Raw genomic sequence first — 1,054,413 nt, forward strand, 5'->3', positions numbered from 1 at the left:
TATAATTTGTATCATGTTCCGCGCGTCCGGGAGGACCGCGGAACCGAGCCTATAAATAAAGAGGGGGCTGCACTGACGCAGTTCTTCCCCAGTAGCACAGCAAATTGTATGCGTGGTCCTTTGAGCGCAGCGAACAGGCCACATGTCCACACTGGCGACGAGTGGGCCCATGAACCCTGCGCCGTGCAGGAGCAAAAAGACGACGAGTTCGGAGCCCACCCGAATGCGCCCGTGACAACCGGCGACCCCGCTCACCCTGACCCAGACAGAAGAAAAGAAACGCGCGTGAGACCTACCAAAGCAGGTCCGCCGCACCACTGGTGGAGGCCGCTGCACGTCCGCTGGGTCACAGACCATCTGCACTCGGCGCTCGCTAATTGGCACTGCGGGGGTCGCTGACGCGGACCCGGAAACAACGAGGTGGCCCGACCTCGAACGGTGAGTCAGCTCCAGCACTCCCATCCGAGGCCTGCGGACACCACGTGGGTGGCAGGATCCATGTGCGCTTTCGGTTGCCGGGAAACAGCAACAAGAACACACGGCTGCGCTCCTCGAGTGAGAGACGCGCTGACTGCGCAGAGCGCCTGAATTTAGGAGCGCAAGAGCTCCGTGTGAAGAAAAAAAAAATAGTAGGAAATAAAGGATTTTTTTTTTTTTTTTAACAATAGAGACACGGCAAAGTGCATGAAAGTCAGAAAAAAAAGGGGCATGAAGAAAACAGAGTGAAAGAGAGGCCCCAACCATAAAGAGCAGTGAAAAGGGGCATTAAAGTACAGAAAAAAAATAATAATAAATAATAATAAAAGGAACTCAAGAGACATAACCACATTAAAGACACAAAAAAAAAATATATATATAGTCAGAAAGGAAAATGAGTGCACCACAGCAAGACAATCCTCAGCCGCCTGCGCAAGTAAACACCAGGGCTCATTCCTCAGTCACCGCGCTGCCGCCATTCAGCCAACTAATTGATCCGGCTACTGCAGCGCCAAGATGGCGCCTGTGGCTCAATCGACTGGAAATCTACTTCTGCGCTACTAGAGAAACAGACGGAGCAGTACGCAGATCCCTCATGCTGCTAATGGGGGGAGAGGAACTGCAAGAGTTATTTGATGCACTCCCAGACACAGGGGATAAGTCAGATTTTGACGCCGCAGTCCTAGCATTAAACAGACATTTTGACCCACAACTAAACTCAGACTATGAACGCTTCAAGCTTCGCCAAGCTCAACAAACTGATGTCTAGTCAATGGACATGTTTTACGCACGGCTGAGGAAACTAGCAAGCTCGTGCGTGCGGCTTAATCAGCAAGAAGAGATCAGAGCCCAGATCATCCAAGGGTGCCGATCCAACGCCTTGAGAAAACTCATCCTACGCCAGCAAGGCATCTCTCTTGATGACATGCTGGTCCTGGCACGGTCACACGAACTGTCGGCAGTGCGGGCGGATGCCATGGCAGCGGTGAGGGGTCAATCGATGGCGGCTTCGTCTAGCACACGCCCACTCCAAGTAAAAGAAGAGCAGATAGAGGCCATTCACGCTCGCCCACCGTCAGGGCGCAGACCGAACCTTTTCAGGGCTAGTGAACGCACCTGCGGCAGCTGCGGGTATGAACACAGGACAACGTCAGGATGCCCGGCAAAAGGGAAAACGTGTAACCAGTGCGGCAAGAACAACCATTTTGCCAAAGTATGCAGGTCAGGACGAAACAAGCCAGTAGACCAGACGGGAAAAGACGCCAAAGTCAGGAGTGTGAGTAAAGGCAAGGACGACTCTAAGGAAAGCACAACTCAAGGAATGCCCGTCTATGAAGAAGATGAAGACGAAGACATCTTTGTAATCTCGTTCACCGGTGCGAGACAACAAAAGAAGGACCGCCACCAATTAGCAATATACAAGTCAATGGCACGTCAGCAACAGTACTCATCGACACGGGGGCATCTGTTAACGTAATGGATGACACCCTGTTCCAATAGCTGGTCCCGACGCCATCTCTTACCCCAACTGCCACCAAATATACAACTACGGAGGTCGAGAGCCGCTGCCGCTGAAAGGCACGATAGAAGTGTCTGTGACCATTGGAACTGTTTCAACACAAGCCAAATTTTATGTGGTAACAGGAGACCGAGGTACACTGCTGGGGTGTCACACTGCAGAGGAGCTGGAACTGGTGTTCTTTGCACGACAGATATACGAATCACATGTCGAATAGCTGGTTGGTGAGTTTCCGCAGTTATTTGAGGGGCTGGGACGGTTAAAAGGCAAACAAGTCAAACTTCACATAGACCCAAGCGTCCCACCAGTTGCTTTGAGACATCGGCGTGTGCCATTCCATTTACGACCGGCAGTGGAAAAGGAGTTGCAGTTACTGGAAAGTCAAGGAGTAATTGAAAAGGTGGAAGGGCCAACACCATGGGTTTCACCTCTGGTAATAGCGCCGAAACCTAAGCAACCTGGTGCCATTCGTCTGTGTGTCGATATGCGCATACCCAACAAAGCCATCAAGAGGGAGAGGCACATAACACCTACCATGGATGATATTATAGCCGATCTGAACGGAGCACAGTGGTTTTCAAAATTGGACCTGAATGCTGGGTATCATCAGCTAGAGTTGGATCCAGAGAGTAGGAACATCACCACGTTCTCAACGCATGTAAGGCTTCGGCGATACAAGCGGTTGAGCTTTGGGGTGTCCTCGGCTGCCGAGGTTTTCCAGAATGCCATTCGAGAGACTTTGTCTGGATTACCAGGGGTAATAAATCTAAGTGACGACATCCTCATACACTCTAAAACAAGAGATGAACACCATCACCACTTGAGAGCTACGTTGCAGAGGCTAGCAGAGGCAGGGCTGACGCTCCACAGAAAAAAATGTGCGTTTTACCAAACGTCGGTGGAGTTTTTTGGTTATGTGTTCTCTAAAGAAGGCTTGCGAGTAGACCCACGGAAAGCTGACGCCATTCGGCAAGCCATGATTCCAAAGAATCCCACAGAAGTGAGAAGTTTCGTAGGCATGGCCACCTACTGCGGAAGGTTCATTCCACAGCTCGCTACTATGGCAGAACCACTCCGACAACTCACAAAGGGAGTACAGAGGTGGGAATGGAGCGTTCACTGACATCAAAGCAGCGCTACTAGATAAAGCAACCATGGCGTACTTCAATCCCCATCGACGGACGGAGGTCGTGGTTGATGCCAGTCCCGTAGGACTCGGTGCCGTTCTTCCCCAAGAACAGAATCACCAGGAGTGGGTTCCGAATGCATATGCCAGCAGGGCGTTGTCTGCAGTTGAGACCAGATATGCACAGATTGAGCGAGAAGCGCTAGCTATTCGATGGGCATGCAGACATTATCATCTGTACTTATATGGACAAGAATTTCAAGTGGTAACTGACCACAAGCCTTTAGTGTCTCTGTTTGCCGGAGGTATGCGTCTGGCGCCTCCACGAATAGAGTGGTGGGCCGTTCTGCTTCAGCCCTATCGATTTACTGTGGTCTATCGACCAGGGGTAAACAACCCCGCTGATTACTTGTCTCGCCACCCGTCTCCGGTAATTCCCGATGAATACCAGGAACAGGACGAGGAGAGCACGGAAGTGTTTGTAAACATGGTTGTGCAGTCGGCATGTCCTAATGCCCTTGGGATAATCGACATTATGGAGGCCACCAAGGCAGATGTGGTGTTGAATCAAGTCAAGGAAGCCCTAGAGCACAGACAATGGAAACACTTCCTGTAAAAGACGAAAGTATCCACTCTGGAGCATAAGGAGATGATGCAGGGGATGTGGAGAGTGCGAGACGAGCTCTCTGCAGATGGTCAAGGGCTAATTCTGATGGGAAGGAGAATTGTGCTGCCTCGGAGTCTGTGGGCCCAAGTGGTGGAGTTGGCTCATCAGGGTCATCAGGGTGCTGCCAAGACCAAAGCTAGGTTGCATGCGAAAGTGTGGTTCCCTGGCATGGACGGTCAGGTGGATGAGCTGGTGGGGAAGTGTCATTCATGCATCATCACATCTGGAGAGCCACCTAGCTGCCCAGTCATCACGGAACCAGCTAGTCAGGAACCGTGGACGAAAGTGAGCATGGACTTCGGCAGTTTTCCAGATGGTAGGTTGACGGTCGTCCTTATGGACTCGTATACAAAGTTTCCGGTTGTTGAAGTCGTGTCCTCGACCTCATTTGAGAATGTACGGCCAATACTTCAAAAGACATTCGCCATGTTTCGGCTCCCAGATGAGGTCAGGACTGACAACGGGCCTCCGTTCCATGGACAAGAGTTTAGGTCTTATCTGGTTGGTCTGGCTATACATCATCGTAAGGTCATGCCTTATTGGCCTCAGGCCAACGGTGATGTCGAAAGGTTCATGCGCACTCTAAACCGAGCATTACGAATAGGCGTGGAACAGCGAGAAGATGGAGAAACGTGTTTGCAGCAGTTCCTCAGTGCTTATCGCCAGACCCCACACAGCACCACAGGGTGCGCCCCGGCCGCGTTGATGTTTAGAGCTCCACCAAGAGATTGTATCCCGGCTGGCCCTCACTGGGTGGCCCCAGAATTAGATATCCAAGCTACCCAGCGCCGTCGAGAACTTACTAACCAAAAGGCTACGGAGAAACGGCGAAGTAGGTTTAGAGACTTTCAAGAAGGTGATCTGGTGGTAGTCAAAAGTCGCCGGCCAGGAGGAAAGTTTCAAACAACTTTTGAACCTGAATCATGGAAGATCATCGGAGTAAAAGGCGCCATGGTGACAGCGGCTCGGGGAAGGCAGAGAGTCACCAGGAACGTGTCACATTTCAAGAGAGCAGGAGTCTCGGCCCAGTCGGGAGATAATGGAGAGATCGATGAAGAGTTTGGTGTCATCCCGAATGATGTTGGAAGAACTGAAGGTGGCACAGCATCCGTCCCAGAAGTGCAAAGGTCGTCAGCAAAGGAGGGTGGGCCTGAAGGGGTGTCTCACAGAGGTGGAAGGTATCATCTGCGGCCCAATCCTATGCCGAACAGTCAACTTAAAGACTTTGTTTGTCCTCTATACTAGTCACCGGTTAAATCCTGGTGTGGCCGTCCAGTGACGTCACCCCGCAGGGGTTTTGCAAAATAAGATCACGAAAAGTTGTTTTCAGAATTTGAAGTGAACCACTACCTTATTTCTGCGTTACTATTTTGTTGTTTGTTTGAGTTGCAGGTTCTCCATTGTGGACTTTTGTTTGGGTCGGGTTAAATGTGTGCATTTGTTCTACTGGTCCGTGTGAAGTAAAACATGGGAGGGATGTAGAGAGCCATCCGGCCTCTCCTATAATTTGTATCATGTTCTGCACGTCCGGGAGGAGCGCGGAACCGAGCCTATAAATAAAGAGGGGGCTGCTCTGACGCAGTTCTTCCCCAGTAGCACAGCAAATTGTATGCGTGGTCCTTTGAGCGCAGCGAACAGGCCACATGTCCACACCGGGCAGCTCTCCTTCAGGGCATTGTGCAAAGGGGGAGGGGTAATGGACAGTCACAGCTTTTGCAGTGCCGCCCCTAAAATGGTGTCCGAGAATTGGGGACGGGGAGCCAAAGCTACTCCATGTATAAAGTTAAAACTCAGGCTTCCACTGAGACATAGGTATTGCTGTGACTCGGAAACTACAAGCCCACTTGACAGTATATAGCCTCTGTTTAGGAACCAGAAGGGAACATTCTCCCATTTCACTACCCTGAGCTTCCGACCCCTTGTTCCTCCTCCCCATTACTCCCCAGGAACGGCTCTCCCGGTTCCCTGCCTCTGACACCCAAAAGATGAAGGTATAGACAGGTGATAAACGGCTTGCTCTGCAGCTGGCTGGAAGGGGACGCCATGCCGTGAGCTCGTGTACCCTGGAAAACAGAGTTCTAACTCCAGTACTCCTCTGCCCGCGACTGTCGCTGTCACCGACAAACTGCTCACAGGCTCGGGCAGGTTCCGCAACTTTCAGCAGTTTCCGGAAGAGACAACCTAAACACATAACTAGGACAATTCTGCATGAAAAGGCGCACAAAACACATGTAATTCCATCAAAAAGGTAGAAAACAAACCCCACTGGACTTTTCTTGCGACACAAACTGAAAATAAAAAGTAAAACAGCTGATATAAGCAAGCCAATTTAAAGTGCCACAGCCACCGTGAGCGTGTTCGCGACGGAGAGATGCGAAAGGAAAACGAGTTAGAGCTATTAGCATTGTAAAGAAAAAAAAATGCAGCACAATCGCGCTGCGTGGAAAATAAACAGATAAAGTAGTCCGTACCCCAGGCTGAAAACATTGAGCCTCGTATGTTTTTTGTAGTTTACCGGTGCTGTGTAGATGGGCTAAACACCGGAAAAGGCACGACGTATGCATGCCTTTCACAAAATGAAAGCAAGCGGATTTTAAAAGGGAAGTTCACGAACCAATGTAAGTTACTGACGTGACATGGGCGTGGTTTGAAGCCCAAAGGGAGATTACAGACAGTGTTGCCAGATTGGGCGATTTCCCGCACAAATGGGCGATATTTTTCCCATTTGTGCTGGAAAAAAACTCAATTGCAGGAGCCTAATTGTTGGGCTATTATTAGCCCTGTGTGCGCAAAATTGTTTGCAGGGGGGTGCCGCTGGACATGCACTGCCCCAGGCCCCGCCCCATGAGATAGAAATGAAGGTGTCAGGTGACATCCTCCCCTGACCCCCTGGTCCCTCCCTGAGCCTGCCTGTGCGGCAGCGTGGGCTGCTGCTGCCTCTGTGCGACTGCGCGGCGTGCGCACGGCACACACCGCAGCCGCGGGCTCGCAGCGGGCCGCGTGGCCCGTCAGGTGCATGTGACGGTGTGAGAATCAGCTCATCATGTTGGGGCAGAGGGACGTCAATCTAGTAGCGCGCGAAAGCGCTACCAATTGACAGCCCTGCCAAAAATTATTGGCCTGCCCCACGGCATTATTTAAAATGCCTGCGTGGGTGGGCACCGCGTGCGAGCCGAGGAGCTAGCGAGTCAGTCAATGTGTGGCGCACTGTTTACTCACTGGCTGCGCTGCGCACGTGGTGGTGGTGTCTGGTGTGTGTGGCTCTTCTCTTTTTGGGCCCTGCCGCGAGCCTCAACCTGCACAGGTGTGGTGGTTGTGCTCCCCCCCCCGGAAATGTCTCTTTTGTTGTACGCTTCAGCCTTGGACCCCGAATTAAAGCCAGCGCCCAGCCCCAGAGTGCGAGATTGGGGCCCGGTAGAGGGGAGACACCCTCCTGGCCCCTTCCTGTTGTGTAGGTGCTACCTACGACCCCTACCTACACTGACGTGCAGCCGGTTGGTGCGCAGCTGCGGAAGACAAGGTAAGTGTCCTTCAATTTGTGCCTTTGTGACTTGTTGTGAGTAGATGTATTCCTTATTTTTAACATTCAGGGGCTAATTGTGGATTGAGAGTGCATAGGATCTAAAGCATGGCAGGATTGAGTAAGAATGAGTGGCATAGCCAGTGCTTAATTTGTAAATAAAAACGTGCCGGTGTCCAAAAGCTCTCCTCTTAAACACGCAGCTGCTGCACTTAAATGTGCAAACACGGAATAGTAGGGCAGCGTAATCCTAAAGCCATGTTCTGCCTCTTTAGTCCATTTTAAGCCATTTCACCTCACTCCTGCAGCTTTCTGCTCTCTCCCTTTCTGGCGCTCTTTTTCATTTTTGCATTCCTCCGTCTTTCCCATATGTGTCTTTTGCTCGCAGTAAATGCTTGAGGCAGGAAAAAAGAGTGCCGTCCCTCAAAAATAAGTGCCGGTGCTCTGCACCGGAAGCAACAAGCACAAACTAAGCACTGGGTGGAATCACATGAAGGTTGGTGATGACAAAGAGTTATTGTTTTCGACTCGTAATGCAAGGGGGTTACCAGCTGAGTTGTGCAGTGTGTGCTTTGCAGGGCAGTTAAATAAAAATAAATCATTCAGTTTGGGTATTACTTAAATCATTTTATCTGAAACCTTTTTGCACGTTTGGTAGCAGTCTATCTTATACTGCCAGTAATCCAAGTTTAACCTAATGACTTACATTTGCACAACACACAATTCTCCATTGCAGCAGTGAAGATTTAATTCTGTGGCGTTTTGGTTACACACAGACCTTTCAGTGCATTAACTAATAGAGGTTTCATAATATAATGTGATTAACTTAACTTTTTTATTTTTTATTTTAAGGCATGAGTTATGTATGTGGCCACGTGAAAGAGAATATATCTATTTTTTTTTAGCCACACATTTAACCCCGCCCCATTGCATGCAGCATCACTGTTCCCATACTTTTTCTAATGCACTTTGAGCTGTGTGCTCAGCTGATTTATTCATTTATTTCACTCCAGTTGCAGGCAGTGCAAGCACAGATGTGGTCTCATTGGCTGAGCTAAGCGAAATGAGGGTACATGGTCAGTGCTCAGCCTCACTGCATGGTTCTGTTCGTGATCTTAGTGCCTAAATTATTGACATCACTTGTAGTCATGCTCTGCTCAGCGTAGCCATTGCTTGCATTTGACACAAAACACTAGCCTTTATCAATAATTTAAGTTCAAGTTCACGGAGTTTGGGTCACTGTGTTCAGGCCTCTGGTAGCAATTTGCAGAAGGGTGTCTATCGCCTCACACAAACAGCCTTTTTTACTTCACACAAGGATGTATTTTTCTGCTGGGCCCTGTTGACCTCCACTGTCCAGGGTAGAGGTAGCCCGCTAATACAAGTGTAGGAGTAGTGCCTGAGTACGTCTGAAGGAGGCAGGAAATGAGTGAAATGTTGGTCTGCTGCCCATTTAATGAAAAGTCCAGAAAGTAGAACAGTAGTAGAGCAGACTGCAGATATACACTGGGAATGCTAGATGGCTACTTGCATTTCACCTTTATCTACCGTGTGCATCTGAAAGGCAGTGAAAAGAACAAAGGTTTTGCTTTGAATCCATTTGGGGGGGTGTTGATTATCATAGGTTAATGACGGAGCTAATGTACCAAATGTTATCTTTGCATGTTGGGGCTGACATTATATTGGGATTAACAGGACTTGAACTGTAAAATGCAAAGGGAAAACATGATTGGGTCTGCTTTCCACAAACTTGAGTTCGGCATGAAATGTTGAGTAAGTATGAGGGGTAGTCCATTAAGATGTATTACATTTTGCTGTTATCGGTGAGTTGTTGCTTTATTATAAAACCAGTTTGAAACCTCTTATTTAACCTTCAATACGAGGGAGCTGCCATCCTTTGGCTCATTCTCCATTTCAAAACATGACAAATCCAAAGAGTCAATTGTCTGCCCTGAAACAAATCACTTGCCTCAGCGCAGTGTCAACCACCACCAGGAAGGGGCTACTGCCCTTGCTTTATGTTTGCAAACAAAGGGAAATGATCTGCCTGCTACAAAGGGCTCCAATGCCAAAACTGGTGTCAAAAGGACTGCTGTGAAGTTGATGAAAGCGATGTTCAGCCAAAAGCTGTGAATCCTAGAAAGGATCAAACCGTATGTGATTGAATGAACCATTCGCAGTTTCACTTTACCAGCCATGTTTACTTACCGGTGCATGCCTCGCGCTCTGAAACAAGCATCTTGCGGCCTAGGAAGTGGCTACTGCCTTTGCTTTCAGTCTGCAACCAAAAGAAAATGATCTGCCTGCTACAAAGGGCTCCAATGCCAAAACTGGTGTCAAAAGGACTGCTGTGAACTTGATCAAAGCGATGTTCATCTTTCTGTCTCCAAACAAAAGAAAATAAAGTAGCTGCTACAGGCTTCAATGTCAAAAGGTTTGTTAAAGAAGGACTGCTGTGCACATAATCAAAGATTTACGTCTCTCACCAAGTCCAGATTTACTACTTGTTCCAATTTGCTGCTCATCATAAGAAGTGAGTGACCATTTTTCCATGTTTATTTCCATTTTTAGTGTGTAATGCAATGAATAATCTAGGCACTGTGAGTTTCACATATTTGCTTACAATAGAAATTTGATTTATGCTTTAAAATGTTTGCTTCAGCCTACGATTGTATTAGTTCAGTGTTAAAAGTTTGGGCTACTTTTTGGGCTGGGACCGGTTCATTTGGGCTTACTTTGGGCTGGTCATTCAACAGCTTTGGACTATAGAAGGCTTTTAAAATCTGGCAACACTGATTACAGAATGGACGAGCGCTTTGCGCTTGCCCATAAAAACCATTCCAAAACAGATAAATGCACACTCACGTCCCCAAAAAATTGCTGTTCATATTCTTATGTCAGGGTGCCTTATCCTGCCCATACCTTCCTCTCTCTAAAATGTTTTTATTTCCTTGTGCACTTTGTAACATGCTTTATCAATTGACACCAGTTTCTCTGCCCTGGGGTCAGCTACGTTCAATGAACAAATTGCCATACCAATGCCCTTTTAATTCTTTAAGGTTCCTTTTCATATCTTTAACAAGGGCCCGCCCTTTTAACTGCACCATATCACTCTCCTCCATATGCAGGGCCCACATGTCTGGACAGCCATCCCTGTCAAGCAACCTAACTAATGGTGGTAGCAACTCCTGTAATCTTGTACCACCATACATGCCAGCAGACCCGAATGCAGCTGGAGACTCCTGATTTTTTAAGTCACTTTATTTTAGTTGTCGCCTTCCTAAAATTGGCTTGTCAATAATGTATGTTAATAGAGAAAATTAAGTCCCCCAATTGTTTTTCCAAAACTTCTCACTTTCTGGTTTTAAAATCCAGGCATGTTCATGCCACCTTTTCTGTACCACTTAACGGAAACCCGCGTCTTGTCAAAATCTATCTATTTCCCAAGCATTTGAGGTGCCGGCTACAGAACCTAAAAAACAACCAGCAAAATAACAATTAGTAAACAACATTCAACATACTTCTATAACGTTGAACAAATGTCTCCAGTAACAATTAGAGAAGCACAACTAAACTGTTTATTTCTCGTCTCTGACCAGCCTCTTACCCACGCCTCTGTAGCTGCCTCAAATCAAAAAGATGTGTGCAAAAACCCAACATGCTGCATTGAGCCCTTCCTTCAGGTAGTATGTCCACCAATGCACAGGGCAGAAACATGTCACAGGATATTCCTTCAAATGCTACCTTCCTGCCTTTCACTCTCTGATTTGTGTTTCACCATTACATTGTTATCAACACTGCCCCTGCTGCAACCACCACATTATCAACCCTTACCCCACCCCATTTCTTTCTCCTTTGAAGCTCAGACACTGTAAATGCCACCAAAGACAGAATTAACTCTGGCCTTTCCCAACATATCTCGAGAAGCACACTCAGAAACCTTTGCTGCACAGTCCACGACAATGGTCTCCTAAACGGCCTCTGTTCCCTATCTCTCTGTCCCCACCTTCCAACATTCTACACACCATTTCATCAGCAGTAGACGTGGAACCCTCACAAGTAACTTACCATTGAAAGCTATGCCTGCCAACTTACCCACAATTGTTACATACCCCCAACCTTTTTCTTTCATCACCATTATGAACCTTACTCCATCCTCTCTCCTCTGCCAACTGTCCTGATTGCTCTCTCTTCTCTGCACAACACTCTCTATGTACTCCTTCAACACCTTTGTGTATGCTTTTTGTGTTGACTGTGCTTGGGAACCATGCACTTACTCCAAAATCCTCAAGTTTTTCTCTGCTCGTTCGCTCCCAACACAACCCCATGGTAGTTCCTCCACTGCAAACAAGACAGTGCATCCACAATGTCATTGTCAATTCTTCACACGTCTTGCCCTAAAGGTAAAGATGTACTGCAAGTAGCCCAAAAAAACACCTTTAACAACTGAAACACCTTCAGGCCATTTGCTGATTGCTTGTTCAGTATATCCACAAGAGCCATGTGATCCAGATTAAAGAGAACTTTCTTATTCTGAACTTCACACTCCATAAAGCCAAAGCCACCACCAGAGAAAAAAAATAAAGAAAAACAATGCTTTGTCCTCCCTATTCCCATGCCTCCATCCATTGCTCTGCCACCACTTACCTTGCCAATAGAACCAAAATCTGCTGCCCCAGCTGCATCTGAGAACATCAGGAAATCCCATTACACCTCTTTTAACTCGGACATACAGTAATAAGCCACTGAAGTGCATAAAAAGACCAACACAGAATCAGATCTGCTTGCACACCTAATAATATACTGAACCCCAATATTTTATGCACCCTGATTTTTACCTTAGGCAGTTTGGCTTCTGTATTTCTTGTTGATCTAGAGGTAAGAGACTACCATCCCCATCAATAACTCAGTAATTTAGCAGCGTAGAATTCCAAATAGAAACTGGGACTTCTTAATAACTCAGTTCTAGATCTGAATTACGTTTAAAAGAATTATTACAGAAATGTTAATATAAACATTACAAAAAAAGAATAGCTTGCCATGAATACTCAGGTACAGAACACAGACTTAAAATCATAGTAAAATCCATATTTAGGCAACGAAGGACCTGATTTAAATATTGGTAGATAGTTTACTTCATCACACCGGTGACGGATATCATCTCTGCTGCAATCAAAGTCCAGTAGGATATAATGGGATTTAGATTTCGTCAGACTGGATATCTCTCACCGCTGTAATGAAGTAACCCATCCGCCAGTATCTAAAACAGGCCCTAAATCTCTCCAGATTCTAAGTTGAGTCTAACTCAAAAAGAGTACTGACAACATTCTAAGGGAAAAAGAGAAAGTCTCAAAACATTTGGACAGAGTCCCTGGAGGAAAAGGAGAAGTTATCCCCGAATCTTCAAAACCAGGGAATTATTATACCCATTTTATGCATAAACAATTGGCAAAACTGCAGATCCAGCAGCATGGTACGAACATGCCTAGCTCACACTGACAAATCAAAAGCAGCTTCATAATAATTAAAACTTCTTAACACTAACTCATTTCTTAAGGTAAGCGAAATCTTCTGCCCGCTTCCTCAGCAACTGCACTCCAGAGATGCACAATATATTATGAAACACTTCTCAAACAATACATCATAGAATGATGTTCTTTTGCACATCTGCATCAGAGCTTCCAGTGGAAATCCATCAAAATAATACATCAGGTACGCAATGGAAAGTTTAACTCTCAATACATGCTTTCTAATTAAATTGTCCCTTACATCATAGCACAGATGCTCCAAAGGCACTGTGAGAAGAGAAGACTTGCAGCAGGTCTCTGATTGGGTGGGGGGATTGAGCAGGGAAAGATGAGCAGTACATCAGACACTTCATCCATTCTACTACAATGGAGTCTCACATGAAAATGCAGCCTAACTATACTACATTATTAATCACTCTTCTACCCAACGTTACGAAATTGTTTCAAGTGCTTTTCAATTAGGTCATCTGTTATGATCATATGCATAAAAAAATCACTAATTTGCACAAGAAATTTGTCACCCAAATTTGCACATTTAAAAAAACTAAAACAACTCCCTCCCCAGTTATTTTTGAATAATCACTATAACCCCATTAATACGCTGTATTAATTGGCTGTTAGCTCATTGAAACCTTCATCTTCTTAGATAATAGAACATTCTCCTCCATCATCTGTGATTTTTCATACACTCAATCCCTGTAGTCATCCATTTCCATATCCATTGATCTTTTTCTCTTCCTAGATTTATTATTGCTCTTAATCCTACTATTATGTCTTTTAACTGCACATATTTTAGTAGAAATCATAGAATAATTGCACAAATCAATATGAATATTATAGGTGTTAACATTGATTGAAGCATTACACAACACAAATAACCTTTATCCAAGTTAGTATCATACCTGTTTTGTGCAATTATTCTCAAATACTTACCATATTGAATTTCCCTATTATTCTCATCAATAAATAGATTCTCTAGAGATACATTAAAATCAAGCAAGTGAAAAAATGAAATTCTTAATGATTAAAATGTGCAATTAAAACACTACGCGATAATGCATAGATAATCTATGACTGTACATGTGTCGAACCCTCCCCAGCCGATGTGTGAAGGTAAGTATATGCATAACACTTACTAATTTTCATATCTATACACTTCTTAATCATTTCAGGACACACATTATCCCTAAATATCTAACTAAATGCTCTTTATGTTCTGGTATCATTTGTTTCAATTCATTGTGATTAATTCTAACGCCAACATTGCTATTTATACGATCTGAAACATTTCCCACAGGAGTGAGTAAGCACACCAATGGGCCAACTCATAATAATAATGTTACAATTAACAGCGTCAGCCCTAAAATTCTACAGCATATTCTGTTTCCCATCTTCTCATTTGAGATAAAATCCTTTCATGTCAAAAATTAAAAATCAAAAAACCTTTCTTTAAAACAGTAATATTTTTCTTCTTTTTTCTTGCTTCACTAAAAGAATACCTAAAAACACAAGTTTGAAGCAAAATCAGTTCTAGCTTTTCATTCTCTTTAAAAGTTTGTATGTCAAATTGAAAACAATTCTGGCATAGATCGACTACACTCAGTAGTTATTTCAGTCTTTAAAGAAAAACCTTTCTAATTCCGTTAATGTTTTTAATCAGAGCTGGATATTCAAAGTGTCTATTTAACTTTAATGGTGGCTCTTCTTCAGGGTCAGTCTCAGAATCTGAGCCACTCTCCAACCTGAATTGGCATTTGTTCATTCGGAAACAATCCTCTTCAATTTCTTGTGCTTCTTCTTCCTCTGATACTGTGGCTAAATATACCCACTCAGGCGAGGCATATTTTCAATTTGGAATCTCTTTCTGGATGATCTATTAGCAATTGATGATTCACTCCCACTAGGTTCTGAATTCAATTGTCTCTCAAAATCTCTTTTTGGCTCATTGTGCTTCCGTTTGTAAGTTCTCTTTCTTGAAATGTCTTCAATCTTTTCTCTATCAAAGATAGTCTTTCAGTATTTGTCTTCTTCAAGACTTTGACTTGAGCCCAATCCTGAACTCTGACTTGAACTTAGTCTTTGATCAGACTTGTATCTCTCTTCTTTTTCCACAGTGGAACTCTTTCTTCAAAAAGGGGTCTTTATCACCTTAATGTTTGAGTGCAACCTGCCATTGCTTTTATTAGAAACTACTTGTTGCTGCCACCCATCATTTGCTCTTTTGCACTGTAACAGCTCTTCACTCTCATCACTCCATAACTGGACTTTAGGAGTTAAAGGCCCTTCATCGGAACTTTTGCTCACCTGAAACTTTTGCTCTTGTTTTTGTAGTTTATCTTCACCAGCTCCAGAAAAATCATAACCTCCCTCTGGATTAGTACTTCAAACGTAGACTTGGCTTAGAGCCTGATTCTGAGCAGACTGTGTATTTAGATCAGTCATCTCATCCACTGCTTCAGTGGCTGTTGCTCTCTTTGTGTGAGCAGCACGGATCCACTGAGGCATACCTATGCACTTGACAGCGCTATTTGTAGTCAAAATCATCTTTAAAACTCCCTCTCCATCTTTCATCGAGACAGCCCTTACAAATATGTTTGCAGATTACCAACCAATTTCCAGTCTCCAGTATACAATCCATGGCAAGGTATATCTTTGAAATCTTCTTTTGCCAGATTCACCTAATGAGAGACAGATTTGACCATATCTGCCAGACCTTTGCAATTATCCAGAAGAATGTCATCAGTTATTGAAACTAGTGCAGCTGAAGTCTTGTTGTCCTACCCCTTACTATTTAATGCAAAGATAAAACAGTTTCCTGTCAGGAATACTTCTCATATTCATCAAAACAAGAGGCAGAGCATTAGGCCCCTTCAAACCAGCTGCAGCACAACATTCGCTAGTTTATTCTTGAGAGTGCCATTTGTACGTTCAGCTAACCCCAAGCATTGTTGTTGATAACTATAATGAAAACATCCAACTAAGCTCAAAAGCTGTGCAGATTTTAAAACACTTCATTCTTGAAGTGTGCACAATGATGATTATCAAAAGAAGTTGGGAGGCTAAATCTAGGAATCAACTACCTCAAAAACAATTTGGCAACTGTACGCCTATCTGCTTTCCTTGTGGGAAATGTTTCCACCCATTTGGAGGACAGGCATACAATTACTGAGACATATTTCAAGCCATTATAATATGGCATCTCAGTAAAGTCTGCCTGCTATCGTAAGTGGACCTTCTGATTTGCAAATGTGATTCGTGACTGTAACAGGTTTCTTACGTCATTTTTAAAATTTCATATCAAACAATGACCATACACATCTTCAGCAACATCTTGAAATCCTGTGTTCTCCTGATATATTTTTTAAAACACTAACCAAACTATCTCTTCCTGTATGATGTTGATTATGCTCCACTGGTGTAATAATAGCCCCCACAGCCCCTGCGGAGCTGGATGGGTGCCAGAGCTCCAGGGCCCCCCCTAAACACAGTACACTGTGCACAGGTGACGGACCTCTGCCTGAAAGCTCCTGGCAGGGTGGGGAGGGGGCCCCTACCATGTACTTTGCAAGGAGGCCCCTCAAGTTTCTTTGCACCATTGTTATGCTTATATTTACACACGGGCTGCAACACTGGGTCTGGTCGGACATATTTCTGTTCTGCATTTACCTACAAATCCTGATCATTCCTTTTATAGCCGATTTTCTCCGATTTTCTTTTCTAATTTTCAGGAGCATCTTCCAGTAGATCTCTTAATTCACTCAGAGATGTTTGCATTGAACCCATAAAGAAACAATTCACATTAGTCAAACTCTGGCCATTATCAGTTGTAAAAACATAATTTCTATTCTCTTGAACAATTGACTCTTCTTGTGGAGCACAATTTATTGCCATCTGATCCACACTTCTATTTTCTAATGTAACCTTATCATTGCCAGCCTTACGGACTGTGCACTTAACAACAGTTACTTCTTTTGGTTTGTCTATTGCTCCAAATAAATCCAATTTATATGCTGTTTTTGATTGGAATGCCGGAGGATGTCATAAATCTCCTCCGTGACCATAGCTTTTCATAATCATGAACAACACCAAAACCATACTGGCTTTCTGTGTATATTACTACCTTAAAATTTGCAGATAAGCATCAAACTCTCATTAGGAAAGTTAATTCTGCCCTTGTGCTGATGTCACTTTTGGTCAGAAGGATGCTTCAAGTGTCTCTAAGATAGAACATACTGCATAGAGAGATTTTAGTCCTCCATACTAGTCTCTCATACAAGAACAATCAACAAATAATGTCAGAGCTGCCATTTCCAATGGAACCTCTTTTATGGTCTTGGTGTTCTACATAATTCTGTCACATCTTTACAATTGTGCTCCAACTCAACATCATTTTCATTCTCCCTGTCTTCATAAATCTTGTCTGAAACTTAAAGCAGTGTTGTTGGATTTAGGGCATTAAATCTTCAGATTGAGATATTCTCTGCTGCAAGAATGATTTGCTCATAGAATGTTTACCTACTGTTCGTTATGTGCTAAGTTCTTGTTTTTGTTAAAAGGATCTCAGCTGAATGAGGGACATAGACAATGAAAGTATGTCCCATCCCAATTCCTTTACTTTGCTCAGTTACCAAAAAGCAGCTTCAAACAATGTCAAACAACCTGGAGGACTTACACCTACTGGATCCAACGTACCTTAAACGTATGCCACTGGCTGCACAAGTCCTCCACGTTTCTGAGTAAGAATTGAAAGTGCATAGCCATCTTTATCATGACAAAATAGGAAAAACATAATATTATAATCAGACATCAAGAGTGCAGCTGCATGACACAAACTTTCTTTCAATTTCTTAAATACATCAAAACACGCTTCATCAAATGGCACCAAATTGTATACATAATTGCAAGTTAACCTTACTATAGGTTTTGCAGTCAAGGAAAGTTTGGAATGCACTGATGACAGTACCCAACAATTCCAAAAACATCCAAACCTCCTTCAGCACGGTTGGTGGATTCAATGTTGCAATTGCAGAAACAACTTCTTTAGAGATTTTCCTCACACCCTTTTTAATATGGTGTCAGAGATAAATTACTTCTCTTTTACAATGCTGCATTTTACACAGGGAGACTTTGGCCCTCATTTATGAACACGCCAGTAAACACCGTTGACCGCCGTGGCGACGGTGAACAGAAACCCACCATATAATGATGTAAAAATCAGAAACCGACAAAAATCTCCCTGCCACCAGTCACCGCCAGGACCTTGTCGGCGGAAATGCTGGACCTCTCACCCCGCCACCGCCGAGCACACAAACACACCACCCTCCAAATAATAAAGCACAAATCACTGCAGCGGTTGGTGGAAGCCGAACGACCACTGGCGGTACAGACCGCCACAGGCGGCAAGTGGACCCAACAGCAAGAAATGCATACATTGGTAAGTTTGAAACCCACACACCTGACACACATCCACAACACTAAAAAACACACCCCACAATCCTTTGCAACAACATTAGGCCAACTAATACAGAGAACTCCAGAAGCAGACACCGAACGCCACAATCCACAATATATACACCCAACCACACAAGAGCACCCTTACCTAGAGCCACACAAGACACCATTCACAACACTCACCAAGGCACCCCCCAAACACCCACGCTTCACAGAAAGGGAGCTAAGGACCATGGTGGACGAGATCCTTAAGGTCGACCCACAATTATTTGGGGCACAGGTCCAGCACACCCATCGCCAGGAAGATGGAGCTATGGCAGACAATAGTGAACAAGGTCAATGCGGTGGGACACCATCCACACACCAGGGACGACATCCGCAAGAGATGGAATGACCTGAGTGGGAAGGTCAGGTCCATGGCATCCAGGCACCACATTGCAGTCCAGAAGACTGAGGGAGGACCTCCACCAACACCACCCAACTACACTGACTGGGAGGAAAAGGTACTGGCCACCCTGCACCCTGAGGAACTCACTGGACTCACTGGAGGAATGGATTTGGGTAAGTCATCTACAATTACCCCATATCCATAACACCTGGAATGCATGCACCACCTCACCCCTCCAGCAACCACCAGGACCACAACCCCACCCAGCCCACAATGATTACATCCAGTCACCCTGTATGCCCACAAACCCACTAACAGGCCCACATCCTTCCCCCTGTGCACAGCCACCCACCCCTTCAAGGAATCACAATGGCCTACAGCGCTCACAATGCACCTCCACAGCCTAAGCAAAAAAGCAATACTAACCTCACAAAAGCAACCTGCATGGCCCCAAAGTGTGAAACCTGCACAAACCCGCCCAGTCCTGTGAACCCCATCTGATAATGCTAATGTAACAGACATGTCCATTCCTCCCAACAGGCACCACCACCTATGCCACCCTGACGGACAGGACAAGGAGTGGCAGTGCCCCACAGGGAGACAGAGGCACTGGGGATGGAACCCTGGACACTGACGGTCACCCTACCCCCTCACACAGTCCTGGACTGTCACCATCCAGCAGCCCCACCCAGGATACCACTGAAACCCCTACAACCCAGCCAACAACATTAGCCCAGGGCAACAGTCCCCAGACCTGTGTATCCAGGCCACAGACTGGTGGAACACAAGTACAGAGGCCACAGTCACCCCCTATCAACAGGCAGGAAAAAGATGGCCCCAGTACAAGTGGTACCGCCAGACCTGTGCAGGGGACACAGGCACAGGGGGCTAGGCCCAGTGGGAGGGCATCAGTGGCCCAGGGGGGAGGCCACAGGATGGATGCTGCAGCCCATGACGTGATCTCTGAGATCCTGGGAGCATTTCACCATACCCAGGACAGATTGAACCAGATAGTATCCACCCTGGAGCAGAGTCAAAGGACGCTGCTAGCACACCACCAAGAGGCCGTGGAAACTGCACAATGTCACAATGGCCAGCATAGCAGGTGCGCTGCTGCACCTTGTCCCAACACAGCCTGAGGCCCACACAGACCAGGAAACCCCTACCACAGGCCAGGATACAGACCGGACAACAAATGTTTCAGCAGCAACTGCACATGTACCACCCTCTCAGGACACACAGGGGACATCCATCTCTACCTATACCGGCCAACACCAGGCGCCCAAACGGACCCTCAGGCCCAAATATGGCACAGGAACACCTGCCAAGAACAAGGCCCCCTTAGAGAAGTGACTCTGGCAAGAACTGACCTCCAAATGTCCCACTGAATCAACCACCAAACCGTGTGAAAAATACCATAAACTCTTGTAAACATTGATGGACCGACCAGTACTGCCAACAATGCTGCAACCATGTTGTCATATTGTACAAGCAGCAGTAGCCCACTCCCATCACTGTAATCTGCACAATTTAATCCCTGCACCAAATAAAACACCCTTTCACCTGTTACAATGTCCCCTGTCAGTAATTTTAAACAAAGTGAAGTATGGATCTGTAGGAAGTTGGCTCTGTATATACTACTTCAAAGTAAGAAATAGTGTGCACAGAGTCCAAGGTTTCCCCTTTGAGGTAAGGTAGAGGCAAAAGACTTACTCCAGGCCAATAGGTTTTTATTTTAAGAACCACAGGTTCAAGATTTGCAGTAAACACTTTAAATGCAAGGTACTTCACTTAGATACTTTAGGAACTTTGAATAAAAGCAATATCATATACAGTCTTTGTAAAAATGGCAATAAGCTATTTTCAAAGTGGACACAGTGCAAAAATCAACAGTTCCTGGGGGAGGTAAGCGAAAGGTTAGTTTGTGAGGTAAGTAAAACACTTATAAACCTCAGTCCTGGAGCATAGGCAGCCCAGCGTTGGGGGTTCAAGGCAACCCCAAAGTTACCACACCAGCAGATCATGGCCGGTCAGGTGCAGAGGTCAAAGAGGTGCCCAAAACACATAGGCGCCTATGGAGAACAGGGGTGCTCCGGTTCCAGTCCGCCAGCAGGTAAGTACCTGCGTCCTCGGGGGGGCAGACCAGGTTTTTTTTTTAGAGCACTGAGGGGGACACAAAACACACCCTCAGCGGCACAGGGACGGCCGGGTGCAGTGTGCAAAGCAGGCGTCGGGTTTTGTATTGATTTCAATGGAGGGACCCGGGGGTCACTCTAGCGGTGCAGGCAGGCACAGGTGGGGCTTCTCGGTAGAGCCACCACCTGGGCTAGGCAGAGGGTCGCCTGGGGGTCACTCCTGCGCTGAGGTTCGGTTCCTTCAGGTCCTGGGGCTGTGGGTGCAGTGCTGGTTCCAGGCGTCGGGTCCCTTGTTACAGGCAGTCGCGGTCAGGGGGAGCCTCTGGATTCTCTCTGCAGGCGTCGCTGTGGGGGCTTAGGGGGGTCATCACTGGCTACTCACGGGCTCGCAGTCGCCGGGGAGTCCTCCCTGTGGTGTTTGTTCTCTGGATCTCAAGCTGGGGAGTCGGATGCAGAGTGTGAAGTATCACGCTTCCGGTGGGAAACGTGCAGTCTTTGGAAGTTGCTTCTTTGTTGCAAAGAAGTAGCTGGTTTTGAGCAGGGCCGCTGTTCACGGGAGTTTCTTGGTCCTTTAGCCCAGGGCAGTCCTCTGAGGCTTCAGAGGTCGCTGGTCCCTTTCAGATGCATCGCTGGTTGCAGGTTTTCGAAGTTGGGGACAGGCCGGTAGGGCTGGGGCCAAAGCAGTTGTCGTCATCCTTCTTCTCTGCAGGCTTGTAGGTGAGCAGTCCTTCTTGTTTCTTCAGGTTGCAGGAATCTGATTTCCTTGGATCTGGGGTGCCCCTAAATAATGTATAAGGTATGTTTAGGTCTGGGAGGACAGAGGGAGGGCAATAATGATTAAGGTATGTTTAGGTCTGGGAGGGCAGTAGCCAATGGCTGCTGTCCTTGAGGGTGGCTACACCCTCTTTGTGCCTCCTCTCTGTGGGGAGGGGGGCACATCCCTAATCCTATTAGGGGAATCCTCCAAATTAAGATGGAGGATTTCTAAAGACAGGGGCTGTCCTGACTGGTGGGTGACTCCTCCTTTTTTTTCTCATTATCTCCTCCAGCCTTGCCCCCAAACGTGGGGCAGTGGCCGGAGGGGTGGGCATCTCCACTAGCTGGGATGCCCTGGTGCGCTGTAACAAAAGGGGTGAGCCTTTGAGGCTCACCGCCAGGTGTTACAGTTCCTGCAGGGGGAGGTGTGAAGCACCTCCACCCAGTACAGGCTTTGTCCTGGCCACAGAGTGACAAAGGCACTCTCACCATGTGGCCAGCAACATGTCTGGTGTGTGGCAGGCTGGCAGAAACTGGTAAGCCTACACTAGAAGTCAGATTGGTATTCAGGGGGCATTTCTAAGATGCCCTCTGGGTATATGTTACAGTAAATTGTACACTGGCATCAGTGTGCATTTATTGTGCTGAAATGTTTGATACCAAACTTCCCAGTTTTCAGTGTAGCCATTATGGAACTGTGGAGTTCGTGTTTGACAAACTCCCGGACCATATACTCTTATGGCTACCCTGCACTTACAATGTCTAAGGTTTTGCTTAGACACTGTGGGGGCATAGTGCTCATGCACATATGCCCTCACCTGTGGTATAGTGCACCCTGCCTTAGGGCTGTAAGGTCTGCTAGAGGGGTGACTTACCTATGCCACAGGCAGTGTGAGGTTGGCATGGCACTCTGAGGGGAGTGCCATGTCAACTTAGTCATTTTCTCCCCACCAGCACACACAAGCTGTGAGGCAGTGTGCATGTGCTGAGTGAGGGGTCCCCAGGGTGGCATAAGACATGCTGCAGCCCTTAGAGACCTTCCCTGGCATCAGGGCCCTTGGTACCAGGGGTACCAGTTACAAGGGACTTATCTGAGTGCCAGGGCTGTGCCAATTGTGGAAGCAAAGGTACAGTTTAGGGAAAGAACACTGGTGCTGGGGCCTGGTTAGCAGGGTCCCAGCACACTTTCAATCAAAACTTAGCATCCGCAAAGGCAAAAATGTTAGGGGGTAACCATGCCAAGGAGGCCTTTCCTTACAGGATGCAGCTGTATGATAACTCTTTTATTGTTATATGATTAGCAGTAAATGCACCACATGCCTTACATGTTGTTGTGCCTACAGATGTGTTGAACTTGTATACTATATTGTAATCTGTCCTATGCAGACCTGGTCACAGTGGCAATGAGTATTGACCCAGTACCCCCCTAGATGACAAGGCACACTGACCGTATTATGCACAGACAGCAATCTCATCCAATTGTCCCACAAAGTTACTGGAAGTAGAGTTGTATCAGTTGGGTCCTGGTATTTACATCTTCCCCCTCCTCATCATCACCATCACTCTCATCCCCTCTCTGAGGAAGCTGGTCTGGATATACAGCACCCTCCTCCTCCAAGAGGGGGATAGAATTTCTCACAGCCACGTTGTGCAGCATGCAGCAAGCCACCACTATTCTACACACCTTTTCAAACCAATAAGCCAGGGAACTGCAGAGATATGTAGGCAACAAAATCTAGCCTTCGGGTGACCTATTGTGCACTCTATCACCCTCCTAGTACGTCCATGGGCCTCATTGTAATTCCTCTCTGCATCTGTTCCAGGATTCCTCACTGGTGTCAGGAGCCAACGAAAGTTGGGATAGCCAGAATCACCTAGAAAAAGCTGCAAAACAGAACTTTAACTGACAACCCTCAGAGGCAGACAGCCTGGCTGTTATGTGGCAAGAAGTGTCAGAAACACCTACCTATGATCCACCCTCTGTCCTCTTGTAGTTGTTCCATCTTGTGTGGCACACTACTGTTCCTCAGCACAAAGGAATCATGGACTGATCCAGGGAACATGGCATTCACATGTGAGATGTACTGGTCTGCAGTACACACCAATTGAATGTTCATGGAATGAAAGTTCTTCCTGTTTCTGGGGAATGATAGCTATGTGGGTGCCATCGATAGCACCTATAACATGGGGTTTGTTGGCAAAGGCATAGCAGTCCGACTTGATGGCAGGGAGGTCAGCACTTTGGGGAAACCTCACATAGGACTGCAGGTGTCGTACAAATGCATTCAGGAATCTGGACAGTATTATGCTAAACATTGGCTGTGAAAAACCTTCACCCATGCCCACTGTCACTTGAAATGAGCCCATGGCCTGGAAATGGAGTGCAGAGAGCACCTGCACTTCAGTAGGGATGGCATGCTGATTACAATTTGCCGGTGTCAGTGCTAGATCCAGTAATGCACAAAGTTCATCAATAGTTGCACAAATGAGTCTGTAATTGATAATGATGTGACGTTCCACCATGGTCCGCAAATCAACGAGTGGTCTGTACACCCATGGGGCCCTTCCTCGCCACAAGGGTCTGTACCTAGGAGGAGTTTAAAACACGTGTGAGGAACACACATACATCTGCACACATTGTTTTTCGTACAGCACTGCTGGCATGATTGTAGACAACACTAATGCTTAGTGTGTGTGACATTACAGCAACATGAACACAACGATATATCAGGACTGGTCAGGTGAGGTAATGTATATTGTTACATGCCAATGGGTGTTTAGGGGACAAGAGGGCCTGCATTGTGCAAATGAGGGTTTTATAACTGCGTAGTTAAGGCCAAAATGTCTGCCCCCTGTAATCCAGAAGTGTTGTGGTGGAAGTGACCTCATACCGCTAGCGGTTGACGTCATAGCATAAGGCGGTGTTTACCACTGTGCGCAAATTCATTGGTTACCATGGTTGTCAATGGGCAATCTTAGCGTATCATGATCGCCGCCGGCGGTGACGGTGCACATCGCCGCGGTGTGTACGCGAACTCGTCACCCCAACTTCACTTGACTCCCTGATCTTGTGCATGCAGGTACTCCACTGAGTGTACTGCTGTGTCCTGCCTCTGGTCATGGAAATGGCACGTGTTGCAGGGGAAAGGGCCCCGGCCTTCACCAACGAGGAATTGGAGAAGCTCGTGGACAGGGTCCTGCCCCTGTACGCAAAGCTCTACGGTCGGCCAGAGGTACAGGTGAGTAGGAGGATTGGGGGGCATGGATGTGTGTAGTGGTGGGTGTTGGCTGCATACATGTGTGCACCTATGACACTGTATGGTCCAGGGTTCCTGACATGCTGCGTGTGTGTGTGCTGTTAGGCTGTTTGAAATGTCCATCCCACAGTGGACGTATAGCCAGCTGTATAGGATTGGCCAGTGTCTGACCTCAGTGTTACTTTTCTGTGTCCCATATAGGTCAGCGCCCACCAGAAGAGAGCAGTTTGGCATGCCATCGCCAAGGAAGTGCGGACCCTGGGGATCTACAACCGGCGGAGCACCCACTGCAGGAAGAGGTGGGAGGACCTGCGGCGCTGGTCGAGGAAGATCTGCGAGGCGCAACTGGGGAAGTCCTATGAATGAGGAAGGGGTGCCCGTCGGGCACTGACCCCCCTTATGCAACGCATCCTAGCGGTGGCGTATCCGGACCTGGATGGGCGCTTGAAGGCTGCACAGCAGTCACAAGGGGGTGAGTACATATACCATAATGTGGCCCCTTGATGGATGTGTCTGTGTGCATTTGTATTTAGGCTATCTAGTGGCATGGACTCTGACTGATAATGGCCCCGTGGGGAGTAAGTGTGTTTGGGTCAAGTCTGCTGTACGTCAGGTCCTTAAGTTAGTTGGGGAATGGATGTAGAGCAGGGTTCTGGTCACTAGTCAGGGGCATGGTCATGTGTATAGCGGTAGGTGCTGCCTGGTGGACAGTTTTCTGGGTGGGTGTATGTGTGAACCACTAATGTACCTCCATTCAGCTATTTACAAGTGTCTCTCCTGTTTGTCTCACCATCCCTGTTCTCTTGTGTTGTCTGTGTACATCAGCATCATCTGGTGAGGGAGCTGAGGCACGGGCCAGTGGGGAAGCAGCGGCCCACGGATCCTCGGAGGCAGAATCGTCCGATGCCAAGGGGACCAGTGGGTTGAAGGGCGAGGGGAGTACCACGGGGGAGGCAACTACCACTGGAGGTAGTGACTCCGGTACCTCCTCCGATGGGAGCTCCCTGGTTGTGGCAGACCCTAGTGCACCCACCCCTACTGTGTCATCTTCCGCCACCCCCATACCATCACTGCCCTCCCATTTGCTCCCCACAGAATTGCCTGTGCCCGCTCACCCAGAAGGGTGGGCATCTTCTTCGCCCCAGGCACCTCATCCCCTGCCCCAGTCAGCCCTGCTGCCCTCACGGAGGAGGCTATGGACCTCCTGAGAACCATCTTTGTAGGGAAGACAACCATCGTCAATTCCATCCAGGGGCTAGCATCAGAGGTGCAGCAGACCAATGCCTATCTGGATGGCATTCACAGTGCCGTGTCTGGCCTACAGACCTTTTCAGGCTCTGGCCTCCTCTTGGACGGCAGCTAGTGCCCCTGGTCATTCCGTCCCCCCTCCAACCACCTCTACCCCTTCCAGCACCCCACTCCCTTCACCCGTCCAAAGAACACATTCTGACATGCAGGCACACACCTCAACACACAAGAAGCACACTTCAAAACACAAGCACCACACCTCCCACCACAAGCATACACACAGCCAAAATACACATGCACACACACCAACATCCACTTCCCCCAGTGTGTCCACCTCTTCCACATCCCTGACTGTCCACTGTACATGCACACCCAGAGGCACAGCACCCACATTCAATGTTGCTGACCCTGTTCCTGCAGTCATCACAATAGCACACATCCATTCATGCACCCCAGACACCACACCTGCACTCACCGCAACGACTTTAGTTAACACATGCAGCACACTCACCAGACTTGCAGACACCCAGACAACATCCATTTACACTGGCAGCCTGTCTTGTCCCACTGTGTCCACGCCCCCTCCTCCAAAGACACTCAAATGCACCAAAACACACACCCATCACACATCCACCACAGCTCAGCATACTGTCCAGTCACCTACAGCCACGTCACAACCACTCCCTCTACCTCCACTCCCACGCCTTCCTCCAGGTCCACCCCAATTGCACCTAAGAAACTTTTCCTCTCCTTTGTTCACCTATTCCAACCCACTGGCCCACCCCGTCTCGTCCCTAAACGTGCTCACCTCCTTGCCCTTTCCCCTCCTCCCACATCACAGCCCGCCCCTGTCCGCCCTTCCCATTCCCGTGCCCAAGAGGTGCCCAAAACACATAGGCGCCTATGGAGAACAGGGGTGCTCCGGTTCCAGTCCGCCAGCAGGTAAGTACCTGCGTCCTCGGGGGGGCAGACCAGGTTTTTTTTTTAGAGCACTGAGGGGGACACAAAACACACCCTCAGCGGCACAGGGACGGCCGGGTGCAGTGTGCAAAGCAGGCGTCGGGTTTTGTATTGATTTCAATGGAGGGACCCGGGGGTCACTCTAGCGGTGCAGGCAGGCACAGGTGGGGCTTCTCGGTAGAGCCACCACCTGGGCTAGGCAGAGGGTCGCCTGGGGGTCACTCCTGCGCTGAGGTTCGGTTCCTTCAGGTCCTGGGGCTGTGGGTGCAGTGCTGGTTCCAGGCGTCGGGTCCCTTGTTACAGGCAGTCGCGGTCAGGGGGAGCCTCTGGATTCTCTCTGCAGGCGTCGCTGTGGGGGCTTAGGGGGGTCATCACTGGCTACTCACGGGCTCGCAGTCGCCGGGGAGTCCTCCCTGTGGTGTTTGTTCTCTGGATCTCAAGCTGGGGAGTCGGATGCAGAGTGTGAAGTATCACGCTTCCGGTGGGAAACGTGCAGTCTTTGGAAGTTGCTTCTTTGTTGCAAAGAAGTAGCTGGTTTTGAGCAGGGCCGCTGTTCACGGGAGTTTCTTGGTCCTTTAGCCCAGGGCAGTCCTCTGAGGCTTCAGAGGTCGCTGGTCCCTTTCAGATGCATCGCTGGTTGCAGGTTTTCGAAGTTGGGGACAGGCCGGTAGGGCTGGGGCCAAAGCAGTTGTCGTCATCCTTCTTCTCTGCAGGCTTGTAGGTGAGCAGTCCTTCTTGTTTCTTCAGGTTGCAGGAATCTGATTTCCTTGGATCTGGGGTGCCCCTAAATAATGTATAAGGTATGTTTAGGTCTGGGAGGACAGAGGGAGGGCAATAATGTATAAGGTATGTTTAGGTCTGGGAGGGCAGTAGCCAATGGCTGCTGTCCTTGAGGGTGGCTACACCCTCTTTGTGCCTCCTCTCTGTGGGGAGGGGGGCACATCCCTAATCCTATTAGGGGAATCCTCCAAATTAAGATGGAGGATTTCTAAAGACAGGGGCTGTCCTGACTGGTGGGTGACTCCTCCTTTTTTTTCTCATTATCTCCTCCAGCCTTGCCCCCAAACGTGGGGCAGTGGCCGGAGGGGTGGGCATCTCCACTAGCTGGGATGCCCTGGTGCGCTGTAACAAAAGGGGTGAGCCTTTGAGGCTCACCGCCAGGTGTTACAGTTCCTGCAGGGGGAGGTGTGAAGCACCTCCACCCAGTACAGGCTTTGTCCTGGCCACAGAGTGACAAAGGCACTCTCACCATGTGGCCAGCAACATGTCTGGTGTGTGGCAGGCTGGCAGAAACTGGTAAGCCTACACTAGAAGTCAGATTGGTATTCAGGGGGCATTTCTAAGATGCCCTCTGGGTATATGTTACAGTAAATTGTACACTGGCATCAGTGTGCATTTATTGTGCTGAAATGTTTGATACCAAACTTCCCAGTTTTCAGTGTAGCCATTATGGAACTGTGGAGTTCGTGTTTGACAAACTCCCGGACCATATACTCTTATGGCTACCCTGCACTTACAATGTCTAAGGTTTTGCTTAGACACTGTGGGGGCATAGTGCTCATGCACATATGCCCTCACCTGTGGTATAGTGCACCCTGCCTTAGGGCTGTAAGGTCTGCTAGAGGGGTGACTTACCTATGCCACAGGCAGTGTGAGGTTGGCATGGCACTCTGAGGGGAGTGCCATGTCAACTTAGTCATTTTCTCCCCACCAGCACACACAAGCTGTGAGGCAGTGTGCATGTGCTGAGTGAGGGGTCCCCAGGGTGGCATAAGACATGCTGCAGCCCTTAGAGACCTTCCCTGGCATCAGGGCCCTTGGTACCAGGGGTACCAGTTACAAGGGACTTATCTGAGTGCCAGGGCTGTGCCAATTGTGGAAGCAAAGGTACAGTTTAGGGAAAGAACACTGGTGCTGGGGCCTGGTTAGCAGGGTCCCAGCACACTTTCAATCAAAACTTAGCATCCGCAAAGGCAAAAATGTTAGGGGGTAACCATGCCAAGGAGGCCTTTCCTTACAGGATGCAGCTGTATGATAACTCTTTTATTGTTATATGATTAGCAGTAAATGCACCACATGCCTTACATGTTGTTGTGCCTACAGATGTGTTGAACTTGTATACTATATTGTAATCTGTCCTATGCAGACCTGGTCACAGTGGCAATGAGTATTGACCCAGTACCCCCCTAGATGACAAGGCACACTGACCGTATTATGCACAGACAGCAATCTCATCCAATTGTCCCACAAAGTTACTGGAAGTAGAGTTGTATCAGTTGGGTCCTGGTATTTACATCTTCCCCCTCCTCATCATCACCATCACTCTCATCCCCTCTCTGAGGAAGCTGGTCTGGATATACAGCACCCTCCTCCTCCAAGAGGGGGATAGAATTTCTCACAGCCACGTTGTGCAGCATGCAGCAAGCCACCACTATTCTACACACCTTTTCAGACCCATAAGCCAGGGAACTGCAGAGATATGTAGGCAACAAAATCTAGCCTTCGGGAGACCTATTGTGCACTCTATCACCCTCCTAGTACGTCCATGGGCCTCATTGTAATTCCTCTCTGCATCTGTTCCAGGATTCCTCACTGGTGTCAGGAGCCAACGAAAGTTGGGATAGCCAGAATCACCTAGAAAAAGCTGCAAAACAGAACTTTAACTGACAACCCTCAGAGGCAGACAGCCTGGCTGTTATGTGGCAAGAAGTGTCAGAAACACCTACCTATGATCCACCCTCTGTCCTCTTGTAGTTGTTCCATCTTGTGTGGCACACTACTGTTCCTCAGCACAAAGGAATCATGGACTGATCCAGGGAACATGGCATTCACATGTGAGATGTACTGGTCTGCAGTACACACCAATTGAATGTTCATGGAATGAAAGTTCTTCCTGTTTCTGGGGAATGATAGCTATGTGGGTGCCATCGATAGCACCTATAACATGGGGTTTGTTGGCAAAGGCATAGCAGTCCGACTTGATGGCAGGGAGGTCAGCACTTTGGGGAAACCTCACATAGGACTGCAGGTGTCGTACAAATGCATTCAGGAATCTGGACAGTATTATGCTAAACATTGGCTGTGAAAAACCTTCACCCATGCCCACTGTCACTTGAAATGAGCCCATGGCCTGGAAATGGAGTGCAGAGAGCACCTGCACTTCAGTAGGGATGGCATGCTGATTACAATTTGCCGGTGTCAGTGCTAGATCCAGTAATGCACAAAGTTCATCAATAGTTGCACAAATGAGTCTGTAATTGATAATGATGTGACGTTCCACCATGGTCCGCAAATCAACGAGTGGTCTGTACACCCATGGGGCCCTTCCTCGCCACAAGGGTCTGTACCTAGGAGGAGTTTAAAACACGTGTGAGGAACACACATACATCTGCACACATTGTTTTTCGTACAGCACTGCTGGCATGATTGTAGACAACACTAATGCTTAGTGTGTGTGACATTACAGCAACATGAACACAACGATATATCAGGACTGGTCAGGTGAGGTAATGTATATTGTTACATGCCAATGGGTGTTTAGGGGACAAGAGGGCCTGCATTGTGCAAATGAGGGTTTTATAACTGCGTAGTTAAGGCCAAAATGTCTGCCCCCTGTAATCCAGAAGTGTTGTGGTGGAAGTGACCTCATACCGCTAGCGGTTGACGTCATAGCATAAGGCGGTGTTTACCACTGTGCGCAAATTCATTGGTTACCATGGTTGTCAATGGGCAATCTTAGCGTATCATGATCGCCGCCGGCGGTGACGGTGCACATCGCCGCGGTGTGTACGCGAACTCGTCACCCCAACTTCACTTGACTCCCTGATCTTGTGCATGCAGGTACTCCACTGAGTGTACTGCTGTGTCCTGCCTCTGGTCATGGAAATGGCACGTGTTGCAGGGGAAAGGGCCCCGGCCTTCACCAACGAGGAATTGGAGAAGCTCGTGGACAGGGTCCTGCCCCTGTACGCAAAGCTCTACGGTCGGCCAGAGGTACAGGTGAGTAGGAGGATTGGGGGGCATGGATGTGTGTAGTGGTGGGTGTTGGCTGCATACATGTGTGCACCTATGACACTGTATGGTCCAGGGTTCCTGACATGCTGCGTGTGTGTGTGCTGTTAGGCTGTTTGAAATGTCCATCCCACAGTGGACGTATAGCCAGCTGTATAGGATTGGCCAGTGTCTGACCTCAGTGTTACTTTTCTGTGTCCCATATAGGTCAGCGCCCACCAGAAGAGAGCAGTTTGGCATGCCATCGCCAAGGAAGTGCGGACCCTGGGGATCTACAACCGGCGGAGCACCCACTGCAGGAAGAGGTGGGAGGACCTGCGGCGCTGGTCGAGGAAGATCTGCGAGGCGCAACTGGGGAAGTCCTATGAATGAGGAAGGGGTGACGTCGGGCACTGACCCCCCTTATGCAACGCATCCTAGCGGTGGCGTATCCGGACCTGGATGGGCGCTTGAAGGCTGCACAGCAGTCACAAGGGGGTGAGTACATATACCATAATGTGGCCCCTTGATGGATGTGTCTGTGTGCATTTGTATTTAGGCTATCTAGTGGCATGGACTCTGACTGATAATGGCCCCGTGGGGAGTAAGTGTGTTTGGGTCAAGTCTGCTGTACGTCAGGTCCTTAAGTTAGTTGGGGAATGGATGTAGAGCAGGGTTCTGGTCACTAGTCAGGGGCATGGTCATGTGTATAGCGGTAGGTGCTGCCTGGTGGACAGTTTTCTGGGTGGGTGTATGTGTGAACCACTAATGTACCTCCATTCAGCTATTTACAAGTGTCTCTCCTGTTTGTCTCACCATCCCTGTTCTCTTGTGTTGTCTGTGTACATCAGCATCATCTGGTGAGGGAGCTGAGGCACGGGCCAGTGGGGAAGCAGCGGCCCACGGATCCTCGGAGGCAGAATCGTCCGATGCCAAGGGGACCAGTGGGTTGAAGGGCGAGGGGAGTACCACGGGGGAGGCAACTACCACTGGAGGTAGTGACTCCGGTACCTCCTCCGATGGGAGCTCCCTGGTTGTGGCAGACCCTAGTGCACCCACCCCTACTGTGTCATCTTCCGCCACCCCCATACCATCACTGCCCTCCCATTTGCTCCCCACAGAATTGCCTGTGCCCGCTCACCCAGAAGGGTGGGCATCTTCTTCGCCCCAGGCACCTCATCCCCTGCCCCAGTCAGCCCTGCTGCCCTCACGGAGGAGGCTATGGACCTCCTGAGAACCATCTTTGTAGGGAAGACAACCATCGTCAATTCCATCCAGGGGCTAGCATCAGAGGTGCAGCAGACCAATGCCTATCTGGATGGCATTCACAGTGCCGTGTCTGGCCTACAGACCTTTTCAGGCTCTGGCCTCCTCTTGGACGGCAGCTAGTGCCCCTGGTCATTCCGTCCCCCCTCCAACCACCTCTACCCCTTCCAGCACCCCACTCCCTTCACCCGTCCAAAGAACACATTCTGACATGCAGGCACACACCTCAACACACAAGAAGCACACTTCAAAACACAAGCACCACACCTCCCACCACAAGCATACACACAGCCAAAATACACATGCACACACACCAACATCCACTTCCCCCAGTGTGTCCACCTCTTCCACATCCCTGACTGTCCACTGTACATGCACACCCAGAGGCACAGCACCCACATTCAATGTTGCTGACCCTGTTCCTGCAGTCATCACAATAGCACACATCCATTCATGCACCCCAGACACCACACCTGCACTCACCGCAACGACTTTAGTTAACACATGCAGCACACTCACCAGACTTGCAGACACCCAGACAACATCCATTTACACTGGCAGCCTGTCTTGTCCCACTGTGTCCACGCCCCCTCCTCCAAAGACACTCAAATGCACCAAAACACACACCCATCACACATCCACCACAGCTCAGCATACTGTCCAGTCACCTACAGCCACGTCACAACCACTCCCTCTACCTCCACTCCCACGCCTTCCTCCAGGTCCACCCCAATTGCACCTAAGAAACTTTTCCTCTCCTTTGTTCACCTATTCCAACCCACTGGCCCACCCCGTCTCGTCCCTAAACGTGCTCACCTCCTTGCCCTTTCCCCTCCTCCCACATCACAGCCCGCCCCTGTCCGCCCTTCCCATTCCCGTGCCCCAGAGGGGAAGAAGCCCTGTGCTGAACCTGGTCCATCTGCCACCCCCCGGTCCAAGCCCACTACCCCACCTTCCAAGGGCAAAGCCAAACCCCCTCCACCTTCCAAACTAAAATCGAAGCCCCTCTAGTCGTAAATCCCCACCACCACCACCTCCTGCCCCTGTTCCCTGAGGTGCCTGTTTCCCCATTGTTGCCGCTATGAGAGGGAGTACCGTAGCACTTGTGGGTGTCAAGTTGGGGCCATTGTGGCAAATCGGACTGCTTTCCATATGGCCATTGGCCTTCTATGCACTTCTGCTCAGTGAGCATAATAAAGGTTAATGTGTGGCCTGTGTTTGTTGAGGCACACTCTGGATCCGTGGTCTCTTGTTTCATTGTTTGTGGGTGTGGGGCACATGTATGTACTTTGGGCAGGTTGGATTTGCCTTGTGTCGGGTAAGTGCCTCTTGCTGTGGGCTGTATGGCTTGTGCTGCTGTTAAGGGTTGTGGGAGCGTTGCATGGTGGGTGGAGGGGGTGGGTCTGTAACTGTGCCCTTTCTTCCCTTGTTTAGTAGGTTACGGTACTTACTGTTGTCGTCTTCGTCTACGGTCTCGGTCGTGGAGGTATATGGCAAGGAGCAGGGCTGGCATGATCTGCAACTGTCTCTCCATGTCTGCTTCGGCATGTTGTGTGGGCCTCCGGTGAGTGTTTCCTTATATTTGGTTAGTTTCCGCCTGGCTTTGCTTGGCGGTGTTTCCCACCTCGGAACTGACGGCAGTCTAGTGCTTCATTATTTGATGGGCGGGTGGGCCTTTCCGTCGGCCTGTGGGCGGGCTCTGCCGTCGTTGTCGGCACTCCTCTGCTGGCAGTGGGTGGTTTTCAGGATGCCTGCGTTTCAGTTGGTTCATTATTTGGCGGTTCGGACTGCTCGTCTGTTGGCGGTTGTTACCGCCACCGCCGGTGGTGTTTACTCCTGTGTTCATAATGAGGGCCTTTATGTCCATTTTCAGCCAAATGGTTTGATAAAGCATTTGTATCTAGTTTAGAATCTTTGTTAGTCATGCATGCAATTAGCAAGTTATCAATATATTGGACTAGAACTGAGTTACATGTCAATTTTAGACTCTCAAAATTTCTCTTCAATATTTGAGAAAAAATTGAAGCACTTTCACTATGCCCTTGTGGGGTTCTACACCATACAAGAACTTTATTCAAAAACTAAAGATGAACTGTGAGTCCTCATGTAATGGAACTGAGAAGAATGCTTGGCATATGTCAGTGACTATGCCATTCTCCTTCTGATGGAATTTGAAACAATATTACTGCTGAGTTCTGTACCACTGCACAACAAGGAACAAAAGTTTTGTTTATCTTTCAGAGATCCTGCATGATTCTACATTTTCCATTCAGTTGTTTAATTCACATCACAGGAGCATTGCAAGGGCCACCAAGCACTTCATGGATAATTTCCTGCTCCACCCATATTCTCGATCACTGGTTTCATTCCTTCTTCTGCTTTTTTTGTAAGTCTGCACTGCCTGTTTGAGGACATATTACATCAGGTTTAATCTTTATTTGTATTAGATCTACCCTTTTAATCAAGCCAATCTCTTTACCAGTGTATTCCCCTACATTTTAATTCACAGTATGTCTTAAATCCAGAGTTAGATCTTCTTTTGCCAAAACTGGGCACAAACCAAATCTTGCGTCTTCTGAACTAAGTTTAAAAACTGAATCCTCCTCTTGTGTTTAATTTCCAACACCATCCGGTGTACAATGTATCATGCAATTCATCTTGCAAAGAAGATCCTTTTGAAGTATATTGACAGGACTCAAATGGCATAATATCAACTGATTTTTACCCTTAATCTGGTCAGTTTTAACTGAAACATGCGCTGTAACCTGGTTACCAATTTGTTTTTTACTGATCCTTACAGCTTGCACTTCTCTTCCCAAGGGAGGGTGGGTTTGTAACTTCCACAAAATGAACTGTGGAATGGGTATCCTCTGTATCAATCAGAAATTAAAGGGGATGGCCATTGATTTCTCTGTCAATGTATGGGCCACTCTGGTCTACCTCCAGGACCACTATAAGCATGCACTCCTCCCCCCCCCCTCAATCACCATCATTGTGAACTACTCACTGCCATTTTATCATTCAAAATCACAGTATTTTGTTGGCACCCTGCGTTATATGGCATTTTCTTTCTTTTTTTTTTTTTGCAATACTGGGGCCGTTGGCATGGACATTCAAAATACTTTCTGATTCTGCATATTCTGCTCTGAATTCTGCATGTTCAACATCACTTTATCTCTCTGTGTATGTTGAATTTGATCCAAATTCATCTGAATCATATTAGGATTTTGTCTACACTTCTTTTTCCAGTTTGTTTCTAATCTGTTTCTACCAACACTTATATCTAATTATTCACAGTTGTCAGGCCTATGGTACTCATATTCATTATTCAATGGGCGTGATTGTTGCCTCTCTTTCATTGTCTAATCCCTCCATTACCTTATTGTCTTTTCTGAGTTCTTTCATTCTAAGTTCCTCTGCAAGAGCGCACTCTAAATTGTCCTGCACCTAGGATGCTAATGCTACTGTTGGTCCCTCTGATCAGATCCAGCAGATGGCTATGTGCATTCTAGCCAACACCAACCCCAATAAAGGAAATCAATGCTGCATTCTCATTTCATTCCAATGGGGTTTGGTATGATTGTTTGACTATTGTATTTGTGGCTATTTTTACACTATAAGACATCTGATGCCACTATTCAGCAACCTTTGCACATGTTCGTATCATATGTGCAAATGTGGCCTCACATTCCCTACACCTGGGGCCCATAGGGAACCTGTCAGGTTAAAGAGCACATTGCTAGACCCCGAGGACCAGAGCACGTCATTCCCCATTCAGTGTCGATCAGTGGTTGCTCCAAGTACTCATCCCACAGTTTATGTGCTTTCATGGAGATGTTCCATCTGTCATATAATGGGATATGCACCCCCTCCCCCCCAACAGAAGTACCAGCAATGTCTCCTCCTTCACTGTCCACAGTCCACAGTGTCAATCTTTTTCCCTTGTACCATTATCATTGCACTGTCCTGCGGCATGCTGGAAGTGTGCCACTAAATAATATAATTCAGGTCAGGCATACGAAGGCGTCCATCCTACCTGTCGATTTTCAAAATGTCCACTCTACCTCTACTTCTTCTACCAGCCCATACCAGTGAGCTTAGCAAAGGTCCTTAAACACCATTCGTGGAATTTCACACAATGCATTTTGTAGCGTGTACAGGCAGTGGGGATGAAACACCATTTTATCCACTTCTATTTTTCCCATTATGGATAGAGGTGGTGTATTCCAGAATCTCACTGAGGCTCTAAGTCCATCGAATATCCCTGCTATATTATAGTCATATTGTTTATTGGGTGTCCATGATTTCTGCATGCCTAGATATGGAAAGACATGTTTCCCTGTGCAGGCCTACCTCAGAGAGTTCCTCATGTAGTAGCTTTGCTAACCTGCCCAAAGGTGAAGAGCACCAGTTCTCTCTGTTGATTTTCAGGCCAGACACATGACCAAACTGGGCCCCGAAATATGTGCTTGGAAAAGGTACACAAGGGTATTTTCAGCATGCAACTATACCTTCTGCATCACGTTTTCTATTTTTATTCCCCAGTCCTCTAATATTCTACATAGTCTAATCACCAGGGGCTCAATTAATAAGACAACCAAAGTGGAGACAGGGGAAACCCTGCCTGGTGCTCCTGTCCATGAGCCATTTGTTAGATATAATGCCCCCAGATTTGAATCTAGCTGCAGATTTTGAATAAATGAGCTTAATCTAGCCCTCGAAAATGTCCAAAACCCATTCTTTGGATTACATATAACATATAATCCTAATCCCAAGTGTTGAAAGCTTTTTCTACTTTAAGCACCACTAGGGCACAGACTGCCTTCCACTGCTGCATTGCATGCAATACATGATTAGCACGCCTCAAGTTCATAACTGTACTACGCCCAGAGATAAAACCACACTTGTCTTCATGTGCTATGAAACCTATGACCTGCAATACTCTACTGGCCAGTACTCATTATAACATTTTTGCATTTGGATTAATCACTGAGAGAGGTCTATAAGAATGTCATTGTTTTTGATCTATCAGGCTTTACCACAACCATTGTAACTGATTCTCCCATGGTGTTAGGAAATTCAGGGCCATATTTATACTTTTTGACGCAAAACTGCGCTAACGCAGTTTTGCGTCAAAAAAATTAGCGCCGGCTAACGCCATTCTGAAGCGCCATGCGGGCGCCGTATTATTCAATGATGTTAGCCGGCGTTATCCGCCGGCGCTGCCTGGTGTGCGTGGAAAAAAACGACGTACACCAGGCAGCGCCGGCGTAGGGGGATATGGAGCTTGGGCGTCAAAAAATGGGGCAAGTCAGGCTGAGGCAAATTTTTCGCCTCAACCCGATTTGCGCCATTTTTTTCGACTCCCAACCCCCATAGAAATGACTCCTGTCTTAGCAAAGACAGGAGTCATGCCCCCTTGCCCAATGGCCATGCCCAGGGGACTTCTGTCCCCTGGGCATGGTCATTGGGCATAGTGGCATGTAGGGGGGCACAAATCAGGCCCCCCTATGCCACAAAAAACAAAAAACAAATGACTTACCTGAACTTACCTTAATGTCCCTGGGATGGGTCCCTCCAGCCTTGGGTGTCCTCCTGGGGTGGGCAAGGGTGACAGGGGGTGTCCCTGGGGGCATGGGAGGGCACCTCTGGGCTCCTTCAGAGCCCACAGGTCCCCTAACGCCTGCCTTTTCCAGGCGCTAAAAAACGGCGCAAAAGCGGCCGTACGTCATTTTTTTTGACCCGCCCACTCCCGGGCGTGAATTTTGCCCGGGAGTGTAAATACGGCGCACATGCCTCGGAGTCAATTTTTTAGACGGGAACGCCTACCTTGCATCTCATTAACGCAAAGTAGGTGTCCACGCTAAAAAATGACGCAAACTCCATGGACTTTGGCGCTAGACGCGTCTAACGCCAAAGTATAAATATGGAGTTAGTTTTGCGTCGGAATTGCGTCAAAAAAAACGACGCAATTCCGGCGCAAACGGAGTATAAATATGCCCCAAAGTCTCTTGTTTTGCCTCACTATATACTGCTAGTAGTTTTTCAGAGAGAGGTACAAAATAAGATTTATAAAAATTCTGGGAGAAACATATCTGACCCAAGAGTCCTCTCTCTGGGCATTCCCTCTACTGTCTCCAATATTTCCTCCATTTGGAGGTCTTCTTCTAACACACCTCTCTGTTCATTAGTTAATATGAGGAATTGAATCCCTTCAGAGTCTCAAAAAGGGATTCCTCCTGGTTGTGGACAGGATGTTTCTTACATTGCGGCAAATAATGATAGAAAGTATTATTGATGTCAAGCTGGGTAAACCGATAAGCCTCCACCCTGTTTCCGTAGTGACAATAGTAAAGGAGTCTGCCTTTCCTTTTTCAGTAACCATGCCAGGAGCTTACTTGCTTTATCCTCTTCTTTATGCAGTTTCTATCTGTAGTTATTTGAAGTATGGTTATCTAAGGAATTTTATACCATGCCCAGATCATACCTGGAGCCCAAGAGCTCACCCAGAACAACATGGCCCAAGGACTCACATATCTGCATTTGGGGCACTTTATCTTCTTGCTGGGACAACAGTAGGCAAAGTTGCTGTCCTAACCCATATGTTTTACTCATGCACTCGCCTCTCAATACTACCTTTAGGGCTTCCCATTTATTAGCTCTTGTCATAGTATCTCTCCAGATGTTCTGGAGGTGCGTTTAAATAACCACAAATTTCAGATCTAAAGGTTGAATCCAGTTGACCCTCCGGTTCAGTTGTCAAGTGGGTATAAACTGATGGACCGAAGTGGTGAGTGATCGGAGAGGAACGTATTAAGATACTTCTCTTATATCTGTGGCATCAGGGTACAGGTTACCAGCATGTGATATATCACATCGACTACATGAGTCATAGGTAAGTATCAGAAAATGCTGAGTTGATCGGCAGCCATACCCTCAAAGCCCACCTTCATGCAGCACTGACTTTGCAATTGTAACCTCATAGTTTCAGAGTGGCCAGACAAGGGGGGAGTGGGCTTTTGGGACGGTACTGAGAGGGATGGAGAAATGGAATTAGATATTTTTTCCTTGGTCAGTGGATGGCTAATTGTAAGGATTCTCTGCCTTACCAGGAATATTTACTATCCAAGAATATTTACTCAAACTATTACATCTATGGGAAGATAAGTTATCAACACTTTTCACTCAAGATGATTTTGGACAATCAGTTTTTAATTTAAATCACCCTTTCCTTTTAGAGTTAAATAACCTCTTGAAATTTAAAGTAGCACTAAAAACACATACCTTCAATGTTACAACCTTTATTATTTTGTCTTTCTTTTACACCATTAATTGGGTCCAAACTTGAGAACTGGGCAGCTTTAACTAGCCTACAGCCTGGAATCAAACAGTTCTCAACACAGACCATTTCACTCTGGCTGCTCTTTCTTTCTTCCATTTGTGCATGCGTCATAAAGAGATTCAGCACTCACCCCTGTACTTGAAAAGAACCACATCAGCTCCTGTGACTGCTGCTTTGATTCATACATTTCTCAATAGAAAGCAAACCACCTGGGCATGGGTGTGGTATCGTTAAATAGGTAATGCAATCTAAGATGGACAATGAGGCTTTGCAATTATACTGTGATCTTGATGTTGGTTTCCTTTTTTGACAGGTGATGGAGCTTGTTTTTTTAATATGTACATTCAACTTTATACTTATAGTGAATGAAGAATGCTTTACCACCGTGAATACAGAACACATTTCCAGTTTTACCAAAGAGTAGCAGCACAACATTTTCTCTCGTATTTCCTAAAAAGTGGACTAGTTAGGTGTGCTAACTCACATGTGCGGAGGAACTTTAGCTGAGAGTTTGAGTGGGCAAGATGAGTTTTCCACCAGAATGCACAGGAAACCCTGACAATACACCAACACCCCTCATAAATCCATCTTGCCCAGTCGTAGTTGCTGTATGGTTTCACTGAGCATGAAAACAACGCACCAGACAGGGAGCATGAATGGCACCTGTCGGTCCCAGGAATCTTTCTCTGGGCCATACCCTTACCATAATACTTATGCTCTCATTAGGACATTGGACGTAAATCCCGCTTACTGCCATGCTGACGGCTGCCAAGATATCCGCCATGGTGGCGGATATCCGTTCACCATATTATGACACAAACACACCAATCTGACAGAATACTGCCACATACACAAATCTGCCAGACCAAAGGTCAGTGATAAAGTGGCGGTCCCAAAGCCCATACCGTTACACCAACAAAATAACGTCTATCACATTATGACCCATGAATCACCACAGCGGACATTCAACGGTGGTAAACCATTGGCGGTACATACTGCTGCGCTCAGAATAGATACCCAAATACAAAACACCACATTGTCCCATACCAAATACACACACCACACCTGCACCACTATAAAACACACACCCACATTACCCACAACCCCTTACGAACACCATTTGCTACCAGGAGACTGAGAAGAAGAACACAGAGACAACTAGACACACACACCACTCACACCCATACACCCCTCATGCACTTCACATCACACACCCCACCACATAACCAACACACCCTCACCAACACACAACACACAACACCCATGGCACCACAAAGGCACCCCTGTTTCACTGAGGAGGAGTTAAGGGTCATGGTGGAGGAAATTGTCAGGGTAGAGCCACAGCTCTTTGGAGCACAGGTACAGCAGATTTCCATTGCAAGGAAGATGGAGCTATGGCAGAGAATCGTGGACAGGGTCAACAACGTGGGACAGCACCCAAGAACAAGGGACAACATCAGGAAGAGGTGGAATGACCTACGGGGAAGGTATGTTCCATAGCAGCAAGACACCAGCTCGCCATACAGAGGACTGGCGGCGGACTCCCACCTCCTCCCCCACAGCTCACAGCATGGGAGGAGCAAGTACTGGCAATACTGCATCCTGAGGGACTTGCTGGAGTAGCCAGAGGACTGGACACTGGTAAGTCAACATCTAACACTTATCAGCCCCCCCCAGCATCTCACACCCACACCCTCACTACCATCACTCCACTCCAACCCACACACTGCACCTACACATCTCACTAACCCCAATGCCAAGCCCTGCATGCCATACCAATGCATGGACACCCCAACCAGCCCTGCATGGACACCCATCACTAAAGCATGCACACCATAGGGAAACTAACAATCACACAATACATCACCATACACAAGCAAAAGCTGGCAGGGAAACACCAACGATAGAGGGGAAGCCATGGACATACAAATGTCATACACTTGAAGCATAATACATCACTTACATCCCCACAGGTAACCCACCAATGTCAGTGGATAGGGGGTGCTACCGCTATCCAGTCCCCCAACAGAAGAGTCCCCCAGTGATGACAGTAAGTCTGGACTTCAGGATCTGGAGGACCTACCTGGCCCATCAGGGACCACTGGACAGCCGGTCACCCAAGCACAATCACAGGCCACCACAGAGCCTACCCCATCAGGATCCAACACCACAGCACCCACCCAGCGTACCCAAACCTCTGTCCCCAGGACACGTCAATCAGCAGTGTGCCCACCTGTACAGGGATCCCAGGCCACACCTCGCCCCTAAGACAATCAGGGACCTGGGGTCAGTGGCAGTGGGCACACTTTTCAGGGGACAAGGGCACAGGCCAACAGGGAAACTGGGAAGACTGCTGTGTGCCAGGGGGAAGACAGGACCAGGGAACCGACTCTACAGGAGGCCTACCAACATTCCCAGGACACAATGGGTCAGATCCTTTACAATGTGCAGGAGAACAGGCGGCTGTAGGAGAGACAGTATCAGGGGATCAGGGAGAACTTGCAGGCCATTAACAACACCCTGATCTCCATAGCAGGGTTGCTGGCAGACATGGCCAACATCATGAGGGAGGTAACAGCACACCAGTGGGCCCCTACCACTAGCCAGTCAACTGAACAGCCTTCCACTTCCGCTGCTGCTAGTGGGCAGTAGACCCCGCCACAGGACCCACAGGCCATAGCACCCCTCCCCCTGCAGAAGGTGAACCACCCCGCAAACGTTCCCTGCGAACCAGGCAGAAGCCAGATACACTTGCCAAGACCACCGCCAGGAAATGAGACCCTCTGTGTCCCACTCAGTCACCTTGTCCACCTTGAACTGTCGTTGCTCCCCTTCCTATGTCCCCTTGGACATTGCACCTGTGCTACAAACAGACTGAAACAATACTCTGGACTTTCCTCCATCATCACCCCATTCCATTGCACTTTCCCCTCAATTCTTAGCACTACAATAAACACCCTTGGACAAAACTCCACTACTATTATTTCATGTATTGAAAATTTGGAAACAGCTACATCCATTGCAAATGAACTGTACATTGTGAGAGCATAGAAATAATGACCTGTAGCTGGCTGTAGTGATCACATCAGGACATTGTTGTCATATCACTAACATCTGTAAGATGATAATTCATAGGTGACAGTAAGTAGAGATAAAAAGTGGGTAATGCCATCATTCCACAGCCACACAGAATACACCAATAGTCATAGAAATGTGAAGTTGCACTGTCTCACCTGTGTGTCATTGGAAGTACTGATGGATAACTGATGTTCTGTTGTTCACATCCTCATCCTCTGCCTCCTCATCCTCACTGTCCTCAGGGTCCACAACAGCCACAGGGGCAGTTCCAGTCTCCTCCTCCTGCAGAAAAGGTACATGGCATCTGAGGACCAGGTTGTGCAACATGCAGCATGCCACTACTATTAGGCAGACCTTCTCTGGTGAGTAGCACATGTATCCACCTGTCGGAGGGAGGCACCTGAACCTGGCCTTCAGGAGGCCAAAGGTCCTCTCAATGATTCTTTTGGTTTGCCCATGTGTCTCATTATAACGTTCCTCAGCTTTTATCCTGGCATTCCTCACAGGGGTCAGCAACCACGATAGGTTTGGGTAGCCAGAGTCACCTGAAATAGTGAGGGACAACATTTAGCCACACACTATCCTATGAGGTTAACTTCAGAGGCATACACTAACATACACCGAGTGGAGACCAAGGCTCACCTATAAGCCACACCCTGTGCCTCTGTAGTTGGGCCATCACATTTGGGATGCTGCTATTCCTCAGGACAAAGGCATCATGCACCAACCCAGGATATTTAGCAGTGACGTGGGAGATGTACTGGTCCACCAGGCACATCATCTGCACATTCATGGAGTAAAAACTCTTACGGTTCCTGTACACCTGTTCATTCTGGCGGGGGGGGCAAACGCAATATGTGTCCCGTCAGTCGCCCCAATATATTGGGGATATGTCCCATTGCATAGAATCCGGCCTTCACAGTGGCCAGATCTTCCGCCTGGGGGAAAGCTATCTAGCTGCACATGTGTTTTACCAGGGCAGACAACACTCTTGCCAGCACGATTGAGAACATTGGCTGTGACATTCCTGTGGCCAAGTCCACTGTCACTTGGAAAGAACCAGTTGCCAGGAAATGGAGAACTGATAGCACTTGCACAAGAGGCGGGATCCCAGTCGGATGACGGAGAGATGAGATCAGGTCTGGCTCCAACTGCGCACACAGCTATGTGACTGTGGCCCTGTCCAGTCTACAGGTGAGTATAATGTGCCTGTCCTCCAGTGTAGCTTAGTCCACCAGGGTTCTGTACACAGGGGCATGTCTCCATCTCCTATTCATCCACAGTGGTAGGTATCTAAGGGACACAAGAGTGAGTAGGCTGTCACAATTTGAACAACTAAACCACAACAGCAGTCTACATCGTGCGCTTCTGTATTGGGACAGTGTACATTTCGAAGTATATGCCTATTGATCTTGTGATGCAGCAATTCTCGATAGGCCTGGTCACCCCACCCTGAAATGGCGACCGCCTGTCCTGTGTGGAGGGACAGGTGGAAGTGAGGTAATTCCGCTGACGTTGGGCGCTGTGGCGGTTGGCAGTCATGCGCCGCCGTGCAATTCCTCATTGGATAATATTGGGCCCTATGGAGTACAGTGGCCAATGGGGATGTACGCCATCGGTGACGGTGTACACCGCCGCGGACATGACCACCATTTTCTATCTAATTCCTCACTTGTTTCCTGACCTTCAACAGGAGAAGACCTACACTGCATGTGCTACTGTGACCTGTGTCTGGAACCTACCATGGCCCACGTGACTGGGGAAATGGCCCCAGCCTTCACTTCGGAGGAGTTGGAGCGACTGGTGGATGGGGTCCTACCCCAGTACAGACTGCTGTATGGGCCTCCAGACCAACAGGTGAGTACACTGTGGGCACAATGTTTGTGGCATGGATGCATGGAGATGTGTGAGAAGGCATTGTGTAAGGGGAGATTATCTGTTAACGGTATACATGTTGTGAGCTGGGCTATGTGTGTGCCAATGGTGATGGAAACGGGTATTGTGGGCGTTATCGTGACAGGCTGGACTGCTAGTGTAATGGTGTTCTCCTGTCTTTATTTCCTCTGCAGGTCAGCGCTAATCAAAAGAAAGGATTTGGCGTGCCATCGCCAAGCACGTGTGGACCCAGGGGATCTATGGCAGGCGGAGCACTCACTGTTGGAAACGGTGGGAGGACCTGAGACACTGGGCTCGGAGGACTGCAGAGGCCCAGCTGGGGATAGCCTCCCAACAAGGAAGGGGTGCCCGTCGGAACGTGCCCCCATGATGGCCCGCATACTGGCGGTGGCATACCCTGTGCCGGATGGGTGCTTGAGGGAATCACAGCAGCCACAAGGGGGTGAGTACAGTGGGTATCATTACATATATTGGCTGGTGTGGTGGTATCCGGGTGGTGGTTGTGTGTTAATGGGCGCCCCTACTGCCAGGCCAGACATTGCAGCGTGGGTCATCTCTAGTGTAATGGTTGCATGTCAAATGCAGGTAACCTATTTTATAACCTATTTTATTAGTAGTCACTTTCAGGCAGGTCATTGTGGGTCCCAGGTGTGCTGCAGTTGTCGGTGTGTGCTCCTCATCATGACTTGGTGACTATCCAGATCACTGGTAGTGCAATGCATATTGCTTAGGTCTGTTCCCTGTGTGTGAGGGTGCTGTGTACGCCAACGGTGGTGTTGGTGCCGTAATTTACCCAGTGTTTCCTTTGTCTCTTCCCCCCCTTTTTTGTTTTGTCACGTGTCCTTGTGTGCATTAGCATCATCTGGCGGAGGAGCAGGGGCACCGGCAACAGAGGGAGCTGCATCCCACATGACCCTAAGGCAGAGCCCACAGACGCCGAGGAAACCAGTGGGACGGAGGGCAAGGGGATCACCACAGCAGAGTCAGGAGGAGATAACACAGACTCAGATACCTCCTCTGATTGGAGCTCCCTGGTGGTGGCAGACACCTCTGTGACCACCCCAGCTGCAGGTACAGCCGCCACCCTGTACCAACACCGCCCTCCCAGTAGCCCCTCAGCGAGTTGCCCGTGCCCACTCACCCAGGAGGGTGGGCCTCTCCTCACTCCTGGCACCTCAGGCCCTGCCCCAGTGAGCCCTGCTGCCCTGAATGAGGAGACTATTGACCTCCTGAGATCCCAGATGCAGCAATGCAATCCATTCCTGGAGGGCATTCACGGTGGATTGGCGGCCCAACAGAGATCGATTCAGGCTCTGGCCTCCTCTCTGATGGCAGCCATTGTCCCTGTTTCTACCGTCCCCCATCCAACTACCACTTCCCAGTCCCACTCCCCTCAACCCCACCCATCCCAGGCACACATACAGACTAACATGCACACACGGCAACACCCAAGAGTGGCACAGGCAAACACAAGCACCACACTTCATCCCACAGGCACTCACACAAACACCATACAGTTGCAGACACGATAACATCCACTGCCTCCGCTCTCTCCCCATCCTCCCCCTCCACCACCTCCCTCCCAGTCACGTCCACACTCACACCTGCATGCACTACATTTACATCCACTATCTGCATCACCACACCAAGTAGAACACACACCTCACTGGCAGACACCTCCACAACAGCCATGCACGCATCGCCTGTGTCCTCTCCCATCCTGTCTGTCCCCCCTCCTAAGAGACACAAATGCAAGCATTCACACACCCAACATTCACATCCTTACATCAGCATACATCCCATGCACCTGCACCTAAGTCCAGTAGACATACACCCTCAACAACCACTCACTCATCTTCCACTCCCATTACTCCTCCCTCCTCTCACCCCACCATCCCTAAAAATCTTTTCCTTTCCCAGTTTGACCTCTTCCCTATCCCTTCCCCCCGACCTGCACGTATGGGCAGGGTACCAAGGACACAGCCCAACACCTCAGCCAAATAGTCCACAGGGACAGTGGTAACACCACCTGCTCGTGGTGGTAAGGATACCAAACCTCCATCACAGAAGGGGAAGGAGCCAGCACCACCAGGGAAGAGTGTGAAGGGCAATGCACCACCAGGGAAGAGTGTGAAGGGGCCTGTACCACCAGGGAAGAGTGTGAAGGGGCCTGCACCACCAGGCATGAGTGTGAAGGGGCCTGCACCACCAGGGAAGAGTGTCATGGGGCCTGCACCACCTGTGAAGAAGAGGAAAGGGCCTGCACCACCTGTGAAGAAGGGGAAGGAGCCTGCACCACCAGGAAAAGAGGGGAATAGCCCATCCACCCCTGCCAGGAAGGGTAAAGGATCCACGACCCGTGTACAAGAGGAGTCGAGGCACTCTACGCCAGCGGAAGGTTTCAGGCTGACACCTCCACCACCACCAGCTGTCACGGGCCCACACCGCCAGCTGCGGAAGTGCAGCCATCAGTGAGAGCAGAGGCTGCCCAGGAGGCACCTCCAACCACCACCACAGAGCAGCAATCGGACAGTGCATTGGCTGCCCAGGAGGCTCCTCCAAAAACCACCACGTGCTGCCGTCACCACCAGCGGACGCCATGTAGGCCACCCTTCGGGGCTGCTGTGCGGGCTGCCCCCTCCAGAACCAGTGGGCAAGCCACCCACTCCAAAGACTGTGGCCGTGCACTCCCCAGGACAAAGCAATGGGCATGTTGCCCCCTCCAGAACCAGTGGGCAAGTCACCCACTCCAGAGACTGTGGCCCTGCACTCCCCAGGACAAAGCAATTGGCATGTTGCCCCCTCCAGAACCAGTGGGCAAGCCACCCACTTCAGAGACTGTGGCCTTGCACTCCCCAGGACAAAGCAATGGGCCAGAGACTGTGGTGTTGCACTCCACAGGACAAAGCAATGGGCATGTTGCCCCCTCCAGAACCAGTGGGCAAGTCAGCCCCTTCAGAGACTGTGGCCTTGCACTCCCCAGGACAAAGCAATGGGCATGTTGCCCCCTACAGAACCAGTGGGCAAGTCACCCACTTCAGAGACTGTGGCCTTGAACTCCCCAGGACAAAGCAATGGGCATGGAGCCCCATCTAGAACCAGTGGGGACGTTCCCGTATTCGGCTGAGGTGCCCCCCCCATCCCCTTGAGGTGCCTTCCCACTTGCAAAATGATGCCCCTGCAGTGTTCTCTCCAGATGTGTCAGGATGCAGGTTGGGCCTTGGACTGTGCCCTGTGGCCTTGTGTGCCCTCATGACTTTGGACTGGGCATTGGCCCTTTATGGACATTTATATATATTTGGTTCGTGTGGTGGGTTTTGCTATGCTAATACATTGTCGGGACTCCAGCATGGTCCGTGTTTTATTATGCTGTGTTTCGTGTGCCATTGTTTTACGTGTGCAGCTGGTTGTGTGTATGGTGTGTTCATTGTGTGTGTGTTGTGTGTGTGTCCCTCTCTCGTTTACCTCCCACCCTCCCTTTTGTGCTAGGCGGCTGTACTCACTGTCGTCGTCTTCATCGGTGTTGGTGTTCTAGGTGGAGCATGATGCAGAAGATCAGCGGGAAAACTTGCAGTTCGGCGTGGTTCTTTCCTGTGTCTGCAATGATGAGTCCTTTCACTTCTGAGCTCTGTTTCCACCCGGCTTTTGTTGGCGTTGGTATCGCCCCGGAAAAGGTGGCGGTTTTGTGTGTCTTAATATGGTGGGCAGTACTTTGTCTCCCGCCTGGCTGTTGTTGGCAGCCACCGTGGTGAATGTTGTTTCCTCCGTGGCGGTTGGTGTGCTACATTGGCTGTCAATGAGAGCTATCACCCACCATGGTCATTATTTGGCGGAACTTACCACCAGCCTGTTGGCAGTATTGCCACCACTTTATCACTCACCGCCAGGGTCATAATGAGGGCCTTAGTGTCAAAGTTTGCCATTAGATATCCTGACACTTTTGATGGCTTGACCTTCACATTGTTGGTGACCATCAATTATCCCTAGGTTCGAGGCCTATACTCAGAATTTGCTGGTCTGAGTATTGATGCATGGAACACAGGGTGTATTTCTGCGGAAAATGGTAGTTTGAGCCAAAAGGTGACTGGAATAATTTGGAAAGAATGTCAAACAGGCTAATAAACGTTGGCTGAAACTTGGAAAGGCTTTTAAGGTGTTTTGTTGAGAGCCGGACTTTATTGACCCCTTAATATTGAGGGCCAGAGTGTCTCTTGCGATCTGCAAATCATGTATAATCACTTTTGACCTCAAAGTACATTTTGGCGGATTTATTGTGCTACATGAGAGAGGCACTGAATTTTTTGTAATGTTGGGAACCTGATTCGTTGAATGTCGAACGTGGCATAAAGTGTTGATGAAGTACACAATTGACATAAAACAGAGAAACGTGGGTGGAGGTGTATTGAAGATTATTGTAAGTGAACTAGCTGTCCACAAATGAAGTTTGAGCAAGGTAACAGTAGAGGTATTGCCTTAGCATTAGGTTCACTTGCTCAATTTGCTCATCTGTTTGTGGAAACTAGTGGAGAGGTGAACCTTATTTTGCAGTGCAGGACACCAGATTTTTCAAAACGTAGACATGAACTGTGACCCTTCAACCTGAGGTTTTTGTCTCATTTATTTGAACATTATGTTGGAGCGGAAGATTAGCCTATTGAGAAGCTGTTGAGAGACCAGAGCAGGCTAGAGAGGCGACTTACAACAACGAGGATAGTATATTTTCCAATTTGAAGGGGCAAGTCGGTAATAAAATGTAACATTATTTCTTCCAATGGGTGGTGAGGAGTAGGCAAGGGTAACATCAAATCCTTGGGTTTATGATGATCAGTATTTGTACTACTACAGATGTCAAATTTATTGACAAGTGAAATGGTATATGTTCTCCACTTTGGCCACTAAAAGTGTGTTGGATAAGCCCTAGATCCTTTCTTCTTCTTTGGTGATCAGCTAATTGGAAATCATGGCACCATTTCAGTCATAGGGGCATACTTATAGTCGGTTTGCGCCAAATTAGCATAATTTTTTTTACGTTAATTCAGCACAAACCTAACTCCATATTTATAGTTTGGTGCTAGGCACGTCTAGCGCCAAAGTTATGGAGTTGACGTCATTTTCTAGATGTGGAAGCCTACCTTGTGTCAATGAGATGCAAGGTAAGCATTCCCGTGCAGAAAACAACTCTATGACTCTTGCAGCATATTTATCCCCCTGTGCTAAAATCATGCAAGCGGGATGAGGTCCTTAAATAATGGTGCCAAGCTTGATTTTATTTAACCCCTGGGTATGAGGAGGTGTTAGGGGACCTGTAGGCCTTTTTTCATGGTCAGAGACCATGGAAAGAACCCACAGGTGCCCTTCCCTGGCCCCAGGGACACCTCCACCCACCCTCACCAGCAAGACACCTAAGCATGTGGGGACCCCACCCCAGGTAAGTAAAGGCAAGTAGAGATGAGTATATATATAATTTTTTTTAAGTGCTATAGGGGGGCCTAACTTGGGTCCCCCTAAATGGCCCTGGGCCCAATGACATAAGTCCCCTGGGCATGGCCATTGGGCTGGGGGACCATGACTCCTGTCTTTACTTAGACAGGAGTCATGTCCATAGGGGTTGTGCGCTGAAATACGGTGCTAATCAGGTTAGAGTCATTTTCTTGACTCTAACCTGACTAGCACCATTCTTTGATGCATAAGCTCCAGTTTTCCCTATGCCTCCACCACCCGGTTAGCGTCAACTATTTTGACGCTAACCGGGACTTACCGCCGTCTAACGTCATACCATAAATAAATATGACGCCCAGCTGGTGTCTTGGGATGGCGCTAGCAGGGGGTATACTTTTTTACGCTAAACTGCGTCAAAAAGTATAAATCAGGGCCATAGTTTGTAATTTATTGTAGGTTCAAATAACCTCTTTCCTTGCAAACTTAATCCTTCAAGTATGGAGTGGTCTTGGTGACTTCCTATTTGCATTTTCCAAACTCTATGTAAGTAGCATTTCCTAAATGTGAAATAGAGATTTAGGAAATGCTATTAACATTGAATCCAATCCGATGGTAACCATACGCAAATTCAAAAAGGCCCTCAAAATGCACTTTTTTGCAGTGCCTTGAAGCGTGCACTCATCCGAGGGCATGAGTTCTTTACCAGAGCACCACTTTTTTCTTCCCTTAGATTTAAGGGGGGCCATAGGCCAATAGGTAGGGAAGATTTTACATTTCCAAATTTGCGATTTTCTATTAGGAAATTGCATATTTGGAAATGCAGAACCATTCTGACCTATGGGTCTTAAGCCCGTAGGTAGGAATGGTTTTGTATTTCCAAGTTTGTGATTTCCTAATAGCTGTTGCAAGTCCATAGGAATTGCTATTAGGAAATCACAATTTTAGTACATTTTAATTTGCATTTCCTAAATAGCAATCTCTTAGGATTTGCTATTTAGGAAATGTAAAATGGAAGTTGCGTACATATGGGCCTCTGCCTCCGTATATGGGCCAGTGTCTCCATACCGTACCTACAGTACAGTCAGAAAACATACAGTAAGTAGGAAGCGTTGTCCCCAATAATGTGAGACTCAGCAAGATGGTTTGTAGACTTCTCTATCTTAAGAACATAGGTCAAAAAGTGAGGCAAGGTAAAATTCAGACAGTGCACCTACAGTGCATGTGTGAGCTGCTACCAACTCCAGTCTCACACATGCTTGGTATACTCTGGGGGCTGTGCCCTCGAGACATCAAAATGTGTTTTCTCAAAAACATAACCTGGACCATTTGATGTTATTAAGAGATGCATCTTCCTGGGAAACTGAAGAAGAGGAGATGGTGTGTTTCTTCTGATGAGTCATCAATGACTCCTGCAATATTGAGGCTCACTGTTGGCTGCAATGTCTCACTTGACTCACATGCCCAAGCCCCAGGAAGTACCTCAAGAGCTTCCGCAACTTCTATGGAAGAGTGGCGCATTGCTAGTTCAAGTGTATTATTAAAAATTATTAATGAGTGTTCATGTATTCTGAATAAGGGGTTTGTGTAGAAAATATAATAACATAGAAAAATAATGCACGCATTTGAAAATGTGATTATGATGAGTGGCTGCCAATATTCACGAAGTGTACTTATTAATATTCTCATACTGTGAAATGTTGAATACATGTTTGACTAATGTAGTAATATGTCATATTAAGGGTTATGCATTATGTCTTAGCTTTATTTATTGTAGGCCTTAACTTAGCAAAGGTCTTGGCCTAATTGCCAGGCCTCATGTCAAAAACTGTATTTCTTAACGTTTAATATATGGCTGTCCTAGAGAGTTAAACTGTATTTTTCCATTTTGCATTGTTTAAATGTGCTCATTACTAAAGGTTCTCATGAGAACCGACTGCTAGAAGATGCTGTTCTTGCTAATGTAACATTTTATGTGTAATGCATGTGAGACTGACTTTCTCAGGAGGAGAACAATGGAGATTCTGACTGGAGTGGAAGCTGCAACAATATTGTTACCTGACAAGCTGGATGATGAGGACATTGCAGGACAACCAAACAATGACATGTGAACAGAGTAATAGTAGAATTTATAGATTTGGAGTTTTAGTTTTATTGGACAAAGTGTGAACATGTGATTACCTGACCAACAGGGATTTGAGATATAGTTTTAGTAGTTTTGATTTAATGACATTACACTGATAGGAGACACTGACATTGCCCATTTTCTTGATGGCTGAAAGGTCAGTCGTTTCTTGTGTTTCTTGAAAAACAGACATGCTTAACTTTAATGCTTAAAGACTTTGGGGGTCCGCCTGGAGGGAACCGCCATATGGCCGCTCCGCGGTCAAAAGACCGCGGAGGCCATTCTGGCTTTCCCGCTGGGCTGGCGGGCGACCGCCAAAAGGTCGCCCGCCAGCCCAGCGGGAAACCCCTTCCCACGAGGAAGCCGGCTCCGAATGGAGCCGGCGGAGTGGGAAGGTGCGACGGGTGCAGTTGCACCCGTCGCGAATTCCAGTGTCTGCTGAGCAGACACTGGAATTCAAAGTGGGGCCCTCTTGCCCCACGACACCCCTCACCGCCATCCTGTTCCTGGCGGTCGGAACCGCCAGGAACAGGATGGCGGTGAGGGGGTCGGAATCCCCCATCGCGGCGCAGCAAGCTGCGCCGCCGTGGGGGATTCCCAGGGCAGCGGAAAACCGGCGGGAGACCGCCGGTTTTCCTGGTCTGACCGCAGCCAAACCGCCGCGGTCAGAATGCCCTGCGGGGCACCGCCAGCCTGTTGGCGGTGCTCCCGCATCCCCGGCCCCGGCGGTCCATGACCGCCGGGGTCGGAATGACCCCCTTTGCGTTTTCTGAACTTTGAGGCTGAATCCTGACGCCTTGCTGATCGATTGATGTCCTGAGGACGAAGACTGACTCTGCTTGCTGATCCACACTGAGGATTGGTATTATGAGTTAGACTGTTGATTATTATGCATTTGCTTTTCTTTCTAGGTACCAACTGCACTGTTTTGATTCAGTCATAGTTAGATATTTTTCCAAATTGTGTTACTAATTTGTTTTGCATGAAGTCCATCATGCTGATGCTAATCTGATGTTAGTTAAGGATCCTCACTAGTGACATTATGCTAATAGGGAATAATGCTTGATGAATTTCTCTGCTGAATTCGAATGTATGTAATCACTTTGATGCAGCTGACTTTGTTCTTAATCTGCACTGTAACCTTAGAATGTGTTGTAGCTCAAGCTTTGATTAGATTACGTTTCTTCTGCCTTTTTGGACAACCAGTATTGTTTCTGTATGTGTTCCATTTGATTTTGAGATTAATCTACATGACCTTAGCATTGTAAGCATAGGGAAATTAATATTCTAACTTTTACTAAAAGGTGTGGTTATTCATTACTGAAAGGTTATGGTGCGTGACAATTACTGACTCTATTGATTATTACTGTTATTGATTATTGATATTGTGTGCTGGTTATTGATTATTGATTTGCATGTACTTGAGCTATGGTAAGAACATCTTAATTGCGAGTCAAAAGGTTCATCGACCTATTCGCGTCCCCTTGTAAGTTTACTTATTATTGTCAGACACGCTAACAGAGATGGTAGCAGAGGTAATGGTTAGTCTCCTTAAGAGCTTATCATAGACGTCCGGTACAGAGTAACAGGTGTTAACAAAAATAGTAATTGAGGTGAAGATTCATTATTACTTTGATTTGGATTTTATTTTTCAATTATGCTAATTGTAGAGAAAATGATGTTCCCTTAAGTCCAGAAATGACTTTCCCAGAATCCTAGATCCTGCTAATGGTTGTTTGAGGATGTTCTCATCGTTCTAGTGATATTGTGAATGAGATAGGTTCCGCTTACACAGCTTATGCAAATTGCAGGTGAATTGTGAGATTTGTGAGGGTTTAGGAAGTTTGCGTACTCCAAATGAAGCTGTGGAAGGAGTGTGTGTACTCCGCAGTGTGAGTGTAGATAAGTCATCAAACTTCATATGTGTGTGGCGCTTTGTGCTAAAAAATTGAACACGTGGTTGATGATGTACAGACCCTGCGTGGCATAAGACTCTGGAGTATATTGAAAAGTGTATGAGACACTTGTTTTTATGTTGGCTGGCTGGTTTAGTAGGTTGATCGGGTGTGGCCGACAAGTCAGAGTGTGAGTCAAAGTGAGTGAAAGAAAATTTTGACTGAGATTTGGCTAGTCCTATGTGCACCAGGACAGAGCCACTGATCAGTTGAGAGTAAAATTTGCGTGTCGAATTTTGCTTGCGAATCTAGGAGACCAAGAAAGAAGGACTAGCTGTTAGAGCGAGAGCCGTCAGTGAAAAATCCGCAAGGTTTCTGAAGCGATTGTGTTACCTCTCCTGTAGTGAACTAGCAGATTTGGTTTTTGGTTTTTGATTTGTGCTTGCAATTTTTGTATTAGTTTGTTTGAATTGGAGTTTGGGAGGACAAGCCGCAAAACTTTGTCAGCCGCAGTATGTGTGAGTGTGACGTCATTGGAGCCGTGCTGGGATAGGTAGGTCAATGAGAAGGGTCACGCACGGATTGGCAGCCGTCTGTAGGAGGCAATTGGTTGGGGAAGTACGTGAAAGGAATCTTGGGATTAAAAGGCACTTCCTGATTTGATTTTGAATAACAAAAAGGCCAAAAATGTGAAATGTTTCAATGCTTTAACGGACCAGGATCATTGTTAGACTCTAGTCCATTTGTAGCACTTCCAGATACTATGGCAGGGTTGAACGTTAGCCAGAGTTTGAAGTTATTGACACCGCAGACCCCGAATGCAGTTGCACAGCAGGTGCCACCAGTCCAAGCAAGTAACATTTTGCTGCAAGGATTGACAGCTCAGCAGCTGACCGACTGGTTAGGCAAGCTGAATACCCCACAGCGTGCTCCTAAAGGAGAGAGTTTGAATTACGCTAGGCTAAGCATGGAAACGAGTGAACTCATTGAGGGAACTATGAGGGTGAACAGGTTAGAACCCTACACAGAGGCAGAGTTGAAATATTTGTGACCGAAGATTACGAGGGAAGTGAGCAATGTGCGTCAGAAACTAGCAGACCTGGCAGAGAAGTACGGCATAGAAATAGAGAAAACAAAGCATTTGAAAAACAGTTACAGATTAGATTTTGAGGCTAAAGATTTTGAACATATGAGATCTGCCGGAATGAAGGCACACCTTAAGGAGTTGCTTCAAAGTGCTCAGACCTGGGGAGAATTAGATAAATGGGAAGGCAAATGGGTAAAGAAAAGAGACAAAAAGGAAAGGGATTCTGTGGAGCTGACCACAAATGTGTAGCAGGATAAAGATCCAGTGAAAATTTTACCAATGAGAGAGATTCCAGGGGGAAATTGTGTTCATGTGCTGTGGAGCAGAGGTGACATTCTATTGTTTACAAATGGTTATCCAAAATTGAGAGAAAAGCCAGTAGAGTGGTATCAGCAGACAGACAGGTTTGTGAAACTCACAAAGTGCCTATGGGAGGACTTGAACACATTACTAGCGATAGTGGTTCCAGCTAATCTGTGGATCGAGTGTAAGAGGAGTGTAGATTGGCAAACAAGCAAACCGGAGAGAGACAAGAATACAGGTGCACCATCTCCTGAGGTAATTAACTATTACTATAAGGTGATTTAATTTTTGAAGATGAGAATTTTGCCCAAGAATATTGATTGGCAGAGGATTGACAGGACAGCTAAGGAACCAAAAGAGTCGATACATGCGTATTAGGAGAGATTGTTGCAGGCATTCAGGTATTACAGTGGTACAGAAACAATTGCGGAAATGACATTGAATTTAGATTTGTGGAATGTTTGAGACCTGAAATTAGCCAGATGATTAAGAGTCATTTGATTTGCTGGCAAGCAACGCCGATTGATGAGGTGTTGCAGTATGTGAAATACTGTAGTGATGAGATTGATTTGAAGCAGAAAATGCTGAAAGAGAAGGCGATGGTGATGCAGATTAAAGTAGCTCACATGGGAGTGCAAGGGAATTCTTTGCAGCAGTTACCGCAGCAGCAGCAGGGGAACATAATGTTCCAGCCCCAGATGAGAGGTAGAGGTTGTGGAGGTAATGTGACATCACTTCATTCCAGAACGTGAGAGGACCGAGAGTGAGAGGTCCTAATCCAAATTTTCAGAATAATGTGAATCAAATGCATAATTTTCAGCCCATGCTGCATGTGCAAATGCCACATGTACAAATGTCACAGTTGCAGCCAATGCAACAGCAAGTTCTCATGGTACCTAGACAGCAAATTCAAATAGCTCAAGCCCCAATGGAACAGCAACAGATTATGCTTTCTCAACAGGTCACAGGTCAGAGGCTTAACCAAAGTAGTAACACAGTGCACTAATTCCCATTACACAGTGAGAATGGAATAAATTATGATTGGATGAGCGACAGTTCAGATGAAGAGCCTTGTGTGCTTGCAACTTCCTTAGAAGTAGATCAACGAGGTCCCTATGTGAAGGGAAAAGTTATGTGTCACAGAGTTTCATTCTTGGTTGACACGGTGCAGTGAGATGTGCAGAAGCTCCATACTTGCCCCTTTCAGGCAGAACTGTTCAGATTGCGGGAGTAGCAAATCAGTATTTGACCAACCCAATTACAGAACTGTTCAAGTTAAAATTGGGAACTTTCAGGGATTGCACAAATTTGTAGTCTGTGATTCAAGTCCGGTATCCTTACTGGGAAGAGGCTTGCTGTGTAAAACAAAGTGTTCGATTACTTGTTCAAATGATGGAATTGAGATTCAGATGCATAGTGATGATGAAGATGACCAAGCCTCAGAAATAAAAGGTGAAACTACAAATGAGGAGTACCCTCTGATTGAATTGTTCCCAATGTTCATAGTGAAAGCTTCATCCTGATTTGCAGGGAACGGTTAAAGAGAAAGTGTGTGATTTGACAGGAAAAGAAGTAGGTCTGATAAAGGGAGTTGAGCCAGTTAAAGTTACTGTGAAGCCAAATGCAGTATTTCCTCAACTTCCACAGTACTACATGCTGCAAGCTGTCCTTATGAAGGTTGCCCAGATAATTGCAGACTTTGTAAAGCAAGGGGTTTTGAAGCAAGTATTGAGCAGTCCATGTAATTCACTGATAATGGGTTTGCAAAAGCCCTGTGGGAAAGTTCGAATTGTCCAGGATTTGAGAAAAGTAAATGAGATTGTGGTCAAATGTTGTCCTGTGGTGCCAAATCCAGCTGTGATAATGTTTCATATTCCATTTGATGCCGAGTGGTTCACTGTCGTTGATTTGTCACAAGCCTTCTTTTCTGTGCCTCTTCATGAAGATAGTCAATTTCTCTGTTGTTTCAAATTTCTGTATCGAGTTTATTGCTGGTGCAGAAATCCTCAAGGGTTTTCACAGTCACCTTCCATATTCAATCAGATCTTGAAAAAGAATTTGGAGTAGTTGGAAATGCCTTTCCAATCGACCTTGGTGCAGTACATTGATGACTTGCTGATTGCGTCCAAAACAAGGGACAAGTGCAAGTATGATACGATTGCCCTGTTGAACCATTTGGGAAAGAATGGTCACAAAGGTGGTCATTACAACCCTGGCGGTCGGTGTTAAAGCGGCGGTAAGACCGCCAACAGGCCAGCAGTAAAAAATGTGCAATTACGACCGTGGTGGAAACCGGCATAAAAGACAGCCACTTTAACACTCCGACCGCCACAGCGGTACAAACAAATAGTGCGGCGGGAGACAATGTACCGCCCACACTATTACGACAGGCCAATACGCCACCTTTTCCGGGGCGGATTCACCGCGGATAAAAACACGGCGGAAACAGGAATTCCAAAGGGAAAACGCTCAGCTCTACACACCCCACGAGGAACGAGGACGCCATGGACCCGGAACTCCAAATCCTCCCTGCAATAGTCTTCCTGCTCCTCTACCAGGAGCACGAATGCCGGCGGCGAAGACCACGGTGAGTACTGCACCTACGACGCAGGGGAGGGGGGAGGCAAAAAACAGGGACACACACACGCAACACCCCCACCCCCACCCTCACCCACTACAACACACACACTAATGCATATCAATACATCACAGTTACAGCCCCCAAACCCCCCGGACGAATGCAAAGGCAATAGAAAATGAGTGTAACCATTGTAATATATTAAAAGCAAGTAGGCAGAAATATATATATACACCATGTACATAATATATACCAAGCATAGTGGTCTAGGTAGTGCACTAAGAAAGTCTGTGGAACACTGGGACCACACGGTATGGGCGAGGCCCACACAAGACCCCCGACCATGACAGAGAGAACACTGCAGGGGCATCAGAGAGCAACTAAACACGCACCTCAGGGGGAGGGAAAGGGGGGGCACCTCAGCCGCTTGAGTGCATGATGCCAAATCCACGAGGGGGCCACATGCCCACTGTTCAATCCTGGGGAGTGCAAAGCCACAGTCTCTCAAGTCTCTACAGTGGGTGGTTTGTCCACTGCCATATCGTGGGGAGTGCAAAGCCACAGTCTCTCAAATCTCTACAGTGGGTGGTTTGCCCACTGCCATATCCTGGGGAGTGCAAAGCCACAGTCTCTCAAGTCTCTACAGTGGGTGGGTTGCCCACTGCCATATCCTGGGGAGTGCTAAGCCACATGCTTTTCTCCACTGGTTCTGGAGGGGGCATGGTGCCCAGAGTGCATCATTCACCCCATGATTGATTCAGTTGCGTCAGTGCCCTTGCCACTCATGGGCCAGCGGTGCTTGAGACGGCAGTGCCCTGTTCAGCGGTGCTTGAGATGGCGGTGACCTGTGCAGCAGTGCTTGAGATAGCGGTGCCCTGTTCAGCGGTGCTTGAGATGGCCGTGCCCTGTGCAGTGGTGCTTGAGACGGAGGTGCCCTGTTCAGCGGTGCTTGAGACGGCGGTGCCCTGTGCAGCGGTGCTTGAGATGGCGGTGCCCTGTGCAGCGGTGCTTGAGATGGCGGTCTCCATTGCAGGGTCTCAGCTGCTGGCGGTCCTTCATGGCCCAGCGGGGCTTTTGCTGGCGGTCCTTCATGGCCCAGTGGGGCTTTTGCTGGCGATACTTCAAGGCCCAGCGGGGCTAGTGCTGGCGGGGGCCTCCTGGGCAGCTGGGCTGGTGCTGGCAGTGGCCTCCTGGGCAGCTGGGCTGGTGCTGGCGGGGGCCTCCTGGGCAGCTGGGCTGGTGCTGGTGGTGGCCTCCTGGGCAGCTGGGCTGGTGGTGGCGGTGGCCTCCTGGGCAGGTGGGCTGGTGCTGGCCTCCTGGGCAGCTGGCCTGGTGCTGGCAGTGGCCTCCTGGGCAACTGGGCTAGTGCTGGCGGTCCTGTCCTGGGCAGCTGGGATTGTGCTGGAGGTGGGCTCCTGGGCATCAGGGATGATGGCGGTCTTCTCCGCTGTGCTGCTCTTCCCAGACTTGTCGGGTTTCTTGTGGCCCTTCCCCACCTTGGAAGGTGTCACAGCTGACTCCACACTCCCACCGGGACCCCTGTGAGCTGCTTTGGTGGCTGGAGTCTTCCCCCTCTCCCGCCGGGCCCTGGCCAACTTCTGATGCTTCACAGATGGGGGACTGTCTGTGCTGTGGCTCCGTGCCACACTGGCTGCCCTGGTGACTACAGACACCACTGGTCCCGGAGATGTTGTGGCTGAGGTGCTAATTCGGGACCTATGAGACGGACGGGGTGGGTGAGGTGTGGAAAGAGGTCAAGGTTGGACAGGAAAAGTTTTTGGGACACACTGGGACGGGTAGCTGGAGGGGGTTTAGGAGTGGAGGAAGAGGTGGTGGTCGTAGGAGGTGTACGTTTGGTGACTTTGAGTGAAGGTGCATGCGCTGGAGGCTGTCATGCGGTGGATGGCTGTTGGGTGGGTGTGTGCCTGCGTTTGTGTATCTTAGGAGGGGGCGTCACAGACATACTGTGAGAGGACACAGGGGATGTGTGAATGGTAGTGGGGGTGGTGACTGCACGTGAGCGGGGTGTGGTGGTGGGTGTGCTGGAGAGGGACGTAGTGGCTGTAGAGGTAGTGCATGCATGTGTGAGTGTAGACGAGACTGGGAGGGAGGAGGGAGACGAGGAGGAGGGGGACACAGTGGAGGCAGTGGATGTTGTTGTGTCTGCATGTGTGTGATGCTTGCGTGAGTGCCTGTGGGATGTGTGGTACTTATGTTTGCCTGAGCTTCCCTTGTGTGTTGACGTGTGTGCATGTTGGTCTGTAGGTGAGCTTGGGATAGGCTGAGGTACAGGGGATTGGGTCGGGTGGAGGAAGTTGGAGCGGGTAGGCTAGAGACGGGGACAATGGCTGCCATCAGTGCTGAGGCCAGAGTCTGAAAAGCTCTCTGAACGGCTGCCTGACCAGAATGAATGCCCTCCAGGAATGCATTGGTTTGTTGCAACTGCCTCTCTACAACCTGGATGGCATTCAAAACAGTGAGGGAACTGAGGAGGTCAATGGCCTCCTCACTGAGGGCAGCAGGGGTGAATGGGGCAGGGCCTGAGGTGCCTGGGGCGAAGGTGATGTCCACCCTCCTGGGTGAGCGGGCACAGGGCAAAGGCTGAGGGGCTGCTGGGAGGGCGGTGCTGGTAGGCGGGGTGGCAGCTGTACCTGTAGATGCGGGGGCACAGATGTTGCCGCCACCACAAGGGAGCTCCCATCAGAGGACAAGTCCGTGTCACTGGTGTCAGCTCTTGTCCCCGCCGTGGAGTTCCCCTCACCCTCCGTCCCACTGGTGAAATCTGAGTCTGTAGTCTTGCCCTCCAGGGCCATGTGGGATGCAGCTCCCTCGTGCTCCGGTGCCACTGCTCCTCGGCCTGATGATGCTAATGCACACAAGAACAGGGAGACGACAAAAAGGGGGGGGGAAGACAGAAGAAAGACCTGTTGAGTGCATGCATTACCGCTACCGTTGGCGGACACAACAGACACAGAAGCCCCCTGCACTACGCCGCGCTCTTAGGCTCCACTGTTCATTTCCTGGGAAATGGCCTACAAGGCTATGGACGACATCTGCACACATAGATGACACAGGGGCATGACTAGGTGTACTTGGCACTCTACAGAGGTGGGGTGGGGTGCCACATGGCCTGCCTTACGGAGGGGCCTTGCCTACGGAACTCGCCCTGGTCTAGGGAAACCCACAGCCCACCTCCCCCACCCAGACAACTCCACTGCGCGCAAAGTCACCAGAATGAGAGTAAACTCACCCCCTTGTGGCTGCTGTGATGCCCTCAAGCGCCCATCCAACTCCGGTAGGCCACCGCCAGGATCCTGAACATCAGGGGGGTCATGGTGCGACGGGCACCCCTCCCACGTTGGGAGGCCATCCCCAGCTGAGCCTCCGCCGTCTTCTTGCTCCAGCGGCGAATGTCCTCCCATCTCTTCCGGCAGTGGGTGCTCCGTCTGTGGTAGACCCCCAGGGTCCGGACGTCCTTGGCGATGGCACGCCAAATATCTTTTTTCTGGTGGGCGCTAACCTACATGAAATGTACAGGGGAAAAAGGGAAGTTATTACCAGCTGCACCGTCAAAGTGATTGGCCCCCATCCCTACCCTTGCCATGTGGCACACGCATTCACCGTCTTTCATGCATGCAGCACTCTCCCCACTTCCTTCTTACATCCAGCCCTCTCCACACAGGCATAGCACATACAACATGCTCCCTGTGTATTTACCTGTTTGTCTGGAGGACCGTAGAGTAGCGTGTACTGGGGGAGGACCCAATCCACGAGCTTCTCCAACTCCTCTGATGTGAAGGCAGGGGCCCTTTCCCCAGACACTCGAGCCATTGTCTCTTCCAGACCGAGGTCACAGCAGCACTTGCATTGTAGGTCCTCTCCTGTCAAAGATCAGGTATCGAGTGATTGAACAGATAGAAAATGGCATCCACGTCCGCGGCGGTGCGTACCGTCACCGCCGGCGTACATCGTCATTGGCTCCTGGGACCCATGGGGTCCAATGTTAACCAATGCAGCATTGCGCCACGATCTTTGACCGCCTACCGCGACGGTGTAGAACGCCAGTGCAGTTACCTCACATCCCATTGTCCCACTTTACAGGTCAGGCAGCCGCCATTTCAGGGGCCCACATGGCTTCATTTCCAACTGCGTCACACATACCTAGGCCTAGACTCAACACACATACAGGCCACCTTTTGTGTATGATTGGTGTTCTGGGTAAACTGTGGGTACGTACCTCTGAGTTGTTTGACTCTGTGCTCGCTGTTGTCCTTCATAGGCACCGTCCGCTGGGACATGTGAGGAGGTGGCGGCATCCTCCGGTGTACCAACCGTTGGTGGACCTGTCGACAATGGAGGAGCGACATGTGATTATCACATACAGGCTTGACCGTGCCACAATCCAGGAACTGTGTACCCAGTTGGAGCCAGACCTGTTGTCAGCAGTCCGCCATCCCACAGGAATCCCCCCTCAAGTGCAGGTGCTGTCAGTGCTCTATTTCCTTGCAAGTGGGTCATTTCAAACAACAGTGGCCATAGCATCAGGGATGTCCCAGCCTATGTTTTCCAACGTATTGTCGAGAGTGTTGTCTGCCCTTCTGAAACACATGTGGAGGTACATCGTTTTCCCTCAGGTGGAGGATTTGCCTACAGTGAAAGGTGATTTCTATGCCCTGGGACACATCCCCAACATCATAGGTGCCACTGATGGGACCTATGTGGCTTTGGTCCCCCCCCACAGGAGTGAACAGGTGTACAGAAACCGGAAGAGTTATCATTCTATGAATGTACAGATGGTATGTTTGGCAGACCAGTACATCTCCCATGTGAATGCCAAGTTCCCTGGCCTAGTGCATGACGCCTACATCCTGCAGAATAGCAGCATCCCTTATGTGATGGGTCAACTCCAGAGGCACCGTGTGTGGCTATTAGGTGAGCACCTGGAGGCAAGTCAGTGGGAATGGTTGTCTGGGTCTGGGGATATCCCTCCAGGTTAGTGCGTGTCTAACAGTTGTCCCTCACCATTTGCAGGTGACTCTGGTTACCCCAACCTGTCATGGCTACTGACCCCAGTGAGGAATCCCAGGACAAGGGCAGAGGAACGCTTCAATGAGGCCCATGGGCAAACTAGGAGGGTGATTGAGCGGACCTTCAGCCTACTGAAGGCCAGGTTCAGGTGCCTCCATATGACAGGTGGATCCCTATTCTACTCACCAAAGAAGGTGTGCCAGATCATCGTGGCCTGCTGTATGCTTCACAACTTGGCTTTGCGACGACAGGTGCCTTTTCTGCAGGAGGATGATCCAGATGGCGGTGTTGTTGCAGCTGTGGAGCTTGTGGACAATGAAGACGAGGAAGCAGAGGAAGAAGACATGAACAACAGGGACTCAGTGATCCAGCAATATTTCCAGTGAGACACAGGTAAGAGTACAGACATGCCTACTACATGTACTTTAACACTACTACCTCTCTACTGTCTGTCGTTTTCACCCAGTGTATGGTCACTGAGTTGTCACTTTCCCTTACGATTTCACAGATGTGAGTTCCACTGTATGACATCTGCTTAGATTCCTCATGGACCAGAGCTGTGTGACATAGGTATGTTGACATTATAATTGAAAGAGCTTTTTTGTCACTGCAATTGATAATACACTATTTCGAAATCACAGAAAGACTCCAGATTGTTTTGTGCGTTAAGTGTGTTTATTTTAGTGCTCAATATTGGAGGGGGTAGTGAAATGGTGAGGGGTGATGGCGGAGGAATGTCCATGGCAGAGTCCAGTCTATTAGTCTCAGAGGTGCATTGCCCAAATGGGCATAGGAAGTGGAGCTGGGACAGTTTAAGGATGGACAGGGTGACAAAGTGGGACAGTAGGATGACAATCAGGGTGGTCTCATTTCTTGGCGGGGGTCTTGGCATCGTGCTCTGTCTTTGTCCTGGATCTCAGGGACCATTTACAGGGTGGTTCTCCCTCTGCAGGGAGTGGGGTGCTGGTGTGGTGGTCCTGTGGCGGGGCGTCCTGTCCACTAGCGCCGGTGGAGGTGGTGGGCAATTCATCGTCCATGCTAGTGTCAGGGGCCCCTTGTAGTGCTACAGTGTCCCTCCTGGTGTTGAGTACTTCCTTCAGCACCCCTACGATGGTGCCCAGGGTGGAGATGATGGTTCTGAGTTCCTCCCTGAAGCCCAAATACTGTTCCTCCTGCAGGCGCTGGGTCTCCTGAAACTTGGCCAGTACCGTTGCCATCGTCTCCTGGGAGTGGTGGTAGGCTCCCATGATGGAGAGAGGGCCTCGTGGAGAGTGGGTTCCCTTGGCCTGTCCGCCCTCTGTTGCACAGCAGCCCTCCCAGTTCCCCTGTGTTCCTGGGCCTCCGTCCCCTGGACCGTGTGCCCACTACCACTGCCCCCAGGTCCCTGTTGTTGTTGGGGTCGTGGGTTACCCTGGGTTCCCTGTAGTGGTGGACACACAGCTGATTGAAGTGTCCTGGGGACGGAGGTATGGGCCCGCTGGGTGGGTGCTGTGCTGGTGTTTCCAGAGGGGGGAAGGTCTGTGGTGGCCTGTGCCAGTGTGAGGGGAACCGACTGTCCCGAGGTCCACGATGGGCCGGGCTGGTCATCTAGATCCAGTTGGACAGAGGTGCTGTCATCACTGTGGGCCTCTTCTGTTGGTGGTGTGGACATGTGTGGACCCTCCTGTCCGGTGACGTTGGGTAGGGGTCCTGCAGGGGTATAAAAGGATGGTTATTACATCTGTGTGTGTCATGGTGTGCAATGGGTGGGTGACCGTGTACCCCAGTGCTTGCATTTCTGTGTGGGACCTTGTGTGATGATGGTTTAGGGGGTTGTATGGGTATGTGCAGTGGGCATGCTTTAGTGATGGGTGTCCATGCTTTGTTTTTGCATGCAGGGCTTGGTGTTGGGATGGGTGGTTTGTGATGTTGGGACATATGTGAGGAGTTGGGGTGCTGGGGTGAGGGTGGGGGTATGTGATAACATGCAGGTAGGGTGGGGGATGTAATAATTAAGATTTGTCTTACCAGAGTCCATTCCTCCAGCTATTCCTGTGAGGCCCTCAGGAGGCAGAATCGCCAAGACCTGTTCCTCCCATGTTGTTGTTTGTGGGGGAGGAGGTGTCTTGAGACCACGGAACGCACCTTCCCCCGTAGGACGTTCCACCTCTTCCTGATGTCCTCCCGATTTCTTGGCTGCTGTCCCACTGCGTTGACCCTGTCCACTATTCTTCGCCATAGCTCCATCTTCCTTGCAATTGAGGTGTGCTGCACCTGTGCTCCGAATAGTTGTGGCTCTACCCGGACGATATCCTCCACCATGACCCTGAGCTCCTCCTCCGAGAATCTGGGGTGTCTTTGCCGTGCCATGGGGTGGTGTAGGTGATGTGTGTGGTGATAAGTGTGCTGATATGTAGTGGGTGTTGTGTGAGGTGCGTGGATGTTTTGTGGGTGATGGTGTTGTATGCCTGTGGATGCTGTTGTTCTTTTCTGGTGGTGCCTCTCTCTGGCCTTCTTTCGGAATTTGTGGTCTTGGGGGTTTGTGGGTGATGTGGTTATTTGTTGTATATTGTAATGGGTGTGTGGGAGTGGTGTGTGTATGTGTACCAGGTGTGTGTATTTCGAATTGTCCAATGTGGTAGTGTTTTGTAAGAGTGTGTGTATTTTGAGCGCGGCGTTGTGTACCGCCAATGGAATACCGCGGTTGAAAGACCGCCGCATGGATTCGTGTGTCATGATAGTGTGGGCATATTTCTGTTGGCGTGACGGTGGAGGATTTGTTATCGCCAGTTTATCACTGACCTTTGGTGTGGCGGACTTGTGTGGGTGTCTGAATTTTGGCGGATTCCGAAATGTGGGTCATGATAGCTGTGGCGGAATTCCGCGGCCGCGGCGGTGTGTTGGCGGTCTTCTGCACGGCGGTAAGCGGCTTTTACCGCCAATGTTGTAATGACCGCCAAAGTGTGTCCGCTTAAATTGCAATACTGTCAAAAAGTAGTGAAATGCTTGAGCCACCAGATTGAGGAGGGACCAATAAAGATATCCAGAGAACAAACTGCAGCCATATTACAGATAAATCGCCTAACCACACAGAGAGATGACAGGATGTTTTTAGGGATTGTAGGCTATTGTCGCCAATGGATTCCAAATTTTTCTGTCATTTCAAGACCATTACAGAACCTGACTCATAAGGAAGTCATGGATCCCATAGTGTTAGACCAGGCTGGAATGAAAGCGTTCACTGAATTGAGAGAGAGCCTGTGCAAGGCTCCAGCTTTGGGTATGCCTGACTATACGAAACCTTTCACATAGTTTTGTCATGAGCGTGATGCATGTTCTTTGTCTGTCTTGACACAGGTCCATGGAGGTGTAAATCCCACAGTAGCATATTTTTCAGCTTCTTTGGACCCAGTTGCAACAGCCTTACCAGGTTGTTTGCGTGCAGTTTCAGCAGTTGGTAAAAGCCTTACACGGTGTGAAGGCATTGTGATGGGACATCCCCTAAATGTAATGGACCCTCACTCTATTGAGATTCTACTTACAATTATGAAAACCCAATATTTGACTGATGCAAGATTGACCATATATGAAACGAGTATTCTAGGGTCATCATATGCGTCATTGAAAAGATATACAGTTCTGTACCCGGCAACCTTACTTCCAAATGAAAATGTTGAAATTGAAAAGATGGAAGATGTTGGGCATGATTGTCTTGAAGTAACTGATTTGTGCACAAAACCGAGACCTGACATTAGAGACACCCAATTGGAAGAAAATTACCAAATTATTTTTGTTGATTGTTCTTGTCTAAGAGACAATGCAGGGACCCTGAGAGCAGGATATGCTGTGTGCACAGTTACTGGTATTTTGGAAGTTTCTTGGCCTCGAGGAGTATATTCTGCCCAAGTAGCGGAACTGGTAGCCCTTACTAGAGCCTGCCATGTTTCTGCTTAGCTGAAAGTCACAATCTATAGGGAAAGCCAGTATGGATATGGAATAGTCCATGATTTTGGCCAGCGGTGGTCACAGAGAGGCTTCATGACCTTTTCTGGTTCACTAGTGAGAAATGGTGAAAGGATTAAAGAATTGTTACATGTTATTCAGATGCCTGAAAGATTGCTGTGGTGAAATGCAGTGCACATCTGAAGTCACAGGACTTTGTATCATTAGGAAATAGATATACGGATCAAGTTGCAAGGTTTTGCGCATTGAACTGTATATCATTCAAAGACAAGTGGGAGCTGTTATCTGAAGAAGACAAAACATGTCCAAGCTATGCATTGAAAGTAATTGACACCTTGGAGGAATTGAAAATGTGTCAGGATAATGCTGACAGGGAGGAAAAACTTTCGTGGAGCAAAATGAAATGTATGCAAAGACAAGATCAATTGTGGGTTTCAGAAGAGGGTCAATTGGTTTTGCTAAATAGCCTGTTGTGTCAAATGGCAAGGTACTATCATGGTCAAGCACATATTGGGAGGGATGCAATGATTCGATTGTTCAAGCATGATTGGTTTAACCCAAAGTTTAGACAGGTTGCTGAAGCAGTTTGCCATCGTTGTGTCATTTGCCAACAACTAAATGCGGGAAAAGTGGTTAATTTGAGCCACATTGGAAGAATGGGAGGTCCATTCAGCAGAATGCAGATGGATTTTATTGAGATGCCTGTGTGTTGAGGTTTGCGATACATGTTGGTGATTGTTTGCATTTTTAGTCATTGGATTGAAGCTTACCCTACACGAAGAAATGATAGCCTCACAGTAGCGAAACTACTGCTTAGGGAACTGATACTGTGTTTCGGGTTTCCGATCTCTTTAGAAACAGATAGGGTAAGTCAGTTCAACAATGAAGTAATTAAATTACTGTGTGCAGCATTAAACATTGAGCAGAAGTTGCATTGTAGTTACTGCCCTGAAGCATGAGGACTACTGGAACAGATTAATGGTACCCTGAAGTCAAGAGTTGCAAAGATGTGTGCATCCACAAATTTGAAATGGCCTGACGCATTGCCTTTAGTGTTGATGTCAAACAGAAACACACCTGATAGGAAGACAGGATTGTCGCCGCATGAAATCCATATGGGTTGAGCCATGAGGTTGCCAGCGGTGCCTGCAAATGCACTTGTCAACATTACAGATGATATGGTGTTGGACTACTGCAAAGGTCTGGCTGATGTGGTTCGCTCTTTCTATCAGCAGGTGGAAGCCACCACACTGCCACCGATCCATGACCCCGAGCACAACCTGAGAGCTTGAGACTGGGTTGCGGTCCGGAAACACGTGAGGAAAACGTGTTTGGACCCTCGTTGGAAGGGACCGCATCAGGTAGTTCTAACGACTACCACAGCTGTGAAGTGTGCTGGAATTCCGAACTGGATTCATCTCAGTTACACCAAGATAGTGGCATATCCACTGGATCATGAGGAAGAAGAGTTGTTAAGACTACCAACAACAGTGAATCAAGTCTTAGGGCTGGAAAGAGAACAAAGAGGAACTGAGACCGGATCGGAGCCCGTTGAGGACGGTTCAGTCACTCCTGTGACAGGCGAAGGAGAAGACCTCCAGGAGGGTGAATGAGAGCCTATCTCAATTGAGGGAGCAGGAGAACCTAGTCAGAGCAGGGCTTTCCCAGAAGCAGACGATCTTGAGAGACAAACAGAACAATTGCCAGACCCAGAAGGGAAAGGAGTGCAGGTGGATCAAAGCCATTGTGCTCTAACTCCTCCGGAACCGATTGCAGGTCCGTCAATAGAAAACACTGCAGAACAAGAAGAAGTTTCAAGTTCGACTCTGAAGAGAACACTGACAACAAGTCCACTGAAAGGAGATAAGTGGCCGGAGTTGCAAATAGAAAGAGAAAAGGAAGTGGTTGTTGAGGCAACAATCGAGGAAGAACTAGATACAACAAGGAGAAAAGATCTGAGTGAAAGAGAATTGAATGGTGATCGAAAGTTGAAAAGAAAGAGAATAGGAAGTCGAAGATATGCAAGTCCAGAATGGGTGTATGCAACTACAAGTGAGTGGCAGCAAGAATTTTTGTCTTTTTGTTTTGATAGAGACATTCCGGTTCACTATTTTCGCACTTGAAGGAAGCTGATGAACTGAACTGTTGAAACAATCTGAGAGAAAAATTTTGAGAAAAGGAGACTGTTGAAAGTAACCAGAAGAGACATTGGTAACCTGATTTGACTTTTGAAACCTGATTTTGACAAGCTGCTTACCGATTTTGACAAAGGATCCTCGAAGTGAGACTGAAAGCTGTAAATAACTGCTGAAAGAAGAGTTGTCTATTTTAGATTTTTGCTGCAGTTTTTCTAAATTTTCTTCTGCTTTCTGATTCTTTACAGATCATGAGTAACATTAGCCTGCAGTGTAGGAATACTAGGCGCTGTAAATATATGAGTATTGGTTTGGCCAATATGTGTGGGATATTGTTTGTGGCGTTGATTGTAGGTATGTCTTTTCCTGATAAGAGTGAAGCCAACCATACATCTGCTTTTGAGACAACTACTGCACTAACGGCAATAGAGAGGCTTAGGTTAGATTATAAGTATTTGCATGGGGATACTAATGCGCAAGGAGAACTTTCTTCTAATGTCTTCTATTGCTTATTGAGTGAGTATGTTGAGACAATGGATGCGAGGAATTGTTATGAGTGTACACAGATTCCTTCATCAATTGAGGAAGGAGTTACATATCATAGTTTGCAACTAACTTATGGAATAAATTGTAGTCTGCTACTAACAAGATTTTATAACAAGGAGTACATTCAGTAATTTTATTCAAACTATGACATAGGCCCTCATTACAACCAGTTTGTACCGCCAACAGGCTGGCGGTACAAACTCGGGCATCACGACCGTGGCGGAAGCACCGCGGTCGCACCGCCAGGACCGGCGGTTTCCCGCCACATTGGTCCCGGCGGATTTAATCCTCTAGGGCAGCGCTGCTTGCAGCGCTGCCCAGGGGATTACAAGTCCCCCTCCCGCCAGCCTTTTCATGGAGGTATGAACCGCCATGAAAAGGCTGTCGGAAAGGGTAGTCGCGGGGCCCCTGGGGGCCCCTGCACTGCCCATGCCACTGGCTTGGGCAGTACAGGGGCCCCCTGCCATGGCCCCATGGAGCTTTTCACTATCTGCATCGCAGACAGTGAAAAGCGCGAAGGGTGCAACTGCACCCGTCGCACCACCGCAACACCGCTGGCTCCATTTGGAGCCGGCTCCCGTGTTGCAGCCGAGATCCCCGCTGGGCCGGCGGGGATCTCCAAATAGACCCAGCGGGAGTGTGGTTGCATTGGCGGCCGCCCAGCGGTTGCCGCCCGCCACAGTTGAAATGAGGGCCATAGTGTTTACGTTTGTCCCTATAATTAGGTATTGGAGTAGAGTAGCTTAGGATAATGACATAGTAATAGTTAGAGGTTTCTTTGAACCTACATTGACGCTTAGCACAGCATATGACACCCTAACTCAAAGACTCCACAAAGCCGGCATACAAGGGATTGCTCTCGACTGGATTACTTCTTATCTTCAAAAAAGATCAAATATCATCCACTCGCCCCCCTTCTCGTCCGAACCCTACCTCACAAAAGCAGGGGTCCCCCAAGGGTCAATCATCTCACCTTTGCTTTTCAACATCTACATGATATCTTTACCAGAACTGATCAATGATTTCCATCTCACACGCTACAACTATACAGATGACACACAAATACTACTTAAATTAGAATGCCCCAAAAACATTGAAAACTCACAAATCTTCAGTTGCCTCAGAGCCGTTGATCAGTGGATGACCTGGAGCCATCTCAAACTAAATACCTTCAAAACAGAAATACTCATATGTGGTGACTGGAAAAATGATGACCCTCTGTGCGTCTGGCCTGACGATCTCGGACCACCTCCTCAATTATCCAAGGAAGTTAAAAACCTAGGAATCACCATGGATTCCAAGTTAACTATGAATGCCCAAGTAGACAAATTAGCACGAACAAGCTTCATCACCTTGAAGACTTTTCGACGCATCTTCCCCCACCTCGTATTTCCAAACAAGGTGAAAGCTACTATCTCGCTTGTACCATCCAAATTGGATTATGCCAATGGCCTCTACCATGGATCATCTCTATCTGTTATGAAAAAACTACAACGTATCCAGAATTCCGCAGCCAGGCTACTATTACATGTAAAGCCGCAAGCCCACATCTCCCCTGCCTTGAGAGCACTACACTGGTTACGCGTTGCCAGAAGATGCACTTTCAAGCTGCTTTGTATCACCCACAAAGCTATACATGCAACAGGACCGCTTTTTATCAGAAAGAAAATGACCAAATACATCCAACAAAGAACCCTCCGCTCATGATTGGCACCCCGCCTTAGAACACCACCATACAAGAAAAAGACTATAGGTGGTACATCCTTCTCCGTCCAAGCAGCCAAACTATGGAATTCATTACCCCCAACTATAAGAGCCACAGATAACTTTCTTGTCTTCAGAAAACTACTCAAGAGTTGGCTCTTTCCTTCATAACCACCATATTCAAACAACTATGAACTGCATATGCCTATGTTGAGAAATATTTTTTCAGATTATGTGTATATTTCTATTTATTTATAGTTTCTTTAGAAAATATGTATTGCTACTATGTCATAACAATAAAATACACACACACTCTTTAAACCTGTTTGACTAAGTGTTTTTTACCCATGGTTCTAATTATATATTGTATGTGCATATGTGTGTGTATTCATGTGTGTGTGTGTGTGTGTGTGTGTGTATATATATATATATATATATATATATATGTATGTATGTGTATATGTTGTTTCTGTGCTTGGCATGTTCGTGGATCATTGCATGGCTCCAGGGTGGGTTGTTATACTAGATATCTATGAATTCCTGCTCTCATCTTATCACACTTATCTACTCATCATCATATGTCATGTCTCTATCAAACTATCCTCCATTCTCACTCTGACTCATCCCAAATCCCTTCTACTACTTTCATCTCCTAAATAACTCTGCCTAAGCTCTTCCCTCCGCTTCCACATCTAACTCACCAAACCTCACTCTACTACTGTGACCTCCCACACAACCCTACTAAATTCTCCCGCATTTATCTCACCCTGCTACTATGCTCTCCCTAACCCTTCCACATACTCTTCCCTCCTCCGCCTCCCTTTACTCATCCCAAGCCTTTGGGTTGAGTAAATGAAGGATATACTCCCAATTAACACTTCTGGATTCCTTTCCTCCTCCACCCCTCCATTACTCCAGTCAATCTAACTAACAAACTCTCATATCCGCGGCTCAAATTAACTCATAATAATACTAAAACTGTACTCATTATTTCCCAATACTAATCCATCACTAATTCTTGTTGGGTTCCAGAGTAGCGTGCTACTCATAGAAAAGCGCTTTGACGCCTCGTCAGGGGTAGTTAGCGCTATATAAATACGATTACAATACAACAATACAATATGCGCACAGGAATAATTTGACATGCCTGCTTACACCTTTAGAGAAAAGCTTCTTAGATCACACAGATGACAGGAGAAAGTCATTGAAGGAGGAATTAGAAAAAGGCTTAGAGAAAAGGCCTTACAGGAATGATTATGCGTATAATGCAATTAAAACGCAAGGGAAATTAGCTTTAGATGCGCAACACGTAGGGAAACTTTGTATATATAAGCCTAAATCATGCACTGACACTTTATTTGTGGGAACGAGTGAATGTAAGCATGTGTTTTTTTTTCAGAGTAAATGGACGTTTTTGTTGAATGGACAGGACCCAGCGATACCCTGAATTTATTATATTTGTGGTTTTAATGCTTATTACCATCTTCCAAGAGGATGGTATGGGACATGTTATTTGGGGATAGTTTACCCAAAGATTTATCAAATGAATGATTTGAAGAAGTTTCCGAAAGTGACTGAATTAAATCATATGAGACAGAGGAGGGAGTCCTCTTCTGGTATAGTGGGAGATATATTTGGAGCAGTAATTCCTTCAGTGGGAGTCATTCTGAATTCGATAAAGATTCAAAAGTTGTCAACTATTATGAATAACATGCTGACAATTTTTTCTGGGGCCATACTCCTGATAGATACTAAATTAGCTGCTGATAGAGCTATGACTCTTAGAATCGTCTCGCTTCAGACATTCTTTTAGCGAAGGATGGTGGAGTCTGCAGAGTGATTAATTCTAGGCATTGTTCTTCGTATATTTCTGATAATAGTAGAGAAATTAGAGGCTTAATTACTAATCTGACTAATGAAAGTGCTGATTTGAAAGAATTGACAGAAACAAGTGTTTGGGCAAAGTTTGGCAAAGGTTTTGCTTCAGTGGGAAACTGGCTCAGCAACATTTGGAATGGGATATTGTTGGAAATCTTGCATGGGATATTAATTATTGTGGTTTGTCTAGTTGGAATATGGGGATTGTGTAAATGATGCAAAAGGATTAAATTGAAAAGGTCAAAGAATAATCAGAGGAGGGAAGAAAAGAAAAGGGAAATTTTGCACACAGAAAATTCAAAAGGGGAACAAAGGTATGAAGGGACTGAATTTACAGAATTTTAGCTGATGCGAACATTTGTGGGTGGTAGTTAGTGTGATGACACATTTAGTCATCAGAGGAGGGATTGCTAGTGCAGGTGCAATTAATAAAAATGTGTAATGTGTGTTCATGTATTCTGAATAAGGGGTATGTGTAGAAAATATAATAACGTAGAAAAATAATGCACGCATTTGAAAATGTGATCACGATGGGTGCCCGTCAATGTTCACGAAGTGTACTTATTAATATTCTACTACTGTGAAATGTTGAATACATGTTTGACTAATGTAGGAATATGTCATATTAAGGGTTATGCATTATGTCTTAGCTTTATTAATTGTAGTCCTTAATTTAGTGAAGGCCTTGGGCTACTTGCCAGGCCTCATGTCAAAAACCGTATTTCTTAACGTTAAATAAATGGCTGTCCTAGAGAGATAAACTGTGATTTTCCATTTTGCATTGTTCATATGTGCTCATAACTAAAGGTTCTCATGAGAACCGACTGCTAGAAAATGCTATTCTTGCTAATGTCACATTTTATGTGTAATGAGTGTGAGACAGACTTTCGCAGGCGGAGAACAATGGAGATACTGACTGGAGTGGAAGCTGCAACAATATTGTTACCTGACAAGCTGGATGATGAGGACATTGCAGGACAACCAATCAAAGACATGTGAACGGAGTAATAGCAGAATTTATAGATTTGGAGTTTTAGTTTTTTGGGACAAAGTGGGAACATGCGATTAACTGAGCAATAGGGATTTGAGATATAGTTTTAGTAGTTTTGATTTAACGACATTACATGGGGAGAAGACACCAACATTGCCCATTATCTTGCTGGCCGAAAGGTCAATAGTTTCTTGTGCATCTTGAAAAAAAGAAGTGCTTAACTTTAATGCTTAAAGACTTTGCATTTTCTGAACTTTGAGGCTGAATCCTGACGGCTTGCCGATCGATTGATGTCCTGAGGACGAAGACTGACTCTGCTTGCTGATCCACACTGAGGATAGGTATTGTTAGACTGTTGATTATTATGCATTTGCTTTTCTTTCTATGTACCAGCTACACTGTTTTGAGAGAGCCACAGTTAGATATTTTTCCAAATTGTGTTACTAATTTGTTTTGCATGAAGCCCAACATGCTGATGCTAATCTGATGTTAGTTAAGTATCCTCACTAATGACATTATGCTAATAGGGAATAATGCTTGATGAATTTCTCTGCTGAATTCGAATGTATGTAATCACTTTAATGCAGCTGACTTTGTTATTAATCTGCACTGTAACCTTAGAATGTGTTGTAGCTCAAGCTTTGATTAGATTACATTTCTTCGGCGGCTTTGGACAGCCAGTAATGTTTCTGTATGTGTTTCATTTGATTTTGAGATTAATCTACATGACCTTAGCATTGTTCATATAGGGAAATAAATATTCTAACTTTTACTAAAAGGTGTGGTTATTCATGACTGAAAGGTCATGGTGCATGACAATTACTGACTCTATTGATTATTACTGTTATTGATTGTTATTGATTATTGATATTGTGTATTGGTTATTGATTTGCATGTACTGGAGCTATGATAAGAACATCTTAATTGCGAGTCAAAAGGTTCAATGACCTATTTGCGTCCTCTTGTAAGTTTACTTATTACGGTCAGATGCGCTAACAGCACCATGCTGGGGTTTTCGGGGAACTGCAGCATGTGTACAGGAGCCCTTGCCTGAAGCTGTGACATTGCAGGCTGTTGCAAAGGCAAAGAAGGAGTAATTATTCAAGCCACGAACATGTTAGCAAAAAACGGACAGGCATGATGGTGAAGCACTCCAGCAGTGCAGAGTTCACAGCAGGACAGTAAATGTTACTCTGCTTCATGGTCAACTGAACACTGGTGCAGTGGAGACTCTTGTAAAAACCCTGCAGAAAAAGTTAGAGAGTCTTTCAGCCAGAGGGTTGGGTGCAGATTGGACAGAATTGCTGGGCCTAGAGCCTGATAATGGATGGTGAGGCAAGCGAGCACCCGGTCGAAAGAGGATCACTGGTGGTGTCCCTGCAATTAGTTGAACAGATAGAACTTGTCCTGTGAGCAATGAAAGCTCAGGAAATGGCGATTATGAAGAAAGAGAGAAAGAGAGAGAGAGTTGATTTTTTGATGTTTTCGCGTATTTAAACCCAGACATATTAATGAGGAAGAAAGCAGACATGGAAATTAATAGGGAGATACTAAGAATGCGGAGTCCACTGTGTACTTTCCATTGAAGCTCAAGGTGACCTACGGGCCTACCTGTTAGTCATAACTTGGAAGAGGGCTGACATCAACACTGTTCTGATCACAGTTGGGTTGTCATTTTTGGGATAGGGCTGGTATTTAAAACTGGCCTGGCGGGAGGTAAAAGGATTTCGCCACCCAGGAGGAGAGAGGCGAGGATGGCGTTCTAAATGTTATCATTGCTCTACCCTGTTACGCTAGCAGAATGCCAAAACTGGAAAGTTATTTGTTATAATGTTCTCTCATGTGGCACTGAACGGAGATCAGCAGGCTTCTGTTGTTCTATGAAGTTATTTGTGATGTTTTACAATGTGGACATTTAAATCTATTTTTTTTATCCGCCATAATGCTTTAAAGAGAATACACCAGCTGCCAGTTGGGCGAGGGTGGCGTTTGACGTTATGTGTATTGTGCTCTGCGTGAAACATTGAGGTATTCCGTAACAATGAACTAATAGGCCACTATCTGTCAATAATGCTGCATTCTACAAACTCTTTCTTTAAGTTCCCACGTTTCATAGGTGAATAAGGGGAAGATACGTCTTCTCTTCCTTATCCCCCAAGAAATGGAATGGCCTACTTGGTTATTTGAGAATCAATTTTCTGAAAAAAACTCAAAACTTAGCTCGTTAAGAAATAGTTTAACGTGTTTCTTGCTGGTACTTTCTATCTTACTTATCAGTTTACAACCAGAAGCACCAAAAAACCTGTTTGGGTGAATGTGCGATCGGCAAATGGGATAACTAAATAAGGAATGCTAGTGGACACCCATCTGTGGTTGGGCACTTGGAACAAAGGCCACCAGCGCCACAGTAGACAAAGGATACTTAGGACCAGAATGGGGGCTTGGAGGGAGCAGAGGGTGTGCCCGGTCTCCACCAGGGCTTATCGGGCGACTGTGGAATCGTCCACACACCGAGTGGGGATTGGATGATGTACCCGGATGGGGCGGTGATTAGGGCACAGGAATATAAGGCAGGGGCAGGGTGTGGGCGGCCTCTTTGGCCATTGTCACACCCAGTAGGCGTTGTTGACTTTGTGTGGTAGGAGTGTTTAAGGCGTTTAGGGGCAGGTTTAGAGGCGGTTCTAAGTGTGGGAGGAGTGTTTTTGGTGGATTGCTTTTGTGATTTAAATAGTGCGTGGATTATGGAGCCAAATAAAGTTATGCAGGTTCTGAAAGTCTTACAGGATGAGGGGAGGGAGGACCTCATAAAAGAAGGGGTTTTGGAGGAGGCTTGGGTGGGTCTCTGAAGGCCTAAAAGGCTTTCTGCGGAAGGTGTGACGGCTGCGGTAATCGCTAGCACGTCGCCACAGAGACCGTTCACAAAATGTAAAACCAAAAGCGTTATGGGATGTAAGGTGACACGCTCACCTGATACAATGTCGGACGCATTGGAGTGGTCTCCGGTGCAACGAAGATGGTCGGGCTGCGGCGTCGGGTGGGGTCGTTTCTCCCGACATTTGGGAGTTTCGTTGGCAAGGCGTGTGGCCGCGGGAGGGAGAGGTGCTGGCTCATTAAGTGCGGTGAGCTTTGGCAGCCGCTTGGGGTGTAGTCTGGCAAAGAGCATGCACGGCTAGGTTCACGGGCTGAAAAAATTGAAAAGCAAGCTCAATGGCTGCTCGATAGAGGCGTTGGGCTTGCAGAGGGCCGGTTAGAGGAAAGCACATTAGGAGGCGTATCTAAGATGGCGGCGTCCTCCGATTATAATAATAAGACAGTGAGCATTTTAGAGGAAAGGCCGTCGAGCGAGTTGGGCAAGATGGCGGCGCCCGGGTGCAGCATCGAGGATGAGGTAGTTGTGATTTCTGACGAGGAACAAGGAGGCCAGATTTGTTTTGGGGGTAGGAAAAAAGTTAATTTGGGAAGTGTTTCCAGGCAGGCAGGCAAGGTTATTTAATGGGTTCCTAGAGTAGTTTGTCCCAGATTCATAAGGTACAGGCTTGGGAAGTGGAGAACCAGTCAATGTTTAGGGTTGGGGAACAGGTTGAGTTTGTGGATAAGAGTGGTTTGGTACTTAAAGGTACGGTTTGTGGGTCAGCTAGTGGGGATGGCACAAGAGGTAGAGCTCAGGTCCTTTTGGATTTTTGGCAGTCGGATCAGGGTGAGGATTTGACTGGGTGTGACCCTCCCCGGTTTTTGGGCAGACATGGGGAGAGGACGGCGCATCAGCAGTTTGGGCGGCTAGCTGGTGTGCAGAGTTTACCGGTGAAGGTCAGGGCACCTTCCAGACACCGGGTTGAAGGGAGGGTAAAATCCAGAGCGGTTTACCCGACATCGCAGGATGCATATGGATCTGGATCTCTGGGTCACGGTGAGGACCCAGCTTTTGACGTGCTGCCTTCCACTAGCCGGGGCGCTGGTGCCAGTTTGGAGCCTTTGGAAGAGGAATTGCTGGATTATGAAGATGACGTGGGAGAACACGCAACGCCAGTGTTGAGGGGTGTTGTTACGGAGACACCAGAAGCTATCCCGAAGGTGGTCTAGGGCGATCACTTTGGGGGTCGTCGTCAGGACATGGTTTCAGGCAATTTGCTGAGAGGTGAGGAGGGAGTATCGGGTTTGGTGGGTTTTGGAGGTGGGAGGGAGGTTTTTGGAGATGCCATACGGAAGGATGGTGAGAATGTATATGGTGTGACCAATGAACACAGGAAGAATGGGGTGGACTTATCTATTCAAGTAGGTCTGGTCTCTGGTACTGGGGCAGGTAAGTTGGAGGTGAGTTCGGGGTTGGGTCCTGCGGTTGTACAAAAGGAGGATTTGGGTGGGGCAATTGAGGTGCAGGATACCACCACTAAGGTAGGGGTTGACGAGTCAGGGGGTACGTCCAAAGCCAAAAGGTTACCTTATATGGGAGTGTCGATGCCTTTGGGGGCACATCTCACTCAGAGTTTGAAGGAGAAAATATGGAAATGAGAATTTATTGACATTTTCAAGTTGTTACATTGGGAGGTCCAGGCGAAAGAGGGTTCGAAAGAAGAAGAATGGGAGCTAGCGAGGAGACCTAGAGTTCCAACTACAATTGAGAATTGGACGTCAGCTTTCTTGATTTATGCTAGCGTGTACTGTGAGTGCCATTCAGACTCTTGTGTGGCTCTGTTTAAGTATATGGATATTGTGCAGCGGGTGCAGATGGATTATGGTGGTTTTGGTTGGTTTAGATACGACAAGGAATTTAGAGCACGGAAGGCAATGGATCCGAATAAGGTTTGGGGTGAAATTGATAACGAACTTTGGATGCACTGGCTAAGGACAGCGAGGAATGCGCCTACGACGCATACAGCGAGTGGCTTACCAGTACAGTATAAGCCCTTTCAAGGGCGTCCCACCCAATTTGGGGTGGGGTTTGGACATAGGGGACAGTCTCAGAGTAATGGGGCATGTTGGTCGTTCAACAGCGGGCTTTGTAGCAGGCAGCAGTGTAATAATGACTGTTCCAATTGTGGCGGAAGACACCCGGCATACCAATGTTATGCCGGGATCCAATGGGGCTGGCATGGGCCACAGGCAAGAGGTTTGGAGAGAGGTAGGGGGCAGATGCAGCACTTGGCAGGTAAAGGGCCCTACACCTATTAAGTGGGAGGTTGTCTCTTATTGATTGCAGCTTTATCCATGTGTTGAGGAGGCAAAACTTCTGTTTAATGTTTTTTTGGAGGGTTTTAGGTTGTGCTATCAGGGCCCCAGGTTGCGTAGATGGGCCAACAATTTGAAGTCAGCGAAGGATTACCCAGAAGTGGTCAGGCAGAAATTGAGGAAGGAGTTAGAGTTGGGAAGAAATGTGGGCCCATTTTCAGAGTGGTCTTTGCCGAACTTGACTATTTCTCCCCTTGGGGTAGTCCCTAAGAAGCAGGCTGGCGAGTTCCGTTTGATTCATCACTTTTTGTGGCCAGCTGGTGCTTCAGTTAATGATTTGATTGTACCAGAGGATACAATTGTGCACTACGCCTCAGTGGACGAGGCTATTTCTTTGGTGCGGAGGTGTGGTAAGGGTGCGGAAATGGCTAAATCTGATATTCAGTCAGCTTTTAGACTTTTACCGGTTCACAGGGAGGATTGTTCCTTGTTGGGCATGCAGTTTGAGGATGCAATATATGTTGATCGCATGTTGCCGATGGGTTGTTCGGTCTCTTGTTCTCTGTTTGAGATATTTAGCACTTTTTTGCAGTGGTGTTTTCAGTTTCAAGGGGGTTCAAAGTTGGTGACACATTACTTGTACGATTTTTTCTTCGTTGGAAGAGCTAATTTGGTGAGTGCAGTAGGTCTCTGATTTTGAGCAACTGATGTTTCGTTTTGGTGTTCCGCTGGCGAAGGAGAAGACGGAAGGGCCGTCGACATGTCTACATTTTTTGGGGAATTGAACTTGATTCTGAAAAAATGAAGGTGAGATTACCTCAGGACAAAGTGCAGCAGTTGATTTCATTGTTGGAGGAGGCCTTAAAGAAACCCAAGTTGGAATTGCGGCGGGCTCAGTCATTACTTGGTCATCTGAACTTTGCTTGCAAGGTGGTGAGAGTGGACAGGGCGTTCTGTAGAAGGCTGGGTTTTACTATGCGTGGCGTGTTTTTGCCACATCATGATATTCGGCTTTGTGCCAGTGTCAAAGACGATTTGAGGATGTGGATTGGTTTTCTTCAAGATTTCAATGGTGTGATAATGTTGATTGAGGACTCCGATTGGTTTTGGCAAATTAAAATTTTCTCAGATGCTTCGGGTGCTAATGGTTTTGGTCTGTTTTGGGACGGACACTGGGCGGCGGAGCCAGTAAGTTGGAAGCAAACGCGACATAGCATTGCCTTTTTGGAATATTTTCCATTGGTGGTTGCTTTGGTCATTTGGGGTCCCTACTTGGCCAATAGGAATGTTGTTTTCAATGTGGACAATCGGACGGTGGTTTACTTGGTAAACTCGCAAAAGGCTAAAGATGAAAAGGTGCTCAGGCTGTTGAGAATTTTCTTGTTGAATTGTCTGAAGTTCAATATAATGTTCAAGGCGAGACATGTACCTGCCATTAATAATGACATTGCTGATGCACTATCTTGTTTTCAGTGGCAGAGATTCCGTGGTTTGGCACTGGGAGCGGATGTACAGAAGACTGTCATACCGGGGGAGTTGTGGGAGATAGGAGATTGAGGATGTTGGAGCTGGTACAGCAGTCTATAGCTCCGTCAACGAGGAAGACTTATTTTCAGGCCTGGTTGGAGTTTCTGAATTCAGGTGCTGTACAACGGGTGGGGGGGTTCGACGTTCTTTCAAGGATGAAGGATGATGCTGTTCGTTTTATTATGCAGCAGATTGAAGCTGGGTTGTCTGCAGTTACAATAGCGGGTAAGTTATCAGGGGTTTCATTTTTTGGTAAGTAGTTTTGGGGTTAGGATCCAGCTGAGGGCGAAATTTGTAGGAGGATTTTGGCGTGTTGGGCTAGATCACGGGGGGCAAGGTGGGATCGCAGGCGCCCGATTACATCGCAGCTATTACGGGCCTTATTGGAAGTCTTGCCGGAGGTCTGTTTTTCTAATTGGAAAATGCGTTTGATATCACTCTGCATGTTTTCGCTATTTCATGGGGCATTTCGGGTTTCTGAGCTGCTGGGGGCGAGGGGGAAGGAAGGCATCTCCTGTGCGGATGTGCAGGTAAGAGGTGGGGATATTTGTATCTGGTTGAATGCGTCTAAGGTGTATCAATTGGTAAGGGGCCAGGAGGTCATTTTAAAAGGTAAGGGTTCTTGTGATTGTCCTGTTGGGCTTTGGAGGGCTTTTGTTGGATTACTGCCAGAATCTTCCAGGTTGGTATTTGTGCACCAGGATAGTTCCTGTATATCAGCTTTGCAATTGCTTGCAGTTTTGAAGATGGCTATTAAAAGGTTGGGTTTGGATCCGAATTGCTATGGGACACATTCGTTTAGGATTGGTGCTGCCACAGAAGCAAGAAGGTTGGGGAAACCTGATCAAGCTATTCAGGAATTGGGTAGGTGGAGATCACAATGTTTTCAGCGCTATGTTAGGTTGCTTAAATAAGGGTGTGGTATTTTAGTTTCTTTGGGCTGTGCATTTTTTCTCGCCATTCTGACACATTTTTTTCCCCGTGCTTGCTATACGGAGTTATGTTATGCAAATCACTGAACGTACGTTCTCTTGTAGGTTGCGTCGGGGGCCCGGACAGAGCCTGTGCTGTATGGATTGTTGGGCATTCATTTGTTCATTGGGCTGAAAAACAAGCTTCATCGCGGCATTTTGGTCGGCAATTGGGTTTGGATGGAGCAAGGATTAATGTTAGCTGGGTGGGTAGGAGTGGGATGAGGTGGGGCGAATTGTTATATGTACTTTCTAAGAGGCTGGAACAAAGGGTTTGCCCAAATTTATTAGTTATTCATTTTGGGGGGAGAATGATTTAGTCTCGCTATCTGGTACTGGCCTATTGAAAGCTATGAAATTGGATTTGGGGAGGATAAAAGAACGTTGGGCAGGTACCCATATTGTGTGGACCAGTTTAGTGCCGAGGAGAGTTTGGAGGGGTGTCAATTCTTTTGTGGGAATAGAGAAACAGCGCAGGAAGGTCAATAGACGAGATGAAGAATTTCTGTAGATTGCAAGGTTTTTCAGTTTTAACGCATGACAACATTATTGGTTCAGATGTGGAGCTATTTAGGCAGGATGGGGTGCATTTATCTTTTCTGGGCAATGAACATTATGGGGGTCATTCCTACCCTGGCGGTCCGAGACCGCCAGGGTAGGGGACCGCGGATGCACCGCCAACAGGCTGGCGGTGCATCCACCGCGGTCAGAAAAGGGAAACCGACGGTCTCCCGCCGGTTTTCCCCTGGCCTGCAGAATCCCCCACGGCGGCGCTGCAGGCAGCGCCGCCATGGGGATTCTAACCCCCTTCCCGCCAGCCTGGTTCTGGCGGTTTCGACCGCCAGAACCAGGCTGGCGGGAACGGGTGTCGTGGGGCCCCTGGGGGTGGTTGGGCATTTTGTGAGGTCTTTTATTCTTTCAATTTGGATAGCTTTAACAGGGCAGGTCTGCTGTTTTGGGTTTCTTGTTGGGGTTATTTCGCCTCTGTTCTGTATATGCGGGGTGGGGTGGTTAGTTACGCCGCTGGTAGTCAGGACTGGCTGGGCGGGGGTTTTGTTCTCTGAAACCCTTTCGGGGGGGAAGGGGATCGATCATAAAAGATTAGAGGACAGGGAGTTTTTCACAGGCAAGGGTAACTGCAGAAGGTGGACAGCAGGACAGATGGGTAATGGGTTGGTCGGGTCAAGGTGGGGATGAGACAAGGGGTAGTGCTGAGGGGTAAGTTTAGAGGGAGGGTGAGGGGCTAGGAGGTACAATTTTGTATTAATGAGGAATTTCGTAGTTTTGTGAGGCTTTTATGCCAAGGTTATGGTTTATTGCCAGACCTGTTCTATTAAAGCAGCCTTTTACCCCTAAAAACGAGTGTGGTGGTCTTTTCACTGTTCCGCCCAAAGGGCATGGTGGTGGTAGATGGAAATTTCACAAAGGATGAGAAACAAACAGCAGAAGGAGGGCGTGAGCTCACCAGAATGAGCACTTCTCAGCTTATCTGCCCCTGTAGATGGACCGCAGGCAAGCCTTCTCTGGTCCGTGGTGAGGCGTGGGATTGGCTTGTTGGCATCCTCTCTTGATACCGATCATCCTTGAGCCTGCTCAGTAGAAGACAATGATCGGCTGTGGTCAAAGACTGCCCACAGATCTCACAGAAACAGTGCACTGACAATGTTGATATCTGATTTTCTCAAGAGGTCTTTTAGCACTGTGACCCGGACTGTCCAAGTGGATCTAACTGGGCTTCTATCTGGGAATCATACAAAATGTGTGGTCTTCAAGGCCGGTTCTCAGTTGTAGAACCACTTCAGAGTCCAGGATTTTCAGCTTGAAGAAGAGAAATTGAGTGGTGGTTTGAAAGACTACTAAGGCCTGCTTTACTTTTTTTGAATTGCATGAAAGTCTTTAGTGCTATCTCCAATGTAAGGTAGTTGTTTAGTACAGTGTATATAGGCCACCTGCCCGCCATTCCGCCCTGGGGGACGGAGTACATTAATCTGTCCCAGTAACCGAGGGACCACCCGCCTAATTTATAAATGACCACCAAGCAGGTCATTTATGAAAGCATGAGCAGGAATCACCATCACAGTGCTTCCTGTCAATGCATTTTACGCTTGCTTCTCCGTGCTCACTTTGCCTGATTGTTGTTTTATTTTCTCTGTTTGTTTTCCCAGCCACCCACTCAATTCCCACCATTTCCTCCCTCCTGCTTCCCGCCAGCCCCACCCACCGCCTACCAGCGATCCTCCCACCACCCAAGACCTACTTAAGGAGGTCGCAGTGCAGCTGTGCAGCAGATGCGCGCAGCGGATGCACACAGTGGGTGCGCCTAAGGCAAGCCTATCTGCCCAAGTCTGTGTCTGGCCTGTGCCCAGCGCCAGGAACCCTGGATCTCCCTCCACCTGCAAATACACCACTGCTGACTTCATAGCCTTGGACTCCAGACCCTGCAACAAAAACTCCTGCTGCACTTCTCCGCGGTCAACAGAGGGACTTTTCACATGCCAGCACCGGGCTTCTCCTGCAATACTGGAGCACCTACACACGCAACTGTCACCACCACACTTACCACAATTATGCCTGGACAACTCCACTTCCACCTGCTCAATGCCCAACCACTCTCTAAACACTCCACTAAGATCTAGGACACCATCACCTCCTTCACCCCCAATGTCATCTTCCTCATCGAGACCTGGCCCACCCCTGCATCCGCACCCGGCATCACCACAGCCACGCCCAACTGCTACAAGATAGCTCACCGGGACCACATCAAAAGACACAGAGGCAGGATTGCCATCATCCACAAAGAATCCATCCAGTGCTCCACCGCCACGGATGACACCACCCCGATCATGGAACACCTGAACTTCCAGCTCAGATTAGAAGACAATACCACCTTCAGAGACACCCTTACCTAAAGGCCTCCAGGGCCACGCGCCACCTTCTATGACACACCGCCAAATTCAGCACTCTCCAAGCCATCAACACCGAACACTACATCTTCCTCGGAGACCTCAACTTTTACCTTGACACGCCCAACAACGCCAACACAGCCAACCTTCATGAGAGCATGAGCAACATCGGCCTCACCCAGCTGGTCACCAACCCCACATTCATTGCAGGGCTGAACCCTATCTTCAAAGCCAGCAATAGAGTAAAGTACAGCCATGCCACAAGCTCAACTGGATGGGCCACGCAATTCTCCACTTCACCCTCACAGCAGCCCAGGCACTGCCAACAGTCTACCTAGCACCTCACACGACAGCTGGGACAGAGTATCCAAGAGCCAATGGACCGACGTCCTCGACACCTCCCACTCCGCCACCTCTACCAGCCTTGAACAGGCTGTCAAGAACTTCACCACCTAGATCTCTGACAGCGCTGACATAGTCACCACCCTCAAACCCACCAAACTTAAGAGACCCACCAAACATGCTAACTGGTATATCTTGGAAGTGAGGTCCAAGAAACGCAAATGCAAGCAACTGGAAAAGGAATGGAGCGTCTGCAAGGAGCCCACCGACCAAACCACATTCAAGACATTGCTTAACCAGTACCACCGACTCCTGAAAAAGATGAAAAGGAACGCCTTTGTGAACTGTACTGGAGCCAGCTCCAACCACAGCAAAGAACTCTTCTGCATCATCAAGGAGTTCTCCAACCCCTCAGCAACTGAAAACATCATCACTCTCCACCAAAGAACTCTGTGACACCCTGGCCGGCTTCTTTCATGACAAGATCTCCACCATCTACAATAACTTTGAACCCCAGCCTGACACTGCCAACATCTTCCGCCACTTAGCTCCCTCAGTTGATACATCCGACCACCGGATGACCGCTTGTGTCCAACCCACTATGCAGAGCACCACTGACATCATGCACTCTGTCCACTCAGGAGCACCCACGGGCACCTGTCCCCACCACTTGTTCAACCTCAGCAACACGACCAGCAGCAACAAGCTCACAGCCATCTTCAACACATTCATCATCTCTGCCACCTTCCCTATGAGTGGAAAAATGCTGAAGTCAAACCCCTTCTCAAGAAACCATCCGCCAATCCCAACAAGCTCAAAAATTTCCGGCCCAACTCCCTGCTCCCGGTTCCAGCCAAAGTCATTGAAAAGGCCATCAACCACCAACTCACAGAATACCTCAAGAACAATGGTCTTCTGGATGCAGCCATATCCAGATTCCAGCATTGAAACTGCCCTGCTAACAACCAATGATGACCTCAGTAACCCCCCTAGACTGGAGAGAAGTGGCCACCCTGATCCTCCTCGACCTTTCAGGGGCCTTTGACATTGTATCTGATCAAGAGGCTCTATCAGATCAGAATTCAAGAGGATGTCCTCAAATGCATCCCATCCTTCCTTACATGAAGAACACAGAAAATCCACCTTCCACCATTCACCTATGAGTCCAAGAACATAAGACTCACCCATTTTCTGTACCTAACACCACATATATGTACCTTGGAGATATATATATATTCAAAGTACATAGATGTGGAGTTAGGAATACTAAATCTATACTTTCCTGCATCCACTTACCTTTCAGTATTTGGTCTCTCAATATCCTGTCCAAGATAGTCTTGCATGTCGATATTCTTAGGCTCAATATTCAGTAGTACAGCCCTCTGTACTATCTCATTGCTTGTCCAATTCAATAGACGGTTTCATAAAGCACTTTTTAATGCATTTGCGTGTTTACGTTCTCATTCTCATTTTAATTACTCATGTTTCTCAGTAGGTACAACTGCTAAGAGAGTTTGGCAGCTCACCAGGAGTGGAGGGCTCTAGTGTGATATTTGTTTTCTGCCCTACTCCTGTTTTTTCAAACTTTGCAATCAAAGTCAGCATTCTAGTGCATGTCAGGCCACACCCCCTTCCCCATGGGGACCTAAGTATTTGACACTTCTGCAAGGACAGCCATAGTTCTAGCCAATGTAGCAGTCCCCCACTTAAGACGACCCATACTGCAGACTTGTGGGTGCGGTAGTTACTTTATCCTCATTCCCTTTCCTTGTGTTTCCAGTGAGGTGCCTGGCTCCACCCATGCTGGGCTATCTCCCAGCTTGCCCTGACTGCTAAGTGGTTCAATTCATTGCTTTTTAATCCCTGTTGTGTTTATGTTCTCATTCTTGTTCCAATTACTCTTTGTATTTCAGTAGGTGCACTTGCTAAAAGGGGTTAGCGGTTGGCCAGGAGTGGCGGGGATCCAGTTTGATATTTGCTTTCTCCCTAATTTTTTAACATTGCGACAAAAGGTCAGATTTTTAGTTCTATTCAGGCCACACCTCCTTCTCCTAAGTTGGACTATTTATTTGTTGCACCTGCACATCTATGGTTTATATAAACACCGCAGCCGTCCCTCCACCTAAGACGAGTCATACTGCAGCCTCGTGGCACTGCAGTTAGTTTGAGCCTTATTTGCTTTCCTTTTATTTCCAGTCAATCAATCAATCAATTTTTGTAAAGTGCAGCTACTCACCCGTGAGGGTCTCAGGGCGCTGGAGGGGGGGGAGGCGAGGGGCCTCATCCGAAGAGCCACATCTTGAGGTTTCCTGAAGATGGTGAGCGATGGGCTTTGTTTGAGGTGAAGGGTCAAGTTGCCTGGCTCCACCTGCACTGTGCTATCTCATAGCTTGCTCAGTCCGTAAGGCGGTGTGACAGACTACTTTTGTAATGATTTTTTGTGTAGATGTTCTCGTTCTTAGTTTAATTATTCTTTGTTTCCCAGAACATAAAACTGTTAAGAGAGATTAATGGTTGACTGAGAGTGGCTGCACTCTAGTTTGGTATTTGCTTTCTCTTCCCGTTTTTTAAATTGCATACTCGGGGTAAGTGCTCTTGTGCATTTTAGGCCATGCCACTGCCTCACTGCAGGCTATTTATTTGATGTGGATGCCCGTCTGCCCACTGGGGTGCTGAAGGCACCCCAAAGGCGAGCCTCTGCACCAATCTGCATCAAAGACGTGTCCAGCAGCAGGAACTCTTTTCTTTTTGAGCTCTTACATTCCTTCGACACATCTCCATGCTTTCAATCTTATAGGTAGAAAATTCAATCAAAGTCCTCTTTTTTCACACTCCTTCATGGGATCTATCCTATCTTCTTCTGATTTTGCAGTTTTTGCATTTACTGCTCTATCCTCTGAAACAGCTCAGTTTGGCTTTACAATACACCCTGTCTCAGATACGGAGCACTTGAGTTCGCAATGCTAAAATTTCACTTGCTCATTGACCAATTGTTTTTTGATAAATTTAAGATCCCTCCGCAAACATCAGGTAGATGTCTTCAATTGAGATTTTCCTAGCCTTGGTGTCAGAAAGGATAGATTTTATTGAAGACACGGAGGCGAGTATTATCACACCACATTTCTTTTAACCCTCCCTGTTTCTTTTCTGCAGTGGCCACGTCTTCAACCAACTCTGCCGCTTCGGGTTACTGATACTGGAAGGTCTGAGGAGAGTTCTAACAGGGTTGGATACCAAGGCTGGGACTGCAAGAATGGAGTGATGAGAACCAGGGAGGATTGCTGTCTGCGGGCTTGTGCTAGCACCCGGGCAATAAAAAGGAAGGGAGGAAAGTTATACAGAAAACATGGAGCCCATACTTGTAGGAAAGCGTCCGTGGCCATCGCTAACGGATCCGGCCTCCAACTGAAAAAGGCAGGAAGTTGAGAGTTGATCCTGGAAGCAAAAAGGTCTATTGACATAGCACCGAAGAGAGAAGAAAGATTATTGAATACGCAAGGGTGAAGTTTCCAATCGCTTGAGTCGTAAGTATGCATGGAAAACCATTCTGCCATCATGTTCAGCTTGCCTGGAAGGTATTCCGCCTTGACCGAGATATTTCTTGGGAGACAAAACTCCCACAAACTCCTGACCAAGAGAGCCAAAGGTCTGGATCTCGTTTTGCCTAAACGGTTTATATACCTGACTGCAGACAGGTTGTCCATTCTCAGAAGAATAGAGCACTTTACCCTGTCTTTTATAAAGGACCGGATGGCAAAGGAACCTGCAAGCATCTCTAAACAGTTGATGTGTAGTGAGAATTCCTGAACGGACCATGGACCCCCAGTCGAGAGTTGACTACATCTTGTGCCCCAACCTGTCAGACTTGCATCTGACTCTGAGACAAGATCTGGGGCGGCATTGAAAATTGTACTCCCGTTCCAAGCGTCTAAGTGACTCATCCACCAGGAAAGCTCTTCCCTGGACTCGGGAGCTAGAACGACTGGATCTGCGTAGGCTAGACCCTTGCGAAGGTGGTGGATCTTTAACCTTTGAAGAGACCTGTAATGAAGGGGACCTGGAAAGATGACCTGAATGGAGGAAGAAAGAAGGCCTACCAAACGAGCTAGAGATCTGAGGGAACAGTGAGGGATAGATAAAGCGTGGCGAATCTCTTTCTTTATCAGAGACACCTTCTGTTGAGATAGTTGAAGCACCAAATCTACATTGTTCACTATGAAACCGAGAAATTCGAGACGTTGGGAAGGGATTAAAACAGACTTTCGAAAATGTATGAGAAACTCCTGCCGCAACAAGAGATCCCGACAAAGGTTTAATTGTTCTATGAGGCAAGACTTGTCCTGTGCCATGATGAGGAAATCGTTGAGATAGACGATGAGTCCTATCCTTTGACCTCTGAGGAAGGCTACTACTGGTTTGAGGATCTTGGTGAAACACCAAGGGGCTGATGAAAGGCCGAAAGGAAGAGTTTTGAACTGAAATAAGGAGGTCCCCCACTGGAACTGAAGAAACTTCCTGTAGGAGGGATGAACGGGCACCAAAAGACACGTGTCTTTAAGGTCCAAGCGGACAAACCAATCATTGTGTAGTAGAAGATCCCTGAGATGGAGAATAGTCTCCATGTTGAAATGATGGTATACCATTAAATTGTTGAAATCTTTCAGATTTATAACAGGTAGATGTTTTTTGTTCTTCTTCTGAACCAGAAAAATTGTACTGAGAAACCCGTAAAGGTCATAAGCAACTTCTTCTATAGCCTGTTTTGTTAGTAAAGATTGTACCTCGTCCTGAACCAGAAGGAAGTGATCTTGGGAAAAATGAAAAGGTTGAGGCAGATGAGTCTGCCAAGGCACCTGATACAACTCTATGCAATAACCTTGAACCATCTGGATAACTCAAGGATCTGAGTTTATAGATAGCCAAATGTTTAGACAAAACCCCAGTCTGCCTCCTACAGGAGGAAGGCCAGAACTGGAAATCCTTACCTGCAAGCTGGTCTCCTTTGGATCTGTATCTCCTGTAACAGCCTCCACGGAAACGACGTTGATAGAATTGGGGTTTGTTCCCCTGATAAAACTCCTGTTGGTTGCCTTGAGTGAAGGAGCCTCTGCCGAGGGATTGCCCTCTTGAAGAGTAACCGCCGGCAAATCGACCCCTTCCTTTGCCGGCCTTTCCAAAAACACGTTGGGGAAAAAATCCTTTTCATTGAAGAATGTGCCTTGTTCAAAGAAGTAAATGCAGAGACATATCTGCTCATCTCCTTTATAAACAAGTCACCAAAAAAAGAAGGCCATCCGCGTTAGGGCCTTCCTCCTTGATTGCCAAAGAACTGAGTTTGGTGTCAATTTTGAGCAGAAGGCTTTTGCACTGCTCCTGAGAGATGTAGGCGTTGTCATTGCCTAACATGCATATTGCTCTCTCAGCCCAATTTGAGAGTATCTCTGGATCCACTTGATTCCCCTCCATCTTTGCCTCTTCAGCCAAATCAAAAATCCTAATTAAGTGCCAAACTAGGTCCAAAAGTCTATCCTGGCAATTTGACCAGGCTCGATCGACCCCTTTCTTGGGATCCTTCCCAAATTTAGTGAAAAATAATAACATATTGGGGTCAATAGAGGGGGTATCAGCCACCTTAAATGGAAGGGAAGGTCTAGGGCATTCAGACCTCAACTTGTTTCTAGACGCTTTATCAAGCGCATGCCTCAAATAAAAGGAGCCATAGTCCGCAACATGATCGGATGGAAACCATTCCGAAGAGTTTGGATGGTGAATCGACATAGGGTCGAACATGGGTTCACCATCATGATCAACCAAATCATCAGACACTAAGTGAGGGGAAAGCACCGAGGGAGAAACTTTACGCCTTTTCTCCAAAAGCCCATTATCATAAACGTCATCATTTATGGTTTCGTGTAAAACGTCATCCCCATCACTGTCCGTGTCTCTATGGTTTCGGATATTAAGGGGGGAGGAAGGGAGCCCCGAAGAATTTGCCTCTCGGGAGGGAGGCCCAAACTTAACAGAAATGCCTTTGGAAGGCACATATGGGGGTGCCATACGTTTCGTTCCTCTTTTAGGAGGATTATCTTTGGGGTTCTGCAACATTCTTGATATATAGGCTTCTAAAATGTTTTAAATATCCAGCATAGATACCGAGACTGCATGCTTGACCGAGTCCTTAATGAAGGATTTTAGACTGTCCTTCATAGACTGGGTCTGTTCATCCCCAGACATATTTACAAATAAACTGTGGAGAACTAAAATTGTTAAAATGCAAAAATGGGATTAAAGGAGGCTAAAAATAAAGCAGAAGCCAGAAAAACCAGCAAATATGGAAAAAATCCGACCTAAAGGGTTAGAAAGTAGCTGAACGTCTAAATGGCAAGGCCCAAATGGAAGGGGGCTGGGTAGGGGCATGTTCAGGGCTGAAACCAGACAGAGCGAAGGCCAAGACAAGGAAAGCCCGCACTGACCGTTAATTCTGGTTGACGCTAGTCGGAGGAGAAGGGGAGCAGCAAGGTCGCTCCAAGTCGTGACGAGCTGCAGTTCACACGGAGGAGCAACGGAGCCAGTATGAGGTAGGAATACCTCATAAAACATGGAACAAATGTTAAAGAACGTTAAAAAAATGTCACACACGGGCGCGTGCAAAGCGCCCTATAAAAAAAAGGGCTCGAGGCCCCGAGCTGAAACTTAAAAGCATAACCTACAAATACATATAAAATTATCACCATATAATTAAATACATATAAAAATAACACCATATAATTAAATAACTATTAAATAAATATTAAATAAAGGTAACAGCGAGCAGAATACTTATCTTGACTGCGAGCAGCAAGGAAAGAGGGCCTGTTGCTCTCAGTCAAGATTGTTATGTGGAGGCTCGATGTTGGATTGGTCAGCCCCATTGTGATGTTCTTCTGTAGTTTTTCTCCCAGGGTTTCTGGGATTTGTAGTTTCTTGGCTGCTATTTCGTAAAGTAAGAAAAGTTAGGCATTATATGAGCCTCCGGTCTTGTAATAAAATGTAATTTCCTCCCTTCAACCTGATGCCCTATTCTGCAGAGAAACTTATCTACTTGACACCTCAGCCACTGACATCATGGCTGCTTTTCTACCTGACCATTCTATGCCCCATTTAGACAGGAGGTTGGACTAACCATCATCTATTGCTCTACTTTTTACTGTACTCTCCATGATTCACTAGTTTGGCCTCTCCGGGAATCTATATTATGTTTTTCTAAGTTTTAATTCTGCCACCTACTTCTCAGGTATCTTACGTTATTGTTCTCCGGGCACTATATCTAACTTTAGTGCATTAGAGCCTGACTAGCTGCTGTCATTAGTTTTGAAATTTGCCATTTTTTTCATTTTAGGATATCATGATCTTCACCTAGATGATCTATCCAACCATGTCATCACAGCCTTTAAAGAGCCTCTAGGTATATTAGGATTATCCCAGATTGTTCTGGCCCCTACTCACATTCAGGCCGTGTGTTAGATCCTGTTTGTTTCTAATTATAGTCCCCTTAAGGGCACTGGATCCTTTTCCAATGATCTTGATTAAGCAGATCATTTTTCTTTTCCACATCATAGTAATCAGGACAATTTAGGTGCTAGCAATAATTCTTCTTTAGTCAGACCATGGTCTAAAGATACTAGTTCTTAACTACACCAAACCCCTTCAAGCGTTCCCTTATGGAGTTTCCACAGACATATCTTCTTCTGTAGAACATTTCAATAATTGGATAGCTAATGACTAGATCTGGTTGCTCCATCTAAAATCTTCACTCCCTCTGCAATACCCGTTTAGCACCCTAATATATTGAAGAATTACAGAATGCCAAACACCATTGTAAAGTACTTGAATAACAATGGTGTCTTTCTTATGATGCAGAATTTAAAAATATATACACAGTTGGCATTAAGAAATATCAGCAATGTTGTCTCATGATCCAAATGTCATTTTATGCTACTAAAATTAACTTCTTGTGCAATATTTTTGTGATTGTTAGAAACCTCTTAAAACTGGAGGCCTGTAGCAAATCCATACAGCCTATTGAGAAATTGTGCTCTAATATTTCTACTTTTTTCTAAAACTAAATCTTTACTACCTAGACAGGTTACTCTCCTCAACTTTCCATGGACTCTCTATCCTGTTCAGATTCAATTACTGATTCTCCTAGTAAATCGACTTTGACCAAGTTTTCAAAGCTCTCCATTGATGAGGTACAGAACTTCCTTTGAACAATCAAATCTGGGTCACCACTCGATCCTTGTCCACCCTGCATATTCCTTACCATCACACCTCTTCTGTCCAGTTCTGGCAGAGCTATATAATTTATTACTTCATTCTTCCACTGTCTCTGACAGCTCGAAGCATGCACTAATGATTCTTGTGCTTAAGAAACCCTCAACAGATCCTGCGTTTCTTAGTAATTGCCGTCCTAACTCATTTCTACCTTATCCATCTAAAATCTAAGAATAAACAGTCAACAATCAACCTGCAAGGTATCTAGAATCTAGTTGCCTATTAAATCAAGAAAAATCCGATTTTTGTCCTCTACATAGACAAAAAAAGCTGCGCAATTGGTTACTGATGATCTCAAAATGCTTCTTGACCTGTCAGACGCTTTTGACACTGTCTCACACAATCCTCATGTCCCACCTTTACAAACTAGGCATCTGCTAGAATTCACACCTGTCCTCCAGAATTTAGGCTGTTTCTCTACGGCCTTCTCATTCAGGGACTTTTCTGCTGATCAGTACAGTACCACAGAGATCACTACTTGTCCCACCATTGTTTAATGTCTGTATAAATGCACTTGCTTATCTTCAGTGATGATTTGGATCTGACATAATGGCACATGCAGGCGACACCCAGATGATCATCGCTATCTCAGACAATGCTGCTTCCATCCAGGGGAAATTCCGTTCCTGTAAGACGTCAGTAGCCATTTGGATAAAGGACTCCTGCATTAAACTACACTGAGGTCCTGTTCCTTGGAATCTTTTGGTTTCATGGTCACCCTCATGAGGGCCATCTAAACTTGGTCCTTTCCCTACGTCATTCAACATAGCCAAAAACGTAGGCCTCATTAAGGATTGAAGGCTATTTTCAAAACAGATAAACTTGTTGGTGCGGTCTATTGTTCTCTTTTGAGGCTGCTAAGAAAGATAACTGGCCTCCTTCTTGAATTAATTAGTAAGACAGTTGTCCACTCCTAAGTCACTTGATTATGGTACCTCTTTCCACCTAGGGATTCCTCATCAGACGTCTTCAGATTGTGCAAAACGCTGCAGCTAGTTTCATTCTGAATCTTCGGTCTACTTCGGATTTATACTGGTTTTCTATCAAAGGGGCTCAGTGTTTAAAACTCTCTGTCTAGCTCATACTGCCCTTTACATATCAGGTCTAAGTTATAAGGGACACAGATGTTGATTCTATCATCCCATTCGCACGTGTTTCTCTGCCTTCACGAATCAAGCTGTATTTCATTTATTATAGTGGTCCATCTTTGCCTTTTTGGGCAGCAAAACATTGTACTTGCCTCTACGGGGACCTCCTTTTGGCAGGTGTTGTTCTGGATAAACCTCGCATCTTGCCCTTCTAGAAGTAGGATTTCATTTTTGTCATCGGCAGATGCTATTCCACAGCGCCAGGAAGCCCCTCGGAGTGCTTCCCCCGCTCTATAAAAATGTATAACATAACAAACACTTTGACATGTGACCTTCTGCCATATGGACATTATACGTTTTATAACAAATATTTGGCAAATGCTACTTTTGGTTTTCAAGAATAATGCAAGGTGTGTAATGTACTAATTAGTTAAACTTTAATGCTGCAAATCACTCAAACTCACCAGTTTGATGTTTTCATACTGCAAATACAATAGAATTTTCTGGATGACTCAGCGACCCACTCTAATCCAACCATCACAGCGCCAAAGCCATGAGGCCCACGTCTCATAGTTCAAGAGCGCCACCTACCGTCAAAACAGCTGTTTACTGTGCCCAGCAGCAGCACACTAGACACCGCTACTTTTCACTTGCTTAAAGAAGCCATAGCAAAAGCAACTTTTTAAATCAATGTACGACGTCCACCGCGTGCACTGGAAGGCTATAAAAGCAGTGCTTTAAATGGGCCGGTACTGTCCGATACTGAGTACCGGCACTTTTTTTTATTTTGAGAGGGAGAGTACCTGCACTTCTCAAGAAAAACGTAATACTTTTCATTGGAGAGTACCAGCACTTCCTCAGAAACAAGCAAGTACTCTAATACCGCGTACCCGCACTTTTGTTATTCCAGTTCAAGCACTGTTTAAAAGTGATGCGCTTCAGTAAGGAAAATACCATTCGTTAAGCTCAAATCACATTGTAAGTGTGGAGGTACTGTGCGTGTATCTAATGCTGGTTAAGAGAGACATGTTGCCGTGTGTGTGCTCCGGCATGTGCTGTGCTGTTCTACTGTGTTCTGTTGCGCCAGTGGCAGATGTATGGTTACGGTGGTGCATTTTCTGACTTAATGTAGGTGTTGAAACATTGTGCTTTTATTTACGGCTCTGACACAGCGACACTTCGCAATCTCTGTGACCCTGGCGCTGTGTTAGTAGTGTCACAATGCTGTGTTTATGCATCTCGTTCATTATGTGGCATCAACAGCATTGGGTGCAGTGCTTAATTTGTAAATAAAAAAGTGCCGGTGCCCAAAGCTTTCCTCTGAAACACACGGCTGCTGTGAACACTGAATGCTGAGGCAGGGCAATCCTAAAGCAATCTCGGGCCCCTTTAAACCATTTACAGCCACTATTTGCCCTTCTGCTCACTTTTGCAGCTTTCTTGTTTCTCCATTTGTGTCACTTTTTCGTTTTCGTCTTCCTCCTCCTTTCCCATAAGTTTATTTTTCGCGCAGTAAATTGCCTGATGCAGAAAATTAAGTACCTGCCCTATAAAATACCCTGCATCGGTTCAAATTAAGCACTGATTGGGTACACTGCTGAGATGTGATGTTGGTGGGTTCGAGTGCGTTAAGTATGATTTATTCATTTGTTACATTACAATCATTACATGATGTTATGTTTAAGTGGTAGGGTGGGTTGTCATTCCTTCTTGTGGGCAGCTACACGTTGCTTCAGTGAAGGCAGGTACTGCATTGGCTGCATGGGAATATCGCGTTGATGTGTTTAAAGTGTTCATTTTAGTTGGCAGCTCTGAGGCCTTAGCTTGAGGTCCTGGGCTGTCAGGATTGACTGGGCGGCGCCCTAAGTAGGCGGTATGGGTCATTTACCAAGGGCCACCAGCACTCTTGCAACCCTATATGTTAACCATCTTCCGCTGGCCCTTCACTCTTTATGGTGGTAAGCTGAACAGTCAGGATGTACTGCTGGGGTGGTAGGAGACAGCAAATCAGAGCGTAACGATGTAAATCATACATTACAGGCTGGCTGAATACCCAGGCAGTGCAAACGAATCCGACAAACCGGAGTTACGGGTCACTTAACAATAAGCTACACATGAAAAACAAAACAAATCTAGACCTTTCTGTGGTCGAGATACATCTCCAAATGTTTGACAGGTAGGCGCTCGACATTTTAGAAACAAAGAATACAAGCGCCTATAGGGCCCCAGAGCTAATGTTATCCCGTGGCGATCGGCAAACCTGTGTGTTCCAATGCATCTTATGTCTCAGAGCTTCAGGTCTAGTTCTAGGAAGTTTGCAAAGGTGCTGTTACGCAAAAACTAGTCAAAGGATCAGAAGTGCTAGCCAGAAAGATGTGATCTGTCTGCTGTCTGCCTTTGTGACTCGCCCTGGATGCAAAGCTGGAAAGCTCATTATGTTTGAGACCCTGTAGCTGAGCCTCTTGCAAAAACAGTTCAACACTTTCTTCTACTCTCAATAGTAACGGGGCTTCCGCACAAGTTGAAAAGATCAATTTTAATGCCGAGGCCACTCTTTCTGTGCCTCAGACCTTCACTGTTAGTTGCATCTTCCCACCGGGAAGATAACCCCGGGTGGGACACTGCGCTGGGTCATTACCCAGAGCCCAGTATCTCTGGACCTAATAATTCCGTAATGGCCCAGTCTCACCAGGTATGGATTCACCCCCAGAGAAATAAGTGCGGGGTCTTGGGCTGTATGCACTACGGCTTGGCCCCTGGCCTAGACCTGTAACACTATCGGGGGAGCAGAAATAACAAGAATCATGATGTGCACTGAAACTAGAAAGGGTTTCCATTCATATTCGAAGTACACCTGCCTGCTGATGTGCTAGGAAGCACCTGTACCGCTCTATTAATTAAAATTATATGTGATGTTATATATTTTTTAATTACACATTTTTATTGTAAGCATATGGCTGCCACCTTTAGGCTGCAGCTAGTTTTCTTTTTTATTCTTCTTTTTATATTAATGGTAAATGGGTGCACTGCTTATTTGTTAAGGTTTCAACCCTTTTTATAATATACAAGTTTGGCTGACTTGAATCTCTGGCAGCCTGTCCCATACCTGGGTGACTTCTTAGACCCTCTCCGAAATCTGGGTACGTTTCTCTGCCCCAAGAAATCTCCCCTTAGACTTAGAGTGACTCAAACTTTCTGCGACTGAATTACTTCATTCTTTTCTCATAGTACTAGAACCTTACAGCATTCCCATCAGTAAAATCCTTTTTTTTAAACATGCACGCGTGGTGTTTTCTCATATTATTTCTTTCTCATTTATTCTTACAGCTGATCTATGTGCTCCATCTTTTTGTTTCAGGTATTCATGCCCAAGACACAGACATTGTATTTTTTAATTAGTTAATTTACGGCCCAATTGCAACTGTATATACTATTTCGCTTACTAATGCATTTCTGTTGTCTTTTAGAGTACGTATATGCCCATACATTGTCTTTGTCTTGTTGATGAGCTTATTTAATGAAAAATAGAGTTGAACCATCATAACTTTAGCAATCAAACTAGGTTTTCTCTCACTCTTTAAGAGACTATTTTGTGTTTATGCAACAGTGAAGTGAGAATTTCTACCCTGATTAATGTTGATTCATCTGTGTGTATACAAACTAGCACTTATTATCACTGGAAATCACTGTGTCATACAGCCCACGATTCAGACATTTCTGGACTGGGTAGCACCAACCACCCAGACCCAAGTCAGGACATTCCTTTGCTTTATTGGGCAGTACAGGAGGTTTGTGGAGGGGTATGGCACCCCTCACAGAATTGACCTCCAAGAAAATGCCAAAGAAAGTAGAGTAGACAGTGAACTGTCAAAAGGCTTTTGACACTCCGAAGTAAGCAATGTGCTCAGCACCCATTCTTGAAGCTCGAGATTATTCAAAGCAGTTCATAGTGCAGAATGATGCCACTGAGCATAGGATAGAGGTGGTCCTACCCCAAACCAATAATGATGTCCATGACCACCTGTTGCTTTCATTAGCATGAGTTTACTCCCCAGAGAGCAGTGGTGGAGTGCCATTGAGAGGGAAGCCTTTGCTGTGGTCTGGTTCCTAAAGAAGTTCAGGCCATACCTGTTTTTCACTTCCTTGTTCAAACTGAACGCAGGCTTCTCAGATGGCTGATGGAAATGGAGAGTGAAAACCCCAAACTGTTGAGGTGGTCTATCTCCCTACAGGGAATGGACTTTACAGTGGAACACAGACCTGGTACTGACGACGCCAGTGCAGATGGCCTTTCCAGGTTTTTCCACGTAGACAATGAAGACTCTCTTGGGAAAGGTTAGTCTCATTCTCTTTTGTTTGGGGAGGAGGAGGTTGTGTAGGAAAGTATCCCTTTTTGACACCGTCATCCTCACCTTTTGCCTGTTATTTGATGCAATTTTGACAGAAAGTGCACTGGGTTCCTGCTAACCAGGTCCACAATGCCAGATCTTCTTCCCTAAAACTGTGCAATTGTTCCCCAATTGTCTTTAGCTTTGGCACCCAAGTAAGTCCCTAGTAAATGGTACCCCTTGTACCTAAGGCATAGGTACCAAGGAGGGTCCCAAAGGGCTGCAGCCTGTACTGCGCTCACACAAGGATCCCTCACCTAGCACAGGCAGACTGCCATTGCAGGCTGGCTGTCTCGGTGCAGCTAAAAGTGAAAACACAACATGGCGTACCGGACACTGCATGCAATATATGTAAGTCGCCCCCTGCAGCAGGCCTTACAGCCCTAAGGCAGGGTGCATTATATTACATGTGTGGACATATGTGAAAGAGCAGATATGCCCCTGCTATGTCTTTGTCGATTCTTAGATATAGTGAGTGAATAGGGAAGCCATTTTACGTATATGTGCTGGACACTCATCAATACGGGTTTCCCAGCTACATGATGGCTTCACTTAAAATAGGGTTGTTTAGTATCAAACATCTCGTATTAATAAACCCTCACTGATGCCAGTGATGGACTTATTAATATATACACCAAGAGGGCATTTTAGGGGTGCCACCTTAAAAACCTACCATTTACCCGTGTGCTAGCTGAATAGTTCTAACTAGCCTGCCACCACCAGACAGGTTTCTGACTCCCAAGAGTGAGAGCCTTTGCTTTCAGGCAGACAGGAACAAAGCTTGCTCTGACAGGGGTGTTAGCACCCCCCCAAAAGAATGACTCGCAAATCTGCATTCCAAGGCATGGGGCTTCAAAAAAGTCCATCTCCCTTGGGATGCAAACCTGGCTTCCCTCAGAGGAGAAGATACTGACCCCCCCAACCCTAGCACCCATTTGGCACCTGCACATGTGGAAAAATTAGCAGTCAGAGAGTCGTGCCTACCTCTCTGGCTAGTCCCACCTTTAAGCTGAGCTGCCTGATGTGTACACAACTTTTGAAAGTCTGTCATCTTGGTGATGGCAGAACTAGGAACTCTGGGACAGAGTTATGCCCGCTTCCATAGGATGTGGTCATATAGGGGGCCTGAAGTGACTCATTGGCTACTACCCTACACTGCACTAAATGCCCCTAAATACAGTATTTAGGTGAACCCCTGCCACCCGGATATCAGATTCCTGCTGACCTATGAAAAAGAAGGACACTCAAGAGCTGCGACGGCAAAGACTGAGGAAAAAGCAACTGACTTGGCATAAGCCCTGCCGGCCTGTCTGCTGCGCCCACCGAATTGTGCCAAAGTCACCTTGTCCTGCAAGCTGTCATGCCTTCAAAAGCCTGTGCGGACTGTCTGCCTTCAACAAAGACCGAAGAACTTCTGTGGAGCAGCCGAGCTGCATCCATGTATCCTTAGAGGGCTCCGGACTGCCAAAAACCCAACACCAGAAAGCACCACTCCACTCGTGCCGCCTAGCCTGAGATGAAGTTGGCTAATGGTGCCAACATCGTCCATTTCTCCATTGTAGACTCACGATTCGACCACCAACCTCTGTTTTCAGGCCCCCTCGACTGCGAGTGCTCCCGGTGATGAAAACCCGACACCTCAAGACACCTGTGAACCTGCCTCCCCTGCCCTGTGGTGAAGAGAACCTAGGGTGTCCCCATGTCCCTGAGTATCATGAGTGCTGAGATTACTTGCTGATTCAGCCTGACTGACCTCCTAGTCCAAACCTGCAGCCTCCTTTTAACCAGACCGATCCACGTAGACTAACATTGGACATCCAATGCTGAAAAGCACCTCTGCACCCGGTTGCTCCAGTGCTGCCTGAGGTGACCTGTTGGTGCTGACTTGGACCTCGCCCCATACTTAACTTAAGTCCAGGAGATTGGTTCCTTAAGTTGCTGTACTATACCTGTATGCAGTATTTGGTTTTCCTCCACAGGATAACATTGGCGCTCTGAAAAATGCACTGTTGACTTTTGAAACCTGAAAGAATTTCTCTTGCAAAACGTACTTACATGATTGTATTGATTCTGGAACCTAAATATAAATAAAGATACTTGTTATTTTTTGTAAATTTTAGTGGATCTCCTTATTGAGGCGGTCATTACAAAATTGGTGGTAAAATCCGCTTACCGCCGTGCAGAAGACCGCCAACACACCGACGCGGCAGCGGAAATCCACCACAGCTATTATGACCCACAGCACGAAATCCGCCAAAATTCAGACACCCACACAAGTCCGCCACACCAAAGGTCAGTGATAAACTGGCGAAAACAAAACCTCCACCGTCACGCCAACAGAAATACGCCCACACTATGACGACACACAAATCCACACAGCGGTCTTTCAACCGCGGTATTCCATTGGCGGTACACACTGCTGCGCTCAAAATACACACACTCTTACAAAACACTACCACATTGGAAAATTCGAAATACACACACCTGATACATATACACACACCACTCCCACACACCCAATCCAATATAAAACACACACCCACATCACCCACAAACCCCTACGACCACAATTACTGAGAGAAGGCCAGAGAGAGACACCACCATCAACAATACTAGCATCCACAGTCACACAACACCATCAGCCACATAACTTCTACGCACCTCACACTACACACCACTACATATCAGCACACTTATCACCCCACACACCACCCCACACATCACCTACACCACCCCATGGCACAGCAAAGACACCCCAGGTTCTCGGAGGAGGAGCTCAGGGTCATGGTGGAGGAAATCGTCCAGGTAGAGCCACAGCTATTCGGATCACAGGTGCAGCACACCTCCATTGCAAGGAAGATGGAGCTATGGCGCAGAATAGTGGACAGGGTCAATGCAGTGAGACAGCACCCAAGAAATCGGGAGGACATCAGGAAGAGGTGGAACGACCTACGGGGGAAGGTGCGTTCCGTGGTCTCAAGACACCACCTGGCGGTTCAGCGGACTGGTGACGGACCCCCACCTCCTCCCCCACAACTAACAACATGGGAGGAGCAGGTCTTGGCGATTCTGCATCCTGAGGGCCTCGCAGGAGTAGGTGGAGGAATGGACTCTGGTAAGTCAAATCTTAACTATTACATCCCCCACCCTACCTGCATGCCAGCACATACCCCCACCCTCACCCCCATCACTCTAACTCCTCACAAATGTCCCAACATCACAAACCACACATCCTAACACTAAGCCCTGCATGCAACAAAAAAGCATGGACACCCATCACTAAAGCATGCCCACTGCACATACCCATACACCCCCCCCAAACCATCATCACACAAGGTCCCACACAGGAATGCAAGCACTGGGGTACACGGTCAACCACCTATTGCACTCCATGGCACACACAGATGGACCCCTACCCAACGTCACCGGACAGGAGAGTCCACACATGTCCACACCACCAACAGAAGAGGCCCACAGTGATGACAGCAGCTCTGTCCAACTGGATCTAGATGACCAGCCCGGCCCATCGGGGACCTCTGGACAGTCGGTTCCCCTCACCCAGTCATAGGCCACCACAGACCTTCCCCCCTCTGGAAACACCAGCACAGCACCCACCCAGCGGGCCCATACCTCCGTCCCCAGGACAAGTCAATCAGCAGTGTGTCCACCACTACAGGGAACCCAGGCTAACCCACCACCCCAACAACAACAGGGACCTGGGGGCAGTCGTAGTGGGCACATGGTCCAGGGGACGGAGGCCCAGGAACACAGGGGAACTGGGAGGGCTGCTGTGTGACAGGGGGCGGACAGGCCCAGGGAACCCACTCTCCACAAGGCCCTCTCCAACATCATGGGAGCCTACCACCACTCCCAGGAGACGATGGCAACGGTACTGGCCAAGTTTCAGGAGACCCAGTGCCTGCAGGAGGAACAGTATTTGGGCTTCAGGGAGGAACTCAGAGCCATCAATTCCACCCTGGGTACCATCGTAGGGGTGCTGAAGGAAGTACTCAACACCAGGAGGGACACTGTGGCACTACAAGAGGCCCCTGACACTAGCATGGACGATGAACTTCCCACCACCTCCGCCGGTGCTAGTGGACAGGAGGCACCTCCACAGGACCACCACACTAGCACCCCACCCCCTGCAGAGGGAGAACCACCTCGCAAACGGTCCCTGAGATCCAGGACAAAGACAGAGAATGATGCCAAGACCCCACCAAGAAATGAGACCACCCTGAATGTCATCCTACTGTCCTACTTTGTCACCCTGTCCATCCTTAAACTTCCCCAGCTCCACTTCCTATGCCCATTAGGGCAATGCACCTGTGAGACTAATAGACTGGACTCTGCCATGGACATTCCTCCACCATCACCCCTCACCATTTTGTTACCCCCTCCAATATTGAGCACTTAAATAAACACCCTTAAAGCACAAAACAACCTGGAGTCAGTCTGTGATTTCGGAATAGTGTATTAGCAATTACTGTGGCAAAAAGCTCTTTCATTTGTAATGTCAACATACCTATGTCACACAGCTGTAGTCCATGAGGAATCAAAGCAGATGTCACACATTGGGACCCACATCTGTGAAATTGTAAGGGAAAGTGACAACTCAGTGACCATACACTGGGTGAAAACGACAGACATTAGAGAGGTAGTAGTGTTTAAGTACATGTAGTAGGCAGGTTTGTATTCTTACCTGTGTTTCACTGGAAATATTGCTGGATCACTGAGTCCCTGTTGTCCATGTCTTCTTCTTCTGCTTCCTCGTCTTCACTGTCCACAGGCTCCACAGCTGCAACAACACCGCCATCTGGACGATCCTCCTGCAGAAAAGTCACCTGTCGTCGCAAAGCCAAGTTGTGAAGCATACAGCAGGCCACGATGATCTGGCACACCTTCTTTGGTGAGTAGAATAGGGATCCACCTGTCATATGGAGGCACCTGAACCTGTCCTTCAGGAGGCCGAAGGTCCGCTCGATCACCCTCCTAGTTCGCCCATGGGCCTCATTGTAGCGTTCCTCTGCCCTTGTCCTGGGATTCCTCACTGGGGTCAGTAGCCATGACAGGTTGGGGTAACCAGAGTCACCTGCAAATGGCGAGGGACAACTGTTAGACACACACTAACCTGGAGGGATATCCCCAGACCCAGACAACAATTCCCACTGTCTTGCTTCCAGGTGCTCACCTAATAGCCACACTCGGTGCCTCTGGAGTTGACCCATCACATAAGGGATGCTGCTATTCCGCAGGATGTAGGCGTCATGCACTGAGCCAGGGAACTTGGCATTCACATGGGAGATGTACTGGTCTGCCAAACACACCATCTGTACATTCATCGAATGATAAATCTTACTGTTTCTGTACACCTGTTCACTCCTGTTGGGGGGGGACCAAAGCCACATGTGTCCCATCAATAGCACCTATGATGTTGGGGATATGTCCCAGGGCATAGAAATCACCTTTCACTGTTGGCAAATCCTCCACCTGAGGGAAAACGATGTAGCTCCGCATGTGTTTCAGCAGGGCAGACAACACTCTGGACAACACGTTGGAAAACATAGGCTGGGACATCCCTGATGCTATGGCCACTGTTGTTTGAAATGACCCACTTGCAAGAAAATGGAGCACTGACAGCACCTGCACTTGAGGGGGGATTCCTGTGGGATGGCGGATAGCTGACATCAGGTCTGGCTCCAACTGGGTATACAGTTCCTGGATTGTGGCACGGTCAAGCCTGTGTGTGATGATCACATGTCTTTCCTCCATTGTCGACAGGTCCACCAACGGTCGGTACACCGGAGGATGCCGCCATCTCCTCACATGTCCCAGCGGATGGTGCCTATGAAGGACAATAGCGAGCACAGAGTCAAACAACTCAGAGGTACGTACCCACAGCTTACACAGAAAAACAATCATAATCTAAAAAGTGGCCTGTATGTGTGTTGAGTCTAGGCCTAGGTATGTGTGACACAGTTAAAAATGAAGCCATGTGGGCCCCTGAAATGGTGGCTGTCTGACCTCCAAAGTGGGGCAATGGGATGTGAGGTACCTGCGCTGGCGTTGTACACCGTCGCGGTAGGCGGTCAATGACCGCGGCGCAATGCTGCATTGGTTAACATTGGACCCTATGGGTCCCAGGAGCCAATGACGATGTATGCCGGCGGTGACGGTATGCACCGCCGCGGACGTGACTGCCATTTTCTATCTGTTCAATCACTCGATACCTGATCTTCGACAGGAGAGGACCTACACTGCAAGTGCTGCTGTGACCTCGGTCTGGAAGAGACAATGGCTCGAGTGTCTGGGGAAAGGGCCCCTGCCTTCACATCGGAGGAGTTGGAGAAACTCGTGAATGGGGTCCTTCCCCAGTATACGCTACTCTACAGACCTCCAGACAAACAGGTAAGTACACTGGGAGCATGCTGTATGGGCTATGCCTGTGTGGAGAGGTGTGGATGTAAGAAGGAAGGGGGAGAGTGCGGCGTGCATGAAACGACGGGGAGTGCATGTGCCACATGCCAAGGGTAGGGATGGAGGCCAATGACTGTGACTGTGAAGTTGGTAATAAGTTTCTCTTCCCCCTGTACAAATCATGTAGGTCAGCACCCACCAGAAAAAATATATTTGGCATGCCGTCGCCAAGGACGTCTGGACCCTGGGGGTCTACCACAGACGGAGCACCCACTGCCGGAAAAGATGGGAGTACATTCGCCACTGGAGCAAGAAGACGGCAGAGGCTCAGCTGGGGATGGCCTCCCAACGTGGGAGGAGTGCCCGGCGCACCATGACCCCCCTGATGTTCAGGATCCTGGCGGTGGCGTACCCGGAGTTGGATGGGCGCTTGAGGGCATCACAGCAGCCACAAGGGGGTGAGTACACTCTCATTCTGCTGATTTTGCGCGCAGTGGAGGGGTCTGGGTGGGGGAGGTGGGCTGTGGGTTTCCCTAGGCCAGGGCGAGTTCCGTAGGCAAGGTCCCTCCGTAAGGCAGGCCATGTGGCACCCCACCCCACCTCTGTAGAGTGCCAAGTACACCTAGTCATGCCCCTGTGTCATCCATGTGTGCAGATGTCGTCCATATCCTAGTAGGCCATTTCCCAGGAATTGAACAGTGGAGCCCAAGAGCGCGGCGTAGTGCAGGGGGCTTGTGTGTCTGTTGTGTCCGCCAACGGTAGCGGTAATGCATGCACTCAACATGTCTTTCTTCTGTCGTCCCCCCCTTTTTGTGGTCTCCCTGTTCTTGTGTGCATTAGCATCATCAGGCGGAGGAGCAGTGGCACCGGAGCACGATGGGGCTGCATCCCACATGGCCATGGAGGGCCACACTACGGAATCGGACTTCACCAGTGGGACGGAGGGTGAGGGGAGCTCCACGGCAGGGACAGGAGCTGAGACCAGTGACACGGACTCGTCCTCTGATGGGAGCTCCCTTGTGGTGGCGGCAACATCTGTGCCCCCCCATCTACAGGTGCAGCCGCCACCCCCCTTCCAGCACCGCCCTCCCAGCAGCCCCTCAGCCTTTGCCCCGTGCCCGCTTACCCGGGAGGGTGGGCATCACCTTCGCCCCAGGCACCTCAGCCCCTGCCCCAGTCACCCCTGCTGCCCTCAGTGAGGAGGCCATTGACCTCCTCAGGTCCCCCACTGTTGGGCAGTCTACCATTTTGAATGCCATCCAGGGTGTAGAAAGGCAGTTGCAACAAACCAATGCATTCCTGGAGGGCATTCATTCTGGTCAGGCGGCCCTTCAGCGAGCTTTTCAGACTCTGGCCTCAGCACTGATGGCAGCCATTGTCCCTGTGTCTAGCCTCCCCCCTCCAACTTCCTCCACCCAGACCCAATCCCCTGTACCCCAGCCCACCTCTAGACCAGCATGCACACACGTCAACACACAAGGGAAGCTTAGGTAAACATAAGCACCACACATCACACAGGCACTCACACAAGCATCAGACACATGTAGACACACCAACATCCACTGCCTCCACTGTGTCCCCCTCCTCCTCATCTCCCTCCTCCCTCCCAGTCTCGGCTACACTCACACCTGCATGCACTACCTCTACAGCCACTACTACCATCACCAGCACACCCACCACCACACCCCGCTCACGTGCAGTCACCACCCCCACTACCATTCACACGTCCCCTGTGTCCTCTGCCAGTGTGTCTGTGACGCCCCCTCCCACGATACACAAATGCAGGCACACACCCACCCAACAGCCATCCACCTCACTACAGCCTCCAGCGCGTGCACCTTCACCCAAAGTCAGCAAACGAACACCTCCTACAACCACAACCTCTTCCTCCACTCCCAAACCCCCTCCAGCTACCCGTCCCAGTGTCTCCCAAAAACTTTTCCTGTCCAACCTTGACCTCTTTCCCACACCTCCCCAGCCCCGTCCGTCTCCTAGGTCCCGAACTAGCACCTCAGCCACAACATCTCCGGGACCAGTGGTGCCTGTAGTCACCGGAATCTGGAGTACACCGGCCACCAGGGCAGCCAGTGTGGCACGGAGCCACAGCACAGACAGTCCCCCACCTGTGAAGCACCAGAAGTTGGCCAGTGACCGGCAGGAGAGGGGGAAGACTCCAGCCACCAAAGCCGCTCCCAGGGGTCCGGGTGGGAGTGTGGAGTCAGCTGCGACACCTTCCAAGGTGGGGAAGGGCTACAAGAAACCAGGAAAGTCTGGGAAGAACAGCACGGCGGAGGAGACCGCCATCATCCCCACTGACCAGGAGGCCACAGCCGTCATCCCCGCTGACCAGGAGGCCACAGCCATCATCCCCGCTGACCAGGAGGCCACAGCCATCATCCCCGGGGGCTAGAGAGGACCGCCAGCACAAGCCCGCTATGCTACAGAGGACCGCCAGCATCAGCCCCGCTGGGCTAGAAAGGACCGCCAGCACAAGCCCCGCTGGGCCATGAAGGACCGGCAGCAGCTGAGTCACTGCAAAGGAGCCCGCCGCTCCAAGCACCGCTGAACAGGGCACCGCCGTCTCAAGCACCGCTGAACAGGGCACCGCCGTCTCAAGCAACGCTGACAGGGCACCGCCGTCTCAAGCAACGCTGGCCCATGAGCGCCAAGGGCACTGACGCTACTGAGTCTGTCACGGGCAGAATGAAGCCCTCTGGGCACCATGCCCCCTCCAGAACCAGTGGAGAGATACATCCACTACCTCTGTCCTTAGCAGGATGAAGCACTCTGGGCACAATGCCCCCTCCAGAACCAGTGGAGAATGACATCCACTACCTCAGTCCTTGGCAGGATGAAGCACTCTGGGCACAATGCCCCCTCCAGAACCAGTGGTGAGATCCATCCAATACCTCTGTCCTTAGCAGGATGAAGCACTCTGGGCACAATGCCCCCTCCAGAACCAGTGGAGAGATCCATCCACTACCTCTGTCCTTAGCAGGATGAAGCACTCTGGGCACAATGCCCCCTCCAGAACCAGTAGAGAATGACATCCACTACCTCTGTCCTTAGCAGGATGAAGCACTCTGGGCACAATGCCCCCTCCAGAACCAGTGGAGAATGACATCCACTACCTCAGTCCTTGGCAGGATGAAGCACTCTGGGCACAATGCCCCCTCCAGAACCAGTGGAGAGCTCCATCCACTACCTCTGTCCTTAGCAGGATGAAGCACTCTGGGCACAATGCCCCCTCCAGAACCAGTGGAGACTGTTATCCACTTAAGAGACTGTGGCTTTGCACTCCCCAGGATTTAACAGTGTGCAACCCACCCACTGTAGAGACTTGAGAGACTGTGGCTTTACAGTCCCCAGGATTGAACAGTGGGCAACCCACCCACTGTAGAGACTTGAGAGACTGTGGCTTTGCACTCCCCAGGATTGAACAGTGGGCAACCCACCCACTGTAGAGACTTGAGAGACTGTGGCTTTGCACTCCCCAGGATAGAACAGTGCGCAACCCACCCACTGTAGTGACTTGAGAGACTGTGGCTTTGCACTCCCCAGGATTGAACAGTGGGCAACCCACCCACTGTAGAGACTTGAGAGACTGTGGCTTTGCACTCCCCAGGATTGAACAGTGGGCATGTGGCCCTCTCGTGGATTTGGCGTCGTGCACTCAACCGGCTGAGGTGCCCCCCCTTTCCCTCCCCCTGAGGTGCCTGTTTTCTTGCTCTCTGATCTCTGATGCCCCTGCTGTGTTCTCACCGTCATGGTCGGGGATCTTGTGTGGGCCTCGCCCATACCGTGTGGGCCCAGTGTTCCATGGACTTAATTGGAGCACTACCTGGACTACTATGCTTGGTGTATATTTTGTTAATGGTGTATATAAATATTTTTGCATACTTGATTTTAATATATTACAATGGTTGCACTCATTTTCTTTTGTCTTTGCATTCTTCCGGGGGGGTTGGGTGGTCTAACTGTGATGTATTAATATGTATTAGTGTGTGTGTTGTCGTGGGTGAGGGTGGGGCTGGGGGTGTTGCGTGTGTGTGTCCCTGTTTTTTCCCTCCCCCTCCCCTGTGTTGTAGGTGCAGCACTCACCGTGGTCTTCGCCGCCGGCATTTGTGCTCCTGGTAGAGGAGCAGGAAGACTATCGCAGGGAGAATTTGAAGTTCCGGCTCCTAGTTCCTTGTGGGGTGTGTAGAGGTGAGCGTTTTCCCTTCGGAATCCTGTTTCTGTCGTGTTTTTATCTGCGGTGAATCTGCCCTGGAAAAGGTGGCAGATTGGTAGGTTGTGATACTGTGGGCGGTACTTTGTCCTCGGTCTGTCTGTTGGCGGTGACCGCTGCGCTGTTTGTTTGTACCGCCGTGGCGGTCAGAGTGTTAAAGTGGCTGTCTTTGTTGGTGGTTTCCGCCACGGTCGTAATTGCAAAATTTTTACTGCCGGCCTGTTGGCGGTCTTACAGGTGCTTTAACACCGACCGCCAGGGTTGTAATGACCACCTAAGTCGTGCGTCTCATCTATTGAATATGTACCTGTGGTAAATGTCTAACACTCCTCTGTAATTAGCCAAAGGCTGCAAGACCACACTACCCCCAAAAGAGCACCTTGGGATTGCTAAAGCAAGCCCCTGTCCACTCTTAAGGGAACCTTTGGACTCTTAGCACAGTACCCCTAATTTTGGTACACCAGATAGAGAGCCAGCTTCCTAGAGGTGGGCTGTGCTCAAAGGATTGATCAACGAACAAGCTGACTCTCCGCTTCTGAAAATCTGGCACTTTGTCCACCCTAAATGAGACTAGCAAACTACCAGCTATTCTCAGCAGGGCTTGCAGTCTGCCAAACTCTAAATAAGTACCAAAACACTTAGATTAAAAAAGAGAGTTTCAGATGACATATCCTTTGAAAATAATACTGACACCTGAAACAGAAATTCCGACCACAACAGGGAGAGAAGGTTTTTAGCATTCTTCAGTAGCAGAATGACTCCATCCAATTGAAAACAATGACTTCTATTCTGCCCCATCCCTAACTGCCAGGAAAATTGTGATTTTTCAGGAAGAGAGCTAAAAAATAAAAGAAAATAGGTTTTGAGGATTGTGCAGAATGGTTATACCTTGAAGCTAAGGTCCCCTGCATCCACACTTCTCCCCTCCTTAACCCTTTAAAAACATTCCTATTGCAATGAAGGTCACTGCATAACCTAGTATAAACTTTACTACTGAAACAAGTGTTGAACCCCGTTGCTCCCATGCAGAAAGGCGAAAGGACTTCTGTGTGCTATATTTTGGTGTGAGGAAAAGGAAACAAGCCAGAACAATTTTGTAATTTAAAGCAGCAAACAGTTGGGACTAAAGGGAAGTTCAAGATGCTAGCTCTACATCACATTTTCCCCAATTACCCTGGATATGCACAAGAAACCTCAAACATAGGCATCACCACATCAGTAGTTTCATATTTCCTTTTACAAAAAAAGCCAATATCAATAAAAGCACTGCCTTTCGGCTTAAAACGTACATGAGGCATGTTCATCAAGTGGATAGCAGTGCTGGTGGTACATTTCACAAGAAAGGATGTATTTATCTGCTTGCACTTACCTGGCTGGCTGATAAACACAGATGCTTTCTAGCGGGCTCGAGGCAGCTTTTAATCAACAGCCAGTCTCATGCAAGATCTGTGACTACAGGTAAACCTCAGGAAATCCATGTGATTCCAGTTGCAGAGTGTACAATAACTGGAATAGCACTGTACATACAGGAAACAAATGTGATTCTTGGATGGCGAAATCTGCTTCTTTCCAAAACAAATGTTATTTTCTTAAGCTGAAACAATGGCTGCACCTGACCTCCTCACTACTGCGACCCATGATGTATTTTTACAGTCCTAATCTCTCACTTAAATACTAAGCCACTGCAGCAGAGGCTAAAGGACCAATGGAGCCTTGCTTGGAGAACTAAGAAGGCACGACCAGTCTGTTTCCAACGGCCCTAGAGTCTTTGTCGTTGTGCCAATAGAAATATGTCATGAACCACGTTCTGTACTATCAGGCAATGCCATCAAAGACAGTAGTAACCATTACTTTACTCATGGGATGGGAATCTCATTTGTTACACCTACATATCAAGGGGAACTGGTCTCAGGAAGATACAATATAACACGTTGCTTTTTGGAGCAAAGGGTCGCCCATCTATCCCTTAAATCCTTACACCCATCCATAAGGCTGATTCCATCATTGTTCAAACGTACAATACATAGGGGGTCATTCTGAGCTTGGTGGGCGGCAGCAGCCGCCCGCCAAGCGGGAACCGCCAGAATACCGCTGCGCGGTCAAAAGACCGCCGCGGTTGTTCTGAGTTTCCCGCTGGGCTGGCGGGCGACCCCCAGAAGGCCGCCCGCCAGCCCAGCGGGAAACCCCCTTCCATGAGGATGCCGGCTCCGAATGGAGCCGGCGGAGTGGAAGGGGTGCGACGGGTGCAGTTGCACCTGTCGCGATTTTCAGTGTCTGCTTGGCAGACACTGAAAATCTTGGTGGGGCCCTGTTAGGGGGCCCCTGCAGTGCTAATGCCATTGGCATGGGCACTGCAGGGGCCCCCATGGGCCCCACGACACCCGTTACCGCCAGCCAGGTTCTGGCGGTCAAAACCGCCAGAACCAGGCTGGCGGTAAGGGGGTCGGAATCCCCATGGCGGCGCTGCAAGGGATTCCCTTGGGCAGCGGGAAACCGGCGGTACACCGCCGGTTTCCCGTTTCTGACCGCGGCTGTACCGCCGCGGTCAGAATGCCCATGGGAGCACCGCCAGCCTGTTGGCGGTGCTCCCGCGGTCCCCGGCCCTGGCGGTAGTCTACCGCCAGGGTCGGAATGAACCCCATAATGCACTGCCTGAACAACGAAAGCACAAGTTTCGAAATACTGGGAAGAGAAAACCATCTAGTGCTGGTTAGTAGCATGCAAGCTTGTCAAAACATTGATCTACCTTTCAAGTTTCCAGATTTTGGAAAATGACATTGTAAGTAGAATCCATGAAAACCATGAATGTATTCTGAATGCGAAGTGTTAGACCTGACAGCCTTCGGGTGGTCATCCCCCAACTTGTTGCCTGCCTCCTTCCACTTTTCTGACACTGTTTTTGTTGGTTTAGGACTCTGTGCACTTTACAACTGCCAACCAGTGCTAAACTGCAGATGCTCTTGCCCTTAAACATGGTAACATTGGTTCATCCCCAGTTGGCATATTTGATTTAGTTATAAGCCCCTACTCAAGTGCACTACATGTGCCCAGGGCCTGTAAATGTAATGCTACTAGAGGGCTGCAGCACTGGTTGTGCCACCCACATAAGTAGCCCCTTAACCATGTCTCAGGCCTGACATTGCAAGGCCTGTGTGTGCAGTTTCACTGCTAATTCGACTTGGCATTTAAAAGTACTTGCCAAGTCTTAAACTCCCCTTTTACTACATATAAGTCACCCCTAAGGTAGGCTATAGGGCAGGGTGCTATGTAGGTAAAAGGCAGGACATGTACATATGTGCTATACATGTCCTGGTAGTGAAAATTCGTTTTCAACTACAGTACTGCGAGTCCTTCTCCTTTCATAGACTAGCATTAGGTCTGCTCTCATATACTTTTTGAGTAGTAGATTATGATCTGAAAGGGGTAACCAGCTCATATTCAGTATGGCCAGAATGGTAATGGAAAATCCTGCTTATTGGTGAGGTTGGATTTTAAACTACTATTTTAGAAAAGCCACTTTTTGAAAGTGAGCATTTCTCTGCACTTAAAACCATCTGTGCCTTACAGCCTGTCTCCAATCAATGTCTTGTCTGTGCTGGTTGACAACTCCCTTGTGCATTTCACCCAGACAACCACATACACAGGACATTCAGTCACACCTTCATTCATCAGCATATTGAATGGCTCTTCCTGGGCTGGAAGGGTGGAAGGCGTGAAACTTTCATTTCAAAGGCCAGTGGCCTGCCCTCACACAATGGACTGCTAAACCCTCCAAATGGGACCCTGGCAGACAGGACTGAACTGCAATGGGAACTTGTGCACTTCAAAACCACTCTTTGAAGTCTCCCCCACTTCAAAGGCATTTTTGGGTATATAAACTGGGTCTCTGGCCCCATCAAACCAGACACTTCTGGACCTACATCTGAACTCTGTCAGAGGAGCTGCCTGGCTGCCCAAAGGACTCATCTGGGCTGCTTTGCAGGAAATGACTGCTGCCCTCCTGTTGCCCTGCTGCCCTCTGACTTTGCTGAGAAGGACTCTGCCTTCCCCAAAAGTGCTCTCCAAAGGCTTGGATTGAGATTTCCTCCTGTTTTCTAAAGTCTCATGGCCAAAAAGACAGGCCCTCAACACAACTTTGGTGGTCTTTTTCATAGACCGCCGTGGTGACGGCTGCCAAAAGACCACCACAGAGGCGGTAATCCACCCACAGTATTATGAGTTACAAACCCAAAACCGCCAGAAAGCAGCCACAAAATCTACACTGCAAGATCTAATGAGGGCAGGAGAGAGGTGGTTCCACTACCCTTACCGCCATGCTAACAACAAACCGCCCTCCAAATTATGACCCATGAATCACCACAGCGGTCTATCAACGGCGGTAATCCATTGGCGGTGCAGACCGCCACTGTCAATTTTTTACCACTCCACAACAATAGAAGCTAACATTGGCCAAATTGAAACACCCACACCTGATACACATACACACACCCATCAACAGCACTATAAAACAGCCCCCCACACAAACCACAATTCCTTGCAAATTCACAAATTCTGCTACACGTTGCCAGCCCACATATCTCTAGAACTGCACACACAAACCACAGCCACCTATACACCCTTCACACATCACTCACCACACATTGTACCTGTACCCCACACACACATCACCACTGCACTCAGTCACTCCTTCACAGCATCCCACATATCCACACACCTTGCACCCCCACCAAACACCCCACCCTCTGCACAACACACACACTACACCCACTACACAATCGGCATGTCCCCACAAATGCACCCCCGTTTCACTGATGATGAGTTGCGGGTCATGGTAGACGAAATAGTTAGGGTAGAGCCACAGCTGTTCGCTGCACAGGTTCAGCAGAAATCCATTGCCAGGAAAATGGAGTTCTGGCAGAGAATCGTAGACACAGTGAACTCTGTGGGAACACATCCACGATCAAGGGACAACATAAGGAAGAGGTGGAACGACCTAAGGGATAAGGTGCGTGCAATGGCACCCATGCACCAGATTGCCATTATGAAGACTGGCAATGGACCCCAACCTCCTCCCTCAAAATTGACATAATGGGAGGAGCAGGTCTTGGCTATCCTGAATCCTGAGGACCTCACTGGAATATCTGAAGGGCTGGACTCTGGTAAGTCACCCATACTTCTCTACCACCATGTACACCTGCATGGCATGTCTCCCCGTCACCCTATCTCCCTTCAACCCACTCAATCCAAAACTCATACCCACCCCCTTAACCACCCTTACCAATTTCCCTTGCATGCCCAACTCACTAAAATAACACCTCTCCAACGTCATCATTCACTCACATGAGTAATGCATGGTCATCATGAAGCACTACAAATCCCACAATGCATCACCATACATAAACCAAATGTTTAAATCACAACACCCATCCCATAGGGAAACCTATCAATGCTAAACATAATTTCACCTGGAAAACCTGAGGTGGCAATAGCAAACCAGGATATGGCAATTACACTTACTGCTAAATATATAAATACATAATGACTTATTTAATTAAAATAGTCAAATGAAAATGCTTTCGGCAATACAGTAAAAAATCATCATCAACTGCCAATGCCATACCTGGGGAGCAAGCACCCTGTAATAATTCCCCGCTTTAGCTATATTAATATCTGAGGATGATATGAACAACTATCATACATGACCACAGGTACCCCAGCTAATGTCAGCCGGCAGATTGTGCCACGTCTACCCTGTTCTCCACCAGAAGAAGGCCCTAGTGATGACAACTAATCTGGATGTCTGGATCTGCAAGATCTTCGTGGCCCATCTGGCACCTCTGGTCAGTCAGACACCACAAGCATCACCCAGCCCACCCCTGAGCACCCTTCTTCGGACTCCACTACAACAGCAGCCATCCAATGTCCCCAAACCTCTGTCCCCAGGACATGTCAATCAACAGTGTGCCCACCTATACAGGGACTGGAGTCAACACCTTCCAAACAACATGAATAAGGTTCTGGTGTAAGTGGGAGTGGGCACACAGTTCATGGGACACAGGCACAGGGGGCCAGGGCCAGCCAGTGGGAGGGCATCTGTGTGCCTAGGGGTGGGCCAACCCAGGGAACTGACTGCCCAGGATGGTCCAGGTACTCGCCTTCTTGCAGGAGAACCAGAGGCTGCAGAGGGAACACCACCAGGAGGTCATGCAGCAGTTGCAGGCCCACAATGCCAACATGGGTTCCATTGCAGGGGTGCTTGGGGAAATTGCCACCATCATGTGTGAGTCCTCAACATACCAGCGTGCCCCTTTCACTAGAGTATTGACCAGCCCTCTACATCTGCTGCAGCTAGTGGATGGAGGCCCTCCACAGGACCCACAGCCCACCAGCACCCTTTCCACTCTAGCGGAGGAACCACCCCGCAAACGCTTACTGGGAGCCAGACATCCTACAGAGACTGTAGCCAAGACCAAAACCACTGGCAGGAAGTGAGCCTTTCCTACATGTCTCCCTTGTGTGTTACTGAGACACCTTGTTTACTTTGGACTGCCATTGCTCCTTTTTCCTATGGCCCCATGGATACTGGACCTGTGCTGCAAACTAACTGGGCCACTACACTGAAGAATTTGTCCACCATTACCCTAGTCTATTGCATTATCCCTTCCTTTTTGTAATTTAAATAAACACACTTAAACACAACAGCATGCAGACTAGCACCCCATACACCACATGCACAGTCACCACCACCACCATCACAACCACATGCAGCACACCAACCTTACTTGCAGACACCACCCCAACATACATACACATACAACATACATACACACTACCTGCCTATCTCCTGCCACCCTCCTCCCAAAACGCATAAACACCTCCACTCACCCACCCAACAGTCATCCACCTCACACAAGCACACTTTGCATGCACCTACATCCAAGTCCAGCACACTTACACATCGTACAACCACTCCCTCTACCTCCACTCCCAACCTGCTCCCACAGTCCACCCCACTGTACCTAAAAAATGTTTCCTTGCCTGCAGTGATCTATTCCATCCTCCTGACCCACCCCGTGTTGTCCCTAAACGTCAGAACCACAAGATTCAAATTTGAAGTACGTAAATAAAATGCAAGGTACTTCACACAGGCAAGTATAGAACTTTGATTTAAAACAGTAGTACACACAGTTTTGGTTAAAATGGCAAATAGCTATTTTAAAAGTGGACACTGCAAAAATCAACAGTTCCTGGGGGAGGTAAGTTTTGGTTAGTTTCTCAGGTAAGTAAAGCACTTACACAGTCAGTCTCCTGGGCATAGTGAGCCCACCGTTGGGGGTTCAAGGCAACCCGAAAGCCACAGCACCAGCAACTTAGGGCCGGTCAGGTGCAGAGGTCAAAGGAGGGCCCTAAACACATAGACGCCTCTAGAGAACAGGGGTGCTCCGTTTCCAGTCTGCTAGCAGGTAAGTACCTGTGTCCTTGGGAGCAGACCAGGAGGGTTTTGTAGAGCACTCGGGGGGGGGGACACAAGCACACAAAACACACCCTCAGCATCACATGGGCGGCCGGGTGCAGTGTGCAAAGTAGGTGTCAGGTTTGCTGTAGAAATCAATGGAGGGACCTGGGGGTCACTCTGGCGCTGCAGGGAGGGCACAGGGGGTTTCTCTGGCCAACCACTGACTGGGCTAGGATGAAGGCCGCCTGCTGGTCACTCCTGCACTGGTAGGTGGTTTCTTTTGGTCCTGGGGGCTGCGGGTACAGTGCTTGGTCCAGGCATCGGGTTCCTTTGTTACCCAGCAGTCGCGGTCGGGGAGCTTCTGGATCCTCTCTGCAGGTGTCGCTATGGGTGTGCAGGGGGGTTGACTCAGGTTGTCCACATCGTTGGAGTCACCTGGGAGTCCTCTCTGCAGTGTTTATTGTCCTGAACTCGAGCCGGGGCATCGGATGCAGAGTGTGAAGACTCACGCTTCTGGCAGGAAGTGAGAGTCTCTTTAAAATTGCTTCTTTGTTGCAATTTTGTTGCTTTTTCTGGACAGAGCCGCTGTCCTCAGGAGGGTCTTGGTCTTTTAGGCGCAGGTCAGTCCTCTGAATCCTCAGAGGTCGCTGGTCCCACTGGATGCGTCACTGTGCAGGTTCTTTTAGTCTGGAGACAGGGCGGTAGGGCTGGGGCAAAGTCAGTTGTCGTCTCCGTCGTCTCTGCGGGGCTTTCAGGTCAGCAGTCCTTCTTGTTGTTGTAGGTTGCAGGAATCTGATTTCCTGGGTTCAGGGTTGCTCCTAAATACTGAATTTAGGGGTGTGTTTAGGTCTGGGCTACTGCCATGGAGGGTGGCTACACCCTCTTTGTGCCTCCTCTGTGTGGGGAGGGGGACACATCCCTAATCCTATTGGGGGGAATCCTCCAAAACAAGATGGAGGATTTCCTAAGGCAGAGGTCACCTCAGCTCATTTTTAATGCCCGCCCCCCAGTTAAAAAATAAAAATCATTGGGCCACGCAGAATTTTTCACAAATATTTTTTAAAGATGCCAATGTTTAAATATGTCTAGATGTATTTTAAACATTGCAGTTAAGTACTGTTACCTTTTTAAAAACGCAATAACATGTTTCTGCTTAAAACAAAACACTGTTATCTGTGTGACGCTTCTTTTGGTCAGAGCCTGCTCCTCCCCCCCCTTGAGATCACTTGAGGCCCCCCTTGGGGGTTCCGCCCCCTAGTTTGAGGACCCCTGCCTTAGGGGCTGTCCTGACTGGTGGGTGACTCCTCCTTTTTTTTCTCATTATCTCCTCCGGACTTGCTGCCAAAAATGGGGGCTGTGTCCGAAGGGGCGGGCATCTCCACTAGCTGGGATGCCCTGGGGCGCTGTAACAACAGGCATGAGCCTTGAAGGCTCTCCACCAAGTGTTACAGTTCCTGCAGGGGGAGGTGAGAAGCACCTCCACCCAGTGCAGGCTTTGTCTCTGGCCACAGAGTGACAAAGGCACTCACCCCATGTGGCCAGAAACTCGTCTGGTTGTGGCAGGCTGGCAGGAACTGGTCAGCCTAACACTAGGAGTCAGACTGGCATGCAGGGGGCATCTCTAAGATGCCCTCTGTGTGCATTTTTCAATAAATCCCACACTGGCATCAGTGTGCATTTATTGTGCTGAGAAGTTTGATAGCAAAATCCCCAGATTTCAGTGTAGCCATTATTGAACTGTGGAGTTTGTAATTGACAGTCTCCCAGACCATATACTCTTTATGGCTACCCTGCACTTACATTGTCTAAGGTTTGGCTCAGACACTGTAGGGGCATAGTGCTCATGCAACTATGCCCTCACCTGTGGTATACTGCACCCTACCTTAGGGCTGTAAGGCCTGCTAGAGGGGTGACTTACCTATGCCACAGGCAGTGGCTTGAGGGCATGGCACCCTGAGGGGAGTGCCATGTCGACTTAGTCATTTTCTCCCCACAAGCACACACACGCTGTGAGGTAGTGTGCATGTGCTGAGTGAGTGGTGCCCAGGGTGGGATAATACATGCTGCAGCCCTTAGGGACCTTCCCTGGCCACAGAACCCTTGGTAACTGGGGTACCAGTTACCAGGGACTTATCTGTGTGCCAGGGCTGTGCCAACTGTGGGAACAAAGGTACAGTTTAGGGAAAGAACACTGATGCTGTGGCCTGGTTAGCAGGGTTCCAGCACACTTTCAATCATAACTGGCATCAACAAAAAGCAAAAAGTTAGGGGGTAACCATGCCAAGGGAGGCATTTCCCTTCAATGTGTGTTGTGTGTATTGTGTGAGTGATGGATGTGCATGTCTGTAGTTTGTGTGTAGTGGTGTGTTTGTGTGTGTGTGTGTGTATCATGATGGGTGTTTGTTTCAGTGTATGTATGAGTCGCAGTCCGTGGTGGGTGTGTGTGTGGAATGTGGGTGCGTCACTCACCCCTCCCTCCCTTGTGTGCTAGATGGTTATACTCACGATTGTCATCTTCGTCGACGACGCTGCTCCTGAACTTCCGTTGCGTGATACAGCATCAGGAAGTCTTCCAGTTCCATTTCATGGCGGTCCCAGACTCCTCTGTGTCCCTGGAGGTGAGTGTCTTCTTTTATAGAGCTTGTTTCCACCAGGCTTTTCGTGGTGGTGTTACTGCCCTGGAAATCCTGATGATCTGCTAAATCGTAATATGGTGGGTGGTGAATGGTCTTCCACCGGCCTGAAGATGGCAACCGCCATCATCGGAGGTTGGACCGCACTGGCGATTCTGGCGGGGCATTGTCTGATCCCCATGCTGTGGTCGTAATATGGTAGCCTTCACTGTCAGCCTGGTGGTGGCACAACCACTGCCGCCGGCGTCACAGTCATCTGACCAGCAAAGTCGTAACGAGGGTCTAAAGCTCTTCAGGAAACTCGTTGTGCGTTGAAAATCAACGCACTACCTGCATTGCAACTGAGAAATCACCGCACAGCTGACCGGAACAATGCAGCCCGACTTCCCAACTGGAAACTCGACGCAGTGCCTGCCTTTCAACTGAAAATGTGATTCATCGCCTACCACTCTTTTGAACCTTTTACCAGTGATATTTCAACTTGTGCTTTTGAGATCTTTTTCGTTTTGACCTTATTTTATTGAGATTAATATTATCTATTTTTCTAAACTTGTGTGATGTATTTTTGTGGTGTTTTCACTGTGTTACTGTACGATTTACTGCACACATTCTTTACACATTGCCTTCTAAGTTAAGCCTGACTACTCAGTGCCAAGCTACCAGAGGCTGGGCACAGGATAATTTGGATTGTGTGTGACCTACCTTGACTAGGATTGTGGTCCCTACTTAGACACGTATCAGGAAAACTATTGCCAGTGTTGTTAAGTTCTTCCCTCAGCAAAAACGATTCCCCTTTTCCTTGTACCCATGTTGGTTGCAGTGGCGTCCTCACTCCCGGTGGCTCTTGCGGAGGCTGTTCTTAGAACTAACTTCTTCAGGTTAAACTGCCACTCAAGATGGTGGCCGCAAATCTTTGTGAGGTCAGCGTTCTAGTGTTTCTTCCTTAGTCTTGTGCTGAAGCTTCCCTCCAGCTGTTTTTTGTCTGGGAGCTGTGCACTTCAAATGTCATCCTGAGGAGAATGAGCAGTGTTCCTGAGGTGCTTCGTTTCACAAAGAATTCTTCCAGTTTTGAGTAATTAATTCTTTTTCTTTTCACAGTGTGCACAACAGCTACTTTTTCCCTTCTGCAGAAGCTACATTTCTTCCTTCTTCCTACAACTGGCTATTGGCTCTCTGAGGAGAATTAGTTTTGGCTTAACAGAACTTCAAGCAACTGCAGTAAGGAATCCTTTTGTTGATTTCCAGACTTGCCAATATATATATATGTACATATATATTCAAGCACTCTTCTTCTTGCAGACTTGCCAGTTTAGAGATAAACCTCAGTGCTCAGACTAATTCCTAGAGACTGTGATTGAGAAAACTGAACCTTGAGAAGGAGTTTTCATTTCCTGTAAAAGACATTAGTAGATTGTGGCCCTCATTACAACCCTGGCGGTCAGGGCTGTTTCGGAGTAAGCACCGCCAACAGGCTGGCGGTGCCTCCCAACTGCACCCGTCGCACCATTTGGAGCCGGCTCCTGTGTTGCGGCCGAGATCCCCGCCGGCCCAGCGGCCCAGCGGGGATCTCCAAATGGCTGCGGCATTGGTGGCCGCCCGGCGGTCCGATCTTGGTAGGCGGCTTCAGCCGCCCGCCAAAGTCATAATGAGGGCCTGTATATTTGTGAACCTTTGAACTGTTCTCCAGAGAGCCTTGGATACCTCTGACTCCTGGAGAAAAGAAGATATTAAGTTAACATTGTTCTCTTAGAGAGAGGATAGTCTTTCAAAATATCCAGGTTAGAAGAATGATAGAATTGGTAGAATGTGAATGGCTGAACAGTTGAATGCGCAGTAGGAATGTACTTATCAATGCTCTTATCACCCGACTGCAGGTCCTTCCTTTAAAGAAATCCCAATAAGAAGAAACGTACAGGTTACAGAAGCACACACTGAATATCATATCTTCAAGTGGGAAACACAGGCTGGAACTGGATCTGGAGGCAGTCTCTCTTTTTCTATTCCCATTCCCCTTTCCCCCTAGTGGATGCAGGGTTCAGATAATCAGTAAAGTCTGAGCAGGCATCTATTGGAGGGAGTAGGGTAAAAGGCATCTGCTCCTGTGGAAGTTTGATTTATTGGGGAATCTCCTGATAGATTGAAGTGCCTAAAAATACTTATTTCCACCCGAGCAGAATGGCTGAAGGTTTAGATTTTAATGCCTTTGGCGGCACTTATGGACGAAATGCAAAAAAGTTAGCCCTTGCCCTAGATGAAAACAAAAACTTGAGAGAGGCAATAAAAAGACCCCATGTTGTGACCCAACAGCCCCTATTCAAATTCAATAACTTCACTTATGGGATTACCGCTGGGAGTAGTGGGGTTTCAGGTAAAACCTTCCCTACCTCTACCTCTGAAATATACACACAAGTCATTTATTCCATCTCCCCTTTCCCCACCTGAACGTTTTAGTGGAGATCCTAACAAGGCGCAGATATTTTTAACCCAGTGCTCCTTACACTTCCTTTGTTGACCTGTTATTTTTACAGAGGATCTGTCAAGAACAGCGTTCATTTTGTCTGAATTGAGTTGAGATGCGGCTTCATGGTCCATGCCTTTGGTGTCACAAAATTACCCTATATTATGTGATTATGAAGTTTTTAAAACCGAATTCCTTTGAATGTTTGAACAATTTCCCACGCCACAGATAATGAATTACTAGACTTAAAACAAGGAAATAGGGATTTGATCTCTTATCTGGCCCAATTCAACAAATTAATTGTGGAGACTGGTTGGCCCGAGAGCAAAAGGGCTGCATTTGTTTACCGAGGTTTACGAGAAGAACTAAAACATGCCCTAGCCCAGATTCCAGATCGACCTACTGATGTGTCAAAATTAATTGATCTAGTCTTACAGATTGATCAGCGCCTGTCTGAAAGAAAACCTGAATGCAAGAGAGAATTTCTCCTATCCCACCGCGCTTCGACAGGAGTAAACTAGAAAGTATTAAGACCTTCAAGACACACTCTTCAGAAGAGCCAATGAAAATCAGCAGTGTTAGAGGTTCCCTGTCTAAAGAGGAAAAGGACAAGCAAAGATCTAAGAATCTATGGCCCTCATTACAACCCTGGCGGTAAATCCCACTTACCGCCGTGCTGACGGCCGTCAAGATACCATGGCCGTGACCCACATCTTGTAATCCGCCACAATATAGACACCCACACAAGTCCGCCACACCAAAGGTCAGTGATAAACTACCAAAGGTCAGTGATAAACTGGCAATAGCAAAACCTACACTGTCACGCCAACAAGAATACGCCCACACTATCACGACCCACGAATCAACACGGCGGTCATTCAACCGCGGTAATCCATTGTCGGTACACACCGCCGTGCTCAAAATACACACACATTTACAAAACACAACCACATTGGACAATTCCAAATACACACACCTGATACACATACACGCACCACACCACACCCACACACTCACACCAATATAAAACACACACCCACATTACCCACAACTCTTTACAACAACATTTTTGGAAGAAGCAGAGAGAGAGAGAATAGCAAATACAACACCAGCATCCACAGGCACACAACACCATCACTCATACAACATCCACGCACCTCAAAGAACACACACCAACACAACACATCACACAGCACAACAAACATCACCTCACACATCACCCACACCACATTATGGCACCTCAAAGACACCCCAGGTTTTCTGAGGAGGAGCTCAGGGTCAAGGTGGAGGAAATCATCCGGGTAGAGCCACAGCTATTCGGATCACAGGTGCAGCAGACGTCCATTGCAAGGAAGATGCAGTGGGCCCATCCCTCTGTCCCCAGGACACGTCAATCAGCAGTGTGTCCACAACTACAGGGACCCCTAGCAACGACCACTAACCTAAGACAATCAGGGACCTAGGGTCAGTGGCAGTGGGCACACGGTTCAGGGGACAGAGGCACAGGATAACAGGGAAGCTGGGAGGACTGCTGTGTGACAGGGGGAGGACAGGGCCAGGGAACCCACTCTCCATGAGGCACTCTCCAACATCATTGGAGCATACCACCATTCCCAGGAGACCATGGGCACGGTACTGGCCAAGTTTCAGGAGACCCAGCGGCTGCAGGAGGAACAGTACCTGGGGATAAGGGAGGACTTGAAGTCCATTAACACCTCCCTGGTCACCATTGCAGGGGTGCTGGCAGACATGGCCAACGCCATGAGGGACATAGTGGCACACCAACGGGCCCCTGACACTAGCCTGAACGATGGACAGCCCTCCACGTCCGCCGGCACTAGTGGACAGGAGGTCCCGCCACAGGAACAATAGGCCACCAGCACCCCACCCCCAGCAGAAGGAGAACCACCCAGCAAACAGTCCCTGAGATCCAGGCACAAGACAGAGAACATTGCCAAGAGCCCCGCCAAGAAATAAGACTCTCCTGATTGTCACCCTTCTGTCCCACTATGTCACCCTGACAACCTTGAACTGCCATTACTCCACCTCCTATGCCCCCTTGGAAAATGCACCTGTAATACCAATAGACTGGACTCCACCATGAACATTCCTCCACCATCACCCCAGCCCATTCCACATACCCCTCCACTGAATAGCACTTAAATAAACACTCTTGAATCACAAAACGATCTGGAGTCAGAACCAATGTTCTACAGTTGTTGGGCAGCAGTAAACATAGCAGAAGGCAGAAAGTGGCAACCAGATCCGTGAAATGGAAAGCCAAAGTGAACTGTCGGGGTCCATACACAGAGGTAAAAAGGCAGAATCATGCAATGTCCTATAGTAGTATGATATGAGAGGAGCAGTGCCAGTCTCTTACCTGTGTCTCACTAGAAGTATTGCATGATGATGTTGTTTCAGTTGTCTATATCTTCTTCTTCTGCCTCCTCTTCCTCACTGTCCACAGGCTCCACAGCTGCCACAAGACCAACATCAGGCCCATCCTCCTGCAGAAAAGACACCTGGCGTTGCAAAGCCAGGTTGTGCAACATACAACATGCCACGATTATCTGGCACACCTTCTTCGGTGAGTAGTATAGGGAGCCACCTGTCAGATGGAGGCACCGGAACCTGGCCTTCAGGAGGCCGAATGTCCGCTCTATTATCCTCCTAGGTCGCCATGTGCCTCATTGTAGTGTTCCGCTGCCCTTGTTCTGGGATTCCTCACTGGGGTCAGTAGCCATAACAGGTTGGGGTAACCAGAGTCACCTGCAAATATCGAGGGACAACTGTTAGACACACACCAACCCTTAGGGACTCTCCCATACCCAGACACCTATTCAAACTGTGTGGGGACCTTGGGCTCACCTATTATCCACACACTGTGCCTCTCGAGTTGCCCCATCACATAAAGGGATGCTGCTATTCCTCAAAATGTAAGCGTCATACACTGACCCAGGATACTTGGCATTCACATGGGAGATGTACTGGTCTGCCAAACACACCATCTGCACATTCATGGATTGGTAGCTTTTGTGGTTTCTGTACACCTGTTCATTCCTGCGGGGTGGGACAAATGCCACATGTGTACCATCAATTGCACCAATGATGTTGGGGATATGTCCCAGGGCATAGAAGTCACCTTTCACTGTGGGCAAATCCTCCACCTGAGGGAAAATGATGTAGCTGCGCATGTGCCATCACCAGCACGCCCATCACCACACACCGCTCACGTGCAAACACCACCCCCACTACCATTCACAGTCCCCTGTGTCCTCTCCCAGTGTGTCTGTGAGCCCTCCTCCCAAAGTACACAAACGCAGGCACACACCCACTCAACAGCCATCCACCTCACAACAGCCTCCAGCCCATGCACCCACACCCAAACTCAGCAGATGTACACCTCCTACAACCACTACCTCTTCCTCCACTCCCAAACCCCCTGCATCTTCCCGTCCTAGTGTGTTTAAAAAACTTTTCCTAGCTTCCATTGACCTCTTCCCTACACCTCCCCCCCGTCCTTCCCCCAGGGCCAGGATGTCCAGATCCCAGCCCAGCACCTCAGCCACAAAATCCTCGAGCACTGTGGTCCCTGCAAGTCCAGTAACATCGCGGGCGGCACCCATCAGGGCTGTCAGTGTGCCACCTAGTGAGGCCAAGGATCACCCTATTCCGCCACCTGCCAAGGTGAAGAAGGGGCACACATGCCGTAGGGAAAAGCCGCACCAACCACCCAGCAAGGCCTCCTCCAAGACAAAAGAGGACAGTGCCAAGGTCCCAGCAGCGACTTTCAAGGTGGGGAAGGGACACAAGGCCAAAGGGAAGTCAGCTCAGGGCACGGAGCCTCCGGGTGCGGGACTGGTGTCACCCCTTCTGCAAGACAGAACAGCAACCTGTACGGCGGTGGCCACTGCTGCAACCACCGCCACCTGCACCACCACCTGCACTGCCACCTGCACGTCTGCTGCCTCTGCTACAGTCCACAGCATCATCCCCAGTGGGCAGTCATCCAAGGCTGCAGGAGATGTCCTGCTGTCTCCCTCCAGAGGTGCTGACACCTGCACCACCACCAGCAGCATCTCTGCTGCAGACACAGCCGCAGCCACCGCCACCTGCCCCGCGACGTGCCCAGCCAGTGCCACCACAGCTGACATCAGCATCATCCCCAGTGGGCAGTCGTCCGAGGCTGCAGGAGACGTCCTGGACCCTGCACACACTACATGAGGCACCACAACCAGCACTGGCAGTACCAGCAGTGGCAGGCTAAGTCGCCGCAGGGTGGAGTGTGTCTCTGCCTCCATAGAGTATCATGCTATCTGTTCCTAGAAAATCTCGTGGCTCAGACACACAGGTGAGGGAATGGGAACTGACACACCCCATGTGCAGCACTCTGGGCACCAAGCCCCCTCCAGAACCAGTGGAGAACAGCTTCCACTACCCCAGTCCTTGGCAGGATGAAGCACTCTGGGCACAAAGGCCCCTTCAGAACCAGTGGAGAACAGCATCCACTACCCCAGTCCTTGGCAGGATGAAGCACTCTGGGCACAAAGACCCCTCTAGAACCAGTGGAGAACACATCCACTAGAGAGACTGTGGCATTGCACTCCCCAGGACCAAGCAGTGGGCAAACCACCCACTTAAGAGATTTGAGAGACTGTGGCTTTGCACTCCCCAGGACCAAGCAGTGGGCATGGAGCCCCCTCGTGGAGCAGTGGCGTCGTCCCATCATCCGGCTGAGGTGCCCCCCTCCCATTCCCCCTGAGGTGCCTGTTTTTTTTCGACCAGATGCCCTAGCAGTGTTCTCTCCGTTTTGAAGCAGGTGTCATGTGTGAGCTCCGCCTATGCTTTTTGGGACCACTGACCCATGGACATTGAATGGAACAGTATCCGGACTTGTGTACTTGCTGTAAATATTTGTATATACTGATCTTTTAAAGTTCTGTTGACCTATCTGGATTTTCGATGATTACACTCGTTACAATCATTTCATTTGGTCCTTGCGTTCTTCCACGGGGTTACGGGGAGTAAAAGTAATGTTGCTGAATGTGTTTATGTGTGTGTTGTTGGGGGTGGGGGTGGGCGTGTTGCGTGTTGTGTGTGTCACTCTCTTTTTCCTCCCCCTAGGTGCAGCACTCCTCATGGTCGCCGCCGCCGTCTTTGATGTTCCTGGTAGAAGAGGAGGTAAACCAACATTGATAACACCTGTAACTCGGGCTCCATGGCGTCCTAGTTCCTTGTTGGGTGTCGATAGGTGAGTGGTTTCCGTTCCAAGTACTGTTTCCGCCGTGCTTTTGATGGCGTTGGTACTGCCCCGGAAAAGTTGGCGGATTGGTGCCTTGTAATAGTGTGGGAGGTACATTGTCTTCCGCCTGTCTGTTGGGGTTACCGCTGCGGTGTTTGTTGCTACCGCTGTGGTGGTCGGAATGTTAAAGTGGCTGTCTGTGTTGGTGGTTTCCGCCATGGTCGTGATTCCATTTTTTTTTACCACTGGCCTGTTGGCGGTATTACCGCTGCTTTATCACCGACCGCCAGGGTTGTAATGAGGGCCTATGTCTCTATTGTGGGTTGTCTGAGCATTTCGTGAAGCCAAAACAAGATAATTCAGGGAAAGAGAAAACTCATTCAACTAAGAGACTAATCCTGGTTCACTCACAACACCAACCAGCCCCTGAATCCCAATTAGTGGCAAACACCTTACAGTCTGCTTCCCCTCATCTAACCATCTCCTTTGTCCTCATCTTCAGAGAAAAGAAGCTTCAAGAGGTTTCAGTGATAACTGTCACTGGAGCTATGGGAAAGTTTTGCGACATCCAGTATGCCACAAAAATGGGAATACATTTTGTCAAAAAATGAATTGCAGAGCCTGTTCGTGAGGTGGGTGCAACAAACCTGTCTTAGGCCCTATCACAGATGAAACTGAACCTGCAGTTCTGAAAGATCATCTAGGACACCAAGAAAAGGTATCTTTGAATCTCATAGATGCTCCTCAATTTCAGCTGATCTTGGGCTTACCGTGGTTTACAGAGCACAACCCTGAAGTTAATTGGGAAAAGGGGACTGTCCGATTAAATTTAAGCTACTGTCAGAAACAGTGTTATGGTCCTCGAGAGATAAGTAGTGCACCATCTCCCGCTCAAGTTTTAGCTACTAAATCCAGTGTGGTTTGTGCTCTGGAAAAGGTTGTCCTTCCCCCAGAACATAAAGAATTGTCTGCAGTGTTTGACCAAGCAGGGGCAGAGAAGCTACCTCCCCAAAGATCTTATGATTGCAAGGTCGAACTTGAGCCAGATGTGAATCTATCTTGCAGTAGAATCTATGCCCTTGCTGAAAAGGAGATCAAGTTCCTAAAAGAATATTTGGAAAAATATCTAGCAAACGGTTTTATTCTTCCCTCGTAATCCCCAGTCTCTTACTCCCTTTTTTTGTCCCAAAGAAGAAGAATGACGAGTTAAGAACTTGTATCGATTATAGAGCGTTAAATCAAGTTACGGTGAAGAATCAATATCCCCTGCCCTTGATTTCAGTACTGCTAGATCAGGTAAAAGACGCAAAAATCTACACCAAACTAGATCTTCGCAGAGTGTACCATTTAATTTGAGTTACTAAGGGAGAAGAATGGAAAACCGCCTTCCGCACCCGGTTTGGTCTAAACGAGTACCAAGTGATGCCTTAGTGGGTATGTAACGCGCCGGCCGCTTTCCAGTTCTTTGTGAACGATGTTCTGAGAGAGTTTTTAGATCAATTTGTAGTAGTCTACATTGGTGATATTTTAATCTTCTCCCAGAATTCGCGGGACCATGTAGATCAGGTGAGAGTAGTTCTAAATAAATTGTTGGAAAATAACATATATGTGAAGTTGGAAAAGTGTGCCTTTCATTCGAAGGAAGTAGAATTCTTGGGATTCGTCTTATTGGAAAATGGAGTTTCAATGGATCCTGCTAAAATTCTAACAATCCTAAATTGGCCTTCTCCTAAAACGGTGAAGGAGGTGCAAAGTTTTATTGGCTTTGCCAAATTTTACCGCCGGTTCATAAAAGAGTTTTCTAAAAAGGTGGTCCCCATTACGAAGCTTTTGAGAAAAGGAGTACACTTCCGTTGGTCAACTGATGCTGAAGAATCTTTTGAGTTCCTCAAAAGAGCCTTTACGACAGCCCCGATCGTTCTCCATCCTAATGCTGAGGAGCCATTTTTTGTGGAAGCTGACCGAGCAATTAGTGGTGTATTGTTTCAGAGGCACAAGGAAACTGGTGAGCTACATCCAGTGGCATTTCGATCCAGGAAATTAACTCCTCCTGAAAGAAATTATCCAATTGCTGACAAAGAGCTATTAGCAGTGAAGGATGCCTTTCAGGAAAGGCGGCATTATTTATTAGGGGGTCGTCATGTAGCCACTGTGTTCACCGATCAAAAAATCTTCAGTTTTTAAGACTGCTAAAATGTTAACTCCAAGGCAATTGAAGTGGTCCTTGTACTTTGCAGGTTTTAATTACCTATGCACCTGGTTCTGACAATGGTAAGGCAGATGCGCTATCAAGAATGAATAATATACATGGAGCCGGAGAAGCTAAAAAGATTCCAATTATTCCAGCAGACAAGGTTGTTTGTATCTCACAAGTTTCCGAAATAAAAAGGAAGGTTCGATAATCCATGTCTGACCGAGAAATTTCAGATTGGGCCAACAAAAAGGAAGGAAGAAAGGTTCTAGAAAATCTCCCTTTTGTTTTTGTTGAAGATGCTTTATAGTTGCCAACTTGTGAGTTGCAAGAACTAGCGCTAGAAGCGTGTCATGATGATCCTTTAGCTGGCCATAAAGTAATTTTGAAGACTTCCAAATTAATTAAGAGGTATTTCTGGTGACCTGCCATGATCCCTCAAATAAGACGATACGTTCAAACCTATGATAAATGCATTTGAGGAAGACAACACGACTAGCTCCTGAAGGTGAGCTTCAGCCTCTTCCCATTGCACCATATCCCTGGCACACCATTACTATGGATTTGATTGTAGATTTACCTTCAAGTCAAGGTTTTGACACAATCCTAGTTTTTGTGGACACCTTTTCTAAAATGAGTCATTTCATCCCTCTGAAGAAGTCCTAGAGGCTCTCAGTTAGCACATTTATTTTCACAGCACATAGTGAGAGCTCATGGCATTCCGGTGGTTGTAATCTTAGATCCTGGTCCCCAATTTGTTTCCCAATTCTGGAGGGCCTTTATGAAACAACTTGGAATAGACTCACGTTATTCTACTAGTTATCATCCGGAAACGGATAGACAGACAGAAAGAGTTAACCGGGAGATAGAGCAGTACCTACGCTTATATCTTCTGTAGCAAGATAATGATTGGCCAGATTTTATTTGGACAGCAGAATTTGCGTACAACAATGCTGTTCATGCCTCCACAGGGTATTCTCCTTTCTATTTGAACTCTGGTAGGCACCCAAACATTATCTTAGGAAGGTCGGGAGGCTTGGTCCCAGTTGCGAATGAGTTCAGTAAGAACATTCAAAAGACCTACCAATCCGCTAGAGAACATCTGACTAAGGCGAAGGACTCTTACAAGAAGCACGTTGACAAAAAGAGGAGATGCAATTCTGGTTATTGCAAGGGTGAGAAAGTCTGGCTATCCATTCGACATTTACATTTAAGAGAGAACAAAAAAATCCAGCCTACATATGTAGGACCCTTTAAAATAAAGAAAATAGTAAATCCAGTAACAGTCAAACTGGCCTGGCCTCCTCAGATTAAGGTTCATCCAGTATTCTGTGTCTCACAACTTAAAAGAAGCCCTCCCAATGTTAGGAAAACCACCCCTCCATATCCTATCCAAGTAGATTCACATTTAGAATATGAAGTGAACAGAATTTTAGATTACCTCATTGATTGGAAAGATTTTGGCCCAGAAGAAAGGTCCTGGGAAGCCTTCCAAAATGTGCATGCTCCAAGGTTGATAAAGCAATTTCACTACGCTTTCCCCAACAAACCTTCTGTGAGAGGGAGTTCTTTGGAGGGGGGTACTATTAGGAAAACTATTGCCAGTGTTGTTAAGTTCTTTCCTCAGCAAAAACAATTCCCCTTTTTCTTGTACCCAGGTTGGTTGCGGCAGCATCCTCACTCCTGGTGGCTCCTGTGGAGGCTGTTCTTAGAACTAGCTTCTTCAGGTTTAATGGCCAATCAAAATGGTGGCTGCAAATCTTTGTGAGGTCAAACGCTCTAGTGTTTCTACCTTAGTCTCGTGCTGAAGCTTCCCTCCAGCTGTTTGTCTCTGGGAGCTGTGCACTTCCACTGTCATCCTGAGGAGAATGAGCAGTGATCCTGAGGCGCTTCGTTTCATAGAGTATTCTTTCAGTTTTGAGTAATTAATTCTTTTTCTTGTTACAGTGTGCACAACAGCTACTTTATCCCTTCTGGAGAAGCTGAATATCTTCCTTCTTCCAACAACTGGCTATTGGCTTTCTGAGGAGAATTTGTTTTGGCTTAACAGAACTTCAAGCAACTGCAGTAAGGAATCCTTTTGCATGATTTCCAGACTTGCCAATATATATATGTACATAATTAATCCCAAACTCTTCGCTTTGCAGACTTGCCAGTCTTAGAGACATACCTCAGTGCTCAGACTAATTCCTAGAGACTGTGATTGAGAAAACTGAACCTTGAGAAGGAATTTTCTTTTCCTGCAAAATACATTAGTAGATTGTATATTTGTGAACCTTTGAACTATTCTCCAGAGAACTTTGGATACCTCTGACTCCTGGAGAAAAGAAGATATTAAGTTAACATTGTTCTCTTAGAGAGAGGCTAGTCTCTCAAAAGATCCAGGTTAGAAGAACGATAGAATTGGGTGAATGTGAATGGCTGAACAGTTGAATGTGCAGTAGGAATGTACTTATCTATGCTCTTATCACCCGACTGCAGGTCCTTCCTTTAAAGGAATCCCAATAAGAAGAAAGGTAAAGGTTACAGAAGCACACACTGAATATCCTATATTCAAGTGGGAAACACAGGCTGGAACTGGATCTGGAGGCGGTCTCACTTTTTCTATTCCCATTCCCCTTTCCCCCTAGTGGATGCAGGGTACAGATAATCAGTTAAGTCTGAGCACACATCTGTTGGAGGGAGTTGGGTAAAAGGCATCGGCTCCTGTTTAAGTTTGATTTAATGGGTAATCTCCTGACAACAAGGGTGTTGCCTCTGCTAGGTAGAGACCCCATTGCTAACATGAAGGTACAACGTAAAGTTTTTCAATAGTGAGCCTATCTCCAAATAAACAAATTTACAAGGAATGCCCAGACTTGACGTTCACGTTCCAAGACTTGGGATCGAGGATCAATGCACTTTAGATCAATTGGCCAAGGAAATGTATTTGTGTTTTTCTTTCCAATCTGCTAGTACTGAAATTCATCATCATCCCGAAGAATTCCAAATGAAACTTAATCATGATCACTCCAGAATGGTATTGACAGTGTTGGTGCCCATATCACCTCCAGATGTCCACGATATCACACATAAGATTTCTATGCAGGTCAGATGATTACCCAGCGGGCTCCAAGTAATTTCCTCTGCCCCTGCATACCATCCTGGAGCTTGATGGCCTTACTCCTTAATTTTACTGGTATGAGAATCTGATCTTGCCTCAAGGCTACATGATGATATGGAGTTGGCAAAGTGAAGTGTCCGTGTCTATAAAATTGTTATAGTGTGTAGAGATGTGTTTATTAAAATTATTTAGTTATACCCATGTTGGTAAAAAATCAATTTTAAATCAAATGGATGTTGCTGCTGTCTCTGTTTTCACTCCTGTATTTACCTCCTTCCATCAGGTACCCTGACCATATTATCTCCTCACAGCTCTGAAGAACGAAAAGAAGTTGATGTAATTTTCCAGTTGTGCTCAGTATGAACTTTCTAGTGTGCCTAACTGTAATATTTTTCCAAGGCCCTTCTGCTATAGTTCCATTGCTGATTCTAGTCTTATTCATCAGTGTAAAGGTTCATTAGCTGAATGTTAGTGTGAACATATCTGGATGACAGTGACATCGAAAAGGAGGATGCTTCTTGAAAAATGGGCAGTGTTAATGTATTATGTTATTGACATGAATTGTTCTGATTTTCTAAAGAATTGTTACATGGGATCATGCCATGCTGAAGCTGTGGTTTTAGCTAATTTTCTGTGCAAGAATTGTGTATAAGAACCCTTTTCCTTTTTTCAAGATACTAGTAGGGATGCTGTCCAACTTTGTTCTGATTTTGCTGCTCTTTTTGTACCTAAAATTATTTCAGATTTTTTTACTACTCAAGAAATAACATTGAATTCCCTGGCACTGATAGTGCCTACCGCCATGGATTTCGTGGCGGTACAGAACCCCACGAAATTCATGGTGGTATGCGGGGTCGTGATACCACCGGTGGTGTAGTGAAGGCCGCCGGGCTGGAGACCGAAGTCTCCAGCCCAGCGGTCGTTACCACCCTGGCGGTCGGAGTGGAGAAGTGGCGGTTTGCCATGGCGGTCACCGCCATGCTTGTAATTTAATTTCTTTTACCGCCGGGCTGTTGGCGGTATTACCGCTACTTCTCCACCGACCACCAGGGTTGTAATGAGGGCCATAGTATTTATAGAATAGAGTGACTGAAATGACACACATTGCATAAAGATTTTGAGACCATTACTGGAGCGAAAAGAATGATTTAATTCATTTTATGAGAGGCTTGTGTACATTTACAAAAACTCACTCACGCTATATACCTAAACAATTCGACAACAAGAGTCCAGCTTGCTGACAGATTTGCTCTGTGGCCCTGATGAAGGTGGCATAAAGTATCAAATATAATTTTGGAAACCACCGAAACGCGCGTCGGCAGTTGAATTCGCGGCTGGCAAATATGGAACATTAAGGATGGATGTCTGATGTATATTTGATTTTTGGTTATCTGCTTCACGGCCGGCCTAACGACTTTATGGATTTTGATCAAGGCTGGTCATGAGAATAAAATACGTGGACATTTCTAATACGATTTGATGAATGGTTAAAGAATTACGTTATGAGTTTTGATAAAAAGAACAAAGAGTCAAAAAATATGAGATTTTGCTATATATTGTTATAGATTTGTTCAAAGAGTAAAAAAATATGAGATTTTGTTATATATTTGTTAATTAGGTTTTTGTAAATTTTGATTGTTTTTATCTGTTGGTCTAATGTGAGTATGGTTGAGTGAGAATGTGTGTTTATCATTGACTGTTTGTCTTTGTGTCTTTATGTAAGTGATTATTATTGGTTTGATATTTCTGAAAAAAGTTTTTTGAATGTATAATAATAAATAAATGTATATATTTTCAGAAGGAGTTAGATTTGTGTTTGATGCTTGCATATAGAAACTTGCAGGAGAGAAGTGTACTTGTATTAACATTTATTTACAAAAAACACAAAGAAGTCGATGACCCAGAGAAAGATTGTGTTGGTGGTTTCATTTCTGCTTTTGTCATAGATTTGTGGTCAGAACTTAGTAATCCTATATAGCAGAGTGAACTGTTCTGGTGGACAAAGAGTACTGGTGAGATTTTGAAGCTTGCTAAGTATAGTAATGATTACTTTGAAGTAAAGCAGAAAATGATCAAAGAAAATCAGATGATTACTCAGACAAAGAAGTTTGAAAAGGTATCTCAGAACCAAATGGATTCAAATGTGAATTTTGTTCAGTCTAGAATGAATGGGATGAATCAGATGCAAGGTACAGGAATAGGTAATGGTGTGATGCGCTTGCAAGATGGTGGAAGAGAAATGAGGAGCACTGATGGAATGAATGTGAGTATTGAAATGTTGAAAATAAACACTGCTTGTTGCTACTTCTGTGGGAATGTGAGCACTGAAAACATGTGTCACCAGAATACAAACAGAATTCAGGGTGATGGTGTTCCTCAAAGGCAGACAAACTGAACCTTCCCAACTCATCTGGAATGCCGATGCTTTCAGCTCCAGTAATCCAGAGCAATATCAGCAACAAAATGCCATATAGTGCAGGGTACTAGCGGGATACATTGATCATGAATGATGATTCAGCAGGAAGCCATTCTCAATGACGGTAGCTGAGAAGGATTTCTTACTTGGAACAGTCTTAGAGGTAGACCAAAGTGGCCTATATATTGACAGAGAAGTCAACGGCCACCTGTTTTGTTCATGATTGATGCAGGGGCTACCTGTTCTACTGTTCATTCTGTGGCAGTCATAAACCTACTTCGGGAATAGAAGCCTAAATTATAGAGATTAGTAATAAACAAATTGTTAATCAGGTTACAGCAAATGTCCCAGTTAGAATTGGTCAAATGGAAAGTAAATACTAGTTCATTTTGTTTGATTCAAGTCCTGTGAATTTGTTTGAAAGAGCATGTCATGCAAAATGAAATGTGTGATTTATAGCACACCAGATGGTGTTGCAAATGAAACCCAAGATGAAGTCTCAGTGCTTAAAACAAAATAAAATACCAGAGTTCAGTTATTCCTTGCTTCAACAAAAGATGATCTGCCTCTGGATTTAAGGGATACTGTCAAAGTACTAGTACTGGATTACTCTGGAAAAAGAGATTGGGTTAATAAAAAGTGCTGAGCAAGTTAAAATAAAGTGAGATCTGATGCAAGTTTCCCTAGAACTAAACAATATAGGCTTTCAAAAGAAGCAGAAGAAGGAATGAAGCCGGTGTTTCAAATAAATAGGAGCAGGGAATTCTCCAAGAGGTACTTCCTAGTCCTTGCAACTCTCTTGTGATCAGAATAAAGAAACCTAGTAGCAAATGGTGCATTGTTCAAGATTCAAGAAAGATAAACAAAATTGTCATCACATTTTGTCCTTTGGTGCTGAATCCAGCAATAATTTTGTTCCAATTCCATCAGCTGAAGTATGATTTACAGTCATCAACTTATATCAAGTGTTCTTTTCAATTCCTTTACATGAAGAGAGCCAGTATCTCTTTGTGTTTGAATTCCAAATTAAAGGTCTCGTGTGGTGTAGGATTACACAGGGATACCCAGAAAGCCCTTTCAATTTTCAATATTTAGCCAAATACTAAAAAAAGATCTAGATATTTTGAGATTGCCTTGCAATACAGAGATATTTCAATACATAGATGAACTGTTAGTGGCTTCTAATACGAAGGATGACTGTAAATGTAATACAATTGCTCTGTTAAATCACACAGCTGATTGGTCTCCCCAACAAAATGCAGAACTGTAAAAGAGACGTGATCTATAATGGACACCATATGGAAAAAGGTTTGAGGAAAGTTTCAACAGATTGTGTATCTGCAATTCTGAAAATTAGCCCACTAACCACCCAGAGGAAGGTTCAGTTGTTGGCTACTGTTGTCAGTGGATTCCAGACATTTTCTTGATTGCAAAAGTCTTTACTAAGGCTGACCCACAGTGACATACAGGATCCAGTACTATTTGACAAAGAATACACCGAAACACGTAAAGAGCTGAGAGAGTGGTTGTGCCGTGCACTAGCACAGGGAGTGCCAGACTATAACTCTATTCTGTATTGTCATAAAAGGAGTGTGTGTTCTTTATCAATCCCAGCACATTACATTCAGACTTCTTTAAATGAGCTAGGGTTTTTTCAGGAGGATGTTTCAGATGAGGAGAAAAAGTAGAGGGAAAAATTAGGTTACAAGAAATGTTATTCAGATCTGTCTCTTAATTCTGAGAACAAATACATCCTTTCAGATTCAATGTTGTATTCAATGGCCAAGTATTTGTATAATCGGAGCCATGCAGGTAGAGATAGTATGCTGTGCACATACTAGGAAAATAGTGGATTCAGAAATGTAGCTGAAGACCTATGTATTTGGAGCTTAGTATGTCAGAAAAATAATCAAGGAGAGAAGATTTTGACAGTCATGAACCACATTGGCAAATCACAGAGCCAATTCATGAGACTTCAAGCAGACTTTGTAGTGATGCCATCTAATACTGGTTTAAGGTATATCTTGGTCATTATTCTTGAAATGGGTGGAAATCTGTCCCACCATTGCCAAACTTTTGTTGAGACAGTTGATGCCCAGATTTGGCCTCCCAACATCTGTCTCTCACCAGGTGAATGTGTCAATAGAACAAGAAAACACTGCTTGTCATAACCTCAACTGTGGAGATTTGATAGTGGACAGAAACCATGTCAGGAAAAATAGTTTGGAAGAGAGCTGATGTGAATTGTTTCAACTGATACTGGAGACCAACACTGCAATGAAATGTGTTGGAGTGCTGTAGTGGATCCACAATGCTCACACAAAGAGAGTACAAGAAGCAGAAGAAGTGGTAGAGACAACCACTGAATCAGCTATAAAGCCACAAAGTCAAGCAAAAGGAGGTGTGCATCAAACTCAAGCTCAAGTTCACAGCATGTATCCAGAGTGGGGTCAGAGTTTGGGAACTGGTGAAGAAATAAATGGATTCATAACTTTTCAGGTTAGTGAAAGTTCTAATCAAGAGCCTGAAAAGTCTAAAGTAGGGGTGGGTGGAAATTTCATTCCACTCGCGGAGTTGGTGGAATTTTGGTCACTGCGTCATACTCTTTAACACAAACTTCCGTCCTAAATCCATCACTCTGTGGTGGAATTTTGTTCTCGTTCAAGCAACTCAATGACAGTGGGAACAGCAAGTTTTGGCACCCCCTCGCCCAATTTCCAGTCACTAAGAAGCCTTCCGGCACCATTTTCTAATGTGGACGGTCTCAAGCGGTCGAATTTAGAGGGCTGCTGCTCAAGTAGATTTTGTACTCGAGAAGCAGCGAAATCAACTCAAAATTGAATTTTCGAGTAAGTATTGTGCTCGAATGGATGGTCCCGGTAGATTTTATCACAAAACTCATTTTTTTTAAAAACTTTTTTTTAACAGGAAGGAAGTGCTCCAACATCCTCTTCCTTTCTACATGGCTCCTCACAATGCTTTGTCCATCCCTTAGTCACTTTTTATTTGGATTTTGAGGGGAAAGAATCACTCTCTTCTTTGTCTGCAGTCCCTGCTGCATATACCTTCGGATTGTCAAGGATTTTATTTTGAGGAATCAAGTAAGTTAAAGAACATTTTGATAAGTAGTTTGTTTGATGGATGGCATGCACCAACATTTTTTTACCTTTTATGTTTTTTCTTCCATTCTGTAACTGGATTGTGGGTGGCCAGAAGTTGTAATAGGGCCTTATATTGCATTAATCAAACTAACCATAGGATTCTTCTTCAATCTACGATAGTTGTTCTTATCATTCAATTGTCTGTATGCTTCCCGTTTGTAATCTTGTACATTCATGATCACTATATTGCTTGTCTTTCACCCAATGTTAGATTTTCCATTCTGTCCTCCTGATGTTTTATTTTACTTAGCTTCTGGACAAGCCTATGGTTAGTTTGATTAAACAACTTGAATGTAGATTGAGACAGTGGCGAGATGAAAATTTGATCAATGATAATGAATATCACTTTTTGTACAATGAATTTCCGGTGATACCCACAATTTATTTTCTACCAAAGATACATAAAACATTAAATAATCCACCTGGTAGACCGATTATCTCAAGCTGTGGTGCTTTATATGAGAACATGTCATCTTATATTGATTATTATTTTGCACCTTTGGTTCCAACTTTGAGTTCATATATCAAGGATACAGGTGATTTTTTAAGAACACTTACAGATATCAGCTGGCAAGAGGAATACTTGTTGGTAACAGTGGATGTGGTGTCTTTGTACACATCTATTAGACATGAGGTTGGCCTCAAGGCTGTTGAATATTTTTTGAGACAACGGAATATCCATGAATTACAACATTCCAAGATGTTGGTAACAGTGATTGAAATGTGTTTAACCAACAAAAGTTTTATGTTTAATCATGAGATTTTTTTTACAAACACAGGGGACGGCAATGGGAGTGTCCTTCTCTCCAAGCTACGCCAACCTAACCATGGGTTGGTGGGAGAGAGAGGTGGCTTGGAGAGAGGAGAACAACCAATAGACAGAGAAAGTACTGCTGTGGGTAAGATTCATTGATGACTTGTTCATTATTTGGAAGGGAACAGAAAAGGAATTTCAGGAATTCTTTCAAATACTAAACAATAATGAACTTGGTTTAAAATTCACATATAAAACCAATAGGGAGGAAATAGAATTTTTGGACATAAAAATTTATGTGCACAATCAAACATTACAGACAACCACGTATCGCGAACCAACAACTACAAATAGCCTTCCACATGGTACAAGTTTCCATCCTCAAAGCTTAATGAAAAGCATCCTGTACGGTGATTTTTTTAGGGTTAGACAAAACTGCTCCGAGAACAATACAATGATAGAACAATGTGAGGAAGTAAAAAATTGTTTCTTAAAAAGAGGATATAGACATAATGATATCAGAATGGGTATGGCAAAAGCACAGAATACATGTAGAGAACATACTTTAGTGAAGAAAGTACCAAATAATTCACAGACCAGTAATGACCAAGTAATAAGAGTGATAACATCATATAATAAGGAACATAATGGCATTGCAAATATTTTGAAAATACATTTGAATTTGCTACATAATGATTCAGACATTGGACCCTTGGTAGGGACAGGACCAAAGATTACTTATAAGAGGGCACCTGCCATCAAAGATTATTTGGTGAGAAGTCATTTTGTTGAACAAGCACCACAAACTTGGTTAAAGAAAGAGGACACAGGGTTGTTTAAATGTCTGAAATGTAAAGCCTGTCAAATTGGCAAGAATAGAAAGATAGTCAAAGATACTATGGGACACATTTTTACAATTAATCAGAAAATAACTGACTTATGTGGTATATGTGTTGAAATGTGGATGTGGTCTAAAGTATGTAGGCAGTACAACTTGCAAACTAAAGAAACGTATACTAGAACACATCAGAGCAGTGAATAATAATGACCTGAGTTATGCAATGGTAAAACATCATAGACATTGCCAGGATAAACTTTGGAAACAAATGCAGTATTTCGGAGTGGCACATGTCCCTGAAAATGAAAGAGGGGGCAATAGAACTTTGAAATTACGTCGTTTGGAATCAAGATACATCATTAAACTCAAAACTAAGATTCCTTTTGGGTTGAACACAGATGAAGAATGTTTTGTACATTTATGAGACAATAACTATCATTTCAAACAATTGAATAAACTTCTAGATTTTTTTTTTAAATGAATATTGTTTAACAAAGCATAGAACATAACAAGATAAGAGATATATAAACTATCAGCATCAGCAACGTCGTCCGTCCGCACACTCATCTAGTAACATGCTATACTAATGAATACTGGTTATCATGTATATAACAATGGTGGAGCCACAATATTGCAGGTGAACTACTATGTAATATATTTTGTGGTTGAAGAGGCATCAAAGTCATTGAGAGTAGGATAAAATGTTATAAAGAAGACATTGTTGTCTATACATCGTAAAATAAATATTTAACTGATGCTATGTTTCTGACTTTGAATAATACACCTTGTACTAAACAAAATATTTTGTGTACTACAGAGACAATTTTGAAAATATCCACAATCTATATGAATGTATCAGTATCCTAATATATATAAAAAACGGGGTGATTGCATAAAGATTATAATATGGGATTATGACATCATGAGATGGACACAGCATGTAGTATAATAGATTACGGAAAAGATGGAAAATCATAGATTAATGTTAAAACTACATGTCCCAGAATGCAATTGTACAGTGATTTGATAAGGGACTATATAAATGTGGTGGTAGGAGACATTGGTTACCTGTGATCAAGTCCTGCTTAGGTTGAAACACGTTGGGTGGTGGATGCACGGTTCATGAAATGAAACAATTAAACAGATGAAAAAAAAAAATCCTGGAGTGCGATGACTCATTTTTGGAGAGAAATATATATAGATATATATATAAATTAAACAACTGTTGTTTATGTGGCATATGTGTATATGTTTTTAAACATCTAGTGATTTATGCATGGCCTTGGATTAAACACAAAATATGTTTTTTCTATTTTACGTTTTTCTGCAAAGTGTTGAAGTATTTTGGCTAGGTAATGTTTGATGCTTTTTTGACATGTTTGTGGTTGCTGAATTTTAAAGTTTACATAATTTATAATCGATTTTGGCATTTCTGAATTAATGGTAGTGTTTTCTTCTCTGTTTATCATGCCTCCCTTTTTTTGCTGGCCACTGTGTTTGTGTGTGTTTGCCATAGGCCACTATTTTGTCTTTGTTTTTTATGCCATGTGGCAAGGTGACTATTTTTTTGTGTGTAGTCAGTGTGCTTTGCTGTTGCTTTAGACTTGCATGTGTTCTTTGTTGTCCATGCCTATGCTTTTAATGGCAATGTGGACGGCGGCCATTTTGTAGTCAGTGTGCTTTGCTTTTGCCATAGGCCAGTATGTGTCCTTTGCTCTCCATGCCTTTGTCCTTGGTGGCCAGGTGCCAGTGTGGCCATTTTGTGTACTTTTGTGTACAAGGTGTTCTTTTTCGTCTACTTTTCAAAGCGATTTTCTATGGACACCAATAGAACTTTTGTTTTTTGTGAATTTTTTCTTTTTTCTCTGATGTGAGTTTAATATGCTTGAAAATGATTGTAGTATGTATGTGCAGGGTTTTTCCATGTTTTTTCAGTTTCTCTTGTGCTTCCTTCCTTGCCTCGTCATGGGATTTCTCATAGTCCATAGGAAACACCACCAATTTTTTTTAAATTATTTGATTTTTCACATATTCTCAATCTGGCTTTTGCACAAACCACAGCACAGAAACAGCACTCCTTGTGGCCACTGATGACATCAGAAGCATCAATGAACAAAGAGAAACAGCCACACTCCTCTACCTTGACCTCTATGCAACTTTTGATACGGTCTCACACAACTTACTCACCAGAAAGCTACAGCACGTGCATGTCTGCAGACTGGCCCTCCAGTGGCTATCTCCCTTCTTCATGGACAGACCTCAACGAGTTAGACTCTTGTCTACACCTCAGAAGCCAAGAAACTCATGTGCGGAGTCCCTCAAGGATTGCTGCTCAGCCCAATATTCTCCAATGTCTAATTGACGCCCATCATGGACATCGTCAGAGCCCACACCATCAACATACTATCCTACAAAAATGACACACAGCTCATCCTTTCCCTTACCGACTCAACAAGCACCGCCAAAGCAAACTTCGCCGGCTGCATTAGCAACGTCCCTGCTTGGATGAAAAACAGCATGAACCGAAGTCCTTATCTTTGACAACAACCACTACTCCGTGATGCTGCTTGGTGGCCTTCAGAACTGTGCGGACCATGCCAAGAACCTCATGATCATCTTGGACCCCAACCTCTCCATGAGCAGACAGATTAACGCAGTTGCCTCATCATGCTTCCACCTCCTGCGAATGCTACACAAGATTTTCAAGTGGATCCCACTTAGCACCAGATGAACAGTCACCTAGGCTCCTATCATAAATAGACTTAACTATGGAAATGCCCTCTACTTTGGAAGCCCAGCCAATAGTTTACACCAACTCCAAACCACCCACAACGATGCAGCCAGACTCATCCTGAACATCCCACAAAATCACCACACCTCAACAATCTCCACTGGTTCCCAGTCTAGGAAAGATGTAAGTTCAGGCTATTCATCCACACATACAAAGCTCTCACAAAACTACTCCAGCATACATGAACCACCCCCTCAACTTGTACCAACCCACCAGACACCTTTGATCTGCGTCCCAGGCAAAAGCACATCTCTCTCATATCAAGAAGGCCAGAAGTGGAGGATGCGCCTTCTCATACCTCGCAGCCAAGACCTGGAACGACCTCCTGCAACACCCCGGATTGTTCAATTTATCCTTGGTTTGCCCTGCACCCATTGCCTGCTATAGGCCATAGACATATACCAGCTATCATTTTTTAAAGGTTATTACATGTTCTCCTGTCCTAGCCTGCACCCGTCACCTACCATATGCCTTAGGTGCACACCAGCAATCATTTTTTTTCAAGGATTATTCAATTTGCCCCTGGCCAGTTCTGCACCCGCCTCCTGCCATAGGTACACACTAGCAATCATTTTTTTAAGGATTATTCAGTTTCGTCCTGCACCCCTGTCTGCCACAGGCATTTCATAGGTCTTAGAGCCACATAAAGTAAAACTTTCAATCTGTACGTTATTGACATATTGGGGGTCATTCTGACCCTGGCGGCCGGTGACCGCCAGGGTCACCGACCACGGGAGCACCGCCAACAGGCTGGCGGTGCTCCCGAGGGCATTCTGACCGCGGCGGTTCAGCCGCGGCCAGAAAGGGTAAACCGGTGGTCACCCGCCGGTTTACCACTGCCCTTGTGAATCCTCCATGGCTGCAGAGCGCGCTCCGCAGCCATGGGGATTCTGACACCCCCTACCGCCATCCTGTTCCTGGCGGATGGCGGTAGGGGGTGCCGCGGGGCCCCTGGGGGCCCCTGCAGTGCCCATGCCCATGGCATGGGCACTGCAGGGGCCCCCGTAAGAGGGCCCCGCAAAGTATTTCAGTGTCTGCTAAGCAGACACTGAAATACGCGACGGGTGCAACTGCACCCGTCGCATCCCTGCAACTACGCCGGCTCAATTCTGAGCCGGCGTCCTCGTTGCAGGGGCATTTCCTCTGGGCCGGCGGGTGCTCTTTTGGAGAGTGCCCGCCGGCCCAGAGGAAATGTCTGAATGGCCGCCGCGGTCTTTTGACCGCGGTGTGGTCATTCAGCGGCGGTACCTTGGCGGACGGCCTCCGCCGTCCGCCAAGGTCAAAATGACCCCCATTATGTTATTATGGTTTGAAATGGATCCACTTTTGTAGTTATTTGTGATGTGACGTCACTTAATTATATTGTTTGAAGATTCAAACTGCAAATGCTGCGTATCACAGAATTTTGTTCATGTTTGTCTGCTTTTAGGTGCCCAAGAGACATCATCACACACAGTACAGCCAGACAGAAGGCCAGAAGCGATCCACACCAGTCCTCCTCCGCTTCCTCTTGTGCAGCTAAGTGGCTACTGCCAGAGCTAAGACAAAACTTGAAGATGGCCCCAAAACAGGGTGTTCCTACCAATAGAGTGGCTGGTGAGGTGGAGAAGAAGAAGGATATTGCCACAACTGGTGTGCTGGCCTCTACCTTTTTCGGGAAATGTGGTGTACCTGCTACACCCTCTCCTGGGCAGCAAAAGGCTGGGAGCAACACTCCAGCATCATCAAAAGCACCACCCCAACCTAAGGCTAAGCCCAAGCCCATTTCTCTCAGTGATGCAGCCACTGCATCCATGGCGACGAGCAGTGAGTCTGAACTGGATTTGACTTTGCGGCAAACTAGTACCCAATCATCACAGGAAAGTAGACAACAGAAGCTGAAGCCAGCAACAGTAAGAAGAGTATAACAGGTGATTGATCTTCCTGCTGAGCAAGATGTTGTTCTTTAATGATTGGCTTCACAACCTCCAGAAAAAAAAGTAAGGGTACTCCATCATCTTCTCCAAGCCCCCCCTTCTGATGATCTGGGCATGGATTGAATCACGGCTGAGTATGAGACCTAGCCCAAGAGTCAAGAGAAAAGGAAAGTTCCTGAAAGCCTTAGTGTTGTGGAAAGTGTCAGCGATGAGGACGAGCTATGGAGGGTGACTAAGAGGGCACCCAGATAAACCCTCCTGCTCAGAGGGATGAGGTTCCACCACCACCACCTGTGGCTTCCATTCTTGTAAGACTCACATTGAGACCTGCACCCACCACTTCCACAGTCAAAGTATGCTCTGCAGATAGGCAAACGACACACGCACCTACCTCCAGTTCAGGCATTAGCAGTGGCATAATAATAAAGTTATCCTTCTCAGTTTGGAACTTCTTTATGATTAGCAAGCACAAGGATAACATTATTTGTCACACAAGTGTTCGTTGAGGTAAGCCAGGTTCACACTACAGTACTGGAGGCCAAGTGTTCCATCTGAAAAAACATTGCACAATCTGGAGGGAGGGGTACCTTAAAAAGATAGTTGGTGGTGGTGGTGATAAGAGAGGGGAATCAGCTGAGTGCAAAGCAATAGGATGAGAAGGTGGTCATGAGGAGGATGATGGCATTACACAGAGCAGCCCTGTCCCTGTAGTGTACCAACATCACCTACATGAGCAACCCAAATGGCACAAGACTCAGATGCAAACAACTCTGCATCATACACTGATTCCTCCAAAATGCATTCTACCACCTTCTGCCTCTCTCCGGAAGTCACCTATGTCAGTGACACCACAAAAGAAAAAAATCAAAGCTACTGTTATGGGCATGTTTAGGCAGGAGGGGCCTTATGAATGCAACTATCCAGTGACAAATTTGCACAATGGGAAGCTGGCTAAAATGTTAGCACTGGACCTCCTCTCTTTTTCATTTTGTGGAAGGAGTGGGCTTTTCAGAATCTGTGGTGGCCATCTGCCTGAAATGGAAGGTTCCCAGACAGATCTATTTTACCAGAATTTCTATTACAGCGTTCCATCATGATGACCTGCAACTGGTTGGCCAAGGTATGAGGCTCAGTGCTATTCACACTATCCATCTTACAACACACATGTGGACTAGGTATCAAGCATCTGCTTACATGATTAAATTAGTATCACTGCACACTGAATCTGTTTTGTGGGAGTTAGGCAAGAACTATCTGCAGGTCTCAGTGTTGAAGAAAGTTGTTAGGGTGTACAGTGGCATGCAACAGTAGCGATGTTTGTCATGGAGAAATCCCATACAGCTGTAAACATCTTGGAAGACTTTTACAGTAAGGTGTTTGAATGGCCAGAGGTCTCAGAATTGGATTTGTTGCCACAGACAATGGCAGAAATACAGTGAAGTCAGATGGTGGATATTTCAGTGTCCTGTGTTTGGCCCATTGCACCAACCTGATTGTGCAGCATTGTTTAAAAAAAGAAGGCTTAGGGCCTTATTTCAAACTTGGCAAATGGGTTACTCCATCACAACAGTGGTGGATGTCCCATCTGCTGAAATCTAAGTCCTATTGTATTCAATGGAATTTACATTGCGGTGGATAGGACATCTGTCACCCTTGTGACGGAGTAACCTGCCTGCCAAGTTCTAAATCAGGCCCATAGTCAGCAACATACTGGCCACCTGCAGAAAAATCTGTACTCATTTCAGTCATTGCCTTAAAGCTCGGAAGCAGCTGAGGATCATTCAGTGTGCTAATAAAGTACTAGGTAAAGCTCTCATACAGGAGGTGCCAACACATTGGAACTCCACTTACTACATGTTGCAATGTCTGTTTGAGCAGTACAGACCGATCACCAACTATGCCCTTCAAAGCGGAGATGATGCAACTGGGAAAAGCATGACCATGGAGATGGACAAATGGGGCCTAGTCAAAAGCCTGATGCAAATGCTACTTCTTTTTGAGGTTTCAACACAGGAAGGCAGCAAAGAGGACAGTATGATGAGGCAAGCAATCCCGTTGTTGCAGCTTTTACAAGAGCAGTTGCAAAAGGTGTTGCAAAGGTTTGACGGTGTGAATGAAGAATCATATGAAATGGTTCAGAGCTTAATCCTTCACTTGGCTGTTAATACAAGGCTCCAAAGAGAGGGTGTGTCCTGTGTCTGTGGCACTATACTTGATCCATACTTGATCCATGGTACAAAACACTTTTACTCCTTTTTCCCCAAAAGGGATGTTTCACAATACAAGACTTCAATTGTTGACCAAGCAAGAGACCTCGAAGAAAAAGGCTTAGAGGCCTGTGCAGAAGTTCCTGTGCACAGCCTTCAAATTCCAATCTCACAGCCATCACCATCATCATCAGCAACACAAGCAACAGACAAAACTGACCCAACCTCTGCAATGCCTTGATTTCAAGTGGCTGAGCTAGAGTCAAGTGCGGAGGTGAAGACAACAGAGGTCGGGCAAGTGGCAGCACTAGTGACCATTCAGAGGCTGGTCAAAATCTAGCTGGGTGATGCAAAAGAGGTCTACCTGGATCAAAATCTATTGGTCTATTGGCATTGGAAGGTGCAACAATGGGCAGAGCTCAGCAGGCTCGCATTAAAGTATCTGGCTTGTCCAGTAGCCAGTATGTGTTCTGACCATGTGTTAAGAGCACCTGGTGCAGTTGTCACAGTCAGAAGGATCAATCTTTTGTTTCAAAATGTGGAGAGATTGTCCATGATAAAAAGTAACCAACAGTTCATACCACTACACTGTTCCTAAAACACCAGAGGAGGAGGATAAGGGTGAAGGGCAGGACTTAAATATGTTAGCTGCCCAACTTCTGGGAGAACCTCCTGAGTTTGAAGATGAACTCTACTTCTCTGACTAAGCAGGCCACAGTACAAATTTCACATATTAGCACCAACTCGCTTTGTAAAAAAAAAGGGGGATATTGAAGAACATTTATATTTTTGGTGTGTGATGTATGCAACTCTATTTATTTACATGTGTAGAGTGGGCCAGTGTGCACAGAAAAAGCCTACCCATTTGCTTAAATGATATGAAGGCAATGCCTCCAATCACTATCCTTCTTTTTTGAATCCCTATCTGGGCTGCCTGCCATCAGTGAAGATCATTAAGATTATAAGAATGGTACTGTTTGTCACTTCCATGGAAAAAGCGAAGATACAATAGACAAATATGCAGTGCACCACACATGGAGCAGGTAACTATGGACCAATGAGTGATTTATTGAGTGATTGATGATTCATGTGGTAGCTGGGAGGATGTTGTAACTAATTTGCAAACTTGATTTGTAATGTTTTGGGCCCGATAGATGATTCTGTCTAAATGATAGCCTTACTTTCACATTTCACCATAATTATTTACTTGATCTACTCCAGTCCTTTTCTGTACTTCTTATTGCAGGTTTGTCAAAGACTAGTCAGTTTAGTTCACAAAACTATACACAATGCTCAAATTCATTTTCTCTTCTTTTACCTCAAAAATATGAATCTATCTAATTCGGGTAGGGAGGGGACTCAGAGTCAGGACTGTCACAGGCAGGACAGTCACAGGACTAGCCCAACAGCCAGAAGAAGGAAGTTATGAATAACGAAAAATGCCTATGGGAAACAAGTAACATGACTCAAAGAGGCCTCCTCCTGTGAACTGGAAAGAGGTGTGTTGATTTTGAAAATGCTGAGTAGTGTGCTGGCTCAAATGTCAATTAAAACTCTAACTAAATGTTTGTGGTCTGGGGACACTGTCACTGGACACTTGTCACAGGATGGGTGCACACAATGGGAACTGATCGGCCAGGTACATGCAGCTGCTTGTCTGCGATTGGTGGTAAAAGATTGTTCTTGCTTCTGCTTTAATTACACATGACTGTACCTTACCTTCTCCTTGACTCTGCAATATTGCCATGTATCTTTTTACATTTCACAGGCCTTCTCTTCTTCTGCACAAACACTACATAACACTTCTGCTTACCAGACTTGTTCTGCTCTGCATCCAAGATGGACATTCTGAGAAGAAGAATGCTAATGCACTATCCATTTTGGCATTAATAACGTATACAGTATTATTTTTCTTTTCGTAACAGTAGCATTTTGTAGAAATGTGTAGGTCCTCCCTATTTTGTATTTTTTTCAACCCTAGGAAATATAAGGCAACTTGGGACTCTGGGGCTGATGGACTTGTTGCTATGCATTTGGTAACTGACATGTAATTCCTTTTACAACAGATATGGTGATGTGGCGCTCATCAACTTAATAAATGTTGTGTTTGTCTTTGTCTCACCTTACCCCAACTTCCCCTTCCCATCCATGCAATTAAATCTAATCCTCTTCCACCAGGTTTTGAGATCTATAGAGGTTTGACTTAATAATTTACACCATAAATGGATCACACACTTCAGGGTGCGAATGTAGTGAACCAACACCAACTCACTGTTACAGGATCTTTTGAACAATAGCCCATGCCAGCCCTACTACCCCCAACCAGACAAGAAAGCGATAGAGTAGAGTCTTACTTAGAACAATATCTTTCCCCAGTAGTACTGGTGTACACTAGGGTATGATTCATTATGGTAAAGTAAATTTACACTTTGGTATAAGTTCACTCTAGCAGTGTAACTGTACTACCAGCCAGTAACTTTGTGAGCAGTAACTAAATACTAGCAGTAACAGTAACTCCTTTTAAAATGATAGGCATTACTTGCTACTCGCAAATGTTACTACTCGTAAACTTAAGTTACTGATGGAAAAATTACTAGCCGTAAACTTGCAAGAGTAAATTAACACTAAAAGTGTAACTTCTTTCCTTTGTGAATCAGGCCTTGTGTTGCTTACAAATCTATACAAAATGCAGTCACCTTCTCCTCAATTCTGACTCCTGACACAAAGTTTTTGTAAGATTAGTCTGAATTTCATTTAAAATAAATCAAATAGTTACTAGCTCCCCAGTGTGCTTCAAAGTACTACTGCTAATTGTTCTTTGTACAATGTTTTTGTTATGTGGTCTCAGTCTTGGATTACTCACTCTGTTTTTTTCAGTCTAGTTGCCTGTGATGGATAATCCTTCTGAAGAATCCTAAAGTTAGAGATCAATTTGAAAACCTAATTCAGAATGGGTGGGACCTCGCTTTGTAGATGTCTTCCCTGTTAGAGGTAGCCCACTACTGCAACCAGTACTAAGAAGGCCCTTTGAGAAACCCTGCATTAAGGTTTGGGAAGATTGAAAGAGGTAGCAGCCATCATTTAATCCATTCAGGGAAGAACTAAAAAGCAAACTGGTTAGGAACTTATTAATGAAGTTGTTCTCCCGTAAGCAGAGATAGATGAGTAAGATTAAGATTTCTGAGTATGTTGTTAGAATACCTCCCAGTGGATATTAGTTACAAAGGGTAGGACAAGGGCATTGACTAACCAGCATACACTTTGATCATTGTCTGAGTGCTGCAAAACTTCATCAAGCAATAAGTCAAACAGAACTAGTCTGTTCCCACGCTGGTAGCGAGGTATACAGGACTACAGGTAGAGGTAAATAAAGTAACCTAGTCAAGAATAAATACATGGCAAGGGACTTCAGGTAGGGAAAGCCTAAGGGGAAAAGTTGATGTACAGTGTAATATGTGACCATTTCAGAGGAAAGCTACTCGTCTCATTTATGTCAATAAATAAATCACAGTGCTATGTTAAACAGCAATACAAAAACCAAAGACAGATAGCGAGTGATATGTACTTTTTATTTACATAAGGAAACCCACCTTCTCTACTCATAACAGGCCCACCCCTTTCCCAAGCAAAACCCCCAAATGTCTGAGACCAACGCTTTCCCCAAATTCCATTCCCAGTTCCTGTCCTCTCCACCCACAACAAAACAGTCCCTCCCATCAAAAATGTTCAACAAAAAATAGGCCTTGAGGGCACCCATTTTGGACTTTGGCGGGCCACGTTTTGGGCCAGGCTCTGCTGCTTCTGCCTGAGCAGCGCCAGCTCACTTAGGGCATGGTGGAGAAGGTGGCCTGTTCCGCTGGTCAACAGTGGACCCCGGATGCAGGCACCAGTGGCCTTGGTGTGTTTGTGATGGAGGCAAGCCAGGCTGGTGGCCCAATGAATTGGAGGCAATGGCCTCCTCCTCCAAGGCCACTAGTCGGTGGTATTCGGCCTCCAGCTTCTGGCGCTGCACCCAGGCGGCTATGTCCTGCTGGAAAGGCGGACCTCCAGCAGCAGGAGTAGCTATATCAGGAAAGAAAATAATTGAAAAACACAGATGTAATGCTCAGTGTAAACACTTGTGTATAATATAGTGACACAGTAGCAGAACATTGTTGGTCCCATAGCACAATTTGCATTTTTGATGGAATTAGTCACAGGGCCAGGGTTTTCCCACTGACTGCAAGGAATTAAGCCAGGATACCAACATAATGAAACTGTGTTTTTGTTTAGAGGATTTCATATTGAAACGGAACATGAATTACCTACCATTAATGAGTAAGGCATACATGCTGCACAATTAATAGTATACTTGACAATAGTATGTGTGCAACATTACAACATGTGCAACAATAATGGAGGCATGCTGGTGGGTCTGCTTCTCTGGAGCATGTTTTGGTAAAAAATAATCGAGTAGTCTATCTGCGTATGTCATCCTCTGCCCCAGTCAACAGTGGAACGGAAAGAAGAGCAGGAATAGACAGGGGAGAGAAAGAGAGGGAAAGGGATAGGGAAGTCCTCGCATTCATAGCATCCAGCCTGAAAGGGTAGGGTGTAGGCATGACACATCGGGAGGGCATTGCTGTCGCATCTGGATCTGTATGCGTATTGCACACCACTACGGCTGGGCTTCAAGGTAAGCCTGCAGGGGAGGCCATATATCTTGTGGCCGAGAATTAGACGGCATTAATTCCCAGTAGGCCTTACGTTGCTTCTGGCAATACGCAGCATCACGCAGCCATTCCTGACAGCGGGGTGTCTGTCACCTACCCCAACACATCGCCTCTCTGCGCTTCGCTATCACCAACATCAGTCCCACTAATCTCCTCTGTTAGGAGGGAATCTCCTTGACATAACCCAGGAGTGCAAATTTGGGGGACCTCGGCAACTCTAATTCGACTAATTCTTCCAGTGCACCCAGCATATTCATCCAGTATCTCTGTAATGTCTCACAGCTCCACGCCAGATGCAGAAAATCCGCCTCCAGCGCTGAGCATCTGTCGCAGCTAGCATCCAGCCAGACACCCATCCTTTTAAGGCGCCTCGACGTATAATACAAGCAATGCAGACATTTAAAATGTATTAGACGCAGTCTATAATTGGGGGAAAGCTTGCGCATGTGTGCACAGGAATATTGACACACATCATCCAACAGGGTCTCCCTTATATCTACCTCCCACTGCGCCCTGGCTCCAGGTGTTGTCAAAGGCGCAGCTGTTTGCGTGCACATATAAAGGCTTGTAACAAGACTGTGGGGAGATGGGGATCTGTATGCCAGCTCCAGAGCGTGGCTCACCGGGGGCACCCCAGGGAAGCCGGGGTATTTAGCCCACATAAGCACCCTGATGCGTAAAAATGTAAACCTTTAAAGCGCGGTATCATGCGGTTCACAGAGCACAGCTTCTGGGGAGACAAAAGAACCCTCCAGATACCAGGACTCCAGGGTCGTCATCCCCAAATCATGCAGATGCTCGCATATCCGTCCTCCCTCCATTGTTCGCAGGTTCACAATGTCCCGCACCAGCACCGGGGGCGAAAATGGCTCCTCAGTCCCAGAACACCGCAGGAGCGCCCGCCAGGCCCATGCCATGTATGTTACCGTATCAACGTTCCGTGTCCTTGATCTGGGTGGTCCATAGATCACCCCAGAAAGTCCATCAGGCCAGACAGAATCATATTCCAGAGCCAGATGTGGTAAATATTTATGGGGTGCATCCAGAAATGCGCAAAATGTACCTTTGCGCAGTTATGATAGAGTTCCAGATCTGGAGCAGCCAGGTCGCCCAATTCGAACGGCTGTGTTAGCATTTCCCATGCGATTCTGGGCTGTATACCAGCCCAGACCAGCGTTATAAGTAAGAACCTAAGTCGCTTCAGGAAATTGTCCATAAGCATGAGAGGAATATTGGTGAACAGATAGAGAAATGTTGGCAGGATTACCATTTTAGCAATGGCTATACGGCCAGTCAACGAGAGCGGAAGGGAGTGCCAAGCCACTAACTTATCCTCTAGCCACGTAATGGCACTGCCATAGTTGACCGACCACAACTCATCCACTTCCCTGCTGATCCATATACCTAGGTAGTGCACCGGGCCATCAGCCCAGCTCAGGGAGTATTTTGAGCGATACAGTGTTGTAGCAGCTGACAGGGGAAGAACCACTGATCTGGACCAGTTTATTGTAATCCCAGAGAACTGACCAAATCATACGATCTCGTCTGTCAGTATGTCAAGGTGAAGCTGTGGATCCTGTACATATAAAGCAACATCAGCATACATAGAGACTAGAACTGGGCATAGTCTAAACACCAAGCCCCTGTGATTATGATGTTGTCCCAAGTGCTTAGCAGGTGGTTCCATCGCCACCGCAAATAGTAGTGGTGAGAGGGGGCAACCCTGCCGGGTTCACCTAGACACCGGAAAGGGATTTGTTGTTGTTCTGTTAATTCTGAATCTCGCCACTGGAGCTGAATACAATAAACGGATTAACTGGATGAATCTAGGGCTCAGACCCACCCTTGACAACAAGCCAAACATATACAACCACTCGACGGAGTTGAATGCCTTTGTGGCATCTAGAAACACAGCCGCAGTGCATTCTTCAGGCTTTCACCATTCGGGTTACTGCAAAAAAGGTACAGAGATTATACAAAGTCAAACGACCCGGTACAAAACCACATTGATCTGGGAGCACCAGAGATGGAAGGAGGGGCTCCAGCCGTGACGCACTTAACTTCGCTAGGATCTTATTGTCCATATTTATAAGCAAGAGTGGTCTATATGAGTCACAGAGGTCCGGGTCTTTACCTGGCTTCAATATTGTAACAATTAGGGCCTCGCGGAGTGAAGGTGGAAGAATTCCACCCTCAATTGCCTCTGCATATACATCTAGTAGGTGCGGCGCCAATAAATCTGCGTATTCCCTTATCCAAGGCTGCAGTGAGCCCATCTAAACCAGGGGCCTTATCTCCGGGTAAGCCTCAGATATTTTGTACGATGTCCTCAACCGAGAACGGCAAATCTAAATACTGCCTATGCGTGTTCTCAAGCCAGAGCAAGCCAATGTCCTCAAAGTATTCTGTATACTCCTCCGGTAGCGGCCTCGCCGATGCGGAGTAAAGGGAAGCATAGAAATCGATTAGCACCTGCTTGACCCCCTCCGTGCCAACATGGCTTACACCATCGGTGTCCAGCAATTCTACAATATAATTCCCGGCCCATGGCCGTCGCAGAATTGCCACCAGTGTCCTACCGGCCCTCTCGCCCTCTCTGTACTGCCTCACCTTGGATTCCTTGCCTAGAAAACAGATCTCACGGAGTGCCACTTCCTCATAATGTGATAACTTCTCTCTCACCTCAGCCAAGAGAGCATTAGACATGCCTACGCGTATTCGTTTTTTCCAGCATGGCCAGCTGAGTCTCTAAATCTGCCAATTCACGATGGATCGCTCAAAGCACACAGATCCCCACCTTAAAGGCCTCCCACAGGGTACCCGCTGATGATACCGATCCCTTATTAACAGTGACATATTCCACTATAGCGGTTCGCACCACCTCCCTAAAGGCTTGATCTTTAAGTGCTCCGCGAGGCAGCCTCCACGAGAAGCCGTGATGTGAACCCCCAGGAATCTCCAGCTCCAAAAGAACCAGAGAGTGGTCCGATAGAGTGCAAGGCATATGTTCAATAGACTCCATCCAGAGCTCTACGTCTCTGCTTCCAAGTCATCTATCAATGTGTGACCAGCTGTTATGCACTGTATTGAGACATGTTCCCTTTCTTTCCGCGCCATTCTTCACCCTCCATATATCCACCATGGTGCCCTCCGTCACAATCAGGGATAAAGCCTCAGCAGCTGCCACTTGTTGAGTCCTCGCTCGACTCTCATGGTCTGCCACCGCGTCCAGGGCCACGTTAAAGTCTCCCCCCCCTAGTAGAGACCCCGAGCCCAGGAAGCACACCAGATGCCATAACTCCTCAAAGAACACTGGATCATCCACAATGGGGCCATACAATGACACCAGTCAGAACGGTCTGTCTTGCAATGTACCCTGCAGCATAACATAGCGGCCCTGCCTATCTGTAATCACTTTCTCTGGACGCCACTGAAGTCCCTTTCGAAGCAGTATGGCCACCCCCCCTTGCATAGCTTGAGTACGCCGCCACATGGCTTTCACCATGGCTTTGCCGCCCCGCCCACTCTGGATCCCCAATTAGGCCAGATCTCCCATCCCACCCCCATCCAAAGTCATATCCCGTTGCATTGCAACAAACAACTTAGTTGGACTTATCTAAGGGGGCACTGACGTGGCCATCCGTTTCCCACCCAGTATAGGTGGGTGGGAAAGAACCTCTGCATCTCTAAGAGACTAACGGGTTGGTCATCACCGAGGCGCATTTCGCTTGTGTGTCCCAGCAGGCTGCAGCTCGCCATCAAGGACCACAGGTGCCCCCAGGAAACTGCTATTCTCAGTCATTATCATTAAGGGTGTCCCCACCCTTTCCATTATTCTGGGGGCCATTTGGGTCCACTTTTTTGAGGATGGTTTTCACAAATTTTGCTGCCTGTTTTGGATCTATGAAAAAATACAGGTTGCCCTTTTGTTACACACGTAGCTTAACTGGGTAGATGAGGGAGTATGTAGCAATGTGCGCTTAACCGGGAGGAACGTCCTACGGGCCGCCTGCACACCAGGAGTATAGTCAGGAAAGATGCTGAGCCTGTTGTGGTTATAGACTAGTCTATGGGTCGACGTTCGCGAGCAAGGCGAAGCACTGTGTCTCTGTAGTTTAGCAAGCGTGCAATCCCAGGCTGTACCGGCGTCCCAGGCGGCGGTCATGGGCCGAGCGACCTATGTGCCTGCTCGACCACCAACACCGGGGAGAGCTCCCATGGCTGTCGACTCCGGAAGACCTAAAATGCAGATGTTATTTCATCTAAAGCGGGCTTCTAGATCCTCATTTTTATTCCAGATGACTTCAGCACCCATTCCATCAGCAGAAGTCGCTCGCCTTCTCGACGCCGACTGTCCTCCAAGTCTGAAGTGCACGATTCCACCTGCTCAAGACGTGTGTCATGATCATCTTCTCTATCTTTTAAGTGATCCGTATGCTCTGTCAGATGATCCAGCTTTGCCTCCATTCCCGCCAGGCTATGTTTAAGGTCTATAAACATAGGTCCTCATTATGACAGTGGTGGAAAAAACCGTCTACTGCCTCGGTGACAGCCGCCAAAAGACCATCGCCGTGGCTACCAGCCGACCGCCATATTATGACCGTAGCCGGAATACCGCCAGAAGGATTGTGGAATTCCGGCTAAAATCATGGTGGCGGATGGCGGTAAGGTTGTCCTGCTGCCAGCAGCAGCGCCAAGCCAGTAGACCGCCGCAGACGGTATCATGACCCATGAAGGGATTCTCTGTCACTGATAGTGCTTACCGCCACAGTTTTCGTGGCTTTAAGGAGGCCACGAAAACCATGGCAGTAGGTGGGGTCATAATAGCCCGGTGGCTGTTACTGCCGTGGCGGACGGAGTGGTACATTGGCGGTTTGTTATGGGGAGAAGTACCGCCAGCCTGTTGGCAGTACTTTTCTCCATAATACCGCCGTCCGCCAGGGTCATAATGAGGGCCAAAGTTTTCATTGAGGTCGACTGCGAATCCTCCTCCTCAGGAAGATCGTCCGTCACTCTGCTCGCTTGGCTGCACTTTCTTTTTCCCTCGAATGAGAGCTTTAATTGCTTATGGTCAGCCTCACCCTTCTTAGTAGATTCTCACCCCGGGGGGAGGGGTGCACAGTCCAAAGCCAACAGTGCAGGCGTCCGATCCAGCACCAGTCTCTCCCAAGCACCACCACGCAATGTGGGTAGAGGGGCACCATGTCTCAGCCCCGGGAGAACCTCCAGTACGCCACTGGGTGCGTCACCTGCTACTGTCTGCCCACAGGTAGCCACCAGCACCACAGCTCTTCATTTTCCTTCTGGGCCCCGGGTCCCCCAAAGTGTCTTCTGCTCTCGTGGGCAGCCCGCCTGTTACTGCCTGCAGCCAGTGGGAACTCTCCCACTCCTTCTATTGCACCCCCTCCAGCCGCTACAATCAAGGCAAACTGCCAAGATGACCGGGGCACACAGTGCACACAGTGCAGTAGTTCACAGTAGTTCACAATCGCCCGACGGCCTCTCCACAAATGCAGGTAAGCAGCGGGTCCCTCACCTTCAGCCATTCATCCGCCACCCCCGACCAGAGCACACAGCCAGGCAGCGCACACCACCGCTGTCCAAGCCCTAGGCCGACCTTGCGGCGCACCCACTTACAGGGCCTGCGGCCCAATTCCTGCCGCCGGTCGACTTGGTCCCACAGACACTCACTGCCTGACCCCCGCAGGCGGCTCAGGGGCTTCGCTGCTCTTGGCTCACAGGTTGCGTTATCCAGGAGGAGGGCACTCAGTACCCCCCACGTTGCCTTCTGCCGCAGCCGGCCCGCTTCAGGACTCCACTCGGCCGCTGCACTCTCCAGCCGGACACGAGGCAAGGCCTCAGCACCAAGCCTCCTTGTCAACCAATTGCGCGGATCTTCAAGCGGCTACGACCATCGGGCCAGCTCCATTTCACCAGCCCTCACCTCTTTGGTAATCTGGTCCTCGGGGCTCATGATAAAGAGCGCCGCGGGTAGCCGATCTCTCCGGATTTTAAACAGATTTATGCCCCTGCCCTGCAGAGTCTCACGGAGTGGCGGCCATCTTGCACGCCCCGAGCAAGGGAAAGGTTACTAAAAAGAGAGATGAAGAAAGCTACAGGCAGCAGATAGTCAGTTGTGGTAACAGAAAATATAGAAAACACAAGGTAAGCAGATGGATGGATGGAGTGAAGGTATGGATGAATGAAAGCATGTATGTAAAGACAGATGAGTAAAACAATGGATTGATGAGAGAAAGGTTGGATGAGAGAAAGGATGGATGAATGAAAGCATGGATGTAAAGATGGATGAGTAAAACAATGGATTGAAGAGAGAAAGGCAGGGTAAATGGATGTCTGGGTGAAAGGATGGCTGGATGGATGATTAAAAGGGTGAACAGATGGATGAGTGAATGAAAGGATGTATAGCTGAGTGAAAGGGTAAATGGAGGGATGTCTGAATGGATGGATGGATGGGATGAAGGGTGGATGGATGGGTGTAAGGATGGGTGGCAGAGTGAAAGGATTGATGAGCCAAAGGGTGGATGATGGATGGAAGGTTTAAAAAAATGGATAGGTGGAGCAAAGGGTGGTTAGATGACCGAAAGGCTGTATGGATGATTGAATGAATGGATGGATGAAAAGGAGAATCTATCTATCTATCTATCTATCTATCTATCTATCTATCTATCTATCTATCTATCTATCTATCTATCTACCTGTTTATCTATCTATCTATCTATCTATCTATCTATCTATCTATCTATCTATCTATCTACCTCTATCTATGAAATTGATGAGTTTCATGCCAAAGCTGGCTACATCCACCAAGTGGGCCCCTGCTGAGCAGCGGGTGCAAATCCCTGTTTATTATCCACAAAAAGTATCTGGAATACATCCAAAACACAGATAGCTAGCACATCAGTTATGGTATTTTTCAAGATTTATTGGCAATGCATTTCAACCAGAACGGCCTTTCTCACAGTCATTTACATGTACCATCGCCCTTAGATAAATTCACCAACCAATAGACATGTGTTACAAATGAGGTCTCCAGTTAGCAGTCGGTTTGCACCCTGTCCAAGTAGGGACCCTCACTCTAGTCAGGATAAGGGAGATACCACCCAGATAACCCCTGCTCACCCCCTTGGTAGCTTGGCACGAGCAGTCAGGCTTATCTCAGAAGCAATGTGTAAAGCATTTGCACATAACACACAGTAACACAGTGAAAACAGTAGAAAAGGACACCACACCAGTTTTAGAAAAATAGCCAATATTTATCTGTGTAAAACAAGACCAAAATGATACAAATCCAACATACAGTGCTAAAGATAGGAATTTTGTACGATTTAACTTAAAAATACAGTTCCTTGAAGTCAATAGCTCCACCTGGGGCTATCTTGGTGTCGTGCTCAACGAAAGCAACAGTTCAGGCTGGCTGTGGCGTCGCGGGCCAGCTACGGTGTCGGGAAGACCCACAAACAGTACCTTTGGATTTGCAAGACATCATGATCCTCAAGGTGAGAACAGCGTTGCTGGTGTTGCGGTGTCGGTTTCGGAGTGGGTGCCGGGGTTATAAGGTCCTTGAAGTCACACATGTTGCAGATCGAACTCCAGGCTGATGAAGTCAGGAGCGCTGGCATGGATGGTGTCAGGGCTGTGGTACGAAGCGGGACGGTGCGACATGCGGTACCCACAGGTCACAGTGCAGGCAGTGGCTCAGTGACGGTCATCCAGTGGAGTCGGTGAGACCAGGGCTGCAGTGTGAAGCGGGACAGTGCGATGTGCAGTGTCACCAGGTCATGGTGCAATCAGCAGTGGCGTCGTTGCTGAAGTGCTGTCGTCGGTTGGCCCAAGTCTGCATTGCGGCGTGGGACGGGCTCCCTGCAGCCTTCCACAGGTCACAGTGCAGACAGGGACGTCGGTTGATGACACTGGAGTCGATGGTGCTGGCGTCGGTGAACCAGGGCTGTGATGTGGGACGGTGCTTCGTATATCTCACGAGTGGTGTCCACAGGCCACGGTGCAGGCACATGTGTCAGTGTCAGTAGGAGTGTCATCATTTGGGATGCCCAGGCAGTGGTGTGAGCAAGGCGATGTTGGAGTGCAGGCTCGCAGGTCAGGGTGCGAGCAGTAGCTCGGTGGCAGCGTCAGATGACGCCGTTGGTGAGACCAGGGTCGCGGTGCGAAGTGGGGCAGTGCGGCTCCATGCGGGATCAGCAGTATACATGCAGACCAGCGTGTCAGCCTTCCAACAGGAGGCAAGCTCTACTCCAAGCCCTTGGAGAACTTTCTCAAGCATGATACACAGCAAAGTTCACCTTTTGTTCTCTTTTAGGGCAGAAACAGCAACTGCAGGCAACCCAGCAAAGCAACATAGCAAAGGGGGCAGTATTCCTCCTCCAGCTCTTCTCCGTTGCAGATGTTCCTCTTGATTACAGAAAGATTCTAAAAGTCTGGGGTTTTGGGTCCAATACTTTTACCCCTTTCTGCCTTTGAAGTTGGCAAACTTCAAAGGAAAGTCTCAGTTGTTTGCGAGATCCTTCCTTGTCCAGGCCAGGCCCCAGACACACACCAGGGGGTTGGAGACTGCATTGTGGGAGGGCAGACACAGCCATTTCGGGTGTCAATGACCACTCCTCCCTCCTCTTTAGCTCAGATGGCTCGTCAGGATATGCAGGCTACACCCCAGCTCCCTTTGTGTCACTGTCTAGAGGGAATTCACAACAGCCCAACTGTTAAATTGACCCAGGCGGGGAATCCACAAACAGGCAGAGTCACAGAATGGTTTAAGCAAGAAAATGCCTACTTTATAAAAGTGTTATTTTCAAACTAACAATCTAAAAACCAACACCACTAAAAGATGTATTTTTGAATTGTGAGTCCAGAGACCCTAAATATTTGTATCTGCTCTCAAATGGAAGCTGCACTTTGCGAATATTTAAAGGCAGCCCCCATGTTAACCTATGAGAGAGATAGACCTTGCAACAGTGAAAACCAAATTTGGTAGTATTTTACTGTTGAGACATGTAAAAGACACCAGTACATGTCCTACCTTTAACATATACTGCACCCTGCCCATGGGGCTACCTAGGGCCTACCTTAGGGGTGCCTTACATGTTTAAAAAGGGAAAGTTTAGGCCTGGCAAGTGGGTACAGTTGTCAAGCCGAACTGGCAGTTTAAAACTGCATGCACAGACACTGCAGTGGCAGGTCTGAGCTATGTTTACAAGGCTACTCATGTGGGTGGCACAATCAATGCTGCAGGCCCACTAGTAGCAATTGATTTACATTCTCTGGGCACCTCCAGTCCACTTTACTAGGGACTTACCTCTAAATCAAATATGCCATTCATGGATAAAGCAGTCAATAGTACAATTTACCTAGGGAGCACTTGCACTTTAGCACTGATCTGCAGTGGTAGAGTGCACAGAGACAATACACTAGCAAAAACAGACCTAAAAAAATAGAAAGGAAGAAGGCAAAAAGTTTGGGGATAACCCTGCAAAAAAGGCAATTTCCAACAACATGGAACTAATGTATTAGTATATCCACTTGCATGGTAATTACATATGTTGGTTGAAAATAAACATTGTGAAAAAGCTGTTTTCTAACAGCTCAAAATATAGGGAACAATAGTGTATTCCATTCAAAATTTAAATTAATACATAGAATGGGAAGAAATGTGTGGATTAGTTCTTCCTAAGTCATGTAAATGAAATATCAGTTCGCCGTCCAAGCGGTCAAGTACCAAATCTAAATATAACATAAATTAGAATGTAATAAAGTTGAAGTTGAAGATGGAAGTGCTTATATTTAATGAAAAGAAATGTCTTTCTTTTCTTTTCTTTTGTTTTGTTTTATCATGGCAGCTATTGAATGTGGGAACTTTCAAGTGAGATTTAAACACATATCACAGCATATAACGACAAGTCTTTTATGCGTATGAACTAGAATGCTGTGCTTGTCTATGGAATTAGAGTAAGGCCACTGGCCTCAATTTATTACACTCCAATTTATATGTCGTATTTTATATGTCATTTGACAATGGGTCAAATGATGGGACATTCCATGGTTAAGCTTGGTGATATACAGGCGCTTTTTATTTTTTACAGGAAAAAGGGAATCAGAGCGGCAATTTTTCACCTTTTCATTACAAGGGCAAAACAAAATGAAAAAATTAAAGCTGTAGGACTTCTACACAAATTGCATTACTCTGTGAGTTTGTAGTAGAGGAAAGAGTATGTCATATGCTTTATGTGCCAAGCAGTTGTATTTTCATTTAATTTTCATTCAGCCTAGTCTAAAAAACAACTGTAAAGAATAAGAAAAGGGGGCAGGGCATGTTTACCCTCAACCTCTAGCCTTGGTCCAGGGGTCTCCCTTGGATCCCCTCAAGGCTTAAAAGTATTTTTTTTAAATCACAGTGAAATTCATGGTGGATCTGCAGATTTTGCCTTGATTTAAAAAATAAATTGTGGTTTCCTGTGTTTCTCTGTTGTTTTGCCGCGGGTGGACCAGGTCCCGGGGCATTAGGGGCAAAAAAGGCAGGGGTGCAGGGTTCCCCAGGGCTTTTAGAAGCCACATGGACTATCATCTCCCCGGGGCTATGCTTATTAAGTATGCTGGGTTGTACAGCGCCCTGGGGACCACCACCTCCCTGGGGCAAGATATTATGAAAATAATTGGGAGGCTCCTGCAGACCCCCCGGGCCCTGGAGACCACCACCTCCCCAGAGCTACCTCTTAATAGTATATGGGGGGGTCCATGGCACCCTTGTACTCTGGGGACCACCACCTCCCCAGGTCAGTATTTCAAAAAATGAATAGGGGGATCCTTCTGGCCTGCCACCTCCTCAGAGCTACAATAACATTAAAGGAGGGGGTCCACCACCTCCCCATGGCCAAATTAAAAAGTTGGAGGGGGCCCCTTATGGAGCCATGTATGGCCCAGGGGACTACCACCCCCAAGCGCCGGCTCCTGCTACCTCCTGAAGTGCCCACCCTAGGGAAGTAGCTGTTTGCTTTTACTTAGCAGAAGCTTACAGCGCCAGCCAAGCAAAAGCAAACACTCTGCTTTCAGCAAGCGGGATCTTAAAAAATGTTCCCACTTGCTGAAAGTGGTGTTTTCATTTCTTTCCCTGCCCACTAGCATGCGGGTAGGGAAAGAGCTGAAAACATTGCTCCAACACACAAGCAGCTGCTTTTTAAAGTAACTTCCTGCGTGCAGGAGCGATGCTGGCTCCGGCAGAGGACAGAAACCGGGGGGAATCATGCGGGGGCCTTGAGGCGCTCCTGGTACCCAGGTACATGTGGCCAGGCCCCAGGGGTGGGGTCCCTAAAGCCGAAATAGGCCTAGGTAGAGGGGCCACACAGCCCCCTCCCTTTCCAAAAAAACATTTGGGTCTGGGGAGGTGGTGGTCCCTGGGGACAAGGGGCGGGGGGGCATCTTGGCCCCCCATAAATTATATAAAAATAGCCCGGGGAGGTGGTGGTCCTGGGGAGGTCCGTGCGACCCCCCCATATAGTTTTAAAATGATGTCCCAAGGAGGGGTGGTCCCTGGTGCCAGTGGGGGGTCAGTGCGACTCCCCTATATACTTTATTACTGATGTATCGAGGAGGTGGTGGCCCCTGTGACTTTAGGGCCTCTGCTTTCCCTAAGTTTTTATATTATGTAGCCCTGGGAAGGTGGTGATCTTTGGGCCAAGGGGGTATATGTGTAGCCCACCATATATTTTTTTTATGTCCCAGAGAGGTGGTGGTTACGGCAAACTTTTTTTTATTATGTAACCCGGGGGCGATGGTGTTCCCTGGGGCCCGGGGGGCCATGCAGCCCCCCTTAATATACATTTAGTGTTGCGCTCTTTAGGCTCCAAACTCCTTCGCCATGCATCGCGTGATGTTGTTGTGGATATAGGGGGTTGGCCACAGGGACTGGCCATAGGACAGGCCCTGCGGCCAACCACGCTATGCACAGCCAAAGGCCATGCATGGCAGTGGTTGGATTACTGTAAAGTAATTAAAATTGACCTTACTTTTAAAAAATCATAGAAATGCACTGAAGAAACAAAGGTCACAGGGATGTTATTGTTCAGATAAAAAAACATAGAAATTCACTTAAAAAACAAAGGTTAAAGGGACGTTATAGTTAGGCTCACATTTTAGATGTACAAAACCATAGAAATTCACATGTTAAAGTTAGAGGTATTTCAGGGAACTATTGCTTGTACCCTAAGGTAACTATAACTCTTGTGCCCCCATGCCCAGTTTTTTTAATAAATAATTTTCAAACAAATTTTACAGTGATATTATCAATGATATTATAAAAGATGTGAAGAGTGCTGTAATATGTGGGGTAATTAGCAGTGCATGGGGAGGGTGTGAGTTATAGTTACCTTAGGGCACGAGTTATAGGGCCAGATGTAGCAAGTTCCGATTTTGCGAATCGGATATTGCGAGTCAGTGCGACTCGCAATTTCCGATTGGCAAAATCAGATGCAGAACGGTGTCTCAGACACCGTCTGCGATTCGTATATTAATATTAATGAGGTGGGTCGCATTTTGCGACCCCATAGCGAGTCCCTGCACTCACAGGGATGGTGGCCTGCTGAAGACAGCAGACCTCCATGTCTCTGACTGCTTTTGAAATAAAGCAGTTTTTTTAATTTATTTTGCAGCCCGTTTTCCTTAAAGGAAAACGAGTTGCAAAATAAAAAAAATAACAAAACCATTTGGTTTCGTTTTTTCAGAGTAGGCAGTGGTCCACTGGACCACTGCCTGCTCTGAAAAAACATTTTGGGCAACATCCACAAAGGCGAAGGGGTCCCAGAGATCTGATTGACTGCCAACAATCCAACCAGTAAGTGTTGGCAGCCATTTTGAGACTGGGCTTCAGCTGATTCTCAAAAGCAAACAAAAAAAAAGAAAAGAAAAGGGAGCAGGGTACATTTCCCTTAACCCCTTAGCCTCAGGAACCCCGCCAGGGCATAAAAATATTTTTTTTAATTCACGGCAAAATTCTCTAATATCTGTGAATTAAAAAAAGCAAGCGCAGTCTCTTGCACTTGCTTTAATACCCCCCCCAGATGGGCCACATGCAGGGGCATACAAAGTTTTATGTTTAAGGAGGGGTGGCACAGGATCACCCTCCTAGTGCTGGTAAAAAACTCCCTGGGTCAAGAAACAAAACAATTAATGAGGGGCCAGGCAGACCCCCCCAAGCCCCAGGGACCACCACCATCTGCAGACCCTCTCGGGTCCTGGGGACCACCACCTTCTCAGGGCAAGAAACAAAAAATGAATTGTGGGCCCCGTGGAGCCCTGGAGATCACCTCCTCCCAGGGGCTACATTATTGAAGTATTCAGGGGTCATGCTGGCCCCTCAGACCCTGGGGACCACCACCTCCCTGGGGCTAAATGTTAACAGTTTGTTGGGGGGTACATGGTTTCCCTGGACCAAGGGACCACCACATCCCCAGGGCCAAAGAGAAAATAAGAAGGGGGGTTGTGGCCTCCTTCCTGGAGCCATATATTTCCCTGGGGACCACCACCACCCTGGGCCGGTTCCTGATGTTTCTTGAGTTGCCCACCTTCGGTAGGTAGCTGTTTGGTTTTACTTGGTGGGATCTGTGACTGCTCCTGACAAGCAAAAGCAAACATAACTCCGCTTTCAGCAATCAGGGACATCAAAACTGGTCCTGTTTGCTGTGACCAGAGTTTTTAACTTGTTACCTGTCTTCTGTCATGCAGACAGGGAAAGAGATGAAAGGTTTCTCCTGCATGCAGGGAGCTGCATTTTAGCAGTTCCCTGCATGCGGGAGCAATACTGGCTCGAGCAGGAGGTGGGCACCAGCTGGGACCACGGGGACCTTGAGACTCCCCCCGCGGACCTGTAACCATCAAAACTTTGTGCTTAGGGCCAAGGCAAAGCAAGTGTGTTTGACATGCATTTCAACAATCTTACCTTTAAACCTTGATGGGGGCATTTGCATCCTTGCTTTTTTTTAGTGTAATATCTCATGTACTGTCTGTGAAGAGTGGGCTCTTCCTTGTCATCTGCTGCTGAGACCAGAGATTATGTTCTAAACTATTAAAAATGACAAGTATGTAAACCTGCATAGAATACCTGCCTGTTTCGCCCACTCCTAATCATCAAAACATCTTGTATATGACCAAGGCAAAGCAAGTGTGTTTTCTCTGCATTTCCACAGTGAACAGTAATCCTTGATGGAGGTTTTTGCATCCTTGCTTTTTTTAGCACAATATCTCATGTAGAGTCTGTGATGAGTGGGTTTTTTCTTGTCATCTGCTGCTGAGACTAGAGATTGTGTTCTAAAGTTTTAAAAACCACAAGCATATAAACTTGCCTAGAATACCCACCCGTTTGGTTCTGCTCCATATACATCAGTGATATGCAGTGTCTTCCCCTACATTTTCTCTGGAAAATGGGAAGCTCACTAAAAGGATCCACGAACATGTTTCCCACCGATTTTGGAGATGGGATTTTGAGGCATAGAAATATGATCACATATCCACCAAACAAAGAAGCACTTCATGAGTGCTGTGGGGTAGTCCACAGGGCCATGCCCTGCAGTCAAACCCTTCTGTGAACGGCAGAAGGTAGTTTGTGGCAATGCGTTGGGTGGTTATAGGAGGTTCGCTGCAAGTCCTGGCTGCAGCCCAGGTCCTGAGGCCAACCCCCACTGTGCACGGCCCAAAGCACAGGCACAGGTTTCGTGGTTATAGGGGGTTGGCCACAGGCCAATATTTAGATTTATTCAAGATTTATATATATTTTTGTATATGGATAAATATTCACTCATCCCATACACTTAACTTTCCTGTGAGTGTTATCATGCTGCTTGAAAAAGAAACATTAATTTTTAGAAAGCAAAAAAATAACTTCCAGAGCCCCACAACCTCAACACCTAGCAGGCCCTGCTCCTGGTCCAAGATGCCAGCCCAGTGGTGTGGCAGCTTTTGCTGGGTGCGCTGGACACTGTGCTACAGTGCACACACCGCTGCACTTGCCCTGACAGCCGCCAACAGTCCTCCAGGGGCGTAACTCTTATTGGGCCTTCTTCCTGCTGCCAACATGCAGAGGAGGTGGCATTGGACCCAAACGATTGGTGTGGCCCCCTCCATCTCTTTATGAATAGGATGGGGCAGCACCCTTGCGTCACCCATGGGGGGCGGGTAGCACTGGTCTTGCCTGCTCCTACCATGAAGTAAGAGGAGAGGAGTGGACTCGACTGGCCGGAATGGGAGAGAGTCGGACTGTGATGGGAAACTTCGGAAGGATAATGGAGACGGGAGGAAGACCGGCCAGGATTGGAAAACAGACAAAAAGCAAAGTACAAAAAGGCACAGAAAACACACATAGAAACATAAATACACACAGGGAAAGACAGACAGCAATGCAAATAAGTAAATGTAAGGTGGGATTGGGAAGTGCGTAATCAGCTAGGGGTATAGTAGGTATGGATTGAAAAGCTGGGAAAGAGCAAGCAGGAGAAACCTAGGCAGAAGCAGGTAAAACAAAATGGCCTCATATTTGCAAATTGTGGGGTGCCGTTTACGCAGATTATTCAGTGCGGAATGTGCTACGAGCGCTAAATCGCAGCATCAGCAGCGCAACATACATTTTCCAACCGTTCGCAGAACCTGCTGGAATTTCGCAGAGTTTTTTGGTAACTCCACGGAATTCCACAGAGTTAAATTCTGCGATTTCCACCCAACCCTTGTCTAAAGTCCAGCTTCCAAAAAGTTATCAGCGTGAAGAGCTGTTACTGTGTAAAAACCAAAACCATGAGTGGCAGCAAGAAGAGGTAGCCTCTGAACCAAGCCATGAAAATTGCAGCTGAAAATACAATTTACTTAAAACCTCAGGGGAAGAAAGAAGTTTGCAGTAGATCAATTTCACAGGACTGATCAAAGTTCAAGATCAAGTTTGAGTGCAAGGTCAAGTTCTGCAGACAGTAAAGAAGCTCCGACAAAGACTGTTGATGAGCAAAACAGAATTGAAAATTAACTTTTGAAAAGAACCTTAGATTATTTTGAATTTTGTTTTGATTATTCTTTAAGAATTAAGAATAAAAACAATAATATATCACTATGAATATAAGAGGATTTTGTTGCTTTTGAAGTTTTTTAGTATCACAAGAACCTCTGTCTCAACTAGAAGATTGAGTACAGCAAATGCTATAAAACTGTAAGGTTAGTGATGTTATTAACAATATTACTAGATTTAGTGGGACTGCTATTGTGCTTATTAACTGTTGGGATATGTGTCTAATCACACTGAATTTATTATTGTTAGACATGAATCAAAACATGACGCACAAGAGTATAGAGAGAATTTAGTTAGTGGTTTTCAGGATAATATTTATACTAGAATGATTCATTTATATGAACATAATGAAGTTTAGGGGGTGCTTTGTAGGTGTTTTCCTTTCTACTTCTGCTGGGGAGGGTAAGACACACGCACAACTTCCAATTTCATGTGCTGCTATGTTTAGCAATGATGAATTCCTATTTCCTTAGTTGACGGATCTGAATGTGTCTTTTGAGAATGTATTTATGAAAGAAGATAACAAGGCTGTTAAATATAACAAATCCTTAAGGCTGATTAAACAAAACAAGTATGAAACTACAATTACTAATCAGAGTCGCATGTATCTTGAGTTGCGAGGAGCATAATTTTATAAGAGAGTGTATTTTAAGAGAGGAGTAAATATTTTAAGATGGGGGAGATTGAGAAGAAAAGAATGTTGCAGTAGGGCACATCAAGGAAGAGGAAGAATTTAGGTTGTCGAATCTGCATCCTAGTTTAAGGATTATTGATTCCTTCAATACTAACCTGCCCAATAATTCACACAAGGTTAAATATTGTGAAGAGCATGGCTTATGGGAAACAGTAGGCTTCTCGTAAAGTTGGTAAATGGATAGATAATGTAGGAGGAAGTACTTTGTGACTAATCGTAATCCCTGTAAGAATCATTATGATTTGTGCAATTGTCCTGTTTCTTTTCTTAAAATGTTCTGGATCTTTATTTAAAAAGTGTGAAAAGAAATGGAGCAATTTGGAGACGAAGAGACTCAAGGAGTATAAGATGAAGGATATCATGGATTGTGTTTACAGCCAGTTAAAGATGACGAGGACGGTTTCATAAAGAAGCAGAGAAGACGGATTGATCCTGACCAATAAAGATATCCTAGTGATTATAATATAATCAGACAGGGCAACTGCTAATCAGACGGGGGAACTATTAGAGTGTTTTTAAAAAAAAGCTTATTTTTTGCAACAAATTCTACTAAGTATTAGTGATTTTTATGTTGAATCTAATATGCAAATGCTGAAATAATATAATTACAGTTGATACGAGTTTAATATAGCATATGGAAGTGCGTTTATTAACATGATTTAGTTCTACCACATTTTGTTAAAAACTCCTTTTTTAGATAAAATGAATGCTGCTGCTTTATCTGCTTTCACTTCTGTATTCACCCCCTTTCATCAGATTCCCCTGACCATCTTCTCTCCCCACAGCTCTGCAGAACAAATACAAGCCGATGTCATTTTTCAGTTGTGCTCTCAATTAACTTTCTAGTGTTCCTAACTGTAATATTTTTCTAAGGCCCTTCTGCTGTAGTTCGGTTGCTGAACCCAGTCTTATTCATCAGTGTAAAGGTTCATTAGCTGAAAGTTTCGTATTAGTTTGAACATCTCTGGATACCAGTGATATGGAAAAGCAGGATGCTTTCTGAGAAATGGGTCAGTGTTGATGTATTATGTTATTGACATGAATAGCTCTGATTTGCTAAAGAGCTGTTACATGGGATTGTTAGAGTGTGTTTTGCTAATCAATATTAATATGAAAAGCTTGCAATATATTGTGTGATGAAACTGCATAGAAAATGTGTTAACGTAGAAAATAATGCATGCGTTGAAATGTGCCCACGAGGAGTGGCTACCAATGTATACGAAAACGAATGAAAAGCTTATTAATTCTGAAATTTTATATGCAATAATGTCTGAATTTGTATTAGTATATCATAGTTAGAGTTGTGTGTTAAGAGTTTGCTTTATTAAATCAGAGGGCCTTAGCTTAGCGAGGGTTTGGGCCTAGCTGCCTGGCCTCATATTGAATTGTATTTTCTAACGTGTAATGTGCTGTTTTCCTGAAGGACACGAAGCAGTATTTTTCCAGGAGTTATGTGTGTGTAGCCATAGTAAATTCTTTCTCATGAGAACCGGCTTGCTCAAGGCGACGTTCTTGCTAGATGCACCAGTGTAATTTGTAGCAGGTGCAAGGTTAACCGTGATGACAATGAAGACACTGACTGGAGTGCAAAGTGTAACATTTTCTACCTGATATTCCAACTGTTGAAGACGTCAATAACTTGGACCAATCTGCGACATGGGAACTACAAATTGTGGAAAGTTCTAGTAGGGTACTTGGAGAATTATTGGGTAGAGATAATAATGCACCAAACTTCATCCAATGAGGAATTAGGGACTAATTAGACAGTTTTGATTTAACAGCGTGACTCAAGAAGAAACGGGCACACTTCACTACAAATTCACTCCATTTCGCCATCTCCATTTGTCATTCCTATTGCTCTAGCGTTTTCCTGAGTTTATTCTGAGTACTTTAAACCCATCATCTATCCCATTCTTTGCTTGATGCTAACTTCTCTATCTGAGGGAAGTAATCCGTTCTGGAGAGTATGCTATAATGAGACTCTGCCCCGTCCTATCTCTGCTGATGGTAAATCGACTGATGTCCTGAGGACGAAGACTGACGCTGTTTGCTGATCTGTTGGATTGGTAACTATCTGATACAATTGTAATTGTCTGTTTGCCTTTTCTTTCTAGGTACCAACTGTTATTTTGATAGAGGCCTTAGTTTAGATGTTTTCCAAATTCGTGTTCACTAAATGTTTTGCATGAAGCCCAACATGCTAATGCTAATTTGAAGTTAGTTAAGGCATTCACTAATTTTGTGCAAATAGACAAATGACTAAGTTCTTGCTTTGTTGATTCATGTACTAATGAGACTCTGCTAAGTTGATTCGTATAATGATGTGCCTAGATGCTAAATGAAATTAGTAGATATTGATTAAAATAGAGTTTTGATTATTGATTGGATTGTTTTGGCGTTGTTTGACTGCTAATAAGACTAACAGATATGACATAAGGTTGTAACCAATAGGGAAATAAATATCTTAACTTTGACTAAACTGGTGTGGTTATTCGTGCCTGAGAAATCAATGGTGTATTCAACAAGAAATGTTATTAAATGTTTATCGACTAGTGAATGTTGCCATTGATTGTTTATTGATCTATTGATTGGTGATGCCAAGAAATTATTTTGTACTGGGAAGTCTCCAAACGTGGTCCAAAGGTTTGTCGGCCTAAACGCGTCTCCTGGTAAGTTTACTTATCTAGGCCCCGATGTGCTATCAGTTTTTGGTAGCAGAGGTAATGGTTTGGCACTTTGGGGCCCCAGTATGAAAGCTCACAGTTTGATAGAGTTAGAGATTGATGGGGTTGGTCCTTTGAGGTCCTTAGGGATTGGTAGTAGGTGAGGTGTACCGAATAAATTGGGTTTCGTGGATTTGTATTTTTCAATTATGCAAATTGGAGGGATGTTGTGTCCCTAAGCCCCAAATGACTCTCCCGGAATCTCAGAGCTTGCTGAAGGGAGCTTGAGTATGTTCTCGGCGTTCTAGTGACAATGTGAATGAAGTAGGGTTTTGCACTTGCACAGCTTATGCATATTGCAGGTGAATTTGATGTTTGTGAGGATTTTAGGCCAGATGATGATGTTTTAGTAGGCATGGGCGTACTCCGCAGTGTGAGAGTAGGGAAGTCAGCGAACTTCATGTGAGTGTGGCGCTTTGTGCTCAATAATTGTCCACGTGGTTGTTGATGATATACGGACCCTGAGTGGTCTAAGACTCCGGAGTATATTGATAAGTGTATGAGACACTTGGTTTATGTTGTAATTTGTGCAGTTTAATAGGTCGATGGTAAAGTCGACGAGTCGAGTATGAGTCAAGGTGAGTGAATGAAAACTTGGATGGAGATTTGGTGAGTTCTAAAGTGCACTAGAACAATAATCCATTGACAAGTCGAGAGTAGAATTTGCGGGTCAAATTTTGCTTGAGAGTGCGGGATCTGAGAAGGAGAGAGTAGCGGCCGAGGCTAAGCGAAATCTCTGTAAAGTTCTGAAGTAAATCTGTAGTAAACCGGCAAATTTGAGTTTATTTGGATGGTGCTCGCAATATATTGCATTAGTTTGTGTGAATCGAGAGTGGGAAGACAAGCCGCAAGACTTTGTCAGCCGCAGTGTGTGTGAGTGTGAAGTCATTGGAGCCGCGCTGGGATAGGTTGGTTAGTGAGAAAGGTCGCGCACGGATTGGCAGCCGTCGGTGAGAGGCAATAGGTTGAGAGGGTAGGCAAAGAGACTTCTGGGAATTAAAGTCACTTCCTGATTTGATTGTGAACAAAATAAAAGACGTAAAGATGACATTTTTCAAGGCTTTAAAGAGCGCTTTGAGGGGAGAAGTATATATTACCGCGAGTGTAGGGGAGGTTACACCGGCAGAGGGTACACCGGCATACCTTGTAATGGAGGAAAAGGGTGTTGCACTATGTCTTTGGTTAAAGCAATGGTGCAAAGCTACGGAAAAAGAGGGGTACTCAGCGTTTCCTGAAAACGGAACGTTCAATTTGAGGGTTATAGAAAATTTGCAGAGGGTGCTGAATGATCTGAAGCAGCCTCCAAAACCAGCACAGTTTGAGGCGTTAGCAATTTGGGAACTAATGGCAATACGGCAACAGCAACACAAGTTTGAGAGGAGAATGAGGAAAGCCGAAAAGGCACTAGCGGAGGCTAGGTGGGATAGTGCACAGAGTTTGGAGGAGAGAGACAATAGATGGAGTTAGACTTTTTCCAGCGATAGCTCAATAGGGTGAAGACAAAGGGAGGAAAGCTACTTGTAAAACGGATAAAAGTCCTTCCCAAGGCAAAGAGGTTAGGAAGCCCTGGTCAGAGGTAGATGACTCAGATGATGATGAATTCCTTAATCAGTTACTTAATGATCGACCACCGCCATATGCGATAAACGAAAATACACTGAGTACCAGTGCATGTCCTGCAGGTTTGATACAAGAGAAGGTGACAATAAATCTGACACAGGTTAGTCTTGTCTCGACACAAGCCCCGGTGCAGAGTAGTTTTGGTGTGTCCACTGCCCAGGTTATGCAACCTCAGTTGCAACCGCCGCAGGTCCAGAGGCTTTACCCTGATGTACCCATTTTAGAGACTACCACTAATCTGAGGGTGCCGACAGAGCAACTATATGGGGGACAAAAGTTGATTCAGAGTGAGCCAACTCCACCTTTACTGCCCCAGGTACAGCTGCAAATGATTACTAGATATACTTCGGTCGCAGGACCGCAATCAGACATGACACCAGTGATGAGCCAGAATATGGGAGTTAGTCCTCCACAGGTTTTGGGAAACAGACAGACACCAGATGCCATATCTTTGCCTATTACGGTTGGTCCACCAGTGCTGTTGTATGCGCAGGTGAAACCTGGTGTATGCGATCAAGGGGTAATGACCCAGGATATGGCAAGAGGAGGGTTAGTAGGAAGCTCCCAAGGAACGACTCCAGTGGAACCGACATTTGAAGGATCTAGGTACCTGTTGGATTTTAGTCCGATTGGGGCTCCTCCAGAAGCCATGAGACAGACAGGTTTGAGACTGTTAACTCCGCAGATCTCTAGTGCGAACGTACCACAGACACCTTTAGTGCAGGCTGGGAATATCTTGTTGCAAGGTCTAACAGCACAACAGCTGACCGATTGGTTAGACAAGCTTAATACTCCACAGACTACTCCTGTAGCAGCAGGGAGGGCAGAAGGAGAGGAGTACCTGAACCATATGAGGTTGGGTATGGAAGCCAACGAACTTGTTGAAGGAAGCATGGGTGTGAACAGGCTAGAGTCATACACAGAAACAAAATTGAGGTACTTGTGTCCAAAGATAACCAGAGAAGTGAGCAGGGTGCACCAAAGGTTGGCAAATTTGGCAGATAAGTACAGTGTAGATTTAGAAAATACCAAACATCTGAAAAGGAGTTATAGGTTAGATTTTGAGCCAAAGGATTTCGAACACATGAGGTCTACTGGAATGAAGCGCACCTCAAGGAGATACTGCAAAGTGCACAAGTTTGGGGAGACTTAGAGAAGTGGCAAGGCAGATGGGTGAAGAAAAGAGACAAGAGGAAGAGTGATTGCATAGAACAGCCAGCTAAAACATTACTGGATACAGGCACGGTAACGATGTTACCAATGAGAGATACTGCCAGAGGGGTTCTCGTCCATGTACCTTGGACTAGAGGGGATATTCTGTCATTCCCAAATGAATTCCCCAGGCTGAGGGAGAAACCAATAGAGTGGTGTCAGCAGACAGACAGGTTTGTGAAACTCGCGAAGTGTCTCTGGGAAGATCTGAATACTCTCTTTGAGATCATAGTTCCAGCCGATTTGTGGATCGAGTGCAAAAGGAGTGTAGATTGGCCGACTGAGGAACCGGCAAGGGACAGAAACACAGGGGCGCCGTCTCCTGATGTGATGAAGTATTATTATAAGGTTATTGAGTTTCTGAAAACAAGAGTTTCGCTGAAGAATATTGATTGGCAAAGGATTGATCGAACGGCCCAGGAAGTCAAGGAGTCGATGCATGCTTATTATGAAAGGTTGTTGAAGGAGTTTAAGCATTACAGCAGGACAGAGGTCATTGAGGTGAAGGACATGAATCACCTTGTGTTTAGGTTCGTGGAAGGGCTGAGACTTGAGATTGGCCAGTTGATTAAGAATCATCTGATTTGCTGGCAGGCAAAGCCGATTGATGAGGTGTTGCAGTATGCGAAGTACTGCAGTGACAAGATTGAGTTGAAGCAAAAAGCGAGGGTGATGCAAATCAAGACAGCGAGGGATGCAGGGAGGTTTTCTGCAGCAGATGGTGCAGCAGCTGCAAGGAAACGGGATGTTTCAGGTGCAAGTGAGAGGTAGAGGTCGAGGAGGTTTTGTGAACCGCAGTCCAGACTTGAACACCGTAGTAGTTCAAAACGATGCACAGGGAATGAAGAAGATGTTACCTTGTCATGCTTGCGGGGTCGCTGGACACTGGAAGCGGGAGTGCCCAATGATGGTGCAGGATGGTGTTACTCAAAAAAGCAATGATGTCAGTTCATTTCAAAATATGAGAGGGCCAAGATTGAGAGGTCCAAATCCAAATTTTCAGAATAATGTGAATCAAATGCAGGGTTTTCAATCTATGCAGCAGGTGCAGATGCCGTGTATGCAGCCAATGCAGTTCCAACAAGCGCAACAGCAGGTTCCCATGGTACCTAGACAGCAAATGCAAGTGCCTTTAGCCCCAGTGGAACAGCAACAGGTGATGCTTACTCAACAGGTCACAGGTCAAAGAGTGAGTCAAAATCACACAGTGCAACAGTACCCATTGCGTGGTGAGAATGGAATAAACGATGAATGGTCGGATGAGAGTTCAGACAGTGAGGAGTGTAGGCTTGCAGCGTCCTTAGCAGTAGATCAGAGAGGACCCTATGTTCAGGGGAAGGTAATGGGTCACAAAGTTTCATTCTTGGTTGACACAGGAGCTACATGCTCTATAGTCAGAAGTGCAGAGGTTCCGAAACTGCCCATTTTGGGATGGACAGTTAAGGTAGTGGAAGTAGCAAACCAACTCCTGACTAACCCGATCACAGATCCGGTTCAGGTTGAGCTTGGCACTTTCCAAGGATTGCACAGATTTGTGGTTTGCGATTCAAGTCCTGTGTCCTTACTGGGAAGGGACTTATTGTGCAAAATGAGGTGTTCAATCACCTGTTCCAATGAAGGAATTGAGGTACAGACAAACAGTGATGATGAAGGGGAGGAACAGGGTTCAGAGCCTGAAGTGGAGACAACAGATGAGGAATATCCTCTGATTAACTTCTTTCCGATGTTCACCGTGGCTGATCTCCCAGCGGACTTACAGGGAACAGTTCAAGAAAAGGTGTGGGACTTGACAGGGAAAGAAGTAGGGTTGATAAAAGGAGTGGAGCCAGTCAAAGTCAATGTGAAGCCTAACGCTGCGTTCCCCCAGATACCGCAGTATCATATGGTGCAAGATGTCCTTATAAAGATTGCGCAAATCATTGCAGATTTTGTGAAACAGGGAGTCCTGAAAGAGGTGTTGAGTAGCCCGTGTAACTCACCTATAATGGGGTTGAGAAAGCCTTGTGGGAAGGTTCGAATTGTTCAGGATTTGAGAAAGATAAATGACATAGTGGTGAAATGTTGCCCAGTGGTGCCAAATCCAGCTGTGATTATGTTTCAGATTCCATGCGATGCAAAATGGTTCACAGTAATTGATCTGTCCCAAGCATTCTTTTCTGTGCCTCTTCATGAGGACAGACAATTTTTCTTCAGTTTTAAATTTTTGGACAAAGTCTACAGTTGGTGTCAAATTCCTCAAGGGTTTTCGGAGTCACCTTCCATATTCAATCAGATACTGAAGAAGAATTTGGAGTCATTGGAACTGCCTTTCTAATCAACTCTAGTGCAGTACATTGATGATCTGTTGATTGCATCTAAAACAAGGGACGAGTGCAAGTACGATTCAATTGCCTTGCTGAATCACCTGGGAAAGAATGGGCACAAAGTGTCCCCGAAGAAATTGCAATATTGTCAGAGAGAGGTCATATTTAGGTCATCAGATAGAGAAAGGGTCGAGAAAGTTATTCAGAGAAAGAGTAACTGCAGTGTTACAGATTAATCCCCAAACGACGCGGAGAGATGTCAGGATGTTTCTAGGAATGGTGGGTTATTGTCACCAGTGGATTCCAAATTTCTCAGTCATTCCTAAGCCATTGCAGAGGCTGATGGTCAAGGAGAATCAGGACGCCATAGTGTTGGGAAAGAAGGAAATGAGAGCGTTCACTGAGTTAAGAGAGAGCATGTGTAGGGCTCCAGCTTTGGGTATGCCTTATTACACAAAGCCTTTTGTTCTGTTTTGTCATGAACGTGATGCATGTTCTCTGTCTGTCTTGACACAGGTTTTTGGAGGTGTAAACCGACCAGTAGCATATTTTTCAGCTACTTTGGACCCAGTTGCAGCAGCCTTACCGGGTTGTCTGCGTGCAGTAGCAGCAGTTGGACAGAGCCTCACACAGTGTGAAGGCATAGTGATGGGACATCCTTTAAAAATCATGGTCCCTCACTCAGTTGAGATCCTCTTAACCCGAACAAAAACGCAGCATATGACAAATGCAAGGTTGACGAAATATGAAACGATTATATTGGGGTCACCAAATGTAACGCTAAAGAGATGTACAATGTTGAATCTGGCAACTTTGCTTCCAAGTGAAAATACTGAGGTTGAAAATATGGAAGATGTAGAACATGATTGTCTTGAGGTAACAGAAATGTGCACCAAACCAAGACCTGATATTAAAGATACCCAATTGGAGGAAAATGACCAAATTATCTTTGTCGATGGCTCATGTTTGAGAGACTCAGTAGGCGTGCTGAGAGCTGGATATGCTGTATGCACGATTTCTGGTATTCTTGAAGCGTCCTGGCTTCAAGGAGTGTATTCCGCTCAGGTGTGGCTGAACTGGTATCTCTTACCAGAGCATGCCACGTCTCTGCCCAGATGAGAGTGACAATCTATACTGATAGTCTATATGGATTTGGAATTGTTCATGATTTTGGCCAACCATGGTCACAGAGGGGTTATTTGGCTTCTTCTGGCTCGCCAGTGAAAAATGGTGAAAGAATAAAGGAGTTGTTGCACGCGATTCAGTTACCTCATGAAATTGCCATGGTGAAATGCAGTGCACACCCGAAGTCGCAAGACTTTGTTTCAAATGGAAAATGGATATGCAGATCAAGTCGCAGGGTTTTGCGCATTGAACTGTATATCGTTTAAGGATCAATGGGAATTGTTGTACAACCAAGGGGTGTTGACCTAGGGTTCAAAAAGGGCGCTCGGGATCCTATATCAAGCGAGTAAAGGTCAACACCCCTTGGTTGTATCATAGTTTGTATAGGGGGGCAGCTGGGTCTCCAGCTTTCATTTAGAGATTCATTATGGATAGAGTGAAATTGGCAGAGGAATTATTTGATAGTTTAGCAAAGGGAGGTACATTCCAGAATACACTTCACAACAGCATGCAGGCACAAAATGAGGGCCTAAAAAATAAATTTATCAGATTAGAGAAATTGAAAAAAAGTGAATTGTCAAAATGGTGGGATGGTGCAACTTTGAAACAATATCTGAAATTGAATCGCATCCCTCGTGGGTTGAGATCCCAAATCTTCCCCACATATGACGATCTAGATACAGATTTACTGGCGCAGTGGGATAAAGAGCTCACTACCAGTTCTATGAAACTTATGGAAATTTTAATTATTAATGCTGAAAGAAAAGTGGCCAAACTTCAGGCTGAAATTGAGGTGCTAGAGAAGGAAATCATGGATCTAAATCTGAAAGAAGCAACTGAGAAAAATTATAAGATTCTAGAAAGTGTCCTTCTCAAGTTTCAAGAAGAAATAACACAAAGAAAAGCTTGTAAACTTAAACGCGATGAAAAAGATTACCAGACAGGGAGGGTATTTACTTTCTCTAGCAAATATGACTATTTGGTTAATGTCAATTTGACTCCTAGACGACCCAGTATATCCAATATATCTGATTCAACCTCTATTAGTACTCCGGCTACAAGTGATAGCGAGGTGGAGTGCACGGCTAGCACGTCCAGCCTAGGGAAAAGTACTGTAGGGGCGAATAGCAACAGTTTTTACAAGAACTAATGAGGATGAAACGAGGCAAGTTTGTGCAAACCAGGTATACAAGAAAACAAGGAGGGGAAGCAGAGGCTCAAGAGGTAAACCCAAAAGATCGAGATGGGGTCGTAACAAGATCCCGGGACAAAAGGCTATAGATCCAGATGCATCCTCATCCATTAATGTGATCAATTTCTCGAATTTGGAGTTGACTTCAGGGGCTAAGAGTCTCCTGTCTAAGGGTCTCAATTTTTGTCCTAAATCATTTGGGGATCCGTGTAGATCCAAGATAGATCTATTCAAATTTGTTCGCAAACTTAAGTTAGCTAAGTATTTTCATCTGCACCCATTAGAGAGTCCTATATCAAATTTGACCACATCCCCCTTGAGTACTTTATCTATTGAAGAGGTACAAGACACAGCACTGATCCTGTCTCTAGCCGATAAGGATCAAGAACCAGAGACTTTATCAACTATACTAAGGAACTTGGATATTGACCCCTACCGGAGTACCCCTAGTGGTCTAAAGAAAAAATCCTGCTGGGTACCAAGATCATGGAGTTTAATTTCTCTTGACAGATTTTTTGAATTGGTCTGTCAGGATTATGATAAGTATCTTGCAAAGAAAAAGCACAGTTCTTTTACAAACAATTTGAATCCAGAGGAACTGATTGCTCTTAAGACACTCAAACAGGAAAATGGGATCATCATTAGACAAGCAGATAAAGGAGGTAATGTGGTCCTTATGAACAAGAGCGACTATGACACTGAGATTCTGTCGCAATTGGAGGATAGAACGTGCTATGAGATGATCCAAGGTAATCCACTTTCCAACCTTTCATCCATGATTAATACCAGGCTGCGTGCTTGGGTAGATTTGGGACTACTTAACAAGGATGAATATCTGTACTTAAAAGTGGATCAACCTAGGTATCCTTGCCTTTATACTCTACCTAAGGTGCACAAGGGTCTACCTTTTCCACCTGGCAGACCAATAGTATCGGGAATCCTGGGTCCTACTGAGAAACTTTCAGAATTTGTTGATTACTTTCTGCAACCGCTGGTTTACAACTTGCCTTCATTTATAAAGGATGCCACACACATTTTGGGTCTGTTAAATGATGTGGAATGGGAAGACAACATGTTATTAGTGACATTAGATGTGGTTTCCCTATACACGTGCATTAACCATGAGCTAGGACAAGAAGCCGTTAGGTTCTTTTTCAATAAAAGTTCTGCCAGTCTCTGGGCACACACGGCCATGTTGATTGAAATGATTCACATTATTCTCACTCACAACTACTTCCTATTCAATAATACCTGGTACCTACAAAAGCAAGGTGTGGCCATGGGTTCCAAATTTTCCCCCTCCTATGCAAATCTTTTCATGGGATGGTTTGAGTGTAAATGGATATGGGGTCCTCTATCTGCCCAATGGCAACCATATATATTGTTCTGGGGACGCTACATAGATGATTGTTTTTTAATTTGGACTGGTGGCGAACAGAAATTGGTTGATTTTTGTAGTTTCTTGAACTCTAATGATATGAATGTCAGATTCACATACCAATTAAGCACAGAAAGTATTGAATTTTTGGATGTGGAGATCTTTGTCATGGATGGCATGATTCAGAGTAGACTTTTTCGTAAAGCCACGGCGTGTAATTCTATCTTACATGCAAATAGCTCACAACCTAGACATCAAATAGCCTCCATCCCCTTTGCGGAACTAGTGAGAGCCAGACGTAACTGTAGTCGGGATGAAGATTTCCGGCAACAGGTCGATGATATGGAAAAGAGATTTGTCACACGTGGTTATTCAAATAAAGTGGTGAGGAAAGCAAAATCCAGAGCTTTGCATCTAATTAGGGGTGATACTTTAAAGACCAAAGAACGTAAAGAGACTATTGATATTTTGAACAAGACTAGATTTGTGACTGATTTCAACGAGGCGTCGTTGATTCTAGAGAAATGTATGAAGAAACACTGGAACATGCTGCTACAGGATGAGTGTTTGAAAGACCTATTACCTACAAGGTTCTCGACGACCTATCGGAGAGGTAGAAACCTAAAGAGCATTTTGTGTCCTAGTTTCTCCACTAGCGCTACCACCAAAACTTGGTTTTCTTCAAACTTAATTGGTTTTTTCAAATGTGGAAGCTGTGGGGTCTGCCGATGGGCGTGTCACAATATTAAAGAATTCTCAGAGGGAGGTAAACAATTCAATATCAATACCTTGATTAATTGCAATACTGCTTATGTTGTGTACATTATAGGTTGCAGATGTTTGAAGATCTATGTAGGAAGCACAATACGTCAACTCAAGATTAGAATTGGTGAACATATTCGAGCCTTGAAAAATAATGATGTGAGATATCCTGTAACAGTGCATATGACAGACTGTATTGCACAAACCACATGTAGGAGTTTTGAATTCTTCGGCATAGAACATATCCCTAGAGATCCGAGGGGAGGTAATAGGGAATTAACATTGCGCAGGAAGGAAGCTCTCTGGATTATGAGATTAAGGGCGGTGGAAACAGGCCTGAATTCTGACAGGGAACTGGAATTTTTTCTAGGGGAGTGACATTTACAGCTCTTCTTATCAATGTTACTACGCAAGTTTTGTTGACATTACTTGATGTGATATTTTGTTATTTTGATCTTCTTGTGTACAGTGTTGAATTCTTTGAACATAATTTGAGAAGTACCCCTTTCTTTTTTTGGGGGGTTGTGACATTTATATGTCCATTATAAGCTTTGTGATTCTGTGACTGATTTGTTTTGTAATATATTTTGGCATATTACAGATCCAGTATGTACTACAGAATGATTTTCATAAATGAGTCCTTTGAACATAATTTGTTTAAAAACTTTTGGGGGATGCGACATTTGCACGCTCGCTAGTAGCGTTTTGATATTGTGACTGAATTGTGTTTTGTTGTACTCTGTTCTTTTTCAGATGTAGTCTGCACCAGATTTGATTTCTTTGTTATGCTAATGAGAACCAAAATTCTCCAACGAGTTATTTGTATATTCTTTTATTTCTATTTCCATGTGGGGGTTGGATTCTCCAAATTATAATTCACTGAATGTGAAACCCATTTCCTAATTTCTATTTACTCATGTACTATGATTTGGGGTTTAATTTGCAAGAAAGTGATAACTGTAATCGGTATTTCTGTTGCTTTGATGGGCAGGGTATATGTGGGTTTTCTTGCTGACATATATCTGGACAGCGTCGATTGACAGGAGCAACATATTCCCCTTTCCCTTTCCGGATTATGGAGGGTGGTAAGAAGGGTAGCAATTCTATGATTAATAGTCTTTTCTTTATTTTGTTTGCGGTTGTTCTGGCGGCCATCGCGGAAGTCTATTTACTTCCGGACGCGATCGCCGAACACAGAGGAGATGCGTACTCGCATCGGGTCGAGGTGTTGTACAGATGTAATGAGGCCACGTTTTTATTAGTACGGTTCATCATTTGTCTTACAGGACGTACTATAGCTTGAATTCAATTGTTGATTATGTTCTTTTCAATAGTGATATACAATTTATATTCCTTTCTGCAATGAGTCAGATGCCATACATTGTTTTCAATGGGAATTGTTGCCTGAAAAAGAAAATGAGACATGTACAGGTTGTGTATTGAGGGTGATTGACACGTTAGAAGAGCTGAGATTGTTGCAGGGTCGTGCCAGCAAAGATGAGAAGCGTTCTTGGGTTAGAATGCAGTGCGTACAAAGACCAGATGATTTGTGGGTTTCAGATGAAGGGAAGATGGTCTTGCCAAACAGTCCCTTGTCACAGTTTGCAAGGTTTTATCATGTCCAAGCACACATTTGGAGGGATGCCATGATCAGGTTGTTCAAGATTGACTGGTTTAATCCAAAATGTAGACAAGCTGCAGAGGTAATATGCCATCGTTGTATCATTTGCCAGCAGATGAACACGGGAAAAGGGACTGTGGTGAATTTGAGCCACATTGGGAGACCTGGAGGTCCATTTAGCAGAATGCAATTGGATTTCATTGAGATGCCTGTGTGTTGAGGGTTGAGATATGTGTTGGTGATTGTGTGTATCTTTAGCCACTGGATTGAAGCTTACCCTACACGTAGAAATGACAGTCTCACAGTGGCGAAGGTGTTGCTTAGGGAATTGATACTGCGTTTCGGGTTCCCGATCTCTTTAGAATCAGATAAGGGAAGTCACTTCAACAATGAGGTGGTCAGGTTACTGTGTGCAGCATTGAACACTGAGCAGAAGTTGTATTGTAGTTACCGCCCTGAAGCATCAGGACTAGTGGAACAGATGAAGTGGTACCCTGAAATCGAGACTGGCGAAAATGTGTGCAGCTACGAATTTGAAATGGCCAGACGCATTACCTTTAGTGTTAATGTCAATGAGAAATACGCCTAACAAGGAAACAGGACTGTCTCCACATGAGATTCTCATTGGTCGAGCTATGAGACTGCCCGCAGTGCCTGCAAATGTTCTTGTGAATATCACGGATGATATGGTGTTGGACTACTGCAAGGGTCTGGCTGATGTGGTCCACTCTTTTTCTCACCAGGTGGAAGCTACCACCCTGCCACCGATTCATGATCCAGGACACAACCTGAAAGCTGGTGACTTGGTTGTCATCAAAAAACACGTAAGGAAGACGTGTTTGGAGCCACGTTGGAAGGGACCTTACCAAGTGATACTAACGACTACCACTGCTGCGAAGTGTGCAGGAGTTCCAAACTGGATCCATGCCAGTCACACGAAAAAGGTGACGTGTACAACTGATGAGGAAGTTGAGTTGTTGAAAGTACCAACAACAGATAAGGAAGTCTCAGGGCCGGAGAGTGATCGAAGGGGAACTGAGACTGAAGGAGAGCCCGCTGAGGACGGCTTGGTCACTCCAGTAAGAGACGAAGGGGAAGAGATCCAGAGGGGTGACGGTGAGCCTATCTCAACTGGGGCAACAGGGGAGCCTAGTCAAGGAGAGGTTCTCCCAGAAGTAGATGATTATGAGAATGAGCCAGAGCACTTGATAGACCCAAAAGGTGAAGGAGTTGAAGCGGAAGAGAGTCAGAGGGTCCAGACTCCTCCTGAGCAGATTGCAGGTCCAGCGAGCGAAAATACCCCAGAGCAAAGAGAGGAAGAAGGGTGGCCACAGGAAAGATCAGAAAGGAGACAAGTGGCCAGAGTTACAAGTGAAGAGGGGAAAAGTGGTTGCGGAAGATACAATAGAGGAAGAGGTAGACACCACAAGGAGAGAAGACCTAAGTGAAGGAGAGCTGCAAGGTGATCGCAAATTGAAAAGGAAGAGAGTGGCGAATAGAAGATACACAGGTCCTGAATGGGCATATGCAATGACAGCTGACTGGCAACAGGAGTTCTTGGCATTCTGTTTTGATTGAGAAGTCCCAGGTCAATACTTTGGCACTTGAGTTTGGCGATAGAATCTGAAAAAGGGTGTAGAGACTTGAGCTGCTATCGAACTTGATAAAAGAGACTGAGAAATTACCGCATGAGACATTGAGAATCTGAGTTGACTTTTGAAAAACGATTTTTGACAAGCTGCTAACTGGAATTGACAAACGATCCTGGGAGTGAATTGAAGCTGTAAATAATTGCTGAATGAAGATTTGCTTGTTTCAACTCTTGCTGCAGGAGAGAATTACTTACCATTCCTTTGTTGTTGTTGTGAATTCGCTGTTCTTCACTTTCTGATTCTTTACAGATCATAGCTAACATTAGGCAAGAGAATGTAGGGAGTAGGCGTTGTAAATACTTAGGTGTTAGCTTAGGCATTGTGTGTGTGATATTCATTGTGGTTGTGATTGTGAGTATGACACTAATGGAGGAATGGGACTAACAATGCTACAGTTCTTGAGACTACTACTGCACTACCAGCTTGGGAAAGGTTTGAGCTGGATGAGAGATATTTGCATGAGGGAACTAATGCAAAAGGGGAACTATCTACTAACGTTTTCTATCGCTTGCTGAGTGAGTATGTTGAGACAATGGAAGCGAAAGATTGCTTTGTGTGTACACAGATTCCTGTTTCGGTACAAGAGGGGGTTACCTATCAGAGCTTGCCGTTAACTTATGGGATAAGTTGTAGTCTGTTACTAACAAGGGCCAGATGAATCAAAGGTTATTGCCCATTCTATTTCTATGGGAAAATGTGTTCATACATATGGCCCTTTAAAACCAAGAGGAGATCCAATATTTTTACTCTAATCATGATTTGGTGTTTTCATATGTACCTACAATAAAGGATTTGAGTGGGTTAGCTAGATACTATGGTATAAAGTTAGTTAAAGGATTCTTTGAGCCGTCATTGACAATAAGTACATCTTATGCACATCGAAACAATTTGACATGCTTGCTTACACCGGTAGAGAAAAGCTTTTTAGATCACACGGAGGATAGAAGGAAGGCTTTTAAGGGTAAATTAGAAAAAGGATTACAGCAGCGAGCTTTTGCTAGTAGTGAAAGCTATGGCGCAATTAGGGAACAAGGGAAGCTAGCTTTAGATGCATTACACATGGGGAAACTTTGTATATCTAGGCCGAAATCATATTATGACAGTGTGTTTTGTGGGAATGAGTGAATGTAAGCATGTGTTTTTGTTTCAGAGTAAATGGACGTTTATGTTAAATGGACAGGATCTGGCGATCCCAGGGATCTATTACATATGTGGGCTTAATGCTTATTACCGTCTTCCGAAGGGATGGTATGGGACATGTTACTTGGGGATAGTTTTCCCAAAGATATATCAACTTGACGATTTGAAAAGGTTTCCAAAATTGTCTGAGTTACATCGTACTAGACAAAAGAGAGAAACTGCTGCTGGCGTAGTGGGAGACATATTTGGAGCAATAATTCCATCAGTGGGAGTTATCTTGAACTCCATAAAGATTCGAAAATTGTCTACTATTGTGGACAACATGCTGACAAATTTCTCAGGAGCTATACTCCTAATAGATACTGAACTTGCTGCAGAGAGGGCAGTGACTCTTCAAAACAGGCTTGCTTTATACATTCTTTTAGCAGAAAATGGAGGAGTTTGTATGATGCTTAATGAGCGTCATTGTTGTGCATATATACCAGATAATAGCAATGAGATTAGAAGTATGCTTACTAACTTGACTAGGGATAGTATAGATTTGAAAGAACTAAAGGAACCTGGTGTTTGGGAAAAGGTTGGAAGGGGTTTCGCTTCAGTGGGAAATTGGCTTAGCAACATTTGGCATGGGATATTGTCTAAAATAATACAGGGAATATTGATTGTTATAGCTTGTCTATTTGGATTATGGGTGGCATGTAAAATTTGCAAAAGGATAAAATTGAAAAGGCGAAAAATAACAAGAGGAGGGAGGAAAAAGAAAGGGAAAAATTGTTTAGGAAAAATTTAAAGGGGAAGCCAATAAGTGAAGAGATTGAAATGAAAGAGTTCTGATTAAAGAAAACATTTGTGGGGAAGGTTTTGTGTGATGACAAGTGTCATCAGAGGAGGGATTGTTGGAGTGTGTTTTGCTAATCAATATTAATATGAAAAGCTTGCCATATATTGTGTGATGAAACTGCATAGAAAATGTGCTAACGTAGAAAATAATGCATGCGTTGAAATGTGCCCACGGGGAGTGGCTACCAATGTATACGAAAACTAATGAAAAGCTTATTAAGTCTGAAATTTTATATGCAATAATGTCTGAATTTGTATTAGTATATCATAGTTAGAGTTGTGTGTTAAGAGTTTGCTTTATTAAATCAGAGGGCCTTAGCTTAGCGAGGGTTTGGGCCTAGCTGCCTGGCCTCATATTGAATTGTATTTTCTAACGTGTAATGTGCTGTTTTCCTGAAGGACACAAAGCTGTATTTTTCCAGGAGTTATGTGTGTGTAGCCGCAGTGAATTCTTTCTCATGTGAACCGGCTTGCTCAAGGCGACGTTCTTGCTAGATGCAACAGTGTAATTTGTAGCAGGTGCAAGGTTAACCGTATTAGGAGAAGACAATGAAGGCACTGACTGGAGCGCAAAGTGTAACATTTTCTAACTGACATTCCAACTGTTGAAGACGTCAATAACTTGGACCAATCCGCGACATGGGAACTACAAATTGTGGAAAGTTCTAGTAAGATACTTGGCGAATTATTGGGTAGATTGCACCAAACTTCATCCAATGAGGAATTAGGGAATAATTAGACAGTTTTGATTTAACGGCGTGACTCAAGAAGAAACGGGCTCACTTTACTCCAAATTCACTCCATTTCGCCATCTCCATTTGTCATTCCAATTGCTCTAGCGTTTTCCTGAGTTTATTCTGAGTACTTTAAACCCATCATCTACCCCATTCTTTGCTTGATGCTAACTTCTCCTCTATCTGAGGGAAGTAATCCGTTCTGGAGATTATGCTATAATGAGACTCTGCCCCGTCCTATCTCTGCTGATGGTGAATTGACTGATGTCCTGAGAACGAAGACTGACGCTGTTTGCTGATCTGTTGGATTGGTAACTATCTGATGCAATTGTAATTGTCTGTTTGCCTTTTTCTTTCTAGGTACCAACTGCTATTTTGATATAGCCCTTAGTTTAGATGTTTTCCAAATTCGTGTTCACTAAATGTTTTGCATGAAGCTCAACATGCTAATGCTAATTTGAGGTTAGTTAAGGCGTTCACTAATTTTGTGCAAATAGACAAATGACTGAGTTCTTGCTTTGTTGATTCATGTACTAATGAGACTCTGCTAAGTTGATTCGTATAATGACGTGCCTAGATGCTAAATGAAATTAGTAGATATTGATTATAATAGCGTTTTGATTATTGATTGGATTGTTTTGGCGTGGTTTGACTGCTAATGAGACTAACAGATATGACATTAGATTGTAACCAATAGGGAAATAAATATCTTAACTTTGACTAAACTGGTGTGGTTATTCATGCCTGAGAAATCAATGGTGTATCCAACAAGAAATTTTATTAAATGTTTATCGACTAGTGATTGTTGCCATTTATTGTTTATTGATCTATTGATTGGTGATGCCAAGAAATTATTTCGTACTGGGAAGTCTCCAAACGTGGTCCAAAGGTTTATCGGCCTAAACGCGTTTCCTGGTAAGTTTACTGATCTAGGCTCCAATGCGCTATCAGGATCATGCCATGCTGAAGCTGTGGTTTTAGCTAATTTTCTGTTTAAGAGTTGTTTACAAGAACCCTTTTCCTTTTCGGGATGGGCCAGAAAAATGTTAAACTTTCCAGATCCTGATAGGAATGCTGTCCGACTCTTTTCTGATTTTGCTGCTCATTCGGGACTTAGAATGATTTCTGATGTCTGACTAATCTTATTTCTGTTTTACTTGATTTTGAGACTTCTGTAGTAAAAGCTGTTAACTTTTCATCCTGATCTGCAACTAAGTTATTGAGTTTTCCAGTTACTTATTTTGCTGGTGGAGAGAGTGTTGCTTAGTTGGGTAGTGTTTCATTATATTCAAATTTGCAAAGCACCTTACTATTGCAAGAGTGATCCCAAAGTCGGGTGCAGTGCTTGTCCTCCAATTTGTAGAAAGCTCTAACTTGATTGATTGGTAGTTTTATGTTTTGTGCAGTGACTTATGGGGCAAGCACTGGATGTTATGTGTGAGGGACAGAATGTGGCTCTGCCACACACATCCTGCCCAATGCCTAAGCTGTTGTCGGGCGGGTAGGACATGCTGCTGGATTCCGCGGGCGCAAAAAGAACAGATAATGAACCGAAAGCTGAACAAATCAAACATTCACCCCCAGTCACAGATGCCAGGAGGGAGTGTGGGCAATGCAGCAGCAGGTCACTGCGCCGCCTGCCTAAACTCACCTTGTGGCTGCGAACTGCGTGGTCATATCTCTTCCTGTGACCTGGGGAGGGCTGCTCCCGGAGGACACCATTTGCGCCTCCATTTCCCCAGGTCTTTTCCTTTACAAAATTCCCTAATGGGGATTCTGGACTCAAATAAAGTCAAATCCAAGATGGCCACCCATGCATTCTCACCTAGTCCTGTTTGGGGGCCTTTATAAGGAAGTTTGTCTAGCCTATGTCTTGCATTGCAACGCTTTGCGCTTCTTGCCCTAGTGTCATCGCTCCTGCTACTAGTGGTAATCTAGTACTAGTCTCCTTCCTAAAGTGCCCTTTCCTTCCCAGACACCACCAATTCTTCGTCCTATCCATCTTTTTCTGGAATTCCACTGCCTCCTGGAGGTTGTTTGCCCTTGGGCTTTTTCTTCAGTGGGTATTACTTCTGGAGAGCATTTCCTGCTTGGACATTGCCTGCATCAGGAGCAACATGGCTACTGGAAGGGGTTGCTCTTACCGCTGCCAGACCAGAACACACAAGACTAGGAATTTACCATCCATCTGTGACTGGCGAACCTCAACTAGGCATCAAATCCATGACACAGAAAGGTTTACAGTTTTGTCAATGTAGATTTGGCACTACATGCATACTTCTTTTTGTAAGGTTGAGGTGTAAGAGGGGAGCATTTTAATAGCTCCTTAACTGGGCTTGAAGGCAAAGGTTTTCCTTTGTCTATACGCTCAGCTGAATCAGCTAGAGTTATGGGGGTTTTCATTCTTTCTTGAACCTCTTATTAAGAATATCTGGGCCATCTTTACTTGGGCTTTTATTGTACCTACAAAACAAGAAAACAACAAAGTTGTAATTGCTATTTGGAATTTGCAGTGATTAGATGGTTTTCTTATCAGGGCCAGAAGTAGGTTTCTGCGTTTGGAGGCATGTAACCTCCCACCGAAACATGACTTTTGTCAAATGGGAATGGTCAGAAAAGGCTTCAGTTTGAATTTCCTTCTCGGACAACTGGTTTACAGCTTGAGGTAAATTGGGATTACGCCTACATCATTACACTGTTAATGACCAATAAACGGCCATGAAGGAGATATCTTTCGATGTTAGAGTTCAATACATGACAAGTAATATACACAAATGGGGATGTAGAACATATCCGTCTTTTGGATATCTTATAGAGTTTTAAGATGGTTGTCAGGTTGATAGAACCATTAACATTAATTAGAGATAATTGATAACAATATATCACAAATAGAAGACATGCCCACGTGATGCCTGGGTTCCTGACCTTCCTGGTGGATTATAAGCTTTGTCTAAGTTGTTTAGGCCATTGAGTGCAAAATGATAGCACCATTGATTAAACTTTTAACACGTTTTTGAAAAAACAAATGGTAATAATCCCTGCACCATGGGAGTTTTCTCCCATGGTGTGGTGGGAATTAAAAAAGAATTACTGTCCCTTATCCCTACGGTATCAAGGCAGTAAGGTAGGGAAACAACTGGCCATTCAAACAAACACAATAAACCAGGTGGGTGGCTGAATGGCCAAACTTCTGATGATTCTTCCTCCGTAGGTCCATTGGAGCAATATGCCAATGACGGAGACAGAGAAATCTCAGTCACTGACATACTTATGGTCCATCTGTCTGTAAATCAGGTGGTTGGACCTTCAGTTTGGCGGAGAGAGTATCCTCTCTGCCAAACTCTAAACTACACCATAAGACTGCAACTATGTATCTGTGTGGGACTTAAAAGTGTTTTGTAATTCCATACTATATATGGGCCAGTTTCAGATCCTCTAGAACCTCTGGCACATTACCTAGAGGTGGTGCCTTCTGAGTAACCATCATTCTAGTGGGTCTTACAGGGTTATTTGTGAGTTCTGACATTTCTTTCACCATAAACGGACACACATGAGCGCATGTTACATATTTTAATACTCAACATCCCATTCCAGTGCAAATAATGTGGAGAGATTTGCCTTTAAGGACAAACAATATAGTGGCAAACAAAGCAAGTAATACATTTTTTAAAAGAATTTCAACATTGTAATGGTTGTTTCAGAAGTTAATTTAATTGGATGATGGAACCAATCTTTGTTCACTTACCCCTCTCTTCCAGACCATTGCTAAGCTGACTTAGCACCGTGAGTGACTGTCAAAGTTTCTCAAAGTGGCATTTAACCCTCATACCTTAGCTCATACATTAGCTCTTTTGTTCCGGACTTCGAGAAGGGGATAATTATTTGATGAGATGAGACCAAGTTGAGTGTAGTCCCTCAGATTCTAATATTATTTAATTTGTTCATTAGGGTTGGACAGTGACAGTGAACTGTGTTGAATGCTTCAGAGGGATCAAGTAGGAGGATCCATTTTGTTTAACTGATATTTTGAAGTCATCCCAGATGGTAATTAGATGGTGATAACTGATGCTTTGGTGGAACTCAGTATGGAAGCCAGATAGAAAATTGTTCTCCTTGAGGATTGTGCATAGCACCCTTTTGATCAGTCTAATAATGAATCTCCTGTTGAAAACAGATCTGAGACTTTTCTGTTTAGTGGAATCTAAATGCATTTCTTTTGTAGTGATTTTATGTAGAATGTCTTGAAATCATTTGGCAAGAGACAGAGTGAATAAAAAAGTTGAGTATGATTCTAGCTCGGATGACAGCTCAGGGCATCTGGTAGAGAGGATGCCCATGTACATATATGATCTGCAGGGGTCTGTGGAAGGCTAGACTTGCTGCAGGATTTAGTGAGGTCGGTGATTTTCTTTGCAGTTTGTGGTCTGAATAAACAGCACAGTGGATCAATACATGGTTTGGTGACTATATTGAAGAGTGGTTTCTGGAAATCTATAGGACCTTTGGTGCTGTGATGGTTGAATAAATAAACTGTATAGGTGCATCTAGGAAGGACTCTTGTGCTTGTTGCCCTTAGATGGAGCACTGAGCAGAACAATTGACAAATTGAGGCTTGGGTAGATGTGTTGCAGCGCATGGTTAGTGGAGGTCTGCATTAAGCATTCATGCAGAGAACAAGAATAGAGGCCAGAGAATTTAGTGATCTAGTATGTTGTTGGAGTGCTGCAAATGACTTGTTATAGGTGACATCTTCTGTTGAGGACTGGGAGTTCTGGAATTCTGAGATGAGGATTTTGGAAGGCAGAAGGATTCCACAATGCAAATTGTGTTGCAGGTTCTCTAGAATTTTCTGATGGCAGATTCAGCTGTGAAGATGGTAAATGTGATATTGGAGAAAAGTAATACTGTGCTATTGTGTGATAATTATGCAGTGCTATGCTTGAGAGATGGTGGTGGTGGTTGATAGTGGTGGCGGTAAGTGTGATGGTGATATGATGGTGATGGGTGGTAGTGTAATGTTGAAAGGTGGAAGGGCACTTTTAGAAGTGGCACTACCATGATGTGCCTTTAAATGGAGTGATGGATTGCTGTGTAATTCTGTGTAGTGGTAGATATTTGCTGGGGAACAACTGTGCTGGTAAAAGTTAGTACAGTGGGTCAGGTAGTAGTGGTTTGCAGGACTGGAGTACTGATTTACTGATTGCGAGAGGGTGGATGTGTGAGAGAGGTGGCTGTGTGAGAGGGGTGGCTATGCGAGAGGGTGGCTGTGTGAGAGTAATAGTGTGTTAATATTGGATTGTAGTACAAGAGTGCGGAGTAGTGGTTCAGTAGTTCAGTTGTTGAAGTGGTAATATAATGCTGGTAAGGCAGTAGAGAGCTGTGGAAGCAGTACAACGCTGTGTAACGGCAGAATCGTGATGGGGATGAGGGTGGCACTAAAATTGTGCGATCTTTGGATACTGGGCAAGAGAAGTGCTATGCTAATTGTTGTGAGGATAATGTTAGTGTGGTAGTGCAGGCTTGGCGATGGTAGTGTTTGGTAGCAGAACATTGCTGTTGGCGAATAAAGTGATACTTGTGGTGGTCACACACCTCTAGAAGGAGGAGGTAGAGTAGTTTAGGGTAATTATTCAGTTCTTTGTACAATATGGCATATTGCGCTGTGGGGATGAGCGATGTTGATGAGCCGATGCTGATGGGTGTAAGTGTAGATGTGCAATGCAGGATGCACATGGCAGTGTAGCAATATTTGCTTGGAAGTCCTTTTTATGTGATGGCAGTGAAATGGTTCATGATTGTGAGTGGTAGTGCAGTGGGAGGTGTTTGTGGTGGGGGTCGATCCACAGTGGTTGGTCAGTAGTTTAGTGAAGTGACCTGCTATTAAGTGTTGCAGAAATGCGATGTTGGGAGATGGTCATAGGGTTGTGGGAGCTAGTAGCTGTGGGTTAGTAATGTGAAGGTGTGATGAAACAGTGATGTGAGGAAGTAGAGCAGTGTAGACGTCTGTGGTGAAGTGTTGATATTCGGTAGTCCAGTGGCATTGTTGAAGCTGTAGAACTGGTGGTAGGGTTAGTTTAGTTTTGTATGGTCGCTTGAACTGTTGTGGAAAGTTGTTCAGTGCTTCTCAGGTGTTAGTGTGGTGCTGTGCAGTTATAGTGTAGTGCCCAGTTGGTAGTACGATAATATGTTGTTATTGCAATAGTGAGGTGGCAAGGCAGTGGAAGCATAGAAGTGACAGGTTGTACTGCTGTTTATGGCTAGGAACATGTTAGAAACAGTCGCGTGAAGTTGTACTGCTCCATCCATGGGAGTGGGTTGGAGTGTATTAGTAAGATGGCAGAGATGAGTGACATGCAGTGGAGGCGTGTGAGGTGGTTGTGAGGGTTGTAGTGTGGTCGTACAGACAGGTAGTGCCTGTTTCACTTGAGAGGGACACAATCACAAAGATAGAGTGCAAAAGATGAATTAAACTCTAGTGTGCTTCACAGAGAAGTGCTGTCCTTCGAAGGTTCTAGTAGCTGCCCTAGTTGTGTGAAACAGCAAACCTCTCTCTCTTTGGTGCGACGCCAAACAATGGATTGCCAATGTGGAACACACAGTGCTTAATTTGAGCAGGTGGTTGGCGGTGGGGGGACACTGGCACTTATTTCTGGGGACCAGTGCTTATTTCTCCTCATTAGACATTTTTCAAGACAGAAGGAGACCAATCTAAAGTGAAAGACTGAGGAAGAGAAATGCAGAACATGGGAGAGGGCACAAACCTGTAAGAGAGAGACAACTGGGCATGGAGTGTTTGGCAGTGAATTAAAGAGGCCTGAGGTGGATTCAGGACTGCTCACCTTTGGTAGTTGGCAAGCCGTAATTTTATAGCGTCAGCTGTGGCTGTCTGAGCAGCGCTTTGGGCACCAGCACTTTTTATTTTACAAATAAAGCACTGGGTACAAAGCAGACGTGGAGGGCTTTTCAACAGTGGGCCACAGCTTTTCCCCTCTGTATACATGAACGTCAATTCACCAAAATGCCAGGAGTAGCGGTCGGAAGTGACATCACACGCCCTTTGACCTTCAATTTCACTCACGCACACATGCTTACACATACAGACATTCACACTTACAAACACTCTCTCATGTAAAACACACATTCACCCGCAAGCATGCACACAGCATACATTTAAAAGCATTTGTTTTTTACTTACCTCAGCTGCTAAGGGCAGCTAATCTACTCCATTTTTTATTACACTAATGATGAATTATGAAACATTACTCAATATTAGTGTAAAAAGCATTTGAAATGCAATGGGTCTCATGTTAGCTCAAGTTAGAGCTGTTAATGTTGTAAATTACTAACTGGACATTTCTTGCCACTTAGATTGAAAATGAGAAGTAAAACAGTTGATCTAAGCGAGCCGATTAAAAGCATCATGGCCGCCATGAGCATGAGCGTGAAGGAGAGACACAAAAGGAATAAGAAGTTTGCTGGCAGTCAAACGTATCTGCAAACGTACAATTAGCAATGTAACAGGGTCGATGTCCAAGACGGTAACTAAACCGTCCCAAAGAGGGACAAACATAAAGCATTTACCAATGATAACAAAGGATTTTTGAAAGGCAAGCCCATGAACCAGTGATAGTGATGGCGTGCAGAGAGTGTGGTTAAAAGCCCACAGATAGATTACAACAGGTCAGATCACTTGCACGCTCGACCTAATACAAAATGAGAGAAAACTATGAGAGTGTAGCCCCAACCGATGTCCTTATGGACAGGTTGCCACTGTGTTCCTGGCAGTCATTTTGCCACCTCTGAGGCAAGGGGTCACAGAGGCAGTTCCCGGGTCACAAGGGGCAAGCCAGTAGATGCAGCTGTGACCCCTGGCCACCCCTAATTGACGTTCATGTCTGTATAAAGATTTGATTAGTCCTCTTGAAACAAGACCAGACAGACATCACCGTAGCTGGAATTCAGCAGATTCATTAAAAAATCTCCAGTACTGATTTCTGTTAGACTGTTACCCTGCTTTGGGCAGGATGTGTCATCGATACATCTCTTTTTTCTGTGGTCAGATTAGCACATACCCCATTTTTTTCTTGCAAGTATAGGAATGTAAGAAGTCTTTGTTGTCTATTGTGTTGAATCAATTTTAAGTTATCACTATTTGCGCAGCGCATATCCACTATTTGCATGGTCTAGTAGGAATTTCTAAAAGTTGGCCCTCCTATCTTCCTGGTTGTTATGTGATTCATTAATCGGAATCATGTTGATCAGAAGTTGTGTTTACCAAAAAGGACCGGATTGTTACCAAAAAACGTGGCCCACATTCACAGTTCACGGACTTTAGCAATATATTGCTCGGCTAGTGTCAGAAAAAACTGTGGAAAAATCTATCGTAAATGAAACATTTTACAGCTTGAGGGGTCAATAACACCAATCAAGACTGGAAACATTGCAACTCTGAAAACTTAACACTTACTTTCGGTCTTTAATGTCTTATTCAATATTGTTTGGCATCATGGGGCTTGAATTAGCAGAAACTGGGTGATAAAACACAAAGCTATCGCAGACAGAGCCCGCTAAAGTATGCCTTGCCCAGTTCCCCCATAATCCTTAAGTGCTCATTTGCAGCTCTGCTTAACCTGGAGGTGAAATCTGTGTTACTCTGTGATGTGAAGGGCGACGGAAAAGTGTTAAGCCCCTTCCTTATTGCTAAATTATCCCATACCTCAAGGATAGCCCTCGTAATTGGGTAGAGGTATGGGGTAGCAGTCCTTGAGCTCTATGCCTCCAGAGTATTTCTCAGAGAGGGCCATGCTACCATAGTAGGGTCAAACATACACCAACCCATCTGAGTCTTTTGCCCAGCCCAATGTGTTAGGAACCATAGATGTACAGACACGTAATAGCAAGTGAGGTCTGGGATCACCAGTCCTCCGTTGTGAGGCTTGAGTGAGTATTGGCGCATAGCTATTCTCTATGCCCTGCTTAAGGAAGAGCAGATTGAAGGTCTGTAATATGGTCTTTTGGGTTGTGGAGTGTCAATGTCTGAAATGAATATATGTATTTTGGAAGAATGGACACTTTATACGCCACCACCACGTACAGGACCAACAACGTTTTCTGTTTCCAGCTATTTAGTTTGGGCTTCACTGTTCTCTTGAGTCTTTGATGATTTATTCTTTGGTGCTAGTTAGAGTGGAGGCTAGGGCTGACCCTAGATGGTCAATCTGTGTACCTGCCCATCAAACAACTGCAGTTGATCCAAAATGTATCTGCCCAGGTTAAGGTTCTCCAACTTGGTGATATTGATTTTGAAGTCTGAGTTAGTTTGGGCTTCTAGTTCAGTCATTAAGTGTGGCAAGATCAGGAGTGGGACTGTCACTGACACCAAAATGTTGTTAGCAAACATGGTGAGCTTTATATTATGTGTGCTTAACTTGATCTTCTTAATCCGGGGGGATGCCCATATTTGTTACGCAAGCAGCTCTAAAAATAGTGCAAAAAGGAGGAGTCACGGGGGCAACTCTGTCTGGGGCTTCTAGCGATATGTACCCACTGGGAGATCCTTCCATTCAATTAGATGCAGGCTATTGGGGTGTGATAGCCTCTGTACAGCCAATTCTAGAAGTCCTCCATGGTGCCCCTTTTCTCTAGGACATCAGACATAAAGTCCCAGTCAACCCTGTCAAATGCTTTCCAGGCATTGAGGATGACCATGTCTGATTGATTTGTTCCCGAGGTAACAATGTCTAGTAGGTGTAATGCACATGCTGGTATTGGCTCTTGCCTGCTGTTCTTGAGTAAAACCCAAAAGGTCAGGGTGAGTGAGCTCCCCCATCAACGTCTGTAATCTTAGTGTTGCTATTTTAGTAAATAAATGTGTGTCATCTTTGAGAAGGGAAATTGATCTGTAAGAGCTATATTCGCTAGCCTCTTTCCCCGTTTTGAGAATCAGAAAGATGATAGACTCAGTCATTGAGGGTGTTACCGCTCCACCTGTATCACTTTCAGAAACACATTATGGAGAAGTGGCAGAAAAAAGAGGACAAAACATTTATAGAAGGTTGTCACATAGCCATCAGGCCCTGGTCTTGGGACTGTTGCCAGGCAGGGCTTTGACATAGCCATCAGAATCTCCTCTTTTGATAAAGGTTTTCCAAGTTTTTCTCTGTCTGAACTATGAGTCGTAGTCAAGGCCACTCTCAGTTGGGGGTTGGTAGGTTGTTTTGTGTAAAGCTGGGAGTAAAAGTTATGAAAGCGTTCTGTATGTAGAAGTCTTGAGTGTGCAACTAGCTATCATGGGATTGACCTTTATTGTTATTTGTCCTGTTTGGCACACAGCATATTTGCCAATAGTTTCCCTGCTTTATTGCATAATTCATAATATTTATGTCTTACCTAGCTAGTAAGCATGATACTCTATCCATTTCCATTGTTCTAATCTGGTCCTGTATCATGACTATTTCCCTTCATACTTTTTGGGAATGCATACATTTATGGTCCTGCTAATATGAGCATTGTGCTTAAAGCCTCATGCATACACTCTAAGTGGGCCACCTCTGCTACGATGTTTCAATGGAGAACCGCCTTTAGGGCATCCCAAAACAGTGGCTGTGGAGCTTTCCCCCATATCATTGTGTGTTATATATACTGTAATACTATTTTTTATATTATTAACAGTTACTTGGCTTTTTAGGAGTGGGTTCTGAAGGCGCCATGTACGTCCAGAGTCAGGTGGACTAGTGTATGGTCAGGTTAGAGCACAAGTAACCAGGGCATGTCGGAGAGTGTGATAGCTTCTAGTGTGTCATCAGTTAGGCCAGGTAGAAGGCTGTTATCTAAAAAAATATTGGGCCTCATTACGACCCCGGTGGCCGGCGGTAAGCTGTCGGTAACACTGCCAACAGGCTGGCGGTGTACCGCCAGGTGTTATGACCGTGGCGCATTAGCCACGGCCATACCGCCGGCCCCTCCAACATACTGCCAGGCTTCTGCCTGGCGGTCATAATCCCCAGAGCAGCGGTGCAAGAAACCGCCAGCCTGTCCACGGCGGTAAACACAGCCATGGAGAGGCTGGCGGTAAGGGGGTCTCGGGTGCCCCTGGGGCCCCTGCACTGCCCGTGCACTTGGCATGGGCAGTGCAGGGGCCCCCAGGCACAGCCTCATCGCGCATTTCACTGCCCGAAAAATGCGCGACGGGTGCAGCTGCACCCGCTGCACATCAACATTGCCGCAGGCTCTATTACGAGCCGGCTGCAATGTTGATGTGACTTTTCCTGCTGGGCCAGCACACGGAAATGCTGTTCCCGTCCGCTGGCCCAGCGGAAAAGTCATAATAGGGAGCCAGATATACCGCCAGCACTGGCGGTATACTGGTGCCCGCAGCTTCGGCGGTCTTTTAAAAAGACCGCAGAAGTTGTAATGAAGGCCATAGTCTTGTCAGGAACAGGATTTATGAGCCCCAGAGTAATGGGAATAATCCCTCCCCAGAGGGTGTCTCAGGCTCCAGACGTTGGCTAGTCCCATTTTCCATAGAGCTTTGCCTTAAGGGGACAGTGTGGCTGTACTCCCCAGCCTTGATTGATCTCTGTCAACCTTGTTGTCAAGTATGAGACTGAGGTCCCCTGCCAAGATTATTGAGGCTGTTGACCAGGCCCTGAGTGTGGATTCGTCTACGTAAATACGTTCTCTTGTACTGATTAGCACAGTAAGTAAAAGCTATGATCAGAGGTTCACAATTCACCTCTTAATGTCCCTCTTAGGGCTATCCACCTCCCAACCTTATCTTTTAAGGTTCCGTCAACCACCCCGGTCATCTCTTGTATACTATAATCCCCACCCTTGCTGTCTTTTTTCCCCCAAGGAGTACTATTGTGCTGGGTATTCCCTAGATCTCAGTCTGGCCTGGTCTTGATTTCAGAGGTGTGTCTTTTGGATCAGTCAATATCTGTCTGGAGATTTTAATTCATGTGGAATAGAGGGCTTCTTAAGGGGGTTATTACGCCCTGTGCCATTGTATGTGATGATGCATGTGGTGACATTAGGTGTGACCAATGATATGGATGTATGGTTTGCAGGAATCAAGATAGTCAAGCAATTCACTAACAAGTGAAAAGTGAGAACAAACACTTGTCCGGTATAAGGCCACTGATGACATCCATCTTTTTCAGTGCCCGCCCAAACACGGGCCTTTGGTTCATCCCAAAGTTCATCTATTTACCTTTAGTTTGTCAGCTTCAAAGTGGACTTGCTCAGTCTCTATTAATTGTGGTGCTTCATGGCCTTCAGGTTCTGGCATCTGGTGGCAAATCCATAGAGGTATCTCCTGATGCTTCGGGAGATGAGGGACCACTGACTTTTGGACTATTTTGAACACTGCCTTCTGCCCAGAAAGTGTCTCTTCTCATTTAGGGATTTGACATGGTTGCTTCCACATGCCATTTTCACTCAGGGTTCTTTCGGTGAAGCAAGTTCGAAGTTAGGGTACTGTCTGCCTCCAGAGGGGGCAAGTCCAAGATGTAGCAGGCCTCTTTAAGTGATCTTGCCATTCAAAATATAGTCTGACAGGTGCCCTAAAAGGTAGCAGAGGTTATGGTCCTTGAGCAGAACTGTGATTGTGTGGAAAGCATGTTGCTTGGCAAGGGTGACCGGTGAGGCAGCCTAAAACACTTAGAGGTCATACCGTTTTATCGGATAGATCCACCTCATTGTGATGCTTCAAAGACAGCCTCTTTACCAGTGAACTGAAAGAAGCATACTACAATATCTGGGGGATATCTGGAATTTAGGTTAGACAGACCTCTGCTGTACGCACAGTCTGTATGAAGTTAATCAGGACCATGCTCCTTCAAGATTGACTTGGCCAGACCCTAGATATAACTTTAAACATATTTTCCTTCTTTGCCTAAGGGGACCCCTCTGACGCGAAGATTAGCATGGGCTAGAAGTTTTGTAAGTCCTGATTTTTTTGGAGATCAATAACATGATTGTTTAGCTCAAATAAATGAGAGTGGTATTCTAGTTTGAGGCTTCTCTCATCTTGTGCGGATTCTAGTGAGTCCTCTCGGTTTCCCAGGTCATCGAGGTCTTTCGCACTTCATAGTGGCTCTGGTTAATGTTGGTTCTCACTGCTCTGATCTGTTTCTTGAGATCTAGGAAGATCTGAGTCCTAGCGCTTTTGGTGACTTTCTCAACATCTTCTGGGGTTGAATGGGGCCAGCACCGCAATCTTCCAATGCACTCTTATTCGTATTAGTAGTTCTATCAAGCTTGTTGGTCACTGCCTTCAACAGGTCCTTATACATTTCTCTCTTGGGCCTGAAAGATACCATGATGGCGAGGAGGACAACTTATCAGACTGATTGCAGGTCCAACAAACGGCGCTCCAGCCCCCACGTCCATAGTTCTCAGGGTCTGGGTCTTCAAAGGGTCATCTTTTGGATTGGGGTCCCCGTATGAGTTAGTTCCTAGTTACTGCTTAGCAGTATAACTGATCATTGAGAGCCACCCCACACACCGTTAGGTTGAAGTTATGCCTTTGAGGTCAATTTGTGCCGTTTCCTCTTTGTGAGTCTAAGGATTGAACCCTTAAGGTTCTTAAGGCTGTCAGAGTTTGCTCAAACTCCAGCCTTCCGTGTCCTAGGCTCTCAGCGGTGGCAGGGGAGATGGAAAATCCCCTGCAGTCCAGCTCTTCAAGGGATGATTATGCTGAAAAGTGGTTAGACTGTCTGCTGTTGTCAGATAGCTGAGGAAGCCTATGTGGGCCTGCCACATACCCCCTTATCCCTTCAAGATGCTGGTGAGGTCCCTAGGACTTTTCACTCCAGCTTGCCTCTGTTTTGCAAATGTCTGGAGGCCCTCAATATCTCTAATCCCCTGCTCTCCGGGAGCTCGGATTGGAGTCAGCTACAGTCTCTAAACCAACTCATCCCTTCACCCGCCAAGCCTCAGCAGCATGGAATGGTGCTGCACAGCTGTATTCTCCCTTGAGCTGGGCGTCAGCATACATGTCAATAGGTGGGAGACTCCTGATTTTTTAAACCAAAAATTGCTTTATTTTGGCTGTCTGACATCTGAAAATGCCTCACATTCAATAGAAGTCAATGGGGGGAATACATTCTCACAATTATTTTTTTTTCAAATCTGCCAAGTTATGTCAAATATTGTCTTCAGAAAGCACAAATGCATGCAGTTTCCCATTCCTTGCAAAAGACCTATACAGCGTGTCTTTACAAGTCGGATACTGCTCTGATTTTCAGAATGTGGGACACTTTTTGGCTATCCGATATGCTAATGGACAGCATATTTATTTCGGTACTTGAACCTCTTTTCTGGCCTGTCCGACCCTGCCTTCAGGATGTTATGGCTGCATAAATATGAGGTATAGGTGCAGTTGGGATGCACTGTTGAGCTTGTTGTGTTGTCGAGGGACATATTGCCATTTGTGCAATAGCAATGTGCACTGTTTGGAGTTTAGGTTTCTCGTCTGCTTTCAGGCCCCACATATAGCAAACCTACCAATGGAGTGCTGTTGTCATGTACACCAAAAAACGCAAAATCACAGTAGGGCTAGTCATCCAAATTGTGCACTAAGCAAAACCTCTGCAACCTTTTGCATTCAGATATGCTGACTACTGCGGGACATGTATGCCAAACGAGCGATATAAAAAACACAACATGGACAGCAGCCTTAGCTGGCGGCATCAGCATAACCTGTGCCCCCTTTTAAAGAGGAATGTAATCTAACCCCAGTGAACTGATGGAGGCCAATTCATACCCAAGGTGTGTCTCACAGTCTTTCTCATGCTCCTGAAGGTGGGCAGTCTTCATTTGGGTACAGCGTATTCCAGAGATACCTACATTTCTAGCCAGATTTGCATCCCGGACACATCGGCGTAAGAGCCAAACAGTTTGTATGACATTTAAATTTTATATTTAGTAGAGAACGACATTTCAGACACAAGCTTGTTAACAACCTGACAATTTTGCAAACTTTCTTTATTTTAGCTTCTTTATCTGAAAACAAATATAATGTAGCACAGGGAGGACTTAAAAAATTAAGTTCTTGAACCTACAAAATTACAGTGTATATACGACGATAGAGAAAGAATGCAAATGAAAAATTCAAGCAATTGGGAGCTCTGTTTGAGTGAAAATCATTTATTTATTTTTGACGAAAATGTAACTTGTGCATTAACTTGATTAACCCAGGCTTTTGGGAAAATGTATATAACATTTTATTTGCATGTATATATAAAAACCTAATAAAATAAATAAATCAATAACAACTTTCAAATATCTCCCATGAACTGTACAATTAAATAAAAACGCATTAAGCTGAAGAATATAAGATAAGAACATATTAACAGTTGCCATGTTACATAATAACACTGGCAAATACCCATAATTGAGGTAAACTTGTACTAAAAAGAAAGAATCAGTAAAAACCAGGTCAATTGCTGTGTATACATTTATGCCAGCAGTATCACATTTAATACTTTACCATGTCTGTATGAAACCTGTTTCACCTAACCCCAAAAATATAAGTGCTTCAAAATTAAAATTACAACTTCAATACAGCAGAACTGTAACATTACTAATATCACCTGCCCTTTCCCTTATTGATTGAAAATGGAATCATGTCATAGGACATTTTATGCACATATATATGACCAATAAACTGCATCATTTTCGCCCTTATATGTACATATAGATGCACATTTTGCCTCACAGAAGTACAGCACAAAAGTCAACTTTGTCAGATGAACATCAATGTATTGACCTCCAAACGGAAGTGTTTATTGTGGGATTTTTGGTACCTTGAAAACAGGGTCTTAGCTATCAGTACTGCAGCTGTTGCAGTCGCACCAGTGCCAAAGGGTGTGAGGCCCAATGTATCCAAATTATTACTAATAAACTAGCGTATGGTGCTCACAATATGCTTGCTTACATTAGGGCCCAAGGAGTATTCGTACATCACTGTGTGAAAAAGTGTTAACTGGAGCTGGGTGGTATTTTACAGACTATGGGGGTCATTCTGACCTTGGCGGTCTTTTCGCAAGACCGCCGAGTTACCGCCGCGGTGAAGACCGCCGACCGCGGCGGAATGCCGCTGTGCGCATTCTGACCGCTGGGAGCGTTCTGCCGGGAAACCGCCAGCAGCCACACTGGCGGTCGGCGGGAAAGTGGAGACTGGTCAACCTCCACCGCCACGCCAGCAGAACACCGCCCACAGAATTACGACCCACATTTCTGTGTGGCGGTCTTCTGTTGGCGGTCTTCTGTTGGCGGTCACCTCCCCATGGCTCCCGTCACCTCCCGGAGGACCAACGCACAAGGTAAGTTGATCGTCCGTGAGGGGAGGGGGTGGGGGGGTGTTGTGTGATGTGTGCGTGCATGGGGGTGTGCGTGTGAGTGTGTAGAGGGGGTGTGTGAGTGCGTGCATGCGGGCGGGGAGTGCTGCTGTGCCTATGGGCAATGTGTGTAGTTCGGCGGGTGCGCATGTCGGCATGTATGTGTGCGGGTATGTGTCCCCGTTGTGTATGTGTGTGTGTAGGGGGTGTGTATATGTGCATGTTGGGGGTGTGTGCATGTCGGGGTGCGTGTATGTGCATGTCGGGGTGGGGAGGGGGTTCGTACCACCTCTGGGGGGTGGCAGGGGGGTGGAGGGTGTGGGGGGAGGACTCGGGGGGGCAGTGGGGGGTGGGGGAGACCCCTATCAGTGCCAGGGAAGGAATTCCCTGGCCCCGATAGTGCCTACCGCCATGGTTCGCATGGCGGTTCCCGAACGCCAGAAACCGCGGCGGTAAGCAGGGTCATGATACCGTTGGCGGTCTTGGGTCGACCGCCGGACCGGAGTGCGCAGACTCCAGCCCGTCGGTCATGACCGCCGTGGCTGTCGGAGTGGGGAAGTGGCGGTCGGTCGCGGCGGTGACCGCCGCGGTCAGAATGCCATTTTTAATACCGCCGGTCTGTTCGCGGTCCGACCGCCGCCTCTCCGCCGACCGCCAAGGTCAGAATGAGGGCCTATGTGGTGAAAGTTCCACTAAGGTGCAGTATCTTCAGACAATGGTAAGCTTTACATGGTCTGAGTGTGTAGAGCGGAAGTCAACTCCAACATCCAATGCCTTCTTAGGAATTTAGCCACCCAATAGATGCCTCCATTTCCAAGAACTACTAGGCCCATTTCACAATGTCATGATTTATTTAGATGAAGTGTCTAACGTGTGAGAAATACTTAAAATACAGATTTACGTAAATATTTAACATCCCTGCCCATTTTATAACACCTCTTCAAATTGCCTAAGTTGCGTCATTTTACTTTGGAAATTTCCAACACATTTTCACCACCGATGAACCATACCCCTTAGTGCTTTCCTTTGACTCTCAAGTGTGTAGCCATTATAATTAGCTTTTTACATAAATAAGAAAGTGCCGTCATCCAAAAAGAGGCATTTAAAGCTTTTCATTTATTTCTCTGAAATAAGTGGTAAGTGGAGTGTGTCAATGTTGTTATGAAACGCACAGATCAGGAAAGTTAGACCTATAGCCAGACTCTTTGGAGTGAGTGTTGATTTCTGAATGACAAGGTAGATTGCACTGCTGTGCGTTAGCACGCCTTCTGTATTTTGTATGAGAATGAAGTAATCTTACAAATTCTGTCAGGACCGCAGGCTTCAGATTATGCTTTCTCTTATCTTTACTGGCAAACAGCAGCCAATCAAAACATAGTAAAACTTTAAACCACATATCCCATGACCATATGCTGTCTAATCACAGTCCTTCTCTTGACCCTATATAAAGCTCTAGCAATAATAACAGTCCTCTTTCTTTGCTGCTGCAGCAGCCAGATAAGTGCCTTACGTTTGTTTATTCAACTGTGCCTTCTTGAAGCAAGTGTGTTCAAACATTCTGGTACGGCAGCACGTCGCGAACGGTAAAGAGATCGGACGGTCCCTAATGCTGGGCCAGCAGGGAGCGGGAGTGAGGCCAGAGGAATTTCTCTGCATTTCGCTTTACACGTTGTTGTAGGACCCTGTCCTTTTTCTTTTGTGCTGCGCACGCATGCACGGTGAGCCGGTTCAGAAATTCATTCATTTCCCATCAGCTCTTCGCGCATGTGCCTCGCAGCACAGTTTAAGTGGCCTCAGGGTGTGCCCGATGGGGCTGCAATAAACATCTTAGGGCTGAGCCCTAGGGGAATCGGATATCCAATTATTTTCAGTGTGCAGGTGCTCCCTCCTCAAACTAATTATTTTTGCTAACCAGGCAGTTGTATTGCTGCCTTATTGAAAATATTTTTGCATACCTGCCACAGGGTTTCCCCCCTTTCAAACTCTTCCACACCTCTTAACTGTGATAATGGCGGATTACGCTGATGAGGAGGAACAATCTCAGGAATTGCAAGAGATGCCCATGGAACAGCAGCTGGAGGAGAGATTAGTGGGGGCACTTGGTCACCATGTGGAGGACTCTGTGAATTGGGCCTTAAAAAAAAACCTTGAAACCTTTCAATCAATCATTGACTAATTTTGGCAGGAGAGAATTTTTAGGCGAAAGAAGTCAGCAGACTCAGTCACAATGTTTTGATTCCGTGGAAATATCAGGACTCCCAATGCAACGCTCAGTGGGAGTGTTTTCATCCGATATTTTGGCACAGATGGCAGCTTCTGTGCTGCGGAATCATGAGTATAGAGGGCTTAACCCTCGTGAATCCACAACCCCCTTTCCATTGCTTTCTCAGCCTCAGGAGGAGGCACAAGAATGTTGTCTTCTAATTCAGAGTCAGAGGACGCACAGAAAGATTCCGCTTCACAAAAGAAAAGGTGTAAATCCCACCACGTTTCATCAGAAACTTCAGTACCAGGTGGGCATAACCTCCTCTTTACCCCAGAAGACATTATCCATCCCCGCTACACGGAATGGATCCCTAGAGGCGTGGCGGCTCATTATGTTCAAAACGGATTACAAAAAAGTTTTGAAAAGGACGTCTGCAAAACTCTTTGTTCAGAATATCCCCGGCCATCTTTGAGTAGTAAAGTGGCAGATACCCCCGAATTAGACCCCAACATGGCGACGTTTCTTAAAAGAATCAACAAAGACCCAAAGAAAGGGCTAGACCGCGCTTAACGCGGCTGTCAAGGTAAAATCTTAGATGTATCTGGACCGCAAAAATATTACATTTAGCAATCCAGGCTAAAGAATCCAACACTCTCCTGGACCCAGACGTAGTACTGGAATGGGCTCAGTGTGCAATTTGCCTTCTGGGCAGCACCATATCCACTGTGTGTCGTCACTCATTCCCTATGCGATTGGATCCTAAGTTAGCTGATTTGGCAACTAATGAAGCAGGATCCTTGGCTAATGGTATGCTATTTGGCGACAAGTTCGTCAAAGACCTGGGCAAATATGTGGCGACATTTACTGCACTTGACAAAGCCCAATCGTCTATTAAAAAGGTCTTCAATAATGCTCTTTTTACACGGGCCGGACGCTTTAGGGGTTGAGCGCCAGGCCGAGGTTATCAGGCCTCACGAATTGCACATCAGAGAGGCAGAGGGGGTAACTACGGTGCCTCAAATTTCAACCCCACCTAATACAGAGGTCGTGGCAGGGCCTCCAGAGGATCCCGCAGAGGTGGTTTCCGCTACGATAGCAATGCAACAGGTAAGGATTATTCACTTTTCAGAAGTGATTTTGGGGGGAAGAATTCAACATTTTCTTTTGGCATGGCAGGGGATCACACAAGACCTGTGGGTGTTACAGAATGTCCAAGGTTTTCACCTAGAGTTCTATGCACCACCAGTTTAAAAGGTCTTACCCCCTCCTCTCCATTTTACCCTTCGAAGATTGGTCTTTCATAGATGAGGAGATTGCTGCACTCCTGCAGAAAGGAGCGGTGGTAGAGTCTTCTCATCCCCAAGGGTTTCTGAGCACGATTTTTCTGGTGCAAAAGAAAGGGGGTGGTTTCCGACTTGTACTGAACCTCAAGCACTTCAACTCTTGGATTGAATACCACCATTTCAAGATGGAGGGCATACATCTCCTCAAGAATTTATGAAGAAACGGCGATTGGCTGGTAAGATTAGATTTAAAAGATGCTTACCTTTCGGTGACAATTTTCGGACCCCCACAGAGGCTTCCTTCAATTCCAATGGGGCCCCCGATGGTTCGAGTTCACGGCACTACCCTTTGGCCTGTCCTCAACGCCTTGGTGCTTCACCATGATTCTGCATCCAGTGGTTCAGTATCTGAGGGAAAGAGGCGTAAGACTTATTGTTTACCTCAATTACATGATATTATGGCACAAGAGAAGGACCTGGTCATTTGTCATCTAAATTGGACAATCCAGTTATTACAAGATCTCGGGTTCATCATCAACTCCAAGAAGTCCTGCATTGTGCATCAAAAAATATCGAGTTCTTAGGTTTTCAAATAGACTCGATCAGGGCCCTGCTGTTGCTTCCTTTAGCCAAAAGAATAGTGATCAAGAAAGAGGTGAGGAGAGCCCTTGTTTCTCTGAATATATCATTGAAGATGTTAGCATGTATAGTGGGTGTTCTGGCATCTTCGATCCAGGCCATTTTTCCCAGGACCTCTACATTACAGAGCTCTTCAGAGGCTGAAAATTTTACACCTTCATAAGGGCCTACAGTACTCAGAGATGATTTTGATTTCAGAAGAAGCCAAGACCAAGATTTCTTGGCGGCTCTCCCACATGGATGCATAGAATAGGAGAGCAATTTTTTCCTCAGTTCCGGACATACGAATAGAGTCGGGTGCAAGCCGCTGGGGCGCATGTTGTGGCTCAGTGGAGACAGGTGGTCATTGGTCCCCAGGAGCATTGAGTTATCACATCAATAGTCTTGAATGCTTGGCGGGAGCGTTTGCAATCAGATCGCTCTCTCCACGCAGAACACATTGTATTCTCGCCTGGATGGACAATGTGTTGGCAGTCCGATATATCAATTGCCTCGGAGGGACCAGATCTCGACTTCTGGCGGAGATCGCAAAGGATTTTTGGCATTATTGTCTGCATCGCCAAATTTCAGTGATAGCGGAGTATATTCCGGGTCATTCCAATACGACAGCAGACTGGAATTCTCACTCCCTGCAAGATTTCAGCAATTGGAAGCTCAATCCAAAGATTTTCCAAGCACCTGAGAGGCAATGGGTGCCTTGTCAAATAGACTTGTTTGTCTCCCGGTTGAACAATCAAGTTCCGATTTATTACAGTTGGAGATCAGATCCTCTTGCAGCAAGGATGGATGTGTTTCTTCAATCTTGGATACAGGACCTTTTGTATACCTTTCCCTCATTCGCCATGATTCCGCGGGTCATTGTCCATATACTACATCAATCGGCGGAGGTAATTTTGGTGACTCATTTTGGAGAGCACAGCCTCGGTTTCCCTTGGCAATGACACTATTGTGTGACTTCCCGGTGATGTTGCCGGGGAGCGAGGATCTTCTGTCGGGCAGAGCTCATCCTCTGAACCTGCAAGGCCAATTGTTCCTGATAGCGTGGAGACTTTCAGGAGACTACGGCATTATTTTTCCTATCTCAGTCGTTGGCCCCCTCCACTCATAATAGATATGAGCAGGCCTGGAGGAAGTGGCTATGTTGGTGCTGTGAAAGGAGTATGGATCCCGTGGGATCAGAGATTCACGTTATAATCAATTTTTAATCTGACCTGGCCTCACAGGGTTTAGCTTACAGGGCAGTTAATAATTGTCACTCGGCTATCTCAGCCGGTCACCCTCATATTCAGGGTAAACCGGTGGGAGAACATCCATTAGTGTGTAAACTTCTCAGAGGTATTCACATGGTTAACCCTCCTCAGCCGAGGTATTCTTTATGGGATGTTAATGTGGTCCTACGTTTTCCCAAAGCTTGGCCTTGTAACAAGGATCTTTCCCGCAAGCAAATTTCAGCAAAACGTATAATGTTACTCTATTTACTCTTGTGTAGATGTGTTTTGGATGTTAAAGCATTGGATTTAGCAGGTAGAGTATTTACTTCCTCAGGGGTTTCCTTTTCCATTACAAGATGTACAAAAACATTGTCACGTTGTATAGCATACCTATCTTTTCCACATGACAAAAAGATATGTGTAGTGTAATGCATAAAAGATTATGAGGATTGTACGAGAGAATTTAGACAAGAGGTTTCTGGTCAATTACTAATTTCTTTACAGAAGCCTTTTAGACCAGTTACTGCAGCAACATTGGCTCATTGGGTCTGATGGTTATTAACTGAAGCGGGTATAGCTACCTCTATTTTTGGTACTCATTCTGTTAGAGGAGCCATGGCTTCTAAAGCTTTTTCAACTGGGGCGAGATTGAAAGATATCATGGCTGTGGCTGATTGGTCGAGTGATTCTACTTTTAAGGTGTTTTCTCACAAACCAATTGTGGATGTTGTGTAAGAGGTGGTGAATAAACATTAAACTAGCATAATCCGAAGCCTCCAGTCCTGACATAGAATTAAAAAAATTCTAGCTAGCGCGCCAAAGATTTTAGATTCTATTAAGGACACGGAGGCAAGGACTATCCCATCCTAGATATTGATGTTATATGTAAAATGTATTGATTGTGTACAATGCAAATGTTTTATTGATGGATTGCCCCATCATATATGAGTTTGGATATTAGTTTTGTTTCTAACTCTCATTAGGAGTTAACACTTCTGCTTCATGAAAAGGATTTGGATGAAACGTTTGTGGGAATTCAAGAATCCTGAAAGTCGATGAAGTTCGATGGAAGAACCGGGATGGAAGACCCAGCTGAGCGGGGCTAGCAGTGTTCTGGAATCACATTGCTGGATTGGTTGACTGCAAGTTCTTACTGTTATGGCAAAGAAAGAGGATGGACATTATTGCTGGAGTCTCATATAGGGTCAAGAGAAGGACTGTGATGGCACAGGATACGGTCATGGAACATATAGTTTAAACTTTTACTGTGTTTTGATTGGCTGCTGTTTGCCAGTAAAGATAAGAGAAAGCATAATCCTCGCCTCCTTGTCCTTAATGGAATCTAAAATTATTGACCTGGTTAGAAAATGTTTAAATCCGTGGCTTGCAGACTTACAGTGCATACCAGCAAGAGAACTGTATGGCTGTGGAATGCGAAATGTGCGAACAGCAGCTGCACCTCGAAGATAACGCGAGGTGACGGTGCTGACAGGTCACATCCTCCTCCAAGCCCCGCGAGATGTTAGCTTACCGAGTCGCTTCTATGGTGGGTTTTATGTGTCAGTCAATACGCAGACACCCGAGTGGAGGGGGGTCGAGGGGCGAGGGTGGGGGCTAGTCCTGAGGAGCGCAGCAAAACCAAACATTCTTTTCAATAATTTCTTACAAAGACAAATTCTTGACGAGTTACAAAGCCTCCCATGCACCTCCTGAGAACGCTTTAACAACGCAGCCAATTCATGAGCATGCTTGTACATAGCTCGAGCGGAGCGTTGCGCTCCTTTGTGCTTTTAAGGCTCATTACGATCGAAATACACATACCGGGGTGGCGAGAAAAAAATGTGTCTAGACCTGGATAGTGAGGCACATATACCTGTGACATTTCCAGTGTGACTCAATCCGCACAAATCTAGACTGACCAGGGCAGCAGAATCTGCGACATCAGCCGGTGGTTTCACGGTCCTCTGACGGCCCTTGGTACAGCTTCACGATTCCTTCATCGTTCAGCTTCTGCCACAGCTGCATTTCTAATCTGAAGTCGTGGTTAGCATAAAAGTGCACCTTCTTCTTTATCTTCTCATAGTAGTGATCGGAGTAGTTGTCGTAGTCTGGGGTGATGAATCCATAGGCGCGGACCTAACCAGAAGGGTGAAAGCAAAGGTGTGGTGTGGAAATAAGGATGTGTTACTATGGGTACTCGACATTTGTACATTTTCGTTGACAACAAACATTTCTTTATGGTGCAGGAACACACTCACAATTGCACATTTAAAAGGCATGCATGTTAGTGACAGTCCACTCTTTCAAGGAGAAGGGAATCCGTGCCCCTTTTACTCTGGCCGAGGCATTACAGAAGTTTTTGCAGCTCTAGGTCAAACATTTAACGCAGGGCCCTTAAAAGCAAGGATACTTCTTTCTAGGTCAATGGTCTTCAAACTTTGTTTTGCCGATCCCCCTGCATAAACTATTTTTGTGTTAACCCCTTCTCCCCCTAAGCTTATGAGGGTGGGAAGCACGCATGTGATGCGATGACGAAAGTGCTTCAAAACACAGGCCCAGTGGAGATTTTACTTGAGCCCTTCCCCTCTTCTCTTCTGAATTATCCCTGCCATTCTTACTTATGGCAGTCATGGCTCCCTCTCTGCTCACACCCCATTATAAATCATGCACACCTCCCTTGTCAGTGCCTACATCACGGTACAGATACAACACACTGCCCCTCCTGTGACTGTTACCTTCTCATATGTCAGTGTCCACCTGTTCTGTCATTGCGTACCTCTCCCAACCAGGTCCCTTTCCCATGCCCACCTCCCTCCGGGCACTCCCCTTCATCCACTCAGTTTCCACTTCTCCGGCCAGTTAATACCTCACATCACACTGCTCACCTCTGCTGTCACTGCCTGCTTACCGGACAGTGTCCACTTCTCCTGCAAGTGTCCCTCTCCTTGTCAGTGCTCGCTATTTCTGTCGTAGTCCACCCCCTACTCAGTGACCCACTTCCCTCATCATTGCCCGTGCCCCTTCTCAGCGACCACCTCTTCTGCTAATATCCTACTGTAGCTCATTTCTAGCACCTTCCATATTCTCAGTCTTTTACTCATAATTTCACTTCTTCTCGCCTACACTCACTGCACATCAATCCTACCTCTTCCTTCGCCCACCTGCCACTGTCCTTCTCACCTGCCAGTGCCCACCAAGCTACTACTACCCTTCTCACCTCCAATACCCCACTTGTATTGGTGCACCCCAATCCTGCCACTTCCTTTTCCCTATTAAAGCATCCTCCCCTATCAGTGCCCACCAGTCAGTGCCTCTGTGGAGCTGCTAGGGCTGGGATACGACGTAGTCTGGCATGTGACAACTCCTTGTTAGCATTACAATTCAAGGGAAATGATTGTTTCCTCAGGATTCTCTGTTTTAAACTACATAAAATCCCTGAGCGTCATCTTGTGCTGTCTTCCTGCAGCTCACCTGTGTCCCACCTCTCCTCAACTCTGCATCCCCATTTGGACTCAGCTCTTCAGCACTCTCCAGAGAGTGGGAGAGACGGTTCCAAAAAATTTGCACAACTGTGTAGGAAAGTACCATCTTGCCTGGCATGTTACCCCCATTTTTCACTGTATATATGTTGTTTTAGTTGTATGTGTCACTGGGACCCTGGTAACCCAGGGCCCCAGTGCTCATAAGTGTGCCTGAATGTGTTACCTGTGTAGTGACTAACTGTCTCACTGAGGCTCTGCTAATCAGAACCTCAGTGGTTATGCTCTCTCATTTCTTTCCAAATTGTCACTAACAGGCTAGTGACCATTTTTACCAATTTACATTGGCTTACTGGAACACCCTTATAATTCCCTAGTATATGGTACTGAGGTACCCAGGGTATTGGGGTTCCAGGAGATCCCTATGGGCTGCAGCATTTCTTTTGCCACCCATAGGGAGCTCTGACAATTCTTACACAGGCCTGCCACTGCAGCCTGAGTGAAATAACGTCCACGTTATTTCACAGCCATTTTACACTGCACTTAAGTAACTTATAAGTCACCTATATGTCTAACCTTTACCTGGTAAAGGTTAGGTGCAAAGTTACTTAGTGTGAGGGCACCCTGGCACTAGCCAAGGTGTCCCCACATTGTTCAGAGCCAATTCCCTGAACTTTGTGAGTGCGGGGACACCATTACACGCGTGCACTACATATAGGTCACTACCTATATGTAGCTTCACAATGGTAACTCCGAATATGGCCATGTAACATGTCTATGATCATGGAATTGCCCCCTCTATGCCATCCTGGCATAGTTGGCACAATCCCATGATCCCAGTGGTCTGTAGCACAGACCCTGGTACTGCCAAACTGCCCTTCCTGGGGTTTCACTGCAGCTGCTGCTGCTGCCAACCCCTCAGACAGGCATCTGCCCTCCTGGGGTCCAGCCAGGCCTGGCCCAGGATGGCAGAACAAAGAACTTCCTCTGAGAGAGGGTGTGACACCCTCTCCCTTTGGAAAATGGTGTGAAGGCAGGGGAGGAGTAGCCTCCCCCAGCCTCTGGAAATGCTTTGTTGGGCACAGATGTGCCCAATTCTGCATAAGCCAGTCTACACCGGTTCAGGGGACCCCTTAGCCCTGCTCTGGCGCGAAACTGGACAAAGGAAAGGGGAGTGACCACTCCCCTGACCTGCACCTCCCCTGGGAGGTGTCCAGAGCTCCTCCAGTGTGCTCCAGACCTCTGCCATCTTGGAAACAGAGGTGCTGCTGGCACACTGGACTGCTCTGAGTGGCCAGTGCCACCAGGTGACATCAGAGACTCCTTCTGATAGGCTCCTTCAGGTGTTAGTAGCCTATCCTCTCTCCTAGGTAGCCAAACCCTCTTTTCTGGCTATTTAGGGTCTCTGTCTCTGGGGAAACTTTAGATAACGAATGCAAGAGCTCATCAGAGTTCCTCTGCATCTCTCTCTTCACCTTCTGCCAAGGAATCGACTGCTGACCGCGCTGGAAGCCTGCAAACCTGCAAACCTGCAACATAGTAGCAAAGACGACTACTGCAACTCTGTAACGCTGATCCTGCCGCCTTCTCGACTGTTTTCCTGCTTGTGCATGCTGTGGGTGTAGTCTGCCTCCAGTCTGCACCAGAAGCTCCGAAGAAATCTCCCGTGGGTCGACGGAATCTTCCCCCTGCAACCGCAGGCACCAAAAAGCTGCATTACTGGTCCCTTGGGTCTCCTCTCAGCACGACGAGCGAGGTCCCTCGAATCCAGCAACTCTGTCCAAGTGACCCCCACAGTCCAGTGACTCTTCAGTCCAAGTTTGGTGGAGGTAAGTCCTTGCCTCACCTCGCTGGGCTGCATTGCTGGGAACCGCGACTTTTGCAGCTACTCCGGCCCCTGTGCACTTCCGGCAGAAATCCTTTGTGCACAGCCAAGCCTGGGTCCACGGCACTCTAACCTGCATTGCACGACTTTCTAAGTTGGTCTCCGGCGACGTGGGACTCCTTTGTGCGACTTCGGGTGAGCACCGTTTCATGCATCCTCATAGTGCCTGTTTCTGGCACTTCTCCGGGTGCTACCTGCTGCTGAGAGGGCTCCTTGTCTTGCTCGACGTCCCCTCTCTCTCCTGGTCCAATTTGCGACCTCCTGGTCCCTCCTGGGCCACAGCAGCGTCCAAAAACGCTAACCGCACGATTTGCAGCTAGCAAGGCTTGTTGGTGTTCTTTCGGCGGGAAAACACTTCTGCACGACTCTACAAGGCGAGAGGGATCTGTCCTCCAAAGGGGAAGTCTCTAGCCCTTTGCGTTCCTGCAGAAACCGCAGCTTCTTCTGTCCAGTGGAAGCTTCTTTGCACCCGCAGCTGGCATTTCCTGGGCATCTGCCCATCTCCGACTTGCTTGTGACTTTTGGACTTGGTCCCCTTGTTCCACAGGTACCCCAGATTGGAAATCCAGCGTTGTTGCATTGTTGGTTTGTGTCTTTCCTGCATTATTCCTCTAACACGACTTCTTTGTCTTTAGGGGAACTTTGGTGCACTTTGCACTCACTTTTCAGGGTCTTGGGGAGGGTTATTTTTCTAACTCTCACTATTTTCTAATAGTCCCAGCGACCCTCTACAAGGTCACATAGGTTTGGGGTCCATTCGTGGTTCGCATTCCACTTTTGGAGTATATGGTTTGTGTTGCCCCTATCCCTATGTTTCCCCATTGCATCCTATTGTAACTATACATTGTTTGCACTGTTTTCTAAGACTATACTGCATATTTTTGCTATTGTGTATATATATCTTGTGTATATTTCCTATCCTCTCACTGAGGGTACACTCTAAGATACTTTGGCATATTGTCATAAAAATAAAGTACCTTTATTTTTAGTATAACTGTGTATTGTGTTTTCTTATGATATTGTGCATATGACACTAAGTGGTACTGTAGTAGCTTCACCCGTCTCCTAGTTCAGCCTAAGCTGCTCTGCTAAGCTACCATTATCTGTCAGCCTAAGCTGCTAGACACCCTATACACTAATAAGGGATAACTGGGCCTGGTGCAAAGTGCAAGTACCCCTTGGTACTCACTACAAGCCAGTCCAGCCTCCTACATTGGTTGTGCAGCGGTGGGATAAGTGCTTTGAGACTACTTACCACTCTTGTCATTGTACTTTTCATAAGAGAAAAATATACAAAACAAGGTCAGTGTATATACACATAGTCAAAAACGTTTGCATTTCCTCTTTTCACTCTTTTCTAAGTGCTGAAAAGTACCTCTAACTTTCTAAAAAGTTCTAAAAAGTTTAAAAAGTTTTTTTTTCTCTGTCTTTCTAAAAGCTCTGACAAACTTTTTATCTTTTACTATCACTTTAACTCTCTCTAAAAATGTCTGGCACAGGCCAAAATGTTGATCTGTCCAAACTTGCATATGACCACCTTAGCTGGAAAGGAGCAAGGAGTCTCTGTATAGAGAGAGGTTTGAGTGTAGGGAAGAATCCTTCCTTGGAACTGTTACTTAACATGCTTAGAGAACAGGATAAGGCTAGAAGTGCCCCATCTGTTGAAAAAGTAGCTAATGGTTCTCAATCTGATACAGGGACTCCCCCAGGAAAAGATTCAGGAAAGAAACTTCCTAGCCTGCCCATTACTAGACAGTCTAGCATAGTTGGTAATGATGATGAGCCACACCATATAAATAGTGTTGTCTCACATCATAGCAAAAGCATTTATTCTCACCATACTGGTAGTGATGTTTCTGTTAGCCAAGCTGTTAGGGTGGCTTCTGTAAGGGACAGGTCTCCTTCTGTCCATTCTCACCATACTTCTGTTTCAAGGCATGTCCCTCCCACCCACCCTGATGACAGATTGTTAGAAAGGGAGCTCAATAGATTGAGAGTGGAACAAACCAGACTGAAGCTCAAGAAGCAACAGCTGGATTTGGATAGACAGACTTTAGAAGTAGAGAAGGAGAAACAGAAACTGGGTTTAGAAACCCATGGTGGCAGCAGCAGTATTCCCCATAGTCATCCTGCAAAAGAGCATGATTCCAGGAATCTGCACAAGATAGTTCCCCCTTATAAGGAGGGGGATGACATTAACAAGTGGTTTGCTGCACTTGAGAGGGCCTGTGTTGTACAGGATGTCCCTCAAAGGCAGTGGGCTGCTATCCTATGGCTATCATTTAGTGGAAAAGGTAGGGATAGGCTCCTTACTGTGAAAGAAAATGATGCTAATAATTTCCAAGTTCTTAAGAATGCACTCCTGGATGGTTATGGCTTAACCACTGAACAATACAGGATAAAGTTCAGAGAGACCAAAAAGGAGTCTTCACAAGACTGGGTTGATTTCATTGACCATTCAGTGAAGGCCTTGGAGGGGTGGTTACATGGCAGTAAAGTTACTGATTATGACAGCCTGTATAACTTGATCCTGAGAGAGCATATTCTTAATAATTGTGTGTCTGATTTGTTGCACCAGTACTTGGTGGACTCTGATCTGACCTCTCCCCAAGAATTGGGAAAGAAGGCAGACAAATGGGTCAGAACAAGGGTGAACAGAAAAGTTCATACAGGGGGTGACAAAGATGGCAACAAAAAGAAGGATGGTAAGTCTTCTGACAAGGGTGGGGACAAATCTAAAAATGAGTCTTCATCAGGCCCACAAAAACACTCTGGTGGGGGTGGTGGGCCCAAATCCTCTTTTAATCAGAACAAGGAAAAGAAACCATGGTGCTATTTATGTAAAATAAAAGGCCATTGGACAACAGATCCCAGTTGTCCAAAGAAAGGCACCAAGCCTCCTACCACTACAACCCCTACTGCTACACCTAGTGTCCCTACTAATAGCAGTGGTGGTGGGAGCAAACCTACTAATAGCCAATCCAAGGGAGTAGCTGGGCTCACTATTGGTAAGTTAGTTGGGGTTGGCCTTGTTAGGGAGGCCACAGAGGCTGTGTTAGTCTCTGAGGGGGCTATTGATTTAGCCACCTTAGTTGCTTGTCCCCTTAATATGGATAAGTACAAGAAGCTACCCCTAATAAATGGTGTTGAGGTTCAGGCCTACAGGGACACTGGTGCCAGGGTGACTATGGTCATAGAGAAACTGGTCCACCCTGAACAACACCTACTTGGTCACCAGTACCAAGTAACCGATGCTCACAACAACACACTTAGCCACCCCATGGCTGTTGTAAATCTCAACTGGGGGGGGTTTACTGGTCCAAAGAAAGTTGTTGTAGCTTCAGATTTACCTGTAGACTGTCTATTAGGGAATTATTTGGAGACATCAGCTTGGTCAGATGTGGAGTTGGAGGCCCATGCAGCAATGCTGGGCATCCCAGGGCATATTTTTGCATTGACAAGGGCTCAGGCCAAAAAGCAAAAAGGACAGGGAAGCTTGGATCCTGGAACAATGGACCAAGTGCTCCCTAAAGCTAGGGCTAGTAGAAGCAAACCACTTCCTACTATCCCTCCCTCTACAGTGGATTCAACTTCTAAGGAAGAAGAATTCCCTCCCTGTGCAGAACCTACACCAGAGGAGCTGGAAGCAGACACTGCTGAGCTTTTGGGTGAAGGGGGGCCTGCCAGAGAGGAGCTGAGTGTGGCACAGCAAACCTGTCCCACATTAGAGGGTCTCAGACAGCAAGCTGTCAAACAGGCTAATGGGGATGTCAGTGACTCTCACAGAGTTTACTGGGAGGACAACCTCTTGTACACTGAGCACAGGGATCCTAAACCTGGAGCTGCCAGGAGATTAGTGATTCCTCAGGAGTACAGAAAGTTCCTCCTAACCCTGGCACATGACATTCCCCTAGCTGGGCACCTGGGTCAAATGAAAACTTGGTACAGACTGGTTCCATTGTTTCATTGGCCTAGGATGTCTGAGGACACAAAGGAATTTTGTAAGTCCTGTGAAACCTGTCAAGCCAGTGGCAAGACAGGTGGCACACCAAAGGCACCCCTTATTCCACTGCCTGTGGTTGGGGTTCCCTTTGAAAGGGTAGGGGTTGACATAGTTGGCCCCCTTGACCCTCCTACTGCTTCAGGCAATAGATTCATCTTAGTGGTAGTGAACCATGCCACAAGATATCCTGAAGCTATTCCTTTAAGGACCACTACAGCTCCTGCAGTGGCAAAGGCCCTCCTGGGAATATTTTCCAGGGTGGGCTTCCCAAAGGAAGTAGTATCAGACAGGGGAAGCAATTTCATGTCTGCATACTTAAAGGCCATGTGGAAGGAGTGTGGTGTAACTTACAAGTTCACAACACCCTATCACCCACAAACAAATGGACTGGTGGAGAGATTTAATAAAACTCTCAAAGGCATGATTATGGGTCTCCCTGAAAAACTCCGCAGGAGATGGGATATCCTTCTACCATGCCTCCTTTTTGCCTACAGGGAGGTACCCCAGAAAGGAGTGGGCTTCAGCCCCTTTGAACTTCTTTTTGGACACCCTGTTAGGGGTCCACTCACACTTGTAAAGGAGGGTTGGGAACAACCTTTAAAAGCTCCTAAGCAGGATATTGTGGATTATGTACTTGGCCTCAGATCAAGGATGGCTGAGTACATGAAAAAGGCCAGTAAAAACCTTCAGGCCAGCCAAGAGCTCCAGAAGCAATGGCATGATCAGAAGGCTGTTTTGGTTCAGTACCAACCAGGGCAGAAAGTGTGGGTCTTGGAGCCTGTGGCCCCAAGAGCACTCCAAGATAAATGGAGTGGACCCCACACAATTGTTGAAAAGAAGGGAGAAGTCACCTATTTAGTTGACTTAGGCACTGCCAGGAGTCCCCTTAGGGTGCTCCATGTCAACCGCCTGAAACCCTACTATGACAGGGCTGATCTCACCCTGCTCATGGCAACAGATGAGGGACAGGAAGAAGACAGCGATCCTCTACCTGATCTCTTCTCTTCCACAGAACAAGATGCTCTGGTGGAAGGTGTAGTTTTGGCTGATTGTCTTACTGCTGAGCAGAAAGACAATTGCATAAACCTCCTAGATCAATTCTCTGAACTCTTCTCTACAGTGCCAGGTACCACTTCTTGGTGTGAGCACACTATAGATACTGGAGACAGTTTACCTGTCAAAAGTAAGATCTATAGGCAGCCTGACCATGTCAGGGACTGCATAAAGCAAGAGGTCCAGAAAATGTTAGAACTAGGAGTGGTTGAGCACTCTGACAGTCCATGGGCTTCTCCTGTGGTACTGGTACCAAAACCCCATTCCAAAGATGGAAAGAAGGAAATGCGGTTTTGTGTAGACTATAGAGGTCTCAACTTGGTAACCAAAACTGATGCTCACCCTATACCCTGGGCAGATGAGCTCATAGATACACTGGCATCTGCCAAGTATCTAAGCACTTTTGACTTGACTGCAGGGTATTGGCAGATCAAATTGTCAGAAGATGCTAAACCTAAGACTGCATTTTCAACCATTGGAGGACATTACCAGTTTACTGTAATGCCTTTTGGTTTGAAAAATGCACCTGCCACTTTTCAGAGGTTGGTGAACACAGTCCTGCAAGGGCTGGAAGCTTTCAGTGCAGCATATTTGGACGATATAGCTGTCTTTAGCTCCAGCTGGGATGATCACCTGGTCCACCTATGGAAAGTTTTGGAGGCCCTGCAAAAGGCAGGCCTCACTATCAAGGCTTCAAAGTGCCAGATAGGGCAGGGTAAGGTGGTTTATCTGGGACACCTTGTTGGTGGGGAACAGATTGCACCACTTCAGGGGAAAATCCAAACAATTATTGATTGGGTTCCCCCTACCACTCAGACTCAGGTGAGAGCCTTCCTAGGCCTCACTGGGTATTACAGGAGGTTCATTAAGAACTATGGCTCCATTGCAGCCCCTCTTAATGACCTCACATCCAAGAAAATGCCTAAAAAGGTATTATGGACAGCAAACTGTCAGAAAGCTTTTGAGGAGCTGAAGCAGGCCATGTGCTCTGCACCTGTCCTGAAAAGCCCTTGTTACTCTAAAAAATTCTATGTCCAAACTGATGCATCTGAATTAGGAGTAGGGGCAGTCCTATCACAACTTAATTCTGAGGGCCAGGATCAACCTGTTGCTTTTATTAGTAGGAGGTTGACCCCTAGAGAAAAGCGTTGGTCTGCCATTGAGAGGGAGGCCTTTGCTGTGGTCTGGGCACTGAAGAAGTTGAGGCCATACCTGTTTGGCACTCACTTCATTGTTCAGACAGACCACAAACCTCTACTTTGGCTAAAACAAATGAAAGGTGAAAATCCTAAATTGTTGAGGTGGTCCATATCCCTACAGGGAATGGACTATACAGTGGAACATAGACCTGGGAGTAGCCACTCCAATGCAGATGGACTCTCCAGATATTTCCACTTAGACAATGAAGACTCATCAGGTCATGGCTAGTCTTATTGTCCTTCGTTTGGGGGGGGGTTGTGTAGGAAAGTACCATCTTGCCTGGCATGTTACCCCCATTTTTCACTGTATATATGTTGTTTTAGTTGTATGTGTCACTGGGACCCTGGTAACCCAGGGCCCCAGTGCTCATAAGTGTGCCTGAATGTGTTACCTGTGTAGTGACTAACTGTCTCACTGAGGCTCTGCTAATCAGAACCTCAGTGGTTATGCTCTCTCATTTCTTTCCAAATTGTCACTAACAGGCTAGTGACCATTTTTACCAATTTACATTGGCTTACTGGAACACCCTTATAATTCCCTAGTATATGGTACTGAGGTACCCAGGGTATTGGGGTTCCAGGAGATCCCTATGGGCTGCAGCATTTCTTTTGCCACCCATAGGGAGCTCTGACAATTCTTACACAGGCCTGCCACTGCAGCCTGAGTGAAATAACGTCCACGTTATTTCACAGCCATTTTACACTGCACTTAAGTAACTTATAAGTCACCTATATGTCTAACCTTTACCTGGTAAAGGTTAGGTGCAAAGTTACTTAGTGTGAGGGCACCCTGGCACTAGCCAAGGTGCCCCCACATTGTTCAGAGCCAATTCCCTGAACTTTGTGAGTGCGGGGACACCATTACACGCGTGCACGCGTCACAATGGTAACTCCGAATATGGCCATGTAACATGTCTATGATCATGGAATTGCCCTCTCTATGCCATCCTGGCATAGTTGGCACAATCCCATGATCCCAGTGGTCTGTAGCACAGACCCTGGTACTGCCAAACTGCCCTTCCTGGGGTTTCACTGCAGCTGCTGCTGCTGCCAACCCCTCAGACAGGCATCTGCCCTCCTGGGGTCCAGCCAGGCCTGGCCCAGGATGGCAGAACAAAGAACTTCCTCTGAGAGAGGGTGTGACACCCTCTCCCTTTGGAAAATGGTGTGAAGGCAGGGGAGGAGTAGCCTCCCCCAGCCTCTGGAAATGCTTTGTTGGGCACAGATGTGCCCAATTCTGCATAAGCCAGTCTACACCGGTTCAGGGGACCCCTTAGCCCTGCTCTGGCGCGAAACTGGACAAAGGAAAGGGGAGTGACCACTCCCCTGACCTGCACCTCCCCTGGGAGGTGTCCAGAGCTCCTCCAGTGTGCTCCAGACCTCTGCCATCTTGGAAACAGAGGTGCTGCTGGCACACTGGACTGCTCTGAGTGGCCAGTGCCACCAGGTGACGTCAGAGACTCCTTCTGATAGGCTCCTTCAGGTGTTAGTAGCCTATCCTCTCTCCTAGGTAGCCAAACCCTCTTTTCTGGCTATTTAGGGTCTCTGTCTCTGGGGAAACTTTAGATAACGAATGCAAGAGCTCATCAGAGTTCCTCTGCATCTCTCTCTTCACCTTCTGCCAAGGAATCGACTGCTGACCGCGCTGGAAGCCTGCAAACCTGCAACATAGTAGCAAAGACGACTACTGCAACTCTGTAACGCTGATCCTGCCGCCTTCTCGACTGTTTTCCTGCTTGTGCATGCTGTGGGGGTAGTCTGCCTCCTCTCTGCACCAGAAGCTCCAAAGAAATCTCCCGTGGGTCGACGGAATCTTCCCCCTGCAACCGCAGGCACCAAAAAGCTGCATTACTGGTCCCTTGGGTCTCCTCTCAGCACGACGAGCGAGGTCCCTCGAATCCAGCAACTCTGTCCAAGTGACCCCCACAGTCCAGTGACTCTTCAGTCCAAGTTTGGTGGAGGTAAGTCCTTGCCTCACCTCGCTGGGAACCGCGACTTTTGCAGCTACTCCGGCCCCTGTGCACTTCCGGCGGAAATCCTTTGTGCACAGCCAAGCCTGGGTCCACGGCACTCTAACCTGCATTGCACGACTTTCTAAGTTGGTCTCCGGCGACGTGGGACTCCTTTGTGCGACTTCGGGTGAGCACCGTTTCACGCATCCTCATAGTGCCTGTTTCTGGCACTTCTCCGGGTGCTACCTGCTGCTGAGAGGACTCCTTGTCTTGCTCGACGTCCCCTCTCTCTCCTGGTCCAATTTGCGACCTCCTGGTCCCTCCTGAGCCACAGCAGCGTCCAAAAACGCTAACTGCACGATTTGCAGCTAGCAAGGCTTGTTGGTGTTCTTTCGGCGGGAAAACACTTCTGCACAACTCTACAAGGCGAGTGGGATCCGTCCTCCAAAGGGGAAGTCTCTAGCCTTTTGCGTTCCTGCAGAAACCGCAGCTTCTTCTGTCCAGTGGAAGCTTCTTTGCACCCGCAGCTGGCATTTCCTGGGCATCTGCCCATCTCCGACTTGCTTGTGACTTTTGGACTTGGTCCCCTTGTTCCACAGGTACCCCAGATTGGAAATCCAGCGTTGTTGCATTGTTGGTTTGTGTCTTTCCTGCATTATTCCTCTAACACGACTTCTTTGTCTTTAGGGGAACTTTGGTGCACTTTGCACTCACTTTTCAGGGTCTTGGGGAGGGTTATTTTTCTAACTCTCACTATTTTCTAATAGTCCCAGCGACCCTCTACAAGGTCACATAGGTTTGGGGTCCATTCGTGGTTCGCATTCCACTTTTGGAGTATATGGTTTGTGTTGCCCCTATCCCTATGTTTCCCCATTGCATCCTATTGTAACTATACATTGTTTGCACTGTTTTCTAAGACTATACTGCATATTTTTGCTATTGTGTATATATATCTTGTGTATATTTCCTATCCTCTCACTGAGGGTACACTCTAAGATACTTTGGCATATTGTCATAAAAATAAAGTACCTTTATTTTTAGTATAACTGTGTATTGTGTTTTCTTATGATATTGTGCATATGACACTAAGTGGTACTGTAGTAGCTTCACCCGTCTCCTAGTTCAGCCTAAGCTGCTCTGCTAAGCTACCATTATCTATCAGCCTAAGCTGCTAGACACCCTATACACTAATAAGGGATAACTGGGCCTGGTGCAAGGTGCAAGTACCCCTTGGTACTCACTACAAGCCAGTCCAGCCTCCTACAAACTGCGCTTATAAAGAGGCCTGGAACGAGGTTAAGACATATTACGACGGTGGTAAACATCTCAGTGCCGTGTGGAATAACCTTCTTTTGGGACTTTTTTTTAGAGGCAGTTGTGTTTGCTCGCACACCACATTATTAAAGAAAAAACCTGACGATCTGGTTTTCCTTTGTTGTGGGAGTCATGTTCCCCTACCCGCCCCCTCCGCAGGGCACCTTCCTTCTTATAGTGCAACAGACACCCAGGGAGGTGCCCCACAGTTTGACGACCACTGGTACATTTTTTTCAAAAACCCATCATCCATGGAATACTCAGTAACTTTACCTTTCAGCGCCTTCTTTTCTTATGGCTGTGTTAGCTGCCCCATCATTAATATGCAGGATAGACTTGTTTCTAAATCTATAAATACATTTTGCAACACAAATTTGGGGCCCGAAACCCACAGGGCCTGGGGTTTATTGTACTTTTCTATCACCACTTTTAGAGGGTCTTTAGCAGGCCTCTGAGTTTTAGGCTGTTTTACATGTTCTTGTTCGATACGAAGTACAATGACTCAGGCTGTATGAGCACCTGCCGCTTAGTAAGAGCAGGGACCCCCTCCGAGAGCCAGCTGAGCTTCAAGAAGCTTACGGGTGTTATTCTGTGGGCCCTCTGCTGTACATGAACCTAAAAAACTGAGGGGCTCATTTACAAGCCCTGTGCGCCGCCTTGTAGTCATTAGGGTCGAGCCTGCGTTGCATGCGCTCGCGCATGAGTATCGCAGGGAGCCTCTTTTGTATTTAGAAAAGGGCTCGGAGCCCTGTCAACTTCACGTCAGTGCTTTTTAGTGGTTAGTGGGCTTCCCTAATAAAATCTGCTTGCTTTCATTAGTCGAAGGCACCCATATGTCATGCCTTTTCCGGTGGCAAACCCTCCTCGAGCATAGCGACCAAGTACAGAAAACATGCGAGGCTCGCTGTTTTCCATCGGGCTCGTGGACTTTTTTTTCTCTAATTTAGAGCGCGATCTCGCTTGGCAGAAGTCGAGCGCTTTACATACTTGATTTCACTTTTTCGGGTTATGTACATAAATGCACTTTTGCCCGATAGGTGAAAATTCGGGTTAAGAGTTTACAACACGATCAGCTCTAACATGAGCAAAACGCGAGACCCGTCACATTGTAAATGCTTGTTTTTTAATGCTGCAGCAGTGCAAAACAGTCTTCCAAACCACGCTGTATTTACAAGCTGGCACAATATCACCACTGCGCCAGTTTGTAAACCCTTATGCCACATTATAACTGCGTCATGTAGGGAGGTGTTCCCCTACAAGGAGGCCCAAAAAATGGCCCAGTGAAATGTACAAGATTTCACTGTGTCATTCTAGCGTCATTTTCTACCTCCTGCCCACGGCAGGCATTAAACTGACACTAGGCTCTTTTAATGGGCCTCCTCGAGCTTTGCTGAACTACCATCAACATTTTTGACACTAGTCCAGTAAAGCACCACAACTGCGCTGAAAATTTCAACACAGTTGGATACAGCACATCATGGTGTTGTTAGGGGGCACAGGGCAATGCAAAGAAACTAGCGCATCGGAGCCGATGCACCAGTTCCTTGTAAACAAAGCCCCAAATGTTGGGGTTGGCAGGGACTAGTTTATGATAAGTTCTGCTTTAAAAAAACAGACACTATAATTCTTTTGACCTCTCTGTTTTTTGAGGGGGCGATTCCTGTAAACCTGACCAAGTTATTAATGTTCCTCTTATATCCATTCTCAGTTTTGAGGATACCCTATAGTAGGGAGTCATCTGGCCCCTGCCTTGTGTAACGGGCATCTACCATACATCTGTACAGTCGGGTCGGGCCAAGAGTGATAATTACACAAGAGAGTGACCGCTCATGTTCATTCCCAGAAAGTATTACCAAAGAGACTGATTTGTACTGCATACTCAATTGGGGATCAAAGGCTTTTAGAATGGCAACAAGGATGGTGGCTATGCTCCGGTTAGGCGAGCCTGTACAGAACCTCCTCATGGCTCAATAGTCTGCAGATGAATACAAAAAGAACAATAATAATAGCAACCCACCGTTTGACAGAGGGGCAAAGTCCAATGACGGGCATAAGGGGCAGAGTAAACCTCCCCCTGCAACTCCATGCCATTGATCTCTTGAGCCCCGGCAGGAGGACAAGTTGCAAGTTGCATCAGCTCCGCAAGGGTGAAAAGAGCATTCGGAGTACTGGAGCACCCCCTGAAGGTGGCAGAACACAACACAGTCCGGCAAGTACCTGGAGCTGCAACAAGTATGGAACACATGCTTTAACACAGACCCCACGGAAGTGAGCAGTGTTACTGAAGATCAGCAGCACACAATGGGAATTCAAGTGTAAATTAACAAGTTGAGTGAAGCATTAACCCACATGCCTCATTAGACATTAAGACTGGGAAATCTATCTGGTACCGGAGCTGACCATGACTACAATGCTACCATAGCGGCACTGAACCAACTTCAACCCTTAGCTTAACCCAGACTATGAACGGTTCAAACTGCAACAAGGTCTACAACAAGAGGAAGAGACAGACAATGGCTTCTATGCCCAGTTACGAGAACTAGCCAGGACCTGCACTTATGGTGACTGGTCCAAGGAGGTGAGGGCGCAAATCATCCAAGGGTGCAGGACGTCAGTACTCAGACACTTAATACTCCAGCTGAGCATACAACTAGAAAATATATTAATACTAGACAGGTCATAAGAGTTGACAAACAGCAAAGCCAAAGAAATTGAACTTGCATTGGGCCAGGGACATGCACATCCTAGAAGGCAGAGGGAGAAGAACCCCAAGGAAGCAACACATCACACTAGCACTGAGACAGTTATCACTGAACAGTGACTCACAGGTAGCCACCAGAACCGTAATGCCCAGAAATCAGAGTGCATACATTAAGGAGGAGGAAGATGTATTCTTGATTTCATACATGAAGCAAGGCAGAGGAATCCAATTACTTCAGCCCTTCTTTGTGGTAACCATCACTGTCTCACCCATCACCACACTGCTTGACAAAGGGTTTTTGGTTTGCACACTACAGAGAAGAATGTAGCACCACCTACCACAAACTCAGGCCAACCAGCAATGTACCTCGGGAGGATTGTCCCATGTTTCAGGTTTTGGCTGTTTGGGCACCTTTACCACTACTTTGAAGGGTCCAGGACAGGGTGGGCACAACTTGGAGGAGGCAGGAATCACTTCAGGCAGGGTCCAGGTGCTGTCTTCAAGGTTGTTGAAGCTTGTTGTGTCTCTGTAGCTCACACAGGAAGCCAGCAAACTAGACCTCAGAGTCACTCTGGTAGTCTTAAGATCAAGCAGCAAGGCAGGCCTAAAGCTGCAGGACAGTCCTCCGAGGGTACAAGAGGTACAAAGGTACAAGGCAGGCTTCAAGCAGCAGGACAGTCCTCTGAGGTACAGAGCAGGCCTCAAGCTGCAGGACAGTCCTCTAGTATCAGCAGGGCAGCCCAAGGGGTACAAGAATTACAAGGGTGCAAGGTAGGCTTCAAGCAACCGGGCAGTCCGCTGGTAGCAGCAGGGCAATCCTCTGAGTTACAAAGCAGGCCTCAAGCAGCAAGGCAGTCCCTTAAGTACAAGGTCCTTTGGAATTACCTCCGCAGGCCCTGGAGTGAACTGAAGTGTTGGTCTGAGGGTCCAATATTAATACCTACTGTCAGCCTTTGAAGTAGGAGAAACACCTAAGCTATCCTACACCTGGTTTGGAAATGACATTCCTCCCCCTGCCAATGCCACAAGACGTCTATGGTGACAAAAGACTGGTGTCAAGTTCTTTTTGAGTGTGCTGGAGGCAGCCCTTTGAAATGCTAGTGGAGCAAGGGATAACTCTTCCTCACTTATCCTGCCAACACTTAGTCCGTTTTGTCTCACTGTCTGGGAAGATAGCACAAAGGCCAACTACCAGCTATTCACAGTCATGTGACCCAAAACACAGGCTGCAGGCTCCAAATGGTTAGGATGAGAAAATGGCAACTTTCTAAAGGAGTCATCTTTACAATTGTGACTTAAAATCCTACTTTCCCATTAGAGAGGATTTTCAATTACAAGTCATTTGAGACCAAACATGACTTTTCTACCTGTTTCTAATCAAACGTTAGCACTTATGGAATGTAATAAGGTAACCCAGTGTTATCCAATGGGAGAGATAGGCCTTACAATGTGGAAAAGCACATTTCAGAGTTTCACCAGGACATGTAAAACTTAAAAAACACATATTCTACATTTTAAATACAATGCATCCTACCTTGTGGGCTGTTTAGGTTCTACTTTAGGGGTGACATATACCTTGAAAAGGAAGGCTTAGGCCTGGCAAAGGTTTATTTTGACGGGTCAAACTGGCAGTTTAAAACTGCACATATGCTGCAATGGCTGTCTTGAGATGTTTTAAAGGGCTACTTAAGTGGTTGCCACAATAAGTGCTGCAGGCCCACTAGCATTTAATTTACAGGCCCTTAGTACATGTAGTACCACTTTTTCTCGGGACTTATCAATGTTCAATAATGAAGACAAAGGTCATGATCTACAAAGTCATTTACAGTCACAATGCCTTTAAAACGAAATCAGAAAATAATTAACGGCTTCGATTTTCTAATTCCAGTCGTGCATTAAGGCGCAATGTGTAGAGGGAAACAGCATCTGCCCATATCTTTATAGCATGAGGTTTATATATATATATGTAATACACCGGTTTATCTCTCTTTCTCTGTCGGGTAAACGCCACTGTTTAGTTGTGGTTCAGATGCACTTTTCATTGAAAATGCTTTTTTACATTTGCCTGTAACTGTTGACATTGTGGACCAATTTGCAGGACATATGGCAAATCACTTGCTCAGTAAGCTAAGCTGCACCACCCAGCCACGTCTTGTGAAGACCCTCCCAGGGATAATAAATTATGAGGACGGGAACATCTAAAAAACATCTTTTTTCCCATTCAAGCTCCCATAGCAAAATTTTCTCTTATCTACAGCCTAAAATTCCTGAACAGATTTACACCAAATGTAGCATAAACGTAGTAGTTTTGCTCGGAAGGTATGTAGTAGTTTTACTCAGAAGGTATGTAGTATTTTTGCTCGGAAGGTATGTAGTAGTTTTGCTCGGAAGGTATGTAGTAGTTTTACTCAGAAGGTATGTAGTAGTTTTGCTCGTAAGGTATGTAGTAGTTTTGCCCGGAAGGTATGCTTTCATTGCTTTGGTGTAATTTCGCTCAGTGGGGACTTGGGGGGAGTACAGGGCTTGCCCGTCTCCCCCCGGGTTTATCGGGCTGTGATGGAACGTTCCACGGACTCGACTGGGGATTGGTTTGGGGAAGGAACTGGGTTCGTGACGTGGGGGGAGGTATAAAGGACAGGGGCTGGGTGTGGGCGGCCTCTTTGGCCGTTGTCACACCCAGTGGGCGTTTTTTGGTCTTCGTGCCCTCCCGCCCTCCCTTTAGTTTTTTGTATTTACCTAATGTTTTTTGTTGTGATGGGTCTAATTTTTGGGACAATTTTACCATTAGTGTGGGTTTTTTCACTCCTTTTTCGACATGCTTGTTTTATGGTGGCAATGTTTTAACAGGGCAGGTCTATTTGAGTTTTGTTTTTGTTGAGCGTATAGGTTCATGGGTTTTGAGGGTACTAGTTAGTTTGGGGTAGAGGTTTGGGGGGGGGATTTTATCATGTTATTGCTGCTGATAGTCTGGTCTGGTATGAATGTGTAATTATCGGATTGTGCTGTTTGGCCTTTAGGGGGGGAAGGGGTAGTTCAGAAAGAGGAGAGGGTAGGGAATTTGCACTGGTCAAGGGTAATTGGAGAAGGTGACTGCAGGACAGATGGGTTAATGGGGTGGTTGGGTCAAGGTGGGGATGGGACAAAGGGTGGGGCGGTTGGGTCAGTTTAGAGGGAGGGGAGGGGTTAGGTGATGGTTTTTGTATTAGTGAGGTTTGGGTAGTTTTGTGAGGCTATAATGCCAAGGTTTTTTATTGCCAGACCTGTTCTATTAAAGCGGCCTTTTACCCCTTACAGTGAGTTTGTGGTCGTTTCATTTTCAGCCCGATAGGTTTTATGAAAAAAAGTGTTGAAAAACGGTGCTGGGTGGACTCGGAAATTAGTGTACCTCGGCCATTTTAGTCTGAGAAAGGACTGCACACAGGCTTGAGAACCATATGCGGATTACAATTGAAAAAATAAAAGCTAACTATTTGATGACAGAGTTTTTTGCTCCCTCCTCTGCTTCGGGTACAAATACAAAAAGTGAAAGCAACAGACCTGAAGACTCTGAATGCCTGGCTGTCAGAGATAATTTTCTCATGCAGCCACCAGTAGAGGATCTAGGGCAAGATCCCTGTATACCAAAAAAGCCATACGGCATCATCACACACTGACAGCCAGGCCTTGGAGGTCTTACTGTGTGGCACGTTCAATGGTTCCCCGCACTATAAAATATAAAAAGAATACATTTCTCCAACTCTGCCAAGATGGCGCCCATAGTTGGCAGAGGCTGCAGACTGCCTACACGGCCACAAAAATTGTCTGTGCATGACTGACACGAGAGAGCCATATACATTTTAAACACTTTACTTTAGCTAAGTATGAATGTCTCTGTATGTGTACCCTGGCATCAGGTAGAATTTTGAAATTGATGATACTAAATATTTTTTTTTTAATGTGCACCATTTCCTTAGCTTGTCTTGCGAGACAGCAGACCTTGTGTGCCTACTAATAAGAACTTTATTTCTCAGTTCCCTGCAGACACCCGCAAGATATACCCCCCAAAACTGTACCCACTTGCAGCATGAACACCTGATTGAGGACCTCAGACTCCCTAGTAACTTTCTCCACATCTCTTTTGTTCGACCATTTCCCATTTTCTACCATGAAAGAGTGCTTTGATACTCTGACCAATTTAGTAATTGGATAAAATCTTGACCCCCCCCCCACTTCTTTTGCCTTGAGGTCTCTTCACTTTAACTCTCTCCCCCACACAAAATTGCATTTCCAACACATTTTTGAGATTGTCTTATCTCATTTTACTTCTAGCTTGCAATTTCTCCACCCTATCCTTGACTTGCCTGATATCTGGAGTAGACACATCCTTCATGGTTTCCTGCATCACCCATCCAGGAGACAACTCTGGATCCCCTTCTACCCTTCAACAACACGAAAGGGGTGACACCCATTGTAGAATATGGAGTGTTGTGATAACACCAATTGCTTTCAGCTACTAACTCTTGAACACACTTCCCAACACGAATGGCCAATTGTATTGTTTCCTTGAATATCCTATTCACTCTCTCAACCAAACCATTCCCTTGTGGACTATATAAAGCAGTAGTTAGATGATTAATATTGAAAACCTTTCAAAAATTCGATCATATGATGCAACACAAATTGGACACCGTTGTCCGTAACCAGAAATTTAGGAATTCCCTCAAAATGAAAACTCTCCTTCAAAAACTCAATTACATTAAAAGTGTTCAGTTCTCTCAAAAATGTCTATGTAATCCATTTAGAATGATAGTCTGCAGCAACGAGAACATACCTCTTGCCCTCATTCAGACCCCCAATGGGACCAATGAAATCCAAACCCAGCTTCTTCCACGGTCTGTCAGGAAATTGCACTGGACATAATGGCACCTCCCTTGTGCGCAAGCTCTTATCAGCCCCTCTGCTCTCACCACAGTTCTTGACCATCATCTCCAACTCAGAATCCATGCCCGGCCACCAATAATACAAACACAATTGTTTCCTAGTGGCAGTAATCCCCACATGTCCTTTATGAGCCAATTTAATCAACTTGTTCCTTAACTCACTAGGCGGAACCAAATGTTCCCACCTCATCACAAGATTATCTTCCACATTCAACTCTTCTTTCACCTTACAAAATGGTTTAATCTCCTCAGCTATACAATTCTCTCTAGGGCAACCTTTACAAAGATACTTCTTAACAAGTGAGAGAGAATTATCCTTTACCACCGCTTTACCTCTTCCGAAACAATCATTCCCACAACAACATCCTCATCCTCTTCTTCCCTCACTTCAATAGTATTGGATACTGGATACCGGAAACCTAGAAAGAAAATCTGCCCTGCAATTTTTTTCCCCAGATATACGTTTCATCTTCATATTGAACGCATACAATCTAGGCAACAATCCAATCAACCTAGGACTGGTTTTGTTAAAAATGTTATAATTCCACAAGTATACTAAAGGCTTATGATCCATAACTACAGGAAACTCTCTCCCCCACACATAAGTCAAAAAATGATTTGCACCCCAGACACAAGCCAATGCCTCTCTCTCCAGTGTACTGTAATTTTTGTCAGCCTTAGAAAGACGCCTAGCTGAAAATGCAATCATATGCTCCCTGCCTTCAACCATCTGGCTCAGTACGGCACCTAAACCTATACCACTGGCATCCACCGTAATAATGGAAGGCACATCATCTCTGAAAAGGTTGAAGAGCAGGAGACTTCATTATAAGAGATTTAAGTGTAGAAATGCTTGCACTTGCTCTTCTTCCCTTTCAAACTTTGCCCCACTCCTCAAAAGCTTTCTCATAGGTTCAATAAGTTAAGCAAAATTCTACACAAACCGTGAGTATTATTCACAGAGACCCAAAAATGATCTCAATTGGTCTTTATCTTTGGGAGGAGTTGAATTTTCAATTGCACTTAACAAATCTTCTTTAGGTAAAATTCCCTGATCAGAGATTTTGTGCCCCAAGTAATCCACTGACTCAACCATAAATTTATACTTTTCTTTCGTTACTGTGACCCCATGATCTTCCAGAATTCCTATCACTTTATCAAGCTTGTGTAGATGCTCTTGAACTCACTCAGAACCAATTAGAATATTGTCTTGATAAGCCGAAACCCCACATTCATCCCCAAGAAGTTGATACACAAGCTTTTGGAAAACGGACGCCGCTGAAGCTAATCCAAATGGCATTCACAAAAAACAGAAAGTTCCACTGACCCCGCCATTCTGCATCCCAATCATATGAAGGCAGACAGGGAGAGCTCTGACCCCACTTCCACCGCTCAAAGAATGTCAAGTTTCTCAGCCCGCCTACCAGCAGTGAAGAGCGCTGTGCACAAACACACATGTCGGCAATGGGAGGGTTTATGAGAGGCACCCTCTTGAAAACCGCACTATTACTTCAGATAAATCAAAAACTTTGGGCAACCAAGCATAGCCCAAAAACGCGATAATACAAAGTGCAATTTAAAAAAAGTGGAGGAGGGCATGCACGTCCAGTGCAAACGGTCATCAATTAAAGACCACACAGTATCGCCTATTTTCAACTATATATGTCTTAAGCAGCCTGGTGGAAGGTCTGAGCACCTCCTGGATGTACTTCACACTCCATACACTGTGAAAGTGAAAAAAAGTACCTTAGGAAGCAATGTGGTTAGAGGAAGAAGAGTGGCCGCTTATTAATGGCAGTGACTGGAAGGAGCACTTTGTCCAGAATCCACCTTGTGGCATGGACAGCAGGACTGCAAAGCAACAGAGAGCAGAAAGTGAAAGCACACAACGTGCTAACCAATCAGAAGCATGTAAATAAGATCGATGTTGCACTAAGCCAATGGTAAATCCAGTTAAGTAAGGGGCTGGGTCCAAGCCCCCTTTTTAGATTTTTTTTTCCTAATCACATAAGATTTTGCTAGCACAGCGCGCAAGCGCACACTTGCAAGCTAAACCTAATAAATATGTTTTATCTTATTGTTAAGCCCTATATGGCTGCCTTTGGTGAATGTGCTGCAGGGCCTTGCATAGGGGAGCCTCAACTGCCAACTACCACTGCTGGTTTAGTGGGGGGGGCTATCTGCAGACCAGTCTCTGCAGTGACCCCCTTCCAGATGACTGAAGGCTGTACGCAGTGGGTCTTGGTGGCCAGAGAGACTTCTGTGCAGGGCTGGGCGGCAGGCTAGGTGTTTGCTGCCAGGTTTGGCAGCTCATGGCAGGTTTGGTGTAGGGCCTACCACAGGCCAGGCTCCCTGCCACCAACCTGCAAAGTGCATAGTCGAAGGCCGAGTGCAGCACAGGTTTGCTGCCTATGGCAGTTTGGATATAAGGACTGGCCATAGGTAAGGCCCTGTGGCCAAATTCTGCAGAACATGGAAAGGCTGTGCACAGTGGTGCTTAGCTGCCCAAGTGGAATGTACACTGGGCCTGACCTCAGGGTGAGCCCTGTGTTCAGCACTCATGGCGTATGACAAATGGCTTTGTGCAGAGAGAATAAGGTGAGAGAGCACAGGGACTGGCCTCAGGTCAGGTGCTCCAGCCAACATCTGCAGCACATATGCACAGTGGGTATTGGCTTCCTGAAGAGGGTTGGCCAAGCGCTGTGGCCAACCACGAATATGCATGGTCAGTGGGGTAGGCCACCTGTGACGGGATTGGCAGAGGGCAAGGCCTGTGTGAATTGTGATACGGAATGTGAAGACATACACAGAAAATGGCTGAAGTATACCATAAAATAACCCTTCGAATTCATTGAAATTCCAAGTTGGAAAATGAATTATGGTTTTGGCTCAAATGAAAAAAAACACTGAAATTCACCAGTTGCAGTTCATGTTGCAAACCATACTTGAACCACCCCGTGCTCTGTGTAGGGCTTCAGAAGTGATATCATTGAAGATATTACATGTGGCATCATTAAAGACATCACTTATGACATAGATTTATCTACAAAGATAGACAAGCACAAACACCCCCCACACACACACACAGATACCCACAGACATGTATATTTTTCACTTAATTAGCAGTTAATGTGGACATGTGTTTGCAAATGAAAAAGAAAAAAAAAACAGTTATAGGCCTTATTTAGAGTTTAACGGGTGGCAGATATCCCGTCCAACATATTATAAGTGACATGGGCTGTAATACAGTTTTAATAAGGCAAAAGGACATCTGGCACGTTTGTAACAGAGTATCCCTTCTGCCAAACTCCAAATAAGGCCATATGTTAGGATCACATTCCATAACTTACAGGCATATAGCCATAACCAGCAAAAGCTCTTTTCAATGTGATTTCACCTTAGTACACACATTTAACCCATTGCACCCTAGGTTTGGTTAAATGCATTTTTTACGCAACTACACATGAAAAATGTGATGACATAAACATAAAGGCGGATGCACAAAGTCTAATGTGGTATTTATTAGCATTGTTGAAGGGGGGGCATCATGATCCAATTGAGGTTTTGTCTCTCTTGAGTTAGAGCCCCTTCCCACACTCAACAATGGTAATAGGTAGCATATTTTTCAGCTTATCTCATGTTTTAGTCCTTTTATTGCACCAATGCAGTGGCAAAAAAACATATTTTACAAGGTCTTGTGAAAAATTGAAAATATTTCACGGATCTCTGTGAAATATGGATTTCATCATTATAATGACTTTCAGACCCCCTTTTAGAGGATCAAGGACACGCAGGGGCTACTGGGCCCAACTGTGGTGGTTGAGGCCTTTTAATACTGATATCCCAGGTCCCGACCTACTATGATTCCTACTCAACTGGACCAAGCACCCCTTCTGCACTTGACTCAGTGGTAGCTGTGGTCAAGCAGTTAAGGCTCCCTGGGGGCGGATGTAGATAGAGGTCAGTACACATGACTCATCATAACTCAAAGTGCAAACAGTATGAACAATAAATCAATGTTCAGCCAAAACTTTTATAAGAAAAAGTAGTATTAATTTCTAACTCTACACAGGCAAAGAAATGTGATATTCAGTGAAACAACACAATTCCCCTTGACATCGGGGCTCTGGTTCTTGTCAAGCGAATTCCTGTCCTATCCTCCTTTGTGTAATGGGTTCATGGTTATTCCCCATTCCGTCATGGGGGCATCAGGGAAAGCAAACTATTAGGCCCTACTCCAGAGTTCTCCTTTTGACATGTAGTCAAAAGTGTGTATAGTGCAACAGCACCATTAGAAGTGAATTCCCCCGGTGCCCAAATGTCCTACTTTATTTCGTACCCGCTCTCTCAGCACAGTAGAGTTCAGCATCACAGCGGGCACCTTAAAATGCGCCCCTACGAGTCCTGCTCAGGTCGAAGAGTCTGTCTGCTTGTGACCTACACAGTAGCACCCGGCCACGCAGGGTGCCTTTCCTCAGCGGCGCTGCCGGAGGTCTCCCAGAGGTTGGAGTAGCTCTCCGCCTGTGATAATACAGTAAGTTGACATTGCTCTACTGGGAAGGAAGGAATCCTTCCTTCAGCTCCCAATTGGAGCAAGAAAGTGTGTGACAGCATCCATAACGTTGCTGGTACTCTTGAGTAGTGAGTCAGCGTCAATTCCCTCACTGTGCGGGTCCAACCTGAGGAGCCTAGCCTCAGTTTCTCCTTTGGGCAGTGGCCCAAATCTTTTTTGTATTGTGGATACCAGCAGACCCTGCTGGCATACGGGGGGTTGTGGTACGCAGTGATACGGCTGCAGTGCCCTGGCCACGATGGTTACAAGTTTTGGCCCTCATTAAAATGGAACTTCACAAGTGGCCCCCTCTGCCATAACTGGTCACCCAGCATGTCAGGAAAGGTGTAGCACAACTTTCACGGTGCTCAACAAATGGCTCAGCCTACAGCAGCTGTCTCCTGGCATATGAAGGTCACTGAAAACAATCTTGCACACGAACAATGGCCCGATCAATGCTCAGCTGAATCCTCACACAGAGTATTGCTCCCCACTGGTACTTGCTCCCTTGAATGCGCTCATCTTCCTCACAAGGCACACTAATCTTGGCAAGCAGGCTGGGGCTGATGCTCCAGTGCAGGTGGTCTTGTTTTCCCTGGGTGAGGTCCCTTCTTCCAGCAGGGAGACTAGTAAGCCTTGGCCCCCAGTCCCAGTCAAAGGCAGAAGCAGAAGTCTTGCAAAACTTCCCCTTCTCACAAAGCCTGTCAGGCTAGTTGGCAAATGATAAAATTTTGGGGACCTAGCCTCCCTTTTTTATAGTCCCTTTCAGGACACCAAATGTGATTTATGGGTTCAGTCTTTGAAGTTTTATGTTGGGGTTCTGCTTCTTTTGAAGGGGGCTTCTCCTTTTCATCTTCTTTCATGTAAGAGGTATGCCACAGCAAGCATGACTCCAAAGTGGACTGTCTACAATACAATTGATGGGACTGACCAGAGTTCACACCTGGATGTCAGCCACAGCGATATGTACATCAAAGGTTAATACCAGCCCCCCCAGCCCTAGTCTTTATGGTTCTCTTATCAGCCCCTTCTCCCTACCTCATATGTGTTCATGCCTCTTCTTTGTGATCTTTCACTGAATCAAAGAGCAGTCTTTTAAAATGTAAAGAAAGGCTCTTTCTTTTTCCGCTGCCATGTCCCCGCCCAGCTCACAGGAATGTAGCATTACACAAATCTGTCTGGGGGGATTCCTCCTCAAGTCTTTACCAGATAGGCCTTAACTTCTCAGAATAGAACCCAGGGTCCTTCATGCAATGTGCCATTGCAGACACACTCACTCAGTGTATTTTCACAGCACACTTTCAGTCCAGCACTGTTTCTCCATGCATTTTACCTTTACATGTACCCATGCATCCAACACACGTAGTCAGTTTGCCTGCACTGTTCAGCACAGAAGCTATTCTATATTGAACCAGGATGTGCTCTTTATAAACATAAACATTGTGAGCACACATACTCACTATGTGTGCTGCACAATACCTCACCATTCATATTGTACTCCACCCAAGCACACATATAATCATCAGATGCTTTATCCCCACATGCACTGCTCATCACTACATCTTTCAAGTAATGTATTCCTCTTGTCATACATACACCCAGTACATGTACTAAACACACATGCACTGCACAGTACTGTTCCATCCTTATACTGTACCCTTCCCAGACACATATACAACTAATGCATAGTCACTACTCCTGCGCTGGGCTGCACTCCACAAATTACCTGATGTAAGCCAAGAGTGAGTTAGGCACACAGCAGTGGAGCTTTTAAAAATGGGAGGGAGCCTTTAGGCTTCACTTCAGTGACAAAGGGTAAAAAGGTCCTTGTTACCACCACCCCACTTGTGCTGCTTAACTCCTGGTGAAGGCTGCAGCCTTCCACCACTATGAGGGTAGTGGTTCGTGTGCCCCACCCAGGCTTACAAGACTGCAGGCCATGAGAAAGACCTAGGTCATGGTGCACACACATGATCCCTGTTCACCTATGACAAAAAATCAGCATTAGGGATCTAGACAACAGTGCAGCTGGCACTCAGCACAGGGGTACGTCTTTAACATTCAGATGACTTTTCCATCGAAACAATGAAATATTTCCAAATCACTCTTCAGAGCTTTGCTGAAATATTATGCCACAATGGAGAACCAGTTTATATGACAGGATTATCTAATCCATCCTTTAAAAAATGGCAGTGAAAGACGTGCATTCTCAGGCTGCATTTATTCTAAAATTCTACATTCATCTCTAGTGAAAATTATTTTTCTTATTTTTTCAAGTTTAATAAACATTTTTACTTTTTCCCTATAAATATATTATATATATAATAATATATATATTAATAATATTATGTAACATAAAAAATCACTATTTTTTAGTTTAATAAACTTGCCTACTTTTCCCCTAATTAACCATAGGGAGATCTCCTATGGCAAAGTATAGGGAAAAGTAAAAAAGTATATTAAACTCTTAGAAAATAAGTAAAAATATTTTTATCTTAAATATTATTGTACATTAATTTTGCATATTTGTTTGAAATGTAGAACAAAAGAAAATATTACAGCTCTAATATATTTAATTTAAAACACGATTGTTAAAATGTTTTCTAAATGAATAATAAATATCTTTGTTTTCAAATACTTTTAACAATATTTTACTTTTATTGAATAATAATAGTTTAATTTAATATTATTGATTATGGCATTTTATTTTATGTCCCTACCGCCATAAATTTCTATGGTAGGGGGTTGCACTACCAGTGGTTGGCCAAGTGTGCTGCTGGACTTACTTCAGCTCTGAACTGAAGTCATTTACCACCATTTTGGGTTAAGCTGTAGTAACTTTAGGTATGCAGTTTGTGATAGAAAAGGGCTTACTTTTTTGTGGGTTTGTGCACTTTCCTCTCTAAACGTCTCAACACTCTCTAAACCCTCCCTTACTCTTCCCTAAACACCTCCCATTTAGTTGCAAGTATGCACCCTTTTCCAGCCATTCTCTGGGGTCTCTCCCACGTTTATGACTAAGTAATATACATACAAGTGTGATGATCTCCCCATAGAAAAGATAGGAGAAGTGGAGTTGGACATTTACACTTGTAGGTTTGTAGCATTTGTAGTATTTCAGTAGTTCTGATGTAGTACTACTTAATGTACTACAAAATACAGGTTGTGAATAGGACTCTGACTTATGGTTCTGGCTCAAACATTTCCTGTTAACTGTAGACAGGCAGTAACTATACATTTAACTAGAGATGGGCTCGTCCCTGGCGGGGGAGATGTCACCTTCATTGTTGAGGCACACAAAGTTTATAAATGCAAGACAGTCTATTTCTGGGTACACTTTTCTGTAGCAGATACTAACACACAAACCTTTCATAATTACACCGAAGCAGCAATACCAGGTCAATATATAGCTTATGAATACTTAGAAATGCCATTAACATTTAAGGAACACCAGAACTGGTTCCAAGTGCCCTTTCACATGCATTTACAAAATGTAAGACTGGGTCCCCTCAGTAATGATAATGCAACCTGGCCAGTTTTAGCTGGCTATCAAAATTTAGGAACATTAAATAATACTGAGCTCCGTACTCTTAACACAGATCTTGTTAAATTGTATAGCCATTAATGCAGTTTGTCATGCATACAATAATGACTTCCCCAGTAAGGGCTGTACAAGCTGTGCAGCCTCAGTTAGCTGTGCTTGAAATTAGTCCAGTTGCTATTAATGCCATTATGGGTAAAATATCCATCAAACGGGAGAACTTGCTCAAAAAACAAATCAGCTTGAAGAAGTGTTTCCCCAGACAGGACCTCAAGATAAATTTCAAATTCTCACTATCGGGGTCATTATGACCCCGGCGGTGAGTGTTAATGTGGTGGTATGACCGCCAACAGGCTGGCGGTACATAACCCCACATTATGAGATTGGTGGGTTGGCTGCAGCCAACCCGCCACTTCTCCACTCATACCGTCATGGTAGACTGAGTCGCCATGCCGGAGATGTGTATCTCCAGTCTGGCACACAGCATAGTACCGTCGGTGGCATTATGAGCCTCCTTACCGTCATGGTTTTCCTGGTGTTAGCAACGTCACAAAACCATGGTGGTAGGCCCTACCAGTAACAGGGAATTCCTTCCCTGTCACTGGTAGGCGGCTCCCCCACCCCCAACACTCACCTGACACCCCCACCTCCCTCCGTACAAACACCCACCACCCCCTATGATCCTCACTCACACACCCCCACCCCCTCCGATCCTCACAGACACACCGCCACCCCGCCAATCCTCACAGCTCCCCCACCCCCATACATGCACACACCCACAGACACGCACCATGCATACACCCAATCACTCACACTGGCATACATGCATTCATACACACACTGGCATACACGCATTCATACATGCATACATCCAGACATGCTCACACACATTCTTACAACGATCACATGGTCATGCAGACATGCACTCTTCTTACATGCAGTCACTCACACGCACACAACCACGCAAACAACACAACACACACAGACGCATTCACACACTTACACATTCATGCACACACTCAGACCCACATACACAACACTCGTCCCACCCCTCTCCCCTGTCGGAAGCCCGACTTACCTTGAGCGAGGAGGTCTTCCGCCAGGGAATGGGAAGGGGCACTGCAGCCCCGCCAGCAGAACACCAGCAGGCTGTATGAATTGTCATAATAAGGCTGGCAGCATTCTACAGGTGTGGCAGTGCTAGTGGTAGCAGCGCCACCTTACTACCATCCACCACCATGAACTGCCGGATTTCCGCCCTTCTTGTGGCGGAAGTCCGGCAATGCTCATAATATGGCAGACGGATGGTAGCCGGGGTGGCAGTATTTTGGTGGCCGTCACCGCGGCGGTAGGCGGTTTTTACCACCAATGTCTAAAATGAAGGCCTGTGTGTGTACCTCTTTGTATGGCTTCTCCATTTGAAGTCTGTGCCACTTGGGGTACGGTATTTGCTGACATACATACTATAACACACGGTCCCCATCAATTGCTGTTTTGCTTGAAGTGCTAAAACAAATTCAAAATGAATATTGTACGACCTCTACACTTTACTTGGGGATGAAATTAATAGGCAATTTTACCATCTTATCTCAATGATGTTAAGTAATATTAGAGGGGAGGCAGTATCATTGTCAATACTACAATGCCTCACGAAAGTCGCTCCTGCAGATCAGGAAAATCATTTCTGAGACCTATGCTTCAATAGGTCATGATAATTTAGGAATGTGGCCTGGTAAGTCACAGCCTAAAATAACATTTGAATTAGATACCACCAAGCAGGCACTTGAGTCATCTAAAAAATGCTAGGATAAAACATATAAAAAAGAAAAACGAAAACACAGGGTAGATCTCTGCAACCAGAGTCCACTGAAAAAAGTTATAATTTGTATAACTGTGATACACAGCCTGATAGGTAGCAGTATGTTGATACTCGTCTTCCTCGCTCCTTTCAGGACTCATCAGACAGAATGTCAGAGAATGTGGGATGAGGGGAGCACGGACAGGAAGATTATGTGAAAACGAAAAATTACTCACTACGTTCTTTTGATGTCATCATAAAAAAGGAAGAGAAACTTTCACAGCAAAAACCCCAATTTAAAAAGAAGAAGGTGGCAAGAATTTTCACTACAAATGCCACAAATGGTGACGATGTTTGATTTTAACAGAACGTGGGCAAGGGCACTACTCATCAGTGCAGCAGAAGTCACAATAGTTTGCCAGATTCTTCAAGAGTTTCTGACAGCAAGACCTACTAATCTTTTCATTCACTCCAGATCAGTGGTTGAGCACTCCAGATAGACTTTTTGATTTGGACATCCAAACTGAGGGTGATATACCACATACTATAACAGTAATATGCTGGTCACACTTGTCTAATGCTTATGACAAACTCTTGATTGAGCTAGGTTGGCTACCTGAGTTTGTTAGAGAAGTCCTACAAGAGGAGGATGTAATATTACCACCCTTCTCTAGTTTTGTTCCTGAGGAAGTAAAAGAAGCATTTGCAACAGAACATTCTCTTGCGCTAGACCCTACATTACATCGCAATCAAGCAGGCTGGGATAAAGACTCCCCTTATCATGTCATACCTACAATGTCCAGCCCCCAAGCGCAACCACAATCTCCTATTAAGCATGAAGCTTAATGTCCTGTTAGAGAAATTTTAACACAATTAGAATTTCAAGGTGCCATAACTTTCTACCTATCTGATGAATAATACTTTATTTCCTTTAGAGAAACCAGATCATATCTATAGCATGGTCTTAGACTGTAGACATTTAAATAGTCATACACTCACATTTGCAATACAAAGCACACAGTACAGCTTTGATTAACAACATTGTTTGTAAAAAATGCAAAACAACATTGGACATTTCCAAAGGCTTTTTCTGAAAGCAGAGATTTGATGGCGTCACAGCCCTGTTACAGAAAAATTCTGTTGACTTCCTCAAGGGTATAAGAACAGTCCAGGACTGTTCGGTGCCTGTGTAACGCCAATTCTACAAGAAATTGACTCAGAATAGAAGTCATATGTGTATGACATTTATCTCACTGATGATGACTGAAACACACATTTGGCCAGAGTGTATTGCATAATCCTTGGATTTGCAGACCATGGCTATAAATACAACTTTTGAAAATAAGAAATTGCCTTTTTTTAGTGTCCTCTTTTTAGGGTACAAACTATCAAATGAAGGCAGAAGCCGTGCAACATACTTGATAGAGAAGTGTGCTCCTCTACAACCCCCAAGTACATTGGGAAACCTACAATACTTTCTAGGCTTTTTTAAGTTTGGTAGAACATAAATACCAGAATATGCAAAATGGGTTAAACTGTTGTACAATTTATTTGCCCAGATTTTTCAGGTAAACATTAGACTACAGAACACACAAATATACTCAGAACATTGCAAACTGACATGCTTGCATCCAAACATTTATACCCTTGTGTAACTAAACAAATGTAGTCATCCACATTAATTCAGGTTCCACTGGCTATACTCACATCACCTTTAATGAAGGTGAAACAGTTCTGATTGCATATAAATCACATTTATATACCAATGCAGAAATGCATTTTGTATCAATTGAAAAAAATCTGACTGCAGTCCAAACTGCTATTCTGATGAAATGTCCATTGGCTCAGGGGAAGCTCATAATTGTGGTTTCTCCCATTCCAGCCCTAGAGGCTGTTACAAAAGTGAGCGCTCCTAACGCCATAGCCTTTCATCCACGAAGGATACCATTGGTCACTTCCTTGACACTTACTTATGTACATTATGCCCCTCATTAGGACTTTGGCGGTCTTCCTTGAAGATCGCCAAAACCACGGGCACCAGAAGTGCTGGCGGTCTTCCATTTTTGGTGGAAATCCAGCAGTGGTCGTGCTGGTGGGCAGAAGCGCTGGGGCGGTTCTACCACCTGCCCTGCCCGAAGGACTCCGCCCGCCATATTATGTGCAAAAATACTGCGCGGCGGTGTCCTGATGGTGGGGTGCTGCTGGAGGTGGATGCGCCTGTTCCCTGCTGGATGACCTCCTACCCGGACCAGGTAAGTTGATCGTCTGACAGGGGAGAGGGTGGGAGGGTGGGTGTGTGTGTGTGTGTTGTCTGCGTGTGTGCAGGAATGTGTGTATGCGTGGTTGTATATGTGTCTGAATGTAGAAGTGAGTGCGTGTATGCACGTAAGTGTGTATGTGTGTGTGTATGCGTGTTTGTCCACGTGTGAGTATGCATGTTTGATGGGGGTGAATATGCATGTTTTAGTTGGGTGTGAGTATGCGTGTTTGGATGGGTGTGAGTATGCCTGTTTAGAGGGGTGTGAGTATGTGTGTTTGGATGGGTGTGAGTTTGCATGTTTAGATGGGTATGTGCATGTGTGCTTTAATGCGTGTATGAGTGCTGAGGTGAATGTAAGTATGGATGCCTGAGTGAATGCATGTATGTAAGTGTAGGTGAATGAGTATATGCGTGGTGCATGTGGGTTTCTGTGTGCGTGTGCATTTATGCGGTGAACGGGGGTTTGACGAGGGGGGCGCTGTACCTGGAGGGGGGTGGGGATGCTGTGCCTGGGGGGGTGAGGGAGTTTAGTGCTTGCTGCGGGGGAGTCATCTACCAGTGGCAGGGAAGAAATTCCCTGCCATCGGTAGCCTTCCGCCAAGATTTTCGTTGCGGTGCTACTGCAGCGGAAACCCTGATGAAAAGGCGGCTCCTAATACCGCCGACGGTCTGTTGTGGACCGCCGGGTCGGAGATGCTCATCTCCAGCCTAGCGGTCCGACTGCCATGGCGGTATGAGTGTAGATAATGTGGCAGTCTTCATTGCCAGCCTGTTGGCAGTGAAACCACAACCTTTGCCCTGGCGATCAGAAGACCGCCAGGGTCACAATGACCACCTATGTCTTTGACCCTTCCATTACGCACACAGGAATTTCTCCAGGATAAACAAGAATACCCCATGTTGACTGAAATCTTGCCTCTAGATAACAATAATTTTGTAATATATACTGATGGTTCAGCCCAGCTGTAGGAGGCTGGCCTGGCTTGTAGTGGGTATCAGAGGTACTTACAACTTGTGCCAGGTCCAGTTATCCCTTATTAGTGTAGAAGAGGTGTTTCTAGCTGCTTAGGCTGATAGAAGGTAGCTATGGCAAAGCAGCTTAGGCTGAACTAGGAGACATGTAAAGCTCCTACTATACCACTGGTATGTCTGGTATGACAATATCATAAGAAAACACAATAAAAAGAAGTACTGAAAATAAAGGTACTTTATTTTTATGACAATATGCCAAAAGTATCTCAGTGAGTACCTTCAGTATGAGGATAAGTTATATACACAAGATATATGTACACAAACCAAAATTATGCAGGTAATAGCAAGAAAAGTAATGCAAGCAATGTAAAGTTACAGTAGATTGCAATAGGAGCACATAGGTATAGGGGCAAAACAAACCATATACTCCAAAAGTGGAATGCGAACCACGAATGGACCCCAAACCTATGTGAGCTTGTAGATGGTCACTGTGACTGTAAGAAAACAGTGAGGGTTAGAAAAATAGCCCACCCCAAGACTGTGAAAGGTAGGTGTAAAGTGCACCTACTACCCCCAGAAGTCGTGATAGGGGGTTTCTGCAGGAAGAACAAACACCAGCAATGCAACAACAGTGGATTTCCAGACCTGAGTACCTGTAAGACAAGGGGACCAAGTCCAATAGTCGCGACAGTGTTGAGAGTGGGCAGGATCCCAGGAAATGCCATCTGAGGGTGCAAGGAAGCTGCCACCTGTTGGAAGAAGCTTGGAGTTCTGCAAGAAAGAACAGAGCTAGGAACTTCTCCTTTGGAGGATAGATGTTACATGTCGCGATGAAGCTTGCAGAGATGACCGCAAACAAGCCTTGCTAGCTGCAAGGGTTGAAGTAGAGGTTTTTGGGTGCTGTTGTGGCCCAGGAGGGACCAGGATGTCGCCACTTGGAGGAGGAGACAGAGGGGGTGCTCAGCAACTCAGGGAGCCCTCACAGAAGCAGGCAGCACCCGCAGAAGTACATGAACAGGCACTTAGAAGAAAAGTGAACCGGAATCCACCCAAAGTCACAAAAGGGAGTCCCATGACGCCAGAGGACAACTCAGAAGGTTGTGCACTGCAGGAAGGAGTGTCAGGGACCCAGGCTTGGCTGTGCATGAAGGAAATCCTGGAAGAGTGCACAGGAGCTGGAGCAGCTGCAAATCACGCGTTACCCAGCAATGCAGTCTAGCGTGGGAAGGCAAGGACTTACCTCCACCAAACTTGGACTGAAGAGTCACTGGACTGTGGGAGTCACTTGGACAGAGTTGCTGAGTTCCAGGGACCACGCTCATCATGCTGAGAGGGGACCCAGAGGACCATTGATGCAGTCTTTTGGTGCCTGCGGTTGCAGGGGGAAGATTCCGTCGACCCACGGGAGATTTCTTCAGAGCTCCTGGTGCAGAGAGGAAGCAGGCTACCCCCAGAGCCCTACCTGGAAACAGTCAAGAAAGCCGGCAGGATGAAGCGATACAAGGTTGCTAGTAGTCATCTTGCTACTTTGTTGCAGCTTTGCAGGTGTCCTCAGCAGTCAGCAGTCGATCCTTTGGCAGAAGGTGAAGAGGGAGATGCAGAGGTACTCTGATGAGCTCTTGCATTCGTTATCTGGTGAGATCCCCAAAGCAGAGACCCTAAATAGCCAGAAAAGGAGGTTTGGCTACCTAGGAAGGAGGATTGGCTACCAAGAGAGGTAAGAGCCTATCAGAAGGAGCCTCTGACGTCACCTGCTGGCACTGGCCACTCAGAGCAGTCCAGTGTGCCACAGACACCTCTGTTTCCAAGATGGCAGAGGTCTGGGACACACTGGAGAAGCTCTGGGCACCTCCCCTGGGAGGTGCAGATCAGGGGAGTGGTCACTCCCCTTTCCTTTGTCCAGTTTCGCGCCAGAGCAGGTCTGGGGGATCCCTGAACCGGTGTAGACTTGCTTATGCAGAGATGGGCCCATCTGTGCCCATCAAAGCATTTCCAGAGGCTGGGGGATGCTACTCCTCCCCAGCCTTCACACCTATTTCCAAAGGGAGAGGGTGTTACACCCTCTCTCAGAGGAAGTCCTTTGTTCTGCCTTCCTGGGCCAGGGCTGCCTGGACCCCAGGAGGGCAGAAACCTGCCTGAGGTGTTGGCAGAAGCAGCAGCTGCAGTGGAGACCCCGGAAAGGCAGTTTGGCAGTACCTGGGTTCTGTGCTAGAAACCCGGGGGATCATGGAATTGTCCCCCCAATGCCAGAATGGTATTGGGGGGACAATTCCATGATCTTAGACATGTTACATGGCCATGTTCGGAGTTACCATTGTGACGCTGTACATAGGTAGTGACCTATGTACAGTGCACACGTGTAATGGTGTCCCCGCACTCATAAAGTCCGGGGAATTTGCCCTGAACGATGTGGGGGCACCTTGGCTAGTGCCAGGGTGCCCACACACTAAGTAACTTTGCACCCAACCTTCACCAGGTGAAGGTTAGACATATAGGTGACTTATAAGTTACTTAAGTGCAGTGGTAAATGGCTGTGAAATAACGTGGACGTTATTTCACGCAGGCTGCAATGGCAGGCCTGTGTAAGAATTGTCAGAGCTCCCTATGGGTGGCAAACGAAATGCTGCAGCCCATAGGGATCTCCTGGAACCCCAATACCCTGGGTACCTCAGTACCATATACTAGGGAATTATATGGGTGTACCAGTATGCCAATGTGAATTGGTGAATTTAGTCACTAGCCTGTTAGTGACAAATTTGGAAAGCCTGGCAGGGTCCGTGTGACACATAGACTAAAACAACATATATGCTATGAAATATGGGGGTAACATGCCAGGCAAGATGGTACTTTCCTACACCAGTCTGCAGCTAGTACTAAACATAAATACTCAGCAGAATGTGCTGCAGTGAAGGGCCTCACGAAAAATTGAGCATTTCAGGCACAAAAACACATATACAGAAACATTTGGGTGACTGTATTGCTAATTGAAAGCTTTGTTTCTGGCACTGCAGAATATGGATGCTGAATTCCTGGCGCTTATTGTGTGTGATTCCTATTCCTGCATCCAGTCCTTTAACGATAATTTACACTATTGATGCCTGAATGGATTCAAAGATTCTAAAGGTAACACTATAAAGCATATTTTGCTTTGGGAAAAGGTGGTAGAACTAAAAGATGCTCTACCACGGGCTCATGTAATACATACATTGAATCATCAACGTGTTGGAATACACATTGTTGGGAATTCACTGGCTGATGAATCTCTTACAGCGGCTGTTCAGATTGTACAGGTGTCAGAACGTGGATCATTAGTTGTGTGGCCTGCACAAGTAATGGGTCCGCACTCCACCACCCCCGGAACATAACACCCTATTGTAGCACTTGACACTCATAGGGTATTGTAGAGCAGCCCAAGGCTTACTCAAGGGAGGTGGTGTGGGCTAGTAATCGCCATTCACGAGCACACGAGAATAACACTCAATAAATGATTGCCCTGTCTGTGCTTTTTCTGTTGATAAATTAAAAGTACTTTTATTACACACACACTACTCCATGCTATGCAACAATTTCCAAACATACAGAAGTCGATGGAATTACTTTTGGATGACATTGCGTAATCATTCTGGTCTCCTCCCGAGGGGAAAGATAATCCAACAACCCACACGGCAAAAAAAGTACATGTATCCCAATGCAATATTTGACTGCAACTTAGAATGAGATCCCCTAAATCTTGCAATAAAGTACATCTACTTTGATCAGTGGTGGCTGTCAGTCTCATTACTCAAATGAGCATGAACAATAAAATGCATAGGCATGCTGGAATGATTTGTGCTGTTATGACTACTCTTAGATTACATTCCGATTACTCACAGATTACTCTTAACATACTTGAAATAATACCATCCTGCAACCCTAGAGGGTGCCTTGTCATATAACCTTTCACAAGTCATACCATTAGTCTCAATACTGGGACCACCCATTCTCAGAATATACTTAGCATACCATATTATCATTTCAATTATTTCTGTAAAAACACTTGCAATCACAGCCTTTCGCCCCTAGAAGGCGCAGATCCACCAGTCAGAAACAAAAGTTCCAGCAGGGGCGGGCTTAAAAATATATTGAACCCTTGGGGGGGGTTATCATTCTCTAGGCCCACCCAACCTTGTGTGGGAACACAAGACTTTGCGTTGGTGGATAGGCTCCCCCTGTCTATTGACTTTTGGTTGGTGGTGACCCCATTTTCCTGGGGCCACCATAAGCAGGCAAAGAAGCCATTGCCCCTCACAAGGCATTATGGGGCGCTGTGCATATCTTATGAGCTGTTATCCCGTTGAGCTGAGGAGAGCCGTGATGCTGCAGTGGATGATTTCTACATGCGGCCTCGCGCTGCGTTCCTCTTTCTTCAGGGGTGTCCAGTCCCACCCGGACACGGTTGTCATGCTGCCTTGTTGGAGGGCAGCGCGGGTAGCCCACCTCCAGCTGACGTCATCTTAAGGGGTGTTCGGCCCGACCCAGGTACCCCCATGTGGTACCTCCTCATTGGAGGGTAGCTCGGGGAGCCCACCCCTGGCTGCACTTGCCAGCTCCCCAGGCAGCGCCAGGAGCCGGCAGCTACTCTTCGGTCGACACCCTCCTGCGGGCAGATGTGCACTGTGGCCCTGTACTCCCGGCTCCCACCAGTGCTGAGCACTGGGAGAGGGGACAGCGGCTGCCCCCCCCAGCCTTCATGCTGCTGCGGAGCCCAGGGCTGGGCAACAAGGGGAGTGCGATGGCACTTTCATACCTCCTCTTCTTCTTGGGGGTACTCTGGGGGCACAGTCTGGAGAAGGGGCAGAGCCGCACATGCTTTGCCACTCAGTCATAATAGGTAAACGGTTGCAGGTCTTCCCATCTTGATATCTCAGGACCCCAAGGGCAGTTTTGGATGATCTTGGTGTCAATTCGCTCCTGGTGGCAGTTTCTTGACACAGGGAGCAATTTCATTAGGCCTCCTGGCCTAGAACGATTCCAAATGAGTACCAAGCCAGTTCCACTGATTCCCTGCTCCAGCATTTAATCTGGGTGCCTTCCTTTTCTTCTGGGCTGCGCGCTCTCCTTGTGCCAGCCCAATGTTTTCCCCAACTGGTTCTCAGGGGGGTAAGAGGGCCAGCTTGCCTGGCCCTGGCATGCGCCTCCCTGGGTCTGAAGTAATTCAGTGGCAGAGTCCCAGCCCCTGTGGGCAGTAAGGGGTTTCTTCTTTCCAGTTGTCCATGACGCCCGTCTTCAGTCTCAGTGTCCTCCAGTGAAGCACAGCCAAGAGAGAGAGCCCTCCCCTGTGCAACACTTTTTAAGTGGGGGCGGAAGTGTCCAGCAGGGCTGCACCTCTGGCCAGTCCAGCTGTACCACATCGCTTCCTTGCCTCTGTCCCCCTCTTCCTGCACAATCTTCTGGGTTAGCTCAAAATGGCATTGTCCAGGAGTTAGTGCCACATGTGCTCTGAAAGTCTCATCCCCTCCTCCCTGACATTCCTTCCAGGGCCTCTCCATCCAGTTCCTGGCAGGGAATGACAGCTAACTGATTGACGCAAAGCCCTGCATCAGCAGCTGGACAGAGCAATACTAGGCCCTTATCTTGAGCTGAGTCAGAGAAAAATGACATTCCTGTATGACTCATAATTTGTACAACAATGCTTTTGTAATCTAATGCATGATTCTTTTCATACAGTGTACATTGCTGTGGCTCTGGACTCTGTGGACCGGATTTGTGCCCTAAGCCACCCTTTCTCATTGATATTTAATGGAGTGTTACTGCAAGGAAAACAGAATAAGCACACTGGCTATCTATCCCTCACATGTGTACACCCATCTCATAAGGCCTGCTCTAGGTCACCATCCACTCTGCATAGTCCCTTCTGCGCCAGGCTATCTAAGGTTGCGCACTCCAGAAATTCTCCCTGCACAGCCCTAGCACATGTGTAACCAACCCTGAGTCTCCTATCCTTGCGGCATCTCAGCAGCCTCATCTTAGCAAGGTAGCAGTAAACATTCACAGCCCATTTTGCCATGATTTTACTGTGGGTGAGTCCCAAACTATGAGGCTCCCTCACAGTAAAAGGTCAAAAACTAGGTGATCCAAAAGCAAAAAATCAGGGCGGACCAGATAGTCAGAACCGTCCTCTCACAACAGGTAGCTGCAATTACTCATTCCCATATGAAAATTGATGATGGCATCATGGCTGAAGTGACTGCTTTGGCTAGTGTTACGCCATTACTGAACTTTTTTCAAGCAATGTACTGTTTGTCAAGTGCCAGAAACATCCCTTTTGCCCTCCTTCCTCGGGTGGGTGATCAACTGATACCCAACCAGGACAACAGGTTAGAGCTAATCATAGCTGCTTATGAAGGATGAGCGTCTTCCCATGCTGGTGTGGTGGCTAGTTTCCTTTTTACAGAAATATTACTGATGGCAAGGTCTATATAATCAGACTAAACAATATGTCCTCACTTGTGACATTTGTGAAAAACTAAGGGTTCTATGTTGCCTGCCCACCATACACACTCCTTGTAATTTCTAATATACCACTATAATGTGTCTATTAGGATCCTTACAGGCAACTCTATTCGGATGGTGCTTTCAAATTTATGCTATTAGCTGTTGATTCATGTTCTCGATTTTTATAGGTGTGGCCACAGCGATCGGCTGACACCCAAACTGTTATCAAACACTTGCAAGTCTTACTCAGTACACATGCAGTGTCAGCAGTCCACTCAGACCAGAGTCCAGTTTTTGCCTCTAATGGGACACTATAGGAACCCTGGATGCTGCTGTGCATTATTTCGCTATCATCCTGAGGGAAATTCAAAGGTGGAAATGAAGAACTGTGACTTGAAGTAGTCTCTAACAGCTAGAGTATTAGGCTGAGGATGTAGTTGGATCCATCACCTGTATGGGGCACAGAGTGTTTTAAATTATCTGCTTAGAAAACCTTTGGGTGGTTGGACCCCATATGTTGTCCTCTTCAGGATCCTGATGTATGTTCCAGATTTAGATGACCATGACACAGTGGCGGCTGATGCGAGCTTTGACATCAATGAACATTTTGCTGTCTTACAGGAATTGTAAGACTTCCGGAATAAGTGCTCCAATGTGAATTCTAAATGTTCTGCTACTAACGAAGTAAAGGAGCAATCAGCAACTTCTGGCTGGACTCCTAATGTTGGGGATCTGGTCTTGTAGAAGATTACTGTTCGGAAGAAGTTCAACCCATTGTAAAAAACTCTAGTACCTGTTCTTGCTATTCAAGATACTCAAACTGTGATTTTGCCACTGCTTACTGGTTGTAAACAGGAAATACATGTTTCTATTGACTTAGAAAAGCTCAATACTATGGCCAGTCCTAAACAGTAGGCCACAACAATATTTGGGTAGTTCCTTTTCTCCTCTCCCTGCCCTGCAAGAGATCCCTATACATGCATTAAGCAATCCAAATATTTTTATTCCCTGGAGGTCTTCTGAACATGCACTCAGATGATTCTTATGTGTGTATGCAACGCTCAACTGCTACTATTGGCAATTAAATTATATTGTATCAACAACCTTTAGAGTAAACTACAGATTTTCCTTTGCCTCATACCACTCCTGTATTTCAACAAACTGCTTCTGGGTATTTTTCGACAGTGATCATTTTATTCCCAATTTGTCACACACTTCCTTGCATGGTGCTCGTGCACTGTGGGTTTGCTTGAATAAGACTTACTTAATTCCTCCATGGTATTACCTTTGGATTGGTCTCTCCTTGTTTTTCCTCATCATCTGGATTGGATTTGTCACAGTATTTTTTCTGCTGTTAAATGGACACAATCTCCCAGGATGTTCTTCTCCAGAAATAGTAGCTGGAGTACTTAGGCCCCATTGTTCCTCGCATAAGGTCAGAAGAGACTTGTCCCTTGTGAACATTACTGCATTTCCCATCCATGATGGTATTGTTTGGGATAAGATCCCATATGACATTTTTGTTCCCACAGATATACAAATTCCATATGTTTTCAAAATTGCTTCGGATGACTTAATCACCGCTGGTGCTTTCTCTGATGATTAGGATGTTAAAACAGTCTCTAACATGTTATCTAAACTATAATCTTGTATAGTATTTGAAAATGAGGATTTGTGTTTGAATTCTGCAAATTATGGTGAAATGTTTTGTTACCATCTTTATGCTCAGCATTTCGTACATAGAGCAATTACACCACAATCTGCTTTTCACTATTCACTGCTTAACATCATCTGCAGGGTGTCCCCAACAATATTTGGAAAGGTTTTCCTATTTTTCTGGTCGTGTCCCCAGAGGCCCAGTTTTGTTTCATGATAAGCTAACACCACCACCAGCGAAGAAAAATATGCTGATACGGCCAAAATTAATTTATTCCTTTGTTTCTCAGTTGAAGCTGAAGGATTATGAATAATGGAAGGATAACATTAATGTAAAAGCAATTTGGGGTACAAGGCGCAGTCAGATACCCATGGTATATGGTTGAGGACATATTCTTGGCTTATTTGATTACTAGATAGATGATGGGGGTCATTTATGAACTCTGGCGGTGTAGCCCTCCATGCTGGCGGCGGGTAAAAAGTCTGCCACTGACATGGCGGGCTGAACCGCCATTTAATGTACACTGACAGGCAGCCTGACGGTGGAAGGAATCATCATCCGACAGGGCAACGCTGCTGCACCTCGGATATTGATCCCTACAGCCACCAGCCTTTCCCTGGTGGGTTCCCCCGCCAAGGAAAGGCTGGCAGAAGAGGTCCTCCGAGGCCCCCCCTGGGGGCCCCTGCACTGCCCATGCATTTGGCATGGGCAGTGAAGGGGTCCCTGTGCAGTGCCCCATTGCGCAGGTCACTGCCCGATTTACAGGCAGTGATCTGTGCGACGGGTGCAGCTGCACCCGCCGCACAGAGGCATTGACGGTGGCTACATGTGGAGCCGCCGGCAATGTCCCTGCCAGGCATTCTGCTGGGCCGGTGGGCGGAAAAATGACCCCCAGCCTGAACAAGGCGGTAAACACCACTGTGTTCATAATGAGGGTCGATATTTTTAAACAAAACTGTTCAGCAGACTACGGCCCTCATTATGACATTGGCGGTAAATCCCACTTACCGCCACGCTGACTGCCTCCAACTTACCGCTGCCGCAGCAGATATCCGTTTACCATATTATGACGCACACACACCGATCCATCACTATTCAGCCACAAACACAATTCCGCCACACCAAAGGTCAGTGATAAACTGGAGGTATCAAAACCCACACTGTTATGCCAACAGAACAACGCCCATCACATTATGACCCACGAATCACCACGGCGGACATTCAATGGCGGTAAACCTTTGGCGGTACATACCGCTGCGCTCAAAATGTACACCCACAAACAAAACAACACCACATTGTCCAATTTAAATAACACACACCTGACACCCATACACACACCACACCCACACCACTATAAAACACACACACACATTACCCACAGCCTTTAACGACTACACCAAGACCACAGACAAAACCAGAGCCGCACACCACTTACACCTATCCACCGACCATGTACACCACACCAACACATTACTCTACACACCCTCACCTACACACCTCACACAACACCCATGGCACCACAAAGACACCACCGATTCACAGAGGAGGAGCTAAGGGTCATGGTGGAGGAAATCATCAGGGTAGAGCCACAGCTATTTGGAGCACAGGTGCAGCAGATATTGATAGCTAGGAAGATGGAGCTATGGTGAAGGACAGTGGACAGGGTCAACGCTGTGGGACAGCACCCAAGAACTAGGGGTGACATCAGCAAGAGGTGGAATGACCTACGGGGGAAGGTATGTTCCATTGCAGCAAGACACCAACTCGCTGTACAGAGGTGGACTCCCACCTTCTCCCCCACAACTAACAGCATGGGAGGAGCAAGTCTTGGCAATCCTGCATCCTGAGGGCCTGGCCGGAGTAGGAGGAGGACTGGACTCTGGTAAGTCAACTCTTTCGTACTGTCACCCCCCAACCTGCATACCATCACATACCCCCACCCTCACCCTCACTCCCATCACTTCACCACATCCCACACACCCCACAATCACATCTCACTCATCCCAATGCCAGGCCCTGCATGCCATACCAATGCATGGACACCACTCACAGCCCTGCATGGACACCTATCACTAAAGCATGCACACAAGAGAGAATCAGCTATCCCACCACATACCAACTTACACAAGTGAAAACTGCCAGGGCAAATACAACCAAAGAAGGCAAGCCATGGATGCACAATATGTCAGACACAGAAACAATAACACATCATTTACATCCCCAAAGGTACCCCAGCCAATGTCAGCGGAGAGGAGGTGCCAGCAATATCCAGTCCCCCGACAGAAGAGGCCCACAATGATGACAGCAACTCTGGTCTTCAGGATCTGGATGACCAACCTGGCCCATCAGGGACCTCTGGACAGTCAGTTACCCAGACCCAGTCACACACCACCACAGAGCCTCCCCATCAGGAAACACCACCACAGCACCCACCCAGCGTACCCACACCTCTGTCCCCAGGACACGTCAATCAGCAGTGTGTCCACCTCTACAGGGCCCCCAGGCCACACCTCACACACAAGACAATCTGGGACCTGGGGTCAGTGGCAGTGGGCACACGGTTCAGGAGACAGAGGCACAGGCCAACAGGGACACTGGGAGGAGTGCTGTGTGCCAGGGGAGGAGAGGCCCAGGGAACTGACTCTCCAGGAGACACTTGCAGAGATCCTGGGAGCATATCAACATTCCCAGGACACGATGGGCCAGATCCTGGAAAATGTGCAGGAGAACAGGCGGCTGCAGGATGGACAGTACCAGGGGATCTGGGAGGACTTGCAGGCCATTAACACCACCCTGGTCTCCATAGCAGGGGTGCTGGCAGACATGGCCAATATTATGAGGGAGGCAGTCACACAACAGCGGGCCCCTTCCACTAGCCAGACATCTGAACAGCCTTCCACCTCCGCTAGTGGACAGGAGGCCCCGCCACAGGACCAACAGGCCACCTGCACCCCTCCCCTGCAGAAGGTGAACCGCCCCGCAAACGTTCCCTGTGATCCAGACAGAAGCCAGAGACACTTGCCAAGACACCGCCAGGAAATTAGACTCTTCTGATTGTCACCCTTGTGTCCCACCCTGTCACCCTGTCCACCTTGAACTGCCATTGCTCCCCTTCCTATGTCCCCTTGGACATTGCACCTGTGCTACAGACTGGAACAATACCCTGGACTTTGCTCCATCATCACCCTATCCCATTGCACTTGCCCCTCAATATTTTAACACTTCAATTAACACCCCCTTCGAAAAAAAAAGTATGGAGTATGTCAAATTTTTCAAGTATGTATTCATTTAACCAGGTACCAACATTGCAATTCAACTGTACAGAAAATTAACATAGGTTAATGACCTGTAGCTGGCTGCAGTGATTACACCAGGAGCATATGTGAGGTCACCAATATCTGTAAAATGAATTTCCATGGGGTACAGTAAGTGGGCATAGAAGTGGGAAATAAAAGCATGACAGTGCCACAGAAAGTCCAAACATTTCAGTGAAATGTGAAGTAACACTGTCTTACCTGTGTGTCATTGGAATTATTGTCTGATGACTGACTCTGTTGTCCTCATCCTCTGTCTCCTCATTCTCACTGTCCACGGGGTCCACTGCTGCCACATGGGCATCTCCAGCCTCCTCCTCTTGCAGAAAAGGCACATGGCGTCTCAGGTCAAGGTTATGAAACATGCAGCATGCCACTATTATCTGGCAGACCTTCTTGGGTGAGTAGCACAGGGATCCACCTGTTAGATGGAGGCACCTGAACCTGGCTTTCAGGAGGCCAAAGGTCCTTTCTATAATCCTTCTGGCTCGCCCATGTGCCTCATTATAACGTTCTTCTGCCCTTGTCCTGGCATTCCTCACAGGGGTCAGCAACCATGATAGGGTGGGGTCACCTGCAATATTGAAGGACAACATTTAGCCACACACTATCCCATATGGCCCACACCATACCCATACACCAACATATACTGGGTGGGGACCAGGGCTCACCGATTAGCCACACCCTGTGCCTCTGTAGTTGGCCCAGCACATTTAGGATGCTCCTACTCTTCAAGACAGAGGCATCATGCACCAACCTAGGATACTTAGCATTGACGTGGGAGATGTACCGGTCCGCCAAGCACACCATCTGTACATTCATAGAGTAGAAACTCTCACGATTTCTGAACACCTGTTCATTTTGATGGGGGGGGACAAATGCAATATGTCTTTCATCAATCACCCCAATTATGTTGGGGATATGTCTCATTGCATAGAAGTCGGCCTTTACTGTGGCCAAATCTTCAACCTGGGGAAATACAATGTAGCTGCACATCTGTTTAATCAGGGAAGACAACACTCTGGGCAGCACTTTTGGGAACATTGGCTGTGACATTCCTGCTGCCAAGCCCACTGTCACTTGGAAAGAACCAGTTGCCAGGAAATGGAGCACTGATAGAACTTGCACAAGAGGGGGGATCCCAAAAGGGTGACAGATAGCAGTTATCAGGTCAAGCTCCAATTGGTCACACAGCTCTGTGATTGTGGCCCTGTCAAGTCTATAGGTGAGGATGATGTGCCTGTCCTCCATGGTTGCCAAGTCCACCAGGGGTCTGTACATGGGGGTATGTCTCCATCTCCAATTCATCTGCAGCGGTAGCAATCTATGGTGCAAAAGAGTGAGGAGCCGGTCACAAACTGAACAAAGGGGCTATGACAGAACTTTGCATGCTGTTAACTTGTAAAGGGTAAGTGTGAATTGTCCAGTATGTTCAAATGTAACCAGTGATGCAGCAATTATCCGGGGCCTGCCCCCTCCCCCCTGAAATGGCATTCGCCTGTCCTGTGTGGAGGGACAGGTGGAAGTGAGGCATTTCTACTGATGTTGTGCACCGTTGCGGGAGGCGGTCAGGAACCGCCGTGCAACTCCTCATTTGTTATAATTGGGCCCTATGGGGTACAGTGGCCAATGGTGATCTACGCCGGTGGTGACAGTATGCACCACCGCAGACGTGACCGCCATTTTCTATCTGATTCCTCACTTGTTACCTGATCTTTAACAGGAGAGCACCTACAATGCATGTGCTGCTGTGACCTGTGTCTGGAACCTACCATGGCCCATGTGACTGGGGAAAGGGCCCCAGTCTTCACTTCGGTAAAGTTGGAGAGACTGGTGGATGGGGTCCTACCCCAGTACGGACTGCTGTATGGGCCTCCAGACCAACAGGTGAGTACACTGTGGGCACGATGCATGTGGTATGAATGCATGGAGTGGTGAGTGAAGGCCTCATGTAAGGGGGGTGGGTGGATGTCCTCTGAGCGGGGTATTGGTTGTGTGCTGGGCCATGTGTGTACAAATGGTGATGTGAAGGGTTATGGTGGGCCATAAGTGTAACAGGCACTATTACTAATACTATTTTCCTGTATGTATTTCCTCTGCAGGCCTGTCAAAAGAAGGGTATATGGCGTGCCATCGCCAAGGATGGGTGGACCCTGGGGTTGTACGGCAGGCGGAGCACCCACTGTCGGAAACGGTGGGATGACCTGAGACGCTGGCCACAAAAGACGGCGGAGGCCTTGCTGGGGATGGCCTCCCAATGAGGAAGGGGTGCCCATCGAGTCCTGACCCCCCCCCTGATGGCCCGCATACTGGCGGTGGCCTATCCAGAGCTGGATGGGCACTTGAGGGCATCACAGCAGCCACAAGGGGCTGAGTACAGCACCCATCATTACTACTTACGCCTGGTGGGGTGGTATCCAGGTGGTGGATGTATGTCAGTGGGTGCCCCTAGGCCAGGCCTGACATTGCAGTGTAGGTCCCCTGGTGGCTAGGGTTATGAAGGGGAAACATCCTGAACAACTAGGTCTAAACCACTACTTGCCTGAACCACTACTGCTAAACAACTAAAAAGTCTCTACAACTAAGTACTGAACAACTACTGTCTGAACAACTACTGTGTCTGAATAACAATTGCCTGAACAACTAATTTTAAGGTAAGGTTTTCTTTTTGGCTTTTACGGTTTATTAGTTGTTTAGAAAATATAAATATATAGTAGTTGTTCAGGCAATTGTTATTCAGGCACAATTGTTGTTTAGACAGTAGTTGTTCAGTACTTAGTTGTAGAGACTTTTTAGTTGTTTAGCAGTAGTGGTTTAGGCTATAGTTGTTTAGGGCCTAGTTGTTCTGTCACATATTCGTTATGAAGGGATAATTCTGCTACCTAGCTCGTAGGTATCCACTACTGGTCAGGGCTGCGTGGGTCCCAGGTGTGCTGCATTTGTTGGTGTGTGCCACTCTCCATGCCTTGGTGGCTAGCAATATCATTGGTAGTGCAATGCATAGTGAGTAGGCCTATTCCCTGTGTGTGAGGGTGCTGTGTACACCAACGGTGGTGCTGGTGCAGCCATTGACCAAGTGTATCATTTGTCTCTCCCCCACCCCTTATTGTTTTGTCACCCTGTCCTTATGTGCATTAGCATCATCTGGCAGAGGAGCAGTGGCACTGGTTGCAGAGGAAGCTGCATCCCACAGGACCCAGGAGGCAGAGTCCACCGATGCTGAGGGCACCAGTGGGACGGAGGGCCAGGGGAGCACCACGGCAGAGACTGGAGGGGACAGTTCTGACACAGATTCCTCCTCGGATGGAACCTCCCTGGTGGTGGCAGACACCATCTCTGACCACCCCAGCTACAGGTACAGCCGCCACCCCCGTACCAGCACCGCCCTCCCAACAGCCCCTCATCGAGTTGCCTGTGCCAGCTCACCCAGGAGGGTGGGCATCTCTTTCGCCCAAAGCACCTCAGGCTCTGCCCCAGTGAGCCCTGCTGCCCTGAGTGAGGTGGCTATTGACCTCCTGAGATCCACCTCTGTAGCGCAGTCAACCATTGTGAATGCCATCCAGGGGCTGGCAGCCCAGATGCAACAGACTAATGCATTCATGGAGGGCATTCACACTAGCATGGCGGCCTAACAGAGATCGATCCAGGCTCTGGCCTCCTCTCTGATGGCAGCCATTGTCCCTGTTTCCACCCTCCCCCTCCAACTTCCTCTTCCCAATCCCATTCTCCTCAACCCCAACCTATCCCAAGCACACAGGCAGACGAGCATGCACACAAGACAACACACAAGAGTGGTACAGGCAAACACAAGCACCACAATTCATCCCACAGGCATTCACACAAACACCATCCAAATGCAGATATACCAACATCCACAATTTCCACTGTCTCCCCCTCCTCCTCCTCCTCCACCTTCCTCCCAGTTCCGTCTACACTTACACTTGCATGCACTACATCATCATCCACTACCAGCATCACCACCACACCAAGCAGAACACACACCTCACTGGCAGACACCACCACAACAGCCATGCACACGTCCCCTGTGTCCTCTCCCACTGTGTCTGTCCCCCCCTCCCAAGGAACACAAACGCAAGCACTCAGACACCTAACAGCCATCCACTTCACAACAGCATCCAGCCCATGCGCCTGCACCCAAAATCAGCAGACAGAAACCTCCTACAACCACTCCCTCTTCCTCCACTCCCAAACCTTCTCCCTCTTCTCGCCCCAATGTCCCTAAAAAACTGTTCCTATCCATCACTGACCTCTTCCCTACCCCTCCCCCCCATCCTGCATGTCTAGCCAGGGTGGGAAGAACCCAGCTAAGCACCTCAGCCACCCAATCCACATGCCCAGTCGTCACCACACCCACTCGTGGTGGAAAAGGATCCAGGGCACATGTCCTGAGGGTGAAGGAGCATGCACCAGGCAGCCTCAAGGGAGAGGAGCCTACCCCAGCTGCCAGGAAGAGCAAGGAGCCTGCACCAGCAGACAGGAAGAGCAAGGGGCATGGGGCAGGAACTGTGACGGAGCCCTCACCACTAACCATGGTTGTGCAGCCATCCGAGGTTGCAGGGGATGGGCAGGAGCCTCCCCCCCAGCAGCAGCACCACCACCACCAGAGAGCAGCCGTCCAAGGTTGCAGGGGATGGGCAGGAGCCTCCCACCCCCACCAGCAGCACCTCCACCACCAGTGAGAAGCCGTTCGAGGATGCAGGGGATGGGCAGGAGCCTCCCCCCACCAGCAGCAGAACCACCAGTGAGCAGCCATCCGAGGTTGCAGAGGATGGGCAGGAGCCTCCCCCCCACAGCAGCAGCACTATCAACACCAGTGAGCAGACGTCCGAGGTTGCAGGGGATGGGCAGGAGCCTCCCCCTCCACCAGCAGCAGCACCATCACCACCAGTGAGCAGCCGTCCGAGGTTGCAGGGGATTAGGAGCCTCCCCCCACCAGCAGCAACACCACCATCACCAGTGAGCAGCCGTTCTAGGTTGCAGGGGATGGGCAGGGGCCTCCCCCAGAACAGCAGCACCACCACCTCCAGTGGGAAGCCGTCACCGCTGGTGAACAGTATGTAATCCTGCGTCCATGGGCTGCTGTGCGGCCTGCCCCCTGCCGATCCAGTGGGTATGACACCCACCTGAGAAACTGTGACCTTGCACTCCCCAGGATAAATAGCACAGGGCACGATACCCCCTCTAGAACCAGTGGGTGGGACACCCACCTACCCCAGACTCCCCAGGATCAAGAAGACAACCGTCTACCCCAGACTCCCCAGGATCAAAAGCACAGGGCACAATGCCCCCTCCAGAACCAGTGGGTAAGACACCCACCTACCCCAGACTCCCCAGGATCAAGAACACAGGGCACAATGCCCCCTCCAGAACCAGTGGTTAAGACACCCACCTACCCCAGACTCCCCAGGGTCAGGAACACAGGGCACAATGCCCCCTCCAGAGCAAGTGGGCAAGTCACCCACTTGAGAGACTGTGGCCTTGCACTCCCCAGGACCAAACACAGGGCATGTTGCCCCGTCCAGAACCAGTGGTCTTGTTCCATCTGCCGGCTGAGATGCCACCCGACCCCTGTCCCCCTGAGGTGCCTGCCTATTTCCCAACTGATGCCCCTGCAGTGTTCTCTCCGTGTTGAGGCAGGTGCCATGTGTGGCCTTGGAATTTGGCCTGTGGCCTTGTGGACAGCATACATTGTGGACTGCGCTGTGTCCCTTTTTATGTACATATGTATATATCTGTTATCTTGCCTCACTTATTTATCTTGATGTGTTGCTCTCATTACATTCACTTTTTCAAAATCGTTTTATCCTTGCATTATTCAACCGAGTTACAGGGTAAAAATGTTTTAGTAATGCAGCTGATTGTGTGTACGGTGTTGGTGTGTGTGTGTGTATGTGGTGCTTGTGTGTGTCACTCTCTTTTTCCTCTCACCCTCCCTTGTGTGCTAGGAGGCTGTACTCACCGTCATCGTCTTTCCGGCGTTGGTGTTCGTAGTGGAGCAGCACATAGAAGATCATGGGGAAGACATGCAGCTCGGGCACCATGGCGGCGTGGTTGTTCCATGTCTCCAATCTTGAGTCTTTCCCTTCTGAGGTCTGTTTCCGCCAGGCTTTTGATGTCATTGGTACCGCCCCGGAAAAGGTGGCAGCTTCCTGGGTCATAATATGGTGGGCAAAACATTGACTTCCGCCTGGCTGTAGACAGCTACCACTGTGGTGCCTGTTGTTTCCGCCTTGGAGGTCGGTGTGGTACATTGGCTGTCTATCGGAGATCTTTCCGCCATGGTCATAATTTGGCGGTAATTACTGCCGGCCTGTTGGCCACTTTAACACCAACTGCCAGGGTTGGAATGAGGGCCTGTGTGTCTTGGATTGGCTAACACAAAAATGTAAACACACACTTACCACTCCATCTGTTGCACGATTTGATATTTAGCAGCAGTATGTTAATCTTACAGGACAGCTTAATGAAATGGTTCAGAATGGTACATACAACTCAGCACTTTTTGGTTCGAGAGTGGTTACTGTGGCCTGTTGACACTAAAGGCTGCAATGCACATTTCTTAGACTCTTCTGGGCAGCAGACCCGACCCCAGAGATGCCCAGTCACAACACTCAGATGTAGTAACTGTTGTGTCCTCCCCAGCTCAGTAACCTGCACCACACACAGAGTTCATAGTTAACGTTGTTACTCATCTGTGTACAACATTCAACTGAACTCTCAATATCCCAATAGCCGTTAACGACCACACCTTGACACCTCCCATATCGATTATGTAATTTCCTTTAAAAGTCCTCCCTTTGTCACGGGTTCCTTACAAGTACAGTTCTACACCTGCCAACCTATTAAGACATAAACAAAAGATATGAACAAATGGCACCATCACATTTCTTTGATCAGCCATCTATGCACTCATTCAGTTTGGCCAGACCACGTGGTATGAGGTAGTTGAGTTGTACCGTGGACCCTAGGGGTACAGGGTCTAATGTCTGATCAGAGTTATCAGGTAGGACACTTTACTGAACCTGTAGGGACTTATGATCAACCAGACAGATGTCTGAAGTGGGATGAGCCCTCATGATGGATTTGCCAGGACGATGCAACATAATCATATGTCCCTTTGGTGTCACCGCTTTTAAAGGTTCAACATCAAATGGAGAATCTGTCTTTCACTTTTGCTTTTGTTTGATGAGAACTAAATCACCCTCATCAAACACTATTTTTTGAAGTTAACAACATCGATCAGCATAAGTCTTCATCTGACGCTTCCGAGCAGCACCAGTAGCACCATCCACATCATCATGTAAGGTTCGCTCAGGGCTCCACTGTGGTAATTTGGTTCTCCTGGCTCTCCCAAACATCAGAGTAGGAAGACTTTAACCTCTAGTGGAATGAGGAGTTGACCGATAAGCATGGTATAACGCCTGACTCAGATCAAGTTCCTCTATTGATGCACGTTGAATCATGTTTTTCAGGGTCTCCATAAATTGTTCCATGACACCACTGGTTTGAGGCCACAAAGGTGTACTTTTTTAAGACCGACTAGAACCTCCTGGAACTTCGTGCTGTTGAATGGTGGCCCATTGTCAGACTTGAGAATGTTCGGTATGCCCCACACTGCAAAGATGTTATCGAACACTGTCAGGGGATGCTGGGTCATCTTGGCACTCCTTTAGTTCCCTCTTCACTTTTTCATCCACATGCGATCTCTCAATGCCCTCTTGGTGGCCACAATACCATGAGGGTCTTCTTGGGCTAGTTCAATGACTTGCTGTCTCAAACTCACAGGTGCAACAACCCAGGATCCTTTTAGCATAATCCCTTCTTTAGTGACAGACAGTTTTTCTTGGACATTGAAATATTTTTTCAATTCAACACCGTCACTTAAAGGTAGAAGTCTCTGGCCCTCATTACAAGTGTGGTGGTCTTAAGACCGCCACATTACGACCATGGCGGAGCCGCCACGGTCCGACCACCGGCACCACCAGTTGACAGCCGGGCGGTCTCGGCGGTCGTAATCCACCAGGGCAGCACTGCAAGCAGCGCTACCCTCCCGACTATGAGTCTCCTTTCTGCCAGCCTTTGCATGGCAGTCAGACCGCCATGCAAAGGCTGGTGAAAAAGGGGTTCTGAGGCTCCCCTGGGGGCCCCTGTACTGCCAAGCCACTTGGCATGGGCAGTGCAATGGGCCCCCATGGGCAGCCCCGTTGCGCTTTTAACTCCATAAATTCCGGGCAGTGAAAAGTTCAAAGGGTATTGTCGCATCCGTTGCTCCACAACATTGCCATTGGCTCGATTACGAGCCGGCGTCAATGTTGTGGTGAGTTTCCCGCTGGGTCGGCGGGCAAAAACACTGTTTCCACCTGCTTGCCCAGCGGTAAACTCGTGATAGGACCTGCGGAGAGATGGCAGCATAAGCGGTCACCCGACGCGGGACTTTGGTGGGTGGTCTCTGCCACCCGCCAAAGTCATAATGTGCGCCCCTGTCTCCAGGACTGGACCGCAATAATGTCTTTAATAGCACACATGTCCTTATCAGCATCTCAATGGACAGAGCTTCAGGCGTGTTGGACTTCACAATGAAGTTGATGTACCCCTCAACAGTTTTCAATGTTGAATTGTGCAGTTGTAGAGGTACTCTTGAGAAATAATTGGCAGGATTTTGATTTTTGTCTTTCCTGGCTTGGGCACAATTGTATAGTTGTACTTTTGTACATGCAAACCCCACCTCTCGATGTGAGGGTGCATCTTGGCTTTTGGATTGCCAAAAATGGTGAGTGACGCCTGATAAGTGGCGTTCGTGAAATGTTTTACATACAGAAACACACTAAAATGTTCACACACCTATACCACCACCAGACTCTCCTTTCCCAGCTGGTAATAGACACATTGTGTGTCAGACAAACTTCTACTGGCATACAGCGCAATGTGACTCCGAGCATTTGGATGTCCACTATGCTGAGCAAGGGTTGCTCCAACCCTATCGAGCTCGCATCAACAGGGATCTCAGTGTCCAATTTAGTATCAAAGTAAGCCATCTCAGTTGCATTTTCAATTGCATGTTTTAGATTTTTGAAACTGCTGTCACATTCAGCGGACCATCAGAACTAGACAATTTGTTTTGTCATGTCTTGCAAAGTGCACTCACTGTGGTCACTCATGTACCTCAAAATGTACCTCGAACAATAGCTGGCCATGCCCAAGAAAAGCCATACCATGGTGAAATCTTGTGGAGGACTGGTGGCTGATAGTGCTCATACCTTGTCAAAATCAGGAGTCATGCCTCCATCAGAAAATACATGTCCAAAGAACTTGAGTTTTGTTTTGAGAAATTCACACTTTACCGCATTTAAGGTGAGGCCTACATCTGTAAGTAATTGACACGCTTGTTTGAGGGTTTTATCATGTTCCTTACATGTTGCACCAGATATGAGTATACTAGCACTGTAATTGAAGGCATATGTATCAATTAATCAGTTCGTTTTTATAGAGAACTGCACTATCATCCCTGAGGGTATCTTGGCGCTTCTAGTCTTGGTAGAACAGACAGGTCTTGAGTCTCATTCTGAAGTCCAAACAGGAGGGTGCTGATTGTAGTTGGAGGGTCAGGTCATTCCAGGTCTTAGCAGCAGAGTAGGAAAAGGAACAGCCCCTGGTGTGGCTGTGACGGATGCAGGATGAGTGTGAAAAGGCTCGGGAAGAGGAGTGCTGGTGTCTGGTGGGTTGGTGGAAGTTAACACTATGGTTGATGTAGCCCGGTCCTTGGTGGTGTAGGGCTTTGGAGGTGTGAGTCAGCAGCTTGAACTGGCATCTCTGCTGGATGGGGAGTCAGTAGAAATTCCTGAGGTGGGGGTGATGTGGGTCCATTTGGGGAGGTTGACAATGAGTCTGTCTGCTGTGTTCTGTATGGTCTGGAGTCTTTTGAGGAGTTGAGTGGTAATACTGGAGTAGCCTGCATTACTGTAGTCCAGCCCATCAGTGATGAGGGCCTGGGTAACGATCTTTCTTTTACTGATGGTGATCCATGGGAAGATTCTTCGGCGCATGTGGATGCTGTGGAAGTAAGAGGAGGCGAATGCGCTGATTTGATGTTTCATGGTGAGTTTGCTGTCAAGAATGATGCCAAGGTTGCAGGTGTGCTCTGTTGGTGTGGGTGTCTGTCAGAGCTCAGAAGGGCCTCCAGCTGTCATCCCATGGGGAAGTGTTCTTCCCGAAGATCAGCAATTCTGTTTTGTCTGTGTTGAGCTAAAGACAGTTGGTCGTCATGCAGTCAGTGACACAGGGCATGGTGTTGCCAAAGTTTATTCTGGTGGTGGCAGAGTCTTCGGTGAGCAAGTGGATTAGTTCTTCGCCGTCAGCATAGTATATGAGGTTGAGCCAATGGGTTCTGACGATAGCTGCAATGGGTGTCATGTAGGTGTTGAACAATGTTGGGCTTAGGGTCGATCTTTGAGGTATGCCGCAGATGAAGCTCTTGGGTTCTGATATGAACGGTGGCTCGTGGATTTTCTGCATTCGTCCCATGAGGAAGGAGGAGATCCACTCGAGGGCATTCTCCTGGATGAAGATGCAGTTGAGTCTGCTGATGAGGTTGTGATGGGATACCGTGTTGAATGCCTCTGAGAGGCTGAGGATGATCAGGGCTGAGTTCTCTGCAGTTGAGGATGGATCTGAGGACCATCTGACATTGATGGTGGTGATAAGTGCAGTCTCCGTGCTGTGGTTGGCTCGGAAGCCGGATTGGAAGGTGTTCCAAGTGTTCCGTGAGCTTTGGTTGATGGCCTTCTCTAGGACTTTGGCAGGATCTGATGTTGTCAGTGGCAGCGATCAGAGTGCCACCTGTGGAGAGATCTGATGTCATCTGTGGCAGCAATCAGAGCAGTCTCCATGCTGAGGTTGGCTCGGAAGCCGGATTGTGAGATGTCAAGAAGTTTTTTTTTTTTCCAGGTGTTCTGTGAGACGCTAGCTGATGGCCTTCTCAAGGACTTTGGGAGGGAACGGAGGTAGCAAGACAGGGCAGTAGTTTTTGAGTTTGCTGGGGTTGGTAGAGGGTTTCTTAACGAGGGATCTGACCTCTGCGTGTTACCTTTTGTCTAGGAAGGCCACTGTGGTAATAGAGGCATTGAGGATGTTAGTGAGCTGTGTGCTGATTTCCTTAGTTCTGAGGTTAAAGAAGTGGTTGGGGCAGGGATCTGAGGGAGCACTGGAGTGGATGGAGGACATGATGACTGTAGTGGTCTGCGTAGTAAGTGGAGTCCATGTTGTTATTGAGTAGCTGTGTCTGCTGGAGAGTGGAGGTTGTTGAAGTTGAGTTCTGTGGGTTGGGTGTTGTTGTTTTAGATGGTGTCAATCTTGCTGTGGAAGTAGTCGAACAAGATGTCACAGAGTTCTTGGGAAGGGCAAACAGTGTTCTTGGTGGCTGACGAGCAGAAGAATTCCCTGGCTATACTAAAGAGCTCCTTAGTGTAGTTGGTGCTGGTTTCAATGCGGTCCATGAGGGCCTCTCTTCTAGTGTCCTTAATTTGTTGGTGGTACTTTTTGAGGGCTGATGTATAGGCGGCTCGGTTGGTGGGGCCTTTGGTGGTGTGCCATTGTTTCTCAAGTCATTTGCAGTTTCGCTTGATGGTTTTGAGTTCCCGTCTGCACCAGCTGGCTTGTCTTGGGATTTTGTTGGTTTTGGCTGGTTTTATAGGGGGCAAAAAAGTTGGTGAATTTGGTGATCTAGGCGAAGAAGTTCTGGATGGCTTCCTCCAGCTCTGACACAGCTTTGGGCTATATGGTGTTGAGGGCCTGTGTCCATTTGGTCTCAGTTACTTTTCTCCAGCTGCATTGAGAGGAACTGGAAGGCATGGTAGGGGTGTCCTGGGAATCTGTGATGGTGAAGTGGCTGATGGCGTGGTCAGTCTAGGTGAGTTTGGTGATGTGACTGTATTTGATTCTGTCACTGGACGTGAAGATCGGGTCCAGAATATGTCCTGCGCTGTGAGTGGGGTCAGTGACCAGTTGAGTGAGGCCAATGTTGCTCATGCTTTCCAGATTAATGGAGTTGGCGTTGTTTGGGTCGTTGAGGTGGAAGTTGAGGACTCTGAGTAAACTGTAGTGCTTGGAGTCGGTAGCTAGAGGGGCGATGAAATTGGAGATGGTGTTGCAGGATGTAGGTCTGGGCCCAGGGATCTGTATGTGAGGGTGCTTCTGATGGTTGTCCTGGTGTCAATTCAGAGTTGGAAGTTGAGGTGTTCCATGATTGGTGTGGTGTTGTCTCCGGTGGTAGTGCATCGGATAGTTTCCTTGTGGATGATGGCTATGCCTCCTCCATGTTTGTTTGTGTGGTCTTGGTGAATCATTTTGTATCCATCTGGCATTGCAGTGGCGAGGTTGGGGATTGAGGAGGGGTTGGGCAAGGACCCAGTGATGAAGATTACATTGGGGTGAGGTCAGTGATGGTGTCCCAGATTTCGGTGGTGTGTTTGCAGAGAGACCTGGCATTGTGGAGGATGCTCTAAAGCAGTTCTGGGCTGTTTGTGATCTTCCGGGTGGGTGTGGAGAGGGTTTCTGTGTGGGCGGATGGTCTTGTGTTGCAGGAGAAACAGCACTGGCACAAGTGAAGGGTCATTCAGTTGATCTGGGGGTGCGGTGCAGCAGTTGTTGCTGTGGCATTTGGGCTCGAATATCGGTGGAGGGCCAGTGTTCCTGGCGCTAGGTGAAGTCCAAGAGCAGACAGGTGCAGACTGGCTGGCCTTCGATGCTCCTTCGATGTGCCAGTGGCGCTCCTACTGCACGGCCTTACTGCGGCCTTTTTAGCTAGGTACTGAGCCCTCCCTCCATGGGGGATTGGAAGTGGGAAACAGGAGGTGGGATACACTTGGAAAACAGCAGGAAGTGAGGGTAGAAGAAATGCTAAGAGGGCACAAAACTAGAAAATAGAAGGCTAATTGTGGACAAAACTACAAAACAGGAAAACGAAAAAACAACAAAAAAGAAGGCTAGCAATAATGACACAATAATGAGGAAGATGTATGGTGAACGCGAGGAGTGGTGGTGAAGGGGGAAGGCAGGTGGCTGCTACAGAGGCTACAGCGGGACAACAGGAATCTTACTATCAGCAGTGAGGAGACCTGAGGAGGCTGCTAGGGAGAGCTGGCACAGGGCATCTAGTAATGTAAAATGTTGGAATATTTCTGCTGCAGATGATGCGCGTAAGCGTAATCTTTTTTATCCAAATAAACCAACATGGGTCAAATAATTGGTAATGTACCTGCAGCTCTCTTCCAGTGATGGCAGCCCTTGTTCAGGTCAAGATTGGAAAAAAACTTTGGCTCCATTTAACTGCATGATTGCATCCGCAATATGCAGACCAGTATGTCTCTCTCTTGATTGCTTTGTTGGCTTGACACATATCCCCGCAGATGCATACTTCACCTCCACTGTCTTTCTGCACTACCACGATTGGCAACACCCATGATGTGGGACAAGTAGAGAACTCAATAGGCAATGTTTCAGCAAAAATTCTAGCTCCTTCTCAACCGCTTCCTGTAGATGATATGCTATCCTGAAGTATTGCTGTGCAACAGGCCTGATGTCTTCATTAATGTGAAGTTGCACCTTCATCGTTTTGAGCCTTCCTAGACCATACAACAGTGACAGGAACTGACTCACAATTTCAAGTTGTGTATTTAAGTTGTAATTGATGGATATCAGCCCCATGTCAACAGCAGTTGCAAAACTAAGTAGGCATGCACTAGATGGAGTACTTTGAAGAACGTGGATTGGGGCCTGCTCAGACGTCTTTTATGCTGCAGGGTCGCTATGAATGATCCTTGATTCGGCAACAGTTTGGAAGCAGTCCATGTGTGCACCTTTGTACTTGACTCTTTGAGTAGTGGCACAGGTGATAGACTGTGAAATTGTTCAACTGAAATGATGCTGATCAATGCACTACTGTGAGTTACAAAAGTTATCGGGCAATCGTTGACTTTCAGTTTGATTTTAGGGCAATGTCCATATGAGTTGTTTTGCTTTCTCAGCTTACTTGTTTCTGCCTTTGTTTCATCTTTCATGCAAGTGTCGAGGCTGACTTGTGCATGTCATTCCCTTTCATCTATTATCATTGCAAATTCACCATCTTCACTGCTGCTCGATTGTGACGTCAAGGTACTCTTGCAGAATGAACCTGATGATGATCAACTTTGTTTAATTTCGACCTGTCCCAATAGAGGTTATTTTTTGTCTATGTGGATGTGGCCAGACTGCTTCTGAAATCTTCTGGCGTCCATCTTCTCCTTCTGCCGTGATGCACTTGTTTTTTCCTTTGGTTTACAGTTATAAAGTGGTTCTTGTTTCTGCACCCTTTGCATGTTTGTCCGGTGGCTGGACATTTATCCACATGGGAAATACAGTCTTTCTTTTCTCGAGGATGTCAATTTGCGGGCATTTGCTTGGCACTAGTGTCAACTATTCATGACTAATGCTGATTCACCTTTAGCTGGTCCTGCTTCCATGTCGGCGGCCTCTTGATCGGCTCGTTCCTCAGCAGGTATTGATACTTTTTCTAGACTGAGGGCCTAATTTATACTTTTTTTACCGCCGCATTTGCGCCATATTTTGACACAAAAATGGCGCAAACTTACAAAATTCAATTATATTTTGTAAGTTTGCACTGCTTTTGCATAAAAAATTACACAAATGCAGCGCTAAAAAAGTATAAATCAGGCCCTGAGTGTCCCTCGCAACATGCGGCTCCTGAACAAGTCTGATAAAGAACCATCAATGACTCTGAGGCACATGGCTTCATCATTCAATTCACTCATTTTGCAATGTTTGATGAGCACATCAAGGCCCTCATTACGACTTCGGTGGTCATTTACAAAGACTGCAGAAGCCACGGGCGCCAGGAGACCACCATTGCTGGTGATCTTCCAACCACAATGTTACGAGTACTGAACGATTTCTGACACAATTTGGGCAGAAATCCATCAGCAGTCGTGTTGGCGGTCAGCGGTGCAGAGGCAGTTTCACAGCCGTCACCGCCATGCCAAAGGACTCCGCCCATCGTATTATGAGCAGTAATATGGTGTGGTAGTGTCCTGATAGCGTGACACCACCGGATGTGGGAGCGCCGGGTCGCGTTCCCTGGCGGACGACCTCCTCGCCGGACAAGGTAAGTCGATTGGCCGACAGGGGAGGGGGTGGGAGGGTGCGGTGTTATGTGTGCATGTGTGAGTGGGTGTATGTCTGCGTGTGTGAATGTAAGTGTGTATGTGTGTGTGTGAATGCGTGTGAAATTGTTGAAGTGAGTGCGTGTTGGTATGTTTGTGTGAATGCTTGTCTGTTGGTGTGAGTGAATGAGTGTATGTGTGCGTGTTGGTTAATAAGTGTATGTAAGTGTTGGTGAATGCGTGTATGCGGGGAGGGTGGGGGGGGTCAAGGAATCAAAGGGGGGAAGTTGGAGGAGTAGTCTGCCGGTGACAGGAAAGGAATTTCTTGTCGCCAGCAGCTTTTCCGCCAGGGTTTTCGTGGAGGTGCTACCGCCACGGAAACCCTGGTGGAAAGGTGACTCGTAATACCACCAGCGGTCTTCTGTGGATAGCCAGCCTGTAGCTGCTGTCCTCCGGCCCGGCTGTCCTACCCCCCTGGCGGTACCAGCAGAGATGTGCCGGTTTGGCAGAGGCCAAACCATCACACTCGTAATGTGGTGGTCTTTACCGCCGGCCGGCGGTGAGACCACCACTGCGGCTCTGGTGGCCTTCAGGCCACCAGGGTCGTAATGAGGGCACAAGTCTTTCAACTAACTGATCCATTGTTTCACCAGCTTGTTGTCTCATTTGATTGAAAATGTACCTTTCATAGTCGTTTGGCATCGGATTGAACATGGCTCCTAACACTTCTTTGATTTGATGATAAGACATTGTCTCATCCTGTGAGAGTTTCTCATTTCTTTCACTCTGTCACCAGCAAGATTCTTTGGGTATTTAATGATTTTCTCATCACTTACTTCTTTAAGAGTATCTATGAAATCATTGAAAGTCTCGATCCACTTGGTCCATCTGGTGTCAATGTTATGTTTTTCTGTGGTATCGAATGGTGGCAGAAGTTTCAGAAATGCAGCAGCAGTGTATTCCATGTTTCTTGCAGCAGTTACAGGACATTTTCACTATCTTGAAGACCTTGTGAGTTGTGCTACAGGCCACTGGCTTTCACCTTTTCTGACAGCTTCTTCAGGAACCAACAACCTGTCTAGCACAGCTCTTGTGTTTGCTTTGCAGTCACCTCATCCAGTCTGAGGTCATAAGGCCGGTAAGTTTGTGTCTGGTTGTCGCTGCATGCATTGTACCTGGTCGTCGCTGCCTTTAGCATTTTCTTTGTATCGCTGATGGCTCAGTGTTGTGGGGCAACACCTTCTTTTTCCTTAGCTTGGCCAGCAAGTCTTGGTGGGCTTTTCCAATGGTGCTCCCTTGTTGGGCCTTCAACGTCTCCATGAGGTCTAGTATGGACACGAGTGGTGCTTGCACTCAACATATGTGAACTGCAGGCTTCTTTGTTTAGGCTCGAGCGCACATGGCAAGCAGGAGCAGTTTGCTATTTCTTTCAAACTCTCAGGGAGAGCACTTCTGTTTCTATGGGGCATGTACCCCCTACTTGTTGCCAGTTGTCGCATCCTCCCCAGCCCAGTAGCATGCACAAGAACACACCAAACATGGAGCTCGTAGTTGACGTGCTTACTAATCAGCGTAAAACATTCAACTGAACACTCAATATTGCAATAACTGTTGAAGAAAACACTTTGACACCTGCCAGATCGATTACATAATTTTCCTCATATGTCTGCCCCTAGTCACAGGTTCCTAACATGTATAGTGCTAAGACACTAGAGTAACTACCTACAGTGTCTTTAAGTTATGCCAGCAATGGCTACAGCACTTCACTTTGTCTGCTATCAAGCAGCTATTCTGATAACATGGATTTGCAGGATTTTCGGGTAGGTCCCAGATCTCCACATTCAAAACAGTATCTTAATGCTTACAATGAAGTGTGGAAGGTTTCTCAACAAGAAGTGGCTGAGAAGTTACCTCAAATTGATGAAGAATATTTAGAAAAGGCATTAGATGTTGTTGATAATGGCATGACTACACAATCAACTCACACTTGCTCACTGAATAATATTGTGTCATCTGCATTTTATGTTATACAAAATGACATGTCTGCCCTTGGACATGGTCAAAATCAATTAAGATCGATCTTGCAATTGAGCTGGACATTACAGGTTTTAAAATTAAATCATTTGCCATGGACATACTTGAATGCAACAGAATTGTTTTTGCCTTACAATTTGCCACGTTTCCAACAAGTCATGGCAAAGAAAGACACAACATATACCATGCTTAACAAAGAGCATTTAGAAGAACTGCCTTTTACTGTAGCTGAAACACCTTCAGGTGTATGGTTAACTAATGGATTCATTTCCTTGCAAATTTTCGTTTCATGTCTTATCTGAAATACTTTCAGGTAGGCAGATAAGAGCAGATGGGTTAGAGTTTCCTGTAAGAGACATGGGGAGTAATTCTGACCCCGGCCAGCGGCGGTAGCCGCCGGCCTGGCTGGGACCGCCAGAAGACCTTACCGCGGTCAAAAGACCGCAGCGGTCATTCTGGGTTTCCCACTGGGCTGGCGGGCGACCGCCAAAAGGCCGCCCGCCAGCCCAGTGGGAAACGGCCTTCCACGATGAAGCTGGCTCCGAATGGAGCCGGCGGAGTGGAAGGTGTGCGACGGGTGCAGTGGCACCCGTCGCGAATTTCAGTGTCTGCTGAGCAGACACTGAAATTCAAAGTGGGGCTCTCTTACGGGGGCCCCTGCAGTGCCCATGCCATTGGCATGGGCACTGCAGGGGCCCCCAGGGGCACCACGACACCCCATACCGCCATCCTGTTCCTGGCAGCCGAAACCACCAGGAACAGGATGACGGTATGGGGGTCAGAATCCCCATGGCGGCGCAGCAAGCTGCGCCGCCATGGAGGATTCCCCTGGGCAGCGGAAAGTCGGCGGTACACCGCCGACTTTCCGTTTCTGGCCACGGCTGTACCGCCGCGGTCAGAATGCCCAAAGGAGCACCGCCAGCCTGTTGGCGGTGCTCCCGCGGACCCCGGCCCTGGTGGTTTTTACCGCCAGGGTCGGAATCACCCCCATGGTCTCTCTCCTTCGACTACAAATATATGAGTGGCGACTTGGAGGTTTTTTGAGTGGGAATGACTGTGGAGTTTTCTTGGCCCATTCATTGCTTTGTAAAGAAGTAACATCGCATGGTGCGTGTAATGCATCTATGGCCAACTTGCCATATTAATTGAAGGGTGTTCCCATAGCCTTGATAAAGCCAGTTTTTTGTTACTTTTACATGGGAAGGTACTTGATTCTGAATGACCAGGGCTGCTGTAGAATGAAGCTTGGTGTCACTTGAACTGTAACAGTTTCCAAGGTCGTCACCTGCTGTGTGAATGTGCTATACCCTCTAACACAGGCAGTGGGGGAAATAACCTTGTGGCACAACTGCCCCTACTTCTAAAAAAATAACTTTGATCAGCTGAGCTGAATGAAAGCCTTATTGTTTCAGAAGGCAGAAACATCAACATCTGACAGAGAAACTTTTGATCTCTAGGTTGCTGGGTCATCTTCAGAAATCCACCTGCTGTTGCACACGAATTTTCCACTTCATTTCATTGAGCGTGTGCATTGCATTTCTAATGCTTCAAACACCACTGGTGTAGTACTCCTTTGTAAGTCTATTGGTTCTCGATTTGTCTCTGCCTTTAAGACTGGACTTGGAGTGATTTCTTCTTTCCAACATTCTCTATTTTCAAGCGTTTTTGGAGGCATTCCATTGGTACTATTCCTGTTCATTGCTATTTTGGTCCTATTTTCATTGCTCTGCAATGGATGCATCACATAAAGGCCAAATGATGATGCAAATGCCACACGTCCTTCTGTGCCTTTGCTGTGCTGTGGACTGTCTTTGCTGCTAGAATTGAATGACAACCTGTCTCTGTCTTTCTGGCCCGTGTGGATTTAGGGTCTACAGACTGTCTCTGCTGCTCTTTCGAGTACGCACTGGACATATGTCTTGCTTCACAATTGGCTCAGACTATAGACATGGATCTGTTAGTGTCTCTTTTGAGGATGCACATTCAGTGTTGCCCTATGTCTTTACCTTTGCTGCAGGAGGCTCATTATGAGTGGCCCACACCAGATTGGATGGATGCTTCTGCTCCAGGATCTGTGCTGCCTGGCTCCTCCTCATAGGCCACACTTCTGGCAACTTGGTCATTGGCTGCAGCTGCTGAGGCTGGTACTGGCCAAGTTTGTTCTTTGAAACTTGCTCTACAGGCTACTGTGGGTATGTCATCAGCAGATGTGGATTCCCTTCAGGACTCAAAGGACTTTCCGGACTTCGTGGGCCTCTCATGTCTACAGTTCCGCAGTACAGGTGCCTCTTAGACTTTTAATTCGGCCTCTTTTTCCTTTTAAATTGATTTTATTACTTTTTTATGTAGTTCCTGGATATTTTAATTGACATTTTTTATGTGCAGATTTCATTTTTGCTGGTAGCATTAAAGTTTTAAGTGAATTAATATTATATTTTAAATATACTTTTAGGGTTGCTCTTTTGAGACTCCTCACAAACAAGGGGAGGGTGTTGCATGGATAGCACACAGTTGATTCAGTCCCTTAAAGTTAACATCTTTTTTCTTCTTTTGGTAGTAACCTTTGCCACACTTTAGTGCAGGAATTTGCTGTGTATACATCTCTGATAGGCACTGATGCCTTGTAGTCTGAACAGCTAGTTCCAGGGTTACACATTTGGGAACACAGTCACTTTTTTGCTTTCTTGCTGTGATCTTTAGGAGACAACTAATTTAAGCCAGATTAAATTAACAAGCTGATCTACATCTCTGTCACGGTGTGATAACAATGCTACTTTATTATATAAGTGGCTTCCATGCTAATATTTGGTGAGATGACCACTTCTATGCTGGAACTTTTCACAGAACCTCTATGAGCTGTGACTGTGATGCAGCCCTGCTGACTTCGACCTCCATCCTGCCAAGGAGGATAACCTATACTGGCTTACAGACAACTAACAGCAAGGTATGGAATTCTGAAAATCTCAACTGATCTGGCAGAGAGTACTCATACAATGGCCTCTTAATTATAGATACAGATTGGCGAATACAAACATTAGCTTTATCAACAATTGCCATGGTTGAACTGTTTATATTAGTCACCATTTTAACAATGCTGGTTTCCTTTGTATGTCTTATCTTGCTAATGATTGCAGCACACGCTTTATATACAAAAATACGATCATGTGTCATGTACTGCGCTGGACTTCACACCTCTGGATTTCAGATTGGCAAATACACCAAGTCTTCTACAGGTCCTGGATCCTCCCAGATAAGGGCGGACCCTTCTAGTAGCCACGGTGCCGCTTGACAGGCTACGCCAAAGCAGACCGTACCCTCCAGAAGGAGTCCCAGAGGGAAAAAAAACCAACACTGGGGAAAAAAAACCTCTAACAGGAACTCCTGAAGGAAAACAAGAAAAAACAGGACTTGACAACAGGAAACAAAAATAGGCAATCCAGGGTACAAGGCAGGAAAAAAGGAACATGCAAAAATATCCCAAGGCAAAAGGAGGAACAAAGAACACGCAAAAATCTCCCAAGGCAAGAACAAAGAACAGGCAAAAATCTCCCAAGGCAAAAAAGCAGAAACAAAGAACAGGAGCGAACAGCACAACTAGAAGGAAGTGTTTGCAACGCAAGGAGGAACAAGACTGACTGACTTATATACTGAGAAAAGGGAAGTGACATCACAGGAACAGGAAGTAACACCATCTTGGAATGGAAAAAGCCCATAGACCAGTATAGGAAAAAGAAAGTAGTATAAAAGAAAAACAGAGCATGCTGGGACAAAAACACGAAGAAGACAAGATGGACACAACATGGATAGAGACAGGCAAAAGGACCAACAAAAAAAACACCACCAACAACAAAAGAAGAAAAAAGGCTACAAGTAAGTGTAGCGCGACCGGGAGCGAATTATATGCTTCCCAGAAAGCAGAGTAAAAAAACACGGGGAACGACGCTCCGAAAATCGGTAGCGCATTCCACCCGCGAGGACAGAAAGAGACCCTGCGTCAGAGCGCGGCGTTACAGTAGGTTCCCTCCCCGAGGCACCAGGTTTGTCAGGATGATTGTCAAAAAACAGGCGAACCAAAAGGGGAGCATGGACGGAGGAAGCATCCTCCCAAGAACAGTCACTGAGGGGGTATCCTTTCCAATGGACCAAAAACTGTAGTTTGCGTCGAAAAATTCTGGAATCACAGATCTCCTGGACTTCATACTCAGGCTGTCCGCTGATAGAAAGAGGAGGTGGACGTTGAAACTGGCGATGGTAAGGATCAGGAACAAAGGGTTTTAACTGGGACACATGGAAAACAGGATGAACCCTCCAGGTATGAGGTAAGCGGAGACACACAACTACAGGATTCAGGATGTGCGAAATTCGAAAGGGTCCATAAAAATGTGGTTTGAACTTATTGGTGGAAAACCGGGATGGTAGAAATCTGGAAGAAAGCCATACCTTGTGGCCCACTTGATACAAAGGTGCGGCTTGCCGATAACGATCCACCTTTCGCTTCATAGCTTGTTTCGAAGCTAGGAGAGTTGTGTGAAGTAGGCCCTGGATTCGACGGATCTGTCGTGAAAAAGAAGTAACTGCAGGCACAGAAGAGGATGTTCGAGAAACAGTAGTGAAAGTCCTCGGATGAAATCCATAAGTACAATAAAAGGGTGTGGTCTTGGTCGCACTATGTATTGTGTTGTTATAGGAGAACTCAGCAAGAGCAAGATATTCCGACCAATTGCTTTGTGTGGCATTACAGTAACATCTCAGATACTGCTGAAGTTCTTGATTCACTCGTTCAGTTTGCACATTCGTTTGTGGATGGAAACCCGAGGATAAAGAAATCTCAATGTTAAAGAAGGCACAAAAGGCTCTCCAGAAACGTGATACATATTGAGGCCCTCTGTCCGAAATGACCTCTTGAGGAGGACCATGGAGGCGAAAAATATCCTGTAGAAAAATGGGACTCATTTCTGGGGCCGCTGGTAGTTTCTTCAAGGCTGAAAAATGGGCCATCTTGGTGAATGTATCTACGGTCACCATAATTACTTGGTTACCAGAGGAGGTAGGTAGAGAGCATATAAAATCTGTGGATATAGTACACCAAGGAGCGGAAGGAACCGGTAAAGATCTTAATAAACCTGCCACCTTAGTTCGGGGTGTCTTAGTCTGGGCATAGACTGGGCATGCTGACATATAGGTTTCAGTGTCTGTCTTTAGCGAAGGCCACCCAAAAGATCGCTGAAGCAGCTCCTGGGTCTTCCTGATACCTCGATGACCGGCTATAGGAGAATCATGGCACATTTGCAGAGCTTCTGTCTGCACTTTCTTGGTAGGTAGGAAAAGAGCATGATGATGATAGAAGTAGTTGTCCTTCTTCTGCAAAAAAGGAGTCACTCTATCCCATTCTGAAGCAGACAGAAACTGGTACTCGGATTGAATGCGTTCTTGAAAGGATTGAGTAGCTCCGATGATTCTGCTAGACTCAATAAGATGTGGAGAGGAGTTCTGGGCTATGTCAGGATATCTGCGGGATAAGGCATCTGCCACTAAATTCTGGGAACCAGGAATGTACGTGATCACAAAATCATACTGGCTAAAGAAGAAAGCCCATCGAACCTGACAACTGTTGCGACACTGAAAGCTCCGAAGACACTGGAGATTACGGTGATCAGTCCTAGCTTCAAAAGGCTATCTGGAACCCATCAGGAAATGCCTCTATTCCTTACAAGCTACTTTGAGAGCGAGTAGTTCTCGTTCCAGTACAGAATAATTTTGTTCAGCCTCTGATAGAATATGAGACAGATAAAAGATAGGATGTTCCAATCCATCATTGTCTTGCTTGTGCAGCAGAACTGCTCCAATAACTCTGTCTGAGGCATCAGTCATGACAATAAATTTCATGGTATTGTCAGGATGACACAAAACGGGTGCTTGGGTAAAGGCTGTCTTAAATTCTTGAAACGCGCGTTCAGCCTCCTTGGTCCAAATGAAACCCTTCTTCAGGTTCTCTTTCTTAATTGTTTGTGTTATGAAACTTTGTAGGTGGGCAAAGTTCTGAATAAACTGACGATAAAAGTTTGATAAACCAAGAAAACATTGTGTTTCTTTAATGGGCGTTGGAGAAGGCCAATCTAATATGGCACTGACGTTGTCAGGATCCATGGATATTCCGTGTTGATTAATACAAAACCCGAGATACCTTACTTCAGATTTATGGAACTCACACTTATTAGGTTTACAAAAAAAAAGGTTTTTCTTGAGTCTTTCCAGGACTTGCAGGACATGATCTACATGGTGCTCGGGATCACGGGAATATATCAAAATGTCATCCAAATAAATGACTACATATTGATTGAGTACATCAGAGAACACTGAATCCATAAATCGTTGAAAAACAGAAGGGGCGTTGGTCAGTCCAAAGGGCATAACACGATACTCATAGTGCCCAAAAGGGGTACGGAAAGCTGTCTTCCATTCATCTCCTTCCTTGATCCGAAAGAGATGACAGGCACCCCGTAAGTCTAATTTAGTAAATATCTTGGCTCCTTGAATGGCATCCCATATATCTCTGATTAAAGGCAGTGGATATCGATCCTTATTCGTTATTCTGTTGAGTTCACGAAAGTCCACACAAGGATGCAGATCCTTAGTCTTCTTTGGGACGAAGAAGAGAGGAGCCCCAGAGGGGGACGTTGAAGGAGCAATCAAACCATTGTGTAAGTTGTCGCCTAAATATTCCCTTAGCACCTTCTTTTCTTGGTCTGTCAGAGAATACATTTGACCGAAGGGGACGACTTCATCAGGAATTAAAGGAATAGCACTGTCATAACTGCGATGAGGTGGCAAAATGGGATTACTAGGTTTCTGAAAAATCCTGATATATTCCTGATAACAATCTGGAACCCCCTGGATAATATTGATAGAGTTAGTGTTATCCTTAGTTGACTGACAGGACCTTTTTGGAGTCCAATAAGAAGTAGTGGAATAACAATTCTGTTGACAAAATGAAGACGTTAGGGATATAGTTTGTGTTTCCCAATTGATATAGGGGTTGTGTCGGGCTAACCAGGGAATTCCCAAAATCATGATGTGATTTGGTGAGGCTATGAGATCAAAGGCAACATATGCTTGATGCCCCCCAAGTGTCAAACAAAGAGTAGGAGTTGAGGCCACCACAGGTCCTGAGGTTAACGGAGAGCCATCCACCATGTGAACCTGCTCAGGAGTTTCTTTAGGAATGCGGGGAATTCCTTTACTTGTAGCCCAGGTCTCATCCAGATAGAGTCCACTGGCTCGACAATCAAGGAGAGCCAGAAGGTGTTCTTCTTGATCTTGTGAACTTTGTAACTTGACCAAGAGGATAAACAGGGTGGACATGCTTTCTTTGGAGGAACATATTTATGGTACTTCAGCTCCTCCCGTCTCCTTCCTCCTTACAGGGGATGGGAACTTGCGTTTCCCGCAGGCCTTGAGGGACGTACCGGACAACTACGGATCAGGTGGCCAGCCTTACCACAGTATAGGCAAAGTCCCCTTCGTTGTAGTTCCTCCCTTTCTGACTCCGTCAATGGCCCACGAACCAGATCTATCTGCATGGGTTCTTCATGGGGAGGTGGAGAGGCTTCAGATGGACTATCTTTCGTTCGCCGACTGCAAGCACGGAAGGTAACGGAGTGGTATGGAGCTCTAGTTCTACGTCTTATCATCTTGCGCTCTCGAAGTCTATACTCGATGTTCATAGATTGATCCATTAATTCTTTCAAAGAACAAGCTGGAGAAGAGTGTACAAGCTCATCTTTAATTTCTTCACGCAGGCCTCGGAGGAAAAGGGTTACGAAGGTGCGTTCTACCCAGGAGGTTTCAGCTGCCAGCTGTTTGAAGCGGGTTATATACTGCAGTACATCCTGATTACCCTGCTAAATGTCACATAAGGCTTCTTCAGCTGCTGCTTCTACCCCAGGTCTCTCAAACATTTGTTTGAAAACAGTCAGGAAAGCGGAATAGTTAGCCAGGACTGGGTCATCTGCTGAAACCAGAGGAGTCACCCAAGCAAGCGCTGGACCAGACAAGGCGCTAATCAGATAGCCCACCTTAGCCTTATCCGAAGAAAACCGGAGTGGACGAAAGGCAAAGAAAACCGTCAGTGCATCCAAAAATTCCTTAATCTTTAAAGGATCTCCGGTATATCTAGGAATAGTAGCAGATACAGGTGGTATGTCCATTAATCGGGAAGACAAGACCTGTTGTAGCGCAGTGTTCTCAGCCCGTAACTGTTGTAACTCTTGGGCTTGTTGTTGGACAGTCTGTAACATAGCTTGAGCATTTTCTGACGCCTCTCCCTGTGGATCTTCCATGGCGCTCTCGCAACACAGAATCTTTTGGCGTTGCAATCTGTCACGTACTGCGCTGGACTTCTCATCTCTGGATTTCGGATTGGCAAATACACCAAGTCTTCTACAGGTCCTGGATACTCCCAGATAAGGGCGACCCCTTCTAGTAGCTACGGTGCCGCTTGACAGGCTACACCAAAGCAGACCGCACCCTCCAGAAGGAGTCCCAGAGGGAAAAAACCCCAACACTGGGGAAAAAACCTCTAACAGGAACTCCTGAAGGAAAACAAGAAAAAACAGGACTTGACAACAGGAAACAAAAATAGGCAATCCAGGGTACAAGGCAGGAAAAAAGGAACAGGCAAAAATATCCCAAGGCAAAAGCAGGAACAAAGAACAGGCAAAAATCTCCCAAGGCAAAAAAGCAGGAACAAAGAACAGGAGCGAACAGCACAACCAGAAGGAAGTGTTTGCAAAGCAAGGAGGAACAAGACTGACTGACTTATATACTGAGAAAAGGGAAGTGACATCACAGGAACAGGAAGTAACACCATCTTGGATTGGGAAAAGCCCATAGACCAGTATAGGAAAAAGAAAGTAGTATAAAAGAAAAACAGAGCATGCTGGGACAAAAACACGAAGAAGACAAGATGGACACAACATGGATAGAGACAGGCAAAAGGACCAACAAAAAACCCACCACCAACAACAAAAGAAGAAAAAAGGCTACAAGTAAGTGTAGCGCGACCAGGAGCGAAATATATGCTTCCCAGAAAGCAGAGTCAAAAAACGCGGGGAACGGCGCTCCGAATATCGGTAGCGCTTTCCACCCGCGAGGACAAAAAGAGACACTGCGTCAGAGCGTGGTGTTACATCATGTCAATAAATATTTTGAAAAAGCTTGTTGTGTTTTTCTTGGGTTTATCTTGGGTGTGCAAGAGTAAATAATGAAAGGGTCATATCTGTTTCCACGGATCCCTTGGGGATCAGAGTGTCATGTTCGAGGTTGGATTGCCCCAGTACCATGATAGTGGTAATTGTTTGGGAGTTTTGTACAGTGAACAGGTTTTCGCCATAGTTTATTATAATACAGGCAACACAGGTACCAAAAGTCCAGTAGCAACGCAAGCATCCCTAGCACAACACTTAAAAGGTCAGCATCACTCACAGAATCAGTACATGTGCGACAATATTCTATGATTACTTGTAAGTGGGGAAGCAAGCTTCCACTTCTGATACCCACGTGCCTCCTCTCCTCTTCTGTGTATCACGCAAGCTAAAGTCAAGAGCAAAGATAACGGGTGCAGCAAATACTGGCTTGTAGATATCTTTAGACAACATTTAACTAGTAGCATATCAAATGCTCTTTCTTAGATCCCTGTGCTTGAAAGTAGAAATACAATCGAAGAGATCGTCAAAAGAATTTAATATAAATTTACACATTGACATAAGAATTCTGACTGCTTTATTTTACTTTATTGTTAATGTAAATTATGTGTCGACATTGTTGAGAATTTCAGTGCATAGGTCAAAGAGAAGATGACCCCTCCAGTTCACAATCAGCTAAGTGCGGGGTAGGCAGGGTCTCCGCAGGTGTGTTGATCATTAGGATTTCTTGATTATTGTCACATCCTAGTGTTTCTTGAAATGGCAGCCCCTCTTGTCCAGATATTGGCTGGAAGTTGGTTCCGTAGGTTGACAGGTGGTTTGAAGACTTGGGGGTAGCTGAAGTCAGTGCAATCTTCTTAGAAGACAACGTCTGAATGAATGTCACTGGCAGCTGCCTCAACATGAAGTGTAGAAAAGCAAGGACCTAACCCCTTAGTTATGCAGGTTGTGGGAGGATGGCTAAACTCTTTATTGCATTTTCTGCTCCTGAGAGACGGAAATACCCTGGAGTGTGGGTGGTAGTGAGTGAATGTGGCCAGTAACTTTGTAAGCTCTCACCAAGTAAAAAACACACATCCAGTGAGGGATCTGAGAGAAAACTTGAAGCAGGAAGACATTCAAATTGAACCCAAATGGCTTAGGGGCTGACTTAGAGGTTGGTGGAGAGGGTACTCTGTCGCAACAGTAATTGTGTACCTTCTTTGCCAACCTGAAAGTTTGTCCCCATGATTTACAGAAGTGCAGGTCTTTAGCATGCTAGAGACTACTTTGTCTCCATCGTTGATATACTGCTGAGACGGTTTGACAGACTAAGGACCATTGGAGCTTTAGCCATTCAACCTCCTGCCCGATTTAGAGTGGGCAGTCGAAAGGCAAGTTTTTACTCTTCCTTTCAACTGTGATAAATGTGACTGAAAGGGACAGTGAAAATGTTTATATGACCCCCACACCTTCGGAGAAACCTCCCATGGGGTGGTGGTTATTCATTTTTGACTATTCAAAAACAAAATCTCGCTTTGGGATTGTGTTTCTGAAAAAACAAAAACATGTTAAAAGTTTTATGGATGACGCATGGTTCCGTCATTTTGACGGTACCGCCCGTCAACATTTTAATACATTGACAGCAACCACCGTGATTGCAGCTCCTGCGAATGTTAAGAGATGTCTGCTGGACCAGATGACCTCTCTAAATTCAGGGTGCAATTACTCCGGGAGAGCAGCAGAGTAGTTTACTCTGTCACCCTCACAAAGTAATTACCTACCCCTAAGTCTAAATCAGATCCTTTATCCGTGTTCTGTTTTCAACTTTAACTTTTTCAGAAAACATCACGTAACTATGTATTATGTACCTGCAATAACGAGGCAGAGCCCGCTGCTTGACAGCATCAACACAACAGCGACTCGCCTGGCTTCTGCAGTGAGCATTCTGTCTTTGGGATAATGGGCAGTGCGCGCAAGGCGTTAGCAATGAGAGAGAGAAAGTCCGGTCAGGAGACTGAGAGGGGTCTTTGATGATCTATCCAGCTTGTTCCCACCTGGATGAACTTATAGATCCTTGCCAATGTGCCCGGCAACCTCAGAGGCCACACCCTTCTTCTCACGGCCTCGTGTACAGCTTCACGATGGACAGCTTGTGGAACTTCTGCCACAGTTGCATTTCTTGGGTGAAGTCATGGTTAAGAATAAAATGCATTGAGATTTTCTTTTTCTCATAATAGTGTTGCGAATACTTCTTGAAGTCCGGAGTGATGAATCCATAAGCGTTCACCTAGGAAAAGGTAAGGGACGCGCAGGAAACGGAAAGAAGAGGCGTTACTCAAAATTAATTATGTTTGCATTCTTTATTAGCCATCTGACAGTTGTTCTCATTGGTGCGTTTAGAACAGAGAGATGCATGTCGTTGAACAGCTGGAGAGCAGGATGTGCACCAAAAAGTGCTTTCTGCACAGGTGCCACCTGCCGCATATTTTTTAAACTCCCGCTGCATATATTTTTACATTTATTTTGTATATCGAAAAAGCGTCGAAGACCAGTTTTTACTCTCCCGTAGAGCAGCGAATAACGTGACTTTAAAGGACAGTTAAAATGTTTAAATGACCCCCACACCTTGGGAGAAACCTGGCATGGTGTGATGGTCATTCATTTTTGTTTATTCAAAAACAAAATTCCGCTTTGGGATTTTGTTTCTGAAAAAAAACAAAAAAATGTTAAAAGTTTGAGGGATGGCGGATGGTATCGCCAATTCGACGGTATAGTCCGTCAAAACTTTAATGTGCATTTGACAACAGGGTCATTCCAACCCTTGTATACGTCTCTTGAGGTACACCAGGACATTAAAGTTCATTCGTATAAGTATACAATGATACAGCTGTCAAAAAAGTACACAGACAAATATAAATTGAAAAACAAAACAGGTGAATCGCAGTGATGACTTGCAAGAATTTGAAAACCCGAGTCCTCCCCTGGCGCAGCTTTTGCATTAAACACGTTTTGAAAGAGGAGTGCGGGTCTCTGTTTGGTTAGAGTATAGTTACTAACTTATACTAAGGAGGTTATTGATCTGCTCTTGCTGATTCTATTGAATTTGATTCAAGCTTTTTAAGCGACACTCTAACACAGGCAAGGTTATGAAAAAACGCAAGTCCAGCATTTTCTAAGCGACCCTAAGACGCTATTCTGCATCACGTCTACAACTAAACATCCACAAAATGGGCAAGTGTTAATTTGACATCATCAGTGCATTAAAATGGAGGCTAAAGTCCTGCATACAGGGTGCTTCTCAGGCACATTCATCAGGCAACATAGTCAATACTGCTGCATTCTGGAGAACCGTTTCGTTTTTTGCCAAGATGATCAGACGTTTAACATTGCAAAAGATGTTTCCAAAACCCAGGCCTTAGCAAAGATGAATCAGTCCTGGGTTTGAGGGAGGGACATGGCTCTGCATGTATGCTAGTGTTCAATGACACTGGTTCCTTTCACCTCAAAGTCTGCTTGAAATTTAAATGTATTGATATTATTTACATCTCTTTCATAGGCAGGCTCGATTTCCTGAACATCGGCAGACAGCATAAGATCTAGTGTATAGATTGCTGTGCTTCTCTGCAGAAGATGAAAGACAGCACGGTGGTTTATTGTGCAACCCACCCCAGATGGGAGAACGTCTCTTCCGGGTCACTAGCTGTTTACTTCAAACCTTCCCTTTCAAGAAGAGGAACATAGACCTCCTTTGGTTTGTAAACGGCCGCAGTTTATTAACCCATTTTAAATATCATGAAAGGTCATAAGTTGTCCTGAAACAAAGGTAATTAATATGAACCCTGTAGTATGCATAACTTAGAAAAAAGAACAATCATCACAATGCACATCAGGTCAATTGTGGTCATAAATTATCTTACAGCCATAAATTACTCTCTCTGTGCATCAAAATAACGTTAGTCCATCACCATAAATCATCCGGCTGACAGCCATTTTTACCCACAGGCCCCTGCCTTCAAGAGCTGCAGCTTCTAGGCTCCTCTTGCTACTGGTGACTGGCGTTTACGGCGCTCTGGCCGTACCTGGGCTGCAAGTGCTCTGTCTGCGTTGTGCTGGCTCTTTGTTGGACCTCAGTGTCCCTGCAGTGAAGCATCCCAAGTAGCCTATTCGAGCGGCTCTGCTTTCTGCCCTACTTTGTTATCATTGGTATACATTGGTGTTGTCTCTGCCCCACTGCTGGGGGTTCCCGGACAGGCATCAGCTCCCCTTTCCTGCTGCAGCTATGCCTAGGAGAAGCTTGAGAAACGTACAGCTCGAGTGCCCCTCAGATGTTCAAGAGGAACATGTCCATACCAACCCTAAATAAGTGGACCCCATTCTCTTTGAAGTTGCCTAGGATCTTGAGATTAATGAGGCCTTGCCTAATGAATCCCCAGCCCATGCCTGTGCAGAACTTGCTCAATGAGATATTCAATTTCCTTCTGGACCCCTCCAATTCTCCTTGGTTCAGAGCCCATCCACTCAAACTGCTCTATCAGTTCAGACCAGATGATGTCATGTGGTACAAAGTAGCCTGGCAACTGTTGCTAGATCCGCTTCCATTGCTTCCAAGAGTTTACATCTTCCCAGCTTGGCAAGGTTGTTACCGCCTAACATATTAGGGCTGCTTTTGGCCTGCCCAACTTCTGCATTTGGGTCTAATGTAGGCCTTGGAGGTCCAGGATTTCCACCATTTGAGTGGCTTGATGCTATCTTCCCTCAGACCATGTGCTGCTGCTATTTTTGCTGTAGCTATGCAGAATGAGCAGAATGACCTGAAATGCTGTGAGGGAAAGTCTGCTTACTCTAACCCTTTACTCAGTGCTGCCATGAACTAGAATTTGCTAAGACATTTCGTCCCACAGTTAAACTTTTTTATAAATAAATATAATTGTATTTTGTAAGTTTGAGCCACTTTTGCGTCAAAAAATGACGCAAATACAGCGCTAAAAAAGTATAAATATGGGCCTTATTGTCTTGGTGAACAAGTAGCAGGGTGCCCCCTTGTGGCCTAATCCGGAGGTAGACTTGTTTTAGACATACTGGTCATAGCTCGGGTGATGTGATGCAGTCAAGGCATGTGAGCTTCCCTTTCCCCTCCTGATCGTTCTTTGAATTCCTCAATCTTACCACCATGTGCCCCGCCCCCATGTGATCATTCTCCAAACTCAGGCATGCAGTACCTGGGTTTCTCTTGGCCGAGGCCACCAGCTCACCGACCCTATATGTCCCGAAAAAGGCCAGAGCAAAGGCAGACCTGAACAGGTTTCACTTCTCATTCACTCTGCAGACATCGGGCAGGGCCCTTAACAATGCCGCCAGTCTGGAAAAGCCAATGGCTAGCATTGGGTCCTTCTGCCTTACTTGCATACACCCCAACCCTCACATTGCTGTCTGGCAACAAAGGGAATTCATTAGGTCTGACCCCTTGTGGACCTTTGAGAAGCAAGCAACTGCACTTAGATGTGTTTGGGCGGACACATTTTTTTTTTCTGCTAGTGAAAGCTCAATGTATGAACCTTTTGACGTCCTCACAGTCTATATCCCTTTCCTTGTGTTTGCAGCACTTATTCAGCTCTGGAATAGAGCCCAGCACTTATGCTACTTGGACGAAGTCTTAAGTGCAAGGGCCTGGTCAACCAAGGCAGTTAGGTTGGGTCCACCTGTTTCGATAATTCCTCAGAGAAGGTGTCATCTCGCTCTCTGCTAGCGGTGCCAGCTGCATGAACCTTGTCTACTGAAAGCAAGTGAGAGAGCATCTACAGTTGAGTTACCACATCCTGGCAGTTGCCCAGCCCTAATTATTATGTTGGCATCCAGGTGGCAGCCGATTAGATAACATAATAAGCTCGTACCCTTGGGCACGGATCTGTGCCTAGGTTCAGCAGCCGCACTATTACATGATTGTCTGACCACAGCATTACCTGCTTGTTTGCAAGCAGGTACCTTTCACAGTGAGAAGTCTACCACAATTAGGAAGCACTCCAGCGGCACTGTGTTCTGTGTCAGGTTTTGATTACGCCAGGAGCACAGCTATCATGCCGCATATCAGAGTATCCAGAATGGTCCTAAAGCCTTCACTCCCTGCCTCATCAGTGAACAGTTCTAACTGCTTGGCTGTTACCCACGGCTCACGCTGAACCAGTGTGCCATTAAAATCAGTGAAGAAGGTGAGCCATTGTTGCAGACTGTCTCACCCCAATTGTTAGCCTGACTCTTTGATCATTTTTGTTCAGGCCTCTTGTGAGCCACACCAATTGCCTGCTGAACATTCTATCTAGTGGGATACCTCTACCCACAAAATTCAGGAGCTGCTGAATTTCCCCTAGGGTCACCTTTTCCTGACCACAATACCTTCAATTGTTTGTCTTAGCTCGGCAATCTTCGGGAGTGATATCCTACACACACCTTCAACTGAGTCCAGTTCCATACCCAGGAATGTAAACTTGGTTGTAGGGCTTTCAATGTTGTGTGCTAATGGCACACCCAGATTTTTTGTCAGGCTTATGAACTGGCCTAGGAAGGTGCTGCACTGCGGTGAGCCCGTGTCTCCTATGATCAAGAAATCATCACGGTAATGTAACTGCCAGCCCGTGTAGTGCCTCTCTCCTAGTTCCCACTCTCTCATAGGGAGGTATTTATCATAGTAGAAGAGGCTTTCTAACTGGAAATTCACAGATGGAAGCTGCTGTGGTGCACCAGGAGGAGGCAGAAGGCAGATTCAATGTCTGCCCTGGCGTTCAATGTTACTTTACTAGGCACCCTCAGAATGTCCACCACTTCATCTAGCGTGGCATATGATACATAGTATTGGTCCCGGTCCAACCCGTCATTAACTGAAGAACTCAGGCGGTGAGGATACCACAAAATTCTCCACTAGCCGATGCTCAAATTGTCCCACCACACAGCCCAGCTGGAGTTCTGCAGTCACCTTAAATCCTGTGACCTCGATGTTTTTAGCTAATGATCTGAGGTTCTTACTGGAGCAGTTCACCAGTGTGCCCTTGCACAGTATGAGAAAATCTTCCTTGGGAAACCTTCCACTCACAACTGTGTGTCATCCTGCTTGTGCTATCTGTTAAGCATTTGAGATAATTCCTTGACTTGTATAGAAATGGGTGCCTTCCCTACCGTCCTGCCATCCATCCACACCCGAGTTGCGCCCTTCCTTTGCTATCTCTTGTGTGTATCTTTTATGTAATTTACCTTTTGCCTTCCTGCAATTGCTTCCTGGGTGAGAGCCCTTGCCTGAATTTGCAGGCTTGGCCCACTTACATTCACCCTTGTCAAATTTCCAGCATGGTGGAATGGCTCTTTCTAGCCGTTCCTTCATCGTAGGGTTTGCTTTTGCTGTTATGATGGTATCCATCCTATTCCCCCTTATTCCCATAGAATCGAAAGGCAGGTGCCGGTGTGTCCACCCCTTCATGGGCTGTCACCATGTGGTTGGTAAAGCCTGTCACATCTTAGTGGTCCCAGACTATGATAGACATCTTTTTTCAGAATTGCTCATTGTACCACAACCAGATATCACCTTGATACTTACATTGTGCTTCATGGCCTTTCTGCAAATAGAGGAATAGTGATGTTGCACTCTGGGGGAACTTCTTAATGAACACGTGAGCTAACATTCTGAACGCATGCATCAGTTGTCTACTGATCTTTCAAATCTAGGCTTATGCCTCTCCCTCCTGTCCTCTTTCTTTTCATGCACCACTAAATCCAAACCTGCCTGCCTCACTTCTAACTGAGAGAACAAGCTGATGAATTCTTTGTCCTAAATCCTCTACTTCACGGATAGGGGAACCAGGCTTGCCAATCCCAGGCGCAAGGTGATGGCTTAAAGTCTTTGTTAGCTGGCTTACCATTTACTCCACTGTCCACCCAGACCCTAGCGGGCTCTGTCCTTCCTGCTTAGTTAGTGTTGGTCCTTGTGTCAGGGGTATCATCTTTGGGCTCTTGCTGAGGTTTAGAAACATCCATATTCCTGCTGCCATTGCTATCTGAGCCTTACTCTGGCTGTGCTGCCCCCCTATGGCTGTCTCACTCTTATTTGCTGTCTAGTCCTGTGCGCCGGGCCTAGCTGCCCTCTCTGATGTGAGGGTACCCTGCTCCTGATGTGCTTCTCTGTGCCTGCCCCTGCACTGTCTGAATCGTACATTGGCCAGGCCTATAACCAGCTACTGGTTGCACATACGGAGTATGCCCCCTCATTTACCATAGGCTGCTTCAAAACATGCTGGCCCAAGCTGTGTGTATTTTCCTGGGCCTACGGGCATCCTGCCTGTGCAGGTTGCCACACCCGGATGCATTAGCCATGGTCCTCTCAAAGAATTGGCTTCACCTTCCCGGCCCACGCTTCTTCTCTATGGGTAGGACTTTGTTGTGCTTCTCTGCGGCGGAGGAGGGAACTGGCAAGATTGTTGTGCTCTCTGAGTGCAAGGGAAGGAGCTGAAGAGATTGGTTTGCCTTACTGGGGGCAGGGAAGAGAGCAGATAGAAATTCTTGTGCTTCTCTGTGGGCAAGGTTAGGGAGTGGACAGAATTTTAATGTTTTTTTGGGGGGTCAAAGGGCATGGAGCGAGGTAATGGGTTGGAGGCCACTGGAGAGAGCTGACAGGATTGATGTGCCTGTTTGAGGGACAGAAAGGATGCAAAAGGGATTGGTGTGCCTTTCTCAGACATGGGGCAGTTGGAGATGGGATTCTTGTGCTCTGTGTGCCACGGGGGCATGAACAGGACACGGTGTCTGGGAGCCACTTAGACCTCAGCTAGTATGTTTGATATTTGCAGTTCACAGCTGCCGCTTGTATAAAAAGCTTCAGGATCTTCAGAATCAGCCTGATCTCAGTGACCTGACTCTCTCTTCCAGACCAACTTGCAAGATTTATCTTCTTGAAAGTTGTGAAACAAGCCTCATCTGGGAGAGTGCGAGCCCCCTTCTGGAGGCTTGGTGAAAGTAAACGTGCCATAAGTGCCACCTTGAATGTTAAGGGCCCTCCACCAGACAGTCCCTTTTCACTTCCTACCAAGGCAGTGCCCACTCCTTCTGCTCAGAGTAGAGAGACAGAAAGAGGAAGTGTTGGACATTGACTTTTGGCACGGATTATGCACATCGTAACAATTTAACTTGCCTATTAACACCTATGGAGAAGAGGTTTATTGGGCATACTGACAATAGGAGAAAAGCCCTAAAAGAGAAACTAGAAGAAGGGTTAGAGAAAAGCACTTACGAAAATGATTATGCTTACACTGCTATTAAAACACAAGGTAGATTAGCTTTGGATGCACTACATGTAGGGAAGCTCTGTGTATATAGGCTAAAATCACGTACTGACACTTTATTTGTGGGAACGAGTGAATGTAGGCATCTGTTTTTGTTTCAGAGTAAATGGACATTTATGTTTAAGGGTGCAGACCCTGTGATTCCTGGAATTTATTATATTTGTGGGCTTAATGCTTATTACCGTCTTCCTAGATAATGGTATGGGACACGTTACTTGGGAATAGTTTTTCCCAAGATTTATCACATAGATGATTTGAAGAAGATACCGAAAGTGACTGAATTACACCAGATGAGACAAAAGAGAGAAACAGCCTCTGCAATTGTAGGGGATATTTTGGGGGCAATAATTCCTTTTGTAGGAGTTCTACTGAATGCAAACAAGATACAAAATGTGTCTACTATTGTGGATAATATGCTAACAAACTTTACTGGAGCCATACTTTTGCTAAATACTGAATAGCTGCGGATAGAGCTATGACGCTTCAAAATAGGCTTGCTTTAGACATAATATTAGCGAAGGACGGAGGAGTCTGTAAAATGATTAATGCAAGGCACTATTGTTCTTACATACCTGAGAATGAGAAAGAGATAAGAGATTTGCTTACTAATTTAACTAATGCAAGTAAGGATTTGAAAGAATTAAAAGAACCAGGAGTTTGGGAAAAGGTTGAAATTGATTTGTTGCTGTGGGAAATTGGTTTAGCCAAATTTGGGGTGGGATACTATGGAAAATTGTCCAAGGAATACTAATTGTGATTACTGTTATATTAGGTTTATGGGGGGCATGTAAATTATGGCAGAAAATAAAACTAAAACGGGGCAAAAATAATCAGAGGAGGGAAGAACAACCCAGGAGAAGAATTTATAGGGAGACTACAAGAAGGAGAAATCAAAGTGTAGCTGAAAGCTATTTGTAAAATGTTGACAGGGGAAAGGTGTGATGACATAGTTAGTCATCAGAGGAGGGATTGTTGGAGCAGATATTCTAATAGAGACATTTCTAATGATTTGCGTGTGTTTATTAAAGCGAAAATTCTATAAAGAAATTAATATTTGAAAATAACGTGTGTAGGCAAAATGTGCCCACCGGGAGTGGTCACCATGTGTATTAACAAGATGTTAAATAATGAAAAATATTCATAAAAACGTATTAATATGTAATTTTTGGATGTATAACCTATGTTTTGTGTTAATTCGCATTTTTAACTTAGCCATACTGAGGGCCTGGTTTTCGCTGGGCCTTGCCTGCTTTAACGTGGAGACGCGATAAGGCTTCCGAGGACTGGAACTGGAGAGAAGGACCTTGAACTGTGCAGAGTTCAGAAGGCTCTGCTAGAACATTCTGCAAATGTACCAGTAGACAGGAGATGATGAAGACAATTTGATACACTTATGTATAGTGTAGGCTAAACGCATTTTCCCAGGACTTGAACAATGGAAGCACTGACTAAAAGACTCTGTGCAACAATTTTGTTATCTGAAGAGCTGGATGATGTTCTCATAGACAGAAGAACCAATCAAACGAATGGAACTTGAATCCTGAATAGACGTGTATATGCGGTAAACAAAAACTATAGGTTAGAGTCATAACTTCAGATAAGGTTGGCCAATTAGCAGTTAGTGGGACGGACTGAGAGACCCTAATAAAAAGTCATGACAAAGGGAGAAAAGTTTGAGCGGAGAGGAGAAAGTTGATGACGTCAGGAGACGCTGTCTGAAGTGCTGATAATTGGGCCTTTACACTCTGTGAGCCTGATACTCTGCTGACTACTGATGACCTGGAGATGAAGACTGACTAGTTGCTGATCCATCTTGGATAGGTAGCTATAATAATGTGACTGACTAATTTGGGCTTTTTCTTCTAGGTAGCAACTGCGCTGTTTTAATTATTTTTTCTCTCTCTTAGAATTTTCCAAATTGTTTTCGCATGAAGACCCACATGCTGATGCTAATCTGGGTTAGGTAGGCTGACAAGGGTGACACTGACGCTGACAATTGACTGACGGAGAATTACTTTGCTGAATTACTATGTCATGTGTTGAGAAATTATTAGGTAATGTTGCTTTGATTTTGCGTTCTTTGGTTGAATAATGCTTTTGTGATGATTAATAAAGTTTGATTGACAATAAAATCGAATAAAGGTTTTTGATTAGAATTGTAACTAATAGGGAATAAAAACAATTAACCTTTTTGAGAGTGATGGTATTTCTCATTAGATAGATTTTTCATTAATGTTTGATATTGATTATAGTGATTGTTAATGGTTCAATGGTATACTGCTTAACCAGGATACTCCATGCGATCCAAAAGGTTCATCGACCTATACGCGTCCCCTTGTAAGTTTACTTACTAAGGACCGGGCGCACTAACAGAAGTAACCAGTGATGACACTAGTAATGCATCATGCAGGCACTGTCCTCACACATAAGACTCTACTGACCCCCAGTGCGGCGTGCAACTCTTTCCAGAAAGCTATACAACACCTTGCCTGAATAGGGACTTAGGTGGCATCTGCGTGTGCAAGGAAGGACAAGAGTTCAAAAGATGTTTGTTGGGATGCTCCCAACTAAAAGCCTGGAGAGAACGGGCAGTGCTTTGGAGGAAAACTTGTGATCCTGCTGGGGATACTTATGGTTTGTCGCATGTATGTAATGGTGAAAGTCGGGTGGTCCACAGATTAATCAGAGATTGCTCAACTGTTAATTTGGTGGGACTGCATGGTGAAGCGATTTGTAGTGAAATGTGTACACTGCCATGTTGTTGCTGTGAACACAAACGAATAAAGAATGTTTAAAAAACCTGTCTGCTGTTTATAGTGAACAAATGTAATATATTTACAACTGTAGATATTGCTTGGCTTTCTAAATCTACAGTCTTCATAACTGTACAGAAGTATAGTTGCATCTACATATCACTTCATAACTTGATGGGCACACGGCATGCTACATCGTAGGGCATTCTTCACTGGAAGACTGTTGAGTGGCCATGTTGTCTAAGTGGGGAATATTTAGGCGCTGTGTGCCATGACCACAGAGTAGCACTCTTTTCCTGACAAAGGTCCCTGTACTAAAATAAGTAGTGGGGTGAGGATGAGCAGGGAAATTAACATATTAGTTTTATTTTAAATTATTGTATGACTGTGGTTATGAGGGCATTGCTTATGTGGAACTTTTTTATGTTTTGTGATGAGTAGTAGAATGCACTTCTTGTGAAACTATGACTGTGCTGGTGTGCTAATGATGCAGAGTGAGAGACAGGTGTACATGTGTCCCTACCGTCCTTGATCAGTTCTGGTTCTTTAGTGAAATTACTCCACATCTTCTGGTCCTTGTATTGTCCCTGTAGGAAACAGAATATGTTTGTTGGTCTGTATGATTCTGCATCAACAGATTGATACGAGCCAGATCTTAACTTCTTCCTGAATTCCAGGTGGAATTAGATGTTGTGTGCCTTTGTTGGGAGTGAGTTACATATTTTTGCTCATTCTACAGCCGAAGGAGGTTCCACAGATGTTTTCTATCTTGTAGGGGTGTGGAAGAGGGATCAGCTGAGGTATGACTCTAGAATGCCGTGTTCTGATCTGTGAATATTTTGGAACTTTAGTCTGGATGTCCCTTTGCCCATGATAGCTATGTGAATGAATCAGTTGTGCCTTGAAGTGGGAGTGTCTGCCTAAAAGAAGCTAGTGAAGTGCTTGTAGCACTGGTGTAATGCACTCCCATGGGCAAAGGTGTTGGAACTGCTGTGCTGCTGCATTTTGGATCCTTAGTTGTTTTCCAAGTAGGAAACGTGGGGCATTTAGGTAAAGATCATTTGTGTAGTCAACTAGAGACATGACAAAGGTGATCTATAGTTTCTGCAGATACTCTAGTCAGGGGAACATGAATCAAATAGTTTATGTGGAGTAGAAGGTGCTTTCTTTGACTTGATTCACAGGGACAACTTGATGAGTATAATTCCTTCAGGTTTGCCAGCATGTTGTCAGCATAGTCCTAAAGGCAACAGCCTAATTTGAAGTACTTGATGATATTGGCAGAGGTGTTAGAGCAGAAGCTGAACAGAAGTAGTGAACTACAGTTGCTGGTGAAAGGAGCTGAACAGATTCCAAGTTCCTCAAGTAGAAGTGAAAGTGTCTGGAGGTGGACTGTGCCTAAGATGACAAATAGATTTAGCTGAAGTAGTGAAACCACTCCATTTCTGTTCATTGTCATTGTGAGCTATTACCAGTTGAATATGAGGGCACATTCCGTGCATTGGCAGAAGTTTATTTGGTGGGCAGAGAGTAGGTTGTTCCCATCTAACAGTCTTAATTAAGGCAGATCTTTCTATCAATTTTCCCATGGATCAACCATTGAAAGACGGCTCAATTTTATCGTATGAGGTAGTTCTTTATGAGCCGTCTGATGAAGCAGCTCTTGAGGGTGGGGAGGAAGGGTCTTAAAACTAACACGTTGTTGAATATGTTTCTCTGTGAGACTTGATAAATGCTGTTTAAGGTCCTAGTCTGTTATGTCTGTGACAATGTACATTTGTAGCTATAGGCTAGATCTGCTGAATAAAATCAATATAAACTTAAGAATAGCTTTGTTGTAAAATAATGCCATTTTCTTTTATGGTTTTCCCTTACTAAATCATACAAAATATTATAGAAAGGCCTTTCCTAGAGCCAGGAGTGCTCTTCTTCCAGAGCTCCATGACGCAGACCAACCACCTGTGAACCACCGGCTCCTAATGACAAAGTAGGGGACTGAGCAACGATCCAGCTACAGAGCGTTGTTTTAAAACACAGCACTCTGAAGATAGATGCTTTCATTGCACATGTGAGGGGTGTAGTTTAACTATGATTCCCTCACACAGGCACACTAGATTTTAGTTCCGAACATATTGCACATGCCCCAGGTGGCACAGTATATCTGATAAAATGGGGCTATCAGGGTGCTCGTCAGTGCATTCCAGAGGTCTATGAGAATCTACACCCCAGAACAGTAGCAGCTTCTTATGGGGCTGTGCTTTCAGCCCTGTCAAGAAGCTGGGAGTAGGCTTGAGGGGGGTCTTCCTCTTAAACCTGGTCTTGCTGCGCTGTCTGGCTTCTCATTAGGAATCATGACTTGCATGTTCCTATATCCAGTGCCGGATTTCTGACCTCCTTCTTCCATGGCGCTTCTGAGTTGCCAACAAAGAGAAGTAAAAAAATAATTCAATGTTGTTTCTCTGTGTATGTGAGTGAAAGTGTGTATGTGCATGATTGAAGGAGAATGAAATTGAGTGAGATTGTGTGTTAGTTTAATGTGTTTAAGAGTGTCAATGAGAATGAAAGAGTGGGAATTGATGAGTGAATGAGAGTGAGTATGATTAAGTGAAAGCAAGGGAGTGAGTAAAGCACTGTGAGTGAGGTAGAATGAATGAATGATGTGGAGATTATGAGAAGGAATGGGAGTAAATCAGGAGTGCCTTTATCAATGGTAAAGCAGGTGCAGTTGTACCAGAGCACAGAGGACCTTGTGTAACTGCACCTGCTGCACCACTTAAAGCAGAACACCCGTATACCAGGAGTTCAAATCAAAGCCCTTGTACACCATCACTTGTGAGTATCAGTGACTGCGAAGGTGTGAGTATGAGTAAGTGTGTTTGTGAGTGAGATGCAGTGAGTGTGAGTGAATTGGTACATTTGTTTGTGAGGGTACTGGAGGCAAATGTTGAAAACAATGAAGTGAAACTGTGGCAACTATTATGCCCGACACTTTCCGGGATCTCCAGTACTACTGTTTAATTTTATCAGTTTGATTCAGCATCTGATAATTGTACTTTGCAAGTTTGCAGTAATAAACACAATGTACTGATGTGCTCTAGGAAGAAAATGAACCTCAGAGCACTGTGTTGTGGAATTAAACCTGGAGGCTGACGGAGATATACATCCAATAGCTAAATTGCACAAAGTACAGTCAGGACACCTTGGGTCAAATACCGGCTTCATGACCTGATGACACACTGTAATCCTAAGAAGACATATTTATCTTAGTGCACCAAATTGTACTTGACTGTCTAATTTAATTTGGTTTGAAATGGATGATTTTTAAACACCTCCTACAAACAATCTAACAATAATATTGACCAGGTATCAAGTACACACGACGCATTTGTCTCTTAATTAACTCATGGGATTGTGTGTGAGTGTAGGGAGGGCTGTCTTACACCTCTCAGACTGTTTCGCCTAGGTTCACCTCCTGATGGATAAGTGCCTAATGCTAAAGTTTGTGGGTTTGGGTAACACATCTAACAGTTCTAGCTCAGACATTATCCTGATGGAAATGAAGAAATAGTACAATATAATGGATTGGTGCTTAATTTGTAAATGAACTAGTGCCTGTGCCCAAAGCTCTGCTCTGGTGGTGATATTAAAAATCAACTTGCCCAATATCAAGGCTACGTAGTGTTGAATTCAAATAAGGCCTCTTTAATCCACCATCAGACACTGCTGTCTCCTTAATCTCACTCTTGCCTCCTTCTCCTTTGCATCAATTTTTCCATCTTTCCCTTCCTCCTTCTTTCCCGTGTGTGTGTTTTTCTCTCTGTTGCTCATGGTCAATATCTGATGAGGTAAAATAAGTGTTAGTCCCCAAAGATGAGCGCTGATGGGCCCCACCAGCAACCACCAGCTCCAACTAACCACAGGGTTGGTTCCATCATGGTTTCTTGCAGGGGCCATACGTTTTTGTTATGCCACTGGGACAGGGAGAGAGAAGACAGGATCGGTGCACCTCTCCGGTGGCAGAGTGAGGGAGTGGATTATTGTACCACTCAGGAGGCCATAGGAGAGAGGGGGCAGAAAGCTGTAGGACATGGTTCGTGGGATTGGAGTCTCTATGGGGGTGAGGGGTAGATTTATGTTAGGAGGGAGAAGCAAGGTCATTTATTCTATTGTTGGAACTTTTTAAGAACTCAGTGGGTCTTGTGTTCTCTGCCAAAGGGAATGGGAAGGGGGGTCAGTATTTTATTTTTTTCCATTTTATATAGTGAAAATATTACCCAGCAGCGATAGAGAGTTTTACACAGCCAAAGTGAAGAGAGTCTAAGCATAATCTTGAGGTTATAATAAATAAACAATAATGTTCTGGATAAACAAAGCAATCCTTTGAATTTCAATGTGGAATTATGAATACTTACAATAGTGAATACAATTACGTACAATATGTCCAGACGTAGAAGGCAAACTGGGACATGAAAGGTAATGCCAACAACCAGACAAACGTGGGGAGAGATACAGAGAGAGGTGTGTTTATATGTCAGTAAAATTAAAGCATCTTCAGCAGTAAAGAAGCGTCAACTCTTTCTTAAAGGTAGCTACTTTTGTTGCACTCCCTGAGAAGGATTAGACCATTGTACATTCTTCCCTGAAAGCTTATGGTTCTAGAAGAAGTGTATTAGAGCTGCAAAGGGCAGGGGCTTAGCTTCAGGGGGGTGTTTGGGCTATTAAACCCTCCTAATAAATGTATTCTCTAGTAAATAGTTGAGTACAAGTGCTTTAAGTCAGATATGGTAAGGTGTATGCCATATTTCACTTCGGATTCTTACATACACATGCAGACAAACACACACACCCACATACTCACACAAAACACACACACACACTCACACATTCTTGTCTCTGTTTCAAAGATCATAAAATGGTTATTTTACAAAATACTGAGTTATAAGTACTCCTCACAGTCCTCACTTCTCTCCCTTCCTTCTGCTCCTTAAAATCCCCCCGCCAAGCTTCTTGTATAAAGTATTTTAACTAGCGTGATTGTTGGGAAATCTGAAGCACACCACCCTAATCTTATTGACCAAGCTGCATCCTGGTGAAGGGATCTGAGGCCACTGTAACTTTTCAGCTTCAAGGCCAATTATTTGGAGGTGAAGATGTGAAATACCTTCTCAGCAATGCATGCTGTCCTACAAATTGCTCAATAGTGCCAGAGAGTGAATCTCTGGCTCTGACAATCTTTTCACTCATTCCCCTCAGGCGGAGGGATTCCTGTTTCCTTTTTAACCATTTTCTACACACTACAAACACTAACAAGCCAAGGCGTTTACATTCTGCACAACAATTGTATTTTGCTTTCCAGGGAACACTGAAAACTTTGCAGATAATCCTTTTCTAGGACATCAGCAGTAGTTTGCCTTTTAACTGTGCAACACAATTGGCAAAAACCTAACAAGTATTGACAAAGCCAGTAGGTCTTGTTTTCCTGAAGCAAAAAATGCAAACACATGCATGTACAAATGTTGTGGTAGTGGTAATGGTGGGGCATTTGACCATAATCACAAATAAAAAAAGTATTGTTATACTCAAGTATTGTATCAAGAACACCATGATGTCAAAAATATAGTCCTTATGAATATTTAAGGTAAGAATATTGTTTTAAGTGTTGTTTTTAATATTTTTGTAAAAATGATCATTGGTGAAAATGTTGTTTAATACATTGTGTTAACGGCTAACATATGTTTTTTGTGCTGTGTTTTTAAGTTTTATGGTAATTGTTGCGTTAGTATGTTTTCTATTTTTTTTTCATTAGTTGTAAACATTTCAATATAATTTTGTAATAAACTTTATTAATGTATATAACTAATGTATAGGTAATAATGTTATAGGAGCAGGATTTGGGGTTTTTAGGCGAAAAGCGTGGGTACATTATTAAAATGCGGAAGAAATAATTTGCTTGTATGTTAAATTTGATAAAATATATTGTTTTTTTAAAATTGTTAAATGTATAACTTGGTTTTTAACTGTAAGTAACATAAATAATTTCACATTTCTGACATTTTAAATCCAATTTTTAAATTATGTAAAGTATGTGATACGCTTCTTTTAAATTGTACATTTGTGTGCATGCAATGTAATCATTTTTGAAAATTCTTAAGATAATTTGTGATTTTTTGCAGTTTTAAAAAAAAATGATAATTTTTAATTTGAACGTTTGAACATTTGATTTTTATTTATGTTTACTGTAAAATTTGGTTTGAATTTGTAAATATTTACTTATGTTTACATTTACATTTCCAATATATTTTAATTTAGAAATCAATAATCATTTAATTTTTCATTAAATCATTTGTGTACTGAATTTGTAAGAATTACATGCAATATTTTATTGTATTTTTAAATATCTTGTTTTATATGTTTAATTGTTATGTTTAACATAGACTTTATGTGTATTAAAATAAATGTGTCTTTAAAACTGACAATAATATTGTGGTGTAGTTTTTAAATGTAATAAATTAATTTTAATAATAAGGTTAAAATTGTTGTTAAGTATTATTAGTCAGGTAACTGTGAAGATAATTTACATATTTGTGTGTCTAATCGTAAATGATTATTTGCAATATATATTTTGAAAATGATAAACATTACATCAAATATATTATTACATAATGTTTCCATTGATTAATTTGTTTATTTATAGTTATAGTTTATTTTATGTACTAATTGCATTTTGTTATAGTTATTTAGTTATTTTATTGAAAATAATGTATAAACAATTTAATGTTATAAATAATAATTTAATATGATAATTTATACTGTTAATTATATTGAAAATATTTACTAGGTAAGAGTTTGTTATAAGTAATGTTTTTATTTACTGAAAAACACAAATTGGAAGTTGTTTTATTATGGAGTAGAGATAGTAAACGTAACCCCATTAGTGTCCACCATAGTCTCTCAAATTGTTTAGATGGGAGAGTGAATAATAAATGTAACCATCTAAAGTGGTTTAGATTGGATTTGAAATATTGAAATATTGAATGTAAACTGTTTAGTGTCAAACACCTTCCACAAAATGGTTTAGATTAGAGTGTGGATAGTAAATGTAACCCCTTTAGTCTCCAACACCTTCCCCAAAATGCTTTAGATTTGAATGGGTGTAGCAAATGTAACCAATTTAGGGCCTGATTTAGAGTTTGGCAGACAGGTTACTCTGTCACAAATGTGATGGATCCCGTCCGCAGTATTACGATTTCCATAGGAAATAATGGAATCGTGATATGGCGGATGGAATATCTGTCAAGTTTGTGATGGGAAAACCCCATCCGCCAAACTCGAAATCAGGCCTTTAGTGTCCAACACCTTTACCAAAGAGGTTTAGATTGTAGTGGAAATAGTAAAAATCATCCCTTTAGTCTTCAACCTGCCATCAAATGGTTTAGATAGTAGATTTAACCCTTTAGTGTCAAACACTTTCTCCTAAATTGTTTAGATTGGAGTGGGAATAGTAAATGTAAACCCTTTAGTGTTTTAAACCTTACTCAAAATTGTTTGGATTGGAGTTGAAATATTGAATGTAACCCATTTTGGGGTTGATTAGAAGTTTGGCGGATGGAAAGACCGATAAGCCAAAGTCCCGACAGGGTTGTCGCTGCCATGTTTGCTACCTTGCCCCATCCTCATTAAGACTTTCCCACTGGGCTGACCGGCGGAAACTAAGAGGAAAAGGTGCCATACCAGCACCTTCGAAATGCACACTGTCTGCACAGCAGAGCAGGTGTTTTGTACAGACCGCTGTATTACGAGTTACACAACCAGGACCACTTAAACGCAACCAAACTTCTGACACTGCCAGGACTCTGGAGGGCAGGAAAGAGGTAGTTCAACCACCAGCACCACCAGCCCGTCAAAAATCCTCTGAACCAACTACAACTCACAAAAGCATGATAGCAGCTCTCCCATGGGGGTAATCCAATGGTGGTGCGAACTGCGGCATTCGGGGGTCTACACAACAGTACACCACACCACACTGGATATTTTGAATTCCACACTTACATACATACATTCAAACACACACACCCGACACACCTACAAATTGCACTATTAAGCACACCACCCAATCCTTTGGATCAAAAATGCTATACACAGCAAGATAGAGACCGGCAACAGAAATTAGGAACCATAAAATAGGCACCCCTCACCACTTCAAATACCACTCATCACACACCTGCACATCATACATATCTCACAATCTTTTCCTACACATCAGACACCACCAGTCACCCACTCACAACATAGCACCCAAACCACATCACCTGTTTCTTTTACCTTATTGTGTTGCCCACCACTACCATGTCCCCACAAAAACATCGCCGCTTCACAGATGATGAGTTGAGGGTCATGGTCGACGAAATCATCATGGTAGAGCCACACCTATTTGGAGCACAGGTCCAACAGACCTCTATTGCCAGGAAAATGTAGATGTGACAAAATATAGTTGACAAGGTAAATTCTGTAGGCAGCTATCCATGCACAAGGTGGGAGATCAGGAAGAGGTGGACCGACCTCAGGGGGAAGGTACGTTCCATGGGCGCCAGGCACCAACTGGCAGTACTCAAGACTGGTGATGGACCCCAACCTCCTTCCCCAACGATCTCATCAGGGGAGGAGAAGGTCTTTGATATCCTGCATCCTGGGGGACTGACAGGAATACTTGGGGGAGTGCAGTTGGGTAAGTCACATACCTTAAAATGTCACCCTAAAGTTCTGTCTTGCATGCTCACTGATCACCTTTTGACATCCTAACAGCCAACACACTCACCGCTCCTGTGTCCAACTGTCCACATACCTCTCTCTGGCATACCACATGTCAACTAAACTCACCTGGGGGGACAGTGTCTGTCTATGGGGTGGGTAGTACAGGGACTGACAGCACTACAACTCCCAGCAGGCACTGTACTACCATGAACAAAACCAGAACAATGTACCATAATGAAAACAGCCCTGCATGTCAACTACATAATCAACTCAATCCACCTGAGTGATTCACAATTGTACAATCTAGGCCAATGACAGCAATGCCATGGGCATCTGTCAGTATAAGAACAACACACATCTACAGCTGTGTCCTATGCTAAAACGACCCTTTTAGCTCCCTTCACCCATTGAAAGCTACTCACCTGGGGGGAAGACACATATCTGCAGTGTGCTATACTAGGTGTAACCTGACATATATGGCCAGGTACAATGGTTACCTCTAAGCTGATGTACAGGGTAGTTTGCACTGTCTGGTGATACTGAACTACTGCTAACTGGGAGGTAACATGGACCAAATAAAGCTACCCAGCAGCCAAGATAAGAGTAAAGCAACATACATGCAACTGTCAAGCTAATCAGGTATCCTGTAGCAAGGTGTATTTCAAAGAAATCCCCTGTATCCCATATAACTGTACTACAGATTTAAAATCAGATGTCACAGTCATATCAGGAAATCAAGCTAAGCCTTTCTGGACATGACTCAAAGCATATCTACTTGTCAAAGTTTGATACCACATGTTTCATTACAAACTCTGTCTGTTCCACTTCTTCAACAGGTCATCTATCCATTGTGACCAGGGAGAGGACTCCTGAGACAGTCACTTCATTCCTGGATGAAGCCCTCAGTGGGGAGAACACCCCTGGATGTTAGGACATTGAGGACAAATGTGGCTCATCTGGGACACCTGGTCAGTCTACAACTGTCAGCCTCACCCTGCCTACATCGACCCCTCTCAGCCCTGTTGCATCTACATCCCAAGCAACCATTCACTCCTAAACCTGTGTTCCAAGGACAGCTTCAACCATCATGTGCCTCCCAGTACAGGTACGAGAGTCAACACTAGAAACCCCTGACTATGAAGGACCTGGCACCAATGGGAGTGGGCAAACTGTGCCAAGGCCACAGGCACTTGGGGGTAGGGTGTGTGTGAGGGATGGTGTAGGTCAGCGGATTGAGGTTCCTAGAGATGCACCTGGCCAGGACACCATCTCCCAAGTCTTGGGAGCCTACCAACAGTCCCAAGGCGTGATGGGCCTAGTACTTGCCATGATGGGGGTGATTAAGCAGCTGCAGAGGGACAACCACCAGGAAGTCATGCAAAAGTGGGAGGCCCACAATACCAACATGGCCTCCCTAACAGGGGTGCTGAGAGACATCAATACCACATTGAGTAGTTTATGTCCTCAACAGCAGACCCCTTCCATTGGCCATTTAACATCAGCCCCCTTCTACATCTGTGGCAGCCAGTGGAATAGAGGCAAGGGAAAGGACATGCCTCAGACACCCCAGCCTCTGTAGCAGAAGAACCCCCCACAAACGTGAATGTCCACCAAAACATCCAGGAGGAGCTGATGCCAAGACTTCTGACACTGCCAGGAAGCGATCTCCTACTCATTGGTTCCCCTTGTGTGTCACAGATTCACTCTGTCGACTGTGTTACAACCACTCTCCAGTTGCCAATGTCACAAGGAAACTGGCCTTGAGACTCAAAATGTTGTAGCAGCTATCCTGATGATTAAATCAAGCTTGACTGTCCCCTTCACTGTTTGTTGCACTCATTGATTTGATCCTCTTCCTTAAATTTCCTGTGCACTTGTAAATAAACACAACAAAACCACTTTTCATGTTTAAGAGTCATTTTCAGCTATTTTGAAGAATTAACTGTGAAATATGTTGCTACACATGGTATTCACATATGTACCAAATCTGTTAAGTCCCATCTCACAGGTACTGTTGAATCAGTGTCTTATAAATGTACAATTATACAAATGGACACACTCCTAATCCCATTTATTCCACTTTCCTGCACACAGATTGACAACATGCCAAATATCACACAGCGGAGCACAGCTTCACAATTTAATGCTTCAGCTTGGATGTGAATAACAAACACCCCACAGACTTATGAAGTTAGGGAAATGTTAGTCTTTTTCCATACAAATAGGCAAACAGATTGGTTCAATCAGTCATCGGCCATGGCCTTATCACATACCCGTACCAAACCTCCCAAATGACCATACCCCATTATACAGACAACGGTCAGTGCAACTATCCCCAGTCATTGAACCTTCCACTTAGCATTGCCAGGTATCTGTAGGCTTGCTACTCACCTAGGTCAGTTTTGACACACATGCACAGTGGCCTGAAATGAGGAAACACAGTGACAGCTACACACAAGTTTAATATAAGCATCATCAAACTAATGAGAAGGTTGAGGTTGTGGTTTGCACAGGATGACCTGTGTTAGAGACACGAGACCACACACATTACACCATTAGACCCAGATAACATGGCACACAGGCCTGTTGTGTGGAACAGAAAACTACCATCCCACTGTCCTGACAGTCTGGGCATAGAACTCAGACACCACCAACATGATGCCATGCAGTACCTGGATCTATCCATGTTCATTTCACATGTCAGAACTGTAAATCCCACCTGCCTGTACCTCAATTCAGAACTGACCACATGAGGGGGACCTTGTGAAGAAATCTGCAAAGTAAAAATGGAATACCAAAGATATAGGCAGTTAATGGTAATGAAAACCTATAAAGACATGTCATAAATACAATAGTGACACTGACTGTGCATTGTGACAAATATCAACAAAGGAGAACATCATGATAGTCAGAACTCCATGTACTATTTTGCATGCACACCTGAGGTAGGTACTGTTAAGCAAATAATGAGCTGTATCATGGTAATACAAAGACCCTTCTCAAATATCTTCAAGCCGCCCAATACCCCAATGAGTCAAGTATTTTACTGAACAACACATACCTACAGTCAGTTGAAGTACTGATGGATGAGATCTCCCCGGATGTTTCCACCTTTATCCTCATCACTGTCATGATGGCATTTCTACATTCTCACCCACTGGAACTGCTGGCTCCCAATCATCTGGTATATATGGGATCTGATGTTGTGGGCGAGGCTGTGGAGCATGCAGCAGCCAACAATGATCTGACACACTTTGGTAGGTGAATAGAGGAGGGCTCAACCAGACTTGTCAATGCAAATAAATCTAGCCTTTAGTAGTCCAAAAGTCCATTCCACTCCACAACACACCTTGTCCTTCTGTGGGTCTCAATGAAGAAAACTTCCCCTGGGGTGATTGGCTACCTCACTGGTACCAGGGATGGTTTGGGTAGCCAGAATCCCCTGTAAGGAATTGTTACATGTGTGTAAACATTACTGTGTGACATCCTTTCATGTGGCAGCAGACACAAGATACTGACACATATATCACTTACTAACCAGCTAGGCCCTCTCTGTGTACTTTCGTTTTATCAGCAGTGGGATATTGCTGTTTGGCATGATGAAGGCATCATGAACTGAACACGGGTACTTTGCACATACTTGGGAAATATAGAGGTCTGCCAAACAGATTACTTGGAGTGGAAGTTCTTCCTGTTCCGATACACCTGTTCGTTGCCATTTGGGGGAATCAAAGCTACCTCAGTAGTATCAATGGCTCCCACCACATGTGGGATGTGTGCCAAAGCATAAAAATCAGCCTTCACAGGAGCCAAATCTTCACGATGTGGAAATCGGATGTAGCTGGGCAGGTGTTTTACGGTGCTGAGAGGACATCACTCAAGACCAAATTGAACATTGGCTGTGACAACCCTGCAATTATGGTCACGGTATTTTGAAAGGACCCTATGGCCAGGAATTGCAGCACTGACATGACTTGTACAATGGGTGGAATGCTATTGGAATGGCGAATGGCAGGCATCGGATCTGGCTCCAACTGACGACAGAGATCCATGATTGTCTGTCTATCCAGGCGGAAGATCCGGATGACATGTAGATTCTCTATGGTCTGCAGGTCTGCTACTGGAAGGTACCCTGGAGGTTGTCTGACCCTTCTCATTCCAGGGTACCTAGATGATGGATTATAAGAGGGTATGTCAAACAGCCATTGTGTTCTTTTGTAAGTGTGAAACTACATATGTCACACAAGATGCCTGGACATGCCATGTGAAATAGTTAAACATGGTACACAGGACATAACTAGGGAAATAATGGCTTATTGCTGCAATGTCATCCCCTTCCCTCGATTATGACTAGGAAATGGATACGCACGTCACTGAAGGTATCAGTGATAATGACATTCTTACCAAGTTTCACATATGATGGACACTAATACCATTGATCCAATTTCCATGAGGGTTCACACTATATCACCAATGATACATTGCTCACATATCATGAACATTGCAACATGTCTATTAAATTAGATTTTTAAGTACATGTTTGCTCAAAGCCAGCACTGAAAACTATGACGTAGATATGTTTACGACATTGTATCACATTTTATTTTAACTGTTCTGACCATCCAAGGATCCTAAAATGGCAGCTGCCTGGCCTACTGTACTGGACATTAGGAAATGACCTACGTCAGCTGGCGGACATCGTCATGGCGGTAGGTGGATACTACAGCAGTGGATTTTGCCACTGGAATACATTGTTGCCTTTGGCGGTCTTGGGTCAGCAAGACCCCCACGAATTGAGCTGCTATGTATGGCCTCTGGGAGCAATCATGCCATGTCCTACAGGTTATAGGGCCCCTGCCTTCTCACCGATAAGCTGGAGAAGCTACTGCAGGAGGTCCTACCCCTATATGGACAGCTCTATGGTCCACGAGAGGAGCAGGTAAGTACTCCATATGCACAAACATGTCCTTAGCCCAACTATACTTTGTAATACTACGCAAAGGCTGATGGGCAATGTTACCGATTGTGTCATAAAGGTCTGTAGGGTGCCAAAGTTGTGATAGATTGGGATGAGTTACTGGTCATGTATTTATGTATGGTGACAGAAATTGAGTCCTGAGACATTATGAAGAGTATTAGATGTATGTTCCCTGACCCACCTTGTGACTGTTGCACAAGGTTTGTGGAGTTGGTATACCAGACTCCTGAAATACCATATTTGCATTAGTGTTTGCTGTTTGGTCATATGTGATTACATGAAAGCTGGTGCTGGAGATGCATGTTGTCTGCCTGTGCAAACCTCAAGTATGGCCTGACTGCATATGCTTATCTATCAGTGGAGGGGATCTTCAAGTTAGTCTGTGTTTGGCTAGTTGTACTAACTAGTTAGTTATCCTGCCTGATTTAGAATGGAACAAGTATACATGACAGTCTTTATTTTTTTCTATGTAATCCATGCAGGTCAACGCCCATCAGAAGAAGGGGATCTGGCGTGCCATCGCCAAGAAAGTGCAGACCCTGGGGTCCAGAGCTGGTGGAATGCCCACTGTCAAAAGAGGTGAGAGGACCTGAGATGCTGGGCCGGGAAGACTGAAGAGGCCTAGCTGGGGATGTCCTTCCAAAAAGGGCAGGGTGCCCGTTGGCCCCTGACCCCGCTAATGGCCCGCATTTTGGCAGTGGCCTACCCTGAGTTGGATGGGCATTCAAAGGCAGCACAGCAGCCACTAGGGGTTAAGCACAGACCTAACTTATGTCTGTTCCTTTACCAGATGAATGAGTAAGGGAACAGTATGGCAGCTCTGACAATGTGGTAAGTGTAAAGTGTCACAGATCTCCTGCGTACACATTGATGTGCCTTAAGCATCTATAGCACTCAGGTGTGCACATCCCTTAGTATTTAGAGGCATGTTACACAGCTATGTAGTACCCTTATTCCAATGGAATATTATGGGGCACATATGATTGTGTCATATGTGTACCATTATATTACATTTCCTACAGTGGTGATTGTACATACCGTTCAACAGGTCAATCCTTCTATTGTTATGGTGGTACGTTGTGCAGCTCCTTGAATTCTGTCCTCTGCAATGTCACAAGATTCCTGTTAATGTGCAAAATTGAGGCAGATATATTTTTGTCATCTCTAGTTTTCTATTGCTTTCTTATGTGACAGCAGCATGTGAAGCAGTGATGTCCACCTGACATGTCACATGACTTGCAAGGTTAACTCCTTCATACCTGTTACAAGGTAATCCCCCTTGCTAAGTGAGGGATGTACATTGACATGTGAGGTCCATTCAGAATAGTCAACATGCATGTTGGTTACCATCGAGGTGTTGCAAATTTTTATGGGCACACATACATTGCTATCAGAGGCTAGGACTTTTAATACCTTGCTAGTGTTTTGTTAGTGGAAAGTAGCCACACAGCTTTGTCCTTGGGCTTACTGTACTAGGCATAATTCATAGGCAATGATAGCCTATTCACAGTCACAAATTAGACAGATATATGTCAGCATCATGTATCAATTCAAAGGTTCAGTTATGAATCAACATTGGAAATTTTCATGTTGAGTAGCTGTTGCTATGAAGGATGTGGCCATTGAGTCCTGGCTGTTTGGGAACCTAATGTTTGCTATGACACCTATGTGATGCAGATGTGATGGTTCACATACACATGTGGGTTGTGTTTTAAGTGTATCTAGGTTTGTGGCTTGCATTATGGTAGGTGACCCTGTCATGTTAGCAACATATATGCTTTGGCTCTGAGAATCCTACACAGACAGGTGTAAGTCTTGCCATGTCTGATGTGTGTGTAGTGATGTTTCCACTCAGTCAGTGGCCTATTGATGGACTAATTGCATGATTGTTTTGGTCTGATTGTCATTTTTCTGCACAGTGTAGTGTTCTATATGTAAGGTACAGTTTATTTTGATATTGTGTGGTTGTGTGTGAAATGTAGGTCAGAGCTTACTTGGCCCTTACTTGACTGATAAAGTTTGTTAACAGGAGAACAATTGTCTGGATGTCTTTGTCCACATTGTAATTTCAATCCTTGATATGTTACTATTGATGGATGTGTGTGTGTGTGTGTGCCATGTGTTCTGACTCCTTAACCGAAATTTGGGATGGATGGGAATTTGGGTTGTTACAGGTTTCCACATGTCCATGGTGTATGGTTGTGACTATGTGAAATGAAGAAGTTATGGCTTGTCTACACTAGGCTTGCTTGCCTTTGCTTTACAACATGTGTCATAGCCTGGTATATTACAACAGAGTAAAATATTTGTATGTGTTGAGTATCTGTTTTTGAATACTGGTAAGCAATTTAACATTCCTAAACTATTGTTTGACTGATGCTTGACTTTGTTGTTGTGGATAGGGAACCTGCATCATGTGGCAAAGTCACCTTATCATGGTATGTACAGGGTGATAGGTCAACTCGATTCATGGTAATGTAGGTGTCAGTTAGCTACCTTACCTGGTGTATAACAATGTTTATAGAGGAACCTACTTCATATTTTGTTGTGATGTGATGTTGTCAATTAATTGGCACAACCTGGGAGTATTGGTGAACAGGATGTGATGAGACGTTTGTTCACTGTATGATGGAAGTGTTATCTTGAGAATGTGAGGACCAAACATGACTTTCTGTTTTTCAGCACCAGCAGGAGAAGGAGATGGGGCACAGCTGAGTGGGGAAGCTTCTGGCCACGAGACCTCTAGTCACGAGACCACTGACATGAAGGACCCAGTGGCCCGGAGAGCAAGGGGAGTGCCATTGGTGAGACCAGATCCAGTACATCTTCTTTGGAAACTTCCTCTACTGGCCACTCCCTAGTGGCGGTGGACCCATCTGGGACCACTCCAGTACCATCTGTGTCTGCCACCCCCATTCCAGCACTGCCCTCCCTGTAGCTCCTCACCCAGTTGGCCGCGCCCGCCCACCCAGTAGGGTAGGCATCTCCTTTGCAGCAGGCACCTCTGCCCTAGTCACTGTTAGCCCTGCTGTCCTCAGTGAGGAAGCTATTGACCTCCTGAGGTCGATATCTGCGGGTCAGTCGACCATGACGAATGCCATCCAGTGACTGGCAACTCAAATACAACTGCGCACTGCATTCCTGGAGTGCATTCACAATGCACTGACTGGCCAACAGAGATCATTTCAGGCTCTGGGCTTCACACTGATGGCAGCCAGTCACCCCTTGTCTACCGTCCCCCCTCCACCTTCCTCTCCTCAGTCCGAAACACCCCTTCCCCGGACCAGGAAAAGCACACAAACAGACAGGCATGCATCCTCCTCAACATCCAAGGGTAGCGCAGACCAACATAAGAACCACCAGACACACAACTGGCACGCACACAGACAACGTCCACCTGCTGACAGAGCAACAGTCACGACCTGCTCTAACACTCCCTCCAGCATCACAGATGCAACACCTGACACACCTGCATTACATCACACCAACATTTACACATCCACCACCAAACCTTTCCTCCCTGCAGAGACCACCCCAGCAGAGCCTCAGACATTCACCCCAGTCACCACACCTGCATACACCAAAACCACTGAAATGCCCACATGCAGCACATCCACCGTTCCTGCAGTCACCACCACAACAGACAGCCACCCACTAATCCACCATCGCATTCTCCCAGCATCTCCACCCCACAGCCAAAGACACATAAACGCCCTCACTCACCCAACCAACAGACACCCACCACCCACAAGCATACTTCCCACAAACATGCACCCAAAACATTTACACCTAAATGTCAGACAACTACTCCTTCTCCCTCCACACCCAAACCCCCTTCTGACCATCCCTGTGTGTCTAAAAAATTGTTCCTTTCTGAGTTTGACCTTTTCCTAACTTCCCCCTGTGACACCCCTAAATGATATGTGTCCCTCCCCAAAGCCCTCTCTTTCACCTCCAAGTCCTTCCCTACCGCCTGCCAGCACCCATGCCCCTCCCCCCACCAAAAAGAAGTCCACCCCTCCCAAAAAGGTCCAACCCCCTCCCAAGCCAATGCCTAAACCCCCTCAAGCCTAAGCCCAAACCCTTTCTCTCCCACCACCCCTCACGAATCCCTATGGTGCCTGCCCCCTTGATGCCCCTACCTGTGGAGGTTACTGGCACTCATAAGTCAGGTAGGGGAACAATTTAGGGGGTCATGGTGGAGGTCGGACCGCCGCGGTTGTGGTGGTCCGACGTCCACATTATGACCATGGCAGAGCCCCCACGGTCCACTCACCGATGGCAGTCTGGCGGTCCTGGTGGTTGTAGTTTGCCAGGGCAGGACTGGAAGCAGTGCTGCCTTGGAGATTACGAGTCCCCATCCTCCAGCCTGTCCATGGCAGTAAAAAGCGCCATGGAAAGGCTGGCAGAATGGGGAATATGGGGGGCCCCTGGGGGGGCCCTGCACTGCCCATTGAGGCCCCATGCACATCCCCATCGCGCATTCCACTGCCCGAATTACAGGCTATGTCATAATGAGGGCCTTAGTAACTTTGGTGCTATTTTATTGTGAACAATGGATTGGCCAATGGCCTTGCACAAACTTATTTTTAACCATATTATTGACATAAATTTTACCAACCTGTAGTTGGTTTGCTGGGTACATCTTTGCCCTGCATTTCCTTTCCTAGGTTTGAGTTGTTCCTGGCTGACATTAATTGTGTGCCAGTGTGTGTGTGTGTGTGTGTGTGTGCTGCTTGGTGCTTCCTGTATTGTCTGAGGAGTCTGTGAGGTTGTGTGCAGTGCTTTTATCCCAAGGGATAGGGTGTGTTTTGTGTTATGGGTATGTGTATGTAGCTGAAATGTTGTTGTCATGGTACTATGTTGTATTTGTCGTGATATATGTTTATTGTTGTGCAGTGTCCCTTTGTATAGTTTGACTGAGTCTGCGTGTATTGTGCATGGCATTATAGGTTTGGTGTACTGTGTGTCTGTGTGATATGTGTGTCGACTGCTAGGTTGTGTGATGGTGTTATTGTGTGTGTCCCATCACAGATGGTTGTACATTGTGTTGTATGCGTGTCGAGTCCCTGGCCAGTGTTGGTAGTGAGTGTTTGACATGTGTTTATATTTGTGCAGTTGTGCTTTTCTTATTATAAGTTCATATGTTGTATGTTTATTTGTGAGACTGGGCCTGTGCTGTGTTGCCATGCGTAACTGTGTATTCTTGACGTGTGGTGTGTGTGCTGGCTGCAGTGTGCGTGCTGTGTATGTGTGGGTGTATTTGTTGCTGTGTGTGAGTGTGTGTGTCACTGTACTGTTGCGTGTGAGCAGTGGCGGCTACTCCGCTATGGTGGAGGAGCATCACCCCTCCGCCAGCACCAAGTGCTGTAAATCCTTTCACAACAAAAGGATAATAAACTGGGTTTATTATCCTTCCGTTGTTAAAGGGGCGGGCATTGGGATGATGAGCACTGAGGGGAGTGCACTGTGCACTACCCTCAGTGCGCATGTGTGTTTGGCCGGCCATCTTGTGCTGGCCAAACACACAAGCGCACTGTGCTCTCTCCAGCCCGGCACTGTGTTGCCGGGCTGGAGAGAGCAGGCACAGGCTCCCAGTCTGCCTGGGAGTCCCTTGGCTGGGCACTCCCAGCCAATCCTAACGCTGTGATGAGCAGCATTAGGATTGGCCGCTAGGCAGGCTGTGAGCCTTTGCCTGCCTACTGAGGAGACAGAGGAGCGGCAGAGTGGCATACAGGTAAGTTTTAATGTTTTCAATTTTTTTATTTTATTAATATTTCACCCCTCCCCCCAAGGCCACCCCACCTCGTGTACCCCCCATCGAGCCACGACTGTGGGTAAGTATAGCCCTCGCACCCCCTTCCCTATGGCATGTCTTGTAAAAGATCAAAATGTTGTATTTTACAAATTTAACTGGTGAGCGTGTGTACTTACAGTTGTTGTCATCCTCGTCGGCAGTGATTCCGTTGTCTTTCTGTGAGCAGGAGCAGTGAGATGACGTCAAGGTGTTCTTCCATGGTGTTTCAGGACGAGTATGGCTTCCTTGAGGTGAGTGTCCCTTTTTATGCTGTTCGTTTCCGCCTGGTGTTCCATGGTGGTCCCACTGCGGCGGAAATGCATGCAGTGTTCAACCTCGTTATGAGTCCGTCTGAAACATGGTCTGTGCCGGACTGGTGGTGGCTCCAATCGTCTGCAGCGGTCTCACCACAGAGGTGCCAGCGGTGCTTTGACGGGATTCAGTATGTACCACCGCCAATGTCATGGTCTTCTCCGCCAGCCTGCTGGCGGTCTACCTGCCATCGCCAACATGGCAGTCCTCGGACCGCCAAACTCATAATGTGGCCCTTAGTGCCCAACACCTTTCCCAGAATGGTTTACAGTTGAGTGGAAAGATAAATGTACCCCTTTAGTATCCTACACCTTTTTCCAAATGGTTTAGATTGGAGTGGCAATAATAAATGCAACAAATTAAGGGGCTGATTAGGAGTTTGGCAGTTGGAAAACCCTGACTGCCAAACTCCTGATGAGGAAACCACCACAGTGCTGACGGTCTCCCCACTGGTCCCATTATGAGTCTTCCACTCGGCTGACTGGCGGAAACCGAGGAGCACATGGAGCCGAGTCCAATGCTGTTGCACAGGGGGCCTCCCTAGGACTCTTGGAATGCACACAGTCTGCACAGCAGACTGTGCAGACAGTGCGCATTCCGACTGTGCTGAGGAGGGGGGTCCCTGCACTGTCCATGCCATGGGCACTGCAGTTGTTCTCTGCCAGCCTTTTCACAGCAGTTGAACCGCCGTAAAAGGCTGGCGGAGAACATGGTTGTAATCAGCACGGCATTGATTACAGCCTCAACTACTGCCATCCCATTGGGATCAAAGATCCTGGTGGAGACAGCAGCCTTTTGGTGGTTTGACCGTGAGGGTCATAATGTGGGGGTCGGACCGCCACAGCCACGGCAGTCTGACCACCACCACGAGTCTGGCAGTCTTGTGACTGCCAGACTCTTAATAGGGCCCTTAGTGTCCAAACCCTTCCTTGATATGGTTTGGATTGTAGTGTGGATATTAAATGTAACCCATTTAGAGCCCAACAACTTCCCCAAAGTGGTTTAGATTGAAATGGAAATTGTAGCTGTAACCCCTTTAGTGCCCTACACTTTCCCTAAAATGGTTTAAATTACATTGGGAATAGTCTATGCATTCCCTTTAATGCCCAACACCTTCCCCAAAGTGGTATAGATTGGAGTTGGAATGGTAAGTATAACCACTTTAGTGTCCAATACCTTCACCAAAATGGTTTACATTGAAGTAGGAATAGTAAGTTTAGGCCCAGATGTAGGTATGTCAGGATGCAGGATGGTGTCCCTGGCACCATCTGCGACTCGCAACAGGGTCGCAAATGCCCACCTCATTAGTATTAATGAGGTGGGTCACAATTTGCGACCCCATAGCGACTCGCATCACTCACAGGGATGGTGGCCTGCTGGAGACAGCAGACCACCATGTATGTGACTGCTTTTAAATAAAGCAGTTTTTTTTGTAATGCAGCCATTTTCCTTAAAGGAAAACGAGATGCATTACAAAATGAAAAAATGAAATGTTTCAGTTTCATTTTTTCAGAGCAGGCAGTGGTCCATATGACCACTGCCTGCTCTGAAAACATGCTTTCCAGGCCATTCACAAAGGGGAAGGGGTCCCATGGGAACCCCTTCCCCTTTGTGAATGGTTTACCACCAGTGTGACACTGGTGGTAACTGCGATTGCTTTGCGACCGCGTTCGCGGTCACAAAGCAATGCAGCATCGCGCTGCGACTTGCAAATAGGAAGGGGAACACCCCTTCCTATTTGCGACTCGCAGTCCCATTTTGCGAGTCGGTAACCAGGTTACCGACTCGCAAAACGGGAATTGGGCATTGCGACGTGGGTTTTGCACGTCGCAAACAGCGAAATTAGCTGTTTGCTACGTTCAAAACCTTTGCTACATCTGGCCCTTAGTGTCCAAGACTTTCCCTTAAATGTTTTAGATAGCATATTGTATTGTAATTTTCACATACATAAATAATGTTTATATTTTTTATAATATTAAAGATACAGAACACAGTTTGTAATTTTAAATATATTTTTGAAATATTCAGTTAATTTTTATATGTCTACATTTTTATTAAATATATATTGTTACACATAAGAATAAAATCATGCTTATATTTAAACCATATTTGAGTACACTTTTATAATTAAATAAAACTTATAAATATTATTTCTACAGTGTTATACATTTCTACGTATGTCTTTATTTTTTCAATTGTGGTACATTTATTCTGTGTACATTAATACAGTTGTTTCACATAAATTTGTTTGAACAATTTTTACATATTTTTGAAAGTATATTTTGAATAATACTACATTGTTTTTATATTAATATTATTTATTTTATACTTTACATAAATGTTTCATATCACTTTTATTTATATGTTTTATATTATTTACACATTTAAAAAAATATTTTTAAACATTTTATAATTAAAACCCAATTTTTTCTATGTGGAGATAGTCGTTTATTCATTCAGTGGGCATTGTTTGCAGATAACTTAACTTTTGTTGTGCATTTATGTAATTTCTGGTTAATTTTCCTGGAAATGAGTAACAGGAAGGTGCTGCCTTTCGTCGGAGTAGGTAAGACCATTTTTTAAAGTTTTTTGGGGTGGTTTTGAAGGTAGGGTAGATGTGGGGGGTAAGAAATTGTAGTTATAGTGTTGGTCCCTAGTCCTGGAAGGTTTATTTGTAGTTTTTGTATTTTGGTTTACTAGTGTTCTGTATTTAGCTTGAGTAGAGGTTATTAGTAATGTATTGTTATTTTATATAATGTTATGCTATGTTATCTTAAATGCTTTATATAGATGAATTGTGATGACCAAAACGAGGCAGCCATGGGCACTTGTATTTTGTGGACCACTAATTCCTGGCAATGTCACATCAGCATTGGAAAATTTCAAATCTATGAAGTCCTTTGCGTATCTTTTGGTCTCTACGTCATCAGTAATGTGCAACAGAGCAAATTGAACTGAAAAATATAGTTCCAGAGTGACTATCTCACAAATTATGTAAAAAGTCCTCTTCAGATGTCAGGCATTGAAGACACACTTAAAACATCTCTCTGCATATTCCCCAGCCTAGTTGTGGTGAGGTACACACAATGGAGGTAATTAAATTATATAAGACTGTAGCTAGCAGACAAAGACCCTCATTATGACTTTGGTGGTCTCTGAGCGAGACCGCCAAAGCCACGTGCGCCAGAAGACCGCCAGTGCTGGTGGTCTCCCGCCCGCCATATAATGGGTACTGCCACACTTTGGGTGGATAGCCGGCAGTAGCCATGCTGGCGGGCGGTGGCACACTGGCATTGCTACCACCTGCACCGCCCCACCAGAAGGACGCCACCAGCCATATTAAGACCATTAATATGGTGTGACGATGTGTGCCAGCAGTGCTCCTTCCCGCTCCCTTCCGGACGACCTCCTCACCGAACAGGGTAAGTCAGGTGTCCGACAGGGGGCTTGGGTAGGAGAGTGTGTGGTGTTGTGTGTGTGTGTGTGCCTGCATGTGTGAATGCAATTGTGAGTGTTGTGGTGTATGCGTGGCTGTATGTGTGTGAGTGAATGCGTGTATGAATGTTGAAGTGAGTGCGTGTTTTCATGTCAGTGTGCATGCATGTGAGGATGCATGTTTGGATGTTTGTGTGTATGCATGCCTGAATGCATGTGAGTATGTGTAAGTGAATGTGTGAATGGATGTGTGTGAGTGAATGCGTGTGTGGATGAGTGTGAGTGGATGCGTGTGTGGAAGTGTAGGTGAGTGGGTGTATGCGTGGTGCGTGTGGGTGACTGTGCATGTGGGAGGTGGCACTATATGAGTAGGGGGTGCTGTGACTGTAGGGGGGTTAGAGGGTCAGGTGCTTTCTGAGGGGGGAGCCGTCTACCGGTGACAGGGAAGAAATTCCCTGTCACTGGTAGCCATACCGCCATGGTTTTCATTGCGGTGCTCCCTCTGTGGAAACCATGGCGGTGGGCCAGCTCCTAATACCACCGGCGGTCCTCTATGGACCGCTGGGTTGGAGATGAACATCTCCGGCCCGGCGGTTCTTACCGCCATGGTGATATGGGTGGAGATGTGGTGGGTTGGCAGCAGCCAAACCGCCACACTCATAATGTGGCGGCCGCTGGCGGTGATACTGCCACATTAACCCTGGCGGTCAGAAGACTGCCAGGGTCATAATGACCACCACAGTGACCTCTTTGGGAACCATTTATGAATCCTGGTATTTACCAGATAGTGTCCACATTAACGTCCCATGCTGTTTTAAGTGCTGGAAAAGTATTGAGTGTGTTAAACACCGGGCATGTAAATACCTATGAGAGCTCCCCTCACCTCCTAGTTCTGTGGCATTAAGCTGTTTTTGGCTCGTCTCAAAGTAATAATAAACAATGATATATTATTCTTCAAAGAAATGGCAGATAAATGGGCAAACACAGGGGAGAAGAGGCCTAACTCAGGGTGGCAAGAGCCAAGAAACGTCACAGAAGGAATAAGCTAATGCCTAAAAGACAAGGATACCACACAAAATCCTAAACTAAAGTGGAGAGGGATGGAGCATAGCCTAGACCACTGAAAAATGTGCAGAATGACACAATGAGGAACGTGCAGACAAATTAACTGCTTTAATAGTGTATTTATTTTGAGAATTATGAAGGTGACACAGATGGCCTGCTCGCATAATTGGCTACAGTGAGAAGGATACAGCTGGAGGAGATGGTGTTTTCTTTACTGTTCAAGGAAAGGGACCCAAATATCTTACTCTAGCATGGAGGTGAGTAGGAAACTGGATTCAACTAGCTAGTCTGAATCGGGGTCTCTTCCCCGATCTTGGGAAGGGGTGTTGATTAGAGGATATTTCACAGGTGATGACATTAAGTGAAAGGTGTGGCCATGGGGCCAACTGGGCTGGGATAGGTGAGAAAGGGGTATAGTGGGCACTTTCACCACAACAGACACTACACAGATGTCACAGGCAACCCTGATAAATCAATATATCCTCATGTTCTTGACGTAGAGTTTTTGGGTACTGAGCAATGTAGCAAAGTGAAATAACATCTCAACATACTTCAGGGGCAGATTACCATATATAAGAAACTTATTTGACTAGTGCCAAACGTAAACATGCTTAAGAAGTACTGTGGGGGAGAGTACTACACAACTGATTTGGCCATCGCCACAGGTGTCCTGACATGCGTAAGACCTTTGGTACCCTTTAGTCTACCCCAGAGTAGTATCTCTCAAGATATCACTAGACCTGGATGGATGTCTACCTCAGAGTAGTATCTTTGAAGATATCACTAGACCTTGATGGATGTTAAGCACTTGTAGCGGGTAGATGAGAAGGACTAGACATTAGTGAACTTCTATGAACCCAGTGTCACTCAAACTAAATTTTATGATTCTCTTTCTGACATACTGGCAGGGATTACACACTTAGGCCCATAGTTATACTTTTTTAGTGCTGCATTTGTGTCATTTTTTTATGCAAAAGCGGCACACACCTACAAAATACAAGAGTATTTTGTAAGTTTGCGCCACTTTTGCGTCAAAAAGCAGTGCACATGCGGCGCTAAAAAAGTATAAATGTGGGCCTTAGGGCGTTATTACGAGTGTGGCAGTCCGAGGACTGCCACACTCATGGTGATGGCTGGACCGGCACACTCCAGGACCCACCAGGGGACCACCGTCACTGCCAGGAATATTGTTCCTGATGGGATGACGGCGGTCTGAGTTGTGCTCAGCCCAGGCGGCGCTGAACTCAGCGCCGCTATGCTGATTACAACTCAGTTTTCAGCCAGCCTTTTCATGGAGGACAATCTGCCATGAAAAGACTGGCGTAAAGCACAGCTCATGCCCATGCTTTGCAGACAGTGCGCATTCCTATGGTGCTGGTGTGCTATGTTATTGGCCTCAGCTCCCTTAAGGGAGCAGAGACCAATACGTAGCACTGTTCCCTCCGGTCAACCCAAAAGGAATGGCGTAATACAATGTTTCCGCCGGTCAGCCAGGCCCGGTAATATGCTTGGGGGGAATGCTACCGCCATGTTCTTCCAGCAAGCTTGGCAGTCGTCTCGTCCGACCGCCAAACTCGTAATGAGGCCCTTACTGATCATGCTAGGTGGCAGTTATAAAGTCGTAGAAGATGTTGTTGGGGACAGATACAACCTGTTGTTACCTTCCTCTGATACAATGAGAGAGTCAAGGGGACTGATAGACTGCTGAATAAACTGGGGTTTAGCTTATGCATGACGCACAGTTCACATGGAGGCCACAGAGTGCTCTTATATTTGGCACATACATAATCTGCATGTCCCATCAAACAAGATCTACTTCACAGCTGAGTTATTAGCCTCTGTCTCACACACTGAATACTCATGCAGGACACAGTTGCGTCATAGCCAATGCCTGGTGTACCTACTCTGGGGTCAGCAGAGGGCCACTATTTCCCTCTGAAAGCTAGAACCAGCAGCACTAAAAGACCCTGGCTTAGACGTACGATTGGATATAAAATAGGTCATTATTTACAGGAAACGGAGGGAACTTATTTGGATGCATTGTCAAATGGGATGCACTTAAAGTAGTTTTAAAGGCTCTCTGCATTATAACATCATATGTGAGCCTGAAATTTGCAAAGTAGAGGATAGATTGCATATGATAGGGCACACAGTCCTACTCTGGCTAGGACAGAGGTTCTTTCCAGCGGTCAAGAACACACACTCAACTAAAAGATCATCTGAGATGCAATGATCAAAAGACCTACTTGACCAAGAGATATGATACAGGGTGGAAAGCTAGGAGGCTTTTGGCCTGGATCACCAAACCAGAATACATGATAATTTCAATCACAGAGTGACGTGAGTGCAAGAAGATGTTGAGCAAAGGAATTAATTAATGCAATATATTTTGAAGTTGTTAATTTCCTTCTGGTGGAAAGTTACCTAAATGTAATGACTGCTTAAAATACAGGTGTCCAGATAGAAAGCAAGAGAAAATATTTATTTAACGTTTGTTTATTAACATGTTACTTTCATGTATGATTTTGGTTCCTGTTGCTGACAGAATGTTATGTTAAAAATGTCACAATTATCAGTTTCATATACATGAATTGTTTGTGTTGTCCAAAACCCTATAAGACTCAAATTTATTGGCATGCTGCACATTCAAAGATCATTCTACAACCATACTTTTCAGGCACATTTTTATAAATTACATTTTAGCTCACTTTGGTCTTGTTGTGCAGAGCATTTTGTTGCTCAGGGCCTCATTTTGAGTTTGGCGGATGGGCTTTCCCGTCCGCCAAACTCCCAACAGGGTGGCCGCCGCCATAGTGTTGACCTCCCCGCCAGACCTATTAGGTGTTTCCAGCTAGGCTGATGGGAGGAAACCTCGATTTCTGCCCATCAGCCTAGTGGGAAACAGGTAGCAGCATTGTCTCCGGCTCGAAAGCCGGGTGCATGGTGCACCAGCATCTTCTCAATGCTCACTGTCTGCAAAGCAGACAGTGAACACTGCGAGAGTGCTGGGCAGGGAGAACCCTGCACTGCACATGGCAAGTGCATGGGAAGGTTCGGGGCTCCCCTGTGGGCCCCTGCACCTGTTCTCTGCCAGCCTTTTCATGGCAGTGAAACCGCCATGAAAAGGCTGGCGGAGTGCAAGATCGTAATCCACAGGGCAGCGCTGCATGCAGTGCTGTCCTGGCAGATTACGACCTTCACCTGCCATCAACTCGTTGGGATCACCGATCCCAGCAGAGACGGCGGACACAGGTGGTTTGACCACAGCAGCAGCGGTCCTGAGTGTCACCGTGAGGCTGGCGGTCTTAGGACCAGCATCCTCGTAATAAGGCCCTCATTCTAATGATTCGGCTATTTGTTATGCTCTAACGATCTGCCTTTTATTTTGTTTCTTTAGGCAATTTATGTGCCCTGAACGTAGTTTTTTATTGATGATTGATACTATTGTTTGCCAGTTATATTACTTCTTTAATGTTAACTATATTTACTAAATTAATCTAATACTTTGAAAATACCAAGCTTTTGGCAGAATCTTTGCGGTGAAGTTTCTGAATCTACTTTGGCTCCCACTGATCCAGTGTATCAGCTCTTCTTGATAGATCAGAAGTGTCCAAAGTTCTTTGTAGAGAATTGTGGTGTGCAATAAAATAATTTGGCCCTCAAATTTGAGAATTCCAGGGCAGGTAGACTATCCTGTGGAGCAGGGATCCAGTTTTGGACTGGTGAGTACAAGGTGCATTTGATGTAGGAGGTAGAAGGGGGTGTCTATTGTAGTGTCAATGTTGTGTTATTATTTTTGAAGGTGTTCATATGCTATTATTGATGTCACTGTTATTTATTATATGTTGACACTTTATGTATTATATGCGTTGATTTTGGTTTTGGTGAACTCTCAACGGAGTGTTTGTGAAAGATTAAGATATGGAATGCCAGGTTCCAAGGTTTTAATGTTTCATGGCCTCTTTAACAGTCAAAGTATGAATGTGTAGTAGTTTAAATGCACATAAAGTAGGACTACTTCAGGTCCAGAGTACAATATTGAGGACTAACTTTTGTTGTTTTTTTGGAGTACTCAGTGCACTTGTGGTGAGTTTGACTTTCTTTCAAAATTCCCATTGATTACTGACACAGGTATTAATTGTTTTAATGTATATTGTATGTGTAATGCATTGTTTTGTATTCATACACATTTGTATTTGTTTTACGTTTGCTTGAATTTGTTTTAAATAGTGATTTTAACAATGGGTGTGAACTCTGTTAAGTCTGAGAAGATGGGATAGCCCCGAAGCAAATATAAAAAGTCATGGAAAAAGCCCATCCGATCCCTAGTATTCCTATGAGTTAAGAAAATTTAAACAAAAATATTGGGCACAAGAATGAAGTTGGAGAAAGGATTATGATATTGAAGAAATAATTAAATATAAATCAGCCTGCGATAAGTACAGCGCGTAAATTATCACTGAAAAAATGAAATCTTTTTCAGAAAAATAGGTACAGTTAAAAACTTGACAACCAAACTGTTCAAAACTATTACTACGCTTTCAAATTTTGACCAAAACAAAGCCTTAATTCCTGACCAAATTTTCTGTGATAAACTGGCAGATTTCTTCCAGCTGAAGGTTAATAATGTTTATTAGGAATTTGTGGCCTGCCAAAATACAAACTCCCCAGATGTCTCTTCCAGCTTATTGCCTGGGGATCTTATGATTATAGTGGTGCAGCTGGTGGCCCTAATGGTCTGCTCAATGTTTTATACCTAACAGAGGATAAAGTTATAAGACTGCTAGATTCCACAAATTCCGGTTCCCCTTTGCACCCCCTGTCCACCTTTTGTTCTGCACATGTTCTCTGCTACCATTGCAGTTCAACTAAAAAAACCTTCTAAACAACTTACTGTTAGTAGGTCAAATTCCAACTGCCTGGAAAAAGCATCAGTTTTTCCCATTTAAAAGAAAAATAGTCTTTGGACGCTTCAGCCATTAAGAACTGTCGACCCATCTCCCTTTTACCGCTTCCCGCAAAAACATTGGAAAAAACATTGAGTGAAGATGTTATGGCTTATTTAGATTCCAACATAATTTTCGATTCTTCTCATCATGGCTTTAGGCCAAAACACTGTACAGAATCAGACTTATTTTTTGCAACTGAGGAGATCAGACAGGTGGTGAATGAGGGGGGAAGGGTTGCCCTGATCTTGTTGGACCTCTCAGCCACATTTGATATGGTAAACCATTCTGTGCTTATCAACTGGCTGGAGAGAATAGGAATAGGAGGCGCCGCTATTGCCATTCTTAGCTCCTCCTTATCCAACAGGGAACAAACTATAGAGACTGGGGGCTAGAAGTCCAACTCATTTATTCTCCCATGTGTGGTGCACCAGGCAGCTTCCTTATACCCTATGCTCTATAATATCTGTTACCCCTGATGGAACTCATTCAATCATAAGGTTTCTCTGTTATATCTTACACTGAGGATACACAAATAGTTGTATCAATTCCCTCTGATGTCAGCACTGTTGCCAAAAATGTCAACAACCGTTTTGGCCATATTTCATCTTGGATGCAGGAAAACTGTTTAAAGTTAAATTCAGATAAAACGTAGGTTCCCCTTTTTGGAAATGATCCTTTGTTTTAGAACGATACTTGGTGGCCGGTCAACCTTGGCCCCTTCCTTCTCCAGTTTAGAAGGCCAATAATCTTGGGGTTCTGTTTGATGAGCAGCAGGTTTTCTCTGAACAGATTAACTACATAACGTCTTCTTGTTTCTACGTAATCAAGATGTTAAAAAAGGTCTTTCCTTACATGGTGATAGTGGCTCTTGTCCTTTCCAGGATTGATTATAGCAATGCACTCTACCTGGGCATTAACAAACATCCTCAATCTAAACTTCAATCTCCACAAAATGCAGCTGTCCATCTGCTTCTGAAAGTACTGAAGTTTAGCCCTAGAAATAAGAAGATCCATGACTTTCATTGGTTGCTCATTTCTGAAAGAATAAAATGTAAGGCTTTCGGCATACCTCATAAAGCCTTACACAGTACTGGCCCTCTTTATTTTCAAAAGGTAGTTAAGTGGTATGTTCCACGTCGTGAACTAAGAGCTTCTTCTACTAAATTGGCGGCCATCCTCAAAATATAGAAGAGTAGATGGAGAGGGAGAAGCTTTTCATTTCTGGAATTAAAACTCTGGAATTCCCTACCCCAAACGAATCTCATCCCTTTCAGGAAGTCGCTAAAGACGTGTTTTTTTAGTTCTGCTTTTAAATAGGCTGTTGCCTCTTCTGTTACTTGGAGGTCACTAGCACCCAGACACTTCATTGCTCTTGCACTTTAGAAAATTGTTACTTATTTTAACTGTCTCCGCCACTGGAAAGCACAGCCCATGAAATGCTTATTAAGGTTTGAATGCATACATGTTTGTGGTAGAAAAAATGGAACAAGGCCACAGAGAATGATAAAAAATTACAGTTTCTTGAGAATGGTACATTTAATTTGAAAAAAAAGTGATTTTCTAAGACGTTGTCTGATATGAAACCTCAGCCAGTCCCTGCACGGTTTGAAGCATTCAATTAGTTTGACACACAGACCAGTGAAAGCTATTCAGGGGAGGATGGATTTTAGATTGCAGCAGCGAAAACAGGAATGATGTAGAGAAGTGTTAGACACTGTGGGAGTTTTTCCTTGTGTGACTGGTTTGGTAGCCACAGACCAGATAATGGAAAAATCTAACAGTGCAAAGCAAAATGACTTGGATGAGCAAGGTGAAATGGAAGGTGGGTTGTTGAGTGTAAGACCTCTGCCCTATAACAAGGACAAAATGCAGACAATACAGAATTATGCCACTTTATCGAGTCGCTGGAGCACAATACGAGATCTAATGAAAGTAGAGGTCAAGCATGTAAGTTGAACTTGAATCATTTTATGGGTTCATGCAATATAAGTATTGCACTTCTGAAATTAAGATCTATTTCTCTGGTGTTTCAGATTTTAGAAGCAGGTAAACAAGTGTGTCAAGCATTTGAGAAATTGGAGAAACCAGCAAGGAAATGAATGTGAATTTAGATAAGAGGAGAATTGACAAATTTTATGCAATGAAACTTTCAAAAGCTGAATCACAAAAGGAAACAATCATGCAGCGGAGACATTATATTAAAGTTCCTGACCTACTCCTTCTCAGGAAAAGAGAGCCCAAGCTATAGGTATTGCAAATAAACAGGTGGTTCATCAAATTTCAGCTTCAGTTCCAGCGAAGATAGGTTCAGTTACAAACAAACATAAATTTATGACTAGAGAAACAGGTCATCTGAACATGCTGGTTAGAGACTTAGGGCCTCATTATAAGTTTGGTGGTTATGAGACCACCAAATCCATGGATGGCTGTCAGACTAACGCGCTCCTGGCGGTTCAACCAACAGTCGGACAGCCAGGGGACCATTGCCTCCTCCAGGATCACGGATCCCTACGTGTTGGCGGTGGTCGAAGTCCTGGTAAGCCACATCGGCGCTGAGTTCAGCACTGCTGTTCTAATCATGACTTCACTTTATGCCACCCTTTTCATGGTGGGGTCCTGCCATGAAAAGGCTGGCAGAAAGGCAGTGCAGGGTCCCCCCTGCCCAGCATCCTTGGAATGCACACTGTCTGCTATGCAGACACTGCACATTCTGAGGGTGCTGGGGACACCCTCTGTGAGAAGGCATTGGCCTCGTCTCTTCCCCACAGATCTGGCTGGCCGACCATCGGTCCTCCCCAAGGGCCTCATTACAACCGCACTGTTTCCACCAGGCTGACTGGTGGAAACCTCTTGATAGTAGCTAGTAATATGGCTGGGGGAAGACAGCAGACAGTGCGAATTGTGAGGGTGCTGTGCAGGGGAGCCGTGCACTGCCCACAACATGGTCGTGGTTAGTGCAGGGGCCACTCGATGGCCCCCAACACTGCCTTTCTGCCAGCCTTGTCATGGCAGAGACTCCGCCGTGAAAAGGATGTCAGAAAGGGAAGTATTGATGAGCCCTGTGGTGCTGAACTCAGTGCTGCCATTGCTGAACACGACTACAAATGCCGCCAACCCGTCGGGATCTGTGATCCTGGCGGTGGCAGAGGTCTGACCGAATTATCGTGGTCGGACCACCAGGAGTGCGGTGGTCCAACCGCCATCCTGGATTTGGTGGTGTCATGACTGCCAAACTCGTAATGAGGCCCTTACTTTGCAAATTGAATTACATAATTTATTGTACACTAGAAATGTCTACATGCAGGCAATTGACCATGATTTTGAGTTTAAATTAAAAGTAGAGTCAGTCAGAGTAAAGGCTTTTCCAGTTCACACAGAAGCTGACATATTTCCAGATTTGAACTGTGAGAATGGAGGTTTGGCATGTACATACATTGGGCTTTTTAAAGGTTCTATGCCAGTGCATATTATGCTACAACAAGGAGTAGTCAATCCAGTATACCACAGTACAGACACTCATGTGATGCTCAAGAAGAGGTTAACCCACTGACTGAGAAGATGGCACAACAAGGTATCCTAGGAGAACTTCTGGGGACCCCATGTAACACCCCTATAATAGGAATTCATAAGGCCAATGGAAATTGGATGATAGTACATGTTTATGAATGATTAAGGATATAGTGGTCCCACGTTGTCCAGTGGTACCAAATCTAGCAGTGATATTGTTTCAAATACCAGCAGATGCACAGTGGTTCTGATTTATGTTCAGCAATTTTCTCATTCCTCTACCTGAGGCTACACAGTACCTTTTTTCCTTCAAATTAAAAAATAAGGTGCTTGTGAAGTAAGGATTATTCCAAGGGTTTCCTGAGTAACAATCTGTTTTTACAGAAGTTCTCAAGAAAGATCTAGCGGCACTGAGATTACCTTGTGAGTCAGTGCTTGTCCAATATGTTGATGATCTTAAGATCACTGAGAAAACAATGGAAGTTTGTAAACTGGATGCCATTGAATTATTAAAGCATTTGGCTTACGAAGACACAATGGGCCTCATTACAAGTTTGGCGGTCCCCGGACCGCCATGTTGGCAGTCGTACCGCCAACATGCTGGCGGAGGACACCGCCAAAGTATGACATTGGCAGTATTCAGAACAGAATACAGCCACAGTGGTCTGGTGGCCACAGCGGCCACGGACAACAGTAACAACCTACAGGCCAGCGAAGACCATGTTTCTGCGGGACCAATTACGAGGTTGTACACTACCAAGGTTTCTGCCGCAGTCACATCACCATGGAAACCGAGGCAAACATGAACTGCAGAAAAGGAGACACCCGCCTTCAGGAAGTCATACTCCTGAAGAGCCGCCATAGAACCAGAAGTAGATGTCATCCCGCTGCTCCTGCTCATCCAAGGACTTCGGAATCTGCGACAATGACAGCAACCGTAAGTACACACATTTACCTGTCACTGTAGTATACTGTCAATCTTTGTAGACTTTCACAACATACATTCGGGAAGGGGGTGCGAGGACGACACTCACATGTAAGAGCGCACTGACACACACACACACTCACAAACAGCCACACACACAACCACACATACACAACAACCATGCTACGGCCAACACACACACACACACACACACATACACACATCACAAACACACACAGGTACGCTTGGAAACACTGCACAGGCCCACCTGCCCACAATAACACATAACATCACAACATGTCACAACTTCAACACAACCGCACCATCTCCAATCTCCTGGCAGGGTTCCACATTGGACACTACCCAGGGACACATCAGACATACTTTATAACCTACCACCAACAGAGAACAAACGCCCACAATTGCACAACCATACTACTTACCAATTGACTTACACAGAACATCGTATCTAACATACCATGCACAAAACATGCACACGCACAGTCAAAGCACACAAAGCCACACACAAACACCACTCAGTATCAACACAACAAAATGTGTCGAACACACAAATGCCCATCACACAACACACACCCTAGCATTGTCAGACAAAAGCACTGCGCACAACCTTACATACTGGCTAAAACAACACAGGTAGCACAAGCACCGCACACACGCACAAGTTCAGACACACAACTAATGTCAGCCAGGAACAACTTCATTCTAGGGAAAGAAATGCAGGACAAAGAAATACCTAGTAAACCAACAACCGGTTGATTAAAATATATTATAACTCATTAGAAATGTGCAACTCAAAGGCTATATGCCAGTCCAAAATATAACAGTCTTTATGCACACAGTGTAAAGATGTGTGCCCCGAACTTGACTCCTGACTTCCAGGTAACCTCCACAGGTAGGGGCATCAAGGGGGCAGGCAGGCAACTCAGGGGTTATCTGGTGGGGTGTGGGGTGGTGTGGGGTTTTGGTTTAGGTTTAGGAGGTGGGCCTCTAGGGGTATCACAGGCTGGGAGAGGAGTAGGGAAATGGCAAACTCAGAAAGGAAAGCTTTTTTAGACACACATGGACAGTCATAGCGAAAGGGTTTGGGTGTGGAGGGAGTGGTTGTCTAAGGTGTTGGTGTGGATATCTTGGGTGCATGTTTGTGTGAGGTATGTTTGGGTGTATTGTGGGTGTCTGTTGGGTGGGTGAATGAGGGCCTTTATGTGTCTTGGGATGAGGGGGTGTAGGTGCTGGGGGATGCTATGGTGGGTGGGTTAGTGTCTGTTGGGTGGTGACTGCGGGTATGGTGGATATGCTGCATGTAGGTGTGTCAGTGGTAGTGGTGTCTGTGGGTGTGGTGACTGTGTTGGATGTCTGACCGTATGCTGTGGTGCTGTCTGTGGGTAGGATTTGTGTAGTGGCTGGATCTGTGAATGCTGGTGTGGTGTCTTCAGGTGTGCTGTCAATGATGCAGGGGTGTCACGGCAGGATGTGACTGTTGCTGTGTGTGCATCTGAATGTTGGTTGTGTGCATGCCTGTGGTGTGTCTTGTGGTGATTATGTTTGTATGAGCTCCCCTTGTATGTTGAGGTGGATGCATGCCTGTCTGTATGTGTGTTTTGGCTGGCTCGGGGTAGAGAGTATTGGGATTGGAAAGATGAAGGTGGAGGGGAGATGGGAGACTAAGGGTGACTTGCCGCCGTCAGTGTGGAGTCCAGAGCCTGAAAATATCTCTGTAAGCTAGCCAGTGCACCATGAATGCCCTCCAGGAATGCATTACTCTGTTGTATCTGAGTTGAAAGTCCCTGGATGGCATTCACGATTGTCAATTGACCCACAGAGATGGACCTCAGGAGGTCAGTAGCCTCCTCACTGAGGGCAGCAGGGCTGACAGGGGCAGGGGCAGAGGTGCCTGTGGCAAAGGAGATGCCCACCCTGTTGGGTGAGCAGGCATGGCCAACTGTGTGGGGCGCTACATGGAGGGGAGTGGTAGTAAGGGAGTGGCAGACTTAGATGACGCTGTAGTGGTCCCAGATGTGTCCTCCATTGCCAGGGAGTGTCCACTGGAGGAGGATTTCAAAGATGAAGAACTGGATCCGGTCTCTCCCATGGCACACCACTCGCCCTCCAGGCCACTGGGTCCCTTGGTGTCAGTGGTGGTATGACTTCGGCCCTGTGACCAGCAGCTTTCCCACTCAGCTGTGCCCCATCTCCTTTGCCTGCTGATGCTGATGCTGATGCTGAGAAACAGAGAGAGAGGTGGGGTTATCACATTCTTTATACACATATATTACACGGTACACAACTATGTGTAAAACACCACCAGGTCGGAACCCTTTTAAGACAACATACTTTCCACAACCCTGTATGACAACAATGTCACACACAACCTAAGCCGACTAGCTGACCACTACATCACCAGCCTATCAGCAGTGGCGTAGCGTGGGGGGTGCAGGGGGGGGCGGACGCACCAGGCGCAACATCTTGGAAGTGACTCGAGTGCTAAAATCCACGGGTTAGGGGGCGCAAATTACTTGCCTTGCCCCGGGTGCTGACAACCCACGCTATGCCACTGCCTATCAGTACAGCTATAACACAAACTATTGGTGCACAAGATGATTTGTCAAGTTAAGAAGTGTGTTCCTATCCAAATATCACTGTGAAACAACAATCCATCAATGGGAATTAGTGTTGACTTTGATTTCAAATTCATACATACTCCAAATCAACACTTGCTCAGTCCATTACCAGATGTCATGTTGTATGAAAATTACCTCATCACATTCCAATTACAACACTGTATGTTGCTTGGCAATCACTCACATTCATAACATGTAACTGTGTCTATAACAATCACAATGGCAAAATCTTCAGATGCACCTACTCTATTTGGCATAACCAGGTTTGGACTATAATAGAGTTCAAATCCAGTTCAACAACACATTTATCAATTGTGTTTTTGTAAAGGTTTATACAAACTCTGTGGACCTACTCATTTTAGTCATTCTCACATAGAAAACAAAGTCATGTACAGCAATAGGGGCCTACTTAGCACACAGGAGTTTCCCACAGACAACCACAGGGAGCATACCAGCACCTTCAATACAATGGGCACCTGTCATGTGCATAAAAGCCACACAGTTCTACTAATCATGATGAGTATCATTCTCAAATTAACAATAACAAAATGCCAACATCACTATCAGCACTTCAGACAGAAGTAACCTTACATTTTTGGAGTAAAGTTACACTGACCTAAATAACTTCTTAAGTAACCATGATTGAGACATACACCTAGAGTCCTGCAAATCAACTGATAACATATTCCATTCCACCAACATGCGAATGTCAACGACAACACCTGCAACACAATTAAGTCAGTGTAAATTGAGCTTGGCCAAACCAAAATCCTTCAAAACGGAATCAGAATATCAAAAGTAAGTATGCCAAACGTGGATCACAAATCTTTAAAATGGCAGGAATTACCAATGTACACATGATGTTGGCAAAAACAGTGTATATTGTACATATATAGAGATGTCTTGCCCTGTGTAGCATGCCCACTATACATTGGCTAAGGGAATAGCAGGATAGCCACTTACCTTCACAATACCATGTACATGGTACAAATAGTCTGAACTCACATGTCATTGATATGTCTTGCACTAGGAATGTAGAATTACCACCCTGCTTTCCATTGTGTAGGGTGTCCACCATGATTAAACATTGCATTTGCCAATGTATAGTCCACACTTAACAATGGGGGCACCTCCTTATACCTCTGAATAATTTCAGATTGAGATCACACCCTCACATGAACTTTACATCTAGTTCACAACTCATGAATAATTGGCCTGTATCTCACCTGTCAGACCCTATGTTGCACATAGAGCTAGATCCAGTAGAATAGGAATGGGCAGAGACCAAAGAACTGGACAAACTTACCAACAGGATATCTAGAGTATGCATCAGTAGGTGCGAAGGATGACCCAGCAGGTTACATATAGAGCAGTATAGTGGTACACATATGACAGTCACATGTGCATCACCCCATGCTTTAATAGAATATGGTTAACATGGGTGAGTTTTATGTTCCTATACACAATAAAATGTCCACACCTGTATATCAATGCTATCAGCTGTGCAGCTAGGTGTTCCTAGGGGACCCTTTGCCTTTAGCACTTACCACATTGTCACAGCTTAAGTACTTACACATTATACACTGAACTGGCAGGGGGATGTAGATGTGTGTAGTCAGCATTTACCCCCTTGTGGCTGCTATGCTGCCTTCAGATGCACCTCCAAATCGGGGTAGGCCACCACCTAAATGCGGGCCATTATAGGGGTGAAAGTCCGATGGGCACCCCTCCCTTGTTGGGAGGACTTCCCCAGCTGGGCCTCTGCAGTCTTCCAGGCCCAGCGTCTCAGGTCCTCCCACTGCTTCCTACAGTGGGTGCTCCACCAGCTGTTGACCCCCAGGGTCCGCACTTGCTTGACGATGGCACATCAGATTCCCTTTTTTTGATAGACATTGACCTGCATGGAAAACACAGACAATAGGAGAAAGTTATGTCCATACCAACACAAGCGGTCAGAACACTTCAGTCACAGCAAGTAAGCAAACATTCCCTTCCTCTCAGTTCAGACTGCGTTACAATTTTCCATCTGCAGCCAGCCCATGTGTGAAGTGGAGCCACCCACACAACATGCATGATTAGTACCAGGTATGGCTAGATATATATGACCAGGCCACATGATTGTCCATAACATGGTATGTCTCTATTAACATTTCTCACACCATTATTGTTGGACATGCTGCAATCTATGTTGTGTATAGAGGAGGGTAGATTACACACTATCTACCATGTATCACTACTGAATGTCTGCCTATGCACAGGGACACATGTCCAAACACCCACACATGATTGCCTAATCCTTTACTACTGCACATTTCATGTACACCATCATACACTCCACCTTTAACACACTGGTATACCATCTGACTCACCTGCTCCTCCTGAGCACCATATAGCTGTCAATACAGGGGTAGGACATCATCCAGAAGCTTGTACAGCTCCTCTGGAGTGAAGGCTGGGGCCCTATCACCTGCAGGACATGGCATGATAGCTCCCAGAGGCAGTACACAGCAGCTCAGGATGTGGAGGTCTTGCTGGCAGCAGTGTCAGGAGCCAAATTGGAGATTCTGCAGAAGTTGGTGGTCACGTCCACCAGGCACATGACCCTCACCGCCGGAAGATGTCGCCATTGGCCCAAGTCCACCAAAGGCAGCAATGTGTTCCAATGGCAATGTCCACTATGGTTGTAACCCCCTACCGCCATGACAACATCCGCCAGTGGAGTTAGGTCACTTCCTCATGTCCAATACAGTAGGTCAGGCAGCTGCCATTTTGATGCAATGATATGTATGGGAAAGTAATGGAAGGAGCGCCATTTACTATTAACTATATATTGTGAACCCGTTTTAAGTGCTGCTTTTATGTTTAGTAGTCTCAATATGTATGTGAGTAGTAAAAGCTGTGTAAAAGAGGTATGACTGGTAATAGAAATGAAAATCTATTCTCAACACCCTATTTGCGACGTCAGTATAGGTGCAACAAAGATGTTTCACATGTGAACTAGGCTGAACTATCAAACACTGCAAATCACATATAGATGCATGCAAAGTACATCTGAGGGTTTAGGGAATCGGCATTAAAGGGAACTGACATAGAATGCATAGCAATATGCTGTACATCAAATGTCATGTTTCCTCTGACATCATATGGAGATATGTGTAATTTTACATGAACATATTCATTATGTGTACATTGTAAAATTCACCTACAGTCTGTTTCTGTCCCACATAGTTACCCTGGCATGAGGATAGGAAGACAGCCTCCAGGGTACCGGCCACTAGTAGACCTGCACACTACGGAGGAGAGACACATTGTACAAATATATCACCTGAATAGGTATATAATCAAGGATCTATGTCATCAGTTGGAGCCAGATATGATGGGTCCTTTCAGAATACAGCGGCCCTAATTGCAGGGATGTATCAACCCACGTTCAGTCTGGCTTTGAAGGCTGTACTGTCTGCATTTTTAAAACACCTGGACAGCTACATCAGGTTTCCCCAACGTGCAGATTTGGCCTATGTGAAGGCAGAATATTATGCTTTGGGACACATTCCACATCTGTTTGGAGCCATAGATGGCACCCATGTAGCGTTGGTCCCCCCCCCCAGTTCCAATGAACAGGTATATAGTAACAGGAAAAACTACCACTCCATCAATGTGTAAGTGGTGTGTCTAGCAGACCAGTATATTTTACAAGTATGTGCAAAGTATCCTGGATCAATCCATGATTCCTTCATCATGGGGAACAGCAATATCCCACTGCTGATGACACAAATCTACACAGAGAGGGCCTAGCTGGTTGGTAAGCCACATATGACGAGTGTCTGCAAAGTGTGTCTCCTGCTATCACAAATGTGCATGTCCAAGATATATGTTTGTGTTGTTATACCTATTCCGTACTGTTGACTCTGGCTATCCAAACCGCCATTGGAAATTGGCCCCAGTAAGGTACCCAACCAACCTAGGGGAAGTCTGCTTCAATGAGGGCCAAAGAAGGATAATGAGTGTAGTGGAGTGGACTTTTGGGCTCCTGAAGGCGAGATTTCACAGCCTGGACAAATCTGCAGGAACCCTCCTCTACTCACCTAACAAGGTATGTCAAAATATTGTTTCCTGCTGCATGCTCCACAACCTTGGCCTGAGACGTTGCATACCATTCATACCAGGTGAGAGGGAGCCAACAGAACCTGTGTGTGGAAATGCAGATTTGCAAAGTGAAGATGAGCCAGATGAAGCTGGAGATATCAGGGCAGATCTCATCAATTTGCATTTCAACTGACTAAAGGTATGTGATGTGTTCTTATAAGTGAGATTCCATTTTGTAGTCTATAATTGATGCCTGGCATGTCACCTCCTATTTACCATCATTTGTGAGGTCTTAGGTCGCTCCAATGGCAATGCCAATGACTCAGGTATGCATTCAGATTGTTAGTTGGTATTGCGTACTGAACAGTGTGGTATACAGTGTCATGATTTGTAACTGCACAAGAAGTGACACTTGTACAAATGACTTGTCAGGATAGATGTATGTTTACAATTATGTCCTATCTCTTATCTTTAACTATCACAGATTTTCTGAGGTTCTGTTTAACTCATCCTCAATGGCAAATCACAGACAGTGTCAGAGGCAAATGGGATTTGCAGGCAGATATGAGAAGTGGACATGGCTGAAACAGGTACTGATTACCATGAGCATGTGGAGTGTCACTTATATGGCCAAACTGTCAGGGCACTGGGATGGAAGTGTGCATATGTGTCTGACACATTTGGGAATGTTGAACCAGAGCCTCTACCCTCATAATGGTTTCTGTTGTATGTCGACTTACCTTGTACATAGCTGTCAGTGTGTTAATACTTCACAGACCAATGTGCATGTCTCTGAGGACTGACATAGGTGAGTTGCAAGTCTACAGGTACCTGGCCATGGAAAGTGAAAGGTTCCAGGACTGGGGACATCAGTACTGATCTCTGTTTGTATCATGGGGTATGATTATTAGGAAGCTAAGGTATGGGTATGTGATAAGGAGTTGCATGGTGATACAAAGGACCAATCTGTTTGCCTCCTGGCTTGTAGAAAGACTGACATGTCCCTAACTTCTGTATCCTGTGGGTTATTAGTGTACGACACCTAAGTTGACATTCTGAAGTCACCAGCAGTACTACTCCATCTACTGATTGCAAATCTACTAATAAATATGTGGAGATGTACAATACAGCTGATTTGGGTTATGTCTATGTTACAATCCCAATGCAATGAGTCTGCTGGTTATGTTGTGCATGTGTGATGTCTATAACAAATGTTGTACAATACGGAGGGACATATTGTCACAAGAGGTGTCATACATGACAGTTGTACATGGTTGATACATGACACTTACACAGTACCTGTGTTCAAGCTGTATTTATAGGGGAATGCAAAACAATATGTGTAGAGTCAAACTGAAATAACAGAAAGTAAACAGTGAATGGTTCAGTCATGGTTGATGAAATCATCAGGGTAGCTGCTACACCATTTGGAAACACAAGTACAGTGTCCTTACATCATAGTAAAATGGAGTTAGGTTTCAGAACAGTCAACAGGGTGTATTTGTGGCACACAAGGGGAAACAATCAGGAGAGGTTTACTTCCTGGCAGTGGGTTTGGTCTTGGCATCTGCTCCTCCTGGATGTCTGGGTGGATGTTCACGTTTGCAGGGGTTCCTCTGTACAGAGAGTGGGGTGTCTGAGGCATGCCCTTCCCATAGCAGGGCCTCTATTCCACTAGCAGCCACAGATGTTGAAGGGGCTGATGACTCATTATTAGCGGCAAAGTCCTGATGTTGTGTGGCAGACCTACTCAGGGTAGTGTTGATGTTCCTCAGCACCCCAGCAATGGAAGTCAGGATTGCATTTTATGCCTGCCGCTGCTGCATGGATTCCCTTTGGTTGTCCCTTTGTAGCTGTTGGTTTTACTCCATCATGGTGAGTACCTGGCCCATCATGGCTTGGGAATTTTGGTAGGCACCCAGGACCTGGGAGATGGTTTCCTGGTCAGTATTGTGCCTTTGAGACCCCATCCTCTGGCCCACACCATCCCTCCCACATACCCTACCCTCACATGCCTGTGCCCCTGATACAGTGTGCCCACTGCCAATGGTGGCAGGTCCATCATTGTCAGGGGTGACAAGAGGAGACTCAGGTACCTGTACTGGAGGGCACACAATGGAAGAAACAGTCATTGGGACACAGGTTTGGGGGCGAATAGGTGCCTGTGATGTAGATGCAACAGGGATGGGGGAAGTCAGTGTGGGCAGGGTGAAGCTGACAGTTGTTGACTGACCAGGTGTCCCTGATGGGCCACCTTTGTAGTCAGTGCCCAAACGTCCAGAGGTGTTGTTCTCAGTGGGCCCTTCATCCAGAGTGGTTGTGGCAGTCTATGGTATCCTCTCCATGGTGACAATGGCAAGGTTAGCTGTGGGAGGAGTGGAACACACAGTTGCTATAAGTTATACAACACGTTATGTTTGAGTTTGAGTAGTACTGAAGTTGTGTGAGATGCACACACTGCCTTACCCAGAAATGACAATGACAGCTGCTAACAATTCTCAGCTAGAACAAAATGAGACTCAGGTATTTCAATACCATACACCATGCTCAAAGATGTTAAACTATGTTGGTAGATATATGACTACTGATACCCTCTTATGTTGTCTGACCAATGATATGGGTGATAACCTTTTTTGCCTAGTGAAGTGTATGGCATGATACATGGCACAAAAGCTGAACAATGCACAATAGTGTCAGAGTAGGGACACAGTATAGGAGTATGCACTGGACATTGACCTCTATCTGGATATACTGCATGTACATCTACCTTGGCATCTAGATTTCCACCCCAGGTGAGTAAATTTGAATCTTTGGAATCTTATTTCTAAGGGCAGTTTGATTGGGTACACAGCAGGACTTCTCATATTTGGTGCGCTGTTCTGGTATTCTTTATGGAGGAATATTGCCTTCTGGGAGTTGTAGTGCTATGAGGTCCCAGGACTTAACATGCCATTCCCAAGGGCTGTGGACCCAGGTGAGTTTAGTGGACATATGGCATGCCAGAGTGGGGTATTTTTACATTTGGCACAGAGGGTTGGTGGGTGGTTTGGTAATTGAGGTGGGGAAAGGTGGTGAGGGAGCATGCAAGACAAAACATTTTGGTGACATGAATGTTGTAGGACTTAACCGACTCCACTCCCCCAGGTATTCCTGCTCTCAGGTTGAAGGATGTCCAAGACTTTCTCCTCTCAAGATGTGAAAGTAGAGCGAGGAGATGGGGGTCCACCACCAATATTGAGGCCCGCCAGCTGATGCCTGGATGCCATGGAACATACCTATCCACTGATGTCATCCCTTGTGCGTGGATAGCTGCCTACATAATTGGCCCTGTCGACTATTCTTTGTCACAACTCAATTTTCCTGGTTATTGATGTTTGCTGGACATGTGCTCCGAAACGGTGTGGCTCTACCCTGACAATTTCACCCACCATCAATCTCAACTCATCATCTGCGAAACATGGGTGTTTTTGTGGGCACATGGTAGTGGTGATAAAGAGGGTGAGGTAGTGTAAAAAAAAAAGGTGGAAGGAAATGTTAGTGATGAGGTGTAGGTGCTGTGATGTGAGTGGGTGACAGTTGTTGTATATTGTGTGTTGTGTATGTTGTGCAGGTGTGGGATGTATGCGTGGCAAAATGTGTATAGGTGGCAAAAGTTTTTTTTGCTAAACCTGGGATAGTTATTCCTTCTCTGTGGCTGTGAATGGTGTTCTGTTTGCAAAGGATTGTGGTTGTGTAGGGGTGTGTTGTATAGTGCAGTGTGTAGGTGTGTTGAGTGTGTGGATGTGTGTCAGGTGTGGGTTTTCAAACTATCCAATGTGGGGTGGTGTTCTGTGTGATGTGAGTTGATACCGCCGCGGTTTTCTCTGCCAATGTTTTTCCGCCATGCTGGAACCTCTGTTGTGATTTGTGGATCGTAATCTGATGGGAAGATTTTTGTCGGGCTGGGGATGCTGGTTGTAGGACCACCTCTTTTCCGTCCTCCAATGTCCTGGCGGTTTCGGATCTTTGGCTACTTTTTGGCACACATCATAGTGTGACTCTTATTATGGCGGTCGGATTATTGCCAACATCACAGTGTCTTGGCAGCAGCCATCGCGGCGGTCTTCACAAAAGACCGCCAAACACGTAATGACCGTCAATGTAACATCAACAAAATTACAGTACTGTCAGACAGAATTTATTTATTTGGAACATCAGGTTCAGAAAGGAATGTGAAAGGTGCCAAAGAATGCATATCTGCAATTCTGAGAATCAGTTCTGCCAATGTAGAGAGAGATGTAAGAGTGTTCTTGGAAATGGAATGTTACTGTCATCAGTGGACTCCCAATTGTTTTCTAACTGCTAAACCATTGCAGAGACTGACACATAGCAACATAACTGATTCAGTCCCTGGAATGGGGCATGCATCAAAGGCTTACTAGAGCTGAGATACACATTGTGTTCAGCACCAGCTCTACAAATGCTGTATAATTAGAAAGAGTTATTTTTGTAATTGTCAGAAAGACAAGGATGCTCCCTTTTTGTTCTCACTCAGTTCATGGTGATGAGAAAAAATCAGTTGCTCCTCCTGGATGTTTGTGATCGACTGTAGCTACCGCTGCAGTCATGGCCCAAAGTGATTCAGTGGTCTTGGATAATACGTTGTGTTTGAGTCACCTGAAGCAGGAACCAACATCTAACCAATGTGAGATTAGCCAAGTATGGGCTAATAATTCTTGCAGCCCAAAAAGTGTCAATCAGAAATGTACTTTAAATCATGCTACTCCTTTGCCATTTCCAAAAACAGAGAATGATATTGACAATGACAAATAAGAACATGATTGTAAGTTACAAAGTTGTGCACAAAACCAGAACATACAAGATGTGCAAGAGAATCAAGCTGATTTCGTTCTATTTACAGATGTCTCTTGCTGAAGAAAGATTGAAGGGAATTTGCATGCAGCATATTCTATTTGCACACTAATGTACGTTGTTGAAACACAATATTTGTGAATTTGTTTTATACCCTTGTTTCTGAACTGATTACTCTTACTAGAGCCTGTTGTATTGGTTGTCCACAGGGTGCTACCCTTTAGAATGAGTCAGTATTATTTTGGACTTGTGTACAATTTTGAAGTTGTGATCACTGCATGATTTCATGACTTCTGCTGGTACGCCAATTCGAATGAGACTGACAAGTCTTGATTTGTTGTATTCTTAAAATTTGCCAAGCTAAATTGTAGTTGTCAAATGTGCAGTGCATGGACATGGGAGTGATGATGTCACTAGACAAAATAATTATATGCAGATGTAGTTCTAAGTTACTACGTAGCACTGAGTACTGCATTGCCAATGTGGGTTGCTCATCACCTAGCACCAGTTCTTACTTGTGGGTCAATACAAACATTGGATGAATTGAGGGAAGTACAGAATGTAATGTCAGATGGGGAATCGAAAGAATGAGAAAATGCTGCATGTAAACAAGGACAGGATGGCTTCCAGGAACACAATGATGAAAAGTTTGTCTTGCAAAATTCACGTTTACCACAACTGTTGATATTGTTGCCTGGACCCACACATGTGGGGAGAAATGGAATGATTAATACATTTAGGACCTAATTATGAGTCTGGCGGTCACTAGACTGCCAGACCCGCGATGGCTGTCAAGACCGCTGCAGCTTTGACAGTCAATGGTCAAATTAAGAGTTTGGCAGTCAGATCACTAAAAAGATCACCGTCTCTGTCAGGATCAGTGATCCCGACGGGATGACGGCAGTTGTGGTTGTAACCAGCCAGCACTGCTGGGCTGATAGCCTTGCAACAGCCTTTTCGTGGCGGTCTGATCACCATGAAAAGGCTGGCGGAGACCAAGTGCAGGGGGCCACAGGGGCTACAGGGGGCCCCTGCAATGGCATGGGCAGTGCAGGGGTCCCCCTGTGAAGACAGTGTGTATTTCAAGGGTGTTGGTGCACCCTGCATGCGTCACAATTGCCACCGCCTCAATCATGAGTCAGGAACAATGCTGCCGCACCTTTCCCACTGAGCTGACCGGCAGGAACCTTGGTTTCTGCCAGTCAGCCAGAGTGGGAAAGTTGTAAAGGGGCTGGTGGGGAGACCGCCAGCACCGTAGTGGTCTCCTCGGTGGGAGTTTGGCAGACGTATGCTTCCGTTCGCCAAATTCCTAATGACCCCCTTAATATTTACTGGTTCAACCCTCACTATCAGAATAGGGCAGAATGTCGTTGTCAGAGGTGTACACTGGGTCAGTAAATAATGCTGGGAAGAAAACTCATGTATTCATGATTTATCTGGGAAAGGCATGTGTTTTTTTCCCTAGATTACAGGCTGAGTTTGTGGAAATGGCACTGTATTCTATTCCAGGGTACATCTTAGTAGTGGTGCACATGTTGTCAAAGTGGGCTGAGGCATACCTGACAAGGAGATGTGATGCACTGACAGTTGCAAAATTATTGCTCAAGGAGTTGATCTCAAGTTATGGAATGCCATTGAAGATGGAATCGGACAGAAGTGGACCCTTTAATAATGATATAATGAAGATGATCTGTGATGTGTTAGGCATTGATCAAACATTTCACTACACTTACCACCCACAATCATCAGGTGTTGTTATGAGGCTGAATCGGTAATTAAAAACAAGCTGGCAAAAGGATGTGCATCTGCTTCTCTGAAATGGGCAGTTGCACTCCCTCTCTGGTGTTACTGGTTATGAGAAGTACTCAGAGCAAAGGACTGGTCTAAACCCACATGAAGTATTGATAGGTTGACCAGTCCAGATTCTTAGTATTCTTTCTGCAGCCCTGCTCAGTATTACTGATGGCTTGATTCTGGATTAATGCAAGCATCTGGCTGATACAGTGTGCTCTATCTCTAAATACGTGCATCTTGCCACCCCATCTGTGTCCTCAATTGCACGTCACTATCTAAAAGTAAGAGAGTGAATTCTTGTCAAAAAACATGTAAGAAAACATTGCCTACAATAAGGGGCCTTATTAGGCTATCCTGGAAGGAAACACTGCCGTAAAGTGCAATGGAGTGTCTTCTAGAAGAGTAAGAGTATCAGAAAAACTGTTATTTTGAGTTGCTGAGTCAGGGAGCTAGACTCAAAACTTGGATATACAGGGAAGGGTGACAGGAGAGGCAAGCGAAAACAGTGCAAACCAAAGTTCAAAAGCAAACAGAAAAAGAGGTTCAGTTGCAAGGATTCAAACGGAAGGTGAGAGTTTGCAAAGACGTGTTCAGCAAAGTAGTGGTACGTGGTGATTTAAAAGTATCCAAAGGAATGAGAGAACGTGCTACTGGAGAGCCTGAAGAGAGCACTGAAGTATTCTCAGAGAAAGGCGTAACACATAAATCAACAAAACACTGAAATACAATAAAAAACCACAAAACCCCTGACTGGGACTACTTGGGGTGAATTGAACCAGAAAAAGACATTCATTTATAATATCTTTGAATCTTTGATTTTGGTTTGGAGATCCAAACGAGCTGAATTGGAAAAGAGCTGTGAAAACTTCAGGTGCTGAATAAGTCTTCCTTAAATACAGTGACATTTTGACTTTTTTTTAAACTAATTTTAAAGAACTTCCTATTTGAAACAATGTTTGGAATCACAGAAAAGGCAAGTGAAAACAGTAAAAAACAAAGTTAAAGAGGAAACATAGAGAACAGAAGTTTGAGTAGAAGTTCAGTTGCTAAAAGTCGAATTCAAGGAAAAGAGTTCAAATTGAAGGTGGGTGTGCACAAAGAAGTGTTGTGCAAAGTAGTTACTCACTTGGGGCCAGATGAAGCAACAAACCAAATTGCGAGTTGCAATTTGCGAGTCCATCCGACTCGCAAATTGCAACTCGCAATTTGGTATGCAGTACGGTGTCTCAGACACCGACTGCGACTCGCTATGGGGTCGCAATGACCCACCTCATGAATATTCATGAGGTGGGTCGCAAATTGCGGCCCCATAGCGAGTATAGGCACTCGCAAACATGGAGGCCTGCTGTCGTCAGCAGACCTCCATGTTCGTGACTGCTTTTAAATAAAGCAGTTTTTTTTTTTTAAGTGTAGCTCGTTTTCCTTACAGGAAAACGAGCTGCACTTAAAAAAAAACCGAAACCTTTAGTTTCGGTATTTTTTCAGGGCAGGGAGTGGTCCCTTGGACCACTCCCTGCCCTGAAAAAATATTTGTGGGTCCAGTCACAAACTGGAAGGGGTCCCATGGGGACCCCTTCCAATTTGCGAGTGGGTTACCATCCACTTGAAGTGGATGGTAACTGCGATGCCATTTGCGACCGCGTACGCGGTCGCAAATGGTATTACATCCCACTGCGAGTCGCAAATAGGAAGGGAACACCCCTTCCTATTTGCGAGTCGGAAATGCATTTTGCGAGTCGGTTCCGACTCGCAAAATGCATTTCTGCATAGGAAACTGAGTTTTGCGACTCGCAAACGGCAAATTTTGCCGTTTGCGAGTCGCAAACAGTTTCCTACATCTGGTCCTTGGTGATTTAACAGTAGCTGAAGACAGGAGTAATGCTACTGGAGAGCCTGAAGTGAGCTCCGAAGAATTCTTAGATGGAGGTGAACCACATAAATCAGTATGACAGAGAAAGCCAAATAAGAAGCACACGGTTCCTGAATGGGTGTACTTGGGAAGAATTAAACCTGAAACATCTCCTGTTTTTTGTAATACGGCCTAAGAGAGCTGCCGAGCAAGAGACTGAGAAATCCTTGAGTGCTTTATTGGTTTTCCTGAAATACTGTTAACTTTGTACTGTTTAAAATATTTTAAACTGATTTAGGAAGCAATGGAAAGACTGTGCTGTTGAAAATTTTGAAAGAGTTTGCTTTTGAAAGATACATAAGAGAAAATGTCCACAAGAAGAGAGATAATTTGCATGACTTCCAATGTAGTTTTGGTAGTCTTAAATGGTATTTGGACAAAATATCGGATTTTAAATACTGTATAGAGCTACATAAATGTCGAGTTTTTAATATTGTGACAATAAATATAATGATGCAGAAATATCGTTGAAAAAAATATACATTTTTTTTAGGAAGTAACACTGTTTTCAAGAATAGCTGTTCGTTTTCAATAATATTGTTGTAAAAAATATTGTGTTTTAATTATATTTATGTGTTTTAGTTCACATTAGAATTGTATATATTATATATAGGGCCTGATTATGTCCTCGGCGGAATGGATACTCCTTCACAAATGTGACAGATAGCCCACCCGCTGTTTTACAAGTTCCATAGGATATAATGGAACTTGTAATACGGCGCACAGGATACCTGTCATGTTTTGACAGAGTATCCCATTCGCCAAGGTCGTAATCAGGCCCATAGTTTGTATAATTCTCTTTTTTGTTTGAATCTGTTTATTGAGTTTAAATTTTCACATCTTTCAATACAGCAGTAGTGTCACTTACATTTAGGGCCTCATTTTGAGTCTGGAGGTCCTTGGACTGCCAGACTCACAGTGGTGGTCTTACTGACGCCGGCGGTAAAGACCGCCATATTACGACTTCAGTGGTTTGGCCAAAGCCAAACCGCTGAAACGCCGCCCTTAATGCCAGGGCGGTGGGACCGTCGGGCCAGAGGTGAGCACCTCCTGTCCGGCCGTAGCCGTAATACCGCCATCATGACTCGGAAGACCGCCAGCATTTTCGTGGCAGTCGCACCGCCACGAAAATGCTGGTGGTCATGCACCCAGTAACAGGAATCTTCATTCTTGTCACAGACAGACACACCCCCACACAACCACATACCTACGTTCACACACCCCAACTCACTCACACATTCACTTATAAACACCCCCACACACTTGCACCCAAAAACTCACTCAGATATACCAATTCATTCACACACACACACACTCGAACATACACATGTACTCGCATGCACGCACTCTGACATACACATTCACTCGCATGCACGCACTCTGACATACACATTTACTTGCATGCACGCACTCAGACATACACCCCTTTACCCCCGCATTCACACAAACATACACTCACACACACACAACACCCTCCCTCCCCCCTCGGCATACTCACACTTACACACACACACACACACAGAAGCCCCCTTCCCCCAGCATTCATACATACATGCCGACACCACTCACATTCACACAACACCATTCCCTCCCCCTAACTTTTGGCCGATCATCTTACCTGCTTTGACGAGGTGGCCGTCTGGGAGGGGATCGGACCCTGTACCGCTGTGCCGGAAACCACTGCGCCATATTACAGGTCGAAATAAGGCAGGCAGAGTCCTGTTGGCGTGGTAGGGCAGGCAGTGGTAACCACCTCTATTACGATGTCGGCCAGGCCGACGGTGTTAGATTTCCACTCAAAATCGGGTGGAAATCGGCACAACGTCGAAATACGATGGCCTTTTGGCACCCGTGATTTCAGTGGTCTTACGAAAAGACCGCCGAAATCGACATGAATACCTTAGTATAAAGTGGCCTATGACATGTGATCAGAATGTCCGATTACTATCAAATGACAAACTTATTGTGACAAATGAAATAGAAACATTGTGTTAGGCGTATCGCCTTTGGAAGAGCGTGCAGATCCATCCATATCATAACAATGTTGTAATAAACAATATAAACCAAACAATTTGTTTGACCATCCAGCCCAGCCAGCTGTTACCCTACCCCACCTAACAAGTGTTATCTTGAGAGCTGGCACATGACATCCCAATATTGAGGACTTCAAAAAGTGTATGCATGGAGGACATTGAGATGAGTAGCACAGATAGTGTCATACAACAGCCTCTGTTATGTGTCAATGTTCTTGGCACAGTGCTATCATTATCATCAGATTTGTGTGTTAGGTTAGACTGCAGATCAGCTAGAATGGTATCCCAGTGGGTGGCAATGGGATATTTCCACAACCCTAATGTGTATGCTCTGTGCAAAGCCACACTTTCAGCCTATCATTGTTTGTATAACTGTTGATAATCTTTTTTAAATACAGTGTGTAATTTTAAGTTATTTACAATTTTTTATGTAATTGTTAATAGTAATTTACAGTGTTGTAGCGGGTAGTGTGGTGTGTAGGGGGACAGGCTGGGAAGTTAATTAGGTACAATTAATTAATAAATATTTTTAAATTTATTATTATTCAATTGGTAATTCATTAGGTAAATTGTGTAATTATTATGTGTTTAAGTAACATTTTAGGTGCGGATCGTTGGGTTTGTAGGGTTATAGGATGGGAAGTAAATGAATAAATAAATATTTACCAATTAATTAATATTTTTTATTAAAATATGTAATTGCTTTTTAATTATTTAAATTGTTTAATTATAATATTTCTCTGTAATCTATTAGGTGTGGTTTGTTTGTAGGGGAACAGGATGGGAAGTTACTTAAGTAGTAATTAATTAGCAATTAATTATAATTTATTAATAATTATTTTATTGAGTATGTAATATGTTAATTGTGTTATACTTTTTTATTTTAATTATATTTTAATTGTGGGCTGCTAGGTTTGTGGGAGTATAGTGTGGGAATTTAATTAAATAATCAATTGACATATTTTTATCTAATATTATTTATTACAAATATTAATTAAGTGAATTGTTGAATTGCTTTTTAAATTTATATATAATGTTATATTAGGAGTTTTAGATTTTGTTCAAATAATAGAGTTATCAAAATATGTTATGTATTTGATAACTTGAAGTGAATTACTTTCTCTACAGCTGCACAGAGTGGAGTGGTAATAGTAAATACTATCCTGCTGGAGTCCAAGACTTTCCCTACTGATGCACAGACTGGAGTGGGAATAGTGAATTTTACCTCTCCAAAGTCCAATGCTTTCCCTACTGTAGAGCAGACTGGAGAAGGAATGGTAAATTTAACCTCTTCAAAGTCCAATGCTTTCCCTACTGTTACACAGACTGGGATTGGAATAGCAAATTTTACCTCTCTGAAGTCCAACGCTTTTCCTACTTTTGCACAGACTGCCATGGGAATAGTAAATTTAATCCCCTCCAAAGTCCAACACTTTCCCTACTGTTGCAATGACTGGTAATAGTGTATCTTTAATATGTTATTTAAATACTTATTTTTAATAGTGTGTATATATATATATATATATATATATATATATATATATATATATATAATTTGTTTGTTTAATTTGTGTATTATTTGTTTATATATATATATATATATATATATATATATATATGTGTTTAACTTTTGTAATATGTTTATTAAATATTTTTAAATTGTTAGCTGTTAGTATTTAATAAATTAGGTAATTTATTTTAGTGTTTTGTACATGTGTCTTAATGTTTGTTATGTTTCATTGATATATTTAAATATCTATGTATTTATATATTTATGTTTTTTATAGTAGTAAATAAAAAATTATATAAATTAAAATATGTTTTAATTAATAGTGTTAAATTATATACATATTTATGAATATATATATATATATACGTGTGTGTTTATATGAGTATACATTTATATATATTTAACTATTACTTAACATTATTTAATTTACATTATATTAATGTTATATGTTAAAATAATTAAGATCTACTATTTTATTCTATATTTTAAATAATGAAAATCAATATTGTTTCATTATTTTGAGTGACATTAGTGTCAGCGATATTTTTGTTCTGCTATTTTTTGTACTTACAATTATAAGTATAGGTAGACCATATTATTGACATCGATATTTTTGACACTATATTTATATAGCACAATATTGTGCTCGATATTATGTCACTGATCAGATAATAATTCTACACATGATGAATTAGATGTTAATTATTATGAAATTATTATTTAGAATGTACTTACATGGTACTGGTAAAATATTACAGGAAGATCATGATGTTAATGATTGTTACTTTTATACAAATCTCCCTACTTCTGTTTCTGAAGGTGTGACTCAATGCAATTACATTTGCCTTATGCTCTGTTCAGTATATTGCTCACTAATAATGCATCAGATTATCTTTGAGGAAGTTAATGGAGATCGTATTGTTCCAGTGGAAGAGTTAACTGCTATTGCAAATCTTGGAGGAATTGAGTTTATGCCAGTTCCTATAAAGTTTCATAGGGCCAATGTAAAAAGTACCAACATGAAGAATGTTTCCTTTCCAGAAATAAGTATGTGCAAACTACCTGAAGTGGAGCGCTGTTTTATTAGGGAATATAACAATCAAAAAACAGAATGTTACAAATATATCCTAGTCCTTAGATTTGGAAAGAAGGAGAAGGACACATTTGTAGGTTGCGTGATGAGAAGAAATGGTAAAGTCAGAGTGGAAAATAGTACATGTACATAAACTTATACAGTAATGTAAATTGGCATTTTAGACTGAAAGGCAGATAGAGAAAGATGAGAAGAGCCTCAAAAGAAGGAATCAAACTGTATCATAGAGAAGCTTAAGAATGTGATAGATTGAAATGTTTCGGTCTGAAAGAGTCTAAAGTGTCAGAAGTGATGACAACGATGTTGTGAGATTGTGATGCTATGATCACTTTCAATTATTAGAAGGAGGAATTGAGAAAGCTAATTAATAAATTAGAAAAGTATATGACAGTGATTTGTAGTTGAGTGCAGAGTAGGCCTTGAAAATGCACAACAAATACATTTCCATGCATGTCTTTCTCTATAAAATATAAACATTTGTGGAATCTCCCTGGCTTGTATCTTTTCAAGGCCAACAGATGTAACATTACAAGGACAGAGTCTGCAGCATGTTTAGGCAAATGTTCTCCTATTGTTATTTTTTATGCTGCTTCCTTAAAGAGTGAAAAATGTGCAAGACAATGCTGTGAAAAGAAATTAATATGCAATATATTTAAAAGTTGTTATTTTCCTTCTGGTAGAAAATGATGTTAATGCTCACACAGAAAATCACAGTGCATTTGTATTTTATAGATACAAGTGTCTGGACGGAAAGCAAAATAACATTCTTTTATTTTCATGTAACATTTCAGTTACTGTTGCTGACAGACTATACTGTGTTGAATGTGTCAGAAGTCAAAGCCCCTCATTATGGGTTTGGCAGTCCCACCATGGGACCACCAAACTCGCGGGGAGGACCCCACTGCCATGGCCGTGGCATCCCCCCCGAGCGTATTACAATGTTCCTGCTGGGCTGACTGGCAAGAACATTGCAATATGCTTTCCCGCCGGTCAGACTGGCGGGAACCGTGATACGATATAGCACTCAGCTCCTTGGGGGTCACCCAGAACCCCTGGACAGCCACTGGGCAGGGGGACCTACACTGCCCATGCTTACGGCATGGGCAGTGCGGGGCCTCACTGTGATCCCTGAACTTGTTCTTCACTAGCCTTTTCATGGTGGGGAAACCGCCATGAAAAGGCTGGCAGAGAACAAGGTTGCAATCAGCCAGGGGGCGCTGAGTTCAGTGCCACCTGGCTGATACAACAACCAAAACCGCTGTCAGCCCATCGGGAACAATGTTCCCGGTGGGGACAGTGGTCCCCTGGTGGGTCCGCCTGCCAGGTCTTAATTGGGCGGTCAGAGTGGCCCGGAGTATGGCGGTCAGACCGTCAACACGAGTGTTATGCATGAATTGTTTGTATTGCTCAAACCTCTGTAAGAAGACGTGAATTTATTGGCATGCAGCACATTAAGAATTCATTCTACAAGCACACTTTACAGGCACATTTTTAGAAGGCATGTTTGAGCTCATTTTGGTCTTGTACAGCGCACTCTGTTGCTCAGTCTAACAATTTGGCTATTTGATTATGCTATATTCATTTGGCTTGCATTTTGTTTCTTTAGGTGATTTATGTGCTGTGTGCATACTATTTTCTGATGATTGGTACTATTTCTGCTAGTTAGATCACTTCTGTAATGTTAAATATATTAACTCAATAAATCTAATACTTTGAAAAGACCTAGTGAGTGCCTGTAAAGGAAGTCTTTGCAGCAGAGTTTCTGAATGTACTTTACCTCCCTCTGATCATGCCTCTTGACTTTTCTTTATTGAACAGAAGGATTGACACATGCGTGCATACACACACACAGCCATAGCAGTGTTCACAACTTCAGACTTGAATCAGTAATGACACTTTGGGCCTGATTATGAGTTTGGCCGCCAGAAGACTTGTGGTGAGGAGACCTCCATCGAGGTGGCGGTCTCCCCACAGGCTCTGTTATAACTTTGCCACAGGGCTGATGGGCGGGAACTTGCCCAGTGGGGAAGGTGCAGCAGCATTGTTGCTGGTTCATAATACAGCCGGTGGCAATACTGCCGCACGCAAGGGGCGCCAGCACCCTTGAAATGTGCACTGTCTTCAGAGCAGACAGTGCGCATTTCAAGGGTGCTAGGCATGGGGGCCCTTGTGCTGCCCATACCATAATTGTATACTTGTACTAGTCTTAATTTAGATGAGATGGTGATAACATGAGGGGCCATCTTAGCATACAGCCAGTCATCTTCCTCCAAGTTTTCAACCCATTCCTCCCATTGATTTCTCAGCAGCACAAATATGTTGCGCGTTAAACACCAGGGAGCGATAGATGTGTGAGATCTTCCCTTTAAGAAGCGCGCCCATCAGGAGTTTGACCTCTAGGGGACAGCAATCGGGGATCTCAGTGACTGGAGGGATGTGCATCCTCAGGGCATGTCACAGTTGAAGATAATTATGGAACTGTATGGACAATAGTGCAAAGGCCGATTGAAGCTCCTGAAAGGAGTGCATGTGGCTGATGGACCAGACATCCCCAACAGGGAGATGCCTATCAGGTCCCAATGGGTAAAGCCCTCCAGATCCCCTGCTTCCTGCAACCAGGTCCCTCTCCATAAAGAGGTCTGCCTCATAAGTTTGGAGTCTCAGCCTGTATATCAAAGAGCTGCAGGCCAGCAGAGAAGGGCCACCTTGGTCACCTCGAGGAGCACACAGGTATAGAGGTGAAAAAAGCATCCCCAGCATGGAGCCCATCAAGGTCAACTCAACTCTATAGGCTGGGTCAGATCAGCCTCTGCTGTACCAGTCATTGATGACAAGAGTTTGAGATGCCAGATCGCGCAAGTAGAGATTGGTCATGCATCCATTGTGCGTAGCCTGCTGGCGTCTGGCTTGAGCAATTCTCAGTCTGGATTTGTGCCATAAAAACGCTTTTGCCAAGGAGTCCATCTCCTTCAACCACTGACTGCGTACCGCTCGTGGGAAATTGTGAAAGAGGTGCACAAATTGCACCGGAATCACCATTTCATATGGTTCAACCCTCCCCATCACATTAAGTGGGAGAGTCCCCCAACTCTTTAAGTCCGCCATGACCTTTCGGTCCAAGGGCACAAAGTTAAGGCTCCACTCCAATTCTGGATTTTATGACATTTTTGTTAGTATTTGACACTTTAAAGCTCATGGATACTATCATCATATCTGGATATATAAGCATGTCTTCTTGTGAGGAGGGGTCCTGAGTGATAGGAGCTCATCATTTCCTCCTGATCTCAATGGGTTGTCTGGAAGTGGAGCCAGGTACGACTGCTGCGCTGGCAGCAGCAATGCTGGGAGAGACTAGGCTGGGGTACCAGGAGGGCTGGTTGTTGCTGTGGGAGACAAGATCTCCAATGCCAGGAGCTGGACCAGTCTCACTACTGACATGGGAGCTACTAATCCTATATGGGCTAGAACAATTTTCATGGCTTTTAGGCTAGCACTTGAAGCATCCACAAATTATTTAGAGCTCAGAAGACCAGAAGCATGATGGGAGACTTTGAGCTCAGACCGAGCCTAGACCTGAAGGAAGCAGAGTTTGGCAAACCAAGTTCCAGTTGACCCTGATCATGTGAGTCTGAACCGCTGCACTAGTCCTCTAAGGAGCTTACTTTACCAGGGGGATATTCTGTGTTGAGACCTGCTGTGATGTGCTTGAGAAGATGGACTTGCTAGTCTAAACTGTAACCCTGATGACAGTGGGCGATCTGGTGATGCCTTCCATCAATCTATGATCTGATAAAAGAATTGGGAGGGGAATGTAAAGTACTACTCAAACATTTGCTCTTCCAGGATTGTGCTATTTTCCATCAAAATATCTCCTGGCAACCAACCAAAGCAGACAAATGTGTGGGGCACTTATGCTTCTTCAAGTGGTATCTCCCATGCTTTCGGGAGATTGGCATGGCACTTATGTGCCCAGAGGACACTTGTCTCTTTCTGTTATGATGAGCCAATTAACTAATTTACAGGATTTTCTGCAGCTGTTTCTAGTACCTTATAAAGTGCATAGCTAGTTTGCAGAACACTTCTTTGTGCACCTCCACCTTCAGTTTCAACTTATTGTCTTTGAGTTCCAAGGCAAGAAGAGGAGGAATGGGAACCCCATAGGAACTCACAGGCAGTAGCTGTAAGAAGGGGTGCCCAAGAATGGAGCTATCTCATACTACATGAAGTAACCACCTGGAGTCACTGGAACCAACAGACACTATGGCCCTGATTCTGATTCTGGCGGGCGGCGGAGGCCGCCCGCCAGAATTCAGCCCTCCATAATACCGCTCCGCGGTCAAAAGACCGCGGAGGGTATTATGAGTTTTTCCCTGGGCTGGCGGGCGGTCTCCAAAAGACCGCCCGCCAGCCCAGGGAAAAACTCCCTTCCCACGATGAAGCCGGCTCGTAATCGAGCCGGCGGAGTGGGAAGGTGCGACGGGTGCTGTTGCACCCGTCGCGTATTTCACTGTCTGCAAGGCAGACAGTGAAATACATTTTGGGGCCCTCTTATGGGGGCCCCGCGACTCCCCCTCCCGCCATCCGGTTCCCGGCGGGAGAACCGCCAGGAACTGGATGGCGGGAGGGGGAGTCGGAATCCCGAAGCCGGCGCAGCAAGCTGCGCCGGCTTGGAGGATTCCTTGGGGGCAGCGGGAAACCGGCGGGAAACCGGCGGGAGACCGCCGGTTTCCCTTCTCTGACCGCGGCTAAGCCGCCGCGGTCAGAATGCCCCGCGGGGCACCGCTGGCCTGTCGGCGGTGCCTCCCCGTCCAGCAGCCCTGGCGGTTCTATACTGCCAGGGTCGTAATGAGGGCCTATGTGGCCTAGCTCACGTCCGCCATGGGAGGCATGCACATCCTCTCAGGGCAATGACTCAGAAGGAGAGACAGGCTGAATACCACAGTACTGCTGCAGAGCAGGACAACTGCATCTAAATGGGCAGTAGTATTCAAACAGACTGTACAAAGAAGCCTCCTGGGCACATGAGGGTTCTGTCCCCTCAATGTCACAAATTCTGGGTGCCCCATGTCTGTGCCTTGGCAGCTCTACCTAGCTGACACACGTTGTGAGGCACTGTGACAAAATGGTGTGATCAGTCACTTTCATCCTCCCTGGGATTGCTGGCACCAAGTGCAACGGGTCAGTGGTGTTGATCTTAACAAAGTAATGTGATCAGCACTCTACCAAGTGCCTCACTGAAAGGAAGAGTGGTTGGCAAGTGGCTTGTTTTCCGAGCCCCTGTATAATCTCTAGAATATTTTTCCTGATAGTAAAATCCTACATTTCTTGGAGGATAGGTAGACCTAGCTCTGCACGTAGCCCAGATGCTTCTGTGTGGCTCGGACACTAGGAGCTTGTAAGCAGCAATTCTTTGTTCCTGAAAGAAGAGACAGAGCGGTACTGTGCGTCAGATGCTGCAGACAGCTGGTGTCACACCGAACACGGCTTTAACCCTTAAAATATGTCTACATTACTTGAAGAGAAAGGAAATCAGAGTGTTAAAATATACAAAAATAAAGGAAAAAAAGGTCTTGGAGCCAGTTGTAAATAAGTATTAATTTGTGATTTCCTAATAGTGAATCTTAGCGATTCGCTATTAGTTAATCGCAAACTGGGATGTATAACAGAGTATTTAACACTGTTTGCAATTCCCAATGGGGTCGCAAAAAAACTGCCCCATCAATATTCATGATTGTTAACCTAGCGGGGAAGCCCTGTAACTCCACTGTATCTGGACTGAAACACGGTTGAAAATTAAGTATACAGGCGAGATAGATATATCTCATGATATAAATCTCAAATGAGAAAACAAATTACTCACTTGGAGACACTTATTGTCTATTTTATTTTCAAAAACTATTACTCTATTCTTTCGTAGCTTTTCCCCACCACCGATCAAAAAATGTGTTTATATCTTTGACATGAACAATAAGGAAACAAACAAATGATCCACATATACAACATGCAACACAGATTGTCACAAAATTCCAACAATCAAAAATCAAATAAGAAGAAAACGGAAAAACAAAGTTTTTTTGCACTGGAGTCTTTTTTTCTATACAAGCTGCTGCTCTTTTCTGGCTAGCAGTCTGCTGTAATGGAGGTAATGTCGTTGGGTATCGTTTTTTAGGTTAATGTTCGTCCTATGTGCCTTTTGCTACCGTCCATTCCTTTTCTAGTCATTGGTTTATAAATTCCAAAAACATTCCTCCGAAGTCTGTATTGTTGACGCGTTTCGGCCTGTAAGGATTATCTGGCCTCTTCAGGACGTAACACTCAGTGCCTATATTTTAAAATAGCGTTTGTATCATTATCTTTGGGCATCACATATAAGTACTTTATGTACAGCCAGTGTTGAGAGTTACACTGTTCACCCTTGCATATACACCGTAAATGTGTGTTTTAAAAATATTTGAACATATCATTTTCTTTAGCTGTCACTTATAAATAGTTTTAAAGCCGCCAATGTTGAAAGACACATTGTTCACCCTTAGATATACACCATAGGTGTGTACTTTGATATTAAAGGACACTCCATGCTCATGGTTATTAAATTCTGAACATAAACAGAAAGATTTTTAATTATTCAAACATGCATAGTTTGCGTGTGACTTAGGGCCATATGTACGAACACATTTTCCCATTGACACAGAATGGGAAAAACCCTTTGCTACATCTGGCCCTTAATGTTTTGTTGTAATAATTTATTGGTTTTGATTAAAAAACTGAAAAATATGTATTATAATATCTTCAGCTGTTCATTGCTCGCGCTCTGTTAAGGGCACTGTAATCATAAATGCTCTGTTAGAGTCATACAGGTCATTTGTATTCACTACAATATAAGGCTGTTTGCCATCTTACTTACATTCAATATGTCGTGGAAAAAGGTCCTTTGGAGACAGGCTGCCTTATGTGTTCTCGCTTATTTAAGGGGCACTGTAATCATAAATGCTCTGTTAGAGCCATACTAATCATTCATATCGTATACATTATGGAGCCGTTTGATCATGCACGCTCTTACCTACATTAATATGTAAAATTATGAAGTCTAGCTGTCTCCTGTGATTCCGCTCGGGCGTGCTGTAGTGTTTTCCACGTGTGTCCTTCGCGTGTGTGTCGTCGAGAACATTTTCTCGTATTTAAATCCCTTCCGGCCAATGGCCGGGAAAGGAACCAAAAGTGAAGATGGGTTTCGGATGTGTAATCTAGTTATCCTTGTAATAAAAGGCGGCCATCTTAGTGTGTATGTCCGGTATTTAATCCTCCTATCTTTTATTGTTATAATAGCTGTGTTCTTCTGTCACATACATTTTCACTGTTTTCTAAAGTTTACTTGTTCTCCTAATGTAATTTTTGTTTATTCGACGTGAAGGCAGCGTGTACTAATGTGTTGCGAATATTTTTGCCCCTTTTCATAGAAAAAAAACTGGAAAATACTGTATCCATTAGGCTTACAGAAACCCCTCTTTTCTTTCAAAAGGGGCAAAAATATTCGCATCACATTAGTACACGCTGCCTTCACGTCGAATAAACAAAACAAAAATCTGAGAGATATGTTAGGCTTCCCCCCTCTAATTGGACATTTCAAATGTAACAATTGCATAGCATGCAAATATACTGAAAACACAAAAACTATCGAACTGAATGGCAAGAATCACCAACAATGTTGCTTCTCCAATTGTAACACAAAAAATGTAGTAAACTGCATTAACTGTCCATGTAAGTGGACATACATTGGACAAACCACACAGCCAGTAAAAACACGTATTTTGCAATATATGTCCAGAATTCGATGCAAAATAAGAAATACCCCTCTTGTTGAACATTACATTGAGAAGGACCATCAAGATGACGAACTAAGATGGTCAGTTTCATATGTAGTGGAGAAATCACAGACAGGCAAAGACCATGCCTCCATTTTATGCAAAATGGAGGTTTGATTAATTTAAAAATACAATACTGTAAGAAGAGGCCTGAATGATTTAGATGAATTGTGGTCCTTGATAAAGGAATAGGAGACATTGGGGGTCATTACGACCCTGGCGGTCGGTGGTAAAGCGGCGGTAAGACCGCAAACAGCCACTTCACCATTCCAACCGCCATGGCGGTGAAGACCGATGGGCTGGAGATTGCGGTCTCCAGCCCAGCGGTCATCACTAGACCGCCGACGGTATCAGGACCCTGCATACCACCATGGATCTCGGGTGGTTGGGAACCGCCATGAGATCCATGGCGGTAGGCACTATCAGTGCCAGGGAACTCCTTCCCTGGCACTGATAGAGGTCTCCCCCACCCCCGCTACCCCCTATGAATCCTCCCACCCACCCCCCATCGCCCTGCCACCCCACAAAGGTGGCACAATCCCCCTCCCCACCGCGAACATGCACATATACAGACCCCTACACGCACACACCCCCAACATGCACATATACACACCCCTACACGCACACATACACCCTGACAACACATACCCGCACACATACAGACAGACATGCACACCATCCGACCCGCACACATTTCCCATACACACAACACCCCCCGCACGCATACACTCACTCACTCACCCCCTCTATACTCTCACACACACACCCCCATGAACGCACACAACACACCCCCACCCCCTTCTCTAATGGACGATCAACTTACCTTGTCTGTTGATCCTCCGGGGGGGACGGGATCCATGGGGGCAGCTCCGCCACCAGAACACCGTCACCAGAGCACCGCTGCACCGAATCATGGGACGTGATTCAGTGGGCGGTGTTCTGTTGACGTAGTGGTGGAGGTTGAGCAACCTCCACTTTCCCGCCGTCCGCCAGTATGCTTGCTGGCGGCTTTCCGTACAAAAAAGGACGGCGGGCTGCCAGCGGTCATAATGCGCGGAAGACCGCCACCACTGGTGGTCTTCAGCACGGCGGTACCTCGGCGGTATTGCAAAAAGACCGCCGAGGTCGTAATGACCCCCATTGTGTCCACTTTCTTCAAAAACATCAGCTTGCACCATCATAAAAACATGGCTGCAGATGGGCCCTACAACCTTTGTTCGACTCTAATAACCATTAGGAGAACAAGTAAACTTTAGAAAGCAGTGAAAATTTATGTGACACTTTATCTTGAAAAAAGCAGACATCGCTGACATAAAAACACAGCTATTATAATAATAAAAGACAGGAGGATTAAATACCGGACATACACACTAAGATGTCTGCCTTTTTTTACAAGGATAACTAGATTACACATCCGAAGCCCATCTTCACTTTTGGTTCCTTTCCTGGCCATTGGCCGGAAAGGATTTAAATATGAGAAAATGTTCTCGACTGCACACATGGCGACGGAGACACGTGGAAAACACTACGGTACGCCTGAGCGGAATCACAGGAGACGGCTAGCCTTCATAATTTTACATATTAACTTAGGTAAGAGCGCGCATGATAAAACGGCTCCATAATGTATATGATATGAATGATTAGTATGGCTCTAACAGAGCATTTATGATTACAGTGCCCCGTAAATAAGTGAGAACACATAAGGCAGCCCGTCTCCAAAGGACCTTTTGCCACAACATATTGAATGTAAGTAAGATGGCAAACAGCCATATATTGTAGTGAATACAAATGACCTGTATGGCTCTAACAGAGCATTTATGATCACAGTGCCCTTAACAGAGCGAGAGCAATGAAAATATATAGATAAATAAATATGCTTGGATATTTCAAAAAAATAAGGTCAGTCGTTATGGCACCAATTCGTTCTCGTTCGTTCGTTAAACTTTATTTCGGCAAATATTGCCATAAAAGTCAAGACAAGAGATGAATACAACATACATATATACATTTTACAATTAGATATAAGATACAATACATACAGTTGGCAAGAAATATATGGATGTCTCCATGATTAAGCAGTACCGCGTATAAAACTATAAATAACAATTTATAAATTAATTAAAAGCCAGAACTAAAAAATTAATTAACTTGGATCGAAGAAACAGTGCATCATATACCTATACAAGGAAGGGAAAGAGCGGCCCACCTAACAAAATATTACAGTTTGTGACCAAATCGTTTTCTGATAAGGTACACATTAAATAAAAATCTACTCGTGCCAAACACCACTAATTGTGAAGTATTAGACTGAAATATGCGCTCTGCTTCTTTGTAGGATCTAACCCCCACATATTTACAAACGGGTTTGATCCAACAATCCCTTGGATTCTTGTATACTGGGCAAAAGAAGAGTAGATGAACAACATCTTCTTTAGCCCCTAAGGTACAGAGAGTGCACAATCCACAACCTTTTACCCCTCCCCAAATGCATGTGTATGCATTAGTCTGTAAGACCCCATACCTAAACTGTAGATATAGGCCCTCATTCTGACCCTGGCGGTTCTCTACCGCCAGGGCCAACGGGGGCGGGAGCACCGCCGACAGGCCGGCGGTGCTCCCTTGGTCATTCTGACCGCGGCGCTTTGGCCGCGGTCAGAACGGGAAAACCGGCGGTTTCCCGCCGGTTTTCCACTGACCCTTAGAATCCTCCAAGGCGGCGCAGCTCGCTGCGCCGCCGAGGGGATTCTGACCCCCCCCTACCGCCATCCTGTTCATGGCGGGAAAGCCGCCATGAACAGGATGGCGGTAGGGGGGGTCGCGGGGCCCCTGGGGGCCCCTGCCGTGCCCATGCCCATGGCATGGGCACGGCAGGGGCCCCCTAACAGGGCCCAACTAGGCTTTTCAGTGTCTGCGATGCAGACACTGAAAAGCGCGACGGGTGCTGCTGCACCCGTCGCACGCCTTCCACTCCGCCGGCTCGATTCCGAGCCGGCTTCCTTGTGGAAGGCGCTTTCCCGCTGGGCCGGCGGGCGATCTGAATCAGATCGCCCGCCGGCCCAGCGGGAAAGTCAGAATACCCCTCGCGGTCTATTGACCGCGGGGCGGTATTCAGGCGGCTTCCGACGGGCGGGCGGCAACCGCCGCCCGCCTAGGTCGGAATGACCACCATAGTGTTTTTGCCAGTGGAGGACCGATCTCATCCAAAAATTGTTCGAAATTAGGTGTGTCTTTTATGTTAAAAAAATTCAGAGTCAGAATACCAATCGATGAACTATGCAATAGCTCTCCGTTGACATAAGACCAAAAGGTGTCCTTTACATATTTCCTGGTACATATTGTCATATTCTGAGGAACATCCCATAGGTGTGATAAACCTAATCTCTCATACCACTTAGATACATATTTTAACCAAGGGGTATTCATATGACCATCTATCTGAGTTAATTCAGTCAATCCACTCTTGTAATCACTCAACTCCGGGGTTACCCATAACCTAACCCAATACAGCAATGGTCTTAATAATGCTTGATAATCTGCTCTTTTAAGGTTAATATCAAGGAAAACAGGGACTAGAGGAGTTCTCGTCGGTATTTTAAGTAGCCTTCGTACAAAGTGGTTTTCCGTTTTTCCAAAATTATTATTACAATAGTAACCCCAGAGTTCAGGACCATAAAGGGCGGCCGATTGGGCCTTTGCTTTATTTACTTCGAGTGCCGGTGAGATTGCTTTAGAATAGCTAGCTCTGTGTACTTTTAAAATAGGCATTGAGTTTTGTTTAAGGGATAAGATTCTTTTATCCATCTGTCCTTTCCAGGACAGGTTACTATCCAGCATTAACCCCAAATAATTAAAACTCCCTACCTGTTCCAGTTTTTGATTCTCCAAGGACAGATTATTCCTGAGGGATTTCTTGGGGTTTATGGACATATACTTAGTTTTGGTAGGATTTATTTCTAGCCCTTTCCCCACACAATACTTCTGGAAAGAGTCTCCCAAATTTTGCAAGCCTCTCGGAGTTTGAGAAATAAGGATGGTATCATCGGCAAATAATAATGCCGTAACCGGCTCACCACCTAGCTTCGGGGAGTCATGTACACAATTCCTTAAATAGCTCGGAATATCATTAACATATAATGAGAAGAGTGTAGGTGCTAACACGCAACCTTGGCGCACACCACGATCTACAGGTATGGCCCTTGAGGTTTCACCTTCTTTTCCCCATCTAATTTTTGCATAGTTCCCTGTGTGAAGCTTGATAAGTTCTTTAAGTAGTTCCCCAGGGACCGCCATTTTCCTTAATGTAATCCACAACAAATTGCGCGGAACAAGATCAAAGGCTGCCCTTAGATCCACAAATGCCACATAGAGACTACCATTCCTTATGTTTATATACTTCCAACAGATGCACATAAACCTAAACACCTGGTCAACCGTACTGATTTTTATTCTAAAACCAGCCTGATATTTGGTTAGTATTTTAGTCTCTTCAATCCAATCTATAAGCCTATTTAAAATGTGTCTGGCATATATCTTTTGTAAAATGTCTATTAAACTTATTGGGCGGTAATTACTTGGATCATAGCGATCACCTTTTTAAAAAATTGTTATGATTTCTGCCCCTTTCCATGAATCGGGGATCGGTGTGCCTGCCACAATGGAATTACTCAGGTAATTTATATAAGGCCCCCACACATCCACATCATATTTTAGTAGATCGCCGGGAATTTTATCAGGGCCTGGGGCTTTGCCCATTTTCACAGCTGATAAAGCCTTATTAGTTTCTTCTAAACTAAAAAGTAATGGAGCAGTACTCATTTCTAAGTTTGTCTCATAGTCCCCGAAGGACAAACTCTCCTTTTTGTTAGCATAGAGCTTAGTGAAGTGATCACACCAAGTATTTTCATCTAGGAAAATATCCTTTGTTGATCTACCCTGCTTATTTCCCTTAGCGATTAAATTCCAGAAGATGCTCTGATCCCGTAACTTAGCTGCATTCAAGAGATCCTCCCAAAAACTTTCATCCCATACTTTTTTAGCTTGGGCCATAGTGTTTTTATAGGCTAGAGTACCGCTTTTTATATCCAAACAGTTCCCGGATTTTACTGCCTGGATCAGTCTTGATTTTGCTATTCGACAATCTTTATTGTACCATGGGTTCGCTGTCTCTAGATGGTTCCTTATCCTATTACCATCTTTTTTATAAATTTTACTCAATAGTGGAGTTAGTGCATCCACCAGCTTAAGATGTAAATCAAGAACACCTTGTGTTCCCACTAATGCTGACTGTAAGTCTCCTACCGTTTCAGTAAATACATTGTAAATATTTATCAGCGTCTTTTCTGTTCCCAAGATATATGGCCATCTTAGAGCACGCCTGTTATTGGTTACCTCTAGCTCCGTGACCGTGGTATTTAATAGGGTCTCTTCTTCGGATCTAATAATAAATGATTGAGAGTCTAGCCATAGTTGGAGGGTGAAATGATCACTCTCCGTCCTATGGTCGATCTTGAAATCAGTTATTTGGTCCCATATATTCCGGGTAGCCATTACAAAATCTATATGTGACCTGGAATTTCCCTTAAAATAGGTTGGAGCTGCTGGTCTGTCTGATCGGAATCGACCATTACAAGCCCTTAGATCATGTACCACAGTCAACTGTAAAATCTGTAAGGCGGCTTTTGTGCTTTTAGCTGAACTTGCAGATTCTAAGGGCAAGATATCATTAGCAGCATCTTGTTCATCAAGTAATTTTTCCAACCCCAAGACAGGCTCATATTTACAGTTAAAATCCCCACCAACTAACACCTTTACATTATCTCCTAATGAATCTAAAAAGGAATCCAAGAGTTCTACCACCTCTGATTCCTTGTTAGATGGGGACGGTCTATTATATATATTTATTAAATGTATAGTTTCTTTCCCTCTTGTATCAATTTTAAGGCCTAGTAGGTCCGGAGAGGGGATGGATAACTGGGTGACATCTATTTCTAGAGTCACTTTAACCCAGATAACCAGCCCCCCTGAGGCTCTACCTCTAGTTGATGGAATAGCATAAGAACAGTATGTTTTATACCCCAACCTATGGGGGGTTTCTACCATCCAAGTTTCCTGTAGGAATATGATATTGTAATTCTCAATATAGGAACACCATACCACATCCTCAAGGTTCCTGGCTAAGCCAGCTATATTCCAAGATATCAATCTAATATTTGTTTTCCCTTTTACACAGGGTGAATCTAATACTATTGGTAGGTTGTCGTTTTCTATAACATCCTCTAGTTCAACAAAAGGATTTAACTCTTTGTCTTGATTATAATCTTTACTAACGTCATTAACCTCCATAGTCACTGTGAGGCACTTATCAGGTACGCCCAAGCTGATTACCTCACTCAAAATAGAATAAGGGGATTTAACGCAGTTTACCAATTTAACTGTCCATGAATTTCTGGGGCTCGAAGGTACTATAAGTTTCGGTGCTAAATATTCTATACTCTGTTTTTGTTCCCACGTCTGGGTGTATACTAACATTTCTGTGATAGATTCCCCTACTCGTGGGAGTCAATCGTTTTCATCCAAAGTACTCAGTACCGAAAGTCTATTTTCAATTGGAATATAAAGATTTGCGTTTCTTCTATTAGTCAAGAGTCTGTGTGTTTTAGAAAATCCTGATGTACTGGCTAAATGTCTATAAAAATAACCCAGAGAATGCACACCCACGTCAGACTCCTCTACATCCAAAGAAGCTGCTCTAAGAAGAACAGTCGCAACATGTTGAGGGTGCCTAAAGTTAATAATTACACAATCCCCCTTACATTTTTTCTTCGCGTTTCCGATCCATGATACCCGTCTAGTGGACAGTATATGATCGGATAGATGTGGGGGGAAACCACAATTTTTGTTTAACCAAGCAACTGATTTCCGTTTGAGAGAATCATGTGATTCCTCACGGAAATTCATTGCTGTTGGGTCTAAGGGAGGAACATTCGAAAGGACTATGACATATGGTTCACAATCAGGTGGGAGATTAATATGATTTGGTCTGTTCACGGGAGTAGTGTACCTTACGATATTAGGTGCAGCTGCTTTTATATGTGAGGTACTATCCACCATACGTGGTGGCTCCCTAGATTCTGGTAAACATGACCTCTGTGCTACAGCCAATTGTGCAGAGTTACCGGGATGGACGGGTAACTCAGATTGTTTCATAGTCTGTTCCTTACACATCTTATCTAAAAGACCACCCAACCTAGATACCTCCATAGATAGCAATTCAATTTTTTCCATAAGAGGTTTAGTCATATGGTCTAGTTTTTCCTCAAATAGCTTAGCGATGTGACCCAAGAGATCACAATTCACGTCGTCCTTATTAATTATAATCTCGTTATTAGCTACATTACTTCTATGACCATATTCTATCGTTGGTTTAAGATGTACGTTCCCCCGCTTAATTTGCGTTTTTCTGCATTTTCTAACAGCTCTCTTAGGAGGAGAGTGAGACAATGCGGACTCACTCGGGGGCTCCAATGGGTCTTGAATTGGTGGTTCTAAAACTAAGGGTAAAATGGCTGAGTTTTCCAAAGGGAAAGCTTCAATATTAAGGGGATCCACCATAATAGAACTGCTGCCATCGTCTACAGAAGAAAGAATTTCTGAGGTGGACCCCTTCCCTAAGGATTTCCTTCTATCAATGTTTATCTTGCTCACCATTTTAACCAAATAATTATCCAGGGTGGAAATATTTTTAGCCATTCTACACCACCCTCACGTATATAACAACCACTACTAGTATTAATAAAATACTCGATGGACTGTCTAGTATGTATAGCCCTGCCCTACACAAAACTTTTATATTGTAACAAAATATAGGGCGCCTACATATATCAGCAATAACACAAAACAACAAGTGTATATGACCCAGAAGGCCCAAGTATACAGCTTACTAAAGCATTAACAGATTAGATAGAAGCAATTAACAGCTTAGCGAATTGGCCCAACCCGACCCCTTCCGGCCCCCTAACGGGCACACAACGGCCCGCCCTTTGCCCGGGCTTAGCCCGGCGCGGTCCGCGCGCGGTCCCGCGAAGCGGGGGGCAGGATCAGTTTAATAGCGCCTTCGGGCGCGCAAAATGCGTTGGTTCCGCTTCCGGGGTGCAAGGGGACCTGGGTAATGTAGTCCCGTCCTGTCCCGTCAAACGTTCCCCCCACACAGCGGTCGCGATGTCAGGCGACGGCGGGGGGGAGACGTGGAGGCCAGCAGAAGGAACAGCAGCCCCGAGGACCACAGGGGCACACAGGTATGCAGCACGATGCGGGCGTAGGTAAATTCTGCAATCAGCCCCCGCTCAGCCAGGGGCAGGATCAGTTTAATAGCGCCTTCGGGCACGCAAAATGCGTTGGTTCCGCTTCCGGGGTGCAAGGGGACCTGGGTAATGTAGTCCCGTCCTGTCCCGTTAAACGTTCCCCCCACACAGCGGTCGCGATGTCAGGCGACGGCGGGGGGAGACGTGGAGGCCAGCAGAAGGAACAGCTGCCACGAGGACCACAGGGGCACACAGGTATGCAGCACGATGCGGGCGTAGGTAAATTCTGCAATCAGCCCCCCGCTTGGCACCAATTTAAGATATTATAATACACATATTTTTAATTTTTTTAATTTTTTAATCAATACCAATAAATTATTACAACAAAACATTAAGTCACACGCGAACTATGCATGTTTGAATAATTAAAAATCTTTCTGTTTATGTTCAGAATTTAATAACCATGAGCATGGAGTGTCCTTTAATCTCAAAGTAAACACCTATGGTGTATATCTAAGGGTGAACAATGTGTCTTTCAACATTGGCGGCTTTAAAACTATTTATGAGTGACACCTAAAGAAAATGATATGTTCAACCATTTTTAAAACACACATTTACGGTGTATATGCAAGGGTGAACAATGTAACTCTCAACACTGGCGGTATATAAGGTACTTATATGTGATGCCCAAAGATAATGATACAAACGCTATTTTAAAATATAGGCACTGAGTGTTACGTCCTAAAGAGGCCAGATAATCCTTACAGGCCAAAACGCGTCGACAATACAGACTTCGGAGGAATGTTTTTGGAATTTATAAACCAATGACTAGAAAAGAAATGGACGGTCTCAAAGGCATATAGGACGAACATTAACCTAAAAACCGATACCCAACAACATTACCCAACCATTACAGCAGACTGCTAGCCAGGAAAGAGCAGCAGCTTGTATAGAAAAAAAGACTCCAGTGCAAAAAAACTTTGTTTTTCTGTTTTCTTCTTTTTTGATTTTTGATTGTTGGAATTTTGTGACAGTTTTGTTGCATGTTGTATATGTGGATCATTTGTTTGTTTCCTTATTGTTCATGTCAAAGATATAAACACATTTTTTGATCGGTGGTGGGGAAAAGCTACGAAAGAACAGAGTAATAGAAAATAAAATAGACAATAAGTGTCTCCAAGTGAGTAATTTGTTTTTTCATTTGAGATTTATATCATGAGATATATCTATCTCGCCTGTATACTTAATTTTCAACCATCATCAACATTCATGAGGCAGGTCGCAATTTGCGACCCCATTGAGAATGGCTGCACGCACTGTGATGGTGACCTGCTTAGGACAGCAGACCACTATGTCTTTGACTGCGTTTCAAATGAAGTTTTTTTTTAATGCAGCCCGTTTTCCTTAAAGCAAAAGAGGATGCATTTAAAAAATAAATGAAAAGTTTTCTTTTCTTTTTTTCAGAGTAGGCAGTGGTCCGTGAGACCACTACCTGCATTGAAAACATATTTTTGCTTCCATTCACAAAGGGTTCCTGTTTGAAAATTGGTTACCACCAACTTGAAGTTGGTGGTAATTGCAATCGTTTTGCGACCGCATTCACAGTCGCAAAACAATCTTACATCCCTTTGTGACTCGCAATGAGGAAGGGATGGCCTTGGCATGCCTCTTCCTAATAGCAACTCGCAAACCTATTTTGCGAGTTGGTAACAGGTAACCGACTCGCAGAATCGCAGAATAGGATTGTTACAAGAGGGAAAAGCCTTTTCCCGGTCGCCAACGGCCCGATGATCCATTTGCAACTGGAGAAAGGCTTTCAAACATCTGGCCCTTGGTCTCTTGCAGCAAGCTTCTTCACATTAGAAGTGCGCAAGCATGCAGGAAGTGAATATGATATATGCCTGTTGGCCAGGTGCCAGATGTGCAGAGCTTTGTTTTAACCGCCAAAGAAGCAGTTCTGCAGCTGGGTGAAGTGGTGCCCAGAGGGGGGCAATCGAAGAGAAGCAGCACATGTAATAGTTATAATATTTCCAGTGATCCTTTGTGATTTTGACATGGGTTGGACCACGACAACCAGACTTTGGGCCAGATGTGTGAAGCTATTTTCTGCTTGCAAATGGCCCAATTCATAGAATCAGGCCGTTTGCAACCAGAAAATAGCATTTAGGTATGTACCAATGCTATTTTGCGATTCAGTAATCTATTTACCAAATCTCAAAATAGGTCTTCTAGTCCTTATTTGGAAGGGGTGTGCCCAGGGCGTCCCTTCCAAATAGCGAGTCGCCAAGGCATGTACGATTGTTTTGCGACCATGAATGCAGTCACAAAACAATCGGATATACCACCAACTCCAAGTTGGTGGTAACCTATTCGCAATCAGGAAGGGGTCCCCAAGGGATCCCTTCCCCTTTGTGAATGGGGGTGCCAATAATTTTTCCGAGCAGGCAGTGGACCCTCAGACCACTGTTTACTCTGAAAAAATGAAAAGGAAACTTTTCATGTTTTTGTTTGTAATGCATCCTGTTTTCCTTTAATGAAAAATAAACTTTTATTTTTTTTTGTTTGTAATGCACCCCGTTCAAGGAAAACCAGATGCATTACAAAAAAAACTGCTTAATTTAAAAAAGCAGTCACAGACATGTTGGTCTGCTGTCTCCAGCAGGCCACCATCCCTATGAGTGCTGGCCAATCCCAATGGGGTTGCAAATTGCAACGTACCTCATGAATATTGATGAGGTAGGTCTTTGCGACCTCATTGGGAGTTGCTAATTGTACATTTCATTTTGCGCGTCTCTAAGTGCTCGCAAAAAGTCACAATTGGAGACTCGCAAAATGAAATGGTCATACATCTGGCTCTTTAACCTTAATCTCTCATCTTTACCCACACCCTGCACTGTCTAACCACGGAGGCACTCAACCCTGGCTATCGAATATTGAATACTCATTACAAGTCTTGTAGCCGTACTCCAGGGCTGTTCATCCACTGGAATGTAAGTGTGAACACTGTGAGTGAAGGTGCAGTGCTGATTGGGGTCCTGCCTTTCCCATTGAGAAGTTCCTCGCCCACTACAGAGAAGGAACCTGTGCTCATTTGGCCCAGGAGACGAACTTTCAAGAGAATTTTCCAATGACCAGGGACCACTATGGACATGATCTTACATCACTCAGTACTACTTTTGCTATCTACGCTAGGTAAGTTGCTAATTAGGTTTGAGCAAAATGGGTTCCCAGGCAAGGATACATGGTCATAACAAATCTGATAAAGCGTGTTGTACCTCATCACAGGCGTGGATGGCAGTCAGCAGCATGGATGCCCCGGTGGATGGACGGTAGATGTCTCGGCTTCCCCCTTTTAAAGTGTTTGATAGAAGAAATCTGAAATTGTAATTGCAAACAACTGTGTAACCATTGTGAAAAAGGAAGAGGACATTGTGCCACATATTTTTTTCAACTTTGTTTTTTATTTTTCGGTTTTCTTTTTTGTAATCTATTCTCTCCTGCCTAATCTAACGCTTCCCTGTTTCCCTTTTCTTTCACAACTGCCATTGGAAAGTAGTACAAAATTCCAGTGTATATGTGATAATTCCGTGATTCCCTTTCCGGCTATTGCTCCATACATAGGACCTTATTTCAGGTGCAACACCCCGACTTTCATCCCTCTAGTACTGCTAATGTAGAAGGTTTGCTGTATTATGACATTGCTGTTATGATGACGGCTGCCTTCCCCCAAACAACCTTCATTCTTATGTCTGAAACTCCTTCTGAAAAAAACTCCGGTGACAACTGTACCATATGTGCACCATTTTAAAGTGGCTACCACCATAAGTGGGTACAGGAAATGTAACCCCAAAGTAAAAACGCATTGCCAGGGTATACATATCAAATATCCCTTACACGAAGGCGTGTTAGGGGCACTTGAAAGCTCAGTCTGAGAATGCCTGCAATGGCTTGTATGGCTATCGTTGTCAGGACCGACACCGCTGCAAATGCTGCCAGATGCGTGACTAAAATTGGGCTGCTGATCCTTGATTATTTTGTCACCCCGATATTGCCACAGGTGAACACAATGGGTCTGATTACGAGGCTGACGGTCTGAAAACTGCCAGCCTCGCAGTGGCTGTTGGACCGCTGCGGCTGTGACTGTCTGAACACCACATTACGAGGTTGGCGAGTAGACAAGCCAACCTACTGCTGTCCCTGCCAGGATCTCAGATTCCAATGGGCTGACTGTGGTGCAGGTTATAATCAGCCAGGGCCGTGCTGAACCCAGCTCTGCCCTGCTGATTATAACTTTGTTCTCCGCCAGTCTTTTCATGGTGGTTCAACTACCATGAAAAAGCTGGTGGAGAACAAGTGCAGGGGCCACAGGAAGTCCCCTGCACTGCCCATGCCCGTGGGTGTTGGTGCCCCCTGCGTGAGGCAGCATTTCCGCCGGCTCTATTATGAGCTGGAGAAAATGCTGCACACCTTTCCCACTGGGCTGACTGGCGGAAACCTTGATTTTTACCAGTCAGCCCAGTGGGAAAGTTGTAAAGGGGCTGACGGGGAGGTCGCTACCATGGAGGTGACCACCCCGTCTGGAGTTTGATGGACATTCCTGCCTGCCAAACTCCTGACAGGCCCCTAAGTATGATATATAGTGCTTCCACTGTTTTGTTTCGGAAAAGTTTAGTAAGAAATAACACATTTATTCAATCGTGCCTAAAGTTGAGATACATTTATTGACGTATATGAAAATAGCAAAAATAGCGAAGTTTCTCGAGTGGCATTTGCTTGTAAAGTGGCAGTAGTGCTGTAGAATAGTCAGGATGCTACTACTTAGTAGTACACGTCAGTGAGGAAATCTACTTACTTTCTGTCAGATAGAACACTATTCAGCAAAAAGGTTTGCTAGCCCCAGTTATTGCTTGTCTGTAGTGATTATTATTATTATTGTTAATAATAATAATAGTAATTATGATGATTATTGTTATATAGCTATTATTACTATTATTATTATTTTCAATCATAAAATCATTATTATTTCATGGTCGTTAACAACAACAATAATAATAATTATTATTCTCATTAACATTAGCAATAGGAATTATTATTATTATTATTATCATTATTATTATTATTATTATTATTATCATTCTTTTTAGTATTGTTATTAATATTAATATTATTAATAAAATATAGCTAATATTACTATTGTTATTGTCAATCATAAAATCATTATTACGTTATGGTCGCTGACAGCAATAATAATAACAATAATAATAACAAAAAATGTAATGACTATTATTATTATCATTAACATTAATGATCATACCAATAATAATAACAAAGTTATAATTTTAAATATTATCAGCAGTAGTAGTGCTATTTTAGTAATAATACTATTTTAGCATACACTATTTACACTGAGCTGCCTCTACTTGCTAAAATAATTGGTTTTATTCCTACTCAGATTTTGTGAGAACAAGTACCGTGATACATTACCGCTTCCTATGACCACAACTGACCTAGGAACATCGTTTGAAAAGAAGGATTGTTTGTGAAATGTCTACTTAATTACCCCCAAAAGGCAACTAGTATTTCCTCAGCACGGCTCAAAGTAAACCTGAACATAGGATATTAATACCCATGTTTCTCAATAGCACAGACTTTGAAGAACCGTACAGTATGTACTATGGATATTTTCATTAGATGAGACACAACTCTTCAAGGCTACTGGTTCGGTTCGGAATAGGGAAGGCGGACCAGGGAGGGTAGAAACGTGTATAATTTGTGAGGAAGAAAGTAGGGAGGACAATACTCGTGGTGCCAATGAAGAGAGTGTGAATGGGTGCAACGTTGGCTGAAATATTTATTGTAGATTTTCATCAAGTTTTATACATGTAGCTTAATTGTTTACAATATCCATACTTGTGCATGAAATATGCAACGGAGTATATTTGCCACTGCTTTAACTGTATATTTGTCGGAGTTGATTAAATTGTGTAACATATAGTGGATTAAGCAGAACTAATGCTTCTCAACACCAGCACAACACCAAACGTTTCTAATGTTTAGAGGCAGCTTTAACTGGGTCTCTCCACTGTCCGATTTCTCTTGATACCAGCAACCATTTGTAGCTCGTTTTAAATTTAGGGCCATATTTGCAAAGAGTTCACACAACAGATCACAGCAAGTAAATTGTTTGGGTGTGTGAACTGGGAGAGAGTAGAACTGCTCCATATCTATTTAAATGTGGCACAGAAGTTGCACAGTTCGGCTCTCTGTCTGCACTTATGACTGCATGTGCCAACACAGGCACGTTACGCCACAAAGCAAGGGGGTCAGCATTGTTGTCAACATAGTTTTTGTGTAGAAAGGAGTACCTTCCTCAGCAAAAATTACGATTTAAGGCTGAAAAAACGAGGAGAAATTATGTTTTATGGCTGCAAAAACGAGGAAAGATAAAATCATTTCCCCTCGTTACACTTGCCGCAGGGAGGCACAGGATTTTGCTGTAACTCCCTGTCTACAATTCTTTGTAGATAGGGATGTGTGTCAAAACCCATGGGTGACTGATGGGAACACCCATGCCTCACCCATGGAACACCTCCCTGACACAGAGTAATGCAAGGAAGGGCATTGGGCTGCGTTGAATTACTTTGGGTTTCAACAAAGCACAAATCATGATTTGTGTTGGCTTGTAAATCCCAGAAGAAGACTTTGGGGGTCACCGACCGCCAGGGGTAATGTGCCGTCCGTACCGCCAACAGGCTGGCGGTACGGAGACCCATATTACGACCGCGGCGGTAGTGCCGCGGTCGCACCGCCGGGGCCGGCGGTTTCCCGCCGTTTTAGCCTCGGCGGTGATAATCCGCCAGGGCAGTGCTGCAAGCAGCGCTGCCCTGGGGATTATGACTCCCCTACCGCCAGCCTGTTTCTGGCGGTTTGCACTGCCAGGAAGAGGCTGGCGGTAAGGGGAGTCCTGGGGACCCTGGGGGCCCCGTGCAGCTTTTCACTGTCTGCATAGCAAGCAGTGAAAAGCGCGACGGGTGCTACTGCACCCGTCGCACGGCCGCAACACCGCCGGCTCCATTAGGAGCCGGCTCCTTTGTTGCGGACGCATCCCCGCTGGGCCGGCGGGCGTAAACTAGGATGTTGTAATGGGGTCCGCGGGAGTGTGGCCGCATTGGCGGCCGCACAGCGGTTACAGCTTGGCGGGCGGCCGCCCGCCAATGTTGTAATGACCCCCTTTGTGTCAACCCAAGCTCTTTGTAATTCTGAGCCTTATTGCAAGTGTGGCTTGCAGGAGGAAAAAGGGGTGGGAGGCGCGTGGCCGGACAAAAAAATATATATACATTTTTTTTTAAACTCACCTTTTTTGCCCCGCACTCCGATCCACTACAGTCCTCCACTGCAGGCATAGGCTCCCAGCCTGCCCTGCGTCCAATCCTAAAGCTGCTTTCATGATGCTGACAGCATGAAAGCAATGTGAGGACTGGACGGAGTGCCCAGCCAGGGAGCTCTGAGGCAGAGTGAGAGTCTCTGTCTGCTGTCTCCAACCCAGCAACACAGTGCTGGGTTTGTGAGAGCCCAATGTGCATGTGTGTTTGGCCTGCCCGAGACGGATGGCCAAACATACGTGCGCACTGAGGGCGGTGCTTTGCACACCCTTTAATATAAAACAATAATAAACACATTTTATTATTGTTTTATAATAAATGTTTTGCTGCTGCTGCTGGCAGGGGTGGGGGGAGAGGGGCGTTGCTCCTCCACCTTAACGGAGGAGCCACCCCTGCCTTATTGTACATGTCCCAGTCTAAATGCAGCATATTCTGTTTTCTTTAATATTTTCCAACTAGAATTTAGAATTGACCCATAAAAATCAGTATAAAAACCCTTTAAACAAAGGCATGTAATGGGGACAGATAGTATTAACTATCATTAAAGGGGCGTTTGACACTTCTTCCTCAAGGCAGGCACCCTCCAAGAGTGCAGTGCAGTGTCATGTCAGTCAGGCTACTTCACATTTCTGGCATGGATTGCTTTAAATCCCAGACTTTGAAGCAGTTTTCATACTCGCTTACAATCTTTGGATGGCTGTAGTTGTTCAACTTACATTTCCATGAGGAAGGGTAAATGTTAAAATGTCTCGGTATTTTTTTTTTCAGTGAATACCATTTACACGCTTGTTCAGTCACCATCCTAGAGTGCTTCAAAAGAGGCGTCTCCTGCAGTAGCAACTTGTTTTAGAAATATGATCTTGCAATCTGTGTAATCTGACCCTCGTTGCCCCACATAACCCAGACTGAGGTCTGCCTCCCCTTGTCGACACTGAAATACTGGAATGTTTCATGAGTGCCCCTATTACTGTTTGCCAATTCACATGAGAAATTGTGCTTTTCATATGCACCATTCGACCACATTTTACCATGGATGGCGAGCCTCCCGCACATCCTTTTAGTGGACAGGCCAAGTATCTATGTTTGGAGCAATTTTGGCCTAGTAGTTACACCAGATGTGTTTGTAAGTCTGCTGGTCTTCATTCTACTTCCAAAACGCTATTCACACCACACGTGGGACTAACCCCCTATATTTAAAGTACAAACGTGCTTTAGAAACAAACAATGTACGCAGTAAATATGAATTTTAGAAATAATATGTCCCAAGTAAATGTAAACAATAAAATCCACAAGATAAGGTCTTAGATTAAGTTTGGAGCAGTACAGGCTGCCTTACCTGTTTCTGAGGTAACGCATAAAGTCTGGGTGAAGAATCTTGAATTGTTCTCTCGTGTAGTTTTCACCAAAGTACTTGGAAGGCCTGTGGAGGGAGGGGCCTGAACATTAGTAAAGTGGGACATGACCAAGCAGAACAGTAAGCTTTCTGGAGTGCTTTGTTCTGCACAAAACGTAGTTTTTACAAAAACGCTGAGTATTTTCACACAATAAATCACTTCTCCAACACTGGCAAAAAATGTAATGTTCCATCGTTAAACACACATTTGAGGAATTCTTTGAAAACAAACTGCATTCAAGTAGATTTGCGTTTCGCCTTGATGCAGAGAGGCCAATAGTTATTTGAACAGATAGATTAACAAGCAAGATGAGGTTTCTAGGTCAATTTGTGAGTTCCCGCCATGCCACTTCTGAAACTTTCTCTACTCATTTAAAATAGGCAGTGATTTATAATGGTGAAAAGATGCTTACTTCCAGTCAGATAATATAATTTCCCACTATGACATAGTGGCAGCAAAATAATTTATTCTCATTGCAATGTAACAAGGGAGGCGTGTTAATGTATGCCATTCATCAGTTGGCATGATGACATGACCTCACCTCTCCCTCCTCATCCCAGTTCTGACTTGGTGAGGTAATTTCTACTCGTGAGACAGGATTACTTCACGCACTCTACTAAAGGTGGAGTATAAAATAAAATGTGAAAGGCCCTTTTACTGTTTTAACTAAAGCTTAAAAACCGCCCCCTTCTTATATATCTTGGCCTAGCGCCACGTAACTTCCTGTGATTGTAAAGATCTTTACTGACAGAAGAAAGGGAGGTAACGGAGGGATGAAGGACTGAAACGATGAGGCATCGAACTAGAGGTAATTAAAGAAGTAAGTAAACGAAGCATTACCACCACACCATCCTTTCCTCGTTCTAGCCCTGACCATCCAAGGACATAGAGAGCTTCAACTTTCATTAGCTGATAGTCTTGCACACCTATTTAATTTGTCTTTAGCAGGGAATCGCCTGCCCTCAAAAGAACTGTGACAATGTTAGCTATATAAAGACTGAATGGCAATGGGGTCGGGCCACAACCTTATTAGAGCCTGCTAATTGCCCATACTCGGTCTGAGGCTCGGGATCTGTTATAAACCTTGACCCTAGCTCAGGTCTTAGAGTAAAATGAAATAATGTCCCTCAGCAAAACGGCTGCTGTGCTTCAGTTTACTAGCTTTGTCCACAAGATACAATATGTGAAACAAAGGAGTTCCCTGTAGATATTTAATTGATGAACTTTAGAGGACAGAGCAACTATGGTGTCAAGAGTACTACAACAGGGCCGGAATCCAGTTTGGGAAAAGGGCATTATTTGTTTTTACTTTACCAATTTTTCAAGGTCCCCTACATGAATTCTTGAATTGGCCTTTGCACCTATGTCCAAGAGGGCGATAAATCAGTAGTCTGATCTATTTTCAATTTTTGTATAATGTATGTAAAATAGAAACTCGGCAGGAGTCACCATCGCCATGGGGAACCATCGCCAGTTGAAATGAGACATTCTAAATAATTGTATATTAAAAACAATAATAAACATGTATTCCTTAAATAAATATCTATGCATTACACATATCTGTATGTCATAGTATATAGATAACATATATGTAAGTGACTGTGTGTCTCATTATGTGACTATGATTATAGGGAAGGTACCTGTAAGAGTCTGACAATGTATTTAAATATCTAAAGAAGTATATATATATATATGTATATATATATATATATATAGTCACTGCACGTACATTGAAACATTCAGACATATTTATGTCTCATATGTAGATGGCATTTGTACACGTCTTTACGTACATGAGATGATGCTTACATTTATAAAGAATTACACAAATAAAGAACAAATATATATTCCAATATTTAAAAGTCAATGTATATTTAAGCAGAACTCACATGTGAAAGTATGACTATATAAATATCACTACATGTGTGTGCACGTGGTTGCCTTTATAGTAGGGCTTTGTAGCTTCTAAAGAAAATGTATTAAGTATTATGTATATATGTGTGTGTATGTATGTATACATTTGGCTATATGTATAGATGTGTAAGTGTGGACTTGATCAGACAAAAATTTCCATACATGCAAACAATTTCGTAGATTTAAGCACAAGCGGTTTAGCTTACAAAAACAGCCTCACAGACACCAACACAAAAATACTAGCTTAGAAACACTTACAAGCATAAATTAAGAAACATATGACATTCACATACACACACACATATACACCCACTGAGACAATGCAATCATGCAATGCAATACAATCATGCATCTGCGTTCTGCTTTTGATTTGGTCCCTAGAGATAAGCTTTGGGGAGTGTTACACAAAATAGGGGCACCACCCGATATTATCCATCTATTGATACGCATGCATGAAGGCACATATGCGCAAGTAAGATGGGGCAATCAAGGTGAATTGACAAACAAATTCCCCATTAAAAGAGGTGTCCGTCAGGGATGTGTGCTTGCACCACTTCTGTTTTCCTTATTCATCAACGAGGTGGTCCAAGAATTAATGACATGCCAGAATGATGCTCCCACCCTAGTAAATCAGAAGATCCCTATTCTCCTTTTTGCGGATGACTCTCTATTGATTTCAAAAACCCCTATGGGTTTGCAAATTCTCGTGGATAGATTTAATTCATTCTGCTGGAATTTTGGTCTAGAGCTGAACTCGAAGAAAACGAAACTGATGGTGCTTCGCTCTGGCCCTCGCAAGAAATGTACTATTAGGTTAGATGGAGCTATTCTGGACCAGGTTAGCTCCATTGACTACTTGGGTGTGAGACTTACAGATTAACTCCTCTGGGAGGAACAAGTTGGCAAGAGTGCTGGGCTTTTGCAACATCGGGCAGCATCCATATTGCGCCTTTATAGGAATACGATCGCTAAAGTTGTGTCTCCAGCAGTAAAGATTTACGTGGCTAAGGCACAGGGTGCTGCAGTTTATGGCGCAGAGATTTGGGGCATGTCAGATAGCAGCAGGATAACCAAAATTGAGAATAGTTTTGCACGGGCCTTATGTGCTTGCCCTATTAGCACCCCATTAACCCCCCTATTTTTAGACCTAGGGCTTAAACGAATGGCTGACCTAATTATCTTACGGCCTCTATTATATTGGGTGAGGCTTTGGATAGTCCCCGAACTGGCCATATATAAGTCTTCTCTATTAGAATTGTTAAAAAGCCCTAACTCTATGTCCATCCCATGGATTAAACACGTATCCAGTTGGTTTTGTATGCTGGGATTGAGGAACTATTGGGAGAATCCTCAGCAACTTGTGAAGTCCCATGTAAAAGCACTAAAAGGAGCTTACTGGTCCCACATATGTAATAATTACATTTCCCAAAAATCGAATGGTCACCTAACTAATTTGTTTATTGATTTCAAATGGTACCCAGAGTTCGAACTATACCTAGATATAATTCCTGATTTACTAGGTAAAAGTTTTTAAGCCAGATTTCGATTCGGAACATTACCTTTGAAGGCCTTGACGAGTAGATGGGGACCCAAGTTAAGCTCTGATATTTGTCCTGCATGTGGCACTTCTTCCGAAACAGTAGAACATTTCATGTTTTTTTGTCCCGCTTACTCAACCCCAAGGTTTAAATGGATTCGCAAAATCTGTCGGGAACTGAACTTAAGGAAATATGTTTTAGCTTTGAGGATTTTAAAAAGCCATAATTCAAATGTGACAATTTATGCAGTAAGCAAGTTTTTAGTATCGGCATGGCGCATACGTATCTTTTATTTACAATGATTGAAATTGTTTTAAGTCGGGCAAACATGGACTTTATTCTTTTTAAATTTTGATATGATATTATGATGTTTATTTATATTTATATTGTATTGTATTGTATTGCTTTGATGGTCTGTTGGCCGAATAAAGCTTATGTGTGAAACAGGAAACAATCATGCATGCATTCACACAGCGACTGAAAACCGCAGTCGGATACTCATTACGGCGAATGTTCATGACTGGTCATTCTTTTTGGCTCACAATCATGTAATGTGAGAAAACTGGGCTGATTGAAGAAGCCCCCTCACGTTTTTCCTCCATTTTTTCTGATACTGGTGTTTTCTGACTCTGGTTGTGCCCTGGGCACTGCTAACCAGTCCCAGGGCCAGTGTCCTGTTTAAGGTTTACCTTTAGGTTTTATATGTCCTCATATTCAAAAGCTCATTTTTCACTATAGCAAGGCCTACCTCTCTCATAGATTAACATTGGAGTTACCTTATTACATGTAAGAAGTTATAATTTTCAAATGGAACCAGGTGACCCATTCATGTTTGGTGTCTTTAGAATTGTAATGAAAAATCCTAACTTATGGTGGAGCTCGATTTTTAATTACAATTTTGAAATAAAACTTTTAGAAAGTTGGCATATTCTAGCTTTAGCTATTTAGTGCCTATAGCCTGTACCTGCATCACATGACTGAATGTATCTGACAGTTGAGCTTTTTGCATTCCTCCTAGACAGCCACACACTGCTCTGCTGTGCAACCCTGATCCGAACCCACGCATTGCTGCTGCTGCGTAGATTGGAACCGCTGCAAGGATTTGCATCACAACACAGCCTGTTGCTGCTTTGTATGGCACATCCTCAGCACAGGACCTTGCATCCTTTATCGATGGCAGTTTCGATGATGATGCCAGACTCTGCATACCAGCCTTGCAGCTCCCCAGAACCTATGCATGGCTCCGACTGTGCAACGCATCCTCAACTATGGACTTCCCTTTGCTAGCCCCCGTTAGCGGCATATTCAACTATGATGCAACAGGACCCCACACACCAGGCTTGATGCATCTCGGAACCAACGCATTGCCTCAGTTGTGCGACACACCTTTGATGCAGATCATGGCAAGGCTCCACAAGCCAGGATTGAGGGTACTTTGTTCAGATGGCCTAACTGAGTCTCTGTAGTTGGGTCATGCTCCATTGCAGTCGGGCTGAACTTGTGACTTTGTCCCGGCCCAGTGCTGCCAGATATCTACAGTTGGTGCTTTACGACTTTTGGTGCTATTTTGTAAAAAAAAACTTCAAAATCAAATATATTTGGATCTACTTTTGTTGTTTTGGTCTTGTGTTATTTGTTAAAAAGATATTCTATTTTTCTAACTCTGCTGTGGGCTCCTTTTTTGTGTTATCCTTCTGTTACTGTTTGAAGTTTGCACAAATGCTTTACACATTGCCTCTGAGTTAAGCTGACTGCTCTTTTTCAAGCTACCTTAGGGGTGAGCACAGGTTAATTTAGGGTTTGCTTGCGACTTCATCCTGAGAAGAATTGTGGTTGCTGCTTGAGAAGGGTCTCACCCCTCCCTCAATCAGTAACCCAATTTCTTACAATTGCAGCATGATCAGAAATATGGAATGGCTCTCTGCTGGCAGACTTAAAATAGGGAAAAGCTTTGTGAGATGAGTGGAGACCAGCAATTGTTTTCACTGTGTCAGTAGAGGGACTCTGGAACCAGCAGAATGTAGTACTCTGGGGTAGAAGTCAAGCTACCGGCTGTCATAGTAATCAAGATAAGGAATATTTATATTTTGAAGGAGTATCCAGGAAGTGGTTTTGAAACTATACAAAAAATCAGAGGCACCACGTCAGCTAATTTTGTTTTTCGAAATGGCCATATTCCTACCACGTCCTCTCTGCTGCTTCAGTCATACACCCATGGAAGTTGACATAAAACATGTATACACACATTCATCTCTAGTTAGCAACTCTGCAGGGTATACCTCACTATAAATCTTGCATTATCACATCGAAGACAGTGGCCTAACCACTATATCACAAGGTAAGCATAATAAATTAATTCAGTATTTAGTAGGGTTAGGTTGATAATATGAAGGTAAAAACAATAATACATATACCTTGACGATGTACTGGAAGGCGATGTATTGGATGTGTTATAATTGTAGACAAGCATTATTAGCATTGCTATATTGGCATACAACTCTTTGCAGTCATGTTCAGCCTTTAACAAACCCTATTTACACTCCCACAGGACCATGGAGGACTTACCGCTTGCCCTTGTCTTTTCCCTGATCCACGTCCTGGTGAGTTATAGCTGCCTTGGCCAACAAGTAGTCTCGGTCGTGGTCTGGGAGGAAGACGTAACTAGTTTCCTGCCAGGAGCAACATATCAAAATGAAGAAAGGAGAGAATAAACAATGGAGTTGATAGAGGAGGTCACAAAGTTGCAGTGGGAATGTATGACAAAGCGTTAATCTGATGATGATGATTATTATTTGCTCTAGTAAAAAATGTAATGATATATTATAATAATATTATGTAATATAATGACATATCTAAAATAGAAATATATACTACAGCGTAATACCAACAATAATAATAATAATAATAATAATTCAACTATAATGGGGACAACAATATTATTAACAATCATCATCATCGTCGTCAACGCCGTCAATCATAACTATTTTTGTAGTTGAAAGCTTGGTAGATAGAGGAAATTGTGACAATTTCGCTAATCTTACTGCTTCAAAGTGTGTTGAAAGCAAAAGCTACCTCGCAAACGTTTGTATAATTTGTACTGGGGACTTCATGCATTATTGGCAGCAGTTTTTTCACTATAAAATCTTACAGTCTTGCATTTATTGATTCGTGGTTTATTAACATGGTATATTTAATATTATTATGATGCACGGAGAAAGACTGAAAATAGTGATTTGCCTGAAATACGAACGCATTTAATAATCGTGTAGAAAGTGAACAGAAATCAAAGGTATTTTCACCACCACCTAATTCATGTAGTAAAAAAAATCTGTACATTGTTGGCTGCGAATTTGTAGGCATCGCATTTTCAGTTTTGGGAACTTCATGAAGTGTTTTCCTGTATTCTGAATAGCTGGCAGAGGCAAAGAGGAGAAGATCCATAATATGGAACCAGGGTGTAACTTTCAGGCGATGACATTGTGTGATCCCGTTGTACCAGTGTTAAAAGGGACACTGTATCAGGTCCCTTCTGCATGGTGTAAACATACAAACAGCGCCAATATAATTAGAGGGGTTGTTGCCTGGCACAATTTACGATTACAAACCTCATACCCCTACATTTTCTCAATTGGAAAGGAGCATTCTGTTGACTTTTGCCTTGGCATTCGTTTTCTGCAGAGTTCACTGGCATCACTGCCAGCCTGTCCCACAGTATTCAAACATGCAGCACTGATGCACTATCTGACCCCCTCCATTGATCCATCTACAACGCCTCACAAGTCCTGCTGTCCATGCATGCTTAGGATAGTCAGCTGTATCTCATGTGCAGCCCTGTCTAGTCAGATAGGAATGTAAGGACAAGTGAAGTCTGAGGCTTTGCAAAAAGCACTTCATAGAGCAAGATGTTATGTCAGAAGTGATGTCTTTAATGATGTCATTGCTGGTGTCATCCATTTACAAAGATAGCTAACACTGCTGCCAATACACGCATTTTCAATACAAAGCCACCTATAGTGGTCTGATGTTCCTGATGGGGCTTGTAAGTGACAGAACACGTGCAAATCGGCGAGAAAACACAGATTTCTGCTTGCTGATACCCAGTGTCCCATAGTCTGGAGTATTTTGGACCCCCTCACCTGGTGTTCCTGATTTGCCCAGTATCTGTAATAACGAGGTAGTGGAAATCTATGATTTCGGGGAGAAAAACTATGGACAAATTTTAGACCTGGTATCCTTGGTGTGGTCTCCCGTGTCTTTTCTTCCTCTGCTTCTCATGTTTTGACTGTGTGCTGGACTCTGGTTTTGCTGTTTTGGTACTCTGAACACTTTACCACTGTTGACCAGTGCTAAAGTGCAAGTGCTCCTGAGTAAATTGTAAGTGTATTTGTTCTATTCCTGATTGACATATTTGATTTACTGGTAACTCCCTAGTAAAGTGCACTAGAGGTGCCTAGGGCCTGTAAATCAAATGCTACTGGTGGGCCTGCAGGACTGGTTGTGCCACCCACCTGAGTAACCCTCTAAACATGGCTCAGACCTGCCACTGCAGTGTCTGTGTGTGCAGTTTTAAGCTGCCAATTTGATCTGGCAAGTGTATCCACTTTCCAGGCTTACACCTTTCCTTTTCCTACACGTAAGGCACTCCTAAGATAGGCCCCAGGTAGCATGAGGGGCAGGGTGCAGTGTATGTTAAAGGAGGGACATGTACTGGTCTGTTTTACATGTCCTAACAGTGAAATTCTGCTAAACTCAGCTTTCACTGTTGCAAGGCCAGTCTCCCTCATAGGTTAACATGGGGGCTGCCCTTAAATATTTAAGCGCAGATTTCCTTTGAGGGCAGATCGAAATATGGAGTTTGGTGGCTCTGCACTCACAAATTAAAAATAAATCTTTTGGTAAGCTGTTTTTTAAATTGTCAGTTTGAAAATTCCACTTTTAGAAAGTGGGTACTTTCTTGCTTAAACCATTCTGTGACTTGGGCTGGTGTGAATTCCCTCTAGACAGTGAGACAAAGGGAACTGTGAAGTAGCCTGCATATCCTGATGGGCCATCTGAGATAGAATGGAGCGTGGAGTGGGCTCTTACACCTGGATGGACTGTGCCTGCCCTCACACAATGCAGTATACAACCCCCTGGCGTGAGCCTGTAGCCTGGCCTGGGCAAGGCAGGATCTTGTGAACAACAGTAACTTTCTGTTGAAGTTTGGCAACTTCAAAGGCAGAAAGGGGTATAAGTATTAGACTCAAAATCCCTGAAAATCAGATTGCTTCAAGAATTCAAGAGGAACCTCTGCCCAGGAGAAGAGCTGACGAGCTGAGGAGAAGTGCTGCCCCTGCCTATGACTTTGCTTTGCTGGGCTATCCTGCAGTTGCTGCTTCTGCCTGTGAAAGGGGACAAAGACTGGACTTAGTTGTGCATACCTGCTTGAGATGAATCTCGAAGGGCTTGAGTTGAGCTTGCCTCCTGTTGTTGAAGTCTCAGGGCCATCAAAGACTTCCTCTGCCTGCACCTGGACTCTCTGGTGAGACTCCTGTCCTGCCAAGTGGTGCCCCAACCAGTCCATGGACCCCTGAAAGGTGAAGCTGGTGGAAAAGGACTGAAATCTTCTCAAAGACCGCTGTGTGGGGATATTTTCGATACACCATCCACAACGCAGAAGGTAAAGGACACGCCACCATCCTCGCAGCTGAAATAGACTCTGAGGCTGCATTGCGGCTGGAAGATCGACGCATCACAGCTGGAGCTGGAGAAATCATGTGCAACATACGCTAGCGGCTGCTGATAACGACTCAAACTCCACGCAGCACGGTTTTCTGGCACAGTGCGACCGGATTTTACTGCAACATCGCTGGGTGTGAAAAATCTATGTAAAACCTGCCTTGACCCGAGGTGCTGGTCCGGAAATTGACGCATATCTCTATTTCAAGGAAGATAAATGACCGGAGGATGAAAAAACGCATGGCCTCACTTGCGAGTAAGGAATCGACGCATTGCTGACTTTTCCGACGCATGCTCGCGCAGCTTTATTTTTTACACGGACCAGGTACTTTTGTTTAACAACAACATTCTCACTGTTTTCCAAGGATTAAGACTTATTCTTTTAAAAATCATATGTTGACTTGTGTACGTTGGATTTTTGTCATTTTGGTCTTGTTTGATTTAGATAAATATCACCTATTTTTCTAAACTGGTGTAGTGTCCATTTTGTAGTGTTTTCACTGAGTTACTGTGTGTGTTGTTACAAATATTTTTCACATTGCTTCTGCGGTTAACCAGTTCTGCTTGTGCCAATCTACCAAGGGGGTTTGTGGGGGTTACCCAGGTGTGTTTCTCCTTTACCCTAACTAGAGCGAGGGTCCCTGCTTGGACAGAGTGCAAACTGACTGGCAACCAGAGACCCCATTTCTAACAACTAATAATGGGACTATTAAACAATAACTGTAGAAGCAAGACTGAAGTTCAAGTATCTTCACTGATATCATCCATGATGTGATGAAGTGGCAAGTTAAGTCACCTGTGATGTCATCAGTTGTGTAATTTGTGACATCATGTGTAAGTTCATGAGCATTGCATAATATTAATCAATTCGGCTCCAGATTCCGCACAGAAGGAGCGGAATGCGTGGTGACTCCCCGGACTACCGATGTTCGGCTTCTGACCCCCAGAAACTGCTGATTGGGCTCCGATATGAATGGGCTAGATGCAAATCGGAAAAAAACTCGAGGGGACAAGATGGCGGCGGCCATGCACTCCGGAACCTGGGCGGCCGGGAAAACACCCTAGGGCAGTACCTCGGCTGACTGAGAGAAACACGGAGACCTAGACCGAACCATACTGAGCCAGAACGAGTAGAAAGAAGGAAGAAATCGACCGATGGGCAACGCTGGAGGAGACGGCCCGGCACAGCGGTGTCGTTATAAGAGGAGGTGAGGAGGCCTGGCACCAAGAGGGGATCGAGAGCGCAGCAATCCGACACAGTAAACCGTGATAGGCTCACCAGGGGGAGATGGCCCAGGGCGCTGTAATCTGGAGACCCGAATAGCGAGAAAGCAACCAAAGGTGAGAAGGGACCTGACGTAACGAGGCTGAAACCTAGCGAGGCCGCTTAAGAAGGGGTGGGAAATCGGCCGGACCAGTGATACGGGGAACCGGAGCAGAGAGACGCCTCCCCAAGCCAGAACAGTGAGAAACGGCCACTAAGAAGACACCGATCTAACAATAGCCAAATCAGACATTTCTAACAGATAAATCGACTAGCGGTCGAATAAAGAAAGGGACGATGGGGTAACTTAAAAATACAGCCCGGCCACACGCATTACCCCTAAATTCAGACAAGTAACACAGATTATTCGCCAATCCAGTTTAATAATCTAAGACATTTGGCTCAATAAAAGACAGGCCTCCACCCCCCAGGTGCCGGACCCAGGTGGGCCCATCCAGCAAATTTTGGAAAAACAGGTAAACACTATCATTGGCTCCATACTACCTTTACCTATCAAGTGATTACCAGCAAAAACGCCGCACTACACCAGAGATGGGCAAACTAAATAGAAGGCGAGAAACCGATAATACTAGGGCTATAGCAGACAATGCACCCCCAGAACAGGAGGTTATGGGGAGATCTTCCTCGGCAGAGGGGGGAGCCACAAAAGAACCTACTCTACAAGATGTAATACAGGCTATCGCGGCCTCCAGAAACGCTCTTGAGATGAAAATAGACTCCCTCGCGTCGGACCTTACAGTACTCAGAGACGATCACCGGCGCCTAGCAGAAAGAGTGACCTCGACAGAAAAACTGCTGAATGAACTGGGACCAGAGCTCCAAGGCACTTCCAAAGCAACAGGACAAATGGAGAAACAAATAAAAGACTTGGAACTGAGGGCGGAAGATGCAGAAAACAGATCGAGAAGAAATAACATCAGAATCATGGGACTACCGGAGAAAATCGAAGGAAACAACATGGTTGACTTCCTTGAAAAATGGCTGAAGGAAAATAAAGCGAACAAGGGACTGTCCCAATTTTTTGCAGTGGAAAGAGCACATAGAGTCCCAGCACGTCCTCCTCCGCTGGGCGCTCGTGCTAGACCGGTGGTGGCCAAACTATTGCACTATAAAGACAGAGACCATTTACTCACCCAAAGTAGGAAAAAGGGAGACTGCTTACTGGACAACCAAGTGATTCGGATCTTCCCCGACTTTTCGCGAGAAGTGTTAAGGCAGAGGGCTTCTTTCAGGGAGGCTAAACAGAGACTCAGAAATGTAGGGGTCCAATACGGGATGCTATTCCCGGCCAACACAGTTTTTTAACTCGGCGGAGGAGGTTTGGAACTGGATGGACAAGCAACATCCCAACGAGAAATGAATTATCCTTGAAAGACACCAACTAAACCCTAAAGGAAAAACTATCAGCAGAAACACTACAAGGCGCACTAGTCCATCCCCTCTGGAGATTTTAAACAACCGTCAAAAAGCAGTGGAGGCAGCTGTGTCCCTCGGCTGTTATGAACAGAGCTCACCTAAGCAAACGCTTAGTGACGTAAATCAATCAGACTCGGAACATGAATCAGATTTGTCACTCACGCCTAACCAAAAGGGCCCAGATGTAACCCCAGGGACGTCAGACACCATAATATGAAGTACATCCTTGAAGCACAAACAGAACTCCTGGGAAATATGATGTATGTAAACCTCTGGGACAACTAGGCGTACACTCACAGATTCTAAAACCGAATTAAAAGTATGCAAGAAGAAACTAACTCGCTGACGCCCGATAATCGAAACCCTGGAGCCGCAGAATTTCAGTCCTTCTTCCACCCGGAGGCTGAGGAGAGATCGCCTTGCTGAGCTTCGGTTTGCTAACTGAGGCACCCCCCACGTGGTTGGACAGTTGACTTTTTCTTTATTTCACACAAGTTTGGGCGAGAGAGGTTCGACTTTTGTCCCAGGGATGGGGAGTTGGGTAGCTTTTATGTTGGGGAATTTACTAGGGTTTAAAATCGGTCCGAGAATTACCACAGAAAGTGCAAAATGGAGCAGGGAACAATAAATTACCAGGGAACCTATCACACTACTAGGTTGCCAGAAATCACCCCCCAGTAGAACCACAAAACACTACTATGGATATACCAAAATCATATAAGGTCCTTACCTGGAACATCAGGGGTATGAACTCTTTAGTCAAGAGATATAAGATATCTTCTTATTTGCAGAGAAGGGGTATCCAAATAGCTATGTTACAGGAAACTCACTTAACATCGAAGGAGGGCAAAGCCTTACAAAAAAGATGGAGAGGTCAGGCATTTCATACTACTTATTCAGTATACTCGAGGGGCACTCCGATTTGGATTCAAGCAGGGGTCCCATTTCAGTTGACAGATAGCCAGGTGGACCCAGAAGGGAGATTCGTAGCGATCAAGGGCAGACTGGAGGGGAAGGACATAACACTAATCAATGTATACGCCCCTAACACTGGACAGGGTGACTTCTTCACTCGACTATCCAGTACACTAGCAACATTCTGTTGCGGTTCTCAATGGTCTTACCCTCGCAGCGGAGAGGTGTAGGGGAACGGTCCTTGTTCCGACGGGTTCTGCTCTGGCCGAGGTAGGGGCGACCCCTTCCGGTAGCCACGGTGCTGTTTGGTATGAGCGAACCACTACAGTCCGTGCCCTCCAGAAGGAGTCCCAGAGGAAAAACCCCAGTAGGGTAAAAAACCTCCACAGGAACTCCCTGAAACGAAAAGGAGGACACCAGGGTATTAGGACCGCAGTTCGGGAAGGCAGGAAAACAAGGCAGATCAGGAACAGACAGGATTCGCAGAAGGATATCAAATAGGAGCGTGACTATCACCAAGGAGTGTTGCAACGCAATGAACAGGCAGTTGGAATCCCCTTATATACCCCTGGACAGGAAACAGGAAACAGGAAGTAGAACACCGCCATCTTGGATTGGGGAAGAGATAACAATAGTGAATTAGGTATGTGCGTAAAACAATGCATGCTGGGTAGAGAGGGAGTGGTCAGCATGCTGAGAGAAAAAAGGACAAGTATAAGGTGCACCATGTGTAAGGGTTCTGTTTCGTTCCCAGGATATCGGTAAGTGTGATATAACATGCAAGAAACGGTAAAGCGCATCACGCGCTGTAAGCGGCCCTGCCGCGTCTGTTTTTATGGTAAAATGTATAATAGGGGAGGCGGCGAGTGCCGCGACCCTTAAACCGGCTCCTTGGAGCCTCCCTGGTTTTCGCCTGAGCCGCGGCATCCCCCGCGACCCAAGCGTCAACCGTGGTGGTCGTCGCAACTCGAGCGCCGGCCGCGGCGCTCCCCGCGACCGGGGCGTCGGCCGCGGCGAGATTGACGTGCAGTGCCGTGGCAACCTGAGCCCGCGGCCGCGGCGAGCGCCGCGGTGAGAGCCGCGGCGTAACAGTATGCCCCCCCCCGAGGCCCCGGGTTTGTGAGGGAAGAGCCGAAAAAAGCGGCGGATCAAGAGAGGAGCATGAACCGAAGAGGCATCCTCCCAGGAACACTCACTCATAGGGAATCCCTTCCAATGAAGAAGGTATTGGAGGCGCCCATGGAAAAACCGAGAGTCACAAACCTCCTGAACTTCGTACTCCGGTACATTGTCAACCAACAGAGGAGGGGGACAGGGTAACTGTCTATGAAAAAGATCAGGACGGTAAGGTTTCAACTGCGAGACATGAAATACCGGATGGATCTTCCATGTCCGAGGTAGGCGAAGACGCATAGATACTGGGTTGATTTTCTTGAGAATGAGAAAGGGACCATAAAAGCGGGGTTTGAATTTGTTTTGGGTGAGTCGGAGAGGTAGGAATCTAGAGGAGAGCCAGACCTTATCATGGACCTGATATAGAGGAGCCACACAGCGTCTCCTATCTGCTATTGTCTTCATGCGGGACTTGGTGGACACAAGGTTGGAATGGATAATTCTCTGTATACCCCGTAGCTGTCGAACGAAAGAGGAGATGGCGGGAAGGTTGGAGTTGTCTCTCAGGGGAGTTGGGAAGGCCCTGGGATGGAAACCATAGGAGCCATAGAAAGGAGAGACTTTAGAGGCACTGTGTAGAGAGTTATTATAGGAGAATTCTGCAAGCGGTAAGTAGGGAGCCCAATTACTTTGTGTAGCGTTACAGAAGCTACGTAAGCACTGCTCGAGACCCTGATTGAGTCGTTCTGTTTGTCCATTGGTTTGAGGGTGGAACCCGGATGACAAGGCCACCTGGATCCCCAAGATCTTGCAGAATTGGTTCCAGAAACGGGAGATATATTGAGGACCCCTGTCTGATATAATAACTTGGGGTAGCCCATGTAGCCTGAAAATTTCTTGAGTAAAGACCTGACTTAACTCCTTTGCCGTAGGTAACTTTCTCAAGGCCGTGAAGTGGGCCATCTTGGTGAAGGAGTCCACAGTTACCATTATGACGTGGTTTCCCATTGAGGAAGGTAATGCGCACATAAAATCGGTGGATATGGTATGCCATGGGCCTGGGGGAACAGGTAATGGGCGGAGTAACCCCACAGGTCTGGTTCGGGGTGTCTTGGCTTGAGCACATGTAGGACAGGATAACACATATGCCTCAGTGTCAGCCTTGAGAGTTGGCCACCAGAAAGAGCGAAGCAAAAGATCTTGAGTCGCTTTCACTCCTCGATGACCTGCAGTAGGAGAATCATGGCACATGCGTAAAGCTTCGATTTGCACTGTTTTAGTGGGTAAAAACAGGGCCTCATCATGATAATAGTAGTCATGATCTATGTGCAGCTGTGGACGTAACCTTTTTAGTTCTGTTTCGTGTAGACGGGCATATTCAGACTTGACTTAATCTAAAAAGGTCTGTGCTACTCCTATGATTTTATTGTTGTCGAATAAGTTTTGAACCGCGGAATCACCGCACCCAGGATAACGTCGGGACAGGGCATCCGCCAGGATGTTCTGAGAACCAGGGATGTAGGTGATATAGAAATCATATTGGCTGAAGAAGAAGGCCCATCGAGCCTGCCGGCTATTTTGGCACTGGAAATTTCTTAAACACTGTAGATTTCTATGATCGGTCCGGGCTTCGAAGGGCTCCTTTGATCCCATCAAAAAGTGTCTCCATTCAGTGCACGCGACCTTTAAGGCGAGTAATTCGCGTTCTAGCACGGAATAGTTTCGCTCAGAATCAGATAGAATGTGTGATAGATAGAATACAGGGTGTTCTAGGTCATCATCGTCTTGTCTTTGTAACAAGGCAGCCCCAATGGCTCTTTCTGAGGCGTCTGTGACAACAATGAATTGTTTGCTAGTGTCTGGGTGTCGAAGAATAGGGGCTTGACTAAAGGCTTTCTTTAAGTCCTGAAAAGCTGACTCGGCGCCTGGTGTCCAACAAAAACCTTTCTTTAGGTGTTCCTTTTTGAGGGTTTGAGTAATGAAGCTGGTTCTCTGGGCAAAGTCTGCTATGAACTGCCGGTAGAAGTTGGCTAGTCCCAGAAAACATTGAGTCTCCTTGATGGAAGAAGGAGATGGCCAGTTCAATATAGCCTGTACTTTGTCTGAGTCCATGGCAATTCCGGTTTGGTCTATACAGTATCCCAAATATTTCACTTCTATCTGATCAAATTCGCATTTTTCAGGCTTACAGAACAAATGATGTTGTCGGAGTCTTTCTAAGACTTGGCGGACGTGCTTGGAATGTTCCTCTGGATGAACCGAATAAATTAGGATATCGTCAAGATACACTACCACTGTTTGTTGCAAAAGATCAGAAAAGATAGAATCCATGAATCTTTGAAAGATGGAAGGGGCATTAGTGAGTCCGAAGGGCATTACTCTATACTCGTAGTGACCAAAAGGTGTTCTAAAGGCGGTCTTCCACTCATCACCTTCTCTGATTCTTAGCAGATGATAGGCTCCTCGGAGATCCAGCTTGGTGAATCTCTTGGCTCCTCTGACTGCTTCTAAGATGTCTTTGATGAGGGGTAACGGATACCGGTCTTTGATAGTGATCCTGTTTAACCCTCTGAAGTCGATACAGGGACGCAGATCTTTGGTTTTCTTTGGTACGAAGAAAAGAGGAGCCCCGGCGGGTGAAGAGGAGGGAGTTATTAACCCACTTTGTAGATTCTCATCTAGGTACTCCTTCAGAATTTGTTTCTCTGGTTCGGTGAGGGAGTACATCCGCCCAAAAGGAACTACAGTGTCTGGCTCTAAGGAAATGGCACAGTCGTATTCCCTGTGGGGTGGCAATTCAGGTCTTTCTGGCTTCTGGAATACATCGATATAGTCCTGATACTGTCTGGGAACTCCCTGTAGAACATTAATGGATCCTCCCACCTGGGCAGGTGCTGTTGAGAGACTTTTTGGGGACCAATAATCCCCGGCCGGATAGCAATGGTGTTGACAAAAATGGGAGGATAACGAAATGGTTTTTGTTTCCCAGTTGATGTAAGGATTGTGCCGTGTAAGCCATGGAATTCCCAGGATCATGACATGGTGTGGTGATGAGATTAAGTCAAACAAGAGAATTTCCTGATGTTTAACGAACTGTAAACAGAAGGTAGGGGTGGTGTATTGTACAGGTCCAGAGGCCAAGAGCGACCCATCAACAGTATGTACCTGTTCTGGTATATCTTTGGGTATTTGTGTTATCTGTTGTTCTTTGGCCCAGGTTTCATCTAAATATAGGCCACTGGCTCCGCAATCCAATAAAGCCAAAGTTCTTGCTTCGCGGCCATCAGTTAAATGGAGGGTAACTGGTAAGAGAAAAAGAGCAGTTCCTTCCTCCCTGGAAGAGCAAATAGAAGGTATATCACGATATCCCGTCCTCACCCTTCTTACTGGGGACGGGAGTTGGCGTTTCCCAAGGGCTTGGTTGGACGAATGGGGCAGGCGCGAATTAGGTGACCAGCTGCACCACAATATAGGCAAAGCCCCTTCCTTCGTCTATGTTCCCTTTCGCTGGCGGATAGAGGTCCGCGAGCTGTGTCAATCTGCATGGGCTCTTCCTCGGTATTCCCTTTGGATTCAGGGCGGGCTTCCTCGGAACGATGGGCGAAGGGACGAGATGGTACTGAGTGAGAAGGCAAACGACTCTTCTTTTTCTCCATTCGTCGTTCATTTAACCGATACTCTATCGTTAGTGCTTGGTCCATCAACCCTTTGAGGTTTTCTATCCTGGCAGAATGTACTAGTTCATCTTTGATGTCCTCTCTTAGACCTCTACGGAAGAGTGTCACCAAGGTACGTTCCACCCAGGTTGTTTCTGCAGCTAATTGTCTGAAACGGGTGATGTATTGTAATACATCCTGACTCCCTTGTTGGACTTCGCAAAGAGCCTCTTCTGCTGACGCCTCGAGTCCAGGGCGTTCAAACATCTGTTTAAAAGTAGTGATAAAGGTGGAATAATTAGATAGACAGGGATCGTTTCTGGTTACTAGAGGTGTGGCCCAGGCCAAGGCTGGTCCTGATAAGGCACTAATCAAATACCCCACCTTGGTCTTATCTTGTACAAATTGCGAGGGGCGAAAGGCAAAGTACACCGTTAAGGCATCCAGGAATTCTTTTAATGTGGTGGGATCCCCGGAAAATCGAGGTGTAGAGGCGGCTACTGCAGGGACATCTGTGGTCCTGGAGGCAAAGGCTTGTCGATAAACAGTATTCTCAGTACGTAATTGCTGGAGTTCTTGAGCCTGTTGTTGTATCGTCGCCAGTAGGTCCTGGTTAGTAGGTTCCGTGTTTGCCACTGGGTTATCCATAGTTCCGGACTGCAACTGGAATTGTGGTCGTTGCAATCTGTTGCGGTTCTCAATGGTCTTACCCTCGCAGCGGAGAGGTGTAGGGGAACGGTCCTTGTTCCGACGGGTTCTGCTCTGGCCGAGGTAGGGGCGACCCCTTCCGGTAGCCACGGTGCTGTTTGGTATGAGCGAACCACTACAGTCCGTGCCCTCCAGAAGGAGTCCCAGAGGAAAAACCCCAGTAGGGTAAAAAACCTCCACAGGAACTCCCTGAAACGAAAAGGAGGACACCAGGGTATTAGGACCGCAGTTCGGGAAGGCAGGAAAACAAGGCAGATCAGGAACAGACAGGATTCGCAGAAGGATATCAAATAGGAGCGTGACTATCACCAAGGAGTGTTGCAACGCAATGAACAGGCAGTTGGAATCCCCTTATATACCCCTGGACAGGAAACAGGAAACAGGAAGTAGAACACCGCCATCTTGGATTGGGGAAGAGATAACAATAGTGAATTAGGTATGTGCGTAAAACAATGCATGCTGGGTAGAGAGGGAGTGGTCAGCATGCTGAGAGAAAAAAGGACAAGTATAAGGTGCACCATGTGTAAGGGTTCTGTTTCGTTCCCAGGATATCGGTAAGTGTGATATAACATGCAAGAAACGGTAAAGCGCATCACGCGCTGTAAGCGGCCCTGCCGCATCTGTTTTTATGGTAAAATGTATAATAGGGGAGGCGGCGAGTGCCGCGACCCTTAAACCGGCTCCTTGGAGCCTCCCTGGTTTTCGCCTGAGCCGCGGCATCCCCCGCGACCCAAGCGTCAACCGTGGTGGTCGTCGCAACTCGAGCGCCGGCCGCGGCGCTCCCCGCGACCGGGGCGTCGGCCGCGGCGAGATTGACGTGCCACGCCGCGGCAACCTGAGCCCGCGGCCGCGGCGAGCGCCGCGGTGAGAGCCGCGGCGTAAAACATTCCTGCAAGCACCGGTAATAGTGGGTGGTGATTTTAACTGTGTAAGTGACGTAAGTGCAGATAGATCACATCCTCCCCTACCACACTCTCCATTAGTGAAGATAGCTCAACAGTTCACCACATTGCAGGCAAATTGGGGCCTCATCGACACCTGGCGTAAACTACATCCTAGCGCCAAGGACTACTCCTTTTTCTCTGCCCTCCACGAGCTCCATGTTAGATTAGACTCCTTCTTGTGCTCGCCAGACATACACTTACTTGTATTAAACACAGAATACTTGTCTCGCACAATATCCGACCATAACCCCCAGTTGCTGTCATTAGGATGGGGGTCCTTCACCCCATGCATACCCACATGGAGATTTAAACCCGAATTACTAGAAGACCCCCCTTTCCGAGATGATATCCGACAAGCCATAGAACATTATTTCGGAGAAAATAGCAACTCCACGACTAGCGGACTAATAGAATGGGATGCCTTTAAAGTAGTAATAAGAGGGAGATGCATTGCTGAAACAGTAGGGATACGTAGGACCTTACTAGGAGAGACTGAGAAAGCCGAAGATGTATTAAGAGAAACAGAGAAAAATAGACCTGGAAACCCTCACTTACAATCCCAACTACAGGAAGACAGATCAAAAGTAACACACTGTGTCGAACGTCTCAGATGCTTCGACCATAAGCAGTATCTCGCAAGAGTGCATGGCGAAAGAGATAAAGCGAGTAAACTGCTCACCTGGGTAATATCGCAGTCAGAAAAATCCCCCCCTATAATGAGCCTAACCACAGGAGATGGGACCCAAATACACGACCCGAAACAGATTAATGCCCAGTTTCTGGCCTTTTATGAATCACTATACCAAAAAAGATCTAACCTAAGTAGAGACCTAACTGACCAATACCTATTAACATTAAACTTAAAACCCTGGGAACCAATAGCCACCGATACACTAGAAGGAAACATCACACCAGATGAGATCAAAGGGGCTGTGAAAGACTTGGCAAGTGGAAAAACACCTGGAACTGACGGCATGCCTGCCGAATTTTACAAAACTTTTGCTGAGATATTCGCACCTAGCTTGGAAAAAATGTTTAAATGCGCCAAGGATCAGGGCCTATTACCTGAAACTACTAGGGAAGCCATTATAGTCCCGCTACTCAAGCCCGGCAAGGATCCAACTGGGATGGGGGCATACAGGCCCCTCTCCATGTTGAACCTCGATTACAAGATACTCAGCAAAGCCTTAGCAACCAGACTCCTTCCTCTGATGCCTTCTTTCATTCACCCAGACCAAGCAGGCTTCATTCCAGGCCGTAACACAGCAGGAAATATACGCAGGCTCTTTTCAGTCATGAACGGAATAACCTCCTCAACTGAATCTCCGGGCATATTGGCAGTAGACATTGAAAAAGCCTTTGACAGCCTAGAGTGGGACTTCCTTTATAAAGTTATGGCCCAAATGGGAATTGGCCCTGATTATATCGCATGGGTGAAACTGCTTTACACTAACCCGGCAGCTAGAGTCCGTACGGGACGTATTATATCATCCAGGTACGCAGCGGGACGAGACAGGGTTGCGCTCTCTCACCCCTATTGTTTGCTCTAGCCATGGAACCTCTGGTTGCGGTGGCCGGGGCGGGACAGGGAGGACCTGGAATACTGATCGGAAATGTGAGACATTTCATAGCCTTATACACAACCTGACTTACTATTCATAACTGAATCCTGGTTGGGAGATGACATGGCACCAGTGTTGCACGAAGCCGTTCCTCCGGGCTATCAAACCATCACTCAAAACCGTATAGGGAAGAGAGGAGGTGGACTAGCTATTCTATTCAAACAGGCATTGAACCTCAGTAAAACAGACAACATCTCCTTACAAGGTTGTGAAGCCCTCCTTACCAGATGCCACCCTACTCCAACTTCCACCTGTCACTTTCTCCTCCTTTACAGACCTCCACCTAACAACTCCACATTCCCAGATGCTTTTCTAGACACAGTCTCAAACCTTATTACACTATACTCCAACCTATGCATTCTTGGGGATCTAAACATTTGGTTTGACAAACCCAATATGCCCCATCCAAAAGCTATCACCACTGGCCTAGTCCCATTGAACCTACATCAGATTGTAAACAATCCCACACACATCGCTGGTCACATCCTAGATGTCATTTTTGCTAAGGCTGAACTAGTTACTATTCAGAGCATCACGACAATCACTTGGTCAGACCACCATATGATAACTTTCCAACATACAACTCCACAAATCAACACACCCTACAACTACTTACATACATACACCTATCGACCATGGAGCAAACTCAATTTGGATCACTTAGAAACACAACTAACAGCAAACACAGATCTAGATACAATTAATTCCGTGCCAAAACTTTATGAGTGGCTACAGGAAACTTTTGATATCCTAATACCACTCAGAAAAACTAAACACAACAAAAGAAAACCAACACCTTGGAGAAACACAGAACTTAAAAAGATAAAGCAACAAATCAGAAAGTTGCAGCGGACCTGGCTCAAAACAAACAACAGTCAAGACAAACTGCAGCTACACAAACTTAACAGGATATACAAATCATCAATCAAAAAAGCTAAAAAAAGATACTACTCAGACAGAATTCAAAATGCTCAATCTACAACGAAGGAATTTTATAAAATTCTCAATGAATTTCGAAAACCTACATGCATGGAAGGAAGTCATCCCACTACTCAAGATTTCACAAACAAATTGGCAATTCACTACACAACCAAGGCAGACACATTGGACTCCTATTTAAACAGAAGAAAACCATCAGCACCAACCCCTTTCCTAAAATACCCTCTAAGAATAAACCAACCCAACCTCTACAGTCCATCAAACAAATATCCCAGGATGAATTTATGGATTTGGTCAAAGCAAGCAGACCTTCTGGTTGCCCTTCTGACCCTTGCCCACCACAAATCTTCAAGAACATTCTTCTATCTACTTCTGCTGCCACACCTGTAAGAAGAATCATCAACAACTCTTTAACTTCAGGAACTTTTCCTGTAGACCTGAAAAAGGCATACATACGACCTTTATTAAAGAAAACAAACCTAGACCCGCAAGACCCCAACAACTACAGACCAATCACAAATGGACCTTTCCTGGGCAAATTGATAGAAAGAGCAGCATTCGCCCAGATGTCACAATTCATTGAAGACAATTCTAGACTTCCAACCTGTATTCCGCCCAGGAAGAAGCACTGAATCGGCACTCATAGCAATCTGGGATGATCTTAAAAACACAGTCGACCGAAATGGAGTTGCTGCACTACTTCTCTTGGACCTCTCGGCTGCCTTTGATACAGTTGACCATGACACCCTAACTCAAAGACTCCACAAAGCCGGCATACAAGGGATTGCTCTTGACTGGATTACTTCCTATCTTCAAAAACGATCTAATATCATCCACTCTCCCCCCTTCTCGTCCGAACCCTACCTCACAAAAGCAGGGGTCCCCCAAGGGTCAATCATCTCACCTTTGCTTTTCAACATCTACATGATATCTTTACCAGAACTGATCAATGATTTCCATCTCACATGCTACAATTATGCAGATGACACACAAATACTACTTAAATTAGAATGCCCCCAAAACAATGAAAACTCACAAATCTTCAGTTGCCTCAGAGCCGTTGATCAGTGGATGAACTGGAGCCATCTCAAACTAAATACCTCCAAAACAGAAATACTCATATGTGGTGACTGGAACAATTATGACCCTCTGTGCGTCTGGCCTGACGATCTCGGACCACCTCCTCAATTATCCAAGGAAGTTAAACCTAGGAATCACCATGGATTCCAAGTTAACTATGAATGCCCAAGTGGCCAAATTAGCACGAACAATCTTCATCACCTTGAAGTCTTTACGACGCATCTTCCCCCACCTCGGATTTCCATACAAGGTGCAAGCTACTATCTCGCTTGTACTATCCAAACTGGATTATGCCAATGGCCTGTACCATGGATCATCTCTATCTGTTATGAAAAAACTACAACGTATCCAGAATTCCGCAGCCAGGCTACTATTACATGTAAAGCCGAAAGCCCACATCCCCCCTGCCTTGAGAGCACTACACTGGTTACCCGTTGCCAGAAGATGCACTTTCAAGCTGCTTTGTATCACCCACAAAGCTATACATGGAACAGGACCGCTTTTTATCAGAAACAAAATTACCAAATACATCCAACAAAGAAACCTCCGCTCAAGATTGGCACCCCGCCTTAGAACACCACCATGCAAGAAAAAGACTATAGGTTGTACATCCTTCTCCGTTCAAGCAGCCAAACTATGGAATTCATTACCCCCAACTATAAGAGCCACAGATAACTTTCTTTGCTTCAGAAAACTACTCAAGAGTTGGCTCTTTCCTTCATAACCACCATATTCAAACAACAATAGACTGCATATGCCTATGTTGATAAATATTTTTTTAAGATTATGTGTATATTTCTAGTTATATATAGTTTCTTTAGAAAATATGTATTGCTACTATGTCATAACATTAAAATACACACACTCTTTATACCTGTTTGACTAAGTATATTTTATCCAAGGTTCTAATTATGTATTGTATGTGCATATGTGTGTGTATATATATATATATATATATAAATATATATATATGTATGTATGTGTATATGTTGTTTCTGTGCTTGGCATGTTCGTGGGTCATTGCATGGCTCCTGGGTGGGTTGTTATACTAGATATCTATGAATTCCTGCTCTCATCTTATCACACTTATCTACCCATCATCATATGTCATGTCTCTATCAAACTATCCTCCATTCTCACTCTGACTCATCCCAAATCCTTTCTACTAATTTAATCTCCTAAATAACTCTGCCTAAGCTCTTTCCTCCGCTTCCATATCGAACTCACCAAACCTCACTCTACTACCGTGACCTCCCACACAACCCTACTAAATTCTCCCACATTTATCTCACCCTGCTACTATGCTCTCCCTAACCCTTCCACATACTCTTCCCTCATCCACCCCCCTTTACTCATCCCAAGCCTTTGGGTTGAGTAAATGAAGGATATACTCCCAATTAACACTTCTGGATTTCCTTCCTCCTCCGCCCCTCCATTACTCCAGTCAATCTAACTAACAAACTCTCATATCCGCGGCTCAAATTAACTCATAATAATACTAAAACTGTACTCATTATTTCCCGATACTAATCCATCAATAATTCTTGTTGGGTTCCAGAGTAGCGTGCTACTCACCGAAAAGCGCTTCGACGCCTCGTCAGGGGTAGTAAGCGCTATATAAATACAATTACAATACAATACAATACAATACAATATGCAGACGACCTCCTGATATTTCTGGGTGACATGCAGAGGGATCTCCCAGTAGTTCAACTAATGCTATCCAACTTCGAAAAACATTCAGGCCTAAAAGTAAATTGGGACAAAACAGGTCTATTCCCCCTAGTGCAACATCATCAACCCTCACTGACCTTGGGAACGGTTAGATGGATACCTGAAGGGCTTCCATATCTAGGAGTAAAAATATACCATGAAACTAGAGACATTTTTGAGGGAAATCTGGGCGGAGTATTCCGCTCCATAAAATCCTGCATTACATTCTGGCAAACACTCCCTCTTTCGGTGATGGGTCGCATCGCGATTCTTAAGATGATAGTACTACCTAGACTGTTATACCATTTCGCGGCCCTTCCGATATGGATTCCTAAGTCCTTCTTCAGGGATATGAACTCAATAGCAAGCTCATTTATATGGGGTAGCGGCAGGAAAAGGGTGGCTTTAATAAAGTTCCAGAGACAGCTGTCAAATGGGGGTCTAGCAACTCCTGACTTTGAGTCATATTACATTGCGGCTCAACTACAGTGGCTGGCACTTTGGATTTCTAACAGTCTGGTGCTACAACCTAATGCAGAGTCCTCCGTGCCACAGAAAACGAGACTGTTTGAAATACTGCTGAACCCCACAAAAGAAGAAAAGCAAGACAGCTCAGAAGTGAAAATAATAGCTAAATGCTGGAAATCATACTTGCACAAAACTAAAACTCCCTACTCAGCAGAACTTCCTCTCAGCGCACTGAAAGCAATAACTCAGAAAAGGGCTGAACTTGAACTTAGAGGCTGGCTGGAGGCCGGGGTTAATACTTTAGGCACATTATTCGAGAACAATAAGTTGAAATCGTTTGAGACCCTTAGAGCACAATATGACATACCGGCGAAACACTTTTTAACTTACGGGACTATAAGGGCTAGCATAGGCAACCACTGGCGAACAAAAAATTATGAACCATCAGCGCAGGATATGTGCACGTATCTGGCATCCCCAACTCCCAAGACTAGGGTTATTTCTAATTTATATACACTGATTAGAGCAGATAATACAGCCCCCCTTCCATACCTGAAACAACAATGGGAAAAAATTGTTAACAGAGATATCTCTGAAACAGAATGGGAACGTGCACTACAGAACTTACCGAAAGCATCGCGGAATGCCAGATTTAAACTGATTAATTTCTATGTCTTGCATCAAGCCTACCTTACACCCGCCCATATTAACAAATACTTCAACAAAACCACAGAGTGCTGTCCAAGATGTAAGACAATAGATGCAGAATTCAACCACATGTTTTGGGAATGCCAGAAACTGACATCTTATTGGTCTGAGATTTGCCAAAAATGATCCCAGATACTAGGTAGAACTGTGTCATGCTCAATTGACACCTGCCTCTTGCACATATTTACACATTCTACTAAACATAAAGCCTCGGACAGATTCCTAGACCTAGCTCTAACCCTGGCGAAAAGAGAAATAGCCAGCAACTGGAAAAACCCGGGGGGCCCTAAACTGACAGGCTGGAAAAATGAACTACTCAGGTGGGCTGCTGCTGAAGGCACTCTGCTACAAAAAGAAGCCAAAACCGGGATCAGACCTCCTGCGGTATCAGCTAACTGGGAACTAATAATGGAATCACTAAAAACCGAACTAACCATACAACATCCCCCCAACACTCCACAATAACACCCAAGTTGCCTATACAAATACACCAGAGCAGTCAGCCATCAAAAACGAAACATAGCTATCGTACAGACAAATTCAGCAGACCCCTACGCATGCAAACTACCCCCAGAGACACAATTAAAGTAATTGAAAGTCTCCAAATTTCCTATTGCAGAAGTACCAGCATTGAATAAGCATTCGGACCAAGGGTTTAGGGGGGAAAGAGGGAGGGAGGAAGGGAGTTGGATTTCGATAATACCAAATAAATAATGTTTATTAAAATTGAATCTATACCATTTTAAGTGAACGAATAAATGAAACTAATGTGATATACAAAAAGATGGAGAAGAAGAAAATACAATGTAAACTGTTTTGAATTATGTATAAAATCAGTAAAATTTGGTTTAAAAAAAAATGTAGAAGGATAGAAAGTTCCAATATATACTGGCTTGGACAAAAGGAACAACCTCCCTGCCGTAATGTGTTTTTAGGACGGCACCTCAGTTTGTAGGACTGTGTTGGACAGGAGGCTGCATATAAGACAGTGAATGTTCACTTTGTGCTGGAGGTATCTTTGTCTGGTTCCTGGAAATGCACAGTGTGTTATACTCAGTGCCTTAAAAAGTGACCCAACATGAAATTGGAAGTTAATACAGGCAAGACGGCCTGGGTAATATGATCCCAGCATTTAAGGTACTAGAGATGTCTAGCTGCTGAGCTTTGGGCATGTGATCTGTGAGAAAATCCTAGCTAAGAAACCATTTTTGGATTCTGATCATAGTCAAAGATGTTTCTGCAAACCATCTATTTGACGTTCCAACATTATGTCAGTATTTAAGAGGACTCCAAAGCTTTTTAATGCACATGTTGAAGAAGTTTAACTGATCAAGATATGGAGGCGGGATGCAATAACTTGGTCCGGCAGCCAGTTTCCATATCTGAGGATATCTGTATTGACGCTAAGGTGATTAGCAGTCATCCAAATTTTGGCAGCAATTAAGTAAGTTGGCAGCTTCAATGGTATGGTGTCATAGGGGTTCATTAACGTTAAGATGATCCGTGTCCCATCTGCATAACTCAAACCGGAAAACTGAAAGTTAGAATTAGTCCTAGTAGAGTGCTATGGTAAGTATTAAAAAGGACAATGGAGAGAGTTGAACCTTCTGGAACACTGGTATCTGGGTGGTAGGGGTAGAAATGCAAGGGGTAAAAAATAATAACAATACTAATAATTCTACTACTACTACTATTAATAATTAGTAGTAGTGGTAGTAGTAAGTAACAGTAGCAGCAGTATCATCATTACTTTTAGATTTCAGCATGCACCCTTTCATCAGTGTTTCTTTGTGTGCTGGAAAATACAAGGATATTCTAAGTGCCAACTGTCTATGATACAGCTAAAACATGTAGCTAGGCAGTAGAAAGCTACATGAATAATTTCTTGCAAAATTTGAAGTCCAAGGTATCGTTTTCTAAATGTAAGTACATTGCAGTCTAAATGTTCTTTCAACCCATTTCTTAACTTGAATCTGGGGAGGTCCTGCAAAACTTCTGAAGAGAATCTGAGGACACCTTTGGAAGAATACATGGATAATTTATTTTCCGTTAATTTGGGCCATTGCTGATAGCAAATAGGATGTGTCAGACAAGCAGCCTTTAGTACAATTAGTCAAAGGGAATAAGTGTTATCATATTGCTAAAATTGTTTTACCTAGGTACTGATGTGTCAGCATTAGCTAAAGAGGTGGGACTGCACCTCTGTAATTATAGGATGTTGTGTAATATAATATAATTGTGTAATATAATCCCATATTGCCATCTCAAAAGTATGGTGACATTTAAAAACCACTGGGCCTCCAGCCTCATAGCTTACTCTAACCTCAGCTTTCTTTTATGGCAATGTGGAACAATATAGACATGTTACCCATAACATTTTATTTTTATTTTACATGTTTAATTTGATGTGGTTAGCAAAACACGATCCTTTTTCAAACTGCAAACTGTGTATTGAAAATATAAGCAAAATACTGTACTGTACTAATTGGTTTTCCCGAATAAAATGATGGGAATAGACTTAATTACGTTATTAAGAAGGTAGTGCTTTTAGTAAAAACATGATTTGTTTTGTTAAAAAAAACATTCTTCTCTGTTTGTCTGTTGTAGAAGTCAGGTATTTTGGAAGGTACAGCTAGCAAATAGACTGAAATGGACATTTAGGGGCTGATTACGAGCGCCACAGTGCTGGCGGTCTCCCCACAGGCCCTGTTTAAAACTGCATTGCAGCATTTCAAATATGCCATGCCAATCTATGATTGAAGGAAAGTGCAGCCTTGTAAAGTTGTGGAGAAAAAGACTGCTGTGTCTTTAAGAATCCAGGAGCTTCCAATGCCCTGGATGCATCTGAGGCAGCTGGATCCCTCAGGCAGACCTTTATGATGGTGATAAACTAGGAGTGAGGACCCAGGTGTACATTAATTGAATTTCGACCACCAATGATAACCCAGCCGGTGAGGTGGATACTTCAGTTATGACTTTAGTCAAGAATCTTATATTGCGGAACTAGGTCTACAGGTAAATAACCATTTCTTTTTAATTGCAGGATCTTTATTGATAGTCTTAAATGTTAGAATAGTCAGCTAATATCAGTATTATTAATCAACTCTTGGGCATTTAAAATAAATTTGATATGTGAACATTAAGGCTGTCTTTAGTAGCTCATCTTTAGCCCAACAGATTTTAGGGTGACTTGACCTACTTTAGCATTAGCCCGTATTTCTGAATCTAAGCAGTAGTGTTTTGTGAAAATATGTACCGATTTCCAAGCGGCAGCCTTGCAGAATGAATGTCTGTTAAGGGATCCTTTCTATGCTAGGCTGCTGTTATTGCTTTCCCTCTAGTTGAATGTGCTTTAGGTGTAAGCCACAATCCACCTGGAAATGCATTGTGACTTGGCTAAACAATGATGGATGTGTCCATAATTAACAAAGAGTTGATTACCTTTCCCATATGTATGTATTATTTAGGTAAAATGCAAGTACTCTTCTAACATCAAAAGAATTAAGAGATATTGCTGCTGACATGGATGAGTTGGGGAACTATATGGGTAATGTTATTGATTGGTTATTCGAAATTCAGAAACTAATTTTGATAGGAAGGATGGATGTGTCTTCATGATTACGCTGCTTGCATGAAATATGGTATATTGCACTACCGCTGATAATGCTTTAATTTTACAAACCTTCCTAGAAGAAACTATAAAAAAGGCAGTTTTTCATGACAACTACTGCACTGTAGCCTTGTGTACTACTTCAAAAGGAAGACACATTAACCTGGACAAGACTGGCTGGAGTTCCCAAGGTGGTGATGGTTTCCTTATCGGAGGGAACATTTTCCTGAGAATTCTAAAAAATGTTTGACAACAGGTATCTTGAAAGATAACTGTTTTGACATATTTCCGTAAGCTAAGATCTCAGCAAGATACCGCTTTAAGATGGGAAACAATCTGGGCTAGGTGGCAGAGATAAGGGTTGAAGACATCCTCCTTTCATGAGATTGCATTTTTCAATTATTGCTGCACCATACGCAGAACCAACAGCCTTGGGATGCTCTTGGCTGAATAGTCTAAAGGATAACCAAGACGAATGTTTGTGGTGCTTTCACAGAAATGTTTAGTTTATTTGTCTTCTCACCAAAACATTGTGAAATGCTATAACAAACAAGTATGAATCTCCCAGGTGTGCTAGGATCTTTCTCTTACAAGCTGTAAAAAGAAGTTCCTTGGGGGGGAGGAAACTTCAGTGAGGTGCATCACGGGTAGCGGAATTTATTGAATTCTTAACTGCACAGCAGTCTTGTTATCTACTAATTTACAATGCAAGCCTATCAGGTTGCACCTTTCACTTAATGTAAAACAGTCTTTGAATGCTTTACATTTCAAATGATGCAATGCAGTTTTAAATATATATTTAAAAAATCATTTTACAGTCTACATTTTGGAAAAACGTTGCCTTGGATAGTATTCTCAAGAGTGCTTCACCTCATTTGGACTTTAGCACCCTGTACCTATGTATATATGGACAAAAATGCATTTAAATGCTCCGGGTACCATGCGCACATCAGGAAATTATTCTAATGTTAATGATTATCAATGAAGATCCTACGACACAGACCTCCAGGTTTTGTTTCACCTTTCATGAAGAGGATACTTTACTATACAAAGTGCAATTATGATGTTTAGAAGAGCGGTAATGGGCTGCTGGCATGTGTGAATTAGACCCTCATTTAGACCTTGGACAAATAACATCAGCTCTCAAACGTTCTGTCACTTGGCTGCCAATTCCAAGGCAGTGACAGAGGTGGAGATAGTCAACCATGAGGCATTTCCCCTCCTTGTGCCACTTCCAGGAGACCTCAAGACCTCTGGACCCTGGGTAATCTCTGGAGATTCCCACAGGTGAAGGAGCCTCAGAGCGGTAGCATTCCAACAAGACAGTCTGGCTGAGGTGCCGGGGGAAAGGCAATCTGAATGGGGGAGCCGTTAAGCAACAACCTCCCCATCATTCAGATCCTACTGTAGTTGTTTCTAATAGAAGACTTGTATGCCAGTGGTTCAGGTGGAGAGTGGGCGATTGTGACATGATATGAATAATGCTCAAATGGAGAGCTGGGGGAGAATAAATTAGTCTAAGAGTTGGCTTTCCATTGGGTGATAAGTGAATCCCATAGGAACAATGTCATAACTATAAAACAACATCATATTCCTGTGAAATATGCGTCTTAAAACCACTTTGTGTACTTTGCACAATGAAAGTAGCCAAACATGCAATATGTAATAGTAAACCTTCAAATAATCAAGTGTGATCACCTTGTGGCCTCCAAGTTAAAAGGACCGAGACCATAACTGTGACTTTGAAGTTGAAGGAGCCTCCAAAGTGCATCCAACTGTGAGAGAGTTACTATTGACTCCTCGCTGTCTTGGCTTTGTGAGACTGACGCTGATGGCAACATGATCCAGATTGAAGGGACAGGCCTTTTTATGTGCCTCCTTGTGAGGATGTGCCAACCGGGTTTGCCAGTTTAAAACTTCATCACATTTGTTATAAGATATAGGTGTGTCTCTGACAGAGAAACAGGACACAACCCATCTGACTTCCCCGTGTGTTTGCATGTCAGAACAATATAGTAGAGGTCTTTGTGTCAGATTGACATAGAAGCTAGCACCTTTGTATTTCTATCGCCCCATCAATGTCCTGAGGATTGAGGTCAAACTCTCCTCTCTTTGTAGTCAACCTGTAATGACTCTGCCAGAGCACCCCTAGGTCTACCCACTTTCCTTTCTTCACATACCTCCCAAACGGATTTGGCCTGCTGTCTGAGTCTGTATACACATCTGTACTTGAACCTGTGATCAACTCTGGAGGAGCTCATGTGACCTATGACCACGGTATTTACTGGTTAAGCAGTGGCTATGCACCCATTGATTGCAGCCCCGCCCCCACACACACCCAACTTTAACAGTGCAAAGTAGTTGATTGGTCATCTCTGTGGTTAAGAACTGGTTCTTTCAGTTAGTTCATTGTTCCATCCATTATCACTGACCAAGTATGGAAATGTAAATCACTACAACTGATAAGAGACTATGATGCCGGTACAAAGTCTGTTGATGCTGTCCTTCTTCCAGGATAGAAAATAATCAAGGTTAGGATTCCTGCAAGAAGAACTGTTGGACCTGCTTGGAAAAAGGAGTGCCCTGCCTTCTGGAAGAAAGGGTTGCTTGACTGTATCTGTCCAAGGCACTTTGGGGTATATTTATCAAATTTTCATGCAACACAGCACAGCAAACCACCTTGCTGCACTGCTCTGCATGGAAGGGAAAGGATGGAAATGCACTGTACTTAACATTCTATGGCACATTCCTGCTCTCTGCCTGTGTTGGCCCACAGTGTGCTGCCTAGTGCCAATGCAGACACCCTTGCAACACAGTTTAGCATTGTAGCAGCCTGAGTCACAAACTGCATGTTTGTAGTACATAAACTAGTACTATGGTAGTGTTACTTACTTACTACAAAATGCAGTTCACAAAACCAAAGGCAGAGATCTCCACTTTGCATGTTTTTTATATGGGAAGATATCCACAAATGTAAGTTTACGAATTAGTAGTACATTTAGGAGGGACCTATAGGAGTGTTGAGAAAATGCGGGAATATCTACTACAAACATGATAGGGGTTTAGGACAAAGTAAGGCTGGGTTAAGGGAGGGTCAGGCTACTGCACCCACCCGTAAAAGAGTAAGCCCATTGCTAATCAGAACTATGGGTCTGATTACGAGTTTGGCGGTACGATCGTTAGACCGTCAAAGTCAAGGGGAGGAGGCCACCGTCAAGCCAGAGGCCTTCCCCCCTGTCACATTACGATGTTTCCACTGGGCTGACTGGTGGAAATGTCGTATTACAATATTTCTGCTGGTCAGCCCAGTGGAAACAGTGCAGCAGCATTGGTCTCAGCTTCCTTAGGGAACTGAGGCCAATACTATTGCACACAAACACCCCCAGAATACGCACTGTTAGCATAGCAGATATTGCGCATTCCGAGGGAGCTGGTGGGGGGCTGACAGGGAGGATGTCAGAAATGGAGTCTCTGTTTGGCAGACAGTTAGCACTCTGACCATCACTCGTGTCAGGGTAAGGGAGTTACACTCCTAAGACAACTCCTTCTCACCCCCTTGGTAGCTTGGCACAAGCAGTTAGGCTTATCTCAAAGGCAATGTGTAAAGTATTTGTACCAACACACACAGTAATACTGTACAGTGAAGACACTACAAAATGGACCCCACACCAGTTTAGAAAACAACACAATATTTATCTAAATAAAAGACTACCAAAATGGCAAAAATCCAACATACACAAGTCAAGTTATGAATTTTCAAAGTAAAAAGAGTCTTACTCCATAGAAAACAATGGAAACGTTGATTTTACACAAAGTACTTGGGGCCATATTTATACTTTTTGACGCAAAACTGCGCTAACGCAGTTTTGCATCAAAAAAATTAGCGACGGCTAACGCCATTCTGAAGCACCATGCGGGCGCCATATTTAGTCAATGACGTTAGCCGGCGTTAGCCGCCGGCGCTGCCTGGTGTGCGTGGAAAAAACAACGTACACCAGGCAGCGCCGGCGTAGGGGGATATGGAGCTTGGGCGCCAAAAAATGGGGCAAGTCAGGCTGAGGCAAATTTTTCGCCTCAACCCGATTTGCGCCATTTTTTTTACTCCCAACCCCCATAGAAACGACTCCTGTCTTAGCAAAGACAGGAGTCATGCCCCCTTGCCCAATGGCCATGCCCAGGGGACTTCTGTCCCCTGGGCATGGTCATTGGGCATAGTGGCATGTAGGGGGGCACAAATCAGGCCCCCCATGCCATACATTTTTTTAAAAAAAATACTTACCGGAACTTACCTTAGTGTCCCTGGGATGGGTCCCTCCAGCCTTGGGTGTCCTCCTGGGGTGGGCAAGGGTGACAGGGGGTGTCCCTGGGGGCATGGGAGGGCACCTCTGGGCTCCTTCCGAGCCCACAGGTCCCTTAACGCCTGCCTTGTCCAGGCGCTAAAAAACGGCGCAAAAGCGGCCGTACGTCATTTTTTTTGACCCGCCCACTCCCGGGTGTGAATTTTGCCTGGGAGTGTAAATACGGCGCACATGCCTCGGAGTCAATTTTTTAGACGGGAACGCCTACCTTGCATATCATTAACGCAAAGTAGGTGTCCACGCTAAAAAATGACGCAAACTCCATGGACTTTGGCGCTAGACGCGTCTAACGCCAAAGTATAAATATGGAGTTAGTTTTGCGTCGGAATTGCGTAAAAAAAAATGACGCAATTCTGGCGCAAACAGAGTATAAATATGCCCCTTGGTTTGTGTAAAAAATAACCAGGGCAAGCGTGCATTAAAAATTTCAGCCATGTGTTGATTCCTTACTCGCATGTGAGGCCGTGCGTCTTTATTTCTTTGGTCGGGTAGGTGATGCATTTTTTTCTCTCCCGAAAGAGAGTGATGCTTCGATTTCTGGACAGGGAAGCTCAGATCCACAGAGGTTCATGATGATTCTGACGCCCAGCATTGATGCATGAGATATCTGGTTGCACGGTGATGGAGAACCACGCTGTGTGGGGCTTGTGTCGTTTTCAGCAACCGCAAGCAGGTGTTGCATCGTTTCTCCAGCCGTGATGCAGATGATGAGTCAATTTCCCTGCTGCAATGCAGGTGGTGCGTAAATTTCAGCTGTGAAGTGGGTGGTGCGTCGTTTGTACAGCTGCATTGCAGGTGGTGCATCATAATTTTCCCTGCACAGCTCCCTGTGCATGGATTTCAGTCCTTGTTCTACCAGTTTCACTTCAAGGGCCCAGGGACTGGATAGGGCACCACTTGGTAGAGCAAGAGGCTCAGTAGAGAGTCCAGGTGCTGGCAGAGGAAGTCTTTGATGGCCCTGAGACTTCAAAACAGGAGGCAAGCTCAGTCCAAGCCCTTGGGGATTCTTCACAAAGCCGGAATATACCACAAAGTCCAGTATTTGTCCCCTTTCACAGGCAGAAGCAGCAACTGCAGGATAGCCCAACAAAGCACAGTCCTCAGCTCTTCAGCTCTTTTCCTTGGCAGAGGTTCCTCTTAATCCAGAAAGATTCTAAAAATCTGGGGTTTTGGGTCCACTACTTATACCCCTTTTTGCCTTTGAAGTAGGCAAACTTCTAAGGAAAGTCTCTGTTGCTCACAAGATCCTGCCTTGGCCAGGCCTGGTCCAGACACGCAACAGGGGGTTCAATCAATCAATCAATCAATCAGGAATTTGTAAAGCGCACTACTCTCCTGTGAGGGTCTCAAGGCGCTGGGGGGGGGGGGGGGAGAAAGAGAGGGAAGGTGCTGCTACTGCTGGAACAGCCAGGTCTTGAGAAGTTTCCTGAAGGTAAGGAGGTCTTTGGTCTGGCGCAGGTGGATGGGAAGAGTGTTCCACGTTTTGGCAGTGAGGTGCGAGAATTATCTACTGCTGGTTGTAGTTCTGCAGAAGTTGTGAGGGTGAGGTCGTGGAGCAGAGATGCCGGGTCAGGGTGTAATAGGAGAGCCGTCTGTTGAGGTATTATTGTCCGGTGTTGTGCAGTGCTTTGTGAGCATGGGTGAGGAGTTTGACGGTAACTCTCTTGTTGACTGGGAGCCAGTGCAGGTTTCTCAGGTGGTCTGTGATGTGGCAGTGGCGAGGGATGTCCAGGATGACGCATGCAGAGGCGTTCTAGATGCGTTGCAGCCTCCTCTGGAGTTTGGCTGTGGTTCCTGCGTAGAGGGCATTGCCGTAGTCCAGCTTGCTGCTTAGGACTGCTTGGGTGACTGTTGTGGTTTCAGAGGGTATCCATTTGTAGATCTTTCGGAGCATGCAGAGGGTGTTGAAGCAGGATGAGGAAATGGTGTTGACTAGCTGGGTCATAGATAATGAGGAGTCCAAGATGAATCCAAGGTTGTGTGCGTGGTCGGTTGGAGTCGGAGCGGCTCCGAGAGTGGCAGGCCGCCAGGAGTCATCCCATGCGGAGGGGGTGGAGCCGAAGATGAGGACTTAGTCTTGTCAGAATTGAGTTTGAGGCAGCTGCTCTTCATCCATTCGGCGATGGCCTTCATTCCTTCGTGAAGGTAGGTCTTGGCGGAGTCCTTGGTGAGTGAGAGGATCAGCTGGGTGTCGTTGGCATATGAGATGATGTTGAGGTTATGGGATCGGGTGATGTTAGCGAGCGGGGCCATATAGATGTTGAAGAGGGTCGGGCTGAGGGACGAACCCTGGGGTACTCCACAGATGATTTTGGTGGCCTCCGAGCGGAATGGGGGGAGGCGGACTCTTTGGGTTCTGCTGGTGAGATAGGAGGTGACCCAGTCCAGGGCTCTGTCGCGGATTCCTGCATTGCTGAGGTGTGAGTGTAGGATGTGGTGGCAGGCGGTGTTGAACGCAGCAGAGAGGTCCAGGAGGATGAGGGCTGCGGTTTCGCCGTTGTCCAGTATGGTTCGTCAGTGGCGGCGATGAGGGCGGTTTCGGTATTGTGGTTGCTGCGGAATCCGGATTGGGAAGGGTCCAGGGTGCAGTTCTCCTCGAGGAAGTGGGTTATTTGTCTGTTGACAGTCTTCTCAATGACTTTTGCCAGAAAGGGGAGCAGGGAGATAGGCCAGACGTTCTGGAGGTCCTTTGGGTCCGCCTTGGGTTTCGGAGGAGGGCGTTGATGGTCTTCTGTAGTTGGGGTGCGATGACGGAGCTTGCTTTGTTGAGGATGTGGTGAGGGCAGGGGTCAGATGGAGAGCTGGAGTGGATGGTGTTCATGATTTCGATGGCGTCATTGTCGTTGATGGGGGTCCAGGAGAGCAGGAGTTTGGTCAGAGTTGAATCTGTGATGTTGGTAGTTGCCGGGGGGGTCTGGGTGCTGAAGCTGTCGTGGATGTCTGCAATCTTGCAGTGGAAGTAGAAGGCTAGGAAGTCGCAGAGGTCTTGGGATGGCGGGATGTCGTTTGGAGCTGGGTTTGGAGAGTTCCTTCAGGGCGTTGAAGAGCTCCTTGTGGCTCCTCGTTGTTGATTTGGTCTTTGAAGGCAGTTCTCTTGGCGGCTCGGATGAGTTGGTGGTGTCAGCGGATGGCATTTTTGAAGGCTGTGTGGTTGTACAGAGTCTGATCTTGGTGCCACTTTCTTTTGAATCTTCAGCAGGTTTGCTTAGATTCGTCGAGGTCAGCGGTAAACCAGAAGGCCTTTCTGTTGGTGCGTCTGTTGGAGGGATTCTTGATTGGGGCGAGAGTATAGGCACAGGTGTCGACCCATTGCCTGAAGTTGCGGGCAGCTGCATCAGTGTTGGTGGTGTCAATGGGTGGATTCTGGGAGAGGGTCGCGATAAGTTGGTCTTCGGTGACCTTTTTCCAACTGCAGTGGGGGATCCGTTGTGGGTGGTGGTGTGGGATTCTTGAAGGAGAAGTGGATGCAGCGGTGGTCTGTCCAGTGGAGTTCAGTGGTGTGGCTGAAGGAGACGTGATTGCTGGTGGAGAAAATAGGGTCGACTATGTGTCCTGCGGAGTGGGTCCGTGTCGTGACGAGCTGTTTGAGGCTGAGGTTGGAGAGGTTGTCGAGTAGGGTGGCAATGTTGTTGTCATTGGTGTTCTTGAGGTGGAAGTTTAAGTCCTCAAGGAGTATTTAGTCAGTGGAGTTGAGAGCATGCGTGCTGATGACGTCAGTGAAGGAGTCGCTGAACTGATGTCAAAGGTTATCTTGGTTTCATCACCTGGCCTGGAAACTGTCCAAAAGCTAGTTAGGTGAGGCTTTGCTAATCTCAGCATTGCAAGCTGCATGCAAATCCCTTACACGGTTGAGGAGCTATCAGTGGTTGAATATGCAGCTTATGAGACTGCTTTATTGCTGTCCTTGTCCACAGAACTTTGGACATCCTACATGCAAGAAAAACTAAACCCCAATCAGCAACCTCAAAGATATGGTGCCAATTAATAAAGAACCCCTGCATCACTGCAGTCACTGTCAGTTGCAAAGATACCATGCTTTTTAGTGTAATCATGTGAAAGTATGGAGAATCCTGATGTATGGGCACTACAACCCCCATTATATTGCCTCTGGTACGGGACATTCGTCCTTGCCTCCTTCAAACTCTCTTGTGTGCCGTTATTAGTTAGTCCCCACTGTAATGAGCTCTTCAGGCTGCAGAATCAGGGTAACACAGGAACTCATTTTCCCAACTCCCAGGGATTTGGTCTGGTAGTCAACTGGCAGGATCCCTACATGACCAGTTAGCCTGGGAAGAAGCAAAGTTCAATTACAGGACAGACATTGTGGATGCAGGCTTGCAGGAAAACAGGGTTTTGTCTGCCTGCTTTAAACAATTTGATCAAACCCAACCTCTTCCTGCTGTGCGTATCCATAAGAAACATGTGCCAAAAGAGACAACCATCCCAGCCTGTCCAGACACTCCAACTGCTATACTGCTCCTTTCAGGACAAGAGTAGATCTAAGTAGATCTATGGTGCGACAACAGTAGACCAATCTCTGCCAGCTCTGCCACCTCACAGCCCCTTGTCTCTCGGTCCTCCCATTACCTCCTTCTGATGGAGGGGAAGTTTTTTCACCAATTGGGAAGTGAACAATAGACTGGTGAACCCCTTGTGTCTCTCCTGCTATACCACCCTTCTTCCACGAGGACATGTTATCTGAGACATGCCTCAATTTTGAAGGTGGAAGGCCTTGCTCAGTGGAACAAAAGAACCTTAGAGACCAAGTCTGCAAGCAAGGAGATTGCAGTGCGAAGTTCAGCAAATCCTAACCTAGCTACGGATAGTCTCCAAGACTGGCACTCTGGGAGTATGTTTTTAAAAAGCCATAACGTTTGATGAGCGATTGCCTGAAACATGGCAGCAGCTCAATGAACTTTCAGTGCCTTCAGAGAATCCAACATGACAGCAGTTTCTTTGAAGGCACAGAGATCTCCACAGGGCTGGCAATGATCGCAAAATGTGGTGGGCGCTATATCAGCCAGGGTGGCAGTAAACATGACCACCACCATCCTGACGGGCCATCTGCCAGAGTCAAAATCAGGCCCATAGACTAAAGACAGCCTTAGCCAACACTTTCATAAAGATGCATGAAGCAGTCTGAATTGAAGAATCGTTAACTGGTAGTGCTGGGATTGCACCACATAGCTCGCATATTACCTTTGGTTGGGAAGAATCTGAAAATGGAAATAGGCAAGCTGATCTCATCACATAACTTAGGTAATACCTATGAGTTGGAAGAGGTGGAAGATGAAAAAATAGGTGTTCTGAAGAGATAGGGATACCAATCAGTCTTCCACATTCAGGGCCAGTAAGACGTATTTCAGGGACATTATCTTGAACGTCTCTTGCTGAATAATCAAATGTTCAATGTGAAGATATAGGATGAGTCTAGGACTGTCCTCCTTCTTGGGGGACAAAGAAGTTAAAGGGAATATAATTCTGCATACCCTTCTTCCACAGACCGACTCTGACACCCTGAGATTTTTCTCCCAGTGCATGAGGGCAATTTTCTATTTTTGAAATTCAGGATCACCAGGGTTTCCTCAAGAGTCCCAAACGGAAAAAAATGCATTAGACCACCTGCTCTAAACAGGACAGAGAGTCTCATGCACCTACACAGATGGTCAGTCGGGCAATTGATATAGAGTTGGCAACCCCGAGCCAGCAGAGGCACCACCATGGGAACATGACGGTTCACTCAACTCTAAATAGAGAAGCTCGAATGCAAGTTTGGTGGAAATTACCCTCTCATACTTGTGATGGAGTACCCTCTCTGCCAAATGTTAAATCCGGCCTTATGTGGCTCCATATTTTGACTACTGCATAGTGAGAGCAGATTCCTTGGTGCTAGTAGTGGAACACCTTCAGAGGATGTTGACTCTCCTCCATGACTTTAGGTGTACCATTAATGTTCAGTAGTCTCCCCTGTCTCCTAAACAGAGGCGGACCTTCTAACGGGAGATACTGGGCATGGCCTGCATGAGGGCTTTCATTCTTCTCATATGTTCGTGGAAATCTGGGAGATGATTCTGATATTTCTGACTACAGCTCTGAACTCAGTTCTGCAGAATCTTTGTCTGCTTGGCCTCATGCCTAGGCGTTATGTTGGTGTAACATGGAGATGGTGGTTGAGAGCCCTTCAGTGGTGCCTGAGGTCATAGAGGGTCCAGCATTAGAGACATTGCATGACTCAGGTGCAGATCTTCCACTCTATTCATCCTTCCAACCATTCCAACCATTCGGTGGACCTTCTTTTGAACCCACTGCAGGTTCAGGCTAACATGGTCGCAGACACCTCTTTGCTGGGTTGGTATGCCCATCTTGGCAGCATGACAGTGCAGGGCCTTTGGTCAACTTTGAAATGACACCTGGGCATAAATATGCTTGAGCTGCTGGTACTCTGTCTTGCAATTAATGTGATTCCCTGTTCAATTTCTTTCAAGTTTTGTGGGATAATACCACCTGTGTCCATTATATCAAGAGACAGGGTGATGTGCTGCTGTGTGACCATGTTTTAGGGGTTGATTCACCCATGGAAGTTGACCCAGTGATGGGGAGTTGTCCTAGTAGCAACTCACCTTGCAAGCTCACTGAATGTGAGAGTGGATGCTCTCAGTCTCCTCTCATAAGTGTACCATATGTAGGGTCTACACCACAAAGCAATGATTGGAGTTTCTATCATGGTCCTCTTTGCCATGGTCTATAAGAGGAATTTTCCTCAGTTTTGTGTTTGCACTTCCCTGTGAATGGATCCCTAGGGAGGATGCCCTTTTCTGTCAAATGTATTCAAGAAGGTACAGGAGGATGGAGCACAGTTGATTCTTATCACCTCAGGCTAGGAATCAAGGATGTGGTACATAAATCTGTTGGTACGTAGCACTCTGCTGCCCCTTTGTCTCCCATGCAGTTCAGATCAGCTGTTGAAACAGGAAGTTTAGGTACTCCACCCCAATCCTTAAATGATATGGTTGCATACATGGATACTAAGCAGTGTGAATTAGATGTCATTTGCGTACTTGATGAGGTCGCAGGCATCCTTTTGGAGGCCACAAAGCCCACTACTGAATCCATCTATGTAGTGCTGGACTATGGGCCAGATGTACAAAAATGCATTTTTGCATTTCCTAAAGACTAACTCCTTAGATATAGCTATTTAGGAAATGCAAAATGATGTGTATGAAATTTCCGATTTCCTAATAGCAATTCCTACAGAGAAGGAATCGCTATTTGTAAATTGCAAATAGGAAATCCCATGTCTTTCATTCAAAAAGGCCGATTTAGCTTTTCCAAAATAGGAAATCGTAATTTTGGAAATGCTAAACCATGGATGGCTTTGGGCATAAGGCCCCCCATAATGCACCCCAAAGACAGTGGTGCACATGTAGAGCACACATATGCCTAGGGGCATGTATGTGCCCTATTGCACTTTAAAAAATGCATCTTTGGGTGCTTTTCTAAATTGCACATGATTACCATCGACTTTGAATCAATGGTAATTGCATTTCCTAAACGCCCAATTCACATTTAGGAAATGCCCTGTACATGAGCATAGGAATCGCAAGTAGGTAATCCCTAGTTGCAATTTCCAAGTAAGGGGATCGTACATTAAGATTTCTACTGGGTAGAAATAACAATTTGCGACTGCTTGAAGGTCTTTGTACATATGAAAAGCCCACTCAGCATTTCTTGGTTGCCCGAAATAGCGATTTGGCCCACTTTCATACATCTGGCCCTACATTTGTTCAGAAGTGTGAATCGGAAGACATCTCTTTAAATCTCACCTTTCTGATGTCTTGCAATTTGCATTGTCTCTTGCACAGCAATGTTTAGCAGTTCTCTGGTGTTCTTCTATAATTTTTTATGTATGCCTCATCTACCTTTGCTGTTTAGATAATCACTGGTAGCACACTTTTAAAAGGTTTGCTTTACTTGTTTCCTCCTACTTTTTTTATTGTTCCTCAGTAACATTTGAATCTTCTTTTGACTTTCTTGATGTTCTCCTTACTCAAGCCGATGCACAGTTGCCTATTTCCAAATTTTATATTGAAGACAATATTGTCTTTGGCAATGACTTAAGCTTCTAGGTTTGGAGAAATTTAAGCCTGATCAATTTGCTCAGCTTCCACAGTTTTATCCAGTTAAGTTGGTTCTTCACACCCGCCCATCATTCTTACCCAGGATGGTTTTTAGTCTATTGTAATTCCATCTTTCTTCCTTCATCCACACACAAACAAGGAGGAGGAGCAAGTGCATCTACTGGATTCCAGACAGGGGCTGTCTTTCTACAGTGACTGCCCTCATCAAGACAGGGTGAATGATTAGCTTTTTGTTATCTTTGCTGGAGCTATGAAGGGCAAGGTAAATACCAAGTGCGTTATTTTTCACCGGGCCACCCTTTGTATCACCTGGCCAAGAAATGCACTCTGGAGGGCTTTCATACCCATTCCGCTAGAGATATCGCTGCTTCCTCAGCTCTCTCCAGAGGCTTCCCAGTTGCCAACATCTACTGGGAAACTATAGAGTCAGCTTAAGATTACTGGTTCACATCACAGGCATGCAGTGCTAGGTACTTAAAAAACTGGTGCATGACCTGCTTGGTTAACTACCCCTACACCTTCCCACCTTCATGTTAAGTATTCCTTTGTCACTCATTCTGAACCCTTTTAATACCAGTGTGTTTGCACGTCTCTGTACCACAAGCTTTTTTTTTTTTTAAAAAAAGAAAATTGGCATTAGCTAGTTGAAGCACATACATCTCTTTGGTCTCCTAATGCCCTCATAACAACTATATGCAGTTTTGGCTCATGGAGGGTTACATTTTGGTGCAAACCCCGCATCACTAGCTCAATTATATCAATGAAAATTTGAAAACACTTTCATTTTCCTAGCAAATGTGTTCAATAAATTGTTGCATTTTTAAAGTGGACAAACATAAACCCCAGAACTATAACAAGAAAATGTGATGTTCAATATCTGGAGTCTAACAATACCAAGTATGTGTGCTATTGCCTGCACAATTAATCAAGTAATATTAGAGCAAACCACTGTCTGTGGTGCACTGTTCATTTGACTCAAATATCAAACTCACAGCTATATGAAAGGTGTATAAATTATATATTTTCTAATCCTGTAGGAACTAAGGTCTCCATTGATACAAGCCAGACCTCCTTCGCCCTGACTGACTGGCCAGTAGAACACTCGAAATATGGCATGTGTCCGATTTTTTAAATTGTTTTTAGTGGAGGAATATATCCCTTCCAAAGTGGACCCCCCAGCTTTGTTTCTGTGGGTTTCGTAAGCCTGGAGCTACCAGACCTATGGATTTTCTTTGTGCTCTGGGTGTCCAAAGACGATAAATTACATGTAGCGCATTTTGTAAATGGCAAGCAAAATGCAGGTTTAGGTTACCTACATTTAGTTCACAGACACAAACCCTGGGTGGTATGGAAACATGCCACAACCATATTATTTAACAACTACACATCCTAAGGATTCTGTCTTTGAGCGCGAGACCACCATCATACTTAATGGCTGGCCTCAAGATCGTGCTGAGCATGACGTTCGTCAGATTTTTGGCATTTTAAAAAAACTTGCAATTTCCTGCAATTTACCTTTGGCAGGAACATACCCTTGCTGCGGTTTGACACCCAACTATGTTCCTCTAGGGCTCTTGAGCATGGTAGTACTAGACATGTATAGGTTTTCCATGGGCTTAGTGTGCCCACTGGCAACAAACTAGGTGTAGTGTGTTTTGAAAATTTGGAAAGCAGCCGCAAGTTAAATTCTAGTTTAGGATATTAGTCTTCTTGTCAAAGACTTCACCTCTGGCCCTATGCAAACCTGCCACAGCTATGTATATTTTTTAATATATACACATCCTAAGATTTCTAAAGCTTTTATGTCAGTGTGTCAGACCTCCTTCGTCCTGATTGGCTGCGTAGGGCAACGTCATGTGCTGAACAATAAATCTGCCAGATTTTCAATATTTCTTCCCCAAAACATGGTAGTGGCATTCAATCTTACACAAGAACATACCCCTTCTCAATACTTGACTCACATTTGTGTCATCTATGTGTGGAGTTATCAGATATGGGTGGGTTTTCCATTGATTTAAACAGGAATCACCACACATCAGACACCAGGGGATGCTTTTGGTGGGGGAAATTCTATGGAAGATATCTAAATCATTTGGGTGCAGGATTGACAGACACCCAGGGAAACATGCAGAAGCATTTCTGAAAAAGAGAAATGCTCAATGAAGTAACTAGCAGGAACCCCAACATGTTGTATTACCCAGAATCCCCTGCAAAATGTCACGTATGGGTAAAATGCACACTTCTTCATTTTTCTTTGACAGAAAAACTCAAGAAATAGCAAAAGTCTCCTTTTGCACTGCACAGGGATTGGCCAAATGTATGACCATAGGATGGCGATATTGGTACTAAATTGACTTCACACAGTTGCATAAGTGGCCTGGTCCTGTCAGCTACAATAGGCCCACCCACACATGCATGTAGTAATGTTTATTGGAAGAAGTGTAGCAATACTGAGGTGGGTGAATTTTGCTGTTCTCTATAAATTCTTGAACCTTCAGTCACAGAAATGTGAGGAAATTGTGTTTTTACCAGTGTTTGATCTGTGAAGGACATTATGGATAAGAAAAAGTGATGGTATTCATGCAAGTGAAAGCACCCACAACTCTTCCTGGAGTTCAGTTTTAGAAATGCTTGGGGTTGGTAGTTTTCCATAGATGTGGGGTGACCCCAGGCCCCAACATGTGTTTCAGAGAAGATCTGGGCACCGGTCCGGACTGCTTGAGTGGTGCCAACATGTGAGTGACACCGGCTTGGATTTTTTCTAAGGCTAAGAAGAAACTCAGACAGAGCTCTGGTTCCTCACATGGTTGCAGATGTGTGTTTGTGCCACTGCAAAATGAGGAAAGGCAGCTCTTCCCATCCTACATATGGTACAGTCACATGTTTCTGTGGGGTAGACCATGTGTAGGAGTGTAGTAGTGTAGCATGCTGTGTGCAGAAAATTGTGTAGTGAATGTCTGAATTGAAACTTGCTAGTAGAGATTTAGGTATGGGCATGGATCACATCCAATTCACTATCTGTGAGTTGAGTTCCTACAGTTTTTGTCCCATTTAATCTGATCACTAGGGCTCCGGACAGGTGATGTCTCTAAAGCGCATAATAAATTGCTGTAGTAGTACACCATGTATTAACAAAATCAGCTGTGACAATGTAGTGGAGTAGTGAAATCTAGCAGGTCATCCCCATTGCAGTCGCAGCTTATGGTGTTTTAAAATATCAAATGCAGTTGGTGATTGGGAAGATACTATGACTGTCAAAGGAAATAGCAGTTTTACTGATGTATGTGCAGGAACTACCTCTAGTCACCCAATATTCTGGGCTCCCACTACTTCGGGGGACTCTAGTACTTGGCACCTGATGTTGCCTGCTTCAGCTCTCCTTTGCTTTATGATTTGCAGTTAGGGTGGCTGTTGTTGGCATTTTAGGTATTGGGCTTGGTTGGGGCCTGAGAGACTCCTCTGCGAAGTTACAGAGGTCTGGTAACATCTGACAACCATTGAAGTGGTTACCTCCCGAGAAACACACTGATAGGGCCCTAGTGGAAGTAACTGGAGAAGGCCAAGAATGCATGCACATTTGGTTACCGTTGTCAGTGGATTCAAGTGTAGGGTCAAGTACTTGTGTGGCCTTTTGAAGAGCATTTTCATTACCTTACCTTGACAGAATTATAGTTCTTATGTACGATAAAGACATTTGATCCCAGAAATTCTGTCTAGGAAGTGGCTAGAGTGTGCAGGTTTCCTATTTATATCTAAATGTTATGTGTAATGATTAGTCGTGTGTATAATAAATTGCTTGTTCTTCTACAAAGTAAAGCGCTCACTGAATTGGCAGCATTATTTAGTGCTATTACTACAGCTTCTGCGTTTGTAGTCCACACGAGCTTCTTGAGTGAGCTATGTCCCGCTCTGCTCGCTATTACTCAGAGAAAATGCTACAGGGGCGTGCTTACTAATCAGTGTGACCAACAGTATATTGGTCCCAGCACACCAGTGGTAAACGATGCCAATTGTTCAACTGCAGCCCAGTAACCTTTGACCTTCCCCCGAGAATTGGCTCTCACGATTCATTAATGTATTTTTTGTTGTGTGCTAATGAGGCGTATAAACAACAATTCCGCTCGTTTTTTTCGAGATGTTGTATCTCTAGTCCTCGGTGCCCCTGTAATTTATAGTAAGCATTCAGTTGGGATTGATGTAAAAGTACACTGCTCATTCCATATGTCCTGGATCCATCAGTGACTGCAGCGTTATTTGAGTTTTCACGTGCAACATACAAGCTTTGTCTCACAAACGGCCTTCCGCAGAACAGGTATTCACAACATATATTGGAGCACATGATTGGGCGTGAGGGATAAAGAGAAAACTGTCTCTGCACTTTTGGGCTCTCTCCGGCAGCATTCTACATGCACCTTTGATTTTATCAGATGTCAGGCATAAATGTGACAGAGCTAAAGTCTAGGGATAGATCCAATCTCATCTGAGTGATTTCACTGACAGAATGGGTCAGGTTCGGTCATGTGCCTTGGCTGTAGTCTCTGACAAGCTATTCATTCTGCGTTAGAGCTCATAAAATTACAGGCTCGCTTCCTCAGAGAGGCCACCAGGCCAAGTGTCCCTTCAGTCAGATGTCATGCCAGTACCTCTAAAATTGGAATACACAGAGAAAGTAACCAACCAGGGTAAACCTACAAAATACTTAGTATAGAATAGATGGGGTACACCTAATTTAACGTTTCACTATAAAATAATTTGGCTAAGGAGAATACAATTCAATTTTGTAATTGTATTGATAGAGTGCTTACTACCTCTGACGACGCGTCAAAGTGCTTTTCAGCGGGTTGAACTCTACTCCAGAACCCAAAAGGATTAGTGTTGGGTTAGTATAGGGAACTATGTGTATAGTATTAGTAAAGGGAGGTCTGAGTACATTTGAGTGAAGGACACGTGAGTCCGTTAGTTGGACTGAATAGGATAATGGAGGGATAAAAGAGGGAAGAATCTAGAAAGTGTTAATAGGAGATTATAGTAGTAAGATGAGGTTTGGGTTGAGTAAAGGAGAGACGGAGGAGTGAAGAGTCTGTAGAAAGGGGTTGGGGAGATCATAATACTAAAATTACGTTTGGGAAGAGTCAAAGGAGAGACACATGAGGAGAATTTATTAGAGTTCTATGGGAGATCATCATGGTAAATTGAGGTTTGGGTTGAGCCAGGAGGGGAGGTGTGAGTCTGGGAAATGTTATTTTGGAGATCATAGTAGCAGAATGAGATTTGTGATGAGTAAGAGAGTGGAGATAGAGGATAAGTTGATAGAGGTACAGAGTGAAATACAGTAATGCACTGATATAAAAAAATCCCTCTTTTTTTCTCTTGTACAGTAGGACTAATCTGTATTGAACGGTCTTGGCAACAAGCTTTTTGGCACCAAAAACAATTCCACATTTTGCTTATGACACTGGTCTCTCAATGGCCATGTACCTCATGTCAGGGATCCATCTTCAATGTAGAGACACTCAGCATCAATGGTTATTAAAATGTCTATACACACAGCTGGGAGTCAGTAAACAGCATTTTACCAAGCAAAGTAAATGAATAGTGATTACACGTTGGTGATAATTCTAACAGAGGTGGCTGTCCAAGTGCACACAACTGGAAGATATACCTAACCTGAGCTTGTACAGCCCAAACTACAATGCCACATCATACTTTAGCTTTATTCTCTTCCTTGGGCAAATGCCAAACAAGTAATTGAGGATTGTTCTGGGCAAACTGTGAAAAAACTAGTGCCCTTTCAGGTGGTAACTGTCAGGGAGGCATACTAAAATAATCAAGTGTGGTATCTATTTTTTGTGCCCAGTAATGGGCATTCCACAAAACAGAAAATATGATAACATTGGATATTCCTAAATAAAACTGAACAAAGGGGTTTGAAATCAAACTCAATGTTTTAAGAAGATCAGAAGACATCGGCGGAAATCATGGTGTACTTTAAATGAAAATAGAAGCTATTTTATGCTTTTCCAAAATAATGTATGTCCTCTTAGGCAATACAAAAACGAAGTAAATTTCATATATTGTGCACCTTTACCTAGCTAGTTAACACAGTATGTTAGAGTGAAAGAGGAATCAAGAAATCACGTAACATTTAAAAAATAGTGGACTAGGTCTGGAACAGCTTTTGAGCAAATAATTAGCAGTGTGCTTTCCACAGAGAGAGATTTTCTGGTAGACCAATATACCTTTTAGCAAAGAAAATATGAGGGACTAGCTGCAAATGCTTGTATGACCGTGGGTGGCTTGGATGAAGTGTCTTTAAGCAATGTGGAGGCTACATGACAGAGACCTCCATCTTCAACACGGTTGTCTTTAGAGGTAAGAATGTGGAATTATGTGACTGTGATGCAAGAGTGACAAATATAGTGTACCCTCTACAGTTGCATGCAAGAGTTAACATTTAGCTCTCTTCCTCAAACAAAAGCTGTCATTTCATAACCAGATTACACTGTTAACTACAAGAACATGCATCAAAACTGTAGGGTTTTTTAAAGAATCAAGCAAAGCAGAAGGAAGAAGGCACGAAGGTACAATCATAATGTAGGGGAGTAAATCAATTACAATTTGAATAATTTGCAGTAATGAGAGGATATTTCAACAGAACTTGAGAAAAAGTAACCAGCAGCTGTCTTTTGAGCTAGGTCAGGGGGAATATGGGAAGGGAAAAAGGGAAAATAAAAATCTCAGTATCATGTTTTACTTACACAACGCTAAAAAGGTGTGCTTCGAATTCGTTAATATTAGCACTCTCCTCAGCAAATATTTATTCATAATGTAAGTTTTAGTGTGGTAAGTGTGGTGTTCTTCACAACAAGTATGTAACTCCAGAATAAGGGCAAGCAACTGTGCTGTTTAATAGTTATCAGGGAAAGTTGATTGTTTATAACACCATAGTGTGTATCTCTTCCCTTATCCTGCCAGGGCCTCTTGACGGCTCTCTTGATCGCTGCAAAGTGGCTGAGGAATGGTCTGAGTCACAACTCATACAAATGCTTGGGGGAGCTGAATGTCTTTCACACAGTTGATCACATGTTGGCCTCGTGACTCCAGATACCGAAAAAAATAAAGCAGGGTCAGTCACAAATTCAGATGTGTCTCTTTAAAGCCGGCGAGCTGTGTCAGAGCTGGAGACAGATAAAGCTGATGCCCATGGTTAACCAGCAGGGCAGGGAGCCCTCGGGCACCTGTCGATCCTGTGCTTCTGTGTAGCTTCTAAAGATGGGCCACAATCAGTCACATGTCATATCTTTGATTCGTGAAGGCAAATGGTGTTAGAGAGAATTAATAATTAATTCAGCCCATATCCTGTAAGACTCTATAGATGCATGGAGGGATCTTCGGCACAGTTTTTCATGTTTTAGGCCCTTAGCAGTGGTAGGGCAAATGTGCTTCGAGACAGCAGAGCAGAACTAAATATAAAGCCCCTTAGATATTACTTTTTTAAATAAGGGATACAAACAAAGAATTGTGGGCAACAAGATCGACAGAACAACCAAGATGTCTAATAGCAACCTCTTGAAATACAAGGCAAACAAGGCCCAAGATCAACTCCCACCGTTTGTCACATGCAATCCAAATGTCAAATTAGAATGCAAGATTGCCAAGGATTTGCAATCTTTCTTCAGCAAAATGTCACTGCTTTATATTTCTCCCTGATTTCTCTATGCTGGATACTCAATTTCCTGGTGTCAGATCAAGCGGATAGCTGCTTCTCTGGAAAGCAAGGTATTTTATTGTGGATCCATTTCCTGCAACTTATGATCAAGTCTTGCACCACACAGATAGATAAATTAGAAAGAGGAAGAGAGAAACACTAGGCACAGTCTCATGAAAGATGCATATGGGATTATGTTGCCAAATGCCGCGGGGACCTCACTTGTTACCTTGGATTGAGGGGGGTGTTTGAATCCATCACGTCCATAGGCACTCAAGGAATTCATCATAGTGTTGGTGGAGAAGAAGTAGAATGAGGTACGATTTCCAACATCTTCCTCAAAACCGTTCAAAACAGCACCGTTTACTCTGCAAAGGAAACAGAAGAGAGCTGAAGGCAGAGAGATATTAAGTAACCTTAAGAAGTAAGAGAGAGGGAAGTAACATGGGTGGTAAAAAGAAAGGGCTTTTTATTTATATATTTTCTACCTCCACCCTGCTAAGTGGCAGAGTATTCTCTGGTTGGTAGGGCCTGGTCCTTTAGGCTTGAGGAGGATTTCAGTGTTCCTGTCTCATCTGCTACAGGACAAGGTATGTGCATCGTTTGCCCAATCAGCAAAAAGCTTGGGTATGCTTAGATAAATGCCAGGCTGATTGGATTAAGCACTTTAGCGAAACCAGACATCCTATAATTTTCATCTGGAGGGTGACGTTGAGCAACTTGAGAACGCTTGGAAAAAAAGTACCCAGAGGTCTAGAAAGAAAGAAGGTGAGAAATTGGTAAAGGAAGCATGTGAGCGAGAAAAGGGGATGTCACGTTCCAGTCAAGAGCCACTGCAAAAGAGAGTCATGGAACAGATAATGGGAGAACAGGAGTGGGGTGACATTATAGGTTACAAATTCACAGTTAAAGATATATATTGCATGGATCACCTGGACATTGTTCACAGTTGTGTAGAAAGCCTTGGAGAAAAATGTTCTACAGTAGATCAAAGACTGAATATACCACTAAATTTAGAATCTCATCCCACGCTGCAGCACCCACAACATCTATCGAATAATGTTTGTCTCCAAAACTTGCACAAGGGCACAATCCTTTAGGTACCTGACTCCAGCCACCTGATATAGACTACACAAACACGCCTCGAGACCCAGTCCTAGGAAAATCAGCCTTTTATCCACTCAAAACTCGTTTTTGGCAGAGTTTCACCACATAGTGGCAAAAAGAAAATGTTCATAGTCTACATTAGGTTCGTATCCAGCAGCAGCTTCTAAGCTCATTTTGGGTCGTTAATCGAATGCAATGAAATATGCAGTAGCATCTTCTTAGAGAAGTGCAGCTTTGCACTCTTCCATATATGGCCATAAGTCTTAAAAACAAAGTGCTGCAGATGTTTATGGATCAAAATCCATTCTGCATTCCATGCAGGTTTAAACAGCCAGAAAGATGAACATACTGTATTATTTAAAGTACAGTGGGTAACATGCGAATGTAAAAGGACTTGGCTAGTTACGGATTTTGTTAGATTTGGCAGTAGCTTTAGGTTTTTTCAATCATTCTCTACTACTTGTCGGTATTAGCCTTTGGGACTTGTGGACGGAGGGGCCACTTAACCCCATAAAGGAAAAGATGCTGATGGTACAATAAACCAGAACTCCCAAAAACAAGGCATACGGTGTAAAGCAGACCTCAGTAAACCTCCTTAACTGTCTGGGTAGATATGGATGAGCAGTCAAAGTTTAATTTAGTTGCATTAGAGTATGGCATTCCAGCCAAGGAATACAGTGTAAACAGTGATGAGAAAATAGTATCAACAAACACATACTGCACAAATGTGGAGGTGAAACAGAAAACTTCACAGTCACAACGGGATTTTCACAAAGAATCTGGTAAACCTATGAAGCAAATAGTAATCAAACTACACACCACTGAAACCAAGGTCCCTGTCTGTACAAGGTCACTCTGTGTAACGCACAGGAAGTTGTAATTTTTGTGACGCTCTGAACATTCCTGAAACTGAGATGCACAAAGCCAGTAGAAGACTTAGAACCGGTGTGACAGTTATAAAGGACACATTAACAGAGAATACTTAGGGTACTTAGTTACATTGTCCTTTGTTGTTGTTGACTGTGGTTTGGAAACAGTAGCTGTTTGTGAACATGCTTGATATTAACACAGGACACTTCAACAAAGAAAACATTGCAGTCACTTTGCAGCAAGTTGGTGTTTATGCGAAAGAACACAAAGGTCACTCAACAGCAACCTTAGGTGGAGTATTCTTCATACTTGTAAAGGAAGGGGACAGTGTCTTAGTGTTTGAGCATGTGTTTACTAAACAATAAGACGAATACAGACTGGTCCACAACAAAGGGTACATGCCCTCTAGCCTGCAGAGCTCTCTGTAGGCCACCATGGTTTCTAAATCGAACTGGGTGTCCAGTCAGCTATTTGCTGGACCATCAGACATATTGGGGGTCAGGAAGCAGCAAATAAATAGTCTAGCAAGAGATGTATTTGCCAATCAGACTCACCATCCATCTCATCTGCCCCTTGTAATATTGGCACCCAGCCTTGTCTCTGATGGGGGTTTGAAGGACTCAATTGATGTTTGTGAACATGAATTGATGTTGAAGTCATTGCTGAGTAGCTCTCCTCCAGTTTCCTGATGAAGGATAGAGGAAGGTTCAAGGTACTGGTTTGGTTCCTTGGTTTCCCTAAGCTGGCTGGGAAATTTCAAGTAGGGAAAGCAGCAGGGCAGTCCAGCAGAGCTTTAACGGGCCTTCAGACTTAGAGCCTGATTTAGATCTTGCTGGAGGGAAATACTCTGTCACAAATGCGACAGATATCCTGTCTGCCCTATTACGATCCCATTATATCCTATGGGGATCGTAATAGGGCAGACAGTATACCCGTCACGGTTGTGATGGAGTATTCCACTTGCCGAGATCTAAATCAGGCCCTTAGTCCTATCCAAGAAGAAAGTGAGAAACCTGCATTTTCACACTCTGCATGCACTAGAAAGAAACAGGTTGCTGGTTGGTGTAAGCCAAAATGATGACCAGCAATTCGGAGGGCAACTACAGTGTCTATTCAAAAGGTTAGGCAGCTGGACAGATGCCCTCTACCATTCAGGTCCTAGTGCATCACACAGTTCAACTGACCAGCCAGTCAGGCTCACTGCTTAATTTTAGCCAGTGGTGGCAGGTGAGGCCCACCGGCCCTCATTTCTGAGAAGCGGCAATCTAGATTTTCATGGCTGTGGGCTTCTAAGTGCTGTTTGTCGAATCTTCATGAACTTTTGAAAAAAGTTCACTCAGCTCGTTCCCAGAAAGTTCTGAGGTGATCTTTCAAGTGGGGTCTGAGATAAAAGCGATCCGTGAAATTATTGTTTTACAAACTAAGTACTGTATGAGAGGAATCTGGGATGGTCCTCTTACCAAAATTGAAGCTAGGAAGGTGTATCTTGGACTATAGGAGAGGCCGAGATACACCTTCAAGTGAAGTGCTTTTGTGGCATTCCCTCTCAACATAGATTCTATCACAATTTTGAGGTTCAATATCGTTCTGCCAAAATATTTTATCCTTAACCCCTTCCCTGCCAGGCCTTTTCCCCCTTCAGGTGCCAGGCCTTTTTTTGGCTACTTGGGGCAATTCGTGTTTAGGCCCTCATAACTTTTTGTCCACATAAGCTACCCACACCAAATTTGCTTCCTTGTTTTCCACCAACATCCTAGGGATTCTAGAGGTACCCAGAGTTTGTGGGTTCCCCTGGAGGAGACCAAGAAACTAGCCAAAACTCAGCATCATTTTCGTTTTTTTAAAACAAAATGGGAAAAAGGCAGAAGAAGGCCTGTGTTTTTTTCTCTGAAAAATTGCATCAACAAAGGGTTTGCGGTGCTAAAATCATCATCTTCCCAGCTTTCAGGAACAGGCAGACTTGAATCAGAAGACCACATTTTTCAACACCATTTTGCCATTTTGCTGGGAAGTACTCCATTTTTACAATTTTTTGTGCTTTTCGCCTCCTTCCAGTTAGGTTAGTGACAGAAATGGGTGTGAAACCAGTGGTGAATCCCGGACAGCTAAACATTTGTAAAAAGTAGACAAAATTCTCAATTCATCAAGGGGTCATTTGTGTAGATCCTACAAGGCTTTCCTACAGAAAATAACAGCTAAAATAAAAAAATATTGAAATTGAGGTAAAAAAAACAGCCATTTTTCTCCACGTTTTACTCTGTAACTTTTTCCTTCAATGTCAAGTTTTCGAAAGCAATATACCATTACATTTGCTGGAGATATATAGGGCTTGTAGGTTCTTCAAAAACTCTAGGTACCCAGAGCCAATAAAGGTACTGCTCCTTGCAATGGGTTTCCATTGTATACCGGGTATACAGCAATTCATCTGGTGAAATATAAAGTGTGAAAAATAGGTATCAAGAAAACCTTTGTATTTCCAAAATAGGCACAAGATAAGGTGTTGAGAAGTAGTGGTTATTTGCACAACTATGAATTCAGGGGTCCTCATACTAGCATGTGAATTACATGGCATTTCTCAAATAAATGTATTTTTTACGCACTGTCTTACATATGGAAGGAAAAAATATAGAGAAAGACAAGGGGCAATAACACTCGTTCTGCTATTCTGTGTTCCCTCAAGTCTCCTGATAAAAATGGTACCCAACTTGTGAGGGTAGGCCTAAAGCCCACGACAAAAAATGCAAAATGGACACATCACATTTTTACATAGAATTTTTGGGAAAGTGCCTAGCTGTGGATTTTGGCCTTTAGCTCAGGCGGATGGGATCTCACCAGGTTCTGTTACCCAGCATCCTTTGCAAACCTCAAAAGTTGTCAAAAAATTCCCTTTTTCGTCACATTTCGGTTATAGAAAGTTCTGGAATCTGAGAGTAGCCACAAATTTCCTTCCACCCAGCGTTTCCCCAAGCCTCCCGATGAAAATGGTACCTCACCTGTGTTGGTAGGCCTAGTGCCCACGACAGGAAATGCCCCAAAACACGTCATGGACGCATCACATTTTCCCAAAGAAAACAGACCTGTTTTTTGCAAAGCACCTAGCTGTGGATTTTGGCCTCTAGCTCAGCCGGCACCTAGGGGGATCCAAGATGGAGTGACTTGTGGGGCTCTCACCAGGTTCTGTTACCAAGAATCCTTTGCAAACCTCAAAATTTGGCAAAAAAATACTTTTTCAGCAGATTTTGGTGATAGAAAGTTCTGGAATCTGAGGGGAGTCACAAATTTCCTTCCACCCAGCATTCCCCGACGTCTCCCAATAAAAAGGGTACCTAACTTGTGTTGGTAGGCCTAGTGCCCGCGATAGGAAATGCCCCAAAACACAACGTGGACACATCACATTTTCTCAAAGAAATTTGACCTGTTTTCTGCATAGTGCCTAGCTGTGGATTTTGGCCTCTAGCTCAGCCGGCACCTAGTAAAACCTACTAAACCTGGACATTTCTGAAAACTAGACACCTAGGGGAACCCAGGATGGGGTAACTTGTGGTGCTCTCATCAGGTTCTGTTACCCTGAATCCTTAGTAAACCTCAAAATGTGGCAATTAAACACTTTTTCCTCACATTTCAGTGCTGCAAAGTTGTGGAATCTAAGGGGAGTCGCAAACTTCCATCTACCCAGAATTCCCTCAGGTCCCCTAATAAAAATGGTACCTCACTTGTGTGGGTAGGTCTAGTGCCCGTGAAATGAAATGCCCCAAAACACTATGTGGACACATCAAAATGATCAAATACAAAATTATCTGTTTCTGCAGGGGACCTGTGTTTTTTTGGCCTGGGCTCAGCAGCCATATAGGGAAACCTACCAAACCCAAACATTTCCGAAAACCAGACACCCAAGGGAGTCCAGGGAGGCGTGGAGCCCTCAGTGTTTTCTTTCCCAGAATCCTCAGCAAACCACAAATTTAGCTTAAAAATCAAATTTTTCCCACATTTCTGTGTGGGATTACCGCACCGGCACAAATTTCCTACCACCCAACGTTACCATCAGTCTTCCGGTAAAAATGATACCTCACTTGTGTAGGTGGGCCAAGTGCCTGTAACAAGGAAGAGCCAAAAACATGTAGAAAATGAGGAGGAATCAAAGTGGGTCTAAAAGGGCAGTTTGAAAAATAACATTTTTAGGCTGACAAGTAGGACAGAATTTTTATCGGTATAAATGCAATAATGCTGGGTGGTAGGAATTTTGTGGATTCCTGCAGAATACGGAAAGTTCCATCACAAAAATGTGGGAAAAATGTGTGATTCCAAGCAAAGTTTGAGGTTTGCAGGGCATTATGGTTAAGAAAATGGTGCGGGTGCATGTGAAGCACACCACCCTTGACTCACCCAGATGTTTAATTTTCAGATGTGTCTAGGTCTCGTAGATTTTTCTACATGGCAGCGTCCCAAAGTCCAAAAAGTGCAGCCCTCACCGTTTCCAGTGGGACGAATTTGAGTTCTAGATAAGCTCTCATAGTCCAAATGTGAAACCAAAACCCAAATAATCAAATGTCCGCTTGCTTGCTGTGGGATAAGATGTTTTAGTGTGCCGGGGAGAACTGAAAGACTGTTACCTCCTTCAGCAGGGGTGGGGGCATAACCATGCCCATACTGGTTGGTAGCCACCACCCCACTATTTTTTATTTGTTTTTAATTCCCCGGCATTTAGTAGGCTTTCTGCCCTCCCAGAGAGTGGATCGGGGGTAATTGCCCCATCTGCCCACTGGTGGGCAGAACAACTGTGTCCCCATTTATCTGGGGTGGGGTTATGGCCATACCACCACCGTCTTTTTTTGAAAAAAAAAACTTCCCAGGTCTCTGGTGGGCTTTCATGGGCCTTACAAAAATAGGCCAATCTGCCCCCAAGGGGGGCAGAAATGGTCAACAGTAATGTGCCCCCATGGTGGGCGACATTTGCCCAAGGTGCTGCCCCCCCAAACAAAACACACACACACTAATCCCTGCTGTCTAGTGGTTTCTGCCCCCCACCCTGGGGGCAGATGGGCCTAATAGAAATAGGCCGATCTGCCCCCAAGGAGGGCATAAATGGCCTTAAATAAATATGCCCCCCAGGGGAGCAACCCTTGCCTAAGGGGTAGCTCCCCATCTGTAAAAAATGTAACAAAATAAAAATCCCTGGTGCTGAGTGGTTTCTGCCCCCTTTGGGGTCAGATCGGCCTAATAAAAATAAGCTGATCTGTCCCCAAAGGGGGCAGAAATGCCCTAAAATGAATTCCCCCCCTGGGTGTGAAGAGAGCCATTAATCATGAAAAGTTTAGTTTCAAGTTAGTCATGATCCCCTTCCCTCCTTCAACAATGGTAATCCATAGCATATTACAATCAGTGGATCTGCATTATGGTTTATGCCATGCTATCTTCCACATAAAATAGTTATAAAAAAAGGTATGTAACAGAGCACCATGGGTTAAATTATTGTAATGTGTCAGAATCACAATAACTAAAGGTTGCAGTTTTTATTTCTTCTGTTAACAAATTCTAGAATAAAGACAGTATAAACAGTTCTCTCAAGCCAGCTACACTGTATTTTGGGACTTTGACCTTTGCACTTTAGTAATAACTGAGTGAAAGTGTGTTTATAAATACACTTGTTCCAAATAACCAGTGTTATTTCTCCGTATTTATTCTTATTGGCTTGTATATAAATATATGTAATTGTGTCATATTTGACAAAAAAAATATTTTGATTTTGATTATATAAACATATGTCAATCTGTATACTTTACACATGGCTACCTCTGTAACTTTATATGTAATATAGATGAGATTGTTTGGAAATCTAAGTAACTTAAGTTAAAAAATGGTTGATACCGAAAAAAGCCTCCCAGAGTGGGAGTTGGAAACACTTCATTGAGAAGCAGGTCAGTGAATGAAAATGTACAGGGCCGGCTTTAGTGCGGTGTGACAGGTGTGGTCACACCAGCTGCTGACCTGGATGGGGGGAGCTAACCTCAGGGGTGTGCTGTGTTTAGCATTAACTTACAAAACTCGCGATTTAAAAGCACATGTGCAGTTGCTTGTGTGTCCAGCCTTCAGAAAGCAATTAAAATGTTAAGTTAACTCTTGTGATTAACATTTTTGCTAGAGAGAGAGATCGACCTTTTGTCCAGTGGCAGTTTTGACTCACCATAAAGAAGCACAGAGGGTTAATATGCCTGCTGCATAGAAGAGTTCTGCATTTTATAGAGATAGCTGAGTGGATTAGTAAAGTCATCCCCTACCAGCACTTTAAAACAGATTAAATGTATGTGAGAGGGGCTATGGAGCAATACTTTTGCCAGGAAGTAGCAAGGGCATCCGAGGAGGTGGTCCTTGGGTGAGGGGCGTCAAAAAAGACAGTTGCACCGAGCGCCACCAGCTCTAAAGCCTGCCCTGAAAATGTCAGTGATCAGAGCTTCACTAAATGTTCAGGTCATGAATTGCTTTAGAATGGAAGCAATATATGTTTCAACCTTGCTTCACGCAAAATGGTCACTACGATTAAATGCCTATGTCTGTTAGCAAAAGGTGTGGAAAGAGAGATCTTTGATATTGGCTATGAATGTGATTAATTTTTGTCTCCAAAAAGGTTGAATTTATTTCAGTATCATCAACAAACCCAGCGAATCTCAAACATTTATAATACTAGTAGGAATAAATTGAACTTGGAGAAAATGGCAGGCAATATTGAGCGCTAAAGTTCACGTAGCTTAAATTTTCTCTGTTGACAGTCTAATATTTTTTTTTAGATTTAGCCAATGGTGGTGATTTTTTATTAAAAGAGCACTTTGTAACTGAAACTTCAGCTGGGTAAAAGGCAGTAATGGCACTGCTTTGTATTTGCTGGGAGTGATGTCTCGTCCTTTGATATAAGGTGAAAAGAGGGATTGTATTCTGTGTGTCTGTGTGGGTGCACATGTGTGTATAAAAAGAATTTTTTTGTGATTTAGTGGAAATCTATTCAAGTGGTTTTGTGAAATTAAGATTTCAAAATAGAATTATCTGAATGTTTGGTCCTGAAGGACTCATGCAGGAGACCTTTAGACTGCAAATCTTTGATTTATGACTGGCCCAAAATTATTTTTTCCCTTTGGCTGTCTCAGTACCACAGGACCGGAGTGCTCCTGTGGTTCAGAACGAGCTGCCCATAACAATGAATGCTGGGACCACTCTCTGAGTTTTTTAAAATATTAGAGGGGGTGCCGCGTGAACCCCCTCCAAATTGGGTTCCTTTGAGCCCTGGGGACCACCACTTCCCCAGGGCTTCAATAGAAATATAGAGGGGGCAGTGCAGACCTTCCTCCTGTGTCAGTTTGATGGCCCGGGGACCACTGCCTCTCTGGGGCTACTTTTAAATTTGGGCTAGGGAGCCCCATAGACCCTGGGCCCCAGGGACCACCTCTCCAAAACCAGTAACATATTTGAACCTGCGAGGGCCATATACGGCCCTTGGGACCACCACCTTCCTGGGTCCGGCCTATACAAATTAAGGAGGGGGGCACGCAGACCTAATGGCCCTGGGGATCACCACCCCCCAGGGCCGGCTCCTGCTATCCTCCAAGGTGGCCACCTTCAGGAGAAAGCAGTTTGTTCACACCTTACTATGCACTCCTGTTATCTGAGAAAGGGTATGGAAAGAGAGGGCAGCCATATAGATATCCTACTATGCACATTGTTCACGTAAGAGAGAGGTCTGAGAGAAAAGGCCAGTCTCTGCTCACTCACCCCCTACTATGTACACCCAACATCCAAGAGGAGGGGCCTCAATGGAAATGCCAGTCCCTCCATACACACTACTACGTACACCTGGCATCTGAGACAAAGGCCTGTATGGAGAGGCCAGTGTTTCTCACACACCCTACTACACACATCTGTCTTGTAATTGGTAGGTCTCAGTGGAGAGGATACTCCATCTACATGCACCTATTTGCCTACAATTTTGTTGCAGTTGTGCAAGACCCCTGCAAGAGTAGCTCATAAACTTCAGGGAGAGATGATTGCTGCAGGGACATGTGTGATTTTGTGAGAGGCTCACAAGACCTGAAGGGCAATTACTGAGCCTGCTCCAAGGTGTTTATGATCGCACAACAGTCTTGTGAGATCTTATGGGGGGAAGTTACAAAAAAAGGAGCCAAGGTTCAACCAATTGTTACCATTCTTATTGCATGGTTGGAGAATTGCTGTGATGTGATTAGGTGGAGAACCAGAGATAGCTCTGATTGATCTTGCTGAGCTGGAGGAGAACAACTGAAGTAACTGAATTTGGAACTGAGACAAATTGGTGTCTTCAGCTGTGTTTAGGAAAATGCTCTAAGTTCAGGTAATTAGATATATACTTAATGAACTTTTTTGAGAAGTGTCAATGAGTGCACTACTGTTGGTAAATGTATTCTATACAAGGTTTAGTGAGTCAAAACTGTTTGTAGGTGTGCATGATTATTAATCTAGGTTTTGAGAGGCAGACTTTAGAATGTGGAGAGAAATCAATAAATAGTGGATGTTGTGTTAAAAAATGAAATGTTTAATTTGTATATAATTGTAAGTAAAACAGGCAGTGTTTCTGAAATTTTAAAACAAAGCATCTGCAATCTGTTAATACAAGACTGTTAGAAATTGGGGTTTTGGTTGGCAGTCAGGTTGCCCTCCGTCCAAGCAAGAACCCTCACTCTAGTCAAGGTAAGTCACACACAATCCAAAATGAGCCTGTGCCCACCCTCTGGTAGCTTGGCACGAGCAGTCAGGCTTAACCTAGAAGGCAATGTGTAAAGCATTTGTGCAATAAATCATACAATACCATAATATAACACCACAAAAATACACCACACAGTGTTTAGAAAAATATATAATATTTATCTGGGTATTTGCAGGTCAAAACGATCAAAGATGCAATATGAATTTGTAAAGATATCACTGAAAAGTGATATACAGTGTCTTAAGTCTTTAAAAAGCAAACAAAGTCTCTTTTAAGCACAAAGTACCTGGTTTGGAGTGGAAAATCTCCTCAGAGGGCCACAGAAGAAGAGATACGTGGAAAAAGGGTGTGTGCGTCGATTTCTCCCCAGCACACACAGACTTGCGTCGTTATTTTTCACGCGGGGAAGCTGTGCGTCGTTTTTCGGCGCGCGGACAGTCTCTTTCTGTGGATCGCAGGGATTACCAGATGTCCCGGGTCTGTGCGTGGATTCTCCTGCTTGTTTACCGGCTGCGCGTCGTTCTGCGGGGCTGTGCGTCGAAGTTTCGCTCTCACGGCAGGCGTTGCATCGATTTCTCCCCTGGAGGTCGGGAGGCGTTGTCCTTGTGAGGCCGTGCGTCGAAGTTCCGGTCGCCCCGAAGGCGTCGCGTCGATCAGCGTTTTTCTCGCTGCGGAACAAGCTGTGCGTCGCAAATTTCGGCTTACGAAGCATCCAAGTGAAAAAGAGAAGTCTTTTTGGTCCTGAGACTTCTGGGAACAGGAGGCAAGCTCTATCCAAGCCCTTGGAGAGCACTTTTACAGCCAGACAAGAGTTCAGCAAGGCAGCAGGGCATCAGCAAGGCAGCAGTCCTTTGTAGAAAGCAGTCAGGTGAGTCCTTTAGGCAGCCAGGCAGTTCTTCTTGGCGGGATGCAGGTTCTGGTTCAGGTTTCTTCTCCAGCAAGTGTCTGATGAGGTAGGGCAGAGGCCCTGTTTTATATTAAGTTGTGCCTTTGAAGTGGGGGTGACTTCAAAGAGTGTCTAAGAAATGCACCAAGCCCCCTTTCAGTTCAATCCTGTCTGCCAGAGTCCCAGTAGGGGGTGTGTCAGTCCTTTGTGTGAGGGCAGGCCCTCCACCCTCCCAGCCCAGGAAGACCCATTCAAAATGCAGATGTATGCAAGTGAGGCTAAGTACCCTGTGTTTGGGGTGTGTCTGAGTGAATGCACAAGGAGCTGTCAACTAAACCTAGCCAGACGTGGATTGAAGGGCACAGAAAGATTTAAGTGCAAAGAAATGCTCACTTTCTAAAAGTGGCATTTCTAAAATAGTAATATTAAATCCGACTTCACCATTCAGCAGGATTTTATATTACCATTCTGGCCATACTATATATGACCTTCCTGCTCCTTTCAGATCAGCAGCTGCCACCTCAACAGTGTATGAGGGCAGCCCCAATGTTAGCCTATGAAGGGAGCAGGCCTCACAGTAGTGTAAAAACGAATTTAGGAGTTTTACAGTACCAGGACATATAACTACACAGGTACATGTCCTGCCTTTTACCCACACAGCACCCTGCTGTAGGGTTTACCTAGGGCACACATTAGAGGTGACTTATATGTAGAAAAAGGCGAGTTCTAGGCTTGGCAAGTACTTTTAAATGCCAAGTGGAAGTGACAGTGAAACTGCACACACAGGCCTTGCAATGGCAGGCCTGAGACAAGGTTAAGGGGCTACTGAAGTGGGTGGCACAACCAGTGCTGCAGGACCACTAGTAGCATTTAATCTACAGGCCCTAGGCACATATAGTGCACTCTACTAGGGACTTATAAGTAAATTAAAGAGCCAATCATGGATAAACCAATCAATAGTACAATTTACACAGAGAGCATATGCACCTTAGCACTGGTTAGCAGTGGTAAAGTGCCCAGAGGTCAAAAGCCAACAACAACAGGTCAGAAAAAATAGGAGGAAGGACGCAAAAAGTTTGGGGTTGACCCTGTCAAAAAGCCAGGTACAACAAAGAACTAGGCCCTCTTTACGAGTTTGGTGGTCTTTCAGCAAGACAGTTGCGGATGCGGGTGCCAAAAGATCGCCAGTGTTGGAGTCCACAAATTATTACACCCAAAAACTGCCACAAATCCAACACTGCCAGGATGACCGAGGGCAGAATAGAGGTGGTTGCACCACCAGCACCGCCGCGCCAAACAAATACTGCCCTCCATATTACGACCCACAACTCAGCACACCGGTCATTGCACAGCGGAAAAACAATGGTGGTGTGAACTGCCTCGGCCAAAAACACACCCAAACCAAAACACACCACCACATTGGGCAACTTGAATACCCCACACATGACACACACACACACATTAGACGAACCAACACACAACACTATAAAACACCCCCACACACAACCCACAAGCCTTTGCAAGCAAAACTAAATACAGAAACAGCGAGGACCACACAAACCAGAGACATTGCACATGTACACCATCTGCACAATCACACACAACACTCAGCACACACCACACAATTGCACTGTTGACACAATACACACATTGTCACAGCACACAAACACCACAAATAACCAGCCCACACAACCAAGCATCACCCTAACCTACCAAGCACCCTTCACTGCACCCTTGCACACTAAACACACTCCCTATCACAACCCAACCACATGTCCCGTCAGAAACACCCACGCTTCACAGACGATGAGTCATGGTTGATTAAATCATCAGGGTAGAGCCACAACATCTCGTAGCACAGGTCCAGCAAACATCCATAGCCAGGAAAATGGAGTTATGGCAGAGAATCGTCGACAGGGTCAACTCTGTTGGCAACCACCCACGCACAAGGGAGGACATCCGGAAGAGGTGGAACGACTGATGGGGGAAGATGCATTCCATGGCATCCAGGCACCAAATTGCCATGAGGAAGACTGGTGGTGGGTCCCCACCTCCTCCCCCAGAGTTTGCATCATGGGAGGAGAAGGTCATGGACATCTTGCATCCTGAGGGCCTGACTGGAATATCTGGACAACTGGACACTCGTAATGTACCCACATGCCCCTAGCACTAATTCGATCCTCCAGCATGCTACCTCACCACCCAATCACTCCCTAAGTCACCTAATCTTCCAATACACCTCCCACACCATCACCTTCAGCCCCTCCCCTGCATGCCACTCCTACCACCCAGCCACAGTGGCCAGACAGTCCCTGGCCACTACATGGATAGCACTGCCAGGCACCAACACTACGACTCCCACAAATCACCTGCGCATCCACATGAAAAGCTGATCTGTCCACGTCACAGTGCAACAACTGCATGTACAACTATCGCATTTGCAACACCAACAGGATGCTAAGCCTGAGGACCCATACATGGCAATTACAGAAATGCAATCCTCACACAGCAACCCTCAATGGAACATGCTACACATATCAATGTACATTACCCACAAACAATGTCTGTAGTGCTGCATCTGTCATTGCCATCAATGGGAATCGACTTAAGCCACTGTATGCATCAGACACAGAGACCAACATTCACATCTCCACCATGTGATACTCTCCCACTTAATTCACAGGTACCCCTGCCACTGTCACCATGGGGAGGATGCCAGAGACAGCCAGCCCTCCCCAGGATGATGGCCCCACTGACAACAATGCCACAGGATGTCTGGACATAGACAACTTACCTGGCTCATCTGAGACACCTGGTCAGTCCACCACTACCAGCCTCACCCTGCCCACATCCACCACCCCAACCTTTGGCATCTACGTCTCAGCCAAAGCCTGCTCCCCAAACCTGTGTTCCAAAGACTGGTCAATCAACAGTGTGTCCCACAGTACTGAGACTTGAGTTGACCCCTCACACCCAAGACAATGACGGTCCTGGGGAAACTGGGAGTGGGCATAGGGATTCAGGGGCCATGGGAGGCTACCTGTGGGCCAACAAATGGGGCCCCCAAGGGACTCAACTTGCCAGGAAACCATCTCCCGAGTCCTGGGAGCATACTAGAAATCCCAGGGCAAGATGGGCCAAATATTCACAATCCAGGAGGAAAACCAAAATCTGCAGAGGCAATACCACCAGGAGGCTATGCAGCAGTGGCAGGCCCACAACGCCACAATGGCCTTCAATGCACGGGGGGGCTCAAGGAGCTCACAAGCATCCTGCGTGCTACCTCCAACCCACCAGCAGGCCCCTTCCACTAGCAAGATACCAACTGAGCCATCAACATTAGCCTCAGCTAGTGGAATGGAGTCCCTGCCAGAGGAACCGCTGGCCACTGGCAACCCACCCTCTGCAGCTGAGGAACCACCCCACAAACTTGGTCATCCATCCAGACATACCAAGACCAAACCCACTGCCAGGAAGTGACCATCTTCAGGACATTCTCCCTTGTGAGACACTGAGATACCCTGTTGGCTGTTCAATGTCAGTGTTCCATTTTCACATGGCCTTTTGATACTGGACCTGTTTTCGCTACAGCTAAGCCACCTACTCTGATGGTTAATCCAACCATCACCCCACTCATCAACTCTTCTACACCTTGTGCACAATAAACACTATAGAACACAGGAACTGTCTTCGTGTCTTTATTCTCACATGTACAAATGTCAGTCCTAGTGAAATAGAATGTCTGGTAATTCCCCTTCACCAAAAGTATGCCACATGGATAGTAGAGGGAGCCATTCCCTGCAGGTGACACCCTACACCAGAAAGGGTCCAAATTCCAGCTGCAAGGGAGTCACTAGCCCAGCCACACACAGGAGTAGATCCACAAATCCAACCTGCAAATAGACCAAGGCAGGAACTCACATCAGGATAGTAGGCATGGTGGCAGGCACAGCACATATGCAGTACATTGTTGTCGTGCATAGTGTGGATTTGCAAATACACAGGGGACAACAGAAGACAATGTCACACCCACAAGATCAGGAATCACATGACTATTACGCAGTAGATCACAGCTGAAATGGGTGAATAAGTACACTTTCTACAGTTAGGGAAGGAGAATGTCCATTAATGCTACACCCAACAGTTTTCATAGGAAGTGACACACACTACACAATCTTCATTTGGGAAAAGGTCTGCACAGGAGCTTGCAGGACAAATGACACACCACATGCCTGTACATAGGAACTGTCAACCTACCAATATGTATTCACCACACATCAGTGAGATTTCATCAGTAACAAAGCTCCTGATAGGCTATCTGTCTCCTACCACAAGTCACACTGAGGAATAGGTCCACTGAACATCTCCCATGATGTACCTCACCATGAGCAGCACTGTCATGAAGCAATTTGGAAATTATACACCTGGCAATATGCACACAACATACCTGTATGTTACTGGAAGTAATGAGTGATCAGCTCAGTCCTAGATTCAGCAGCACCGTCCTCATCAGCCTCCTCATTAATTTTCAGGTCCCCATCATCAGCCACTGGTCCAGCTGCCTCTGCCTCATTAGCCAGTAATAGAATCTATCGTCTCAGGGCCAAATTGTGTAGCATGCAGCAAGCAACTATGATCTGGCATACCTTTAGAGGACTGTAGAGGAGGGCAACTACAGAAAGACGTGGAGGCACCTGAATCTGGCCTTCAGGAGCCCAAATGTAAATAACATGCCTCGTCGTGCTATGGGTCTCATTGAAATGGTGTTCCCCATCTACGGTAGGGTACCTCACTGGTGCCAGCAGCCAGGAAAGGTTAGGATCGCCACAGTCACCTGTGTGCACAAAGGTAAGACCTGTCACAATACCGGTAGGGGCACAGGGCTGACATAACAGTGACAGATATCCCATTGCAAACATACAAATGAGTCACACTCTTTTTCTCTGTAGTTGTGCCATCATGTGTGGGACATCTCTATTCTTCAGAATGAAGGAGTTATGCACAGATCCTGGATACTTGGCCGTCACTTGGGAGATGTACTGGTCCGCGAGACAGAACACCTATACATTGATGGAGTAGTAGTTTTTCCTGTTCCTATAGACTTGTTCATTGGCCCTGGGAGGGACCAAAGCAATGCAGGTGCCATCTATGGCCCTAATCACATGGGGGATGCATCCAACATGATAGAAGTCAGCCTTAACAGTAGAAAAATCCACATGTTGCGGGAACTTTATGTAGCTGTCCATGTGTTTCAGTAAAGCAGACACTACACCTGTCAACACAAGTTTGAACATGGACTGTGACATCCCTGCTGCCAAACCTGCTGTAATCTGGAAAGAGCCAGATGCAAGGAAGTGTAGCACATGCAAGACCTGTACTGTGGGAGGGATGGCATAGCGATTATGTATAGCAGGAAATAGATCTGCCTCCAACTGGGTACAGAGTTCAATTATGGTGTTACAATTCATACAATTGGTCTGGATGATGCGTCACTCCTTCAGGGTTGAAAGGTCCACTAGGAGACGGTAAACTGGTGCATGCCTCATTCTCCCCAAAACTGGGTATCTAGGATTGATAGGAGAGATATTACAACTTGATAACCACTCAACACATGCTACATAACAAGACCCTTGTTGCACACACTTGTGTCAGTCCCCAATAGTTGTCATATACCATTATGGCCATATAGAGGGCCGATGTAAACTATCCTAGCTGTCCATTATAGGGCCTGAACAACAGCATGTCACACACATCACATGCCCAATGTACCATGTAAATGCTGCATATTAGTCCAGCACGTCACACTTATGTACAAATGCTACTGCCTCATAAGGTTACACCGCCTATGAGGTACCATGCCGCTGGTCATGCTCTGGATTTGAGACCCGCCCATCCAACACCACTGTGGCATAATAATCACATTCATGGGCCCAGCCACGATGGCTGAACATAGGCCTACACTGCATTCAGTACATATGCCTACCATGACGCACTCATTATTACTTTACATACCATCGTATGTGCCCAAAATGGCAGCCCCCTGTCCTGCATGCACTGGACAGATGGAAGTGACCTAAATCCGCCAGCGTATGTCGTCATGGTGGTAGGCAGTCTCAACTGCTGTGCAACTCCTCATTGGATCACATAGCTGCCTATGTGGGCCTAGGGCCAATAATGATCACCACCGGCATTGACAGTCATGTACACAGTGGCCGTAACCGCCATATTCTGCCACCTAGCTCACTTGACTCCTGACACTCATGCAAGCAAGACCCCCACTACGTGAGCTGTTGTGTACTGTCTCTGGAAGCCACCATGCCACATCCTGCAGGAGATAGGGTCCCAGCCGTTACCCAGGAGGAACTGGAGAAGCTTGTAGACGGGGTCCTACCCCTGTATGGACAGTTGTATGAGGCACCAGAGGAGCAAGTGAGCCCAAGTCCATTGGCCTGTGTGATAGGGGTGTGTGAGGCTGTAAGGCATTTCCACACCACACAGGGAGTGGATGCATGCAGGGGCCATGTAGTACATGAGTTTGTGCCGTGAAGACACATTGGTGTAGGCATGTTATGTGTATGATGTGAGTAGACCACTGCTGCTGATGTGTTTCCCCTCTATATGACTTTTCCTTCTGTCTGTGCCACTCAGGCAGGTCAGCGACCATCAGAAGATGGGGATATGGCATGCCATCGCAAGTGTGGAGCCTGGGGGTCCATAGCCGTCAGAGCACCAACTGCAGAAAGCTGTGGAAGGACCTGAGACGCTGGGCCCAGAATACCACAAAGGCCCAGTTGGGGATGTCCTCCCAACGAGGGAGGGGTGCCCGTCAGACCCAGGCCCCCCTAATGGACTGCATTTTGGCAGTGGCCTACCCTGAGGTAGATGGGCACATGAGGGCAGCCGGGCAGCCACAAAGGGCGTAAGTACAGGCTCCCACTTCCCGCATGATAGGCCTTGTTTGGGATAGGGTGCGTTACATGTGGGCAGATGTGCATGTGATCAGTGGTCGATGCACATCCACAATGGGTATCAGTCACACTGCCAGGCTCTGAATGGGTCCTGTGTGGCAATACAACACTGTCAATGTATATCCAAAGGACAATTTCGATGGTTGAGTGAGCGTGGACACCATACGCATTGTGTCAGACCAGCTTCTTCCATCTGCATCAACGTACCCGAGGTGTAAGTGCTATCACATCAGCATGTGTTTCCCACTATGACTAAGGCTATCTCTTTCTTGCACAGTAGCTGCCATGGACTGATAGTGAGGGTGGCATCAGGGCTCCTCAACATGGATGGCCTAAATGGGACAGTTTTCAGGATATGACTCCTTACAGTGCTGACACATGTTGACCTAAGAGTGTAGGATATGTGTAGGGAAACAACCATGGCATTCTGCTACATGTGACTCTGTGTGCACAAATAACACAGCAAAATCTATTGTAGCAGCTATCATTCTGTGGTCTAGCCTTTTCAACTATGATATGGTAGTAGATGTGGTAAGTCCTTTAGGAGGTACCTGGAGTCTAACCCTATTGTTCAAATGTCATGCATGACATTGCCCTGGCAATCGCAAGGCTGCTATGCTGTGTTTCAGCCATGTCAATTAATTAAGTCCAAATGTTCCCACAATAGCTGGATTATGAGCATAGCATCCTGCAATTCACAATGTGTATATTCTGTAAATGCATTGTCATTGTAATGGTATGGCATGCCATTATTGAATTGGAGAGATGTACATGTTGATCTGTGTTAATGGTTGGTAGGTATTGATCCCTTTCCACACTATCTTTCTCTCTCTCCCTCCCTCCATCTCTTCCTCTGTCTTTGTGTGCATCGGAAGGAGTACCCACGAGTAGGGAAGCAGCAGCCCACGGGACCCAGGAGGCTGACACCAGATGAGCCGAAGGAACCAGTGGGGCAGAGGGCGAGGAGAGTGCCACAGTAGAGATGGGATCATCTGTATCATTTACAGATTCCTCCTCCTATGGAAGCTCCCTGGCGTGGGCGGACCTATCTGGGACCAGCCCAGCACCATCCTTGTCCTTTACCCCCCTTACCGGCCCGCCCTCCCTGTTGCCCTCCACCCAGTTGCCCAGGAGGGTGGGCATCTCCTTCATCGCAGGCGCCTCTGCCCGTGCCCAAGTCAGCCCTACTGCCCTCAGTGAGGAGGGTATTGACCTCCTGAGGTCCAACTCTGTGGGTCAGACAACCATCATGAATGCCATTCAGGGACTGGCAGCTCCGGTACAGCAGAGCAATGTGTTCCTGGAGGGCATTCAAGGTGCCGTGCCTAGCCTGCAGAGAGCCTTTCAGCCTGTGGCCTACGTGATGATGGCAGCCATTGTCCCTTTTTCTTTGGCTCTCCCCTCCAGCTACATTTGCCCAATCTATACCCCTCTCCCCACACCCATCCAGAGCACACAGTCAGACTGCTATTTATCCACCTCAATAGACATGGTTCACAGTGACAAAGACAAGCACCACAAGACCCACCATCGGCATGCACACAGGCAACACCCACCTGCACACACAACAACATCCACTCTCTACACTGACCCCCACACCACCTCGTCCTTCACAGACAGTACCCCACTTACACCTGCTGGCACAACACCAACACTCCCTGATCCAACCACTAGTCGCATCATACCCACAGTCACCACACTTACAGAACCGCATACATCCACCACATGTGCACTCACCACAACTACCAACACCCCCACATGCAGCATTTCCACCTTACCTGTAGGCACCACCCTAACAGACAGTCACCCCATCCAGCATGGCATCTCCCTGCACCTCCTACCCCCATCCTCCAAAGACACCTACATGCCCACAGTCACACACCCAAACCAGCACACACATGCCTTCCACGCACGCACCTGTACCCAAGACACCTACACGGATACACCTCATAACCACTCCCTCTCCTTCCACTCCAAAACGCCTTTCCCATGACCGCCCTTGGACTGTTTGGTCCGGACAGTTGGCTCATTTTGTACTGTTGCATTATTGGATCTATACATTTATAATATATGTGGGCCAACCGCCTGTTGGTCTCGATGGAGACATACTTGTCCTGCCTTTCCTTCGTGATGAATGTGTTGTATTATGCAATTTGGTTTGTGTTCGTTTTGTGTATGTGATGTGATTGTGTTGCAGCATGTGTTGTGTGGTTTCCTTGTGCATCATACTCAGTGTGTTGTGTTGTGATGGTGTTGTCTGGCATTGTGTGGTGATGTATTTGTCATGTGCGTTGTGTGGACGTGGTGTGACACCTGACATGTTGAGTGACAGTGTTTTGGTGTGACCTGGTGGTATGTGGTTGTTATGTGTTGCTGTCAGTATGTGTTTTTATGTGGAGGTGTGCAGTGTTGTTCCTTGCCAATGGCTTTGTGTGTTTGTGGTAGTGATGTTGTTGTGTGAGTCTGTGGTTTTGTGTATGTTTGGTTTCGATACTGCCGATGATGTGTGTGTGCAGGGTGGTATGTGGATGACACATGTATGTTGACTGTGGTATGTGTGTGGCCATCGCTAGCCATCCCGGATGTGTGTGTTGTTTGTGGGTGTGTACTAATGCCTTTCCTTCCAGCGTGTGCTAGGTGGGTGTACTTGCGGTTGTGGACTTCGTCACCATTGCTGGTTCTGGAATCGTAGAGCGAAAAGGAGGAGTGGGAATACTTCAAGTTCAGGTTCCATGGCAGCTCCAGATGTGTCCATGTTCCTAAAGGTGATTGTCTCCTTTTATATTGGTCATTTCCACCAGGGTTTTTGTGGCGGTGCGACCGTGCAGGGAAACCTGGCGGTGTGTAATCTCGGAATATGGTCGGCAGTAACACGTTCCCCGCCGGACTGGAGATGCCTGCCGTCGGCCGTGGTGGTCTGTCCACCCTGGCTGCACTGGAGGTCTATTGGCAGTGTCCTGTTGGGAACACCGCCATGCTCATAATATGGCGGTCTTTTCCACCGGACCTGTGGCGGTGCGACTTCTACCTCCACCATGGTGGTCCTCAGACTGCTAAACTCGTAATGAGGGCCCTGGTGTTTTATGAACTTTACTGTGCACATATTTCACCACTATGAGATATTTGAGTGGGCATATTGCCATTTCTACAGTAAAATACTGTGCTCTCTATTAGGAAAGGTGTGCAAAGAGAAATGTGTTACTTTACAAATTGTTATGGAACAATGTTTGATGGCATGTTATAATTCAATTGTGGATAAAAATATGATGTGTTTCAGGCTGTGAAATTTTTTAACAGAAAGGAACATGAATTTAGTGGTACAGTACATATAAATATGGGATCGTAGGCAAAAATGTAGAAATTTTCACTGAATGTGATGATGTATCATTGTTATCAATAATTGATCAGTATGTAACTTTATATTTTTTTATTACTTTGCCTTTTTCGGGAGAAAATCAAAAATGGTAGCTCTGAAAAACAGAAGTACTATGTCACACAATATAAGAAGAAGCAAAACAAAAATTGCTTACTTTATGAAAAAAATGGAACGGTAACTGTTTGCAAAGTCACCTGTAAAATGTAATTGCATAAATGATGTTATTAATGTCTTCGGCAAATTGTAAGCTTGTTCTGTGTAGCTCTACTTGTTTTTTTATATAAAACATATCTTCTTACTTAAGCAGCATATAAGTAGGATTGATATCTGCTTGAGCAGTGAGTACCTGGGGGGAGGTTGTATCTGCCAGTTGAAAGAATGTATGAATGTATAGGCAGCTGAAGAACTGTGTAGTATGGCTGCACAAACTAAGTTTGTCTTAGCTATCCTTTTAGAATGACTGCATCTACAATACTTCTACATTCTGTAAAGAATGCAACACACTGGTTGTTTCTAGTTTCCAAGCTGGACTCCTTTTCACACAAGCACATTTTTTTCACAGACTGTTTTGCCCCCTAGCCTGCCAGAAAACGCCTATTAAGTGAGATATTGTTTGCCAGGCTAAATTGGCGTAAACAAAGGAAAAGAAGATCTATGTGTATAAAACTCCAATGAGCAGATGAAGCAAAAACGGAGGCGGTATTACTGTCTAGTAATAAGAAAGAACAAAAATTGTAAATAGTTTTGTAAAGTTTGTTGTTGTTTTTTTTACTGTTGTTGTAGTTTATACTGTTGCTATTGTTTGTTATGTTATTAAATTGCTTTTGTTAATAACATGTTTAAAGTTACTATGGATTTCTTTCCTTGACAGCTTTTAAAGATTTGAAAATTATTACAGTCTTCTAATGTTGACTTAAAGTAGCAGTTCATTCTTAAGAACTCTAACTGTTCTGCTGTGTGTATATGTATGTTTAAGGTACTATAGAGAAATTAGTGCTTCTTCCCACTGTATAATAAATATTGTTATACAAGAGGCAGGTTTTGGCACAGAGGTGCATGCATTCTCATAGTATACTACACACTGTTGACTGCTGTGGAAAGGGCTGTTGTACATTTTAGTATATATGCTTGTTACTCTGTAAAGAGTTTCAGCGCAGACCCCTTGCTTTGTGTTTAACATACTGCACATGTCTGTCTCCATAAGGAGATGCGTGAGAGAGTGTGTCCTTACTTTCAAATGTCCAATACACAGTTGTCAACAGAGAGGATACTCCATTGTATACTCTACTAATTACATTTTTTATCATGAAGATTGGAATGAGATGAGGCAGCAGTCTCTACCCACAGCATATTTTGCATATGTGTTACTCTGTGGAGATGCTTCAGCTGAGAGGACAGTGTGTTTTCATATCATAGTCTCTAAAGTTGTTTGCAAGATATGCTAACAACGATAAAGGTAATTTCAACTCCATCCTTCACTTGTACTTCTTTAATAATTAGAAAAGGTGTGCCCACTGTAAGGCACTTTTCACACCCTAATTTGCATAAGCATTACACAAGAGACATATCACAGGAGAGAAGCCAGTCTCCCTGCCCACTATACTATGGGGAGTTATCATGCAAGACACTTGTCTCAGGAAACAGAGCAGTTGCAGTCCCACAGCCTACTATGCATACCTATGAACATGAGAAGAAGTATGCGTAGAGAGAGATACATTTCTCTCAAACCCTACTAGAGACACCTCTTACCCTTGCAAGACGTGTTAGCAGAGGGATGACGTCCTTCCCAGACAGGACTATATATCACTGTTGTTCTAAGGAGAGGTATGAGGACAGATGTCACTGGTTTACTACACTGTACTGTATATCCAAGTTGTCCTGGAGATACAGAAGACAAAGTTTCCCTCATACTACTGTATATGTCAAGAAAGAAAGATGTGAATGGAGAGGCAGTGTCTTTTGACACCCTACTCTACACACTAGTTATCTTAATGTAAGATCTCAGTGAGAAGGTCAGTCTCTCCTCATAGTCTAGTAGTGGGGATTAGAAAGGATAACCTTCCTGTAAAGTGTTTTTATGATCTCAAGAGAATCTTGCTGGACTGCCGGAACAAAATGGAGGGGCTGCAAAAATCTGGTGCATATACATTACACCTATTACAACAGGATATGTTGAATGCAAATTTGATAGTAAAAATATAGTCTCGCAAAACATTTGCAAACGCAAACACTGTCCCCGGGCAGTGGATCTGGAGTACTTTACACCTGACCTTCATGAGAGGCTCGTGAGAATCACCCGGGCTTTGTATGGGAGCATCATTGCTCTTGCAAATGTCTTGTGAGAATCATCAAGATGGAAAATAAAAGGGATACTTAGTATAAACAAGATACACAATGAAAGTATAAGGTAGCTTTCAAAAGAGCTTTTTCATGTAAAATTTTGAACATCTGTATTTCTTTGTGCTTTTTAAGATTTTGAACTATTTTTGTATTTTTTTATAGGGATAGAACAAAAACAAGAAACTGTGAGTAAAAAAACAAAACAAAACAAAACAAAATCTCCTTCAAAACAATAAAGAGAAATTGTTTTTTAAAACGACTGCCTAGGTGGGCATTTATGTTCCTGGACAAACTTGTCCTGTGCCCACTTGCTTTTTTGTCTCAGAAGAATAAACAATCTCCTTGCATATGCAGCAAAAAGGTCTTTGTCAGATATGCAGGGTTGTTATTTGCTTGCATGGAGAGTACCTGGGCAGGCACAGTGTTGTCGCGTGGGCTCTCATTATCCTAAATGAGACTACTGGATTTCTAGGCAGCGGGATCGATAACGGTGTGGGGGACTGAGTCTGACCCACGTGTAAGGAACTCTGTCACCCTAAATCCGGTTGTTGCTCCGGCTAACTAGCAGTGCCTCATTTCTCCCACGGGGAAGAAATGATTGGGCAGCCGAGCGCATGACATCTTTGGAACTTCTCAGGGAAGTCGTGGTCACTCAGATCCAAACCAACTCTCTCATTCACTATATGGTCTCATATACAAATGACAAAGACAGTATAAGTTTTATATAATGTTTTAATAAAACGACTGTATTTTAGATATTAAGGCGTGAGCCGCAATAACCAGAACAATACAACATAGTAGGATTGATATAGTAACCAGGAGAGTAAAACATAGAAATAAAGCTATCATAATTCCTAACCGTTTCTACTCTCCCTCTGCTTGTTCTATTTAGAGCACAGCATGTTAAGCTTTCAGCTTGCCTTTCTGTATCACTAGGGAGACGGACACACTCATACCTGAGCAAAGGCCTGTGATCTGGTTCAGCATCTGCAACGAGGCAGTCAGTGTCTAGTTGTGGTTCCCTGGTCGGAATCTCCCTCTGCATGTATTGGGACAAGGAAGTGATTTTATAACTAACATGTCATCGTGATCACAAAATGTTCCTGCGCAGGAATGGCAAGTCTAGACTCCTACCACGTCTATCGGCAATGTACCAGACTGTATCCTTGACTAAAGCACAGAGTGAATATGTTATGAAGAACTCCAGTGCTGAAGTAGGCAAAACAGTGTGATATGAATAAAAAACAACACCGTAGAACTGGCTATTCTGTAAAATAACAGTACGAAGCCTAATAGAAAGCATTTAGAGTAAAGTGCACAGAGGCTCTAAGCTGTTAGCAAATGAATAAAATATATTTAGGGCAAAGTGCACAGAGGCCTAAGGCCTGAAGCTAATGCGCAAAATATACGTAAAACTGACCACACTACAGTGTCACCAGGTTGAAAAAATGTGGGCACCCCTGATGAGTTATCAAGCTCTGCAACACAGGCTAGCTCAGCACAAGTAAGGCATTCAGAGTGCATAGCTCTCAAATATCACTACATCCCAGTGGTACGCAAAGAATATTGCTTGTCTAACTGCCTCCAATGAGCTCTTATTTGCATATCTTACAAACTACTTATTTGGCAGATACTTTCCTCCTACCGGGCCTCATCTGCAAAGAAATGCCAGACTAAGGACTCCTAGGGTGACTGAGGTGGCTGACTTGCCGGAACAGGAGTAGGGTTCTCATCTGAATCAGATGATGACATTCTGATCACAGAAAGTCAGGAAAGTCAGAGAGGTAGCCAAAAAGGAGTAATCATTGAAAATCCAATAGGCAAATGATGCAACAAGGAAATGATCTTTCTTTCCTAACTAAAGGCATCCATGTAAACCAATCACAATCCTTCCTTAGGATGTCTTTTCTCTCCCGGGTATCTTGATCGTAAGAAACAGAGTGCTTTCTTATATATCTCAAATGCAACGATACATCAACTGTTTTTGTACTTTAAACAACACTTCTCACGTCTTACTTTCTTCAAAACCACAAAAATACACTGTCTGAACTTAATTCCAAATCTATGGTATTTTGAGCGAATCGCGAGAGCTGGACAAGAAGTACAGCCCCCTCATAGTCCACGTAGGGGATTGTGTGTTCTGCACCTGCCGTCATCTTGTGAGAGCCAAAAGGTTGCAAACAAAATAATGAATACAATATACATACTGTTCTGTCTTTACTATAAAAGATCAGCATTCAATATTAACTGACAAGATGAAAAAGAACTCTCTACAATAGATGAGAACAAATGTTATTACTCTACGATCTAGCAAGTCTCCCATGAGCCCCCTGAAAGCTTCCTGTGAGAGTGATCACACACCTTAAAAATGGATGTACATTGTGAAAAAATAAGCCCATATTTATACTCGGTTTGCACTGAATTAGCGTCATTTTTTTTTTACGTTAATTCAGCGCACACTTAACTCCATATTTATACTTTGGCTCTAGACATGTCTAGCGCCAAAGTTATGGAGTTTATTTCGTTTTCTGGAGGGGAAAACCTACCTTGTGTTAAAGAGATTCAAGGTAGGTGTTCCCGTCCAGAAAAAGACGATATGGCCTCTGCACCATATTTATCCCCCATGCTTAAATCCAGCACGGGGGGGAAGGGGCCTTAAATAATGGCGCTAAGCTTCCTTTGCGCCATTATTTAATGCTGGGTCTGGGCACGCGTAAGGGGACCTGTAGGCATATTGCCAGAGACCATGGAAATTGCCCACAGGTGCCCTTCCCTGGCCCCAGGGACACCCCCACTGACCCCCACCCACACCAGGAGGACACCTAAGGATGGGGGACTCATCCCAGGTAAGTCCAGGTGAGTAGTTTTATTTTTTTACACAACACAGCTCGGGGGCCCTGACTTGGGGCCCCCTGCATGGCGCTGGCACCAATGGCCATGCCCAGGGGACATTTGTCCCCTGGGCATGGCCATTGGGGTGGTGGGCATGGCTCCTGTCTTTACGGAGACAGGAGCCATGTCCATGGAGGTTGTGCACCAGAAAATGGCGCTACACTGCTTAGAGGCAATTTTTTTGCCTCAAAACAGTGTAGCGCCATAATTTGCCGCGCAAGCCCCGGTTCCCCATACGCCTCCCCAGCCTTGTTATCGTCCTTTACAAGGACACTAACAGGGCCTTAGCGCTGGCTAGCGCCATTCCATAAATATGGCGACGGCTGGCATCCTGGAATGGCGCTATAACTTTTGACGTAAACCTGCGCTAACGCAGGTTTGCGTCAAAAAGTATAAATATGGGCCATAGTTTACAGTATAGGAAAAATTGATTGGTGTCGTTTTGAAATATAAATATGATGTTTATGTAAAGATAGATGCAAACTCTGTGAAAATTATGCTGGGAATATTTCTTAATATGTTAGTTACAACTACTAACAAATTAAATATTCTCAGCACAAACATTGTTGGAGTAGTTAGTTTCTTAGTATTCATAAATATATTTTTATTTAAACAAAATCCCTAGAAATTCACTGAAAAAAAACCAAAGGTTAAAGTAACATTATAGTTAGCTGTAATAAAAGTATTAGTTTTCGATAAAAAAAACCTTAGAAATTCACAGAAAAAAATAAGGTTAAAGTAACATTATAGTTAAGTGAATTTCTCAGTGACTACGTTAACATTTTGAAGTAAAAAACAGATATTCACCAGTCAGAGGTAGCAATGCTAACTATAACCTGCGCCCCTGCCATGCACTGCTTATGACCTCACATATGACATCATTGATGACATGTTCTATGCCATCATTTGAAATATGGGACTTGCAGCCTTGGTTTAATACTCGGTTATAAAAATTACAAGATCCAGAATTCTAAGTAAGAAAATGGCACTGGCCTTCTTGGTCATGCATGGACCTGGAAAACTTGGCAGTTATAACTCTATCGCTATAAAAACAAACTTACAAGCATTCATCTCTATTGATCCTTCACTCATACCTGCTTTGTCACTCGCAGTTCATATTTATATACCCCTCCTAAAATCCATGTGACACATGCTCTAAGACGGTATACTTGTAGTGGTAACTTTAATTTTACTACTCTTCAAACAGCCAGATTAATTGCTTCTGCTGGAACAGAAGTCAGTGCAGCAGGGAAGCACACAGAACCGGTCGTACAAAGAAAACACCTACACAGACAGGCATGTCCTTATGCTAACAAAGATGATAATACACCATAGCAGATTATTCCCGCCTGTTTTTAATTCCAAACATAAATGTCAATATGTGTTTTGCCAAGTCTTTTCATAACAGACTGCACAGATTGTTGTCACTTGTTCTTAATCCAAAACAGAAATGTTAATATGTGTTTGGCCAGGTCTATTATTGTACTCAAATCTCACCTTCTCATGTTTACTGTCTTAACAATTATACATTTTTTCACATTTAAGGCCCTGTGAGAGTGTTCACTCCTCCCCTGACATAACATTGACTTCTGCTCCTAGCAGGGCTACAACACAGGGACTGGTACCACACAGCAGTTGGATGGTACACACTGACTGTTCAATCTCTTGTCTTTTTCCTGTAGCTCTAATGTCTTTATTTATTACCCACAGGGTAGTTCTATGTCTTTTCTTACATATCTCTATTGCAAGGCCGGACTGGTCGGACCGGGCATGAGGTGTTTCGCCGGGTGGCTGGAAGCGTGGGGGCCATTTTTGTTACTGGGGGAGGGGGTGGGGGGGTTGTACTAGTGCTGCAACTGTAAAAAAAACACTGCAGAGTTTCTTGTGTACAAACATTTTTAAGGCAACAATAAAAGTGACAAGATAACTCTGATGATTAATGTACCTGCTGGAGAGCACCTGTGTTTTGTCTAGTAGCAATTTTGAATCATCTAAGGTTTGCCTGCTGCCAAGAACATGTACTATGCCGATTACAGACCAGCATTTTATGAGAATAGCTCAGTGGGATACTGCTTTTGTCATTGATATCCTTTTGTTAGTGTCCAGTTCATAATTTACAATCATAATCTAGCACAGTGAGCAATGAATTGCCATCAAAGAGCTGCATGCAAGCTGCATGGTACAGGTTAGAAAGTTATGTTTTTCCGGAGTCTTTGATTATCCTAATTTTGCTAAAAAAGATTTTGTTTGGGTAGAAAGAAAGGGTTACTCCTAAAGTCAACCCTAACCACTGTGTTATGTTCTGAATTCTGAGTTTATTCTTACCCAAATCAAGGACTCTTAAAAAATGCCTACCAGTATGGATGACGTGAATCCTACACCTTGAAGCACCCTTTGTCTTTTAAGAAATTTTCTGTACACTGATTTACACATGTAAGATCCATTGTCTCTGGATGTGAGTGTAATGTAAAGTGCTCCAAAACCCTATGCTGGTAGGCGGGGCGCTATGAAACAAATGAAATACATCTGAGGGAGGGGCTATGTAGGGATGAGAGGCACTATTAGAGAGTGATGGTGAGGGAATCATTGAAGAGCCCCAACAAAGACTGCTGTATCCTGATGCTCTATAAGGTCATCATTTACTATACTTTAAAAGCGAATAAAATTGAATATATAATGAAAAATGTGTTGTATAATGCACGTTTTTTGCAATTTTTTCCACATTTTCTTGGGTGAAAAACCCCTCCACCCCCAAGCCCCATTTCAGTGGTTAGGCTCCCTTGCCATGTACCCTATGGGGGCTGGTATGACAAGCTTTGCCAGGGCTGCTTTGGATTCTCTTTCCAACACTGCTGTATAGACACCATGCTCAATATGTCAGCATTTTATTTTAGATATTTTTGATGTCATCCAAATTGGCCCTAAACTTTGATTAGCACTATATGTTACGCCTTTTTTAACTATTCAAAATTACATTTGTGTGCCTCTGAAAATGATTGTGAAACTATGTACCTAGCATCTTCTTTGATTTACAATGACTTACTTCCCTATGTATGTCTCTCACTCTTCTGTCAGCCTCTGTCATACCACATCAACAATCCCAGCTCAGGACTGCAATTATACACATCATCTCAGAATGGGCAACCCAGTGCAGTATCCAGCTAAGCAGACTATGGGGGTCATTACAACCCTGGCGAACGGTGCTAAAGCGGCGGTAAGACTGCCAACAGGCTGGCGGTCTTTTTTTGAGGATTCTGACCATGGCGGTTACCACCATGGTCATCCGCCGCTCCTCCGTTCAGCCCGCCAGGGCGGAGATGAACGCTGGGCTGGAGACCTGGGTCTCCAGCCCGGCGGCCGTGACAATACTGCAGCCGGTATTTTGCCCCGGCTTACCGCCGTGGATTCCAGTGGTAGGAACCGCCATAAAATCCATGGCGGTAAGCACTATCAGTACCAGGGAATTCCTTCCCTGGCACTGATAGGGGTCTCCATCCACCCCCCACCCCCACCCCGACTCCCTCCCCTACACCCCCCACCACGCCTTCCACCCCCCAAAGGTGACAGCACCCCCCCCTCCCCACCCCGACCCTCGACATTACCTTACACATACACACCCGACACGCACGCAGGCACCACCAACACACATACACGCACACACCAACATAAATGCCAACATCCACACACACAGTCAGACACGCAACATCCCGCAACCATACACGCACTCACACACCCCCTCTACATACACCCACGCATACCCCCATGCACCCACACAACACACCCCCAACCCCCTCCCCTAACGGACGATCGACTTACCTGTTCCGTTGATCCTCCGGGAGGGGACGGGACCCATGGGGGCAGCTCCGCCGCCAACAGAACACCGCCGTGGCGAATCACAGGACGTGTTTCGCTGGGCGGTGTTCTGTTGGCGTGGCGGTGGAGGTGGAGCAACCTCCACTTCCCCGCCGCCCGTCACTATGGCTGTTGGCGGCTCTCCGTCAGAAAAACGACGTAGAGCTGCCAACAGTCATAATACACAGAGCGGAAAACCACCACCACTGGCGGTCTTCAGCACGGCGGTCCCACGGCAGTCTTGTAAAAAGACCGCTGAGGTTGTAATGACCCCCAAAATCCTAAGAAACACCATAAAGGGGCCTGCAGAGCTGTTCAAAGCTACCAGAATACTGAAAACCATAAAACTGTACGAGTGTATCTCACTCTTCGTCATCCACCACACTGCTATGCACTGCATGCCATAACAAAATAAGCAGACCTTGCTGGTCATCATGCACAACAAGGAAACACTTCCCATATCGCATCAAGACAAAGACAGCATCCTTCCATCCGCACACCCTACATGGTGTAGTATGATCCTCCTGTATGCAAGTGTGGAGGTGGAGAGAGAGAGCACACCTGGTACCACTTGCAAGAGAAATGTGATTTTCTTAAAATAAAGAGGTGGCTAATATATTTGTACTACATCATGCCTACCCACATGCAGTGTGTCAGGGTAATGTGTATATTACATTGTACTGATTATTGATTATGTTTGAGATGTCACCCCGGATAAAAATGTAGGTACAGTGCGAGATGTTGTTACTTACCAATAACTATACAGTATTTATGAAATATTAGCAACCCTCAAACCCATGGGAACCTGGGTAATTGGCAATTATTCATGAATAATGGTTCTCATTGGTATCATTTAAGCACACTTTTCAGTGTTCATCAAAATTACGGTACACAGTTAATGCTTTTCAAATCAATGAAAAATACGACCAACACACTCCTTATTTTACAACGGATAGTCTTTTATCTAGAAACATTATCCAACAGTCATTTTCACAACATAGACGCAACATCTTAAGTGCAATGTGTTCCCGGTGAACGAAGAGAAACCACAGCTAAGGGTAACTAAAAGTAGCAACTGTATTGCAAACTTTTTGCGTGTTATAATAAGCAACATTTCGTGGTAAATGGTAGCACATTGGTATGAAGTAATTTTCTTGTTATCCTATATTGCTGGTGGTGTTTTGACCTTCAGCAAAATAAGGTTTTTTTTCAGGACATGATTGATGCAGGGACATCATGGCCATTATCCTGAATGTGTTAAAATTGACTGGTCAGCTAATGTGGTGACACATGTAGTAGTGCTCACCAGCGGTGATTAGTAAATTAATATACTCTCTCAGGATTGCTAATGTTCAACCCCTGGGTGTTGAGTACAGGCCCAGAAATATCATAAAAATCTTACTAGACCTTCAGGGTGAGTAACTTGAATAATCTACTCAAACTAACTGAAATGTACTTGACCTGTAAATTGGTCTCAAATTGTGTGATCCTACATGAATATTTTATTTTACAGAGCTGCCTTTTTCTTCCTTCTCACATGAGTGCACCTTCAAATATCTGAGTTCAGCATTTCTGCTGTACAAAAAAACTATTTTGTTTGATTAAATAGACTTAGGGCCTCATTACGACTTTGGCAGTCAGACCGCCAAAACCGCAGGGAGGAGGCAGCCGTCATACCGGCTACCTCCCCCCAGTCAATTATGATGTTCCCATCGGGCTGACCAGTGGGAACATCATATTACAACGTTCCTGCCAGTCAGATTGGCGGGAACAGTGGTACGGTATTGGCCTCGGCTGCCTTAGGGGAGCTGAGGCGAATACCGTAGCCCACCAGCACCCTCATAATTAGCACTGCCTGCAAAGCAGACAGTGTGCATTCCAAGGGTACCGAGCAGGGTGGCTCCTGAAGGGGTCCCCCTGCACTGTGTTTTTGCCAGCCTTTCCAAGGCAGTGTCCCAGCCATAGAAAGGCTGGCAGAAACAGGAGTCGTGATCGGCACGGCAGCGCTGAGTTCAGCGCCGCCGTGGCTGACCATTAGTCTGCCCGTCAACAGCCTGTTGGGAACTTTGTTCCTAGTGGTGACTGCAGTCCCCTGGGGGTCCGACTGCCAGGGTTGTAATGTGGCAGTCGGACCGCCTGGAGTGCAATAATCTGTGAAAACTGGGTTTCAGAAAACATACTTAGCATTTTTCACCAAATTGTTCTCACTTGTTTTCAGCCTCTTAAAATATTTGTTTCATCACACAGAAGTGCAAAAAATGAGGTTTCACAATTACTGAAATATATTTTGAAATGTTTTTGTAGTTGACTTATTAGCTATTTAAATGTTGTGTGTTAGGAAAAATCTGGCACCCTAAAGCCTTTCACTTCACGCTCTTTGTACAGCAGGTCAGACTTTTCACTTTATAGCATCCTGGAACTCTGCAGTCAGAGAAGTAAACTGGCTTCTGACCTCTATCTTTGGACACAGCGAAATGGGACAAGTTAAAAACAAGACTCAAAGGCATCTTTATTACTCTTTCATTTTCTGAGTGAATAGAAGACCTGTTTGTTGTCTACTCTCTAGAACAGGTAAGTAGGCCCTAAATATAGCATGACCTGATAAAATCTAACTCACCATCGAGAGTGGGTGAGTATATTTCTCAAGGCCTGGAGTAGGTTATTTCCAACCAAACACTGCAATGGGTGTTGTAAAGGCCAGATGGGTGTTGGTGCCTGTCCTATGAACTAGTAATATTCCATCAAGGAGTATGGTAAATAATATCTCTGTGGTGGCACGCTGGCAGTGCATTAGAATTACCCCTCTCTGTCCTGTAAGTTACTTACCAATAGCTACATCACCAAAATGCCCACAAACTAAATGATGTGCAAGAGGAGATTACCTGAAAATGTGACTGTTGTGTGTGCCTCCTGGAAAGGCATCATTCACTACAGCAAAGCAGCCCCTGGCATCACAGACAATCCACACATTGATGGAGTACCAGCAGCATTTGTTGTTGAAATGGTGTGGTTTGTGGTTAGGTGGCTAAAGTGCCACATGGGTGCAGTCAGGACAGGAGGGAAATGGGAAAAGGTATAAAATTCCCTTGCCACCCTTTCCCTTTCCACCAGTAACTGTGGAATGTCAATAAACTGGTGCACTCCTCTGTTGATGCATCCAAGTGTGGGATACAGTCATTGGGACTTGCTTGCCTGTGAGATACCAACTTTGTCAGAGAAGATCCTCTGGAAAGATCCAGTGGCCAAGCATTTTGGAATAGCCAGTATTGTGATGTAGGCTGGGGATGCCTGGAAGTGGGCTATAGGTGAAGCCAGCTCTTGCTCCGGGTAAGCAAACATGTCCAGGAACACATCAGGTGAGAAACAGTATCTGTGCAATGACAGCTTTACTAGACATTACAAAGATGTTGGTCCTTTTCCTTGTAAACACTCTTGCTCCTCCTTTTCAGATAATTCTTCCTCAAAAGAAGGAGCAACCCTGCAAAGACATTCACTGACAGAGTGAAGTCAGGAAAAGAGGTTTGGCATATAGTTTCCTTTCTTATGTGGTCAGCCTTACGGTGAGTGGTTGTTGCTGAAATGAGAGGAATTCAACTGGGTTCAGATTGGCATAGACCTGGATCATGCCCCTGCAGTTGTGGACCAGGGTCCTGGTTCTATCGCCCTAAGCAGGGAAGTCCATCAAGGTATTGATTGTTCTCTCCTAGCTTTAGGCTGGTAGTGGGTCATGTTGGACCTGGCCTTTTTACAGGGTCATTCCCCAGACTTTTTGCTTTTTGCCTCCTTATTTTTTTGACCTTTGTTGGCTGACATTTTGACTCTGAGCACGTTTTCACTGCTAACCAGTGCTAAAGTGCATGTGCTCTCCCTTGCAAAATTGGTATGATTGGATTATACGTAATTGGCATATTTAATTTACCTATAAGTCCCTTGTAAAATGGTATCCCTATACCCAGGGCCTGTAAATTAAATGCTACTAGTGGGCCTGCAGCGCTGCTTGCGCCACCCACTGAAGTAGCCTGTCAAACCTATCTAAGGCCTGCTAGCGCAGAGCCTGTGTGCGCAGTTTTCTGCCAGAGGGACCTGGCATCTAAATGTACTTGCCAGGCCCAGAACTCCCCTTTTACTACATGTAAGTCACCCCTAAGGTACGCCCTAGCTAGCCCTTTGGGCAGGGTGCCATGTATGTAGAAGGCAGGACATGTGCCATGTTGCATGGCCTGTCCTAGTAGTGACAAACATCCTAACTTGGTGTCTCACTGCTGTGAGTGCTGCCTCTCCATAGGATTGCATTGGAAATGCCCTGCCTTATGTGTAAGGGGTATTGTCTGATTTATGAGGGGTAGCGTAGGCATGTTTGGTATGCTTGTGATAGTGGTGAGAAATGCTGCTTACTGGTGTAGGTGTATTTTTTATTACTATCACAGAAATGCCACTTCTAATACGCAGTTACCTTTACTTATGACTTTGGTTTCTTTCAGCTTGCCTCTAATCCACGTCTGGGCAGACTGACAGTTGGGGCTTTGTGCATACTTCTCAGACAGCCTGAACACAGGGAGGTGTCACAGAGGTGCATCTACATATTGTAAAGCCTTCCTGGGCTGAGAGAAGGGAGAGGCGGGCACACCTGCATTTGTAAAGGCTGTGCCCTGGCCTCCAACAATAGGGTCGTTTACCCCCCACTGATGTTTGGAGCCTGTGGTGGAGGAGAGAAGGGGCACTCCCAGAACCAGTTGTAACTGGTTGGAACCCCCTTTCCTGGCCATTGTAAAACACACTGTAAACCTAGTATAAGTACAGGGGAATTTTCACCACAATTTAGACATCTTTTGGACATTCTTGAGACTCCAGGAACCTTACCTGAAGCTGGACAGGACGCTGTTGAAAGGACTCACCAGGACCACCTTGGACTGCTGCTGCTGTGCTGACCTGTGACCTCCCTGATCACCAGGAGGAACTGCCACTGCTTGCACCCCCTTGTTGTGTTGACCTGCTGCTGGGTTCTCCAGCCCTGCGCCCCCTTCCTCATCAGTTGTCTCCAGAGGCAGGGTGCTGTGTTCCCTGACCTCTATACATTTCTTTCAGCACGAGGAGTGCTGCTGTTGCTGCCTAGCACTTTGGGAGCGCTCCTTTGTGACCAAAAAGCGCTTTTCCAGAAGTGCGCTTTTCTGACTGTAGAAAATCACTGCTGCAGCCTTTGGTTGTAGCGCTTTGAAAAGCGCTCTTTTATTGCCCCCAAATCACCGCCGCAACCCGGGTGACTAGGTTACCCTCAGCGCGAGGATCGGGATCTCTCTAGTGCCCCCGGGGCACGGTCTGCTCTCGGGAGCGCCCCCAGGGTGCCAGCCGCCTCCGATTCTGCAGAGATCACTGCGGCGGCCCGGGAAGCTCTGAAAAACACTTGTGCACCGCATCGGGTGCGGGCGAGTGTCTACTCGGGCCCCCGGAGGGGTCCGATCCTTTCACGCAGGACTCAGGAGAAGGCGCGGAGAAGGCCCCCCTCCCCCCGGTCTCTGCCTCAGGAGCCGGGCGCTCCTTTCTTCAAACCGGGCAGAATTTTGGGCAGAAAGGGGAAGGGAGACCTCGAGGGAGGCCCCTTCCTCCTGCCCCCCATATCTGCTTGTTGGGCCTCGCCTGGCCCCCACCCTGAGGACAGGGTGTGAGGAGGCCAAGGCAGGTCCCCACCACGATCGCGAACCGCCGGAGGGGCCCGTTCATCAAGAGGAGAGGGTGCCGACGCCCCTCTCCCCAGGAGCCCCGCGTGGACCCCGGGAGCGCACAGAAGATCCAGGGGCCCCCATACTCCTCTTTCCAGGCACTAGGAGTGCCTTTTTTTCAAAAACAGGTACTCTTTTGGCGTACATATGATTTCCCAATGTTCTTGCTATGGGCATTATGAATATATGTTTTCTGTGACTTGCCAGATGTAATCCTGTTCTTTTTATGGGCATGTATGATGCATTCATGACAAGTGCATAGAATTCTTACTGTAATTCCTGACTACTGTTTATGTTGCAGAATCCTGAGTACTTATGTGTTCTAATATGACAACTGCGTATTCTTGCAGAGTATTAGTAACTTGTGTAACATTCTGACAACTGCTAAAGTAGCAAGGTATTACTTACGTGTAATGTTGGAGTAATTATGTTTTGTGCAATACAGTTTATTTTTACATAGGTCAGAGTTGTGTTTACTTTGTGGTCTACATTTTGTGTCACGTGTGTTGTGTGTGTTGTGCAAACGCTTTACACATTGCCTCTAGGATAGGCCTGACTGCTCGTGCCAAGCTAACAAGGGTGTGAGCAGGGGTTATCTTGGACGTGTAACTCTCTTGCCCTGACTAGAGTAGGCAGGTTCTGCCTGGCTGAGGTGCATACCCTAGCCAACCAGAAACCCCATTTCTAACAAGTTTCATCTGCCGATGGGTGGTGGAGTTGAGAACAATCACTCATTTCAATACCAGGTGTATTTCAAGTTGTGTAATCAATGTAATGTATATGTCCACCGTTTGGTTGTAAGGAAAACTAGTAAATCTGTTCAAATAAACATTTCCCCAGGATATGACATTATACAGCCTTATATCTGCAGAGCCTGTACATGTGTTTATTTAGTTTGGCATATAAATATACCCAAATATTTTTCAATAATATTTAAAATAAAAATATTTTGCCAATTATTTCTCAAAGTCAAACAAACATTTTCAGTTTCCTCTATACTTTACCATACATATATCTCCACCTGTCTGTGGAATTACCCTATGTTAAAGTATAAGAAAATTAAATAACATCATTAAATTTGTTAACAGGTTTGTAAAATTATCACTGTATTAAATTTAAATGTAAATTATTTTTATATAATTATTTTAAATATAGGACTAGAAATAATGCTAGAGCACTAATAAATTACTTAATCTTTTGATTATTAAATGAAACATTTTTCTCAAGTTTAAATGAAAACATAAATACAAATATTAAAGTAATACATTATTTTAATACACAATAGTAATTGATTTCTACAATTACTTAAAAGTAATTTAGGTACATTTCATAAATGTCAAATTACATCATTTATTTAAAAAGATTACTAAACTATTTTACAATCACATAATAAATGTGTATTGTTTGATATATTTTTGAACATTACATTGAAATGTATCTTTTAATTTAATTTAATATTATTTCTGTGGATGGTGTTGCAATACCAATGGTTGTTCATCTGTGGTGCTGGACTTACTTCAGCTCTGAGCTGGAATAATTTATGACCATTTTGGGTCGCTGTTTGGCTGCAGTAATGTCTAAAGTGCAGGTTATGAATATCGATTAACTTACTCTTTTGTGGGGGGGAAAATGTTCCCTATTTTCCAGCCACTTCCCTCTGTCCCTCCCATATTCACTACTGAAATGTATACTTAGGTGTGAAGAGACTACGCACTCAGGGCGGAGATCTCTGTACAGAAAAAGATAGGAGAGGTGGAAACTCCACACAAATATTTCTGAATAGTATTCTGTAGCATGTTTTGTAGTACTACAAAAAGTACTACAAAATTCAGTTTGTGAAGAGGCCCCAGTATATTTGAACACTAATCAGACCAGCAATACAAATGTATTGTTTAACTATTCATATACATTCAAGTTAAAATCACAGCATTCTCACAGAAGCGGTTTTTCCACATGATACTCGTTGTTTTGAAGAATCCATCAAGTGAGATACTTGTGGCAACCAAAGTTAGACTTCAGAGGTGTTTGCGGGCACAGCCAAGCTGCGGGACAGGAGCTGCAGCTGCCAGCTCTACAGTTAACCTCTGCTATGATTGAACAAAGGCCATGCAAAGTGAGGTTTGGATATCCATGTGTGTATAGGAGGCGCATAGGAGGCAGATGCAATATATTCTCAAAAAAGTCACAGAAAGGTAAAGTTGTGGTTTATTCTGCTAATAAAATATTAATACATGTTTATAAAACCCTGCAAATTCAGTAAACACATAGTTAAGAGGAAGTTATGGTTACAAAGCAATGCCAAAAATGAGAGAGCAATTGTCCAGTTGTGGTTAGCTACACAATCCATAATTTACGTGGGTCAGCCCTTGCTCATGATTGAATAAATTTGTTGTCTGTCTCAGTTGCCTGCTTCTGATTCAGTGACTTTCCTCCTGAAACATCTGTATGTTAAAGGTGTAGGTAAGTGATTAGGAGTAAAGGGTGAAAGGTAGGGTGGGAGGAGGTTTTTAGAGTTTAACTATTTATTAAAATGGTGTGAAGTGAAAGTCACTAGGTAAATAAACAGCAACAGGTCTTGCATGCAGAATGCAGTGGAAAAGGTCAATGATGAAAACGCAGCAGATGATAGCCAAACAAACAGAAAGCATGAAAATATTAAGTGTCTCAAATGGGGCTAGGTTGCAGGCACTTGACACATCCTGGGCCATCACATTGGGAATATAAAGCCTGCCTGAATTCTTAGATATCTGACTGTACACATACAGGAGAAAACAGGGGACAGCCAAGCTTGCTATATCCCCAATCCTCACATTAATTTGGAGATGCTGACACTAGAGCTGGTTCACTATTAGGCAAACCGACCGATGAGACTATTACTATATTGACACATAGCATCTGCTAAATGATCCTTGATTAAACTGCCTGGTGTGTTTGCCTCAGAACTGGAGAAACATGGTGGAACGAACATTAACCAGAAGGCATTGCCTGTCTGGGTACTGACATTAACTTTTTCTCTTGATCTGGACCTGGTTAAGCTGTGCTCTGGTGATACAAGGATGGCTGTGAGGATACCATGAGTCACAACCACAGAGTAAACTAGAGAAATATGCTTTCGTATGTGAGAGTGGCCAGCAAGAAGCGTGAGCCTACTGTCGTCCTCCAGCTGAAATCAGACCCTGAACTGGTGATAAGACATGTCTTGACTGCTGTCCATAACTCAATAGATGCCCTTGAAATAAAGATGCATGCTAAATCTTCAGCAAGCAGACTCTAACAAAATGTCAGAGGACATTGGTATAGATGGCATATTGCAGGATGCTGCGCCCTGCGCATAGTTTATCACTCTAGCGCTGATTGTTCTGTGATCACATTCACCAGAAGGGATGTTCTGCGATAAGCTGAAAGCATTATTTGGCTCTGTGGTGGTGAAGATGCGGAATATGGGAGTTGCCAAATGATTCTTCGTGTGCTTGGCAGATACCATGATTCTGAGGAAAGAGACATCATCAAGCGCATGAACATACTTTCTCAAGATGGTGGATTGTTCATAAAACTGTTTGGGAGGTTCCTAATCCAAGATGAAGCATATGTCTTTCTTCTAATTTAACTTCCTATTAGAATCATATATAAAGGAGATCAATAAAGACGTAAGTGTGTTACAATGAGTTTGCTCCTTATTTTGTATCACATTCATCACTAACCTGTTCTCTGTTTTGTCCTTGATCACCTCTTGCAGCTTGATTCCATTTGAATCCATCTTGTGAATTCCTTGGTCTGGCTCACCTCTCTTCCTGATGTTGGGAGTGTTTGGTGCCTAACTTATCTGTAAAAGTAAATCCTCATCCCCAATACATGACTATACAACTGCCAAGGAGTTTTTTTTATCTATCTGTGTTTTTTTACTCCCAACTGCATGCTCTTAAGGTGAAAACTCACAGCGTTGACATGTGTTAACCTGTGCTGGGTGAAAATGTGGTTACTGGCAATAACCCCTTCCTAGGCAAGAAGGACTCTGAGCAGACCTTCACCAGTCCAGCCTTTGACACAAATAAGCCTCAAGTTATGTAAAGGGCATCAGAGACACAATTTCCAAGCATTGCTGGTGCCCTTAAAACTTGAAGCAAGAGCAACTGCTACACAGTGCTCTTCGAGGTGCAATGATGTTTGCATTGTGGGACTTTGGAGATGGCAGAGGGCATAACTGTTTGAACTGTTCATGGAAAACCTGATTATTTTTAGTGCAAAGGGCTCACGTAATGCAAATATCAAAGCCTAAAAGAGAAGATTCACTCTGAGCTACTATAGTGAGACTTTAATTTTTGTGTTAGAGGAAAGATACTGTAGGCAGTAAGGTATCTTGGTCCAATTCTGCTTAATAATTTTGCAATTCTCCTTTTCTCTGATTTCAACCAGGCATTAATTTGAAGCTATAATGACGGAACTCCAAAAATGGAATATTAACTACTCAGTGCTGTTTCCAGTCTGTTTTCTGATTAGAGAGAGGGAAATTTCAGATATAGATATGTTAACTGACTGGAGATGTAGTGTGGTGAGGCACCTGATTGTGGCTCTGGTGCACACCGTGGTGGGGGAAAGGTGAGGCCAAGGATTCCGGCGAAATGGAAACCCTGGCATGTGGTTATAGTTCACTTCATTGGTATGCTGCAGCTGCTGCCACCTCAGCTCTGTTGGTGCTGGGAAATTCACAAACTGCATCAGATGTGTGACATTATTACCATGAGATGGGAGCGTGGCCAAGATGATGACTGTAACAGATGCCTGAACATGATTTCTAGCCCAGGCCATGCCCATCGTGAAGCAACCGTGCCCCAGATGACCCGGCACCATGGAGTGCTCGAGTGGCCGAGCGCTGGGCCGCTGATGGAAGACTGGCAGTGGCTGTCCGCCTTGGACAGGGCTTTGTGGGGTGTAAGGAGGCGGGATGCCCCTGTGCAACTAGTGTCCCCCTGTTGAAGCAAACTTTGAAGCCTGGGGTGACCAGCCCCTGGGATTGCATCTCTGCTCCCCAAGTGTAACCCTGCCACTTGCAGCCTACTGAGGCCTGTCACGGCTGAGTGAGCCAGAAGAGACGACGACCCACTGAAAGAGTGTGGCTGGGCCCAGGCAATTCTCGTCTGTTCAGGATGGCCCCTAAGCGAGGGGGCCTGAACAGCATGCAACAGAGGAGGGGTGCTTGGGGCCTTGATGGCCTGGACTGTGAGGAGCGGGTGGTCCCACTCTGCACCCTTGGAGGTCCCGGAGTAGTGGGCACAGCTGGACCTGGTTGAGGTGGCATTGGAGTGCCGCTACCTGTGACTGGTGGGGCCACGTGTTGGACTGTGCCTCCGGATATGAGCATCTTAGCACCTACTATAAAACGCCTTCCTCTGAGGGACCCTGAGGAGGGATTGGCTCACTTTGGGGGTTGCCTGATGCCCCACTGGGCCTGGCTCATGGTGACTGCCTGAGAGTCGCCTAGAGAAGTGGATCATGAGAGCCCTTGCTGGGCCCCCCAGAACAATGAGGCATTATTGAGGTGTGCTGTGGCCCTGTGAAGTATGGGACTCTGCCTGCCTCCCAGAGGTCCTGGGACACAACTTGTCTGGTCTGGATTGGGTGCCGCAGACATGGAGGTCCCCCACAGCAGCGTCTTGAACTGCAACCAGGTACATCTTTGGTGGATTGATGGCGTGCTGGCCAGGATGCATGTTAGCCTTGCATCAGAGTGACTGAGAGTACTAAGGGGTCATCAAGGGTATGCACTGGGACTCGTTTGGGTACTCTTTGCCCCTGATCACAGCAGTGGTGAAACCTAGACAGTCCAAGGCCTCATCCCTGCCTGAAGAGTGTTGAAGCAGATATGCTAATTAAGAAAATGATTAATGATTTATATGTTGCTACTAATGAGAAACTTAATAGAGAAATTAATCGTAGAAAAATAATGTGCATGTTTGAAAAATGTGCCCTTGGGGTATGGTCACCATGTGTACTAAAACTACTGAAAATTTGAAAAATAATGAAAATATATGAGAAAAATGTGGTACTATGTCATAATGAGACACATAACCTCTGTTTTGTATTATTAAGTTAGCTGAACTAAAGGCCTTTGTCCACTGGGCCTCGCACATTCTGAACATGGAGAAACCGGACGCCTTGCAAAGGGCTGGAAATCGTGGGCTGCAGCCTTGACCCATTCAAAGTTCAAATTACTTAGCTAGAATTTACTGCAATGTACCGACGGACAGGAGATGATGAAGACAATTTTAATAAAATTACGATTAGAGCAGGCTAAATGTACTTTCCCATGAATTGAACAGTAGAGGCACTGACTGGAGAGCCATATGCAACAATTTTGATACCTGAAGGGCCGGATGATGAGGGCATTGCATGAAGAACCAATCCGTTTCGTGTAACTTGAAATTTATGAAATTTAGTAGATTTGGTAAACAAAAACTATAGGTTAAAGTCATATGTGCTGACCGACTGACCAATTAGCAATTAGGGGGACAGACTGGGAGACCCTAATAAAAAGTCATGACAAGGGGCGAGGAATCAGAATTGCAGGGAGAAAATTGATGACGTCAGGAGACGCTGTCCGAGGTTCTGATATTGGGTTCATACTCTGGGAGACCCTAATAAAAAGTCATGACAAGGGGCGAGGAATCAGAATTGCAGGGAGAAAATTGATGACATCAGGAGACGCTGTCGGAGGTGCTGATATTGGGTCATACTCTGTGAGCCTGATCCGTAGCTGACTAATTGATGAATTGAAGATGAAGACTGACTTGTTCCTGATCCATACTGGATAGGTAGCTATGAAAATGTCTCTGACGATTTTGGTGCCTTTTCTTTTAGGTACCAACTGCGCTGTTATAGAGATTTACACTTATGTAGAATTTTTCCAAATTAATGTTTTCTCTAAATTGTTTTTGCATGAAGACCCCCATGCTAATGTTAATCTTGGTTAGGTAGGCTGTTAGGGGTGACGTTGACAGTGACAAATGACTGACAAACTAAATTGCTGAATTACATTATTAATGCTGGTATTCATAGCTTATGGTGTTGCTTTGTCGCATATGTTTTCCTTAAGAATTAATGTCTTTTTACTAATGAATTAATAAAGAGTTGATTTGAATAAAGTTAATCTAACATGACTTAGAATTGTAAAAAATAGGAAAATAAAACTTGTTAACCCTTTCCTGAGTAGTGTTTTTTTTTATTAGTATGGTTTAACGTTGTGTTTTCATAGAGTGTGTCCTTGATTATTGCTGTTAGTTATTGATCCAATGGTCACTGCATGACTAGGATACTCCATGCAATTCAAAAGGTTAATCGACCTATACGCATCCCCTTGTAGGTTTACTTACTAAGGACCAGGCGCGCTAGCAGTTTTTGCCAGCAGCTTGATGGTTAGTTTCCTTGGAGAGCTAGTTATGTGGTGATTATTGGTTATGGTAGTAGTTTAAGTTAGGATTAGTCGTTCATATTTTTATGAGGTTTTAATCTTGTTTTTCTGAAATGGCAATGGTAGCAAAGATGATGTACCCTTAAGCCCAGGAATGACTTTCTCAGATCCTGGATACTGTTAGTGGAGTTGGGTATGTTCTCGGCGTGTTTTGAGATAGTGTAAAAGTGGTAGGTTGCGCTTGCACAGGCTTTAAGCAAACCACAGGTGAATTGTGATGTATTTGAGGTAAGTAGGGAGTCTGCTTACTCCAGTTGAGGTTAGTAGGAGTGTGCGTACTCCGTAGTATGAGAGTAGGGAAGTCATCAAACTTCGCATGTGTGTGGCGCTTTGTGCTCAAAAAATGATCAACGTCGTTGTTGGTGATGTACGGACCCTACGTGGTCTAAGACTCAGGAGTATATTGACAAGTGTAGGAGACACTTGGGTATATGTTGTAATCTGTCTGGGTTAGTTGGTGGATCGGGCGTGGTCAACAAGTCAGTGTGTGTGATAATTGAGTAAAAGAAATTTAGACTGAGATTTGGCGAGTTATATGTGCACCAGGACAGACCCATTGATCAGTTGAGAGTAAAAATTTGCGGGTTGAATTTTGCTTGCAAATGTGGGAGACTGAGAAAGAGGAATAGCTACATGAGCAAAAAGAGCCATTAGTGAAAATCTGTAATGTCTCTGAAGCAATTGTGTCCCTTCCTGTAGTAACCCAGCAGGTTTGTTTTAGTTATTGGTTTTTGGTAAGTGCTCACAAATAATTTGCATTAGTTGTGTGAGTTGAGTTGAGGAGGAAGAGCCGCAAGACTTTGTCAGCCGCTGTGTGTAAGTGTGACATCAGGTTGTGCCACACTGGGATAGGTTGATTAGTGAGAAGAGCCATGAGCGGATTTGCAGCCGTCCGTGAGAGGCAATTGGTTGAGTAAGCAGGTGAAGAGAATCTTGGGAGTAAAAGTCATTTCATTATTGAATTGAAGTAAACAGAACAGATAAAATAAAGTTTTTTCAAGGCATTCAAAAGTGTGATGAAGGGTGATTCTTACATTAAGGTGTCATTGGGGGAGCCGACCCCACCGGAAAATTCTCCTGCTTACATTGTGATGGAGGAGCGAGGTGTAGCACCGTGTTTGTGGTTGAAGCAGTGGTGTAAGCTAACCAAGAAGCGAGGGTATTTAGCATTCCCGGAACATGGGACGTTTAATTTGAAAATTCTGGACCAGTTGCGAATGGCAATTTATGAGATGAAACCATTACCGAGACCAGCACAGTTTGAGGCTTTAGCGGTATGGGAACTGGTGGCTAGACAGCAACAAGAAATGAAATTCAAAAGAAGAACGAAACGAGTAGAGAAATCTTTAGCTGAAGCTAGATGGGATTGGGAACAGAAGAGATGGAGAGCGGAGACACTACAGTGTTCTAAATTGTTTCCTGCCATTACAGAGGAAGATGAGGCAGAAAAGTAGGATGGTGCTAAAGAGGATGAAAGTGCAGGGAGAAAGAAAAAGAGAAAGTCTTATGTTGATGATGAAGATTCTGATGTTGAGGATCTCATTGCGCAGCTGTTAAGAAATCAACCTCCACCTTTAACGACCTATTCAGGGGGTCCAGGCACTAGTGCCACTACCACTGCTCCAGCACAATCACAGGGAGCTGAGGGAGCAGTACAGGCAGATGGTGGACAAATACCAGGGGTAGTACAGAGTACAGACAAGCACAATTGGGTTTTTTATAATAAGGAATGGCGCTCACTAATGTCACAACGAAGTGTTCTATGTCATCACAAAATTCTCACGGTGCTCCTGGAAGGGAATAAAACACCCTAATCCACCAAGATTCCAAAAGGAAAAGCTTAGTCAACACTGTCCAAGGCCCTCGTGTAAAGAATAAAGTTCTTATCCGTAGTTTCATAAGTAACAAATTCTCTTGTGTTTATTGCATTATTTCTTCAGTTTCATCCAACTCACCCCAGCCAACACGTGTTTCGTCACGCGACCAATACTCGCTTTGACATCATCAAGGCTCCGCTATACATGTAAAAAGGATCCTAAAATCCACAACTTTTAAGGCTCTTCGTATTGTCTGCTCGCAAAGTTCTTCCAAAAATGTAGTGCGCCAACATTCCCATGGGATACAATGCGTACACGCCAGCTTGTAGCTTTGAGATACGGTTACATTTATGCTGCTATTGAGATAGAGAAGACAGGAGCCACACCAAGCTTTGGAGTGTGATTCGAGTCCCGTATCTCTACTGGTAAGAGACTTATTGTGTAAGACAAGATGCTCGATTAATTGTTTGGACACTGGGATAGAAGTCCAAACAAATAGTAATGATGAGGAAGAAGATGTGACTGAAATGATGGTTAACAGTGCCAATGAAGAATACCCGTTGATTGAATTTTTCCTGATGTTTACTGTGAAAGAATTGCATGCAGACTTGCAGGGAACGGTGAAAGAGGAGGTCTGGGACCTGACAGGGAAAGAAGTAGTCTGATTAAGGGAGTAGAGCCGATTAAGATCACTCTGAAGCCCAATGCAGTATTTTCGCAGCTTCCACAGTATAACATGCCACAAGATGTTCTAATAAAGGTGGCACAAATAATCGGAGACTTTCGAAAACAAGGAGTTTTGAAAGAAGTGTTGAGTAGCCCATGTAATTCACCAGTAATGGGTTTAAGAAGCCATGTGGGAAAGTGCGTGTTGTACAGGACTTGCGAAAAGTGAATGATTTGGTGGTTAAATGGTGTCCGATGGTGTCAAATCCAGCAGTGATACTGTTTCAGATTCCTTGCGATGCAGAGTGGTTTGCAGTGGTAGATCTGTCACAAGCTTTCTTTTCTGTGCCTCTTCATGAGGATAGTCAGTTTCCTTTTAGTTTCAAATTCCTAGACAGAGTCTACAGCTGGTGCAGGCTTCCACAAGGGTATACGGAGTCACCATCTCTGTTTAATCAGATCTTGAAAAAGAACTTGGAATCATTTGAACTGCCATACTAATCGACTTTAGTGCAATATATTGATGATTTATTGATTGCCTCCAGAACAAGGGAGGAGTGTAAACATGACTCGATTGCCCTATTGAACCATATGGGAGAATTCGGACATAAAGTTTCACCTGCGAAATTGCAGTATTGCCAAAAATCAGTAAAATACCTGGGACATCAGATTGAGAAGGGATTAAGGAGAATCTCTAGGGAGAGAATTACCATGATTCTGCAGAGAGATCCCCCGACTTCTCAGAGAGATGTCAGGCTGTTTCTGGGAATGGTGGGGTACTGCAGACAGTGGATCCCAAATTTTGCTGAGATTGCTAAACCTTTGCAGCAGTTGAAACATAAGGAAGTTACAGATCCCATTACCTTAGATGAAGATCAGATGAAAGCATTCACTGAATTGAGAGAGAGTTTGTGCAGAGCTCCAGCGTTGGGAATGCCTGATCACACAAAGTCTTTCACTTTGTTTTGTCATTAAAGTGATGCTTGTTTTTTGTCTGTTTTGACACAGGTCCATGGAGGTGCTTATCGCCCAGTAGCTTATTTTTCAGCTACCTTGGACCCGGTCGCAGCAGCTTTACCAGGTTGCCTGCGCGCAGTAGCCGCTGTTGGTCAAAGTCTTTCCCAGTGTGAGGGGGTAGTCATGGGATACCCTTTGACGGTAATGGTACCACACTCTGTTGAGATTTTACTGACAAGGACGAAAACCCAATACTTGACGGGTGCAAGACTGACTAGGTATGAGATGAGCATATTGGGTGCTCTAAATGTAACATTAAAGAGATGTACAGTGCTGAATCCAGCAACATTGCTTCCAAGTGATACTGTTGAAATTGAAAAAGAAGAAGATGTTGAGCATGATTGTCTTGAGGTAACTGAACTGTGTACAAAACTGAGGCCTGATATTAGAGACACGCGTTTAGAAGAAAATGACCAAACTGTCTTTGTTGATGGTTTGTGTCTCAGAGATGGAACAGTCACACTGAGAGCAGGATATGCAGTGTGCACAATTACAGGCACGTTAGAAGCTTCATGGCTTCCAGGTGTATATTCTGCACAAGTGGCAGAATGAGTAGCTCTTACTAGAGCATGCTATGTTTCTGCAAGATTAAGAGTCACAATCTATACTGACAGTCAATATGGATTTGGAATTGTTCATGATTTTGGTCAGTTGTGGTAGCAGCGAGATTTTATGACCTCTACTGGAACACCAGTGAGAAATGGCGACCAGATAAAAGAGTTGTTGTACGCAATACAGTTACCTGAAGAAGTTTCTGTGGTAAAATGCAGTGCACATCGAAAGACACAGGATTATATTTCATTGGGAAATGGGTATGCAGATCAAGTCGCAAGGTTTTGTGCACTGAACTGTATATCGTTTAAAGACAAGTGGGAATTAATGCCCAAAGAAGAAAATAATTGTGCAAGTTTTGCTTTAAAATTAATTGACACACTGGAGGAATTAAAAGCATTGCAAGAGAATGCAGATAAGGAGGAGAAACGACTGGGTCAGATTAAAGTGCATTCAAAGACCTGATGAGATTTGGGTTTCTGAGGAGGACCAGATGGTATTGTCAAACAGTTTGTTGACTCAGATGGCCAGGTATTACCATGGCCAAGCACATATTGGAAGAGATGCTATGGTTAGACTGTTTAAGGTTGATTGGTTTAATCCGAAATTCAGACAAGCAGCAGAGGCAGTATGTCATCGATGTGTAATTTGTCAGCAACTAATTGTGGGGAAAGGCACATTGGTGAATTTGAGCCACACTGGAAGAGCAGGAGGACCATTCAGCAAAATGCAGTTGGATTTCATTGAGATGCCTGCATGTGGTGGATTGAAGTACGTGTTGGTGATTGTGTGTGTCTATAGCCATTGGATTGAAGCATACCCCACACAAAGGAATGACAGTCTCACAGTAGCAAAGGTGTTGCTTAGAGAATTAATACCACAGTTCAAATTTCCGATCTCTTTAGAATCAGATAGGGGAGCTCACTTCAATAACAAAGTGATCAAATTCTTATGTGCAGCACTAAACATTGAGCAGAAGTTGCATTGCAGTTATCGTCCTGAAGCATCAGGATTAGTAGAGCAAATGAATAGTACACTGAAATTGAGAATGGCCAAGATGTGTGCCACGACTAACTTGAAATGGCCAGATGCCTTATCTTTGGTTCTGATGTCAATGCAAAATATTCCTGACAGGAAGACAGGACTGTCGCCCCATGAGATACCCATGGGCAGAGCAATGAGATTGCCAGCAATTCCAGCCAATGCACTTGAAAATATTACAGATGATATGGTGTTGGACTACTGCAAGGGTCTGGCTGATGTGGTTTGTTCTTTCTCTCAGCAGGTGCAGGCTGCTACCCTGCCACCCATCCATGACCCAGGTCACAATCTGAGAGCTGTAGATTGGGTCGTCATCAAAAAGCATGTTCGAAAGACCTATTTGGAACCGCGTTGGAAAGGTCCATACCAAGTGGTGCGAACAACTACGACAGCTGTAAAGTGTGAAGACTGCCAAACTGGATACATGCAAGCCATACAAAGAGAGTGGTGAGCCCGCAACAGCATGAAGAAGTGTTGTTGAGAGCAGCAACAACAGCAAAGCAAATGACTGTAAATGAGTCAGAAAAAGAACAAGCTGATTTTGAGATTGATCCTGAGCTTGTGGAAGATGGATTAATCACCCCTGTAAGAGACGAGAGTGAAGAATTACAGGAGGGTGAGCAAGAGTCTAACTCAACGGATACAGCAGGAGAACTGAGCAGAGCAGGGGTTCTCCCAGAAGCAGACGGTGCTGAAAAACAACCAGAGCAAGTGCCAGATCAAGAGGGTGAGAGAGTTGAGACGGATCAAAGTCAAAGTGGTCAGACTCCTCCTGAACCCGTTGCAGGTCCATCAAGAGAAAACACCATAGAAAAAGAAAAAGAGAAGAGTCCAATTCTAAGACAAATATTGACTGAAGGAAAGAGAAAAGCAGACAATTGGCCTGTGTTGCGAATTGGAAGAAAGAAGGAGTTGGTCATAAATGAACCATTAGAGGAAGAAGTGGATACTACAAGAAAAGAAGAATTGAGTGAAGGAGAATTAAGTGGAGAACAAAGGTTGAAAAGAAAGAGAGTAGCAAGTCGAAGATACGCAGGTCCTGGGTGGGCATATGCTGCAACAAGTGAATGGCAAAACAAGTTCATGTCCTTTTGTTTTGAAAGAGAAGTTCCGAATCAATACTTAGATGCAACTTGAAAGGGATCAATAGACTGAGTTGTTGAGCTAATCTGAAGAAATCTGAAAAGAGACTGTTGAAATAAACCCGGAAAAGACATTGATAACCTGATATGACATTTGAAAACCGGGATGTGGCAAGCTGCTAACTAATTTTGACAAAGGAGAAAGGGGTTTTTATGTGTGAAACTGAACTGCGAGAAATATTTTTTTTTTTTCATTTTTGATTTTTCTGTTGCACTTTATCTAAGAGTTATTTCTACTATCTGATTCTTTATAGATCATGACTGTGTTAAATAACCGCGTTAAAAACATTAGATATTGTAGGTATTTGAGTGTGCGAGTGGCAGTTATGTGTGGAATAATGTTTATAATAATGATTGTGGGAATGTCCATTCATGAAATGAAAGAGGCTACTATTACCTCTGTTCCTGAGACTACTACACTAACAGCTTTAGAGAGGTTTAAGTTAGATGAAAAGTACTTGCATGACTATACTAATGCACAAGGAGAGCTTTCCTCTAATATGTTCTATCGGTTGTTGAGTGAGTATGTTGAGACGATGGATGCAAGGAATTGTCTTGTGTGTACGCAAATTCCTTCCTCTGTGGAAGAAGGGGTTACGTACCATAGTCTGCCATTAACCTATGGCATAACTTGTAGTTTGCTACTAACCAGATTCTATAACCAAGAGTATTCAGTATTCAGTATTTTTATTCTAACCATGATGTTGTGTTTTCCTTTGTTCCTATTATTAGATATTTGAGTAAAATAGCTAGGGAGCATGATATAGTATTAGTTAGAGGATTTGTTGAGCCAACACTAACATTTGGTACTGCTTAAGCACACAAGAACAACCTAACCTGCTCACTAACTCCATTAGAAAAGAGCTTTACAGGGCATACTGATGATAGAAGGAAAGCATTGAAGGAGAAGTTTGAGAATGGATTGGAGAAAAGGACTTATAAGAATGATTATGCTTACACTGCTATTAAAACACAAGGGAAATTAGTTTTAGATGCATTACATGCAGGGAAGCTTTGTATATATAGGCCGAAATCACGCACTGACTTTATTTGGGGGAACTAGTGAATGTTGGCATGTGGTTTTGTTTCAGAGTAAATGGACTTTTATGCTGAATGGTCAGGACCCTGCAATTCCCAGAATCTACTATATTTGTGGACTTAATGCTTATTACTGTCTTCCTAGAGGATGGTATGGGACATGTTGTTTGGGGATAGTTTTCCCTAAAATTTATCAGATAGATGATTGAAAGGAAATTCCAAAAGTGACTGAATTACAACATGAGCGACAGAGGAGGGAAACCTCTTCTGCAATTGTGGGAGATATGTTTGGTGCAGTAATTCCTTCTGTAGGAGTTATTTTGAATGCAATTAAGATATGAAAGTTGTCTACTATTGTGGATAACATGCTAACAAACTTTACAGGGGCAATACTCCTGTTAGATACTGAATTGGCTGCGGCTACTGCTATGACGCTTCATAGGCTTGCCTAAGACATACTTTTAGCGAAAGACGGCAGAGTCTGTAAAAGGATTAATGCTAGGCATTGTTGCTCATTTATACACAAGAATGATAAGGAGATAAGAGACTTACTTACTAACTTAACTAATTCAAGCAAGGATTTGAAAGAATTGAAAGAACCAGGAGTTTGGGAAAAGGTTGGAAATGGATTTGCTTCCGTGAGTAATTGATTTAGTCAAATTTGGAATGGGGTATTATGGAAAATTGTAGACGGAATATTAATTGTGATTGTTTCTATATTGGGATTATGGGGTACATGCAAATTATGGCAAAAGGTAAAATTGAGGAAATCCAAAAATGATCAGGAAGGACAGCCTAGGAGAAGAATCTATAGAGAAAATGTAAGGAGAAGCCAAGAGACATCAGAAGCACAAATGTGAATTTAATGAAGAGGGAAAGTGTGATGACATTTTTAGTCATCAGAGGAGGGACTGTTGAAGCAGATATCCTAATGAAGAAAATTATTAATTATTCATAGGTTGTTACTAATGTGAAAATGCATAGAGAAATTAATCGTAGAAAAATAACATGCATGTTTGAAAAATGTGCCCTAGGGGTATGGCCACCATATGTACTAAAACGACTGAAAATGTGAAAAATAATGAAATTATATGAGAAAAATGTGGAACTATGTCATAATGAGACACATAACCTCTGTTTTGTATTATTAAGTTAGCTGAACTAAAGGCCTAGTTCCACTGGGCCTCGCACATTCTGAACTTGGAGAAACCGGACGCCTTGCAAAGGACTGGAAATTGTGGGTTTCAGCCTTGACCCATTCGAAGTTCAAGTTACTTAGATAGAATGTTCTGCAATGTACCGGGGGACAGGAGATGATGAAGACAATTTGATACAATTACGTTTAGAGCAGGCTAACTGTACTTTCCCAGGACTTGAACAATAGAGGCACTGACTTGAGAGCCATATGCAACAATTTTGATACCTGAAGGGCTGGATGATGAGGGCATCGCATGAAGAACCAATCCGTTTTGTGTAACTTGAAATTTATGAAAATCAGTAGATTTGGTAAACAAAAACTATAGGTTAAAGTCATATGTGCTGACCGACTGACCAATTAGCAATTAGGTGGATGGACTGGGAGACCCTAGTAAAAAGTAATGACAAGGGGCGAGGAATCAGAATTGCAGGGAGAAAATTGATGACGTCAGGAGACGCTGTCCGAGGTTCTGATATTGGGTTCATACTCTGTGAGCCTGATCCGTAGCTGAATAATTGATGATCTGAAGATGAAGACTGACTTGTTGCTGATCCATCCTGGATAGGTAGCCATGAAAATGTGACTGACGGTTTTTGTGCCTTTTCTTCTAGGTACCAACTGCGTTGTTATAGAGATTCACACTTAGGTAGATTTGTTCCAAATTAATGTTTTCTCTAAATTGTTTTCGCATTAAGACCCCCATGCTAATGCAAAGCTTGGTTAGGTAGGCTGTTAGGGGTGACGTTGACGGTGACAAATGACTGACAAACTAAATTGCTGAATTACATTATTAATGCTGGAATTCATAGCTTATGGTGTTGCTTTGTCGCATATGTTTTCCTTAAGAGTTAATGTCTTTTTACTAATGAATTAATAAAGAGTTGATTTGAATAAAGTTGATCTAACATGATTTCGAATTCTAAGCAATAGGGAAATAAAACTTGTTAACCCTTTCCTGAGTAGTGGTTATTTTTGATTAGTATGGTTTAACGTTGTGTTTTCATAGAGTGTTTCCTTGATTACTGATGTTAGTTATTGATTCAGTGGTTACTGTATGACTAGGATACTCCATGCGATTCAAAAGGTTTATCAACCTATACGCGTCCCCTTGTAGGTTTACTTACTAAGGACCAGGCGCGCTAGGAAGATGATCCAAATTCCTGGGACAGTCGTCTAACAGCGCTCTGCGCTACCTGGAGTCCACCACTGACGTAAGCAATTCTGGACTGTAAAACACCTTGAAATCAAAGATTGATGTGGTTTCCCTGTAGATTTGTCTCCTTTGAATTGACCACTGAAAATTGGTAGAAAGGATAGACAACACAGAATCTGCTTTATCCTCGCTCAATCCCAAAAGTGCAGGAAATAGTCTTAAATACAGGAGATGTTGGCGGACTTCCAAACTGTGCAACAGAAGGAGGAAGATGCTGATGAGTGCTTATGACAGAAATATGTACACTTCCTGGGCTTTCCGGAGTGGCTGGAGGGCCAGAGTGTGGAACTTTTCCTTGAGCAGTGGCTGATGTCCACAGTGTAATCTTGCAAGGTACCAAAATTCTTCTAGATTGAGCAAGTGAACCGCTTGCTGGGTCACCTCCTCTTCTGGGAGCTCCTGACCTTCAGAGACAGTGGCTTAAACCTTCAACATTTTTAGGACTAAAGGCTCCTGGCAATGGGAGGATACCACCATCAATAACTATCCAGACTTCACTGCAGAGGTGCAGTGGCACCGCAGCTCTTATGCATTGGTAAAGCAACAGCTTGAACTGAAGTACACACTTCTCTTCCCCTCAAAACTCAAGGTCATCGAGGGTGAGGCTACACATTTCTTCTTGGCTCCTGAGGATGCCTGGACATGGCTGCAAGCTAAGGGCCTGGAGATGCTGCCAGCGCCGGACCAGTAGACCACTGATTAGCTGATCCCCAGATTGAACCGTGGTCCCTCCAAGAGGCTGTAGCACCATCCTACTACCAACCAGGCTGCCAGGAAATGGGCAAAAGCAGTCAAGGAGGTGTCACACCAAAACTGTAACCCATTTGTGGTTCCCCAACTGGACCATGCCTCTACCACTGGTTTGGACACTAACAATACTTTGGATTCTCTTGGAGTGGAATGCCTTGGTCAGGAGCTGATGCCAGGTCTAGTGGATGACTTGCTGTGAGACAACCTGGCTCAGCTGGTTGGTAAGCCCTGTGATTGGTCTGGTGGGCCAGGTGGACAACAATTTGGGCCAGGTGTGGAGGGTCGATGGAGGTTGGGTACCCAGTGTGCTGTTGTAGGCCCAAAAGACCAGGTGCCATGGAATGCTAATTGCCATGCACCTCAGTTCACCATATTGGGCTTGATTTTTATGGTTATTGCACATATGTTTCGGGCTCGGCTAGGCTGGGAAGGTTTGGACATGGATTCTTTGAATTGTTTATATGTTGTTGGAGTTACACTTCTACACTAGCCCAGTCACCATGGACACCACTGTGTGCACTTATATCTGTTGGGGCAGGGAGGTGGGGATCCACAGGCTGTGGAGATTCCGTGGACAAGGATCAAGACTGGTGACCTGGGCATGCTAGATACATATGGACCCTATGCCACGAGCGCTGACACAGCAATATGACCTGCTGACCTGGAACGTAAGGTGTGTGGTCACTCCCACCGAGGGGGACTGTGCTCACTCTTACCTTAAGAGGTGCCATACCCACATAGCGTTCTCACAGGCGACAACCATGGCATTAGCGGAATTCCACAAAACTCTGTACAAAATGGAGAGGTCAGATTTATGGGACAATGTGCAGGGGTTACTGATTTGGATTGTCCATGGGGTCCTATTTGAGACGGAACGAATAGGGAGGACACAGAGGGATGGTATGCAGTGGTGTAGGGACACTCAGATGGTATGCCTCATGCGCTGCTGGCTTTATAGCTCCGAATGCTGGCCACTACACGTTCCAGGACTGCCTTACTCCGGTCTCCTTCGTGATTCGCACGCTTCTACCATTTGGGGCAGGGATTTCAATTGAGTCCCAGACATTTCCAGGGACCGGTCTTCCCCGCCATTGGCAGGGGCTGGCTGCCACAAGACGACCCAGCGCTTCCTGGGCTGGCTGACTACAGGCAGGTTGCATGACATTTGGCTCCTTGAATATCCGAAGGGTAGCCAGTTCTCTTTTTATCCACCTGTCCACCACCTTCATACCAGGGTGGACCCCTTCCTGTGTTATGCATCCCAATGATTTGTCACACAGAGTACTTGATGTGTACACTTTCCAAACATTGCATGTTGCTGCTGACATTGTAGTGTGTAAGGGCCGGCCCCTGTATTCCCACTTAGAGGTTTCAGATGGAGGTGCTTCAGGATGTCCCCTTCCGTGATGCTCTAGCAATGCATATCACGCAATACTTTGCAGCAAACATGGGCTCCACCTCCCTCAGGGAGTTGGAATGAGACACACCCAAAGTGGTATGAGGAGACAGCGCATTGCTACAGTGTGGGGGGGGTCCAGAAGACCCTACGGAGAAATGTCATGTCACAGGAAAGAGAGCTGAGGCATCTTGAGACTAAGCTGCCATTGCATGTTGAAGAGGTTGAGTGGCTGAGTCAACTTCAGGGGGATCGCCGGGACCTTGAGGCACATTTAAGAAAAATAGATTATAAGCAGTACTTTGCCCATCTCCATGGTGAGGTGTATCGAGCAGACTGGTTGCGGGGGAGGCTGGTGAGTGAGAACCGGTCACGCTCACTGATTGGGTCACTAAGGTTGGATGGGGAGGGATCATTAATAGGCAGGCAGCCATCCACAGAGCCTTTGTATCCTATTATTGATCCCTTAATGAGGAGGTGAAGGGCCCTTCCACACAAAGACTGAGTGATTTCTTGTGGGGGCGCCCTCTTCCCTGACTCAATCCACTTCAGCAGGTAGATCTTGATGCTTCTTTTCAGGGTTAGCGCACTGTTTGGCTATAACACAGATCGCTCATGGAAAGGCCCCAGGCATGAATGAGGTCCCCATGGAATACTACGCAGCTTTCAGTGCTTCGCTGTCTCCCAGGCTGCTTGAGTTGCTTAACGAGGCATGGCAGAGGGGTCGGCTCCTGGACTCGCTCTGAGGGGCCTTAATAGTAGTGCTCCTCAAGCCATCTCCAAGATGTTCATTCTCCCTCAACTGTTGTACTTCTTTGCTGCTCTGCTCCTCGTGCTTCCAGTATGCTTTTTCATGGACTTAATAAGCTATTAGTGGAATTGATATGGGGCACAGGCAGACACTGGGTGCTGTTCATTAAGCTCCCCTGGCCAGTGCATGAAGGGGGACTTAGGGGCTTAACTATGAGTCTTATGATGCAGTGGCCCAATTGCAATTACTGGTGAAGTGCATGAGTAATGTCCCTTCCTTGGAATGGCTGGCGGTCCAGCGTTTTCTGGATGGGACACACATATACATCTGGCTGTCTTCCCTGGGGCTCCATCGCCCACACATGATGCACAAAATGAAGACTGCACATCAATGCTGGCAGAAATATATCTGCAGTATCATGGCCTGTCCCCTGTACTCCCCACTGCATTCATATACAAAGCTGGAGTAGAGTGGGAATAGAACACACAGGGAGCGTTTTTATGAAGGGGACATTCTTGTCCTTCCAGGAACCTAGGGACAGCCACAATATTCCAGTGGGACACTACCTTACATACAATGTGGTGTACCTGGCAGTCACTGCGGACTGGGGACAGGTCTCGGCTATGCAAGTATCCTGCCTATTTTACATTTGCTGTCGGGCCAAAAAGGATAAATATTGCATAGATTTGTAGATCGGCATTTATGTTGCTCAAACAGCAGATTGCTATGTCCTGGAAATCACATGCAGCGCAAAATGTGCTGTGTACACTTTGAATTTTATTGAAGTGAGTGTGCGCCGAGGTAGATGTCCTTGGTAAGGCCCAGAGATTGGGGGAGACTAGTGGGGTGGAGGTGACGGGACCAGAGGAATGATTTGGGACATATACCTCAGAAACCTTGAAGCGAGACACAACCTGCGTCCACCAAGACTGATCCTGCATACACCTCCTGATCTGAGTTCTTCTGTTGTGTGCACAGGGACCTGTGATGCTGGAGACGCAGGCTCTAACCTAAGCCCTAGCATGGATGTTGGGAACTTCTGTATTGCTCGGGACTGTCTTGACCTGCCCCTGGCGTGCATGAGTGGCATGGTCTGAGCTGCGACCCTCCTGTGCATCTTGCCGGCCAGTCCCCTCGTTAGGATGGTTGCATACCTGTGCCCCATTGCAGGAAGCCTGAGTCTCTTCCTTTCTGAGTCATCTGTGGTGGACTGGGGTGAAGAAGCTGGTGCTCCCACACTGCCTGGAAAACCCTGAATATGGGGAACTGATTACATGGATGACACTTCATAGTAATGTGCTATTGATCTGTAAAATACTGCTTGTCTTTGCTGTTTGATGAGGAGAATGTGGCAAAACTTCAACTTTGTAACTCCACTGTGTTTTTTCCTGGGCCTGACATGGGCCTTTGACTGTTTATTGTGATTGTTTCATGTTTTTGAAATCAAAACATGAAACATGAAAGATCCCAACAGCTACACTGCAAAGGAACCCTGAAGCTGACTCAATTGAACTTATGTTTCCACTTGAGAAGGATGCTGTCCCAAATGACTCCTCTGATGGTTTGCTTCCCAACTCGGGGAGACATATGGGTATAGTTAAACTAGAGGTAATGCCTAGCTGTGGTAATGCTCTGTATTGTTTCTGGAATGCATATTCTATTACTTGTGTCTGGATGGACAGCACAGGCTGGGTTCTTCTTTCCTCCAGTTACCCTGCCCTTCCCCATAAGAAGAAACAGTGATTTGTTTTCATTTTCACTAATCTGGTATATTTTGTGTTGGGGTAACATGTCCATCATGAATTGGGCAGATGGGTAGTTCTTAACCCCCTGTATGAGGTTTTAGAGTGGAGGATCCGTTGGAGATTCATGCATTGTTTCTTGTTTGTTAATGATCAAGCTCACACATGGTTTCCTCACAGGACGTGTGGGATTTCTTAACCTTGAAGTAGTATTTTTAATTTTAGCTGTATATGGCATAGAAACATGACGTACTTTAGATACGCATCAAGAATGTGAATGAGCTTGGCCATTATATTAAGCATGTTGCAGTGTACATGTTCTTCACAGACATGGACCTGAAGCTTAATGCAGGAGACCCAACCAGTTGGTAATAGATGCACAGCCCTAGAGAAGGGTTGATACACCTGGAGGCTCACTGCAGCTGCAACTCTTGGTCCAACTTCAGGCTACCCTGGTAAAGTAATCAGTCTCATTCCTTGATTAAAATATCAGGATAGACCCAAAAGGAGGATATGCCACAGTTGTGGGCTCCTGGTATGAGGATAGATTGGGGCTAATTTTCCACTCCCACCTCCTTTTACTTCAAAATCTCATGCTGATCCGGGTTAGAGCTCTATTTTTACTGATTTCCCCATCAGTGTTTGTAATTGGGGGTGCAAACATTATTTATTGATGAAGGCCTGGCCTGCTCAAAACCTACTTCAGAGGTTGGAAAGGGCAAGGTGAGATTGAAACGTTTTGCCTCTGCCCTGGTTCTCTTGGATGTTTGACTTATGCAGAGACAATACAGTTTTCCTCCTTTTCTGTATCCCACTGGTAGTTTTCAATGATAGAGTATTTGTTGGATCACTCAATGCTCTGTACTAAGTGTAGGGATACTAGTTATATGACAAGTGGTGTTTCATACCATTCCATCATTATCTGGATTCCACTATCTATGCAACTAGGTCCAGACACCTGGCATGTGCCTGGCCCTCGCCCTATCTTGAAATCAGGCAGATTCTGATGAGTAGGGTGGAAGAATGATTTTTGGGTTAACAGTGTGATTTTGACTGTGTGGGCTACGAAGCTGGTAAACTCTTCACTCAAGTGGCCAAAATGGAGTAAGGTCTTGAGACCACCAGCCCCGCGGTGACTGTCAGACCACCGCACTCCAGGTGGTCTGACTGCCACATTATATCCCTGGTGGTCGGACCACCGTCACCGCAGAGAACAAGGTTACAGACAAGCTGACGGTGGGCAGACTCATGGTCAGCCACGGTGGCATTGAACTCAGTGCCGCCGTGCTTATCACAGCTCCTGTGTCTGCCGGCCTTTCAATGGTGGTGACCCCACCTAGGAAAGGCTGGTGGAAACAGTGCAGGGGGCCCCCCTGCCCAGCACCCTCGGAATGCGCACTGTCTGCTTTGTAGACAATGTGCATTTCGAGGGTGGGGGTGCTATGGTATTGGCCTCGGCTCCCTAGGCCAATATCATACTACTATTCCCGCTGGTCAGCCCGGCAGGAACGTCGTAATAAAACCCGGGGGAGGCAGACGGCATGACGGATGTCTCCTCCCCATGGCTTTGGCGGTTGGAGTATTCTGACCGCCAAAGTCATAATGAGGCCTTTAGGTCTGTGGGGTGCGGAACAGCTTGGTGGCCAGGTGGCAGGTGTCATGGAGATTGGAGAGTAATTTGTCCTGAATTATTGAACCTTCTATCGCTCAAAGCTGGGGCTAATGAGGTATGTCTGCTGGATTTTGTAAATGGACTCCAAAATCCTAGGACGAAAAAGTTGATGGCGGATGTGTTGGAGGTTGAGCTTACAGGAGAAGTGTCTAAGGATATATTGAAGCTGATAGATGTGAAGGCTTTGAGTCCTAATGATTTTGCAGCTGAGTTACAACCAAGATGATGTCAGTCAGGCTGATGGGACATATTCTGGAGTTATTCAAGGCTAGGTGACCAGAGAGAGCCACAATTGTGCTGATATAAAAATAGAAAAAGTCAGCAGATGACTCTGCCTCAAACAGGCCTTTCTTATTGAGAAATAGGAGCTAGCTAAGATTGCTTGCTAACCGTCAACATTGGGTTATCACCTAACTGGTCCATTCAGACCAAGGAAGATTCCTGCTCCGTAGTTCCACAAAACGTAATATGCATCAACCATACTACTGTCTAGAATATGCCCAAAGGTTAGTGGAACCACTGGATTTCCTCTCCTTTGAGGCTGAGAATGCGTTCAAATCATTTAAATGGCCATTATGTTTGTAGTTCTCAGGAAAATGCATCTGGGTCCTGAGCTTACCTTTGGGTATTCCTAAAGAATGTAATCACCATGGAGTGGGTCATAGTTAATGGAGAGCTAGCTCCTGATTTGAGATCAAACTGCTACTTTTTTCTCTTCTCCTTGCTCTTGTAGTCGTACTGCTTTCATGTTGGATCAGGAGAAATGCTTGGATTAGGAGGTTTGAGAACTACCCGGGGGATAGGGTGTTAATATACAGAGATGATCTATTAACTTATATAGCAGATCTAGATGCATCTTTGGGAAGACTTTGCTTGACTAATTGGACATTTTGTCAGACACAGAATGCCCATTTTGAGTTACCAGCCTGAGCACCCTTTATAAGTATCTATGTAACTATGGACAGAAGTGTCTTTATGAGACAAACTCTTCTTACAATGTTGGCATGCTTACTGGATATTGTGATGCATTGGAGAAAGCTCCCTTCTTCATGCTGGGTAGGGTGCAAATAGGCAAACAAGAAAACACATTTAAATCTGCCATGCACTTCCTGCATCTAACTTCAACAGTTAAAGGACTTACCAGCAAGACATTGGAATATTGGTTGAGGTAGGTGGAAGCCCCACACAGGCAACAACCACAATGCTTGCCAGGGTGAATCACAAAAGCTTGTCACAGTGAACCACAAAATCTATGGTAACTTGGCACGAAAAGCAGTCAGGCTTAACTTAGAGGCACTGTGCAAAGTACTTATGTAGTACACAGCCAGCAGTAAAGTGAAAACACAATCTAAGAAAAATCCCAAACCCATTTACAAAAATAGAACAAATGTTAATAAACAATAGCAGAACGACCAAAAAATACATAGTACCAGAGATATTCAATTTTAAAGTTTTTAGTGAAAATAGCACTTAAAAGCACAAATCACCACTTGCGATCATCTGGTCATGCAGGACTAGGGGCAGTCATATGTTCAGGCCGAAGGCAAAGGAACACAGGTCAGATACAGGGACCAAGTTAGTCCTGTTGAAAAGTTACCTACTAAGTCCAGTGTGAAGAGTTCCTTTCACATTGGAGGAGGCCCCAAAGAGAAGGCTGAGTGTCGCAGATGGTCGTCACTGTAGAGTGAAGAGCAGGCCAGAAGTTGCAGAATGGCGTTGCTCTAGCTTAGCATTGGTGGTCATGGTGGGCTGTCACTGCTGTAGTGCAAAGTGCAGGTCACTCATTGCCATATGCGACTGGGGGTCACTGTTGTCACAATGAGCAGATCTCACCGGAGGTTCGCGTTAGCAGTCATCATGGACTGTAGGAGTCGGGCAAGTTCATGGTCGCAAGGAGCCCAGCGTTTAGGATATTCACATTTTCTTGAGGAAGAGTACACTCTGATGCCAGACAAGGATCCAAGACCTAGGGAGGGACTTCTTTGGGATGAGGTACTCACTCCTGGAGAGGCCAGAAGGGCTCAGGCAGGTCCAGTTGCAGGTCCAAAAAGGTCCAGTTGCAGCTGGGTAGTTGCAGAGAGGTCTCTGAAGCTTGTTGTGTCCCGATAGCTCACGCAGGTGGTCATCCAACTGACTCTTGTAGTCACTCTGGTTAGCCTGAGCTGAAGGAACACAGGTACAGTCTTCCTTCTCAGACAGCAAGGAAGCCCTTCAAGCAGCAGGGCAGTCCTTCTTCTGTAACTTCCACAGGTCCAGGGGTGTTCTCATGAGTGGAGCTGGAGGTCCAATATTTATGCCTGGTGTCAGCCTTTGTGTGGGTGTTGAAGCATGATGACGAGACGGCGTTGACTTGCTTGGTCATAGTGAGGAGGGGTCCAGGATGAATCCGAGGTTGCGTGCGTGGTCTGAGGGGGTTGGTGCGGTGCCCAGATCCGTGGGCCACCAGGAGTCATCCCAGGCGGAAGGGGATTGTCCAAGGATGAGGACATCCGTCTTGTCTGAGTTCAGCTTTAGGCGGCTGAGCTTCATCCATTCCGCAACGTCTTTCATTCCTTCCTGTAGGGTGATTTTGGCGGTGGTTGGGTCTTTGGTGAGGGAGAGTATCAGCTGGGTGTCGTCGGTGTAGGAGATGATGTTGATGTTGTGTTTGCGTGCGATGTCGGCGAGGGGGCTCATGTAGATATTGAAGAGGGTTGGGCTGAGCGAGGAACCTTGGGGTACGCCGCAGATGATCTCGGTGGGTTCTGAGCGGAAGGGCGGAAGGTAGACTCTTTGGGTTCTGTTGGAGAGGAACGAGATGATCCAGTCAAGGGCCTGTCCTAGGATTCCAGTGGAGCAGAGGTGGGTTATTAGGGTGCGATTGCACACGGTGTCAAAGGCAGCCGAGAGGTCCAGGAGGATGAGGGCGGTTGTTTCTCAGTTGTCCATCAGAGTTCTGATGTCTTCGGTGACAGCGATGAGGGCGGTTTCTGTGCTGTGGTTGGCCCGAAATCCTGATTCGGAAGGGTCGAGCGAGTTGTTAGCTTCAAGAAAATTGGTCAGCTGCTTGTTGACAGTCTTCTCGATGACCTTGGCCGGGAAGGGGAGAAGAGAGATGGGGCGGAAGTTCTTCAGGTCATTGGGGTCAGCCGTGGGTTTTTTCACGAGGGCGTTGACTTCCGCGTGTTTCCAGCTCTCGGGGAAGGTGGCAGATGAGAACGAGCTGTTGATGATGCTCCGGAGATAGGGGGCGATGATAGAGTCGGCTTTGTTGAAGATGTAATGGGGGCACGGGTCCGAGGGGGAGCCGGAGTGGATGGTGTTAATGGTGATTCTGGTCTCCTCAGAGCTGATGGGGGTCCAGGCGTTGAGTGTAGTGGTGGGGGCTGTTGGTTCGGTGGTGGGCGGTGGGGTCTGGGGACCGAAGCTGTCGTGTAGGTCTGCGATCTTTCGGTGGCAGAACGTAGCAAGGGAGTTGCAGAGTTCTTGTGAGGGCGTGATGACGTTGGAGCTGGCGCTGGGGTTGGAGAGCTCTTTGACGATGTTGAAGAGTTCTTTGCTGTTGTGGGTGTTGTTGTCTAGTCGCTCTTTGAATGATGTCCTTTTGGTGGAGCGGATCAGCTGGTGGTGTTCACGGGTGGCGATCTTGAGGGCTGACATGTTTTCTGTGGTGCGTTCTCTGCGCCAGGTTTTTTCGAGGGTACAGCAGGATTTCTTGGATTCTTTGAGGGCGTCCGTGAACCACGGGGTTTTCCTGATGCTGGACCCACTTGGGTTGCTTTTAAGTGGAGCGAGGTTTTTGGCACAGTTGGAGATCCACTGTGTGAGGGCTGCGTTGTTGACGTCAGTGGTGATGGGTGGTGGGTTTTGGTTCAGTGTTGAGAGGAGCTGCTCTGTGGAGATTTTGCTCCAGTGTCTGCGGGGGATTTGTTGTGTGCGATGGTGGTGGGTCGCCCGTTTGAAGGTGAAGTGGACGCATCTTTGGTCGGTCCAGTGTAGTTCAGAGGAGTGGCTGAAGGATATGTGGTTGCTGGCGGAGAAGATGGGGTCAAGCGTGTGGCCAGCGGTGTGGGTGGGGGTGTTCACCAGTTGCTTGAGTCCGAGGTTGGCGAGGTTGGCGAGCAAGGTGGCGGTGTTGTTGTCGTTGTTTTTCTCCAGGTGGAAGTTCAGGTCCCCGAGGAGGATACAGTCTGGTGAGGCTAGGGCGTGCGGGCTGATGAAATCTGTGATGGTTTCGCTGAATTGGGTGCGTGGGCCCGGGGGCCTGTAGACGAGAGTTCCTCTGAGGGTGGTTCTGGGGTCGGTGTGGATCTGGAAGTGTACGTGTTGGGCGGCGAGGGGGGTGTCTTCGGTGGTGGTCGTGATGTTGATTGAGTTCCTGTAGATGATGGCGATTCCTCCACCGGTTTGGTTGATGCGGTCCTTCCGGGCGATCTTGTAGCCGTCGGGGTTGGCTATGGTGATGTCAGGAGCCGAGAAGGCGTTCATCCAGGTTTCTGTGATGAAGGTGACGTCTGTGCTGTTGTGTCCAGGAAGTCCCATAGTTCGATGGCGTGCTTGTGGATGGAGCGTGTGTTAAGGAGGATGCACTTGAGGTGATTGTTGGTGCGAGGGCCGGTGGGAGGTCTGCAGGCTCGGTGGAATGCGTACTTGCAGGCTTGACAGGTGAAGGGTCCATGAGAACGTTTAGGGCTGGCTTGGTAGCAGGTGGCTGTTCGTCCGGGGTTGAGGGCGTTAAGGGAGGCGGCGTCGTATCTTAGTCGGGTGTTTTGAGCGCGGTGGGGGTCGTATCTTAGTCGGGTGTTTTGAGCGCGGTGGGGGCCAGGAGTTCTGGCGCTCGGCGCGGTCCAGGCACGGACGGGCGCAGACGGGCTTGCCTTTGGCGCGGCCGCACAGCGGCCGCCATAAGAGGGAAGGGGGAGGAGGGTTCAGCTGGGAGGCGAGAGGCGGGAGGGAGGACAGCGAATGGGAGCAGGGGGCGGGGCCGCACGGGTGGCAGCGGCGGGAAAAGCGGGAAAAAGTGGGAAAAAGCAGGAAAAAGCAGGAAAAAGCGGGAAAGCGCACAGCAAGAGAAAAAGAAACAGTGGAAAGCAAAGAGCAAAAGAGAAATGGCAGGAAACAGTGGAAAGCAAAGAGCAAAAGAGAAAAGGCAGGAAACAGTCGAAGGTCAAGAGAAGAACCTGAAATACCTGAAATATCTGAACACCCTAGCAAGGCGTGGCAGGGGCCTGGGCAGGTGGAGCTGCAGTGGCGGGGAAGCGACCTACCCGAGGGTCAAGGGTCGCTGTCTCTGCCGCGCAGCGGCCGCCATAAGAGGGAAGGGGGGGAGGAGGGGTCAGCTGGGAGGCGGGAGGGAGGACAGCGAATGGGAGCGGGGGCGGGGCCTCACGGGTGGCAGCGGCGGGAAAAGCGGGAAAAAGGGGGAAAAAGCGGGAAAGCGCACAGCAAGAGAAAAAGAAACAGTGGAAAGCAAAGCGCAAAAGAGAAATGGCAGGAAACAGTGGAAAGCAAAGAGCAAAAGAGAAAAGGCAAGAAACAGTCAAAGGTCAAGAGAAGAACCCGAAATACCTGAAAGACCTGAACACCCTAGCAAGGCGTGGCAAGGGCTTGGGCAGGTGGAGCTGCAGCGGCGAGGAAGCGACCTACCCTAGGATCTGCCTCCAATCTGAAGTTAGCACTTATTAAATGTAGTAAGGTAATTCAGTTTTAGTCAGTGAAAAAGATTGTAAATGATGATAAACAACTTTAAGAGTTTTTCACTGCTAGGACATGTAAAACTTAAGTACACACGTCCTACTTTTTAAATACAATGCACCCTACCCTATGAGCCTCTAGAGCCTTCATTCGGGGTGACTTGTATGCATTCAAAAGGAAGATTTGGGCCTAGCAAGAGGTGTTTTTGCCAGGTTGAAAAGGCAGCTTGAAACTCAACTACAGTCTAAAGTGGCAGGCCTGAGACATGTTTTAAAAGGTTACTATTGTGGGTGGCACAGTGAGTGCTGTAGGCCCACTAGCAGCATATAATTAGGTACCCTGGGTACATTTAGTACCATTTACTTTCAAGTAAATTAAATATGCCTATTAGGTATAGGTTAATATTACCATGTTTGAAGGAGAGAGCACTTCAGCACTGGTTAGCAGTGGTTACGTGCACAAAGTCCTAAAGCCAACAAAAAGTAATTCGACAAAGATGAAGGGTGAAAGCAAACGTTGGGGGAATACCACACTAAGGACGTCAGATCTAACAAGACCCTTAAACTAGCTCTAGAAATAAATGCTTTCTGTTTTAGTATGTGCTGACTTTCCTACAACTGAATGATAACAAGACATAAGTGACCACTGAAATGCTGATTAAACTCCCTGCATATTTTCAACTTAACTACCTCTAACTTCATATGTATGAGCCTTCTGAGGTTGATTGGCTTACTTTCTGATTTGATTTTGCTGCAACTGAAACTGTTAAGATTTAAGACTCTCCGAATCCTAATCTTGAAGACACATATTATGCTATGTTATGTACTGTTATTTTATGCTTATTTGTATACTGCGCTAATCACCCTTGAGGGTATCCAGACACCTTACAGGTGTGGAGGAAGCTGTCTTCTAGGAGGAATTTATTGAAAGACTCAAGTCTTCTGCTTCTTGTGGAACTCAAGAAGCACTAAGGAGGCTGTGATGTGCTCTGGGAAGTCGTGCCATGCCTAGGGGGAGATGTATGACGAAGCATGGCTGCTGGCTGTGGGCTTGTGGATCAGTGATATGTGTGCGAGTAAGAGTCCAGCTGGGTGGAGGTTTCTGGGAGGTACGTAGAAATGTATATGGTTGTTGAGGTAGGCTGAACCTATATTGTGGAGTGCTTTGTATGAGTGAGTGAGCAGCTTTAACTAAGTGTGATGTGCTGTGGCATGATGTAGGCTTTGTGAGGATGAAGTTTCTGGATGGTTTGGAATCTGTGCAGTAGTTTCTTGGAGGTTCCTGCATAGAGTGAGTTGTCGTAGTCCAACCCGCTGGTTATCAGGCCCTACGTGACCATTTTCTGGTGTTTTCTGGAAGCCAGTTGAAAATCTTGCATAGCCTGTTCAGGAGGGGAAGCAGGTGGAGGTGACTGCATTCACTTGGGCTGACATGAACAGTTTGTTGTCCTGGATAAATCAGAAATTTCTGGTGTGGGGCTGAGATTGGTAGCCCACCGGGTAGAGTCCCAGGCCGATGTTAATCTACCAGCGATCACTACTTGCGTCTTGTGGGCATTCAGTTTGAGGCAACTAGAATTCATCCATGTGGTGTTGGTGGTCAAGAAACTGGCAACGCTGGCTTTTGTAGTAATGGTCTTGTTCAACAAGGAGAGTATAAGTTGTGTGTCGTTCATGTAGAAGAGTATATTGATGTTGTGACATAGGATGAGGTCCATTAGTGTGGTCATGTAGAAGTTCAATAATATTGGACTCTGGACGATTCTTGGGGGACTCTACAGATGAGGATGAGGTTCTTGGGCTCAGTGGTGTAGGGAGGCCGGTTGACTCTCTGGGTTTTTTCTGTGTGGAATGAGCCGATGCAGTTGAGGGTGGGTCTTAGGATGCCTGTGTTGTATAGTCTTTTGATCAGGGTGGGACAGGAAACAGCATTGGAGGCTGTTGGGAGGTCAAGTGGTATGAGGGTAGCTGTGTCTCCAAGATCTAGGATCATCCTGATGTCTTCTGTGGCTGCAATTAGGTCTGTCTCAGTGCTGGGGTTGGGTCAAAAGCATGATTGAGTGGTGTCTAGGAGTTGGAGTTCGTTGAGATGGTGAGCAAGTTGTCTGTTGATTGCTTTCTCTATGATCTTGGCTGAAAAAAAATAGGAAGAAGATCAGCATGTAGTTTGCTAGGTGGGTAGGGTCAGCCAAGGGTTTCTTTAGTAGTAAGTTGATCATCATGTGTTTCCATTTGTCCAGGAATGTCTCAGTGGTGATGGAGTTATTCAAGATGCAGGTGAGGACTTTGCTGATAGAGGAGGCTCCCAGGATGTAGAAGTGGGAGTAGGGATCCATAGATGCTCCAGAATATATTCTCCCCATGATGTTGACTGTTTCCTCCACGGTGAGTTTTCCAGGTGGTCAAGGTAGTTAAGATGTCTCCAAGGTTGCTGGTGGGAAATCCAGAGGTAAGGATTTTAATGTCCGGTTGAGGATCAAAATTGTTGTGATGATGTGGAGTCTTGGACAATCAAGAAGATTTCTTTGCTGCTGTTGGAGCTGTGGTGAACACGCTAGGCTATGTCCTTTACTTTTGGTTTCTCTGATGTGTTTGTGGTACTGTCTCTGGACTGATTTGTAATTCACACTTGTCAGTTTCGAGGTGGTTAGTTCCCCATCTTCTTTCTAGCTGTTTACAGTGTTGTTTTGTTGCTCGTAGTTCCTCGGTGTACTAGCTGGCTTCTTTCAAGTTCTCTTCTGTGTTCTATTTCAGCGGTGCTAGGAAGTCGGCACCGCTTGTCATCCAATCATCGAACTGCTTGACAACAGTGATGAGGTTGTTAGTGTTGTTTGGTGGATTTATGTGTAGCGTTTTAATCCAGTAAGATTCCAAGATTTTGCTCCATCCAAATCTGACCTGGTCAGAAGTGGAAGCCTTGGCTAGGTAAGCGTCATTGATCATAAAGTGAATGATGGCCTGGTCAGTGCACGTGAGGAATGTAATTGTGGAGGATTTTATGTTATTGAAGGTAGCTAAGATGGGATCGAGGGTGTGACCGGACGAGTGTGGGGGTCTGTTGACATGTTTCATTCCCGTGTTCTTTAGACTCTTGAGGAGAGCAGCTGTACTGGTGACATTTCCGTCTTCCAGGAGTAACGTTAAAATCGTCTAACATGTATATGTAGTCCTTGGCGTCACTGGTAAGGGGGTGGGGCAACAACATCAGCAATGTTTCTGGCAAAATTAGCTCTTGGTCCTGGCAGTCGATAGACTAGAGATCCAGTCAGGCTTATTGCTATATGATTTATACAGCCCTGCCAAGTGTCCCGGGTCAGTGAGGGTTGTGCTGCTCTAGTCCAGGTGTTTCCTTTGAATTCTAGAACTTATTGTCTTGTTTTTTCCAGTATGAAACTAAACAACAACCCCAAGACTGCACAGGAAAAAACATGGAGTGGAACAGCACATCACATATGGACCTGAGGAACTTGGCAGCTATGTATATATGAACACGTAATGCTTACTAATTATCAGTTGTATCTTAAATGCACATTATATTATAAGTGGTGCTTTAATGTTCGAATCGTTCCTGTTCATTCACAAAAGAAATAAAGTTCAAAAGATTGAAATTAGCCCCAAAAGTCTCTTATTAGAAAAATGTAAATTCAAAGAACAGTTTAAAGTTTGTTTTCCCAAACGGATCGAGGTACATAATTACTTCTGTAATACGTATGTCTTACCAACAAACTCTTTACAAATAAACATATTGTTCCTCCAACATGCATCGCAAATGTTGAAAGCAAGGATCTTGTGTGCAGTGAGAGAGTAAGTTGATTGTCTTGCGAACCGTAGTTCCTGGAAGAGCAGTGTAGGCTGGCGAGGAGTTTGTTTGAGCAGGCTGGGCCGACTCTCGAGTTACACCTCCAGCCTCTCCGTCCTCGGAAATATCTGCCCCTCTTCTCAAGACGCCACGTGATATTCCCAACGTGTGACTCATTCCCACCCTCTCATAATCGGTTAACTATTTCTGTACACTTTCTCTATATTGTTCCCTCTGGCAGAACTACCCCCATTGCTGTCCTATAAATGTGTCCCAAGTATTTGACCAGAATGAGTGTTGCCCCTTATTTTTGATCCGATTCATGTCCATGTCGACGTTAGTTGAAGAAGAATAAAACCAATAGAAAATTAAAATTTATAAAACAATTCCTAAATCCCTGTTAAGGGCTGAACTCGGGTGTTCTCTTTTGCATGTAGGACACCTAAGGCGATTGCAGGTTACAATAAATGAAAAGGCCCTGGTGAGGAATGAATGAAATCAAGATTTGTAAAATATCAGTGCTCTGATTTTCGCACCCCTTATGCTGTAATGCCTCTGCCTCATGGGCAGCCATCACGGGTCACTAGCAGCTGGGTCACGATGACTTTTGCCTTCCCTCTTGTTTTTCATTTCATTGCCCTTGTGCATTAAACGACGCTACGGGGGAAGAAAGACAGTGTGTCGCAAATATGATATTTTTTGGAAAAGAGTTTGGAAGAGAAGTACACAATTACAAGCGTGTAACACAGGCCGAGCGGAGAAAGAGCGATAGGGCGTGAGAGAGACAGCGTCGCACGCACCTGAACACGTAGTCATGTTGGTCTATTTCTTTTCCCAGCTTGGATCCATTCAGGATGCCGCCGTTGCCCACGGCAGCGCAGCGGATACAGGGGGACCCGGCTCTGGGCTTCCGGTTCCACTCACTGAACATGTAGCCATTTGCCGAGGTATTCAGCAGAGGCAGCGTCTCATTCAGGACTAGAAATAAGAGGAAAATGAAGCTGTCAGCCCACAGAACGTAAACAACACAAGGCCCAGCTTCATTCTTCTGCACCTAGCACCCTTACTGCTGCTCACGCATTGTGTTACAGACTTTAGGTTACCCAGCCTGCGTTTAGATAAACACAATCAATTTGTAACATCCCGCAGCAAAAGACTGAACAACACTTGATTCCCTCCCAACCCAAAACATTTTCTACAGTGACCAATAGGTTTAGGATGCAGAGGTGAATTTGTTATAGTGAAATCAAGAGATTCACAGACAGGCTAGTATTTCTTAATGTCTGGCGGATTTGTCAGTCAGTTACATATTAGGTTCGCTGGAGTACACTACCGTGGGTGGACAGCATCTCCAGATTCTCTTGCAGGCTCATTCACCCATGGCTAGATGCTTCCCAGATTTTATTGCTGTGGATGTTTTGTGGTGAGGGACCAAATGTCAGTATGACGTGCTTGCGATCAGGGTGGATGTCTATGTGACTACTTGGACTGTATGGCTGTGAAGGTTTAAGGTGGCTTTCAAACCATCTACGTGATTAGAGGCCACTGCTTCGTACTACTGCACCTCATCACTACATAAACCAGTACATATAGGAAGCCTCTCAGCTTAACATTTGACATGACAGATTGACTCTGCCTTTCTGGGTGCAAGCTTGCAGACCTAGAAATGACTGAGTCCTAGGCAGATTATTAAGATCAATCTACACCCATCTATAGGCATTATACAGGCTAGATGATGCAACATGACCCTACAGAGTATATTGGAGAAAGTGGTCAAATCATTCACCCATGCTAGGTCTTTATCTGATGGGCGCTGGCATTGTGTGTACTACATGCTTCCACTTAAAAAAAAAAAATAAACTAGTGACACCAATCTTCAAAGTTTCCTTTACATCAAAGTGATAAACTTTGGACAAAAACCTAACTACAACTGGTGGATGGTGGGTACTGACTAATACATGGTCATCTAATACGCCTTCCAGGGACTTAATTTAATAAACGTCCTTTCAAGGCATAAACACAGTGCAGGTGGAAGTAGTGGGTTTGGGAACTTGCACACTCAACCACCACTCAGTAGGTTACATCTTCCAGCGAGGGCTCTGGACCTGAGATCAAGCCAAAGGCAGTAAACACAGTGCTCTTTGGGATGACCTTCTGGGCTCCCATATCCTGCACTATTTCATCTCAACAATATCAAATTTTGGTCCTTGCTTCTGGAACACCAAGGGCTTCCCTGAATCGACTCTCTAGGAAAGACAGGGCACAGACAGGAAAGATCGTCTAGACCTGCACACTATTTATAAGCTAGTGTGACCTACCAGCCCACTCGCCCTACAGGGCACGTGTCAACTGCCCCCAGTAGTGGTGCATCGTCCTACATCTACAGTCCAGTTAGAAAAGCAACCCTGATACATCGTTCTCTTCATTGACAGGGCCATGTTACTTGTGACACAAACACCAACTGAGGGCCACAAGCACAGGCACGTGCAGGAACAATGGAAGCCTGTCTATACCTAGACTTAGGACTATGAACCCAATGCTTCCTGTCCTTCCTTGCCTCACTAGTCTTAGGCAAGGCATTTAGCTGAGGATTAACACACTGACCTCGCTGAAATGCATCAGAATGAGATGGGCCAAGAGGTTCCCTTTTCTACCTTTGTTGCCCAGTCCAGGCAAAGAACCTTGCACAGTCTGTTCTTGAGCCACAACTACAGCCAATTGTGAAGGAATAAGCTGTGGCTAGTACTGCTGGCAATTTGTCACCAGTCCTCAAGTCGATCGATTCGCTCACACCAGCACCATTACAGTAGTGCAATATGTAACGGTGCTATATTTTATAAAGTGTTTGCTTACATGCCAGAAATGCTTCTTGACACTGCTTGACTGTAATCACAGGACATACCGAATAGATTTTACAGTTAGATTGTAAATGTGTATAGATTGTCCAATTATTGTCAGGGTCAAATAGCAATTTAGGCAGATAATTCCATACTTCTGCATCCTGACCTGTAAATCGACATATGCTTGCACGTATATTCCTGAATCTTTGTATTACACTCTCTAAAGCTGCTTAGTGAGTTAGTGAAGGTGACAGTATTTATTATTTATATAGTGACTTCGGAGTGTATAAAACGTTGTTTAACCAGACAGGCCTTCCTCTTTTTCTGACCTTTTAACATTGAGGATGTGCATGCATTTTCTGTGGTTAGGGAATTCCAGAACCACGAGGTTTGTATGGAAAAGGATAGGTCTCCACATGTAGCTATGTTGAATTTTGTGATCCTCAGGGAAAACTGATGCTGGTTACATTGCTCATGTTTCGGTGGAGAGTTATCCCGGCCTGATTATGAAAACCAAGCAATGTCTTGATGAACTAGGACCCTGTGGAAGGTCTGACAATTCGCCAAAACATGGCCACTTTTCTACAAACCGTACATTGCTCTGACAGCTACATTTTTAGGTCGCTATAGTCTACATATAAGATGTTATGGCCAATCTGCTAAAAGTGCATTGCAGTAATCAAGACGAGAGTTCACTGCAGCATGTACCACCAGAATTTGATTATTTAGGAAAGTAAAGTGGTAGTGGTAGTGGTTTGTCTCTCATATGAGAGGGAGAACAATTTTGACCATTTATTGAATTTGTAAGGTTTAGGGGTGCTTCAGAATCGAAAAGAAATCCTGAATTTTCACGTTCTTTAGAGCAGCTATTTTGGGACCGACAATGTCGTAAGTCTCAACTTCAAGACCATCGCTAGACTTTGCATCACTTTTATTTTTCATGTGTTTTAATTGTAAATAGGTGTGTCTTATCAAGCCTTACATCAAAAAGAGGGGCATTGTTATATGGCATTGCGCCACCTGTGAACAGTTTTTGTACACCTGTTTTTCATTTGCATATGACTGCCTGCCCACATAAAAGTTTGTGACCAGTTTATACAGAGGTCTTAATTGGGTGTAAAGAGATCCGGGAACTAGGCAGATCCTTCAATGCCCCATACTTAGGGGTGTTTGAGTGTGTAAAAATAGGGTCCAGTTTTTTCTCGCAGTAACCATCCAGTTAAAAAAAAGTTAAACCATCCTATGGTGTAAAAGTTTTGCCTAATATGGCCGGCCCCTCAAGAAGGACATTAATGGCATCAATGGCCACCAAGAGCTCAGAGAAATCTGTGCATTTGAAAGTAGTGTTCACATGTGCTGATCGGAAAAGCTGGTGAGATGGATTAGAAAACCTTATGCATATTACAAAGGTATTTAATCTTGGTCTTGCGATTCACTTGCAACTTGCTGATGATATTTTAAGGGAAAATTGACAAGTAACCAGTCGAGCGCCTGTATTTTGCAGAAGCTGAAGGAGAGTGATAAGTTATTGAGATATTCATGACAAAGCCATCTACAGTAGTCCATCCTAAAAGACTCAATTGGTGCCGTACCATATCATCAAGGAAAGTATTCAACGGAAGAGCCTTAGCTGATTTAGAAAGAACCTCACAGAAAGATTGTTCAAGTTGCTGCACATCCAGACCTTAGAGTTGAGTTTTGCGCATGGTCTGAAGACTTTGAGACAGAAACCATAGGACCAAAGATGACTCTTGTGCCAAAAATCAGGACCCACTATTCAACTATTCAGCTAATCATACACCAAAGGAAGGTTTTTAGGGCAAAGGTGACTTTAGTAGATTACATTTCTCATTGGGTGATTACCATTTACCGGGGCCTATCAGTATTACCTTCAGTGATAACTTAATTGCTGGTTCATTGTACAGAAGGAGCAGTTCAGCCCTTAATCGTCAGTCAGACAAGTTTGGCGTACAGATTGAATGTTACTTTTGTTGCCTAGTCACCTGGTAAATACATTAAAAGAGGAGTCAACATTGTTGTCCTTATTCATTCTTGTGTGGAGTTTGGTGACTTGTAAAGAAAAGTATGTTGCAAAGTCATTTTCTGATAGGGATAGTTCATTAATGAGTGCTTGTGAATAAGTGTGTCAGTGGCCGGATGTGCATTGCATATTAGGCTTTCATATGTGCTTGAAGTGAGATGATGAAGTGTTGGTATTAATTTTGAGCACAGCAAGGGTGCTGCATAGTGGAATTGAAATTTGCTGATATTGTTCAGTGGTGAGGTTGTCTATTTTCCATTTAAATAATGAGGTTATAATTTTTGATTTTAATATATTATTGCCTTTATATTGATAGTTCTAGTGTGATACAGTAGGCGATAAGGTGTATTGTGTGTACCAGAGACCTTTATATGACTTAACTGATAGTGCCAATGATGTGTTGCGATGGAGATAGGTAAGGTCACTTTAAACCTTGTGAAGAAATGCTGGACAGATATCTGCATCTCTCCAGATTTTCTGTGGAATATAGCACATCTGATAAATCGTTCTGAAACAGATGAAACTGAATTGATTGTAAGTATATTAACAGAAGAGACCTCTTTCTTTTCATTTAACTAAAGGCTGCAATGAAAGCAAAAGACAAATACATAAAACTCACTGTCCCAGGCGACCTTATCCCATCCAAAGCAACCATTGTATATCTGTAGCCTCTTGTACTCCTCTGGCTTAGCATGCTTTGCCCAAACTAGAAGAGGGAGTTTGTCTAAGTAGATATGTGCAAATTCTGTGGCCATCATTTTCTTCCTCATGGCAGTGGGACAGTCCTAAAGAGGAAGAAGAAAAAGTTAATGTTTAAGTAATTCTGCGTCTGGTTTAGATTTTCAATACTCATTAATGTTTAACCTAGAGGCTTGGAAATGTAGTTGTACTTTATTTAGATAGTTGTAAGTGGCTAGGCCTCGAGGTGCTTTCCAGAGAAGAATAAGGATTACATTTCGTTCATCATGGGCTCCTTTCATAGGTGTCTGCAATTGGGGCTGACACAGTGGTAGTAGCGACTTTCCAATAACATTCATTTGTGAGGGAAAAAGAACATGGATATAATCAAGCTAAGCACAAATGGTAAGTGAAATCCTGTGGATTAAATGCCATACATTTGAATACTTCACTTAGGTTGAATACATTTGATGGCATTCAATAACGTTAATCTTCTCCGCAGAAAACACAAGTAACTGAAAAAGTAAATACAAAACAACTTCCTGGAAAGATATGATTTAGGCTCTTCAAAACCATGAGACAATGATGTGTTTTGTTTGGGGGGTGGGAGGGTGCTGGTTGAAGATAGCCTAGGATTATTCCAGTGTTCACCAGTTGAAAGTCACAGAAAAAGAGAGGACTGTGACTCTGAATGATCCATGTAAGGTAATAAATAAAAATCGTATTGGTTCATAATATTACGCCGTTGATAGATGTGTATTGAATGCTCTCACCTTATAAGCTATTAAAAAAGCTATAGCTATATTAAAGACAATCAAGGCCCAAACCTGCCGGGGGAATCAGCTGAGTCCACCCGTGAGGTATCGCGACACTCCAGCAGGAGTTGCAATACAAGTTTCCACCACATGGTACCACAGTATGTACAAGATTTCTCAAGGATCTTTGCACTGTACCATGATACCTTGAGGTGGCAGCTTGCATGGTGATTTAAAGAAGAGCAAATGTAAGTTGGGTGTCCACAGGAATTTGGGCCCCAGGCCTGCCTAGACAGGCCTGCAACCAATCCTTGCTGTGTGCACGGTTGACGCCCAAGGGAGTTGGGCATATGCTCAGCGTTGAATATGATAAAAAAAAAACAGAAATTCACTGAAAAACACAAAGATTATAGTTACATCTTGGTTATTTGTTCAAATGAGATCAAACCTAACATTTAAAAAGCAAAAAAACACTGAAGTTCCCAAGTTATGATTTACTGAGCTAACTATAAATTGCATCCCTGCCATGTACTTCTTAAGACCTCACGTATTACATAACTTATGACATAGTAAATTACACCATTAATGGCAGCACTGATGAGATCCTAAATTACATCATTGAGTATCACAGATGTGATCCCTAATAGCACCATAGACACATACAGCATCACGTTACTGTGTGTACACATGTGGATGCATAGCATGAAACAGGCAAGTGTGGTTGCACATATTGAAAGTTATATGATGGGCTGTTTACATATCACTATAGTTTAGGTTGTTGTAGGTAGTACTAAGCATCTTGATGCTTGCAAATGTTCCAGTTTGGTGTTTGTGACTGTTAAAATGCTTTTTGTTATATCCTAATTCCAATGATAGAATCAGAAACGTTTTTTCAACTATTAGAATGGAATTGGGAATGGATCACCGATTCTGTATCTGGAAGAGGCATGTTTTAGGCATCATTTTCAAATACCATATCTGTGTCTTATGTATCAATGTTTCATGATCGAAATCCAGGTGCAAAACATTGATATTTTACTGGCACCTATATGAGGTAGTATTGTACTCTGTTCCCCTTTCCCTTTTTAATGTTAAAAACAAAAGTTTGTTGAAGACTAGGCAATGGCCACTCTTAACTAAACAAAAAAAAGTAAACTTTATTTTTAAACCCAATACTGATTGCGACCCACTACAATTAAATTTTTCAAGTACTGTTCTATTAGTACGTAGGATGGTTCTCATAAATCTTTACTGATTGCAAAAATAGTGATCACAATTTGTAACCATTATTTTGTGACCACATATATTGCACATCTGGCCCTTTGTCCTTTTACTAGGTGTACAATAGGAAGCTGATAGACTTGAAAAATACCAGCTCCTGTCTTGAATATCAGTGGTGTAAGTTGTTGAGTGGGGAAAACCGGATATGCTGTAAGAGACACATGCAAATCTACCAGAAAGCTATCAAGAGGGCTTAAACCTTGCATTTTGACATGCTTATACAAGACGTGGAACTAAATAGGACATTTCTTTAACATTGAATGAAAGCTGTCTATATTAGATGCCCTGAAGGGCACTTTTGGTACCTTGCAACAATGCTTTGACTCTGGACTGGAGTTTTTTAATCCAAGGTATTCAGAATCTGAGCTTCCATCTCCAAGCCCCAGAATCCTCACACTCTCCTCCCACTACTTCTAACTCACTACAAACCAGGCTTACCATATGCAAGTCTCTGGAAGGGGGAGAAGGCTCAAGATTGGTCGATCAGTTGAAAGTGGCCATCTTATCAGTGAAACCTTGGTTAGGCTCATGGCTAAACTAGATCACTCCCTTCACTCTCAGAGGCCTTTCTGGTGCCCACCGATCATAGAAAGAGGGGCAATGATTGTGAAGAATGGAGCATTAGTAATGCTTATTTGAGCCAGGGGCTCTAAGTGGGACCCACCAGCACTTTTTTTTTGAGGAACAGTACTTACTTTCCTTATGGACTTGACTCAGAGCAAAAGAGTGAAAAACACAGAGAGTGGAAAAGAAGAAGAGAATGACAGAAATACTGTGTCAACAAAAGAAATCATGAACCGGAAAGAGTGAGAAAACTGCAGAGTGTCTGGCAGAGGATTCAAAAAGCTGAATCAAGACTACGCAGCCTTGATATTCGGCATGCCGACATTCCATAGCAGCAGGCTTTGAAGCAAAACTTTGGGCCCGGCACATATTCTTTCTTTCAAACAATCTTTATTTAATGTTTTACATAGCATACAATAAGTATTACCTCACTGACAGGGAGCAAAACGATGACAGCTTTAACGCATTGTAAATGAGCCTCTAACCGCTGCGCTATTCTTTATAACATACATATTAAAGTAATCTCGCTCCGCCTTTCACCATGTAAGTCTTTTGGCAGCCACTTAATATTCTTTACCTGCAGGCCTCCATACAGGTCCATGTCCTCATATTCAAAGTCTATTTCTTTCAACCTTGTAAAGGCCAGGTACAGCTCCCAGAAGTCTCCTGGTCATGCCGTAGGGTGCGTAAGATTGCAATAGCCATCAGATACCGTACTTTAGTATGCCTTGTCTTTCAACCATGCTTCCAGTGGGGGGGCTCTAGGAATCATCTATTGTGCCGCTACTTGTCACTTTGCAAGAAAAAGAGACATAGATGCAAATATTCTCACTGTGCCATGTAAGTCAGCTGTAAATCCCAGTAAAGGAATTTCGGGATGGGAGTTATAGTCATGTTCAGCATTGCTAGCGAAGGTGTCTTAATAAAAATGATTAAAGAGTGTTTATGTATTTTGAATAATGAGTTTCTATAGAAAATGATATAACATAGAAAATTAATGTATACATTTGAAAATGTGACCACGACGAATGGCCAACAATGTTAACAAAGTGTACTAAACAATGATTAAAACTTATGAAATATTGAATATATGTTAGATTAATGCAGTAATATGTCATATTAAGGGTTATGAAGTATGCTTTAGATTTATTAATTGTAAGCCTTAACTTAGCAAGTGTCTTGGCCTATTTTGCCAGGCCTCATGCAGAAGCTGTATTTCTTAGCGTTTAATAAAAATGCTGACCAAGTGAATTAAACTGTGAAACGGCCATTGAATTGTTTAAATATGCTTATAACGGAAGTTTTTTGTGAGAACCGACTGTTAGGAGATGATGTTCTTGCTAATGCAACATTTTATGTGTAATGTGTGTGAGACTTACTTTCCCAGGACATGAACAATGAAGATACTTACTAGAGTGGAAGCTGCAACAATATTGCAACCTGACAAGCCAGATAATAAAGACATCGCAAGACGAACCAATCAACAATATGAGAACAGAGAAATATTAGAATTCATAGATTTGGTATAGTAGTTTTATTGGACAGAGAGTAAACGTACGATTAACTGACCAATAGGGAATTAGGGGATAGTTTAGGTGACTTAGATATAACAACGCAACAGAAGGAAGACACTTCCGAACTTTAGGAGAGGGAGAGATCCAGACTTATAAAAGAGAGAGAGATTCATTCCGATATTCTGGTTTATTGGGCTCATATTCCTGACCGAGAGCCTGATGCCTTGCTGATTGACTGATGTCCTGAGGACGAAGACTGATTCTGCTTTGCTGATCCATACCGAGGCTAGGTATAATGCGATAAACTGTGATTACTATGCATTTTTGCTTTTCCTTTCTAGGTACCAACTACTCTGTTTTGATAGAACCATAGCTAGATGTTTTTTTTCAAATTGGTGTTACTAAATTGTTTTGCATGAAGTCCAACATGCTGATGCTAATCTGATGTTAGTTAAGGATTCTCACTAATTGAATTATGATAACAGGGACTAATGCTTGCTGAACTACTCTGCTTAATTTAATGTACACCATAACGTTGACACAGCTGACTCTGCTACTGATTTGCACTGTAACTTTAGAATGTGCTGTAGTTCAAGTTTTGATTATATTGTCTTTCTTCCGCCACTTTGGACAACCAGTGTTGTTTCCAGATGTGTTTCATTTGATTTTGAGATTAATCTGCATGACTTTAGGATTGTTAATATAGGGAAATAAATATTCTAAACTTTTCTAAATGTGTGGTTATTCATGACTGAAAAGTCATGGTGTGTGACACTTACTGACTCCATTGATTATTGATTTTATTGATTATTAATGATTATTGATTATTGTGTATTGATCATCGATTCCTGTACTGAAGCTATGGTGAGAACTTCTTAATTACGAGTCAAAAGGTTCATCGACCTATTTGCACCCCCTTGTAAGTTTACTTATTAAGGCCTGACGCGCTAACAGTTATGGAAGCAGACTAGTCTCCTTAAGAGCTTGCCATAGACTTTCGGTACAGAGTGACAGGTGTTCCCAGAGATGGCAGCAGTTTGATGAGTCAGTCCTTTGAAGATTCATTAATATTGAGATTTGGATTTTGTTTTTCAATGATGATAATTGGGGAGAAAATGATGTTCCCTTAAACCCAGAAATTACTTTCCGAGATCCTGGATCCTGCTAATGGTTGTTTGAGGATGTTCCTGGCGTTCTAGTGATAAAGTGGGTGAAATAGGTTGCGCTTGCACAGCTTACGCAAGTCGCGTGAATTGTGAGGTTTGTGAAGATTTTAGGGAGTTTGCGCACTCCAAATTAAGTGGCAGTATGAGTGTGCATACTCCGCAATGTGAGAGTAGTAAAGACGTCGAACTACATATGTGTGTGGCGCTTTGTGCTAAACAATTGTCCACATGGTAGTTGATGTACGGACCCTGTGTGGTCTAAGACTCCAGAGTATATTGAAAAAGTGTATGAGACACTTGGTTATATGATTGTAATTTGTCTGGTTTAGTAGGTTGATCGGGCATAGTCAGCAAGTCAGTGTGTGAGTTAAAGTGGGCGAGAGAAATTTTTTAACTGAGATTTGGCGAGTCCTATGTGCACCAGGACAGACCCATTGATCAGTTGAGAGTAAAATTTGCGGATCGAATTTTCCTTGCAAATCTGGGAGACTGAGAAAAAGGAGTAACTGTAAGTGCGGGAAGAGCCATCAGTGAAAAATTCGTAAGGTTTCTGATGCAATTGTTTTACCTTTCCTGTCGTAAACCAGCAGATTTGTTTTTGTTTTTTGGGTTTTGATTAGTGCTCACAATGTGTTGCATTAGTTTTGTGTGACTTGGAATTTAGGAGGGCGAGCCACAAGACTTTGTCAGCCATAGTACGTGTGAATGTGACGTCATTGGAGCCACGCTGGGATAGGTTGGTTAGTGAGAAGGGTCACGCACGGATTGGCAGCCGTCCATGAGAGGAAATTGGTTGAGAACGTGGGTGAAAGGAATCTTGGGATTAAAAGTCATTTCCTGATTTGATTTTATGCAAATAAAAAGTAGAAAAGATTAAGTGTTTCAAGGCGTTAAAGAGTGCCCTAAGGGGAGATATGTATATTACAGCAAGTGTAGGTGAGGCTACACCGCCGAAAGGTACACCGGCTTACATTGTAATGTAAGAGAGAGGTGTTGTGCCATGTCCTTGGTTAAAACAATGGTGCAAATTGACAGAGAAAGATGGGAGCTTAGCATTTCCTACAAATGGGACGTTCAATTTGAGAGTTTTGGAGCATTTATGGATGATGCTAAAAGAATCCAAGCCCCTTCTGAGACCAGCACAGTTTGAGGCATTAGTGATTTGGGAGCTAGTAGCCAGACAGCAACAGCAACTGAAATTTGAGAGGAGAATGAGAAGGGCAGAAAAGACTCTAGTGGAGGCCAGATGGGACTGCGTTCAGATGGTATGGAGAACAGAGACTTTGCAGGGGATTACGTTTTTTCCAGCAATAACGCAGGAGAATGAGAAGGAAGGAAAGAAAGCTACTAGGAAAACTAGTAAAAGTCCATCTGAAAGTAAGGAGGCTAGAAAGTCTTCAACAGTAGAGGAGGAATCGGACGATGATGAGTTCCTTACACAGTTATTGAGAGATCGACCACTACCATATACAGTACATGAGAGTGGTCCGAGTACTAGTGTTGATCTGACAGCCCGACACAGGTTAATGGGACAGTGAGTCCGGTGCAGGTTGATGCTAACCCGACACAGAATGCAGTGCAAGGTAATCCTAATGTATCAACTACTCCTGTAGTGCAGACACAGATGCAACTGTCACAGGTGCATAGAATATATCCTGATGTGCCTATTATGGAAATGACTTCGAATTTAGTGGTGCCCACGGAGCAGGTGATTCCGTGACCTACTCTGGTTCAGAATGAGCTGACTCCGATTTTGTTGCCCCAAGTGCAGCCGCAGGTAATGCCGAGATTTATGCTAGTGACAGGGACACAGTCAGACTCCGATGATGAATCAGAATATGGGAGCTACTCTCCCACAGAGTGTAGGTGCCAGAGCAGCTCCAGATGCTATATTACTACCAATGACTGTTGGTCCAGCGGTACCATTATTTGCACCAAAGAAACGGACTATAAGTGAACAGGGAGCAATGTCCTTGAGCCTAATGAGGGGAGGACATAATAAACATGTTCAGGTAGTCTCTCGTGTGGGGCAGACTTTTGAAGGATCAAGTTCATTGCTGCACTTTAGTCTACTTGTAGCACTTCCGGATGCTGCAACAGGACCAAATGCTAGCCAGAGTTTGAAATTATTGACACCGCAGACTCCGCAATGCAGTTGCACAGCAGGTGCCCTCGAAGGTGCAAGCGAATAACATTTCGTTACAGGGACTGACGGCTCAGCAATTAACTGAATGGTTAGACAAGCTGAATACCCCGCAGAATGCCCCTAAAGGAGAGGAGTACTTGAATTTGCCAGGCTGAGCATGGAAGCAGGTGAGCTCATTGAGGGAACGATGGGGGTGAAAAGGTTAGAATCATACACAGAGGCAGAATGGAGATACTTGTACCCAAAGATTACGAGAGAAGTGAGCAAGGTGCATCAGAGATTAGCAGACTTGGCAGAGAAATACTGCATAGAGATAGAGAAAACAAAGCATTTGAAGAGGAGTTACAGATTAGATTTTGAGGAAAAAGATTTTGAACACATGAGGTCGGCCGGAATGAAGGCACACCTTACAGAATTGCTGCAGAGTGCTCAGACCTGGGGAACATTAGACAAATGGGAAGGCAGATGTGTAAAGAAAAGAGACAAGAGAAAAAGGGATTCTTTGGAGCTGACTGAAAATGTACAGCAGGACAAAGATCCAGTAAAGATTTGACCAATGAGAGAGATTCCGGGGGGGAATTTTGTGCACGTACCTTGGAGCAGAGGTGACAGTCTATCATTAACAAATGATTATCCAAAATTGAGAGAAAAGCCAGTAGAGTGGTATCAGCAGGCAGACAGGTTCGTGAAACTAGCGAAGTTTTTGTGTGAAGACTTAAACACATTACTAGAGATAGTGGTTCCACCTGACTTATGGATTGAGTGAAAGAGGAGTGTAGACTGGCCAACAGGTGAACCGGAGAGAGACAAAACTACAGGAGCACTGTCTCCTAAAATAATGAAACATTACTATAAGGTGATTGAGTTTCTGAAGTCAAGGATTTCGCCCAAGAATATTGATTGGCAGAGAATTGATAGAACAGCTCAGGAAGCAAAAGAGTCAATACATGCGTATTATGAGAGATTGCTGCAGGCATTCAAACATTACAGTGGTACAGAAACAATTGAGGTGAAAGACATGCTGCATTTTGTGTTCAGATTTGTGGAAGGGTTGAGACCTGAAATTAGCCAGATGATTAAGAGTCATGTGATTTTCTGGCAAGCAACACCGATTGATGAGGTGTTCCAGTATGCAAAATACTGTAGTGAGGAGACTGAATTGAAGCAAAAAAAGTTGAAAGAGAAGGAGATGGTGATGCAGATTAAAGCAGCTCAAACAGGAGTGCAAGGGACATTTTCACGGCCGTTACCACAGCAGCAGCAGGGAAACATCATGTTTCAGCCTCAGATGAAAGGTCGTGGAGGTAATCTGAATTGTGGTCCTGATTTGAATACTGTAGTGGTTCAGAATGATGTACAGGGAATGAAGAAGCTATTGCCATGTCACATTTGTAGAGCCGTGGGACATTGGAAGCGGGAGTGTCCGATAATGGTGCAGGAAGGTGTTGTTCAGCAGAGTAATTACATCAATTCATTCCAAAATTTGAGAGAACCGAGACTAAGGGGTCCTAATCCAAATTTACAGAATAATGTGAATCAAATGCAAAATTTTCAGCCCATGCAGCAGGTGCAAGGTTCCCATAGTACCTAGACAGCAAATTCAAATACCCCGATGGGGCAGCAACAGATGATGCTTTCTCAACAGGTCACAGGTCCGATGCAAAACAGAAGTAGTAACACAGTGCATCAATTCCCGTTACACAGTGAAAATGGAATGCATGGTGAATGGACGAGTGATAGTTCGGATGAGGAGCCATGTGTGCTTGCGACTTCCTTAGAAGTAGATCAAAGGGGACCTTATGAGAAGGGAAAGGTTATGGGTCACAGAGTTTCATTCCTGGTTGACACACGAGCTACACGCTCTACAGTGAGACGTGCAGAGGATTCAAATTTGCCCATTTCAGGTAGAACTGTGCAGGTTGTGGGGGTAGCAAACCAGTATTTGACAAACCCGATTACAGATCCAGTTCAAGTCCAGATTGGCAATTTCCACGGACTGCATAAATTTGTAGTCTGTGATCCAAATCCGGTATCCCTACTGGGAAGAGACTTGTGTAAAAAAAATGTTTGATTACTTGCTCAAATGACAGAATTGAGATTCAGAAGAACACTGATGATGAAGAAGATCAAGCCCCAGAAATAGAGTGTGAAACTACAAATGAGGAGTACCCTTTGATTGAGTTTTTCCCAATGTTCACAGTGAAAGAGCTTCATCCTGATTTGCAGGGAACAGTACAAGAGAAGGTGTGGTATTTCACAGGAAAAGAAGTGGTTCTGATTAAGGGAGTGGAGCCAGTCAAAGTTACCATAAAACTGAATGCAGTTTTCCCCCAACTTCTGCAGTACCATATGTTGCAAGATGTCCTGATGGAAGTGGCTGGGATAATTGCAGACTTTGTATAGCAAGGGGTTCTGAAAGAAGTGTTGAGCAGTTCATGTAACTCACCGATAATGGGTTTGAAGAGGCCCTGTGGGAAGGTTCGGATTGTTCAGGATTTGAGAAAAATAAATGAGGTTGTGGTCAAATGTTGTCCCGTGGTGCCAAATCCAGGTGTGATAATGTTCCAGATTCCATGTGATGCCGAGTGGTTCACTGTCATCGATTTGTGACAAGCATTCTTTTCTGTGCCTCTTCATGAGGATAGCCAATTTCTCTTTTGTTTCAAGTTCCTGGATCGAGTCTATTGCTGGTGCAGAATTCCTCAAGGGTATTCAGAGTCACCTTCTATCTTCAATCAGATTTTGATAAAGAATTTGGAGTCTTTGGAATTGCCTTTCCGATCGGCTTTGTTGCAGTACATTGATGACTTACTGATTGCATCCAAGACAAGGGACGAGTGCAAGTATGACACAATTGCTCTATTGAGCCATTTGAGAAAGAATGGCCATAAAGTGTCACCACTGAAGTTGCAGTACTGTCAGAAAGTAGTGAAGAATGTGGGTAACCAAATTGAGAAAGGGTCGAGAAAGATATCCAGAGAAAGGATTACAACGATATTGCAGATAAGTCCCCCAACCACACAAAGAGATGTCAGGATGTTTTTGGGAATGGTGGGATATTGTCGCCAATGGATTCCAAATTTTTCAGTCATTTCAAGACCATTGCAGAAGTTGACTCATAGGGACGTCACTGATCCCATAGTGTTAGACCAAAATGAGATGAAAGTGTTCACTGAGGTGAGAGAGAGTTTGTGTAGGTCTCCAGCGTTGGGTATGCCTGTTTACACAAAGCCTTACACATTGTTTAGTCATGAGCGTGGTGCATGTTCATTGTCTGTCTTGACACAGGTCCATGGAGGCGCACATCGCCCAGTAGCACTGTCTCGAAGTAACTGAGTTGTGCACAAAACCGAGACCCGACATGAGAGATACCTGATTGGAAGAAAATGACCAAATTATTTTTGTTGATGGTTCTTGTCTGAGAGACAATACAAGGACACTGAGAGCAAGATATGCTGTGTGCAGAATTACAGGTACCTTGGAAGCTTCTTGGCTTCGAGGGGTATATTCTGCACAAGTAACGGAACTGGTAGTCCTTACTAGAGTGTGCCATGTTTCTGCTCAGCTGAAAGTTACTATCTATATGGATAGCCAATAAGGATTTGGAATAGACCATGATTTTGGTCAATTGTGGTCACAGAGGGGTTTCCTGACCTCTTCTGGCACACCAGTGAGGAAGGGTAAGAGAATCAAAGAATTGTTACATGCTATTCAATTGCCTGAAAAGATTGCCATGGTGAAATGCAGTGCACATCTGAAGTCGCAGGACTATGTGTCACTGGGAAATGGATATGTGGATCAAGTCGCAAGGTTTTGCGCATTGAACTGTATATGGTTCAAAGACAAGTGGGAACTGTTATCTAAAGAAGATGAAACTTGTACAAGCTATGCATAAAAAATAATTGATACTTTGGAAGAATTAAAATCTTTGCAGAATAATGTTGACAGGGAAGAAAAACGTTCATGGAGCAAATTGAAATATGTACAAAGACAAGATAAACTGTGGGTTTCTGAGGAGGGTCAATTGGTCTTACCGAACAGCTTCTTATCTTAAATGGCAAGGTACTATCATGGTCAAGCACATATTTGGAGGGATGCCATGGTTCATCTGTTCAAACATGATTTGTTCAATCCAAAATTTAGACAAGTTGTGAAGCAGTTTGCCATCTTTGTGTTATTTGCCAACAGTGGTTATTTTGAGCCACATTGGAAGAGCAGGAGGTCCATTCAGCAGAATGCAAATTGATTTTATTGAGATGCCTGTGTGTGGGGGTTTGAGATAGGTGTTGGTGATTGTATGCATCTTTAGTCACTGGACTGAAGCGTACCCTGCATGAAGAAATGATAGTCTCACAGTGGAGAAACTACTGCTTAGGGAACTGATACCGGTTTTCGGGTTTCCGATCTCTTTAGAATCAGATAGGGGAAGTCACTTGAACAATGAAGTAATTAAATTACTGTGTGCAGCATTGAATATTGAGCAGAAGATGCTTTGTAGTTACCGCCCTGAAGCATCAGGAGTAGTGGAATAGATGAATGGTACATTGAAGTCGAGATGTGCAAAGATGTGTGCGGCTACAAATTTAAAATGGCCTGACGCATTGCCTTTAGTGTTGATGTCAATGAGAAAAACACCTGACAAGAAGACAGGATTGTCGCCCCATGAGATCCAGTGGTGCCAGGAAATGCACTTGTCAACATTACAGATGATATGGTGTTGGATTACTGCAATGGTCTGGCTGATGTAGTCCGCTCTTTTTCTTAGCAGGTGGAGGCCACTGCACTGCCACCGATCCATGACCCAAGGCACAAACTGAGACCTGGGGACTGGGTTGTCACCTGAAAGCACGTGAGAAAGATGTGTTTGGAGCCTCGTTGGAAGGGACCCGACCAAGTGGTCTTAACAACTACTACTGCTGTGAAGTGTGCTGGAATTCCGAACTGGATTCACGCAAGTCACATGAAAAAGGTGGCATGTCCACTGGGTCATGAAGAAGGGTTGTTGAGGATGGTTCAGTCATTCCTGTGAGAGACAAAGGAGGAGACCTCTAGGAAGCTATTGGAGAACCTATCTCAATGAAAGCAGCAGGGGAGAATAGTCAGAGAAGAGCTTTCCCTGATGCAGGCGATCTTGAAAGATCAACAGAGCAATTGTCAGACCCAGAAGGGGAAGGAGTTGAGGTGCATCAAAGTCAAAGTGATCCGACTCCTCCTGAACCGGTTGGAGGTCCGTCAAAAGAAAACACCACAGAAGAAGGAAAAGGTTCAAGTTCAGTCCTGAAGAGAATAATGACAGAGGGCTAACTGAAAGGAGATAAGTGGCCAGAATCAAAGGTAGAGAAAAGGAAAGAAATGGTTGTTGAACCAACAATTGAGGAAGAAGTAGATAAGTGAAAGAGAGCTGAGTGGTGATCGAAAATTGAAGGGAAAGAGAATAGCAAGTCGAAGATACGCAGGTCCTGAATGGGCGTATGCAACTACTAACGAATGGCAGCAAGAGTATTCATCTTTTTGTTTTGTTAGAGAAGTTCCGGGTCAGTATTTTGGCACATGAAAGAAGCTAATGAACTGAACTGGTAAAACAATCTGAGAAAAAGACTGTTGAAGTAACCAGAAGAGACATTGATCACCTGATTTGACTTTTGAAACCTGATTTTGACACAGCTGCTAACCGATTTTGACAAGACCTCCTGGAAGTGAAACTGAACTGCTGGAAGAAGAGTTGTCTATTTTTTATTTTTGCTGCAAGTTTTCTAAATTTCTTCTGCTTTCTAATTCTTTACAGATCATGGCTGACATTACTCAAGAAGGTAGAGATGCTAGGCGTTGTAAATATATGAGCATTAGTTTGGTGAATTTGTGTGGGATATTGTTGGTGGTGTTGATTGTGGGTATGTCTGTTCTTGAGACGAGAAAAGCCAACAATACTTCTGCTTTTGAGATGACTACTGCACTAACGGCATTAGAAAAGTTTAAGTTAGATGAGAAATATTTACAGGAATATACTAATGCGCAGGGAGAACTTTCTTCTAACGTTTTGTATCGCTTATTGAGTGAGTTGAGACAATGGATGTGAATATTTGTTTTGTGTTTACGCAGATCCCTTCATCAGTCGAAGAAGGAGTCATATATCATAGCTTACCTTTAATGTACAGTCTGTTACTAACACAGTTTTACAACCAGGAGTACATTCAATACTTCTGTTCGAACCATGATGTTTTGTTTTCGTTTGTCCCTATAATTAGGTATTTGAGTAGAGTATCTAAGGATAATGACATACTATTAGTTAGAGGTTTCTTTGAACCTATGTTAACGTTTGGCACAGCTTAGGCGCATAGAAATAATTTGACATGCTTGCTTACACCATTAGAAAAGAGCTTCTTAAATCACACAGATGACAAAAGAAAGGTATTAAAGAAGAAATTAGAAAAAGGCTTAGAGAAAAGGACTTACAAGAATGATTATGCTTGTAGTGCAATTAAAACGTAAGGAAAGTTAGCTTTACATGCACAACACGTAGGGAAGCTTTGTATATATAGGTCTAAATCGCGCACAGACGCTTTATTTGTGGGCACGAGTGAATGCAGGCATGTGTTTTTATTTCAAAGTAAATGGACACTTATGTTGAATGGACAGAACTCTGCAATTCCGGGATATACTATATTTGTGGACTTAATGCTTATTACCGTCTTCCAAGAGGATGGTATGGGACATGTTATTTGGGAATAGTTTCCCAAAGATTTATCAAATGGAAGATTTGAAAAAGTTTCCAAAAGTGACTGAATTACATCATGAGAGACAGAGGAGGTAGTCCTCTTCTGCTATAGTGGGAGATATATTGGGAGCGGTGATTCCTTCAGTGGGAGTCATTCTGAGTTCGATAAAGATTCAAAAGTTGTCTACTATTGTGGATAACATGCTGACAAAATTTTCAGGGGTCATTCTCCTGATAGATACTGAATTAGCTTCTAATAGAGCGATGACTCTTCAAAATCGTCTTGCTTTAGACATTCTTTTAGCGAAGGATGGTGGAGTCTGTAGAATGATTCATTCTAGGCATTGCTGTTCGTATATTCCAGATAACAGTAAAGAGATGAGAGACTTACTTACTAATCTGACTAATGCAAGTGCTGATTTGAATGAATTGAACCAGGTGTTTGGGAAAAGGTTGGCAAAGGGTTTGTGTCAGTGGGAAATTGGCTCAGCAACATTTGGAATGGGGTTCTATTGAAAATACTGCAAGGGATATTAATTTTTGTGGTTTGTTAATTGTTGATATGGGGATTATGCAAATTATGTAAAAGGATTAAGTTGAAAAAGTCAAAGAATAGTCAGAGGACGGAAGAAAAGTACAGGGAAAACTTTTACAGAAAAAATTCAAGGGGAAACCAAAATTACGAAGGGATGAAATTAAGAGAAATTTAACAGATGAAAAACTGTGGGTAATAGTTAGTGTGATGACATACTTAGTCATCAGAGGAGGGATTGCTAGTGCAGGTGTAGTAATACAAATTATTAATGAGTTCATGTATTTTGAATACTGAGTTCACGTAGAAAATGAAATAACGTAGAAAATTACTGCACGCATGTGAAAATGTGACCACGAAGAATGGCCACCAATGTTAATGAAGTGTACTAAACAATGATTAATACTTATGAAATATTGAATATATATTAGATTAATGCAGTAAAATGTAATATTAAGGGTTATGAAGTATGCTTTAGCTTTATTAATTGTAGGCCTTAACTTAGCAAGTGTCTTGGCCTATTTTGCCAGGCCTCATGCAGAAGCTGTATTTCTTAGCGTTTAATAAAAATGCTGACCAAGTGAATTAAACTGTGAAACGGCCATTGTATTGTTTAAATGTGCTTATAACGGAAGTTTTTTGTGAGAACCGACTGTTAGGAGATGATGTTCTTGCTAATGCAACATTTTATGTGTAATGTGTGTGAGACTGACTTTCCCAGGCCATGAACAATGAAGATACTTACTAGAGTGGAAGCTGCAACAATATTGCTACCTGACAAGCCAGATAATAAAGACATCGCAAGACGAACCAATCAACAATATGAGAACAGAGAAATATTAGAATTCGTAGATTTGGTATAGAACTTTTATTGGACAGAGAGTAAACGTACGATTAACTGACCAATAGGGAATTAGGGGATAGTTTAGGTGACTTAGATATAACAACGCAAATGAAGGAAGAGACTTCCGAACTTTAGGAGAGGGAGAGATCCAGACTTATAAAAGAGAGAGAGATTCATTCCGATATTCTGGTTTATTGGGCTCATATTCCTGACCGAGAGCCTGATGCCTTGCTGATTGACTGATGTCCTGAGGACGAAGACTGATTCTGCTTTGCTGATCCATACCGACGCTAGGTATAATGCGATAAACTGTGATTACTATGCATTTTTGCTTTTCCTTTCTAGGTACCAACTACTCTGTTTTGATAGAACCATAGTTAGATGTTTTTTTCAAATTGTTACTACTAAATTGTTTTGCATGAAGCCCAACATGCTGATGCCAAACTGAAGTTAGTTAAGCATTCTCACTAATTGAATTATGATAACAGGGACTAATGCTTGATGAACTACTCTGCTGAATTTAATGTAAACCATAACGTTGACGCAGCTGACTCTGCTACTGATTTGTACTGTAACTTTATAATGTGTTGTAGTTAAAGCTTTGATTAGATTGCGTTTCTTACGCCGCTTTGGACAACTTGTGTGTTTTCTAGATGTGTTTCATTTGATTTTGAGATTAATCTACATGACCTTAGCATTGTTAATATAGGGAAATAAATATTCTAAACTTTACTAAAAGTGTGGTTATTCATGACTGAAAAGTCATGGTGCGTCACAATTACTGACTCCATTGATTATTGATTTTGTTGATTATTGTGTATTGATTATCGATTCCTGTACTGAAGCTATGGTGAGAACTTCTTAATTGAGAGTCAAAAGGTTAATTAACCTATTTGTGTCCCCCTGTAAATTTACTTATTAAGGTCGGACACGCTAACAGCATCATAGTTGTAAATATCTTCTCACAGAAAATCAACATCCCTGGGTAAAAGCATGCTACGTGCAAAAAAGCAGCATTGATTGGCTTACTTTTTTGTACTTTACTATACTCCCTGCCGTGAATTGAGGTTTATGCTCTGATGTGTAATACTAATGAAGTCGAAATGTAAAATGTTACAGTTTAGGCCTGTAATTGAAGGGTATATCCTTAATCTAGGTGCAACAATCCCTCCAACATGTATGTAAAAGTTCGGTCTCCAGTTCTGTCTCACATTCTCTCCTTAAACCGTAGTCTGGCATTGTCATGGCATTTAGTGTTTCCCCATGCATGTAGGATATTGTGCTACCCGTATGCTCTCTTTAGATCATGTTAGATAAAGCATCCAATACCATTGGAGGATGAATTGATCTAGCTTTGGGACGCAGTCTATATTATAACACTATTGTCAGCTCTGAAATCTCATCTTCGAATGGCAGCAGGCTTATGAATGAGCTGTCTGAAAATAGATCACCCAAAACTTTGATGTTTAGAGATCTCAACAATCTTATTAATGAGCTTTCAAGGAGTGGGGACAGTAGCAAATTATCCTCAATCAACAATAGAGGGAATATGGCATGTACAGTTCCATCTGACCCGCAATCCTCCACCACGACCAACTCGTCTCTACCACATTCACCTCATCATTCTTTCATCCCTAACATGCACCAGTGTGTTGGCATCATTGAACCACTATTTGTTGGAGGCTGGCCCTCTACGTAGTGTACAAAAACAAAGCAGAGGGTCCGCACAACCATGTTAGTTTTCAGGGGGAAAAATCAGACCACCCAATGCTCTAATTTTTAAGGTAGCTGGTCGAGCAGTTAGGCTAATCCAGGAGATGTGCTCAGTATTTTTCTTGTTATGACTTTTTAAAGTTTTAGCAAAGTTAGTCTTTCTGTGAGTAATTAGGCACCATTGGAATCAATAGGCAGTCACTTTTAAAAATGCATTAACAATCGTACGGTTGAGTTACCAGTCTCTTCTTTTGCAGGATGGTCGCAGAGGTCACTGGGCACCTTGTGGCAGGTGGAGAGCTTCGGGCAACTCCCGGTTTCGGCGGGAGAAGAGTTGGCAAAGTTCTTAGCGCAGGCAAAGGGACACCCAGATGGGCCACTTGGAAAAGGAGCTGGTTTGATATTACGAAGTGGTGCCTGGGGGTCCCCTTTGGCTGTCGAGGTCACAAGGGGTTGGGGACCCGGGGCACACAGAAGATCCCATGATGCAAGGCCTAGGGCGGCTAGGTGCAGGGCGTTTTAGAGGTCTTGGATGCTGTGCGCAACAGAGTCCCCTGGAGCTTGAGGTAAGTCCAATTGGGTGTACCTTGCAGGACAACGGGGGACCTCTGGTTGGAGGTCCATGGTGTTCCTGAAGTCCCTCGACTGGGGCTTCCTCCTGATCCTTTGTTAGCTCTGGGTGAGCTGGTTTTCTCCTGGTCTCACGTTAGCTGAACAGGATCCAGGGTATTGCTTTATCTTGGCCACCAGGGGTCGCAGCGCCACCAAACTCGGTACAGTTGGCTTGCGCTTCTGGATTGTTTTCTGTGTGTCGTTGGGTCCAGCTGTGACTTCCGGTTGCGAAGATATCAGTGACTCAGTGAAGTGTCCTTTACTAGTTTCTTGGTCTTTCGCAGTTTACTTGCTTTTTTCTAGTGATGTCTTCACTCAGGAGGGAGATCTGGGGGTGATCCTTGAAGCCTGGAGGTCCCCTGGGTTTCTTTTAGTCGGTCCAGTGTTCAGCTCCTCCACTGTCATGATTGTCGGGACTCTGGTGCAGCAAGCAGGGGTCTTGGCGCCTCTTCTGGTGCAGCAGATCCTCAGTTCTCATCCTGGCAGTTTCTCTGGTGCTGGTTTTCTTGTCTTCTTGGGATCTTCTTCGATTCATTTTCAAAAACAAAATCTTGGTCTAGGGGAGCCCACTAAATACTGAATTTAGTGGGTGTTTTAGGGGGAACCTGGTAGTGTCCAATGGGGCACTTACCCTTGGGTGGCTACACCCACTACAGTGACTACTTCCTGTGGGAAGGGTCACTTCCCTGAGCCTCATTAGCTGTTTCGCTCCATTCCAAGATGGAGAAAACTGAATCAACGAGTCCACTTCGCATGCAAGCCCTTAAGGGTGGTGCGTGCTCAGTGAAGCCACTCCTCCTTCCCTTTGTCTGGTTTCCTGCCTTTGCTCCCACCAAAAGCAGAGGTTTGCAAAGGGGGAAGCCCACTGTTTCTAGCAGCAGGCATGGGGGCTCGAGTTTCAGGGGCTGTAGCCCTTTGAAGCTCACCGCCAGGGTGTTGCACATTCTTAAGGGAGGGGGAGTTAGCTCCTCTATCCAGGAAGGGCATTGTCTTACAAACCAGAGAGCCAGGGCTCTCCCCCAGGTTTGTACATTGGCTGTCTGGAGTGGCAGCTGGATGGAACCAGCCAGCAACTCTGCCAGTTAGGGTTAGCTTTTGCAGGGGGCACCTCTAAGGTGGCCCTTGTGTACATTTAAGGTTAAATCCAACACTGGTATCAGTTTTGATTTAATATTCTGAGTTGTTTGATACCAAATAACCCAGGGTGCAAAGTGGCCATTATGTAGCTGGGGAACTCGTGGCTGACCAGTGCCCAGTACATACATTAAGATGGCTGCACTGCTTACTCACTATGTCCCAGGTTTAGCAAGGACACAGTGGGGGCATATCATGTGGTGCACCCTGCCTTAGGGGTGAAAGGCCTGCTAGAGGGGTGATTTACCCATAACATATGCAGTGTATGGTGGACAGGACACACAGTGTGCCATGTCGAGTTTATCCTTTTAGGGGTGCCCCAGTAGACTCAGCCTGCAACGGCAATTCTGAGTGCATCTTGGTGCAGGGCCCTTGGGTGTGGCACAATCAGTGCTGCTGCCCCCAGGGGCCAAATCTTACGTATCTCTTGCCCTGGGTACTGGGGTACCCAGTTACTAGGGACTTACATGGGGTATTTAAGAGTACAACCAATTCTGCTAAGCTTCACAACAGTTTTAGGGAAAGAGATCTGGCCCAGGGAACCTGTTTAGCAGGGGCCCTGGGCACTACCAACTTCTAGAACACATCAACATCAGGCAAAAAGTGGGAGCTAACCATGCAAAAAGAGGCCTCCTCTCACACTTTTTGATGGAAAGTCGGATTAGTTATTACAATTTTGAAAATGCAACTTTTAGAAAGTGGGAATTTTCCTGCTCTTAGCCCTGTGTGCATGCAGCCTGTCTTCAATGCACATCTGGGTGGGGTGGGGTGGCAGCTGGACTTGTGCATTCCCTCTAGACAACCACACTCAAAGGGGAGGTTAGGTGTGATGACGGGCCATCAGGGACGGGATCAGGTCCTGTCTCCACACAAAGGGTTACATACTCCTTTGTAATGAGTCTGGAGCCACAACAGAAAGGGAGAACCTCTACTCACTTCAAATCCCTTCTTAGAAGTCTTCCCCACTTCTAAGGCACCACTGGGTATAAGAACTGGACTTCTGAACCTACCACCTGAGTACAGGTCTGGACCTGTGGATACTCTGCCAGAATGAAAGACTGCTGTTCTGTGACAAGGGCTTCTTCTTTTATGGACTGCTGCTGAGGAAGAACTGATTTGTTGCTGTGCTGACCTTTTGCCCTCTTGCCTGAGGAAGAACTGGACCTGTAACCCTCCACCTTGAACCCAAGACCCCAGAGTAACTCCAAGGGCAAGTCTGCTGTACTCCTATCTGAGCCTCAAGGTCATAGCAGGCTCTCCACAGCTCCTGGACCTGGTAGAGATTCCTCTCTTGTCCTGGGCCCTTGGAAATGTTTTATGGGCTCCAGGAATTAAGCTTTTGGGCTCTTCGTGACTGCAAACGGGCCCGTTCACTCCGGAACCATGTCTCTTGCCTGAAGAATCAGTTTGAGCTGCAGCAAGTTCATCTCTTTGCATAGCACACATCACTGCTTGTGACCCTGAGGCTCCAGCTCACCCGTCCTCAGCACCCAGCCGACTCTTCCCGCCTGCGGACCACCACAAGTGCCTCTCTCCTTGCTCACGGCAAACTACTTCTCCGCGAACAGGACTCGTGGCCCAATTCCTGAGAAGGCAAAACTTCAGCGGGACTTGTCTGGGACTGTATCTGGCCAGCGTTCCATCACAGTTGGCCTGAACATTTGGATTTAACAGGGTCTAGCGTGGCCAGATAGCCCCGTTTGGTGCTTTATGTTTCTAAGCACTACAACTAACTTTATTCTATAAAAATGAATGTCTTGACTTCTACTCATTGGAATTTTTAATTGTGGTCTTGTTTGTTCATTAAGAAAAATATTTTTCTAATCAGGTGTGGTGCATTTTCTGTGGTGTTTTCCCTGCTCTACTGTTGGAAATGTTGCACAAATACTTAACACATTGCAACTTAAGTTAAGCCTGCCTGCTCCATGCCAGCTACCAGAGGATGAGCACAGGTTAATTTAGGGTAGGTGTCTGACTTACCCTGACTAGGATTGTGGGTCCTGCTTATGCAGGGTTCAAACCTCTGCCAACCAGAAACCCAGTTTCTAGCACTGAGTAGGAACTGCCCATTTAATGTAGAGCTGAAGCCCACCCCTCATTCTTGGTGGCCTTCAACACCCAGGCCAGCATTCTGCTGGGCAATTACTGTTACCAAATGACCTAGGTCTAGTATGGTTTCCTATGCAAAGTACTTCTCAGACTATTTCAGGGAACTCTTTCTAACCTAGCAGAGTAGTTGGGTTTTTGTGGGTTTCATATTTTTACTAACCCCTTAATATCTCTCTCCAGCATGTCTAATTGGGTTCTTAGGGATTTAATGATTCTCAACCTTTTGGAAATACATATACCCAGTATATATGCCTTAAATGCTTCCCTAAGGTTTCTGCTTTCCAGAACTGATCATCTGTTATTGTTATTTTTACCTTGAAGAATGGGTCATGGAACTCATTACCCCAACCCCCAGCCACTAATGTCTGGTCCTGTGTAGAGTGTTGGGAATATTTAGGGGGTCATTCTGACCCTGGCGGTCTTTGACCGCCAGGGTCAACGACCGCGGGAGCACCGCCAACAGGCTGGCGGTGCTCCCAAGGGCATTCTGACCGCAGCGGTATGGCCGCGGTCAGAAAGGGAAAACCGGCGGTGTCCCGCCGGTTTTCTGCTGCCCTGAGGAATCCTCCATGGCGGCGCAGCTTGCTGCGCCGCCATGGGGATTCCGACCCCCTCACCGCCATCCTGTTCCTGGCAGTTTTGACCGCCAGGAACAGGATGGCTGTGAGGGATGTTGTGGGGCCCCTGGGGGCCCCACAAAGATTTTCAGTGTCTGCCATGCAGACACTGAAAATCGCGACGGGTGCAACTGCACCCGTCGCACCCTTCCCACTCCGCCGGCTCCATTCGGAGCCGGCTTCCTCGTGGGAAGGGGTTTCCCGCTGGGCTGGCGGGCCGCCTTCTGGCGGTCGCCCGCCAGCCCAGCGGGAAACACAGAATTACAGCGGTGGTCTTCTGACCGCGTAGCGGTATTCTGTTGGGGGAACTTTGGTGGGCGGCCTCCGCCGCCCGTCAAAGTTGGAATCACCCCCTTAGTATCAGGTCCTTGTGGAATGTTCCTACAAGGACCATGGTAATATTGTAGCCCCTGCCACTAGATGATCAGATGCTGTGATGTCAGCGAGTAGACAATACAGGAACTGGCATCGCGGCCTGAAGAGTGGAAGGTGTAATCTGGTGTTGTAGGAGACCACACCCTCCATACATCCATCAGCTCATACAGTTATATTATTTTATTTAATGTCTTGTTCGCTAGTGAGGCCGTTTGATAGAACTCGGTTGATCTATCAAGCTGTTTTGAAAGAGCCAGATTGAAATCTTCTCTCCACAGCACAAAAACACATGACACATGGTCATTAAGTTGTTAAAAAAATCAGGACAGTCAACATTGGGAGCATATATATTAAGTAATACAAGTGGTAATGCGTCAATTTGCCCAACCACTGACACCCACCTAACTTGTGACAGCCTCACCCAACGAGTGAAATTCACTGTTTTCTTTATTAATATAGCCACTCCTCTAGATGGGGGAGTAGGATGCAAATAATCTGTTGGAGCATGCGTCTTACCAAAAATCTATCTTTGCCCCATGGGGATCAAAATAAGCCAGTACTTGATGAGCTTTATGAGGGATATTGACCCCTTAGATACTCCAGCTAATCAATGTAAGCTTGGTGGTAGATGCGTGCATCAGTTAAATAATGCCCAAATTACCCTCTAGTATTATACAGCGTTGTGTCCTGTCAGGCAGGTGAGCGATTGTGCAGATCTGTGCCTGTGGTAACTCCTCCCCCTCTCACTACCAATGTCAACCCCAACTTTCAGCAGATGATTCCACCCTATACAAAAGAAATAACAAAACAAAACTGGTATTATTCATAACCACCAACAGTGTGCTCAGTACGTGGAGGAGGGATTACTGGATAGACAATTGGTTCCACTATGTCGCTCTGTGTTATAATCAACAAGATGAAAACAATGATGTCTGTGATCAACACATTGAAAACTTAATAGACCTGAATTGTTTTGAACCAGATTTGCATCTATACATACCAAGATATCAACAATGCTGAATGAACAATGCAATCGGTCATTTAACCAACATTTTCCAAACATTAAACATACATCCGGAACATCATTAAATAAACCAAATATTTAATGAAGAATTGATGCAGTTGCCTCTTTGTTTCCAGATATGTCCTTCTATCTTCTTGCACAAGTGGGGTGAAATCTGGGTGGAATGCCACCTGTAATCCGTTGAATTGGAGAACTGGTTGACCTTATTAAGTCCTAAGATTGCCTCTTTGTCCCCTGTAATTCAGTAACTGTTCTATTACTGGTCTGGGAGTCTGCCCCAGATAGGGCTTTGCCATCAAGGATCTATATGGAATTTCCACTATAATCAGAAATGAGAAGGCCTCTCTGCCAAACAGTGCAATCAACATTGTTTCAATGCTGGTCTCCATATTGAAAATTTGTTCAGACTTGGTCACCCCAGTATTTCTCATGTTATTCCAGTGCAGTCTACCTTTAATATCATCACTTTTTTAGTTTTATCAGTGAAGCTCCTGGAAAAGTGCAGCTAGTTTATAAACAGAGTCCTGGGTGGTATTCTCCACACCTGAAATCCTCCTGGAGTGGCCATCCACATAGTGAGATGATTGATCTTAGAGTCTATTGATCATAAAATGTAATTCATTTTCTTGAGTGAGGTAGTGATTATTCTTCCTTTCTATCAATCAAGTCACCTGCTTAGCCAGTCACTCCACATAGTGAGATGATGATCTTGATCATAAAATTTATTTCATTTCCGTGAGTGAAGTTGTGATTATTCCTTTACTTTACTTGCTTTTGATCTGCCTCGCTCATTTTGATAACGTGACATGTGTGAGTACTACCAATCCCTGATTCTGATATTATAGAGCTATGTGGGTTTGAAGGACCCCTCATTTTATGATGAAGCCACTATTGTCAAAGTGAGCCTAAACTGGTGCCCTTTACGTCCTCCGGGCCCCGAGGGTGGCGGATACTGGGCTGTCCCCTTCTGTCCCCCATCAGTGATAACAGTCCCCATGCAACACGTATAATCAGTCCCCTGAATGGTATGAGTCAGGGCAACATCATTCACCTTACTCTGTGCCACACGAGTCACTGCTGTATCGTATCTGTCCTCCTATGCATCAGCAGATGAAATGTAGCGTTTTGCTCTCCTATCTATGTAAGTACTTGCGGTGGGTGCCATCCATATGGGTTCTTCTAAAGACCCCCGGGATCACAAATCCAAATGTTGTGTGGTCCAGTACCAGACAGCCTCACCCAGCTACTAACAGGCCAGCCATATCATTCCTCAGCCAGCCTATAGCAAAAGTGAATTTTCCAACTGCATGCTCTGGGAACAACGACGCTGACACACACCTGACAGTACCACCGGGCCCCAATAGGCCACAAGCACCCCTTGCATATGATTTTCAGACAGAATGACAGGCCTGCAGAGAAATTTAAGTTGCAGTGGCAGCACAGATGTTATTGTCCCCTTTGGTTAAACTTGCTTTACTACTGCACACAGCACTGTCAGGTTGGTATTTGCTCAATCAGGCCCAATGGACATCGACCACACCACCACTGTGGAGCCTCAAGCTGCTCTGCCTGCCATTGTCACACCCTCTGTAATCCTTGAACAGTGTGGCGTGGCTGGCCAAGGCCCACTCACCAATGAACAGGAAAGTTTTACCATCTTCTCCACAGAAATTCCCTCAAGCCACCACTCGTCAGTCACCAGCTGCGATGGGTGATATCACTTACAGACAATTTATATTCACCCCGCTAGGCCAACTCCACCATCCTATGTAAGACAGGCTAACTGTCTAACTGCTTTTGGGCTGTGCTGCCGGCCTCACCCGTCACCAGACGATTTCATGGGGTCATGGGAGTCAAACTCTCTCAATCTTCACACCAATGTCTGCAATCCATTGTCATGTTCGAATCAATCAATATTCATCGTTGATGATCAATGTTGAAGCCTAATCTGAGCAGCTTTATCTTTCGGACTGAGAGAGCACATCAATTAGGCAACCAACTTTGTGCATGGCTCTCTGGCGTACCCAGTTCAGGGACCATATTCTTTTACAAACTAAATACTGAGCCTTAGGATGGAAATAAAAAGTGAAGAACACTTCAGTGTTTGATACATATAAGCTCAGGTGGTTTTACAAAACATGTAGAGTCACAATTATATCAGTTTCCAGATCTCTGAACAGTTACATAATCCCATTTCAATAGCCCTGCTCAATTTGACTACATGTTTAGGGCTGATTCTGGTGCTGTGTCTCCTCAAGCCCTGCAATCTCAACCCTAGAGCCTCAGGCACCCAACCTGCTATTTAGATCCTCTGCTTACTCTGGTATGTGGTTTGGGAAGGCATTTAATAATTTTATGATAAATGCCATAAATAAGGTGTTTTGTGCCTTCTCCTTTTCACAGCCTTAGGAGGTTCCAGTCACACAATTTGTAAAACACGTGGATGGGAGTCTCAGTTTGATCTTAAATTATCATCCTTCAGAAGATATTTCATCTTTTACTGACTCTATGCAAAGCTGTGGAGGTCTTGGATTTCCCACTACCCATAACAAAGGATAAAACTAATGTTAGAACCTCATGTGCAAATTGCACATCCCTGTTTTAAGAATGGAAAATTGTCTTGCCATTTGCAAACCAAATGATGTGGAAATTGCACAACCCTGATTTGTGTCTGAGAATGGTACATCTGATGCTATTCTCCTGGCCAGTGAGTGGCTGCTTCACTCATCTTCTTTAGGCCATGGAATGGTTCGGTCACTGACTTCTGCGGCTTGTAAAGTTCTAAGCCTAGGTGCTCAATCAACTTTGCACCATAGAAACCCATTTTAGTCTTTCCGTTACCCATTACCCCTGAAAACCTATACATTGTGTAACTCTGATGAGCATCATGTTTGGATTGCCCTTAGTTCTGAAATTTATCAGGCTTTGTTCAGGATTCATGTGGGGGCTATGTTTTTGTTCTTCAAAATTGAGGGGATAGCTGTTCAACCCTGGGCAACCCTTCAGTTCAGTCTTAGAAATCTAGCAGCCAGGGATTGGTTTTAAATGCAGAGGCACATGTGTGGTTTCCTTTCTACAGATTATCCAGTCTGTCTTTGCCAGACTCTGGTTCTACTATCAGATCCCCTTCATCTTCTCCATCTCTTGACACATGTTGGCTTGGTTCACCCACACAGCTGACCGAGTTGCCCCATCAAACCTGCTAAAACCCCCAGTTCCACAAAACAAGCCAATTGGAGCACACCAGAACTCAGAGCAATGAAAAGCAACTGCAAACAAGCAGAGAGAGGATGGCACACAAGCAAAGATGCTACAGACCATGCCATCTTCAAGTCAGCCCTCAACAAATACTACCCACTCAAATAAATAAAAAACAATGCCATAGGAAACTGCATCAAAGCAATCACCAGCCACTCCAAGGAGCTCTTCAGCATCTTCAGAGAGTTCTCCTGCCCTACGGCTATCGAGAACACCATCCTTCCCTCACAGGAAATCTGCGACAACCTAGCTGACCACTTTCACGACAAGATATCCACCACTTAGAAGAACTTCAAGCCACAACCCATGAACCTCCACATGACCTTCACCCCAATGGAAGCAACCCACGTTCCACATGGGGACTGCTCACCCTTCGGAATACCACAGCCATCATGAACTCCATCCACTCAGGGGCAGCCACTGACCTTTGCCCCCCCACAACCTCTTTAACCTCAGAGGCAGAGACATCAGTGACCAACTCACCGCCATCCTCAACACAACCATTGCCACAGCCACAGTCCCCGATGCCTGGAAACACACTGAAGCCAGACCTGTCCTCAAGAAACTCTCTGCAGACCCCAGCAAACTCCAGACCTATTCCCTCATCTCGTTGCTCACTTTCTCTGCCAATGTTCTCGAGAAGGACATCAACCAGCAGCTCACTGGACACCTGGACAGAAACAAACTGCTCAATGCCTCCCAATCTGGTATCTCTGCCAACCACAGAACCGAGACTGCCCTGATCGCTGCCAAGGATGAAATCCACATCCTCCTAAACAGAGGAGTTTTAGAGGCCCTGATCCTTCTTAACATCTCTGTGGCATTCAACACCGTATCCCACTACACACTCATCAAGAGACTGCACCACATCGGAATCCAGGGAAATACCCTCAGATGGATTCCATCATCTCTTGCAGGAAGAACACAGAGGATCCGCCTACCCCCTTTCACTTAGCAACACAAGAGCACCACCTGCGGCACCCCTTGAGGCTCATTCCTAAGCCCCACCCTTTCCAACACCTACATGACACCCCTAGCTGATATTGTCAGAACACACAACCTCAACATCATATCCTACACTGTAGATACACAGCTCATCCTCTCTCTGTCTCAGCAGACCCTGACACCATGAAGACCAATTTCTACAACTGTATGAAGAAAATTGCTGACTGGATGAGGGCCTACTGCCTAAAGCTCAACACTGACAAGACCCAAGTACTGATCTTTGGCAACAACACTTCCCCTTGAAACCACACCTGGTGGCCCACTGAACTCAGACCTCAGCATCATCCTGGACAGTAAGCCCACCATGGAGCCATGACCAACACAGTCTCCTCTGTTGACTTCTACACTCTCCTCATACGCAATAGAATCTTCAAATGGCTCCCCATCAGCATGAGGAAAACCATCACTCAAGCCCTAGTCAACAGCCGGCTGAAGTACTAGACTCATCCTTGACCTGCCCAATTGGACCCACCTCTCCCTACAACTCAGGAACCTCCACTGGCTCCCCGTCCTGGAGAGATGTCAATTCAAGATATTTACACACGCCTTGAAAGCCCTCCACAACATAATAGGAGCATACATCAACCACAGACTGAACTTCCACTAACCATCCACAAACCTTTGATCTACTACCTTCACCTTCACGCAGACACCGCACATCTGCCAAAGCCACAGCAGAGGCTGCTCCTTCTCTTACCTCACAGCCAAGTTCTGGAACAGCATCCCTCTCCACCTCCGGACATCATCCTCTCTGGATGACTTTAGGAAGAGACTCAAACACTGATTGATTAATGTTAGAGGATTTTCAGGTTTGCTTAAACATACAGGCCTTCTCATTGGGAAATCTTGAGCTCATTTAATCAACAGTTAGATCTTTCTTCTAAAATTGCTGCAACAAAGCATAGCTTATGGAACAGTCAGTTGAGAAAGCCCGGCCCTCTCACCTGACCACGATTACATGCAGGATGCCCCAGATGGAGAATATTTTATGGTTTTCCATCTCTTCTGGGGTCTTTCAGATAAACCCATGTGTGCAGGTTTGCCATTGTGTTGCAGATATTCAGGTCAAGGCAGTACAATAAATATCTATTTCCTAGGTTGGCTGCATCATTGTGAATCATATACTGTGAACATCATCTATATGGGCTTTGGATGTATTCTCCAGAGTGTTCACACTGGAGAGTGTAACCTTATCCATATTCAGGCAAAGAATAACCTCAGTACAGCCAGTTTGAAGTTGCAATTGGTGATATATTGGGGCATTTATCTCAATGTGCATGAATTCATGGCTATGGAGTGAACCAGTTGTATATATTGATAAGAATACCATAAAGTTTGCTGTCCTCCAACCTTGGCCAAGTGGGTCAAAAATATGACAGTTTGGGGTCCAATTTATAAGAGGAGGTATGAAGACTAAAGTTTTTGAAGCAGAACTTATGTTAGCACTGTACTGGTCTACTCATGGAGGTTGTCAGAAGTTGGATTTGAGCTGATAGACAGGATGGGTCCTAGAGTTGTTGAAAAGCTGAGGCATAGAATACTATGACTGCTCTGTCTTACCAGTGTCTATCTTTCTGCCCAAGTTCTTTATTTTTTTCCATCTTTTCCTTTGTATTCTTTTTTCCTCTGTAGCCTTCTCTTTCCTTCTTTTTGCGTCCTTTCCCTTCCCCCCTCAGAGGCCCTCCCATGCCATGCCACACACTCACCTGTCTTCCTGCCGCTTGCTCCTGCTCCTCCTGGCCCCATTCACTGCCCTCCAGATCTCCTTCCACTCCTTGACTTCCTTCTGGCAGCTGCAGTGCAGGCTTGCTGCTGGCACACCAAAGGAAAGTCTGTCTGCGCCTATCTGTACCCCATCCACACCCAGCACCAGGAACCCTGGTCCTACAACCAAAGCCCCAAATAGTACTCAACATCCAACCTCCACGCACTAATCATCAAACAACCCTCTGCTCACTGCCCCATGCCTCCCCCTCCAATACTGAAGATGTGTTCTTCTGTGCCACCTGCAGATCTTCCTGTGCGCTGTTCCACCCAATTTAGGATCCCCAAAGAAACTTGGATTACACAGCTTTAAATACACTACCTGCAGCACCATAACAACCTTTCACACTCCATCATCAACTTTAAAGCTTGGATCACCTCCTGAGCAGACTCCTGAGACCCTCTCAAAATTATCGCCACCCCAAGGACCAGACCCCAATGAGCTGGTGCACAGAAGAACCAAAACTTACCAAACCCCATTGCTTGCAACGTAAATTCCAATGGAGTCACACCCATGACAAAAATTATAAAAGCCCCTACAAATCAGCCCTGCATTTCCACCATCCCCAACTCAGATCCAGCAAACGATTGACACTGACCGAACAAATTAACAATAGCTCTAAAAATGGCAATAAAATGTTTGTCATAGTGTAGAACATACCTTTACCACTGCCAGCTCCCCAAACCCCTCACCCTATCACAGGACCTCTGCATCCAACTTCCCCATTACTTTAGTGACATAATAAACAACATCTAGCACAGCTTCGCTCCCCATCTGGACACATCCACCCTTTCTGCCCTCCAATATGACAAATCAAGCACCCCAGAAACCACAATGAACTACAATCTCACCATAACCACAACAGAATCCATGTTGACCATGCGCTCCTATTAAATCAGGCTCCCCATCGGATTCCTACGTACACTTCATCTTCACCAAAGAACATGACCCCATCTGCTTCATGCTCACCCTGATACACAAGGGTGTCCTCATCACAAACACCATCCTGGACTCCTGGAAACATGCCACCATACTATCTCTTCTGAAGAAACCCTCCGCAGAACTGAAGACTCTAAGGTTCTGGAAAACCCTGTTAACAAATGACTGGCTAATCACCTCAACAACAACCACCTCTTCAACCCCTTTCAATCCAGCCTCAGGCCCAGTCACAACACTGAGAACAGCCTCATCACCACCACTGAAGACATCCAAATGATCATGGACAGAGGAGACACTGCAGCACTTGTCCTGCTTAACCTCTCTGTAACATTCCATACCTTCTCCCACCCCATCCTCATCAAACGCCTCTTCAAAATTGGTATATCCATATCTCTGCCAATGGACCAGTTCCTTCCTCCCCAGATGCACTGAGACAGTCAACCTCACACTGAACATCTCTGCTGCTGGCAACCTGATATGCAGAGTGCCACAAGAATCCTTACTTAGCCCCATGATGTTTATTGCCTACATGGCACTGCTTGCCAGCGTCAAATGAAACGGCAGAATAAGCATCATCTTGTATTCCAAAAACATCCAGCTCCTCCTGTTCCTCTGTTACACCACTCCCAACACTTGGCCTAAGTTCACCACCTACATGTCCAAAGTCGCCAGCTCAATGAATACTAACTGTCTGGAGCTCAGCTCAGACATGAGAGAGGTGTTACCTCTTCAGAAAAGACACTTCCCTGTCGACCTCAGTCTGGAGGCCAGTTGAACTCAGACCAACACATTCTGTCCATCAAGCCAGGAACCTTGGGATAGTTTTGGACAACCAACTCTCTATGACTAACCAAATCAACAAGATTACCTTCTCCTACTTCCACACCCTCAAGATCCTCAGAAAAATCTTCAAATGATTCTTGTTCAACATCTGTAGAACTGTCACTCCGGCTCTTATCACCCACAAACTGGACTAAGGCAATGCACTCTGTGTTAGCATCAGAGCAGAGGTCACCAGGAGGCTCCAGCTTATGCAAAATGCAGCAGCCACACTGATACTCAAACTCACACCCAGCATGCACATCTCCACACATCTCAAAGACCTCCACCGGCTATCCGTCCACAAATGTGCACTCTTCAAGCTCCTCATCCACATGTACAAACCCTATACAAGCCAGGCTCCAGATACCTTAACAGCTGCATCAGTTTCCACACCCCAGCTTGAAACCTCTGGCTGGCCACCTGCCTGTTTGCCGTCATCCCCAGCATCCGAAGAGTCAGAGCAGGTGGACACGCTCTCTTTTGTACTTGGCTCCTAAAGCCTCAAACAAACTCCTCATGAACATCACAGTCACCAGCTCAGTCTTCGGTTTTCCCAAGAAAAACCCAGCATTTCAATTAGGCTTCTGTCAGAGCAGAGCCAGGACAGCCCCTCCTTTCTAGATCCTATATATCTGTTTGCTTGAGATGTGCTCTATACAAATAATCATAACATAACATTAAAGACACAGATGTGACTATTATACTACCTTTAATCTGAAAAGGTAGACAAGACTATATGAACATGGTATTACTAATTTCTTGGACTGAACTAATTACTTATGTTGTGACATGCTACCTGCTTTCTATAGAAAAGTGAATTGAACTTCTCATTAGCCAGGTTAGATATTTTTTGTTTTGCTTTTGTCAAGACTTTTTCCCACGGCTTGTGATTTGTTAGTTAGTTGTTCTTTTTATGTTGCTACTAGGTTTAGGAGTAAAGAAGAAGGTGAATGAAGTTGTTCACTTCTTTCTAACAGAATCTAGAATTTCCTAGTGGACGTTATGAAAAATTGTTGTTTGTGTCTATTGCACCTGGGACAGACTGCAAGTCTGCATCCTGTTCGCTCCCACAAAGAAAGAAAGATTTTCTGAGGCTACTGCCTGTGAGACCAAACAGGATGCAGGACATCAAAAAGCCTGCCCTACTGAACAAAAACCTTCAACTGCTTAGATGTGAAAGACAACCTCTCATAGCATTTTACCCCAAACCTCCGGCTACCAGAGATACCGTGCTTCCCATGCCACTGGATTCAAGCTAGCCTGGCTGATGAGGGGTGAAACCCCGAAACCGGTCCCAGGATGCTTGTTTCCGGTCCAGTGAGGACCTGGCTTGGCAGTTCGGTCTGGACTGTTCCCATGAGGAACAGGGTCAAGACTGATTTGCATATGGCTGGGTCCAAACTGGGGTGGCATGGTGAGCAAAAGAACGATGGATTAAACCCAGATCTATGACTGGGGGTGAGTGTTTGACAATGTTCAGCATTCCGTCCATCACTTGTTGTTTTTGCTTTGTCACCCTATGTGGGAAGGGTATGCCCAGACGTGGGTCCCGTGCTTCCCATGCCACTGGATTCAAGCTAGCCTGGCTGATGAGGGGTGAAACCCTGAAACCGGTCCCAGGATGCTTGTTTCCAGTCCAGTGAGGACCTGGCTTGGCATTTCGGTCTGGACTGTTCCCATGAGGAACAGGGTCAAGACTGATTTGCATATGGCTGGGTCCAAACTGGGGTGGCATGGTGAGCAAAAGAACGATGGATTAAACCCACATCTATGACTGGGGGTGAGTGTTTGACAATGTTCAGCATTCCGTCCATCACTTGTTGTTGTTGTTATTACCAGAGATTCTAACCTTTCTGCACCAGAGGTACCCAACAACTCTGATTGCCATATTTTCACTGACTTAATTTAGGCTGCCCTGAAAGCTACCAATATAAGTATCCTAAGAAGAGGAATCCTGTAGCAGTTTAGGAATCAAGTGTAGATCAGTAATACCAGCAAGTCCCAGTGAATGCAGGCTTTGGAAAGGGGCTTGTATGTGTTTACAGTTGAAAATCAACCTGAAAATACATAGTAAATGTATCAAAATTCAGAACATGCACGTTCTGCATTCACAGATGAGCATCTATGTTCTGTATTCACATTTAACCTAATTTGTGCCTCATATGAGCATATCTCCAGATCTTACAAAATACATTGTTTATAGACTAGGAAATGTATTGTTCACGTTAAAAAATATTTCAATGTTCATATGAATATATTAATGGGTCACTCAACAAAACATGCGACTCATATTCTGATGAATTCACGTTCTACATAATGGCACTATCATGGAGTGAACCTTGAAAAGTCATGGATTAGTTGTGAGAAGTCACATCTTTGAGGGCAACTTTACTACTATTGTGAAACATGACTCGATGAGACCCTTAATGTGTTACTGATTCTTATTTTTCAAAGTGATATTTTAGAAAAAATAAAGTATCCCTTATTTTTAGTTTTATTTAATGTTTTACATTTTATGGATTTAAACAAAGGAGTTATCTAGCTTGAAAATATTTGCCAGCACTTATTTCGCAACGTTTAAGTGACATAGGGCCAGATGTAGCAAAGGTTTTTACCCATTCTGTGTCTATGGGAAAAAGTGTTCGTACATATCGCCCATAGTCACAATTCCCACCACTTTCATGTGGCTATTCGTGTTTTTTGTCATGTCATCTGACTTGTACTCATTGCTTGTCAGATCAATGACACATACAAGTATATATTTCAAACAGACCTCAAGGGTATTTCCTGAAGTAATGGCACCAGGGGTAATGCTTAATTTACATTTCAAGAACATTTCCTGGCTGTAGTCTTCTTAATCCTTACCACGTGGCACTTTCTCATGAGATCAATCCTCCTAAGTTTTTACTCCTTCCTTCTGGCCCTTTCATTTGTAAAGCTTCTCTTCAGTGAAATAAGAGTAATGAGTACCTCACAGTGTTTTGCTTTGCATTTTAGAATATATCAAATAACTCATTTGAATAGTGACTTACAGTGATCCGGTAAGATTCATCTTCTTCAGGATACACATCTCCAATATATGTGGCATTAAAAGAAGGAGGGATAGTGTATTTGCGCTTGGTCTTTGCCGGAGTCGGTGTGGTTCTCAGCAGATTGAGGATGTTTTGGGGTTTTGCTGTTGAGTCATTCATTGTGCTGAAAACTTTATGTCCATCAATCATTTTCAGACCCCTGAGGAAATAAAAGTCAGGATCTCAGCTGTGATTGTAGATTTTAGAGAACAATGCGCTACATTTATTAAGATTAGAGACAGCGATTTTCTAATTGCAATTTCCTGTGAATCTCAATTAGGAAATTGCTATTTCTAATGTACGAAACTCTTTTGAGTATCATTTGTGATTCCTAGCGGGTCACAAACGAAGACCTACGAATATGAATATTTTTGAGGTAGGTCGCAATTTGCGACCCATTAGGAACCTCAGCCATCACTGGGGTCAGCACGCCACCATGTCTGTGATTACTTTTAAATAAAGCATTTTTTTAATGTAACCCATTTTCCTTATAGGAAAACGGGGTGCGTTTAAAAAGAAAAAAACAAAACTTTGAAGTTTCACTTTTTAAAAGTAGGCAGTGGTCTCTGAGACCACTGCCTGCTCTTAAAAATATATGTTTCCCATTCTCAAAGGCGAAGGGGTCCCCTGAGGACCCCTTCACATTTGTGAATGGGTTACCACCTCCTTCAAGGAGGTGGTAAATTATGAATGTTTTGTGACCATAATTCAGTTGCAAAACATTCAGACATCCCATTCAGATTCGTTATTTGGAAGGGACACCCTAAGCTGCCCCATCAAAATACCGAATCACAAAACCCAAACTGCGATTCAGTAACAAGTTACTGAATAGCACTTTGGGCTTTCACATACCAAAAAGCATTTTTGTGGTCGCTTATCAAAGCGCTATTCCGTGAAGCGGGCCATTTGTGACCTAAAATTGCTTCATATATCTAGCAGTAGATCAGAAGTCTTCAATCAGTGGGTCGCGACCCCCAGGGGGCTGTGGACTTGTGGGCAGGGGGTCGCGCATTGTCCCAGCCTCACTTTATCCGTCCGATCATTAAAACGCGACTTACTGTACCTTTTAGATGTGAGCTGCATCATGACAATGTAGTTGCTGTTTCTTGGAAGTCGATTATGTGCACTTGGTGCATAATGCAGTCGAATTCATATTTATTAGCTTCATAACGAGGATAATTTGCTAACTTTATAAGATATAATGAACATTACCCTCAAAAGCACAGTGAGTTTCAGGCACATAACATATCTAACTCTGAAGACGTTAAGTAGCCACACAGGAACTTTGTTGACACACATTTTGAAGTAATTTTCATAATGTGACTTACGTTCAAAGTATAACTTTATGACCATGCTGTATCTACATGAGGTGTGTCGCAGTTCTCTCGAAGAATAAAACTGATGTTGACAACAGAACATTGGCAAATTCCTATACAAAATAGTTCTCTTTGAACAATGAGAAATAAGTAAACATTCCTATTTTTCACAATGTACTCAAATTGTTATTAGAATTAGATTTGTGCATACATGCCCCTGGGCCGGATTCACAGACATTTTGTGCGCCAAAGAATTTATTAGGTGTAAAAGAAATCCATTGATGGAGATACTGTAATTCTGGTTCACAAATTCAGCTCTGCAGAAATGAACACCAAGAAACGGAATTTAGTAATATCACAAATCCAGAAGTATGGCCGTTTTTCCCTGCAAGTCCAAGTTTAGGGATTAGGGAAAAGAATTTGGGGTGTCATGGGTTGCAGTCATGAACATGTACTAAACAGCCACAAAAACATACTTTTGTAATTATTCACTAATATTGTGCTTTGACTTTAAACAAGCACATTTAAAGCACCCCCTGCAAAAAGCAGGAATCACTGTGTTGCACAGGGGCTCTTTGGGATCACAAAGGTATTTCAGACCGATGCACAAACTAAGATTTAATTCTGTTGCTCTCCAGTTACACACAGACCTCTGTAGTGTATTAACTAATAGAGGTTTTTATAATGTACTACAGTGCATTTCCCAATGAGTAACAACTTTCTTTTATTTAATTTTCATTTAAGCTCACTGTTATTTTATCTGTAGCTACCTGACGGTGAAAGACTTAAAAAAAACGTACAGAATATTTTGGGGCTTATTTATTAGAGGCTTGCACCCCCTGGAACATCACTCGTTTTGACGCTTCGGTGGCACAAGCCTCTCAATCATTCCTCTGAGGTGACGCAAAGCCATGCTGCATGGCTTTGCATGGGTTCATAAATACGGAGTAAGGCAATGCAGTGCAAGCCGCTGTGTTGACTTACTTCACGACAAGGAGGCGTTCCATAGGCGTTGTGATGGGTGTTCCCACGCAATACCCATGGGTTTTGACACTGGCCCAGATTGCCCCAGATTGACAAAATCACATAACCTGGAGCATTGCCAAAACGTTACGCGTCCCAGAGCAGGCATATTTAGGAAACATGTTTTAATTTCTCCTATTTTTTTCCTCTTTCCATGTGTGTTGCATTCTGCAACACATATAGAAAGAGAAAAATGCCTCGATGGATGGATTGTTTTTGTGCAGGAAGGCACTCCTTCCTGCACAAAAACAATCCTGCCTTTGTTGGCACTAGGCAGCAATTTGTGCACCAGAGCAGAGGGAACTGTATTTCATAAATACGGTCCATTCCTGCCCTTTTATATAAGAAGACTTGCTGCGCTGCCCTACACCAATTCTTCATAAATTAGGACCTTTGTTTTTAGCCATACCTTTGACCGCGCCCCCACACTCACTGACCATTGGCTTGCTAAACATTGTTTAATATTATTTCCTCACCATACAAATGATTTGCTGTGGGAATTGGGGACGTTTGTGATTGTCGATGATGAGTACTAGGTTCTAGAAAATTTTGTCAGGAGGGGGTCCTTATACCTAAATTGCTTTGAGAGGGGGACCTGGCATCAAAAAGTTTGAAGACCTCTGCCTTAGATGCAGTGGAACAATTCCAGTGGCAAAAACCTTTATGTGGAATATACTGAGTCATTACAAAGCAATCCTGCAACCCAATTAGTTCTGGCTTTCAGTTTAAAAAATATTTCCTAGACATTCAGCTTGTCAAATGATTTCCACAGAACAAATGAAGCAATTCAAGTCATTTGCCATTCAGAATTTCTTTTGCGCAATTTGCTTTCTATGTCTTCACACATAAGGAGAAGACACATACCTCACTAATATTGTATTTATTGCAAGGCTTATTGATCTACAGGCCACTGGTGTTGTTCACAAAACACTTTTAAGACCCCTAGGTCTTCCTGACAGTCTTGAGTACCATTTTTACACCTGTACTCTGAATCATGGATACAGCAGTACTCCAGTGTCTACATGTACATTGTGTCTCGCATTAATTCTTGGATTGGGAGTGTGATAGTAAGTCTTGAGTTAGTGTTGCTCTCTTATCGTGCAGAGTCCCATGGGACTCATAGTTCTCCCTTGTCTGCTACAATATCTCCTAGGATTTAATGCAATAAGTGTATTTCTGGAGTCACCTGAATGTTGCTACAGTCCCTCCTAATACTGCAAATTCAATTAAACGAGCCCTTATTCTGGTTTCCCTCGAAAAACAGGATTTCTCAAAAGAAACAGTAGTTTTCTTTTTAAAACAACTTTTTCATTTTTATTAAGATGCATTTTAGGTGCCAGATGTGAGGTAAGAGTGATCTCAGTGATCTCTGGTATGTCACGCTCAGTTCATAACCACCTTCATAGTTGACCCCATACGATATCATTGGTGAGATCATGTTGTCACTACACAAGTGATGTATCCATCTCTATTCACAGTGGAGAAAGTGTTCCAGCATTGTACGTAGCCATCTAATAAAGAGAAATCTAGGGATTATCCATAGTCATATTTAACTGGAACCCTGCAAATATTTCCAGAAAAAAATATTTGTTATGAGCTCCCAAAAAAATCTCCTCAGATTTTGTTGAGCCTATCCAGGTGGTATTCACCTATCTGGGTGAGAGGAAACACCCATGGTGATGCGTGCCACTACATAACGGGTGAGGTGTAGCCTCTAATATTATAAAGGTATTCCTGCAGGACATAATAGGAACCCCCATATAGCTGACTGATTGACAATTGGGCACAATTTGCTTTCTAAACATATAAATTTGAAATTTTGATAACCTAAACTAAGATGATCCAAATTTAAATTGTTTCAAACACTAGCAAACTTCCATCTATTATCCGTAAACCATAAGGCCCTGTCCAGGGTGAAAATTAAGTAATTGTGGCTCTTGTTCTCAATCAACTGACTGTTATGCTTTTAACGTTCTGCTTCTAGGGGATGTTGTACTTGGACCATATGCACCTTGGAAATCACCTTTAAAACTCATCCAAAGTCCCTCCCTGACTCCTACCTGCTTCCCATTTCAATCTTGTATGCAAATGAAAAACTACATTTGCTTCCATAGTCATCAGGATCCATAACGCACTGCCAAGTATTCAATTAAACCTGAAATCTGTTGTACATTGCTTTCTACGGAAGTAGTCCTGCTGCTCTTCAGCACTGGATCCTCTCCTCCAGGACTTGCGAGAGACTGCAATCAGTCTTGTGCAACCCAGTCATGTGACTCTGTCCTTGTCTTGCTGCTGCCAAGAACTCATATAAACTGGCATTTGCTGAAGCTCCTTGTTTGTGCATTGAAGTTTGTTCCTCTGTGTACTGGACTGCTTGATACTTGTTTTCCGATCTAGTTCCTGCATTGCTTCAGCTGAAGCCTAAGTCTTGTTCCTTTGCATCCTGCTACAGATTTTCCCAGCCCTACTTTACTTTTGCCTTACTCCCTTGTGCGCCTTTTTTCTACACTTTGGTGCAGCCCTTGAACTGCTCCATTTTTAATTGTTCCTGGTTTGTTCCTTCTGTTCCTACTGTTATTTCCTCTTTAGTTATTAATTGAATTCTACAATAGTTCTTGTATTTTCGCCTTAATCTTCTAGATTTTGTCCCTATTTTATGTTCCCTTTCTCAGAGATTATTATAGATTCAGTCTCTAGTTCCTTTGAAGTTTTAATCTCTTGGATGTTACAGCGCCTAGAATTTTTGTGCTTGACTTGCCTGTTTGCTTTCCAGTTTGTCCACAAATACATTGCTCCTGGCCATTTGCTACATGTCTTAGTTTCCTTTTTAGTGCTTGTGCTGTATTTTCCTCTTGGGCTTTTGTGTCTGGTAAGGATACTATTTGGTCATCACTTGTGTTTTACTGTATTCCGTTGTACAGGGGTTGGTTCCTGGTTTCCACAAGGCAATTCCTGCTCTATCTTTTGTCTTGTGCTATATGTAGCCTTAAGCGCCTTATCTGTGACAGTCTGCCATTTCTATTTTCTTAGGAATTGTCACAGTGTCTCCAGCTGGACCTAGAAGGGCTTGTCTTGTATATGTAAATAAAATTCTGGTTTGTGCCCTAGGGTTCAGGGACAGAATCACTTATGTTGCCTCCTTTCTCTGGGGCTTGCAGGGTGACTATATGTAAGAGTAATCTACACAGAGGCATTGACATTCCCTATTGCTGTGGGAAGTTATGAGTCTGACCTGTCTACAGCCGTAGTGGTGTCCCAGAGTGTTTGCCCACTATTGGTCCATTCCCCGTTTGTTCACACTAAGGTTGTTTGCCTTCTCTAAACTCTTCCTATGCTTTACTCTGTATCTTTTCTTTCCTAATATATGCCTTGTATGCTCCCCTGCTTAAGTACACTACATCCATAAGGATATATTCCTTGACCTCGAGGGGTGTTCCACCCGAAGTTCCTAAGTCTCCATTCCTTAAGAGTGAAAGGCCCATATACAAGGGGAAAAGAAACAGGCATATACAACAATCACCTCTACATTATGAAAGGAAAGAGATGGTCTGGAAGAGGCAGTAGATCAGTGCACAATTTCCATCCAACCACTCAGTGTACCATATCTCCTCTGATGTCAGTAGTAGAATAGCTTTGGTATTATGGGTCCAAATGAAAGATAGTAAATGGGCCCCTGGGTCAGTTTTAAAATAAAGATGTAATTGGGGTGCAGTGGGCTATTCATTCACATACCTCGACCTCAATGTCACTGCACAAGGGGCGTATTAAGAATATGGTGCACTTTCCTTGCTTGCATCACCTTTCAAAAGGTGTATCCCGTGCAAACAAGGAACGTGCACCATAGTAGAACAAATGTGCTACCCCAAGGCAGCCTTAAATGCGTACTACCCTAGGGGCAGCGCATTCAAGGGAAATAGAGAGTGGCTGCTTTCAAGCTGCTCTGTGTTTCACAGTGAAGATGGCATGGTGCCTACAGTTTTAAGGGGGGATTAGAGATCCCCTTGCATGCAGGTGCAGTAAGTCACTGCACAGGCCTACAGGGGGGTGTCTGGGGGTCCATGGGACCCTCCCCCCAGCAAAGAGGGCTATCTTTCGAAGGGGCACTAAAAGTGCATCATCTTTTTGTGGCACACTTTCAGGGGCCTCCTAAGGACGTTTGCCTCTGCGACTATGTTGGTAATACAACGCTGGTGCAGAGGCAAAGTGATTACATGGCCTTATGCAAATGAGGGAATGCTCTTTCATGATATTGCTGGTGCACAAGTATCTGCAGCCCCTTCTGTAATACCATTGTGCTCCAGGGGTGCACAAATTAGGCACACAGGCCCGTTGCACCCCAGAGCACAATGTATAATACAGCTCCTGGTGTACTAATAATAACTGTGCCCTTGCTCACAGGTTCCCAAGTCCCCCATTCCACCTATCTTTCTCTCTATCCTTCCTGTATCATTCCTCTCTCATCTTCTTCCCTTCCATGCTTTCCGCTATATCCCCTCCCTGTATCTCTCTCACTCCTATCTTCTGTCTCTCAGTCCTCCTTATTGTCCTTCCTACCTTTTCTCTCAACATCTTTATTTCTGGGTCCTTTCTGTAGCTCTTCACTTGGCCCTTTTTATTGTCCTTTCCTTCTTTCTCTTTCTGTCTGACTCTTAACTCCTTCTCCTACCCTGTCATGTTTATCCATCCTTCTCTCTATTCTATCTTTCACCTGATCATCTTCTTTCATGCCTTTCCTGTCCTCCATTTCTCCCTCGTCTTCTACTTCTTCTGTTCTCCTTGCTGTCCCACCCTCGCCAAAGAGTAAACATAATCCAGGTCCCAGGCAGGGTCTCTGTTTGAAAAAGTTTGAAAGGGCAACCTCCAATGTGACTGCAATTGCAACTGCAATTGGTGCTCTTAGGTGGCCATTGGCACAAAGCCCCACCCTTTACAGGTCTGGCTTTATGAAATTGAGGTGATCATCAATGAGGTGGACGGAAAGGAGAAGAAAATTCCATAACTTTGCAGCTTGGAGAGTGAAAGAAAGGCCTCCAGTCCGACAGTGACGAATCCTGGGAATGGAAATTGTTACTGGAGTGGAATGTAAAGAAAGAAATTTAAGATGTGGATCCAAAAGCAGAAGAAAATCATCATCTTCCCTGTGCTTGCTGCTATCCTTACAGTGACACTGTGGTACACTGCTGCCTCAAGTCGCATTCAGAATCACTGCATCCAGGAAACTGTAAGCATTTAGGGGCTTGTGGGCTCCTGCATTTAGGGCAGCAATACAAATGGAATGGTGTAGGAGTCGGAACACCAACTATCAAACCTGAAACTGGCAGTCAGCCAGGGTTCTGGCTCCATCACTACAGTATCTCAATAGTGATTCACTTTGGTTATGCTGGATCCCAAGGTGGTGGAAGGAAAGGGTGGGCTAAAGAGCAGGCCCTGTGAACCCTGGTGCTCTTGATTCTAAGATTCTCCCTAACAATCAGGAATTCCCAGTGCTGCTTAGAATGCCATGCAAGCCATGAGAAAGAGCGCAGGTGTCCCAGGTGTGGTCCAGGAGAGAAAGGAAGGGCTCCACTTAAATAAAGGGCTGGATGAAATAGACCAACAAACTTAACATAGCCAGTGAGAGAAGAAGGAAGCGAATGGTTAAAGACTGAAAAGTAGCAGACCTATACAAATAGCCGGGCAAGTAGGAGGGTGGTGCTTTGAATCTGCTATTCAACAAGAGCCTTCCTGTCAGTTGCAGAGAGACCACTAACCTAACGGTATACCTTCCCTCGAAACCCTTCTGTATCACAAAAATGAGAATAAATGCCATTCACTAAGAGAAAGGACCCCTGTTGATCTCCATATCATTTAACCTGGTGTTGCTTATGTAAAGGTTGCTTAATAAGTGGAGAATTGAAATGGTGAAAAGAGAATATGTTAACTAAGACTTTTGGATTTGATAAGTGCAGAGACAATGGCAGTTCCATGAGATAATGTGACCTACGGGAGAAAATATAGAAATGCAAAGAGAACTATATACCCCGAGCATTCCTGAGTCCTGTGTGGTGAACTAGAGTTTAGACAGTTGAAGTGAGAAGTGGGACTTTTCTAATACCACAGATGGTGGTGGACCTAACATAACAATTTGTTGAGAACCATCAACAATTTACAGATTCACCAACAACAGGAGCAGGCAGACTGAAGGAGTTTGCACAAACTGTTCAGGTGCAAAGGATATGGCAAGTAGTTGCATACAAACACCTCAAGAAGCATTGCTCCAGTTCACCGATGTGGTTGTAGTACCCCAACTACATCTAGATATCCCTTCCTAGGAGATGGCCCTATGTTCAAGAGGGTTGATTGGTATGTTACTTTTCCCCAGAAATGATGGGCTAAGTACATCACCCTAATCTTGATTAGAGGTATGAAAAACAACTGACCAGGCGTTGAACTTTGATGGAATATTCAATTGTTAGAAAAGCCATACTGGAGCACTTAGGATTCGATGAAGAGACTTATCGTCACTCATTTTATTACAGCCACCTGTAATAAGCGGAACCCCTCACTGTCTGTACTACAGAGCTTTCTAAACAAAATAGTCCTCCTCAAACAGTACATTGAAGCCTTACCTGCTTCTATGCAAAATAGGTTTGACAATATCCTAACTTTACAGTATGATGAGTAATAGACCTGGCCTCCTCCTATCTTAGAGCGTGACTAAGTAAACCTTATTCTTCTTTTATAACATCCAGACTTGTTCCAGTACCCATTTAACCACTGTGAGAGTGGTAAGACCTAGATCTCAAGGTTGAGGAACCCTGAAGATGAGAAAGGATGAAACCAGAAATTCTACCCAAATAATCTATAGAAAAAGGCATAAAACCTCCAACACAACCCCAATGCTTTGAGTGTGCCGAATGGGAGTATATGAACTGCTTTGCCAGCATGAATCCATGGAGGTAGGAGTTATAGGGGTGGACCATGGAGAGTATGCTCACCAGACTACAGTTATTCCTGTGAAGTAAGTATACATGGATAGCAAACAACTGGACTAGTGGATAATGGATGTAAGCAGGCTATCATCATCAGTTTACATTTATTTCCAGATAGTCCACAGTGACCTTCAATTCAGATCACTTAGATACATGGAGGCATTAAAACATATCCCATATCTCAGATTCAGTTGGAAGTAAAAGTCAATACTCATCAAATGTCTATTGGGGTGTTTCCCTACCTCCCTCAATCTTGGTATTAGGAATGTCTCTGCCTTTTTAAAATATTTATTTCTCCATGGTGAGCATGTTATCTCTTGTTGGAAGAATGCTCTGTTTGACACAGAAGCTGGAATTTTCTAAGGACAAGTTTGAAAAAATCAAGAGGAGTTTGAGACAATAAGAAAATAAATGATAGTAAATTGAAAGATGAGTAACAGAGAAACCATCGTCATATAACATGAGAAACATTGTACCCACTATGCACCAAGACTGGTTGGGGAATTACCTGATTGCTTAACCTCAGTGTACATACCTAGAAAGATAGAAATGTTTAATGTATTGTATGGGACCACAACTGGACTGAAACAGCAGCTTTTCCCTGAAATCTTTAACCAATCAATAATGCAACTGGCACATAGCCATCTGTCAAGAGGGCATCAGGATACTGCAAAGATGCACTAGACCATCCGATAGAAATTCTTCTGGCCAGGGATTTATGTTAAAACCACTCATTACTGTCAGCAGTGTTCTCTAGGGTAGTTAGTAAAACCCTTCTGCCACTGGGAAAATGCAGTCCACCACTACTAGTATTAATGACACCATTTCAAGAGCATCGGTATGGGCAATTTTGGGCCCATGGAAGCCTCAGGAAGAGGACATAAATAAATTTTATAAATCATCACCTCTACCACTAGATAAATAGGGCAATGTCTCATCAGAGAGATCACTGCCACCCATGTGGCCAATTTACTACTTCCTTTTTGCTCAAGTCTGCATCCGCCAGAAAACATTTTGTTTAATCAGTGCACCAATTTTATTTGACTTCTATAACACCCTATTCCAGCTGCTGCACATTAGATGTATCAAGACTGAAGTATATCATGCTTATATGGATGATCTGGTGGGATGACATAATCATACCATCAAACAAATACTTTAGAAAACCATGGGATGAATGGTGAAGAATGCAAAAGGTCCACCCTTGGTCCCGTTCTCCTTTCACAGCACCCCTCAAGCTTCAACTGGCTTTGCCCCATTTTAGTTAATATATGATCAGCAGGCAAGAAACATGTTGAATAGGGCCCTCATGGAAAGGGTGAAGAGGAAACGTCATTGGTGTCAAATGTTTTGCAACTACAAGAACCTCTGAAAACCATATGCAAGGTAACTGGTCAGAATCATGGGAAAGCTCAAGCTTGGCAAGAGTCAATACAATGAAGGCATTCAATTGAGAACCTTAGAATCCCTTGCAGGCAACCAAATCCACGCTACTCATGGCCTTTTGCCTGTGGCTGGGCCTTGCATCTAACCCCCTACAGACAGCCAACGCCACTCCATGCACAGACTTTTGCTGTGCATGTTATGGGGCTGGCTGCACGACCTGTGCGCGGGCCCTGCATCCCACCCCTTAAGGGCAAGCAAGCACACATGGCTTTTGGCCACGCACAGTGTGGGCTTGGCCATGGGCCAGGTCCAGGACCCAAACCCTATGGGAGTGCATGGCTGAATATAATGGGTATCATTTCAAGTAAGGCAGAGCTACTGACTTTGTCAAAAGGTCAGAGCACCAAAATATAAAAAAGTGGGCATATTTGCTTTATAAAGGGGTCAGGATACCCACATAAGTAGATATATTGTCTTTGTCAAAAAATGATCAATAATCATGATGAAATGTATATTTTCAATGTTTAGTAAAACTGACTGTCATTGAAAAATGTAATAAATCATTATCAAACAAAACACCCTGTCAACATGTCTTTAAGTCTTTTTTTAACATTTTTCAAGCTACATAATGCTACCATAGAACCAACTACAAGGGAACTGTAGGACATGACAGCCTTAGGGTCATCTTTTCCAACTTTTTGCCTGCCTCCCTCCATTTTTCTGATCTCGTTTTTTCTGGTTTTAGGACTCTGTGCGCTTTACCACTGCTGACGAGTACAAAAGTGCTTGTGTTGTCTTCCCTGAACATGGTAACACTCACTCCGGCACAATCAGCATATTTAATTTACCTATAAGTCCCTATTAAAGTGCCCAGTGCCTGTAAATGAAATTTTACTAGTGGACATGCAGCACTGATTGTGCCACCCACATAAGTAGCTCCTTCACCATGTCTTAGGCATGCTATTGAAAGGCCTGTGTGTGCAGTTGTACAGCCACCTCGACTTGGCATTTGAAACTCCTTGTCAAGCCTTAAACCCCTCTTACACATATTTCACCCCTAAGGTAGGCCCTATGTGACCCACGGGGCAGGGTGCAGTGTACTTAAAAGGCCAGACATGTACTTTTAGGCTTTACTTGCCCTGGTAGTGAAAAACTCCCAGAGTTGTTTTTCATTGTTGTGAAGCCTGCTCTTCTCATAGGCCAGCATTGGGAATTTCTTAATATATTTAATATACTTAATAGTTAACTCCCAAAGTCATTTTTTCACTATTGTGAAGCCTGCTCCTCTAACAGGCCAGCATTAATATATATATTATTTTTTATTATAATATATTATTATACTTAATATTCTTTACATACTTTTAAGCTGTAATTCGTGATCATGTTTCATATTTTTGGAATGGTAAAGATAAATCCTCCTTACTGGTAAAATTGGATTTAACATACTATTTTAGAAATGTCACTTTTAGAAAGTAGGCATTTCTCTGCTCTCACTGCTCTATATGCCTTATAGCCTGCGTCTAATCCATGTCTGGTCTGTGCAGTGTGACAGCTCCCTTTGTGCATTCCATCCGGCAGCCATAAACACAGGACACTCAACTGCATCTGCATTCATCTGCATACTGATGGGTCTTCCTGGGAAGGAAGGGTAGAGGGGCTCTTACTTACACTTCAAAGGGTAGTAGCCTGACCCCCACACAAAGGACTGATAACCCCACACAGATAGCCTGGCAGACAGGACTGAACTGAAAGGGAACTGTGCACTTCTAAACCACTCCTTGAAATCTCCCCCACTTCAAAGCCACATTTGGGTATATGTACTGGGTCTCTGACCCCACCAAATCAGACACTTCTGGACCAACAACTGGACTCTGTCAGAAAGATTGCAGTCCTGCTCAAAGGACTCACCATGACTGTTTTTCTGTAAAGACTGTTTTTCTGCTTGGTGCCCTGCTGCTTGCTGCTCCCTGACTCTGCTGGATGGACTCTGCCTTTCCACCACAAGTGATCTCCAAGGGCTTGTTAGCTTGCCTCCTCTTCCCAAGTCTCAGGGATATCAAATACTTGAACTATCAGCCCCTGGCCTCTACAAGCTGTGAGTATGCCCTGCCTTGGAAGTGGGTATAAGGTGCTCTATCTTCTGTGATGTTCATCGAAACTGCAGTGAAGTGATGCAAAGCCCTGCAAAGCCTCACCACTTGGCTGCCAACCCCACCGGACACAACGCCGGGCACGGCGAAGCCCCGCAAAGCCTCACCATGTAGCTGCCAGCCCATTGAAAATGATGCAAAGCAATGTCAAGCCCTGCAAACAGCTCCCCAGGATTGATGCAAAGCGACACCAAGCCTTGCAAAGCCTCACCACACAGCTCCCTGGAATCAACTCAAAGCAACACCAAACCCTGCACAGCTTCTCAGAACCAACGCCCAATGACGCGAAGCCACGCAAAGCAATGCCTCCCAAACCGTACCCCAGGATTTAAGGTACTGTGTGCAGCGGGCCCAAATGTGGTTATCTGTCGCGCTGGACCGAGACAAAGACACAAGTCCAGGCCGACCGTGATGGTTCACACCCACCCCGCCCCACCCCTTGTGAACGCATTGAGCTGCGACTGCTTATAGTTGTGGTTTAAAGGTTAAGCCATTTCTTCACTCAGCTTACCCACACTTGAACACCTTTGCTGAGTTTGTATATTTCTATGAATATTAAAAATAGGACTTAATCCTGTGAAAAAACTGGAAAGTGTACACCCCTCTGGTATGCCAAGCTGACCCAATGTGTTCTTGAATATTTCAAGCACACTTTTTCCTGTCTCTTTTATGGCTGTAACTGTGCCTGTTATGTTTGATTAATGAAATAGTTTGTAAACCATCAATAAAAGAAGGGGGATATGTTGATTGCAATAACTGTTATTTTATTTATACTATGTGTACCTTGCACTGCATAAATACTCACCGATTCTAGCACTAAATCCTGTTTTGATTAATTTGATTACCACAGAGTTATGCTTTTCAATTTAATAAGATTCTCGTACGAGAGCTTGTTTGTATTTGGCCAACAAAGTACAGTTACTTCTTGTGTTAACAGATATAACTTAGAACCATAACATTCAATCGACCTACTCACATTCACGAAATACGTGCAACCTCTCTTCATAGGTTATAAAATTCCTGGGATTTCTGTTTTCAGTGATAGCGTCAGAAAGCAAATGGCATTGGCATTTCTTGTATTGCACATTATAGAAAATTATCTATTTACAAATGAGTGGTATTTCTAAAGGACGTAAACACTCCTTTGAACTTAAAAATAAGGTTTGTTCCTTAAGCTAACAACACATTGAATATGGAATTGTCCAAGTATATTACAAAAAATGAGTTCCCTTGCTGTGTATACCACCGAACGCCTTGCTTCAAAGGGCACCCTTCAAGTTTTAACACATTACTAGGTTTCAGAATAAATCCAGGAATTAACAATACCATACTTAATTTTTTATAAGAAAGATATAGCAGCAAATCAAACTCCAACACTGAGATTAAATTATACATTAATTCTCACTAAGTATTTTCTAATGATCATTCAAGTTAAATGGCTTTAAGCATCTCAACAACATCCATTTGGTTCCATGAGACTCTGTGTGATTTCAGTACCGGTAAAGAAGCTTGCAGTGTAATTATAGCTTATCATGCTTTCTGCTCTTATTTATTACTTTCTAATATGTCATCAATAATATTAAAAGCAACCAAAACCATTTCTGAAATAGAACACATTTTTTCATTGCCATTTTTAAATGATCATCTATTGCTTTGCTTCCTGAATATTTTCAAGGTGTTTCTCTAATTTGCTGAAGAGCTTCTGCTGCGGTTTTATGCTTCATAGACACTACAATTAATAAAATTTAATCATTTTCCATTCTTCTTTGTTGCTTTTATCGGAAACATAAACATTCACATTTTTCTCTCAAGTAAATATGTGTTGTTCCGTGACATCTAGTGAGTAATCATTAATGGAACTCTGGCTAAGTTTACCTAGGTAAGTGTCAATATGTACTTAGTTGTACCTAGGGATTTTATGTTTGCCATTGACCCTGCTACACCTTTAGCAAATCTTTCTTAACTTGCATTTGTTTCCACACATAGATTTTTAGGGAATCCGGAAACACATTCTTAAAACTGCTGTGAGCAAACACTCTTTGTATTTCATCATTACCTAATGAACTCCCCATTTTTTTAATAGCTCAATTTCATAAAACCTGCTGAAGGGTATGTCAAGAATGCTGGAGAAATGAAAGTCTGAAAATAACTTATAAACTAGAATTCTGAAATATAAAGAGGGAGATATCCATGGACGACGTTTAGGGGTTGACAGTGGTCTCATTCGAGACCCCTGGATTGCCCTTTGCGACCCCTGGTATGTCTTGGCGACCCTTGGCCCCAGAGGTGGAACATTCAGTGCCAGGAACGGACAGCTCTTATGGGCGTGAGTTGGTGCCCCACTCTGTGTTTTCTGACAATTTTTATTACACCAATAGTGAATAATACTATATACTATAGGTGGCTGGCTGGTGCATGCTAGACCCATAGAGAGAGCGTCTGCTTTATGACTGTTTGCCATTGAGGTGCATTGGGAGAGTTGCCTGGTAGTACAAGTGGGGGACTTCTGAGCTGCTGCTTTTCAAACCCTGACTATGTCAACCAACGAAACAAAAATGAAAAAAAGAGGGACTTTACTCTGCACTTGTGCAGTTCTGTGGAGATTGTTGCATCCACCAGCAGAGAAGATGAGAGACCTGATGATAAGGCCCCTCTCGACCCAAATCACTTATTCTGGCAGCACTGCATGTTCTCCAGGACAGTTTTGAATCTTAAATAATTGATGTCAGACCTAAGTATGAGGGGAAGGAACTTCAGGCATTTAGAAACTTCTCTATCGTCTACGAAGTACTTTTGGAAAACAAGCTGCAGGTTATGATAGTTATTTCTAACTGTAGATTCCTCATATTTAGAATATCCCTATGTGGCAGAATGAATCTGGAGAGCTTCAACAGCAGTGCTCCTGTGCACGGGCAGGAGGCATTGTACAGTTCCCATTTGCTCTGTACCGCCCCAGAAGTAGGAGAGCAGAGCCACATATAAGTGCCATCCCTGTGCACTGAAGTCAGTTCCTTTTTTCTCTAACCTTCTGTCATGGATCCAAAGCTCCACTCTGATCTTCTGTCATTCTTCTGACCATTCCAACACTTTTAGACCATGTGCTTTGTTTGAAATGGGGTTTCTGGTTGGCTAGGGTATGCACTTAAGCCTGGCAGAACCCACCCACTCTAGTCAGGGCGAGAGAGTTACACACCCAAGATAACCCCTGCTCACCCCCTTGGTACCTTGGCACGAACCGTCAGGCCTCTCCCAGAGGCAATGTGTGAAGCGTTTCCACAACACACCTAACACACGTAATGCACTATCCCCACCACAACACGGTACTGTTACTCTGCAGAAATTAGCAGTAGTCACATATAACACACAGGTTACTCATTATTCTGCAGCATAAGCAGTAGTCAGAAAAAACAATACTAGAGAAAAGCACATCATAAAAGTATCATAAATACCCATACTAGGGACATTAGAAAATATATGGCAAGTCATGAAAACATATTAGCATACAATGCCCATAGAAGGAACATTAGGCAATATATGGCACATCATAAAAGCACCAGGTTAGCACTACGTTTCCAGCATGCCCGTAAAAGGAAGATTAGAAAAGTATATGTACATTCAAAAGTACCTGTTTTTATGATGAAGGTACCTCCAGTGCCACAAAGAAAAACGGGGCCCCCCTGTGCTCCACTGCGCCAAAACGGGGTGGTTTTATGTTTTGGGGGATGGGGGCGGCTCGCACTCCCTCCACTTCTTTACAGGACCCCTCTTGGGGCCCGCACTCAAAACTGGGCACCTACAATTTCTGCACCGACCCCCCCCCAGGCCATGACAGGCTCCCCGGGGGGGGGGGAAGAGCAAGACAGCCAAGACAAGGGGCCTGTAATAATGTGAATCCACACCAGATGAAGATATGTGGTAGGAGGTATTTATTACAGCCTCAACCAACAGCCAGCATATCAACTGTCGCAGATAACCCTGCATCACAGAACCTCAGAACAAGCTGGTTCCATGCCCAGTGTTCTGGCATGGAGCCATGTTACATCATTACACTTCTTCCTCTTTACATTAGAACAGAAGTAACATGAGAACAAAAACACATTTGAACAGAAAGAAAAAGAGGGTAGAAAGAACTACACAAAATCACGCAAATGTAAAGGAAACCTGCGTGTTCTGACACTCCTACGAGTATGATCAGACCTTAAATCAATGTCAGAGGGAAAACGATAAGAAGTATCATCTCTCCTGTCGGCCACACCACACCCTCCAAAATGTGCTACACGACTATGATTCCAGATGCGACCATCATCCGTCTTGACAGCATTTTTAAACAGCTTAATGATAGTTTTTGGAGAGGTATATTTTGACCAATTTTGACACCCAACAGGAGCTTTGACCTTTACTTTATCTCCAACCTCAAAATTTGTAACTTTCGCATTATTCCTTTTATCAACATAAATCTTCCTTTTGCTTTGCAGAGACACTTCTTTGTCTCTCCATTCCCCAATACCATTGTTTTTCAAACCCTTCCCAGCAACCATCCAGCCAGGACACAAACAAGTATTTGGAGACCTTCCCCTGAGCAGTTCAAAAGGAGTCTTCCCCGTTGATGCATGAGGAGTGTACCTGTAAGCTGTTATACGACCCTGCAGTTCTTTTCTCCAATCTAAACAGTTTACCTTTGCTAATTGTATACTCTCTTTTAAAGTCCTGTTAAATCTCTCCAAAGCACAATTTGCCTCTGGATGATATAACGCAATTTTTTTATGTACAATTCCACATTTTACAAAATACTCCTCCATCTGAGCAGAACAGAACTGCGGACCATTGTCAGAAAGAATAGAGTTAGGAAAACTCTCGCGTTTGAACACAGATTCTAAAAAACTGATCACAGATTGAGAAGTGATCTCTCTCACCAAACTCACCTCCACCCATCGTGAATACAAATCCAGCAACACCAACAGGTAAGGAGTCTGATGTTCTCCATGCAATGGCCCCACAATATCGATAGCTAATTCATCCCATGGACTTTTTGGTAAACTTCTCCAAACCATAGGTGAACATCTTGGTTTGAGCACCTTATCACTAGCTTGACAAGGTGTACACTCCCTAACAGTACGTTCCACCATCAAATCTAATCCAGGCCACCAGAAATCCTGACGGATGCGCTCTTTGGTTTTAGAAATGCCCATATGCCCTTCAAGAGCCATGTTCACGATGACTTCTCTCAAACTCAATGGGGGAATCATTCTTGTGCCCCTCATTAGAATACCATCAACAACGGCTAACTCATTTGCAACTAACGACCAAGGTTTAACCAGACTTCGAGACTTATGCTGTTCCAAAAGAGACATCACAGAACACAATTCACTATCCTTTTGCAACTCATCCCTCCATTCATCTTCCTTTACAGCCCCCAGCGTAACCTCACAAACTCTTATGCCACACTCAGCATCACATTGATCATTTACATCCTGAGATTTATCATTCCCTACCACCTCCACCAATCTCGACAGACAGTCTGCCGTTACATTTGTCTTTCCCGGAATGTATTCAAACATGAAGTTATACTCCTGTAAGGAAATGACCCATCTCCTGATCCTCGAGGAAATTGAGTCCAAACCCTTCTTCTCAAAAATTTCTTTCAGGGGTTTATGATCAGACCTGACTACGAAAGAAGATCCCCACACACATTTTCTGAACTTGTTTATGGCCCAGAAAATTGCCAACGCTTCCTTCTCTATAACAGAATACCCTATCTCTGCCCCTTTCAAGCATCTTGATCTTCATCTGGTGTGGATTCACATTATTACAGGGCCCAGCGGCGGGGGGCCTCTGATGAGGCTTCCAACCGGCCAGTGGCTTGGTGTGTGAACTCCACAGAGCAGCCCGCCCAGGACGCAGTCGTGAACAGTCCAAAGTTGATGCCTGTTGGTGCCCCGGGGGCACTCCTCGGAGAGTGCTTTGCCCCAGGAGCACTGCTAGGAGTGCGCTCGCTCCCAATGTCTTTTCTTCATGCCCGGGCGCACTTCTAAGAACGTCCTTCCAACGAGCTTGTGAATTTCAGGACGCCCGGGTGGTGGCGGTGATTTTGGCACATTAGTAAGCACATACAAAGCCCAGGGGCAGTAAAATGAAGAGCTTCTTGTGGCTCTAGATAATCTAAGTAGAGCAACCTCTAAGCGCTATGCCCCTCAGAAAGAGGAGCAAGAGCAGCACTCCTCACGGGCTGCAGCAGCCAGATGCAGGGGTCAGGGTCCACGGCACCCAGCCCCTAGGGGACACAAAAGATGGAGCACAAGGTGGCAGGGCCCAGCAGCCCGCCAGCACAAACGGGATGCAGACAGTGGCAGTTCCTCCAGGTGACCAAGCAGGTCGCAGGTCAGCACAGCAGCAGGAGACCAAGGCGGTTCCTGGTGAGTCCCTCCAGCAGCAGTCTGTGTCCATTTACAAGCATGTTCGAAGTCCAGAGGTTCTCCAGTGTCTCCCAAATTGTTGGAAATAATTCCCTGCACTTATACTCAATTTTGCAAAGGTTTAAGAAAGAGGAGGAGAGGAGGTTCCAACCAGTTACAACTGGTTCTGGGAGTGCCCCCTCTCTCCTCCAGCACAAGCTCCAAACACCAGTTTGGGGTAACAAGCCCTTTGTGTGAGGCCAGAGCACAGCCTTTACAGATGCAAGTGTGACCCGCCTCCCCTTCTCTCAGCCCAGGAAGACTATTCAATGTGTATATGCACCTCTGTGACACCTCCACCCTCCCTGTCTACAGGCTGTCTGAAAAGTATGCACAAAGCCCAACTGTCACTCTGCCCAGACGTGGATTGAAGTCAAGCTGCAAAACATCAGAGTCATAAGCACAGAGACATGCTCACTTTCTAGAAGTGGCATTTCTGTAATGATATTAAAAAATCCACCTACACCAGTAAGCAGCATTTCTCACTACCATTACAACCATACCAAACATGCCTATGCTACCCCTCATAAATCTGATAAAACCCCCTAGACATAATGCAGGCATTTCCAAAGCATTCCTATGAGAACGTAGCACTCACAGCAGTGAGAAACCAAATAGGTTGTTTGTCACTACCAGGACAGGCCACGCAATAAGGCACACGTCCTGCCTTCTACATACATAGCACCCTGCCCATAGGACTAGCTAGGGCCTACCTTAGGGGTGACTTACATGTAGTAAAAGGTGAGTTCTGGGCCTGGCAAGTAAATGTAGATGCCAGGTCCCTGTGGCAGTAACTGCACTAGCAGGCCTGAGACAGATTTGAAAGGCTACTTCTGTGGGTGGCGCAAGCAGCTCTGCAGGCCCACTAGTAGCATTTAATTTACAGGCCCTGAGTATAAAGATACCTCTGTACAAGGGACTTACAGGTAAATTAAATGTGCCAATTAGGTATAAGCCAATCATACCAACTTTAGGAGGGAGAGCACCTGCACTTTAGCACTGATCAGCAGTGATAAAGTGCTCAGAGTCCTAGAGCCAACAGCAAGAGGTCAGACAAAATAGGAGGAAGGAGGCAAAAAGTCTGGGAATGAGCCTGCTAAAAGGGCCAGATTCAACATGCTGGAAAGCATGTCCCTTCTAAAAACTACTGGATTCAAACTGTGCTGAGAATACAGGAAGCTGATACCAGTTACTGACCCATATGTGGTGTGTCTTTGGTACCTCAGTTTCGGTCACAACTCTTAAGTTGTGAAGCATCTGTCCTTATACACCAGAAGGCAATCTAGGGCTGGGAGGAAAAACTCTACACGGCGAATCAAAGAAGAGGTTGTGATTGAAATATAGGTCTAAATTCCTCTCCAGGTTGAATTCCTGGAAACAGCCATTCCCATGAAAGATCCACTTCCTCCTGAATGTAAGTTGAAGCCCAAGCAGAAAAACAAAATGAAAAAGTGGGACTCAGTCTCATCTCTCCACTCCAGCTCAAAAGAATGCACAGGGGTGTTAGGATAAACACCACACTACTTCGAAGTCCTTGGGTTCTGAATTGAGTTTCCCAGGACATTGTCAACCTCTGCAGCAAACAGTGGCCTTCAAGGAGGCCATGCTGCACATCCTTAATGGAATTTTGGTTACCTCTGGCATGCCTTATTGCTCTATGGAGCAGCAGGGGCCTCTAGTCAGATTCATGCCAGTGAGATCTCCACTAACACCATCTGACTCGGATCTGATCTGTTACTGGTCCTGTACCAACTAACAAACCACTTTACACTTCAGAGCGTCATTCTGCAACCACTGCTACTAAACTCAATCCAAATTTCTCCCCTAGATAGGTAATCCAAAATGCTTGATGCCTTTGGTAAGAGAATGTTTTTTTTTCACTTACCTGGCCCTTTGGTCTATAAATCTGGTTTGTGTAGTGGGCAGATATGTGCACGCTCTGTGGGACATGGCCAGAAAGTATCGTCCAGCTGTCCCGGGGGACCTCAGAGATTCTCTAGCTCAGACAAACATAATGGGCAGGAAGAGTATAGATGCTGGTCTGGATCTTATGGATTGCCGTGGCAGGGCTATCACCAGTATCATTCTCAGGAAGCAAACAAAGATGTATTCAACCAGATTTTTTTTTGTGCAAGCATTCATAATGGATATACCCTTCAATGGGTTCAGACTCTTTGGGTAAAAGGCAGACACAGAGCTAGAGAGATTTGTAAGGCACCTGACCCACTTCATGCTCTTTGGAGCAGGATCAACAGTCTTTTAATTCCTCCTGTTCCACTGCATCTGCTGTCAAGCCACTTTAGTTTGTCTTCAACCAACGGCTCCTGTTAGGCCAGTCGGAGACAGAGTATAACATTTCCTCCCCAGATGGAGATCAGATAAATGGGTCTCTCAGATCATTCAAGGGGGCTAACCCCATCCTTTATTTCCTTCCTGCCCAATCATCCTCCCACACCAGAACGTATTTCAGAGGGGCACAGAACCACTCTGATGCAGGAGATAAATTGATTACTCTCCAGGAGTGCCACTGAATAGGCATTGGTCTCTGAGAAGGATGTGGAATGCTATTCATGTTACTTTATTGTTCCAAGAAAGGACGGGAGGCCTCAGCCATATTCCGGACCTTTACCCATATAATTCCTTTCTGTGGAGGGATAAATTAAAATATACATAGTGGTTTAGATCTTATTAGCCCTGGACCCCAGAGGCAGTATTTTCCATGGACTTGCCAGAAGGGTATTTTAACATTCCCACCCACCAGTCCCTCACATGTTACCTATGGTTAGAGGTGGAGGAAGAACACTTTTAATTTGCCATGCTCCCTTTCTGCCTTACTTTAGCTTAGCCCCTCTGGTGTACACAGAAGTGATAGCAGTAGTTTCTGCCAACTTTCAGAGGTCAGGAGTACATGTGTTCCTTTATATCAATTACTTTCTTCTAAAGACAGGCTCACCACAGTCAGTCTTGGACCACCATGTAACAATTGCTGAACTCTTGACATTATTCAGCTTTACCATCAGTGAACAGAAGTCTCACCTGAGCCCCACACAGAATCTCACTTTCACTGGGGCAATTCTGGACATGATAGCATTCGTGGACTTTCCTCTACTGCAGTGAGTCTGGGACATTCAGAGTATGATCCCAATGGTAGGTAATGGGTCGTGAATCTTGGTGAGGATAGCTCAGAGGCTTTTTGGCTTCATGCATTCCCCTCATTGACAAAGCAAAGTGTCATATGCGAGCCCTGCAATGGAACCTCACATCACAGTGGGATAAGCATCAGAACTACCCCTCTGCCTCTGTTCAGGTCTATAAGGAGAAGGCTTATGACCTGCAGTGGCAGCTGTCACATGCCAATCTCAACTGTGGCAGGCCACTCTCCCCTCCGCACCCAGAGCTCACAGTTGTGACTGACGTGCCACTGCTGGGTTTGGGGGAGTCAACTAACAGAGATTGAGATCAGAGCCTAGGGTCTCTAGAGCTGACTCTGCATCAGCCCCTTGGAGCCTTCCTTCTAGCCATCAAAGGGAGGCTGGAACAGCTTTTCATAGACAACACTGACACCTTGTGGTACTGCAACAAGCAGGGCAGAGTGGGGACCTCTGCCCTACTCCAGGAGGCTATGCGCCTGTTCAGGTGGTTTGAAGCAACAGCACATATTCCTCATCAAAAGCCAATTGGGAGGGTCCTTGCATGCCAGAGCCCTCAAACTGAGTAGACGTCATCTGGCAGATCAAGAGTAATATTTTCATTTCATTGTGGTTCAAAATATCTTCAAGCATTTGGGAGAGACCTAGCTAGATCTATCAATTTTGAGTGATGGAGATTCCTCCAGAGCAACTGTTAGAAGATGCATTATGACTGGAATGGAGCAAAGCGCTTCTGTATGCCTTCCACCAATATCTCTCCTGACTTAGGTTCTCAAGAAGGTTAGGGGTGACCGAAATCAGGCCACCTTGATTGCCTGAACTGGGCCAGGAGATTTTGATGCAGAGAGCTTTTGAGCCTGAGCGTTTGGCACCAGATAAGACCTCCTGTCTCAGCAGAAGGACAGGGTCCTGCATCTAAATCTCCACAACTTACTCCATGCCTGGAAAGGGGACAGCAGCATTTAAATGTTTTTGAATTGTCAACTATGATCATGGATATTTTGCATGCTGCCAGAAGCCCTTCCACGGGAACCAGCTGTGCTGGGCTTTGAGATAAATGTGTTACCTGGTGTGGTGCCAGAGACACCGACCCCTTACAAGCCATGTTGTCAAATTTTGTTTTGTTTGTTTTCTCCTTAGCCCAGCAAGGCCTGGCAGTGGTCATAGTGAAAATGTATTTCTGTGCTTACCTGACTGACCGCCCTTGTTTAAGCCACTGGTTGTGATGCTCTTGAATAAATGATTGACACCTATGTTTCCTCCCAAACTATTTGGGATGCCCAGTGGGACCTTAATCTTGACATTCTGTTTGTGCACGCTCTTTGGGCCTATGCACAGCTAATTTTTATGACTCGATGCTGAAGACATTCTTCCCTATTTTCATCACAGCAGCATACAGTGTGAGTGAGCTGCCGGTGCTATCAGTACAACCGCCCACCACTACCTTTTTTCGGACAAGTTGGTGTTGAAGACAGGGCAGCTTTCTTCCCTAAGGTTGTGTCAGTCTTTCATGTTCAGCAGTCTACCACCTTGCCTGCATTCTTTGCTCAGCCTCTTCCCTCAAAAAAGAAGGAGAGGCTCCATCACCCTTATTCAAAAAGGATGGTGAGCTTTTGCATTAAACAAGCGATCATATAATAGACGATCATCTGTTTGTCAGCTTCTCACTTGCAAGCAAGTGCAGGAAGTGTGTGAAAGATGACCCTGTTGAGGTGAATAGTCTTCTGAAACAGGATCTGCTAGACACCGGTCAACCCCACCCCAAGGACAAGAGAGTCAATTTCTCCTAGGCTAAGGACTCTACAGTGGCACTGGTATGTGGGGTGTCTGTTCCTGATATCTACCAGACTGCGATGTCGGATACAGTACGTATGTTCACTAAGCACTATTGTCTTGACAGCCACATCTGACAACAAGAACAGCTTGTTCAGCAGGTTCAGTAAAGCTTTCTTTGTCTGAGTCCTCTTTACCTACCATTCTAAAGGTGGAAATCTGCAGTTAGACGTAATCAAAAGAACAAGTTACTTATCCTTGGTAATGCTCTTTCTGATTGATATTCTATTTAACAGCAAATCCCTCCCTGACCTCCCGCTTCCCGATACTGTGGAGTGGCTTTAAAATCTAACATAGCCACACATTAGATATCAGCACACTGTCACCAACAAGATGTGTTATGCTCCATTTCTGAGGGTGCGGAAAGAGACAAGAAACTAAGGTAGCAAACATGGGTGGTGCTTATACTGTATGCGGTTGTGCCCAGACCCCATCACTTCAAGGGCAACACAGAGCCAATGGGCTCTGCATCACCCATCTGGGGCCATCTAGTGGCACACAAACACTGTTGTTGAAGTTTACCAGAAAGACCATTTCTGAGGGTAAGTAAGTTGTTAACTTACAAGAAACAGTGCATCCAGCAAACATCTGTTCATTAGGAGTCCTGATATTTCTGGATCAGTTGTCTCTCTTGTCAACAATCTATTGGTTCTTTTCTGTCTGGGTTACCTTCCTGCTCAAAAACTACCCTTGAAGGTTTTTACCTCTTTGTATGTGTAATGCAGATTGAAGTACAAATGCAAAAAGGAAATAACAAGCACAAATAAAGATATTTCTACTTCTTACACCAGCCTCAGACAGGCACACTATTTAGGTGCAAATTCTTGTCACATTGTAACTATGGGTTTATGTCAAAATCCACCACTTACAGAATGCCTACCTGACACAAAGTAATGCAAAGTAGCGTAGTGTGCTGCCTGGCGTTACTTTTCCTTACAAACCCATGCAAATGGACATTTGTATTGCCTTGTAAACACCAAAAGATATTTTGCATTGGGGCTGCATCAAAAAAGTGAAACAACCCAGACCGAAAAGCTTTCTAAATCTGTGTCCCTGTAAGCTGACATTTGTGTGACATTGTAAATACCGAAAATTATTTTTTGTTGAGGCTCCATCAAAAAATGACACAACCCTGATGCAAAATCTTTCTAAATGTGGGCATATGTCAATATAGGTTTGGGTCAAAACCCATGGGTGGACGCAGAAGAATACCCATGCAATGCCTACCTGAAACAGAGGAAAGCAAGGCAGTGCAATGTGCTGCGTTGCATTAGCTTTTCTTACAAAGCCATGCAATTCACCATGTGGGTGCTTTGTAATTACGGAAAAAAGTGACACAACCTTGAAGCAAACAGATTGTAAATCGTAGCCTAAATACTGTTAAGTTCCTGATCCACAAAATGAACATGTTAAAACGTCTCAGTAAAATCAGAATGACAAGAAAACCCAACACAGATATGGAAGATACAGCTCAGGGCCCCCAGACTCAACTACCATGTCAAGAATTAATTTATTGGGGGGTGAGGGATAAGGGGTGCCCCACCCACCCCCGATGCTACGTCCCTACTCACAACTAGTTTTGTGGCTACGGTGATATAGATCTTTCCAAATCGGATGACCAGTAAGGTGTTGAAACCTAAATTACTGTGCTTTGCATACAAGGCATGGTCATGCACCAGGTCATCTCTCCAGCATCGTTGTGTTTCAATATAGGAAAGCAACACAGACAAAAATAAGAAACGCTAATACAAATCTTCGTTTATTTGAGGCAGTAAAGGTTTTATATAGAATTGGATGATCATGGTCGAAGTGACGTCATCCTCGGTGGTGGAACATTCGACAGTTTCTTTGTGGATGATGGCAAATGATGGCAACATCTCCGCTGTGTTTGTTGGTGCGATTTCGGTGAGCCACCTTGTAGCAGTTCAGCATTGCGGTGGCAATGTGGAGGGCAGAGAAGGGGTGGAGTCAGGTGTCTGTGATAACAATCGCATGAAGGGGCGAGGGTGGTGAAGGTGTCCCAAACATTGGTGGCATGTTTGTAGGAGGCATTGGAGAGGTGCCTAGGGAGTTGTGGTTGGCAAAGTTGGAGTGGCGCAGGTATTTGTGAAGGTGGGCGATCCTGAGTTGTAGGTGAAGAGACAGCAGTGGCAGGTGAACAGTGCTGCCGTTGAGCGAGGCAAAGCGAGACAGCAGTTGTTGCAGCGCTTGGGGTCCAGGGTTTGGAACTCAGCAAAAAAGTACCTGTGAGTGGTCCAACGGGCAGGCTTCCTGGAGCTGGGCTCCACTACTCTCTGCTGGCCTTGGACAAAGCTAGATGTTTTAACTTCTGTTTGCTTTTTGAATGCCTCCTGCTACAGGTGTCCTTTTCAACCCTTGGGAGTCTTAAGAACCACATTACAGGTTGTGTGACTGCAAAGTTGTGGATTACTTTATTAAACAAATCCCCCAATCCTTTCTTGCTTGTGCCCAATAATTCTCGAGGCCATAGAGGCAATTTCGCTCAAAATGTGCCCTCAATGAAACGCGTAGTCTGCGACTTGTAAATAAAACCTTTCTTGCTGTAGAGCACAGTGACATCACTAATTTGGTAACTGCATTATATATAATATAAATGTGTGATGCTGTGGGGATTGTTGAATTTATAATTAGAGAATCAAGTTTACAGATTGGCATGGGTCTAAAACAATCAGGATAACGATGGAGAATTTGCTTCAAAGTGGATTTAATATTCTGTGACAAATGCTAATGGGGTGTAAGCGCATAGATTTTCTATACTTAGAATAAGTGTGGCATACGATTTATGAAATATATGAATGTCTGCAAGCATGTTAAAGAAACCCAGAAACAAAAATATATTAAAAACTATTATTTTGTGATGTGTGGTAAATTCATATCTAAATATGATTGTTTTTATGGTTAAAATATTTTTATTTGCAGCATATAATTGAGAAGGAAATGGTACAAATTTCTTGCACTTAGCTTGAATTACCAACATGAACAAGAACATCAACAACTATCTGTAGTATCCTCACATTAAGCACAATGGCTTTATTGGCAATGGAATGTAGTAACATCATAATGCATATGGAACATGCTCTTGGTTTCCCTGGAGCTCAAGAGCAGTTGGAGAGAGCAGTGCATTGGGAATGAGAAGCAAGTGTGACCGCTGGGGTGTTTTGACTTCTACATAAATAGATCTTATTTGATTTGACCTATCATTGCCTCCCTACACCATTTCACTATCGTTTCCAGGAATTTATTTCTAACCATTTTGGCTCATGTGTATAAAATTTGCTATTTCCTACAAGGAAATCACAATTTAGCGATTTTCCAAATATTGATTTCCTAATAACGATTGCAAATCTATAGGAATCGCTGTAAGGAAATCACTATTTTTGTACATTCCATTTTGCGATTTCCAACTAGCGATTTAGTCCCTCATTATGACATTGGCGGTAAGTGCTGCTTACCGCCATGCTGACTGCCGCCAACATACCGCGAACGCAGCAGTATACTGCTACACGTATTATGACCCACACATAGAAATCCACCACTATACAGACACACACACACAAGTCCGCCACACCAAAGGTCAGTGATAAACTGGCAGTACCAAAACCCACACCGTTACGCCAACATAAATACGCCCACAGCATTATGACCCACGAATCACTGCGGTGGACATTCAACCACGGTAAACCATTGGCAGTACATACCACTGCGCTCAAAATACACACACATACACAAAATGACACCACATTGGACAATTCAAACTACACACACCTGACACACATACACACACCACACCCACACACCGCAACACTAACACTATAAAACACACACACACATTACCCACAACCCTTTACCTCTACAAACAATTTACAACAGAGAGAGAGAGAAAGAGACACGCCAGGAGCACCCACAGAACCAAAGCCACAGAACACCATCACCCATACACCATCCACGCACCTCACAGCACACACCCCAACACATCACCCCACACACGCTCACACACACCACACACACTACACCCATGGCACCACAAAGACACCCCAGGTTCTCAGAGGAGGAGCTAAGGGTTATGGTGGAGGAAATCATCCGGGTAGAGCCACAGCTATTCGGATCACAGGTGCAGCAGACGTCCATTGTTAGGAAGATGGAGCTATGGCGGAGAGTCATGGACAGGGTCAATGCCATGGGACAGCACCCCAGAACAACGGATGACATCAGGAAGAGGTGGAATAACCTACGGGGAAGGTGTGTTCCGTGGTAGCAAGACACCAGATAGCTGTACAGAGGACTGGCGGTGGACCCCCACAACTAACAACATGGGAGGAGCAAGTCTTGGTGATAATGCATCCTGAGGGCCTGGCAGGAGTAGCAGGAGGAATGGACTCTGGCAAGTCAAATCTATACTACTTTCAGCTCCCCCCCACCTGCATGCCATCACAAACTCCCACCCCTACCCCTACCCTCACCCCCATCACTCCACCACCTCACATATACCCCACCATTACAACCCACCCATCCTAATACCAAGCCCTGCATGCAACACGAATGCAAGGACCCCCATCACAGACCTGCATGGACACCCATTACAACAGCATGCACACTAGTGATAATCTCTTAGCCAACCAAATCACAACTCACACAAGCCAAAGCCTCCTTGGTGATAACAACCATAGAGGGGAACATACCCATGCACAATATGTCACACGCAGTAACAATAACACTGCATTTACATCCCCATAGGACCCCCACAAAACGTCACCGGAGAGAAGGTGCCAGCAACATCCAGTCCCCCCAAAGAGGCCCACAGTGATGACAGCAGCTCTGCACACCTGGATCAGGATGACCAACCTGGCCCATCAGGGACCTCTGGACAGTCGGTGACCCAGGCACAGTCCCATACCACCACAGAGCCCCCCCCCTCAGGAAACACTAGCACAGCACCCACTCAGCGGGCCCATCCCTCTGTCCCCAGGACACGTCAATCAGCAGTGTGTCCACCACTACAGGGACCCCAGGCAACCCCACAAACACAGGATGATCAGGAACCTGGGGTCAGTGGCAGTGGGCACACGGTTCAGGGGACAGAGGCACAGGACAACAGGGAAGCTGGGAGGACTGCTGTGTGACAGGGGAAGGACAGACCCAGTGAACCAACTCTCCACGAGGCACTCACCAACATTCTGGGAGCATACCACCATTCCCAGGAGACCATGAGCCAGATACTGGCCAAGTTGCAGGAGACCGAGCGGCTGCAGGAGGAACAGTACCTGGGGACCAGGGAGGACCTAAGGGACATCCACAACACCCTGGTCACCAATGCAGGGGTGCTGGAAGACATGGCCAACACCATGAGGGAGGCAGTGGCACACCAACGGGCCCCTGACACTAGCCACACCGATGAACCACCCTCCACCTCCGCTGACGCTAGTGGACAGGAGGCCCCGCCACAGGAACAACAGGCCACCAGCACCCCTCCCACTGCAGAAGGAGAACCACCACACAAAAGGTCCCTGCGATCCAGGCAGAAGCCAGAGAACATTGCCAAGACCCCCGTGAATGTCACCCTTCTGTCCCACTCTGTCCCCCTGTCCACCTTGAACTGCAATTGCTCCACTCCCTATGCCCCCTTGGACAATGCACCTGTGATACCAATAGAGTGGACTCTATCTTGGACACTCCTCCAGCATCAACCCAGCCCATTGCAATACCACCTACACTTATTATCACATGTGAGTAGCACAGGGATCCACTTGTCAGATGGAGGCACCGGAATCTGGCCTTCAGGAGGCCAAAGGTGCACTCAATGATCCTCCTTTTTCGCCCATGTGCCTCATTGTAACGTTCCTCTGCCCTTGTCCTGGCATTCCTCACTGGGGTCAGTAGCCATGAGAGGTTGGGGTAATCCGAGTCACCTGCAAATAACGAGGGATACCTGTTAGCCAGACACTCACCCTTAGGGCCAAACCCACAACCCATACAAACAGACACATATGGTGGGGAACATATGCTTACCTATTAGCCACACCCTATGCCTCTGGAGTTGAGACATTACATATGGAATGCTGCTATTCCTCAAAATATTGGCACCATGCACGGACCCAGGATACTTTGCATTCACATGGGAGATGTACTGGTCCGCCAGGTACACTATCTGCACATTCATAGAGTGATAGCTCTTTCGATTTCTGTACACCTGTTCATTTCTCCGGGGGGAGGAGAGGGACAAAGGCAATATGTGCACCATCGATAGCACCAATGATGTTGGGGATATGTCCCAGAGCATAGACGTCAGCCTTCACTGTGGCCAAATCCTCCACCTGGGGGAATACGATGTAGCTGCGCATGTTTTTCATCAGGGAAGAAAACACTCTGGTCAGCACGTTTGAGAACAAAGGCTGTGACATCCCTGCTGCCATGGCCACTGTCGCTTGGAAGGACCCACTTGCCAAAAAATGGAGCACTGACAGGACCTGCACAAGAGGGGGGATACCAGTGGGGTGGCGGATAGCTGAGGTCAGGTCTGGCTCTAATTGTGCACACAGCTCATGGATTGTGGCCCTATAAAGTCTGTAGGTTAGGATAATGTGCATGTCCTCCATTGTTGGCAGGTCCAACAGGGGTCTGTACATGGGGGTATGTCTCCATCTCCTATTCATCCTCACCGGTTGAACTCTAGGGTGAAAAACGGTGAGCAGATGGTCATATTCAAACATATCCTCAGATTAATATGCCTTGAAATTTTTTACAGAAACTGTATGTGAACGTGTAGGTCTGTTGATGTGCTTATGTGTATTATGTGAGTAGTAACAAGTGGAAATGAGGTAATTCCGCTGACGTTGTGCGCCGTTGAGGGAGGCAGTCGATAACCGTGGTGCAACACATCATTGGTTATCATTGGGGCCTATGGGTTCCAGGAGCCAATGGTGATGTATGCCGGCGGTGACAGTACGCACCGTCGTGGACGTGACCGCCAGACCGCCATTTTCTACCTGTTCGCTCACTTGCTTCCTGACCTTCATAAGGAGAGGACCTACACTGCAAGTGCTGCTGTGACCTGTGTCTGGAAGTGACCACGGCTCGAGGGTCTGGGGAAAGGGCCCCTGCCTTCACTTCCGAGGAGTTGGAGAGACTAGTGGATGGGGTCCTACCCCAGTACCCTTTACTTTATGGTCCTCCAGACAAACAGGTGAGCTCACACTGTGAGCACGATGTGTGGGGCATGAATGTATAGAGTGGTGCATGTTTGGTGGGCAATGTCTGTGTGTAAGGGGATGAGAGGGATATGGTGGGCCATGAGTGTAACAATACGGACGGTATGACTAATACCTTTTCTTATGTACCTTTTTCTGCATGTTAGCACCCATCAGAAAAAGGGTATTTGGCGTGCCATCGCCAAGGAGGTGCAAACCTTGGGGGTCTTTGACAGGTGGAGCACCCACTGTCGAAAACGGTAGGAGGACCTGTGCAGCTGGGCAAGGAAGACGGCGGAGGCCCAGCTGCGGACGCCCTCCCAACGAAGAAGGTGTGCCCATTGTAGTGGCCTATCCGGAGCTGGATGGGCGCTTGAAGGCATCACAGCAGCCACAGGGAAGTGAGTACAGATTCAGAATCATGAGTTTGCGCATGTTGAGGTGTTACCTGGGTGGGGGATGTGGGTCTGTGGGTGCCCCTAGGCCAGGACGAACATGGCAGGGTAGGTTCCATGATGGGCAGGCTCAGATGCACTCCAACCCCAATAATGCTAGTGGGCATCTACTTCTGGTCAGGGTCCTGTGGGTTTCAGGTGTGCAGTTAATAGTGTTCGGCATTGTACCCCATGGCCTAGTGACTAGCACTGTGATTGGTAGTGCATGGCCTAGTGCGTAGGGCTGTTCCCTGTGTGTTGTGATTGCCAACAGTGGTGTTGTTGCTGGCATTGACCAAGTGTATCCTCTGTCTCCCCCCCCCTTTTTGTTTTGTCACCCTGTCGTTGTGTGCATTAGCATCATCTTGCGAGGGAGCAGAGGCACCGGCGAGGGAGGGAGCTGCATCCCACATGGGCCTGGAGGCTGAATCCACCGATGGGGAGGGCACTAGTGGGACGGAGGGCGAGGGGAGCACCACGACGGAGACAGGAGGGGACAGTTCTGACAGCGACACCTCCTCCGATGGAAGCTCCATGGCGGTGGCGGACACCTCTGTGCCCACCTCAACTACAGGTACAGCCACCACCTCCCGTACCAGCACTGCCCTCCCAGCACCACCTCAGTGAGTTTCCCGTGCGAGCTCACCCAGGAAGGTGGGCATCTCCTTCGCCCCAGGCACCTCAGGCCTTGTCCCACTCAGCCCTGCTTCCCTCAGTGAGGAGGATATTGACCTCCTGAGATCCCTCTCTGTTGGGCAGTCAACCATGCTGAATGCCATCCAGGGTCTAGCAGGGCATTTGCAACAAACAAATGCATTCCTGGAGGGCATTCACTCTGGCGGCCCAACAGAGATCATTCCAAGCTCTGGCCAACTCACTGATGGCAGCCATTGTCTCTGTCTCTAGCCTCCCCCCACCAACTTCCTCTACCCAGTCCCATTCCCCTCAACCCCAGCCTATCCCAAGCACACCTTCAAACCAGCATGCACCCAAATCCACACACAGAAGTAGCTCAGGCAAACACAAGCACCACACTTCATCCCACAGGCACTCACACAAGCACCCTCCAGATGCAGACACATCAACATCCACTGCCTCCACTGTGTCCCCCTCCTCGTTGTCGTCCCCCTCCCTCCCAGTAGCGTCTCCACTCACACCTGCATTCACTACATCCTCATCCATTACCTCCATCACCAGCATGCCTATCACTACACGCCCCTCACTGTCAGTCACCACCCCCACATCCATGCACACATCCCCTGTGTCCTCTCCCACTGTGTCTGTGCCCCCTCCACCCAAAGTACACAAACGCAAGTACTCAGACACCCAACAGCCATCCACCTCACGACAGCATCCAGCCCATGCACCCAAACACAGCAGACAGACACCTCCTACAACCACTCCCTCTTTCTCCACTCCCAAACCTTCACCCTCTTCCAGCCCCAGTGTCCCAAAAAGGCTTTTTTTCTCTAACCTTGACCTATTCTCTGCCCCACCGTCCTTCACTTCGGGCCAGGGTGGGCAGAACCCAGGCCAGAACCTCAGCCACCCAGTCCACGGCCACTGTAGTTTCTGCAGCTAATGCATGTGTGAGAGGCTCCAAGGAGGCACCCGTCAGCACTGCCAGTGTGCCTGCACCACCTGCCAAGGGCAAGAAGGGGCCGCCAGCTAGCAAGGGCAGGAAGGGAACACCAGCCAGCAAGGGGAAGGAGGCACCACCAGCTAGCAAGGGCAAGGAGACACCACCAGCTAGCAATGGCAAGGAGACACCACCAGCTGGCAAGGGCAAGGAGACACCACCAGCTAGCAAGGGCAGGAAGGGAACACCAGCTGGCAGAAGCAAGGAGGCACCACCAGCTGCCAAGGGCAGGAAGGGAACAACAGCTGCCACGGCCAATGTAAAAGGAACAGACTCCGCAGGCAGGATGGATCTGGTGCCTGGGGCTGGAGCAGCATCTGGGCAAACAACACCAGTCATGGCACTTCAGCGGTCCAAGGCTGCAGGGGAAGTGCTGGAGTCTCCCCCCACCACTGACAGCATCGCCACCTGCACTGCGGCCAGCACAGCCACCTGCACCGCCACCTGCACCACTGCCAGCAGCACCACTGACTGAAGCACCACTGCCAGCAGTAGCAACCCCAGTAGGCAGCAATCCGAGGCTGCAGGGAAAGGGCTGGAGCCTCCCCCCACCACTGCCAGCACCACCAACTGCACCGCCACCTGCACCACTGCCAGCAGCACCACTGCCAGCAGCAGCAGCAGCCCCAGTGGGCAGCCGTCCGAGGCTGCAGGGGAAGGGCTGGAGCCTCCCCCCACCACTGACAGCACCGCTGCCAGGCCCGCAACTGCCACCACTGAGCAGCTGTCACCGCCGGCCCGGCGAGCACTGTGTAGTCGTGACTACATGGGCTGTAGTGCATCCTGGCCCCTGCAACAACAGTAGGTGTGACACCCAGGCGAGAGACTGTGACCTTGCACCATCCAGGATCTGCATCACAGGGCACAAGGCCCCCTCCAGAATCAGTGGAAGAAGGCATCCACTCACCCCCTCTTTGTCAGGATGAAGCACAGTGGGCACAAGGCCCCCTCCACAGCCAGTGGAAAAAGGCATCCACTCACCCCCTTCTTGCCAGGATGAAGCACACTGGGCACTATGCCCCCTACAGAACCAGTAGAAGAAGGCATCCACTCACCCCCTCCTTGCCAGGATGATGCACACTGGGCACTATGCCCCCTCCAGAACCAGTGGAAGAAGGCATCCACTTACCCCCTCCTTGCCAGGATGAAGCACACTGGGCACTATGCCCCCTGCAGAACCAGTGGAAGAAGGCATCCACTACAGAAACTGTGGCCAAACAGTAGGCAAACCAACCACTTGAGAGACTGTGGCTTTGCACTCCCCAGGACCAAACAGTGGGCAAACCACCCACTTGAGAGACTGTGGCTTTGCACTCCCCAGGACCAAACAGTGGGCAAACCACCCACTAGATAGACTGTGGCTTTGCACTCCCCAGGACCAAACAGTGGGAAAACCACCCACTTGAGAGACTGTGGCTTTGCACTCCATAGGACCAAACAGTAGGCAAACCACCCACTTGAGAGACTGTGGCTTTGCACTCCCCAGGACATCGCAGAGGGCATGTAGCCCCCTTCAGGAGCAGTGGTGTTGTACCATCTTCCAGCTGAGGTGCCCCCGTTCCTCTTCCCCCTGAGGTGCCTGTGTACCTTTGACCTGATGCCCCAGCAGTGTTCTCTCTGTATTGAGGCAGGAGTCAAGTGTGGCCTTTGCCTATGTGTTATGGCTTTGGGCCATGGACATTTTGGAATGTGCTTTAAGGACGTATTTATCTAACTTGTTAATATTACACTCACTTTAATCAATTCCTTTTGTCCTTGCGTCATTCCTGAGGGTTACGGGGTGTAGATGTCATGTTGTTGCATCTGTTTGTGTGTATAGTGTTGGGGGTGGGGGTGTTACGTGTTGCGTGTTGCATGTTGCGTGTGTGTGTGTGTCACTCTCTTTTTTCTCCCCTTCCTCCCTTGTGTGCTAGGTACGGTACTCACCGTGGTCGTCTTCGCTGCCGTTCGTGTTCCTGGTGTAGGAGGAGGTAGACCAGCATGGGAAATATGTGCAACTCGGGCTCCATGGCATCGTGGTTCTTCCTTGAGTGTCAAGAGGTGAGTGGTTTCCCTACTATGTACTGTTTCTGACGTGCTTTTGATGGCATTGGTACCGCCCCGGAAAAGGTGGCGGATTGGCCTCTCATAATACAGTAGGCGGTACATTGTCTTCCACTTGGCTGTTGGCGGTTACTGCCGCGGTGCTTGTTGATTTCGCCGTGGCAGTTGGTGTGTTAAGGTGGCTGTCTCTGTTGGCAGTTTCCGCCGTGGTCAAAATTCCATTTTTTTTACCGCTGGCCTGTTGGCAGTATATCCGTCGTTTTAGCACCGACCGCCAGGGTTGTAATGAGGGCCTTAGTCTGATTCGCTATTGGTATAGCAGATGGGAAATTTCGCACATGTGGGCCTAAGTTCACTATCTTCACTAGGTTCAAGCCTGGCTAATAGGCTACTCCTGCTTCTATTATCAACTTTGAATTGTTTTTATTGACAACATATAGAACAAGCATTTTCAATGCAACGGGTCTCGCATTTGCTCGAGTTAGAGCTATTAGCGTTGTAAAGCAAAAAGAAAGCAGCACGCTCGCGCTATGTAAAATGAGGCGCGATCACGCTGCGTGAAAAATAAACAGATAAAGTAGTCCGGACTCCAGGCTGAAAACATCGAGCTTCATATGTTTTTGGTACTTTACCGGTGTTGTGGAGGTGGGCTAAACACCGGAAAAGGCATGACGTATGCATGCCTTTCACAAATGAAAGCAAGCGGATTTTAAAAGGCAAGCCCACGAACCAATGTAAGTGACTGACGTGGCATGGGCTTGGTTTCAAGCCCAAAGAGAGATTACAGAATGGACGGAGCACTTTGTGCTCGCCCATGAAAAGCATAATGCAATATCACATACGGTTCTAACCACATAGCACTAACTATTCTATTCTCCTGGATTTATACAGTGCATGGCTACCCAGAAAGGCTTTCCAGTGTTAGCCAGACACAGGAAAGCTGTCATGCGGAAGCCACTCGAACAATCTAGTCTTTAGTAATTTACTACATTTCAGTTCTGATTTTATTAGACTCATTTGCTTTGGAATAGAGTTCAAGTCACCCTGCTACGCAGCCCTGTGTCACAGGGAAAGGGCAGTAATGTCCCTATAGTTATCCAATATTGCGCATTACTGTTTACCCATAGAAAGAGAAAAAAACGAGGACAAATAAAGATATTTCTCCTAGTTACGCCTCCCCTATGAATGGATATCTTTTTGATGCATTCCCAGATTTACAACTTCTTGTAAATCTGTGAATGCCTCAAAATCCATGGATGTTGAGTGGGAACATCCGCGCAAAACCCATGGAAACACCTCCCTGGTGCAGAGTAAGGTAATGCAGTGATTAGCACTGCGTTACATTACTCGAGTTTTATGAAGCCACGCAGGGCAAGGCAAGGTGGCCTGGCGTGGCTTCATAAATCTCACTTAACCCCTTCAATGCGGGCGACGGCCACTGGCCGACGCCTGCACTACCTCCCTGGTGCGGGTCACGACCAGTGGCCGACACCAGGGTGGGGGTTAGCAACCGAGGATTTTTTTTTTGGGTCCCAGGGAGAAACGGAACCTCTTCCGTGTCTCCCCCCGCCCCCTTGTGACGTCAGCGCGCCGCAAGGCGCGCTGACGTAACACTGTTGATTTCCCCATCGGAGCAGGAACGGCCTTCCCCACGTTCGGCAAGGCCTCGTAAGAAAGGGGAGAGTCTTCCCTTTCTTACGAGGCATTCTGAAACTGTTTCCTGGCCCCTGATCGCAGCTGTGCTGCGAGCGGGGGCCAGGAACAGTTTCAGGAAGGCCTCGTAAAAAAGGGGAGAGTCTCCCCTTTCTTACGAGGCCTTCTGAAAGTGTTTCCTGGCCCTGCGATCGGGGGCCAGGAAACACCACTAGACGCCAGGGATTTCACTTGCGGGGGTCGCCCCCTCAGAAAACAGGCCGGCCCCCCCCCCCCGGAGGCATATTTTTAAAAAAACATAAACATTTTTTTTTTTTTTTAAATGGACAGGGGTCACCCGTGGGCAGGGTGACCCCCTGTGGGGGTAATATTTTTTTTAGTAGTTGTAGGGTTTCCCTGGGGGCCATTTTGGCTCCCAAGGAAACCATACAACAACAAAAAATCTCTCTCTCTCTCTCTATATATATATATATATATATATATATATATACATATATATATATATATATATAGATCTATATATGCAGATATATCTATGTACATGGATATATCTATAGATAGATCTATAGATATATATAGATATATGTATATATATATATATATATATATATATATAGATCTATCTATAGATATATCTATGTAGATAGATATATACATAGAGATAGATCTAAATATATATATATATATATATATATATATATATATATATCACTTTTGTCAATATGTGTGTGGTTTCCCTGGGGGCTGCGATCAGCCCCCAGGAAAATCAGAGCCACATATAAAAGTGATATATATATATATATATATATATATATATATATTTTTTTTTTTTTCTTTTATATATATATATTTATATATAGATTTGCCACCAGTTGTCTTGCAGTTGCAGCTTCCGTCTTCAAAGCAATGCACATACTTCAACTGACGCATTTCACCTGTAGCTTTTAGGCAGCAATAAAAAAGTCAAGTAAGTATTGTGATTATGTTTCTGCTACGAAAGGATCAGACTTTTGTCTAGTGGCAGTTTTAGTGCCATAAAGAAGCGCAGAAGGTTTATATGCCTACTGCAAAGAGCAAATCTGTATTTTATGTCAATAGCTGAGTACATTAGTAAAGTCAGCCATTACCTGCGCTATAATACAAATGAAATGTATGTGCGGGCGGCTATGGAGAGATGAAGGGCACTTTTGCTGGGTGGTAATGAGGGAATCCGAGCAGGAGGGAGTGGGAGTACCAATAATGATTGTTGGACTGGGCGCAGGAGGTGCTAAAGACTGTGACGAATGGTATGTGACAAGGTGTTTTTTGAGTGTCTTGAAAGAACGTGCTGATTGAGGGACGAAGCGCAGGTAAGGTGGCCTCTACTGTTGCACATATCTCACACACACCATTGATTTTGTGACTGTCTACGTAGGCTGGTGTTTTAGAGCAACAGTTTAGCCAATAGCAGAGATGGCATCTTGATGGATGACTGCTGCCGGCACTCGGATTATAGAGGACAGCTTTGACATAGGATCAGAGACTGAGACATCAGATACTGAGACAGCATCTGAGGGATAGGACAATGGTGCAGACTCTGGGAGTGATTTTTCAGTCGGAGGAGTCCCATTCGATAACTCCTCTTCCAGTACATTATGAGGGAGGTGATGAGGACAGTCCTGCTGTCCCTTCGCAAGCAGTCTGTGCAACTGGGTAATAGTGGGTTAGCCCAACCCAGAGAGCAGGTGAATGCAGCGGCAAGCAAAGAGAGAGAGAGAGTGCTCTCTTGGGAGCTCCCCAATTTAGTTCAGCCCCAAATTCCACCGCCCAAATCGTATTGTGGAGACATCAAAATTATCTATCGCAAAACAAACTGTTTTTTTAAGGCAGGCACCTGTGTTTTTGGCCCTGGGTTCGGCAGCCATATAGAGAAACACACTAACCCCAAACATTTCTGGAAACTAGACATTCGGGGGACTCCACAGAGGTGTGACTTGTGTGCATTCCCCAAAGTTTTCTTACCCAGAATACCCTGCAAAGCTGAAATGTTGAATAAAAACTCAATTTTTCTCGCATTTCTGTCACACAAACTACAGGAATATGCTGGGATCCCCAAAATTCCAACCACCCAGTGATTCCTCACCTGTCCTGATAAAAACACTACCCCACTTGAGTGCCTGCGTCCGGAATGGATCACCCCAGGGTCAACAGCTGCCTCATGTAAAGACCAACATTGACCGTTGTGTGATCTATTCCTGTTGCGGGCACCAGGCCTACCCACACAAGTGAGGTATCATTTTTATCGGGAGACTTGGGGGAATGCTGGGTGGAAGGAAATTTGTGGCTCCTCTCAGATTCCAGAACTTTCTGTCACCGAAATGAGAGGAAAACGTGTTTTTTTGGCCAAATTTTGATGTTTGCAAAGGATTCTGGGTAACAGAACCTGGTCAGAGCCCCACAAGTCACCCCATGTTGGATTCCCCTGGGTTTCTAGTTTTCAAAAATTCGCTGGTTTGCTAGGTTTCCCCAGGTGCCCTCTGAGCTAGAGGCCAAAATCCACAGGTACGCACTGTTTTCTATGAAAAAATGTGATGTGTCCACGTTGTGTTTTGGGGCATTTCCTGTCGCGGGCGCTAGGCCTACCCACACAAGTGAGGTATCATTTTTATCGGGAGACTTGGGGGAACGCTGGGTGGAAGGAAATTTGTGGCTCCTCTCAGATTCCGGAACTTTCTGTCACTGAAATGTGAGGAAAACTTATTTTTTTAGCCACGTTTTGAGGTTTGCAAAGGATTCTGGGTAACAGAACCTGATCAGAGCCCCACAAGTCACCCCATCTTGTATTCCCCTAGGTCTCTAGTTTTTAAAAATACAGGTTTGGTAGGTTTCCCTAGGTGCCGGCTGAGCTAGAGGCCAAAACCTACAGGTAGGCACTTTGCAAAAAACAGGCCTTTTGTATTGTATAAAGCACTTTACTCCTGCCTGCTACTTACCATTGGTTTAGTCCAGTGTCGCTCTTCTTTGCTGCCTCCTGGGTGGTTCACGTCGCGATAAATCACTTCCGTTTTTTCCAGGGGAGCACAGCTCAACTACAGTTTTCTTGCGCCTCCATTCCTCACCTGTTGCTGGGCGCGAACTTTTTTTCTAATTTTAATTGTTGCAGCGCAGTTTGCCCTGCTTTGTTTACATATATGCTGGCCGCTCCTTTCTTTTGTTCAGCACAGCTCATATTATATTCCCCAGCCCCTTTCCAATCCCCACCCCGGCCCGCACCTCCCGTTGAGATTTGCGCACAGCTGCTGCACATCACATACCGTGCAATGGGTCTCCTCTGGGTGCCTTTGTGTGTTCAGACTGCGAGTGGGTGCTCAAGACAGGGAACAGTGAGTCAGGGCTCTAGATTTGAGGCTAAAGGCAAAACGGGTTTCTAACAGTGCTTGTCAGTTGGTCAGAGAGGTGTTCAGACTACATACTCATCAAATCTTTGGCCTCTCTACAAAGCGCTCAGTCCAATGTTCACATACGTGCAAAATGTAATTAGAATTTTATGTTCGTCTGAAGGAGGTGAGGGTTGCCACCGGCCAATTTTCTACCAGCTCCAACAGCATTTTAATGACCGCCTGGTACTAAAATAAGCTAAATCACATAAAGCTGGGATGTTTTAAGTCTTATCTGTACATACTTCAAATGGCAAATATATTTCAGAAAACACTTTTAAATGTGTTCTAAAGCCGCGTTGAGGAATCCTAATGTTTAAAGAAAACAAAAGCTGAAAGGTCATACTACAAATGAATACATATGCTTATATTTAGTATCATGTCCCAGGCTCTTAGGAAAAGCACTAAAGGACAGGTATTTTTCAAGTGAAAAGGTGACATCCCTAAAGAAGGTATCCACAGCTGTTGAAATATCGAGACTGCCAAAGGAAATGAAAATGCCATGTTTACGGAGAAACAGTGTGTATGCGCGATACAAGATATGGTGAATAGCAGCTGGTTCAAGGAAACACGCCCACCTCTACGTTTATGCTTACAAAATATCACTTGATAAATGCCGTGCAGTGCAGTGACACAGTCTGCTGTTCTAAGGTGAAAGCTTCAGCTGGTTTAAAAATACCTTTCCTTGAATTCGAAGCCACATTATCATATTTAGCATGATGTTTGTTGCACTTTTTACATGCCAACATTTTTAAGGCTCGGCTTATGCATGGGCTCCTAGAGACAAGTTAGAGCAGAGCGGCGTTTTTAAAATGTTACTGGTTCGCCCGCTTCTTGAGGATTTTCACATATGATATGCTGCTGCACATACGCATTGCCACACGTACCCTTGTGTGTCGTATTCTCATCTGCACAACCTATGTGGTAAAAAAAGAGTCCAGGTTTGAATTTACAATACCAATAGCAATTTCTCACCCAGCTATAGCAATAAGCAACAGAAAGTTGCCAAGTCTGTCTTTGTAAAGGGCCTTCCACTGAGCAGCAACACCTGTTGTCACATTTTTAGTAACTTTTGAACCATTTGAGCTAGAAACATTTTTTTTTTGTTAAATCTGCAGATTGTGCGGCAGTGGATGGATTACATGGCAAATGCAGCAAATCTACAATTTGAAAATTGTCAAAGCCGCACAGTGGCATAACTCCAGTGGCCTTGCTTATAATCATGCTAGTAAAGCAACACAATAAATGTTAATTGATCACATTCTAGAAAATGCTTCTCACGCTGTTTTTTAGGTCTAGCGCCCAAGCAGTCTGACATGTTGTAATCTATCTATGGGCTTTTAACAAAGCCCACCGCACGCCCATCACTATCACTCGTTCGTGGACTTGCCTTACAAAAATCCATCATTATCATTGGTAAATGATTTAGGTTTGTCCCTCCTTGGGGCGGTTTTGTTACCGCCTTGGCCATCAACCCTGTTACATGGATAATTGCACGATTGCCACACAATTCGTTGACTGCGAGCTAACTTCTTTTTCTTTTTGTGCCTCTTCTCAGCGCTCGTGCTCAAGGCGGCCGTGGCGCTTTAAACCAGCTTGCTTAAGTCAACTGTTTTACTTTTCAATTTCAATCTATGTGGCAAAAAAAGTCCAGTTAGGAAGTTACAACGCTAAGAGCTCTAACTTGAGCAAATGCGAGACCCATTGCATTGCAAATGCTTGTTCATGGCTTGCCTACAGGCTCTTGCTTTTTTCCACTGTGACATCTATGGAGGGAACCGGCTCAGTTTTAAAATAACTGAGGAGAGGTCACTATTCCTGGAGAAAACTGTAGTATATTGAGATTTGCGTGTGATTTCGAGACACCCTTTCACAACATACCACGTAGTCCCTTTTAAACTTTCACTGACCTTCGGTAGTTTACAGCGCCCCAGTTTTGGAGCTTCTTTCAGCTTTGTTTCATTTTCAGGCCCCTAAAAGTGCTTCTCTTCCTTTTTATGAATCATCTGATCATTTCACAAAAATCGAAGATGTGGGTTTTACTTCTGGGCTCAACTGCCATTTGCAAACCAGGCCTTCCCGTATTAGGCAGTAGGGTCAGTTCTCATCTTCCCGGGCTGCCACTTCTCAGTGGTGGCAGCAGGTAGTTCATCTTTTACAACAATTGTGTACCTCTAATTGTGCTTCGGCGCCTCTGTAGATGCAAATCTGGACCTCTTCTCTCACTACTCGAACAAATGGTTCGGGACCTGGTATGGGGGGGCGCTAAAACACATCCTAAACGGCAACCCACAAACAACTCAAGTTTACTTTTTAATATATAAGAACGTGGGGTGGTTGTGTGTGTGAGAAAGAGAGAGATAGATGGGGGAGGGCATAACGCAGCGCTCTGCAGCCCTTGAGGTGCATGGGTCTCATACAGTCCAAGGCCCGACAATTGCTGTGAGAAATGAGATTGTGAGGTTGCCCTCACTACATCTGCACGGTGGCCCCTTATTTTGCGTTACCACACAGGGAGAGAGGTAAGCTTCGGTGTAGTGTGTGACCCAAGCAAAGGAGACATGTTATTCATCCAAAGACAGTACTGAGTTAACAATGTAATCCGGCTGCTATAACAATTAACCTGCATGCTTTCAGGGGGAACAGATCACTTTAGCATACTTCAAATGAAGCCATTAGTGAAATGCACAAAACACCCATACAGAGAAATGCGTTTTCTCCCCATCCGGCTTGGGGTTGGTAGAAGCATACGCTGCAGAGCTGAGCTTCTTCTTCAAGCTATTGGGTCACCTAAAACCACTGGCAGAAAATGTTTTTGTCTTTTTATGTACAGGAAACTATTTCTACCATAAAAAAGAGTGATGGCGTTTGGCAGAGCACCACACCCTTAGCAAGCTGGATGCAGCGGCAATTATCTTATCTGCTTATCTACCTGACCCACAGAGCATCCCATAAAACAGCAATAAAAAGGAATTTACAGCTGAGCAGCAAACCGACACAAGCAAGTGTATATTTCGTTGCACGCAATTAATGTTGTAAATGGTTTTGCGTTTCATAAAGTAAGGACATGTGAGTGGGGCCTCACTTTCCTGTTTTCAGCCAAATAACCTTTGCTATCATAGTGATTGACAAAAGTTACAGTAGACCCCGCCCACAAAAAAAGTCATAAAACACAAACTGAGCTCAAATATTGAGAGACCATGTGGAATAAAGGCCTAGAATGAAGCTAGACAAATTTCTAAAACATGACCTACCTGTCTGAAAAGATGGGTCTGCAGTTGGTGAATGGGGGACACAGCCATGGGCCGGACCTCTCAAAAAGGTGGTCTGTGGATGCCCCGCACATACCGTGCCAATACAGATTAAGCCATGCCAATTGTTTTTGTGAATCTGCATCTGTACCTGCGAAGGAACTCATGATGCCACCTTTAAGCGTGTGTGTTGTGGTTCCACCTCATCATTGTGTCATCCCTCAGACCCTTCCTCAAAAGTCGGGTGGTGTGCAGCATACTACCCGTAGTGCTCTATTATGGCTTAGATCAGTCAGGCCTATAAAACAAAAGGCTGAGATATCTGTACAGTGATTTATGTGACAATGTAAACAAACACTGACTAAGCAAATAGATCAGGATTTACAATGCTAATACATGCAAAGACACATATGTGGATCACTGGATTTGCATGTGGTAGCATAGTGAAACCAGACCTGTTAATAATACTAATGCTTGCTATTGTTCTGTAGCACTTTGCGCACATTGATCAAATTATATCCAAACTGTATTGTCAAATTTCCAACAGCCAACTAGTTTTCTGGGCGAACAGCAAATGCCACAGTAATTGTCAAAGCTACTGGGAACACAAAATGAATGTAGAACTATAAGGACTGAAAACACTGTAAAGTTGATTGCATGTTACTTTGTGAACGATGCTCACTTAAATAGGAATACAATTATAAACCTTCAATCGAGTGAAGAAATATGTGACCGATTGAACCTGTGATTTTTAAGGTGGTACTATGGCTGTAAGTGTAATGGATGAGATGGCATCTTCCTTGAAATGGAAGAAAGAATAAGCAAATTGTTGCCTGCAAGATTTTTTGACAGCCCAAAAGAGTAGGGGCAGTCAAAGTAAATACATCAGACCACCTGGGTTATTTTATGTAGAGCAGACGTTCTGTTGATTTTTTCCGTCTGTCATTGCCAGGACAAACCTGGCACTTCAGACACAAAAATAAAAATAAAAATGACCCCCTAACTCTGGGAGAACACTTTCAGATTGTGGGGTTTATAAGGTATTTGTTTTTCAATAACAAACTCTTGTTTTTGAAAAAAAAAAAAATTGGATAGTGGCCACCCAAAAGACAGCAGCTGTGCATTAAACCCGCAGTGCCTTCAGCGGGACCACTGTGAGGGAAGTTCCTCTGAAAGCACAGACATCACTGTTGGTCCAGCAATTTTCTCTAGATACGGAGGGTGGTGGTCTACCAGGGTGGAAAATGTAATATTCTCTGCCACGAAGGCCAATGGACTGCTGCCTGTCAAACAGTAAACCAGGTCCTTAATTCTTTAAGCTGTTTAGGTGGCAGAGTTTGCTCTTGGAGATGTTGAAGACAGTTGTAACATTGACATCTAATATATGTTGGATAGCTGGGCTAGGTCATGCTTGTTATTTATAGATGACAAACCCAACAGAAGCCGGAAGGGCATTATGAGGGGGTGGAGCCTTATACAACCAAATTAATGACCCTAACATGAATTAAAAAAATCCTGAAGCCTGTTTGGACAGTTCTCCAACTATGAGGCACAAAACCATCAATGGGGGGGCAGAAGGCAACACAACACAAATGACTGAAAAATCGAGTAACTCATAGAGTTAGCATGAAAAATAATAAAATGGAGCAAACACTTTTACTTAACTCCTCTTCTCCTAAGACTAACTCGCTCACACTACACAGCACACCAACTACGACTACTTAAGTGAGAGAAGAACTGTGGAGGAAAGAAGAAATATACTTGCCTTTTTTATTTATCATTAATTTGATGTTATTGATCATTACAGGGAACTACATGGTCTGCTTCCATTCAGCACCAATGGGCTATATGTGTTACAATGACTTTCAGGTGCTGATGGGTATGCAAACATCCTACCTGTTAACTAGTGCCTTCCTACACCTCTTGCAGAATCAGGTGTTTTGAGTATATGCAAGCCCGAGTGCAATACGTGTATTACATCACATTTCTTTTTAAATATTAATGTTAACAATATATTTTTATTACAGTTACTTTTTTATGTTTGTAATATTTTCCTCCTCCTTCGCAGAATCATGTGCTGTGAATGTTTGAAACTTTCCTATAGTTGATGTACTACATTACATATGCCTTTAAAAAAACAAAATATAAAAAATTGTAATCAACTAACATCAATATTGTATAATGTCTGACAATAAAGATTATAGATTTAAAAGTAAATGTGTTTTAAAACATTGCAATAAAATTTTTTTTACAAAAAGATAGTTTTATCAATGATATGCATTAAAATAATATTAGAATTTCATTTTTAAAGAAATTGTCTTACGTTATTTCCTATGTGCTGGTAGTTTTTATTTTTTGTTGCCATTGATTTCTTTGAAAGTATGTTGCAATGCCAGTGATTGACCATGTGTGGTGCTTGGCTTATGGCAAGGCTTGGGTGGACTAGATGTGAGTCTGTTTCATCAGTAATACTACTGTAGTAAATAATAGTAGAACATTTGTAAATTGCAATAGTCTTGCTCTCATCTGTGTGCGGATTTTGCATTTGAATTTCCCTCTCTAAATCCCTCCTTACATTTCTATAAATTCCACCCATTTAGTAGTAAATATTCCTCATTTTCCAATCACTCTCCTTGCCCTCCCACATTTACTGCTAAAGCAAAGACCTCCATATGGGGAAATCGCCACACAGAAGAGATAGGAGAGTTGGAGAAATCTGCAGCCAGAGGTTTGTGGTTAGCGTTTCTGAGTATGAAAGGTATTAATACTAGAATACTACGTCCTGTACCTGAAAGTGCCTTTATTAATAATCCCATCAGTGAGTAAATGAACAAATGTGTTACCTGTTAGTTCTGTTTAGGGCTCTAGGGCCCTATTCACAGAGGTAAACTTACACTTTTGTTTACTATTTTTTGCTATTCACAAACTACAAGTGTAATTTTATATGTAGTATTTTTACGACTACAGAGTCTGTCCTATCTTTTAATGTGCTGAGCTCTCCAAAGTAGTAAAGATACTACATGCATAATTACACTTGAACTTTGTGAATGCAAAAAAATAGTAAACTTACACCAAAAGTGTAAGTCAACCTTTGTGAATAAGGACACTTGTCTATATTGTATCTGAGTGATTCTGACTTGGGCAAGATGAATACTGTTCGTATCATAAAAGACACCATATTTGTGGGACATTGCTTTCATTACAGGGCAGGTGTGAGGAAATGTTGTTCGATGTTGCTTTCTCCACACATGTATTCTGCAGATATTTTGGGCTTGAGTTGCTGTACTCAGGGCATGCTTGATAAATGAAGATGATGATGGGCTGTTTTGCTTCGAAATGTAGACTGTGACATCACTGTGTTTGTTCATATTTTCATTTCAGAAGCAAAATTCCCTTTTGTGTTTAGCTCTCTTTTTTATATGGATAGGTGAGCATTTGTGGAATAGATTAGATGTGATTCGAGTTGGAAGTAGAACGAAATGGAGAAGCATTGTGGGAAATGGAGAATCTTGTCTCTATCTTCCTACCTTTTCAGGGTTAATTTCTCACCCTCCTCAAATGGCAAGAGGATCTAGAGAAAGAAATAGAAAGAATTAAAATAATTGTTATGGACCCCTTAGCTGCCATACGGCAAAGGACTCTGTGGACCAAATTAATCAATATTCTGATCAGTTTCAGTCAGAATCAAGTGAGGACTCTTCTCCCTATTTGGATTAGAAGAGGAAGCATAGTTCTGGAAATGTATTGCATGATTTTTTGGAATACATTAAGGAGAATATAGAAATCCCGGTAGAAGAGTCTCTTGGTACATCTCAAGAGACTTTGTTGAGGCAATTCAAGAAATTGCCTAATGTTGGAGTATCTATTCATCAATGTGTCCTCAATGTGATTTTGAATGAATGGAAGGATCATGATAGAATTAATTTTACCGGCTTCATGCCAAGACTGTATCATTTATATGAAGTGGAAGAAGCATTACCCGATTCTATGCATGTTGACTCTGTGTTGGCAAGTTGATTGAGATCATTTTGGTGGAAGAAAACATTCTCAAAATCTGTAACAGAAGATAGTGAATTCTGTCTTGAAGAGAATGTATTCTGGTTCTCATTTGGCTCTTTGAGTAGATGGAATTTACATAGTCCAGTGTTTGAGTGAATTTAAACCACTGTTTAATGCTATGTAGGAGAGTCAAGAGTGTTCTGATTTATTCAAGAATGTGGATTGCCAAGCTAAATTCCCATCAGATATTTTGTTTCATACAATTTGAACTTCTGTGTTAGCATGTATTGCTTCTGTGGCTGCACAATTAAATCTGTATCTCAAAGAATGTATCACTGATTCAGTGCAGAGATCAGCAGTACTAAGGATGCCATTTGAAGGTGTGAGACTTTTGAGTGCTGAATTGAAGGGGAAATTGCACTAGATCTTCAATGTCAGGAAGCATTCCTTCACTTTTTGGGGACAGTAGAACACATGTTCCATGAAATAGAACAACAGAATTTTGATAATTCTCCAGGGTTCCAGGTGAAATCTAGAAAATATCAAAAGAAGCAGAAACAGGACCCATGCAATAATAAGCATTATCCCTGATACTACCAGAATCCAAGAGGTAGGTGGACAAGAATTGCAGGTGGGCAGGAGGATACACCATTTCCTAGAAGAATGTGTGATCCGTTTCAGATTTGTGGGTCTTTGATATTGCGAACAATCTTACGAGATATGGGCCTAATTAAGAGTTTGGCAGATCGAATAGCCCGTCTGCCAAAGTTCACACACGGTGGCTGCCACTGTAGTGGCGACCACCCTGCTGGACCTATTATGTGTTTCTCGCTAGGCTGATGGGAAGAAAACTTGGTTCCCGCCCGTCAGCCTTGCGCGAAACAGGAGACAGCATTGTCTCCGACTCGTAATCGAGCCGGTGGCATTGCTGCTGCACCCAGGGGGCAATGGTGCCTTTGCAATATTCACTTTCTGCACAGCAAACGGTGAACATTGCGAGGGTGCTGGGCAGGGGGGCCCCTGCACTGACCATGCCAAGTATATGGACAGTGCAGGGGGCCCCCTGTGGTCCCCTACATGCAGCGCGTCCCTGGCGGATTGTGACCTCCACACGCCGTCAACCCATTGGGGTCACCGATCCCAGCAGAGACAGCAGAACCCTGATGGTCTGACCACCAGGGTCTTAATGTGGTGGTCCGACCACCACAGCAGCGACAGTCCTGACTGCCACCGCGAGGCTGGTGGTCTTAAGACTGCCAGCTTCATAATGAAGCCCAAAGTCTGGAGAGTCTCTGTCCTCACCTTTGAAGCCAGGGAATATACCTGCATCTTAACGCAAGCACCAGAAGATAAAGAGACTGGCCATGGAAGAAGGGTTTTATGACTTTGTTACCAAGAAGGAGATTGTCCCTGTACCATATGATGGGGGTATTCTCAATTATTTTTCTAGTTCCCCAAGATGAAGGGAAGCGTTTCTAATTGTTATAGACTTGAAGAGACTGAATATATTTATGAAAAACATTCCTTTCAAAATGGAGACACACAAAAGGATTGCTTTCCTAATTCCACTGGATCATTTCATGGCAACAATAGATGCCTATCCTCACATTTTAATGGAAGGAGAACAGCAGAGGTTCCTGACGTTCTCTATTCACAATCCCCATTGGCGGTCCAGCCTGGTTCCTTTTAGATTCCATTTGGCACCAAGAGCCTTTACAAGGGTAGTCGCCCTCCTGGTAAGGAAAGATTGGATCTTGCAGTTCTAGATGAGCTACCTGATGATCGGTTGGGTTCTTGCTTCTTCAGAGGCTGATCACTCTCAATGACAGTAACGTATGAAACTAACTTTGAATTGTCATGGAGTTCTTATGACCAAAATGGCAACTGATTTCGTCAGAGGATTTGATGTTTATTGATGCAAAGTTCAGGATGGACGTGGGCATGGTTTCCCCACACCAGAAAGAGTGAAAGACCTGGGGAATCTACTGACAACTCTGTTTTGTCCTCAAGAAGTCACAGCACAAGTTTGAGTGAGGCCCAGGGGCTCTTGCTGCTGGTGTCAATATTGTCTAGTGGGCTAAATTGCAACTTTGCCCTTTACTTTGGCATTTATGCAAGAATTAGACTCTGGGAACTTATCCAATGGAGACTAGTATCATCATTGCAAGGGTGGTTGATTCCAGCAAATTTTAATATAGACATCTGGATCCTGTGAACATGTTGGCCACAGATGTCAGCTACTTAGTTTGAGGGTCAACACTGGGAACGCTCTCAGTTCAAACAAGATGGTTCCCAATTGAGACCTCCAGATCATCAAAATGCACTGTGCTAAGAGCAGTCTAATGTACCCTCACTCACTTCCATCAACAAGTACAACAGTGGAATGTGTTAGTAAGATCATCCACACTGGCTGTGACATACATAAATCACCAGGGAAGCACTCATTCAAAGTCACTGAATGAGGTGGCAATCTAATTAGGATAATGGGTGGAGAAATGAGTGCTGTCAAATTCAACAATCCTTAGAACTAGGAAGTGGATTATCTCAGTAGAGTTTTTACATTATCCCAGAATCTTTCCTTGTACAAGGTGACTTTTCAGAAGCTTTGACGTCCATTTCGTTGATCTTTGTGCCTTCAAGACTTTTCACATGTGACATTCTTCTTAGCAAGTGTCTCCTAAACCTTGGTCTCCATCTTGGTCTCAATCATGTATATTACAATTTCTTCCGATTGGGTTTCACAAGAATCTCTCTCCACCCTCAAGTCAAAATGGTTTGCAATTCATGCATTTAAAGAACTTGACAGCTTTTTGTCAGGAAGAAAAAGTACTAGTGTCAAAGTTATTTAAAGGTTTCTCAATCTTGAGACCTTCATCTCGTCCTTCTGCTATTTGTTAGGATCTTCTTCTGTTCTGAAATCTCTTCTGTCTTTTCCATTCAAACATTTATTGGCAGCTTATTTGAAGGTCTTGTCTAAAAAGGTTTCTTTACTGGTGGAAATGTCTTCGGCACCCAGAGTGGGGGAACTACCAGCTCTTTTTTAACATCCTCCTTTTCTACTATTCTTGGAGGACAAAGTGGTTCCTAAACCTAATTATACCTCTGGGGAAATCATTCTTCCATCTTTCTTTCCTTCTTCTTTTGATAGGTAGTGAGTTTTGTATCTATTGGGTATTAAACGAGCATTGTTAGTTTATCTTGATAGATCAGTTTGTAGAGAAAATCAGACAGTCTACTTGTTACCTTTGATTTGCCCAGAAAAGGTAAGAAAGCATCTAAATCAACACTAAGTAGATGGATAAAAGAGACTATTTTGTTTCCCTATTTGGAGAAAGAAAAGTTAGCACTGGAAGGTGTTCGAGGAAGGTCAAAAAGAGGAGTTAAACTTCATCGGACAAGGTACAAGGTGTGCCTCTGCATGAAAGCTGTAGAGCTGGGGTTTCTGAGCATATCTTAATTTGACATTAGTGGCTTCAGAATGTTCTCAGTTTGAACAAAATTGTGTCTGAAGAGTGTTGCAATCAGGCACAGTGTAAGGGTATTGATTGCACTTGTGGATTCTTTTTAATGTTTTGATTGTATTATGATCTGTTTTATGCAATTAAATTCATTGGTGTTCCACTATATGCGTGAAAGTGATGTTTATGTCAAAGGTCTTTTGTTTGCTATGGCAAACCTCACTGAGTGATGACTGAGACCAAGTCAAGGAGCGTACAGGTAATGACCCGATTACTTAATGGTAATCTTCATTACTCTTAGCTCAGTCCAACATGTCCGGGCCCCAGTCACCACAGACCACACACCCTCCCTAATTCCAGGCGTTTGATTATATTTGGGATTGTGGGAGGAGGCTGCGAATGCTACTCCTGTTATAGGGCTCAGCTGAGGGTGGGTGGTGTTCTGATTCAGAATTCCCATTTTGTTTCTTGTTTAACTAAGTAATGGCTGGGATGAAAACAAGTTGGACTAAAAGTGACGACGATCAACGGTAAGTTATTGTGCCATTAGACGAGTTGCACAATGCTTAGATTGTATGTTAGCTAAAGGCCGCCTGATGAGGCGAATGCAAGGTTGTGAAGAGAGAAGGTTAGATAACGAAAGAGAAAACACAGAGTGGGTTAGGAAAGGTTTGTGCTAGTTCGAACGGATTATAGTACCAAGTGACTGGAACTAAATCGGTATACAAGAGCCTCTCCGGAATTACTAGCTGACTTCTCATCCTCCAATTATGCCCCATTTAAGATTATTCTGCCCTCTACAATGGATCATAATGATAAATCAAGGACTAGGGTTGCCAGCTGGCTGGTATTTCACCGGCCCCACTGAGAATGAAGGCTTTGAGGCTGGTGCCGGTAATGATGAAATACCAATAATATATTGAACAGTATTTTCTACTCCAGGATTACGTCTCAGGCACTGACAATATGTATGTACTAGGGAGTAATTTATGGGGTTGCCAGCAGATTTCAAGAAGTGGGATCTATATTTTTGGATTACAGGAGGTTTGCAAGAATTATACAATTTTATGTCCTAATGTGTGATTTCAACACATGACTAGAGGCAGGGCTTTAAGTGAGATGAAAATACTGGGGGGGTCTCTCGAAGGGGCGTGGTCGATGTATTTAAGGGTGTGGCTTAAAAGCACGAAAGCTAAAAATATGTGCTGAGCATAGTGTACTGCTCGACTGGTATTTTGCTGCTTCTTTCTATCATTGCATCCAGATTTATAATACAAGTAACATTATACCTACAACACGCCAGGACCACTGGCTTTGTCAATTGTTTTTAGTTGCATACGATAAATAGGCAACAACAATGGCTTCTTTGTATAAACTGATTAAAATGCTTCAGTTCTGAAATGATGAAACTGTGAAAAACTGTAACGATTCACTTTGAAGTTACATCAAAAGCAGCGAAGGCTGTTACTGCTGCCCAGGTAAGATTTTTTTTCACCCCGAAGATGCGGGCAAAAGAGGAGAGCCAGGCAGGGGCCCGTTCCAGCACCCCATTTTGAGACATGCCTGTGCTCAGCACCGCCAGGACCCGACCCACTTAAAGTCCTGGCTAGAGGCTCAACGTCTCCCAGTAGAAGACTGTCCAATAAGGGAGGCATGCAGACGCTTTTACACAAGTAGCAGCAGCAACAACAATTTTGAGAGGCTTGTGCTGCTGGTTTGAAACCTAAATACCAGCAGGTTGACTTGTTTCAGCGCACCTGCGTCTGACTAGAAAGGGGAGGTGAATGAGTACGATCCAAAATGAATCAGAAAGGACAGCATGTTTTACTGTGAAACGTCAGTCTAAATTAAATGTGTTTCTTAATGTAAAGATTTTCTGTGCAGGGGCGGGTGTACGTCCTGTACTGCTTCACGGTGTTGACGCCTACACTGTGTGCACTCCAATGGCAGGAGAAACATACTGCATTGCCACTTAATTTATGGTCGACAACTTTGGCATCGAGCATTGCCTGTATGTTTTTTTCAAGGCCTGCAACCCTAGGCAACACAACCACAACACACACTTTCTTGTGTTTGAATATTTGTATTCAGTTTTTGAAAATAAACTGGCAATACGACAGTATGGACAGCGCTCACGCCATGCCAGGCATGACCAATCGCACAAGCTCGAATGGAGCAAATTGTTCATGCTCAGTTGCTCCCATCTGGAACTCTATTTCCAGAACTTCTTTTCCTCTCTTCACTGTAACTTAATAACCTTATTCTTCCACACCTGTTAAGGCAAATGATCTTCCTCAACTTAGCCGCGCAACTTCTCGTGTTTTTTCCGTACATTAGTTTTACACGCAATCTCATTCCTTTAAACGTCCCTTCCCCATCACTCTCTTCCTCCCCTTGTGTGATTTACCAATTTCTAATTAAGGTGTGGTATGTTATCTATGGACACAACTTCCATTCATTTCCTGATTTCTTTTTAAATATACATGTAAGCAGAGTAGGACTGAGATCAAAATTAGGCCTGTGCACTGGCAAAAAAGTGGCCCATGTTCACAGAGTGTGTCGTTTCCTTTGGTTAGTCTTTGGGGTATTCTTTATAAGGAAATGTTTTGTACGTTAGGCATTTTAAATTTTATTGGGCCATTACCTTGATGAAGATGAAGACTAAAAGCGCTGCAGTTATGAAAAGTGAATACTTATTTCAGTCTCAACACCCTGCACAATGTAGTTAGTTGCCCTCTCCCAAACAACTATGCCACACATAAATATCATTTATTTTGACGTTATTGTGGCCCAACAAAGTCGAAATCCCCCTGCCATATTAACAGAGTGGCACAAAGCATGCATTGCGCCACTCTGTAACCCTTTGCGCTACATTATGCCTGCGCCAGGCATAATGTATGCAAAGGGGGTGTTCCCCCGTTAGGGGAGCCGGTAAAATGGTGCTATGAGGTTTTCTTGCACCATTGTTTACTGCACCTTTAATGCCTGCTCAAGAGCGAGCGTTAAAAGGGGGCTTCCATTCTTTAGAATGGGTCCCTATGTACTATGCAGGCGTAGCGTCAATATTTTGGCGCTACTCCTGCAGAATGCATAATTAGCATCATACAAAATGACACTATTACCCCCTACCGTGCGCTGTATTTTAAATATGGCGCATACATGGTTTCAGTAGGGGGGTGCTAAGCGGCGCATTGAAAGTGGCGCTGCACCGAGTGGCGCCTCTTTCCATGAATCTGCCCCTAAGTCTGTGACTCTGATCATCACATAAATAAGAACTCTAGTACAAAGTTAAGGGGATAGGAGTAGGCTGGAATCTCTGGGAAAACAGCTTGTAATGATAAAATCAAGAGAAAGAGCAGCTCTGAAATTTTCCTGGGAGAATAGAACCTCTAATGACAAACAGTAAAGAAATAAATTTTGCATATCAACCAGAAAAACATTTTGCAAAACACTCAAAATAAATTAAATCTAGCTCCCTTCAAAAGGTTAGCACTTTTCCCTGAACATAAATACATTTTGCTCCAATACTTAACTGTGCTAGCTCCACTATAATCCATTTGGTTGGGCCTCTGGGAATCAAACCTGTAATAACTCAAAGAGAGAAAACATGTCTACAAGTCACCTATGAGAAACAACATTGTAAGCTGCCTAAAATTAATACATTCTATTGCACTTAAAAGTCTGGTTTCACCTGAAGTTATGTAGATTTTGACCAATTAATTCTTTGGGACACCTCAATGACTGGAGCTAAAAAATGAATACCTTTATTTGCTTAATTGAAGACTAAGAGCCTAATTACAAGGCTGGTGGTCATGAGACGGCCAGCCTCATGGTGTTGTTAAGAACCGCCGCTTCTGTGGTGGTCCGACGGCCACATTAAGATCCTGGTAGTCAGGCCACCATGGTACCGCCGTCTCCGCTGGGACTGATGATCCCAACGGGCTGACGCTGACGGAGGTCAGAATCAGGCAGGGCGACACTGCATGCAGCGCCACCCTGCTGATTATGACCTGTTCTCTGCCAGCCTTTTCATGGCGGTATCACTGCCATGAAAAGGCTTTCAGAGAACAGGTGCCGGGGGCCACAGGAGGGCCACTGCACTGCCCAGGCACTTAGCATGGGCAGGGGTCCTCCTTCCCAGCACCCTTGCAATGCTCACCGCTCACTTGCAAGCCAATGCCCTCACTCAATAACTAAAAGCACACAAATAACATAGGAGCAGAATTGTGCATCCAGCTAGGAGCACAAAATGATTTAAGTATCAGAGAACGTCCCCCACAGCATAGAAAACCCAGAAAGTGAGGCACTAAGGTGAATTATTTTGTATCAGCGTTCACTGGAACACTTCATTTGTCCCACTCTGACAAAAGCGACATTAATAACATTTTGGCCAGGTGGGTGAGGTGAAATGGCAACAGCACCTAATGTGGGTAGATTTGCCAGCTGGACGGTTTGTTGCCGGCATTGATCGTACATTCATGTCCTGATGGGTACAAAAAAGAACAAAATCATTTAAATCTAGTCTATTTTCCTCTTATCAGCAAATGCTTTGAACAGTAAACATGAGGGAAAGCACTTCAAAATGTGTTCTGAAGCTGCCTTAATGATCCATGACTGATAGAGCCACTGGAATTATACAACTGTGTGGCTGCAGCAATTTTTGCATGGGTATAGATTTGTCACATTTGCCAAACAGTCCATCATCTGCTGTATAATCAGCAGATTTTAACCAAAAAGATTGTTTCTAGGTCAAATGGTTCAAAAGTTACTAAAATGCAGCAACATGTGTTGCAGCTCAGTGGAACTCCCTTTGCAAAGGTTAACTGGTCACCTTTCTGTTGCTTATTGTTAAATGGGTACTAATGAGGTGCAACCAATGCCCAGACCACGTTGACAAGTTTACAAATGACAAAATAATGAAGTAATACTATCACAAAATGTGCTGCACTATGCAGCATAATTAGCCTTTTCTTGCTGCATAATTAGCTCAAACATGCCACATAATTTTGACCTCCTATGCCACATAAAGCCAGTAGCTCTACTGATAGTTAAACTAACCAAAGGCAGAAAAACTGTGTTAAAAATACAGACATTTTATATAAGGAATCCTCTTTACATATGAACTCGGCCCAAGTGCATTGGGTTGCTATTCATGAGAATCAACTACATTTCACAAGATCAGATTAATTTTTATTTTAGGCCCTGTGAGACAAAGTGATTTGCCCAGAATCACAGAGTGTTGAGCGGTCACCGGGACTCATATCTGACTCATAGCTTCCTATGTGAATAATACACACACATCCTCCATCAAGGCCTGAATGTGGGAGGGGATTGTTTGGGGGGAAGACACAGGAAAGGTGACAATGGCTCAACAGCCATAGCAACACTTGGCCCCACAAAGGCCCCTTCTCTTACTCACACCCCAACAGCCCACCATTGCCATTGGGCGACAGTAGGGCAGGGGAGGTGGGGTTAAGGAAAGGCCACAGCTGTTGTTGGTCCAAACCCCACCTGGCAACCCAGCGAGGCTGCTTTACTCGCTTCATCCAGTGCAATCTGTGGCAAGGGGAAGACAAAAATGGCCCACAGAGGGCACTGAGAACTGGCCCGTCACCCAATGCCCGACTGCCCGCTTTGCTAATCGGACCCTGCATGTAGGCACTATAACACCCATTCTGGATCTGTTCGTACTAAATACAACCCTTGGTTTCCTTTTATAAACAGTTTTTTCATATTTCTGTCAGCTACCTTAATTGATGTATATATAGATTCTTCTAAGGATGATAGTTATTTATATACATATTGCCTAGCAGTGGCTGCATTTAGGAGGTGCTACAAATATATTAATAGTAAATGAGCACATGAAAGATAACTATCATCTCTTCATCACCTGAACTCCAAAATAGTTAATGACTATAGTAGATACTTTTAGAATCACAATACTCCATGGAAAATAAAAACCTTGGATAACATGTTTAGTTTACAACCTGGGCTATACATAATGAACTGTATTTTTAATCCCTATGTAGGGAGCCCAGATCACAAGAGAGCATGTATAAATTGCACTCCGACTGGTTTGAGAAATGGGTATCATTGAATATTTGACTGATGAACTAATAAGTTGCATCATAAAATGTGGATTCACACGACGTCGCAAAACCATATGCCTAATAAATAATAATTAGGCAGGAGGACTTTTGTGACCACCAACAAATTCCTGTGAACACAGGAATGGAGACTTGCAGGGAAAAGCAGATCTCCACCTCTAGTATGCATTTATTACAAGTTCACACTATTTTAAAGCACACTGTGGGGGTCATTCCGACCCTGGCGGTCATGAACCGCCAGGGCCGGGGACGGAGGAAGCACCGCCAACAGGCTGGCGGTGCTTCTGGGGCAATTCTGACCGTGGCGGTAAAGCCGCGGTCAGAAAAGGGGAACCAGCGGTTTCCCGCCGGTTTTCCCATGCCCCAGGGAATCCTCCAAGGCGGCGCTGCAAGCAGCGCCGCCATGGGGATTCCGACCCCCTTCCCGCCAGCCTGTTCCTGGCGGTTTACATCGCCAGGAAGAGGCTGGCGGGAACGGGTGTCGTGGGGCCCCTGGCAGCCCCTGCAGTGCCCATGCCAATGGCATGGGCACTGCAGGGGCCCCCTAACAGGGCCCCATTCAGATTTTCAGTGTCTGCAAAGCAGACACTGAAAATCGCGACGGGTGCCACTGCACCCTTCGCACACCAGCAACTCCGCCGGCTCCATTCGGAGCCAGCTTCATCGTTGCTGGGGCTTTCCCGCTGGGCGGGCGGGCGGCCTTTTGGCGGTCGCCCGCCCGCCCAGCGGGAAAGTCAGAATGACCGCTGCGGTCATTTGACCGCGGTGCGGTCTTCTGGCGGTCTCCGCCCAGCAGGCGGCGCCCGCCGCCCGCCGGGGTCGGAATGACCCCCTGTGTCTTTTGAAAGAACACAGGCTTCTTTGAAAAATGTTCACTTTGAATTAATGACTTTGGAGGAGCATGCCATGCTCCACATTGGTCCACTGTCTGCTCCCCTGAGGTAGGCGGACACAATTCTCCCTTCCCGTACAAATCCTGTGATGGATTCACACAGAGACCTTTGCACTATGGGGCAAAGGTGTGTGTGTGGCACTTGGCAACCTGATTATGCACCAGCACTAGGGAGAGCAGGATAGTGCCATAGCTCTGTAGATATGGATCTTTCCTGCTGTCCTCATGCCACACAATGTAGTGCAGCAACCTTGTTTGCTGTGCTGCATTGTGTGACAGTTTGGTAAATCTGGACCTTGCTGTGCACCACTGGCAGTTGGCCTTTTATTCAGCTTCCACTTCTTCGGACCTGTGAACTCACTGCAGCACAGCTATGATCTGCTGCAAGAGCATCTCTATACCATGGCCATTTCCTGTGAGCTGCTCCTGTTTGGTACTATATGACAAAGCTCTGGTTGATGTACCCTTAACAGTTTCGTCCCATCAGGGATTATCTTCACCCAGATTGCAGTTTTGTTCCTCATTTCTATTTTGCTGACATGAATGAATCACATGCCAGATAGCATGTAAAAACCATTGCACCTGTTTGGTACTTAGGTTAAAGGGGTTCCCTTCCTTGCTTCAGAGTGGAATGGACAGGAGAGAGTGGATGAAGAGTGGAAGTGACTGTAATGATGATTAAGATGATTTCTAACTTTTGTATGAGTTGATCATAGTTATTGCGTAGATCCCACTCCTTCCCTCCTGGCCTTTTTTTTTTAGTCGTGTGCTTTTGATTGGTGGGTTTTAGCTTCATTTGCCACTGCATTATATTTGCCCCATCTATGCTACTATTAATCTACTATTAATAACTGGATTTGGAGCATCCCAGTAACAAATGACCTGGTCGTTGCCTTAATGCTGCATAAATACCATTATTCTAAACTTGTGATTAAGAACGACTGTAAGAAAACTGTGATAATCAGACAATAATGGTGTGAATATGTAGATTAATTGTCAGACCTTGGTTGGGTGGTGGGGTCACAGGACAAACAGGGGCTTTTGGGTCTCGGTTGTTGAGCCTGGGGCCATTTGTCTCTGATGTTCTGGCGTGCATCCTGCTATAATTTTGCAAACTGGGCCAAATACAATTCTTTGTACACTTGACTCAGTGGTGGCGATGGTGAGCAGTCACAGGCTTCTCAGGGAGGTAATGTGGTGGTGCACAAACTCAGAGCTCAACAGCAGTGCAATAACTGATTGTCCATTTGAGTGCTTTACTTAAGAAAAGTATTTCATTAAGTATACTTTTAATGGAATACTACACAAGAAATTCTAACAGGTACAACTACAGGAACTGGTGCAAGCGCTACTGCACCTTAGGGTGCTGCTAAGCCTTTCCCTCACTCAGATGTCTTTACTCTGGTAAGGTAAGGCAGGTTCGGTCTAGAGTTAGAGTGTCCATACAGTATGGAACAAGGATCAGGTGTCACTTACCACGGTTCAGCATAAGCAGCACTCAGTTCAGTACAGTCTCTGTCTTCTAACCGCAGCTAGTGGGGAACCGGCAACATGTATCCTCACTTGCTTCCACCTGTGGGAGGAGATGGACTCTTCAGAGGAGCAGCCTCCGTCAGTCCAAGTAGGCCATGATGAGGGACAATAGCATGATTGATGTCCAGTGGCTTACCAAAACTTCAGGGGGGTCCCCTGCAAGCTACATGGACCTTGTGGGACCCCCTGCACCGTAGAAGGTGTGGGAGCTTTTATTACACCACTGTTGCCGTTCGAGGTCTTCTAGCAAGATCGCAGGTGTTTGGAGTCACAGGGGCTTCATGGGATGGGGGTTGGTCCCTCTGAGCTTCTGACACACCGCTAGGTTATGTGGGGATAGGTTTGCAGATGAGCCACACCATCTGAAGTGGGGTCCTACAAGGATGATAGACAGGTGCAGGTGGACTACTTTATTAAGGTGGAGAAGACCCCAGTGGGCACACTCCTTGGTCACATTGGTACACGTGCACAAAGGCAAAGTTAGCCACAATTGTACTTCTTGATGCAGAAGCACATTTAGCTGCAGATCTGTGATTTTGTCCAGCAACAGCAATAACATAGAGACAAGCACCCACCACTCCTAGGGTTCGCAGATCTCCCTTCTCTGTCTTGCTTATCTTTACAGAACCCTAACAACACCTCAGTCTTGATTTATGCGGCTCTTCCAGAACATTCACTCATCCTGTAGTGATAGTATGCTCAGTGTCTCTCAGAAGACAGGTAGGCTTCTAGGTGCTTCAGGTCAGATGAAGAGTTTCTTTCAGCAAGGCAAGACTTCAAATGATGTCCTCTCCTCTCTGGGAAGCTGGCTGTCAGGCAGACACCAGCTCTGGTTGCACAGCAGTCTTCTAAGGAGCACTGCCTTCCTTGGTCAAAGAGAACGTGGAACTAGAACAACAAGTTCATCAGTAGCTCCCACTGTCATACAGTCAGCTCAGACTTGAGAGGTGGGTCCACTGTCTTCACTTTCTGAACCAGGGTGGGATGGTTATTCTTTCAGAAGTCCTTCCCAGGCTGCTTTCCACACACTTGACACAACTTTTGTGTAGAATTAGCTCCTCACAGCAGGGCAGTCCTTTCTGCAGTGCCCAGATCAGAGACACAAAGAGCTGTGAGCATTTTGTCTCTGGCTATCATCAACCACACTGAACAGTGATCTTGGAAAGTTAAAAGGCTGATTTCACCAGTCATTTTTACCTTGAAAAAAAGAGAGTACAGTCCCATTCTTCACCCTACTTCTACTAAATCGCCGTGCTAGAGTAAGGCTAATCAGCATCTCCTCTCAGCAAAAAGCTTGATTGAATTTCTAAAGGTGCCTTGTTGTCTTTTTCCGCACTTCATTGTTTGGTCTCTTCCTTCCAGCTTCAGGAATGTCAGCAATACACTTTCATTATCAAGGAAAACAACCTCACCTCAAACGTGTGCACAGGAACAGGCTATGGGAATCCAAAATGGATCCTTCAGGCCACTATTACTCTGACTCACTCATACACACATGGCATGTACAATATGTGCCCCATACACAATCTCGCACAACATTTATTTAGGATGTTAGCACTAGTATCATGGTTATTGTATAGCAATGGAGTGTTACACAAGTGGACCTGTAGATCACCACTCCAATGACAAAGATAAAAGATTCTGGTGACAACTATTGGTGTAGAGAACATGATATTCTGCTACCACCATTCTACACACTTAACCATAGACTTGGACAGCAATCCACTGTCAGCAAAATGAAGGTACATTTGGTGTGCTCATTCAGGTCACATGAGAGGCCCTGAACCCCACTAATGTCAAGGGTCCTGTTGAACTATGAACTGAGCATTGTGATTGAAAAGTAACACGTAACCAACTTTGTGGGGCACCTGGCAACAAGTAATTTACTTGGATAAGTGTCAGCATCGGCTTAGGAGTGGTTTGGTGGTATGGTTTAAAAAGGGTGACACACTTCCATGTCCCTGAATAATAACAGAATGATTTTATTGTTTTAGTATGTGGGACTGTAGCTATAGTTGGGCAAACAAATTTGTCATAAAGCGAGGTGCACGAAATCTAGTTTTTAATTAGTCTACATGGAGAGAACAAATGGGCTACAAATCTGCCAACATCTGCTCTGTTGTTGAGCTAGAGAAACAAGGTTGCTATAGTGACACTTTCATTGTGCACACAGTCATGTATTTCGAATATTAGTGCAACCGAACTGCACCCTTCTTCCATATTATGTTTATTTTTAGGGTTGAACCTCTGTTGTGTTCTGTAAAGGGTTGGAGCCTGCCTGTCACTCACCATCTGTTGGTTTGCATGGCACTCTCGTGGCACTCTTCTTTACAGCCTCGTAATTTTTCAAGGCACGCCTGGCATCACTTCCATCTCTCTGTGTGAAGCAGGGATCAAGCACTAAGTGATGCAACTTAATTAGTGCTGGTCCGCTGGGATCGAGCTACTATTTGTTCTTTTCAACTTGAAGTGCCCTTTAAACAGAAGGCTTGTGACTGGCAAAAACACGCACATCAGGCAAAAAACTACAAAGTTTTATTTTTTAAAGCTAACTTTCTGTTATTTGGAGAAGTCCTCTTTTCTCAGTTTCTTCTCATGTTTTCATTTGTTTTTGCTCTTGGGCGCGGTTGTCAAAAGATTACAATTGACTTGTTGAAAATAAGCGAGACCTATATCGTTACAAATGCTTTTGATGTATACGTGTGGCTCAGGCTAATGATTGCATATGAAGTATTTCCGACGCATCCGCGTTTTCATATTTTGTTTTAATCACTTTGCATTTCTCTAAATTCCGTAGTTCTATTTATTAGTGGTGGACCAAATTGTAAGCTAAGTTCTGCGCAGGAAAGGAACGTAAATTTAAAAGCGGTAAACAATAAACTTGTCTAAGCGGAAAGTAAAAACGGCCTGCCACACTGTAGATAGACATCTGGCAGTCAACTACTATAAAATGACTCTTTGGAATGTTAAAGAAAAGATAATGGTGTGCAATGAAAACTCTGTTGTTAAACCTCATACGGCTGAAACGTATCTGTACTGTCTATTTACCTCCATAAAACTATAAACTGAAGTGCAGAAACACGAAGTACCTTCCACGTTGCGTACAGCATAATACATAGTCCTTTTGCCTGTCCGCCCTCTTCATAAATGACCACACCGTTCTCACGAGAACGATGCATCAAAGAACTTTGGCCACGAAAAATATTCAGTTCTCACCCAAATGTTAGATATACATTTCCCCTGCAGATATTACTTGACTGAAAAAAGGAGAATAGGTTTTGAAAGCATTTATGTATTAGTATTTAGAAACGTGCAGTACAAGAAAATCCTATGAATTCCAAGTACCCTTCTCAAATTCCACTGCAGTGGTGTGGTCCTTGAAACAGCTGGCTACGCAAGATGGCTGAAGACATCCCTTTCTTCAGAGGGCTCATCAAAGTATCCCCTCTGCCTCTGCTGTGGGTTCGAATGCCAGCATGGGAGTAGCTAGAAATGGTAGTTGCCTGTTGCCCCCCAGGACCTCCTTCCCCAAGTCACCGAAGACCAGGTAATTTGTGGCCAACTGCGGACTGCATCTCTGCTCATATGTAAGAGCCAGCTAAACTGATTTATAAAGACCAAATGATAATCTGAAGGCTGATTGGTGCTCTCTGCAGGGGACATGGTTTTGTTCTGAGGTGAGATCTGAGGTCTGGCTTATGGTCTGTGAATGTCGAGCAAGGGTCTTTTGAGGACCTGCCGGTGGCACTTGAGGGCACACTGAGGGTCTGAAAAGGGCTGGATGGGGAGTGTTACAACCACCTGGTGATGACTGAGGATCAGCTAAGTGTCTCTTGTCGGCATGCTGTAGGTATCCGAAGGCACCTAATGGACCCTGTTACTGATATGGAGCAGCTGTGGTCAGAGGCAGTCTGACTGGGATTCTAAGGGCAAGCTTAAGATGTCTGAGGGCACACCCAGAGGTCTTATAAGCACAGTTGTCTTGTTTAAATATAAGATTGTGGCATCTCAAGGTAGGCTGAAGGGCATATGTTTACGGACCAAACTGAGGTGACTAATGACAGTGCCTGCTGTGAGGTTCTCAAAGGTCAATCAGGGTTTCTGTGATTGGTTTGGATGCATTTTAAGAGACAACTGTGGTGTCTAAAAGCTGACTGAGGGCGTCTGAGGGCCTGCAGAAAATGCCCGAGGGTCTCTGCTTAAAATATGGTGCAATTTAATGGCCATCTGTTGGTGTCTAAAAATAGGCTGGGGCTGGCTGAGGTAGCTAATGACCAGAAAAGAGCATCTGCATGGTTTCGGAGTCATAATGGTATGCAGAAGGTAATTGGCAGGCAGTAAATGGCATTACTCTGAGCTTCTATTCTATGATTGCAGACTGAGGGTGCTTATGAATCAGCTGTGGCTGTTTGAACGCTAGATGAGGAATTCTTAGGCTCAGCTATTATTGTTTTGAGCCATGCTGATGATTTCTGATAGTTGGAGTGCCTGCCTAAATGTCAGACAAACATTTCTGTGGCATTCTGAAGCAAAACAGCCTTTACCACCGAGCCTTTACCAGGCAATGTCTTTACCATGCAGCCTTCACCAGGTATGCCTTTACCATGCATGGTACACTAGGTAGTTATAGTAACGTCCTAGTTTCTATATAAGAAGCTTTTTTTACTTGCCTTTATCTTTGGCGCATCAAATCTTCACAAAACTTTCCCCAAAAAATTACCAGTCCCATCAGCTGCTGCCTGGAAAGTTTTGGGGTAATTGGTCTGAGGGAGGGGTTTAGGAAGGGGGCAAGACAAATGGGGGGGGTCCCAAAACACGTTTTCCTCATTTATTTTTCCATAGGGATTTTGAACATCGATAGCGCAAAAACTAATGGACGGGATTACACCAAATTTGGCAGGAAGGTAGGTCCTGGTCCAGAAAGAGTGCTTTTTTTTTTTTTTGGGTGTAATTCCGTTCATTAGTTTTTGAGAAATTAAGGGGAAAACAAATGTGTATATCTAGGGATGGGAAGGATTTGCAACTCCTAAAGATCTTATGCTGAGATCTGATTGTCTGATAACACTTCAAGAACAGAAGCTGTTGAAGTGTTGGCAGCCATCTTGGGATTCGGCTTCAGCCAAGTCCCATAAAAAAAATAATAATAACAAAAGAGGCCAGGGTACAAACACCCTGACCTCTTAACTCTGGCGATTGGGTCTCAAAGGGACCCTCCCAGGGCTCAAAAACACTTTTTTTAAATTTACAAGTGGAGACACAGTAGATCCGCAAATTCAGTCATAAAATTAAAATAACAAAGCGCAGTCTCCCGGGCTTCGTTAGCCTAATGCCTCTGGGAGGGCCAAGTCCCGGGGGCTTTTTAAAAAAAGGAATAGTAGGAGGGCCTCCTGGCCCCCTCCCAATGCCTCGGGGACCACCACCACCCTGGGGCTTGTGGCCCCCCTGCTGCCCCTGGGGACCACCACCTCCCGCGGCCCCCTCCTGCTGCCCTGGGGACCATCACCCCCAGGACAAGACATTATTTGGAGCGGGGGCACGTGACCTCCAACTTGCCTCAGGGACCACTACACCTGCGGCAACACTATATTTGGATTAGGGGGGCCACGCTGCCCCTGGGACCACCACCCCCCAGGGCAAATGTTCACAAAACAAGGGGGGTTGCTGTGGGATCCACACACCCCAGAGACCAACACCCCACTGGGCTAAGTTCTTGTTGGGCGGGCCTCCCTCTTGGAGCCACAGATGGCCCTGGGGACCACCACCCGAGGGCCGGCTCCTGCTATGTCTCTGAGTGCCCGCCCCCGAGACATAGGTGTTTGCTGTGGCTTGGCTGCAGCGCTGCAGCCAAGCCATTGCAAACACTTCAGGTTTTGAAAGCAGACCTTAAAAGCAGGTTCTGCTGTTAAAATCCGAAGTTTCATCTCTGTTCCCTGCACACATGCACAGAACAGAGATGAAATGCTTCAGTAAGCACAGAGCTGCTGTCAAAGCAGCTCTGTGCTACCTGAAGCATTGGCACTGCAAGGGAAACCAATTGAAAAATTGGTATCAGGAATCGCTGATTAATGAAGAGGAGTATACATTTTTTACAACAGCAACATCCTATTATGCCCATGATTTACTTCCTTCCCAATATTCATAAAACATTGCAGAACCCTCCAGGAAGACCTATTGTTTCGGGATGTGGCTCAATATTTGAAAATATTTCAAAATATGTAGATTTTTATCTTGCCCCAATGGTAACTTCACTTAGTTCTTACATCAAAGATACCAGAGATTTTTTAAGGGCCATATCAGGCATAGCATGGCAATCTAGCTATTGTCTTGTCACCATAGATGTAGTCTCACTGTACTAATCTATCCAACATGATAAAGGTGTACAGGCTTTGGCATACTTCTTACAACAAAAAAACATTAAAGAAACTAAATATTCAATGATGCTCCTAGAAATGTTTGAAATGTGACTTTTAAACAATGTGTTTTTATTTAATCATCAAATATACAAACAGTTGTGTGGAACAGCTATGGGCATTTCTCTGTCTCCAAGCTACGCAAACCTAACCATGGGGTGATGGGAGAGAGAATTTGCCTGGCAAGATATGTATCATGAAGATCTGGACATAATCATTTTTGGCTTCACTACATAGATGATCTATTCATTATATGGAATGGTTTGGATGAAGAATTTAATGCATGCTTTCGGAAGTTAAACCAAAATGATTGTGGTCTTCAATTTGATTGTAATATCAATGACACAGAGATAAATGTCCAAGATATCAGGGTCTATGTGGAGAACAATCAACTACATACAACTATGTACAGAAAAGAAACTGCCACAAATGGTTTTTAACATGGGATGAGTTTCCATCCAAAACCACTACTTAAAAGCATCCCTTTTGGTGAATTTTTGAGAACTAGAAGAAACTTTTCCGATGACAATGAAATGGAAATTCAATTTGAACTGTAAAACAACGATTTCTCCAGAGAAAATATCCCACATAAGTTAGGAACGCAAAAAGCACGAGGCATAAATCGTCAACAACATTTGATTGATGAATCACACGCTACTGTAGAAATGGAAAGAAAAGGCCCCCATTGGATACTTAGTTACAGTAAAGAGAGTAAAAAAATTGAGAATGTCTTTGAAAGCATTGGAAAATATTGAGAGGTGATCAGGATATAGTACCTATAATAAGCATGAGACTGCAAGTCACATATAGAAGATCACGCATGATCAAAGATATGTTGGTGAGGAGTCATTTTTTGACACAATCAAAAAGGAACTGGCTGAATGAAGGATCAATGGGTTTTTACAAATGCAACAACTGTAAGGCTTATCTAATAGCCAGTAATGTTAAAACTTTCAAAAACTATAAGGGAAAGGAAATTATCATCTTGCAAAGAATAACATGCAACAGCCAGTTCGTTTTTTATTTGATAGAATGTGAATGTGGCTTACAATACAAAGGTAGTACAATCTGCCCCTTAAAAAAGAGGGGTTTGGAACATATAAGGGCAATACAACATTGAGATCAAAGTTATGCAGTAGCGAGACACCACAACAAACATCATACCTCAGATTGGAAAAGCTTGAAATTCTTTGCTCAGGTTAACAGAAATGAATGTGGTGGAGTTAGGACTCTAAAACTATGATAACTTGAAAGGAAATATATAATTCAACTCTGAACGAAGATACCTTATGGATTGAATATGGATGAGGAACTTCATGTACATATATGAATTAAGAGTATTGTAGCCTGAAGAAACGTTAAATATTGGACTGCTCAGTGTTTTCCAATACTATTTTTTATCAAAATCATCTGTATCAGAAAGATAATACTAAATTTAGGAGCACCTTATCCGTTTCCTCTTTTCTACCTGCCTCTGTGATAATTACAGATGCGGGTAAAATCTGAAAGGATATGTGTACAGGTTGAAGTTATGCTGCACCTTTGGATGAGCTGTATTGGTTTGTTAGTCGAAACTTGAGAAATGAAGGAATTGCATATTCGAATGACAAAACTGTTTTCCATGAATTAATCACTCTGAGCCATACATAAGAGAAATATCTAGGTTGAAGAAACATAATTTTATTGATTGACACTTAGCCATTATTTTCTTAATATTTCATATTAAAAATGGTTTTGGTGTAGAATTGATAAGGATATATGGACTAGTTCAAGTCATGTGTATTTTAAGTTCATAGTGTGATCAGTTAAGGGTTTATGATTGAATTATAAGAGATATTGTTGAAATCACAATGCCATGAATCGTTAGTAAATACATTTTTTTAATGTATAGTTTGTTTTAATTTTAGTTTTTATAAATACAGACTATGTGGTCTAGAATGCCTCATAATGGGCAACATGGACTTCCACTATTTAAGGGAAATAGAAAAAGGACTCACTAACCATGAGCAAGACTTGGAATAAGTTGAAACGCGTTGGTGGTTGCTGTAATATTAATAAAGCAGGATCTTTGCAAACCTCCTGGAGTGCGGTGAAGATCTTTGATATTGATATATATCAAGACCGGAAAGGTCGAAATGCGTTGGTGTTAGTTGGTGGGGTGTTCTTTTATCAAATAAAAGAAGATTGATGGAATCCTGTGAGTGCCGCATCTTTAACTTTAGTGTTAAACTGGTATAAAAAAAAAAATATATATATATATATATATAAATATATATGTGGTCTCATCTCCTGAGAATTCCTGCCCTTATCGACTATCCATTCACACTGGCAAATCCAGGAGACAGCACAAACCTGTACAAATGATTTGCTTTTGAAAAAGGGGATTTTTATTTCATGATATTGAAGTGCAAAGTGCGAGGTGCTACAAACAGACTGGCCTACGCGTTTCGACAAAAGCCTTCGACTGGGCCATCTCGAGCTGCAATGTAAAACATTTATTTAAAGGAACATCCTCTTTTTACCCACACCTACTCTTAAAGAGATAAAAACACAGACCACAAAAAAATAAACCATTCCCTTATAACATATGCAGTCTTTGTAGTCAAACCTGCATTCCTTGCATAAGGGAGAGATGTCGAAATAATATACTAGCAACATAATTCATCAAAGATTTACCCAAATTATTGCGTCAATGCCAACTCGCTTATAGTAAAATACTTTTTGTTATATATTCACAAGCCTAACTCAGTAAAGTATCCAAGACCATTATCTAAATTCCTAAGGTAACTATAACTCACACCCTTGCCGTGCACCACTAATTAACCCACAAATTATGGCAGTCATGACATCTTTGATAACATCATTGATAATATCAATGTAATATTTGAGGTATAATTTTTGATGAAAAAACTGTGCATGATGGAAGCGTGAGTTATAAATTATAGTTACTGCATACTTCTTGATAGCTCATCAACAGTAAAAACAGACTTATATTCTGAACTGAACTGGATCTTTTCTCACAATTATTTTCATCATAGTTACCATATTTCAAGTATTAGTACATTAAAAATGTATTACATCAATATTTATTAACCATAATTTGTTTACAGGGGCATTTCAGGTACACCATTGTGTACCAGAGCATAACATTTACAGGTATATTGTTGTTGAATCCTATCTTGAACTGTTCTTGGAGTATAGAATATTTGAATCACACATGCAGCACATATTACATCTCCATTGTTCCTTTCAACAGCTGGTGATCTGCCCCTTTTATTGTCTGAATGGAAAGAAGTGTTTACAAATTATCTTAAAGTGTGTGGACCTAATATGTCTCCAGAAAAAAATGTCCATGCTTATCCATTGTTTAGGGGCGGAGGAACAGGAAATTTAAGAAAACTTACCTGAGTTACCTGAAGAAGGAGATGGGGATACGTTGAATGATTTTGAAATTGCTACTAAGAAACTTGACATGCATTTTCTTCCTAAAGTTTCTATAGTATTATAACATTCCTATTTTGGGAAAAGGAAGCAGGAGGAAGGCGAATCTGTGAAGGACTTTGTTACAGCTTTGAGGAAACTAGCAGGTGTGTGGGGATAATAATGGGAAGAGAATATGAGATCAGTTTATGTTGGAATGTAAGTGGGACAAAGTGCGAGAAGAACTAAAAAGCAAGAATTATCCTACTCTGAGAGAGGTCATAAATATTGTAAAACAGGTAGAACATTGTTACAATGCATAAAAGAATTGGAAAAAATCCAAAGAGAAAGTGTCTTCCTTTCAAACGAATATTGGAACTAAAAAGAAACAACTTCAATCAATCAATCAGTGATTTGTAAAGGGCAACTAAGAGGCAGGTCTTGAGGTCCTTCCTGAACTGCTTCAGTGATGCAGTCTGCCTGAGCTTGAGATGTAACGTTTTCCATGTTCAGGCTGCTAAGTAGGAGAAGGATCTTCCTCCTGCTGTGCTTTTCCAGATCTTGAGAAAGGCTGCAAGGGTGAGCTGGGAGGAACGGAGATGTCTGTTGGGTATGTAGAAGGCAGTGGTTGAGGTATGCTGGTCCTATATTGTGCATTGCCTTGTAGGTGTGGATCAGGAGTTTGTATGTGATGCGCTTGTTGACTGAAAGCAAAAAGTAAGCTTCTGTGTTTCTTCTGTGGAAGTACTAGTCACTTGGCTAGCAGTAAAGAGTGTTTTGCTGTTCATATTGTCTACATAACATATGGGAAGGAAAGACACTTCACCAAGTATTGCAAGTCAGTGTCTTTCAAAGAAAAAGTTCATAAGATTGAATTTGAATAAGAGCATTCAATATTACAAATTATGAATGATGTAACATGTGTGTCCAATATAATATGTGAGCATCCTTCTGATGTAGTTAGTGCTAATAGTACTGTGGTATCTATTATGATGGACTCAGGTGTGAGGCTAACACTAGTCTCTGATGAAGATTTTGCAGAGAAATTTGAGAGGAATGTTAAACTTCATGACCCCTATGGAAGTCTGTGTACCCACGCTGGCAAGCCTATTGAGCTAAGGGGGTATTTTGATGCCGACCTACAATTCAATGGTAATAATGCTGTTGGAAAGGGAGATTCGATTCTCAGCTGGCCACACCAAAAACTTCTTGGAATCTTTTAAATCCTAACATAGATCCCCAGGTCAGAAAAGTGGATGATGTAACGGGAACACTTCAACAAAAAATTCCTTTAGTATTTTCAGGCAAAGTAGGATGTGTTAAGTGATATGACCATCGCATAGTTTTGAAGGATAATGCCAGCTCTGTAGCATACAAAGTTACAAATATTCCGATAAATCTCCACCCAGCTGTTGAAGCAGAACTAGAGAGATTGAAACAGGAAGGAATTATTGAACCAGTCGAAGCCACTAGCTGGGTCACCCCAGTTGTTGTAGCCACAAAATCCTCACGAGACATAAGATTGTGCATTAACCTGAGACATCTTAATAGAGCAGTTGAGGTCTTGTACGAGCTGTCTAGTACTAAATATTCAAGAAATTATGGTAATGAGAAGGAAGGACAGGTTTTTCACAACGCTTGACTTGACCTCTGCCTATCAGCAGGTTCGACTTATAGATGACTCTAAAGACTTTACAGTGTTCATTCTACCTTATGCAGTCTATAGGTTCAACAGGATGCCATTTGGCCTTTGTTCAGCAGCATCTGTATTTCAAAGATTAATAACTAATTTGTTTAAAGGGTTAACACAAGTAAAATGTTTTCAGGATGATGTTCTGAGTTACAGTAACACATTTGAAGAACACTTAGAAAAGATTGAAGATGTTTAGAAGATTTTTCAAGATAAGGGAATGACGCTCAAAATTAAGAAGCTAGTTAAAACATTGGTGAAAATTTAATCTCCAAGTAAAACAGAGGAGGTGCAGTCTTTTTGTAGGAATTACAGAGTATTATCCCTGGTTTGTTCCGAACTTTGCCAGTCGCACTCAGGCAATAAAAGGATTACTTAAAAAAATATTTTTTAATTGGTCTGAACAATGTCAAGAGGAGTTTGTTGACATCAAGAATGCCCTCTTGTCTGCACAGAGTTTGGATAGTTTTATGCCAGGTAGACCATGTGTGATAGTTAATGATGCGAGTGAAAAAGGTGTGCAAGCAGTGTTAAAACAGGTTCAGGATAGAGGAGAAGTAACTGTAGCTTTTGCTTCTAGGTCTTTGAAGAGTACTGAAGAGAAGTACTCAGCCATTGAAAAAGAAGCATTGGCTGTTTATTGGCCATCAAAAAATTCAAACAATTTGTGTGGGGAGTTAAGTTTGTTGTACACACTGACCACAGGCCCTTCCAGGAAGTGTTTGCACTTCCTGGAAGGTTGGATTGTAGGATTTTCAATTTCATGTCCTATACATTCCAGGGGCAGAGAACAACGTTGGAGACTGACTTTCCAGATTGTTGGTAGATGTAGAAAAAAATGATGTGGAATCAGATACTTGGTGGTTGGAGGACAAAGTAAAAACATGTGAAGTGACGCAACCCATCTACCGCCAAGAATAAACTACACGCCGGACTCCATGCCATCGCTAACTGGATGACAGCAAGCCACCTCAAATTGAACTCAGAAAAAAACGAGATCATCATCTTCGGTCTAAACAAGACAGCATTGAATGACTCTTGGTGGCCCATCACACTTGGACCACCCCCAACACCCACCACCCACGCACGCAATCTCTGCATCATACTGGACTCATCTCTCTCAATGACTCAGCAAATACAAGCCATATCATCCACCTGCTTCAACACCCTTCGCATGTTACGCAAGACTTTCAAATGGATTCCTTTAGAAACAAGAAAATCGGTCACCCATGCCCTCATAAGCAGCAGACTGGACTACGGCAACGCTCTCTACGCTGGGACCACAGCCAAGCTTCAGAGAAAACTCCAGCGCATCCAGAACTCAGCCGCACGTCTCATCCTCAACCTCCCTCGCCACAAGCCCATCTCCGCCCACCTCAGATCCCTACACTGGCTGCCCATCAACAAAAGGATCATTTTCAAAATCCTTATTCACGCTCACAAAGCCGTCCACGACAGCGGACCGGCCTACCTCAACAAACAAATCAACTTCCACAAACCAACTCGACAGCTCCGCTCCACTGACCTCACCCATGCTCAGTCCCCCTCATCCAACGCACCATCTCCGGCGGCAGATCCTTCTCCCACCTCGCCTCCAAAACCTGGAACTCCCTCCCCACCAACCTACGCAAGACCCAGGACCTCCTAACCTTCAGAAAACACCTCAAAACATGGCTTTTTGAGCAGTAACCCACCCCCCAAGCACCTTGAGACCCTTCCAGGTGAGTAGTGCGCTTAAGAAATTTGTTTGATTGAATGATTGATTGAATGAAGTTTGTGTTTCTGAGAAAAATGGTTGGAAGAACAAAAAATTGATGAAAAGTTGAAAGTAATAGCACAATTTGTCAAGACTAATGATAAAGGGTGGGTAAAATAAATTTAATTTGCTACTTTTGCCAGAGTTACGAATGAGTTGACAGTGATGAATAGTATTGTTGTGAGGGGACAAGATTAGTTGCACCAAGAGGAGTGAAACAACAACTTGTACAAATGGCTCATGCTGGTCATCAAGCCATAACCAAAACTAAGGAAAGACTTAGAAGCATGTACTAATGTCCGGCCATGAATATCATGTTAGAGTGTATAGTGAGAGATTCTGGGGAATGCTGTCTGAGTGACAAAACTTTGAAAGTGAGGTCTGCACCAATGGTGTGTAGAAATCTCCCTAGTGAGGTTTGGGAGGAGATAGCTTTGGATTTGGTTGGTCCTATTAGTTCTATTGGACCTAGCTGCTATATCTTAGTAGCAATGTTGTCTAGCTGGCACGAGGTAGCAGTCATGATTTAAATCACTACTAAATCTGTGATTGTTTTTTTTCAGAAGTATTTGCTAGGGAAGGAAATCCCAAGTTCATACCTACCAAAATGGAGTGCAATTTAAATCCCAAAAAATTGAAAGTTTTCTGAGGGACAGAGGCATTCTACTTAAAAAGTTTGCTCTTTATCATCCCGAGAGTAATGGAATGATCATGAGATTCAATTGTGTATTAAAAGAGACCTTTCAAATTGCTAAAGAAACAAGAGACTATTGAGTTCAAGCTGTAAAAAAAGAGTAGAGGCATATAGGTTTACACCACATACCACAACTGGGGTTACTCAGTATCATTAAAAAAATACAATCCAAACACCACTCTGATTTCCCGATGGGTGAGGAATTTTGGTGGCAGTGACAGTGGAAGTAATTGTCAGGAGGATACACGACAAAGGGAGAAAGAGTTGCAGTTCAAAAGAAAGTTGAACTGTGATAATCGTAAAGCTATGAAACCTAAAGTGCCGCAGGTTAGGGACAGAATGAAAATCAAACTGCCTGGAAAGAATCCAACTTCTCATTTCAGTGAGACATATAAGGCCTGGTTACGAGCCTCGTGATGGTGGTGAGGACTGCCACTGCTGTGGTGGTCTGACAGCCACATTACGACCCTGATAGTCAGACCACCAGGATACCGCCATCTCTGCCGGGATCAGTGATCCTGATGGGCTGACGGTGGTAGAGGTCAGAATCAGCCAGGGCGGCGCTGCATGCAGCGCGCCCTGCAAATTACAAACTGGTTCTCCGCCAGCATTTTCATGTCAGTATCACCGCCATGAAAAGGCTGGCGGACAACGGTGCAGGGGGCCAAAGGGGCGTCCCTGCACTGCCCATGTACCTGACAACCTCCCCGTCGGAAGTTCGGCAGTTAGGTTATTCCATCCTCCAAACTCGTAATGAGGGCCATAATGTCATAAAGGTATTTCACAATGTGGGCAAAATAAATGATGTTCGTAAGTGGAATTTCACCAGGATTGTGAAGGTGAATTGATCATGCAACCTTTGTTTATGTATCTATTTTTTTCTCTCAGAGGGTAAGGTGAGTGGTATTTTAAATATTTTTCTTATTGCATTTCTATGGTATGTTCCGTTTTCTATTTTCCTCTTCTCCCCTTTTATTTCTTTTGCTGTTGAATTGTTCCTTCCCATGTTCTATTAGAATGTTCGTATTTAAAATGCAGAGTGGTAGCTACAGAGAGGTGTTGGAAGCTGTACTTTACTGGCACCTTTGTGGATGGAACTCCTCTAATATTTGAAATAAATCTTCATTCTTACTTTAATTCCAGTATCCGGGATTCTATTGAACTTCGCAAAGGGACTTTTTAAAGTTTCTATTAGTTAAAGAAAAATACTCAAAGAAGCCAATAAACTATATTACAAACCAAACCCAGCATAGCAGGGGACACCTGGCACATAGCTCGTGTAAAAACATCTGTAACTTATCAACTGAAATTTCCACCTGGAGCTAGTCACCACTCCACCTCGATGCTTTGCATTGAGCGTTCATATAAATGTATAATTTAATCGCAATTGATGGACAGGAAATCGTATTTTATTTATTACCAGACATGCACAATGCCCATCTAGCCCTACTCGCTGCTCTGATAGTGAACTTTCACGCAATTTCTCTGTAACGTATGTGTATGAAGTCTATGTTAATCTGTACCTTCACATTTGGATCTATAGCTTGACGTAAAATGATTATATGCCAAACATTGAATGAACACTCCAAAGCTGTTCGATCCTTCCATTTTCTTTCCTTTTGTGAGAAGGCATAATGAGATTTCAGCTGCCACTGGAGCATGAAAGTTTTCACTTGCAAATAGTTGAAGGAAATAAACAAAGCGCAGTGCACATGCTGCTCGGCAGCAGGTAATATTAGCAACAGTGGTGTATTCCTCTGGTTAGGAGGGTACAACGCCAGATAATGTATTTTAACACTTCAGCAGGAGATTACTTTCCTCTTAACTATAAATCTCGTCTAAAACCTATTCACTTGAGAAAGACAGTAAAAGGTGCCGCTTCAAGAGCACGTTTTGAAGGCAGTACCCACCAGCTATGGTCTGCATCTCTAGATGGTGCTAGCCCTTCATATTTTGAGATTCTTTGAAATTACAGTCTACCATTGAACCTACTCTTCTGTTATCATCTCCTAATTGACGGCACAACAGTATACAAAACTTTACACAGTTCAAAGCACACCATAGGTCAAAATACATCAACCAAATATTAAAATAACTAAAGCCAGACAAACTGAAATGTAATGCTACAAGCAATCTCCATCCCAGGTGTTAAAAACAAATTGAGGGTATTCAGAGTTTTATGAATCAAAACGTGATCTCTGGCCCCTTTCAGTTTTGAAGTCACAAAAGGGCTTTTCTTACTAAACAAAAGTCTTTATACAAATACTTTTGCAATCTTTTCCCAGTTGCAGATAGGTGAGGGTATGAAATAGATGACGTCACCTTCAATTTCTGGCTCAGACAGCACTTGTCTTATAAAAAGAAAATTCCCATGGATTTGTGGATCCTCTGTAAATTAGTGGGAACCTTTAAAAAAAAAAAGTTTGTTTGCCTCTGGCCCCTGTGAGACCCTACCACTAGGCCTGGGGGTCAGGGTATTCCTACCCTGCCCCCTTGTCTTTTTTTCAATTTCTTTCTTGGGACTCGGCCGACTACCCAAGATGGCTGCCAACACTTCCTGGTTGAAGAGTTGGCAGCCAATCAGATCTCACCATGAGATCACGTCCTAGATATATATAAAAAAAAAAAAATTTCAATATCTCAAAAACTACTTTACAGATTTACACCAGATAACAAAAAGAGATCTAACTTTCTGTCAAATTTGGTGTAATTCCATTCAGCGGTTCAGGCTTTAGTCGTGTTCAAAATCCGTATGGGAAATTGCTGGGGAAAATGTGCTTTAGGTACTTCCCCCCATCTTTTATTTTGGCCCCCTTTTGACAGATCACCCTGAAACTTTCAAGACAGCAGCTGAATTAATTAGTGTACGTGTTTTCAGAATTTTGTGACGATTCATCAAATGGCCCAAAGTTATTGGCAAAACAAAAAACACTTTAGGGATCGTTATGACCCTGGTGGTCTTCTGACCGCCAGGGCAAAGGTGGCGGTTTTACCACCAACAAGCTGGCGGTGAAGACTGCCACATTATGAGTGTGGCGGGTTGGTCTCTCCAACCCGCCACATCTCTGCTCATACTGCCAGGGCGGTTGGACCCCCTGGGCTGGAGATGAGCATCTCTGACCCGACGGTACACAGAAGACCTCCTGTGGTATTAGGAGTCACCTTTCCACCAGGGTTTCTGTGGCAGTAGCACTGCCACGAAAACCCTGGCAGAAAAGCTACCGGTGACAGGGAATCTCTTCCCTTTCACCGGCAGACGACTCCTGTACTCCTCCCCAGCAAGCACAATCACCCCCCAAACCACCTCCCCCACCACTCATCCCCATCTAGGTAGACCACCCCCCACACCCTTCCCCACCTACATGCGCCTGCACCCAGACACCCACACGCCCCACGCATTCACTCATTCACCAACACTGACATATAGGCATTCACTCACATGCATCCATACTCACATTTACTACAAAACTCATACTCACATTCCCCACATCACTCATTCTCGCACTCGTCACAATACTCATACTTGCATACACACACACATGCATACACACTTACATGCATGCACGCACTCACTTTCACAATCAGACATGCATACAACCACGCATACACACATTCAAGCACACACGTAGACAACACACACTCACACATGCACAAACAACACCCTACACCCTCCCGTCCCCCTCATCTGTCGGACAATCAATTTAGCTGGTCCGGGGAGGATGTCGTCTGGCAGGGAATGGGCGCTTCCACCTCCGGCAGCGCCCCTTCATCAGGACACCACCAGGCAAAATTATTGCACATAATACGATGGGCGGAGTCCTTCTGGTGGTACTGGGCCAGTGGTAGAACCGCCCCAGGGCCTCCGCCTGCCAGCACAGCTACTGTTGGATTTCTGCCCAAAATGTGGCAGGAATCCAGCAGTACCCGTAATATGGTTGGTAGAAGACCGCCAGCACTGGTGTTCTTCTGGCACCCGTGGCTTTGGCGGTTTTGCTCAAAGACTGCCAAAGTCATAATGAGGGCCTTTGTCTATGGGAATTAGGTCCTAACTATAACTACCTACTGAGTCCAGTCTGGGACCCAGGACGCAAGCTTTGGATTCCTGTAACTTGGCCCCTCATCCATGCAGCAACTCGATTCCTGCAGCTGCTAGACCCTCCACCCATGCAGCACCTGCTTCAGAGATCTTCATGGGATAAAAAAGGTAAGTTGGACTCATTACATTCATCGAGGTCACTTGTGGTGCTCTGTGAGCACAATCTGTTGTATTATGGCAGGGTTGATTTTTATTTTTGTTTTTTTTTCACATTTATGTTGCGCTGTTAAATCCCAGGAAGAAGCATAGGTGCTAGAAGTATGGGGTAACCCTTCAAATAACCATGCTGGGATGAAGAAGGTGAAAGAGCAAAAAAATGCCTTTAAATTCGTTTTTTTTTCCTCTAGTCCCAGATGTTGAATGTCAGGCAATAGGTCTGACAAACTGCTCCTTATTCATTTAACATGGAGTTTTCTCTGACTGTGAGTGAGAGGATATTTATAAATCTGTAGGATGTAATTATTTTCTAACACAACAAAACGTAAAAACATGTCAATTACCTGTACAAAAATTAGAAGTAAGAAAGGAAAAATGAAGCAATTATTTTTCAATTCTGAATTGTTATGGAATAATTTAATACGATCACAGCATAGCAGAATACTTTACTAGGTATTGTGAAAAAAATATATTGCCTAGAACCAGGGGCCTAGCTTATATTTTTGCAGCAGGTGTAGTGGAACAGAGGCCTGGTAGGACCACTGAGCCCAGATTATTGCTGTATTTCACAGATTAAACAGGGTAAGGACTCTGTTTCTTTCCTTGCATTCAGGATGACACACCGACTACGCCACTAGTTGGACCCGATTCCACGTTATCCTTGCTACGCTTCAGAGCTTTATGGGTAAAACTGCATGCCTGTGCAAATTTAGTGATCATGTCAATGGAAAATGTGCTGTTTCTAAATGACAGTGTGCTACCACGCCAAGCAAGATCAGTTGGACACCACACCATTGACAATTTCAAGCTGGACGTGACTCCTTTGGTACACTTGTTTTTTCTGTGATGCTAGGATTTTTCACAATCCCTATGACTTCAGAGGTGTAACATTCATTGCAGCACCTTCACCCTAAAAGTTATTTCTGGACTGTGTTTCTCAAACCACAGACTGCAGAACTGCATCTGTTTTTACTAACGGCAAGAAAATCCTGATTCCCAGTAAATGTTTCACAGTAGCTCCGCCCCCTGCTCCATCCCTAATCCCATCTCCTTGCCATGTCCCCTAGGTCACAGTTCAATTTGTTGAGTGCCTGACCTATATATTACCTAGTGGCAGTCACCAATAGGTACTTATAGTCAGGACCTAGTTTCTTCAGAAAAGGCTGATTTTTACTTGCCTAATTCTTTGGCAACGCTTGACAAATCTTCGTGAAAATTTCCAAAAACGTTCAACAGTCATGTCAACTGCTGTCTTGGAGTGATCCATCAAGCGGGAACTGAGATGAAGGGGGGTGAAATTTAGAGGGTTTACAATGTTAATTCCTGAAGGAAAAATTGAACAGCGATAGCACCAAAACCACTGGACAGAATTACACCAAATGTGGCAGAAGGATAGTTCTTGGTCCAGAAAGAGCCCTTTTTGCTATTTGGTGTAAATTCGTTCAGTAGATTTTGAGAAGTTAAAGAAAATCCAAAATTGTATATATATAGGGACGCAAAGGATTTGCCCCTTCCCCCGACGTCTGATTGGCTGTCAACACTTCAACAAGGAAGTGTTGGCAGCCATGTTGGGACTCGGCTTCAGCTGAGTCCCAGAGAAAAATGTAAAAAAAAAAAAAAAAAGAAAAGGGGCCAGGGTAGCGACACCCTGACCCCTTAGCTCTGGTGGTGGCATCACAGTGGGACCCCCCGCCCCCTAGGGCAAAATTTTTTTTTTTAAATTTACGGCAGGAGTCGAGGCGGATCTGCTAAAAATAAAAATAAAAAAATGAAGCACGGCTCCCGCACGTCATCTTTTTTAAGCCCCCAGTTGAGCCAAGTCCCAGGGGCATTGTTTCCAGGGCAATGCATCAAAAATGCACGCGGTCCCTGCACCATGGGGACCACCACCTCCCTGGGGCTTCAATCAATATTAATCCAGGGGGTACTTGGCCCTCCCACAGCTCTGGGGACCACCACCTCCCCAGGGCTATATTTAAATTGTGTCCTGGGGGTGCATTGAGCCCCCGCATCTCCAGGAACCACCACCGTCCTAGGGCTTCAAACAATTAATATGCAGTGGGGCCGCACAGCCCCCCTCATCCCCATGGACCATCACCTCCCCGGGGCAAATCCTAAAGACAAGAAAGGGGGTGGTTTCAGAATCCCAAAGCCCTCTGGACCATCACCTTCCCAGGGCTATGTTTGTTAGAGGAGGCTGCATGCTCCACCTCGCGAAGCCAATGATGGCCCCGGGGACCGCCGCTCCCCAAGACAGCTCCTGCTATGTCCGGGCATGCCCACTCCTGGGACATAGCTGTTTGCTTTTGCCTGACTGCTCCCATCAAGCAACATAACTCCACTTTCTGACAAAATGCCAAAAGGATCCTGCTGTCAGAAAGCGGAGTTTTCATCTGTGTTCCCTGCAAGCAGATATGCAAGCAGTGAAGACAGATGAAAATATTGCTCCAGCAAGCAGGGAGCTGCTATTAAAAGCAGCACCTTGCTTGCTGGAGCAATGCTGGCTCTCGCAGAAGGCGGGATCTGTGTAGGGACTGTGGGGAAGACTTTGAGGCTCCCCCAGTGGTCCCAGATAGCCCATGAAGGACAAGAAACAATTAAAAAAAATAAAACCTGAAGCGTAATGATGAAGGTCATAGACTTTCACACTGAGAGTTGGACTCCAGGTGTATTCATAGTAATTTCTCCCTTTCATTTCTTTTTAACTGCAAATGTTGAAGGCTCATACTGAAAGGTGATATTACTATTTTTAATTGACAAATACATTTTTCTTTTCAATTTGTGCAGAAATATCTCATTGTAAGTATATCATACATCAAAGCCTAAAAAAACTCCCAGATACACTCTCTTACACCTATTCTCACACTTAGAGAGTGCCCCAAGGTAACAATAACTTGCACCCTTGTCATGCACTGCTAATGCGCCCCTGAAATTACGGCACTCATGACATAATTGAGAACATAATTGATAATATCAATGTAATATTTGAGGTAACATTTTTGATGAAAACACTGTGCATGTCAGGGGTGTGAGTTATAGTTACCTTAGGGCGTGAGTTATAGTTCCTTGAGATAACTATAACAGGTGAATTTCTATGGTTTTTAACGTTTAAAATGTGACCCTAACGATAACGTCCCTACAACCTTTGATTTTTTCACTGAATATATATACAAATATATACACACGCATATATCTGGGTAGTTGGAGAACAGCTCCTATATAGAGCAGCAGAGAGAATTTGCTTTGTCCAGACACAAGGGAGAACCCAGTGTACATCAAAACATTACCCTTTTAGGCTTACAGTAGTGCATAGATTTGGCAAAAAAGGAAGCACTGGGTCAAGTTATGCAACTACATCAACAGAATCATATTGATTCCTGATAGCAATGACAGATCTAGTAAAGTTTAAAATAGAATAACAAATTTGAATCGTTGGAAATTTTTTAACAGAGTTCAAGGCATCCTTGTAGTGTATAACTTTATATTTGCATAATAAAGGCAATATAAAAGCTTGTCTAGGGGCAATATAAAGTGTGCAAAATAGGAGAAAGTGGCATGAGCTCTGCTTAGACCTGGCGTCACAGGGACAAGGGGGAGGTCTTTTTGCCAGGTACATTGTGCCAGATGTAGGTAGCCGTTTGCATGGTGCAAACTGCGAAAATCGCAGTTTGCGCCATGCAAACAGCCTAACACGATGCTCATTCCCAAATTGCGAGTCGATACCGACTCGCAATTTGGGAATGCGAATCGCAAATAGGAAGGGGTGTTCCCTTCCTATTTGCGACTCGCATCGCAATTCAGAATTGCTTTGTGACCGCGAATGCGGTCGCAAAGCAACTCGCAGTTACCACCAGTATCACACTGGTGGTAACTCATTCGCAAAAGGGAAGGGGTCCCCATGGGACCCCTTCCCCTTTGTGAATGTTGGCCAGAATGTTTTTTCAGAGCAGGCAGTGGTCCAATGGACCACTGCCTACACTGAAAAAACAAAACCAAATGGTTTCGGTATTTTTTTCATTTTGCAACTCGTTTTCCTTTAATGAAAATGGGCTGCAAAATGAAAAAAAAAACTGCTTTATTTAAAAAGCAGTCACAGACATGGAGGTCTGCTGACTTCAGCAGGCCTCCATCCCTGTGAGTGCAGGGACTCGCTATGGGGTCGCAAAATACGACCCACCTCATTAATATTGATGAGGTGGGTCTTTGCGACCCCATAGCGAGTCGCAGACGGTGTCTGAGACACCGTTCTGCATCAGAGATTGCGACTCGGAAATTGCGAGTCGGACAGACTCCCACTTGCTCAAGTTCGGACTCTATGGCTCCCATAACGGACGATAAGTAGCTTGTGATTGTTGACTGGGCTGAAGGGCCCGATCCGCTTTCCCCCTTTTGTGTTCTATTCTTTCTTTTCCCCATTAAAGTGGATATTTCATGTACCATGGGAATTCCACGTACGGCAAGGATCACTTAGCCACTTGAGTGAAAGAGAGAGGGCCAGGCCCGACCACTTACGGCCGTTGACGGGCGAAGACAGACCGGGTCTTCACCCGGGCACGCGCCCAGGCACGTCTCGCGTTGCTGGAGTGCTGGGCTGTAATTGAACAGGCCGATGCCTGTCCCCTCCTCCTCCTCCTCCTCCTCCTTGGGCAGCCCGGGGCTTATAGTCCGCCCCCTCCGAGTCTCCTCAATCTTGCGTCCCATGCTGCGGGAGTGCCTGGCTGTTAATGAACAGGCTGATGCCTGTCCCCTCCTCCTCCTCGGGCAGCCTGGGGCTTGTAGTCCACCCCCGCCGGGTGTCCTCAATCTCGCATCCCATGCTGCTGGAGTGCCAGGCTGTTAATGAACAGGCCGATGCCTTTCCCCTCCTACTCCTCGGGCAGCCTAGGGCTTGTAGTCCTCCCCCTCCGGGTCTCCTCAAATCGCACGTCTCGTGCTGCTGGATTGCCAGGCTGTGAATGAAGATGCCTGTCCCAGTATAAGTCAAAACAAAATCCTTTCAGACTTAGGGGGTCATTCTGACCCTGCCGGTCTTGGACCGCCAGGGCAAGAATGACGGAAGCACCGCCAACAGGCTGGCGGTGCTTCATTCGCACCGCCGGGGCCGGCGGTTTCCCGCCGATTTTCCCCCGGCGGTGATAATCCGCCAGGGCAGCGCTGCAAGCAGCGCTGCCCTGGGGATTATGACCCCCTTACCGCCAGCCTGTTTCTGGCGGTTTGCACCGCCAGGAAGAGGCTGGCGGTAAGGGGTGACTTGGGGCCCTTTTTCCGACGGAGAGCCGCCAACAGCCATACTGGCGGGCGGCGGGGAAGTGGAGGTTGCTCCACCGCCATGCCAACAGAACACCGCCCAGCGAATCACGTCCTGTGATTCACCATGGCAGTGTTCTGTTGGCGGTGTGGTGTCAGCGGACCTGCCCCCATGGCTCCGTCCCCTCCCGGAGGATCGACGGAACAGGTAAGTCGATCGTCCGTTAGGGGAGGGGTTGGGGAGCTGTTGTGTGTTGTGTGGGTGTATGGGGGTGTGCGTCTGTGTATGTAGAGGGGGGGTGAGTGCGTGTATGCTTGCGGGTGTGTTGCGTGTTTTGGGAATGAGTGCGTGTATGTCTGTATGTATGTCTGTATGGATGTGTGCGTGGATGTCTGTATATGGGTGTGCGTGTCTGACTGAGTGTGTGGATGTAGGCATGTATGTCGGTGTGTGTGTTGGTGGTGCCTGCGTGCGTGTAGTGTGTGTGTGAGTTATGTGATGTTGGGGGTCGGGGTGGGGGTGGGGGCCCTGCCACCTCTGAAGGGTGGCAGGGATGGTGGGGGGTGTAGGGGAGGGAGTTGGGGTGGGGGGGAGGTGGTGGAGACCCCTATCAGTGCAGAGAAGGAATTCCCTGGCACTGATAGTGCTTGCCGCCATGGATTTCATGGCGGTTCCTACCGCAGAAATCCACTGCGGTAAACCGGGTCAAAATACCGGCGGTGGTATTGTGACGGCCGCCTGGCTGGAGACCCAGGTCTCCAGCCCAGCGGTCGTCTCCGCCCTGGCGGGCGGAACGGAGAAGCGGCAGATGACCGTGGCGGTAACCGCCATGGTCATAATACTGAAAAAAAGACCGACAGCCTGTTGGCGGTCTTACCGCCGCTTTAACACCGTCCGCCAGGGTTGTAATAACCCCCAAAGTCTTTAAGCACAGGATTAGTTAGTACCACCCATGCCACGCTATAAAAGGACAAAAGACTTTTACCACTCCAGACACAGTATTAGAGCTTTGGTTTGGCAAAATACCAACCAGGCCAACCTGGAATTAATAAAAGCAACCCCTGACATGTGCTTCTCTGTCATTACAGTTTTTCAGAGAGGTAGTCCAGACACAAGGGAACATCCAATATAAATCAGAACAATACCTTTTCAGGCTTACAGTGCTGCATAAATTATGCAAAATAGAAAGTAGAGGACTCTGAGAAGTTCCCAAGTGTAGGTGGGGAGCAGTTCCTACACAGAACACCCTACAGTGCAGCACTCTAAGCCAGAAAGATATATATGTTATCAAGTGCGAGTTGCCACTGGGTAGTTATTATAGTTATAATCATGTGTCTGAAAAGCATTTTTTGGTTATTTATAGCTTTAGCGCTGCTTGACGAATCTTCACAAAATTTTCCAAAAAAGGTTTCATCAACTTAAGCTCTGTCCTGGTCTTTTTGATGTTTTGGGGGTGATCTGTCAAGCTGGGGCTGAGAAAAAGGGGGTGGGGGGACAAAATGCATTTTCTCCATTCATTTTTTCATTGGAAAATTGAACAGCAATACTGCAAAAACTGCTGAACGCAAATTTGGCGTGAAACTAGATCTTGGCACAGAATTTGTGCTTTTTGTCATTTGGTGTAAATACATTCAGTAGTTTTTGAGCAAGTGGGGCTCCAAACGTGTATATTTTAGAGTGCGGAAAAAAGAGGAGGACGGTATGTGCTACCCCTCCTCAAGCCACCCTTGTTCCCTGAGGACCTCATCCCCCAAGATTGGTTTTAAAAAAGGGGGGTCATACTACCCCCTTTCCGAGCCTGTTCACACCTCAGGGAAACCACCGCCCTGGGACTGAATTTATTTAATAATGGGGGACACATGTCTCTGCCCCCTAGCTCACATTAACCCTGGGGACCCTAAATGCCGAGGGCCCAATACTTTAACATGTCCCAAGGAGCCCATCCTCAGAACACTGGCGTTCCCTGCCAAGGAGAATGCGGGCTTACCCTGTCTGCACTCTCCCAGGCAGGGAACAGAACATTGCTCTGACTCAGCACGAGCAGCATAAAAAGCTTCCCCCACCTGGGCGGGAGCATAGAAAAGGTGCTGGCTCCTGCCGGCACCACGTATGGTGCTGGGCAGGGAGCCAGCAGGTGCTGCTGAGGCCTTGGCACTTTCCCTCGGCCCCCAACAATGCAAGAGATGTGGGTGTCCCAAATGGCCATTGGGGACACCCACAACAAAAACAAATACAAATACATGCGGACCCCAACAAAATCAACATTGTAGGTGATTCCTTCACAATGGTCGCTGTGGAGCCGGCTGAGGCTGCTAGGGCCCTGGGATTCCCCCGCAGTCTCAATGTATAAAGAAACGGTGTGAGTAACCCAGGTGGGCACCAGGGCATCCAAAAAGAAAATTATTTCTAAAAAAGATAAAAAATAGAATAATAAATGAGTGCTATCAGCCATTCTTTTATTATTCACAAATCTGTTAAGGAGTGCACCAATATGCCCTTAAACTGCTTTTTGTTGATATTTTGTGGAGCTTAGTTGTGGCTGAATAGCAGGGAGAGGCACCACCAAGCCTTTCCTAATGTTGTGGAGGGCTGCAGCGAGTACAGCAGCCTCCTGGCAACATTGAAAAAACAGTAAGTGTCCGGGGTCATTAAATCCATAACCTCAAAAGAGCATACCAAATTATTTTAAAGTATTCCGAGATGGAGCTTTATGCTGTTCAACTGGAGTGCCAGGCTCTCTTGTGGTTGCTTTTATGACTACATTTAGAGGCTGAAAAATGTTAAAAAAAAGTCTCAGAGACATGCTGATTTTCTTATTAAAACTTTATCAAACATCTTCATAATTATCACTTTTATTAAGCATTATATTGTGTGGATTAGTGAAACATAGATTTGAATACAATTATTGGTGATTCTTGGAAAAAGATAATAGATCTGCCTAATATATATATGTATATGTACATATATAAATGATATGCTCAACCTTTGATAAAGCCAGTAGGCCCAATTTTTATATGTTGATGTTGTGACTCTTTGACAAATTCACTAAGGGGGTTATTACAACTTTGGAGGAGGTGTTAATCCGTCCCAAAAGTGACAGTAAAGTGACGGATATTCCATAGGATATAATGGACTCGTAATACGGCTGGTGGTATATCCGTCACTTTACCGTCACTTTTGGGACGGATTAACACCTCCTCCAAAGTTGTAATAACCCCCTAAGTCTGCCTGATTGCAGCCAGGCCCTGCGCGACCATCCACATACCGGACATGCCAGAAGGCTGCATGCTACAGGAGGTAGGGCGCTTGCAGGGAGCTGGGTGAAGTGCCTGGCCAAATGGCAGGTACTGTGCCCAAACCCACACTTCACACTGGGGTAGGCCACTCACGAGGTTTGTGATGGACATCTTAGTTTATTTTTTTAAATCCTCAAAATTCACAGAAAAAACAAAGATTAAACAGACGTTATAGTTGGAAATTGTAATGAAATGTTACTTTACATTTAAAAAACCCTTTGAAATTCACTAAAAAAACAAAGGTTAAACGGACACTATAATTAGGTCAAACCTATTTTGTTCTCTAATCTTAGCTCTTCCCAAATGTCAGCATGTATGAGCTGGATGGTGAGATGACAGTTTCAAAGACCTATATGTATGTGATGGTTGTGATTAATGGGTGCCCTTTCAGTACAAAACCTATGCTTGACATATTGGACAGACACTTGCACTGTGGCTCATGGCAGCATAAAGTGAACCAGTGCTGAGGGAGAAAAAACAGAGCCATATATTGGAAGATATGGTGGTGGTTTTTCTCTTTCTCTCTTTAATGCAGTGTAGCAACTTTGGTTGCTTCAATGCATCACAACAAAACATTGCAAATTTGGTCCTTAGCATCCAAAATGAGCCTTTTATCAGAAGCCCGATTTTTAACATAACAATTGAAATCTTTTCATAAAATGGTTAGAACAGAAATTGAAAAAAATCAGTTATGCTCTTAAAAAACTCTAAACTCAAAAAATGCAAACTATTAACGTTCTGGCTAAAACCAAGACATAATGGTGAAAAAAGGTAGCCAAATTGGGTTTGATTACCCTAATGAATACAAACGGGTACAGTGACATAATGCTTCAACTCATTGAGCAACAGAAGTAGATACATTGACGAAAAGATCCAAAGAGATTGAAACAGAACTTGGATGAATGCATGTAAAATGACACAATTAATAAGAAGGAGAAAAGATACTACAGACTGTTGGATTTTCTATTGTACTCTATGGCATACCAAAGGGTCACAAGGACATTAAAAATCCCTCACTACTACCCAATGTGGCTGGACAGGAATCTATTTTTGTTATATTACCAAGATACCTAAATGCATATTTGTGAGAACTTTTAGATTTTGTCACTACACTTATATAAAGCGTTACCAATATCCTAGTAGAAACATAAAAATACAGATGTGCATTTATGATGTACTAACTCTTTATGTAAGTATCCACCATGGAAAAGGCAAGCAAGCTGTAGACCAGCTTTTACACAAATCCAGATTTGATCAAGACAATGCAGTATTTCTTCTACAGACATTACACTTAGGGGGTCATTGCAACATTGGCGGTAAAAGGCGCTTACCGCCATGCAGAAGACCGCCAATACACCGCCGCGCCCGCGGAATTCCGCCACAGCTATTATGACACACACCTCGGAATCCGCCGAAATTCAGACACCCACACAAGTCCGCCACACCAAAGGTCAGTGTTAAACTGGTGAAAACAAAACCTCCACCTCCACGCCAACAGAAACACGCCCATGCTATTACGACCCACGAATCCACGCGGCGGTCTTTCAACCGTGGTATTCCATTGGCGGTACACACCGCCGCGCTCAAACTACACACACATCTCCAAAACACCGCCACATTGGACAATTACAAATACACACACCTGATACACATACAAACAACACTCCCACACACATAACACAATATAAAACACACACCCACATCACCCACAAACCCCTACGACCAGAAAATAGAGGCGAAGGCCAGAGAGAGAGCACAGAATAGACAACCCCACCACACAGAGGCACACAACACCATCACCCACACAACATCCACGCACTCATCACCACATACACCACCCCACACATCACCTACACCACCCCATGTCACGCCAAAGACACCCCCGGTTTTCCGAGGAGGAGCTCAGGGTCATGGTGGAGGAAATCCTACGGGTAGAGCCACAGCTATTCGGCTCACAGGTGCAGCACACATCCATAGCCAGGAAGATGGAGCTATGGCGCAGAATAGTGGACAGGGTCAACGCTGTGGGACAGCATCCAAGAAATCGGGAGGACATCAGGAAGAGGTGGAACGACCTACGGGGAAGGTGCGTTCAGCCGTCTCCAGGCACAACATCGCGGTTCAGCGGACTGGGGGTGGACCCCCACCTCCTCCCCCACAACTAACAACATGGGAGGAGCAAGTCTTGACCATCATGCATCCAGAGGGCCTCGGAGGAGTCGGTGGAGGAATGGACACTGGTAAGTCAAATCTTAACTATCATATCCCTCACCCTACCTGCATGCTATCACACACCCCCACCCTCACACCCTCCCCTATCACTCCAACTCCTCACTAATGTACTAATAACACAAACCACACATCCCCACACCAAGCCCTGCATGACACAACTAAGCATGCTCACCCCTCACCAAAGCATGCTCACTGCACATACCCAGAACACCCCCCCAACCATCATCACACAGGCCCCCCCACAGGAATGCTTGCACTGGTGTACACGGTGAGCCACCCATTGCACACCATGACACACACACATGCAATAATCATGCACTTATGCCCCAGCAGGATCACGAAGGACCGTCACCACACCGGAGGGTCCAGACAACTCCACTCCACCCACAGAAGAGGCCCACAGTGATGATAGCAGCTCTGCCCTACTGGATCCTGATGACCAGCCCGGACCATCGTGGGCCTCGGGACAGTCGGTTCCCCTTGCACAGGCACAGCCCAACACTGACCTTCCACCCTCTGGTAACACCAGCACAGTACCCACCCAGCGGGCCCATACCTCCGTACCCAGGACACGTCAATCAGCGGTGTGTCCACCACTACAGGGAACCCAGGATAACCCACCACCCCAAAAACAACAGGGACCTGGGGGAAGTGGTAGTGGGCACACGGTCCAGGAGACGGAGGCACAGGAACACAGGGGAACTGGGAAGACTGCTGTGTGACAGGGGGCGGACAGGCCAAGGGAACCCACTCTCCACGAGGCCCTCTCCTCCATCATGGGAGCATACCACCACTCCCAGGAGACAATGGCGACGGTCCTGGCCAAGTTTCAGGACACCCAGCGCATGCAGGAGGAGCAGTATTTGGGGTTCAGGGAGGAGCTCAGGACCATCAGCTCCGCCCTGGGCACCATCGTAGGGGTGCTGAAGGACATACAGCAGACCTTGAGGGACACCGTGGCACTCCAAGGGGTCCCTGACACTAGCCAGTACGATGAACTGACCACCACCTCCGCCGGCGCTAGTGGACAGGACGCCCCGCCACAGGACCACCACACCAGCACCCCACCCCCTGCAGACGGACAACCACCACGCAAGCGGTCCCTGAGATCCAGGAACAGGACAGAGCAAGATGGCAAGACCCCCACCAGGAAATGAGACCACCCTGATTGTCCTCCCACTGTCCCACTTTGTTACCCTGTCCATACTTTAACTGCCCCAGCTCCACTTCCTTTGCCCATATGGCCGGTGCACCTGTGTGACCAATGGACTGGACTCTGCCATGGACATTCCTCCACCGTCCCCCATCACCATATTACAACCCCCCTCCAATTTTGAGCACTTAAATAAACACCCTTGAACCACAAAACAATCTGGAGTCAGACTGTGATTTGGTAAAATGTATTATCAATGACAGTGTCAAAATGTGTTTCTAGTTGTAAAGCCAACATACCTATGTCACACATCACAAGTCCTTGAAGGATGCAAGCAGATAACACACGTTGGTAACCACACCTGTGAAACCGTAATGGAAAGGTACAACTCAGTTACCAAATAATGGTATGAAATTACACACAGGATAGAGGAAGACGTGTAACAGTGAATGTAATGGTAAAAATGAAAATGTTCTCACCTGTATGTCACTGGAAATATTGCTGTATGACTGACTCCCTGTTGTCGACGTCTTCTTCCTCAGCTTCCTCCTCATCACTGTCCACAGGCTCCACAGGCTCCACAGCTGCCACAACACCGCCATCTGGACCATCCTTCTGCAGAAAAGGCACCTGGCGTCGCAAAGCAAGATTGTGAAGCATCGAGCAGGCGATGATGATCTGGCACACCTTCTTCGGTGAGTAGAATAGGGATCCACCTGTCATATGGAGGCACCTGAACCTGGCCTTCAGGAGGCCGAAGGTGCGTTCGATCACCCTCCTAGTCCGCCCATGGGCCTCATTGTAGCGTTCCTCTGCTTTGGTCCTGGGATTCCTCACTGGGGTCAATAGCCAGGAAAGGTTGGGGTAACCAGAGTCCCCTAATAGCCACACACGGTGCCTCTGGAGTTGATCCATCATATAAGGGACGCTGCTATTCCGCAGGATGTAGGCGTCATGCACTGAGCCAGGGAACATAGCATTTACCTGGGAGATGTACTGGTCTGCCAAACATACCATCTGTACATTCATGGAATGATAACTCTTCCGGTTCCTGTACACCTGTTCCCTCCTGTGGGGGGGGACCAGAGCTACATGGGTCCCATCAATAGCACCTATGATGTTGGGGATATGTCCAAGGGCATAGAAGTCACCTTTCACTGTAGCCAAATCCTCCACCTCAGGGAAAATGATGTATCTCCTTACGTGTTTCAGCAGGGCAGCCAACACTCTGGACAACACGTTGGAAAACATAGGCTGGGACATCCCTGATGCCATGGCCACTGTTGTCTGAAAAGACCCACTTGCAAGAAAATGGAGCACTGACAGCACCTGCACGTCAGGGGGGATTCCAGTGGGATGGCGGATTGGTGACATCAGGTCTGGCTCCAACTGGGTACATAGTTCCTGGATAGTGGCACGGACAAACCTGTAGGTGACGAGTAAATGTCGCTCCTCCATTGTCAACAGGTCCACAGCGGTCGGTACACCGGAGGATTCCGCCATCTTCTCAATTGTCCCAGCTGACGGTGCCTAGGAAGGACAACAGCAACCACATAGTCAACAAATTTCCAGGTATGTACCCACAGATACACAGAACACGACACCAAACACAAAACCCTTCCTGTATGTGTGTTGAGTCTAGGCCTAGCTATGTGTGACGCAGGAGTAAATGAAGCCATGTGGGCTCCTGAAATGGCGGTTGCCTGACCTCTAAACTGGGACAATGGTATTGTGAGGTAACTGCGCTGGTGTTGCACACGGTGGGTGGTGGTAGACCGCGGCCCAATTCTGAATTGGTTAACATTGGACCCTATGGGTCCCAGGAGCCAATGAACAAGTGCGCCGGCGTTGATGATACGCACCGCGCGGACCTCACCGCCATTTTCTATCTGTTCAATCACTCGATACCTGACCTTCGACAGGAGAGGACCTACACTGCAAGTGCTGCTGTGACCTTGGTCTGGAAGCGACGATGGCTGCTGCGTATGGGGAAAGGGCGCCTGCCTTCACTGCTCAGGAGTTGGAGAAACTAGTAGACGGGGTTCTCCCCCAGTACACGATACTCTACGGTCCTCCAGACCAACAGGTAAGTACACAGGGAGCACGTTGTATGGGCTAGGCCTGGGTGGAGAGGGCTAGTTGTAAGAGGGAAGGGGGCAGAGTTCAGGGAACATGAATGCATGTGAATGCATGTGCCACATGGCAAGGGTAGGGAGGGGGGACACTTACATCGATGGTGCAGTTGGTAATTACTTCTCTTCTTCCCTTGTGCATGTCATGTAGGTCAGCGCCCACCAGAAGAAGGACATTTGGCGTGCCATCGCCAAGGAAGTCCGGACCCTGGGGGCCCACCAGAGACGGGGCACCCACTGCCGGAAAAGATGGGAGGACATTCGCCGCTGTAGCAAGAAGACGGCACAGGCTCAGCTGGGGATGGCCTCCCAACGTGGGAGGGGTGCCCGTCGCACCATGACCCCCCTGATGTTCCGGATCCTGGCGGTGGCCTACCCTGAGTTGGATGGGCGCTTGAGGGCATCACAGCAGACACAAGGGGGTGAGTACAACCTCATTCTGGGTACCTGGCGCGCAGTTGAGGGGCTGGCTGAGGGAGGAGGAGGGCTGTGGGTGTCTCTAGGCCAGGCAGAAATACGTAGGCTAGGCCCCTCCGTAATGCAGGGCATGTGGCACTCCACCCCACCTCAGTAGTGGCCCAAGTACAGGTATAGATGCCCCTGTGGCATCCACGTGTGCAGATATCCACCATAGGCATGTAGGCCAGATCGCAGGATTTGCTTCTGTAGAGGCCAAGAGCACGGCGTAGTGCAGGGGGCTGCTGTGTCTGTATTGTCCGCCAACGGTAGCGGTAAGCCATGCACTCAACCTGTCTTTCTTATGTCGTCCCCTCCCCCTTTTTCTGCTCTCCCTGTTCTTATGTGCATCAGCATCATCAGGCGGAGGTACAGTAGCACCTAGGCACGAGGGAGCTGCATCCCACATGGCCATGGAGGCCACACCACGGACTCAGAATGCACCAGTGGGACGGAGGGCGAGGGGAGCTACACGTTGGTCACCGGATCACCAACCAGCGACACGGACTTGTCCGCCGATGAGAGCTCCCTTGTGGTGGTGGCACCATCTGTGCCCCTCACTTCTACAGGTACAGCCGCCACCTCCCCTACCAGCACCGCCCTCCCAGCAGCCCCTCAGCATTCGCCCCGTGCCCGCTCACCCAGGAGGGTGGGCATCACCTTCGCCCCAGGCACCTCAGGCCCTGCCCCAGTCATCCCTGCTGCCCTCAGTGAGGAGGCCATTGACCTCCTCAGGTCACTCACTTTTGGGCAGTCTACCATTGTGAATGCCATCCAGGGTGTAGAAAGGCAGTTGCAACACACTAATGCATTCCTGCAGGGCATTCATTCTGGTCAGGCTGCCCATCATCGAACCCTGCAATTTCTGGCCTCAGCACTGATGGCAGCCATTGTCCCTGTCTCCAGCCTCCCCCTTCCAATTTCCTCCATCCAGACGCAATCCCCTGTACCCCAGCCTGTCCCAAGCACACCATCAGAAAAGCATGCATACACCTCAACACACAAAAGTAGCTCAGGCAAACATAGGCACCACACAACCCACAGGCACACACACAAGCATCACCCACATGCAGACACAGCAACATCCACTGCCTCCACTGTGTCCCCCTCCTCGTCGTCTGCCTCCTCCCTCCCAGTGTCGTCTACACTCTCACCTGCATGCACTACATCTACAGGCACCAGGACTCGCACCAGAACACCCAGCACCACACTCCGCTCACCTGCACTCACCACCTCCACTTCCATTTACACGTCCCCTGTGTCCTCTCCCAGTGTGTCTGTGACGCCCCCTCCCAAAGTACACAAATGCGGGCACCCACACACCCAACATCCATCCACCTCATGACAGCCTCCAATACCTGCACCTGCACCCAAAACACCTAAAGTGACACCTCCTACAACCACCTCCTCTTCCTCCACTCCCAGACCCCCTCCAGCTACCCATCCCAGTGTTCGTCAGAAACTGTCCCTCTGCAAAGTTGACCTTTTTGCCCCCACCCCACCCCTCCAATTCATCAGTCCCGTCGTAGCGCCTCAGCCAAAAAGCTTCCAGTACCAGTGGTGCGTGTTCAAGGTGTGTGGAGTGCACCGGCCACCAGGGCAGGCAGTGTGACACGGAGCCAAGGCACTGCCAGTCCACCCCCTGTAAAGGCTCTAAAGTTGGAAATTGGCCGACGGGACCGGGTGAAGACTCCTGGAGGCAAAACAACTCACAGGGGTCCCAGGGGGATTGCAGAGTCAGCTGTGACTCCTCCAAAGGTGGGGAAGGGCCAGAAGAAGTCTGCACAGCCTGGTGTGAGCATCATGGCGGAGAAGGGCAGCATCCTTCCCGGCCGCCGGGACGCCACCGCCAGCACTGTCGTCACTGGTCAGGAGACCACCGCCATAGGCATTGCCCAGGAGGGCCCAAGTATCGTCACTGGTCAGGAGACCACCGCCAGAGTCATTGCCCAGGAGGGCCCAAGTATTGTCACTGGTCAGGAGACCACCACCATAGGCATTGCCCAGGAGGGCCCAAGTATCGTCACTGGTCAGGAGACCACCGCCAGAGTCATTGCCCAGGAGGGCACAAGTATCGTAGTATCGTCACTGGTCAGGAGACCACCGCCAGAGTCATTGCCCAGGAGGGCACAAGTATCGTCACTGGTCAGGAGACCACTGCCAGCCCCGGAAGCCACAGCCCCGCTGGTCAATGAGGGACCGTCATGCCACACACCAATGCCCAGTCCAGAGACCGCCATGGCAAAGCACCGCTGAACAGTCCAGGGACCACCATGGCAAAGCACCGCTGAACAGTCCAGAGACCGCCATGGTGAAGCACCGCTGAACAGGGCAAGCACCGCTGAATAGTCCAGAGACTGCCATGGCAAAGCACAGCTGAACAGTCCAGAGACCGCCATGGCGAAGCACCGCTGAACAGGGCATGCACGGCTGAACAGGGCACGCACCGCTGAACAGTCCAGAGACCGCCATGGTGAAGCACCGCTGAACAGGGCATGCACCGCTGAACAGGGCAAGCACCGCTGAACAGTCCAGAGACCGCCATGGCAAAGCACCGCTGAACAGTCCAGAGACCGCCATGGTGAAGCACCGCTGAGCAGGGCATGCACCGCTGAACAGGGCATGCACCGCTGAAGAAGGAAAAGACCGCCACATCAAGCATCGTTATCCCATGTGCAGCTGGGACAGTGACGGGACAGGAACTGTGACGGGGAGACTAATCCAGTCTGGGCACCATTCCCCCTCCAGAACCAGTGGAGAGATCCATCCACTACCTCTGTACTTCACAGGATGAAGCACTCTGGGCACCAGTCCCCCTCCAGAATCAGTGGAGACTGTCATCCACTACCTCTGTCCTTCACAGGATGAAGCACTCTGGGCACCAGCCCCCCTCCAGAACCAGTGGAGACTGTTATCTACTTGAGAGACTGTGGCTTTGCACTCCCCAGGATTGAACAGTGGGCAATCCACCCACTGTAGAGACTTGTGACACTGTGGCCTTGCACTCCCCAGGATTGAACAGTGGGCAACCCACCCACTGTAGAGACTTGTGAGACTGTGGCTTTGCACTCCCCAGGATACATCAATGGGCATGGAGCCCCATCGTGGATGTGGCGTGGTGCTGTAATCCGGCTGAGGTACCCCCCCTTTCCCTTCCCCCTGAGGTGCCTGTTGTTTTTCTCTCTGATGCCCCAGCAGTGTTCTCTCCGTTTGTGGACAGGTATCTTTTGTGGGCCTCGCCCATGCATTTTTGGCCTAGTGGTGCACGGACATTGAGATGTGCATATCTGCACTACTTCTCGTAATGTATATACCTTTGTATGAGTTTATATATATCTGTATATAATTGACACATGTATATTGATACATTACAATGTTTGAACTGATTTCGTTTTGTCCTTGCATTCTTCCAGGGGGGTTGTGGGTTGTTAATGTGATGTTTGTAAATGCATTGGTGTGTGTGTTGTAATGTGCGAGGGTGGGGGTGTTTCGTGTGTGTCCCCCTGACTTTTGCCTCCCCCCTCCCCTATGTCGTAGGTGCAGTACTCACCGTTGTCTTTGCCGCCGCCAGCACTGGTCTTCGTAGATGAGTAGGAAGAGAAGGGCAGGTAGGATTTGTAATTCCGGCTCCATGGTGTCCTCCTTCCTCGTGGGATGTGTTAAGGTGAGCGTTTTCCCATTGCAGAAACTGTTTCAGCCGTATTTTTATCCACGGTGAATCCGCCCAGGAAAAGTGGCGGATTGGCGGGTTGTGATACTGTGGGCGGTACATTGTCTTCCGCCTGTCTGTTGGCAGTGACCGCTGCGCTGCTTGTCTGTACCGCCGTGGCGGGCGGAGTGTTAAAGCGGCTGTCTTTGTTGGCGGTTTCCGTCACGGTCATGACTCCCTTTTTTTGTCCGCCGGCCTGTTTGCGGTATTACCGCACCTTTAACACCGTGCGCCAGGGTTGTGATGACCCCCTTAATTTTGTACCATACTTTGAAAACCACATGTATCTGCAAACATTGTGGTGGCACCGGGAAGTAACATGGCACACTTGTATCCAAATACCTTTATGCATAAGGTGGGAAATGATGTCATTTTGTGGAATACATACTGGAAAAGTATATCTTTAAATAGAGGTGTTCTATAGGCAATGTGTTTGGCCTTTTTAAAGACTCAGAACAACAACCTTGAGTTTGGGGATTTTCCCAAAATTGTCATCCCAGAGTCGAATTTACCATCAAATTAGGTGACCATGGTGTGCTATGTATAGATATAAAGGTCTATGAGGAAGAAAACTAATTCTCTATAAATGTATGTGTTAAAGAACAGTATTTCACATAGTTAGCATTTCTACACTAAACCTGTATTAGACAATCTACCTGATAGCCAGTTGTTAAGACTCAAAAGAATTGTGAGCACGCAAGATCAGTACAAAAAGAAAGAAATTGAAATGTGTGACAAATTTAAATGATAATATAATGTCAACAAAGCTAGAGCAAAAGTACAGACTATAGAAAGTTCAGAAGCATTACAAAGAAAAGACCAAAACAGAAATAAAATTAACCTGATATTTTCTAGACAAAGCACTATTAGGCAGAACGTTCCTAAACACTTATAATAAGATGTTTTATTGAAATAATTTGTAACAATTTCCTATGCTTGAACAAAGTAGAAACAAAAATCGTCAACAAATATCTGTTAGAGTGGACACATCTATTACATAATGTCATCTATCCATGCCAAGAAAGGAACATTTCTGTGCCTCCAGTGCGCACAATATCACAATGTTATTAAAGGTCGACATTATTTTAGACAAACATCTCATAATATGAGGTTGCCAAATCCAAAATAAGGATACACAATGAGAAATGACATGTAGCAAAGCGTTTTAAAGAAAAAAAATGTAGATCAACTCAAATCAAATAACAGATCTGTGACATTGTTAGACAATCCAAAAGAGAATGTGACAATAATGAGAAACTGTACATGCATATACAGATTTCCAAATACATGATGGAGCTTATACCTTGATAAAGAACTATAACAGAATGAGCATTGAGGCTCTTTAAGGGTGTTCTTTCAAGATTTTTAAAGGAGAAGAGATTGTAGTGTAACAAGCAAAAATGCTCATGTGTTGAATGAACTATGGGAAAAACATGATATGCAAAGAAATGTAATGGACATAGTAGAAAGACTTGTCATAGATGTATTTTTCGAATCATATTTTAATTTTATGAATATATCGATCCATTCTTTGTACTAGTAGTGTTAGGACTTTCAAAACTGTCAGCAGTTGAAGGATATGCAGCAGCCATCTTAAGTATTTAAGGTATTAGAAAGGGATTAGTATAACATGACATAAGACCTGTACTACAATGTCAAACATTTCTGGTGAAACTCGTTTATTTTTCCATACGTTTGACGTGTCATTGACCAGTGAAGCTGTACACTGACTCCACACCGCCCCAAAAGTGACGGATCAGAGTTGCATATACATGCCATCCCTGTGAACTGATGGCAGTTCCATTCGTTCTGCACCTTCTGATGTGGATCTCAGTTCCTGTTTTTTGTCAGTTTTCCGACCAATTCTAATAATTTTATTGGTTTGCTACGGTACACTGTCCCCACCCAAAACAACAGACTAAGAGCCAGGCCACAAATGCAGGAGGAAGATATCGGTCACTGACCTTCTTGGTGTATCTTTGGTGTCAGAGCTCAGGGCACTACTAAGTTATCCAATAAGTACACCCTTATGCACCAGCAGCCAATCAAAGACCTGGGGGTAAAGCTGTATGCTGCCAAACACAAGAAGATGTTGGTCCCACTCGCGCTCCAAGTCACAGGCTTGTACTCTGTCCCATTCCTGAGCCTGCTCCTGTTACAGCTAAACTTCACGCTCAAAGTCTTCTGGTAAGTCAAAGAAAGCGAAACTGGACTTGACGCCATCCCGCCACTCTGACCGCAAAGAGATGACACAAGGGTGTAATGATGTCAGGTACACCCCTTTCAAGTTTCCTGCCATAGAACTGATTCCTCAGCTGGTCCTGATGCAACTTAAATTTCATGGGCCACCGTCCACTCTGCAGCATATCGAGGCCTTCAAGTAGGCCATGCTGCAAATTTCCGGCGTGTTTCCATCTGTCTCAGGCACCCCTTTGGGCCCCATGGAACCACAGTAGCCTCTAGTTGGCTCTTCACCAGCAGGTCCATCCCTAGAGACATTGGTCTCTTTCAGTTCATACCAACATCAGTACACGCTTCTACTCCTGCCCGGGATCCACATCAATCCCTACTATCCTGACACCTGTACCAGTGCTGCAGGACCGGAAGATGATCCGGTGGCAGTGCCAATGTCAGACTCTGATCCTATGGTAGAGCAGGGGCTCCCCAAGATGTTTACAATGATGAGGGAGATGGGTAAGGCTTGCTCCCCCATAATTATACTCATGATGTCTTATACTTTGATTCACAGAATGGCAGTGGGCTTGACACCTCACTGGAGGCATAGCTTGCCTCCACCAATGGAAATGAGTCCTTCAGTGGCAGTGTTGTTCCTGTGGATAGCTGTGGCACTAGAATTCCAGATACCCTTCATTTACACCAAAAGTAAAGCCGAGATCTTGCAGCCTGGGTCAGCTTCTTCTGTACTCTCACTAATACTCTGATGCCTACTTGGTCGAAGTCTTATTCTTGCCTATTTGTAAATAGGCATGTGGCCAGATGGCACAGGTTGTCTCATGGTGATCCATATTTTCTCATCAAACACTCCAATCCAGAGGGGCGTATCTAGGCGATTCTCCGGTAATGGACAGGCCTCGCTCATGGATATGCCTTTTGATGGGTTCTGCCTTTCCGGTGAGAAGGCAGAATATACAATCGAACCATTCAAGACAGCAGACCTGAAGGACACTCTTTGGGGTAGTTTACTTCTGTAAGCAGTTTCTGCATCTATTCTCATTGTTTGGAGGCTTTTCCAGACAGGTGGAATATAGGGAAAGCCTTCCCAATGAGTGATTGAGCAGACACCCCTGTGCTTTTGGGGCCGTAGATGGCCCCAAAAGCACAGGGTCGGCTCTTTCTCTCTCCCTCCCCTCCCCTCCAACCATGCGTCAAGAGGCAAAGGCAGTCTTAGAGGTCACAAGGGGGGAGCCAGTGATCACAACTGCGACCCCTAAATGATGTCCATGCTGTTGCTCTCCAAGGGTGCCAACAACAGGGTGCTGGACTTGGAAAGAGGAGGGGGTTGTTACAATTGCTATTTCTTCATTCTGAAGAATGATGGGTGCCTGAGGCCTATTCTGTACTTCTGGCATCTGAATGCCTTTCTGCAAAAGGGCAAATTCAAAATGATTACTGTGGCCCAGATCATGTCTACTGTGGACCTGAGTGACTGTTTGATGTCCTTGGACCTGCAGGACGCGTATTATCATACAGCTTTCCTGCACTCCCACAGATGTCATCTGAGGTGCAAAGTAGGCCAGGAGCTTTTTAGTTGACTGTGCCCCCATTAGGCCTCACATTCATTCCCTGGGTAATGCTGAAAGTGACTGTGCTCATCGTTGCCCATATTTAGAGTTTTAAAATATCAGTATACCCGTACTTCTATACTGGCTGTTAAAGGCTGGCTCACCACAGTCAGTCGTGGACCACCTCCAGATGACGTAAAACCTCTTGACATCATTAGGTTTCCCTATCAGCAGTCAAAGTCACAGTGACTCCTTCATAGAGGCTTTCATTCACGGGCCAACCATAGACATAGTGGAGTTCAAGGCCTTCCCACCATCACGGGGATTCCAGGGCTCTCATACTATGATTCCAATGTTTCAGGCTCAGTCCTGGATAACTATGAGGGAAGCTTTGAGGCTTGTTTGTCTCCTAGCCCTGTGCATCCTTCTTGTCAGTTATGCCAGGTGGCACATGTGTGCTTTGCCATGGAATTAGAAGTTCTACTGGATCAAGGCAATCTGACAAATGTAATCCAGGTCTGGGAAGAGATGGCTTGAGATTTGAGGTTGTGGCTACTTGAATGCCGAATGCCCAGTGGCAGGCTCTTCTCCTCTCCACTGTCCCCAGATACCAGAGGTGACCGACACACCACTGCTGGACTGAAGAGTTTATATTGGGGACACTGCGATCAGTAGATTCTGGCCTCCATTGGAAGGCTGGCCACACATCAAGTCTGCTGGTATTGGGGGCCATTCATCTGGCTCTGAATGCCTTCCTGCCATCCAAAAGTTGGCTCGTACAGATCCTAATGGACAACACCACCACCATGTGGCACTGCAGTAAGCAGGGGGAAGAGGGAAGAGGGGTCTTGGGTCCTGTGTCAAGACGTTCTGGGTCTCCGGAGGTGGTTGGAGTGCCAGAACATTTTTCCTGAACCATCTAGCAGGGTCCCTGAATGGCAGGGCAGACAAACTGAGCAGGTGGTGTCTGGAAGATTACAAGTGGAGTCTACAGCCTGAGGTTGGCCAGGGCATCTTCTAAATGTTGGGCTACATCTTATCACCACTGTCAAGAACGTGCAGTGTTGAAAGCTTTGCATGTTGGGGTTTCCACAAGGACATTGTATTCTGGCTGGAGTGGAACACAGGACTACTGTGTGCCTTTCCACTACTGGATTTCTTGCCCAGAGTTCTGAAATAGATCAGGAACGACTTGGCCTAAGTCATCTTAGTAGCTCCAGTTAGGGCCAGGAGAGTGTGGGTCCTGGATGATCTGCATATGAGCATCTAGACTCCGATCAGGCTGTCGCTTCTAGAGGACCTCCTGTTGCAGCAAAAATGACAGGGTCCTCCACTCAAATCTATGCATTTTAAACTTACATGCATGGAAATTGAGCAGATCAGCAGCAATTGACTGCTTGCTATTCGAAGTGGTAGGTGTCACCCTTGCCGCCAGGTGCCCTTCCATGAAATCCACTTATGATGGCCGCTGGGATTAAATAATGGCCAGATGTGGTGTTCACAAGGCTGGCTCCTTAAAAGTGTGGCTATTGGACACCTTTTTGTTTGTTTTGTATTTGGACTCTAATCACAAAAAATAGGGAGATGGAGGAGAGCACAGTTACACATTCTCCTAGGACATCCTAAAAAAACACAACCAAATGTAACTGCTAAAAATAGAAAAAAAACAATTCCACTTCTCCTTTATTCCTGATGACTGGGAACACCTCCACTAAGGTGAGGAATGGGATCTTAGTCTATATGGGGGTCTTTCCTTTATGGAAGAGGAAGCCTCACACATTTAATAGTGTCACACTTCATCATCAGCTTCCTCTCCCCACCCTGGTAGGACAGTACCACCAGGTTTAGGGCAGGAGGGAAAGAGTTCTTAAATAGGTAAGCTACTGGATAAGACTGGGATCCAGATAAGCTAATCTAAAAATACCTTGTAGTTGCTCGTGTGTCACCTTTATTGAATGGGGACCACAGGTCATATTACAAACCGTAAAAAGAATGGCTAATTGAGAATTATGACTCAAACCACTTAATATAAGGTCAACATGTTTCTGCCCTCTCTTCTTAACCCTAGCGGATCTCAGGCATTCTTCAGGGCCATGGATCCCTACTCATCCTTGTAAGCTATTCTGCCCTAAACAGTCTTTTTGTGTAAGGGAAGCAAAATACGTGTAGGTCAAGCCTACCTGAATAAGTTAAACTGTTTTCTTAAACTACCAACAGGGATATAAAATCACAGATCAATGAAAGTTCTCTGGCAATTTACAACTCACATACACCATCACTTCATGATCAAACATGACTAAATACACATCAATGCAAAGACTTGTGATGTGTGACCCAACACATGCAAAAAAAAAACAGTTCATGCTTGTTACTTCACTATCTACTGTCACTCTACTAATGTCAGACAAATGTTATCTCTAGTTACTAGTCATATTATCCTTAAGCTTATTTCTTTTAAATTACTTTACCCAAGATCCACCCTTACCCTAACTTTGGTGCTGTCAGCTTCCCGGTCAAGGAAAGGGACGATGACCTTTGTAGTCACACACTGTAAATGAGGGACACGAGATAGAACAGACAGACATGCCAAACATCAAAAGGCTAATTTGAGGGAAGGGATAGTGTATAACCCACTTTTCACATGCCGTGTTACTCATACCAGGAGTTGCCTTGTGCATCTCCTCTGTGCAGGTCTAACTGATCACACCTGTATGCTTATGTACACTCACTCACTGTTAAAAAAGGAGAGCAAACAAAGCCGTGTTCTACCACTGGCACGCTGTGGTATCAAGAAACCCAATTGCCCCTAAATTGTTCCTGTAGTCCATCTCACTGATCATGGCTACTCAAGCGGCCCTAAATATCGCTCAGGACTGCTTTGTCCTGTGTTCTTGTTTACGGTAATCCGCATGTTGTATCATCAGATGCACGTTCTGCATGTGTTGGGTCACACGTCACAAGTGTTTGCAGTGATGCGTAGCGGCTCTCTCACAGTTCAACAAGGACAGGGAGCTGATAGGTATCCAGGCACAATGCACTTTTTGGCGTAGTAAATGACAGGGGGTCCCGCATGGGGAAGAGTGCATTTCAAAATTCGTGAGGCAGTGGCCTGACATTAGGGATGAAAAAGTCTTGGGTAGCATGTATGAATGTGCACCGTACTTTTATAAGATTGATGGTGTGATATGCTGCATAACCGTAGGCATACATCAAAGGGATGTTTCCTGGATTAGATCATTAATACCAAAGGGATTGGACTGGGTGGTTGCTGCATGGGTTAGTTCTCAGTTAAAAATATGCTTGTGTGCTGAAGGCTACACGTGTGGTGCCACGATCATTGAAATGGACTACATGAACAATTTAGGGGCTACATTTTATTTTTATTTAGGGAGGTGGGCCTACTGCCTCCCGATCTTCTGAGAGTCCATGGGGACCCAAAATAAGGGAGGGGGCAGTCGGTCCCCCTCCATAGGCTGTTTTCAGCCATAGGGACCCCATCTACCGGGGCCCAATGTTATTTTTAAGGGGTGTGCTCACACAACCCCTCTCCCCAGACCATTTCTGGCTCTAGGGACCCCATCCCTGGAGCCAACTGTATTTTTAGAGGGAGGGGATGCATAGCCCCCCTCCTCAGGCCACTTTAGGCCCGGGACCCCATCCCTAGGGCCCACATCCCCAAGTCCATCTGTAGTTTTTTAAGAGGAAAGGGGCAACACAGCCTCTCGTTTTTGAAAGGCCCTGTGGACCCCATACCTCAGGGCCACTGCTATATAAAAAGGGGAGGAGGGACACACAGCCCCCCCTCCCTGTACCTTCTCTGGCTCTGGGGACCCCATCCCTCAGGACTGGCTCATTAGATGTGTCCTGGGGAGCCCACCCCCGGGACACCGCGGTTTCCCTGCCAGAACCGGAGCAGGCAGGGAAAAATGCATTTGTTCCCACCTGTCTGGAACAGTTCTGAATCTCCCACCATGCTGGAGCAAACACGTAGGCCCTCATTACAAGTCTGGCGGTCTCATGACCACCAAACTCTTGGTGGCGATCCCACTGCCAACAAGCTGGCGGTGAAGACTGCCACATTATGAGTGTTGTGGGTTGGCCTCTGCCAACCCGCCACATCCCCCCTCATACCGCCAGGGCGGTTGGACCCACCGGGCTGGAGATTAGCATCTCCAACCCGGCAGTCCAATGAAGATTGCCTGAGGTACAAGGAGTTGGCTTTCCACAGGATTTCTGCGGCGGTGGCACCGCCACGAAAACCCTGGCGGAAAGGCTACCAGTAACAGGAAATGTCTTCCCTGTCACCAGCAGACTCCCCCCAAGCAAGCCCAATACCCCTCAGCCCTCCTACATACCAGAACCTCCCACCCCCCTTCTAGTACAGCACCCCCCATCCCCTCCTAGTACAGCGCCCCTCCCCTCATCCCCACTCCCAACCTCCCTCCTAGTTCAGTGCCCATTGTCTCCCCACCTAGTACAGCGTCCCCCACCCCCTCCTAGTACAGTGCCTTGGATACACACACACAGACACCCACACGTACCCTGAATAAACTCATTCAATCACATGCATTCACTCAAATGCACCAATACAACGCATTCACTTCAACATTCATACACGCATTTAAAAAACGCATACACGCATGCAAACATGCATACAAACACGCATACACACATGCATACAAAGATATGCACACACACACACGCATACACATGCGCATGCAAACATGCATACACGGATGCATACACACATGCATACGCACTCACATACACACACACATACATACAAAAACGCATACACACTTACATGCACACATGCAGACAAGCCCACTCACACACGCACACACAACATCCCCCACACTCTCCCCATCAGATGCCTGACTTGCCTTGTCCTGCGAGGTGGTCATCCAACAGGGAACAGGCGCTTCCACTGCCAGCAGCGTCCCGCCATCAGGACACCGCCAGGCTGTATTATAGGTCATGTTAAACAGCAGGCGGAGTCCTTTCGGTGGGGAGGGGCTGGTGGTGGAACTGCTCATGCGCCTTCGACAGCCAGCACAACTACTGCAGGATTTCAACCCAAAATGTGGCAGAAATCCTGCAGTACTCGTAATATGGTGGGCGGAAGACCCCCAGCACTGGCGGTCTTTGCAAAAGACAGCCAAGGTCGCAATGAGCCCCAAAGTCTGCTCCCAGTGTGTGGAGCTTTTGATATGTTTCCTTGCCTGCACTGGTGCTCAGGGAAACAGATCAAGTGACTGCTCTCACCCGGAGGGAGCAGCATAAGTATCTGCCCCTTGCAGGCAGGAGCAATGGCAATTTCACTACACAGACATCGCACACAGTCACCACGGGCTCTCCGCCACCCCATAATCTGGCCATGACGATGGCTTCAGACTCTGCCCTGGTCCATTTCAAGAGGACCCTCAGTCAACTTCTCGTGTGAGGCACTGTACTTGCCTTCCACAACATTGCTATTTGCCTTTTAAAAAGTACCAGTGCAAGGTCTATAAATCTCTGAATGTATTTATCACCCTTGATTCTAGGTCTGACACCCAGCAAGCTAAACGGGTATAGGTGGCACCATTCAGTCCACTACGTTAAACCTTTTGCTCACCACTTCTTCCCATGCAGTACCTATCACCCGACAATTTTACATCACATGTAGAAAGCTTAATCTGGCATTGAGGACACTCTGAGGATGCCCCTGCAAAAATGACTGAATACGTTTGGACATCACTTGGTAAGTATCTCAATTGCATGTATTGGAACCTAGGGGTCCTTGAGACCTCCTTCACTTCTTGTTTAGCCCTTGCCCACTGCTTGTCTGTCAGTATGGTGTGTAATTCCACCTCACGTCTGGCCTTCACTGACAGGTTGGATGAATAATAATGGGAATGTAGGGCTAAGTGTAACATAGTTATGGCTTTCCTCATGGAGCCATGTGATAGTATGGTTTGCAGGGGTATGGATGTGGGTGGTTTGGCTTGCTCCTGTCCCCACTTCATAGAAATGGTATACTGTATAGTGTTGTATGTTAAGAATCAGCCAGGTGGTATGTCGTAAGTAGCTCTTAATTGTTGGAAGGACACAGGACACTCCCTTCATGTAGGTCCTTAGCTAATTGTACACCTGCCTCGGACAACATATGGACATCATGGTGCAATAATAAGTCTACTATTGTTGGCAAAGACCATACAGGTAGTTGGGGAGCATAGGGAGGATGGGCCCTACCAATGTGTATATATTTATTCCAACAGCTGCGTGCCATACTCATCAGGTGGGATTCGGTGTACCCCGCAGAAACAATGTGAGAATGCTTCATCCCCTCGTATACACCGTACAACCACTATCTAAGCAATCGGGGTTGTTCCTAGCCATCGCATGGCGCTTCATAGAACAGCTTATAGTTTGGAGCTCCTAATCCCCCTTTAATTAATGTACATCACACACATACACACACTGTGCTTTCTGTTAGGGCTGGTAAAATTGCTGGAGATAATATCAAGCAATATTTTTTTGTGCTATTTTATGATGACGCCTGCTCGTTCATGTGCTCAACATACTTGATGCTATATTTGAAGGATCTATGTCATACGTTGCATAGCAAATGTAATCGAGTACTCTGAATGTCAAACCCAATAAAATGTTGAAACGCAAAAGATAAGTTTAAGGGATAGGACCCCGAGTCCGTCACCTGTTTCTGCTGCTTTGAAAGGACAAATTCTCATGGATTCCCACGTAACGTGAGATCCTGACATTGTAGCCATTGCTTTATTACATAGAGATGAGAGTTTGCACGCTTATTTTGTGGCATATTTGAAAACAAATTCAAATGCTAACACACCGGTTCGTAGTTACTTAGTAAGGGCTTTGAAAGCAAATGGTATATGAGCTTCTCTGCTAAGTCTTGCCCATGTTAAATGAGCATTTTACTGACAGGACATTCACCTCGCACTACTTCAACATTATATTGTGATGTTCCTGCCCTTTAACTAAACCAGACTTCTGCAGTTATTTTCAGTTATTGCATTCAAATTGAGGCAATGAGTATCCTCATTTTGCACATTTTCAATTCTTCAATGTTTGCAAAATGTTCTGTGATGTCAAAAATAGACAATCTTTCTTCTCTATCCATTTTGGATAATTGTTCTACTCATCTTTGGGAGAATTAATAACCTTGTGCTTCTTTTTCCACATCTTTCTTTCTTTTCGACAGTGTTCATTTCTGCGTTAGTATGGAAGCTTCATTATTTTTAAATGTTATTTGTTGAATTTCATCTTTAAGACATTAGAACACGGAGGAGATGGCCAATATGTGGGTGGTTCACAGCTAGAGCAGATCGACTACTTGTTTGCTTACCTTGCTTCTTCTAAGTACTATACTTTTGTCTATACGGTAGGTGTCATTTACTAGGCTATACATTCTAATTTCGGGAGTGAAATTATTACCTTTGATGCTGTGTTGCGATTTTTAACATTCCCCTCAGCCGGCACAATTTTTCATTTTTTCTGTTCAGTTTAGTGGCGGGAATTTTAAGCATCCTGTAATCTTCAGTTATACACTATTCCCATATGTCCAGTTTAAAAGTCTCCACTTCTGCTGTGTTAGTTGGTACTGTCTGCTCATTACTGGCAAAACTGAGAGAGATGTGTTACCCTACAGTTTCCCTAGAGACCAGATCTTCGAGTGCTGTTGATCTCAGTCTCTAGAAATATTGGACAGCTGAAGATCTCACCGTGGCTTTCCCCCGGGCAGCCTCCAGGGCTGAAAGAACTGCTTGTTCCTATTTCCTTGCCTCTGGTGACCCTCATCGCCACTAAATTATTGCCATGCAGTTCCTCACTGCCAGTCTTGGTAAATATTGTCTCAGACTCATCTGATGATAAACTCTACTGGATAATACGTAATAAGGAAATCAGCAATATCTTACTTGGAGAAGATTGGTTCGTAAATCACCTTGACAGGGCTGCCACCTCCATTATTCAACGCCCTACTCTATCCTACTCATTATTTCAATGTCTCAAACTCTGTATGCTCCTTAAACTAATTTACTTCAGACCTACTTTTGTGATGGCCTACTAGCCAACTGCGTCTTATCCTGTGTTGTAGATGCTGCACTTTTTCTTCTGCATCATCATTGCCTTCCTGGATCAAGGTACATTCCTATTCATAATACAATTTGGTCAGATACCCATCTGCAATAGAAAAGAAGCTTGAATGTCTTGAAAATCCGCAACCTCCAGTCTGTAGCACAGCTGTCATCATTGAACAATCAAGTAAGCTGCATCCAAATGTTCCCACATCTTTATGATATAAACTCCAATCCTATCAGTCTGGCTGAAGACACATCTACATCTAGTATGAAAGTAGATGCAACTCTACACATGCTAAATGATGCTGGGCGTAACACAGGTCATGTCTGTGCTTATCGACAATAGATAAGCATCCAGCATGGTTGACCTCTCCAGTCTTTTCATGTGCATGGGATTTTGTGGCATGATCCTACTGTAGTTTTCATTTCCAACTGTGCCTGCTAGCGGTTTATGATGTTTCAAACCTCCAGATCCACTGCTCTACATCTGGCATTTGAACTACTTCAGGCTTAAATGTGCCTCTCTTCTTCCAGCTCTTTTTACAACTCTCATGTTCAGCTGCTGGTGGGGATAGTGTAAAGAATTCCTTAGCTCACAGTGAGTACAGTAGAGGAAATAAAGCGAGGTATTCTTTGCTCTTTGCAATGCGTTTTTTGAGGGTGTGTTTGACAGATGGCTAATGCAGCGGGTCTTGTAGTTTATGTTAAATAATTCTGGGTCACCATAAGTAGCAAACAGTGAGAGATTAAGTTACCTGACCATATAAGTTTGCTGTAGGGCTTTAGTGGCTGTTAGTTTGTATGCTTATCTCATGTCCCAGTCTTTCTTTGCTTTCTAATTGCATTTATAGGGTTAGCAGTCCTGTTGTATCCTGATCTTCATTTTGCTCTAGGTCAGTGGATCCCAACCTGTGGTCCGGGGACCCCTGGGGGTCCACTAAGCCTTCTCAGGGGATACACAGCTGCTTTGAAAATGAAAAAATATTAACAGCTTAGGTCCATACCTTTCAGTAATGACTCACTGGGGGGTCCCCGGATTCCAATAATCATTCAGTGAGTTCCCTGGGTTCCAGTAATGGCAAAGTGAGGGTCCACAGAAGTTAAAAGGTTTGGAACTACTGCTCTAGGTTGTTTGTAGACGGATTTCTATCCTTTACAGCAGAAGCCTATTGCTCCCATGGAACATAAGCTCTCTGCATTGCCTGTGTCTTATTGGATCAAAATTGGAGGAATTTGTGAATGTTAAGATGCTACATTGGTGAGTCATTCTTGTTATTTCACATTTCCTTGGACAATATAGTTCTAGACTCTAAGGGCCAGATGTAGCAACTTCCCAAATTGCGACTTGCAATTTGCGAGTCCCTGCGACTCGCAAATTGCAAGTCGCAATTTGGGATGCAGAAAGGTGTCTCAGACACCTTCTGCGAGTCGCTATGGGGTCGCAAAGACCCACCTCATTAATATTAATGAGGTGGGTCGCAATTTGCGACCCCATAGCGAGTCAGGGCACTCACGGGGATGGAGGCCTGCTGTAGTCAGCAGACCTCCATGTCCGTGACTGCTTTGAAATAAAGCAGTTTTTTTTTTTTCAAAGTGCAACCCGTTTTCCTTAAAGGAAAACGAGCTGCACTTTGAAAAATAAACCGAAACCTTTTATTTCGGTATTTTTCAGGGCAGGTAGTGGTCCATTGGACCACTGCCTGCTCTGAAAAATTATGTTTTGGTCCAGTCACAAAGGGGAAGGGGTCCCATGGGGACCCCTTCCCGTTTGCGACTGGGTTACCATCCACTTCAAGTGGATGGTAACTGCGAGTCCATTTGCGACCGCTTTCGCGGTCGCAAATGGAATTGCATACCAGTGCGACTCGCAAATAGGAAGGGAACACCCCTTCCTATTTGCGACTCTGAAATGCATTTTGCGAGTCGGTTCCGACTCGCAAAATGCATTTCTACATGCCAGATGGACTTTAGCGACTCGCAAACGGCGTTTTTCGCCGTTTGCGAGTTGCTAAAGCTTTCCTACATCTGGCCCTTATATATGACTGTCATACATATTTTTCAGTTTTCGTCTGAGAAGTTCCCATTGTCTGTGTCTTGCTTAGAGATTTGTGGCTCTTAGTGTGAATGGGCTGGAATTCGTGTTGAAAACACAAAAGGTGATGAGATGAATGCTAGTAATTTGTCTAACCACTATCAATTGCTCAGGTAGCATTCCAAACCATCATTCTTTCGTTCACAATGCCACCTCAGTTTATTCCAAGCCATAAGCAAATTAGTCTTGACCCTGCTCCAATAAGAATAGTCCAGCCCCAACTACCAGGCCTGGTCCTTTCTGCACCAGAACGCAGCATTACAAGACCAGTTTTGCTCTAATTGTGGTAAATCAGTTCAGTTTAGCTTGGTTTCAATGGCATAGGGAGCATGGGACCCATGTTTGGGCATACCTTTGCCACATAGAGTGGTACATCAAACACACAAAAGTGATGAGAGCAATGCTTGCAATTTGTCTAACCACTGGCAATTCTCGGTGTGGCATTCCAACCCATTGTTTTTTGAACCACCATGACACCTCAATTTGGGCCAAGCCATATGCAAATCAGTCTTGACCGCACTCCAAAAGGAATAGTCCAACCTGAAATAGCAGTCCAAGCCCTGAACAAAAGAGGGTAAAAGAACAATGGGTTTGAATGCTACCATGAGAGATTGACAGTGGTTAGACAAATAAGCATTCCTCCCATCACCTTTTTGTTTGATTCACAATAAGTAGTCAAGATGCAACCTTATTACAGTGATATTGAAACAGGTGCTTTCAGTTAGTACTTGTCACCTGAAATCAATATTTTAGAGGAGCTACAGCTGCTTTCTGTACTCGTGCTGCAGTCCAAAGGAACAAACCTTCTCAGTTGTTCTCCCGAGGTCAGTTACAAATCCACCTTTCCCAGACATTTCCAGACATTTCTGAAATATTAATTTTCTTCTTGCTGTTTCTTAACCAAATCTTCTCAGTCTTCCCTGAGTCCTCTTCTAGGCCTGGTCAACAATATAATTTGTCTCTGTTTCAATATAAAATGCCCTAACTCTAATGTAAAGCAGGAGAGCTCCCCTATATTCAGCATAAAGTGTTTCCCATTCTTTATTACAAAGACGACCCACAACTATCCAGCTCTAAATGCAAGATATTGCTTCTCTTGAGAGTTCCATATATAAATAGTTCTGAATTCCTTCAGCGTGACCATTTGTCAATGAAACTCACAAAATTTCCAAAGTGTACTAATACCACATTTGGCTACTGAAAAACGTGAAGCTTATAACTTGTAATGAAGATTTTCTGTCTGTTGTTCAGGTAATTGTTCTATCATTCTTTGACTGAGACAGGTCATCCTTCACAGGTGTGCAAAATTCATTGCAAAACACAAAACAGATTTATATTCACTTGCCTGTGCCAAGAAGTCTGAAGATATCATCCTCTTGCTGATACAACTGCACTGCTGCACTTAGCAGCCTGGATCACCTCCAATAGTTGTTGTATCATGGATATAACTTTACACCTAGGTAAGTGATCTAATATGAAAAGCAATGTCCCCATTGCAAAAGACCCAACAAAATCAGGAGCAGAGCTCACATAAAGCTACAAATTCTTAATGTCTACAAGACTGAGGCCCTCATTACGAGTTCTACGGTTTTCGGGCAAGATCGCTGTGTGAAATGGCAGCACTATACCGCCAGTAGTGGCAGTATAGCGACCTCTGCATTACAAGTCACAAAGCACAAACTGCCCCAAAACAGACACAAAACCAACACTGCCAGGCCAACCCACAGTGAAAGAGGGACTGTGCAACCGCTGGCCTGCCACGCCAAGACCATTCCGACCGTCATATAATGAGTCAACATCCAGCACAGTGGAACATGCACGGGGAAACTGTTGGCATTCCGCACCACGGCGGAACAACAAGGCGCTGCCGAAAGGGGTCAACACCACATTGGCCAGTTCGAATATCCCACACCTGAAACTCATACACACACCACACACACCTGCATACGCCACCATATAACACCCCCGCACACACCCACAATACTTTGCGACAACTACGAGCAGCCACAGACACACTCGACATGAAGCACACCCCAGACAACAACAAAAATATATCACACGCACACATTGCACATATCGACACCACAGCAAGCCAGCACCCACAGCTAAGCACCCCCATATCACCTAACACCCCGCACTGCACCCAACACGCACACCACATATCCACCCCACAACATGTCACACCAGAAGCACCCACGGTTCACCGACAATGAGCTGCGGGTCATGGTGGATGAGATCATAAGAGTAGAGCCACAGCTCATGGGAGTCCAGGTATAGCAAACATCAATAGCCAAGAAGATGGAGTTATGGCAGAGGATCATCAACAGGGTCAACGTTGTTGGCACCTACCCACGCACACGGGAGGATAGCAGGAAGAGGTGGAACGACCTCAGGGGGAAGGTCCGTTCCATGGCATCGATGCACCAGATCGCCCTGAACAAGACGGGCGGTGGGCCCCGACCTCCTCCTCTTCAGTTGACATCCTGGGAGGAGAGGGTCCTGGACATCATGCAACCCGAGGGCCTTACTGGCATCAGCGGAGGGCTGATATTGATGACTCTGGGAAGTCATCAATACCCCCAAGCACCAACCACCCTGGCCTAGCATGCCTTCCCACCACCCACCATTTTCCAACCCACTACAACCCACCCCACTGCATCCGTCACAAACACCCCACCCCCCTCCTCTGCATGCCACACCAACCCACTCCCACCATCCCTACTCACACACTCCTGATGCACGGATGACAACCACAATGTGAAGAACCACAGCTCCCACAATCCAGCGCAACCCACACAGCAACACACCACTGATCCACTACACAGTGGAACTTTTGCATGGACAACCATACTGGCTGCCAAGACTTCCTCCCAACACATGGCAATGACAGCAATGCCAACCACCATCCACAACCCGCCATGCCACATGGAAACCATGCAACAAACCCCTACACCAAATCAATGTCTGCAGTGCAGCAGCTGTCATTGCCAACACTGGGAAGCAAGTCGAGCCATTGCATGCATCACAACAGGGATAACACAACTACAGTTACACTACTAATATCTACCGTTTCCATCCACAGGTCCCCCTGCCACTGACACCCTGACTGACACCCCAGGATGAAGGTCCCACTGGATGTCTGGATGGAGATTACTTCCCTAGGCCATCTGGGGCCACTGGACAGTCCACCAATGGCAAACCGAGCCTGGACACACCGGACGTCCCTACCCATGTGGCAACAACACCACAGCCAGCCCCTGGACCCTACACCTGTGCCCCAGGGACCTCACAATCAGAGGTGTGCCCCATACTACAGGGACCAGACTCAAGGGCACCCACCCCAGACAATGAAGGCCTGGCTGCTACTGGGAGTGGGCACACTGTGCCAGGGGCCCAGGCACAGGGGGCCAGGGGTAGTGGGAGGGGGACCAACAGGGGTCTAAGGCTTGGGGCAGCCACACCAACTGACTGCCCAGGAGGCCCTCAACCAAGTCCTGGGTGTATACCAGCAGACCCAGGACACAGTGGTCCAGATCCTCGCTACTGTGCAGGAGACTCAACTGCGGCAGGGGGAATACCATAAAAAGGCCATGCAACAGTGGTAGGCCCACAATGCCACCATGGCCTACAAAGCAGGGGTGCTCAAGGAACTGACCACCATTATGCGTGAGTCCACCACCCACCAGCAGGCCCCTTCCACTGGCCACATCCCATCAGAGCCCTCTACGTCAGCAGCAGCCAGTGGCAAGGTGGCCCCACTACAGGACATGCAAGACACCAGCACCCCTACCCCTATAGCTAATGAACCCCCACGCAAGCGAGGACATCCAGCTAGACATTCAGCCGGACATGATGCCCAGACCACAACCACCGCCAGGAAGTGGCCTTCTCTTGAACATTGTCCCTTGTGTGTGGCTGAGGCACCCTGTTGACTGTCCACTCTCATATTTCTGTTTACCCATGGCCAGCAGGCTGGACCTGGACTACCCACAGCTGGTCTCACCACTCCCATGATCTCAGCCGCCATGACCCCACTCATCACCCCTTGCACTTGTCAATCCCAAATAAACACCAATAGACCACTGTTACTGCCTACATCCTTTACTGTCATGAGTACGAATGGAACTGACAATACATGTGCAACTGGCAACCCATCGCCCAGCACATGAATGGGAGGGTGACAGAGGGGGGAGCGAAATGCAGGGAAGTCGATGGTGGAGCAGCCAGTGGCTGGAGATATGTGTTAAGGGATGCAACAGGCCAGGCAGGGACCAGAGTGTACCACTACAATGTCCTGAAAGTAGAGCAATACAGAGACAACAATCACTGAAGGAGTCACAGATGCCAACACAACACAAATTCACTGTAGGAACAGGTATCCAAGTCAGATTGGACAGTCCAGTCCACGACCATATGTCCAGTACCAACACACAAACAAAACCATACCAATCCAATGGTCCCTCCTGCACAGCACCCAGCGCCAAACCTGACCCCAAACCCACTACAACAACAATAATGCAGCACTGCCACACAGTCTACTCCCAGAATAGATGCTGCACAAATGCAACAACCTTGTGTGCACACACATAGCACATGAACTGGCAGCTCAGGATAAATTGTTCATACACATTGATGGTTCTAGTGCACCAGCACAACAGCTGCTTGACTATAGGCCTGACCTGTACACTGTGACTACCTGAGTCATGGGAACAAATGACACCCCCAACCCACCCAGAGGCAGAGCTGCAACCAATACCGTCAGTGACCACAGACAACAGGGGGTAGCAGGGACAAGGCAGACAGTTGTAGAGGACACATACCAGACTGTTCTCACATCCCTGCATCTCAGCCGAAGTAATGTCGAATCGGCTCTGCCCTGGAGTCAGATGCATCCTCATCATCTTCTGCCTCATCACGCCCCATGTCCCCTTCATCAGCCACTGGTACAGCTACCTCCTCCTCTGCATCCAGCAATGGGAGGTGACACCTCAGGGCCAGATTGTGCAGCATGCAACGGGCCACAATGATCTGGCACACCTCTGTGGTTTGTAGAGCAGGGCACCCTCGGAGACATGCAGACACCGGAACCTGGCCTTCAGCAGGCCAAAGTGCTTCTCAATGACCCATCTGGTATGACCGTGGGCCTCATTGTAATGGTCCTCTGCAGCTCAGGTTGGATGCCTCACAGGTGTCGGGAGCCTGGGCAGATTGAGATAGCCAGAGTCACCTGTGTGCACAGAGGTAAGAGGCATGTCAAGACGGGGAGGACGATAGGGCAGTGACACAAGAGAGCAGATAGCTGAGGGGCACACATGTGCAGGGGCACATACCGATGAGCCAGGCCTGGTCCCTCTGGAGTGGTATCATCATCATGGTCCCTCTGGAGTGGTATCATCAAGATTCCTTCATCCTGCTATCCCGCTATTCCGCAGGATGAAGAAATCATGCACAGAGCCTGGGTACCTGCCCGTCACCTTGGAGATGTACTGGTCTGTGAGACACACCACCTGCACACTGACTGAAATGAAGTTTTTGCGCTTCCTATAGACCTGTTCACTCCCCCTGGGTGGTATCAGGGCAATGTGTGTCCCACCTATGGCCCCAATGGCATGAGGGACATGTGCCACACCATAGAACGCAGCCTTGACAGTGGGCAATTCTGGAAGCTGGGGGAACTGGATGTAGCTGCCCAGATGTTTGAGCAGGGCACATAGTACATCCCTCAGGACATTTCTAAACATGGGCTGCAACATCCCAGATGCCAGGCCGACTGTGACATGGAAGGAGCCTGAGGCAAGGTAGTGGGAACTGACAACACCTGCACTGTGGGAGGGATGGCATTGGGATGGCGGATGTCAGGCAACAGATCTGGCTCCAACTGGCCCACCAGTTCCATGATGGTCACACGATTCTGGCAATAGGTCTGGATGATGTGAAACTCCTCCAGGGTGGCAAGGTCAACTAGGGCCCTGTACACCAGTGCATTCCTCAACCTCAAGCTTATATCATACATGGGAACAGGAGAGAGTAGGAATTATGTTGTGCACCATAGACTGTGTCGACGGTGTTGATGTGACCACAGTTCAGCAAATGTCACCCATGACGCACAAACTTACACAAACATTACACATTGGACATGTAAAATGGCAGCCGCCTGTCTGCATGCATGGGACAGGTGGAACTGAAATCATCTGCCTGGCGTAACATGTCATGGCGGTAGGTGGTCACGACCGCTGTGCAACTCACCATTGGTTAATACTGTTGCCTATGGGAAGCAGGAGCCAATGGTCATCACTGCTGGTGCTGTTGGTGATGTCTGCGGCGGGTGTGACCACCATTTTATGTATCCTGAAACTCGTGCACTGAAGACCTCCACTGTGTGTGCTGCTGTGTTCTGACTCTGGTAGCCAAGATGCCACGTCTTGCAGGAAATAGGGCCCCAGCCTTCACCCAGGAAGAGTTTGAGCAGCTCGTGGATGGAGTCCTGCCCCTGTACGGACAGTTGTATGGGGCACCAGAGCAGCAGGTGAGCCCAATGTCATTGTCCTCTATGTGAGTTGGCCGCATGGGGATGGGGACCTTGGCAGGTGGCAGTGTGTCTGGGGCATGGACATCGGTTAGGGGCCTAAGGCGACCTTGGTTGACGACGTGTGGGTGTGGAAGTGTGATGTGTGCTGTCTACTGGGACACTCAGGGATGCCACTCTACATGACTGTGTCTTTCTGTTTGTGTCACCCATGCAGGTCAGTGCCCATCAGAAGAAGGGGAATTGGCGTGCCGTCGCCAAGCAAGTGCGGACCCTAGTGGTCCATGCCTGGCAGAGCACCCACTGCAGAAAATGGTGGGAGGACCTGAGACGGTAGGCCCGTAAGACCTCAGAGGCCCAGCTGGGGATGTCCTCCCAATGAGGGTGGGGTGCTTGAAGGCAGCACAGCCGCCACATGGGGGTAAGTACTCACTCTCACTGGCTACATGTGTTGCCATGGTGGCTCTGGGTGGGCACCATTGGGTAGCTGTAGCGTGGGTGCTTGGTACAATGATGTCCACTATGGGTAGTGTCAATCTAGGCAGGATTGGCATCACAGGTGTGGGTAATGCCATGCAAGTCGGTCAAGTCAAGTTTATTAAGTGCATAGTTAATTAAAACCAATGCATCACACATTTATAAAATACTAACTCACTCCATGCAATAAAAATCATCCATTATAGTTTAAAGTCCTTCATAATAAATTATTCCATAAAAGCTCAATAAGAATAACAGTATATAAAATCTGAGCCACTATTAATTGTCATTACTGAACAATATCCTTCTAAATAGGAGTGTATACATTATAATCATGACTCTCATAAATGTAGCAATAAAACGCAACTATTTCTTACTCCCCTAGTCCTATACATGCAATTCCAATTGTGTTCTACAGATATCATTAAAATACTGATATTTTTCATCGTCATCCTATCATGATTTTGAATATTGTATTATAAAATCATTAGCAATTAAGTTAGTGCTTGAAGATACAATAGTACTTCAATGGATAATAAACGGGGAGCCATAATCGGCAATGATCTTCAGAATTTCACAACTTATGAATCAGCAAGGAATGTTAGTTTAAAAGGCCTTGCCTATTAAAAGATAAAACTAGTGTTCTTAGATTAGCTAGAGGGGTTCTTCTTAGTAGTTAATAGCGTGTATCGATCCCTATACCTTTTAAGAGTGCAGAATATAATATTTTGGCTTATAGCCTAATTATTTTATGCATGACCGTCTATCTGACCAACTTCATAAAACGGGAACCATAGGTCATCTTCTGTCGACATAAATCAGTTATTAAGCGGCCCCATATTTTATTTATCCTAATTGATGAGCATATGATAGTTTTTTAGATGTCAAACTTAAAAACCTTGTAAATCTGGCATTCAAAGTATAGTCAGAAGGTTTAAAACAAGTGATCACTGCTTCTCTACAGGACCGTATTCCCCTCTGATTGAAGGCTACCCTAAAATGCAATCAGTGGTTGCGGGGCAGACTCCTCCAATGTTGTAATTGTGTTGCCACCTACTGGCTAGATGTGCTTGTCAGCTCATGGCAACAGGATGATTGGACATGGGGTGTTAGGCCATTGTGATTGGTCCTTGCCAACCACTGTGCCAGGGGTGGATCCAGGAACATCAATCAGCTGGCAGGCACTGCATGTGTAGTAGGGTGGGTGCGCCAAATGGTCACAGTGCTACTTGTCAATAGCTAAGTAGACCTGCCAACTAGCTGTGCAGAATTCTGTTGGGTGTGTAGTCCCTTACATGCCTGTCTCAACGGCCATGGGTAGTGGGCAGGTACTGGACAGGTATGCCACTTCTCATGTACATGTTTGCAGCAGTCAGACCATCAGCAGTTGACATGTGCATTGTTGTGATTTCCCCCATGGTGTTCCCTAGTTGTAGGATGTGCAGGGGTGGGCATAGCGTATCATGGCATGGCATCAAATGTTGATGTTCTACCCTGTGTCACTGTTGTGCTGGCATTGATCGATTGCACCCTGTCTCTCTCTCCCTCCCTCCCTGTCCTCCTCTGTCTTTGTGTGCATTAGCATCCTCTGGCGAAGGAGAAGGGGCACTGGCAAATGGGGAAGCTGCAGCCCATGGGACCCAGGAGGCTGACACCAGAGGAACCGAGGGGACCAGTGAGACAGAGGGTGAGGGGAGTGCCACGGGGGAGACCGGATCGACCACTACATCTTCTGATTCCTCCTCCGATGGACGATTCATGGCATTGGCGGGCCCATCTGGGACCATCCCAGCACCATCCTTGTCCACCACCCCCCTCACCAGCACTGCCCTCCCTGTAGCTCCCCACCCAGTTGCCCTTCCTGGAGCTCCCCACCCAGTAGCCCGTGCCCGCTCACCCAAGAAGGTGGGCATCTCCTTCGCCGCAGGCACTTCTGCCCCTGTCACAGTCATCCTCCTGCCCTCAATGAGGAGACTATTGACCTCCTGAGATCCATCTCTGTGGGGCAGACAACTATTGTGAATGCCATCCAGGGACTGACATCCCAGATGCAACAGTGCAATGTGTTCCTTGAAGGCATTCACTGTGCCTTGTCTGGTCTACAGGTTCTGGTCTCCTCCTTGACAGCAGCCAGTGTCCCTTCCACTTCCATCCCCCCTGCAGCTACCTGTACCCATATCCACATCCCTCTCCCCTCACCCACTCAAGGCACACCTACTGACCCACATGCACCCACATCAACAGACACATGCAAACATGACAACATCCACACCCTGCACCGATTACGCCACCATCTCCCCCTCACAGTTAGTACACCACTCGCACCTGCATTCAGCATCACATTAGCCACTGATCCTGCCACATGTACCCTCACTCCCACTGTCACCACATTACCTGACCCCCATTCATGCACCCCATCCACCATTGGCGCAGACACCATGACTGTCAACACACCCACATGCAGCACATCCACCCTACCTGCAGACACCAACCCAACATACACTCACACGTTCCCCGTGCTATCTCCCTACATCTCCTCCCCACCTCCTCCCAGTACATCTAAACACCCGCACTCACCCACCCAACAGTACCCCAGCACACACATTTCATCCACCCACGCACCTGCACCCAGGGCACCTACACGTACATACCTCACAACCATACCCACTCCCTCCACTCCCAAACATCCTTACCTTGACCTCCCTTGGGTCCCCAAAAACATTTCCTCTGAGGGTTTTCCCTGTTCCCCACCACTGACCCAGATCCTGTTCCCCCAAGCACCCTGCTACCCTTCCAAGGCCCCTGCCTTCTGCCTCCCAGTCCACCACTGCCCCTGACCATGCCCCTCCACCACCTGCCACTTCCGCCCCTGTCACATCTACTGCTCCTCCTGCCAGACCCAAGCCCATGCCTGCTCCCTCCACTTCCAAGACCAAGCCCACTTCCTCCACTCCCAAGGCCAAGCCCACTCCCTCCACTCCCAAGGCCCAGCCCACTCCCTCCACGTCCAAGGCCAAGCCCACTCCATCCAGTTCCAAGGCCAAGCCCAAACCATCCCCCCCCCCAAGGCTAAAAACCTGCCCTCCAGGAGCAAGTCCAAGGACTCCCCCTCCAAGCCCAGACCAAAGGACCCCCTCTCCAAGCCCACCCCATCCCAGCCCCCTATCACCCTGTAGGTGCCTGCATACCCCATTGATGTCCCTTCCCTGTGGAGGCCTGCACTTTGCAGTCAGGGGTTAAATTGGGGCGTCACCTTGTGCCCAGTATGGTCGGGCACTGTGGACTATTGGACTGGCCCATGGGCCTGTGTGTACATAGTTTTCACATTACTAATATATCTGCGCCACAACACCTTTGGTGTCGATGGTACCTACCTTGCCTGGCTTTCCTTCCACATGTATATGCGGTGGTTGTGGGTATTAGCGTGTATGCATGTGTGTATGTGCGTGTTGTACTGGTGTTTGTTTGCATGTGTGTGTACTAATGTCGTTCCTTCCAGTGTGTGCTAGGCTGGAGTACTCACGGTTGGTATCTTGGTCGACGTCGCTGGTACGGGAGTTGCATGGCCAGGTAGAGTATTGGGAGGAGTTGCAATTCGCATGCCATGGTGCCTACGGACGTGCCTGTGTTCCTGAAGGTAGGTGTTCCCTTTTATATTGTTTGTCTCCACTAGGCTTTTGTTGGCAGTGGTCCGCCCCGGAAATCCTGGTGGTGTGCAACCTCATAATGTGGTTGTGGGATACTGCCTGACCGCCAGCCTGAAGACGGCTGCCACCAGCCGCACAACCCCTCCGCTGTGGTGGTACGAATGGTAACATGGCTGTGCTCTGCAGGTGCCTTCACAGTATTTGTGATATGGTGATCTTCACCGCTGGGCCCCCGGCGGTGCATCCACCAACTCCACTGCAGCTGTCCGCTCACTGCCATACTCGTAATGAGGGCCTGAATCTTGAAACCGAGCTTTTTCTTGAGCTGCTCAATAGTATGGCACATTAATTAATGTCCAATCTGACCAGTCTTTTCTCCCCCTGCTATTTTCTCTTTCTTCTTTACTCTATGTTTACTTTATTTGTTAATTTTAAAGCACTCTGAAATACATGTGTTGTGGTTCACACTATGCAATTATCTTAATTAAAGTTGATATAATAAATATATATATATCAGCCAGTCACCAGTGCATAGTTATAGTTAGGTCAGTGATTCCATAAGAAATGCATTGCGTTTTTTGTGTTGCTAATAACCTTAGTACAGTTTGACAAATCTTCACAAAACTTTCCAATAAAGTGCTCCTTTTTGCCTAGTGTGTGCATGGAACATTTTGCGGTGATACATCAAGTGGGGGCCAAGAAAAGGGGGCCCCAAAACACACAATCCCCATGCATTTTCCTTAGACTGCTTTCAGGAGCACTACAACTAAAACTGTGTAACAGAATTACATCAAATTTGGCAGAAAGGTAGATCTTTGTCTGCAGATTGTGCTTTGTGTGATTTGGTGTACATCTGTTAACTAGTTTTTGAGAAATAAGGTACAAAAATATTTGCACATCTGGATAGTTTGGTCCGCGAGAGTCTCTCGAGAGTCTCATGGGAGCGGCAATTAAAAAATAGAGTGTTCTGACTGGTCCAGGAAGTTCTTTTTGCCTTGAGCCATCTCATTCCTGAGAAGTGAGTGCTCTGATTGGCTGCCAGCAACATGAGAAAAATGTTACTGGCAGCCAATACAGTACTCGGGGACTTAGGGCCTGATTTTGATTTCGGCAGAGGGGTTAACAGTCACAACGGTGATGGATATCCCGTCTGCAGAAATCCAAATCCAATAGGAAACAAAAGGATTTAGATTTCGGCAGACGAGATATCCATCACCATTGTGACTGAGTAACCTCTACGCTGAGATGTAGATCAGGCCCTTACTCCCCTGGATATTAAAAAAATAACAATGTAAAGGTGCAGGATAGGGATACCCTGCTCTCCTAGGTGCCATTGGGGACCCAGAGGGACTCGCCCTAACCAAAATTGAAAAAACAGTAAATTTTGCCACAATCGTTTACGAATCCCATGGGATCACATCAAAAAATAAAAAAATTAGGGCCAGATGTAGTAAGCTGTTTGCATGGTGCAAACTGCGAAAATCGCAGTTTGCGCCATGCAAAAAGCCTTCTGCAAATGTGGTCACAAAGCAATTCACAGTTACCACCAGTGTAACACTGGTGGTAACTCATTCGTAAAAGGGAAGGGGTCCCCATGGGACCCATTCCCCTTTGTGAATGTTGCCCAAAAGGTTTTTTCAGAGCAGGCAGTGGTCCAATGGACCACTGCCTACTCTGAAAAAACGAAACCAAATGGTTTCGTTATTTTTTTAATTTTGCAAATCGTTTTCCTTTAAGGAAAACGGGCTGCAAAATAAAAATAAAAAACTGCTTTATTTAAAAAGCAGTCACAGACATGGAGGTCTGCTGACTTCAGCAGGCCACCATCCCTGTGAGTGCAGGGACTTGCTATGGGGTCGCAAAATGCGACCCACCTCATTAAAATTTATGAGGTGGGTCTTTGCGACCCCGTAGCGAGTCACAGACGGTGTCTGAGACACCGTTCTGCATCTGCATTTGCGATTCGGAAATTGCGAGTCGCACAGACTCGCAATTTCCGAATCGCAAAGGGGGAAGTTGCTACATTTGGCCCTTAATGTATTGTAGGGAATGCCAGACTTTGAGGGTCAAAAAATGGGGCACCGCTGAAAGCCATCTCAATAGGATCAAAGCTGTAAAACCGAAAGGAATTTCCTACGGACGCAGCTGCAGTAAATAAATAAAATGAGGGAGTTAGTTTTGCCAGAGGAATTATGGTTAGTGTTCTAGAAAGCTAAATTGAGGACACATTTTCTGTTAGTTCTCAAATATATTCCTTAACCATTTCAGTAAAACATTGTGAAATGCAGAGTGAAACAAGCACTTCAAACACCAGCAGCCATCTGTTGGTTAACTCCCTACAAATCAACTGCAGCATCACCACTGAGATCTAATGAACAACTAGACCTCTGATATTTTGTATTCAGGACAAAAGTGAGGCACTCCTAAATGCCATTTTGTTGAAATAGGAGCTGTTTAATTTAGAGCTTTTCCAGGAGAGCAGACTGAAGTAAATGACCAATGAGATGCTAATGCAGGCATGAAACCAGAGGGTAAAAAATATGAAGGCTGTGTGGGTTGTTTGACTTTTAGGAATTTGAGGATGAATGTATTTTTGAAGGAGATAAAATTAGTTAAAGAGAAAGATGTCTGTATAAATACAGCATCCCCTTTCAACATATGTTTACTCAGCCTACCTACCTTCTCAGTCACTTAACAGCTCCCTAATTTTTAAATGCTAATGTTTTGGTAGACATAGCTATATTTATTCACTGTCAAACCCTAGAAATTTACTGAAAAAAACAAATGTTAAATGGATGGTATAGTTAGGTGTGAATGTCAGTCATAATGTAACTTTTTAAACCAAAAAATACACACACAAACAAAAAATGTGCTAGTTATAATTCAGTGAGCTAACTGTAACTTGCCATCTTGTCATACACTGCTTATGACCTCACATATTACATCACTCATGACATGTTCAATTACATCATTAATGTCATCACTGATGACATCTCAAATTACATAATTGATAATATCTCTGGTGACATCACTAATTAGATCATCCAATGAGTGTGACAGCTTGGTGCATGCTTATCAACAAAGTATATTTTTAACTAATTTTCTATAACCTCTTTACTGCTAATGGATATAATCGTTTGCAACATTTTTCACCTCCTAATGGTTCTTGGGATTGTGGGGGGGATCAGCTCTTCGTTAATGGTTGTGAACTGCTCAAGGACCATCCCTAGAAGAGACTTGCTTATTCATGTTTTGTTGATTACCAACAAGAGGTCGGCTGTCTGTAAAAAGGTTGTACATAATATGTGCTTACGCTCCTCAGGAGCCTTTAATATCTAAAAAGGGTGGGTGTTGCATGAGCAGTGCATGATTGTGCGTACCAGTTACTTGCTCACCCAGGTTTGCTTCATTGTCCACAAGAGGTTTAGTATCTACAAAGTTCTTAGTAGAGGGTGAACACTCTGGGCATCATTATGAGTTTGGCGGACAGTTTAGGCCGTCCGCCAAACTTCCGATGGGGAGGTTGCCCCGTAGTGGCAACCTCCGTGCCAGGGCCATTAAGAGTTTCCCGCTAGGTCAGTGGGAGGAAACCTGAGTTCCCACCCGCTGGCCTAGCGGGAAACACCCTACAGCATTGTCTCCGGCTCGTAATCGATAGGATGCAGTGTGCACCAGCACCCTTGCAATGTTCACTGACTGCAAAGACAGTCAGTGAACATTGTGATTGTGCTGGCCAGAGGAATCCCTGCACTGCCCATGCAAAGCGCATGGGCAGTGCAGGGGCCCCCCTGGGGCCCTCTGCTCCCGGTCTCCACCAGCCTTTTCATGGCGGTGTTACAGCCATGAAATTGCTGGCAGAGAACGAGGTCGTAATTCCCAGGGCAGTGCTGCTTGCAGCGCTGCCCTGGCAGAGTAGGACCACTGCAACCGCCAGACCGCCGGATCTCTGATCTTGATGGTGCTTGCGGTCCAACTGCAGCACGACCGCCATGGTCATAATGTGGCGCTCGGACCACCACACTGGCGGCGGTCCAACCACCACTGCAAGTCTGGCGGTTAAGTGACCTCTAGACTCATAATGACCCTTATGTGTAGTAGGGCCTTCACCGTTTTAGTGGCCTGAGGAGTCTAGATGGAGTGGGCTGTCCATTAAGGATCTATGCACAAGACGAAGACTGTTCAAAGACGCTTCTTTCCTTCAAAGGCCTGATTTATTGCCCACAAGAGATTGGCTTCAGTACAGAGCAAACTCCGTGCATAGTATAGTCTTGGAGCAGTGCACCTCAACTGTAAGTGCTATTCTTACTAACTTCTCCATCCATTTACAATCTGCAGTTCTCTTTCAGTGATGACACTAACTAAAACAACTGCTGCTGCCTGCACAATATTTACTTGCCATTCTCAGTTTGCCAAAGCTGACTTCAATGATTCTTTGGCTTCATGTCTGCAGTATGTTCTTGTTTTATACATAGTTGGCTGCATGCTGCGCCCTGTCTCCTTAAACTGCCCTCTTTTTTCCTAACAATAGGCAAAGCTCTAAAACAGAATGCATGTGTCACGCAAGAAGATATAGGATTAGCCAGCAGGTAAGCAGAAGCTGGTTGCACAAGAATAAAAAACTGTCAACAAGTGGCCTGATCGATCGGCCAGCAGAGGACTGCTTGCAGAAAAGCATGAGGCTGGGTGAACAAGAAAGCAACTCTATATCACCCAAAGGGAATTTTGTAGGCAAGACTTGGATGGGTTGCACAAAGGCACATGGAATACATTACAACATGGCCTTGTGTGAATTACAATATGGGAGTGTGCATATCTGCTAGCTCATTCAACCTATAGTATAAGCAGGGGCAGCTCCTCCATTACAGTGGAGGATCATCGCCTCACTGAAATCCTCCCAGAGACGAAAAAAAAGGGTAATGAAGTTCATTCATTCCCATTTTATTTTTCCTTATCCTGTCCCGGACCAAGTGTCATGACTGGGCAGTGCCATTGCTTCAGCATGGAGGAGTGGTGGGCTGTCTGTGCACTGGTTTAAAGTGCACATGATGTCTGTTTGGCCTCCGGTCTTGCAATGGCCAGCCAGACATGCGCACTTTAAACTTCTCTAACCTAGCTGTCTAAACACAGATGGGTTAGTGAAAGCACAGGCCTCCAGTGCTCATAAGAGTGCTGTGAAAGGCCGCTCCCTCCAATCCTGGCACTGCTTTTATGCTGTTTACCAGCATGAAAGCAGCGCCAAGATTGGTTAGGGGTATTTGCTGGTGCCCAGGAGCCTGGAGGAGACAGAGCAGAACAAGGAGGACTGGAGCAAGGATGTCGTTCAGCAAGCTGTTGCCTCTATTCTTGCATACATGCACCCACCACCACCAATTTCCTGCCCCCTCACTCTAAGTACTTGCCAGTCGCTGCAGAGTATAAGTACTTACCAATAAAACATTAAAAATAAGAAACTCCTAAATGTATACACTTATCAATGAGGCATAACAATAGAAAAAGGGATAAAGCTAAGATTACCACAAAAGAAAGGTAAATACATATGCCATGAATTTATCACAGCATACATAGGAATGTAAGACAGATATTGGGTATTTTGTGATATTGAGGAAATCATGGAATTGAGCGTAACGTTTGATATTATTATGATAGTCATCTTTAAATTAAAACAAGAAGGGACATACAATACTATCCTACTAAGAGACTGTAAGTGCAGCTGAGACAGGAGCTGAGATTTAACTAAATAACCTGGAGTAAATGATAAGATACATGTTGATCAACAAAAGTGAGATCAGCTCAAAATCAGCAGAGACAGTTGTATTGTAAATCATGTCTCATGCATACATTTCCCATAAGTTTCTTTTACAGGCAAGGGGCCCACAAAATAAATATTACTCATGAAAGGCAGTTGTTCTCAGGTTCAGCCTATAGTCGTGCTTAGCGTGTAGTTAATGTAATTTGCCCACAGCAGTGCCCACTGTTATTCAACATGTTGGTGGAGATCTGGGTAGAATGTGTACCCCTGTGGGTCCACATGAGGGTTTGGTTTGCCACATACGTGACAAAGAGCAAATTGTTAGATATAATGACGCAGAACCCCACTTATTAGAAGTGAAGTGTAAATGTTGTGTAAACGTAGCATGCCTGGGATACCTTAGATCAAGTTAATTTAAAATACTATATTTTGTGAACTGCCTACACAGGAAGCAGGCAATCAATTATAAGTCAGTCCGAGCGGAATGCTCATATGCAGTTTTACCTGTTTTGACAAGGACTTCCCTGTAATTTGCACCATCATTTGTGATACTCTCCTCCTCTCCTCTCAATGATGGTGCCTCTCTGTTCTGGACATGCCCTTCACTCTCCCAGTAGTGGCTGGGCATCACAACTGTCTTAGCCCGCTGTACAGGGAACTCCTCATTACGCACATGGGAGGTGTGCCTATTAGGTATGGTACACCGCACTACAAAGAATAGAGTAACTGTGTGGTTTCTAGGCCAGGCCCTTTTACTAGCCAAGGGACTGATCACCCACAGATGGAAATCATACACGCTCCACCCTCACTGCCTTGGCTCACTCCATTGAGACCTGGGCTCAGGCTGAGAGTACCACTTTACACCAAAAGGATATCAGGGGCCTGCGTAAATACCATATATCAAACAGTTGGGACACTCAGCTGAATGAGCTGAGATCTTTACTTGAAAGACGATACTAACCCCCCCTCCCACCCTTCCCTCACGATGTCCTGATGCCCTGAGTACAACTCTGTATAGATAAAATAAAAATGCTCAACAAAAATACTTTTTCTTTTTTTTTTTTAAACAATGGTACCTCTCTGCCCCTATGATGATTGCATTGCTCCCTTGTGGATAAGAGTTTTTCTCACGTTTAAATCTCTACTGGTTGATTCTTGATTTTGTTCCAATCCACAGTATGTCACAGAGGCTTTCTGTTACTTCATTATTGAAACGCTCTTAGTAGGTACCCCTCATCTTTCTTGTAACTGCATTAACGGTTCCATCTCCATTGAGTATATCACCATATCACCTGTGTGGTGAGCATGGAGAAAGCACTGACAAGGGCCTGGATCTGACATTAAGTTGCATGCTGGGTGCAATATTGTGGTGTGAGAAACTGGGATGGTGAGTGACTGGGGTGTAATTTAGGTGAGGCACAAGCCAAATGTACTATAATATTTTTCAAACCATTCAGATGGTATATATAGATATTACATATTTAGTCAACAAATGCAGAGGCACACATGAATTAAAAAGAAACAAAGTCCATGTCCATATACAGTAAAGTCCTCTTCCAAGCAATCGGGTACAATGCAGGCTGAGACAAATTAGCATGAATCCAGATTATTCTTGAGGTGTAGTATTCAGATACTGGTACAAACGACAACAGCCTTTAGCATGAATCCAGTTTATTCTTGAGGTGTAGCATACAGATACTGGTACAACAGACAACAACCAACACATGTTTCGTCTTAAGAGACAATAATCTCAATGACTTCCTCAGGGCTGTGAAAAACACAATTATAACCAGTATTAAGCTCATACTATCCAAGTCAATTCCTAAGAGTTATTATTAACAGACTAACACCTCATCCGCAAAAATCCAACACCAATACCCCAGTGACTTTAGTAAGAACGGCAGTATATAGAACACCAACAATATTAGGTGTAACAATTTGTAAATGTCCAACAGCAAACAAATGGAGCCACCCAGAAATTGTGCTAACAAAATTCAAAATTTAGAAGCAATACGAAAATTAGTAAAGCATTCATTTAAAACACATACATTAGCATGATAAGTCATGTCACCCGCATGAAATTAAAGTAATTGAAGTGATCCAAGAGAACCCCGTACTCTAAAAATATAGGGAAACTCAACCAAAGTTCCCAGAGTAATGAGAAAAAAGAAAAAAGAAAGAAATGAAAGAAGAAATCTGAATAAAGAGAAATACATTCACAATAGAGGTACATACCTCAACAAAGTATTTTGAGTAAAATTGATAACGAGAGCTTCAATAGCTCTCCAGGTAATATAAATCTACAAGAAAAATATAGTGTACTTAATGGCTAAATTACTTGAAAGATATGTAATAGAGTTGGCAATTCAAAAAACTGTCAGGTGTACAAAATCAAAAAAGACACCTACCCTGTGTTAAACATAGTAGTGGTAAATCCAAATGTGTATATTCGAGGTGTTTGTAAGTAGACCTTATGTCTGAAATCAAAACAAAACCAATACGGGAAAGTTAAAAGAAGTTCACACCATCGCGGTACCAGAAACCGCTATTGCCAAGAGGAATATGTATACGATTTCGCTTACCTCTCGAAAGAACCGAAGGACATGAAATAACATGTCCCAAGAGCTGAGTCCCACTCCCCGGTCGGCGTGTTAGCGAGCGGGCACCGGGAGGAGACCTACTTTTAAAGGATCTACCCTGTCGATAAACAACATTTAAAGAGGACAATTCCCTAGTTTACGGGCGCCATTTTGAAAGTACAAACAGTGATTTCAAAGGAATCCGTTATGAAAACGAAGGTCCACTAATAAAAGTAATTTTAGAACATTAATGGGCACCAATATAAAAAAAGTTCTTGTTGCAAAAAAAGTTCTTAATGGAAAATATAGTTTGAGTCAGGGACAGGTAGCCTATTTAAAACATACCCACACAACAGCACAAGCCGTGTATCTGTTAGTCACACGGAAGATCCAGAAAACTGTAACTGAAACAGACAGAAAAATAATACTGGACAGTGAGAGAATACAAAGGCCTACTCTTTGGTCAAAAGGAAAAGGAAGGGGAAAGAATTAAGATTAAGTAATGTATAGAGCAAAATATTTCCTGCGTGTGTCATGGCAAATACAACCCTAATATGAGCACTATACTATAGTATACTTTTCCTAATATGGTGGATAGACTAACCCCATCATATTATGATGCATTGTACCCAATTGCTTGGAAGAGGACTTTACTGTACATGGAAATGGACTTTGTTTCTTTTTAATTCACGTGTGCCTTGGCATTTGTTGACTATATTGTGTTTCTCTTTGAGAAACTTTGGAGGGATGGGGAGGATCCTCCTGCCAGGAGCACCGTGCTTATAATTGATTGACTTGTACAACAACTGGGTGATTCTTTGTGAGCGCCTAGCCCTATAAACCTTCTTCCCTTTGTTGCTTTTTTCTTTGTTTTAGATATTACATATTTACCTACTCCTCTGCATGTGCTAATTCCCTACCTTCATTGCATTTTCTCCTTAAATTATTTTGGGGCCTGCAGTACTCATGGGTAAGTTGAACAATGCTGTTCTTCAAATCTGATGAATGATGTCATTAGTGATGCCACTTAACATGTCATGATTGATCCAATATGCAAGGTTAGAAGCAGTGCATTATGGGGGCACAAGTTATAGTTAGTTGACTAAACTATAACTGGCTTTTTTAACGTTAGGGTTTGCGTCATTTCAACACCTCACCAGAACATCATTTTAACCTTTGTGTTTTCTCAATTAATTTCTAGGGGTTTTTGTAACATAAGGTCTTAGCATCTAACCCAACTATAATGTTTCTCTAACTTTTGTTTTTCTCAGTGAATTTCTCAGGCTTTTCATTTTACACTAAATTGGCTCAGCACTCAAACCTTTGTGAGCTGCCAGTCCCCTGTACCCAATGTTTGTCTAACAAATGTTGCTAATTTAACTTTAAGGAGCTGTTAAGTGACTGATACCAGGGGTGGGTGAGCAAACAAATGTGGAAAGGAGATGCTGCAGTTATGCAGACATCCCTCCCTTCAAATATTTTAGTCTCTTTAAAAATACATTATGCCTCAGATTGCTAAAACCCCTTACCTCCTTCACGTTTAATCTACTGATTTCATATCTGCATTAACATCTAAATGATTATTTCAGTTTACACCTCAAGAAAGGATTTAAATTCAGCAGCTTCTTTTCTAACAAAATGGTGTTCAGGAGTGCCTAACGTTTGTCTTGAATGAAAACCGTTAGTGTTCTAACTTTTCCTGAGAAATCTGTGGTGAAGCTACAGTTCACTAGACCGTTAACTGACAGACTGCTGCTGTTGTTGGAAGTGCATTTTTCACTTTCCATGGCAGAAATGTTTTACTGATCTGAATGAGGAAGATAATTAATAACTCATAGAAACTGTGTCCTGATTTTAGCTTTGTAGAGCACTAGCCATAATTTCTATGAGAAGAATAAATCTTCATGTTATTAATTTAATGCCTGTTCTCTGTGGGATATACTTTACGTTTTTACAGCTTTGATTCCATCAAGGTGGTGTTCAAGTGTAGCACACTTCCGTCATAAGTACAATATTTTAGGGTGCTACTTGTTCACCCTTGCTCATTATAACACTGTGATGAAGCTGCAGTAGAACACTGGGGAATCAACTTACAGGCTGCTGCTGGTGTTGGAAGTACATGTTTCACTCAACACACCCAACTTTATTTAACACTGATTAGGGCTATATATGAGAATTTATATAAATGTGTCTTTTTAGCTTTCTAGAGCATTAATAATAATTTCTGATGGATACTTCCAACCACAGATTCCTTGCCTTGTGAATATTTTCCAGGAATCAGATTAGAACCGTTAACTTTAAAGCCGCGTTCCTGTGCGCTGGTAGGTGGCGTTGTGCGAATCTGTGCCGATGTCATTGAAGCCCAAGGAGAAGGTCCAACTAGCACTGTAGCAAATCAGTGGCACCCATACAAGCTGATGTCAGTTGCTTTCATTCCACACCTTCAGAATTAAATCTGGAGCTTCTCCTTGGTCTTCAAGACCCTACATTTCATCAGAATTTACCAGTCTGCAAGGTAGCATGTAGCCTTCTAAGATGATAGGGTTCAGATATATGTGACAGACCCTCACGAAGAGTGTCTTTGGTGTCTAGGGTTGAAGTGGAACTCCAGGTCCTGTGATGGTAAGCCGAGAAGAACCTGACGGCCTTATTTGACCACAAGGAGGCCCTTCACTTCGCCAAACACAAGAAGAGGGGATGAGTCAAATTCAAAAGAAGGTTTTGATGCCCGCTACTGAAGCAGTTCTTGTGGCAGATCATTTTGTGGACAAAGCTTCGGGTTAGTCCAAGAAAAAACATAAGAAGTCATAGCAGGGATCAGAATCTTCCCACAACTGTCAGACTCCAGAGAGTGCGTAAAGGAATCAACGTACCTCCTACATACCATCCACCACCAAAGAGTTTGGTGGTACAGGCTGCCACTAGAAACGTAAATCCCAATGCCTCCAGTACCTTTCCACCTGATCATGACTCAAAACAGACATTTGGAAGCAGATTTTCTCATCCAATAGCCTTGGGGGTCACTAATTGACAGATGTATTCTCAGCTGCTACTCCCATGCCTTTTGGGACACAGTGACACAGGTTTTACCAGATGTTCCAGATGACCTTCAAGAATACCCTAATCAAGCTATCAATGATGGTTGTGATGCAGTGAGATCTGTAACATGTTCTGGTTTGACACAACCAACAGTTTGGCGAGGAATGGACACCAGTGTAGCACTTTGATGTCACACCTGGATGGGGCATAAGGGCTTTTCTGGGAAGTTGAATCATCTCTGATGGACATCCCATTTGATGGCTCTTGCCTCTTTGGCAAAAAAGTGGATGTGGCTCTGGAACAGTTTAAAGAGAGTACTTCCACCAACTATTTCACCCTCTCTGTGGGTGTGGTGGGGATTATCGGTTTCCCTAATACCAGACCCCTCCACCAGCCCACCAGGCCTTTCAGCGGTTTTGTGGCTGAGACTGTAGTTCTCAAAGACAATGCCTAGGACAGCAGGCACAATGTGCAGCTCAGTCTCCTGGCCCACTAGCATCCTCGGCTGCGGAACATCTTTTGTGTGTCCTTGCCAGCAAACTACCACCCCATCAGTGGCAGGATACAATATTTTCTCCACGGGCAGGAGGCCATCACTTCAGGCAAGTGGGTCCTCCAAATTGTCTATCAGGCTATGCTTTCCCATATCTTTCTACACTGCCTTACCTTCCATCGCCATCAGTGCAGCTTATGGAGGACTGTATGTCTGTCTTGCTGCAGGAAATAGAGTCTGTTTTGGCCAAAGGTGCCATAGAGAGGGCTCTGGCCTCAGTAGTAGGAACTGGTATTAGTCCTGCGACTTCCTTGTGCTAAAGAAGGAAAAAGCACTTTGTCCTATTTTGGATCTTCGCCTTCTCAACTCCTTCCTGTGAAAGGACAATTCAAAATGCTCATGCTAACCCAGGTCTAATGCCCTAGACCTTCAAGATTAGAGGGTGGTGTTGGACTTGCAGGATGCTTATTTCCACATCCTGATCCTGCAGGCTCACAGGCGCTACCTGAGTTCACAATCAGCCAGGAGCATTTTCAGTTCCCAGTGCTCCCTTTTGGCCTCACCAGTGCTCTTCAGGTGTTCACAAAAGTAAATGCAGTGACTGCAACCCATCTTTAGAGTTTAGGGCTACCAGTCTTCCCCTGCATTGATGACTCGCTACTGAAGGCAGGCTTGACCCAGGCAGTCGCAAACCATCTCCAAACTACAACTTTTGGGTTCACTATGAACATGTCAAAGTCGTACCTGATTCCTTCAGAGATGCTGCTGTTCATCATGGCTATTCTGGATACGGTACAGTTCAGCAGAGGAGCAGAGAGTCCAGGACAATCAGGCTGTGATTTCAAAAATCTTTTAACCTTAGTCCTGGATCCCAGTGTGGATGACTCTGAGCCTTCTGAGACTGCTGGCTCCTGCATGCTGCTGGCCAGGTAGCACATGCAGACTCTGCAGTGGGAATCCAAATCCCAGTGGCACAGAATCAAGGAAATCTGTCAAACTGTATCCAGATTTCAGAGTAGATTGCAAAAGATCTGCAGTGGTGGCAAATGGACCGCAATGGGTCAGTGTCAGACCCCTCTCCTTACCCACACCCAGAGTTGACAGTAGTCACAGCTGCATCACTGCTAGGTTCGGGGGGCCATCTGGCAGAGTTGGAGACCAGAGGCCACTGGTCTCTGGCAGAGACTTGACTCCTCATCAATCTTTTGGAGCTGAGGGCAATCCACTTGGCAATGAAGGTCTTCCTCTCCACCATCAGAGAAAGGCTGGCGCATGGGCTTACAGACAATATGACATATGGCACTGCAACAACAAGGGCGTAGTGTGAGATTGGCCCTAATCTCTGGGAGTTTTGAGGCTCTGAAGGATACTGGACCGTCAAGGTATTTCTCTGGTGGTTAACCACCTGGCCATCATGGACAAACTCAGTCTCCAGTGCTTAGTGAGTCACAAAGGGCAGCTTCAACCAGAGGTGGCGCAGGGCATTTTCCAACAATGAGACTAACTCTGGCTCAATCTTTTTGCTACAGCAGAGATGTCAGCACTTTTGCACATTAGATTTTCCAAGGCAGCTCTATCGCTGAGACACCTTCCATCTACAGTTGAACTCTGGGCTTCTGTATGCCTTCTCCTGCCCCGAATTTTAAGAATAGCAGGAAGGACCAGGCCCAAGTCATCCTAGTGGTGCTGTAGTGGGCCAGGAGAATGTGGTACCTGGTATTCCTGGACATGAGCATCTGTTATCTGATCAAGCTGCCACTTCATGAGGATGTTCTGTCACAGCAGCAGGGCAGGGTACTGCCCCCAGGCCTGCACAATTTGCATCTTCATGCTTGGCGATTGAGCGGCTGCAGTTTGACGGACCAGGCCTTTTTAAACCATCTGTTGTGATGAGATTTTCGAAAAGTTTTGAAAAATGTGTTTCTAACTAAAGACATTTTGAGTCACTGCATTGAGACTTCTGACACTGAAGACAGTCTTTCTCATTGCCATAACATCAACAAGATTCGCGAGTGAGCTGCAGGCTCTGTCAAAACACCTTATACAAAGTTATTTCCGGATAAGTTGACGCTGAGGACCCAAGATTACTTGCTACCGAAAGTGGTCATGCCATTTGATGTCAGGGAGGCTATCAACCTTCCAGCATTCTTTGCCCCACCACACCCCTCTAAGGATAAAGAGAGCATTCATTGTTTGAACCCTAAAAGGGCAATAATCCTTTATATTTATCCCGTCAAAGAAAATTGGGTGGACGATCAGCTAGAGTTTTCCCGAGCAAAAAAGGGCAAGGCAGTGCAAAAGCAGACCATCTTTTGATGGGCTGTTCCCCCGCAAAAATATTTGCAATGCACTGGTTAAGAACCAGCCATCGGAAGACATACAGGATCACTTCACCATCACCAATGCTGCTACTACTTTGATGTCATGTTGAGTGCCTGTTCTTGATATTTGACAGGCTGCGTTATGGGTGTCACTCCACGCATTCAGAAAATACTACTATAAACTAGTTTTACCCAAACTTGAAAACATTTGTGCTGCTGTACAGCATGGCTACAAAACATCATTAAGGCAATAGCTCCTATAGGCAAGACCTACTGGCTTTGTAAATACTTGTTATCTATTGGGGTACTCTGAATTCTATTGTTGGTCTACTTCTATTTTACCTCTACAGGATTTCTTTTGCATCCCTCAACTCATCTATTGCTTTTAAGGCAAATTGTGTTCAGAAGATATGCACATACTAATTGTCTCCACTAGTATTCCCTGCATTATCAAAGGTGAAAAATGCTGGGCCAAGGAGGTAAGAAACAATCAACTCACAATGGGTAAGTCCTTGCAAGTAAAATGATCCATGCAGAATTTATCTATGAGCTTATCAAAAAAAGAGCTATACCTTAAAACAAATTTAGTTCAAGGAAAAGTGATATGAAATACCTGAATAACAAAAATGCACTTGAGTGTTTAAGGAATTCTTCGCAGGATCAATTAAATTGCCTTTATTTAGACGTAATACCAAGTTGCAAAATGAGATTGTTGCTTCTAAAATTCTGAATTGGTTGCAATCCTTTCTTGGGCATCCAAAGATGGTAATATTAATTTGAAAGCATGGTGGAAAATGTACTTGTAGATTATCTTTTAAATGTAACGTTGCACATTTTGTGTTGGACTGTTTATTTTTTAAACTTCTAAAAGTCAGGTTTTTGTAACTTATTTTATTTAACTAGGGAATAAGAAACTGTTCCAAAGCAAGTAAGTTATTTTTGAAGTTGTTATCTTTGCATATAACTTGTGCTATAGTTAGATTTTAAACTGATATTAATGAAGAAGATTTTAGCAACTTTTACCAGTAATAATTATTGTATAAATTATAGCTTTATTTGTTAGAATGTATATAAAGATTTGTTATCTTTGGTCTTGTTTAATATAATAATGCTTAAATAAACCAAATGTTTTTGTCTGTTTGATTGACTGGGGGCCTGCTCCGCCTTGGGCACAAGCTTCTTTGGGACAGCAGCGTTGATGCTGCCCGCAATTCCTCCTAGACCTGACCACTTGGAGAGTCTGCAGCTCGCACACTTCAGGGGACACAGATCACTCTCCTCAGCCTTCCTTCGGCCATCTGACAAACACTGCCATTGTTGGTACGTTTCCATTCAACTGAGATGGGTTGGAGGAGCAACCTCATCCTAGATCGATAAAACATCCTTTTCCAATTGACGCCATGTCCAAGGTTTTGCATTCTTCCAGGACTCCCACGGAGGGAGTGTTGTTTTTGCTGGTTGTCTTTCTTCCTGTTTATTTTCCTCTTCACCTCTCGGGATCCCACTCTTAATCATACATGACATCAGAGAGCAATTGTATCCTCCTCTCATAAATTGGAATCCATGGGTTCACTTGCACCTTCACCTGCATCATATACCCACCTTCATCCTTCAGATGATTAAGGTACTGAGCCTCAGCGTTAGGGGCCTGAATGCACCGGTAAAGCACTTGGCCCCATCTAAAAGACTTTGCCTGTGACATAGCAATACAGGAGACCTACTGTGGTATTTCCTGTAAGTCCTCAACAGGAAAGGAGATTCCAAAGCCAATAATGGTTGTCTGCAACGTGTTTATTTCAGGATACATCCAAGAAATAGAAACTCCATCCACCAACACAGGAATCCTGCCACTCCCCACAACTGCTGTCTCCTGGAATGCCCAGCATCTTGCTTCTACATTCTGAAGACACCAGCAGTAGGGGAGAGAAAGTGGGGGGACCAGCAACATACCAACAATACTATGGAAAATACTAAAATAGAAACAAAATACAATACAACACAATGCTGTACAATATTTATGTATATATCACACCTACCTTCTGAGAAAAGACTGGAAAAGATTATGGTCTAGAGGTTTGGTTAGACATTACTTCTCTTCAGGTCCCAGCAAGAAAGCCGGGGTTGTGATTTTTCCAGCCAATACATTCCCTGGGCAAATCACACAGACTTTTCAAAAACAAAAGTAGTGGGGGGAATTAGTTTGGTCCAGCGTACAGTCCCCCAATCATTATGTATAACAAATGAAGGTACAAAGTTCCGAGGGAAGAGTTTCATGTAAGTCCCCCAGATACAGATCAGGTCAACCTGGGCACTTCTGTCTGTAGAAGCAAACGCCCTCACACACCTGATAGGGTGTCACTCTTCATCCTTGGGCTTGCTCCTCATCGGACCGGTGCTGCAATGTCCGACAGGCCTCCTAGGGGGGGCGCTTTGCCGGAGATCTTCTGTATACTTCAGTGAAGCCAAGTGCAAGGGTTTATTAGCTCTATAGGTGAGAGGACAAATGAGGAGCTGGAGAAAGGATTAAAATTGACCATAGAACTCACTACCCTATATATTTATTAAACCTTAGAAGCTATATCAAGGTTAAAAACAGACCACAGTGGACATACCAAGGAGGTTCTGCTCTCTATGAGTCACCATAGGCACATACTGCTTCACACTGTATGCCTCAAATGACCACCAGGAACAGTTCCTGCTGTGGGCCTGGTAGAGGCTTCCCCTGATACGGACATGGTCATTGGGGGGCAATTTTAACCTTGTCTTTCATAATGCTCAGTACAGATCGACTCAGAGACATGACAAAAGTGGGAGCCTTTGCAGACTCTGGAAACCTTTAGCTGGAGGACATTGGATTGGCTGATGCCTGGCGCTCCAGGCATCTGTAATCTGGGGCCTGAACCTTTGTTCTGCTTCCTACCAGTCCTATGCCAGGATTGATTACTTCCTAGTCTCCCCACACATCCTATTGGCTGTAGGCCAGACATTGTGGTGGTGGTGCATTCCGATCACTCCCCCATCACACTCACTTTTTTCCTCCGAGGTCACTCTATCCTCCTTCATAAATGGTGACTCAGTGACAAGCTACTGTCCTATGACTCTACAAAGAAGAAGTCATTGCAGCTATCCAATGCTTTTTGGCTGTTAACGACACACTGGCCACTCCAATCTCTCTCCTCTGAGAGACATTGAAGGCATTGGACACATTCATGGCTATCTCAGTCCACCTCAACAGGAGGTGGCTGAATAAGCAAGCTAACATGGAGGCCACTGGGAGGGCAATGGATGGGTCTCATCAGCAAACAGGCTCCCACAGGGCCCAACAATAACTAACATCAGCCAGGAAGCAACTGAAAACATTGGACTGGGGTAAGACTGAGTACACCCTTCTCCGCACTAAACAATAATATTATAGACCTCAATAAAGGTGGTAGACCCCTTGCCCATAAACTGCGTACCCAAACCTAATGGGGTACAATCTCACAGTTTCAAGGGACAGCAGGTCCTGCGGGCGCGGAGTGACATTGACATTGCCCAGGTATTCACACCATTTTTATAAGACTCTATATTCACAGAAGAAACAGACTCTGAGGGGACTCATAACCCTGTCACCACACTGCCTTAGAAGGATGCCCTGTTCCTGGAGGTCAAAATCCACGACACAGAAGTTTTAGAACCCATCTCCAGGTTGCAGCCAGGTAAAGCTCCTGGGATGGATGGGTTCACCCCAGGTTTTTACAAAACCTTTGGGCTCCAACTCATCCCCATTCTCACATTTCGATAAATCTTTTGGTGAGACAGGTACTTTACCTGCCACAGTGAGGGAGGCAGTGATCACTGTCCTCCCCAAGCCGTGGAACAACCCTACCCTCTGTTTCTCTTATTGTCCCATAGTTCCTCTCAACATTAACATTAAGCTTTTTACAAGAATCCTAGCAGTCCGCTTAAGCACACTGATGCAGGTCCTGGTCGACCCAGACCTGGCTGGCTTCATTTCTAAAAGGGGTTGCAGTGACAACACTAAACGCCTTCCCCACCCCTTTTATAAAGCTAACCAGTCATACATCCCACCTCTACTTCTGTCTGTTGATGCCAAGAAGGCTTTCGACCATGTACACTGGCCATTCCTTAGACAGGTTATGGCACACATGGGGCTGGGGCCACACTTCTAGCGTTGGCGTGCTTGTGGCCCACACAACTCCCACGGCTAGGGTTACTTCTGAAACTTTTACTATAGTGAGGTGCACCTGCCAGGGCTGCCCGTTATCTCCCGTCCTCTTTGCCCAATACATGTAGCCATTTGCACAAGGAGTACAATTAGAGGCATTCCTTTTGGTGGCCAGGAACACAAAATAGCCCTGTACGCCAATGAATTCATACTTTGCCCGACGCAACCCGAGTACTTCATCCCAGCCCTTGTAAACAAACTCAAAGCCTTCAGAACGGTGTCAGGTTTTAAAGAAAACATCAAAAAAATACAACTGTTAAATCTGACCATACTAGGGATGGAAAGGACTCTGCTGAAGGACCTCTTTCCCTTCCCCTTGGCAAGCAATGGCATGCTTTATCTCAGCTACATGAGGGAGACTGCAGAATGTAATTATGCAGACCTACTCAATACAGTACATAGGGACCTGCAGCTCTGGAAGACCGGGGGCCTATCCTTGGTGGGCTGGATAGTGTTGGTGCAATGAGGCTATTGCCTAAGATTCTGTACATTATGCAGACTCTCCCCCTGAGCCAAACCCTCCCAAACATTAGGCAGACTCCAGAGCATGCAGGAGGCTTTTATCTGGAATGGAAAAGGGCCTTATGTGGTCAGAAAGTGAGCATACCTCCCTTTGGTGGGGGGCCGCCACACCTTACGTATTATTACTTGGCAGCTCAGCTTCACTACCTGATGGAGTGCAACAGGGCAATGACAGAAAAGCATTGGTGTTTTGAAACAGTTCATGCTTGGAAAACATTACCAAATGGGCAAATTGTCTGCATCCCTCGAATTCTAATGTTATTGCAGTCTTCTTTAGGATGGTTATAACCCAGGTGACTCTTTGGGCTCAAATGTTGTGGACCTATTTTTGCCTGGCATGAGACAGCCAACACCGTGCTGTGCTTGCTTGCGTCAGTCTCCTTCTACATGGCCCTTCGCCCTAAACTGAAATATAGGAACATATTTTCTCCTAATGCTTCACAACAGCCTCCTCCCAGAAAAATCCCATAACAGGAATATGTGGCTGTTTTTTTCGGCCTTCTCATGTGCAGACTAAAACATTGACCCTCTCACGTGCATTAAGTGTCAGCACCTATTAGATGTAAAATGTCCCACATGGAAGACCTATATGGTAGTGACTGGTGTCCACTGCATCTGGCCCAGAGATTCTTCAGTTGACCTTTAACTAGGCATTTTAGTGAGCTGTGCGTCCTTGGTGCCTCTGAACTGCACTTTAGCCCATTAATGATGGTCAAATTTCATCTCAACAAAGATATCAGTAGAACTGGGTAGAAGGTAATTGGATCATCGCCTGCAGTGCTTGAATTGTTATCAAATGAGCTCCAGTGCCCAAAGCTCTGCTAGGAAGCAGCTTTTGAGGCTATTAAATGTCAGTGCATCGAATACCAAGGCTGCACAGTCCTGAATTGACTTCGGGCAGGGGTGGCTCATGCACAGTGGTGGAGGGGTGTCGCCCCCCTGGCTAAGCCAGCAGATGAAAAATAAAATGATAGCTTGCTATCGTTTTAATTTTCATCATCATTTTTCATCTGCTGGCTCAGTTGGCGGGTGGAGGGAGGGTCGGGAGAGCCACCGGGAGTTGGGGGGGAGGGAGTGAAGGGAGAGTGCACTAAGTGCGCATGTGGGTTTGGCCGGCCTTCTGAGGCCAGTTGCACCCTCTGCTAGTGTCCCCACAACAAACATGGATTGGTCGATGCTAGAAATTAAATACCCGCTGTTGTCACTCTTTGGAGTGAACCACGCTGGGCAACAATGCTAACTAACTGGCTCAGCTCACCCTGGTGCCCCATGTGCATGCTCCTCTTCCTCTCATGCAAAACCCTCTCCCCGGGCCGTGGCTTTCATACTCTAGTCTACACCCGGGCTTCATGGATTCATTAATGGAGTCGGGAGTAAAGTTAAAGAAGCAGCTACAAAAAACATGTTAAAATGTGTGCTGTATTTACCATGATGAAGCGAAATAATATAATTAATTAAAAAATATATATTTGCCTGAGATTGTTTTGTATTCTGATCTGTCCCCACTGGCCTTGTCCTAAATTCATTACCTCCAACGGGCGAAGGCAGAGCTAACGCTCAAGGGCAGTTGGAGAATAAAAGGCCTCGGAGAGTGCTCGATTCAGACAAATAATTTTTTTTAACTTACTCTCCTAGGGGTAGGGAAAGTTCTATGGGGCTCCTCATGACTAAACTGCAGTGGCATGAACCCGGAAGAAGCTGCTGGAGTTGGACTCCTTCCCCAGAGCCCAGCCACCTATCATTGTAAAATAAACGAGAGCTTCTAGGTCCCCGTGGAAGAGGCAGGGGCCACCGACACACCCACTCCTACATTGTCTCAGATGGCCTGCCCTGCCCCCACCTATTAAGGTTAACGGAGGGCTTCCGACTCCTCCTTGGGCCATGTGAATAATGCCCAAAGTAAAACTCTATTCTCGGCAGTAACACACACATTGCGCCCAACAGTGTGTCGTCACTGCCCTGATGTATGCCTGCAGGTCGAAGAAATCTTCGACCCGCCAAGGCATGCGCAGAGCCAAGGGCCATACTCCCCCGCGCCCTTAAAATAACATAGATTTACACGTTTGTTCACCGAGCAGCCAGCGCAATTTATTGCTAGTGCTCGGTGTTCCAATTTCCTTTTCACATTTTATTACTTCCTCAGAGTTGCAAGTTGATGCTCATCTCGCTCCTTACCACCAACCATCCCTGTTTCTGTCACAAGAAGACAGTGGCATAAATAGAATCTGCCAAGCTGTGCCAGCTATATCCAGCCTACCCCTCCCCCCACAAATAGACTATAACATGTAGGCTGCTGAGTCAATGACAAAGGCATGGCTCACCTCGGCCTTGAATGTTTTCATACCTGCTCATCAGTGTGGGATAAAAAATAGGCCTTCGGTTATTTGATTTAATGAAATATTGAATGCTGAAAAAAAGCATTGCAAAGTACTTAACACACAACTTATGATGCTCTAGAAAAAAATCAATTAATGAAAGCTATCAAATCCTACCATAAAATGATTAAAAAGGCTTGTGCCGACTTTTCTACAGATAAAATAAAAAACAGCAAGAACTCTTCAAAAGAAATTCACTCCATTGTTAACAGTTTAATCAAGCCAGCTGCTCCCTCAGGCTGGTGGGAGTCTTGAATAACCATTGTGATAAACTTGTGGGCCATTTTGTTACTAAGGTCAATGACATCTCCTTACACTTCATGGCAAGCAACAGACCAGAAGAGGTTGGTTTACCTGGTACAATGATTGATCAATCGCAAAGGGTAGAATTGAAAGAGCTAGCCCTGCTTGATGATGCTTCTTTCTCTGCCCTGATGCTCCAGGTAAATCAGGTTACCTGATGACCCAAAGAAACACAAATACATTTCAAAATTTCATGAAACTCTTATACCCGTTTTTCTAAAGCTTGCCAATCTTTTCTTGAGTTCAGTTGTAGTGCTACCAACATGGAAACATACCAAGGACATCCCCCTTTTGAAGAAACCTTCTCTTGATCTTGCCTAGCCAGAAAAATACCGTTCCATCGCTCTCCTACCTTATCTTCTAAAGTGGTGGAGAAACATATCAATAATCTTCTGACAAATATCTTAGAGCAGAACCAAATTTTAGACCTGTCACAGAACAGTTTCAGATTTTCTCACAGTATAGAATCTGCTCTTTTGACAGTGATGGGGACCTTATACAGTGCTGCAGATGAAGGCAGCTATTTCAAACTGATTCTAGTATATTTAAGTGCTGCCTTTGACACGGTTTCCCACGCAATGCTATTACAGCAACTCCATGAAATTGGGAGTATGTGGTAAGCCTTTGACTTGGTTTGCCTCCTTTCTACGTGATCGATCCTTGCAAGTGATATCTCTTCCCTTTGCCTCCTCACAAAGAGCGTTGGAACATGGTGGCCTTCAGGGTTCGGCTCTAAGTCCTACTCTTTTTTGCATATATATCAGACCATTAGCGGATGTGGTAAATCCTTGTAGGATCTCACTGGTTTCATATGCTGGTGATATCCAATTTAGCATCTGCCTATCTGCTGATTCAATGGAAGGCAGCGTTAACTTTCAAAAATGTTTGACAGCTGTTGCCGGCTAGATACATAATTGTTTAAAGTTGAATGCCAACAAAACCGAGAGCCTCCTGCTTGGTAAGCATACCCATACTTGGGAAGGTAATTGGAGGTCCAGAGGTGTTATGGTCTCTATCAAAACCTAAATCCACTGTAAAGAAGCTTGATGTGTGGTATGATGATTTGCTCTCTTTCAAAATACAAGTCAGGACACTAGCTGGCACATGCTTTAGCACTGTGAGAAACCTCAAATCCATTGTTGAATTCTTCCATCGGCAAGTTTGCCAAATGATTATGCAATCACTTATCATTTCGCAACTGGACACCTGTAACATTCTTTAATTGGGTGCCAAAAGAACATTTATAAATTGGTAAGCAGATTGTCCACAATGCAGCCGCCAAATTACTTTTCTGTCTCCCCAAATTTTGTTCTGTTTCTTGACTCTTTTGTAATCTTCTCTGGCTGCCTATTGAGAAGCACACACAATTCAAAGCCTTGTGCATTTCCTTCAAGATCATGAATAAGCGAGGTGCTCCTAGCTTGGCTGCTTTGATGCAACCGAGCTTGGCAAATTCAAATCTGGCTCTAATACCTCTCATTAAAAGAGCCAGAGTAAGAGGACGCTCTTTTCGAGCTCTAGCTCCGGCCTTATGAAATACTCTGCTGACACAGTTGAGGAAGATTCAATATCATCTGAGCTTTTGAAAGCAGCTTAAGATTTGGTTGTTCCCAATCTAGGCCTCTGCCCACTGTCCTGTTCTGAAGCAGCTATGCACTTCAGAAACCCCTTTAACATTAACATTAATTCATACACTCTTTTTCTTTCCAAAAGTCACTCCTCAGCTCCATACTCCAATATCTAGCGGCCTCATTGTTATGCTTTCTGGATGCCTTACCCTCCCTCATGCTCAACTCATCCAAAACTGAGATGCACTTTTTGCATCCCACTCTGTCCCTGCATTTCTGCCCCAATGCTTTCTCTTTCTCCTGTGATACCTTTACTCCCCTCAACTGAAACCTTGGTAAAGGTCTTGAATCCTTTATCCACAGCGCAGCCATGAGTCCTGCTGCTCCAACATTCACACCCACCTTGCAAACCACACCAAAATATTACTCATTAATTCAGTGTTACGAGCAAGATGAATTAATTGTAATAGCTTGCTTGAGGGGCTCATAAAGCACTCCTTCTCTTGCACAATGATTAATTTTCTGTTGTTTTGTCTCCTGCAGAACCATTCAACCTTGCAACACTAGCAGTAATTCCTAACTTGCTCACTCATCCGCTCTACACATTTCATTGATAAAGGGAGCACTGGTACTTAAAGAGGAAATGTCAGCCTCAACTTCCTTTGTAACCATATACAACCACCCAAGAGATTGGTATAGTCATGAAAGGTGAATTTTATTCAATTATTTTTCTTTAAAAATGAAAAATGTATAAAGTTAAATGTCGCTTTAAAAAAAAAATACAATAATGTGGTGCTTTGAATAATGCAACGGTACAGCGAGAGTGAAATTAGTGAGATTCAAGTGTGCAAGTAATATACAACAAACATATGTACAAAGGTTGGGACTGATATGGATACACTGATTGTTATACTGCACTCTAAAACAGAGTAACGTTTCAAATCTAATTAAAAACAGTGGACTGTTATCATGTCCACGTTTTAGTCCCATAAAATCACTTCAAAGAGATCATCATCAGGAGGAAGAGAGATAATTGGAAGCACCCAGGAATGATAAACCAACATTTCAGTACGCTGTAGAAAGAAATCAGTGTTTTTAGTAGAAACCCATTAAACAAATAAGGGACAGACCGGCGAGTAAAAGTACTCATGTGATGGGTTTCAAAGTACACCGATGTGGAAATCAATCACCACTGGCTGGTAGAGGTGTGGAATACATTCAAGGATTATGTAATTTAAAGTTAAAGAGAGGCAAGCTGTGAATTGGGGAGTGCCATGTGAGACATCTCACCAAAATGCTGTGAGAACCACCATTCTGTGGGGGGTTACTGAAAATCACTTACGGAGTGCTGTGGGGAGTGTGTCTCATTTGAGGCTGCGAGTGTGTGTATGTGCCTCTGCTGCTAGGCCTAGTGATCACCGTCACTGATCGGTGTATCTACAGGGTAACGACAACATTGCAATCAGGAATTGGAGCAAACACAGTGGCAATTCACCATCTTGTGGAAAATTACTGAAAAAACATTTACGGAGCCCTGTGGGGAAGGTGTCTCTTAAGAGGCATGTGTTGCAGCTTAATGAAAGACTCCTGAGACATCTAAAAATAGATGTGATGACAAAAAAACGGCACTCTGCCATATTTGTGTATTGTCAAAAAGAAAAGAGAATTTAAATCATGTCAGAGTCTTGGCTAGTAACAGGACTATTAAAGACATGGAAAACAGACTTCCATAGTAGCTCAGTAACAAGCTCAAAATAAAGTTCCTGATTTAGAGTTTGGCGGACGCGTTACTCCGTCACAAACATGATGTATGTCCTGTCCACCATATTACGATGTCCATAGGATATCATTGAATCATAATACGGCAGACGGAGTAACCCCATTTGCCAAATTCAAAATCAGGCCCAAAAAGTTTCAAAAGAAAAGAGGATTTTCAACCTTTAGTGGTCTAGGCTAGTAAAAGGATTACAAAGGACATGAAAACATACTTCTCTTGTAGTTTCAACAGCAAACTCAAAATAAAGTTTAATGGCTGAAAAAGGCACTGATGAATAGTGCTATAGAAGATATGAACCCCCAAAGAAATGGAGCAAGGTAACAATGCTCTAGGGTAATAACTACCGGTGGTGCAGCTAGAAATCGCAATATGAATATTACATATGTGCATGGACACTGGCGCCTAGGGGTCATGGGAAGATTGGTGTGATGAGACTGATTAGCATGGAGTGTCTGCATAAGTGTCTGCATAAGTGTGTGGGGACTATGCACAAGACGCATATACAATGAATGTTAGAGTAGAAATAGCTAGGCGTGACCAACTGGGAATGGTTATGGTCTCCAACAGAAAAAAGTGCAACACATAATAATAAAATAAGATAAATAAAATATTTCTAAAACCCATATATAAGTCAAAGTTTATGCTAAGAGTGCAACATAATCATATTTTGGATCATATGTACATGAATGAATGGAAAAACACAAGATAAATTGAATCAAACAAAAGACGCTTGTCTCCAGTACTCTACAGTTTTAAGGCCATGTTCACAAGAGTCTACTTTCTCCATTCAATGCAAATCCTTATGCAATAGTAAGTTTGAATTGTTGTCTCCAAGTTGACCCGAAGTTACATGCTCATTCAATTGCCAGCGTATGTCCTCCACTGTGTGCTGTAGGAGCTGGACATGTTTGACCAGGGGTGCTCCTGCGACTCCTAATTTTATCCTGCTGTGGAACTGTAAGATCTAGCATTTGACTTCCTGTGTAGCATGCTCAATGTATATCACGTCACATAAGCACATAAGTGCATAAATTACACTTTGGTTATTACAGTTGGTAAAAGAGTTCAAAGTGAAATTCACATTGCCAAATACAAAAACCATGGTGTTAATACAGTATTTGCATTCCACAGATTGGCCACACTTAGAATAGCCTAACAAAGCAGCAAAGCCCCACTGTGAGGTTAGGGTAATGTTGGGTGGAGGTGGTAGGGCAGCCCTCACTAGGGCATCTCTCAGATTGTTGCCTCTCTTAAATGAAAACATGGACCCAAAGTTGCATGCTTAATCAGTGAGCATATCACAGAACTAGAGAAAAAGATTGCTGATTTGACTAGAGAAATTCTGGATAATACTGCCCTAAGCAACGCGAAAGAAGCACTAGAAGCTCTTGAGAAATTAGTATCTGAATTTAACTACATCACATGGAAGGGGCTCTCACCCTTTGTGGTGATCCCAAATATGCAGGAACGTCGGGTGGAAGGTAGGCAGCGGAGTAAGGAGCGTCCCGACCCGCCACCTTTTTTCCCTGATTGGCAGAGAGAATTGCGCGCCCCGCTAGCACTTAAATGCCTCCTGGTCGCGCATCTTGATGACACATTCTTCCACTCCCCCCCTTAAAAGGGGGGAGCGGGAGGGTCTCTAATGCCACTTGCCGACCGAGGAGCAGCGTTCTTTTTTCTCTTTTTTTTCCTGCAGGACGATCGTCGAGTGAGTATCCAGCCAATCAATGTGGGATTATTGTGTGACTCTCCATTCGCAGACTCTGCAACAATCACGTGCAGCCCAGCATGCTCCTCACTGGGAGCAGTATGGGTTAGAGCCTAGCTCACCCTACCCAAGTAAATCTCGGTGGCGGCTCCGGTGGGATCCCTGGTGCTGCAGGTGAGGCCACACGGGGAGAGAGGTTTTTTTTAGGGTGTTTGTTACGATGGTGGCAAGCATTATTATTTTTTGACAAGCCATTTGTGGTTTAGGTTGATTTAATTGAGGAGCCCTCTTAATTTTCTATCCTTAGCCTAACTTGGGGTTGTCCTTTAGGTTGTTTTTTTGTGCGTTTTCTGTGAGCGCTAATTGGTAGTAGAGGTTTGTGATTATTGATTTGGTGTCTTTGTGTTTTGTAATACAGTTGTCCTCACACCACCGCAGCTAGAAGAAATAGAGGGGAAAAGTGTTCGCGCACAGAGGAATAGCTTGAAGCATTGATGCTTCGAATGGACGATATGGGCCAGGCCATAGCGTCATTGAGGTCTCAGCCTGCCGTCTCCAGTGATTGGTCAGTAAGGCCAAGACGAGCATGCGTGTCTCCTAGGGAGGCATTTCCCCCATCCCAAAAAAGATTCAGGGACAAAAGAGAGGCAGAGGGGCCAGGCCTGACTTAACAGAGCCGGGACAGTCAATCCCAGTAGAGGTCGGTGTAATTTCAGATTGTTTGGCTGCGCCCTTGACCTCACAAGGTAAGTGTTAGAAATTGGGTTTTTGGTTGGCAGTCAGGTTGCCCTCTGTCCAAGCAAGAACCCTCACTCTAGTCAGGGTAAGTCACACACAATCCAAAATCAGCCTGTGCTCACCCTCCGGTAGCTTGGCACGAGCAGTCAGGCTTAACTTAGAAGGCAATGTGTAAAGCATTTGTGCAATAAATCATACAACACCATAGTATAACACCACAAAAATACACCACACAGTGTTTAGAAAAATATAGAATATTTATCTGGGTAATTGTAGGTCAAAACGATCAAAGTTGCAATACGAATTTGTAAAGATATCACTGAAAAGTGATATTAAGTGTCTTTAAGTCTTTAAAAAGCAATAAAGTGTCTTTCAAGCACAGAGTACCTGGTTTCTGGTGGGAAATCTCCTCAGAGGGCCACAGGAGAAGAGATGCGTGGAAAAAGGGGTGTGTTGCGTCGATTTCCTCTCAGCACACACAGACTTGCGTCGTTCTTTTTCACGCGGGGAAGTCGGGCGTCGTTTTCCGGCGCGCAGACAGTCTCTTTTTGTGGATTGCGGGGATTACCAGATGTCCCGGGTCTGTGCGTGGATTCTCCTGCTTATTTTCCGGCTTCGCGTCGTTCTGCGGGGCTGCGCGTCGAAGTTTCGATCTCACGGTAGGCGTCGCGTCGATTTCTCCTTGGAAGTCGGGCGGCGTTGTCCTTGCGAGGCCGTGCGTCGAAATTTTGGTCTCACGGCAGGCGTCGCGTCGATTTCTCCTTGGAAGTCGGGCGGCGTTGTCCTTGCGAGGCCGTGCGTCAAAGTTTCGCACTCACGGTAGGCGTCGCGTCGATTTCTCCTGGAAAGTCGGGCGGCTTTGTCCTTGCGAGGTTGTGCGTCGAAGTTTCGATCGTCCCGAGGGCGTCGCGTCGATCAGCGTCGGTGTGCGGCGTTTTTCTCGCCGCGAAACAAGCTGTGCGTCGAAATTTTCGGCGCACGGAGCGTCCAAGTGAAAGGAAGAAGTCTTTTTGGTCCTGAGACTTCAAGGAACAGGAGGCAAGCTCTATCCAAGCCCTTGGAGAGCACTTTCACAGCCAGACAAGAGTTCAGCAAGGCAGCAGGGCAACAGCAAGACAGCAGTCCTTTGTAGAAAGCAGACAGGTGAGTCCTTTGAGCAGCCAGGCAGTTCTTCTTGGCAGGATGTAGTTTCTGGTTCAGGTTTCTTCTCCAGCAAGTGTCTGATGAGGTAGGGCAGAGGCCCTGTTTTATACTAAGTTGTGCCTTTGAAGTGGGGGTGACTTCAAAGAGTCTCTAAGAAATGCACCAAGTTCCCTTTCAGTTCAATCCTGTCTGCCAGAGTCCCAGTAGGGGGTGTGGCAGTCCTTTGTGTGAGGGCAGGCCCTCCACCCTCCCAGCCCAGGAAGACCCATTCAAAATGCAGATGTATGCAAGTGAGGCTGAGTACCCTGTGTTTTTGGGTGTGTCTGAGTGAATGCACAAGGAGCTGTCAACTAAACCTAGCCAGACGTGGATTGAAGGGCACAACAAGTTTTCAGTGCAAAGAAATGCTCACTTTCTAAAAGTGGCATTTCTAGAATAGTAATATTAAATCCGACTTCACCAGTCAGCAGGATTTTATATTACCATTCTGGCCATACTAAATATGACCTTCCTGCTCCTTTCAGATCAGCAGCTGCCACTTCAACAGTGTATGAGGGCAGCCCCAATGTTAGCCTATGAAGGGAGCAGGCCTCACAGTAGTGTAAAAACGAATTTAGGAGTTTTACACTACCAGGACATATAACTACACAGGTACATGTCCTGCCTTTTACCTACACAGCACCCTGCTCTAGGGGTTACCTAGGGCACACATTAGGGATGACTTATATGTAGAAAAAGGGGAGTTCTAGGCTTGGCAAGTACTTTTAAATGCCAAGTCGAAGTGGCAGTGAAACTGCACACACAGGCCTTGCAATGGCAGGCCTGAGACAAGGTTAAGGGGCTACTGAGGTGGGTGGCACCACCAGTGCTGCAGGCCCACTAGTAGCATTTAATCTACATGCCCTAGGCACATGTAGTGCACTCTACTAGGGACTTACAGGTAAATTAAATAGTCAATCATGGATAAACCAATCAATAGTACAATTTACACAGAGAGCATATGCACTTTAGCACTGGTTAGCAGTGGTAAAGTGCTCAGAGGTCAAAAGCCAACAACAACAGGTCAGAAAAAATAGGAGGAAGGAGGCAAAAAGTTTGGGGATGTCCCTGTCAAAAAGCCAGGTCCAACATGACCCCCCACCAGCCTAAAGCCAGGGGAGAACAATCACTATCCTGATGTACTTCCCTGTTTGAGGCGACAGAACAAGGACCCAGGCCCACAACAGCAGGGGCATGCTCCAGTTCTTCGCCTTCCTGACTCCAATTGGATCCCTCTGTCCATACTCTCAGGGCCCACTAAGCCCATCCATGGGGAACCTTTCTCCTTTCCTGCTGATCCCATCTGTGCAGCACCTAACCTTACTTTGCTCACAGTTGTATCCCAGGAGCAGGATAGTACCACCATGACCAACACAGTGGTGTTGCCCACTCTACCCCTGGGGTGTGACACTTGTCCCCTCCCCAGGGATGACTCTGTCCACCCGGACAGCAAGCCACAGTGATTACTGACAGCTGCCAGGGATGAGAGCCAGGCCCCAGGCCTCTCAAAGCTCTCCAACCACTGTGGCTGGGGAGAGTGGGGGGCGGTAGCCCCAGGTGCTGGGCACCCTTTAACCACTCTCCCTTCCACCAGGTCAGGGATGACCGCCTGAACCTGGTCCTCCCCTCTGGGGCTTTGTACCCTCCCTCCTGGAGCGGTACCCCCAGAGTCCAACATGGTCAGGGTGCTTACAGAAGTCACCCTGTACCATTCCTCCACCAGTGCAGGGCTGTTAACCTGCCACTGGCCCTCCAACCTGGGGCCTGTACCTTCAGGTTGGACAAGGGCCCGGGGTGAGGCTTCCCTCCCCCTGCCCTCCCTTCTGGGGTCCAGCACCCTCCAACTGGGAGTGGCCTCCTCAGAAGACAACATGGTAGGGGCACTGTTATCAGCAGCCCCTCCCTCCAGGTCCGGGGGGACACCCTGAACCTGGTCTTCCAGCCCAGGGTCTGTACCCTCAGACTGGATCACTGCCTGGCAAACCAGGACTTCCTGGGAGGCACACCTACCCCCCACCAGGTCAGAGTTTAACCTCTGCACCTGCCCATTCAACTCAGAGTCACCACCCTGAAGTTGAACAATTGCCTGGCACGCCAGGACTTCCTGGAGGGCACACTGACCCTCCACCAGGTCAGAGTTTAACCTCTGCACCTGACCATTCAACTCAGAGTCACCACCCTGAAGTTGAACAATTGCCTGGCACGCCAGGACTTCCTGGAGGGCACACTGACCCTCCACCAGGTCAGAGTTTAACCTCTGAATTTGGCCATTCAACTCAGAGTCATCACCCTGAAGTTGAACAATTGCCTGGCACACCAGGACTTCCTGGAGGGCACGCTGACCCTCCACCAGGTCAGAGTTTAACCTCTGAACTGGGCCATTCAACTCAGAGTCACCACCCTGAAGTTGAACAATCGCCTGGCACGCCAGGACTTCCTGGAGGGCACACTGACCCTCCACCAGGTCAGAGTTTAACCTCTGAACCTGGTTCTCCAACCTAGGGTCACCATCCTGAGGTTGGACAACTGCCTGGTACACCAGGGCTTTCTGGGGGGCACACCTACCCCCCACCAGGTCAGAGGTTAACCTCTGAACCTGGATATCCAACCCAGAGTCACCACCCTGAGGTTGGACCATTGCCTGGCAGGCCAGGACTTTCAGGGAGGCACACCTACCTCCTACCAGGTCAGAGTTTAACCTCTGAGCCTGGTTCTCCAACCCAGGGTCACCACCCTGAGGTTGAACCATTGCCTGGTATACCAGGACTTTCTGGGGGGCACACCTACCCCCCACCAGGTCAGAGTTTGACCTCTGAACCTGGTTAGCCAACCCAGAGTCAACACCCTGAGGTTGGACAATTGCCTGGCACAGCAGGACTTCTTGGGAGGCACACCTACCTCCCACCCGGTCAGAGTTTGACCTCTTCACCTGGTAAGCCAACCCAGAGTCACCACCCTGAGGTTGAACCATTGCCTGGCGCACCAGGACTTTCTGGGAGGCACACCTACCTCCCACCAGGTCAGAGTTTAACCTCTGAGCCTGGTTCCCCAACCCAGGGTCACCACCCTGAGGTTGGGCAATTGCCTGGCACGCCAGGACTTTCTGGGGGGCACACCTACCCCCCACCAGGTCAGAGTTTAACCTCTGAACCCGGTTATCCAACCCAGAGTCAGCACTCTGAGGTTGGACCACTGCCTGGTACACCAGGACTTTCTGGGGGGCACACCTACCCCCCACCAGGTCAGAGTTTAACCTCTGAACCTGGTCATCCAATCCAGAGTCAACACCCTGAGGTTGGACAATTGCCTGGCACAGCAGGACTTCTTGGGAGGCACATCTACCTCCCACCAGGTCAGAGTTTAACCTCTGAACCTGGGTATCCAACCCAGAGTCACCACCCTGAGGTTGAATCTTTGCCTGGCATGCCAGGACTTCCTGGGGGGCACTCTCACCCCCCACAAGGGACACACCGTCCCCAAGGGCCACACAAGAGTCTGGTTGGCGCAGGTCTCCCGACCTCTGCCCATCCGGCAGAGTCTGGGTTTCCCCCAAACCAGAAACGGTTTCACCTGGGTCATTCCTGGGGGGCTCTGCTCTCAGAGCTGTCCCCTGACTCTCAAGGTCCTCCACTGGGGTCTGCAACCCCCTCTCAACCCTATGTCTGGACTTCTGCACCCCCTCACTAGGAGGGGTACTGCCAGACACCAGAACTGTTGGGATGCTGGCTACAGTCACCCCCCCAAGTGCTTCTGACACTGCGGGGCTTCCCTCAAAAGGTGGCCCTACGGTACAGGCTAGGCTTCCCTCCTGGTGTTCCCTCATGGAACCCTCTAGGACCTGGGACCTACCTGGGACACTACAATCCTCTCCCACCACACTCGGGTGGGAACCACCTAGACCACTCCCTTCAGGAGCACCCCCAAATGCCTCTTCAGACTCTCTGGTACTCACCCAGCAGTCTGCCTCCATTGTAAGTTCCCTGGGGTCAGAGAACTCACACTCCACCTGGTGTTGGCGTAGCTCTGGAAAATAAGGACCAGACATATGCTCTCCAGCAATTACATCACTCTGCCCTTCACATGTATTACCCACAGTACCCTTCACCCAACCACCCAGTAACTCAACCTTGGAAAAGCACTCTACTTCACCCTCCTGAGACTGGTGAGACAGTATCTGTCTGTCCCTGACACTCAACCCAAACTCTTCTGGGATGTCTCTACACTCTATATCCAGGACGTCCACCAGGGGGGAACCCTTTTCTCTGTCACTCTCTGCTAGAGTCAGTAAAGTGTCCCTCCCCCCAGTAGGAATATGACTCCCTGTGCCAGTTCCCCAATCCTTCTCAGGGACCCTGTGCATAACGGGAACTACCTCATACCCTTGAACCGCCTGGGGTGTGTCAACTCCCTTCTTCAAGTTGGGCACCACATCTCTGGGCTTGTGCCCTTCTTCAGCAGTACTAGATGCAAGATTTTTGCTGCCACCATCTGAACTGGACTCAGCCCTTCCGGCCTCCAGTTTCAGCTCTTTACAGCTCAGCTCTTGAGCTGCAATCTTTTCTTCTTCCAGGGCTAAAAGTCTTTTTGCCTCAACCTCTGCAAGATACTCCTCTAATTGTTGCTCCTGTCGCCTTTGACTTCGGAGCCATTCATCTATTTCTGGGTCACTGTCCAACTCTGAGTAGCCTTCCTCCTCATCTGAGTAGTCTTCCTCCTCATCTGAGGGGTACTTAGTCATTTGGTTTCTTGCTGCCTCTCTCTCTGCCCATCTTTCCTCCCCCCAGACTATGTAGTGATGGAGCATCTCCGCTTTAGTAGATCTCCTTGCTACAGGAAGGCCCCATTGTCTGCAAAGCTTCCTTAGGTCAGCCTTAGTGAGGTGGTCAGTACGAACAAAGAATGAGTAGGTAAGCAATCCCATTCTGATAAGATCTTACTAGCAAAAACCAAAATCCAAAGTCCAAAATATCAATAGTATATTCAGGAGGACATCAGAGAACCAAAAGCCAAAAAAAGATGAAAAATCAAGTTGACCTTCAACTGTGGGTAGGTAGTGAAATACTTAGCTACTGTATGTCACTGCACAAACACAAGTCCTATCCTCACCGCTGATCACCAATGTTAGAAATGGGGTTTTTGGTTGGCAGTCAGGTTGCCCTCTGTCCAAGCAAGAACCCTCACTCTAGTCAGGGTAAGTCACACACAATCCAAAATCAGCCTGTGCTCACCCTCCGGTAGCTTGGCACGAGCAGTCAGGCTTAACTTCGAAGGCAATGTGTAAAGCATTTGTGCAATAAATCATACAACACCATAGTATAACACCACAAAAATACACCACACAGTGTTTAGAAAAATATAGAATATTTATCTGGGTAATTGTAGGTCAAAACGATCAAAGTTGCAATACGAATTTGTAAAGATATCACTGAAAAGTGATATTAAGTGTCTTTAAGTCTTTAAAAAGCAATAAAGTGTCTTTCAAGCACAGAGTACCTGGTTTCTGGTGGGAAATCTCCTCAGAGGGCCACAGGAGAAGAGATGCGTGGAAAAAGGGGTGTGTGCGTCGATTTCCTCTCAGCACACACAGACTTGCGTCGTTCTTTTCCACGCGGGGAAGTCGGGCGTCGTTTTCCGGCGCGCAGACAGTCTCTTTTTGTGGATCGCGGGGATTACCAGATGTCCCGGGTCTGTGCGTGGATTCTCCTACTTATTTTCCGGCTGCGCGTCGTTCTGCGGGGCTGCGCGTCGAAGTTTCGATCTCACGGTAGGCGTCGCGTCGATTTCTCCTTGGAAGTCGGGCGGCGTTGTCCTTGCGAGGCCGTGCGTCGAAATTTTGGTCTCACGGCAGGCGTCGCGTCGATTTCTCCTTGGAAGTCGGGCGGCGTTGTCCTTGCGAGGCCGTGCGTCAAAGTTTCGCACTCACGGTAGGCGTCGCGTCGATTTCTCCTGGAAAGTCGGGCGGCTTTGTCCTTGCGAGGTTGTGCGTCGAAGTTTCGATCGTCCCGAGGGCGTCGCGTCGATCAGCGTCGGTGTGCGGCGTTTTTCTCGCCGCGAAACAAGCTGTGCGTCGAAATTTTCGGCGCACGGAGCGTCCAAGTGAAAGGAAGAAGTCTTTTTGGTCCTGAGACTTCAAGGAACAGGAGGCAAGCTCTATCCAAGCCCTTGGAGAGCACTTTCACAGCCAGACAAGAGTTCAGCAGGGCAGCAGGGCAACAGCAAGACAGCAGTCCTTTGTAGAAAGCAGACAGGTGAGTCCTTTGAGCAGCCAGGCAGTTCTTCTTGGCAGGATGTAGTTTCTGGTTCAGGTTTCTTCTCCAGCAAGTGTCTGATGAGGTAGGGCAGAGGCCCTGTTTTATACTAAGTTGTGCCTTTGAAGTGGGGGTGACTTCAAAGAGTCTCTAAGAAATGCACCAAGTTCCCTTTCAGTTCAATCCTGTCTGCCAGAGTCCCAGTAGGGGGTGTGGCAGTCCTTTGTGTGAGGGCAGGCCCTCCACCCTCCCAGCCCAGGAAGACCCATTCAAAATGCAGATGTATGCAAGTGAGGCTGAGTACCCTGTGTTTGGGGTGTGTCTGAGTGAATTCACAAGGAGCTGTCAACTAAACCTAGCCAGACGTGGATTGAAGGGCACAACAAGTTTTCAGTGCAAAGAAATGCTCACTTTCTAAAAGTGGCATTTCTAGAATAGTAATATTAAATCCGACTTCACCAGTCAGCAGGATTTTATATTACCATTCTGGCCATACTAAATATGACCTTCCTGCTCCTTTCAGATCAGCAGCTGCCACTTCAACAGTGTATGAGGGCAGCCCCAATGTTAGCCTATGAAGGGAGCAGGCCTCACAGTAGTGTAAAAACGAATTTAGGAGTTTTACACTACCAGGACATATAACTACACAGGTACATGTCCTGCCTTTTACCTACACAGCACCCTGCTCTAGGGGTTACCTAGGGCACACATTAGGGATGACTTATATGTAGAAAAAGGGGAGTTCTAGGCTTGGCAAGTACTTTTAAATGCCAAGTCGAAGTGGCAGTGAAACTGCACACACAGGCCTTGCAATGGCAGGCCTGAGACAAGGTTAAGGGGCTACTGAGGTGGGTGGCACCACCAGTGCTGCAGGCCCACTAGTAGCATTTAATCTACATGCCCTAGGCACATGTAGTGCACTCTACTAGGGACTTACAGGTAAATTAAATAGTCAATCATGGATAAACCAATCAATAGTACAATTTACACAGAGAGCATATGCACTTTAGCACTGGTTAGCAGTGGTAAAATGCTCAGAGGTCAAAAGCCAACAACAACAGGTCAGAAAAAATAGGAGGAAGGAGGCAAAAAGTTTGGGGATGTCCCTGTCAAAAAGCCAGGTACAACAGTAAGCCAGTTGTGCCCTTGGTAGGGGATCCTCTCACCAGTGGTGTGGTTGGAGCCAGCCAGGTCCCTATTCAGACAGCACTCTGGAATGTGGCGGTGCCAGCTGCAAGTGGTTTCCCTGTAGTGTCCACAGTTGCAGCCAATAGCGTGAGGGTAGGGCAGCAGGATATGGTTGAGCACTTGGCATCCATACTACCAAGGTTGTCAGAGGTGGGAATGTTGTCCACATCTTTGGTTAGTGGAACCCTGGATGGTGTGAGGGGGGAAGACATTATGGAGAAGACACAGCACTTGGCTTCCCATCATAACACCTCAAAATGTGGCCAAGAGTCTCAAGGGGGGACTTTAGGGGGAGTGAGCAGCAAGTGTGTGAAAGAGGCAAATTCACCAACATTGGCCTGCGTGGCTGTGAGTCAGGTGGCACTGGTGCCAGTCATAGCTGCACAACAATCAGAAAAGGCGTCAGCGGAGGCAAAGCACTGGGGTTGCATGTGCCGATGGAGGTTAAGGAAAATATTTGGAAAGGTGCTTACATTGACATTTTTGATCTATTGTTTGACAGATCAGAAAAGGACGAGGTTAAGCATTGCAGGGAGTATGCACACTCAAGGGAGTGTGGACACTGGCTTCACAAGAGGAAGGTAGAAGAGTCACTGAGCAACTGGGTGAGGGCCTTCTCAACTTACCAGGCCATCATTGAAGAGTGCTGTAATGATCAGGGAGCTCAGCTAGCCTGTTATCAGAATAGGATTGTCGGTGCTCATAATGAGTATGGGGGTACTGCTTGGAAAGACTATGATAAGGAGATTAGAAAGATCAAGGCTAATAAGCCTAGTTTGGGTTGGGACCAGATTGACAGAAATTGCATGGATGCAGTACACAAACCCATCACAAGGGAATGGGGTGCAGCCCTTTCAGCCAAGCTCAGGGTCTGCCGCAAGTTCATCTAGCAGGAGCAGAGCGAGGAAAGGGGCTTGCTGGGATTTCAGCAGACGCACCTGCATCCGTCCTGTGGGAACCTGCTGTCTTAAACATTGCTACTCCTTCTGGGGTCAGGCCTCCCCCTGATCTTAAATGGTTTAAGAGATTGCGAGATAAGGGGAACAAGAAGCAAGAATAAGGACTTGGGAGGAGCTATCATTTGTGATGCAGTTTGCAGCAAGTGCCACTCTCCTGATTCAGTAGGATTTGTAATTTGTGACTCATTTTGCAGCAAGGCCTTGCTCTTCTCATTAATTGGCTATGGTACACTCTCCGATTCAGTTTTTGGCTATGGTCCCATGGCTTAATTTATACCCCAAATAGGCAGCCACACGGCATTTGTATGAGGGATTTAGGGATGGTTTCAGGATACCAGTGCAAGGCTACTCAGGGTCCCCACACTGTAAAAACCAGCTTTCCTTTAGGGCCAACCCAGAGATGGCTAGAACAAAGATTCTCAAAGAATTAAGCTTGGGGTATGTAGCAGGTCCATTTGCTAGGGCCTCAAAGCATGATTTTGTTTGTTTCCCTTTGGGGTTGGTCTCTCAGAAGCAACTGGGAGAGTACAGATCGATCCACAACCTGTAGGTACCCAAAGGCCAATCAGTGAATGATGCAATAGATGGAGCTCTCTGTTCAGTCAAGTTTGCTTCTTTGAGTCAGGTAATTCAGATGCTGAGGGCTGGGGCATTGATGCCTAAATCAGACTTTAAATCCACTTTTAGGATGCTAGAGGTCCACCCAGATGATTACCATCTATTGGATTTCGAGTTTGAATGAAAGGACTACTTTGACTTGTGCATGCCTACGGGCTGACATGTCATGTTTCCATTTTGAAAATGTTCGCACCTTCCTTGAGTGGGCTTTCAGATGCAAAGCTCAGCATCAGTCAATACTGCATTACTTAGATGATTTCCACTTCCTGGGTCCCCCTGGGTCGGATCAGTGTGTGGATGCATTGGACGCTTTTAAGAGTCTGATGGGTGAACTCGGGGTCCCACTGGTACATGACAAAACTGTAGGTCCCCGCACCATAATGGATTTTTTTAGGAATTGAATTGGATTCTTTTGGGGGGTTGTCCAGGCTGCCGAGAGACAAAATACTTGCCTTCTTCCAAGCACTCCAAGCCTGTGTGAGGGCAAAGAAAGTTACTCTCCATCAATTACAGGGCCTAGTAGGGCAGTTCAATTTTGCCCTGCGGCACATTCCCTTTGGGTGCCCCTTCTCCCGGTCCACTGCTCAACCCATGTCGGGCCTGAAGGTCAAATACCATCACACTAGGCTCTCCAGCGAGGTTAAACAGAACATGAGAATTTGGGAATCTTTCCTACATGATTTCAATGGGACGGTCGTATGGCCGAGCCCACCCAGATCCAGTGAGGAGTTTGGCCTCTTTACAGATGCAGCAGTCAGTGGAGGTTTTGGTGCCATATTTGGCTCGACTTGATGTGCACAGAGTTGGCCTACAGACTGGACTGATGACTAACATTGGTTTCCTAAAGTTATTCCCTATTCTGGTGTCATTATCAATCTGGCCTGATAGATTCCACAATCAGTCGGTGATTTTTTTATCTCACAATATGTAGGTAGTTGAGTGCAGGGGGTTACGAGCGGTCACTGGCATCTGGTCCCAAGGGCCAACCACCCACACGTGTGCAGAGATTCGAAGCTAGCACTGGCCCCTGGTGAGGGGGTGTAGAGCCTGAGAGTCTGTTGATGGAGGGGGTGCCTGAGGTAGGTACCCCGAAGGGCAGAAGGGGCCCTTCCACATGGTTTACATGCAACTGGAATTGTTTGGAGGAGGGGTTAGAGCAATCCCATATGGAAATACTACCCTTGGGGCCTAATAGCCGGAGGGGTGGGAAATGGGTGACTTACTAGTCAGTCATTATCTCATCCGCAGTCATTGATATTTTGGGTACGCAGGTAGGGATTTAGTACGTGGTAGTAGGCTGCCAGGTGTAAAATGATTTTGAAAGCCTTGAAAATGATTATTTTACTGTGTCTCAAATTGAACGTGAATTTTGGAGCAAAACATGTGCCTGGGTTTTTAAACAGCGCTCCTGATGCCCTCTCCCATTTTAAGATGCAGGTGTTCAAGTCCCACCATCCACAAGTGGAGGAACGCTCAATGCTGTTCCCGGAGCATCTTTGGCTGATTGGTGCCCAAGACTATCAGGCCTCATGGCAGCCAGCTTAGCACCAAAGACAAAAATGCTTATGAGAGGGCTGTTGTGGTATATGTTCATTTCTTGGGTCATGGGGGTGGGTCCTCTTGGGCTGACGCTTCATCAGTTTTGGCTTTCCTGGAAATCTTGAGGAAGAATAGGAGGTCGGTTGCATGTGCTAGACACCACACGCCTGCCATTTCTTTTTTTGCTCAGTTGCAAGGGGTGCAGGATGGAACAAAGGGCCATATGTACAAACACTTTTTCCCATAGACACAGAATGGGTAAAACCTTTGCTATATCTGGCCCAAAATCTTTTCTGCGAAAGAGGGCCATTAAGGGCTGACAGTGGCTACCAGGAGTCAAGTCTGATACTAGGCGACCGATTGACATAGGGAGGCTGGGTGCTCTTTTGCTTGGATCTGTACATCCCCGTGGAGATCGCCCTATTTAAGGCAGCGTTTACGTTAGCCTTCTATAGGGCTTTAAAATTGGGTGAATTGGTGGCTAGCAACAAAAAGGATATAACGGGGATTGCAGATGGGAGACCTTCACTGGCTAGCGAGTCTGGGTCCTTGGTGATCAATATCCCTCATTCCAAAATGGACCAGGATGGGAGGGGTGACTATGTCCTGGCAATATGTGCTGTCCAGTTTCTAATTTGGAGGGCTTCTTAGCCTTGCGCCCTTCTGGGTCTGTCTTGGTGCATGCTGACGGCTCATCACTAACTAGATACCAGCTTACACAGGCACTCAAGCGCGGTCTGGTCACAGCAGGCTTTGACACTTCTGAATTTGGGACTCATTCATTCAGGATCGGGGTGGCAGCAGCATCAGTGGCAATGGGTTTGTTGGGTGTGGCGGTTCGAAAAATTGGCTAATGATCCTCTGACTTCTACAAGAGGTTTGGGAGATTGCACATGCTATAAATACCGGTTGTTTACACCCTCCTTCTGTCATGTTTTGTCCACTACAGGTCCCGAGGTTTCTGGTTTATGCAGGAGCACCAAGGTTCATGGAGATATGGGTCAACGGCCACACTTAAGTTCGATGTGCTGCAGAGTGGTATGTGAAGAGTGGCGTTGCATCACGCGCAGCACAAACTGGATTCCGTTTGTCTTTTTTGGGGAGAGGAGGGTTGCGCCTCACATTGCTGAGATTTGTTTTGGACTCAATGATTCTATGAGGGTTCCTTCAACCAGATGTCATCATAATGCATCTTGGAGGGAATGACTTGGTCCCACTGGGTTGATGACAGCTATTTGAACTAGTGGTCTCTGAATTTGGCTAGCCAAAAACTTCTGTGGGCCGTGCTTACATGGTCAAAATCATCCCTCGTTTGCAGTGGAGGGGCGGCCTCTCAGTAAAAATAGTCAACGACTCGGTTAGGAGGGTCAATAATAAACTCACCAAGTTGTTCAGATCACCGAAGTTGGCCGTCATCCCACACGGACGCTTACAGGGGGAGTGTTTCTTTCTCCAGGATGGGGTGCACCTTACTAGGGTGGGGAATGACTTATTGCTTGAAGATTTTTTGGCATGTTTGGTCCATCGTTCTCATTAGAGGAGCGACTGTGGGGGGGCAACAGAGAGTCGGTCTACTATGCTGGCCTGTGGCGGGGTGAGATCGTGACTGGGGGGACAATTAGCTGCCTTTTCCTTACCTCAGCAGGACGGCAAGGTAATTTGACCTCCAGGGGATGCTGGCGGGAAGCAAGAATGACAACAAGGGGAGCAGGGGGTTACGAGCGGTCACTGGCATCTGGTCCCAAGGGCCAACCACCCACACGTGTGCAGAGATTCGAAGCTAGCACTGGCCCCTGGTGAGGGGTTGTAGAGCCTGAGAGTCTGTTGATGGAGGGGGTGCCTGAGGTAGGTACCCCGAAGGGCAGAAGGGGCCCTTCCACATGGTTTACATGCAACTGGAATTGTTTGGAGGAGGGGTTAGAGCAATCCCATATGGAAATACTACCCTTGGGGCCTAATAGCCGGAGGGGTGGGAAATGGGTGACTTACTAGTCAGTCATTATCTCATCCGCAGTCATTGATATTTTGGGTGCGCAGGTAGGGATTTAGTACGTGGTAGGAATTTCAATGTATTAGCAGACTTTGTTGAGGCTAGGCATCTTGAAAAAGTAAATACTGTGTTAATAATATGGGGGTTACTCCGTAAAAGTTTGTTGACTGAATTTTTGTTTTATTAAAATAAAATACTGCTGTGAGTTCACGACTCCCAATCCCAAAGAGTTGTTGTCATTTAAGGTGAAGTAATGCCATGCTGGGTGTGACCTGGAGTATTGGGGGGTTTTGGGGGGGCTGAATGGAATGGGGGTTCGGGCGACAGGCCTCGGTGATGCCAGACCATATAGGAGGGTAACCTGGAGAAGTCAGCTAATGACATTGCCAAGTACGATAAACACCAGACATACCCTTACCTGAAACAGGACTATAATAGACAAGACAAGTCTGGCTGCAGCATTGAGGCTGTGGTGGTTACAGGCGCTGATTTGAATTCTCTTTTCTTTTTGACAATACACAAGAACGGCAGACCGATGTGTTTTTTTGTTGCTACATCTATTTTGCAGATGCCCCAGGAGTCTCTGATTAAGCTGTAGCACGTGCAGTGTTCCTGGCCCGGACCGCTGTATATAGGGAAGCAGAAGCGGACACGCGTGCTCACAGCCTCGAAGGAACAACCTTCGCCACAGCACTCCGTAAGTGTTTTTAAGTCATTCTCCACAGAACAGTGGACTGCCACAGTAGTTGCTCGATTGCTTGATTGTCATGTAGTACTTTTCCCTGAACATACACCAGTCACTGACGGTGATTACTAGTTGTTTTGGGTGAGTTTTCTAACTTACTTTGTAAACTATTTAGTGGGCCGTTTTGCACAAAAATGGGGTATTAATTTGTTAAACCCTTTATACCCTTTTAACACAGTGACACTGATCTACAGACGGTGTTTTTCTCTAATTATTCTTTACTCCTTTTCTGTAGATACACCAATAGTTTATGATGATTAAAAGCGATTTGGGTGAGTTTCTTGCCCAACATTGTTTAGACAATTAGTGGGCCAGCTTGCAGACATATGGAGATTGATTCTGTATAACTTTTATGCCCCTTTGTCACAGGAACTCTGTGCTTTTTCCTCTTTTAGAGGAGCCATTTACATGCACTCCATTAATTGTTTTGTTTTCGGAATACAGAAATGGTTATCCCAGCATTTTGGTGAGCTCCCTTGCATGGCACCTTGAAAGGAGGAGACGACCCAGCAGATGTAAATAGAAGAGTTAATTCTAGTAGCGGGAACATCCGGAGGCAGCTGTCAACCTTTGCCTCAAAGGTACTCTCTCTTCTCTCCGTTCCCCTTCGAGTCCTCACAACACATGCCACACGGGGAGAATCCTCGCACCGCGTGCCTCGTGAAGAACACTACTATGACTCAAGATATAACACACTTCCCAATGCACAGCTTGCCAGCAATGCATCAATGGTTGATCGTACAAGATTGCAATATGCTTACTCCTCACTTCAATTTTAGATTACATAATCTCTGAATGTATTACACACCTTGGCCGTCGGTGGTGATTGATTTTCATATCGGTCTACTTTGAAACCCACAACAGGAGTACCTTTACCCTTGGGTATGTTCCTTATTTGTTTAATGGGTTTCTACTAAAAACATGGAATTATTTCTTCGGCCTTTAGAAATATGGTTTTATCATTCCCAGGAGCTTCAAATGATCTCCCTTCATCCTGATGTTGACCCTTTATAAGTAACTTTAAGGGGTCGAGATTTCAAGATGATAACAGTGGACTGTATTTAATTTGATTTGGAGCATGTTTCAGAGTGTAATGTAACATCAGTGTATCCATATCAGTCACAATCTTTGTATATATGTTTGTTGTATAGCACCTGCACACATGAAACCCACTTTTTTAACATTATTTTAATTTTGTGAAACAACTAGATAGCACATAGGGGGTTATTACAACTTTGGAGGAGGTGTTAATCCGTCCCAAAAGTGACGGTAAAGTGACGGATATACCACCAGCCGTATTACGAGTCCATTATATCCTATGGAACTCGTAATACGCTGGTGGTATATCCGTCACTTTACCGTCACTTTTGGGACGGATTAACACCTCCTCCAAAGTTGTAATAACCCCCATAATGTTTTGACAGTATTTGGCGAAATGTGAATACCATGCTGGCACGTAAAACAGGTTTATAGTTGACAAGACCATAATCTAAGAGGACCATTCAATACTACGAGATACTTTCAGTGATGAAAATGGCAAGCCCAATTGCATAAATGAGAGTATCTACATGGGATTTCACACAAGGCTAGGTACACGACATCTAGTTTTGCCTTCCCACAGGTTGGCTTAGCCTGCGGTTGTCACCACCCATAAGCACCATCTCACACTCATTCACAGCTAGCGCATCTTACTCTCAAAAGGCATACAGGCATTCATGTGGCTATGTGCCTATGACACTTTATCACTCATTCCCTCTTCCTCTACATCAACATCATTCAAACGTACAAGAAATGCTTGATATGGCCCCCAGATGTCCCTTGGGCAGATGCAGAGTAGCATGAGTTTGTGATAAGCATCCGATTGGGTATTGCAGTACATCACATTGGTATAACTGTGATTTCCCACAGTGCTTGTACCACCACAAGCCAGAAGTGGTGTATGCCCAAGTAGTACCATGGCACATGCTCAAATCGGTTGCGCTCAGCGCCTCAGCGTGGACAACAAGAATCATCACGTAGACATTAGCTGAACTATTGAGCCGGGGTTTTGATACACTTGGTTTAAATATTTGAAATGTATCAACCGATGTCGGCCGTTCAAGGAGATGGATTGTATCGCAGCACAGCAATAAGCCCATTGCTTGTGTTGGTTGTTGCTGATGACTACCTCCAATGGTACCTGGCAGTCTATACAAGCCTTAGAGGCACCGGACTGACGGACCTCCTGTGACACTAAATATTTAGCGATTGCCCGCTGTGGCCTTCTTGCCTGTAGTAAATACGTTAGAGCAGGTAACTCCGAGGGACCCACTCAGGATAGCTCACAGTGCATGTCATGCTCTGTAGGAGTGGAAATGTGCCAGGACAGTGAGTGCACCACATTGAGCGCACACCTGGACCTAGTGGCAGAGGAAACCACCTTCGAAGAAGTCACTTGTGCATCACGTGCATCAACATTTTCGAGGCTCAGACCTGCTTGTCTTGTGTTAGATACTCATTGCTCCACCATGCCTAAGTGCGCAACATGCTTGTCGATGCGCTCTGAAATCCTGTCCACCCGATAGTAGAGAGCATCTATCTTGACCGATTTTGGTAAGGCTAAGCAAGGCTAAGCTGCATGACTGTTAGGATTTGGTGCAATTCTTCATCCATCTCAGACCCTGAGACCTAGGGTCCCATCTTGGATGTTGCTGTGCCCTCCTCCTGCGTCTGGGGAGTCTCCATAGATGTAATTGCAGCTTTGACTGTGATTTGTCTGACTTACCCATTGTAGTTGATGACAGAGCGGCCTTAGCAAGATTTATGTGGTGACAAGGTGAACCCAGTTGAGAGTAGAGCAAAGGTAATGCAGGTCGCACAGCAAGCAGTGCAGCCACAGATAGCATGCAGGGGAGCTCTGCACTCAAGTCCAGGTCCACAAAGCACGATGTGGGGCTGGAAGGTATATCCTTGGGCCCAGGTCCAGGCAGTAGAATGTCAGCAGATCACAGCTATAGCCTCAGAGAGCCCCCTGAGGATTGACTCCACAGTGCGCTCCCAGTGCAGTAATGGGGCCACACCAGGTCCGATGTAAAGCAGTTATTCAGCCAGGTGACCACACAGGGAGACGCTATCTCCAACTGCCTGCTCTGCCCCACTACTAGCCACCACCGAGTGCATTCCCTGCAAAAAGGTTCAGCACTTGCCCCTATGCAGCGAACCCTTATGCCATGCTCTCACAGCCCACCGATTAGTGGCTTGGGTATGGCCCAGGGCCTGTGGAGTCACTGTCCCCAGGGTGGGATTCCTCAATAGGTCCCCCAGTCAGATGTCCCGCTTATGTCCTCCGGGAGCAGCAAGGTGCATAGTGGAGTGTTCAGCCCAGTCACATATAGAAATCCACAGTATGCACCGTGTTTAGGTACAGGTCCTAGGGGCCCTGAGTGCGACTGGGTCACCTGCTTATGGAAAAGTGCCTGGCCTACATTGAGTCATGGTTGGGCAGGGCTGGTCTCTGCTAATTAGCATGCCTTCTAGTGCATGGGCAAGACCCGCTGGGAACCACAGCTGACAAACTTGGCAATCAGAGGCCACTCAGGAGGACACCACGATCAGATGCCCGCACTCCACGCAGTCTTCCCTAACTGTGTGTTGCTCCCCGGGATACTTAGTAGCTTTGCCGGCTCAGCCAGCTCCATTGCTGCCTGGCCGCAGCACACATTGCAGCAGTCCAGAGATAGCGGTCCTCGCATGCCAATCACTGCACAACTCTCCAGGTGTATGGGGCAGTTCTGAGCTTCAGGCATGTGCTTCGGTCCCTCACAGGGCCTCCGACCTGCCTCTGACCTGCAGCGCAAGTCCCGGTCTCTACCGTTGCTATTCCTAAGCAAGGTCCAGTGGCCGGGCCAGACAGATTTCCTCCCGGACACCAGCAAAGGCACTGGTACTCAGGCAGGGATGCGTACCAGAAGGCAGGCCCCAGGTTTGGCCTCACGGGCTGGACTTAGTCTCATCCATGAGGCAGCCAGCCCATGGTGGCTTCAGGGTCACAAGTGCCGCTGCAGAGGAACCTTTTCGGCAGGATTAGTTGCAGCAGGCTTAAAGCAGGCAGGGCATCTTTGCAGGTAGCTCCGATAGTGCAGTTGGGCATAGTAATATTTAGGATTGTGGATGCGGCAGAAGGTGCTCACCCAGAAAGTGGCCATCTTCAGGACGAGCAAGTTTTAAAGGTTCTATTATCCCCACTTGAAACGCACTTATCTCACTCTAACTTTATTTATTGTTTCATTTTTAAAGAAAAGTAATTTAATAAAATTGACCATTTTAACCAAAGTCAATCACTCAGATGGTTATATATTGTTACCAAGGAAGTTGAGGCTGGCAATTCCCCCTTACGGACCATTGTTCACTTCATCAATTGTATTGCCATGGTCCCAAGGTTACTGGTTTGCCCATCTTGTCTTTACATCTACAAGTTTCATTAGCTCTCTCACCTACTAACAAACTACACTTGTTTGTGCTTGTTGCCACCATCCATTGTATTTAAACCAGTTACAATTCTAGGCTACAATTTCAAGCTGGAGCTAAATTCATGCACCCTCCCAACATCAATACAGAGTCCAGTGTACACCTTTTTAAGGGAATGAATAAATGGGTTAGTCACTAGATGGACTTTCTGTAGGAACAGCTATGTTGCCTTTTGCAAATTTGTTCAGCGCAAGAGCTCCCCAAACACTTATATATGTGGAGCCAAAGAGTTTGTACCAAAAAAATAATGGTGCCCACATTTCATAAAAGACACCTCACTCTTGAAGAGTGTGCAGACTAGAGTCTGGGAATCAAGGGACAGATGTACAAACATCGACAACCTCATGAATAATAATGAGGTAGGTCGCAATTTACAACCACAACCCATTAGGAATCGTTGCCATCACAGGGATAATGGCTCGCTGGGGTCAGCAAACGAACATGTCTGTAATTGCTTTTTAGTGAAGCAATCTTTTTTTTTAAATGCAGCCTGTTTTCATTTTTCTTTGTAGGAAAATAGGATTGTTTAAAAAAACAGAAAATGAAATGTTTAAGTTTCATTTTTTAAGAGCATGCAAAGCACTGCCTGCTCCTAAAAAATATCTTAACTTTTTTTTTTTTTTTGACATTCTCAAAAGGGAGTGGGTTCCTAGGCTCTTATTCCCTTTTGCAAATGGGTTAACATCACTTTTAAAATGATAGCAAAGTATTTCTGTTTTGTGAATGGAATTCGGTTGCAAAACAGTAATACAAACCATACCAATTCGATATTTGGGATGGATGCCCTAAGCACACCTCTTCCAAATACTGAATCACAAATGCAAATTGCAATTCGACAACAAGTGACAGAATCACGTTTTGCCTTCTGCCTATTTTAAAAAGGATTTTGTGGTCGCAGAATCGGGCTATTTGCGACCGCAAAAATGCTGTGCATATTTGGCCCTAAATTTGGTTATTCCCACAGAATTTGAAAATACTGCTTCCTCACCTCCACCATATCACCCTCTGCTGAATTGTATTGGCCTTTTGGGTTTGAACCAGGTGCAGCAAGAGCAGGTAAAATGAGCAAATTCTGAGGTACAACCTCCTAGTATGCCACAGCATCCATTCTTCCGGTAAATGGATGGAACATTCCTGGGAAATGTGGCGTTTACAGAATGAGATGTGTACTTGTACACGAGAGGTGAAAATGTGCTTTCTAATGAGGATAAAGAGAATCCTTGCAGTTCTCGAAGCATCAGGTGCATTTGAGAACTGATAAGCACCATTACCTATGAGTCCTCAAACAAGTCAGTGAAATTCTCAGGTATGCATCCTCTGCATGAATGCACCTTCCTCCGCACTTTACAAATGCAGTGCTCTCAAGAACTACAGCCTTCAACTATGAAATAAAATAAAATAAAGTGTAATTAGATTGTTTGCATCAACCTAATGATAAATCCATTTCAAGAATTGATGACGAGGAGTCAGTCGGTAGAGTCCAACTCTACGAGGTAGTTCATGGTCTCAGTGATTGCCGCTATTCTGCATTGTACTTGGTGGGCTGTGTGACACTGCAGCATTCAATGGAGGTCTTAGTGCTAGATGAGCATAGTTAAAATGAAGGTCTGTCCCCAAGAACAATTGTGGTAAACATTTTGGGCATTCTTTGAAGTAATGGGGGTTTGTGAAGGCGCCAGTACATTTGCCAGTACTCAGCACAAGCTTAACATTGCTGACTTGCCAGGCGATTTTTTCTTGAGGAGTGTGTTGCGTGTGAGCATGCATGCCTAGTTACGTATGTGGTTGACTCAATGCTGCCTTGCGGGTGCTAAGTTTAATTAAGCTTTTCTGCTCCAATGTATACGTTTATGTAGGAGCCAGCTTGTTTTTTGGGCGTGTGTTGTGTGCACACCAGTGAACCGCAAACCATTTTTTTTTGGCTTTGCGTGTACTCGTGAAGGAGCCATTGTGGTTCAGGTACATTATCGGTAAAACACACACCAGTGTTTAGATTAATGCGTATTTACCTGCCTCTGATCGCTTTGGTGGTGCTCACACCGTGATTTTCAAAATATGTTTTTGAAGTCACACATCTTTCACATAATTGTATTCATATCTTTAGGAAGAAGTAATTTTCTTTTCTCCATATATCAATGACGTGCAGACCATACTACGTTATTTTTTAAAACATCTTTTTATTCACTTTTCAGAGAAAACAACAAGATAACTGTTCCCCCAGCTGTGAAAGGCATGCAGGCAAACATATAGCAGTTATCGTACAAAACTTCGTATAATCTGGATGGAATCATCTCACATTACTAGGACTCATAGATCTTCTATCCATCACCTCAGTCATGCTTTTTGTCTTGTGGCCCAGGTGAAATCAGCCCTTCACCAGCTCTCACCTCCCCTGAATTCTGGTGCCCCCGGACAACCCAAAGCTGTCAGAGAGTGCTCTGTTTACCCAGGCCCTAACCACTACGTCTTTGTATGATAAGTCAACGCATGATAAAAAAATATGATCCAAAGCCCATCTTGCCAAGTAACGTCATCATATATGGCCACGCAAGTGAATCAAAAGCCTTCTCGGCATCCAAGACCAGGAGGACTTCCAACTTACAGAGCCTCCCACTGCCTGTTAAGCAACCAATCAGCCTCTGTAAATTGTGTCTTGTGGCTTGATGAGGCATAACCCTGTAGTGGTCTGTGGCGACCAGAGAGTCTATCACCTCTGTGAGCCAATGGACCAGGAGTATAGCTAGCATTTTTGTTTCAGCATTGATCAATGAGATCAGCCTATATGAGGAACAATCTTCCAGAGGTTTTCCATCCTTGTGGATCAGAACGATTGTTGCTTCTCTATGGTCTTGTGGAAGAGCACCATCTCCTTGGTAAACATATTTAGCATTGGGTTCAATATTTTAGACGCTACATATTTATAAAATTTAGTGGGGAAGCGAATAAGGCCAGGGGTCTTGCCATTGTTCAGTTCAGCGTTAGCTTCCACCATTTTCCGCTCAGTAATCTTCCTGTCCAATAACTCTACCTGACCAGAGTTAAGTTATGGGGTCGGCAGGTCCCTAATGAAGGTCTCCAGATCACCCAGGTCTGTCATAGTGTCGGCCCTCTATAAATCTTCTAAATATGTCGGACATACCTGCATGATTTCCTGGGGGTCTCCCTTAATCCATGCTCCTCCGTTTTGATCCCCCAAACTCATCTCTGTCCCTCCTCTTTCTTGGCCAGCCACACTAACAATTTACTGACCTTATGGCCCACCTTGTAAAATGTGCCCCAAGAGGCTCACAATTGGGCTCTCACTTCTTGATGCACCACAGCTATGTAATCATGCCTCACCCCTTCTATTCTATGGGCCAGGTCTCTAGATGGAGCAGCAAAATAATCAGTTTCCGACTGTAGCAGTTTCTCCTCAAGTTTTCGGCATTCCACCTCTTTCTCTTGCCTGCCACTCACGCAATTAGATGTCCTCTTATGGCTCTTATAGGCCTCCCACTGTTGGCCTGTAAAGTTTACTGAACCCTCATTCTCTGCAAAATATTGATCCTTGGTGCAGACTACGCTATTTACGTACTGCTACCTCAGTAATTATTTAGAACTCTAGTTTATTTGTGATATCTTTGAGTGCATATTTCAGCTCTGTAAATTTACATAAATTACATTTATTGTCAACATGGAATCGCATAGTTCCATTGTTACACCTCCATCATTCTTGTCACAACCAGGTTCACCACCTATTCAATGAGAGGATTGGAACATGATGTTTGAGTACTATAATGAGGCACTGAATGTTTAGAGTTTTCGTGTGTCTACAAAGAAGGTCTTACTATTGAACACCTTAGGGAAAGAAGGGCAACAATATTTTAAGTACTTGCTGGTACCGGTGCAACCCAATGATGACCCTATACTGTATGTGCATGTTGAGGCAAAAAGGAGACTAGAAATCAGACTTGCTAAAGAAGTAAATTTGGTTATGGCCCGGCATAAATTTTATACCCAACCACAAAATGAGAATATATCAGTTGATGAATGAATCTCTAGATTCAGGGAACTGTCTGTTAAGTGCAAATTTGGGGCTATGACAGAAGAAATAATTTCTGACCAATTAATTGTTTAATGTAAAAGCATAAAAATGCAGGTGAGACTCTGAGCAAACAAATAATCATTCCCTTAAATATGCCATTTGCATTGCTAAGATGGTGGAGCAGTCAGAATTTTGCACGAAACAGATGAAAAAAAGATAAATGTACTAATTATGTTTCAAATGTAGTTAATGAGGGGTCTGATGTGACTGTGGTGTTGAAATATGGTAACAGTGTGTTTAACTACTATTAGATCTTTATACCAGTGTGGGGGCAATTTCCATACTACTGACTATAAGAAATGCATTGCAATTAATAAGGACTGTAGAAAATGTGGTTGCAGAGGTCATTTTGCGATTGTGTATAAACAAAAAAATAAAGTTAGAAATGTAACAGTGAATGAGGAACATCTCACAGATGTACACTGCAATAGAATCTTATGTGTTGGAAGTGAGGAACAGGAGAAGGGTAGGAACTACAGACTAAAATAAAAATTTGTAATTGAGGTTGTAGAGCTCGTGGTTGATTCGGGTTCCATGTAAACAGACATTCCTAAAACAATGCATTATAAACATTGACTAAATACTGTACTGTTACCCAAGGATATTATTCCTGGGGGTATCAAGGTGAAAATATTATTTGGTGGGTATCTGCAATCTACTGTAAAGTCTGAAAAAGGAGAAATAAATGGTAAGGCCTATGTAGCAGAGGATGAGCCACACATTTTGGGATGGATGTATCAATATAATCGGAACATTGCCATTAATCCTAGGCCGCCAAACTAGGTAATGGTGGTGGAAGATATTTCCTTATCTGATATCTTTAAGGAAGCACAGGACATTTTTGAAGAGAGTCTTGGTCATTATAAAGGTTATGTTCATAGGACTGCATTGAAACCTAATGCCATGCCGGTTCAACACAAGGGGAGGAAGATTCCCCTAATCGTTCAATAAGCAGTAATGGAAACTTTGGAGGAAATGTTGTGTAATGCTATGATTAAAACAGTTGAGACATCAAGTTGGAGCTCTCCGGTGGTGATTACGGAAGAAGCAGATGGCCGCACAGGTTCTGTGTGGATCTCCCTTAATCATCTAATGTTGTGAATGTTTATCCTTTACCAAACTTAAATGAGTTGATATTGGTGTTGGGTGGAGGGAGGTATTTTTCAAAATTAGACTTGAAGAATGTGTGTCACCATATCAAATTACATATCACCAGATTAAATTGCACGACAACTGCAAACCATTGAGATCCTTCATTACTATGAAAGAAGCTTTTCAATTTACGTACATGCTGGTTGGGTTATATTCAGTGGCCATTGTTTTCCAGAGAAGACGATTTTACACAGATTAAGGGAGGTGAAGATAAGTGCAAATATTTGGTGACACAAGTGGAGTATTTAGGTTATACTTTATCTGCAGATGGAGTCAAACCTAAAGAAAACTTAGTGCCATTAGGTTGGCACCTTCATCCAGTCATAAAGGCTGGTTGAGAGCTTTCCTGAGTCAAATTGAAGCTTTCCTGGGTCAAATTGAATACAAGTCTCAGTTTGTTGAAAGGTTTGCAGACAAAACAGAGTGCCTGACATTGTTAGTAAAAAAAGCTTTTAACTTTGTGTGGGGTGAAGAGGAACAAAGATGTTTTGAGCATATCACGAATGAAATTTACAGTGGGGGGATTCTAAAACCATTTGAAACCAGGTTAAACTCTCTTCTTAACGACTGATGCAAGTGCTACAGGCATTGGGGCAGTCACCTCACAAATGCATGTAAAAAAGAAAAAACAGTAGCTTTTGCTTCTAGGATCTTGTCCAACTCTGAATGGTAGTACTCTGTTATAGAGCTGAAAGCATTGACAGTGGCATAGGGAGCAGAATATTTTAGGATTTATTTGCGGGGAACCCAATTTGTTTTATGTACAGATCATAAACTGTTGATGAGAAGGTTACTTCCAGTTGGTGCTGGCAAGGAAGTTACAAGATTAGCTAGGTTGGCAGGCAGACTACAAGAATATTGATATCTTTTGGAGCATATCAAGGGTTTGAGGCATTGTCCAGTGGATTGCTTGTCAAGACTTTCAGTGGATTAGCTTGTTGTAGTCAGTACAGCCATCCTTGCAAAGGAGAGTGAGGATGAAGTAGCCTCAGTGCATGATGTTGTTCAGATTTTGGGTACTTATGCAATCATAATTGAGGTGTGGATAAAAGAAACGGAAGCTGATCCGAAGTTGAAAGAAGTGAAACACCTATGTTTTGTGGAACAGTATGAGAGAGAGCATTGTCTCATCTTCTGTCAGGCCTTATCATAAGGTGCTGGTTGAAACGTTGGTGTGCAGTGAGATGTTGGTGAAGAGATGTGAAAAATGTGTTCCACCACCGCGCTTACGTCCAAGGTTAATTGAAATTGTACATCAAGGTCACTTAGGGCAATTATGGATGAAAACAATATTAAAAAGTGAGTGAAGGCTAGGAATGGATGATCAAGTTACTTTGTGTGGGGGAAAGTGCAGTATATGTGAAGAGGGGGAGATAAGGTCAAACGTGGGTGTGGAATTGGATTTAGGACTAGGACTAGGATCCAGGTCAGCAATGGCACACGTTGAGTATGGATTTTATAGGACCCATGAGTGAATTGAGGGTGGATTAAAGTATACTCTGGTGATAGTGGATGTTCATATGAAATGGTTGATAGTGACATTCATAAAAGAAATCACCACTAGATTAAATATCACACTGTTAAACTATTTTTTTTGAGGAACAAATTCCTTCTGTAATCATAATTGATAGTGGTACACAGTTGACGCCTAATGAGATGCAGTCCTTTTTGATATCTTGCAGAATTCAACATAATCGCACTTCCTTACATAACTCACAAGCTAATGGAGTTGTTGAGAGGGTGAACATGATGATTAAAGGGTGGCTATGATTAATGGACAGGATACTGACAAATTGGTTTTGGAGCTAGTGTGCGCTTATCACACTACAGAGTATGATGTTACCCCTAAAACTCCCTTTGAGATGATGTGCGGTAGACCTTTTGCACAAAGATGGTACCCACATGAATCTAGGAATGTGTGATGCATGCTCAGATGGGAAAAAAGGAAGAAAAGACTTGTGGTTGGTTCAGTGATGGGGATTGGGTAAAGGTTAGGTGTGGCCAACGTAAAGGTGGTCTGACTAAGTTCAGAGGACCTTTCAGGGTAAAACATGTTGTCACCATTCAATGGTTTTAGACAATGGTGAGTATTGGAATAGCAGAAGGGTTACTTTGTATTAATAAGGTTGTGAGTGTGATGTGGGGAAGGAGAAGCAATAATGTAGTGATTTCATGTTGAGTCTGATGAGGATTTACGTTTGTCAGCATGTGGAAATAACAATACTGTACCTTTGACCTGTGCGGGAGGTGATTGTGTGTCAGACGTTCCAGGGGTATCGAGTCAAAGTGCGGTTTTACCAAGAGGCATTGGAAGCTATAGACCATCTTTCTTTTTAAGTGATAATATTCATTACATATTTGAAAGTGTAAATTGTGGGCTATTTATGTTTAATCATTTTTATTCCAACCAATCATTGTTAATTTATTTAAAACCTTCTTTATAATATATATGTGTTTACATATTCATGTATACAAGGGAAGAGGACATGGTGTACAGTATTGATGTAAGAGTTAGAATTGTCGTAATTTTTTATGTTCCAATTGAAGAGCTGGTGTTCCCTGCAAGGTAGTTGAAGACTAACTGGCTGAGGGATGACTAAGCTCGAGTTGCAGTAGTGAATAAAACGTTTAACTAACCTTTCAGTTGAAGACTTTTGAAAGTTATTACAATTACCCCTAGATTGTGTGACAAGAATATCACATCTTAAATATTGTTTACATAAAAATCTCCCTACTCAAGCTAATGACAGAAAATCTATACTCAATGGAGAAGTCGTCCTGTAAACAATATGCAAGCCATAATATATTTTTGTTATCAACATTTTAGCATATAATCATACAGCAATACAACAATTTCTGAGAAACGAAGAAGGACATACTTGTGCAGCCAACTAGTGTTGATGTCAAGGAGTGAAGATGGTGACATCAGACAATCAGTGTCACTAGGATTTATGCCAGTGGAAACTGAAAAAGTACAGTGTCTTGGGCAACATCTGTGGCAACATAATCTTCAAATGTCCTTGAAAATCTCTTCCAAGGCCATAGCAGAACATAATCAAAGGTGTCCTATATAATTTATTCTTGTTCTTACCCTTTATCTTTTTGGATAAACGCTCGCAATGTTACGCTAATTCTACAATATTTTTTTGAACAAAATAATTCCAGGAAAGTTTATTAAAACTGATGTTCTTTTAAGAACACCAAAACCTTACAAAATATAGTATTTATTGATTTAATTATTTTTATGGTTTTACATAGGGCATACCAGACCGGCAATAGAACACAAACTGTATAACATAGTACATTTGTTTACTTTTTATCGTTTTCCATACTTTCTTCTATATAAAACCTGCATTGTAGCCTCCCTAGCAACAGAACTTGGTCTGCGTGGCCTTTGGCCAAATGCCATGTGGAGCATTTTATGATGGCACAGCGGCTGTTCATAGGGTATTGCTAGAGGCCAGAAACTGTGTTCAGAGCCTTCAGTAAATCGTCAAAAGCTGTATGCCATTGGATCTATGGAAAATGGAACTGGGTGCAGGGTGTGGCCAAAGGCCATGCTGTGTAACTAGAAAGTCCTGCACTTAGCTGAAAGTTATGCACAGTGGGTTCAGTGCTTAATAAATTAAACCTTTCCGCGTATTGCTCACATCCTGCAAAATTAATGATCCGATTTGTTACATGACACATCCTTTGGCTGTGTTCAGTGAGCAATGAGTGCAGGGTCTGACTTTTGGCCAGGCCCTGCATGTAGGTCTTCCTATATTTACCTCCTTTGCCATGGCCTAAAGAACAAAGCTTGCAGCTATGCACATTGTGCTCTATAGGCAAGGACAGGCCTTTGGATGAACTCCGCAGTCAAGACTCCTACTCCAACTTCCTCACAGGGGAAGGTCGTTAGCTGAATTAATTGAGGACTAGTCCAGGACGTGTTCTACACCTCTTTCACCGAGCCTCCATAATGTTCACAAGTTGGTATTTGGGTCCAGATATCACACACAGAGCATTGTCAAAGGCTGTGGCCATTATGTGCTGTATGCTAAATATAACCTTCTTCAAGGTCTACAGACTCGGCATCCTTTTCTTTGGATGTTACTAGTATTGTCCTTGGGCATATTTAACAGCATCCCGGTAAAGGAACTGGTCTTCAGCCAGGCTCTGCACTCAGAGCCCCAGCCACCAAAAGAGCTTCGGTGATATTTGTAATGATGGCATTTGTGATTTCATCATCTACATCATATGTGAGGTCATCAGCAGGGCATTCAGGGCTTTAGTCATCATCACTTGCAAATTGAAGTGAGCTTCAGGCTCCAAACTAAGGCACTATGAGTTGGCTCGAATTCCCTCAAAAACTTTCTTGACAAGCACTTGATGCTCTGAAAACTGTAATCTAGCTTCGAAATACCAGATCAAGAAGGACAAGACCTGTCGTTATAGGAAATAATTTTACTCTATGAATTGCATAGTGGAAGGAATGTAATAGGTAATGAATACAGTTTGAGGATATTCAATTATATGTTCATGTTAGAGTTTAGGTACATTGAGTTGATCGAAAACTCCAGCTGAGGACTTTATTGTGATTTAAACACCATGGTGTCAAAACGTTCCCTTCTTTTTTTAAACAGCTACCAAATCGCCAACGCATAGGCATTTAACTTGAAATAAAAAAAAATGTTTAGCTTTTTAAAACAAGCTCATTTCACTATGATATATTTATTCAAGGCAGGTGAAATCACACGGAACAATGTACAAGTAGATTATTAGAAAGGTCTGTCGGCCTCAAAGAAAAAACAAGTACTAACGGCACTTCCTGGTGCTTTTACGACAGAGTGGCTCCGGGAAAAGGCAAAAGCAGCTCCTTCTGGCCTGTTATGATATGTTAGGAGATTTATAAAGCACCTGGTTACTCCAACCAGTGTTCCCCCTCTGAGGGTTCACTTACCAAGAAATCAAAACTACACGCTCTAATCTAAGATGGCCTGAAAGAGCCAGGTCTTTAGGTTTTTTTCGGAAAGCAGACTGCAGGTTTTCCTGCCTAGATTCAAGCGGAAAGAAATTCTATCATTTAGGGGCCAGGAACTTTAAAAAACGGCCCTCTAAGCATGCTTCCATCACTCTTGGGATTTACATTAGTTGTGCAGCAGCAGATCTAAGACTTCTGTTGGACTAATAAGCATCAACCTGACGGTGTAAATAGTGGGGAATCTTCCCAAACAGGATTTTGTGGCAGAAACAAAGAGCCTTAAATGTCACTTTCTTGCTCAACAGTAGCCAGTGAAGCATGGCAAGTGCCTGGCCCATCAAGGAGAATTTAGGAATTTTAAGTAGCATGCGAGCAGCAGCGTTCTGTACCCTATGACGTTTTTGGAGTCTGTCCCTGCTGGCACCTAGATAGAATACATTGCAGTAATCAGGCCTTGAAGTAATCAAGGCCTGAACTTCAATTTTCCTGGCAGCTTCTGGCAGGGGTTCTAGTATCTTCCGTAGCATAATTAGAATGCCAAAACAGGTGCCAGCCAGGCTGGAAATTGGTTTATTAAATGAAGGTGAGCATCAAACCAGATGCCAATATTTTTCACTGATTGTTTCGGAGCCAGAACAGATCCCAGAGTTTCCGGCCACTTACCTGAGGACCAGATAGAGGGCTGTTTCTTCATCACCAGCACTTCGGTTTTCTAAGCCTTCAGCTTGAGACAGCTTGGTCCATTTGGCTAACTCAGCCAGACAAGCTCTGAAGCGAGTGGCAGAAGAGCCCTTGTCCTGAGTGAGGGTGATAATCAGCTGAGTATTATCAGTGTAAGACATAACTCTGGGGAAGCCCACTCTGGTTGGGGCAGATTGGTTGGGAGACAACTGGCTGACCCCACACCTACATACATCTGACTACACATTTTACTCTCATGCACATAAAACCTATGCCCACGTAGATAATTTCTTAGGCACCTCTGATCTCCAATCTATGATCGTAGTCTCAGAGATAGAGCCCCATTTCTTGTCAGATCATGCAGCGGTGTCCCTCTCCCTGACTTTTCCACAGGAAACGAGTCCATCCAGAGCATGGAGAATGTGAGAAACCCTTATGCACCGACCGTGGACATTAAACAGATTAACAAAGCGATCGTTGATTTCCAAGAAATAAATGACACAGCGAAAGTTTCTATCTCTACACTGTGGGAAACTCTGAAAGCGTTTATTAGAGGTAAATTAATCGCTACATCTGCAGCAGACAACAAGCTTCAATGGGGTAAGAAAGAACACCTGTCCAGTCAGGTTCAGGAACTTGAGCGTATCCACAAACATTTCAAAGCCCCCTTGATTTCAGCACCAACTGCAGGCTACTTGGACACAACTTGTGGGCATTGATCTGGGCACAGCAGAATGCGCTGCTTTCCGACTCTGACAGTCCACTTATGACAGGGGCAACAGATGTGGACACCCTCTGGCCAATAGGCTAAGGGCGCAGCGACAGGCAACTGGAGTTCATTCCATATTAGAACTAATGGCACTGAACACACAGGAGATGCCCATATCGCCTCTGCCTTTCAATACTTCTACAGGGAGATTTACAATGGGAAGGACCTACCCGAGGAGAGTCCAGGTCTGTGCCTCCAGGGTGCCAACACCAAGAAATTGACGTTGAAACAGTTGACCGATTTAGCTCGCCCAATCTGGGTGGAGGAGATTATCTCTATGATCGCTCAGCAGAAGTTACTTAAATCGCCATGTCCTGGTGGATTCCCTTCACTATTTTACAAAGCATTCAGCACAACTCTTGCTCCCCTCCTAACCCGACTGTTTATCTCCATCAAAGACCGAGAATTGATGCTGCCCTCCATGGTGGAGGCATCCATTGTCGTTATACCGAATCCAGGCAAATATAAACATCAATGAGCCTCCTACCAACCACTATCATTGCTCAATGTCAATATCACTGGCATTTCGGCAGCCTGCTTAGGCTCTCTCCTACTAAATTTTACTGGCCCAGATCAGGCAGGTGCTGTGCCCATTGCCATTGTAGCAATAACATGAAAAGAATTGGACACATGTAATTGACAAAGCTCATCGTTCAGACCAGGAGCGAATGCTCTTTGCTGAAGATGCTGAGAAAGCATTTGATCAGTCCCACTGGTCCTACCTAGAAGCTTCACTTCAACACTTCGGGCTTGGGGAGATGTTCTGCTCTTGGGTTCTCAGTAATTATGGCCATCCGACTGCAACCGTTTTGGGTGAATGGGCAAACATTGGCCCAGTTCCCTATCTGTGGAGGCACTTCATGGAGGTGTGCCCTCTCACCCTTGCTCTTTGTGCTCTATATGGAGCCCTTGACACAGTGACTCTGTAACAATCCTAGCATCAAGGGGATCCCTTCTGGTGGAGAAGAGCATACCATCAGTCTTTACACTGATGATGTCCTGATGGCCCTATAGGAGCCATCCACTTCTCTCCCAGCCTTTTTGTATGAAGTGGAGACCTGTGGACAGGTGGTAGGATTCAGAGTAAATGTGCATAAATCTCAAGACCTCAACCCCTCTCTTGCACCGGCCTCACAGGTGTACCTATCCTGCAACTCTCCGATATAATGCATAACTTCCTCCATCCCCTACCTGGGTATTCAACTGCCCCCTTGGGCTAAGACTACTGCATCCCTCAACTATTAAGATTTGACATCAGCAGATTAAATTAGACCTAGCCAGATGGAGGCCATACCATCTCTCCTGGCTTGGTTGAGTGAAATGTCAATCCTGCCTAAGATCTTATTTCTCTTTCAGGCCTTGCCAGTCGAACCCCCACTGGCAATATCCAAGCCTTGCAGCATGATTTGAATTGCTTTGTATGGGCTGATGGCCACTCCCGCATGCAGAAGGAGCAGAGCTACAGACCACCGAATAAGGGAGGCCTGGGAATCCCAAATCTGTTACACCACTATCAACCGGCACAACTTTGATTTCTCCTTCAATGGTCTTGGGAGGAATCTAAGAAGCACTGGGTTTTCATGGCTAGAGCAATGGCAGGACAGCATCTTTGGAAAATTCCCTTTTTGCATAAGAATGCCAGACTGAGAGTTCTCTGTTCAGCCCCATTACCAAAACTTCTTTAAACGACTGGGATCTGGTGAGCGTACAAAGAGGCCTCACCTCATTCCCATCCCCGTTGACACCGATCGGGAATATGGATTTTACCCAGGGGCTAAATCCAACAGCGTTCCAACACTGGCAATGAGCTGAGTGTCGATCCATAGGCCACTTGTTTGACGAAGAGTGTCTCTTGCCCTTTGAACAACTCCGCTCTGACTATGCAGTACCCAAAACTGAGTGATTGCATTGCCTTCCGATTGGGCACTGCTTGATGACCCCTTGGTTCGCCACCCATTCGCAAACTCTAAAAACTCTCACCACCCTTAAACACCAGCCATCCATGACCGATAAGGACTTCTTATCACTCTAAGCTACTCATCCCTAAAGCCTAAAACCTCTTTCTACATCTCAACTCCACCCATCCCTGAATCCTGAAAACTACTCAGCATCCTAAATTTCCCCCATCCTGAACCCTAAAAACTCCTCATCACCCCAGTCGCTACCCAAAATGTAACCTTTAAAACCCTCACCAGACCTAAACTCCAATCATCGGTGAACCCTAAGAACCACTCATAGCCCCTAAACTCCACTCACTTCTAAACCCTAAAAATCCCTTTCTATGTCCAAATGCCATTTATTCTTAACTCTCAAAAACTCATCACCCTAAACATTACCTATTCCTGAACCCAAAACCCACACAGTAGTCCTAAACTCCACCCAAGTTTAATGTATTTTTCCTTAAACTATCTTTCCTTTAAAATGTTTAATTTTCGATTTTTTTTTTTATATTTCCTTAAGATTGTCTTTCCTTAAAATTGGTTTGCAATGATTTGATTTCCTCCATTGTGGTTTATCAGTTTTCGTTTCAATAAACTCGACATGTAGGATAAATGACATAGGTGTGAATGTGCCAGCTTGATTATCATTTTTGTCTGATGAATGTATTATATTAAACAATCCTGAAATGCAGATGCACTTGGTGCAAGCATTTCTGAGCATTTGCTAATTATGCATTAACGTATTATTTTATGGGGGAACAGAAACACCTAAAAGGCAAATGCACAATGTTTACAGCAGTAGCAGCCCAATTATTTAATAAATTGCTAACGAGATATGCCATTTTACAAGGGAAAGTATTGCAGATCAATCTGTTTCTAATATTGTACCTTTTAGTCTCTGAGGATCGCATAAGCCCCCCCCCCCCCACTTCTACTAGAATAGAGAAGAGCTCATATAAAGATTCAGGGATATTGGTTTTGAATCCTTAAAAGCTAGAAACAATACCTGTTGCACCCCTTGGATCCTCCAGTAATGCTATTTCCCTTCTTAAGAGTTAAGACCACCTCCATTTTTCATAAACAATGCAGCCACCCTCTGCATTGTTGAGATTTGTAAGGAGGCTGTCAACTCATCTAGCCGTCCTGTGTGAAAAAACATCCTTTGGCTATATGGAAGACTTATCTCCAGAAGGATAATTATCTCTGCCCAAGACTCAATAATCAATAAGACAACCTCTAATTTCCAATGCCCTTTCAAGTTATGAACACAGTAGCAAAAATGATTCCCTCAAAATGTGCCATCATTATAATACAGCCAACTACTATTATCCAGACCCCAAATCTCACAGTAACAATTAGCCATAGCCTAAGGTCAGATTTTGTTTTTCCCCCATCCTGCTCCCTATTCATACACTTCCTTCTTCTTCTTCCAACCCCTGGAGGAACCCCATCACATAAGTAAGGAATATAATACATCATCAATAATAAAGTTCGACACTTCACTGAACTTCATCAAAAACCTGTAAGTAACCCAATTTCTCTATTACAGACTATCCATAACAAAATAAATTCAGTTAAAAAATATAGTATTGTAATAAAATAAATAGATTGAAATATTTTGAGTTTACACTCAAAAAGGTTTAAGTGCTGGTACAGCTGGACCTGTCAAGGCGGACTGATTACAGGAGAAGGAAGTGAAGTACTGACAATTTCAAGATTCTCTCCATCTCCTTCTTCCTGCAAACTCCCATGATGTTAGAAGTGTTGTGTGCGAGCAGCCTGTAAATTTGCCTTTTCAGGGACAGAAGTGAAGAAACCTTTCACTGCGAAGCTCTTGCTATAAGCCATTAAAGTAGCAGAAACTTGATATGGTTAAGCTATAGTACCTGAGCACCAACTCTAAAATATTGTGACCATAATATCCTGCTCAAAATATTGCGAGCGCCTATATATTTTGGGGGAAAGTATCTTGTTTTATTTGTGCTGATAATATTAATGTTTAAAATATAGTATATCAAAATATAATTGCATGTCATTTTGTTTTAATGTCATTTGTTTCACGTATGTGTATTATGTTTCAAAAATCAATATCTGTTAATTTTGTTTTGGTTATGGGGTTTATTGGTGGATTGGGTGTGTAATGTTATAATTTTTATATTTATTGATGAATGTGTGATTAGCATTCATTTATATTTTTAGATTTTATTAAATTTGTTTAATTAATATGTGAAAATATTTCTCACGTGTGAATTTTGTTACATGTTACCTTCTAGGTTAGGGTTTTCCTGCGATATTGACGGGATTCTTTTTTCTTATAGATATACATTCATTTATATTTTTGTATTCATATTTTAAAATGTTATTATTTTCTTGAATGATTAACTCAGCAATTTAATAATGGAATGAACTATTGTAGTGTATTTGTTATTTTTAATTAAACAAATGGATGTCTTCAAGGTACCTTGGAACATAGTTTATCAAAAGAATAGAAATACTGTGTTAGGATTGTGATGCTAATATTTTTTAACATTATCTATTTAACAAAATAAACTACAGGTGCTTCAACAAGACCTCTGACTCAATCCAATAAAAATCCAGATATTAGGCTATGATTTTCAGAGGAGCATTGCGCCAGAGCTGTCACAGGCTAGGGCATGCCTGATTGCAGCTTCCACCCTAGTCGAAGATGTCAGCCACAAGAATGGCCTTCACAGGTCCAGTTGCAGTTGGGCAGCTGGGAAGTCGCAGGGATGCCTTCAGAAGCTAGCTGTGTCCCTGTAGCTCACACAGGAGGTCATATAAATCCCCCTTTGAGTCACTCTGGGTAGCCTGGGACCAAGGCAAGCAGGTCCAATATTCCTCCTTCAGACAGCAAGGCAGTCCTTCAAGCAGCAAAGCAGTCCTTCTAGCTTCAGGGCAGTCCTTTTTCTGAATCCTCCACTGCTCCAGGAGTGTTCGAAAGGCCCTATTGTTTTATATCTGGTGCCAGCCTTTGTGTGGGAGAATCCCCTGATCTACCCCCAACACTGGTTATGTCTGTTCTTCCCCTTACCCTGGTCCTGACTCCAAACTGTCAAGGGGATCAAAGGCAAGGGCAGGCCTGGTGTCCTGGCTTCCTTTATGTATAATGTGGACAAGATCCTTTGAAATATAATCAGGGCAGGGTACAGCTCCTTCCCAGGCATCCTGCCAGTAAGAACCTCTACCAGATACATACAGGTCCCATTGTTCACTGTTTGGGCCCAATGCACATTCTTGATGGGGGAACCATTAACAGGCCCAAGTAGCTGGATTCAATGGAAAGGGCTCAGGAGCATTTGGCAGTAAAATGCCAACTTTCTAAAAGTGGCATTTACAAAAATTACAATTTAAAATATAACTTTACTAGTAAGGGGAATTTTCAATTACAATTTATTTCGGTGTAAACATAAATGAAACATAATTGATCTATCTGCTCCCAATCTGAATTTAGCACGTATTAATTGTAATAAGGTAACGCAGTGTTAACCTCTGGAAGAGATAGGCATTGCAACACTGACAAATGAGAACATGGGGGGGGTGAAGAGGCAGCGCGCTGAGCACTCACTGCGGTTCCTGGGCAGGGACGGTGCAGCACACCCCCAGCAGATCTAGCACACGCCGATGTGCCTGCACACTACTGAGGAGTGGTTGGGGACAGAGCTGCCCTGGAGCTCTGTCGGTCTTGTCGAACTGCAGCGCAGGCTTCCCTCCAAGGAGGCAGAAGCAGATTCAGCACAAGCACAGGCAGAGTCGGCAAAGAGCCTGTCGGATTGTCCAGGAACATTTTCCTACCATTGTAGGAAACGCAAAGGTGATGAGGGAGGCAGCAGAAGCGATGGAAGAGGCCAGGAAGTCGGTAAGGTATCAAGAAGGGGGGTCGTGGCCCAGTTCACTAGGAATAAAGAACAAAATCGAGGAGGGCTAGTAAGTAACCCCTTGAATGGTGGATTGGAAGGGGTTTTAGATCCGATTAAAGCTGTTTCCTTGAGGCAAAGTGAGGGCCAAACCAAAGATTTGGGGTCCACATGTGAAGGCAGTACTGCAAGTTTACTGGGAAATGCGTCCAGAAAGCAGAGACAGAACCTAAAACTAAAATTGCTCCCTCACTGAGATCTTACTTTAAAATTAGGCCAGTAATAGTGGATTCCTCCCCTAGGATGTTGGGGATTCAACAGGAAAGTAGCACCCTGGGCCTGCTAGATATGGAGGTGGATAAAGCGACTGGTGGATGTGATTACGGGTCAAGAGAGGCCCCCCAGGTACACCAGCTAAGTCTAAGGGTCTGTGAGGAGTTGAACAGGGGTAGTGAGGAGGTGCCCCCACACAGTAGTCCAGAGAAACAGTGTCCCCCTTCTGAGGTACTGACCTAGGGCCACCAGAGGAATTAGCTTGTGGTCGGGCTACAGAATGCCATACAATAAGCTCTCAAACTGGACCTACTTGAGTATAGCTAGTTTAAAAAAATAAGCAGTATAGGAACGCAATTACCTATTTAGAACAAGAAATGTTAAAGTATAAGAATCAATTAATTTTGAATACTGAGGGGGAGGAGACTAAGGTTCTGATGAATAAGTTGAGAGGATTGAGGCTTCAGCTTGAAGAAGTGTTACATGCTAGAATCATAAGAAGAGAGGAGGCCAATAAGCTAGCCCATTTTGAGTGTGGGGAAAATGCAGGAAAGTTGTTAGCTTGGGAGTGCAAGCGGGACCAGGTGAGTTACCATATTAAAGAAAATGAGTTAAATAAGTCTGGGGAGAGGACATCAAGAAGTAAGGTTATGGATTGTGCCTTCAAAGAGTTTTTCACACAACCTTATACAGAAGAGGCAGTGGTGAGGGAGGCGGTTATAGGAAATTGGTTGGGAGAAGATATACTCCCCTCTATTGCACGAGAGGAGCAGACCCTTCTAAACAGGCCAATTTCTTCGGGGGAAATCAGGAATGTCCTGAAAGGTGTTGAGATAGATGTCACGGAAACGTTGTATATTTGAAAGGCTTTATTCCAAAACAGCCCGACAGCAATAAACAATTAACCTGCTTCCGTCCATACGTCCGTACCAAAAACTGACACCCGCGAATCCTCCCTCCACATTCCACCATCTACATTCAACTGCTCGCGTGTCAATATGCAGCGTGAGCCCAACTAATTACATTCCACCATTACAACACATCTTCCCCTTTACATTTATGCAACTTCCACATAGATATATTTACCTACAAAATAACTATTCATTTACAGCGCTAAACAACACTATTTTTCTTCTTTTTTTTATAGCATATGACGTAATCAATTTACACATTTACACACATAGGGCCTGATTACAACTTTGGCAGAGGGGGTTAATCCATCCCAAATGTGATGGATATCCCGCCCGCCGTATTACGAGTCCATTATATCCTATGGAACTCGTAATACGGTGGGCGTGATATCCGTCACGTTTGGGACGGATTAACTCCCTCCGTCACAGTTGTAATCAGGTCCATAATCACTAAGCTTTCCAGGTCTTGTAATTCTTCCACCACATCTACTAAGTTTATCCCTCTTTTTGGTTGTGCCTCCCTCTTGTACCAGAACTCCGTTATAACTATGTGCCTGTGCAACATTAGCATTTTGTGTTGGAACATTGACCTCATACTGCGAATGCATGTTTTTCCCAGTGACCTCATCCATTAACCAATTGGTCTTAGTCACATCAATATTTTCTCTACCTTTGTATGGTGAGACTCTGCTTAAATGCCACACTTTTCCATCCTCAAGCAGCCCAGCATTACCCAACACTTTTACAACCTTTATGGGAGGATAGAATTTTCCTTTTCCGTATTTTTTTAAACCAGGAATTTTCACTTTTACCCAATCACCCACCTGTACATTTACAACTCTGCATTTGTGTTTGGCGTCAAAATATTTCCTTGACTGTGTTTGTGAAACTTTAATATTCCCTTTGACATCTTCAACTGTACAGTTACTCTTTCTTCCACCAGACATCCATCCTATGTTGACCTTTCTTAACGGAATCCTTCCTCTCATTATTTCAAAAGGACTATGACCCGTAGAACTGCAAGGTTTTGTCCTATATGACCAAACCGCTCTCCACACCTCTCTTTCCCAACACAATTTTGCACTTTCTGCCAACTGTATGCTATTCTTCACCACCCTGTTAAAGAGCTCAACAGCACCATTACCTGCAGAATGATAGTTGGAAGTAGTCATATGTTTTATACCAGTGGTTCCCAACCTGTGGTCCGTGAACCCTTGGGGGTCCGTGGCTGCTTAAAACAAAATAATAATATTAATAGATTAGGTCCCCAGCATTCAGTAATGGCTCAGTGGGGGGGTTCCCAGATTCCAATAAAGAGTTAGGGGGGTCGCCGGATTCCAGTAATGATAAAGTAGGGGTCCACAGAAGTCAAAAGGTTGGGAACCACTGCTTTATACCACATCTCAACAAAAATGCCTTAAAATTATCAGACGTGAATTGCGGTCCACTGTCTGTTACTATGACCTTAGGCAAACCCTCTCTCAAGAAACCTTTATCCAAAAATTCAACAATTGACAAAGAGTCTACCTTACTTATAATTCCAATTTCTGGCCATTTAGAGAAATGATCAATCATCACCACAATGTATTTGGACTCTCCTTCCGCTTGCATAGGTTCCGTACTATCTAGATCTATCTTCTCGCAAGGCATGTCTGGACATTTAATAGGAACCAAAGGGGTCTTGAATTTAGTCTTCTCAGATTCATTGCATAGAATACATTCCCTCACTCTCCTCTCTACAGGAGTACATCCATTCCGGGCCACCAATACAACTCTTTATTTTTGCTTTTGATCTTTGATATACCTAAATGACCATCATGGCAGATGTCCAGTATTTTTTTCCTAAGCACCTCTGGAGTAATAAGTCTACCATTATGTTTTAATCTATTACTCTCTACAGACAATTCCTCTTTCACTTCCCAAAATACCCGTACATTCTCCTCTAGATTTTTTTTATGTGGCCACCCATCACATAACAACGTTTGAACTTTGCACAATACTGCATCTTCATCCAAAGCTTTGTTCCACTCTTCTTCAGTAATACCCTGAACGCCTTCCACTATGTCAGCCACACACCAATCCTCCAACTTATTCACTCCCTCATCAGTTTCGGCCAAAGGTATCCTACTAAAAAAATCAGCGATTTTTTTCTTGACTCCTGGCATATAACGTATCTCATACTTATAATCTAAAAGTCTTATGGGCAAAAGAGCAACAGGTGGAGAAGCTTAAAATAAGCCATTCGTTGTCAACACCTTAGTGAGTGGTGTGTGGTCACTTCTCAAGATGACATTTGTACCCCATACGAACGACCGGAAATGCTCCAAACCCCAAACGCATGAAAGGGCTGCTCGCTCAATAACCGAATACTTCGCTTTAGTATCAGTTATTGAGCGGGAGGCAAATGCAATCACACAATCTTTACCACATTCTTCTGCTTGTGTAAGAACGGCACCCAACCCTCTACTTCTGGCATCCATAGTGACAATGCATTGCAAAATGCATTGCAAATTTGGATCAAAACCTTGTAGGGCTGGTGATTTAATAATGTCGTCTTTAATCATTTTGAACGCTGCCTCACACTCAGACCACTCAAACATGCATTTCGTTTTTAACAATTGTCTAATGGGATAAGTCTTATGGTAAAAATTATGCACATATTTAGCATAATATTCAGCCAAACCTTAAAATGCCCTGACCTCATCCTTATTTGTAGGCGCTGGCGAATCTTTTATCGCAGCCACTAAGCTAGCTTTAGGTTCAACACCCTTATCACTAATCTTGTGTCCTAAATAAGTGACACTCTGTTTAACAATTTTACACTTGCTGTATTCAGCCGTGAGTCCATTGGCCTCAACACTTGAAGAACACTCTTAAGTTTAGCGTCATGGTTTGTTCTCAAATCACCCATAATTAAGATGTCATCTTGGAAAAACATCATATAACTTGCTAAATAATTTTAACATTAGTCTTTGGAACAATTACTATTCATATTCTGTTCACATTCACATTTTACGCACAAGACTACAATTTTAAAGTAAACATTTCAAAATATGTAACCTGTTTCTTAGTGCTATCTCAGTCTGCTGTTCACTAACAAAACGGGGCTTTGGAGTTCCACTGTGTCCCTGAACTCTTCATAAGGGACTGATTGTTAGCAGGAAACACTTTCTATGTAATATTGCTCAGTACTTTATGTATGGCTGGCAGTCCAACTAGATTTCTAATTTGGGTTTGCACATTGACTAAGTCCTTGGTAAAAGAGAATCACCCTCAGCTAACCCCTGCTTACCCCCTTGGTAGCTTGGCAGAGCAGTAGGCTTAACCTCAGAGTGCTAGGTGTAAAGTATTTGTACCAACACACACAGTAACTTAATGAAAACACTACAAAATGACACAACACTGGTTTAGAAAAATAGGAAATATTTATCTAAACAAAACAAGACCAAAACGACAAAAATCCTACATATACCAGTCAAGTTATGAATTTTTAGAGATTAAACTCAAAAATAGCGCTTAGAAACAAAAATGCTTCGAGGAGATGTTAACACGGCATTTTGACGGAGTCGTTCCCAACAAGCCGACACCAGCGGCGCCGGAAACGGAGTTGTGTAGACCCCTAAGTACAGTACCTTTGGTGAAGAGTGAAAACAAACCGATGCGCGAAGTCGGGAATCGCGGCGTCTGTGCGAAACGTTGAATCCGTGCACTCCGAGCGGCGTCGGTCACGACGTGGTGCGGCGACTTCCACGGAGTCGCGGACTTCAGCGGGGCTGCTGCGGCGTCGGGCCTGCGAAGAGCGTCGCGTTCCAGCGAAGGTCACAGCGTCAGGCGCAGGCGCCGTTACAGGATTCAGCAGCAGCGTCGGTCCGAAGTCGTCCGAAGTCGATTTCCTTGGATTCCACCAGCTTTCCTTTCAAGGGCCCAGGGACTGGGTAGGGCACCACTTGTCGGGGTAGGAGTCTCTCCAGAGACTCCAGGTGCTGGCAGAGAGAAGTTGTTGCTGTCCCTGAGACTTCAAACAACAGGAGGCAAGCTGTAACTCAAGCCCTTGGAGATTTCTTCACAAGATGGAAGGCACACAAAGTCCAGTCTTTGTCCTCTTACTCTGGCAGAAGCAGCACTGCAGGAAATCTCCACAAAGCACAGTCACAGGCAGGGCAGCACTTCTTCCTCAGCTATCAGCTCTTCTCCAGGCAGAGGTTCCTCTTGGTTCCAGAAGTGTTTCTAAAGTCTGTAGATTTGGGTGCCCTTCTTATACCCATTTTAGTCTTTGAAGTCACCTTTCTTCAAAGGGGACTCACACCTACTTGTGAAATCCTGCCTTGCCCAGGCAAGGCATCAGACACACAGCAGGGGGTTGGAGCTGGCATTGTCAGAGGCAGGCACAGTCCTTTCAGATGAGAGTGACCACTCCACCCCTCCCTCCTAGCAGAGATGGCTAATCAGGAAATGCAGGTTACACCCCAGCCCCCTTTGTGTCACTGTCTAGTGCAAGGTGAAAAACAACCCAACTGTCAAACTGACCCAGACAGGGAATCCGCAAACAAGGCAGAGTCACAAAATGGTTTAAGCAAGAAAATGCTCACTTTCTAAAAGTGGCATTTTCAAACGCACAATCTCAAAATCAACTTTACTAAAAGATGTATTTTTAAATTGTGAGTTCAGGGACCCCAAACTCCACATGTCCATCTACTCTCTAGGCGAATCTACGCTTTAATCATATTTAAAGGTAGCCCCCATATTATCCTATGAGAGAGACAGGCCTTGCAACAGTGAAAAACGAAGTTGGCAATATTTCACTGTCAGGACATATAAATCACATTACTATATGTCCTACCTTATCCATACACTGCACCCTTCCCTTGGGGCTACCTAGGGCCTACCTTAGGGGTGCCTTACATGTAAGAAAAGGGAAGGTTTAGGCCTGGCAAGTGGGTACACTTGCCAAGTCGAATTTACAGAGTAAAAATACACACACAGACACTGCAGTGGCAGGTGTGAGACATGATTACAGGGTTACTTGTGTGGGTGGCACAACCAGTGCTGCAGGCCCACTAGTAACATTTGATTTACAGGCCCTGGGCACCTCTAGTGCACTTTACTAGGAACTTAACAGTAAAACAAATATGCCAATCATGGAGAACCAATTACGTAGACATTTTAAACAGGAGCACTTGCACTTTAGCACTGGTTAGCAGTGGTAAAGTGCCCAGAGTAACAAAAACAATAAAATCAGAGTCCAACACCCATCAACAACCTGGGGAACAGAGGCAAAAAGTTAAGGGAGACCACGCCAAGGATGAAAAGTCTAACAAGAAGCATAATGGGGGCTAAGTAGATTAAGTTCTAAATTCTGTGTTTGAAAACTACTCCATAACAAAGATTTCATCTGGAGGTTTTCATTAAGGATTGCTTTATAATTCTCTGACAATGTAAACTCAGCAAATCTAGCATAGTTTTGAATACAGCCAATGATCCTTTTTCAAGGATAGTTTTCTAGTTTGGATTGAGAAGAATTACAGTTAAAAAAAACCAGGACGCAAACGATGATAGAGTTGATATCTCAGCTAGAAAGGGAATACAGACATTGAATTCTGCATTGGTAAGGGGGATGTTGTAACTAAACATCCAGATCTGTCAAATGGAACTTAGGCACTATGAATATCATAGAAGAGAACACAGTGCTGGCTCCTCTTTGAATGTGGTACCGTACCACGGTGAACATACCATGGGATTCTGCCTGGTGTGCATGTGCAAATGTAAACACAATTTCAACTGTTGTGCCATGCATTGCAGCCAGCTGGCCTCCTACAGCGCGTCTGCAGGCATGTAGATTAATGCAGAGCAGGAATCTTGTGTTTTCAGAAGACGGTAGCGGACACCTGTTATAGTGGTGCACTGAAATACCACCTACCTGGTACATTATTCTTCTTCACTTTACTCTACCCAGCCCGAGCTCTCACCATGAGACCCTAGCAGTAGACCTCAACACTTTAGAAAAGGAACCATTATTTCTTCTAGTTGGTGTGTTTCTGTAGTTTTGTTTTTCATGGAACATGTGTTGCTTGTAACCAAGAGAGTTCAGGGTGTTGATGGGTGTCTATGAGTGGGTGCGACTGAGACCTCCGGAGGGAGGATGAAGGCAGCGCGTGTGTCTCACAGTTCCTTTCAAGGTGTTACAACTTTCAAGTTCATCCAGTCTTGGCCTCTCTGCAGAGCACACAGAGCGGTGGCAATGTACATGTTAATTGTAATTACCATTATGTGTGAACGAGGTACATAGATGTCAATGTATTACCAGTGCTGAAGGAGAAAGACAATGTAAAGTGACATGCATCAGAAGTTGAGGTGCACAGCCTAAAAGAATGGGGCCGATCACTGATGGAACCCGTGAAACTGAGTTTGAGTATCCTCTTTCTGCCCCCTCCAGGCAGTGTGTGGCGTCCAATCGTGTGAGGAACACACCTTTTCTATTCCGCATGTGATTGGAGCACCTCTGTAGTCCCGATCAATCACAGCAGTCCAGTTTTTCCTTGCTGACCCGAGACAGGCATCTCCGTTTCCTATGCTCACCTCCTTGCCCAGACACCAGGTAAATCCATTTTATGCTCCAGAAACGAACAACCAAACAAGGTAATGAAAAGAGTTTGACAATTCATTTTTGATTGTGACAGAGCACATTGCAATACTTTTTACAAACCCCTTACAAACCATGCACAGAAAGGCATGAACACCAACAGTATTGCATATGGCACACATGTTGTGACCTACTTTATTGGTTACAAGGAGGCTTAAATAACCTACTGCTGCAATCTGTGTATTTAGCAAGTTTTAGGAAGTATTATGGTTAAAGATTGCTCTGGTGGTTAATGCACTTGCCACAGAAATTCAAGTGCTTTCTACTTATGACAAGTTTAAATCAGTATAAAATAGCTTAGAGGGTATCGTAGAGGATGTGATTTAATGAGATGTTCATTGGGCCAAACATTGTGTAGTATTACTTCCGTAGACTCCAAATCTATTGTCATTCGTGCTTTTAAAACTTGAAAAACCTATCTCTTTCGGTCACTGAATTTTGTCAAGTATAAAACTGTTAATAAGCGATCAAAAGGAAACCTAAGTCTGTGGGGAAGGAGCAGGGGTAGTTGTTCAGGTAAATGAGCCACAGAATTTCCAGCTGATTCATGCTTAGATTTGTAAAATGAAAGGGACACTCTGTAGGTGAAGCTGTGTTGTTTTTAAAATACAGAACTAGTCACTGTAGATAATATGTCTTTCCTGGATAGCTTCAAGTCTCATCACTGAGGTTCTAGCGCATGTAGACAATCAGACCTGCTGGTTAGTGCAAGAGAGCTCTGAATGACTTAGTATTGATAGTCTCTTGCTGAGGCAAGGATATAGGCGCATTGTAAGGTCCTTCAGTAGCGCATGGTATATACGTATTAAGGTTCATTTTCTGAGCTCTGTGGCCGGCTGGGTCCTGGGGTTATATGCATAGTGGTCAATAAAATAGAGGAATATTTTGATAGCTTGGTGGATGTCTCAGTATGATACAGCGATAAAGTCAATATAAAGGTCAATCACGAGAGTCCTGTGAATATCTTAGTACTGGGACATACAGAAGGTTAGTATAGAGTTATCTCAAGGGACCACTGTTCTTTCCATTGTTGAAAAGTATAGGCAGGGCTACTGGAATTATGCAGCAATGAAGCGCCAATTTATGCAGCAGGGTTGACTAAATAATGTGGTAAGAAAAGGCACATAGTGCGGCATAAAGTGGCAAATTTTGTGATAGTACTTCTTCATAAGTTTGTAATTTGTACACATGGTAATACTGTCTGGGCAAAGTTTTCAGTCCTTTAGTACCAGTTTAACAACCAAATACAAAAGAACTGAAAAATGCCCAGTTAACTTTTGTAAAGGGCCTTCTAACTGTTGTGAACACATGTTGCCACGTTTTGTAGTGATCCATTTGAGCTAGAAACATTTTTTGTGTGAAATTATGCTGATTATGTGGCAGTCGATGATTTATTTGGCCAATACAGCAAATTCTCAATTATCCTTAAAAAAGCAGAATCGTATAATTCCAATGGCCCTGAGTATAGCATTTCGGAAACACTTCTTCATCAGCACATACGAGAGAAATAGTGCTCCTTGATACTGCGCAGACTCAAGCACTGGAAAAGTTCTATGGTGACCGTGTCGTCCCGTGTTTGCCGGGGCAGTCCCGTTTATTCACCAGCTGTCCCCGCAGACTTCGGGAAATTTAGCTCATGTTCCGGTTTTTAGAGAGAGTCACCTGCAAACGTGGGAGGTGAATTTTATTGATTTACAAAGTAGAGATAGTTATCAAGTGTTATGAGAAAGCAATTTAATCAACACGCAAGATACTGTTTAAAAAATACATGTCATGTATGGCCCTAGTGCCTCCTATGTAATTCTATGTGGATGAGCGCTGTCATGCTGTGCGTTCGAAGTGAAATTGTAGTCATTCTTCTATATTTGTGAAATGTCCCTGTTTTTGGCTTTAAAATTCTGGTCTCCCTAAATTATAGTTCCGATTCAGAAATATCTTTAAAATCAACATGTATTTATGCAACATTGTTTGAAAATCAGGGAACAAAATCGCTCACTCAGAGAAATGCGGGCTGGTCTGTTACATTTACCATTTTGTCTGTGTTGGTTTTAGTTCCAGTCCGGCCCTGCCAGGCACTATTGGTGCATTGTGTGCTTTTACATAGGAACATATGTACATTTTGGCTGTTAGCCAATGCTCCTTTTCATACAATGTGTGCCTTCAGACAGAAAAACACTTTTACAAATAAAAGAAGTATTGGAAAAGCCAAAGGTTCAGCAGCCACCTCCAGTCACATTAGCGCAGTCAATGTGTGTTTTATTTCAGTAGGAAATTGTGAAGATATGTAGCTTTCAAAGCATTCCTTTTGAAGAGGCTGGAAAAAGATTGGCTTTTCTTTGCAAACTATAATTCGCATTTTCTGGTCCTCTTAGAGATATTTACATGTGACAGATTCTTGGAAACGCTGTATTCTGATGTAACTGAATACTCACAGCACACCTAGAACCATATTTTTAGACTCACTGTGACCAGCTTCTTGGACTTCCAGACCCCTTCAGAGTGTAGGAGAAATCTTTACATTAGCAAGAATTACAAACATGTGCTGCCTCCTAGTTGAAAACAACTCCAATCATGGGCGTAGGAACTCTGAGAGGCAAGAGAGATGTATCCTCCCCAGATTTTGGGATGTAGAGGATGCAATGAACAATATCTTCATCACTCCTAGATTTGTAAGGGGAAACTGATTTTAAACAGTGGCAGACTGTCTCTCTAAAGTCATAGCCCAAGTCTCCTTGAAGTGCTGCGACTAGAAGAGCAAATTCTGTGGGAGCTCTTAGACCTCTCAGTTTGTTAATTATTTATGTTTGGTCACTGAGTTGTTAAGACTCTCCTAAAATTGTCTTTCAAACCAAGCCAAACCAAGCCAGTCAGTAGAGTAAGGAAAGCAGGATATCTCATTTTTTGCTACTGTTACTTATTGATTGACTGAGCTGAAACAATTTAATGAGATGTTCAACACACCAATAACCTCAGTTATATAATTAGCAAAACACAAATAGGTCTCGGAGGCCCCAGAAAGTTTGCTGCTGCAGCATTATTTCAGGCCAGCATGTCATGCCACTGAGTTTGATCTTCTGTATATGTGGAAGCATTCAAACCAGAAGGGCACACCTTTAAATCCTATAACTGCGAATATGTATATATGTGTGTATTGGGTCACTTTTATTTTAGATTGCAATAAGAATATTTATTGAACTCCGTACACTAACACTAATTGAATATTAATAATTACAGAACTGAACACAATGCACTGAACGTTGACTTAAATGGAAGAGAGAAGGGAGTAACTGTTCAGTCTCTGAACAGTACAATATGAAATCCTGGAAAACAAATCCTGGCTTCTTCACTTTACAAAAATGTGCGATTCACAGTCCATCGCTTTACTTCATTATCTATCTTTTTCATTAACATTCCACTTTTATAGCACATTGAAGTAATTCGATATAGGATACAAAAACCTCACTTATACGTGGTTAATTTAAAGGCTTGCCTCACATTTAATTACAATATAGGCTTGTACATGAGAAAACTGACACTTTTGGGTAACTCGTGGCAATGTCCTCAAGATATGAGGATATTCTTGGATGTTTCATATTTTAAAAAACAACACTTTCAATAAATGCCACTCGTATGTACTTAATTAAGACACTGGTAGGCGTTGCAAATACACTTCTTACATTTTGGTGTCTTTACCATTTTTTCCAGTGTACATCTTTTGATAGCTCAGCTTCTACCGCTGACCCAGCTCTCCATGTTTCCCACAACATAAGGGAAATTTAGTACCTCCTATACCCTTGATGCCTCTTTACGGGGAACAGTCTTGATCAACCCCACCTTGTTGTTCTACTAACTGGTACTCGTTTTTATCAACTTCAGAAGGATGAATGCCTGTGCCCCTGACGGGGCTGAAACCCGGGACAGCATGTCATGGGGTGGACTCTACAATTGGCGCACAACCCATACGCTCTTTCAGTGGCTCCAACTTCAGGGAACACCTGCCTCCCTCTTGGTACTGACCTGGGAAGGAGCTCGGATAAGATTCGGTTGCGCTCGGCCACCTGCAGCACGCCGTACAAGACGCAGAGGATTAGCAGGATACACGCAAGTCTCTTCATCTTAAAGCGCGCGCAGATGCCCATCTTCCTTTCACGACTGGTCTCAGTCCAGAAGCAAGTCAGAGAGCCCGAACTCTTGGCAGCGTTCTTGCTCAATGCCCACCCCTTCCACCCTGTCGGGGGCTGTCTGTCCCCTGGTTTATCTTGGGCGCTAGGCTTTTGTCCGTCTGACTGTCCTTGAGTGACTGCTCAGCACGTCACGCTGCCCGGGGCGTTCTCTGGTAGGTACAGAGGCGTCGCTACCTTTGGACTGAGGTGAAGGTGTGGCCTCTGCGTCTCCAATGACTGTCAATCCATTATCCGTCCTGGCGCTCATCACAAGTCGGTGCTAAATGGGTGAAAAATACGTGGCGAGTTACCCGTTTTTTCTTATAAGCATTTCTTGAAATGGAAAAATAGAGGTGCAGGTACTCTGTAACAGAGTACCTGCTTATCTCTGAGAAGTGCCGGTACTCTCCAATTAAAAGTATTACGTTTTTCTTGAGAAGTGCACGTACTCTCCTTCTCAAAATAAAAAAGTGTCAGTACTCAGTTAAAGTACTGCTTATAAGCGCATTGCCTGTGGTGCCGAATGCCTTGGGTACCAAATACCAAGGCTGCCGAGTTTTGATTCATGCCATTATTCCACCTTAGTCTTCTTTGTTCCGTCACCTTATACTCTCTGTCTCTCTAACACTTGCAGGTTATTTTTCATTCCCGCGCTCTCCTTTTGTTACGATTTTACAAACTTTCTCGTCCTCTTCCATCCTCATTTTTTTCTCTTTCTCGCTCTGGGTGAAACAAGGCACAAGTCCTAAAATGAGATTTGGGGGGCTAACCAAGTTAGGCAGTATGCAAGTGACATCATGGCATGTGACATCACAGTGCATGGCAGCAGGGCGAGTGGCATCGCATATAGCATCACAGGAAGTGGCACCACAACCCATGACCTCATAAGAAGTGACATCAAATGTTAAGACCTCACACAGGTTTAGGAGGTCTACCATGATTACATTTGAGCACATTACAATAGTCAGCAGATGAGAATCTGCATTGGGCTTGTGCCAGAAAAGTGAGAGACAACCTGGTGCAAAATCTGGGCCTCAATTTATACATTTCTTTTTTGAAAACTCTGCCACAAAGAAATTGGCAACAAGGAGAAATGTGGCAATACATCTGCTCTGTTTAATTGGTTGCAAGGTCTTCATTTTAAAATATCTTATATCTTATCTTACCTGCTGAAGAGATCTTTGTGTGCCCTGTAAATCCCAGGGACTATTAATGATAGTAAAATAACGTTGGAGGGTAACACATTTGCTGGAGAAACCTGTGTTTTCCCTAATCCCAGTTTTGAATGAAAGTATCATAGAGGATTAATTTGTCCAATGCAAAGCACATAATCTAACATGCAAATGACAGATTTTTATTTTATGTAGTGAGTTACTGCTTTTAACATAGAGATCATTTTGTTATTACAGTTCTTAAATTGTAATCCTACTATATCACAAGGAGCTACCAAGTTATGAAGGACAAGTGACTCATACACCATGTAACCCTCACTGTCTAATTTAACACATTTTATACATTGTTTTACACATTTATAGGATTTATTTTCAGTTTATAATGTATACATATGATGCAAAGTGCTCCGACACCCTGCACTAGGATATGGAGTTCTGTAAAAGAAATACAACTAAATAGTGGTTTTTAAATTGTTATTTGTGTAAATACTGGAATAGACCAACAAATCTGACATTCTTACAGTGCATGAAAATCTCTTATAAATAGGGATTGGACAACATAAAAAACTTGCCCCTCTTAAGTATTTGTGAAGTTTCCCCTCCCTTGTATTTCCATTTAGGTGAGGCTCAGATCCCTCGCAGTCACCACAGTGGAACAAAAGGAAGCCTGATGGCAGCTCAATTTCGGCCCTTGTTATGGGATCAGCTGGAGTCTGAAATGTGAAAGCCCCATCCCTGCCTGAACATCACTGCTGAAAAACGAAAGCAGACAAGATGCAGGCGCTGTTCAATGTGTTCCAGTGTTTGAAAACTATACTGGGACAAGTTCAGCATGTTTCAGTGGGGCCCACTACTTCATTATATTCACCTACTGACCTGACTTTCGTGATTGACAGTCATGAGAATTAACCAAAAAACACCTATTTTCTGTGTTTTCCGATATTTAAAAATAAATACAGATAGGAAAACTGATAGTTTTCGTCTGTAGTTATCTGTAAAAATCAGTAAAAAGAGAAAACAGGGAGCCCTAAATAACCAAGATGGTAATATGGAAAGAAAAGTGATAGAATGGCAAGAACCACCCTGCTTAAGTGATAGAAGGAGAACTGAGTTGTAGCGATGAAAAGTGCCATCGGCTTTCAACCAAGTGATTGTTCCTAAGTAGGGATTCATTTTAGCACCCATGCAGCGATGAGAATGAACTGCAGCACAAATGCCAGGATAGCGTTCAGCACAGCAAGTATCAGTGAACAGGGCCTTTGTATCTAACAGTGCCAACTCGAGGTAAAATGCAGGGAACAGGCAATTGCACATTTACAATGCAGGGACACGTGTACAGATGCAGTACTGGTTAGTTTAACGATTCGCTCTTTACATTGTTTGCTTAGACGGACCTCTCTAATTTTAACATCCTGTTAGCACACTAGGTCCTCCCTGAGCGCACAGTTTGCCACGTTAAACCACATTACTTACAACTTACAAAAATACAGCTGTCACCTTTTTAGGTCGAGCAAAGCAGACCTGAGCGCTGCTTTTCCGACCTCTTGGTATCTATTTGGGCTTTTCACCACGCCCACCTCACACCCATCACTTTTCACTTTCACTCGTAGGTGGGCTTGCCTTTCAAAAACTGTTTGTTATCATTGGTAAATGCTTTACCTTTGGCCCTCATTGGGGCGGTTTTGTTACCACCTAGGGGACTGACCCTGTTACACAGTGCTTGAGAAGGGCCAGTACTCTCCAATTCAAAGTATTACGTTTTTCTTGCGATGTGCCAGTACTCTCCCTCTCAAAATAAACAAGTGCCGGTACTCAGTACCGGACAGTACCGGCCCATTTAAAGCACTGCTGTTACATCGAAAATGGCATGACTGCCGATTTGTTTGACTGCCAGCGAACTTCTTTTTGTGTCCCTCTATCGCGCTCGCGATCATGGCGCTTTAAATGGGCTCGTTTGTCAACTGTTTTACTTTTCATTTTTGTAATTAGCACATTTGCAGCCTGCAAGGATATTTACAATGTTATAGTACTGTTGCCTGTGCTTGTCAAATTGCTTCGCTCGTCTTTGAAGTTGGCACTTTTGTGCAATCAATTGCGCAGTCGGGCAGCTAGAAACTAAAGCCTTAATGCCGTCTGATCAGTGATCACAGAGTTCTTTTTGGCGCTATCCCCGTTTTCATCAGTGATTTCTCAACATACCTCACATTTAGTTTCTTTACTGACAGTCTTGTCTTTTTCCTCCAATTCACAGACATCCATCTATGATTAGTTGTCGCTCGCACCATTTCAATTTTACTCCTTGTGTGAATTTAGCAGTACCTTCTTGGGCACCAGCCTCAATATAAGAGGAGACGATTTGTATTCATCAGAATGCTGCAGCAGAATTAGCCAGCCTTTTGGGTAGGGCATAATCGGTTCTACACAGCCGGGAATACTTCATTAGAAGCACATTCGAAAGATTCATTAAGAATAGAGGGCATTTTACTTTGCATATGGCATCATAGAAAGTTAGTTCCACTTTGCCTTACTCCTCACCAGGTTTTCTTAAAATGCTCCTTGTTTTTGTCATCCTCTCTCTCTAAAGCACCACTCCTGTTGCAGATCTGTGTGCTATTTGAACATATACATACTTTACATTTTAGTTTATCTACACTTAATTTTTAGGTTGAGCGTGCACGTGGGCTTTTAACCACGCCCACAGCACGCCCATCACTTTCATTTGTTCGTGGGCTTGTCTTTCAAAAATCCTTTGTTATCATTGGCAAATTCTTCATGTTTATCCCTCCTGGGACACTTTTGTTACCGCCTTGGCCATCGGCCCTGTTATATGGATAATTACACTTTTGCCAATATGTTTGACTGCGAGCAAACGTACTTTTCTTTTTGTGTCTCTTACGCGCTCATGGCGGCCATGGTGCTTTGAATCGGCTCACTTATGTCAACTGTTTTACTTTTCATTTTCAATTTATGTGACAAGAAAAGTCCAGTTAGTAATTTACAACGCTAATAGCTCTAACTCGAGCAAACGCGACACCTATTGCATTGCACATGCATTTTTTAAATCCAAACATCTATTTAGTATGTTTTAGGCAACAGATACAGTCATAGGTATGCTGCATAATGCCAACAGCTACAGAACAGTACAGTGTCTTAATGGGTACCTATAACCCAATGCCTCACATTTTATCAGACATGGATTCCCCCAAGGCTCTGCAATGGTGCTTGCCACATTAAGGTATGCACAGGCTCAAAGTATCAAAGATTACTTCATTCAGTGACCAAGCTCTACATACCCATTCCCAGTCCTCTTCCCTTCAGAGGACACACTGTATTCAGGAGCGTCTGGAAGATACGACGAAGCACTGGTTTCCACGTTCCCTCCAGCTGCAAGTGATTCACCTCTAGAGGGCAGGTCAATCTTTCCGGCACCCAAATAGAGGATGTCTCTTCATCCAAATAAATTCTATAACGTCTGGATGCTCCTAACTGTTGCCAAGGCAGATGCCAGGCAAATTGGATAGGTTCTTTTAACCAGCAGGTCTCATTCTAAAAGCAGGCCCCCGATACCACAGAACCTCTTTCAAGATATTTGTCACATCCTTCCTGAAATGCACCAATCTGGTTCACATCCACTATGTATGTAAAACCTCTCCACATCCACAACACCCTCTGCAACATTCTTGGCTGGCAACAGGGTGCTAATGGTAGAGCCAAACTGGTGTGTAGTCCCACCACAGATGTTTATATGGTTTTACCAGAGTCTTATCATTGTCAAGCTTCTTTGTATACCCCTCCCTATTGCCTCTAATTGTTGTTGCAAGATCTTTTTAACCAAATACGATTTATGTGCTACCATGTGTGATCAAGTACGTTTGGATCGCGAGTCTGTAAGTGTTGCTTAGGTATTAGATATCTTAGAACCCACTAGCTTAGCAATCAGAGTCTCAAAGGGGAATTTGCTTCTGTTAGTTGCCTACCTCATTTGTGGGTTAAAGATCCAGTGATTCAGTTGGGCATGGTAGAGTCTCCAGTTCATCGAGGCAGACCTCTAATTAACATTGTGCAAAGGATTTTACCACACCCTCTTTAAATAGATCTGGCATGATTTGCATCCCCCCTCCTCACTGATGGCCATCTCTTACTGCTGGGCTACATTCCCTTTTGAAGTTCTGTGGTATGTCTGGGGATGGGAAGATTGTGAGTCCTCTTGCCAGCGGCAGTTTGTCCGACTCCACAAACGTACAAAGTTGCACTGTTGCATTCTACATACGAAATGTGATAGATTCCCCTTTCAATCTTGTCCGCTGAAGCAGTGGCAATTGGATTCTTGGGAACCATTCCAAGTGAATCTCAACAAAAGCTTCTGTAGGTACTCAAAAAATCTATTGTCCACTGAGTCTGAACTTATTAGAAAAGGGAACAATGAATAAACAATCTGACCCCAGCAAGCTGCAATGTTGCTTGACAAAATAATCCTTTTTGTTTCTGCTGGTAGAATTGCTTCAAGCCCAGAGACCAATCTTTCTGTGATTAATTTGATATCCAAATTGAGAAAGGCCATAGGACTGTAAGGAGCACAGAGTTGTGCATCTCTATCGGGTTTAGGGATGACCCCAATCGTAGTCTTGCTGATCGAAGTCGTCACCATTTTAGTAGAACTGTTGAACAGATTTACCTGGCAACATGGGAAAGGTAGACCTGATGAACAATTCCTAGTAACTCATCAGGTCACAGTGCTTTCTTATCCCTCATTGACTGAATCACTCTCCTAACCTCCTTTTCCTCAACAGCACTGTTCAGCTCGGCTGCTTCCAACATGAGTTCTTGACATGAGTGTGAATGTCTCCTCTGGCTTATAAGGAAGCATTATAGTTCCACTCATTTATCCTCCTCTTTTTGCAAAATCGTACTTTGGGTAGCCTTAATTCCCTAACATAGTCTCTCTCCCTTTTTATTAAGAAGTTGTCTAAGTGTCTACCTATCTTCTCTACTGAAACATAGCAGCTTCACTTCAAATAGAGTAAAGTTATCTCAGCTGTGTTATTACAGAAAATCTTTAGTTGTCTCCTAACAGAGGTTAGCTTACGTCACTTAAGTAGGAGCTGCAATGACTGTTTGTCTCAATAGATAGCTTCAACTGTTTCAATTTCCAGTGTATGAGTGTCATACACTCTCAGCTTACAGCAGTGGGACATTAGTGCTACTCCATTTCCATAACTATATTCCAAACCCCAACCTAGGAGACCTCTGTATCTTGATTAGGGGAAAAATAATCATCTATCTGCTTCGCTATCTATTCTCTAAAGAGTGGGTTTCTCAACAAGGCTGGATACAGTCTCCATGTTCATGATCTAGGTCCCTCCCATCCAAGTTTATGTTGATCACTGTGGGAGTGTGGTCAGAAAACCAATATCATCCCCATCTCAGCTGAGTTTACCAGTGGAAAAAAAGTAATGCTAATCAATACTTAATCAATACGGGAATAAGAGTGGTGTATATGTGAGAGATATGTAATTCCCTCCAAATATCTGTTCTACCCTACTACTGTAGGATCCCCTTAGGTTTCCTGGAAAAAACATTGGTTTGCCTCCTTCCCATAGATGACTGATCTTTCTGGTCAGCTCACACTTATGTAAAATACCCAGTAATGGTAATGCTGACCGCTGCAAACTCCATTTGCATCATTAAGAAGCTCTGTGAGAAAGAGTCCTGGGCAGTGTAAGAGGAGTAAACTGTGGCAATAGGTATTGGGCATCTGGCAAAGAAGCTCTTAAAGAGCAAGAATTAACCTTCTCTAGCAGATGTGACACCACAAAAGGAAGGTCCGTTTCCAAAAAAATGTGACTCTGTTGTTTTTTAGAGGTAGCCAATCAATAATAAACCATGAGGATCTTATGGGTCTCATCTGAGCAAGTTGGTCTTTTTGGGCATATAACATCTGGTTGCGATCCCAAATGTGACCTCTAAATTGTCCTACTTTTCCCTAGGGTTTTAAGTCCTTTTACATTAAAAGACAAAGAGTGAAATTTACAAAGGTAAATTTAGACCAAAAGTCTGAGATTAAGGTGGTCATTATGAACGTGGCAGTAAACGCTGCCCCGCCGGCGGTGGCGGTAACTACTGCCAACAATCTGGCAGTCCGGACCCCAAATAATGAAGTACATGAGAAACAAGTAGCAGTCCATCCACACACCGCCATCATTGTAGTGCCGACGAGGACAGAGGAGGCTGCCAACAGGCCGGCGGAAAGGAACTACCCGCCTACCAAATAATGAAGCACAAGACTGCCATCAGTTCCGGGGCGGGAACCACCGCAACAAGGACCTGCACTAAAGTGCACACATGTGCACACCACACCCCCACAGTGAAACATTGAGCAACGTCACCATATTGTGCCAACAGCACTAATGGGCACTGAGATTTTATTTGAACCAAAAAACAGTATTGTTAAAATAAGGCCATTGGCCAGTCCAGTTGAAAATCTGAGAAGGGCCAAAATATGCCAGACTTGACTCCCGCATGCGCACAGAGTACTCCACATGAAAGGGGCATCAATGGGGCAGCCAGGCACCTCAGGGAACAGGGGCAGGGGGTGGCGGGGATGGGGACTTACGTCTGGAAGGGGAGGGCTTGGGCTTAGGTTTGGGACGTGGAGGGGGTTTGCGCTTGCCCTTGGAAGGTTGGGAGTGGGCTTGGACCGGGGGTGGCAGAGGGACCTGGGGCAACATGGGGCTTCTTCCTCCCTGGGGAAGGGGCACGGGAATGGGAAGGGCAGACTGGGGTGGACTTGGACGTGGAAGGAGTGGACTGGGCAAGGAGATGGGCACATTTAGGGGCGAGACGCGGTGGGCCAGTGGTTTCAAACAGGTCAACACAGGAGAGGAAAAGCTTCTTAGGGGCAGTTAGGTGGGATTTGGAGGAAAGTCTGGGAGTGGAGGTGGAGGGAGTGCTTGTATCAAGTGTAGGTGTGCCGGACGTGGACGCAGGTGCCTGTAAAGTATGCTGATGTGTGGTGGATGTGTGTTGTGTGGATGTCTGTGAACGTTAGAGTGTTTTAGGAGGGGGGGTGGACACAGTGGGACAAGACAGGCTACCAGTGCACATGGATGTTGTCTGGGTGTCTGCAGGTCTGGCGAGTGTGCTGCAGGTGTCTGACAATGTAGTTGTGGTGAGTGCAGGTGTGGTGTCTGGGGTGCATGCTTGGATGTCAGATGTTGTGGTGACTGCATGAATGGGGGCAGCAGCTGTGACTGAGGGTGCAGTGCGTGTGGGTGTGTACGGTGAGGTGACAGACAGGGTGGCGGGGGAGGTTGACACACTGGGGGAAGTGGATGTTGTTGCCTCTGCTTTGGTATGTTGGGTGTGTGCATGCATGTGGTGGGAAGCGTAGTGCTTGTGTTTCTCTGTGTGCTTCTTGTCTGTTGATCTGTGTGCATGGCTGTCTGTACGTGTGCTTGGGATGGGTGAATGGAATGGGGTGCTGGAAGGGGTAGAGGCGGTGGGAGGGGGGGCGGAAAGACCAGGGACACTGGCTACTGTCAAAGAGGAGGCCAGAGCCTGAAAAGATCTCTGTAGGCCAGACATGGCATCATGAATGCCTTCCAGGTATGCATTGCATTGCTGTATCTGGGATGCTAGCCCCTGGATGGCATTCACAATGGTTGTATGCCCTACAGAGATGGTTCTCAGAATTTCAGTAACCTCCTCTCTGAGGGCAGCAGGGCTGACTGGGGAAGGGGAAGAGGTGCCAGGGGCAAAGGAGACGCCCACCCTCATGGGAGAGCAGGCACAGGCAACTGGGTGGGGAGCAACTGGGAGGGTGGAGATGGCATGGGGTGTGGCGGAAGATGACATAGAATGGGTGGGCCAAGTAGGGTCCCCCACCACCAGGGAGCTGCCATCGGAGAAGGTATCAGAGTCACTACCACCAGTGGCAGTTGCCTTCCCCGTGGTACTCTCCTCGCCCTCCAGCCCTCTGGTCCCCTTGGTGTCCGCCGACTCTGCCTCCTTGGAACCTCTGTAAATACCTGAATGATTATACATCCCTGGCTTACACACACTCCCATCCAGGTCATACATGTACACACAGCACCTACAACAATAGTCATGACTGTGCCCCTGACTAGTGGCCACTACCCCAAAATACACCCCATTACTCATAGGAAACACAGACCTGATAAACTGTGTGGAGTACACACATGGGAGACCATGCCCAGCCAATGCACTCACCAGTCAATGAGCCCACAAACCATCCAAGATTACAGAAAGGGTTCCCCCCATGGGCCTATTGGGATCACCCAAACATGCCCTCACACAATCCCTGGGTCTTTGAGGGGGTGGGATTGTCTGAGTGCCTGGCACTAGACAGCATGCATACCACAGCACTAAAACACATCCATCAAAGAGTATTACAACAGTGTTGGTACTCACCCTCTTGTGGATGCTTTTCTGCCTTCAAGTGCCCATCGAAATCCAGATAGTCCACCGCTAGAATGCGGGCCCTTAGGGGGGTCAGGGTCCTATGGGCACCCCTTCTTCGTTCGGAGGCCGTGTGTCTCAGGTCCTCCCACTGCTTCCTGCAGTGGGTGCTCTGCCGGTTGTAGACCCCCAGGGTCCGCACTTCCTTGGTGATGTCTTGCCACAGTCCCCTCTTCTGATGGGCGCTGACCCCAGAAAGGGGATGAGAGTGATGGTGAGGTGGAAGAGGGGGAAGATCTTAACTCCAGGACCCAGCTGATCCATCTATACTTCCAGTGACCCTAAGGTATTGTTCAATGATGCTTTTGTCTTCACAGCATGGTTTTAGTCTGACTTGTGTAATTATTAATGTAGTGTCTACAGTCATTGGCACTGTTAACTGAGTAGTGAAGTGGCATGTTCCAGGGAGCCCAATATTGTGTAAATTGTGACTTACTTCAGACACTACAGTGCGTGGGATCCCCTTCTGCAATAAAGGTGTGATTATGAAATTGACTGGCGAATGCATACACACTCACAGTTTGAACTCATAATGACGAAGGGACATATGATTTGAGTGCATATGTGTTTTTATTAAGTGACACATTTTGGTATATCGTTGTACAGTAATAGGGAGTGGGCTCATGGGGCATATCCATACTCTGGTGCATATGCTCAGCTGTTGGTCGCACTGGGTTTTGGTCCATGTGTCCATTGGTAGATGGTGTGTTGGTAATGGCAGGTCAACAAGGGAGCACAGTGGCACACAAGGTAGACAGTTCAGGGCAGAGTCACTTCTTAGCTGGGGCCTTGGTCTTGGCTGGTGTTCCAGTGTCATGTCTGGGTCTGAGGGCACATTTGAGTGACTGGAGCTGGGCTGCAGGGCTAGGGGTGCTGGTCTCCTGTGTGTCCTCTGGCAGTGCAACCAGTCCAGTAGCTGCTGCAGATGTGGATGGCAGGGCAGTGTCCTGGCTAGTGGTGGGGGCTTCCAGGTGGGTGGAGTGCTCAGGCTGGCTAGGATAGAGGTGCTGCAGCACCCCTGCAATGATGGCCATGGTGGCATTGAGCTGTTTCCATTACTCCATGGCCTCTTGGTGTTGTGCTATCTGCAGCCTTTGATTCTGCTCCAGGGTGGCCAGGATCTGGCCCATCCTGTTCTGGGTATGGTGGTATGCTCCCAGGACCTAAGATATCACCTCCTGGGCTGCAGCATCCATCCTTTGGCTTCCCCCCGGGCCACTGATGCCCTCCCACTGGCCCTTGCCCCCTGTGCCTGTGTCCCCTGCGCATGTCTGGCAGTCCCACTTGCACTGGGGCCTTCATCATCCTGCCTGTTGGTGGGTGGAGACTCTAGCCTCTGTACATGTGGGCCTCCAGTCTGTACACACGAGACACTGGTGTGGGGTCGTTTGGCCAGAGCTGATGTTGGTGGCTGGGTGGTAGGGCTGTCAGTGGTATCCTGGGTAGTTCTGCTGGAGGGTGACAGTTCAGGACTGTGTGACGGGCCAGGGTATTCCTCACTTTCCATACATCCCAGTCTCCTGAGTGGGACCTCTGTCTCTGTGTGAGGCGCCTATACTCCTTGGCCTTTCTGTCCGGGTGGCATGGGTGGTGGTGCTTATGGGGGGGGGGGGATGAACATGTATGTATCATGTACTATTTTGGAAATTAATGCACAGCTCTGCCCTATGTTGTGCTTTTATTCCCCTGTCGTGGCATACAGGGTCCTTTCGTGTACTTATCTTTGCATTTTGTTTGGGGGGTGGAGGTGCATTGTTGGTGCTGTAGTGCCACTGTGATTCATTTCAGGGGTAGGTGACTGTGCACAGGGGGCTGGATGGGGGCCTGTTTGTGGGATTGTGGGCATGCAGAGTCACTGGATGTGGGTGTTATGGCCTGAGTGGGGATGGGTTCCTGGTGGTAGTGAGAGGGGTGGGGTGCTGCATGTATTATAGGTGGGGTGACTGTTGAGTTATTGTAGTTGACTTACCCGAGTTCAGTCCTCCTGTGAGTCCAGTGAGGCCCTCTGGGTGCAGGATAGCCAGTGCCTTCTCCTTCCAGTCGCTTTAGTCGGGGTGTAGATGGGGGAACCACCAGCAGTCTTCTGTATGGCGACGTTGTGCATGGATGCCATTGACCACACCTTTCCGCGCAGTTTGTTCCATCTCTTCCAGATGTCCTCCAGTGTGCGTGGATGGTTTCCCACTGCGTTGACCTTGTTTCCAATCGTCTGCCATAGCTCCATCTTCCTGGGGATGGATGTGTGCTGCACCTGTGCCCCGAATAGTTGGGGCTCGACCTTGAGTATTTCGTCCACCATGGTCCTTAGCTCCCTATCTGTGAAGCGGGAGTGCTTAGGGGGTGCCTTGGGGTGTGTTGTGGGTGGTGTGGTTTGGGTGTATCGGTGAGGGTGCTGTTGTGTGGTTATGTGAGTGATCTATGAGGGTGTTTGGAGTTTGTGTGTGTTTTGGTGGTGTATTTGTGCATGTGAATTTTGTTATGTTGTGTTCAGTGTATGCGTGTTGTGTTGTCAGTCTCAGTCGTGCTATTGGCGATGCAAAGGATTGTGGGGTGTGTATGTGAGTGTTTTATAGTGTTGTGGATGTGTGTCAGGTGTGTGGGTTTCAATGTTGCCAATGTGAGCATTTGTTGTTGTTGGGTCCCTTTACTGGCTGTGGCGGTCCATACCTCCAATGGTCATTCGGCATCCACTATCCGCCCGCTTATTTGTGCATCATTATTTGGTGGGCGGAGGACTTGTCTGCATGGCGGTGGCAGGGTAGGCTGTACTGCCTTTCTGCCGTCCTAGGCCCCGGTGGTGGGAGGAGGTTTCACGATTTTTGGAGGTTTGTCTTTTTGGCATCATAATTCGGTGCAGTCCAGTCTTCTGCCACTGGCGGTCTTCTGTTCACCGTCGCCACGGCGGTCGATGGTATTTGCTGCCACGTTCATAGTGAGGGTCTAAGTCTTTTGGTTTTCACAAAGGTAAGTTACGAGTATTTTTGTTATTTTATTTATCAGCGTGTTTGGTCAATTAAAACCATTACACAAAGAGAAAAGAAAAAAAGAAAGAAAAGAACAGGAAATCAAAATTTTTTAAAATACAATAATAAAATAGGTTTAAGGTAAAAATATTCAGCTGAATTACAGAGTTCTACAAAGTTGCTTGCTGGCTGGTTGTGCGCACTTGTTCAGTCTCTTGAAGAAGGCACTCTAATTTGTCCAAGAATTTAGCCAGTCTGCAGCTGAACTGCACGTCATCCCCTTTAAAGCCTGCCAGTACTGCTGGCCCCCTTTGAAGCCAGACTGGTCATAGGAGTCTATTACGATCCATTGTAGTGATTTTGCACAGGCATATCTGATGGCTCAGCGTTTCCGGAGCCAGCCCACATAGTCAACAGGTGCCCGTCATATTGACTTGCGTTCACCTAGGGAGGTGGGCATATGTTTGAAGGCAGCCCATTCGGTATTTCATGAAGGCTGCTTTAATCCATGGTTTAACTGCTGCTCCCAGATAGGGTTGTGGGGTTAGAGCGCTGCATGATAACAAAACCAGCTAGGCATGCCTTTGTTTCGATAAAGCCTCTCTAACCTGAAGATTTGAGAGAGACTTGACACTTACTCTCGTTGCATGTTTGAGAAGCTGGTGTGAGCTGAGTTGATGTAGTTGATTTACCAGGCCCAATATTGTCAAGGAGAACTCAAGGTAGAGACAAAAGGGGGAACTGGGGTCCGAAGTCATTTCCACCCAGATAAGAGAGATTAAGGAGCCTTCCCTTGCTACCTTAAGTTTCTTGCTTAAATTGATAGATGCCCCTTTCCTTGCTAGAGACTGCCTAAATAGGTCAAATTCTAGGCAGACTTGGGCCGGTAAAACATGATTCGGTAAGCTGAACAACCTCATGAAAAGCTTGGCAATCATTTTGTCCAAGTGCTCGTCAACACGGCCTCTTAGAACTTCACTGCCATATGAGATTGTTGGAATTAGTTTGGTTTGGATGATCTTTAATAGCGGCAGATAGGTTGAAGAACCAGTTGCTTTTTTAGACACTGTTGAACGCGAATGCGAGCGAAATGGATTTCTGACTAAGGGACTCCAAATGGGGCTTGAAGGAGCCATTGCTGTCAAGAAGAACCCCCAGGTATTTATATTAGCGCACTGTTTCAACCTTGTCACCCAAGTACCACTGATATCGCAGCCGTGCAGTCATTGTTGGACCTGGCCCTTTTACAGGGTCATTCCCCAGACTTTTTGCTTTTTGCCTCCTTATTTTTCTGACCTTTGTTGGCTGACGTTTTGACTCTGAGCACTTTTTCACTGCTAACCAGTGCTAAAGTGCATGTGCTCTCCCTTACAAATTTGGTATGATTGGATTATACCTGATTGGCATATTTAATTTACCTATAAGTTCCTTGTAAAGTGGTATCCCTATACCCAGGGCCTGTAAATTAAATGCTACTAGTGGGCCTGCAGCGCTTGTTTGGCGCCACCCACTGAAGTAGCCTGTCAAACCTATCTAAGGCCTGCTAGCGCAGAGCCTGTGTGCGCAGTTTCCTGCCACAGGGACCTGGCATCTAAATTTAGTTGCCTGGCCCAGAACTCCCCTTTTACTACATGTAAGTCACCCCTAAGGTACGCCCTAGCTAGCCCTTTGGGCAGGGTGCCATGTATGCAGAAGGCAGGACATGTGCCATGTTGCGTGGCCTGTCCTGGTAGTGACAAACCGCCTAACTTGGTGTCTCACTGCTGTGAGTGCTGCCTCCTCATTGGATTGCATTGGAGATGCCCTGCCTTATGTGTAAGGGGTATTGTCGGATTTATGAGGGGTAGCGTAGGCATGTTTGGTATGGTTGTGACAGTGGTAAGAAATGCTGCTTACTGGTGTGGGTGTATTTTGTATTACTATCACAGAAATGCCACTTCTAGAAAGTTCGCATTTATCTGTGTTTATGACTTTGGTGGTTTGCAGCTTGTCTCCAATCAACGTCTGGGCAGACTGACAGTTGGGGCTTTGTGCATACTTCTCGGACAGCCTGAACACAGGGAGGGTGGAGGTGACACAGAGGTGCATCTACATATTGTAAAGCCTTCCTGGGCTGAGAGAAAGGAGAGGCGGGGCACACCTGCATTTGTAAAGACTGTGCCCTGGCCTCACACAATAGGGTTGTTAACCCCCCACTGATGTTTGGAGCATGTGCTGAAAGGAGAGAGGGGGTACTCCCAGAAACAGTTGTAGCTGGCTGGAACCTCCTCTCCCTACCATTGTAAAACACTGTAAGAACTGACTATAAGTACAGGGGAATTTTCCCCACAATTTGAACATTCTTGGAACTTGAAACTGGACACAGAACGCTGATGAATGGACTCACCAGGAAACCACCTTGGACTGCTGCTGTTGTGCTGACCTGCAGGCCCCGTGCTCGTTTCTAGGCACTGGAAGTGCCTCTTCCACCAGCAAGCAGGTACTCTTTAGGAAAGCTAGGCTCTAGGAGCCTAATACAGACTTGTGGATGTTTGCTATTTCCTCCCTGTTTATTGGTTCTACGTATATGTGCTAATGTTCCTCTTATGGGCATGTCTAGCTGACATGTAATTGTATGACTTATGATATATTCTCTAATGCTTCTTATATTTAGGGATTGTTCATGACAAGTGTATATATCTTTTACTCTAATTCTTGACTACTGCTTATGTTGCAGTATCCTGAGTACTTACGTGTTCTAATGTGACAACTGCATATTCTTGCAGAGCATTAGTAACTTGTGTAACATTCTGACAACTGCTAAGGTAGCAGCGTATTACTTACGTGTAATGTTGGTCTAATTATGTTTTGTGCAAAACAGATTATTTTTACATAGCTCAGTGTTGTGTTTACTTTGTGGTGTACATTTTGCGTCACGTATGTTGTGTGTGTTGTGCAAACACTTTACACATTGTCTCCAGGTTAAGCCTGACTGCTCGTGCCAAGCTATCAAGGGGGTGAGCAGGGATTACCTTGGACGTGTAACTCCCTAGACCTGACTAGAGTGGATAGGCTCTGCCTGGCTGAGGTGCATACCCTAGCCAACCAGAAACCCCATTTCTAACAGTCATGATTATTGATTTATTCAGGTTGATGAGGAGAGCATTCTTTTCAGAGAATTCAGCTGTTGTGGTAAGTAGCCTCTGAAGGCCTATTCTAGTGTGACTGAAAAAGATGAGATCATCGGCGTACATCAAGCTTGTGATAGCAGGTTGCCCCAACCTTGGTGGATGCAAGTTCACCTCGTCCAGTTCCACCAGTAAATCATCAAAAAACAGATTAAAAAGAAGGGGTGCAGGTACACATCCCTGACGCTGACCCTGAAGAGTGGGAATTTTCCTAGAGAGGTGCATCTCACCACCCAAGTTGACCCTCACCCAGGTATCTGTGTGGAGAAGGACAATTGCTTTCAACAATTGGGGGGACTGCCCCATCTTGTAAGTTTAAACCAGAGCTTTCCTCTTTCTACCTGATCAAATGTAGCATTGTAGTCTATAAATGAAAGAAAGAGGGACTTCTTGGCACGTTGACATTGATCAAATAGTAGTGCGACGGCCATAAGATTGGCAGTCGTACCCACACCTTTTGAGAATCCAGTTTGGTTAACTGGGATCAAGTTGTTGACATTAGCCCATGTTTCAAGCTCCTCCAAAAGAATCCCTGGAAAGATTTTTGATTCAACATCTAGAAGTGCAATTAGTCGGTAATTTGCTGGGTCATTGGTCGCGCCCCCTTTCAAGATAGAGGTGATGGTTGAATCTCTCCGTGCTTGCGGAATGATGTTGGTGGCAAGAATGCAATTGTAGAGTGTCGAGAGATGTTTTGCCCAAAAATCTGGGTCCTCTTTTTACAGGGCAGCAGGGATACCATTAGGTCCCAGTGCTCCCTTATTCCGGCACTTAATAATTCTCTTCCTTGCTGCTTCTGAGGGAATCAAAAAGAAGCTGCATTGTTGTTTTGGAGAGCCAGTGGAGGTACAGGCTGATGTTTTTGCCTGGGGGCGTGCACCCTCACCTATGGGGCTCTTAGTTGAAAAGCCAAAATGTCAGGAGAGGTACTGATACCAGATGGGCTCAGAGATGTTAATCATGGGGCTGGTGTGTGTTGCAGAACTTAGGCTGTTTATAAGCCTCTAAACTGCACATGCCGATTTGTCTTTGATGCGTGCAGGAGTTTTCCTGCTAGCCCGGCTCCCTTGTCTCTTTGCTATGCCCATAGGTGGCCTCTGTAGGCTAGTCTGGAGGTGGAGACCAGCACTCTCAAGGCCTCATTTCTAGGTTCTTTCTGACGACGGCGAAGGGCGGTGTTCAAGTTCCGTTTAAGTGCCTTTGTGTACCTTCTGGATGAAGGGCTTTGTAAGCTGTGGGGTCTTGTTACTTGAGACTGCTGCTGGTAGGATGCCAGAAGCTCTACTGCAAACTCATCCCAGGCTGCTTGTGGTGTTTGCTCAGGGCCTACGAGGTTCAATTTAAGGGACCATATTCGCTTGGCGCTCTCTGCTAGCGCAGGAGTAGTCTTGGAGGACCACTTAGTTTGCCTCCCGTTAGTTATATAAGTGGCTCGCTGCAATGCGTCCATAGGTTCATGATGTTCAATTGGGTGAATAAAACGTAGCTCTGTGGTAAGTTGTCACTCTCCTCTCTACTTGTTACCTGAAATTTCAGAATTCGTCCGAACAGGGGTAGAGATAAGATCATACAGACTATTATCGATCGTGCCTTTTGATTTAAAAATGTAAATAAAGGGGGTTGATCTGCACTGTAGCGACCCTTGATGGATCAAAGGCCCATTGTTTCAAGATCTTTCATGAGTTGTTTCCCTAGTCTGTCCCCTTTGCAAATTCCAGGTAGAATTTGGTTTGGTGTCTGCTAGAAGAAGTTGTGCACCATGGTGGCTTCGTCAGAAAGCTCAGATCCCAGTAGGTTCACGTTGAAATCACCACTTAGAATCAATTGGGGACATGGAACGTTATTGACTAGTTCTTCAATATTCTCTTTCAGCAAACGTGCAGCTTCGAGTTTGCAGGTTTTCCCCGGTGGGATATAGATGTTCATTAGGGCTAGATGGAGGATGGAGGAGCCTTGTGTCGCAGAGAGAAAAACTGTCAACAGATTTCTGCAAGTAACTGGGGGCATGTGGTGGTGCCCCTTCATTGTTGAACTGAGATATGTGATAAGCCCAAAACTCAAGTGCCCAAAACGAGCCCTCAATTTGCTTGGACATGATAACACACAAATCCTGCAATTGTAGGTGGGGATTCTGTCCAAGACTCTTGCAACATAATTATCTGGAATGACGTTTGGTAGTTAAGTAGGCACTTGTCCTCCAATTTGTCCAGCAGCCCATTAATGTTCCAGGAGAATATTTTCTAAATTAGGCTTGTTACGAGTAGTATCTTTGTGATCACTCTTGGGTGGAATCGCCATACTCGTGGCATAATCTCCACCCTCTGGGCGGAGTTTCCACACTAATGGTTCAATCTTCACCCTTGGGCGGAATCTCCTCACTTGGGGCAGAGACTCTGCACTCGGGCCGGAGTAATTGTAATTTCATACACCTGCCGGCAAATAATACCACCTGCAACCCTGCAGTACAAGCCACATAAAAGCAGCACACATTTAAGGCTCTGGTCTTTTCACACTGACACTGCGCCTGCCTGCTCTGTGCTTTGAAAACTACTACCAAGCTACATTTGAGGAGGAAGAGGAACTACAAAGAGGAGGAGACTAAAATGATAGACAACTTTGTAGTGAGAAACAACAAGATGTTGCAAGGGCTTCCACCCTAACACACCAGTGCAACACAGAAGGCAGCCCTATGGCAGCAGTTCAAAACTGCTGTTTGTCCCTTGGGGAGGACTTTCGAAGTGTCACCATCATCAAGAAGAAGTGGCAGTATGCGAAGAGGTGGGTGAAGGAGAAGTTCACCAGGATGGAGGTGGCCAGAGCTCTCCTTGGTGGACCATCAGGAACCAACCTCTGACTCACTGCATTTGAGAGGGATGTTCTCTCAACCATGCATACCCACCGGTTGCATGGGCTATCTGTAACTGATTTACTTAATGTGGTGCTAGTTAATATGCAATGAATTAAACAATGATTTAAAATGCTAAATGTGTATGATGCACTGCAAATGTGACTATGGAAGTCAGTTCAAGTTTGTGCAAATAGTCATAGTAAGTTAGACTCTCATGTGTCTCATTTTGTTCATTGCAGCACAAGGCACAGAATCCTATGTGATGGAACTGGTAGCATCCAATTTCTAATTTACTAACAATGGCCCATTACTGCTGGTGATTTCATTTTACACTAGTAAAGGGCACTAGAAAATGTGCCTGGATTAGTAAACATCACTGTTGTCTGGTAAATACAATTCAGTAAAGACGTAAATTGTTGTACATAATCATAATTTTTTGGTATGCCTGTTAACTTCTCATCATCATTGCCACATACAGCCAAAGTAGGACATTGGAGCAGATGTCTATGCACTTGCAGGGAGGCACCGTCATGGAGCAAATCAACCCACACCACCAGCACCAACTGGTACGTACATATGTCCTGAAGAGGGTCCCATCTACTACATTGTGATCAGATAACCCATAGATATTTTACATAGAATCCATCAATAGTCTCAAACATGTGAACTGAACTGGGAAATGTGGAACATTACATTGGTCAACTTGAATGTAAACTGAATACAGTCATATCATTTTAGGCCCTGTGACTTTGGCCAGAAAAACACAGTCCAAAATGATCTCTGCTCCATAGACGAATGTGACATCTGGTCAGGCACCACACAATGGGCGAATGATAAACCCTGGTAGGTCCCCTTAATAAGGATTTCACAAACTGTTCATGCTCTTAAATATTGGATGATATGTCAGTAGTCTGTGGTGTGTGTGTAATATCTCTGTTGTCACTCATCTCCATATGCTCAGATATGGCTCATATGCTACTTTATAATATGTTGGCTAATGAAAGGATGACTCTACATTTATGTTAAATTCAGACACTATTACCAAATTGCCCATATTGTCTCATGTGAAGAGGAGTGGCCACAACTGGGTTGAAAGTCTATACCATGGATATTCGCAAATATTTTTCCAGGCGCATAAATGTATGGTCCAGTGATATGGCTGATGGCCACACTGATGCCAATAAGATGCAGTTAATGTTTGGGGGTGGAGGAGGTTGGCGGTAAGGAGGGTGTAGGTGAAGCGAAACATACACATCTGGTGGATGAACTGCACAACGTGAAACATGAAAATATGTAATTCATCCCAGTTTCTCCATATGACCAAATTATGTGATCCTAGTCAATTGTTGTATTTCACTTTCCCTCCTCTTTCATCATAATTACATATCAGATAGCCTTACATGACTTCAGGATGTGTGCTGTACAAAACTTTCTACAGTGTTGGATGTAGTAAACATCGATATGGCTTATACTTAAAATGGACACAGGCCACCCAAAGAGAGCACATTACAACTGATTTTCCTCTTAGTTCACTATTTACATTGCTGCCAGTGTGGAGGGGAGTTGAACAATTAATGTTAAAACTATCCCTTTTAAAAACTACTCTGCAATGCACTGCTATAATCTGATGTGCTTAAGTGAAACAATTCTGCATGTTATTAAAATTCCCTGTTAGAATATTGAAGATACTTTTGGACATATGCTACAAGATGTCTTTACATTTGAAGGTGTTTCAACAGCAGACCAGGGGCCGCATGTAAAGTTCAGGAGGGCCGCTTATGGTCCCTGGGCCGTACCACTGGCCTACACCTATGACATATACATGTAAAATAATTATCATCATCCATTGTATTGAAATATGGATATGTATATCAGATTATAGTTGCTGCCAGGACCACCTCTGTGATCCAGGGTTTTGGGAGACATCCTGGCTGCAACTACTACCATCCATCCATCAAGTAAAATGTGTGTTATTGATTCTCAAATTGTGTCCAATAGCCAACTCTTTGTGAAAGGATATAAGCAGATTTTGCCTCTTTTTGATAGGATGTGAAGTTGGTCTGTAATATGTCCCCAACACAATCAGCAATGTCTGTGTCACCTTTGTATGTTCACACATAAATCATGTTGAACATTAATTGTGGTGTCACTTCCTTCTGAAGCTCCTGGATCGAGGACCACATTGTCTGCAACACACTCAAGGAGCCAGGTTCATCATCTGACATCACAGGTCATCTGAATACCACACAGAGCTGTGGCTGGAGCTGATAAGTTTGATTTTGCATTGCACTGCTTAGTGCTACAGTGTGAGCTGTCATGTGTAGGTGTAACCAAACAAGGTCACATGTGGAACATCAGATAGATGCAAAGATTGGTTGACCCAACCATTCTGTTGTATCACATGCTATACTAAAGTAAATACTTATCCTGTTGCAACCTCTGTCTTTCAGGTGCTGAGGATGATGAGTCACTTGATTAAGATGCATCACCATCCACCAGTGGAGGGCGATGGGCAATCTGAGGAGAAAACCCAATCCTTCTCCAAGCAGCTATGTCAGCTGCCAGCACTGCACAAGAGGAGGAGGAAGAAGAGGAGGATTAAGTAGATGATATGGTGCTGGTCTAGGAGAAGGAGGAGTAGTCTTAGGAGTGCATTGTTCACCCAAAAGGCAAAACACCAACGACTACACCAGGTCCGGCCAGCATTGCACCTCCCACTTCATCTCTAAGGATTGTCCATTCTCAGCAGTCAGCCAACCAGCCACAGCAATCACTTACCTCAACACAATCATCAACTCCTCACAGCCCTCATATTCAAGCTAGACAAGGTGGTTCTCCTATATATTTCTCCCATGACAGTGCTTCCCAGGCCTTCTCTCAAGCATCTGAGGGTCCTGACACCCTTGGTGAGGAGCAGGTATCCACTAGGCACTAATGTCCTCCCCTAAGCCTTCTACGTGACACCCTTTCTCATGCTAGTAGACCTGATGGTCATAACAAAGTCCGTCAAATACAGAGGGGACTGGCAGGTGGACATGGTAGGCAGTGGGAGATTGAGTTTTTCCAACAGCAGGCTGATGTAAAGCAGTAAATTTGTGCAATGGGGTCTAATCTGTATGACATTTCAGACTCACTACAGGAAATACTCCATATCCCTCAGATGATTGGCAAACAGACTTGTGTCTAGGACAGGAGTGAGAAATATTGCCAAGACATGGCAAGGAGGCAAAATTACATCATAGCTATCCATAGGGAAGGGAGTGCAAGACAACATGCCTTGGCAATAAAGATGATGGAAGGCAGGTTGAGACTGTACCAAAGTCTTCCTTCACAGTCAACACATGGAGGGGACCCACCACACCTACTTTCACCACGCCCCACTCACCCATCTGTACCACAACCTTCACATGCACGCCCCCAATGTCCCACAGGCATCACCCACCCTGCACATGCTCCTCTGTCTAGTCACATCCCCCATCTGTACAGGTACCCTCATCCCATGTACAGGCACCTTCACCCCATGTACAGGCATCTCCCCAAGCAGTACAGGCACCCTAACCCAATGTACAGGCACCTTCACCACCTATATAGATACCATCACCTCCTGTACAGGCACATCTACCAACTGTACAGGCACCCTCAACCCCTGTACAGGAACACCCACCAACTGTACAAACACCCTCACGCCCTGTATAGGCACCCCCTCACCTGTACAAGCACCCTCACCCCCTGAACAGGCACCTTCATCACCTGTACAGGCACCCTCACCCCAAGTACAGGAACACCCACCAACTGTACAAACACCCTCACGCCCTGTATAGGCACCCCCTCACCTGTACAAGCACCTTCACCCCCTGAACAGGCACCTTCATCACCTGTACAGGCACCATCACCCCAAGTACAGGCATCTTAACCCCCTGTGCAAATACAAATGATGGACGGAATGCAGAACCAATCACTCACCCCCAGTCACAGATCTGGGTTTAATTAATCAAATCCACCCCAGTCTGGACACAGCCATATGCAAATCAGTGTTGACCCTGTCCCCCATGAGGACAGTCCAGCCCGAAATGCCAGGCCAGGTCCTCCCTGGACCGGAAACAAGCATCCTGGGACCAGTTTCAGGGTATCACCCTTCATCAGCCAAGCTAGCTTGAATCCAGTGGCATAGTAAGCCGGGACCCATATCTGGGCATACCCGGTGCACTTAGGGCAACAAAAGCAAATAAGCACAAATGATTGACGGTATTCTAAACCAATCAAACATTCACCCTCAGTCACAGATCTGGGCTTAATCCATCAGTTCTTTTGCTCACCATGCCACCTCAGTTTGGACCTAGCCATATGCAAAACAGTCTTGACCCTATTCCCCATGGGAAGAGTCCAGCCCGAACTGCCAGGCCAGGTCCTCCTTTGTCCAGAAACAAACATCCCGGGACCAGTTTCAGGATATCCCCCTTCATCAACCAGGCTAGCTTGAATCCAGTGGCATAGTGAGCCCAGGACCCACGTCCGGGCATAGCCTGCACACTTAGGGCGACAAAAGCAAACAAACCAAAATGATGGATGGAATGCGGAACCAATTAAGCATTCAACCCCAGTCACAGATCTGGGTTCAATCCATCAATTCTTTTGCTCACCATGCCACCCAGTTTGGACCATCCGAGCTAGCCTGGCTGGGAGTGGCATGGTGAGAAAAAGAATGACAAATTAAACCCAGATCTGTGACTGGGGGTGAGTATTTGAAAAGGTTCAGCACTCCATCCATCATACTTTTGTGTTACCTTCACCCCCTGCACAGGCACCTCCACCACCTGTAGAAACAGATGCACCACACCCATCCACACATCAGCACTGACACAGTAAACATACTCACTCACAGAGATCCTCACCACCACTTTTGTAATGTCTCAGGAGAGATCCCCCATGATCACTGTAAAATGTATTTCCTTCAATTATTTGTAAATAAAAAGTTATCTTCCACATTTCAATTCAGCTGAGTAATAGTTCATGATGGTCAATTGGTTACTCTGCTTGTAGGCCATATATGTGTTGATAAATATGTGTGAGTAAAACATGTAGATTTGTAGGAACATCTGTGTACCAAGCTATCATGTTGAAAGCATAGCTGAACAACTAACAATGTAGACTTCCATACTTTGAGTCCAGCATATAGAATGAAACACACAACACAGAGATGTTGAATTTGAACAATTATGTAATATATTAAATAAATTAAATGGAAATGTGTCCATTGGAAAGAGAGAAGGAAAACCAAATAAATCTTATTTCAGATTGCGCAAGGGTACTTGGACAGGGTGGGCAAAATACATATAACACGTCATGAAGCATCATGGGAAGCAGTATGTGTCCAAGTCCTCTGCTACGGTGGACTCTTCTAGGCAGACCGGTGCAGGACCAGACACCCCACAGGAGCAGGCAACATGAGGGGTACTAGGATTAGCAGAGAAAACAGAGAGGGAAGACGAACAAGGAGACACGACAACAGTGGTTTGGGGGGGGTCGGTGTGCCAACGCAGACAATATGGCTGCAGCCAAGCAAGTGATTTAGGCACTGAGGTGGACTATATCTCTTGAATGTTCCTCTTGAAACTTACGGAGCTCATCTCAGATCTCCTGTGAGATCCGAGAGGATACAGTGTCCTCAGCCTCAGATGCCAACACCACTTCCTGGGATGCATGAAAAGGAATGACAGTCCTTGTAAGGGTTTGGGTCGAACATTAGAGATGTGGGATGTCTGGGGCAGATGCCTCCTTCAGCTCTTCTGGGCAGGCACATGGAGGGGGAGTAGTGGTAGAGGGTGCTGCTGGAGGCCTCAATGGAATGGGAGACATAGGAGTTAGGGAGGGGTCAGTGGCAAGCACAGATGTTGATGTGGCCTGCCCTGGGGACACCACTTCAAATTCTACCTCTTCTGGGCCATGGGGAGACCTATGTCATTTTTCCCACCTAGCTGGTGGCATCCCCCCAATGCTCCCCCTCATTTCAGTGTCTGCACCCTAGTCTGGGTGGGCACACTACCCATGCCTTGTTCTTTCTCTCCCTCCTCCTCCACACTGGTACTGTCGGGAGAATGTGCCTGCTGACAAGCCGAGAATCCACTAGCCTGCCCCTGGTCTTGTCTAGATGTTCCTTAAAGGCAAAAAATTATGTAGTTGGTGTACAATTCATAAACAAGCTCACCACAACATTAAGCAAGTGCTGACTTTGTAGTTCTTTGTGTGCAATTTTATGTTTTTTGAACCCAAAAGTATGTGTATTATCACCCGAATGTCCTGAGATTTTTCACACAATAACATATTTCTCAAGTGTGCTCAGTATACTCTTCAGTATTTACTAATCCTCACCTTCAGTATTAGTGTGAAGCGAGTTTCCAGACACTGAAACATAGTTATTTTCCAATGTAAAAGTTTACAAGTGGAGATGGGACACAGTCTGGATGGATATATCCCCACTTAAAATGGATACAGTATTATCCTGTATTGTGCAGTCTCAGCAGTCTTACACTTACTATCAAATGCCACCTGTTGTGTAGCATACTGAAATACTACATACATGCAAAATTGGGTGTACATACGCAAACAATGCCTTGGATATGACCTTTGCAAAGATGTGATTCCAAATATTGGAATATCCCTTGAGAAAATCAGCCATTCTACATGGCAAGTGTCTCATTTAGCATGTCAAGACAGCTTTGTTTGTGCTGTATTCTGGTTACCACATGCACATAGTTTGAACAGCAACCTAGATATTAAAAATGACATATGTGCCACTGCTGAAAAGATGTGTCTATGTTGTCCTTCTTTGATATGTTTGTATCATTTTGAGCAAGGCAAGTATCACAAAGGCAGCCTTTATTTCATTATCCAAAAATATGATATTTAACCTAGAAACAAATACACACAAAAAGCATTCATGCTACATCACCCAACACCCAAACTCCTCACACACCAACTCTAGACATTGTGCAGGACAACTCTAGACATCGTGCAAGCTATTCCTTCACCATTTAATGCATCAGTTATAAGGTCCTTGGTTGGTTACTCATGATATAAGTGTGATTATTCATTAAAAAGCAACTGTAATGGAAATTGACCCCAGTTGTGTTTAGTATACTACAAGTCCCAGAATGCCCTTATTAGACAGCATTCCAATTGCTCCAAAGAGGCATAGACCATATAAGTGCTGTAGCAATTATGCAGAGAAGGTGAAAGGTAACAAAACACACACACAAAGTGTTCACAATACAGCATCCAGCACCCACACCCCTCACATACCAACACTAGACATTGTGCAAGCCATTCCTTGTGGAATCAACTTTATATAAAGAAACACAGACAGAGTTGAATTCAAATTGCAGTACATGTGGGCCAAATGTCCTTGAACAATTGGCCAAAATGGAGAAGTTCCATCAGATCTTTAATACATGAAAACCACAAAGACATGCAACGACATTGTCCAATCAGAGCAACAGGAAGGTGCTTTCTTCATTAGATACATGGTGTGATGTTGATCAGAAGATGCATGGTGTTACATATGTATTAGGCATCTAACCAATCACAGTAAAACATAATTTCGTGATGCCAGCGTGATACAAGATAACAACAAGCGTGACCTTCACATTACACAAATGGTTGGGACTTTCCAAAGCGTCAAAGAAACCAATTTCTTCACAACCCCTGTCCAGACCTGTTCATCATTGAGTATCACAGGATGAGAACAGACCTGGAGAAATTACAAAATGGATTATTCAGCCAGTTTCCACATCCCCTCCTCTGATAATCAATAGTGACAAGGTGTTCCTAATCCTCATGGTACTGTCTCGCATCCATAAATGTTTTGCTCTTGATATTGTGTCTGGCATGCTTGCTGTTACTACCATGGGGAATAAGTAATGTTGCTGTCTTGCATCATTTTTAGTACCTCTTGCTCAGTCTTGGGTGGATACATGATGTATCATTATCTGTGGTAGATTGTGTAGGCAATGTTGCACATGGGACACTAACAAACCCTAGATAGTAATTTGCTACCTGTTGTATGTGTAATTAGGAACAAACGTTTATCTCCTCCACTGGGAATCTGAGATGCATGGTTGGGCCACTACTAGCTAATCTATTCTTAACCTAACAGCAACCCACTCCTCCTATTATTATCCCCACACTTGTACTTTCTATAATGCATTTTTATTAATGACAACTCTTATTTTACAGGTAATTGAATGTTCATGTTGTTCTTTGTCTGTCACAGCTATAGTTGGTAAAGGTGATGTGCTATACTACTCTCCATTCTATTATCCACTCGGCACTGTTGGAGCAGGTGTTCACAAACATCAAATGATGTAATACACTGGAACTTTGTATCATACTTTGCTTTCTATTCAACATTATTATTTTTCTCTCAAAGCATGTTTGCCCATCCTTGTGATGTTTAGTCCTATTGTAAATCTGGATAAGAAGTCCCAAGTCTCAAAGTTCAAAAGTCTCAGTGTCATTCAGTGTTCCTATTTTGAAGTAAGAGGGATCAGTGTGAAATCAACAGATACCACGATCAGTAGCACAAAGAAACTCCCTTGAAGAGATTTCAGGCATTGTTGCCTCAATCAATTTAAAAATAGACCTTTAAAATGTTCATTTTCCTGCACGTTATATTATGCCTCAGAGGTCACCAGTCCTTGAAGCAAAAAGGTACTCTAGAATAGAGGCCAGATGGTCTAGAACTGAGGTTCTAGTGAGGTCTTTCAGCCAGAACTGCAGCCGATAAAGTTGGTGAAGTTTATGGTGACCTTAGTCCTCGTTGTTGTTCTAGCTGGGGACACCTTCTTGGTGCGAGAAGCAAGAGTCCAGGAGGTCAGCCCCTAACACTTCATAGGCGACCCAGGCCCAATCTCCTGGTTGTAGATCATGTCCAGATGGTGTTGTTGAGTCATGAAGGGCCTGCAGCACCTGACGATGAAGGTAACTCTATGTGATTGTCAAAACAACTTGGATACTGACAGCAGAACAATGGACATGTGCATAGGCCATTCAAACAGTATTTCATTTGGTACTCAGTTTGACCACTCTGTCGGGGTGCTTCTCCTAACCAAAGAAGCAAGTCGTAGTGTATCAATCTAGAACAGCTCAGCAGATACACAAATCTTTCCAATTACAGTTTTAGTACACCAGTTCTGCAATATACATCACCCTCTGCTGGAGAATGGCAGGCACAGTACAACTTTGCATTTTCCCAAGACCCTTGCACAAGAAACTTGATCACTATGGAAACTGACGTTGATGCATTGTCACAACTGGAGAAATCAAACATTTGGCCACAGTCATAGTTCATTGTAATTGTTGCAAAATCTGGAAACAAAACCTTGTTAAGAGAAAGGCTGATCCAGTGGGGTTAATAAGTCATACTTTGAGGTTAGCAGCTCACTGTAGAATGGGGTAAATCAATACATTCAATAAATTCACCCCCTCCTCTCTGCGAACACCTAATTCCACAGTCTACTGTACCATGTTTCAGCTGTTACTAATAACATGGATAATCACAATGCATGTAACATACAACATCACCTTTAATGGTGATATTCCTTTCAACTAAATGTAGTCAGGTCAGTAATATTCATATATCATTTATCAAAGGCACAATCGTAATCATTGCAAACCATACTTGTACTACATTGTACCTCAACTAGGTGAGGCTGAAGTGGTGCTTGGGGTAATATGCATCTAAATCTTTTTTAACTCAAGAAAACCCAGCCTAGGTATATGGGGGAAAGGCTCTCTCCTCTGTCTACAACTGCTTCACTTTGAAAGAATAAAGTTTATTGAAACATGACATAAATGTGTACAGAGGAATAAAACCTCCTCTTCAGTACTGCTCGTAAAATGCAACATACATTTCTCTAATTATACCTGAAAAATAACAGGAATTGATAACTGTAGAAAACACATTACCATCAATGTTAATAGCCAACCATCATTGCATAGTCAGTGCATAACCAATGACCCAAGCCCTTCTCTTTTAGTAATTCCGCTGATAATGCTACACCAATATTTTGTTACTGTTTCTGTACCTATAGTCTTTTTTTTCATATCCTCACTGACGCATTTAATATATAATAACAAAAAGTTGCTATTCAATAGCCCTTCTAATCACATATACTTGTACCACCTTAAATGGAAATCAGCATTCAAACAATAAATAAACATTCAAAATAAAAAGTGAACAATGAAACTCAGCAACAGCTGAGTATTCACACAAACTATTTCACCAAACAAATAGTAACCCCAAAGGTCAGGAGGAAATAAATGTGACATGGGCATACAGCAAATATCGTTGGAACAAAGTATTTTATCCCTTTATTTGTCTTCAACACATAGAATATTTGCATCTAGGTTAGAGGAGTTGGGGCCTGGCAGGCATCACTAGTGTCAGAAGCCACTTCCCATTTCTTGTACAAGCGTGACATTGTGAAATTCAGATGTTCCTTTAAAAACAATACAGGGGGGCAGGGGCACACACCAGCCTTTACTCTGTGCACAAAGTTTGTAGTTGTATTGTGGCTATACTCTTGCAGAGTGCAAAAACACAAAACAGGAGTCATAAGCGGGACATTCACATTTGGCACCCTTATCATCAGACATATACTACTAATAGCTGTGCTGCAGTACCACCTTGCACATCCTGAAGTAGGAACAACTCTACCTTTCATTAACTTCCCAAATAATGTATAGTCCCTCAATTCTGTATCACAAGTGCCACACATCATTTACACCTTCCCCAAACCCCAAAACTTAGCAGTGCAAACACTGCAAGGCAGGTGATGCCAATAGCACATGCAATTATATTCAGCATCATTGACACATTATGGCATACTATGTTCTATGGAACAAGGAAATAAAGAATAGGTAGAGAGAGAGAAAAAGAATATTCTAATATAGATATATTCAATACTCAAAGCCAGTCTGAAAGTATATAGTTGTAATCTACTAACACATGAAGGCAATCCATGTCACTGTACTTTATATATTAAGATATACCTCCAGAAATCCTTTAAACAAGGTAAAAAACATAAAACGGGACACAGACAGACATTTACAGAAAATACATCTTCTCATCCATTTTCTGAAACCTAGGAAAACATGGATAGAAATATACTGTTGCACCAGGCAATTAAATAATTTGTAATACATATATATATATATATATATATATATATATATATATATATATATATATATATTATATATATATATATATATATATATATATACGTATATACATACATATATATATATATATGCAAAACAGAAGAGAGAACTCTGGGTAGTTCACAAGTTTATGTGGAGAGTACCTCCAATAAGGAGCACCCTGCAAAACCAGCGATACTCTAGATTTTTTCACCTCAAATGTCTGTTTTTCTAGCAATTTTTTTAACTTTTTAAGCATAGGACTGGCACAGTGCAATCCATCCCGAGCTCGAAAACGTCAAAGTCTTTTGCCATTGGTACAGCAAAAACTTTAAGCATAGCCATCCTTGCCGAGCTGTAAAATGACACAGTATTACAGCTCCAAGCCAACCTGGAATGAGCAAAAGCAACCCCTGACACCTATATATATATATATATGTATATATATATATATATATATATATATATATATATATATATATATATATGTATATATACACACACACACACATATATGTGTGTATAAATATATATGTATATATATATATATATATATATATTTATATATATATATTTACATATACGTATATATATATATATATATATATATACATCCCTGCATCCAAGGTGTATGAGAAAATCATACTGACCTTAAAGTTAAGAGAATCCAAATATTTATTAGGCATAAACATTCAGATTGTACATTCGTTGCTCATTCTCCATGTGCAGTATACTCTATTTGTCCTGTAACAGTATATTGCAAAAATCTGTGGCTTTGCTCTTGGAGCCATGCCCAGGGTCTGTGGTATGCAGAAATGGGGAAGTTAATCTCAACTGGCATAACAGAAGCAGTGGCCTTGCAAATAAATTGAAAACTTAAACTTGTGCTCAGTGCTGTTCAGTGAATACAAAAGATAAAATTACAGCCAGTTTGGAGAAATGTAAGTGCACGTCGATTTGGCCAGACTACGACAGCCGCCCGAACCAACATATGACTTTACAGTGCCCACCGCTCCTCCTCCCTAAGGCCTGGCCCCACCCTACATTCCAGAATTCAAGCTGTCAGAGAGACAGCAACAAATAAAATGATAACAACATTGTTTTATTATTATTTTATTTCTCACTGCCTGCTTGACTGAGCAGGGGGGTGACACTCCTCCATTATTAAGAAGGAGCCACCCCTGCCTTTTCTGTTGTTGAAGATACCCCAGCTATCCCTACAGCATCAAAGACATTTTCACTCATGCTGGACAGAGGATGCAGTATGACATCTCTCTTATTATTCCTTGTTGGAGTAGGTCAGCTATTATTGAAGCAATGTCCTCCTTTCCTACCATATTCTTAAGCAGCCTTGCCTGTTCAACTGCAGTGTCCCCTCAAGGTAACCCTTATTGTACTCTAGTTCAAATTGTTCCAACTGTATTCAGCCCTCTATTAGACCTGCCAGCAGTCCAATGCACTTTTCTTTGTCTTATTTTAGATATTGCCTACAGGCAAAGATGCTGGCTGATGAGGCGGGTGAGGACACAGGGGTATCACTCCAACTGTTCCTGTGAGATCCCTGCTGGTTGGGCACGGGTTCAGTAGGTGGTGGTAATGCACTAGTCTCCCCCCTCTGCTCCTAAGGTGGGTCCTTGCCAACTGCCCCTAGTAATTTAACATCATGCAGACAGTTCTTTTCATAAGTGCATATGTCACAAATAAATGTTTTAAACCCAAGGGCATCTAAGGAGTGATCAGCAGAGCTGGATTGGTCATGGCAGACTGAGGTATTTTTTTATCTGTACATTGTTTAATCAACCATGCATGCTTGTGCTCCAAGTTGCTCACTGTCTGTGTTACTTCCTGTTTTATATGAAAAAGGAACTGAATATCCGTAATGGTGCCATGTTCTGCTCTGTTCATTTCCTCTTTTCATAGTTTACATGCTTGGCTCCGGCACTGACCTATTTCTGCTTGAGGTAGCTCAGTCGGTTTCTCGCTTACTGTCAAATCAAGATCTATACTAGTTTGGACAACTGGGGCTTAAGGGGGAGGGCTCCTCAGCCGCCATACAATAATATCCTCTAGTAGAGGATCTGTGCGATCTCCGTCTTCCTCTGCCGGCGCGCTTCGCAGGTGAACACCGGGGAACATCAAGCTAACATTTCCTCCAAACTTCACTGATATGCTGGTCAAGGGCCACCTTTGCGGGTTCTCTCCGTAGTGCCAACAATTCTTTATGTACTTTCGCCTTTACATCACTTGTTGTCCTCAAATCATGTGCACTCAAATCCTACATCCAAAATGCATCCCACTCAGTAGGTCTAATCTTTTTCCCTTTCAACAAAAATTGCCTCAAATATCCTAACTTTTGCCAGTCAAATGTCCACGCAGAGAAAACTGCAACTCTTTGTTCATAGCAGTCAACTGATGCTATTTTTCCAAAAACATCCAAGCACCAAAAGCATTATGAATGGCTACCTGGGTGGAGCAAGCTTACGTAGGCAGCCCCATTGTCCCTAAGGGTGTTAGCTATCCCTAACGGCAGACTGGGGCTCTCAATCACATCAACAAAATAATGTAAAGGGTGTCTCAGGGACTAGTTCCACATGCTCATGCCCATGAAAGACAGGAGTGATACAACTTCGACATGCACATATACACGTTCAGCCTTTGTGCAACATTATTAGTGGAAGCAAGAGGAGCGCTCAGACAACCCACATTCACTGAACAATGCTTGCAGTGCTGGTTCACTAAAAGCGTCCTCACTTGACACACAGATGAGAGCGTCTCTAGGGAGATTAAAAGATGCCAGAGGTTCCGGTTTCCCCAGCGTTCTTGCCACCGAAGAAGGAAGAAGACAGAAAAGGGAGAGTACTTAAAAGTGTGAAAACACCCTTGCGATCTTCCCTGGACAAGTATTCTGCCCTGGACAGGGACAGCTGTATTTTCATGGAAAGTTCCATAATCTACCAGAACATCCAGGCACACAGATGCTCTTGTAGACAGGAGTGAACCCTCTCTCATTCAGAAATGCATTTACACACATAGAAGCTTGGTGCTCACATTACTACTGCTGGTGCTTCCTACCCATGCACCAGGAAATGTGGTCTTATTCAATATCTAGGGGAAGGAATGGTAATATTATCAACAGAGTGGGGAAACATTTCCATGCTACAACTGCAATGAAAACAAAAAGTATGACCCAATATAGTAACAATAAGCATTCAAACAACGTGGAGAGAACTGCCATTATCACTGTATCACAATGGAAAAATATACCAACACAGAAAAATAATGAACACACGGCAAAGTCAGCACCCTATAGGTTGCAATGCTAAAAATACAAAAATGCGGACCATAATATCTGGCAGTTGATGAAAACATAAGGACTAGGTGAGGAAGTTGTCACCTTAGTCAGAAAATTCCAAGGATATGCAAGGTAAATGCAATAGTTACAGAAAACAGGAACTTAAACTGTACCATCAATTCTTATGTACACCTGGAAAATCACCCCAGTACACACTGGAAATGCCCAATCATCAGGCCCAGCCCCAGTACACGGCAATCATTTAACCAACAAGTGCTATGCCCTAGGTCCAGTGACCTGACCAGGTCATGTAAAACCAACAATATGCATGCACTAAAAATGTGAGAACCACCCAACATATATCACACCCGGTCCCCCCTCTCTAATTCTACCCTACTCTTGCAACCAGGGGTAACCCTGGGTACAACCGGAGACTTCACAGGTGTCAGGATCCCAGAAATAGTCAACCATCCTCGGTACGACCTGGTGAGGAGAGTGGTAAGGGGAACCCACAGCGGAGTACCAACTGCCCAGCGCTGTTCACCAGAAATCATGAAGAGGATATCCAAAAATATACTGTAATCGAAACAAGCATTGTCAAAATTAAAGTAAAGCAAGATAAAGCAAGAACCAGTATTAAACACTAGGGCAGGACAGAGAACACATTTACTAAGACTCACAGATGGAGTAGTGGAGGGGCGAGGCCTCACACCAGAGAGGTCAAAAGGGAAACAGAAAAGGCCAAGCAGGGACCTCTCAGAAGTCTACCATACGCAACGCCATAGCAAAGGCCGTGATGTCCAAGTCGCCGCCTAGAGCTGCATTCTCCACCAGAGATCTGGAAGCACATTTAAATAAAGAAACACAGACAGAGTTGAGTTCAAATTGCAGTATATTGACGTGATCACAGGGCCAAATGTCCTTGAACAATTGACCAAATTGGAGATGTTCCATCAGGTCTTTTATACATGAAAACCAATAAGATGTGAATACATTGACCAACCAGAGCAACAGTAAGGTGAGTTCTTCATTAGATACATGGTGTGATGTTGATCGGAAGATGCATGGTGTTACACATATACTAGGCATCTACCCAATCACAGTAAAACAACATTTCTTGATGGCAGCGTGATACAAGATGACCACAAGCGTGACATTCACATTACGCAAATAGTTGGGACTATCCAATGCGTCAAAGAAACCAATTTCTTCACAACCCCAGTCTGACCTATTAGGACATCCAGATGTCTGTCTGTTGCCGGGCGAATGAAGCAATGCATGTCGCGTAAGGTGTCTCTTGTAAGCAAGACTTATATTACAAGCTATCTGTCAGGTTACATTAGTTAATAAAGGTCATCTGACCTTTTGCATACATTTTGCAGGCCTGTTTATCACTGAGTATCAGAGGATGGGGACAGGCCTTGGAAAATACAAAATGGATTCTTTAGCCAGTTTCCACACCTTCACTATTGAATACAATAGTTAGAAGGTCCTTAGTGGGCTAGTTATGATATTGTATGTGCATTTATCCATTAAAATGCAACTGTAATAGAAATGTATCCAGTTGTGTTTAGTACACTACAAGTCCCAGAATGCCTTCATTAAACAGCATTCCAGCTGCTGCAAGGAGGCATAAACCATATAAGTACTGTAACTATTATGCAGATAGGATGAAATGTGACAAAAAATAATGTAACATCTCTTTTACAACTCACACCATACTACCAGACACATACAGCAGTCCATGCACTTACCAGGTCTCTGCTGCTCATACTCCTTCAGCTGAGCAAGGAGGGTTGGTCAGACTGTTTTAAAACATCTCCTGTACAGTGGGCTGAGGCGGGGCCTCTGCAAGTGTGGCTTGGAGGATAGGTCCTTTAGGTTCTGAGCCTTGATTCAGGCCAAGCATCACAGGTCCTCTTAGCACTTATCACACATTTGGGCCCGCCAATTGTAAACACCCACTGTACTACAGTGCACTGCAATGGCTTGCCAGACTCTGTTGCACGCTACAATACTCAGCTGATCCTCTGGGTCCTCTTAAAGCTGAGGGTACGTATCAAGCACCCCCTCAGCTAGGATGTTCAATTCAGTTTCACTGAAAGGGGGTGCCTTTTCCTCAAGTCTCTTAGCCATTCTGTAGACAAGTTCGGTACACAGAACAGCAGGATGGTAGAGGATCTTGCTTGGAGTTGAGGATGGCTCAGAATGAATATAAAATGGCTGCCTGTAGCTTGCTGCCTGCAGCTTCCTGTTATGAACTTCCTGCTGTTTATTTCTTGTTTGTCATTTCCAGTATAATATCACTGGTTTCCAGCCCAACTGCAGAGTCTCCACTCCGTGTGTGAAGTTTACGCACTTGGGGCAGAAACTCCACACCCAGGGCAGAGATGAGATTCTGCACTCGGAGAGGAGTCTCTGCACTTGAGCCAGCACACAAAGATTTAGTATAAGAAATGACACACAGGCTGAACGAAGCAGTAAATTTAGTACATACAAGTTGCAGCCTTTTTTAGGTTATTCTGAGCCACCCTCACCACCAACCAAGATCCTCTGCCATCCTGCATACATATGTACAAGAGCTTTGCATCACGTTTGCACCACACAAAGTGGTACATGCATGACGCATGGCTCTAAGTCAGATTTATGAAGTCACGCAAAGCCACTTTGCATGGCTTTGAGTGGCCTCATACTTCTGAAGTAGCTCTATGAAGCATATGTCACCCCCTTGTACTACTCTGCCCTGGGAAGGCATTCTATGGGCGTTGCAGTGGGTGTTCCCTAGCAAAACCCACACATTTTGACACATTGAAGATTTACAAGACCATGAAAACTTTGGGAAGGGCCAAAGCCTTACAGCTCCCAAAGGGAGATGCAACGAGGAGAAATATCTTTATTTCTCCTATTTTTTTCTCCTTCTTTGTGTGCTGCATTCTGCAACATGCATAGAAAGTGGAAAAATCCCTTTCCTGCACAAAAACAATCCTGCATTCAACACAGGTACCCTTAAACCATGGTGCAAGTGTGCCTGTGTTGGCGCTAGGCAGCCCATTGTTCACCAGTGCAGGGGGAAAGAACAGGAATGCGCCTTATGCCTTAGATACAGCACATTTCTTCCCTTTCCCAGTGATGCAATGCAGTGCAGAAATGTCACTTCCTTTGCTGCCCCACTTTTTAATAAATATCCCCCCATGTTTCTAACACTGCCTGTCACCCCATGTCACATGTGTAAGGACAATTGTCCAAAGTATAGTGTGCCACACAGCAAGCCTCACATAATCATTGGGGAAGGTGTGCTTATTTGAAGTCTCAAGAATCTAAGATTGACATTTTCTTGCAAAATGCTCAGCTTCACATATACCTTTAGGTCTCCTTCTTGCACACAGTGCCAAGCCTCAGTGACTATATGCATAGGCATCAATCCCTGTGACACATGGTGCTGGCAAAATTTAAGATGTCCATTATCCAGGAAGATCTCACAAATACCGTGGCATGTACCCCCCTTTAAGTAAAGGAGTCATTTGCTACTTTTTCGACACTAATTACTGACCTGGGCACAAAATATGTGCAGGTACTAGCTTTTCTCTCTTGAAAACATCTGTTGCTGGCAAACTATGGGCCAGATGTATGAAAGCTTTTTGCATTCGCAAATGGTGTGAATGCCCATTTGCGAATGAAAAAAGCCATTTCAGAATGTATGAAAGACATTCTGAATGCAATTTTAAGGAATCGCTACAGTTGCGATTCCTTAAAATTGCGACCCTGTTTAGACAACAGTAATAGAACATTTCCCCAAAATACCCATCACCCTACCTTACCATGCTGTGATCTAGAACTTGACCACACCTCCAAATTCACGGAATGTGTGTTCCTTTAACCAAGTGAACATGAATCACTACAGAAAAACTTTATGCACTATGCATTCAAGAGCAGTCCATGCAGGCGTTGTATCAAATACAGGTAGAAGAAAACCACATAACATGCTACTCACTGGCTCCCTCAAGTCCTCCAAAGACCGGCAGCAGATTCATCAAGTGTACCATGTATCAGGCATGAGCCAGAGTTTAGTAGGGCATGACCCTTCGGGCATGCAGATCTCTTGCTTGTATGTACAGTTCACATACAGGTGTTGTGTCAGCCAATATGGTCCGATGTCATCGATGTAAACACTGGTAGGTTGTCCTCCTCTTTCTCTGTGCCAGACCCTGATAAATTTATCCCACTCTACCCCAGCTCTGGTGCTATTGCTCTCCATTTATTGTTGTTAAGAATTTCACTGCCGTTCTGAATTTCCTCCACCGTCTTCTCTCGTTCTGCCTTCATCTGCATTTTCGTCGGGGAAGATCTGCTTCCTGCTCCTCTCCTTTTCCTGGGCTTCAGCTGCTGCTATTCGTGTCCCCCTTCCGGCGAGGCTTCCACGCCAGACCAGAGGCCCTGTTGTTCCAACCTCTGCCACGCCTCCCTTGCAGATAGCCGATAATGTGCCCTCTCTGTATGTACTACTCTCAGCTTCACTAGAAAGAACAGGGTGTACTTTAGACCGAGCTGGCACAATTCTTTCTTGATAGGCATAAATGTCCCCCTTGGACTTTGAACCAATGTCATATTGCCTGGATATACATTGACTTCCTTCCCTTCAAGTATCTGTGGGCCATGTTTACGGGAGATCTGGAGTATATTATTTCAGTCTCTGTAGTTCATGAGTCGAGCAATGATCTGTTGGAGGTTGCACTCTTTCCACTGCGAAGAAGCGCAAGGGCTGTCCCTACAGCGCTATCATTCTTTGCCAGTCCTCGATGAAGAGCTACATGTTCTGTCCCTCTGCTTTTTCAGGGACCCCTATGAGCCTCACATTGTGCCTTCTAGATCTCTCCTCCACATCTTCCAGGTGATCCGTAAGAGCTCTCACCCTCTTCTCCAACTTAGAGCAGCATTTCCTGAGGTCCTGAACAGTCAGGTGGGTTGTATCCAGTTTAACTTCTGCTTTGCGGACCCTCTCCGCCAGTTTTTTGTGGTCCGCACTCAATTTGCACCTCCAGCACCAACTTAGGCCCTCATTACAACCTTGGCAGTAACTACCGCCTACCGCCACGGCGACGGCCACCAGCATACTGCCACCATGGCTACCAGCCATCTACGCGTATCATGACCGCCGACGGTATTCTGCCAGAATGCTGGCAGTACACTGCCGACGGTCATGGCGGCGGACGGTTGTGAGGCGGCGCTGCTGACAGCAGCACTGCCATACCAGCAAAACACCGCCGACCGTATCATGACCAATGATACAGCCTGGCGGTGTTTTGCTGGCGGACGCTGCTGCTGACAGCAGCGCCGCAGACCGTCTCCCGCAGGAGGACCCCCTGCAAGCAGGTAAGACAGGTTCTCCAACAGGAGAGGGAAGTGGGGGTGTTGTGTGTCTGTGGGGGGGGTGTATGTTTTGGAATGTGTGCATGCCAGTGTGAGTCACATTGAATGCGTGCATCAATGAGTGATTGGGAGGGTTGTGTGTTGTGAATGCATGTGTGTGACAATGTATGTTGGTGTGTGTTGCGGTGTGTGGGTATGTATGTGTGCATGCATGGGTGGTGGTGGATATGCGTGTGTGCATGTGTGTATATGGGTGCGCGTGTGTATATGTGTGGGGGGCAGGAGAAGGAAGGGGGAGAAATCTGGGGAGGAGGAGGGAGTGGGTGAGACCCCTATCAGTGCCAGGGAAGGGATTCCCTGGCACTGATAGTGCCTACCGCCATGGTTTTCATGGTGGTGAGTTTAGCATGAAAACCATGGCGGTAGGCCCGGTCGAAATCCTGAAGGTGGGATTGTGATGACCGCCAGGCTGAAGAACGAGGTCTCCAGCCCAGCGGCCGTTACCACCCTGGCGGTCGGTGTGTTAAAGTGGCGGTCTTTGATGGCGGTTACAGCCAGGGACAAAATCCCATTTTTTTTGCGGCCGTCCTGTTGGCAGTATTAAGGCCGCTTTAGCACCGGCCACCAGGGTTGAAATGAGGGCCTTAGTGTCTTTCATAGCTGCCAGTATCACTGTGGTATGTGTCACTAGCTGGTCTTCCTCTGGGACCTCCCTCCGCCCCCATCACGGGGTGTGTGTAGGGGTTTGCTTTTTACCAGCTTCGGCCTTCCCCATGGCTATTTGGTTAGTCTGAGGGCACATAATTTGGGGGATCCGCGCTGCACTTCTCTTGCCTCCTGGCAATCTCTTTACCTTGCCACACCCTCAGAGTCTCATTTGTACTGAGGAGATTTGCCCCCGATTATAGGGTGTAGATAGCAGGTGGTTTGGGGTGTCTATACAAATCAAAAAGGGGGGGCATAGAATATAGCGGGAGGTTCGGGAATCATGTCCTGGTCCTGTGTATAGATCTCCCAAATCTTATAAATCAAACAAGTATATACACAGTTCTAATATACAGAATGTAATTGTAAATGCCAGGTCCCTGGGAGTCAAAATCTTTGAAGCAAGAGCCCTTACTCACCACTCGGTGACATGCTTCCTCATAGGGCTCTGCTCCTCGTCAGGCTGGTGCTGCAATGCCTGACGGGCCCCACGAGGGAGCTCTTTGCCGGAGATCTTTTGCAGATAGTGACAAGCCGGTCAAAAAAATGAATACTGGACTGGTATGAAGAAAGAAAAACAGTTAAAAATGCCTAGAGGTACAACATATTTTAATTAGGTATTTGCCCTCTGACATCATTAAAAACATAGATAGGGGAGGCAATGGAACAATGTCTAAACTCCCCTCAAAAAGTCAAGAAAAGCTCTTGGTAGTCACTAAGGGGGTCATTCCAACCCTGGCGGTCGGTGTTAAAGCGGCGGCCAACCCGGCAACAGGCAGGCGGTAAAAAAAATTGAATTCTGACCCTGGCGGGAACCGCCAACACAGCCCGCCACTTTAACACTCCAACCGCCACGGCGGGACAAACAAACAGCGCGGCGTCACCGCCAACAGACAGGCGGCAGACAATGTACCGCCCACACTATCACGACCCACCAATCCGCCACCTTTTCCGGGGCGGGAGCCCCGCCGATAAAAACACGGCAGAAACAGACTACGAACGGGAAAACGCTCACCTCTATACACTCCACGAGGAATCTGGACAGCATGGAACCCGAATTAAACATCCTACCAGCTATTGTCTACCTGCTCCTCTACCAGGAGCACGAACGCCGGCGCAGACGACAATGGTGAGTACTGCACCTACGACACAGGGGAGGGGGGAGGAGAAAAGGTTACGGCACACACATACGCGACACACCCACCCTCCCCAATCCCTACACACCAATGCAGAGCAACAAGTCAGAGTGACACCCCCTAAACCCCCCAGAATAATGCAAAGACAAAATAAAATGATCATTAAAATTGAAGTATATTATAGCATATTTGAAGTTAAGTGAAATATGAAATATATAAATAAAATATATTACAACATGAACAATATATACATAGCCCAAAAGTCCGGCACATATTGGCTACCTTCCATTGTTCGTGGGCCAATGTGCATAAACACATGGGCAAAGCCCACACACGAGACCTGATTCCATTGGAGAGAACACTGCTGGGGCATCAGATAATAAAACTACAGGCACCTCAGGGGGAAGGGAAGGGGGGGCACCTCAGCCACATGAGTCCACGACGCCAGATCCACGAGGGGCCTCCATGCCCACTGTACCATCCTGGGGAGTGCAAAGCCACAGTCTCTCAAGTCTCTACAGTGGGTGGATTGCCCACTGTACCATCCTGGGGAGTGCAAAGCCACAGTCTCTCAAGTCTCTACAGTGGGTGGATTGCCCACTGTACCATCCTGGGGAGTGCAAAGCCACAGTCTCTCAAGTCTCTACAGTGGGTGGATTGCCCACTGTGCCATCCTGGGGAGTGCAAAGCCACAGTCTCTCAAGTCTCTACAGTGGGTGGATTGCCCACTGTGCCATCCTGGGGAGTGCAAAGCCACAGTCTCTCAAGTCTCTACAGTGAGTGGGTTGACCACTGTTACATCCTGGGAAGTGCAAAGCCACAGTCCATCAGGTGGATTACAGACTCCACTGGTTATGGAGGAGGCATGTTGGCCAGAGTGCTTCGTGAAGCTCTGCCCGACACAGATCCGGCCCTGCCAATGGGCCAGCGGTGCTTGAGACGGCGGTGCCCAGCGGAGCGGTGCTTGACAGGAAGGGCCCAGCGGAGCAGTTCAGAGACGGCGGTGCCCAGCGGAGCGGTGCTTGACAGGAAGGGCCCAGTGGAGCAGTTCAGAGACGGCGGTGCCCAGCGGAGCGGTGCTTGACAGGAAGGGCCCAGCGGAGCAGTTCAGAGACGGCGGTGCCCAGCGGAGCGGTCCTTGACAGGAAGGGCCCAGCGGAGCGGTGCTTGAGATGAAGGGCCCAGCGGAGCGGTGCTTGACAGGAAGGGCCCAGCGGAGCGGTGCTTGACAGGAAGGGCCCAGCGGAGCAGTTCAGAGACGGCGGTGCCCAGTGGAGCGGTGCTTGACAGGAAGGGCCCAGCGGAGCAGTTCAGAGACGGCGGTGCCCAGCGGAGCGGTGCTTGACAGGAAGGGCCCAGCGGAGCAGTTCTGAGACGGCGGTGCCCAGCGGAGCGGTGCTTGACAGGAAGGGCCCAGCGGAGCAGTTCAGAGACGGCTGTGCCCAGCGGAGCGGTGCTTGACAGGAAGGGCCCAGCGGAGCAGTTCAGAGACGGCGGTGCCCAGCGGAGCGGTGCTTGACAGGAAGGGCCCAGCGGAGCGGTGCTTGACAGGAAGGGCCCAGCGGAGCGGTGCTTGACAGGAAGGGCCCAGCGGAGCGGTGCTTGTCACGGCGGGGCCCTGTTCAGCGGTGCTTGTCTTGGCGGGGCCCTGTTCAGCGGTGCTTGTCACGGTGGGGCCCTGTTCAGCGGTGCTTGTCTTGGCGGGGCCCTGTTCAGCTGTGCTTGTCACGGCGGGGCCCTGTTCAGCGGTGCTTGTCTTGGCGGGGCCCTGTTCAGCGGTGCTTGTCACGGCGGGGCCCTGTTCAGCGGTGCTTGTCACGGCGGGGCCCTGTTCAGCAGTGCTTGTCTTGGCAGGGCCCTGTTCAGCGGTGCGGAGCAGTTCAGAGACGGCTGTGCCCAGCGGAGCGGTGCTTGACAGGAAGGGCCCAGCGGAGCAGTTCAGAGACGGCGGTGCCCAGCGGAGCGGTGCTTGACAGGAAGGGCCCAGCGGAGCGGTGCTTGAGATGAAGGGCCCAGCGGAGCGGTGCTTGACAGGAAGGGCCCAGCGGAGCGGTGCTTGACAGGAAGGGCCCAGCGGAGCAGTTCAGAGACGGCGGTGCCCAGTGGAGCGGTGCTTGACAGGAAGGGCCCAGCGGAGCAGTTCAGAGACGGCGGTGCCCAGCGGAGCGGTGCTTGACAGGAAGGGCCCAGCGGAGCAGTTCAGAGACGGCGGTGCCCAGCGGAGCGGTGCTTGACAGGAAGGGCCCAGCGGAGCAGTTCAGAGACGGCTGTGCCCAGCGGAGCGGTGCTTGACAGGAAGGGCCCAGCGGAGCAGTTCAGAGACGGCGGTGCCCAGCGGAGCGGTGCTTGACAGGAAGGGCCCAGCGGAGCGGTGCTTGACCGGAAGGGCCCAGCGGAGCGGTGCTTGACAGGAAGGTCCCAGCGGAGCGGTGCTTGACAGGAAGGGCCCAGCGGAGCGGTGCTTGACAGAAAGGGCCCAGCGGAGCGGTGCTTGTCACGGCGGGGTCCTGTTCAGCGGTGCTTGTCTTGGCGGGGCCCTGTTCAGCGGTGCTTGTCACGGTGGGGCCCTGTTCAGCGGTGCTTGTCTTGGCGGGCCCTGTTCAGCTGTGCTTGTCACGGCGGGGCCCTGTTCAGCGGTGCTTGTCTTGGCGGGGCCCTGTTCAGCGGTGCTTGTCACGGCGGGGCCCTGTTCAGCGGTGCTTGTCTTGGCGGGGCCCTGTTCAGCGGTGCTTGTCACGGCGGGGCCCTGTTCAGCGGTGCTTGTCACGGTGGGGCCCTGTTCAGCGGTGCTTGCCTTGGCGGGGCCCTGTTCAGCGGTGCTTGTCTTGGCGGGGCCCTGTTCAGCAGTGCTTGTCTTGTGTTCCTAGGGAACCAGATCTGGCCAATAATTCCCGCTCAGTCGCCATCCGACCTTTCGCTTGCGGGACCCTCCTGTGCTGGAGTCCTGGGCCCGTGGGTGTCCTCCATCACACCCGAAATGGGGCTGGTGGGGCCCTCCTGGGCAGCACGCCTGCTGCCGGACTTGTCCGCCCTGCTGCCCTTGCCCTCCTTCGCCGAATCTCTGGGGCCCTTGCCTCCCTTTGTGGATGTGCCAGGTGACGGTGCAAGGGTAGTGTCTCTGGGGGCAGCCGTCTCAGGCCTGTCGCGCCGGCCCTTCCCTTTTTTGGTTCTTTTCCCAGGGGGTGGGCTAGCTGTCCCCTTGCTGCTGGTCGATGTTCCTGCCCTAGGAGCTGGTGGACTCCAATAGCCCTGAACTATGGTCCTAGTAGGTGCAGGGCTTGTGGTGGCTGAGGTGCTGTTTGGACTCTTACGAGATGGAGGTGGTGGGTCAGGTGATGCAAAGAGGTTAATTTTGGAGAGGAAAAACTTTTTAGGAGCAATGGGAAGGGTAGGTGCAGTGGGTATGGGAGTGGAGGAAGAGGATGTGGTTGTAGGAGAGTCAAGTGTGCTGTCTTTGGGTGCAGGTGCTTGTGATGGAGGCTGTCATGAGGTGGATGGCTGTTGGGTGGGTGGCTGCCTGCGTTTGTGTGGTTTGGAAGAGGGGGTGACCGACACAGTGGGAGAGGACACAGGGGACGTGCGTATGGCAGTGGGGGTGGTGACTGCACGTGTGCGGAGTGTTCTGGTGGGTGTGCTGGTGATGGACGTACTGGCTGATGGTGGTGTGCATGCAGGTGTGAGTGGAGACTTCACAGGGAGGGAGGAGGGAGACGAGGAGGAGGGGGACACAGAGGAGGTAGTGGCTGTTGGCATGTCTGCATGTGGATGTTGCTTGGGTGAATGGTTGTGTGATCTGTGGTGCTTATGTCTGGATGAGCTGCCCTTGGGTGTTGATGTGTGTGCAGGCTGGTCTGTAGGTGTGTCTGGGATAGGCAGAGGAACAGGGGAGTGGGACTGGGTGGAGGGAGTTGGAGGAGGGAGGCTGGAGACAGGGACAATGGCTGCCGTCAGTGCTGAGGCCAGAGCGTTGAACGATCGCTGATGGGCAGCCTGACCCGAATGAATGCCCTCCAGGTATGCATTGCTCCGATGCACCTCCCTTTCTACCCCCTGGATGGCATTCAAAATGGTAGACTGCCCAACAATGAGAGTCTGGAGGAGGTCAATGATCTCCACACTGAGGGCAGCAGGGCGAACTGGGGCAGGGCCTGAGGTGCCTGGGGCGAAGGAGATGCCCGGCTTCCTGGCCGAGCGGGCACGGGGCGAACGCTGAGGGGCTGCTGGAAGGGCGGAGCTGGTGCGCTGGGTGGCGGCTGTACCTGTTGTTGCGGTGGGCACGGATGTTGCCGCCACCACAAGGGAACTCCCTTCCGAGGACGTGTCGGTGTCGCTGACGTCTCCATGGGTCCCCGTTGTGGAGCTCCCCTCGCCCTCCGTCTCACTGGTGAACTCGGAGTCGGTTGCATGGCCCTCCGGGGCCATGTGAGATGCAGCTCCCTCGTGCGCCGATGCCACTTCTCCTCCGCCTGATGATGCTAATGCACACATGAACAGGAAGACCAAAAAAAAGGGGGGGAGAAGAAAGAAAGACATGTTGAGTGCATGCATTGGCGACACCGTTGGCGGAGAGGACAGACACAGAAGCCCCCTGCACTACGCCGCGCACTCGGGGTACACTACTCAATTATTGTGACTTGGCCTACAAGTCTATGGATGACAAATGCACACATAGGTGAGCCCGGGCCATGGATAGCTGTACTTAGCACCCTACAGAGGTGGGGGCGGGGGCACAGGGCCATGCCTTACAGAGGGGCCTGGCCTACAGAAACCGCCCTGGCCTAGAGATAGCCACAGCCCTCCTCCCCCACCCAGACACCTCCACTGTACGCTAATATAGCAGAATGTGCTGATACTCACCCCCTTGTGTCTGCTGTGATGTCCTCACGCGCCCATCCAAATCGGGGTAGGCCACCGCCAGGATCCGGGACATCAGGGGGGTCCATTGCCATGTGGCACCCCTCCTAGGTTGGGAGGCCATCCCCAGCAGAGCCTCGGCGGTCTTTCTGCTCCCGCGGCGGATGTTCTCCCACCTCTTGCGGCAGTGGGTGCCCCGTCTGTTGTGGACCCCCAGGGCCCGGACGTCCTTGGCGATGGCACGCCAAATGTCGATCTTCTGATGGGCGCTGACCTATGTGACATGTACAGGGTGGGAAAAGAAATATCATCACTTTTCTGCATGGTCGATGTGAGTGGCCCCCCCTCCCCAACCTTGCCATGTGGCACATGCTCTCATCTGTTGTGCGTTGCATTCCTCATTCGCTCCCCTCCCCACCATCTTACATCCACCCCACTCAACACAGGCATAGCCCATACAACGTGCTCCCTGTGTACTTACCTGTCTGGAGGACCGTAGAGTAGCGCATACTGGGGGAGGACCCCATCAACAAGTTTCTCCAATTCCTCAGATGTGAAGGCAGGGGCCCTTTCCCCAGTCGCAGCAGCCATTGTCTCTTCCAGACCGAGGTCACAGCAGCACTTGCAGTATAGGTCCTCTCCTGTGGATGATCAGGTCTCGAGTGATTAAGCAGATAGAAAATGGCGGTCACGCCCGCGGCGGTGCGTACCGCGGCGGTGCGTACCACGACCGCCGGCGCACATCGTCATTGGCTCATGAGACCCATAGGGTTCAATGTTAACCAATGTAAATGCCAAGTTCCCTGGGTCAGTGCATGACGAGTACATCATGCGAAATAGCAGCATCCCTTATGTGATGGAACAGCTACAGAGACACCGTGTGTGGCTAATAGGTGACTCTGGTTACCCCAACCTGTCGTGGCTACTTACCCCAGTGAGGAATCCCAGGACAAGGGCAGAGGAACGCTACAATGAAGCCCATGGGCGAACTAGGAGGATTATAGAAAGAACCTTCGGCCTCCTGAAGGCCAGGTTTAGGTGCCTGCATATGACAGGTGGATCCCTAATGTACTCACCAAAGAAGGTGTGCCATATCATCGTGGCCTGCTGTATGCTTCACAACCTGGCTTTGCGACGCCAGGTGCCTTTCCTGCAGGAGGATGGTCCAGATGGTGGTGTTGTAGCTGTGGAGCCTGTGGAGAGTGAAGAGGAGGAAGACGACGGGGACGACACAGACAACAGGGACACAGTGATACAACAGTATTTTCAGTAGCACACAGGTACGAATCAACCACGCCATTTTACATTTACTTAAAGTCTCCTGCCTCTCTACTGTCTGAGTTTCCCCCCAGTTCCTGTTAACTGAGTTGTGACTTTCCCTTCCGTTTTCAGAGCTGTGGGCCCCACTGCGTGACCTCTGCTTTGTTTGCCCATGGACTACAGCTGTGTGACAGTGGTATGTTGTCATCACAATGTAACTGAACACTATGGCACCGTTATGTCTAATACATTTGTTCAAAATACAAGCAGACTCCAGATTTTTTAAGTGCAATAAGTGATTTTATTAAAGTGCTAAATTTAGGGACATGATTGTAAAACGGTGATGGGTGATGGTGGAGTAATGTCCATGGCAGAGTCCAGTTTTCAGTCTCACAGGAGCATTGTCCATATGCCTGTGGAAGGATGGAGCAGGGGCAGTTTAAGTTTGGACAGGGTGACAATGTGGGACAGTGGGATGACATCAGGGGGTATCCTATGCTGGCGGGGGTCTTGGCATCCTACTCTGTCTTCTTCTGAGATCTCAGGGACCGCTTGCGGGGTGGTTCTTCTTCTGCAGGAGGTGGGGTTCTGGTGGCCTGTCGTTGTGTGGGGGCCTCTTGTCCACTAGCGCCGGCGGAGGTGGTAGCCTGTTCCTGGTCCATGCTAGTGACAGGGGCCCTTTGTGGTGCCACATGGTCCCGCAATGTGGTGACTATCTGGTTAAGGGCCATAATGATGGTCCCCATTGCGGAACTAATGTTTCCCAGTTCCTCTCTGAACCCCATGTACTGTTCCTCCTGCAGTACCTTGATCTCCTGGAACCTGGCCAGTACCGTAGCCATCGTCTCCTGGAAGCGGTGGTATGCTCCCATGATGGAGGAGAGGGCCTCTTGGAGAGTCGGTTCCCTGGGCCTGTCCCCCCCTGTCGCACAGCAGCCCTCCCAGTTGCCCTGTTTCCCTGGGCCTCTGTCCCCTGGACCGTGTGCCCACTACCACTGCCCCCAGGTCCCTGTTGTTGTTGGGGTGGTGGGTCAACCTGGGTGCCCTGTAGTGGTGGACACACCGCTGATTGACGTGTCCTGGAGACAGAGGCATGGGCCCGCTGGGTGGGAGCTGTGCTGGTGTTCCCAGAGGGGGTTAGGTCTGCTGTAGCCTGTGGCTGTCTGTGGGGAACCGACTGTCCCGAGGTCCCCGATGGGCCGGGCTGGTCATCTGGGTCCAGGGAGACAGAGCTGCTGTCATCACTGGGGGCCTCTTCTGGGGTTGGGATGGACATCTCTGGACCCTCCGTGGCGGTGTGGTGGCGTTCGGGTCCTGCAGGGGTATAAGAGTATGGTTATTGCTTCTGTGTGTGCCATTTCGTGTAATGGGTGGGTGGCCGTGTACCCCAGTGCTGGCATTCCCTTGTGGGGGCTTTTGTGACGGTGGCTTGTGGGGGTGATGGGTGTGTGCAGTGGGCATGCTTTGTTGATGGGTGTCCATGCTTTGGGGACGCATGCAGGGCTAGGTTTTGGGATGGGTGGGTTGTGATGGTGAGCCATTTGCAAGGAGTTGGTGTGATGGGGGTGGGGGTGAGGGTGGGGGTATGATTTGGCATGCAGGTGGGGTGGGGGGGGGAATGAAGTAGTGAAGATTTGACTTACCAGAATCCATTCCTCCGCCTACTCCTGCGAGGCCCTCAGGATGCAGGATGTGCAAGACTTCCTCCTCCCATGCTGTGAATTCTGGGGGAGTAGGTGGGGGTCCGCTGCCAGTCTTCTGCACTGCAATGTTGTGCCTTGATACCATGGAACGCACCTTCCCCCGTAGGTCGTTCCACCGCTTCCTGATGTCGTCCCGATTTCGTGGATGCTGTCCCACAGCGTTGACCCTGTCCACTATTCTTTGCCATAGCTCCATCTTCCTGGCAATGCTGGTGTGCTGCACCTGTGTCCCGAAGAGCTGGGGCTCTACCCGAACTATTTCCTCCACCATGACCCTGAGTTCTGCGTCAGTGAACCTGGGGTGTCTTTGGGGTGCCATGGGGTGGTGTGGATGAGGTGAGGGGTGGTGTATGTGTTGTAGAGTGTGGTGAGTGTGGTGGTGTATGGTGTTTTGTGCGTGGATATTGTGTAGGTGATGTTGTGATTTGCCTCTGTGTGATGGTGTACTCTATTCTGTGCTGTCTCTCTCTGTCCTTCAGTCGCAATAGTGGTCGTAGGGGTTTGTGGGTGATGTGGGTGTGTGTTTTATATTTAATTGGGTGTGTGGGAGTGGTGTGTGTATGTGTCTCAGGTGTGTGTATTTTGAATTATCCAATGTGGATGTGTTTTGTAAAGGTGTGTGTTTTTTGAGCGCAGCGGTATGTACCGCCAATGGAATACCGCGGTTGAAAGACCGCTGCGGGGATTTGTGGGTGGGAATGGTATGGGCGTATTTCTGTTGGCGTGACGGTGGAGGTTTGGTCATCGCCAGTTTCCCGCTGACCTTTGGTGTGGCGGACTTTTGTTGATGTCGGGTTTTTGGCGGTTTGCCAGTTGCGGGTCAGAATGACCGTTGCGGTTTACCACGACCGCGGCGGTGTTATGGCGGTCTTCTGACCGGCGGTAAGTGCCTTTTACCGCCGAGGTCAGAATGACCCCCTAAATCTCTTAATATAGAGGCTAGTGCATGTAGATACAGGAACCCCTGTACTGCTCTTATATCTTGGTCAACATGTTTCTCGCTGGCAGTCAAAAATTTATCTAGTGCGATTCTTCAGGACCAAAAACACCTACCTAATCCTTAAATACTCAGTAGTACCCATTATGGGAATATTTTGATTAAGGAACCCTCCATGAATTCTGAGGATGGGCCCCTTGGGAGAATCACCTGGATTGAGTGGTCCAACAGGATTGTGGAATTGCCACACGCCGCGGTTCCACCTAATTCTCCTCGGGAGCACGGATCTTCGCACTCCCGGTGCTCTGAGCTTTTGCTCCACTGCACTTAACAACTCCACTCACAATGCACAACTCCGGGGGCCATTTTAGAGGCCTCTGCATGTCTTCATCCAGCGCCCTTTGATTGAGGTGTGTCGGGCCCTCCAGGACTCCAGATGACCCCTCCACTATGAGTCTACCCACTATTGATGTATTTGCTCCCCCCAGTGCAACTGGTCACACAGGGCTGGGCACCGGATAAATGGCTCTGGGATGCTGCAGATGACAGTAGCTGTCAAAGCCCAGCTCACCTGAGTTCTTGTTCAGTTCTGATGGAGGTTGAAGACAATCCGACCCCACCCTGAAACTGCTTGTTCCAGCACACTAGTTTTTAAAACAGTGCACTAAGAACAGAAGCTCAAGGGAAGGGGGGAAGTGGATAAAATGAAAAAAAGAGACAACACCGTTCTTGCGTTTCCACTGTTGAAGTGCTGCACAAATCTGCGACCCTTTCTGACTTCTGTAGAAACTGGTGCCTAATGAAACATAAACAAAGAACAGATAAGTGCAACCTATTCCTAAATGGGTTCCTGACTATCCCTTTATTTATTAGAAATTCTCTTCTAAAAGTACCTCTTGGATCCTGGTCTCTAGTTTCCAGGTTTGGAATGTGTTACTGCTCTGGGATGTGTTTTCTATTACTGTAAAGCTTCTAAAACATTAAACAAATACCGTTATCAGAATTACCAATATCAAACATTCATCATAATATAACTAAAGCCTAAATTCCCAATAGCAGACTCACTTTTCCCATATTTCCAGAATCTTTTATAAAACAAATACTGTACTTTTACATCAAAATACAGCATGTAATTTGTGCAAGTCCTTGATTTACTGTTTGCCTTGCTGTTAATGGTTTCCACTGTTCGATTCTTAAAAGTTCCATGAGAAAAAACAATGTTTGCTTCACAAAGTTCTGCAAAATAGTCTTGTAACAAAGAGTTTGAATCACAATGTTCGTGGAAGGTATTTCGTTTCAAATTGTCTATACACGAATCCAGAAATTGTTGTCAAAGTTCTTTCAGGTAATAAAAGGTTTTGCACTTACTTGTTGCTGGCAAGAGATACTGATCAGTCTAACCTTGTCTTCTTTCTCTTTTGCAGGTTACTCATAGGAGAGAGGCTGAAGCAAGGAGGAACCGGAAACCAGAAGAAGGAAGAGCCAGAAGCTGCGCCCATTGAAGTCAATGAAAGTCTGTAAAGAGCAGGAGTGCCAGCGCCGAGGGATCTGTTCTCAGGTAAGCGGGAGGTAGACGAGCACAAGCACTGGGTGAGGCTCGGGGGATGCCTTTTATAGACAGGGCTGGGTGTGGTTTGAAGGGCTGGGTGTGGTCCTCAAATGCTGCACATGTTCTTGGAAGGTGTGCAGAGCTGGGTGTGGTTTGAAGAGCTGGGTGTGGTCCTCACATGCTGCACATGTTCTTGAAAGGTGTGCAGAGTTTCAGTTATTATGCAAATGAGTTGGATTAACACATGGCCTAGGGAGGAGTGTTTTAAAGAAGCCTTGGTAAAAGCAAGGCCCAATGTGTAAACAAAACAGCACATTAAACAACATACACAGAAGCCTAGGGGGGGGGAAGGTGAGATAACAAGAAAGGCTTTCAATAGTAAGTTTAAAAGGGAGCTATTACAGAACCCACTAGTGCAGTGAGAGGGGACATGCTCTTAGCTGTGTACAAACCCTAACAGTTGCCCCCCTCAAAGGCCCTCCTACAGGACGGGGTTTTCCTGGATTTTTTAAATAAAACCGTCTAATCAGCTGTGGGGCATGTACATATGATGCTGGTTCCCATGAATTCTCAGATTCATCATATCCTTTCCATTCTACTAAATAAAACAGACGTCCACTAATTCTTTTTGAGTCTTTTATGCTTTTTACTTCATATTCCAGATTTCCCTTAATTGGTATGGGTGGAGGTGGTGGTTCAGGTCGGGTTTTTGATTTGTATGGCTTAAGCAAGGACACATGGAATGTAGTATGTACTGGATATTCTTTTGGTAAATCTAATTTTACTGTTACCGGGTTTACTATGGCAGTTATACTAAAGGGTCCAATGAAACGTGGTTGCAGCTTTCGGGATCCCTCTATGTTTAGGTTCTTTGTGGAGAGCCATACCTTGTCACCAATTTTATACATTGGGGCCTCAGACCTGTGTTTGTCTGCTTGTCTTTTCATGCTTTCCTTGTACTTTAATAAATGTTTCCTGGCTTTGTCTTGTATGTCACCTAACCTCGTTAGTCTATCCGTTACTGTAGGCAACAGGGAATCTTCTAACAAAATGGGTATAGCTCTTGGATGATACCCCTGCAAGAAATAGAATGGTGAGCAAAGTAGAGCTGAATGCTCAGTATTATTATAAACAAACTCTGCTACAGGGAGAGCTTCCAACCATTCACTAGAATAATCAGCCAATAAACAACGTAGCGTTTGAAGTAAGGTTTGGTTCAGTCGTTCAGTCTGTCCATCTGTCTCTGGGTGGAAAGCAGTGGATAAGGCCACATCTATTTTCAGTTTTTCACATAATTTTTTCCAAAATCTGGAGTTGAACTGGCTCCCTCGGTCTGACACCACTTTGCTTGGCAAACCATGTAAACGCACAATTTCCCTTATAAAAATATCGGCAAATTCTGCCGCCGTGGGTAATTTCCGTAATGGTACAAAATGTGCCATTTTAGATAAAAAATCCACTATAACCAACACTGTTGTGAAGGATTTTACAGGTGGTAAACCTACAATAAAGTCTACGCTCACAGTGTGCCAAGGTTGTTTGGGTGTTGGCATTGGTATTAACAAGCCGTCAGGAGCCTTATGAGAAGATTTATGTCTTGCACAAATTGGACAGGTAGTGACAAATTGCTTAATGTCCTTTCTTATAGTGTCCCACCAAAAGTGTTTTTGCACATTTTCCAGGGTTTTTACCCAACCAGGATGACCTGCCAACGGTGAGGCGTGATACCAAATTATCACCTGTGTTTGTAATTCAGAGGTGGGCACTAACAGCATGTTGTCGTGATACAATAAACCTCGTTGTATTGTGTTATGGGAATCCTTTAACCAATCCTGAGGTGCTATTTGCATGTGTGCATTATATAGATCTGTGATGAAATCCTTCTGTTGTACTGGTGCCAACAACTTTTGGGGAGGAATAATGGGTTCTCCTGTTTTATCTTGTTTCATGTCTGAGGTATGTCCGTATCTAGATAACACATCAGATTGAATTTGTTGTGCACCTGGTCTATAGGTTATAACAAAGTCAAATGTGCTAAAAAAATTTAACCAGCGCATCTCACGTGGTGTTAGTGCTTTAAGTGATCCAAAAAACTGTAGATTCTTATGGTCAGAAAAGATTGTAACTGGGTACTTGGCTCCCATTAAATGGTGCCTCCATTCTGAAAAGGCTACTTTGATAGCTAGTAGTTCCCTTTCAGCCACAGTGTAATTTTGTTCAGCTGGCAATAACTTTTTGGAATAGAAGGCTATAGGATGTAACTGGCCATCTACTGCATCTCGTTGAGAGAGAACTCCTCCTAAAGCTACTTGTGAAGCATCCGCTTCAACAAAAAAGGGCAAGTCAGGATCAGGATGTTTCAGAATTGGGGCTGAAGTGAACTTTTGTTTTAGGAGTTGAAAGGCGTGTGCCGCCTCATCAGTCCAAAGAAATCGTTGCCCTTTCCGCAACAAGGTAGTTATTGGGGCCGCAATGTCTGCAAAATGTGCAATAAACCTCCTATAAAAATTGGCGAAACCCAGAAATTTCTGAATATCTTTTACAGAGGATGGTTCTGGCCAATCAGCAATAGCACTGATTTTCTTTACATCCATAGTTATTCCTTGAGGTGACAGGCAGTATCCTAAAAAGTCCACCTTGTTAACATTAAAAGTACACTTTTCTAACTTAGCAAAAAGATGATTTTCTTTTAACTTTGATAATATTGCACGAACACGTTGGGTATGTTCTTCTGAGTTCTTAGAGTAAATGAGGATGTCGTCTATGTATACTATGACACAAACGTCCAGGAATTCGTGTAGGACCTCATTTATAAAGAACTGAAAGGCCGCAGGGGCATTACATAACCCAAAGGGCATTACTGTGTACTCAAATAAACCAAACTTTGTCTTGAAAGCTGTCTTCCACTCATCCCCCTCTTTTACTCGGACCAGGTGGTAAGCTCCCCGCAGATCTAGTTTAGTGTATACAGTAGAATGTCTTAATTGATCCAACAACACAGGTATTAGAGGAAGAGGATATTTATTCTTTATTGTAGCCTTATTTAGTCCTCTATAATCGATACACGCGCGCAGGGATTTATCCGGCTTCGGGATAAAAAAGAGTGGAGATGACACCGGAGATGTGGAATGACGGATGAACCCAGACTGTAGTAGGTCATCTAGGTAGGTTCTTAAGTATTTGGTTTCTTCGTCAGTCAAAGCATATACTCTGTTATTAGGTAAAGGGGCCCCTGGGATAAGATCTATACGGCAGTCATAAGACCGATGTGGGGGCAGCACACTAGCCTTTACTGGATCAAAGACGTCTTTAAAGTCAGAATATTCAGGAGGGAGACTTGGTTCATCTTGTGTAACACTAGCACAGTGTAATACTGTGCTCTGTTCTGTACCTGCTTCTTGATAGCAATTGGTTCTACATAAAGAGGAATCCAAAGTAACAGTTCTATTCACCCAATCAATTTTTGGGTTATGAGTTGTTAACCAGGGTACCCCGAGAATCAAACCAAAATTAGGAGTATCTATCAGATCAAAGCTAATCACCTCTGTGTGCCCGTTCTGACAGACCATAACAAGTGGACTTGTTTGTTTTGTGATTAATCCAGAGGTCAATTCTGACCCATCCACTGCACATACTGCTTCTGGACAAGGCTTTAGGCACGTAGGAAGTCCTAAGATTTCAGCTAACTTATTATCCACAAAATTTCCTGTCGCGCCTGAGTCCAGTAGGACAGGGAGAGAATGCCTCACTTGGGTAGTAACAATTAAAACGACCTGAATTATGAAATGTCTAGGTATGTGCGGTACCCTGAAGGCTGCAACATTAGAGGTTTGATTAAGATGTTTTCTCGAACAAGTAACCTCTCCCCTTGTCGAGCTTAATCGTTTCCCGATTCAGTTGAGGAGGTGGAGGAAACAGCACCCTTTCGTGGAGTTTTAGGCTTTACTGGACATTCTCTGGCAAAGTGACCTGCCCTGCCACAATATAAACATAATTGAAATTTTCTCCTTCTTTCTTTTTCCTCTGATGTGAGTGGACCTCTGAGTGTCCCTATTTGCATAGGCTCTGGTTCAGGGAGTTTATTATCTGTGTCTTTCTTCTCGTGTCTAATAAAAGTTAACCGTGATTCCAGTTTGTATTTATCTCCCTTTCTTTCTCCTAGTCTATGTTCTAATTTCACAACTAAATCTACAAAGTCCGAATAGTCTTTTGGCAAATCAACGATATGAGCCAGCGCGTCTTTTAACTCGTCTCTCAAACCTTTATAAAAAAGGGAGACACGCTTTTCTTCTGGCCACTGTGTCTCGGTGAGTAAACGATTAAAACTAGTGAGAGAGGTCAATAAATCCTTGTTACCTTGTTTAAGATTTAAAAGCTCATTATCACTTGCCTGCATGAAAGTGTGTTTTGGAAAAAGGCTGGTCATGGTACGTTTAAATTGATTCCAATTATGGAGGATGGGATCATGTCTATCCACGAAAGGAATTGACCAATTGGCTGCTGTGCCACCCAAATAAGACAAGACGAATGCCACTTTCGTATCATCAGTAGGGAACTGTTGTGGCTTACAAATGAAGTGTAATTGACATTGATTGATAAAAACATGGAATTTGTTACTATCTCCATGAAAACGTTCAGGTGCTGCTAAGGGCACAACATTAGGAACATTAACAGTAACCTCAACTGGGGAAGGCAAAGTTGTATGTTTTGATGGCGCCCCTGTCTCTGATGAGGTTTTAAACAAAGGCGTAGAAGCTGTGTTCCACTGAGATCCCCTAAATTTATACCTGCTTAAATCCTGTTTTAAAGAGGTATTCTCCATCTTTAATCTCTCTATTTCCTCTTGCATATGTTGCAAGATGCCAGACACTGATTCATTATGAGCCAAGTCCTCATTTAGGGCCTGCGCCATATCCGTGACGTCAATGCCCTCTATTTCTTCCCCGGTATTCATCGTCCACCAGAACTGACATTTTTTAAGGCTTGTGCTTCTGTCAAAGCCCAGCTCACCTGAGTTCTTGTTCAGTTCTGATGGAGGTTGAAGACAATCCGACCCCACCCTGAAACTGCTTGTTCCAGCACACTAGTTTTTAAAACAGTGCACTAAGAACAGAAGCTCAAGGGAAGGGGGGAAGTGGATAAAATGAAAAAAAGAGACAACACCGTTCTTGCGTTTCCACTGTTGAAGTGCTGCACAAATCTGCGACCCTTTCTGACTTCTGTAGAAACTGGTGCCTAATGAAACATAAACAAAGAACAGATAAGTGCAACCTATTCCTAAATGGGTTCCTGACTATCCCTTTATTTATTAGAAATTCTCTTCTAAAAGTACCTCTTGGATCCTGGTCTCTAGTTTCCAGGTTTGGAATGTGTTACTGCTCTGGGATGTGTTTTCTATTACTGTAAAGCTTCTAAAACATTAAACAAATACCGTTATCAGAATTACCAATATCAAACATTCATCATAATATAACTAAAGCCTAAATTCCCAATAGCAGACTCACTTTTCCCATATTTCCAGAATCTTTTATAAAACAAATACTGTACTTTTACATCAAAATACAGCATATAATTTGTGCAAGTCCTTGATTTACTGTTTGCCTTGCTGTTAATGGTTTCCACTGTTCGATTCTTAAAAGTTCCATGAGAGAAAACAATGTTTGCTTCACAAAGTTCTGCAAAATAGTCTTGTAACAAAGAGTTTGAATCACAATGTTCGTGGAAGGTATTTCGTTTCAAATTGTCTATACACGAATCCAGAAATTGTTGTCAAAGTTCTTTCAGGTAATAAAAGGTTTTGCACTTACTTGTTGCTGGCAAGAGATACTGATCAGTCTAACCTTGTCTTCTTTCTCTTTTGCAGGTTACTCATAGGAGAGAGGCTGAAGCAAGGAGGAACCGGAAACCAGAAGAAGGAAGAGCCAGAAGCTGCGCCCATTGAAGTCAATGAAAGTCTGTAAAGAGCAGGAGTGCCAGCGCCGAGGGATCTGTTCTCAGGTAAGCGGGAGGTAGACGAGCACAAGCACTGGGTGAGGCTCGGGGGATGCCTTTTATAGACAGGGCTGGGTGTGGTTTGAAGGGCTGGGTGTGGTCCTCACATGCTGCACATGTTCTTGGAAGGTGTGCAGAGCTGGGTGTGGTTTGAAGAGCTGGGTGTGGTCCTCACATGCTGCACATGTTCTTGAAAGGTGTGCAGAGTTTCAGTTATTATGCAAATGAGTTGGATTAACACATGGCCTAGGGAGGAGTGTTTTAAAGAAGCCTTGGTAAAAGCAAGGCCCAATGTGTAAACAAAACAGCACATTAAACAACATACACAGAAGCCTAGGGGGGGGGAAGGTGAGATAACAAGAAAGGCTTTCAATAGTAAGTTTAAAAGGGAGCTATTACAGAACCCACTAGTGCAGTGAGAGGTGACATGCTCTTTGCTGTGTACAAACCCTAACAGTAGCTCAGCTGAGCATGTCTGCCTCCATCGCCCACTAGGCCACACCCCCAATCTGCAATTTGTAATAAGAGAAAGTGGACTGCCTAAGTAAAGGGAGTTGCTATAGTCAAGGCGTCACAGTATTAGGCCTTGGACCACTATTATGCTCACATGCATGGGAAGCATTTAAAAGTCTTCCTCAGGGCTCTAGGGAGGCCGAAGTAACTGGTAACAAAATGTTTCACTTGAGAGGCCATGGTGAGGTGTCTGTCAAATGTGAAACCCAGACTTTTTTGCATCTGTTTTGGGGGGTGGGAGGTCACCTAGGGACAGAAGCCAATTGGGTTGATTCCATACAGGTGGATTGTTTTCAACTACGAGGACCGCTGTTTTGACCCCATTTAACTTTAAGCAGTTGGCTGACATCCAGTTAGTGACCTGCTCTAAGCACAGGTTTAATTTTTGAGATGTGGATCTTGCATTGGGTAAGAGAGAGAGGATAATCTGCATATCATCCACATACAATACCATGGTGAAGTCCAAAGAACAAATAATACAAAACGGGGGGAACATACAAAGTGAAAACTGTAGCGCTAAGGGAGGAGTCCAGCACCACTCTGCATTTTAGCTGATGCTTCTGGGAGAGAAAAGGCCCTTCCCTAACTTAGAAGCTACTTTTGTTTAGGAACGACGATATCCAATTCAATGCACTTCCTATGATGCTGACTTCTTCCAGTCTGCAAGGTGGAGTAGGATAGGAAACCATATCAAAGGCTGATCTTTGGTCAAGAAGGATAATAGCATCTGATCCACCCTAGTTAAGAACTTCTTTAAGATCCTCTGATGCTCTGTAGCCACCAGGAGCACTGATTCTGCACTACAGCCTGGTTGAAAACCCATTTGTGTGGGATGTAGTATGGTGTTGGTATCCAAGAACTCTGAGCAATAGCTATTTATCGCCTTCTCTAGGATTTTGCTGACACCTGGAAGCAGCAAGAAAGATCTACCACTGCAGTCAATGTGTTGCAAGTTCTGAGAGGTCTGAAACACAACCTTAGCAAAACAACACAGCCTGGAGCCTATAGCTGGCAAAGATGAGTGTCTGCTATAGAGGCCTATTGTGATATTTGACATCTAGTGTCAAGATCTGAGAGGCCTCTCAAGCTGGCTGTGTCACTCACAGAACAACCACAAAGGGCAGACGTCTAATTCTTGTGCTGGACTACATCTAAACAAAGAGGTATAATAGGCCAGTATCTAGAAACAAAAAAAATATGTCTTGGTCTCAGAAAGCTAATTCTGCCTATTAGCAAAATTAAAAATTGCCATTGAGAATAATTTCATCAAGATATGATACGAGCTGACCTATGGGTCAGTGGAACATGGTAACTGCTTGCACAGCCCAGTTATGAGCTCACGCCTGTGCCTGATTCTTGCCTGTAATATGTTTCATTGCTGTTTGAACTTTACCTTCTGGTAAGAACTTCCTGTAGAACTTGGCTAGAACCCAGTAATTATGTTGCAGAGCTCTGTAGTTGAAACCCCATGAATATGTGTAGCATTTTAATTTGCTATGAGATTACATTATTTCCCTTCTTAACAAGCCCGGCATTGGCTAGACAGTAAATCATTGTTTCTGCTTCTTACTTTAATTATGGGTCTGTATTCTGCACACTACCTCTCTGAGTAGCCTTTGAATGATCGCCCTCTTTGCCCCGAGAGTCAAATGCGGAATGGATCTACTTGGCCCATAGTTGAACAGTTTTCTGAATGTCAGCGGCAAACATCTCCCATCAACAACGGCTGTGGCCCAGAAGCCCTTGCTTGCCCTGTGGCCACTCAAAAGGGGTCTGAAAGGTCCTTCGGAAAGGTCGATCCCCAAGATTTTTGACACCTGCAACCTGTCACCAAGATGATGGGCTTTATCCCCATACTTAAATGCTATTTCAAAATAATATGTTCCATCTATACCACACCTTAATGGACCTACGTATTTCAGTGGTTGGTATGAATGTCACACTTCTCTTTAAATTGACTTATGAGATGTCCTAGAATATATCACAGAAGCATTTCTGGAAGGACTCCTCACCCTGCTTCCTTAATGATTTAAGTATCTCGTCCTTCTCAGAACACTAGTGGAACTGAGCCATAATGTGATCTCTGATTGTGGTGTGGCCATCTCTGACCCACTTGATGGACTCTTTCTAGTTCTACCCCCTGATGTCCATCACGCAAAGTCATGCACAGGGCGTTGATAACAGAAACTGATAGTTCCTGCAATCCCATGATGGTAGGAGTCCACACATGTTGGCACTATCTTTGGTGATCTAATGGAAAATGAAGCACCTTCGCAATATTGCAAGCAGTGTTGATCTCAAGATTGGATAAGGCAATGTACCCCTAACAGAATCAACATTTTCAAATAAACGGGTGGCATAGTCAGGTAAATAAACCTTCTTCAGACAGAGTGAGAGATAAAACCATGAAGGTTTAATGAACATCAACAATCAATTACAGAAGGTAAAAATATAGTTAGCCAATATAGGGAATTAGAATAAGACTCTGTCAAATGCAGCAGTAAATCTAAAAGTATTTTCGAAGTCCTAAGCATTAGGCAGACTGAAATGAATTTCAGTATCAAGAAAATTACTCCATGTCTCTTTTCCAAAATGAGCTTTTTTATAATTAAAAAATACAGTGAAAATCGCATTGTCAACATAAGGTGATCAAAATGTTACTCAGGTATAACAAATTGGAATACAGAATGTAATGAGGCTTGATCTAACACTATCCTAACACCATCCCCTAAATGAATATTACTATAACACCTTTCAAACTAATGTCTTCGGATGTGATAGAACAAACCTAGTTGCACTCAAAACAGTGACACACTCATGCAATGAATAGACTTGCCATAGCAGACAGGAAAAGGCCTTGAACAATTTTGATCGAAGAAGCCTTCCGAGTTCATGTCACCAAAGTATTCATTTCTGCACATTCTGCTGCATGCAAAGACAAAGTGAGACAATAACATGAATGCAGAGAAATACAAGCTAGATGTCACCCTCATTTACGCCTTGTCTGGTCAATCCTAAGAAAACACATTTATGTAAAGAGCAGTTTTCTCATTTTTGGTGATTAACATTCATGTAAGTAGACAAACATTATTTACTAATCAGAAATATCTAGAACAAACACCCACTTGTATGACACCTATGGCAATAAAAACATCTGCAACCTGAAACATTCTGAGTGTCAGTTCCAGTACCAGCATTCCTTCTCTTTTACCCAACCATTAAAGGAAGCCACCACATTAACTTGTGACCGCCCTAGTTTGTGATGATGAGGACGCACCACGACCGTTTAAAAAACTAGCAAACCAGTTGCTTCTATCTATTTGGGTGGTTTTGTTTATTTCCACCACATACCACATGTTCCTGCCAACACTTTGGGCCCTTCAATGGGGGTCCAATTCAACAATGTAACCTTAGACCAGAAGTCTAACTTTCGATCTGAAGTCTAACTTTAGGCCTGAAGTCTAAGCTTTGATTCCAAGTCTGACTTTAGACCTTAAGTCTAAAGTTAGGCTTCAGGTCTAAACTTAAACTTCAGGTTGAGGTTTACCTCTGTGAATCAGGCCTTTAGATTTGAGTCTAAAGTTAGATGTCAGGTCTAAGTTTACTTTTGTGAATGGGGCCTTGAAAATACATGTCCTACTTTTAAAGTACCTTGACCTAGGAGCACGTGGAGCCCACCTTAGAGAGTGGCATAGAAGTATTAAAAAGGAAGGTTTAGGGTTGGCAAAGGGGTTATTTTGCCAAGTGGAAATGACAGTTTAAACCTGCCACACTGGCTGCAGTGGCAGACTTTAGACATGTTTTAGGGCGCTACTTTAGTGGGTGGCACAATGAATACTGCAGTCCACTAGTAACACTTAATTTACAGGCTCTTGGTGCAGGTGGTACCATATACTAGGGACTTATAAGCAAATGATTTGTGTCAAATTTGCCAATTTTACCATGTTTAAATGGAAGAGCATACACACTTTACCACTGGTTAGCAGAGGTAAAGTGCACAGAGTCCTAGTGCAAACAAAAATGAGTTCAGCTGCAGGAGGCAAACGTCTGTGGGACCACCAAACACAAAGATGGTCAATCCTAGCTCTTAGGAGGATAGAGTTGAGACATATAAGTGAGTATCAAAGGTGACATTGATGGAGTGAAGGGAAGAGAGCAGACGTTTATGGTCCAGAGCTTCAAAAGCTGATAGCTTCAGAAGTTCAGATAACCTCTAGTCATGAGAGTCCGCCAAAAGAAGATTGGGCATGACAGAGATTATTGCATTCTCTGTACATTGTCTAAAGAAAACTAGTAGAATAAATCTGGTGCTTATTCACTGATAAGGGCCCAGCAACCTTTGTATCTTGTCTTAGGACATTTGCTCACTGACATTAGTAGTGAAACATATCATAATGTTAACGTTATTCATGTTGAGACTTTGGTAGATTTGCTATGTTTCTATGCACATGTTCATTTATTCATGCTTCTCTACTGAAAGAATATACAGGACTGTTTGGAAAAGGAATTCTCAACCGAACCATTTTGTCTTGTTACATTGTGTGTAATTCCCACACCTAATTCCTCATAACATCGTAGGAACTCAGGGCTGCCGAGGCACAGGTGTTTCTACTGTCCAGCAACAGAAAAACCTCATGTTTTAGTCAACTAGTGACAGAAGAAGATTACTATGCTGGGACACTCTGCAAAGGACAAATGAGCACTGCTTGTGGATCTCGAGCTGCTGAGAATAAGGGCTGCTCTCCGGATATCATAGGAGAAAGGTTTGGTATACATTCCTCTTTACAGCACAATTCAGATGTAGGAGGTTTTAGTCTAATTTTGCACAGTGCCAGGGAATTTACTTCTTGTATAATTTTCTTTCACCTGTGCTAATGTGTTAATATTCAATATCATAATTGCTATACATTTGGATAGTGTATAGTGAAGACATAGAAATTATGACTCTTTAATCAATCAATCAATCAATCAATCGCATTTATAAAGCGCGCTACTCACCCATAAAGGGTCTCAAGGCGCTGGAGGGGGGGGTCAGTGCTCGAAGAGCCAGGTCTTGAGCTGCCTTCTGAAGGAGAGGTGGTCAGGTATGGCGCGAAGGTGGCTGGGCAGAGAGTTCCAGGTTTTCGCTGCTAGGAAAGAGAAGGATCTTCCTCCGGCGGTGGCTTTGCGGATGCGGGGTACGGCTGCCAGGGCCTGTCCGGTCGAGCGTAGAGTGCGCGGAGGGGTGTAGAAGGAGACGCGGTTGTTGATGATTTTGGGTCCGAGGTCGTGGAGGGCTTTGTGTGCGTGGGTGAGGAGTCGGAAGGTGATCCTCTTGTTGACTGGGAGCCAATGAAGTCTCTTCAGGTGTCCGGAAATGTGGTGGTGGCGGGGTATGTCCAGGATGAGTCGTGCGGCAGCGTTCTGGATCCGTTGTAGTTTCCTCTGCAGCTTGGTGGTGATGCCGGCGTATAGGGTGTTCCCGTAGTCCAGGCGGCTGGTGACGAGGGCGTGGGTGACGGTCTTCCTGGTGTCGGTGGGGATCCAGCGGAAGATCTTGCGGAGCATGCGGAGGGTGTTGAAGCATGCCGAGGTCACCGAGTTGACCTGTCTGGTCATGGAGAGGGATGAGTCCAGGATGAAGCCGAGGTTGCGTGCGTGGTCGGTGGGTTGGGGAGTGCTGCCTAGGGCGGGGGGCCACCAGGAGTCGTCCCATGCGGCGGGAGTAGGGCCGAGGATGAGGACCTCCGTCTTATCTGTGTTCAGTTTAAGCCGGCTGTCTGTCATCCAGTTCGCTACTTCCTTCATTCCTTCATGTAGTCTGGTCCTAGCTGAGGTGGGGTTGTTTGTGAGGGATAAGATGAGCTGGGTGTCGTCGGCGTAGGATATGAGGTCGAGTCCGTGTTTGCGTGCGATGTTCGCCAGGGGGGTCATGTAGACGTTGAAGAGAGTGGGGCTGAGGGAGGATCCTTGGGGTACGCCGCAGATGATCTCCGTGGCTGTGGATCTGAAGGGGGGCAGGCGGACTCTCTGAGTCCTTCCGGAGAGGAAGGAGACGATCCATTCCAGGGCCTTGCCTCTGATGCCGGCGTTGCTGAGGCGGTGTATCAGGGTGCGGTGGCAGACCGTGTCGAAGGCTGCAGAGAGGTCCAGGAGTATGAGGGCCACGGTTTCTCCCTTGTCGGTCAGGGCTCGGATGTCGTCCGTGGCTGCGATGAGGGCGGTTTCGGTGCTGTGGTTGGCCCTGAAACCGAACTGTGTGGGGTCGAGGGAGTCGTTGGTTTCCAGGGCGGTGGTGAGTTGAGCGTTGACGATTTTCTCAATCACTTTGGCGGGGAATGGTAGGAGAGAGATGGGCCGGAAGTTTTTGAGTTCGGTGGGGTCTGCTGTAGGTTTCTTTAGGAGGGCATTGAGCTCTGCGTGTTTCCAGCTCTCCAGGAAGGTGGCGGCGGTGAGGGAGGCGTTGATGACGTCTCGGAGGTGCGGTGCGATGATGTTGTCGGCCTTGTTGTAGATGTGGTGCGGGCAGGGGTCTGATGGGGATCCGGAGTGGATCGAGTTCATGACGCGGGTGGTCTCCTTGGTGGTGGTAGGGCTCCAGGTGAGGATGGTGGTGATGTCGGTGGCGGGTTCCGGGTGGGGGTTTGCGTTGGGGGTCGGGAAGCTGTTGTATATGTCGATGATCTTGTGGTGGAAGAAGGTTGCGAGGGAGTCGCAGAGGTCCTGTGAGGGGGGAATAGGGTTGTTTTCTGCGTCCGGGTTGGAGAGCTCTTTGACGATGCCAAATAGTTCCTTGCTGTTGTGGGCGTTGTTGTCAAGTCTGTTCCGGTAGGCTGTTTTTCGTGCGGCTCGGAGGTGTTGGTGGTGTTGGCGGGTGGCGTCCTTGAGAGCTGACATGTTCTCTTCGGTCTGGTTGAGGCGCCACGCCTTCTCGCGGGCGCGGCATTCTTTCTTGGAGTTCTTGAGGTCGGGGGTGAACCAGGAGTTTTTCTTGTGGTTGTTGGTGTTGGCTTGAGTCTTCAGGGGGGCCAGGAGGTTGGCGCAGTCGGAGATCCAGCTTGTGAGGTTGTTGGCAGCTTCGTTGGGGTCGGTGGTGCTGGTGGGTTGGTTCTGGGAGAGGGTTGATGCGAGCTGTTCAGTGGTGATACGATTCCAGTGTCTTCTTGGTGGTTGCTGGGTGTGGTGAAGCACGGTGGTCTTCTTGAAGCTGAAGTGGACACAGCTGTGGTCCGACCAGGTGAGTTCGGTGGTATGGCTGACGGTGATGTGTTTGCTGGAGGAGAAGATGGGGTCGAGCGTGTGTCCGGCGTGGTGGGTGGGTGTGTTGACTAGTTGTTTCAGTCCCAGGTTGGCGAGGTTGTCCAGTAGGGCGGTGGTGTTTTTGTCGGTGAGGTTCTCCAGGTGAAAGTTGAGGTCTCCTAGGAGGGTGTAGTCGGTGGACAGGAGTGCGTGAGGGTTGACAAAGTCTGCGATGTCTTCGCTGAACTTGGCGCGGGGTCCTGGTGGTCTGTACATGAGGGTGCCTCTGAGGGTGGTCTTGGGGTCGCTGTGGATCGTGAAGTGGAGATGTTCGGCGTCGGGGAGTGAGTCGTCGGTGTGGGTCGAGATGCGGATGGAGTTTTTGTGTGCGATGGCGATGCCTCCTCCGATGCGGTTGGTGCGGTCTTTCCGGATGATTTTGAAGCCGTCGGGGATGGCTATGGCGATGTCGGGTGCCGAGGAGGGGTTCATCCAGGTCTCGGTGAGGAAGGCGATGTCCGGGTTTGTTGAGTTGATGAGGTTCCACAGTTCGATGGCGTGCCTGTGGATGGATCGGGTGTTGACCAGGATGCAGTGGAGATTGCTTCTGGGGGGGTTGTTCTTGGCGGGAGCGGAGTGGGCCCGAAGGCAGGTGAAGCAGCAGTTGTTGCAGGTGAAGGATCCGTGGGTCCGTTTCGGGGTGGCGCGATAGCAGCCCGGCGTGCGGCCAGGGTTGAGTTTGGTGAGCGTGGTGGAGTCGTAGGTCAGGCGGGAGGCGCGGGGACCAGGGGGTCGGGCGCTGGGCGTGGTCCAGGCGCGGACGGGCGCAGACGGGCTTGCCTTAGGCGCGCCTTCGGCGCGCCAGCGGCGCGCCCGCTGCGCGGCCTCGCAGCGGCCGCCATTTAAGGGGTAGCCGGGGAGGCGGGGTTAGCTGGGAGGCGGGAGGTGAGCGGGTAGGTGAAAAAGCGGGAAAGCAACGGCGGGAAGCCTCGAGAGTGGCGAGGAGGCCTATAAACGAAAAAGTACCGAAAAAGGTACGAAAAACGTGGAAAAAACGCGGAAAACGAGGAGAAAAGGCGGCGGAAGGACGGGGGGGCGGCGGGGACACTCGGCGAAGGCAGGCACTCGAGGTACACGGAGAGAAGGGGGGCGCGATCACAACAAGCAGGCAGCGAGGGGCACACACAGGCAAAACCAAGCAGGCAGACAGCAAAGGGCACACACTCGGGGTACACGGAGAGAGGGGAGCGCGATCACAACAAGCAGATAGCAAAGGGCACACACAGGCAAAACCAAGCGGGCAGACAGCAATAGGGAGAAGGCACACAGGTCTGGTGGCGCTGTGAGGACGGGGGAGCAACCTACCCTGGGGTCAAGGGTCGCTACCACGGCCTCGCAGCGGCCGCCATTTAAGGGGTAGCCGGGGAGGCGGGGTTAGCTGGGAGGCGGGAGGTGAGCGGGTAGGTGAAAAAGCGGGAAAGCAACGGCGGGAAGCCTCGAGAGTGGCGAGGAGGCCTATAAACGAAAAAGTACCGAAAAAGGTACGAAAAACGTGGAAAAAACGCAGAAAACGAGGAGAAAAGGCGGCGGAAGGACGGGGGGGCGGCGGGGACACTCGGCGAAGGCAGGCACTCGGGGTACACGGAGAGAAGGGGGGCGCGATCACAACAAGCAGGCAGCGAGGGGCACACACAGGCAAAACCAAGCAGGCAGACAGCAAAGGGCACACACTCGGGGTACACGGAGAGAGGGGAGCGCGATCACAACAAGCAGATAGCAGAGGGCACACACAGGCAAAACCAAGCGGGCAGACAGCAATAGGGAGAAGGCGCACAGGTCTGGTGGCGCTGTGAGGACGGGGGAGCGACCTACCCTGGGGTCATTATTATTCTACAAATCAAGGGCCCCACAGACAAATCCCCGATGAGTCTCTGGCAGGACTGTTGCAATCTGCATAATGGGCACCCTTTGAAATAAACCATTGATGGGCCAATGACTTTAATGTCTGTTTTCTCCACCCCTGGAGACCCAGGGGAATCGCTAAGGATAATGGTACAAGAGAAATCTTTGGAGCTATTAAAAAAAGTCATATGACCTGCAGCACTGGAGGGTGGTAACAGTGTGGGACGTTTCTGGGTTTTTCAGGCCCAGAGGGGGATTTGTTAGTATTGGTTGAAACTAGGCGTATGTATTGGAATGTGGTACATCGGGACATACATTCGTGACACTCTTTTTTGGTGTAAAAGGTCATTTATTTTAGAACAGGGTTTAAACACAACATTACTTAAACTTTTAACCGTATATCTTCTTTTAAAAGCAGATCTTAACTTTTACAATTCCTTTGCCTTCATTCTCTCCTCAAATATCTCCCTTCAATTTTCCTACCGTATATGCTCCCCTATTCCTCCCATGCCTTCCCTGCTTGTAGCTTACCCCTCCCCGCTCTGATCCGTCACCTCCTTGTTTTTCCCCCTGGAAGGGTGGAGAAGCCCGCATCTGGCTCTCCACCCTCCTCCATCTCCTGCTACCTCTCTCAACTCACCTGTCCTAAATGACTGTTAACCGCCCCTACCTGACTACCTTCCTGCCTAAATATCCTCTCCTCCCCCTGCCTTCCTATGCTGGGTGGGTGGGTGGTCGCTGAAAAACACCCTCCCTCTCTAATGTCGGCGCGGAGAAAGAGGCCGAGCCCACCCTCCACCCCCCTTATAAACCCTTAACCCAAACCCCACCCTAACTTACCTTCCACCAAAGAGGCGAAAAGATCTCCCATATTCTAATGTCTTCTCGTAATGTCAAGGACACTCGTATCCTATGGTGCGGAAGTACGACACCTGACATGGAAAGTCCCAAGCGCCTACAAAAAGTCCGACCTCCCCTAACTACCCTGCACGCAAAGTTAAGGTAACCTAAAAGCTTTTGAGCCGTCCGCAGATCCATCTTACGCAAAGTGCACACCACTGCTAAGAATTCCAGTATCTCTCCCACTTTTGCCGCTGGCAATCTAGCAACCAACTCTCTTGCATCTAGTTCAATGCCCAAAAAGGTTAAAATCGACATGGGGCCTTCTGTTTTCTCCGGGGCCAAAGGCACACCTGCCTGTTGCGCCAGCTTCTGAAAAGTGTCCAGAGCCCGCCCACACGCCCCAGATGCCGCTGTTCCTACGAATAAGAAATCGTCCAATTAATGCGTCACCCACCTATGGCCACTCGTTCTCACAAAGACCCACTGCAAAAAAGTGCTGAACGTCTCAAAAAGAGCACGTGATATCGAGCAACCCATGGGCAGCACCCTGTCCACATAAATGTTACCGTCCAGCTGCATGCCCAAGAGGTCAAAATCTGCTTGATGAATAGGGAGCAGTCTAAAGGCTGATTGAATATCGCATTTTGCCATTTCCGCCATCCTACCGCACCTTAGGACTAACTTTATTGCATCATCTCGTAAATTACTTTGGAGTCCTCTTGGGCAATGAAATCATTGACTGACGTACCTTCAGGCCATGACAAATGGTGAATCAACCGAAATTCTCCCAGCGCTTTTTTGAGTACCACTCCCAAAGGGGATATCATCAAGGCATCACTTGGCCACCTGGAGAATGGGCCTGCTATTCTGCCTAGGCCTACCTCCTTTGCTAGTTTGTCGCGCACTATCTGTGGACGCTCTTTGGCTGACCGCAAATTGTCAGCCCATCTCCTTTGCCGAGGGCCTTGATAGCCCATTCTAAAACCTTCTCTAAAACCCCATTCCAATAGGCGCGCTTTATCCGTATCTGGGTATATGTGCAACCATGGCAGCAGAAATTCCAGCCTAACTGAAGTAGGACCCTTTTGGCGCAGGAGTGCCATGCGTCCCTCTCCCTCTAGCAGCCCTCCACTGCTCAGCTGGGCTGGATAGGGAGAAACATTGGGTGACTGGATGACGGACCCCGCACTTGAAGCAGCCATGTTTAAACCTGCATTGTGCTCTGGAACAAAAACCCTTGTTAAAGTTCCAACAGGCCTCCGAAGTTGGCCCCGGTCGTTTTTGCGGTGGCTCCCGCCCCTCCTTGGGCGGGGCGAGCCTGAAAGGGCTTATAAGTCACCGGCAGGCCACTCGCTGTGTGAGTGGACGCCGCTGTCTGCGCCAATGACATCCATTGCTTCCACAGTTTGGGATCCACGTCACCCCACGGTTTCTCCGGATTAACACTCACCCGAGCCCTAAATTCCTCGTCATAACTGAGCCACGCGAAACCCCCAAAATGCATTTGTGCCTTTCTAATTATGTCCATGTACTTAAACAGTGCAATGGCCCTGTCCGGGTATTTCTCGCAGTATATACTGGCGAAGATTAAAAAGGCCGATGTCCAGTTATCCATTGTGATAGGTACCCGGGGCCTGCGCGCTAGTTCCCACTCCTCCTCCTTGGAACCTTCCTTCGCCTGTATGTCCCTATGCAATAGTTTAAAAACATCTACATATTCGTGTTTCCATATTCTGGCTTTTGTTTTCTCCGCTACGTGTGAACCTAATGGCATAGCTAAGCCCATGTACTGCAGCCTCTTCTTGTGACCTCCCCCTTCCTTGTCCTCTACTGTCTTTTCCCCTGCATCCGCCTTCCCCGTTGCGGCTGTGTCTAGCGTGGAGGTGCCCTCCTTATCCTTGTTCTCTACCGTCTTTTGTATGGCGCTATTGCCTGCTACATCTAAGACTGACCCGTCTCCTACCCCAATGGACCTACTTGTGTTAGCCTCCTTTATTGTCTCTCCCCCTTCGCCCCACACTAACCACCATTTCTTACCTCCGACGTTGTCTCCCAAACTCCTTGGCACTCTCCTCAGGCTTCTGCCACGCGGCATGACTTGCCGACCACCTGTGGGCCCTTCCATTGGAGCTGCAACCTGTAATACAGAGCACGAAGAAGAGGTTGCGCCGCTCTTGCGCCCTCGCCCGCCACCTTTTTTCACAGCGCTCACCTCCCAATCTCGTATTTCACCATCTTCCCATTCCTCCCCTTCCTCCTCATAGTCCAGCTCCAACTCATCCCCTCCTTCCCACTGGCCCTTGTGTTGGCCAAAATCTCTTGCATTGGTTGATGTACTCTCACTCGCTTCCGTGCCCGCATGACGCGTGTCATCAGGACGGTATCCGTAGTCCCCCGGTGTGGAGAAGGCCGCCGCAGACCCCTCCAGTGCTTCGTACCAACGCGTTTGAGCCGTGTTGCACCCAGTCGGCGTAGTCTGTCTCTTGCCAACCTCTGCCGTTGGCATTGCTGCATTTTTGCCCCCGTGACCATCTGCGTCACCGGGCTTCCCCGCGCCCACTAACTCCTCGGACGCACGAGCCTTTTGTCTCTGCTCTCCCCTTGCCTGTGGGACCCATACCCAGGTTCCGCTTCCTGGCCCTGGCTGCTGCATTCCTACGTGCCCTCTGGCCTCTCTGGTTCTTGGGGTTGTTTCGCTGCGAGCGTTCGCCTCTTCCTTGTCTTTACCCAGCTGTGCCCACCTGGCCTCTGTCTCTAGGATGACCCTACGTTGTTCCCGGATCCTGGCCTCCATGTCCCAGGTCTCTGCCTGGTCCCAAGTCCCTTGTGTGTGTGGGATCTGTCCCCTAGCAGTCCCTGATTCCTGTGCGGGCCTGACTTCCCCCCCGGCCTGACGGGGCGTTGTCTTGGCCCTCCCTGCCCCCCCCTGTGCTTTCCTGCGTACTTGCCTCTTTTCTTTGCCGGCGCCCCGAAAAACCCTGAGCTGGGGCCCTCCCCTCTATGGTATGACAAATCTAACGAGGCAAAATCCCCGCTAGTCCCCGGTAGGGGCTGCTCTGCCTCTCCGCCTTGCCCTGCGGGCCCCCCCTTCCCCGTCGTCTGGCCCACAGTGCCTGTGGGGTCCACCCCTGCCTCCACGCTGTCTGCTCCCGCGTCCTGAGTGACTTGTGTCTCCCCGCCAAACATCAGCGGGCTCTGCGCCCTGTGAAAACCATGTTGTGCCATTGCGCCCTGCCCGGGGGCCACAGGCCCCTCGTCCTTCTCCCCGTCAGAGTCCTGTGACTCGCATGCCGCTATTGCCGCCGTGACCCGCCCCGATGCCGCCCTAGTAGGGCGCGACAGCCCCACCCAGGCCTGATCTAGTAAGTCCACCCTACCTGCTTCACCCAGCACGCGGAGGGCGGCCCTCACTGCGTCTGCGTCATGGCTTATTGCCATGTTACCGGCCTGTTAGCTATCGGGTGCTGTTCTCGTATAGTCTTATTTAACTTATCTTTATTTATACATATATATATATATATACATATATATATATATATTTTTATATATATATATATATATATATATATATATATATATATATATATATATATATATATATTTTTTGTGTCCCTGTGGGCCTGGCCTGCCTGCCTGCTGTGTTCTGTTGTGCTCCCCTTAGTGGGGAGGCGGCTTAATGCCTGTCCTCAATGCTGCATACAATTATTATTACTATTTTTTTTGGGGGGGGGGGCCTTGTTATGTCTATATATTATTATAATGTTTTTTTTTTTGGCCTTTTAGTACTGCCCGAGGGGCCCTCCCCGCCTCTTCTGCGTTACCGCACTGTTTTGGGCCCCCGCGGGGGTGTGGCGGCGCCTGGGCGCGCTGCAATGGTGTATCGCCCGGTCTCCGCGCGCTGAGCAATGCCCGAGGGGCCGACTTGGTGCACCACGCGGTCTCCGCGCGCCGAAAAAAATGCCCAGGGGGCCGGCCTCCCCTTCGGCCGGTGCCCGTATTCCCCCGCTGGCTCCGGATGCCGGGGGACTCCTTCAATACTTCCCGCTCGCTACCTGGCCTACCCTGGGGGTCCCTAACTCCTTACCTCTACCAAAAACCTCACTGAAAAACACCCTCCCTCTCTAATGTCGGTGCGGAGAAAGAGGCCGACCCCACCCTCCACCCCCCTTATAAACCCTTAACCCAAACCCCACCCCAACTTACCTTCCACAAATGAGGCGCCTTCCGTGCCACTTCCTCCGTCCCGAATACACCCGCGGAGAGACTAGACTGCGTCTCTCTCTCCGCGGGCCCCTTCAATGTAGATTGCAAAGCTAATGCTGCAGAGGGTTAAAGCAACAGAGCAGAAGGCTAGACAGTATACCTTTTTAAAGTTGGATGACAGTCAAATGCGTAACCTTTAGTAAGGTATCTGCTTATTGTAACAATGTGCTCCAGCGAATGGCTATGAGAGAGAAAAGATATAAGATGTTACAGTGATTCCAGAAAAAGGTGTACAACTGAGCTCACATGCTCAGTTTTTCTCACTGTTAGAAAACAAATAGACCTAGATTTCTATGAAGCAACATGTAAATTGGTACAAAGAACAAAGGGTGTTTGCAGGAGTCAGTGATACTTTAATATTTCGTTAGAATGCTCTCCAGTTATCAGGTTATTTACACCTGCCCCAGATCTTACGTGCGATGGACTCTAAGGCGAGACTAGCCTTAAAACAAATTAGGGGATTTCCAGAAAGTGAGCGCTTTGAAAGGCATGTCTTGATTATGACAGATTCTTTCCTTTCTGACCTTCCAAAATTATTTACCAGTTCGTAAAAGTTTGTTTCCTGACAGGTTACCCCATTCTGAATCCATTAATGCCCTTCAAATGAAATCCCCTGGTGAGAACGTGTGACTTTAATCTAAGGTTGAATGCCCAGTCGTTTATGTTTCTCCACTCATTCCAGGATAGGGTGATACTTGTAATCCTTTCTTAGCACCTGCTTTCAATTTGACATGCAGCAAAACCAATAGCTAGCAACAATTGAGATTTTCCTAGCTTTGGTGTCTGAAAGGCTAGATTTTATTAAAGACACGGAGGAGAGTATTATGCCTTCTTTTCTTACTTTATTTACATAGCAGCCAAGAACAACAAATCCCAGAAGACCCTGGGAAAGAACTATGAAATGACATCACAATGCAGGTAACCAATCATATATTGAGTGTGAGTACAACTATCTTAATTGCGAGCAAAAAGCCCTCTTTTCTTGCGAGAGTCAGTCATAGTTATCTGAGAGCCAAAACATAACAAAATAGAAAGTCAATAGTGCAGACAGAAAATCCATGAAGGACTCAATGAAGAAGGAAACGAGTTTAACAGGTAACCAGGAAGAACGATGAGACGAAATGGAACCCAGCGAATCCGAATGAAAATCAGCCGGATGTAGCAGAGCTGGTCGAAGGTAATGCGACTGTGAAGGAAACACAAGGGAGGGTTAAAACCAAATGCGGCGGGATAATACTCGCCTCCGTGTCTTTAATAAAATCTAGCCTTTCAGACACCAAAGCTAGGAAAATCTCAATTTTATTACAAGACTGGAGGCTCATTTTATCCTAGTTTAAAGCAAAGAAATAACATTGTCCATTGTCCAATGGATGATCAAAAGGTTTACAATAAAAAGTTTTAAAAGTATACATTTGACCAATCTGCAGATCTAAGAATATCCTGCAACCCAGCCCCTGCCCAAAAGGCGCGAGAGGCAGCAGCCCCTCTCACTGAATGGGCACCAAAAGAAAGGGCCAGAATGGGAACACAAACAGGCCTATGTGGTCTTTGAAAGGAAATTAGTAACTGGGAGGAAGAAACGTTTCTAAGATCTGCAGTTCGAGAAATGTAAGACTTCAAACAATTGCCAACACACAGCTTGGGTTGAGAGGGAAAAAAGGGGTAAAATACAGAAGATAAGTTTGTTTTGGTACGTCTACTGACCTGGAAATAAACGCCATAGCCAAAAAACGGAAAGAGAGAACATCTAAAGCTTTCACATCAGAAACACGTTTAATAGAAACCAAACATACAAGCATTGTTAATTTAGCAGAAAAGTGTTTAAGTGATAACTGATCATTATCTGGCCATGAACGTACTCCCTTCAACAATCAGCAGACTAAAGAATGTTCACTAATTGGTCTTCCATCAACTCTGACATGTTCTGAAGAGATTGCAGATCTGTATGTGTTAACAGTCCGATAAGCTTTACCCTGAGACGCTAAAGAAGCTAGGAAATTGACTACTAAGGTTACATCCGCTGAAACGGGATCTAAATTCCTGTCCAGACACCAGCTACACCAGGCCAACCAGGCCGACTTATGAACTCTTGCTGTGCCTGGGGGCCATGATTGCTGGTTAAAGTGGATAGCTTCCTCCGAAATTCCTGGGGCTCTTCAGGAAGCCCCGAAATCCTCCAGGCCACTAGATGAAGGGCGTTGTCTATGACTAAGGGTTGAGGAAGACCTTGAGGGTTCAGGTGTAAACTGGGAAAGGGAGGGATCAACACTGGAAAATCCAAAGCTAGCTCCAGAATAATTGGATACCAAGGCTGGGACTGCCAAAGTGGGGTGATCAAGACGAGGGATGAACTCTGTCTGCGAGCTTGTGCTAGAACCCGACCAATAAGGAGAAAGGGAGGAAAAGCGTAAAGGAGAGAAGGGGGCCATGACTGAAGGAAGGCGTCCGTGGCCATCGCCAAGGGGTCCTGTCTCCAACTGAAAAAGGAAGGGAGTTGGGAGTTGAGACGGGAAGCAAAGAGGTCTATTGACATAGTGCCAAAGATGGAAGAAAGGTGATTGAATACAGAAGGATGCAAACGCCAGTCGCTTGAATCGTAGATATGTCTGGACAACCAATCGGCCACGACATTGAGCTGACCCGGTAAATATTCTGCCCTGACCGAAATGTTCCTCTGCAGGCAGAATTCCCATAGGCTTCTGGCCAGGAAGGCCAGGGGTCTGGATTTGGTACCTCCCAAATTATTTATGTATCTGACTGCTGACAGGTTGTCCATTCAGACACGCACTGTGCACCTGACTCTGTCTTTTGTAAAGGACTGGATGGCAAAGGAACCTGAAAGCATCTCTAAACAATTGATGTGCAGTGTTGACTCCTGAACGGACCATGAACCCCCAGTTGAGAGTTGACCACATCTTGCGCCCCAGCCTGTCAGACTTGCATCTGACTCTAAGACAAGATCTGGGGCAGCAGAGAAAATCGTTCTCCCATTCCAGGCATCTAAATGACTGAGCCACTAGAGGAGTTCCTCCCTGGATTCCACGTCTAGAACGACAGAATCTGAATAAGCTAGGCCCTGACGGAGATGACAAATTTTTAGTCTTTGAAGAGCCCTGTAATGAAGAGGCCCTGGGAAGATGGCCTGAATGGAGGAAGAGAGGAGGCCCACTAGACGAGCCAAAGACCTGAGGGAGGTACAGGAAATGGATAAGGCGTGTTGAATCTCTTTCTTTAACAAATCTGCCTTTAATTGAGGAAGTTGAAGGATCAAATCAACTGTATTCACCAAAAAACAGAGGAGCTCCAATTGTTGAGAAGGGTTAAGAACTGATTTGATAGGATTGATGAGGAAGCCCAGACTTATCAACAGATTCTGACAAAGATCCAGATGGACCAAAAGACGAGACCTGTCCTGGGCCATAATGAGGAAATCGTTGAGATAGACTATGAGCCTGACACCCTGAGCCCTGAAAAAGGCAACAACCGGTTTGAGGATCTTGGTAAAGCACCCAGGGGCTGAAGACAACCCGAAGGGCAGCGTCTTGAATTGGAAGAAATAATCTTCCCACTGAAACTGAAGGAACTTCCTGAAAGCTGGATGCACGAGGACCGAAAGATAGGCGGTGGACTAGGTGGACTAGCCAATCGCCCTGAAGGAGAATGTCCCTGAGATGGAGGATCGTCTCCATCTTGAAATGATGATACACTACGAAGTCGTTGAACAATCTTAAATTTATGACTGGCCAATATTTGTTGTTTTTCTAGTGAACCAGAAATATAGTGCTTAGGAAACCAGAAAGGTCGAAGGAGACCCTTTCTATGGCTTCTTTCACTAGTAGGGACTGAATCTCACTCTGTACCAACAGAAACTGATCGTCTGAAAAATAAAGAGGTAGGTGGGTCTGAAAGGGACGCTGATAAAATTATATGCCGTCTGTAATACCCAGGGTCTGACGTGAGAGACAACCAAGCACCTAGACAATAAGCTAACCTGCCTCCTACTGTATGAAGGCCAGAACTGGAAGTTCTTACCTGTAAGATCATTCTTGGGCTTGAAACCCCTGCCGCAGCCTTCACGGAATCGCCGGTGATAGAACTGGGGTTTGTATCCTTGGTAATCTTGCTGGGAGTCTTGGTTAAAAGATCCTCGGTTGAGGAACTGGCTTCGAGATGAGTAACGGCATGCAAAGCGACTCCTTCCTTTGCTAGCCCTCCCAAAAACCTGCTGGGAAAAAATGTTCTTCATAGAAGACTGGACTTTATCAATGCTAGCAAATGTAGAGACATCTCTACTCATTTCCTTTAGGAAGGAATCGCCAAACAGAAGAACTTTGGCCTTAGGTCCTTCCTCTTTGGTGGATAAGGAACTCAATTTTGGGTCAATCTTGAGTAAAAGGCTCTTGCATCTCTCCTGCGATATATAAGCATTGGCATTGTCAAGCATACAGATTGCCCTATGAGCCCAATTGGACAACGTCTCGGGGTCGATCTGACCGCCCTCCGCTTTAGCCTCCTCAGCGAGGTCCAAAATCCTTGTTAAAGGACCAACCAAATCAAGCAATCTGTCCTGGCAGTAAGACCAGGCCCTATCGACCCCCTTATTTGGATCCTTGCCAAACTTAGTAAAAAATAATAACATGTTTGGTTTGGGTCAATAGAGGGGGTATCAGCCACCTTAGATGGGAGGGAGGGTCTGGGACATTCAGATTTAAGTTTATTTCTGCATGACTTATCCACGGCATGCCTTAAATAAAAAGAAACGTAATCCGAGACATGCTTGGAGGGGAACCACTCAGAGGAATTAGGATGGTGGCTCGAAGTAGGATCAAACATGGGTTCCCCAAACTGGTCCACCAAATCATCAGACAGTGCAAGGGATGAAACATCCAAGGGAGAAATTTTTCACCTCTTCTCCAAAGGCCCAAGCTTGACAGAAATGTCAAAGGTGTCATCTTCATCACTGTCCGTATCTCTGAAGTTAGTAACGGAAATGGGGGAAGAAGGGGGTCAAAGTATTCACCTCTCGGGTAGGAGGCCCAGATTTAACAGAAACGCCTTTATGAGGCACCCGGGAGGGAGCTGCACGTTTCGTTCCCTTTTTTGAAGGAACATCACCAGAGGGCTGAAGCATTTTGGATAATGAGGCCTCCAAATTCTTGGAAATATCCAACATGGAAACAGAAACGGCATGTTGCACCGAATCCTTAATAAAATACTTCAAATTGGCTTTTAAAGACTGGGTCTGTTCGTCCCCAGACATAATGATAATAAAAATAAAAAATAAAAATAAAAAATAAAATCTAATGAAAAATATGCAAAAAGCCCATGAAAAGAGAAAAACCCACAAGAAGATGCTGCTTGACTGGTGAGGAGAAAACCAGACAAGCAGGGGTTAACCTGACTGAGGCTGGAGGGCGTGTGACAGGTCGGAGGCAGAGGAAGCCTGCCGGAGACAGACAGCAGCTCCCCAAGGAAAAGGGATTCCCTGCAGCGACAAGGGAAGGCAAAGCTGAAAGGCTTCCTTCTGAGGAAGCGTTGAAGAGCCATTAGCGTGTACCGGATAAAAATAGAATGCTGTGGGGAAAGAACACAGCGCGCGCTATAGAAGAGAAGCGCGAGGCATAGAGGCAACATAAAGGCAAGTTAAACAACTAGCAACATATAAAACATTAAAAAACATTTGTGACGCATAAATAATGTTAAATAAGCAAGCAGAGTACTTATCTTGCCTGCGAGCAGCAAGAAAAGAGGGCTTGTTGCTCGCAGTTAAGATAGTTGTACTCACACTCGATATATGATTGGTTACCTGCATTGTGATGTCGTTTCGTAGTTCTTTGCCAGGGTCTTCTGGGATTTGTTGTTCTTGGCTGCTATGTAAATAAAGTAAGAAAAGAAGGCATAATATGAGCCTCCGGTCTTGTAATAAAATCCAGGTTTAGAACATAAAATCAGATTTCTTAATAACTGCAATCTAGCAATTTATTCTTGTAGCTACGAAGCAGATAATTTTTTTTCTTGAAGGTAACATATGTTTGGATGTTACTCCTTTATAGATGAGCAGATAAATAGGGCATCATCAGCGTGGAATAATTAAGTATTCTTACTTGTTCCTCAGGTATTGCATGAAATCTGGATGGATTATCTTGAACTGCTCAGTTGTGTAGTGTTCACCAAAGAATGTTGAAGGTCTGGATACGAAGAAAGAGAAATGTGGAAATATTACAAGAAAAGTTCAGAGAAATGGCCTTGTGTAAATACTAGAAAAGCAAATAATTACATGCAAAAATAAGGATAGGTAATGAGTTCTAAATATCATAGCTGTACCATCCAGGAGACAGCAGATATGGTGACTGTTAGAAATGGGGTCTCTAATTGGCAGTCGGTTTGCACCCTGTCCAAGTAGGGACCCACACTTTAGTCAGGATAAAGGAGATACCTGCTTAGATAACCCCTGCTCACCCTCTTGGTAGGTTGGCACGAGCAGTCAGGCTTATCTCAGAAACAATGTGTAACGCATTTACACATAACATACAGTAGTAAGTGAAAACACAACAAAAAGACACCACACCAGTTTTAGAAAACTAGCCAATATTTATCTGTGTAAAACAAGACCAAAGTGATGCCAACATACAGTGCTAAAGATATGAATCTTGTAAGATTGATCTTAAAAATAAAGTTCCTTGAAGTCGATAGATCCACCTGGGGATATCACGGTGTAGTGAGCAACAAAACCAACAGTTCAGGCCGGCCGTGGCGTTGCGAGCCAGCTACGGTGTCAGGAAGGCCTGCAAACAGTACCTTGGATTTGCCGGGCATTGTGTTCCTCGCAGTGAGTTCCGGAGAGCGGCGTCGCTGGCGTCGCAGTGTCAGTTCCGGAGTCGGTGCAGGAGCCGTCAGGCCCTTGAAGTCACGCACCTCGGGGATCAAACTATGGACTGATTAAATCAGGTGCGCTGATGTGGATGGCGTTGGGGCTGTGGTGCGAAGCAGGACAATGCAACTTTCGGTGCCCACAGGTCACGGTGCAGGCAGGGGCTCAGTGTTAGCATCCAGTGGCGTTGATGAGACCAGGGCGGCAGTGTGAAGCATGGTGGTGCAATGTGCGGTGTCACCAGGTCACGGTGCAGGCAGCGGCGGCGTTGTTGCTGAAGCGCTGTCGTCGGTAGGCCCAAGCCAGCGGTGTAGGATTGGACGGCGCTTTGTGACCCTCACGAGCTGTGTCCACAGGCCACGGTGCAGGCAGGATGCCTGGTGACGACACAGGAGTCGATGATGCTGGCTTTGGTGGACCGGGGCTGCTGGACGGTGCTTTGTGTACCTCACGTGTTCACAGGCCACGGTGCAGGCAGCAGCATCATCGTCAGTAGGAGCGTCGTCATCGGGATGCCCAGGCTGTGGTGTAAGCAGGCGATGCTGGAGTGCGGGCCCACAAGTCGCGGTTCGAGCAGCAGCTTGGTGAAGTCATCCGATGAGGGAGTCGGTGAGACCAGTTCTGGTGTGGCACCAAGTGCAGCAGGCTTGGGCACCAAGACCACTGGGCTGGATCAAGGGCCGCTGGACCACTCAATCACCCCTAAAGCCATCATCTTGGAAACCTCTTCCTTGATGCTAGCCTTCACTCTATCAGCCAACCTGTAAACTTTGTTTTTCACAGGCAGGTTGTCCCCAATGTCCACATCATGCATGCATAGATGGGTGACACCTGGAGTGAGTGAGAATAGAGTGGCAAAGTGTTCCAGTAACTGCCGACAATCACTCTGTGGTCTAGAGTCAGAGAAGGGGAAAGGACTACGCCTTCTACTGACCCATCCTGCTCATTGGCAGACAGGAGGTCAGGGAGAGGTTCACTGTAGGAAAATACCCCCCAGTGCTCTTCAAAACCCCCCCTTCTCTGCTCCCCGAGAACACAGGCACTTACCTGCTAGCAGACTGGAACCGGAGCACCCCTATTCTCCATAGGCACCTATGCTATTTGTGCCCTACTTTGACCTCTGCACCTGACCGGGCCTTTGCTACATGTTTGAGTGTGTTCTCATTTATTGTCTGTGTTTGTACAACAAATGCTTAACACTACCCTCTAATAAGCCTACTGCTCGACCACACTACCACAAAATAGAGCATTAGTATTATCTAATTTTGCCACTATCAACCTCTAAGGGGAACCCTTGGACTCTGTGTACACTATCTCTCACTTTGAGATAGTATATACAGAGACAACTTCCTACATTGGTGAATCAGCAGTGGGATCTAAGTCTTTTCATTTCCTGGACTACTCAGCCAATACCTGATCCCATGAGACAATTCAGAAAATTTTCATTAGAAACTGATTTTTGAATTTCTGACTATTTTTCAAAATTTTTAAAAGTCCTGCTAGGGCCTTGTGTTGTCATGTAGGTTATCATTATTCTGATGAGACTACTGGATTTCCTGTTGCAGGATCGCCTGTGGTGTGGGAGACTGAGTCCGACCCACTACAGGTGACGCCTGTCGTTCCAATCCGGGTTTTGTTCTGGCTAACTAGCAGTGCCTCATCTCTACCCAAAGGCAGGGATGATTGGGCTGCCGAGTGCATGACATAATTGATTTCTCATGGAAACTGTGGTCACTAAGGTCTCATCTGTTTCTTTCGATTACATTGGTCTCACATACACAATGACAAACAGAGGCAGTACAAGTTTCAATAATGTTTTTAAGAAAGCGACTGCATCTTAGATATCAAAGCATGGCTGCAATAACTAGGATGATACAGCATGACAAGATTAAGATTGTGACAAGGAGAGTAAAGCATAGAAATAACGCTACCATATTGTCACTAGAGTCAATGGATTATTTCCTACCTAGGCTATAACAGAGCACAGTGTGTTAAGCTCTAATTCTGCCCTTCAGGTTCCCCTGGGAAGACATCACCCCCCATACCTGGGCAAAGGCCTGAAGTCTGCATAAGCAGCTGTAGCTAAGCTTTCGGCAATCAGCATACAGTTGTAGTTCTGTGGCTGGAATCTCCTTCTAACGTGTAAGGGACAGGGAAGTGTTTTTTATAATAAAACAGCTGATGTTCTGAGAAAATGTCCCTAGGTAAGGAAGTGTGTTTTCTATGAATGTCAGAGACAAAACCACGTTCACCGGCAACCTATCTTACTGCAGCCTTGGAAGAAGCACAGAGTGAGCAAGAATGAGCTTGTTTAAGAACAGAGTGCTGGCCTAGGCAAAAATAGTTAGATAGAGAAAAAATAAAACAAGACCGTAAATGTGGCTATTATCATAATAATAAAGCAAAGCTGAAATAAATATATCCAGGTTAAAGTGCACAGCAGCAGGCCTAGTATGTTAAAATAACATGCATGAAGCTATAACTAAAATGGCTACATAACACCCTCCCTTTGTAGGTTGGAGGTGATTCAAAGCCTAAATATATATAAAAGCTACTAAAACCCTAAGATATATATGTAAAAAATATCAATAATGACAAGTTAAAGGGACACATGAGCATATATGAAAAGACAATTTAAAATGGTAACATGTGGCATAAAAAGGACCGAATTTCAAGAGTCAGAGTTATTGGTTTGTATTTCCAATCGATTCCAGGACAATGGAGGACAGGAAATCTCCACTTCGGCAGGTGTTAAAATTGGAAAGGCATAGCCGAGAAGGACCACAGGGTAGTCGTGTTCCGTAACCAGGAAGAACAATGAGACGAAATGGAACCCAGCAAATCCGAATGAAAATCAGACGGATGTAGCAGAGCTGGTCAAAGGTAACGCAACTGTGAAGGAAACACAAGGGAGGGTTAAAACCAAATGCGGTGGGATCAAACTCGCCTCCGTGTCTTTGATAAAATCTAGCCTTTCAGACACCAAGGCTAGGAAAATCTCAATTTTATTACAAGACCGGAGGCTCATATTATGCTAATTTAAAGCAAATAAATAACATTGACCAATGGATGATCAACAGGTTTACAACAAAAAGTTCTAAAAGTATTGATGTTTGACCAATCTGCAGATCTAAGAATATCCTGCAACCCAGCCCCTGCCCAAAAGGTGCGAGAGGCAGCAGCCCCTCTCACCGAATGGGCACCAAAAGAAAGGGTAGAAATGCCCACAAGGGACATTAGCCATTTAATCCAACGGGCCAGAGTGGGAGCAGAAACAGGCTTATGTGGTCTTTGAAAGGAAATTAGTAACTGGGAGGAAGAAACGTTTCTAAGATCTGCAGTTCGAGAAACGTAAGACTTCAAACAATTGCCAACACACAGCTTTGGTTGAGGGGGAAAAAAGGGGTCAAATACAGAAGATAAGTTAGCTTTGGTACGTCTACGGACCTGGAAATAAACACCCATAGCGGAAAAACGGAAAGAAAAAACATCTAAAGCTTTCACATCAGAAACACGTTTAATAGAAACCAAACCAACAAGCATTGTTAATTTAGCAGAAAAGTGTTTAAGCGATAACTGATCATTATCTGGCCATGTAATAAAAAGACAAAGTACAGTATTAACATCCCACATAACATTGTATTTAGGAATTGGAGGTTTGACAAAACATACTCCCTTCAACAATCAGCAGACTAAAGGATGTTCACTAATTGGTCTTCCATCCACTCTGACATGTTCTGAAGAGATTGCAGATCTGTATGTGTTAACAGTCCGAAAAGCTTTACCCTGAGACGCTAAAGAAGCTAGGAAATTGACTACTAAGTTTACATCCGCTGAAGCGGGATCTGAATTCCTGTCCAGACACCAGCTACACCAGGCAAACCAGGCCGACTTATAAACTCTTGCTGTACCTGGGGCCCATGATTGCTGGATAAAGTGGATAGCTTCCTCCGAAATTCCTGGGGCTCTGCAGGAAGCCCCGAAATCCTCCAGGCAACTAGATGAAGGGCATTGTCTATGACTAAGGGTTGAGGAAGACCTTGAGGGTTCAGGAGTAAACTGGGAAAGGGAGGGATCAACACTGGAAAATCCAAAGCTAGCTCCAGAATAATTGGATACCAAGGCTGGGACTGCCAAAGGGGGGTGATCAAGACGAGGGATGAACTCTGTCTGCAAACTTGTGCTAGGACCCGAGCAATAAGGAGAAAGGGAGGAAAAGCGTAAAGGAGAGAAGGGGGCCATGACTGAAGGAATGCGGCCGTGGCCATCACCAAGGGGTCCAATCTCCAACTGAAAAAGGAAGGGAGTTGGGAGTTGAGACGGGAAGCAAAGAGGTCTATTGACATAGTGCCAAAGATGGAAGAAAGGTGATTGAATACAGAAGGATGCAAACGCCAGTCGCTTGAATCGTAGATATGTCTGGAAAACCAATCGGCCACCACATTGAGCTGACCCGGTAAATATTCTGCCCTGACCGAAATGTTCCTCTGCAGGCAGAATTCCCATAGGCTTTTGGTCAGGAAGGCCAGGGGTCTGGATTTGGTACCTCCCAAATGATTTATGTATCTGACTGCTGACAGGTTGTCCATTCAGAAACGTACTGTGCACCTGACTCTGTCTTTTGTAAAAGACTGGATGGCAAAGGAACCTGCAAGCATCTCTAAACAATTGATGTGCAGTGTTGACTCCTGAATGGACCATAAACCCCCAGTTGAGAGTTGACCACATCTTGTGCCCCAGCCTGTCAGACTTGCATCTGACTCTAAGACAAGATCTGGGGCGACAGAAAAAATCTTTCTCCTGTTCCAGGCATCTAAATGACTGAGCCACCAAAGGAGTTCCTCCCTGGATTCCACGTCTAGAACGACGGAATCTGAATAAGCTAGGCCCTGACGGAGATGACTAATTTTTAGTCTTTGAAGAGCCCTGTAATGAAGAGGCCCTGGGAAGATGGTCTGAATGGAGGAAGAGAGGAGGCCCACTAGACGAGCCAAAGACCTGAGGGAGGTACAGGAAATGGATAAGGCGTGTCGAATCTCTTTCTTTATCAAATCTACCTTTAATTGAGGAAGTTGAAGGATCGAATCGACTGTATTCACCAAAAAAACAAGGAACTCCAATTGTTGAGAAGGGTTAAGAACTGATTTGATAGGATTGATGAGGAAGCCCAGACTTATCAACAGATTCTGACAAAAATCCAGATGGACCAAAAGACAAGACCTGTCCTGGGCTACAAGGAGGAAAGTGTTGAGATAGACTATGACCCTGACACCCTGATCCCTGAGAAAGGCAACAACCGGTTTGAGGATCTTGGTAAAGCACCAAGGGGCTGAAGACAACCCGAAGGGCAGCATCCTGAATTGGAAGAAAGAATCTTCCCACTGAAACTGAAGGAACTTCCTGAAAGCTGGATGCACGAGGACCAAAAGATAGGCGTCTTGGAGATCTAGGCGGACTAGCCAATCGCCCTGAAGGAGAATGTCCCTGAGATGGAGGATCGTCTCCATCTTGAAATGGTGATACACTACGATGTTGTTGAACAATCTTAAATTTATGACTGGCCGATATTTGTTGATTTTCTTGTGATCCAGAAATATAGTGCTTAGGAACCCAAAAGGGTCAAAGGAGACCCTTTCTATGGCTTGTTTCACTAGTAGGGCCTGAATCTCGCCCTGTACCAACAGAAACTGATCGTCTGAAAAATGAAGGGGAAGAGGAAGGTGGGTCTGAAAGGGATGCTGATAAAATTCTATGCAATAACCCTGTACCGTCTGTAATACCCAGGGATCTGACGTGAGAGACAACCAAGCGCTGAGACAATAAGCTAACCTGCCTCCTACTGGAGGAAGGCCAGAACTGTAAGTTCTTACCTGTGAGATCATTCTTGGGCTTGAAACCCATGCCGCGGCCTCCACGAAATCGCCGGTGATAGAACTGGGGTTTGTATCTGTAATGATGTAACATGGCTCCATGCCAGAACACTGGGCATGGAACCAGCTTGTTCTGAGGTTCTGTGATGAGGGTTCTCTGGATGACAGTTGATATGCTGGCTGTTGGTTGAGGCTGTAATAAATACCTCCTACCACATATCTTCATCTGGTGTGGATTCACTTTATTACACTGGCGACGAGGGGGCGGAGAAAAGGAACCCAGAGGAAGGGACAGCCTCAACAACAACAAAGAAGGAAGAGCTTGGATTATTTAAGAGAAAAACGGAGATAACTTACAGAGACGTGCTGGGAGAGGATAGAGCGTCTTGCAGCATGTTCTAGCGGAGAAAAGTGTGAAATTGCGGTTGTAGGGGCTTTGTGGAAAGCTGTTTGAGCATTTACTAAGGATCAAAGTGGTCTCTGTATGCTTCACGACGTCAGAAGGTCAGTGAGCAATTGAAAAAGGACTGTAAGCTGTGGGAATTTTTGGCAGCCATCTTGAGTGTGGTGAAAGGAGAAAAACAAGCCAGATTGACTAAAGAAAATAGACTGGATGTTTGGTTGCGGCCATTTTGAGTGCGGAAAACGATCCGAGATTGCTCAAAGAAAAAGCAAGCCCAACTGCCTGAAGAAAACGGACTAAATGTTTCGTGGCGGCCATCTTAGATGAGGAAGAAGGAATTTTTTTTTGTAAACAATTTTTTGCAGCGCAATTGTTGGAGGACATCGAAGAAGAACATCGACGGTCTTTTGGAAGTTGAAACTTAGACGGAGACTGGATAAGGATCACTATATTGGTTTGTGGTCACGGGAATATACAATTCTTTGGAAACTTTATTGCACTTGTGGAATACAAGTATTGGGCGTTGTAAAATGAATTAAACTGAAAAGGTTGTCTCTGCGGTGACAAACACACCTGAAGACCCGTGTTTGATATAGCGGCATCGTGCTGGGACATACGGTGACTGGCACACCTTTTGGACTTTAAGTACTTTTAGCAACTAGTAGGGTTTGGAATATATTGTGGGGAAGAAGTGTTTTACACCTCTTGTGAGTATGCAGAATGTTACGGCGCCGCGTTTTTCTTGTCAGATCCAGGAGAACCGGTTATTAAGTGGAAGAAATGGAAAAAGATTTTTGAGAATTATGCCAGGGTGTGTGGTACGAATTTGAGTGGTGAAAGGAAGCAGACACTTTTGTTACATTGTTTAGGGGGTGAAGGACAGGAGGTGTTGGAAAATCTACCTCCATTGTCGCAAGCTGATCAGAGGGGGTTGAATGAATATGAAATATGTGCAAGACAACTAGATTTACATTACTTGCCAAAGATTAGTACTATTATGGAAAGGTACCATTTTGGTTTGCGGGAGCAAGGGAAAGAGGAGAGTGTTGAAGAATATATTACGGCTTTACGGAAGTTGGCTTCAAGTTGTAAATTTGGGGCGTTGGTAGAAGAAAGGATTAGAGATCAGTTTGTGCTGAGGTGTTGCAGTGATAAAGTGAGGGAAGAACTCTGGCTAAAGGACGAGCCACCGTTGGATGAGGTTGTTAGTATTGCAAAAAGGGAAGAGCATATGTTAAAGTGTGTTGGAGAACTAAGTAAAGCACATAAAGAAGACAAGGTCAGTGTAAAAGCACAAGAAGTGGAGTGTCAAGTCATACAAAAAGATGAGAAGAAAAAAAAGTATGAGGGTGTCCGTGAGAAAGGTGTTGTAATAGAAAATAGCGCAGAAAAGACACAGGGGAATAGGAGGTTTGCAACACCTTTTCAAGGAAATTGCTACAGATGTGGAAGATTTGGACACATGGCTAATGCAAGTGAGTGTCCTGCTAATAGGATTACTTGTAATGTTTGCGGGAAAAGAGGACATTTTGGAAAAAATTGTAGGATGAGGAATAGGAGAGATTTTAGATCAGAAATAAAGGATGTCAGTTTTCAAGTTAGTGAGAGTGAGGTGGAACATCCCTCTGAATGGGTTTTGGTGGGGGATGTTAGAGTCAAAATGAAATTTGATTCGTGCTCTCACATCACGTTTCTCTCAAAGGATTTTTTATGAAGAATTTTCAAGGAAGGAAGAAACTGTTCAAACCTAATATTAAACCTACGGGTCATGGTGGGTTGCCAATTAAGTTATTAGGTTATTTTGATGACTGCATTGAGTACAATGGTAGGTTCACTGATGCTAGGATTTATGTTGCTGAGAGGGGTGATAATTTGTTGAGCTGGAGTCATCAACCACGTTTGGGTGTCATTCTCAATCCTAATGCACATCCATCTGTTCAGGTACAATCTATTGAGGGTGACGAAAACAAGTTTGTGAGAGCTTTTGGTGAATTGTTCAGTGACACCTTCGGGTGTTTAAAGGGGTACAATCACCATATTAAGTTGAAACAGGGCGCAGTACCAGTTGTAGCAAAAGTTAGACGCATTCCCATTTGTGTCCAAGACGCTGTACAAAAAGAGATAGATAAATTGTTGTCCACTGGTGTTATACAGCCTGTAGAGGCAACGGAGTGGTTAGCTCCCATTGTTGTGGCACGTAAACCAAATAATGAAATCCGTCTATGTGTGGATCTTCGTGCCTTAAATAAAGAAGTGGTGGTTGACAAGTTCCCACTTCCCAATATTGAGGAATTAGTATCATCGTTGGATGGTGCTTGTTATTTTACCACTCTGGATATGGCATCAGCATACCATCAGGTTCCGTTGAGTAAAGAGTGTCAAGAATTAACGGCTTTTATTACGCCAATGGGGGCCTTCAAGTTTTTGCGTATGCTGTTTGGGCTGGTTTCTGCGGCCTCAGTATTTCAGAGGATTATGGAAGATCTTTTTAAAGGCATTTCAGGCGTAAAGTGCTACCAGGACGATGTATTAATATGTGGGAGAGACGTGAGAGAACATGATGAGAGGGTGCATGCTGTGCTTAAAAGGATGCTTGATGCTGGGTTATCTCTTAGGCGAAGCAAATGTAAATTTGGAGTCACTGAACTGGATTATTTGGGTCATCATATTTCACGGCAGGGGGTGAGTCCTAAAAAGGATTTGGTGGACACTATCGAAATGTTAAAAGAACCGTGTACAAAAGATGAGGTTTCTTCATTCTTAGGTATGGCAGAATTTTATAACAAATTTATACGAAATTTTGCAGATAAGACAGTAAATCTAAGGAAGTTGATGTGTAAGAATGCAGAGTTTGTTTGGACGGAAAAGTGTGGTACAGAATTTAAACAAGTAAAAAATGATCTCAGGAATGCACCAAACTTACAAGCTTTTGTACCTGGGAATCCCACTTTCATTGTTACTGATGCGAGTATAAAGGGGCTGGGTGCTCTTCTTTTTCAGATCAGGAAGAGCCAAGAGGTGCTAATAGCGTGTGCTTCAAGATGCTTGAAAGGGGAAGAGATAGGGTATTCTGTTATAGAGAAGGAAGCATTGGCAATTTTCTGGGCCATAAACAAGTTCAGAAAATTAGTGTGGGGATCTTCTTTCGTAGTCAGGTCTGATCATAAACCCTTGAAAGAAATTTTTGAGAAGAAGGGTTTGGACTCAATTTCCTCGAGGATCAGGAGATGGGTCATTTCCTTACAGGAGTATAACTTCATGTTTGAATACATTCCGGGAAAGACAAATGTAACGGCAGACTGTCTGTCGAGATTGGTGGAGGTGGTAGAGAATGATAAATCTCAGGATGAAAATGATCAATGTGATGCTGAGTGTGGCATAAGAGTTTGTGATGTTACGCTGGGGGCTGTAAAGGAAGATGAATGGAGGGATGAGTTGCAAAAGGATAGTGAATTGTGTTCTGTGATGTCTCTTTTGGAACAGCATAAGTCTCGAAGTCTGGTTAAACCTTGTTCGTTAGTTGCGAATGAGTTAGCCGTTGTTGATGGTGTTCTAATGAGGGGCACAAGAATGATTCCCCCATTGAGTTTGAGAGAAGTCATCGTGAACATGGCTTATGAAGGGCATATGGGCATTTCTAAAACCAAAGAGCGCATCCGTCAGGATTTCTGGTGGCCTGGATTAGATTTGATGGTGGAACGTACTGTTAGGGAGTGTACACCTTGTCAAGCTAGTGATAAGGTGCTCAAACCAAGATGTTCACCTATGGTTTGTAGAAGTTTACCAAAAAGTCCATGGGATGAATTAGCTATCGATATTGTGGGGCCATTGCATGGAGAACATCAGACTCCTTACCTGTTGGTGTTGCTGGATTTGTATTCACGATGGGTGGAGGTGAGTTTGGTGAGAGAGGTCACTTCTCAATCTGTGATCAGTTTTTTAGAATCTGTGTTCAAACGCGAGAGTTTTCCTAACTCTATTCTTTCTGACAATGGTCCGCAGTTCTGTTCTGCTCAGATGGAGGAGTATTTTGTAAAATGTGGAATTGTACATAAAAAAATTGCGTTATATCATCCAGAGGCGAATGGTGCTTTGGAGAGATTCAACAGGACTTTAAAAGAGAGTATACAATTAGCAAAGGTAAACTGTTTAGATTGGAGAAAAGAACTGCAGGGTCGTATAACAGCTTACAGGTACACTCCTCATGCATCAACAGGGAAGACTCCTTTTGAACTGCTCAGGGGAAGGTCTCCAAATACTTGTTTGTGTCCTGGCTGGATGGTTGCTGGGAAGGGTTTGAAAAACAATGGTATTGGGGATTGGAGAGACAAAGAAGAGTCTCTGCAAAGCAAAAGGAAGATTTATGTTGATAAAAGGAATAATGCGAAAGTTACAAATTTTGAGGTTGGAGATAAAGTAAAGGTCAAAGCTCCTGTTGGGTGTCAAATTGGTCAAAATATACCTCTCCAAAAACTATCATTAAGCTGTTTAAAAATGCTGTCAAGACGGATGATGGTCGCATCTGGAATCATAGTCGTGTAGCACATTTTGGGGGGTGTGGTGTGGCCGACAGGAGAGATGATACTTCTTATCGTTTTCCCTCTGACATTGATTTAAGGTCTGATAATACTCGTAGGAGTGTCAGAACACGCAGGTTTCCTTTACATTTGCGTGATTTTGTGTAGTTCTTTCTACCTTTTTTTTTTTTTCTTTCTGTTCAAATGTGTTTTTTTTCTCATGTTACTTCTGTTCTAATGTAAAGAGGAAGAAGTGTAATGATGTAACATGGCTCCATGCCAGAACACTGGGCATGGAACCAGCTTGTTCTGAGGTTCTGTGATGAGGGTTCTCTGGATGACAGTTGATATGCTGGCTGTTGGTTGAGGCTGTAATAAATACCTCCTACCACATATCTTCATCTGGTGTGGATTCACTTTATTACAGTATCCTTGATAATTTTGCTGGGAGTCTTGGTTAAAAGATCCTCGGTTGAGGAACTGGCTTTGAGATGAGTAACGGCATGCAAAGTGACTCCTTCCTTTGCCGGCCCTGCCAAAAACCCGTTGGGAAAAAATGTTCTTCATAGAAGACTGGACTTTATCAATGCTAGCAAATGTAGAGACATATCTACTCATTTCCTTTATGAAGGAATCGCCAAACAGAAGACCTTCGGCCTTAGGTCCTTCCTCTTTGGTGGATAAGGAACTCAATTTTGGGTCAATTTTGAGTAAAAGGCCCTTTTTTTTGCTTCTGCAATATATAAGCATTTACATTGCAAAGCATACAGATTGCCCTTTGAGCCCAATTGGACAACGTCTCGGGGTCCATCTGACCGCCCTCTGCTTTAGCCTCCTCAGCGAGGTCCAAAGTCCTTTTTAAAGGACCAACCAAATCAAGCAATCTGTCGTGGCAGTTAGATCAGGCCCTACCAACCCCCTTTTTTTGGATCCTTGCCAAACGTAGTAAAAAATAATAACATGTTTGGGTCACTTTGGGTCACTAGAGGGGGTATCAGCCACCTTAGATGGGAGGGAGGGTATGGGGCATTCAGATTTAATTTATTTCTGCATGACTTATCCAAGGCATGCCTTAAATAAAAAGAAACGTAATCCGAGACATGCTCTGAGGGGAACCACTTAGAGGAATTAGGATGGTGGATCGAAGTAGGGTCAAACATGGGTTCCCCAAACTGGTCCACCAAATCATCAGACAGTGCAAGGGATGAAACATCCGAGGGAGAAATTTTTCGCCTCTTCTACAAAGGCCCAAGCTTGACAGAAATGTCAAAGGTGTCATCTTCATCACTGTCTGTATCTCTGAGGTTAGTAACGGAAATGGGGGATGAAGGGGGCCCGAAGTATTCGCCTCTCGGGTAGGAGGCCCAGATTTAACAGAAACGCCTTTATGAGGCACCCGTGAGGCACACCTTTATGAGGCACGTTTCATTCCCCTTTTTGAAGGAACATCACCAGAGGGCTGAAGCATTTTCGATAATGAGGTCTCCAAATTTTTGGAAATATCCAACATGGAAACAGAAACGGCATGTTGCACGGAATCCTTAATAAAAGACTTCAAATTGTCTTTTAAAGACTGGGGTGGTCATTACAACCCTGGCGGACAGTGTTAAAGCTGCGGAAATACCGCAAACAGGCCGGCGGACAAAAAAAGGGAATTATGACCCTGGCGGTAACCGCCAACATAGACAGCCACTTTAACACACTGCCCGCCACGGCGGTACAGACAAGCAGCGCGGCGCTTACCGCCAACAGACAGGCGGGAGCCAATGTACCGCCCACAGTATTACAACCCGCCAATCCGCCACCTTTTCCGGGGTGGATTCACCGTGGATAAAAACACGGCGGAAACAGCTGTTGCTATTGGAAAACGCTCACCTGAACACATCCCAGGAAGGAGGACACCATGGAGCCGGAATTACAAATACTCCCTGGCCTTGTCTTTCTGCTCCTCTACGACCAACAGCTACGTAGGCGCCAAAGACACCGGTGAGTACTGCACCTACGACACGGGGGAGGGGGGGAGGCAAAAGTTAGGGGGACACCCACCAAACACCCCCACCCTCGCATATTACAACATACACACCAATGCATTCACAAAAATCACAAGAACAACCCACAATCCCCCCGGAAGAATGAAAAGACAATGCGAAATTCGGTCAAACATTATAATGTGCCAATATACATGTCATACAAAAATATACAGATATATAATTGAAAATCAGTCATAATTATATATACAATACGAGAAGCAGTGCAGATATGTACACAACAATGTCCGTGCACTAACAGTCCAAAAATGCATGGGCGAGGCCCACAAACGATACCTGACCACTATCGGAGAGAACACAGATCGAAATACTACAGGCACCTCAGGGGGAAGGGAAGGGGTGGGCACCTCAGCCGGATGAATGCAAAGCCAGATCCACGACGGGGCTCCATGCCCATTGATGTATCCTGGGAAGTGCAAAGCCACAGTCTCACAAGTCTCTACAGTGGGTGGTATGCCCACTGTACCATCCTGGGGAGTGCAAAGCCACAGTCTCCCAAGTCTCTACAGTGGGTGGTATGCCCACTGTGCCATCCTGGGGAGTGCAAAGCCACAGTCTCTCAAGTCACTACAGTGGGTGGGTTGCCCACTGTGCCATCCTGGGGAGTGCAAAGCCACAGTCTCACAAGTCTCTACAGTGGGTGGTATGCCCACTGTGCCATCCTGGGGAGTGCAAAGCCACAGTCTCTCAAGTCTCTACAGTGGGTGGTATGCCCACTGTGCCATCCTGGGGAGTGCAAAGCCACAGTCTCTCAAGTCACTACAGTGGGTGGGATGCCCACTGTGCCATCCTGGGGAGTGCAAAGCCACAGTCTCACAAGCCTCTACAGTGGCTGGTTTGCCCACTGTGCCATCCTGGGGAGTGCAAAGCCACAGTCTCTCAAGTAGATGCAGTTCTCTACTGGTACTGGGTGGGACTGGTGCCCAGACTGGATGAGTCTCCCTGTGAATGTTCCTGTCCTGTCACTGTCCCCGCTGCACATGGGATAAGGATGCCTGATGTGGCGGGCTATTCATTCCTACACGGTGCTTGCCCTGTTCAGAGGTGCTTTGCCATGGCGTTTCAGGACTGTTCAGCGGTGCTTTGCCATGGCAGTTCAGAACTGTTCAGCGGTGCTTTGCCATGGCGGTCTTTGCCCTGTTCAGCGGTGCTTTGCCATGGCGGTCTTTGCCCTGTTCAGCGGTGCTTTGCCATGGCGGTTCAGGACTGTTCAGGGGTGCTTTGCCATGGCGGTCTTTGCCCTGTTCAGCGGTGCTTTGCTATGGCGGTTCAGGACTGTTCAGCGGTGCTTTGCCATGGCGGTTCAGGACTGTTCAGCGGTGCTTTGCCATGGCGGTCTTTGCCCTGTTCAGCGGTGCTTTGCCATGGCGGTCTTTGCCCTGTTCAGTAGTGCTTTGCCATGGTGGTTCAGGACTGTTCAGCAGTGCTTTGACACGGCGGTCTTTGCCCTGTTCAGCGGTGCTTTGACATGGTGGTCTTTGCCCTGTTCAGCGGTGCTTTGACCTGGCGGTTCTGGACTGTTCAGCGGTCCTTTGACATGGCGGTTCTGGACTGTTCAGCGGTGCTTTGACATGGCGGTTCTGATACGGACATTGGTGTGTGGCATGACGATCTCTACACTGGGCATTGGTGTGTGGCATGACGTTCTTCACACTGGGCATTGGTGTGTGGCATGACGTTCTTCACACTGGGCATTGGTGTGTGCCATGACGTTCCATCATTGCCCAGCGGGGCTGTGGCAGCCGGGGCCCACCTGGGTTGTGACTCCGGTGGTGGTCTCTGGACCAGTGACGATACTTGAGCCCTCCTGGGCTGTGACTCCAGCGGTGGTCTCTGGATCAGTGATGACACTTTAGCCCTCCTGGGCTGTGACTCCGGCGGTGGTCTCTGGACCAGTGACGATACTTGGGCCCTCCTGGGCTGTGACTCTGGCGGTGGTCTCTGGACCAGTGATGATACTTGAGCCCTCCTGGGCTGTGACTCCGGCGGTGGTCTCTGGACCAGTGACGATACTTGGGCCCTCCTGGGCTGTGACTCTGGCGGTGGTCTCTGGACCAGTGACGATACTTGAGCCCTCCTGGGCTGTGACACCGGCGGTGGTCTCTGGACCAGTGACGATACTTGAGCCCTCCTGGGCTGTGACTCTGGCGGTGGTCTCTGGACCAGTGACGATACTTGTGCCCTCCTAGGCTGTGACTCTGGCGTGGTCTCTGGACCAGTGACGATACTTGAGCCCTCCTGGGCTGTGACTCTGGCGGTGGTCTCTGGACCAGAGACGATACTTGGGCCCTCCTGGGCTGTGACTCTGGCGGTGGTCTCTGGACCAGTGACGACGGTGCTGGCGGTTGTGTCTGGACCGCCGGAAATGATGGCGCACTTCTCCGCCGTGACACTCACAACAGGCTGGGCAGACTTCCTCTGGACCTTCCCCACCTTTGGTGTAGTCACAGCTGACTCACCAATCCCCTTCGAACCCATGTCAGTTGTTGTCCCACCAGGAGTCTTTACACGGTCCCGTCATCCACTCTCCAATTTTAGAGACTTTACAGGGGGTGGGCTGCCAGTGCCTTGGCTCCGGGTCCTACTGCCTGCCCTAGTGGCCGGTGCACTCCACAAGCCTTGAACAAGCACCACTGGTATTGTAGGCTTTTTGGCTGAGGCGATACGACGGGACTGATGAATTGGAGGGGGGGGCAAAAAGGTCAATTTTACACAGGGACAGTTTCTGACGAACACTGGGATGGGTAGCTGGAGGGGGTCTGGGAGTGGAGGAAGAGGAGGTGGTTGTCGGAGGTGTCACTTAAGCTGTTTTGGGTGCAGGTGCAGGTACTGGAGGCTGTCGTGAGGTGGATGGATGTTGGGTGAGTGATTGCCGGCGTTTGTGTACTTTGAGAAGGGGCGTCACAGACACACTGGGAGAGGACACAGGGGACGTGTAAATGGCAGTGGAGGTGGTGAGTGCAGGTGAGCGGCTTGTGGTGCTGGGTGTCCTGATGAGATTCATGGTGCCTGTAGATGTGGTGCATGCAGGTGTGTGTGTAGACGAGACTGGGAGGGAAGAGGGAGAAGAGGAGGAGGGGGACACAGTGGAGACAGTGGATGTTGCTGTGTCTGTATGGGTGTGATGCTTGTGTGAGTGCCTGTGGGATGTGTGGTGCCTATGTTTGCTTGAGCTACTTTTGTGTGTTGACTTGTGTGCATGCTGGTCTGTAGGTGTGCTTGGGATGGGCTGGGGTACAGGGGATTGGGTCTGGGTGGAGTAAGTTGGAGGGGGGAGGCTAGACACAGGGACAATGGCTGGCATCAGTGCTGAGGCCAGAGGTTGCAGGGTTCACTGAAGGACAGCCTGACCAGAATGAATGCCCTCCAGGAATGCATTACCATGTTGCAACTCTCGTTCTACACCCTGGATGGCATTCACAATGGTAGACTGCCCAACAGTGAGTGACCTGAGGAGGTCAATGGCCTCCTCACTGAGGGCAGCAGGGGTGACTGGGGCAGGGCCTGAGGTGCCTGGGGCAAAGGTGATGCCCACCCTCCTGGGTGAGCGGGCACGGGGCGAACGCTGAGGGGCTGCTGGGAGGGCGGTGCTGGTAGGGGAGGTGGCGGCTGTACCTGTTGAAGTGGTGGGCACAGATGGTGCCGCCACCACAGGGGAGCTCCCATCGGTGGACGAGTCCGTGTCGCTGGTTGGTGATCCGGTGGCCGACGTGAAGCTCCCCTCACCCTCCGTCCCACTGGTGCATTCAGAGTCCGTGGTGTGGCCCTCCATGGCCATGTGGGATGCAGCTCCCTCGTGCTCCGGTGCCACTGTACCTCCGCCTGTTGATGCTGATGTACAAAAGGATAGGGAGAGCAGGAAAAGGGGGGGGAGACTGAAGAAAGAGAGTTTTAGTGCATGGCATTCCGCTACCGTTGGCGGACAAGACAGACGCAGCAGCCCCCTGCATTACGCCGTGCTCCTGCACTCTGCACACGCAATTTCTGGGTGATGGCCTACATGGCAATGGTGGACATCTGCGCACATGGATGCCACAGGGGCAACTATACCTCGACTTGGCACTCTGCTGAGGTGGGGTTGAGTGCTACATGGCCTACATTACGGAGGGGCCTTGCCTACCTAACTCGCCCTGGCCTAGGGACACCCACAGCCCACCTCCCCCACCCAGACCCCTCCACTGCACGCAAAGTGCGCAGAATGAGGTTGTACTCACCCTTTTGTGTCTGCTGTGATGTCCTCAAGCGTCCATCCAACTCCACGTTGGGAGGCCATCCCCAGCTGAGCCTCTGCCGTCTTCTTGCTGCAGTGGCGAATGTCCTCCCATCTCTTCCGGCAGTGGGTGCCCGTCTCTGGTGGACCCCCAGGGTCCGGACCTCCTTGGCGATTGCACGCCAGATGTCCCTCTTCTGGTGGGCGCTGACCTACATAACATGTACAAGGGAAGAGGAACAGTCATTACCAACTGTACCATCAATGTGAGTGGCCCCCTCCCTACTCTGGCCATGTGGCCCATTCATTCCCATGCATTAATGTTCTATGAACTCTGCCCCCTTCCCTCTTCCACCCAGCCCTCTCCACCCAGGCCTAGCCCATACAACGTGCTCCCTGTGTACTAACCTGTTGGTCTGGAGGACCGTAGAGTAGCGTGTACTGGGGGAGGACCCCATCCACAAGTTTCTCCAACTCCTGTGCAGTGAAGGCAGGGGCCCTTTCCCCAGACGCAGGAGCCATCGTCGCTTCCAGACCGAGGTCACAGCAGCACTAGCAGTGTAGGTCCTCTCCTGTCGAAGGTCAGGTATCTAGTGATTGAACAGATAGAAAATGGCGGTGACGTCCGTGGCGGTGACGTCCGCAGCGGTGCGCATCATCACCGCGAACGCACCTGTTCATTGGCTCCTGGGACCCATAGGGTCCAATGTTAACCAATGCAGCATTGCGCCGCGGTCTACGACCGCCTACCGCGACGGTATGCAACGCCAGCGCAGTTACCCCACAATCCCATTGTCCCAGTTTAGAGGTCAGGCAGCCGCCATTTCAGGGGCCCACATGGCTTCATTTACTACTGCGGAATAGCAGCATCCCTGATATGATGGGTCAACTCCAGAGGCACCGTGTATGGCTATTGGGGGACTCTGGTTACCCCAACCTGTCCTGGCTATTGACCCCAGTGAGGAATCCCAGGACCAGGGCAGAGGAACGGTACAATGATGCCCATGGGCGGACTAGGAGGGTGATCGAACGCACCTTCGGCCTCCTGAAGGCCAGGTTCAGGTGCCTCCATATGACAGGTGGATCCCTATTCTACTCACCAAAGAAGGTGTGCGACATCATCATCACCTGCTCCATCCTCCATAATTTGGCTTTGCGACGCCAGGTGCCTTTTCTGCAGGAGGATGATCCAGATGACGGTGTTGTAGCAGCTGTGGAGTCTGTGGAGCCTGTGGAGCCTGTGGACAGTGATGAGGATGAAGCTGAGGAAGAAGACAACGACAACAGGGAGTCAGTCATACAGCAATATTTCCAGTGATACACAGGTGAGAACATTTTCAGGTTTAACATTACATTAACTTTCACACGTCTACCTCTATCCTGTTTCTCGATTTCAATCACTATTTGTTAACTGAGTTGTACCCTTCCATTACAGTTTCACAGGTGTGGTAACCTACGTGTCAACTGCTTGCATCCTTCAAGGGCTTGTGATGTGTGACATAGGTATGTTAGTCTTACAATGGTACAGCCATTATGACACTGTCATTGATAATACAAATTACCAAATCATAGACTGACTCCAGATTGTTTTGTGTTTCAAGGGTGTTTATTTAAGTGCTCAGAAAATGAAGGGGGGTTGTAAAATGGTGATGGGGGATGGTGGAGGAATGTCCATGGCAGAGTCCAGTCTATTAGTCTAACAGGTGCACTGCCCATCTGGGCATAGGAAGTGGAGCTGGGGCAGTTTGAATATGGACAGGGTAACAAAGTGGGACAGTGGGAGGACAATCAGGGTGGTCTCATTTCCTGGTGGGGGTCTTGCCATCTTGCTCTGTCCTGTTCCTGGATCTCAGGGACCGCTTGCGTGGTGGTTGTCCGTCTGCAGGGGGTGGGGTGCTGGTGTGGTGGTCCTGTGGCAGGGCGTCCTGTCCACTAGCGCCGGCGGAGGTGGTGGGCAGTTCATCTTCGTGGCTAGTGTCAGGGGCCCCTTGGAGTGCCACGGTGTCCCTCAAGGTCTGCTGTATGTCCTTCAGCACCCCTACGATGGTGCCCAGGGCGGAGCTGATGGCCCTGAGCTCCTACCTGAACCCCAAATACTGCTCCTCCTGCAGGCGCAGGGTCTCCTGCAACTTGTCCAGGACCGTGGCCATCGTCTCCTGGGAGTGGTGGCATGCTCCCATGATGGAGGTGAGGGCCTCGTGGAGAGTGGGTTCCCTTGGCCTGTCCGCCCCCTGTCGCACAGCAGCCCTCCCAGTTCCCCTGTGTTCCTGTGCCTCCGTCCCCTGGACCGTGTGCCCACTACCACTGCCCCCAGGTCCCTGTTGTTGTTGGGGTGGTGGGTTACCCTGGGTGCCCTGTAGTGATGGACACACCGCTGATTGACCTGTCCTGGGTAGGGAGGTTTGGGCCCGCTGCGTGGGTGCTGTGCTGGTGTTACCAGAGGGTGGAAGGTCGGTGTTGGGCTGTGCCTGTGCAAGGAGAACCGACTGTCCTGACGCCCACGATGGTCCGGGCTGGTCATCAAGATCCAGTAGGGCAGAGCTGCTCTCGTCACTGTGGGCCTCTTCTGGAGGTGGAGTGGTGTTGTCTGGACCCTCTGGTGTGGTGACGGTCCTTCGGGTTCCTGCAGGGGCATAAGAGCATGATTATTGCATGTGTGTGTGTGTAATGGTGTGCAATGGGTGGGTGTTTGTGTACCCCAGTGCAAGCATTCCTGTGTGTGGGTTTGTGTGATGATGGTTGGGGGGCTGTTCTGGGTATATGCAGTGGGCATGCTTTAGTGCTGGGTGTCCATGCTTAGTTGCGTCATGCATGGCTTGGTGTTGGGATGGGTGGTTGGTGTCATGGGTACATTAGTGAGGAGTTCTAGTGATAGGGGATGGGGTGAGGGAGGGGGTGTGTTAGAGCATGCAGGTAGGGTGGGGGATCTAATATTTAAGATTTGACATACCAGTGTCCCATCCTCCACCGACTCCTCCGAGGCCCTCAGGATGCAAGATGGTCAAGACTTGCTCCTCCCATGTTGTTAGTTGTGGGGGAGGAGGTGGGGGTCCGCCGCCAGTCCGCTGCACCGCGATGTTGTGCCTGGAGACCGTTGAACGCACTTTCCCCCGTAGGTCGTTCCACCTCTTCCTGATGTCCTCCCTATTTCTTGGGTGCTGTCCCACGGCGTTGACCCTGTCCACTATTCTGCGCCATAACTCCATCTTCCTGGCTATTGATGTGTGCTGTACCTGTGAGCCAAATAGCTGTGGCTCTACCCGGACGATTTCCTCCACCATGACCCTGAGCTCCTCCTCGGAGAAACGGGGGTGTCTTTGGCGTGCCATGGGGTGGTGTGGGTGAGGTGTGGGGTGGTGTATGTGGTGATGAGTGCGTTGAGTGTAGTGGTGTGTGTTGTTTTGTGCGTGGATGTTGTGTGGGTGATGGTGTTGTGTGCCTCTGTGTGATGGGGTTGTCAATTGCTGGGCTCTCTCTCTGGCCTTCTTTCAGAATTTCTGGTCGTAGGGGTTTGTGGGTGATGTGGGTGATGTGGGTGTGTGTTTTATATTGTATTGGGTGTGTGGGAGTGGTGTGTGTATGTGTATCAGGTGTGTGTATTTTGAATTGTCCAATGTGGCGGTGTTTTGGAGATGTGTGTATTTTGAGCGCAGCGGTGTGTACCGCCAATGGAATGCCGGGTTGAAAGACCGCCGCCTGGATTCGTGGGTCGTAATAGCATGGGCGTGTTTCTGTTGCCGTGGAGGTGGAGGATTTGTTTCCGCCAGTTTATCACTGACCTGTGGTGTGGCGGTGTTGTGTGGGTGTCTGAATTTCAGCGGATTCCGAGATGTGTGTCATAATAGCTGTGGCGGTCCACCGCAGCAGCAGTGTATTGGCGGTCTTCTGCACGGCGGTAAGCGGCTTTTACCGCCAATGTTGTAATGACCCCCGGGTCTGTTCGTCCCCAGACATAATGATAGTAAAAATAAAAATTAAAAATAAAATCTAATGAAAAATGTGCAAAAAGCCCATGGAAAGAGAAAAACCCACAAGAAGATGCTGCTTGACTGGTGAGGAGATAACCAGACAAGCAGGGGTTAACCTGACTGAGGCTGGAGGGCATGTGTCAGGGCGGAGCCAGAGGAAGCCTGCCGGAGACAGACAGCAGCTCCCCAAGGGAAAGGGATTCCCTGCAGCGACGAGGGAAGGCACAGCTGAAAGGCTTCCCTCTGAGGAAGCGGTGAAGAGCCGTTAGCGTGTAACGGCTAAAAATAGAATGCTGTGTGGAAAGAATGGCCCGAGAACACAGCGCGCTATAGAAGGAAAGTGCGAGGCATACAGGCAACATAAAGGCAAGTTAAACAACTAGCAACATATAAAACATTAAAAAACATTTGTGATGCATAAATAATGTTAAATAAGCGAGCAGAGTACTTATCTTGACTGCGAGCAGCAAGAAAAGAGGGCTTGTTGCTCGCAGTTAAGATAGTTGTACTCACACTCATTATATGATTGGTTACCTGCATTGTGATGTTGTTTCGTAGTTCCTTCCCAGGGTCTTCTGGGATTTGTTGTTTTTGGCTGCTATGTAAATAAAGTAAGAAAAGAAGGCATAATATGAGGCTCCGGTCTTGTAATAAAATCCAGGTTTAGAATATAAAATCAGATTTCTTAATAACTGCAATCTAGCAATTTATTCTTGTAGCTACGAAGCAGATCATTTTTTTTCTTGAAGGTAACATATGTTGGGATATTACTCCTTTATAGACGAGCAGATAATAAGGGCCTCATCAACGTGCAATAATTAAGTACTCTTACTTGTTCCTCAGGTATCGCATGAAATCTGGATGGATGATCTTGAACTGCTCAGTTGTGTAGTGTTCACCAAAGAATGTTGAATGCCTGGATATGAAGAAATTGTGTAAATACTAGAAAAGTAAATAGTTACATGCAAAAATAAGGATAGGTAATGAGTTCTAAATATCATAGCTGTACCATCCAGGAGACAGCAGATATGGTGACTGTTAAAAATGGGATCTCTAATTGGCAGTCAGTTTGCACCCTGTCCAAGTGGGGACCCACACTTTAGTCAGGATAAGGGAGATACCTACTTAGATAACCCCTGCTCACCCTCTTGGTAGCTTGGCACAAGCAATCAGGCCTATCTCAGAAGTAATGTGTAAAGCATTTACACATAACATACAGTACAGTAAGTGAAAACACAACTAAAAGACACCACACCAGTTTTAGACAAATAGCCAATATTTATCTGTGTAAAACAAGACCAAAGTGATACCAACATACAGTGCTAAAGATATGAATTTTGTAAGATTTATCTTAAAAATAAAGTTCCTTGAGGTCGATAGATCCACCTGGGGCTATCACGGTGTAGTGAGCAACAAAACCAACAGTTCAGGCCGGCCGTGGTGTCACGGGCCAGCTACAGTGTCAGGAAGGCCTGCAAACAGTACCTTGGATTTGCCGGGAATTGTGTTCCTCGCAGTGAGTTACGGAGAGCGGTGTCGCTGGTGTCGCAGTGTCAGTTCCGGAGTCAGTGCGGGAGCCGTCAGGCCCTTGAAGTCACGCACCTCGGGGATCGAACTCTGGGGTGATTAAGTCAGGTGCACTGGGGTGGATGGCGTCGGGGCTGTGGTGCAAAGCAGGCAGGGGCTCGGTGACAGCGTCCACTGGCGTTGGTGAGACCAGGGCTGCAGTGTGAAGCAGGGTGGTGCAATGTGTGGTGTCACTAGGTCACGGTACAGGCAGCGGCGGCGTTGTTGCTGAAGCGCTGTCGTCGGTAGGCCCAAGCCAGCGGTGTGGGATGGGACGGTGCTTTGTGACCCTCACGAGCTGTGTCCACAGGCCACGATGCAGGCAGGATGCCTGGCGACGACACAGGAGTCGATGATGCTGGCTTTGGTGGACCGGGGCTGCGGTGCGGGGCGGTGCTTCGTGTACCTCACGAGCAGTGTCCACAGGTCACGGTGCAGGCAGCAGCGTCATCGTCAGCAGGAGCGTTGCCATCGGGGTCCCCAGGCTGTGGTGTGAGCAGGCGATGCTGGAGTGCGGGCCCACAAGTAGCGGTTCGAGCAGCGGCTTGGTGAAGTCGTACGATGACAGAGTCGGTGAGACCAGTTCTGGTGTGGCACCAAGTGCAGCAGGCTTGGGCACCAAGACCACTGGGCTGGACCAAGGGCCGCTGGACCACTCAATCACCCCTAAAGCCATCATCTTGGATCCTCTTCCTTGATGCTGGCCTTCACTCTATCAGCCAACCTGTAAACTTTGTTTTTCACAGGCAGGTTGTCTCCTGTGTCCACATCATGCATGCATAGATGGGTGACACCTGGAATGAGTGAGAATAGAGTGGCAAAGTGTTCCAGTAACTGCCGACAATCACTCTGTGGTCTAGAGTCAGAGAAGGGGAAAGGACTACGCCTTCTACTGACCCATCCTGCTCATTGGCAGACAGGAGGTCAGGGAGAGGTTCACTGTAGGAAAATACCCCCAGTGATCTTCAAAACCCCCCTTCTCTGCTCCCCGAGAACACAGTCTGCTAGCAGACTGAAACCGGAGAACCCCTATTCTCCATAGGCACCTATGCTATTTGGGCCCTACTTTTACCTCTGCATCTGACCGGCCCTGTGTTACTGGTGCTGGGTGTTTACGGTTAACTTGTACCCCCAACAATGGGTTGTCTATGCCCGGGAGTCTGAACATGTAAGTGCTTTACTTACCTGAGAAACTAAACAATACTTACCTCCCTCAGGAACTGTTGATTTTTGCAGTGTCCACTTTTAAAACAGCTTATTGCCATTTTTGCCAAAACTGTGTACATTACTGTTTTAATTCAAAGTTCCATATTTACCTATGCCAAGTACCTTACAATCTATGTACTTACTTGAATTCTGAATCTTGTGATTCTAAAATAAATTAGGAAAATAATATTTTTCTATATAAAAAAACTATTGGCCTGGAGTTATGTCTTTGACTGTGTGTTCTCATTTATTGCCTTTGTGTGTACAACAAATGCTTAACACTACCCTCTGATAAGCCTACTGCCCGACCACAGTTCCACAAAATAGAGCATTAGTATTATCTAATTTTTCCACTATCAACTTCTAAGGGTAATCCTATGTCTCACTTTGAGATAGAATACACAGAGCCAACTTCCTACATTCACTCTCCTCTTATGTCCCATCATCTGAAGCCAGAAGCATGGTTAACTCGGACCACTCAAAGTGAGGTCTGAGGCGGTTCACATGTAAAACACTCAAGGGGTTCCTAGGAGTCTGCAAGTCCACCAAGTAGGTAACGTCACTCTTGCGCTCCTTCACCTCAAATGGCACTGACCACCTGGCCCTACGAGGGCCATGACCCACGCATTGTGGCCAGGCTGAAACTCAAACAGAGTGGTATTCTTGTCATAGCAGTGTTTCATGTCCTCCTGGCTTGCCTCAAGATTCTCTTGTGCGAGCTTCCTGAAGCAGGTGGTCTGGTTTTGGAAGGCCAGCATGTAACTAAATACATTCTGGGGTGGCTTCCTCTGAGCTTGCTCCCAGCCCTCTTTCTCCAGACTCAGAGATCCTCTGACTGGGTGCCCATACAACAGTTCAAAGGGGCTAAAGCCAGCCCCCTTCTGTGGTTCTTCCCGGTAGGCAAAGAGAAGGCCTGGCAAGAGGACATCCCACTTACACCTCATGGAGTTTGACAGACCCCCAATCATGCCTTTCAGGGTTCAATTGAATCTCTCAACCAACCTGTTACTTTGGGGGTGGTAAGGAGTGGTGAATTTGTAGTTCACTCCACATTCCTTCCACATGGCCTTTATGTACGTGGACATAAAGTTGGTACCCTGGTCAGGTACCACCTCCTTGGGGAAACCCACTCGGGTAAAGATCCGCATCAGTGCCCTGGCCACAACGGGCATTGTCACTGTTCTCAGAGGGATAGCTTCCAGGTACCGGGTGGCATGGTTCACCAAGACCAGGATGCACCTGTTGCCTAGGGCTGCCTTAGGATCCAGAGGCCCCACTATGTCAATGTCCACTCGCTCAAATGGGGTGCTCATGACAGGAAATGGTTGGAGGGGGGGGCCTCACATTTCCCTCCACTTTTGCCACTTGCTTGGCAAGTCTGGCAGGATCTACAGATCACATCTGAATGTTTTCTTATTTGGGGCCAATGAAAGTGGGTAACAAGCCTGTCAAAGGTCTTGCCTTGCCCCAAATGTCCTGCCAGAGGCACATCATGAGCCAAACCCAGTAGGAAGGCTTTGAAGCACTGGGATACCACTAGCACATGGGCTGCCCCACGTTCAGCAATCTTAGGCTCGCTAGACAAGAGATCATTCTCCCAGTATATAAGGTGATCCTTGGGCTCAGCACCAGCTGCCTGGTCTTTAACCTGCTGCCTAAGACCCATGAGAGTACGGCACACCTTCTGCTCTGCGCAGAACTCCTCTCTGGTGGGACCCCCCTCTTGCTGCCAATGGGTCAGCTCAGGTAGGTCTCCCAGTTCAGCCACTTGCTCCCCTGTAGGTGCCAGGGCTTCCCCCTTGAGGTCAGCCTCCTCCCGGAACGTAGGAATTTCTGGGATGGGTTTCCCGCACCCCTTGCCCTTTCTCTTGGCAGTCACCTGGGCCATTGTTTCAGGCTCCAGGTCTGTCTGATCATCCTGACTGGCTGCCATGGACTGAGTGGTCACGTATGCTCACTCTGGCAACCCCAACATCCCCAAGTACAACCTGAGCTCCACCTCCTCCTAGGCAAAAGCCTCCAGGTCCTTTCCTAGCAGACAATCAACTGGCATGGTGGGACTCACAGCTACCCTCAAGGAACCTGAGACCACTCCCCACTGAAAGGGAACCTGCGCCACCTTACATTGGCACTCCGAGTTGTCCACTGCAACTACTTGCTGGAATACACAAGGGACTATATGCTCTTCAGACACCAGGTGACACCGGTCCCTGGTCACACTGGCTCCAGTATCTCTGAGAGCCCCTACCCTCTGCCCATTGAAGGAGTGAGACAAAGGTCCTCTCTGTGTGATCCCCACACCCACTTGGGACCACCTCCTTCCCAAGTGCTACACTGGCCAACCCCTTGGTCTGCCCACCGCTGGGTGGTGGTGTCCACTTGGGACATTTGAGATCTCCTGTCATGTGGCCCTCCTGGTCACAAGCAAAGCACTTACGGTGCACTGCCGCTGCAGGCTTTCCTGAAGAGGCCCATGGTTTCTTATGCCCTGGGGGGTGGGATTTCTTACCCGGGTTCCTAGATTAGGGACCTTTGGGAGACTCCTTTTGTTTACCCTTGTCCCCCCCACTCGGCTGCCCACCTTTGGCAGAATCTCCCCATATACCTTTTTGTGGACTCTGGTACTCACCAAGTGGTCCGCCTACATAGCAAGCTTCCTGGGGTCAGTCAGCTTACTATCAGTCAAGTGCTGGCGCAGCTCTGCAAAACACAGACTAGACAGGTGCTCCCATGTAATTAAGTTGCACAGACCCTGAAAATCTGTCACATTACTGCACTTCACCCACCCATCCAGTGCTCTGCAAAACAAATCTACACATTCTAACCCGGTCTGGGACTCAGTTTTCTTACTCTGCCTAGACTGATCCCTGTATTTGTAAGGAGTGAGACCATACCAAGTGAGAAGGGCCTCCTTCATATCAGCGTAGGTGAGGTTGTACCCCTTACCCAAAGGTAGGAAAGTGTTCCTCCCCTCCTGTGTGAAGTGGTTCCACAATCCTGTCCCCCAATTCTTCTCAGGGACTCTATTAATGTGGATTGATGCCTCATATCCCTGAAACCACCTCTGTAAGTCATTTTCTTTCTTGTACTCTCTCCCTCCATTTTTAGGAATGTGCACAATTCTGTCTGATTGCACTGATGAATTGCTGCCACCATCCTGGTTGGATCTGCTCCTCACATCCAGCTCTTTCACTTTGAACTCATGGTCCAAAACCATCTTTCTTTACTCCATGGCTCACTGCTCCCTCTGAGCCTCCATTTTTAATCTCTACAACTCAATCTGGTGCCTCCTGGCTTCTCTCCTGTCCTCCAGTTCCTCTGGAGTCAGACCTTTTGATCCACCACTGCTGCTTGGCACAGGGGGTACCTCCCCCCCTGACAGCTCCCGCACCCTCAGTACATCTTCCCTAGAATTTGTGTCAGCAGACTCTTCATTTGGATCCTCAGACTGCCCACGGGCAGCTCTGGCAGCTACCCAGGCCATCAGCGCCTTTTGTAGCTCCTCCTTTTTGGTGAGGCCTCTGACCTTTCACAAACTGCCTTCAGCTCTTTTACAGTATAGGTTTCCAACCTATCATCCTCAAAAATCAAATCCTGGGATGCAACTGAAGATGATCTGTATTGAGATATGATGGCGATGGGGTTCACTTGAACTCAAGATCAAAAATAGGTCAAAGAGAAAAATAAAAAAAACAAAAAATATGTATGTGGCACGTAGTGGTCTGCGATATGGTAGTAGTGTACACTAATCACTGCAAGTCAAGTACAAGTACAAGTCCTATCCTCACCGCTGACAACCAATGTTAGAAATGGGGTTTCTAGTTGGCAGTCGGTTTGCACCCTGTCCAAGTAGGGACCCTCACTCTAGTCAGGATAAGGGAGATACCTGCTCAGATAACCCCTGCTCACCCCCTTGGTAGCTCGGCATGAGCAGTCAGGCTTATCTCAGAAGCAATGTGTAAAGCTACAAAAGGACACCACACCAGTTTTAGAAAAATAGCCAATATTTATCCGTGTAAAACAAAATCAAAACAATAAAAATCCAACATACAGTGCGAAAGACATGAATTTTGTAAGATTTATCTTAAAAAGGCAGTTCCTTGAAGTCGATAGCTCCACCTGGGGCTATCACGGCGTAGTGAGCAACAAAACCAACAGTTCAGGCCGGCTGCAGTGTCGCGAGCCAGCCACGGTGTCGGGAAGACCCGCAAACCGTACCTTGGATTTGCAGTGCGTTGTGATCCTCGCGGAGAGCTCCAGAGAGCAGCATTGCTGGCGTTGCTGTGTTGGTTCCGAAGTCAGTGCTGGAGTCGTCAGGCTCTTGAAGTCACGCACCTCAGGGATCAAACTCCGGGCTGATGAAATCAGGTGTGCCGGTGTAGGTGGCATGGGGGTTGCTGTGCGAAGCGGGACGGTGTGACATGCGGTGCCATTGTGTGGTGCAGGCAGCAGCTCGGTGACAGCATCCAGCTCGGTGACGGCATCCAGCGGTGTCGGTGAGACCGGGCTGCGGTGTGAAGCAGGGTGACGTGCGGTGTCACCAGGTCACGGTGCAGGCAGCGTCGTCATCATTGCTGAAGCACTGTCATCAGTAGGCCCATGCCAGCGGTGCAGGATGGTATGGCGCGTCGTGACCCTCACGAGCGGTGTCCACAGGCCACGGTGCAGGCAGGGTGCCTGGTGATGAAACGGGAGTCGATGATTCTGGCGTCGGTGGACCGGGGCTGCGGTGCGGGATGGGACAGTGCTTCGTGTACCTTACGAGCAGTGTCCACAGGCCACGGCGCAGGCAGCGGATTCGTCGTCAGCAGTAGCTGCGGTGTCAGGGATGCCCAGGCTGCGGTGTGAGCAGGTGATGCCTGAGTGCGGGGCCCACAGGTTGCGGTGTGAGCACCGGCTCGGTGAAGTCGTCCGATGACTGCGTCGGTGAGACCGGGGGCACGGTGCGAAGTGGTGCAATGCAACTCCGTGTGGTGTTGGCAGGTCACGGTGCAGGCCAGCGGTATCGTTGGTGGCATTGCAGTGGTTTCTCCTCCTGAACAGCACAAAACACAGAGCTCCCAGTGCTGCAGATCGAGGAAACTGAAGTCATTGTTGTCCCTGAGACTTCTAAAAGGAGGCAAGCCCCTACTCCAAGCCCTTAGAGAACATTCTCAAGCAGGATACACAGCAAAGTTCACCCTTAGTTCTCTTTTAAGGTAAAAGCAGCAACTGCAGGCCAATCCAGAAAAGCAATACAGCAAAGGGATAGTACTCCCCCTCCAGCTCTTTAGCACTTCTCCTTGGCAGAGGTGCCTCTTGATCCCATAAAGATTCTAAAAGTCCTGGTTTTGGGTCTTCTTCTTATATCCCGTTCTGCCATTGATGTTGGCAAACTTCAAAGCAAAGTCTCAAGTGTTCGCAAAATCCTTCCTTGTCCAGGCCAGACTCCAGACACACAGCAGGGGGTTGGAGACTGCATTGTGTGAGGGCAGGCACAGTCCTTTCAGGTGTAAGTGACCACTCCTCCCTCCACTCTAGCTCAGATGGCTCATTAAGATATGCAGGCTACACCCCAGCTCCCTTTGTGTCAGTGTCTAGAGTAGAGGTGTGAACAGCCCAACTGTCAAACTAACCCAGACGGGGAATCCACAAACAGGCAGAGTCACAGAATGGTTTAAGCAAGAAAATGCCTACTTTCTGAAGGTGGCATTTTCAAACTGAAAATTTAAAAACCAAATTCACTAAAGGATGTATTTTTAAATTGTGAGTTCAGAGACACTAAACTCTGTGTTTGTATCTGCTCTCAAAGGGAATCTGTTCTTTAAGGATATTGAAGGGCAGCCATCATGTTAACCTATGAGAGGGATAGGCCTTGCGCAGTGAAAACCAAATTTGACAGTATTTTACTGTTAGGACATATAAAGCACATTAGTATATGTCCTACCTTAAACATACTCTGCACCCTGCTCATGGGGCTACCTAGTACCTACCTTAGGGTTGCCTTACATGTAGTAAAAGGGTAGGCTTAGTCCTGGCAAGTGGGCACACTTGCCAAGTCAAATTGGCAGTTCAAAACTGCACACACAGTCACTTCAGTGGCAGGTCTGAGCCATGTTTACAGGGCTACCAAAGTGGGTGGAACAGCTAGTGCTGTAAGCCTACTAGTAGCATTTGATTTACATGCCCTGGACACCTCTGGTGCACTTCACTAGGGACGTATTAGTAAATCAAATATACCAATCATGGATAAACCAATCCACAGTACAATTTATATGGTGAGCACTTGCACTTTACCACTGATTAGCAGAGTCCAGTACACCATAAAACCAGGAGGTCAGAAAGCAAAAAGACAAGGGAGACACACAAAAAAGCTGCCAGGTCTAACAGTGACTGTTTTTACTCTTCCTGCCGAAGGAATGGGTGAGGGAAACATACAACAGGACCTGGCTATGTCCTCCCAAACTTAAAATGTTAACACAGAAAAAATAGCTAGTTTCGCAGTCTAATATAAGTACTTTGGTATTTTGACCATAAGGATGTCAAACACTACCCACCAGGGGCCCAGTGTATTGTAACTATGTGCTAAAAAACACAGTGGCTCCTGATTCACATTTTACGATCGCTAAACGGAATTAGAACAATTGAAGATAAGGGAGGGAGAAACAAAACAAAGTTTTGGAACGTTCATATGATCCTCACCTTTAGCATGAGAAGCCTGCCCTAAAGACTCCCACAAGCTGTCCCCGCGCCTCCCTGGGTTTCATCATTGGTTATCATGTAAATGAGGCACAGTAAGTAAACATCAAGGGGAATTATAGATTTAAATAGCCATGAAGCTAGATTGTTAGTCCACAATAAACACCACACACTGATGTTGCACCTTGCAACATAGTTCACTTTGATTACCTACACTTGTGAGCAAAGTGCTGAAAATATAAATAAAACTGAATATCGGGTAAGCTGGCATACTTTATTGGTGCACCCACGTCCGAAGATTATGGTATAACTACTAGAGTGTAACCGTCCTCACCCTCCCCACCCTGAACACATATCACCAGGATAGCTCTGAGCTGTTCCAGCAGATTTGTTTGGATTTTCTTTATTTCCTTGACAATAGGAACAGTTTAGTAATTTCACTATATTTGAAAACGTAGAGAGAAATAAGAAATAAAAATCAAACGCCTTTTCCCTTCAATTGTAAACTACTAATGATCTGCGTGGAGGGTAAGCTGCTCACAGCAATGAATTTATTGCACTTCGTACGGGGAAATTAAGGGCCATATTTATACTTTTGGACGCACAACTGCGCAAACGCAGTTGTGCGTCAAAAAATCTAACGCCGGCTAACGCCATTCTGAAGCACCATGCGGGCGCCGTATTTATTCAATGACGTTAGCCGGCATTAGCCGGCGGAGCTGCCTGGTGTGCGTAAAAAAAAATGACTTACACCAGGCAGCGCCGGCGTAGGGGAATATGGAGCTTGGGCGTCAAAAAATGGGGCAAGTCAGGCTGAGGCAAAATTATCGCCTCAACCCCATTTGCGCCATTTTTTTTTACTCCAAACCCCCATTGAAATGACTCCTGTCTTAGCAAAGACAGGAGTCATGCCCCCTTGCCCAATGGCCATGGCCAGGGGACTTATGTCCCCTGGGCATGGCCATTGGGCATAGTGGCATGTAGGGGGGCACAAATCAGGCCCCCCATGCCACAAAAAAAAAAAAAAAAAATACTTACCTGAACTTACCTTAAGTTCCCTGGGATGGGTCCCTCCATCCTTGGGTGTCCTCCTGGGGTGGTCAAGGGTGGCAGGGGGTGTCCCTGGGGGCATGGGAGGGCACCTCTGGGCTCCTTCCGAGCCCACAGGTCCCTTAACGCCTGCCCTGACCAGGCGCTAAAAAACGACGCAAAAGTTGCTGGACGTCATTTTTTTTTACCCGCCCACTCCCGGGCGTCATTTTTGCCCGGGAGTGTAAATACGGCGCACATGCCTCGGAGTCATTTTTTAGACGGGAACGCCTACCTTGCATATCATTAACGCAAAGTAGGTGTCCACGCTAAAAAATGACGCAAACTCCATGAACTTTGGCGCTAGACGCGTCTAACGCCAAAGTATAAATATGGAGTTAGTTTTGCGTCGGATTTGTGTAAAAAAAAACTACGCCATTCCGGCGCAAACAGAGTATAAATATGCCCCTAAATGCCTTTAATGACTGTGGAAATTACTGCTTACTATGGCTGGGGACATTTATGGCCGCTGCAATCTAGGGACATTGGTGTTCATTCCTGTGGCGTCAATTACTGATCACTGCTGTAAGGAGCCATTTATTTTCATTAATGCCATTAACGCTGTTGCTGACTGCTTAGGGACTTGGAGGCTCATTATCGCCTGGGCCCACTGATGTCCATTCCTGCAAGGAACCATTAATACTAATTAATGCTCAAGACTATTGATGCCTGGATCTTGTAAGCCTTATTAATGTGTGGGGAATTCAATGATCATTATTGTGTGAGACCTATAATTGTGCTGGATAAGTGAATTGATACTAACTATTGACTAGCACAATTGAGACTCATTACTGCCTTGGGACATTGGTGCCCATCCCAACTTGGGGCCATTCATGCTCAATAGCACAGTGAACATTAACAATAATTACAGGCTTGAGTAATTAATGCTTAGCAATTACAAGTGTAACTCAGGTTCTTTCCTGGCTGAGCCCATTGATACTTGTGGCGAGAGCCCTTTAAAGGTTGTTACTGTTTGGGACCAACAATGCTAATCAATGTGTGAGTCCGTTAAGGTTCATTGCTACTGGGGTAGATTGCCATCATTAAGATCTGGGCCACTAAGAGTATGGCATTGTATTGTGAAACACAAAAAAACGCTGTATATAGCTTCAGTAAATGTCTAGTTACGGATTAGCTGAGTATTGGCAACTCTTTTCACAGCTATCTGTCTTGCATATGTAACCCAGCAGAATCGAGAAATCCAGACGGCAGTACCCTGCACCTCTCATCTTTGGGTAAGCAGTCGAATGTGTAACATGACCGCAACTGGGCCGTTCCCTGCACCAGCACTAATAATGATCTGCAACTAAGTCTAGAAAAGATCAGTACAAAATTATCCTTCTGAGCAGATGGGTAATTCTGTTTGGAAAGAAATGAGTATAATGCCCAGAAAGAAAATATAATTTCATTAATGTTAGAACACATGGCCTACTACATACCTTTATGCTCAAAACACCTCACCCACTTCTATTCATGTCTTTGCTCTCCAAGGTGACAACAGTTTCATCACTCCTCCATGGGTGATATCCACGTCATGATTTTGGCTTCCAGCTTCAATGTCTTGACTAACATGGTGGAGCATGAATCACACCATATTCTTATTACCATTGAGGTGACCACATGATCAGCTCTTTTCAAGGACAAAACTCTTGTTTTGTACCTCAGTGCACAGGGCTGCTTGACTAATGTCCATAATGTCCAGGATGCAGGAAAACCATGGATTTCAGGAATTAACCCACAGCGTCGATTGCTCAGCATGAGCTCCTCCTCTCCTTCTTCTGATTCCCATAACTGTCTCAGAGGGCCTTACAATTTCCAGTCCATAAACAAATACAACCGATCATGAGAAATCTTAAAATAAGGGGAGCAGTGCACTTCAAATTCCAGCATTCCTGGTCTTGTGAGTAGAAGCACATTAGCATGCTTGAGATATAGGATGTCCCTGGCAGTGCCAGGGAATCCATAATATCATGCCAACAGGATTAAAAACGTTCACTTTAGCCAAAGCTCCCACACATCAGAACGGTAGTATATTTTGAAACCTAGGAATACACAATGTGTGCATGCTAAGACACTTCCAACCTGGTAGTCTTTGACTGGGCGGCTCCTCCTCCTTAGGGAATATCTATTTACAGATTATCAGAGCGTTCAAGAAGTATACTTCCTCATTACGGTAATACTGCTGTAGTTATCAAAGCCTCCAGTAAAGGATTTAATGCTTCACTATAAAAGAGAAGCGAAACTCCTATAGATTAATCTCTTGCACTATTTCCAAGAATAGCTTTATAATGAAACTGAGTTTTGTTGTGCAGAAGTTTCATTCTGTCGAAGGCAACACACTGCAACCTCCCCAAACAATCGTTTTATTACAGACTTGGCGTTCAACTGTCCTTTATCCTTTCTCTCTAATCATTCTTTCTCGGTCTCTTGATGCTCATCCTCATCTTTTCCAGTAGGTATCCCACGAGGCTCGTCTCCTCTTTTTCTTCTGATCCTCACCTCTTGGCAGAAGCATCCCTTCCAATACTTCCAGTAGTGTTTGATGATGCAGGAAAGTGGTCCACAACACGTCTTAATTGCCCAACTCATAGAATGCTTTCAGAACAATTCTGAAATGAATGAATAGACATCTGGTCCCAGGGTGGTCTACATCAAGCCAACTCAGCTCTACGCTCAATCAATCAATCAATCAATCAAGCAATCAAACATTTATAAAGTGCGCTACTCACCCGCTAAGGTCTCAAGGCGCTGAAAGGGGGGTTGGGAAGGACTGCTGCTGCTTGAATAACCAGGATTTGAGGCATTTCCTGAAGGTCAGGAGGTCCTGGGTATGTTGTAGGTGGGCGGGGAGGGTGTTCCAGGTCTTGGCGGCGAGGTGGGAGAAGGATCTGCTGCTGGCTGTAGTTCGATGGATGCGAGGGACGGCGGCGAGGGCAAGGTTGGCGGAGCGGAGTTGGCGGGTGGGAGTGTAGAAGGTGAGACGCTCGTTGAGTTAGGCCAGGCCCATGTTGTAAAGAGCTTTGTGGGCGTGGATGTGGAGTTTGCAGGTGATCCTCTTGATGATGGGAAGCCATTGAAGGTCTCTGAGGTGGACTGAGATGTAGTCGCGGCGTGGGATGTTAAGGATGAGACGTGCGGTGGCAATCTGTATACGTTGTAGTTTCTTCTGGAGCTTGGCTGTGGTTCCTGCGTAGAGTGCGTTGCCGTAGTCCAGTCTGCTGCTGACGAAGGCGTGGGTGACCATCTTTCTTGTTTCGGTGGGGATCCATCTGAAGATCTTGCGAAGCATGTGGAGAGTGTTAAAACATGAAGATGAGACAGCGTTGGCTTGTTGGGTCATGGTGAGCGATGAGTCTAGGATAAAACCTATGTTGCATGCGTGGGTGGTGGGTGTTGGTGCGGATGCTAGGGTGGCTTGCCACCAGGAGTCGTCCCATGCGGAGCGATGGGAGCCAAGTATGAGGATCTCTGTCTTGTCCGAGTTAAGTTTGAGGCGGCTCTTCTCCATTCAGTTGGCAATGGCATGTAGTCCTTCGTTGAGGTTGGTTTTGGCGGTGGCGGGGTCCTGGTTGAGTCAGAGGATCAGCTGAGTGTCGTCAGCATAGGAGACGATGTTGAGGTTGTGGGATTGGATGATGTTGGCGAGCGGTGCCATATAGATGTTAAAATGAGTTGGGCTGAGAGAAGTCCCCTGGGGGACGCCACAGATGGTTTTGGTGGCTTCCGACAGGAAGGGAGGGAGGCGGACTCTCTGAGTTCTGCCAGAGAGGAAGGATGGGATCCAGTCCAGGGCCTTGTGGTGGATCCCGGCATCCTAGAGGTGAGTGCAGAGGGTGTGGTGGCAGACGGTGTCAAAAGTAGCCGAGAGGTCCAGGAGGATGAGGGCCGCGGTTTTGCCTTTGTCGGGCATGGTCCTGATGTCGTCGGTAGCGGCGATGAAGGCAGTCTCAGTGCTGTGGTTCCAATGGAATCCAGATTTGGAGATGTCCAGCGTGTTGTTGTCCTCCAGGAAGCGGGTCAGTTGGCCATTGACGATCTTCTCGATGACCTTCGCCAGGAAGGGGAGGAGGGAGATGGGTCGGCAATTCTTGAGGTCTTCGGGGTCCGCTTTGGATTTCTTTAGCAGGGTGTTGACTTCAGCGTGCTTCCACCTCCACGGGAAGGTGGCAGTCTTGAAGGAGCTATTGATGATCATACGGAGTTGGAGGGGCAATGATGGGGCTCGCTTTGTTGAAGACATGGTGGGGGCAGGGGTCGGAGGGAAATCCGGAGTGGATGGTGCTCATGGTTTTGATGGTGTCCTCGTCGTTGATGTGGGTCCAGGAGAGCAAGAGGTTGGTGTGGCTGGGTGTGTTGGGGTTGGAGGTGGCTGTGGTGGTAGTGGGGGGTGAGGAGTTGAAGCTGTTGTGGATTTCCGTGATTGCGATGGAAAAAGGTGGCGAGGGAGTCACCTAGGTCTTGCGATGGAGGGGGGTCGATGGAGCATGACCTGGGATTGGTGAGTTCTTTAACAATGCTGAAGAGCTCTTTGCTGTTGTGGGCGTTGTTGTCGATGCGATCTTTGTAGAAGGATCTTTTGGTGGTCCGGATAAGCTGGTGGTGCTTGTGGATGGCTGTCCTGAGGGCGGCGTGGTTGCTCTCTGTTGGTTCGTGGTGCCACTTCTTCTCGATTTTCAGGCACTCCTGCTTGGAGGCCTGAAGGTCGGCAGTGAACCACTGGTGCGGTTGTTGGAGGATTTCCTGAGCGGAGCAAGGGTGTTGGCGCAGTTGTCTAGCCAATGTCTGAGGTTGAGGGTGGCTGTGTTGGGGTTGGTGGTGCTAGGTGGCAGAGGATGAAGATCAGCTGGTCTTCTGAGATCTTGTTCCAGCTGCGGCGGAGGATCTGTTGTGGGTGATGGTGAGTAGCGGGTTTCTGGAAGGTGAAGTGGATGCAGCGGTGGTCGGTCCAGTGGAGTTCATTGGTATGGCTGAAGTTGACGTGGCTGCTGCGGAGAAGACGGGGTCGAGTGTGTGGCCGGCAGGGTGGGTAGGCGTCGTGACCAGTTGTTTGAGACCAAGGTTGGTGAGGAGTTGCTGTCATTGGCGTTCTCGAGGTGAAAATTCAAGTCGCCGAGGAGAATATAGTCTGTGGAGGTAAGGGCCTGAGTGCTGAAGATGTTGGCGACGGAGTCACTGAACTGTGGTCAGGGGCCTGGGGGCCTGTAGACAAGGGTTCCTTTGAGGGTGGTGTTGGCGTTGATGTGAATCTGGAAGTGCAGGTGTTCGGCGGCATCGAGGGTGTCATTGGTGTTAGTTGAGATTCTGATGATGCTCTTGTGGACTATGGTGATTCCTCCTCCCGGTCTGTTGGTGCAGTCTCTGCAGGTGATCATATAGCTTTCGGGGATGGCTATGGCGATGTCTGGTTCCGAGGAGGGATTCATCCAGGTTTCGGTGAGGAAGGCGACGTCTGGGGACGATGAGGTGAGTAGGTCCCAGAGTTCGACGACATGCTTGTGGATGGAGAGGGTGTTGAGGAGGATGCAGCTAAGGTGGTTGTGTGTGGTTCTGGCATGGTGCTTAGCGGCTTGGGGGCAAGTGAAGCTGCAGGTCCGACAGGAGAAGGGTCCATGGGCGTGCCTTGGGGTGGCTTGGATGCAGGCAGTGGAGCGGCCTGAGTTGAGGGCATGGAGTTCGTAGGCACTGTAGCGGAGTCTGGTCGCATGGTGAGTGCCAGGCCAGAGGGTCTGGCGCTGGGCGCAATCCAGGCACGGACGGGCACAGACGGGCTTGCCTCTGGTGCCCCCGCTGCGCGCGGCCGCCATTAAGAAGGGGAGGGAGGAGCAGCTGGGATGTTGGAGGGGTGGGGTAATGGGGGTGTGAGGGGGCGGGCGCAGGGACACAGCGGTGGGAAAGAACAGCTAGGAAGAGCAGAAAACGGGCAGAAGGCACAAAAAAGAAACGCGGCAAGTAAAGAGCACAGAAATTGCACAGAAGCACAGAAATGGCACAAAACAAAGAGCAAATGGCACAAAACAAAGACAGGTACAAAAACAAACACACAATACTTACGGAAACCCACTAGACACCAGGGATGAGGCGCAGGCGGGTGCCTGCAGGTGGTGGAGGGCCTCGAACTTGCAGAAGCAGCGCTGTCGTAGTGAAGGGCACGGACGCAGTCTGGTGGAGCTCCGCGACGTGTGGAGCGAGCCCTGACCTTAATAGCAGGTCAGGGGTCACTCGGAGCACCGCACAGCGGGCGGCATTAAGAAGGAGAGGTTGAAGGGAGGAGCAGCTGGGAGCGGTGGGCGAATGGGGGCTTGAGGGGGGTGGGGCCGCAGGGACGCAGTGGCAGGAAAGAACGGCTAGGAAGAGCCAAAAATGGGCAGAAGGCACGAAAAAGAAAAGCGGCAAGTAAAGAGCACAGAAATTGCACAGAAGCACAGAAATGGCTCAAAAGAAAGAGCAAATGGCACAAAACAAAGACAGACAAAAATCCAAACACACAATACTTACGGAAACCCACTCCTGGGCTCAGGTTAAAAAATGCAGCAGGGTTCCATTTTTTCTACTAGATCAGAATTGTAATCATCAAATATGACTCATTCCATCAATGTACCCACATCCCTCCATGCCTTCCCATTATATCAGAAAGCTGTCTGCCTTCCCTTGCATATCTGCTGCTATACTTATACCATACTCAGATCTCCCAACCTATTGGATGCACCATCTGTACCCGTAAGCTCCAAAATAATAATGTCCTAGTCTCCAGTTTTGTCCTTTCTTGCACAGCATCTCTGTTTAATCGCTTTTCAGCTATACCCCCATTAACAAAGTGCCACTCTTGTTCCTTCAGCCACTCCTAACTACCATCCTATCTTCCTACTCCAATTTGTCCTCAATATTCTGTAACAACTGCCTTCACTACTTTTAAGCTGCTTTGCCTCTATTTCTTCTGGTTTCCGTGTTGTGCATTTCACAAAAACGTTCCCTTCCTATGTGCCCATGTTCATGACCTCTGCCCATCAAGTCTATTCTGTTCTCATACCTCTAGATCTTTCTGTGCATTTAATCCTGTCGAAGCCCACACTCTGCAACCTCCCCATACAATCCTGGTATTACAGAGTTAGCATTGAACTGTCCTTCATCCTATCTCTCTAATCTTTTTTTCTCGGTCTGTTGGTGCTCATCCTCATCTTTTCCAGTGTTTTCCCATGAGGTCCACCTCCTCTTTTTCTTCTGACCTTCACCTCTTGGCAGAAGCATCCCTTCCAATGGCTAGTCTTAGCATCTCATTGGATAATACCTCTTCCTTCAGCTTATTCCTTCTGTTCTGTCCCCACCTATAGACACAAGTTTCCAACTTTCTCCCACCTAGCCATCACTGACTGGCTCTTAGATAACACATGCTTATCTCTCCCAAAAATGGAAATAATCTAGTTGCCTTCCACTTCCGGACCTTCCTCCCTCTACTATCTCATTTATTTCCCTAAATATCTTAACCTCGACACTTGCATCCACAAAAGGACTATAGAAACATTCATACAGGAGCTAGATTTCAGGTATTTCATATTTGAAAACTCTGCCCACACATTTCATTCATCACAGCTAACACAACAGTATCCTCACGTGTACTGAGCAAACACAACTACTTTAATAGTCTTCTGGTTGGTCTCACCCCAAACTTCTTTGCTATGTTAGAAAAAGTTCGAAACATTAACCTAGGAGTCACTGAAATCTTCACAAATGCACTCCTATCACCAAGCCACACGACTAACAGCTAAGGCTAAAGCTCTTTACAACCTATTGATCCCAATTTTCAAAGCCATGAACAGTTCCACTCTTGGGCCATAATATCCCATATCACAACTTAGGCTCAGATATCCGTAATCTTTTTCTCACACTTAAACATTCAGTATTAAAACCAGAACTGGACTGGTAGCCTAATGCCGTAACTGGTAATCATTTAATTCCAGACCAGAGTAGTCCAACTTGCTCCTTATACAAATGCACAGTGGTAGAGGGGTGTGGGAGGTGTGAGTAAGCCACCAAAAATTACTTTAAAAAAATGTGTCAAACAACGCATTCCCTAGAACAATTTTTCAAAGACTGCTGAAGAGCCAACGGATTTACAGAGAGTTCTTAAGAAAAACTCATTAAATATTATAATATTTCAGGTTCATGGCACAGTATGTAAGAGCAATATTTATTTGTGGCAACATCATGCAGGTGGCTATAAGAGAATTACGTTTGCTTCATAAGGGATGCTCAGCTCGTCAAAGCATGAAAGCAGCCAAGTGTTTTCATGGGGTGTTCCGTCACTCCATTGTGTCATATCCTTCTCTCTAAAATGCATTGCTTCTGGATTACCTGGCAGACAGAAGGTCTCAGTTTTGCTACAGTTATTAAATAAATGATTAAACTGGCTTACTCATAACTAAAATACGTTTACACAATTGACACTGCTCTAGCAGTTCTCCTTCTAAGGATTATGTTTTAAAGGGAGTCAGTGAATCTTTTGGACCAGGTTAAGGGTGTGGAGGAAAAGTCATCAAATCTCACAACAAACAATTTAAAATATAAGAGTATGACCAATGCAGCCACACAAGGAAAACTCCATTCTGAAATAAAGTTAAGAGTTACTAGCTCAAATTCAATCTCATGTAGCCAATTCACAAGATAAAATTGTAAAGATACAGAATCACCAAGGGTTGACCAAAGTGACAAAAGAGATTCAAGTGACCTAACATTAGCAGAACTAAATATTCAACAAGAACAATGCAAACATGAGAAGAATCACCTGATGTACAGAAAACAAGCGCTGTTCAGTTCTTATAACCATTAAGCTAGTTAGGTCAAGGGAAACCCCTCAGATTAGTCAATCAGTAATTCTAGTGCTGGGCTAAACACATGTGGGCAAAAAGGCAAAAAGCACAAAAAGGTAAAAAATAATTTTGTAAAAGGAAATCTGGGGTAACAGATTTTAAACTAAAGTGGGCAAAAAGTAAGTGAAAAGGGAAGGCATCAGTAGCTCAATCAAGAGTCTTCTTCTTTGGGTCGGGAAAAAATCTCAGCAAGGCATGTCAAGGGAGCCAGGATAAAGAGGACTTTACCTCTCAGAGACTAAGGGGTCCAGCAAGCAACGAAGAGTGGGGAAAATCTCTTCAGAAGCAAGGCAAAACGAATGCTGCAGATCTATCCTGGAAATAGTATATTAAAGTTCATAAGACACAATGATTTGTCCATCCATCACTCCACTTGACGCAGAAGATGTATGTCCAATGGCAGGCAGTCGGACGACACAGACTGCAACATAAGCGAAAGTTCCCAGGTTCTTCATGTGAAACTACTTCCATCTTAGCTCAACCATGTGAATTGAAATAAATGTATATATTGTCAGCTTCACAGTTCCTTAAAATACTTTGCTTAAGGTTAGGTACACAAACTATGCGTAAAACAATAGAATATCTATCACCAAACTAGCTTTCTCAAAAGAATTAAGTCTGAAAGAAAAGTTCACGTTAGCAAGAATGACTAAACATTTTCTGCACAGTCAAGAAACAAGGCCTTTTAGGCCTCACTTAGGCTAAGCAAGTGAATTAAAACTGTACATTCTTTTATGAAATTAATATACAGTTAACATTCAAAATATGAAATTAACATTAATAAACTTTGCCAGTGTGGATTTAAAATGACATACCAATATTAATACATTTCTATGAATATAACGCAGAACTACAAACCTGGACTTTTACATCTAATATTATAAACATTTGTCTTCTATAAATCATTATCATTTTAATGCACACTGTTAGTTACCACCATGAATTACAACAGAAAGGCAAATTAATTTGTTATACGTTGCTGGAAGGTGGTGTAAAAGTAGGGATTGGTAGGTACCCACCACTAGTAATAAGGCCACAATCACAATATAAAATTCAGTCAAGTTCTCAATAAATTAATCCCTTGCTCAGTTCTTGGTAGCTGGCAATGAACTGGCAGGCTTTACTTGGGAGACAGGTGTGTAAAGCATTTAAAAACACCAATCCATTAAATACATAAGACACAACACACAATAAAAGTCCAACATCAATTTATAAAAATAGGCAATCTTTTTATGATTAAAATGACACCAAAACGTTCAAATGCAGGGAACCACAGATTTACATTTTAAAGATTAAAAGTAAAACTAGAGCTTATAAGCAAATAGCGCTCAAAGGGTTAAAAAAAAGGTCACGCTGGACTGGGGTAAAGTCAAGAGTTCCACCCGCCTTTGATGTAACACTTTACACTTACTTCCTGTGGTGTTTCTTGATGCAGGAAAGTTGTTCACAACAACAATCCAAGGTTCCAGAATATCTGAGTTGCTCATTGGGATGTTGGGACTACAATTTCCGCAATGCACCTGGCCAGTTCCTTAAAGGTCCACTGAACACAGTCCATCTGGGTTCTTCTGGCAGGAGTTGATGCAGGTGACTCTTTATAGCTCCCTTATACCAAGCCAAGAAAAGTCCTCTTTTTTCAGCCATGAATGTGCAGCGAGTGCAGTCCTTGTGAGTGTAGCTCTTTTTGGTGCAGGCCAGGGGTTTAGTAAGGCAGTCCTTCTTCTTCTTTTTTCCAGGCAGGGATCTTTGGGTGTCCACAACACCAATCAAATGGTCTAGAAGCTCTAAGATGGTCCTTGGGATGTGGGACCTATGTTTCCCAGCACGCACCTAGCCATATCCTTAAAAGTCCACTGGAGGCTGTCCAACTGGGTTCTTCTTCGTGGAGATGGTGCAGGTGGAGCTCTGTTAACCTGGTGCTTTCAGGAAGTTCACTCCTTGACTTCTTGAAGCAAGACAAAGCCGTTAGGGCTTTAGGGCCAGATGTAGGTAGGGAAAAAATTGCGACTCGGAAATAGCGACTCCATGCGAATCGCTATTTCCGACTCGCAAAACCAAATGCCAGAAAGACTCGCCATTCCAAATAGCGAGTCGCAGAGGTGTTGCACCACATTTTGCGACCTCTGTTTTTAGTGAGGTCGCAAATTGCGCGAAGGGTGTGGTCTAGTGTCGCAAATTGCGACTGACTCGCAAATTGCCTGCAGGTGGAACAAAACAGTTGTAATACCCACTTCCTGGTTCTCGGTGATGACATCAGAACCAGGAAGTAACCAAATAGAACTGGCAGGAGGGAGGAGCCCACCCAGCCCAAACTGCAGAGCCACACCCAGGTGAGAGGAGATGCAGCAACAATGGAGAAGGAGACACCCAGTGCTGGCAGGAAATGAAAAATCAAGTTCTCTGACAAGGAGTTGGAGGTACTAGCTGAGGAGTGCTGCCTGCACCATGAATAACTCTTTGGCAAGGTAGCAATGAGTGTCCCTGACACTCAAAAAAAAAAATATGACAAGACATCCAGGACAAAATAAATACCATTGGGGTAAGCCACAGCACCCTGGATGAAATTAGGAAAAGGTGGTATGACCTTCGCTCCAGGACCAAGGAGAGGGTTGCGGAGCGCATGAGGGAGATGCAGGGCACTGGAGGAGGCCCATCCACTGTTCCACCACCTACAGCAATTGAGACAACACTGGAGCCGGAGGCTGTACTGGGCATAGGAAAGGTGGACAGTTCGGCACCTGGAACATCAAAATGTAAGTACCAAAATATATGCTTTCACACCCACAAATGCACTATAAACACAATCCCAGTACACAGCAGCAGACACCTCCAGTGCATTATGGGCAATGTAGTACAGTAGTCCAAATATAGGCAAATGTTTATTGTGAGGCAAAATACATATGTGCAACACTGACAGTGTATCTCCTATGTCCCACAGGTCTTCCACAAGGCCCCCCCATCAGCGCCAACTTGCAGAGAGAGGAACACGGCACAGACCCACAGGAGGAGGCTTCCACTGACACAGCAGGGGAGTGCAGGACAACACCCCCCATGGAATTGGCACCGGAGTCCCTGGACGATCCTGCGCTGGATATGGAGCCAGCAGTGGTAACACCAGGGCCAATGCCAACGGAAAGGCACACACAGCCATTGATGAAGCAGAAAAAGAAAGACTAACAAACATTCATATATCATGTAACAAAATCGTATAAGGCAATGTGATTTTAGCAAAGAAAATTAATGTATGTAGAAAATGTGCCCACGAAGTAGATCGCCATTATTATAAACAAGCTTAATTAATCATGAAAAAATTGACAATGTAGTAATCCGTCATAATTGCAGATGTATTTTATGATTTTCTTGTTCAAACTGTTATATGCTTAGCTTAAATTTAGCAGAGGCTTTGGCCTAGTTGCCTGGTCTCAAATTTTAACTGCGTTGTTTTCACTTGTATTAACAAAGACGTGTTTAAACTTTAAAAGCTGTATTTTTCCAGCAGAATGACTAATACACTTATCTCAAGGTTTAGTGCTAGGCAAGTTTCATCCCCTTTGAAGCAAGGTCAGTTTCTGCAGCTGCAGACAATAAAGACACTGATGCAGAATTAATTGGCAACTTTGTTGCTACTTGTGTTCCAAAACTCCAAGGACACCTTATGCGTAGGTGAACATTAAGAGAAGGACACTATTCATTGGTTAAAGCGAAACCACCCCATGGACCCTCCAATGGAAGACCCTGAAGAATTTGGAACGTTTCTTACTTAAACCCACCGGACAAAGAGAAGTCAGCCATTTTCTTTGATGCCATTTGAAGCCAGATTCGAGAAGCCATTTTGATGACACTTTGATGCTTTTCTCTATCCCAGAGAGAGAGAGAGAGAGACTTTAAAGAATTCTCACCCTAGAGACTTTAACTTTAACTTTATCTTGCCCTGCCCATTCCATAACTCTTGTTCCCCATTTTCCTTGCGGCTGCAAGGAAAACTTGACTTTAACTTTGCCCCCTTGAAGTCCTCCCCATGCTGATCGAACCGGTACCTGAAGGACGAAGACTTTCCTTGAATGGTGTTTGTATTTGGTAATTATAAAAAGATAATTGTATTGTGCATTGTGTTTTCCATCTTAGGTACCAACTGCTTATTTTGACAGAGCCCAAGCTAGAAGTTTTCTAAATTAATGTTGACTAAATTCGTTTTGCATGAAGCCCCACATGCCAATGCTAATCAGAGCTTAGATGAGGGATTCATTTGATGCACCATGCTGAATTGAGATCTTGTTATGCTGACCAATGTATGCAATTAGTCAACTTCAGTTAGTCGTATTAGTAATTTGCATTGCTATAGCTGAGTGCATTATAATCCAAGTTTTGCGTAGATTGCGTTTCTTCCGTCGTTATGGACAGCTAGTAATGTTCGCATACGTATATCATTTGATTTTGAGACTTACTTATATTGTGTTAGCTTTGTTAATATAGGGAAATAAACTCATTAACTTTGAATAAACAGGTGTGGTTATTCATGACTGAAAGGTCATGGTGTGTCAAATTACTGATTACTACTGATTCTTAATTTGTTGTTTGATTACTAATTGAGTATTGGTTATTGACTATAAATGATTATTGATTATTGATTTGAGGGATTCGACTATTCTTGGATGAGGAGAACTCAACCCGGTCAAAAGGTTCACCGACCTCCAGAGTGTCCAAGTATAAGTAATTTATAAGGACTGGACGCGCTATCACCATCATCAGGTGCAGTGCGTAGACGCCGCCACAGATTGCAGTCTGTGCACAGAGAGGATGTCGCAGATGTCGAGTTTGCGGGACTTGAGGCATCCTTAGTACAGGGTCAGCGCCTGCAAAATAGACAGTTGAGGTCAATTAAACGGAACCTCACAAGACTGCAGACCACTGTGACCCATGGGCTGGCTAATGTGGACAATCAGTTCCTAACAATGAACACGCATCTGGGGAACCTGGCACAATCCATTGACTTTTTGGTCAGGGAACTGGTGGCTGACAGGCACAGGCACGGCGCAGGGAGCGCAACACTGCAGCCCGTTTAGACAGACTTGCTGCATCCATAGGGCACCTGCCAACAAACTCAACCTGCCTGTCAAGGCGCACTGTCAGTCTGCAGATAGAACTGGAGCATTTTGCTGGAGATGTGGCACAGGGACTTGGCCACATCAGCCATGTGGTTGAAATCCTGGAGACCAGACAGGCTGCAAGGGGCACAGGGGACACCCCGCAGGACAGTGAGGAGGGCTCAACAATCATCAGTGTGTCTGCCACTGATGCGCGTGTGCTGCGGAGTAGCAGTGCACGGCAGGGCTCAGGGGACCAAGCTGGAGTGAGCCATGGTGGCCGCAGTCGGAGGAGGTTGTGAGCCACTGACATGTACTGGTGCTGAGGTACATGAAAATAATGTGTCTGATTTTACTGTTTCCATACCAGACTGTTGCATACTGCACATCTATATCTACATTATAGTTTAGCAATAAAAAGGTTTTGTTTGTTTGACTACACAACTGGGCTATGTGTGTCTGACATTAGTGAGTGTGGTCATGGTTGCCATGTACCTGCCAAAGTATTGGGTTACAATGTGGTTCCGTCTCTGTCTGCCCTCATTTGCGATGCTTCTATCCCCAGGCTGTCAGTGTGGTAGCTCTTGCTCCTCATCCTCCATGACTGTGTCTTCAGGGGTGAGATGTAGCCCACGTCTGGTGGCAATGTTGTGTAGGATGGCACAGGTGGCAACTATGTTGCATGCTGTATCTGGGGCATACTGGAGTGCTCCTCCACTTTTGTGGAGGCATCAGAATCTTGCCTTTAACAAGCTAAAGGTCAGCTCAACTACAATTCTGGTCCGCCAATGTGCAATGTTGTATCGCCTCTCGTTCTGATTGCCAGGTGTTAGGTACGGGTGAGTATCCATGGTCTCTAGGCATATGCACTGTCACCTGTTTGACAAAAGAGGCAAATTTAGTAGGGCATCACAGGGTTACATAGTGACCTGTATGTAAGGCTTCAAAGTGTAGTCACCAATACCTAATAAATATCCTTCTCCAAACTCCCCACGTGCTCGGCGTTGGTGTATCCCACTGTGCCTGAATATGTATGAGTCATGTGTACTCCCTGGATATTTAGTTACAATGTCAGTAATGACATTATGGGCGTCACATACCATGGATGTTTAGTGAGTGGGTACATTTCCTATTGCGGAACACATATTCCAGATTTGCAGGTGGGCAAATTTGTATATGTGTCCCATCCACACACCCTATTACATGGGGGAAATTGGCAATTCTGTAGAAGTCCAACTTGGTGCTGTTCATTTCTGCCTCATTCCTGGGAAGGTATATATATCTGGACATGTGTGCCAGTATGGCATCTAGGAAACGTCTGAAGAATCGTGAGAGGGCACTTTGGGATACCCCACCTGCCACTGCAATCACCCCCTGATAGCTACCCGAGGCCAAGAAGTGCAGTGAGCATAGCACTTGCACATGTGTGGGGATGGCGCTGCTGTGCATTGTCTATCGTTCAAGCTGAGGTTTCAACAGTTCAATAATCTCTAAAATAACAGCACGCCTCAGTCTATACCTGTCATAAATCTCCTCCTCAGTTTGTTGAAATAGTGTCTGCCTGGTTCGGTATATCCTCTCCTGTCTCTGCCTCCTCCTCCTCCTCCTCTGCTGGGCAGCCTGGACTCTCCTCCTCCATGCAATCACGTACAGTTCAGCCATTTTGAGTAGCCCAGATGCCTTATGGGTCTCCTTTTATACTTTGGTTCTGGTTACCACCTGCTCTGAATCAGTGGTAATCTGGGTGTGCAAAACGGGCTTTTTGCGACTAGTCGCAATTTGCGACTGGCTTTTGCATATGATTTGTGACTCGCAATTTGCAACTTCCTGATTGTGGGTCGCAAAATCAGGTCGCAAATTTTGCGAGTCGCTGCTGGGTCGCATCGCTATTTGGTGATCGGAAATGGAATTTTTGCATCCCATTTCGGACTTTGCGGGGTCACAAGTAGCAATGTGAGCCATTTGTGACTCGCAAATTTTTGCTACATCTGGCTCCTAGTTCCACAGTGCGTAGCATGTGCAGTCTTAAAGAGTACAGTCCTTTGTGGGGAGATGACGAGGGTTCCAGCAATGCAGTTATTTTTCTCCTTGTAGTTTCAGGCAGGGATCTGAGTTGCTGGGCAACTCTCCCATATTTATTCTGTGTTTTCAGTGTTGTGAGCCGGCAAGTAGTGGGCACCTCTGACCAATGGGGTGCAGGGTGCCATTCTCTGGGGTGACCACTTCCTCCGAAGGCAAAATCTGGCTAAGAAGCCCCACTAGTGTGGCTATTTCCTTAACACTCCCCTTCCAGATCCTCTGCTATTTCAATTACTGCGGCTACCATCTGGCTGGGGTGACAGGAAGTGGGGGTGAGCCTGTGTCCTGCCCTACCTGTCATTCCCTCATTGAAGACCAGTTTGTCTACCCAGCCCCTTCCTGCCATTTGCTTTGCAGCTTGCAGATCCCCTCCCACCAGGTGTCCTATTGTCTCAATGCAGGCCACTTCACACCTCATTAAGGCAGCTTGGCTCAGCCTGGCATAGGCTGGCCAATCAGAGAAGAGCTGCGGGAAGGTTGCATTATGTCCCATCAGATAAACAAGTTCTATAGCTTCTTTTCTGTGATAGTTATAGTAAATCTAATTCTAATAGTGACAAGTTTTAGATTTTTTCTACCTAGCATTTTAAGTCCCAAAACAACATTTGTAGCTCTTTCCTAGCAATAGTTATACTTTATGAAAGTATTCCCATGTTAGCCTATGGAGCTATTGCACTACAATGGGGAAATGGAATTTGCAGTATTTCCTCCACCAGAGGATATAAAACATATTTTATAATGTCCCTGCTTATAGTTAAAAGGCACCCTACCCCTGGAGCACCTAGGGTAGACCTTAGCGGTGGCATGTGTAAAAAAAAAAAAGGTATTTTTAGACTTCAGAAGTACCTTTAATTCCAAAGTTGAATTTGAATATAGGTTTAATTTAAAAGCAGCATGCTAGGCAGGGCTGGCTTTTAAATTGACAGCAGGCCACACAGCAGTGCACACTTAAATGCATTAAATCTGCTGGGCCTCTAACCCTATATGCCCTACCATATAGTAGGGACTTACAGGTAGGTTGTCATGCTAATTATAATTATGCTTACTTTTCAGATACATTTTAATCAGGGCACAGGCCCTGGGTCTGGTTAGCAGAGCCCAGGGTTTCCTCAGAGTCAGAAAACCAGCATCTAGTGGTAAAAAATGGAGGCAAAGAGTGGGGGGATACTGCAAAATGAACTCTAAAGGCTATACCACATGCCTCTCGACTATCAACGTATAGTGAATGCACGTTAATATGGCTTTCAGTACACCACTTTACATCAAAACTATTAGTACTTTGGTTAACAGTATACATAAACTGTCACGTATAGATGATTACTGTGACATGAGGGACGGCACTAACATTTCTGTCACATCAACACCATTGAAAGGTAAGCTTCAGGAGCCTTCTTGTCATCATCTTGATCCACAGGACTGTGAGCAAGAGCTGCCTCTGCCATGTAATAATCCTGGTTGTTGGGTATAAAGACGTAGCTTACCTTATATTAGAAACCAAAGCAGATGGTAAGGAAGGAGAAAACAAACATTCAAACTGACCATGAGAGTTCCAGGATTTGATAGTAGGGAGAGCTTTAAAGACTACTATGTCAAGTAGTCACATCAACCAATAGAGTGTTATTATAATCTGGCTAGGCCCAAGATTTAACAGCAAGGGATGTGAAGTGCAAAGAAGGAAGGTGATCCGTAACCTGAAAGGGGAAGATATTTATTCAATCACTCAAAAGGCTCAGAAATCTAAATGAGCAAAGAGAAATACAGGAATTAATGTTAATTTCCTCCCAGTAGATCTCCATGCCTCTGCTTTCCTGCCAGAGCTTCAAATCGGTGTCGTAATTAAATCAGGTAGCTATTTCCAACATCAAAATACGAAGTAATAATATTATTAATAAAAGGAATTGTCCACCCACTGCTTCTGACCAGCCGTCTCTGTAGACACGCTCAGAACAGGAATGCTGGCAGCAGAACGAAGCCACCAGGAGAGCTCTAGAAGAAATCGACAATTTGTATTGATGGAGCGGAGATCTTGCAAGGGTGAAAAAAACACCTTTTAATTCCCAAGAATTACCTAATTACCATAAATATGAATTATGAAAAAAGACAGATGTGGTAACTTCTTTTTTAGCTAGGGCTACCTTAGCCTGAGAAGAATTGTCTACTCTGTGTAAAGAGGTAAAGTACCCTTATAAACTGTTGGTTAGTAGAAGTTCACAAGGTCGTTTAAAAAGTCAATTTCAGTGTAAAATCATAGCTTATTCTGATTCAAACACACCTACGAATTGGACCTGTTAACGCGTCCGTCTATGTCAATTTATACACATCAGGACTCGTTTTAGGTCGATGAACCTTTTGACCCAGTGGTGAGTCTCCGTAAGACGAGATTACAAAACATCAAATATATTTCACAATAACCATTAATAAACCTTCGGCGCATTTATTAATTCTCAGACTCAAATAACCACACCTTGAAGGAAGATTTTGTGAATTTATTCCCTATTGATTACAATCTAATAATAAACGTATTAATCTCAAAACCAAGAAGCATAAGAGCATAATCACAAAGTGACAACTACGTTGAACTTTCAACAATGCAACGATCAGAATCATAGGATAGATACGTTAGCAAAGAATAGATCATAGTGCATGATAAACCATAGAATATCAGTTCAGCATAGCTACATGTCAGTCACGTCAGTTCCGTCCATCAAATGAATACCTCATCTAACCTCAAATCAGCATTAGCATGTTGGGCTTCATGCAAAACAATTTAGAGCATCAATTTGGAAAACATCTAACTAAGATACCTAATTAAACATACACAGCAGTTGGTACCTAGAAAGAAAAGGCAAATAGATTTTGTTAGCATCAATAATTACCCTCCTCGCGTTAGGTCAGCATACAAGATCAGTCTTCGTCTTCAGGACATCAGATAGTTCACCGTCAATCTATCTAAATTAGAAGCAAGGGACACTCTCCTCTTAAAGAGGAAAGTGAAAAGGGCAATCTAGGGGATAGGATAATTTTCTAAATCTCAGATCACCAAAAGGAGTGACAGAGTTTCTGGATGCAATCGATATCATTCCCTACCTAATGTGTCTCGTCTCTTGTGTCATGAGTTTTTATCCCCTTTTCCGTGTCTCTTTCTCTCGTCTCGTTGTCCTTGTAAGTGTCCATTAATGTTTCAAGCACACAGTCTTATACTAAAAGCTGCTAGCATGCGGATGGGAAAAGTTCTTCATGTTACAAACTAATACAGAGAGAACAATAGCTGGGTCATGGTTATTTGCAAGTCCGCACACTGGAGAAACAGAAAATATGGTTTTAAATGAGAGACACATAGCTAGTTCGCGACTCATGCTAACTTAAGACATACGAGTTCTATTGAATACAATTTTGATCATAATACTACATATAACTGAAGATTATTATTAATTTAGCATTAACGTTCATACATGAGCAAAACTTATGCTTTTATTAATACATTTTTAATAGTGTTTTAGTCAAATGTAAGCGATTCACGTCTATAATATATGATATTAAAACTACGTTCTCTCAGTCCCTCCTCTGATGACGAACGTCATCACACAATTCTCGATCTTCAATTTTTCACCTTGCGCATAATGCGCATTTCAACATCTTGCCCTTTATGTGAACTTTCCCATATTTCATTGAACATTTTCTCTCTTTCACTTTCTTCATTCTGTCTGGCTCTTTTGGACAGGTTTCTTTTATTTTTATCATTAATTTTGCATGCTCCCCATAATCCTAATAGGCAAATCAAAACAATTAGTAGGCCTAACATGATTTTCGCAAGAACTCCATTCCAAATGTTGGTAAACCACTTTCCTACCCGGGCAATTCCTTTTCCAAATTTTTCCCAAACTCCAGGTTCTTTTAGATCCTTCAAATCTGTACTATCTCTAGTCAGGTTAGTAAGCATGCTTCTAATTTTCTTACTGTTATCAGGTATATAAGAACAGCAGTGCCGTTCATTAAGCATTTTGCACACACCTCCATTCTTTGCTAAAAGAATGTCTAAAGCAAGCCGATTTTGAAGAGTCATAGCTCTTTCTGCAGCAAGTTCAGTATCCATCAATAATATTGCTCCTGTAAAATTTGTCAGCATGTTATCCACACTAGTAGACAACTTTTGAATTTTCGTAGAATTTAAGATAACCCCAACTGATGGGATTATTGCTCCAAATATGTCACCAATGACAGCAGCCACTGATTCTCGTTTTTGTCTAGTATGTTGTATTTCAGAAGATTTAGGTATTTGTTTTAAGTCATCAATCTGGTATATCTTTGGGAAAACTATTCCCAAATAACATGTCCCATACCATCCCTTTGGGAGACGATAATAAGCATTTAACCCACAGATGTAATAGATTCCAGGAATCGCTGGGTCTTGTCCATTTAACATGAAGGTCCATTTACTCTGAAACAAAAACACACGCCTACATTCACTCATACCCACAAACAAACTGTCTTGATCAGATTTTGGTCTGTATATACATAGCCTACCTACGTGTAACGCATCTATAGCTAATTTACCTTGTGTTTTAATTGCAGTATAAGCGTAATCATTTGCATAAGTGCGTTTTTCTAAACCTTTTTCTAACTTTTCCTTTAATGCTTTGCGTCTATCATCTGTATGATCTAAAAAGCTTTTTTCCACAGGAGACAGTAAGCATGTTAAATTGTTGCGGTGTGCATAAGCAGTTCCAAATGTTAGTGTTGACTCAAAGAATCCTCTAACTATTTTTATATCATGCTCTTTAGCTAGCTTATTTAAGAATTCAATTACAGGCACAAAAGAAAACACAACATCCAGATTTGAATAAAAATATTGTACATGCTCTTGATTATAGAATCTTGTTAGTAGCAGACTACAGCTAATCCCATAAGTAAGAGGGAGGCTATGATAAGTAACCCCCTCCTGCACAGATGAAGGAATTTTAGTACACACATAACAATCTTTCGTATCCATAGTTTCCACATACTCATTCAATAAGCGATAGAAAACATTAGGAGAAAGTTCCCCTTTTGTATCAGTTCCCTCATGTAGATGTCTAGCATCCTGCTCAAATTTCTCCCATGGCGATAGTTTATTAGTTATAGTGGTAGTTTCAGGCTTTAAAGTTGCATTAATAGTTTCACTCTCTCTCCAAGGCATTCCCACAATCACTCCTACAATCATTATTGCGCATACAACACCTATCATAAGTCCTAACCAACCACACACCTTACTCCCTTTATTACTATAAGCCATGTTTGTATAGAATCAGAATAGTAGGTCAACAATCAATCTAAGATGGCAAACTCTTTCTGCGTATTTACAGCGTCTTCTCTCACCCCAGGACCCCTTTTTGCCAGTTCAAGTCACAATCGAGTTTCTATAAGTCAAATCCAGGTTTTAATTGTCTCTTTCCGGTAGGTTTATAAAGTCTCTTTTCTTTTAGTTTTTCCAAGATTCTCTGTTGTTAGTTTTCTTTCAGGTACCGTAGTATTGGCCTGGCACTTCTCGATCAAAACAAAATGCCAAGAATTCTTGTTGCCATTCAGAGGTTGTAGCGTACGTCCATTCAGGACCTGTATACCTTCGGTTTGCTATTCTCTTCCTTTTTAATCTTCGTTCACCCTGTTGTTCTCCTTCACTCAGATCATCTCTCTGTGAGGTATCGCTTTCCTCTATTATTGTCTCGTTTGTTACTTCTCTTATTCTAAAAGGTGACTTTTCTGGCCATGTATCACCTCTATGTGTCTTGTTTCGGCACCTTCTTTCAGTACGCTGGACAGCACCCTCCTCTTGTGATATGGTGTTTTCTCCTGATGAGCTTGGAACTTGATCAGAAGTTTCTGATTCGGTTAGATTTACCACTTCTCCGTCTCTCTCTCCTTCCTGTTCGATACTGTATTCAGGCTCTGAATTGTATTCGTCTGCTTCTGGGAGAACCTCTTCTTGCCTTTGTTCTCCTGCTGCCTCCATTGAGATTTGGCACTCCGTCACCTCTCTCGAACTCTCTGATAGTGTGAGGGACGCGGCTGTTCTCAGCGGGCTCTCCTGTGGTCTCAGATCTTTCTTGACTGATCTCTGATTCTGAGACTTCTCCTCTCGAAGTTGCTGTACCGGAATTTTCAAGTTCCTCTTCAACAGGACACGTTACCTTTTTTGTATGGCTGGCATGTATCCAGTTGGGAACCCCGGCACACTTCACAGCAGTAGTGGTCGTCAATATCACTTGATATGGCCCCTTCCAACGCGGCTCAAGACACGATTTTCTTACGTGCTTCTTGACAACCACCCAATCTCCAGCTTGCAGAGAGTGTCCTGGTTCGCCGATTGGTGGTAACGTGTTAGCTTCCACCTGGTGAGAGAAAGAGCGTATCACGTCAGCTAAACTTCTGCAGTAATCCAACACCATATCATCTGTAATATTCACTAGGGCATTTGCAGGTACCGCTGGTAACCTCATTGCTCTACCCATGAGGATTTCATGGGGGGACAATCCTGTTTTCTTATCTGGTGTGTTTCTCATGGACATCAATACTAACGGTAATGCATCTGGCCACTTCATGTTTGTTGCTGCACACATTTTCGCTATTCTTGATTTTAAGGTACCATTCATCTGTTCAACTAGTCCTGATGCTTCAGGGCGATAGCTACAATGTAACTTCTGCTCGATGTTGAGTGCTGCACACAGAAGCTTGATCACCTCATTGTCGTAGTGTCTTCCCCTATCTGATTCTATAGAAACCGGGAACCCGAATCGTGGTATTAGTTCCCTCAGTAATAGTTTTGCAACCGTGAGACTGTCATTTCTACGTGTAGGGTATGCCTCAATCCAATGACTAAAAACACACACAATCACCAACACGTACTTCAATCCTCCACAAACAGGCATTTCAATGAAATCCATTTGTATTCTATTAAATGGACCTCCAGCTCTTCCAATGTGGCTCAAATTTACCACTGTTCCTTTTCCAGCATTCATCTGTTGACAGATGATTCACCTGTGGCAGGTGATTTCTGCGGCATGTCTGAATTTTGGATTGAACCAATCAATTTTAAAAGATCTGATCATGGCGTCTCTTCCTAAATGTGCTTGCCCATGATATAATCGGGCAAATTGTGACAGAAGACTATTAGGTAAGACCAACTTCCCATCATCTGAGACCCATATATCATCTGCTCTTTGTACACATTGCATTTTCTGCCAGGAACGTTTTTCTTCTTTGTTAGCACGATTTTGTAGTGTTTTTAACTCATCTAAGGTATCAACCACTTGCAATGCTAGATTCAAAGTTGTATCATTTTCAGGTTGAGGTAGCAATTCCCACTGCTCTTGAATGATATACAATTCAATGCACAAAATCTTGCAACCTGATCTGCATAACCATTCCCCATTGACACAAAGTCTTGTGATCTGGTGTGAGCACTGCACTTTACCACGGCAATTTCAAGAGGTAACTGAATTGCATGTAACAAATCTCTTATTTGTTCTCCATTTTTCACTGGTGATCCGGAGGAAGTCATAAAACCCCTTTGTGACCAGATCTGACCAAAATCATGTACAATTCCAAACCCGTACCTGCTGTCAGTATAGATTGTAACTTTCAAATTCACAGCAGCATGGCAGGCCTTTGTAAGAGCTATTCATTCTGCCACTTGTGCAGAAAATACCTTTTCAAGCCAGGAGGCCTCAACTATGCCAGATATTGTACATACTGCATAGCCGGCTCTCAATGTCCCTGTTGAATCTCTTAAACAGGACCCGTCCACAAACATAATGCAATCGTTTTCTTTTAATTGGGTGTCCTGTATGTCTGGGCGAGGTTTGGTACAGAGGTCAGTCACCTCAAGACAATCATGCTCAAATTCTTCCCCCTCTTTGATTTCTGTATTCTCATTGGGAAGTAGAGTTGCCGGGTTTAGTACTGTGCATCTTTTCAGTGTAACATTTGGTGATCCCAAAATAATAGTCTCATATTTGGTAAGTCGTGCATTTGTCATGTGTTGTGTTTTCGTTCTTGTCAACAGGATTTCAACATAATGTGGAACCAAAACTGTCAAAGGGTATCCCATGACTATGCCCTCACATTGGGAAAGGCTTTGACCAACTGCTGCAACTGCTCGCAAACAACCCGGTAGGGCTGCTGCGACAGGGTCCAAAGTAGCTGAAAAATATGCTACAGGGCGATTTGCATCTCCGTGGACCTGTGTTAAAACAGACAAAGAACAAGCATCACGTTCATGACAAAACAACAGAAAGGGTTTCTCGTAATCAGGCATTCCTAACGCTGGGGCCCTGCACATGCATTCCTTCAGCTCTATGAATGACTCAAGTTCTTCTTTTGTCAAAGTGATTGTATATGGTTCATCTTTCCCTGTCAATTTTATTAGGGGCTTTGCAATGATTGAGAAATTGGGAATCCATTGACGGCAATAACCCACCATTCCCAAAAACATCCTGACATCTCTTTTTGTTGTTGGGGGATTCATTTGTATAACAGCTGTTATTCTCTCCTTTGATATCCTTCGGGATCCTTTCTCAATTAGATGCCCCAAATATTTTACTTCTTTCTGGCAGTATTGCAGTTTCTTAGGTGACACCTTATGCCCGTTTCTTCCCAAATGGTTTAACAAAGCGATAGTATCATATTTGCAGCTGTCTCTGGTTTTGGATGCAATCAACAGGTCATCAATGTACTGCACAAGAGTTGAATTAAAAGGCAGCACGAGGGGTTCCAAATCCTTCTTTAATATCTGATTAAAGATGGATGGTGACTCAGAAAACCCTTGAGGGATTCTCTACCAACTGTACACCTTATCCAGGAATTTGAAACTGAACAAAAATTGGCTGTCCTCATGCAGCGGTATTGAGAAAAATGCTTGTGATAGGTCTACTACGGTAAACCATTCAGCATCACAAGGAACTTGGAACATTATTACTGCTGGGTTAGGAACCACAGGACAGCATTTTATCACAATTTCATTTATTTTTCTCAAATCCTGCACAATTCGAACTTTCCCACAGGGCTTTCTCAAACCCATAATAGGTGAGTTACACGGACTGCTCAAAACTTCTTTCAAAACTCCTTGCCTGAGAAAATCTGCAATTATCTGTGTCACTTCAATGAGTAAGTCTTGAGTCATGTGATATTGTGGTACTTGTGGGAATACTGCATTTGGTCTTATCTGCACCTTGACTGGTTTGACCCCTTTAATTAATCCAACTTCTTTTCCTGTCAAGTCCCACACTCTCTCTGTTACGGACCCTTGTAGGTCAACAGGTAAGTCAATTAGTGTGAACACTGGGAATAAAGTAATTAGAGGGTAATCTTCGCTCATTTCTCCTCTTTCTATGAGCTGGCCTTCATCTCCTTCATCATCACTGTTTGTCTGAACTTCTATTCCATCGTTGGAACAGGTAATTGAACATTTAGTTTTACATAGTAAGTCCCTTCCCAGTAAGGATACTGGACTTGAGCGCATACGACAAATCTATGAAGGCCTTGGAAATTTCCAATTTCAACCTGTACTGGGTCTGTAATTGGATTTGTCAAATACTGATTAGCCACACCAACTACTCGTATAGTGCGTCCCGATAAGGGTAATCTCGGTACTTCCACACTACGGACTGTAGAGCGTGTAGCTCCGGTGTCAACCAAAAATGAAACTTTATAGCCCATTACCTTTCCCTCTACATATGGGCCTCTCTGATCTACTTCTAATGAGGCTGCAAGCCTGCACTCTTCACTGTCTGAACTGTCATCAGACCATTCTTCATTTATTTCATTTTCACCTCGTAATGGGAATTGTTGCACAGTATTGTTTTGATTCGTTACCTGACCTGTGACCTGCTGAGAAAGCATTGCCTGTTGCTGACCCGTCGGGCTAGGGGTAACTACATTTGCTGTCTAGGCACCATAGGAATCTGCTGTTGCATTGGTTGTACTGACACAGTTTGGAAACGTGGCATTTGCATTTGCTGCATGGGTTGCACCCCTGACATTTGCACCAAATTATTCTGATAGTTCTGATTCTGTTGTCTCATTCTTGGACCTCGCGGATTCTGTTGTGCACTGACATTCATGCCCTGCTGAACTGTACCATCATGCACCATATTTGGACAATCCCGCTTCCAATGTCCCATGCCCCTGCACGCATGACATGGTGACATTCTCTTCACTACTTGCCCATCATTTTGAACGACAACATTATTCATGTCCAAGCCGCGATTCACAAAACCTCGACCTCTACCTCTCGGCTGTACCTGAAACCCGCCGTTCATTTGCGGTTGCTGATGCATCATCTGCTGAACACCATTTCCCTGAATTCCAGCTTGTGCAGCTCTTATCTGCATCACCATCACTTTTTCTTTCAGCTTTTTCTGCTTTAACTCAATTTCATCACTACAGTATTTTGCATACTGCAACACCTCATCAATTGGTTTAGCTTGCCAACAAATCAAATGATTCTTAATCATCTGACCAACCTCTGGTCTCAACCCTTCAACAAATCTGAACACAAGATGATTCATGTCTTTCCGCTCAATCGTCTCAGTACCACTGTAATGTTTGAATGCTTTTAACAATCTCTCATAATAGGCATGTATTGATTCCTTAACTTCTTGCGAAGTCCGGTCTATTTTCTGCCAATCGGTCACCTTCGGTGACACCTTTTGTTTAAAAAATTCAATGACTTTATGATAATATTTCATCACCTCTTCAGAAGGTGCTCCAGTCGCCTTATCCCTTGCCGGTTCCTTTGTGGGCCAATCTACCCCTCTCTTGCACTCAAGCCACAAATCCGGTGGAACAATAATCTCAAACAATGTATTTAAGTCTTCCCAGAGACGTTTTGCAAGCTTCACGAATCTATCTGTCTGTTGATACCACTCGATCGGTTTTTCTCTCAACCTTGGGTAATCATTCGTAAAGGACAAAATATCTCCCCTGGACCAAGGCACATGGACTAAAACACCACCAGCCGTTTCTCTCATGGGCAGGATTTTTACTGAATCCAGATTGGGTGTAGTTATTGTTTCAATAGACCCTGGGTTATCCTTCTTCCCTTTGTCTCTTTTCTTTGCCCATCGGTTTTCCCACTTTTCTAATGCTCCCCAGATTTGTGCACTCTGCAGCAATTCTTTCAGGTGTGTCTTCATACCTGCGGATCTCATGTGTTCAAAATCTTTCGTGTCAAAATCTAATCTGTAACTTCGTTTCAAATGTTTCGTGTTTCCAATGTCAATATTGTATTTGTCTGCCAAATTCGTTAATTTCTGGTGTATTTTCCCTACTTCTTTGTTAATCTTAGGGCACAAGTATCTCAGTTCTGCCTCAGTGTAGGATTCCAACCTATTCACCCCCATTGTTCCTTCCACTAATTCAGCAGCTTCTGCTCCTAGTCGTACTAGATTCAGGTATTCATCTTGTTTTTCTTTTTCAGAATTGACCTTGGTTACTGTAGTCTCTGTAGTCTTTTGTGATGTGCAAGTTTTCTCTAACCATTCATTTAACTGTTGTACTGTAAAACCTTGCAGTGAAATGTTCCCTGCATGTATCATTGGAGTATATGAGGTATTAGTACTCATAGTTTGGGGAGTCAGAACTCCCAACCCTGCTTGTCGCATTGCCTCAAGAGGTGCCCCTATTGGACTAAGGTCCATTAAGGGTCTTGATTGTTCGCAAACTTGTCCTGCCTGGGCCATTATTTGTGGAGTTCTACTAGGCCCTCCTCTTATCATTTCATTAGCCATAACTCCCTGCTCGCATGTCCCTGTTTTCTCCTGCGCATATAATTGTACTGGGGGACCAACAGTGATAGGTAATGATATAGCGGCAGGTGTCTGACCTGATCCCAGGCTTCTAGGAGCTGCAACACCGTAAGCCTGTTCTAATAAACCTGGTGCAGGTTCTTTCAAAGGACCCGCTACTGGGTTATACCCCGGTATCAGTCGTGGTGGTTGTGACACTAACTGTGGGGTTGACTCAATCTGTATCAGCCTTGGCTTTGTATATGTCGGGTCTGGCGGCACCACCAAGTTCGTAGTAGTCTCAAGTACTGGAACATCGGGGTAAATTCTTTTTATCTGTGGTGGAGGTTGTAACTGTATCGGTACGTCTGGTGCAGTAGGTACACTGTCACCATTCTGTATCGAAGCTGTATTGCTAGTCTGTACCGTATCAGTAGCTCCCTTTTCCTGCGTCTGGTTCCCAGGATCCAAGCTAGTGCTCGGAACATCGTCGCTCACCGCATAAGGTGGTGGTCGATCATGCAGCAATCTATCCATAAACTCCTCATCCTCCGAATCATCCTCTTCTTCCCAAGACCTTTTTTGTTCTTTCTCTTTGCCTGAGTCTTTGTTAGTTTTTCAGGAAGCTTTCTTTCCCTGTGTCTCTTCTCCCTGTGTTATCGCTGGAAACAGCTTTAACCCATCTACTATTCCCCGTCTCCACATCTTATTCTCGTTGTCCCACCTTGCTTCTGCATATGATTTTTCTGCCCTTGTCAACCTCCGGTGAAACCTTTCCTGCCTAAGTTTAAGAGCCATCAGGTCCCTGATCGCTAGAGCCTCGTATTGTGCCGGTCTCGGAGGTGGTTTCTGCGTACTTAACATCCACCTCAAATTCTCTAATACCTTTTGATTAAATGTCCCGTGTTCCGGAAACGCTAGACACCCTTCTTTTTCTGTCAATTTGCACCATTGTTTTATCCATAAACAAGGTGCAACACCCTTTTCCTCCATAACTCTATAGGCTGGAGTACCCTCGGGTGGTGTAGGTTCCCCGTCGGTTGCGACAATGTACACATCTCCCCTTAAAGCGCTTTTGAATGCCTTAACAAAATTCATTTTTATTCTATATTTAATCAGAAAACGGCTTAGTTCCCAGGACACTCTTCACCTGCCTTTTACTCACCCTATTGCCTCTCACGGACGGCAGCCAATCCGTGCGCGACCCCTCTCGACATCTGACCTATCCCAGCGCGGCACCACTGACGTCACACCCACACACACTGCAACTGACAAAGTCTTGCGGTTTGTCCACACCTTGCTAAATTCTTACAACTCATACAAACTAATGCGATTTATTGCAGACACTTTAAATGACAACACAAATCTGTCGGTTTACTACAGGAAGGGTAACACATTCGCTTCAGAACTTTACAGAGATTTCACTTGAAGCCTCGGTCGCTACTCTCTCCTTCTTAGATCCCACATGTGCAAGCAGAATTCGACCTGCAAATCCTACTCTCGACTTGTCAATGACTCCCTCTAGTGCACTTTAGAGTTTGTCAAATCTCCATCGAAGGTTTCATACATACGTTATGACTCAAACTTGACTTGTCAACCACGCCCGATTGACCTATTTAACCGCACAGATTACAACATAAACCAATTTAACATCATACTCCGGAGTCTTAGACCTCAATAGATCCGTATACCTTAACCAACCACGTGGATAATTTTGAACAATAAGCGCTGCATTTACATGAAGTACGCCGACTTCCCTACTCTCATACTGTGGAGTACGCCCACTCCTACTAAACAACACTTAATTTTTGGCCTAAATACACACAATCTTCACAATCTCCTGCGAAATGCATAAGCTTTTAAGCAAGCGCAGGCCCTAATCACACATACTATGACGCCGAGAACATTCCCAACTCATCTAGACAGGCTCCGAGATCCCGGGAAAGCCCATGGTGAACCTAGCCACTCATCGTTTTGCCAAATTTCATTATCACAGAAAATAAAATTAAAAATAAAAACTCCGTCCTAGGGCCCCCAAGGGCCTAACCGTCGCTCTGCTACCAGAACTGTTAACGCGTCCGTCTATGTCAATTTATACACATCAGGACTCATTTTAGGTCGATGAACCTTTTGACCCAGTGGTGAGTCTCCGTAAAACGAGATTACAAAACATCAAATATATTTCACAATAACCATTAATAAACCTTCGGCGCATTTATTAATTCTCAGACTCAAATAACCACACCTTGAAGGAAGATTTTGTGAATTTATTCCCTATTGATTACAATCTAATAATAAACGTATTAATCTCAAAACCAAGAAGCATAAGAGCATAATCACAAAGTGGCAACTACGTTGAACTTTCAACAATGCAACGATCAGAATCATAGGATAGATACGTTAGCAAAGAATAGATCATAGTGCATGATAAACCATAGAATATCAGTTCAGCATAGCTACATGTCAGTCACGTCAGTTCCGTCCGTCAAATGAATACCTCATCTAACCTCAAATCAGCATTAGCATGTTGGGCTTCATGCAAAACAATTTAGAGCATCAATTTGGAAAACATCTAACTAAGATACCTAATTAAACATACACAGCAGTTGGTACCTAGAAAGAAAAGGCAAATAGATTTTGTTAGCATCAATAATTACCCTCCTCGCGTTAGGTCAGCATACAAGATCAGTCTTCGTCTTCAGGACATCAGATAGTTCACCGTCAATCTATCTAAATTAGAAGCAAGGGACACTCTCCTCTTAAGGAGGAAAGTGAAAAGGGCAATCTAGGGGATAGGATAATTTTCTAAATCTCAGATCACCAAAAGGAGTGACAGAGTTTCTGGATGCAATCGATATCATTCCCTACCTAATGTGTCTCGTCTCTCGTGTCATGAGTTTTTATCCCCTTTTCCGTGTCTCTTTCTCTCGTCTCGTTGTCCTTGTAAGTGTCCATTGATGTTTCAAGCACACAATCTTATACTAAAAGCTGCTAGCATGCGGATGGGAAAAGTTCTTCATGTTACAAACTAATACAGAGAGAACAATAGCTGGGTCATGGTTATTTGCAAGTCCGCACACTGGAGAAACAGAAAATACGGTTTTAAATGAGAGACACATAGCTAGTTCGCGACTCATGCTAACTTAAGACATACGAGTTCTATTGAATACAATTTTGATCGTAATACTACATATAACTGAAGATTATTATTAATTTAGCATTAACGTTCATACATGAGCAAAACTTATGCTTTTATTAATACATTTTTAATAGTGTTTTAGTCAAACGTAAGCGTTTCACGTCTATAATATATGATATTAAAACTACGCTCTCTCAAACCTTTGGTTCTAGGTTACCTGAAAAAGTCATAACACTGCACCCAGAGGCTACAACGTTTGGTGTTGCCATCGAGATGTAAGCCCAGTTAGCAGTACACATCGCCGTTGTGCAGGCTTACTTCTAGAAATGTTTAGTGGGTTCATTTTTCTGAGACAACAATATACACAAAGCTGGTTAGTGTTCGGAATGCTTATGTGTTATGTTTTTAGGGTTTCAGTGTGCGAATGAGTGACATTCTACTGTAAAATGTTTGGTACTTTAAGTGACACTTTCTTACTAGTAAATCAGAGAAATCCACAGTACTTGAGTGCCTATCGATATGTTATTTTTTGTTGCATCCAAATAAAAAACAGACATAATGGAATTGCCAATGCTTATACATGATCAGAATAAATTAGTAAAACCAATGATTTGGTGTGAATGATTAGGATTGAAAATGCTTAATATCTGAACATAGTGGGATGTGAATTGTACATTACTATGGTGGGTGGAGGGAGTATTGAACTTCGGAGTTTCTTAATCACTCACAACATTCCCTTCTGATCACTTTCCTTTGCAGTCTCTCACGGTTAGCCCCTTATGTCCTTTTTCTCCCTACATATTTCCGAAGTGTTCCATCTGAATAGCTCATTCAACTTTATTACTGTCTTTTCACCCCGTCCCGCGTTTACTTTTTTGTATTGCCTCCTTTACTGCACAACCACCCATTCTCTCCCTCTCTCCACCTGTAAACACGACACATTTTTTCCCTTTGGCACTTTCAATATTTTGACAGCCGGGTACCTCCTCCTGACGCTTTCTCATGAAATGTTAGTTACAAATGGCTCATATATAGCCAGCGCTCTGCACAGATGCCAAGGATTTGATGAGTAAGCAGCATGAACACCTGTATGACCCATTGACTGGTATATTGTGAGGAACTTCCACTGCCTTCAGCTTCAACTCCAGAGCTCTTAACACTCAACCATATCCTGACTTACACAGGCACCTAGAGACGATCCAGGTCTCAGTATGTATCAGTCACAGTACTACTATACAATCAATCATGTGTTGCATTGGAAAAATTCTACCAAAGCATAACATCGCTATAAAGCATATGTTCTTAGGGAATGTAATACGAAGTAAAATGTAAATAGGCACTGCATCTTTGGCATGGTCTACTTAAGGGGTTTACAATCAGTATATATGCTGAACAATTTATTAATCTACTGATAGTCAGTGTGAGAAATTCTCACTGCCTTCAGCCTCAACTTTGGAGTCCGCCATCATCCCCAGTCATGCACATCCAATCATTACCTGATGTTGACAATAGACCTACGAGTGACTCACCCTATGTTAGTGACCACAAGAGTAACATGTTGCACGGGAAACTACAGAAGCACACATTTAAAAAATGAAATGTTAATAGAAACTCAGAATGCATCATTGATGTGCAGTGGTGGCCAGTTACACTTAACAGTGGAGGATTGTCAAGCCGAGTGCCAGTCCAGTGGCAGGCACTGTAATAAATCACAATGCTTTCACACTTACATTCCAGAGCTTCTAATCAAGGCTCGTTATTATGATGGGCCCTGAATCAGAGCTCTGGAATTAAGGCTGAAGGCAATGCAAGTTTCTCACAGTGACTGTCAGTGGGTCAAAAGATAAAAATATAAAGAAAAATGTACTTACCCACGCTCCTTATCTTTGTGCAGTCTGAGCGACGACACTTCATGGGGCCTCAGACAGCTCCTTTCTCCAAATCCTGATGCTGCTTTATGCTACAGATGAGCAGCTTGAGAGCAGTGCCAGGATTGGCTGGAGCGGGCTGCCTCAATGCTCCAGCAAGCACAAGGGCCTGCTCTCCACCCAGCAGCTAGAAGAAGTTTGCACTGTGCATGTCAGGCTGGCTGTGGCAAGACAGCCGGCGAAACTGAAATGCGTAGTTGGAGAAGTGAGCACCACTCCCCTGGTGCCAGTCAGTAGCAATGCCTCGCCCCCAAACATTGCTAGGGGTGGGAGCAGTGGAAAATAAAATGGTAATTAATTTTAACACCATTTTATTTTTCCTGTTTGCTGCACTGTCAGCAGGGGGCCGACGGTCCTCCGTCCTAATAGGGGGGCCGCCACTGCTGACATGTATTCCCTTGATGGCTGTTCCCCAACGATTTGCTGATGGCGAGTTTCAAGTGCGCACACTGCTCAGGAAGTACCAGTAGGTTTTACTGGTATTTCCACATATCAAGGCACTCTGCCTAGTGTGCGCATGACAACTGAAGCACAAGAGAGCTCCAATGCCGTAATTTAAATGTGACCAAAGATGAACTAGGGCTGAAGGATTTCTCTTGGGAACAGGGTGGTGCGACTGGTGCGGCCGCACTGGGTGCTGACCGGGAAGGGGGCCACTGACCTCAGTGGGCTGGGTGGGGCGTGTTGAGCAATAACAGTTGATCTTAAAACACATGCTGCAGACTTCCTTGTGAGTCCAGCTTTCCGGCAGCAATAAAAAAATGTCAAGATAATTCTTGTAATTTATGTTCCTGTTAGCTAGAAAGATCTCTGTCTAGGGACAGTTTTGACTCAATATAAAGTAGTGCAAAGGGTTAATATGCCTGCTGCAAAGAACAAATATGTATAATATGTGGCTAGCTGAAATGATTTGTAAAGCCAGCCTTCACCTGCGCTTTAATAACAAATGATTTTTATGTGAAAGAGAGAGGATTTGGAGAGATGAGGGGCACTTTTGTCGGGTGATAGTGAGGGAATCAGAGGAGGAGGTTATGAGGGGTGGGGGCACCAAAAAAAGATTGTCGCACTGGTCGCAACTGGTAGTGCGTCAGGACCTTCATAAGTAAACTTACAAGGAGACATTCCTAGGCCGATGAAAATTTTGACCACGTTCAGAGACTTCCCAGAACAAGATATCTTTTGAACATCACAATCAATATGACAATAAGCCAAGCAATATTCGCAATACCTAATCAACAAGTTAATCAATGACATTCAATAAGGATCAATAAGTGAATACACCATGACCTTTCGGCCAATGAATAACCACACAAATCTAATTAAGTATTAGGATATTTATTCCCTATTAGTTACAATCTAATAGTCATTTCCGATAATCTCATTAGCAATCAATCTTATAAGTAACTCTTCAAACTTGTAATTAGAACACACTTAATCTATTCATAGAGTACACTTATTCAGCATTATCACATTATTAATAAGAAGCAGTTTAGCAAAGTCTCCGTTGTGCAAGATTCAACAAAGCAAGAACCCAGTCATTTGTCTATTTGCGTCAGATTTTAGTGAGCACCTTAACTAACCTCAAATTAGCATCAGCATGTTGGGGTACATACAAAACAATTTAGCAAACACAAATTTGGAAAACATCTAACTAGAGCTTCTATCAAAAGAGCGGTTGGTACCTAGAAAGAAAAGGAAAACAGACAATTACAGTTTGCATCCGATAGTTACCCCTCCAATGAATCAGCAATCAGCATCAGTCTTCGTCCTCAGGACATCAGTTGATTCAGCATCAGCAAGGATAGGACAGGGCAACGTCTCAGTATGGCACAGCTAAGAATAAGGCTCTTCCCTCATATGGAGGAGAAGTAAGTATCAGGTAAGGATTCAATAGAGGATGGTTAAGATATCAGAAGAATAAACAACAAAGTCTCAAAGAATAATGGCAAAAGTATGGCTCGGTGGAATGTTCAGTAAAAGCTAATAATGGCGGATTTCTCCTCAGGTCACGCTGTTATATAAAAACTGTCGAACTAGCCTTTAATTCCTCATTGGATCAATTTTGGTGCATCATTATCTCTGTCCAATAATTCTCTATGCACCTCACTAGAATTTCCCGCGAAACACAGTTCTCAAGCAATTGATTGCCCCACGTTGTTGGCGTCTTCATCGGTAGGAATGTCAGGTAAGAAAACTTACACTTTACGCTCCAGTCAGTAGTTCCATTGTCTTCTCCTAGTCTAGACAGCCTTGTACCTATTATGAATTACACTGTTGCATTTGACAAGAATGTCTCCTTGAGCAAGTCGGGTCCCATGAGAAAGAATTTACTACAGCTGCACAAGTATCTCTAGCTTCTGGAAAAGTACAGCTTCATGTCCTTCAGGAAAGCAGCACATTGCACGTTAGAAAAACACAGTTTAATATGAGACCAGGTAGCTAGGCCCAGACCCTCGCTAAACTAAGGCCTAGTGATTTAAGTTAACAAACCCCTAATACATGATTCTAATTAAGATACACTAATACAAATTTAAAACGTTAGTACATGATTTATGCATCATTAATAACTTTCATTAGTCTTCGTATACATTGGTGGCCACTCCCTGTGGGCACATTTCAAATGCTTATATTATTTCCTACGTTAACACATTTTCTATGCAGCTTCACTACAGCATATATTGCAAACTTTTCACGTTAATATTGATTTTAAAGGTCACACTCCAACGATCCCTCCTCTGATGACTCTTATCATCACACAAACCTTTCCTCTTACAATTTACATTCTAGAATTCCTTCATCTCAATTTCTTCTCTTAATCGTTCCCCCTGTGATTTTGCCCTAAACAATTTTTCCCTTTGTTTTTCTTCCCTCCTCTTATTATTTTTCGCCTATTTCAATTTAATTCTTTTACTAATTTTACATGACAACCATAATCCAAATATACAAGCCATAACAATCAATATTCCCTGTATTATTTTCGCCAATATCCGATGCCAAATACTACTAAACCAACTCCCCACTGAAGCAAGTCCTTTCCAAACCTTTTCCCAAACACCTGGTTCTTTCAGTTCCTTCAAGTCTGTACTATCCCTAGTTAAGTTAGTAAGCATACTTCTAATCTCATTACTATTGTCAGGTATGTAAGCACAACAATGGCGCTCATTAAGCATTTTACAGACTCCACCATTTTTCGCTAAAAGAATGTCTAAAGCAAGCCTGTTTTGAAGAGTCATAGCCCTCTCCGCAGCAAGTTCAGTATCCATCAGGAGTATAGCCCCTGTAAAATTTGTCAGCATGTTATCCGCAATAGTAGACAACTTTTGAATCTTTATGGAGTTTGAGATAACTCCCACTGAAGGAATTATCACCCCAAATATATGTCTCCTACTACACCAGGAGCAGTCTCTCTCTTCTGTCTATTTCGATGTAATTCAGACAATTTTGGAAACCTTTTCAAGTCCTCAAGTTGATATATCTTTGGGAAAACTATCCCCATATAACATGTCCCATACCATCCCTTTGGAAGACGGTAATAAGCATTAAGTCCACATATATAATAGATCCCAGGGATCGATAGATCCTGTCCATTTAACATGAACGTCCACTTACTCTGAAACAAAAACACATGCTTACATTCACTCATACCCACAAACACATTGTCATAATACGACTTCGTCCTAGATATGCAAAGCTTACCTACGTGTAGTGCATCTAAAGCTAACTTTCCTCGTTTCCTAACCGCACTGTAACTTTCACTACTAGCAAAATCTTGCTGCTGCAATCCTTTTTTAATTTACCCTTCAATGCCCGTCTTCTATCTTCCGGGTGATCTAGAAAGCTTTTCCCTACAAGTGTAAGCAAACATGTCAAATTATTGCAGTGTGCATAGGATGTACTAATTGTTAGTGTTGCCTCAAAGTATCCCTTAACTAACTTTATGCTATAGTATTTAGCTACACTACTCAAATCCTCTATGATAGGCACATAAGAAAACACAAGGTCGTGACTGGAGTAAAAATATTGAATCTCTTCCTGATTATTGAATCTTGTTAGTAACGGACTACAGCCATTCATATGTTAATGGCAAACTGTGATAACCCCTTCTTGCACTGAAACAGGAATCTGTGTACACACATAACAATCTTTCGCATCCATTGTGTCAACATACTCACTCAGCAAGCAATAGAAAACATTAGTTGATAATGCCCCTTTTGCGTTAGTCCCCTCATGCAAATATTTTGTATCCTGCTCAAACCTCTCTCAAGCGGTCTCAGGAATTGTAGCATTGTTAGTTCCATACTTACCCACTAATGGCATACCCACAATCACAACTATAATGAATATCACACACACAACACCCAAACCAACACCCAAACATTTTCAACGCCTACTTCCCATATTGTCATCTCTAATGTTAGCCATGATCTGTAAAGAATCAGAAAGTGAAGCATTATTAGTTCAAACAGCAACCAACAGAGGATGGTCAAAACTTATTATTATATATTTTTCCTCAGCAAAATTAAAGCAAGCGAAAAGTCTTTATTCAGCAACTATTTACAGCTTTCACTTTCATTCCCAGGATCCTTGTCAATTCGGGTTAGCAGCTTGTCAAAATCGTTTTTTCAAAAGTCAATTCAGATTAACAGTGTCACATCTGGTAAGTTATCAGTTTCTTTTCTTAATTTTCTCCTTTAACTCAATTTTCATGCCAACGCAGTCTTATTGTCCAAACTCAGGTGCCAAAGTACTGACCTGGGACTTCTAGATCAAAACAAAATGCTAAGAACTCTTGTTGCCATTCAGCTGACGTTGCATACGCCCATTCAGGACCTGCGTACCTTCTGTTCGCTACTCTCTTTCTTTTCATTTTGCGATCACCTTGCAACTCCCCTTCACTCAGATCTTCTTTCCTTGTTGTATCAATCTCTTCCTCTACTGCATCTTCGACAACCACTTTCCCTTTCTTCACTTGCAATTCCGACCACTTACCTCCTTTCAGTGTCTCTCTGGCCTTTGATCTTTCCTGTGGCAACCCTTCGCCCTCCTCTGACTCTATGGTGTTTTCTCTTGACGGACCTGCAATTTGCTCAGGAGGAATCTGGACACTCTGACTCTCTTCCGCCTCAACTCCTTCACCTTCTGGGTCTGTCAGGGGCTCTAGCTCATTTCCATCTTCTGAGAGAACCTCCTTCTGACTTGGCCCTCCTGGTGACTCAGTTGAGATAGGCTCGCCATCACCCCTCTGGGTCTCTTCTCCTTCGTCTCTTACTGGAGTGATTAAGCCATCCTCAACGGGTGCTCCTTCTGTCTCAGTTCCCCTTCGATCGCTCTCTGGCCCTGAGACTTCCTTCTCTGTTGTTGGTACTTTCAACAACTCAACTTCCTCATCAGTTGGACACATCACCTTTTTCGTGTGACTGGCATGGATCCAGTTTGGAATTCCCACACACTTCACAGCAGTAGTAGTTGTTAGTATCACTTGATATGGCCACTTACAATGTGGCTCTAAACACGACTTCCTTACGGGTTTCTTGATAACAACCCAGTCACCAGCCTTCAGATTGTGCCCTGGATCATTTATCAGTGGCAGGGTGGTAGCTTCCACCTGGTGAGAGAAAGAGCGGACCACGTCAGCCAGACCCTTGCAGTAGTCCAAGAGCATTCGCAGGCACTGCGGGCAGTTTCATAGCTCGGCCCATGAGAATTTCATGAGGAGATAGTCCTGTTTTCTTGTTAGGTGTGTTTCTCATGGACATTAACACCAAAGGCAATGCATCAGGCCATTTCAAATTCGTGGCTGCACACATTTTTGTCATTCTCGATTTCAGGGTACCATTCATCTGCTCCAATAGTCCTGATGCTTCAGGGCAGTAACTACAATGCAACTTCCGTTCAATGTTCAATGCTGCACACAATAGCTTAATCACCTCGTTGTTGAAGTGACTTCCCCTATCTGATTCTAAAGAGATCGGAAACCCGAAACTTGGTATCAATTCCCTAAGCAGCAGCTTCACTACTGTGAGACTGTCATTCCTACATGTAGGGTATGCTTCAATCCAGTGACTAAAGATACACACAATCACCAACACGTATCTCAGACCTCCACACACAGGCATCTCAATAAAATCCAATTGCATTCTGTTAAATGGACCTCCTGTTCTCCCGATGTGGCTCAAGTTCACCACTGTCCCTTTCCCCGCATTCATCTGTTGACAGATGATGCACCTGTGACAAATCACTTCTGCAGCTTGTCTGAACTTCGGGTTAAACCAGTCAATTTTGAACAACCTGATCATGGTATCTCTCCCAATATGTGCTTGACCATGATAAAAACTGTGACAGGAGACTATTCGGCAAAACCATTTTCCCCTCATCTGAGACCCATAAGCCATCTGGTCTTTGTATACATTGCATCCACCCCAAGAATGCTTCTCATCTTTGCTGGCACATCCCTGTAACAATCTAAATTCTTCTAACGTGTCAATCACCCTTAATGCGTAACCTGTGCATGTCTCATTTTCTGTTTCAGGTAACAATTCCCACTGATCTTTAAACGATATACAGTTCAATGCGCAAAACCTTATGACCTGATCCGCACATCCATTTCCCATTGAAACAAAGTCCTGTGATTTCAGATGAGCACTGCATTTCACCACGGCAATTTCATGAGGTAACTGAATCGCGTGCAACAACTCCTTAATTCTTTCAACATTTTTCACTGGAGAACCAGAAGAGGTCAGGAAACCCCTCTGTGACCATAGTTGGCCAAAATCATGGACAATTTCAAATCCATATCTGCTATCAGTATAGATAGTCACCCTCAGCTGGGCAGAAGCATGGCATGGTCTAGCAAGAGCAACCAATTCAGCCACTTGAGCAGAATATACTCTCTCAAGCCAAGACGCTTCAAGGATACCAGAGATCGTACATACAGCGTATCCGGCTCTCAGTACTCCTAGTCTCTTAAGCATGAGCCATCGACAAAGATAATTTTGTCATTTTCTTCCAATTGGGTAACTTCAATGTCAAGCCTCTGTTTGGTGCACATTTCTGTTACCTCAAGACAATCATGTTCTACATCTTCAACATCTTCAACTTCTGTGTTTTCATTTGGAAGCAGGGTTCAGCACTGTACATCTTTTCAATGTTACATTTGGTGACCCCAATATATTTGTTTCATATTTTGTCGGTCTTGCATTTGTCATGTGTTGCATTTTGGTACGGGTTAACAAGATCTCAACTGAGTGAGGGACCATAACTGTTAAAGGATGTCCCATCACTATGCCTTCACACTGTGTGAGGCTTTGACCAACTGCTGCTACTGCACGCAGACAACCCGGTAAGGCTGCTGCAACTGGGTCCAAAGTAGCTAAAAAATATGCTACTGGTCGGTTTACACCTCCATGGACCTGTGTCAGGACAGACAAAGAACATTCATCACGTTCATGACAAAACAGAACAAAACGCTTTGTGTAGTCAGGCATACCTAAAGCTGGAGCCCTGCACATGCTCTCCCTTAACTCAGTGAATGCCTTAATTTCTTTCTCTGACATTACTATGACATCTGGCCCATCCTGAACTGTCAGTCTCACCAATGGCTTGGAGATGACTGAGAAATTCGGGATCCACTGACGACAGTAGCCCACCATTCCCAGAAATATCCTAACATCTCTCGGTGTCGTTGGGGGATTCATCTACAACAGGGCAGACACCCTCTCCCTGGATAACTTCCTCGACCCTTTCTCAATTTGATGACCTAAGTCTTTCACCTCTTTCTGACAATATAGCAAATTCTTTGGGGACACCTTGTGTCCGTTCTTTCCCAAATGGTTCAGTAAGGCAGTCGATTCGTACTTGCACTCATCCCTCGTTTTGGATGCGATCAACAGATCATCAATGTACTGCACCAGAGTCGATTGAAAAGGCAATTCCAATGACTCCAAATCCTTCTTCAGTATCTGATTGAATATGGAAGGTGATTCTGAAAACCCTTGAGGAATTCAACACCAATTGTAAACCTTATCCAGGAATTTGAAACTGAAAAGAAATTGGCTGTCCTCATGAAGAGGCACAGAAAAGAACGCTTGTGACAAATCAACCACAGTCCCATTGTCTTCTCCTAGTCTAGACAGCCTTGTACCTATTACGAATTACACTGTTGCATTCTACAAGAATGTCTCCTTGAGCAAGTCGGGTCCCATGAGAAAGAATTTACTACGGCTACACACATATCTCTAGCTTCTGGAAAAGTACAGCTTCGTGTCCTTCAGGAAAGCAGCACATTGCACGTTAGAAAAACACAGTTTAATATGAGACCAGGCAGCTAGGCCCAGACCATCGCTAAACTAAGGCCTAGTGATTTAAGTTAACAAACCCCTAATACATGATTCTAATTAAGATACGCTAATACAAATTCAAAATGGTAATACATGATTTATGCATCATTAATAATTTTCATTAGTCTTCGTATACATTGGGGGGCCACTCCCCGTGGGCACATTTCAAACGCATATATTATTTCCTACGTTAACACATTTTCTATGCAGCTTTACTACAGCATATATTGCAAGCTTTTCACGTTAATAATGATTTTAAAGGTCACACTCCAACACCACCATGGCTTAAGATGGCCCTGGGTGGCAACATGCATGATAAATAAGCAAACATGCTCCCCTCTGCACATCCCCACTGCATAGTCTGTTTTTTCCAGTGAGTGAGTCACCCTGCAATCACTGAAACACACATTCCCCATTGCAGTGCCAGGAGATGCATTGCCACCAATAAATATCAGTCATTCATAGGGGCACTTGTGATCTCTTTTCCCATGGTTACATATAGCCCAGGGGCAGAGCATAATTTCTTGACCCTCCAGCTGTGCAAACTCTTTAAGAACATTCTGTCAGCTCACAACTAATTAGCGTAACAAATGACTGTCATGAGGTAATGTGGAAACATTTGTAAAATGTGTTATTATAGCCTGAGATGTGTGGCAATTAGTAGGGCTGCATACTTATGTAAAAATACTGTTGCCTGGAAAGAACGAGCAAGTGCAAATGCATTTGTAAACTTTTTTTTTGCTCCTCTACAGAGAAAATATTTTCAATGTTGTAAAATTCATTTTACTGCACCCTCATATATGTTGGGGTTATTTCCTTTCCCAACCCACACTCCAGTGGCTCAATGTGTAGAAAAAAGTACCAGCAACAAGTTTCTTAAAAGGGCATTACCCCTAAGTCCCTCATCCTCATCCCAGTCATTACAAAAGTGGTGTGGTGTCACCTCGCAATAAGAACAAAGAACAGGAGGATCTTTGCAGGCAACCCCCATCCACCCAACCTGGGTGCTATAAAGGGGTCTGGGACTCCTGCCCCTCCCTGTTTTTGTTCCTGGGACTGGATGAGTACAAGGAGGTACCCGGTGGCCTGGGGACAGGAATGCAAATTCCTGTCGGCGGTAGCCTTTCCGTCAGAGATTTCTTGGTGGGCAGGGGACTCATAATACCACCAGGGGTCTTTGGTTGACCGCTGGGTCCGAGAAGCTTATCTCTGGTCCGACGGTCCGACCGCCGTGGCGGTAGGAAAGGGTAAGTGGTGGTTTGGCACAGGTCAAACCGCCACACTCATAATCTGGCGGTCTTCATCATCGGCCCGTCAGTAGACTGCAAGACTCGTAAGGAGGGCATATGTGTGCTAGAGTTACATAGAGCAGACTATGCATATTGAAAATCAAATTTATGTTTTTGTTTACCAAAGTTGGGGAGTGATATACTGAGCCACATGGAAATTATACCAGCGTCTTGTTGACCCGGCTGTTATAGCATACACCTTCTCGCCAGGCATGGCCAGATGTAATAAATAAAGGGGCCATAGACAGCATAAGGTCTTTACATCCACACCACACCTAATGCCTGTGTGTTGTCACTGCTGATATACCCTATGTTCCCAACAGGTCAGATGCAGTGTGCCACTGCTTTGTGAGGCCTGTCCCTGGCAGCACAACAATCTTCTCACTTGGGCCCATATTTATACTTTTTACGCCGCATTTGTGTCATATTTTGTCGCAAAAGTGGAGCAAACTTACAAAATCTAATTGGATTTTGTAAATTTGCGCTGCTTTTGTGTCAAAAAATGACGCAAATGCAATGCTAAAAGAGTATCAATATGGCCCTTGCTTCGGTAAGCCAGGAGAAGGAAGGGAGTGTTTTTGGCCAGCATATGTGCGATGTAACAGATTTTGCGCATGCACAATAAAGGAAGCCCTGGTGTGCACATGCGGGTCCTCTCTGTTAGGAAAGGTAGGGAAGCACGCCTAAACCAGCATATTTAAGGCCTAAGGTCATTGTGCTTTCTGTATTTTTTTAGCTGTTTTATTGCTGTTCTTTGGGCATAACAGGGAAGCATTTGGCAAAGAAGAGGGATGCAGGATTGAACACTAAGCATCACAGTGGCATTCCATTGGCTAGGTACCACAGCAAGATGTCAGCCAACCACTGCCAACTGCACCCCTCCTGGGACCCACTAAGCCCTGTCTGACATGGAATGACACCTAGCTAGGTTACAAGATTTTGCTATATACCCATTTACCTTGAGCTGGACCATGCAGCAATGTCTGAGCTTGCATTAGGGGCACCCACTAACTGACACCCACCACTAGGATCCCATGCCAGGCAACAAAAATGGTTGTTGCGCTCACTGAACTCACCCCTTTGTGGCTGCTGTGCTGCCCTCAAGTGCCCATCCAGCTCTGGGTAGGCCACTGCCAGTATGCAGGCCATCAGGGGGTTCAGGTTCCGACAGCCACCCTGCCCTCTTTGGGAGGCCATCCCCAGCTGGACCTCCGCGGTCTTACGGGCCCAGAGTCTCAGGTCCTCCCACCTTTTGCTGCAGTTGGTGCTCCGCCTTCCATAGACCCCCAGGGTCCGCACCTCTTTGGCAATGGCATGCCACAATCCCTTTTTCTGATGGGCGCTGACCTGCAGAGGTAATACAGACAGGAGGACACCATTAACCATACAATCCAGCCTGTCACACATATGGCCCACAAATTATATTTCCATCTCCATTGGAACACACATCTCCCAGAGCCCTGCATGTACACTACCACTAGACATTCCCCCAACCCCAATGACACACTGCCAGCACACACATCTCCATGCAACCTTGTAACATGCATCATCTCCATGGTATAGCACACCCGTTGGTCCGGAGGCTCATACGGCTGTCCATACAGGGGTAGGACTCCATCCACCAGGTGCTCTAACTCCTCCGAAGTGAAGGCAGTGGCCCTTTCCCCTGTCACACGGGCCATGGCAGGATCCAGACACAGGTCACAGCAGCACATGCAGTGTAGGTGTTGTCCTGTGGAAAGTCCAGAATCAAGTGAGGTTATAGACAGAAAATGGCGGTCATATCTGTAGCGGTGTACACTATCACTGCCGGTAATCCCCATTGGACACTGTACTCCATAGAGCCCCCTTTTAGGTGCAAGACCACCTTCCACCATGACGCCCAAAGCCGGCGGAGTTACATCACTTCCACCTGCCCATACGTACAGGACAGGTGGTTGCCTTTTTATGGTGGGGGACAACAATCAGACATTGAAAACTGTTTTATTGTTGTAAATTGTACATACATTGCCATTCACATTGTCCTATTACATGCTCAGTTACACTGGGGTGGTGGTTCCATTGTTCAGCTTGTGACACCTTTCTCACTCTTGTGTCCCTTAGATACCTACCACTGCGGAGGAATAGGAGGAGGAGGCAAGACCCTGTTTACAGGCCCCTTGTGGACATGGCTACACTGGAGGACAGGCATATAATACTGACCTATAGACTGGACAGGGCCACAATCACAGAGCTGTGTACTCAATTGGAGCCTGATCTGATATCAGCTATCCGTCATTCCACTGGGATCACCCCTCTTGTGCAAGTTCTATCAGTGCTCCATTTCCAAGTGACAGTAGGCTTGGCAGCAGGAATGTCGTAGCCAATGTTCTCAGTAGTGCTGGCAAGGGTTTTGTCTGCCTTGCTCAAACACATGTGCAGCTACATAGCTTTCCCCCAAGTGGAAGATTTGGCCACTGTGAAGGCTGGATTCTATGCAATGGGACATATTCCTAATCTTATTGGGGCGATTGACGGAACACAAATTGCATTTGTCCCCCCGCCCCATTGAACAGGTGTTCAGGAATCGGAAGAGTTTCCACTCACTCAATGTGGAAAGGGTGTGCCTGGCAGACTAGTACATCTCTCACGTCACTGCCAAGTATCCTGGGTGACACCTTCATACTGAGGAATAGCAGCATCCCAAATGTGATGGCACAATTACAGAGGCACAGCGTGTGGCTAATAGGTGAGCCTGAATACAAGTCAGTGTATAGCTTCTAGAGTCATCCCGCATACCATTGTGTAGGGCTAATGTTTGTCCCTCTATTCTTGCAGGTGACTCTGGCTACCCAAACCTGTTGTGGCTCCTGACCCCTGTGAGGAATGCCAGGACAGGGGCTGAGAATCGGTATAATGATGCACATGGGCGAACCAGGAGGATCATAGAACGTACCTTCGGCCTCCTGAAGGCCAGATTCGGATGCCTCCATCTGACAGGTGCATCCCTGTGCTACTCCCCTGAGAAGGTCTGCCAGATAGTTGTAGTATGCTGCATGTTGCACAACCTGGCTCTCAGACAACATGTGCCTTATCTGCAGGAGGAGTATATTGGAAATGCCCCTGTGGCAGCAGTGGACACTGAGGACAGTGAGGAGGAGGAGGTAGAGGATGAGGATGTGTACAACAGAACATCAGTAAGACAGCTGTACTTCCAATGATGCACAGGTAAGACAGTGAAACTGACCATTCCTCTAATTATTTATGTTTTCTGCGTGGCTGTAGTACGATGGCAGAACTTCCTTTGCATCGCAACTGACTGTCACCTATGCCTTCTCAATTTTCAGATGTTGGTGTTAGTACAACTGTGTACTGGTGTGATGACTACAGACAGCTACGGGTCATTATTTGTATACTATAACAAAGTTCATATCAACTGCACAAGATGTAGCTGTTAACAATAATTGCACATTTTCATTACATAAAGCACTATCACTCAGGTTGTGGTCAACGGTGTTTATTGTAGTGAAATTCATAGAAGAAATAGTGCAATGGAATGGGTTGATGGTAGAGGTAAGTCCAGGGTATTGGTACAGTATGTTTGTAGCTCAAAGTGGACAAGGTGAGACAGTGGAACACAATGGGGACATTCAGGAGGGTCTCATTTCCTGGTGGTGGCCTTGATCTTGGCAAGTGTCTCTAGCATCTGTCTGTGTCACATGGACCGGTTGTGGGGTGGTTCACCTTCTGCAGGGGAGGGGTGCTGGTAGTCTGTGGGTCCTGTGGCAGGGCCTCCTGTCCACTAGCTGCAGCAGATGTGGTGGGCTGTTCAGTTGACTGGCTAGTGGAAGGGGCCTGCTGGTGTGCTGTATATTCCCTCATGATGTTGGCCATATCAGCCAGCACCCCTGCAATAGAGACCATGGTATTGTTGAGGGCCTGCAAATCTTTCCCGATCTCCTAATGGTGTACCTCCTGCAGCCACTGGTTCTTCTGCATGTTGTTAATAATCTGCCCCATCTTGTCCTGGGATTGTTGGTAAGCCCAGGACATTAGTGAGTGCCTCTTGGACAGTCAGTTCCCTGGGCCTGTCCTCCCCCTGGCACACAGCTGTCCTCTGAGTGTCCCTGTCCCCCTGTGCCTGTGTCCCCTGAACGGTGTGACCACTGCCACTGGCCCCAGAACCCTGATTGCCTTGGCTGTGAGGTGTGGACTGGGGTCCCTGTACAGGAGGGTACACTTCTGATTGACGTGTCCTGGGGACAGAGGTGTTGGGATGTTGGGTGGGTGCTGTGGTGTTGGATACTGAGGGGGGAGGCTCTGTGGTGGACTGGGAGTGGGCTGGGGTGGCCGACTGACCAGTGGTCCCTGATGGGCCAGGTAGTTCATCCAGATCCAGAAGGCCAGAGTTACTGTCATCACTGGGGGCATCTTCTGTTGGGGGACTGGATAGTTGTGGCACCTCCTCGCCGCCGGGATTGACTGGGGCATCTGTGGGGATGTAAGTGATGTATTATGTGTCATGTCTGTGACATATTCTACATCCCTAGCTTCCCCTTGCCCTGCCCCCTTTGTTTGTGTATTGTGATGTGTTGTGGGATTGTTAGTTCTCCATGCTGTGCATACATTGGTGGTGGGTGTACATGCAGGGCTGGGAGGGCTGTATGTGCACTGTGTGGGATGGAGTGGAGTGATGGGAGTTAGGGTGAGGGGGTGAGATGGCATGCAGGAATGGGGGGATAGGTAGTAAATATTGACTCATCAGTGTCCAGTCCTCCGGCAACTCCAGTGAGTCCCTCAGGGTGCAGTATTGCCAAGACTTGCTCCTCCCATGCTGTCAGCTGTGGGGGAGGAGGAGGGAGTCCACCGCCAGTCCTCTGGATGGTGAGCTGGTGCCTTGCTGCCATGGAACATACCTTCCCCCATAGGTCGTTCCACCTCTTCCTGATGTCGTCCCTCATTCTTGGCTGCTGTCCCACAGCGTTCACCCTGTTTACGATCCTCTGTCATAGCTCCATCTTCCTGGCAATGGTGATTTGCTGTACCTGTGCTCCAAACAGCTGTGGCTCTACCATGACTATTTCCTCCACCATGACCCGCAACTCCTCATCTGTGAAACGGAGGTGCCCTAGTGGGGACATGGGTGTTGTGTGGTGTGTGTTGTGCTGTGGGTGTTGAATAACGTGTTGGGGTGTGGGGTGTGTGATGGATGGATGAGTGTTAGTAGTGTGTGTAGTTGCGTGTGCGTGGCTATTTTTTGTGTTCGTAAAGGGTAGTGGGTAATGTGTGTGTGTTTTATAGTGCTGTGGGTGTGGTGAACGTATCAGTGTCAGGTGTGTGATATTTTTGGCCAGTGTTGTGTTGTTTTGTATTTGGGTGACCATTCTGACCACGCCGGTGTGTACCGCCAATGGTTTACCGCAGTTGAATGTCCGCTGTGGTGATTCGTGGGTCATAATGTGGTGGGCGTTGGTTTGTGGCATAACGGTATGGGTGTTCGTACCGACACTTTACCACTAACCTTTGGAATGGCGGATATGTGTTTGTGGCAGTATTCTGTTGGTTTAGTGTGTGTATGTCATAATATGACGAACAAATGTTCGCCTCCGCAAGGGTATGTTGGCGGCCGTCACCATGGCAGTAAGCAGCATTTACCGCCAATGTCATAATGAGGGCCTAATTTGCTGAACTCTTACAGGCATTCCCCTCAACTATGGAGGGGTTAAGTTCTCAGTTTGTATGGGGCTTTTGAAAATAGGGGATACTGTTTTAATAGAACTGACATACCAAGGCCATCCCCCATGGTGGGAGCACTACCCCCTCCTGCCTCAACGTCAGCAATAAGTGGCTCTGAAAGTGTATCAGTTGTCAAAGATTCCAAATTGTCCCCTCCGTTCTCACTCTCCCCATTCCATCCTATCACTGCCCCCACAGAATTTCTACTTGCACCACTTTTCTCTGCTTCAAGAAGTTCTCTGACTCCTAACTCCATCACCTGCTGCGAGCTGCGGCTGACCCGAGAATTGACTGGCTTTGCAGGGGCCCTCCTGCGCTTTAGCCTTTGCTGTGTCATTGATTGTGCAGGTGCAGTTGTTAAGCCAGTCCCCTTACGTTGAAATGTTCTCATAATCACTAACTAAGCTGGCAGGCCAGAATTCATTCAGGTGGGCGTTGGAAAACAGGAGTGCTTAAACTTTTCTGTCAGTGCATTCCTGACCAGTTTCTTTTTTACAATGGCCAAAGCAGAAGAAAGGGGGGAGGAGGGGTTGTATACCTTGAAACTGGCCTCAACAAAGAGTGGTTCAATTTCTCCTTTTTTCAGTAGAAGGAGAGATAGGTCAGAACAGTACCAGGACAGCCACAATAACTCCAGGATCGGCGGCAGTTCTCTACCAACATGCGCATGGATTCTTGTGCCAATATTGAATATGCAGCCTTCCTTCCCCACTCGGTTCCAGTCGCTGCGCCATTGCCACGAGCCCTACGAGCCTTATGAATTGGAACCGTGTGAACTGTGACTCGCCCCAACTCCTTGTGGCGTGCCGCACTCACCTCAGTAGTCCACACGGAGCCATGCCTCATCCAGTGCTGCTGCTGCCGCAAATGTGCTTAGTGGCACCGTGTGTGAAGCCGTGTGCCAAACCGTGTGTGCATGGCGCTCCTGTCGGCTATCAGCATCCAAAGAGCCTCCGGTTAGCATACACTACTGAGGCTGAAACACGGCCGAAGAATTGCTCCGTCAGCCGCTATCTGATGTCCGCGGCCACTCTGGCGTCTTTCTGATCGGCTTCGTGTCGGGCTCTGATGCCTGCTTCCGTGGGCAGGTTGGGGAGAGTGCACTAGCAGCAGAGCGTGCGGGTCAGCTCTGCTGCCATCGACCTTGTGACCTACAAATGCTATGATTGATTGACACTTTCTTATGCACCCAACACCACGCACCAGCCCCCATACATTTATCACCTGGATAGAGCAGATGATAAATGTATGCTCTAAAACCTCGTGGAATAGGGAATCCCCTGTTGTTTTAATGACCTCATGGTAATTCCCAGTTCCACGGGGTTTCACTTGTAATTACATGGTACTGGGCTATTTTTACGTAAAATCGCATGCAGTTTTAAAACAGACCAATTAAGAATCAAGCCTGGCCAAGGTATCACCCAGATCTAAATCAGACTTTGTTTTCAGCGAATAAAATATTATGTGCAGCCATTTTCTTAGTGTTAGGATATATGCCACATAAATGGATGCAAAATTAACACTTTTTCACACAAATGTGGCAGTACAAATAATTATGAGAGCTTTACAAGTTTGTTAGTTTTAGAGTCCTTTGCAAAGGTTGCAAAAAAAATCATACACCCCTGTCATAAAGAGGAGTGTTGTTTTAGGAAAAATAAATCTGTCAATTTGAGGAGTAAATGCACACACATTTCAACAAATATGAACCACTTTCAAACTCTTGGAGCATCAGCACTCGCAAACTTTTTCCCAGGGGCCAAAAGGTATGGTGTATTGTATGCCCGAGGCCCCCATTCCATTACCCGTACGTGATAGAGCTTGATGAGCCACTGAAGACTCGAACCAATCCTGAGCGAAGTGTCTGGTTGTGCCCCCCCCGAGCATCTCTCGGACCCTCAAACTCAAAACGAGCCAACCCTTCATGTATATCCTGTCTGCCACCTATACTCCAACCTCAGCCCCCAAAAATTAATGTCAAAGTATTAACTTTGGATGTAAAATGAAAGTGAGAAAGAGATACCAACTTAGTGGCTGAATTGTAATGTGAAATCAGAAAACCTGGGTCCAATGCCAGTCTCCCTACTTGACCAAACTGTGTGATTCCAGGCAATTATTTTTTCACTGTGCCTACTTTTTCTTCATTATCACATCTAAGAGCATCTTGAAATATACAAGTTCAGGATTTGAACTCTACATAATGTTCTTTTGTGTTTGAAATAATAGACAGGGGCTTAAGGGGAAAGCTCCTCCCACTTTAAAAGGGAAAAGAGGAAACCAAACATTAAACAGCAAATGTTTCTTCAAAAATGTTTTTTCCCGGGTTATTTTCAAAAACCTGGAAAGAAAATCCCTAAAGAACTGGTCCGACAAAATAAATTTGTCAGAACCATTTTCCTCATGTTTGTTTTTTGTCTAAAACACCCGATACACTCACACGGGAAAGATTCTTTACAACAATGTTTTTAGAATGCAATGCCTTTACCATGCAGCATTTACAACACATGCATTTACCACACATGCAATTTTCGGTGCTTTTTCCAAGCATTCATTTACTGTGCATGCTAAGAATAGTTAAGATAAGAAGTGAAACGTGTCCCAGGACAGCATCCTTCAAGGAGTGCTCCTGATGCCCCCATCCCTATTGTGCAGGTATTGTTTGCATTGTGAGCTTTGGATATTTGTCTCACAAAACATTGTGCATCCAATTGACCTTTCATTGTGTTGCAATGTGGGTAATATTTATGGGTCCATTACAGGGGTGTTTTATGGGACGGGTATTTGTGTTCCATGACACATCCATACATATATGTCTTCAATCTGAGGGTGTTAGTTGGATTGGTAGATGTGATGTTGATATGATGTTGCTGTTATGCGACATTATGTTCTGTACACTTCATTGTCCCTGCGCCTAAGATGAGCAGAGGTGTGCTGTTGTTGAGTATGATGGTGCAGTGTCAGTGACCTGTCCAAAGGGGCATTTAATAGCTGTGAATGTGTCATTCGTTGTGAAGGACTCTGACCTGGGAAACAATGACAAGTGCACTTGGTCTAAGTAGCGTGACCTCCCATCTTATGTAGATGACGGCACAACAATCTGTTGTTGAGTTTGATGATACAGGTAGATGTGCATTCATACCGTCCGTGGCTTGGATATAGGTCTCCATCGATGAGCGGCAGCACATGTGTGATGGGCTCCATGGCAGCACAGGACGTGTGACGCTGCCTGCAGGTGAGTTCCTTCCTTTATATTGTCTGTTTCTGCCTGCTGGATCAAGGTGGTTGGACCGCCATGGTCATGTTGGCGGTAGGCAACATCATAATGTGTCTGGTGGAAACACTGGCTCCGTCAGCGTGATTAGCCTGTCTCGCCACTGTGGTGTTCTGTCTGCGCTGCCTGCCGGTGACAGCGGGACCGCAGCAGTCTTTCCTCTATGGAACTGCATGCATTGTAATACGGTGGTCCGACCACCAAGCCGATGGCGGTCTACGGTTCACCAAACTCGTAAACAGACCCTAATTTCGGTATGGAGGGGGTTCAGTTCTTAGTCTTTGCAAATCTGCTGGAGGTGGCAAGAGTAATGTGGCGGGTTACCCAATAAAGCTTTGAAATCGCTGACTGTGATGGCCAATGTAACAACGGATAGACATGTTATTTCTTGGAGAAATGTGGCACTCTGTGAATATTGCCTGGTGAGTACTATTCTAATGTAAATGGCTTTAATTTGCATTTTGTTGGTGAAATTTAAGAAAACGTGAATTTGGAGCAACTTTAAACATCCCTACTCCCCTCATTTGTTGCTGTAGATGTTATGGGTTTAGAATAATGGGCTGACTGAGGTCGACTCCTATTCTTCCTTATCATACTCCTCACCACTGAGAGTGTGAGCTCACCTTCCTTGGAGAGACAGGAAACAATCTTGACTTAATTGAAAATGCAGTCCCTAGTTTCCCTGATCTATCATTCAGTAGCTCCACGGTTCCCCTCTTTGTCCAGACCCTTACTTCTCATTTGGACTTCACCCCAAAAACAGGAAACCCTCCTATAAGTTTTGTTTCATTTAAGTGACTCAGCCCAGTCCACAGAACGTCCACAAAAGGCCTAGCAGTCAGGCAATCAGCTTGGATTTATTTTCTTTCAGCCTTCAGCAGAAGAGTTATATCAGCATGATGTAAGAAATGCAATTCTGATCACTGACACTATATCTTGGTAAACAATATGGTTGACAAAAATATTGTGTCAAAAATATTATTGTAATATTGTGCTCCTTTACTTATAATGGTAAGTACCAAAATGTCAGAGAAAAATATATTTGATGGTACTATTCTAAAAAACAAACAAAATAATATTGATTTTGTAATATAAATGAAGTTTAAGAAAGTAAATGTTAACTGTTATAATATATACATTTAATATAATGTAAATTAAATAAATGTCACTAATATTTAATGTTAATATTTAATTTATAATAATATATATCTATAAAAACACACAAATACATATATACATATATGTTTCTGTTTACATAACTATTTATATGAAAAGTGTAATATTTAATAAAAATGTATTTTACATTATATTAATATGTCATTGAAAATGTACTACTATGAATATATATGTGTTTTCATAGCAATAACTAAAATATAAAGCAATTAATTGAATGTAAAAGAAATATTTCTATTAATTATGTTCCACAATACATATATAAGTAAATACATATATATGTAAGCATAACTATATATTCAATAAGAATAAAAATATTAATTAATGTAGACAACACATAAAATATTAACAATTTAAAACCCCAAAAACACATTTACTAAAGATACCATAAACATTATATCAAAGCAATGGTAGGTAAAGTGTTGCACTGTGGGTCCTGTGGCAGGGCCTCCTGTCCACTAGCTGCAGCAGATGTGGTGGGCTGTTCAGTTGACTGGCTAGTGGAAGGGGCCTGCTGGTGTGCTGTATATTCCCTCATGATGTTGGCCATATCAGCCAGCACCCCTGCAATGGAGACCATGGTATTGTTGAGGGCCTGCAAATCTTTCCCGATCTCCTAATGGTGTACCTCCTGCAGCCACTGGCTCTTCTGCATGTTGTTAATAATCTGCCCCATCTTGTCCTGGGATTGTTGGTAAGCCCAGGACATTAGTGAGTGCCTCTTGGACAGTCAGTTCCCTGGGCCTGTCCTCCCCCTGGCACACAGCTGTCCTCTGAGTGTCCCTGTCCCCCTGTGCCTGTGTCCCCTGAACGGTGTGACCACTGCCACTGGCCCCAGAACCCTGATTGCCTTGGCTGTGAGGTGTGGACTGGGGTCCCTGTACAGGAGGGTACACTTCTGATTGACGTGTCCTGGGGACAGAGGTGTTGGGATGTTGGGTGGGTGCTGTGGTGTTGGATACTGAGGGGGGAGGCTCTGTGGTGGACTGGGAGTGGGCTGGGGTGGCCGACTGACCAGTGGTCCCTGATGGGCCAGGTAGTTCATCCAGATCCAGAAGGCCAGAGTTACTGTCATCACTGGGGGCATCTTCTGTTGGGGGACTGGATAGTTGTGGCACCTCCTCGCCGCCGGGATTGACTGGGGCATCTGTGGGGATGTAAGTGATGTATTATGTGTCATGTCTGTGACATATTCTACATCCCTAGCTTCCCCTTGCCCTGCCCCCTTTGTTTGTGTATTGTGATGTGTTGTGGGATTGTTAGTTCTCCATGCTGTGCATACATTGGTGGTGGGTGTACATGCAGGGCTGGGAGGGCTGTATGTGCACTGTGTGGGATGGAGTGGAGTGATGGGAGTTAGGGTGAGGGGGTGAGATGGCATGCAGGAATGGGGGGATAGGTAGTAAATATTGACTCACCAGTGTCCAGTCCTCCGGCAACTCCAGTGAGTCCCTCAGGATGCAGTATTGCCAAGACTTGCTCCTCCCATGCTGTCAGCTGTGGGGGAGGAGGAGGGAGTCCACCGCCAGTCCTCTGGATGGTGAGCTGGTGCCTTGCTGCCATGGAACATACCTTCCCCCATTGGTCGTTCCACCTCTTCCTGATGTCGTCCCTCATTCTTGGCTGCTGTCCCACAGCGTTCACCCTGTTTACGATCCTCTGTCATAGCTCCATCTTCATGGCAATGGTGATTTGCTGTACCTGTGCTCCAAACAGCTGTGGCTCTACCATGACTATTTCCTCCACCATGACCCGCAACTCCTCATCTGTGAAACGGAGGTGCCCTAGTGGGGACATGGGTGTTGTGTGGTGTGTGTTGTGCTGTGGGTGTTGAATAACGTGTTGGGGTGTGGGGTGTGTGATGGATGGATGAGTGTTAGTAGTGTGTGTAGTTGCGTGTGCGTGGCTATTTTTTGTGTTCGTAAAGGGTAGTGGGTAATGTGTGTGTGTTTTATAGTGCTGTGGGTGTGGTGAACGTATCAGTGTCAGGTGTGTGATATTTTTGGCCAGTGTTGTGTTGTTTTGTATTTGGGTGACCATTCTGACCACGCCGGTGTGTACCGCCAATGGTTTACCGCAGTTGAATGTCCGCTGTGGTGATTCGTGGGTCATAATGTGGTGGGCGTTGGTTTGTGGCATAACGGTATGGGTGTTCGTACCGACACTTTACCACTAACCTTTGGAATGGCGGATATGTGTTTGTGGCAGTATTCTGTTGGTTTAGTGTGTGTATGTCATAATATGACGAACAAATGTTCGCCTCCGCAAGGGTATGTTGGCGGCCGTCACCATGGCAGTAAGCAGCATTTACCGCCAATGTCATAATGAGGGCCTAATTTGCTGAACTCTTACAGGCATTCCCCTCAACTATGGAGGGGTTAAGTTCTCAGTTTGTATGGGGCTTTTGAAAATAGGGGATACTGTTTTAATAGAACTGACATACCAAGGCCATCCCCCATGGTGGGAGCACTACCCCCTCCTGCCTCAACGTCAGCAATAAGTGGCTCTGAAAGTGTATCAGTTGTCAAAGATTCCAAATTGTCCCCTCCGTTCTCACTCTCCCCATTCCATCCTATCACTGCCCCCACAGAATTTCTACTTGCACCACTTTTCTCTGCTTCAAGAAGTTCTCTGACTCCTAACTCCATCACCTGCTGCGAGCTGCGGCTGACCCGAGAATTGACTGGCTTTGCAGGGGCCCTCCTGCGCTTTAGCCTTTGCTGTGTCATTGATTGTGCAGGTGCAGTTGTTAAGCCAGTCCCCTTACGTTGAAATGTTCTCATAATCACTAACTAAGCTGGCAGGCCAGAATTCATTCAGGTGGGCGTTGGAAAACAGGAGTGCTTAAACTTTTCTGTCAGTGCATTCCTGACCAGTTTCTTTTTTACAATGGCCAAAGCAGAAGAAAGGGGGGAGGAGGGCTTGTATACCTTGAAACTGGCCTCAACAAAGAGTGGTTCAATTTCTCCTTTTTTCAGTAGAAGGAGAGATAGGTCAGAACAGTACCAGGACAGCCACAATAACTCCAGGATCGGCGGCAGTTCTCTACCAACATGCGCATGGATTCTTGTGCCAATATTGAATATGCAGCCTTCCTTCCCCACTCGGTTCCAGTCGCTGCGCCATTGCCACGAGCCCTACGAGCCTTATGAATTGGAACCGTGTGAACTGTGACTCGCCCCAACTCCTTGTGGCGTGCCGCACTCACCTCAGTAGTCCACACGGAGCCATGCCTCATCCAGTGCTGCTGCTGCCGCAAATGTGCTTAGTGGCACCGTGTGTGAAGCCGTGTGCCAAACCGTGTGTGCATGGCGCTCCTGTCGGCTATCAGCATCCAAAGAGCCTCCGGTTAGCATACACTACTGAGGCTGAAACACGGCCGAAGAATTGCTCCGTCAGCCGCTATCTGATGTCCGCGGCCACTCTGGCGTCTTTCTGATCGGCTTCGTGTCGGGCTCTGATGCCTGCTTCCGTGGGCAGGTTGGGGAGAGTGCACTAGCAGCAGAGCGTGCGGGTCAGCTCTGCTGCCATCGACCTTGTGACCTACAAATGCTATGATTGATTGACACTTTCTTATGCACCCAACACCACGCACCAGCCCCCATACATTTATCACCTGGATAGAGCAGATGATAAATGTATGCTCTAAAACCTCGTGGAATAGGGAATCCCCTGTTGTTTTAATGACCTCATGGTAATTCCCAGTTCCACGGGGTTTCACTTGTAATTACATGGTACTGGGCTATTTTTACGTAAAATCGCATGCAGTTTTAAAACAGACCAATTAAGAATCAAGCCTGGCCAAGGTATCACCCAGATCTAAATCAGACTTTGTTTTCAGCGAATAAAATATTATGTGCAGCCATTTTCTTAGTGTTAGGATATATGCCACATAAATGGATGCAAAATTAACACTTTTTCACACAAATGTGGCAGTACAAATAATTATGAGAGCTTTACAAGTTTGTTAGTTTTAGAGTCCTTTGCAAAGGTTGCAAAAAAAATCATACACCCCTGTCATAAAGAGGAGTGTTATTTTAGGAAAAATAAATCTGTCAATGTGAGGAGTAAATGCACACACATTTCAACAAATATGAACCACTTTCAAACTCTTGGAGCATCAGCACTCGCAAACTTTTTCCCAGGGGCCAAAAGGTATGGTGTATTGTATGCCCGAGGCCCCCATTCCATTACCCGTACGTGATAGAGCTTGATGAGCCACTGAAGACTCGAACCAATCCTGAGCGAAGTGTCTGGTTCTGCCCCCCCCCCGAGCATCTCTCGGACCCTCAAACTCAAAACGAGCCAACCCTTCATGTATATCCTGTCTGCCACCTATACTCCAACCTCAGCCCCCAAAAATTAATGTCAAAGTATTAACTTTGGATGTAAAATGAAAGTGAGAAAGAGATACCAACTTAGTGGCTGAATTGTAATGTGAAATCAGAAAACCTGGGTCCAATGCCAGTCTCCCTACTTGACCAAACTGTGTGATTCCAGGCAATTATTTTTTCACTGTGCCTACTTTTTCTTCATTATCACATCTAAGAGCATCTTGAAATATACAAGTTCAGGATTTGAACTCTACATAATGTTCTTTTGTGTTTGAAATAATAGACAGGGGCTTAAGGGGAAAGCTCCTCCCACTTTAAAAGGGAAAAGAGGAAACCAAACATTAAACAGCAAATGTTTCTTCAAAAATGTTTTTTCCCGGGTTCTATTCAAAAACCTGGAAAGAAAATCCATAAAGAACTGGTCCGACAAAATAAATTTGTCAGAACCATTTTCCTCATGTTTGTTTTTTGTCTAAAACACCCGATACACTCACACGGGAAAGATTCTTTACAACAATGTTTTTAGAATGCAATGCCTTTACCATGCAGCATTTACAACACATGCATTTACCACACATGCAATTTTCGGTGCTTTTTCCAAGCATTCATTTACTGTGCATGCTAAGAATAGTTAAGATAAGAAGTGAAACGTGTCCCAGGACAGCATCCTTCAAGGAGTGCTCCTGATGCCCCCATCCCTATTGTGCAGGTATTGTTTGCATTGTGAGCTTTGGATATTTGTCTCACAAAACATTGTGCATCCAATTGACCTTTCATTGTGTTGCAATGTGGGTAATATTTATGGGTCCATTACAGGGGTGTTTTATGGGACGGGTATTTGTGTTCCATGACACATCCATACATATATGTCTTCAATCTGAGGGTGTTAGTTGGATTGGTAGATGTGATGTTGATATGATGTTGCTGTTATGCGACATTATGTTCTGTACACTTCATTGTCCCTGCGCCTAAGATGAGCAGAGGTGTGCTTTTGTTGAGTATGATGGTGCAGTGTCAGTGACCTGTCCAAAGGGGCATTTAATAGCTGTGAATGTGTCATTCGTTGTGAAGGACTCTGACCTGGGAAACAATGACAAGTGCACTTGGTCTAAGTAGCGTGACCTCCCATCTTATGTAGATGACGGCACAACAATCTGTTGTTGAGTTTGATGATACAGGTAGATGTGCATTCATACCGTCCGTGGCTTGGATATAGGTCTCCATCGATGAGCGGCAGCACATGTGTGATGGGCTCCATGGCAGCACAGGACGTGTGACGCAGCCTGCAGGTGAGTTCCTTCCTTTATATTGTCTGTTTCTGCCTGCTGGATCAAGGTGGTTGGACCGCCATGGTCATGTTGGCGGTAGGCAACATCATAATGTGTCTGGTGGAAACACTGGCTCCGTCAGCGTGATTAGCCTGTCTCGCCACTGTGGTGTTCTGTCTGCGCTGCCTGCCGGTGACAGCGGGACCGCAGCAGTCTTTCCTCTATGGAACTGCATGCATTGTAATACGGTGGTCCGACCACCAAGCCGATGGCGGTCTACGGTTCACCAAACTCGTAAACAGACCCTAATTTCGTTATGGAGGGGGTTCAGTTCTTAGTCTTTGCAAATCTGCTGGAGGTGGCAAGAGTAATGTGGCGGGTTACCCAATAAAGCTTTGAAATCGCTGACTGTGATGGCCAATGTAACAACGGATAGACATGTTATTTCTTGGAGAAATGGGGCACTCTGTGAATATTGCCTGGTGAGTACTATTCTAATGTGAATGGCTTTAATTTGCATTTTGTTGGTGAAATTTAAGAAAACGTGAATTTGGAGCAACTTTAAACATCCCTACTCCCCTCATTTGTTGCTGTAGATGTTATGGGTTTAGAATAATGGGCTGACTGAGGTCGACTCCTATTCTTCCTTATCATACTCCTCACCACTGAGAGTGTGAGCTCACCTTCCTTGGAGAGACAGGAAACAATCTTGACTTAATTGAAAATGCAGTCCCTAGTTTCCCTGATCTATCATTCAGTAGCTCCACGGTTCCCCTCTTTGTCCAGACCCTTACTTCTCATTTGGACTTCACCCCAAAAACAGGAAACCCTCCTATAAGTTTTGTTTCATTTAAGTGACTCAGCCCAGTCCACAGAACGTCCACAAAAGGCCTAGCAGTCAGGCAATCAGCTTGGATTTATTTTCTTTCAGCCTTCAGCAGAAGAGTTATATCAGCATGATGTAAGAAATGCAATTCTGATCACTGACACTATATCTTGGTAAAAAATATGGTTGACAAAAATATTGTGTCAAAAATATTATTGTAATATTGTGCTCCTTTACTTATAATGGTAAGTACCAAAATGTCAGAGAAAAATATATTTGATGGTACTATTCTAAAAAACAAACAAAATAATATTGATTTTGTAATATAAATGAAGTTTAAGAAAGTAAATGTTAACTGTTATAATATATACATTTAATATAATGTAAATTAAATAAATGTCACTAATATTTAATGTTAATATTTAATTTATAATAATATATATCCATAAAAACACACAAATACATATATACATATATGTTTCTGTTTACATAACTATTTATATGAAAAGTGTAATATTTAATAAAAATGTATTTTACATTATATTAATATGTCATTGAAAATGTACTACTATGAATATATATGTGTTTTCATAGCAATAACTAAAATATAAAGCAATTAATTGAATGTAAAAGAAATATTTCTATTAATTATGTTCCACAATACATATATAAGTATATACATATATATGTAAGCATAACTATATATTCAATAAGAATAAAAATATTAATTAATGTAGACAACACATAAAATATTAACAATTTAAAACCCCAAAAACACATTTACTAAAGATACCATAAACATTATATCAAAGCAATGGTAGGTAAAGTGTTGCACTGTGGGTCCTGTGGCAGGGCCTCCTGTCCACTAGCTGCAGCAGATGTGGTGGGCTGTTCAGTTGACTGGCTAGTGGAAGGGGCCTGCTGGTGTGCTGTATATTCCCTCATGATGTTGGCCATATCAGCCAGCACCCCTGCAATGGAGACCATGGTATTGTTGAGGGCCTGCAAATCTTTCCCAATCTCCTAATGGTGTACCTCCTGCAGCCACTGGTTCTCCTGCATGTTGTTAATAATCTGCCCCATCTTGTCATGGGATTGTTGGTAAACCCAGGACATTAGTGAGTGCCTCTTGGACAGTCAGTTCCCTGGGCCTGTCCTCCCCCTGGCACACAGCTGTCCTCTGAGTGTCCCTGTCCCCCTGTCATAATATGACGAACAAATGTTCGCCTCCGCAAGGGTATGTTGGCGGCCGTCACCATGGCAGTAAGCAGCATTTACCGCCAATGTCATAATGAGGGCCTAATTTGCTGAACTCTTACAGGCATTCCCCTCAACTATGGAGGGGTTAAGTTCTCAGTTTGTATGGGGATTTTGAAAATAGGGGATACTGTTTTAATAGAACTGACATACCAAGGCCATCCCCCATGGTGGGAGCACTACCCCCTCCTGCCTCAACGTCAGCAATAAGTGGCTCTGAAAGTGTATCAGTTGTCAAAGATTCCAAATTGTCCCCTCCATTCTCACTCTCCCCATTCCATCCTCTCACTGCCCCCACAGAATTTCTACTTGCACCACTTTTCTCTGCTTCAAGAAGTTCTCTGACTCCTAACTCCATCACCTGCTGCGAGCTGCGGCTGACCCGAGAATTGACTGGCTTTGCAGGGGCCCTCCTGCGCTTTAGCCTTTGCTGTGTCATTGATTGTGCAGGTGCAGTTGTTAAGCCAGTCCCCTTACGTTGAAATGTTCTCATAATCACTAACTAAGCTGGCAGGCCAGAATTCATTCAGGTGGGCGTTGGAAAACAGGAGTGCTTAAACTTTTCTGTCAGTGCATTCCTGACCAGTTTCTTTTTTACAATGGTCAAAGCAGAAGAAAGGGGGGAGGAGGGGTTGTATACCTTGAAACTGGCCTCAACAAAGAGTGGTTCAATTTCTCCTTTTTTCAGTGGAAGGAGAGATAGGTCAGAACAGTACCAGGACAGCCACAATAACTCCAGCATCGGCGGCAGTTCTCTACCAACATGCGCATGGATTCTTGTGCAAATATTGAATATGCAGCCTTCCTTCCCCACTCGGTTCCAGTCGCTGCGCCATTGCCACGAGCCCTACGAGCCTTATGAATTGGAACCGTGTGAACTGTGACTTGCCCCAACTCTTTGTGGCGTGCCGCACTCACCTCAGTAGTCCACACGGAGCCATGCCTCATCCAGTGCTGCTGCTGCCGCACATGTGCTTAGTGGCACTGTGTGTGAAGCCATGTGCCAAACCGTGTGTGCATGGCGCTCCTGTCGGCTATCAGCATCGAAAGAGCCTCCGGTTAGCATACACTACTGAATCTGAAACCCGGCCCAAAAATTGCTCCGTCAGCCGCTATCTGATGTCCGCGGCCACTCTGGTGTCTTCCTGATCGGCTTCGTGTCGGGCTCTGATGCCTGCTTCTGTGGGCAGGTTGGGGAGAGCAGTGGCGTAGCGTGGGTTGTCAGCACCCGGGGCAAGGCAAGTAATTTGCGCCCCCTAACCCGGGGCAAGGCAAGTAATTTGCGCCCCCTAACCCGTGGATTTAGTCTCTTCCAAGATGTTGCGTCCGGTGCGGCCGGACCCCCCTGCACCCCGCACGCTACGCCACTGGTGGAGAGTGCACTAGCAGCAGAGCGTGCGGGTCAGCTCTGCTGCCATCGACCTCGTGACCTACAAATGCTATGATTGATTGACACTTTCTTATGCACCCAACACCACGCATACCTTTATCCATACATTTATCACCTGGATAGAGCAGATGATAAATGTATGCTCTAAAACCTCGTGGAATAGGGAATCCCCTGTTGTTTTAATGACCTCATGGTAATTCCCAGTTCCAAGGGGTTTCACTTGTAATTACATGGTACTGGGCTATTTTTACGTAAAATCGCATGCAGTTTTAAAACAGACCAATTAAGAATCAAGCCTGGCAAAGGTATCACCCAGATCTAAATCAGACTTTGTTTTCAGGGAATAAAATATTATGTGCAGCTATTTTCTTAGTGTTAGGATATATGCCACATAAATGGTTGCAAAATCAACACTTTTTCACACAAATGTGGCAGTACAAATAATTATGAGAGCTTTACAAGTTTCATAGTTTTAGAGTCCTTTGCAAAGGTTGCAAAAAAATCATACACCCCTGTCATAAAGAGGAGTGTTGTTTTAGGAAAAATAAATCTATCAATGTGAGGAGTAAATGCACACACATTTCAACAAATATGAACCACTTTCAAACTCTTGGAGCATCAGCACTCGCAAACTTTTTCCCAGGGGCCAAAAGGTATGGTGTATTGTATGACCGAGGCCCCCATTCCATTACCCGTACGTGATAGAGCTTGATGAGCCACTGAAGACTCGAACCAATCCTGAGCGAAGTGTCTGGTTGTGCCCCCCTCGAGCATCTCTCGGACCCTCAAACTCAAAACGAACCAACCCTTCATGTATATTCTGTCTGCCACCTATACTCTAACCTCAGCCCCCAAAAATTAAAGTCAAAGCATTAACTTTGGATGTAAAATGAAAGTGGGAAAGAGATGCCAACTTAGTGGCTGAATTGTAATGTGAAATCAGAAAACCTGGGTCCAATGCCAGTCTCCCTACTTGACCAAACTGTGTGATTCCAGGCAATTATTTTTTCACTGTGCCTACTTTTTCTTCATTTTCACATCTAAGAGCATCTTGAGATATACAAGTTCAGGATTTGCACTCTACATAATGTTCTTTTGTGTTTGAAATAATAGACAGGGGCTTAAGGGGAAAGCTCCTCCCACTTTAAAAGGGAAAAGAGGAAGGCAAACATTAAACAGCAAATGTTTCTTCAAAAATGTTTTTCCCGGGTTATTTTCGAAAACCTGGAAAGAAAATCCCTAAAGAACCGGTCCGACAAAATAAATTTGTCAGAACCATTTTCCTCATGTTTGTTTTTTGTCTAAAACACCCAATACACTCACACGGGAAAGATTCTTTACAACAATGTTTTTAGAATGCAATGCCTTTACCATGCAGCATTTACAACACATGCATTTACCACACATGCAATTTTCGGTGCTTTTTCCAAGCATTCATTTACTGTGCATGCTAAGTATAGCTAAGATAAGAAGTGAAACGTGTCCTAGGACAGCATCCTTCAAGGAGTGCTCCTGATGCCCCCATCCCTATTGTGCAGGTATTGTTTGCATTGTGAGCTTTGGATATTTGTCTCACAAAACATTGTGCATCCAATTGACCTTTCATTGTGTTGCAATGTGGGTAATATTTATGGGTCCATTACAGGGGTGTTTTATGGGACGGGTATTTGTGTTCCATGACACATCCATACATATATGTCTTCAATCTGAGGGTGTTAGTTGAATTGGTAGATGTGATGTTGATATGATGTTGCTGTTATGCAACATTATGTTCTGTACACTTCATTGTCCCTGCGCCTAAGATGAGCAGAGGTGTGCTTTTGTTGAGTATGATGGTGCAGTGTCAGTGACCTGTCCAAAGGGGCATTTAATAGCTGTGAATGTGTCATTCGTTGTGAAGGACTCTGACCTGGGAAACAATGACAAGTGCACTTGGTCTATGTAGCGTGACCCCCCATCTTATGTAGATGACGGCACAACAATCTGTTGTTGAGTGTAATGACACAGGTAGATGTGCATTCATACCATCCGTGGCTTGGATTTAGGTCTCCATCGATGGGCGGCAGCACATGTGTGATGGGCTCCAAGGCAGCACAGGACGTGTGACGCTGCCTGCAGGTGTGTTCCTTCCTTTATATTTGTCTGTTTCTGCCTGCTGGATCAAGGTGGTTGGACCGCCATGGTCATGTTGGCGGTAGGCAACATCATAATGTGTCCGGTGGAAACACTGGCTCCGTCAGCGTGATTAGCCTGTCTCGCCACTGTGGTGTTCTGTGCTGCCTGGCGGTGCCAGCGGGACCGCAGCAGTCTTTCTTCTATGGAACTGCATGCATTGTAATACGGTGGTCCGACCACCAAGCCGATGGCAGTCAGACCGCCACCATGGGGGTCTACGGTTCACCAAACTCGTAAACAGACCCTAATTTCGGTATAGAGGGGGTTCAGTTCTTAGTCTTTGCAAGTCTGCTTGAGGTGGCAAGAGTAATGTGGCGGGTTACCCAATAAAGCTTCGAAATCGCTGACTGTGATGGCCAATGTAACAACGGATAGACATGTTATTTCTTTGAGAAATGGGGCACTCTGTGAATATTGCCTGGTGAGTACTATTCTAATGTGAATGGCTTTAATTTGCATTTTGTTGGTGAAATGTAAGAAAACGTGAATTTGGAGCAACTTTAAACATCCCTACTCCCCTCATTTGCTGCTGTAGATGTTATGGGTTTAGAATAATGGGCTGACTGAGGTCGACTCCTATCCTTCCTTGTCATACTCCTCACCACTGAGAGTGTGAGCTCACCTTCCTTGGAGAGACAGGAAACAATCTTGACTTAATTGAAAATGCAGTCCCTAGTTTCCCTGATCTATCATTCAGTAGCCCCACGGTTCCCCTCTTTGTCCAGACCCTTACTTCTCATTTGAACTTCACCCCAAAAACAGGAAACTCTCCTATAAGTTTTGTTTCATTCAAGTGACTCAGCCCAGTCCACAGAACGTCCACAAAAGGCCTAGCAGTCAGGCAATCAGCTTGGATTTATTTTCTTTCAGCCTTCAGCAGAAGAGTTATATCAGCATGATGTAAGAAATGCAATTCTGATCACTGACACTATATCTTGGTAAACAATATGGTTGACAAAAATATTGTGTCAAAAATATTATTGTAATATTGTGCTCCTTTACTTATAATGGTAAGTACCAAAATGTCAGAGAAAAATATATTTGACGCTACTATTCTAAAAGAAATATATAAAAATATTGATTTTGTAATATAAATGGAGTTTAAGAAAGTAAATGTTAACTGTTATAATATATACATTTAATATAATGTAAATTAAATAAATGTCACTAATATTTAATGTTAATATTTAATTTATAATAATATATATCTATAAAAACACACAAATACATATATACATATATGTTTCTGTTTACATAACTATTTATATGAAAAGTGTAACATTTAATAAAAATGTATTTTACATTATATTAATATGTCATTGAAAATGTACTACTATGAATATATATGTGTTTTCATAGCAATAACTAAAATATAAAGCAATTAATTGAATGTAAAAGAAATATTTCTATTAATTATGTTCCACAATACATATATAAGTATATACATATATATGTAAGCATAACTATATATTCAATAAGAATAAAAATATTAATTAATATAGACAACACATAAAATATTAACAATTTAAAACCCCAAAAACACATTTACTAAAGATACCATAAACATTATATCAAGGCAATGGTAGGTAAAGTGTTGCACTTCAGAGGAGTTAGATTTACTATTCCTACTCCAGTCAGTGCAACAGTAGGGAAAGCGCTGGACTTCAGAGGGGTTAAATTTACTATTTCTGCTCTAGCCTAAACAGCAATAGGGAAAGTGTTGGACTTCTGAGGGATTAAAATGTAGTATTCCCACTCTGAACAATGCAACAGTCGGGTTAGTGTTAGACTTCGGAGGTGGAAAGTATACTATTCCCATTGCAGTCTGTTCAACAGTGGAGAAAGCATTATACTTTGGATAGGTTACATTTATTATTAATAAACAATTGTTACTCAATTATTAATTATTATCTTCCTGCCCTATGCCCCTACAAACCTAGTAGCCCACACCTAAAATACAATTAAAAAAGGTATTACATAATAGACATATTTAAAATTAAAAAAAAATAGCAATTAAGATTCAACTGTTAATAAATCATTACTTAACCACCCTAGACCCCTAGCAGCCGGCATCTAAAATATAATTGAAATAAATCAGCATTCTATAATTTACATGTTTACAATTGAAATACATAATTAATGTACAGATAATATTTAATAATTAATAGTTATTAGTACGCACCCTCCTACAAATCTAACATACTGCAACTAAAATATAAGTAATATAAATCAGTATCCTAAAATTTAAATAATTGACAATCAAATAAATAATAATTTAACAATTAATGATAAATTGTTAATTAATTATTATGTAATGAACTCCCAACCCATGATCCCTACAAACCTAGCAGCACATAACTAAAATATAAGTTAAATAAATAAGTATTCCATAAATTACACAACTAAAAATCAATTAAATAATTGATTAACAAATAATAATCAATTGTTAACTAATTATTACCTACCTTCCTACACTATACCACTACAAACCTAACAGCCCACAAATAACATATATTAAAAATAAATCAGTATAGCATAATTTAGATAATATAATATGTATCAATCATGTAATTGAATAAGATTTATTAAAAAAAGTCATAATTAATTATTACCTAATTAACTTTCCACTCTTTCCTTTACAAACCCAACAACCCGCTACAAACTATAAATTAGTATTAAAAAATAAATGAAACATTTATATAAACAATTGTAACACATACAATTAATGTTGCAACTAAAACACATTAAATTAATTAAAACACCATAGGCCTCATTATCAGTTTGGCAGTTGGCCCCTCGGACTGTGAAACCCATGGGGGTAAGGCTGCCGCCAAACCAACGGCCTCACCCCCTTGTATTATGAGGTTTCCAATGGGCTGACTGGAAGAAACATCGTAAGAGAACCAAGGCCAATGCCATTGCACAACAGCTCCCTCGGAATGCGCACTGTCTGCAGAGCAGTGGGCTTTCCGAGGGTGCTGGCAAAGGGGGCCTTCACTGCCCATGCCATGGGAAGTGAAGGGGAACCCTCGTGGACCCCAGCACTGGGTTTCCGACACCCATTCCATGGTGGTGAAACTGCCATGGAAAGGATGGTGGAAAGTGGGCTCATGATCAGCATGGCAGTCCTGCCATGGGCACCACGGTGGCTGACCATTAATCCAACTGCCTCCACCCCATCAGGATCCATGATCCTGGTGGTGCTGCAGTCCCCTGTCAGTCCGACCACCAGGGTTGTAATCTGGTGGACGACCGCCAGAAGTGCAGTGGTCTGACTGCCACCACAAGTTTGGCAGTCTTAGGACTGCCAAATTCGTAATGAGGCAAAATATCTTTAGCTACTATATTACTGAAGAGGGTATTGAAATATCAATATTATTTAAATGATGATAATTATCACAAAAGACAATATTCTTATCAATGGTATTGTTCCATGAAGATTTTATCCAAATATCCTTCACGGAGGCACTCGTGCCCCTTGTCCCACACCATGTGTCACTTTTGGTACTACTTGTGAAAGGTGCAAGACATTTATGGTTTTTCAGAGTGGATAAATCAACTTTACAGTTTAAATTATTTACTATCATCTTACTTTACCTTTCCAGAAAGCGTTTCAGAGGGCTACATGGGAGGTGCCGATCTCCGTGTTGAGAGCTAAAGAGTCTGTTGGAGGACATCTTTCTATGGCTGCAGGATGGGTGGTACCCTTGCCTTTGTAGAGCATTGATGATTTCATGCACATGGGCCCCAGACCTCCAGGTTTTTTTATCATTGTACTATAAGATGCTGCAATGTGAATTCAGAATTGAGGTTGTGCAGCAGCATTTGCTTTGTTGTATTTTTCTGTGTTCAGCCTAAGATCTGCCATGGTATGATGTGGTTCATATGTTAATAAAGGGGTCATTTAAAGTATTGTGGAAGTAATGCTTAAAACACTCTTTGAGATTCCCAAATATTCCTCCTCCAATGCTTCCTTGCTGCAGGCCTTACTCCTCACGTGCATTGCAGATGATTAAAGCTTCAGCTGTCTAGGTAACATGGGTAAAATTACTGCAAGAATACTGGATGTCTCTGGCTTTTGTGGAAACACACCAAAAGTGAACACAAATATCAACTTAGGAATTACTGCAGCAGAGTTTTCTGTCCAAGGGTCAGTTTATTTTTCATAAATAAGTGCTGTGATCATGAAGAATAGCTCTAGGAAGAAAGGAGGTTGCAGTAAGCAGCTTAGGCTTTTTGTTCTGATACCCAATTTTTAATAGGCAGGTATAGGAATGCAGTACCCTTTGGACGAACAGGAGGAAATGCTAGGCTCTTATAAGGAAAGGAAGGACATTGGGTGATGAACATTACCAATATGTAATTAGATCATTGCATTTTCATCCGAGTCCAAATCCCTGTTGATGACCTGCAACCATGCACAACCACTTGGACAACATGGATATTTACCGTGTCCCAATAACCTACAAGGAAGTGCATTTCAAGAGCTCTCGATTGAAGTCATCCAGTGGAGTTTCAATTATGAGTCTTTTTTTATTGGTGAGCAAATGTGTGCAGAAAAGACCAGGTAGAAGCCTCACATGTTACCCAATGACTTAGAGAAGTTTCCATCCAGCAATCATCCTTCTGTTCATACATCTGTATATCAGTAATTTCTAAGAATTGACTATTCCATCTGGATTCATCAACTAGAGACAGCCGTTGCCCCCTTAGGGACAGAACCAAGGTCACCAACAGATTTCTGCAAGCTGCGAACACTACTGAACACTCAATATATATCCAAAGGGGCCCTTAATCACTCCAGTATGTGTATTTACACTTCAATAGAAAATGACAGACTTGCGTAGAATCATGTCAGTGGTTACCCTGAAATGGAGAATGGTGCATTAATATGTGACCGAAATTCACAAATCTTTCTAACCAAAGAAATGACAACTAATAACAATGCACTAAGATATACCTCCTGTAACATCTCACAAGAGAGGACTCCAGATCCTGTAATTCCAAGGCCACATGTTGTGCTAAGAAGGAAATCTTAGTTCGATAGTAATAAAAAAGAAACATTACAGAAGTTATATCATGCTAGTTACAAAAAAATGCATCCATGTATGTGCCCTTTCAAGTGTTTTGCTGGACTCTGCAGCCAGTCCAAAATGAAAACAGTCTCACAAGTAGCTCAATTAAATTTAAAAGAGGTTACACAACTTTGAATTAAAAGCCCTGGAAGGAAACAATATCAGTGATTAGAACAGGCTGTCAGCCTTGATTGCCTGTGGGAATGTTGTATAGCAGTTATCAGCTCTATTGAACAACCTATTTTGTGTAGCCTTATCCTCCTACCCTTCAACAGGGAAAGGTGGTGGAACATGTTAGTGGAGTAGGTGTTTGGTGACAGAAAGAGTGTTGTCTGTGAGAAGAAGCAGTGATGCATTTCTAGTTTTTTTTATATAAGGTTAGTTTAATAGTTGGATCAACAACTCCCTTAACCCTGTTTATTGCAGTTTTTTAGTGTATATCTGAAATTGTAGCTTGTCGTCGGACCACAGTGGTGTGACTGCACAATCCTATGTTGATGACAGAGAATTGATCATAGAGAAATGTTGTATAGCTTTGGTGATGTTGTCCAAATGTGAACCGATGCAAGGTGAGAGGAGCAATGATTTAGAGGGATTTGAGGCAATATTTGTTTGATTACCGTTGAGTCACTTTTGTGTTATATTGGTTTCTATTATGTCTTTCCAGTAAATTCTCCAGAATACAGTGGAATAGAGACATATGTTTAAGAGAGAAGAATAGACTATAACAAAAGACACACCTCCTTGTAACGTTGTGTAAAGTATTACCACTTTATTGTTGATAAGAGTAAGGATCCTTTACCCTATTGTTTCAGTTTGCATGCATTTTCACTTTTTTGTAAAAACTTATTTTTGACACATACTTTTATAGGTTTAAAAGAAAAGCTATGAGTTTAGTGTGATGAAAGGTATTGTTTGTTATCAACTGATTATCGCAGTCTATTAAATGATGGTGATGGATGTATTATTTAATTTTTCCCTAATGAATAAATAAATACATAAAAAATATACAAATAAATTAGAAAAAGCAGAAATTGAAACCACTTGATTCAAATTCATCATGAAACTATAAAGATCAGATACATCTATTGATGTCAAACTACTCACAACACCTTGTGAACTCCCTGAAAATCAAACAGCAGATCCACTGGCCATGGCATCATGGAATCATCAGCCCCTCATATAGTCTGATTAAAGTGCCCAATTGGAAAGGTGTGGGAGCAGAGCATTTTCACCTAATGCAAACAAACTCCAACTGGAGGGCAGGAACGGGGCACACATATACCAAGAAAGATTTAACTCTTTAAGGTCTACAGAATATTAAAAGAAAGAGTGAAATGTCCAGCTGAAATTAGCTGCCCAAAAATTCTCCTTTCCTGGGACACAAGAAGTCAAAGAGGCAGATAGATGCATCTCTGCCTGAAAACAAGTTGCAATTGCTTTTCCTTGAGACAAGCCCAAAGGTCCTGGGGCACCTAAAGTTCCCAAGTCACAGTTAAACCCAAATCTGGTGCTTATGTATCTCACCAATGAAATGAGCTCCACAGTTCTGCTGCTTTATATTGCAGCCTTACTGTAAGACTGGTATCTGTAGAGAAGAGGGCATTTAAAAGTTAAGGTGTTAACAAGGACTTAAGTGGATTCTTTTGGTGTACACCATGATAGCATCCTAAACACCAGTGCAAGTAATCAGTCTGCTAGTTTCTGTGAAAAAGCATACTGGAGGAAGTCAACAAAGTATGGGTTTATGTGTAATAAGCCAGGAAAAGGGAACAAAACCTTTGTGAGCACTTGTGGGACTGATGTTAGTCCAAGAGAAAGATTATTGATTTGGAATTGATTTATCATAAATAAAGAAACTTTTTGCATCTCCTTGGCATTAGGAATATGTAGATAGGAATTTCGAAGGCCTAATAAGGAGATGAAGTTTCAGTGTGGAATAGATGTAATTAACTGCCAAAGATTTCCAGTTTTGAAGAGGCATTTGAGCATACCTCTGTTGAAATTCAACAAATAAATCCGTGGCCTAAAACAGCCAGAAACAGATTTGAGTAGAAGCCTTTACCCACTGCCTTGCTGAGAATGTTCACACTGCTCTTCTGCAAAAGAATCTGAATTATTTCTTTGAGTGTCGTAGGAATTACAGCTTCAAATAGAAGGGGCATCACAAAGAGGCTGGTGTATTGAGGTAACTAAACAAATTTCAGGACGTACCCGTTTGTCAATGTTTAGTAACAAAGCTTTTATTATTGACTTCTGCCAAACTGATACAGATTAGGATAGTCAATTGTCCAAATGAGAAACTATGGCTGTATATGGAGCATAGTGGTTACAATTTAGGGCTTCAGAATACCAGAACATGATGACAAGTTACTTGAAAGGCAACAGCATGTCACTATGAGTTTCATCCAAAAGGGCCACAGGCTGACAAAAATGCTTATTAAGTCGGTTTATCTGCTGTTGCCATGAAATAAGTCCTCTCTACTTTCCTCACTATAATATCTAGTTATGTGCTGCAGGAATGACAGATGCAGAAGGGGTTTCTGAGCCATGTTTGACATCACACCTTCAGTGATATTTGATGCTAGGCTGAGATTAAGCATCCAAAAGATGGGACAGATGATTCCGGAGTGTCAAAGATGATATCAGTGATGGACTACAATTGTTTCTCCACTGCAAAGATGTAGGAAAAATTATCATTCTCAAGCATTGCTGCAAATCATCTCTGTAAACCCATATTCAAGGATGGGGCTACATAAACTGAGTCAATTCCTGTTTGAATTTTTTCTGAAATAATTTGCATCAGAGTACTCCCTTTTTAATGCTGCACTTATTCTTTTTTCCATCAAGTATTGCATACTTTAGCACCAATCCCAGAAATTACAGCTCAAATCCCCAAGTGCGTATGCTTTGTTAGCTTCTGTGATGGGAGGCTTTGTCCACCTTCTGCTCCTAAATGATAACGTTTCTGATGCCCAGGTAAAACGGCACCGTAAAAAGTGCTTGAAAAATTCCTCCATCGTTCTGAAGGGGAAATCCAAATCTATTTGCATATGGTTGAATACTTCCAGAATGTATCTACTATTGAAGTTGCGTACCTTTGCCTCTGTATTCCATAGTTCTGTTACTCTCCTAGTCCATTTATAGGGACAATTTCTTACCTTTGCCTTCCTAATGTAAAATTCAAAATACCAATCGTTAGAAATTAGGTTATTAGTCGAGAGGGGTGGAACCCCCACTCGAATAATAGACATAGGGGGTAATTTTGACCCCGGTGGTAGAAACCTCCTACCTCTGTGACGACGCCCGCCAAAAGACTGTCGCCGTGACTACCAGCCGTCAGCCGGATTACAACCACAGCCAGATTTCTGACACAAGGATGGAGGAAATCCAGCTGTGGCCATGCCGGCGGATGGGGGTAACGTGGCACTGCTGCCACCAGCAGCGCCATGCCAGTAGGCCGCCGCAGACCTTATCATGACACATGATACGACCTGGTGATGTTCTGCTGGTGGTCGCTGCTGCTGGCAGCACCGCCCCATCCCGTCTCCTGCCGCAGGACCCCCTGACAACAGGTATGTCGGGTGCTCCGACAGGGAAGGGGGGTGTTGTGTGTGTGTGGGGGGGCGTGTGTGAATGTGTGTGCGTGCATGAATGCTGGTGTGTATTACATGTTGTATGTGTGTGCATGTATGGATGTGTGAGTGCGTGTATGTTGTGTTGTGTAAATGCGTGTGTGCTTGTATGTATGTAAGTGCGTGTGGATATGTGTGTGAATGGATGTATGCATGCATGGATGAATGTGGAAATGAATGTGTGTATGCGTGTGTTTGTGTGTGAATGAAGGTGCAAGTAGGAGAGGGGCTTGGAGGAGAAGGGGGTTGGGGGGAATTTTAGGGAGGGGAAGGGGGGACGGCAAAGACCTCCATCAGTGACAGGGAAGGGATTCTCTGTCACTGATAGTGCCTACCGCCATGGTTTTTGTGGCGGTAAGGTTGCCACGAAAACCATGGCGGTAGGCGTGGTCATAATCCCGCAGGTGGCAAGTGACGGCCGCCGTGCTGGAGACTGAAGTCTCCAGCCCGGCGGTCGTTACCGCTGTGGCCGTCGGTGTGGTACATTGACAGTTTGGCTGTAGCCAAACCGCCAATGTCTTAATATGGAGAAAAGTACTGTCAGCCTGTTGGCAGTACTTTTCTCCATATTGACGCCATCCGCCGGGGTCATAATGACCCCCATAGTCCTTGTAACTGTGATCAACAAAAGCCACTAAATAAACATGTGCTTAACCATATGGTAACGTGGCACCAAAGCAATCAGGATTACCTTAGAGGCAAAGTTTTTAAAGCAGCATTCAAACGGTGATAAAGAAACACAAGCAAAATCCCAAATCAATTTGGAAAAATAGAATATAAAACCAAAATGATAAAAATCCAGTCAGTAGAACCGGAGAGGTGAGTTTTTCAAGTTTTAGGTGAAAATAGCAGCAACAATCACAAAGCAGCATTTCTGGTTGTCTGTTTGCAGCGGACCGAGTGTTGTAACAGGTTCAGGACAACCACAAGGGAGTGTGAGACAAATATAGGGACCAGGCTAGTCCCGCTGAAGAGTTACCTTCTAAAACCATGCAAGGAGCTGGTGATCGCATTGGCAGTGGCTGCGAAGAGGTTGTCGTTGGCACGCGGAGCAGTTTGGGAGTCATGGATGGTCACTGTTATGGTGAGAAGAGCCTGTTATTGCTGGAGCTTAGCGTCGTGCTGGAGCCTTGCCATAATTCCTCCCTGTTGGCGCTAAGAAGAGGTCCTGCTAGAGCTTTGCCATCGTGGGTGGTGGATATTTGGTGCAAGAGTTTACTTTGCAGTCATGAGAAGCCCAAAACATCCACATATTCATCTTTTCTTGAAATGTACACTCTGATGTACGCTAAGGGTTCAGGAGCCGGGGCACCTCTTGGGTATCAGGACTCACTCTAGCAGAGGCCAACAGCCAAGCTTATGCAGGTCCAGATGGTGCATGTCAGCTGGGTAATTGCAAGGAAGCCTTGAGATACTTGGTGTGTCCCTGTAGCTCAAACAGGTCAGTCCACCAACTCTTGAAGTCACTTCTGAGGAGCCTGAGTTCAAGGCAAGCAAGTCCAATCTTTCTTCTTCAGACAGCAGGGGAGTACTGCTTTTGAATCTTCCACAGGCCCAGGAGTGCTCTGTTGAGAGGTTCTGAAGGTGGGACCTTTATAGCGAGTGTCGGCCTTTGTGAAGAAGAACTTCCTAGACTCCATCAAAACTGGTTCTGGTCAGTTCTTTCATTTCCCCAAGTCTTAGTTCCTAATTGCCTAGGGTGACGAAGGCAAGGGCAGGACTGGTGTCAGATTCCTTTGTGTGTGCTGCTGAATGTAATGTGAATATAGCAAGGTTTATTGCTTTGCAGAATTGAAAAGGTCAGAGTAGTTTTATTTTGGAATTCAGATTGATGCAGCTTAGATGGGGTAAGCCACCTGCCTAGAGGAGAATATTTACTTAGTGGAATAAGCTGCAGCTTGAAGTATAAAAGTTCAAACTTAGAGTAGATCTTTTATAAAGGGTCTTGTGAACAAGACACTTGGGTAGTGTTCATCCTTCTGCAGGCAACCGGTGCAAGATAGTGAGGAAAAGACATACATTGTCGTGTGGGCTCTCATTATTCTAATAAGACTACTGGATTTTGAGCAGCAAGATCGGCCACAGTGTGGGAGACTGAGTCTGACCCACGGTGGGTGACACCTGTCGCTCCGAACCCGGGATTTGCTCCGGCTAACTAGCAGTGCCTCATCTCTCCCAAAAGGTAGAGATGATTGGGCAGCCAAGCGCATGACATATCATACTTCTCAGGGAAGTCGTGGTCACTCAGGTCGCACCCAGTTCCCTCATTCACAATTCAGTCTCATATACAAATGACAATAAAAGCAGTATAAGTTTTAAAGATTGGTTTAATAAAACAACTGCATTTTAGATAGCAAAGCGTGAGCTGCAATAACCAGAACGACACAACACAACAATATTAAAATTGTGACGATAAGAGTGAAGCATAAGAATAATGCTATCATATTGCCTCCCAAATCGCTGGACTATATTCTATTGAAATCATATTTTGAGCACAGCATGTTAAGCTCTAATCGTGCCTTTCAGGTTCCCCCGGGGGGGACATCAACCCTCATACATGTGCAAAGGCCTGTAGTCTGCGTTAGCATCTGCAGCGAAGCATTCAGTGTACAGTTGTGGTTCCCTGGCTGGAATCTCCCTCTTGACGTGTAATGGGACTAGGAAGTGTTTTTATAATAACACAGCTGATGTTCTAAGAAAATGTCCCTACGTAAGGATGTGTATTTTCTACGAATGTTGGAGACTAAACTTCTACCATGTTCACCGGCAATGTACCAAACTGTAGCCTTGACTGAAGCACAGAGTGATCAAGAATGTGTTGTTTGAGAACACAGTGCTGGGCTAAGCAAAACAGTTAGATAGAAAAAATTAAAACAAGCCCGTAAAACTGGTTATTGTAAAAATAACAACGCAAAGCTGAATAAAATATATCTAGGTCAAGGTGCACAGTGGCCTAATGTATAAACTAACGTGCATGGAGCTGTAACTAAATTGGCTACACAACAACATAATCTCTGTGACTAGGTTTGAGCTGACTATTGGATGTTGCATTTTGGATCAAATTCAAGTGGCTTACATGAGTCTTTCACTGACCCAAGTAAAGTGCATTTCCACAGTCCAGGAAGGAAGAGACATAAGGATTAAAAATATGCAGGATTTGCTAATTGATATGGAAGCTAAATTAAGTGTTTTGGGTTGCATTTGCATTACTCCAGAGTGCTGACTTACTCTATTACAGTGCTTCCCAAAGTGTGAGTCGCGACCCACTGGTAGGTCACAAGCATATTTTTTGTGGTTCGTTAAAGTCCAACCAATAAATGATGTATTTATCTTGTCACATTTGCTTCGCTTCCAAGACAGGTCAAATGTCATACTATGGGCCTCATTACTCAAACCGCCACTCGTGGTGATGGTCAGACCATCGCACTCCAGCTGGTCCGACTGCCACATAGCAACCCTGGTGGGTGAACCCTCGGGGGGACCACTGTCACCACTAGGAACATCGTTCCCAACAGGCTGATGGCGGTCTGAGTTCTATGCTGATCACAACTTAGCTTTCAGCCAGCCTTTTCATGGCTTTGACCCCGCCATGGAAAGGCTGATGGAAAGCCAGTGCTGGGGGCCACAGGGGACCCCTGCACAGCACCATCGGAACGAACCCTCTCTGCTTTGCTACGGCATTGGCCTCAGTACCATCTGGACCTGCATGAGCCCAGGTGCTGGCCTCTGCTGGAGTAAGTCCTGATACCCGTTAAGGGAGCCGAGTCCAATCCCACAGAACTGTGTCTGCCGGTCAACCCAGCAGGAATGGCGTAATAAACTTGGTGGGGACGCCACCGCCACAGTGGTAGTGTCCTCCATGCGAGTTTGATAGTTGGCTCATCCGATTGCCTAACTCATAATGAGGCCCTTTCTTTTGCTGCTCATTTTTTTAGCATGGGGACTGATGAATACAAACTCCTCTCACCTTGCAGTCAGAAAAAGAAAAGGAAAGTGAATTATGTGACAAACATGGTGTGGTACAGGGATTGTGAAAGAAAAGGTTGTAGGATATAATTTGTTTGTAACACACAACAAAATGTAAATACCTGTAAATGAACTGCACACATTCTACAGTTCCAAAGGCAAACATGAAGCACTTTTTGTCTGAATTGAGATGGAAATAAAGACTATAAAAGAATCAGAACAAATCAAGAAACTTTACTTGGTGATGCTTAAATAATGCATATTCACTGAAACCCGATTTCCACACATTATCACTTCCTTGCAATATTTATAGGAAAAACTGTATGTCTGTGCAAATGTAGTGCCATTTCAAGGAAAAATATGCTGCCTGTAAATGACAGTATGCTACCACATAGTGCTTTACATACATTAAACAATCTCATGTCCATTAAAGCTAGGTGGGTCACAAACGTGTGTTGTAGTAAAAAGTGTGTTGTGGTTCTAAACAGTTTGGGAAGCATTGCTCTATTAGAAACATAGAAGAATGGAAGCAACTACTTCAAAACTTAAAGTGGGAAAAATAGTCTTGAGTAATGGTCTTGATCTGATGTACCATAAATAGGCTAGAGATGAACTAACTCCCAGTTTGTTTGTCACATAGACTATAGTGGTTGAGCCACAACGTTGTTGGACCAAGTTGGGTTTTTATAGTAAGGGAACATGATTTTACTCACTGTCATTTTTTTAGGTAGTTTGTACAAATCTATACATCAACAGCAATACAGCAGGCTTGAAAACTAACAGTGATGAATCCCAGAAATGCCACAACTTTTCTGCCAAAGAATCAAATCCAGACTGCCAAAAAGATAAATCTAGATATCCCACACATGTAATCCGAATTAATCAATTATAGTTATCAACGATTATTACCCTATTTTATGGCAGACGCCGACTAACAAATGTAAATGTTTTCAAGGTAAACTTGGTTAATTAAGAATAAGGCTGTCCAAATTCTTGAAGAGTTATTAAAATCTTGAATCAAACAAGAGTTGACCGGAAATGCAGGATAAAATATGTACTTCTCAGTAGTGGCATAATCACATATTTCTTGTGCGAAACTCATTAGACAGATGCAAGAGGTGATACAGCCACAATGGGTTAAGTCAGCAAGACAACTGTTAAAAATTATATAAACAATTCGGACAATTCAATGGAGGAATATTAGTTAACCAATAACTAGCATTGCTGTTAGTAGATGTTTGTTCACTAAAAAGAGGTACATTTAACATTTTGCCTTGTTCCTTTATTAGGAGCTCCATTTTTTATTAAAAACAATCTGCTAAGTGGACAGTCCCATGGAATACTGTTTTTTGTCATTTGAAATATAGTCAGCACTTTTCATGGTACATGCCTGAATATAAGATGACTGAAATACTGCCTCTGGAAAAATAGATTTATCATTTGTAATTATGGGATTATGTAAACTAGGCTGGTTTAGCAGTCTAAAGTGTGCCATTTGTTGATCAACGCTTTGGGTTTTATAATGGCATGGTTGGTTGGAGTTATTCAATTAAAGGCTGAGAAAAAATAAGAATCAAGGTAAAATAGAATTAAATTAGGATCCTGAATCAATAGTCAGGTAAAGATAGTTAAGTAATTCTTCTAGCAACAAAAGCAATTCAATAGCCTTGAGAATCTGAGTGCCTGTCTGTCTCAGGACGTTAGACTGTAAAGGGCAGATGGAAATCATAAGGCATAAGTAGTACAATTAAGCTGATCCAGGAATCATTATTAGTAAAGACTATGTTAGCAGATGATCCTTCTCCAGAGTGTAGACAACCACAAGCTGTGCCAGTCATAAATGATAATTCTTTGACATGCATAGTCAGCAAGAGGTCAGAATTGTCAAACCAAATACTAGTCTTCTGTCATACTTGGAACCTTCTCAGCGCTCGCCTCACTCTAAGGATCCCCGCGTTCCAAGTTATGTAAAATAATATTAGGTTTTGAATTCCGGAGGCAGGTTGGAGTGAGATTGTCAAAGGAAAGGTCATGGTAGCAGGTCGATTAAAGGATCTTGCTCAGTACCGTGAACGAGTATCTCTTTATTTTTACCACATTTTTGGCGACGAAGGTGAGCGAAGAGCATACCAGTTTCATTGTCGGCTTGCTAGGTGACCAGGAAAATCATCACTTTACACGAATCCAACGTGTGAGAGAGGACCTTCTAGCACAAGTATTTTTGTGTATTCAAAGGTATTGTGTGGTGACATTCATAAGGAATGTGAAGTTTATCTTCTTACCATATCTGGAGAGCTCTTTTTGAATTTCTGTCCATCTATGGGCCTTGTAAAGATTTGTGTACGTGCGACACTTGCCACGCGCTCAACAGCGCGATTGCACTCTGGTCTGCGTGCGCCACTGACGGATTCATTGCACGTGTTCCCTGTGCGTTAGCACGCTGCCTTGGAGGTGGAGAATTACGTCATAAAGGGGAGGCGCTTGCTTGTAGATATATTTCAGCAGCATCAAGAACATTTTCTTAAAGGGGCAGCGTGTGCAATTAGATTACACCAGCTGACCAGTGAGTCACATCTTAACAGGGCAGGTATGTTTGTAGATAGACAATTTCAGCATCAAGTTATATTTAAAAGCGCGCTGACGTGCACACTTTGTACTCAGGATTGAACTTATAGTTAAAAGCACGGTGATGTGCACTACGTTTATTGCTACATTGTGATGCATTAACAGGAGCGCGGTGACGCGCACACCAAGACAGTGCATTACGTTTATTGTTTACATTGTGCCACATTGTAGTTAATTGTCAGTACATAATGGAACACGTATCAATTGCTGCACCACCAAACTTTTTGCCTCACCAAGGGGTACCGGTGATTCAGTGGGAAGAATGGATAGATATTTTTGATAACTATCTGTTGACTTTAGACAGTGAGGATTTCAGTTCTGCACTGAAAAAAAGCAATTTTATTGAATTGCTTAGTGTCAGAGGTGCAGAGATTATTAAAATTCAAGCTTTTAGCTATAGACAATGGAGCTAGAATTGCTGATGAATGCAGGGAAGCCAGAATGAGACTAAGAAATAGATTTGCAAAGGAAACTAAAGTGGTGATGGCGAAATGCAAGTTTTATACTCAACCACAGAGAGTTGGTGAGTCTGTTGATGAGTTTGTATCAAGACTGAGATAGTTGTCGGTGAAATGCCATTTTGGTGGGATGTGAGAAGATGCTGTGAGAGAGTTGATGATTCAGTGTAAGAGCTGGAAGATCCAAGAGAGATTGTGGGCTGCAAAAAATCCCATTTTAAAAGATGCAATTGATATGGCTAAAGTAGTAGAAGAATCAGAATTATGCATGAAAGAAATGGGGAAACATACTGGTATTGGAGCAGAACATGTAAATGAGGTAGTAGGGGGAATTGAGAGTAGTTGCGGCAGTGTGGAAGCTGTTGGAAAGAATACACAAAATTCACAGAAACCAGAGAAATGTATTTCCAATAAGTTGAGTAATAAGAAATGTAACAGATGTGGGAGCAATTTACATAACAGTGACTCCAAGGTGTGTTATGCTATAAATAGAGTGCAGGAGGTGTGGACGCAGGGGGCACTTTGCACGTATGTGTAGTGAGTGGCCTAAGTCAAATGTTGTGGCTGCATGTGAGGATAGAGGTGAACCTCATGATCGTATTTTGAGCTTAACTGATGATAGCAGAATTTACAGCGATAAATGGAAAACCAGGCATAAATCTTGCTTCATCATTGGGAACATGGATGTTGAATTAATGGTGGATACTGGTTCAAAGTACACATCATTCCTAAAGATGTGTTCCACGTGAAATGGCCACAAGTTGTTTTGAGGGCAAAGGACATTTGTCCTGGTGGATATCAAGGGGAGGAGATTGACATTTTTTTTTTTACAACTTCTATACAATTCAAAACGAGGGAAACTCATGGAAAAGTTTATGTTGCTGAAAATGGGCCACCAATTTTGGGGTGGATGCATCAATACGATCTCAATTGAATTGTGAACCCTAGGGATCCAGAACCAGTTCTGATTGTTGAAGATGGTGTGAGTGAAAATCTTGAAGAGATGAAAGAAGTGTTTCGAGAAGAGTTTGGTGAGTTAAAGGGGTATGTGCACAAAATTTGCACAAAGCCTGGCGCTGTTGCTGGGAAACACAAAGTCAGGAAAATTCCTATTGTAATCAGGGAGGAAGTTAGTGGGATGTTAAAAGATATGATAAGGGATGGTGTAATCAAACCTGTGGAGGCTTCTAATTGGGTTTCACCCGTAGTCATAAGAAAGGAGTCTAATGGTCAATTGAGATTTTGTGTGGACCTTCGCAGTGTTAATTAGAGCATTGGAACAGATAATTTTCCTCTGCCTAACATCAATGAACTTATAATGTTACTCAATGGAGGCAAGCACTTTTCAAAGTTGGACCTAAAGGGTGCTTACCATCAGATCCATTTGCATCACAGTTCACGAGATGTTATAGCATTCATCACCATGGATGGCACCTTGTGCTTCATTGAAATGCCGCTTGGTCTCTCGTCTGCGGCGAGTGTTTTCCAGTGCATGATGTCACAAGATTTTGAGGGTTTTAACAACGTAATATTCTTCCAAGATGACATTTTGGTATTTGCACCTACTGTTGTAGAACACAATCAGATTTTGAGAAAGGTGCTTAAGAAACTACTGGAAGTGGACCTTACATTGCATAAAGAGAAACGTGTTTTTTGAGTAAAGAGATTGAGTGATTGGGCCACACAATTTCGGGTGAGGGAATCAAACCAAAGAGAGATCTCTTGGAAGCTATAAAACTGTCTCCGTGTCCAAACAACAAAGATGAATTAAGGTCTTTCATGGGACTTATAGCGTATTATTTAAAATGTGTTGGAAACTTTGCAGCCAAAACAGAGGAGTTGACGGTTTTGCTGCGAAAAGGACATACCTTTGAACGGTCGGAGGTTCAACAGGCGTGCTTTGATAACATAAAGCATGATGTGTGTGCTGCAAAAATGTTGGTACCTTTCAAAACCTCATTTCCTACTATTGTTACTGTAGATGCCAGTGCATATGGCGTAGGCGCTGTGTTATCAAAACTGCACAAGGGGGTTGAAAGAACAGTGGCTTTTGCCTCGCACTCGCTGACAGAAAGTGAAAGGAACTATTCAGTGATTGCGCGAGATGCATTGGCGGCTGCATGGTCAGCGGAGTACTTTAGAACACTTTTGTGGGGCATTAATTTCAAGTTGAGAACAGATCACAAGCCTTTGATAAACGTATTATCTGCAGGAGGAGCGGGTAAAGGGTCCACAAGATTGGCTAGGTTAGCTGCTCACTTACAGGATTTCTTGTACCGTGTTGAATATATTCAAGGGTGGCAAAATGTTCAAGCTGATGCACTTTCATGTCTCGCTGTAGATTGGAAGGTTGTCAATCGAGAGGCAGTTTTAAGCAAAGAGGAAGAAGGGGCAGTGGCATGGATGGAGGATATGGTGCAACACGGGTTAGATGTTTTTTCTAAAACAGAGTGGGTGTGTAAATGGCAGGAGATTCTGTTCTACTGAACCTGAGTAGGATGATTGTCGAGGGTGGAAGGAGAGAGAGTGCAGTTGCTGTATCCTTAGGACCTTATGTAAAAATTTTGGATGAGTTGTCGGTAAGTGACGGAGGTGTGGTGATGAGAGGCGACAGGTTTGTACCACTGGAGAATTTAAGGAAAAGAATCATACAGTTGGTGCACGAAGGACATTCAGGTCCTCAATGGAGAGTCAAAGAAAATTTGTAGTGGCCTGGTGTTGATGTAGAAACTGCTCAGTGGGTAGAGGAGTGTGTCTACTTTAAGGAGAGTGAGAAAAGATTAAAACCTGGGACGAAATCCCAGATGGGTCACATTGAAGACCCTGGTGAAGCATGGCACACAGTTTGTATGGACTTTATAGGGCCTCTGCCAGATGTGGAGTACAATCGTCTATTTGCTTTGGTTTTGGTGGATGTGTATTCTAAATGGATAGAAGTAGTGTTTATGAGAGAGGTGTCGACAAGGGATACGAGTGCTATTTTGAAAGATGTTTTCAGGAAGGAAGGTTGTCCGCACACTGTCGTTACGGACAATGGCATGCAATTGACTTCTGTCCAAATGAAGGAGTTTTTGGTGGCGTATGGGATCAAACACAATCGTACTGCTCTATATAATCTCCAAGCCAATGGCATTGTTGAGAGGATGAATCGTATGGTTAAGGGTGCTATTCAATTGGCTATGAGGTGAAATCAGGATATAGGTATAGCAGTACAAGAAGTTGTTTGGGCTCATCGCACCACAGTGCTTAAGGATAAAGAAAAAAAACCTTTTGAGTTCATGAGAGGGCATAAGGCCAGAACAAAACTAGTTCCCAGCTGGTTGACGGATGATGTGGTAAAGGGGGATAGTTCTGTGAAGACTTCATAGATGTGCAAACGTTCAGGTATACAAGTTGGCGACTGGGTAAAGGTCAAGGATGGGCGTGTAGGACGGGGATGGTTTAAGTTTAAGTTTAAGTTCTGTGGTGCTTTTTAAGTCAAACAAGTGAGTGATTTTTATGTGGTGTTGAGCAATGGGACCAAATGGAATAAGCGCAGAGTAGCATTGTACCAGAAGGGAAGAACGTGATAAATCAAGGAAGATTGTCAATAATGTTGAGGAGGGATGTAGTGGTTTTATGAGGACTGAGGAGGTTGTAGGTGAGTCTTTAGGTAACCCCTGTATTTCGTTGCTTCCGGGTAGTGACGCAGGCAGATGTGAGATTGATGGGATGGTTACAGAAGAGGGTAGTAGTAGAAGGGAAGGCAGGATAGGGAGAAAAATGAAATTGCCTGCTCATTTGAATGATTACATAAGGGAACCAGTTTGAATGTTTTGTAAGAAAATTAGCTTGAGTGCTTCAGAGTGAACTACATGGATGTTGCTCAACAAGAGTACCATAACCAGTGTCTAATGTTAAGTATTTAGATTTAAATTTTAGCCTCATTAATAGTATTATTTACTTAATTTTAAGTTTTTCTGTTTCTTTTTACTTCCATGTTATCTACATTTCCAGCATAGGGAACCATTCATTATATTTAACTTGTTTTTTAATATGTGTAAGGGGGAAGGATGTGTCATACTTGGAACCTTCGCAGCGCTCACCTCACTCTAAGGAGCGCCCATGTTCCAAATTATGTAAAAAAATGATGAATTCCGGAGGCCAGTTGGAGTGAGATTGGTAAAGGAAAGGTCATTGTAGTAGGTCGATTAAAGGATCTTGCCCAGTACCGTGAACGAGTATCTCTTCATTTTTACCACATCTTCCAAAGCAGCAAGACTGCAGCTGATCTCTGTAACAGAAGAGATGTTATCCATCAAAATATTGGTAGTAGAGCAAACAAATAAATATTTCTATTAGTCTCTCGGAGAACTGTGCAACTTTGAAATTTTTATTAAGTGGGCTGATAGTATCTCAGGTAGTCTGGATGAGATACAACTCTTGTGAATTGAAGGAAGGCAAACTCCAGAGGTGAAGAGGGTCCAAGGGCACTATCTTCCTGTGTAAAATGCCTGTAAAATAAGTATGGGGACTTTGCCGGCGGACAAGGACCCACGTCCTCCAAAGGGGAAAATATAGTCCAAAGAGATGGTAAAGTCCCACTGGAATAGTCTTGAATTTAATTTAACTTGCAGGACCAAGGCCTTATAATAAAGTCAAATGCAGTAGATACACAATACGTAGTAGTTGAACTAATTAAACTGGTATTTATTTTGTTGTTGTAAAAGCGTTATGATTCCAGCAAGAATATCATTGAATTTTTCAAGACAAAACAAGATCCAAAACGGTAACAAGAAGGGTTAGCCAACACGTGTTTCGCCCCCTCTGGCATATAAGCTGAGGCTTTCTCAAGGCTGAAAAGAGAAAGAAATCCAATTTTAAAACAATATAGTGTTGTAGGGAAAAGAGAGTTCTGTCTCATGAGACACCACCGGAAAGTGAGCAAGGGCGAATTAAGTGCGGAGTTAGTTTCCCAAATGAATGTTGTTCTATTCCAAGAGTGAAAAATCCTCACGTGGTAAAAAAATGAAAGAGATTGATGTTGGGTTAGAAAAACAATGCAGAATTGAGCATGCTGCAAGAAGCTAACTGGAACTGTGATGTTGAAAAATAAAGAAGATGTGAGTCCGATCGAAAACCAAAAAGGGGTCGTAAGAGAGATTATGGTCATAAACATTTAGAAAGTTAAATGTGACTTATTTTAGTACCAAAACGTGATGCCCAAGTCCAGAAAAAAGGGTAGATACCCCGAATTATTACTTAGAGGTGAAGATGAGTGTAAGAAAGAGTAATAAAGTAGTTTGCGGTAAAACCAAACATACCGTACAATATCAGATCAAATTAGTGAAACAATAATTTTGCTTATAACATTGAAACAGTCATAGTCTGCAAAAGGAACAATAATCAATTTTGAGGAAAGCTAATCTTTACATGAAAATATAAACAAACAAAAGTACTGTAAATAAATTCTTAGATAAGACCCGTTAATTGGCATGAGTATTATGTACAGGTTAAGTTAATCTTATTCAAGAAGAATTGACTGGACTAACGGAAAGGAAAACAGGCCACCAATGAAAAGAAAATATAATATGAAGTTAAGGTAAAAACCCTGATAGGGAAAAAAGCACTGTATAGAATTGAAATACGCTTGGTGCATACGAAAATAGTATGGGTATAATAGTAGTAGTACTACGATTCTCACCTGGGCGGTGCCCAAAAATATGGGAAGCCGCGGGCGGACTTCAAAGATTGAAAACAGGATCGGCGCGAGAGCGCCGAGGTCTCGTTTAAATGCCAAAGGCTGAATAAGGAAGTGGTAGTCCTACCTCGACCGAGTTGTCGAGGTGAGAGCAAAAAAGGACTGCCGTTGGCCAAGATGGGATGCGCCATCTTGGAATCCCGGCAGAAAAATACTGCCATCATATAGTGAGACAAATAACTCGTTATCAAATGGGCGAACAAACCTGAGATTAAAATAGATAGAAGAAGAGAAAAATTGGAGAAAAGCGGGTAAATGGAACAATAACATGCATAGAAAACGGACACCAAACGTAAAGAGAAAGGTATATCTTAATATTGCAAGGTATACCAAGGTAAGCACAAAGAGCAAAGTTTCCTCAAGTGGGGAGTTACTAGCAAAAAAGAGAACAAAGGGTTAGAAATAATGAAAATAAACATATGGACAAGTGTATCGCTAGCTCAAAAACATATCAAGCATGACACTAAAATAAACAACGCAGGAAAGAGATCATCACCAGAGGCTAGACATATAACAGCATAGAAAAACAATAAATTATAAAAGAGAAAAGGAAAAGCCATTTACTAAGATTACTATTCTGAGTTTACATTAACCAAAAATGCCATTCATGGTCTTTATTGAGTCCATTGTTGACTGTATCATATTTAATTATTAAGCGGCTTTCTTCCTGACGTAGTCGTAATGATGCGTTACCGTCTCTTGGAGAAAGTACGATGCGTCGAAGACCGCAGAAGGTGAAGGTATGTTGATGATCATGAAATTTGATGAAGTGTTCAACTAATGGTGCTTTAGTGTCAGATTTTTGTATATTCCGATCGTGTTCTTGTATTCTGATTTTTAAAGGCCGGATCGTGCTACCTATATAGGTTAGGTTGCAAGAACACCAAATGGCATAAACAACATAAGGACTATCACAGTTGACAAAGTCAGTGATATGATAAATTTGATTGTTGATGGTAACTGACGTGGATTTAGAGAGACCCAATTTACAAGCTGAACATTTACTGCAGATATAAAAGCCTTTTGGTTTAGATGGTAAAAATGTAGTAAAAGACTTCTGTTGAAAAAAAGAAGGGCAAAGTTTATTGCGAAGATTAGGTGCCCGCCTGAAACCAATTTGAGGATGGTTGGTGATGTGTTGATTAATGGAAGAGTTGTCCAAGAGTAAAAACCAGTATTTCCTGAGTGATTTCCGAATGTGATGATGACCATTGTGAAACGCTGTAATGAAACGAATGGTTGTATTCTTACTGGTGCTTGTAGGTTTGTTCAACAAATGGTTCCGATCCATGCTTCTCACTTCATCCCTTATGGTATTTAATGAGTCGCGGTTGTAGCCCCTAGATGTAAGCCTCTCAGTCATTTGTAAGGACGTGATATCATAATCAGAAATGTTAGTACAGTTTAATCGGGCTCTCCTGAATTCACCTTTAGGTATGTTTCGGATAGTACTTGAAGAGTGACAACTGGTGGCATGAAGAATTGAATTGGCAGCTGTCGTTTTACGGAAGAACTTTGTCTGGAGTTTGTTATTTTCTATAAAGATCAGTAGGTCTAGGTACTCGATTGAAGAATTGGAGATTTGGTAGGTGATCTCAATACCCCAGGGGTTAGGTGTTAAAGACTGACTAAATTGATGAAGAAGGGCCTCAGGGCCTTGCCAAATTAGCAAAATATCATCAATGTAGCGCCCCCAAAAGATTATGGGGGTCATTACAAGTAGCCGCCCGCCAAGTGGTAACCGCTGTGCGGCCGCCAATGCAGCCGCACTCCCCGGACCCCATTACAACATCCCCACTGGGCCGGCGGGCGCAAACCTAGTTTACGCCCGCCGGCCCAGCAGGGATGAGGCCGCAACATAGGAGCCGGCTCCTAATGGAGCTGGCGGTGTTGCGGCCGTGCGACTGGTGCAGTAGAACCCGTCACCCTGTTAGGGGGCCCCTGGACTCCCCTTACCGCCAGCCTCTACCTGGCGGTGCAAACCACCAGAAACAGGCTGGCAGTAGGGGAGTCATAATCCCCAGCTGCCCTGGTGGATTATCACCGCCGGGGCTAAAACGGTGGGAAACCGCCGGCCCCGGCGGTGCGACGTAATACGGGTCTCCGTACCGCCAGCCTGTTGGCGGTACCGACGCCACATTACCCCTGGCGGTCGCCAGGGTCGTAATGGCCCCCTATGTGTTGAGTGAAATGTTCCGAACGATCTGACCAGAGCCAATAGTTTTCCACAGCTCCAATCAGGATACAGGTGTAGGGTGGAGCAAATGTTGCCCCCATCGCTGTCCCTTGGAGCTGTAAGTAAAAGTTACCATCGAAGAGAAAGTAGTTGTTTTCAAGACTAAATTTAAGAATATCCAGGATCATTGTGTTCCGTGCCAAATGTTGCACCGATCTTGTGGAAAGACATTTGTTCACCGCTGCTAGACCATCACTATGTTTAATAGAGGTATAAAGACTGACAACATCAATGGTTACAAGAAAGTAGTCTGATTACCATTCTATGTCTTGTAGCTTCTGTAGAATATCTTTGGTGTCTCTAACATAGGAAGGTAGATTGGTCATGAACGGATGGAGCTCCTTGGCAATTAGGGATCCCAACTTTGAGCATACAGAGTTCACACCTGAAATTATGGGTCTGCCCTTGGGTGGATGTTCTGCTTTGTGGATTTTGGGTAAAAGATATAACGTAGGAATAGTGGGAAATTTAAGAAAAAGGGCAGTTTTTTCAGAACTGGAGAGAATCTGGCGGGACTGCCAGTGCTCCAAAAGCTCTAGCAGTCTGTGTTGTATTTCAGCTGTTGGGTTATGTGAATGTTTCTTGTAACAAGTCTTGTCCTGAAGTTGACGGTAAGCTTCTTTCAGGTAATCATGGGTGTTGAGGATAACAATATTTCCACCTTTATCGGCTTATTTTATGGTAATGTGACTATTGGATTTCAAGTGTGTTAAAGCAGCTACTTGGTCACTGTTGATGTTAAAAGGTAAGTATCTTCGTTGGTCACAGTATCGTTTGTATTCACGGTCAAGATCTCGTAATACTGCTGTTGAGAATAAGTCAATGGAATTACCCGCCGGGAGAATGGGAGTGAATGTAGATTTAGATCTAAGGTCAAGAGGAAAGTATTGATTAGTATCGAGATCAAGTTCATGAGCTATAGAAGATGGTGAAGCATCTGGTTCCGTGGTGTTAGAAAGGTTACAAAGGAGAGAAATATCAGAAAGATCCTGAACTGAAAAGTCCTTTGAGAAATCTGTAGAGGGTGATGAGATTGGAGGTGTGGGCATGGAAAAGAAGGAAGATTTAAGTTTGAGGTGACAGATGAATTTTAAAAAGTCAATTTTAGTTTGAGTGAGATCCCAGAGGTTAGTGGGACAAAAGGACAGACCCCAGTAAAGAATTAGTAGATCAGTTGAGGAGAGTTCGTAGTTAGAAAGATTCACTATCAGTTGTTCTTGAGTCAAAGTTGGGTTGTTTTGCTGCGAGCTCTGGTCTGTATGCCTGAAGTACTGGGAGCAGCCTGAGTAGTATCTGGTAGTTTTGCTCTTGTGTCTTTTAAAGTTCCCAAACGGTGGCATCTCGCCTCTTCTAAAAAATTCACTTGTGGTCTGGTCAAAGGACAATTTACAGAGTCATCGGATGATTCCATTTCAGATGAAGGAAGAGTATCGTGACTAGTTTGTACTTCTAAAGAGAGATTGGAATCCTTGACGTTATCATATTTTTTACTAAAGGTATAAACTCTCCTGTGTTGGTAATCGTACAGATCTCTTCTAAACTTGCGATTCTTTCTCTGTATTATATCTTCTTCAAATCAGTCAATAACACTGTTAAGAATAGCATCATTTTTGGTAGTGACTTCTCCCCAATTGGCTTCCTCTATTCGTTGGGTCAGGTAATCAACTTCCTTGCGATGTTTGTCATATTCTTCGGAAATTTCTATTAGTTGTTTGATCATACTAATCGATGCCATTTTCAGATTTGCTTCCCATTTTTGTAAATGTTCTTGAGAGGTAGTATCCATGGGTGGGAAAATCAAAATACAAAGTCCCCTTGGAATACGATTGTTTTCCAGATATTTTTTAAGTGAAGCGATTTCGCACCATTTGGATGTTTCCTGTTTCAGCGATCTTTCCAAAGCCAAAAACGTGCTTTTGGTGGATAGTAAGTTGGGAGAGGTAAGGTTGGTGATACCCGCCCCAGACGGGTTGAAGACTTGTTGTAATTTTTGATCGCGTAACTCACGTCTATTGATATGAGACGACATCCTTTAGAGATAAGGCACAGTACAGGAAGAATAGTTGAAACAGTAAAGCAAGGCAAACTCCAGAGGTGGAGAGGGTCCAAGGGCACTATCTTCCTGTGTAAAATGCTTGTAAAATAAGTATGGGGACTTTTCCGGAGGACAAGGACCCACGTCTTCCAAAGGGGAAAATATAGTCCAAAGAGAAGGTAAAGTCCCACTGGAATAGTCTTGAATTGAATTTAACTTGCAGGTCCAAGGCCTTATAATAAAGTCAAATGCAGTAGATACACAATACGTCGTAGTTGAACTAATTAAACTGGTATTTACTTTATTGTTGTAAAAGCGTTATGATTCCAGAGCAAGAGTATCATTGAATTTTTCAAGACAAAACAAGATCCAAAACGGTAACAAGAAGGGTTAGCCAACACGTGTTTCGCCCCCTCTGGCTTATAAGCCGGGGCTTACATGTCTAAGCAAGGACCCTCACTCTAGTCAGGGTAAGTCACACACAATCCAAATTATCCTGTGCCCACCCTCTGGTAGCTTGGCACTGAGCAGTCATGCTTAACTTAGAAGGCAATGTGTAAAGTATTTGTGCAATATATCATGCAATAACACAGTAGAGCAGCACAAAAATACACCACACAGTGCTTAGAAAAATATATAATATTTATCTGATAGGATGCAGGTCAAAACGATTAAAATGCAATGAGTATGTTGAGATATCACTGTAAAAATGATATAAAGTGTCTTTAGTCTTTTAAAAGCAAACAAAGTACCAGGTTTAGGTTCAAAATCTCCGCAAAGAACCGCAGAGGAGGAGATGCGTGGAAAACAGGGAGGTGTGCATTGTTTTTTTGGGCTGCACGCGGCGATGCGTTGTTTAGTTTTCATGCAGGGACGGATTTGCATCGATTTCCAGCACTCGGTTGTGGATCCTCTTCAAGAGTTCTCACTCTTCCTATCACTCATTGTCACTCATTTAGACTCAGTCCCCCGTTGGCACTTCCACTTTCCCTCACATATACACACATATTCACACTGGCACGCTCACATATACACACACTCTTTCACAGAGACACTTTCTCACACATACATATACAGCATTAAAAGCATTTCTCATTTACCTTTCTGCCTGTGTAGGTTCTGTCTGGATTCCTGCTGCTTGTTTCATACTAAAACCTCAAAGATGTGTAGTCGCAGATTCGAGGTTTTAGTTACTGCTAATTCACCGCACCCTTTCCCACCTCTGAGAGAAGGTGGGAAACGGGAAGTGTGACTTGCTGATTGACGTGTAGCCAGATGGAGTGCAGAGGATAAGCCTGCTACCTTTAGCTGAGACGCTTTACCATGTCACAGATGGGAGGCACTAAGGTGTGTCAGGGGTACGAGGCCAGGGCTGAGGGTTTCACCAGCCCTGGATTACCTCTGATGACGCATTTTATATACTATACCAAGAATAAATAAAATTCTATTATTTACTCTTGGTGTAACAAGAGGGACTTAGCCTTGGGGCCTTAGCAGGAAAACCATCACTGGATTCAGGGTTGGAGATTGGTGATAAACAGGGCAGTGGAAACTACAACTATTCAATTTTCCCAGAGCCGCATTTGAGGATGCATGTGGCCCATCAACTTACCAGGCAACAGTCATTAGTTCCATTGGCTTGTCACATTCGCATTAGTATACAACTGATTTTCGTACTCCGTAATTGTTGGGTTTTTTCCACCCCCTCAGTCCCCCTGTTGTTCCCATTCCTCCTCTTTTTTCTCTTCCTTGCACTCTAGTTTATGGTTCCTTGAACTATTCACATACCAGGCTCTGACTGATGTGTTGCGGCTAGCGTCTTGAGGCTGTCAGATAGATTTCAGTTAGACCTATACTAGTCAAAGCAACGCCTGCTGCCGAAACCAGTAAGATTTTCAAACAAAACTCCAGAAAATACCAATCAGCTGTTAACTTATGTTTATCCATTGTCATCTATCTGACTGAAGTCGGGTCAATCCCAACCAACTACAGAGCTTCAAGATACTGTGGCGCTGTCCCTTGATAGAGATGTTGCATTGTTGGAGAAGATGGAGCTCGAGTTTGGTATTTCTCTCTCTCCGACTTCCCTTAACTGTTTTTCCCCACGTTCCTGTTGCTGGTAGCAAGTTCAGGATTGCTTCTGCATAACTTTAAAGGGATCGCAAGGACTTTCAGCAGATCTACAAACTTAGAAGCTGACACTGAACTAAAGGTTTGTCTTCGGTGTATGGTGATGATAAAATAATTTGTCATAAAAAAGATGTCGACGATCATAGTGGTCAGTTGTGTGGCAATATTGTATTGTGCAACTCAATAAGGGAACTATGTCAATGTCAAAAAGCATACAAAAGCTCTACCATTAAAAAGCAGATTGCTGGTACTTCGAATTATCCCTAAAATATTTGTTCATCGCTTTGTTTACTGAGTGGTGGGTAGTTCTTCTTTCATAATTGTATCTAGTTGCTATCAACTGAGATCGAACAACCACCCACGTGTCTTTATTCGGCTTATTAAAAGACAAAAACGCACAAAATAAACAGTACACCAATAAAGACGTCATGATTAAAAGAGAAGATTAAAAACCAAAGTCTAACAAATATCATACCCACATTATATAAAACAGCAAAGGTTCGTAAAACATTTCATTACAGTGCCGCATTCTTGTTTCTAATTCTCGATGCACAGTGAGCTAAATTTACCACTGCGATATAGATATCTACGTCACACAGTTTTTGCAATAAATTAACGCTTATGCATTCTGAATGGACAAAAGGAGAATTGAAGTCGTATGAAATTCACAACCCAGCGATGTTTTAATAATGTTGTGATTAACGCTGCTACTTAATTTGTCAGAATTTTCTTGATGGACGCTACACCACCTATCTCTGAATGCCTCTTTTACCTGAGAGGTGACATTTAATGTTAAATTACTCAGGTTATGTTAACGCTGAATTTTACTAATAAACATTCATGCAATCTGAATGTATAATAATGAGAAAATAATACACAAGTTTAATAATGTGCCTACTCGAGTGACTGTCAGTAATCACGAAGTGTCTTTATTAACTGCTTATTAATGTAAAATGTCATGCTCATGTTTAGATTAATGTAGTACCATGTTATATTAATGGTCATGTATTATGTATTTACTTTATTAATCATAGGCCTTAAATTAGCGTGGTCTTGATCCTAGTTGCAAGGCCTCATGTTAAGACGCATTGCTTAAACGATTCACATAAAATGGCTGCATAGAAAGTAGATCTGTATTTTTCCATCGTGTGTGCAAGATGGTAGTCGCTAATTTTCTTTCCCATAAGAACTGCTTGCTAGAATATGTTGTTCTAGCTATTGATACTTTGTAGAATTTAGTGTGTGTGTAAAGGTGATGTTCCCAGGAACCAACAATGGATGCACTGACTGGAGTATAAGGCGATACAAAGTTGTTACCTGATGAGCCCAACCATGGGAACAGGAGAAGAGGAGCCAATCATCAACTTGTGAAAGACAGTTTAGTTATATCTTAGATATGAGGTTCTACTTCATTGGACTAAATTTAAACATACAATTCTTTGACCAATAGCAACATGGGAAGATGTCCTAGGAAATCTAACTTAGCCAGATGGTACCGAGAGGAGATAGCCATATTCTTCCCAAACTGCACAGAGAGACATTCTCACTTTTTCCGAACTTCGTTGCTGAGAAGCGACATTCGGCATTATGTCAGTTACTGAGTCATTTCTATCTTGAACTTCATTGCTGAGTCCCGATGCCCATGCTGACCGAACAGATGTCCAATTGACGAAGACTGTCGCCGCTTGCTGAACCATACTGAGGCAAGGTATAAGACCATGTTACTGATTGCCATGTCTATTTACTTTTGCCTCTAGGTACCAACCGCTAGTTTTGATAGAGCCATAGTTAGATGTTTTTCCAAATATGCGTGGACTAAGTTGTTTTGCAGGAAGCCCAAACATGCTATTCTAACCAGAAGGTTAGTTAGGAGATTAACTGAAGATGTTTGCTAAATATTAACAACAGTTGATGTATTTTCTTTGTTGAATCTAAATGTATGCTATTTCTATTGCAGTTATTCTTGCTCTTGATTTGTACTGTAACTCTAGAATGTGTAGTGATCCATGCATTGATTAAATTGAGATTCTTTAGAAGGTTCGGTCAACCAGTATTGTTTCTGTATGTTTACCATTTGATTCTGAGACTAAGGCCCTCATTATGACATTGGCTGTCTCTTCAGAAGACCGACGTGGTGACGGCCGCCAACAGACCACTGTGGAGGCGGCAATCTGCCCACCAGATTATGACACACAAACACAAAACCGACAAAAACCAGCCACAACAACAATTCCGCCAGACGCAACTGAGGTAAAAAACTGTGGGACCCACCACCCTCCCCGCTATGCCATCAATACACTGCCCTCCAAATTATGGACCATGAATCACCACAGCGGACACCTAACGGCGGTCAGCCATTGGCGGTGCACACCATCAGGGAAGAATTGGGCACCCAACACCAACAGAAGCCAACACTGGCCAGATTGAAAAACCCACACCTGACACATATACACACACCGTACACACCAACCAACAGCACTATAAAACACCCCCCACACAACCCACAATCCTTTGCAAACATGAAAAACCAACTACATTTTGCCAGAAAAAGATCATACAAGAATTGCACACACAAACCACCCACCTATTTACCTTTCAAGCATCACACACCATACCCCAACACCTATCACACTCTGCACAACACACACACTACACCCACCACACAATAAGCATGCATGTCACCACAGAAGAATTCCTGTTTCACAGATGAGGAGATGCGGGTGATGGTGGAGGAAATCATCAGGGTTTGATGCACAGGTCCAGCAGATATCCATTGCCAGGAAGATGGAGCTATGGAAGAGGATCGTGGAAAGGGTGAACTCAGTGGGAACATATCAACACACAAGGGACGATATTCGCAAGAGGTGGAACGATGGGGAGGGTGAGTTCAGTGGCCTCCAGGCTCCAAATTGCCATCATGAAGACCGGCGGTGGATTCCCACTTCCTCCCTCACAGTTCACAGTGTGGGAGGAGAAAGACTGCAATCCTGGATCCAGAGGGCCTCACTGGAATCACTGGAGGGCTGGACAATGGTAATTCACAATTACTACTCTACCACCACTTATACCTGCATGGCATGACACCCCCTCACCCTGACTCCCTTCACCCCACTCCATCCCATACAGTAAACCAACCCCATAACCATCCTCAATTGTATACCCCTGCATGCCCTACCCACTGCAAGCACACCTCTCCCAGCTCAGGATGCACACATAACAGTAATGCATGGCCAGCATGTAGTACTACCAATCCCACAATCCACCAGCATACGCCAACCAAAGGTGGGAGGACAACACCCAACCCACAGAGAAAGCAAGAAATGCTGAATATGTGACAGACAATGACTGTGACAAATCATTCACATGTCCACAGGTATCCCAGCCAATGTCAGCGGCGAGCATGTGCCATGGCAACCTAATCCCCCACCAGAAGATGCCTTCAGTGATAACATCAACTCTGGATGTCCTGATCTGGATGATCTTCCTGGCCCATCAGACACCTCTGGTCAGGCAGCTTCCACATCCCACACCCAGTCCACCACAGGCCTCCCCATCTGACCCCAACACCACAGCAGCCACCTAACGTCCCCAAACCTCTGTCTTCAGGACACATCGATCACTTGTGTGCCTCCCTGTACAGGAACCAGAGTCAACACCACACAGGCAACACGATGAAGGTCCTGGTGTAACTGGGAGTGGGCACACCGTCAGGGGACAGAAGCACAGGGGGCCAGGGCCAGTGGGAGATTAGCTGTGCTGCCAGGGAGAGGTCCAACGCAGGGAACCGACTGCTGAGGAGGCACTCACACATGTCCTGGAGACCTACCAACAATTCCAGGACAGGATGGGCCAGATACTTACCATCTTGCAGGAGAACCAGCCGGTGTAGGGGGTACACCACCAGGAGGTCATGCAGCAGTTGCAGACCTTAAGTGCCAACATGGCCACCATTTCAGGGGTGCTGGGTGACATGGCTACCATCATGCATGAGTACACAACACAACAGCAGGCCCCTTCCACTGGCCAGTATACTGACCAGGCCTCCACATCTGCTGCAGCTAGTGAACAGGAGGACCTGCCATACAACTCAAAGGCCATCAGCACCCCTCACTCTGCAGCAGAAGAACCACCCCACAAACGTTCCCTGTGACTCAGACAGACACCAGAGACTGTTGCCAAGACCCAAACCACAACCAGGAAATGAGCACCTCCTGAAAGCCAACCTTGTGTGCCACTGAGACACCTTGTTCACTTTGGACTGCCATTGCTCATTTTCCTATGGCCACATGGATACTAGACCTGTGGAAAAAACAACTGGGCCACTACACAGAAGTTTTCAGCCACCACCACCCACCCCTATTGCACTATCCCATTCTTTTTGTCACTACAATAAACACCCTTGAACACAACTGAAGTTTCTATGCTTCATCATACAACAATATGCAATGTTTCAAACTGTATTATCCTGTGCAAATGTCCTGTAATGTGTGATTCCATCCAACAAATGTGTGTAATCAGTCTGTAGTCATCACATCAGTACACAGTTGTGACCACACCAACATCTGCAAAAAGGGAGAGCATAAGAGACGTTCAATTGAGGAGTAAACGTAGTGCTTGGCATAATACAGCAGCCACACAGCACTTAACTGTAATGGAGGTATGAACAGTAGTACAGTCTTACCTGAGTTTAAGTGGAAGTACTGCTGTATCATATGTGTTCTGTTGTCTACATCCTCCTCCTCCTCCTCACTGTCTTCCGTGTCCTCTGCTGCCACGGGTGCATTGTCTTCCCCCTCCTCCTGCAGGTGGGGCACATGGTGTCTGAGTGCCAAATTGTGCAGCATGAAGCAAGCCACCACTATCTGGCAGACCTTCTTAGGGGTGTAGTATAGGGATCCACCAGTTACTTGGAGGCACCAGAACCTGGCTATCAGTAGCCCAAATGTACGTTCAATAACCCTCCTGGGACATCCATGTGCCACATTGTACTGGATTTCTGCCTCTGTCCTCAGATTCCTGACTGGTGTCAACAGCCAGGACAGTTTTGGGTAGCCAGAGTCACCTGGAAGTATTGAGTGACACACATTACACATTTGCAATGGTACAGAGTACAACTTCAGGTGGCATACATTAACATACATTGGGTAAAGACTCAAGCTCACCTATGAGCCACACTCTCTGCCTCTGTAGTTGTGCCATCACCTGTGGGACGCTGCTATTCCTCAACACATAGGCATCATGCACAGATCCAGGAAACTTGGCAGTGACGTGGGAGATGTATTGATCAGCAAGGCACACCATCTGGACATTTATAGAGTGGTAACTCTTCCTATTCCTGTAGACCTGCTCATTTGTCCTGGGAGGGACCAAGGCAATATGGGTCCCGTCAATGGGCCCAATAACATGCTGTATGTGTCCCGTGGCATAGAATCCAGCCTTTACAGTGGGCAAATCTCCACTCTGGGGGAATGAGATGTAGCTGCCCATGTGTTTTAGCAAGGCAGCCACAACTCTTCCAAGCACAATCGAAAACATTGGCTGTGACATTCCTGCAGGCAAGCCCACAGTCACCTGGAAGAACCACTTGCCAGGAAGTGGAGCACTGACAGTACCTGCACTGCAGGTGGTATTGCTGTAGTGCTATGGATGGCAGGAATCAGATCTGGCTCCAATTGTTGACACAGCTCAGTTATTGTGGCCCTGTCCAGACAATAGGTGATAATGATGTGCCGTTCCTCCAGTGTAGCCAAGTCCACTAGGTGTCTGTACACGGATGCTTGCCTCCTCCTCCGCAGTGGTAGGTATCTAAGTAAACCAAACATGAGATATGTGTGACTACAGGAAGTATGGTCACACAATATAACAGTACACTGAGTATGTAATAATGTAGCAGACTGGAATTGTGGTGGTGTGTAACATCATGACGCACATTAAATTGTCCAGCATGAGTACCAGCATTGGGAATTGACAACTGCCTGTCCTTTATGCAGGGACAGGTGGAAGTGACCTCACTCCGCTGGCATTTGGCGTCATGGCAGATGACGATCTGCACTGCCGGGCAACTCCTAATTGGTTAACATGGAGGTCTATGGAGCACATGAACCAATGATGACCAACACCGGCGGTGACGGTGTTCACCACCGCGGACGTGACCGACATTTTTTCTGTCCCAATTCACTTAATTCCTCGCACTCTACAGATCAATACCTCCACTGCGTGTGCTGCTCTGTCCTGTGTCTTGAACCCACAATGGCTCATGCTACAGGGGAAAGGACCCCAGCCTTCACATCGGATGAGTTGGAGAAGCTTCTAGATGGGGCCCTAGCATTGCATGGACAGTTGTATGGGCCTCCAGACCAACAGGTGAGTACCTTATGGATACATTAGATTTGACATGGCTGTATGAAGATGTATGTGTGTGCTGGCAGTGTGTCATTTGTGGAATGTATTTTTGATGCATGCAATGTGTATGCAGAGGTACAGATCATGTGTGGCCTTTATGTGGGATCTATGCAGTATGTAAGCCATTTCTGTTACAGAATGGAGTGTTGAGTTCATGGTTTCGTTCTGTCTGTGTTCCCTATGCAGGTCAGCGCCCATTAGAAGAATGGGTTTTGGTATGCCATCGCCAAGGACGTGCAGACCCTGGGGGTCCATAGCCGGCGGAGCACTCACTGCAGGAAACGGTGGGAGGACCTGAGACGCTGGGCAAGGAAGACCGCTGAGACCCAGCTGAGGACGGCCTCCCAATGAGGGAGGGGTGCCCGTCGGACCCTGACCCCCCTAATGGCCCACATATTGGCGGTGGCCAATCCTGAGTTGGATGGGCGCTTGAGGGCAGCACAGCAGCCACAAGGCAGTGAGTACAACCTGTGTGGTATTCTTTTTTTATTGCCTGCCAGGGTGTTTGGGTGCAAGGTTCTAGTCAGTGGATGTCCCAATCAGCCGGTTTAGCTATTCTTGTGGAGTCCTGCTTAGTAATGTAGGGTGGTATGTTAATTTGGTATTGTCAAGTAGCTGGCATACCATGGCAGACATGGCTTAGTAAGTCCCAGTAGGTATGCAGATGGTAGTGTTTGGGTTCATTTCTGCTGTTGTTCCCAGGTAATTGTTTGTCATTATGGTTCATACTGCACAGTGTTTGTCCCAGTAAGTGTTGTGATGTGTATGTCATATGTGCTGTTGTTGCTGTAATTGACCATGTGCTCCCTTTCTTTCTCCACCACCCTCTCTCCTTTTCTCATCCTGTCCTTGTGTGCGTTAGCATCATCTGGTGAGGGAGCAGGGATACCAGCGAGTGGGGGAGCTGCAGCCCACGGGACCCAGGAGGCCAAGTCCACCGACGCCGAGGGGACCAGTGGGTTGGAGGGTGAGGGGAACACCATGGGGGAGACAGGAGCTCCGATATCTGACTCAGATTCCTCCTCCCTTGGAAGCTCCCTGGTGGCGGTGGACCCCTCTGGGACCACCCCAGCTACAGCATCTTCCACCACCTTCCGTACCAGCACTGCCCTCCCTGTAGCCCCCCACCCAGTTGCCCTTGCCCGCTCACCGAGGAGGGTGTGCATCTCCTTTGCCCCAGGCACCTCAGGCTCTGTCCCAGTCAGCACTCCTGCACTCAGTGAGGAGGCTATTGACCTCCTGAGATCCATTTCTGTAGGGCAGTCAACCATAGTTCATGCCATTCAGGGCCTGGCATCCCAGATGCAGCAATGCAATGCCTACCTGGAGGGCATTCATGGTGGCTTGGCTGTCCATCAGAGATAATTTCAGGCTCTAGCCTCCTCTATGACGGCGCCAGTATCCTTGGTTCTTCCATTTCCCCTCCAACCACCTGTTCCCAGTCCCAAAACCCTGTCCCCCCACCCTTCCCACGCACACAATCAGACCAGCATGCACCCAAGACAACAGACAGGACTTGCACAGGCAAGCACAGGCACCACATTTCACTCCACAAGCACACATGCAGCCAACACACAGAAACACACACAACAGCCATTGCCTCCACTCTCTCCCCCTCCTCCTCCCCCCTCACAGTCACATCAACACTCACACCTGCAAGCACTGCATCTTCAGTCCCAGATCCTGCCACCTGTACAGCTTTGCCCACAGTCACCACAGCAGCAGACACGCAGACTAGCACCCCATTTACCACATGCGCAGTCACTACCACCACCACCAGCACACCCACCTCACTTGCAGACACCACCACAACATACATACACACTCTCTGATTGTCCTCTCCCACCCTGTCTGCCCACCTCCAAAAACACATAAAAACTCCCACTCAGACACTCAGCAGCCATCCACCTCACACATGCACACTGTCCAGGCACCTGCAACTGAGTTCAGCACATCTACTCCTCCTACAACCACTACCTCTACCTCCATTCCCAAATCTCCTCCCACAACCTGCCCCATTGTACCTAAGAAACTTTTGCTTTCCCGGCTTGACCTCTTCCCTCCTCCTCTGCCCCAGTCCTGCCCCTAAGAGGAAGCTCCCTCTCCCCCAGCCCAGTATCTCCAGCTCCCAGTCCACTCATGTCCCTCCCCCTGCAGCTAAACCTGCCACTAAAGGGCACAAGGGTGGCACTCCGGCCACCTGCTCCAAACAGACACCTCCACTCCCTAAGCAACGGAGCAAGGACCCACACCCTCCCAAATGCAAGGACCTCCCTCCCAAGAAACTTACCCACCCCACCCGAGGTGCCTCCCTACCATCTCCATGATGCCCCTGCCCAGTGGAGTCACTTGGGCTGTCAGGAGTCAAGTTGGGCCTTGGACTTTGCCCTGTGGGTTTCTGAAGACACAGGACTGGTCAATGGCTCTTTCTTTACATATGTTATATTTTTATTGAGGTCGCTGTTCCCACCGAATTACAGTGGTTGGACCAAATTTATGTGTCCTGGCGTTCTTTGCTCCTGGCTTATGTTGTTGTTGGATTTCTCTGCAGATAGTTCTCTGTGTGTGGTATATGTGTATGGTGGCTACTGTTCGCGTGGGTGTGCCACTCTCCCCTCCCTCCCTTGTGTGCTAGGCGGCTGTACTCACCGTCATCGTCTTAGTCAGCGTTGCTGCTCCTGGACTGACAACGCGTGGTACAGCATCGGCAGGGCTTCCAGTTCGGGTTCCATGGCGGCTGCAGACTCCTCTGTGTCCGTGGAGGCGAGTGTCTCCTTTTATGTGATTAGTTTCTGCCAGGCTTTTGGTGGCGGTGGTCCCGCCCTGGAAATCCTGGCGGTCTGCTATGTCATAATACGGTAGGCGGTGAATGGTGTTATACTAGCCTGAAGATGGCAACCGTCGTAGTCAGTGGACAGACCGCACTGCAGTTTGGGTGGTACATTGGCTGTATATGGGAGGGATCACTGCCATGGTCGTAATTTGGTGGTCTTCACCACCACACCAGCCTGGTGAGGGAGCTACCGCCAACGCCAGTGTGGCGGTCAGCTGACCCCCAATGTCATAATGAGGGCCTAAGTTGCGTCATATTAGCATTGTTAATATAGGGAAATAAACATTCAAACTTTTTCATAAAGGTGTGGTTATTCATGGCCAAGGGGTCATGGAGTGTGGAAATTACTGACTCTGAAGATTATTGATCCTATTGATTGATATTGTTATTGATTGGTAAATTTGAGGCTGATGGTGGGAACTACTCTAAGTGCAGTCAAAAGGTCCATCGACCCTCTAACTCGTCCCATTGTAAATTAACAAAAAGAAACCAAATAAGGTCAGACGAGCTAACATAGATGGAAGCAGAGTATGATGGTTTGTCTCCTTAAGAGCCCATCGTATAGGCCCAGTACATGGTTTGTCTCCTTAAAAGCTCATCGTAAATGCCCGGTACATGGTTAGTCTCCTTAAGAGCCTATCACAAAGTTTAGAGATAGGTAGAAGCGTGTTTGGCCCAGAGATGGTAAGCGAGATATAGCAGGTTCCCTGAGATTGTAGTGGGGTAATGGTTAATCCCCGAAAGAGGCAATAATTCTTAGATTGGGTAGGAGAAATTGGTGAAAATTTGGATTTTCAGATTTGATGATAGAAAGTGGAGAGAAAATGTGTCCCTAAGAACTCAGGGTGACCTTCCCAGAACCTTTGAGGTTGCCAATGATTGTTTGAGGATGTTCACGGCGTTCTAGTGACAGTGTGTATGGAATAGGTTTTGCGCTTGCACAGTTTAGGCAAATCACAGGTGAATTGTGATGTTTGTGAGGGTTTAGGGAGTTTCCGTCCTCCAAATGAAGCTATTGAAGGAGTATGCGTACTCTGAAGTGTGAGAGTAGGCAAGTCTTAGAACTTCACATGTGTGTGGTACTTTGTGCTCAAACATTGTCCACATAGTTGTTGGTATACAGGCTCTGCAAGGTCTAAGATTCTGGAGTATATTGAAAAGTGTGTGTGACACTTGGGTTTTGTTGTAATTTGTCTGGTTTAATAGGCCATTCGGGCGTGCTCGACAAGTCAGTGTGTGATTCAAAGGGAGTGAAATAATTTTTCGACTGAGATCTGGTGGGTCCTAACTGCACCAAGACAGACCCACTGATCAGTTGAGAGTAAAATTTGCAGGTTGAATTTTGCTAGCGAATCAGGGAAACTGAGAAAGAAACAACAGTTGCTAGAGCGAAATGCTGTCAGTGAAAAATCCGTAGGTTTCTGAAGCGATTGTATTACCCTACCTGTAGCAAACAGACAAATTGAGGTTTTGGTTTTGTTTAGTGCTCGCAATAATTTGGCATTAGTCAAGTTTGAATCTGAGGTTAGGAGGAAAAGCCTGAAGACTTTGTCAGCCGCTGTACGTGTGAGTGTGACGTCATTGGAGCTGTGCTGGAATAGGTTGATTAGTGAGAAGGGTCGCGCATGGATTGGCAGCAACCGTGAAGCGAAATTGATTGAGAAGGTCCGCAAAAAGGATTCTGAGATTGAAAGTCACTTCCTGATTTGATTGAAAGTAGCATAAAAATTGGAGAAATTACGTTTTTCAAAGCTCTAAAGAGTGCGTTAAGAGGAGAAGTGTACATTCCAGCCACAGTAGGGAAAGCAACTCCTCCAGAAGGTACTCCCGCCTATGTAGTATTTTAGGAGCCGGGTGCCGCACCATGCCTTTGGTTAAAACAGTGGTGCAAAGTGTCAGCGAAAGATGGGAGCTTTGCATTTCCTATTCATGGTACCTTTAATTTTAAGATTTTAGAGAACCTGAGGAGGGTGATGTACGACTTAAAACCCCTCCCGAGACCAGTTCAGTTTGAGCCAGTAGCAATCTGGGAACTAGTAGCCAGACAGCAACAGCAACAGAAATTTGAGAGGAAAATGAAAAAGGCACAAAAGACGGTAGCGAAGGCTAGATGGGACATTGATCAGAAGTTTTGGAGTACACACTTGACAGGGAATTAAGTTGTTTCCTGCAATTACACAGGACAGCGAGAGAGAAGAAAGAAAAGCTACCAGAAAGACAAACAGAAGTCCCTCCGAGAGTAGGGAGTGGAGATCAAAAGAGTCTAGGAGATCTTTAACACTTGATGAAGAGTCAGATGATGATAAGTTCATTTTACAGTTACTGAGAAATAGTCCCCCACCATATGCAGCACAAGAGAGCAGCCCGAGCACTGGTGGAAACCCCTCTGCACCAACACCGGTTAACATGACGACGAGTCCAGTACAGATTAATCCTAACATGACACAGAGCCCAATGCAGAGCAGTCCAAATATGCCTACTTCATCGGCAGCTCAAAACCAAATGCCACAGTTGAATATTCCTAAAATGTATCCTGGTGTACCAATTGTGGAAAGTGCAACAAATGTAAATGTGCCAACAGGACAGGTTGTTGCAAAACTGACATTGATTCAAACAGAGCCAACTCCACTCTTACTGCCTCAAGTGCAGACTCAAACAATATAAAGGTACACTCCTATAACAGGAACACAGACAGATACGTCCGTACTGATGAGTCAGAACACAGGAATCATGCACCCACAAAACCCGAATGTTAGACCAAATCCAGATGCAGTGTCTGTACCTGTCACCATTGGTCCAGTCATATCATTGTTTGCCCAGGGAAATAACGGCACAACCGGACAGGGAGTTCTGAGTCAGAATACAATGAGAGGAAGACTCAATGAGAGTGCCAGAGTAGTCTCTTCTGTAGGACAGACCTTTGATGGAACAGGATCATTGTTAGACCTTAGTCCTTTCGGAGTTCCTCCAAATACTGCAACAGTGTAAACATCAGCCCTAGCCTGAAGTTACTGACCCTGCAATCTCCAAAGCTAACTGTACAACTGCAAGGTTTGACAGCCCAACAATTGGCCGAATGGTTAGATAAGCTAAATAGCCTGCAAAGTGCTTCTAGGGGAGAAGAATACTTGAACTAAACTAGACTAGGGATGGAGGCAGGTGAACTTATTGAAGGCACTATGGGTGTGAATCAACTCAAACCTTACATGACAGAATTGTGATACTTGTGCCTGAACATTACAAGTGAAGCGAGTGAGGTACATCAAAGGTTAGCAGAGAAATATGGCATAGAAGTTGAGAAAATAAAACACTTGAAGAGGGGTTACAGATTAGATTTTGACTCAAACTATTTTGAACACATGAGGTCCAGAGGAATGAAGGCACACCTTAGAGAGTTACCTCAAAGCATTCAAACATGGAAAGCATTAGACAAATGGGGAGGCAGATGGGTAAAGAAAAGAGACAAGAAGAAAAGGGACTCTGCAAATCTTACTGCAAATGTGCAGCAGGTTGAGGACCCAGTGAAAATTCTACCAATGAGAGAAATTCCAGGAGGGAATATTGTCCATGTCCCTTGAAGCAGAAGTAGTATTCTGTAATTTACCAACTATTATCCCAGGTTGAAAGAAAAACTGGTAGAATGGGACCAGTAGACAGACAGGTTTGTGAAACTAGCAAAATACCTGTGGAAAGATTTGAACACCCTGTTAGAGACAGTAGTTCCAGCAGATTTATGGATTGAATGTAAGAGGAGCATACATTGACCGACAAAGTAACCAGAGAGAGGCCCAATCACAGGTGCACCATCTCCCGAGGTGATGAAATATTATTATAAAGTGATTGAATTTTTGAAAATGAGAGTTTCGTCCAAGAACATTGACTGGCAGGGAATAGACAGAGCAGCCCAGGAGACGAAAGAGTCTATACATGCGTACTATTAGAGATTGTTGCAGGCATTTAAACATTACAGTGGTACAGAAACAATTGAGACGAAATACGTGATTCATTTTGTGTTCAGATTTGTGCAAGGATTGAGACCTGAAATTGGCCAATTGAGTAAGATTCTTTTGATTTGCTGGCAAGCAAATCTGATTGTTGTAGTGACAAGATTGAATTGAAGCAGAGAAAGTTGAAAGAATAGGCGATGGTGATGCAGAATAAAGCAGCACAAACAGGGATGCAGGGAAATTTTCTGCAGCAGGGAAATGTGGTATTCCAAAATCAGGTGAGAGGTAGAGGTCGTGGAGGAAGTGGAAACGGAAACCGTAGTCCAGATTTGGGTACTGTAGTGGTTTAGAATGAAGTGCAGGGAATGAAGAGATTGTTGCCATGTCACCCTTGTGGAGGGATCGGATATTGGAAGGGAGAGTGTCCAAAGTTGGTACAGGAAGGTGTCGTTCAGCAAACAAGTGACATCAATTCTTTCCAAAACTTGAGAGGACCAAGAATGAGAGGTCATAATCCAAATTTTCAAAGTAATGTGAATCAGATGCAAAGCTTTTAACCCATCTAACAGGTGCAAATGTCAAGAATGCAGATGGCACAGTCGCGGCCAATGCAACAGCAGGTTCAAATGGTACCTAGACAGCAAATTCACATACCTCAAGCCCCAATGGAACAGCAGCAGGTGATGCTTCCTCAACAGGTCACAGGTCAAAGGTTTAACCAGAGTAATAACACAATACACCAATTCCTGTTACACAGTGGGAAGGGAATAAATGATGATTGGGTGAGCAAGAGTTTGTATGAAGAAGAATGTGTGCTTGCAGCTTCACTAGAACTAGATCAGAAAGGTCCATATGTGAAGGGAAAAGTGATGGGTCATAAGGTTTCATTCTTGGTTGACATAGGAGCTACACGCTCTACAGTGAGAACTGCAGAAGATCCAAATTTGCCTCTTTCAGGAAAAACAGTCCAGATTGTAGGACTAGCTAATCAGAGTAGCCAATCAGTATTTGACCAACCCAATGACAGAACCATTTCAGGTTAAAATTGACAACTTTAAGGGATTACACAAATTTGTAGTTTGTGACTCAAGTCCGGTATCCTTACAGGCAAGGGACTTGTTGTGCAAAAATTAGGTATTGGATTACTTGTTCAAATGATGGGATCGAAATTCAGACAAACAGTAATGATGAGGATGACCCAGCTCCAGAGACAGATTGTGAAACAATAAATGATGAGTACCCTTTGATTAGTTTCTTTCCAGTTTTCACAGTGAAGGATATTCCTTCTGATTTACAAGGAACAGTTAAAGAGAACATTTGAGATTTGATAGGAAAAGACATTGGCCTAATAAAAGGAGTTGAGCTAGTTAAGGTTCCAGTAAAGCTGAACGCAATTTTTCCCCAGATTCCCCGGTACCACATGACACAGGACATCATTGAGAAGGTTGTTCCCATAATTGAAGAATTTGTGAACCAAGGGGTTTTGAAAGAAGTGTTGAGCAGTCCATGTAATTCACCAATAATGGGATTGAGTAAGCCCTGCTGGAAAGTTCTAATTGTTTAAGATTTGAGAAAAATAAACGACATTGGGGTAAAATGTTGTCCTCTTGTTCCAAATCCAGCAGTGATTTTGTTTCAGATCCTGTTTGATGCGGAAAGGTTCACCGTAATATACTAGTCACAAGCATTCTTTTCTGTACCTCTACATGAGAATAGTCAATTTCTCTTCTGTTTCAAATTTTTAGATCAAGTCTACTGTCGGTGTTGAATTCCTAGCGGGTTTTCAGAATCACCTTCAATTTTCAGTCAAATCTTGAAAAAGAACATGGAGTCATTGGAAATTCCTTTCCAATCGACATTGGTACAGTACATTGATGATTTGTTGGTTGCATCCAAAACAAAGGAAGAATGCAAATATGAGACAATTGCCTTACTGAACCATGTAGGAAAGAATGGCCATAAAGTGTCCCCAACTAAATTACAATACTGTTAGAAAGAAGTGAAACATTTGGGTCACCAGATTCCGAAGGGAATTAGGAAAATATTGAGAGAAAGGGTTACAGCCATATTGCAGATGAGTCCCCCAGCCACACAGAGAGATGTCAGGATGTTTTGGGGGATGGTCGGCTACTTTTGCCAGTGGATTCCCAACTTTTCAGTCATTTGACAGCCATTGCAGAAGCTGACTTACAAAGAAGTCACTGATCCCCTAGTGATAGATCAGGCCTGTATGAAGGCATTTTTTGAATTGAGAGAGAGTTTGTGCAAAGCCCCGGCTTTGGGAATGCCTGACTACACAAAACCCTTCACATTGTTCTGTCATGAGCGTGATGCATGTTCTTTGTCTGTCCTGACTCAAGTCCATGGTGGTGTAAACCACCCAGTAGCGTATTTTTCAGCTACTTTGGACCCATTTGCAGCAGCTTTCCAAGGCTGTTTGCGTTCAGTCGCTGCAGTTGGACAGAGCCTCACTCAGTGTGAGGGTATTGTGATGGGACATCCCCTGACTATAATGGTCCCTCACTCCATTGATGTTTTGCTTATCCAAACCAAAACGTAATATCTAACAGATGCCAGGCTGACTCATTATGAAACAAGCATCCTGGGGTCCCCAAATGTGTCATTAAAAAGGTGTACTGTGCTCAACCTGGCAACCTTACTCCCAAATGAAAATATTGAACTTGAAAAACTGGAGGATGTTGAACATGATTGTCTCGAAGTAATTGATCTGTGCACAAAATCGAGACCTGATATCAGAGATACTCGCTTGGAAGAAAATGACCAAATTATTTTTGGTGATGGTTCCTGTCTGTGGATAATACAGGAATACTGAGAGCAGGATATTCTGTGTGCACAGTTTCTGGTATACTTGAAGCCCTGGCTTCGAGGAATATACTCTGCATAAGTGGCGGAACTGGTAGCCCTTACTAGAGCATGCCATGTTTCTGCACAGCTTAAAGTCACCATCTATACGAATAGCCAGTATGGATTTGGAATAGTGCAAGATTTTTGCCTGTTGTCGTCACAGAGTGGTTTCCTGACTTCTTCAATTTCACTAGTCTGAAATGGCAGGAGAATTCATGAACTGTTACAAGCTATCCAAAAGCCTGAGAAGATTTCTGTGGTGAAATGCAGTGGCACACCTGAAATCACAAGAGTTTCTGACAACGGGAAATGGATATGCGGATCAAGTTGCAAGGTTTTGTGCATTGAACTGTATATTGTTCAAAGATAAATGGGAATTGTTACCTGAGGAAGATGAGACATGTCCAAGTTATGCATTACATATTATAGATACCTTGGAAGAACTGAAGACATTGCAGAATAATGTTGAGAGGGAGGAGAAAAGGTCATGGGTCAAACTGAAATGTGTACAGCGTCAGGATGAACTGTGGATTTCAGAAGAGGATCAATTGGTATTGTCAAACAGTTTGTTGAGACCAATGGTTAGGTATTATCATGGTCAAGCACATGTTGAGAGGGATGCCATAATTCATGTGTTTAATCAGAATTGGTTCAATCTAAAGTTCAGACAGGTTGCTGAAGCAATTTGCCATTGTTGCATCATTTGTCAACAAATGAACGCGGGAAAAGGGACAGTGGTCAATTTGAGCTAGATTGGAAGAGGAGGAGGTCCATTCAGCAGAATGCAGATGGATTTTGTTGAGATACCTGTGTGTGGAGGATTGGGATATGTGTTGATGATTGTCTGTATCTTTAGTCACTGGATTGAGGCTTACCCTACACGAAGAAATGATAGTCTCACAGTAGGAAAATTACTGCTGAGGGAACTGATACCACGTTTCGGGATTCCGATCTCTTTAGAATCAGATAGAGGAAGTCACTTCAACAATGAATTAATTAAATTACTATGTTCAGCTTTAAACATTGAGCAGAAGTTGCATTGTTGCTACCGCCCTGAAGCATCAGGACTTGTGGAACAGAGGAATGGTACCTTGAAATCAAGAATGGCGAAAATATGTATGTCCATGAATCTGAAATGGCCAGATGCACTACCCTTAGTTCTGATGACAATGAGAAAAACATCCGACAGGAAGACAGGACTGTCACCGCATGAAATCCTCATGGGTAGAGCAATAAGGTTGCCAACGGTTCCTGCAAATGGTCTTGTGAACATAAAAGATGATATGGTGTTGGACTACTGCAAAGGTCTGGCTGATATGGTTCACTCTTTCTCTCATCAAGTGGGAGCCACCACACTGCAACCGTCTCAAGATCAAGGACACAACCCTTAGAGCAGGTGACTGGATTGTGATCAGAGAGCACAAGAGAAAAACATGTTTGGAGCCTTGGTGGAAAGGCCCTTACCTTGTATTGTTAATCACTACCATAGCTGTGAAGTGCGCTGGATCCACGCAAGCCATACGAGAAAAGTTGCATGTCCTTTGGACAATGAAGAGGAGTAGTTGAGAGTACCAACAATCACCAGACCAACCTCACAGCTGCAAAAGAGAGAGGGAGGAACTGAAACTGAGTCTGAGCAAATCGAAAGTGGTTCAGCCACTCCTGTGAGAGACGAAGGAGAAAACCAATGGGAAGGTGGAAGTGAACCAACCTCAATCGAGGCAGCAGGAGAGTCTAGTCAGAGAAGGGCTCTCCCAGAAGCAGACGGTCTTGAGAGACAAACAGAACAAACGACAGGCCTCGAGGGGGAAGGAGTTGAGGTGGGTCAAAGCCACTGTGGTCTGACTCCTCCTGAACCAGTTGCACGTCCGTCAAAAGAAAGTCCTACAGAGCAAGAATAAGTTACAAGTTCAACATTGCAAAGAGCATTAACGGAGGGTCCACCGAAAGGAGATAAGTGGCCGGAGTCACAAGCGAAGAGAAAGGAAGCAATCACAGTGACAACAATTGAGGAGGAAGTAGACACGACAAGGAAAGAAGATTTGAGTGAAGGAGAATCAAATGGAGATCAAAAGCTGAAAAGAAAGAGAATTGCAAGTCAAAGGTACGCTGGTCCTGAATGGGCGTATGCAACAGCAAGTGAATGGCAAATAGAATGTTTGTATTTTTGTTTTGATCAAGATATTCCAGGTCAATATTTTGGCACTTGAAGAAAACCAATGAACTGAGCTGTTGAAACTATAAACTGAGAGAAGGGCAAGGAAAAAAAGACTATTGAAAGTAACCGGAAAAGGCTTTTTGATAACCTGATTTGACAAGATAACCTGATTTGACAAGCTGCTAAACCAATTTTGACAATCTTACTAATTTTGACAAAAGGATCCTGGAAATAAGACTGAAAGCTGTAAATAACTGCTGAAGAAGATTGAAGATTTGTTTTGGATTTTTGCTGCATGGTCATAATTTTTCTCTTCTACTTTCTGATTCTTTACAGATCATGAGTAACCTTAGCCAGCAGGGTAGGAAGAATAGGTGTTGTAAATACTTGAGTGTTGGTTTGGCGATTGTATGCTTGCGATTGTGCCTGGAATTTATTGTGGGATTGACTGTTCTTGACAAGAGTAAAGCCAACCATACTTTAGCTTTAGAGATAACCACTACTCTCACAGAAGTAGAGAAGTTTAGGTTAGATGGGAACTATCTGCACGTAGATAATGCCCAAGGAATCTTTCTTCTAATGTTTTCTATCGCCTATTGAGTGAGTATGTTGAGACGATTCCTTCATCAGTCGAGAAACACACCCGACAGGAAGATAGGACTGTCACTGCATGAGATCCTCATGGGTAGAGCAATGAGGTTGCCAGCAGTTCCTGCAAATGCTCTTGTGAACATAACAGATTATATGGTTTTGGACTACTGCAAAGGTCTGGCTGATGTGGTTCGAGTTTGAGTTACCTGACACAGTTTGCCCCTCACTTATAGGATAAGTTGTAGTCTGTTACTAACAAGATTCCATAACCAGGGGTACATTCAGTATTTCTATTCCAACTATGATGTTGTTTTTTCCTTTGTCTTACAATTAAATACCTGAGTAGAATAGCTAAGCAAAACACTATAGAATTAGTGAGAGGATTCTTTGAGCCTACATTAACCTTTGGCACCGCATATGTGCATAGAAACAACCTGACATGCTTGCTTACACCAAAAGGAAAAGAGCTCATTAGATCAGACAGATGATATGAGAAAGGCATCAAAGGAGAAATTAGAAAAGGGCTTAGAGAAAAAGACTTTTAGAAATGACTATGCATTTAGTGAGATAAAAACACAAGGAAGGTTAGCTTTAGATGCGCAGCACCTACAAAAGCTTTGTGTATATAGGCCTAAATCTAGCACTGATACATTGTTTGTGAGAACAAGTGAATGTAGACGTGTTTTTGTTTTAGAGTAAATGAACGTTCATGTTGAATGGACAGGATCCAGCGATTCCTGGAGGTTATTACATCTGTGAGGTGAATGCCTATTACCGTCTTCCAAGACGATGGTATGGCACATGTTACTGAGGGATAGTTTTCCCAAAGATATTTCAACTTAAGGAGTTGAAAAGATTACGAATATGACTGAGTTACATCACGTTAAACAAAAGAGTCTTCTTCTAGTATAGTTGGAGATATATTTGGAGCGATAATTCCTTCAGTGGGAGTTATTTTGAATTCTATAAAGATTCGAAAGTTGTCTACTAGTGTGGATAACATGTTGACGAATTCTTCAGGCGCCGTGATCCTTATGGATGCAGAAATGGCTGATGTAAGATCTATGACTCTTCAGAACCACCTTGCATTAGACATTCTTTTAGCAAAAGATGGCAGAGTTTGCAAAATGCTGAATACGAAGCATTGTTGTTCGCATATTCCTGATAATAGTAAAGAAATTAGAAGCTTACTTACTAATCTGACTAATGATAGTGCTGATTTGAAAGAACTGAAAGAATCAGGTGTTTGGGAAAAGGTTGGCAAAGGATTTGCTTCAGTGGGAAATTGGCTCAGCAACATTGGGGAAGGGATAATATTGAAAATAATACAAGGTATATTGGTTATTGTGATTTGCATAATTGGAGCATGGGGAATATGTCAATTGTATCATGTGATTAAATCAAAGAAAATGAAACATGATCAGCGGAGGGAAAATATAAAAATGGAAAAATTGGTTAGGGAAAATTCAAAGAAGGAATGAAAAATCAAACGGGATAAGGTTGACAAATTTTAGCTGAGCGAACATTTGTATGGGAGGATGTAAGTGTGATGACATATTTAGTCATCAGAGGAGGGATTGTTGACGCTGAATTTTACGAATAAATATCCATGTATTCTGAATGTTAAATCTGCATAGAAAATGACCCAATATAGAGAAAATAATACATCAGTTTGATAGTGTGCCCACTTGAGTGACGGTCAGTAATCTAGAAGTATCTTTATTAACTGCTTATTAATGTAAAATGACGTGCTCATGTTTAGATTAATTTAGTAGTATGTTATATTAATGGTCATGTATTATGTATTTGCTTTATGAATCATAGGCCTTAAATTAGCAAGGTCTTGGGCCTACTTGCATGGCCTCATGCTAAGATGCATTGCTTAAACGATTAAAAGATTCACATAAAATGGCTGCAAGGGAAATAGATTTGTATTTTTCCATCGCGTGGACCAGATGCTAGTATCTAATTGACTTTCCCATGAGAAATGCTTGCTAGAATATATTGTACTAGGTTTTGATACTTTGTAGAATTTAGTGAGTGTAAAGGTGATGTTCCCAGGAACTAACAATGGAAGCACTGACTGAAGTATAAGGTGATACAAAGTTGTTACCTGACGAGCTCAACGATGGGAACAGGAGAAGAGGAGCCAATCATCGACATGTGAAAGACAGTTTAGTTATATCTTAAATTTGAGGTTCTACTTTCATTGGACTAAAAGTAAACATACGATTCTTTGACCAATAGCAATGTGGGAAGAATGTCCTAGGAAATCTAACTTAGCCAGACTGCACCGATAGGATATAGCCATAGTCTTTCCAAACTGCACAGAGAGACATTCTCATTTTTTCCTAACTTTGTTGCTGAGAAGCGACATTCTGTATTATGTCAGTTCCTGAGACACTTCTATCTTGAACTTTATTGCTGAGTCCTGATGCCCATGCTGACCGAACAGATGTCCAATTGACGAAGACTGTCGCCGCTTGCTGAACCATACTGAGGCAAGGTATAAGACTATGTTACTGATTGCCATGTCTATTTGCTTTTGTCTCTAGGTACCAACCGCTAATTTTGAAAGAGCCATAATTCGATGTTTTTCCAAATTTGTGCGGACTCAATAGTTTTGCATGAAGCCCAAGCATGCTATTCTAATCAGAAGGTTAGTCAGGAGACTCACTGAAGACACTTGGTACATGTTAATGACAGTTGATGTCTTTTCTTTGCTTAATCTAAATGTATGCTATTTCTATTGTGCAGTTATTCTTGCTATTGATTTGTACTGTAACTCTAGAATGTGTAGTGATCCATGCATTAATTAAATTGAGATTCCTTAGAAGATTTGGTCACCCAGAATTGTTTCTGTATGTTTAACATTTGTTTCTGGGACTAAGTTGCTTGATGTTAGCATTGTTAATATAGGGAAATAAACATTCTAACTTTTACATAAAGGTGTGGTTATTCATGGCCAAGGGGTCATGGTGTGTGGAAATTACTGACTCTCAAGATTATTGATCTTATTGATTGATATTGTTATTGATTGGTAATGAAAGTAGAGGCCGATGGTGGAAACTACTCTAAGCGCAGTCAAAAGGTCCATCGAACCTCTAACGCGTCCCCTTATAAATTAACGAAAAGAAACCAAATAAGTTCAGATGCGCTAACAGTTACAACATGGAAAGCCAAGCCTAGATCTGTGAAACCCCCTTTAGTGTAATAGATCTAAAGGTTCATCAGAGCATGATCCTAGGAAAGACAGCCTTTCAATACATCTTTAGAAAGTGAAGCTCCCAATTTTCTCAGCTTCTAATCCAAAGGAACAGGGGGACAAACTTGACCCTATCCTCCAGGGGGACAGACCCACCTCGGAGTGTCACATAAAATAGTGTTAGATTGGGGAGAGTGTAATAAGTCTTCTTAAAAATGTATTCTTGACATTCTGAAGAGGACCAGCACCTTTATGCCTCCAAATCCCTGCTCCATAGGGTGCTATACAGCAATGCACTTACTATGCTAATCATTTCATGCACCAACGTATACCCTAACTTGTACTCAAAAGTAAATTCCACGTCCACTGCTCTTTGCAATTGAATTGCCCAGTTGGTAAATAGGCATGCCAGGTTTAATTATAGTCAATAGGAGTCCCAAGATACTTGAAAGTCTTTACGCATTTCTGAGCTACACAGGTGGAGCGTTCTGCCTTTTACACTTTTTTGGCCAATGCTCATAGCAAAGGATTCACTAAGATTGGTTTTAAGATCATGCCCCCCCCCCCATAAAACTATAAAAAGCATTTCAAAGTATTCCGTTGGTACTTCTTGAAATTAGAACTACATGGTTGGTGTACAATAAGACAGGAAGAGCACTGGACTTCACTTTGGGTAAACCTTTCCCTGCTGTGATCAGACCCACCTCTAAGTCATTGATACATATGAGGAACATATATGTGGAACAGTAAGGGGCCCATCACGCACCTCTATCTGACCCCCAAAGAATTTATTACAGGTAAAAGTTGGCCCTCAGTGCCAAACCTAAGCTTAATCAGACACTCCCAGTGTATCCTCTAAAGCGAGCCAATAATGCCCTGATCAATGCCCATCCTAACGATAATGCCCCAGAGCATGAGTCTACTAACCATGCCAAAGACTGAGGAGAGTTCCATAAATGCTAGGTAAATGGAACCTCTCCTTGCCTTGACATACTTACCAATGACCAGCTGAAAATTCATACATTGTTCAACTGTGCCTCCAAGTGTTTTGGTGATGGTTAAGGTACAAATGGTGAGAAAACTATCCAACTAAAGCAACACTGTAAAATACCAGGATGTTTTGCAGTGTCCCCCCACTTTCTGCCCCCATGTTGACTACTAGATACTGGTTTTCTGACTTTGATTGTGCCCTGGCATGCGCTCTAATTAAAACTATATGGTAATTGGGTGTAATTACAAGTGGCATGACAACCTAACTGTAAGTCCCTAGTATATGGTAGGGCAAGTAGATTTAGAGGCCCAGTAGATTTAACGTACTTAAGTGTGCACTGCTGTGGTGCCTGTTGTCATTTTAAATGCAGCCCTGCTTTGCAAGTTTCTTTTAAAAGTAAAATATTTTCCAATTCAACTTTGAAATTAAAGGTACTTCCAAAGTCTTAAACAACCTTATTTTTACATATGGCACCTCTAAGGTCTCTCCTAGGTGTTCCAAGTGTAGGGTGCCTTGTAACTATAAGCAGGGACATTATGGCATTTTTTTTTTTATGGCCTGGTAAGGGAAAAACTGCCTATTTTGTTTTTCCCTATTGCAGTACATTAGCCCCATAGTTTAACATGGGAATACTTTATTAAAGTATAACTATTGATAGAAGTGGGCTAAAAATATCATGCAAAGACTGAAAATGATAGAATAAATCCAATAACTTGCCACCGATTTATTATAACTATCACAGAAAAGAAGTTATAGAACTTGCTTTTCTGATGAGCCAAAACCCAGCCTTCCAGCAGCTGTTCTCTGACTGGCCAGCCTCTGCCAGGCTGAGCCAAGCTGTCTTAATGAGGCGTGAAGTGGCCTTTATTGAGACAAAGGAACACCTGGTGGGTGGAGATCTGCAAGCAGAAGAGCAAAAGGCAGAAAGGGGGCTAGGTAGCCAAACTAGTCTTCAAAGAGGGAACAACAGTGCAGGACACAGGCTAACCTCCACTTCCAGCCACCCATCCAGATGGGACCCCCAGTAATTAGATTAGCAGAGGGGCTGGAAGGGGAATATTAGGGAAACGTAGCCACACCAGTTGGATAGCTTAGCCAGATCCTAACCTCCAGAAGAGACAAGAATATGCCACACTTTGAAGGAGGTTGCCATACTTCTGGGTGTTACCCTGCACTCCACTGGTCAGTGGTGTCCCCCTGCTTGTCACCCAGGAACACTGGATACATATGGAAGAGTTGCCCAGCAACTCAGATCCCTTCCTTGAAACAACAACAATAAGGACTGCCCTGCTGAACCCCTGGTCTGCACCAAGAAGGACTACACTCACAAGGACTGCATCTCTTGCACACTCTAGGTGTCACAAAAGAGGACTTTGTCTGGTTTCTAAAGGATTCAGGAGTTACTCCCAGTAAGCAACCATTATAAAGGAGCTACTAAGAGTTACCTGCATCAGCTCCTGCCAGAAGGCTCCAGCTGGACAGCGTTCAGTGAACTATTATGGATTTGGCCAGGTGCATTGTGGGAACTGTAGTCCCAAGGAGCATATCAGAGATTCTAGAACCTTAGATTGGTGTTATGAATGCCCAAAGACCCAAAAGAAACAACTGGAAGACAGACAAAGGCCTGCCCTGATGGACCCTTAGAGTACACAGGAGAGGCTTGCACTCATAATAACTGCACCTGCTGCATGCACAAGGCTTCACAACAAAAGGACTATGCAGGTCTTAAAGTGTAAGGAGTGGACTCCCTGATCAGCAATAGGAAGGAAAGTGGTGGAAGGGCTGCCTGCAACATCAACAAAAAGGACAGCTCTAGCTGACAAGCTTCACCTGAAGTTAACTTAGATTGACCAGGTATATTGTGGCAGTTGTAGTCCCAAACCACAACTTTTGAAATCTTGGCTGGTGCTGTGAACCACTTCCCTACCTCAAGGAACACTTCTGGAAGTAAGTTTAAAAGTGTTACATTGGGGGCGGCTGGAGCTCTTGACTTTGTCATGGTCCATCATGACCTTTTTAACCCTTTAACCACTGTCTGCTTCCAAGCACTACTTTTACATTTAATATTTAAAAATTATATCTCTGGTTCCCTACATTGATTTTTGTTGTTTTGGTGTCATTTTAATCACAAACATATTTCTTATTTGTATAAATTGGTTTTGGATTTTTATTGTGTGATGTATCTTACTTATTTAATGTATTGGTGTTTTTAAATGCTTTACAAACTTGCCTCCTAAGTTAAGCCTGCCTGCTTGTTGCCACCTACCAACAGTTGAGCGAAGGAATATTTTATTGAGACCTTGACTGGAACTTATATTGTGGCCTTATTACTAGTAGTGGGTACCTACCAGCCACTACTTATAAACCATCTTCCAACATATAATTAATGCAAAAGCTACAAATGGTAAAGACGTATATTGAATAAATGAAGCCTTCAGAAGAATGCACATTATGTATAAATCTTGGCCTCAGGGATTGAGTCTTTCAAGCATGTTCTTTATTAAAGAGTGTTTGATCTCTACTAGGTGAGGGTTAGTCCTCATAGGTTCTGGGGAGTCCACTCCATATAATTGAAACAAGCAGCACAGGAGATACCAGAGTAAGAGGAGAAACATTGGCGCTTAGTGTTAATTTGTCAATTGAACTGAATAGGGGTGTGGCATGAAACAACTGTAAGAGGTAGGGTGGCCTGAGTTGTGTACAGCTATAAAAATTAGAAAGTGTAGTTTGTAATGCACAAACTGCTTTGACGGATCAGTAGCCTTCTTGGGCCCTCATTAAGAGCAGCCTCGTTCATAGTGATATATGCGGTAACTGCTCAAATTTTCTGATAAAAATTGGCAGGTCAAACCTTCCAATGTATATTGGGAGGCAAATGCTTGTTTTTTTACCATTACATGCGAACTTTGGTGCATTAGGCACTAAAATATGCATGCTATTCCTCATAACTGAGTAGTATTTATCACACCCATAAATTCTGACTTACTGGGCTAAGGAGGCCAGTGGTGTCTGCATGTTGCACCAGGAAATTGTCTTGGCAGATTGAAGATTGTTCATTCTGGCAAATTTGTTTATTTCATGGTAGAAACTGCTATTAGAAAAATCCAGCTTGCTAAAATTAAGGTGTAGATCACAGCTTTGTCTGCATTAAATATGAAACGTTTGACGCAGGAACTAAGCGGGTGCAATCGCAGAAGTGATTCATATTAGTGAGGAGAGAGGTCTAGGGGGCTTCGTGTGACAGGGACAGGGAAGAGTGGGTAAAGACAGATAGTTGTCAGAGGAGAGGTGGAGTTAGATAACTTTTATTTTCGAGTAGTTGAAGAGGAGCAGAGTGAAAATGCAGCACATCTAGCAAGCCGAGAGACAGTTGAAGGTTTGGTGTTAGAAGAGGCGCTTGAAAGCAGATAAAGTAAGTGTTTTTTACTGTTTAGTTTCTCTCCATTTCATTGTCCCTCTTTCTTTCCAATCAAAGTCCCCATTCCAAAACAACACCAGTCCACCTTAGAAATACATATATTGTTAATGAAGGACTATTTTTAGGGATATTAGGTGGCCTCGCACTGGCGCACCCGGCAAAGACCATGAAATGATGAGAGGAACAAGAGCATTTGGAGAAGGGAGAGAGACAGGTCTCAAACACAGGTAACCGGGACAATCAATGATCAGCAATTAATGGGAAATCGAGACTAAGGAAGTTGACCATTTGTGGTATGAGTATTTCCGCTGAATAAAAAATGATGTAAAAATAAACATTCTTCGAATTGTAGAATTTATCAATATTGCATTACTTCTATTAGCATTCCTCTACTTAAATTTTCTTATTTTAGTTTTTACGTTGTTGTAATGCAGATATGTTTACCTGGCTATTTTAACACATATTTCTAAATGCATTGCTGTTTACTGATTGCAGATAGTATATTGGGTTTTGTGGTTTGCCACAGACCTCCATCACACAACCCTATGGGACATATTTACTAAACGTTCGAGCAACGCAGTGCTGCAAGTTGTTGCGTAGATGAGTGGGAGCTTAATAGCATCTTATTTACCAGCATATGGTGCTGTTCAGCTCCCGATATGCCTAGCACAAACAAAGGCACCCTGGCACCGTGGTGCAAGAGTTCCTGCACTACAGTCAAGCTTGTCTTTGTGCTGGAAGGGAAACTTGGGTTTATATCAAGGTGGATGCACAAGAACACCCAAGTTCCACCCATGTAATGCATACTCAGTGCAATACCACTGCCTTTCGTTACTTTGTAGTTACTAAGCAACACAAAGCCACACAAATTGACTGTGCCTGGCTTAGGAAATGCTAAACTGGATTTTGCATCACAGCTGTGCTGCAAAAGTGAAGAAATCCTGATGTAAAATCTTTGTTACTCTGACCCTAGGCCCTGCCTACCAGAAAGGCAACTTTAGGAGTGCTTCGGATACCCTACACTATGCCCTGCCAGGCTGACATTGTGTAAAGAAGAGACAGAAGTGTATTATTAATGGTAAGAGGAACAAATATCAGGTATGACATCTCTCTATTTAGATTTGAGCACTCAGTGCTTTCAGTGAAAGATCCCATGACAGAATGCAGAAATGATCATGCATTCTGCCGAAAGTGGGGAACTTCCCACATCTTAAAGGGAACCTCTCTCCTGTTCCTTGCTGTAGTCCAAATCCCAAAGAAAGATTGGTCTATAAGAAACTGAAATATCACAGCATAATGGACCAGTGCAATTTTGGGTACTGCGGCAGGGAAAGAAGCAGCCATATCAGGCATCACCTACCATGAGGCTGAATATGACCTAAATGTAACAGACTTCATTTTAGGCAACCAGAATGCATAATCGGACAAGTTGTAGCATGATCAGTTGAAAAGAAGTGCACGTCCTGGGATAAATCCCTATTAGTGACTCAGCGATTTTTTCCTTTCAACTCAACATGCAACAACTTGACCGATTATGCATTCTGGTTGCCTAAAATGTCCTTTTGGAATTTCTTAAGAAACGGATACATCCTTGTGATATTTGTTAGCCTTGAGAAAGCCCCAGGTAAACATACCCTAGTAGGAAACACACGTGTCAGCTGTTCTTCTTCAAGTGTGTATCAATAAATAACCTTTGGAATCACCTTTTGGAGCCACTGTATTTTTCTACAAAATAGTACTGCGGTGGAAGTTTAGAACATAAATATTAAGATTGATGGTGGGCCTATAAATCTTTTTTCTGCAATCTACGGAAACTCTATTCGAGGTCAATTGGTCCACACCGCATTTGATAGCCCACATTTGAAAAAAGGTATTCAATTGGATGAGAGAGTTGGGCCACTGGTGTACTGTTTCTTGATTTCTTCATTTAAATTAATGTTTCTGAATTTATGTGATCATTTGTTTCTTGTCTATCAAATCACCCATGACCAAAATATAACGTTGTATTAAAATAAACGTATCAGAGGAGTGCAACTGTCGGGGAACAATACATAAAGGACAATACAACATTTTAACTTATTCAATCCAATCGAGCCATGGTAAATTTCAAAGACTATCTCCTCGTCTTTCTTACTACACATCTAAATATTGCAAATCATCTCCCAAAATGTACAGAATATGAGTATAATTAAGCAGTGAGCAGTTGTTCACGTGTCAATACAATTAAATCAACCAAAACAACCAGCAAAGCCTTGTGCTGCACAAGTGGCCAAAATGGATGCCCCTAACCCACATACATACAGTGTGCCACCTGGCATCCTCTCCAGTGGGCCAGCTGACGTGGATCCCTCGGTGAGGTCGGATCTCATTACATGCCTTGTGGTAAAACTTTGTCAACAGTGTCATTGGTTTTAGGAGACAACTCTTCTGTGATGTTATTGTACATCATACTGCAGAGCCACATGCGATGAGAGCTGCTTCTTTGCCACTTGAGAACTCACCCTATACAATATCCGCCAATATAAGTGCCAGGACACCTGTACAGGTATTAGTGCACTCAACAAATTTAGTAAAATAACATCACATCACCATACATAAGTATTAAATAGAAAATGGCTTAATGCAAAACAAGGAAGGGTTTGAATATTTCGGTAACAATGAAACTGTGTCGCCAGACTGAGAAACCAAAACTCACTAGTGACTTGGAGGCTTATTGCAGTGTGGGTAAATTGCTCGCCGTTTGATCAAGGTACCACAGGATTTACTGTCTCTCATGTACCTAAGAAGGTAGCTATGGACTTTTTTGATTAACATATATGAATTTCTGGTAACTTCGTTCTCAAGTTTGCCAATTCTTAGTTCCTTTGAATGCTTGTCAGGCAGAGTACCTGGGATCGAGGTGACCTTGAATTTAACAGAACAATAGTGCTCCCTATGGTAAAGGCAGGAGTTGGAACTTGGAGACTTTTCGGATTATTGTTCGTGGGCAGTTTCTGGAACCAGGCACTTTCCACTTGATGAACTATGCTTTTAGTACGAAGAGATTTTCTGTTTGGTAAGCCAATCCCTGGACACTGCCGCCCAGAGAATTCCATCCATTATAAAGTATTGGGTGCTCCTGGAATGATTAAGCCATAATTGTAATAGATCGTGGAGGAGTCACCACGTGCAAACAAGCATTGGCAAAGCCAATAGGTCTTGTCTTAGAGGTATATTGGATTTGCCAATGCTTTTTGCCGATGCTGGGCAGCATCGGCAAAAAGCTAAATTGTTGATGCAGTATGGCATTGAAAATATAAAAAAAGGTGTGTTTGTAGGTGATTGCATATGTGATTACGTATGTGTGTGTGCATGCATCATCACATGCAGGGCCGGCTTGAACGCTGGTGGCGCCCTGTGCAACAGTCTTTTTTGGCACCCAGCTCCACCCCACCCCATGACCACCTCCTCGAATTCCCTCACTACCACCTGGCAAATTTGCCCCTCATCTCTCCATAGCCCCCCTTTCACATGGATTAATTTGTTTTAAAGTGCTTGTAAAGGCTGGCTTTACTAACCCACTAACTACCCACTAACCCAGACAAAACTCCTTTCTCTCTCCCTAGCAGGAACATTCATCACAAAAGGTATCTTGACATTTTAATTACTTCCTCAAAGCTGGATGCAGAAAAAACTTTTCAGCAGGTGCTTTTAAATCGTAAGTTTCGAAAGTCATTGCTAAAGACAGCGCCCCCCTGAGGTCAGCACCCAGTGTGGCCGCACTGCTCGCACCACCCTAAAGCCAGCCATAATCACATGTGTACAAATATGGAGGAATGTGGGCATCGTTTTCATTTGCTTTTCATTTACCGATCTCAGATAGCAGATTCTACTTGGATTGGTAAATAAAAAAAAATGTAAATGTGCGAAAGCGCAATTTGACATGCAGAGAAGCAAATGGTACCTTGCAGGACCTTCAAAAATATTTAAATAAAAAAAACATTAAGGGCTTGGGGTGGGGAGAGAGGAGGGAAGGTTGGGGAAATAACAGGTAGTGGGTGGGGATGCAAGAGAGCAACTAAAACAATTGGGGCTGGGGAGAAAAACATAAACAAGCATTTGCAATGCGACGGGTCTCGCATTTGCTCGAGTTAGAGCTATAAGCGTTGTAAATTCCTAACCGGACATTTCTTGCCACACAAATTAAAAGAAAAAAATGAAGCGCGATCGCGCTTTGTAAAATGCAGAGCGATCGCGCTGAAATTGAAAACTGAGGGCGATTGTGCTATGTAAACCCCAGCGTGATCGCGCTGCATGGAAAATAAAAGAGTGAAGTAGTCCAGAAACAATGCTGAAAACATGGAGCCTCGTATGTGTTCAGTCGGTGCTGTGTAGGTGGGCTAAACACCGGAAAAGGAATGACGTATGCATGCCTTTCACGAATAAAAGCAAGCGGATTTTAAAGGTAAGCCCACAAACCAATGAAAGTGACTGACCTGACATGGGCGTGGTTAGAAGCCCAAAGAGAGATTACTGCAGGGGACAGAGCGCTTTGCGCTCGCGTCTTAAAATGGAAAAGAGAAGCCAAGGAGGGATGGGGAAGTCTATGGACGAGCTTGGGATGATGAGGAAACAAGATGAAGCATTCACATGGGGGCTGGTAATAAAAGGTGGGAAGCAGCATACAGAGGAGAAAGGTAGAAGGTGTGCCCCCTCCTGGAGTGCTGAAAGAAAAAGGAACAAGCATTGGCAAAGATAATATGTTTCCCATATGCAAGATCTGTTGGCTTTGTGGATTTTTTCTAACATATCGCTTAGCAGAGTGGGCTGCAGTGCAACATGGCTTTCAGTAAAGAAGAAGAAAAATGTTATGGCTCTGCCAGTGTTGAACACGAAGTAGGGACATATTTATACGCCACTAGCGCCACCATGCGCCACATTAATGTCACTTATTTTGACGTTAATGTGGCCCACGGAGACCAAAATCTCCATGCCGTATTTATAGAGTGGCGCAATGCACGCATTGCGCCACTCTGTAACCCTTGGCTCTACATTTTGCCTGCTCCAGGCATAATGTATGCAAAGGGGGTGTTCCCCTGTTAGGGGAGCTGGAAAAATGGTGCAAGGAAATCTATAAGATTTTCTTGCGCCATTTATTACGGCACTTATAACATCTGCTAAAGAGCAGGCATTGAAAGGGGGCTTCCATTCTTTAGAATTGGCCCCTATGTACTCTGCAGGAATAGCACCAATATTTTGGTGCTACTCCTGCAGAGTACATCATTAGCGTCATAAAAATGACACTATTGCCCCCTACCCTGCGCCATGGTGCGCCATATATTAAATACGGCGCACATCTGGAGGCGCTAGGGGGGTGCTAAGTGGGGCAGGGAAAGTGACTTTCCATAAATCTGCCCCTTAGTTCTTTGTTTTTCTTTACTTTCAGCCATGTTGTACGGCAGCCTCCGCTGCTTTGTTACATGTTTAAAACATGCTTGTTAGTTACGGCAGGTCTGTGAACTTTTGTGTGACATTTCAATGCTCTATAATACTCGTTTATCATGATCCGACCTAGAACACAGCTGCAGTTAAGTTCATTATAATGAGATATATTTCAGAAACAGCTAATCATTGGTGCAATGTAACGTGGTCCATAAAAGGACTTTAAATGGCAGTAACACTTGCCTACTTTTGTTCCTCAAATGGATTAACCGTGAACATGTGTGAGGCCATAATAAACACAAGCATTTTCAATGCAACGGGTCTCGCATTTGCTCAAGTTAGAGCAATTAGCATTGTAAAGAAAAAAAATGCAGCACAATCACACTATGTAAAATGCAGCGCGATCGTGCTTCGTGGAAAATAAACAGATAAAGTAGTCCGGACACCATGCTGAAAATATCGAGCCTCGTATGTTTTTAGTAGTTTACCGGTGCTGTGTAGGTGGGCTAAACACCGGAAAAGGCATGACGTATGCATTCGTTTCACAAATGAAAACAAGCAGATTTTAAAAGGCAAGCCCACAAACCAATGTAAGTGACTGACGTGACAAAATTAATTTTTGTACATTTTTTATATGTATATTGTAAATAATTGATAATGACATTGTTTTGTTGTATATGTTTGTGTACTTTGTTATGGAATATTAGTAATTATTTTGGAGACAAATTCCCTTGCCATCTTTTATCGTTGTTTTTATTTGTATGTTCGTATAGAGATATGTAGTTATATGTACTTATGTTTGTCTAGATGTACAAAAATGAATTTTGGGGATATATGTAATTGGTATTTGTCTTTTGTTGTTTGTGTATTCAATGTAAATGATATGTATTATGTTACAGCCCTGAAGAAGTCCTATGTTGGAGGACGAAACACGTTGGCTGTTGCTGTTCTATCTACATATATTGTTGGAAAAGAGAAAGAGAATAAGGAGAAGATTTTTGTAACCTCATATTAAAGGATTGGACTTTTACAGAACATTTCTTTGGAGGGTGGTGCACTACCATTATTCTAAATTGTGTCACATAAACAATCCTGCATGCGATGCAGGCAGCCTTGCACCCCATTGTGCACCAGCACAGGGGAAAATGTCAGAAATGTTCCATAGGCCTTAAATACTGCTCATTCCTGTCCTTTCCTTGTCATGCAGTGGAGCACAGCACATTTACTTGCTACGCTGCACTGCGTGACAATATGTCCCTTAGTGTGAAGTTACAATGTTGCTTTGTTTCTAACATGCTCTGCTACTTAACATCACATAAATAGATTATAAAAATATATGAAATAAAACCCATGCTTTCAATCGGGCTCATCCATAACAGTGGCTTACCCCTGGTATGCAATGTATTTATGCTTACACATTTCTGGTACTTGGCTAACCAGGCACACCACATGGGTTTTGCAAACACATAGGGTATCATTATGACGCTGGTGGTAAGTACCGCCTACCACCACGGCGATGGCCGCCAAAAGACCGTCACAGCGGCTAACAGCCATCCGCCGAATAATGACCACAGCCGGATTTCTGCCACAAGAAGGGCGGAAATCCATCTGTGGCCATGCTGGCAGATGGTGTTCAAGTGGTGCTGCTACCACCAGCAGTGCCTCGCCAGTAGACCGCCGCCAGCCGTATAATGAAAAATAATACAGCCTGGCAGGGTTCTGCTGGCGGGCGCTGCTGGCGGTAGGAGCGCCCCATCCCGTCCCCTGCCGGAAGACACCATGGATCCTGGTAAGTCGGGTTTCCGACAGGGGAGGGGGCTGGGGGGTGTTGTGTGTGTGGGGGGGTGTGCATGAGTGTGTGAGTGTGAGCGTGAATGCAAATGTCTGTGTAGTGTTGTTTGCGTGCGTGTATGTATGTGTGAGAATGCGTGTAAGTATGGATATGTGAATGCTTGTCTGTGTGTCTGTGTGAATGAGGTGCAGATGTGTACATGAATGAATGGATGCATGCATGTATTCATGCGTGTATGCCTGTGTGAGTGAGAGTGTGTATGCGTGGTGCATGTTTGCGTGTGTGTGTGTAGGGGTAAGGGGTATTGGAAGGGGGAGCATGGACGGAGGATGGGTGGGGGGCTTCTGGGGCATTGTTGGGGGGAGGGGGCCTCCTATCAGTGACAGGGAAAGAATTCCCTGTCACGGATAAGGCCTACTGCCATGGTTTTCGTGGCATTACGAACACCACGAAAATCATGGCAATAGGCAGGGTAAAAATGCCTGAGGCAATACAATAGCGGCCGCCGGGCTGGAGATTCTTATCTCCAGCCCAGCGGCTGCTACCGCCATGGCAGTTGGAGTGGTACATTGGTGGCTTGGCTTCAGCCAACCCGCCAAAGTCATTATGTGGCGGTATGTACCGCCAGCCTGTTGGCAGTACAACCGCCACATTACCACTAACCGCCGGAGTCATAAAGACCCCCATAATCTTTGATTTCTAATCAATCAATCAATCAAGGGCCATCTTAAGCATGGCTAATATCCTGTAAGGGTCTCAACCACTAAGGCGGCGGGGGTGGATAGTAGCAGTTCAGTCGAAGGGCCTGGTCAAGAGGTTCTTCTTGAGTTGAGGTAGTGAGGGTGATTGACTGAGGTGTAGTGGAAAAACTTTCAAGGTAAGAGAAGGGTCTTTCTCCAGCTGTGTTTTTGTGGATCCTTTGGGTTGTGGCAAGGTCCATTTGAGTGGAACAGTGGAGGTGTGTGGTGGGCGTGTAGAAGGACAGGTGGTGGTTGAGGTATGATGGCCTGATGTTGTGGAGGGCCTTGTAGGTGTGTGTGAGGAGATTGAAGGTGATTCTTTTGTTGATCAGGAGCTAGTGAAGGTCTCTCAGGTGAGCTGTGATGTGGCTGTGGTGAGGGATCTCCAGGGTGAGTCTGGCCGAGGCGCTCTGGATTTTCTGCAGTTTCTTTTGGAGCTTTTGGGTGGTGCCGGCATTGAGTGTGTTGCCGTAGTCTACCTTGGTGCTGACAAAGCCCCTGGGTGACTGTTCTCCTGGACTCAATGGAGATCCATTCGAAAATCTTTCGGAGCAGGTTGGGTGTTTTGAAACAGGAGGATGAAACGGCATTGATCTGGCTCATTGAGAGCAAGGAGTTGAGGATGATGCTGAGGTTGCGTGCATGGGGGGGTTCCAAGTGCAGAGGGACACCAGGTGTCATCCCAGGTGGAGGGGGTGGAGTCTAGGATGAGGACCTTGGTTCTGTTGGAGTTGAGTTTCAGGCAGCTGTCCTTCATACAGGCGGAAAATGACTTAATTCTGTTGTGGAAGTTGTTTTTGGCAGTTGTAGGTTGGTCGGTGACGGAGAGGATCAGGTGGGTGTCATCTGCGTAGGAGACGAAGTTAAGTCAGTGGTTTCTGATGATGTTCACAGGTGTGCCACGTAGATGTTAAAGAGGGTAGGGCTCAGAGATGACCTCTGAGTAACTCCGCAGCTGATCTCTGTCGGTTTTGATGAGAACGGTGGGAGCCTGACTCTTTGGGTTCGGCCTCGAGGAAGGAGCGGATCCACTCTAAGGCTTTGTCGTGGATGCTGGCGTCATGGATTCTGGGTGCAGAGGGTGTGTTGGGTGATGATGTCGAAGGTGGCGGAGCTGTCCAGGAAGATGAGGGCTGCGTGTTCACCTTGGTCGATGAAAGTGCAGATGTCATCAGTTGCTTCGGAGAGTGTCGTCTGAGTCCTGTGGTTGCTTCAGAAGCCTGATTGGGAGGAGTACAGGGTGTGATTGATTTCGATTAACTTGGTGAGTTGGGCGTTGATGGCCTTCTGGGAAGGGGAGTAGTGAGATGGGCCTGTAGTTTTTGAGGTCCGTCGGGTCGGCGGAGGGTTTTTTCAGCAGGGGGTTGATTTCTGCATGTTTCCAGTATTCCGGGAAGGTGGCAGACTCAGTGGAGCAGATGATGGTGCAGCATAGCTTGAGGGCAATGGTGGTGTTTGATCGGTTGAAGATATGATGGGGGCATGGGTTTAAGGGGGCTCTGGAGCGGATGGTTTCATGATCTTTAGGGTGTCGTCCATGGTGAGAGTGGTCCAGCTGAGTAGGGACAGCTGGGAGCTGGAGCTTTTAGGTGCAGTGTTTGTGGGAGGGGTGGGTAGGTCTTGGATTGCAAAACTATCATAAATGTCTGAAATCTTGTGGTGGAAGAAGGTGCGAGGTTGTCACAGAGGTCTTGGGAGGGGGGATGTCTGTGGAGCCCATGCTGGGTTTGGTAAATTCTTTGATCACGGTGAAGAGATCTTTGCTGTTGTGTGAATTGGTGTTGATGCATTCCTGATTGGTCATTCTCTTTGCAGTTCTGATGAGGTGGTGGTGTGTGTTGTGATGGCAGTTTTCAAGACAGAGTGATCGGCAGGGGTCTTGCTGCTTCTCCATCTTCTCTTGAGCCATCTGCAGGTGCGCTTGGACTCTTGGAGGAGGGGAGAACCAACTAGCTTTCTTAGGTTGGCATCCTTGGTGGCCGGTGGTGGTCGTGTTTGGTGTTTGGTGGTGGCGAGTTGGTCTTAAGAGACCTTGTTCCAACTTCTGTGTGGGTGGCGGTGGGTGCTGTGGTGTTCGGTTGGTTTGGTGAAGGAGAAGTGGATGCAGTGGTGGTCGGTCTAGTCCAGTTCAGAGGTGTGGGTGACGGAGATGTTGTTGCTGTGTCCTGCTGAGTGGGTTCCTAAACTGGAACACATTTTAACTAGACAGCAGTAGCAACAAGGACAGTGGAAGGGATCAGGCAAATTATGTTGAAAACATCCAGGTTAGCGAGAAGTGTTTAGAAAAACAAAGATTTGAGAAAGTGGAAAAAGAAAAATGTGTGGCATGTGTGTATGCTGTAGCATGCAGGATTCTGCAGCCGGGGACTGCGGATCACATAAATACATGACATGCATCTCAATGTTCTGTTGTGCTTCTTCTCATTCAAAACAAATACTAAGATGTCATCTTGAAAACATAATATGTGAGCTATCCCCTTAAGGACATGTTGCATGATTCTGTGAAAGGTTGCAGTCGCTGAGGCAAACTTAAAGTGCATGTGTGGAACTTGATAGGCTCCTAGAGAGTCAAAATGTGATGAGATGTCGTGATGAGCAATTCCACCGGGTGGTAGGAGGAAGAGAGATCCAGGACACAAAACCAACTGGAGTTACTAATTTATGTTAGCACTTTGTGAATGCGAGGAAAGGGATGCCTAACTACCCAAATGCTAGAACTTAAATCATGTAGATCACCACAAAGATTGATGTCTTTCCCCAAGGATTTGCTGACAATTACAACTGGGGCTAACCACTGTGAACTTTTTATAGGCTCCATGACACCTAATTTAAGTCATCTGCCTAGTTCTTTTTTCCTAGGGATTTTAAAGGAAATGGCGGATGGCCTCACTTTATGTATTCCTGGTTTGGGTTTAGATTTCAATTTAATATGAGAATGGTAATTCTTCAATAAACTTAGTTTGTCATTGAATACTTTTGGAAAGTCATCACACACCTCATTGCCACATAAAGATTGGTCTGCTAAAAGAAGGATCTTAACTATTTGAATCAAGTTTGATTCCCAACTCCTGATGACACCACCCCCATTGGTTAGACCCTCTTCTTGTTATATTGACCTTACCAACTGTGCTCTTTCCTCTAAAATGAATTCTCATTTTGGCCATTCCATCCAAGAAAACCGGATCTCAATTATACCATCTCAGTTTACTCTTTGTTTTTTCCAAATCACCTTGCTTCTTTTAGAAATACGTTACTGTCTAACTAGGTGCAAGGTGAACACAAGTCTGCAAATACTGTATCCATTTTATTGTCAAGGGCAGTGCCACAGGATGTAAAGTTCACTTTTCCATTATTATCTTGTAGTTGGAATAATAATTTCCTTTCTTCTTGTACCACAGGTTCAATCATTTTCACTTGTTTGAGGTTTATGATCCTACACACTCTGGCAAAATGCCTCCTTCTTCCACATTTGCCATGAGTGCTACACTTCCACACCTATACCATTGTAATTATCTGTATGGACCATGTGTTTTGTAGAATCACTACTTTTGCTAGATTCATGTTGGTTCAAAACATTTACTTCTAGAAGAGTTTCCGTGCCGATTTTCAACTCTTTAATTCAATCTGTTGTGTGTTCTGTGATCATTGCAATGTCTATGGCTTGTCTGAGATCTCAATTTTTAGCTAGCGTTTTTTCATGTACTTGTGGCTTATTTGTACACCTCATTAACTGATCATGTATGAGGGAATATGTTAGTGGGCCGAACTTGCAGGTTTTTGACAGTCCCCAAAAAGCAGCAATATTCGTTTTTTTTCTTTTGCTCTACCAAAGAGTGTATGCCTTTATTGAACAACATTTATTTTGTTCCAAAGTGTTCCTGTAATCTATTAAATGTAATCTGGTATACATCAAAATAAGCTTCAAGTTTATTTTCCTCTTATTCTAGTGGTTCTGATAGGTTCTCATTTGTTTTCCGACCTTTGACACCTAAATTATGAAGCAAAATGTGTTGTTTAGCGAAAGGTGTAAACTTCTTACCTCCATAAAATGGGTTTAAAACAATTGTGTCCATTGTTTCCATGGTTGAATGGGTTTTGCTACCTCAATCAAAAATGGAGGAGGTTGCGACATGCTTACTGCAACCATAGTGAGTTTAACCAAGTGAAAATTAAGTAAATGAAAAGGTATAGTTGTATTTATCAATGCTGTGAATAAATAGAGCTAATTGCAGTCCAACATATATAATTCTGAAATAACTAAATAAAGGAATGTAGTGCCAAAAATAATTCAGCCCTCATAAAAACTAGTAGAAAGAAAGACCACAATTCTTTTATCATGTATGGAAACAACGAGGTGGAAAGTCAGCTGTGGTAAGCATGATATAAGAAACAAATACCTTCTATAGTGTATACAAAGAATTTAACATGTACTAAAAGATGAGAAAAGCTAAATATTTCACATGTTTGACAGGTCCCGCTGTCAGAAAGTGGAGTGTTTGCTGTGACTTGGCTGCAGCTGTCAAAGCTGCAACCAAGCCACAGCAAACAGTGATGTCCAGGGGGTGGGCATTTCGAGACATAGCAGAAGCCGACCCTGGGGGTGGTGGTCCCCAGGGCCATCAGTGGCTCCTCAAGGGGGGCCATGCTGCCCCACTCCAAAGTGCGTAGCGCTGGGAGTTGGTGGCCACTGGAGCTATAGGGGTCTGAAATTGACCCCCTTTTTATTTTCTTCAGCTTGCCCCAGGGAGGTGGTGGTCCCTGGGCTGAGGGGGGTGGCACAATTAGATAAATGCCCCAGGGAGGTGGTGGTCCTCAGGGCTGTGGGGGAGGTCAATGGGCCTCCCACACACAGTTAAAGCATTTTGCCCTGGGGTGGTGGTAGTCCCCAGGGTTTAGGGGGACTTCGGGCTCCCCCACTTACCACAAAAATTGCCTCGGGAGGTGGTGGTTCCTAGGTTTGCAGGGGGCCAGGAGCCCCTCCCCCACATACAAAATTATGAATGCCCTCGGGACCTGGCCCACCCGTGGGCTTATTAAAAAACAAGCATGGGAGCCCATGCTTGTTTTTTTTTTATTTTTACTGTTTTGCCGCAACTCATAAATATCGCAGCAAATTCACGGCAAACATTTTAAAAAAATATGTTTTTTTGTCTGGGGGGGCCCTCTGGGACCCCATCATCAGAGCTAAGGGGTCAGAGTGTCTATACCCTGGACCCTTTTCTTTTTTTGCTTTTTTTTCTGGGGCTCTGCAGAAGCCGAGTTCCAAGTTGGCTGCCAACACTTCCTGGGTTGAAGTGTTGGCAGCCAAACAGAGCTGTGGGTATTCCTGCATGAGCTAGTCAAAGTTTTGTGAATACTTCGCTGCCAGAGATATACAAATTTGGATTTCCCTAGATTTCTCAAAAACTACTGAACAGATTTACATCAAATAAGAAAAAGCACAAACTGCGTACCGAAAGCTAGCTTTCTGCCAAAGTTGGTGTAATTCTGTCCAGTGGTTCGGGGTGTAGACATGTCTGGATGTCCTATGGGAATTAAAATGGGAAACACAACTTTTTTCGTCCCACCTTTTTCTCGGCCCCTACTTGACTGATCACCCCGAAACTTTTGCCACCAGAATCACTGTGACACTTTAAAAAAAATGTATTTTGCTAAGATTCGTCAAACAGTGCCAAAGATATGGGCAAGTCAAAAAATGCTTTTTCTATGGGAATATGGTCCTAACTAACTACCTAGTGCAACCACCACTAAATAACACATATATATATATATATATATATATATATTCACTGAAAAAACAAAGGTTACAGGGATGTGATAGTTCGGTTCAGAATTTAAGTTATTTCAAGTAACTAAAACTCTTGTTCTAAGGCAACTATAACTCGCTCCCTTGCTATACACAGCTAATTATCCCACCTATTACATTATTCTCATTATTCTCATACATCTTCTATGGCATCATTGATAATATCACTACAACATTTGCACTAACATTTTTTAAAAGAAAACTGCATGGTGAGGGCCCGGGTTATTGTCACCCTAGGCCACAAGTTATAGTTACTTGAAATAATTGTATTACAGCTGAATTTCTATGGTTTGTGAATGTGAATTCTGAAACTAACGATACCACCCCGTGACCTTTGTTTTTTCAGTGAATTTCTGTGGTTTTTTAACTGCTAATTCCAATGTATAATTTGTGACCTTTGGTTTCTTCAGCAAATTTCTATGTTTTTTTTAACACATTAGGAGCTTGGCCACAGGGCATGAGATGCAGCCAGGGCATGCGCCTAAGCTCCCACATACTCCCAAACCCACGCGGGGTTGTTTGACTGAGCGTGTGCATTTTCTTTTGTTGCTCTCTGGATTAGCGGATCCATTACAAATTTACACAGGAGGGTAGCACTGAGCCCCACAGCAGAGCCGTGGATCGGTGGCTCAGTGGAAAAAAATTGGGGCAATTTTATGCCCATGGGGGTCCCTCTGGGACCCCTCCATCAGTCCTATAGGGTCAGGATACCTCTATCCTGAACACCTATCTCACTTTTCACACTTACTTTTTCTCCACCTTACCTAGCTGATAAACAAAATGGCAGCTGCAACTTTTCTCTCAGGTTGCAGACAGCCAATCAGGGTCTTTCTTTGGCACACAAATTCACAAATCTGCCACACTAGATCCACTGAGGATCCATGTCCCCAGATCTCTATAATTATTTTTCCTTTAATATCTCTAACACTACTGAACAAATGTAAACCAAATCACAAAAAGCGCAATCCACACATCAAAATCTACCTTTCTGACAAATTTAGTGTAATTCTGTTCAGCGGTTCGGGCTATAGTTATGTCTAAAGACTCTGTGGGAAAATGCATGGGGAAAATGCATTTTGGGAACACCCTCATTTTTCTCCACTTCTGACTGACGAATCACCCAAAACTTTCAAGACAGCAGCTGAAATGATGGGCATGGCCAAACAGCCATACATGGCGGATGGGCTCTGAACGAGATCTGCTGCACTGCCCTGAAATCTCTAGAAATTTGCCAGCTCCCCAGGACGATTAGCCTGGGTTGAGCGACAGAGTGGCCCCAAGGAGCAGCAGGATTGGCCTTGGAAGACAGTCCCGGAGCCGAGACTGCAGCACCAGAGCCGGGTGGCCACGCCAAACCACATCTGTGAGGACACGGAGGGAGGAGAAGAAGGTAGTTGCTGGGGCCGTGGAGCCCTAGTTTCTTCTGCATGACTCCCGCTTGCCTGGGTCTGATTTGAAGCTGCCTGCAGGCCTGGGCAGCAGTGAGACTGGCCTTTCAGTGATGGAAGTTGGGCCTTCAGCGGCAACAAGCCCTGTGAGGAGTGGGCCAGACATCGCAGAGGGTGGGTCCAGAGGACCAAGGCGACAGTGGGAGAAGCGGCGTATCGGGCCACTAGGGAGGTGAACAACATCTGGCTACATCGCCAGTGAGGCAGAATGCCTCCGATGATCGTGAAGGGACCACCAACCGGGAAGATTAGTGTTTGTGGCCTAAGGTGCTGCCGGAGACCATTACCCGAGACACCCAAAGAGAGAGACTCACAACGGGCGTAGGTGAGCTGGAAGTGGTGAGCTGGGCCGATCCTGCTGCATGCGAGGTGACAAGCCTGTGAGTAAGAGGCAGGTGAGCTGAGGGGAAGGGAGTAGGTCCCCCACATGCTCCTAATTGGTGGCTGGGGTGCTGGAGGAGGGGCCCCACAGAGAAAATGCCATGCTGCTGCGGTGGGTAATCCCCTCCCTCCCCCCGGGTCTTCCCCCAGAAGTTAGGAGAAAGGAGGACCTGGAGCCACAACTGTCAGAGAGAGCTGATCCACGAGGGACTTGATGGCCTGCTCCCCCCGTTCCTCTGAGAGGGGGAACCAAACGCCAGTGACTCTATCTGGGGCGCTGCTCCCAGGGCTCTGTGTGCATTGTGGGGGGACCCCGGATCACAATAGCAATGAGTAAAGAGGCCAGACCAGGAAACGACCTATGTCAAGGGTGAAATCTTCTGAGCTGATCCATAGGAGGGACCTTGTTATTAGCCCCAGTAGCGTTGCCTTCCTTAAGTGGTAGACTCAACCTCTGGACCGCGAGAGAATCAAGGCAAGAGACAAACCCTTGGCAATAGCCTCCAGAACTAAAATTAATAAATTTGGCAAACAAATGTCACAAGTAGAAGAGGACAGAGTAGTGGGAGGAGTGACCCAGGAGAAGGAGACTCTGCAAAACTCTGCCATCCTACAGGCGATAAAAGAACTCAAGGACACTCTGAAAGGAAGAATGGGAGAGCTTAAAGCCGACCTTGCTTTGATTTGTCAAGAATTCAGAAACACGATGCATGGAGTTACAAAGGTTGAAAGCAGGATCTCCAAAACAAAAGATACAGTTAGATCACACGAGACGCGCCTAGGAGCCCTGCAACACCAGTTGAACCAGTTGGAGGCCCGTCTGAAGGACGCAGAATATAGGTCCAGGTGGAACAACCTCCTGGAAGGGCGAAGGGGACCTCTCTTACCACCTTCATATTGACTGGTGTAAGACATGGGCACACACTAACGATTTATCAACCTGTTTTCTGATTGAAATACCTAATCGGGCCTTGACAATTAAACTGCCGGCAGGTGCCCCAGCTAGGCCCTTTATTGCACGAGTTATTAATTTTGCAGATAGCGATGCAATTATTAGGACAGCCAGAGCCGTGGGTCCCTTGGTGTATCTCGCCTCCTCTGTTATGATTTTTCTAAATTCCCAGAAGGTCCAACAGCAATTACGTTCATTTCAGGAAGCAAAACTAAAACTTAGGGTCATGAGAATAAAATATGTGCTCTTTCCAGTGAGGTTTGAGGTCCTCTTCCAAGACAAAACCCTTTTTATTACATCCCTGAAGCTACCTGGGACTCGATTGACGAAGGCCCTAACCTCCGTGGCAGGGGAGTGACTGGCCCGGGGTGGGGCAGTAGCATATTGGAGAGAAAGAAGAGGAGGGGATTAGGAGGCCCCTCTGGGCGTTGGTGCATGGCCCCCAAAAAACACCGGAAATGCAGAGACAGGAGGGCCTGATCCTTGCATCATGAATTTAACACCCAGAGTCTTGATGCCTACGTGACTACGGAGGGTCCTCCCTTATCAGCTGAGGCTGATCCACATAATATGGGTCCATCGTCACTTGACTAAGATTTGGGTCCCTCATCTCACAGCACTAACATATATTGTAATGTAATTGCATTTATATAGTGCGTACTACCTCTGAGGAGGCATCAAAGTGCTTTTCGGCGAGTAGCACGGTACTCCGGAACCCAAACAAATTAGTATGAGAAATATCAGTGCAGTGTTAGTATAGGGAAACATGAGTACAGTATTAGTACGAGTTGATTTGAGCAGAGGATATTTGAGTTTGTTAGTAGGTTTGAATAGAATAATGGAGGAATAGAGGAGGGAAGAATCCAGAAGTGTTAATTGGGAGTTTATAGTAATAGGATGAGGCTTAGGATGAGTAAAGGAGAGATAGAGGAGGGAAGAGTCTGTAGAAAGGGGTTAGGGAGATCATAGTAGTAGAAGGGGCTTTGGATAAGTCAAAGGTGAGATGGGTGAGGGAGAATTTAGTAGGGTTGTTAGGGAGATCATAGTAGTAAACTGAGGTTCAGGGTGAGCCAGGAGCGGTAGAGAAGGGAAGAGTTTAGGCAGGGTTATTTTGGAGATCATAGTAGTAGAATGGGTTTGGGATGAATCAGAGAGTGGGGATAGAGGATAGATTGATAGAGGTACAGGGTGATGAGGAGACAGAGAAAAGCTTACAATAGTTTATATATAGATATATATATATGTACATATATATATATATAGCTCTAAAGTAATAAATAAATAGATATGCAAATGCATAGCAAGGGAATATATGTGTAAGGAATATAATATTGGATTTAATATTTTGAGATTTAAAGTTGTGTTGTATAAACAGACTTTCAAGATTTGCAATATTTGAGGTTAATTTATTTGTGTTCTTTTCTAACATGATTCTATCTTTCCTCAATTTTCAATAGCCGAATGCTTTTTGATTTAGTAGTTAAGATAGCATAGTATATGGTAATTAGGAACTCTACATTAGAGGGTCACATCAGAAACCGTAGCACTGATTGAACCACCCTGGGAATGACAAAAAAAAAGCATGTCTCACAGCCTGTGAGGAACAGTGTTCACCACTGACTCTACTTTTCCATTTAAAATCATAGCAAAGCCCAACCCGCCTGTTTAATATATGCAAGTCACCAATACATTATGCCTAAGGTGGGGTGCCTGATAAATAAAGGCTGAATGTGTTTTACATGTTTTGGCAATACAAAAACTGAAATTGTTCTTACTCTGAAAGGTTCTGGTAGTCCCCCTGGCGAGAATAAGGTTACACGCCAGCCCCCTCAGATCTGCTAGCTCCTCAATAGGGCAACAGTTGATACGCCAAGATCTCAAACAACTTGTTACATTGCGTCCAACTTGATGACTAAATCGAAATCTATGTATCTTGTTGCTGTGTGCAACTTTTAAGAAGTTGCTCTTTGTTGCTTAAAGTTTGTGCCCGTTTATGGTAGCACGTAGGGCCTGTTCACAAGACAGCTTTTTGCCCTCCAGCAGAGACATACAAACGAATCCCAGGAGAGGACACAATTGAAGTCTGCATATGGGAAGGGGTACTACCACTCCCCGGCAGGAAGAACCAGAGGTGTTGGACCAAAAAGCACGTTTTAATGGGGAAGATGCCTTTGGAGACACTTAGGATGGAGGCAGCTCTACTATTTAGATGGACAAACTGACACCTTGGGTTGGGTTAGAGAGCACTACATGCCCGGGAGGAAGGAATTCGTCATGCTGCAAGTGGGCAGAATGGAACCTTAAAGAATAGGTAGATGCCACACTATACATTAAGTATTCATGAGGAAGGAATAATGGTGATTTATGGGCATCCAAGGGGCACCAAGAACTCACTGGACTGGAGAAGGACCACCATTGCTGTACCAAGGACTCCATTAAGAAAGCCAGCACTGAAGTAGGACTATGTCTAATGCACCTTGGACTAGTAAAGAAAAGGTCTGTGCCTGATGCGTCCCACTTGTGTAGAAGAAGATTTCTGCTAGAAGCAAGATACCCCACAAGTGTCTGTTGGTTGACTACCTGTTCGTAGCCCAGGGACACAAAAGCTGAAGTAGACTGCCTTGGGAGTTGGTAGCAGAGCTTCAGATAATTGGTCCTCACCCCCATGCAACTCATAGGTCCGGGATGCTTAAGTTATCGGAATGCAGTGGGGTCAGCCAGCAGGCAAGTTACTGCTGTGCTGGGCGACCAAACTTACACCAAACTTAACAGGACTTAAAGGGACGTTTACCCCTGTGGCCAAGATTGCCTCACCAAACCCATTAAGCGGCCCGATGAAGACCAGCAAGACCAGCATGAGGCATCTTCAGTATCATGTATCCCTTCCAACAGGACCACTTAAGTAGACATCAATGGAAAGGAACCACTAACACTGAACTTGAGACTGCTTTCTGCTGTCCCACAGACTGGCTCCCTACCAGAGTTAATATATATTTATGGAACACTCCAGTAGATCTTTTGTTCTTGTTTCTAAAAATTATTAAAAATTAAATCTATTTTCAATGTTAGATTTCTTGTGTCTCATTTCTTTCTTCAATTGTTTTGGTGCTGTTTAAATGCTTTACATGTTCCTTTGTGTAAGCCTTGCAACTCAGAGCCACCACTACCCAGGGGTGAGCTGCATGTTAGACAAACAAAACCAAACTGGTCCTACAGGGATTGGTAGTGTATGACACGTTGAGGTCACACAGCCACGCCATATATTCTGCCCTCTCAGGTCCTCAGACAAGTTCAGATAGTTCATGTTGGATAATGGAGGTCAGTCGCAGCTGGTGACCTCGAAAAGTTACGGGGAAGGGGGATAAAATAAAAATAAAATTTAAAAAACAAAGTTACCTTGACATCGTCGCCGCTCTCCACTGCACTGCAGGCTCCCAGCCTGCTCTGCGGCCAATCATGACCCTGCTCAAAGCAGTGTTATGACTGGCTGGAGCGCCCTAGCTGGGCATCCCAACACAGAGTGGGAGCCTGGGCTGGCTCTTTCCAACTTGGCAACACAGTGCCGAGTTGGAGAGAGCCATTGTACGCATGTGTGTTTGGCTGGCCCAAGACAGCCGGCCAAACATACATGCGCACTGAGGGGAGTGCTCTGTGCACTCCCCTCACGCTCGTCACCCCTATGGCCCCACTCCTCTTAAAAATAAAACAATAATAAATGTGGTTTATTATAGTTTTGTTTTCAAAGGTTTTGCGGCTCCTGCTGCCCTAACGGAGGAGCCGCCCCTTATGGAAGCACAGGAGATGCCATCTCCTTTTGGCATCTAAGCACAAAGGGACCCCAGACCCCCTACTGAAGTCATTTGCTGCTAGCATGGATTGCAGAATTGATGTGCAGCATGACTTGGTCAAGACTAAAACGGAGTCAAAAACAAGCTGCACAAAAAGGTATTCCAGTGTTTTCTCAGCATCTAATTAAGGGAGGGCAACGAGGGGATTACAACAAGTCCACTTGATCGCAGCAAATAACCGGAGACCTGAGGTGAATATGTGGTCTTACTTCATTGTATCTATCATTGTAGTTGGTCCTGACGACCTCGACCAGGTTGGCTAGCACACCCTTATCTTCTGGATTAACTTGTGTGATGTAGCGATGGTGCAAGTAAAGGACACAGGCATTAACTTGTAGATACCACCCCCATAATTGGCCAGCTCTTCCTAACTAACTGTACACCTCTTGCTTTAAGTTGTTGGGTTTGTGGGTTATGTTAGAAGGAGGGAGTCAGTCCTTCAGGGGAACTGGAATGTATAGAATAGCCTGGTTGGCTTTCCTCGACAGGTACTTCTAGGTTGCGAAGTATTGGGGGGATTTGGGTAGAGGGAAGGAAGGGATTGGTCAGTATTCAAGACCTATTCCACATTTGGGCATCACACTCCCACTCATGATATTGATATCACATGCCTTTCCCCCCGAAACAGGTCGTATGGAAGGGAGGTGTGAAGCTGGGACACCATGGCCAACATCATTCGTATCTTGAAATGTGAATGGGTTACTAGACAAGGTTGAAAGAGAGGCAGTGTTCAAATGGCTCATCATCATGGACCGGAAATCCTCCTGCTCAAGGTGAAGCATCTCATGGGCAATAGGTGCCCCTTTCTGGCCTGCAGGGGATCTTCCCAAATTTAACATCTGGGCTTCCATCAGGGATCTCAGGGGGTGGCCATTTTGATTGAAGGGGGGCCCCCCTAATGGTGATGAAGGAGTGGCAAGACAGCTTAGATGGATACGTTGCACTAAAGGGAACATTGGGTGCTCTCCAATTTCCAGTCTATGTGTATACGCTCCTCCCCGCCTAACTGCTATCTTCTTGGATGCTCTATGCACCCTTTTAAGGGAGTTCACAGATGCACAGTGGTTTCTAGGGGCAGACTTTAATGGAGTCTGTGGTTCCAGACCCGATCTCTCTTGTACAATGTCCAGCTTGGGAGGAGGCCCCACATTGCTATCAAGGTTTTTGCATAAACTCATGGTGATTGATGTCAGGAGGGCTTATCACCCAACAGAGAAGGATTACACATTTTATTCTGGAGTCTGTCGCTCTTTTTTGCAGACTGGACTACTTTGTCATTCCTCGGAGGGAGGGCCACCAGGTAAGAAATATATGTCTGATGACGAGGGGCCTCTCTGACCACTCCCGAGTGCTGAGGGAGGAAGAGTGGGCACGCGCACGGAGTTGCGACAAGCTGGGATCTAAACAGATGGTACACACTTGATGAAGACTTTAGAGAAGCATGTATACAGTGGAGTCGGAAGTTCTCTAGGGAAACTCTCAGTTCTGTTGACTTACCGATGGTTCTGTGGGAGGCACAGGAGGCCACGATCCACTGAGATTTAATAAGTTACTGTAAGAGCCATAGGACTCACCTCCGTCAGAGGGTAGATGACCTTGAGACGCGTGTGCTGTCCCTTGAGAGCCAATACATGGCCACTATGCAGGAGGACCTCCTTTGCGATTCCCATCATGCCCAACAGGTCCTTGAACAAGAGCTTACCCTAGAAGCTAGGGAGGCATGGATGGCCACCCACAGCCGTATATACCAGTGGGGTGATAAAAACAGTAAACTGTTGCACTGGCTTTGCACACCTCGCCAGTCAGAGTCACATGTGGCCTTCTTAGAGAAGGAGAAAGGTGCTCGGGTTACAGGCAGCACAGATATTACGGCTGAGTTTGCGAATTATTATGACAACCTCTATGAGGAACAGGCAAACAACCCACCCGAGGATTTAGAACAATTCATAACTGATGTGCCACTCCCCAGATTAGCACTCGAGCAACGAGACAATCTAGAGGCAGAGGTCACAGGTGAGAAGCTGGGGATAGCACTGGACTAGATCAAAGCGGAGAAGACGTGAGGACCGAACGGATTCCCGCCGAATTTTGGTGTCTGCTTTGGCCCACCACAGTGCCCCAAATGCTGAGCATGTTTAACAAAACCATAGACCATGACAAACTACCCTGTGATTTGACGGCGACCAAAATAGTAGTAATACCAAAGCCCAGCCTCCCCAGCACTAAATCTTAAGAATACAGACCAATATCGCTATTGAATAAAGAAATAAAGGTCTGGGCCATGATGCTGAATTATGTGACTTAATTCACTCCGACCATTCTGGGTTTATGCCCCAGCGGTCAACCTGGCACAACATCTGGAGGATCTACAATGCTACAAAACTGTTGGGCCACCAGACTCTCCTTCTGGTCAGTTTCTAAAATTGCTTTGCTCCAGCGATATGGGTTTGGTCCACACTTCATTGGCCACGTCCGCATGCTGTATACCACCCTGGTGGCATGTGTACATGTTGGAGGCATTGTCTCCCCCTAGTTCAATATCAGACAGGCAGCACCTGTCTCCCATTCTGTTCGCACTGGCAATCAAACACTTGATGGCATTTGTGCTGGTTGATGCTTAGCTATGGGGATTTCAGTGGTGCAAGAGATTGAGCAATAGCATATCCCTCTATTTCTCTCTCTATCAATCGGCTGGCTTTACCATGAGTAATTGCATCCTGCTCTTCCACAAGATGCATATTGGCACACAAAGTAGTTTTTTTCAGTGCCAAGAACTACTGTGGCAATCAGTGGCGTAACAAAACTGGAGTCCCCTGCAAAGAACATGGAGGGCACCCCTCTCCCCCCAGACTCACTCAGGGCAGGTGCTGTGCTGAGGGTGCCTAGAGGGCCTTTGTTATGCCTACGCCACTGGTGGCAATGTATGCTTTTTGAGACCAAAAACTGTTTTTTTCTTTTTGCCAGTGTTTGTTACGATGGTGAGGGCTTGGCAGCTCCCACAGCAATAAAGTGTTACAAAAGCCATGTCAAAACAAGATATGCATTGACGAAACCAAAATAACTCCCAAAAAATGTCAGATAAGTTGCCTTTGCCTTCTCATAATCTTGTTAAAAATGGTTACACTGATTTCTATTAGGAATATTTTTGGGAAATAAGTGCATGCATCAACACATTTTGGCAATCAAAGAAATAGCGCCTAAAATGTCATAGTAGCGCTAAGTTTTTTCTTCCTTCTCGCATTTTTTCTGAACATTTTACTTTGAAAGCAAGAATCGGCACTCTTGCTTACAAACTTCTACAAACATTTGCATCTATTCAGGGAGCATTCTGGGAACATTATACTTAGCCTCACATGCTTATACTTTTCAAAAATGTGTGTACACTTTTCTTTTTTTTCCACTGGAACCACTGTCAGTAGTGCAGTGTGACCTTAAAACAATTAAGGCTTTTCATTAATGAACCCTCAATACAAGTTCAAAACAAAATATACATATTGACACACATATTACCTTAACTGCAGATAGTTCCCTCCTCTATAAACTAGCAGCCAAAGGGTTTGTGCTCCAGAGGGTTGTCCCAAGGACAAAATATACATGAAAACTTGTTGTCCTTGACCCCAAACAGTATGTCCCGTGCATTGGGGGATAGGAATTCCACATTGCTGCCTTCACACTGAGCACTAAGGGTTAGAGTCAAGCTGGACCTGTTTCTCTCTTATTTTTTTAACTATAAATGTTTAAATTTAAAATAAAATATGATTTTTTTTAAGGAAATACATTTTCATTTTTTAGTTGAACAGAAATATGTCATTTTAAGTATATCATACATCAATGCCTAAACAAATTCTCTATCTCTTTCCCTTGCACTCTTTTTCTCTCTCTCTCTCAATCTCTTTCTTCCACTCACACACCCACTTAGACACTTATGCACCCACTCACAAACCTACTCATACATTCACTCACCCACTCACAGACCCACTGAGACCCTTGTGCACCCTCTCACAGCCCCAGTCAGACCCTCACGCACCCACTCACAGCCCCACTCAGACATTCTCTCACAGACCCACTGACATCCTTATGCACTGACTCACAGATCCACGCACACACTGATGCTCCCACTAAAACACTGATATACGCACTCTCACATCCAGACAGACACTCTCACAGCCACTCTCATACACAGCATGTGGTTGGGTGGCTAGGGTGGTTGGCTGCAGGGACTGGCTGCAGGCCAGCCTTTGTGCACAACCTCTGCTGCGCACAGGCGAAGGCAGTGCATGGTTTGGTGTTTAAAGGGGTTGGTCTCAGGGCTTGGCCGCAGGCCAGGCCCTGGCCGTGCGCAGCAACGGTTGGATTAACGTTTAGTATTGAAAATTACTGTTCATTAAAAAAACATAGAAATTTACTGAAAAAAAACAAAGGTTACAAGGATGTTATAGTTGGGAAATAGAATTTAAAAAAAAATAGAATTTCACTTAAAAAACTAAAGGTTACAGGGACGTTATAGCTAGGCTCACACTTTAAACATACAAAACCATAGAAATTCACCAGTTATAATTAGAGTTACCTCAAGTAACTGTAGCTCGTGTGCTAAGTGATCTTTAACTAGCACCCTCGGCATGCACTGCTAATTACCCTACAAATTACGTCACTCATGACATCCCTGATAACATCTTTGATAATATCAATGTAATATTTGACAAAAAAACTGTGCATGGCGGTGGCTCAAGTTATGGTTACCTAAGGGCATGAGTTATAGTTACTTGAGGTAACTCCAACTATAACTCATGAATTTCTATGGTTTTGTACATTGAAAGTGCGAGCCTAATTAAAACGTCCCTGTAACCTTTATTTTTTAAGTGAATTTAATTTTTTTTATTCTATTTCCTAACTATAACGTCCCTGTAATCTTTGTTTTTTTCAGTGGAATAATTTTTTTTTTACATATATATATATTTCCTACTGGCGGTCACAAGTAGATAGTTATAGTTAGGACTGTGTTTCCATAGAAAAAGTATTTTTGACTTGCCCAAATCTTTGGCGTTGTTTGACAAATCTTCACACAAATCTTCACGAAATGTTCTAAAAAAGTGTGCCAGTGATGCTTGTTGCACATGGAAAGCTTCCGGGTGATCCATGAAGCAGTGGCCAAGAAAATGGGGAGGGGTTATAAAAAACATGTGTTTTTTATGTTAATTCCCATAGGAGTTTTGAACATGACTACAGTCCGAACCACTGGATGGAATTTCACTTAATTTGGCAGAAAGATAGATTTTGTTCCACAGATTGTGCTTTTTGCTATTTGGTGTAAATCCATTCAGCAGTTTATGAGATATTAAAGGGAGGATACATTTGTGTATCTAGGGCCTTAGACCAATTTGGACGTTTTTGCGATTATTGCGGCATATTCAAGAATGCGTGCGCCAACAGGAATGCTGTGATTGGCTGGCCGCAACCTGACCAGAAAGTTGTGACTGCAATTTAGGTTACCGGACACAGTCCCTGGGTCTGAAAAATAAAATGAAAAGTGGCATAAAGGTCCAGGATAAAATTGTGACCTTAAATATATTTTTTTTATGGCACATGATATTCACGAATGCATTGCAACGTTCAGTGCGGCCCTGTGTAATGCTGCATAACGTTGTGACGAATTCGCAAATATATGTGAAAAAATGATGGACTCATTCATAGACTAATTCATTCACTTATAGTAGCACTCAAAGACCCATGCAGCTACTGACAGAGCCACCCAGACAGTCACACACCCATTAGCAGAACCACACTGATACTCACACACCCACTCAGACTCTTACACACCGACTCACAGACACATTCAAACACTGACTCACCCACTCACAGACCCATTCAGACTCTGACGCACCCACTCACAGACCCACTCTGAGACTGACGTGCCCACTCACAGACCCGCTCAGACACTGACACACCCACTCACAGACCCAATCAGACTGTCACACTTCCACTCAGAGACCCAATCAGACTTTCTTGCACCCACTCACAGACCTACTCGGACCCTCATGCACCCACTCACAGACCAACTCAAGCACTCATGCACCCACTCACAGACCCACCCAGACACTCACGCACCCACTCACAAACCCACTCAGACTCTCATGCACCCACTCACAGATCTACTCAGACCCTTATGTAACAACTTACAGATCCACTCAGACACTGATGCACCCACTCACGCACCCACTCAGACATTGACACACCCAATCAAAGACCCACTAAGACTGTCAGACATCCAGCCACAGAACCACTCAGACCCTCACACATCCTCTCTCACACCCTGACAGATACTCTCACACCGATTCTCACACCCAGAGAGACAGACCCTTCAGCAGTTTGTGATGCAGGGTTGGTTGGCTTTAGGGGGTTGGCCTCAGGGTTGGGACACAGACCAGGCCCTGAGGCCAAACCCCGTCATGCACGGCCAAATGCAGTACGTGGGGGTGGTTGGATTAATGTACAGTAATTAAAATTGCTTTGCATACAAAACCATTGAAATTCCAAATTTATAGTTATAGTTATTTCAAGTAACTATAAATAGGGACCTAAGATAATTATAACTCGTGCCCCGCCATGCATGGTTTTTTATTCAATAATTTGACTGCTAATGTTTCATTTATTTTTTTTATTGATGTTATAAAAGTTGCAATGAGTGCTGTAATATCTGGGCTAATTAGCAGTGCATGGCGAGGGCACAAATTATAGTTATTTTAAGAATCATGTTATAGGTTGTTTTCCATTTCTATTTAATATTAGTTGAAAAAAGTAGCAAAAGTAGCAAAAGATACAAACAAGGATTAAGCATATGTTGTGAGTACATTGTGTCATCAATGGAGATAAATTGACGTCCGTTTCGAGCAATTCCATAACAACACAATTAACAACATTCGCAATTCAAATATTTTTCTTCTCCTCTCTCACTCCCACCCTCGAGCTTCCAAGAAAAATATATAAAAACTATATCCAACATTGTTGTCACAGTTGAGTCATAGCAGCTACAGCAGTGCATTATTAATGAACGTTAGGCACAAAACAAATATTGACCCCCTCCCCCCATTTGGACATCAGTCATCCATTGCTTGTTGTGATGGGATACCCTCCCCCTCTGATCATCCATACCCAAGCAGAGTCCGAGTCATTTCAGCCCAGGCCATTAAAACATCCTGAGTGCTGTCATCTTTCCTGGTTCATCATATATGCACTTTCTCAGCTCCAGCCCATTCTGACATATCCCCCTCCCAGGCCTTCCTAGTTGGGACGCAGGGGCTCAACCAGTGTATTGCAATACATCGCTTCACTACTATCAGGCCCAGTAGGGCATAGCACCTACTGAGAACGAGAATTATAGTTACTTGAATTAACTATGACTGCTTTAATTTCTATGGTTTTGTAAGAGTAAATTCAGAACCTAAGCATAATGTCCCTGTAATCTTTGTTTTTTCTTTGTTTTGTTTTTTTAAGTACATTTATATAATTATGTGTACTGGTTTGAAGGATTAAATGAAAAGTAGAAGTTTAATATAAAGTTGCCGACCAGTCTTAACGATCTATAAAAGTTCATCAGCAGTTCCCACCTGTGCTGCGTGTATAGTTCCACGTTCCACCCCTTGGTCTAAACAGTAGTATGTGGATGAAATGTTTCTTCTGGAGTACTACTTGGGGGTGATGGCATAGCTGACCCAACGCAGCTGCATAAATTGTTGCCAATGTTTTAAAGAAAATACCTTATTCTTCTTGCTTGCTGTAACAGTAATTATATCCTTGGCCATCACAGTCCAGTGAAAATCTCACAGAACGTTGAGGGATGGTAGGAGAAATAGAAAAATTCCACAAGTTTAACTAGGAGGCGAGAGAAGAAACCAACCAGGGATGGAGAATACAAGAAATGGTTAGTGGAATACAAGCCTTGTAATCCGACCTCCCTTGAAATGTTTTCCATTTACAGAAAAAATACTTTTCTGAAAGGATTTTGTTTTGCTTATTTAAATGAAGGCCTCAAACATGTTACTTCTAATATCCAATTCCCCACGTAGGAAACCGCAATTAAAGACCTCGAAGGTAAGGTTGAGAACAAATCACTGTTATTGTCATACACTTGCTATTGTTTTATTTAAAGACAGAAAGAAAAACATTGTTCAGTTTCCCTGAACCAAGGATTCCTAGTCACTCTATACAACGCAAAACGTGATAAAATGTGGAGGGTGAGCCAGGAAGTCGAGCAACAAATGTAATGGTTGTTCTGCGTCGGTTTTCTGTTGCCTACTTTCTCTCTTCACCTACTGGCACCGTGACCAGGGTGAATCTGCTTGCTGGGGGCGGTGTTACAAAATATTGACTCCAGGAGCCTCAGCAGTTAGTGAAACATCGAACGGCATCTAGCTGTCACTATGAGTGACGTGACCACAGGTGAGCTTCCCCCTGCTCCTATGCACTGAATCAAGATGGTAACCGCTGGACTGAGGAAGCCTCCAGTGCCCTGAAGAGGGCGCTGGTGCGGGACCCTAGATGTGGATGCTCAGCTGTTTGCAGAATGAGGTGTAGTGGAAGCCTCTTGGTTCACAGGGGTGTAACTGAAACTGCCACTTCACTTCCACCTGGTGTGGTCTGGCAGTGACAGATGAGGAGGACTGGGGGACGTTCCTCACAGCAGAGCTTCTTTATATCAGTCCTTTATTGGGACTGAGACAAATGTGAAAGCGATGGGACTATTCTCAAAAATTTGCAATGTCTGACAAACGCAGGCACTATCAAAAATCATAACTCTTGAGGGATAGATCAGATCACCTGTGTAACATCAACAATAATATAAACATTATTATCAGATCTGTGATTTTGTTTCTCCATATTTCATTTTTGGTTTAGGCTTGTATCAAACCAAGCTAGTAAAACATAAAAATACAGTACAAAACAAAATAATTCAGAGGCAAATCAAAAATAACAAAATAAATGTGAGGACAATCACTGTAAATCTCGAAAATCATTGGAAATCATGGAAGTGCACACATGCCCTTATAGTAACACTGCCTAACAGCAACGGCCCATTCATTGCAGTCCTATTGGGTCCGTATGCTTCAGATAGTCCATTATATCAAGACCAGTAGCCTGATAACCAAATAATCTCATACATAATATGGATATTAGCGCAGAGGCTTCTTCTTATTCGGATACTTTCTCCTTTGATGGGGACTCCTTGTAGGAAAACAGTCTCAACGCATTTCAACAAAATGGTTACTGGCCTCTTCAGGACATTATAAGGAGTGTGTGTTATTTACGTTACGTTGTGTTATGTTACAAATATTTCTAGAGCGCACGTACACCAGATTGGTTTCTTTGGGCTGTGGTAACTAGAACAAGCATGCGAGTCTGAAAAGCCATGTCTTTAGGACTTTCCTGAATGCTGTGTAGCAGGAAGAGAGTCTGATTTCTAAAGGAAAAGCGTTCCAGATTTGGGGGGCACATACTGCAAACCTGGAGCCACCCAGGACCGTTTTTTCAGTGGGAGTAGAAAGATGATTAGCATACGAGGACCTCAAATTTGCGAATAGGAATATGTTTTTGTCCACAAGAAGATACAAAAGTAGGTCTGCCAGACTGGAGTGACTTCAAAATAAGATACCCTGTCTTGAAAATGGAGCGCTGTTCTACAGACAGGCAGTGCAGGTTAGTCCATAAGGGGGTAATGTGACAATTACGAGGTTGCTGAAACAACAGCCTAGCTGCTTGATTTTGGACCATCTGGAGTCTGTGAATTAGACACGTAGGAAGACCCAAGTACGAGGATTTAGCATAGCCTAATCTAAAGAGGACCAGTGCAATACCAACCTGCTTGAGAGCGCCAAAGGCAAACGTTTATAGATCTTTCTGATTTTCCTAAGTTGTGAAAAACATGAGGACATTACAGCCCCCACTTTGGGTTTCAAGGTCAAATTGGCATCAATCAAGACTCCAAGGACCATATTCATACTTTTTGATGCAAATCAGCGCTGGCGCTGGTTTGCGTCAAAAAATGTACCGCCGGCTAACGCCATTGCAACGCACCAGGCGGGTGCCTTATTTATGGATTACTGTTAGCCGGTGCTGCGGGCTGGTAAAAAAAAAATGACTCTAACCAGGCAGTGTCGGCGTAGGGAAAAATGGGGGTTGTGCGTCACAAAAGGGTGCAAGTCAGGTTAGAGTAAAAAATCATGGCTCTAACCGGACTTGCGCTATTTTTTGACACACAACCCCCATGGAAATGACTCCTGTCTTAGCACAGACAGGAGTCATGCCCCCCCTGCCCAATGGCCATGCCCAGAGGAATTCTGTCCCCTGGGCATGGCCATTAGGCACCGTGGCATGTAGGGGGGCCCAAGTTAGCCCCCCCCCCCCCATGCCACTAATTTCTTTTTTTTAAATACTTACCTCAACTTACCTGTACTTACCTGGGATTGGTCCCCCCATCCATGGGTGTCCTCCAGGGGTGGAAGGGGGTGGCCCTGGGGGCAGGGAAGGACCATGGATATGAGCCTACAGGTCCCTTAACGACTGCCCTCACCCAGGCGTCAAAAAACGGCGCACAGCAGGCTGGGCGCAGTTTTTTAAGGCCCGCCCACTCCTGTGCGTCAAAATGACGCAGGAGTTTAAATAAGGCGCACAGGCCTTAAAGCCATTTTTTGGACGGTAACGCCTACCTTGCATGTCATTAACGCAAGGTGGTTTCCTGCATCCAGAAAATGACCCACACGGAGGAATTTTGATGTTCACAGGGTTGGGCATCATAGTATAAATATGGTGCAAGGTTTGTGCCAAATGTGCGTCAAAATTTTTCGCCGCAAACAGAGTATAAATATGCCCCCAAGACTCCTAACTCAATTCATGGGCAGAGGGCGAGAGCACATGGGTAGAGGCCAAAGTGAAGATTTCTATATATTAATCTTGTTTTTAGTAGTGACAATCTCCTTTTTATCAGAGTTAAGTTTTAGCTGATTGCCATTCATTAAATCACAGATAAATAGCATAGTGCTTTGGAAAGGAGTTGTGTATTCAAGAGAGTTGTCAATGGTGAAGATCAATTGCAAATCATCAGTGTAGTTGTAAACCTTGACCCTCCTTTGATTCAAGAGTTGCACCAGCGTGAGTATATAGCAATTAAAAAGATAGGGGGACCGGGATGAATCCCGAGGAAGGGACACCACAGAAGAACCTCACCTAAATGAAAAAAAGGAGGAAAGCCTGACTGCCTGTGACCGGTCTTTCAAGAAGGACTTAACCCAGTCTTGTGCTGTACCCCGAAGACCCGTGGCTATGAATCGGTCAACCAGAATATAATGGTCGACTGTGGTCGACCATGTCAAAGGGTGCAGAGGGATCAAGAAGCACCAATACCTGAGTGTTATCCCTGTCAGCCACCTCACAACGATCGTACACCACAGCAAGAATGACTGTCTCTGTGGAATGAGCAGATCAAAAGCACTCCTGATGGGGATCAAGAAAGTTAGTTGACTCCACCAAGGAGCAGATGCTTTTGGCTCCATGGGCCTCGAGAATCTTAGCCAGATAAGGAAGTAAAGATATCGAGTGATAATTGTTCAAGATAGAGGGGTCATCACCAGCTTTCTTTATTAAAGGGAACACAGTTGAGCTGGGAATCAGGCCACAATTTAAAGAGATCTGGGAAACACAAAAAAACAATTTTAGAACCTCAGGAGGGCAGGGGTTGCTAGTGCAGCCTGATTTTACATCAGACCAGAGGTCCAAAAGATGCTCTTTTCCAATGACAGCTACAGCAGACATTGTGGCTAAATTACAATGTGACATAGGGATAGCTATAGCAGAAGAACAAGAGGAGATAAAAGTTTTAATATTAGTAATCTTATCAATGAAAAAGGAATTCAGGGCCTTGCATGAATTCTGCATGGGAGTGATCGTAAAACCTTATCAGGATTGGAAAGTTTATCTGCGATTTAAAAAAATCCTTTGATGTGTTGACTGAATTCCTAATTTCATTTGAGAGATAAATGTATTTAGCTTGTATTTAGCGTGTGTGGTAAGTTATTGAAATTGTTCAAGAAGTGATAAATAAACTGCGTCTCCCTCGAGGTACTAGTTCTTTGCCAGTTGCGTCCAGCACAATGTAATTCCAGTTTGTCTGATTTCAGGTCCTCTTCGATGTTACATGCACCCACTGACAAAGATTCACCTGATGTGTATGTCCAACCTCTATTATCTCTATGTAAGGGCCTGATCTGGGTTGAGACCAAAGGCGAGGAACACGTGAAGGGGCTCACACATATGTGTGCTATGAAACCCGGCCACTAAAATCCCTTGTACAAACAAGTCACATTAGCCAAGCACCTGAGTGCACACTCCTACCTCACACCAGCAGCATGGAAAACTTGTGGGTCAGAATTTCCTTGTAGCTCTGATGGTGAGACCAGACAGTTCTCACCAGGACCACGTTCCCAACTAGATTGGGACACACAAAAAGGAAAAGAATGTATAAAGGTGCAGAGGATAACACTAAAGGAGGGGGCCGCAGCCACACTCCAGAACCCAGGCACCAGTGCGGAAGGCTGTAGGCACACCACCTGCTCCTGGAGGTGCTTGTATTAAAGGTCGCCTGGTTTCCTTGGCGCAGGGAGGAGAACGCTGTTGGAGGGGGCTGCAACGAGACTACATAACCCAGGCGCCAGTGCAGGAGGCTGCCATCACACAACCTGTGTTCGGAGGCGCTTGTATTAAAGGTCGCCCTGTGCCCCACAGTGCCAAGCCCGGGTCCCTTCTTCATCCATCATCGCCCGTTGGAGGGCGAGATGGGCCAGCCCTCTTGTGTTCTTTATAAAAGGTATGGCATGATCTTAATATCTTGACTTGTGATTGTGTCTGGGAAAATGTGACTTTTCTTAACCAGTGCAGTAATCGGGAAATGGAAGCTGCCCTCCAGCTCTACTAAATCTTATTGTAATGATCTTCAAGTCCAAAACAAATGATTTTCCAGTAAGGTTTATTCTGATCCACATTCAAACGTCCATCGTCCAGTTTCTCCCAGCCAGAATGCCCCCATCCCTACATTCTCTTCCCATCACCATTCTCCATTCCATCCCCAAAGTTCCTTAAAGGGAACTTACATTTCTAAATATACCACATTTCCCCCCTTATAATAAACTGAAAACAATTAAAACAACTGAGTAAGATACGATTACAACAAATTGTTGTACATCAATTTCCTACTTCACACATAGTCCACAAGCCGAGAAGACTTTGATCTGGAACGACTTTCCAACTTTACTCTTGAGGCTATGGAATCCTCCTCTAAACTTTCCATGCTACATTGTCCATCATTCTCCCTACAGTCTATGCCACTAGAAATCTCACTCTCTCCTCTTCCATTGCATCCATCTTCCTGGCTTATATTCTCGGACGCGTGTTCTCCCAGATCTTGGTAGACAATGGGTCCAGGAACAGCATAATTTCCACTTTGTGTTTCTCCGCATCCTGGAACACACTTAGCTAGTCTGCTCACATTCCAAACTTTCCCATCTTGTGTAATCACTTTCTTCTTGAACACTTTTATCACTTTCATGGCCTTACTGAATCTGGACATACCCTTCCTTACCAATCCAGGTTTTCTTACTTTAACCCAGTCTCCTACGACAAACATAGGTTCCTTTACTCTCCACTTCTTATCATACGCCTCCTTACTCTTCTCTTGTTTCAGTCTTACATAATCTCCAATCTTTTCTACACCAACACTCTCAAACTCCTTGTTGTGCTTCCTCTTAAACCACCATGGACACAATTTGGATACAGGATCCCTTCCCCTTAACAGCCTGAAAGGGCTAACACCAGTGGTACTATGAGGAGTGATGCGATAATGCCATAATTTCTCTCTCACTTTCTCCTTCCACAACCCACCAAAACCATGTGCCCAACAAATACACTCCTTCAAGACCCGATTAAATCTCTCAACCTGTCCATTCTCCTGTGGTTCATATAAACGAAGTAGTAGCATGCTTAGTATTGCAATATTTGAGGAACCTCTGCATCTCCTTCGACACCAATTGAACACCATTGTCCGACACAATAGTTTCAGGACACCCTTCTTTAGCAAACACCTCCTTGAAAAACTCAATCACCACATTTGTCGTGACTAGTGGTACCATCTTCACCTCAGGCCATTTGGAGTGATAATCCACTAACACCAGAGCAAACCGAGCCTCGTGAGGCAAAAACGGTCCAGAAATGTCAAAACCCAATTTCTGCCATGGAGAATCTGGCCACTGAACAGGACGTAAGGGGGCTGGCACTGTCCTCAGCATCTTCTCAGCACTCACACATACCCCGCACTCCCTGACAGTCCTCTCCGCCATCTTGTCCATTCCCGGCCATCAGAAAGAAGTGCAAATGAGACTTTTCATAGACGACATACCAGGATGCCCTTCGTGCGCCAACTTCAAAATGACCGCTTGCATACCTTCAGGTGGAACACATTTCCCCCTTTTGAATACCAGCTCATTATCAATTTCTAAATCATCTTTTACTTCAAAGAAAGGCATTACTTCTTCCAGGATACATTCTTTCCTCGGCCAACCAACCCTCAAGTAGCTTCTCACCTCTTGCAAAGTTAAATCTTTTTGATCTTCATCAGACCAATCTTTTTCTTCAATAGCTTTAAACTCTCCTGAAATAAATTCAGACACTACCGATACAAAATCACTGTCACCACTTCCGCCCTTATCCTGAGCATCCAAATCATTCTGAGGTAGCCGCGACAAACAGTCAGCCACAGAATTTTTCTTCCCTGGCACATACTCCACCTGGAAGGAATACTCTTGCAATCTCGAAACTAATCTAGCAATGCGGGCTATCGCATTCCACCCTCCTCCTGGAGACAGAATACCGAATAAAGGTTTGTGATCAGTTCGGAGGACAAAACGTGAACCCCAAATGTAATTCCAAAAATGCTCAATCGCCCAGACACAAGCTAATAACTCCTTCTCTATCACCGCATACCTCCTTTCTGCATCTGTCAGGGTACGTGATGCAAATGTAACATTCCACATCTCCTTGCCACACCTTTGGGATAACACACCACCTACACCATACATACTTGCATCTACCGTTATCACACACTGTGCCAGGACATTAAATGGTTTAAGTGTAGGTGCACCAGCAATCTCCCTTTTAATGGTCTGAAAATCACTCTCCTGCCTTTCCAACCAAACAAAATCACAATTTTTCCTCGCAAGCTCCCTTAATAGTTCCATTTTGGTGGCAAAGTTTACAATAAATTTACTGTAAAATTAGCATAATCCTGCAAACGACAACAACTTTTCTCGACAATCTGGAGCAGGTGCATTTATGATGGCTTTGACCAAAGACTGTTTGGGAACAACACCCTCACCAGAGACGGTATGTCCCAAATAATCAACAGACTTGGCAAAGAAATGACATTTCTTAAATTTTAGAGTCAATCCATTCACGTTAAACACTTCACACACCTTAACTAGATGTTTTTTTGTGTTCATCTTCATCTTTGGAGTAAATCAACATGTCATCCTGGAAACACTTCACAAAGTTGTCCATGTCCTTGAACATATTAAACATATCCCTCTGAAATACTGATGCCGCTGAGGCTAACCCAAAAGGCATTTGTTTAAATTGAAACAACCCCTGTGGTGTAATGAAGGCAGTCAAATGTCTAGAATCCTCAGTAAGTTCAATTTGGTGGTAAGCTGACCTCAAATCTAGCGTAGAGAAAATCTTTGCCCCATCCAACAGACTAACGACTTCATTTATATTGGGTAAAGGATGACAATTGACTATAATAATGGCATTCAACGCTCTCAAATCCACACATAATCTCAAAGAATTATCCAATTTCCTGGCTAACACAATAGGTGAAACCCATTCAGATGACTCATTCTCTTCAATAATCCCTCCTTTAACCATTTCTTTCAACATATCGCTCAATTCCTCACGCACACTAATAGGGACCTTCCTTAACTTTTGCACCACAGGTTTGGCATTCTCTTTTAGTCTAATCCTGTGACTATAGTCTTTCAGTTTGCCCAAAGTATTGGAAAACACATGTGGAAACATAGAGACCATCAACTTGGCTTTATCACCTCCCCCAACCAACATTACAGGTTCACGAGCCCTGGGATTCAAAATTACCCCCAATCCTGCCTGGTCCCTCAATCCCAACACATTAACTCCCCTCTCCGCTACATATAACTTAACCTGTGCAGAACAGTCCTTAAAACAGATCATCGTGTTTACATACCCCATAATATCAATAGCAGTCCCATCAAAACCTTCCGCCACAATATCAGGACATGTTAAGTTGGACACACTCCATACTTCAAAAATTTCTGAACAAAATAATCACATGTGATAATTGTCCAAGGCGATCCCGAATCTGCCATCAGCTCTAGCTCTTGACCTTCAATGAGAACTGTACATTTAGGTTGTTTCACCACATTCCCATCTTTGTCTCTAAAATCATTCTTAACAAATAACACCAATCCACTCTCTCCTCCATCATAGATGCATACAATTTTACTCCTACTGTCACTATCAGCCTTCCGAACCTCTTTACAAACTCTCGCAAAATGCCCCGCTCTTCCACATTTTTTACATTCTTTCCCAATGGCAGGACACTATGGAAAATTTGCCAGATGATTAGGATTGCCACAACGATAACATGACATTCTATACATTTTTGCGTTTTTGTCATCTTTTCTGCTCCACAATTGTTCTTGGATTCTTCTGCTTCTGACATGAACAATAATTTGATCTCTAATCATCTCATCGGTGATAGGTCCAAAATTACAGTGCATGGAAAGACCTCGTAACCCTGTCAGAAACTCATCAAATGTCTCATCCTGTTGTTGACTCCTAGTATAGAATTTGAATCTGTTCAAAGCTATACTCGTAGTTGGCTTGAACCTATTCTCCAGTTTGTTTAGAGCATCTTGAAACACATCAATTTCTTCATCATGAAGAATTCCTTGCGGGAGTGTCCTGAAAATGAGTTGTCCCTCAGACCCCAAACAATGTAACAAAATATTATTTTTTCTTTCTTGTGACATATCATCCTCATCAATAGCTTTTAAATAAGTCAAAAATTCCTCCTTCCATCTCGACCATGATATGGGCGGGTCCCCTTTAAGTTGCAGAAACTTGGCTGGTGGTTCAAACTGCATCCTTGGGATTATTATTATAATTTTCTCCTTCTTTTATTGTTATTTTATTTGGAACTCACAACTCACTCTGAACATTAACTGTCTTTACTTCACACAAATGTTGTAGTTTTATGATCAAGTATAAACTGTTCTAAAATGAATAAGACACAAAGAAAGAAAATAAAACTACAATAAAAATGGAAGAAATCCTTGAGCTCTTCCTTCCTGGGAAACAGGACGTGAATTGGATTCCAGAAAGTGAAGCGAGAGGTGGAACGATGAAGTCAGGGGAGTACTCTCCGAGTTGCCAACTCTGTAAGTATACTTTGTAGAGTTTTAAATGTTTTTATTCCAGACAAAATGAAACGTGGAAATGTGCACTTTCATTTCAGACAAATGCAAAGTGTAAATGCGCGTTTATTCAGAATAAGCTGATGTCCTTGATGTACTATTGAACATGCGCCTTTTGAAAATACACTTGCGCTGTGCTGCAACGCGCTTGCTTGAATGCACGTTTGCGTGAACAAGCACTCGTGGCCACAAATGACAGTTTGAGTGCCACTGTTGCTAAGCAACAGACAGCCGCAACGAAACGTCCGAAAATACCCTAGAAAAGCGCCTTAAGTAATAAACAAATTTTGTACTTGCTCCAAGAAAATCCTTGAAGATCGGATAGTGCAGTACCACCAACAGGATGTCCAAGGTACTTAAAAAAAAATGATTTTCATCAGCAGTGTAGCGGAACAGAGGGGACACGTAGAATATGTCCTCCAGAATACGAGTGGTGTTCCCGCAGCTCGTCGCCAAATTTGTAATGATCTTCAAGTCCAAAACAAATGATTTTCCAGTAAGGTTTATTCTGATCCACATTCAAACGTCCATCGTCCAGTTTCTCCCAGCCAGAATGCCCCCATCCCTACATTCTTTTCCCATCACCATTCTCCATTCCATCCCCTAAGTTCCTTAAAGGGAACTTACATTTCTAAATACAACACTTATACACCCACATCTCGGGACAGGTTTTTGTAAAGCCCAGTGGGAGTAATTAACAAAGAGAATAAACTAGCTGAATGTCGCTTATCTCCTGTTTTCCAACCACTCCCAGGTTCATCTGTCAAGCTGCCCCCGCAATGGTTGAACTGGGGCAGGGGATTGTATCTCTGGAACCTGAGGCCTTAGAGAGCCCTGATCTTGTGGTGGAACCCATATCTCCACTAAGACCATTGTTCCCTTGGAACCTGATGTTGTGGTGACTCCTAATAACCAACGTGAGATAGCCCCAGGGTAAAGGAAGAGGGTGGAGATCAGTAGCAGGTCAAAACGTTCACAAGTTATACTTAACAACTATCTAAGGATCCCGCTGAGTAAGAAAGGGGAACAGATACGGTGGGGCCTTTGTTAGACAAACTATATGCTAAGTTTATCGCCACTCTGGTTACCAAATTGGATCCAATACTTGAACGTTTGGCCACAATACAATCAAAGGTTTCTAATTGTATATTAACTGTGCCCCCCTCAGATACCTTGGATGCTTTAGGTCAAAATTCTGTATCGCCAGTGATATCTTAGCCCACTGTTTCCCAGGAGGTTCTTACTACAACTGAGGGGAGGGAGTCTAATCCTAGGAGAGTAAATTGCTCTGACAGTTCTGGTTTGTTGCAGCACCTTTCTGACCCTAATAAGCATGCTAACACTGATGGTTGTAATAAAGAAACAGGGGCAAGGAAGGAGGGTCAATCCCAGTTTGGCCTCCGTAGCTCATCTATTCAGTGGGTTGCTAGAGAAAGGAATAATGTCTTGCCCAAGGTAAAACAACAGCATGGCTCCCGGGGGGTACCTGTAACCCACTCAAGAGATGTACCAGCATTAGCAGCTCACCAGTCTTCCTGCCCTTAATGGGATAACCTACAGTTACCACCTGTTTTTTGTCCATATGTGGCTGTACTGATTGATGTTCCTAATTTGAATTCCACCAAGGATGAAACAACACTTGAGCCGAAGAATAAAGTCTGTTCTTGGTTATTTCAGTATACAGACTTTAGGCTGCATGAAACCAAGGACTTTTTTTTGTGAGAAGGGTTGTGTGGATTGGGGTGTCAGCTAAATCTAAAAAAGGGGACTGTGTTGTAATAAATTGTAGGTACCTATGGCTTGCTGAGAGGCTGATTTACTGGGGTGACAGGTTGTTCAGGGGTAGAGCTAGTACTGGTGTGACTATTTTCTCACTGGTTTTTTTTTACTCTCATTTAAGGGCCTCAAGTCTGCCAGTTTATTTCCTGTGTATCCCCACACAGGAAATAAACATCGAACAGCCACCCACACCTGGGGACAGAAATGTCAACTGCCAAACATAGAAGCAGCATTTTGCAATATGCTCTCGTTTTGGCTTGTCTTAATCTTGGCAAGGCTCATCAAAGTCAGTCAGGCAATTATCATAATCAACTTTGACTTTAGCAAGGTATGGTTGATATGTGCCTAAATACTTCCAATTGATTTTTCTCTCCCTTTTAGGTTGTTTGATACTGGACAAGTCCAGACTGTCATCCATAACGTCAGTCTGTTCAAGCTGCTCAGGTTCCTCTAACTCACTGATCTTCCCTAATCGTCCGTGGTCTTTTCTTAGCCGTCAACAGTCTCTTTCGGGTAGTAGTAACTCTCAACCAGCTTTTCTCAGATTAACCTCAATTATTGGAGGTGCTTGAGATCTCTGGTTATGTTATGTTATATTGGCTTGTATAGCACACTAATTACCCGAGAGGGTATCCAGGGACTTTGGCAGGTGGGTAGGCATATGGACCTCAAGCTTATACAAAGAGTCAGACCTTGAGATTCTTGTGGAATTCAAGAGGTGAGGAGGAGGCTCTGATGTATTGAGGGAGATAGTATCATGTCTTAGGTGTGATATGGGAGAATGAGTGACCCAGTTTTGCATTTGCATATGCAGGGAATGTGTGTGAGTTAGAGTGTGGCAGAGCCAAAGTGTCTGATGGGTTGGTGAAAGTGTATGCGGTGGTTCAGGCACTCTAATCCTTTATTGTGTAGGGCTTTATATGTGTGCGTGAGAAGTTTGAATTTGCTGCACTTGTGAATGGGGAGCCAGTGAAGCTTCTTGAGGTGGGATATGATGAGGGTGCAGCGTGGGAGGTCATGTACGAGTCTTGCAGCAGTGTTCTGGATGGTCTGGAGTCTGTGTAGGAATTGTTTAAAGATTCTGGCATTAACAATGCTGCCATAGTCTAGCCTGCTGGTGTTGAGCGCTTGCATTGTGGTTCATCTGGTGTTCGGAGGAAATAATTTGAAGATCTTTCACAGGAGGTGCACACTGCATTGACTTGAGCTGTCATGTTGAGCTTGTCATCTAAAATTATCCTTACAATTTATTTGTGGTCTGTAGGTGTGTTTGTAAGTCCTAGCTCAGACAGCCACTAAGTGTAACCTCATGGGGAGGTCTTGTTGGCAAAGATCAGTACTTCCATCTTGTTGAAGTTCAGTTGCATGCAGTTGGTTTGCATCCAATTTGCTACCATGGTCATGTAGTTGGTGAAGTTGATCCTAGTGATGATTGTCTTCTCAACCAGGGAGATGAGTTGGTTCTGATGAAGCTGATTCAATCTCGGAGGTGGAACTTCCTTCCCCTGCACCAACCGCTACTCCTTGTGGCCATGGCTGCTGCAGGTTAGTTTCAGTCTTCCATGAGTTTTCACTGTCCCCGTGAATGCATATTCTCAGTCTATCCCAGGGGGTCACAAGAATAACAGCACCCCTCATTTCTCTCTCATCCAGGGCAGTGCTCATCTGATGGAGACTGTGGACCTTCAGACAGGTCTTCCTTCTCTTGTGAAGCCTCTGAAACTTCTAACCCGGGGCGCCTCAATTGGATGTTGTCTCTGCTTCCTCCTCTTCTTGCCTTGTCCTCTTGGTATTGGAGATGTGTATCCAATTTAGTAGACCAGCAAACCTGAGGGCAGTGTTGATGATCAGGATCACCTGGTAGGGGCCTTTGGAGTGTTCCTCCAAGCAAGATTTGCAGACATGTTTCTTGATGTGAATCCAGGATTCAAATCATGTCCTGATGAACCTCAGACAGCTGGAGTAGCGGCATTGACCTGATGAGAAATAGAATGCACCACATCAGATAATCCCTTGAAGTACTTGGGATCCAGGTCATCCTGTGATATTCACAAGAGCATCTGCTGGGAAGGAAGGAATTTGCAAGCTCTCCCCATCAACACCTCATGAGGAGACAATCCAGTTCTCTTAAAGGCGATACTTTGAATACTCATTAATTCCAGGGTAAGGGCATCAGGCCATTTAGAGACATGGAGGCACAGGCAAAACTCGACGACTCGATGACAAGAGGCCAGCTTCTCCGAATGTCTCTTCAAAATCAGATATCTGTTAATGGGCCAAAAGTTAAACATAGATAACACTAAATTAACATCCCATAAAGCATCATATCTAGCCCTAGGAGGTCTCCTCATCCTGATGCCTTTAAATATCCTGCAAACTAAGACGTTCTTTCCTATTGTTCTTCCATTGACCAGGCTATGTCCTAGCAAAATGGTGGATCTGTAGCAATTTAACGTTCTATAACTGATGCCACTTTCAAACTGTTCTATGAGACAGTTAACTACTTCTACTATAGGTGCTTCTATGGGGTCCAGATCCTTTTCTAAGCACCAACATACCCATGATCTCCAGATCCCTCTAGATCTGTTATGGGTCCCTTGAGCCCAGGATTCCTCCAAATGTTTTTCAGCCCTTTCCGAAAGGCCTGACATCCCTCTAGATCTCCTGACACTCTCCAGGCAAGAAGGTTCAACGTCCCATTTAGAACTAGAGGGTATACCTCTCCATCTGCATTTATTAAAAGGACTCAAGCAGCGGTTAAAAAGAAGGAACTTCATAGCCAATTCCAGGGTCATTGGAAACCCTGCCTGTGAGATCCAAAACCGGGTTATGAAGACAATTGAAAAACTCTCCTGCCTCACCTTCTGGAGAACTCTCTGAATCATAGCAAATAAAGGAAAGCATGAGTGTAGGGTTCCTTTCCATGTTTGTAGAAATGCGTTGAGTGCTAGAGCGTGCGGATCTGTCATCTAGCTGAAGTATCTCTTCAGCTGGGACGTCAGTCTGCTCGCAAAAAGATTAGCTTCAAGGGGCCCCAAACCTGAGATAGCTTTCTGAAACAATGTCCATTCCGTTTCCAGTCAGTGAAATCTCATAAAAACCTTGAATTCCAATCTGCAGCAACATTGGCATTCGAAGGTAGGCGTTCTGCTATCAGGTCGATATTGTGTACCAAACAAAACAACCAAAGCTTCCTTGCTAACTCTGGTTTTGGGATCTTGTACCATCTAAGCAATTTATATGAGCTACTGCAGAAACATTGTCAATTTTTAACAAGACTGCTCTGCCTTGTAAACATTGCTTGAAACTCTTTAGGCCATAAAGCTCTGCAGTTAATTCTAAATAATTTATATGATTCATTCTTTCTTCCTGAGACCATAAACCACCAGTCTCCTGAGGACCCAAGCATGTACCCATCCAGCTAGACTTGCATCCGACTCTATGACAAAGTCCAGTGAACAACCGAATATCACCCTGCCATTCTAGGCATCTAGATTCTCTAACCACCAGGACAATTCTGATCTCACTTTGTTGTCTAGAGACACCTTGTCTCCATGCCATAGTCCTCTCCTAAGGGCTTTTGCTTTTATTCTCTGCAAAGCCCAATAGTGTAATGGGCCTGGAAAGATTGCCTGAATAGAGGATGATAAGAGTCCCAGACGTCTGGCAGTTACCTCAGAGAAAATTATTCTCATTTCAGAGCATACCTCATTTCTTTTTGAATGTAGGCAATCTTTTTCAAGGGTAACAGAAATATAACCTTCACAGTATCTATAGTGAAGCCTAGAAACGCTAGGGACCAGGAAGGTAACAAGAGAGATTTGTCCTTGTTTATGATAAAACCCAAACTCACCAAAAGAGACATAACCATATCCAGATCTTCCAAAATCTGATTGTTGCATTGGGACATGACAAGAATGTTGTCCAAATATACTGTTATTCGCAAACCTCTCTACCTGAGGTGGAGGCTACAGCTCTCATGAGTTTCGTGAAGCACCATGGTGCTGAGGAGAGACCAAATGGAAGTGCTTGGAACGGATAAATTTGGCCTTGCTAAGTAAATTGAAGATAGGGTTGATGTACCCTGGCCATGAGAATGGTAAAATAGGCATTTTTGGGGTCTAACTTCAATAGCCAATCCTTCTCTAACAACGTATCTCTCAATAGATGGATTCCTTGCATCTTGAAGTGTCTGAAAACTACAAACCTATTTAGATCTCTCAGGTTTATTACGGGTCTTCACCTCTTGTACTTTTTTCCACTAGGAAAAGTGTACTTACAAAAATGTTTTGATCTAAAGAAACCTGTATGATGGCTCCCTTCTGCAACATTGATTTTATCTCTTTGTCTACGATCTGTTGCTGAGCAGCAGTCAAGTTAATTTCCCTTGGCAAAACTTCTTGAACTGGACCTAGCCAAAAATCTATTTTGAATCCTCTTGCAGTTTCTAGAACCCAAGGATCTTGAGTAATTAGTTCCCAGTTTTGGGAATGAATCAGAGGCGTCATCCCACTTTTACCACAGAGGAAGAAAGAAGATGATTCATAGTGCCCACCCTGATATCCTGAAGAGCTCTGTTCTTGTGCTCTTGGGTCTCTGTCACAAAATGAACGTACTCTCTGGGGTAGAAGTTTGTGTTTGATCTGCCCTGGTAGCCTCTGAATTGACCTCTGGAAGAACTATAGTTTGAAAATTGGGACCTTTGTGAGCCGCGGCCACTAGAGAATCTCCTTCTGCCGGTCCGACCAAAAACACCTGAGTTAAAGACTTTGGGGCATATTTATACTCTGTCTGAGCCGAATTTGCATAAAATATTTTGAGTGAAATTCGGCACAAACCTAACACCATATTTATACTATGGCGCCCAACCCTGCGAACGTCAAAATTCCTCTGTGTGCATAATTTTCTGGATGCGGGAAACCGCCTTGCGTTAATGACATGCAAGGTAGGCGTTACCGTCCAAAAAATGACTTTAAGGCCTGTGCGCCTTATTTATACTCCCGTGTCATTTTGACGCACAGGAGGGGGTGGGCCTTAAAAAATGGCGCACAGCCTGATGTGTGCCGTTTTTTAACACCTGGGTGAGGGCAGTCATTGAGGGACCTGTGGGCTCACTTCCACAGTCAAGAGGTGCCCTTCCCTGCCCCCCAGGGACACCCCCTGCCACCCTCGCCCACCCCTGGAGGACACCCATGGATGGGGGACCCATCCCAGGTAAGTACAGGTAAGTAGAGGTAAGAATAATTTTTTTTATTTTTTTTAAGTGGCATAGACAGCAAAGGCAGGAGTCATTTCAATGGGGGTTGTGCGTCAAAAAATGTTGCAAGTCCAGTTAGAGCCATGATTTTTTACTCTAACATGACTTGCACCATTTTTTGATGCACAACCCCCAATCTTCCATATGCCAGCGCTGCCTGGTTTGAGTAATTTTTTTTACTCCGACCAGCCCGCAGCACCGGCTAACGTCAATCCATAAATAAGGCGCTCGCCAGGTGCGTTGGAATGGCGTTTAGCCGGCGGTCATTTTTTTTACGCAAACCAGAGCAGGCGCTGGTTTGCATCAAAAAGTATAAATATGGGCCTTTGTGCGCATTTTATTTGTCCTTTATCTAAGGATGTAAAAGTCGCCACATACTTGCTAAGCAATTTGATCATGTCATCACCTAAGAGCCCTCTGGGGTTTCCTGATGGTTCTTTAAGAGCCAGGTCTCCCAATTTTGGATTTATCCTCATGACTCTTTGCTTTTCTGCATTAATGCTAGCATTTGTGTTGCCTAACCATGGCCCTCTGGCTACAATCCCTGAGTAGGTCAACATCCAATGGAAGGTCATTAGAGTGTGCCTCTTTCACCATATTGATAATCCTTGCAAGAGGCCCAACCACATCCAGGAGGCGATCCTGACATGACTTGAGGGACCTCTTCAGGTCCTTTCTAGGATCTCTGCCCAATTTAAAAAGAAAAGTAATTAGCTCCGGGTCCAGGTTGGGGGTGAGACAGACCTTATCTTGAATGACAGGTCTTGAGCATTCAGCTCTTAAAAGGTTTCTCGCTCCCTTTTCGAGAGGGTGTCTAATCCATTTTTTAATACATTTTGCATGGTGCTCCAAGGGGTACCACTCTGCACTCCTGGGAAGCTTAATATTATCTGTGTTGCCCATTTCGTCCCCTAGGGGATCTATGATGACATCCTTTGACGAGGAAGAGGGGGTGTCATTATCCAGGAAGAGATCATCCCCATCACCAATACCCTGGTCAAGATCTAAGATATATTCATAAATAGGGGACTTATCATGAACATCTACCTCCTCTACATCCACTATTTCTAATCCCCCAAGATCATCCAAATCCGGTGAGTCGCATAGGACACCTTTCTTTTTTGTGCCAGTTTGGTTTGATTGTTCCATTTAGCCTCTCTATGATGCCTGATGCCTCATGACTATAGCTACAGTAGAATCTCTGGTTGCTCCTTAAAGATGTACACAGCAACTTCATCACCTCACTCTTAAAGAGTTCCTTGATCCAATTTAGGATCCTGAATAATTTGGCAGTTGTTAGGCTCCTGGTGGGATAAGCCTCAACCCATCATGAAAACAAACACACAATAATGAGGATGTACTTTAGTTGGTTACTTCGGGGCATTGCCATGAAGTTGGTCTGGAGATGGTCGAAGACTTGCCACCGTGGTTCAAGGTCAAGGCAACTCCTTTGCCCACATTTTGTTTGTGGCAGGTGACACAACGCTGGCAGAAAGTTTCTGCCATTGATTGGAAATGGGAATTATACCAGTTGGAAAGTCGACACCCATCTATCTTTACCCAAATGTGTGTGACCATGCATGTAGCTCACTATCGCTGGCAGGAGGGAATCATGAAGAGCTGGTTTCCCATCACTGAACACTCAGATACCACTGGCATTCTTCACACATCCCATCCTTTCCCACTTGGATTCTCTAGTTCTGGGACAGTATGTCCCAGTTCCCTCAGCTCATTAAATACATTTAAAGTACTCAATAGCATACTAGAAACAGTTTCTCTCTCTGCAGTACAGGGTTCATCCAGATGGATTGCGCTGGACTAAAGAGTGCGATATCGAGCAATAGCCTCCACATAATGGTTGCCTCTGGTGACAAAATCACTGCCACTCTTGTGTATAGCACACTTCTCCACAGCAAATTCAAAGCATCCAGCAGATTCAAAAAGCACAACCCATTCCAGGTGAGGCTACCAGCCAAGGTCAGAAAACCTAGCTGCAACCATAACTGGCCAAAGTTGTGCACAACTACAAAACCATACTGGCTGTCAGTATAAATGGTGACGTACGGGCCTTCCAGGTGCAGCAGGCTCTGGTAGGGGCAATCATTTCACCTACTTGCTCAGTCATTACATGGCACAGGTAAGCTTCCACAACTCTACTCAGCGCACATACAGCATAAGCAGCCCTTAAAATATTGCGTCAGTCCATCAAGCAGGATCTCTTAACCCCTTCGCTGCCAGGCCTTTTCCCCCTCCTGTGCCAGGCCTTTTTTTGCCTATTTGGGGCAGTTCGCGCTTAGGCCCTCATAACTTTTTGTCCACATAAGCTAACCAAGCCAAATTTGCGTCCTTTTTTTCCAACATCCTAGGGATTCTAGAGGTACCCAGACTTTGTGGGTTCCCCTGAAGGAGGCCAAGAAATTGGCCAAAATACAGTGAAAATTTCGTTTTTTTCAAAAAAATTGGAAAAAGTGGCTGCAGAAGAAGGCTTGTGGTTTTTCCCCTGAAAATGGCATCAACAAAGGGTTTGCGGTGCTAAACTCAGCAGCTTCCCAGCTTTCAGGAACAGGCAGACTTGTATCAGAAAACCCAATTTTTCAACACAATTTTGGCATTTTACTGGGGCATACCCCATTTGTGCAATTTTTTGTGCTTTCAGCCTCCTTCCAGTCAGTGACAGGAATGGTCATGAAACCAATGCTGGATCCCAGAAACCTAAACATTTCTGAAAAGTAGACAAAATTCTGAATTCAGCAAGGGGTCATTTGTGTAGATCCTACAAGGGTTTCCTACAGAAAATAACAGCTGAAAAAGAAAAATATTGAAATCGAGGTGAAAAAACCATCAATTTTTCTCTACGTTTTACTCTGTAACTTTTCCCTGCAATGTCAGATTATCGAAAGCAATATACCGTTACGTCTGCTGGACTCCTCTGGTTGCGGGGATATATAGGGTTTGTAGGTTCATCAAGAACCCGAGGAACCCAGAGCCAATAAATGAGCTGCACCCTGCAGTGCGTTTTCATTCTATACCGGGTATACAGCAATTAATTTGCTGAAATATAAGGAGTAAAAAATTGCTATCAAGAAAACCTTTGCATTTCCAAAAAGGGCACAAGATAAGGTGTTGAGGAGCAGTGGTTATTTGCACATCTCTGAATTCCGGGGTGACCATAGTAGCACGTGAATTACAGGGAATTTCTCAAATAGATGTCTTTTTTACACACACTCCTATATTTGGAAGGAAAAAATGTAGAGAAAGACAAGGGGCAATAGTACTTGTTTTGCTAATCTATGTTCCCCCAAGTCTCCCGATAAAAATGGTACCTCACTTGTGTGGGTAGGCCTAGCACCCGCGACAGGATATGCCCCAAAACACAACGTGGACACATCACAGAAAACAGAGCTGTTTTTAGCAAAGTGACTACCTGTAGATTTTGGCCTCTAGCTCAGCCGCCACCTAGGGAAACCTACCAAACCTGTGCATTTCTGAAAACTAGAGACCTAGGGGAATCCAAGGAGGGGTGACTTGTGTGGCTCGGACCAGGTTCTGTTACCCAGAATCCTTTGCAAACCTCAAAATTTGGCTAAAAAAACACATGTTCCTCACATTTCTGTGGCAGAAAGTTCTGGAATCTGAGAGGAGCCACAAATTTCCTTCCACCCAGCGTTCCCCCACGTCTCCCGATAAAAATGATACCTCACTTGTGTGGGTAGGCCTAGCACCCGCGACAGGATATGCCCCAAAACACAACGTGGACTCATCACAGAAAACAGAGCTGTTTTTAGCAAAGTGACTACCTGTAGATTTTGGCCTCTAGCTCAGCCGCCACCTAGGGAAACCTACCAAACCTGTGCATTTCTGAAAACTAGAGACCTAGGGGAATCCAAGGAGGGGTGACTTGTGTGGCTCGGACCAGGTTCTGTTACCCAGAATCCTTTGCAAACCTCAAAATTTGGCTAAAAAAACACATGTTCCTCACATTTCTGTGGCAGAAAGTTCTGGAATCTGAGAGGAGCCACAAATTTCCTTCCACCCAGCGTTCCCCCACGTCTCCCGATAAAAATGATACCTCACTTGTGTGGGTAGGCCTAGCGCCCGCGACAGGATATGCCCCAAAACACAACGTGGACATATCACAGAAAACAGAGCTGTTTTTAGCAAAGTGACTACCTGTAGATTTTGGCCTCTAGCTCAGCCGCCACCTAGGGAAACCTACCAAACCTGTGCATTTCTGAAAACTAGAGACCTAGGGGAATCCAAGGAGGGGTGACTTGCGGGGCTCGGACCAGTTTCTGTTACCCAGAATCCTTTGCAAACCTCAAAATTTGGCTAAAAAAACACATGTTCCTCACATTTCTGTGGCAGAAAGTTCTGGAATCTGAGAGGAGCCACAAATTTCCTTCCACCCAGCGTTCCCCCACGTCTCCAGATAAAAATGATACCTCACTTGTGTGGGTAGGCCTAGCGCCCGCGACAGCATATGCCCCAAAACACAACGTGGACATATCACAGAAAACAGAGCTGTTTTTAGCAAAGTGACTACCTGTAGATTTTGGCCTCTAGCTCAGCCGCCACCTAGGGAAACCTACCAAACCTGTGCATTTCTGAAAACTAGAGACCTAGGGGAATCCAAGGAGGGGTGACTTGCAGGGCTCGGACCAGGTTCTGTTACCCAGAATCCTTTGCAAATCTCAAAATTTGGCTAAAAAAACACATGTTCCTCACATTTCTGTGGCAGAAAGTTCTGGAATCTGAGAGGAGCCACAAATTTCCTTCCACCCAGCGTTCCCCCACGTCTCCCGATAAAAATGATACCTCACTTGGGTGGGTAGGCCTAGCACCCGCGACAGGATATGCCCCAAAACACAACGTGGCCATATCACAGAAAACAGAACTGTTTTTAGTAAAGTGACCACCTGTGGATTTTGGCCTCTAGCTCAGCCGCCACCTAGGGAAACCTACCAAACCTGTGCATTTCTGAAAACTAGAGACCTAGGGGAATCCAAGGAGGGGTGACTTGCGGGGCTCGGACCAGGTTCTGTTACCCAGAATCCTTTGCAAACCTCAAAATTTGGCTAAAAAAACACATGTTCCTCACATTTCTGTGGCAGAAAGTTCTGGAATCTGAGAGGAGCCACAAATTTCCTTCCACCCAGCGTTCCCCCACATCTCCCGATAAAAATGATACCTCACTTGTGTGGGTAGGCCTAGCGCCCGCGACAGGATATGCCCCAAAACACAACGTGGACATATCACAGAAAACAGAGCTGTTTTTAGCAAAGTGACTACCTGTAGATTTTGGCCTCTAGCTCAGCCGCCACCTAGGGAAACCTACCAAACCTGTGCATTTCTGAAAACTAGAGACCTAGGGGAATCCAAGGAGGGGTGACTTGCGGGGCTCGGACCAGGTTCTGTTACCCAGAATCCTTTGCAAATCTCAAAATTTGGCTAAAAAAACACATGTTCCTCACATTTCTGTGGCAGAAAGTTCTCGAATCTGAGAGGAGCCACAAATTTCCTTCCACCCAGCGTTCCCCCACGTCTCCCGATACAAATGATACCTCACTTGTGTGGGTAGGCCTAGCGCCCGCGACAGGATATGCCCCAAAACACAACGTGGACATATCACAGAAAACAGAGCTGTTTTTAGCAAAGTGACTACCTGTAGATTTTGGCCTCTAGCTCAGCCGGCACCTAGGGAAACCTACCAAACCTGTGCATTTCTGAAAACTAGAGACCTAGGGGAATCCAAGGAGGGGTGACTTGTGTGGCTCGGACCAGGTTCTGTTACCCAGAATCCTTTGCAAACCTCAAAATTTGGCTAAAAAAACACATGTTCCTCACATTTCTGTGGCAGAAAGTTCTGGAATCTGAGAGGAGCCACAAATTTCCTTCCACCCAGCGTTCCCCCACGTCTCCCGATAAAAATGATACCTCACTTGTGTGGGTAGGCCTAGCGCCCGCGACAGGATATGCCCCAAAACACAACGTGGACACATCACAGAAAACAGAGCTGTTTTTAGCAAAGTGACTACCTGGAGATTTTGGCCTCTAGCTCAGCCGGTACCTAGGGAAACCTACCAAACCTGTGCATTTCTGAAAACTAGAGACCTAGGGGAATCCAAGGAGGGGTGAATTGCGGGGCTCGGACCAGGTTCTGTTACCCAGAATCCTTTGCAAACCTCAAAATTTGGCTAAAAATACACATGTTACTCACATTTCTGTGGCAGAAAGTTCTGGAATCTGAGAGGAGCCACAAATTTCCTTCTACCCAGCGTTCCCCCAAGTCTCCCGATAAAAATGATACCTCACTTGCGTGGGTAGGCCTAGCGCCGGCGACAGGAAACACCCCAAAGCGCAACGTGGACACATCCTAAATTTTGGAAAAAAACAGAGGTGTTTTTTGCGAAGTGCCTACCTGTAGATTTTGGCCTCTAGCTCAGCCGGCACCTAGGGAAACCTACCAAACCTGTGCATTTCTGAAAACTAGAGACCTAGGGGAATCCAAGGAGGGGTGACTTGTGTGGCTCGGACCAGGTTCTGTTACCCAGAATCCTTTGCAAACCTCAAAATTTGGCTAAAAAAACACATGTTCCTCACATTTCTGTGGCAGAAAGTTCTGGAATCTGAGAGGAGCCACAAATTTCCTTCCACCCAGCGTTCCCCCACGTCTCCCGATAAAAATGATACCTCACTTGTGTGGGTAGGCCTAGCGCCCGCGACAGGATATGCCCCAAAACACAACGTGGACACATCACAGAAAACAGAGCTGTTTTTAGCAAAGTGACTACCTGTAGATTTTGGCCTCTAGCTCAGCCGCCACCTAGGGAAACCTACCAAACCTATGCATTTCTGAAAACTAGAGACCTAGGGGAATCCAAGGAGGGGTGACTTGCGGGGCTCGGACCAGTTTCTGTTACCCAGAATCCTTTGCAAACCTCAAAATTTGGCTAAAAAAACACATGTTCCTCACATTTCTGTGGCAGAAAGTTCTGGAATCTGAGAGGAGCCACAAATTTCCTTCCACCCAGCGTTCCCCCACGTCTCCAGATAAAAATGATACCTCACTTGTGTGGGTAGGCCTAGCGCCCGCGACAGCATATGCCCCAAAACACAACGTGGACATATCACAGAAAACAGAGCTGTTTTTAGCAAAGTGACTACCTGTAGATTTTGGCCTCTAGCTCAGCCGCCACCTAGGGAAACCTACCAAACCTGTGCATTTCTGAAAACTAGAGACCTAGGGGAATCCAAGGAGGGGTGACTTGCAGGGCTCGGACCAGGTTCTGTTACCCAGAATCCTTTGCAAATCTCAAAATTTGGCTAAAAAAACACATGTTCCTCACATTTCTGTGGCAGAAAGTTCTGGAATCTGAGAGGAGCCACAAATTTCCTTCCACCCAGCGTTCCCCCACGTCTCCCGATAAAAATGATACCTCACTTGGGTGGGTAGGCCTAGCGCCCGCGACAGGATATGCCCCAAAACACAACGTGGCCATATCACAGAAAACAGAGCTGTTTTTAGCAAAGTGACCACCTGTGGATTTTGGCCTCTAGCTCAGCCGCCACCTAGGGAAACCTACCAAACCTGTGCATTTCTGAAAACTAGAGACCTAGGGAAATCCAAGGAGGGGTGACTTGCGGGGCTCGGACCAGGTTCTGTTACCCAGAATCCTTTGCAAACCTCAAAATTTGGCTAAAAAAACACATGTTCCTCACATTTCTGTGGCAGAAAGTTCTGGAATCTGAGAGGAGCCACAAATTTCCTTCCACCCAGCGTTCCCCCACATCTCCCGATAAAAATGATACCTCACTTGTGTGGGTAGGCCTAGCGCCCGCGACAGGATATGCCCCAAAACACAACGTGGACATATCACAGAAAACAGAGCTGTTTTTAGCAAAGTGACTACCTGTAGATTTTGGCCTCTAGCTCAGCCGCCACCTAGGGAAACCTACCAAACCTGTGCATTTCTGAAAACTAGAGACCTAGGGGAATCCAAGGAGGGGTGACTTGCGGGGCTCGGACCAGGTTCTGTTACCCAGAATCCTTTGCAAATCTCACAATTTGGCTAAAAAAACACATGTTCCTCACATTTCTGTGGCAGAAAGTTCTCGAATCTGAGAGGAGCCACAAATTTCCTTCCACCCAGCGTTCCCCCACGTCTCCCGATACAAATGATACCTCACTTGTGTGGGTAGGCCTAGCGCCCGCGACAGGATATGCCCCAAAACACAACGTGGACATATCACAGAAAACAGAGCTGTTTTTAGCAAAGTGACTACCTGTAGATTTTGGCCTCTAGCTCAGCCGGCACCTAGGGAAACCTACCAAACCTGTGCATTTCTGAAAACTAGAGACCTAGGGGAATCCAAGGAGGGGTGACTTGTGTGGCTCGGACCAGGTTCTGTTACCCAGAATCCTTTGCAAACCTCAAAATGTGGCTAAAAAAACACATGTTCCTCACATTTCTGTGGCAGAAAGTTCTGGAATCTGAGAGGAGCCACAAATTTCCTTCCACCCAGCGTTCCCCCACGTCTCCCGATAAAAATGATACCTCACTTGTGTGGGTAGGCCTAGCGCCCGCGACAGGATATGCCCCAAAACACAACGTGGACACATCACAGAAAACAGAGCTGTTTTTAGCAAAGTGACTACCTGGAGATTTTGGCCTCTAGCTCAGCCGGTACCTAGGGAAACCTACCAAACCTGTGCATTTCTGAAAACTAGAGACCTAGGGGAATCCAAGGAGGGGTGAATTGCGGGGCTCGGACCAGGTTCTGTTACCCAGAATCCTTTGCAAACCTCAAAATTTGGCTAAAAATACACATGTTACTCACATTTCTGTGGCAGAAAGTTCTGGAATCTGAGAGGAGCCACAAATTTCCTTCTACCCAGCGTTCCCCCAAGTCTCCCGATAAAAATGATACCTCACTTGCGTGGGTAGGCCTAGCGCCGGCGACAGGAAACACCCCAAAGCGCAACGTGGACACATCCTAAATTTTGGAAAAAAACAGAGGTGTTTTTTGCGAAGTGCCTACCTGTAGATTTTGGCCTCTAGCTCAGCCGGCACCTAGGGAAACCTACCAAACCTGTGCATTTCTGAAAACTAGAGACCTAGGGGAATCCAAGGAGGGGTGACTTGTGTGGCTCGGACCAGGTTCTGTTACCCAGAATCCTTTGCAAACCTCAAAATTTGGCTAAAAAAACACATGTTCCTCACATTTCTGTGGCAGAAAGTTCTGGAATCTGAGAGGAGCCACAAATTTCCTTCCACCCAGCGTTCCCCCACGTCTCCCGATAAAAATGATACCTCACTTGTGTGGGTAGGCCTAGCGCCCGCGACAGGATATGCCCCAAAACACAACGTGGACACATCACAGAAAACAGAGCTGTTTTTAGCAAAGTGACTACCTGGAGATTTTGGCCTCTAGCTCAGCCGGTACCTAGGGAAACCTACCAAACCTGTGCATTTCTGAAAACTAGAGACCTAGGGGAATCCAAGGAGGGGTGAATTGCGGGGCTCGGACCAGGTTCTGTTACCCAGAATCCTTTGCAAACCTCAAAATTTGGCTAAAAATACACATGTTACTCACATTTCTGTGGCAGAAAGTTCTGGAATCTGAGAGGAGCCACAAATTTCCTTCTACCCAGCGTTCCCCCAAGTCTCCCGATAAAAATGATACCTCACTTGCGTGGGTAGGCCTAGCGCCGGCGACAGGAAACACCCCAAAGCGCAACGTGGACACATCCTAAATTTTGGAAAAAAACAGAGGTGTTTTTTGCGAAGTGCCTACCTGTAGATTTTGGCCTCTAGCTCAGCCGGCACCTAGGGAAACCTACCAAACCTGTGCATTTCTGAAAACTAGAGACCTAGGGGAATCCAAGGAGGGGTGACTTGTGTGGCTCGGACCAGGTTCTGTTACCCAGAATCCTTTGCAAACCTCAAAATTTGGCTAAAAAAACACATGTTCCTCACATTTCTGTGGCAGAAAGTTCTGGAATCTGAGAGGAGCCACAAATTTCCTTCCACCCAGCGTTCCCCCACGTCTCCCGATAAAAATGATACCTCACTTGTGTGGGTAGGCCTAGCGCCCGCGACAGGATATGCCCCAAAACACAACGTGGACACATCACAGAAAACAGAGCTGTTTTTAGCAAAGTGACTACCTGTAGATTTTGGCCTCTAGCTCAGCCGCCACCTAGGGAAACCTACCAAACCTGTGCATTTCTGAAAACTAGAGACCTAGGGGAATCCAAGGAGGGGTGACTTGCGGGGCTCGGACCAGTTTCTGTTACCCAGAATCCTTTGCAAACCTCAAAATTTGGCTAAAAAAACACATGTTCCTCACATTTCTGTGGCAGAAAGTTCTGGAATCTGAGAGGAGCCACAAATTTCCTTCCACCCAGCGTTCCCCCACGTCTCCAGATAAAAATGATACCTCACTTGTGTGGGTAGGCCTAGCGCCCGCGACAGCATATGCCCCAAAACACAACGTGGACATATCACAGAAAACAGAGCTGTTTTTAGCAAAGTGACTACCTGTAGATTTTGGCCTCTAGCTCAGCCGCCACCTAGGGAAACCTACCAAACCTGTGCATTTCTGAAAACTAGAGACCTAGGGGAATCCAAGGAGGGGTGACTTGCAGGGCTCGGACCAGGTTCTGTTACCCAGAATCCTTTGCAAATCTCAAAATTTGGCTAAAAAAACACATGTTCCTCACATTTCTGTGGCAGAAAGTTCTGGAATCTGAGAGGAGCCACAAATTTCCTTCCACTCAGCGTTCCCCCACGTCTCCCGATAAAAATGATACCTCACTTGGGTGGGTAGGCCTAGCGCCCGCGACAGGATATGCCCCAAAACACAACGTGGCCATATCACAGAAAACAGAGCTGTTTTTAGCAAAGTGACCACCTGTGGATTTTGGCCTCTAGCTCAGCCGCCACCTAGGGAAACCTACCAAACCTGTGCATTTCTGAAAACTAGAGACCTAGGGGAATCCAAGGAGGGGTGACTTGCGGGGCTCGGACCAGGTTCTGTTACCCAGAATCCTTTGCAAACCTCAAAATTTGGCTAAAAAAACACATGTTCCTCACATTTCTGTGGCAGAAAGTTCTGGAATCTGAGAGGAGCCACAAATTTCCTTCCACCCAGCGTTCCCCCACATCTCCCGATAAAAATGATACCTCACTTGTGTGGGTAGGCCTAGCGCCCGCGACAGGATATGCCCCAAAACACAACGTGGACATATCACAGAAAACAGAGCTGTTTTTAGCAAAGTGACTACCTGTAGATTTTGGCCTCTAGCTCAGCCGCCACCTAGGGAAACCTACCAAACCTGTGCATTTCTGAAAACTAGAGACCTAGGGGAATCCAAGGAGGGGTGACTTGCGGGGCTCGGACCAGGTTCTGTTACCCAGAATCCTTTGCAAACCTCAAAATTTGGCTAAAAAAACACATGTTCCTCACATTTCTGTGGCAGAAAGTTCTGGAATCTGAGAGGAGCCACAAATTTCCTTCCACCCAGCGTTCCCCCACATCTCCCGATAAAAATGATACCTCACTTGTGTGGGTAGGCCTAGCGCCCGCGACAGGATATGCCCCAAAACACAACGTGGACATATCACAGAAAACAGAGCTGTTTTTAGCAAAGTGACTACCTGTAGATTTTGGCCTCTAGCTCAGCCGCCACCTAGGGAAACCTACCAAACCTGTGCATTTCTGAAAACTAGAGACCTAGGGGAATCCAAGGAGGGGTGACTTGCGGGGCTCGGACCAGGTTCTGTTACCCAGAATCCTTTGCAAATCTCACAATTTGGCTAAAAAAACACATGTTCCTCACATTTCTGTGGCAGAAAGTTCTCGAATCTGAGAGGAGCCACAAATTTCCTTCCACCCAGCGTTCCCCCACGTCTCCCGATACAAATGATACCTCACTTGTGTGGGTAGGCCTAGCGCCCGCGACAGGATATGCCCCAAAACACAACGTGGACATATCACAGAAAACAGAGCTGTTTTTAGCAAAGTGACTACCTGTAGATTTTGGCCTCTAGCTCAGCCGGCACCTAGGGAAACCTACCAAACCTGTGCATTTCTGAAAACTAGAGACCTAGGGGAATCCAAGGAGGGGTGACTTGTGTGGCTCGGACCAGGTTCTGTTACCCAGAATCCTTTGCAAACCTCAAAATTTGGCTAAAAAAACACATGTTCCTCACATTTCTGTGGCAGAAAGTTCTGGAATCTGAGAGGAGCCACAAATTTCCTTCCACCCAGCGTTCCCCCACGTCTCCCGATAAAAATGATACCTCACTTGTGTGGGTAGGCCTAGCGCCCGCGACAGGATATGCCCCAAAACACAACGTGGACACATCACAGAAAACAGAGCTGTTTTTAGCAAAGTGACTACCTGGAGATTTTGGCCTCTAGCTCAGCCGGTACCTAGGGAAACCTACCAAACCTGTGCATTTCTGAAAACTAGAGACCTAGGGGAATCCAAGGAGGGGTGAATTGCGGGGCTCGGACCAGGTTCTGTTACCCAGAATCCTTTGCAAACCTCAAAATTTGGCTAAAAATACACATGTTACTCACATTTCTGTGGCAGAAAGTTCTGGAATCTGAGAGGAGCCACAAATTTCCTTCTACCCAGCGTTCCCCCAAGTCTCCCGATAAAAATGATACCTCACTTGCGTGGGTAGGCCTAGCGCCGGCGACAGGAAACACCCCAAAGCGCAACGTGGACACATCCTAAATTTTGGAAAAAAACAGAGGTGTTTTTTGCGAAGTGCCTACCTGTAGATTTTGGCCTCTAGCTCAGCCGGCACCTAGGGAAACCTACCAAACCTGTGCATTTCTGAAAACTAGAGACCTAGGGGAATCCAAGGAGGGGTGACTTGTGTGGCTCGGACCAGGTTCTGTTACCCAGAATCCTTTGCAAACCTCAAAATTTGGCTAAAAAAACACATGTTCCTCACATTTCTGTGGCAGAAAGTTCTGGAATCTGAGAGGAGCCACAAATTTCCTTCCACCCAGCGTTCCCCCACGTCTCCCGATAAAAATGATACCTCACTTGTGTGGGTAGGCCTAGCGCCCGCGACAGGATATGCCCCAAAACACAACGTGGACACATCACAGAAAACAGAGCTGTTTTTAGCAAAGTGACTACCTGGAGATTTTGGCCTCTAGCTCAGCCGGTACCTAGGGAAACCTACCAAACCTGTGCATTTCTGAAAACTAGAGACCTAGGGGAATCCAAGGAGGGGTGAATTGCGGGGCTCGGACCAGGTTCTGTTACCCAGAATCCTTTGCAAACCTCAAAATTTGGCTAAAAATACACATGTTACTCACATTTCTGTGGCAGAAAGTTCTGGAATCTGAGAGGAGCCACAAATTTCCTTCTACCCAGCGTTCCCCCAAGTCTCCCGATAAAAATGATACCTCACTTGCGTGGGTAGGCCTAGCGCCGGCGACAGGAAACACCCCAAAGCGCAACGTGGACACATCCTAAATTTTGGAAAAAAACAGAGGTGTTTTTTGCGAAGTGCCTACCTGTAGATTTTGGCCTCTAGCTCAGCCGGCACCTAGGGAAACCTACCAAACCTGTGCATTTCTGAAAACTAGAGACCTAGGGGAATCCAAGGAGGGGTGACTTGTGTGGCTCGGACCAGGTTCTGTTACCCAGAATCCTTTGCAAACCTCAAAATTTGGCTAAAAAAACACATGTTCCTCACATTTCTGTGGCAGAAAGTTCTGGAATCTGAGAGGAGCCACAAATTTCCTTCCACCCAGCGTTCCCCCACGTCTCCCGATAAAAATGATACCTCACTTGTGTGGGTAGGCCTAGCGCCCGCGACAGGATATGCCCCAAAACACAACGTGGACACATCACAGAAAACAGAGCTGTTTTTAGCAAAGTGACTACCTGTAGATTTTGGCCTCTAGCTCAGCCGCCACCTAGGGAAACCTACCAAACCTGTGCATTTCTGAAAACTAGAGACCTAGGGGAATCCAAGGAGGGGTGACTTGCGGGGCTCGGACCAGTTTCTGTTACCCAGAATCCTTTGCAAACCTCAAAATTTGGCTAAAAAAACACATGTTCCTCACATTTCTGTGGCAGAAAGTTCTGGAATCTGAGAGGAGCCACAAATTTCCTTCCACCCAGCGTTCCCCCACGTCTCCAGATAAAAATGATACCTCACTTGTGTGGGTAGGCCTAGCGCCCGCGACAGCATATGCCCCAAAACACAACGTGGACATATCACAGAAAACAGAGCTGTTTTTAGCAAAGTGACTACCTGTAGATTTTGGCCTCTAGCTCAGCCGCCACCTAGGGAAACCTACCAAACCTGTGCATTTCTGAAAACTAGAGACCTAGGGGAATCCAAGGAGGGGTGACTTGCAGGGCTCGGACCAGGTTCTGTTACCCAGAATCCTTTGCAAATCTCAAAATTTGGCTAAAAAAACACATGTTCCTCACATTTCTGTGGCAGAAAGTTCTGGAATCTGAGAGGAGCCACAAATTTCCTTCCACCCAGCGTTCCCCCACGTCTCCCGATAAAAATGATACCTCACTTGGGTGGGTAGGCCTAGCACCCGCGACAGGATATGCCCCAAAACACAACGTGGCCATATCACAGAAAACAGAACTGTTTTTAGTAAAGTGACCACCTGTGGATTTTGGCCTCTAGCTCAGCCGCCACCTAGGGAAACCTACCAAACCTGTGCATTTCTGAAAACTAGAGACCTAGGGGAATCCAAGGAGGGGTGACTTGCGGGGCTCGGACCAGGTTCTGTTACCCAGAATCCTTTGCAAACCTCAAAATTTGGCTAAAAAAACACATGTTCCTCACATTTCTGTGGCAGAAAGTTCTGGAATCTGAGAGGAGCCACAAATTTCCTTCCACCCAGCGTTCCCCCACATCTCCCGATAAAAATGATACCTCACTTGTGTGGGTAGGCCTAGCGCCCGCGACAGGATATGCCCCAAAACACAACGTGGACATATCACAGAAAACAGAGCTGTTTTTAGCAAAGTGACTACCTGTAGATTTTGGCCTCTAGCTCAGCCGCCACCTAGGGAAACCTACCAAACCTGTGCATTTCTGAAAACTAGAGACCTAGGGGAATCCAAGGAGGGGTGACTTGCGGGGCTCGGACCAGGTTCTGTTACCCAGAATCCTTTGCAAATCTCAAAATTTGGCTAAAAAAACACATGTTCCTCACATTTCTGTGGCAGAAAGTTCTCGAATCTGAGAGGAGCCACAAATTTCCTTCCACCCAGCGTTCCCCCACGTCTCCCGATACAAATGATACCTCACTTGTGTGGGTAGGCCTAGCGCCCGCGACAGGATATGCCCCAAAACACAACGTGGACATATCACAGAAAACAGAGCTGTTTTTAGCAAAGTGACTACCTGTAGATTTTGGCCTCTAGCTCAGCCGGCACCTAGGGAAACCTACCAAACCTGTGCATTTCTGAAAACTAGAGACCTAGGGGAATCCAAGGAGGGGTGACTTGTGTGGCTCGGACCAGGTTCTGTTACCCAGAATCCTTTGCAAACCTCAAAATTTGGCTAAAAAAACACATGTTCCTCACATTTCTGTGGCAGAAAGTTCTGGAATCTGAGAGGAGCCACAAATTTCCTTCCACCCAGCGTTCCCCCACGTCTCCCGATAAAAATGATACCTCACTTGTGTGGGTAGGCCTAGCGCCCGCGACAGGATATGCCCCAAAACACAACGTGGACACATCACAGAAAACAGAGCTGTTTTTAGCAAAGTGACTACCTGGAGATTTTGGCCTCTAGCTCAGCCGGTACCTAGGGAAACCTACCAAACCTGTGCATTTCTGAAAACTAGAGACCTAGGGGAATCCAAGGAGGGGTGAATTGCGGGGCTCGGACCAGGTTCTGTTACCCAGAATCCTTTGCAAACCTCAAAATTTGGCTAAAAATACACATGTTACTCACATTTCTGTGGCAGAAAGTTCTGGAATCTGAGAGGAGCCACAAATTTCCTTCTACCCAGCGTTCCCCCAAGTCTCCCGATAAAAATGATACCTCACTTGCGTGGGTAGGCCTAGCGCCGGCGACAGGAAACACCCCAAAGCGCAACGTGGACACATCCTAAATTTTGGAAAAAAACAGAGGTGTTTTTTGCGAAGTGCCTACCTGTAGATTTTGGCCTCTAGCTCAGCCGGCACCTAGGGAAACCTACCAAACCTGTGCATTTCTGAAAACTAGAGACCTAGGGGAATCCAAGGAGGGGTGACTTGTGTGGCTCGGACCAGGTTCTGTTACCCAGAATCCTTTGCAAACCTCAAAATTTGGCTAAAAAAACACATGTTCCTCACATTTCTGTGGCAGAAAGTTCTGGAATCTGAGAGGAGCCACAAATTTCCTTCCACCCAGCGTTCCCCCACGTCTCCCGATAAAAATGATACCTCACTTGTGTGGGTAGGCCTAGCGCCCGCGACAGGATATGCCCCAAAACACAACGTGGACACATCACAGAAAACAGAGCTGTTTTTAGCAAAGTGACTACCTGTAGATTTTGGCCTCTAGCTCAGCCGCCACCTAGGGAAACCTACCAAACCTATGCATTTCTGAAAACTAGAGACCTAGGGGAATCCAAGGAGGGGTGACTTGCGGGGCTCGGACCAGTTTCTGTTACCCAGAATCCTTTGCAAACCTCAAAATTTGGCTAAAAAAACACATGTTCCTCACATTTCTGTGGCAGAAAGTTCTGGAATCTGAGAGGAGCCACAAATTTCCTTCCACCCAGCGTTCCCCCACGTCTCCAGATAAAAATGATACCTCACTTGTGTGGGTAGGCCTAGCGCCCGCGACAGCATATGCCCCAAAACACAACGTGGACATATCACAGAAAACAGAGCTGTTTTTAGCAAAGTGACTACCTGTAGATTTTGGCCTCTAGCTCAGCCGCCACCTAGGGAAACCTACCAAACCTGTGCATTTCTGAAAACTAGAGACCTAGGGGAATCCAAGGAGGGGTGACTTGCAGGGCTCGGACCAGGTTCTGTTACCCAGAATCCTTTGCAAATCTCAAAATTTGGCTAAAAAAACACATGTTCCTCACATTTCTGTGGCAGAAAGTTCTGGAATCTGAGAGGAGCCACAAATTTCCTTCCACCCAGCGTTCCCCCACGTCTCCCGATAAAAATGATACCTCACTTGGGTGGGTAGGCCTAGCGCCCGCGACAGGATATGCCCCAAAACACAACGTGGCCATATCACAGAAAACAGAGCTGTTTTTAGCAAAGTGACCACCTGTGGATTTTGGCCTCTAGCTCAGCCGCCACCTAGGGAAACCTACCAAACCTGTGCATTTCTGAAAACTAGAGACCTAGGGGAATCCAAGGAGGGGTGACTTGCGGGGCTCGGACCAGGTTCTGTTACCCAGAATCCTTTGCAAACCTCAAAATTTGGCTAAAAAAACACATGTTCCTCACATTTCTGTGGCAGAAAGTTCTGGAATCTGAGAGGAGCCACAAATTTCCTTCCACCCAGCGTTCCCCCACATCTCCCGATAAAAATGATACCTCACTTGTGTGGGTAGGCCTAGCGCCCGCGACAGGATATGCCCCAAAACACAACGTGGACATATCACAGAAAACAGAGCTGTTTTTAGCAAAGTGACTACCTGTAGATTTTGGCCTCTAGCTCAGCCGCCACCTAGGGAAACCTACCAAACCTGTGCATTTCTGAAAACTAGAGACCTAGGGGAATCCAAGGAGGGGTGACTTGCGGGGCTCGGACCAGGTTCTGTTACCCAGAATCCTTTGCAAATCTCACAATTTGGCTAAAAAAACACATGTTCCTCACATTTCTGTGGCAGAAAGTTCTCGAATCTGAGAGGAGCCACAAATTTCCTTCCACCCAGCGTTCCCCCACGTCTCCCGATACAAATGATACCTCACTTGTGTGGGTAGGCCTAGCGCCCGCGACAGGATATGCCCCAAAACACAACGTGGACATATCACAGAAAACAGAGCTGTTTTTAGCAAAGTGACTACCTGTAGATTTTGGCCTCTAGCTCAGCCGGCACCTAGGGAAACCTACCAAACCTGTGCATTTCTGAAAACTAGAGACCTAGGGGAATCCAAGGAGGGGTGACTTGTGTGGCTCGGACCAGGTTCTGTTACCCAGAATCCTTTGCAAACCTCAAAATGTGGCTAAAAAAACACATGTTCCTCACATTTCTGTGGCAGAAAGTTCTGGAATCTGAGAGGAGCCACAAATTTCCTTCCACCCAGCGTTCCCCCACGTCTCCCGATAAAAATGATACCTCACTTGTGTGGGTAGGCCTAGCGCCCGCGACAGGATATGCCCCAAAACACAACGTGGACACATCACAGAAAACAGAGCTGTTTTTAGCAAAGTGACTACCTGGAGATTTTGGCCTCTAGCTCAGCCGGTACCTAGGGAAACCTACCAAACCTGTGCATTTCTGAAAACTAGAGACCTAGGGGAATCCAAGGAGGGGTGAATTGCGGGGCTCGGACCAGGTTCTGTTACCCAGAATCCTTTGCAAACCTCAAAATTTGGCTAAAAATACACATGTTACTCACATTTCTGTGGCAGAAAGTTCTGGAATCTGAGAGGAGCCACAAATTTCCTTCTACCCAGCGTTCCCCCAAGTCTCCCGATAAAAATGATACCTCACTTGCGTGGGTAGGCCTAGCGCCGGCGACAGGAAACACCCCAAAGCGCAACGTGGACACATCCTAAATTTTGGAAAAAAACAGAGGTGTTTTTTGCGAAGTGCCTACCTGTAGATTTTGGCCTCTAGCTCAGCCGGCACCTAGGGAAACCTACCAAACCTGTGCATTTCTGAAAACTAGAGACCTAGGGGAATCCAAGGAGGGGTGACTTGTGTGGCTCGGACCAGGTTCTGTTACCCAGAATCCTTTGCAAACCTCAAAATTTGGCTAAAAAAACACATGTTCCTCACATTTCTGTGGCAGAAAGTTCTGGAATCTGAGAGGAGCCACAAATTTCCTTCCACCCAGCGTTCCCCCACGTCTCCCGATAAAAATGATACCTCACTTGTGTGGGTAGGCCTAGCGCCCGCGACAGGATATGCCCCAAAACACAACGTGGACACATCACAGAAAACAGAGCTGTTTTTAGCAAAGTGACTACCTGGAGATTTTGGCCTCTAGCTCAGCCGGTACCTAGGGAAACCTACCAAACCTGTGCATTTCTGAAAACTAGAGACCTAGGGGAATCCAAGGAGGGGTGAATTGCGGGGCTCGGACCAGGTTCTGTTACCCAGAATCCTTTGCAAACCTCAAAATTTGGCTAAAAATACACATGTTACTCACATTTCTGTGGCAGAAAGTTCTGGAATCTGAGAGGAGCCACAAATTTCCTTCTACCCAGCGTTCCCCCAAGTCTCCCGATAAAAATGATACCTCACTTGCGTGGGTAGGCCTAGCGCCGGCGACAGGAAACACCCCAAAGCGCAACGTGGACACATCCTAAATTTTGGAAAAAAACAGAGGTGTTTTTTGCGAAGTGCCTACCTGTAGATTTTGGCCTCTAGCTCAGCCGGCACCTAGGGAAACCTACCAAACCTGTGCATTTCTGAAAACTAGAGACCTAGGGGAATCCAAGGAGGGGTGACTTGTGTGGCTCGGACCAGGTTCTGTTACCCAGAATCCTTTGCAAACCTCAAAATTTGGCTAAAAAAACACATGTTCCTCACATTTCTGTGGCAGAAAGTTCTGGAATCTGAGAGGAGCCACAAATTTCCTTCCACCCAGCGTTCCCCCACGTCTCCCGATAAAAATGATACCTCACTTGTGTGGGTAGGCCTAGCGCCCGCGACAGGATATGCCCCAAAACACAACGTGGACACATCACAGAAAACAGAGCTGTTTTTAGCAAAGTGACTACCTGTAGATTTTGGCCTCTAGCTCAGCCGCCACCTAGGGAAACCTACCAAACCTGTGCATTTCTGAAAACTAGAGACCTAGGGGAATCCAAGGAGGGGTGACTTGCGGGGCTCGGACCAGTTTCTGTTACCCAGAATCCTTTGCAAACCTCAAAATTTGGCTAAAAAAACACATGTTCCTCACATTTCTGTGGCAGAAAGTTCTGGAATCTGAGAGGAGCCACAAATTTCCTTCCACCCAGCGTTCCCCCACGTCTCCAGATAAAAATGATACCTCACTTGTGTGGGTAGGCCTAGCGCCCGCGACAGCATATGCCCCAAAACACAACGTGGACATATCACAGAAAACAGAGCTGTTTTTAGCAAAGTGACTACCTGTAGATTTTGGCCTCTAGCTCAGCCGCCACCTAGGGAAACCTACCAAACCTGTGCATTTCTGAAAACTAGAGACCTAGGGGAATCCAAGGAGGGGTGACTTGCAGGGCTCGGACCAGGTTCTGTTACCCAGAATCCTTTGCAAATCTCAAAATTTGGCTAAAAAAACACATGTTCCTCACATTTCTGTGGCAGAAAGTTCTGGAATCTGAGAGGAGCCACAAATTTCCTTCCACTCAGCGTTCCCCCACGTCTCCCGATAAAAATGATACCTCACTTGGGTGGGTAGGCCTAGCGCCCGCGACAGGATATGCCCCAAAACACAACGTGGCCATATCACAGAAAACAGAGCTGTTTTTAGCAAAGTGACCACCTGTGGATTTTGGCCTCTAGCTCAGCCGCCACCTAGGGAAACCTACCAAACCTGTGCATTTCTGAAAACTAGAGACCTAGGGGAATCCAAGGAGGGGTGACTTGCGGGGCTCGGACCAGGTTCTGTTACCCAGAATCCTTTGCAAACCTCAAAATTTGGCTAAAAAAACACATGTTCCTCACATTTCTGTGGCAGAAAGTTCTGGAATCTGAGAGGAGCCACAAATTTCCTTCCACCCAGCGTTCCCCCACATCTCCCGATAAAAATGATACCTCACTTGTGTGGGTAGGCCTAGCGCCCGCGACAGGATATGCCCCAAAACACAACGTGGACATATCACAGAAAACAGAGCTGTTTTTAGCAAAGTGACTACCTGTAGATTTTGGCCTCTAGCTCAGCCGCCACCTAGGGAAACCTACCAAACCTGTGCATTTCTGAAAACTAGAGACCTAGGGGAATCCAAGGAGGGGTGACTTGCGGGGCTCGGACCAGGTTCTGTTACCCAGAATCCTTTGCAAACCTCAAAATTTGGCTAAAAAAACACATGTTCCTCACATTTCTGTGGCAGAAAGTTCTGGAATCTGAGAGGAGCCACAAATTTCCTTCCACCCAGCGTTCCCCCACATCTCCCGATAAAAATGATACCTCACTTGTGTGGGTAGGCCTAGCGCCCGCGACAGGATATGCCCCAAAACACAACGTGGACATATCACAGAAAACAGAGCTGTTTTTAGCAAAGTGACTACCTGTAGATTTTGGCCTCTAGCTCAGCCGCCACCTAGGGAAACCTACCAAACCTGTGCATTTCTGAAAACTAGAGACCTAGGGGAATCCAAGGAGGGGTGACTTGCGGGGCTCGGACCAGGTTCTGTTACCCAGAATCCTTTGCAAATCTCACAATTTGGCTAAAAAAACACATGTTCCTCACATTTCTGTGGCAGAAAGTTCTCGAATCTGAGAGGAGCCACAAATTTCCTTCCACCCAGCGTTCCCCCACGTCTCCCGATACAAATGATACCTCACTTGTGTGGGTAGGCCTAGCGCCCGCGACAGGATATGCCCCAAAACACAACGTGGACATATCACAGAAAACAGAGCTGTTTTTAGCAAAGTGACTACCTGTAGATTTTGGCCTCTAGCTCAGCCGGCACCTAGGGAAACCTACCAAACCTGTGCATTTCTGAAAACTAGAGACCTAGGGGAATCCAAGGAGGGGTGACTTGTGTGGCTCGGACCAGGTTCTGTTACCCAGAATCCTTTGCAAACCTCAAAATTTGGCTAAAAAAACACATGTTCCTCACATTTCTGTGGCAGAAAGTTCTGGAATCTGAGAGGAGCCACAAATTTCCTTCCACCCAGCGTTCCCCCACGTCTCCCGATAAAAATGATACCTCACTTGTGTGGGTAGGCCTAGCGCCCGCGACAGGATATGCCCCAAAACACAACGTGGACACATCACAGAAAACAGAGCTGTTTTTAGCAAAGTGACTACCTGGAGATTTTGGCCTCTAGCTCAGCCGGTACCTAGGGAAACCTACCAAACCTGTGCATTTCTGAAAACTAGAGACCTAGGGGAATCCAAGGAGGGGTGAATTGCGGGGCTCGGACCAGGTTCTGTTACCCAGAATCCTTTGCAAACCTCAAAATTTGGCTAAAAATACACATGTTACTCACATTTCTGTGGCAGAAAGTTCTGGAATCTGAGAGGAGCCACAAATTTCCTTCTACCCAGCGTTCCCCCAAGTCTCCCGATAAAAATGATACCTCACTTGCGTGGGTAGGCCTAGCGCCGGCGACAGGAAACACCCCAAAGCGCAACGTGGACACATCCTAAATTTTGGAAAAAAACAGAGGTGTTTTTTGCGAAGTGCCTACCTGTAGATTTTGGCCTCTAGCTCAGCCGGCACCTAGGGAAACCTACCAAACCTGTGCATTTCTGAAAACTAGAGACCTAGGGGAATCCAAGGAGGGGTGACTTGTGTGGCTCGGACCAGGTTCTGTTACCCAGAATCCTTTGCAAACCTCAAAATTTGGCTAAAAAAACACATGTTCCTCACATTTCTGTGGCAGAAAGTTCTGGAATCTGAGAGGAGCCACAAATTTCCTTCCACCCAGCGTTCCCCCACGTCTCCCGATAAAAATGATACCTCACTTGTGTGGGTAGGCCTAGCGCCCGCGACAGGATATGCCCCAAAACACAACGTGGACACATCACAGAAAACAGAGCTGTTTTTAGCAAAGTGACTACCTGGAGATTTTGGCCTCTAGCTCAGCCGGTACCTAGGGAAACCTACCAAACCTGTGCATTTCTGAAAACTAGAGACCTAGGGGAATCCAAGGAGGGGTGAATTGCGGGGCTCGGACCAGGTTCTGTTACCCAGAATCCTTTGCAAACCTCAAAATTTGGCTAAAAATACACATGTTACTCACATTTCTGTGGCAGAAAGTTCTGGAATCTGAGAGGAGCCACAAATTTCCTTCTACCCAGCGTTCCCCCAAGTCTCCCGATAAAAATGATACCTCACTTGCGTGGGTAGGCCTAGCGCCGGCGACAGGAAACACCCCAAAGCGCAACGTGGACACATCCTAAATTTTGGAAAAAAACAGAGGTGTTTTTTGCGAAGTGCCTACCTGTAGATTTTGGCCTCTAGCTCAGCCGGCACCTAGGGAAACCTACCAAACCTGTGCATTTCTGAAAACTAGAGACCTAGGGGAATCCAAGGAGGGGTGACTTGTGTGGCTCGGACCAGGTTCTGTTACCCAGAATCCTTTGCAAACCTCAAAATTTGGCTAAAAAAACACATGTTCCTCACATTTCTGTGGCAGAAAGTTCTGGAATCTGAGAGGAGCCACAAATTTCCTTCCACCCAGCGTTCCCCCACGTCTCCCGATAAAAATGATACCTCACTTGTGTGGGTAGGCCTAGCGCCCGCGACAGGATATGCCCCAAAACACAACGTGGACACATCACAGAAAACAGAGCTGTTTTTAGCAAAGTGACTACCTGTAGATTTTGGCCTCTAGCTCAGCCGCCACCTAGGGAAACCTACCAAACCTGTGCATTTCTGAAAACTAGAGACCTAGGGGAATCCAAGGAGGGGTGACTTGCGGGGCTCGGACCAGTTTCTGTTACCCAGAATCCTTTGCAAACCTCAAAATTTGGCTAAAAAAACACATGTTCCTCACATTTCTGTGGCAGAAAGTTCTGGAATCTGAGAGGAGCCACAAATTTCCTTCCACCCAGCGTTCCCCCACGTCTCCAGATAAAAATGATACCTCACTTGTGTGGGTAGGCCTAGCGCCCGCGACAGCATATGCCCCAAAACACAACGTGGACATATCACAGAAAACAGAGCTGTTTTTAGCAAAGTGACTACCTGTAGATTTTGGCCTCTAGCTCAGCCGCCACCTAGGGAAACCTACCAAACCTGTGCATTTCTGAAAACTAGAGACCTAGGGGAATCCAAGGAGGGGTGACTTGCAGGGCTCGGACCAGGTTCTGTTACCCAGAATCCTTTGCAAATCTCAAAATTTGGCTAAAAAAACACATGTTCCTCACATTTCTGTGGCAGAAAGTTCTGGAATCTGAGAGGAGCCACAAATTTCCTTCCACTCAGCGTTCCCCCACGTCTCCCGATAAAAATGATACCTCACTTGGGTGGGTAGGCCTAGCGCCCGCGACAGGATATGCCCCAAAACACAACGTGGCCATATCACAGAAAACAGAGCTGTTTTTAGCAAAGTGACCACCTGTGGATTTTGGCCTCTAGCTCAGCCGCCACCTAGGGAAACCTACCAAACCTGTGCATTTCTGAAAACTAGAGACCTAGGGGAATCCAAGGAGGGGTGACTTGCGGGGCTCGGACCAGGTTCTGTTACCCAGAATCCTTTGCAAACCTCAAAATTTGGCTAAAAAAACACATGTTCCTCACATTTCTGTGGCAGAAAGTTCTGGAATCTGAGAGGAGCCACAAATTTCCTTCCACCCAGCGTTCCCCCACATCTCCCGATAAAAATGATACCTCACTTGTGTGGGTAGGCCTAGCGCCCGCGACAGGATATGCCCCAAAACACAACGTGGACATATCACAGAAAACAGAGCTGTTTTTAGCAAAGTGACTACCTGTAGATTTTGGCCTCTAGCTCAGCCGCCACCTAGGGAAACCTACCAAACCTGTGCATTTCTGAAAACTAGAGACCTAGGGGAATCCAAGGAGGGGTGACTTGCGGGGCTCGGACCAGGTTCTGTTACCCAGAATCCTTTGCAAATCTCACAATTTGGCTAAAAAAACACATGTTCCTCACATTTCTGTGGCAGAAAGTTCTCGAATCTGAGAGGAGCCACAAATTTCCTTCCACCCAGCGTTCCCCCACGTCTCCCGATACAAATGATACCTCACTTGTGTGGGTAGGCCTAGCGCCCGCGACAGGATATGCCCCAAAACACAACGTGGACATATCACAGAAAACAGAGCTGTTTTTAGCAAAGTGACTACCTGTAGATTTTGGCCTCTAGCTCAGCCGGCACCTAGGGAAACCTACCAAACCTGTGCATTTCTGAAAACTAGAGACCTAGGGGAATCCAAGGAGGGGTGACTTGTGTGGCTCGGACCAGGTTCTGTTACCCAGAATCCTTTGCAAACCTCAAAATTTGGCTAAAAAAACACATGTTCCTCACATTTCTGTGGCAGAAAGTTCTGGAATCTGAGAGGAGCCACAAATTTCCTTCCACCCAGCGTTCCCCCACGTCTCCCGATAAAAATGATACCTCACTTGTGTGGGTAGGCCTAGCGCCCGCGACAGGATATGCCCCAAAACACAACGTGGACACATCACAGAAAACAGAGCTGTTTTTAGCAAAGTGACTACCTGGAGATTTTGGCCTCTAGCTCAGCCGGTACCTAGGGAAACCTACCAAACCTGTGCATTTCTGAAAACTAGAGACCTAGGGGAATCCAAGGAGGGGTGAATTGCGGGGCTCGGACCAGGTTCTGTTACCCAGAATCCTTTGCAAACCTCAAAATTTGGCTAAAAATACACATGTTACTCACATTTCTGTGGCAGAAAGTTCTGGAATCTGAGAGGAGCCACAAATTTCCTTCTACCCAGCGTTCCCCCAAGTCTCCCGATAAAAATGATACCTCACTTGCGTGGGTAGGCCTAGCGCCGGCGACAGGAAACACCCCAAAGCGCAACGTGGACACATCCTAAATTTTGGAAAAAAACAGAGGTGTTTTTTGCGAAGTGCCTACCTGTAGATTTTGGCCTCTAGCTCAGCCGGCACCTAGGGAAACCTACCAAACCTGTGCATTTCTGAAAACTAGAGACCTAGGGGAATCCAAGGAGGGGTGACTTGTGTGGCTCGGACCAGGTTCTGTTACCCAGAATCCTTTGCAAACCTCAAAATTTGGCTAAAAAAACACATGTTCCTCACATTTCTGTGGCAGAAAGTTCTGGAATCTGAGAGGAGCCACAAATTTCCTTCCACCCAGCGTTCCCCCACGTCTCCCGATAAAAATGATACCTCACTTGTGTGGGTAGGCCTAGCGCCCGCGACAGGATATGCCCCAAAACACAACGTGGACACATCACAGAAAACAGAGCTGTTTTTAGCAAAGTGACTACCTGGAGATTTTGGCCTCTAGCTCAGCCGGTACCTAGGGAAACCTACCAAACCTGTGCATTTCTGAAAACTAGAGACCTAGGGGAATCCAAGGAGGGGTGAATTGCGGGGCTCGGACCAGGTTCTGTTACCCAGAATCCTTTGCAAACCTCAAAATTTGGCTAAAAATACACATGTTACTCACATTTCTGTGGCAGAAAGTTCTGGAATCTGAGAGGAGCCACAAATTTCCTTCTACCCAGCGTTCCCCCAAGTCTCCCGATAAAAATGATACCTCACTTGCGTGGGTAGGCCTAGCGCCGGCGACAGGAAACACCCCAAAGCGCAACGTGGACACATCCTAAATTTTGGAAAAAAACAGAGGTGTTTTTTGCGAAGTGCCTACCTGTAGATTTTGGCCTCTAGCTCAGCCGGCACCTAGGGAAACCTACCAAACCTGTGCATTTCTGAAAACTAGAGACCTAGGGGAATCCAAGGAGGGGTGACTTGTGTGGCTCGGACCAGGTTCTGTTACCCAGAATCCTTTGCAAACCTCAAAATTTGGCTAAAAAAACACATGTTCCTCACATTTCTGTGGCAGAAAGTTCTGGAATCTGAGAGGAGCCACAAATTTCCTTCCACCCAGCGTTCCCCCACGTCTCCCGATAAAAATGATACCTCACTTGTGTGGGTAGGCCTAGCGCCCGCGACAGGATATGCCCCAAAACACAACGTGGACACATCACAGAAAACAGAGCTGTTTTTAGCAAAGTGACTACCTGGAGATTTTGGCCTCTAGCTCAGCCGGCACCTAGGGAAACCTACCAAACCTGTGCATTTCTGAAAACTAGAGACCTAGGGGAATCCAAGGAGGGGTGACTTGCGGGGCTCGGACCAGGTTCTGTTACCCAGAATCCTTTGCAAACCTCAAAATTTGGCTAAAAATACACATGTTACTCACATTTCTGTGGCAGAAAGTTCTGGAATCTGAGAGGAGCCACAAATTTCCTTCTACCCAGCGTTCCCCCAAGTCTCCCGATAAAAATGATACCTCACTTGCGTGGGTAGGCCTAGCGCCGGCGACAGGAAACACCCCAAAGCGCAACGTGGACACATCCTAAATTTTGGAAAAAAACAGAGGTGTTTTTTGCGAAGTGCCTACCTGTAGATTTTGGCCTCTAGCTCAGCCGGCACCTAGGGAAACCTACCAAACCTGTGCATTTCTGAAAACTAGAGACCTAGGGGAATCCAAGGAGGGGTGACTTGCGGGGCTCGGACCAGGTTCTGTTACCCAGAATCCTTTGCAAACCTCAAAATTTGGCTAAAAAAACACATGTCCCTCACATTTCTGTGGCAGAAAGTTCTGGAATCTGAGAGGAGCTACAAATTTCCTTCCACCCAGCGTTCCCCCAAGTCTCCCGATAAAAATGGTACCTCACTTGCGTGGGTAGGCCTAGCGCCGGCGACAGGAAACACCCCAAAGCGCAATGTGGACACATCCTAAATTTTGGAAAAAAACAGAGGTGTTTTTTGCGAAGTGCCTACCTGTAGATTTTGGCCTCTAGCTCAGCCGGCACCTAGGGAAACCTACCAAACCTGTGCATTTCTGAAAACTAGGGACCTAGGGGAATCCAAGGAGGGGTGACTTGCGGGGCTCGGACCAGGTTCTGTTACCCAGAATCCTTTGCAAACCTCAAAATTTGGCTAAAAATACACATGTTACTCACATTTCTGTGGCAGAAAGTTCTGGAATCTGAGAGGAGCCACAAATTTCCTTCTACCCAGCGTTCCCCCAAGTCTCCCGATAAAAATGATACTTCACTTGTGTGGGTAGGACTAGCGCCCACGAAAGGAAAGGGCCCAAAACACAACGTGGACACATCACATTTTTTTATAAAAAGCAGTGCCTACCTGTGGATTTTGGCCTGTAGCTCAGCCGACACCTGAGGAAACCTAGCAAACCAGTGCATTTTTTAAAACTAGAAACCCAGGGGAATCCAAGATGGGGTGACTTGCGGGGCTCTGACCAGGTTATGTTACCCAGAATCCTTTGCAAACATCAAAATTTGGCCCAAAAAACACTTTTTCCTCTCATTTCGGTGACAGAAAGTTCTGGAATCTGAGAGGAGCCACAAATTTCCTTCCACCCAGCGTTCCCCTAAGTCTCTCGATAAAAATGGTACATCACTTCTGTGGGTAGGCCTAGCGCCCACAAAAGGAAATGGCCCAAAACACAACGTGGACACAACATATTTTTTCACAGAAAACAGAGGTGTTTTTTGCAAGGTGCCTACCTGTGGTGTTTGGCCTGTAGCTCAGCCGGCCCCAGGGGGGGGGGGGCAGAAATGCCCTAAAATAAATTTGCCCCCCCAACCCCCACCCTCCCCCGCCGGGAGAGACCCTTGCCTACGGGGTCGCTCCCCCCTGCGTGACATTGGCACCAAAAAACAAATCCCCGGTGCCTAGTGGTTTCTGCCCCCTTGGGGGCAGGTTGACCTAAACTCAGCCAATCTGCCCCCAAGGGGGGCAGAAATGGCCTAAATACAATTTGTCCCCCAGGGGAGCGACTTTTGCCTGATGGGTCGCTCCCCATCTCTAAAAAAAAAAAACAAAGAAAACAAAAAAGAAAAAAAAAGAAAAATTCCCTTGGCGCCTAGAGGTTTCTGCCCCCCCCCCCCGGGGGCAGATCGGCCTAATAATAGAAATAGAAATGGCCTAAAATAAATTTGCCCCCCCAACCCCCATCCCCCCCCCGGAGCGACCCTTGCCTACGGGGTCGCTCCCCCTGCGTGACATTGGCGCCAAAAAACAAATCCCCGGTGCCTAGTGGTTTCTGCCCCCTTGGGGGCAGATTGACCTAAAATTGGCCAATCTGCCCCCAGGGGGGCAGAAATGGTCTAAATACAATTTGCCCCCCCAGGGGAGCGACCCTTGCCTGATGGGTCGCTCCCCATCTCTAAAAAAAGAAACAACAAAAAAAAAAAAACACAAAAAAAAAATTGCCCTGGTGCCTAGAGTGTTCTGCCCCCCCCCCGGGGGCAGTTCGGTCTAATAATAGGCCGATCTGTCCCCCGGGGGGGCAGAAATGGCCTAAAATAAATTTGCCCTCACAACCCCCATCCCCCCCCCCGGGAGCGACCCTTGCCTACGGGGTCGCTCCCCCTGCGTGACATTGGCGCCAAAAAACAAATCCCCGGTGCCTAGTGGTTTCTGCCCCCTTGGGGGCAGATTGACCTAAAATTGGCCAATCTGCCCCCAGGGGGGCAGAAATGGTCTAAATACAATTTGCCCCCCCAGGGGAGCGACCCTTGCCTGATGGGTCGCTCCCCATCTCTAAAAAAAGAAACAACAAAAAAAAAACACCCAAAAAAAAAATTGCCCTGGCGCCTAGAGTGTTCTGCCTTCCCCCCCCGGGGGGCAGTTCGGCCTAATAATAGGCCGATCTGTCCCCCGGGGGGGCAGAAATGGCCTAAAATAAATTTGCCCCCCCAACCCCCACCCCCCCCCCCCGGGAGCGACCCTTGCCTACGGGGTCGCTCCCCCTGCGTGACATTGGTGCCAAAAAACAAATCCCCGGTGCCTAGTGGTTTCTGCCCCCTTGGGGGCAGATTGACCTAAAATTGGCCAATCTGCCCCCAGGGGGGCAGAAATGGTCTAAATACAATTTGCCCCCCCAGGGGAGCGACCCTTGCCTGATGGGTCGCTCCCCATCTCTAAAAAAAGAAACAACAAAAAAAAAAAACCACAAAAAAAAAATTGCCCTGGTGCCTAGAGTGTTCTGCCCCCCCCCCCCCGGGGGCAGTTCGGCCTAATAATAGGCCGATCTGTCCCCCGGGGGGGCAGAAATGGCCTAAAATAAATTTGCCACCCCAACCCCCAACCCCCATCCCCCCCCCGGGAGCGACCCTTGCCTACGGGGTCGCTCCCCCTGCGTGACATTGGCGCCAAAAAACAAATCCCCGGTGCCTAGTGGTTTCTGCCCCCTTGGGGGCAGATTAACCTAAAATTGGCCAATCTGCCCCCAGGGGGGCAGAAATGGTCTAAATACAATTTGCCCCCCCAGGGGAGCGACCCTTGCCTGATGGGTCGCTCCCCATCTCTAAAAAAAGAAACAACAAAAAAAAAACACACAAAAAAAAAATTGCCCTGGCGCCTAGAGTGTTCTGCCCCCCCCCCCCCGGGGGGCAGTTCGGCCTAATAATAGGCCGATCTGTCCCCCGGGGGGGCAGAAATGGCCTAAAATAAATTTGCCCCCCCAACCCCCACCCCCCCCCCGGGAGCGACCCTTGCCTACGGGGTCGCTCCCCCTGCGTGACATTGGTGCCAAAAAACAAATCCCCGGTGCCTAGTGGTTTCTGCCCCCTTGGGGGCAGATTGACCTAAAATTGGCCAATCTGCCCCCAGGGGGGCAGAAATGGTCTAAATACAATTTGTCCCCCCAGGGGAGCGACCCTTGCCTGATGGGTCGCTCCCCATCTCTAAAAAAAGAAACAACAAAAAAAAAAAAACACAAAAAAAAAATTGCCCTGGTGCCTAGAGTGTTCTGCCCCCCCCCCCCGGGGGCAGTTCGGCCTAATAATAGGCCGATCTGTCCCCCGGGGGGGCAGAAATGGCCTAAAATAAATTTGCCCCCCCAACCCCCATCCCCCCCCGGGAGCGACCCTTGCCTACGGGGTCGCTCCCCCTGCGTGACATTGGCGCCAAAAAACAAATCCCCGGTGCCTAGTGGTTTCTGCCCCCTTGGGGGCAGATTGACCTAAAATTGGCCAATCTGCCCCCAGGGGGTCAGAAATGGTCTAAATACAATTTGCCCCCCCAGGGGAGCGACCCTTGCCTGATGGGTCGCTCCCCATCTCTAAAAAAAGAAACAACAAAAAAAAAACACACAAAAAAAAAATTGCCCTGGCGCCTAGAGTGTTCTGCCCCCCCCCCCCCCCCGGGGGGCAGTTCGGCCTAATAATAGGCCGATCTGTCCCCCGGGGGGGCAGAAATGGCCTAAAATAAATTTGCCCCCCCAACCCCCACCCCCCCCCCGGGAGCGACCCTTGCCTACGGGGTCGCTCCCCCTGCGTGACATTGGTGCCAAAAAACAAATCCCCGGTGCCTAGTGGTTTCTGCCCCCTTGGGGGCAGATTGACCTAAAATTGGCCAATCTGCCCCCAGGGGGGCAGAAATGGTCTAAATACAATTTGCCCCCCCCCAGGGGAGCGACCCTTGCCTGATGGGTCGCTCCCCATCTCTAAAAAAAGAAACAAAAAAAAAAAAACACAAAAAAAAAATTGCTCTGGCGCCTAGAGTGTTCTGCCCCCCCCCCGGGGGCAGTTCGGCCTAATAATAGGCCGATCTGTCCCCCGGGGGGGCAGAAATGGCCTAAAATAAATTTGCCCCCCAACCACCACCCCCCCCCGGAGCGACCCTTGCCTACGGGGTCGCTCCCCCTGCGTGACATTGGCGCCAAAAAACAAATCCCCGGTGCCTAGTGATTTCTGTCCCCTTGGGGGCAGATTGACCTAAAATTGGCCAATCTGCCCCCAGGGGGGCAGAAATGGTCTAAATACAATTTGCCCCCCCAGGGGAGCGACCCTTGCCTGATGGGTCGCTCCCCATCTCTAAAAAAAGAAACAACAAAAAAAAAAAACACAAAAAAAAAATTGCCCTGGCGCATAGAGTGTTCTGCCCCCCCCCCGGGGGCAGTTCGGCCTAATAATAGGCCGATCTGTCCCCCGGGGGGGCAGAAATGGCCTAAAATAAATTTGCCCCCCCAACCCCCACCCCCCCCGGGAGCGACCCTTGCCTACGGGGTCGCTCCCCCTGCGTGACATTGGCGCCAAAAAACAAATCCCCGGTGCCTAGTGATTTCTGCCCCCTTGGGGGCAGATTGACCTAAAATTGGCCAATCTGCCCCCAGGGGGGCAGAAATGGTCTAAATACAATTTGCCCCCCCAGGGGAGCGACCCTTGCCTGATGGGTCGCTCCCCATCTCTAAAAAAAGAAACAACAAAAAAAAAAAACACAAAAAAAAAATTGCCCTGGCGCCTAGAGTGTTCTGCCCCCCCCCCCCGGGGGCAGTTCGGCCTAATAATAGGCCGATCTGTCCCCCGGGGGGGCAGAAATGGCCTAAAATAAATTTGCCCCCCCAACCCCCACCCCCCCCGCGGGAGCGACCCTTGCCTACGGGGTCGCTCCCCCTGCGTGACATTGGCGCCAAAAAACAAATCCCCGGTGCCTAGTGGTTTCTGCCCCCTTGGGGGCAGATTGACCTAAAATCGGCCAATCTGCCCCCAGGGGGGCAGAATTGGTCTAAATACAATTTGCCCCCAGGGGAGCGACCCTTGCCTGATGGGTCGCTCCCCATCTCTAAAAAAAAAAAAAAGAACAAAAAAAATAAACACACAAAAAAAATTTGCCCTGGCGCCTAGAGGTTTCTTCCCCCCCTGGGGGCAGAAAAGGCCTTCCCAAAAAATTGCCCCCCCTGGGAGCGACCCTTGCCAAAGGGGTCGCTTTGTTGCGTGACATTCGCGCGCAAAAACAAACTCCCTGGTGTCTAATGGTTTCTGCCCCCCTTGGGGGCAGATTGGCCTTATCAAAATAGGCCAATCTGCCCCCAAGGGGGGCAGAAATGGCCTAAATATATATTGCCCAGTAGGGGAGCGACCCTTGCCTAAGGGATCGCTCCCCACCTAAAAAAAAAGAATTCATCACAAAAAAAAAAAAAAAAAAAAAAAGGTCCCTGGTGCCTAGAGGTTTCTGCCACCCCTGGGGGCAGATCGGCCTAATAATAGGCCAATCTGCCCCCAGGGGGGGCAGAAAAGGCCTTCCTAAAAAAATGCCCCCCTGGGAGCGACCCTTGCCCAAGGGGTCGCTCCCTTTTGCCAATTTCAAGAAAAAAAAAAAAATCCCTGGTGTCTAGTGGGGTTTCAAAAGCCGGATTGCAAGCAATCCGGCTTTTGAAACCTGTGAGAGACTTCAAAGGGAAGGAAATACATTTCCTTCCCTTTGAAGCCTCTCGGGGCCTCCCCCATGGGATTGAAAAAGAAATGCAAAAGCATTTATTTTTCAATCGCGCTGGAAGCTCTGCTTCCAGCGCGATGGGGGAGACCCTGTGACTAATCAGCACGCGCTCGCGCGCTGACGTCACAGGGGGGGTTGGGGGGGTCGGGGGTGGGAGGGGAAGGGCTTCCCCTTCCATCCCTGACTTGGGGGGGTGGGGGGGAACCCCACAGAGGGAGCGAGAGCGCTCCCTCTGGGCTCTGTGCACAGGACGTAATGGTTACGTCCTGGGCACAGCAGCACTGTGCCTCAGGACGTAACCATTACGTCCTGGGCACAGAAGGGGTTAACAAAAAAGGTATGGTCAGAATCAGGAAGGGTACATCCAGTTTGTCAGGTCACAGTTTTGTGCAGAGGGGGGAACTGTTTCCAATATGCTACTGAGTACTTGACATATATTTAATGAACTGAGTCCGACTTTGGTGGGGTCATGTTTTCTCTGTGGTCCTGTGGTAGCAGCAATAGCAGGTGATGTTCAGTCGGGTCCAGTCGGAAACAGAAGCAGAAACATGGAAAAAGGTAGATTTTGTGCCCCTTCCTCCTCCAATCCACCAACTGTGGTGTGGAGGTCAGATCGCCACATTTGGCTTGGTGGTAAGATACACCCAAATCTGCTCGGCGGTAAATATGGCTGAGTCCCCCCGTCAGCCCCTATTTCCAATGTCACCTTCTCGGTGGCGGGAGATTCCTGGCAGAGTCGGCCGGACTCAGCGGTGTTTCGCTTATGGGACCGACAAAATCTAAATTTGGCAGGAGGACTGCAAAGGCAAAGGACGGGTTTTCTGATGTAAAACCAGCAGCAGGACCGGTAAGCTCTAAATCCATGAATGCTTAAAAAAATAATTATTATCTACTGATGAATAAAGTGCACATAAAAAAGTGGCTTAAAACGTACTGTAAATGTCAAGGAATGTGAAATCGGGGGCTAAAAATTTAATTAGTATCGTTAAATGGAATCACAGGAGCAGTGCAGCTACATCAAACAGAATAAAGGGGGTCATTACAACATTGGCGGTATAAGGCGCTTACCGCTGTGCAGAAGACCGCCAATACACCGCTGCGGCCGCGGTAGACCGCCACAGCTATTATGACACACATCACGGAATCCGCCGAAATTCAGACACCCACACAACACTGCCACACCAAAGGTCAGCGATAAACATGCGGAAACAAATCCTCCACCTCCACGCCAACAGAAACACGCCCATGCTATTACAACCCACGAATCCACGTGGCGGTCTTTCAACCGCGGTATTCCATTGGCGGTACACACCGCCGCGTTTAAAAAATACACACACTTCCACAAAACACCGCCACATTGGACAATTCCAAATACACACACCTGAGACACATACACACACCACTCCCACACACCCAACACAATATAAAATACACACCCACATCACCCACAAACCCCTACAACCAAAAATTCTGAGAGAAGGCGAGAGATGGAGCACAGCTATTAACAACCCCATCACACTGAGACACACAACACCATCACCCACACAACATCCACGCACAAAACACCACATACCACTACACTCACTACACTCATCAACACATACACCACCCCACACATCACACACACCACTCCATGTCACGCCAAAGACACCCCCGCTTCTCCGAGGAGGAGCTCAGGGTCATGGTGGAGGAAATCATCCGGGTACAGCCACAGCTATTTGGCTCACAGGTACAGCACACATCAATAGCCAGGAAGACGGAGTTATGGCGAAGAATAGTGGACAGGGTGAACGCCGTGGGACAGCACCCAAGAAATAGGGAGGACATCAGGAAGAGGTGGAACGACCTACGGGGGAAGGTGCGTTCAACGGTATCCAGGCACAACATTGCGGTGCAGTGGACTGGCGGCGGACCCCCATCTCCTCCCCTACAACTAACAACTTGGGAGGAGCAAGTCTTGACCATCATGCATCCTGAGGGCCTCAGAAGAGTCGGTGGAGGATGGGACACTGGTAAGTCAAATCTTAACTATTACATCCCCCACCCTACCTGCATGCTCTCACACACCCCCACCCTCACACCCTCCCCTATCACCCCAAATCCTAACTAATGTACTAATAACACAAACCACACATCCCAACACCAAGCCCTGCATGACACAACTAAGCATGCTCACCCCTCACCAAAGCATGCTCACTGCACATACCCAGAACACCCCCCCAACCATCATCACACAAGCCCCCACACAGGAATGCCTGCACTGGGGTTCACGCACACCCACCCATTGCACACCATGAAACACACACACGCAATAATCATGTTCTTATACCCCTGCAGGAACCCGAAGGAACGTCACCACACCAGAGGGTCCGGACAACACCACTCCACCCCCAGAAGAGGCCCACAGTGACGACAGCAGCTCTGCCCCACTGGATCTTGATGACCAGCCCGGACCATTGTGGGCCTCAGGACAGTCGGTTCCCCTTGCCCAGCCACAGCCCAACACCGACCTTCCACCCTCTGGTAACACCATCACAGCACCCACCCTGCGGGCCCTAACCTCCCTACCCAGGACAGGTCAATCAGCGGTGTGTCCACCACTACAGGGCACCCAGGGTAACCCACCACCCCAACAACAACAGGGACCTGGGGGCAGTGGTAGTGGGCACACGGTCCAGGGGATGGAGGCACAGGAACATAGGGGAACTGGGAGGGCTGCTGTGCGACAGAGGGAGGACAGGCCAAGGGAACCCACTCTCCACGAGGCCCTATCCTCCATCATGGGAGCATACCACCACTCCCAGGAGACGATGGCAACGGTCCTGGACAAGTTGCAGGAGACCCTGTGTCTGCAGGAGGAGCAGTATTTGGGGTTCAGGGAGGAGCTCAGGACCATCGGCTCCGCCCTGGGCACCATTGTAGGGGTGCTGATGGACATTCAAAAGACCTTGAGGGACACCGTGGCACTCCAAGGGGCCCCTGACACTAGCCATGACGATGAACTGCCCACCACCTCCGCCAGCGCTAGTGGACAAGACGCCCCACCACAGGACCACCACACCAGCACCCCATCCCCTGCAGACGGACAACCACCACGCAGGCGGTCTCTGAGATCCAGGAACAGGACAGAGCAAGATGGCAAGACCCCGCCAGGAAATGAGACCACCCTGATTGTCCTCCCACTGTCCCACTTTGTTACCCTGTCCATATTCAAACTGCCCCAGCTCCACTTCCTATGCCCAGATGGGCTGTGCACCTGTGAGACTAATAGACTGGACTCTGCCATGGACATTCCTCCACCATCCCCCATCACCAGTTTACAACCCCCCTTCATTTTTTGAGCACTTAAATAAACACCCTTGAAACACAAAACAATCTGGAGTCAGTCTATGATTTGGAACTTTGTATTATCAATTACAGTGTCATAATGGGTTACCCATTGTAAGGCCAACATACCAATGTCACACATCACAAGCCCTTCAAGGATGCAAGCAGTTGACATGTAGATTACCACACTTGTGAAACTGAAATGGAAGGGTACAACTCAATTAACAAATAGTGAGTGAAATGTAGGTACAGGATACAGGTAGACGTGTGAAAGTTAATGTAATGTTAAACCAGAAAATGTTCTCACCTGTGTGTCACTGGAAATAGTGCTGTATGACTGAATCCCTGTTGTCGTTTTCTTCTTCCTCAGCTTCATCCTCATCACTGTCACCGCCGCGGACGTCACCGCCATTTTCTGTCTGTTCAATCACTAGATACCTGACCTTCGACAGGAGAGGACCTACACTGCTAGTGCTGCTGTGACCTCGGTCTGGAAACGAGGATGGCTGCTGCATCTGGGGAAAGGGCCCCTGCCTTCACTGCACAGGAGTTGGAGAAACTTGTGGATGGGGTCCTCCCCCAGTACACGCTACTCTACGGTCCTCCAGACCAACAGGTTAGTACAGAGGGAGCACGTTGTATGGGTTAGGCCTGGGTGGAGAGGGCTGGGTGGAAGAGGGAAGGGGCCAGAGTTCATAGTACATTAATGCATGGGAATGAATGGGCCACATGGTCAGAGTAGGGAGGGGGCCACTCACATTGACGGTGCAGTTTGTAATGAGTGTTCCTCTTCCCTTGTGCATGTCATGTAGGTCAGCGCCCACCAGAAGAGGGACATTTGGCGTGCCATCGCCAAGGAGGTCCGGACACTGGGGGCCCACCAGAGACGGGGCACCCACTGCCGGAAGAGATGGTTGGACATTCGCCGCTGCAGCAAGAAGACGGCGGAGGCTCAGCTGGGGATGGCCTCCCAACGTGGGAGGGGTGCCCGTCGTACCATGACCCCTCTGATGTTCCGGATCCTGGTGGTGGCCTACCCGGAGTTGGATGGGCGCTTAAGGACATCACAGCAGACACAAGGGGGTGAGTACAACCTCCTCCTATGGACTTTGCGTGCTGTGGAGCTGTCTGGGTGGGGGTGGTGGGCTGTGGGTGTCCCTAGGCCAGGGCGAGTTAGGTAGGCAAGGCCCCTCCGTTATGTAGGCCATGTGGCACTCTACCCCAGCTAAAAAAAAAGGCAAATTGATGTATAGTTGCCCCTTTGCCATCCATGTGGGCAGATTTCTACCATTGCCATGTAGGCCATATCCCAGAAATTGCATGTGCAGAGGGCAGGAGCATGGCGTAATGCAGGGGGCTGCTGCGTTTGTCTTGTCCGCCAACGGTAGCGGTATGCCATGCATTAAAACTCTCTTTCTTGAAGACATGTTTAACTAATAATTTTTTCATTTTTTATAATGAAGTCTACAGACAAATACAAGGAACGGCGATGGGCACTTGCTTTGCCCCCAGCTATGCAGGACTTTTTCTGGGCTGGTGGGAGGAGCAGGTGGTTTACAATATCCATCTGTTTGACGAGCACGCGGTGTTATGGGTGAGTTATATTGATGACATTTTTTGCGTTTGGAAAGGCAGTGAAAGTCAAGCTTTGGATTTTGTGAAACAATTGAATGTCAATCAGATGAATCTTAGGTTTACAGGTTTACAGCACACATACATCACTCTGAAATTGAATTTTTAGATCTCAAATTACAGGTCAGAGGCACGGGATTAACAAGCACCTTGTTTCGTAAAAAAACAGCAGGTAACAGCCATTTTTATGCGAACAGTTGTCATCCAAAGAATCTAATACGTAGTATCCCCTATGGGGAATTATTGAGAGCGAAAATGAATTGTAGTAACAACAATGATTTTCTCTTGGAAGTAGAAACTATGAGGAATAGAATGCTCGAGAGAGGGTATTCACGTAGTCTCATTTATAATACCTGTAATAAAGTGTTGTCATTAGATCGCGAGAAATTACTGATTCCTCGAAACACAGATAAGGTTCAGGATAATCAAACTTTAAGATTTATTACTACCCTTAACACCCAGGCGTGGGAGGTAAGACGGATTTTGAACAAATATTGGGATATACTAAAAATGGATGAACATCTAGTAGATTTGATTGGACTAAAACCTCCAATTACGTTTAGGAGATGTCCCTCTCTGAAAGATAAATTACGCACAAGTTTGATTCAGCCCATACAAAAGCGTAGAGAACTTTCAATTCAGGGCTTTTTCATTTGTGGAAAGTGCAAAGCATGTAAAGGTAGCAAGAACTGTCGGGAGATTTAGTTCTCACAAAACACACGGCCTTTCATAATTAAAAAGCACTTAAATTGAAACACAGAATATTGTGTTGATGCCTTGTGTTGTCCATGCAATAAGTGTTATATTGGCAGCACAATCCATCAAGCAAAGAAGCAGTACTTGAACATATGAGGGCTATCACCAAGGAGGATAAAACATATCCTGTTGCCAGACATTTTACTGCATTTCATCAAAAGAATATAGATTTACTCAAATTTTGTGTGTTAGATAACATCCCTGTACGAGTAAGAGGAGGGAATAGAGAACAGGAACTTAGGAGGTTGGAGTCCAAGGCCCATACTTATACTTTTTGACGCACAACTGCGCCAACGCAGTTGTGCATCAAAAATGTTACCGCCGGCTAACGCCATTCCAACGCGCCATGCGGGCGCCTTATTTATGGAATGACGTTAGCCGGCGCTGCGGACTGGTGTGCGTAAAAAAAAATGACTCACACCAGGCAGCGCCGGCGTATGGGAAAATGAGGGTTGTGCGTCAAAAAATGGGGCAAGTCAGGTCTGAGGCAAAATTCACCATTTTTTTTTATGCCCAACCTCCATTGACATGACTCCTGTCTTAGCAAAGACAGGAGTCATGCCCCCTTGCCCAATGGCCATGCCCAGGGGACAGAAGTCCCCTGGGCATGGCCATTGGGCATAGTGGCATGTAGGGGGGCCCAAATCAGGCCCCCCTATGCCACATAAAAATTCTGAAAAAAATACTTACCCGAACTTACCTTTACTTCCCTGGGATGGGTCCCTCCATCCTTGGGTGTCCTCCTGGGGTGGGCAAGGGTGGCAGGGGGTGTCCCTGGGGGCAGAGGAGGGCACACATGGGCTCCTTCCGAGCCCACAGGTCCCTTAACGCCTGCCCTGACCCAGGCGTTAAAAAACGGCGCCCATCAGGCTGTGCGTCGTTTTTTAAGGCCCACCCCCTCCTGTGCGTCAAAATGACGTCAGAGTATAAATATTGGGCACAGGCCTTAAAGTCATTTTTTGGAAGGGAACGCCTACCTTGCATATAATTAACGCAAGGCTGGTTCCCCCTTCCAAAAAAATGACGCACATGGTGGAATTTGGACGCCCGCGGGGTCGGACGTCAAAGTATAAATATGGGGCAGGGTTTGCGCCGATTGTGCGTCAATATTTTTGACGCACATTCGGCGCAAACAGAGTATAAATATGCCCCCAAGTATATATTAAAATATTCAACAATTTTTCCCGGAGGATTAAACCAGGATGAAGAATTATCAGTCCATGTGGGATAATACAGATGTATAAATAGACATTTTTGGAATGGTTTATTGGTCTGTGTGTCATATATGGGATAGGACGTTCATTAGATATGTCTTGGAGTCAATAATGTTAATTTTGAAAATGTTTGTCTGTTTTTTGTCATCAGGTATGATTTTGCGGTAATGGATGCATATTAATGAAATGCACAGGAGCTATTATATCAAGGATGTGTCAGCCAGATGTATGATGAGTGATGGTCTCAGTACATTATTTAAAATGAGTTAAGTATCTGATAAAATGTGTGCAAATTATTATAAGATGTTTAAAATGTTTATTATTCGTTGAATGTATAAGTAGAAATTTTTGTTGTATGTTTATTAGGTGAATTACGGTGTTTTTCACATAATATTTAGATATTTGGAAGTATATATGACAATACAATGTACCATTTCAATATGGTCGACACCTTTACGTAGAGAACAAAGGGCTAGCAGTAGTCCGCTGTCTGTGTTTATTTGAGAAGGCAGTAATGAGTAGATATTTAACTATTCAATATGCATCGTACATGTTTGACCTGTGAGCAAGGAGTGAAGGCTCCGAAACGCGTCAGGATTCTTGCTTATTGAAAATGAAAACTAAATAACCACACTGTTGCAAAGAGTCATGGTACGTTGTTTTCCCAACTCCGAGGTTACTCAAGTGTTTGCTTGATAACGCGTATCTGGATTTATTAGGGTTCGCCACCCTTCCAGTGAATCTCCGCTTTTTAAGAGATTTTAGGAGATTCTTAAATGGTGGATATATATATATATATATATATATATATATATATATATATATATATATATATATATACATATATATATTGTCAATACCTTAGGTGCTGTTTGACGAATCCTCACAAAATTTTCAAAACTAATTTGCCACTCACTTCAGCTGCTGTCAGAGTGATTTGTCTAGGGGGCCAAGAGAAAGGGAGAGTTCCAAAACTTTTTTTCCCTATGCAATTTCCCACAGAGATTTTAGACACAACTACAACCCAAACTGCTGGACAATATAGCACCAAATTTGCCAGAAAACAATGCCTTGGTCTGGCTTTTTGTGATTTGGCGTAAATCTGTTCAGTAGTTTTGGAGTTATTAAAGGAAAAAGAAACATAGCTTTCTATGGACGCGGATCCTCCATGGATCTAAAAGCCCCCATGCTGATAACTGATTGGCTGACAACACTTCAACCAGGAAGTGTTGGCAAAAAAAGGGGGATGGGGTAGTAATAACCTGACCCTCTAGCCCTCGTGCTGGGGTCCCCATGGGATCCCAACAGGGCTAAAAAACTTTTCTTTTCTTTTTTCAGTGAAAACCATGGTGGCTCTACGGATCTGGTGAAAAATAAAAAATAAAAAACCAACTGTGGGTTCCTGTGCTTGTTTTTTTATCAGTCTCCCAGGTGGACGAGGTCCCGGGGCTGCAGCTTATTAAAAACATGAGGAGGGGACACATGTGGCCCCATCTTCTCAGGCTCCTTTGAGTACCTGGGACCACCACCTACCCGTGGCTTTATGTGTATATTGGAGGGGACCACATGGATCCCTCTCCACAGGCTCCTTGGAGCCCAGGGACGACCACCTCCCCAGGGCTTTTTAGAAAAATTGGAGGGAGGCTGCACAGACCCCCCTCCTATCCCCGGATAAAGCTCCAGGCACCACCACCTCCCCGGGGTGTACTTACTTTATTGGAGGGGGTCCACGTGGACCCCCTCCATAGCACTATCTGGCCCCGGGGACCAGCACCTCCCTGGAGCCAGAAATGAAAATTTCCCCCCGGGCCCTATATAGCCCGGGGTCCACAACCTCCCTGGGGATGGCCTGTGCACAGTGAAGCGAGGGGGGGGGCGTGCATCCCCCTGTCCTAGGGCCATTTTGACAGCCCCCTCCAAGCAACAGCAAACTTTAAGTCCACTCCCAGCAGATGGGAGTAGGAAAACTGCTCCTGCTCACTGGGAGCAGACTTTTAGCAGGCAAAAAAACTGATGAAAGCATTGCTCCTGCATGCAGGTAGCAGCATGTTTAGCTGCTCCCCGTGTGCGGGAGCAATGCCGGCTCCCACTGGAGGCAGGGAGCTCGCAGGAACCATGGGGGCCTTGAGGCTCCTGCCGCAGTCCTCATCCTGTGATGTCCTGTGGAGAACAGAACTTGCTGTTGTCCCTTTCAACCACTATGAGTATGTAAAATAACCTAGAAGCCCCACCTGTTTGATCCTGTGAAATATATGTTAGTGGTAGGTGATAGCTCGTCAGAGCCTTGATAAGTAAACCTATAAGGAGACACGCCTAGGTCGATGAAACTTTGGACCACGTTCGGGGACTTTCCAGTACGAGGTGTCTCTTTGGCATCACAAATCAATAGTTCAGTAACCCAATCGATAATCACAATAACTAATCATTGAGCTAATCAATAACCTTTAATAAGAATCAATAAGTTGAACACACCATGACCCTTCAGTCATGAATAACCACACCAATTTAGTTAAGTGTCAGGATATTTATTTCCCTATTGGGTACAATCTAAAATCATTTCTGTTAATCTCATTAGCAATTCATCTCATTAGTAACTCTTCAGATTTGCAATTAGAACGCAATTAATCAATGCATAGAAAATATTAATTCAGTATTAAACACGTCATAAATAAGAAGCAAACTTAGCAAAGACTCAGTAGTATATAATTCAACAAAGCTAGAACTCAGTCATTTGTCTATTTGCGTAGGATATTTGTGATCACCTTAACTAACCTCTAATTAGCATTAGCATGTTGGGCTTCATGCAAAACAATTTATCAAACACGAATTTGGAAAACATCTAAACTATGGCCTCTATCAAAAGAGCAGTTGGTACCAAGAAAGAAAGGCAAACAGACAATTACAATTTTGCATCAGATAGTTACCAATCCAACAGATCAGCAAACAGCGTCAGTCTTCATCCTCAGGACATCAGTCATTTTCGTCATCAGCAAAGATAGGACGGGGTAAAGTCTCAATATAGCATAGCTAAGGAACAAGATCTTCCCTCATATGGAGGAGAAGTAAGTATCAGGTAAGGAATAGGTAGAGGATGGTTTAGAGTATCAGGACGAATAAATGGCAAAGTCTCAAAAGAATGGCCCCCTTCTCCTTGGGTCATGCGGTTAAATCAAAACTGCCTAATTTGCTCTTAATTCCTCATTGGATAATAATTGGTGCATCGTTATCTCTGTCCAATAATTCTCCACGCACTTCACAAGAATTTTCCACAAAACACAGTTCTCATGTCGCTGATTGGCCCATGTTATTGACGTCTTCATCAGTTGGAATGTCAGGCAGCCTTGCAACTGTTACGAATTACACTGTTGCATTCAGCAAAAATGTCTCCTTGAGCAAGTCGGGTTTCATGAAAAAGAATTTACTACGGCTACACACTCATATCTTCTGGAAAAGTACAGCTTCGTGTCCTTCAGGAAAACAGCACATTGCATGTTAGAAAAATACAGTTTAATATAAGATCAGGCAACTAGGCCCAGACCCTCGCTAAGTTATGGCCTAGTGATTAATGAGCAAACTCCTAATACATGACCCTAGTTATGATATGCTAGTACAAATTCAAAACATTAGTACATAATTAATTCAGCATTAATAACTTTCATTAGTCTTCGTATACATTGGTAGCCACTCCCCGTGGGCACATTTCAAACGCGTACATTATTTACTATGTTAACACATTTTCTATGCAGCTTCATCACACAATATATTTTGCAAGCTTTTCATGTTAATATTGCTTTTAAAATACACACTCCAACAATCCCTCCTCTGATGACTCTTGTCATCACACAAAACGTTCTCCATGAATTTTACATCCTAAAATTCCCTCATCTTAATCTCTTCCCTTATTGGCTTCCCCTTTGATTTTGCCCTGAATAATTTTTCCCTTTGTTTTTCTTCCCTCCTCTTATTATTTTTCGCCATCTTCAATTTTATTCTTTTACTAATTTTACATGCCTCCCACAATCCAAATAAGCATGCTATAACAATCAATATACCCTGTATTACTTTAGACAATATCCCATGCCAGATGTTACTAAGCCAATTTCCCACTGAAGCAAATCCTTTCCCAACCTTTTCCCAAACACCTGGTTCTTTCAAATCCTTCAAGTCCGTACTATCCCTAGTCAAGTTAGTAAGCATACTTCTAATCTCATTACTATTATCTGGTATGTAAGCGCAACAATGACGCTCATTGAGCATCCTACAAACTCTGCCATTTTTCGCTATAAGACTGTCTAAGGCAAGCCTGTTTTGAAGAGTCATAGCCCTCTCCGCAGCAAGTTCAGTATCCATCAGGAGTATAGCCCCTGAAAAATTTGTCAGCATGTTATTCACAATAGTAGACAACTTTCGAATCTTTATGGAGTTTAAGATAACTCCCACTGAAGGAATTATCGCCCCAAGTATGTCTCCTACTACACCAGCAGCAGTCTCTCTCTTTTGTCTAGTACGATGTAATTCAGACAATTTCAGAAACCTTTTCAAATCATCAAGTTGATATATCTTTGGGAAAACTATCCCCAGATAACATGTCCCATACCATCCCTTAGGAAGACAGTAATAAGCATTAAGTCCACATATATATTAGATCCCTGGGATCGCTGGATCCTGTCCATTTAACATGAACGCCCATTTACTCTGAGACAAAAACACATGTTTACATTCGCTCATTCCCACAAACACATTGTCATAATATGATTTCGGCCTAGATATGCAAAGCTTCCCCACATGTAGTGCATCTAAAGCTAGCTTCCCTTGTTCTCTAATTGCACCATAACCTTCACTACTAGCAAAAGCCGGCTGCTGCAATCCTTTCTCTAATTTACCCTTTAATGCCCTTCTTCTATCTTCGGTGTGACCTAAAAATATATTCTCTACAGGTGTAAGCAAGCATGTCAAATTATTGCGGTGTGCCTAAGATGTACTAATCGTTAATGTCACCTCAAAGAATCCTTTAACTAACCCACTCAAATCCTCTATTATAGGCACATAAGAAAACACAAGGTCATAGTTTGAGTAAAAGTATTGAATCTCTTCCTGGTTATAGAATCTAGTTAGTGACAGACTACAATTTATCCCATACGTTAGTGGCAGACTATGATAGGTAAGCCCCTCTTGGACCGAAACAGGAATCTGTGTACACACAAAACAAACCTTCGCATCCATTGTGTCAACATACTCACTCAGCAAGCCATAGAAAACGTTAGTTGATAGTTCCCCTTTTGCGTTAGTTCCCTCATGCAAATATTTTGTATCCAGCTCAAACCTCTCCCAAGCTGTTAGTGCTGTTAGTGCAGTGGTAATCTCAGGAATTATAGAATTGTTAGTCCCACTCTTATCCATCAGTGTCATACCCACAACCACAACCATAATGTATATCACACACACAAAACCCAAACCAACACCCAAATATTTACAACACCTACTCCCTCTATTATCCTCTCTAATGTTAGCCATGATCTGTAAAGAATCAGAAAGTGAAGGATGGTTAATTCAAACAACAGAGGATAGTTAGAAACTTTTCTCGCAGCAAAGTCAAAACAAGCAATTATTTACAGCTTTCAGTTTCACTCCCAGGATCCTTGTCAATTCAGGTTAGCAGCTTGTCAAAATCAGGTTGAAAAGTCAATTCAGGTTTTCCAAAGTCTCATCAGGTAAATTCTCAGTCTCTCTTCTCAGTTTCTCAACTTCAATTTTTCTTCAATCTTTCCACCAATTCAGTTTCTCCAGTCAGACTCAAGTGCCAAAGTACTGACCTGGAATCTCCTGATCAAAGCAAAACGCCAAGAAATCTTGTTGCCATTCAGTTGTCGTTGCATACACCCATTCAGGACCTGCGTACCTTCTGTATGCTACTCTTTTTCTTTTCAACTTGCGATCACTTTGCAACTCTCCTTCACTTAGATCTTCTCTCCTTGTTGTATCAACTTCTTCCTCTATTGCATCTTCGACAACCACTTCTCCCTTTTCCACTTGTGATTCTGGCCACTTGTCTCCTTTCAGTGTCTCTCTGGTCTTTGATCTTTCCTGTGGCAACCCTTCGCCCTCCTCTGGCTCTATGGTGTCTTCTCTTGATGGACCTGCAATTTGCTCAGGAGGAGTTTGGACACTCTGGCTCTCTTCCACCTCAACTCCCCTGCCTTCTGGGTCTGACAAATGCTCTAGCTCATTCTCGTAATCGTCTGCTTCTGGGAGAACCTCTCTCTGATTAGGCTCTCCAGCTGCCCCAGTTGAGATAGGCTCGCCGTCACCCCTCTGGGTCTCTTCTCCTTCGTCTCTTCCTGGAGTGACCAAGCCGTTCTCAACGGGCTCTCCTTCTGTCTCAGTCCCCCTTCAATCACTCTCCGGCCCTGAGACTTCCTTCTCTGTTGTTGGTACTTTCAACAACTCAACTTCCTCATCAGTTGGACACGTCACTTTTTTCGTGTGACTGGCATGGATCCAGTTCGGAATTCCCGCACACTTCACAGCAGTAGTAGTCATTAGTATCACTTGGTATGGCCCCTTCCAACGTGGCTCCAAACACGTCTTCCTTATGTGTTTCTTGATGACAACCCAGTCACCAGCTTTCAGGTTGTATCCTGGATCATTTATCAGTGGCAGGGTGATAGCTTCCACCTAGTGAGAAAAAGAGCGGACCACATCAGCCAGACCCTTGCAGTAGTCCAACACCATATCATCCGTGATATTCACAAGAGCATTGGCAGGCACTGCGGGCAGTCTCATAGCTCAGCCCATGAGAATCTCATGAGGGGACAATCCTGTTTTCTTATTAGGTGTATTTCTCATTGACATTAGCACCAAAGGCAATGCATCGGGCCATTTCAAATTTGTGGCTGCACACATTTTTGCCATTCTCGACTTCAGAGTACCATTCATCTGTTCCACTACTCCTGATGCTTCAGGGCGGTAACTACAATACAACTTCTGCTCAATGTTCAATGCTGCACACAGCAACTTAACCACCTCGTTGTTGAAGTGACTTCCCCTATCTGCTTCTAAAGAGATCGGAAACCCGAAACGTGGTATCAAATCCCGAAGCAGCAGCTTCGCTACTGTGAGACTATCATTCCTGCATGTAGGGTATGCTTCAATCCAGTAACTAAAGATACACACAATCACCAACACATATTTCAAGCCTCCACACACGAGCATCTCAATAAAATCCAATTGCATTCTGCTAAATGGACCTCCAGCTTTCCCAATGTGGCTCAAATTCACCACTGTCCCTTTCCCCGCATTTATCTGTTGACAGATGATACACCTATGGCAAATCACTTCTGCAGCTTGTCTGAACTTCGGATTAAACCAGTCAATTTTTAACAACCTGATCATTGCATCCCTCCCAATATGTGCTTGACCATGGTAAAACCTTGGAAATTGTGACAAAAGACTGTTCGGCAAGACCATTTACCCTTCGCCTGAGACCCACAAATCATCTGGCCTTTGTACGCATTGCATTCTAATCCAAGAACGCTTCTCATCTTTGCTGGCACGTCCCTGCAACAATCTCAACTCTTCTAATGTGTCAATCACCCTTAATGCGTAACCTGTGCATGTCTCATTTTCTGCTTCAGGTAACAATTCCCACTGATCCTTAAATGATATACAGTTCAAAGCGCAAAACCTTGCGACTTGATCCGCATATCCATTTCCCATCTAAACAAAGTCTTGTGACTTCCAGTGAGCACTGCATTTCACCACGGTAATTTCATGAGGTAACTGAATCGCGTGCACCAACTCCTTAATTCTTTCACCATTTTTCCCTGGAGACCCAGAAGAGGTCAAGAAACCCCTCTGCGACCATAATTGGCCGAAATCATGGACAATTCCAAATCCATACCTGATATCAGTATAGATAGTCACTCCAACTGGGCAGCAGCATGGCAAGCTCTAGTAAGAGCAACCAATTCAGTTACTTGAGCAGAATATACTCTTTGAAGCCAAGACACTTCCAGGATACCAGAAATCGTGCATACAGCATATCCGGCTCGCAGCACTCCTATTGAGTCTCTCAAACATGAGCCATCGACAAAGATAATTTGGTCATTTTCTTCCAATTGGGTATCTTTAATATCAGGCTTCGGTTTGGTGCACATTTCCATTACCTCAAGACAATCATGTTCTATATCTTCGACATTTTCAACTTCTGTGTTTTCATTTGGAAGCAAAGTTGTCGGGTTCAACACTGTACATCTTTTCAACGTTACATTTGGTGACCTGAATATAATCGTTTCTTATTTGTCAGTCTTGCATTTGTCATGTGCTGCGTTTTAGTACGGGTCAACAGGATTTCAACTGATGAGGGACCATGACTGTTAGAGGATGTCCCATCACTATGCCTTCACACTGTGTGAGGCTTTGTCCAACTGCTGCTACTGCACGCAGACAACCCGGTAAAGGCTGCTGTGACTGGGTCCAACATAGCTGAAAAATATGCTACTGGTCGGTTTACACCTCCATGGACCTGTGTCAGGACAGACAAAGAACATGCATCATGTGCATGACAAAACAGAACAAAAGGCTTCGTGAAATCAGGCATACCTAAAGCTGGAGCCCTGCACATGCTTCCTCTTAACTCAGTAAACGCTGTCATGTCCTTCTCTTTCAACACTATGGCATCTGGCCCTTCCTTGACTGTCAGTCTCAACAGTGGCTTGGAGATGACTGAGAATTTCGGGATCCACTGACGACAGTAACCCACCATTCCTAGAAATATCCTTACATCTCTCAGTGTTGTTGGGGGATTCATCTGTACTAGTGCAGTTACTCTTTCCCTGGATAACTTCCTCGACCCTTTCTCAATTTGATGACCCAAGTACTTCACCTCTTTCTGACAATATTGCAATTTCTTTGTGGACACCTTGTGTCTGTTCTTTCCCAGGTGATTCAGTAAGGTAATCGAATCATTCTTGCATTCATCCCTCATTTTGGATGCGATCAACAAATCATCAATGTACTGCCCTAGAGTCGATTGAAAAGGCAATTCCAATGACTCCAAATCCTTCTTCAGTAATTGATTGAATGTGGAAGGTGATTCCGAAAACCCTTGAGGAATTCGACACCAACTGTAAACCTTGTCCAGGAATTTAAAACTGAAGAGAAATTGGCTGTCCTCATGAACAGGCACAGAAAAGAATGCTTGGGACAGATTAATTACTGTGAACCACTTTGCATCGCATGGAATCTGAAACATGATCAAGCTGGCACCACTGGGCAGTATTTCACTACTATGTCATTAAACTTTCTCAAATCTTGGACAATTCAAACCTTCCCACAAGGCTTTCTCAGTGCCAATATTGGTGAATTACATGGACTGCTCATCACTTCTTTCAAGACTCCTTGTTTCACAAAGTCTGCAATTAATTGCGCCACCTTTGTAAGGACATCTTGTACCTGGGGAACACAGCATTTGGCTTTACACTTACTTTAACTGGTTCTACTCCTTTTATCAGTCCTACTTCTTTCCCTGTCAAGTCCCACACCTTTGCTTGGACTGTTCCCTGCAAGTCTGCGGGGAGATCAGCCACTGTGAACATCGGGAAGAAGTTAATCAGAGGATATTCCTCGTTTGTAGTCTCAGTTTCAGGCTCTGAAACCTGCTCCTCTTCCCCTTCATCATCACTATTGGTCTGAACCTCAATTCCCTCATTGGAACAGGTAATTGAACACCTTGTCTTGCACAATAAGTCTCTCCCCAGTAAAGACCCAGGACTTGAATCACAGACCACAAATCTGTGCAATCCCTGGAAAGTGCCAAGCTCAACCTGAACCGGATCTGTGATCTGGTTTGTCAGGAGTTGATTTGCTACTCCCACTACCTTAACTGTACATCCCGAAAGAGGCAGTTTCGGAACCTCTGCACTTCTGACTATAGAGCGCATAGCTCCTGTGTCAACCAAGAATTAAACCTTGTGACCCATTACCTTCCCCTGAACATAGGGTCCTTTCTGGTCTACCTCTAAGGACGCTGCAAGCCTACACTCCTCACTATCTGAACTCTCATCCGACCATTCACCGTTTATTCCATTCTCACCACGCAATGGGAACTGTTGCACTGTTATTTTGGCTCATTCTTTGAACTGTGACCTGTTGAGGAAGCATCGCCTGTTGCTGTTCCATTGGCGCCAAAGGCACTTGCATTTGATGTCTAGGTACCATAGGAACCTGCTGTTGCATTTGTTGTAGCTGCATCGGCTGTATACGTGGCATCTGCACCTGCTGCTTGGATTGAAAACCCTGCATCTGATTCATATTATTCTGAAAGTTCGGATTAGGACTTCTTAGCCTCGGTCCCTTCACATTCTGAAATGAACTGACATCATTGCTTTGTTGAACAACACCCTCCTGCACCATCATCGGGCATTCCCGCTTCCAATGTCCAATCACCCCGCAAGCATGACAAGGCAGCACCTTCTTCATTCCCTGCACATCATTTTGAACTACTACACTGTTCAAATCTGGACTGCGGTTCACAAAACCTCCTCGACCTCTGCCTCTTACTTGTGCCTGAAACATCCCATTTCCTTGCGGCTGATGCACCATCTGCTGTAGACAACCTCCCTGCATCCCTGACTGTGCTGCCTTAATTTGCATCACCATCGCTTTCTCCTTCAACTTTCTCTGCTTTAACTCAATCTCGTCACTACAGTACTTCGCATACTGCAACACCTCATCAATCGGCTTTGCTTGCCAGCAAATCAAGTGACTCTTAATCATCTGGCTAATCTCAGGTCTCAACCCTTCAACAAACCTAAACACAAGGTGATTCATGTTCTTCGCCTCAACAACCTCTGTACCACTGTAGTGCTTGAACGCCTTCAACAGCCCCTCATAATAGGCATGTATCGACTCCTTGGCTTCCTGAACCGTTCGATCAATCTTTTGCCAATCAGTATTCTTCAGCAAAACTCTTGATTTCAAAAATTCGATTACCTTATAGTAATACTTCATCACCTCGGGAGACGGTGCTCCTGTCCCTTGCCAGTTCCTCAGTCGGCCAATCCACACTCCTCTTGCACTCAAGCCACAAATCAGCTGGAACTATGATCTCAAAGAGAGTATTCAGGTCTTCCCAGAGACATTTCGCAAGCTTCACAAACCTGTCCATCTACTGATACCACTCTATCGGCTTCTCCCTCAGCCTGAGAAAGTCATTCGTAAATGAAAGAATATCATCTCTAGTCCATGGCACATGGACAAGAACCCCTCCGGCCAGCTCTCTCATTGGTAACATCTTTACCGTACCGGCAGCCGGTAAGGCTTTTGCTGGCTGCTCTAAACAGTCACTCTTCCTCTTGTCTCTTTTCTTCACCCATCTGCCTTCCCACTTTTCTAAGGCTCCCCAAACTTGGGCACTCTGCAGTATTTCGTTGAGGTGTGGCTTCATCCCAGTAGACCTCATGTGTTCAAAATCCTTAGGCTCAAACTCTAACCTGTAACTCCTCTTCAGATGTTTGGTATTTTCTAAATCGATTCCATTTTTATCTGCCAAATTTGCCAGCCTGTGTTGCACCCTGCTCACTTCTTTAGTTAATTTTGGACACGAGTATCTCAATTCTGCTTCCGTGTATGACTCTAACCTGTTCACTCCCATGCTCCCTTCAACAAGTTCATTTGCCTCCATGCCCAACCTCACAAAGTTCAGGTACTCTTCTCCTTCCGTTCTCCCTGCTGCTGCAGGGGTAGTCTGCGCAGGATTAAGCTTGTCTAACCAGTCGTTTAGCAGTTGCGCAGTTGAACCCTGTAAGGAGATATTCCCAACCTGCGCCAAAGGTGTCTGCGGTATATTCGCACTCGAGATCTGCGGAGTTAACAGTCTCAAACCCGTCTGTGTCATGGTCTCTGGAGGAGCCCCAATCGGACTGAAGTCTAACAAAGACATAGATCCTTCGAATGTCGGTTCCACTGGAGTCATCCCTTGAGAGCTTCCTACGAACCCTCATCTCGTCATCTCTTGAGTCATTATCCCTTGATCGCATACACTAGGTTTTGGTGGACCAACTATAATGGGCAAAGATATGGCGGCTGGCGGCTGCCTGTTTCCCAAAACCTGTGGAGTATTAACTCCCATAGTCTGGTTCATTACTGGTGCCATGGTTGACTGCAGTCCTGTGACCGAAGTGTAATTCGGAATCATTTGCTGCTGTACCTGGGGCAGTAATGGTGGAGTTGGCTCAGTCTGAATCAACTTTGACCCTCCATATACTTGCTCTGTCGGCATCATCAGATTGGTTGTAGTCTCCAAGATTGGGACATCAGGGTAAAGTCACTGAGCCTGCAGTGGTTGCAGCTGAGATAGCATACCGTGGGCAGTGTACACACTAAAACTACTCTGCTCTGGAACTGGTGTCGAGACAGGACTAACCTGTGCCGGATTCGTTGTCACCTTTTCTTGGGTCGAACCTGCAGAACATGTACTAGTACTCGGTCTATTGTCATCTATTGCATACGGCAGGGGTCGGCCGTTCAGTAACTGATTAAGGAACTCATTATCGTCTGAGTCATCTACCTCTGACCAGGGCTTCCTAGCCTCTTTGTCTTTAGAAGGACTTTTGTCAGTCTTACAAGTAGCTTTCCCCCCTTTGTCTTCACCTTCTTGAGCTATCGCTGGAAACAATCTGACTCCATCTATCGTCTCTCTCCTCCAAACTCTCTGTGCACTGTCCCACCTAGCCTCCGCTAGTGTATTTTCTGATTTCCTCATTCTCTTCTCAAATTTCTGTTGCTGTTGTCGTATTGCCATCAGTTCCCAAATTGCTAACGCCTCAAACTGTGCTGGCCTTGGAGGTGGCTTCAGCTCATTTGGCACCCTCCGCAAATTTTCCAAAATCCTCAAATTGAACGTTCAGTGCTCTGGAAACGCTAAACACCCTTCTTTCTCTGTAGCTTTGCACCATTGCTTTGACACCCTTTTCCTCCATTACAGCATAAGCCGGTGTATCCTCCGGCAGTGTAACTTCCCCTACACTCGCAGTAATATATACATCTCCCCTCAAAGCACTCTTTAGAGCCTTGAAAGATTTCATTTTTGCATCTTTTATTTTGTTCACAATCGAATCAGGGAGTGACTAATTCCCAGAACTCTCTTCGCCTCCCTTCTCAACCAATTGCCTCTCACAGAAGGCTGCCAATCCGTGTGGGACCCTTCTCACTAACTAACCTATCCCAGCGTGGCTCCAATGACGTCACACTCACACACTGCGGCTGACAAAGTCTTGCGGCTTGTCTTCCCACTCCCAAGTCACACAAAAACGAATGCAATATGTTGCGAGCACCAACAAAAACAAACTCAAATTTGCCGGTTCACTACAGGAAAGGGTAACACAATCGCTTCAGAACTTTCCAGAGATTTCCCTTAGCCTCGGCTGCTGCT

At 45.3% G+C, this 1,054,413-nt stretch overlaps 1 protein-coding gene across 3 annotated transcripts; it reads right to left on the reverse strand.

Moving 5' to 3' along the window:
- Positions 1–150,414: 150,414 nt before the first annotated feature.
- Positions 150,415–727,951, reverse strand: LOC138245813 (alpha-N-acetylgalactosaminide alpha-2,6-sialyltransferase 2-like). Of its 3 annotated transcripts, none has more exons than XM_069199748.1 (9): positions 727,679–727,951; positions 531,024–531,222; positions 497,043–497,208; positions 492,343–492,520; positions 422,108–422,246; positions 378,345–378,448; positions 372,270–372,353; positions 366,827–366,926; positions 150,415–150,823 (listed from the first exon to the last, which is right to left on the reverse strand). In XM_069199748.1, the coding sequence occupies exons 1-9, from the start codon at positions 727,798–727,800 to the stop codon at positions 150,782–150,784; spliced, it is 1,134 nt and encodes a 377-aa protein (XP_069055849.1). In that variant the 5' UTR covers positions 727,801–727,951; the 3' UTR covers positions 150,415–150,781. The 3 variants fall into 3 exon arrangements, with proteins under 3 accessions (XP_069055849.1, XP_069055847.1, XP_069055848.1); XM_069199746.1 differs by lacking the exon at positions 150,415–150,823 and adding an exon at positions 209,481–210,353; XM_069199747.1 differs by lacking the exon at positions 150,415–150,823 and adding an exon at positions 282,266–283,969.
- Between the last annotated feature and the right edge of the window lie 326,462 nt (positions 727,952–1,054,413).

The sequence above is a fragment of the Pleurodeles waltl genome, chromosome 7 (assembly GCF_031143425.1).
Source record: "Pleurodeles waltl isolate 20211129_DDA chromosome 7, aPleWal1.hap1.20221129, whole genome shotgun sequence".
Taxonomy (NCBI): Eukaryota; Metazoa; Chordata; class Amphibia; order Caudata; family Salamandridae; genus Pleurodeles; species Pleurodeles waltl.

Coding starts and splice junctions, on each gene's coding strand:
- LOC138245813 (XM_069199746.1), bottom strand. CDS start 727,800: ATGGGCATCTGCGCGCGCTTTAAGATGAAGAGACTTGCGTGTATCCTG. Junction 531,223..727,678: donor TTATCCGAGCTCCTTCCCAG/GTCAGTACCAAG, acceptor TTATTTCCTCAG/GGGTCTGAAAATGATTGATG. Junction 210,354..366,826: donor CCATCCACGCCTGTGATGAG/GTACAACACGCT, acceptor CCTTCTGGTTAG/GTCCGCGCCTATGGATTCAT.